At 32.4% G+C, this 1,054,473-nt stretch overlaps 24 protein-coding genes and 6 long non-coding RNA genes across 51 annotated transcripts; 20 read left to right on the top strand and 10 right to left on the bottom strand.

Annotated features, from left to right (window-relative positions):
- Positions 1-5,977: 5,977 nt before the first annotated feature.
- On the bottom strand, positions 5,978-14,979 carry LOC115887354 (uncharacterized histidine-rich protein DDB_G0274557-like). The gene is made up of 4 exons (XM_030906772.1): positions 14,881-14,979; positions 10,749-10,810; positions 8,688-8,901; positions 5,978-6,178 (listed from the first exon to the last, which is right to left on the bottom strand). Exons 1-3 carry the CDS (start codon positions 14,899-14,901, stop codon positions 8,724-8,726), a joined length of 261 nt encoding a protein of 86 aa, XP_030762632.1. The 5' UTR covers positions 14,902-14,979; the 3' UTR covers positions 5,978-6,178; positions 8,688-8,723.
- A 3,670-nt stretch (positions 14,980-18,649) lies between these two features.
- LOC115887353 lies at positions 18,650-23,427 on the bottom strand. The gene is made up of 3 exons (XM_030906771.1): positions 23,356-23,427; positions 21,359-21,432; positions 18,650-18,976 (listed from the first exon to the last, which is right to left on the bottom strand). Exons 1-3 carry the CDS (start codon positions 23,368-23,370, stop codon positions 18,670-18,672), a joined length of 396 nt encoding a protein of 131 aa, XP_030762631.1. The 5' UTR covers positions 23,371-23,427; the 3' UTR covers positions 18,650-18,669.
- Positions 23,428-28,359: 4,932 nt separating this feature from the next.
- Positions 28,360-31,728, bottom strand: LOC115887352. The gene is made up of 4 exons (XM_030906770.1): positions 31,649-31,728; positions 31,270-31,338; positions 30,002-30,103; positions 28,360-29,034 (listed from the first exon to the last, which is right to left on the bottom strand). The coding sequence occupies exons 1-4, from the start codon at positions 31,709-31,711 to the stop codon at positions 28,741-28,743; spliced, it is 528 nt and encodes a 175-aa protein (XP_030762630.1). The 5' UTR covers positions 31,712-31,728; the 3' UTR covers positions 28,360-28,740.
- LOC115887292 (uncharacterized serine-rich protein C215.13-like) lies at positions 31,710-32,219 on the top strand. The gene has a single exon (XM_030906683.1). It carries the CDS (start codon positions 31,710-31,712, stop codon positions 32,217-32,219), a length of 510 nt encoding a protein of 169 aa, XP_030762543.1.
- Positions 32,220-34,727: 2,508 nt separating this feature from the next.
- On the bottom strand, positions 34,728-37,386 carry LOC115887351. The gene is made up of 3 exons (XR_004051055.1): positions 37,244-37,386; positions 37,107-37,165; positions 34,728-34,827 (listed from the first exon to the last, which is right to left on the bottom strand). It is a non-coding gene; the product is annotated as an uncharacterized LOC115887351 (long non-coding RNA).
- Positions 37,387-55,420: 18,034 nt separating this feature from the next.
- On the bottom strand, positions 55,421-64,022 carry LOC115887350. The gene is made up of 4 exons (XM_030906769.1): positions 63,908-64,022; positions 63,238-63,290; positions 61,701-61,893; positions 55,421-55,648 (listed from the first exon to the last, which is right to left on the bottom strand). The coding sequence occupies exons 1-4, from the start codon at positions 63,920-63,922 to the stop codon at positions 55,484-55,486; spliced, it is 426 nt and encodes a 141-aa protein (XP_030762629.1). The 5' UTR covers positions 63,923-64,022; the 3' UTR covers positions 55,421-55,483.
- A 12,789-nt stretch (positions 64,023-76,811) lies between these two features.
- On the top strand, positions 76,812-85,308 carry LOC115887349 (glycine-rich cell wall structural protein 1.8-like). Its single transcript, XM_030906767.1, has 4 exons — positions 76,812-76,895; positions 78,137-78,198; positions 81,410-81,642; positions 84,706-85,308. Exons 1-4 carry the CDS (start codon positions 76,878-76,880, stop codon positions 85,077-85,079), a joined length of 687 nt encoding a protein of 228 aa, XP_030762627.1. The 5' UTR covers positions 76,812-76,877; the 3' UTR covers positions 85,080-85,308.
- A 13,038-nt stretch (positions 85,309-98,346) lies between these two features.
- Positions 98,347-100,534, top strand: LOC115887291 (zinc transporter ZIP6-like). Its single transcript, XM_030906682.1, has 2 exons — positions 98,347-98,478; positions 99,739-100,534. The coding sequence occupies exons 1-2, from the start codon at positions 98,399-98,401 to the stop codon at positions 100,532-100,534; spliced, it is 876 nt and encodes a 291-aa protein (XP_030762542.1). The 5' UTR covers positions 98,347-98,398.
- Positions 100,535-103,881: 3,347 nt separating this feature from the next.
- Positions 103,882-119,973, top strand: LOC115887348. Its single transcript, XM_030906766.1, has 3 exons — positions 103,882-104,001; positions 116,978-117,054; positions 119,606-119,973. The coding sequence occupies exons 1-3, from the start codon at positions 103,981-103,983 to the stop codon at positions 119,850-119,852; spliced, it is 345 nt and encodes a 114-aa protein (XP_030762626.1). The 5' UTR covers positions 103,882-103,980; the 3' UTR covers positions 119,853-119,973.
- Positions 119,974-122,175: 2,202 nt separating this feature from the next.
- Positions 122,176-124,300, top strand: LOC115887347 (transcription factor Maf-like). Its single transcript, XM_030906765.1, has 3 exons — positions 122,176-122,431; positions 122,496-122,557; positions 124,075-124,300. Exons 1-3 carry the CDS (start codon positions 122,414-122,416, stop codon positions 124,223-124,225), a joined length of 231 nt encoding a protein of 76 aa, XP_030762625.1. The 5' UTR covers positions 122,176-122,413; the 3' UTR covers positions 124,226-124,300.
- A 4,314-nt stretch (positions 124,301-128,614) lies between these two features.
- On the top strand, positions 128,615-128,963 carry LOC115887346. Its single transcript, XM_030906764.1, has one exon. The coding sequence runs from the start codon at positions 128,635-128,637 to the stop codon at positions 128,899-128,901; it is 267 nt and encodes an 88-aa protein (XP_030762624.1). The 5' UTR covers positions 128,615-128,634; the 3' UTR covers positions 128,902-128,963.
- A 9,791-nt stretch (positions 128,964-138,754) lies between these two features.
- Positions 138,755-145,322, top strand: LOC115887344 (bifunctional peptidase and arginyl-hydroxylase JMJD5). Its single transcript, XM_030906759.1, has 5 exons — positions 138,755-139,249; positions 139,301-139,711; positions 140,103-140,320; positions 144,293-144,448; positions 144,499-145,322. The coding sequence occupies exons 1-5, from the start codon at positions 139,042-139,044 to the stop codon at positions 144,754-144,756; spliced, it is 1,251 nt and encodes a 416-aa protein (XP_030762619.1). The 5' UTR covers positions 138,755-139,041; the 3' UTR covers positions 144,757-145,322.
- Positions 145,323-146,559: 1,237 nt separating this feature from the next.
- On the bottom strand, positions 146,560-149,793 carry LOC115887345 (ceramide phosphoethanolamine synthase). Of its 3 annotated transcripts, XM_030906762.1 has the most exons (4): positions 149,647-149,793; positions 149,498-149,595; positions 149,230-149,431; positions 146,560-148,537 (listed from the first exon to the last, which is right to left on the bottom strand). In XM_030906762.1, exon 4 carries the CDS (start codon positions 148,344-148,346, stop codon positions 147,291-147,293), a length of 1,056 nt encoding a protein of 351 aa, XP_030762622.1. In that variant the 5' UTR covers positions 148,347-148,537; positions 149,230-149,431; positions 149,498-149,595; positions 149,647-149,793; the 3' UTR covers positions 146,560-147,290. The 3 variants fall into 3 exon arrangements, with proteins under 3 accessions (XP_030762622.1, XP_030762620.1, XP_030762623.1); XM_030906760.1 differs by having other exon boundaries at positions 149,498-149,793; XM_030906763.1 differs by having other exon boundaries at positions 149,354-149,431; positions 149,498-149,793.
- Positions 149,794-150,107: 314 nt separating this feature from the next.
- On the top strand, positions 150,108-171,035 carry LOC115887342 (neuronal PAS domain-containing protein 2). Of its 4 annotated transcripts, none has more exons than XM_030906755.1 (11): positions 150,108-150,244; positions 157,280-157,321; positions 157,970-158,118; positions 164,254-164,435; positions 165,652-165,835; positions 166,198-166,264; positions 166,701-166,850; positions 169,019-169,255; positions 169,684-169,879; positions 170,495-170,674; positions 170,735-171,035. In XM_030906755.1, exons 1-11 carry the CDS (start codon positions 150,237-150,239, stop codon positions 170,903-170,905), a joined length of 1,566 nt encoding a protein of 521 aa, XP_030762615.1. In that variant the 5' UTR covers positions 150,108-150,236; the 3' UTR covers positions 170,906-171,035. The 4 variants fall into 4 exon arrangements, with proteins under 4 accessions (XP_030762615.1, XP_030762614.1, XP_030762618.1 ...); XM_030906754.1 differs by lacking the exon at positions 150,108-150,244 and adding an exon at positions 155,200-155,422; XM_030906758.1 differs by lacking the exons at positions 150,108-150,244; positions 166,701-166,850 and adding an exon at positions 155,200-155,422.
- A 2,901-nt stretch (positions 171,036-173,936) lies between these two features.
- Positions 173,937-185,954, top strand: LOC115887341 (probable cytochrome P450 303a1). The gene is made up of 10 exons (XM_030906753.1): positions 173,937-173,992; positions 175,011-175,216; positions 176,951-177,077; positions 178,218-178,376; positions 178,950-179,118; positions 180,722-180,909; positions 181,989-182,181; positions 182,251-182,368; positions 182,632-182,783; positions 184,927-185,954. The coding sequence occupies exons 2-10, from the start codon at positions 175,013-175,015 to the stop codon at positions 185,093-185,095; spliced, it is 1,479 nt and encodes a 492-aa protein (XP_030762613.1). The 5' UTR covers positions 173,937-173,992; positions 175,011-175,012; the 3' UTR covers positions 185,096-185,954.
- Positions 185,955-186,882: 928 nt separating this feature from the next.
- LOC115887340 lies at positions 186,883-188,942 on the top strand. The gene is made up of 2 exons (XR_004051054.1): positions 186,883-186,970; positions 188,584-188,942. It is a non-coding gene; the product is annotated as an uncharacterized LOC115887340 (long non-coding RNA).
- Positions 188,943-189,978: 1,036 nt separating this feature from the next.
- On the bottom strand, positions 189,979-239,039 carry LOC115887338 (ATP-dependent 6-phosphofructokinase). 7 transcript variants are annotated; one of them, XM_030906746.1, is made up of 19 exons: positions 238,924-239,039; positions 238,671-238,765; positions 235,417-235,501; positions 233,118-233,226; positions 232,390-232,662; positions 230,977-231,063; positions 230,789-230,897; positions 208,872-209,060; positions 207,708-207,851; positions 204,501-204,635; positions 203,514-203,531; positions 199,554-199,574; positions 198,604-198,763; positions 198,220-198,365; positions 197,002-197,234; positions 195,688-195,932; positions 194,703-194,925; positions 192,904-193,027; positions 192,418-192,847 (listed from the first exon to the last, which is right to left on the bottom strand). In XM_030906746.1, exons 2-19 carry the CDS (start codon positions 238,758-238,760, stop codon positions 192,821-192,823), a joined length of 2,418 nt encoding a protein of 805 aa, XP_030762606.1. In that variant the 5' UTR covers positions 238,761-238,765; positions 238,924-239,039; the 3' UTR covers positions 192,418-192,820. The 7 variants fall into 7 exon arrangements, with proteins under 7 accessions (XP_030762607.1, XP_030762612.1, XP_030762611.1 ...); XM_030906745.1 differs by lacking the exon at positions 230,789-230,897 and adding an exon at positions 217,744-217,852; XM_030906747.1 differs by lacking the exons at positions 192,418-192,847; positions 192,904-193,027; positions 230,789-230,897 and adding exons at positions 189,979-190,845; positions 217,744-217,852.
- LOC115887339 lies at positions 221,312-222,400 on the top strand. 3 transcript variants are annotated; one of them, XR_004051053.1, is made up of 4 exons: positions 221,312-221,457; positions 221,850-221,924; positions 222,147-222,324; positions 222,383-222,400. It is a non-coding gene; the product is annotated as an uncharacterized LOC115887339 (long non-coding RNA). The 3 variants fall into 3 exon arrangements; XR_004051052.1 differs by lacking the exon at positions 221,312-221,457 and adding an exon at positions 221,577-221,655; XR_004051051.1 differs by lacking the exon at positions 221,312-221,457 and having other exon boundaries at positions 221,731-221,924.
- A 6,475-nt stretch (positions 239,040-245,514) lies between the features above and the next one.
- On the top strand, positions 245,515-263,804 carry LOC115887336 (MOG interacting and ectopic P-granules protein 1). 4 transcript variants are annotated; one of them, XM_030906744.1, is made up of 20 exons: positions 245,515-245,844; positions 246,337-246,414; positions 246,532-246,691; positions 246,750-246,920; positions 249,465-249,570; positions 249,630-249,816; positions 251,411-251,596; positions 251,787-251,975; positions 252,538-252,786; positions 253,748-253,891; positions 253,952-254,047; positions 254,118-254,295; positions 257,309-257,487; positions 257,622-257,881; positions 259,179-259,358; positions 260,353-260,514; positions 261,265-261,387; positions 261,441-261,545; positions 261,786-261,995; positions 263,001-263,804. In XM_030906744.1, the coding sequence occupies exons 2-20, from the start codon at positions 246,363-246,365 to the stop codon at positions 263,133-263,135; spliced, it is 3,072 nt and encodes a 1,023-aa protein (XP_030762604.1). In that variant the 5' UTR covers positions 245,515-245,844; positions 246,337-246,362; the 3' UTR covers positions 263,136-263,804. The 4 variants fall into 4 exon arrangements, with proteins under 4 accessions (XP_030762604.1, XP_030762601.1, XP_030762602.1 ...); XM_030906741.1 differs by having other exon boundaries at positions 251,348-251,596; XM_030906742.1 differs by lacking the exon at positions 245,515-245,844 and adding an exon at positions 245,904-246,031 and having other exon boundaries at positions 251,348-251,596.
- Positions 263,805-265,324: 1,520 nt separating this feature from the next.
- On the top strand, positions 265,325-275,151 carry LOC115887335. The gene is made up of 8 exons (XM_030906740.1): positions 265,325-265,495; positions 266,445-266,580; positions 267,206-267,316; positions 270,030-270,148; positions 270,322-270,462; positions 271,125-271,168; positions 272,871-273,142; positions 274,861-275,151. Exons 1-8 carry the CDS (start codon positions 265,436-265,438, stop codon positions 275,088-275,090), a joined length of 1,113 nt encoding a protein of 370 aa, XP_030762600.1. The 5' UTR covers positions 265,325-265,435; the 3' UTR covers positions 275,091-275,151.
- Positions 275,152-276,950: 1,799 nt separating this feature from the next.
- LOC115887334 lies at positions 276,951-288,850 on the top strand. Its single transcript, XM_030906739.1, has 8 exons — positions 276,951-277,347; positions 277,823-277,952; positions 280,889-281,029; positions 281,135-281,280; positions 284,339-284,485; positions 286,060-286,097; positions 287,165-287,334; positions 288,459-288,850. Exons 1-8 carry the CDS (start codon positions 277,270-277,272, stop codon positions 288,653-288,655), a joined length of 1,047 nt encoding a protein of 348 aa, XP_030762599.1. The 5' UTR covers positions 276,951-277,269; the 3' UTR covers positions 288,656-288,850.
- A 952-nt stretch (positions 288,851-289,802) lies between these two features.
- Positions 289,803-301,918, top strand: LOC115887333. Of its 3 annotated transcripts, none has more exons than XM_030906737.1 (8): positions 289,803-290,095; positions 295,556-295,761; positions 297,509-297,653; positions 298,000-298,174; positions 298,243-298,426; positions 299,308-299,483; positions 299,699-299,850; positions 300,412-301,918. In XM_030906737.1, the coding sequence occupies exons 1-8, from the start codon at positions 290,081-290,083 to the stop codon at positions 301,198-301,200; spliced, it is 1,842 nt and encodes a 613-aa protein (XP_030762597.1). In that variant the 5' UTR covers positions 289,803-290,080; the 3' UTR covers positions 301,201-301,918. The 3 variants fall into 3 exon arrangements, with proteins under 3 accessions (XP_030762597.1, XP_030762596.1, XP_030762598.1); XM_030906736.1 differs by lacking the exon at positions 289,803-290,095 and adding an exon at positions 292,791-293,244; XM_030906738.1 differs by lacking the exon at positions 289,803-290,095 and adding an exon at positions 295,307-295,496.
- A 4,048-nt stretch (positions 301,919-305,966) lies between these two features.
- LOC115887332 lies at positions 305,967-315,690 on the top strand. Its single transcript, XM_030906734.1, has 7 exons — positions 305,967-306,163; positions 308,883-309,015; positions 309,530-309,637; positions 311,431-311,687; positions 313,653-313,811; positions 313,873-313,901; positions 315,391-315,690. The coding sequence occupies exons 1-7, from the start codon at positions 306,107-306,109 to the stop codon at positions 315,572-315,574; spliced, it is 927 nt and encodes a 308-aa protein (XP_030762594.1). The 5' UTR covers positions 305,967-306,106; the 3' UTR covers positions 315,575-315,690.
- An 860-nt stretch (positions 315,691-316,550) lies between these two features.
- On the bottom strand, positions 316,551-323,103 carry LOC115887331. 2 transcript variants are annotated; one of them, XM_030906732.1, is made up of 7 exons: positions 322,904-323,103; positions 322,658-322,823; positions 321,106-322,545; positions 320,318-320,509; positions 319,399-319,598; positions 318,343-318,480; positions 316,551-318,139 (listed from the first exon to the last, which is right to left on the bottom strand). In XM_030906732.1, the coding sequence occupies exons 1-7, from the start codon at positions 322,910-322,912 to the stop codon at positions 316,832-316,834; spliced, it is 3,453 nt and encodes a 1,150-aa protein (XP_030762592.1). In that variant the 5' UTR covers positions 322,913-323,103; the 3' UTR covers positions 316,551-316,831. The 2 variants fall into 2 exon arrangements, with proteins under 2 accessions (XP_030762592.1, XP_030762593.1); XM_030906733.1 differs by having other exon boundaries at positions 322,730-322,823; positions 322,904-323,088.
- A 6,544-nt stretch (positions 323,104-329,647) lies between these two features.
- LOC115887328 (piggyBac transposable element-derived protein 4-like) lies at positions 329,648-332,597 on the bottom strand. Of its 2 annotated transcripts, none has more exons than XM_030906730.1 (2): positions 330,248-332,597; positions 329,648-330,067 (listed from the first exon to the last, which is right to left on the bottom strand). In XM_030906730.1, exons 1-2 carry the CDS (start codon positions 331,998-332,000, stop codon positions 330,030-330,032), a joined length of 1,791 nt encoding a protein of 596 aa, XP_030762590.1. In that variant the 5' UTR covers positions 332,001-332,597; the 3' UTR covers positions 329,648-330,029. The 2 variants fall into 2 exon arrangements, with proteins under 2 accessions (XP_030762590.1, XP_030762591.1); XM_030906731.1 differs by having other exon boundaries at positions 329,648-331,940; positions 332,205-332,597.
- A 19-nt stretch (positions 332,598-332,616) lies between these two features.
- Positions 332,617-333,272, bottom strand: LOC115887329. The gene is made up of 3 exons (XR_004051050.1): positions 333,188-333,272; positions 332,835-332,965; positions 332,617-332,772 (listed from the first exon to the last, which is right to left on the bottom strand). It is a non-coding gene; the product is annotated as an uncharacterized LOC115887329 (long non-coding RNA).
- A 172-nt stretch (positions 333,273-333,444) lies between these two features.
- On the top strand, positions 333,445-350,996 carry LOC115887327 (H(+)/Cl(-) exchange transporter 5). 2 transcript variants are annotated; one of them, XM_030906729.1, is made up of 17 exons: positions 333,445-333,630; positions 334,437-334,534; positions 335,448-335,586; positions 337,499-337,525; positions 337,592-337,679; positions 339,537-339,783; positions 340,438-340,599; positions 340,655-340,802; positions 340,965-341,104; positions 341,725-341,907; positions 341,971-342,185; positions 343,066-343,207; positions 346,528-346,679; positions 347,433-347,699; positions 348,080-348,243; positions 348,578-348,791; positions 350,401-350,491. In XM_030906729.1, exons 2-17 carry the CDS (start codon positions 334,448-334,450, stop codon positions 350,489-350,491), a joined length of 2,466 nt encoding a protein of 821 aa, XP_030762589.1. In that variant the 5' UTR covers positions 333,445-333,630; positions 334,437-334,447. The 2 variants fall into 2 exon arrangements, with proteins under 2 accessions (XP_030762589.1, XP_030762588.1); XM_030906728.1 differs by having other exon boundaries at positions 333,446-333,630; positions 337,586-337,679; positions 350,401-350,996.
- A 13,362-nt stretch (positions 350,997-364,358) lies between these two features.
- On the top strand, positions 364,359-887,917 carry LOC115887290 (discoidin domain-containing receptor 2-like). Its single transcript, XM_030906681.1, has 19 exons — positions 364,359-364,734; positions 407,632-407,688; positions 450,394-450,925; positions 502,283-502,388; positions 665,425-665,656; positions 691,979-692,126; positions 740,334-740,513; positions 764,070-764,203; positions 786,978-787,117; positions 789,595-789,662; positions 818,328-818,575; positions 821,203-821,401; positions 822,110-822,206; positions 829,765-829,769; positions 832,664-832,854; positions 867,976-868,128; positions 877,571-877,683; positions 881,395-881,586; positions 887,512-887,917. The coding sequence occupies exons 3-19, from the start codon at positions 450,835-450,837 to the stop codon at positions 887,915-887,917; spliced, it is 2,703 nt and encodes a 900-aa protein (XP_030762541.1). The 5' UTR covers positions 364,359-364,734; positions 407,632-407,688; positions 450,394-450,834.
- Positions 887,918-957,020: 69,103 nt separating this feature from the next.
- On the top strand, positions 957,021-957,759 carry LOC115887315. Its single transcript, XR_004051046.1, has 3 exons — positions 957,021-957,077; positions 957,177-957,330; positions 957,655-957,759. It is a non-coding gene; the product is annotated as an uncharacterized LOC115887315 (long non-coding RNA).
- A 33,862-nt stretch (positions 957,760-991,621) lies between these two features.
- On the top strand, positions 991,622-992,249 carry LOC115887371. Its single transcript, XR_004051068.1, has 2 exons — positions 991,622-991,735; positions 992,064-992,249. It is a non-coding gene; the product is annotated as an uncharacterized LOC115887371 (long non-coding RNA).
- Positions 992,250-1,054,473: the final 62,224 nt, after the last annotated feature.

The raw sequence follows: 1,054,473 nt of genomic DNA, 5'->3' as shown, positions 1-1,054,473 counted from the left end.
TCAATTTTACACCACTTGACCCTATCACATTGTTACAATTGAGTACTAGTTTCTTTCTGTAAATACGTGATTCTGTCTTTCTTTAAGTTTAAGATTTGTAAGTATTTGTATATAGATACCACTAAGAAAAGAATGTTAATATGTTAAAAAATTGAAAAGTAAAAAATGAAATAAATTTTTTATATAAAATTAATTTTTAATTAAATAATGTAAAGAAAAAATATTTTACTTAAAATTAGCAAGGCGCTGTTTCTGACCAATAACATATAAATATTTTTATAAAACGATTGTTTTAAATATATTAACCAAAACAACTTTTGAAGCGTAAGTTGTTTCTTTTTGATCTATATGTTTTTTCAATTTGATTGTTTTTTGTCTCTTAGATCTATACCTGAAATAAAATTGATCTAGTGGCTAAAAGGTTTATTATATTAGGCTATATTATTTCCCATATCCCGTAACTATATTCACCGGCAGGAAAAACGGGCACTTTAAAATTTTGATGTATTTTATAGTTTTATATATTTTGTTCTGATTGACCGATTTTGATAAATTCTTAAGCAATTTGTAGAAAAATTATTTGACTTTTTAGTATCTCTTTCTAAATTAAAAATGAAAGTTCCCATATGTGTATTATACGAGGGAAAACAAAATGTTGATATCTTGGTTTTTGGTGAATGTTTGAAACACCCTGGTGGAATATCTTAACAAAGCAAGGAATTTAAAAATCATTTTATCATCTAGGTGCATCTTTTCTCCATAGTTTGTGTTTTGTGTTCCAATAATATCATGATTTTTCAATGACAGTGACATGATCTATCAAATAGATACTAGGTCTGTTGACTATAGGACCAAAAGCAAAGACATGGTTTTAATGTAAAAATTACGAAACAATGTTAGCGTTCTCTTCAAAAGCAAATATCTATCGAGAAAAAATGAAAATTTCTTTTCACCAATTTGTTTTTCCTCGTATAATTGATAGATGGGAACGGATACAAAAAAGTCAAACAATTTAGCTACAACTTGCTTAAAAAAATATCAAAATGCACACTAAAATAAAACATATTAAACCTTAATATACATCAAAATTTTTAGGTGCCCGTTTTTCATGCTGGTGAGTGTATAAAATATATGTATATGTATATGAACAAAAATTGATGCAATATCAGAGATGGTGGAAACACTGGTGGCAGTCATAAATATATTATCTGTAAAAAATTAGATTTTGATTAACTACGTTATGAGCATAATCCTGCAGCCGGATATACTATACTATTATATCAGAGATTCCCTCAATTAGAATTCTATACCGGGTGCGTCTCAAAAGTGGCTCACCCCAATAACTTTTTTAGTAGGATTGATTGACGTATTCAGTTGTTTTTGGTCGCTTTCCTGTTTGACCGGAAGTGACTACAACTTTTGATTTTTAAATGGCACCCTCGGTATTTTTCTACTTTATTCGACAGAAAATGATATTCTGAATAGAATGACATATCATATGTCAACTTTTGACATTTCTGCTTAAGACAAAATTGAATTTTAAATTTCAATCGAGAGTGCTATGGCCGTGTTAAGAACACTAATTTTTAATCAAGGGGCCTTGGAAAAATAGATTTGATCTTCTAATGTTATTCGCGTCTTGTCATGGCCGGTTAAAAGATGCCCAAATCGTATTTTTAATCGTATCTCAATTTTTTCAAATGGAACGAGGGTGGCTCATTAGGATATTTTGAAAAAGAGTCAAATTGTCGTTATGAATTGCATGTTACAATTTCAAATAAACCATATGCCAAAATGTCAAAAGTTGACATATGATGTCATTCGATTCAGAGTGTCATTTTGTATCGAATAAAGTAAAAAATACCGAGGGTGCCATTTAAAAATCAAAAGTTGTAGTCATTCCCGGTGAAACCGGAAGTGACCGAAAACAATTGAATACGTCAATCAATCCCAATTTATGTCATATACTAACATACCAAATCTCGTTGTTTTATCTGAAAAAATATAAAGTTATAGGGGTGAACCAATTTTGAGACGCACCCGGTATTTATTGAAATACGGAATGGATGATAAACACGGTGTCTTGCTGAAAATTTACTTCACAAGTTTTACTTCACATGGCTTGTTTCATTTGTCTCATGGGATGAGTCTTCTTGCAAAGATATAGTAGTAATGTTAGTTCTTAACATTCATTTTCCATGTACTAATATGGATGTATGCATAATTCGAATCACTTAATGCCAGGTAAGATTTGGAAGGAACTATCAATGAAAAATCTGAATTATTTATTGGAATTGATAGAAGTAACAACTTATAATACAAGTCTTGTTCCAATAAAGAAATTTCCATAATAAATGTTACTGTATCATCTTTTAATTTTTTTCAAAGTTTAGAATGTTTTCTATCTTTATTTCTAAAGGGAAAATATGTGTTGGTTTATTTTATTTCTATACAGTTTTCTATTTCTTTTAATAGTTCTGTTGGATTCGCAATCGAGTTATGTAAAACATTTATTTTTTTACATAGAAATTTATTTTATTACTTTTAATAGAACACTATTTTCTCTAAAATATCGTATATATTTTGGAAAATTAAATATATTTCATTTATAATAATCATATTTTGAAAGTATCGTTTTTTTTTTCATTATTTTTATTTATTATTTTCTTCTAGATATATAACTAACCTTTAAAGCATTGAGAATTGAGAATCCTATTTTTACGATAAATATTGACTTTAACAAAAACCATAGAAAAGAAAAACGTATGATTTGTTCTCGTCTTCCCATAAAATTATTTTCTTATAGGTTAACACGGAAAAAATAAATTGTAATAAACTTTCGTTGTAGCTTTTATTTCTATCAATTTGTAGATCTCCAAGATAGTTAAATATGCTTGATTTTATACGAAAATAGCGAACAAGTATGGTGGTAATTCTCACAATTTGTGCCAGAGAATATTCAAATTGTACCCGTTGAAATTAAAATGAGAATCATTATTACAAATTGTAGCACTACTAACTGTATTTTTTTGACACAACTTGCTGTTACTAGGTCAGTCTACGTACTATCTGTAAACTGAGTTGGGAAAGAATAATATAGCTTAGCTAATACAACAATTGTGTGTCATATGTGTACAAAAATCTAAGTACAATGTTGTATTTTTCCTTTTTATGTTTTTTTTTTCACTGTAGGCAATTTCCATAAACTATTCCTTCAGTATTTTATTTAAAATTCTAGCACAGTTTAAAGAATATAAAATATATATTATATATTTTTTTATATATTTTATATTCTTTAAACTGTGATTCTAGTGACATATTATAAATGCATAATACAAATTTAGTAAATTAAAGTCATTAAAAAATATCCTAAGAAACATTGAATATATCAACATTAAAAATATCCAAATATTTTTGAATAATATAAATAATATTTGAATGTATACGGTGTGCTTGTCGGCTTCGATATTGACAAAATGGCGACGGAATTGACTTTAACAGTTCCACATAAACAAAATAGAGAAAGATTCCTAGCATGTACATATAAAAAAAATGACCGTTGTCCATCATTGCCCATTTTCAAATAAGATAAGTGTCACCCCTGTTGTTAAATAGTTGAATTCACCATCTTGCTACAGATCGTTCCCTTTATTTTTTATTATGATTAGTAAATGATGGACTGAGCTTTTTAAAAGTATCTGCTTTATTCTGAGTTATTTAAATCTACTGCAACTAAGGTAAGCTATTCTAATGTTATACCAATGAACTAATTTAATTTAACCTAAAAACCTGTGTTTATTAATTTTGACTAAAATTTACTGTTCTCGTTTCCAAGTTTAAAAAAGTGATAACTGGTTATTTTTAACGGCTTTATTTTTAAAAATAATAAATCAAAATGAACTAAATATTTTGTTACAGTTGAAGATGAAAAACAAGTACTAGAATACTTGGAGAAATCGATGAAAAATATCGTACCACTGCTTGGAGAATTTTGAAGAAGCAAAATTTTAAGTCATTTAAATATTCCGAACACCAAGAATTATGGACGGGGGTGAAGAACGTAGGAAAATTTTTCTATATTATTTCTATATTTTTATTTTCTGGTTAACAAGAACTTAATTTTGTGAATTGTTTAGTGTTTAATAAATAAATTTTCTTTTGAAGCAGTGTGTTTACTTATCTACGAAATATATTTTATTTTTTGAAGATTCTGTTATGTTTACAATGTACTTTTTGTAACTTGTCATATAGAATAGGTATATCTTCAGATATTCTTGGCAGATCTCTGTAAAAGAAATTCATAATAGATTTGTCATATTGTGACCGAACTTGTAATAATTGTTAGGTTTGTTTGACCAGGACCTGATTATTTTAAATTTATAAAATAAATATATTTTTTATATAATAAAATTTATTTTTTGCATCTGTCAACGAATTCATGTAAATTATTCAAAATGAACAAAATACATTTTTCTGTAAAATAAAATGGGGAAAACTTATTCATCATTTTAAAAATCTACATGGGATGGCCTATGTTGAGGTGATAATACCAACATACGGTATATAAATATTCATGTTACCAGCCGGTATTTGTAAATTTGTTTAGGTCGCTGCCAAATATTATAACCGAGGGGTGTCTCACTTGGGTAAAATATGTACGTACTGCCAAAATATCATTTTACTGCCAAGCGACTGCCAATGAGTGCGAAGTTTATCATATAATAATTAATTATAGTCGACTACCGTAGGACAGGTGCCAACAAGACTTACTGTCATGTAATTTTAAATTATGATCTTACTCTACCGGGCGCGTCTCAAAAGTGGCTCACCTCTATAATTTTTTTATTTATTCAGTTAAAAAAACGAGATTTGATATTTTAGTATATGACATAAATTAGGATTGATTGACGTATTCAATTATTTTCGGTCACTTCCTGTTTCACCGGAAATGACTACAACTTTTGATTTTTAAATGGCACCCTCGGTATTTTTACCGAGGTACTTCATTTGATAGAAAATAACACTCTGAATAGAATGACATATCATATGTCAATTTTTAACATTTTTGCGTATGGTTTATTTGAAATTATAACTTGAGGTTTGTAACGAAAATTTTTTTTTGACTCGAAATACCAAGTGTGTGGTATCAAATTATTCGTAAAAAATGCTTTTTCCAAATATACTAATGAGCCACCCTCGTTCTATTTAAAAAAATGAGTTATTATAAAAAATACCAAGTACTAAAAATACGATTTGAGCATTTTCTAACTGGCCAGGACATGACACTAAAAACATTAGATTATCTAATCTATTTTTCCAAGGCTCCTTGATTAAGAATTGGTGTTTTTAACATGGCCATGGCACTCTAGATTGAAATTTAAAATACAATTTTTTATTAAGCAAGAACGTCAAAAATTGACATATGATATGTCATTATATTCAGAATGTCATTTTCTATCGAATAAAGTAAAAATATACCGAGGGTGCCATTTAAAAATCAAAAGTTATAATAATTTCCGGTGAAACAGGAAGTGACTAAAAACAATTGAATACGTCAATCAATCCTGATTTATGTCATATACTAACGTACCAAGTCTCGTTATTTTATATGAAAAATTAAAAAAGTTATAGGGGGTGAGCCACTTTTGAGACGCACCCGGTATATTAACATCTGTGTAATTAGTTATATGTAAGTAGCGTATGATCGAAAAAAAACGGCATCCAGTTGGCTTGGAAATTAGGATAGATGACATTCCCAATGTGCAGTTTTTATAGCCATCGCTGACGTTTTTTTTATCATATTGTATTTTTTAGATAAAATCAACTATTATAAATGTAATCTACAATCATTTCATCAATTTGTATAATTTAGTAACACTTATATTAGAATTTATTTCCGCTGCTAACATGAGGTGATTTAAAAATTAATTTAAAACTGTATTAAACAACATCATATCGCATTAAAGAAAAATCTGAATTAAGAAACATTACAATTTATTATTTTAATATAAAAATACATTTTATTGCAACATGTAATAAAGTTAACAATTCCTTAAACTAATAAATCAGATGGTAACAGATATTTGGAACTACAGAGACTAACATCTAAAATAATATCTAGGTATATCTTGCACTTTCCGTTATTTCTATCACCTGGTTGGTTTGACTGTTTTGGTAACTGCAAAAAAATATATAATAATGAATTAGGTATGATTTATTAAACATACTGTGTGTTGCATCGTCGCCCTGAACATTGAAAATCCCATGTAAATTTTGTTAATTTTAATTTAATGATGAATAAATTTTCCCAATTTTATTTTACAGAAAAATTTATTTGAAACTTCTTAAAGAGCTCCTTAAAATGAAGTATATAGTTAGAAGTATAAATTATTCATTATGAATAATTTATACGAATTCATTTTTGAGTTATGGGAGATACAAAAATATTAAATTAATTAAAAAACTTCGTATTTTTGTATCTTTCATAACTCAAAAACAAATTTGTATAAATAATTTAAAATGAAGAATTTGCTTAATTCTAAAGAGTTCTTTAAAAAGTTTCAAAATTTTTTTTCTCTAAGATAAAATGGGAAAAAATTATTCATCATTTTTAAAATTTACATGGGATTTCCTATGTTCAGGTCGATACAACCTTAGATTAAGAATAAAAAGATACAACACGCGATATATTATAATACTAAAATAATTATTTTAGTTTTTTTCTGATAAACCACACATAAAAAAGTATTTAATAAATATTACAAATAAAATGTTGTGAAAATATTCACAGAGCAACAAAATACTAACAAGCTAAATAAGTATACAGGGTGGTAAAAATTTCGATGCTCAACATTGGCATCTCAGAAACTACGAGAGATACGAATTCGGTTAAATTAGAGAAAAGTTGCGTTATTATAAGTTTGACAAACTCCTATAATGAAAACACCGGTATCTTGATTAGTTTCCGACTTATGTAAAAAAATTAAAAAAATGCATTTATTATAAATGACAAATACAAGTTTTCTTCACAGGCCTTTGTCAAACTTCTAATAACGCAACTTTTGTCTCATTTAACCGAATTCGTATCTCTTATAGTTTCCGAAATACTAATATTGAGCATCGAAATTGTCACCACCTTATATAGACTTATTATTATTACGTTAGAACTAATGTTAACGAAGAATTTATGTTAACAATTAACGATATATAATAAGCAACAACTTTCACTTTCAAGAAAAAACGCTTGTCTACATCTGTCATATACGCAGAAGTGGTAAAAAAATACTTTTAATGTCGCTGAACCTGCAAAAATTTTTCTATTAAGTGTCGTAAAATAAAATGATATCTTAAACGTAAAAATTGCAGCATTTCCCTTATTAGCTACAAACGACTTCTAAAGAAAACCCATATAATATTAGGATAGGAACTATCGAATGATTACTAATTATATCGCATGTTTTTATTCGAACACAAACATTCGATTATTGCCACCCAAGCCACCCAAGTCTTTTATGGTATGGAATATAGGTATGTTACCCAAGTATATATGGTATGGGATATGACAATTCCCAGTGGATGACATACCAAGAATGTACAACTTTAAAAAAAATTCAATAATAGTATTGCGTAATAAAAAGAATTGGAAGAGAGAAACGTTTGCTCAACAGTTAAAAGACCATACTATAACGTGGTATACTGTTGTTTCTAAAACCGAAGCAGAAACAGGGATAGAAGTATTTGGGCCGAACCAATGGGCATCTATCTCAGCATCCTTCAGACGGAAATCTTCGCTATTGAAAGATGCGAACAATTTATCTTAGATAGGGACTATCGGAAGCAAGAAATAGCCATTTTATTCGATAGTCAAGTAGCATTAAAAGCGATCAGCTCAGTAACCATTAATTCGAAGCTGGTCAAGGAATGCCTAGAGAAATAAATAAAGTCCTCCTACTCGGGGTGCCAGCCCAATAAGTAATAGAATGTAACGAAAAAGCAAACGATCTAGCTAGAAAAGGAGCAAACAATCCACTAACTGGACCAGAACCGTTTTGCTTCCCAAGTGAAAACCAACTTAAAACGGAACTCAAGAACCTGAAAGACTCTATCCGTCACCTGGAATGGGAATCCGTCTACAGTCTAAGATACTCGAAGAAGTTTCTGGGGACTTACGACCGAAAAAAATCAAATATTTACCTTGATTTAAATAAGAACAATCTTCGGATTGCTACGGGACTTTTAACCGGACACTATCTCCTAAATTAACATCTCAGTAGATTATTGAAGCTAACCAACAACAGCGAATGAAGATTCTGTAGGAAAAATGGGGAAATACCAGAACACCTCATCACTGAGTGCGCCGAGACCAATCGTGCCATAAACTTTCTTACGACTGATATCGGAGAACTAATCTAAACCCTTTCAGATATAGTCTTGTGTCAAAGCACTGAGACCGAATGAGTTATAACTCAAGAAAGCAGGACACAAGAGATCTATAAAGTTGCGGTGATTAACTTTCCCCTTCCCAAACAATTCACAATCTACAAGAGGCATATGTATCACATTAAGAAAGAGGCATGTATACCACTCAGTTTGGCACATATTATGATTACCAAAAAATCTAAAAGTCGGATAAACATATCATAAATGTTTACCTTTTTTTCTCAGTTAAAATATGTATAAAAATATACCTTTTATTGTAACGACTTATAACTTCTCTGTGTGAATTACCACCAGCCCTCATGTGCGTGCGTTTCAATTGGTACGTGCACATGTTCAACGTGATGATGTACTGGAACATGGACTTTTTCGATATGATGGTGATGAACTGGTACATGAATCTTCTCAACGTGATGATGGTGCACTGTATGCACGTGATGAGGAACGATAATTCTCACGTGCTTACTGAAATAAAAACATATTTAATTAAAACATTGACGTAAGTTTATAAATTTAAACACAGTTTGTTGCATTGCTGACCTGAACATATGTAATCCCATGTAAATTAAAAATGATGAATAAGTTTTCCCCATTTTATTTTACAGAAAAATGTATTTCAAACTTTTTGATTTTATACTTCACAAAAGCAACATTGTGAGTAATACAATTGAAGAAGAAAAGATGGTTTAGTAGTATTATAGAAGACAATGTCTACAGGCTGTAAAGGATTTATTTTTTATACATTTTCCAAATAGGCCAGTACAATTATTAAAGATACAGCAGGTTTAGTCGTGACTGACTAAGTTAAGAAAAAACTCAAAATTTAAGTGAGGATGCAGTCAATAATTATCAATCTTTATTGACTGCATCCTCACCATTAGCGTAACTAGCAATTTATCCTGGGGTGGGCCTGGGGTTGAGCCTAGGGGGGGGCATAGAGATTTTGTTTTTTTAAAATGAAAAATAATTTAAAAAAACACATTTTTTGAATAAAACGTTTCATGAATTTCTCTATCAATCAATTTCATAGACTTGGTTATCAAACCGTGTTCCCGTAGATTACTTAAAGACCTACAAATTTTCTAAAAAAATGAAAATTAACAAATTTTTTGCACACAACAAAATAATATTAACTAAACAAAACCAGAAAACGTCATTTTTACTGCATCACAAGCAAATAAAAATTAATCCGTAGTCCGTAGTATTAATCCGAGTCATAATTCAGGATTTCCCTGGGGGTGCCCAGCAGCACCTGGGAGGGGGGGGCCTGGCACCCTCGGGCACCTCTGTAGTTACGCCAATGATCCTCACTCAAATTTTGAGTTATTTGTTATTAAAGACTATAAATGTAAAAAGAGGATTTCCAATAGGAATTAATATTAAGCAACACATACACATACTGCAAATTAAAATTTTAGCATTTTTTTTAAACGATTGAAAAGAATTATTAAAAATAACAAAAAGTATTTTATAAATATCTATTATTATATTTTTTTAAATCCTGTACCTATTATGTCACTCCATTTTCTTGCTAAAGCAAATTAATGAGATGATGAAATAAATAAAGAAAGTGTTCCAAATTATAGGTAAATATAAATGCATACGTGGTATCTTACTTGTAGCTTCTTCTGGTTTGGACAGCTTTATGTAACAAATCTTTAAAACAGAGAGAACCGGTTTAAAAATGAGAAAGCGCAAAATTGTCATTTTATATTTAATTAAATCAAGTGTTGTAAAATAATGTCACTCAATAAAAATGCTAATTTTGGGTGATTTTTTTTAGCTGAAATCGCGTATAAAAAAAGTAGCAAAAATCCAGTAATATAGAAGCATTCCCAAACACAAAATCATAAAAATTTCTCTGCGGAAATGCATAATTTTCTTTTTTCCGACTTTAGAATAACTGAAATCAGTTTCATGAAAACATGTTCCTGCTTTATATTCTAAGTACTTTTCTAAACATAAAGACACAGGGAAATATGCCATTTTCTTCTTAAAATAAAATAGGGTTATCTTTAGAAGAACTGAAATCAGTTACATAAATACACCTTTCTATGCTTCCGTAAGAAGTTTTTTGCGTATTTATGTTTAGAAAAAGCCTAGAATGAAAAACAGAAACGTATTTTCATGTAACTTGTTTCAACTATTCTAAAGTTGAAAAAAATGAAACTTATCTATTTCCGCAAAAAAAAATGTAGTGTCTTTCTGTTTGGCAAGGCTTTTAAATACTAAATAAACAAGTATTTCTTACATAACTGATTTGAGCTAAACCGAAACTTTAGCTCTAATTTTAAGTAACTAATTTTACTTACTGATATCCACCATAACTAGGTGCGCCAAGAGCCATTCCAAAAATAATTGCTAAAACAACGACCTAAAACAAAAGAAAATATTTACAAACCAATAAATTTTTAAAGCACCGTTAAACATTTATTTGCAATACGTGTTAACTTGTTTAATTTTGTCATAAAAATAATGTTGCCACTGTAAATCCCTTAAATAAACACATAGCAATTTGAGCATATTAATTCATTTGAACAGATCTATACTGGGTGTTTCTCAAAAGTTTTTCGGGCCTATAATTTTTTTATTTTCTAAGATAAAAAAACGAGATTTTTGTATGTTAGTATATGACATAAATTAGGATTGTTTGACGTATTCAATTGTTTTCGGTCACTTCTTGTTTCGGGCAACGGCCCAGCTACGTAGGAACACCGGTTCCCATTAGAACACCGAAGTTAAGCGACGTAAGGCGATACTAGTGGATGGACGGGTGACCGGTTCGAAACTATGTATCGTGCTGTTGTCCAATAAAGGCAAAAGTGTAAAATCTATTGACACACACTGCTCATTCACGCCGGTTCGAGGCTGGATGAGATCGGATATCTCGTGAATAAGAGTTGATTTAGACACATTGACCATGATATGGCCGAGGACCGCGGTTCGGGTTCCGCGTAAACAAAGTAGACCCCGTTTAGATTAGCCCTGGCAGCAAAAAGGAGACGTTAACTGAAATCTTTACTTTTTTTTTACTTCTTGTTTCACCGAAATTACTACAACTTATGTTTTTTAAGGGGACCCTCGGTATTTTTTTACTTTGTTCGATAGAAAATGACTGAATAGAATGACATATCATTTGTCAACTTTTAACATTTTCGCTGAAAAAATCGTATTTTTAATTTCAATCTAGAGTGTCAGGGCTGTGTAAAAACAGTAATTTTTCATCAAGGAGCCTTGGAAAAATAGATTTGATCGTCTAATCTTTTTCGTGTCTTGTCTTGGTCAGAACTATCTCAATTTTTTCAAATGGAACTATAGGGTGGCTCATTAGAATATTTAATAAAAGCATTTTTACCAAATAATTTGGTACTACACACTTGGCATTTCCAGTCAAATTGTCGTTATTAACCGCATGTTACAATTTGAAATAAAGCATATGCGAAAATGTGAAAAGTTGACATATGACATGTTATTCTATTTAGAGTGTCATTTTCTATCGAATAAAGTAAAAAAAAATTCTAGAGTATCACTTAAAAATGAAAAGTTGTAGTTATTTTCTGTGAAACAGGAAGTGATTAAAAACAATTGAATACGTCAATTAATCCTGATTCATGTCAAACACTAACGTACAAAATCTCGTTTTTTATCTGAAAAAATAAAAAAAAATTATAGAGATGAGCCACTTTTGAGAAACACCCGGTATACACAAAATATTTTCCGTTTAACAAAAATTTTGAAGGACTATTAATGGTGATGGTTTAATTATTGTATTTATCCTTTTCTTTAATTTAATAATAATAAAGTTGTTATCAACTGTTAATACTCTAAATAAAATATTATATACTAGGAATTTAACATATAATTTGTTGTATCAAGTGATTCTATGCAGGGTGTTTAAAAAAACATGTGCCATCTCTCATGATTCCTAACAAAAGTGGCTTAATAATAACATCTTTTTTGAAATCGACAAAATATCAAAATACAAGCCTACACAATTCTGCTAACAACAGAAAAGAAAGTCAGTGGCGCACATACCTTTTTTAGAAAAATATTCCAGAGATAACCCATATGCACATCTCTGGTAAATATGTCGAGACTTTTTTAGCATTAAAATACCTATGTCCAACATATAGTAACTTTTATCCTAAAAATTTCATTCCAATCATTAAAAGATTTTTTGATATAAAAAATAAATCTTATTTTTATGTGGGGAATCTCCACACGAGAGATGGCGCATGTTTTTTAAAATATCCTGTATACAATAAAAAACAATTTATTTAACATACGCAGGGAAATTTAAATTTCCTTAAAGTGAAAGTTTGACAAAATAAGGGGTAGTTAATTTTGAAATATGCGTGACGAGTACCAATTTACCTTCGCAATTTATTTGATTCTACTAGCATACCTATTAATTGCAATTTCTACCTATTGAAACTTTTACAAAAACCAGGATGTACGTAGGTAATCATTTAACTTTACTACAGAAGCGTGAATAAAAAATATATAGCTGAAGCTCTTCCGATATCGGCATAATTTTTATCAAATTTATAGACAAATGGAGTTATTCAAATAGATACCATATGATCGAAAAAAAAAACGGCGTCAAAGACGGCTGGGCACGACAATCTATGTTAATTTTGTCGAGGTCAACCATTAGCTGTCTTTACTTGGCCCGTACTCTTCTTTATTTTTTAATAGCGCTGACTGCCAGTTGGCCTTAAGAAAATTGTATTTGAGTAAAAATGATTTTTAAATGTAGTGTGTAGTTTAAAATTCGAGAAAACATTTTTTTTGAAAACAGATTTGTGTGTCTGGAAACGTTCTATCCTTTTTTTAATATATGGTTTAATTTTTTTTATTTTTTTAGAATTCCAACAGGAACAGTTATTAAAGACTAAATACCGAGTGCGTCTCACCCCTACTTTGTTATTTTTTTCAGATAAAAAAATGAGATTTGATATGTTAGTATATGACATAAATTGGGATTGATTGACGTATTCAATTGTTTTTGGTCACTTCCTGTTTCACCGGAAATAACTACTTACAACTTTTGATTTTTAAATGGCACCCTCGGTATTTTTTACTTTATTTGATAGAAAATGATATTCTGAATAGAATGGCATATCATATGTCAACTTTTGACATTCTCGCTTAATAAAAAACAGCATTTTACATTTCAATCTAGAGTGCCATCACTATGTTAAAAACACTAATTCTTAATCAAGGAGCTTTGGAAAAATAGATTTGATCGTCTAATATTTTTAGTGTCTTGTCCTGGCCGGTTAAAAGATGCCCAAATCGTATTTTTGATCATATCTCAATTTTTTCAAATGGAATGAGGGTGGCTCATTAGCATATTTGGCAAACATAAGTTATATATGTATGCATAACCGTAAGTTATAATTTCAAATAAACCATATGCAAAAATGTCAGAAGCTGACATATGATATGTCATTCTATTCAGAGTATTATTTTCTATCGAATAAAGTAAAAAAAATACCTAGGGTGTCATTTAAAAATCAAAAGTTGTAGTAATTTCCGGTGAAACAGGAAGTTGAAACAATTGAATACGTCAATCAATCCTAATTTATGTCATATACTAACATACCAAATCTCGTTTTTTTAACTAAAAAAATAAAATAGTTATAGGGGTGAGCCATTTTTGAGACGCTATAAAAAGGAGAATAATATTGCTAAGGATTATGGAGAAAAATTAAATCAAAATTAATTAAATATTCTGTTACAAGTGGAAGATGGAAAACAAGTATCTAAGTATCAAAATACTTCGAGAAATAGTTAAAACACATTAGATCACTGCTTAGCGCATTTAGAAGAAACATACTTTTTGAAAAAGACATTTAAATAAATCCGAACACTATTAATTATAATTATTGGACAGGATGAAAAATGTAGGTCAAATTTTTTCCATTTTATAATTAAGAAGTACTTAATTTTGTGAATTGATTAGTGTTTAATAAACAATTTTTTTTGAAGCAGGGTGTTTACTTATGTACGAAATATATTTGATTTTTTAAAGGTTCTGTTATGTTTACAGTGTACTTTTTGTAGCTTTTCATAGAGAATAAAACGTACGATTTTTTGACAGAACTCTGTAGAAGAAAATCATAATAGATTTTTCATATTGTGAAATAACCTGTGATTGTTATGTTTGTTTGACTAGGACTGGATTATTTTAATTTTTTTTCCTAATTTAGTATTATTGTATCTGTCATAACTCAAAACCGTATTTGTCTAAATTATTCAAAATGTAAAATTTGCTTTAATTTAAGGAGTTCTTTAAAAAGTTTCAATTTTTTTAATTTTTTTTTGTAAAATAAGATGGGAAAAATTTATTCATCATTTTCAAAATTTACTTGGAATTTTGTATGTCCAGGTTGACGATTCAACACACGGTATATTCAAATTTTATTAATCTATACTTACAATAGCCTTGAATGAAATCATATTTACAAGATGGAGTTCACAAAAGTAAGTCACCAAAACACCCAAACGTTACACATCTGATATGGGACGGCAGTTTTATTTATATACGCCCGATGTAGATCCACCCTACTCTCCACGCCCGATTACATAAAGAAAAAATGTCGTCTTCAGTAAAAATGAAATTTCACAAGGGTTCACAAACCAGTGCAAATGTGGTAATCCTTGTTTAATGTGCCGACTGATATCAATAGTGACGGAAACTATCTGAATGTATAATTTTACACCTGTGTTACAAATTCACGTACTAAACGTACAACTTGAATCATATATATTGTTGAAAAAACTAAGGCAATGATAGCATTTACAAAATTTTAATACCTAAATCATTTATTCGGTATTCTTCGCAAACTATTTTTTTTCCACAAACAAAATATTTGAAATTATCATAACATTTAATATACTTTGGCATAAAACTTGTTAAAAATTAACACTAACTATAGGCAGATTAAAAATGGATAGTTTCCAGACACAAAAATTAAATTCAAAAACATTTTTTTTCCAATTTTAGACTACACCATTTAAAAATCATTTTTACTCAATATAAAAAAAAATTGGCGTCGGGAGGCACGTATAGCCGCCCATACTAATATATGTTAATAAAAAGTTGGTAAGCAGTTCTTTTAGATTCGAAGTAAAGGAATTTTTCCAATTTTGGTCCGCGGTTATTTCTCCTATCCGCCACCTCGGGTTGCGTCCGATGGGAGTTTGGAGTTCTCAACACGGATTTTCTTTTTTTTTAAATATAAGTTTTATATATTTTTTTGAGATTTTTTATATATTTTTTTAAATTTTTATTAACTTACTATTATTTTTATTAACTGTAGTAGCACTTTGATATTATCTTAAGTTTTGTTTAAAATATATTTCCGTACATAAAAGTGAAAACCGCCTTTTACTAGCTGTTTTGAGTTATAATTTTTTAAACAATATTTTTTTATCTCAAAAACTGCGACTTTGACTTATTTTGATGTTATTACAAATTTTGCTGCAAATATTATTCCTAATCTTAAATTGAAAACCGCCTTTCGCTAGCTACTGTAATTTTGTAGTTACGATTTTTTAAAACTTTTAACCCCCTTCCATACACCCTTACCAACGCCCCACCCCCACCAAAAACTAATGGTCGGATTCTCGGGTGCCACAATATTTTTGTGCCAAATTTGGTTAAAATCGGTTTAGCGGTTTTTGAGTTATCGTGTTACAGACAGACGGACAGACAGACACCATGAAAATATTTTGTATTTAGGTCATTTATGACCCAAATAACTCATTTTGAGTGAAATTAAAAACACTTCTTTTTGCCGATCTCAATAGCCTACCTGTTGGTATGGTCGGCTAATAAATTACAACCTACTTAAGCTGACAGTAAGCGCAATTAACAAATATAGAAAAGTACGAGCCAAGTAAACGACGTGTAGGGCTTGACCGCGCCAAAATTATCATCGATTTTCATTGCTCAGCCCTCTTTGACGCCGTTTTCTTCGATCGTATGGTGTAGTACGTAGCACAATTTAATTAATAAATATCAAATAGAATTATATCATACTATTTAATGATTTTCCGACCTCTGGATCACGCTTTGATCTTTTTCAAGGGACTGCGATATAGTCTTAATTTTTAAATATGGTTTTATTACAATAAAAATAAATTACAAAAAAATACAAAGAAATATATTAATTAGTGTTAAAATATATTTTTTTTAAATTGGTCAATGATGCTAAATTTTTAATAGAATTGTCTAAACTAAACCATTTTCTAACCTAGACAGTGTTCGGAAGGCGACAAGATTCATAACAACATATACAGGGTGTTTCAAAAAACATGTCCCATCTCTCGTGGGGAGATTCCTCACGTAAAAATAAGATTTATTTTTCATATCAACATAAATCCGATTCTGCTTCGTTTCGTAACTACAGGGGGGTGTTTATTAAAGTCTTAATATTTTTTCGATTAATTATAATTTTCTTCTATGTACTTTTAGCGTTTTGAATGAAATTTTGACGGTAAAAGTTACTATAAATGCGACATATTTCAAAGCTAAAAAAGTGTCGACGTATTCACCAGGGACGCGAAGATGGGTTATCACTGGAATATTTTTCTTAAAAAATCATGTACGCCACTGTTGCCAACATTATTCTCTTGTTAGCAAAATAGTGTAAGCAGTTTAATGCCGATTAAAAGTTGTCTCTTGATATTTTGTCGATTTCGGCCTTCTTGATTTTATAATATTGGCAAATTATTAAGTACTTATTGATTCCTCATCAAAAAATTTGAAAAAAAGTTCCTATAAACACGGGTATGGAAATGCATAGTTTTAGGGTTACAGGATGCTAAAACTTTTTAAAATTAGGTTTTTAGCGAGAGATGGCACATGTTTTTTGAAACACCCTCTATAAAATGTAAAAATATACAAAATCAAACTACAAAAAGAAGAATAGACGAGGAGTGCATTCTGTCACCCGTTAATGAACAATATTCACATTATTATATTTTATTTATTTTATATATTATTTCTTAGTGAATTTAATATATTTTGTCCCATTTTAAAATAACACTAATGTTGCATTTATTAATCTTCTGGTGTATTTGTATCGTATGATCGAAAAAAAAAACGGCGTCCAGTTGGCTTGGAAATGAACATCGTTGACATTCCCCATATAATTTTACGTATAAAATGACAGCGATCTTCACTTCATAGCCATCGCTGACGCCGTTTTTATTCGATCATACGGTATTAACGTGTTGATAGCAGGAAATTTGTTTGCCAGGTTACTATTGTATTAAATGACCTGTTTATAACTTGACAGTGGTTGTCAATCGAGTTCAGTTTTTAAAAAAATCTCCTTTCTCAAGAGTTCGGCAAACGTGTTTCTATTAAAATGGAAGAAATATTAAAAAGAACTGAAGAAGCACGGCAAGCGTTACTTCCACTCCACCTAAAAGAGGAAAAATCATTTACCCAATGTCGATGAAACAATTCCCTTGTAAATTTATCATACGTGACATTAATGATGTAAATAAATTATTAGACTAGTTAGATGAGTGTTCATTTTCATTTTATATTATTACTCAAAATCTTGTTTGTATTTCATAGTTATTGCCTATAAAACGGTAGAGGTAATTATAGCATCTTAATTCTCGTTAATATTGTCGTAAGTTCTGAGTTAAGGTTAGCCTAGCCAAGACGATATAAGCTTACCTATATTAATTCAGTAAGAAATAAAACAATTAGCTCCGCATATTCGCCCCTAATTGAAGGGTACTTTTTTGACAAAGTGGGGTGCGACTTTTTTTTGTAACACCCTATACAGCCGAACTATCAAGTTTACATAAATAAAAAATACCAGATTCGGATTCGTCATGTCAAAATCACCCTAGAAACATAATTTTATATCTACAGTAGGGGTACGCCGTCGTTAATGTGTTAATTAACTTGAGCAGGAATCTTCTAAGATATTATTTTTTTTAATCTGCCAATCCTACATTTTAAATAATAGAATTGTCTGAACTAAACCTGGCTGTAAAATGGTTTAGTATGAATTAATATATTTTTGTTTTTCTGTAATATATTAAGGAACATATAATTCGGTCATTTAATAGTATATTTTATTCAAACGATAACAGGTAATATAGTAAAAATATTACAAACAACAAAACTATAATACATAATATATCAATTTTATTAACAAAAACTAAAATAAATAAAAATAGTACTAATAAATATAATACTTAAGATTTATCCTTAGATTTGGGCCGTCGAGAATAATTTACAATTTTTGTCTTTTTAAATTTAGTAGATTTAGATGCAGTTGCTGGTGGTCGAACGTATCGTTTTTTCTTATAGACATTGGTACTCTCGGCAAAGTCATATTCGTCATCTTTTATCGAGACAGCATGATGTTCAGTTTTTGGTGCTTCTTTTTCAATCACGATTTTTTCCTTTTCGTGGAAATGGTGATGGTGTTCCGGAACTTTGATGATTTTAGTATGGTAAACGGTTTTAATTTTTTGTGGAACGTGGATACGATGATGAACACTAAAACAAATAAATAAGTAATATTAGGTGTTATGATATTGCCATAATTATTGTTCTTGGCTCAACTTTCGTTTAGCTGAGAGAGATTAGAAGAAATATTTGTTTATTTAGTATTTGGAAGCCTTTGCAAATAGAAAATCTCGAAGAAATTTCTGCGGAAATTCTTGATTATTCTAGATATTTTTCAAAACATTAACACGCAAGAAACTCCTTTCGGAAGTGTACCATTTTCATTTGTTGATAAAATATTGTAAAATATAGCAAGCAGTTCAACAGTTTTATTCATGTCGTCGAGAGTCTCTCTTTTTTAAGTTAGGTTAATGTCTAGCTATATAGCTCTAGCAATCAAAACACATTTACAGCATGTTTTGATTGCTTTGGTTTCACTCTTTTGTATTTTAAAGAATACCTAGAGAAGCTGAACAAATTAGGCAAAGTAAAATCCTACTACACTGGGTGCCAGCCCAACAAGGAATAAAAGGCAATTAAAAAACAAACGATCTAGCTAGAAAAAGAGCGAACACTCCACTAACTGGTCCAGAACCGTTCTGTTTCTCAAGTGGAAATCAACTTAAAACGGAACTCTAGCACCTGAAATGCATCCTTGACTTGGAATGGGAATCCTCCAAGGGTCTAAGACAATCAAAGAACTTTCTCAGAACTTACGAAAATATAATTAAATCAATCATTACTTAACTTTCAAAGGCCAAAATGATATTACTCGCAAATTTTAAGGTATAATATAATAAGTGGAAAAAGTTAAAGGTTTATTAACTTTTTCTATTAACTAAATTTACTAATTTTGAGGTTCTGAATGCTTACATTGAAATTAGGGTAACAAACTTCTACGCTAATTGAAACCACTAATTTAGAACCTTTAGAGGTTCTGAATGCAGCTTTAATCCTGACGTGATGAAAGCCCGTCATTCTATATATTATACAATACCCACTAGTTGAAATGATAAATTACTCTTGTATTATAAATGAACTAAAGAAAGTTAATGTTAAACGAGAGATATTTGTATTAAATTAAAAAAAATATTCGCATATATAAAAAACGGATGAGCTGACAGGCTATGATACAGGTTGTAGGTATACTCGAATACCATATGTTGCAGTAACTTGTGTTTATTTGGTATAGGAGGTATTTAAATGCCATACATAATCTTTACTGGGATCTCCGATGTTGTTTAAAGCCGGAAATCACTTTCACTTCAAGTTTACGTACTTGGCAGAATATCATGAAAATTCTCTTGGGTTTATTGGTCAATATCACGGTTTATTGCATATACAGGGTGTTTCAAAAAACAGCCATCTCTAGTGAGGAGAGTTCAAAATTGTCACCACCCTGTATATACTTATTTTAATATCAAGTGTATTTTTATTAGGTAAATTTCAGTACAGAACTATTCTGATGTGTATTTCAAACCTAAATACGTTATTTTACTTAAATCAAATATTTTTATTTTTTTATGGTACTGAGGTTGTTTTCAAAATTTTTCATTTATAATTTTATTGTTTACTAATGTTACTGCTACATTTGCAGATGATACAACAATTAGAGATACCGCAGACAACAATACTACGTTAACCGAAAAGTTACAAACTGCTGTTGCCGAAATACAATGCCTGACAGCAAAATGGCGCATTAAACTGAAAAAAAAATAGATATTGATTTCACTAATAGACGATCCAGTATATATAAATGAACAAGTAGTTCCTTACGAAAATACAACTAAATATCTTGGCATGACATTTGATGCTAAACTCAGGTGAAAATCGTCTGTGAAGAAAACATGTGAAGAACTCAAATTAAAGCACAGTAAGATGTCCTGGTTTCTAGAGCAGTATTCAAGCCTCTCAATATATAATAAGATTTTGCCCTATTAACAAGTCCTGAAACCAATATGGTATTCATCTCTGGAGTTGTATCAACAACGAACAAAGCAACCGAAATGTTATCCAAATTTTCTAAAACAAGGTACTACGAGGTACTGTTGACGCACCGTAATACATTCTCAAATCTCATTCGAGAATCTACATAAGGACTTAGAAGTCACAAAATATGCTTAAGACACGAAGAGAGGCTCCATCAGCACATCAACATCGAGGTTCTCCAGCTCCTAGATAGCGATGGCTTGGTTAGAAGACAAAACAATAAAACCATTTGAACTAGTGATAGTGTAGTGGAAAAATGTTACTACAGCCCAGTGCATCCTAAGCTAAACAGAACCGAAACCAAAATTACTATCTTCGGATTAATGTTTTTTATTTTAACCGTAATTCAAAAAGTAATAGCTTGTTAGTGTAATTTTACTAGATTGTTATACTAAATTGCCTAAGGGTGATTTTAAATTTAGATTTATTAGAGAGGATACTTACTGATGGACGCTACCTCCTGGCGCTGGAAGGCATTCTGTTGTTGAAAATACGACAGTCAATGAAAAAAACAAGACCTAGAAGAAAAAATGTGTATAATTACTCTCAGAAATATCTATAAGCTAAAATTCGTTAGCTACGGTTAATTATTAAATATGTAACTACATTTAAATTAAAAATATATATTTTAAATTGTTTTTTCTTTATTCTTTATTTTTTTCTTCTTTCGGTGGCGGGAAAAGAGATATACCTCCTGAAACATTTTGTTTTATTTGTACAATACTGCTGACAACTTGGTCTCCGATGGTTCAAAAAACGTGTTTATAAAAAATAACTATTTTATTTTGGAGATTTTTTTACAGTGGCTTTGATACCCAGAAGACCTTTTTGAAGGAATATAATACTATTAAAACAAAATCAACATGTTAATAATTATTTATAAATTCATGTTTCAAAATGCCGAAAGATATGACCTGTGATATGACTTTATAGAATACCTATCAGATGATATTTTAAAATATTATGCAATTAACAAAATCAAGTAAAATATTCATTATATATTAGGTAAATTATGTGTTTATATTAACTAATACGAAATATATATATTTGTATAAAAAATGCACACAATATCTAGGACTAATAAATATTCAAAAAGCTGTATTACTCCATACTAGGTGTTTCAAAAAACATGTGCAATCCCTCGTGGGGAGATTCCTCATCTAAAAATAAGATTTATTTTTCATATCAACATAGATCCGATTCTGCTTCGTTTCGTAGCTACAGTCTTAATATTTTTTCGATTAATTATAATTTTCTTCCAAGTACTTTTAGCGATTCGAATGAAATTCTAGGAGTAAAAGTTACTAACATATGCAAGGCTATAAGTGTTACATATTTTAGTATTAAAAAAGTGTCGACATCACCAGTGACGTGCATATGGTCGTACACTGGCGAATCTGTAAAAAAAACATGGGGCCCACTGACTTTTGTATGAAGTTGTATCATGATATTTTGTTGATTTCGATCTCCTTGAGATACAGGCAGTTTTATTAATCACAATAGTTAATAAAATTAAAATAAAATTTTTAAATTATTTATTTTATCACTAAATTTTATTAAAATTTATAATAGTTATGTTCAGTGCTATATACCTACAACAAATTCAAGCAAAAAAAATGGTATTTAAAAGAATTACAAAAGAAAATTTTTTTAAAAGTATATCCATGAACCATAATATTAACCATTAACATTAAGCATTAACCATTAACATTGATCATTAACCATTAACAACATTAACCATATATATCTAGTATCTTTAAAATGATGTATTTCCGCACACATGTTTATAGAAACTTTTTTCATATTTTTTATAAGGGATCAATGAGTAACACTTTATCCAGTTAATGACATTAATTTTTTTTTAAAATTGCTATTAATCTTGGACCTTGGCAAATTAATAAAATTATGTTTAGCTCATCAAGGAGACTGAAATCAAAAAAATATAAAAAAAGACAACTTTTAATAGGCATTAAATGGCCTACACAAATGAGCTAACAAGAGAAAAAAAGTCAGTGGCGCGCATTTTTTTTTAGAAAAATATTACAGCGATAACCCACATGCACGTCCCTGGTGAATACGTCGACACTTTATAAGCACCAAAATATGTCGAACTTATAGTAACATTTACCCTCAAAATTTCATTCGAATCGCTAAAAGAACTTGTAAAAAATATAATAAATCGAGAAAAAAAGACTTTCATCTCCTGTAGTTACGAAACAAAACAGAATCTGCTCTATGTTGACATAAGAGATAAATCTTATTTTTACATGAGGAATCCCTCTCTTTTGAAACACCCTGTATAAAATTAAATATGAATTGAAACTTATAGAATCAGTATTAAAGGTGACCCGTAAAAATATATAGTAAAATATACATGCCAATTTTAGTTGACAGAGATAAACATCAAGAATATGCAAAATAGTGGCAAAAAAGGTACTCACGTTGTAAAACGCCATGTTTGCATGAAAAATTCAGCACTGATGATAATGAAACAGGCAGCCGACGATTTCTACCTATTACCAGGAGAAACGTTTCTTCTTACTTTCCTATATATTATTTCGGAAGTAGTTTTATAGTGGGGCAACATGAATTGGTTAAATACTACAACAATTTTTTAACATTTTAATTAATTTAATTTTAATAATAGACATAAGAAAAAAAACGTCGAAAACAAACCATATGTAGGTGTTTTTGGTGGCGAGAAAGCGTTTGCAAAACAATGTTTCCTATGAGGAACGTACGTTCCCATTCTTGAGGCAGAAAACAAGATTCACCATAGATTTTCTCCATATAAAGCAAACACTTGTTTACATGGCAATATTAAAATAATACAGGTTTCTCTGTTAATTGTTGCATGTTTCATTACTATATCGTATGATCGAGAAAAAAAAAAACGGCGTCATGGTGACCTTTGAAATTGCAAACCATGATAATTTTTATTGGGCCGATATATAAGAATCGGATGCATATAGAAATGTAATATTTAAGAAAAAAACAGAGAACTGCGAGTCGGACTCGCCTACTCAGGGTTCCGTACAAATTTATTTTTTTTTTTATTTTTTTTTTAGTAAGTAAGTACATTATTATAAATAGTTCAGGTATCAAGTCTCGCAGTTTTTTCAGAGCTTTTTCAGATCAGTTTTCAAATCTATGATTACTTTGTGGAAATTGTGGTTACACTATCAGTTCATACCTAAATTAGTTTTAGTCCTAATAAGTCTTATATTATTTATTATATATTATATAAAGTGGCTCACCCCTATAACTTTTTATTTTTTCAGATAAAAAAACGAGATTTGGTATGTTAGTATATGACATAAATTAGGATTGATTGGTGTTTTCATTTGTTTTTGGTCACTTCCGGTTTCACCGGAAATGACTACAACTTTAGATTTTTAAATGGCACCCCCGGTATTTTTTTACTTTATTGGAGAGAAAAGGACATTCTGAATAGAATGACATATCATTTGTCAACTTTTGACATTTTCGCTTAATGAAAAATTGTATTTTAAAATTCAATCTAGAGTCCCATGACTATGTTAAAAACACTATTTCTTCATCAAGGAGCTTTGGAAAAATAAATTTGATCGTCTAATGTTTGTAGTGTCTTGTCCTGGCCAGTTAGAAAATGCTCAAATCGTATTTTTAATCATATCTCAATTTTTTCAAATAGAACGAAGGTGGCAACATATTTGGAAAAAGCATTTTTTTACGAATAATTTGATACCACACACTTGGTATTTCGAGTCAAATTTTCGTTACGAACCGCAAGTTATAAATTCAAATAAACCATATGCAAAAATGTCAAAAGTTGACATATGATATGTCATTCTATTCAGAGTGACATTTTCTATCGAATAAAGTAAAAAAAATACATCGTGTTATTTAAAAACCAAAAGTTGTAGTCATTTCCTGTGAAACCGGAAGTGACCGAAAACAATTGAATACGTCAATCAATCATAATTTATGTCATATACCCATATGCCACATCTCGTTTTTTTTAACTAAAAAAATTAAATAATTATAGGGGTGAGCCACTTTTGAGACTCACCCGGTATAGTGTATCACAGAAAATTAAATTTTAATCTTGAGTTTTAAAAAAATGCTTAAATATGCATAAACTTTTTTTGTATCTGTAATTGAGGTTAAAGGTTCCTTAAAAGAAACATAAAAATATTTACTGCCACTAGGCGCCCCTTTGGAAAATATACAAGGTGGCTCCTTAGTGCGAGAAAGTCCAATATCGTCGTTGTTGACAACGATATGAAAAGGAGTTCTATACAGATATAGTATGGTTTAAAATAGTGCATATCCTAAAAAATATTTTGTTTGTCCCAAAAAAGGCTATGATAAAGCTTTAAGTTTTTTTAAATTGCACCCCCAATTTTCCTGTACATAATTGTATATATATATATATATATATATATATATATAGCAACATTTTGCATATAATACCTCATCTTCATCTGATTCACGTAAAATATACAGGGTATATACCGGTCCATTTAAATTAAACAAGTTATTGCCGTTTAAAGTTAATAATTATTTAAAATACATTTATAGACACTCTGTATGAGATCGTATTATTTTTATTATTGCAACACAAAATCTAGTAGATACAAAAGCTTCAATACAATATTTGGATTTAAAAACATAAAAACATGCCTAGTGAAATAAAGCATTAAAATTGTTAGTGCTTTTTCACAAAATCGTAAATATTTCAAAAATGAAAAGATGAAAATGCGGTAAACCTTAATTAAATTACGTTTATTTTAATCGTAAAAACTAAAAATGTAATAATATACACGGACCCATATAGGGGAGTATACCACTTAAAAAATATTTTTTATTTATTTGGGACACTCTGTACGTTTTGCAAATAATTTTAAAGTGTAGCTTTAGTGGTCCATCAACAATCCTATCACTCATAATACAAATCTAATTATTTGGCTACAATACGCCGTGTTGAATAGCGTTAACAACCCTGTATATTTTTTAACTGATAGCTAATGTCAGGCAATTTTTCTACTAAACAATAAATATGGCAAATGAAATACTGTCAATTAGTGGCCGAAGTTAATAGTATAAGAAATATCTCACAAGTAAGTTGGTAAAAATCATCCATGCAATTAGGAAATACTGTATTTAGTATTATATCCATCTTGAGTTCTTGGAAAAATAAAATTTGGGACTACAATTAAATACTTAATGGTCATTTCTCCTCAAAAGAAAATGAAAATTATCCAAATCAGACCATTACTTCTAAAAAAAAGCAAATGTCTATATTTCCATATACCTCGATCCACTGTGCGCCGCGCCGTCCCTCGCTTAAAGATCCTGTTTTTTGTGAATTAATTAAAAACATACGGCCTCAGATGTATCACTTCTGCACAAATTAGTAAATGTTTAAAAAAAAATTACAAAAATATTTCCTCACTCATAAAATTATGACCGCGCATACCGTTGTTTAACCTCGGTGATTGATTACGTATTTTAATAAAGACTATATTTTTCATAATTTAATTACGAATTATTTTTATGATTTTATTAATCTCTCTTTATAACCTCTCTGCCCTCCTCAAGCTCAAGGTCCACCTTCGGAGACTTTAGAAACAAATCAACCCAAGTATAGAGAAATAGTTTAGAGCCATATTAGAAAACTTTAGGAATTTCTTTTCACCGATAAGTCTAGTTAATTTTGTGATGCGTTCATAATTAATTTTAGAAAGTTTTAGATGTTACAGACACTATAAAATATTTTATTGCTGGTTTTTGTTGATGGTGCTTATTTTAATTGGCATTAAAATGTGTTTCACAAGCTTCGTAGACTGCAGTAGAAAATGATATCTCTTTAACATTCTTCTTAATAGGTATAAGTAAAATAGTAGCCTTAAATATTAAACAAGGGTAGATTGTAGATTGTGTTGGGGAGGAGAAGTTAATCACAGCGACATTATAGATCTATTGTATCCCCCTTTCAACAACTCATCATACATTCTCAGGGTTTTGACAAAAGCTAGTATCAGAGACGTTTTTACGGCTATTAGTTCTCCATCCAGATTCAGTCTTATCGAAGTTTATAGCACGAATCGTTGTCTAGCCGAGAGTAATGAGGTGCTCTGTTGTTTCCCCATTTTCCTTACAAAATCTGCATTCGCCGTTGTTTCTTAGCTTCAGTCTACTGAGGTGTTTATTGTGGAGAGCGTGATGTGAAAAAGCTCGTGACAATCCGAAGATTTTTCTTACTTAAATCTTGAAAAATATTTAAATTTTTCTCGGTCGTAAGTCTGAGAAATTTCTTCGAGTGTCTTAGACCGTTGGAGGAAAACTTCAGGGTACGGATGGAGTACCTAGATTCTTCCGTATCGCTTTAAGTTAGTTTCCACTTGGAAAACAGAACGGTTTTGGTCCAGTTAGAGGAGTATTCGTTCCTTTTCCAGCTAGATCCTTTGCTTTTTTATTACCTGTTATCTCTTATTGGGCTGGCACCCAGAGCAGAAGGACTTTATTTTCTTTGCTTAATTTGTCGAACTTCTCTAGGCATTCTTTGACCAATTGATGGTTACTGAGTTAACACAACACAAAAAATTAGTAAGAAAAAGTGGTAAATATTTTTTACCGCTTTAATTAGTTTTTGATACTTTTAATTAACGATTGTCCTTTAAACTTTGCTTTGTTTTTTTACTCTTATATTAAACACATTATTACTTTGTTCTCCTTTTAATTTGCCAAATAAAACACTAATTCACCACAATACACCAACATTGTTAGCGAAACGCGCGTCCAGTGCAAAAGTAAATTGTTTGGTGCCACAATACACCAAACAATTTACTTAATTGTTGAATTAGTTTTTTATTTTGCTGTTTAGTACCAAAGGTTCCAACCCTCAACTGTAATTTTAATTTTTGCCTGAAATTTACAGTTTTTTTTTAATCTATCTTTCTTCTAAAATTTCATTTACTTTAGCCATTCTCAATATTACTAAACTATTTCATCCTTTGATTTTTCTTTTTATTAATTTATTTATTAATTTCTATTGCAAGATTTGATCCTAAACTTCTAATTTCTCCCGCATGTTGTGATATATCTACGTTGTTGCTGAACGCACATTTTGCTAACTATGTTCAGCATCATCAGCAGATGAAATCAATTGGTTTTGACTCGCTTGGTTAATTTTATCACCCTTGGTCAGTACCAACCTTGCGCCTATATTACTCAATTTGCAGATTTTGTTTAGTTTTAATCATCTACTGTTGATGCTAACATAGTTATTGAAATGCGCGTACAGTGTTAAAAGTAAAGTGTTTTAGTGTATTGTGGTGAACTAGTGTTTTATTTTGCTGTTGTAACATCAAAGGTTCCATCCTATAACTGTAATATAGGTAAGAAAAATATGCTAGGTATGTCTATCAGGAATATTAAAATAAGGTTAATAAAACTAATTCTTATAATTGTTTCTTTCATTTTATTTTTGTATAACAATAACAATATTTACAATTAGCTGTTAACAATAAATCACTATCATATATCTAATATTTATGTACACAAATCTTATATATCGACAATATGAAATTATAAACAGTCAAGCACGAAGAGATAATAGTATTAATAAAGTAGCATTGATCAGTAGCATAGATAGTATCAGGTTTCATCAGTAAATCCAAAAGTAATTTTTAATAACATATACATTATGTATATACCGGGTGGTGCATCGGCATTGGAAACATAGGAAATCCCATGAAAATTATCTTAAACTGTTCATATATTGGGTCCACTGTTAATTTTACAACTAAGCCATAAATGTTTTTTTTATAGGACTGCGCATGTTAAATACACATACCAAAGAAACAGGGGGCCAAATATTTGAATAGTTCAAAATTTACATGGGATACCCTAGGTTTCCAACGACGATTCAATATCCAGTACATACATTTATCGAACACTATTTTATATTGAAAATTGATGAAGTTGAAGAGAATATAAATACTGAAATGGTAAGAATAATATATGTATAAGTTATCATTATCTCTTCTTGTCCCAACCGCCGCCATGTCCACCTCCGCCGCCTCCTCCGTAACCTCCTCCCCCTCCATATCCTCCGCCTCCTCCAAAGCCGCCTCCTAAAAGTTCAAAATATATTTAAAGTAAATTTGTAGTTAGTTGGTTTAGTTTAAGGCTTCATTCAGAACCTCGAAATTAGTGGAATAAATTAGAGGTTTCAATTAGCGTAGAAGTTTTTTCATCTAATTTCAATGTAAACATTTAGAAAATCAAAATTAGTGGTATTAATTTTCAATTAGTAGAAAAAGTTTTAACTTTTTCCACCAAACAATTATTGATGTTTTTTATAGGATCAAATAATGGATATGGATATAGAGAATATGTGGTTCCAACAAGACGGTGCGACATGTCATACAACAGGTGAAACATTGATTTTATTGCGTACACAGTTTAGAGAGAGTCTTATCTCCAGGAATGGGGACGTAAGTTGTCCACCAAGAACGGGACTAGATTATTTTTGTGGGGCAATGTAAAAAGCAAAGCTTACGAAAACAACCCGAAAACCATTCAACAATTGAAAGAAGAAATTAGGGGAATAATTCGTAACATAACTCAAAAAAAGAATTGTGTGCTGCCAGAGTAGTCGTGATGGCCATTTGGCAGATATTGTGTTCCACGTATAATTGTACTCTGTCCAGCTACGCACTGCCATAAATAACTTTGGTACGACTGATATCGGAGATGGAGAACTAACGTCTGTAAAATCGACTGTTTACTACGCCTTGACTGCAATGACTAACGCCTTTACTACAGCAAGTTATTGCCAGAAATTCTATTAATTTTAGTTGTATTTTGAGACATTGTGAATGATGTTATATTCTTAAGTATAAAGTATTATCGAAAACACTAATTTATTCTAAGAATTTCGAGGTTCTGAAAGAGGCTTTAGGCTTAATTTAGACAATTTGTGCCAAAAATGCCGACAAAAGCAGTACCGAAATTAAAAGTTCCAAATTATTTCAACTGCCTTTGGAAATCCTTTACATTAGTATATAATAATTGCAGATTAACATTCGGAGCTCTTACCTCCTCCGGTTCCTCCACCACCGTGATGACTGTCAAATCCGCCTCCACCATATCCACCTCCGCCACCTCCGCCATAACCACCTCCGCCGTGATGATCGTCACCTGTAAATATTAACGTGTTAATTGAATAGGTATCTTATCTACTAATTTAATTTTAAATTTTTAATTGTGACATATTTCTAATTATTTAATGAGCTTAATATATTAATATTAAACTAAAAAATATTAATAAAAGTGATAGTATAGTTTATTATTGATATTTAATTTTAATCTATAAAAACCGATTTTTAAAAATTGGGGGTAAAAATTTGTATCTATATCTTTTTAAATCACTCCTATATGAATATGAATATTTGCACAGAGGTTCCACGAAAATGGGTATTCAGAAAATATTTTTGAAAATTAATCCTCTAAAAGGGCAAAACTAAGGATGACAATTAGTACAAAAAATTATTATAATCGCATTTAGGGTTTTTTCGCTAAAATTTAAAGAGTTTATATAACATAATTGAGCACTGAGGACGAATTCTGGAAATTCGCCCCATAAAGGCGTTAAATGAGGGGGTAAATATTGTAAGTATAAAAAATTTAAATCTGTCTTAGAAATGTGAAATTTTGCACAGATCACTTAAAAGGGATTTTAAGTGATGAAGGTTAAATACTCACCTTCATCAAAGTGTGATTTTTGGCCATTCATCCCTAAGAGGGTAAAATTAGGAGTAAAAGTTTGTACAAATATTTGTAAAAACGGTTCTAGAATCATGAAATTTTGTACAGAGGACCGTTAGGTCAGAATTATCATTAAAAATTCATCACATTAATTTTAAGTAAACATTAAATAGAAAAAGAGTGAAATAAAAAGTGCATTCCAAACATTATAACGGAATTGACTTAAAATTTAATATCTTACAATTTGCCTCTGCTCTCTCAATTGAACAAAAATTGAGGAATGGAAAATGTTAACATGCTGAACAAGTAGCTTGAGTGAACGACCCGTACAGGATAGACATGTGAAACAGATACTTGATTAGGGGGTTGCGTTTTTCAGATACAAATGAACTCTTTGTTCATTTTTCAAGTTTTGAGTAAAATTACTTTCAATTAATTTCATACAAAATGACTGTTTTTTTTTGTAAGTTCCCACCATTAAAGGAAGTAATTTTTGTAATTTCCAATCATAAAAGGAATGTATAAAACATTCAAATTTTATGCGGTCGAAGTCGCGGAAATAAAGCCAGTATCAAATAAAAAGGTAATTTATCTCTTACCTCCGCCTCCGTATCCTCCACCACCGCCAAAGCCTCCTCCAGATCCATGACCTCCACCATATCCTCCACCTATAATAAGCAATTACAAAATTTAGTTGAAATCAATATACAAATTAGAGAATCTTTATTTTTTACAAACCGTTTAATATATTACATGGAATAACATTTTAGAATAAATATTTATTATGAGTTTAAAAACAAATAATAGAATAATCAAACTAGTTACGACTTAATTGCGTGCCTTGTAGTAAAACTTAAGAGGACTTTAAGGAGACTTTATCGTTTTATTTTTTATACCTTTCAGTAGTATATAATATTTCAATTGTAATATAATTTAATAGTTAATTTTATGAGACTTCATTTATTATGAAAGCATTACCTCCGGATGGTAGCGGGTCACCTCCGTGCAATTTAAGTATTTTAACAGATCCCCCTCCTCCATGACCTCCTCCAAATCCTCCTCCTCCTCCATAACCACCACCACCTCCATGGTGATCTCCACCTCCTCCATATCCACCTCCTCCTCCAAATCCTCCTCCTCCTCCATATCCACCTCCACCTCCATGGTGATCTCCACCGCCTCCATATCCGCCTCCTCCTCCAAATCCTCCTCCTCCTCCATAACCACCACCACCGCCGTGGTGATCATCAAGTCCACCTCCTCCACCTCCTCCTCCAAATCCTCCTCCATAGCCTCCATCACCTCCATGGTGATCACCACCTCCTCCATATCCACCTCCTCCTCCAAATCCTCCTCCTCCTCCATAACCTCCGCCGCCGCCATGATGATCATCAAATCCTCCTCCTCCGCCACCACCAAATCCACCTCCTCCTCCATATCCGCCATGACCACCACCACCACCGTTGTCTTTAATTACGATTGTATGAGAAACACCCCCTGTAATAAAATAAATTATAAAAAAGGTGTAACAAAAGCCTTAACAATATAAAGGGTATTCCAATAAGAGGTTTCGGATGTTGATAACGAATAAATAAAAGTTTCATAACAGCAGTTCAGCGCTGGTTGCCACAGTTCAACAATTTGATCAAATGAACGTTATTTTAATACAGCGGTTTAATAAAATGATGTTTTAGTTTAAAAGAAAATCAGATGTTGATTACTAAGACTTGATTAGTATTGAACTGGGCTCCAGTAACTACTTAGTCAAAAGTAGGGATCTTCAACACCCCGGCGGCGCGCCTAAAAAAAACCGTTCGAGGTTATTTGACGCCGCGACTTGACGCTGACGCCTGGCGCGTTCCTGGAGCTTATTAACACTTTATTATTCCCGTGGTACATAGATAATTTTATTTCTTACTGAATTTAGTATATTTATTTCGTCCCATTTTAAAGGGACTCAAATGTTGCATTTATTAATCTTCCGGTATATTTGTATTAACGCTGCTAGTATGAACTTTGTTGCCAGGTTACTTTGTATTAAATGACCTTTTTGTTTATAACTTGAGGGTTGTTGTCAACCGAGTTCAGTTTTTTGTCCAAAAAATGCCTTTCGCGCGAATTTGACACACGTTCGAGTACTTTTCTATTAAAATGGAGGAAATATTAAAGAAAGCTGAAGCACAACAAGCGTTACTTCCATATCTTAAAGTGGTAATTTACCAAAAGGAATATAAAAAATACCTTTATTGACAGGGACAGAAAAATATTATAGGATGTCGATGAAACTGTTCTCTTGTAAATTTATTATACCGGGTGGTGCAACGTCATTGTATTTCGTAATAGGAAACCACATGCAAATTTTAAACTGTTCAAATATTGGTTTCTCTGTTGATTTTACAGCGAACTTGTTTTTTAAAGGTCTGCGTTTGCTCAATACAATGCCAAATTTGAACAATTTTGAACAAGTTGATTTTAATGAATTTAGGAAATACAAAATCAGGCATTGGCATATGCCTGGTTTTGCATTTGGCAAACCTTAAGTTATCAACCTATGATTATTATATTATATTTGTGAACGTTTAATTGTATTTTCTATACGTTAGGCTTTTGCCATTTCGGGGACACTATAACCGTAGGCATTATAACGTAGTAGTGTAGAATGCACAATATTTTTTTTGAAGAGACAACAAATTATATTTGTCAATTATAAAATTATCAATATTATTTACTAGAGTTTGGAGATGGAACGGAATGACAACTTAAGGTATGTTTACATTTGCCTGATTTGCATTGTTACCTGTTCAGTTTTAATTTAAAAATAGATGCAGTTTTCTTTAAATTAGCTAAAATCGGCTTGGCCAAAACAGTTTAAATTTGATATATGTATTCAGGATACGCAGACCTTTAAAACCCCTATTTACAAGCTAATATTTGATCAGTTAAAAATTTGCATGCGATTTCCCAACCACGATGCACCACCCGGTATGTAATATTAATGACGTAAATACATTATTAGAGTAGTTAGATGAGTGTATCCGTATTGTATTTTATAGTTATCATCTTAATTCTCGTTAATAATGTCCCAAGAGAGTTATGACCCTATTTATGGTGAGTGTAACCAAGTCGGTATAAGTTTATATCAATTCAGTAAGAAATAAAAGAAGTAATAAAGTTATATTTAAAATCAATTTAATATACCTCCTCCGCCGTATCCTCCGCCACCTCCACCTCCTCCGTGGTGATCATCAAATCCTCCTCCTCCTCCTCCACCAAATCCACCTCCACCTCCATATCCGCCGCCGCCGCCACCATGGTGGTCATCAAATCCGCCTCCTCCACCTCCTCCGTATCCACCACCACCTCCTCCTCCAAAGCCGCCTCCATGATGGTCGTCAAATCCTCCTCCTCCTCCTCCTCCTCCAAAACCGCCTCCATATCCACCACCGCCACCTCCGTGATGGTCGTCAAATCCGCCTCCTCCTCCTCCTCCTGCAGCAATAGATATTATTTATTATGGTTTGGGGATAGAACCTTTAGTTTTAACACCGCAGAAAAATAAAGCACCTATTCACCACAGTACACCATTACATTTAAACGCATTGGACGCATGTTTCGCTAACTATGTTAGCATCATCAGCAGATGATTTAAAACTCAAAGAGATTGATGATTAGGTAAATTTTCGAACTTCTTTGATAACCATTTTTGATAACCATCCGGCTTATAAATTTTAGTTTGTATAAGCTTGTTATTTAAAGTGGACCTTTTCTTAATAAATTTTGAATGAAAACCACAAACATATTTCTCTGAAAAAGTTTAGTAGTTTTAATTATCTGCTAATGGTGCTAACATGTTTTGCGAAACACGCATCATGTGCAAAAGCAAGTGCCTTGGTGTGGTGAATTAATGCTTTGTTTTAAATATAATTTAATTAAATAATTCAAAAATAACTGATTAATATGTTTTACCTCCGAAACCACCTCCTCCTCCATGACCATGGTCTTCTATAATAACTCCTCCTCCTCCTCCTCCACCTCCAAATCCTCCACCTCCTCCATATCCTCCACCACCTCCGTGGCCACCTCCACCGCCGTGATCATGAACTACCACCTCCTTATGATGGTGCGATTGTTCAGGTAAATGTATTTTTATGTGGACACTATTAAATAATTAATAACAATAAATAAAGACTTGTTACATTACATCAACTGAATAATAAGAGTAAGGACGATCAAATACCATACAATCGAAAAAAAAAGACGGCTGGGGAATGACAATCGATGATAATTTTGGCGAAGTCAAGACCTAGATGTCATTATTTGGCCAATACTCTTTTTTATCTGTTAATGGCGCTTACTGCCAGTTGGCCTTAAGAAGGTTGTAATTTATTTTTATACTGAATAAAAATGGTTTTAATTTAAAATTTGAGAAAAAAATATTTTTTTTGAAATCGGTCTGGAAATATCCTATCCTTTTTTAATCTGTCTATAATTAGTATAAATGTTTGATAAAATTTATGTCTATTTTTATTAAATGAAGTCTAGAGATTGACCTCGCCAAAATTATTATTGATTGTCATTCTTCAGCCGTCACTGACGCCGTTTTTTTCGATCATAAAAAGTCATTTCAAAAAGACTTAAATCTTAATTCTTAAATAAGTTCAAAAATAGTAAATTAAATTTAAATCTTAAGTCCATAACAATATACAGTTCAAATGATTTAATTTTTAAGTCTTTAACTTAAATCATTTTCTTGCAAATCTAGTCATTTTCGTAAAGATTTAAATCAATATAATGTAATTTAAGTCGTTTTTATAACTTAAGTCTATATTTTCTATTTAAATCATGATGATCTGAGAGTTAAGTGGACAAAATGGCCTAAATGAAATAATTACCATCAAGTTAATACAGCTAAAGTTCAATTTAAGTGACTTTTATTAAGTGCAAATCTAAAGTATGTGTTAGGATTTATTTCAGGAAAATATTTTAACTTCTCCAGGGTGGCCTAAAATAGTGTGAGTGGATTAGAATGTTTTTTTTAACGAAACACCCTGTATATTATTATATTTTTGGCTTCCTTTCAGATCACTTTACATATCCCTAAGATATTATTAAATATGTTTTGATAGTTTTAGAGATATTAATAAATAAATAAAAAAAGTATTTTTTTCAGTCTTTTTTAAAAAAATATTAAAAATACAAGAAATGCCTGAAATCAAAACTATACTAGGTATTTACTATAATTGGTCTGTACTTACTTACTATAATACTTACTTACTTACTTACTTGTTATAAATATCGTAAATCTTGAACCATGCAAGGAGTTCAAAATTCTATATCAAACTTTTTAAAACATAAAGTAGCTTTTCTTCGTTTTTTTTAATGGAACACCCTGTATATTATCTCTTTGTTAGATGAAGAATCAAAAAATTAACTTTTTTTGTATTTAAAGTAATTTAAAATTTTTAGTTGTTTCGTGAATATTCGCGGTTTTATTACACATGTCTTTTAAAAACATGACTTTTTAAGAACTTTTATATAATATAATACAAAGAATATCATCAAAACTGTACAAAAAATTGAAATACAAATATATAATAATAATAGCTACCGTATATAGCGTTAAACGCGTTGGGAGTAGCAAGGTACAGCTTGCCATACTAGAGCAGTTCGGTATACAAATGAAATACAAATATTCATTTTTAAATTCTCCACCTAACAAAGGAATACTCTATAAGTTGTTTAATTTTTTTTTGAACTCCCTGTATAAAAAAAAACAAGAAAAACTATTTTATATTTTAGAAAGGTGGGCATAGAATTTTGAGCACCCTGTTTGATCCAAGATTACAATCTGTATAGCAAACTAAGTATGGACCAACTATACTAATTACCTAGTAAAGATGTGGTTTCAGAACATTTTTTGTATTTTTAGTAATTTTCTTAAGAAAGAATGATACATTTTTTTAATTTTTTTTTATTAGTATCTCTGAAGCTATCAAAACATATTTAATAATATCTTAGCATTGTGTAAAGTGATCAGAAAGAAATCCCAAAATGTAATAGTATATAGTGTGCTCCATTTAAAAAAATCATCCCGACCTTATTAGACTTATCCTGTAAAAGTTAAAATATTTTCCTGAAATACATCCTAATACATACTTTAGGTTTGCACTTAAAAACAAAAATCCCAAGCTTTTATTAAATGAGTTACAGAAGCCCGACGCACTATTGCTAGACTCTGTATATTCTCTCGCAGCAAGAGTGATTAATATAATTCGACATAAAAAAACGATAAAAAATTAATTTACGAACATATAAATACATTTTTCTGTAACATTACATTTACTTAACATATTAAATAAAAAATAAGGTATATTTTACACGTTATAAATAATAACTATATAATTTTATTAAAGAAAAGAATAACTTTAGTACTTACTGTTCTTTGCCAAATGTGGCGTATATATCCCTCGACCATGTTAACAACAGGCAAATGACCTAAAACGTACATAGAAAATTACCAGACAATAGTATATATTATTACCTAGATATATTTTGATTAGCTAAAACACTTACGAGAACGTTAGAAGTCATTCTGCCTATGACTTCTACGTTGACACTGATTTTTCTTAAAATTAAATGCTAAATCTTCTTGATTCCACATGGTTTTATATTGCCGTTAAAATCATCGTATGGTACCCCGTTGAATTTGTCTTGAATGGGGGGCCGCTAGACAGCGTGAGAGAAAATATAGTAGGTATGTGTATAGTTTCTAGTAAGATTTGGGGAGAACTCATGTACGATGTTGCCGTGATTAACAATTACCAAGTTCATTTACGAAATGTACGGTGTTTAAACAGGCTTTATTTTTTTTAATTTTTTGGGATGTTTTTTAAATAAAAACTTGTAAATCTTTTTCTGTCAAAAGATAAAATTATACCAAATAATGTCTACACCCATGGGCTCATGTCTGTATAAAAGATTAAGTATTTCGCTTCTTTATCAGAATCCAATTAAAAAGGCCTAACGTTTCAGGTATATTTTGTTTTTCTTGGGGTGTTTTTTTAACTACAAACTTTTTTGAAATAATACTTCTATAATATATAAAATTAAAATATAGTCTTTCCAAAAAAAAAATTCTTTATGGGTATTTCGCCACTGTACTGCAAGAAAATCTACAAAATAAAATAATTATTTTTTGTAAACACTTCTGCGTTAAACCTAAACGGACGCTGCTTGTCAGAAGTTATATTTACAGTAATATAAATTTGTCTAACAAAGAAAAAAATATGCTTAACGTTTCGGAAAGTTATCTCTTTCCGTCGTCGGAAGCAAAGAAATATATAAAGAAAAAATACAAAGAATAAAAAAAACTATTTATATTATTTAAATTCAACTATTCGAGAACACTTTACTTTTTTAAAACAGATACGTCTACAAAAAACCGTTGACGTTCGGTTAAAAGGACATTTTTAACTTGATATTTAAACTTCAAAATTAACAATAACTACCTGATAACAATTACTTAATAAGGTAAAACCAAAAAGCCCCAAACTTTCTGTATGATTATTTTTAAATTTTACGTATGTTATGTTTATTTATCTTGTTGTATCTATTGTTCTTTAAAATCAAAGAGAAGCGATTGCCATACATTACTAACATCTACAGATACATGAACAATACATTTATTTTTATTAGATTGAATTAAAAAAGCCTCTTTTATTTTTCTGCGTTTAGGTTTAACGCAGAAGTGTTTACAAAAAATAATTATTTTATTTTGTAGATTTTCTTGCAGTACAGTGGCGAAATACCCATAAAGGATTTTTTTTGGAAAGATGAATCCGCCACAGGTATAGACATTTTTTAAAATATAGTCTGTCCAACCACAAAAGTCTTGACAGTGATATATGAAAGACTTGACAGTTTATAAAGAAATAAGTTGGTACAATAATAATAATGAAATAATTAATGCTGAAAGAGGAAAGTGAGGGAAGTGAGGGAAGGCGACTCAAAGCCCACCAAATAATAATCACAGTAAACTCATATTTAAAGTAATAATGCTATGGTAATGTTTTACAGGAGATATCAACAGACGGTAGGAATAGAAACCTTTATAATAAATATTTGTGACTGGTTGTAATTTTGCTACCGCTACCCTTTGAATAAAAATAATAAGGAAGGAGTATAATACTATACATACATTCATGCAAGGTAGATGGACAAAGAGCCATAGGATGGGAATTCTTGACAGTTCTGTTTGACGGTTCATTTGACACATTTGTTATTGGTTATTTATTATTTATTTTACTACTGATAGTTGTTTAAAGGTAGTAAATCTAGAAGAAAATTGTAGCAGAACTTAAATTAACAGTGACACTATTGCGATTTATCGAAAAACACTGTAAAAATGTTGGTTGTGTAGCGTGCGGTAGATCTCTATCAAAAATTGAGCGAAAAAACGGAATAACTTTTCGCTAGTAAGTGACTGATATACTAAACATACGTACAGTTAAATGATCTTTATGAAATTCACTTATAATTAGCTTAATTATACATGTTTTCTTGCATTTTTGCTTTTATTTACTTTTATTTACTACTTGTCAAAGATTAGATGTCAAAGAATTTAGATACGTCAATTTGACTTACCTGCTTCAGTAGCGTATCCGATGTTTGTGTTAATAAATGATTATTACAACTTATCTCTTTTTATTAGAATGTATATATTTTTATAACACTTTTAATAAATACCTACATTGATTAACACCGTAAAATAAAACAACAAATTATTGAGTCTGCCCTATGTCTACCCTATGTCTACCCTATGTCTACCCTATGTCTACCCTACATCATCAGTCTACTTACTTTGATACAAGTTTCATGTTAAAAAGCCTGACAACTAGACTTGGATTAAACAGTCAACACCATACAAACAGCGTACAAGTGAGACACGCATAGCCTTATCATCATCATTTTCAGCTTATTCAACCATTTCCAATTATGGCGTATTTAGATAATCAATGTCTTTGTAATTGGGCCCATTGTCACAAATTGTTGTATATTTTTGGCTATTGCGGGCCCAAGTTAATTGCTAATTTCCTAATATCATGGTCCCATCTCAAGTTTGGTCTTTTTCTAAGTCTCTTAATTCCTCATGGGTACCATGTTGTCATTTTTGTGGCCCATTTGTTGTTCGTCCTTCTTGCCAGGTGTCCTGCCCATTGCCACTTGAGGGATTTGATTCTATTACCTGGGTCTTTTTTCGCATCCACTCTATTTATCCACTCTCTCTTACGGTCTTTCTTGGTTATTCCCAGCATATTTCGTTCCATTGAGCGTTGTGCGACCTACAGTTTCCTTATAACGTCCGTTTTAAATCTCCAGGTTTCGCATGCATAGGTCATAGCTAGTAGTAGACATTGGTCTAATTTTTTCTTCATTAGATAAAGTGCATTCTATATTTGAATGTGAATGTGTTTCTTCCATAACTACTCCATGCTAACTTAATTCTAATGTTGATTTCTGCTAGTAGGAATGAAGGAGAATCTTTGTCTATGGTAGAGATCCCGAGCAGTGTATTAGTTGTCCCAAATATATGTATTCTTCTACTATTTCCAGTGTTGTGTTATTAGTCTTTTCTGTCTACTAGTTTGTTTTGGTGCATTATTTTTTGCTTTCATTCACTTTATTGCTGGTTGTATTTAGTTCGTTAATTTGTGCTTGTAGTTCTTCAGAACTATTGACAATTAGGACAATGTCATCAGCGTTAAGAGATTCTCCATCTATTTTTAATTCTTTGTTGGTCCAAGCATTATTATAAGTAGGTACAGTTATATGACAGCATCCAAGTGTACTTGGTTCTAGTACACTTGCCCGTGTCAACCTGCCTTTAGGTCACTTTCAGTAAAACCATTCCTAGAACAATAATGAACGTAATAACGAATTGTTTTTATATCAAATAATATTTAAACGTAACAAACTAAAATATGATAGAACCAAAATGCAGCGTGGCAACAGGATATCTGTCCGTGACCTATAAACTTTCATTGAACGATAGTGAAAGGGTTAACTGAAGACCGCTGAGGTTGTCGTCTTCAGGCTATAACAACGTGTCTGGTAAGGTGAAAGAGCTTTCTTTACAAGAGTACTGTAATACGTAATGTATGTTTATATTAAAACCGGTTAGTGTTTGCAATTTGGTCTTGCCACATACCCGTTAATAGATTTTTAAATGATAAACATAGGAAAAACTATTAATTTTATTTTAGTGTAATAAGGGTAATACTTCAGGGTTTAACCTATTGAAATATACACATGGCCAAAATTATTGCATATAACGATATTTTTATTTTATTTTGGACCTAATATGATTCTTTTTATATTTTTGGACATATTGGCTTACTACATGACTAACTAGTATAAAATTAGAAATCTAAGTGCAACTATAATATTATTATAATTTTATTTCATAATGAGTGAAAATCAACAAAAATAAATTTCATTTTAAACAGAAAATATTGAAAACAATTTCTCACAACTAATAGTCTGTATTGCCTCAATGCAAGCTGTGAGACGACGTGGCACGCTCTCAATTAAGTTGTCCAGAAGATGTTGAGGAATGGCTTCCCATGTTTCCGCACAGCAATTTTCAACTTATTTAAGGTACGGGGGGAGCATTCCTTTTGGCAATATGGCGATTTAGCATGTCCCAAGCATGCTCGATCACATTCATATCTGGAGACATCGGTGGCCACCACAGTTTTCTTATACCCTCTTCCTCACAAAATTCGCGAACCGCTAAAGTACGAGTGAGGAGCATTATCGTTCATGTAAACAAATTCATCCCCCACTGCCCCTCGAAATGGGCGCACAATAGGCTCTAAAACGTAAGGTATGAGGCACCTGTCATTGTGCCATCAATAAAAACAAGAGGAGTTCGAGCTCCGTGCATTATACCAGGCCATACCATAATCAACGCTGCAAAGTTCGTCGCGGGTCTGACACTAGGCCTATTCTTGTTTCATCAGTAAACATGACGAAATTTCAATTAGGCCTCAGCCCATTGTAGTCGCGTAATTTTGTGCTGTAAATTAAGCTTCGGAAATGTAATCCTCTGTCATGGAGTCTTCTTGCTATGATTTTTCTTGAAACATTTACTCCTTCAAGGCGAGATAACTCATTTTTAATAGCAGTACTAGAAAGCGGGGGATTGCCTCGTGCAATTAGGGATATTTGACCGTCTTGCACAGCAGTAGTAACTCTCTTTTTACCTCTTCCAGGCCGGTCTGTAACTTCGTTAGTCTCCCTGATTTTTTAATATTCGCCAAACATCTCTTTGGTTAACTCCTACTAATTTCAGCTATTGCAACTTGCCGGTAGCCCTGTTGAGACAGTGTTACTATTCTGACTCTTTTAAACTGTGAAATAATGTTTCTAGGCATTTTCAGGCCAAAACAATGATCAAATTCCTTCTGAAACCCAAGAGACCACAAATCGAAATGAGCAAGAATTGGTAATAATATTGGGTCTGAACGATAAACATTGTTTACCATATCCATTTTAACAAAAAAATGTTTATTACAGATTATCAAAGCTATGTATAAAACAGATTCTTTAAATTCCTTTCCGTATATTTTTAAACGATATATGCAATAATTTTGGCCATGTGTGTAATTTCAATATATTGAAAAAAGCGCTTTGTGCTTTGAATTAAAAGATTAAGGAAGGAGTATAATACTATACATGTATTCATGCATGGTCGACGGAAAAAGGACTCTATGTGGGGATCCTTGACAGTTCTGTTTGACGATTTATTTGACACATTTGAATTTGATTTAAAATTTTGTCAGTTTCTACTGAGCTTATTTTATGTTATTTATTATTTATTCTACTACTGATAGTTGTTTAGCGGTAGTAAATCTAGAAGGATTTTTTGTGGCAAAACTTAAATTAACAGTGACACTATTGCGATTTATCGAAAAAAGCTGTAAAATAGTTAGTTCTGTAGCGTGCGGTAAATCTCGGTCAAAAATCGAGGGAAATAATTGAATAACTTTTCGCTAAAAGTGTACATCGTTATTCAGTAATGTTTATTCTTGATAAGCAAAAATACTTAAAAAAGTTGTTCAGCATGAAATTGATATCACATATTTAAAGCCACAAGCTAAGGAACAACGGCTAATGCTGATTTGGTGGCGAAACACCAGAACCCCTCACCACTAAGTGCGCCGAGATGATAACTATTCGTGCCATAAATTTTGATACGACTGATATCGGAGATGGAGAACTAACCTCTGCAAACCCGTCTCAGATACTGGCTTTTGTCAAAGCCCTGAGACTGTATGATGAGTTATAACTCAAGAAAGGGGGACACAATAGATATACAGGGTGAGTCTTAAATAAGTGCAAATATTTTCAGGGCTGGTAGATCTCGATAAAAGAAACATATTTCTCGTTACCGTTTTTCAAATAAATCCAAAATAACCGAGTTATTTTTCTTTGAAAATTTCGAAAAAAAATTTTTTTTGCTAAAATTTTGAGAACCACTGAATATTTTCTGGATTTTCTTTCTTGTAAATTTAATCTTTTTTTACGCATCTGTACTACTCTACTTTATTCTGCTTTTTTTTAGGCAATTTAATTTTTTATCTTGTCGTATTAAGAAGTTATGTTTTTAACTAAAAATTAAAAAAACAATCCAAAAATGGTTTTAAAAAATTCCAAATTTTCAAAAAAAATTTTCGCGAAAAAATATTCATATTCGTGTTTCTTGGGTCGAAATATACCACCCCTAAAAATATTTGCACTTATTTTAGACTCACCCTGTATAAAGTCGCGATGATTAAATTCCCCCCTTCGATACAAGCTAAAATCTAAAGCTACAAGAGAAAATTAGTAGGTCCAGGGCACACACGATCATACCCCTCAATGTTACTTATAATCTTTTCACAAACTGATATTTGTTACACCATTGTTTAAAAATTAATATTCACTATTAGGTATCCCTTACCTTTCAGGGTCTTGTATCTTGTCAATGAAAGAGAGTTTGACCTAAGATATTCTAAATGGAAGCTGAATATTTACTTTAATCTAGATCGTGCTTTTTTATTGCCATCGCCCCATTGGGGAGCTGGCACCCCAGAGCAGAAGGACTATATTTTCTTTGCGTAATTTGTTCAGATTCTCTAGACATTTTTTGACTAACTTCAAATTAATTATTGTTACTGAGTTGGTCGCTTTTAATGCTGTTTGACTATCAAATAATATAGCCCTTGCTATATATTCTTTATAGTTCATAGTTCTTGCTATAGTTCCTATCTAAGATGAGTTGTACCTATGCATCTTTCGATTGCGTAACTTTCTGCCTGAACCATTCTGGGGTATGTGCCCATTGGCGTTCCGAGTATTTAGTTTTTGGTCCAAATACTTCTTCCTATCCTGTTCTTGCTTTGGTTTTGGAAGCATTGGTATACCACGTTATGGCATGGTCTTTTTTATAATTATCGTATGGTACGATAACAAATTGGATTGTGGATTTCGAACTTTTTTTTATTTATACAATAATTATTGTAAAATTTTTATCGCAAAGAATGTCACTTTTTAAAGCTGTTTCTCTAATGTAAAATTTATTATAAGATATAGTTACTACTTTTTCTGAAACTATACCGGAAGTTCATAAATGTTGTTTCTTTATGATCCGGTAGTGTAATTTGTCTGACACCTTGAATAATACTGCAACTTGTTTGCCAATAACATACAAAATTTATGTATTCAATTGTAGAATAAACAGCTATTATAACGAAAGTCGCATATTAAGAGCGTCATTTAAACCACAGAGAAATCTACCCATTAATTTTATCGCTTGTGAAAATGCACATCTTTTTTTATTCAAAATACGTTCCAGATTTTATCTTGCCTATACAACATATTAAACAGTAAAAAATGGACGCCTCTGTTTGTAAATTGACGGTGAAAAATAATTGGTGGTCTGGGAGATTCCTCTCTTGAAAAGCATTACTACAAAATAAGTTTCACTTTCACTAATTCGCATAATCGTGTACCCAGGTACGTGTGATATTGGATAGCCGTCGGCGCTTCCTAGATGGATGCGATCGAAAAGGTTAAGATCCTCCAAATGCTACGCAATAATCGGTGTTTTCTTCTTATAGCCTTTATATAAGTGTATAATTAAATACACACGAATAATAATACATTGAACTACCTATAGATCTTAAGTGGTAAAAATGGTGGAAAAGGAAAGCTCTTAAAAAAGCGTTTGCTATTAAAAAATTTAAACAAAATTAAATTTTCTCTTATCTAGTAGGTAATTGCTAGTAATTTCAATGGACAGGAACTTTGTTTTGTTTGTTGTATTTGGGCTTATATCTGAATTGTCCATTCCACTCCGAACCAATAATGAGCACCTACCCCAGCATCCTTATAGCAGAACCATCCTATCGAATACGTAAAACTTAGATGGAAACTTTCAAAAACAAGAAGTAGACATTTTATCCGATAGTTTTAGCATTAAAAGCGATCAACTTAATAACCAACTATTTGATTCGAATTTGGTCAAAGAATGCCTAGAGAAATGTAAATATGTTAGCAAATATTTTTTCAGTAGATGGAGAATTAAAAAATGAACATTTTTTGTATTTAAAGTATTTCAAAATTTTTAATGGTTTCGCAGATACACGCAATATTATTTCATATGGCTCCCTCAACGGTAAAATACAAGAGAAAAATTATTGGGTAGCTTTGATAAAAATTTACTGTGGAAAATGCCATATGAAATATAAAACCGCGAATATCTGCGAAACAGTTAAAAATTTTGAAATATTTAAATACAAAAAATGTTCAATTTTTAATTCTCTATCTATTGAAAAAATAATATACAGAGGGTTAATAAAAATTTATAAAAAATATTTAAAAAAAACGAAGAAAAATCATTTTATATTTTAGAAAGTTTGGCATAGAATTTTGAACATTCTGTATGATTTACGATTACCACATTTATAGAAAAGTAAGTGCAGACCATCTAAAGTAATTACCTAATATAGTTTTGATTTTAGGACAGTTCTTGTATTTTTAATAAACTTTTTAAGAAAGGCTGAAAAATATATATTTTTTATTTATTTATTATTATCTCTGAAACTATCAAAAAATATTTAATCATCTCTTAGGATTATGTAAAGTGATCTGAAAGGAAGCCAAAAATGCAATAATATACAGGGTGTTCCATTTAAAAAAAATCATCCCCATCCACTCACACTTTTTTGAGCCACCCGAAAAGAGAGTTAAAGTATTTTCCTGAATTATATTCTAGTACGTACTTTAGGTTTGCACTTGAACAAAATTCCCAAGTTTTTTTATTCTAGGAGGTACAGATGCCCAATGCACTATTGCCAAAGTAACAAATATGTCTACGAATGCTTACCGAATGTTTAATACCACAAAGTCAGCATAAGTCAATATGTAGTAATCTGTAAGAGCAGTAGTAAGAAATGTTTATCAAATATTAATAATCGCATTCGCAGATCAGAAATTTCACTAATCACTAAAGTAATATCTCATGTAAAGCTCACTGACACGTTATTAAGAACCGTTTTTTGGAAAAGGAGGCAAACGTATGAGAACATCAACAAGCGATCATCTTAACAAGACGGCAGAAATTCAAATGATTTTCACATCTTTAACATATTTTAGTTTTCTGATTTAAAATTCAAAATAATCTTTATAATTTTATTCTTTATGAATAATACCATGGCGGGAGTTTAATTATGCCAAAATTTCGATTTTAAGACAATTACCATTTAAAATTACTAGTTAGAGATACTATGAGAAGTCAGCTCTTGCTAAGTCATTTTTTTTTAAATCAACCCACTTTCGTAAAGATTTAAATTAGTATAATGTAATATAAGCCGTTTTTATGACCTAAGTCTATATTTTTGATTTAAATCATGATTATCTGCGAGTTTAGTCGACAAAATGACTTAAGTCAAAATAATTACCGTCAAGTCAAAATATCCAGAATTCAATTTAAGTACATATTTTTTTAATATTAATATAAATTTTCTTATATGAGCATTAAAAACATAACTTTTATGAGATTTAACCAATTCTATAGTGCTTTTTTACCTATTCATTACAGTTTAGATGTCGTCGTATATATCTGTTAAAAAGTGTTGATATATTTTGATAACCATATACAGGGTGTCACAGAAATAAGTGCAAGTATTTTAACTGGTAGTATAGTTCAACCCCAGAAACACGCCTATGAGATTTTTTCGCGAAAAAAATTTGAAAATTCTAAATTTTTTGAAAAATTTTTTGGAAATTTTTTTAGTTTTTAGTTAAAAAACATAGTTTCTTGATAATATGGCAACATAGGTATTATATTAAATTTACAATAAAGAAAATCCAGAAAAGATCCAGTGGTTCTCAAAATTTTAGCAAAAAATTATTTTTTTTGTAAATTTTCAAAGCAAAATAACTCCGTTATTTTGGACTTTGATAAAGAAAAAATATGTTTCTTTCATCGAGATCTACCACCCTTTAAAATACTTGCACTTATTTCTGGGACACCCTGTATATATCATATACTATGTCTATAGCATATTTAAGCTGAGGACTGGAGCGACAGTGTTGGTGTTTTTGATCTGCTGGCCCTTGGATGTTGATTATCATAAAAATATATATCAAAAATTTGGCTGAAATATTTTATAAAAAGACTTAAATAAATATTTTAAAAGATTTAAATCATAAAGCAAGACGTCAGCTTTCGAAAGACGACTTAAAAAATCATTAAATTAATTTTAAAATTTTAAAAATAATTTTTTTAAAGAGTTTTCTGTCAGCTTGCAACTCGGCTCACAAGTAACTCGATATGATCTTTTAATTTTTAGCTGTTATTTTTAAAATTATTAATATGGAATTATATATATATATATATTTTTTTTTAACTTTTAAAACTTTTTATGATAGAAAAAAACCTTAAAAAATGTTTTTATAATTATTATGCCTTATGAGTTTAAAATGAAATTATGTGTCATTGGTATACTAATTTCATTATTATTATCTATACTAATATACAGGGTCCGGCAATAGTGCGTCGGGCATCTGTAGCTCCTAGAATAAAAAACTTGAGAATTTTGTTTAAGTGCAGACCTAAAGTATGTACCAGGATGTATTTCAGGAAAATATTTTAACTTCTAAAGGGTGGCTCAAAAAAGTGTGAGTGGACCTGGATGATTTTTTTTAAACGGAACATCCTGTATATTATTGCATTTTTGGCTTCCCTTCAGATCACTTTACATAAACCTAAGATATGAATAAATATATTTCGATAGTTTCAGAGATATTAAAAAATAAATCAAAAATATATATTTTTTAGCCCTTCTTAAAAAAATTATTAATAATACAAGAACTGTTCTGAAATCAAAACTATATTAGGTATATACATTAGATGGTCTGTTCTTACTTTGCTATAAATATGAAAATCGTAAATTATACAGGATGTTCAAAATTCTACGCCAAACTTACTAAAATATAAAATAATTTTTCTTCGTTTTTTTAAATGGAACGCCCTGTATATTATTTTTTTGATAGAACAGTTCTTGTATTAATAATTTTTTTAAGAAGGGCTGAAAAATATATATTTTTGATTTATTTTTTAATATCTCTGAAACTCTCGAAATATATTTATTCATATCTTAGGGTTATGTAAAGTGATCTGAAAGGAAGCCAAAAATGCAATAATATACAGGGTGTTACATTTAAAAAAAATCATCCAGGTCCACTCACACTTTGCTTAAACTACTTGACGTTTAAAGCTGATTTTTGGCAAACGGTGGGGTGTAGATGTTCGATAAGGAAGGGTTTCTCGAATCTCAAATTCCAAGAGGGTGAAAATGCCCCTCAAATATTACAATATTTGTTATTTAAAAAACGGTTAGTCTTTCGGGAAAACGCTTGGACAAGCATAATTTATTTGGTTGTTTTACATATTTTGAATTTTTTTAAAAAATTATACAGGGTGTTCCAAAAAATTTCTTAACCACGATTCTGCTTAAACTGCTTGACGTAAAAAGCTTATTTTTGGCAAACGGATTTTTCGAAAGTCACATTCCAACGAGATGAAACTGCCCCCAAATATTACCAAGTTATATAATAATATCGCCATATTGTTTTTTCTCATGTTGACATAAATGTGAGAAAATTTTATCCAGTTTGTATGTTAATGGAAATTCTTGCTTTGCTTTATCATCACCATTACAAATGATTAATTCGACGCGAACGAAGTCGCTGGTACACGCTAGTTATTTTAATCCCCAGTAAGAAATAAAAAACCTGATTTTTCTTATTTACTGCTTTATATTTTAGCATAAATAACAATATTTGTGGAAAACATTTAATATGAAAACAGATTTATGTATTCCATCATTACTTTTCTTATACATAAATATATAGATGGACCTCGTAGTTCGTTTTTATAAATTTCACTTTTTGCGACTGGTATCCACGATGGAATGGGCGGAATTTTTTGAGAATTTTTTTGATATCCGGGATCTACCCTTAGTGCAATGCAAACTAAAATACAATACAAATATAAATATTTTTAATCCAAAAAATGTTTTGGGGATAACCTCAGAATAAAACCGTCACTTTTTTCTGTCTCATTTGAATAATAATGAACTATATTTTACATGTAGGTTTCTTAGACAGGGAGGCCACCGAAGGCTGGGGTCCGGCTGACTATATGGCCAGTCTGACCCTAGTTACGAACAACCACAAAATATATCAAATTATTTTTTTTTAGTTTTGGTTTTCTTCGACCTGTATATTATATATTTTTAGGGGTGATTTTTCTTGGCTTTATATCTATTTTTTTGTTGTTAGACTTAAATTATGTTAAATACACAGTTAAATCTAACAAAAAAAAACGACTCAAAGCCAAATAAAAATCATCTCTAAAAATTATTAATGTGTTGGGGATCTATGCCCCTTACCTGGTGTTAGGTAAGCATGACTAGAAAAATATTAACTTGGTTGCTTATCGATTGTAATTATTTTAGAGCTTTTATTAAGCCATATTATAACCATGGTAGAATAAAAATCAATATTTCTTGCAGTCTTCAGGATTTTAGAACTTTTGTTAAGTCATATTACAACCATGGGTAGAATAAAAATCAATATTTCTTGTCTTGCAGTCTTTTGTTTGATTGACCAACCTTCCGAACCTTACATTACAATATTAATGTACTTTTCATTCCCATCAATATAGCAAATAAATATGAATGGTAGGTATCAATTATTTTGCCACATATATAAATAGTGATTTATAATGATATCACAAATATCTAATTAGGTACTAAGGTTCTAACTATCTTTGGTTTTATTACTTTGTCAAATAGTTTTCTGATAGAAACCTCTAACACGAAATAAACAAAATAAAAATGTACCTAAAATAGTCAAAAATACAAATAAAGCGGTAGTACCATCTAGCGACATCTTTAAATAAAGATGGAAAGTTAGCTTACCGAAAAGGTAGGTGGTACGTGCTTTAATACAGACACGGGTTATAATTCTTCAGTCGGTAAATAGATGGGGCCACATAGTATATAATTTATTTTCATGCCAGTAATAATCTTCGTTTGAAAAACTACATCATGTAGAATGAATGTAGAATGTAGAATGTTTAGGAGGGGAGTTAATCACCGCTACCTTATAGATCTATTGTGTGTTCCCCTTTCTTGAGTTATAACGAGTTATAACTCATCATTCAGTCTCAGGGCTTTAACAAAAGCCGGTATCTGAGACGGCTCCACGGAGGCCAGCTCTTCATCCTCGACATCAGCCGTACCAAAGTTCATGGCACGAATGGTCGTCGTCTCGGCGCACTCAGTGATAAGGTGTTCTGGTGTTTCCCCATTTCCCGTTCTCGGGTTTCCTCACAGAATCTGCATTCGCCGTTGTTTATCAGCTTCAGCCTACTGAGGTGTTCGTTGAGGAGACAGTGTCCTGTTAGAAACCCCGTGACAATCCGAAGATTGTTTTTACTTAAATCAAGGAAAACCTTTAATTTTTCTCGGGGTATCTGTATGGGTAAACGTTTGAAAAACTACATCATGCTTTTGATCCAAAATAAGGGTCCAAAATCTATTGAGGCGCATTGCGTTACAGACCAGATGGTTAAAAAAAAGGCAGGCCTCGTTCAAATTAGCTCCGGCAGTAAAAATGATATTTTAAATTAAAATAATTTATTTTTATATTAATATTTTACATCCATACTTAATAATTCAGTCACAACTAATATTGCAATATGTCTTCCGATGAATGTACGCCCTAAACATACAGGGTGGTAAAATTTTGTAAAATAATTTTTTTCCCATAATAATTCTGATTTTATTATAGATGTCTTTAAGAAACATGATACACGTCTTCTATACATCAAAATACCATTTTTGATGTACAAATAATTTTATTTATTTCAACCAGTGCCGTCCATGCGGGTTTTGTATTGAATATTTTTGAATAAAAAATTGATACACCACTGACTTCTCTTGAAATAAAAATCCTTTTCAAAATCTCCATTCATTTCTAAACAATTTTTATTTCTTGATTTTTTCGTCCGGTGCATATTTATTGCTTAAAAAAAATTAAAGTCAGTTTACTTCAGGGTCAAATTGCTGAAAATCTGATGCGGTGACTGTTGTGTGTTTATTCTTAATCTAAGGTTGTGTGCAATTCGTTTCTGCATCGTCGGCTGGAAGGAAATTAAGAAATAAAACTTTTTTTTTGTTTATCAAAATATGCATTTTGATGTATGGAAGACGTGTATCAAATATGACATCAGAGATATTTTAAAAAAAATATTAAAATATTTTACCACCCTGTATTTGAAAAGTTAAGATATTTAGGACATATATACATGGTCCAAGAATCACCCCCTTAAATATTGCAGTTATTGTAAAGAAAAGTATTTTGCGTAGCCCAATAATATTCTTTGTAAATATTCTTAGATTATTATCATGTTTACTTCCGACCTAAAATTAAATAAAGAAGGTTAACATTAGTCTATATTAATAGTTACCTATTTATGTATGAATGGAATTTTAAGGGCAAACTTTCGGTTCTATGGCTTGAGGGACAACAATTTCCCGAGGTTATTAACACTTTATAGTTCCCTTGGTACATATAAAGTTTTTATTTCTTACTAAATTTAATGTATTTTATCCTATTTTAAAACGACAGAAACGTTGCATTTATTAATAAGCCTTTATATTTGTATTAGCGCTGCTGGTGGAAACTTTTTTTTATATCAGGTCACTATTGCATTAAATAACTTTATAAACTGACGGTTGTTGTCAATCGACTTCAGTTTTTTGTAAAAAACGCCTTTTGCATAAATTGGGCATACCGTTCAAGTACGTTTCGATTAAAATAGAGGAAATATTAAAAGGAGCTGAAGAAGCACAACAAGCGTTTACAAATCTTTATTGAATTACATGGTTATTACCTATAAAAAGTAGAGGGAATTACGGTATAATAATTCCCGTTAATAATGTCCCAAGGTAGTTATTACCAGGTTATGACTCTACATCCCGTCTTAGTTAGTGTAACCAAGACGAATAATCTTATATTAATTCAGTAAAATTTCATTCAGAACCTCCGAATTAGAAAAATAAATTAGTGCTTTCAATTAGCGTAGAAGTTTGTTCCTCTAATTTCAATGTAAGCATTCAGAACATCAAAATTAGTGGTAGAAATGTTCAATTAGTAGAAAAAGTTAACAAATATTTTCGACTAATTATACTTTTAATTATTTAATTATAAAATTTGCGAGTAATGTCATTTTGGCCTATGATTATCATCCGTTAGAAATCAAAAGTTTATTACTTTATAAGCTAATTATTAGGCTGTCTCTATGGATACAACTAACTACGGCAAGATGTTGTTAGGATATTCTATCAATTTTATTTTTTTAGACTTGTGAATGATCTTAAACTTCTTTCTCAGTATAAATTGTAGAAAAACCACTAATTTATTCCACTAATTTCCGAGGTTCTGAATAAAGCTTAAAATTTAAATTTCAATAAAAAGTTACCTAATTTGTAATTCGCACACGTTCGAGTACGTTTCCATTAAAATGGAGGAAATATTAAAAAAGAAGCTGAAGAAGCACAACTAGTGTTGCAAATCTTTATTGATTACATGATTATTACCTATAAAAGTAGAGGGAATTAAAGGCATAATAATTCCCGCTAATAATGTCCCAAGGAGTTATTACCAGGTTATGACTCTACTTCCCCGTCTTAGAGCTAGTGTAACCAAGACGATATAAGCTTATATTAATTCAGTAAAATTTCATTCAGAACCTCCGAATTAGAAAAAATAAATTAGTGGTTTCAATTAGCGTAGAAGTTTGTTCCTCTAATTTCAATGTAAGCATTCAGAACATCAAAATTAGTGGTAGAAATGTTCAATTAGTAGAAAAAAAGTTAATAAATATTTTCGACTAATTTATACTTTTAATTAGTTAATTATAAAATTTGCGAGTAATGTCATTTTGGCCTATGATTATCATCCGTTAGAAATCAAAAGTTTATTACTTTATAAGCTAATTATTAGGCTGTCTCTATGGATACAACTAACTACGGCAAGATGTTGTTAGGATATTCTATCAATTTTATTTTTTTAGACTTGTGAATGATCTTAAACTTCTTTCTCAGTATAAATTGTAATTGAAACCACTAATTTATTCCACTAATTTCGAGGTTCTGAATAAAGCTTAAAATTTAAATTTCAATAAAAGCTACCTAATTTGTAATTCGCACACGTTCGAGTACGTTTCCATTAAAATGGAGGAAATATTAAAAGAAGCTGAAGAAGCACAACAAGTGTTAATAAATCTTTATTGATTACATGATTATTACCTATAAAAAGTAGAGGGAATTAAGGCATAATAATTCCCGTTAATAATGTCCCAAGGGAGTTATTACCAGGTTATGACTCTACTTCCCGTCTTAGTTAGTGTAACCAAGACGATATAAGCTTATATTAATTCAGTAAAATTTCATTCAGAACCTCCGAATTAGAAAAATAAATTAGTGGTTTCAATTAGCGTAGAAGTTTGTTCCTCTAATTTCAATGTAAGCATTCAGAACATCAAAATTAGTGGTAGAAATGTTCAATTAGTAGAAAAAGTTAACAAATATTTTCGACTAATTATACTTTTAATTAGTTAATTATAAAATTTGCGAGTAATGTCATTTTGGCCTATGATTATCATCCGTTAGAAATCAAAAGTTTATTACTTTATAAGCTAATTATTAGGCTGTCTCTCTGGATACTAACTAAGATCTTGTTAGGATATTCTATCAATTTTATTATTTTTTTGACTTGTGAATGATCTTAAACTTCTTTCTAAGTATAAATTGTAATTGAAACCACTAATTTATTCCACAAATTTCGAGGTTCTGAATAAAGCTTAAAATTTAAATTTCAATAAAAGCTACCTAATTTGTAATTCGCACACGTTCGAGTACGTTTCCATTAAAATGGAGGAAATATTAAAAGAAGCTGAAGAAGCACAACAAGCGTTAACAAATCTCTATTGAATTACATAATTATAACCTATATAGGTTAATGAGGGAATTATGGCATCGTAATTCCCGTTAATAATGTCCCAAGAGAGTTATGACCAGGTTATGACTCTATTTACGGTTAGTGTAACCAAGACGATATAAGCTTATATTAATTCAGTAAAGCTTCATTCAGAACCTCCGAATTAGAAGAATAAATTAGTGGTTTCAATTAGCGTAGAAGTTTGTTCACCTAATTTCAATGTAAGCATTACGAACATCAAAATTAGTGTTGGAAACTGTAGAAACGTTCAATTAGTAGAAAAAGTTAACAAATATTTTCGACTAATTATACTTTAAAATTTGCAAGTAATGTCATTTGGCCTCTGATTATCATCCGTTAGGAATCAAAAGTTTATTACTTTATAAGCTAATTATTAGGCTGTCTCTATGCATACAACCTTAGATTAAGAATAAAAAGATACAACTGATCACGGCAAGATGTTGTTAGGATATTCTATTAATTTTTTTTTTAGACTTGTGAATGATCTTAAACTTCTAAGCAGGGTTCGGGAGTAGTTAATTAAGACGTAATTTACCTGATTAACTACATGTAGTTTTTCTTCAAAAACTACGTATTTTCCCGTTCATTAACTACATGAAAACTACGTTAATAAACTATGTATTGATATTATGAATAATTTTCCTTTGTATGAGGTGTAATAGAGATAATATGATGTAAATATTATATTTAAAGCCATATTTCTTCTGTTTTCTTAAATACATTATGTGTTTTTAAAGCTTCAACTTATTATAACCTCACCTCAAACCTTTGATATTTGAAAGTTACATACATAGGTTACATAAACTACACCCTCTACATAAACTACATTAACTACATGTAATGTAGTTTATGTAGTTTTTAAAAGTAACATGTAGTTTTCCGAACCCTGCTTCTAAGTATAAATTGTAATAGAAACCACTAATTTATTCCACTAATTTCGAGGTTCTGAATAAAGCTTAAGAAATCATGTAGTTTACTTCGATAGTCTATTTATTCAACGGGTGGGACAGCACTAATATTGGAGAAAAACTGCTGCTATTTATATCTATAGGTAAATTTTTAATATGTAAAATATACTAAAACTATTTACAATTTGCATTTTCTGAAAGTTTCCTGTAAACTAGTGGATTTTATTTTAATCTCTAGCCCATTACGTATTGCAAATACGATATCTCATCGTATCGAATGCGTCTTCGTCCTAAAGTCGTACTTGAAATCGTCAGGTTGTTCCTCTGTGACCGGTTTGACGCTGTCGGTACTGCCGAGATGGTTCCTTTGCTGGTTCCAGCCGAAATGCATCGGAGCCGCGGGCCCCACAGGCATGGGAAGCTGCACCGCCTGAACACAAACAAGAATGAATAAAATTAAAATTAAAAAGAAATCTTATAATATATATCTTTCTCCGGACAGCGGGACGTCTTGGCTTATACATAAGTTCTAATTATTAGGAAAAAGTTTAAAAGACATTTTTTATATCTCGAATATTAACGATATTATATACTACCGAAGTGTTGGTGTCTAGATATCGTATATAAATTTCGTTTATTTTACATAAACTTGTTATATTTGAATAAGTTAAACAGGATTTGAAAGCAGTGGAAATTTTAGAGGATGTTTTTTAGGCTTTATTACAGTATCGGAAAATGAATGGAATTTAAATATGTATATTTTCCAATTTTTAACTCAATATTAGTTATATATAAATATATCAAATATTTAAAAAAGTAACATAGTATTAAATATATTTAGAGTAGGGTTCAGAATCGAGAAAACCCGGTCTCGAAAGTACCGGAAGCTCCCGGTCCCTTTGAGCCCCGGTACTTTCGGGACTTGGTAACAAAAATTAAAAAATAATTTTTTGTTACTGTCCCTAGATCGAAATAACCCTTTTTGAGAAAGAGGGAGATCAGGGGAGTTATTTGCCTAAAGAATATGGTCACCCGTTAACAATTCCGCCAACTAGCGTTCAACTTGAAAGAGTTTCTCCTTCGGCTGGTGTACTTTTCAATATACAGGGTGTCCCAGGCTGAGCGTGCATTACAAGTTTCTAGAGAACTACAACATCTAGCTCGGAGATTTTTTTCACATCATAGTTTCATAACGAGATCTATCGATTAAAAATATTTTTAATATGGTGGCACTTCCGGAAATACAGGAAGTTGTACTTCCGGAAGTTGACAGCAACTTTCTCATTTTAAATGGGTGCCCCCATTTTTTATTACATATTTAAATTCTTTTTAAAATTTTATGAATTTTGATTTGATGAAAACACTCTATACCTAACATTGACCGTTTTTGAGAAAAAAAATATTTAAAACTTTTGAACGAAAAAAACTGCCTGTCAAAAATATGTGTATAGCCTAAACGTCAAATTTAGTGACAAATTTAGTGATTAGCACAACCACTAAAGCCATAAAGAGAAAACATGTGGCTATCTATTTCAAAAATTAAATTGTCCGAGTGTCATATAATAGGGCCGCAGCTGTCATAGAATTGAGCTATTACAAAATTATCATAAATCATTTTTTTCAAATGGAAACCCACTTTTTTTATTTAAAAGGCTTTTCAATTCGTTTTTGACTATACATGTTCCTATACCTAAAATAAATCGTTTTTAAGTTATTTAAGATTTAGCTTAAAAGCGTATATTTTTCTTGATTTTAACCAGTAGCCTATGACCTTAAAGGTTAAGTGACGTAAAACAATAGATCTGTATATTAGATCTGTAATGTAATATTATTAATAAAATCAACTATATCACTAAAGAGCCAAAATACGAGATATATGTTTATAAATACACTTTTTAAACTTTTAAGGCAGGCAGTATTTATAATTAGGAAATTCAAATAATTCATTTTCTGACAGATGGAAATAAATTGTCTGACTGTTTGCCATGTCAAAGGAAGCTAGATAAAATCAAGGAAAATATAGGTTTTCAAATTAAATCTTAAATAACTTAAAAACGATTTATTTTAGGTATAGGAATATGTATAGTTAAAAAGTAGCGAATTAAAAAACCTTTTCATTAGTGAAATAAAAAAAGTTTGTTTTCATTTGAAAAAAATGATTTATGATAATTTTAATCGCTCATTTGAACAATTTAATTTTTGAAATAGATAGTCACATGTGTTCTCTTTATGTCACAGTCAATATGACTTTTAGACTATACAAATTTTTATGAGAGGTAGTTTTTTTTGTCCAAAAATTTTAAATATTTTTTTCTCAAAAACGGTTAATGTTAGATATAGAGTGTTTAACATCCATATTCAATAGAATTTTACAGAACATTTAAGAATGTAATAAAAAAATGGGGGTACGCATTTAAAATAAGAAAGTTGCTGTCAACTTTCGTTATTTCCGGAAGTGCCGCCATATTGAAAATATTTTTAATCGATAGATCTCTATCATATAAAGTAAGTGACGGTTTTAAAAACCGTTACATTATTACAGTTAGGGCATAGTTGGGGGTTGGAACCTTTGGTGTTATAGCAGCAAAATAATAAATTACTTTCGCATCAGTAGACGATGCAAACATGGTTAGCGAAACGCGCGTCCAGTGCAAAAATAAAGTGTTTTGTATATATAAATAAATATCTGAAATGAACAAAATTCTTACAGCTTTAGTGTATATTAATAAATAATATTTTCTTGCCTTTAGCTGTGTATTTTTTCTAATTTCGAAAAATCGAAAGTAGAGAAAAAATTTAAAAAAAATATAAAAAGTAAAAAGAAAAATTGTTTTGCCTGTCGTAAAGTTTATTAAATAAATATCTTTATATCATTTGAATAAATTTAGATATTTCAGGTAATTACCATCTACTGAAAATATTTTCCGGATATTACTATATTATCCTAAAAGTGTATCTTTTACCTATTAATAAGAGAAATTGAATTTCCTTTTATATGTGCGTAGCGAATTGATTGTTTAAAGTTCGGCAACCAGATAAATGAAATACGTTAATTTAATTATTACAGACCTACTTGTTCATGTGTGCATAGACGATTCGATTTCCTCTCTTAATGGATTTCCGATATATTTCATAACTTTTGCATTATTATTTTATCAATATTCTGCCATTTGAGATCCTCTCCATATTTGTATAAGTGTATTATAATTCTTCATGTAAAACATTAGATATTAATAAATACAGCTTGTAGATAAAATTGTGATAAAACTTGTAGATATTGTGATGGAGATATTACTATAAAAAGGCTAGGTGAATGGAAGTCAACCACCGTTGCAAAGCTGATGCAGAAAATAATCAACAAAAAAACACGCTTTATACACTTTTCGACATTTTTGCAACAAGAACAGTTCAATTTTTTTTGTTTTTGTATTCCTAAATTTTTGAAGATGCTGAATTGGACAGGAGAAAATGCTTTGTCCCTTGCTTGCGGTTCATCAATCACTATACAGGGTGTCCCAGAAATAAGTACAGATATTTTAAGGGGTACTAGATCTCGATAAAAGAAACATATATTCTCTTTACCGTTTTTCAAATAAGTCCAAAATAATCGAGTTATTTTACTTTGAAAGTTTCCAAAAAAAATGATTTTTTGCTTAAATTTTGAGAACCACTGGATCTTTTCTGGGTTTTCTTTCTTGTAAATTTAATCTACTACCAATGTTACCATATTATCAAGAAATAATGTTTTTTTTATCTAAAAACTAAAAAAAATTAAAAATTTTTTTTTTAAAAACTTCCAAATTTTCAATTTTTTTTTCCGCGAAAAAACCTCATAGGCGTGTTTGTGGGATTGAAATATACTACCAGTTAAAATATCTATACTTATTTCTGGGACACCCTGTATAGTAGCGCTCTACAACGTACGCGATTTAAAACAATAATTATAAGTTTTGGCGGGAAGTCTTGTCAATACATTTTTCGGACAATTTTCTGAAATATTTTCATTTCAAAAATAGATATGAATTTACACCATATGAGGTGCATTATTTTTTTAACACATAAGTAATGCCTTCTAAATTATCTTATTTCAGATTCTTTGTTAGCTCGAGGAGAGATTATTGAATAGGGAGGTCATATTATATACCTGTTAACTTAATAAAAACGGTCTAAACACGGTGCGACTCCATTAAAACCACTTATAGCCGTACTTAAGAGGTTCATGGAATCAAAAACGGGTCGACGCATCTTCATAAGCTTCTTGGTTGCATACGTTTAGCCTAAATCGGCTATAAAACGAGTAGTTTTGTTAAGACGAGCTTTTAATTGGGCGGACGTTGAACCTCGTCAAGGGATCGTGTGGGCGGGGTCAAATCGTCCGCGTGTGAAAAAATATCGGTTAAGCATTAACTAACTGAATTCGATTTAGCCCAATAACTTTAATATTTTTCAACATCAAGTTTAAGAAAGTTATGGGAAGTGTTTCCGAACTTACTACCGAGAAAACGTTCTTTCTTGATTTAAGTAAGAACAATCTTCGGACTAGCCCCTCATACGCCAGAAGTTTTGCGGATTAGGCCTGTAGATTTAGTCTGCGGATTTAGCCCGCGGACTTGACCTGTAACGTACAAATTCTCTTGGCCTACCAATTAGATATTTGTTAAATATTGTTGTTTCAGACAAAATTCGTCGTTTTATAGAAATTTTTATACCGGGTGCGTCTCAAGAGTGGCTCACCCTTATAACTTTTTATTTTATCAGATAAAATAACGAGACTTGGTACGTTAGTATATGACATAAATCAGGACTGATTGACGTATTCAATTGTTTTTGGTCACTTCCTGTTTCTCGGGAAATAACTACAACTTTTGATTATTAAATGGCACCCTCGGTATTTTTTTACTTTATTCGATAGAAAATGACATTCTGAATAGAATGACATATCATATGTCAACTTTTGACATTCTCGGTTAATAGAAAGATGTATTTTAAATTTCAATCTAGAGTGCTTATTAGCATATTTGAAAAAAGCATTTTTTACGAATAGTTTGATAAACATACTTGGTATGTCGAGTCAAATTTTCGTTACGAACCGCAAGTTATAATTTCAAATAAACCATATGAGAAAATATCAAAAGTTGACATATATGTCATTCTATTCAGAGTGTTACTTTCTATCGAATAAAGTAAAAAAATATCGAGGGTGCCACTAAAAAATCAAAAGTTGTAGTCATTTCCGATAAAGCAGGAAGTGACCGAAAACAATTGAATACGTCAATCAATCCAAATTTATGTCATATACTAACATACCAAATCTCATTTTTTTATCTAAAAAAATAAAATAAAAAATTATAGGATAGCCACTTTTAATAAGCACCCGGTATATCGGGCGGTGGATCGGAAACATAGGAAATCCCATGCAAATTAAAAAATGTCCAAATATTGGCTCCCCTATGGACTTTACAGCGAAGTAGTAAATAGGTTTTTAAAGGGTGTAAAGATATGCTGAAAACACATGCTAAATTTGAATAATTTTGGGCAAGCCGTTTATAACAAATTTAAGAAAAACTGCATCTGTTTTTAAATTAAAATTGAACAGGTAAAAATGTAAAACCAGGCAAATGTCAGCATACCTTAAGTTGTCAACTTATAATTGTAAACCTTATGCTTTTATCTAATTTGAACAGGTTTTAAATTACAAACATGCACATCGGGACACTTAACCGGAGGTACTAAACATAGTAACGTAGTCAGCACAACAAATTGCAATCAATCGTAGGTTGAGCTCAATCATCAGTTTTTCTTAAATTAGTTAAAAACGGCTTGTCCAAATTTGTTCACACTTGACATGTATATTGCATGTGTATTTCACATATGCAGACCTTTAATAAACCTTTGTATATACGACTTCGCTGTAAAACCAACAGGAAAACGGAATGGGAAATAAATAAAAAGGGATTTCTGGAGGCGCGACTTGCCTCTCTCTTTATCTCGGTCAAATCCCTCAAGTGGAAATGGGCAGGACACCTGGCAAAAAGGACGGATAACAGATGGACCACAACTTACAGCATGGTACCCACGAGGAATTAAGAGACCTAGAGGAAGACCAAACCTAAGATGGGACCATGATATTAGAAAATTAGCAGGGATAAATTGGGCCCACATAGCCAACAATAAACAACAATGGGCCCAACTACAAAGAGAGTATGTGAGGTTAAACCATAATTGGAAATGGTTGAATAAGCTGAAAATGATTATGATGACCGAGTAAGTAAAGAGATCCGGTAGTGCCCAAATTTTATGCATTGCAATTATCGAATCGGTATTCTATAAAATGCCTAGGAGATATATATAATAAAATTTATTTCATACTATGGTCCTGATAGTTTTAAGAATTTTATATATAACTCCTAGGAATTCTGTACAAAGTCGGATTTCAAACTTTGCCTGTATCATATACACACATATACACAAAAAAAACTTACCGATGGCGCATAAATAGCACCGTATCCATTAATGTAAAATCCATGAATGTTATTATGAATGCCAAATGATGCAGGTGAATTCCTTCCTATTATTATGTTATGTTTATTAAAACGGTGAAATCTTGGTACTATACCAGTATATTCTTTAGTGTAGATATCTCTTGGAATTTGATATTTTGGTACTTTCAGGACACTGGAATATAAAATACAAATATACAAAATCAATTTAACTAATATTATTCTATTTTTAATATTTTGCGAAATAATTTATAGAAACTATACAAATACATCCGTTATAATTTAATTTAAATAAATAATAATGCTTTTTTGTTGGGAGGAAAATCTCTCTTCTGATGAAATAAATTTTGAATAAATTATTATGTCATATAAAAAATTATTAAGTACTTATAAAATTCACCCCGTTACTAAAGAGCAATTTTTCTACAGTTATAATTTAATGCTTATACAGTATTATAAAAAAATGAAATAATGCTGTTATTTAATTTTAAGAAATTCTTTAAGATACACATATTACAGTCTAGTTAGAAAAAAAAGTTAGTTCTAGAAATGTGTTGAAATTGTTTAGATCAGTCACTGAGAATTGAAAGAGAGAAACGTTTGCTCGGCAGTTAAAAGACCATACCATAACATGGTATACTGATGCTTCCAAAATTAATGCAGAAGGCATAGGAGTATATGGGCCGAAAATTAAACACTCCGAACCAATGGGCACATACCCCAGCATCCTTCAGGCAAAAATCTACGGCATCGAAAGATACTGCTTATCTTAAATAGAAACTATCGAAAACAAAAAGTAGCCATCTTATCCCACCTGGGCATTTTAAAACCGATCAACTGGGTAGCCTTAAAAGCGATCAACTGAATAGCCATCAATTTGAAGTTGGTCAAAAAATGCATAAGCTAAACAAATTAAATACAGAAAATAAGTCCTCCTATTCTAGGTACCAGCCCACCAAGAGATAGAAGGTAATAAAACAGCAAGCAATCTAGCGAAAGAAGGAGCGAACACCCAAATAACTGGACCAGAACGGTTCTGCTTCCCATGTGGAAACCCACTTAAAGCAGAAATAAAAAACCTGGAAGACTCTTTTCTTAACATGCTAAGAAACAACGGTAAATGCAGATTCTGTTGAGAAAATAGGGAAACACCAGAACACATCGTCACTAAGTGCGCCTAGACGACAACCATTCGTGCCTTAAATTTTAGTACCACTAAATCGGAGATAGAGAAGTAACCACTGTAAAACCGTCTCACATACTGGCTTTTGTCAAAACTATGAGACTATATGATAAGGTATAACTCAAAAAATGGGTACACAATGCATCGCGGTGATTAACTTCTGTAAACAATAGAAAATGGTATATAAAAAATATATATTTTAAGTACATCTCGAAAACTATAAACTTTCCGTAATTACCTCTTCTTATTCAAACTTAAACATTAAAAAATATAGATTTTCTCTAAGAAGTAATTTAGCAATAGTATTATTATATGTTATATTATTATTTTACTCACCCATGGTTATATATAGCTAACAAAAACCCATATTGCACGAATATTAATATAATCTAAAAATGAGAAAAAAAATTAAACTATATAAAAAGGTATACAAAATTCGGTACAGCTCCATCTATATGTTAAATACCGTATGATCGAAAAAAAATGGCTATAAAGGCGGCTGGAGATTGTCAATCTATTATAATTTTGTCGAGGTAAATCTCTAGACGAATGCATTTTTCTCAAAATGTCAATAATAAAAAAAAATTTCATCTTGTAAATACAATCCGGGAACATACTGTATACAGACTTTTAAGTAGTACCCTTGTTTATATACCTAATCAAGAGTAGTACAAACTTGGCAAAAGAATATAATGTGCCTAATAACGGATTATACATTATACACAATTTTAGAGTAATTTAATTTATTTAATAATAATTACATAAATATAAAAAATATATGCCTTTTAGTTCAATATCTTGTAATAAGTTGTAATAAATGATAAAAAACTATTTTTTTGTCGTTTTTATCAATTAAAACTACTTAAATTATACATATATAATAAATATTATACGCTTTGTAATAATTAAAACTATATTAAATATATTCATTTAAAAATTACTGTTTATTAAAATCGTTACGCTTTTTAATCAGCTTATATTAATTAGAAATATTTAAAACACTTACATTTGTAATCTGCATAATCAGAATTTATTTAATAAAATATTAGATATTGCTCAGGCTTTTTTATAAACCACCGACCTCACTTGCAATCTGGTAAATTTCTGTGTTAATTTTTACGTCTTGCACAGTTTCTTTAACGGAAAGAAATGAATTATACTTCACGCAATTTTAGATACACTCGTTAGCGGCAACGAAAGTTAGAACGATTCAGTTGGTAGCGGTTGATTTTTCACTAGTTTTCGGCAAAGTTTATAGAGAAAACTGGAATATACAGGGTGTTTCAAAAATATGTGCTATCTCTCGTGGGGAGATTCTTTACGTAAAAATAAAATTTATTTTTTATATCAGCGTAGCTCCGATTTTGCCTTGTTTCTTAGCTATAAAGGATTAGAATTTAGAATAAGTGGGAGGGGGGTTAATCAGTGCGACTTTACAGATCTATTGTGTCCCCCTTTCTTGAGTTATAACTCATCATACAGTCCCAGGGCTTTGACAAAAGCCAGTATCTGGGACGGTTTTATAGAGGGTAGTTCTCCATGCATCTCCAATATCAGTCGTACCAAAGTTCATGGCACGAATGGTTGTTGTCTCGGCGCACTCAGTGATGAGGTGTACTGGTGTTTCCCCAGTTTCCCCACAGAATCTGCATTCGCCGTTTCTTCTTAGTTTCAATCTACTGAGCTGTTCATTGAGGAAACAGTGTCCTGTTAAAAACCTCGTGACAATCCGAAGATTGTTTTTACTTAAATCCAGGAAGATCTTTGATTTTTCTTGATCGTAAGCCCTCAGAAACTTCTTCGAGTATCTTAGACCGTTGCAAGATTTCCATTCCAGGTTGCGGATGGAGTCTTCCAAGTTCTTGAGTTTCGCCTTGAGTTGGTTACCACTTGGTTCTGGTCCAGTTAGTGGAGTGTTCGCTCCTTTTCTATCTAGATCATAGGCTTTTTCATTGCCTTCTATCCCTTGGTGAGCAGGTACCCAGAGTAGGAGGACTTTGTTTTCTTTGCCTAATTTATTCAGCTTCTCTATGCATTCTTTGACCAATTTCGAATTGATTGATACTGAGTTGATCGCTTTTAACGCTGCTTGACAATCAGCAGCGTTAAAAGCGATCAACTCAGTATCAATCAATTCGAAATTGGTCAAAGAATGCATAGAGAAGGGATTAAGAGCTATAAGGGATTAAGAGTCTATTACGCTGTACTGTTCGGGTCGTTCTGAGGGGTCTGGTAAAAACGATCGGGTGTGTGGCCGAAAAAAATATATATTATATTTTAGAGATTTGCCTAAGGCTTAGCCCGATCTTGTCATGTTAAGCCACACCAAAAATTCCAAACACACGTGCTTTGATTAAGGTTTGCAGAGGTTAAGCATTTGCCATAAAATATAGCGAGCAATTTGTTACAAAACCATAAAAATTATATATCACTGTAATCACAAAACTTCAGTTTATTTCCGTATTCCGTATTAACGGAATTTTAAATTATGTCTTTATTTTCGAGAAAATTTAGTTCAAACACATAAGGAATATTTTGTTGATGTTTGACCATCAACATCTTAAAAATAAAGAAGTTGTCTAAAAATGTGCTACAATACGGATATAGTATAATCCTTTATCTTTAACTTCCTTCTTCATTTGTGTAAAAATACCTTGCCAGTTTTACATAAAACGTTAAATGCCGAACTTATTTTGCTACTTTTTCGGACTAGTGAAATGGACTCTTAAAATCAAGTTTTTTCCGATTTATTTTAATTTTTTTAAGGTGCTTTTAGTCATTCGATTGAAATTTTGAGGGTAAAAGTTATTATGAGTGATACATATTTTAATGTTAAAAAGAGTTGACTCCAAAATGAAGATTTTAACCCCCTGAAGCTACGAAACAAAGCAAAATGGGATCTATAACAATAATTCTCCCCACAAGAGATGGCACATGTTTTTGAAGCACCCTGTATATATTACAATGATAGGTTGTTCTCCTAAAACTTTCACCATCGGTAAGTGTGAATGAATATATGAAATAAGCAAATCATAGGTACAATACCACAATTAAAATCAATAACTTATACCGTATGGCCTTGTAATTTTACAGTTAATCAACACTTTTCCAAAGTTTAAATGATTTCTACTAAAATGTAAAAAAAACGGTTTTTATATCATTCACTAAAGGTCATTAACTTCAAGAATTTAAAATTTAAAAAATAATCTATATAGCGGCTTAAGATAGTTGAAAAACTATAAATTAAATTCCGTTATCTGACCCAACTCCTAAGATTATTTTTATTATTATTATTTTTTATTATTAATTTTTAATAAAGCGTAATTTATATTTATTACTATATGTATAAGTCAATTATACTATTACTACATACAAAGTGGCGCCTCTTATACGATGCGGAGGCTCCAAGAAGAACGGTAGTTTATATCGAAATGAATTTTTGGGAGCATATGTAGGTTAATTGAAAGCATTTTATAAAAATATATAGAGTTCTACAGGGTGTCCCCAAAGAAAGTTACGCATCAAAGTTATGTTTTTTGTAATGGGACACTCTATATATTAATTGATTTTTGGATTCTAGATAAAAAATAAAGGTGAGTTTTATTAAAGAAGCATATGCCTTAAGAGTAAGGATTTTGGCATATTTCACATTTTGTAAAAATGAAGAATAAATTTTAAATTTCAATTTCAAACAGCTATCTAAATTGTAATTTACCCTGTATAGCCTAATATTTAATTACAATAATTATTGTATGTTAAGTCAAATTAAGATTTTACCCGAAAAGTTATACAGGGTAAAACAAAATTAATACTGAACTTTGGTTACATTTAAAGGCAAGTTACTTCTTTATTTTAAGTAGAACCCCCAGTATATTATTCCGGTGTTCAATGGAGAATTCATATATTTTCAAAATATTATTATGGTTGCCTACCCCTCAGACCCCTCAAACAAATATTTTCTTAGATATTTTCATTTTTGTGATTTTGTGTCAGTAGATCTTTATTATTTGAAAAAGTCTAGGGTGGCTGTGACATAGCTTTTGTTAATTTGACAAAAATTAAAGAATGTTGAGTAAAATAGTCAACAATAATAAAAAGATACATGTTTAAGACATATTTTCATTATTACAGAATTAAAACTTGATATTAAACGTATAGTGAAAACAATTAGTTAGATTAAATCAAAATAAATGCTCAAAGTGCTTCCTTTCATGTTAATTGCATACAATTATTTTCTTTTCAAAAGATATTTTTATGTTAAAAGGCATATGTGGAGTTCTACTTCGAAAAACAGCTAGCCATTTCGCTCATTTTGTCGTACAAACATATATATATATATATATATATATATATATATATATATATATATATATATATATATATATATATATATATATATATATATATATATATATATATATATATATATATATATATATATATATATATATATATATATATATATATATATATATATATATATATATATATATATATATATATATATATATATATATATATATATATATTGTAAAAACCACCAGTATTATTCAGGTATGATTATTCATTCATAAATAATCTTGTATTTTTTATTTCATAATTAAATTATTTAATAAATGATAAGTATTTGTCACGTAACCAAACCAAACCATTGGTACTAGTAGTTAAATTGTTTTTGGTTACAGTTTTTTTTGTGTATCAAAATAAGCATTTTGATCAATGCTTGCAAATCAAAAAATTTTACCACCCTGTATCTGAAAAGTTAAGATGTTTAGGACCGAATCGCCTCCTTAAATATTAGCATGCCATTAAGGAACACCATTCATACAGGGTGGTCCTAACTGCATTCCGGAAACTTCGGTAGCATATTCTGCAAATAAAAATAAATAAAAAAGTTCGTATAAATGTATGTCCTAAAAGGCATCGTTTCGGATATACAGGGCGTAGAAGTTTCATTTTTATTAAATGTTTAAACCAGTTAAAAAATATGTAGGTGGCGCCCTCTACAAGTAGAAGTCATATTGATCTCAAAATCAAATTTTTGTCATAACCCTCCCAGACACCAATTTTCATTCATATATTGACGTTGCTTCAGAAATTATTTGGAAAAAATCGAAATAAAAAGGAAACTTCTACACCCTGTATCTCCGAAACTAAGCATTTTAGGACATACATTTATAGAAACTTTTTTACTTATGTTTATCTGCGGAATATGATGCCGAAGTTTCCGGAATACAGTTCGGACCACCCTGTATATTGTTCTGCTATTTTATCCGGGATTTCCCGGAAATTGCGGACGTCTGGCAACCCTAATTATAACCAATGAATAAAGAGCTAAACAAATCTGTCAAACGCTTCCTAATGGTTGAAACTAAAAAATATAATATACGGAGAACAAACTTGAGATTATTGACCGCGGTAGTATTGATGCGGTAATCCTGTTTTCACAAGATTATCTTTCTTCGTATTGCATTGCGAGACGACAGTTGTGATACAAAAAAACGTAATCGAAGTGAGAGTTTCCTGGAGCCGATGTTATAATTCTCATTGTGAAGGTGAAGGTAAATTTCTTGGTCAAAGCCATAGATTGAGAGAAAGGCTGTACGGCAGTGGTCAAAAATTTGTTTTATCGGGCAAAAATATTACAACAGATTTTTTGAAAATGTCTCTTTTTCTAAATATATCATTAGTTTTGCTATACAGGCTAAATAAACTGATTTTGAATGCTTAAAATATTTTATATGATTACTAGCGTGTACCAGCGACTTCGTTCGCGTCGAATTAATCACTTGTAATGGTGATGATAAAGCAAAGCAAGAATTTCCATTAACATACAAACTGGATAAAATTTTCTCACATTTATGTCAGCATGAGAAAAAACAATATGGCGATATTATTGTATAACTTGGTAATATTTGAGGGGTAGTTTCATCTCGTTGGAATTTGACTTTCGAAAAATCCGTTTGCCAAAAATAAGCTTTTTACGTCAAGCAGTTTAAGTAGAATTGTGGTTAAGAAATTACCCAATTTTTTGGAACACAGGGTATAATTTTTTAAAAAATTTCAAAATATGTAAAAAAACCAAAATAAATTAAGCTTGTCCAAGTGTTTTCCCGAAAGACTAACCGTTTTTTAAATAACAAATATTGTAATATTTGAGGGGCGTTTTCACCCTCTTGGAATTTGAGATTCGAGAAACCCCTTCTTATCGAACCTCTACGTGGGGTGTAGTCAATCCGTTTGCCAAAAATCAGCTTTAAACGTCAAGCAGTTTAAGCAGAATCGTGATTACTCAATGTTCATATTTTATAAAACACCCTGTATACATTTATAAAAAATCCTAACATATGTAAAACAACAAAATAAAATATACGTGTTTAAGACTTTTTCCGAAAAACTCACCGGTTTTTAAATAAAAAATATTTTAATATTTGAGGGATAGTTTCACCCCCTTAGAATTCGAGTTTCGAAAAATCCCTTCTTATCGAACCTCTACACTCTAAAGTCAATCTGTTTTCCAAAAATCAGCTTTTTACGTCAAGCGCTTTAAGCAGGATCGTGAAAAATCAATGACCAGCTTTTTCGAAACACCCGGTATACATTTTTAAAAAATCTTAAAATATGTAAAAAACAAAATAAAATATATGTGTTTAAGCGTTTTTTCGGAAACTTGACCTTTTTTTAAATTAAAAATATTGTAATATTTGAGGGGTGGTTTCACCCTCTTGGAACTGGAATTTCGAAAAATCCCTTCATATCGAACCTCTACACCCTAGAATCAACCTGTACGCCAAAATTGAGCTTCTTACGTTGAGTGGTTTGAGCAGGATCGTGATTAATCAGTATGTCAGTCACTTAAGGATTTTATATATTAGGATAGATAATGAATTATATCTAGTAACCACCAATTCGAAGTTAGTCAAAAAATGCCTAGAGAAGCTGAAAAAATTAGGTAAAGAAAATAAAGTCCTCCTAATCTGGGTGTCAGCGTCAGCCCATACCAAGAGATGGAAGGTAAAGAAAAAGCAAACGATCTAAATAGAAAAGGAGCAAACACTAACTGGACCAAAATCGTTGTGCTCTCTTCCCAAGTGATAACCAATTGAGAGCAGAACTCAAGAGCCTGGAAATACAGATTCTGTGGGGAAAACGGGGAAAACCCAGAACACCTTATTACTGAGTGCGCCGAGACGACAACCATTCGTGCCATATATTTTGGTGCGACTGACATCGGAGACGGAGACACACTTCTAGATGGACTTACATCTGTAAAACTGTCTCAGATACTGGCTCTCAAAACCCAAGAACAGTATGGTGAGTTATAACTCAAAAAAGGGGAACACGATTGATCTATAAGGTCGCGATGATTAAGTTCCCCCCTCGTATTCAATCTACAATAATGATTTTATAATTATATTATACTTTCAATGATATTAAATACATCTATGAAATGCTCAATACAACTTGCTTTTCTGTGAATAAGTCATATTAATGAATAAATCACATATTCTCATTAAACATAATCACAAACAGAAAGCTATAAAATATCAAAAATCGTTTTACATAAAGTACCTGCGTGGGTGTATATATATGGGAGAGGGGAAGCTAATCACCGCGACCATATATAACTCATCATGCAGTCTCAGGGCTTTGGCAAAAGCCATTATCTGAGACGGTTTTATAAAGTTTAGTTCTCGTCCTCTATATTGATATCAGTCAGTCAAGGTTATGACACAAAAGGTTGTCGCCTCGGCGCACTCAGTGATGGGGTGTCCTGACATTTTTGTTCTTAGATGGGGTGTTCCCATTTCCCCACAGAATCTGCATATGCCGTTGTTTCTCTGCTTCAATCTGCTGAGGTGTTCATTGAGAAGACAGTGCCCAGTTAAAAACCCCGTGACAATCCGTACATTGTTCTTACTTAAATCAAGGAAAATCTTTGATTTTTCTCGAGTGTCTTAGACCGTTGGAGAATTCCCATTCCGTCTCCCAGGTTCTTGAGTTCCGCTCTAGGTTGGCTTCTACTTGAAAAGCAGAACGGCTCTGGTTAATTTAGTGGAGTGTTCGATCTCTTTTTAGCTGGACCGTTTGGTTTTTCATTGCCTTCTCTCTCGTGGTCGATTGACACCACTATAAACTAAAAATTATTGCAAAATATCCTTTCTAAAATCTAAGGCAATCTTTAACATATTTGCCATTTTTCGGAGGAATAAGCAATAATATTATATAAATCAATAGTTCCCGTTTTTTCTTTGCTCTATGGAATATTATTCCACTGTAAACAAGTAAACATACGCTAAGCACAACAGTCTTGAGATTAAACGGACCAATTCCACTCCTAATGATAGTGTTCTTATAACCGGAAATGTGAACGTTCACATATCCGCGGCGCTTTCTTCCATCGTTAATTATCGTCAGTGAATCAATAATTCTCCGTTACACAACATATAGAACTATATATTATAAAAAGAAATAAATATATTTATTATAAATGGTTATTATTGCTATTAAACAACGGCGAACGCAGATTCTGTGGGGAAAATGAGGAAATGCCAGAATCTTTCATCACTGAGTGCACAGAGACGACAACCAATCATGCCATAAACTTTGGTACGATTGATATCGGAGATGGAGAACTAATCTCTTTAAAACCATCTCAGAGCCCTGCGACTGTATGATGAGTTATGACTCAATATAGGGGGACACAACAGATCAATAAAGTTGCGGTGATTAACTTCCCTCCCCTATCCAACAATTTTCAAATCTACCACACACAGTGAATTTTGTATAGATAATGTATTTACTAATATAACCATGTATATAAAGCAAGCGTTATTAATTCCATGCTCTCATATCATCAAGCTCAAAGATTAGAAGTTTTTGGTAAAATAAAACACTAATTCTTCACAATACCACAAAATACTTTACTTTGGCACTAGACGCGTGTTTCGCTAACTATGTTAGCCTTATGCACATTATTAGCAAGTTCATTTCGCTCTTAAAAATTAGCTAAGGCATTTCTTGACATGAAACAAAAAACAAAATGCTCAGCAGCAGACATGGTTCTGACCGAAAAATAATGTTAATAAAAAAAGTCTGACTTTAGAAATTGAAGTTAATATATTTATATACAGTTTGCTAAAAAATCAGGAAAATAGATTTAAAAATAAAAAATATATAATACCTACTTTAAATTTGACTCTTATTATTTATTTATATCATTAATGTCATGTATAATACAATTTCAAAATAACATTCCAGAAGAACATTCCATTGACATCCCAGCTTAAAATGGAACACAATAATATACTAAAAATTCTGTAAGAAATAAAATTTTCTATGTAACCTCGGGCAATTATTGTCCGTCGGGCTATAGGCCCTGGGGACAGAAATTTTGCCCTGGGTAATTAATACCCTTTTAATTCCCTTACTATACCGTGTGGTGCACCTGAAAGCGGGATATAGAAAATTCCATGTAAATTTTGAAAAGGTTAATTATTATCTCCCCAGATGATTTTATGCAAAAATTGTATTAGACTTTTTTGAAGAAGCATTAAAGTTGTACTGTCGTCTAAAGTTTTGTTTTATCTGGAATAGGCATCTAAAAGCTATTTGCAAAAATCTACCCTCTAATCTCTAAAAATTTATAATACGGCCCAGAGAGCTATAATAATTAAAATACCAGCAAAAATATGACTTTGTCATTGTCAAATTCGATGTCATTTTTTTTTTGTTTGCAAGAATTTCTGTGGTTTGTAAAACGTGGTTAATTTTATCTGAATTGAACTGATTATTTATCTACACAAGAATTGGTTGAACTGAGAATACTATTCGCGGTGTACAGTGGCGCATATACGGGAGGGGTAATGGGGGTAATTACCGCTCCCAGAAAGAAATTAATTTATTTTAATTATTTCTTTCGAAAATTGACAACTATGAAACTATGAACCCTTCCCGGACACAAACGGTACATTGTGAGACAGGAAATTGTAGAGAGAAACAAGCCCTATAACATAGGATACAACATTTTAATGAACAGTCCTTTCCATAAAATCGATAAAATGAAAATACGAAATAATTAGGTATGTACTGATTTCTTCTTCGAAAATCGACAACTGAAACTATTAACTCTTCCCGACACAAACGGTACATTGTGAAACAGGAAATTGTAGAAAGAAACAAGCCCTATAACATAGGATATAACATTTTAATGAACAGTGCTTTCCATAAAATCAATAAAATGAAAAATATACAAAATAATATACATGTACTGATTTCTTTTGAAAATCGACAACTATGAAACTATGATCCCTTCCCCGACACAAACGGTACATTGTGAGACAGGAAATTGTAGAGAGAAACAAGCCCTATAACATAGGATACAACATTTTAATGAACAGTGCTTTCCATAAAATCAATAAAATGAAAAATATACGAAATAATATACATGTACTGATTTCTGAAATCGACAACTATGAAACTATGAACCCTTCCCGGACACAAACGGTACATTGTGAGACAGGAAATTGTAGAAAGAAACAAGTCCTATAACATAGGATAAAACATTTCAATGAACAGTGCTTTCCATAAAATCGATAAAATGAAAAAATAGAAAGAAATAATTTATTTTAATTATTTCTTTCGAAAATCGACAACTATGAAAATATGAACCCTTCCCCGGACACAAACGGTACATTGTGAGACAGGAAATTGTAGAGAGAAACAAGCCCTATAACATAGGATACAACATTTTAATGAACAGTCCTTTCCATAAAATCGATAAAATGAAAAATATACGAAATAATTAGGTATGTACTGATTTCTTTCGAAAATCGACAACTATGAAACTATTAACTCTTCCCGAACACAAACGGTACATTGTGAAACAGGAAATTGTAGAAAGAAACAAGCCCTATAACATAGGATATAACATTTTAATGAACAGTGCTTTCCATAAAATCAATAAAATGAAAAATATACAAAATAATATACATGTACTGATTTCTTTTGAAAATCGACAACTATGAAACTATGATCCCTTCCCCGACACAAACGGTACATTGTGAGACAGGAAATAGTAGAGAAACAAGCCCTATAACATAGGATACAACATTTTAATGAACAGTGCTTTCCATAACATCAATAAAATACAAAATATACGAAATAATATACATGTACTGATTTCTGAAATCGACAACTATGAAACTATGAACCCTTCCCGGACACAAACGGTACATTGTGAGACAGGAAATTGTAGAAAGAAACAAGTCCTATAACATAGGATAAAACATTTCAATGAACAGTGCTTTCCATAAAATCGATAAAATGAAAAATATACGAAATAATATACATGTACTGATTTCTTTCGAAAATCGACAACTATGAAAATATGAACCCTTCCCGTACACAAACGGTACATTGTGAGACAGGAAATTGTAGAGAGAAACAAGCCCTATAACATAGGATACAACATTTTAATGAACAGTCCTTTCCATAAAATCGATAAAATGAAAAATATACGAAATAATTAGGTATGTACTGATTTCTTTCGAAAATCGACAACTATGAAACTATTAACTCTTCCCGGACACAAACGGTACATTGTGAAACAGGAAATTGTAGAAAGAAACAAGCCCTATAACATTTTAATGAACAGTGCTTTCCATAAGATCAATAAAATGAAAAATATACAAAATAATATACATGTACTGATTTCTTTTGAAAATCGACAACTATGAAACTATGATCCCTTCCCCGACACAAACGGTACATTGTGAGACAGGAAATTGTAGAGAGAAACAAGCCCTATAACATAGGATACAACATTTTAATGAACAGTGCTTTCCATAAAATCAATAAAATGAAAAATATACAAAATAATACACATGTACTGATTTCTTTCGAAAATCGACAACTATGAAACTATGATCCCTTCCCGGACACAAACGGTACATTGTGAGACAGGAAATTGTATAGAGAGAAACAAGCCCTATAACATAGGATACAACATTTTAATGAACAGTGCTTTCCATAAAATCAATAAAATGAACAATATACAAAATAATATACATGTACTGATTTCTTTCGAAAATCGACAACTATGAAACTATGATCCCTTGCCGGACTCAAAAGGTACATTGTGAAACAGGAAATTGTAGAGAGAAACAAGCTCTATACAGGGGCGTATATACGGGAGGCGTAATGGGTGTAATTACCCCTCCCAGAAAGAAATTAATTAATAAGATAAAATTTGGTATAAAATAAAATTGTTACAAAAAAGTTAATAATACAAATTAAAACAGAATATCCAAACCAATCCAAGTAGATTTTTTTCCACAGTTACAATACCTTCCAGCAAAAATTTAATTCAAATTTAGTACTTTTTGAATATTCACACTACCCCTCCCAGACTCAATCTCTAGATGCGGCACTGGCGGTGTATGACTTGATTGCTGTTCATTACTCGATCACTCGCAAGCCTCGCTCATTCCACATACCATCCACAATAATTTAACAAATAAAAGAAATATTTGTAAATAAAGGAACTTTATTAAATTATACTAATTAATGAACAGCCAAACAATATGATTGTTATAATTCACGCCTCACAATACAAAACTGTTAATCTTTAGGATTCCACAGAGGTGTCGTTTTCAGTCTATCTATATTTTTCTGTATTTAATATGTCGCAAAATAAAAACACTAAATCACCACAATACACCAAAACACTTTTACTTTTACACTGGACGCGCCTTTCGCTACCCATGTTAGCATCATCAGCAGATGATTATAAACTGAGTCACTTTATAATCATCTGCTGATGATGCTAACATGGTTAGCGAAACGCGCGTCCAGTGTAAAAGTAAAAGTGTTTTGGTGTATTGTGGTGATTTAGGGTTTTTATTTTGCTGTGTAACACCAAAGGTTCCAACCCTCAACTCTAATTTAATATGTCCATAAAAACGGTTTTTGAGTGTGCTCCAAAGGAAGAAGTCGTTCGGCGAGAGATCCTGTGGTCTTTTCCTACTGTATCTCCAATAAACGGGAGTCAATGTTTTTCTTTTCTTCGACATGAAGAATATTCAAGTCATTGTTATTTTCTTCCTGTTCAATTATTTTTACCTTCACGCTTCCATGTGCTTAATATCTTAGTGCGTTTTGTTTCAAATCTCCGGTTTATTCTTTAAACTGCTGACTTATTCGGTATAGGCTTTCCGGAGACTGAGAGGCAAATATAGGTACCTACCTATTTAACACAGCGGGAAGACTATTTCCAGCAAAATTCCGTTTAACCATCGTAACTTTTTCAGAAGTTGCGAAATTCATAATTATTTTAAGTATACAAAATTACTCTGTTTAGTACCTTCAACTTTTTGCAAACAAAATGTGACATCAAATTTGAGAATGGCACAATTACATTTTTTGCTGGTATTAATTATTGTAACTTTCTCTGGAGCGTATTATAAATTTTCCTAATTTGAAGGTAGATTTTTGCAAATAACTTTTAGATGACTATCTCAAATGTAACGAAATTCTACGCAAAAGTACAACTTTAACACCTCTTCAAAAATGTATAATACAACTTTTGCATAAAATCATCTGGGGAGATAATATTTGACCTTTTCAAAATTTACATAGGATTCCCTATGTCCCGCGTTCTGATGCCACCACACGGTATAAATAACTATAATTTTCAATATTAACATTATTATTTGCAATTTTTATATTTTGAACTACCCTTGGATAAAGACAATTAAACATCTAGTTACCATTGTCAAGGTAAACGCTCTGGTTATTCTTTCTTCTGCTTTCATGCCCGCTTCGCATGTATCTCGAAAGCATGTATCTCTGCCTTTCATTTATGAATACAAATTTGTAGCATATAAATAGAGAGATCCGCGTGCTATAATCACATTTCCTTTGGATTTAGTGCAAAGTAATTCATTTTTGACGGTCGGTCGTAGCACATTTTGAACATGGCTTCTAGACATTTGGTGAGTTTTTACATAGAGAACGACATCACACCTACTATTATATTTTATAAACTTTTAAATCGTACAAATATCATCATATGATATTAAAGAAATTATTCCTATAAAGTAACAATAGTTTTCTATACCTACTATAGATTTGATTAAAGTAACTTTAGCCCCTTTCCAGCAATAATCTAAAGTAAATGTAATAATAACTTTTTACTAATTTTAAAAATGTCTATACCTCTGTGGCGGATTCATTCAAAATCTACAAAATAAAATAGTTATTTTTTAACACCTTGAATTAAAGAATAAAAAAAAAAATAAATACATCTTTCTTTTTTTCTTTTAATTTTGAAGTTTAACTGGATATAATGACATTTTAACAGAACGTCAACGGATTTTAGTAGACGCATCTTTAGAAAAAAAAACTAGAGTGTTCTTGAATATGGATATTTTAAATAATTATTTCTACGTTCTTTGGTTTTTTTGCTTCCGACGACCGAGAAGAGATATACCTCCAGATACCTCCAGAAACGTAAAGCATTTTTTGTCTGTTAGGCAAATTTGTTTTATTGGTAAAATACCGGTAACAAGTTGGTCTCCGTTGGCATAAAGCAGCGACGCGGCGCCGCGGTGTTTACAAAAAATAACTATTTTATTTTTCTATTTTTTTTTCATACAGTGCAAGTAGCGAAATACCCAGAGGACTTTTTTGAAGGGACTAATTTTAAAGTTTACCATATAATTAGTTCACATTTTTTTTGGTTATGTATGGTAGAATAAATTAAAAAAGACATAGGGGGGGGGGCTTTTTTATTTTAATATTAATATTATCGTTCTTGTTCTTGATATTTACTTATTAGTAAATTTTCTTTGTTTTTTTTTCGCTTAGTAAAAAAATATTATATGTTAAAATAAATATAATATTACGTAGGATCGAAAAAAAAAACAGTGTCAAATACGGCTGAGCAATGACAATCAATGATAATTTTGTTGAGATCAAACTCTAGACGTCATTTACTAAAAATTGACATAAAACTTGTCAAAAATTAATTCTAATTATAGACATTATTTTTACATTTTAATGGCAGCAACCGCCATTAAAAAATAAAGAAGAGTACCAAATAAATGATGTCTATGGCTTGACCTCGCCAAAATTACCATCGATTATCATTCCCCAGCCGTCTTTGACGCCGTTTTTAAATCGTATATTATATTAAGTATTATATATTTTTACATTATTTTTCAAATACTTGCAGGTTGCTTCAATTTTGGTCCTAGCCCTGTTTGAATATTGTGACGCCGGTGGACACGGAGGAGGGTATGTCATTTTTTTTGTCAAAATTAATAATATCGTTTTTATAAACACTGTATAATCAATCACTGAAATCTTTTGTTTGATGAAATTTTGAATGAAGATCGCTGTCATATTATATGTATATTTGGGCAATATCATCGATCGTCATTTCAAAACCAACTGGACACCGTTTTTTTTAACATACTATACAGAGTGTCCCAGAAATAAGTGCAACTATTTTAAGAAGTGGTAGATCTGGCCAAAAAAAACATTTTTTCTCTTTACCATTTTTCAAATAAGTCCAAAATAACCGAGTTATTTTACTTTGAAAATTTAATAAAAAATTCTTTTCTGCTTAAATTTTGAGAACCACTGGTTCTTTTCTGGATTTTCTTTCATGTAAATTTAATCTACTACATATGTTGCCATATTATCAAGAAATTATGTTTTTTAGGCGTGTTTCTGAGACCGAAATATACTACTAGTTAAAATACTTGCACTTATTTCTTGAACACCCTGTATAATATGATTATATGTCCTGATCTTTCACCTTGTCTGGTCTTGGTCTTGTCAGATTGTCATTGGGTTTTTGGTTTGGTTTGGACACGGTCTCCTCAACGAACACCTCAGTAGATTGAAGCTAAGAAACAACAGCGAATATAGATTCTGTAGGGAAAATGGTAAAACACCAAAATACCTCATCACATTCGTGTCATGAAATTTGATACGACTGATATCGGAGATCTAACTTTTGTAAAACCGTCTCATATACTGGTTTTTGTTAAGATGAGACTGTATGATGAGTAATAACTCATTATAACTCCAGAAAAGAAGACACAATAGATCTGTAAGGTCGCGGTCACTAACCCCCCTCCCATACCCATTCAACAACCCCATCGATGTTAGCTCTTTCCACAACTTGTGGAAAGAGCTAACAGGAATACGATATCCAAGGAATCCTGTTACAAGGTTCTCAAATAATCAGGCCTTGACTTATATACGAAGTTTTTACGAATATGACAATTACTACAGTATAAAATTTAATCTGAAAAAGTTATATTCGTGGATATCGCGAGGGATATCCTAATAATTATTGAGAAAATGTTTTTCCAATGTTAAAATATTTTCTCTTAAAAGTTGCTTTACTTTTATCGCATCAATTTAGCGTATTGAAATAAATTTTTACATAATGTTATGTTATTTGTCATCCATTTTACTCGTAAAAGCAAGCCTGTTATGTCTCTTTAAACTACATGCTTATTAATTTTCTCTGATACTAAGTTAATTTTATATGTATATGAATATTTAGCTTTATTTATTACAAAAGTTGCTTTACTTTGGTCTCACAGTGTAATTAAAGACATTTTAAAATATAAAGAAGTACGTTCACCTTGATCTCCGGAATATTTATAGCAAAGAAGGAAAAGTAGTGCAATTATTCATCCGGCTTACTCGATATACAATTCGAAAGATTTTGACGAGGTGAAAGCTCCGATATTCTTTTTTTATTATTTAATCGTATTATAGAAGAGAAAATTTATCAAAATCCGCTAAATAAATGTTTATGTTCACGGAATATAGTGAAAGTTCTAATCAAAATTTTAGATTTTAGATCTGGAATTTATTTTTATTATAATTAATATATTATTTTGTTTTTTCTATTTCCCATAAGGGAAATCTATAATAAATATACATGTTAGTAATTGAATTAATAAGTCGTTTTTTATTTGAATAAAAATAATGTCAATATGATATTACGACAATAATCACCTAAGCCACCTCGTTATTTTAACAATAACATCCAAAGGTATTGATAATTAAAAAAAGTGCAAATTTTTGGCGGTACTTTCATTTCGCTCTTAAAAATTAAAAAAGACATGTGTTGACATGAACCGAGAAACAAAATGCTCAGAAGACATGATTCTGACCAAAAAATAATGTTTTAGGAAAATTTGCTCTCGAAGTTATTGCACCAGGGTGTTTTAAAGATAGAGTAAAAAAAACTCTTCGATTAACCCTGTATATTAAGCTGAATAGGTACTAAAGTTTATAGAAAACTGAGTTTATCAATTAACGTAGATACATATTTATATACAGTTTGCTAAATAATTACAAAAATAAGGCTAAAAATAGAAAAAATATATTACTTTAAATTGACGAAAAAAAATTCGTTGTTTTTTTGCATCTGGGTTTATACAGGGTGTTTCAAAAAAAATGCGCCATCTCTCGTAGGGAGATACCTCACTTAAAACTTAAATTAATTTTTCATATTAACATAGGTCTGATTCTGCTTTGTTTCGTAGCTACAGGGTGTTAAAGTCTTAATAATCTTTCGATTTATTATAATTTTCTTCCAAGTACTTTTAGTAATTCGAATGAAATTTTGAGGGTAAAAATTACTATAAGTGCTACAAATTTTAATGCTAAAAAAGTGTCGATAAATTTATCAGGGGCGTGCATATAGGTTATCACTGATATATTAAAAAAAAACATGTGCGCCACTGATTTTTTTCGTTTGATATCAAAATTGTATAGGTCGTTTATTGTCAATTAAAAAAATCTTGATATTTTGTCGAATTCGGCCTCCTTGATGAGATAAACGAAATTTTTTAATTAATCACAATTAATAAGATTACAATAAAAATAAAATTAATAAATTATATAGTTTACCTAATTTATTATTAAATATTATTACTATTAGTTATTATTACTATTACTACTGTAATTGCTGTACAATCTACAGCAATTCAAAATAAAAAAATAATGATATTTAAAATAATTACAAAAAACCTAATTTTAAAAAGCTTTAACATCCTGTAACTCTAAAACTATGCATTTCCATACCCATGTTTACAGTAACTTTTTTTCATATTTTTGATGAGGAATCAATGAGCAAATAAGTGCTCATTGATGCACGGCCCTGGTAAATATGTCGACACTTTTTAAGCTTTAAAATATGTCGCATTTATAGTAACTTTTGACCTCAAAATTTTATTCGAAAGGCTAAAAGTACTTGGAAGAAAATTATAATAAATCGAAAAAATATTAAGACTTTAACACCCTGTAGGTACAAAACAAAGCAGAATCGGACCCATGTTGATATGAAAAATAAATCTTATTTTTAAGTTGTAACCTCCCCACGTGAGATGGCACATGTTTTTTGAAATACCCTGTCTAAAAAAGATTGTAATGTAATTTATACAGTGAAAAATAATTTTTCTTTCTTTTTTTTTAGACACAAAAAGGTGATCATACACGTTCCATATAATGTCAAAACAATCCACCACACGCATACAGTCTACAAGCACGCAGGAGGCGGTGGAGGCGGTGGTGGTGGTGGCTACAAAGTAATCGGCTATTCCGGAGATGGCGACGTCAGCGTAGGCCATGGTTACGAAAGTCACGGAGGTGAAGGAATACCCGCCGGAGGCTTCAGCATCGGAGGAGATCATGGATACTGGCACGGAGGTAGATAACCATCAATCTTCCCCATTTTCATTAATTCTAATCACGTTTAATCCACTTCATTTTCCCACTTCTTCATTTTATATACCTACAACATTGTAATATTTGTCGTGCCACTAACACCTATCGAGCCCCCTCTTGTCACTGAAGAAAACAGAGAGAATGCTGGGGTACAACCAACGTCAGCTGCCTTACCTTACTAAATATCCTTTAAGCATGTCCTTGGTCATATCTTCTAAGACTAAAGGTAACTATAAAGCTTCATTCAGAACCTCATAATTAGTGGTTTCAATTAGCGTTGGAGTTTGCGTCTCTAATTTTAACGTAAGCATTCAGAACGTCAAAATTAGTGGTAGCAATTTTCATTTAGTATATAGTAGAAAAAGTTAACAAAATTTTAGCTTTTGCCACTAATTATACTTCAAAATTTGGGAGTAAATGCCATATTAGCCTTTGATTGTCATCCGTCAAGAGAAATTGTGGTTAGAAATGAAAAGTTTATTGTTTTATAAGCTAATTATTTATTAGGCTTTCTCCATGGAGATTCAACTGACTACCGGAAGCTGTTGCTAGGATATACTATTGATTTTAATTATATTATTTAGACATTGTATACAGTGGCGTAACTATCGATGGGCAGTGTGTGCGAAGCACACGGGCCGCATTTCCATATCTATCACCTACTACCGCGAATCAAGCAGAATCGGGCGATCCCGAACTAAGTTCTTATCTATCACATGTCTGCTTAACTACTTAACTAGCACACGCTATCGCAAAAATAACTTATTACTTACTTTTAATTTAGTTAGTTTTGTTGTTGTTTTTTGTTTTGTTTTTATTTATTTATTTGATATTTTATATGTTTTGGGTTACATATTCTGTATTGCAGTAATAAATAATACTTTATAAAAATTAATTTGATAATGTTATTTCTAACCTAAAATATGAGTGCATATTATTCAGATTAGTATATAAGTATTGAAATATTTAGGTGTAATAGGGGGCCCGGTAAAATTTTTGCACACAGGCCCGTGAGTCTGTTGTTACGCCACTGATTGTATATGATAAAATACAACATAAAATTTTGAGCATACAGTATAATCTGTATAATTGAAACCACTAATTTTGAGGTTCTGATTGATGTTTAACTGAAAACTAATATTTAACATGTCCAAAATCCATTTAATAATCTACACACAGATGCAAAGAAAACGCAACGGAAAAATTTTTCGTTAAATTTAAAGTATTATATTTTTTATTTCTAGCCTTATTTTTGTGATTTTTTTAACAGACTATATATAATATACCTAAACTCAGTTCTTTTTTAAAGTTTGGCTTATTACCCGGAGTTAATCGAAGGGTTATATTTTACAATAACTTTAAAACACCCTGTATTTAGCTGTAGCAACACCTTAGCATTTTGTTTTTTGTCTCAAATACAAAAGGTTGTGAAAATTGAGTTTACTAATTAAAGTACATATATTTATATACAATTTTCTAAAAAAATCATGAAAATAGGGCTAAAAATAAAAAATATAACACTTTTAAAATAAAACAAATTTAAAAAAACACGAAAATTTTTTCCGTTGCGTTTTTTTTGTTTTTTGCCCCTTAGTGTATAATAACTCATGTGAAATTCATGTTTGTATAATTCCAAGCTTTATGTATTAATCCCTCTTCAAATTTATTAAATGTTCCTAAACATGTTTCAGTATCCCTCATTTATTTTCTCAACACTAATTTATCGCAATATACCAAAACACTTTACTTTTAACACCGGACGCGCATTTTCTTAACCATGTTAGTATCATCAGCAGATAACTAAAACTAAATGCCAGAGAATGGTTTTACAATAGAAAAGGATATATTACCTAAACTCAGTTTTTCATGATTCCGCTCAATTGGCGATGTGGCTTCTTCAAATTAAAGTGATGAAGCTGGTTCTCACAGAAATTGTCACATAACTTTATTGAAATTAAGGATATACAGGGTATCCCAGACTGAGCATGCATGATTATTTCACAACGATACCTATCGATTTAAAATATTTTCAATATGACGCCATTTCCGGAAATACAGGAACATGACAGCAACTTTCTTATTTTAAATATTTTTTATTATGCACTTAAATTATTTGTTAAATTTTATGCATTTTAATAATTAATACTCTATACATATATAACATTAACAGTTTTTGAGAAAATATAAATACATTTTTTGAACGAAGAAAAAAACTATGAAAAAAATGTGTGTAATGTAAAGGCGGGTTCTCACTTGTCAGTTTCGCTGACGCAGTCTGACTGATTCATTATCAATGAAAAATAAAAATCAACGTTTGTATTCACACGTTTCATGTTTTGCTACATTCAGTATTCAGTTGGTCCAAACATTTTAACGTGGTGATTTCGCAGACACGAAAATGGTTAAAACAAAATTGAAACCAGGTGTTCGCGAAGTTTGTTTACAATTAGCAAATGAATTACAGAATATTCTGGTGAATCAGAAAAGAAGAAAACGTTTTTTTGAAAAGGTTTTTCAATTCGTTACTTTTTGATTATACATGTTCCTATACCTAAGATAAATCGTTTTAAATTATTTAAGATTTATTATTTTAGTCTAACAACTCCTTAATAACTCTCTAGCCAACATGTTTAATTTTTGTCAATGACGACAGTATTGACTATTTCAATTCCATAGATCTTGAGAATCATTGGAATGTATCATTACAGTTGGAATGTCTTTTATTCACTCGGTGGTGTAATACAAGTATGGACGAAAAGTTATTACTCTTCAAAACAGTGAAAAAGTGACGCCTTCTACAAGTAGGAGTCATATCGACATCGGAATCAAATTTCTCATGTCAAAAGACACCAATTTTCATCCAAATATCGATTTTAGTTCAGAAATTATTTGGAAAAAATTTGAAATAAAAACGAAACTTCTACACCATGTATCTCGGGAATGAAGCCACTTTAGGACATACATTTATACGAACTTTTTTACTTATTTTTATCTGCAGAATATTAACATGAATAATTTCTAAAGATATCAATCTATTTCTTTCAGGTGCAGACGGTGGACATTCTGAAGGCCTATCGCTAGGAGGGCACGACTGGAGTGGCGGTGTGGAAGGAAAATTCGAAGCAGGCATAGGAGGAGGTGATCTTGGTGGTCTGGAACACGGAGGCGGCGGAGCCGATCTGGCCAGTCTCGGAGGTCACGGCGGTGGCGATCTCGGTGGTCTTGGAAGTTACGGAGGTGGAGGTGACATAGGAGGCTATGGTGGAGATGCCGGCGGGCTGGAGAGTTACGGAGGTGGACATGACATCGGTGGAGACATTAAAGAATACGGAAATTCGATATCGGATGGCGGGTCAATAGGCGGTTACGGAGGCGGCTACGGTGGTGGTGGCGAAGGAGGTCATAGTGGCTACGACTAATTCTCTCACAAGACTAAGACTTTGTTACCTGCATTATTATTTCCTCACTAGTCTGTTACATTGTATAGTTAGCTCTAAGTTATTTTATTGTTCTAATATAAGTTTTGTACTGTTTTTGTTAATAAAATATTAAAATATAAAATGTTTTACCTTAAATACTGTAGTGTTAAGTTTCAAAGACTAAAGAAAATATAAATACACTTTTATTTATATTGTTCTTTACTATATAAAACTTAATCAGTCAATATATTTGGTAGAATATTTATTATTAGAGGCATTAACTTTTATATTCCGGGAGGGAATAAATATCGCACAATTAAATTTATTAGATAAAGTTTATTAGTCACATTTGCTTCAGTAGAAAAAATGTTATTCAGCTAAATTGACTTCTTCAATAAAGAACAAAGTGGAGACAGGTACTACGGGTACAAAATTCAAGGTACTGATCGGAATAAAATACAAGATTTTTATGGGGCTCCACGTTGGGCGCCAAAATTTACCACGCTTGTCCTTTACAGGAAATTTGTTTTAAAATTATAATATTCTAATATATACTTATGTAAACACAAATTAACTACATTTATAAATCAAATTTTATTTGTATTGTTCTTTGCTATACAGTGTTTTTCTAAATAAATTTCATAAAAGTATGTGCCATCTCTCGTGGGGGATTCCCCACGTAAAAATAATAAAATATTGGTCCGATTCTGCTTTGATTCGTAGCTACAGAAGCTTAAAGTCTTTATTTTTTCTCGCTTTATTATGATTTTCTTCTAAGTGCTTTTAGCGATTCGAATGAAATTTTCAGGGTATATAAGTGCTACATATTTTAATGATTAAAACGTGTCGACATATTTACTAGGGACGTGCATACAGGTTCTCACTAGAATATTTTTCTAAGAAAAAACATGTGCGACACTGACTTTTTATCTTGTTAGTAAAATTGTATAGACTTTTTAATGCCGATTATAAGCTGTCTCTTGATATTTTGTCGATTTCGGTCTCCTTCATGAGATAAGGCAGTTTTATTAATTTGCTTTAATCCAAGTCTAATACAACCTTTATAAAAAAAAATAATGTCATTTACTGACCAAAGTGTTAAATAAGTAGGTACTAATGATTTCTCATCAAAAAATATGAGAAAAAGTTCTTATAACTTTTTCTCATATTTAAATAAGAAATACTAGTTTTAAAGTTACAGGCAGTTAAAACTTTAAACAAATAGATCTTTTGCAATTATCTTAAATACAATTATTTTTTTATTAACTTGCTGTAGGTAGCACTGAATTTTAATAAAATTTAATAAAAAATAGATTAAGTTAATATTTTATTAATTTTATTTTTATTTTAATTTTATGAAATGTGAGTAATAAAATAGTGTTTATCACGAAGGATAGACGAAAGAGATCAAAATTGACAAAATATCAAGATACCACTATTAATCGACATTAAACAGCCTATACAGTTTTGCTAACAAAAAGAGAAAAAAAGTCAGTGGCGCACATTTCTTTTTAGAAAAATATTCCAGGGATAATTAACCCATAGGCACGTCCCTGGTGAATCTGTCGACACTTCTTTAGCATTAAAATATGTAGCAGTTACAGTAACTTTTACCCTCAACATTTCATTCGAATCTCTAAAAGCACTTAGAAAATTATAATAAATAATAAAAATTATGATAACTGAAAAAAGTGAAGATTTTTACCCCCTGTAACAACGAAATAAAGCAGAATCTATGTTGATTGTTGATATAAAAAGTAAATTTTATTTTTATGTGAGGAATTTCCTCACGAGAGATGGCACATGTTTTTTTCAAAAACACACTGTATAAAACTTAACTAGCTATATTTGGTAGGTATATGTTATCAAGTAAATAAATCTTTCTAAAAATACAAAAACAAAATATTTATGGAGCCCCACGTTAGGCGCTAAAATAAAATTTACCACGCTTTTCCTTTTAAGAAATTTTATTTTAAAATTGTAAAGTTTTAAAATTAATGAATTAATAGAAAACAAAAAAATAAAGAAAGGCTTTCCCTGTTAAAAAAAATTAAATAGTACAAATTACATTAGACAAAATGGCGATCCAAAAATCTTACCAGTCAGGTAAAATCCCATAAAATACAGCACAAAGTTAAGATAAAGATATATCAGCCAAAAAAATGCATCTTCTAGTTCTAACCAGTGATTATCCCCACCAATCGGAAAACTTGGTAAATTTCAATAAATTATACCGGCTAGAATACTTGCTTGGAAGCTGAAGTGAAAATGGGAAGTGCACGTCAATCAAGAAGAGTTCCGGGCTGAGGAAATTAGATTTATTTAATTTTAATTTTATTAAACATTGCCATTGAAAACTTCAGGAATTGAGAAACATTTCCAAAATAATTATTAAGGCAGAAGAAAACAAAATATATGCGTAACAGTAAGAAAATGATATCGAAATGAATTAAACATAAAAAATTAAACCAGCATCTTTTGAACTTATCTCTCTACTGTAGATACTAAAATCGATTATTATTTCCCTATCGTGTGATGTCTGTATTTTATAACTACTTTAGTTTTTAGTACCATATACAGGTTGTTAACTCGACAATTACTTATAGGGGAACAGAATGGCAACACTGCCTTTTGAGAACGCATGCACTTATAGGGTTTTCTGTCGACTCGTCCCGTCCGTCGCGTCGTCTATCGACGAGCGGGCCGAGGTTGCCATATTTCAACAATAAAGCTCCTGCCACAAGTAATAAACAAATTAACAACCTGCATGGAGATGGCATACAAAATTTATTGGTGGCTGTTACAATTCTCTGGGTCTACTCGTACACCTTTCCCTGGATTTTTTCCTCCACTTAACACTAAAAAATCACAAAACACATGTAATAACACTAAGCAAAATGCAAAAGCAATTTGCAAATATTTATCATTTTCTAGAATGCTGCTTATTTGACATTATGCAAGAGTTTGACAAGTTTCAAAAATCTTAAATCGAGTTCATAGGCATATGCGTTTGTGTGTCGTTCATCGTTCCGTCACTCCAATCATATGGAACTATGATCCAGGGGCAGATACAGAAATTTATTTTAGGGGGGGGCCAAATAAAAAGTAATGTAGAATATGATTTTTAGTGCGTAATTTTTAACCCAAAAGCCTAATATTTAAATATATAATATATAAAGCCAAACCCAATTTACAGATTTTAGGGGGGGGCCGGCCCCCATGGCCCACCCTCTGTATCCGCCACTGCTATGATCTGTCATTTTTGTAACGTAGACGAGAGACGACGCATGACGGATTTGTATAATATAAGCCTATCCATTGATAACTTAAAAAATATTATAATTTTTTTAGAAAATAAATGCATTGGCACGACATCTGCCTTTTTTTGTCATCGTCCGTCGATGTCTTCCATGCGAGTCGTATATACCAGAGTATTCAAAACCTACTTGGCCACGCAGATACCTTAACAGTTTCTTCATCCACTCCAAAAGTCAAAAACCAAGTTCATTATTGGTTTCATGGACCGTGCAATTACTTTAACATCATCGCAGATTAGAGTTGCTGTAATGAGAAAAATTAAAGAGACTATTGAAAATAACCAAACCAAACCAAACCAAAAAAAATAATACTGAAAACAACACCTACGTTGCCTTACCATATATTTGCAACCTTTCAAAAAGAAAATAAAAAAGTTCTCCCGTTCTAGGTGCACGCTCAACAAGAGATGAAAAAGCAAACTATCTAGCTAGAAAAGGAGCAAACACTCTACTAACTTAACCAGAACCGTTCTGCTTTCCAAGTGGAAACCAACTTAAAGCGGAACTCAATAAACTGGAAACGGAACTCAAGACACCATCGGCAACCTGGAAAGGGAATCCTCCAAAGTTTTTAAGTTTTTGAAAAAAAAATAAATATTTTCCTTGATTTAAGTAAGAACAATTTTTGAATTGTCATGGAATTTCTAACAAGACAATGTCTCCTCAACGAACACCTCAGTAAACTGAAGCTTAGAAACAACGGCGAATGCAGATTCTATATGGAAAATGGGAAAACACCAGAACACCTCATTACTGAGTGCGCCTAGACGACAACCGTTTGTGCCATAAACTTTGGTACGGCTGATGTCGGAGATGAAGATGGGGCCGTCCATTGGCGTAACTAAAGGGGTGCCTGGGGGTACCGCCCCCCCCCCCCCAGGTACTGCTGGGCACCCCCAGAGAAATCTTGAATTTTATGACTCTTGGCTACGTATTAATTTTTATTTGCTTGTGATGTAGTAAAAATGACGTTTTCTATTATTAATCAATTATTATTATTTTGTTGTGTTCAAAAATTTTGTTTTTATAAATTTTTTTATAAAATTTGTAGGTATTTAAGTAATCTACGGGAACACGGTTTGATAACCAAGTCTATGAAATTTATTAATAGAGAAATTCATGTAAACGTTTTACTCAAAAAATGTGTTTTTAAAGTTATTTTTTATTTTTAACAAAAACAAGAGCCCTAGGCCCCCCTTGGGTTCAAACCCAGGCCCACACCCCGGCCCACCCCAGGGTAAATTGCTAGTTACGCTAATGGGGCCGTCCCAGATACTAGCTTTTGTCACAGCTCTAGGACTGTATGATGAGTTATAACTCGTTATAACTCAAGATTCGCGGTGATTAACACCCCTCCTTAACATTCTACTATAACATAACCGTCTGTCATTAAACTTATAATATCTTAACTTTTTATTCACTAGACTCAGTAGATCAAATGTAGTCTATTCAATTCCATGTTCTGATTGCCCTAAAGTTATTGGAATGACAAATCCTTAAATCCCCCTCCCTCGGTAAATCTGTCGACACTTTTTTATCGTTAAAATGTGGCGCATTTATAGTAACTTTTACCCTCAAAATTTCATTTTATTTGCTAAAATCGCTTGGAAAATTATAAGAAATCGAAAAAAATTGAATACTTTAACTCCCTGTAGCTACGAAACAAAGCAAAATCAGAGGAATCTCCCCACGAGAGATGGCACAGGGATTTGAAACACCCTGTATATTCGCTAATCGGTAGATCGTTATAATTAGCTGTTCGGATTAAAGATTTGGGAGTTGGTTAAAGTTTTATAGCACTTTATATGTTATTGGTTACACTGTAAGTTATATTTAGATGTAAACAATGTTTGCCTCGTAAGACATTTTGTATTTCTTAGTTAATTGGAATTATGCAATAATGCAACAGTTCATTTATTTCAATTTCTAAAAATCTAATATACTAGAAACTATGTTGATCTTCCTTATTTTACCAAGCATCAAGGTGAATGCTTCACTGAGTTAACTCAACGACTGGTTTGTATCAAATTCCTTTCATTCTGCTATGATCTGTAGCATATAAATGGAAAGTATATATGTCTAAAATTGGTATATCTTATCTACACGTGGTGCTGTGCACTTTAAATATAATTACATCTACGAATATGACTGCGAAAATCTGGGTAAGCCACCTATAAATTAACAGAATTTTCCAGGTGAACAAATTTAATGTTTTCATCATCAAAAATAGATCTTAAAGAAAACTTTGTAATTAAGATATAAAATCAAATTCAAATGCCTATTTTATAAGTAAAATGGATTATAAGAAAATCTTAGATTTAGATCATTACTTTAAGGTCACTAAACCCGAATATATGTTTTAATGCTTCCTTTTTCTTTCGGTTTTTTAAGGTTCTAATTCAGTTAAAGATAATTTTACGTTGCATTAATTCAATAAATAATATTTATTAATTCATTGCCTAAATACGTGTTGTAAAGTTAATTTCTTAAAATGTTTCGTTTTAATGTAAAATTTTTGGTTTGCTGCTTTTAATGAGAAAAGTCTATTAATATGAACAGGAAACTATATAGGGTGAGTTTTAAATAAGTAAAAATATTTTCAGGGCTAGTAGATCTCGATTAAAGAAACATATTTTCTTTTTACCGTTTTCCAAATCTTTTCCAAAAATAAGTCCAAAATATCCTAGTTATTTACTTTAAATATTTAAAAAAATATATTTTTTAAAATATTTTGGTGTTTCCGTTCTTCTAAATTTACTCTATAACCTATGTTGCCTTATTATCAAAGTATTATGTTTTTTAAACAAAAGTTTAAAAAGCCAGAAATCTTTTTGGAAAAAATCATAATTTTCAAAAAAAAATCTTCGCGAAAAAAACTAATAGACGTGTTTCTGGGGTCAAAGATACCACCCCTAAAAATATTTACACTTATAAGACTCATCCTGTATATTAACTTTTTGTATATGTATACCACTTGCTTATCAAAACATGAATCAAAACGAAAGTATATTTTTATGACATAAAACATAGGGTAATAATACATAAGGTGTATTATTTCCAATATCGAGAGATTTTTTTTTTGTTATTTTTGACTCATTAAATTCTTTGTATGCCGAACAATATACAGCGTAATGATGTTAGTTTTTTAGAGAAAAATAAATCATCAATCAATATATCTAGTTAAAGACCATTAATAATATATAAATTTGAGAGAACTTTAAGTTTATTAAAAATGCAGTGTTAAAAATATACCATACAATCGAAAGAAAAAAAAAACGGCGTCAAAAACCGCCGGGGAATGACAATCAATGGTAATTTTAGCGAGGCCAAGCCCTAGACGTCATTACTTAATCCTCACTCTTCTTTATTTTTTAATGGTGCTGGCTGCCAATTGGTCTTAAGAAGATTGTAATTTATTTTTACATTACGTAAAAATGATTTTTAAATGGTGTAGTTTAAAATTTTAGAAAAGAAAATAATTTTTGGAAATAGATTTGTGTTAGTGTGTCTGGAAACGTCCTATCCGTCTTTAATTTTTCTATAATTAGTGTTAATTTTGACAAGTTTTATGTCATTTTTTAGTAAATGACGGCTAGAGTTACCTTACCAAAATTATTAGGTATCGATTGTAATTCCCCAGCCATCTTTGACGCGGTTTTTTTTTATCATACGGTACAATTTTTGTTTTTATAGATGCTTCCAGAAAAGAGTTGGTTATTATCGCTGAACATTAATATATTTAACAATAATTATAATTTTGATTTACACTTTTAAATCGATAACACGAAAAAAAGCAGACTTAATGGGTTTTCACTTTTATTAATTGATAATTATTTATTACCATCTTATCTATCTTACTTTTTGTTGTTTAAGATTTCATCCCTTTTGGTCCTAGCTCTCTTCGTTTTATGCCAATGTGGAGGTCATGGAGGAGGAGGGTAAGCATTATTTTTCAATTGAGAAATTTTTAAGACAATATATTTTTATATCAGGAATTCTTTATGCCTTAACTAAATTCATCGTTTTGATTTTTGAAAAGAATATAGTAAAATAAATTTTAAGAAATATTAATAAAAATGTAGAATATCAGGAATGAAAATGTCGAAACTAGTGCAATTAAATTCCTATTAAAATTATGAAAAAAAAATCAGAATAACAACAAAAAAGGTGTAAACCAACACATTGACTAAACAACCGTCGCGTCGGCGGTATTGTTAGTGTATACAAAAAAATCTTTATCCGGCGGCATGATATTTCCATATATATACATTATAAACGCCGGTGAAAAATTTAATAAATTTGTCATTGACGGTGGCATGGACTTAATCTGGTAGATAAATGCCATCCAACGGCTCCATGCTCTAAAAGAAAAAGCAAAAGAGTGAAACCATAGCAATCAAAACACGTAAGCTATAGCTTTGTTATAGCTATTGACTTAAATTAAAAAAAAGAACTTCTATCTCGACGACATGAAAAAAACCCATCGAATGCGCTTTTTTAACAATTTCCAATTGTCTAGTGCAGTTAAAATCTTGCTATATTTTACAATATGCTATCAACAAATGAAAATGGTACACTTCCGTGGGAAGTTTTTTGCGAGTTATGTTTATAAAAATATCTAGAATGAAAAACAGTAACGTGTTTTCACGTAACTGGCTTCAGCTAATCTAAAGTTGAAAAACCGAAAATTATGCATTTCCGCAGAAAAATTTTCGTGACTTTCTGTTTGGAAAGGCTTCTAAATACTAGATAAACAAATATTTCTCACATAACTGATTTCCGCTAAATGAAAGTTCAGCCCTTTTCTGCAATATTTGCCATAAAATTCTGTAAGCACAATATATCATTTTCATTATCGCTATTAATATCCTAACGTCAGATGCCTCTTGATTTTCAACCTTTTTATATTTTAAAGGTTACGCCACAAATTAGTTACGCTTAATATGTATTAGATATTTAGGATTAAACTATTAAAAATAATTTAAATAATATTATAAATACGAGTAGTTGTATCACAAAGAGACCCAATACTACAAGCCAACTGAATCAGATTTAAAACATAAAAAACATATACCCATAACATTCTAAAAATTAACAAATATTAATCTGAATTATATTTAAATCACGAAGGTGTTGCGTATATTAATCTGAATTATATTTTGTTATGTAAACACTGAGGTCGTTAGCTTTGATATAATGAGACGAAATGAAAGTAGAAACTATATTTCCGTGTTGCGATTGAGCGCCCATTAAAATGGAAAGTCTTTCTCTTCCGATCATTAGTCTGATAAAACAATTTTTGTCCATCAAGAGATTAAGTAATCTATTTAAAAAATAATATTTATTGGCTTAGAAACATTATTAAATGGCCAACTGAAATAGTTATTTATGTATCAAAGAAATTATAAGGGTGTTAATTACCAAGGACAACATTTCTGACGGAGAAGATGCCTCAGAGAAAAAATAATTACTCGAGGTTATTAACACTTTATAATTTCCGTGGTACATAGGTAATTTGATACTATTCTTACTGAATTTAGTATATTTTGTCCCATTTTAAAACGACACAAATGTTGCATTTATTAATCTTCTTGTATATTTGTATTAAAGCTGCTGGTATTAACATTGTTTGTTGTCAGATTGCTATTGTATTAAATAACCTGTTAATAAATTGACGGTTGTTGGCAATCGAGTTCAGTTTTTTGTCAAAAAACGCCTTTTGCACGAATTCGGCTCATATTTGAGTACGTCTCCATTAAAATGAAGGAAATATTAAAAAAAGCTGAAGAAGCACGACAAGCCTTACTTCCATCTAAACGTGAATCCATTTACCAAAAGGAATATAAAAAACACATTCAGTGTTAATAAATATAAGAACAATATTATTAGTAGAACAAAATACCTTTCTAATATTGCTCTACATTCATTAGTGAGAAGAATTTTACCCTTTCTACTACCAAATAATAATAAGGTCATTTCTAACAAGGAAACTAGAAGATGTACTAAAAATAGTAGTTAAAGATAGTATGTACTAGTAGTATAACAAAATTCAACTTTTTGAATATTTTATTTATAGTAAATATTATACTATCGAATAAAAAACGGCGTCAAAGACGGCTGAGGAATGACAGTCGATTATTCGTAATGGCGTTTACTGCCAGTTGATCTTAAAAAGGGTGTAATTTATTTTAATTATAAGTAAGTAAAGTAAATGACATAATTATAATAACAAAATTAAAATAGCGTAGTTTAAAATTCGAGAAAAAATTTATTAATATAAATAGTCTTTTGGAAATAGATTAGTACCTATGTCTGGAAACGTTTTATCCTTTTTTTAATTTTTCTATATTTAGTATCAAATTTTGAGAAGTTTTATGTCAATTTTTAATAAATGACGTCTAGAGATTAACCTCGCCAAAATTATCATCGATCGTCATTTCCCAGCCGTCTTCGATGCCGTTTTTTTCCGGTATAAATTATGTATCTAATGTAATATTATTTATTGATTTTAGACACAAAAAGGTCATAATTTACGTACCAATCAAGCACAAAAACGTTCACCACAAGAAAATAATCACCAAGCATGTCAGCTACTCCACAATCGATGATGGCGAAGTAGTGAGTCATGGAGGTGGAGGAGGAGATGCATTTGGTCATGGAAGCGTATCCGGAAGCATATCGATAGGTCCCGCAGTATATTCGCATGGTCACAGTCATGGGTGGCATTAACAATAAAAAATAATTCTTTAAATTATGTAAATTTTCTCCGATATTTTGCCAGTTGTTTGACACAGTACCTTCTCGTAACTTTTATTTATGTAACTGTATATACAATATACAGGGTGGGTCTTAAATAGGTGCAAATATTTTCAGGGTTGGTAGATCTCGATAACAGAAACATAAAATATTTTGTCTTTACCGTTTTTCAAATATGTATAAATCCAGAATAACCGAGTTTATTTACTGTGAAAATTTGAGAACCACTGGAGTTTTCGTTCTTATAAATTCAATCTAGGACCTATATTGCCATATTATCAAGATATTATGTCTTTTAAATAAAAATTTTAAAAAAATCCAAAATATTTTTCAAAAATTCAAAATTTTCATTTTTTTTTCGCGAAAAAATTTTATACCTCTAAAAAAATGCACTTATTTAAGACTCACCCTGTATATAATTTGTTTTTAATGTTGTTAAGCTTTACGAATAGTTGTTAATAAATAATTTAAGAATTATCTGGCAACAAATTTATTTAATAAGAACAGAAGCCTATACTATACAGGGTGACAATTTCGACAGCATATTCTACCGAAGAAAATAAATAAAAACGTTCGTATAAATGTGTATCCTAAAATGCTTTGTTTTGGAAATACAGGGTGTAGAAGTTTCATTTTATTTCGATTCTTTCCAAATAAATTCCGAATTAATATCAATGTTTGAATGAAAATTTGTATCTGAGTGTTTTTTTGACATGAAAAGTTGATTTCGATGTCAATCCGACTTCTACTTGTTGGTAGCGCCACCTACATATTTTTTAATTGGTTTGAAGAATAATAACTTTTCGTATGTACCTGTATAAAATTACTGAGTGAAAAAATATACACTTCTGCCTGAGAAAGGCACTCCAAATGTCAAAAAGCTCCCAGACACCAATTTTGATTCAAATATCGACGGTAGTTCAGAAATTATTTGAAAAAAATCGAAATAAAAATGAAACTTCTACATCTTGTATCTCCGAAACGAAGAATTTTAAGACATAAATTTATACGAACTTTTTTACTTATTTTTATCGGCAGAATATGCTGCCGAAGTTTCCCGAATACAATTCGGACCAACCTGTATATTTTTAATATTGTTCATGTGTGAAACCCCAGTACCTCCACATGTATAATAACCTCATAAGTTACATTTTTTGCCGTTTTTTAAATAATCAAAAATTTTTTAAACAAACCAATACAAATATTTTTAAAATAACCAAAATGCCTCTTTAAAATAACCAACATAAATGCATAATAAAGTTTACTTTAAAAGTTAAAAATATAGTCTGTCCAACGACAAAAGCCTTGACAGTGATAGATGTGTCTGTGATTTTAATTTCAAAGTGGTTTAATTTATTTTACAAGTAAATAAGTTGGTACAATTGGAATGCAAAGCAGGAAATTAATATATTTCAAATTTTAGTCACAAATGATTACTTCAAAATATTATAAAAAAAAATCTGTATGAAACCAAAACAAATCTAATCGAGTTATTATATTCAAAAAAATATATTTTGAAGTGTATAGTAATACAAAACAAAGAAAAATATGTGTTAAATAAACCACCAAACACAATAAATATACATATAAAACAAAATTACGTCTTCCTTTCAAACTTCAAAAAACTTTCTGTATTCTTTATGATATTTATCCATATAAAGAGGCAACAAAGTAATGAGATTTTTGTATGTCCGGAGTGCGGAAGAGAGATAACATCACGTATCGGGCTTTTCAGTCACAGAAAAGCTCATGACAGAAAACGCCTTTCGTAACCATCTTCTGATGCGTGTCAAATACTCGTCAGCGAGTAATAGGAGTAGTAAGTTAATTTATCAATATAATTTATGCTCAAATAAAAAAGTTTTAATATTGCAGAGGAATATAGAAAACACAACATAAATAAAGAAAAAATAATATACTCAATTGTGTGATGTCTTTATTTGACAGCAACTCCAGTTATACAAAGTATAAAAAAAACATACAAAACTTTATTGGTAGCTTATACAACTCTACACTTATTTTTCCCTCGATTTTTCCTCCACTTAATTTTAGAAAACACAAAACACACGTAATAACACAAACCAAAATGCATTATCAATTCGCAAATGTTTGTCATTATCCAGAACACTGGTTATTTGACATAATTTGACAAGAGTTTGACAAGTTTGAAAAATCTTAAGTCAAATTCATAAGCATCAGCGTCTACGTCGTTCATCGTTCCGTCACTCGAATCATACTGAAATACGATCTGTCATTTTTAAGATAAATCAATAAGATTGGTTTAAAACAAGAGACGACGCACGACGGATTTATATACAGCGTCTCCCAGAAATAAGTGCAAGTATTTTAGGGGGTGGTACATCTCGATAAAAGGAACATATTTTCTCTTTAGCGTTTTTTAAATAAGTCCACAATAACGGAGTTATTTGACTTTGAAAATTACCAAAAAAAATAATTATATATAAAAAATAAAAAAATAATAAAATAATTTTGAGAACCACTGGATTTTTTCTAGATTTTCTTTCTTGTTATTTTAATCTAATACCTATGTTGCCATATTATCAAGAAATTATGTTTTTTAACAAAAAACTAAAAGAAAAATCAAAAAAATTTTGAATTTTCAATTTTTTTTGCGAAAAAACTTCATAGGCGTGTTTCTGGGGTTGAACTATACTACCAGTTAAAATAGTTGCACTTATTTCTGGGACACCATGTATAAATCCATCCATCGTTAACTTAAAAAGTGTCGTAAAACAGAGTATATTAAAAAAGTCTAAATAAATGAACAACAGATCTTGCATAAGGAATGAAAGTGATAATGAAAATTAAATTTCTTTACTTAAATCGCACTGTCAAGGATTTAAAGAGTCGCGACAAAACGACGATTATTTTATGGTTTTTAATATTTATGTTGATTTTAACCGTAATAAATCGATTTATACCCAATATATTATTGCCTATGAGAAAAAATTCTTGATCGTACAAGAAAGTAACCACCAACAGCTAAACATTTTTTGTTTGGAAAAATAAAATAATAAAGCTTATCGTATTACTCTGATTAACTTTGATATGGTATTAGAGCAAGAAAACCGCAATAAATGATTTTCGGGAGAAAATCGAATTCATATAAAATTATTTCGGCGAAATTTTCAGCTCACATTAAAGAATTGACTCCAAGAGTTATGTACCGGTGTCTTGTGTAATTATTTATTATTCCAAATTTTCAAACTAAGAGATTATGACAACATGAAATTAGATATACTTTATGTTATTTTTGTTATAAACATCATGAATGTTGCGGAATCAGGAGGTCATGGCAAAAAACAGTAAGTGAATAGATATTAATACTTTATAAAAAAATACACCTTATATAAATTTCTTATATTGTAAAATTGCAATTTATTTGAACAAAATACTATACCGGGTATTTCTCAAAAGTGGCTCACTCTATATCTTTTTTTTACATAAAAATCGAGATTTGGTACGTTAATATATAACATAATTCAGAATTGATTGAGGTTTTTAGTATTTAGTTGCTTTCGGTCACTTTATGTTTCACCGGAAATGACTACAACCGCTACAACTTTTGATTTTTAAATGTCATTCTTGTTTTTTTTTACTTTATGTCATAGAAAATGAAACTCTGAATTTAATGACTCGAAACACTAAGTGGCTATTTATAAAAAAAAGTGTGGTTATTTGTAAAAAATGCCTTTTTCAAATATGCTAATGAGCCACCCTCGTTCCATTTGAAAAAGTTGAGATATGATTAACAATACGATTTGGGCATCTTTTAACCGGCCAAGACAAAATACGAAAAACATTAGATGATCAAACCTATTTTCCAAGGCTCCTTGATTAAAAATTAGTGTTATACAGCTATGGCACGACTGTAGTTTAAAATACAATTTTTTTAAGGAAAAATGTCTAAAGTTGAGATATGATATATCATTCTATTCAGAGTGTACAAATAACAATAAGACAATAAGTAAAAAAATACCGAGGATGCCATTTAAAAATCAAAAATAGTAGCCATTTCCGGTAAAACAGGAAGTGAACTAAAGTAATTGAAAACGCCACATACATTTGTGACTTGGCGGTAAAATCAACAGGGGAGCCAATATTTAAACAGTTCAAAATTTGCATGCGATTTCCTATGTTTCCAACTACAATGCACCATCCGGTATTACAGTTGAGGGTTGGAACCTTTGGTGTTAAACAGCAAAATAAAAACACTAAATCACCACAATACACCAAAACACTTTTACTTTTACACTGGACGCGCGTTTCGCTAACCATGTTAGCATCATCAGCAGATGATTATAAACTCAAAAGTTTATAAACTTTTGAGTTTATAATCATAAAGTTTATAAACTTTTGAGTTTATAATCATCTGCTGATGATGCTAACATGGTTAGCGAAACGCGCGTCCAGTGTAAAAGTAAAAGTGTTTTGGTGTATTGTGGTGATTTAGTGTTTTTATTTTGCCATCCGGTATGCAAATCAAAGAGAAATGTATAACAAAGAATATAAACATTAACAAGTTTTATTTTCTTTATATTAATATAATTTATATATTGTTTCAGTGTTCACCTAAAAATTATTGTACCTGTCATTCATCATAAACACACTCATACCATTTATAAGAAACCCAAAGAAGAAAAGAAAGTTATTATTCATAAACACGTCCACGATCACGGGCACAACCACGGTCATAAGCACAAACATGGCCATAAACATAAGCATGATCACAAACACAAGCATATTAAAGAAGATGACCACCACGGAGGTCATGGATACCATGTTCATCATTCGAACCATGATTATGGACATGATTGGAGCAAGCACTCGGCAGAAGGGTACGAGGGATCATTTAAACCATCTCCGGAGTTGTCAGTTGATGATTTTGGAGCAGTTAGAGATTACAGTCATGCCCCCGTAACGCTTCATAGTGATGACGATTATCCGGTGTTCCATAAATCCATCACAAGTGAAGGTTTCCGTGTGACTGAAGCTAAAGGTTACACTGCTAACGCCCCCATAGATGCGCAGCTGGTAACTGGTGAATATCAAGTACAAGAAAACGATCCATATGATATAACGACTACCTCCTATCAAAGCGTGTATCCAGCATCAATACAAAATGAAAATGTCCACGAGATTCGTTCGAGTCACTCTCTAAGTGAAAATGATGACTACGAAGCTGAAATCAATGGTCAAAACAGTGATACTGAATACTATGATAAAGGTGGGAACGACTTGGTCGAATACGGCTATTCCGAAGACGTTGAACCATCTCAGAAAAGTAAAATTATTGTAGATAATCCTGGCTATGGTATAGCGGCTGCAAAGCAACTATGGACTATTAAAAACAACGGATAATACGATTAAAAATATTTATAATATAGCTTTTCAACTCCTTTGTAAATATGAGAGATATATTATAATTATACATTATATTTCTAAATATTATTTTTTATATTTTTAATAAATTGATATATAGTTTAATGTTATCTTCGACTATTACGATTCGTTCATTTGAACAAACTACATACACATTTTACGTATCACAGTATAAATAGATATTTATTTGTAAATAACTTTCACATCGCTTTTATTTTATATCCATGATGTTTGTTTAGGGCTTCTATTCGAATCTATTGATGTCCTACTACAAAAATTCGCATTCTTTATAATTATGAAGACGGCATAAATTATAGTTTATTTTATTACAAATATATATAACTAGCGTGAACCAGCGACTTCGTTCGCGTCGAATTAATCATTTGTAATGGTGATGATAAAGCAAAGCAAGAATTTCCATTAACATACAAACTGGATAAAATTTTCTCACATTTATGTATGTCAGAATGAGAAAAAACAATATCACGATATTATTATATAACTTGGTAATATTTGAGGGGTAGTTTCATCTCGTTGGAATTTGACTTTCGAAAAATCCGTTTGCGAAAAATAAGCTTTTTACGTCAAGCAGTTTAAGCAGAATCGTGGTTAAGAAATTACCCAACTTTTTGGAACACCCTGTATGGTTTTTTAAAAAATTTCAAAATATGTAAAAAAACCAAATAAATTATGCTTGGCCAAGCGTTTTCCCGAAAGACTAACCGTTTTTTAAATAACAAATATTGTAATATTTGAGGGGCGTTTACACCCTCTTGGAATTTGAGATTCGAGAAACCCCCCCTTATCAAACCTCTACACCCCACAGTCAATCCGTTTACCAAAAATTTTACCAGCTTTAAACGTCAAGCAGTTTAAGCAGAATCGTGATTACTCAATGGTCATATTTTATGAAACACCCTGTATAAATTTATAAAAAATCTTTAAATATATAAAACAACAAAATAAAATATACGTGTTTAAGAGTTTTTCCGAAAAACTCACCGGTTTTTAAATAAAAAATATTTTAATATTTGAGGGATAGTTTCACCCCCTTAGAATTCGAGTTTCGAAAAATCCCTTCTTATCGAACCTTTACACCCTAAATTCAATCTGTTTTCCAAAAATTAGTTTTTTACGTCAAGGGCTTTAAGCAGGATCGTGATTAATCAGTATGTCAGTCACTTAACGATTTTATATATTAGTATAGATTGGTCTAATAGAACATAAAATATTATATATTATTGCTAAAAGAATAATTACTGATCATTGCTATTAGTAAAAATATATACACAAGGCTATTACCTGTATTACAGATATTTTGGGTACCCGAGCGCGTAATATATAGTTCTAATATTTATTTTTAAACGAACCTAAGCAAGGAACGAGTCTCATTGTTATCCGATTCAAATCTTACGACTCTTTTTTACGACTCGTTTTTCGACAAATTTTATGGATCCGTGCTGGCCATGATCCATATTAAACTGTAATCTGGGCAGTGATCAGATTCAATTTTTACGACTCTTTTTTACGACTCGTTCGTTCAAATGTTATGGATCCGGGCTGGCCATAGTTCAATTGAACAAACCGTATTCTTAGAGGTGAATCGAATGTCACAATTAATTTGTTATACTCATTCAAATGAACGACTCATTCAATCTTTGCCCATCTCTACTACCTATTTAAGCAGCAATGATGAGTAAGACCAAAACTAGCATTTAACCTGCAAGATCAAGACGATGACCCCCCTTCCAGTGCAAAACTTACACATGTCCAAGACAAAGCATGCAAGGCTCTTGCGGTCTTGCATTTATTTATGAATTATCGCTTGACAAATTTCTTTAATTTCGACAGAGACTCACAGATAGATCATTAAAATCTTATGGTACTTCTAGTAGTTTTAGAAACTTCAAATTTTGGATTTTATGTACCTTTAAGCTTATAGGAAAAATCTCGAAATATTCTTATAGATTTAAAGTTAGGTGCCTAGCCGCTACCCCTAACTGATTTTCCAGTCGACAAAATATTAGAAAACTTGAACAAATTATCAATCTGATATTTCTGATTTTATTTATATATCAATGCAACAACAATAATTTAAAGTTTATGAATTTTATTGCTAGTCAAAGTTCTTTAATATTATTTTGAGAGATGTAAACATAGAATAAAAAGTCTCGTAACGCAATTCTTCCACTAGGAAAAGTTGTGAGATCTCATGTCAATTTTATTATAAACTGATAATATCCATATTAGACATCTTTATTTCTGCCATAATTATAATGACTTGGCGATTGCACGATATGATATTCTACTGGTTAAAAAACTTTATTCTTAAGTGCATTGTTTAGATTTACTTAGTTATCGAAATGGTAGATTATTCTTTTCTAATTATTATGGTACCGTGCAATTGCCAGGTCATTATAATTATTACAGAAATAAAGAAGTCTAATATTGATACTATCAGTTTATAACAAAATTATTGAATAGGTGCTCCAACACAAACTATGGAGTGTAGAGATGAGGAGAAATATCTCTTATGGGACTTTATTTAGAAAAGTGGTCACAAAATTGGGAAGAACAAGAGGTCACCAAATAATCACAGTGGCACTAATGACGCATAAATCTCAAAAATGGAAAGTAACCAAAGATAAGAAAATAAAAGTAACATAACCAAACATTACCCCAAAAAGCTTTGTTTTTATTTTTTAGAATATAAAACATTTATTTTTTATATATTAGAAGCTCAGTCTATTGCTGCTGAATAAAAATCGATAATTTATTTCATGTGACATGGAAATAAAATTTGTATTTTTTTGAAACCCGCACCTTCACATCAAATATGTATCTCTTTTGAATCATTTCCTGTTCTAAAAATTTTGGCGCATATTTTAAATTTTAGGTTTTTGCTACAGCAGCGCCATCTTAAGTCTTCCCTTTTTTATGACCAATTTTAATGCACGAAGATATTTCTCTTTACCTCTACACTCCATAATAGAAACTAAAGAAAATAAACTGAATTGGTTTTACATGAGATCTTACATTTTTTTGTAATGGAAGAATTGGGTTGCGAGACTTGGCATTTTTTACAGGAAAAAAATTGTATTTGTTAAAATGTTTTTTAAGGAATTTAGATTTTCAACTTAATATAAAATCATAATGAAAAATCGTTGCCTAACGTTTTACGGCTTGTGATTTGAGCCGTTATATTTTTGATTAGCGGTCAACCGAAGACTAAAGTGATCAAGGGCCGGCAACGTGGAAGGGTTGCGGGCCATGTGAGCTTATATAATCATCTTTCGGCGCCATCCGGTCACATTCCTAGAGTTATCTCCGATAGTGTTGCAGGTGTTGCACTTACACCACGCTCTACGTCGTTTATAGAGCGCTCAATCGTTCTCTGCTTCCGTGATTGTTTTTCTCTCAACATCATGACAGCCAATCATCTGATTGTAAGTAACTTTTAATTGGATATATAATTTCCTGGGGTCTCCTGTTTCTCTAACATCTATTTTTTTATTAAACCTTAATGATAGTAAGGGACTAATTAGATATTGAGAGCAAAGATATGTTTTTTGTTTTAAATTGCGTGTAATTCATTTAACTGTTTGACTATTTATTTTTTTATTGGATCTAAGAATTATACAGGGTGTGTCAAAAAGCAGCAAGCAAAAATATCTCGTACTTTTTGTAAAAATAACATTAATTTTTTATATCAATATACGTCGATTCTCCTTCGTTTCATAGCTACAGGGGGTAAAATTTTTCTTCGATTTATTATAATTTTTTAAGTGCTTTTTAACTTTTTAATTTAGGCGCTTTTTAGTAATTCCAATGAAATTTTGAGATAATACATATTTTAATGGTAAGAAATATCCACAGATTCATCAGGGACGTGTATATTGTATATGGGTTATTACTGGAATATTTTTGAAAAAAAAAACATGTGCGCTACTGACTTTTTTTCTTTTGATAGCAAAATTGTGTAGGCCGTTTAATGCAAGTTTTTTTAGCACCAGATATTTTGTCGATTCCGATCTCCTCGATTTTTAAAATTTTATATAATTATTATAATATAATAAAAAACGCAATTTTATTAATCAAAAAATTAATATAATTAAAATAAAAATTAAATTAAAAAATTATTTATTTTATCTAATTTATTATTAAATATTATTACTATTAGTCCAACTTACCGCAAATTCAAATAAAAATGTAACGGTATTTAATATAATCACAAAAGACCAAATTTTAACATCCTCTAACTTTAAAACTATGCATTTCCATACCCATGCTAAGTAATAATTTAATTTGTGGTTGCTATTAGACTTGAATCAAGGCAAATTAGTAAAATTGCGTTTATCTCATCAAGGAGGCTGAAATCGACAAAAGATCAAGAGACAACTTTTAATCCGCATTAAAGGATATACACCACAAGAGAAAAAGTCAATGGCGTACATGCTTTTTTTAGAATAAAACATAAAACATTCCAGTGATAACCGATATACACGTCCCTGGTGAACATGTCGACACTTTTTTAGTATTAAAATATGTCGCATTTATAGTAGCTTGTACCCTCAAAAGTTCATTCGAATCGCTAAAGGTACTTGGAAGAAAATTATAATAAATCGAAAAAATACTAAGATTTTAACACTCTGTAGCTACGAAATAAAGCAGAATCAGATCTATGTTGATATGAAAAATATATCTTATTTTTACGCGAGGAATTTCCCCTTAGATTAAGAATTTCCCCACGAGAGATGGAGCTTCTTTTTTTAAACACTCTGTATATAAAAATATACAGAAATAACAAAAGGACAAAAAGGGAAATAATTACGGATATGAAAATGTCATCCCTTTATTTAACATATACATATGTAAAAATTTTTGTAATACAGTAAAATATTTAAAATTATAGTATTGAAAAAAAAACAAAGATATAACAAAGAGAATAACACTAATTAAATACAAAATAAAAATAAGTTACTGAAGGAAGGAAATACAATTATAAATAAGAATGTACAAAATTATTAAACTCTAGGCTGGCTAGTAACAAATAATTAATTTTATCGTATTAAATGATCAATGTTATGCTTAATATTTACTTTAGACTTTTAGAAAAAGATAATTCAATTTTTTTTTATTTTTAAATATTCTAATACTGAAGCAGAGATCTGAAAATCTTTCTGTTTCTTTCTTCGCTAGATAGAAATTTAAATTTAAAATGTCGATTTCATTCTAAGCCGACAGGCTGGTCTGATTAACATGTACAAGAAGGACGATAAAATATATTCAATGCTGGACTAACACCTGTATCGGCTTCGGCAATGTCAAAGAATGCAACAAGTTAACGCTCGAAGAGTTATATAAATTAGAGGGAAATAGAATACGCTTGAGAAAAATTTTTGGAAATGAAACATATATTTTAATTTAATATTAATTTCCTATCAGAAGACTAATCTTACTACTTTATTTGCATTTAGTGTGCTAACGAAAATAAGTAATATTTTAATATTAACATACATACGTTATTAAAACGTTAATTATATAACGTTAGTATGAGAAATTACAAAGTATAAACAATATAAATTATATCATAGACATTTCATATCCATTAGCGTAACTAGCAATTTATCCTGGGGTGGGCTTGGGGGTTGGGGGGGGGGGGTTGAGCCCAGGGGGGGCCTAGGGCTTTTGTTTTTTTAAAAATGAAAAATAATTTTAAAAAACACATTTTTTGAATGAAACGTTTACATGAATTTATCTATCAATAAATTTCATAGACTTATTGGTTATCAAACCGTATTCCGCAGTGGTACTTAAATACCTACAAAGATAGTAGATTACTTAAATACCTACAAATTTTCTAAAAAAATAAAAATTAACTCATTTTTTGAACACAACAAAATAAAATTAACTAAACAAAACTAGAAAACGTCATTTTTACTATATATATATATATATATATATATATATATATATATATATATATATATATATATATATATATATATATATATATATATATATATATATATATATATATATATATATATATATATATATATATATATATATATTTATATATAAAAATTAATACGCAGCCAAGAGTCATAATTCAGGATTTCTCTGAGGGTTGCCCAGCAGTACCTGGGGGGGGGGGCCCGTCACCCCCGGGCTCCCCTGTAATTACGCCAATGTTCATATCTGAAAACCAAAAGAAAATCAGCACCTGTTTTATATAAAAAGAATCTAAGTTTGAAATAAGTGAAATATTTTAAGCTCTTTCTGCTGCTATAGGCTTGGTGTATTTCAACAGATTATTTAAAATTCCGATAGCAGCGCTCGGTACGGCAGAAATCAGAACTATCCGGAACTAACGCCGCGCCGTCCCGGTTACCATTTATACTGATCACATTGAAATAATACCGATTGAAATCGTCTGTCATAATATTGAAATAAGTTTCTTTTTACTAGTGCAGTTATTGAAACTATAAATTTCTCAGGTACGAAGTTTGTATGATGTATCACTGTTTCAGGTAGTAAGACTTAAGCTTCATTCTGAATCTCGCAATTAGTGGTTTCAATTACACTCTATACTTTTTAGTTTACGATCATTTAGGAGAAAACTAAAGCAAAAATCAACAGCATTCAACGTAATGACATAATGATTGACATAATGTACAAGTATAGTTTTTATTAATCTATTTTATCTATTATTTTTTTATCTATTGGAGTCACTATGGAGTACATCATAGAATTTTATTTTATTTTTATTTATTTACGCAAACTTAAAAATTGGTAGTATTGAGAGAAAGAATAATTATGTTTTATATATTAAATTGATGAGTCGGTCTCTTAATAAAGAAAAGTTATTTATTATTGTATCAGTAAAATCATCAGATTGGTGAAGAGCTGTGAAAAGATCTTTTTAGATTGAAAGTAAGGCAAGTGGCGATAAACGTTTATTTTTCATGGAATCTCTACTATAAATTTTAATGCATTTCAAACATGAAAAATGTCTCTCAACCCAAGTACTTCTAAAAGGTGTAGTAACAAACAAAACAAACAATTTGAAAGCCTCTGGAAATATATTTCCAGGATTATTCTCCTTAAATTATTTTATAATCGAAATAATTATCATATCTATTATTAACACCTGCAATTTATTCATTAATTGTTGGTCAATAACATTTTTTGTTTGTTAAATTACTATTAAATGCGTTGGAAATGTATCAATATAACAAGTTTGTTAAATCAGATGTTAAATGCATTGGAAATTTTTTATAGAATTCTTTAAATTTCGGATCCGCAAGAGATAAATAAAAATAATTGAGACATACGAGTACCTATCTGCAAACCTTATTTCTAAATGTATAACAATGTTATCTAATATTTCATAAAATAAAATTCGCAAAAGATATTTGACTTAGCCGCTTTTACTAACATATCGAATTGAAATAGCAGAGAGACTTTTCTGTAATATCTGTTGTATCGTCTTCTGGCATCGAATAAAATAACGCGCTTTTTTTTAGATTATTTTATTTCTGTGGCGTGTTCTGAAATACAACCGGTTATATAATTTTTAATAATCTCGGACAAGTCCGAAAAATGTTTCCAATTTGCTTTAAACATTTTTTGAATTTTCATATAAAAGTTTTAAATGCTACGTATAATGAATCATATGAAATATCCCCTTAACAAATGAATCTTATGAAATATCGGTAATATCCCCTTAACTTCTAAGCCTCCCGAGCCTCCACGACTTTATGCGAAGGCGACCGGAGATTTCGCCTAAGCCCCGCCTTAATACGATACAACTCCGACTTACGTCGCGTCGCTACCGCACGATGAGTTAGACAGAGATAGAAGACTGCCGTACGTCGTGCATCGACTCTGATAGTAGGCGATGTAGAAATCGCCGAACAAAGGCACTCCTACGGTCAAAATTATTTTGTTTTCTAACGCAGCGGCACAGTCAGCGTCAGCGTACGCCAGCAGTAGTGAATATGTTAATATACAAGACCACACATATTAAAATAGTATTGATTATTAAAACACACTTCCGTGTATTACAGTATTTTTATGTATTGGCAACATTAATAGCTGTGTTAATAGTAAATAATGTAATGTAATAAAACCGCTTAAATTCTGCCAAAATGACCTACCCTGACGAGCCGCCTCTGATAGAGACAGCCTAATATTTAGCTTATAAAACAATCAACTTTTAATTTCTATCCACAATTTCTCTTGACGGATGATAATCAAAGGCCAAAATCACATTCTTCGCAAGTTTTGAAGTATAGTTAGTGGAAAAGTCAAAAGTTTGTTAACTTTTTCTATTTTTTAATTGAAAATGACTACCACTAATTTTGACGTTCTGAATGCTTACACTGAAATAAGAGGAACAAACTTCTACCTTAATTTTTAGGGGTACTATTTTGATCCCAGAAACACGATTATGAGGTTTTTTTCGGGAAAAAAAATTGGAAATTTGGAATTTTTTGAAAAATGTTTTGGGATTTTTTTTAGTTTTTAGTTAAAAACAATAATTTCGATATAATATGGCGATATAGGTAGTAAGTCAAACTTACAAGATAGAAAATCCAGAAAAGATCAAGTGGTTCTCAAAATTTAAACAATTTTTTTATGAAATTTTCAAAGTAAAATAACGGTTATTTTGGACTTATTTGAAAAACGGTAAAAAATATGTTTCTTTTATCGAGATCTACCAGTCCTGAAAATATATGCACTTATTTAAAACTTACCCTGTATAACAAATTTTTGGTGTTATTACGCTATTTAAATCCGTAAATTTGTTTAAGTCGGCTATTTACAGTATTCTCCAAAGATGACAGCACCGGTGGAGAATGCACCAAACCTATAGGGTAGTTTGGAATTTGGATGGCTCCTAGTTATGTAGTTTATGCAGATTCTGAAATGCTGTTATCAGCCATACAATGCCTACCGTGTTAGCGAATGTCTAAATCGACACCAGTCATGAAATATCCGACTACTCCCTCTAAGTCGCTTAAATTCAGTTTTGGTACTTAACTTTCCAATATAGAATTTATTATTATTATTATTATACAATATTCAATAGTCTAATAGCTGCTCAAATTTATATGAATATGAACCAAGTGTAATTTGAAGTAAAATTAGAAATTAAATCACGTAACAATCTAACGCGTGTCACGAAACCTTTTAAACCCAATATGGGGTTGTTCTCGATTAGTAATTACCTGCCAGTTGCGGCATTATCTATGCTTTTAACTTTTTAAAATGATTGAGTTGCGCCCGATTCGAAGATACGGCCCCATGTGGAGTCGGTCAGTATTATCGACATCCTTATATAGGGCGAGAAAGATGTCGATTAAGCTACATACTATATTTTGAAATTTTATGCATATTGTAATATGTAGATGTAGATATAGATAGAACTCATGATACAGTCTCAGGGCTTTGACAAAAGCTAGTATCTGAGACGGTTTGACAGAGGTTAGTTCTCCATCTCTGATGATATCAGTCGTATCAAAGTTTATTGCACGAAAGGTTGTCGTCTCAGCGCACTCAGTGATGAGGTGTTCTGGTGTTTCCCCATTTTTCTCGCAGAATCTGCATTTGCCGTTGTTGCTTAGCTTCAATCTACTGAGGTGTTCATTGAGGAGACCGTGTCCTGTTAAAAAAAACCGTGACGATCCGAAGATTGCTCTTATTTAAATCAAAGCACAAATCTTTAATTTTTCTCGTTTTTTAGTCTCGTAAGTTCTGAGAAATTTCTTCGATTGTCTTACACCCTTCCGTTGTAGGATTCTTATTCCAGGTTACGGATTGAGTCTTCCACATTCTTGAGATCCCCTTTATATTTTTTTCCAATGGATCCAATGGTCCTGCACATTCCCTTTTAATTATAGAATATTTACAAAATGCTTTCAAAAGAAAACGTAGTTGGACTATATCACATCATTAATTGGTCTGCCAGGTGTCTGATCTTTCGTTGGCTGTGAATAGGGGATTATTTGAACATTTTTTATTTAGTATAGTCACAGACTAACCTAAATCTATATTAGTTTGTGGTATAGTTGTTTAGTACGAAAAATCTTCGAGTAAGAACAAACTTCGAATTGTCACGGGGTTGCTAACAGGACACTGAATCTTCAACGAACAACTCAGTAGATTGAAACAACAGCGAATGCAGATTCTGTGGAGAAAGTGGAAAAACGCCAAAACACCTCATCACCGAGTGCGCCAAGACGACAACCGTTCATACCATAAGCTTTTGTACGGCTGATGCCGGAGATGGAGAGCTGGCCTCCATGGAGCCTCAGATACTGGCGTTTGTCAAAGACCCGAGACTGTGTGATCAGTTATAACCAGGGGTGGATGGGCCATATGGGAAAACGGAAAAATTCCCGGTGGGCCGGTGGAGAGAGGGGCCGGTGGGCCGATGGGAAAATAGGCCGGTGGGCCGGTCCCGATCCCGATCAGAGCTCAAAAAAGATTGATTTAGCAAAAATTAAATGGTTAATCTTCTAACTAAAGTTACGTAAGATTCTTAGTGACTGCCTAACTAACTAATCAATTTGCATCAATATAATCGTTAGTTGCTTTTAAACATAAACACCAATTTGTGAAATAACTATTGTTAGATATCTTCCTCTGAGACACTTATAATTTTAATAAACATCTGTTTGTTGTTCCATTTGAAATGTTTTATTATACAAGGTGAGTCTATAAGTGCACCTTATTTGTGCTGCTTTGTGCAAATATTTTCAGGGCTGGTAGATATGAATAAAAGAAACATAATATATTCTCTTTACCGTGTTTCAAAAAGTCCAAAATAACCGAGTTATTAAAGTTTGAATTTTTAAACAAAAAACTGATTTATTTTAAAAAAAATTTACCACCTAAATATTTCTGTATTTGCATCTCTTTTTGTGCCGTAATATCAAAGATTAAGAAACTATACCGTGGGAGAATTTGCGGTGAACAGGAAGTTCTAAAAAATTTTCTAAAATATACAGGAAAATTTATAAGAAAAAACACGATTTTCAACATCTTTTTTTACAAAAAAAAAATTCATAGACATGTTCTTGGGGTCGAACCACCCCTGAAAATATTTGCACTTATTTAAGACTCATTCTGTATAGTTTTACCACTATTCTTTTATTAAAACACATTTATATCCACTGCTTAGGTATTGCCAAGTTTTTTTTTCGTTTGAGTCATGGCATTATTATACAAAATATCAAATGTAGAATCTAGGAAAAGTTACGCCAATGAGAATTATACCAAAATTAAAACCCGTATACATGACGAGGCTACTGCTGTACCAGAAAAGAGAGAATTTCTTTCTACAATCTGTAAGAAAGTATATACCTGAAAAGTTAAAATAATGTATTTCACAGAGGATTGGGCCAGCTGAACTGAATGAATCAGGAAGTCTTAAAGTTTCTCAAAACTGTGATTGAAAATCGTAGCATATATTCAAGATCAAATTACCGTTATCGATAATGGAAATAAAACAGTAGAACCCTGTGAAACTTAGCTATATAGTAAAAATTCAGATGTCCGATCCGATATTGATCTTTATAAAAATTTTGATCAAGACAATTTCAATATTTTTAAAAAATTGGAGGCAAAAGAGATTTTTTCGCCCGAGCGAAAATCACCCTTACTTGGGGTGATTTGACCTTACCCAGGGTGTCCCAGAAATAAGTGCAAGTATTTTAAGAGGGACAGATTTGGTGAAAAGAAACATTTTTTCTCTTTACCGTTTTTCAAGTAAGTCCAAAATAACCGAGTTATTTTACTTTGAAAATTTAAACAAAAAATGCTTTTTTGCTTAAATTTCGAGAACCACTGGATCTTTTCTGTATTTTCTTTCATGTAAATTTAATCTACTACCTATGTTGAGAGATTATCAAGAAATTATGTTTTCTTAACTTAAAACTAAAAAAAATCAAAAAATTTCTTCAAAAAATTCCAAATTTTTGCAAAAAAAAATGATAGGCGTGTTTCTGAAGCCAAAATATACTACCATTTAAAATACTTGCACTTATTTCTGGGACACCCTGTATATTAATAAATAAAATATGTTTCTTCGTTATGGTCATTTTGTTTTTGTGGATTTGGGCCGGTTGCCTGTTATTCCCGGGCCGGTTTCCACTTCCCCATCCACCCCTGGTTATAACTCGTTATAACTCAAGAAATGGGAACACACAATAGATCTGTAAGGATGCATTTATGTTGGAGCGGCGATAAACGATAAGAGCAGCGATAGTAGCGCAGCAAAGAATATTATTATATTAATTTATACGTAGGTGTTTATATTGGAGCAACGCATCGAGACACGGTTGGCAGTTGAGCAACGATAAGGGTACGTTTATGTTGGAGCTGCGATAAACGATAAAAGCAGTAAATTAGCGCTGCTCATATCGTTGCTCAACTGCCAAGCGTGTCTCGACGCGTTGCTCCAATATAAACACCTACGTATAAATTAATATAATAATATTCTTTGCTTCGCTACTATCGCTGCTCTTATCGTTTATCGCCGCTCAAACATAAACGCACTCTAAGGCAGCGGTGATTAATCCCCCTCCTAAACATTCTACATTCTATAGTTGTTTAATAAAGTTTCTTGAGTTACAGTACGTCTGTCCGTTCTGTAGCTACGGGGTATCCGTGAAAGGGGTAACGATATTCTCTCGATGTTTTTCGTAAAAAATTAAACGACGCGTCCCATCAATAAAAATTCGGCAAATTTGCAAGTAGCCAATAAAATGAGTGGGCGGAGCGATTTGCGGTGACGTACTCGTCAAGTCGACGTATAAAATATATTGCTGTTTATTTAAATGTTTTTTGTCCGCATTCCTTTCATAGACACAGATCCAGCAGACGTACAGTACAAATATTTCGATTATTTCTTGAATTATCGTTGATGTATCTGGTATGAGCGAGGCCACGAGAATGACTAAGTAATGAATTACAAACAAATCATACACCGCGAATACTATTTTCAACGCAACTAATTATCTTGTGGTGATCATTCCAAATTAAAAAAAAAATAACCAGCCTTTCCAAACCACACAAATTCTTGTAAACAAAATATGACATCGACAAATTCATATTTTTGCTGGTATTTTAATTGTAGCTATCTCTGGGCCGTATTATATATTTTACTAATTATGGTAGATTTTTACAAATAACATTTAAATGCCGATTCCGAATAAAACAAAATTCTAGGCGAAAGTACAACTTCCAGTACAACCTCTGTTCAAATAAGTCTAATAGGTACAACTTTTGCATAAACTCATCTGGGGAGATATTTGACCTTTTGAAAATTTACATGGGATTTCTTATGTCACGTGTTCAGATACACCACACGATATATTAAAATGCATATTGACATACTTGGATAAACTTTCATACTTATCATATCTCGTTTAATGTTGATTATATATTATCAAAAACATACATAAATCACACAGCCAGCTAAGAGATATCATAGAACCTTTGAAAAGTAATAGTGCCTTCAAATTACTAATTACCTGCCAGTTACTGCATTGTATCTCTTTCTAACATTTTAAATCGGTGTATTGTGCTTGGTCCGCCAGACCCCATGTGGTACCAGGCATCATTGACAGATGATACTCAAAGATATACTTAGCGTTAATCTCCGCTACCATTATTCTACAGTCGTTTATATTATTGATATAGCCGCGTAAATACGTATAATTTACTTGACATGACCATGGATCATTTTTTTTTAATAAAACCATCAATTTATTTGGTTAGGGTCATTTACAAAAAAATATAATAGAATCTATATAGTACTATAATTTGAGATTTTACCGATATCACTGTAGGTACCGTGTACTGTGAGAAAAAAAATCATTACACAAATATACAGGGTGTCCCAGAAATAAGTGCAAGTATTTTAAGGGGTGGTAGATCTCGATAAAAGAAACATATTTTCTCTTTATCGTTTTTCAAATAAGTCCAAAATAACGGAGTTATTTTACTTTGAAAATTCCCAAAAAAATGATTTTTTTCTAAAATTTTGAGAACCACTGGATCTTTTCTGCATTTTCTTTCTTGTAAATTTAATCTAATACCTATGTTGCCATATTATCAACAAATTATGTTTTTAACTAAAAACTAAAAAAAATCCTAAGAAATTTTCAAAATTTCTTTTTCGCGAAAAAAACCTTATAGGCGTGTTCCTGGGGTTCAACTATACTACTTGCACTTATTTGTTTTTTTTTTCTTTATTCCCTAAATTTGAAATTGTGATACGACACTGAGCTTCTTTGAATGGTGGTAGACAATGATTCAGTACTCAGTACTGAAACCAAAAGAAATTCGTATATTCCATTATCTTTATTTATTTTGACTTACACAACGTTTTGATCAGATATAAACTAATCTAATTCATAAAAAACTACTGAGCTTTTATACTACAGCCAGGCATTCACCTGTGAATAAGTCCAGGTTGCAGGTTGCTAAAGATGTTATTATTGTTTGCTATAAAAAAAAGTTTTTTTTTGATCTACGCTTTTCCCAATAAGATTCCTCGTGTACAACACGAGCTTCCAACCACTATATATTGTGCTGTTTTGACCACCGCAATACATGACTTTATTCATGAATAAATTAATTAATAGATGAATCCGCCACAGAGAGGTATAGACATTTTTTATGACTTCATTGTTTCGTCTTCTTGAAAACTATTAATTTATTCAAAACAATGAACTAACTATATGAGTACCGTAAAATGGGGTGAATAGAAACAGTTTCGTAGGCTATTAGCGATATACCGGTTGAAAAAAATGTGGTATTATTTTCCCGAATATTTTAAAACATGGGTCTTTGTTTGTTCTTTGCGTATACATATAATTTGATTTTTGAAAAATATGCATATAAATATTAAATAAAAATAACATTTGTGTTTCTATTCATCTGCTATTCGGGAGAATAGAAACACACATTGATGTTAATGTTTTTTTCTATTCTATTTCCAACAAGGTGATTAGAAACAGTAAATTATTACATATTTAAGTAGGTTTAATAATAATTAACAATACATATAATATGACAACTTACATGTACCAGCTTATGTATTACTTTAAAAATAAATATTTTATTTATAAAGTTTTCGCGCCATACAAAATAGGTGATAAATCGATCTCACATTTATTGATCAGTTGATTGACAGAAACAGTGCTGCCACAGATAAAAATATAGTTTTTACATTTTATTGTGTATTACCAATGATAGAAAAATTAGATATGTCGACTCTCTTTACTTTGAATATTTTTAATCGTGATTTGATTTTTTTCAGAAATTTTGTTTCTATTCACCACTATGTTTCTATTCACCCCATTTTACGGTACTAGATAAATATTTGAATGATAAACGGGCTCCTGTCAATTATCGTTGCTTCTATCACGAGAACCGGCTGCTATTGGTTAAAAACGACGAAAAATATGTTTCGTCTAGATAGCTGAAAATTGGTATCTACGTTTAGGTATGCAAAATTAAAGTTTCTCGAAATTTGGCGAGGAATCTCATGTTTTAGCCATTTATTACTTTAAGTGTCAAATTTGACAGATACTCTAAGGCAACAGAGTAAATTTTTATGTCATTTTTCATCTAAATCAAAGCAGAAACTATCGTCAAAGTCAAATTTCTCAATCAATAAATAAAAAAAAATATGATGCAGACTTTATCTGTGACACTGTATGTCAAATGCACAATTTTATTATTTAATAAATTATTATAAAATGAAATTAATCTTCCGGTAAATTTGTATTAACGCTGTTGGTACCTAAGTTCAGTTTTATGTCAAGAAACGCTTTTCGCACGAATTCGTTTCGTTTCCATTAAAATGGAGGAAATATTAAAAAAAGCTGAAGAACACGACAAGCGTTACTTCCACCTTAAGTGAATCCATTTACCAAAAGGAATAAAAAAATACCTTCAGTAGTCAGGACAGAAAAATATTCTATCATGGGATGTCGATGAAACTGTTCTCTTGTAAATTTATTATACATATGTGGCATTAATGATGTAAATATTTTATTAGGGTAGTTAGACGAGTGTCCATTTTCATTTTATATTATTACTCCCAATCTCTATGGTATTTCATGGTTATTACCTATAAATGGTAGAGGGAATTATGGCATCTTAATTCCCGTTAATAATGTCCAAAGGGAGTTATGATTCTATTTATGGTTAGTAATAGATGCGTAACCAAGACGACATAAGCTAACATTAATGTAGTAACAAATAAATATAATGAGTTAATTAAAATTAAATGTAAATATCAAACATTAATTCCATAGTTCTTACCGAACAGAATTACTTAACATAATTTCCTTAAAAGAGCTTTGTAGAAGAAATAACTATATGCATTAATTATTTCAGATTATTCTAGCTGTTGTTTGTGCCCTATCAACAAAAGCATCTGCCTTCTGGTTTAATGCCGAAGAACCACAAACTTCGTAAGTATTTTTTTATTTACATAAATTACCTAACTTAAGAATTTAATAAAATTATCGTTAATGAAGGTAGCGGCACCGTTTTCCTGAAATTTACAGAATGCACTTAAGAGTGTTTTATAATAAATTTATTTTTACGAAGAAATTCGAGGCATTTTGATAGTGTTATAAAAAGGTGAAGTACCTTAGAAGCGGTTCCTTTGAAGAAATAAAAATATGTTTTGTATTTAAGTTACTATTTTCGGAGATTATATTTTTTGTTTTATAATTGACATTAGTAAATGTAAATATTAAGGTCTTGCATGGGAGTAAATTTTATTAATGTTAAGAAATGGTTTGTTATTAAATTCGTAAAGTGCACAATAATATATATTAGGAAACTGTTTAAGTTATTATGCTGTTTTGGATAAAAGTAGAAAATATAAATTGCACTTCTTCAACACCCAGTAGATAACATATCATGAATGTACAACTTGTATTGTAATACGTATTGAGCAATAAAAAGAATTGGAAGAAGGAAAAATTTGCTCAGCAGAACCATACCATAACGTGGTACACTGATGCTTCCACACAAAACCAAAGCAGGAGCAGGGATAGGAGTATTTGGGTCGAAAACTAAATACTCCGAACCAATAGGCACCTACCTCATGTAATATCCTTCAGGCAGAAATCTACCCTATCGATATCGAAAAATGCGTATACAACTTATCTTAGATAGGAACTATATTGGAAACAAGAAATTACCATCTTATTCGATAGTCAAGCAGCATTAAATGCGATCAACTCAGTACCCATCAATTCGAAGTTGGTCAAAGAATGCCTACAGAACTTGAACAAAGTAGGTAAAGAAAATAAAGTCCCCTTACTCTGGGTGACAAACTATCAAGGGCTAGAAAGCAATAAAAATGTGACACCTATATTTAATTTACCTTAAAATACGACATGTATTGCAAAAAAAACTGAATTTTATAAAAGACAATGTTACAAAAGACTTGTCAACAAGTCCTAGAGACGAATTTTTCTTATTTAAATCTTTATTCTACGTATGTGGTCAAATATTTTAAAAAATTAATTATATGAATAGACAGGTTGTGCCCTGTCATGCCGCTCTTTGGAGCAGAAAAAACCTTCGGCTACCAGTTCGACAATTTCAACAGTCATGCTGTTGATTAAATAACCAAAAATACGTTGATTGATTGTAGTTGACTCAATTTAAAATAAGATTGACATTAATAATCAAACTGATGTCGTAGACAAACAAAAATTTCCTTTTTGTTTACTTATTTCTTATGTGCATTTGATCCAACGTTATTTTTTTTTACCTTTTCGAAGTGTAAGTATAATCCACGTAACTATGTCCTATATTAGTTTTTTTAAGTGTCCTAGCATTTTGGTTTAACCAAAAGTGGCTACAAATACGCTTATTCTGATAGACCACGTATTGTATGTATTTTATGCTTTTTGGTGTTTTAAGTGTTCTTTAAGTTTTAAGTGTTCTGTGTGTGATGTTCTGTACTAAGTTTAACCATCTTTTAAACAGTATCAGTTTTTTTTACCAAAAATTACATTTGTAGGGCTCAAGTAATTATTTTGTCTCGGATTTTCCCGGTGTTCTCGGTACTTTCGGTACTTGTTAATTTTTATTCCACGATGGGGGTGCAGTCGTCAATCAGCAAGCAAGGCATGGTTTTCAAAAGTAAATTCGATAAAAAACTGAGTTTTTTAATGAAAATAACATCAAATTTTATTAAGTATTCAGTCATGAGCAAATTAACATGAACACAAACACAAACATAAGCGAAGAATACACATAGGTAACTTAAAGTTCACATCAAACAGCATAAACGAACTTAACTAAATTTGTAACAATGCCTTACATTTTTTAATTATGTACAAAAATGTTAATGCCTATAAAAACATAACATCAAAAAACCGGCGTCGAAGACGGGTGGGGAATGACAATCAATAAAATTTTGACACGGTCGATCTCTAGGCGCCATTTACGATGGACATGAAACTTGTCAAAATTAACACTAACTAGAGAACGATTAGAAAAGGATAGAACGTTTCCAGACACACAAATCTAGTTCAAGAAAATAATTTTTTGTCGAATTTTGAACAACGCCACTTAAAATCGTTTTTACTCAATATAAGAATAATTTACACTCATTACAATATCCTTAAGTTCAACTGGCAGTAAGCGCTATTAAATAATATAGAAGAGTACAGTTATCATCGATTGTCATACCCCAGCCGTCTTTGACACCGATTTTTTTTTTTCAATAGTTTGGTATAACTAATGCATTGCACAACATTATACTAAATAAAAATTATTATGTTTTGAGTTTCAATAATTGCTAATAAACTTTATAGCAACTTCAAAAGAGAATAGAAGTGAGAACAGTAAGAAATAGGTACCATCACTACTTATTTCGATGTGTTTGATTTCGACCGCTGGAAAGTATCGAAAGACTTTTTTTGAAATAATCTAGTTATAATTTAGTATTGAACAATCGTTTTAGTTGAATTAAAAATATGTTTGTTTTATTTTCAGCAAACCAAGGGTACTATATCAAGCCCCAGATTATTATAGACAGTATGTTCCTCCACCACTACCATATGTACCTTTGCAAGTACCACTTCCTGCGCACTTAGCACCAGCTACAGTTCAGAACGTTCAATTAGTGCCCTGTTTGTGTCCAGTGAGTCAGGAATATTCATATGACAGTGATTTGATCAGTAGAAAAGCTCAGTTCGTGCAACAGCCATCCCCTATTCCACAGCAAAAACGCAGAAGATAAAGAGGAAATAACAGTTTTCGTTTTATTTCAGTCAGTTTACTAGCAATTAACAAAAATTAATTACTACATTTTTAATTTAGTTAGTACTAAGTACACAGTGTTGTCCGAATTGTATTCCGGAAACTGCAGCAGTATATTGTGCAGATAAAAATAAGTAAAAATATCGTATAAACGTATGTCCTAAAATGCTCCGGAGATACAGGGTGTAGAAGTTTGTTTTTCATTTTCAATTGTTCTATATTTCCATTTTTTCCCAATAATTTCTGAGCTAACGCCAATATTTCAATAAAAATTGGTGCCTGTTTTTCTTTGACATAAGAAATTCCATTTCGATGTCAGTATGACTCTTAATTGTTGGGGGTGCCACATACATACGCTGACTAAAACTATACACGGTGAATGAAGAGTTGGTTTGGTTTGGTGTTACAATTATTTGTAAAGCCGCAGTACAAATCAAATTCTACAACCTGTATTTCCGAAACGAAAAATTTTAGGACATAAATATATGTATACGAACTTTTGACGTATTTTTATCTGCAGAATATGCTCCAAAATACAATAATTCAAACCACCCTGTATAGTTTTATCAAAGAAAATAAATATTGTTTTTGCACTAAACTAACTATTAAATTTAGCACACCGAAAATTATCATGATTAACTCAGAAATGTTAAGTTGTCGGTCAGCCTGAAATATGCGTTAAAGTAGTTTTTTAGAATATCTATATTTATTTTTGTAAAATTATAGATTATAAGTAAGATTGTATTTTACAAATAATTTGTTAAAATAATATAAAAAATAGAAATCAAATGATTATTTCTGGCATTAAAAAAAATTAAAAAATACTGAAATAAAATTTACAAAATATTTTATAATTAATACCTACGTTATATGATATTAATAATTATAATTTCAAACTTTTAAAATTATGTGTAGTTAAAATTTAAGTAGGTTCTAAATATCCAAATAATAATTTAGTTGCAGTTCTTGTTCTATATCCTTAAGCAAAAGAATGTACAATTTTTATTATAGGTATATTATTTATTTCAAATAAAGACTGTTGGTATACCATGTGGTTTTATATTTGTTTATTTTTATGCTACCAATCAACATGTAGGTCAATCTCAACATCGAATATTAATAGTATAGGCACTTTTTTTAAATCAACTAGTGCTTAATGTTATTATGAACATCTTCTAAAATTATAATTTAAACACATAAAAAAATTGTATAGCCTAAAAGCCCCAGTTATATCCCAACTAAACTCATCTAAAAAGTTTTATTTGCTGGAATAATAAATTTTAATACAAGTTAGACCTTCATCAAAATATTTATCTTTTTATTTTTAATAAAATTTTTACAAATTATACTTCTCAACACTTTAAAAATAATTGTATTACAAATTTTTCGTGTACTCTCTATTTAAACCCGTATACCGGGTGCATCTCAAAAGTGGATTACCCCTATAACTTTTTTATTTTTTCAGATAAAAAAAAAGAAATTTGGTATGACATAAATTAGGATTGACTGACATATTCAATTGTTCTTGATCACTTCCTGTTTCGCCGGAAATGACTATAACTTTTGATTTTTAAATGGTACCCTATGTATATTTTTACTTCATTCGATAGAAAATGGCACTCTGCATAGAATGACATCATATCATACATCATATCATATGTCAACTTTTGACATTTTCTCTTACAAAAAATCGCATTTTAAATTTCAATCTAGAGTGCCATGGCTGTGTTATAAACACTAATTTTTAATCAAGGAGCCTATGAAAAATAGATTTGATCGTCTAATGTTTTTAATGTCTTGTCCTGCCCAGTTAGAAAATGCTCAAAACATATTTTTAATCATATCTCAATTTTTTCAAATGAAACGAGGGTGGCTCGTTAGCATATTTGAAAAAAAAAATATTTTTACGAATAATTTGGTACTACACACTTGGTATTTCGAGTCAAATTGTCGTTATAAACCATATGTTACAATTTCAAATAAACCATATCCGCAAATATCAAAAGTTGACATATGATATGTCATTCTAGTCAGAATGTCATTTTCTATTGAATAAAGCAAAAAAATACCGAGGGTGTAATAAAAATAAAAATTGTGTGCAAAATAAAAATTTGTGTGCAAGTGAGCAACTTTTGAGACGCACCCGGAATTTGCTTATGTTTGCTATTTACAGTATTCTCCGATGGTGGCAGCACCAGCGTAGAACGCACCAATCTACGATATTGGACTTCCTCGCACTAATAAGCCACCGTATACATATATGCTGCCGAATGAAAGTGGTCTATTAAACTCAATTTAGAACGCATTTTACTATTCTCTTTCGCATCGGTTATCACATGGCGGAAATAATAACATAGTTTCTTCGACTGGTCATTTTAAATCAGAATTGGAATCGATGTGTTATATGAACATGCCCGATGTATATTTGGGTTGTTCATGTAACACCCTCCACCTAGATTTGACAACGAACATTTCCTCGTTATATAAAACACAACTAAAGTTACGAATATGTTGTAGTATCTGATTTGATTTTGATTGAAAATGAATTGGTTCTCTTTGGTAAGACAGCATTTTAATAACTCCATTAATGAACGTTTTTTTGTAATTTTTTTTATTATTTTAGTTGTTATTTTACGTGACTTCCTTAATATGTGCAATGTTTGTTAAAGCAGGAGGTGGTGGAGGGTAAGTTTCATTTCATATTTTTATTTTTTTGCGATTAATATCTACAGACATTCGAATTACTATTAGGTTTTTTACCCTTAAACTAGGGTTTTTTTCTCTTCCCGAAAGAAAACTTGTGTATTATACGTTAAGAACTAAGTTAAAAACCCACGAAAATGAAGCAGATTGTTCATTTTAAATTTTACTATTTCATTTTTAGTTATGAATAATAAAAATATACATTTTTTTCCTAAAATGTTTTTCAAAAATTATTTTTAATGATAGTGTTTAGGGTGTGCTTTTTGCTTTTCGGTCGTCCGAATTGTATCCGGGAAACTTCAGTAGTATATTCTGCAGATAAAAATAAAAGATTAAAAAAGTTCGTATAAATGTATGTCCTAAAAAATACAGGGTGTAGAAGTTTTATTTTTATTTAGATTTTTTCAAAATAATTTCTGAATTAATGACTGTGAATGATATTTGGATCAAAATTGGTGTTTCTTGACATGATACAATTTATTTCGATGTCAATATGACTCATACTTGTAGGAGGCGCCAACTACATATTTCTTAACTGTTTTTTGAAGAGTAATAACTTGTCGTAACCTGTATTAAGCTACTGAGTGAAAAAATCTACATTTTCGCAGTTTTATACGCAACAAAGGTTTGTTGATAAAAATAGCTACGAGCGACCGTTCTTGTTGACTAGATTTTTCATACTGGGTGACTTTTTATTGTTTTTAAAATAATGATAAATTTTTCTAGAAATAATTATGATAACAGCTACAGCGCTTTCAGATGGAGCGGAGCGTACGCGCTGTTTTTGTGCTACTTGTTTTTTCAAGATAGCCGTCAGACGAAATCATCCGGACGGAGCATACGCGACCCATGTAAAATTGTTCATTTAAACTCATGGAACTCGCGGACGGTCCGCGCGGACGCTCCGCTCCATCTGAAAGTCCTGTTTCTGTTGAAATTTGACACAAAAAAATCCAGATTTATTATTTCAACCATTACTCGTAGAGCATTTTTCAAAGAGACCTTTTTTACGTAAAACCTGTCAGAAATGTATATTTTTTCACTCAGTATGTTAATACAGGTAAGGACGGTAAAGTTATTACTCTTCAAAAACATGTAGGTGGCGCCCCCTACAAGTAGGAGTCATATTGATAACGAAATAGAATTTATTTTGCCGGGTCCAGACCAAGGCGACAAAAATGTCGCAGAAATGTATTGGATTTGTCGCAATTTTGTCGTAACCCGCTTGGTCTGGACCCGGCATTATGTCAAAAAATACCTAGGCACCAAATTTCATCCAAATATCGCTGTTAGTACAGAAATTATTTGGAAGAAATCGAAATAAGAATGAAACTTCTACACCCTGTAAGTCCGAAACGAAGCATTATAGGACATAAATTTATAGGAACTTTTTAATTATTTTTATCTGCAGAATATGCTGCCAGAGTTTCCCGAATACAATTCGGACCATCCTGTACCATATTTACTACAAATAGAGCTGAAAAACATTAAATTTTTAGTCATGAGCATGTGAAGATCATTGTACCTGAATATCATCATACTCACCACCATTACGAAAAAGTGTACAAAACTATCCATCATGGAGGCGGTGGAGGTGGTGGGCATAGTCATGGAGGAAAACCTTTTAAATGGGATGGAAACAATTGGTAGATTATTAGGTCCTAATTTTATTTATAATTATTGATTTCATGTTTCCAAAATTTCTTTTTTTGTGATATTTTTACAATAAAACCAGTACAAAAAGTATTATACATATTATACACTATTTTTATTAACTTCACATAAATTTAAATTTTCTTACCTCTAACAAAGGATATAAATATATAAAAAAGTTAAAAATAAAGAAAATTTAAACAATTTTTACTATATTCTAGAAACTGGTTTTTTTCCTATAAAATAAACTTTAAATTTCAGGCTGCACTAGATGCCGTATGAACGAAAAAAAAAACGGCAGGCAGTTGGCTTGGAAATGAACATCAATGTCATTCCCCATATAAAATAACAACGGTCTTCATTTAATAGCCATCGCTGACGCCGTTTTTTTTTCAAACATGTTGTATCAATTGCTAATATTTTGGGTTAATTTGGCTAAATAAATAAAGTATGTGCTTTCAAAATATTTTAACTTATTTACCTGATAGCAAATTATACCCAATAAAATATATTTCTGTTAATTTTCTAGAAGTTTTATTTATTTCATTAATAAACTTAATTCATGTAAACTTTATAATGACATTGATTTCAATACAAAATAATTATTATATGCAGATGATCTAAAACTGTATATATCAACAGACTAGATGTAGATGTAAATCTATGGAAGGCGGAAGTTAACCACCGCAACCTTATAGATTTATTGTATCCCCCTTTCTTGAGTTATAACTCATCATCCAGTCCCAGGGCTTTGACTGTAATTAATAACAATAAGAAATCTAAAATTTAAAATATAGACTATTAAGCAGATGAACCAATACACAATAATGTCTAAACTCAAACCACAAGTATAAAGAAATTTGGATAATGCAATTAAATGGGTATATACATATATTACGCTTAATAGTCGAATTCGGGCAATGCCCGAGAAAAATAAGCAAATCTAGTTTTGAGCAAAGAATATTTCCCAAACCAAAAATTTTTTTTTTTTGCTTATAGTGTGATTTGATTGCATTGATTTCAATCTTTTTGGTTGGATTGGTTTAGTTATTTGGCGATTGGGTTACCGTGGTTATTTGGAGGGTGTTAATTTATTGGTTAGTTGGTTTTTCGGGTTTGGGAAATATTCCTTGCTTAAAACTAGATTTGCGTATTTTTTTCGGGCATTGCCCGAATTCGACTATTGAGCGTAACATATACATGCAAGGGTCAGGTAAAATCATGAGAAGATTATCCAAAATGTTGAACAAATAACCATACAAATGACATAAATCAGAATTAATTGACGTCAAATTGACGTATTCAATTATTTTCTATCACTTTTTGTTTCACCTGAAATAACTACAACTTTTGATTATTTAACAGTATCCTTGATATTTTTTTTTACTTTATTCGATAGAAAAAAAGCTTAAAATGGAATTTTGAATTACATTACAGACTATCGAATATCTCCATTTTCTAAACAAACCAAATTTTACAGAATATTTAAGTAAAACTTGGGCCAAACAATCTTTACTATATTATTTCTTGACATAATGGTGAATAGAAATAATTCTATAATAAATAACACCTGGAAATTTTGATGTGCACTAAAGTTTATTAAATTTTGTTCTAGTTGGCCGATTTTGATGATTTTTTAAGCAATTTGTAACTAAATTATTTGACTTTCTAGTATCTATTTCTAAATTAACAATGAAAGTTCCCATCTGTCAATTATACGAGGGAAAACAAAATGTTGATATTTTGGTGAAAGTTTGAAACGCCCTGTGGAATACGTTAACATAGCAAGGAAAATTTAAAAATCATTCTTCCGTATGATCGAAATAAAAACGGCGTCAGCGATGGCTATGAAATGAAGATCATTTTGTATGTAAATTTATATGGGAAATGTCATTGATCGTGATTTCTCAGCCATTTTGCACGCCGTTTTTTTCGATCATACGGTATTATCTCATTTAATATTTAGTTTTTTACATAGTTTATTGTTGTATTCTTTAGTGTAAATAAACTCTGTTAACTAAATAAGACTTTAAATTATCCATACGGAACCCAGTAATAACAACAATATTTCTGAGCACTCGAGTAGAATGGTATGTGCTTTTAAAGTTATGCCGATTTTCTCTTAATAAAAATAGCTGGTAGGTCAATGTAAATTATAGGTAATTCGTTTTTTTGCAAACCTTAATATTTAAATATCTATTTTCATATTTCTACTCAGAAATTTGCAAAAATTTGATATATTTATGTATGAATTATTAATATACCAGCCAGCACCCCGTTTCGCTCTCCGAACCCGTAAGATTCTAGCGGTATTTATGGATAATCCGCACTTTTTTCTTCAGAAAATGTCAGAAAGTGTCCTTCCTCCAGAACTGCAAGCTCACAAAAAACTTAAGTCATTTTTTATTTAAATCATTTTAATATGACTTCAGTCATTTGATTTTAAGTCATTTTTCGAAAGCTGACTTAAAACTTAAAATTTAAGTAATTTTTTGATTTAAATGTTTATTTCGAATAATATTTTAAAAGGTTTTTTAGAAAAAGACTTAAGTCGTTAAAAAGATCTAAATCAGATTTTTATATATTTTTATGATACATTTTTAATAGCAGCATTTCTTTTTAAAACGTTGTTGATTATTTATTTGTCGTGTTACGTGTGCATAGTGAGTCTGTTTGTCTTTCAAGCGAATCAGGTGACTCTCCGACGTTATGTAGCCCGAAAGACGAAAAAGTGCAAAGAAAAAAAAGTACAAACCTAAAGCATGTACGAGGATGTATTTCAGAAAAATATTTTAACTTCTATAGGGTGGCTCAAAAAAATGTGAGTGGATCGGGATGATTTTTTTTGAATGGGACACTCTGTATATTATTGCATTTTTGGCTTCCTTTCACACTCTACATGATCCTGACATATGAGTGAATATATTTCGATAGTTTCAGAGATATTAGTAAATAAACAAAAATATACATTTTTCAGCCTTCCTTCAAAAAATTATTAAAAATACAAGAACTGTCCTGAAATCAAAACTATATTAAGTATTTACTTTTGATGGTCTGTACTTTCTTTGCTATAAATATTGTAATCATATCATACACTGAAAAAATAATGTACAGAATGTTCCATTTAAAAAAACAAGAAAAATTATTTTATATTTTGGAGAGTTTGGCGTAGAATATTGAACATCTTGTATGATTTACCATTACCATATTTATGGCAAAGTAAGTACAGACCATCTAAAGTAAATAACTAATATATTTTTGATTTCAGGACAGTTCTTGTATTTTTAATAATATCTTTAAGAAAGACTGAAAAATATATATTTTTTATTTATTTATTGATATCTCTGAAACTATTGAATATATTTACACATATCTTAGGATCACATAAAATGATCTGAAAGGAAGTCAAAAATGCAATAAGCAATAATATACAGGGTGTTCCATTAAAAAAATCATCCCAATCCACTCACATTTTTTTTTGAGCTACCCTATAGAAGAGAACCGAAGAAATAGAAGTTATGGCGCATTCTCACGACTCGTGTACTTGACAAACATTTGTAATTGGTATACAGGGTCTACATGGTGCGTCGGGCATCTATACAAAATTTCCAAGTTATTTATTATAGGAACTACGCCGCATTCCCACCAGACCCTATATGCCAATAAAAAAATACTTGCCAAGTGTAGACGAGTCGCGAGAATGCGCCTTTAGACGAAGTTGACTACCGAAGAAATAGAAGTTAAAATATTTTCCTGATATACATCCTAGTACATATTTTAGGTTTGCACTTATACAAAACTAGTTGAAGCCTGGCGCATCTGCCACGACATCAGGAAAGAAATACTTTTTATTCTTATTTTTTAATTAAATGAAAAACAAAAAATCCGGCGATGACAGTTTTTAGAAGAGCCAATTAGCTATCTTTTAGTAAAAAAGGCAACTTTCTAGAGCAAGTCGTTACTTCAGTAGAGACGACACAGATAAACATTAGCATTTTATATATGTATGTAGATTTCCAGGTTGTTTATTCTAAGAGCTACAGCTGCCCGACACACTACAAATACGTGATACTACAAAATGGATGAATTTTTATAAAAAAAACATATTTTTATATTTGTAGTTATTCTGAAAATTAACCGTTTTATTTTAGTGGTCTATTCTTGTTTCGGTATATTTTTTTTAAATCCGACGTAGCTGAATCTTACAGAACGCGAAATCTGTCTTCATTGTCGATTAAATTAAAACTGATCACACAAAATTAAAACGTAAAACGCGAATTGGTAAAACACTTTCGCCTCGGTGCACCGTTACGCAAGACAAAAGAGAGAGTACGAACGATAAAAAACGAAAGTTATTAGGATATAATTTTCCTTTACGTTCTAAAAGTCTTCTGCGCTACACCATAATGTACGTTTTCTCTATGCTGGTATGGCTGGCCTGTTTGTTCCTGGCCGGCTGTTACGATCCTACCGATCCCGAAATTAAGACAGTGATATCACCGAAGGGTACCTTCGAAGCATTTTATCCCAGAGGCGAAGAAGGAGGTTCTTCTAGAGCAGCACATTCTCACGGCAGTTTCTACAAACATCGCAATCCGGCCCTGGTCGACTCAAAGAATGCTGCCGCTTACGGATTCCGCTTCGATGGTGGCCGCAGATTTAACTACGAATAGATTAATATTGATTTGACTTTAACTACATCAATTATGTAATATAGTATGTTTTGCAACATTAATACATCTAAGTTATTTATACCCACCTCGAGAACAAAGTTGCGAAAAATCATTTTCAAAAAAACTTAAATCTTAATTATTTGACTTCATTGAATCTATCTTCCTTGATTATATAAACAAGGCTATCTTCAATGAATTGATGATTTAAGTCTTTACGAAAATGATTATATAGTCAAATCATTTTAGTAAAAACTTAAATCAATATGCAATTTAAGTCGTTTTTATGACTTACGTCTATATTCTTTATTTAAATCATTATATGATCTGCGAGTTAAGACGGCAAAATGACTTAAATCAACATAATTACCGTCAAGACAGCCAAAATTCAATTTAAGTATCTATATTTTTTAATTTTAATATAAATTTTCTTATATTACCCATTGGGGGTATATTATTGGATTTCCTGATTACTTATACCGTATGATCGCTGTCAATTACAGTACATCTGCTGGATCTGTGTCTATGAAAGGAATGCGGACAAAAAACATTTAAATAAACAGCAATATATATTATACGTCGATTTGACGAGTGCGTCACCGCAAATCGCTCCGCCCACTCATTTTATTGGCTACTGGCAAATTTGTTGAATTTTTATTGATGGGACGCGTCGTCTGTTTTTTTACGAAAAACATCGAGAGAATATCGTTTTCCCTCTTACGGATACTCCGTAGCTACAGAACGAACAGACGTACTGTATGTACCAGGATGTATTTCCGGAAAATATTTTAACTTCTATAGGGTGGCTCAAAAAAGTGTGAGTGGATCTGGATGATTTTTTTTAAATGGAACACTCTGTATATTATTGCATTTTTGGCTTCCTTTCAGAAAATTTTACATGATCCTAAGATATGAGTAAATATATTTCGATGTTTCAGAGATATTAAAAAATAAATCAAAAATATATATTTTTCAACCCTTCTTAAAAAAAAATATTAAAAATACAAGAGCTGTTCTGAAATCAAAATTATATTAGATATTTACTTTAGATGGTCTATTCTTACTTTGCTATAAATATGGTAATCGTAATTCATACAGGATGTTCAATATTTTACGCCAAACTTTCAAAAACATAAAATCATTTTACTTGGTTTTTTTTTAAATGGAACACCCTGTATATTATTTTTTTGTTTGATGGAGAATTAAAAAATGAACATTTTTTGTATTTAAAGTATTTCAAAATCTTTAATAGTTTTCCGGATACGCGCAGTATTATTTCCATATGGCGCTTTCAGTGGTAAAATACGAGAGAAAAATCATTGGGTAGCTTTGATAAAAATTTACTGTGGAAACTGCCATATGAAATACAAACTCGGGAATATCTGCAAAACCGTTTAAAAATTTTGAAATACTCTAAATGCAAAAAATGTTTATTTTTTAATTCTCCATCCATTGAAAAAATAATATTACATATTATATCATTTAAAAAAACAAAGAAAAAATATTTTATATTTTAGAAAGTTTGGCGTAGAATTTTGAACATCCTGTATGATTTACGATTTCCATATTTATAGCAAAGCAAGTACAGACCATCTAATGTAAAAATATATAGTTTTGATTTCAGGACAGTTCTTGTCTTATTAATAATTTTTTTTAAGAAAGGCTGAAAAATATATAATTTTTATTTATTTATTAATATCTCTGAAATTATCGAAATATATTTACTCATGTCTTAGGATTATGTAAAGTGATCTGAAAGGAAGCCAAAAATGCAATATTATACAGGGTGTTCCATTTAAAGAAATCATCCCGATCCACTCATACTTTTTGAGCCACCCTATAGAAGTTAAAATATTTTCCTGAAATACATCCTAGTACATACTTTAGGTCTGCACTTAAACAAAATTCTTAAGTTTTTTATTCCATGAGCTACAGATGCCCGACGCACTATTGGCGGATCCTGTATAATACGGTCAGGAACATACAATATAATTTGTTTTGATGTATGTTTAAGGCATGTGCTAGTCTGCTAGTCTCTATAGTTTGGTCTAGTTATAAAGTCTTCTTTTTAAGGGTACGCACACAAAGAACGCTGGTTAATCAGCGTTTATTTCCAATTATTTCCAATAATTTCCATAGAAAACCAGCGCCAGAGCCAACAACCTAACCCAGACAACAAGCGACCAAGAATTAAAAATTCGTTCCGGTAAAAAATCAACAATTTTTTTCTGTATGCGGGTGTGTTTAAAAGCGCATTTAATTATTGACGCTTACTTTTTACGTTCATTGTGTACTATTGAGACGACTATATAGGCGCTGGTAATAAGCGCTCATAACCAGCTCTCTTTGTGTCCGTACCTTTAGTACATCTAAAATTCAGTAAAACATCTTACTTATGGACCACTCATGTACCATACGACCGAAAAAAAACGACGTCAGCGATCATTTCCCATATAATTTTACATATGAAATGACAGCGATCTTTATTTCATAGCCATTCTGACGTCCTTTTTATTTGATCGTATGGTATATTAGTATACAGGTTGTTAACTGGACAGTTACTTATAGGGGAACAGAATGGCAACACTGCCTATTGAGTACACTTATAGGGTTTTCTGCCGACTCGTCCCGTCGCGTCGTCTATCGACGAGCGGGCCGAGGTTGTCATATTTCAACCATAAAGCTCTTGCCACGAGTAATAAACAAATTAACAACCTGTATAAGTTAAAATATCCGTAAAAATCAGGTCGATATTCAATGGCGTTTACTCTATTATTTAAAATATTTAGGTAAAATAGCATCTTTTATGTCTGCTCCATTTATATCTCCAAGAACAGCAGCTTCCAGTACTTTTTCCCTCTGGTTTTTCCAATTTTCAGAAGTGACGGAGTGTTGGATAAGAAATCAATCAACGTTCACAGACCACACTATCAGAACCTATAACCAGAGCACAGCACCAGAGCAGAGCTATAACCAATCGGCAGGTCAACTCGCTTTGGCGGGAACGCTACGCGCATATCCTCGCGCACGCCGCCATTTGCGTTTCCATACTTGTATCTAGCCTATCTAGCCCAGTGCCTTCTATTAAAAGATCAGCCTGGGGGCGGACTTTTGTTTACTTCATCAGCTGTACATACTTAGATATTGGGTTAGATTCCGTTTCATATTTTGTCGGTTGATTTTTGGTTTTAACTCTTTGATTTTTGGTATTATTTATTATTGTAGTGCAAAAAACTAATTATTTTGGTGTTGAAGTGATAAACTATTATTGTGATATATGGTCACTATCGGTTTCTGCATAATAGAAATTTTAAAAAATTACACGTTGTGTAAGTGATTTAACCTAAAAGTGCCCATACATTTTTACTTATCGTGATTTTTGTGTGTGTTTTTAAGACTCTAACAATTCATCAATAAAGCTTAAGTGGGAGGTGTGTTTTTGGTGCTATGCCTCATCTTTGTTGTGTTCCTTGGTGGAAAGGATAGTTACTAAGGATAGTTATTATATAGGCAGCCTAAAGTGTCCGGAAGAGCAAGAAAAGTGGGTACGAGTTATAAATCAAGAGAATTCTATTGAAAATATCTTTAGTAAATTTAAAAATAATATTCTCTCATGATGGTATTAATGAAAACTGGACAATTATGTTTATTTTATTCATATTGTGGAATCTCCACTCCAAGTGTTGTTGGTTCAGCTTCGATAGATTCAAACACGTAAGTAGGTATTATGATCTAGGGAAAAATAAAGAATAAGTATATTAAAGATCATGAAAAAGATTATTATTTTGAGTTCAAATTTTAAAAAAGATTTTTGTAAAGACAAGACTGATACAGTTTAAAAGAAGAATGTGTTTTTGTTTGATAATATATAATGTATGTCAAGCATAACATATATTTGTGCAGTAATTTTTAATGAATAGAGTTGATTATTTATAATACCAAATTAATATCAAATATTTAAGTGATGGCTGAATACAATATGAATAAAATAACAATAAAATTGGTATATTTGCATAATACAAAATTAAGTTTTAAGAATAAAGGTGTTACTAAAAATACCAAGAAATTAATATTTCTTTGTTTTAATTGGTCTAATGTTATTTACATTTTATGTAAGAATTATACCGTATCATCGAAAAAAATCGGCGTCTAGTTGGCTTGGACATGAACATCGATGACATTCCCTAAATAACTGTACACATAAAATAATTAACTAGAATTTTACAATCTTGGAAAATTTGATATTCTTGAACCTTGTTTCTAAATATTCTAAATTTTTTGATTTTCTTGGGATTTAGGTTCGGGAAAAACGATGATTAAGTTTTCATTTGGTTTTTCATTATTTTTATTTGGTTTAAAAAAAACGTTTCGGCTATATATTTGATAAGTTTATATTAGTTTATTAATTGCTGTAATTATAATAATTTAATATTTGATAAGTTTATATTAGTTTATTAATTGCAGTAAACATTATGAGGTGTGAATTATATTGTATATGTAATTTTTTGGATTATATTCGACACTATTTTTTTCATATGACACAACACTGATGAAGGCTATAGTTAGCCGAAACGTTTTCTTAAACCAAATAAAAATAATGAAAACCCAAATGAAAACTTAAATCGGCGTTTTTCCCGAACCTAAAAATCCCAAGAAAATAAAAAGTTTTAGAATAATTTTACATATAAAATGCCAACGATCTTCATTTCATAGCCATCGCTGACGCCTTTTTTTAGATAACATTGTATTATTTGTAAATATAATTTTTCGAAGATTGATACTTGCAAGATATACATATAAATTTTGTGAATGCAAATAATAATACATCACTATTATTAGATATTGAATGTTTTTTGTTAAATTAGATCGATTTTCAAACCCCAAAATTTAAAATATATTTACATTTTACCCATTATGTTATGTACCTATACACTATTTGTACATCGTAAAACATTTGCTGCATTTGTATGGTTCATAGTTTATTTGCCAAAGTATTTATTACTATAAATAGGTATATATGTTGTAGTTATTAACTGTATATTATGTATATTTCATGTAAACTATATCATTTTTAAAATACAAACCAAAAATCTGAGGAATAATTATGTTTTCCATCTATTCTACAACATATTTATTAATCCGTTATATCTAACTAGCGTGACGTCATATATCTCGCCCGTAGGCTGATCTTTTAATAGAAGGCACCGTTCAGCCCCTAGCAGGTAACTAATTCCCTATCATCACAAGCGCCCCTAACGGCGATCTTCGAACTTCATTTAGATCATGAAATCTGGGCCCAAAATTTTTGCGTTCGATTCGCCTCCTCCTTTTAGACTCCATACTAATATTCGTATTCGTTCATATTGTTTTATGTTCATTTGTAATTCGGTTACCACAGATATAATATAAAATACTACTAATTTTTATCTCGATTATATCGAAAAAGATAATTCGAATTAGTTAGTTTTAATTTACTATCGAATTAGTCGTATTATTTAATTCGAATTTTCCCAACACTAGTAACTATTAAGCCCGACCAATCACGTTAGATTTTTTGACAAACACAAATGAATTAACACCAGATTAACACACTTCAAATAACCACGCTAACCTGTGACGCTAACCAACCTGATTGGTCAAGCTTAAAAGTTGACTGCTAGGGCTAGACACTTCTCGTTTCCATCCATATTTCCATCACAGAAAGTAACCAGTGTCGTAGTCGTCGTAGTTTTTTCCAGCGACAACACACAGTGACACAGTACCTGTGACAGTACGCTCTAGACGCTCTATTAGTGGTGACGTCGTGTTCCGGAAGGTCAGTGTCGTAAAATCTAAACACAGCGTGAATTAACCCACTAGTAATCCGTTTTTTTCTCGTTATTACTGTTTTCTTAAGGATAATTGTATTTTTTTATACTTTGATTATAATGTTGGTATCATAATTTCTTAAAAATATCAAGTTAGTGGATTAATAGCAATTTTAGACACATATTTTATCGAAGAGTTGTGGTGATAAGTCTAAAATAAGCTTTATGTTTTATCTTTTTCTCTTTAGAAGGGAGATGGTTTGTATCGTAGAATACATTACAGTATTTAATATCGTGTACTTTGATATTCTTTTCTTAATTTACAGCAATTTCTTGTTTCCTATAATGCCAAATCTTGACAATATGGTGAAGGTTGAGTTTTGATCTTATTAGTTTTATACCTGTGTTTATACAAGACCAAATTAAGACTTTAGTTTGTGATTTATATTAAGATCTTTCTTATAATATTTATTATGTCTTAATCTTATGCTTTGTCTGGAAAATAAATGTTAAAATATCTTAATTTTGCATATCCTATTCCATCCTTCCATTAGGAAAAATATGTTTTATAAATCATATTACAGCTAAGAAAATCACATAAATTAGGTCTAAGAATAGAGAAATCTTAAAGTAGCAGAAAAATTAATGCAATATGTGTATAAGCAGAATTACACAAGGTAAAACTGTTAATGTTGCTGACGCTGATTCTACAATTTTAATTACGGAGGCTAAAAGGCCTTTTAAGGCCTCCGTAGTTTTGATGGAATGTTAAAAAAACCTATTATGAACATGACATGGAGCTACAGCATTTAAAAATTAAAAAAAAAAGGAAAACTTGGACATATAATTTCCAGAATTTTTAATAAAGCCCTTTTTAAACGTAGCATAATAATCTAGAGCAATTAGATTAATTATAGGAATCTAGAGTTTTATTTCTATTTAATTTTATTGACTATGAAAATACATAATAAGCGTTCACGTGTTGTGCGAAATATTAAAATAATAATATAAATCCTTGATATAAATAATATACCGCGTACTATGATTGAAAAAAAATAGCGTCAGCGATGACTATGAAATGAAGATCGCTGTCATTTTATATGGGAAATGTCCTTAATCGTCATTTCCCAGCCAACTGGACGCCGTTTTTTCTATCATACGGTATATTATATTGACAAAAAAACACTGAAAAGCACATATTTGTTTTCTACTGAAAATAATTCCAATGGTGACTTGATTCCATTGTTATGATTTTTGGTTTTTGTATTGTTGTTTGATTTGAAAGTGCTTTATATGACTTTATTGGGTATCGCTATATAGGATGGACAATTTAATTTTATTGGACTCTAGTGATGAATTGGATTTGGAGGATGCTATGCTGTTGGAAGGGTTTGAAAACAACATCGAATATCGAGCAGAACTTTATGGGGAGTTCAACCTAGAAATATTATCTGACCAAGAGTGCAAAGCTAACTTCCGCTTTGAAAAAAAAGACATTCCTCGATTAGTTGAAGCACTAAGAATTCCCAACGAGTTTAACACAGATAAAATAAATAATCAAAACATAAACAAAATAGAATGAGGTTAGGTTAGATCTGTATTTTTCAATGTTGTGTTTCTACTGCGTTAGTGCGCATGCGTACCGCTATGTTAACGGCTTTGGCTAACGTCCGTAAAATATCGGCAGCTAGCGGTTACGATATACGATAATCGAAATTGAAATGTCAAAGTTGTCAATTGTTAAGCGTTGTTAAGTGTCAAGCGTTAACCGGCATTGCAATTTGTAAGCAACGAAAACTCCCTAATGATTAATTATTTTAACATATTTTAGTTGTGAAAAAAAAACAGTAGTATACATATTAGGACATAGCTAAAATCAGCTAAATAGGAAGATCTAATTAAAAATCTTAACAATCTTTAATATTAGTAAGATTTAATGTTAAATAAAATTGGATAAAATTTAATGTTGTATCTAGACATTAAAAATTAAATTTAAAAATCATTATATTATTAATTTAAATATAATTATAAAAGTAAATAAAATGAGTATATCGAAAATAAGTTAACAATACATTTTAGGGTAAGAACATGGTACTGCAGCCTAGAGAAGACTGATTTGAAGATATAACAAGGGGCTCACAGAAGGTACAGAAGTTGTGTTCTGTAAATTTTAAATTTAAAAACACACCATTTCCCTGAAATCAGATAAAATACGGTACCTACTTTGTTTCCTGCCATGAAAAAATAGAAGTTTCTCAAAAAAAAATTGTCGATTTGTTAATTTGTGAAATTTGAATATTGTTACGTTTTTCGTCGGTTCCGTGTGGATAGAAAATCACAATTTATTTAAACACAATTTATTTAACACTAATTAACAAAAACAATAACGATTAAAAGACTTAAAGAACTATTTATAACTCATTTACAATTTATCTAATTATTTATTCACAGAGTTTTATTTTAAATTAGCGGCGATTGTAATTGCACGCGCTCGATCGGTTATTTATTCCTTGGCCCCTTTCCAGGTTTCGGGCATCGGCCAGAGAAATAGAAGGGATCTTCAACAAACCAAACCAAACCAAACCAAACCAAACCACTTCCATATCTCTGGCATCGGCTTATATATGAGAGAAACAGACAGTCCAGACATATCTCAAAAATTCTTAGCGGCGTTCTTCGAACGTCGCGGCGATATGAGTCGCGCCGAGTGGCTGCTTCAAGGCCGAGTTCACACGGCAATGGGTCCGCAAATAATATTAATAAAATTTGCTACGCCCATTGATGGGCATAATTTGTACGTGTAGCTTTATATTGTTCAATAAAATATTTTATTGGTATTTCTTTTTTAATTCTTTTGGTTTGTAACTCCTGGCATGTTTTTTTGTTAGTTGCATGTTTTTAATTTTAATTTGCTCATTCTCTCAGTGAAATATTTAATTGTTTTTCTATTTACTTTTCGAGAAGTATGCGCTAAATTTATTCATTTTGTTTGGACAAAAGTATTGTGTAATTAAATTCAGGCTTCACCTTGAATACAGCGATTTTTTATGTACGACCCTGTCTATCAATGATTTATTTTCTGAGAATTTTTTACTACGTTTTAATCCGGCCCTGACTTCAAACGAGATAGCGTCGTCAAATTTTGCAGAACTTTTTAAACAATGGAATCTGGAGCAGAGTTGTCGTGCCGATTGTTTGCATAGCATATCTGCTGGATCTGTGCTCGCGAAAGGAAACGGACAAAACATTTAAATAAAATGGAAAGCGCAATATATTTTATACGTCGACTTGACGAGTACGTCATCGCAAATCGCTCCGCCCAATTATCTTATTGGCTACTTGCAAATTTGTCGAATTTTAATATGGACGCGTCGTCTAATTTTTACGAAAGACATCGAGAGAAACATCGTTTCCCTCACGGATACCCTGGGAAGCTACAGAACGGACAGGATGCACGTACGTGTGTGGTACGTGCTGGCAACCTATATAACGTCTGGCAACCAGGGTTTGAAGTAGTTAATCAAGACGTAATTTTACCCAGATTAAATTACGTGTGTAATTTTCAACCATGTCTTTTCCGCCTATTAATCCATCAAAACTACGTTAATAATGTTAATTAGTTAAATTAATGTTATTTATGAATATTATGAATTTTCCTTTGTAAGGTGTGTGTAATAGAGATAATATGATGTAAATATTATATTTAAAGCCATATTTTCTGTTTTTAAATACATTATGTGTTTTTAAAGCTGCAACTTATTATAACCTCACCTCAAACCTTTGATATTTGAAAGTTACCTACATAGGTTACATAAACTACACCCTCTACATAAACTACATTAACTACATGTAATGTAGTTTATGTAGTTTTTAAAAGTAGCATGTAGTTTTCCGAACCCTGGCAGTAACCTTCGCGGTTACGGATAGATTTACGATATATTCCGAGAAATCCACAGGAAATCCATCAAAATCATAGAGTAGCCTCAAAATACCCTATTTAACAAATTAAATTACCAATTAATTATAATTAATTTAATAATAAATTCAGAATTTACACTATTGCCTGCTATTGCTCCTATTGCTACTCACGAGCGCAGATGTCCTAAACTTGTAAACTGCTCCGAAATGTCACTGCGATTTTCTTGGAACTGGAGCAGTCACATACTGCGACGTTAGTGGAGCTGTGACAAAGTAGCGGACTGCGATTTCACAACCCACCTCTAGTTTTAAATAGTTTTCAAGAGTTCTAAGCAAGTTTTAGGTTTATGGAGTTAATCTTTTATATTTTTATATTTATATATATTATGGTGATCATCTGGTGATAGTGATTGTGATAATGTGTGATTTAATAAAAGAATTAATAAACATATTTCCTAAATCACTTGAAATCGAGAAAATATCTATTAATGGACATGTATTTTCTACATTTTTTAATTACTTTAAATTGTGCTCAGAAAAACCTAGTTACAATAAAAAAATTTCTAATTTGGCACTATTTACGATTACCAGTATATTGGATTATTTAAATGACGAGTTAAATACAGGTTAATATCAATAGTTGCTAGAGGTGTTTTATTTATTAATTTATATTTTAGGTCATTGGAGTGAAGTTCCAATAACACTTAGAAAGAATTTTACAATTGCCACTTATCTTAAATTAGTATGTATCGTTCATAAATGTGATAAGTTTTCAAATGAAATACTCAAAAACTTAATAAAAACTGTTGATATGGGTTTGCTACTAGGCGCCCCTGTAGAGGAAAATAATGAGTTATTAGCAAAATGTGCACAGATTTTACAGTCTGCATTATATAGTAAGGAAAACGAAAAACCACTTCCAGAAAATTCAGCATGTATAGAAATATATGAAAACAACATCAATATTGATATGGAAAAAGAATTGTTTGACAAAATCAAAGGATGCATAGTTCAAGAGGAATTTATGCCATCTTTAGAATTTTTTGCTAATCAGTACTTCTACCAACAACTTCCAGTAAAATTAAAAGGTATTATTCTTTTCTTTCTCCTGTATGGATGAACCCACTGGGATACCTGGAGATTCCCGGTGGGCTAGTAGATCTGGGGACTTTTAGGCTGGTGCCATAATACGACCTACCCAATTTGATATTTTTTTTGTGTTATCTAAAAGTTGGGTGTCATCTAAAAGCAACACGAGTTCATTTTTAGTGCAATTTATTAAGATAACACAATGAAATGTTTAACACGATGGTTAAACTATATTTAATAGATAATAATACTCTTTTTAAGCTAGGTTCATTTATATTAAAAAGTTAAATGCCTTTTTTACCCTTATTTTAAGACTTTACAGTTTACACCACATCTCTATAACGTGGTATGAAGTTAACTGTGTTATCTAGTAATGTTATATAATTTTAGGTTGTATAAAACATTGGAGTGCATTAAAGAAGTGGTCAAATATACAGTACTTTCTTAATTTAGCTGGTGCCCGTACTGTGCCAATAGAAATTGGATCTCATTATACAGATAAAAATTGGTCACAAAAATTAATGACTATAAAAGAGTTTATTGAAAACTATCTTTTAAGTGAAAATAGAGAAGTTGGATATCTAGCTCAACACAATTTATTGGATCAGGTGAGATGTATTAGACCATTCAAATTAAGAGAAATTATTTCAAAAAAAGCATTGGAAGACTATTTATTATTTTGATTGGTTTGTTTGGCTAGGTTGATATAGAAGTTTTATCGACCGCCGCGCAACTCAGGAGGTCCAAAAGATAGTTCAAAAATATTGGAACATTTTTTTCAGATTTTCGCCTATAGTTCTGAAACGTTGTGTTTTAGCAAATATTTAATTTTTATGTAAATGAGTTCTAATAGAAAAAATACAACTAAATTTACAGAGCAACAGTTCAGTTGATAGGGTCCTTTTATTAATCTAAATAAAAAAATGTATTTATCTAAGTAGAATGGCCAGCAAGATGCTTTAAATAATGCCACTAAATTTACAGAGCATCAAGTTTTGAGCTTAACATGTATGCGAAATTATAAATTTGGTCACATACATGCCAAGAATAAAAATATTCCAAAACTTGCCATATGCTCTTCGGTGCCTCAAGAGAGGTACCCCCCAATATTTTCCACTCTGTATGAAATATGTTATTATGTAGTAGTATAGAAGAACAGGACTACAAACTACAAGGCATAGTAGATACAGTTCATACCATAGACAAATAGTTCAGTTGATAGGGTCCTTTTATTAATCTAAATAAAAAAATGTATTTATCTAAGTAGAGTGGCCAACAAGATGCTTTAAATAATACCACTAAATTTACAGAGCATCAAGTTTGGGGCTTACCATGTATGCGAAATTATAAATTTGGTCACGTACATGCCAAGAATAAAAATATTCCAAAACTTGCCATATGCTCTTCTTTGCCTCAAGAGAAGTACCCTCCCATTATTTCCAACTCTGTATGAAATATGTTATTATGTAGTAGTATAGAAGAATAGGACTACAAGCTACAAGGCATAGTAGATACAGTTCATACCATAGACTAACAGTTCAGTTGATAGGGTCCTTTTATTAATCTAATCTAAATAAAAAAATGTATTTATCTAAGTAGAGTGGCCAGCAAGATGCTTTTAAATAATACCACTAAATTTACAGAGCATCAAGTTTTAGGCTTAACATGTATGCGAAATTATAAATTTGGTCACGCATTACATGCCAAGAATAAAAATATTCCAAAACTTGCCATATGCTCTTGATTGCCTCAAGAGAGGTACCCCCAATATTTCCCACTCTGTATGAAATATGTTATTATGTAGTAGTATAGAAGAACAGGACTACAAGCTACAAGGCATAGTAGATACAGTTCATACCATAGACAAACAGTTCAGTTGATAGGGTCCTTTTGTTAATCTAAATAAAAAAATGTATTTATCTAAGTAGAGTGGCCAGCAAGATGCTTTAAATAATACCACTAAATTTACAGAGCATCAAGTTTGGGGCTTAACATGTATGCGAAATTATAAATTTGGTCACGTACATGCCAAGAATAAAAATATTCCAAAACTTGCCATATGCTCTTCGGTGCCTCAAGAGAGGTACCCCCAATATTTCCACTCTGTATGAAATATGTTATTATGTAGTAGTATAGAAGAACAGGACTACAAGCTACAAGGCATAGTAGATACAGTTCATACCATAGACAAACAGTTCAGTTGATAGGGTCCTTTTGTTAATCTAAATAAAAAAATGTATTTATCTAAGTAGAGTGGCCAGCAAGATGCTTTAAATAATACCACTAAATTTACAGAGCATCAAGTTTGGGGCTTAACATGTATGCGAAATTATAAATTTGGTCACGTACATGCCAAGAATAAAAATATTCCAAAACTTGCCATATGCTCTTCTTTGCCTCAAGAGAAATACCCTCCCTTTATTTCCAACTCTGTATGAAATATGTTATTATGTAGTAGTATAGAAGAATAGGACTACAAGCTACAAGGCATAGTAGATACAGTTCATACCATAGACTAACAGTTCATTTGATAGGGTCCTTTTATTAATCTAATCTAAATAAAAAAAATGTATTTATCTAAGTAGAGTGGCCAGCAAGATGCTTTAAATAATACCACTAAATTTACAGAGCATCAAGTTTTAGGCTTAACATGTATGCGAAATTATAAATTTGGTCACGTACATGCCAAGAATAAAAATATTCCAAAACTTGCCATATGCTCTTCGGTGCCTCAAGAGAGGTACCCCCCAATATTTCCCACTCTGTATGAAATATGTTATTATGTAGTAGTATAGAAGAACAGGACTACAAGCTACAAGGCATAGTAGATACAGTTCATACCATAGACAAACAGTTCAGTTGATAGGGTCCTTTTGTTAATCTAAATAAAAAAATGTATTTATCTAAGTAGAGTGGCCAGCAAGATGCTTTAAATAATACCACTAAATTTCAGAGCATCAAGTTTGGGGCTTAACATGTATGCGAAATTATAAATTTGTCACGTACATGCCAAGAATAAAAATATTCCAAAACTTGCCATATGCTCTTCTTTGCCTCAAGAGAAATACCCTCCCATTATTTCCAACTCTGTATGAAATATGTTATTATGTAGTAGTATAGAAGAATAGGACTACAAGCTACAAGGCATAGTAGATACAGTTCATACCATAGACTAACAGTTCATTTGATAGGGTCCTTTTATTAATCTAATCTAAATAAAAAAATGTATTTATCTAAGTAGAGTGGCCAGCAAGATGCTTTAAATAATACCACTAAATTTACAGAGCATCAAGTTTTAGGCTTAACATGTATGCGAAATTATAAATTTGGTCACGTACATGCCAAGAATAAAAATATTCCAAAACTTGCCATATGCTCTTCGGTGCCTCAAGAGAGGGTACCCCCAATATTTCCCACTCTGTATGAAATATGTTATTATGTAGTAGTATAGAAGAACAGGACTACAAGCTACAAGGCATAGTAGATACAGTTCATACCATAGACAAACAGTTCAGTTGATAGGGTCCTTTTATTAATCTAAATAAAAAAATGTATTTATCTAAGTAGAGTGGCCAGCAAGATGCTTTAAATAATACCACTAAATTTACAGAGCATCAAGTTTGGGGCTTAACATGTATGCGAAATTATAAATTTGGTCACGTACATGCCAAGAATAAAAATATTCCAAAACTTGCCATATGCTCTTCTTTGCCTCAAGAGAAGTACCCTCCCATTATTTCCAACTCTGTATGAAATATGTTATTATGTAGTAGTATAGAAGAATAGGACTACAAGCTACAAGGCATAGTAGATACAGTTCATACCATAGACTAACAGTTCAGTTGATAGGGTCCTTTTATTAATCTAATCTAAATAAAAAAATGTATTTATCTAAGTAGAGTGGCCAGCAAGATGCTTTAAATAATACCACTAAATTTACAGAGCATCAAGTTTTGGGCTGATAGCAGATACAGTTCATACCATAGACAAACAGTTCAGTTGATAGGGTCCTTTTATTAATCTAAATAAAAAAATGTATTTATCTAAGTAGAGTGGCCAGCAAGATGCTTTAAATAATACCACTAAATTACAGAGCATCAAGTTTGGGGCTTAACATGTATGCGAAATTATAAATTTGGTCATGTACATGCCAAGAATAAAAATATTCCAAAACTTGCCATATGCTCTTCGGTGCCTCAACAGAGGTACCCTCCCATTATTTCCAACTCTGTATGAAATATGTTATGAAGTAGTATTATAGAAGAGAATAGGACTACAAGCTACAAGGCATAGTAGATACAGTTCATACCAAATAAACTTTTAGTCACGTGATTAACCTTGCGATTTTTAAGTTCATTGTTGCTAACCATGGATATATTCGGCGCCGTGCTGACTAACTGACTAAGTGGGCAAGGCTGTGCCGGTCAAGCTTAATGACGTGGCTAAAAGTTTATTTGGTATGAACTGTAGTAGTATGTAGTCCTATTCTTCTATAATACCAGTTCAATATTGAGCGCCCTCATTTTACTGGCCTATATTACTAATTTTCAAATAAAAAAATGTAGATGTGTGTATTCCAGATTATTGAACTTAAGGACGATATACAGATACCGGAGTATTGTTGTTGTAGTTTAAATTATGAGAAGGCAACTGATCCAGATATTAATATATGGTTAGGCCCAAAAGAAACTCTATCACCTTTGCATCAAGATCCCAAGAACAATATTTTGGCTCAAGTAATAAATTTTCTGTAAATCTCATAAGTATTTATAAGGTATTTTTATAGGTCTTTGGCACAAAACAGGTGATTTTATATTCAGTAGAAGATTCAAAGTATCTATATCCTTATCAAGGAAACATGCTGTCAAACTCTGCCCAAGTGGATCCTCTTAAACCTGATTTTATTAAATTTCCAGAATTTAAGAATGCAAAAATGTACAAATGTCTTTTAGAACCTGGCGATATGCTTTTTCTGCCTATTAACTGGTGGCATCATGTAAAAGCTTTAGACAGGAGTTGTTCTGTTAGTTTTTGGTGGCAATAATAAGAAATAATTGAATAATGTGGTTCTTGTTAATAGCTTTACTTCTGCAATACGTTTTTTAACAACATAGTTCTTTATATCCATGTACTTTACAAGATGGCCTCTGATGTAACTTCATTTTCTTCCAATACATTTAAAAGTAATATTATTAAAATTTAAAAATAATAATAATACATAGTGTATACCGCAGCCTCCGTATATAAACAGTGAAAGTATTTATGTCTCAATATTGAAGAACTGAAAATCGAGTTTGTATGGTTTGAGGACATAAGTTCATCTTTGTTTAAGAAATGGAAGTACTAATCTAAACATGGCGCAAATGCCAATATGCGCTGAAAGGCTATTTTCCTATTGGTCGAATGGCGTCTAGTAGGGGTTATCCATTTTTGTTCCTAAAATATAGGCAATACGTATTATACATTTTTAGTTTTCTCATGGTTTTCACTTAGGCAGGCGCCATTAATGTTTTTCTTTCTATTATGTATTTTTGCTTGTGTTTTAATCTCTATTACTTTTAAAAGATTATTTATAATGCAACAATGCAAATTATATTTAATTTGTTTGTACCTTGATTTTGTATAAACTTTAAATATGTACAGGGAACATAATTTTAAGTGTCTCACTCAATTTACAATTTCCGTGTTTTCTATTTAGAGTTAGTAAAAAGGTCTATTAATGTAATTTTACGCAAGGATGCCGATTTTCTACTTAATTTTTTTTCATAACGTAAGTTTTACAGATACAACGCCATATTGATTTTTTTAATGGACACACCCAAAAGCGTTGCATAGAACGTGTTGGATACGATTAAATACCCGAATTTATAAATATATACACATAATGTTACAATCTTAAACTTAATTTATTTCAGAATATTTAACAAAAAGCTTCCAACTTTTAGTCAATGATTTGAAAGTGTTTAATCGAAATTTCCAATAAAATAAAACACATAATTTGGAACTGTCCAACCAAAGAGCTCACAGGTCGAGCAAGCGCAGAAAACTTCCTACAACCCAAGGATAAACGGCCTACACACGTAACGATCTATCGTACTGCATGCAGTTACGATATCCATCGAAACTGCCGCATTAACGATAAATCGTAGCGTGTGTAGGGAAATTGCATGGTTTGCAGTATGTAGTCGTCAAATCTTTTGCAGTACGGAGCTTCCGTAAAATATCGCATCAACGGGTCGGGTCTGGGGTGGGGTTTGAACGCAAGTCTGAACCTGTGGAGTGTATTCCCTGCCGCAGCGCCGCAATTTTATTACAAACTAAAACCATCAAACACGTAAACGCATCAGAATCCATTCATAAATAGTTTTTAAAATTAAGAGATTCTTCTTTTTCCAGCACTTTTACCAACCTCATATGTGAATATTTCTTTCTCTCCAGCAACTTTTTACACCATTTTCGCTTTTTGTTCATCATCTTCATCTATCAGCAATACCGCAGCTACAAGCACGGCAGCTTTCTTCTTTGAAATTCTTGCCATAACGGTAGCCCTTCTCGACGAAAAGTGAATAATCTGAACTGCGGCAGTACAATGTGTTGCATCGTGTGTGCAAAAAATGGCTCTACTGCAAGCCGTACGATTTTCTTTACGATCTGCAGTACAACGCGCAGCACGATAAATCGTTACGTGTGTAGGCCGTATAGACTTATGTGGGAAATGCACTGAAATTCTATATCTATCCTTTAATATTTTACTTGGTGGCTGGACAAGAATTTAAGCGGTACCCGCGTTATACCCTTTCAAAGGTAAATATTTGGCGTAGACAATTTAACTACAAAATAAGCACACTTTCTTTTCTATACTCTATATTATTAACTGAAACAGTGAACATAAACTACGTTACGTTTAACAATACAAAAATGTGTATTTTACAAAGCAAAAAAAGAAAACTAAGAATATAAAAAACAAGGGAAGTGAGGATACATTGGACTTACGTACTCAGGAAGAGAGCCCTGAGGACTGGGGATTGTAGGATGCTTTAAGATCTAGACAACTATAGGACAATACCACTATATATATATATACACGTATATTTCGATATATATTTTTAATTACATTGAAATTCTAAAATCTACCGTCCAATATGATTTGTTCGTGGAACTGTAAAAAATGATAGCAAGGACTTACCTTTGAACTTTGTTAATGATAGGCAATTAAAAAGGTACAAATGTGATTGACTGGCCAGTTATGGCTAAGTGGCAAGTGTGTTTGCTGCTGACCCAAATAACCGTGTTCGATCTTCAGTTGATAGGATCCCTTTATTAATCTAAATAAAAAAATGTATTTATCTAAGTAGAGTGGCCCAGCACGATGCTTTAAATAATGCCACTTTAAATAAGGTCATAGCAAACCACTTTGAGTATATGTGCCCAGAACAATCTCTACAATAATTGTTTGAATCCAATATGTAGTTAAAGTAATAACAGTTAGACTGATATATGATCGAGTATTTAGTAGTGACACAAAGTACATAGTAGTTTTAACACAGTTAAATTTACTATAACACCATATTTTTGAAATTACTGAATTTTCAACATTCCTTCTTCAACATCAGTTAATCTATTAAAAATATAGCTTTTAGCATCAATAAAGTGAACTTCTGTAATACATACTAAGGAAAATAACAATCCATAACCAATATATTGTACATAACATAAGAACTCCCATAACTTATCACAAAAAATTGCTAAAAGTAGACAGTGCAGCATATTGTGAATATTTACTATCCGCCATAACCAACAAACCGTATAAAAAAATGAACTAGTTATTACAATCTTTTGTTTAGTAAATTCAACGTCATTTACATTATCTCTTTCTAACAAATCTTGATAGAGAGCAATATACCGATTCCAAGCTGTAGAACTTATAATTAACTGTAAGGTAAAACAACCAAGTTTTTTATAAACTTTCTTCATAGCAACTTTAGTACAGTATGTATTCTCTTTGGTTTCGTTAGAAGTAGGTAATTGCATGTACCCTCTACGAGGTGGGTTATTTTTAAAGAATATTAATATTCCTAGTATAAGAGCTGTACACCCTATAGCATCACATATACCATCAATATAATATCCAGCGGTACCTATTTCTGAATGTTCGCCTTTTATGTGCTTCCGCACACGAGCGACATGTCCATCTAGGTCATCTAACCATGTACGCAGCTCAAAAAGTACAACACCTATTCGTCTATATGGCAAATTGTCGCTAGACACACATTTTGCACTGATTACAGCTATTAATACATGAAAATAACTAATAGCATTTGGAGTTATAAAGCTGATAGAAGAAATATTTAAACCATTATCAGCTATAGTTACCAGTGGTGCAAATAAATAATAATTTGTATGATCTAGCAGAAGAGCTTTGACTGTAACTTCGCAAAGGGGGTTTATATTACAATTTATCCATGTAACATCACTGTATTTCACATCAGTCATGTTTTCTCTTTGGGCTATTCTATTAATAGGATAGTTTTTTATGCGGATATACAAATAAAAATCCATCATTGTATAATAAATTAGAATCAACATAAGAAGTAATAAAAGAAATTTGCTAATTTGTGAAGAAGGCCCCACCATTTTTCTTAATTTAGATTAAATTTAAAAATATATAGTCGAAACAACAAACCACTAAATCTAAACTTTAGGGGTAGTTATCTTCATACACAAGGGTGGCACAAATATTTCATTCTGTATTAATTATTGGTATTGTACTAGCACCAAAACCTTTATTTCCAATATGATAGAAAATATGTTGCTTCCGTTATTACCTAAAACAAAAAAGAATAAATGTATACAGGGTGTTCATGCTATTCGACACATTGGTTATGGAATTGAATTGTTGGAGGACTACTAGAGCTACAATTTAAATTATTTTCAACAGGTATAGAGTGTTCCAAATAAATAAAAAGTACCAAAGTCACATTCTTTAAATGGAACCTCTGTATATTATTACATTTTTAGTTTCCACAATTAAAATAAAGATAACTTGTTGTTTTTTTGGCAACGTTGTTTTTTTGGCAACGTTTTCTCTTAATGGAATTTTCTACAAGCTGTATGCAATTTTTTTTATGCAAACATCTCTTTTTCCATTGACATCAATCCTGTAATTTGTCAAACGTAAACTCTTGAGCTTATATGGAAATGATCTGTACAGTTCAATCAATTCATTTAAAATTATTTCTCATTAAACTAAATCAATATTTCTGAAACCAGTATTATATAAACATATATTATATCTATCTTAAAAAACTCACCCAGCATGTAAAAGACAAATTCAATAAATAAAATAAAGTTTGACCTCAAAATTATCTAAAACAAATTTAACAGAAGCCATATTTTTGAACTGCACAAATTAATAATATTTTATGTCTTAAGACCTATTGCCTACAATTTGGCAGTTTGCGCAAATTATCTAAGGGTCTAAATCCCCTTTTCATAAACCAAAAAAAAAATTACTAACCGGATAGTGTAAATGAAGCATTAAGTTAAGATTTCTTTTTCGCCTTTGTCAACAATTTAACAGTTTCAAAAATATGTAGAAATGTTTATATTTAGGCTTATTGCAACCATTTATTTATTCATACCTATATCCAATAACTTAATACATTCTTTACTAAATTTTGGTATCCAGAATATACAGGACTATGACAGGAAGGCAAACACTAAAAACGAAAACGACAAATATTGAAAACCTATAAATATGCATAAATAATAATATTCCTACATACATTACATACATACGCAGAACCTATGAACAGAACGGGGTATTACCCAGAACGGATTTACAGACCCTTCACAATGAGCAAAAAGATTATAAAATCAAATACTAAAACCACTCTTTTATAAATACATTCACTTAAACAAATTTGAAACATACTTTAGTACCCACAGTTTGATTCTTGGTACTCGATTAAACTGTGAATGTCTAGAACAATAAATATTTATTAAAACAAGATCAGGATAACCATAAAATAATAAATGCAAAGAAATAAACATAGAAGGAAATAAATATAAAGACGTCACGAAAAGAAAATGAGAAGCATTCACCATAGATAAGCTTTGCAGCAGGATGACAGCAGGGTTGTTCCTTAAAAATTTTCGACTGTGCATCGGGCAACCTTAAAATTGTGCATATTCAATTGAAAATGTGCATCTGTGGTACTTTTTAAGTCGAACCATAGAATTACATTAAAGTCGAGCATTCTAGGTGTGATTCTAGGTTGTCTATGGGTCGATCTAAGATTTTTGATATACGATATGCTCCTTGGCTCCTTCCAATTTTTTTTTATTATTCTACATCCAGGGGGCGGGGTAAAAGGAGACTAATTGGACAGGACCGGAGTAAGGAGAACTTCCAATAATGAAAGAAGGATAAATACTGTGGATAAATACCGAGAAAGACAAAGTCCGCTAACATATTTCCGTTATGTATTTTGGGTGAAAGGCTCGGCCTCAAGATTTCTGTGTATGGGCAGGTAATGATTAAAATTTGCCTTGAGCTAATTAATCCACTAAATGTATGTCGCCCGTGTCGCCGCCATCATAGGTCCGTCACGCTGTAGTAAACTTATGCCTCGTAATTCCTAATTACCCTTATAATGTTCTATAAAAATTCTATAGTCTGTCCAACGAGAAGATCCTTGACAGTGATAGATGTGACTGTAATTTTAATTTCAAAGTAGTTTATTTTATTTTACAAAGAAATAAGTTGGTACAACTGGAACGCATAGCAGGAAATTAATATATGTATTTAAAATTTGACTGACAAGTAACTTCAAAATATTGTGAAAAAAACTGTATAAAACTAAAAAACTGTAATCGAATTATTTTATTTAATGAAAAACGGTATGTGTTAATACAAAACAAACAAAAACAAGACACCACATACCAAAAAATATAAAAAAGAACTAGTTCTTACTTTCAAGCTTTATGAAACTTCCCGCATTTATGGTTATATTTATCAATATAACTTATGCACAAATACAAATTTGTAATATTCCGCAGGAATAAATAAAACAACATAAATAAAACAAACTATTTTAATAATAACACTTACCAAATTTTATACCTCACAGGTTGATTAATTAACTTTAATCTTAATTTTTTTAAACCAGTACCTTTTGACATTATTTTTCTGCAGTACTAAAATCCATTATTTACCTATCGTGTGATGTCGATATTTTATAGCTACTCCAGTTTTTAGTATGCGTTTAGTTTGATCCTTATACACGAGATGCACTTATCTACGACGAAATGGTATACAAACTTTATCGATGGCAACTTCATTGGTGTATAAGACTTTCTGCCTGGGCAGCGTGTATTAACCATAAACTGTGCTCTGGGTCTACAGTTAATTTTCACTGGATTTTTCCTCCACTTGACTTCAAAAGACAAAAAAACACGTAATAATACGAATCAAAATGCATCATCTTCCAAAACGCAGGGTATTTAACAAAAGTTGACACAAAATTATAATCTATAATTTGGCAAGACTTTGACAAGCGTAAAAAATGACAAAAATCTAAAGGCGAGTTCATACGCATCGGCGTTCGTTTGTCGTTCATCGTTCCGTCAAACCGCGTCAAACCAATAAAATTGAAATACGATCTGTCATTTTTTAAATAAACCAATAAAACTGGTTAAAAACAGCAAAACACGACGCATGACGGATTTATATTTAAACCCATCCATAGATAACTTAAAAATTATTAGAAACTTTTTTTAGTAAAATAAATAGATTGGTATGGGACGTCATCTGCTTTTCTTCTGTCATCGTCTGTCGAAATCTTACCTGAGAAAAAAAACAGAGTATAGTAACTATTCCTCAAATAACTAATTTTTATTTTTTTATCTATAATTTTGTAGTAGCTGCGTTTGGCTGCGTTTGACTGCGGCAATTACCCCTCCCTGCAAGAAATCTATAAATAAGATAAAATATTTGGACCGGTTACTATTTTTGTTTTTTGTTAGTACCTATTATTAAATTAATAATACCAACCAAAATAGAGAAGCCAGACAAATCCATTTTTTCCATAATCACGATACCTTTGAGCAAATTTAATTTAAACTTACTATACTTTAATTAAATATTACCACTACTCCTCCCAGAGTCAATCTCTAGATACGCCACTACTGTACTTACCATGATACAAATCGTCCTATTGCTGCCAAAAGTCACTAACTAACATTTTTCCGAACCTGAAAATTCAATCACTAACTGTATTTTGAAGCGGAGAATCGATTGAAAAAGTCATTAACTACGATTTCTGGCTATTTATGTTGTATTTTAATACCGAATAGTTACTAACTATAACATTTTTATGCAATGCAATTCATCTTTAGACGCGTTTTTCTCGGAAGTAATAAAAAGTAAGTTAGTGACTTTTGGCAGCAATGGGACGAAATAGTATAACAATACAGCTGGTTTCAGAAGCACAAAAATTATAAAAAATATTTTTTCTACAAACGTCAAAAAATTACAAGGTTCGCGAATTGATAGCGAAGTCTAGCGAAGTGACGCTTTTTTTCATTTTCCTACGTTACCATGACACGGTGCGCGAAGTAATGCGCGAAATGCCTATTTCGCACACTGCACGTAAATTATATGGTTTTTTTTAGGTAATATACGGCCCACAACATCGAAGACTTCACCTTTTTGGATTTCTCAGCAAAATACGCCAATAGCAGGTTTTCAGATATATTATTAGCCCCATTCGCTGTAGACCAGTCTTGAATTGTTCATACGTCTTCTCATACTGACCATATAATAAATACCAGAATACTGACGTTTGGACTTTTCTGGCAATAAACTCGAAATTGCCGAGTTCGCTATCTATTATATATTAGGCGGGGTATTGCTTAAGTTCATCATCACTTACTTGAAATGTCCATCATCAGAAAATTATTAAAAGCGCGAGCACCAGAGCGAGCACTAATGTATAATTTTGAAAGGAGTAATTACAGTACATCTGCTGAATCTGTGTCTATGAAAGGAATGCGGACAAAAACATTTAAATAAACAGCAATATATTTTATACGTCGACTTGATGAGTACGTCACCGCAAATCGCTCCGCCCACTCATTTTATTGGCTACTTGCAAATTTGTCGAAGTTTTATTGATGGGACGCGTCGTCTAATTTTTTACGAAAAACATCGACAGAATATCGTTTCCCCTCTCACGGATACCCCGTAGCTACAGAACGGACAGACGTACTGTATTATTATTGTTTCCAATTTATTTCCATAGTTACAGTGACATGTTCATTCGAAATTAAGCAATAATATAATAATAATCATTTTTAGGGATATCCCGATTTTAACGTTTGTAGAAAAAATGTTGTTTGCAACTCGTGCGCGAACTACTTTGGTGATCTCGACTAATTTTTCAACTCGGCTACGCCTCGTTAAAAAATTCAAGTATCACTCACCAAAGTAGCACTTCGCGCACTAGATACAAAAATAACTATTTTTCTCTGCCTGAAAAATAATGAAATTTTTTTCTGCATTGAGAAAAACAGGAATCTATATGATAATTCATTAGGTACATTTGAGACAAAAAAAGAGGTTGAATGCGGGAAAAACTTTTGCTTAAAAATTTGCTACAGTACGTCTGTCCGTTCTGTAGCTCCGGGGTATCCGTGAGAGGGGAAGCGATATTTTCTCGATGTTTTTCGTAAAAAATTAGACGACGCGTCCCATAAATAAAAATTTGACAAATTTGCAAGTAGCCAATAAAGTGAGTGGGCGGAGCGATTTGCGGTGACGCACTCGTCAAATCGACGTATAAAACATATTGCTGTTTATTTAAATGTTTTTTGTCCGCATTCCTTTCATAGACACAGATTCAGCAGATGTACTGTAATTACTCCTTTCAAAATTCAGATGTAGCAGATGTAGCAGATGTACAGTACATCTGCTGGAACAATCATCCAATCCAACTCCAATTCCAATAAATCGCTACAATGTCCTGTTTATACCTAACGATAAATCGAAACAATTCGATCGTTACGATTAATTGCTAGCATTTCTCGTAGCGTGTAAACCGCCCTTTAGATCACAGCTTTACATGCTGAATATTGGTACTTGTGTGAACAACCCATACAGGAGACACGTGAGAACAGATGCTTGATTAGGTACTATAGGGTACTATTTTCGGTTCTAGTAAACTTTAGGTACCTCGGAATTTCACATTTTTCTTTGTTTTCTTAGAAAGATTACTGTAAATAGAGCATATTAAGACAAAAAATTTGTTGGATCATACAGTTTTTTTTGAGCATTTGGGTGGCTTTGGTTAGCTTTTCTTTGTGGAGGGTGTTAAGCTGTGGTTTTTATATTTTAATAATTAACTGTGATTTTGCAAAAATATTATTAGATTGGTTAGGATTTGAGTTGCTTTGATTAGCTTTACTTTGTGGAGGGTGGTTTGGTTTTTCTGTGAGGTTCAAGTTAACGTCTCCTTTCTGCTGCAATGGCTAAACTGGACGGGACCTACTTGTTTACGCGGAATCCGAACCGCGGTCCTCGGCCATATCATGGTCAATGGCCTACCGACTTAGGAAGTGTCTAAATTAACTCTTACTCATGAGATATCCGATCTCATCCGGCCTTGAACCGGCGTGAATGAGCAGTGTGTATCAATAGATTTTACGCTTTTCCCTTTTGGACAACAGCACGATGCAAAGTTTCGAACCGGTCACCCGTCATCCACTAGCATCGCCTTACGTCGCTTAACTTCGGTGTTCTAATGGGAACCGGTGTTTCGACGTAGCTGGGCCGTTGCGGTTTGGTTTTTATATTTTAATAATTTACTGTGATAGATTGGTTAGCATTTTAGACACTTTTAAATTCATTTTTTTGGTTCAAAAGTGCTTCATCCAAGGATTTTTTTCTTTTAAACTGTTCTATAGCAATAGAGCATTCGACTAAAAAAATAAAAATTGCGAAATTCTGAGGTACTTAATGTTTACCAGACCCCCAATTTAATATTAAATATACTTTTTGTTCATTTTTTAAATTTACAATATGTGAAACTCGAAATGCCTATTTTGTCGTTAGTCCCAGCTATAAAGGGAATGTTGAATGAAGAAATTCGAATTTTACGCAGACGAAGTCGCGGGAAAAAGATAGTACCCTTGATAAGCAACTTTATGCAATATGCCAGAGATTCCAATTCCAACTTAAACAACTATATGCAATATGCCAGATATTCCAATTTTATGCAGATAAAGTCGCGGGCAACAGCTAGTTTAATATATGTATAATTTATAATAGATATTAAGATTCAACCCTTTCGTACAAAAATGTTATATATCAATTATTTTCAAAATTTCCATATTAAATAGCATTTTAAAATCTAATGTTACGGTTTCAATAGAACATCGACACAAAGCAATCGATAAAATGTCTCCTGGCTAAATCGTGTGGCGTAAATATAGCTATAGATATTGTATTTAATTTAGTATTAGATCAGCTTCTCCAGATTTGATCATTTTATTTAAGGTTTTTTATCTATGATTTAATTATTTATATTTATATATTTTTGTATGAAGAAATTATAGTGTTATTTTGCGTGATGGTGTTATAGATATATACTTTAAGGAATAAACAGAATGAACGTATCTTATAAAAAATATAAATTTTACACTTTCTCTGAGTAAGTATGGTTAATATATTATTAGATTCTAAATCATTTTATTTTATTTGTTAATTAATTATTAAATCAATCAAAATATTCCATATATTACAGGGCGAGTCTTAAATAAGTGCAAATATTTTCAGGGGCTGGTATATATATCTCGACAAAAGAAACATTTTTTTCTTTGTCTTTTTCCAAATAAGTCCACACTAAACGAGTTAATATTTTACTCTGAAAAAAAAAATGATTAAACATATTTTTTCTTTGTGGTTTTTCAAATAAGTCCAAAATAAACGAGTTAATAATTTTACTCTGAAAAATAAAAAAAAAATGATTTTTGCTCATATTTTCAGAACCACTGGATTTTTTTCTGGGTTTTCTTTTTTGTAAATTTAATTTATTACCTATATACATGATATGTTGCCATAATAAAGAAGATGTCATGTTTTTTTAACTAAAAATTTAAGAAAAACACCGAATTTTCAATATTTTTTTTCTCAAATAAAACATCATAGCCCCGTGTTTCTGGGGTCGAAATAGACCACCTCTAAAATATATGCACTTATTTAAGACTCACCCTGTATATATACAGTGTCACCAATAGCATATTCCGTATATACAGTGTCACAGATAAAGTCCGCATCATATTGGATTTATTGATTTGCCAAATTTGACATTTAGAAAAATTAGTGGCCAAAAAACGGTTTTATTGGCCGAATTTTGAAAAAAAAATATATTTGAGAGAGTTTTTTTTTTAATTTTGTTAAAGTACACCGGTTTTCAGCCATATATAAATGAAAAATAAAAATTCGTAATTTTTAAAGCAGGTTCCCGTAGTATTAATACCGTATGCTCGAATAAAAACGGCGCAGCGATGGCTATGAAATGAAGATCGCTGTCATTTTATATGTAAAATTATATGGAAAATGTCATTGATCGTCATTTCCAAGCTAACTGGACGCCGTTTTTTTCGATCATACGGTATGTATCTAGTGATCTATTTAGTTGTAATCAATAATTATACCGTATGATCGAAAAAAATGGCGTCCAGTTGGCTTGGAAATGACGATCGATGACATTTCCCATATAATTTTACATATAAAATGACAGGGATCTTCATTTCATAGCCATCGCTGACGCCGTTTTTATTCGATCATACGGTATTTATTAAATGTGTTAAATATAATTATTAAATGTTATCAATAATTAATACTTTTTTTAAAGAAAAATAAACTTAGTTGTAAAACATAGGCTAAAGAGATGCGAAAAATATGAATAACTCATTCTCATTTATCGAGATGGCATCATGAAATTCATATTTGTACAGGGGTACCTACATTAAAAATGACAAAAAAAATTGTTAAAAAAAAATGAGACAACATTTTTCCAAATTCGGCAAAAAAAACATTTTTTAGCCATTTATTACTTTAAATGTCAAATTTGATCAATAACCCAAGAGCAGCAGGCGAAATTTTCGTCTGGGCGTGATTTTTAATATAAATCAAAGCAGAAACAAGTCAAGTTTCTGCTTTGTCCAAGTCAAATTTCACCTGAGCCAATAAATTAAAAAAGTTCTATATTGTTAAATTCTTTTGAATTCCCGGTTAATGTCAAGCAGTGACTGCCGCGGCGACGCTATTCCTTCACTGTCGTTCGCGTCCCGCCTTTTAGGCGCACATGCGTGAGCAACCAAATAATTAAAAAGAGCGCCAAATTCATATATTTAAAATAGAATCTAACAATATGATGAGGAGTTTATCTATGACACTGGGAAGAGACCATTGGAATTTTAGTGTGTATTAATAGTGTTAATAGTAACCTATAACAACAACATTTTAAATAGTGTTAGAGTTATCTAATACAATTTTTCTTTAGTGATACAATGGACGATGATTCAGATGAAAGGGACACAAAAAGGTACATATACTTCTAATTTAAAAATTAATACAAATATTGAACTAATAAATATTTGGTAGTCAATAACTACAATTAATTTTGCAGAAAGATAGAAAAAAAGTTTGATTAGAGTTGAGTTTATTTTATTTTTTTTATTGAGTTTGTGCTTCATGTAACACATGTAATGTTGGGGTATTTCAACCGATTTTTAAAATTTCCGACAGTAGTGCTCGATACGGCAGAAATCAGAACTGCCCAACTAATTTTATTTCACACCGGCCCTGTTATCGTTCATGTTGATTGCATTGAAATAATATTGAGATTGTGGATCAAGGTCATAATATTTAAGTGTTTCGGTTTTTACTAGTGCAGTTATTGAAATTATAATAAAACTCTCAGATACGAAGTTTGTGTGCTATAACGCTGTTTCGAGTAGTAAAAATTATGTGAAAAAGAACCCGAACTGGACGACGCGAGTTATGATTCAGTCTCAGAAAGATGTATTTAAAAAAAACACAAATTTTGGAATAAACTTTTATTTTACAGAACAGCGATCAGAATATGTTAATAGAACAGCAATTTAACTAATATTTAAATGCTTATTAGTTTGTTAATAGCATTGTTACTAGTAATGCAAACATATTTCATATAAATTATGAATTATTTTAGGAAATCTCGGAATTTAAGCGAAAAAAAAAGAAGAGACCAATTTAATGTTTTAGTAAAAGAACTGAGCTGTATAGTTTCGGCGAATGAGAGAAAAATGGACAAATCCACTGTTTTAAAATCGACCATTTCATACTTAAAGAATCATAAAGGTAAGTTATGCAGCATTACATTTAATAATTTAAATATTGTTGCTACATTTTCATCACATTTTACTGAAGACTCCCTAGCTATCGCGGCTAGGTAATTAGAACTACATTCAAAAACGAAATCAGGGACAGGGATAGGAGTATTTACGCTGAAAACTAAATACTCAGAACTATTGGGTACCTACCCCAGCATCCTTCAGACACAAATCTACGCTATCAAAGATGCGTAAAACTTATCTTAGATAGGATCTATCGGAAATAAGAAATAGGCATCTTATCCGATAGTCAAACCGCAATAAATGTTGTAATGGGAAAAACCGAATAATTTCAGTAATCGAGTACTCAAGTTTCAAGCGATTTCAATAATCGAGCGATCGCTCGAGCGAATTTTCACTCGTATTTAAAAGTACGGGTTTTCGCCCGTCGCTTGTTGTACACGCAACTCGCAACGCCAAGCAGCAAGTTGCGTGCGCAGAGCACATACTCTTTCTAGTGATGGGAAAAACCGATTAATTTCAATAATCGAGTACTAAAGTTTCAAGCGATTTCAATAATCGAGCGATCGCTCGAGCGAAATATCGCTCGTATTGAAAAATACGGTTTTTGCCCGTCTCTTGTTACTTGTTGTACTCGTAACGCCAAGCAGTAAGTTGCGTAGTAAGCGCCCAGAGCACATATTCTTTCGGTGATGAATGGCAAGTAGCAAGCGACAAGTGATTCGCTTGATTTAGTTTATTTCAAAGCATTACAACCTATATCGACAAGTAGGTTGTAAAATTTTGCCACTCAGATACGCAACAGATAACGTCGTATAAATTTCCTACCTGCAATACTTTTTATCGAGTATGTCAAATTAAAATCGGATTTCAATTTATTTCATTCTAGGATCGCTTGTTCGTCGCTCGTAACTCGTCACTTGCATCGCTCGTTCATAATCGAGCGATGTCGGATATTTCAATAATCGAGTACTTGAGCGAATTTTCGCTTGGGTTATACCATCACTAATTCGTTCGGTGATGAATGGCAATTAGCAAGCGACGAGCGACAAGTAATGAGTAATTCGCTTGATTTAGTTTATTTTAAAGCATTGTCGATATATAGGTCGTAAAATTTTGTCTTTTAGAATTTTTAGAATTTAGAATGAGTGGGAGGGGGGTTAATCACTGCGACCTTACAGATCCATTGTGTCCCCCTTTCTTGAGTCATAACTCATCATACAGTCCCAGGGCTTTGACAAAAGCGAGTATCTGGGACGGTTTTATAGAGGGTAGTTCTCCATCTCCAATATCAGTCGTACCAAAATTCATGGCACGAATGGTTGTCGTCTCGGCGCACTCAGTGATGAGGTGTACTGGTGTTTCCCCATCTTCCCCACAGAATCTGCATTCGCCGTTTCTTCTTAGTTTCAATCTACTGAGGTGTTCATTGAGGAGACAGTGTCCTGTTAAAACCCCGTGACAATCCGAAGATTGTTCTTACTTAAACCCAGGAAGATCTGTGATTTTTCTTGATCATAAGCCCTCAGAAACTTCTTCGAGTGTCTTAGACCGTTGCAAAATTTCCATTCCAGGTTGCGGATGGAATCTTCCAAGTTCTTGAGTTCCGCCTTGAGTTGGTTACCACTTGGAAAGCAGAACGGTTCTGGTCCAGTTAGTGGAGTGTTCGCTCCTTTCCTAGCTAGATTATTTGCTTTTTCATTGCCTTCTATCCCTTGGTGAGCAGGCACCCAGAGTAGGAGGACTTTGTTTTCTTTGCCTAATTTATTCAGCTTCTCTATGCATTGTTTGACCAATTTCGAATTGATTGATACTGAGTTGATCGCTTTTAACGCTGCTTGACTATCAGACAAGATGGCTATTTCTTGTTTCCGATAGTTCCTATCAAAGATAAGTTGTACGCATCTTTCGATAGCGTAGATTATAGCCTGTAGGATACTAGGGTAAGTGCCCATTGGTTCGGAGTATTTAGCTCTCGGCCCAAACACTCCGATCCCTGTTCCCGTATTGGTTTTGGAAGCATCAGTATACCAAGTTATGGTCTTTTAACTGCTGGGCAAGCGTTTCGCTCTTCCAATCCTTTTTATTGATCAATACTACATTGAGATGTTTCTCAAAGTTGTACGTTCTTGGCATTCGTCCACTGGGAGTTTCAGGAGTGGTATTTCCTTTTTGAGGGTGTTCCAAGCCCCTGATCTGACAATTCTCCCAGTTCTAATTCCGTTAGTGACCATTCTAATCATTGTCGCATGGGCATCTCTACCAATGACAATGTGCAGTGGTGTTAGATCTAGAATGACCTCCATTGCTGCTGTTGGACAGGTTTTCATGGCTCCTGTGATACAAACGCATGCTAGTCTCTGGACTTTGCACAAGTTTAGCCTTGCCGTCCGTTGCTCTAGTTTTGTGTACCAGGCAACTGCTCCATAAGTAATCATGGGTCTTACTATCATGGTATACATCCAGCGCAAAATGTTAGGGGAGCAGCCCCATCTATTTCCGGCCAGTCTTCTGCATATCATGAGAGCCTTTATGGCTTTGCTGGTAGTGTTCTTAATATGCCTGTTCCACAGGAGTTTACTGTCCAGGGTTATTCCCAGGTATTTAACTTCCTGTGTTGGCAGTATTTCCTTTCCATCTAGTTGGATTCTTTTCAAGTTTTTCAGACTTCGCCTTCTGGTGAATGGCACTATCGCGGTTTTGTCTGAGTTGATACTCAGCCCGACAGTCCTACACCATCTCTCAGTGATACGGAGTCCTCTTTGGATAATATCACACAAGGTGCCTTCATGTTTCCCCCGAGCGATCATGACTATGTCATCTGCATACCCAATGCAGTGTATTCCCGCTAGAGTTAATTCATCTAGTAGTTCATCCACCACCAAGCTCCACAGCAAAGGGGAGGTTACTCCACCTTGTGGAGTTCCTTGCGTTGTTTTAACAGCTACAGTTTTGGTGCCCATCTGAGCCTCTGCTGTTCGTGTTGACAGCATTTCCCAAAACCAGCGAATAATAGTTCTGTTCACCCCTCTTGTTTCTAGAGATCGCCTGACCACCTTATGTGGTATATTGTCAAACGCCCCCGCAATATCCAAGAAGGCACAAATTGCTGTTTCTTTGCTATCCAGACTTGTCTGTATTAGCTCCGTTAATTGGTACAGAGCAGTTTCTGTGGATCTGCCCGTTCTATATGCATGCTGACTATCATGCAGTGGTTTAACCTTTAGATGATTTTCTCCAATATGGTTGTCAACTACTTTCTCAGCGTTTTTAGTATAGGATAAGTTCGGGGTGGGAAGAGGGGCTGGAGTAGGACTTTGGACCTGGTTTAGGTTACTGGGGTGTGTGAGGATTCTCCCGTTGTAGAGAGGATAGGGTATTTCCCTCATCCTCCTCTGACAACGGAAGTTCCTCCTCCGAGAAGTGGCGCATCAACCTTCTCCGAGGATATACACCCTTCCACGGTTGGGGTTTGGCCCTCCGTGCCCTTCACAGTCGAGGAGCTTGTCTCCGGCTGAGGTGTACCTGTGAGGTAGAGGCTGGAGGATCTGTCTCCATTTTCTCTACCTGTTTAGCTTGGTCTCTTCTTAGACCTGGATACCGGTGTTGTCCCGAATCTATAATAAAGAATGTATCCCTCTTTCTCTATTGCCTCCTTGGATTTGAGGTCAATTCCTATTGTGAGGACTTGGCCGTGGCCTCTCCTCCCCTCGAGTTGATGATTCGCCAACACGACGTCCTTACATCGGAGTTCTGACCCTGGATAAAGGTTCAGCAGGTAGGTGGTGTCTTTCCCTTTGCTCCTCGGCAAAAAGACCGTGATGGTCGCCTCCTTAGGGATGTTTTCTCCCTTCAGAGCAACCAGTCCCGGCCCCTGCCAATTCTTAAGTTTAGGTGCCGTTTCTATCAGCCAATCCGCCGATTCTGGAGATACACAGTCTATGAGGAGCATGCCCACCCGAAAGTGAATCCCCGCAAATCGCATTTGACCCACATTTTGTCGGTCGTTGTGTTGCTCTCCAATCGCCACTACTTCGTCCAGTATCGCCTCTTCTAGAGCCGTTTTCTGATCGGTGGTCAGTACAACCTCTGGGTAATCCTTTGGTAGCACCGCCATTTTCACTTGTCCAGCAATAGAGGCAAAGCTGGTGATATGTCCCTGCTTGCCTCTCGGTGTTAGATGTCTTTCCATCCTGGTTTTTTCTCTTCTTGCCGGAGCAGAGGTGAAAGGTTTTCGCTCCCTCTTTTGCCCTTTGGTGGAGATGCGCCAGCCTGTTTCTTGGTTCCTTTACCCTCCCCTTTTGGAGAGTACTTTCTCTTTTTGCTTCCTCTGGAGCAAGTCCTGCGTGGAGCAGTCGGAGGTATCTCCGTGCTTCTGCTCCGCTAAGACCCACTCTCAGCGGATCGTCCAACCCGCCTGGTTGACCCAGGCCAGGTAGACGAAACGGTAGTCTGTATCGCCTGTTGGGTTTAGAGGTAAGCTCCCGACCCTTGCTAAAGGAGGTGGTAGCTTGAGTGCCACTAGCGCAGGATGGTCCCGCGCAAGTGTCAGCTACCTCTCCAGTAGTTCTCTTTGGGGGGTTTGGCCCCTTGGAATTTTCATTGTTCCTGTTCCCAGTGTCGCTAGGGGGTTTCCCCACAGCTTCTCCGGTGGTGTTTTTATTATTGTTATTACTAGATCTCATAGTGTTCCCACGAGTCGCTAGGGATAGTCAGTCCACTTCTACAGAGCCCCGCATGTAGAAGTAAGGGGTAAATACAATGGGGTGCCCCCTGATGCCCCAAGGTTGAGACCAGTAATGGCTAGTCCTCTATCTAGCCACGCATCCCTTTGACCTGGCCCCGCCATCGTAGGATTTAGGTTTTTGGTGAGGTTGTCTCCTCTTGGTCCAGGCGGTTAAGCCAAGACCTCCCCACACCCTCTACCCGCGAGACTTGACCACAGACAGTAGAAGGTGCCTGGTTTAAATGTCTTGGTGCAATTCCCTGGCCACTACAGCCAGAGACAAGACAATGAGTGAGATGCTTCTTAGACCAAGCCAAGTGCTAGAGGTGATTCCCCTCAGCACCTGACCAGGAGCTTCCCCACCAACGACAAGGTCTTGCATCTCCTAGGGGAAGAAAATTGTCACTCAGATACGCAACGGATAACGTCGTGTAAATTTGCTACCTGCAATATTTGTAGAAAATTCGCTCGGCTTTTTATCGAATATGTCACATTAAAATCGGATTTCAATTTATTTCATTCTACGATCGCTTGTTCGTCGCTCGTAACTCGTCAATTGCATCGCACGTTTATATTCGAGCGATGTCAGTTATTTCAATAATTGAGTACTTGAGCGAATCTTCGCTCGGGTTATCCCATCACTAATTCTTTCGGTGATGAATGGCAAGTAGCAAGCAACGAGCGACAAGTAATGAGTAATTCGCTTGATTTAATTTATTTTAAAGCATTTTCGATATATAGGTCGTAAAATTTTGTCACTCAGATACGCAACGGATAACGTCGTGTAAATATGCTACCTGTAATATTTGTAGAAAATTCGCTCGGCTTTTTATCGAATATGTCACATTAAAATTGGATTTCAATTTATTTCATTCTACGATCCCTTGTTCGTCGCTCGTAACTCGTCAATTGCATCGCTAGTTCATAATCGAGCGATGTCGGTTATTTCAATAATCGAATACTTGAGCGAATCTTCGCTCGGGATATCCCATCACTAATTCTTTCGGTGATGAATGGCAAGTAGCAAGCAACGAGCGACAAGTAATGAGTAATTCGCTTGATTTAGTTTACTTTAAAGCATTGTCGATATATAGGTCGTAAAATTTTGTCACTCAGATACGCAACGGATAACGTCGTATAAATTTGATACCTGCAATGTATGTAGAAAATTCGCTCGGCTTTGTATCGAGTATGTCACATTAAAATCGGATTTCAATTTATTTCATTCTAGGATCGCTTGCTTTCGTCGCTCGTAACTCGTCACTTGCATCGCTTGTTCATAATCGAGCGATGTTGGTTATTTCAATAATCGAGCACTTGAGAGAATTTTCGCTCGAGTTATCCCATCACTATTAAAATGTTCAACTCAGTAGTGTTCGTTTTTCCTGCCGGTGAGTGTACGTATGATTTTTTCAGAATTCGTAGTTAGAACAAGAGGTAATGGGGCAGAGACTAATTGGAAACCGACATTCTTAAATTACGAAGAATTTACCCATTTAGTATTGGAAGCAGTAGATGGATTTATCATTGTATTTTCCACAACGGGTCATATTTACTATGTGTCGGAGAATATAACTTCTTTATTAGGATATTTATCAGTAAGTCATATTTTATATAATTGTCGCACAAGCAGATTAGTTGACTAACGGTCGTTGAAAAGAATGCACGCAAACGATCGATACTATCTCCCACCTTCAGATGCGTACAACTCGCTCTTGCGTCACAAGAGCGAGACGAGCGCGAGACATCCCAAATTTGCGAAGCGTGGACGGGTCTCTCGTGGCAACACCAGGGGCGCTATTCTGTAAAATCGTCGGTATCGGTAAGTTACGACAGCTCTCGATAAGTATTTGTATATAGTAAAAATGTATTAATCGTTGTTGTAATAGTTACCGATCGGTCCTATGGCAGATATCGTAAATTTGTACCGACGAAACATCGAGAGAATATCGTTTCCCCTCTCACGGATACCCCGTAGTTATAGAACGGACAGACGTACTGTATGTACTAGGATATATATATATCCTTATATATATTTCAGGAAAATATTTTTTATTACTTCTATAGGATGGCTAAAAATTTGGGATGATTTTTTTAAATGGAACACCATGTATATTATTGCATTTTTGGCTTCCTTTCAGATCTCTTTAAATAATCCTAACATGTGAGTAAATATATTTCGATAGTTTTAGAGATATTAATAAATAAATAAAAAATATATACAGGTTGTTAATTTGTTTATTACTCGCGGCAAGAGCTTTATGGTTGAAATATGGCAACCTCGGCCCGCTCGTCGATAGACGACGCGACGGGACGAGTCGGCAGAAAACCCTATAAGTACATGCGGTCTCAATAGGCAGTGTTGCCATTCTGTTCCCCTATAAGTAACTGTCGAGTTAACAACCTGTATTTTTCAGCCTTTCTTAAAACAATATTAAAAATACAAGAACTGTCCTGAAATCAAAACTATATTAGGTATTTACTTTATGGTATGTACTTAACTTTGCTACAAATGGTAATCGTAATCAAAATTTAGGTCGACAATATATGACGTCATGTTGAACGAGGGACGAAACAAACTATACTTATATTGCATTTCGTGGGCGTACAGCGAAAATCCACTAAGTCACATTTCTGGTTGAATTGGATTAAACACACCACTATATCCAGTTTTTCACGGTCTTTAACATGAAAAACCCATTAAGTCGGCATCCTTAGATTATAAGGATGCCGAAATTGGACTTCTTCAACCAAAAATGTGACTTAGTGGATTTTCGCTGTACGCTCACGATTTATTCTTTATTTGTATTTTAGAATGATATATTATCTATGACAATTCATGAACTTGTAACAGACGAAGAGTATAGCGATCTATGTAAATTACTAGTTAGATCCTCTAAGGAGGGAATCAATGTTTCTATTACATGTCATTTAAGAAGAAGGTTAAAATTTCAAGAAAGAACTTGTCATGAATTGGTGCATTTTGTTGGAGATTTTAGTAAGTATTATAATTCAAATATTTCTCCTATTATTTTTTATGCTTATTCTATATAATGTCATTATTCTACAAAAAATAATACAATAACTATATTAAATGGCCACTACACTATTCGCGAAATAACCCGAAGTAAGTCGAGGTCGAATATCGAATAGTAAAGAGGGTGCTCAGGCATAATTGGACGTATGCTGGTTTGTAATCTTATTTTTACTGAATCTCCTCTTTCTCCCCACGAGAGACAGCACATGTTTTTGAAAACACCCTGTATATATTGAGTATTTTTTTAGATTATATATAACATAACGGAAATTATAATAAATCTTATTTATAAACAAACTGCTAAATCGATGTCTATCTTACAGAGTTTAACAAAGAAGAAATGCATATGGACAACGAACTCCATGGAAATTCCAGAATTCCAGATAAGAGGTAAAACTACCGGATAGAATAAAAAAAATACCGTATTATCGAAATAAAAACGGTGTTCAGTTCGTTTGGAAATGACGATCGGATATATAACATATAATTTCATCATCCTCATATAATTTCACATATAAAATGAGAGCGATCTTCATTTCATAACCATGAATTAGTCTGACAAAATCAGGTTTTCTGTGATTTTTTAAATTTCAACATATTTTCATGTCGTTGATTTTTTTCATGTTTAAAAAAAGTTTTTCCTCTTGTGATATGACTGTTTGTATTCTATATGTGTTTTATTGTTTTGTATTTGCTTAACTTTTAATTACTGTTATAGCATAGCTATTTGTAAAGTGTACTAATTAATAATAAATTTTTAATAGTGTTTTGTGCTCTATTTCTAATAGTATTTTTTAAGTTATTAATAATTATTCGTACGTTTCAGTTTAGTCTTTATTGGTACTGGCAAATTGCAAACCCCTATGCTACTAAAAGAAATGCTGTTAGTTGACTCCCGAAAACCAGAATTTATATCCAGACATAGCTTCGAATGGAAATTCTTGTTCTTAGATCATCGAGCTCCTGCAATTATAGGGTAATTCTTAGAACATTTTTATTTAATTAACATTAAATGACATTTTATTTAATATAATAGTTTCTTTAGAGTAATTTTTAGGGTTCCATATCTCAAAAGAGAAATACGGAACCTATATAGGATCGTCCGTCCGTTTGTCTTCAAGACCTTTATGTAGATATGTCATTCTTTATCTCGGGAACGCGTGAAGATATCGAGTAGAAATTAAAACCATACACTCAGGTCTCAGGTCTAAAGTTGTTCATTATTCCATTAAATTTGAAAAACACTGCATATAATATTCGACGAACAATGGCAGCTTTGAGTAATTACGATGGTAAAAGTATTGTAAATATCAATTGGCTTTATACATTGCCATGGGGTTTAGAATTTTTTTTAGAATGAGTGGGAGGGGGGTTAATCACTTCGACCTTACAGATCCATTGTGTCCCCCTTTCTTGAATCATAACTCATCATACAGTCCCAGGGCTTTGACAAAAGCCAGTATCTGGGACGGTTTTATAGAGGGTAGTTCTCCATCTCCAATATCAGTCGTACCAAAATTCATGACACGAATGGTTGTCGTCTCGGCGCACTCAGTGACGAGGTGTACTGGTGTTTCCCCATCTTCCCCACAGAATCTGCATTCGCCGTTTCTTCTTAGTTTCAATCTACTGAGGTCTTCGTTGAGGAGACAGTGTCCTGTTAAAAACCCCGTGACAATCCGAAGATTGTTCTTACTCAGACCCAGGAAGATCTGTGATTTTTCTTGATCATAAGCCCTCAGAAACTTCTTCGAGTGTCTTAGACCATTGGAAAATTTCCATTCCAGGTTGCGGATGGAATCTTCCAAGTTCTTGAGTTCCGCCTTGAGTTGGTTACCACTTGGAAAGCAGAACGGTTCTGGTTCAGTTAGTGGAGTGTTCGCTGCTTTCCTAGCTAGATTATTTGCTTTTTCATTGCCTTCTATCCCTTGGTGAGCAGGCACCCAGTGTAGGAGGACTTTGTTTTCTTTGCCTAATTTATTCAGCTTCTCTATGCATTCTTTGACCAATTTCGAATTGATTGATACTGAGTTGATCGCCTTTAACGCTGCTTGACTATCGATAAGATGGCTATTTCTTGTTTCCGATAGTTCCTATCTAAGATAAGTTGTACGCATCTCTCGATAGCGTAGATTTCTGCCTGTAGGATACTAGGGTAAGTGCCCATTGGTTCGGAGTAATTAGCTCTCGGCCCAAACACTCCGATCCCTGTTCCCGTATTGGTTTTGGAAGCATCAGTATACCAAGTTATGGTATGGTCTTTTAACTGCTGGGCAAGCGTTTCGCTCTTCCAATCTTTCTTATTGCTCAATACTACATTGACATGTTTGTCAAAGTTGTACGTTCTTGGCATATCGTCCACTGGGAGTTGCATTGTCATGGGGTTATTCTAACTAGTTTTCTAAAATCTATAGGTTTTCTTTAATTCATAATCTACTGCTGTTTTTAATTAGCAAGAGTTTGCAAAATTAAGAGGTAAAATAAAATAATAGAGAGCGTGAAAGGCAATCATTCTACACCGTTATCATTTTCATTGCAAACAAATGGTATCTAGTATTTAACAACGAAATAGATTTAAATATCCGACTTATAAAAATTCCAGAAAAATTGTTCCTACGAAATTAAACCACCAAGTCTGGGGTACAAAATGGAAATCATTTAAAAATTTTAAGCCTTTTTTAATTACATAATTCTTTTTTAATAATTTCGGAATAAAGATTTAAATCACAAATAATTTTGAAAATTACTTAAATTTTAAATACTATAAGTCAGCTTTCGAAAAATGACCCAAACCAAATGACCTTAAGTCATTAAAACGATTTAAATTAAAAAAAAAGACTTAAGTTTTCTGTGAGCCTGCAGCTTTGAGTACTGGTAACTCTACAAAAAAAAATGTAAATTACACCTATGTAAGATATACAATATGATCGAAAAAAACTGCGTCAACAAATCACAGCGATCTTCATTTCATAGCCACCGATGAAATGAAGATCGCTGTCATTTTATATGTAAAATTATATGGGGACGGTCATCTATCGTCATTTCCAAGCCAGCTGGATGCCGTTTTTTCGATCATACAGTATTTTTGACACTTTATTTCATGCCATTGTTACAGAGGTAAGAAATATATTCACATCTCTATAGGTACTTACCGTTCGAGCTTCTAGGCACTTCAGGCTATGAATATTACCACATGGATGATATTGAAAAATTGGTTCGTTGTCATCAGTCCTTAATGCGAAAAGGTGAAGGTACATCTTGCTGCTACAGATTTCTTACTAAGGGACAACAGTGGATATGGTTGCAAACAAGATTCTATATCACCTACCATCAATGGAACTCAAAACCGGAATTTATAGTATGCACACATCGGGTAATTAGGTATATTTATTTCAGGTTTACATTTGTTATTGGTGTTTATTATATCGTCGTTGAAAACATAGGAAATCTCATGCAAATTTTCAACTATCCAAATATTGACTCCCTTGTTGATTTTACACTCAAGTCGTAAATAGATTTTTGAAGGTCTGCACATACTGAATACAGGTGTCATATTTAAACAATTTTGGACAAACCAATTTTAAGTAACTTAAGAAAAATCTATTTTTAAATTGAAACTGATCATGTAACAGTGCAAAACCAGGTCAACATACCTTAAGTGAATGCTATTATTATTATTATTTTACATTTTCTCCAATACTTCATTTATTAATATTCTTAATTTCAACCACGTGAAGTAAAAATTATTCAGATAATGTTTTTTTTTTATAGTTTAGGTATAGACATTATTAAATTTATATTTTTTATAGTTATCATGATGTCGTTATACAAAAGAAACATGACTACATGGAACCAGACCAGTCATCTTCAGAGGCAGAGTCAACTGTAGTCCAACATTTATATTATCAGCCCAGACCTATCTCTAAAGAAGAGCCGGACTGTACTTGTACGTCTATGTCTGCCGATTCACCGACTTCAAGACTTTCTGATATAACACAGTCAATGGTTTGTATTATTTATAGATCTTTGCTGCAATCTGTTAATTTTGTAATATGACCCAAACTTATGTTTTTTTATAGGATGCCCTGTACATTATATTCTTATTTTAATTGTCTTAACAAAATGCTTTATTTAACTTGTTAACATATAGAGGGTGAGTCTTAAATAAGTGTAAATAAGTGCAAATATTTTCAGGGATGATAAATCTCGATAAAAGACACATATTCTCTCTTTACCGTTTTTCAAATAAGTCCAAAATAACCGAGTTATTTTACTTTGAAAATTTCTCAACAAAAAAATATATATTTTTTAGCTTTGAGAATCAACCATTGGATCTTTTCTGGGTTTTCCTTGTTGTAAATTTAATCTACTACCTATATTACTATATTATCAAGAAAATATTTTTCTTTAACTAAATACTAAAAAAATTTCCAAATTTTTTTTAAAAAAATTCAAATTTTTAATTTTTTTTTCGCGAAAAAATTGTGTTTCTTGGGTCGAAATATACTACCCCTAAAAATATTTGCACTTGTTTAAGACTCACCCTGTATAGGCGGCCGGTTTAAAACAGGTAATCAAAACAATCTTTTAGAGCATAAAGTATGTCGATTTGTTTTTTAGAGCACTGATATCCCATCAGTAACCTCTACTCAATATGAGGTGCAAGCGGATCTACAACGCAAACAAGTACAACTTAAAGCGATCATAGATCGACAGCAACAAGAACTGAAAAGAGTGTCTGAACAATTGTTTATGGCTCGACTGGGTATTCTACATCAACATCAGCAACCAACATCACCAGTAAGCTGCTCACGCTAAATATAAGTTGGTAAATAATTTTTTATGTCATCTTATTTTTAGCAATCACCAAAAATCAGTAGCGGGACAGTTAGCAGTACTACAGCACCTATTTCTTCAGTGTCCAGTGCGCTTATTGGTTCTTCATCTGTAATAGTACAAACTTCAGCTTTCTCAAAAAAACCTATTATTTTATACAAAACCCCTAACTCAAATACTCTAAAGAAACAATAATTAAATGCATAAAAAATTAGACATCTTAAGGTATAGGGAGCAGAATAGTAAAGAAATTATTGTAAAGAATTTTAACTCTGTTTTACGACTCAGGGAAGATTTCGACAGATGGTGGCAGAAAAAAGGCAGATGACATCCTCCATGCGCGTGTCGTAAAACAGAGTACATATTTAAAATTCAGTAAGTGTTTGTAAATTATTGAAATTATTAATACTAAAATATTTTGTTTTATATACCTTTTGTTTTATTTATTCCCGTGCAATATTTGTAACATAAGTTATACAAGAGTGTCAAATACCGGGCCCCGCCGACTCGTGTACTTGACAAACATTTTTTTATTGGCATATACTTTCTATGTCGTGTGAGTGGTGTACTTGTGCAATTATTTTTCACTCACCGCGCTGCGTGAGCGCCAAGCTTGTTGTTGATTACAAATGAAAAAAATGTTCTTTACAAAGATGGCATACTTGCCAAGTACGCAAATGTTGGTGTACTTGCCAAGTACACGACTCGTCAAAGTCCGGCTTTACTTGTTCTTAGCACAGAATATATATACAATAGCTACTTTAGCTATACAGGGTGGTCCGAGCTGTATTCCGGAAACTTCCGCTGCATATTCTGCAGATAAAAATAAGTAAAAAAGTTAGTATAAATGTATGTCCTACAATGCTTAGTTTTGGAAATACAGGGTGTAGAAGTTTCATTTTTATTTCGATTTTCTCCGAATAATTTATGAAGTATCGTCAATATTAGGATGAAAATTGGAGTCCGTATCTGTAAAAAAATACTGAGTAAAAAATATACATTTATGACGTGTTTTACGTAAAAAAGGTCTCTTGGTAAAAATCTTTACGAGTAATGGTTCAATGGATATTTGGAATCAAAATTATCAATACCTGTCATCATTGACATAAATTAAACATGTTGACTAAATAGTTATTAGACTGAAATCATAAATTTAAAATGTTTTTGTGTCACAAGTTTAACAAAAACTGTTTTATCATCATTTTTTCGCATACAAATCTATGATTAATTTAAAAAAAAAGTTCTAAAATTTAACATTTCAGTCAAATATAACTATAGAAATTTTAAAACATTTTCCGATGCACGTCATCAACTTTGAGTGACAAGCGATGGCGACAGCGCTGCCAGATTGTGATAGATTTATGAGATGAATCTTAATTTAAAAGTGACAAACAATATATTTAGTATATAATTTTTATATATTTTTTTTAAGACAGCAGCTACCCGCTACAAACTGAAATAAGTAGAAATAACTTGAAATTGGTATAATGTACTTAACAATCAATCTTACTTCTCTGGCTGCATTCAAGAGTAATAAAGAACCTTTATTGTCACGTTCGCGCTCAAAATATTTTATCAGGGAAGCTACAAGCGCTTTGCTTCTACTGTTTAAAGGCTTCGGCATATTTTCAATCCACCATTTCAAAAAATTTAGTAAAAAATATCGAAAATTTAGTTCTTAAAATAACTTTTTGTACTTAAAAGTACAATTTAAGAAAAAAAACTATAAAAAACGACAAAAAACGAGAATTACTTCCAAAAATTCAATAACACGATATTATACAAAATAATGACTGACACTAGGATAATTGTCAAATAATACACGACAACATTGCTGAATATGGCGCAATGTGACCAACAAGGCGATAATAAAAATCGGTTAAAACTAATTTTTGCAGCTTTAATCTAAATAAAATATCTGTTACAATCATTTGCTCTATAAAGTATAATGAAGAGCTGCTTGGTATTTTAATTTAGTCAACAAATTTAAACATTTTTGCTAAAATTTTATTTACTCAGGTTTATAGGCTTTAGTGTCAATTTCGATGTGATTGATGACGTGCATCGGAAAATATTTTAAAATTTCTATATCTACTCAACACATGCATATTGTTTATTTTTTGTCAATAATGACATATATTGACTCAGTCTATTCTAAATAACTTGAGAACGGTTGCTCACAGCGATTTTCACCAAAAGACATTTTTACGTAAAAAATCACGGAAATGTATATTTTTTCACTCAGTAAAAATTTACTGAGTTCCTCTGAGTTTACTTTACCTGAATAAATATTCAGGTACGGACGAAAAGTTATTAGGTACTCTTCAAAACAGTTAAAACACATGTAGGTCGCGCTCCCCTACAGATAGGAGTCATATTGACACCAAAATCAAATTTGTCGTGTCAAAAAACTCCCAGGCACCAATTTTCATCCAAATATTGATATTAATTCAGAAATCATTTGGAAAAAATCGAAATGAAAATAAAACTTCTACACCCTGTATCTCCAAAACTAAACATTTCAGGATATACATTTATACGAACTTTTTTACTTATTTTTATTTGCAGAATATGCTGCCGAAGTTTCCGGAATACAGTTCGGACCACCCTGTATATTATGTGTTCTTTCCAACCGCTATAGCAGCGCCCTACAACGTACGCGATCCAAAACAATTACAAATTTTGGCGGGAAGCCGGGAATTCCAATCTAAATTTATCTCATATTATGATGAAGTTGAAAGTCCTAAAATCAAAACGCGTTTCACTGACAAAATCATTTCGTTTTCATTCTTTGAGAGATGTCTAACTAATTTTCATATTTCATATTTCCTACTGAAGTATCACTCTTTCCTATAAGTAACACACTTTTCTTAAGGTTGATCTAAATAAATTTTGTGCTTCTGAACATTTTAGTATAGCAAACAATATTTAATCGTATTTTCATTTTTTTAATTTTCTCTAAAACGCTATGGAAATTTGGAAAATTATAAACGGGGATTAACAATTTAAAAGCAAACAAATTATTTTTATAGAATATGCACGTCTTTTCTGTATGTATGACATACTGTACGTAATAACGGAGAATTTTATGTTGACACCCATTATACTTATACATAAAATCAATGAAGTTTTAATTGCCAGTAAATAAATATATTATCAAATAAGGCAAACTTTCTCTTATCTCTGATCGAGAGTTTAATACCTTTCCTTTTCATTAAACAACTAACGCGAACTTAGTTGTAATCTCCCAGTGCTTGTGAAATTAGTGAAATTAACAACCAGGTTGGTAAATACTGTTTGTACAGGGTGGGCCAAATTGGACACTTTTAAAGACAAACTCTAAACTCGCATATTCTAAAGGAGATAGACAAAAAACTAATGTCGGTGTCTGGAGCTCAATTTTCATAAAAATCTTAATAGTAAAACCCGCACATCTAAATCTGTTACGGCTTCAGAGTTACAGAGTGTTTTTCGAAAATTGTGCATTTTTAAAAACCCGCGGTAACTCTTTAACTATAGAAAATTTTGTGTTTCTATGAAAATATTTCGAAAGCATATTTTAACGTAGAATTTTGACCTGCCACTGCATGTGTGTGTTATTCGTAAAAAATGCTTTTTTCAAATACGCCAATGAGCCACACTCGTTCCATTTGAAAAAATTGAGATTTGCTTAAAAATACGATTTGGGCACCTTGTAACCGGTCAGGACAAGACACGAAAAGCATTAGACTACCGAATATATTTTTTCGAGGCTCCTTGATTAAAAATTAGTGTTTTTAACACAGTCGTGGCACTCTAGATTGAAATTAAAAATACGATTTTTTAAGCGAAAATGTCAAGAGTTAACATATGATATGTCATTCTATCCAGAGTGTCATTTTCTATTGAATAAAGTAAAAAATACCGAAAGTGCCATTCAAAAATCAAAAGTTTATTCAATTTCCGGTGAAACAGGAAGTGACCGAAAACAACTGAATACCCCCCATCAATCACTTCGGATTTATGTATATGTTATGTGTATACTAACGTACCAAATCTTGTTCATTTATCTAAAAAAAATTATAGGGGTGGGCCAATTTTGAGAAACACCCTATATAACTCTGAAACAGATATCGATGTGCGGTTTTTATCGTCATGTTTTTGATAAAAATTGAGTTTCAGATACTCATACTAGTTTTCGTCTATTTCCTTTACAAAGGGGGTTTCGCTTCAAAAGTACCCAATTTGGCACACCCTGTACATACACGTATATGCTTTAAATATAAAAAGTACATAGTATGAACCTTAACACTTTTTTCAGATATGCTATGGTTCGTTCTATTTTTATTCATAGTTGCCCTGATCTACATAAATACAGAGAAACCAAAAAATTTCCCTCCCGGACCACGATGGGTTCCATTAGGAAGTATACTTTTACAAGTTTTAAATAAAAAATCTATAAATAAATCACTTACCGAAGCTACAGCAGAAATGAGCAAAAACTTTGGACCTGTTTTGGGTTTAAAGGTAAAACGTAATATCCTTTTTAATAATTGTAATAGCTAATTATATTAATTAACTAAACGTAAAACAAAAGAAGATTATTGATTGGGTCCGGCAAAAGTGCGTCGGGCATCTGTATCTCCTAGAATAAAAAACTTGAGAATTTTGGTTGTAGAGAAATTTTGGTTGGTGAGAATTTTGTTTAAGTGCAATCCTACGAGGATGGATTTCAGGAAAATATTTTATCTTCTCTAGGGTTGGCTCAAAAAAGTGTGAGTGGATCGGGATGATTTTTTTTAAATGGAACACTGTATATTATTGAATTTTTGACTTCTTTTTAGATTACTTTACATAAACCTAAAATATGAGTAAATATATTTCGATAATTTCGGATTAGATTAATAAATAAATACAAATTATATATTTTTTAACCTTCTCTAAAAATTATTACAAATACAAGAACTGTCCTGAAATCAAAACTATACTAGGTATTTATTTTAGATGCTCTATACTTACTTTGCATGAATATCATAATTTAAATCATACAGGGTGTCCCAAATTCTACGCTAAACTTTCTAAAATATAAAATAAGTTTTCTTTATTTTTTAAGTGGGACACCCTATATATTATTTTATAGGTGGCTTTAATAAAAATTAACTGTAGATAAAGACATATGAAATATAAAACTGCGAATATCTGCGAAACCGTTTAAAATTTTAAAATACTCTAAATACAAAAAATATTAATTTTTTAATTCTCCATCTATGAAAAAATAATATACAGTGTGTTCGGTTTAAAAAAACAGAAAAAATATTTTATATTTTAGAAAGTTTGGTGTAGAATTTTGAACATCCTGTACTATTTACGATTACCATATTTATAGCAAAGTAAGTACAGACCATCTAAAGTAAATACCTAGAGTAGTTTTAATCTCAGGACAGTTCTTGTCTTTTTAACAATTTTTTTTTAAGAAAGGTTGAAAAATATATATTTTTTATTTATTTATTAATATCTCTGAAACTATCGAAATATATTTACTCATATCTTAAGATTATGTAAAGTGATCTGAAAGGAAGCCAAAAATGCAATAATATACAGAGGGTCCATTTAAAAAAATCATCCGGATCCACTCACACTTTTTTAAATCACCCTATAGAAGTTAAAATATTTTCCTAAAATACCTGCTAATACCACAGATTAGGTATACTATAACTAATACAGGCTAATACCTACTTTCAGTTTGTACTTAAACAAAATTCCCAATTTTTTTTTCTAGGAGGTACAGATGTCCGACGCACTCTTGCCGGACGCTGTATGTCTAACTTTTATTGTATCAGCATCAGCTTTATCTTCCGTTTTCTCGTTCAAATTCTTACTCACTATCGGTTAAGTGGTCGCTGTATATACCTCATTGTACCATTACATATTATCTATACACATGCATTACATATCATCAAAACCTCGAACGGTCGAATGCACCGTCTTGAGTTGCAATGTTATTAAAAACTTTCAATGCTGACACGGAGTCAGACACCGCGACTTCAATATTTCGAAAATGAAAAATCGGTGCTGGCCAACTTTTGGTAGTACCTAACTGTACCTAACCAAGCAACACCCCGCAGAAACATTTGTGGTGTGATTAATCGTGCGCTAAAGTGGCAGCGGGGTCTCCCATACTCCAAGTCAGCAATTAACGGTTAAATCTATTTTATTTTACTTGGATTGTAATAATAACAATTCTAAATATAATAATTTCAGGTTGGAAAGGATCCAATTATAATAATATATGGACCTCATATAATCAAGGAATTTTCTACATCAGATGATTTTATTGGACGACCAATAGGATTATACTATAATTTAAGAACTTGGGGTAAAAGATTAGGTATGAAATGCACTGCATTTAATATAATGTTATGTATACACAGGGTGGTCCGAACTGTATTCGAGAAAGTTCGGTAGCATATTCTGCAGATAAAAATAAGTAGTAAAGACCGTATTGTATTATAAAGGAAAAAAAAATAGTAAAGGTCGTATTAACTCATGTCTTAACATTTAAAATGCTTAGTTTCGGATCTGCGTATCTACAAAGTCTACAAGGACATTTTATTCATCAAATTTTAATTTCTGAACTGAAGTCGATATTTGCATGAAAATTGGTATTTTTTGACATGAGAAATTTGGTTTGGATACCAGTTAAAAACCTTTTACCAGTTAATAACTTTTCGTCCGTACGTATAAAACTACAGAGTGCGCAACAAATAATGGTTCTGAAAATATTTGGAATCGAAATAATGAATACATATCATTGACAAAAAGTAAACATTTTTACTAGATAGTATTACAGCGCTTTCAGATGGAGCGGACCGTACGCGCGCAGCGTCCGCGCGGATGTTTTTTCAATATAGCTCATCCGGACGGAGCATACGCGACCCATGTGAAATCGTTCATATAAACTCATGGTACTTGCTCGAAGTCGCGGACGCTCCGCTCCATCTGAAAACGCTGTTAGACTGGAATAATAAATCTAGAATTTTTTTATTGCGAAGGTTAAACAGAAACTCGAAAGTTTTCTCATAATAATCATTTTTCTAGGAAAATTTATCATTAGTTACAAAAAAAGTTTATTTATTTAAAAAAAATTATCATTTGAGTCAAATAAGTATCTAGTCAACATGTTCAATAGTTGATCGTCAGTGATTACCTATAATGATAATTTCCATTTCAAATATCTTGAGAATGGTTGCGTAGCCACTTTGACCAAGAGAGCATTTTTACGTAAAAAATGTTTTCATTCAGTAGTTTATTTTGTTTCAATATTTATTTATCCCTTATTTTTATTTCTATATTGTCAATATCTTGTAAATCTTTTGAGGAAAACCATATTTTTAAAGTTTCTTTTGCATATCTGGGTTTTCCTAATAGTTACTAATAAGCCTTTATATTTTTTTTAGATTTAGAAAATATCACATAAAATAAAAATAATATCAATTAACATTTAGTTAGTGATAAAATATTATTTTAGGTATTCTTTTAACTGATGAAGAGGTCTGGCAAGAACAAAAACGTTTTATTGTAAAACATTTGAGAAAGTTTGGATATGGAAGTAATAATATGACTTTTATCTTACAAGAAGAAATTAAATATCTAAGCGATTCTCTAGAAGAGGCAATAAGTAACAGTGGTAAGCACATCAACTTTCTATTTTAAGCTCTTAAATTATATTATAACAATTCTGGTAATTTTTTTTAAACAGTTTTTATATTTAAAAATTATTTTTTTAAGAAAAATTTGCCATCAGAAAATGTCTGTTTAAGTTTGTCCAGTTTCTTATCAATTTGGTCTTCTAACTGTTTAACAAAGTTAGCATAAATTTTTGTAATTAGTAGCTCAATACTTTTCTCATCATAAGTACCACTATTGTCCACTTCGCCGGTCCACTTCACAACAGGAAGGAAGAACAATTTCGGATTGTCACGGTTTTTTTAATCACAAATGGGGAAACACCAGAACACCTCATCATGAAGTTTGGTACCACCTTATATTTATAAAAAGTATATCGCCTGCATTCTGTGAAATCAAGCCGGTGAATGGGTGTATAAATCTTCTGAAGGAATTTGCTTAAGTCGTTCAGTTAGGCGAGCAAAAGCGTAGTGCGCAAACGTGGATTTTGAATTATCGGATAACTATACCAATAACGGACTAGACATTAGCATCAGCTGTTCATTCCGAGAATATATCCCCTCGTTATTTGTAGGATACATAATTTGTGATATAAGAAATTTTTTTAATGTTGGTATTCTGAACACCTTATGGAAACTGATTTCGGGAAAACGTTATGGCTATGAAGACCGATATATGGTGGAACTTCAGAACATATTAACTAAACTCTTTAAAACAATCCATATGACAGGCGCTCCGTTTAGGTAATAAATTTAGAAATTATTTAGAAAATCCTGGTAAATGTTATTTTATTGCTTACTGAATTAATATAAGCTTATATCGTCGTGGTTACGATAACCATAAATAGAGTAATAACTCCTTTGGGACATTATTAACGGGAAAGATGCCATACTTTCCTCCGCCTTTTATAAGTCAAAATAAAACACTAAATCACCACAATACACCAAAACACTTTTACTATTGCACTGGACGCACGTTTCCCATGTTAGCATCTGCCGATGATTAAGATTTTTTTATTTTTTTTTTCTAAAGGCAATAACCATGAAATACAATAGAGATTTTGAGTAATAATATAAAATGAAAATGCACACTCATCGAACTACTCTAATAATTTATTTACATCATTAATGTCACATAATAAATTTACAAGAGAATAGTTTCATCGACATCCCTTGCTATAATATTTTTCTGTCCCAGCCACTGAAGGTCTTTTTTAGCTTATTCAGTTTTTTTTAATATTTCGTCCATTTTAATCGGAACTTACCTACTCGAACGTGTGCCGAATTAGTACAAAATGCGTTTTTTTGACACAAAACTAAACTCGACTGATAACAACCGTCAGTTTACAAACAGGTCATTTAATACAATAGTAACCTGGCAACAAACTAAATAGTACGAGAGCTAGCAACGTCGGAAAAACAAGTATTTTAAGACGTTTTTTTGATATATCTTTTATTATGATCTCTAGAACAGCATGCGGCCCGTCTGGCTGCCGGTAAACGTTGCGTTCCCTACTGCGCATTGAAAGAAGACCCTATATTTTTATTAGTCGTTTAAATTCTAGTATTAAATATAAATCGAACATGTCTCCATAGCGCAGTGTGTAGAGTTTCCGACCACGAACCGATGATTCAGAGTTCGAATCCGGGTCAGGGCAAAGACTTTTTTATTTTATTTTCATTTATATTCTGATAGTAAAGTATTAAATATTTGTTTTTTTTTTAAATTACCAGAATTATTTAATACTTTACTATCAGAATATAAACGAAAATAAAATAAAAAGTCTTTGCCTGACCCGGTTCAACTGGAATCATCGCGTGGTCGGAAAACTCACTGCGCTATGATACGCTGTCTGACTACTATTCAACTACTAGAATTTATAGGACTAAATTAATAAAAAATATAGGACCTTCTTCCGATGCGCAGTAGTGAACGCAACGGATATCGGCAGCCAGACGGGCCGCATGCTGTTCTAGAGAGCATAGTAAAAGATATATCAAAGAGCCAGACGTCTTAAAATACTTTCTCGAAAACGTTGCTAGCTCTTAGACTAAAAGTTCCTACCAGCAGCGTTAATAAAAATATTCCGGAAAATTAATAAATGCAACATTTATGTCGTTTTAAAATGGGACAAAATATACTAAATTCAGTAAGAAATAAAATTATCTATGTATCACGGGAATTATAAAGTGTTAATAACCTCGGGCAACTTTTGTCCCGAAAATTCGCCCTCGGTAATTAACACCCTTATAATTCGGTCGACACATACTAAATAACTATTATTCTATTATATATTTTATGTATATTGTTTTATATACGCTGTTTTTTTTTATTTATCTGTTATAGCCATTTTCCTTTTTTAAAATACATATCCCCTGAGATGTCCGGTTATAAATGCTATATTGATGCCCATATTAGTGTTTGGAATTTTTTAAGAAATGAACTGCAATGTCACAAGAGAATTCTCAACTTAAACACAGACCCGACAAACCTAATGGATACTTACCTTGCACAGTTGAATTCAATAGAAAACGGTAAGAATGTTTATTAACTGCCCAAAGTGTTAAATAAGTGCTTATTGATTCATCATCAAAATATACGAAAAAAAGTTCCTATAAACGTGGGTGCGGAAATACATAAGCTTTAAAGGTAAAATAAAATTACACTAAATCACCACAATACACCAAAACACTTTTACTTTTACACTGGACGCGCGTTTCGCTAACCATGTTAGCATCATCAGCAGATGATTATAAACTAGTACTCTGAGTTTATAATCATCTGCTGATGATGCTAACATGGTTAGCGAAACGCGCGTCCAGTGTAAAAGTAAAAGTGTTTTGGTGTATTGTGGTGATTTAGTGTAATTTTATTTTGCTGTGTAACACCAAAGGTTTCAACCCTCAACTGTAAGCTTTAAAGGTGCAGAATGTTAAAACTTTGACAGAATAATATGTCCTTTGTAATTATCTCAAATACCACTATTTTTTTTGAATTTACTGTAGATAGCACCGAACATCGAACATCAATGTTATAAATTTTGAAAAAAATTAATAGTCAATTAGATTAAATAAATAATTTATTAATTTTATTTTTAGTGTGATTAATAAAATTGCGTTTATCTCATCTTAAGGAGATCGAAATTGACAAAATATCAAGATACAACTTTTGATCGACATTAAACGACCTACACAATTTTGTTAACAAGAGAAAAGTCAGTGGCACACATGTGTTTCGGGAAAATATTCCTGACACTTTTTTGGTACTAAAATATGTAACACTGATAGTAACTTTTACCCTTAAAATTGCATTCGAGTGCTAAAAGCACCTAGAAGAAATTTCTATTAAATCGAAAAAAAAAATAAAACTTAACTGTAGTTAGTAACTGTAGTAACCCCCTGTAGCTACGAAACAAAGCAGAATCGGACTTATGTTGATATAAAAAATAAATCTTATTTTTACATAGTTCTGAAGTTACAGAGGAATCTCCCCACGAGAAATGACACATTTTGAGAAAAATCCTTTATAGTTCCACAAAGACATACAAAAAATGGTTCAGAATATTACTATGTACGAGTATGTATATATACTACGAGGTAAATTAATATTTTAGGTACGTCGTTTACAGAAGCTCAATTACTTGCCATATGTATGGACATGTTTATGGCGGGATCAGAAACAACGAACAATACGCTGAAATTCTGTTTTCAACACTTAATTTTGAATCAGGACATTCAAAGAAAAGCACAGCTGGAGATTGATGACGTATTAAGAGGTCGGCTACCTACCCTAGAGGATAGACTAAAGTAACGAATCAGTCGCTACTGATAACACATGGGTATTTTTATAAATATTAACATTTAAATGTATTTCAGGATGCCTTATATGGAGAGTATAGTATCGGAGTCCCTAAGAATGTTTGGAGGTAGAGCAATTACAGTACCGCATAGGGCATTGAAGGATACTAAAATCGCAGGATTTAATGTTCCGAAAGTAAGTACAATATGATCGAAACCGCGACAGCCGATGCCTATAAAATGAACATATCCCTACTTACACACATAAAAACCGGCAACAGTGTATGCCGCTTTTTATTTTGTCTCTCTGTCTGTCATTCGGACATTTATATTTACCACTTTGCATACCACTTTGTCGCATGCATTAAAATACAGGCCACGGAGATAAAGTGTCCAGGACCGTATATGTTTTTGCCCAGGACCATATATTAGGTTTGTTCCTTGCATATTTTATTTCAGAATACTGTCATTGCAGCTAATTTACATGGATGTATGATGGGCCCCGACTCTGGATTCAAAAATCCAGAATGTTTTGTTCCCGAGCGGTTTCTAGGAAAAGATAAACTTTCAATACCAGACAATTTTATTCCTTTTGGCTTAGGGAAAAGGAGGTATGTAATAATAATAACATACGTAACAAATAAATGCGTTAATTTATAGACCTGTCAATATTTTGTGGTTAATTTTATAAAATCATCAACAGTCATGTTGGGAAGAAAAATGTATAAAACGGTAAAAAGCTAAACAATGACAATGTTTTTCTGTTTAGAACTTTGTTTAGAATAGTTATTTACGTATCAATAAATAATAAAGGTATTAATTACCGAGACCAAAGTTTCTGTCCCGAAAGTGTATAGAGAGGGTAAAATAATGTCCTAAGTTATAACACTTTATATTTCACGTGGTACAGAGATAAGTTTATTTCTTACTGAATTTAGTATACTTTATACCATTTTAAAACGACACAAATATTGCATTTATTAATCTTCCAGTTTATGTATTAACGCTGCTGGTAAGAACTTTGATTGTTACCAGGTTACTATTGTATTATAGTACGAGAGCTAGCAACGTCGAAAAAAACAGGTATTTTACTCATATTTTACTATGCTCTCTAGAATAGCATGCGGCCCGTCTGGCTGCCGGTAAACGTTGCGTTCCCTACTGCGCATTGAAAGAAGATCCTCTATTTTTATTAGTCCTATAAATCCAGAATTATTTAATACTTTACTATCAGAATATAAACGAAAATAAAATAAAAAAGTCTTTGACCTGACCCGGATTCGAACTCTGAATCATCGGTTCGTGGTCGGAAACTCTACGCACTGCGCTATGGAGACATGTTCGATTTATATTCAATACTAGAATTTATATCCAGATCTTCTTCCGATGCGCAGTAGTAAACGCAACGGGTATCGGCAGCCAGACGGGCCGCATGCTATTCCAGAGAGCATAGTAAAAGATATATCAAAGAGCCAGACGTCTTAAAATACTTTCTCGAAAACGTTAATAGCTCTTAGACTATTAAATGTCCTGTTATTTATAATTGACGTCAGTTGTTGTCTATCGAATTCAGTGAGTTCAGTTTTTGTAAAAAAAAACGCCTGTCGCATGAATTCGGCACACGTTTGAGTACGTTTCCATTAAAGCAGAGGATATATTAAAGACAAGTTGAAGAAGCACGACAAGCGTTATTTCCATACAAAAGTGAACCCATTTACCAAAAAGAATATAATGGAATAGAATACCTTTAGTGCATGATACAGAAAAATATTGTAGCAGAGGACTGATCTCTTTTAAATTTATTGTATGTGACACTAATGATGTAAATAAATTATTAGTTAGACGAGTGTCCATTTTCGTTTTATATTATTACTTAAAATCATATTTATATTTCATGATTGTTACCTATAAAGGGAATTATAGCATTTTAATTCCCGTTAATGATGTCCCAAGGGAATCGTGACTATATATATTTCATATCAATTAAACTTTTAGTTACGTAATCAAGGGCGCGATTTTTAAATTCATTGTTGCCAACCATGGAGACATATTCAACGCCGCGCCGTGCTGACTAACTGGAATTTAAATTTCGCGCTGGGGTTCAGGTGGTAGCTCTGCTGTAAAAAATGTCAATGCCGCATTTATTTATTTATTTCTTCACATTGCCATTCGTTTTGACACTTTAGTTTTGTATTACGAGTTTTTGGTTTAAATAAATATTGTTAAGATGCTTTAAGCTTGAAAATGTTTACTAGCAGACCTTGCAGTCGAATATTGTTTTTTTAGGACCCCTTTTAGTGCGAAATGTGAAAAAGATAGCTTAATAGCCGTAAAAAACTCATCGCAACTTTATTAGAATATTTTGAACAGTAAAGCGGTAGTAATTGCCCTTTATGTCGCTTAAGTGCAGTTAAGAACGTTTTTGTTGATGTAAATAATAACGTTTATGTATTTATAATTAATTTATTATTGTTTCCTAAAATATTTTGATTAAAAGAAATTATATAAAAGTGGGTAACGCTGTGCCGGTCAAGCTTAATTACGTGATTAAAGTTAATTTGGTATGAACTGTATATGGTTAGCGTAACCATGATGATATAAGCTTACATTAATTCAGTAAGACATATACTATAAATAACAATGATAGTTTAGGCTGTAAGAAAACCCAATCTCCTTTTTTGGCTTGTCCTTTACAAAAAGGGGGCGACACTTATTACAACTACTATTTAACTATTATTCCAAATTTATTTTTAGGTGCATGGGAGAATCACTAGCTCGCGCAAATATATTTCTCTTTACTGCCGCATTACTTCAAAATTATAATTTCTTTATGGTACCAGAACATCCTCCCGGAATGGGTGTAGCGGATGGCGTAACACCAGGACCTTTTGATTTTAAAACAAAAATTATGAAACGTTACTAATGATAGAACTACATATTTTCTCATATACATATATTTTTCATGTCGTATATATTTCTCATATATTTTTTTATTAAGCTAGCCACTTTACTACCTTATATTTTAATGTACATTTAGAAAACAAAATAGAAGCTGTGAAGATATTTTATTATTAAGTTTCTATAAAGCTTCATTGAGAACCTCGAAATTAATGGAATAAATTAGTTGATTTCAATTAGCGTAGAAATTTGTTCCTCTAATGTCAATGTAAGCATTCAGAACGTCAAAGTTAGTGATAGTAACTTTAAATTAGTAGAAAAAGTTCACAAACTACTAACTTTTGCCATTAATTATACTTCAAAATTTGGGGGTAATGTCATTTTTGCCTTTAGTTTTCATCCGCCTTTAATTTTCATCTGAAATTGTGGTTATAAATCAAATGTTTATTGTTTTATAAGTTAATTATTAGGCTTTCTACAGAGATTGTTAACTGGACAGTTACTTATAGGGGAACAGAATGGCAACACTGCCTATTGAGAATGCATGCACTTATAGGGTTTTCTGCCGACTCGTCCCGTCGTCTATCGACGAGCGGGCCGAGGTTGCCATATTTCAACCATAAAGCTCTTGCCGCGCGTAATAAACAAATTAACAACCTGTATGTATATAATTGACAGCCGCAAGCTGTTAGGATATCTAGTCTTTTTTAGACATTCTAATGAAGTATAAAGTGTAATTGAAACCACTAATTTATTCCACTAATTTCGAGATTAAGTCATTGTACTGGACTTTACTAATTCTCTTTAATACCGCATATCTTTTAAATATTGATATTGAAACAACAGTATATATTTTCCCTCTTTAATTGTTTTGATTTACATATTTACGCTGTTCAAAATTTTAAATAAATATTTTTGAATAATTTTGTTGTTTTTTATTACCAGAAAGAGTAAAAATTTAAACCTGAAAGGGAGCTCGTTATTAAAAAAAAACGGAAATAAAGTTGGAGCCGCTGTCAAAAAATTACTTCTCCAGGCAGCCACACTGTTTCCACGATTTATCATTATGACATGACACTTTTTCTTATATTTATAATTATATGCGTAAACGTATAGTTTGACAGGTACGCTTGCGCAGTGAGAAATTCACTTGCGTTTAAGTATACTTATTACTTGCAGACGGCCTACAATCAAAACTAATGCGCTGGCAAATTGCAACTTCATATGTAGCAGAGCCATATAGAGCTGCCACAGTGAAGGAGGCAGCCCATCATCCATACCAACATTAACTTAATCATAGACTTAGAATAAAATATAGACTACACTATTTACATTTAAGCGCGGTCCAATATTAATTTTTGTAAACATGTTTACTCCTGGGTGCAGCTGACCTCGGCCGTCTGAGTCTTTCGCCTCCAGCCTATGTTGTCACGTCTAAAATATTATTAATATTTTTTTTTTTTTGTTGTTATACACATATATTGAGATATTAAAACTGTATTTTAATAGTGTTTAATAGTAGAAAAGATGTATTAAATAGTCCCTATACTACTAAATTATAAGTCGAGACCATTTAAAAATGACAAATTCTTTACAATTTGGCAACACCTATCAATCGCCGGGTCGCCTGTTCATTCTTTTATTCCTCTCGTAGTAGAAGAGCCATAGTAAGAGAGTAAAGCACGTGTCGTAAAACCTTGTTGTCACAGTTTCTCCATGGCTATTTTATTGTTTTATTGGATGTTTTGATTTTGTATTTTTTGGATTCGATTTTCTTAGTGTGTAGTGTCGGTTTAGTGTTTATTTTGATTACTTTTATTTAAAAACTATAAAACATGGTTCGTCAGTGCCAAATTTGTAAGAAATTGGACTATTTAAGTCCTGGAACAACATTCCACAGGTAAGTCAAATTTACTATTTTGGCGTCAGTGGCGTTGTAGAAAGGCGCTTATTTAGATAATAATTTAGTAAATTATAAACCCTGGAAAATCTGTATTTTTTATATTTATCATTTACGTAAAGGTTCTTACTAACCTCGTTATTAATATAACGAGTAGATACATTATTAAGTACATAAGAAGTAGACACATTATTTTCTTGGGCATTGGTTAATTTAATGCTTTTTTTTATGAAAAATGTGTTTCTTTTTATTCTAAAACCATCCTTAGAATCTAAAATAACATACAGGAATTCCAGAATGATATTCCATTATGAAACAACAATTTTTAAGGCTTATTATAAACTATAAACAATCGAGAAAGTCGAAAAAATTACAAGCTACCAAACATTTTAAAATACCAAACATTCCTTATTTTTTTTCAAGACTAAAATATTTTACAAACATTACTTTTTCCCTATAGTTTCACATCAGGTATAGAAATAACTACGTTTTTATGATAGGGTCACCATTATGATAACAAAAATGACGAACAATGGTCCAGAAATGTAAACAAGTACATATTTTTTGTAAATATTTTTCTTACCGCTTGCATTTTTGTCCATTATTATTTCACAAATTATACAGGGTTATGTAAACCAGGTAGATATTTCGTTTTTTTTATATTAAACAAAGATAAAATAAATATGCCATTTTAAAATTTATCCAGTACTTACCTAGAGTTTTTTCTTTTTTTTTCTCGACTGTTAATCTATTATTAATTTGTAATACCGTATGATCGAAAAAAACGGCGTCCAGTTGGCTTGGAAAAAACCATCGATACATACTCCATATAATTTTACATATAAAATGACAGCGATCTTCATTTCATAGCCATCGCTGACGCCGTTTTTTTTCGATTATAAGGTATAATTTTCATTTTTTCTTTTATAATGTAATATCACTTAAGTAATATCACATATAATCTGAAGATAGTTTTAGAATTAACCAAAACGTAAATCTTTAATAAAACAATCTGTTATTATTTGCCATATATGTATGTATCCAAGAAAATAATTTACATATTATTATTATATGTTTTACTGTTTTTTATCTTTATTTGAAACTCAGAAATGTTGCATTGGCTTTCTAAAAAAATGAACTTGTAAGTTTTTAAAATGCTTCGTTTCGGAGATACAGGGTGTAGAAGTTTCATTTTTATTTCGATTTTTTTCCAAATAATTTCTGAAGTGACGTCAATATTTGGACGAAAATTGGCGTTTGGGAGTTTTTTGACATGAAAAATTAGATTTAGATGTCAATTTGACTTTTACTAATAGGGGGCGCCACCTACATATTTTTTAAGTTATTTGAAGAGTAATACTTTTTGTCTGTATCTATATAAAACTACTGAGAAAAATTTACATTTCCAACGTTTTTTACTTAATAAGGTCTCTTGTTGACACTCGCCACAAGTATAGTTCTCAAGATATTTGGAAACGAATTAATCAATACATTCTTCATAAATTATTTGGAAAAAAGCGAAATAAAAATGAAATTTCTACACTCTGTATCTCTGAAACGAAGCATTTTAGGACATAAATTTATACTATTTTTTTTACTGATTTTATTTGCAGATTATGCTGCCAAAGTTTCCTGAATACAATTCCGACCACTCTGTATATCAAGATATCCCCCATTACGTACTAGTTTTTCTTAATAATTTTCTATACATTTTCCAACGCCAAGATGTACCAAGCGCATACAAATACATCAAGCTTCAAACAAGCTTGCACGTTGACAGTAATACCTACAGTAATATTGTATTATATTAATGTAATATTTTTGAACCAATGTTCAATATTACTGTAGTAATACTGTTTATACTCATGCCTTTTATATTTGTTTGAATTTGGTGCATATTTCCATTGAATAAAGTATAGTCACCATTACCATTATTATACTTACTCTATAATAAAGACAGTAACGAGTTAAATAAATGTAGTTTTCATTTTATTCACTTCCTAAAAGCTTGCTTTAATGGAACAGATTCCTGTTTTTTCTAATTTACATAATAAGACATCACTTTTACCGGAAAAAAAAATTAAACAATTATAAAGTTTTTTCTCTTTCTGTTCTATTATATCTATAGAATAGATCCTGTTTTGATTAATATTAGAGTTGTAAATGTTTGACTAAAATTAATATTTTATTAAATTAATAATTTATCATCAATTTCAAAAATTAAATAATTTCGATTATTAAAATTTCTTCTATAACACGTACTTTATTATTTTTATCGTTTTTAGACTCTAAGACGTATTTTTCTGCAAGTCCTAAACTTTGCTTTATATTAAACTATTTTCTTTATCCTAAATCTTAATAATATAAAAAAGTTTAAATACGGGGATATTTTTAATTGAATTATAGCTTCATTAAAATAAAAAAAAAAAATACCCGCCTATGATACGGAGAGTGCAGGTGCACTGAAGAAACAAAAAGACAGTGTTGCGTTGGGCGGCAGAGCCGTCAGGAAACGACCGTTACGACGGAGACAGCCTATCTATCGCTCGTGTCGCACTCGTTAGAGCCAAAAACAATAACACAACAATAACAAGACGTTGTCTGTCCGCATCTTCCAGCTATTTATGAATGAGATGCTCAGTCTATATTTTATTCTAAGTCTATGAACTTAATACTTACCCACAATCATCTGCTGATGATATTAACATGGTTAGCGAAACGCACGTCCAGTGCAAAAGTAAAGTGTTTTAGTGTATTGTGGCGAATTAGTATTTTATTTTGCAAATTTGTTTTATTCGTAAACGTAAAAATACAATTAAATTTAATAGTACGGTATGATCGAAAAAAAAATGGCGTTCCGTGGCTTGGAAATGGAAATCGATAAGGTTCCCCATATAATTTTTCATATAAAATGACAACGATCTTGATTTCATAGCCATCGCTAACGCCATTTTTTTCGATCATATTGAATTTTTAGTAGGTAAAATAAAATGAAATAAATTACAATCTGTTCTTGTAACTAAACACTTTATTTCCACTTTATGTCTTTATTACAATTTCTTGATTTAAATATATTACTTTTTCATTCCTATCAGTACTATTAGTATTTCTAAAAATTGAAATACACATAAATATAATGTACAATACTTATTATGTATATTATTACAATTAATGTTAATTTATCTAATAATAAATAACCGAATTACACATTAAAATAACACGCATTATTTAAATTGTAAAATAGAAAGATAAAATGTCAACTAAAAAGTCACAACTCTAGAGCAGAAGGAAATCACAATACAGGGTGATTCAGGATCAATTGCTACATTTGGTATATTAATTAATTTAAAATTATTAATTAAAAATTATTAATATTACAAAATCTAATAGTTTGAGGTATAATAATATTGTTGATTCACCCTGTATATATTTCCTTTCGATTTAGAACGATTATATTATTGATAATATGATTATATAAATAATAAATCACACTGCATAATACACACATTTTAATATTTAAATGCATTGACTTATAATTGTCAATACAAAAAAGACGTATAGGCGTCTTATGATGACTGAATGTCTTAGCATTAGTGCTAGACAATATTTTGTATAACGAAGCTTTATAATTTAACATCTATTTTCAAGGTTTCTCTGTATATTCGTCTTATACTATCTACTTTATTTAGCAATAAGAAGCTCTTATTCAAGACTACAAAATTCCGGTAATTCGTCTTTAAATGACTGCATCTTGAGTATACTTATCTTCTATGGACATGTACATGCCTTCCTCTTCATATGTTGAATCATGTTTGGATAAAATACGAAGTAAAGGTCTCAACTTAAGCCACCATTCTTCTTTTGGAATTCTGTGCCTAAAATGTTATTTATTTTTGATTAGTTTCTGACATATGAAGAAATAGACTTGAGTACAGGAATAAAAATACGATAAATATAGTTGTTCATTTAACGTGCTACATATGTACAGGGTGTCCCTGTCCCATTTTCGTGTATTTTACAAGGTTTCTCGTTTATAAGTAGAAATACAAAATATAAACATTCTACACACAGATTTGTCCTAGCCCTCTTAATTCCTGACATACAGGGCGAATTTAAAAAGTTTAACTTTTACGACCCCCTTCATATCTCAGTTATCTTATAACTTATAGAAAAGGTAAAAAAGTAAAGTAAAGAGTCCTATAGAGTTTTTCATATGAAATCCAGTGGTGTAACTAATTTTTCGCAGGAAGCTGTAATTTTTGAAATATGAGCCAAACTTATTGTTTCTCTTTAAATGGGACGCCCTATATATTATTTTTTTTAATTTTATTTGTCTTGTTATGAGCTTTCTCTAAAAATATATTACACTCATTATTCCATGCATTATTTAACTTTATAACATAAATCAACCTAGTTTAAAAAAGCCATTGTATTTTACATGAAAAACTCTATGAGACTCAGTTTTCACCTTTTAGGAAAATTATAAGATAACCAAGATCCAAAGGGGGTCGAAAAATGCAAAATTCTCGAATCCCGCCCTGTATTTCAGGAATTAAAAGAGCTAGGACGAATCTGTATGTAGCAAGTTTAACCCTTGTATAACCCTTTATTAGGGCTACTTGAAAGTATTTTTTGATTTTCATATAAGCTAATAGTATGAAAGATACATAATTTTTTTAATTTTTTTTTAATACAGACCTGCATTTTTTTATTTTAGGTTTCGAAAGAATTCGGTCTCCTGAGTACAACGACATGCTACACTTAATATATATATTATTTTTTATCCAAATACTATATCCATTCTTTCCGTCACCAGATATTTCTTCATTTTTCTTGATAAAATAATAAACACTTACTTATTAAACTAGTGTAGGTAAGTTAAAAGTAAACCGCTAAAAAATCGCTATAAATTTAAATTTAAGTACATAAACTAATGTCGATTTTGAAAACAGCTATTATCACTAGCAAACTGTAACGAATGTACTATACCGAGTGGTGCATTCTCGTTGGAAACAGGAAATCACATGCAAATTTTGAACTGTCCGAATGTTGGCTCCCCTGTTGATTTTACAGCGAAGTCGTAAATAGTTTTTTAAAGGTTAGGTTTAACTATGCTGAATACACGTGCCAAATTTAACTAATTTAAGAAAAACTTCTCTGCTAACTGCACCAGAACTGTTCTGCTTCCCAAATGAAAACAATCTCAAAGCGGAACTCAAAAACCTGAAAGACTCCATCCGTAACCTGGAATGGAATCTCCCAACGGTCTAAAACGCTCGAAAAAATTTCTCAGAACTTACGACCGAGAAAAATCAAAGTTTTTCCTTGATTTAAGTAAGAACAATCTTCGGATTGTCACGGGGTTTTTAACAGGACACTGTCTCCTCAACGACCGCCTCGGTAGATTGAAGCTAAGAAAAAACGGCAAATGCAGATTCTGTGGGGAAACACCAGAACATCTCATCACTGAGTGCGCAGAGATGACAAATCATTCGTGCCATGAAGTTTGGTACCACTGATATCGCAGATGGAGAACTAACCTTTATAAATTGTAACAATAATGTGTAAGGTCGCGGCGATTAACCCCCCTCCCATACATTCTACATTCCACTGAATATATGATACTTACTAAATTATAGCTACAACATTCAATTAAGATTAAAAAGTTTTATTTTCAAATAATTAATAATTATGTATAAATAAATTTATTAAGTAAGATCCAAATAAAATGTAGTTATAAAATATGGAAATTAAATTAAAAATATTATACCTATATCTAAAAAATATTAAAATTTTGAATGTTTTTCTATCATCTTCTTTATAAAAATATTTAATTATAACCTTCATATATCAGTGGTATTCATCCTCTAGATAAACCTATAAATTATTAAAAATAAGTATAATATTCATATTAAAATAAATTGGATATTAACGTCAGCAAGCTTGTCTTCGATAGACATATACATCCCTTCGTCTTCAGAGCCTGAATAATGTTTTGACAGAATACGTAGTAATGCTCTTAATTTTAGCCACCATTGATCTTTTGGTACACGTTGGCTACAAAATATTAATATTTTTGCTTGAAATTTAAAAGTTAAAATAGATACAAAATATGGTTTAAATGATTAGCTGATCTTAAAGAGAAGGTACTTCCTATTATTATTGCAGTTAATGTTTTTTATATCCTTCGATATTACTTTTAAAAAAATAGCAATATACACAATACAATCAAAACATGTCATACATTGATGTCGTCATGACATATTAAAAGGTATTAAAAATTAAAATTATAACACTGAAAAGTAAATTTTGATATCATTATTGATGTCTTTATCATTTATGGCCAGACTATTTTTTGGTGTTGCAATGGATTCAAGAATGTGTATTTTTTAGGGTTCTGTATCTCAAAACGAAAAAACGGAACCCTTATAGGATCACTTTGGTGTCCGTCCGTCCATCCGTCTATCTAACAAGGAACTATTTACCTCGGAAACGCGTGGAGGTATCGAGTTGATAAGGTCCCTTGAAGCTATGAGATGAACTTCTAAGTTAATGTAAAAAATATACGGCCGTTTATGCCGCAAACAAAACGTATATTTCGATACTCGCAAGGGAATTAAAATTTATAGCGTATTTCCTGTTGATCTAGAACTATGAAATATGGCAAGTTATCCTGTGTCATACTACAAGTATAGAGAAAAATCTGCAAACCATACATTTGTAATTATATCATAAAAAATATAGTATTTATTTAAAGTGCGTGATCAATCATCGAGGTTAAGGAACTGTATGCGCGGCCATTATTGTATGGGTGACCAAATATTTCAGTAGATTTTTTAAACTTTTATTACTTTGTACATTAGAAAAAAATCTGAAAACCGTAAATTTTTAATTAAGTCAAAAAAGCAGGGTCTTTATGCAAGGAACGGCGATCCAAATTTTGAATTGAGTTGTCAACCGTGTGGTTGAACCGTGTCATGTGGGGTATAGGCTTGGTGCATTCTCCGCCGGTGCTGCCACCATCGGAGAACATCATAAACAATCGATACATACAAGTCTGTCCCTTGCGCACCGGTCTCTGCATTTATACGAGTGCGACAGAAAGCCCAGAATGTTTTGGGCGGTTCAGGGTGATGTTTAGCCGCTGTGTTCTCGAATTTCCAGGCTCTTCTAGGTCATATTAAAGCCGGGATGGTTTCGCAACATTATGTTGAAAAAACAGCTTTGTTAGTATTGAACTGTTAATATAGCAACAATTTCGTATAAATAATTATAGGTTCTTGAAACTTAATTCCGGAAAAAAACTCGGAAAACTGCGAGACTCGGTTCCTGAACTATTAAAATTTATAATATGTATCTGTAAATTTGTACGGGACTCTCGGTGAGCGAGTTCCGACTTGCACTTATCGTTTTTTTAATTGTAGCGTTTGCTCCTGATGAAGTTAACTAAACCTGTGACTAAACGTTGAGAAAATATAGTTTTATTAAATTAAAACACTAGTTTTGTTTTAACAGACCGCATACCGTAATTTTTTTTTCTTTGCTATATCATTACGGTATATAGAAAGAGGTAATCCATTAGTAGAAAAGCACTGAAACACAATATATAAAATTCTGGGACGAAACTTAGCTCCCAGTTAAAGAATAACTCTGTAATTTAATACGTAAATCATACTCGGAACGTAACGCCCATTAACTATCAATCAAAAATAAAATAAATAATTATACTCACTCAAAGTTGGTTTGATCTTTTAAAGCTTGAAAACTTGTACACTTGTATTGTCGTTTAACGATGCCTAGAAGACATGCTGTATTGGGATCTGTACAACTGATTTTTCCTTCGTGATCTGAGTTATTTTTAAGCTGGCATACCATCCAATCCACCGCCTTAGCAGCCATTTTTGTACCTAAGTTTCGATCAAAAGGTGTAGGACACCCCCCTTGCTGCATGTGACCTAAAATAAAGAATCTTAATCTTATTAGGATCAATTGGCAACCTAACCAAACCAAAATGCGACACGCCATATTTAGTTAAAAAATGAGACATTCAAATAAAATCACTGGAAACTCTAATATTTTAATTTAAATTTAATAGTTTCCTTGTTAGGAATATTTAACAATAATTGTTAACAGATCATCCCCATAATTTGTTTAATCTTTGTGTGACGAATCACGGAAAAACTGAAATTATAAATCCATTATCTCATGTTGAGGTTTAAAACTTTTGAAACTGACTACCAAACTTTTGTCAGGTGACATTAGTATGAAGTAGTAAGCGTTCGACACCTGTCGTCGCGCGCGTAGATAGGTTTACGGTACAAGGTCTAGAAATTGTCCTGTAAAGTACTCCTATGCAGTAGTCCTGTATTGCAGTCCGAAGTGTGAAGTGTACAAAATGCCGAATCAGCTTAACAGCCGTTGTAAAAATCTCATCGCAACCTTATTAGAATATTTTGAACGGGAAAGCTTAGTAAAGACTCTTTAAGTGCTGTTAGGAAGGTAAGTTTCGTTGTATATGTTTATAATTAATTCATTTTTGTTTCGTAAACTATTTTGATTAAAAGAAAATATGTAAAAGTCGGCAATGTTGTGCCTTAATCGTAGCTTAATCACGTGACTAAAAATTTATTTGGTACGATCTATAAATGGGTGAATATATATGAAAAGAAATCACAGCACTTATGGGAATTACCTTGAAAGAATTAAGTCAACTTTACCTAATACATTCATTCTAGCACTGAACAATCCTTTTCCTTCTTCAGAATACAGCCGGTATATAAACTCCGTATTATAATTTTCAGAAGCTTTTTCATTTCTTAAAATTAAGCCACGTTGAACTCCTTCTGACATTTTCGTTGCCATGTGGTAAACATCTTGTTGTAGGTCCTTAATTGTGAATTTTTCTTCATAAATATAGGCGGCATCGGCACCTCCCGCTAATCCAGCTAAAGTGGCAAGATACCTAGAATATGAAAACAATGATACATCCTTATTTTAATTATTACTTGTTTTTATTTGCCACTTAAATAAATACATACACTAAAGCTTGATTTTCATGCATCCGTTATCCGATGATACGATATTAATTTTATTGGTTAAATTTAAAGACTTCAGTTGGTTAGAAAATTACGCAGTTTTTAAATTCATTGCATTTATGCCTCCGTTCATCGGATATACGATTTGGTTGTGATTGGTGTCATTTTATATTTTCATTTCCATAAGGATTTCGCTGGTTTACTTATAGTCTAATAAGAGCTAGCAACGTTTTCGAGCGAGAATTTTAAGAAAGCTGGTTCTTAAATATATCTTTTGATATGCTTTCCTGAAGTCTGGCTGCCGGTAGACGTTGGGTTTGCTACTGCGCATCTTATTTTATTCTTATCATATTGCATTATTGCGCATCTTGTCTGTATTCAACAGCTGTTCACTACTGCGCACCACAAATTAGCCCTGTATTTCAAGAACTAAGGAGGCTAGGACAAACATGTGTGTAGCATATTTAGTTTCATAAAAAAAGTAGCAAAGTAATGTGAAAATCGCATCATTGTATCTCTACTCATAAACGAGAAATCCCATAAACCAGTCGAAAATGGGATACCCTGTACAGATGGGATACAAAGTAGTGAACCGAGTAGTACCGGCAGCCAGACGGTCCGCACTTTGGTCAGGAGAGCACAGGAGAGCATAGAAAAAGTTACATTAAAGAACCAGCTTTCTTAAAATTCTCGTTTTCCTGACGTTGCTAGCTCTTGTACTATTATATTTTTATTACGGTTAGATTAAATTTGTCAAAAAATTTACGGATAAAAAGTGGCGCAAAAACGCTATGACCAATCAGAGCACCGTCGGACCATCGTATAGTAGGATAACGGACGCATGAAAATAAGGCCACTGTTACTGTTTTACTTCTCTTATCTATGCTTTAGGCCCACTGCAACTGTCGCAAAAAATATGTGTATGTTTATCGCCTTAACACATTCGTGCTCGCTCAAGTCTGTACGCGGCTTTAGAATTTTCAGTTCTATTCTTACCCACAATATCCTCCCATGGTTTCAATAACAAAAACTCTTCTTTTGGTTCCCTGAGCCGACTGTCTGATCCTATCGCATATTTCCGTAATTTCATTTAGTGCAGTGTCACATCCGAGTGAAAATTCAGTTCCTGGTACATTATTCGAAATGGTACTAGGAATTACCATTATAGGAATACGAAAAGCGTGATGTTCGTCCCGATGTTCTGTAAATTGTAGTCCAGCTTGGAAGGCCTAATATTAATAAAATATGTCAGAAATGTTTGTACTATACACTTAAAAAAATTAGAAAACACATCTAAGATCATATTTGATATTAAAAATGTTATTATTACATGGTCCCAGTTACTGGGTGTCCCAGAAATAAGTGCAAGTATTTTAACTGGTAGTATAGTTCAACCCCAGAAACATACCTGAGTTTTTTTTTCGCAAAATTTTTTTTAGAAAATTCGAAATTTTTTGAAAAATTTTTTGGAAATTTATTTGGTTTTTAGTGAAAAAAAAACATAATTTCTCGATAATATGGCAACATAGGTATTATATTAAATTTACAAGAAAGAAAATCCAGAAAAGATCCAGTGGTTCTCAAAATTTAAGCAAATCATTTTTTTTAATTTTCAAAGTAAAATAACTCCGTTATTTTGGACTTATTTCAAAATCGATGAAGAGAAAATATGTTTCTTTGATCAAGATCTACCACCCCTTAAAATACTTGCACTTATTTCTGGGACACCCTGTATGTACTTTGTATAGATTCATTCCAACATACGTTTATAAAAGAGCATTTACATATTAACATTACAAAGATTATTAATTAGTTCAACAAATATTTACCTCATTACAATAGTATTGTTTTATTTGAGTAAAAAAGCTAATTTTTCTGGTGACGTTTGTAATGTACGTTTGACATTACAGGCGAGGCATAAAAAGTCATTTCTACTCTGAATATAGAAAACATACTATTTTTTCAAACGCCATTAAAAATTGTTTAAACAATTTCAAACGTAAGTAATATCTTGAAAGCAATTATTTATCGAGAAACTATGGTTACATTCGCTGAATCTGACGCTTTATGTAAGTTTAATACTATATTTTCGTATTTTTTTGCTTAGGCTTAAAACTGCTTTACTTTTATGACTAGGCTTAAAATTACTTTTTTATATTGTCAATCACGTCGCAAAAATTAATACTTTTGTGCCGCTTGAAAAAAAATATTTACCTCAAATCCACCAATGATTAACAATGCTTGTATACCAAATTCTTCTAATCGAGAAGCAATTAATCCCATTCGATTACCTGGAAGGGTACGTTTAGTACCTAAATACGCCCCACCATGAGATACCCATCCCGTTACATCAGACCATCCTATAATATTATTCCGATATTACATCGTCATCTTATTATTGTTTGTTCAGCTATCGTTCAACGTCACGTCATATACAGGGTGTCCCAATATTCTGTGGACATAGAACTACTACGTATTTTTGGAATCAAAATAAGTTCATTGATCTCAGATACCTACTACACCATAAAACGCATATTTGACAAATAATGATGACGTAACGTTGAACGATCATTGAACAGACTGTACTTTTTTACTTGCCCATATGCTTTATATTGCCAGCTATCAGTCCTTCAATTCCGTCATGGATGCCAAAAACAGTGTCTCCTCGGTAAATACAATTTCGTACAAAAGACCGAACAGCTGCATTCATGCCACAAGCCGGTGCTCCAATGTGCATTACACCCACGGTATAACCTTCCTATTTTAAAAGTAACAAGAGTAAATCTAGCTAAATAAACATCAAAGCACAGAAAGCATACTAAGAATACTGTCACAACTTAACATTTCTAAAAAAAAATAAAGAAATAATAGGAAGTAATCAAAGGACAACTTTACTACCATTGACTGCTACGATTTTTCTTGAATGAATTATGTATGTACAGGGTGTCCCATTTTCGTGTGTTTTATGGGGTTTCTCGCTTAGAAGTAGAGACACAAAGATGTGGTTTTCACGCCACTGTACTACTTTTTTACAAAATTAAAGATGCTACATACAGATTAGTCCTAGCCCTCTTAGTTCCTAAAATATAGAACGAATTTTGCATTTTTCGACTTCCCCCGTATCTCGGTTATCCTACAACTTATCGAAAAGGCGAAAACTGGGTTCCATAGAGTTTTTCATGTAGAATCCAGGGGTATAACTAGTTTCTCGCTGAGAACTGTCATTTTCGAAAAATTACTCAAACTTATGTTTTTTTTAATAGGACACCCTATATATTATTTTTTATTTTATTTGTCTTATTATGAACTTTCTAAAAATATACTATGCTATATACATATCTTCATAAATAATACAAAAAATCAATGATGTTAAAATCGCATCTTTGTATCTCTACTCATAAACGAGAAACCCAATAAAACACGAAAATGGTATACTCGTTATTACCTAGTAAAATTTAATAAAGAAAAATATTGCGTTAAAGTAAAAAAAGAAGCTTGTTTAGAAAAGTGTATTTATTGTAATAAATAATAATAAAATAAGCACTTACCGAACACCATAAGGTAGGACGCTACAATTATTATAAAAGAGATTAAAATGTGCACCTTTTAGCTTTAATAAAGAATTGTTACAGATTGTGAAAGATAGTGCTAAAATGGGAAGTCCATAAAATATATTCATTAGAATGGTGAGCGATTCAAGTGCTTTAATTAATTCATGTTTTCATTATTAATTATTTGTATACTATCTAATAAAAGTATGCCAAATTATTGTGTCATAGGTGTCATAAGTTATATTACAAATGAAAATTATAATAAATATGTCAAATTAAATATAAGGAATGAACGAGAGAAGAGTACCTCAAAATATATACACATATGTCCAAAATTATTGCATATGACTGTTTGGTAAAATCAAAAGACGTTCCACGAAATATTAATTTATAAAGTCCATCATGACTTAGTTTAGACCACATGAAAAAGCTATTTCTGTATTATACACTTTCATTACAACTAAATTTTCTTTATAAAGTTTAAAAATTAAAATCAAATTCAAACTGTAAAAAACAAAGAATTAAGAAAAGTATTGAAATGAATAGTCTGTATTTCCTCCTCGGGCAATAATGCACTCTCTCAGATGGTTTGACTTGCTACCTATCAGATTACCTAGGTAGACCTGTGGAAAATGTTCCCATTCTTCGATTGCTGCAAAAAGCGTAAAGTAGTGTGCTTCTCGTAAAGTTAAGGATGGGTTATTTCGTTTCTTTATTCTTGATTTTAGGATGTCCCAAGCATGTTCTATTACGTTCATACCTGAATGTGTTCATATCTGTGAATTAGTAGGCCATCGTAAACACGTTATTCCCTATTCGTCACAAAAGTGTTGCACTTCCATTGTTCGGTGTGGTAGTGCATTGTCATCAACAAAAACAAAAACTGCTCCTCGGAATAAACGCACAATTGGATTTAACACCTTCTGAATATAAACCCGTTCTGTCATTGTTCCGTCAATAACAAATAATGAGCGCCGCTCATTATCCCAGCCCAAAATATTACACTTCTTCTTCTTTACGTGCCGTCTCTTTCGTGGAGGTTGGCGATTACATTGGCAAAATCTTCACGATTATCGGCTTTCCTTATGAGTTCTTCAAAAGTTAGGTGAGTCCAGTTTCCGATCTTTCTCAACCAAGATAGTTTCTTCCTGCCGAGACCTCTCTTTCCTTCAATCTTACCCTTAACTATATTAATTGTAAGACGTGGTATTTTTCATTTCTCAATGCTCTAAGTATGATGTTTTTCTTATTTTTATTATATTAAGCAATTCTCTTTCTCTGCCTATTCTGTTGTAGACTTCGGTATTTGTGATATGGGCTGTCCATGGAATTTGAAGCATTCTTCGATATATCCATGTTTCGAACGATTCGAGGCGATTCATCTCTTGAACTTTCAGTGTCCATGTTTCTGCTCCGTATAATAGGATTGACCAAACATAACACTTAACGAGCCTAGTTCTCAACTCAAGGTCCAATCTGGGGTTCTGGAACACGTTCTTCATTTTTAAAAATGCATTTCTCGCTTGTTCTATTCTGGTTTTTATTTCCACGTCGTTGTTCAAGGTTTTAACTATGCAGGACCCCAAATATTTGAACTTGTAGACCTGTTCTAAGGTATTGCCCTCTATTTTAATAGGAATTGGTACATTTTGGTTCTTTCCAAATACCATGACTTTAGTTTTAGAAGAATTGATCTTCATCCCGTATTTCTTACAGGAGCCTTCAAGTCGTTCCACTAAACTCTGGAGACCAGTATCAGAGTCGGCAATAAGAACTGTGTCATTGGCAAATCTAATGTTGTTAATGACTTCGCCGTTGACCTTAATGCCGCAATCTGTTGAAGAGAAAGCTTCCCGAAAAATCGGCTCCGAATAAACATTAAATAACGAAGCACACATCCCTGTCTTACTCCTCTCTGTATATTGACTGGATTGGAATTGTCATTTTCAACTTCATGTGGTAACACTACCCCCTTGAAATGGGACACGGCCGCGGGGCTGAGCTACAGCTAATCTGGGTTATTTTCACGGAGCTCTCCAGACATTCATTCTTTGTATTCTCAACTATTTCCTGTGCCCATTGTACCCGTGTACGTTTTTGCCAACGTAATCAAACCAACGCAAAGGTGCCCGCCTATGGATGTTAACTAACAGATCTTAATCGACGTGGTACAGTTTTCTCTTGATACAATAACTCCTCCAAGCTGTGCAAGCTCTCTACATAAAGCGCTCGTTGTACTACTAATGGATTCCTTCTAGCAATTATTGACAACTGACGATCTTGTGCTGCAGTAGTAAGCGTTTTCCGACCTCTTCCTGGTCGGTGCTGAACATCATTGATTTCGCGAAACTTTTTATTAATTCTTGAAACATCACTTTGATTAACGCCTACAATTTTTGCCAGTTTATTTTGTAATAGACTTTGTAAAAAAGTTACTATTCGACTTTTGTTAAAGTAGGAAATACGATTTCATGGCATTTTTATACGATAATAGCGCGATGAGAATGCAGAATAGCTAAAATACTACTAATCCCCACGGCAAGAATCTTTTTCCAAAAAAATTCAAATAAAATATAAATAAACATTTCTTATCATACTTTGTTTCCCGTGCAAAACATGCAAAAAATAGACAGTTAAAACATGGCACAATACGTATACATATCTCTCAACACGTAACGCAGACACTTACGTAACGTCTGTCGTTGCGTTATAGTATATTGACGTACGTAACGTAAATGGTACATTTGTATTTCAAAATTGTTTTGTGAAAAAAGTAAAGTAAAGGAAGTAAAGATTTCAGTTAACGTCACATTTTTGCTGCCAGGGCTAATCTGGACGGGGTCTACTTTGTTTACGCGGAATCCGAACCGCGGTCCTCGGCCATATAAAAATAAATCGACTCTTACTCACGAGATATCCGATCTCATCCGGCCTCGAACAGGCGTGAATGAGCAGTGTGTGTCAACAACAGCACGATACAGAGTTTCGAACCGGGTCACCCGTCCATCCACTAGTATCGCCTTACGTCGCTTGACTTCGGTGTTCTAATGGGAACCGGTGTTTCGACGTAGCTGGGCCGTTGCCTGTTTTGTGAAACAGTTTTTTTTTTAATTTGAAAACTGGGAATTGATACCTATTATTCCAGAGATTCCACATTAAATTTATAAAAGTAATATCGAAAGAAATTATTAAGGGAATTATGATACTATAGAAAGTAGTCCATAAAACTTAAAATGTTTTTAGTAAAAAGAATCCCATCAAAGACACAGAATGTAAAAAAATGCCAAGTCTCGCAACACGCTCCTTCCTTCTTTAAAAAGCTGTGAGATCTCATGTAAAACCAAGTCAGTTTATTTTATTTAGTCTCTCTTTAAGCACCTATTCAACAATTTTGTTGTACATTGTTAGGATCAATATTAGTCATCTTTATTTTTGTAATAATTATAATAGTGATGGGATAACTCAAGCGAAAATTCGCTCGAGTACTCGATTATTGACATAACCGATATCGCTCGATTATGAATGAGCGATGCAAGGAACGAGCTACAAGCGACGAACGCAAGCGATCCTAGAATGAAATAAATTGAAATCCGATTTTAATGTGACATACTCGATAAAAAGCCGAGCGAATTTTCTACATACATTGCAGGTAGCAAATTTAATCTAATTATAAAAACTTTATTTTTAAGGGGACTGTTTAGATTTATGTAGTAATCGAGATGGTAGGTTATTCTTTTATAATTATGGTGCTTTGACAAGTCATTATAAACTGTCTAATACCTACACACTGCATATTTAATTCTAAAACTACTAAGATGGTCTGTTTATCGATATGCAATAATTTTGGACATATGTCAATTTTGAAGATATTTTATGTCAATCCTTAAGACAGAAATTGCTGAAACTATTAACTAATTACCATTAAAGCAAGAATAAGAATAAATTATACCGATTTACCTTTTCTAGCTTCTGTCCCTTTAAAAAATTCCATGCAAATAAGAAAATTAGTTAAATTAATAATAATTTGCAACATAAAGAAACACAACCACTATATAAGTATACATAAAATGGAAAACTATTTCTAGCAGTTATAGGTATACAGGATAGTCCGAATCGTATTGGGGAATTTTCGGCAGAATATTCTGCAGATAAAAAGAAGTAAAATAGTTTGTATAACTTTATGTTCTCAAACGCTTCGATTCCGAAATACACGGTGTAGAAGCTTCCTTTTTATTTCGATTTTTTCCAAATAATTTCTGAACTAACGTCGATATTAGGATAACAATTGGTGACTGAGAGTTTTTTGACAGGAAAAATTTTATTTCGATGTCAATATGACTCCTACTTGTGAGGGCGCCACCTACATATATATTTTTTAATTGAAGAGTAACAACTTTTCGCCCGTACCTGCATAAAACCACTGAGTGATAACATATAAAATTCCATTTTTTACGTAAAAAAGGTCTATTGATAAAAATCGTTATGAGTAGTGATAAAGGTAGTAAATCGATACGGCTCTCGAGATATTTGGAATCAAATTATCAATACATGTCATGAAGTTGTTGAACTAAAATCATTAATTTAAAATATTTTTGTGCCAGAGATTCAACAGAAACTTTGGCACAATGTTTCATCATTTTTTTTGTAGAAAAAATCTATTCAATTTCCCGTAAAACAGAAAGTGACCAAAAACAATTGAATACATCAATCAATCCTAATTTATGTCAGATACTAACATACCAAATTTCGTTTTTTTTATCTAAAAAATAAAAAAGTTATAGAGGTGAGCCACTTTTGAGACGCACCTGCTATACTGTCTTAAATTTCCCGAATAAAATTCGGACCACCGTATATAATAAAATTATATAAGAATTTTTGCCCTGAACTGCTGATATAGAAATAATTTCCACAATATGTTCGAGTTATTGAACTTGAAATAATTACCTTTCCGTGCCCCTGTTCATTAAAAGCACTTTTAGGTGGCTTCAAACGTGTTAGAAGTTTATAGGTTTCCAAATTCCGCATAAATGATTTACCTCTTAATTCCACTGCTTTTTCCCATTGCTTGTCTGCCATTGCCTAAAAAATATATATATCAAAATTAATCATAAAAAAACCTGTATTCCCTTTGTATTCCTAACAGACAATACATAAAATATATAAAAGTATACAGGGTGTCCCAGAAAGTGCAAGTATTTTCACTGGTAGTATAGTTCAACCCCAGAAACCCGCCTATGAGGTATTTTTCGCGAAAATTTTTATTTGAAAATTCGAATTTGAAAAAATTTTTGGAATTTTTTTTAGTTTTTAGTTAAAAATCATAATTTCTTGATAATATGGCAACATAGGTATTAGATTAAATTTACAAGAAAGAAAATGCAGAAAAGATCCAGCGGTTCTCAAAATTTTAGCAAAAAATCATTTTTTTTTTAAATTTTCAAAGTAAAATAACTCCGTTATTTTGGACTTATTTAAAAAACGCTAAAGAGAAAATATGTTTCTTTTACCGAGATCTACCACCCCTTAAAATACTTGCACTTATTTGTGAGACACCCTGTATATACAATATAATAAAAGATATATTATTTTTTTTTAATTAAATACAGGATGGAAATAATAGCAAATGTAATAAACCAAAAAAAATAGTGTAGAATGTATTGGGAGAGGGGGGTTAATCACCGCCCGACCTTACGGATCTATTGTGTCCCCCTTTCTTGAGTTATAATGAGTTATAACCCATCAAACAGTCACAGGGCTTTGACAAACCAGTATCTGAGACAGTTCCACAGATGTTAGTTCTCCATCTCCTCACAAAAGTACAGCGATTAGCAGCTCTAAGCACAACTGGAGCAAGGAACAACACAGCGCAAGCTGCGTTAGAAGCAATCCTGGACTTGCAATCAATCGACTGGCTCGTGAAGGATCTGCCCGCTAAGGGTGCCCTAAGATTAAGGGAATCCAATCTGTGGAACCAGGCCAACTACGGTTACTCGAGGATATTGCCAGAGACAGGGAAAATCATGGTGAACACGAGTCCACATCTGCTAGACCAGAAAACGGACTATACGCTCACCAAACATGATTTTGGAGAAAAGATAAGGATTCGCATCCCGACAAGAAAAGAATGGGAAAGCAACCGAGTAATAAACACTCAAGAGATAGCAATCTACACAGATGCTTCCGCAGCTTCAGGAGGCACAGGTATAGGCATCTTCTCAGAGGAACTAGACATCCGACGATCTTTAAGGCTATCGGATGGCTGTAATGTTCTACAAGCAGAGGTTTACGCCATAAAGGAAGCGGCTAATTGTATACGAGAGAAAATTGCTGATAGACCAATAGGGGATATAGGGATATACTCTGACAGCTTGGGCGCTTTAAGAAGCATCACCATGCAATCAGTGAGATCGAAAACTGTGATGGAATGCCGAGAAGCACTGTCCTGGCTGCGTCAGGGCGGAGTGCCTACTCTGTGCTGGGTGCCAGACCACAGCAATGTGGTAAGAGCTGGAAGTGCTTTAACGCAAAGAAAGAATGAGAGGAAGGTTTGGTATAACAATACAGGGGGGCAATGGGCAATGTGGCAAGAGCTGGAAGTGCTTTAACGCAAAGAAAGAATGCGAGGAAGGTTTGGTATAACAATACAGGGATGTCGCAATGGGCCCAAGGCCTCCGAGTGAGGGATCAAACATGATCCCAAACCCCAGCAACCTAACCTAACCTAGTTCTCCATCTTTGATATCTGTCATACCAAACTTCATGGCACGAATGTTTGTCGTCTCGGCGCACTCTGTGATGAAGTGTTCAGGTGTTTGCCCATTTTCCCCACAGAATCTATATTCGCCGTTGTTTCTTAGTTTCCATCTACTGAGGTGTGTGTTGAGGAGACAGTGTCCTGTTAAAACCCCGTGACAATCTGAAGATTGTGCTTAGTTAAATAAAAAAAATCTTTGAGGATTCTCATCCCAGATTACGGACGGAGTCTTCCAGATTCTTGAGTTCCGCTTTAAGTTGGTTACCAGATTGGTTTGAAGTATTTAGTTTTCGGCCTAAATACTCCTATCCCTGTTTCTGCTTTGGTTTTAGTAATGTACTATGACAATAATGCCGTAAAGTTATCAGTGATACTATCTATATAAATAAAATTTAATCAACATTCAAAACCCCGTGACAATCTGAAGATTGTGCTTAGTTAAATAAAAAAAAATCTTTGATTTTTCTCGGTCGTAAGTTCTGAGAAATTTCTTCTTCTTAGACCGTTGGAGGATTCTCATTCCAGATTACGGACGGAGTCTTACAGATTCTTGAGTTCTCCACTTTAATTTGGTTACCAGGTTGGTTGGAAGTATTTAGTTTTCGGCCTAAATACTCCTATCCCTGTTCCTGCTTTGGTTTTAGTAATGTAGTATGACAATAATGCCGCAAAGTTATCAGTGATATTATCTATATAAATAAAATTTAATCAACATTATTATTACTTTGTACTATTTTTTCAATTTCATTACGTTCAACATTTGATTGAAAAAGTTTTTTTTTGTTTCTTCTTAATTTTCTCTCGATTTTTCTTCCACCTGACAAACAAAAACACAAAAAAAACTTATTATGTGTAACAAACCAAAATGCAATAGCAATATCGCTTATATTTATCATTTTCCAAAACACTCACTATTGACACAAATAATAGTCTTTAAGTTAACAATGAGTTGAGACATTTCAAAAATCAAAATTTCAAAAAGTCGAGTGCATACGCATCTGCGTCCGTGCGTCATTCATCCGTCACTGCAATCATATTGAAATATTATAATCTGTCATTTTTTTAAAATAAACCAATAAGGCTAGTTAAAAACAACAAGAGATGACGGATTTATATAAACCCATCTATAGGAAATTTGAATTACCTTGTATAAAAAAATCAAAATTTATGTTGTCCAATAAAGTTATGTATTAAATTTAATTAAAGGTAATAAAACTGCTACAGGAATATCACAGAATTTTCTGAATATTATCAATGATAATTACTCAAAACTAATTAAAATGCACTTATAATCTTTCTGTACTACCCCCCCCCCCATTGTTCTTTAATTTCTTATATTTATATATACATTATTGCCTTTTTCGATATTTATAAAATAAGCACCAAAAATATATTACCTGGGCTACTGCTTTAGTCCGTTTAACACATTCCATCAAAGGCAAACGAACAGCTTGATTACCATCCAGAGAAATAACACATGCCTCACTATTATCGTCAGTTTCCATTAATGCCATTACAGCCTCTGCTCCCATTCGTGAACCCTATATTAACAAAATTAAGATGAATTAAAAATTAAACTAGACATGACAAAAAAAATAAATGACTAGACATCCGATTACTATACAATACTGCCTTCAGTAACATGGATATATTAATTATACTAACAAGGTGTATATTAAAGTTTCTTAAAATAGTTATTTATATATCAAGAAAATTATAAGGGTGATAATTACCGAGGGCAAAGATTCTATGGACAATAACTGCCCGAGGTTACTAACACTTATTAATTCCCGTGGTATATAGATAATTTTATATTTCTTACTGAATTTAGTATATTTTGTGCCATTTTAAAGCGGCAAAAATGTTGCATTTATTAATCTTCCGGTATATTTGTATTACGCTGCTGGAGGAGCTTTGTTTGTTGCCAAGTTGCTATTGTATTAAATGACCTGTTTATAAATTGACGGTTGTTGTCAATCGAGTTCAGTTTTTTGTAAAGAAAACGCCTTTCGCACGAATTCGGCACATGTTTGAGTACGTTTCCATTAAAATGGAGGAAATATAAAAAAAGCTGAAGAAGCACAAGCGTTACTTCCACCGAAACGTGAATCCATTTACCAAAAGGAATATAAAAAATAACTTCAGTCGCTGGGAGAGAAAAATATTTCAGCAGGGGATGTCGATGAAATGCTGTTCTGTATTATATGTGATATTAATGATGTAAATAAATTATTAGAGTAGGTAGATGAAAGTCCATTTTAATTTTATATTATAACTCAAAATCTCTATTGTATTTCATGGCTGTTAGCTATAAAAGGTAGAGGGAATTATGGCATCTTAATTCCCGTTAATAATATCCCAAGGGAGTTATGACTCTATTTATGGTTAGCGTAACCCAGACGAGATATAAGCTTATATTAATTCAGTAAGAAATAAAAAATAAACATAACATTTCATTCATAACTAATAAAAAAATTGTTATACGTTTCTATATCGTTGATTCACCCTGTATACCTTGAATGAACATAAAAATTTTAATAGGCTCACATCAAAAATCTTACCAAAATTCTATCAAATGCAGATGGATTTCCACCTCTCTGTACATGACCTAATACCGTTATTCTTGTATCTTGATGTAAATTGTCCACAACCACTTTTTTAATTTGTTCTGCTGTAATAGGTTGTCCATTTCGATCGATAGCTCCTTCAGCTATAATTATAATATTTAACCTTTGCCCTACATTACGTTCCTGAAATTAAATTATTAAGTTCCAATTAGACTTATGATTTGACTTACGTTATACAGGGTGTCCTGAATTCGAGCCTTATTATTAGGATCTCACAAACTTGAAGAGAGACGAGGTCGGTTAAATCGATGCAAATTTGCAGAATTTCATGCTAGTCCAAACACCACGTTAAAGGATTAAACATTCTGAATACTTCCGAAGATATTTGAAAAAAAAACGAATATTCCCGAATTCATTTTTATTTTATTTTTGTCGATTGACTCCATTTGAATAGATATAACAAAATCTGGGGGCAGGGCGGCAGTGCCCCCGCCAAGTCGAGCACAGCCGTACCATCCTTTTCTCGAAGGTATTAGCGGCACTTTTGACCACTCTGTAACTTCGTTGTGGATAAAGCAAGAATATTAATTTTCACTACACTTGAAGACATACTGTAGCTGGCTAGGTTACTAAAACATCTAGTAATTATCCCTCATAGTTTATGAATTATCGCTTGTCAAATTTCTGTAATTTCGACATTGAATGAAAATTCCAATGTACTTCTAGATGTGTCACAAACTCCAAATTTAGAATTTTAGGTAGCTTTAAGCTTATAACCAAAGGAAAAAATTAAAAATCTCGAAATATCCTTATGGATTAAAAGTTAGCTGTCTAGCTACCGGTAACTTGCTTTCCAGTCGAGAAAAAGACAGAAAACTAGAATTAATCGGAGCGGTCTCCTATTTATTGTATATTAATGTACCAACAATAATTCAAGGATTATGATTTTTTTCTTCCAGACTTTAACTTGTAAAGGGCAACGGCTACGTCGAAACGCCGGTTCCCATTAGAACACCGAAGTTAAGCGACGTAAGGCGATACTACTCGATGGACGGGTGACCGGTTCGAAACTCTGTATCATGCTGTTGTCCAAGGCAAAAGTGTAAAATCTATTGACACACACTGCTCATTCACGCCCGTTCGAGGCCGGATGAGATCGGATATCTCGTGAGTAAGAGTCGATTTAGACACTTGCCAAGTCAGTAGGCCATTGACCATGATATGGCCGAGGACCGCGCCCAGATTAACCCTGGCAGCAAAAAGGAGACGTTAACTTGAAATCTTTACTTTACTTTAACTTGTAATGAAGTCCCTATTTATTTTTTTAGTTTAATATGTTAAATGCTAGGCGTCGACAAGGCTTGATAGCGCGGTGGCAAAGTATTCCGCTAGTTCGGAAGGCCGAATTCTGGCTGCATCGGGGCATAATTTTTTTTATTTTATTTTCGTTAATATTCTGATTGTAAAATATTAAAATTCTTAAACAATAATTCACGGATTTATCTCTTATAGTTTTCGAGGTAAATAATAAAATATGTGTAAAAATGACAAAAATAATTTTGAATAAGCATTGGTAAAATATAAATTGAACATTTTTAAAGTTGATATTTGAGTTATAATGAAATTCGGAAATACAAGTAGTTAGACAACTAGCATTAATTCAATTGATATTATCTGACTTAATTAATTATATACGATAATTCAAAGTTTATGAATTATAGAACTTCTTTAATATTATTTTGAATGACCCGAAAAAAAATAGAAGGATAACATACAAAAAGAAATAAGATTCCATCAAAAACATAGAATGTAAAAAAATGCCAAGTCTCGCAACACAATTCCTCCGCTATAAAAAGTTGTGGGATCCCTATAACATAGGATACAACATTTTAATGAACATTTTTTTCCATAAAATCAATAAAATGAAAAATATACGAAATAATATACATTACATATTTCTTTCGAAAATCGACAACTATGAAACTATGATCCCTTCCCCGACACGAACGGTACATTGTGAAACAGGAAATTGTAGAGAGAAACAAGCCCTATAACGTAGGATACAACATTTTAATGAACAGTGCTTTCCATAAAATCAATAAAATGAAAAATATACGAAATGATATACATGTACTGACTTCTTTCGAAAATCGACAACTATGAAATTATGATCCCTTCCCGGACACAAACGGTACATTGTGAAACAGGAAATTGTAGAGAGAAACAAGCCCTATAACATAGGATACAACATTATAATGAACAGTGCTTTCCATAAAATCAATAAAATGAAAAATATACGAAATAATATACATGTACTGATTTCTTTCGAAAATCGACAACTATGAAATTATGATCCCTTCCCGGACACAAACGGTACATTGTGAAACAGGAAATTGTAGAGAGAAACAAGCCCTATAACATAGGATACAATATTGAGCCATATACCTCCTCCAGATTTCCGGCGCAAGGCAGCGCTTCTCCGAGAATATAAACGTATACAAGGCAACCCTCAACTTCCCATACACCAGGATACGGATAAAGCATGCAGAAACAGATTACGATCCAGAAGACCACCTATAAGAACTGGAAGAGAACTGCACACGTCACAGTTTGACCCCATAGACTCTTGGGAACGATGTTGGACAGACAACCGCCCCCCGCAAGGCAGAAATCTTCCGTGCATAAGAATGAAACCTCCTGCCTTCGAACAGCCCCGTAAAATATGGACATCACTGAACAGAATACGCACCAACCATGGCATATGCGCGGACTCATTACACAAATGGGGTAGGGCGCAATCTGCGAGGTGTGACTGCGGAGCGGAAAAACAAACCATTCTACATATGGTGATGGAATGCCCAAATACAGCATATGAGGGAAACTTTGACGATTTCCTGATGGCAACTGACGCCTCAATTGACTATATATACAATTTAAATGTTTGTTTGTGAATTGGAATAGTTTTTATACACTTTTATGCATTTTATGTCATGTGCAGCCATACGATAAATAATAAATATAGGATACAACATTTTAATGAACTGATGCTTTCCATAAAATCAATAAAATGAAAAATATACGAAATAATATACATGTACTGATTTCTTTCGAAAATCGACAACTATGAAACTATGAACCCTAAGAAAAAAGAAATTAATTAATAAGATAAAATTTGGTATAAAATAAAATTGTTACAAAAAAGTTAATAATACAAATTAAAACAGAATATCCAAACCAATCCAAGTAGATTTTTTTCCACAGTTACAATACCTTCCAGCAAAAATTTAATTCAAATTTGGTACTTTTTTGAATATTCACACTACCCCTCCCAGACTCAATCTCTAGATGCGCCACTGGTGGGATCTCATGTAAAACCAAGTCAGTTTATTTTATTTAGTCTCTCTTTAAGCACCTATTCAACAATTTTGATATAAATTGTTAGTATCAATATTAGTCATCTTTATTTCAATAATAACTATAATGACTTGGCAATTGCACGATATGATATTCTATAGTAATTAAAAAAACTTTATTCTTAAGTGCACCATTTATTAGATTTACTTAGTAATCGAAATAGTAGATTATTCTTTTTTATAATTATGGTGCCGTGCATGCAATTGCCAAGTCATTATAATTATTATTGGAATAAAGATGACTAATATTGATACTAACAATTTATATCAAAATTGTTGAATAGGTCCATAAAAAGAGACTAAATAAAATAAACTGACTTGGTTTTACATGAGATCCCACAACTTTTTATAGTGGAGCAATTTAGCGAGGTCAAGCCCTAGAGATTATCATTACTTGGCGAATACTCTTCTTTATTTATAATGGCGCTTACTGCCAGTTGGCCTTAAGAAGTTTGTAATTTATGTTTTAGTGGGTAAAAATGATTTTTAAATAGTGTAGGTAGTTTAAAATTCCATAAGAAATAATTTTTTGAAAATAGTAATTAATCTTTCTATGATCAATGTTAAGTTTTATATCAATTTTTAGTAAATGATTTTGACGCCGTTTTTATTCGATCATATGGTACTTTTTTTGTACAAGATGGCGTTATCATATTTTCAAACCGAGGTTTCGCCTTTCAGCTGCCATGATCAACTTTCTTTTCTTATGGCCCTGGATTCTTTATTATTTTGCGTCAATTTAACCAACCACGTATCTCTTCTAGTTTCCGAGATCCTAATTATGAGGCTCGAATTTGGGACACCCTGTACATAACTCAATTATATTAATAATACTCCCAACAAAAAAAAATGATATCAAGTTTGTTTAATTACCCAGTCAACTAGGTTAAAAAGGCGATCTCTCAAGATTGTAATTTTTTTAATCCCGGGATTTTGGGTATACATCTTTACAATTTTTCATTAATTAATATCGTGTCTAAGTGGTTCGTAATAGTACAAGTATGCGCTCACAGACAACCCTAAACGTATACTACGAGAGAAGCTTCTCAATAGCAAGAATATTATATAATAAAATAATAAATATTCCAGTAACAATACTCTAGATCAACTTTTTTTAACATTTCAAAAAGCGAGACTAGATTTTTTCTAAGTGTTTGTCGGTCAAGGACATAACTTGATTGCCTCATTATTTAGAATTAATTCCAAATATTGATACTATACCAATATTTTTTATACACATTTTCTGATTATGTTCAGTAATAATTGAGCGCCTTGAAGAAGTCATAATGAAAATACTAGTGATGGGATAACTCGAGCAAAAATTCGCTCGAGTACTCGATTATGGAAATAATCGACATCGCTCGATTATGAATGAGCAATGCAAGTGACGAGTTACAAGCGACGAAAGCAAGCGATTCTGGAATGAAATAAATTGAAATCCGATTTTAATGTGACATACTCGATAAAAAGCCGAGCGAATTTTCCGAAGGTAGCAAATTTATACGACGCCGTATATATATTTATCCGTTGCGTATATGAGGGACAAAATTTTACGACCTACATCGACAATGCTTTGAAATAAACTAAATCAAGCAATCAAGAGAATCGCTCGTCGCTTGCTACTTGCCATTCATCACCGAAAGAATATGTGCCCTGCGCACGCAACTTACTGCTTGGCGTTAACGAGTACTTACAACAAGCGACGGACGAAAAACCGTTTAAAATACGAGTGATATTTCGCTCGAGCGATCTCTCGGTTATTGCAATCGCTTAAAATTCGAGTACCCGATTATTGAAATTAATCGGTTTTTCCCATCACTAGAAAATACCAGGAAACCTTGGCACAACAGTATTGTTTTATTTCATTTAGTCCTTGACTGACAAACCCTAAGAATAAATTCAGATTTTAAGGACGCTGGACGCTTTTAAGGATGATGGTTGACAATCAACTACCTAACGTAATGGAATTACAACGCAAAGTAAAAAGTACTGGTCAGCAGGATCATTATATGGGAATATTGAAATCAGCTGATATATTTCACCCCTGGAGATTCATATCCGAGAGAACATCTAGTGAATTTTCTTGATGTACGTGCTTCTTGTAGACACATTGCAGCACTTTTCTGATAACTTTTGTATCTATGAACGAAACTCCCATTTCCGTTTCTTGCTCTATCGTAAATTGTATATCGAGGACTAAAAGGCAGGGCCTCGTAAGTGCAACTTTGACCAAATTGAGATTTTTATTTTCTTTAGAAGAAGAATAATATAATCCATCTACGGGAGTGATGTATTTTTCACTATTTTCGTATAATTACGCGGGAAAAACAGTTCTCCATATAATCTTTCCCGTAACGGAAGTTGTACGAAGTTTTTATTGGCTCCGGTAAAATTCGTTTTTCGTAAATACGAAATCCCTTTTAGCCCTCGAGATGTTGATTGAAAGAATTGAAATAGTCTAAGGTTAATGACACTTTGTCTGATGGTATTGAATATTATATAGGTACAGTACGTCTGCTAGAGCTGTGTCTATGAAAGGAATGCGGACAAAAAACATTTAAATAAACAACAATATATTTTATACGTTGACTTGACGAGTACGTCACCGCAAATCGCTCCGCCCACTCATTTTATTGGCTACTTGCAAATTTGTCGAATTTTTATTGATGGGACGCGTCGTCTAATTTTTTACGAAAAACATCGAGAGAATATCGTTTCCCCTCTCACGGATACCCCGTAGTTACAGAACGGACAGACGTACTGAATACAACATATTACATCACCCGAATATTTATATACAGGGTGGTCCGAATACAATTGTAATCGCGGAAACATCGGCAGGATATTCTGAAGATAAAAATAAGATAAAAAAGAGTTTGTATAAATGTATGTCCTAAAATGCATAGTTTCGGAGATTGTATTTGAACAATATAATAAAAAAAACGGCGTCAGCGATGACAATGAAATGAAGATCGCTGTCATTTTATATGTAAAATTATATGGGAACGTCATCGATCGTCAATTTCCAAGCCAACTGGACGCCGTTTTTATTCGATCATATTGTATTTACTAAGAGCGGATCCCAGGTGGGACCTTCCACTGCGGCCACGAGGGCCTATTGTGACTAGTTTCGGAGATACAATGTTTTTAAAAGAGATACAGTTTCATCGTTTGAAGAGTAATAACTTCTCGTCCGTATAGAATAGTACAAAAATATACCTTTTCGCCATTTTTCACGTTAAAAAGGTCTTTTGGTAAAAATCGCTATGAGTAATGGTTCTCGAGATATCTGGAATTGAATAACAAAACTCAACGTGTTGACAAAATAGTAATTAGACTGAAATACTAAATTTGAAATGTCTTTGTGCCAAAAGTGCAACAGAAACTGTTTCGTCATAATTCTTCTAGAAAAAAAATATGATTAATTAAAAACTAATAGAAAGTTCCCAAATTTATAATTTCAGTCAAATATCTATATTTGATATCAATTAAACTTTTAGTTACGTAATCGAGGGCGCGATTTTTAAATTCATTGTTGCCAACCATCGATATATTCGGCGCCGGGCTGACTAACTAGAATTTAAATTTCGCGCTGGGGATTCACGTGGTAGCTCTGCTGTAAACAAATTCAAATTGCCACATTTATTTATTTATTTCGTGACATTGTCATTCGTTTTGTCACTTTAGTTTTGTATTACGAGTTTTTGGTTTAAATAAATAGTGTTGTGATACTTTAAGCTTAAAAATGTTTACTAGCAGACCTTGCTGTCGAACATTGTTCTTTTTAGAACCTCTTGTAGTGCGAAGTGTACAAGATAGCTTAATAGCCGTAAAAACCTTATTGCAACTTTATTAGAATATTTTGAACGGGAAAGCGGTAGTAATGGCTCTTTATGTCCCTTAAGTGCAAGGTGAGTTTTGTTGATATAAATAAAAACTGTTTATATATTTAAAATTAGTTTATTTTTGTTTCCTAAAAGATTTTGATTCAAAGAAAATATGTAAAAGTGGGCAACGCTGTGTCGGTCAAGCTTAATCACATGACTAAAATTTTATTTGATATGAACTATATCTAGTCAACATGTTTATTTGTTGTCAATGATGACATATATTGATAATTTACATTCCAAATATCTTGAGAATGGTAAAGCTTGATTTTCATGCATCCGTTGTCCGACGATACGTTGATACGATATTAATTTTATTGGTAGAATTTAAAGACTTTGATTGGTTAGAAAATAACGCAGTTTTTAAATTTATTGCATTTTCATGCCTCCGTTCATCGGATATACGTTGGTGTTATTTTATATTTTCGTTTCCATAACGATTTTGCTATTTTACTTACATTTTTTATTAAGGTTATATTAAATTTGCCAAAAAAGTGTCAAAACGTCCGTTATCGTATGAACGAGCCCGTTGACGGGCTGAAGTAAAATATTTACGGATGAAAAGTGGCGCGAAAACGCTATGACCAATCAGAGCACAGTCGGACCATCGTATCAACGTATAACGGATGCATGAAAATCAAGCTTAACTCGTAACAATTTTTATCGAGAGATCTTTTTTAGGAAAAAATGGCGGGAATGTATACTTTTTCACTCAGTAGTTTTATACAGATACAGACGCAAAGTTGTTACTCTTCAAACCAGTTAAAAATCTGTAAGTGGCGCCTCCTACAAGTAGGAGTCATATTGACCCCAAAACCAAATTTCTAATGTCGAAAAACACCCCGACGCCAATTCATCTAAATATCGACATTAGTTCTGATAGAAATAAAAATAAAATTTCCGAAACGAAGGACAAATTTATATGAACTTTTGTTTTACTTACTTTCAACCAACTTTCAACTGTAGAATATTCTACCGAAGTTTCCCGAATACAATTCGGGCCACCCTGTATAAATGGATTTTGAAGGGAGGTGTTGGTAAAATATCGGTTAATAAATTATCTAAAATTATTAGAGCTAAAGTCGGGCTAATTGGTGTACCGAAAACTTGTTTATAAAAACTATTGTTAAACGAAAAGTAAGCGTTATTGATTAAAAATCTAATTAATGATAGAAAATTGTTCTTTGATGTTGATGTGTGTTGTTTGATTATTGGCCAATTTTTATTAATTATTTCTATCACCAATTTCAACGGAATATTTTTTAAAAGAGAGACCACGTCCAAAAATATCAAAAAATAATTGCACGGAAGTTTTAAACCATTTGCCATGTTAATAAAATTGAAAGAATCTATGATATTGAAATATGTGGCTTGTTAATATGGTAAATAGTTTAAAACTTCCGAGCAGTTATGTTTTTATACCTTTGGACGTGGTCTCTCTTTTTATTACTAGCAGAATTTAAAAAAAATATATATTAGTTTATAAAAAATTATGTTGGCTTAACCCAACACAAAAATCACATATCGATTCTAATACTTATTCTGAAGAAAAGAGTATATTAATACCTGCATTAATTTTTCACAAAGTTTTTTCGGCCATTCAATTTCAGCAGGATCTTCCGGTATAAAAACATAATCCGCTTCACTAGTTAGAGCAGCCACCAGTGCTAAATAACTGGAATATATTCATAAATAATATAAATTTTTGTTATAATCACATAAAATGTTGTCTACTGTCTAACCAAACCGGAAAATATTGTTAATAAAATGAATAAAAGATAACCAAATAATTATATAAACACAATATGATGCAGGTATTTTAAAAATTTTTAAAACATTTTTTTAAAAATTTTTTAAACATAAATTTAGTTCGATTAGTTATACACGAGTTGAGAAGTAATATTAATAAAAAAATATACATACTAAATAAAAAATTATATTTTTTAATTTATTTTTTATTTATTTATATTACATAAACTATAATTTAAATAAATAACTAACGCTAACAATAAAACGGTAGTAGTACTTCTGGTACGTCGTCACGCACGTTATACCGTAAAACGTACCAAAATCTGGCAGCAGCGTTGACTTTATGTGCTGACAACTGTTACTTCTGGGTCGGTATTTACATGTGTGGAAGTAAATCGCATAGGGATCTTATTAAGTCGGAGTGAGAGAAATGCGACGGTCTGCTGTTGCGGCGTTGCCGGTATGCCTTTCCCTATCAAGTAAAGTAAAATCACGATCGCACACCGCTTATTATTAAACTTTTTTTCGAAAAGATAACTAGATAAAATTATTAGATATGTTTCTGAGCATCTGAAATCGAATTATAAGGATATCGTTAGGGTGTCTATCCATTTTTTTATAACGAGAAAACGTCAGTCAAAAACTTAACTTTTTAACAGATAACGCGCCATAACTTAAGAACCACTTTAGATATTGAAACTTTTTTTTATTTTAAAGATCGGATCTTTTACAATATTTTAAATAAGGAAAAATTCGATAAGGTTGTTTTTTCCATTCAAAAATTTTAAACAACCCATCCATTAACTTATTTAGTGCATAGAAATTTTCAGCAATCCTGTAACTTTTTTATTTATAAAGATTTTCATATATTGTCTGCGAAGAAAATATGGCAGAAATATTAAGAAAGTTTATGAAAAAACTACAATCAATTTATTTCTAACAGATTTCGAGATATCAATTTTTGAATTCAGAGTTCTAATAACGCGACCACTGTCGAACGCCAACTCAATTCCACTTTCCCTATAAGTACTGACAGAAGTACTGATTGGGTCGGCCGCTCGAGTGCGACAAATCTGCTATAGCAATATGTGCACAGTTTCTCGGTTTATTTCATGCGTTTGGCAACCTGTTTACTGTTCACTCTTTGTTCGGTACATTACAAAACGCATTATACTCTTCTTACATACGGAAATCTCGACCCAAGACTAACCTTTGCCAGCCCTTAGTATAACCCCGTGTGGTGCATCGCAAAACGGGACATAGAAAATCCCATGTAAATTTTGAAAAAAAATATTATCTCCACAGATGATTTTATGCAAAAGTATTATCAGACTTTTTTAAAGAGGCGTTAAAGTTGGTACATTCGTCTAGAACTTCGTTTTATTCGGAATCGTCATTCAATCAAACCAACCCAAACCATACCTTCCTATTGGTAAAATTTATAATAAGGCCCAGAGAAAGCTACAAGTAAAATTATGATTTGTCATTGTCAAATTCGAAGTCACATTTTGTTTACAAAAATTTGAAGGTATCAAATATAGTAATTTTGTAATAATTATGATTTTCACAAAAAAACTAAACTGAAAAAATTAAACTGATTAAATCGCATTTTGCTGGAAATAGCCTCCGCGCTGTGTCGGATATGTTCGCATTTCAGTATTCCAAACAGACCTACAGTATCGGACAAAAGTAGAGCAACACTTCGAGAAATATTTGCAAATCGCGATTTTTTAATTATACATGCATGATAAAGTATACAAATACAATAAATTTAAAAACTACGAAGTAGGCTATGAGTATCCATGACAGCAAGAATTTTTACTAACAAAACAAATGAATTTATTTTGACATTTAGTTTTAAATGCTTAATAGTAACGCCTCAAAAGTAGAGCAACATAATTCATTCCAAAGAAGGGTTTTAGCAAAAGTAAAGGCTAAAATAATTGTGCGAGGTTTATTTTATGTTTTTTTTAACATTTCTATGCTGGATTAGTCATGCCAAGAGGAATTCCAATTTCAAAAGACTTGAAGCAAAGAGTTGTGAATGCATTCATGGAAGGTAACAAATAAGCCGATATTTCAAGACAGTTTATGTTACCCCGGAACAGTGTATCTAAAGTAATTTCATCGTATAATGACAGGGGATACTTAGAAAAGTTGCCAAAATCGGGAAGGCCAAAGAAAACAACAGTAATGACCAAAGGTAATGACAGACAGACGCATCAAAAGAATTGCTCAAAATGATCCTTGGAAGTCCGCACCTAGAATTATTGCCGAAATTCCAGAAATTACGGTTGGTATACGAACAGTACAAAGAAGTAGTAGACGCAAAGTTATTTAGTAGACGTCCAGCTAAAAAGCCGTTAGTTTCGGAAAGAAATAGAGCAGCAAGGTTGGCAAGTCGGCATTTAAACTGGATCGTCAATGACTGGAAAAAGTTCTATTCAGTGATGAAACACGTTACAAAATATTCAATTCTGATGGAATGAGACGTGTGAGGCGACCAATCAATACAAGCTTTAATCCTAAATACGTAACACCTACAATTAAACACGGTAAAGGCAGTGTATTTTTATGGGGTTGGTTCTCATAGAATGGGATAGGCCCTATACACTTTATTAATGACACGATGGACCGATTTGTTTATAGGGATATAGTCTATAAAATGAATAACTTTGAATTTACCGTTATTTTTTACCAACATGTCAAATATAAAATCCCTCTGTCAAAAAAGTTACTGATATTCTTTAAACTGAGTGCCTGAACTATGGAGTGTAGAGGTAAGGAGAAACAACTCTTACGGGACTTTTATTGAAAAAGTGGTCACAAAATGGGAAGAATAAGGGTTCGCCAAATAACCACAGTGGCGCTAAAAACGCATGATTCTAAAAAATGAAAAGTAACCATAGATAAGAGAATAAAAATAAATATAACCAAACATTACCCAAAAAAATTTTGTTTTATTTTTCAGACAGAGTTTTTGAATATGAAATAATTATTGTTTATCAATATTTTTGTGCTTTATTTATTATTTAACAATGGTTAAAGTGTGTGTGGTGCGAAGTTGGATTGAATAGCTGATGGAAAAATAAAGAGCAAAGGCAAAGCCTACGGTATGTAAAATACATAATATAATTCAGTATTGTATTATTTGTATTATATGTAAAGAATTAGAGTCAATCAAAAGTGTAGTAAACATTTTTCGTAAGATTATTGACATACATGTTACAAAGTATATTTTTACAATCCTTTTATAAAGTTACAACCTAAATAAAATTTATTTTTTAATGATTTTTAAAGTTTGACAGATATGTACAAATTGTTGGCATTTTTTAAAACAAGTAAAAGTAGGAAATACATAAAATTGTAGGTACTTTCAAAATATAGTTAACTGTAAGTGCTGTATTTTAATAATCTATCAAAAATCAAAATCATCAGGATAATATTAGGTATTGATTTTCAGACAAGAATTAGATTACAGTGATGGTCAAAAAAAAACATTTAGATATTGCTTTGAAATCTACAGATAAGGTATGGCAGTTTCATTTTAAAGAACAAGATGTTAAAGTTTGTGATAAAATTGTCATCAAATACTGTCCACTTCAGTATTTACATAGGAAAATATTGGAGGATGAAGCTCTACCTACTGTCTCAGGTTAATTTAAATTCTGAATTGCCACAACAGCAACAAGCAAGAAGGGCACCATTAAATGAATATTATACACATAAGTACCGTATGATCGAATAAAAGCGTCCAGTTGGCTTGGACATGACGATCGATGGTATTCTATATAAATTTTTACATATAAAATGACAGCGATCTTCATTTCATAGCCATCGCTGACGCCGTTTTTATTCGATCATACAATATTATTATACACAGAAAGAGTAATGTTATACACATAAATATTAACATTTTGTAGAGCAACAACACAATAAAAAACCAAAATATGAACACCAGCAACTAAAACAGGAACCATTAAATGAATATTACACACGTAAGTACAATTTGATCGATCGAATAAAAAACGGCGTCAGCGATGCCTATGAAATGAAGATTGCTGTCATTTTATATGTAAAATGATATGGAGAATGTCATCGAGATGTTCATTTCCAAGCCCACTGGACGCCGTGTTTTTTCGATCATACAGTATTATTATACACATAAATAATAATATTATACACATAAACATCCCTTGATAAAGATCAACATTTTGTAGAGCAATAACAGCATCAAATAATGGAAATAATGGACCCTACTGCTCAAATCAAAAACAAAATTTCATCATTACCACTTTATTGGTTATATCAATAAAAGAAATTATTGAGTTTATGAGTCTAGATCCTACAAGCAAGCAGATCTATCACATAATTTAAAATGAAGATTTATCTATTATAGTATGTATAAACACTTTGCATCTTTTATTCAATGTTGTAATGAATTAACAAATTGCAGGTAATTTATTCTAATAATGAAAAAGAAACTTTGGATCAAAAAATATTTTCTTCTGATGAGGCTTATGAATATTAAAGTCTGTTGAAGTTTGGCCATTATGTGTTGGTATACAATTTATTTATGATGTTACAGTAGTTAAACCATCCGAATACAAAACATATTTAAAATCCACTATTCTTAATGAACCAACTTGAGAGGAAGCTAAGAGAAAGGTTCTATTGGGTGGACTACAAGAAAAAGGGACATATACATGAGGATCTGGAAGGGCTATAACATTACGTCTCAAGCCATGGAACAATAGGAAACGAAATTCAAAGGAAAATATTACAATACGTGGGATGCAAATTATAGTGCAAAGAATTGAGAAAAAGAATTATTAAAAGTAGTTATAGTTATGATAGTTAAACCATCCGACTACCAAATATATTTAAAATCCACTATTCTGAATGAATAGCAACTACCAACTTGGAAGGAAGCTGCGAGAAACGATTCTATTGGGTGAACTAGGAAGACATGAGCATCTGGAAGGGCTATAAAATTATTATTATTATTTCACGTCCCAAGCCATGTTGGAATAGCTGGGAGTGAAAAAAGAAGATAATACTGCACAACGATTCTTGTCTAGAAGTAGTTGATATTAAGGTAGTTAAGCCATCCGACTATCGAACATTTAAAATCCACTATTTTGAATGAATGGCAACTACGATGGAGCAAAACGTAAATAAATACTTGTACAGTATAAAATTATATTATATTGGCTTAATTTTTATACTACAGAAAATGTGTTACGTTATTTTTGACCTGCATTATATTTATTTAAATCCCATATCATCAATTAAACTTTTAATAAAGTTTTTCTAATTATAATTAACATTAATTTTAAACTAAAGCTTTTTCATCTTGAATGAGATTTACGAAATAACTTATGAGAAACAATAAAAAGAGGCTCTGATATCTGAATAATCAATAATAAAACCACATATTGACTTACTTTTATACTAAATAAATGTAGATATGAAGTTATTTTAAAGCTGCATTATATTTATTTTAAACCCATCACCAATCATTACTTTAAATAAAATTTGTCTTAATTATAATTACCATTAATTTTAAGCTAAAACGATAAGAATATTTTTTCGTCGTCTTGAATGACATTTGCGAAATAAGTTATGAGAAACAATAAAAAAGGGCCTAGTGTATTGCTGCTGAATAAAAATCTGTAATTTATTTCATGCAACATGAAAATAAAATTGTATTTTTTTTTAACCCGCGGCTTCGCGTTTGCTTCACGTCAAAATTTTATGTCTTGAATCATCTGTTCTAAAATGTTCGGCGCATGTCTTAAATTTTAGAATCTTGCTACAGCAGCGCCATCCTAATTCTTCCCTTTTTTTGACCATTTTTTAATGCACGGAGTTATTTCTCCTTACCTCTACACTCCATAGCCTGAACGAATCAGATAGGTAACTTTTTTTACTTTCGTGAAATAGAAAAGGAAAATAATAAAACAAGTGACAGTTCTTCCTCTTCTTGCAAAAATCAACACAAAATGTCATAATTGCCAAAAATAAAATGTCATCAGCTTTTGACATTTCTAAATATCAGACCAATGCCGTCGCTAATAGAACAGCCTCGGAGCGAGATTGATGACGTCACGCTGGTTAGATACTACGGATTAATAAATATGTTGTAGAATACATGGAAAACATGTATTCATGATACATTGTTATTGATACATGTTCATTCATAAATATTGTATTTTAAAAATGATATAGTTTACATGAAATATACATAATATACAGTTAATTAATACAATACATATACCTATTTATAGTAATAAATACTTTGGCAAATAAACTATGAACCACACAAATGCAGCAAATGTTTTACAATAGATCAGATAATGGATAAAATGTAAAATATATTTTAAATTTTGGGTTTTGAAAATCGATCTTAACAAATTAACAAAAAACATTCAATATCTACTAATAGTGATGTATTATTATTTGCATTCACAAAATTTATATGTATATTTTGCAATTATCAATGTTCGAAAAATTATATTTGCAATTAATACAATATCATAGAAAAAAAGGCGTCAGCGATGGCTATGAAATAAATCGCTGTCATTTTATATGTAAAATTATTCTAAAATTTTTGATTTTCTTGGGATTTAAGTTCGGGAAAAACGCTGATTAAGTTTTCATTTGGTTTTTCATTATTTTTATTTGGTTTAAAAAAAACGTTTCGGGTAACATTATAGCCTTCATCAGTGTTGTGTCATATGAAAAAAATAGTGTCGAATATAATCCAAAAAATTAGATATAAAATATTCACACCACACACCACATAATGTTTACTACAATTAATAAACTAATATAAACTTGTCAAAAGATGACCACATGTTTTTTTAAATTATTTAACACTAAAACTATCTACATTGACTATGGAGTGCGATTTCAGCCATATTCAAGTGAGGCTGTTCTATTAGAGACGGCATTGCGTCAGCAGGGCCGCAAGTTGCTAACCTAATAAAATTAACACTAGAAAAGCCCGCGGGAACTGTCAAATTCAAAGTTATTCGCTTCACAGACTATATCATGCAGAATGTTATGCTTCCTTATGCAGAATGTTCAACAGTGGTTTAGGGAAAATGACGTTCGAGTTTTGCAATGGCCAGCACAATCCCCAGACCTTAACCCCATTGAAAATCTCTGGGAAGAAGTAGAAAGTCGTATTCGTACCCAATGTTTCCAAATAAACAATCCTTGATATATAAAATTAATGAAGTTTGGATAAATCTTCCCGAAAATGTCATTCAGAAGTTGATTGCTGCAATGCCGCGCCGTTGTCAGCAAGTTATTAATAATAATGGATATTCTATCAATTACTAATGTATTACTTTCAATTATTATTGTTCTTAAATGTGTTAAATATTTTTGGTTGAAATAAGACACAATAAAATCTGTTGAATACAATTTGTTGCTCTACTTTTGTCATCAATTTTTATATAATCATTATTATTTACCATTTTTAAACTGATTAAAGGTACACCAAAATTTTGTAAAATATTACTTTTAGTGTAAAGATAGTATGTTAGTAAATATAGCCGAAAATCACAACCTAATAATTTTTTTTATTCAAACATGAATAAAAGTGAACTTTGTTGCTCTACTTTTGTCCGATAGTGTATACCAAATGTGGTAAATGCAAATTCTGGTCACCTGTACCCGGACTATCAGTGGGACTTTGCGCAGTCGGTGCGATGATTAAGAATGGATCGATACATCCTGAGTCAGTCAGTCTGTAACATTGTATAAAAGAGCACGGTTGTAGCCGAATAGTTAGGTTGTATAGTCCATTATTGTTATTTTAATAGTATTATTTACGTTGTTCTGGGAAAAGTGAAAGTATTATTTGTCTATACAACACAAATAATATCCTAGGTATCAAAATAATGAACAGGAAGAACACAATGATTTGAATATTCTCCTTCGTGTTGAAGAAAATAAAAATATTAGCTCCCGTAAGAGCTGCAACAAGTCAGTTTTAAAAAATTTAAGTCTTAAGTAATTTCTAAAATCAAAATGACTTGAGTCAATTTCAATATAAAGTTCAAATAACTTAAGTTTTAGTAGGGAAAGACTAAAGTATTATTTTTCGGGCACTTGAGATTATTAATTATTACAAGAAGAAATTTGGCTTTATAGAAGAAGTCGTCCATGAATATCAGATCTGGTTTCCAATGGATGGTTGAACATTCCCTTATAATTATAGAATATTTGAAAAAAGGAAACAAAATTGGGCTATATCACACCATTAATTGACCTGCCAGGTCTCTGATCTTTCGTTGGCTGTGGCTGTGAAAAAGAAATTATTTGAACATTTTATTAATTAGTAGAGTTTTTTAAACCCTTCATTAACTAAAAAACAGATACATTTATCACAGGCTTACAATAATTTAACTAACGTAGTTACTTACTAAAAATAATAAAAGTTCCTTGAGATACAAATATTTCGATTAATCTTTGAATTATTGTGGATGTATTTGATACGAGCGAGACCATGAGAGTGATTGAGAAATCAATAGCAAACAAATCCACCACGAATATTTTCAATTCAATTTTTTTTTGTATATAATCATTATAAAAAAATAACCAGCCTTTCCAAATCACACATATTCTTGTAAACATCGAATTTGACAATGCCAAAGTTTGTATGAATAATAAAATCATATTTTTGCTGGAATTTTAATTGTAGCTTTCTCTGAGCCGTATTAAAATTTTACTAATAAAGGTAGATTTTTGTTAACAAGATAGATTTGTGTAGAAACAACATTTAAAGGCCGATTCCGAAACTAAATCGAGGTGAAAGTACAACTTTAACGCCTTTTCAAAAAAGCCTGATAGAATTTTTGCATAAAATTATTTGGGGAGATAATATTTGACATTTTCAAAATTTACGTAGGATTTCCTTGAGGTCGACGATGCAACACACCGTATTTTTTGTCCAAGATAACAGTAAAATATATCACCTGATTTCCATATAAATGAAGACATCAGTTTCCACCAGGCCGATTATGCTGATCGATACTTTTTTTACTTTTTATTGTAATTCCTTAAAGCTAGTCAGTTAATTATCAACAACCATACAATATACATGTATTAAAACGATTCTCTTATTATAAATAATTTTTAAAGTAATTCTGAGTGTTCCAGAGTTATTTGGCGCAGTCAGTAGGATATAGAGGATTCCCGTGTCGAACGTTAATTTTCGTTTTTACGATTGAATGTGAAGATATCCTAAACAGTTGTTCGCGAAAAATGGAAAATGTACTGGCGGCTCTTCAAAAATCAAGAAACCGACCTCATATTGGACATTTGCTTGAGTAGAACATCGGAGTTAGCGAACATCGGAATACAGCGGAATACATTAGCTAATTACAGTCCTGGTATATTTCTTTATAGGAAAATAATGCTCAGAATCGCTTTCATCACACTGTAAGTACAATTTAAAGAACTTGCTAAATTTTCCGAAAAATAATGCTTTAAAAAACTTTCACCTGACCATTAGAAATATGAATATAGATTGCTCAGCGATCGTTCATCGTTAAGTCAGCATTATTTGTCAAATATGCTTTTTAGGGTGTGTCTAATATCAGTTAATATTGTTTAGAAAATTTTAAGTACGTTCTGAAATTATTAATTGACTGAGTTCCATATTTATTACATTCATGTAGCTATATTAGGCTTTATTAATTTTAATTGTCTTTAAATTTATAATTTTAGGCGCATATGCCAGTTTTTTCCAGGTAAATCGAATCTATTTTAAAAATAAACTTATAAAAAACTTAGATTTTATAGATTTTATACAATAATATAATTATTTAATATTTATTATAAGCATATAATATTGTATCTTTTCTCGCGTAAAATAAACAATAAACTTTGCGATGAGAACTTCAACTTCATTTTAGCTAAATCTGCAATGCATTTTAGTAATAAAAAAAATTGAATGTCAAATTAAAAATTAAAAAGTCATAATTAGAACTTGTTTGACAGCCCAATCAAATTTTTATTTTGACATTAATCGATGTCCGTCAATAAAATTATAACCCTAAATCAAATGACAATGACAATTACTAAAAGCAAATTTTGACCGTAATCAATATCCGTCTATAAAAGTATGACCCCAAATCAAATGACAATGACAATTATTAAAAACAATCTGTAATAATTTACGAAATGCCGTAATGAAGTCATCAATTTCTTTCATCTGGTTGTCAAGTGAAAGAGAGAGTATATGACGTAACGTTGAACGATCACTAAATAAACAATATGTCACCATTTCCATTATAGTTTCAATAACTAGAAAGTAGAGTAACGTTTCTTTTTCAAGGCTGAAAAGCAATTCCTGTTGAACCACTAATCCAAAGCCAAGCATTGCACTTATTTTTATTCTTGTAATATTTATATTTGATATTCCATATTAAGTACAATATGATGGAAAAAAAATCGGCTTAGGCAATGACTATGAAATGAAGATCGCTGTCATTTTATATGTAGATAAAATTATATGGGGCTGTCATTGATATTCATTTCCAAGCCAACTTAACGCCGTTTTTTTTTTTGGATCATACGGTACAAGTTCTTCTTGGTAAAGTTCCAGAAGTTGCAACTCCAGTTTACTGGTTGTACACAGTACAAATGTACAGTGTGCCTTGTATATGGAGAGCGTTCACGTTTCGCTGACGCGAATTCTTTTAAGTAGATAAAAATGCCGAGTTTAAACGGGAAACGAACCGTAAATATCCGTGAACCCCCTGAAAATGCGTGAATTATATCCACATTCGTACTCTAGGGTTCACAGATCTCAAAAGTACAATCACTAGATTAGTTAGATATATTTAAAAATAGGCAAATATAAAACATGATTTAGTAATTACAGTCTCCCAACCCTATTACATAAAACAATGTTGAAAAGTTATGACAAATAACAGTGCAAATGATTCGTTAAAACTCTAAAATCAATACGGATGCGTAAGTTAAAACTAAGGGATATCAATAAATATACCATTTGAAATATCAAGGTGGTCTAGCAACAACACAAAAATAAATTTAATGATTAGGCAAAAAATCGTTAAACCTGGTTGGATATGTTGTGTTGGATTTGAATAAGAATTCTTAAAATACAGGGTAGGTCGAATTGTATCCGGAAAACTTCGACAGCATATTCTACAGATAAAAACAACTAAAAAGTTTGTATAAATCCATGTCCTAAAATGCCTCATTTCAGAGATACACGGTGTAGAAGTTTCATTTTTATTTCGGTTTTTTATCCGAATAATTTCTGAACCATAGTCGATATTTGGATGAAAATTGGTATCTGGATGCTTTTTGACATGAAAAAATCGATTTCAGTATCAGTATGACTCCAACTTATAGGGGGCGCCACCTACATGTTTCTTAACTGTTTTGAAGAGTAATAACTTCTCGTCGGAAAAAATATACATCTTAAATATCGTAATTTTTTACGTAAAAACCGGTACGAACTACCGTTCTCAAGATATTTGGAATGGAAATAGTCAATACATGTCATTGACAAAAATAAACATGTTCACTACATAGTGATTTGACTGAAATTATGAATTTGAAAACTTTTAATTTCTATAAATTAATCATAAATTTTTCTAGAAAAAAATATGATAAAAGAGTTGCTATTAAATCTTTGGCAAAAACATTTCAAATTTATTATTTTGGTCTAATGACTATCTAGTCAACATGTTTAATTTTTGTCAATGATGACATGTATTGACTATTTCGATTCCGCTCTATTTCGACGCCCCCTATAAATAGGAGTCAAACTGACATTGAAATAAAATGTATAAGGACTACTGATTTTTTTCTTTTAATTTATTTTGGATAATAGCCAATATACTGGCTATATATATTTTTGGTGGTATTTTAATTGTAGCTTTATCTGAGCCGTAATATAAATTTGGCGGTAGCTTACTAAAATGCCGTTAATAGGTATGACGTCGTTGATGTGACGCACTTGACGGCTTTATGAAATATAGGAATTTTATAAGGACTAACCAACGCTATCCACCCCACCAAATAACCAACTTAACCAACGCAACTAACCTCGACACTGATAAAATATATAAATATAAAAACAAATATAAATTAGTAAAAACCAACCAACCCCACCAAATAACCAACTAACCAATGAATTAACACCCTCCAAATAACCACGCTAACCAACCCGCCAAATAACTAAACCAATCCAACCAAAAATAATGAAACCAATGCAATAAGATTACGCTATAAGCAAAAAAAAATATAAAAAATTTTGGTCGGCGTGAGATTTGAACCACGGACCATTCGCTCACGAAGCGATAGCCTCAGCCACGGAGCCACAGGTGCTCTTGCAAAATGCTTATAGCTAGGCGTTACTTTCCGCCGACATGAACGACGTCACAATATCTATTAACGGCATTTTAGTAGGCTACCGTTTAACGGCTGTTTAAGTACATCGTATAAATTTTACTAATTTGAAGGCAGATTTTGGCAAATAACATTTAAATGCCGATTCCGAATTAAAGGAAATTCTAGGCGAAAGTACAACTTTAACGCCTCTTCAAAAAAGTCTAATACTCCTTCTGCATAAAATCATCTGGTGAGAATATTTGACCTTTTCAAAATTTACATGGGATTTCCTATGTCCTGTGTTCTAATGCACCACACGGTATATAGTTTATAAAAAATAAACGATTATCAATTTCCCTGAGCTTCAAAATAATATCCACCAGGTTTAAAAATATTTACTGTTAATATCTCAAAGATAAATACTCAATGATTGATTAATTTAATAACACTACGTGCATGATTTACCACAAGTAATAACCTGCAATAATTTATCACATAGTTTTTTTTGCCAATCCTCTGGTGGCGGTGATTCCGGAACAAAAACATAGTCAGCTTCGCAAGTTAATGCAGAAACAACTGCTAGATACCTGAACAAAGTCATTTACATAATTACACCTCAGGAAAAAACAGTAGACAACATAAATTTATCTTAAAATGATTTCTTACCCACAGTGGCGACCCATGACCTCCATAATAAATGTCCGTTGATGTGAGTAAGCAGTGGAAACAATGGCATCAATAGCTTCAATAATTCTGTAAAACAATAATAATTCGTTATTGGAATAACAGATCAGGCTGAACTGCAGGGTGGTCCGAAATGTATTAGCAAAACTTCGGTAGCATTTTCTGCAGATAAAAATAAATAAAAAAGTTTGTATAAATTTATGTCCTAAAATGCTTCATTTCTGAGATACAGGTTTCATTTTTATTTCGGTTTTTTCCAAATAATTTCTGAACTAACGTCGATATTTGGATGAAAATAAGCGTCTGAGTGATTCTTGACATGAGGAACATGAAGGATTTCGATGTCAATATGACTCCCAGTTGTAGAGGGCACCATACATAAACCTACCATGATACAATAAGGGTTAGATTAGATCCTTGGCGGTCGCAAATCTGTTCTCCGCGCGCATGACGTCATCCGGGTAACAATTTTCTGTTAAGCTCCGCCTACTACATGCGCAATATCTTCTCTCAGAAGATCCCTGGTGGTGGCAAATCGGTTCTCTGCGCGCATGACGTCACCCGGATAGTAATTTTCTGTTAAGCTCCGCCCACTACATGCGTAATAACTTATCTAACCGTCCTTGTATCATGATAACCTACATGTTAACTTATTTGAAGAGTAATAATTTTTCGTCCATACCTGTATAAAACCACTGAGTGAAAAAATATACTTTTCCGTATTTTTTTACGTAAAAATATATCTTGATAAAAATCGCTACGGAAACCGTTTTCCCGATATTTGGAATGGAAATAGTCAATACATGTCATTGATAACATCAAATAAACATGTTGACTAGATAGTTATTATGAATGAAATGATAAATTTGGAAACTTGATTTTTTTTAAGTTAATCATGAATTTGTCTAGAAAAAAGTGCTATAAGACAGTTTCTGTTGAATCACTGACACAAAAACATTTCAAAGTTAATATTTCAGACTAATAACTATCCACTCAACACATTCACACATACTGACTATTTCGATTCCAAATATCTTGAGAACCACTACTCATAGCGATTTTTACCAAGAATTCTTTTTTACGTAAAAAATAACTGAAGTGCATATTTTTTCACTCAGTAGTGTAATACAGGTATGGAAAAAAAGTTATTACTCTTCAAAACAGCTATAAAATATGCAGTAGAAGTCATACTGACAGCGAAATACTGACATCGGAATGAACTTTTCATGTCAAAAAACATCCAGACACTAATTTTCACTCAATGAAACTTCCACACCCTGTAAACGAAGCATTTTAGGACATAATTTAATATGAACTTTTTACTTATATTTATCTGAAGAATATTCTACATCAGTTATCCGAATACAATATGGACCACCCTGTATAGAAACCTACCTGTGCAAAGCGCTATCTGTGCCAATGGTCATATCAGTACCACAAAAATCATTGTCAATAGATCCCACTAATCCAGCAATTTGTAAAGATGTGTATTTTTTTCTTTGATCAGCATTAATTTTTCCAGTTGATAGAAGTTCATCTAAGAGAGATGACCATTCTTGACGAAATAAATCAGCACCAGTCAGTGAGCCATCTCCACCAATTACTACTAAATTTGTAATCCCTTTTTCTACAAGATTGCGCGCAGCTTTCAATCTTCCTTGACGTTCTCTAATATAAAAGACAAAAAATATCCCATACAATCGAGAAGCTAATAAAATTCGTACTAAATTGAAAAAATTAAGCGGGAAAAAGTTGTTCCAAATCCGATTATACACTCAGATGCAACAAAACGCAACTAAACATTTTTCATCGCGTTTTTTTGCATCTGAGGGATAAATTCTTGCTGTAATGTCCTTGGCAGAAGAACACTAAACCACAGACTAAACTGTAGTAATATATTACAAAAAAAGAAACTTTTTTGTTCCTTTTCGTTTTGATTCAGATCCACAAAGGCTGAGCTGGCCTAGGTATATAGTTTTTTATATACTTTTAGTACATACATATATACTTTTTTGATAAAAAAAGCAAACTGATATTATGCAGCCAGTAGGTATTGAACATACTGTAGTTGGTTGGATATTGTTGGTGTATGTAAGATTAAATGCTCTAAATATATCAAGTACCTGAAATCCTGACATCTAGCTGAACCAATAATAGTGCCACCTTTGTGAATAATACAGCTTACTGAGGACCAATTTGCTTCCACAATATTATCCTCGCCATCTACCATCCCTGTGACAAAAACACATTATGCTGATGAGAAAGATGTAACTTTTTTGGTAAGGTCTAATAGGATAATATAGTAGCATACATTTTAAACAAATGTTCAAATATTATATCGCGAGATGCTAAAGTTAAGTTTTTTTTAATAAAACGATGAAATGATCTTCGCAGGTTTAGGACCAGGAATTAAACAACCTCTTTTTTAAATTGCCGACGTTATTGAGCACTATTTGTTTTTCGCTGCTTTGACATCGTCTTGAATGGACATCATCTAATTTTAATTATGGTTGTAAAAATTATTTATTAAGCATAGATAAAGCTGGATTAAAACTGCATGCATTAATTTAAGCCATAATATACAAGGTGTTTTATCCACGTGTGAAATAGTACAGAAACTATTATAAAATATTATAAATTAAAAAATTAATGATTTTCAATTATAATTTTTACAGACCTAATCGTTCATCGTATCACCTATTAAATGAAACATGACTAAATAAACAAATCAAACATCAAAAATATTCATATACCTATTTTTATTTATAAAACAGACCCATATCATTGGAAAAATAAAATACTAAATCACTACAATACACCAAAAGACATTACTTGAACGCGCCTTTCGCTAACCATGTTTATTGAGTATTAAAACTAAACTAATATCTACAAGATATCTGTAAATATTAGTTTAGTTTTAATTATCTGCTAATGATGCTAACATGGTTAGGGAAACGCGCGTCTAAAGTGTTTTAGTGTATTGTGAAGAATTAAGGTACTTTTAGAAGGTCAGTTCAGGTTTACGTTCAGTTTCAATTCAGTTGTCAGTTATGGTATGTCTAAACACAAAAAATTGAAAATCATGAAAAAGTGAAACGGAGCCGTGGCTCGATGGATTTTCCAAAGTTTTTGTATAAGTTGTCAGTAAAAATGATGTGTAAAAAGACCAAACCCTGTCAGTTCATGTGTCAATTTTCGCAATAGCAATAAGACATATATCTTGCACAATGTCCAAACACGACTTTCTAATCGAATTTATTGAGCTTCATGAAAAATACCAATGCTTGCGGAGAATACGAACCCGCATTACCATAACAGTAACAAAAGAGAAATTGTTGAAGAAATCGAGAAAAACAGCGTCAAAGACGGCTACGGAATGACAATCGATGATAGTTTTTGCGAGCTTAATGTCTAGATACCCATCATTTACTAGAAATTCACATAAATCTTGCCAAAATATTAGTTATAGAATGGTTAAAAAAGGATAGAACATTTCTAAGAAATATGTTTTTTTTAATTTTAACTACACCGTTTAAAAATAATTTTTACTCAATATAAATATAAACTACAACCTTCTTAAGACTAACTGTCAGCAAGCGCCATTAAAAAATAAAGAAGAGTAGGGGGCCAAGTAATGACTGTCATCGATTGTCATTCTCGAGCCGTCTATGACGCCGTTTTTTCGACCGTATGGGACAACCAGATAATAAAAAGGAGCTGATTAAGAGGTCTTAAATTACTGTAGGAAATTTAAGGCCTTGTTAAGAACTCCCAGTTGCCAAAACTCTTACAGTTGCACTTAGTCTTTAGTGTGACAATTGTTTTTTTTTTATACTTGTGGTCACTAAATGCAGCAATTCTCTATAAGCATCCTCATTCGATCTATAGCATTCTCTCATAGTTTGAAAAATCAGAAGGTTCAAAGTGAAGTTCATTCATTAAATTTACATGATACAGTGATACTGTCACTATGATAGTATGATATTGTCTTTAAAAGCCAGTTTTTGCTCCATTTACTTCTTTTCTTTCTTGGTTTCTTCTTCACTGCACTTCTGCCCTGTGCACGACAATAATGAAAACTCAACTGATTGTCTAAATAGGCCGTTATTTTTGAACTGAACGGATAACTGAACTGAAACTGAACAGAAACCTAAACTGACCGTCTAAAAGTACCTTTAGTGTTTTATTTTGCTGTTGTAACACCAAAGATTCCAACTCCCAACTGACGTAACCATATTATCATTAGAATAAGTGAGTACAAAAATATAATATAAAAATGAGCCAAAGCTATGAAATTATGTAGCAAAATCTGAAAAATGGGAAATAGTCTATAAACAAATAATGTCTCATAACACTTGTCAGGCACAAATAGGTTTTGTATGCATAACATCGGTTGTATGACTATAGTAAACAAATATTTACCTTGATAACCTTCTTTAATAAAATATACTTTACAGCCGAGGTATATTCCCATACGAACAACTGCCCTTACTGCTGCATTCATTCCCTAAAATAATATAATCCCTAAAAGAATATATATTTTCTAGCCCTAAATATAAATATTATAAAAGACAACATGTAATAATATTATAAATTATAAGGCCATTACTTCTTTAAAAAAAATCCGTAAATACACAGGCAAGATAATTAGTTTCAAAGTGCACTGTGTAGATTTATAATTATGTATTATTAAGAATTTTTACAAAAAAAAATATATAATATATATATATTATTCCGTTCGGGTCATCGTAAAAGCGTGGTCTGGATTTTAATGTGCAAGACAGTGATGTAGACGCCTTAATGAAAAATCAAATGTATTAAAAAGAGATAAAAGTTGGATTGATGCATTTTTTCTATGCGGTAATACGGGATTTAGGATCCAAATTTCAAACCGCACAAGTAGGCGTTTACGACAAATGTTGCATCTAGGGTTGGAACATTATTTTTCATAATTAGGTTACTCATTTCACTACCGCTGTTATACAGTGTGTCCACGGATTGACTCCCAAAGAGGGAAAACTTTTTTATTAGTGGGTTTATGAAAAAAAGTTATTCTTCATAAAAACTCCTGCTTGAGCTTAAACGACCAACAGGCATATTATTTTTACAAATGTATATACCGAGTGTTAAAAAGTTTAAAAAATATGGAAAACGCTAATAACAAAGTACTTGTATATGTAAAAATACGATGAAGTTATTAATAAAAGTTCTAGGGATTGAAAAACTACACCAAGTTACCAAATTTTATCTCACTACCTAATTGACAGGGATTGGTAAAAGATTTCTCTCCATATAAAATACCATTTACCCTAAATTAACTTTATTTTTTTTTAATAACTTTTAAATCCTTGTTTACCTTTACGCAAATTTCATTACTTTCCTCTTTAAATTAACATTTCATTCGTTTTATGGGGCTACCTTACCCAGAAAGTGTATGCAACTCATTTGGAACCTGATCTTGATAATTTAAAAACCAGAATTAGACAAGTGATTCAAAATATCCCGTTGCAAGAAATACGAAACGCATATAGGGCGTTTATTAAAAAAGTTCAACGATGCGAAGAGGTTGGTGGAGAAACTTTCGAATATTTTTTTTTAAATTGACAACCTGCCTTTATTATCTATTATTTGTTTTCAACAATATTTTTTCTATTTTTCATTCGTTTTCTAAAAAAAAAGTTTAATAATTAATCGTGTACGAGTTTTATTTTATAGCCTCCAATGGTTAATTTAAAAAGAGATGTAATGAAATTGCATAAAGGTAAACAAGGATTTAAAAGTTATTAAAAAAAATTAAGTTAATTTACAGGAAGTGGTATTTTATATGGAGAGGAATATTTTACCAATCCCTGTACATTTAGGTAGTGAGATAAAATTTGGTAACGTGGTGTAGTTTTTCAATCCCTAGAACTTTTATTAATAACTTTTCATCGTTTTTTACATATACAAGTACTTTGTTCTTAGCGTTTTCCATATTTTTTAAACTTTTTAACACTCGGTATATACATTTGTAAAATTAATATGCCTGTTGGTCGTTTAAGCTCAAGCAGGAGTTTTTATGAAGAATAACTTTTTTTCATAAACCCACGAATAAAAAAGTTTTGGGAGTCAATCCGTGGACACACTGTAGATTATATTTAGCTTAGATATATTATCTTCATTTCAGTAGTGTACATACTGTAATCTTACCAAAGATGGCCGTATTGGAGACATTTAGCAAATACTAAAAAATTGCACATTTAGTTTTAATATGTTATTTTTTTTTAGTTTTAGTATGTTAATATGGACCTACACAAACTACAAAAATTCAGCTCTAGCGAATTTTGTTGCATCAGCACAAAATCCCTATAGCTGAATTTTTGTAGTTAGTTAGCTAGTTGTAGTTAGCTTTGGTGCTTGTGCAACTTAATAAATTATTTCATTTATGTACCCATTTGTTTCTTCCTTGCCACAGAAATAGACATGAAATATTTGAGTTAATTTATATACCTAGTGAACTTAAGTTAGCAAGTTAGCAAAAACTAAAGTAATGTACAACGAACTAGCGGACAGAAAAGACATTCTAATAAATAACACAACACTGGAAATAGTAAAAGAATACATACATACATATATTTGGGACAACTAATACACAGCTCCGGATCTCTACTACCAGAAATCAACAGAAGAATTAAGTTAGCATGGAATACTTATGGAAGAAACTCAATCATATTCAAATCTAGAATGCCACTTTATCTAAAGAAGAAAACATTTGACCAATATGTACTACCAGTGATGACCTATGCATCCGAAACCTGGACACTTAAAATGGACATCATAAAGAAACTGCAGTTCGCACGTCAATGGAACAAAATATGCTGGGAATAACCAAGAGAGACTGTAAAAGAATAGAGTGGATTTAACAAAAAAGACCCAGCTAATAGATGTCATCCAAAGAGTGAGTCATCCCTCAAGTGGCAATATAGACGGACAACAAATGCACCACAAAAATGACAACATGGTACCCACGAGGAATTAAGAGCCCTCGAAAATGAGATGGGACCATGATATTAGAAAATTAGGAGGGATAACTTGGGCCCGCATAGCCAACAATAGACAACAATGGGCCCAACTACAAAGAGGGTATATAAATATGTAAGGGAAGCTACACCATAATTGGAAATTGGTTGAATAAGCTGAAAATGAAAATGATGATGATATACCTAGTTGTTTTTTCTTCCTTGGTTAAGAAATAGAAAAAACATATTTAAATTTAGGTATAGGCGCGTTTTTTTTTAAACCCGACAAAATGAGCACTAGCAGATATGACATTTCTAAGCTTTATAGAACCACAAATATACATTGACTTGGGTATTTCATGTTTATCTCTGATAAGTCGTCAGTATTCATGAAGAATCAAGGTACAATTCATAAAAAAAATATATAAAAATTGAGCCAAAGGTTTGAAAAATTGATGTTAACTAAGTGTATATTGTACCCATGTCCCATTCTCCTAATTGTGCGAGTATGCACTACAAAGAATCTATGTATATAAACAAAAAATAATTCACAAAATTTCATATAATAGCTTCAGCAAATCCGATAAGTAAACTGTTAAAATTAATGACAAATTCAGCAACATACATGTTGTCATTTCATATAGGATAATAGATATGATAGTAGAGCTAAAAACATACCTGCGAATCACCACCACTTGTAAATACGGCAATGCCTTTGCCTTTATGGGCACCTCTTTCTATAAATTTCGCACCCGCTTTTTCCGTCATGTTGACTAGAAAAATTATTTTGCTTAATATAAAGTTTGTAACAATATTATATAACTTTATACTACTTTATAAGAATACAGAAATTAATTGAACAAAGAATAACAAATTTTCTTCGTAGGTTACTTCAAAGGGTTACTTATTTTAAATTATTTAAAATAATTACCTGACAATATTTGGAAAAAACAAACTTTAAAAATTGATGATTGGTCTCAAGGTGACCTCTAGACACAAACGTCAAATAACAAACCATGGAGAAATAAGAACGAAGAGGCGTAACAATACCTATTTCTGTAAAACAGTAAAATAAAAACGGGGACCTGAGGGCGGGGCAAAGGAAACTACTTCACCAGGGCCGGGTTATTTAAGGTTAAACTTTAAATAATAAACGAAAGAACAAAAGTAAACATAATTAACATGATTAAAATTTGTCTTGCACTAATCATTAAGGTACACCAGAGAGGTACACCTTTACCAACATTAATCCTTTTTGCATTAATCTACTAAATGTATGTCCGTTATGTTGTAATTTTATTCTTAATCTAAGGTTGTAATAAATTTAAGCCTCGTAATTCCATAACCTGTACATTATTTATGCTACTGCTTGCTACTTGCTACTGTGATATGCAAATACGTTTAAATTTAAACGTATTTGGTGATATGTTAATCAGAGCGAGTTTCTGATACTAAACCACAGAACAGGGTTGCCAGATTTTTTAGAGCCGTGTCGCACAGAGTTGTTAAACTACACGTAGTAATTAATAAGCTACATTTACTACATTTCACCCGTAGTTTTTTAAATGTCGAGTAGTAAATGTGTAGTTTATGTAACTAATGTAGTTTTTTTAAATAACAGTGAAAACATAACCTAAAAACATTTGTGCCTTTAGATGTAAAAAATCATATATTCTCCTGGAGAATGTATATGGAGAATTTCTCCATAAGAATTTATAATTTATTTTGTGTTCAATGTTACTTTGTATTTCGTAGAAAATACACTTTTGTTGAAAAAAAAATTGTCTTTTTTTCTGATGTTGTTTAACTTATACAAATATAATATAACTTCATACTTCCATGATAAGAACTTGGCTCGATTCTTGTTTAAAATCTAAATTGTTTATGTTTTGCTATATTTTTGTAGGTAGTTTTTAACGCAGTTTTTGTGTAGTTTTTGTGTAGTTTTTGAAGGTAGTTTTTACATTTTTAAAACGTAGTTAATACAAAAAACTACGCGTAGTTTTTGGCGTAGTTTTTTGCTTCATAAACTACTTAACAACCCTGGTTGCACTATATATGTATGTGTTGAAATGTCGCCCAAAAGCGCAACCTGGCGCAACCCTATTTGCATACAAGCCTTGTATATTGCACAAACCCCGTCCTGTTGAAGTAGTACAGTTTGTCCGGCCCCCAGGTCCAATTGTTATTTTACAGAAATACATATTTTAGCGTCTTCCCTCTCTTATTTCTCTATTGGTTGCAGGTAGAGATGGCAATGTTTGAAGAAACATCGATATCACAGATCGATATCACTAAATATCGGTAAGGATGATATCGATACTTCGATATCGGTGAGTAGTGACCTCAGACTCGTGACTATGGAGGGGATTTGAGATTTCGGAGCCGGCTAAAAAATCGATATTCGTTACATGACATCACAATATTACATCCATAAAATAATTAACTATTTATTACATCCTATCCTGTGGGATCATCTGCGCTCACCAGGGACTAGGGTTTTCGTTTAGACAAGTAAAATGGTTTGGTTTTCAGAACCGGAGCTCATTTTCGGAACCGAGAATTTCGGTACCACACCTTCGGGATTTCCCGGTTTTCTTGGTACTTTTCGGTACTAGCTAATCCTTGTTCAAAGATGGTGCACATAGAAATGGTGCAATTCGGCAATTACCAAGTAAGGTTGGTTTTCAAAAGTAAATTCAATAAAGTAATTAGTTTTTTACTCAAAATAATGTAAAATTTTATTAAGTATAATGTGATGATCGAAAAAAAACGGCGTCCAGTTGGCTGGGAAATGATCAATGACATTTCCCATATAAAATGACAGCGATCTTCATTTCATAGCCATCGTTGACGCCGTTTTTTCTCGATCATACGGTAGTTAATATGAACGCAAGCGAAGAAAATAACATTAGCCCGGTCAATTTGGAGTCTGGAGGTTGAGGTAGAAAAAATTAGTAACCAACCAATCTCAGCGGGAATGTGTAGATATGATCTTTTATTTACCCCTCAAAAGTCCCGTTCGGTCCCAGTGGAGGAAGTTTAAAAAAAACGGCCGCCATCTTGGATTTTTTTGGCTTTTTCAAATATCTCCATTTGTATAAGTTCTTTCGGAAAACTAAAGAGATGGTTTTTGTAGAGAATTAAATTTTAAAAATTGTTTTCTTATCATTTTTCCTCTAAAGTTGATATTAACGGAGAGGGCTATTTTTAGATTGTCTATTAGATATTTATTTCTACCTTATTTTATTAAACTGCTGGCAGTCATTGACATCCAGTTTTACAGCAGTCGACTTATATATAGCAGTCCATAGGCAGTCTTCTTCGCAGTCATTAGCAGTCGCTTGGCTGTAGAATGATATTTTGGCAGAACATGTACATTTTTTACTCAAGTGGACCTACCCCTCGGATTTGTGTGTCTGTATGCAAACATTCTATCCTTTTTTAATCTTTCTATAATTAGTGTTAATTTTTGACTAGTTTTATATCAATTTTTAGTAAATGCCGTCTAGAGATCAACCTCGCCAAAATTATGATCGATTGTCATTATCCCCAGCCGTCCTTGCCGCCGTTTTTTTTTCGATTACACGTGATAACCTTGTAATAACTAATAATACATTGAACAACATTCATACTAAATTAAAAAATATGTAATAAAAAAATATGTATATGTAATAAACATTTATGGCAACTTCAAAAGAAAAAAGAAACTACTTAGGAACAATTTAGAAATAATAGCATATATCACTACTTATTTTAGAAGAGTTTGATTTCGACTGCTAGAAAGTATCAAATGATTCCCCACGTAACAAAAATATTTTTTTAATTATTGCTGTATTAAGTCCCGAAAGTACCGCGATTTTGAGTGCCGAGTCCCGGTTCTGCGATGGCTCAAAAGAACCGGAGTTCCCAGTATCTTCGTCACCGGGATTTCCCGGTACTTTCGAGACCAGTATTTCCCGGTTCTGAACCCCTAGTGCTCACGTCATGCGAAGAAAAGTACGGACAAAAATATGCGTGCCCTATAAGATATTTTTATTCTTAATCTAAGTTTAAGACCATCCCCAATGGTATCCTTCTGTTCTATTTTTATCTATCTAAAGGTGCGTTTAGACTCTTATGTGTCCGCGAACGCTCAGTTTGACCGGTAATTTGTTTTGCGTGTGTGTTTGGGTGGTATTATTTAATTTATTTTCGTTTTCATCCCCAAAATTGGGTTTGTCACCAGCGACGATGTGTTCGATTGTTCTTCTTTTTAATTAAACTATGAACATATAAAAGTGAAGGCAGCCGCGGCTATTTATTGGTCGTCCATTGTTTTCACTAACACAACTCTGCAGTTCGCGAACATGTGGATTACTTCATTCTTCAAAAAAAAAATTCACAAAAATTTTTCGAAGAACAATTTTTTGAAGAAAAGTTTTTAAATTAAACAGAGGCGAGTGCGTAAATAAAATAAGCCGTTCGCGTATGCTCAGCTCGTGCGAGCTCAAGTCTAGTCTAAATGCACCTTATTATAGGTACTTTTATATGAATGATAGTCAACTCGCGTGGGTGCTCGGGTGCTCCAGTACCCACGAGAGGAAAACAGTGGGTGCAGAGCACCCACGAACGTAAGTGTCAAAACTAGTTAGTTTAGCAACTTAAAGCGACACTTATCTCATTCACCGCAAGGCAAGACGTCGCTCAAAAATAGTAGAAAGTTCTTCTGTACATGCATGATGCGCATCATATACTGTGGTAATTTTTCGAACAAATCAGTTTCAATAGTTCTAAGTAAGTTATGTGTCCTGTCCATTCTTAGTTTTCCAGCTTTTAAATCAGCAAACAAATTGACATGGGAATAATGATTTCCTTTAAATATAGCCAATCTTTGGTCAATTTTCTTCTATTAACTATATAACTGTTGTTTTTCTGCTTTTTCTTTATTGCACGAGCGAGTAAAATCCAAGACAGAACTGTATCCCGGGACGCCATTTTCACTCAGAAAAAAATGTGCTAAAGTGAGTGCGTCACTCAGTTCATTATAGATAAACTGATAAAACTGTAACTACTATAAAACTATAAAATGGCGTGTGGGAGACAGGCTGTAGTGCATGTTAAACTGCGCAAACTGGTCTGCACAGTCCGCCTTTGATAAATATCTGAAGGGAGTTTAGAGAGTTATTTAATAATTATAATTATTCTAAATTGGAAGCAATTTTTTAAAAATAATTAGGGGGCCGTTTCCTAGCACTTATTAAGGTTACTTTAAGTTAAGTGGAGCTTTGAAAATGACAAGCGAATTCAGGCGAATTTAAAAAGTTACAAATGAATTCAAATTCAAAGCTGCACTCTTAACTTAAAGTAACCTTAATAAATGCTGGAAAAACGGCCATTAAAAAAGCATTTTCTATTTTAGTTTTTAAAAAATGAAATTTCTGTTTTGAATCCCACAATATTGGAAAATATTAGTTATTAAAGCCCAAACAATCTTCATTTGATCATTACATATTAAAGTCTTATATCCGATTTTCTTTATATCCTATCTTTTTCATCGCACAAGCACAAAATAGGAATCAACTTGATTCCTATTTTGTGGCACAAGCAACGTCCAACCAAGGGTCCAACTGACTGATGCGAACACAGGAATTTATTTTAGGGGTGGCTCAAATAAAAAGTAATGTAAAATATGCCTTTTAGGGCGCCATTTTTATCCCAAAATCCTGGCACCATCCATAAAGCCAGGCAAGGCGCTTTTGTATAAGAGAAAAATAAAATCTGTTCTAGGAGTATGAAATTTTGCACAAAAGTTCTGTAGCGTGGAGTAATTGAACACTAAGAAATAATTTTCGGAAATTCGTATCTCCTATAAGGCGGTGAATCCATGGTGGAAACTGGTATATACTATTTTGTAAACCAGTCTTGTACGAGTATGAACATTTGCACAGAACTACCTTAAGTGACGAAAGTGGGCACTCAGAAACTATTTTTGAGAATTAATCCCGTGAAAGGGTAAAATTAGGGGTAAAACTTTGTAAAAAAATTGTTCAAATTACCTCTAAACATATTAACTTTTGCACAGATGTTTCTTGCATGACGTAATTGAGCACTAAGGAGCAATTTCTAGAAATTCGCATCATAAAAGGGGGTGAAACGAGAGGGTAAATATTGTAGGTATAAAAAAATAAAATCTGCACAGAGAAAATATGACATTTTGCACTTCTTGAGCGGCCTAATTGAACACTGAGAAGCGATTTTAGGAAATGCACGCATAAGGATCACAACTAGGGATCAAATTTTCTATAAATTAAATGTCAAATATGAAATTCTCAACTGAGGTTCTTAAGGGATGAAAGTAGAGAGGTAAAATTAAAGGTATAAGTTTGGACTAAATTTTGCTAAAATCGCTTTTAGAAGTAGGTATGAAAAATTACAGGTTTCTTAGGTGACATAATTGAATATTTTATTTTTTTTCTATAAAAGCTTTTTAAAACCTATCCTATAGTAGTATCAACTTTTGCAGAGATATGTCATCTCTTTTAAGTTATGAAAGTGAGTATTCAAAAGCGATTTTTGGAAATTCGTAGGATAAAATTAGGAGTGAAATTTTCGGTTCTAGAAGTATGAAATTTTGTACAAGGTTCCTAAGTAAGTATAGATACTATAAAAATCGATTTTTAAAAATTTATAGCTTAAGGGCGTTATATATTAGTACAGAATATCTAGCTATATTAGGGATGAAAATGTATACAATTATAAAATCGGTTCTAGCAGGATTAGTAATTCGGTGGTTTTATGGCAAAAGGTCCTATGTAGAAATTTTACTGCGATGTTATTATAACACGAAAAACGTGTTTTGGCCAAAATTTCGAATTCCGTTCCGTAAAAATCATATGGTTCCATTTGGGCTAAAAAGGTGGATCATCGAACTGCCATATTATATATGTAACAAGTAAAACGCCAAAATTTCGATATTGGACTTTTTTGCATAAAACCGCCGAATTTTATAAAATAAAATTGCGTTTTCAGTCAGAATCATCACTTTAAAATTAATTGTAAGTAGAAATAGAGTGAAATAAAAAGTGTATTCCAAACTCTACAACGGAATTGACTTAAAAATTTGATCAATGTTTTAGCGGGAGTAAGAGGTAAAGAAAAATTGAGGGATGAAATACTATATGATATCATATTTCTGCACATGTTTGAATTTGAGTGAACGACCCGTACAGGAGAGACATGTGAGAACAGATTGGGACTATTTGAGATGGCTATGTATTTTTCAGATTAAAATGAACTCTGTTAGGATTCAATAGTTTACAGTAAAATGACATGAAATTCGAAATGCCCTTTTTTTTGTTCCAATCATAAAAGGAATGTATAAAACATTCGAATTTTATGCGGACGGGTCGTGGGAAAGTCGCCGGAAAAAGCTAGTTTATTCTATAAAGATGTTTGTTGTAAATTTCTAAAATTCATTCCTTGCTTACTTTAAGAAAAAAAATTCTGGGATGGAACGGAACGAAAAGAGAGAGGAGACGTCACTATTTGGTCACGTGACGTACCGTTAGACGCCATATTGGCAGTTTAGTGCGTTGCCAGTGGATAACGACGTGATTGCGATTTTTCTACTGCTATTTTTATTAATGTACCATTATTTTCACATGAAATTTCTCAGTTTTCAGTCTTACAAAGCCTTCTGGAGCAAATTTATTGTACATCCATTTGAATAGCGCGGGTCGGTAAAGGTTTGTTCGGCTATTTACGATTATTCGGAATCAGCTCGGGATTCGACGTACAGATGTTTTGTGTTTCTCTTCTGTGATAACCCATGTGTCGTGGCGGGAATTCAAATATTCAAAACTATTTTACGGTAAATTTTTACAATTTTTATGAAAAATGGTAGCTCGCTTACAATTTTTATATTCTCTATGAATAAATTGATGAAACAGCCGAAACAGGGTCGGGTTTCTCCTCCAGTGGCGTAGAACTCGGTGTTGGGATTTTGTTATCATTTTCAAGTAAATACAGTGGTGGGGTATCCGTATTTTAACTGTCAGGTACACTTTTATTTGCCCGTCTAATGTCTAAAGAAAAGCAACTTTTGTCATAAAAGGTCCATTTGGGTTTCAATTTCAATGTTCTTTGGAGATTTGTTTTGAGGTTATAAACAAAGCTACTTTATCACATTTTATATGCAGGAAAAATATATTTCCAGTATTCTAATCTTGGCATGTCCTTAATTAAATTTAGAATTTTTGTTGGAGTTTGTTATGAACTTATTTTTTTACTATTAAACATTCCACACTATATACTAATTTAACTTGGTATCTGTGATATATAACTGTTGTTTATTACTTTATAGATCCATTAAATATATCCATATATATTATGGCAGAAAGGGAAGAAATGGGAGAAGTTGATGTCCATCCAAAAGAAGAAGGTTTGTGTACATATTTTTATTTAATATTCTTTGACTGGCCGTCGAAAGGCGCGTGGTCATCGTGAAACAAGAAGAAGTAGAAGATTTATTATTATTAATAAATTGTTTCTTTTAAAGGTATACTTTTAAATGGGGATATAACCAAAGATAGTAATATAGAAGTGGAGGAAACTGATAAAGAATTAAAAAGCGTTGATCTAAAGCAAATAGTAACTAGTGTGGATGACAAAAATGAAAGTAGTAATCTAGAAAATGCAGATGTTGCAGATGACGACAGGTAAAATTTTGTATTATTGTAATTAGCTGTTTTATTTAACATGAGTTTATTGATTTAGTCAAGAGAGTCATGGAAGCGAAGAAATAAAGAGTAAAGACAGTGAAAACTCTGGTTTTGGTAGTGAAAAAGTTGAAGAAAATAGTACTAATACAAATAGCAGTATTCCACAAAATGATGAGAACATAGAAAATAGTAATTTAAGTAGCCAAAAAAATGATGAAGAGAGCAGGTGAGGTATTTAGTTGTATATGTATTCAGAATTGTAGATTCAAGTATGTAATTAAAACAATCATTGGGGGGGGGGGGAAATGGTATTTTCCAACTAAGTGAAGTAAAAAACACCTTCTCTTGATTTATTTTCAGAATTACCTATAATGAAATATAGTTTCACTTTAAATTAAAATCTGATGGTTATATTATATAAAGTTGCCCTATTTACAAATATAAAAAACAAAAACTTTTTCATTGTGCAGATATTGTTTGATTAAAAACAAGTGTAACTCAACAGGTCATGAAATTGCATTTTTGATATAACTACTCTATTTAATAGCTTGTTACTTATCCAATAAGAATTGGTTATATGTCATCGGGCCAACATAATGTTATATAATAACATGACACTTTTTGGCTCATACTCAGTCAATCAATGCTTCATTGTTCTAAGTTAACTCTTGTTATAATATATCAATATCAGCAATATCTAACCCAACAATTCTATAATTAGGCTATAAAAAATACATTTTCACATTTAGTATGGTGCAAAGAAGTGTCCAGCACGTACCAATATGAATTTTGTGATGCTATTTCCATAAACGTGGAAGTTATTATACATTACATCACTTTTTGCCTAATTTTTAACAACAAAATTTAACTTTTCTTAAAAAACTATTAATTCATTCAAAACTTTTAACTAATAATTATATGAGTACTAGATAAATATTTGAATGACAAACTGGTTCCTCTAAGTTATTTTTGGTTCTATCACGAGAATCGGCAGCTATTGATTACAAATGACAAAAAAAAATTGTTTCATCTAGATGGCTGAAAATTGACATAGGTATTTACATAAAAATAAAAAAGAAACAACTTTTTGAAATGATGTTTTTCGAAATTTGGCCATTTATTACACTAAATGTCAAATTTAAGACATACCCGAGGAGTAAATTTTCTTATGTCATTTTTAATTTAACTCAAAGCACATAAACTATAACAAAAGTCAAATTTCACGTAAGCCAATATATAAAATAAAGTTCCATATGATTCGGACTTTTAATATGGGATTTTTCTTTAAATTTAGAATTTTTTAACTCTTTAACAAGTTTTTCGGACTTGTTTGGTTGAAACATATTCTTGTTGAGAATTGAACGTTCTACAAAAAAGGTCTCTAATATTTTTTTAATACATTTGTTGGTTTCAAAGTTATTCAAGGTTAAAGTTGTATTGATACATTTTAACATTTTTCAAATTTTTGAAGTAACTGTCAACTTTATGAGAATTTATAAGTTATCTCTATAAAAGTTTTTTATATTTTGTACAGGTCCTAATTTATTTGCATTAAACTGATTTTTTTTTAAATATTCGTAGGTTTATTGTTTAAAGATAATTATATTGTGTGAATTATAGATTTTTAACCTGAAAATTATTATTTTATTCTAATTAATTTACACACAGTATAATTAATTTTAAACAATAAAATCAGCTTAATGCAAATAACTTACGACCTGTATAAAATATGGTATAACTTCTATATAGATACCTTAAAGAAAGCTCCACAAAAATTGTCCTATGCAATTTTCACATTAAGTTAACAGTTGGATCAAAAAATTGAAAAGATGTTTGGAATCAATAAAAAATAAAATTATGAGGGACCTTTTGTTGTAAAGCGTTCAATTCTCTACATGACTATGTTGCTTTAAAACCAGTCTAAAAACTCGTTAAAGAGTTCTAAAGTTGAAAAAAAGTTTGCTATGTTAATCAAATGGAAAATTGAAATTTCCCATGTGGTACTTCTTAATATTGATATTAAGAGCTCAAACTTTCACAGAATTTTTTTCGTCATTTCCAACAACATTTTCAATATTATTATTATCGTCATTCTTTCTTCGGTTGATTTCTGGTAGTAGAGATCCCGAGCAGTGCATTAGTTGTCCCAAATTATGTATTCTTCTACTATTTCCAGTTTTGTGTTATTTATTAGAATGTCTTTTCTGTTTACTAGTTTGTTATATATTACTTTAGTTTTTGCTAAATTCATTTTGAGACCTACTTTATTGATGGCTGTATTTAGTTCGTTAATTTGTGTTTGTAGTTCTTCAGGATTATTGACAATTAGGACTATGTCATCAGTGAATCTTAGATGGTTAAGATATTCTTCATCTATTTTTAATCCTTTGTTGGTCCAGTCTACTTCACGGAAGATTTCTTCTAGTGTTGCTGTAAACAGCTTTGGGGATATTGCATTTCCCTATTGTACTTCTTTGCTAGTTAGGAATTCTGGGGTTGTTTTATATATCATTATATAGTATATTGGCGAGACTTTCTATGTAAGGCCTGTCAATACCTTGATTCACTAGGGTTTCTATTATTGGTTTAGGATATATGGATATATCGAGTCGACCACAATATTTTAACATAATTAAGAAAAAACATAATAGTCAGTTTTTTTTTGAAACAGTATACTGTATTTCGTATGTGTAAACCTAGATATAGTAAAAAATATTTTTATTTAAAAATAAAAAGAATATATATGCTCATAGAATGATTTTTGTTATAGGAGTAGCATGTCTGAAAGTAATAATCTGATAACTCAGGATTCCATTTCAACTGAAAATAGCAGAGATGGTATTAAAGAACTGCATGAGGAAGATGAAGATGACAATGTATGTTTAATTTTTTGGTTCTGTATCAGTTTTAAACTTTTGTTATATATTTGATTTAGGAATCAAGGCAAGATGGAAGAGATAGTAAATGCAGTTCTAAAAATGATATATCCGAAAATGGTATAGATGAAAGGATAACCAGTGCTGAAAGTACTGCTCAAGAAATACATGACGTTGATGAGGAAGATGATAAAAATTCAAGAGAAAAAAACGAAGAAACTATTGAATTAAATAGTGAAGATGAAGGTAACCTAGACTTAGACAGTCAGTTATATGTAGCTAATTTTTGAAAATACTGATTTAAAGTGGAAGTGTCTGCCATCTTAGATTTTACGTACGTCCAAAGGAAAAAACGGAACCCTTATAGGATCACTTTGTTGTCCGTTCGTCCGTCTGACAAACCTCTGCATCTCGGGAACGCGTCGAGTTGAAATTACAACTATATATTCAGCGCAGCTGTAAAAAAATCAAACTTCTAAGTTAACGTTAAAAAAGATACGGCCGTTTATGCCGCAAAAAACGTATATTTTGACACGCTCAAGGGAATTAAAATTTATAGGGTATTTTCCGTTGACCTAGAACTTTTTTTTCTCTTGTTAGCAAAATAGTGTAAGCAGTTTAATGCCAATTAAAAGTTGTCTCTTGATATTTTGTCGATTTCAGCCTCCTTGATGAGATAAACGCAATTTTATTAATTTGCCTTGTTCCAAGTCTAATAGCAATATTTAAAAAAACTGATTAGGTAAAATATATATAATTTATTAACTTTGTTTTTATTTTAAATTTATTAATTGTGATTAATAAAAGTGCGTTTATCTCATCAAGGAGGCCGAATTAGAATTGGGATCAAGAGATAACTTTTAATTAGCATTAAACGGCCTACACAATTTTGATATCAAAAGGAAAAAAGTCAGTGGCGCACATGTTTTTTTCTTGAATAATATTCTAGTGATAACCCATATGCACGTCTCTGATGAAATTATTGACACTTTTTTAGATAGTAACTTTTACCCCCAAAATTTCATTCAAATAACTAAGAGTACTTGGAAGAAAATTATAATAAATCGAAAGATTATTAAGACTTTAACACCCTGTAGCTACGAAACAAAGTAGAATCAGACCTATGTTGATATGAAAAATAAGTCTTATTTTTACGTGAGGAATCTCCCCACGAAAGATGGCACATGTTTTTTGAGACACCCTGTATATAAACGGAATTTGGTATTTAATACTTATCATCTTATCAGTTGATTTCAAAAAATTCGGACCGCAGCGCTCGAACGGCAGTAATCACAAGTTTTCGCTCTGTATTTCACGCCATCTCGGTTGCAATTAATGTTGATCGCATTAAAATAATATTGAAATTGGCTTTGAGATACTACATTTTGTGATACTGAGTTTGTGATAAAATTTACTCACAAAATTATTTCACAGGGTGTTTTTTAGGGCAAAAAACAACCCCTCGATTAATCCTGTATAATATGCCAAATGGTAAAGTATATAAAAAACTGAATTTACGAATTAAAGCTGATGTATTTATATACAGTTTGTTAACAAATCATAAAAATAGGGCCAAAAATAAAAAAAATATGACACGTTAAATTTGACGAAAAATTTCTTCGTTGCGATTTTTTTATCCGACTGTAGAACCTAAATCTAAATTTTCATGGGGTTAAAAAAATAATTCCGTTGATATCTTACGTTGTTATATTTGATTTTCATATTGTTACTTACAATATATTATCGACAAAAATATACATTTTGTAAGCTATTTTAGGTGATGTTTTGATTCTTGATTCTCCAAAAACAAATGGCACTACTGAAGTGATCAATCTTGTAGAGAGTCCCGAAAAGAAAAAACCAGAAAAAGTTAAGGAAGTCGTGGCCCCAAGACGGAGTTCTAGGAATCTTAATAAAAATAGAAGCTATGTTGAAATTGATAAAGAAGATACGCCTCCTCCAACATTAAATAAGGCTGAATCTGAAGAGTCAGATATTGAGGAAGTGTTGCCACAAGATCCTTTAGGTAGTTATGAACTTAGTAGCTTAAGTTTTAGAGACTATAAATAAAGCCACAACTTTTTTAAAGCCACAAAAATGCCGTTTGTGGCATCTTAAACCTGAACATATTAAATCCCATGTAAATTTTAAAAATGATGAATAATTTATATTATATGTTGCATAATATATGTATTATTAAAATTTCTTCTTTACAGCTGTTTCAGATCAGGTGACTGTAGAGCGCACATCAAGCAAAAAAGGTTCTCTTGCGCCCCAGTCAACGATTGTTGTTAAAGATACTAAACGGCTAGTGGAGATAGCAAATAAATCAAGTCCAAATACAAATACAAATGGAAAAAAGGAACCAACCTTAGTTATTATTGATACCAATTCGATTTTATCAGGCAAGGATTACAATTATTTATTTATTTATTTCTCTTAATACACACCTAGAAGGTTGAACACATACGTGTTAAAAGTATAGGTACAATTGCTTAATAAATAGCTTAGAACATAACAAGATAGCAAATAATCCTATAAAAAATATAGGATGTAAAAAATGCATGTAAAACGTCTCATAACGCAATTCTTCCGCTACAAAAAGTTGTGGGATCTCATCGATGGATTTATGCAATACTGGCACAACCCTAAAAAATGCTTTATTGTGACTTCGGATGCATCATATTTGGAATTTAACCTACTTTAATATGCAAGAATTGATTTTTTTATTTTCAAATCCGATTGGGTTTGAAAATAAAAAAGTTCCTTTATGCCTAAAAAATTCCAAATATGAAGCACCGGAAATCTCAAAAAAGCATTTTTTTGAGTTGTGCTGGTTTTGTATAAGACCATCATCATGTAAAAACCACTCAGTTTATTTTATTCTTATAGTAGTTTTATTCTCTTCTAATAGATAAAAATGTATATTGTTGTAAATTAAATTAGTTATACTCAATTTTTTTTCAGGCCATGGTCCCATTCCAGTTAATAAAAACACCCAGTCAGTTTCCTCCTCAGGTTTTACTAATATTTTACCTTTGGCCGTTCCAGCACAGAGTTTATATCCCCCTAATAATATGAGAGCAACAATAACTCCAATACCTGTAAATTCTACTCACGTATCTGGGAAAAGTTCTCCATCTGTTATGCCAACAGCACCACTCTTGCCTACCTTAACAGACGATATGTTTGTTGTCGAGGCACCATCATTTATTGGTAATATATATCATATTTATACTAATTCGTTAATTTTTCTTTCACTAGTTTTGGTAATACAGGGTGAGTCTTAAATAAGTAAATATTTTTAGGGGTGGTATATTTCTATCCACAAAGCTATGAGGGATTTTTGCAAAAAACACCCTTTAGAACTGCAAATTTTCCCACCTTATAATTTCTTAATCTTATACGTATTACCGTGCTTACAGTTAGAATAATTCTGTTGAAATTATTTATTACATAAATTTCATTGGACGCAATTTAACTATACAAAAGTACTTCCTTTGTCCCTTAGAGGGCATTAAATTTTAAAATAAGCATTTTTTAAGATATTAAGAACAATACAATGCCGGAAAGCTTTGCGCTTGCGCAATACGTCCGAATGGCATTAATCATAACCATACTTTAATGTTTTTGCGGAGGAACTAAGTAATGCCTAGCTATAGCCTGGTTACCAAAGCAGCTGTAGCTCCATTGGTAAGGCGAAAACATAACTTTCCATTACAAGAAATATTTTTTGTAATTCCGCTTCCAAAAACATTTTATTTTCAAGAAATAGGCGCGGTTTTTTACAAGAGATAAAAATATAGCAAATATTAGAAGGATCATTTTACGAAAGAAAAATCAGTCGTCGGTGAAGTTGGAAAATATTTTACTAAAATTTATGAAGGGGTGGGTTTTCACCCGTCCTATACTTTTTCTTAAATTTTATGAAAGTCAAATGTTAAAGCGCTTAGTAAAACACAAGTGTCTCATTCAAATCGGTTCTTAAAATATCTTAAAACATGAGATTGTTAAGTTTGATGCCCTCTAATTGACACACAAAGCACTTTTGCAAAGAGCTAAGTTGTATCCAATGAACTTATTTTGATTCCAAAAATACGTAGTATGTAGTTCTGTATCTATGGAATATTGGGACGCCCTGTATATAATATTTGTCAAATAAATTCCAAAATTTTAGTTCCCTACGTTTATGAAAAACCTCCTGTAAAAGCATTAAAGGATCTTATCAGTGATTTAAAAAAACAAATACAAGATAACAAAAAAGGAAAAAAAGAGAAGAGCTCTAATGAAGACCAAAAGGAGTTGGACATCAAAGCAAAAGGTAATTTTTATCTGCATACTTTGAATTTTGGAAAGAAAAATTAATTTTACAATTCTTTAGATGATGATGATAAAGCAACTTCTAGTAGTGAAAGTGAAGAAGAAAAAACCGAAGCAGAGGTTAAAAAGTCTTATTCATACTTTGAGAGTCCTTTAGGTATCCTATTTGTTTAATTTAATTTAATTGAAGTAGTGTTAGTAAACTTTTTCTGAAAAATCTGTTTCAGGCAATTTTTTTATTCAAATTGGTATTAATATGGTTCAAGAATATGTCCAGTCTGATTTATTAAAACAGCAGAAACGTAAGCGAGAACGCGAACAAGGCTCTAACCCAGAAACAAATAAAACCATTGCTTCTTTAATGAAAAATATTGAAATGAGCAAGGAAAATAATGAACATTTCAGGTGGGTATTAGAATGGAACACAGACGTTGGAAACATAGGAAATCCCATGCAAATTTTGAACCGTCCAAATATTGGCTCCCCTGTTGATTTTACAGCAAAGTCATAAATAGGTTTACTAAAGATCTGCGTATGTTGTATACATATGCCAAATTTGAACAATTTCGCACACGCCGTTTTTAACTAATTTAACATTCCTTAAGTTCACATATCTTAAGTCGTCAACCTATGATTGATTGAAATTTGTTGTACTGTCTACGATACTATGTTATACTACCTACAGTCAGTGTGCTTGATATGCGTTTTTGTAACTTAATACTTGTTCAAATTAGGGAAAAGCCTAAATGTTTAGGCAAAAAATATACCAAGCGTTTAGAAAATATAATTTGACATTGGCAAAATTATAAATTGACGACTTAAGCTATGTTTGCCATTCCCTGGTTTTGCATTGTTACCTGTTCAGATTTCATTTAAAAATAGATGCAGCTGTTCCTAAATTAGTTAAAAACGGCTTGCACAAAATTGTTCAATTTGGCATGTGTTTTCAGCATACCCAGACCTTTAAAAACTCTATTTACGACTTCGCTGTAGAATCAATAGAGGAGCCAATACTTGGACAGTTCAAAATTTGCATGGGATTTCCTATGTTTTCAACGCCGATGCACCACCCGGTATATTAAATATGAACCGCTAACGCCAATACATTCACCACATAAAAAATCAATCTACATAGTCGTTGCCATGTTGAGTCCTAAATTACTATGCCAACATTGATTGCCCTAAAATTTTTACGAATTTTAGACGGAATAATTGACGTTCTGGAAAATTAAAAAATTATAAGCTTGTGTATAGCGCTAATAATGAATTACAACAACTATTAGACAATCCTAAAGATAAAACACCTCCTCTACAAAGGTTGGGTATTTATGAAATTTCATGTAAAGATTATAATCAAAAATACGTTGATGAATATTAACTAGATTTAAGGAACATATGGCTCGGATAAGATATAAACTCTTACCTTGCTCAACATATTGTTGATAAAAATAATTGTATTGATGTTAAAATTAATCAAACAAGTTTCAAATTACAACAAATTAATTATTATGCTCGGTTGGTTTTGACTCACTTGGTTAGTTTTTGTCATGTTTAGTCGGTAGCAACTGAGCGCCTACATAAACGCTCAATTTGTAAATATTAGTTTAGTTTTAATCATCTGCTGATGATGCGTTATTAAAACGCCCGTCCACTGTTTAAAAGTAAAGGGGTTTGGTTTATTGTGATATAATAATAAGTTTTATTTTGCTGCTGTAATACCAAAGATTCCAACACTCAATTATAATATTATACACCTATATCAGAAAATATTTAAATTTTATTATCAGTGCACTGGTGAAATTGGAATTTAAGTGTTCCCAATTGAGCTCGATATGGCGACCATGTGTAATTTTTTGGTCGTGGTATGGCGGCATATACATATACATACAGGGTGAGTCTTGTGCAAATATTTTTAGGAGTATTATATTTCGACCCCAGAAACACGACTATGAGGTTTTTTCGCGAAAAAAAAATTGGAATTTTTTGAAAAAAATTTTAGAAATTTTTTTAGTTTTTAATTAAAAACCATAATTTTTTGATGATATGGCAACATAGGTGTAATAGATCAAATTTACAAGAAAGAAAACCCAGAAAAGAATTATTTTCTTGGAAATTTTCGAAGTAAAATAACTCGGTTATTTTGGACTTATTTAAAAAATGCTAAAGAGAAAATATGTTTCTTTTATCGAGATCTACCAGCCCTGAAAATATTTGCACTTATTTAAGATCCACCCTGTGTAAGAATATATGGTAAATAGCCCATGTACACAATGCGTGGAAAGTGAAGCCAAACAGATGAAATGGGAATATCAATCTTGCATAAGTCTATACTTGTCTTAAGGAAATAATCAATATTCTCGTAAGCGCTTGCGCTCATATTAAACATATGTTTTGAACTAACCTAAATTCACAATTATTTTTAAAATTTCTAATAATAAAAAAACTAGTTTTTACATTAATAATTTCTAGACTAAAAAATACATTATTTATTAATATTTATAAACCCTCAAATTCAACATGTCGATATTATTTCAAGAATTCTTAAAACCCTTAGCTTTGAGTATGCGCGATTTAGTTTTGAATTAGCATTAGCCCTAAGAATATAAAATATCCCAACCTGTTAGGACTAAAACCGGAGTCTCATGCATCCGAAATCCGATGGTACGACATCCGAAATTTAAAGTTATCCTGTGAAATAAAAAAAACCTGTCACATACATCCGAAAGTTCGTTCCGAAATTTGACAGTTTTGACATTTTTCTACTGCATTGAATAGATATTCATGTCATGTTTTATTGGAGACACACTTATAAAAATAACTTCCTCGCCAAATATCCCGAAATTGCCCACTTCCCACTAAACTTGTTTTTAAAAACCAATATTTTCAAAAAAAGTGAGTTGAAAAAATACACGATATCGTACAAAAGTTAAACAAAATTTAACTTTATACGACGTCAGACGATTAGTTAAAAATATCGGATAAATATTGGTGTCAAAATATTTCGACCAATAGGAGCACCCTCGGATCGTCGTGTAATCGGATTTCGGATGCATAAGACTCCGGCTTAAGGCTAATGTTAAGATCTTAGCGTTCTTTAACATTGATTCATATTCTTGGGGTTAGGACTAATGTTAGTGTTCGGGCTAAGGTCGGAAGCATGAACCCACCATGAAGGCGTGAATAGCAAGACGCTTGATTTACGTAGTAGATGGAAACTCTGAAAACTACTTGTATGTGTTAGTATGAAAATAAATCAACTAATCGCGAAGCACTTTCCACGCTTACGTAGTTCAAAGATGTTGAATCAAAAGGACCGACTTATGTGGATTTTGTATAACTCTATCTCAAAAATTTGGCTTCAATTTCTTTTCCTGGTTAGCGATATAAAACATCATTAAAGCATTAAATTTATTTTTAGAATGGAAGTCAAAAAGTGTGAATTTTGTAATTTTAAATCCGAATCGAAGTTGGCGATGGCTTATCATTTGGAAACACCCCACATGAAAAACTTTGTCTATAAATGTAATTTTTGTTCATATGAAGTTAGAAGTCCTCATGATATTTTATTTCATATGGAAGCTGAACATGCCGTGAGAGGTTTGTAAAATCCCTTACAGTAATAAGTACTATAGTCTGTCCAACGACAAAATCTTTGACAGTGACATTTTTCAAATTTGCATAGGATTTCCTATGTTCAGGTCGGCGATGCAACAGACTATATACATTTTTAGGTCATCTGGAACGAGCTCCAGCCTTCCATCAGTGTCCTTCGTGTCCTTTCGAGGACAATCAAAAAGGCAAATTGTCACGTCATTTAGTAGTATGCGCGCGCAAATTTAAACCAGATAGAAATCTCGAGCCTCCAGCAGATTGGGAGCCCCCAGCTAAAATCCCAAGAATGCCTAAAATGAGAGCAACTGGACTAAATGCAACAGTAGCTGCTTACCAGACTTTAGCTAACAAAGGACAACAATATCAGCTCTTGTCTAAGGTAAGTTATGTCATACTATTTTAACAGTAATTTTACAGGGTGTTTCAAAAAACATGTGCCATCTCCCGGAGGGAGATTCTTCAGGTAAAAATAAGATTTATTTTTCATATCAACATAGATCCGATTCTGCTTTGTTTCGTAGCTACAGGGTGTTAAAGTCTTAATAATCTTTCGATTTATTATAATTTTCTTCCAAGTACTTTTAGCGCTTCAAATGAAATTTTGGGGGTAAACGTTACTATAAGTGCCACATATTTTAATGCTAAAAAAGTGTCGATAAATTCATCAGGGACGTGCATATGAGTTATCACTGGAATATTTTTCAAAAAAAAACATGTGCGCCACTGACTTTTCTTTTGATATCAAAATTGTGTAGGTCGTTTAATGCCAATGTTATCTCTTGATATTTTGTCGCATTTGGCCTCCTTGATGAGATAACGCAGTTTTATTATTAATCACAATTAATAAAATTAAAATTAAAATAAAATTAATAAATTATGTATTATACCTAATTTATTATTAAATATTATTACTATTAGTCCATCATACAGCAATTTAAAATAAAAAAATAATGGTATTTAAGATAATTACAAAAATCTTAATTTTAAAAAGTTTTAACATCCTGTAACTTTTTAACTTTTTTTAGAAAAATATTCCAGTGATAACCCATATGCACGTCCCTGGTGAATATGTTTACATTTTTTTGGCTTTGAAATATGTCGCATTTATAGTAACATTTACCCTCAAAATTTCATTTGAAAAGCTAAAAGTACATAGAAGAAAATTATAATAAATTGAAAAAATATTAAGATTTTAACACCCTGTAGCTACGAAACAAAGGAGAATCGGACCTATGTTGATATGAAAAATAAACCTTATTTTTACGTGAGGAATCTCCCCACGAGAGATGGCAGATGTTTTTTGAAACAACCTGTATGTGAGTAAGTTATGTAACGAATTATGTGAGTAAGTTATGTAATAACCGCGTTAGCAAGTCTTGATCTTGGGTCGGTATTTACATATGCGTAAGTGGTAAAAATAACTCACAGAACTCGTTATATAATAAGATCGAAAAAAAATTGCGTCAGCGATCGCTATGAAATGAAGATCGCTGTCATTTTATATGTAAAATTATATGGGGAATGTCATTGATCATCATTTCCAAGCCAACTGGACACTGTTTTTTTTTTATATTATACGGTATCAAACTGGAAACATCTTTAAATTAAGGTTATCTGAATTTGCTATACTTTGGGTTATGATGATAAAAAAGAAGTTAATTTTAATATAATTTCAGATGCAAATACAAGGAACGCAAAATTCGGCCCTTAATAGAGGTCGTGGCAGACCCTCATTAGGTCCAAATCTGAAATCTCAACCAGCAATTAGACCTCAAGGGATGATTTTCAAGCAACAAACTGGTGGCTCCGTTTTAGTTCCTACAAGTTACCAGCTAAGTGGAAATCAAGTCTTTCAAGTGAGTAAATTAGGAAAATAGTAGAAATCACGAGCGTCTGGTAAAGTTTTGAGCTCGTACATAAATATCTAGGTATAACTGTTCTAGATAATTAGTTTTTTATGGTTTTAATATGGTTTCCTGTCATCTGTAACATAGTTGAACCTTAAATGTTAAGTCTTGAAATGAATCTAAAATCGTAAAGTCTGTCTATCGAGAGAAGGAACTATTTTGAAGACGACTTCTAAAATTGTGAGAAAATGCTCTGTTGCAGTCTATCTTTGATAGAGCATTTTTAAAAGCTAGATACCCCTATTGGCGGACACTTTTTCGTAAGCAGCTTTATAACATCATACACAGAAAAAAATAGCTTTAATTTGATATAAATGAGGAATGTACAAAGATATTAAAATATGAACAAAGATATTAAAATATGAGATATACAATGATTCATTCATACATTGATCTAAATCCTCATCACACATTGGTTTATGTAAAACAGCGAGTGTTGGCGAGAATGACAGCGCGTTAAAACTTAAACCTAAAATTAACAATTTAATTATAGAATTATATAATTAATTATAGAAAGATAACAGATAAAACAGGATAGAACGTTTCCAGGCACACAAATCTATTACCAAAAAATTACGTCTCCAATTTTAAATTACACCATTTAAAATTATTTTTACTCAATATAAAAATAACTTAAAACCTTAAGGCACACTGGCAGTTTATGCTGAGAAAATCTGTTTTTGTTTGTATCAAAACTTTGTAAAATTATTAAACGTCATACTTTGGTGTTATTAGTATGAAGCTAATTATATGTCAGTTAAGCAAAATAATTTGTTTTATATATATAAATATTTCTAAAAGAGTTATAAAAAAACAAAATGAGTGATGAGTGAGAACGTAGAATGAGTGAGAGGGGGGATTAACCACTGCGACCTTAAAGATCTATTGAAAATGAGTGATACTTCTACACATTATTTATTATATTGTTCTGTCAATTTTTCAGGCTGGTACTGCACAGGGGAAGAAGACAAACAACACTCCTAGTATTTCAATTACTCCTTTGCCAAGGGGGACTACAGCTTCTCCTTCTGTGACTTCTAAGCCTGGAGATACAAACTCTAAGAACTCTTTTGTTATATGCGAAATTTGCGATGGATATATTAAGGTAAGCTACTAACTAGAGATGGTACTAACTGAACGGTTCCTATGCCGTTCTTGGATGGATAGTTCCAAATACCTATTCCGACTGCTCCACCTGTGTCATAACATACTGTGATCGGGTAAAGCCGCCATCGCGCGTTGAGAGCGGACGTATTGACATCGACTAGTATTTAGAAACATACCTGTTCCGGCCTTCCCGCCCGTTACTTTTATAACATACAGTGACCGGGTAACAGTGGAGTAGTTCACCTCGCCGCGCTACTCGCCATTTATCGAAGATACTTTTTTTCAAGTTAATGCCACTTTTGATACCAATTGTTACGGATTCCTTGCGTTCTTAACTTAAAACACAAGATAAAATACTTACACTAATTTATTCTACAGCTATAATCACCAATAAAGTAATTAAATATAACACGCTAATAATTATTAATACAACGCTTTGTCCGATTTCGGGTTAATTTACCATTAAATCCACAATCCGTTTATTATAAAAACTGTCTCTTGAGTTCGCGCGCTTGATCTTTAAATACCCTAGATACCCGGATATTTCTAGTAATTTCCATTCTCAATTAAAGGATTCTTTTTTCTTCCAGAAATATATTTTCTATCATATCCGAGTTTGCTCACGTTCCTAAGAGATGGTGCACCTCCTTTTTCCACCGAAAGATGTCACCCTTAAATGCGCACTTAAATTTTTCATATGGAAAATAAACTTACTTTATATTTTTAAATTAATTTACTTTATTTACAGGATTTGGAACAACTTCGTAATCATATGCAATGGATACATAAAATTAAAATACATCCAAAAATGATATACAACCGACCCCCTTTAAATTGCCAGAAATGTCAGTTTAGGTTTTTTACTGATCAGGTATGTGTAATAAAAATTTGATTAACGATTTATATATAAACTGTTTTGTTTAGGGTTTGGAAAGACATCTATTAGGATCGCATGGTTTAGTAACATCTAGTATGCAAGATGCTGCAAATAAGAGTAAAGATTCTGGAAGGTGTCCAGTATGTGGAAGGGTACGTTTATACTCATTTATTTACTTAAAAGTTACTACTACTACTACTAAGTAAGTGGTTAAGTGACAGCCCATTCATCTTGCCTAACGTTATTAATTGATTAACTAAAAATAACTTATTTGTGTGTCTTATTAAGAGTAATCATAATCTGTCATTGAAAGAGATGGAGAGGCGTCTCATTAAGAAACAGACTTTAAAATATTTGATATAGCTTATAATAATATGTCTTCTTAATTTTAGGTGTATCAATGGAAACTATTAAACCATGTTGCCAGGGATCACAATATGACGTTAAAACCAGCTCATTTATCATATAAATGCACTGTTTGTACTGCTACTTTTGGAATGTACAAACAATTTGAAAATCATGTTTATTCAGCTCATAGTGTAGTTGCTAAACGTGTTATGGACAAAAAATCTACCTCAAGTGGATCACCTTCAGCAGCAAAAGTAATTATTTGTTAAAAAATATATCTATTTAAAATATATAGAAAGCGGCTTTGTTCGCTTCATGAGCTTTCGTTAATGACAATATATTGCTACTATACTGGTGAGGGAATTAAAAAAAAATGTTGGTAATTGGCGACTTATATTGCAACTTATTGGATTTATTTCACTCAAAATTATATTTGAAACACCGACACAACACATTGATATACAAATATTTGGAAATTGTATGAAAGTATATTTTGTATACAGGTTGTTAATTTTTTTATTACTCGCGGCAAGAGCTTTATGGTTCAAATATGGCAACCTCGGCCCGCTCGTCGGTATATGACGCGACGAGACGAGTCGGCTGAAAACCCTATAAGTGCATGCGTTCTCAATAGGCAGTGTTGCCATTCTGTTCCCCTATAAGAAACTGTCCAGTTAACAACCTGTATAAAGTACCGTATGATCGAGAAAAAAACGGCGTCAGCGATGGCTGTGATGGCTAAATGAAGATCGCCGTCATTTTATATGTAAAATTATATGGGGAATGTCATCGATTGTCATTTCTAAACGCCGTTGTTTTTATCATACGGTATTTTTTTTGCAACACTAATTTTTTATGAGAGCCACCAGTTTTTTTACCTTTTATTACTATTAATTTTTTTCTGAAAGTTATATTTTTATTTTACTATTAACTTGATCGAGAAATATCCACGCGTATTATCGATTTCGCAGCTCAAAAATCGACATTTGAGAATTGACCCCAGTATGAGTTTAATATGATGTACAGGGTGATTCACGGCCATAGTACGTTAGACTTTGGTGATACTAAAATTGGTGTTAGTTAAATAAAACACCCGGTATATTATTACATTTTTCGAAACTACTTTCATTTCTCATAACGTAAAAAATTCTACCACCGGTTCTCCATAAACGCCTAACGTACCGTCGCGTCGCCGTGAATCACCCTAAAATTATAGTAAATAGTGTATCACATAACATATAACATAAATCTTTTTTTAGAATGCAGATATGAAACCTTTGAAAATTAACGATGAAATTACAATTATACCTCAACCTCCAAAATCCACAAATGGCTCTACTAAAGAAGACAACAATACTTCTAAGGTCAATCCAAGTACTAGCAAAAGTAGATAAATTGAGACAAATAAGAAAAATTCTCCAGTTAAATTTTCAGTCTAAAGATGACAAGTGTTGTCTTGTACATTCTTTTGTCTTAATATTTGTTTCTATACAGGTGTGTATGGTGAAGTAAAAGAAACAAGGCCTTGTTGAGAATTAAGCTTGTATTTATCAAATATAATTGTGAATATATAAGTCACTTATTAGTAAGTTTAGTTTATATTTAGTTCTTTACCTTGACACACCCTGTCCTATAATTTTAGTTCATATAGATACATTTTTTTATCATTTTTAGCGAAATTTCGTCAAATTTAGTATATTTCTTCATAAAATTGTATATAGTTAACATTATAATATAGATAAGTTAGAAAATGCGAGAAACAGTAAGTTGATATAAAAGATATAAGAGAGAAACTATAAATATTTTAGGTTGTGGAAGTTTTAAATGTGTTTCTATTTTTCTAATTAAAGTTTTGTTACAATATTTACTTGTATGTATCCGCATATTTATAATAATTAGAAGGTCTCAAAATTAAAAAGCTTTGGCTATTCATAGCTAAACAAATTAAATGTAAATTATCACAAGAATTGTTAACTGTTAAATATCAAAGTCTGATTATAACATTTAAAAATCTTGATCTTAATGGTATGGTAATTAAATAAACTGTCCTCTTGCACATTTCAAATACTGCATTTTTTTATTTATTGTATAGTGCTGTACTCGATTGTGTAAGAAAATATAATAATTTTTAATACTCATATTGTCTATTTAGATTCCTACTTAATTTTACACACTTCCAAGAAAGATATAACGGAAAAACAACTCTGTTAAAGGTTTTACTTTTTCTAAGGATCAATAAGTTTTTCAGTGAGGAAAAGGAAGCAGAAAGATGGAATTTAGAAGGTATTTTGCCGACGATAACTGTTGAGTTATTTTTATTTGACGCCGACATTCACCGATAGTATCGGTATCAACAAAAATACGTACTAGTTCTATGGCCACGGAATATGGGGACGACCTGTATAATAAGATTTATTGACGATGATTCTTGGCTAGGATAGTCAATCGTTTTTGCGATTAAATCCTTAACCCAAATACTGTCCTCCATTCACGCAGTTGTGGAGCTCTGAACTGTTTAAGAACGCGATACTCTCACTCCATTCAACTGAGTCATAAAGTTCAGAACTGTTCCGCGCCATATGGAGGCACCAATCTATCGCGCACAGCTCCTTTCAGAACCGTTCTCGAGTAGCCCAGGGCGTAAAGCTCTGGAACTTGAAATTCGCGAATGGAGGACAGCAAAGAGCACAGTAGATTGAAGCTAAGAGAAAACATCATCACTGAGTGCGCAGAGACCATGTCTCGGCGCATTGGTCTCATGAGTCTCACTAAAACTAGAGAACGGCTGGACCGATTTGGCTAATATTGGTTTTGAAATATTTGTAGAAGCCCAAGGAAGGGTCTGTCAACTGGTCAACATGTTTAATTTATGTCGATGTTGACAGGTATTGATAATTTCGATTCCAAATATCTGGAGAACCATTACTCGTAGCGATTTTTACCAAGAGACCTTTTTTACGTAAAAAACGTCGTAAATGTATATTTTTATTCAGTAGTTTTATACAGGTACGGACGAAAAGTTATTAGTCTTCAAAACGGTTAAAAAATGTGTAGGTGGCGCCCTCTACAAGTAGGAGTCATATTGACATCAAAATCAAATTTCTCATGTCAAAAAAACTCCCAGACACCAATTTTCATCCAAGTATTGATGTTACTTCAGAAATTATTTGGAAAAAATTGAAATAAAAATGAAACTTCTACACCCTGTATCTCCAAAACTAAGCATTTAAGGACATAGATTTATACGAACTTTTTTACTCATTTTTATCTGCAGAATATGCCGAAGTTTCCGGAATACAGTTCGGACCACTGTGTATATAAGATACAGGGTGCTGCATTCTCTCCTGGTACTCATCCTGGATATATAAATCAATTTAGTCTGTTTTTCTATGATTATTTTTTTTTATTATTTCTTTATTTTATTATACTATTACCAGGATATTTTACGAAAAAATTGGATTAGATTAGATTAGATTTATTATTAATTCAATTGAATATAAATACAATAGTATTAAGAATAAATGTCAGTTATCTAATCTACGTTATCTATAGCTGATATAAAAATGTATGGATCTATGAGTAATTGTATTTTTTTTATCGTATCGATTTTTCGTTTTTGTATTCCTTAAGATATTACATTATGTTTTAGGATATATTATATTAGTATGTATTAATTTAATAATATATTCATAAAATGGCAAAAGTCAGTAGTGGCATATTTCAGTTTATATTAATTGCTGGAGCATTAGGCGTGGTGAGTAAAATTTTACATTGTATAATTTGTTTTATACAGTACCATGGTAAAAACTCGTTTCAAGTTGATTTCAATTTATTGGTTCACCTCTGGTACGCAAAGAGCTTTTTTTGAAGGGTTAAACATTTATTAGGTAGGACATTTTTTTTCCTGGGTTCCGTGTGGATAATTTAAATTCTTATTCAACGAAGTTTATTTACACTAAAGAATACTTAAGAATATATAACAATTATAGCTAATTAATAAACTTATTTACAAATATTTATATGACGAACTTATATGGGCATTTATTACGAATTTTTCACTTCGTAAGTTCGTATTCAACCAAAACTTGGAATACTCTGTCCCCCTTGCTTTGCTGTCTTGCACAGTGGCCATCGCCATTTATAGGAGTGAGTAGACAGTTCGGAAAAAACTCTCGAACATCAGAATCATGGGGTGAATAAGATAGTTAGTTGAAGCTCTTGATTGTTCTCGCGCTTTCCTTTCGTTCTACGACCGTCAGTCAACTGGGCTGATTTAAGACAATCTTTAAAATTCCTGTCAATGGTTTAGGAGAGGTTTAGAACATGAAGTAGTTCAGTTTACTTTTTATACTGTATGATCGAAAAAAAACCGGCGTCAGCGATGGCTATGAAATGAAGATCGCTGTCATTTTATATGTAAATTTATATGGGAGATGTCATCGATCGTCATTTCCCAGCCAACTGGACGCCGTTTTTTCTCGATCATACGGTATTTATGTAAATAATACAAAAAAATCTTAATTTTTTATTTTGTTGTTAACGCCGTTTTTTTCTCGATCATACGGTATTTATGTAAATAATACAAAAAAATCTTAATTTTTTATTTTGTTGTTATTCTATATAAAAATGTAGAATTAATAAATTTATTATTGCGTGGGTTATACTACTTATACTATAACTTACTTTATACGTTTGATTTATAGGTTCAAGGATTATTGTGGCTTGGTTTAGGTATAGCAGTAGTTATTATAAAATCTTCGATAACTGTATGCCAGGATGAAAATTTGCAGAGTGACAGCATAGGCATAGGCTGTGCTATTTACAACGTGTTTATCAAAGGTATATATTTTTTTCATTTACATATTTACCTCTCAACAAGTTCAGTTCAAATATACTGTGTGGTACATAAATGCAACATGTCTTTTTAAAATGGGACAAAATATACTAAATTCAGTAAGAAGTAAAATTATCTATGCACCGCGGGAATTATAAAGTGTTAATAATTAGAAACTTTGCTCTCGGTACCGTATGATCGAAAAAAAACGGTGTCAGCGATGGCTATAAAATGACGATCGCTGTCATTTTATATGTAAATTTACATGGGAAATGTTATCGATCGACATTTTCCAGCCAACTGGACGCCGCGCCGTTTTTTTTTCGATCATACGGTACTATTGCCTGCTATTGCTGCCATTACTCGCTGACGAGTATTTGACACGCATCAGAATATGGTTATGCAAGACGTTTTCTTTCATGAGCTTTTCTGTGACTGAAAAGCCCGATACGTGACTCCTTCCGCTTTTTCGCACTCCGGACATTCAAAAATCGAATTACTTTGTTGCCTTTTTACTTTTTGGTTGATGCATAAATAACTATGGTCAGTTTATAATATAGGCATTATGAAGTTTTTGACAAAAAATAGTACTTAGTTATAATATAACATAATGATTTATTTCTATTTTAGACAGCGAAGACGACCACCGAATCATTAATGCAGAAGGATTCATAATCTTTGTGTATATATATTTAGGCCTCAGTCTATTATGGTTTTTTGTTTCAAGTTTTTCGATTTGGGGTAAGTTAATATTTTGTCACGGACCGCTAGCGAGCGTATCTCTCGATAAAATAAGTAACGACCAAATCCAACGAAAATGACATTTCTGTTGTAACCAGGTTGTAACTAAATTGTAAAAGCAGATTTCTAATAGGTTTGGTGCAAGAACGGTAAACTAATAGGATTGCTCATCCTCATAAGACGTACGTTCGCCTCTTCCCTTCCCGCGCTTCAGCTGACTGCTGTGACGTCATTGTAGCCCTTGTCAAAGCCCAAGAACGGTAACTGTTCTTGGTCAAAGCTTTTGACCAAGAACAGTTACCGTTAGGACAAAGCCTTTGTGGCCTTGTCATGATAGTGTGTATTATTAGTTGCCTATGGTAAACTTATAAAAATAACAGCTGAGAAGTTTTGAGTTAATTATTTTGTCAATTTTAAATGTGAAAAAGGTGTCTTTAAAGTTTTTAGAGCTATAGAGTGTATAAATACGTTCATTTTGTGTTGTGGATTGTGACAAAGTGCATACATATGATGATACATATGACATAAGTGCCCACGATTTTGTTTATTAATTATTTTAAAGCAAAATATGGAAGTACTCTAAAAAGAATGCTTGCAAAAGGTGATGCTGGGAACTGCTGTTCTTAAAAATGCATTATACGAGTATTTAATACGATTTATACAGTTAATTTTCTATACTGCATACATATAAGGTTTAAATAAATAAACTAAATAATGAACGTTTTGCATTCGGTAACCAATAATGCACGTGTGTGTATTATTGGTTGCCGGATAAGGACTAATAACCATGACAAGGGCTACAATGACGTCACAAAGCGAGTAGTTTTCACATGCACCTGGCGGACACTTTTGGCTGAATGAGCAGTCCTATTAAGTTAACTGTTCTTGGGTTTGGTGCATTTCGGTTGATTTCAACATATTCCGACCACAGCGCTTCAACGGCAAAAATCTGAAATTATCAGTAGCCGCCGTCATGTTGACCGCATTAAAATAATATTTAAGTATTATAGTTTTTGCTTGTGCAGTTATTGAGACAATAAAACACTCAGATACGAGGTTTGTGTGATGTAACGCTCTTTCGGGTAGTAAAAAATAAGTGAAAAAGAATTCGAACTAGGCGTCGTGTTATGTTGTGACACTTACAAATGTTAATAAAATTGCCGAAAAAATGTTAACGCGTAAAGGAGAGCGTAATTAGACGTACAGTACGTCTGCTGGATCTGTGTCTATGACAATATATATAATATATATTGTCATAGATGATATAATATGGCAAATTTGTCGAATTTTTATTGATGAGACGCGTCGTCTAATTTTTTATGAAAAACATCGAGAGAATATCGTTTCCCCTCTCACGGATACCCCGTAGCTACAGAACGGACAGACGTACTGTACTTTACACGGGTTTAAATAGCGAGTACATTAAAAATTGTTATATAATTATTTTTAAAAAATAATTATTTTGATATCTTCAGAAGGCCTAACTTGTATTATAATTTATTATTCAAGGTAATACAGCTTTTTAGATGAGTTCAATTACGGTAGCGAGCATACATAGTTTTACGCACTGGTTTTGCTAATGGGGACATAACTGGGACTAATAAACATTTTTAAAGTACATAATTATAATTTAGATGTTCATAAAAAAATTAAGCAGTAGTTGATTAAAAAAAGTATACCATTAATATCGATCAAATTATATTTTATCCTCTCATAGCATATGCCTATTGAATTTTGTCATTCATTATATAATGTGCACCTTGTTTATTCTCTTATTTTGTCGAACTGCCTGATCCATTTTTGCTTTTGATCAAATCGGCGTGAGAAAGCTGGGAAGCAATGTTGTTTTGTAAGAGTTGTATTGAGTGTTATTGAACCCATCAACCGCGCAATTTTGCTCTCCTCATCGCGTTGACATTTTTTCGGCAATTTTATTATCATTTGAAATTGTCACAATACAACGCTACGCCCAGTTCGGGTTCTTTGTTCATTTAATTTTTCCTACCCGAAATAGGGTATTTACATCACACAAACTTACGTAACTGAGAATTTATATAGAGTTTTAATAAATGTACTAGTAAAATACTTAAATATATGACGACAAAGCCACGATTTTAATATTATTTCAATGGAATCTGTGAATGTGATCAACATGAACAGTAGGTAATCGTAACTGCGTGAAAAACAGAGCCGGAAAATTATGATTTCTGCCGTACCGAGCGCTGCTCGAAAATTTAAAAATCGGCTGAAATGCTATGGTTCTTCTATACAAGGGAATGTGCGCGTTCAGGGACGATCAGTGGCTGAGTGGCTGAGTAGCGGTTCCCTAACAGCGCTTTCAGATGGAGCGGAGCGTCCGCGACGGACCATCCGTCGTGTTTTTCAAGATAGACGTCGGACGCAGCATACGCGACCATGTGAAATTGTTCATATATAAACTCATGGTACTTGCTCGAAGTAGCGGACGGTCCGGTCCATCTGAAAGCACAGTGAACGCGAACAATATATTCATGCATCCATCACCAATGTGCCGATGCATTTCATTTGGATGTCGATTATATTTTCTTAAACAAAACTGTATCAATAGAAATATTAAATTTTTAATTTTATAATGTTATATTTTATTTAGAGTTTTAAAATATTAATCTCATTAATATAGTATATTTTGCTCAATCAAACAAACAATTTCTGTTTACCTTTATTATATTTTTAGGGACACTTCGAGCTGGTAACAATTCTAAGGCGAAAAATGTTGTATGGTCAGCGACTACGACAGTTATTTCTTTGATTGATGTAATTCTAATGTCTTTATTGGTTTACGATTATATCAATGTAAGTATTGATCCTAACATGGATAATTATAAGACAATAATTATTAATGAAAGCAAAAATTTTTCGCAGCCGCTTAATTTATTATTTAATAATTTATAATCGATATTTTTGATTTAAATGTTTTTAAACTATTATTACTAAAATTTGTAATGTAGTTTTAATAAATAATTTAGTACGAAGGTGGTAGAACCATTGCCGAAAATGTTGCATTTGGAATTGTCCTGAGTATAGCAGTACGTGGTTATGTTCTGTGGATAATAAACCTTATATTTGCAATTGTATTAGGAAAATCAGCTTATAACCAGTACAGAAATGTAAGTTTTTTTTAAGTTTTAAATATTTGTCGAATATTTAAATATAAATATTACATTAATTATATTCCTGTAATATTAGTCTTTCATCAATATTTGTATTTTTGTAAAATAATACAAGATTGTATTAATTCCGCAAATAAAAAACGAGTTGAAAAAAATTACCCAAGAAGAATGCAGTTAAACTGTTATGTAGTAAAAGTATAGATGTAATTGTATGGGAGGGGGGAAGTTAATCACCGCGACCCTATAGATCTATTGTGTCCCCCTTTTTTGAGTTACTCAGTAACTCATCATATAGTCTCAGGGCTTTTTTTTACCAAAAAGACTACTTATTTCTGCCTTTGGTAGCCAGGGTCTATTTTTCATCTGGTGGGGCCCTAAGGCCCAAGCAAAAATTCGGTCCCTCTTTTCCAATAAAATTCAAAAATTCAAGAAATTATGAATATTTTACAACGTTTAACGGGCCCCCAGACCACCGGGCCCAAGGCCCGGGCCTTATGGGTCTTATGGTAAGATAGGCCCTGTTGGTAGCCATTGTGAAAAAGTTATGACCTACACATTTTTGGCCCTGGTAGCCGCGCTCACTCAGTCGTGACCTAACACTGCCCAAATAAAATAAATAAATAAATATTGAATCTCTAATTTAATATATTTCCTTTTAGGCACCAACGAATAATCAATCATACATTGATGCATTTGACACAAGGTAAATATTGTATGAGTGATTCAGAAGTGAATTGAAGCAAGTCCTAGAAAGTAATTATGGAGAAAATGAGAGTTAAAGTTTTTTAATGTTACTTAATTACAATTTCTAGAAGAATTACTACAAAGAAGTATGACTTGATTCATTTCTCTACTGGAAAAATCAATATTTTATAAACGTATAAAGACGATAATCTAAAAATAGTAGAAAATTGGACTTGATCCATATTTTAATTCTGACCACTCCATATAAACCGGGTGTTTATATATCTACTGTGATTTTTAAATGGGACTCTCGGTATTTTTTTACTTTATTCGATAGAAAATAACACTCTGAATAGAATGACATTCAAAAAATCGCATTTTAAATTTCAATCTTCAATGGCTTCGATGGCTGTATTCAAAAAATCTAATTTTTAATCAAGGAGCCATGGAAAAATAGATTTGATAGTCTAATGTTTCTCGCGTCTTATCTTGGCCCCTTAAAAGATGCCCAAATCGTATTTTTAATCATAACTCTATAATCAATAAAAAGTTGACATATGATATGTCATTCTATTCAAAATGTCATTTTCTATCGAATAAAGCTTTGAATAAGAAGACTAAGGAAGAAGCATATCAAAAATCTTAGGTCCACCGCGATGGGCCTCAAATATGGCCGACTTAAATTCCGGTTTATCAGTGCCGTTCTAATTTTATTTAAAAAATGTAAAACTATGATGTAGGGTAGACTCAATAATTTTTTAGTTTATTTTACGTTGTGAATAAATGTTGGTAGTTATTAAAATTGTTATAAAAATATAAAATTCTAATAAAAATAGATGTTATAATAATTATTTATAACCATAAACATCCGATACGCTACTGAAGCAGGTAAGTCAAATTGACGTATCTAAATTCTTTGACATCTAATCTTTGACAAGTAGTAAATAAAAGCAAAAATGCAAGAAAAAATATATAATTAGTTAATTTAAGTGAATTTCATAAATGATCGGTTTACTACACGTATGTATATTATATAGTCACTTACTAGCGAAAAGTTGTTCCATTATTTCAATCGATTTTGCCGAGATCTACCGCACGCTACACAACCACCTATTTTAGAGTCTTTTTCGATAAATCGCGATAGTGTCACTGTTAATTTAAGTTCTGCCACAATTTCCATCTAGATTTACTACCTTTATACAACTATCAGTAGTAGAATAAATAATAAATAACATAAAATAAGCTCCGTAAAGACTGACAAATCCACAAAATTTCAAATCAAATTCAAATGTGTCAAATGAATCGTCAAACAGAACTGTCAAGGATCCCCACCCTAGAGTGCTTTTTCCGCCCACCATGCATGAATACATGGATAGCATTATGCTCCTTCCTTAGTCTTCTTATTCACAGGAATAAAGTAAAAAAATACGGAGAATGCCATTTAAAAATCAAAAGTTGTAGTAATTTCCAGTGAAACAGGAAGTGACCAAAAACAATTGAATGTGTCAATCAATCCTAATTTATGTCATATACTAACATACCAAATCTCGTTTTTTTTATCTGAAAAAATAAAAAAAAATATAGGGGTGAGCCATTTTTGAGACGCAATATACCGGCAGGGATTTAAGGCAACTCTGCAAGACTTTTCGCTTGTCACGTACCTGCAGTATCTATATACATTTTACAAACGAAAATATTAGTAATAGTAAACTCTTTTATAGTCTTAGACCTCCATGGGAAACAGATAATGATTTCCAGCAGAATATGTCTAATGAGGAATACAATAGTGGTTTTATAAACGACACTGATGATACTTATAAGTCAAATTCGTTTAATAAGATACGTATTGGAAGTAATCAATTTAATAACAATAACAATACAGAAGCTAACAAGGAAAGCACTAATTTTTCAAGAAATCCCCTTTCCAATCCTTCAAACCAAAACTGGCCTAAAATAGGACCTATAAAGGATGTTAACAAATCCACATACATTGGTAAATAGCGTTATGATTCAATTATGATGGGCATATAGGCTTGGTGCATTTCAGTTGATTCCAAAAAATTCCGACCGCAGCGCGCTATATGACAGAAATCAGAAGTTTTCACCGGCGCAGTCCCGGTTACAGCTCATGTTGATCGCATTAGAATAATATTGAAAACGTGGTTTTGTCATACTTAATATTTAACAGGTTTTTTGCTAGTGCAGTTATTGAAACTATATAAAACACTCAGGTGCGAGGTTTGTATGATGTAACGCTGTTTCGGGTAGTAAAAATTAAGTGAAATAGAACTCGAACTGGGCATCCCGTTCTGTTCTGACAATTTCAAATGTTAATAAAATTGCCGAAAAAATGTTAACGCGTAAAGGAGGGCGTAATTACGTGGTTGTTTCATAACATTCGATAACTCAACTTTCCCGGATATTCAACTCTCCCGAATCAACATTTTATAGCTTCACAGCTTTTCACACTAATTGATCAAAAGCAAAAATGAATTCAAGCAGTTTGACTAAACAAGTGAATAAACAAAGTGCCTATTACATAATCAAAAAATTAAATAAACATTTACTATGAGAGGATAAAATAACATAGTTTGCAATATTAATGGTCTACTCTTTTTTTAAATCAACTAGTGCTTAATTTTTTTATGAATATCTTCTAAAATTATAATTATGTACCTTCAAAAAATTTCGTTACAGCCGAAATAGCCCATGTTATGTCCCCACTAGCAGAACCGGTGTGCAAAACTATACTCGTTACCGTAGTTGAACTCATCTAAAAAGTTTTATAAGCTTCAATTAGAAATTGTAATACCAGTTAGACCTTCTGAAGATATATTTACTTTTTTATTTTTTTTTTAATTTTCATAAAATTCATTTCACAATTTATATAAACTTTTTTGGTATACTCGATATTTAAACCCGTGTATTCGTGTATTCCGATTGTTTACGACATTCTCCGCCGGTGCTGCCACCTTCCGAAACGGCCGACTAAACAAATACTCGGGTTTAAATAGCGAGTACGCGAAACATTTGTTATATAATAATTAGTCTAAAACTGTATTTAGGCTATAACGAAATTTTTTAAAGGTACGTAATTATAATTTTAGGAGACGTTCATAAAAAATTTAAGCACTAGTGGGTTAAAAAAAAGTATACCATTAATATTGATCAGATCATATTTTATGGTCGTAGTATATGCCTATTTAATTTTTTGATTATGTAATGAACACCTTGTTTACTCACTTGTTTCGCCGTTTTTGCTATTGGTCAAATCGGTGTAAAAAAGCTTGGAAGCAATGTTGTTCCGGACCTCCTTTTCGTGTTAACATCTTTTCGGCAATTTTATTATTATTTAAAATTGTCAAAACACAACGCAACGCCGCTAATTCGGGTTCTTTTCACTTAATTTCTACTACCCGCAAGATTGTTACATCCCTCGTACTTGAGAAGTGCATCGTTTCAATAACTGCACTAGTAAAAACCAAAACTCTTAAATATTATGACTATGACGGAGCCACGATTTCAATATTATTTCAGTGGGGTCAAAATTAACGGTAAACGGAATGGCGTGAAATAAAGTAGCCGGACAGTTCTGATTTCTGCCATACCGAGCGCTGTTGTCCGAATTTTAAAACATCGGTTGAAATGCACCAAGCCTATAAATAAATTATTAATATTATTTCTATAATTTTAAATACTGAATTGTTTTAGGCGACGGTCTAGGTCTATCTACAAATATTTCTGGTCGTCCACTTTCAGATTTCCCACAGAATTCCAACACACAATTCTTACATGAGTCTAAGGGAGCCGACATTACTCAACTGCACAGTCGTGTTAGCAAAAATAATGATAGTCCGTACATTCCTGATCCAGATTATTCACCTCCTGGATCTCCTAGAGTAAAGGGTGTATTAAGGCCTAGAAGTAATTACGTTATATGACATAATACTATAAAATATAATTAGTTATTAATTTAATTTTATTATTAAATAAATTATCTAAACTACATGAGGTTTATTATACACTCACCGAAAACGAAAAACAGGCACCTTAAAATTTTGATGTATTTTAAAGTTTTATACAGGGTGTATATTGTGTTCTAGTAAACCGATTTTGATGATCTTTTAAGCAATTTGTAGCTAGATTATTTGACTTTTTAGTGTCTTTTTCTAAATTAAAAATGGAAATGCCCGTCTGTCAATTATACGAGGGAACACAAATTTTGTTATTTTGGTAAAAGTTCGGAATACTTTGTGGAATATTTTAAAAAAGCAAGTACCTAACTTTAAAATCATTCATCTAGGTGCATCTCTCCTCGATAGTTTATTTTTTGGTTCATCTCAATAACTTTCAGTTATTTTTCAGTTATTTCAGTTTTTAATATTCGACCCACTAGAACAAAATATATTAAACTTTAAAATACATCCCTTTAAACTTACTTTAAACTTCTCTTTAAATCATACGGTTCGAGTTATCGCGACATACAGCAGTCTGTGAAGTGAAGAATAAAAATGAACATACAACTCTCCCGGAACAACATTTTATAGTTTCCCAGGTCCCTCACAGCGACTTGATTAAAAGCAAAAATGGATTCAGGCAGTTCGACGAAACAACTGAGTAAATAGAGTGTTCATTACATAATCAAAAAATTAAATAGGCATATACTACGAAGATGAAGTATAATTTAATAAATATTGATGGTATACTTCTTTTTAATCGACTAGTGTTTAATTTTTTTATGAACGTCTTCTAAAATTACACAGTTATGTACCTTTAAAAAAATTGTTACGGTCTTGATAGCCCCAGTTATGTCATAACTGGTAAAACAGGTGGGTAAAACTATGCTCGCTACCGTAGTTGAAGCAGCCGACGTGATAATTACTTATTTAAAATGTTTTATTATTGTGAATAATCAATTATGATACAGGTTAGATCTTCTGAAGAAGACACAAATTGCACTTACTGATACATTTCAAATAATATTATAACATATATTTTTGGTGTACTTGCTATACAGGTTGTTAATTTGTTTATTACTCGCGGCAAGAGCTTTATGGTTGAAATATGGCAACCTCGGCCCGCTCGTCGAGAGACGACGGCGACGCGACGGGACGAGTCGGCAGCTTAGTTTAGTACTCACACAGAACAGATACAAATCTGTTCTGTGCTTATAGTCAAATGTGAATAAAACAATGAAAAATGTCAATGTTACGTGAATTTCATAACCTATTGTTGAGTTATGTCAACTATTTTTCTATGGATGTCATTATTCTTATTATACGAGGGAAATGTTGAAAACCCTTCTCAGCATTTTCGATGCATTGAACAATATTTATAGCTGCCAAGTCGTAAATTATCAATTACTTATTGAGGAACTTATAGAAGAAGTAGTAATTTTCATTAAAGAGCAAGATAACGCACCAAATCACAATTTTTTCGATTTTCGAGTTCGATAAGCAAAACGATCCTTTAAGGCAACCGTTTTCAAAGCGCTTAGCGCTATCAGTAAAGACGTCAAGCGCGTCAGATGGAATACCCAAATCGTTAAGCTACATTCTAAATCAATTCGCTGGCCGAGTCGTACTTTGGCACGCAAGCTTATCTTATGTACTTCAGTGTACTCATTCACAACAAAATTCGACGCCAGAGTGCAAGTTGGATTGAAAGCTAGTTAAGTTCGCGCTCAGCGAAAATTAACGTCATATACGCTGAGTGTATAAAAGCGCTTAGCGTTTTCTAAGTTACAGAACTGGGGCCCAGTTGTGAAACTGTCCGTAATTATTATTGAATCCTGATTTTTAAAGAATTGTAAATAATAGTTTTAAATTAAATTTGATTTTGAAACAGTTTTTACTAAAGTAAAACAAACCAGATAAATATAAATATATTTAGTATTTTCGAATATCTTTGAAACAATTAATTGAACAAATATGGAATAAAGTTTATCTCTACGATAACGACGTTTATCTGAAAATATATATATCTGTGTATTACAAATTTTGAAATCTTTATCACACTTGCATTGAGATTATTCAAGCAGGCAATAAAATCATTTATGTTTACCTAAGTATCAAACACGGGAGAAAGTTTTAATTATAAATATACTTTATATAATTAAGTATGAGTTGTGACTTAAAAGATGTAGTGCCAAATAACCTCGCCAAGATAATAATTATAGTATCAGTAACTTTAGGGATGGTATGTATTTTGGGCATATAATTGATATTTTAAGTAACATTCAAGAAAACAAATAGAAACTTATCTTTTTTATACAGTCTGTTGCATTGCCGACCTGAACATAGGAAATCCCATGTAAATTTTAAAAATGATGAATAGGTTTTTCCCATTTTATTTTACAGAAAAAATTATTTCAAAAATTTTACTTCTTAAAATGAAGCTAATTGTCCATTTTCAATAGATTCTAGGAATTCCTTTTGAAGTTATGAAAGATATAAAAATACTATATTAATTGAAAAAAATAATCCGGTCCTTTATGGAACACAAACAGGCCACCTTCAAGTTCAATTTCTTATTACCTTCTGTTACCTTTGCTTATTACTCATTGAAAAAATCTATTTAATGTCATATTGACTTATGTGTCAAAAATAATTTGTAATATAATATGAATTATATAACTGAAGAAAAAATCTAATACGATGTATATCTATAATAGGTTGAAAGTGCTGCATGGTTTGTTCTAAGCTTAATATCAATCTGCTTCTTTAGAGGATACATTAGACCTTCCAAATCAAGCGAGTACTTTCAAAGTGATGTCGGAAGAACAATTTATGACTTTTATTTACGTAAGTAAAAAATAATGTAATAAACAGATGTATTTATGAAGTAGAGGGTATGTTCTTATCTTAATAATAGATATATTGCTGATTTATATCTCTATTTAAAAAAAATCAAAGATAGTACTGTATAAAAATAAAGCAAGTGCAATTCAATAAGCGAACATGCAGTTTTTTCCAAAAGTACGTCAACTTGTTTGCATAGATAAATGAAACAAGTTTAGGTTGGAAAGTGCTCATAAGGACAATGTAAACACTATTTGGCGCTATCATAGGCGCTATTCTTGCAACGGTCGCGACCCAAAACTTTTGATAATTTCGGAGCGGTTCGGCTTTTTCCGGAATTATATCGCTAAATACCGTATGATCGAATAAAAACGGCGTTAACGATGGCTATGAAATGAAGATCGCTGTCATTTTATATGTAAAATTATATGGGAAATGTCATCGATCGTCATTTCCAAGCCAACTGGACGCCGTTTTTTTTTCGATCATACGGTATTATTTATTCAAATTTATTATTATTTTCTTTTAATTTTATAAATAAAATACAGTATGTTGCATACAAAAAACTTTATTTTATATAAGGACATGTATGAAACCTATGAAACATTGGAAAGCCCGTAAAAATTTTGGGTCGCGATATTATTTTGGGTCGCGACCGTTATACGCGATCTGGCGCTGCTATAGCGGTCGCTAAGAACAACGGCAAACAAAAACAGAAATAATTTTTTCTTGTCAAAGTCAGAATCTTCAAAAATCATAATAATCTTTCAAAATCTAAACCGCTCTCATTAAAGAAATTCCGAAAAGTGTTTATAACGTCCATTTTCAAAGTAATTATTGCTATCTTGTGAGTTTAATTCAAGTTTTATTTACTCCAACTGGTGATAATTGTAAAAAAGTGGCATTAAAAACTTAAAAAGCTGTGCTGTGAACTGTGAACTGCAAAAACCATCTTGGATCGTGGCATAACGTCGGTTTCCAATGTTTCATAGGTATTTCATACATATCCTTATATAAAATAAAGTTTCTTGTATGCAACTTGTATTTTATTTATAAAATTAAAAGCAAATAATAATAAATTTCAATAAACAATATTTGGCGATATAATTCCGGAAAAAGCCGAACCGCTCCGAAATTTTCAGAAGTTTTGGGTCGCGACCGTTGCAAGAATAGCGCCAAATAGTGTTTACATTGTCCTTATGGGCACTTTCCAATCTAAACTTGTTGCATTTATCTATGCCACGATGGTTTTTGCAGTTCATAGTTCACAGTACAGCTTTTTAAGTTTTTAATAACACTTTTTCACAATTATCACGGGTTTGGGTAAATAAAACTTAAATTAAACTCTCACAAGATAGCAATAATTACTTTGAAAATGGACGCTTTAAACACTTTTCGGATTTTTTTCCATGAGAGCGGTTTAGATTTTGAAAGATTTTATAATTTGTGAAGATTCTGACTTTGACAAGAGATATGGACAAGTGACAATGGGCGCGTTCAGGGACGGTCAGCGGCTGAGTGGCTGAGTAAGCGGTTTCCCTAAACGGTCTCTTTTTACACGCAAAAACAGTCAGCCGCTGTGTTCCCTGAACCCGCACAATTATTTCTGTTTTTGTTTGCGGTTATTCTTAGCAACCGCTACAGCAGCGCCAGATCGCGTACAACGTTCGCGACCCAAAATTTTGACGGGCATTCCATAGATAAATGAAACAAGTTTAGATTGGAAAGTGCCCATAAGGACAATATAAACACTATTTGGCGCTATTCTAGCAACGGTCGCGACCCAAAAAAAAAAATTCGGAGCGGTTCGGCTTTTTCCGGAATTATATCGCCAAATATTGTTTATTCAAATTTATTATTATTTGCTTTTAATTTTATAAATAAAATACAAGTTGCATACAAGAAACTTTATTTTATATAAGGATATGTATGAAATACCTATGAAACATTGGAAACCGACGTTATGCCACGATCCAAGATGGTTTTTGCAGTTCACAGTTCACAGCACAGCTTTTTAAGTTTTTAATGCCACTTTTTTACAATTATCACCAGTTGGAGTAAATAAAACTTGAATTAAACTCACAAGATAGCAATAATTACTTTGAAAATGGACGTTATAAACACTTTTCGGAATTTCTTTAATGATAGCGGTTTAGATTTTTTGAAAGATTTTATGATTTTTGAAGATTCTGACTTTGACAAGAGAAAATTATTTCTGTTTTTGTTTGCCGTTGTTCTTAGCGACCGCTATAGATCGCGCATAACGGTCGCGACCCAAAATAATTTCGCGACCCAAAATTTTTACTGGCTTTCCAATCTAAACTTGTTGCATTTATCTATGGGGCATTCCAATCTAAATTTATTTCCTTTATCTATGCTTGTTTGTTCATTTGATATTCTTCCCGAGCTTCTAATTGAGGCGTCAAGTTGCAAAAACCGTCTTATCCCAAAAACGTTGTTTCGAGATAATAAGCAAAATCTGTTTTAACAAATGTCTCAAGCGTTATTGTACAAAAACGTGTCTGTTAAGTGGAATCATTATTTTGATTCTGGTTTTTGTAAAAATAAAAATTATTATTTAATTTCTAAAGAGAAAAAACACAAAAATAATTGGGATAAGGCGGGTTTTTGTTGTAGTATATGCATATACTGCAACAAAATTAAATATTAATTTTTATTTCTACAAAAACCAGATACAAAACAATGATTCCACTTCATGGACACGTTTCTTGTATGCGTTTTGTTTTGAGGGTTTTGCTTTATTAAAATTAGGTAAGGATTTGAAATGGATAAGACGTCAGTAGTAATATATTATACTTATGTAAAATGCCTACAAAAAATGTTTACAAAAAATATCTATTTTATTTTTTAGATTCTCTTACCATGCAAGTGGCGAAATACCCGATTTTATTAATATTAATAACAATATTTTTTTGCAGATCGTGGATTTGAAGCAACGCTTAAAAACACTATGGCTGAATACCCCTTAGTTATTACTGCAACTCCCTTCTTTGCATTTATGATAGTCTATTTATGTTTAAGTTTGTGTCTTCTGTTAAATTCAAGTTTTTTATTGTGGGGTAAGTATCGTACAAATTTGAGGGCTTTATGAATTTTCGAAAAGTAGTTAAAAAGGAAAAGTTAGTTAAAATTTAGTTATTAATAAATATACCTATATTTTCTAGCAACCTTGAGTAAATTCAAGCGGCTTTATAAAGAGAATGTTGGCATTTGGTGCATTTTAACTGGAATCATTTCATTTATTGATATAATATTAATGATTTTATTTGCCATTAACTATGTCCATATTAAGCAATTTCAGGATAGTCATGTAAGTTATTACACTAAGTCTTAGAACGTTCATGATCTGTTATAGAGTAATTTATGGTATCACGAGAATTATAAGGGTGTTAATAACCGAGGACAAAGTTTCTGTCAATACAATCATTGCCCGAGGTTATTAACACTTTATAATTCCCGTGATACATAGATAATTTTATTTCTTACTGAATTTAGTATATTTTGCCCTATTTTAGAACAACACAAATAACGTTACATTTATTAATCTTCCGGTATATTTATATTAAAGCTGCTGGTAGAAACTTTTTTTGTTGCCAAGTTAGTATTGTATTAAATGGCCTGTTTATAAATTGAAGAGTAGAAATACCAAAGGCGGTAAGTGGCAAAATGATTTTTTCGAGATAAATGAGAAAAACACAGTAGAACTGAAACTAATAAATTTTTGAAATATCTTTTAAAATACCTTTTAAAATATCTTCTAAAATATCTTTTAAAATATCTTTTAAAATATCTTTTAAAATATCTTTTAAAATATCTTTTAAAATATCTTCTAAAATATCTTTTAAAATATCTTTTAAAATATCTTTTAATATATATGATATACATAAACAATAGACGCTTTCGCTTGGCACTTGTAACTTTTGTTAGGACATACAGCATAGTATTTATTACGTTTCTAATGTAATAACTTAATATTGAAAAATTTGGCACTTACCCCCTTTGGTATTTCCACTCTTCAATTGACGGTTGTTGTCAATCGAGTTCAGTTTTTTGGTCAAAAAACGCCTTTTGCACGAATTCGGCACAGGTTCGAGTTCGTTTCCATTAAAATTGAGCAAATATTAAAAAAGACTGAAGAAACACAACAAGCGTCGTTACTTCCACCTAAAAGTTAATCCGTTTACCAAAAAGAATATAAAAAATGCATTCAGTGGCTGGGACAGAAAAATATTGCAGCAGGGGATGTCGATGAAACTGTTCTCTTGTAAATTTATTATATGTGACATTAAGGATGTAAAAAATTAAAAATTATTAGAGTAATTAGAAGAGTGTCCATTTTTATTTTATATTATTACACAAAATCTCTATTGTATTTGTAGGTTATTTCCTTAGAGGGAATCAGAGGGAATTAAGGATTTTAATTGAATTGCTGTTAATAATGTCCCAATGGAGTTATAACTCTATTTTTGGTTAATGTAACCATGCGAGACGATATAACATATATTAATTCAGTAAGAAATAAAATACAGGGTGGTCCAAACTGTATTCCGGAAATTTCGGCAGCATATTGTGCAGATAAAAATAAGTAAATAAGTTCTTATAAATATATGTCTTAAAATGTTTCTGAGATACAGGGTGTATAAGTTTCATTTTTATGACGAATTTTTCCAAATAATTTTTGAAGTAACGTCAATATTTGGATGAAAATTGGCGTCTGGGAGTTTTTTGACATGAGAAATTTTTGGTTTTGATGTCAATATGGCTCCTACTTGTGGAGGGCACCACCTATATATTTTTTAACTGGTTTGAAGAGTAATAACTTTTCGACCGTATCTGTACAAAACTACCGAGTAAAAAATGTTTCTTGGTAAAAATCGCTACGAGTTATATGGTTCTTGGGACATTTGAAATCTAAATTATCAATACCAGTCATCACTGACATGTATTAAACATGTTGACTAAATAGTTATTAGACTGAAATCGTGGATTTGAAATATTTTTGTGCTAAAAGTTCAACAGAAACTGCTTTATCATTATTTTTTCGAAGAAAAATTTATTATTAATTTAAAAAAATAAAAAGTTTCCAAATTTATAATTTCAGTCAAATAACTATCTAGTTAACATGTTTATTGTTTAAGAGATATATTTTACGTAAAATGTAAACACGGAAATGTATTTTTTCACTCAGTAGTTCTATACAGGTACGGACAAGAAGTTATTACTTTAAAAGTGGCGTCCCCTGCAAATAGGAGTCACATTGAATTTCAAAATTAAATTTCTCATGTCAAAAAACTGACAATTTTCATCAAACAAAAAACACCAATTTCATCCAAATATTGACGCTACTATCTAATAAAAAATAAGCTTCTACACCCTGTATCTCCGAAACTAAGTATTTTCGGACATACTGCCGAAGTTTCTGGAATACAGTTCGAACCACCCTGTATATTTCGGAGTTGCTAACTGATTTATAATTGTTAGAACAGTCCGCGTACTGGTAAGACTTTTTTAGTTTTTCTGTTTTACTGCGCATTTTTGTACGAACTGGTCTTTACCTACTGCCAACCTACTGCCTCCCTGCGTCCTAGTAGACGGGAGTTAATGATTTTACCCTTGTTTTTTATACATAATCAAGGATTTTACTTTCTTTCCTGTTTATTATCGGCGTCAGCGGTGGCTATGAAATGAAGATCGCTGTCATTTTATATGCAAATTTATATGGGAAATGTCATCGCCTGTCATTTCATAGCCATCGTTGACGCCGTTTTTATTCTATCATACGGTACTATGCCTTCGTTTCAAATCTCTAGATTATTCTATGAACTGTTGACTTATTCGGTATAGGTTTGTGTGAGAAAGTGAGCTGTGAACATACCCGAAACAGACTATTTCCAGCAAAATGTCATTTAATCAGCTTAACTTTTTCGGAAGTGGTGAAATCATGATTATTTTATACAAAATTACTCTATTTGGTACCTTCAAATCTTGTAAATAAAATGTGACATCGAATTTTAATTGTAGCTTTCTCTGGGCCGTATTATAGATTTTAATAAAAATTTGAGGATAGAGTTTTGCAAAATGCAGATAACTGCCGATTCCGAACAAAACGGAAAGGTATTAGCACAGAACAGATCTGTATTAACACATGACAGATTTGTATCTGTTCTGTGGTATTAAATTTAAAGCCTCCTCAAAAAAGTCTAATACAACTTTTGCATAAAATCATCTGGGGAGATATTTGATATATATTGAGATTTGGAGATATATTGAGATTTTTTAATTAGAGCCATTTCAAAATCTACCTGGAATTTCCGATGTCCCGTTTTCCGATGCACCCCACGGTATAATAATATTGTTGTCTGTTTTAGAATGAGGGTCGTAGTCCAACTGACGCAATTGTCCGTACTGCTACGGTAGTTGTAATGACTTTATCAATTCGTGGATATGTGCTATGGATTATAAATGTCGTATTTGCTGTTTTAATGGGCTGTTTTACTTACCGGTATTATAAAGAGGTAGGTAATGCATTTTTCAATAAAACATTTAAAATTCAACATATGGTTTTCAAACTTTACCGAGGGTTGGAACCACTGTTGGAATTACATGTACATTTTCTTGGCAGTCGTTGCCATTAGTCTTAAGGCGGTCGACCATAATTATATGGTAGACATTGGCAGTCTTGTAAAACACTGCCAATCTACGGGCAAAGATCTAATCGGCAGGCCAAGCCCGTAGATCAAAATACGGGAGTTTTGGTATGTTACAGGCCAAATTCGCCGGCCGGATGTTCTAGTGTATGGAGGACTATTCAAATAATTTTTTTTTCAAACGTGACAAAAGTATTAATTTTTGCGACGTGATCGACAATACAAAAAAGTCATTTTAACGCCTAGGCATAAAAGTACGAAAATCATAACGCATAGATAAACGAAAAAAGTTTAGATTGAAAAGTACTCATAAGGAAAATGTAAACACTATTTGGCGCTATTCTTGCAACGGTCGCGACCCAAAGCTTTTGATAATTTCGGATCGGTTCGGCTTTTTCCGGAATTATGTCGCCAAATATTGTTTATTCAAATTTATTATTATTTTCTTTTAATTTTATAAATAAAAATATTGTGTGTTGCATACAAGAAGCTTTATTTTATATAAGGACATGTATGTGAAATACCTATGAAATATTGGAAACCGACGTTATGCCACGATCCACGATGGTTTTGCAGTTCACAGCACCGCTTTTTAAGTTTTTAACGCTACTTTTTTATCACGGGTTTGAGTAAATAAAACTTAAATATCACAAGATAGCAATAATTACTTTGAAAATGGACGCTTTAAACACTTTTCGGAATTTTTTCAATGAGAGCGGTTTTGACAAGAGATGTAGACAAGAGAAAATTATTTCTGGTTTTGTTTGCGGTTGTTCTTAGCAACCGCTATAACAGCGCCAGATCGCGTACAACGGTCGCGACCCAAAGGGCCTGATGAATAAATAGAAGCAATTGCTTTTTCTATAGAACTATCTTTGTTGGTTGTTTACAAATTGTATAAGTCTATTTCAAGAAATTTAAGTAAAAGCATTTGCTTAACTTTTATTCATTAGACCCAAAATTTTGACGGCCATTCCAATCTAAATTTATTTCCTTTATCTATGTATATTATTAAACTGACTTCAATGAGCGTAACCATAGTTTCTTGATATATAATTACATACAAGGTATGACTTTTAAATCTTTTTATATTAGATATTTGGAACGTTTGAAATTGTTTAAAAAAAATATTTGTGGCGTTTGAAAAAAAAAGCATGTTCTATTCGGAGTAAAAATGACTTTTTGTGCCTCGCCTGTAGTCAAACGTCAAACGTCGCCACAAAAAGTGTCATTTTTACTCTTAATAAAACAATTTAATGGTAGTAAATTTAATAATAGTGTATTAAATTAACAGAGCACAAAATACATTACTTACATTGTTAAATATGGAACAAAACGTCTAAAGGAAAAAATTAATATAAAATGCATTTTTTATTAGAATACAAGGCTCTTACTAATTTATTATGTAAACTCCAAACTAATTTCTAATTTGTTTTTTTCAGGATACGCTACTTCATTCACATATGTCTAGTGAGAGCTAGTAAGTTACAATATTTTATTAGTGATATGACGACTACTTTAATTTTTACATATCTACTTTAGTCTGTAAATATTAAAACATTTGGCAGCGAGCTATAGGCTTGGTGCATTCTCTACCGGTGCTGCCACCATCGGAGAATATCGAAAACAGCCGACTAAACAAATACACGGGTTTAAACTTAGATCTTATAGGTTTAAACAACAGCGAGTACACGATTTTTTAATTTCATCAGAAGGTCTAACTTGTATTACAATTTATTACTGAAGCTAATAAAACTTATTAATTTAGTAACAATACGCCGGCTGCTTCAACTACGGTAGCGATCACAGTTTTATGCACCGGTTTTGCTAGTCGGGACGTTACTAGAGCTATCTAGATTGTAACGAAATTTGTTAAAGGAACATAATAATTATAATTCGTCGTCCATAAAAAATGTAATCACTAGTTGATTAAAAAGAAGTATACTATTAGTATTGATTAAATTATATTTTATCCTAAGGTAATATGCCTATTTCATATGTTGAGTATGTAATAGATACTTTGTTTACTTACTTATTTCGTCGAACTGCCTGAATCCATATTTGCTTTTGATCAAATCGCTGTGGGAAAGCTGGGAATCAATGTTGTTCCGGGAGAGTTGTATTGAATGTTATTGCACCCAACAACCAGGCAATTATGCTGTCTTCTTCGTGTTGACATTTTTTCAATTTTATTATCATTTGAAATTGCGAGAACATAACGTATCGCCCAATTTGGGTTCTTTTTCACTTAATTTTTACTAACCCAAACTTCGTACCTGAGAATTTTATAGTTTCAATAACTGCACTAGTAAAAACTAGAGCTCTTAAATACACGACAAAGCCACTATTTTAATATTATTTCAATGCGATCAACCTGAACGGTAACCGAGACTGCATGAAATACAGTCGGTAAATAGAATCGGGAAGTTCTGATATCTGCCATACCTAGTGCTGCTGTCGAAATTTTAAAAATCAACTGAAATGTGTGCACTAAGCCTATAAGTACTAAATATACGAAAGCATTCTCTGTTTCCTTTAATTTTTTAGTTCGACGTCAACATCTTCGAGACTTGCAAATAATGGAGATTATACTAGCAACTTAATTGGTGAGACCTATCCACGTAGTTTCTACTCAGGACTTCGTGCTAAACTTTCTCATAGTCCTACAGCTAAATTTATAAGGGCACTGAATGAACGTGTTGTAAAAAAATCTAACGGTGAGTAGTATTTGGGCTTAACTATATACTATTTCAATAATTAAGTAATTACTGTTACCACAACTATTATAGTTATATATGCATCAAGGGAATTATAAAGGGAACATTACCGAGGTTAATTTTTTTTTCCAAAGGCCTATGACCCGATGGACAATAATTGGCTGGAGTTATAACACTTTATAATTACCGTGATACATAGGTAATATTATTTCTTACTTTGTCCCATTTTAAAACGGCAGAAATGTTACATTTTTTAATCTTCCGGGATATTTGTATTAACGCTGCTGGTAGGAGCTTTGTTTATTGTCAGGTTATTATTGCATTAAATGCCTTCTTTATAAACTGACTGTTGTTTTGTCATTCAAAAAAACGCCTTACATACGAATTCGGCACACGTTCGAGTATGTTTGCATTAAAATGGAGGAAATGTTAAAAAAAGCTGAAGAAGCACGACAAGCGATTCTTCCACCTAAAAGTGTAACCATTTACCAAAAAGAATATAAAAAATACCTTCAGTGGCTTGGATAAAAAAATATGGTAACAGGGGATGTCGATAAAACTGTTCTCTTGTTTTATTATTATATTATGACATTAATGATGTAAAAAAATATTAGAGTAGTTAGATGAGTGTCAATTTTTACCTTATATTATTTCTCAAATATATCTATTGTATTTCATATTACCATAGTATAATGATATTACCTCGAAAAGATAGAGGGAATTATGGCATTTTAAGTCCCGTTAATAATATCCCAAGGAGTTAGGATTATAAGACGATATAAGCTCAGTGGCGCATCCAGAGTTTGAGTCTAGGAGGGGTAGGGGTAATATTTAAATAAATAGATTTAAATTAAATTTTCTCAAAGGTATTGTGAAAAAAATATGGAAAAAATAAACTTAGATTGTTCTGGATTTCTATTTTGATTGATATTATTAATTTATTTTGTGACAATTTTATTTTATACCAGATTTTCTATTTATAAATTTCTTCCTGGGAGGCGTAATTACTTCCATTATATTAATAGAAGTAAACGTTTTGATTCCATGTATGAAATACTAAAATTGGAAACTTGATGTAGGTACAATCAAAATTAACTCTAATTTTTCCTCGAATTGTTCTATAGATAACACTACACCATCTTCATCGAGTATACAAACGAAGAATCCAGAGCAGACAGTCTATGACAACGTGGAGTCATACATACCACCACCCTTTATTCCAAGGCCAGATTATTCACCACCTCTTTCTCCAAGAACAAGACATCTAATTAGACAAAGAAATAACATGTTACAAAAAGATTTCAGTTTTAATAAAATATAACTGAAATGTGCATATTTTTATTTACTTTTATTTCGTTTTGTATAGTTTTTATGGCTTAGTAAAATTAGTTCACGATATTTTACTAAGTCGAAATTTAAATACTTTTATTATGTGATATTTATTTGCAGATATTAATGTTTGATTTACTTAAAAAAACTAATTAACTTTTAGTAAATAAACTCATATTATCTAACAGTTTTATTTTATTATTTATGCCTTAATAAAAAAAACGGCACCATCGACATCGACATCGAAACCGACACCGGTGTTCATCGCGATACCGGTGGCGAGATAAACACCGGTGTCGAGATAAACACCGGTGTTGAGATCCCGATGCTGAGATCTGTGGAGTCTTCAGGAGATTTCTACTCGCTAGTCGGACAACAACGGTTCCCATCATCCGGTCAGTGCAGCGAAACAGTCGTGCAGGCCTTTCTCCAAAGCAGCAGAGACTACCCCATTTTCCATTTTCCATCTACTGAGGTGTTCATTGAAGAGACAGTGTCCTGTTAAAAACCCCGTGACAATTCGAATATTGTTCTTACATAAATCTAGGAAAAACTTTTTGCCTAACTTTTAATCCATAAGGATACTTCGAGATTTTTCACTTTTTCCTTCCGTTATAAGCTTACAATTACCTGAAATTCAAAGGTTGAAGATTGTGGAACTTTAAATTTAAATATTTAAGATTTAGTACCTTAGAATTTTAATGATCTCTTAGACAGTCACAGTCGAAACTGAAGAACTTTGACCAGCGATAATTCATAAACTATGAGGTATAATAAATATATTCTACATAGATATCAATTTAATACATATATGTGTTTTATTTCCGGTCCGTTTTTAGTAGCCGAATAATAAATCTTTGTATGCAGAATACATTCAGTAATAGGTGAATATGTATAGAACTTTCACCGCCTATTTTATAATAGAATTGTTTAACCGATAAAAAAGTCAGTAAACATCATTGTAAACAGGGTGTTCAGCCTATCGTGTGTAGAACGCGATAAATGAACGTAAAACCAACAATATTGTTAATGATGTAGTGTATTTTAAGTTTAGTATACTGTATTTTGACGAAAAACATTTACATATCAACGCGCGCATAAAATAATTAAAATAAACAATTGGTAATCGCGGTGAAGGTTTTGCGTACGGTCAGAACATTTTTTTGCATTTCGAGGTCTCCAACGAGAGAATGATTTTGATTCCATATTAGCAACTAGGAACATAGGCTACACTGAATAATTTTGATTGAAAATGATACAATTTGTTTTTAGTGCTTTTGTTTCAGTGCGTAAATTATTTCAAGTGACTTGCAGTGTAAATAAAAAAGTAATAGATTGAAATACGTTCAAAAATAATGCATGTACGGGGTTGCACACTTTACTACCACTTTACAATTGAACTAAATTATTGATACTTATGGACATATATAATGTGAGTATTTTATTTGTTGCTTTTAACATTCCCTTATGAATAAGTTTTACATGTTTTTAGGGTTCCGTACATCAAAAGAAAAACACGGAACCCTTATAGGATCACTTTGTTGTCTGTCCGTCCGTCCGTCTGTCTCTTAACACCCTTTATCTCGGGAACGCCTAGAGGTATCGAGTTGAATTTAAAACCATATACCCATGTCTACAGACAAAGTCCCTTGAAGCTGTGAAAAAAATCAAATTTCTCAGTTAACGTAAAAAAATATACGGCCGTTTATGCCGCAAAAAACGTATATTTCGACACTCTTAAGGGAATCAAAATTTATAGAGTATTTTCCGTTGACCTAGAATTATGAAATTTGGCAAGTAATACCTCTGGGAATACCGTCTTATACAAATATAGGGAAAAATCTGAAAACAATAGATTATGTAATTAAATCATAAAAAATATAGTCTTTATTTAAAGTACGTAATCAATCATCGAGGTTAAGCAACGGTATGCGCGGTCATAATTGTATGGGTGACCAAATATTGTAGATTTTTATATAGGGTGGTCTGAATTGTATTCCCGAAACTTAAGCAGCATATTCTGCAGATAAAAATAAGTAAAAAAGTTCCTATAAATGTATGTCCTAAAATTCCTAGTTTCGGAGATACATGGTGTAGAAGATTCATTTTTATTTCTATTTTTTCCAAATAATTTCTGAAGTAAACGTCAATATTTGGTTGAAAATTAGTATCTGCGAGTTTTTTGACATGAGAAATTTGATTTTGATGTCAATATGACTCCTACTTGTAGAGGGCGCCACCTACACCTTTTTTAACCGGTTTGAAGACTAATAACTTTTCGTCCGTACCTGTATAAAACTAGTGAGTAAAGAAATATACATTTGCGACGTTATTTACGTAAAAAAGGTCTCTTGGTAAAAATCGCTATGAATAATGGTTCTCGAGATATTTGGAATCGAAATTATCAATACCATCCTAATTGGCATAAATTAAATATGTCGACTAAATACCGTATGATCGAATAAAAACAGCGTCAGCGATGGCTATAAAATGAACATCGATGACATTTCCCATATAAATTTACATATAAAATGACAGCGATCTTCATCTCATAGCCATCGCTGACGCCGTTTTTATTCGATCATACGGTAGTTATTAGACTGAAATCATAAATTTGAATTTTTTTTGTGCCAAAAGTTTATCATTTTTCGGAAGAAAAATTTGTGATTAATTTAAAAATATAATTTTTTTTAAATTTATCATTTCAGTCAAGAAATTTTGAAAATTGATTTTTTATGTAAAAAATGATGGAAATGTATATTTTTCACACTCAGTAGTTTTGTACAGGCACGGACGAAAAGTTATTACCCTTCTTAAAAACAGTTAAAACATGTAGGTGACGCCCCCTACAAATAGGAGTCATAAAGACCCCGATTTTTATTCAAATATTGACGTTAGTTCAAAATAAAATTTAAACTACTACACCCTGTATTTCCGAAATTAAATATTTTAAGACATACCTACACTTATACGAACTTTTTTACTTTTTTTTATCTGCAGAATATGCTGCCGAAGTTTCCGGAATACAGTTCGGACCACCCTGTATATCAATCGGTTTTAAAACGTTCTTCGACGTCTTCCGATACCCAGTCGCCATTGCTCCCTATCTAGCCAGAGGTCGTTTTCGAGCCCTCGTTCTTTTAGCTCATTGGTTGGTGTCCAGTTGAGGATCTGTTTTGGAAGCCTCTCCTCTGACATTCTTTGTACTTGGCCAGCTTTTTTTAATCTTTTACTAATTTGTACAGATAAGAGCCGTGATAAAGCCGTATATTTTTAATTAATTCACCAAAGCCAAAGAACAGGGTCTTTATGCAAGGAGCGGCAGTCCAAATTTTGAATTGAGTTAACCATGTCATGCGAGATATTGTATGAAAGGGCTTCATTGGCACAAGCTTAAACAATTTTTTAATTATTTTTATGATGTATAGTTTTAATTATAGGTTTCGGAAAATGAATTTCGGGAAAAGCTCTAAATATAGTTAAATATTAATAAAAATAGATTCACTCATTCACATTTTTTTACAACTTTTCTGATATATGTAGTGTTTTAAACCATATAGTTTTAGTAAATAAGAAATAGAATGGCAAACCGACTAGGGCTTCAAATAAAAATAGTGTACTAAATGCAGAATTATGCTGAATCTAATTAGATATGTATGGAAAAATGGGAAGTGCAATTAAAACAAACTTAAAACTTTATTATAACTTTTATTTGGGGCGCCCAGTATAAAACACAATATTTTTAGGAAACGCTCCGTTATCAACCATGCAACATCTACATAAAATAGTTTATCATATCATTGTCGACAACGACGATATTGGACTTCCTCGTATTAATGGGTCACCCTGTATATAATAATATACCTACTGAATTTCTTCGCAATTATTTATTTAGACCCTGTATATTTTGTCAGTGCCATAAAATATTAAAGATTCGGTAAATAATGGGACATTTTGAAGACCGAAAAATATCCGCCCAGTGAATGTAGAGCCGCAGCCGCCAATTAGACTGGTAGAACACCCTGTATCGTGCGCCGAGTCAATACTATTCAGACAGGCGTCGCGGCGTCGCGATGCCCTACGCGACGCACCAGTAGGTAAAAAACTACAGCCTACATAGAACAGCTGTTAGTGCCTCTCAAATAATGTTACTGGTTCAGCATCTCTTTTTGAACTATTTTATTAATAAATTAATCTAAGTTTTATTGGCTTTACGTGTCTTAATTATATATTATAGTTTATTTTTTTCAATAACCGTATAACCAGCTAGGCATTCCTTTATTTGTATTTAACAATAGGAGATGAAGTGCTCAGAAGACTGAAGTGCAATAATTATTATCCGCAAATACATATAATATTTAAAGATGATTTTTAGAACAAAAGTGAACGATATAATATATATTTAGTGTAGTTTCTCGTGGTGGTGTTTGCGAGCGTTAACCAAAATGTCTCTGAATAAATTATTATTCTCGTTTAAATAACAAGTACCCCTCCGAAATAATGCGACGACAGAGTCATCAAAATATCCAATCGCAAATACAAAACAGCGATGACGAATGTAGTGACTCTATATCTAGCCCAGTAAGTATAATATGGTTCTTCGTTTTTTTTTCAAAATAAACTCTTTTACAGTTTTTTTTTCATAAAACTCATTTATTAAAAGTTTTACAGATATTAATTTTATACAGGATGTTTAAAAAAAGGTGCCATCTCTCGTGGGGAAATTCCTCACGTAAAAATAAGATTTATTTTTTATATTAACATATATGTAGGTCCGATTCTGCTTTGTTTCGTAGCCACAAGGGATTAAAGTATTCAATTTTTTTCGATTTATTATAATTTTTAGAATTTACAGGATTTACCAGGAACTTGCATATTGTGATATTACCACATATTACCGAAATATTTTCCTAAAAAAATGTGTCTATGCCACAAAAAAACTATGTTTTGACACTCCTTCAAAATTTATAAGGCATTTTCCGTTGACCTTATAAAACTAATCGTGCCATGTGGGGTATAGTATGAAGGGACTTCTTTGGCACCAGCTAAAAATATTTTTAATTTTGCTTATGTATAGTTTTCGATCTATGAGGAAGAATGAAATTCTTTTCTCCTTTTTATAAGTAACTAGCGTGTACCAGCGATTTCGTTCGCGTCGAATTAATCATTTGTAATGGTGATGATACAGCAAAGCAAGAATTTCCATTAAAAACTGGATAAAATTTTCTCACATTTATGTCAGCATCAGAAAAAACAATATGGCGATATTATTATATAACTTGGTAATATTTGAGGGGTAGTTTCATCTCGTTGGAATTTGACTTTCGAAAAATCCGTCTGTCAAAAATAAGCTTTTCACGTCAAGCAGTTTAAGCAGAATCGTGATTACTCAATGGTCATATTTTATGAAACATCCTGTATAAATTTATAAAAAATCTTAAAATATGTAAAACAACAAAATAAAATATACGTGTTTAAGAGTTTTTCCGAAAAACTAACCGGTTTTTAAATAAAAATATTTTAATATTTGAGGGATAGTTTCACCCCCTTAGAATTCGAGTTTCGAAAAATCCTTTCTCATCGAACCTCTACACCCTAAAGTCAATCTGTTTTCCAAAAATCAGCTTTATGCGTCAAGCGCTTTAAGCAGGATCGTGATTAATCAATGACCAGATTTTTCGAAACACCCTGTATACATTTTTAAAAAATCTTAAAATATGTAAAAAACAAAATAAAATATACGTGTTTAAGCGTTTTTTCGGAAACTTGACCGTTTTTTAAATAAAAAATATTGTAATATTTGAGGGGTGGTTTCACCCTCTTGGAACTGGAATTTCGAAAAATCCCTTCTTATCGAACCTCTGCACCCTAGAATCAACCTGTATGCCAAAATTGAGCTTCTTACGTTGAGTGGTTTGAGCAGGATCGTGATTAATCAGTATGTCAGTCACTTAAGGATTTTATATATTAGTATAGATAGGTACGTACACACTCAGGGGATCGATTTGGTATCCAATCAAAATAATTCACCTAAATTTTTAGCTCTTTAACTCAAACGGTTTTCGAGATTTTCGAAAAAATCTGTTTTTTCAATTTTATTTTTATTTTTACAGTAAAATTCAAAATTAATTAATAATGATGATTTTTTTTCTAATTCTTAGAAGTCTAAGACATGAAAAAATAATATGATCATGATTCTTAAAAGAGAAAACGATTTTTAGCGGAGGAAAGAAAATTAAAATCTTCAATTTAACTTTTGTGAAATATGTCACTCACTAAAAATCGCCAGAAAATGTCTTTTATACTTCTTTACACTCAGGAATTTTTTAGACTTTTTGGAAGTGGTGGAACAATATGAAAAAATTAAAAACTAATTTTTTTCTAAAATCTTCTCGGACTCATTTTTTTATAATAATTTTTATGTTTATTTCTGGCAAGGATGTATTTTTAATGAAAAAATATTTTCTACGCACTTTTTTAAACTAAACAAAAATATAAGTGAGTTAAAAAAAACATAAGATTTTGGAAAAAAATAGTTTTTAATATTGATCCACCACTTCAAAAAATTCTAAAAAATTCCTGAGTGTAAAGAAGTATAAAAGATTTTCTGGCCATTTTTAGTAAGTGACATATTTCAAAAAGGTTAAAAAATGAAGTTTGAGTTAAAGAGCTAAAAATTTACGTGAATTATTCTGATTCGACACCAATTCGATCCCTTGAGTCAGAGTCAAAAAAGCCGCGGGGGCAGATTTCACATATTAATCCGGCTCTACCCTTTGTACGCAACCCTTGGTGGGTGAGAACTCGCACTTGTCCGTTTTTTTTTGTTATAGGTACTTCATTACAAAAATTAAGAAAAACTATATGTAAAATACAACATTTTATTTTTTAGGCTCAAATTCTAGAAAGAGTACAATCGGATAAAGTGATTCTGACAAAACCGGAAGAAGATCGCAGAAGGCGAACGATAATTGTCGAAAAAAAGAATGGGAATTTTGGTTTTACGATTCAGAGTTACGGGATACATTACAAAAAAGAGAAGGAAATCGAAATGATAACATATGTAGACTATGTAGATTATGATGGACCAGCTTATAGGTATAAACCATAAAAATTCGGTTTTACGTTTACAATAAGTTAAAAAAAAATCATTTGTTTATGAAAATACGCAGAGTATGTATATTTTCAGAAAGTTCATAACAAGACAAATCAAATAAAAATATAATATACAGTGTAGTGATGGGCAAAACTGTTGTTTTTAGATAACAGTTGAAACTGTTATAGTTATTTATAAAAAGCAGCTTAAAATAACAGCTTAAAAATAACAGGTTTCTTTATTTCCTCTTATAAAGACAATCAGGGGACATACTGTATAAACAGGGGTAATATCTAATTATAGTATTTCAAGAGATTAATTTTTCTTAGTGCGATTCCAAATAATTTGAAGTCTGTATAATTTAGCCTTTACTTGTTTTAGTAGTTGAAAAGTAATCTTTATTTGGTGTATTTTTAGTATCTATTGTTTGTTGTATCATTATCTCTGAATAGTAAATTTGTTTTTTGAAGAGCTTTAAATCGCAGCAAAACCAACAAATATATGTACTTAATTATTATAATTATTTAAAATTAATATTATACTCAATGTGTTTGCTACCTTTTAAACAGCTTTTTTTTTAACATAGTGTTTTTATTCTTATCACCATCTATAACAGTAATAGTCTTAGACAGTGGTGAAAAATACAAAACTATGACTTTGCAACTACTGTATTGTAATAATTTAAGACTGGGAAAATTTAGAAAAACTCAAAACTTTTTTTTTCTAAAGCATTTCTTTAGAAAAATATACATATTACTAAATAATTAATTAAATTGTTATTGCAAAATAAAAACACTAAATCACCATAATACACCAAAACACTTTTACTTTTACACTGGACGCGCGTTTCGCTAACCATGTTAGCATCATCAGCAGATGATTATAAACTCTCAGAAGTTTACGCGCGTCCAGTGTAAAAGTAAAAGTGTTTTGGTGTATTGTGGTGATTTAGTGTTTTTATTTTGCTGTGTAACACCAAAGGTTCCAACCCTCAACTGTAATAAATTGTTATTTCCATTTTTTATTAGGTACTTAAAACAAAGTATCTAAAATGACTGCTTATTTTCTATACGTTATTCTCCAACCCGTTGCGAGCCTCCATCGACAATCGACCGATGCAGCAGCGTTACTTTCCCACTCTTGTTATCTCGACCGCCAGGCGTTATGCGCGCAACTGTTTCAAAAAAGCTGCTTCTTTTATATCCTATTATTTTGAGCCATTGCAAGCCCAACGCGACCATCGACCGATGCAGCTACGTTCGCCGTAGCGCATTCCCCCACATTCCCCACTCCGTTATCCGTTGTATCAGGTTGTATCTCGCCGCCTGTATCGATGGTTGTCGAAATAACATGTTTTCCATCCATACTAGTTGTTTTTTGGAATTGCTTCGAGCTGCATAGAATTTCGTGGCGGTGCAGAGCGCCGACTTCGTTTCACGAGCGGTCTACGTGTCGTTATTTTATATCTGTTATTTTTTAGAAGTAGTAACGGTTGCGTTATGTTATTTCTAAATAATTGTTATAAAATAACAGACAGTTAAATAACAACCCATCACTAATACAGTGTATCCCATTTAAAAAAAATCTTATGTTCATACAACAGTAGCATAGTGATGTGAAAACCGCATCTTTGTAGCTCTAGTCATAAACGAGAAACACTTTAAAAGATCCGAAAATGGGACACCGTCTGTACATTTAGTCATATTGTCTGTGCCATTATAACAACTTAGAAAAATATGTATTCTTTAGGGCTGGAATGAGAGAGGGTGATGTTATTCTATCCATAAACGGAACAGATATGGAAAAATCTGATCATAAAACTTTAGTAAATTTTATTAAAAATTGTGAATCTCGTATGAGAATGGTTGTTTTATTTGAAGATTGTGTTAGGAAGGTAATTAGAAAAGAAACAACACTCTCCATTAATTTATAATAGGATATATCTATGTCTGTTCAGCGATTGTTCAACGATACGTCATCATTATTTGTCAAAAATATGCGTTTTCCGCCGTTTAAATATGACCCCAAATCAAATGACAATGACAATTACTAAAAACAATGTGCAGTAATTTACGAAATAGGGTAATGACGTCACACCAATCTGTTTCATCTGGTATTCAAGTGAAAGAGAGAGTGCGAGAATATATGACGTCACGTTGAACGATGGCTGAACAAACAATATTAAATATTAATACTTTTAGTATTACAATTTCCATTTCTACGCAAATATTCGTTTTTAGGTAGAACTCCATATGCGTTATATTAAGTTGCAAAATATATTAGAAAGCAAAATGGAACAGTTAGAGCGATTATGCATCAAAGAAAGACAACTTCTGGAAGGAAAGTGGAAAACGCACAGTCTCCCAGCTAGAAAAAAAGCACAAAGTAACAACAGCGGACCTTCAAATTCTCAAGGTATTTCATATAAACCAAAACTAGGTTTGTAGGTTTATTCAATGTTCTGGTATGATATTTTCTTTTAGGGTATTATACATTTTGTAGACCAACAGTTTCAACAGAAGATGTCGCAAAAATAATCCAGTGCAAACAACAACCAACACCACCATTAGTTTTTGCTTATCAGTACTTGGATAGTACTTACCGGTACATGTTGCAACCTTCTAGCAGTTCTAGTGGAGAATATTTATTAACCTATGAGCCACAACGGTATGTTATAAGTTATAAGATGAATATTTCTGTCAAATGTTATACAGTTTTTAAAAATTAGCAGGTTTTGTATAAATATACAGGGTGGTCCGAATTGTGTTCGGGAAACTCCTACAACAAATTCGGCAGATAAAAATAAATAAAAAGAGTTCGTATAAATGTATGTCCTAAAATGCTTCGCGTCACGTCGGTGATACAGTGGGTGTAGAAATATTATTTTTATTTCGATTTTTTCCAAATAATTTCTGAGCTAACATTGATATTGTTTCATGAGTTTTTTGACATGAGATAATTGATTTAGATGTCAATATGACTCCTACTTATGGGGGCGCCACCTAAATATTTTTTAACTGTTTTGAAGAGTAATAACTTTTCGTGTCCGTATCTCTATAAAACAACTGAGTGATAAAGTATTTTATATTTTTTTAACGTAAGAAAATCTCTTAGTAAAAATCGCTGCGAGTAATGGTTCTCGGGATATTTGGAATCAAAATTATCAACATTATTATCGATTATTGACAAAAATTTAACATCTTGATTAGATAATTAGTTGACTGAAATCATAAATTAGAAATGTTTTTGTACTAAAGATTTAATGATAAATTTTAATATCAAATACTCTATGCTAAGATTAATTATTTTAAAGGCAAGTTGCTATCTATTTCAAATACCTATAATCTTTGAAAAACCTGGACGGTTATTTATTCATCAATTTTTGCGGAAAGCGAAATCTATAACAAAATACGGGGGAATCCATTAAAATGTAAGAAATTAATTTTTAATATAATGATTCAACATTTATTGGCGAATTTTGTAATTATTTATTTTATCATATAAATATTCTATGCGGTGTAAATTACTATAATTTCTATATTTTTTAGATGCAGAAACAAAAGAGATGAAAGTTTTATAGTTAAAACTCCTTGTGATCCTACTCCTCAAAAACAGCAATCAAAATTTCAAAGTAGTTCAGAAAAGTCAAAGAAGGGACACGGACCGTGCCATAGTTATAGTGGTCATTTATGTAATCCTTGTATAAAAGCGAATCCTAATAACGGTAAGAAATATTAAAAATTAAAGAAGTCTAGATAATTATACAGGGTGCTACAAATTCGGGGTACGAGCATTGGTATCTGGGTAACTGCAATACATACGAACATGTGGTTAAATTTGGGTTCACCAGGATGCCATCAAAAAAAGTTTTTAAAATTTCAAAAGGATTGCTGAGTTTTTTGAATGTTGTTGATAATTAAGTAAGTTACATAATTTTAGGAGACAATACGAGTTTAGAGGCCTACGATTTAGCAAGCCCTTGCTGTAATTCTCACTGTGTTCCAGTCAGAAGAAGATCGAGAAGTCAAAAAGACTCCCATTCTAGAAAAAAGGAATCAAAGACTGAAGAAACTCAGACTGAACCTCAACAAGTAAGTGTAGTATTGTATAATAATATATGTTTAAAACGTCTACTACACGACTAATACCTGACCACATTACTCATACTACTTTGGAATGAATTTAGTCGTTTACTTACAATAAGATACGTAGAAGTGTATAGTATCAGTAACTGCACTAGTAAAATCAAAATACTTAAATATTATAATATATATAAGATTTCATTATGATTTCAATGCGATCAGCATGAACAGTAACAGGGACAGTTCTGATTTCTACCGTATTGAGCGCTGCTGTCGAATTTTTGTCTTGAAATACGTCAAGCCTATAATAAACCATATACAGGGTGTCCCATTTTCGTGTGTTTTGCAGGATTTATTGTTTATGAGTGGAACTTCAAAGATGCAGTTTTCACGCCACTGTGTTACTTTTTTATGAAATTAAGGATGGCCATAAAACATACGAAAATAGGACACCCAGTACATATCTAAGTAAAATATTAGAGATATTTACATTTTGCTCTTTTTTTGTAGGAACCGCGTTGCCTTACATATTTATTTTTCTATTATAATACAAAAATATGTATTTTTCAGATTTCCCGATCGAGGCCTCATTCCCAAATCACTCCGACGTCCTCGACAGGAAACAGCCATATTTACGCATCAATGCCTCGACGCTATTTTAATATAAGCAGTGCTTTAGTTAGTCAGTGCAGTCTTCATTCCTGTACTTCTAGTGAAATTAGCAACGTAATGCCAACAACAGTAGGCGATAGCAGTGCTAATAGTTACACGACATCATTAAGTACAGATACGTTATATTGGGACGGTTCCTGTGATACTACTCCTAAACAAATGAGCCAAAAAGGAAACTTAAATAAGCATGAGCCTACTCAAAGATACTCACAACACTCACAATATTCCCATGATCCAGTTTATATGCCGTATAATCAAGTTAAGCCTAAATCTTGGGATAACTTAACAAATAAATCTTTTGGAGGATATGGATTTGGGTATCAGGCAAATATTTCTCGTAATCCTCAAAAGCAACCTCAAACGACGCTGCAATACGTTAGAGTTGATAAAACTACTCAATATACTCCGCATACTCAGAGGCGATATTTTCAATCAACTAAATCGACTGAAAGTTTATTATCCGTTTCAAACTATCCCAGTGAAACTTTGGCAGATTCAAGTGTCAGTTGTGAATGTTTGGAATCGACTACACCTGATATGGGCGAGACTCGATTATTTCAGAGTCCCCGACCGAGCGATGTGAGCCCTACAGATTCTAATTTTGGTTACTACAGTGCCCGTAGACGATCTTCGAGAAGTGAAGGACTGAATAAAACTAGTTCCAATTCGGAAGCAACTAGATTATGAGTTGTTAATGGTTTGATGTTGTTAAGGTCAAAAACAATATGAACAAACGTAACATAATAATTTATACGCTTTTTTATATCGAGTTGCTTAATAGATAATTAAAAATTTCATATAATACATACAGAGCTGCAATAAGTCAGATTCAACATGACTTAAAAGTCTTAAGTCATTTCTAAAATCAAATTGATTTAAATCTTAAGTCGAATTCAACATAAAGTTTAAATTATTTAAATTTTAAGTCATTGACTAAATCGTTTTCTTTCTAGTCAAATCATTTTCGTAAAGACTTAAAATCAATTTAATGTAATTTAGATACTTTTTATGACTTAAGTCTATATTTTTATTTAAATCACGATGATCTGCGAGTTAAGTCGACAAAATGACAAAAATCATAATAATTATAACATCAAGTCAATAAAGCCAAAATTCAATTTAAGTACCTATTTTTAATTTTAATATAAATTTTCTTGTATTAGCGATTAGCCTTTTTCTTAGTACCTATATTAATTTATTGTAGGTACAAATGATACTAAAACCACATAAAATAAAACGGTTAACTTTCAAAATAACTACAAACACAAAAATATGTTTTCTTTAAATTAACCCATTTTGTATGACTTATATATGCAGGGGTGGATGGGAAAGTGGAAACCGGCCCGGGAAAAACAGACAACCGGCCCAAATCCATAAAAACAAAATGACCATAACGAGAAACATATTTTATTTGTTAATATATGAGTAAGGGTGTTTTTCGCTCGTGCGAAAAAGCTCTTTTGCCTCCGGTTTAAAAAAAAAATTGTCTTGATCAAAATTTTCGTAAAGACCAATATTGGGTCGGTCATCTGAATTTTTACTATAAAATGGTTTAGTTTTACAGGGTTCTACTGCTTTATTTCCATTATCGATAACGGTAATTTGATCTTGAATTGGCTACGATTTTGAGGCACGATTTTGAGAAACTTTAAGACTTCATCATTTAAGAAATACATTACATTTAGCTTCTCGGGTAAATACTTTCTTACACATTATAGAAAGAAATTCTCTCTTTTCTGTTAGGTTAGCAGCAGTCTCGTCGTGTATACGTATTTCTAACTGCAGCATTTTTTAGGTTATTATATAGTTCTTATCACGAAAATTTTCCTCTATAAGTGCTTTTCTACATTTGGCATCTTGTATGATAATGCCATGACTCAAAAGAAAAAAACCTAGGCAACACCTAGGCAGTGGATATAAATGTGTTCTGATGTAATGCTATGTTACAGTCCATAATAAGAATATTTGGATTTACGAGACATATTAATATTTTATTATCTAATCTAGTTTAAACCTTATCTCTGCTGTCTCAGTAATTTTTAGTTACCAAACCAAATTCAGTTTAGCAACGTTTAAAACAATTTAGACTTGGCTTTTAGTTGTCAGACTTGGCTTTTAGTCCGTCTCCAATTCAAACCAAACATATATATGTTTTCTCCGTCAACCGCAGAGTTCGCGTCAAATTCGTCTACCTTTTTACAAAGTGGAGCTCAAAAAATATTGCACCGAGGCCCCCATTTAGATCGAGACTATTTAAATTTACCTAATGCTATTCATTCTTTTTTCTGCTGCCAGTCAGTCATATTTATTAGTTATTAATAAAGAATAGTGGGTAAAACTATACAGGGTGAGTCTTAAATAAATACAAATATTTTCAGGGGTGGTATATTTCGACCCCAGGAACACGTCTATGAGTTTTTTTTTGCAAAAAAAAATGTTAAAAATCGAGCATTTTCTTTTAAATATTCCTGTATATTTTAGAAAACTTTTTAGTTCCTGTAACTTCCTGTTCACCGCAAATTTCCCCACGGTATAGTTTCTTAATCTCTGATATTACGGCACTAAAAGAGATGCAAATACCGAAAAATTGAGGTGGCTCATTTTTTTTTAAATAAATCTATTTTTTTTTTAATTTCCAAACATTAATAACTCTATTGGACTTATTTGAAACTCGGTAAAGAGAATATATTACACAGATAACATATAATCTGTGAGTGTGTTATCTGTGATATTATGTTTATTTTATTGAGATCTACCAGCCCTGAAAATATTTGCACTTATAGACTCACCTTGTATAATAAAAAAATTTAAACCGAACAAACAACAGATGATTATTAAAATTATAAGTGTCCCAGAGAAAGACATTTTACAATAGTTATTTTACAAATTGGTTTTTATGTTTAAAAGCAACTAACGTTTATACTGATTCAAATTGATTAGTTAGTTATAGAGTCACTAAGGATCTTACGTCACTTTAGTTAGAAGATTAACCATTTAATTTTTGCTAATCCAATCTCTTTTTGAGCTTTGATCGGCCCGGCCCCCCGGCCCATCTTTCCACCGGCCCACCGAGAATTTTCCCGTTTTCCCATATGGCCCATCCACCTCTGTATATATGTATCCATTACAGTTTAGATGTCATCAAATACATATTCATTAAAAAGAAAAAGTGGTAATATGTTTTGATCACTATGTAATTTGTCGATGGCATAAGCTAAGAGCTGGGGGATTTTAAGGTACTCTTCAATATATTCGAGATCAGTTGGTTCATCTTTCCGGCTATATAACGGGACGGGGATTCACTTGATTCATTTGGAAGACAAGAGACTGATTAAGCACGCGTAACATGACAAATAATCAAAACCGGTTCCGAAAAACTAACTTTTTATTTGCTAAGAGTATTGAGTGTTGCTTTTTTATCTGCTGCCTGGCTGCCACATACAGATTAAAAAGAAATGTTGCTGTTAAAAATTTATCATAAAGCTATATAAAAATGTGACTTAAGTCTTTCATAAAAATACTTAAATATTTTTAATGACTTAAGTTTTTTCTTAAAAGATTTAAACCTTTTAAAAGACTTAAACCTTTTTTAATGACTTAATTCTTTTTCTATTTTGGAATAAAGATTTAAATCACAAATCATTTTGAACATTACTTAAATTTAGTCTTAAGTCAGCTTTCGAAAAATAAGTTAAAATCAAATGACTTAAGTCATTAAAATGAGAGAGATTTAAATAAAAAGAAGACTTAAGTTTTCTGTGAGCTTGCAGCTCTGAATACAAAAAAATACATGATTTTCTAACTCGAAACGAATTTTAAAAATTCACATAGTACTAAATATTTGTTATAATGTATTTAAATTGTTTTTTAAACCTGTCTGTTTCCAAGTACATATATTACATGATTAAAAAAATCGGCATTAAGTTATTACCTTAGAAATGAAAACCGGTTACATTCACCATATAATTTTACCCTTGTCTATAATCCATAATCAAGGATTTTACACATAAAAAATCATCAATCGTAATTTTTAAGATAACTTGACGCCGTTTTTTTTATCTGTCAATTAAATTAAAATTAATGATTTCATGGATAAATCTAGTCTTATTTATTTCTTAGTTAAAATTTGTTTGAAATGTAAACACAAGAAAGTGTAAAAAATATCCCATTTTTGCTGTCTTGTCGAATAACTCTTGAAATGCTGCAGGGGCCCAGGTAAGTACCAGAACTGTACCGGCTGGAACCACGCAAGGAACTCTACAGTCACAGTGTGAAGTAACCCTGCTGTGGAGCTTGGTAGTGGATGGACTACTAGAAAAAGTAACTCTAGCGGGAATACAGTGCATAGTTTATACAGACGACATAGTCATGATTGCTAGGGAGAAACATGAAGGAACCCTGTGCGATATTATCCAAAGAGGGCTGCGCATCACTGAGAGATGATGTAGGACTCTCAGCAGTATCATTCACTAGAAAAAGTCTAAAAACCTGGAAAGAATCCACATAGATGGAAAAGAAATACTGCCATTACAGTCAAATATCTGGGAATAACTCTGGACAGTAAACTCCTGTGGAACTATAGGGCATAGGAACATATTATCTTTACATTTATTAATTTTGACGGTTTCATATGCATCTAATTGCCTGTAATTTGAGAGCTGTTTAATTAATTTTAAATTATTAATATCTAGGTATACAATGATCTTTATCGACAATATGTTGAGCACCGCAAGACCGGTCTTCCATATCTTATCTGAGCCATATATGTCCTTTAAATCTAGTTAATACTAATCTTCTAGTTTAACCACTATATTTCTGATCATCATCTTTACATGAAATTTTATAAAAAAAGGTCGGGTATTTACAGGCAATTAGATGCATATGAGAGCTTCAAAATTAATAAATGTAAAAATAATATGAACAGTTGGTCCATTTCCTTCCAGTTGTCTGTTTCTATTGCTCTAGACTCGATCACTGGTTGTTGCGCTCAGTTGGTTTTGACTCGCTTGGCTAGTTTTGTCACTCTTGGTCTGTGTCAACTGAGCGCCTATATTGCTTCAATTTGTAGATATTACTTCAGTTTTAATCATCTGCTGATTATGCTAACATGATTAGCGAAACCAAAGCGAAACGCGCGTTCAGTGCAAAAGTAAAGTGTTTTGCTGTATTGTGGTGAATACCTAAGTGTTTTATTTTGCTGATGTAAAGGTAAGAATATCTACTGATTATATTATATATGAAAATATAAAGTTGGCAAAGGAAATAACAACATACTTATAGATACCTACCAAAATATTCGCGGTATTATCTTGCATCTGTCATTCACATTATTAGATACTCTTTTCACACATTTCTAAACAAGGATATTAGTTCACATAATAGAGAAGATAGATAATAAGTAAAAAGCATTTATTAATTATTTCTATCTATTATCTCAGTAAGATAGCAAATTATAATTATGTCAGATTTCTCAGACTTCAAGATAATATAGTAGGTAGACGTTAGTAGTGTATAAGATAACTGTGCTAGAAACATCGAAAAAAAAATAAGTGGAGAAGAGGAAGTCATAAAAAGTCTTATCAGTATTTTTAATATGTTTTTAAATGACAAGGGAAAATTTTTGGCAAAAGTAGCATCAGTTCTAGGCTTGGTAAGATATTATGTTAATATCAGTAAAAAGTGACAATTGGTTTTGAACTGCCCTATCTTCCGCAAATGACAGCTCTTTTCACGAACGCTTATACCGTATGATCGAAAAAAAAAACGGCAGTTGGCTTGGAAATGACGATCGATGACATTTCCCATATAATTTTACATATAAAATGACAGCGATCTTCATTTCATAGCCATCGTTGACGCCGGTAGCTTATTTGTAATAATTGATATTCACTGCATATCAGTGACATACTATATATTATGGAATAAAACTTCAACGGTCAAACTTCAAAACAGCAAAAAAATAGCATATCAAACCCTTAACTGTGCTACCACTACTTTTCTTTAACATTTATGCTGACACTCACAGACTCATATGACACATTTTATGGAAACTCCCCAATACAAGAAAAGTTAGAAAAACGTTTTTTTGATAGCAAACAAATTCAAAATTCGATATGTTTCTTGAAAATTCCTAAAAACAAACAAAAAACCGCTTTGTACTTTCTTAACATATAATAAAACAAAAACTAAATACTAAATTGTTATATACAGCTCCTTTGTGCACTTGGGTAAAAAAATCTAATTTTTATTATTATCGAATCACTAGACAATAATTCTGAATTTGAAACAAATTAGGCGTACATGTACGATAACTTTCTCATTTTGAGGCATTTATGTCTAGCTTTTATTCTAGCGTCATCTTCCGTTTTCGACTGCTGATACCAAATCTCGTTTTTTGTCTTAAAAGTGGGTGAGCCACTTTTGAGACGCACCCGGTATAGGGTCAGAGATAAAGTCCGCATCATCATATGGAACTTTTTTACTTATTGACTTAGGTAAAATTTGACTTTATTAATAGCCAAACAAGGGTAATAGGGGTAATAGTTTCTGCTTTGAACTAGAAAAATTACTTAAGAAAATGTGGCCTATTGCTTGCTGTATCTGGGTATTGGTCAAATTTGACATTTAAAGTAACAAATGGCCAAAAAATAAGTTTGCTGGCAGAATTTCCAAAAACTTTATTAAAAAAAGTTATTTCGTATTTAATTTTATATAAGTGCACCAATTTTTCAGCCATCTAGATAAAAAATAATATTTTGTAACTTTTAACCAATAGTACTAGCCGATTTTATTGGTTAGATATTGCCTCTGTATGGTCCCTGGTCAAATTAAAATGAAAGTATTATAAACATTTGTTTAACTAACTACTATTATAGCGGGCCTTATATTTTTAAAGAAAATCTAAACTTAAATTGGGCAATTAGAGGATAAAAATATATATAGAAATGATATCACCTCAATATATGGACGATTTTTTTATAGTTTGTTTCATACAAGCCCATGTTTTTAAAACAAAATTTAACCCTTTTAATAAAAAAACTATTAATACATTTAAAACATTGAACTAAATATATGAACACAAGATAAATATTTGAATGACACACGGGTTCAATCAGTTATTTTTGCTTCAGTCACGAGGGTTAGCTGCTATTGGTTAAAAATGACGAAAGTTATATTTAAATCTATCAAATTATTTGAATTAGTACAAAAGGATTTATAGTCAATTGAGTTAACTATTTTATGTACAATTTTCAGGTAAATGAAGATATGAAAACGAATTATTTATTTATTCGTCCGTGAATCATAATACGCCGCGGAAAAAAATATAACAATAATTAACCTTATCTCCGTTTTACGCGATAATTTTATTATAATATATCATTTTTGTCACGATAGGTATTTTTATGAGGTAAGAAATTATTTTCTTACTGATAAAATCTTTTATCAATAACTATGCTTATATTATCTCTTACTTTATATTGTTTACTTTTTTCTAGGAAAATTAATAAATCATAGTTCGTGTATTAGTATAACAGCAAAGTCATAACAGTTAAATATGACTATAGGTACCTGAGCCGGCTAACTTAGTATCTCCACAATGAAGTGAAGTTGATTGATTCCAGACTTCACTTTTCTAAATTTTAGCCACCTAATGATATATTTTGCCTTATATTATTAACTTTATATTTTTTTGGGACACTTTGTATACACCCAAATTAATTTTTAGGCCATCTACCTTTATAGACCAGGCAACATTTAAATAAAACTTTTTTCATGTTTTCGTCAACGACGACGATATTGGACTTTCTCACACTAATGGACCACCCTGTATATAAATTAATTACTTTATAAAGTCAATCTTTTTTTTAATAAGTTGCCCCATTATTCATTTTAACATTCACTAACAATAACTAATATTAACCCTTATTTAGTAATCAATCATTAACAATAAATAATATTAGTCTTCATTTTTAAAGGCACAATTACTATTAACATTAAATTTTTTTTTTCCCGGTAATATCAAGAAAATTAAAAAGCCGTTCTTACATAATTTAACAGAAATAAATTTGAATACAAAATTTTATATACAAATAAATAAAAAAAACTTTTACGTTTTGCCGGATATGCTGAATCCAATTATCTTCAGAAAAATGGGAAGTGCATTTTAATAAAACTTAAAACTTTATCATAACTTTTTTTGTGACAACCTGTATACAACAAAATATTTTTAACCTCTTTTTGCCTCTTTATAAACCATACAATATCTATATAAAACTTTTTCTCATACTCCGACAAAAATGACGATCTTGGACTTCCTCTTACTAATGGGCCACCCTGAATACATATAGATTTGTTATGCAATGTTGTAGATTCAAGGAATAACTTGGTTAGTCCTTTGTATATTAACATTGGTTGTTACAAATTACACTCCAGAATCAGTTAAGAGGACTCCCACCAATTATAATGAATATATTTCAAGTGTTATTTACAGTCATTTTATAGGTGAGTTTCTTTATAAAATTGGATACACGGTTTCTATGCATCAAAATGTATTTTATGTGCAGAATTTTTCTTATTTATCTCTTAATTTTCTTACCAGACGATGTAAAAACCAATTTCCATCCAACAGTCTAAGCATGCAATTCTTAGCGATTTCAATTGAAGTAAAATAACTCGGCAGAAAGAAAATCAAAAAAGTAAAATTGTTTAGAAATGAGTGAGGATATAGAAAATGATATATTTTGATATTGTTTGTACATCAAAAAATGCATTTTGATGCATAAAAGACCTGTATCAATTTTCATAAAGATATCTATAATACTATCAGACTTATTATGAAAATTATTTTTTATAAAATGTTACCACCCTGTATCTCAAAAGTTAAGATGTTTAGGACATACATTCATATAAAGTTTTTTTTTTCTTAATTGTCCAAGAATCACCCCCTAAATATTAACATGTCATTAAGGAACAATCTGTATACATAGTACCTTGGATTTACTAAATTCTCTTTTAGATCCCGGAAATGGTAACATTATAACTCCAGCATCATTTAACGCATTAAGATGGATATATATTGTATTAAGTGCTCTTTGGGTCGCAGCATCTATAGATCAATATTCAGGTAAAACATAATTAAATAATGTCTGTACCCTTCTGGTTGTAGGGAAATCTAAATTGTGACTGAAAGAGAAATCTAAAAAATATAATAATTATTTTTTGTAAAACGCCACTGCCTAGAAGTCAAACCGAAAGCAACTTGTGACTGATCTTTGATTCGTAAAAATAGTAGGTTTGTTCCAACGTTTCAGTTCCAACAAAGAAATTTGTTCTAGAATGGTAATTGAGATCGCAGACATCGGATTTGTACGCATGTGTCGACTTTTTAACAAAAGTTTCAAATCATCTTGGATGATATCAGCTAAGATACAGTCTTAAAATCAGGTCAGTTCTTTTGATTCTTGCTTTTAGCCTGGTATTGAAATCTACGGTTCACAAATATTGTTGTTGGAACGATTCTTTCGTTGGTGGAATGCATTTTCTGTACTGCACATAATTCTAACCCTACCAAGAACGGTTCTCTGCTATGTTGGAACAAACTTAGTATCTCCCTGTAGTCTGAAGTTGGGTAGTAGATATTCATTATAGTTTACTTAAGCGGGCCGGGTTTCCACATGCAAGGATTACTGGTGCCAGTGTTCGCCAGTTTATTGGCGCCACAATTAAATGGCGCCATTACCCGTTTCCACAGGTCTATAGTAAATTTAAAACTGGCATGTCATTACGGTCAGTTTTATGAGATTTTAACACCTTATTGTTATGCTCTAGGGTGTAAGCATTTATAATACTTCGAATTTTGGCCTTTGCGGAATTTACATCAAAGTTGCTGAGAGAATCAGACATGACTCCAACAATTCTTCTTAAGGCTTCATCCCTTTTATTTCGGTCCTTATAATCACTTATTTTATTGTTCCATCAGCAAGGATGTTGTTCGTAGGCTTCCAAAAACTTTATTATTAATTCAGTAGACCACTTTTTTGAAACAAACGACATTTGTACGACTGGAGATGCTTGAAGTATTGTTTACACACAAAACTGGCGCCAAAAAGTACAGGAGCGTTGAACTTTACTGGCACATGAAATAGTGGCGCCACTAAACTTGCGCCAGTCGATTTTACATGTTTCCAATCCTTGCATGTGGAAACCCCGCTTTAGGGTATTTTTTATTCCTAGAACTATATTACGCATGCGCAGAAGAAAATATGAGGATTTTTTTTTTAAAATCGGTAATAAGTAAAACTCGAAGTAAGCTTATATGTGAAGTATTTCATGAGGTTATCCACATTTATGACAGATCTTGAATTAGTATTAGTATACTTATACAGGGTGTCTCAGAAATAAGTGTATGTATTTTAACCGGTAGTATATTTTGACCCCAGAAATACGCCAGGTTTTTTTAGGAAAAAATATTGTTGAAAATATTATATTTTTCTTGGCATTTTCCAGAAAAGTGGAAAAGTGCCACTTGTTTATTCACCTGAGATTTCTCTGCGGTATATCTAAACCTTGCATTGTTGTCACCTCCTACATTATCCATATTCATCATATTTGTATTCACTGTTAATTTTAGCGCTTAATAGCCGGTTCTTAATTAATTAAGTTCTCAAAATGTTGCAATGTTTTTTTTTCAAATATTTCAAAGTTAAATAACTCTGTTATTTTCAATTTCTTGTAAAAATGGCAAGAAAAAATATGTTTCTTTTGACCAGATCTACCACCAGATAAAATACTTGCACTTATTTCTGAGACACCCTGTATAAGCAAATTTTAGTTGCTTCGACAAATCATTCATAACATAATATGTATAGATTTATATTTGTACTGTGATATGTTTATTAATTTTAAGTAACATTTCAGCTTTAAAAAGAAATAAAGGAAGACAAGCGTATGTTAGTGTAATCTTGGGAATTATAATAATAATAACAAGCATAATTGATATTGTTTTTCTGGCATTATTAGCGCGTGATTTTTCTGAATGTACGTTTTCTACTGTAATTTCGGTGTCTACTACTATACAGCCTTCTACTACTACACAGCTTTCTACTACTACACAGCCTGCTACTATTACACAGCCTTCTACTACTCTAGCTCTAGAAGAAGAAACAACTGCTGAGGTATTTATTACAACAACTTATGATTTAATATTTCTACAACTTACTTAAAATGTCGCCTTCAAGCGTTTTCTTATTTTATCCATGAACAGCAAAAATAATATATATTATTATCTATTCTAAATATAATTTCTTCTAAAAATGCAATTAAAATCGACATTGCCTAAAGAATATATAAACAAGGCTATTACATAATATGAAGCAAAAATAATTGATGATACTCCATTTGTGATTTGAATATCAGTTGTTGATTGATTTGAATCAGTGTATCACAAAATTCACAAAAATCAGTTGACTTAGGAATACCATTACAGTTTGGTTTGGTTTGGATTACATTTTAATTTAAAAATTTGTTCTGTTCAACATTTAATATTTATTTGATTTTTAATTTATTTAGAATTTGAATTTTGTTCCCTCAGTGAATATTAAATTTTAAATAAAGGCACCGTTTTAAAGTTTCTTATTAATTGTCTATTTTTTAAATCAACTGTACAATAATGATTAAGAAAATTTAATCCTAAAATTCAGTCAAAATCAATATCTTAAGTTGTAAATAAAATTTTATGAGGATCATTTGTTTTAAAAGGAATAAAAGTTGATTGAGTGATTAGCAATTTTTCATTAGTAATGCCTTGAATTGAAACATTTTGTAGAATTCTTTGTGGAAATATTTTAACTTATCGATAGTAATTTTATACTTAGTAATTTTAATACGTTTGTTATGTCTTTAATATAAATTTTTAGTGTCTATAACAGTAAGAAATGGTTATTAAATAAATATCTGTTAAATTTTCACTTATTTATTAGCAATTTGCTAGGAGGTAGAGACTTATAAATAATAAATGTGTATAAGTACTTTAAAATAAACTTTATCTCATTTGTTTCCAAATTTCTTACCACACACTCTACAGAGTGCCCCATTTTACAACAAAAATGAGTGTCCCCTTTCCGTATGAATAGAGCTTCAAAGATGCGGTTATCACAACACTGCTACTTTTTTATAAAACTAAAGATGCTACAGAAAGCTTTGTCCTATCCCTCAATGTCCTAATCCTAAGGGGGAAATTGAAAACACGTTACATTTTTCGATTCCCCTCGTATCTCGGTTATCCTATACTTTCCAAGAGTGTAATTATTTTTTTGCTGCGAGCTGTCATTGTTGAAATACGACCCAAACTTATGTTTTTTTTTCAAATGGGATACTCTGTATATTATATTTTTATTTTATTTGCCTTGTTATGAGCTTTCTAAGAATATAACATACTCTATACATATTTTTAAACATAAGGTAAAAAAATTACATTATTTAACTTTTCAACAGAGGCGGCCGGTTTAAAATAGGTTGTCAAAATAATCAAGTATTCGATGTCAAATTTTGGTTATTGATTATTCCACACGAGTCTCTGTATGTAGAATTATTGTACGAGTACATTAAAATATCAATAATTGTGATTGACAACGTGTTATCTAAAAGCTGCATAAGTTTATTTTTAGTGCAGTTAACACGATAGAAGCAATACGACATAACATGATGGAAAGCAAAATTATCTGCTTAAACTAAATTAAATAAAATGGTAATAATATACAGAATGTCTAATTTAAAAATACATAAGTTTGAGTTATATTTTGGAAATGGTAGCTCCAAGCGAAAAACTAGTTACGCCACTGGTTTCTATGTAAAATACTCTACGTGACGGGACTCAGTTTTTACCGTTCGATATGTTATAAGAAAACCACGGAGCCAAAAATGCTAGGACAAATGTGTGTAGCATCTTTAGTTTCATCAAGTAGCACAGTGATGTGACAATCTCATCTTTGTATCCCTACTCATAAACGAGAAACTCCATAAAAAACACGAAAATGGGACACCCTGTACATGACATACTTTTTAAAATACCAACTAAAAAAAAAGTGCTCCATTAAAATACAGCAGCTTATTACCACATGGCTTATTAATAAATATTTTAGGGTTTACTAATGTTGCAAGCCTTTAGTGAAGTAATAATTAATACTGGTATAGATTGCAAACTCGCTACTGGAATTGTAATGACAATTGTAGCCAGAGGTTATGTCCTATTGTTCGTAAACGTCTTTCTCAGTTTAAGCTTAATAGTTGTTGGAACTCAGGTAATTATTTATATCATATTTTTCTACTGCTCTTATATACATAAATTTGTTTTGTTTTTAGGCTTTGAGTACCCCTTCAATTTTTAAATAGTAAGTTACTATTTGTCTTATATTATTTTCTGTAGCTATATACAGTATTTCAAAAAACGAGCCATCTCTCGTGAGAAATTCACGTAAAAATAAGATTTATTTTTTATATCAACATAGGTCCGATTCTGCTTTGTAAGTCATTAACTGGTGTAATATAATTAACTGGCCAAAGTATTAAATAAGTACTGTCGAAATTTTTTTAGCACTAGAATATGTAACACTTACAGTAACTTTTATCGTCAAAATTTCATTCGAATCGCTAAAAGCACTTGGAAGAAAATTATAATAAATAAAAAAACATGAAGGCTAACCCCCTGTAGCTACGAAACAAAAAAGAATCGCACCTATGTTGATAATTGAAATAAATCTTATTTTTACGTGAGGAATCTCTCCAGGACAGATGGCACATGTTTTTTAAAACACCCTGTATATTTCCATGCAATGATTGCGACGCGGCGTACATTGGGCGAACTAGTCATTATATAGAAAATCGAATTAAAAGTTATAAATATGAACAAAAAAACAGACTGCACTTGCTAATCACGAAAAAAAAAACATTCTTTTAATTATTATAGCGTGACAAAAATATTAAAAACAAAAATCAGGACAAAAAAGAGGGAATTCCTTGAAATGGTAGTGATTAAAAAAACACCAAATCGATAAATATTAAATTTAAGTGGTATTAATTTAATTGTTATTAATTATATTTAAATAGAATGTAATCAGAATTTAGTTAAATTTAATAGAGGAAGTGAAGATATTATGGAATAGTAGTTTGATAAAAAATTGCAAAATAATAACCAGAACTCGTCTCCTGATCTTCTGGCTCTCTATTGAAGTAAAATTCTGGACCGAGTTCTAAGGAGGTCGAAGTAATTCGGCTTGCATTAGATTCACTGTTTGTTCCTGTCTTCTGATTTTTGCCCATGTTACCCTATATCCCTCCTACAATTAAGACCAGATTAAAACAAATCTATCGACACTTTATATGTTACAATCCATCAAACAGTTCGTGCCGAAAAAATTTACATACATTTATAGAATCGAAAAGCAGCAAAAGGAATATAACTTCGACTATACCAAATGAGCAACATGAAGACCTATGCCATAATCCGTAAAATATATAGGTTAGGTTAGGTAACAAATTAAAATATAAACCAATACTTATCTGAAGACCAAGTCAAAGTTAATTTAAATCAAACATCAGGGCATAGATTGTCGATTTAGTTTCCTGTTGTCCACTAAATACAAGCTGAATTAGTAGTTTATACCATATTCAGCCAGATAGCGCCACGCATAGTTTCAACCTTGTTTCAATAAATCAGTATTCCAAATTACCAACAGTATTCCGAATTACCCCCATTTCCACTACTAAAATTTATCAAAATTAAAAAACAGCTAGACGAAGCATTTTATGTTATGTCCTGGTCGTCTAATAAATTTCTCATATATGTATTGTAATTAATATATTTCTTTAAAACATGTTTAGTGAACAAAATACTATACCAAGGGTTCAGGTTCCCCGAACTGGAAAGAAAAGTCCTGCATATGGAGACCACGAATTTTTCGAAGATGTCTATACGGCACCTCCATTTCCTGAGGTGAATTCCCAGCGATATAGTAGTACGCCTGTATCATTAGGAAAAAATCGAAATTCTAGTAATTACTATTAGAATACATAGTTTTAAATTAAAAGTAATAATTGCATATTTATTGTTCTTCAAACTGGTATATGCTATTTATTGAGGATGTTAATTTTTAGTTTAATAAATCTTATGTTAAAAAAGAAGGTAGTTTCATATTATTATAGGGATAAAAAGAATGAAAACACCTAACAGCAAATAAATAAATTAAAAAATATATACTTATACTCGTAATATAAAAACAACAAACAGTCTAATGATGAAAATAATTTACATCGGTAGAGCAAATAATAGGTATATTGGCAATGTAGCCAGCTATAGTACGTCCTCTTGATTAGTAAAAATTAATATTTTTGCTTTATCCACAACAAAGTTACAGGGGGGTCAAAAGTGCCGTAGTTGCTTCAAGAAAAAGCTGGTACGGCTGTGCTCGACTTGGCGGGGACACGGCAGGTAAAAAACATATTATCCAAGCCTTAGATACCCAAGTGACTCTTACACAATGGATGATTCGTTCTTTAGAGACAGTACAAAATGGTTCAAAAACATTTCAGATATACCGATCTGACCATCGAAACTGCGTGGTGTGGATTTTAACGTGTAAGACAGTGATGTCGACAGCTTACTGCAAAATCAAATATATTAAAAAGAGAAAAAAGTTGAGTTGATATATTTCTTCTATGCGGTATTTCCGAATTTTGCATCAAAATAGAAAATACATGAAAGTTTTTAAAATAATTAATTTTTTTATACACATTTTCATACAAACGTAAAAAACCGGCAATGCTGTATGCCGCTTTTTATTTTCCCTCTCTGTCTGTCAACCGGTCATTTATATTTATCTCTATCGCATGCATTAAAATAAAGATTACGCAGATGAAGTGACCAAGGTCAATGAAGGTAATAATGAGTGTAACAATAATAAAATAAGAATACCATACTGAAGTATAAATTTGATATATCCAAAAAGGAAATAGGAAAAAAATAAAGAGAGACATTATTTCTTGAAATTAACGTTATATTTTTACATATGACATATGAAAAATTGTAAATATAACATATAAGAAATTAGAATAGATAATTAGATTAATAGAATTATATTTGTGTGGAAATATTTATGATTTAATTTCATACGTAAATAGTAGTAACTAAAAAATGTATAGAAAACTTTTTAATTTATACAAAACAATATTAAAAATTTAACAAAACATATTGTCACATGCCAGCTTCATTAAATTGATGTACATAAAAATTAAAAAAACCGAGGTAGTATAAAACTTTACAAAATTAACGTTGCATGACTAAGGACTTGTTTAAATAATGCCTATAATTGAAGTTATGGTGTTCTCCGCCAAATATGTAACTATAAGCGTCTATGAGTGCCTTTCTTTTGGTAGGTTTTAAGACTCCCCCAGAATTATACAAGAAATTTCTTAAAAAATCTAAGTATTTCTTTCCATTACAAATTTTGTACACGCCAAATAAAAACATATTTATTTTTCTATACAAATAATGAATTTGTGTTTTAATTGATTTATTTGTAGTAGCAGATTTCTTTTTTTTTAATTTGTCAATAATATTCATTTTCCTTTTAACGTCTTTTGCACTCAATTCCAATTTGTCTAATTTAGCTAGTTCATTGCTAAGAAAATGTTTAATACACTCTTGTGATGAAACACGAAATATTTTAGTTACTGAATGAACAAACTGGTTTACATGACTATCATTGGTTTCACACTGTTTATCTGCTTGATGATTAGATAATGATATTTCATGACGTTTGTCAAAATTGTATCTATCACTATCAATGAGAGAAGGCATCTGTCCTATATTAACTGATGGCATGTTATACACATTAACCTGCTGATAGGGTGTCTCCGTGGAGTTATGGGAATGTAAATTAACTAAAATTGAATGATATAATGGATCACCAAAATTATTGGACCCCTGAAGATTGTTTAGTTGACTTATTATTGAGGACCTTGGAACAGATTGGAAAAATTCTGTATTTTTGTTAATTGCAGAGTTAAATAGTGAATATGGATTTATAACGTTCTGATTTTGATTTAATGTATGGTCAATATTAGATAGAGATAGTGGATTAATTTTACAAGTGGTTCTGTCTCCAATTATTGAATTTTGTGATTTTTCAGGACTCTGTGCAATTATACTTTTTGATTTAAGTAGTGGACTATTTGTTTGAAAATTATCTTGATTTGCGCTATTAGGGAAATACACGTTAGATATGTTTTGTGAATGTTGTTCCTGGCTATCATTTGGATGTTGTTCTTTATCAATGTCTTGAAATGAACTATTCTCGAAATTTTGCTTAGCAAGTTCAGGTTGGTTTAGATTAGAGGAAATAGACACTTCTACCAATCCTATATTTTTTGGTGCAACCGGCATATTCACTACTGGGTAGATGTTTTTGTAGTTAAAAATTTCTGGAGAAGCTGCTGGATATTCCCTATGCCATTTATAGCTGTTGCATTGGAACTCTAAATGCCCTTGAGATGCACAACCTGAACACCATTGCTGTTCTTGAGGTTTTAATACTACTCCATCTTTTGGGGATACCAAATCACCTTCTTGAGTCTAAAATATAGAAAATATTGGTAGTGAGTTGTTTTTTTTTTCAAATATTACACAAACACCCTCTACTGTACAGAATATGATAGGGTAATAAACTTTCAAATAGTATGTACAAGGTGTTCCATTTTTCTGTGTTTTATGAGGTTTCTCCTTTATGAGTAGAGATACATATGTACTATGTAATATGTATGTACTAAATTATTTACCGTTAAATGGTATCGTCTCCATAAATCAGGACAAAATTCAGAATAATGCCCGGGTATCATACATACATTACATATTGCTCTTCGGCCTTCAACACATTTCCAACAGAAAGTCGTAGAAAAATTTCCTGGATTACCACACTAAAAAAATAATTACACAATACAAATACTTGAAAAAAAAAAACATAGATAAGATAGTGAGTGCTGTTAAAAATCAAAAATATAAAAAGTAATCCACTTATTTAGGCTCATTTGTATACAAAAAATACAAAAATACGAAACTTTGCATATATTAATGCTATACATGGTGGTGAGAAATTGTAGCCGGGAAACTTTGGCAGCAAATTTGCATTGCAGCAAATGATAAATATAGATAAAACAGTTCATATAAATTTATGTTCTAAAATGCTTCGTTTCGGAGGAACAGGGTGTAGATATTTCATTTTTATTTCATTTTTTCTCCTAACTAACGTCGATATTTGGATGAAAATTGGTGTCTGAGTGTTTTTTAAATGAAAAATTTGATTTAGATGTATCTATATACCGGGTGCGCCCCAAAAGTGGATCACCTCTATAACTTTTTTATTTTTTCAGATGAAAAAACGAGATTTGGTATGTTAGTATATGACATAAATTAGGATCGATTGACATATTCAATTGTTTTCGGTTACTTCCTGTTGCACCGGAAGTGATTACAACTTTTGATTTTAAATCGCACCCTCCGTATTTTTTTACTTTATTCGATAAAAATGATTGAATAGAATGACGTATCACATGTCAAGTTTTGACATTTTCGCATATGGTTTATTTGAAAAAATCAAAATAAAAATGAAACTTCTACACCGTGTGTCTCGGAAACCCAATTTTGGGACGTAAATTTATACAAACTCTTTTACTTATTTTTATCCGCTGCCGAAGATTCCCGAACACAATTCAGACCCGCTACAACAACCTTAAAAGCAGAAGGTGGTAATCCCATGTAGAGGAGTTGTAAATTAATAATATACACTCTACAAACGATTGAATAAAAATTAATGACTATAACTCTTATATAATTACCGAGAAACAAACTTTATTGGGACATCTAGGTTCGAAATGGCCGAAGCGTCCACAAAGGGAACATTTCGGAGGCGACGGTTTACTCAAGCATTTGACGGCTAAGTGACCATATTGCCTACATCTGCGACATTTTATACCTCTAGGGTAATTAGGCAAGAGTGTCATATCAGATGAAATGATTTCCCATTTAGCTGGATCACCTAAACAAGTAATAACATTCGTATAAAATGAGCAACTATTGACAAAAACTAAACGCATTTTTCACTAGCCATTAAAACTAAACACTGTCTAAAATACTCATCCTTTTCCTAATTTCTGTCATTATGCTGGTCTCAACATAATTATATAATTAATATATATTAATTATTGCTTGGTAGCTTGGCCTTTTTTATATATAATAATAAATACTTTTAAATCAGGGTGTAATTTTTATATACAGGGTGTCAAAAAATAATGTATCTAACTTTGTTGTATATATGGATAGTGTGTTGCTGGTGCTTTACAAATAGGAATTTCAATAGCCCAAAGGATTGGAATTAAAGGGATGAAGAGTTCAAGAAAAAAATTAACGTACTTAAAATTTTCTCAACAATATAAAGTGATTTCAGACACACCCTAAAATTCATATTTGACAAATAATGATGACGTAACGGTGAACGATGGGTGAACAGCAGTGGGATTCTGTAAGCTCCGTAGCAAGAAATTTCCTGTCTAGCCTATGCTATTTGTATACGATTGATGAGTCACTAGATAGGAAATATATTTACAGAATCGCTAGCCAGTCTTTACAAATAATTGGTTAATTAAAAAATTAACATTAGGTATATCATATTACCTGTAATTTAGCAAACAAACTACTACAAAAAGTATCAATTATAGATAAAATAACAAAATCGTTAAGGCTATTAAAATTACTTACCTGACATTTTGCTTTGTAAGACATTGATATCGAATTCAGAATAATCTCTAACTTCCAAACATTTCTTATCCACATTTCTGGTATTAGCCAATTGGATATTATCACCAATTTCTTCAAAACTAACAAAATCCTCTTCAGAATCTGATGAATGTACAACAAGAATTGCTCTGTCATCGGAGAGTTTCTTTTCACCTATTAATGAAACAAACAGAATTATACCGCTTGTCCCACTAAGAATAGCTTTTGGTTGTATCTCGGAAAGTATTAGCCGTAACGCCCACGAAAAAAAGAGAAATTGCTGGAATTATTTCCAAGTTCCTAGAACGGCCGCTACAGGGAGCAATTGCTATCGTGAATAAAGAAATAGGATTTCTACAAAATGTTGCCTAGGTTCAAGAAAAAATTGACTACTTTTTTTTCTTAATTATATCGAAAATGTTATTGGAAATGACAAAAAAAAATTACTGTGAAAGTTTGAGCTCATAATATTGTTAGGAGGTGCGGCGTAGAAAAATTTGTTTTTCGTTTGATTAATATGGGAATTTTTTTCCAATTTTGGAATTTTTAACTCTTTAGACTAGTCTAGACTTTTCAGACTAGTTGGGTTGCAGCATATTCTTGTAGAGAATTGAACGCTCTTCTAAAAAAGTATCTTATAATATTTTGATATTATAAGCTTATTGGTTAAAAAGCTATTCAAGTTTAAATTTGGATGCAATTAAAAAAAATAATTGGCAAATTTTAGTATATAAAACTTGACATTTTAAAGAAATAAGGGTGATAATTACCTTCAGGTAAAGCTAGATTATTAATATCAATTGCTTCTGGTTCTTTGACTTCTTGATTTAAATTACAAATTACACTCTTATTCAAAGAATTGCTTTCAAATAACTTTTTCTTTTTTTTGGTCTTCTGTAAAACATTTTCACTGTCTATCAGTTTCTTTTTTTTCTTTTCCTTTAAATTATTGGAGTCACTGATATATTTTGATGTTTCTGGTGGTGATACTTCCAAATCATGTAGATCATGCTCATTTTTAGTTCCTAAATCACCGACGTTAACGTCAGATTCCACCTCTAATATTTTAGTTGTCTTTTTTCTTTTCTTTGATTTTTTCTTATCTATATCATCACTAGTAGTTTGACCAGTTAATCTTTTACTTCTTTTTGTAGTTTTTGTTAGCAATTCAGAATTAACCTTCTTCAATTTTTGAGGTGATCTATCTGAATTCATAGGGGTTAAATCAGGCAAGTTATACTGAAGATTTGACGTTTCATAATCACTTTCAGAACTGCTTTCTGAAGATGTGTCTGTAATAGATCTCTTTGTCGCAGAACTAGTTGTTGAATCAGCTTGTTTACTTGTATAATTTTTTTGTTTAGTTCGCTTTGGTGTAATCATTTCACCAAAACTTTCTAAATTATTCTCTGCAAAGGAATCTTTGGGAAATTCCACTTCATTAAATACAATCGTTTTTACTGTATTACTAAAATTTCTAGTAGAATCTTTATTAAAATCAGATGTACTTGTGCTACTTTCTGTCTCATATATATCACTTGGATTAGCTGGCCTGGCAAAATCAGAATTTTGAAATTCCACACCATGAAGACTAAAATTAAAATTTTCAGTAGAACAGTTTGGTTCGTTAACTAAAAAATCATTTAGAATTTCATGAGTTTCAGTATTAGGAGTATCAGGATCACTTTCGTCTATATCTATTACTGGCACTGGTGGTGGAGCTATATAAATAACTTCATCATCACTTTCATTTGAGTTTTCTCTTTCCATTGTACTAGGAAAATACTGATCAGAACTATTAACTGTTAAACTTTGACCATGAAATATGTCAGTTAAGTCTACTAATTGCAAATCAGAATCTTCACTGCCACTACTCAAACAAACAATGTCCTCATAATTTTCCTCCTTTTTTTTATTGCTCAGTTGAGAAATCTGCAATCTTCTATTCAACTTCTCCAACAAAAATTCTTCACTTAACTGACCACTTCTCAACTTTCTTAAATCTCTTTGAATTTTTTTTGACAGGGGGCAAATTTTTATAAAATCATCTAACTTTCTTTGAAATTTTACTGAATACATAAATAAAGATTTATGTTGAGGTGAGTTGTTTGATGGTATGTTTTTAGTAATTTGCTTATGGCTGTTCTGAATGCTATCTATGTTTTTTTCAGATGTATGAATATTATTCAGAATAGAGCTTGAGGTAGAGCCTGAAAATATTATTGATAAACACATTACATAATACGTATTACCTCTAAAACTGAAACGTTGTATCTACAATACTAGCATCAAAATATCTCTTAAAATGTTCACAATTCTTACAAAAATTATTTGGTCTGTAAATATTGTCTAAGGAATCTTTATCTAGGCTAGCAGTAGTCAAATCTTCCTTACTAATTTCTCCATCATTAACTCTACAGTCTGGTTTTCCATAATAAATTTGAGCATACAGTAAGGCCTCAAGATCCTCATCTATAGCTTCTTCACTCTGTAATGATTTTTACATGAATGTTAATAAATAGATACCACGATATATAATCTTATTCACAAAAGATGTAAACTTCTTACCAAAAACATACTATAAAAGTTACATCAAATTTAATAAAATTAAATGTTCATCTACATGCTTTATCAACCTTTAATAAAATAATGTTTAAAATATTATTTAATAAGGAAAATTAAATTTTCAAAAACAATAAAAACTTTTACTGCAATTTGTACTTTTGTACTGTCAATAGTGTCAATCATCTGTGGTGTCAATACCAGAGAAGAGAATAAAAGTCAATACCAAAGATTATAGAGTACAAATACAGCTGTCCACAAGCAGGGTTGTTCCTTAAAAATTTTCCATCGTGCATAAGGCAACTTCAAACTTCCGCATATTCACTAATATTCGTTGAAAATTTGCATCTGTGGTAATTTAACTTGCCGTCTCCAAACACAACCCTGAGGGTTGATGATTCTAGGTTGATAAAACTCTATATACTCTTTTTCTCTCTCTCAGTTAAAAATCTAAACTTTCTAAGTGGAAAAAAGATAAAACAAACCTCAAACTTCTTAACGTACGTACCATACGGGTACCATGTAGGTTAAAATCATTTCAAGGTAATGGTGTGGATCCGGTGGCTGACCTTGAAACGAGTTTTTGCTGTATATAGTCACAGACACTACGCAGGCGCACATCTTCGACGTTGCCAGATTGCAAGTTATTTTGGAATTATTTTCAGTAGAAAACAAATATGTGCTTTTCAGTGTGTTTTGTCAATATATACAGTATGATCGAAAAAACAGCGTCTAGTTGGCAAGGAAATGACGATTGAGGACATTTCCCATATAAAATGACAGCGATCTTCATTTCATAGTCATCGCTGACGCTATTTTTTTCAATCATAGTACACGGCATGATACAAAGAATACAAGGTATGATATTGCGCAGGTTGGTCACTACGTCACAGGTGATAAACGGCACCATTGGTCGGCAAGCTCCGCGCGCCAATTTCAAATTGTCAAACAGATGACATAATAAATGTAAAAATAATTTTTCAAATGTCAAGTTCGATGATTTGACATAACTTTTGGGGTTATGTCCTAATACTTCCCTATTTTAGGTCTTTTTTTATTAGTGGCAATTGGACAATATAAATATTTTTTTGTATGGCGTATGACGTCACAGGTGGTATGCGCAAACTTAACGAAATTGGAGCCGCTATCGATCATACCTTGTTTTCTTTGTACCATGAGTACACGGTATATTATTTCTATTATTATTTTAATATTTCGCACAACACGTGAAACGTGAATGCTTATTATGTATTTTCATAGTCAATAAAATTAAATAGAAATAAAATTCTAGATTCCTATAATTAATCTAATTGATCTAGATTATAATGCTACGTTTAAAAAGTGCTTTATTAAAAATTCGGGAAATTAAAAGGGACGTGTCCAAGTTTTTTCTTTTTTTTTAATGTTTAAATGCTGTAGCTCCATGTCATGTTCATAATAGTTTTTTTAACATTCCATCAAAACTACGGAGGCCTTAAAAGGCATTTTAGCCTCCGTAATTAAAATTGTAGAATCAGCTTCAGCAACATTTAACAGTTACCTTGTTTAATTCTGCTTATACATATATTGCATTAATTTTTCTGCTACCTTAAGTTTTCTTTATTCTTACACCTAATTTATTTAATTTTCATGATTTATAAACCATATATTTTTTTTCCTAATGGAAGGATGGAATAGGATATGCAAAATTAAGATATTTTAACATTTATTTTCCACACAAAGCATAATATAGTATTAAGTTTAAGACAAATATTATAAGAAAGATCTTAATATAAATCACAAACTAACTAAGTCTTAATTTGGTCTTGTATAAACACAGGTATAAAACTAATAAGATCAAACTCAACCTTCACCATGTCAAGATTTGGCATTATACGAACCAAGAAATTACAGTAAATTAAGAAAAGAATATCAAAGTACACGATATTAAATACTGTAATGTATTCTACGGCACAAACTATCTCCCTTCTAAAGAGAAAAAGATAAAACAAAGCTTATTTTAGTCTTATCAACACACTCTTCGATAAAATATATGTCTAAAATTGGCTATTAATCCACTAACTTGATATTTTTAAGAAATTATGATACAAACATTATAATCAAAGTATATTATATTAGTAACATTATAGGTAAGATGTTACCTCTATCTTCCATTGACGTGTATTGTTCTATAAGACTCGTCATGGTAGTACTTCAATACATCAATACATATAATCAAAACTATTGTTGCCTGTAAATAACTAGAAATTAAATAACTTGAAAGAATTAAAATAATACTAATAAGTTTAAAACCATTAAGAAAAAAATCCGTAAATGATAATTTTAATTCTAATGTAAATATATAAATAAATGTTATTATTATTACAATTTTATATATTCATAATACTTTCATTTCACAATCTTCATTATCTTTCTTACCTTAATTTTGGATATCAAGATAAATCTGAAATTCTAAAATTAATTATAGAATTTGTATTATAATTGATTAACACTCAAAAAAAAAATTTCAACTGCAAATAATTCGAAAATAAACTGCAATTTGGCAACATCGACCATGTGCGCTTGCGTAGTATCGATGATCAAATGCAGCAAATATGGGCTTCAAGGTCAGCCACCGGATCCACACCTTTACCCATTTCAAATAATGAAACCATACCCAAAAAGTAGATAGGATAATGCAAGTTAAATTACCACAGATGCATATTTTCAACTAAATAAGCACAATAGAGCCTATTAGTCGTGACGTCACATTTATATTGGCAGACATGCAAAGCTAACTTCAGAGCAATGCTTGATTCCAAACAGTTAAAATTTGCCTGTAATTTCTCACAAGAGAGATTTTATTTTTAATTTTTATATATTTAAAGTACTTTTTAATGACCCAAGTGGACTTTTTTTTGAAAAAATTGTAGTTTTTAAACAACACAATCGAAAAACCGATGTATGTATTTTCAAAACAACTTGGTAATAATTGTTTTAAACTTTCTGAGGTTATGACATTGTTTTTTTTACATTTTAAGGCATTATTTCATCATTTTTTATATTTAGTCATAGATTTATACCCTCCAAAAAATCACAAATGCTATTTGGAACATTATATTCCATTTTTATTAGGGGAAAAAACATACATACATAAAGTAATTAATGTATACCTATAACAATACTTGTAAGATTATATTGTTTTTTGGCATATTTTTAGTAGCTAGAAGTACATAATTATAATATTAAAGTAGTAGATAATATAATATTAATATAAAACACTTAAACTTGTTCATTTATGAAGTCTTATAAACCTACTTACCTACCACATTGGCTGAGGGGGACAAACAGTTTGATTATTCATATTTACACAAGGAAGAACTAGGTATATATATATATATATATATATATATATATATATATATATATATATATATATATATATATATATATATATATATATATATATATATATATATATATATATATATATATATATATATATAGCTATATTTATAAAATAAAAATTTGGGAAAATGTAATATTCAATTTATTTAAAAACCTAACAAAAAAAATGTTTTCTATTAAGAAAATTTTTGATATACATACAAATATAATATAAAGTTAAGCTCTCATCGAAGGGAAATAACAGAAAAATAATATACACAAAGCAAAGATCATAATCAGGGTTCGGAAGTAGTTAATTAAGACGTAATTTACCTGATTAACTACGTGTAATTTTTCTTCAAAAACTACGTCTTTTCCCGTTCATTAACTACATGAAAACTACATTAATAAACTATGTATTGATATTATGAATAATTTTCCTTTGTATGAGGTGTAATAGAGATAATATGATGTAAATATTATATTTAAAGCCATATTTCTTCTGTTTTCTTAAATACATTATGTATTTTTAAAGCTTCAACTTATTATAACCTCACCTCAACCTTTGATATTTGAGAGTTACATACATAGGTTACATAAACTACACCCTCTACATAAACTACATTAACTACATGTAATGTAGTTTATGTAGTTTTTAAAAGTAACATGTAGTTTTCCGAACCCTGATCATAATCATAAAATGAATATAAAAAATAAGTAGTAAACAATAATAGTGAACAAATGTTTTATATACAATACCTGTGTATAAACAATAAAATTTTTGTCATTAAAATAAGTTACTCTATTTTATACAAGTGTTCTACTCAAGGTTCTACTTCAGAAATTAATGGGAATCGCAAATTTGTCAGAGCACCACAGACTTGGAAAATCTTTGTGGCTTGACGAAGTAAATTTTGAGGTATTGAATTTAATATGGAGAAGCATTTTATTCAAAACTCGTTGACGGTTGTTGTTTTTCAGAACCGAGTTGTTCACAGTCCATAGGTATATTTTCATCAAATGTCTGAGAGAGGTTATAGATATATACAAGGCTTTGAGTTCTATCACTTACAGATTTGCTGACACTACGTACCCTATAAAAGTTTTAACTTCTAAAAACATGAAGAAAAAAATAATGAACAGTAATTGAAGACCTCCCTGGAATAACGTTGTAAGCAACAAAATAACCTTTTTTCAGAACACGTCTTTTTTGTTTTTTATTTGTTTGAGTAGCAATTTTTTAAGTTGGCAAATCATTTCGTGATATTTATTGTTAAAATAGCTTGGTTAAACAAAAAAAAACATATATTTAAGAAGAAAAACTTTTATTATGCAAAAAGATAAGATATTCTGGAAAACGTTGTAAGTGGCCCAGTTACAACGTTTTACGACTAACAAAATTAATGCATTCTTAAAGTAATATACATATTTGTTTTTAAAAACTAAACTAAATTAACTCATAAACGTAAAATAGAATCAAAATTTTAATACGATTTGCTTTTTTTACTTTTCTTCACTTGGCAAAGTTAGGAAAAAATCTCTTGCTTCTGCATCTTCTATATACTTGCACATATCAACTAAATTTGCTTTTTTCTCAGCCTTAACGGGAATTGGTGTTGAGTATAATACTGACAAGTTTTTAACTCTAGTAAGTGGAAGTATTGTTCTTCTTAATGTAAAAGTTTTCCACGGCATAAGCACAGAATGCGATTGTCTTACCGAAACACATTTTGGATCATCTCTTTTAAATAACAACCACATTGATTCTGTTACTTTAAATTCTTTTGGTCGGGAGGTTCTCTTTTCAAGTATACTAATATCCAAAAAGTCTGACTGCTGCATGAGCTTTACAAAAAATGGTTTTGATGGCCGCGCATTAGCTATTAGTTCGATCCATTGAAAAGGGTGAAGTATTCTTGCAACTTTTTTTTGCCTCTCGATAAGAGCGAAATTACGATCGCAAGGCAAAAAACTGTGACCACTGCAAAGAAACTTTTGTTCTACTTGAGAAAAATAGTTCCACAAAACTAAATGGTGTAATAGCGTAACAATTTTAAAGTTGTTATTTTGGCCGACACATCTGTCGGACCAAATGATTAAAGACCTCGATTCACATCTCTCAAGCGGCTTAAAATGTGAAACTATAAAGGACAGTAAGCAGGAGACGATTTCCGCAGATCCACGTTTAGCGGTCGTTTCATGCCAGACATGCATAACAGAGTCTTTGGTAGCAGGATTATGTATACAAAAGTTATAGGTTGAAAACTGACGTTGGTAAAAGACATTACTGTGCGTTAATGTAGGAGAAAAAAGTACCTGTTGTAAATCCATACATATCACTACTATTGATGGATCATTTTTTGAACGCTCTGTATCTTCTTTTTAACGTCTGGTAACTTTTTCTCGGCTTTTCTATGATGCACTTCGCTTTCTGCTTTAATCCGTCTTCTTTCCTCTTCGTTTTCCGCGTTCACCAACTTAGTATATAATAAGTCGCATCTTGCACAAGTGTCAGACCGGGGTACACCAAAACGAAGATTAAAATCTTCATTAAAGACGTCTCTGTATAAATGAAGCTTTACTTTAGACTCCTTAAATTTTTCCTGGAATAATTCAAACATTTTCTGCACATTCAGATCAGAAGATAAGCACATTTTTTTACATTTTTGCCGGCTATAATGGCTTTGCTCGGTTGGAAAAGATGTAATATGTTCTTTTATATTATTTCTTAAATTTTCTTGAATTTTGTGGGGCCGATTCAAGTGTTTGCCTCTTTTATCCTCAATAGAGTGCCCATTTTTAAGTTTTTCCTGAAGTAGTTGAATTCTTCTTGGAGTAACACAGTAAATTGCACATATAGTTTTTTGGCACACATCATATCTTTTTCCATTAAATGTTAGATTATACTTAAAAGAACAATGTCGTTTACTTATATTTTCTGGCGTTACGTGTCTTTTATATCACATAACTCCATGCAGGCAACTAAAATTGAATTTTGTTCTGAATGGTTCACTTTATAAAACTGTCTATAAAGGTATTCCTTTGCAGCGTCACTTAATTCGCCGCATTTGTACTGACATTTACACTGTCGCTCCTAAAATAACAAAAACTAGAATAAAGTAAACAATCACATACAACTTTTTCCACTTACCAGCAATGGTCCTTGTTTTCCCGGTTTTTCTTGGCCTTTCCTTGTTACATAACCTTTTCCTGTTTGTCTTAATATGCGTCTTTTGTTGTCCTTCCATTCTGTGATATTAGCTTTTCGTTTTTTGCCCTTATTTAGCGATTTTAAGCCGGCCGGTGACAACACAACACCTACTGCGTTGTCCATTTTTAAACAGTTACAACGTTATTCCACTAACGAGCAAACTTGTCAACTCACCCCACCCCTTAACACGTTCGCTACCAGGGCTGTTCTTATGTTTCGTCCTGCTGGACCATATATAGATTATGACAAATTAGAAGAAATAAACCTTCTCTGATTGTAATATATCCAATATGAGAGGAAAATATGCAATTCCTGTAGGATTTTTTGATCCGGCTCATATATGTGACGCTGGTCTATAGCATGACTGGAAATATCATAGACCATATGTCGCAAATATGAGACGTAATAAAACTAACAAATATAAGTAAATAAACTCTATTTCTTTCAAAACACGAACAAAATAATGTATTCTGATAACACAAGAACAAACAAAAACAAGAAACTCACAAAAAAAAACAAAAAAAAACTTCTAATGACATAAATACTAAAGATTATCTACTGGCTGCCTTCGTGATACTCCCGAAAACATGGATCTACACACAGCCCAATCATTTTTCCATCTTTGTCTTTACATTTAAAATAAAGTATTCTGATAACACAAGAACAAACAAAATCAAGAAACTCACAAAAAAAAACAAAAAAAAAACTTCTAATGACATAAATACTAAAGATCATCTACTGGCTGCCTTCGTGATACTCCCGAAAACATGGATCTACACACAGCCCAATCACTTTTCCATCTTTGTCTTTACATTTCTCGCAAAGAAAAAATGTCAGTGACCTTTTCTTTTTTGAGGAACAAATTCGGCATCTTCTTCGTTTTTCTGTTTTTTTGGGATAATGAGATGAATGTTTCACCTGACTTTTCCTTGATGGAAGTTGAACTTGAAGGTAGTCATGTATCAGCAGCTCCCTGAATTCAAGGTACGTAATTTTTTTTTTCTTAGCAACGTTGTGCAAATATGTACCATTCCATAAGCATATGTCTACAAAATGGAAAAATAGTTTTAGGTACCACCTAATAGTTTTTCTGGGTGTCGTATAATATGAGAGCATTTGGTCACTCCTGTCCACACCGGACATATGTTTGTTATAGTCAACCACAACACTCGGTTTCTCTTGTTCGGCCCCTCGTTTATTAGTAGTTTTTTCAGATCCAGGTCCATGCAACGTCGTTATCATGAGTACGTCGCGCTTGTCCTTCCACTTCAAGACCATCAAATTTTTCTTTTTTCGGAAAATGCTCTCTCCTTTGCGTAATTTGTAGTTAACTACTACTTTTGGGTTCCCCTTCCGGTTTTTTCTCAATGTTCCTACCACATGAGTTTTTTTTTCATAAAGAAATTCTGCAAGAGTTACACTGTTGTAATAATTGTCCAAGTACAATGTGTGACCTTTCCCAAAATATCGCTCAGCTAGTTTTGTTACTACAGCTTGTGCATGGCCAGTCTCATTGTTAACTGTGTCTTTCCCAGTATAAACCAGACATTCTAAAACAAAGCCGTCAGGGGTGCAAAGCTCATACAATTTTATTCCATATTTTGCACTCTTATTAGGAATATACTGACGAAATATCAATCGTCCACGCCAAAGTAGCAAAGCTTCATCTAGGGAAAGGTTTTTTCCAGGATATAAGACCTGTCGTATGTTTTCAAAAAGATGGTCTGCAACTTGTTCAATTTTATGTAAACGAGAAGTTTTTATATCATCTTTTTTGGTAAAACATAAACACCGTAAAATTTGTTCGAATCTATTTCTTGACATTGTATTTCCAAATATTGGGTGGGCATACAGTGGATTCCTACTCCAGTAGCACTTAACGTTGGGCATTTTTATGTTCCCCATTAGCATACATAATGCGAGAAAACGGCGGAATTCATCAGGAGTTATTGGTTTCCATTTATTCATTGTAGAATGCTTCGGTATTACATTGCCTATAACTGACAGTGCACGTAGATTGATCCATTCACAAATTTTTTCAAATAAGTTGTCATCAAACAATAGTTCAAATATATATCTGACAGTAGAGCTTTCTAAAATATTTACTTTCAACCCTTCGATTTCTAGAAAATCGAAAATCTCTGGTTCACCGTCAATTTCGACCCAGTCACTATCGATATCGTCTTGATTATTCGTTGGTTCATTATCAGGAACATTTTCATCAAGGTCGCTATGTGGTTCATCACTAAAATGTTCCGAGTCACTACTTGGACAATGTTCCACACTAGAACCCGATTCTGATGAAGGCTTGTAGCTACTTCCAGAATCTGAAAACATTTCTGGAATTTCATCAGGTTCCAGCATCTGAGAAAGATTTTCATTATTTTCTGAGTTCATAATTTTGTCGGCCTCTTCTTGAAGGTCTTTCTCGCTTAGAAATGTTCTTTTAGCCATCCCAGCTAAACACTGAAACAACATCAAAGGGAATATTATTACGCGTGTTACGAGTAAATATGTAGCAAACATACGAAATTGAGAGAAAAACAACGAGATTGACGAAAAACCTTTGAAATACAGCGTGCGCCTAAAATGGAAAATATTTTGTGACGTAACCTCACTTTTCCAGCACGTTTTATTTTCTTTGTGGTAATAATGATTTTTTTTTGTTTTCTAGTAGAATTATCATACAAAATACCATACCTAATAATATGTAAAACAAAAAACACTTACATGGACTAAAAACAAGAATAAAGCACAGCACAATTCGGATGTTATGTTGTACCGGTTGACACTCAGTTTCTACTAAGCGGTGGAAGCAAAGCACAGACCATGCGACTCAGATATGCGCCACACTTTCCTATAGACCACATGCAAAGCACAAACCGCTATCTGCGAACGTTAATATTTTGTTCATCATTTAGTACAGTAGAAACCACGGCTCAAATGTGTGACGCTGGTCTATGAGAAAAATCCTTGTGGCGCATATATGAGCCACTTGGTAGCGAACGTGTTAATATTCAAAATACCGCGACAGAAAATACTATCAGCCACGTGATAAGTTAGATATAACGTTATTCCACTGAAATCGTCGATATGGCGAAAATGTCGGTTACAACGTTTTTCCAGGGAGGTCTTCAATTATTATTATTATCACCTTTTCTTCTTTTTCTCTGGAGATTAGAACGAAAATAGCTTGTTTTCATTATGTTCAAATAACGTTGACATATTTTTTTTGTCCCCATTACTAAAGTGACATGAACAAATCAAAGAAGATGGACTTGGATTCCTGTCTCCACGTCTAAAATTTGATCATTCAAAATTAAACATGGGTTATTATTTTTTAATGTTAAATAAGCCTACCTCACAAGTGAAATCCACTTCGGTATACCTCCACTTCTTTAGAAGAACTAGGTCTTTTGGGAAACGAAAAAAAGAACAAGTTTTCTTTTAACTGTAATGTTTACATTCTGGAACAAAGCCCATAACCATATCTAAAAAAGAAAAAGTTTTAAACGGATAGCTTAATTTTAATTAGTAGCATTTTTTTAATAAACTATCATATTATGGCTTGAAAATAAGTAATTTTGAATTGAAAATTGAAAAAGTGTTTCATTGGCACAAGCCTTGCTCACAAGTATTGTACATCTGTTTTAAGCCAAGATTTTCTAGAATATAAAATAAATGTTAAAAAGTCCAAAGTAATTCGTACTTACTGATAATTTAAATTAAAAACTTTCTTAATGGAAAAATATGGGAAAAATACAGAGGACAATTATTATTTATTTGGAAACAATCAACCAACTGTCAACTGAGTCTCAACGTCAACGGTGCTACCAACCTATTCAATGCAATGACGTCAGACTAATCTTGCCTATTTTGAGTTTGCCGGATGCACTATCGAAAATTTTCAAGAAACAACCCTGGCCGTGACCTTGGGGCTTTGACGTTTGACAGTTTGACGTGTCTGTGGTTGTCTCTGTCAAAACGGCTCTCGTTTGACAGACTTCTATTGTTCTTTTATTTGGGGTAGAGATTTGTGGTTTTAATTGGATTATACGGTTTTTGCTCTCGGTTTTTGGCAATTAAATAAACACAAAAAGATTTTCTTAAACTTGTTAAGTGATAATACAGTTTAAGGTGTATGTGTAATAAAATGGTACGTGGTATAATAATGTTTTTTTCAGTTGTTACATATCCGTCTTAAGTTAATTTTTTTAAACTATTTTTTAATCTTTATATTGTACATAGTTATTGTTAATGTGAATTATTAACATTGGAACTTCTAAAACAATTCCCCCAAAAGAGTTATATTTTTTAAACGAGACCGAAACGTTGTCAATCGATCCAGCTGAGAAGAGAAGACTTCACGGAAGTCTGCCGCCTACTCAGGTGCTCGGAAATATTCGGGAATTTCCGTCGATGCCTTGGATGATGTTAAAAAAACAAGGAATCAGGAAAAAAGTTAGAACCAAAGCAATCAAAACTCATTCGTGCATTTAAAAAGAACGAAAAGTATTAAAAAACGATTGAAACCAAAGCCATCAAAATTTCACTGGAAACTGAACAACTTGATTGGTATACCACTTGATTTGCTCCGAGCACCTGAGTAAACAGCAGACTTTATCTGCTAATGAGGAGAAGCACCTTTCAGTACACAATGAGCAGGTTGTTTATTCTGTGCTTACAGCCAGTTTCAGCTTCAACATTTGTTGGTGGAATTCCTTTTAAAAAGATATATAAACAATTTATCCTGCGAATTCCTTCATTCTCATACAACACCTCTTGGGCTTATGTTGTCTTCTGGTTTAAGCAGCTACGTTTACTCAGTTATTGTTTCATTGTATTTGTGAAATAGCTGGCTAAAATAATAATGATCCCGGCATTCACAATAAGGCAAGGGGGCGATTTTGTTATTTTTAATTATATGGTGCATTATAAACATGTTTCGTCTTTTATTTTCAGTTTAAGCTATTATGGAAAAATTTCCACTAAACCAAAGAACAACTAGTGCCCAGTTGCCCCAAAACACACCAAAACATTATCAAGCAGTTAATAAGAAGGTATTTATCTTTATACAATGTGATCAAAAAAAAACCGGCGCCAGCGATGGTTATGAAATGAAGATTGCTGTCATTTTATATGAAAATTTATGGTAAATGTCATCAATTGTCAGTTCAAAGCCAACTGGACGCCGTTTTTTATCATCAAGTCTATTTGATCATTTAATATCAATACCTCGGATTTTCAAAGTTTATTTACCCTTAAAGATTCCAGAAGGTTTAATTAATTAATCTTTTATTTACCATATATCTGTATGTAGTGACGTAACGGAATTCCGACGGTACCTACCACTAAATCAGATCAATCTGATTCAACAAAACTCTGTTGGGTTATGATACAAAATACAGGTTGTCCCATTTAAAAAAATGGAGAAAAATACAACATTTAGTTTTGACTCTTCTTGTATATACTATCAAACCATATTGTAAATTTTGGTAGACCGGATTTTGACGAGGACACTATTATACAGTATTTCCTATTAAAAAAATATAAAATTCTTCTAATTTAGAATTTTGGGAGGACTTTAAATAATCAGTAAATTTAGTTTAAAAACGGTTATATTTCAAAAAACGCTCCGTATAGTATAATATGACATGGTATTTTTGGAATGGAAATCTAATCGAAAATCCTCTGAGCTTAAAAATATAAAGTAATCCATTTAAAATATACAACTTTATGTTTGCAAATATGTTTGAGCCACCCTGTATGTCGACAATAATATTTTCAAAATGTCCGTTACCATTGTCCTCACATTACGTAAAAAAATTGAAATAAAAATCACAAACCGAAAACCTGATATAGAGCTTTTTCAGAAGCCTAGGTCACCATGTGTAAAAGTCATTTTACATAATTATTAAATATCAAAAAATATTTCAAATATTTACCGGGGAATTGATATGCATTTTCTTATAGTATACTAACGGTCATTCGTCAGAAAACGGCCATAATACCACAAAAACAAGATTTTCAGATGATGAAATGATTGACATCAATACAAGCGGCGGAGATCATCGGAATACCAGATTAGATGACGAAGATGGAATATCTCATTGTAAGTAAATTACAGCTAAATGATAAAGTTACAGGTTATTACTAGATTTTATCTGGTTTATTAATGATTATTCAATACTAAATAATATAAAACTAGACCAGTGGTACATGAGCAGTAGTAATTTAAAGTCTATTTAATTTTTTGACTATGTAATGGGCACTTTGTTTACTCATTTGTTTTAAAAAGCAAAATAAAAACACTAAATCACCACAATACACCAAAACACTTTTACTTTTACACTGGATGCGCGTTTCGCTAACCATGTTAGCATCATCAGCAGATGATTATAAACTGAAAGTACCAGATTATAAACTGAAAGTTTATAATCATCTGCTGATGATGCTAACATGGTTAGCGAAACGCGCGTCCAGTGTAAAAGTAAAAGTGTTTTGGTGTATTGTGGTGATTTAGTGTTTTTATTTTGCTGTGTAACACCAAAGGTTCCAACCCTCAATTGTAATCTCATTTGTTTTGTCGAACTGCCTGAATCCATTTTTGCTTTTGATCAAATTGATGTGATAAAGCTGAGAAGCTATAAAATATTATTCCTGGAGAGTGGTATTAAATGTTATTGTACCCAACATCCACGCAGTTACGCCCTCCTTTACGTGTTAACATTTTTTCGTCAATTTTATTAACATCTGAAATTGTCATAACACAACGCGACGTCCAGTTCGGGTTCTTTTTCTTTTAATTTTTACTACCTGAAACAGCGTTACATCTCATAAACCTCGTACCTGAGAAGTTTATAATTTCATTAACTGCACTAGTAAAAACAAGAATATTTAATTATAACATAGTCACGATTTCAATATTATTTCAATGCGATCAAAATGAACGGTTACCGGACGGCGTGAAATGAAGTAGGCAGACAGTTCTGATTTCTGCCGTACCGAGTGCTGCTGTAGGAATTTTAAAACACTGGTTGAAATATACCAAGCCTGTATGTTTTCACATTTGATAATGCTTATAAAGTAATCGCAAAACAATTTTCGATGCGCGTGATAAACTTTGAGTGACAAGCGATGGCGACGGCGCTGCCAGATTGTGATGGATTTCTGAGATGAATCTTAATGTAAAATTGGGAAACAGTATATTTATTATATCATCTTTTAATGATGTTTACGTTTTATTTTTAATTTAATAATTAATATTTTAGTAATTAATTAATTTAATAACAATATATAGTCACTAACACTGACAGTATAAATATTTAAATTTAAGGCTGCAGCTACTCGCTACAAATCGAAATAAGTAGAAATAACTTTGAAAGTGGTATAATGTGCTTACTAATCAAACTTACTTCTCTGCCTGCAGACAAGGGTAATAAAGGACCTTTATTGCCACTCTCTACTTCGACTGTTTAAATGCTTGGGCATATTTTCAACACACAAATTTCAAGAAATGCAATACAAAAACTCGAATATTTAGTTCTTAAAAGAACTGTTTGTGCTTTCAAAGTACAATTTTAAAAAAAATTATGAAAATCGGCAAAAAAAGGAGAATTACTCACACAGATTCAACAACAACACGGTATTATACAAAATAATGACTGACATTATGATAATTGTTAAATAATAAACGACAACGTTACTGATCGCGGCGCAATGTGACGAACATGGCGATAAAAAAATCGCTTGAAACTAATTTTGGCAGCTTTAATCTAAAGGAAATATCTGTTACAATCGTAAAATGAAGAGCTTCTCGGTATCTGAAACTATACAACAAATTTATCTAAACTTTTTCGCCAAAATTTCATTTAGCTAAGTTTGTAGGCTTTAGTGTCAATTTCGATATGATTGATGACCTGCATCGAAAAATGTTTTGCGATTACCGTACATATTTACATATATACACATATAATAATGCCCACTACTAATTATTTTTAATTTAATTATATTTATATTCTTAGATTCCATTTCCTATGGAGGAGTATCAGGTAAAAATTACAATATAAAATATTAATAATACTAAATATTATATATAACAATATTAATAGAAACAGGTGGAGATATACCTGGAATTGGACAGTATGATGATTTTCATACAATTGATTGGCAAAGGGATATTGCTAGAGACCGAATGAGACATAGGTAAGTGTTGAAAACATACTCTATTTACAATCTAAAATTCTAATTGCGTAATACAGTATGTCCCCGGATTGTATTGACATTTTCGGAAAAATGTATTCTTCACAAAAATATTCTATATTTATCTTAAAACGCAATGCTCCTGTATGGAGGAATGTTAGAGATATACATACTAGCCCATAGATAAATGTGCTAGACATAGGTAAAACTACAAAAATAAATATAAAATACTAGGTGACCTGGCTATGTACCGCCTTACATTGAAGTGCAGTTCATAGACTAATGTCATGTACTAGAGATAGATGGGACACTGAGTAAAACATATATATGCATTTAGAGCCACCTGGTGATCCGGAAGAAACTAATGGAGAGTTTTGGCATAACATAATTTTAGCGTTCCGTTACTTATTAACGCTAACCAAAACGATAACGTTATTCAAGCTCGAAATTATTCTTTGTAAAATATAAAATAATAAATATAGACTTTTTTACATATTTTATATTTTATTAAATCATTAGAAGTGTGACATAGTCGAAAAAAAAATCTTGAATACATACATTTTAAACACAACAATATAGCACATACCGCCTATTTTTTTTGATATAACGATCAATAAATTATAATATAGTAAAAATATTATATACTACTAATTAACTGTTACTTAAAATACTATATTTTACCAACTGTGTACTTACTTATTTATGATTAAGCTATTTTTTTTTCTTTCATATATTTTTATTATTATTTTTAAAATGTCTTAAAAAAAGTTTATTATCTAACACGAAAACGATAATCGCCAGTAAATATCAAAATGCATAAACTAAAAACACAAACACAAACAGCCGACCTTTCCGACAAATCAGGAAATTATGAATTAATGATTATTTAAATAATAACTTCAAATTATTAAACTTGACGGTCACCAATATTTTGACAACTAGACGGCAGTCAACACAGCGCCAGCGGCTCCCATGTTATCTTCATATATATAAATTAGAAACCTGTACGTAACCGTAAAACCTGTACGAAACCGTACCTGTATGTTTTTTGCGTTGTCTGGCGATGCAAAAGAAACTAAATTTGTGGTTTTATAAAATTACTACTGAATGTCTAGGGTCTGTTGTCAATCGAGTTCAGTTTTTGTCAAATTTTGCACGAATTCGTCACGCGTTCGATTACGTTTCCATCAAAATGGAGGAAATATTAAAAAAAATTGAAGAAGCACAAGTGTTACTTCGACCTAAAAGCGAATCTATTTACCAAAAGGGATATAAAAATACCTTTAGTGGCTGCGACTGAAAAATATTGTCCCTGCTACAATAATTTTGTAGTATATCATCATGAACTACCCTCTATAAAACCGTCCCAGATACTGGCTTTTGTCAAAGCCCTGGGACTGTATGATGAGTTATGATTCAAGAAAGGGGGACACAATGGATCTGTAAGGTCGAAGTGATTAACCCCCCTCCCACTCATTCTAAATTCTAAATTCTAAAAAAGTATATCATCTACAAATACTGTAGAAACTGTTCCCTTGTAAAGTTATTATATGTGGCATTAATGATGTAAATAAATTATTTATTGAATAGTTATATGAGTGTCCATTTTCACTTTATATTATTACTCAAAATCTCTGTTGATTTCATGGTTGTTATCTATAAATGGTAGAGGGAATTATGGCATCTTAATTCCCGTTAATAATGTCCCAAGGGAGTTATGACTCTATTTATGATCGCATAACCAAGACGATATAAGCTTATATTACTTCAGCAAGAAATAAACATTTTTATTGTTAAATATAAACTCATATCAATAATTATCTATTATGATATTAAATGATAATTATTTGATACTTTCAGGTATATAGTTAAAAAGAAACAAGACTCTTTATGGAATCTGGTAGAAGGCGCCCATGATGCGTGGTCTGGCTGGCTGTGCGTTCTTTTAGTTGGCTTATGTACAGGAGCTGTGGCTGGCGTTATCGATATTGGAGCTAGTTGGATGACGGATTTAAAATTTGGAATATGTTTACAAGCTTTTTATTTAAACAGAGAACAGTGTTGTTGGTCTAATGAAACAAGTTTCGAGACTGGCAATTGTACCCAGGTATGTTGTACTTATTACTATTTACATAATTATACTTATCGATACAGCTACATATCTACTTTAAAGAATATATACTTAGCTTCTATGCATACACCGCGTTGGCAAGTCTTGATCTTAGGTCGGTATTTACGTGTGTGGAAATGAATCACTTGGGGATCTTATTGTATAGGAGAGAGAGAAAAATGCGACGACGTGCTGTTGCGGCGTTGCCATATTTATTGGAGATACAGGTGCGCCTTTCCCTGTCTAGTGGGGTAAAATCGCGGTCGAAAGACGCTTATTTCCCGATGCTTTCCCAGTTTATTTTATACATATGGTAGCGTTTTTACTCTTCTCTCTTTGTTCAGTACATTATAAATGCATTGCACTCGTTTTACATACGGAAATATGGATCCAAAGCCGAGCGTTGCCAGTAGGATATGCTATCAATAGACTCTTCAGAATCGCAGTGGAAGGTTCCCAATGTGAGCCCTTGAGCTCATGTTTAAAAATATATACAGGGTTAAAAATATATGTAGGTACATACTATACACATATGTGAGTATTTCACATAAATGGCCCATTATATCTTTTTTAGGAAGTAATTCAGATATAAATTTGAATAGAGTTATCTTTTGAGTGCTCTTTTGTCTAACATTTTTGTTTTGATTTTAGTGGAGAACCTGGCCAGAGGTACTTGGTCAAGCTAAACTTGGAGCTGGACCATACATAATATCTTATTTATTTTATACAATGTGGGCTTTACTTTTTGCTGCTTTGTCCGCATCATTAGTAAGAATGTTTGCTCCTTACGCTTGCGGATCTGGTATTCCTGAGGTAAATCTAATGAATTGATGGCTGCCACAGAAGTTTTTTAATTATAATGTTATAGATTAAAACAATTCTAAGTGGTTTTATAATCAGAGGATATTTAGGAAAATGGACTTTAATAATCAAATGTGTTGGTTTAATTTTATCAGTGTCAGCAGGACTTAGTTTAGGAAAAGAGGGACCAATGGTCCATATAGCTTGTGCAATTGGTAAGCCTATATTTTGTAATACCTAAAATTTTTAACTTCTTAATTCAAACCAAATAAAACGAATTTCAAAGTCAAATTCAAGTAAATCTAATATCATTTTAATTATATGTAAAAATTATTTTGATATGATGGTTTTACTAATAAATATGACGTTATTTTTAGGAAATATTTTATCTTATCTTTTTCCTAAATATGGAAGAAATGAAGCCAAGAAAAGAGAAATATTGTCTGCATCTGCAGCAGCAGGCGTATCTGTTGCATTTGGAGCACCTATTGGTGGTGTACTTTTTAGTTTAGAAGAGGTAATGCAATGAAGCAACCAAAAATATACAGGGTGTCTCAGAAATAAGTGCAAATATTTTAAGGGGTGGTAGATCTGACCAAAAGAAACATATTTTCTCTTTACCATTTTTTAAAATTAATTGATAACAACCGGGTTATTTAACTTTTGAAATTGAAAAAAATAATGGCAACATTTTGAGAGCAAGCAATCGACAATCAGCCGCAAATACCAAGCAATTATCCGGATCTGAGTTTGTTCGACGCCCGGTGTTGACACATCGAATAGAAAGATTTAAAAATGACTTACAAAACTCAGATTAAAAGTAAGAAACTTACCTAACCACCTCACAACAAAGGGGACTCCGATAGATAGCAGATCGATGTAATTAGCTTAGAGTGTTTTATCACTTTACCTAAAACTGAAACACTACACTTAACACTTAATTTTACTGCGATTCTTGACAGCACCATATAATACCCACTTGTATTTGGCCATCTAAAAAGAAAAATATAAAACTTTCAACATTTTTTTTTGCATAAAAACCTCATGGTTTCTGGGGTCGAACTGTACTACCAGTTAAAATACTTGCACTTATTTAAGAGACATCCTGTATATATTTTCATTAAACGACTATTTTAGGTTAGCTATTATTTTCCACTGAAAACGCTATGGAGGTCTTTCTTTTGTGCTCTGATAGCTGCTTTTATTTTAAGATCCATAAATCCTTTCGGAAATGAACATTCTGTTTTATTCTATGTTGAATATAATAAACCTTGGATATTCTTTGAATTAATACCATTTATTGGACTTGGAATTATTGGAGTAAGATTTATATTCTTTATAATTTATTCCCAGCAATAATAATAATTATTGTATTCTTTTTAGGGAGTAATAGCAACAGTATTCATTAAAGCAAATATATATTGGTGTAGATTTAGAAAATACTCAAAATTAGGACAATATCCTGTCACTGAAGTTTTAGTTGTTACTGCATTAACAGCTTTAATTGCATTTCCAAATCGGTACACAAGAATGAACACTAGTGAACTTATTTATTTACTTTTTAGTCAATGTGGCATTGCAAATTCAGATCCTATTTGGTGAGTTAAATAAAATATCTAAAATAAATATATCAACATGTATATTAAATAAATTTGTCTGTGTTAAATAGGTTTTAAAAAGTGTGAAATGTGGAGAGGTACAATATGATCGAAAAAAGGCGTTAGCGATGGCTATAAAACGAAGATCGCTGTCATTTTATATGAAAAATTATATGGGGAATGTCATCGATCGTCATTTTAAAGTCAATTAGACGCTTTTTTTTCGATCATACGGTATTTTGCCTTAGAACCTCCTTTTGCAATATTAACTTACACTGAATTTGAGAAATTCCGGAATGCAGGGTGTTTTTAAAAGCAATTTTTATTTATTATATCAACATAGGTCCGATTCTGCTTTGTTTCGTAACTACAGGGGCTTATTTTTTCTTTTTTTTTGTGTAGAATTTTGTTGACAATAAAGAGATTATTTATTGCTATTTTTTTCCAAGCGCCTGTAGCCATGCGAATTATTTTTTGAGGGAGGAAGTTAAAGAGTTAAAGTTAAAAGCGATTACAATTTGGACCACCAATATTAAAGTTTTGTATCTACTATTATGATATACAAAACTTGTTTTTTATTCTAGCTAGAGTCCATAAAAATATAACTCTTTTTTTAAAACTTGTTTAGTAAATAGGTTTCTCGTTGGCTTAGCCTACAATAATTAGTCTTTGGACTGTTTATTTTAAATTCACATTGTGTGCTACCTTCAATAATGGATTCTTCTACATGTAAGATAATTTATATTAAAATAGACAATCCATTGATAAAAAATATTCTTTTCTTTACAGAAGCCATTTTGAAAACTTTAATACTTCAATCATTACCTTGATTTTCTGATTATTCAATACAATAATTATGATAAAGAAACTTATTTTTTAGTGACTACAATCGTAATTTTACTAACGTCAAATCAGCGATAGATTTAGCAGCTGCTGGTCCAGGAGTATATAATGCTATTTGGCTGTTAATCATTGCTCTGGTTTTGAAATTGGGAATGACCATATTTACTTTTGGCATGAAGGTAAAGTTTCTGCAGTTGTTCAACGTTAAATCATAACAAAATAAAAACACTAAATCACCACAATACACCAAAACACTTTTACTTTTACACTGATTGCAATGTTAAATCATAAGCTGTGTACAGACTTGAGCGCGAATGTGTGCGTTCTCAAGTCATGTGTGTAAACGCATGCGTGCGCTCCCAGACTATCCCACATTTTATCCTTCTATCTTTATTATTAAGTTAAGTTCTATTATATTAAGTTCTATCTTCATCTATCTAAGAACTACTTGTATATGGATGTTGTCAAGTCGAGGGCTTTTTCTTATTGGATTGGCATGGAGTATATGGATATCTATTGATCCTCTACCTCCATCCTTCCTGTCTATTGTAATCCTCTCTTTGCATGAGTTTGGATGCAATTTCCTATGTTTTGTCAATTCTGATCTTGTAAGTATATTCAAGTTTTCCAGATCAGTTTTTGACCATTTTGTGTTTGGTGGAGACGATATTATTGGTATTATTAGTAGTAGCACAGAATATCTAGCTACGCAACAGAAGCCTCGTTACATGTATAAAATTGTAGGTAGCAAAAGGAGACAGGCTTTAAAAGTCTGTCTCCAAATCAGATATTTTGATGTGGTAGTTTCGCTACTACATAATAGAGGGCAATAAATTTAAAAGAAAACAGTTTTCTAGAAACAAAATTTAAAAGAATTTTGTGCAGTGTTGCCATTGTGTAATTCATATCGTAATACTTTCTGATAAAGCCTACCTTCAAATTTGCTACATCATTTAAACATATTAAAATAGATCAGAGCTGTTTTTTTCAGTTTGCCATGTTAGTTGGAATGAAATCTTATGAGCTAAATTACAATCACTTCCTGACGTTTGATTGTATAATTGAATCCTGAATTTTCATTGTAATTCGGCGACAATATAATAAGTATTGTTCTACTATTATGATACTACTTCCTGACGTTCGATTGTGTTCATAATAGAGTTCATATTGTATAATCGGGAAAAAACGGCGTTAGCGATAGCTATGAAATGAATATCACTGTCATTTTATATTTAAATTTATATGGGAAATGTCATCGATCGTCCTTTTCCAGCCAACTGGACGCCGTTTTTTTTCAGAAGCATATCAAGTGATACCATAATATAGTACTATATTACGATACATGGCGTTCGATTGGGCTTAAACTTGGTATACTATATCTTCAGTGACATTGTAATATCATGGTACCATGGAGCATATAAAGTGGTACCTTCTATAGTACCATATTTGATAACATAGCAATATTAGGTACATAGCGGCAATAGGGCTTAAACTTGTTATACTACGTATTTTCGGTGACATTGTAATATGATGGTACTATTAGGCATATCATCTGGTACCATAATATAGTACCATATTATGTACATGGCGTTCGATTGGGCTTAAATTTGGGATACTACGTATCTTCGGTGATATTGTAATATTATGGTACCATGGAGCATAATAAGAGGTACCATAATATAGTACCATATTACGATACCATTTCCTGGCGTTCGATTGGACTTAAACTTGTTATACTACGTATCTTCGGTTACATTGTAATATGATGGTTCTATAATGCATATAAAGTGGTACCTTAATATAGTACCATATTTTAATACCATTTCCTGGCGTTCGATTGAGCTCATATTTGATATATACTTGCGTATTTTTGATGACATTGCATTATTATGGTACCATGAAGCATATCAACTGGTACTATAATATAGTACTATATTACGTATATGGCGTTCGATTGGGCTTAAACTTGGGATACTACGTATTTTCGGTGACATTGTAATATGATGGTACTATGATGCATATAAAGTGGTACCTTAATATAGTACCATATTACGATACCATTTCCTGGCGTTCGATTGGGCTCAAACTTGGTATACTACGTATCTTCGGTTACATTGTAATATGATTGAACTATGATGTATATAAAGTGGTACCTTAATATAGTACCATATTACGATACCATTTCATGGCGTTCGATTGTTCTTAAATTTGGTATACTACGGATCTTCGGTGACATTGCAATATTATGGTACCTTAAAGTATATCGAGTGGTACCATAATATAGTACACTATTATGATATCATTTCCTGGAGTTCAATTGGGCCCAAATTTGGTATACTTGCGTTTCTTTATAAAGATTTGTTTAATTAATAATTTTAATTTATTGTTCGATGTCGTGACAGCAACTTTTATGCCGAACTAATATATTATTAATTGTACCTGGGTCACTTTTTAAAATCTACCGAGGTATATAATATATAAATAACGTGGCAAACGGAAGAAATTTGTTATTATAGTATTTTTTAGTCAGTTAACATTTTTTGTACTGCATTTTAATAAATTATTTCCATATTTCATTACTAACGTTCCAGCATTAATAAATATCACTATCAATCGCCCTGTATATTATTAATTTTAAAGGTAATTAAAGGTATTTTCTTAGTTAACATTATAAGGTATAGTGTATATTAAAAATGTATATGTTTTGTAATAATATACTTAAAACTATTTTAATAGCCAAAGGAATAATTAATATAAGTGTATCTGACAAGAAAAGAAGAATAGAAAGAAACACATACTGGCATTATACACAAAAAGAATGGGATGCCAATTCAAGTCTTTTTGAATCTGGCAACTGTGCATATTTAGCCGAGCTATAAGGCCGTCGACGAGCCGTCGATCCAAAACCGAAAGTTCAAAATTTCTAATTATATTCTGATTATGATATTGTCGCGCCATCTAGTATTCTATTTGTGCAATTTTAGCTCTTTCATTTCGAGTATTTTTCTGTTGCGTAGCTAGATATTCTGTGGTAGTAGTCTTACCATACGAAAAGGTGTCAAAGACGGCTGGGAATGATGTTGATAATTTTGGCGAGGACAAGCCCTAAATATAATTATTTACTTGGCCAGTACTCTTCTTTGTCTTTTAATGACTCTTATTGCCGGTTGGCCTTAAGAAGGTTGTAGTTTATTTTTATATTGCGTAAACATGATTTTTAAATGGTGTAGTTTATATAATAAATATATAAATAATAATAATACTAATATTTTTTTGGAAATAGATTTGTGTGTATGGAAACGTTCTATCTTTTTTAATGTTTCTATAATTAGTGTTAATTTTTGACAAGTTTCATGTGGTCAATTTATAGTAATAAACAACGTCTAGAAATTGATGGCGCCAAGTATCATCAATTGTCATTCCCCAGCCGTCTTTGACGCCGTTTTTTTTCGTACGGCATTATATTGTGTAGATATAATACCACAGCAATATATTATAGGTTCCTTGTGGTTTATTTATTCCATCTCTTTGTCTGGGAGCAATTGTTGGCAGAATAGTGGGCATATTTATGGAACAACTGGCCTATAATTATCCCAAAAATTGGCTGTTCAGTGGTGAATGTTCCAGCGGAGATGATTGCATAACGCCTGGGTAAGTAAAGTCGTGTTGTTCGTCGCTGTAAATTAGATATAATGACAACACGTCAATTTATTATACTCTTATTTCTTTATACCGAGTGTTTTTCAAAAATGGCTCTATAACTTTTTTATTTTTTAAAATAAATAAATGAGATTTAGTACGCTAGTATATCACATAAATCAGGAATGATTGACATATTTAATTGTTTTCAGTCACTTCCTGTTTTACTGGAAATCACTGCAACTGAAAATGACTCTCAACTGAGAGTGACTTCTCGTCTGACAACTTTTGACATTTACGCTTAAAAAAATCGTATTTTATATTTCAATCTAGAGTGCTATGACTGTTAAAAACTCTAATTTTTAATCAAGGAGAAATGGATTTGATCGTTTAATGTTTTTCGCGTTTTGTCCTGGCCGGTTAAAAGATGCCAAATCGTATTTTTAATAATAACTCATTTTTTTTTCAAATGGAACGCGAGGATGCCTCATTAGCATATTAATAAAAAAAATATTTTTTTTAAGATTAATTTGGTAACCCACACTTGGTATTTTGAGTCAATTTTCGTTATATTTATGGCCACTCTCAAATAAACTGTAGATTTAACGGTTTAAATGATTTTAAATTCCTCGAGCTCTGCAATTTTAATGCATATAAAGGAAAAGCTTTTCCTGAAGATGCGTTTAAATCTCTTCTTCTTCATTATGGCCAGTTCTTCGACCGAGTTATATAGTAAGTTGAGAATAGCGTTCGGTTTATTTTTAGATTATATGCAATGGTAGGTGCGGCTGCTGTTCTGGGTGGGGTCACCCGGATGACAGTTTCTTTAGTCGTTATAATGTTTGAACTAACGGGAGGTGTCCGATATATCGTCCCTTTGATGGCGGCAGCTATGGCAAGCAAATGGGTAGGAGATGCTCTAGGCAGGCAAGGGATCTATGATGCTCACATTGCCCTTAATGGATATCCCTTTTTGGATTCAAAAGATGAATTTCAGCATACTAGCTTAGCTGCTGATGTCATGCAACCGAAGTAAGTGGCCTCGATATAAATTATATATCCTAAAGATAAATATTAAATAAATATAAGATAGTTAAGTTCCGACCATAGATGTAACATTTTTCGTAAACACTTGTGCGGTTTGAAATTTTGTTGCAAAATCCGGCAATACCGCACAGAAGAAATTATCAACCCAACTTTTATCTCTTTTTAATACACTTGATTTTTTATTAAGCTGTCTACATCACTGTGTTACACGTTAAAATCCAGACCACGTTTTTACGATGACTCTATCGGTAGATAAAAAAACTTTCAATATGTAAATTTAAATATATAAATTAATAACAACACTATCATGAAAGTGTACGAAATGTTTGCTTTTATAATTTTTCTTCACTTAAAAACATTTTTAGGCGCAATGAAACACTAAGTGTAATAACCCAGGATTCGATGACAGTAGACGACATTGAAGCACTTTTAAAAGATACAGAACACAATGGTTACCCAGTGGTCGTTTCAAGGGAATCACAGTATTTAGTAGGATTTGTTTTAAGACGGGATCTTAATTTAGCTATTGGTAAGCTTTTTTATTTTTATTGTGGTTAAAGCGGTTTTCTAAAATATTTAAGCATATTTAAAAATTTTCTTTAATGGCGATTTTGGCGAATTTTAAGACCTTTACCTTTGCTTAGGGACTGTGTATAGATCGCTAGAAGACATGTTTTGCATAGCTTTAAAAATAATCTCTTTTAGTTTCTATATTTATACAAAAATTGAAGGTTTACAATACACTTTTGTCCTCTCTTGTACTCTATAGGCTTGGTGCACTCTCTTATTCCTCAGTGAAATATACCAACACTTACTGCAGCTAAATGTTTTATTATGTATTATTTCCATGATATTAATTTTAGCTAACGCAAAACGACTGGTAGATGGTATTTGTGGTCAATCATTGGTTTTATTTACTGGCGGCAATCCACCGCAGTCTTTAGGTCCTCCACCGCTAAAACTGAAGAAAATATTAGACATGGCGCCGATAACAATTACTGATCAAACACCAATGGAAACTGTAGTGGATATGTTTAGAAAGTTGGGATTGAGACAAACTCTAGTCACTCATAATGGGTATGTATTCTAATAAGAATTACAAATAATTGGAGAGCAAAAAAATCTACTAATTTTTGTACTATTGCTTTATGTTTATATCTAACTTATTTAGATCTATTATCTGACAAACGGATGTTAAACAGCAAGAGGATTGCAAGCAAAAAAAACCATGTTGTCACGTTTAATGATAGAACAGCAAAATTGCTCGATATTACTTTTAAATTGAAATTATTTTTAGGTCATTTCAGCATACATAATTATACAGGGCGAGTCTTAAATAAGTGCAAATATTTTTAGGGGTAGTATATTTCGACCCCAGAAACACGATGAGTTTTTTTTCGCGAAAAAATAATTTTAAAAATTTGAGTTTTTTGAAAAAAATTTTGGATTTTTTTTAGCTTTTAGTTAAAAATATAATTTGTTGATAATATTGCAACATAGGTAGTATATTAAATTTACAAGAAAGAAAATCCAGAAAAGATCCATCCAGTGGTTCTCAAAATTTAGCTATTAAGATCGGTAAAAAAGTTTTTTTAATTTCACTCAAAATGAGTTATTTGGGTCATAAATCACCTACATACAAAATATTTTCATGGTGTCTGCCTGTCTGTCCGTCTGTAACACGATAACTCAAAAACCGCTAAACCGATTTTAATCAAATTTGGCACAAAAATACTGTGGCACCCGAGAATTAGCCATTAGTTTTTGGTGGGACTGGGGGGTTGGTAAGGGGGTATGGGAGGGTGTTAAAAATTTAGAAAAATCTTAAACTTCAAAATTACAGTAGCTAGCGAAACGCGGTTTTCAATTTAAGATTAAGAATAATATTTGCAGCAAAATTTGTAATAACATCAAAATCAGTCAAAGTCGCAGTTTTTGAGATAAAAAAAATTGGAAAAATTCCTTTACTTTGAAACTAAAAGAACTGCCTACCAACTTTTTATTATTATAACATATTTTAGTATGAGCGGCTATACGTGCCTCCCGGCGCCATTTTTTTTTGGAAATTTTCAAAGTCAAGTATCTCGGTTATTTTAGATTTACTTGAAAAACGGTAAAGAGAAAATATGTTTCTTTTGTCGAGATCTACCAGCCCTGCAAATATTTGCACTTATTTAAGACTCACCCTCTATATATGCTAAGTATCTTAACGTAGTTCTTATTGTGAAATGTATATTTATCTAATTAAACTAATTTCCTTCATTCTGTCTATAATAAAACCATAACATAACATAAATAATTATTATATATTATATTATATTATTATTACTATATATATTATTATGGTTAAATTAACCATAACATTCCGGATTCAACCGATCTGATTGGCCGAGATGCTCGCACATTTTGTAGCTATTAACAATATGTTGAGGAACGCAAGATTTATCCGCTATACCAGATTTTATCTGATACATATATGTACTTTAAATGTAGTTAAAACTAGAAGAATAATATTAACTTTAACATATAATCTAAAGCATATATGGCGCAGAAAATTAAAAATCAAAAAGTCAGAATTAAAAATTGTTAGAGAGTTCGTGACGATGAATGATCGCTTAACAGACAGTACAATGTTCTTTAGTGTTTTAGTTGGATTTTTTTAATTTATCGAACTTTCTTATTTCAGGAGATTGTTAGGTGTGATAACGAAAAAAGATGTTCTTAGACATGTAAAGCAAATGGATAATGAGGATCCTAATTCTGTTTTGTTTAATTAATTTATATATTTTTTTATGATATGATTAATTTTTATTGGTTATAAAAATCAATTTTTTATATGAATTAAGTGTAAAAGTTTTTTTCTTTTGAAATTTTATGTCAAAAATGTAATTGAATCTTTTTGGTTTAAGCAATTTTATCTCGTGTGTTATAACTATTTAAATATGTAGTTACATAATTTATAATATATTTTAAGTTATTAGAAAACCATTATATTTTAGTATAATTATTAATATATCTGTTAATTGTTTTTATAATACCTAATATTAATTTATAAAAAAGTAAAGTAAATATCCTACATACTCCTTCAACGTCTTCCTTTCAACATACACTAGTTTTCTGAGTGAATGATTGACTGACAGATTATTTTTTGGCAATGTGAAAAATCCCACTGTTAATGCTATTTAGAACTACTATGTAAATTTAATGTATATTCAGATAATATAGTTCTAAATGCTCAGATGAAGTCTTATATTGTATGTAATAAAGTTTTATAAAGAGTAATTTGATTTTATTGTCATGTGCAGGACATTGCCTGTATCTTTCATTTAAGGGTCATTTTATGAAAGGTAGTTATTAAATATACCGATTTGCTCATCAAAACTGTGCGGTCTGGATTTTAACGTGTAAGACAGTGATGTAGACAGCTTAATGGAAAATCAAATGTATTAAAAAGATATAAAATTTGGGTCGACATATTTCTTCTATGTGGTATTGCCGGATTTTGCATCAAAATTTTAAACCGCACAAGTAGGCGTTTACGAAAAATGTTGCATCTACGGTTGGAACTTTATTTTTCACTATTACGGCTGTTATAGATTATATTTAGTTTAGATATATTATCATCATTTTCAGTAGTATAATATACATGAAAGTTTTTAAAATAGCTTATATTTTGTACACACATTTTCTTACAAACGTAAAAAGCCGGCAACACTGTATGCCGCTTTTGATTTTGTCTCTCTGTCTGTCAACCGGTTGTTTATATTATTCTGTCACAGTCACACGCATTAAAATCCAGACCACATAAATTCGATGACCAGTAGGGTATGTTAACATTTTAGTGAAATAAATGCTTAATTAAGTAGTAATCAGAAAAATGTAATTGCCTTCTGAAGATTGATATACAGAGTATTCCAATATTCCGTGGACATAGAACTACAAGGTATTTTAGGAATCAAAGTAAGTTCATTCGACAATTTATTTCTATACAAAAGTGCTTCGTTTGTCCGTTAGAGGGCATCATCAATCAAAAATAAACCCGAACGTTAATTTATTTAAAATTTATTAAGCTTACTGTCAAATATCATTTCTGATACATAAAATTCTATATTTCCGCCAACTATAGGTAGAATGTATGGGAGGAGGATTAATCACCTCACCGCGACCTTACAAATCAATTGTGTCCCTTTTTCTTCAGTAACTCATCATACAGTCTCAGGGCGGTTCTTGAGACGGTTTTAGAGAGGTTAGTTCTCCATCTCAGATATCAGTCGTACCAAAATTCGTGGTACAAATGGTTGTCGTTTCGGCGTACCCAGTGATGAGGTAGTGTTTCCCCATTTTCCACGCAGAACCTGCATTCGCCGCTGTTTCTTATAGTACTGATTCATAGCTCCTATAATATAAACTTAATTTTGTGTAAGTGCCAACCTAAAGTATGCGTTAGGATGTATTTCAGGAACATATTTTAACATTGATAATTATCAAAATTATTGTTTATAAGTGTATTATTTTATGAAACCAGTGGCGTGCACCGTGCGCTTAAATTTATTAAATTTATTACGATGGCCAAATTCATCGTTTATTAACAAAATAATTAGGTAAATATTTTTTTAAAATATTAATAAATTATAAAATGTTTAATTAAGAAGAAAAATATTTTTGCCAGTGGCGCACAAGTATTTAAAAAAAGATTGTAGGTTGTACTGCTTTGTAGGTAATTTTATAAGCAATAATTTTGATAACTATCAATGTTTTAATAAAATTGATTGTAACGGAGATATTTAGCAAAAACAAAAAAAAATTGTACCTTTAGGGATGGTTTGCACGCCCGGAGAGGTGGGGACTTTTAGTATGTTAACCTGGACCACAATGACTAACTATCCACAAAAATTCAGCTTAGGGCATTTTGCTCAACGAGACAGCTTAATAATCCTGTGCTATCAAGAGCAACACCTCAGTTTTATTATATATTTTTAACCCAATTATAAGCAAAGTAAAATTTTACCTAATCCAATTAAAAAAGAAAATCTCACATGATGGGTACTTTATTTGTAAAATTCGATGTTCCAAAGTTATATACACTAATATAGATAGTTCCTAGATTTTCTTACACTAATATATGTAGGGTTTTTTAAAATTTTCATATGTCGAATCTGTAATTCTATTATTTCGAAAACCGCAAAATAAAATTGTAGCAATTTTACAACGTTTAACAAAATAGCAAATGCACGAAGTTAGGAACAGAGTTAAAACCAGTTTTATAAAGTTAAAGTGATATGATGGAATCAAGCGCTTTCAGGGAACTGAAGGGTCGAAAATGGCTCAGATTCAATTTAATGCCAGCCGTCGGAACGCTCTTTTTCTAAAGTGATTTGTAGTGAAGTGGTGAAAGCGATGCAGGGGCAAATCAATCTAAAATCCATTGTTATATTCTTACAGTACTTCATACATGGGTTATATTAAGGGCTTTATATATTTTTTAATAATATCGCTTTTGTTCTTTTTGGTAGTTTTTTTCTACATCTTTTCGATCGAACGGTTTTAAAAGCAAACTCAAAATAAACTTCAATTTTTATATTAATAATAATCCAGATAACGAGTTGAAATTAAAACCATTAGTGGAGTGCCCAGAGTCCCAGAGACTTTTACCTCGGAATTCAATTACTGTGAATGTATTAATGTGGAACATTCTGTGTGTGTTTTATAGATAAAATACTAAAATGTTTACCCATTTTTTTTCGTTGCTTTTAATTTTTTATTTTAGTAATTTTAGTAAATTCTTAATTATTTCTTTTTTAATGTTTTGATTTTTTTAATTCTTTTTCTAAGTAAATTTATTGAAATAAATAAATCTAATGCATAAGCTATACCTATTCTACTTATATTCTAATCATTGAAATTTTGATTGAAATCAAATTATACAGGGTGGCGCGTCATATATACGACGCGGTTTTTGCAAGGAGAACAAAAGTTTGTATTGAAGTGAAGTTTTGTGAGCTTATGTAAGTCAATTTAAAGTATTTTCTAAAATTATGCATAGTTCTACAGGGTGTCCCCAAAAAAAGTTACACATCAAAGTTATATTTTTTGTAATGGAACACCCTATATATTAATTGATTTTTGGATTCTAGTAAATAAATAAAGGTTTGTTTCATTAGAAAAGTTTATGCCTATAAGGTATAGTTTTTGAAATACATTCACCGGCACGAAAAATGGGCACCTTAAAACTTTGATGTATTTTAAAGGTTAATATATTTTGTTTTAATGGGCCGATTTTGATGATTTTTTAAGCAGTGTGTAGCCATATTATTTGACTTTTTAGTATCTTTTTCTATATTAAAAATGAAACTCCCCATCTGTTAATTATACGAGGGAAAACAAAATGTTGATATTTTGGTGAAAGTTTGAAACACCCTGTGGAATATGTTAAAACAGCAAGAAATTTGAAAAACCATTTTATCATCTAAATACATCCTTTCTCGATGGTTTGTTTTTTGGTTCATCTCATTAGCTTTATTTTTGTTAGAAATATTCGCTTTTGAAGAAGACACTAACATTTCTTCGTAATTTTGACATTAAGACCATGCCTTTGCTTTTGGGCCTACTCAACACATCTAATAAGTTCTGGTCCCGAAGCAGGCCTTCTTGACATTAGATTTGCTTCATTTAATCTTCTTATAGTCCGTTAGTTAATATGTACGTTTCTGAAGTGCAATTCATTATCAATTTGAAAAGCTGGCAAACGGCGGTTTCTTAGCGTTAAACTTACAATAAGTCGATCGTCTCGATTAGAAGTTCTCATACGAAGGTTCCTGGACGTCTAGATTGACGTCCTCATGGACGTGGTCATAATTCAAAAACTACTTAGTATACTCTATGGTATTAATATATTTTTGGAACCGGTATTTTATAGCAAATTTACTGAACTAACAAGATATATATTTGACTTACCCTGTATATCTATAAAAATATTTTTGAAACGCAAACTACCATTAAACACATTTTGTAAAAGGTTTGGAGTAGAAATCTTAAACAGGGATCCTGATATAGAACTTTTCCGGAATACGGAGCCATCTTGTAAAGTGTGTCTGTGTGGACAAAACCATTTAAATAAGCAGCTTTTTACGTCAAGCGCTTTAAGCAGGATCGTGATTAAGCAATGACCAGATTTTTCGAAACACCTTGTATACATTTTTAAAAAATCTTAAAATATGTAAAAAAACAAAAAAAATATACGTGTTTAAGCGTTTTTTTCGGAAACTTGACCGTTTTTTAAATAAAAAATATTGTAATATTTGAGGGGTGGTTTCCTCTTGGAACTGGAATTTCGAAAAATCCCTTCTTATCGAACCTCTACACCCTAGAATCAACCTGTGTGCCAAAATTGAGCTTCTTACGTTGAGTGGTTTGAGCAGGATCGTGATTAATCAGTATGTCAGTCACTTAAGGATTTTATATATTAGTATATAGATTTAAATCTTTTTAATGACTTAAGTCTGTTCAAAAAAGATCTTTTTCTATTTCCGAATAAAGATTTAAATCATATATCATTTTGAAAAAGACTTAAATTTTAAGTCTTAAGTCAGCTTTCGAAAAATGACTTAAGTCATTAAAATGATTTAAATCAAAAAAAGACTTAAGTTTTTCTTAAGTTTTTTAACTTTTTCTTTCTTCTTCTGTGAGTTTGCAGCTCTGCTGAAACGTTATTTTTTTTTCGATTAGGCATATTTGTTTTATTGGTAAAATACCCTGACAATTTGGTCTCCGTTGGATTAACGCCAGCGGTGTTTCCAAAAAATAACTATTTTATTTTGTAGATTTTTTTACAGTGGCGAAATATCCAAAAAAACTTTTTTGAAGAAAATATATCTGTGTTTTAAGAACGGATTCACCCACTTCAACAAAATTAAGACCTGAAAATAAGCCAAAATTAACTAACGTCTAGTTTGTAAATATTTAGAGGCCTTGATCTGCCCAACAAAGGAAACTTATCGCACTAATCCCGCGCCCAAAAAACGTCGGCGTCGTGAATTAGAAATGACGTCCGGCGTTCGCTAATTACTCTTTCGCCGACTAATTAAATAATTCAGCTCGTTATACGCTCTGGTGCTAAATCCCAAGTTTCATCTCGAAATGCACCCGATACAAAGACGAGTGGGATTAGTCTTTCGGAGGCTCGGACTAATTTCGCAGCTTTTATCCGCCGATATTGCCATAGCTGAACGCTAATTAAGATATTAAAAGGTTGGTATTTGGATGTTTGGTTTTCGGTCAAAAAAGGGCATACTTTTTTAGACAATAGAATAATAATAATAATAATAACGCTATTTTCAGTTAGAAATTACAATAAACCCTTTATTGTGATTTCTCTAGTACAACATTTAATTACATTTCTATAGTTTTATATACAGGGTGTCCCAGGCTGAGCGTGCATTAGAAGTTTCTGGAGAACTAATACAATATCTAGATCGTAGATTTTTTGCACATCATGGTTTCACGACGAGATCTATCGATTAAAAATTTTATATTTTATTAAAAATTTTTATAGATTTTTTTAATATGGCTGCACTTCCGGAATTAGCAGAAGTTAACAGCAACTTTCTTATTTTAAATGGGTATCCCTATTTTTTATTACATACTTAAATTCTCTGTCAAATGTTATGAAATTTGATATTAAACACTCTATACCTAACATTAACCGTTTTTAAGAAAAACATATTTAACATTTTTGGACGAAAAAACTGCCTGTCAAAAAAAATTGTATAGCCTAAACGTCAAATTTAATTACCACAGTCACTGTGATATACCCTGCTGGCAAGCGAAACCTTGGGTCGGCGTTTACATGTATAGGAGTGAGCTGCTATGGCAATCTAGTAAGTCGGAGAGAGCGAAAATACGAAGTATTTATTACATAACCACTTCATCTGACGCTAGATTCCATGCTTGGAAAAATACTTGCCTTCTGTCTTTATTCAGTACATCTTATTTTGCTAAGCGTGAGTTGACCGTACTCTTTGTACACACGAAAATCGGCACCCAAGACCAGAAATGCCAGCCCTAGTATGAGAAGACATATCTGTTTCAAAAATGAAATTGTTTGAATGTCATATAATATTGGCCGTAGCTGTCATGGAATTGAGCGATTAAAAAATTATCATAAATCATTTTTTTCAAATAGAACCCCACTTTTTTATTTCTGTAGTAAAAAGGTTTTTTAATTCGTTTTACTTTTTTTATACATGTTACTATATCTCAAATTATTCGTTTATAAGTTATTTAGTTTTATAGCGTATATTTTTCTCTATTTTAACCAGTATCTTATGACTTTAAACGTCAAATGATGTAAAACAATATGTCTGGCCATGTAATATTGTGACACTTGTTAAAAAATCAGTGTGTCATCGATCGTCATTTCCAGAACAATTTTCTAATGGCTAACGGACAAAAAAATGCCTAACGTTTCAAGAGGTACAGGGTGTCCCAGGATGAGCGTGCATTAGTAGTTTCTAGAGAACTATAATATCTACATCGGAGATTTTTTGCACATCATTGTTTCACCATGAGATCTATGGATTAAAACTATTTTCAATATGGCGGCACTTCCGGAAATACCGGAGGTAGATGGCAACTTCCTTATTTCAACACAACACAATAGGCCTCACAGGTCGCAGTGTTTCCGGCAGATGACGGCCCCTTATTGTGAAAAAAAACTTCCTTATTTAAAATGGGTACCCCCATTTCTACTATATATGCAAATGTTCTATCAAATTTTATGAATTTTGATACCAAACACTATATCCTAACATTAATCGTTTTTGAGAAAAAAATATTAAAAATTTTGGAGGTAAAAAACTGCCTGTCAAAAAAAATTGTATAGCCTAAGCGGCAAATTTAGTGATTACCACAGTCACTGTGCCATAAAGAGAAAACATGTGGCTTTCTATTTCAAAAATTAAATTGTTGGATTGTCATATAGTGATGGTGGTAGCTTTTAAATATATTTTTTTAAAAAACAGTTAATGTTAGGTATAGAGTGTTTGATATCAAAATTCATAAAATGTTATAGAGAATTTAAGTATGTAATAAAAAATGGGGGTACCCATTTAAAATAAGTAATTTCCGGTATTTCTGGAAGTGCCGCCATATTGAAAATATTTTTAATTGATGGATCTCAATGCAAAACAATGATGTGCAAAAAATCTGCGAGTTAGATCTTGTAGTTCTCGAGAAACTTGTAATTCACGCTCAGCCTGGGACACCCTGTATATCTCCTCCCGTCGACGGTTTACAACTTGTTTGCAACGTACGATTTGTATGTCGGTTGTATAGTCTACCTGGTGCGTCTCAAAAGTGGCTCACCCCCTATAACTTTTTTATTTTTTCAGATAAAAAAAACGAGATTTGGTATATTAGTACACGACATAAATTAGGATTGATTGACGTATTCAATTCTTTTCGGCCACGTCCTGTTTCACCGGAAATGACTACAACTTTTGATTTTTAAATAGCACCTTCGGTATTTTTTAACTTTATTTGATAGAAAATGACACTCTGAATAGAATGGCATATCATATGTCAACTTTTGACATTTTCACTTTGAACAAAATTGTATTTTAAATTTCAATCTAGAGTGCCATGGCTGTGTAAATTCACTAATTTTTAATCAAGGAGCCTTGGAAAAATAGATTTGATTGTCTAATGATTTTAGTGTCTTGTACTGGCCGGTTAAAAGATGCCCAAATGATACTACTTTTAATCATATCTCAATTTTTTCAAATGGCACGAGTGTGGCTCATTAGAATATTTAGAAAAAACATTTTTTTTACGAATAATTTGGTACCTCACACTTGGTATTTCGAGTCAAATTGTCGTTACGAATCGCATGTTGCAATTTCAAATAAACCATATTCGAAAATGTCAAAAGTTGACATATGACATGCCATTCTATTCAGAATGTAACTTTCTATCATATAAAGTAACAAAATACGGAATGTGCCATTTAAAAATCAAAAGATATAGTAATTTCCGGTGAAACAGGAAGTGACCGAAAACAATTGAATACGTCAATCAATCCTAATTTATGTCATATACTAACATACCAAATCTCGATTTTTTATCTGAGAATAAAAAAGTTATAGGGGTGAGCCGCTTTTGAGACGCACCCGGTATAGTATCTAATAAATAAAAATAATTTGATTCACCTTCATAAAATTTGTATTAAAATTTAAATATTTTAGACTAACATGTGGACTGCTCACAAATCCACGTCGCTTCACTACGTTATTCTAAGCCGTAGGCTGTCCTTACCACTTTTCGTCTCGCGTTTGTGTATCACGGCCTTGAATTTTACTCCCAGCGCGCGTAAAGAAGTTGTAAAATGAAACTTCTACACCCTGTATTTTTGAAACGAAGCATTTTAGGACATTTATACGAACCTTTTTACTTATTTTCATCTGGAGAATATGCCTCCAAACTTTCCCGAATATAATTCGGACCACTCTATATAATATTATCGAAATATGAATGTCGAAAAAAAATTATTGAATCGCAAGTGCTAGTATTTTATGTGTAGATATTAAAGAAAGTTGGAAGATCTTTTATTAAATCTATTTTTTATTAGTTTTTCTATGTGAATAAATCCCTCATTTGATGCTTCGCAACTTAGTTTTCAAATTTTATATTAGATATCCGAACCATACCTTGTACTGTTTATATTGCATCCCTCTATTGATATTCTGATGGATTAATAACTAGCTAGATCCTGTTCATTATCGAATTGTAAACGGGGTCTGCTGACATAGAAGCAGCAGATTTAATCTTGGAAACTAAAGCGAATTTAAATATATATTCACCTGTGTAAGCGGGGCTTTTAATTGGATTTTTTGATAGTCGGCCAAGCCCTAAATACACAAAACGTAAATTTTGGCTAGATGCTGATATATAATATTCGTATATGTGTGAGGGTCTGTTAACTAGGTCCAGTTCAATTCTGTAGTTAGAAACTGAAATGGTGCTTTTAAGTAATTTAATTCATTATTTATTTTATTTATGAGAAATTTGAAATGTGGTGCTTCAAAAATTCACTAACGATAAATGAATCTAAAACAGAATTTATAACATTTAACATGAAACAACAAACAAAAGACTAAAATATAACTATACAAGAGCAAAAAATAAAAGAAATATCTGAAGGTAATAATCTAGGAATTATAATTCATAATAATTTAACAAGGGATACGCATATGAACAGTTTAAAAAGAAAGGGCCAGAACAACTGCCAGACTCCTAAAAATAATTCATAATAAAACTAAAAATGCCATCAAAAATGAAGAAACCAATATATCATACTAGCGTGTATCAGCGACTTCGTTCTCGTCGAATTAATCATTTGTAATGGTGATGATAAAGCAAAGCAAGAATTTCCATTAACATAAACTGGATAAAATTTTCTCACATTTTTTATGTCAGCATGAGAAAAAACAATATGGCGATATTATTATATAACTTGGTAATATTTGAGGGGTAGTTTCATCTCGTTGGAATTTGACTTTCGAAAAATCCGTTTGCCAAAAATAAGCTTTTTACGTCAAGCAGTTTAAGCAGAATCGGGGTTACTCAATGGTCATATTTTATGAAACACCCTGTATAAATTTACAAAAAATCTTAAAATATGTAAAACAACAAAATAAAATATACGTGTTTAAGAGTTTTTCCGAAAAACTCACCGGTTTTTAAATAAAAGATATTTTAATATTTGAGGGATTAGTTTCACCCCCTTAGAATTCGAGTTTCGAAAAATCCCTTCTTATCGAACCTCTGCACCCTAGAATCAACCGGTATGCCAAAATTGAGTTTCTTATGTTGAGTGGTTTGAGCAGGATCGTGATTAATCAGTATGTCAGTCACTTAAGGATTTTATATATTAGTATAGATTTCACTTAGGAATATATTATTTAATTAATACGTCGAGTAAGGTTATACAACAAAAAAAAACCCTTAAACATGCTACAAAGAGAGTAAAAGAAAACACTCAAAATAATATTTAATGTAGATAAACTAACACCAAAAAAGGAAGTATAACAAAAAAAAAACAAAAAAAAACTGAACATAAGAGAATTAATAAAATATTATATGACTTCTACACAAAATCAAAAATAAGTTAATGAAATCAAATATTTCTTTGAAACCTAACAAACAAATACACTCTTATGAAATAGGAGCAAAATAAAGAGAACAGCCAAGAGAATTTAAAAAAACTTTCACAAAAACTAAAAACAGAAACTACCACAAAATACAATATGTTACTAAAAGAAATATCACAGTTAAGTTAAAAAAATTAAGAAGAAAATTAAAACATGATATTTAAGGGTGCATCCACATTATCCTAGAAACGGCGTATCGGCGTATCGGCGTAACGACCTTGAATCGATTTCTGCACGACGAGTAAAGCCGGAGTCTCATGCATCCGAAATCCGATGACACGACGATCCGACGGTGCTCCTATTGGTCGAAATATTTTGACACCAATTTTTATCGGATATTTTTAACTAATCGTCCGACGTCGTATAAAGTTAAATATTGTTTAACTTTTGTACGATATCGTGTGTTTTTTAACCTCACTTTTTTTGAAAACATTGGTTTTTAAAAACAAGTTTAATGGGAAGTGGGCAATTTCGGGATATTTGGCGAGGAAGTTATTTTTATAAGTGTTTCTCCAATAAAACATGACATGAATCTCTATTCAATGCAGCAGAAAAATGTCAAAACTGTCAAATTTCGGAACGAACTTTCGGATATATGTGACAGGCTTTTTTTATTTCACACGATAACTTCAAATTTCGGATGTCGTACCATCGGATTTCGGATGCATGAGACTCCGGCTTTAATTGTCCAAGGAAACCGATCACACGACATGGCAAGTATATGCCAATAACCAATGTACACGCGTCGTCAGAACCGCTTTTTAATACTTCGATTTTGCGGGATAAAAAGTCAACACTTACTGTTTAAAAACTTTTCTTATCTACACAATAGCTAAAACAATTTAATTGAGAATTTCTGCAACCGACGTGGTCGAGGGTCGCTCTTGCCTTCACCCGCGCGACTCCTTTTATACTTTCCGTAGAGCGGGCCCTCTATTATAACTTATAACCCCACCGTATCATGGTCGGAGTCAATAGCCAGTTCTAATTTAATTAGGAACTGTGACAACGGAGGGTTTTATTAGGCCTGTCACGGTTCTTATTCTAGACGGACGTCGCTCCTTTGTCTAGAACGTGCGTCTGACGTTTACATTTCAAGAAACCTACTTTGATAGCTCCTTTGTGCGTATACGTATCTGCTATTGCTGTCGGAATATTTTAATATCTGCTAAATTATCTTATTCTCGTTTCCCTTCTCAAAAAGTGAATTGAATCAGTTGGTTTGAAGCATAGCTTTGAAGTTACAAAGGTTCAGGGCAACGGCCCAGCTACGTCGAAACACCGGTTCCCATTAGAACACTGAAGTTAAGCGACGTAAGGCGATGTTAGTGGATGGACGGGTGACCGATTCGAAACTTTGCATCGTGCTGTTGTCCAAAAGGGAAAAGTGTAAAATCTATTGATACACACTGCTCATTCACGCCGGTTCAAGGCCGGATGAGATCGGATATCTCGTGAGTAAGAGTTAATTTAGACACTTCCTAAGTCGGTAGGCCATTGACCATGATATGGCCGAGGACCGCGGTTCGGATTCCGCGTAGGTCCCGTCCAGTTTAGCCATTGCAGCAGAAAGGAGACGTTAACTTGAACCTCAAAAAAAAAGTTACAAAGAATAAAGGCGCGTTTACGTGAGTCTTTTGAACTGATCATGTCACTTAAATTCAAGTGATTTGGAAGCATATTCCGAATTTACAGATGTCATGTCCAAAAGCTTCTGTTCATTGATTCAAAATGGCGACACTGCATAAGGCCTTACTTCATTTATCAAAATTTTGGCAATCGAATTAACGGAAAGTTTATTATGTAAACGAACTATACACGTAAAAGAAGAAAAACAGGAAATGGAGTAACTACAGATCTACTTATTGTACATCTAATAATACAGGGTGAGTCTTAAATAAGTGCAAATATTTTCAGGGCTGGTAGATCTCGATAACAGAAACATATTTTCTATTTACCATTTTTCAGATAAGTCCAAAATAACCGAGTTACTTAAGTATGAAAATATAAAAAAAAAATATTATTTTTTGAAAAAATTTTGAGAGCCACCAGATTTTTTCTGTATTTGCATCCCTTGTTGTGCCGTAACCATAGAGTGCCGTAACATTGGTAATATTAGAGATTAAGAAATTATACTGTGGGAAAATTTGCGCGGAACAGGCAGTTCCAAAAAGTTTTCGAAAAATATACAAGGAAATTTAAAAGAAAATTCACGATTTTCAACATCTTTTTTTTTCGAAAAAAACTCATAGACCTGTTTATGGGGTCGAAATATACCACCCCTGAAAATATTTGCACTTATTTAAGACTCACCCTGTATAATATCTACAGTTAGAAGATCCTAGAGATTACAAAAATCTTTTAAAGGTACATTCAGGCTGAGAGCGTCGAGCGTCGCGTCCGCGTTTTACTTTTTCGTGTCCGGATTTTCTTCAGTTTATAACTCATCATACCGTCTCAGGGCTTTGACAAAAGCCAGTATCTGAGACGGTTTTACAGAGGTTAGTTCTCCATCTCCGATATCAGTCGTAGCAAGGTTTATGGCATGAATGGCTGTCGTCTCGGCGCACTCAGTGATGAGGTGTTCTGGTATTTCTCCATTTTCCCCACAGAATATGCATTCGCCATTGTCTCTTAACTTCAATCTACTGAGGTGTTCATTGATGTGTCCTGTTAAAAACCTCGTATCAATCCGAAGATTTTTCTCGGTTGTAAATCCTGAGAAATTTCTTTGAGTGTCCTAGGCCGGGTTTGAGGGTTCTCATTCCAGGTTCTGGATGGAGTCTTCCAGGTATTTGAGTTGTGTTTTAATTTGTTTTCCACTTGGGAAGCAGAACGGTTCTGATCCAGTTAGTGGAGTGTTCGCTCCTTTTCTAGCTGGATCGTTTGTTTTTTCATTGCCTTCTATCTTTTGGCGGGTTAGCACCCGTAGGGGGGTTTTATTGACTTTGCCTAATTTGTTCAGCTTCTCTAGGCATTCTTTGACCAACTTCGAATTGATGGTTACTGATTTGATAGCTTTTTAAGCTGTTTGACTATCGGATAAGGATAAAATGAACTATAATACAATAATCCGAACAGGGTGAACATTTTGAGTGTTTGGATTATCGAGGCCCTATACTATATTTTGTACGGCAACTACCGTACATCACTAGCATCCTCCCTCTCCTGTGTATCGCGCCCGCTTTGAGACTCTCCTTTGTATCTTGGCGTAGCTACTTGTTACACCTAACCTCCACCCACCCCTGAAAGCGTCTCAAACCGCCCACCCAAACATATTTATTATGATTGCGTAAAATTGGCCGCGCGCAACCCCCCGTATCCGTCCACGGAGCTAGACGAGGACGGAGTAGCGCCGCGGCGCCGTGCAACAGAGAGAGGGTGAGAAATTGGCGAGCGCCAAGGGCTGCTGGAAGCTGCATTTTCAGTCGCGCTCGGGTATTCGTCAGGTTGCTGTGTATATTACACCACGACACAGGTTGCCGTAGTTAGGAGAATCGGAGACAGATTCACGTAGCGGCGATCTGGCTCGAAGGACCGCGAGAAAGGATCGACGAGCTTGGTGCGCTGTTTTGCCGATATACTTTTTTTTCTTCTTCTCACCCTCTTGAATGGACCGGTGAATTTACGATGCCGTTGATAGTGGGTACTATTACTCTATAGTGGCCTAGACGGTTTTTGTGAATGAAACTGGTTTGAGTTGTGTCGAATCTTTTCTTGTGATTTGAATTACGCAGGTTTCTTACTTTGAATAGTGCGCTTTTTTATTTGAGGCAAGTGTGTGTACGATAATTAAAGAACCACTACAATATCAGGTAACTATAGATAATCTGATTGAAAGGTGAATATATACAAGAAAGAGGATCTTTTGAGTTACAAAAACTGCGACTTCTAAAATATTCATTAACAGTTTATATTTAGTGTCTTTTATTTAAAAATATACAGGGTGGTCCGAATTGTATTCAGAAAAGTTCGGCAGCATATTCTGCAGGTAAAAATAAATTAAAACGTTCCTAAAAATATATAGATAAAATGCTTAGTTTTGGAAATACAGGGTGCAGAAGTGTCATTTAAATTTCGATTTTTTCTAAATAATTTCTGAACTAAGGTCGATATTTGGATGAAAATTTATATCTGGGTGTTTTTTTGACGTGAAAAATTTAATTTCGATGTCAAAATGACGCCTACATGTAGGGGACATGGGGACCTACATGTTTTAACTGTTTTGAAGAGTAATAACTTTTTTTTACGTACCTATATAAAACTACAGAGTGAATAATACACATTTCTCTTGGTAAAAATCGTAGCAACCGTTCATAAGATATTAGGAATAGATAGAGTCAATATTATATGTCATTATTGATCAAGATTAATACATGTCATTATTGATTTATGATCAAATCATAATTTTTTTTTTACACAAACACATTATAAATTTATTATTTCTGTCTAATAACTATCTAGTCAATAGGTATGTTTATTTTATGCCAATTATGACATGTATTGATTAATTCGATTCCAAATATCTTGAAAATGGTGGCACAGACGGTGGCTCGTAGCGATTTTTACCAAGAGACTTTTTACGCAAAAAACGGCAGAAATGTGTTTTTACTCAGTAGTTTTATGCAGGTACGAACGAAAATTTATTATATTTCAAACTTGTTAAAAAAATGTTGGTGGCGCCATCTACAAGCAGGAGTCAATATTGACATCAAAATCAAATGTTTCATATCAAAAAACTAAAAAGTTAATTGGAAAAAAATCGAAATAAAAATGAAACTTCTACACCCTGTATGTCCAGAACTAAGCATTTTAGGACATACATTTGTACGAACTCTTTTGCATATTTTTATCTGCAGAATATGCTGCCGAAGTTTCCCGAATACAATTCGGACCACAATGTATATTTTCAAATAATATAATAGACACCCATAAGACCGATAACTATGACCGATAAGTAGTTTAAGCGCTGCGCTGTATTAAATAAACTTTTAAAGAATATTTAAGAAATGGCAATTTTCGTAACTGAAAGGATACTGTGAATATATTTTCGGATTTCATAAGTGAAAATTCTATTTATCAAAAGTTGGTAAGGACGTCGGCATTGCCGTCATCCAGTACCGACGGCGTCACTCGCTCTTGCCAGACGGAAAAATCAGCATAATGTGGCGAATGCCAGATAAAAGTCGTGTTGCGCTTCGGCAAACTTTCGATGGGTTTCAGAACTTTGGGCCTGTTTTAAGTTTTTATCGGGTTTTATCTTTTCGAAGGCGCGTTCCGGTTAAATTTGAGAAGTTTTATAGATAAAATTGAGTTTTTAATAGGGACTCACATCTACGCGGATTTTATAACCGTGCGTTCTGGCATATGCCCTAATCTTGATATCTAAAAAGTGTTGTGATCAGACGGTACGTTACATCAAGAGTATCGTTATGAATATTAAACTTGGTTTCTTTATTATTTTATTTGTTCGTTTGCTGACACGGAGTCTGACAGACTCTAAAATGTTTTTTTTTGTAAAGCAACACTAATTTTCTGTGGGTTTTATATTTTTATAAAACTACGAATAATATTTTTTGTTTCTTTTTTTCCTGCTATTCGTTTTTACTTTTTAAGGCATTGTTATACAGGGTGAGTCTTAAATAAGTGCAAATATTTTTAGGCGTAGTATATTTTGACCCCAGAAACACGATTATGAGGTTTTTATCCCGATTTTTTTTTTGAAACAAATTTTGGATTTTTTTTTAGTTAACAAACATAATTTCTTGATAATATGGCAACATAAATAGTAGATTAAATTTACAAGAAAGAAAACCCAGAAAAGTTCCAGTGGTTGGTTCTCTTTTTTAAAAATTGTACAATAAAAAGTATGGAACTGATACGCAAAGGAAGCTTACGTATAGCGTCAATACAATACAAAATACGGAACGGATATGGAATGGATATGGAATGGAAACGGAAGGTATAGTGAGAATCAACCTTAATGTGACGAATGCTAGATAAAAGTCGTTGCACTTCGGAAAATTTTCGATGGGTTTCAGAACTTTCGACTTGTTTTACGGTTAAATTCTATTGTTAATCTAAGGTTAAATTTAATAAGTTTTATGGATAAAATTGAGTTTTTGATAGGGACCCGCATCCAGGCGAATTTTATAACTGTGTGTTCTGATATATGCCTTAAAGATCTATTGTGCCTTTCTCCCTTTCTTGAGTTATAACGCATCATACAGTCTACTCATCATACATGGGAATCTTCCTCTTGTAGGGGGGACAGAGGTTTTTCCATCCTCCTATGACAACAGCTCTCCATCCTCCGAGGAGTGAACATCTATTTTCCACGAGTTCCTTCCACGATTGGAGGATCTGTCTCCATTTTTTCTGCTAACTTGGTATCTCCTTAGACCTGATACCGATGTTGTCCCGGATCTATATCTCTCGTCCCGGCGGATATATCTTTCTTTCTCTATTACCTCCTGATCTGAGGTTGTAGCCCACAACCTATTGTGAGGATCTGACCATGTCCCTCCTCCTTCGAGTTGATAACTCACCGACTCGATGTCCTGACATTGACATGAGTTCTGGCGGCAAAGCTGGTGATACACCGAAAGGGTTAGTCGGTACACTTCCACACAGAGCCCCGCACCTAGTAGAAGCTAGTCTTCTATCTAATCACGCAGTGAGAGGTTCCTTAGACCCAGCCAAAGTACTAGAGAGGATACCCCCTAGCACCTGACTAGTAGCTTCCCCACCAATGGCTAGGTCTCGCATCTTCTAGAGGAAGTTGAATTAAGTAAGGATAATCTTCGGATTTTCACGGTTTTTTAACAGGACACTGTCTCCTCAGTGAACACCTCAGGAGATTGAAGCTTAGGAACAACGGTGAATGCAGATTCTGTTGGGAAAATGGGGAAACGCTGAAACACTTCATCACTGATGCGCCGAGATGACAACCATTCGTGCCATAAACTTTAGTACGACTGATATCGGAGATCGAGAACTAATTTATATAAAACCGTCGTAGATACTGGCTTTTGTTAAAGCCCTAAGACTAAGAATATCGTTCTTGCTGGATCCAAGTTTCGGAATACAAGTTAGAAGATGACAACTTGGAAATGGGGAAAAAATCTTTCAATATTATTTTCAAAAATTCAATAATAAATATTATTCTGTTATTCATTTTCATACAAAATACAACGGATGGATATAAAAAATAAGGAAATGCATGCTTTCTGGGAGAGGAAACTGAAAATTTGTTATGGATTTTATATATATTCCCCCGAAACTTATCGAGAAACAGCGGAAAGTGAGCAGCTCCAGCTTGGATCCAGCAAGAACGATATTTCCGCACGATTCCCAGGAGTCCATCAACTGATGAACACGGCATCCCGGAGGATAAAACGCATCCACCTGCTAATTTATCAGGAGTAATGATGTGTGGAGAAATGGATTGCAATCGGGAAAACGGATAGCTGTAGTCGAGTACGTGTGGGTTCTCGCTTTGTCCGTGAAAAATCGAATTCTTAATAAATATTGTACCAATTTTTCGTGATTTATTATGTAGGATTCTTGGTGGTTCAATTTTTCTTCAGCTGAAACCATTTATATAAGAAATATTTGTTTATTTAGTATTTTTTTCTGATTCTTTTCTGCCTTTTCAAATAAAAAGTCACAATTTTTTTGCGGAAATGCATAATTTTCAGTTTTTCAATTTTAGAACTGAAACCTGAAACATGAAAACATGTTTCTGTTTTTCATTCTAGATATTTTTCCAAACATAGATACGCAAAAGACTTCTTGTGGGAGTGTACCATTTTCATTTATTGTTAAAATATTGTAAAATAATAAGCAATATTTGACACTCGGCAATTTGGAATATGCAAACAAGCGTGTTCGACATGTTTTTTCATGAAGTCGAGATAGGAGCTCTCTTTTTTTTAAAGTTAGATTGATGTCTAGCTATAGCTCTAGGAATCCTAAAAAAGGAGCGGACATTCCCACTAACTGGACTAGAACCGTTCTGGTTCCCAAGCAGAAACCAACTAAAGGGTAATTCAAGAACCTGAAAGACTCCATCCATAACCTGGAATGGGAATCCTTTAAAGGTCTAAGACACTCGAAGAAGTTTTTCAGGAATTACGACCGTGAAGAATCACAGATTTTCCTTGATTTAAGTAAGGACATTCTTTGGATTGTCACGGAGTTTTTAACAGGACTCTTCTGTGGGGAAAATGGGTAAAGACGGAACACCTGATTACTGAGTGCGCTGAGACGACAACCATTCGTGTCATAAACGTATGACTGACATCGGAGATGGAGAACTAACCTCTGTAAAACCGTCTCAGATACTGGTTTTTGTTAAAGTCCTGAGACTGTATGATGAGACAATAGATCTATAAGGTCGTGGTGATTAACTTCCGTAAAAAAATTCCGTCAATATTCAACGTACGAAAAAAAGAAAAAAAATACGTGTCTATTTATTTTCCATTGTCTATCAAAATTAATAATAATTTTTTTTAGGTAAGTTCCGCATTATAATTGGATTTTATTAAACACGAAAATATTTTTTGCTTAAACACTTAGAAATATTATTTCTTTGTTAACATGAAAAATAAAGCGACTTTATTGATAAAAATAGCTTTTAAAAAAGTAATTTCGTTTCAACGTTATTCCTTAATCCAGACATCAACTGAACACACCAATACGTCTTTTCGCATCAATATCCTGTCACAAAAGCTGTGGAATTGAATTTAATAATCAATGAGCAAACAAGCTTTCTGAACCAATAAAACTGTCATAGGTCGTTTGAAAAGCAAAAGCTTGTTAAAAAATTGCCAATAAAATAGCTGATTTGTCACCAGTTTTGATTAAAGCGAGGATGAAATAGTTTTCATCCCCCCGTGCAGGGTAGAAATTACACATCGTTTTGATGTAAATATACTAAATTTGTTTTAGATTGAAAATTTAATCTTGAAATATTTCGTTAGCTTCCTTATCCAAATAGTAAATAGCAACATAATATATAAAAATTATAATGATGCTTTTTTTCGGTTTAGCTTATTGTGATAAAAATTCGATAGTTATATGATATACATAGGTATATGTAAGTATACAGGGTGAGTCTTAAGTAAGTGCAAATATTTTTAGGGCTGGTAGATCTCGATCTATCTCGACAAAAGAAAAATATCTTCTCTTTACCGTTTTTCAAATAAATCTAAAATAACTAGGTAAGTTATTTTACTTTTAAAATTTCCAAAAAAAATATTTTTGCTAACATTTTGAGAACCACTGCATCGTTTTCTGGATTTTCGTTTTTGTAAATTTAATCTACTACCTATGTTGTATATTATAACAAATTATATATACAAAATAAGAAATATAAAAATAGATTAATTACATATTTCAAATATGCTTCTCTATTTAAATAACAAATAAGATATACAATTTTCTATGCGATTGCATACAGAAAACTGTTCTGGACAATGTTTATGGCTCCCTTGGGAAAAATGCATTTTTAATAACTATAATAATTAAAGGGGGCCAGTTTTAGGGATGCTAAAAAGGGGTGAGTCGTAAAATGCGCGCTTTTAACGGGATTGATGTTAAAATATTTAATGAAAACAAGGGCCGACCGATGCACTGCAGAATGTTGCCCAGTTTTATACTACTAAACTTTTATTACTTTCGTAGGTCTTTAAATAAATAAAAAACTTTAAATTAAAGCTCCTTTATTGAGTCAAAAGAATACTATGTCTCAGTCATCTGCGTTCTCTTGATCTTGATTCTGCTGTTTTAAATATCGAATTTTAATGTCGGTTCTTTTTCTCTTACTCGTTTTATGTTCGTTAATAAAAAAATAAACTTGGCAATGCTGTCGCTCTATCGTTAACTAATTAAAGACCACCGGGGGCGCTATCTGGCGGCCGACATTGTCGTTCGGGAATCGGGGAAGACATTACTAATTCATTTTTAATTTTAAGTTGGACGGAATTTGTTTGAATTATGCAGGAAACGAGAACCCGTTCGGAATATATTTTTGCCAGTTTTGATTAAAACTCGGCGAAGGTTAATGTTTGTTATAAAATAGTTGGATTACTATATAACTATAGTTCATATCAAATAAACTTTTAGTCACGTGATTAAGATTGACCGGCACAGCGTTGCTCACTTTTGCATATTTTCTTTTAATCAAAATATTTTAGAAAACAAAAATAAATTCATTATTAAATATATAAACAAGTATAATTTACATCAACAAAACTCACCTCCTTAACAGCACTTAAAGGGACATAAAGGGCCATTATTACCGATTTCCCGTTTAAAATATTCTAATAAAGTTGCGATGAGTTTTTTACGGCTATTCAGATATCTTGTACACTTCGCTCTAAAAGAGGTTCTAAAAAGAACAATGCTCGACTCCAAGGTCTGGTAGTAAAAAATTTTAAGCTTATAGTATCACAACACAATTCATTTAAACCAAAAACTCGTAATACAAAATTAAAGTGTCAAAACGAATGACAATGTCAGGAAGTAAATAAATAGATGGCGGCAACTTGACATTTTTTACATTAGAGCTACCACCTGAATCCCCAGCTGGAAATTTATTCCACTTAGTCAGCCCAGCGCCGAATATGTCCATGGTTGGCAATAATGAATTTGGAAATCGCGCCCTCGATTACGTAACTAAAAGTTTAATTGGTATAGAATATACATAGGAACCGCAATATATAATCGGAACATTAAGTGTAAAATCTGTAGGTTTTGTCTATTTTGCTGTTTTTTTTTATAAAATACGAGCTGACTCGGCTAACTTTGTACCACCTTCTTACAGTGAAGTGAAGTGAAGTCTGGAATGTAACTGATTCCAAATTTCACTTTGTTACATTTTTAGCAAAGCCACCTAATGATATTTTACCTTATATTTTGTTGTCGAAACTGCCATATGAAATATAATTCCGCGAATATCTGCGACACCATTAAAACTTTTATAACAAATGACTCAAATTACATGTTGCATTTAAAAAAATTGAGGTAGAACATTTTATATATCGCAGTGTTGTCGTAAATAAATAATGGCATGTCAACACTGCATAGTGCTTCAAATAAAAATAGTGTAGGTACCTATACTATATACAGAATTTTATACTGAATCCAATTCTGTACAGGAAATGGGGATTGCACAGTTTAAGGAACTTAACAACTTTATTATTACTTTTTTTGTGACACTCTGTACACAACAAAAGATTATTAGGGTATTATACCTTTATAAACGATGCGGCATTTACATAAAACTTTTTTTTTATATCTTCGTCAACAACGACGATATTAGACATTCTCGCATTATGGTCAATAAAATCAATCTTTATTTGTTAATTAGTTGCTCCATTAGTTATTATATCATTCATTAACAATAGTCTTCAACCGCACAATTATTAACATTAAATAATATTTACCCGGGTAATAATCTAAAGACTCTTGAAATGCAATGAAAATGTTATATACGAATTAATAAAATGTTAATTTTTTTTGACATTCTGACTTTTTGACATTCTTAGAAAAATACATTTGATAATATTTTCCGTGTCTTGTTCTGACCAGTTAAAAGATGCCCAAATCGTATTTTTAATCAGAATTAAAATTTTTTCAAATGGAACGAGGGTGGCTCATTAGCATATTTGGAAAAAGCATTTTTTTACGAATAATTTGGTACCACACACTTGGTATTTCGAGTCAAATCGTCGTTACATGTATGGTCATGGCACTTTAAATTGAAATTTAAAATGCTATTTTTTTAATTAAAAATGTCAACATGGTCATGGTGACATATAACATGACATTCTACTCAGAATGTCATTTACTATCGAATGGAGTAAAAAATAACGGGAGTCATTTAAAAATCAAGGGTTGTTGTAAATTCCAGTGAAACAGAAAGTGATCGAAAACAATTGAATACGTTAATCAATCCTAATTTATGTCATATACTGACATACCAAATCTCGTTTTTTTTATCTTAAAAAATAAAAAAAATAGGGATGAACCACATTTGAGAAACACCCGGTATATATAAAATCATATATGTGTAAGTGTAAGCAAACACTAAACATATATGCAAATGCTATCGATATTCGTCCATTATACCCAATAAATTGCTTTCTAAAGGCAATTGTCACGTGATCACAAAGGAAGGAATAAAGCTAAGGCGAACCCCAAATAAAGGTAATATTCATTCGCACGTCGTTTGGCGTGTGCCTATAGTTAATTCGGCATTAAAGATTTAGCGGGTTACCTAGGTAATACGCTTTTCGTAATTAGTTTACATGTATATGCATGAATCTTGGAACAAAGGCAGTGAGACGGCTGCCTCTGTAAGCTGCATAATATGGGATAGAAATACAGGTAGGAAATAGACTTCTCTGGATTTATAATCGCTTATGAAATATGGAGTGGAAGGCATACAATTTTAATATTATTGCATTTTGATCATTAGATATTTTTTCATCATATTTCATTGTTACCATAAGTGACGTGGATAATCAAGAAATGTTATACCAACTGAAGAGATTAGGTGTTTTAATATGTCGAAGATTAATTAAAAAAAATTGCGAGAAAAAAAAGACTAATAGCGCTGATTGGGAGAACTTCATTCTTTTAGAATATATTTTACTATTTTACCATAAAATGAACTTCTTAGATTATTTGAATAAAGTCTGATGTGGAGAAACATGTTTCTCATAAAAAATATTCTGAAAAATGTTATTTTATTTTCAATAGGGAATTCCATAACAGATAATGAAGGTGTTGCGGACTTGTTTATATCCGTTTGTACTCAATTTTGACAAAAATTACGGAAAAAAACACATGATACAAAGAAAATAAGGTATGATATTTTGATATTGCGCAGGTTGGTCACTACGTCACAGGTGATAACGGCACCATTGGTTGGCAAGCTCGGCGCGCAATTTCAAATCGTAGTTTGACGATTTGATACATAATAAATGTGAAAATTACTTTTCAAATGTTAAGCTCAATGATTTGACATAACTTTATGTCCTGATTCTTCCCTATTTTAGGTCTTTTTTATTAGTGGCAATTGTACAATATATATACCGTATGGTCGAAAAAAAAACGGCGTCCAGTTGGCTCGGAAATGACGATCGATGACATTTCCCATATAAATTTACATATAAAATGACAGCGATCTTCATTTCATAGCCATCGTTGACGCCGTTTTTATTCGATCATACGGTATTTTTGTGTATGGCGTATTACGTCACAGGTGATATGCGCAAATTGAAAGCCCCTATCAATCATATCTTTTTTTCTTTGTATCATGAAAAAAAAACATGTATCCAATCAGCTAGTAAATTATTTGGAATTTAAATCTAGTTTTCATGCGTCCCTTTTTCGTGGAGGGACTAATGTCTAGTTATAGCTCTAGAGGATTGCCTCGTTTGTCCGCTAGAGGGCATTAATAAACACATTTTTTCAGATATTTTAAGAACCATTATTCCGATTTGATTGAGGTTTTGGGTGTCTGTTTTGCTAGATGCTCTAACATATGACTTTTGCTTATAAATTAAAAATAAAAAATAAGAATCTGTACAAAAACACAAATAGTCCCATCACTATTATAGATACAAAACATTGTCTAAAACATAATACTGATAAAAAATCTCTTATATAAATATATTTTTCTTTTTGCAGCTATCGGTTCTCTTATTTTAAATTTTGAATGTTTAATAATCTTGTGGTCGTCCTATTATCAATTTTATTTAATAAACTTTTTGTCCTTTAATTTGAAATATGAGCCTTCATATTTTTCCAATATAAATAGGTTTGTTCCAACCTAGCACAGAACCGTTCTTGGTACGGTTACGCTTATGAGTAGTAGATAAAATGCGTTCCATTAACTAGAGAATCGTTTAGCGAAGGATAACTTTTGTGTTCTAACAAGAATAATTGTAATTATTCGTGAACCGTATTCGGAGACTTCAATACCAGACTAAGCAAGAATCAAAAGAACTGACCTGCATATTAAGACTGTGTGTCCGATGATTATTTTTTTATTTCTTTGGCTAGCTCAAGTTTTACTTGGTATTTATCGTTTTTATACATATTTTAAATAAATATTTTTATATTTTTGTACTAAATATGACGAGTGACGAAGAAGACAGTGATATCACAGAATATCTAGCTACGCAACAGAAGCCTCGTTACATGTATAAAATTGTAGGTAGCAAAAGGAGACAGGCTTTAAAAGTCTGTCTCCAAATCAGATATTTTGATGTGGTAGTTTCGCTACTACATAATAGGGGGCAATAAATTTAAAAGAAAAGAGTTTTCTACAAACAAAATTTAAAAGAATTTTGTGCAGTGTTGCCATTGTGTAATTCATATCGTAATACTTCCTGATAAAGCCTACCTTCAAATTTGCTACATCATTTAAACATATTAAAATAGATCAGAGCTGTTTTTTTTCAGTTTGCCATGTTAGTTGGAATTAAATCTTATGAGCTAAATTACAATCACTTCCTGACGTTTGATTGTATAATTGAATCCTGAATTTTCATTGTAATTCGGCGACAATATAATAAGTATTGTTCTACTATTATGATACCACTTCCTGACGTTCGATTGTGTTCATACCAAGTTCATATTGTATAATCGGGAAAAAACGGCGTTAGCAATAGCTATGAAATGAATATCACTGTCATTTTATATGTAAATTTATATGGGAAATGTCATCGATCGTCCTTTTCCAGCCAACTGGACGCCGTTTTTTTCAGAAGCATATCAAGTGATACCATAATATAGTACTATATTACGATACATGGCGTTCGATTGGGCTTAAACTTGGTATGCTATATCTTCAGTGACATTGTAATATCATGGAGCATATAAAGTGGTACCTCCTATAGTACCATATTTGATGACATAGCAATATTAGGTACATGGCGGCAATAGGGCTTAAACTTGGTATACTACGTATTTTCGGTGACATTGTAATATGATGGTACTATGATGCATATCATATGGTACCATAATATAGTACCATATTATGTACATGGCGTTCGATTGGGCTTAAATTTGGGATACTACGTCTCTTCGGTGATATTGTAATATTATGGTACCATGGAGCATAATAAGAGGTACCATAATATAGTACCATATTACGATACCATTTCCTGGCGTTCGATTGGAGTTAAATTTGTTATACTACGTATCTTCGGTTACATTGTAATATGATGGTACTATGATGCATATAAAGTGGTACCTTAATATAGTACCATATTTCAATACCATTTCCTGGCGTTTGATTGAGCTCATATTTTATATCTACTTGCGTATTTTTAATGACATTGCATTATTATGGTACCATGAAGCATATCAACTGGTACCATAATATAGTACTATATTACGTACATGGCGTTCGATTGGGCTTAAACTTGGGATACTACGTATTTTCGGTGACATTGTAATATGATGGTACTATGATGCATATAAAGTGGTACCTTAATATAGTACCATATTACGATACCATTTCCTGGCGTTCGATTGGACTCAAACTTGGTATACTACGTATCTTCGGTTACATTGTAATATGATTGAACTATGATGTATATAAAGTGGTACCTTAATATAGTACCATATTACGATACCATTTCATAGCGTTCGATTGTTCTTAAATTTGGTATACTACGGATCTTCGGTGACATTGCAATATTATGGTACCTTAAAGTATATCGAGTGGTACCATAATATAGTACACTATTATGATATCATTTCCTGGAGTTCGATTGGGCCCAAATTTGGTATACTTGCGTTTCTTTATAAAGATTTGTTTAATTAATAATTTTAATTTATTTTACGAATTTTAATTTATTGTTCGATGTCGTGACAGCAACTTTTATGCCGAACTAATATATTATTAACTGTACCTGTGTCACTTTTAAAATCTACCTAGGTCTATATAAATAACGTGGCAAACGGAAGAAATTTGTTATTATAGTATATTTTAGTCAGTTAACATTTTTGTACTGCATTTTAATAAATTATTTCCATTATTATTAAACTTATATTTCATTACTAACGTTCCAGCATTAATAAATATCACTATCAATCGCCCTGTATATTATTAATTTTAAAGGTAATTAAAGGTATTTTCTTAGTTAACATTATAAGGTAGTGTATATTAAAAATGTATATGTTTTGTAATAATATACTTAAAACTATTTTAATAGCCAAAGGAATAATTAACATAAGTGTATCTGACAAGAAAAGAAGAACAGAAAGAAACACATACTGCATTATACACAATAAAAAGAATGGGATGCCAATTCAAGTATTTTTGAATCTGGCAACTGTGCATATTTAGCCGAGCTATAAGGCCGTCGACGAGCCGTCGATCCAAAACCGAAAGTTTAAAATTTCTAATTATTTATATTCTGATTATGATATTGTCGCGCCATCTAGTATTCTATTTGTGCAATTTTCGCTCTTTCATTTCGAGTATTTTTCTGTTGCGTAGCTAGATATTCTGTGGTGATATTGAGTAGGTGGATACCACCAAAGAAGATTTTCTTAAATAAAGCAAAACATTTTTGTTAAATAAAGCAAAGGTGGTTTCGTAATTAAAAAAAAATAAATTGAATAATCCGTAAATAAATCTAGTCAAATACAACATTTTAAATTTATATCGAAAATATATCTAACCTATATTAGTAATTAAAAATTAGGATATGAATTCTATATCAAACTCAGTTTAAAAACCGTTCTAACCCGCATTTAATTTTGGTACTATAGTAACAGAACTGTTCAAGTCAGCACATGCGTACTAATCCGATGCCCGCCATCCCAATTACCGTCCTAGAACGGTACAAATCTTTGTGTTGGAACAAACTTATACGTGTGTATCCAATAGGAGTATTTTAGTTTATGAAACATAATTATATGAGCTTCAGTTTTGCCATTATAAGGTAATTTTTTCCGGATGATCCCTCGTAGCAGTTCCCACTCAATTTAAATTTAACTTCGCCGTTGTATAAAAGTTTAGATTAACCTAGTTCAGCAAAACTGGTGCCTCGGAATAAATCATATCCAGTTATGGAGCTCTTTTTGTCTATATTCTAAATCATTCCCGGTTTTGTTACCCATCCAGAACTTTTGCGCAACATCTGCACTCCACTTTAAAGCCATTTGTTTATTAGGGATCGTGAATCCTTTATTTTTGCAACCGTTGATATTTTTTCGTGTCAACAAATTATATTATACCCAGCACTTGTTTCAACCACTAATTTGGGTATAATTTAATTATTGGAAAAGAAATCATTATTAAAAATTCAATATCAAAAAAGTTTGTTAGCTGCGAAATCCCACGATTATACAGGGTGAGTCTTAAATAAGTGCAAATATTTTCAGGGGTGGTATATTTCGACCCCAGGAACACGTCTATGAGGTCTTTTTCGCTAAAAAAATGTTGAAAATCGTGCATTTTCTTTTAAATTTCCCTGTGTATTTTTCGAGAACTTTTTAGAACTACCTGTTAACTGCAAATTTTCCCACGGTATAATTTCTTAATCTCTGATATTACCATAGTTACGGCTTTACTCTATGGTTACGACAATAAAAGGGATGCAAATACAGAAAAAATCCGGTGGCTCTCAAAATTTTTTCACAAAAAATATTTTTTTTTTAATTTTCAAACTTAAATAACTATAGGTTATTTTGGACTTATCTGAAAAACGGTAAAGATAAAATATGTTTCTTTTATCGAGATCTACCAGTCCTGAAAAAAGTTTGTACTTATTTAAGACTCACCCTGTATTTCTATACCACATTACATGTGTAGAAGTGAATCGCTTATGGATCTTATTAAGTCGGAATGAGAAAAATGTGACGATGTGTTGTTGCGGCGTTGCCACATTTCTCAGAGATACAAGTACGCCTTTCCTTGTCTAGTGGAGTAAAATCACTATCGAAAGTCGCTTATTTGTAAATTTTTTTTTCGGAAAAATAACTAAATAAAATAATTAGATATGTTTCCGGGCATCTGAAATCGAGTTGTTAAAATATCGTTAGGGTGACCATTTTTTATAATGGAAAAACGTCAGTATAATCGCAGTAATTTGAAACCCCAACTTTTTAACACATAACACGAGATAACTCAAAAATTACTTTAGATATTGAAACTTTCTTTTTTTATTTTCAAGTTTGGATTTTTGACAAAATGGGGGACCCAATAGATCTACAAGGACGCGGTGATTCTTAGCATAGCATTCATTCACATGCTGAAAAAGCAGACATAACGTTAGTAAAGAAGAATATTTAATTTATTAGATAAATACAGGGTGGCCCATCGAAAACGTTCCGCAAGGCATAGCGGCCAGGGTAATTTTTTTTCAGAAAATTAAAAAACACGTCAATTTTGTTTGTGAGGGGGACAACTTTTGCCCCAAAAATTATTGCAAAATCTTCAAACTTCTAAGCGGGGGTGTCATCCCCCAATTTTTTTCAAATGGGAAGCGGGATCAAGTGGTACCGCAATGAAAAGGGCTTTCTATTCTCTATACTTTCCCGTTTTGTTTTTGAAAATCGGTCGAGTCATTGAGAAAATATGTCGGATTGAAATTTGATAACCTAACCTAACCAAACCAAACATTTATCAGAGTAAATGATAAGAATAAATTCCTTCGACCAGTTTGCTGTTTTTTCTTATTATTTCTAGATGTTTACGCATTTTTTCACTTGCCACAAGGTTAAACAATCAGTTGCGGTAGTTGCTAGATAGCTGTTCTGTGACTTGTGCGTTGACGTTCCTCTCAATATCGTTAAACTTTTTAACAATTATGGTGTACTCACTTGCATAAAAAGTGGAAATAATCGAACTTAATAATAATAATAGCTCCCGTATATAGCGTTCAACGCCTTGGGAGTACCAAGGTACAGCTTGCCATACTAGAGCCGTATACAAGGAAGGTAATGTGGCTAGCACTACGCTTCAACCGCCTATTATTACCTCAGGATTGTGAATCCCAAGTACTCATTTAAGGCTGAGTCTACCTAGGTACCCAAACTATTTTTATTTTTAATAAAAATAGTCGGCTGATGCATTGCCGGGTGTGGGAATCGAACCCACTACCTTGAGATTGGTAGACGAGAGCCTGTACCTCTACGCCACCGGGCACCTTAAATGATCGAACTTTATTTTAAAAATAATGAATGTATCGGGTTGCGCAGATATTCAATGAATGCCATCCTGACAAACACCTTTATGGCAAAATTGTTCGCTAGTTAGTAGCAAAATTTCGCGAAACTGGTTCCGTTATGAATAAAAAGGGGCAGAGGGAAAATCCTGTAGTAAATGAAGCTATTAGTACGAGAGCTAGCAACGTCGGGAAAACAAGTATTTTAAGACGTCTGGCTCTTTGATATATCTTTTATTATGCTCTCTGGAACAGCGTGCACGCCGTCTGGCTGCTGATACACGTTGCGTTCACTACTGCGCATCCAACGAAGATCCTCTATTTTTTAATTAGCGGTTTAAATTCTAGTACTGAATAAAAACCGCGCAAGTCTCCATTAGCTCGGCGCGTAGAGGTTAGTGGTTCGATACTGGCTGGGGGTGCAACTTTTTTATTTTTTTTCCACACTAATTTATTATACCCACATTCGTTTTCCACGAGGTGCACACACAAAACCCTCAGAAATTGAACGTGTGGGCTGGTATTTTTGGAAATTCTATGTGGGTCAGTCTAACGATTTTGAGAAGAACTTCAACGCACAAGTCACTGAACAGCGATCTAGCAACTACCGCACCTGATCGTTCAACTTTGTGGCAAGTGAAAAAGTCTAGAAAAACATCTAGAAATAATAATAAATAATAAGAAAAAACAGCAAATTGGTCGAAGGAATTTATCCTTATCATTTACTCTGATAAATGTTTAAATAAACAAAATATTTTCTCAATGACTCGACCGATTTTCAAAAACGAAGCGGGGAAATATAGAGAATAGAAAGCTCTTTTCATTGCTGCGCCACTTGACCCCCCTTCCCATTTGAAAAAAGTTGGGGGATGACAGCCCCGCTTAGAGGGTTGAAGATCTTGCAATCATTTTTGGGGCAAAAGTTGTCCCCCTCACAAACAAAATTGACGTGTTTTTGGATTTTTTGAAAAAAAAAAATACCCTGGCCGTTATGCCTTGCGGAACGTTTTCGATGGGCCACCCTGTATATAAAATGATTAAGAAAATCTAGATTTTCTTTCTCACTAGTCAGTCGATACTACTGTCTGCCTAAAATCATTAACATATTTCTTTTTATTAGTGAAATTCGATTCTTATAAATTCCAATCTTTCCACAAAACTTCCCACTTTTTCTTACGATGACATGAAATTCGAAATCATTTTTTAAGCATCTCTTCGTCTTCTCCTTTTGCAAAACATCGGACCCCTAATTCATTCTAAAGAATATAATTCAGTAAAGTAATTATACAGTGAAACTAAGTGAAATCTGCTGTTAAAAGCATTAGGGGCTGCGTCAAGTACAGGAAGAGGGAAACATACAATTCAAAGTTTTATTAAAACGTAATTTAAAGAGTTAGCTTTGCTAAGTGAAACTTATGAAGGCGGGAAAAGTTTTATCTTAATCCTTTTGAATACTCCGGATGAAATTTTGTTCCTGTTTCATACTACTTACCAGTAAGTCTTCCAGGATGGTTTTACCTGTAGCTCTAAATATAAAACAAAAGAGTTTGCAATTACAATTTCTGTTTTAGTAATTAAATTTCTAATTTATTTTTTTTTTCTTTATACGAAAATAGGTACTAAGAAACGCGAAAATAAAAAATGCAGAACGTAGAAGTTTCTTCCACTAATTCAATGTAAACATTCGAAACGTCAAAATTAGTAGTGGTAGTAGTTTTTAATTAGTAGGAAAAGTTAATAAACTTTTTTCATTAATTATTGTTGAGTATTGTCATTTTGGCTATTGATTATTATCATCCGTCAGGAGAAATTGTGCTTAAAAAAAGTTGATTGTTTTAATTATTAAGCTTCATTCAGAACCTCGCAATTAGTGGATAAATTAGTGGTTTCAATTACACTTTATACTTTTTTCTTTTTTAGTTTACGATTCACAATGTCCTAAAAACTCAATGAAAATTAATAGAATATCCTAGCAACAGCTTGCAGTGATCAGTTGTATCTATAGAGAAAGCCTAATATTTAGCTTATAAAACAATAAACTGTTGGTTTCTAACAACATTTTCTCTTGACGGATGATAATCAAAGGCCAAAATGACATTTCTCGCAAATTTTGAAGTATAATTAATGGAAAAGTTTTTTAACTTTTGTTTTGTTAACTTTTTTCACCAATTGAAAATTCCTACCACCAATTTTGCCGTTCTGAAGCTTACATTCAAATTAGAGGAACAAACGTCTATGCTAATTGTATGCCAAAATTCAATTCAAGTAACTTTTATTAGTGTTATATATATTATAACATTACACAGAAATTTATATATTCAAAGGAAAAATTAAAGATTAAATGTAATAATTTAATTTTATGTCTTTTGAAACATAATATGATATTTGTCTACCCATATTTGTGCACCTACCCCTAAAATTTTAAATGGCAAATCCTATTTCTTTTACCATGTTTGTGTTTCTTATAGAATTCTACATAAACTGCATTATTTTTTGAGAATTTTATAAGGAACACCAAAATGGTAAAAGAAATAGGGGTTGCCATTTAAAATTTTAGGGGTAGTTGCCCTGGGGGTCAAAGAGTTGAAAGTAACACGACAACAAATGCCTCAAAAATTGTCCCCCTTGAGGTGTTCGTTGTAATGGACGTAAATGGACCTATTTCTCGCCAAATTTTCGTACTATCATCGGTAGAGGTAATATTAAATACTGTTCGTTTTCAAATTGTCACCCTGTATGTCTAATTAATGTTAAAGAATGAAAAGCTTTATTCAGAATGTCGAAAATATTGGAATATATATATATATATATATATATATATATATATATATATATATATATATATATATATATATATATATATATATATATATATATATATAATATATTAAAATAAAAATAGTTTGGGTACCTAGGTCGACTCAGCCGCTAGTAACCGCTAATTTATTCTACTTATTACGAGTTTGTGAATGAAGCTTTAGGCTGTTTCTATGGATACAATTGGCTACCGCAAGCTGTTGAATGACTGAAGACATTGAGAATGATCGTAAACTCTAAAAGTAAAATTGATTATACTAATTTATTATACCAATTTCGAGGTTCTGAATGAAGCTTTAGTCTGTTTATAACTATAAGATCATTAATACCAATGTCACTTTCTTCAGTCCACTAATTTAGTACATTTAAAGACTATAACTCTATTTATTGGAACTTAATTAAGTACTTATTACATTAAGTAGTAGTGTATTATTTATGAGTTGGGACTAAAATAAAATATCGTGTACTTCTATTACATAACATATTCAAAATTAAACATTACATCAAGCTGATCAAACATACTTTTTACGAATACCCGTACAAGAAACAGAAAGGCTTATGTATATATTTGTAAACAGGATTAACATAATTACGCATCGTCGATTTTACCGCGACCTTATATGTATGTAGATCCATTGTGTCACCCTTTCTTGAGTTATAACTCATCATACCGTCTCAGGGCTTTGACGAAAGCCAGTATCTGGGACGGTTGTACAGAGGTTAGTTCTCCATCTCCGTACCACATCAGTCGTACCAAAGTTTATAGCACGAATGCTAGTTGTCTCGGCGCACTCAGTGATGAGGTGTTCTGGCGTTTCCACATTTTCTCCACAGAATCTGTATTCGTCGTTGTTTCTTAGTTTCAATCTACCGAGGTGCTCATTGAGGAGAGTGTCCTGTTAAAAACCCCTTGACAATCCAAAGATGGTTCTTACTTAAATCAAGAGAAATCTTTGATTTTCGTCGATCAGTTGTAAGAAATCTTTTCGAATCTCTTAGACCATTTCAGGTTACGGATCAGCAGAACGGTTCTAGTCCAGTTAGTGCAGTCTTCGCTCCTTTTCTAGCTAGATTATTTGCCTTTTTATTACCTATTACTATATATACCTATATTTTTATTATCTATATTAGTACCTCGGAAGGCATCCACCTACTCTAGGTGGACTTTATTTTCTTTGCCCAGTTTACTCAGCTCCTCTACTTTGCCCAACTTCGAATTGATGGTTACTGAGTTGATCGCTTTTAATGCTGCTTGACCAGCGTATAAGAATCTATTTCTTGTTTCCGATAGTTCCTATCTAGGATAAGTTGTACGCATCTTTCGATAACTGCCTGAAGGATGTTGGAGTGGGTGCTGATTGATTTGGAGTATTTAGTTTTCGATCCAAATATCCCTGTTCCTGCTTTGGTTTTGGAAGCATCAGTATACCATGTTATGGCATGGCCTTTTACCTGTAGAGCAAACGTTTCTCTCTTCCAATTCTATTTATTGCTCAATAGGTACTACAGTAAGGTATTTTTCAGTTGTACTTTTGTTAAAGTTATACTTTTCAGCAATACCGGTACAAGAAACATAAAGGCTTATTTATATTTGGAAGCAAGATCATCATAATCACGAATCGTAAGCCGAGACGGTGTTTGTATAATTCAATTCGGATACTAATGGCGCACGTCCCTCTGTGTCCCTTCCTATTCTAAACTATTTGTATTCGAGCTAAAGCGGCATTTGGCGCATACATGGACGATTTCCAAGTTATCTCGAGTTGCATTCAGTAATTTCAGTTTCTGTTTTAATGTGTATTTTCCTGTTTTGTACGCTCGAACGCGGAAAACCGGGAATTTCTGTGCCATACACAGATTAAGCTAATTTAAATCCAGCGACAAGGAATTAATCTAGCTGAAAAATTGACGTGTTTTTTTGTGTTTTTGTGGCCGAAAAGGGCACTCCTAACAGGTCGGCTCTCTTTAAAATGTACGATGAGAGCTGCAACAAGTCAGATTTTAAAAGACTTCAGATTAAAGAAGAAATTATTTAAATCTTAAGTTTTTGATTTAAAATCATTTTCTTTCAAGTCAAGTCATTTACTTAAATACTTAAATAAGAATAATGTAATTTAAGTCGTTTTTATGAATTAGGTCTATATTTTTGATTTAAATCATGATGATCTGTGGGTTAAGTCGGCAAAATTACTTAAATCAAAATAATTACCGTCAAGTTAAGACAGACTTACAGACAGTAATTTTTTTTTCGTGTTATATATTATAACATTATACACAGAAATTTATATAAGTATTCAAAGGAAAAATTAAGGATTAAATATAATAATTTAATTTTATGTCTTTTGAAACATAATATGATATTTGTCTATATGTCTAATTATTGTGAAAGAATGAAAAGCTTTATTCAGAACCTCGAAATTAGTCGTTTCAGTTATACTTTTTACTTAGGAATCTACGATCATTCATAATGTCTAAGAAATACAATTAAAATTAATTGAATATCCTACCACAGATTATACAAATTATAAACTTATCGTCAAACGCATTGTTTTGCGTGGTTCCAATTTTCGGAGTCGCGCACTAGTTAGGTTACTAGTTTGCGCACATAGCACGCCCACTTGCCTCTAAAATTGTGCACAGGGCCTGACAGGCCCAGTTATTACGCTGTTTAAACGCGAGTTTATTTTTGCGCACAGGAAATTTTACTCGTTTGCTCATCGTCATAAAAAACAATTTTCGTACCACGAATTAGGGACAAGATTTTTATCTGTATACATATCATTACATTTATCTGTATACATATACCTATATACCGTATGATCGAATAAAAACGGCGTCAATGATGGCTATGAAATGAAGATCGCTGTCATTTTATATGTAAAATTATATGGGAAATGTCATCGATCGTCATTTCCAAGCCAACTGGACGCCGTTTTTTTTCGATCATACGGTACATATATACCTAATCTGTGATCCTACAACAATAAACTTTTCATTTCTAACCACAATTTCTCTTGATGGATGATGCCAAAATGACATTAGTCGTAAATTTTGAAGTATAATAAATGGGAAAAGTTAGAAGTTTGTTAACTTTTTTCACTAAATAAAAACTACTACCACTAATTTGACGTCCCATTGAAATTAGAGGAGCAAACTTCTACGCTAATTGAAACCATTAATTTATTCCACTAATTTGGAGGTTCTGAATGTAGCTTTAAAAACCAACCAATTAAAAGGTAAATGATAATTTCTTGGTAAAATAACGAAAAACAAAATTTTAGCCCCTATGGCCGAACAACTTAAAAACTTGAAGCTTAAAAAAACACGTTGTTAACACGTGTTTGAACGTGTGGAAAATTGGTGTGTCTCATGGGCTTTCTTTACACGTTCCGACCACCATCTTGTAAACTCTTCCATGCAATTAAGCGAGCGCTTTAATTTGATTTAATGGCCGATAACAAGGCGGCGATTTTGTAGCGTGATGTGTAAATTGGGCACATAACCCTTGATTTTGCTGTGGGTTCTGGCTGACAAAACGGACACTTTAAAAACACCTGCGTTATTTAGTTTTTGCCTTACTTATCTATTATGGCATCTTTCTTCATGAAAAGAGGTTGTAAGTAATAATTACGATACGGAGGTGTTGGGAAAATTTGTGGGTGTTTATTTTAATTATAGCAGAAATAAAGGATAAAAAGTACAGAGTGTCCCTTTTTCGCATGTTTTATGGGTTTTCTCGATTATGAGTGATGCGGAAAGAATCTCGGTAAAGATGTGGTTATTATATCACTGCGCTACTTTTTTATGAAACTAAAGATGCTATTCACAGATTTTCCTAGCCCTCTTAGTTCCTGAAATACAGAGCGAATTTGAAAATTTTGCATTTTTCGACTCTCCTCGTATCTCGGTTATCCTATAATATATCGAAAGGGTAAAACCTGAGTATCGCAGAGTTTTTCATGTAGAATCCAGTGAAGTAAGTAAGTAGCTTTTCGGCTGTGAGTTTCGAAATATGACTAAAACTTATTATGTTTGTTTCCAATGAGACACCCTGTATATTATAAAAACGTTCTTCTAAACATAAATGTGGAAGAAATTCCTTGGCAAAATTTATCGTTTTCGTTTTTAAAAGAAAATTATAGCGAAATAAATTTTAAGGAATTTAAACAAAAATGTAGAGAATCACCATTGAAAATGTTTAAACCAAAGTAATCTAAATTATATTAAAATTAAGAAAAGAAAAAAACAAAATCACAACAAAAATCAAAGCAATCTCATTTGTATTAAATTTAAGAAAAAAAGTATAACAACAAAAAAGGTTTAAATGAACACATTGGTTAAAAAACTACCGGCGGTATTGTTAGCGGATAGAAAAAATACCGTCTTTCGATGGCATGATATTATGATATTTCTATATCTGTAAATGGCCCCATGCTGCATGCCGGTGGAAATTTAAATTTGTCGTTGACAGCGGTATGAACTTAACCTAGTAGCATAAGATAATCCTAACCAGCGCACTACAGAAAATTATTAAGAGTAAGAACATTTCTAGAAGTTTAAAAATCAGAATGTACCAAACAATGATACAACCAATAGTGCTGTATGCATATGAAACGTGGTCGTTCAATGCAACGGAAAGTTCGAGGCTAGAGATTTGGGAAAGAAAAATACTGAGGAAGATTTTTGGAGGAAAGAAGATAGACAAAATATGGACCAGAATAACAAATGAAGAATTAAAGCAACTATATCGGGCACCGAGTATAACGGGAGTAGCAAGAGCACAAAGACTGAGATGGCTGGGACACATTGAAAGAATGGCTCAAGCAAGAATTCCTAGTATGATAATGAAACGTGAAATAGGTGGAAAGAGAAGGAGAGAGAATCAGATCAGATGGAAAAAGGATGTAGAAAAGGACTTGAGAAGGATAAGAGTGGATGTATCAGAATAGCTGGAAAGACGCTTCTGGACAGGGAGAGAAATGAAAGCATAAGAAGAGCGTGCAAGGTGGAAAATGTAAATGAGTGGGTACTCAGCAGAAAGGAAGAATGGAACGAGCATATCAGCAGAATGGACAACAGAAGGATAGTGAGAGTTGCACGCGACAAATCACCGCTAGGTCGCAGAAGCTTAGGACGTCCACGAAAACGATGGAGCGACAACTTGTCAGTCTGACCGGTAGAGACGACGAAACCAAACAGGCGATTCGCCTAGTATGAAGAAGGAAGAAGAAGAACAAGAAGACTAAATAGTTATTAGACTGAGATCATAAATTTGAAATGTTACTGCTCAACGTGCTTATTTTTCGTCAATAATGGCATGTATTCACTATTTCCATTCTAAATATCTTGAGAACGGTTGCTCGTAGCGATTTTTACAAAGAGATAGTTTTTACGTAAAAAATCATAGATATGTATATTTTTTCCCTCGACAGTTTTATACAGGTACGGACAAAAAGTTATTACGCTTCAAAGTAGTTAAAACACATGTAGGTGGCGTCCTCTACCAGTAGGAGTCATATTGACATCAAAATCAAATTTCTCATGTCAAAAAACTCCCTGACACCAATGTTCATCTAAATATTGACGTTACTTCAGAAATTATTTGGAAAAAATCGAAATAAAAATGAAATTTCTATACCCTGTATTTCCGAAACTAAGCATTTTAGGACATACATTTATACGAACTTATTTACCTATTATTATCTGCAGAATATGCTGCCGAAGTTTCCGGAATACAATTCGGACCACCCTGTATAGTAGATAATACTGTTACGGATTCCGTGGGTCCACTATTTAAACTCACGATAAAATACTTAACGAATTTATTTGTTTCACTCTGTACACACAACTTATACTATTTACAACACAACTTATGCAACTACTATTACTCTAACGGTATTTCGCGGTATTTTCAAACTTCAGACTTCAGACTATCTTCAGACTTTCAAAGCGCGGGCCTTATATACCCCCTGGCGGTTGTTTCTAGATTTTTCTAAAGAATTCTATAATTTTCTTTACTTTCTGGCGAATGCGCCAGGTTCCTCAATTTACTTTGCGATTTTTTTTAGCAGTATGCAGTTATGCAACCAGTAATACACCTTGACATTGCCCCCTTCTCAAATTTGATCGTCCCGATCAAGGTTTCCTGTCTGGTATCTCTTCAATCGATCCAGATGAACTACTTTCATCTTACTTCTAGGGCTGCGTTGAATCCGGTACACAACATCATTTATCCTCTTGATGACTGTATAAGGACCTTCCCATGCTGGAGTTAACTTTGGGGACCTCCCTTTCTTGCGCTGTGGGTTATATAACCATACCATATCGTCCTGTTGAAATCCCGTAGAATTAGCTCTGAGGTCGTAACGAGCTTTCATCCGGTCACTGGCTAGCGTAATCTTACTTCTCACGGCCTTATGAATTCCCAATAACCTTTCCTTCAGTTCATCCGCGTAGTCCTCTACGTTCGTGGTGCTGTCGTCTGGTGATCCGAACACCAAGTCACAAGGCAACCGTAATTCTCGACCAAATAAAATCTTCGATGGTGAAAGTCCGGTGGTGTTGTGAACTGCACTTCTATATGCCATTAGGAATAGTGGTATATGCTGATCCCAATCTCTTTGATGTTCATCCACCATTTTCGAGAGATGTTCTTCAATGGTCTTATTGAATCTCTCGACCATCCCATCAGACTGCGGATGTAAAGCTGTTGTCCTAGTCTTGTGAATACCAAGCAGATCACACATCTTCTGGAACAGTCTTGACTCGAAGTTCCTTCCTTGGTCAGTGTGAAGCTCTAAAGGAATTCCAAATCTACTGAAGACATTATTGACTAATACTTCAGCTACAGTCGATGCTTCTTGGTTTGGAATGGCAAAAACTTCTGGCCATTTACTGAAATAATCCATCGCCACTAAAACGTACTTGTTGCCCTTGTGCGTTTCAGGGAATGGGCCTGCAATGTCAACAGCGATTCTTTCGAATGGCAGTCCAACGTTATATTGTTTCATTTTTCCCCTAGATCGAGTGCTTGGTCCTTGGCTGGCTGCACAAATTTTACATTGTCGACACCATTTCTTGACATCTTCGCAATAATCCACCCAGTAAAAGCGATCTCTCAGCTTGCTCAAGGTCTTGTTTACCCCAAGATGGGCTCCAGTTTTACCACCGTGAATTTCTTCCAATACCTGGGTAACTTTCTTCCTTGGTACCAGTAACTGAGTTGTTACTGTGCTGCCATCCGCACTTTCCCACGTGCGCTTTAACAATCCATTCTCAATAACCAGTGAATTCCACTGAGCCCAGAGAGCTTTGAAAACGAGCCCTCTGTCCGCAATATCCTGCCACGGTGGTCTCTCGCCGTTACCTTCCTTGAGCCGTAGTATTGCTCCGATGTCTGGATCTTCCATTTGGTCGTTCCTCAATTGTGTCGTCGTCCACTGTTCATCGGTTCCAAGCTTAAAACTCCTTATCATGACAGTAATTTCACGTTGTTCCGTTTTACTGCAGTGCTTACAATCGATTTGACAGGGTCTTCTGGATAAACCGTCTGCGTTACCATGCATCTTTCCAGCACGATGTTGGATGGTAAAGTGATACTGCTGGAGCTTCTCGAGCCATCGTGCTATTTGACCTTCAGGTTGTTTCATCTCCATAAGCCATTTGAGAGCCGCATGATCTGTCCTAATTAAAAATTCTTGGCCATACAGGTATTTATGAAAATGATCAACTGCCTTCACAATTGCTAGCAGCTCCTTCCGGGTAACGCAGTAATTCCTTTCTGGTTTGGATAGAACTCGACTGTAATATTCTATCACTCGTTCTTCGCCATCTTGCACTTGTGATAGCACTGCACCGATGCCGATGTTGCTGGCGTCGGTATCCAGGATATACCTCCCTTGTTGTTGTGGGTAGGCTAAAATAGGACTTGAACATAAAGCCGCTTTAAGTCTTTCAAAGGCTACATCACAATCGGTGTTCCATTCGTAGCCGACTTCATCACCTGTAAGTTTATGTAAAGGTGCAGCTATGTTGGCAAATCCCTTGACAAATCTTCTGTAATAAGTGCATAAACCCAGGAAACTTCTAAGTTCATGTTTGTCGCGAGGTTTAGGCCAATCCTTGATTGCAGCGATTTTCTTCTGGTCGGTGTAAATTCCGTCTGCTGAGACTACATGGCCCAAAAATTCCACTTGTCGCTGGAATAAGCTACACTTCTTCGGGTTCAAGTACAGGTGAGCATTCCGTATGCGGCCCAAGACTTCTTCTAAATTTCGCAAATGCTCCTCAAATTCAATCCTCTTAACACCACCTCCATGAGACGTTCGAAAGTGGCTGGAGCATTGCATAATCCAAACGGCATGACCTTGAATTGGTATAGTCCGTTTCCTGTAGAAAAAGCCGTCTTTTCTTTGTCTTCCTCGTCCAGACCAACTTGCCAGTATCCACTCTTTAAGTCGAGAGTGGAGAACCAGCACGAACCTGCCAGTGTGGTTAACGTGTCGTCTATACGTGGCAGTGGGTAGCTGTCCTTCTTAGTGACGTCATTGAGCTTCCGATAGTCCACGCAGAATCGTGTACTACCATCTTTCTTCGTCACCAAAACAACAGGAGATGACCATGGACTCGATGATTCTTCGATAACTCCATCTTCTAGCATCTTATCTACCATTGTCTCCATTTCTTGTTGTTTGGAAAGGGGCACCCTTCTAGGACGTTGTCGAATCGGCTGAGCATGACCAGTATTAATCCGGTGCTTCACAAAATCCGTTTTCCACTGTTATTTTTCTCAAAAATACCGCCATGCTTTCGCAGGAACTGCTTAGCCTTCTGTTTCTCCTCATATGTTAGGTGATCCCATGGCTGTTCTAGATGTTTTAGTGTTTCTTTGGATGCCATTTGTGTAACAGCTGACGACACTTCATCACATCGGGTGACACTTCTTACAGGTTCGCAGATGGCTATCTTGTCACCTTTTTGAATCTTGACACAATTCGGGAAAACATTCGCAATTCTGATCGGTATATTCTTGTCGGTGTTCACCAATGACTTTCCTACTAAGTACCTATCTTGTTTCTTGTCGCCACTTTTTACCAGTCCAACACAGCACCCAGCGATTTTCTCCACTTTACCGAATACGATCTTCTCGGTATTACCAGGTATCACCACAGTTTCCGCTGATCTTACATCCATTCTGCCTGGTCCCTCGTCTGGAGATAACATGAACTCTTCATATCCAATATTTAAGATATTTCTCTGGTGATCGAACGAAAATCCATGTTGACGAATCATATCCATGCCCAAGATGAAGTCATCTTCAATATCTGCCACTAAGACGCTATGCTGAAACTTCAAATTTCCTAACTTCAGTTCGACGATAGCCTTTCCCCGTGCAACGGCCATTTCCCCCGTAACTGTACGTAAACACACTCTTCTTCCCAGAGACATCAGCTTCAATCCTTGCACTGAGTTAGCCCGCACCAACGATACCATAGCGCCAGTATCCACAGTCATTCGAATTCCCTTTCCATTGACTTTCCCGTCGATCACCAAGCTGTCAGCGGTTGTTCCTAGACTCCTAATGGAAAAAATCCTGGGGGCTCTGTTCTCCCCAGTCAATACTCGCCCCTTAGTATTGACTGATTTTAGTTTTCCTGGTGCCTACGTTCTCTGGATGCTGAACGGGATCGCATGAACGCGGCAATCCCGTTTGATGTGGCCATTCCTGCCACATCTATAGCACCTTATGTCCTGGGATCTTCTCTGGTTCTCTGTCTGGTTATTGTTGATTCCCTTGTTTATTAGTAGCTCACATAGTTTGTCGAATTTTCTACACATCTCCTCCAAACTTCTGTGGGTACTCTCGGGCTGTTCCTCTACCGTACCGATCTTATCTTCGGTCTAGGGATGGCGCTAAAAGCAGCTTCGATTTCCAGCGCCCTGACCAGTGCTTCGCTGCTGGTAGAAAACCGGGATATTTGCAGCGCCCTCTGTAATTCGTTGTCCCTCAGTCCGCTGATAAAGCACTGAGCAGCGAGTTCCTCCCTAAATCCTTCCGGTGCTTCAGGATACGCTAGGTGTACCAGCCGACGCAAGTCTGCTTCAAATTCATGCAGACTCTCTCCGGACCTCTGCAGGCGTGTCTTGATCTGGGCCTAGTAAAGTTGGCGACGATGTTGGTCGCCATATCTTCTGTCCAGTGCAGCGACCAAAGTTTGGTATTCCTGCTGTTGGGCTGCAGGAATAGTTTGCAACAGTTCCAGGGCAGGGCCACGCAGCGCGATGACAGTGCCGCTGCTTTCTCCTGGTCAGTCCATCCGTTGGCAGCGGCGGCTGCTTCAAACTGACGGTGGCACATTGTCCATGTCGTTTGTCCATCGTAGGTCGGGGCCTTAAGGTTCGCTGTTCCAGAGACGCCAGGTGTCCTTGCTTGTACCTTGGTCTTCTGTAGGTCCATCTCCAATCTTTCTATCTTCTGCTGAAGGCGTTCCTCAAGATCTTCTAGGGTTTCTTGAAGTTGATTTTCCTGCCGTTTTTCCAGGTCTTCAAAATTCTTCTGTAGTCGAAATTCCTGATTTTCCAAAGTTTTCTTAAGACGGTCCTGATCTTCAAATTTTTCTTTCTGGCGACGCACTTCTAAATCTTCAACAATTTTCTCCAACCGTTCTTGTCTAATTCCTTGATTTTCTAAAATTTTCTGAATACGGTCCTGTTCTTCTTGTCTTTCTTTTTGACGTCGCTCCTCCAAACGAATTTCCAAATTACCCAGTATTTTCTCAAGCCGGTCCTGTTCTTCTTGTTTCTCTTGTTGTCGTTGAACTTTCAAATCTTCGAAAATGTTCTCAAGCCGGTCCTGTTCTTGTTGACGTCGTAGTTTTTCCTCTTCCTTTTCTCTTTCTAATCGGCCTCGCTCTTCTTCTCGTTCTTTACGGAGTCTTTCTTGTTCTTCTGCTTTCTCTTTTTCCAGTCGGGCTCGCTCTTCTTCTCGTTCTTTACGGAGTCTTTCTTGTTCTTCTGCCTTCTCTCTTTCTAGTCGGGCTCGCTCTTCTTCTCGTTCTTTACGGAGTCTTTCTTGTTCTTCTGCCTTCTCTCTTCTCATATTCTCCATAAAATCGCCCAATAATTTGCTTACTTCCTCCATTTTCTTCGCTTGTTCCCTTGTACCAACCATAAAAATACTCTAATTCGGTCTAAAAATCTTCCAATCCACTTAATTTCTGCTTAAAATCCTCTTGAATCGCACTTCCGACACCAATTGTTACGGATTCCGTGGGTCCACTATTTAAACTCACGATAAAATACTTAACGAATTTATTTGTTTCACTCTGTACACACATCTTATACTATTTACAACACAACTTATGCAACTACTATTACTCTAACGGTATTTCGCGGTATTTTCAAACTTCAGACTTCAGACTATCTTCAGACTTTCAAAGCGCGGGCCTTATATACCCCCTGGCGGTTGTTTCTAGATTTTTCTAAAGAATTCTATAATTTTCTTTCTTTCTGGCGAATGCGCCAGGTTCCTCAATTTACTTTGCGATTTTTTTTAGCAGTATGCAGTTATGCAACCAGTAATACACCTTGACAATACTGTAATTTAGACATCAATATACCGTACCGAAAAAAAAAAACAAGAGTAAAACCAAAGCAATCAAAACACACTATAGCTAGATATTAACGTTGTTTACGAATTCTAATTGTCCGAGAAGCGGTAATCTCGAATGATAACTGGCGTTGTCCATAACAATGACAGAGTTTTCTGGAAGTAAGACTATCATTTGGGAAAAGTAATCTTCAAAAACATCAGCCGTCATTTCTCCATGATAATCCTTGGTCGATTTAGATCCAGGTCGATTAGAATCAGTTTCTTCTAAAATGCTTTACGAAAACTCCAAATTCTATTGTCTTGCTAGATTTTCTTACTTTTCTTTCTTGCTTCTTTGCTTTCCGCAGAAAAATACTGACTAAATAAATATTTCTTATGTAACTGATTTCAGCAAAACGAAAGCTGAGCCAAAAATATTTTCACATGGTAGATAAATATTCAACAGGAGTCTATCTTAATACATCTAGGCAAAACCACCAGATGCGCTAAAACTACGTGGAAATATTAAAACCCTCTCTGACCTAAATCCGTCGCGTAACTTTCGTGATACATACACTCGCCCAAATACCTAATATGAAACTTTCTCTGCTAATTATTTACTACCGGATGAAAGATAAAGTGAAACAACACAGTGTAGCCAACTTGCCGTGAGATTTATGGTAATCCGGTATTCTTGCAGTGCGGCGAACACTGTAGTTAATATACTAAAACCAGCCTCCCTAATTTCCCGCTGCACCTATGCGAGATATATTGCTAGGTCAGATAAACTGTCGGATATAACCTTTGATCGTGCATTTTAAGCTCAGAGTTACAGTTTACCTAGCTAGAGGAAAATTATAATACATGCTCTATGGAGCATTTTGCTTGTAATAGAATCATTTTGTCTTATTATAATAAATCTAAATTTTGCATGTGAAATATTTATATTCCTCTATATTTTTTGTCATTAGAAGAATGTACAATTTTGACAAACAGTGAACAACTTTGAAGAGAGAAACTTTTGCTCTGCAGGTAAAAGACCATATCATAACGTGGCAACTGATGCATCCAAAACCAAAGCAGGAACAGATTTAGGAGTATTTGGGTGGAAAACTAAATATTTTAAACCAATGGGCACCTACCCCAGCATCCTCCACACATATATCTACGATATCGAAAAATGTTTACAACTTATCTTAGATAGAAACTATCGGAAACAAGAAATAACCATCTTATTCGATAGTCTTTAGCACCTTAAAACCGATCAACTCAGTACCTAGCAATTCGAAGTTGATCAAAGAATGCCTAGAGAAGCTGAACAAATTAGGCAAAGAAAATAAAGTCTTCTACTCTGGGTGCTAGCCCACCAAGTGATAGAAATAAAGGGGTAATGAAAAAGCAAACGATCTAGCTAGAGAGAGTAAACTCCACTAACTGGACCAGAATTGTTCTGTTTCTCAAGTGGAAACCAACTTAAAGCGGAACTCATGAACCTGGAAGACTCCATCCATTACGTGGAATGGGATCCTCCAACGGTCTAAGACACTCGAAGGAATTTCTTAGTATTTACGATCGAGAAGAATCTTGAAGAATTTCGGACTGAAGCTAAGGAATGACTTCTTCTTCTTCTTGCGGTGCCGTGCCTGTCTTCAGGCGTTGGCGATCTCCATGACTATTTCGTTGAAGAGTTCTCTATCTTCTGCTGCATGAAACAGTCTCTCCACCCCCAGACCGGTCCAGTTCCGTATATTTCTGAGCCATGACAGTTCCTTTCGACCTACCCATCTTCTACCTTCGACTTTTCCTTGAATGATCAAACGAGAAATACAATATTTGGTGCCACGCATTATGTGTCCGAAGTAGCTAATCTTTCTGGCCTTGATGGTGGTAAACAGTTCCCGATCTTGTTTAGCTGTCCAAGAACTTCTTCGTTGCTTGTATATTCGGTCCAAAAAATCTTAAGGATTCTCCGGTAGCACCACATTTGAAAGGCTTCTATTTTTTATATTCTCGACTTTTAGCGTCCATGTCTCGCATCCGTAAAGAAGAGCGGGCCACATGTAACAATGTAATGTTCGTAATGGGGTTGTAAATTCTGTGGAGATAATGGGGAAACACCAGAACTCCTCATCACTGAGTGTGCCGAGACGACAACTATTCGTGGTATGACGCCTTTTGTACGGCTGATATTGGAAATGGAGAACTAACGTCTAAACTGACTAACTAACGTAAAAGCGTCTCAGATACTGGCTTTTCTCAAAGCACTGGGACTTTTTAATGAATTTTAACTCAAGAAAACATGATTAACTTACCCCCTTCCATAGAACCTAACCCAGATCTACATCTACGTATTTTTTGTCAAACATGATATTATTTTATATACTAAGAACCGGTACTTTAATTTTCGATTAAATTACTGATGTTTAACAAGTTGAGCTCTCAGAATGATTAAGTTTAACAAACTGATAACTTTAGTCGGTGTTTTCCGCATTCATTCTACCTTTGGTTTGATAATGACCATTTACAGCAATAGACCATGGTACGACTATAATCTGAGAAATTTAAACAATTAGACAGATCTATCAGAATAGCTTCTTCTTCTTTTTCTTCGTACGTTAGGACCAAGTCCTGTGTTTTCTTCAATGGTTCCCTAAGAACAGTTGGGATGATGAAGTCCAGCTTTCATACCATCTTAATATAGGTGTAGTCCCAGCGGTCGAGGCGTGTTGGGTCTTTTCTCCTTAGCAATTTTCGCTAACCGGTCGTTTGGCATCCTGTCCACATGGTCTCTCCATTCTCTTCTCCTGTTTCTTGCCCACCTTACTACATCTTGTACTTCATATATTCACATTTCTTTTCCGGTCATATAAGGTATATACAAGTGTTCGCATTTCTATTGTTCTTAGGAGCCGTTTTGTTGTTGTGTTCTCTCTGCTCTATTCTCTATCGCATATGTCATAACCGGTCTCATGCAGGCCTAATAAATTCTGACTTTGCTTCTGACGCTCATATATTTATTTTGCCAAATTATATCTCTTAAATATCCTGATATTAATGATGCCTGTGTTGTTTAGGGTTTTACTTCCTCTTTGAGATTCCTAGTGCTTGTTATATTTACCCCTAGATATTTAAATGACATCACTTGTTCTATATCAGAATAACAATGGTTTTACAAACAAATTAGATATTATGTTAAATACTTTTTTCTTGCTCTTCTTGTTTTGCTTTTTTACTCGTGACTCGTAAGTCTTTTCCATCTTTGTTTACACATTCAAAATATTATACCCTTTAGAAGGTAAAGCATTCCTTCGCAAATCATAGAGAACTGATTACGTATTCCTTTGGCAGCAGAGAGTAATGCTCTTAATAGAGTTAATAATTTCTAGTGAAAGGAAGCAAAATAATTTAATTCGTTAGACAGACCAAGCGACGAACACAAAAGCCTTTCGGTTCGAGACCTCGAAAGTTCATTTTGCTAAAATTTATTTCGAGATCGTCAAAAGCGCAAAAACAAAACGACGCAAGGAAATAAACAAAAAAGAGGGTCTTTCGACCATTAAACAAAAATAAATTACATTTACCTGGAGAAAACGAATTTATTACGCCGAGTTTCAATTATCTTTAACGGAAAAGGAAAATAGGAAAAACGGAGAAGAATCACGGAGAAATAATCACGATAAAATAAATAAAAAAGATTTACGCGCGGGAACAGGATAGGAAACAATTACTTTTGTGAATGTAGAGGGTGTGCGTTTCGAAAACGGATGTTGTTGCTACATTTTAGTTAATTTTCAGTGTTAAACTTGTCCTGATTCTCAAAGAAACTACCTCTCATGTGAAAAGCTGTTAGATAATTATATATTGATTTTTTTTATTGACTATGATTGTAGATTGTAGTGTATGGAAGGGGGGATGTTAATCACAGCACCATTAGGGATCTATAGTGTCTCCATTACTTGAGTTATAACTTGACAGTCTCAGGACTTTGACAAAAGCCAGTATCTGAGACAGTTTTACAGCGCCTAGTTCTCGACCTCCGATATCATTCATACTAAAGTTAATGGCACAAATGGTTGTCGTCTCGGCGTAATCAGTGATGAGTTGTTCTGGTGTTTCTCCATTTTCCCCACAGAATCTGGATTAAACGTTGTTTCTTAATCTTATTCTACTGAGGTGTTCATGGAGGAGACACTGTCCTGTTAAAAACCACCCTGTGACAACCCGAAGATTGTTTTTACTTAAATTAAGAAACATCTTTCTCTAGAAAATATATGATAAAACAGTTTCTATTATAAAACAGAACTTTTAGCATACAAGCATTTCCAAATTTATTATTTCAATCTAATAACTACAACGGTATCTGTTCAACAAGTTTACTTTTTGTCAACGATGACATGTTCCAAATATCTTGAAAACCATTACTCGTAGCGATTTTTACCAAGAGACATTTTTTTTACGTAAACGACGGAAATGTATATTTTCTCACTCAGTAGGTACGTAAGTTATTACTCTTCAAAACAGCTAAAATATGTACACTCAGATGCAAAAAAACGCAACGGAAAAATTTTTGGTCTAGTTTAAAATGTTATATATTTTTTTATTTTAAGCCTTATTTCCTTGATTTTTTTAACAAACTGTGTATAAATATATCAACTTTAATTTTTACCCTATCTTTAAAACATCCTCTGCAATAATTTAGTGAGCAGATTTTCCTAAAACATTATTTTTCAGTCAGAACCATGACTCCTGAATATTTTGTTTTTTGACTCAGGTCAACACATGCCTTGATTAATTTTTAAGAGCAAAATGAACTTGCCACAAACATTTTGCAATTTTTTCAATTATTGTTACTTTTTGATGTTATTCTTCATAATGACGAGTTGGCTTTGGTGATTATTGTTGTCTACGATTGAATATGGTTCTTAGTGTCGAAGATTGTGCAAAAATCATTGATCTTATTATAGATGACTGAAATTATATGAATACTCGCTTTATCCTTGAAGATGAATGGGAAAACATAACATATTTGCACCTCATTATCAGTATGAACCGATGTCTACAGACAGTTATAGCAGTCGGGGGAGGCAATACAAAGTATTAGAGTATTTTTACAAGTTTCTTGTTTGTTTGTACACTTAGTTATTACAATTATTTTTTATAAATATTCCTAGTGTTACATTAGTTTTAATATTTATTAAAACCAAGCCTGTATCGTTACTTTTTAAAGGTTTTTAAATTTTAATATAGAGTTCTAATCAGTGTCGATATGACATTACGACAATGTCAGTGGCAAGTTCATTTCGCTCTTAAAAATGTGTTGACATGAGTCAAAAAAGAAAATGCTCGGGAGACATGGTTCTGATCGAAAAATAACGACGTTTAAGGAAAAGTTACTCACTAATTTGTTGCACAATATAAAAAAACACAAAGTACAAACACAATAAATTGTAAAAAAACAAACCTTCAATTAACCCTGTATAATAAGCCAAATACTAAGATTTATAAAAAACTGAGTTTATGATTTAAAGTTGATTTATATAGTTTTATAAGTTTCCAGATTACAAATCGGACCACCCTGTACATAGAAACGTCGATAATCATTAAGTTAAACTAAATATTCGAAATACTTTATTGAATTATTTTAGTAATAACACGTGAAATTCATTTATATTAACGTTAAATTGGTTTTAAACCGCGTTCGCTACTGACAACCCAAACAAAATTCTACAGAAGACCGCTTCAAATTTTACACATTTATTAACATAGGCTGTACAAAGTGCTCTACTAATATTGATTTCTAACTGCATCTGACTGACTTTTAAGCCTTTGATCGTGTCGATTTTTGATTAAAAACTATTTTTCAATTTTGCTAATGAAAACTTTCTGTTTTTCATCTTCTCATCGCTAGTTGACTGGAATATATTTTACGGGCTCCGTATTCAAGTGGATTCAAACAAAGCAATTGAAAATAAACACTTCATAAAGTAGTGAATACAAAGAAATGTGACAGGGGAAAATGAAAAATATTTATATGACAAGTATTAAGTTATATAGAATCACTTATAATCTTAAACCACTTCGGGTTGCCAATTCTATTATTATATCTATTCTAAGAATTTCGTTATTCGTTACTATGACAATTTTAAGAATTGGATAATTAAAAGCTAGTTAATGCTTATAAAATTTGAAGACATATCATAACATGGTCGTTTTTCAGCATATAAAATTATGGGACTCGTTACCAGTAATAATACTGGTAAAGAGAAGGTAAGAATTTTATTTGCAAACTTACATAAAGTTTACAATTCCCTGTTGAATAATCTTATATACAGGGTGGTCCGAACTGAATTCCGGAAACTTCAGCAACATATTCTGTATGTAAGTATTTATATTTAATTAATAAAATCTACCTTCTAAATCTTGAGGGGGAAACAAACGGGGATAAGAATTTAATTAGGAGGTACGACGGTGATTTAATCTTAGCACAAGGTGCAAATCGACGGGGCTCTCCCCTACTCCAGTAACGAAGAAAGATGAAACATCAAGGTCCCTATTACAGGTAATAAAAACGATATCCCACTGGGCGCAATATTGTTTGGAAGATATCGATCTTAATACCAAACTTGAGAATTTTTTTAAAGTGCAAACAGAAAGTATATACCAGGATGTATTTCAGGAAAATATTTTAACTTCTATAGGGTGGCTCAAAACGTGTCAGTGGATCGGGATACTTTTTTAAAATGGAACACCCTGTACATATCGCATTTTTGGCTTCCTTTCAGATCACTTAGTATATTATTTTAGAACATCCTGTACATTATTTTTTCATTAGATGGGGAGTTAAAAATGAACAATTTTTGTATTTAAAGTATTTCAACATTTTTAATGGTTTCGCAGATACACGCAGTATTATTTCATATGGCTTTTTCAACCGTAAAATACGAGAGAAAATAAATCATTGGGTGGCTTTGATAAAAATTTACTGTGGAAAATGCCATATGAAATATAAAACCGCGAATATCTGCGAAACCTGAACTGCGAAAAATTTTTGAAATACTCTAAAAACAAAAAAAAATTCATTTTTAAGTCTCCATCTGTTGAAAAAATTATATACAGGATGGAAGTTTGGCGTAGAATTTCGAACATCTTGTGTAATTTACGATTGTCATATTTATAGCAAAGTTAAGTACAGACCATTCCCAATCAACTCACACTTTTTTGTACATACTATAGGTTTACACTTAAACAGAATTACCAAGTTATTTATTGTGGGAGCTACAGATGCCCGACGCACTGTTGCCGGACCCTGTATAATAATGAACTATATTTATTCTTGGTTGCTCGTATTTATTTATAATTGCCATAAACTAGTTTTCATTATTTGGCTAACAACCATCTTCAGACCGAAAATTGAACTTTAAATAACAGAACTCCACCAAAAAGAACAATTATTTAGCTAAAGTTTTCTAAAGTTTTTTTTCTTTCCTGCCATCCATCCCGGACTAATCCTCGAGAGAGCTATCAGGATTCGCTTTCAAAATAAGTCTAGCACAGTCATCCATCCGAATTGTAATCACGCTAGAATAGTTGTATTTGGGAATAGCCGAAGAAGAATATTTTGAGTAATATTTCTTAGGGTTGGAAATTTATATCATTCGTTACTATTTGGGATTTTTTTTATTGCAATTATGTATTTTTTAAATAAATTTGTCCGGCATAAGTAAATGTATATTCAGAAGTAATAAATTATTAATATTAGTTAATCGAAGTTTTAGAAATTAAATTTAGTTATTTGAATAAATTTACTGAGAATTTTAATTTATTATAGGAGATATCAGTTACTTTTTTAAATAAAAACGCATTACAATATTTTGAAGAGATGCGACGCATCACCCGTATCAGTGGAACGTCGCTGTGATTATAACTTTTTTATTTTTTCAGATAAAACAAGGAGATTTGGTATGTTAGTATATGACATAAATTAGGATTGATTGACATTTGAAATTGTTTTCGGTCACTTCCGGTTTCACCGGAAATGACAACAACTTTTTATATTTAAATGGAACCCTCCGCATTTTTTTACTTTATTCAATAGAAAATGACACTCAGAATAGAATGACATATTATCATATGTCAAGTTTTGACATTTTTGCATATGGTATATTTGAAATTGTAACATGCGGTTCATAACGACAATTTGACTCGAAATACCAAGTGTGTGGTATCAAATTATTCGTAAAAAAATGCTTTTTCCAAATATGCTAATGAGCTACCCTCGTTCCATTTAAAAAAATTGAGATATGATTAAAAATACGATTTGGGCATCTTTTAACCGGCCAGGACAAGACACTAAAAACATTAGACGATCAAATTTATTTTTCCAAGGCTCCTTGATTAAAAATTCGTGTTTTTAAGACAACCATGGCACTCTAGATTGAAATTTAAAATACAATTTGTTTTTGACCGAATATGTCAAAAATTGACATATAACATGTCATTCGATTCAGAGTGTGATTTTCTACCGAATAAAGTAAAAAAATACCGAGATACCATTTAAAAATCAAAAGTTGTAGTCATTTCCGGTGAAACAGGAAGTGACTACAGTAAGTGACATACCATGAATCAATCAATACCGTGAAACAGGAAGTGACATACCATCAATCAATCCTAAATTATGTCATATACCAACATACCAAATCTCGTTTTTTTATCTGAAAAAATAAAAAAAGTTATAGGGGTAAGCCACTTTTGAGACGCACCCGGTATAAATCCAACAACGTCAAAAGATTATTGTTAAAAATTTGTTTACAACTATCATACTGTTTTAAGCCATATATACACCTCAAACATCTTTTTTTGAGTATAAATAAATAATTTATGTGACCCCCTTAATGATTTATATAACGCTTGCATAAAAATTGAAGAACAATGCAACTCCTAGGACTGAGAAATAGTTTAATCTAAATTACATTAATTTAATTTAAAAGAACCTGTTTTAGTTTTAATTAAAGAAGGTATAAGTAAGATTTTGTTAAAGTGAAAAGATGATAAAAGATATCTGAAGGTGGATCTTTTCGAAATCAATTTTTGTTCCCATTTAATTATCCACTTTCTCGAATCCCGAACTAATTCTAACCGCCCTACTCTCCAGGGTTCCATCTGTGACCAACCCCATTTAAAAGTCAATGAATCGGAGACAGACTGCCCGATTTCTTTGTGTAACCGCTTTTCCTCAGTCAAAACTTTTCCTCTTTTTCGCAGTTCGGCGAAAGCACGAGATTATTCGGGCTACACAAAACAAATCACTTTTTGCGAAAAGGAAAAAACTGTATTTTTGTGTTTTTTCGCTTGCCAGCTATCAACGCGGCAATTGTTGGAACTGAGGAGAGACTTTGTTTAAGTTTTAACATGTTGATGTCCAATATCCAATTCCAATTGCTATTTTTCTATACAGGGTGGTCCGAACTGTATTCCGGAAACTTCGGCAGCATATTCTGCAGATGAAAATAATTAAAAAAAATTGTATAAATGTATGTCCTAAAAATCCTTAGTTTCGGAGATGCAGGGTGTAGAAGTTTTATTTTTATTAGTTTTTTGGCATGAGAAATTTGATTTGGATGTCAATATGACTTCTACTTGTAGAAGGCGCCACCTATATATTTTTAACTCAATTTTTTTCAGTCAAATAACTATCTACAGTATCTTTTTGTAATAATGACATGTATTGACTATTTCCATTCTAAATATCTTGAGAACGGTTGTTCGTAGCGATACCAAGAGACATTATTTACGTAAAAAGTCACTAAAATGTATATTTTTTCATGTAGTTATATACAGGTACGGGCAAAAAGTTATTACTCTTCAAAACAGTTAAAACAAAGGTTAAAACACGTATAGGTGGCGCCCCCTATAAATAGAAGTCATATTGACATCAAAATCAGATTTCTCATGTCAAAAAACAGACACCAGTTTTCATCCAAATATTGACGTTACTTCATAAATTATTTGGAAAAAATCGAAATAAAAATGAAACTTCTACATCCTGTATCTCCGAAATTAAGCATTTTAGGACATACATTTATACGAACTTCTTTACTTCTTTACTTATTATCTGCAGAATATGCTGCCGAAGTTTCCGGAATGCAGTTCGGACCACCCTGTATAAAAATCACGTGTAAAAAACTTCTAAACTACTGGAGCGAGTTTAATCAAATTTTTCACACTGTGTGCAGTTGAGATAGTATTGCCAGTAGATTGCTTAAATAAATCAGCTATATAACGATTGCTAATTAAATGTAACTCAATAATATGGGCCCTAAGAGAACTAATACTAAAAGCCATGAAAAAATACATTAACAGCCTTATTTTTTTAGTATTAATATTGTCTATTATGATCTATTGTCATATTTATACTAGTCTCTGGTCTGTAGATGAATTGGTCAAACAAAACTCTCCAGTGCCATTCATACGCCCAGAAATCTTCTGCCGGCGTTGCAAAAGTAGTCACGAGAATTTCTCTAGGGCAGAGACAAGCGAAAAAGTCTATAGTAGAACATTCGCCAAAATTCAGGGCAGACCTGATAAGCAAATAGAGAAAGACAATCACAGCTGTAGATGGTTTAGGTCCTTGGATTGTAGGATGTAGAACGTTTAGGAGGGGGGTTAATCACCTCGACCTTACAGATCTAAATTTGAATTATTATTCTCTTTCTTGAGTTATAACGATTTATAACTCATCATACAGTTTCAGCCGTACCAAAGTTTATGGTTGTCGTCCCGGCGCACTCAGTGATGAGGTGTTTTGGTGTTTTCCTATTTCCCCACAGAATCTGCATTTACCGTTGTTTCTCAGCTTCAATCTACTGAGGTGTTTGTTAAGGATATAGTGCCCTGTTAGAAAATCCGTGACAATCCGAAGATTGTTCTTACTTAAACCAAGGAAAATCTTTGGTTTTTCTCGGTCGTAAGTTCTGAGAAATTTTTTCGAGTGTCTTAGACCGGGGTGGGAGGATTTCCATTCCAGGTTACGGATGGAGTCTTCCAGGTTCTTGAGTTTCGCCTGGTTGTTGGTTTCCACTTGGAAATCAGAACGGTTCTAGTCCAATTAGTGAAGTGTTCGCTTCTTTTCTAGTTAGATCCTTTGCTTTTTCATTGCCTTCTATCCCTTGGTGAGCGGGCACCCAGAGAAGGAGGACTTTATTTTCTTTATCTAATTTATTTAGCTTCTCTATCTATAGGCATTCTTTGACCTAAATCGAATCGATGGTTACTGAGTTGATCGCTTTTAGTGCTGCTTGACTATCGAATAAGATGGTTATTTCCTGTTTTCGATAGTTCTTGATTAAGATAAATTGTACGCAACTTTTGATAGCGCAGATTTCTGTCTAAAGGATACTGGGGTAGGGTGCCTATCGGTTCGGAGTATTTAATTTTCGACCCAAATACTCCTATCCTTATCTCTGCTTTGGGTTTGGAAGCATCAGTATACCACGTTATGGTATGTAGAAGACCATCTACATACTGAGCAAACGCTTCTTTCTTTCAATCGTTTTTCTTGCTCGATCCTACAGTGAGGTCTTCTCAAAGTTATACATTCTTGATATGTCATCCACCGGGAGTTGGAGGAGTGGAATTTTTTTTTGAGGGTATTCCGAGCCGCTGACATGAAAATTCTCCCAGTCCTGTTCCGTCAAATGATCATTCTGCAGGGCATTTTATGTAAGCTGAATAGGCATCTAAAGCTAATGGGACTGGCAGACGAAGTCATGTGCAGTTTTTTTCTTTCATCAGTGATAAGCCATTGACTCTCCAAGTTGGTAGATTTTTTGAAAAAAATTGGACTGGATACTCTAACTTAAGGATCAGAAGAGGACCACAATAAATTTGAAAAGCTCGCAGTAGATCAGGCTGATAGCCACCTAGAAGAATCTAATCTGATCTACTTGTCGGTAGTTTTTCTGTTCAAAACCCTGTGTCTTTTTTTTTGTTTTAACCCCTGATTTTCTCAACTCTCAACTGTTTCTAAATTGCCCTGTTTTGGAATCGAAAACATTAATATTCTTGAGCTTAACTGTTTATTGGTTTTCTCAAACATTATTAAAGCAATTCGAAATTTTGCCAATATTAATATCCGATATTCTGCATCAAAATTTTATTCAAATAAATGCTTTGCCACTTATAATTCAGAACTTCCGCCAATGTATAATTAATGTCGAATATCATTTCATAAATTGTTGCATTTCAAACTCGATAATGAATACTGAAATATCCACGGGCTACACATCGCAGTTTAATGCTCAACGGTTTTTAGATCTCTCGGTTTTGTTTTCTATTTAGTTTGTGGTGCAGTAAGATCTACCAATAACTATAGTTCATACAATAGCGCTCAATATTCCTAATTAAATATTAATAAACTGATTAAGTTGCTGTTATTAATATAACATCAAATAGTACTAAGGTTTGAATATATTGTGAAACACCTCTTTTTATATATAGCCTGTGTGGGTTTTTATTGTATTGTTCCTACGATGTTTTTATAAGAGGAATTATATATATTTATGTTATAATCACGCTTATATTAACCTAGCACATTACAGTATCAATACCAGTATATTTAGTGACCTATAGCAATATGATCTTAGGTACTGTCAGAGATGCATATGAAATTGTAAATGTCAAATGATATTGGGGATAAATTAACATATCTACCGTTTACATAGAAAAAATATAATTTCAGAAATTTGAATTATTCTTATAAAAAAATAATAAAATTATACAGTGTGTCCCAGAAATAAGTGCAAGTATTTTAACTGGTAGTATAGTTCAACCCCAGAAACACGCCTATGAGGTTTTTTTCGCGAAAAAAAAATTTGAAAAATCGAAATTTTTGGAAAAAAATTTTGGATTTTTTTTAGTTTTTAGTTAAAAAACATAATTTCTTTATAATAGGGCAACATAGGCATTAGATTAAATTTACAAGAAAGAAAATGCAGAAAAGAATTTTAGGTCGTTTTGGTGTATTGCGGTGATTTAGTGTTTTATTATGCTGTGTAACACCAAAGGTTCCAACCCCCCAACTGTAATAATAATAAAGTATTTTGTTGTAGGCTTGGTGCATTCTTCGCCGGTGCCGTCACTATTGATACAATACACGAGTTTAAACAGTGAGTATACGAAAAATTTGTTATATTGTTATGTGTTTTATTATTGAATTACTTAGTAAGTGAAAGTTGAGAAAATTCTTAAAAAAATTCGGATCCGAGTTTTGTTACGACTTGGATTGTTCCTGTTTACACTCTATACTAGGTTGTTCTCAGATTTCATCCTTTTAAAATGGCTGCCTCTAAAAAAAGCGAGCGGCAGTAGCTTTAATAATATTAATGCTGTTAAAAAAGAAGCAATTTAATACGAACAAAATTAGTAGGTGTAGATGTATTTGGGTAAAACCATATCTGCAAGTGCGAAACTCATTTGATATTGAAAATAATTTTTTGTTCTATACTAATATTAATTATATCGGCTATTGTTTCATAGGCATTATTTATTTTAATATCACGATACTCTTTACATCTTACATCCCATAAGCAGTCAAAAGATCGATAAATGCCAATAAATTGTCCGATCTGTTCAGTGGAAAATCTAGTTTCCGCCATTTTTATTTCCATAAATAAGCTTACGAGTAACCAACAAGTCGGTTTGTTCCCTACTTCAATACTAGTACAGATCCACGTGATAAATGTATCCAAGTAGATGTTTAATTCCGAGTTTGCGTCAAAGTAGCAAAACTCGGATCCGGGAACTCGTAAATGTTTCAGCTTAACGTGTATTATAATTTATTACTCAAGCTAATGAAACTTCATAGATTAGTAATAACATGCCGACTGTGTAACGATAAAATATTTAAGCACTAGTTGATTAAAAAGGAGTATACTATTATTATTATTTCATATTTTGTTCCGGTAGATTTGTATTGAGCGTTGACATTTTTTCGTAATTTTATTATCATTTGAAATGGTCACAAAATACCGCGTCGCGCAGTTTTGGTTCTTTTTCACTTAAGTTTTACTACCCGAAACAGCGTTATATCACACACACTTGGTACCTACCTGAGAATTTTATAGTTTACTACGATTTTCATATTATTCCAATGCGATCAACATGAATGATAACCGGTACTGCGCGAAATACAGAGTCGACAGAGTCGAAATTCTGCCGTACCGAGCGCTGCCTGTCGAGACAAAGGTTACATATGTCGAGATTTTAAAAATCGACTGAAATGTACCAAGCCTATATTGTAGTGAAGTAACGTTTTCTTTTGCTAAATTAAAATCGTTTTTATGTTATTTTATTCCAAAAACAATTTCTTGTACAATATACACAGACCTATACCGGGTGCGTCTCAAAAGTGGCTCAACTTTTTTATTTTTTCAGATAAAAAACTTATTCGTTGTAAAAAAATCGTATTTAAAATTTTAATCTAGAGTGCCATGGTTGTGTTAAAAACACTAATTTTTATTCAAGAAGCCTTTGAAAAGTAGATTTGATCGTCTAATGTTGTTCGTGACCGGTCGTATTTTTAATCACATCAAATTTTTTCAAATGGAACGAGGGTGGCTCATTAGCATATTTGGAAAAAGCATTTTTTTTACGAATAATTTGGTACCACACACTTGGTATTTCGAGTCAAATTATCGTTATAAACCTCATGTTACAATTTCAAATAAACCATATGAGAAAATGTCAAAAGTTGACATATGATATGTCATTCCATTCAGAGTGTCATTTTCTATCGAATAAAGTAAAGTGCCATTTAAAAATCAAAAGTTGTAGTCATTTCCGGAGAGTGACCGGAGAAAGTGACTAAAAACAATTGAATACGTCAATCAATCCCAATTTATGTCATATACTAACATACCAAACCTCGTTTTTTTATGTGAAAAAATAAAAAAGTTATAGGGGCGAGGCACTTTTGAGACGCACCCGGTATAATATTACTTAAAATATTTAATAATGCATAAGAAATACCTTTTATTTTGTACATAGATATTGAAACGTAATATTAGTTTTTAATTTGTCAGATGACAGATAGGTTTAGGGCATCCGGATTGTTTACGAGAGCACTTCCGTAATAAACTGCAATTTAAAATGAAAATGCGATAGTGTAGCACACAAAAAGCGTTTTGCCACGTCACTGAAATGCTCCCTATCAGAATTTAAATGAAACATCCAGGTATGCTCTCAAAGGACTGAACCGGATCAAAAACCCACTCTCGATTTGCCAGCGATGCAACTGAACTTCGATGGATCGAATTCATTAGTGTTTAGTCAGTGATTTGAAAGCTCGCTTAAAAGTTATTCAAGGTAGATATTTAAATTACCTGTATTGGTCCGGTTAACTAATCGCCTAAGCATGCATTTGTATAATTAATATAGTTTTCCGAAAATAGTTAAAATTTAAACAGATACTGGGATGACCCCCCTATTTAAAAATAAACATATTTCTTTAAATCCAAACATTCAGTTTTAAAACTATAAAATAAATAATTACTGACTTTCAAAATAATTAATAATAAATAAATTAGTTTCGTTTTATTTTAAAATAGGGCTGATTGTGGGTAATGATCATAAATACATAAGAGCAGTAATTATTCTATAAAGGCATAGTAAAAAATGAGTTTTTCCATAGGAACTGTTAAAATTGCTTTATATCTATTAAAAATAGTAGATAAAATAGTACTTTAATCGCAAGGGTAGATTAAATGATACTTTAACAGCGAGGATAGGTTAAAAACTTTATTTCTTCTCGCACGTTTTTTAACTGATTCCATTTTTGAAAATTTTTGTATTGCTTTTCATAAGTTATTCGGGATTTAAATGGAAGTAGTTTGGATATGGCGTTTGTCGCCTCAGCCTGAATATCTGTTGGTAATTTACTTATTTCGTTTTGAGCCATTTCTGGCTCCAATTCAGTCAGCAATCGACACGAAAGAGAATTACAAAATATTGACTCAAAACTGATAACTAAAGAGACAGCTTTATTTATTTGTCAAATTACATAGAAACCAACGCCAACCTAGCACAATATTTTTTCTACTCGTAATAAATTCCTTGAAATAATAATTTCTGAATATTTTTTAAAACGTAACTCGCTATGGAAAAAAATATTGTTTTATACAGGGTGCTACAAATTCGAGGTACGAGCATTGGTAACTCGGTAACCGTAATAGATACGAACATGGTTAAATTGGGGCAAAGTTGCTGTTTGGGATGTTCACCAAGATGCTATCAAAAAAGTTTTAAATATTTCAAGGATTGCTGAGTTTTTTTGGAAAAAACGGATATTTTTGAAAATCAATTTTATTTTTTCCTGTCGATACTTTTTAGAAAATCAAAAAACTGATTGCACATTCTCATAGCCACTTTATTAGGGCTATCTGATAGGGTATCTATCGGTAGTTTTAGATTTTCAAATCAGCTGATAATTTGTGAGATACATAGGTCAACTTAATTTTTTTAAATACGGACCTGCATTTTTTATTTCAGATTTTGAAAGAACTCGCTCTCCTGATTACAATGATATGCCACACTTAATATTTCTTTTTGTTTTGGAAATTTGGATACAATTTATTTAAACTAATTTCAAGTCCGGCTCTGTTTTTTTTTACTATTTAATATATTCATCGTTACAATATTGATAAGCTTTCAAACTTAACAGTGACGTGGGTTGAATACGGAAAATCAGATGCAATAAAATAATAAAAAGTAATATAAATAAAATGTAATATAAACAATCAAATCATTTCTGGTATCTGGACCGTCTCATGACGTCAAGTAATTCGACAGGTCCAAATTTTAAAAAAAGTGAAATCAACACATCTCGGCAGTTACAATAAAGAGTACAAAATGCATTCGAAAGTATAAGAAGATCTATTCAAAAGCTATAAATAAAACTGAACGAAAAATAAATTTGTGCTATAGTAGGTAGGGTGGTAACCCTTTCGAACATGTAGACTATGTAAAGCAGGGGCGGATACAGGAATTTATTTTAGGGGGGGGGCCCAAAATAAAAAGTAATGTAGAATATGCTTTTTAGGGCGCCATTTTTAATCCAAAAGCCTAATATTTAACACAATTTATAGGTTTTAGGGGGGCCCGGGCCCCATGGGCCCCCCCTCTATATCCGCCACTGATGTAAAGCATTAGAAGTAGTTTGTAGAAGTTAATTTATTCATAATAACTACGATTAATATTATGCAAATTATTAGATCGTACACTCAGAATTTCAAATTCACAATAAGAAAAGTTAAAAATAATATCTTTAAATTGCTGATCTGGATATTATTTATTTGAATCTTTCAATTGGCTCAATTTTCCTTATTCAATGTTTATTAGTACTGATCAATATTGTTGCGATGAATATAATCAGATTAAATAATTTAAAAAACAGGGTCGGACTTGAATTTTTTTAAAATAATAATTAAATAGTTGTGTTGCTGTTAAGGTACCCAAAACAAAAAAAAAGTATAAAGTGTGGCATATCATTGTACTCAGGAGACTGAGTTCTTTCAAAATGTGAAATAAAAAATGCAGGTCCATTTTTAAAAAAATTAAGTTGGCCTCTGTATCTCACAAATTATCAGCTAATTTGAAAATCTAAAAATACTATCAGATAGCCCTAATAAAGTGGCCATGAGAATATGTAATTAGTTTTTTGATTTTCTAAAAAGTAACGACAGGATAAAATAAAATTTGTTTTCAAAAAAATCCGTTTTTTCCAAAAAACTCAGCAATCAACAACATCAAACAAGTTATTGCCGTTTGAAGCTAATAATTATTTAAAATAAATTTTTAGACACTCTGTATAAGGTAGTATTATTTTTATTATTGCAACACAATAACTGATCAGTAAATAAACTTCAGTAAATATTTAGGGTTAAAAACTTTGATACCCTTGGAGAAATGTAGCCTTAAAATTTTTACAGCAATTTCACAAAATTGAAAATATTTCAAAAACGGTAAGGTTTAAGTATAATAAACCTCAATCAAATTTACCTTTATTTTAATCGTAGAAACTAAAAATGTAATAATATACAGGGTGTTTGGTTTGGTTTGGTTTTATTACCATTAAAAAAATACAACTTTGATATTTTTTACTTATTTGGGACACGCTGTATCTTGTAAAATTATTTTTAAATTGTACCTCTAATAGTCCTTCATCGAACCCAAAACTTACAATTTGTAAAAATCTCATCGTTTAGCTACAATACTCCGTGTCGTATGTGGTGAACAACCCTGTATATCTGTTCAGTTTTAATTTTAAAATAGATGCAGTTTTTCTCAAATTACTCAAAATTGGCTTGTCCAAAATTAGTCAAATTTGGCATGTGTGTTTACTAAACGTAGACCTTTAAAAAATCTACTTACGACTTCGCTATAAAATCAATAGGGGAGCCAATATTTAAACAGTTCAAAATTTGCATGGGATGGTTTCTATCTATGTTTCCAACGACGATGCCCCACCCGGTATGGTTAAACCTAGATGGAAGTGTCAGGAAACGCCACTAGGAACAAATTCGTCGATTTTAACCTTCTGCGCGAGATCAAAACCATATTTCATCAAGACGTATTGGAGGCTGCAATTTAAATCGAAAGCCGCTCATTTGCCGCATTGATAGCGATCGCATTCGGAGAGAATCCGTCTGAAGGAAAACTAATTATATAAATCAGGGTTGACTCGTTAGCAAAATAAAAATGTGAAATTTATTGCTTACTACAACCAGAAAAAATATTGTTGTTGATAGTTATTGCTTGAATTGATATTTAAGACGACATGTAAACTTTGTTGTTTAATTTATTTTTAATACCGGATTAGATTAGATCAGATTCTTTTCTGATCCTTAAGTTACATTCTCCAGTCCCAGTCCTATCCTTTTCAAAACAACCTGGAGACTCAACCCTCCATATAGCTTTCTGTCAATGGCCTATCATTGCCTATTACAGAGAACCGCGCATTTGCCAGGCTGTTACTCCGACATAAAATGTGTGTCAATACCATTATCTTTAGATGCCTATTTAGCCTTGCAATGCCATGCTAGTAGACTCACTATAGTTTTGACTGTCTTTCTGTCTTTGCTTATCAGGTCTGCCTTGGCGAATGTTCATACTATGAACTTTTTCGCCCGTCTCTGCCCTGGTGAATTTTTCCACCATTCTAGAGATTTGTTGGCTACCCATCGTTTTGAAGGCATTCTCGTGATTGTTTTTGCATCGCCGCAGAAGGATTCTGGGCTTATGAATGGCATTAATGAGCCTTGTTTGACCATTTCATCTGTTGATTGTTCATTGTTGATTTTTATTGCTTGAAAAGAAACCCCATAAAACACACGGATATAGGACACCCTGTACATGAAATGTACATGAAACGATTATCATTATCATCTTCAGCTTATTCAACTATTTTCAATTATGGTGTAGCCTCCCTCACATACTCTCTTTGTAGTTGAGCCCATTGTTGTCTATTGTTGGCTATGCGGGCCCAAGTTATCTTTGCTAATTTCCTAATATCATGATCCAATCCCAGGTTGGGTCTTTTTCAAGGTCTCTTAATTCCTCGTAGAGGTGGGAATTCTAGTTCCTTGGGAGGAACTAGTTCTAGTTCCTCCAGAGGAATAGTCCCTTGAACTAGGTCTTTAGTTCATAATAGTTCCCGACTAACGTTGACATCCCCGTTGCTTGCTAATGGTTTTCGTTGTCAGTCAGAATTCACAGTATGATCTCCATAATTTTTATAATGTACGAAATATAACGAGACGTGTAATTGGGTATGTTAAAAATATATAGGTAAGTTTTATTGCAGATAAAAAAATTAAAAAAGAAATTCAAATCAGAGTTTAAAAAATTATATCACAAATCAATAATTGGAGAAAACAATATTTTTGTTTTTATCTAAAAATTCAGAATATCTACTTCGTTTTATAAGATATTTCTTAATTTTAAGGACCTAAATTGAAACATTCCCGTAAAATATTCAAAGAATGAACTAAAAATGAAAAACAGTATCCACGACAATTTTTTTGTGGTAATTATGCCGGCTCTAGCAATAGACAAGGTCGAATCCACCGCCGTCGCCTTGTATTGCATCTCGAATCTGCCGACGGAATAGATTCCCATGCATGAACTAGTCTTTTAATTAGTTCCTCTAATTCCTCTAGATCCGGATCCGATAACATACGACTGGCACTCCCCACTCCTGCCTAGCATCGGGCTACGATCGCGCTGGCCGATCCGTCGCCGTCGCAAATATATCGGTCAGTTTCTATCGCGGAATAGGTCCTCAGGAACTAGTTCTTTGAGAAACCGAGAACTAGTTCCTTTCATTCCGGGGTCGGAATAGTTTATTGGAACTAGTCCGTTCACGAACTACACACCTCTAATTCATTCCTCGTTGGCATCAGGTTGGAATTTTTGTGGTCGATCTGTTGTCCGTTTTCCTGGCCAGGTGTCATTTGAGGGATTCGACTCTGTGGATGACATCTATTACCTGGGTCTTTTGTCGTAGAAACTCTATTCTTTTATGGTATCACTTAGTTATACCCAGCATATTTCGTTCCATTGAGCGCTGTGCGACCTGCAGTTTTCTTATGATGTCCGTTTTAAGTGTCCAGGTTTCCCATGCATAGGTCATGACTGGTAGTGTAGTACACATTGGTCGAATGTTTTCTTTTTAGATAGAGTGGCATGAGAATGGAAATAAAATATACATAAAGATTTATGTTTAACAGAATACACACACATAATAATATTCCTTACGCCACTGCCTTGAAGAAAAATCCGCTATTGACAGCATAGGCGTAACGAAACCCAATAAATTATGTTTAAAACAAGCTTGTAAGCCGGCGCGTTAACTATAACGAGATAATTTCATTTCATATAATTACAACGTCCACATCGGTTATGATATATGTCAGATTTTATCCACTTACAAATTAGTTGGATTGAATAAACGATACCAATATTCTGGTATTTTATCGCGTTTATGGATTTTTAGATCTATATGGCTATATAACTGAATGCATTTCTTTAATTTTTTTTAATAAATTGGTTGGTGTTACATTAATAAGTACAGGGTTTTTTTAATACAAAATGAAAATGACTTTAAGTTACTTTGCATAGAAAATTAATTAAAAATTGTTGAAAGTGTTGAAGTCAAATGAGATAATTGAGAAATGATTACAAGTTAGTAATTGTAATTAGCCTGTTGGAGTATTTCCATTCCAGGTTACGGATGGAATCTTCTAGCTTCTTGACTTCTGCTTTAAGTTGGTCTCCATTTGGAAATCAGAACGATTCTAGTCCAGGTAGTGGAGTGTTTACTCATTTTCTAGCTAGATCGTTTGATTTTTTATTACCATCTACCTAGGCCCTAGAGTAGAAAGACCCTTATTTTCTCTGTCTAATTTGTTCAGATTTTTACCAGACCGTTTTTTACGTAAAAAACCGGAAATGTATATTTTTCACTCACACTAATACAGACACGTGCAAAAAGTTATTACCCTTCAACACAGTTCAAAAATATGTATAGATTGTGCCCCCTATAAGTAGAAGTTATATTGACATTAGAATTAAAAAAAAAAAACAGACAGACACCAATTTTTAACCAAATATTGACATCAGTTATTTTGAAAAAATCGAAATCAAAATGAAACTTTTACACCTTTTCCATCTTCTAAACGAAGCATTTTAGGACATACATTTAAACAAACTTTTTTACTTATTTTTATCCGCAAAATTTGCTGCAAGAATTCGAGAATACAATTCGGACCACCCTGTAGAATAATTAATCTCAAAATCATTACTGCCGTCGTTTCTTAGCCAATTAATAAATAATCACATTTACGGAAGATTAAGAAATCATAAGCAATTCATTAGACAAGGGTAATTAATTAGGCGGGCTACATTTTGTTCACTTAATTGACCCGTTCAAGCCCAATCAAGCCGTACTATAGATTTATGGGCGTTCGATGGAGTCCCTTCATCTCCGGAACAGAGATATACACGATTTGACATCTTGTCTACTACGTATATATGTATATCGGCTAATAAATCATTGCTAAATATGCTCGTAGTGGTGGTGGAATATATAACTTGAGCTGGATATACCTATTTAGTTTTTTTTTCAACAGCCGAAACACCATCTGAGATGTCTTGAGAAAGATTTGCATAAAAAATCGAAACGTCGGCAAATAAATGATTTAAAAACACCCAGAAATCATTTAATTTTTAATCAAGAAACCTACAGGCTTGGTGCATTTCAGTTGATTTCAACAAATTCCGACCGCTGCGCACTCTACGGCAGAATTCAGAAATTATCAATAAATAGTTCACGCCGCCGCCGTCATGTCGATCGCATTAAAATAATAGCTTGCTTCGGGTTTCTCTTTTACCGATTCTGAACCGTCCTAGAACTGTGATGCGTATGCGCAGAAGGAAATATGAAGATATTATTTCATTTGCGCATGCGCTGCATAGTTCTAGGACGGTTCAGAATCGGTAATAACAAGAACCTGAACAAAGCTAATATTGAAATCGGGGTTTTGTCCTAATATTTTAGTATTTTAGTTTTTCCTAGTGCAGTTGTTGAAACTATAAAACACTCAGGTACAAGGTTTGTGTGATGTAACGCTGTTTCGGGTAGGAAAAAATAAGTGAAAAAGAATTCGAACTAGGCATCTTGTTGTGTTGTGACAATTTCAAATGTTAATAAAATTGGCCAAAAATATGTTAACGCCTAAAGGAGAGCGTAATTAGGGCGTTGTTGGGTGCAATAACATTCAATAACTCAACTTTCCCGGATATTCAACTCTCCCGAAACAACATTATATAGCTTCATAGTTCCTCACACCGATATGATCAAAAGCAAAAACGGATTCAAGCAGTTCGACGAAACAAGTGAGTAAAAGTGCTCGTGACATAATCAAAAAATCTAAGACATATACTATGAGAGGTTAAAATATAATTTGCAATATAAATGGTATACTTTTTTAATCAACTAGTGATTAAATGTTTTATGAACATCTTCTAAAATTATAATTATGTACCTTTAAAAAATGTCGTTATATAGCCGAAATAGCTCCAATTATACCCCACTAGCAAAACCGTTGATAAAACTATGCTAGCTACCGTAGTTGAACTCATCTAAAAAAATTTTGCCCTTGGAAAAATGTTTGCCTTCTATCTGTATTCAGTACATCTTATTTTACTAAGCATGTTGACCGTACTCTTCCTACACACGAAAATCAGCACTCAAGACCCAAGGCCAGAAATGCCGACTCTAGTATATAATTGTAAACATCATTTATTAAGCATTTTATATAAAATTTTTAAATTTTTTTAATTGGCCAATTATAATGGATTTTTCTATAAAAACGGCAGTATTATTCTACCTGCATAAATTTAAGAAATAAAAGAACAGGAAAAATATTTCTTTGTAGATCAAACCTCTGAAATTAGTAATTTTCTTGCGGATCTTCGCAACATTCATAATATTCTCGCTAACAAGAAAAAATCCATCGCACAAAGGAGAAGAGCGAGACTCCCTTTTAATCTCGCAAGATGATAACTAATTATTAAAAATAACTAGTTGTTATCTGAGTTTCTTGCTAAATGCAGTACCCCATTTTAAACAAAAGCTTTCTTAACCTGTAATCTCTTTGAAGAGGCTTCTCATAATTAGGATCTAATTTGAAGAGATACGAGGGGTTTCCGAAATGATAATAGCGAATTTGAAAAATAATCGGTTGCTATAGCTCGAAAAAACATGTTTAAGTGGAATTTATTTACTAAGTAATTGTTACTGATGTTAGTTACTTAATTAATGATATACGTATGAAGGATATTCAGTGTAGTTTTGTGTTACTTGTTTCAACGGCAAATTGTAGATTGCAAATTGCAACAAAAAAACTTGAAAAATAATACTGTTAGTTGTGTGTTAATATTACATTCATAGAGCTCTTAAATGTATAATGTTATTGTTTAGAATCCTCCTCCTGCATTCACAATTGCGTTGACAGCCTTTCTTGCATTTGCAAGAAATGTACCGCAGTATAGGCTTGGTGCATTCTCCGCCGGTGCTGCCACCGCCGGTCCTCCTCGTAAATAACGAATACATACAAATACACGGGTTTAAATGGCGAGTAAACGAAAAAATTAGTGTATAATTATTCTAAAATTGTTAGAAAGTATAATTTGTGGAAATTCTAAACAAAAAAATAAAAAGGTAAATATTTTGATATCTTCAGAAGGTCTAACTTGCATTATAATTTATTATTCCAGTTAAAAAAAATTTAGATGTGGTCAAATACGGTAGCGAGCATAGTTTTATCACCGGTTTTGCTAGTGGGGCATTACTGGACCTATTTCGGCTATAACGACATTTTTTAAAGGTACATAATTATAATTTTAGAAGATGTTCATAAAACATTTAATCAGTAGTTAAAAAAAAAGTATACCATTAATATTACAAATTCATATAACCAGTACTAGGTATAAAAAACATTTTTGGTAAACTCTGTCTCAAATAGTTTCTGAAAAAAATTTTTTTTAAAAGGTCCGATTAAATTTATATCTCCGAACCTAAAGTTTCGCTGCGGTCGGAATTTGCTTAAATCAACTGAAATGCGCCAAGCCTATAGGTAGAATCCGGTGTTGAATTCAAAGTGGTTAGCAGTGGAAAGATATATTTTCAAGTGCCTTTCCACTCCCACTCGTTTGGATTTCTTTTTTGCTCATTATATTTTTCGCTCATGTGGTTTGATTGGATAACCACTTCTGTACTTGCAAAAAAGTCTTAGTGAGTGTTATCGTGCAGTGAAGCAATGTTATGCGTTCTTTTTATAGGATGACAATATATAGATATATTAAAAATAAGTTTTCGACTTCAGCAATACCGTTCTAGTGTGGTTGGAGATTTTTAAAAATATTAATAACGATTTATATAATGGCATTATTTTTCTGTATAACTTTAAAATTATTTAATATCTCCTGGTTAAACATTATCGAAGTTGTGTCATACTGTCATACCCATTTATTGCCTAAAGGATTAATATAGTATCAGGATACAGTTATCTGTTATCAGTATCTCCGAAACCAAAGTTTCAAAAAAAGTCATACTTATCTACAAATTCATTTACCCAGTAATAGATATAAAAAAACATTTTTGGTAAACTCTATCTCAAATAGTTTCTGAAAAAGAAATAATTTTTTTAAAAGGTCCGATTAAATTTATATCTCCGAAACTAATGTTTCAAAAAAGTCATACTATATCTACAAATTCATTTACCCAGTAGTAGATAAAAAATATTTTTTTTTGGTAAACTCTGTCTCAAATAGTTCCTGAAAAGAAATAATTTTTTTTAGAAGGTCCGATTAAATTCCGAAATATCTCCGAAAATAAAGTTTCGCTGCGGTCAGAATCTGTTTAAATCAACAGAACTGCACCAAGCCTATAGGCTTGGTGCATCTCTACGGTAGAAATCAGAAAATATCATTACATAGTGTACGCCGCCGTCATGATCGCATTAAAATAATATTGAAATCGGGGTTTTGTCATAATATTTAAGTATTAGTTGGTACGAGGTTTGTGTGATGTATCGCTGTTTCGGGTAGTAAAAAATAAGTGAAAAAGAATTCGAACTAGGCGTCTTGTTGTGTTGTGACAATTTCAAATGTTGTATGGGGGGAGGAGAGCATATTAGGGCGTTGTTGGGTGCAATAACATTCAATAACTCAACTTTCCCGGATATTCAACTCTCCCGAAACAACATTTTATAGCTTCATAATTTCCTACACCGATTTGATCAATAGCAAAAATGGATTCAAGCAGTTCGACGAAACAAGTGAGTAAACAAAGTGCTCGCTACATAATCAACAGAGAAGATGAAATATAATTTGCAATATTAATGGTATACTTTTTTAATCAACTAATGATTAAATGTTTTATGAACATCTTCTAAAATTATAGTTCAAATTATGCCCCACTAGCAAAACCGGTGATAAAACTATGAACGCTACCGTAGTCGAACTTATCTAAAAATTTTTTTTCGCTGGAATAATAAATTATAATGCAAGTTTTGTCTATTTATTTTTTTGTTTAGAATTTCCACAAATTACACTTTCTAACACTTTTAGAATAATTATATACTAATTTTTTCGTTTACTCGCCATTTAAACCCGTGTATTTGTATGTGTTCGTTATTTACGAGTTCTCCGGCGGTGGCAGCACCGGCGGAGAATGCACCAAGCCTATACATAGAACCCGGTGTTGAATTCAAAGTGGTTAGTAGTGGAAAGATATATTTTCAAGTGCCTTTCCACTCCCAGTCGTTTGGATTTCTTTTTTGCTTATTATATTTTTCACTTATGTGGTACTTAGATTCGAATTCAGCACCCCAAAACATATAAAAAATAAAAGAAATCAGAACTACCCAAAAACTTTCCCACAAAAGGCTTTTTTGAGTACAATAATTTTACTAGATTATTTAGGTAGGTGTATCACTGAATGGTATTATATTGGACATAAATTATTTAACTTTTATTAATTAAATTAATTAATAATTTTTAGAAATAATATACAATAGAAAGTCGTAACAAAATTGAATTATTTTACCATAAAAGTTTAATAAGCCAAGGGATCTATTTAATACATCACTTGTTTGTTGCTGTTTTACTGTTTGTTCCGTTACATTTCCAAAGAAAAAAATCCTTTGAACATGTTGACGTTACCCTGTAGGTATCTTTCTTTATTCTAAAATATTAATCTCCTTGCTCCTTCGTTCTCTTTTGTACCAAACATTTAATTAAATAATTCGTGCGCCTATCGTAGCCCTGCAGGTATCTCCAAATTAAAGCTAAATAAAATGGAGCCTTTAGAGCCTTATTTATTTTTCAGACTGTCAAATATATTCTGAACTTTTTAATTAGGGTATTTGAACACGAACCTTATTGAAAATGTTACATAATGTAGAACAAAGAGAAGTTTGTATAAATTGAATTAAATTATCTTTTGTGTTTTGGCAAAAATGTTTTCCTAATTTTTAAATTTCATTATTAAATAACGTAATTTGATTTTGAGCTTGTCCAAATCTGTAAATTTTGGTTTGTTTCTTCTTTAATCATCTGCTGATGGTGCTAACATGGTTAGCGAAACGCGTGTCCAGTGCAAAAGTAAAAGTGTTTTGGTGTATTGTGGTGAATTAGAGTTTTATTTTGTTGTTGTAACAGCAGGGGTTCCAACTCCTAACTGTAATTGTCTATTATATTATATTATATATCCGGTTTTATAGCGTTCTACGCCTTCCGGTTCTCAGTCTCCATTGCTTTCGATCTTCCCAATCTCCTGGAAGTAAATTTCTTTCGGACATGGCTCGGTTAATGCCCTCAATCCAGGTAGCTTTAGGTCTTCCTTTCTTTCTTCTTTCCGCCGGTGTCCATTTTAGGATTTGTTTTGGTAGACGTTCGTCAGCCATTCTCTCTACATGTCCATACCATATTAGTTGGCGTTGTTCGATTTCATCGAGGATAGTTTTCTTTACGCCCATAATCTCTCTAATTCTCTCGTTGGTTATTCGTTTTATTCTTGACTTTCCGGCAGATCTTCGCCAAAAATCCATTTCAAGAGCCAGTAGTTTACGCTCTAAAGTTTTATTTATCTGCCAGGTTTCACATCCATACAATACAACACTTTGAAATATTGCATTGTATAAAAGGTGTTTTCTTTCGATAGAGATGTTTGTTGACCATAATAGTGAGTTTAGGCATCCTATAGCTCTTTTCCCTTTAATTATTCGCACCAATATTTCTTCTTCAGTTCGTCCATTTTGGCTAATCTTTGTTCCGAGGTTGGTATAATCTGAACAATATTGTACTATGCAGCTGTCGCACTTCCAAATCTGTTCCCTCTCCACCGATACACATATATTTAGTTTTACTGCAGTTAACAGTTAATCCCCACTCTGCGTATTCTTTAAAAAGTTTCCTCGCCATGAATTCAAGGTCTTCCCTATCTTGGGCCACTGCCACTTGGTCATCTGCAAAATGAAGAGTATATAAGTAGGTGTCATATTTTAGTTCTATTCCCATTCCACTGCAGGATCTTCTCCATTTCTTTAAGGCTTCATTGAGGTAGATTTTGAAGAGAGTTGGCGATAGACATCATCCTTGACGAAGGCATTTGGTCACATAAAAGGTTTCTGATATGTTACTGCCGATCTTTATTCTGGAAAATGCTTGGTGGTATAGCTGCTTGATGGCTTTGATCGCTGTATTGTTAATTGGAGAGTTCTCCAGCACTTACTATAGTTTTTGGATTGGCACTGTATCGTATGCTTTTTGAAAGGTCAACAAAAAGCAGATGAGCCTCTCTATTCCTTGCTACCTTCTTTTTTAATTAAGTTGGGTTAGACTAAATATATGATCTATGCACGATCGACCAGCTAAACCCTGCTTGATCTTCAATTTCTTGTGGACCATATTCTGTTTCTATGATGTTTCTAAGCAGTTTTCCCTATACTCTGCTCATTGTGCTGGTTATGGATATACATCTATAGTTTGAGCATTCGTCACGTCTTCCTTTTTTGTGAACTGGCGTTATCCAGCCTTCTTTCCATATAGTTGGTACAGGATCCCCATTATTTAGGAGTCTGTTAAATAGTTCTCGAAGAAAGAAATTTAGTTTTTAAGTACCGTTCTTCAACAGTTACGCAGGTATTCCTTCCGGTCCAGCTGCTCTCCTATTTTTTATTGAACCAACAGCTTTCCATATCATCTCCCTGGTAACGTCGATATAGTGGCCTTGTGCGTTGTATCGCCTTGGTGAGCTGACGAGGTACTCTTGTCGATCTTCGGTAAGCTGCGTTTTGTAATGAGATCTCCACTTTTCGATTGGGATTGGTTGTAAGTTGATCTTGTTTGTGGTGTCTGATCTTAGTGATTTTATTAATTTCCATGCTTTTGATGATCTAGTACCCCCACATGTGTATTCAGTTCAGTGCATTTCCTGTCCCATGTGTCGTTTTTGTTTTTGTTCTTTTGTTTTTGATCATGTTTTTAAATTTTGATTGTTCATTTCTGTAGTTGTTTTTATCTTGTGGATCTTTAGAATTTAGCCATTTGTTGAAAGCTTTTTGTTTTATTTGTTTTTGCTCCTCTAGTGTGTTATTCCATGTAACATTGTTGTTTCGTTTGTTTATGTCTTTCGGCTTAATTCCTAGAGCTTCTTGTGCAGCGGAGTGTAGGCAGGAAACGATGTGTTTATACAGTTCATCCGTGCGCCCAATTGTCTATCTTTTGAAAATAAAGGTTTCTGTCCATTTATTTTCCACAAATAAACTGATTAAATTAAAATTCAATATGGCGGCGTTTTGAATGAGCAAAAATATATTTTTCTTTGACTTTTTGTTGATTGTAGATTGTGTGGGAGGGGTGAAGTTAATCACCCCCCTCCCAAGAGTATCAAGGCTTTGACAAAAGTCAGTATTTCGTACCAAAGCTTATGACACGAATGGTTGTCATCACGACGCACTCTGGTGTTTCCCTATTTTTCCCGCAGAATCTGCATTTGCCGTTGTTTCTTAGCTTCAATCTACTGAGGTGTTTATTGAGGAGATATTTTCCTCGTTCGTAAGTTCTGAGAAATTTTTTCGAGTGTCTTATACCATTAGAGGATTCCTATTCCATGTTACGAATGGAGTCTTCCAGGTTCTTGAGTTCTGCTTTAAGTTGGTTTCCGGTTGTGTTCCGGATTGCAAAACGGTTCTCGCTCTCGAATTTTCGCTCCTTTTCTAGCTAGATGGCTTTACTTTTTGAGCAAGACATTTTCGGTTGAGAAACTCAGTGCAGTTTATTGATATTAGTCACTTTGGGTTCCGATTTTTTTTCTCACGAAACATTCAAAGCTAATTACTGGTGGTCGTTTATGCTAGCGCGCAAGTGGCATAATGGATTCTTTCAAGCATCGCTTTTCTTCATTAGTAATGCCCCGCGGTTGTTGATGTTTTACCTTTTTTTCGTTTTTTTTGAACCTTTTTATTATCCCGTGTTTTCTTTTCATATACCTGCTACCTTTTGTACGCCGACCTCAAAATAATTTTCCTTTATGTTCGGGCGTTATTAGACGGCATAATTATTATTTCCGTACAGCTTTCTGCGTATGCATAAAAACGGGGAATAAAAAGGCGGAAAATATGGATATCACACGCTAAAATGGAGCGAATATTTCTTTGTAGGCATGCTGAAGTGCGCTATATCGTGCTGTTTTAATCGTTCAACATTTCAATAGACCTTTTTGCTGCATCTCCGGTGCTCCATTATCAAAAACGCGTTCAACATACCGCATCACCCCTCTTCACTAAAAATGTTATATACGTAGGTTTTTTAATTGATATTGAAATGCTGATATTATTCCATTTGTGTAGTGGTAGTGAAAGACTTTTATTTTTTTAGTAGAACGCATTTTTACAGTGGTTATCAACAATGTAATATTTTTAAACTCAGTAACCATCAATTCGAAGTTGACCATAGAATGCCTACAGAAGTTGAACAAATTAAGCAAAGAAAAAGTTTTCCTACTCTGGGTGCCAGCCCACCGACAAATAGAAGGCAATGAAAAAGCAAACGATGTAGCTAGAAAAGGCGCAAACACTCCACTAACTGGACCAAAACCTTACTGCTTCCCAAGTGGAAACCAACTTAAATCGGAACTGAAGAACCTGTGGAAGACTCCATCCGTAACCTAGAATGGGAATTCTCCAAGGGTTTAAGACACTCGTAGAAATTTCTCAGAACTTAGGAGCGAGAAAAATTGATTTAAGCAAGAATAGCGTCGGATTGTTACGGGGTTTTTAACATGACACTGCTTCAATGAACACCTCAGTAGATTGCAGATAGGAAACAATGGCGAATGCAGAATGCCATAAACTTTGGTACGACTGATATCGGAGATAGAGACTTACCGTCTTTAAAACCGTTTCAGATATTGGCTTTTTTTTAAAGCCCTGGGATTGTATGATGAGTTATAACTCAAGAAAGGGGGACACAATAAATCAATAAGGACGCGATGATTAACTTCCCCCCTCCCATACCATCTATATCTATATCTACTCCATATATAGTAAAATGTTATAATTTTTTAAGGCCTATTTCCATTTAAGAGTCTATTACAGTACGTCTGCTGGATCTGTGTCTATGAAAGGAATGCGGACAAAAAATATTTAAAAAAACAGCAATATATTTTATACGTCGACTTGACGAGTACGTCACCGCAAATCGCTCCGCCCACTCATTTTATTGGCTACTTGCAAATTTGTCGAATTTTTATTGATGGGACGCGTCATCTAATCATCTAATTTTTTACGAAAAAAATCGAGAGAAATATCATTTCCCCTCTCACGGATACCCTGTAGCCATAAAATTATATATCACTGTAATCAAATCTGCATTCAAACCATATAAATTATATATCACTGTAATCACAGAACTTCAATCTATTTCCGTATTGTATCGGAATTTTAAATTATGTCTTTATTTTCGAGAAAATTTAGTCCAAATATAAGGAATATTTTGTTGATGTTTGACCATCAAAATCTTAAAAATAAAGAAGTTGTCTAAAAATGTGCTACAATACGGATATAGTATAATCTTTTATGTTTAATTTCCTTCTTCATTTGTGTAAAAATACCTAGCCAATTTTACATAAAACGTTAAATGCTGAACGCTTAATTTGCTACTTTTTCGGACTAGTGAAATGTTAAAAACCGTTAGTTAAAAAATAAATTTAATACATTGCCCCCCCCCCCCCTAGTTAAATATTGCTTACACATTTCGCTTATATTATCAATTACATTCATAACTATGATTATCGGTGCAATTCTCATGAATTATATCTTACATCTGGCATGTTTACAATGATAACGAATAACAACTAATGCTAATTATCAAGGGACAATTTGTAGTTGCATTATGTCTACAATATATCAGCGAATGAGACATAATAGATAACTAACCTGCAAAATAATTACACATTAAAACCCTAAATACGTAATACTATAAATCCTCTAATTTGTAAATGTTAATCAAAAAGCTGCCTTGGAAAAATGGATTTCATCGCCTAATGCTTTCCGTGTATTTTCCTGGTCGGTTAAAAGATACCCACATTGTATTTTTAATCATAACCCGTTTTTTTTTAAATGGAACGAGGTGGATCATTAGCATATTTGGAAGAAGCATTTTTTTACGAATATTTTGTTACCACATACTTGGTATTTCGTTAGTTATGTTATAAGGGGTTGAGCCACTTCTGAAAACCATCCGGTAGAGTGTTTTCGGAAAACTAGGTAACCCTGTATATTAGGAAGCAAATACATACACTAAAGTTTCATTCAGAACCTCGAAATTAGTGGTTTCAATTAGCGTATAAGTTTGTTCTTTTAATTCCATTGTAAGCATTCAGAACGTCAAAATTAGTGGTAGTAATTTTCAATTAGTAGAAAAATCAACAAAAGCTTCATTCAGAACCCCGCAATTAGTGGAATAAATTAGTGGTTTCAATTAGCGTAGAAGTTTGTTCCTCTAATTTGAATGTAAGCATTTAAAACATCAAAATTAGTGGTAGGCATTTTCAATTAGTGAAAAAAGTTAACAAATTTTCAATTTTTCCACTAATTATACTTCAAAATTTGCGAGGAATGTCATTTTGGTTAAATTGTGTTTTTGTCAAATGTGGTTAAAAATTAAAAGTTTATTGTTTTATAAGCTAAATATTAGGCTTTCTTTATGGATACAACTGATCACCGCAAACTGTTGCTGGGATATTCAATTAATTTTAATTGTGTTTTTTAAACATGTGAATGATCGTAAACGAAAATCTATAAAGTGTGATTGAAACCAGTAATTTATTCCACTAATTGCTAAGTTCTGAGTGAAGCTAAACTTTTAACTTTTGCCACTAATTATACTTCCAAATTTGCTAGTAATATCATTTTGGCCTTTGATCATTATCTGTCAAGAGAAATTGGTTGAAAATGAAAAGTTTATTATTTTATAAGCTAATTATTAGTCTTTCTCTATGGATACAATTGACTGCCGCAAGCTGTTGCTATAGACCGAGAATTGGCTACATAAAAAACCTTATCATCGTTACATGGCTAATTTTTGGTGTGAAGTATCCTTTTGTGTAGCCATTGTGAAATAGTCATGTCTGCCAGCCCGATCCCGGGGCTTAAAGCGGTGGCGGCGAATCGAAAGGGTGAAATTTTGACACTAAAAATATTATAAGGTACACGAGTTATAATTGCCAAATTATAGCTTTTATTTATTATTAGGAAACGTGTAAAATTGTTGACAGACATTTTTCTCGTAGCTGAAATGCCGGCAGACAACGCGAAAAGAGGCATAGAATTTTGACAAAAGAAAATCATTGCATACGTGCATGTCGGTTGGTGGAACGTCATGTTTATTGTTAATTAATTTAAAAATCCGTATGCAAAAGGACAGACAAAAAAATCGTTATTGAAATAATAAAAAAATATATTTACAATATAATCGTATATTATATAATTTATCTATACTTAAATGGATGAGGCGGCGAGCGTTCCCTGAAAGCGCTAGAGTAATATCGCGCTTTTGATAACTGTCTGCAGCTGATTGAGCCACGATCTTTTTGTCTGCCCGTTTGCGTACGGCTTTTAAAATAAATAAATATGACATTTCACCAATCGGCATGCAAATATGCCATAATTTTTTTCATTCTTCAAATTTAATTTTTTAATAATTTTTAAAATGTCATGCCTTTTTCGCGTTGTCTGTCGGCATTTTAGCGACTAGAAAAATGTCTGCCAACAATTTCCCACGTTTCTTAATAATAAACAAAAGCTATTTTCGCAATTATAACTCATTTATCTTATAATATTTTTAGTGTCAAAATTTCACCCTTTCGATTGGCCGCCCGCGCTTTAAGCCCCGGGATCGCGCTGGCAGACATGACTATTTCATAATGGCTACACAAAAGGATACTTCACACAAAAAATTAGCCATGTTACGATGATAAGGTTTTTTATGTAGCCAGCTCTTAGACTACTAGAATATTCTATTAATTTTAATTGTATTTTTTAGACATTGTGAATGATCGTAAACTTTTAAGAAAAAAGTATAATTGAAACCATTAATTTATTCAACTAATTTCGAGGTTCTGAATGAGGCTCTAGATTTGAGCATGCTAAATATCTTGATACAGTTAATATATAGAATATTAAATGATATAATTGCACCGGCTGTTGCAGAAGGAACGCTTAATCACGGCTAAAACCGGGACAGCAGACGCTCCCAAATCGACTTTCCTCCATAACAAATAGCTCGGGACGAACCAGGAAACATATGAACCGGATCTGTGTGACAGTTTGTCGCTAATTTCCCGATGGTTATATTTGTCATGTGACTCCGGCACTCGCAATGGGGCAACGCTAATTTTATAACACCTGCCTCCCAGCAGATAAATGGGACAATCTGTCAGTACTCAGCGAGGGCTACGAAGAAACCGAGCAAAGATAACTGTAAAGTGGAGAAAGTTTCATCTCTAATTTGAAGCAAATTTGCAGAAGCTTTGAACGAAGAGACATTTCGAGTCTCGCGACAGGGATAACTAAGAAAACGAAAATTATGCATAATGTGCATTTCCGCCATTTTTAGGTAAAAAAGGTTTCTTAGTAAAAATCGCTACGAGCAACCGTTTTCGAGATATTTGAAATGTCATTATTGACAAAAAATAAACATATTGTTGACTAGATAGTAGTTGTTTTTTATTTTTTTAATTAGTCATAAATTTTTCTAGAAGAAATTCTAAAACAGTTTCTGTTCAACCTTTGGCGCAAAACCATTTCAAATCTATTATTTCAGTCCAATAATTATTTAGTCAACATGTCTAATTTTTGTCAATGATGACATGATTTTTACCAAAAGACGTTTTTTTATGTAAAATACCGCGGAAATGTATATTTTTTTCACTAAGTAATGTAATACAGGTACGGACGAAAAGTTGTTACTTTTCATAACAGTGAAAAAATATGTAGAAGTCACACTGACATAGAAATCGAATTTCTCATGTCAAAAAACACCCAGATATTAATTTTTATCCAAATATGGAGATTAGTTCGGAAACTAATCGGAAAAAACGAAATAAACACTTCTACACCCTGTATATCCAAAACCAAATATTTTCGGACTTTCTTAGTAATTTTATTTGAAGAATATGTTGCCAAGGTTTCCCGATTACGTTTTGGACTAGTATACAATTTTTAAATCAAAAAATAATATAATGAAAACACTTCATACTTCATTTTAATATTTTATGAATATTACAGTTGGGGGTTGGAACTTTTGGTGTTACACAGCAAAATAAAAACACTAAATCACCACAATACACCAAAACACTTTTACTTTTACACTGGACACGCGTTTCGCTAACCATGTTAGCATCATCAGCAGATGATTAAAACTCCGCGCGTCCAGTGTAAAAGTAAGAGTGTTTTGGTGTATTGTGGTGATTTAATGTTTTTATTTTCTATGAATATTTTCTGCCTTTATCCTAAGATTTTATGAAAAAGGTTTGTCGTAATATAAGCGGTTTTTAGCGATCTTTTACCAAAAGACGGGTTTTTATGTAAAATACCGCGGAAATGTATATTTTTTCACTCAGTAGTGTAATACAAGTACGGACGAAAAGTTGTTACTAAGAGCGAAAAAATATGCAGAAGTCACACTGACATCAAATCGAATTTCTCATGCCAAAAAAACACCAGACATCAATTTTTTATCCAAATATGGAGGTTAGTTCAGAAACTAATTGAAAAAAAACGAAATAAAAATGGAACTTCTGTACCCTGAACTTCTCCAAAACCAAACATTTTAGGACGTGATTTTATACGAAAAGTCTATGAACCTGACTAAATGAAATTTTGGCAAAAATGTTTAAGTTTGTTGTATAATTTAAGATACCGAGCAGCTTTTCATTTTACTTTATATTTATTATATATTATTGTAACAGATATTTTATTTAGATTAAAGTTATAAAAATTAGTTTAAACCGAATTTTATTATCGCTATGTTGGTGACATTGCGTCGTGTTCAGCAATGTTGTCCTTTATTATTTGACAATTATCCTAGTATCAGTCATTATTTTGTATAATATCGTGTTGTTGTTGTTGAATCTTTGTGAGTAATTCTCGTTTTTTTTGCCTATTTTCATAGTCACAATCACACATAAGCACAAACAGTTCTTTTAAGAACTAAATTTTTATAATAAACAGCAGTCAGAAAACTAAGTTTTATTGATAAGCACATTATACCACTTTCAAAGTTAGTTTTTATTAAATTCTGTGATTATTCTCATGTTATTACCACTTATGGCGTTGTAAGATGTACATCAATAACTAAATAATCCATAATAACGCTTATAATAATCTTCATAATGGACTAGTTTTTTCCAATATGTAATAAGTAAAAGAAGCTATAAAACAATTAAATCAATTAATCACTAAAATATTAGTTATTAAATTAAACAGAAAACGCGTAAAACTCTTTAAAAAAATGATATAATAAATATGTTGTTCGTCAATTTTAAATTAAAATTCATCTCATAAATTCATCACAATCTGGCAGCGGTGTCGCCATCGCTGGTCACTCAAAGTTGATCACGTGCATCGGAAATTGTTTTGCGATTACCATAGTTATTTTATCTGCACAATATGTTGCCAAGGTTTTCCGAGTACATTTTGGATTATCCTGTAGTATACAATTTTTAAATCAAAAAATAATATAAAGAAAACACTTCATACTTCATTTCAATATTTTATGAATATTTTCTGCCTTTATCCTAAGATTTTATCAAAAAGGTCTGTCGTAATATAAAATAAATTAGATATTTTATATTGCTCAAAGCGAAACCGAATTTTCCGCTTCGCAATCCGACTGGAAAAAGTCATAGGAAGTAATTTCTGCCTCTTTAAATAATAGATGACCTGCAAACAAGACGCCAATCACATCACATTCCCGTAAAATTGAATCGTAAAACTCAACGTCCGATCAATTTTAATATTTCTCCAAGGAAATCCGAAGTTCGTCTAATATTCATATAGGTAGGAGTGAGGCAAAGCGATGAAATTCCTTTGTCGAACCGTTGTTCCGCTACCTGGAAGCCTTGCTATCCAAAATTATTTATTAACTGTTAATGGAGTTTATTTCGAAATTCGTACATTATTCACGTTTTCATTTCAACATCTTTTCTCTTTCAATGTCCCTTCTTATATACCTGGCGCACCGTATTTTATACAGCATAAAAATATTCAGCCTAAGGGAATAAACCCCTACAGAAATATTTTGGCCCTCCAGGTTGGAGGTTGGGATATTAACAACCTATCTCACGTAAAAAAAAACAAAATAATTTCAAAGTACCAGTCATATGCTTCGGAGTAGAATTTAGAGAATTTAGAATGTATGGGAGGGAGGTTAATCACAGCGTCCTTACAGATCTATTGTGTCCCCCTTTCTTGAGTTATAACTCATCATACATTTTCAGGGCTTTAACAAAACCCAGTATCTGGGACGGTTTTACAGAGGTTTAATTCTCCGATATCAGTCGTACCAAAGTTTATGGCACGAATGGTTGTCGTCTCGATGCACGTAGAGATGATATATGTTCTGGGGTTTCATTATTTTCCTTATAGAATATGCATGGCATTCGCCATCAGCATCATTACATTCATCTGCTGAGGTGTTTATTGAAGAGACAATGTCCTGTTAGAAACCCTGTGACAATCCGAAAATTGTTCTTACTTAAATCAAGGAAAATCTTCGATTTTTCTCGGTCGTATGTTCTTTATAATTTGGCGAAATAAATATATGCGCGTCAGAAGCAAAGTTAGAATTTATAAAGCTTGCGTGAGACCGGTTATGGACATATGCGACAGAGATTACAGCAGAGAACGCAACAGTAACGGCTCCTAAGCAGGGTCTATTTTTCATCTGGTCGGGCCCTAAGGCCTAAGAAAAAATTCGGGCTCTCTTTTCCAATAAAATTCAAAAAGTCAAAAAATTATGAATATTTTATAACCTTTAAGGGGCCCCCAGACCACCGGGCCCAAGGCCCGGGCCTTATGGGCCCTATGGTAGAATAGGCCCTGCTCCTAAGAACAACAAAAATGCGAACGCTTAGATAAATTACAGGATATAACTAATATCACCGGAAATAAAGTGAGGATATAAGAGAAACATGTGAAGTGCAGGATGTAGTAAGATGGGCAAGAAATAGGAGAAGAGAGTGGATAGACCATGTGGACAGGATGCCAAACGACCGGTTAGCGAAAATTGCTAAGGAGAAAAGACTCAACACGCCTCGACCACCTATAAGATGATATGAAAGCTGGTCTTCATCATCCCAACAGTTCTTATGGAACCATTGAAGAAAACACAGGACTTGGTCCTAACGTACCAAGTAGAAGAAGAGTATGTTCTTTATCTCGGAGTAAGTCGAAAAAAAAACTTTTACGGATTGATATTTTTGTCATTCAACATATAATTTTTAATGTTGAATAATTGTGTCAAAATAGACTTTTTAATACTAAATAATATCAAATATAATATCATGTAATAATATCAAATTATTAAGTAATCAGTCATGAAAAAATTAACATGAACACAAATAAAGAAAAAATTATAGGTAACTTAAATTTAACATCAAACAACATAAACTAACTTAACTGAATTTGAGACAAAAGCCCTAAAATATTGAATTAAAAATGCAAATATCTATTAAAACATAACATAATAAATATTATAGGAACTTCAAAAGAGAAAAGAAGCAAGAACAATAAGAAATAGCATCATTACCTATTTAGATGCAAATGCCTATAAAATAACACCAAAAAATATAACTACTACATTCAGCAATAAAATAACATATATGAACTTCAATATTTAGAAGAGTTTGATTTCGACCGCTACAAAGTATCAAAAGTCTTTCGCACATAACAAAAAATATGTTTTTAATTATTATAACCGAGTCCCGAAAGTATCATTGATCAAAAGAACCGGGATTTCCGGTTCTGAACCCTAACTCTAAGAGCACCATAGATCTGTAAGGTCGCGGTTATTTACCCCCCTCCCAAACATTTTATATTCTGTACTCTACAAATAGGCGGATCATCTCAAAATCAAAATGAACATAATATATTTTAAGTTAGTAATATATGTCTAATAAATCACTTTTCAACGGCGTTGTTTAATATCAATCAATCCAATCCAGATTTTTATTGTTTCTGACATTGATTTTGTAGTAAAATGCTCCCATTAATTTTTTAATGAAACTCCAAATGCAAGCTGACACCTATCAGTTTCTTCGCTCAGACCTAATTGATTGGTGCGTTTAATTACTCACTGATTAATAGTAGTACCTGCCTGCGAGAATCGTTAAATATACATTTGAATGTTCCGGAATGAATATCGCTTTTTACTGTTCATAGTTAGAAGAACAGGGAGATTTGCATAAACGATTTTTCTTTAAGATGATTTATTTAATGATCCGCGATTGCATTAGACCACCCAAGTTTAGTAATTAATTAATGTATATAGGGTGATTCACGGCGATCCTACGTTAGAAGTTTATGGAGAACCGGTGATTAGATTGAAGAATGAAATGATTTTTTTGATAATTTGGTTTGTTACATAAAGATACCTGTGCTCCATCTGTCTAAAGTATTTTCAGCGTAACAATGTTGCCACAATTATTTGAAAAGTCGTAGCATCTTTCTTATTTGAAATGGAACACTCGGTATATTATTAAATTTTTGGAAACTACTTTCATATCTCATAATTTTTCTATTATACTAATCTATACTATCCCTAATAGTTTTTGAGATAAAAAATAAAACATATGTAAAATTGACAAAAGCGTTAGTTAAATCATAAATTCGGCATATTGAAACTTGGTTTAAACAGGGCGAGATTGGCTAACAAATGGCACTTTTTATGAAGTCATGGCCAACTATGGTTCTCATTTAAAAAAAAAGTTTGTGTCATATGTCAAAAATGACAGGCTTTAGAAAAAAACGGAGAACACAGTCTCATTAAGGATATGATTATCTACAACTTTTATCTGAAATTTTTTTGTCTAAAATAGATTATAATGGAATTAGGGACCGTTTTTAAAATAGCCGGAATTTGTTTTTTCGAAATATCTAGTAAGCCATGAACTTTTTCAAAAATCTGAATGGCTCATATTTATGACCCCAGAAAACTGCAATTCTTTCTGCATTTAACCGACTCTCTATCGAGAACATCGTAGAAAACTCACCCTGTATGTTAAGAAAAGTCGACATATTCGATCTGTTTCGATCTGTTTAAAACAACCGATTACATATCACACAGGGACTTAAAAAAAACGAAGATGCTGGAACTTTTAGTGTGAAGCGACAACACTGTGATGCTCAAAATAATTGAGACAGATGGAACAGGTGTCTTTATGCCAAAATCCAAATTAAAAAAAAATCCTATCACCGGTTTTCCATAAATGATTACTGTGTAGAGTTTAGTTCAAGTCGCTACAAATCGAAATAAGTAGAAATAATTTTGATTTGAAGTGGTATAATGTGCTTACCAATCAAACTTACTTCTCTGACTGTAGACAAGGGTAATAAATGACCTTTATTGCCATTCTTTGCTTCGACTGTTTAAATGCTGGGGCATATTTTCAACACACAGATTTCAAGAAATGCATACAAAAACTCGAAAATTTAATTCTTAAAAGAAATGTTTGTGCTTTAAAAGTTTAAAAAAAAATATGAAAATCGGCAAAAAAACGAGAATTACTCACACAGATTCAACAACAACACGGTATTATACAAAATAATGACTGACATTATGATAATTATTGTTAAATAATAAAGGACAACGTTGCTGATCGCGGCGCAATGGTTACATGGCGATAATAAAAATCGCTTTAAACTAATTTTTGCAGCTTTAATCTAAATAAAATATCTGTTACAATCATTTGCTCTACAAAGTAAAATGAAGAGTTTCTCGGTATCTTAAATTATACAACAAATTTAAACATTTTTGCCAAAATTTTATTTAGTCAGGTTTATAGGCTTTAGTGTCAATTTCGATATGATTGATGACGTGCATCGGAAAAAGTTTTGCGATTACCGTATATCAAAGTAGAAACTATAGCCCAAGCCTATATACTATAATAATAATAATATAGTAGCTAAGCCAATAAATAAAAAGCTCCATATGATGCGGACTTTATCTGTGGCACTGTATAGCACCTTTAGCTAAAACAGCGACCGTAGAGTTTTTGTTCGTTTCAAATTAACGTCCGATATGTGTCGCTTGCATTGGATCAGAGCAAATTCCAATCAGAAGGCGAGTATTTTATCCAACGCCGCGCCGGTCTATTACCTGTCATTCAAAGTGATAAGCAAATTTTACACTTTAATTATGTCGCACGCTTAATAGAGGACCAGTTTCCATTTAATCGCCATAGAACGCCTCGTTTCGCTGTTACCGCGTTAGGGAAATGAATGTTTAATGGTTTTAGTTGCTAAGTGATATTTTGCATAGACCGATGACTACCTATTCTGTACAAAAGTCTACATTTTGTTTATTTTATGTATATTTTTCTAATTGATTAACTTCCCCCCTTCCATACAATATACAATCTACAACATCCTGTATATTATACACCAAAGATACTTTTTGATTATAATAATAACTAAAATGCTGCTATACAGTTAAAGCCTAAAACGATTAAAACATGCATTCCCTTAACATAATAAAACCGAAATAGGGCTCACTATGGCAATAAAATGGAAACAGGGCACCCAATAATCGTGTGGTATAATTAAAGTGTAAAATTTGCTTATCATTTTGATTGACGGGTAATAGACCAGCTTTGAATAAAGTAGAGGCCTTATAATTGGAATTTGCTCTATTCCCACGCAACTGTCATGCCATATATTGGACGTTAACTTTAAAAAGTAGAACAGCCGTCGTTCTCTAGGAAACTGTCAACACCGTAAGTTAAACAGGATAAAATAAATGATTTATTTGTTAGGGTAAAGTATTTTACATTTGATTTTATCATTAAACTTTGCTTTTTATTATAGTTACCAGAAATGTGCACAATACTAGTATAAAAATATCGATATGAAGAATAATTTGGGTACTACAATTACTCCATATATAAATATAGCTTCTGGCTCTCTATTTAATTCAAATTGTGGAGCGAGTTCTTCTGAGCAATTCGATATAATTCAGCATGCATTAAATTCATTATTTATTACTCTCTTCTGATTTTATCATATGTTGAAGGGTGGTTTAAAAAAGTGTGAGTCGATCGGTAAGATTTTTTTAAATGGAACACTCTGTATATTATTGCATTTTTGGCTTCCTTTTTGTTCACTTTACGTAATCCTAAGATATTATTAAATATGTTTTGAGAGTTTCAAAGATATTAATAAATAAATAAAAAAATATATTAAAAATGCTAGAAATATCCTGAAATCAAAGCTATATTAAGTATTTACTGTAGTGGGTTTGTACTTGATGCAAATATCGTAATCTTAAATCATTCAGGGTGTTCAAAATTCTCTGCCAAACTTTTTAAAATATAAAATAGTCTTTCTACGTTTTTTTTTAAATGAAACACTCTGTATATTATTTTTTTATTAGATGGAGAATTGAAAAATAAACATTTTTTTTGTATTTAAAGTATTTCAAAATTTTTATCGCTTTCGCAAATATTCGCGGCTTTATTACATATGGCTCTTTCAACCAGACAAAAATCATCAAATTACTGTTGAAACCTCCATATGTAATATAAAACCACGAATATCCGCAAAACCGTTAAAAATTTTGAAATATTTTAAATACAAAAAGTTTTAATTTTTTAATTCTTCATTTAACAAAGAAATAATATAAAGGGTGTTCCATTTAAAAAAGAAACGAAAACAATCTATTTTATATTTTAGAAAGTTTGGCAACGAATTTTGAACACCCTGTAAGGTTTAAGATTACCATATTTGTAGCAAAATAAGTACAGACCCACTACAGTAAATACCTAATACAGTTTTGTGTTCAGGACATTTCTTGTATTTTAATAATAATTAAAAAAAAAGGCTGAAAAAATATATTTTTATTTATTTATAAATATTTATAAATATTGAAACCATCAAAACATATTTAGTAATATCTTAGGATTATATAAAGCGATCAAAAAGGAAGCCAAAAATGCAATAATACTCGTAAGTGTGATACCACTCACACTTTTTTGAGCCACCCTGTAGGAGTTAAAATATTTTCCTGAAATACATCCTAATACCGGGACCAGATCAAGCAGATAAAACAACGACAAGACAGAAACATTCATGTCTGACATTGTCTTGCTGGAAAAGTGGATTTTGCAGTTGCTAGTAGTAGGGCAACGTGACAGGTTGTAACACGTTATTAATGTAGGATTGAGCATTCATGCTTCTGTCCAAACAATCTAGAAGTAACCTGTTTCCAACTGTCATAGAATCCCAAATCATAAAGCCCCTACTGCAGTCTCATGCTCCATGTAAATTTAATGCCGGGTCCAGACCAAGCAGACAAAACAACGACAAGACAGAAACATTCATCTTTTACGACAAAATTGCGACAAATCCAATACTTTTCTGCGACATTTTTGTCTCATTTTTGTTTTGTTTCAAAATTCGGAGACTTTTCAATGTCCCGCCTCGAGTCGGTAAATATCAAAGTGTCTATGTTTTGTTCATATATTTTACGACAAACATTTTTTGTCGGTGCAGTGTGGATGGCGTGTGCTGCCAACAGTTAGTAGGGAGACCAGTGAAATCACACATGGTTAATAAAACTCATTCGCAACAACTAAACTTTTGACTTTGTTGTACCTACTTTTGTTCTTGCGATGTGGACAATTTGTCTCAAGTTTGTCTTGTCAGAATTCACCATTTTTGGTTACAGGTTGTACTGTCAGGTTTTGTGTCAAAATCGTGTTTACTTTTTGTCGTCTTGGTCTGGACCCGGCATACTTTAGGTTTGCCTACTTTTTTATTTTAGGAGCTATAGATGCACTATTGGTGGACTCTGTATATTTACGCTGTACTATAAATTAAAATAAAATACAAAATCTATAGTCCACTATACACAAGCTGAACTAGTAGTCAGTGGCGGTAGATTATACCATATTTACCCAGAAAGCACCACGCATAGTTTCCATAAGTAAGGATTCCAAATTATCATCAGAATTTCGAATTACTCTCACTTCCTCTACCAAATTTCCAAAACTGAAACATAATGTTAATTTAAATAGAACCTGAATAACCAATTCGCCTCCTATCTCCTTCAGAGATTAACGGTTAAAGTCAGCTGTTAGCGCAATATTATGTATGCAAACAAAAACGCCTTCGGCTCTCAAAATCCCGACTGAGGGCGTTCCACAGAATATCCAGAGAAGTTCTTGCAAGTCCTCTGGGTAGGAGGGGAATACAAATTCGGACATTATCCAAAAAAATATTCATTCATATTCATAACTTTCTAACTCTTCGTTTGCTTTAATTGGTACTAAAGGCTTTCAACTGTATTTTGTCTCAATTTAACTTGGTATTGATTTTAATTCCGAAGTGACGTCATATTAGCCATTTTAATAATAATAAAATATGATATTTATTAATATTAATTCCAGTATTGAATATATTTATTAATTTAATAATATTTTATAAATTTACTGGCTGACCCGGCTAACGTTTTGCAATATAAATATTTTTTATGGGAAAACAGTTATTTTCATTCACGAGGTTGAAAATTATTGAATTACTAATATTGCTATTAAAAAATAGGGGTTGATGGCAGAAGGGTGGAAATTTAGGGTTTTATGTATTTTTTAATGCCACATCATAAAAAAATAATAATAAAAAATTTTGTCCAAAAAAAATTGGGGTGGACCACATTTATCACTTAGCGGTATAAAAACTAGATAACAACCTATTCTCAGATCTACTGAATATACATATAAAATTTCATCAAAATGATTAATTTTCATCAAATTTATAGGTTAGATAATAACAAATAATAGACCTGGAAAGGAGAGAAATTCAGAACTGAGAATAAACCAAATTTTGCGCTTTCATTTAACTAATGCATTCTTGATTTCATTCACTGGGAGTTGGAGGAGTGGAATTTTTCTTTTGAGGGCGTTCCAAGCTTCTGAGCTGACAATTCTCCTAGCACTGTTTCAGTGAATGACCGTTTTAATTATTGTCGCATTGAAATATTTACCGATGACAATGTGCCTACCGATGACACCTTTAGTGGTGTTAGGCCTAGAATGATCTCCATTGCTGCTAACTCTCCCACATGACATTCCCTCCCTGACTTACCTTAAGTACATTAAAATTATACTATATATACTGCCAAGCGTTTTCTTTCATGAGCTTTTCTGTGACTGAAAAGCCCGATACGTGATGTTATTTGCCTACCGCACTCCGAACATTCAAAAATCTCATTGCTTTGTTGCCTCTTTACTTTTTGGTTGTCGCTGTTAACTGAGTTTACAATTGTTCTCCATTGAGTTCTATTGTGAGCTGCTTCTTCCTACTCATTCTGCATGTTAATCCCCTTTAAGTTTTCGTGGAAAATGTCCTTGTACCTTTTGAGTTGTCCACCCGGCCTCCTCTTACGGTCTACGTATGCAGTTTTCTTGCATTCTGCATACGTGACCAGCTCGTCTTAAGCTTACTTCAATACTCTCGCAGTTAGCTTTTTCCAGGACCGATACGTTTTATACATGATGGAACCACAGGATTCTTAAGAGTTGTCTGAGGTGTCTCTGTTGCAACTTGTTTAATGCGTTCATGTGTCGGCGGTAGGGCACCCAGGTTTCGCTTCCATATAACATGGTGGGAATTATAGTTATCATTATAGTTCATATTCCAGCATTATTTGCTTAAGGTCGTGAATTTTATTTGAAAAACAAGTTTTTGAACCACTGCAAAATATTACCTAAGCCAGACCCTGCCTCCAGCTGCTCCCTTTCAAGAAAATTCATTTACTACGAACTTAACCGTCCGTATATAGGATTATGGATTAATAACGGTAGTGAACACACGGAGCGCTGCTAAAATAAGGGGCTTATTAAATTAATATTAACGTCGGAATCGTTCACTAAATTAAAACAATTCTTTAATGAACTAGACGGTCGTAAAAATTGTGCATTTATAAGTTTTTAGCGACGATTTATGTGCCTCGAAAACCATATTCCTAGGATAAATAGAGAGGAGTCGGCGGTTTACGAGCAAAAACACGGTGCCATAATAAACTGGATCTTATTATGCAGCCTTGTACGATACGGAATATATGTGGAGCGGCGGCGGCAGCCTTAGAAAAGGTTAATATAGTTGTTTCGGTTAAATATGACCGTTATTAAAATTAGAATTTGCTTTCGAAAGGTGTACTTACGAAATTTATAACCCGTTCTAACAAAGTTTATTTAGCCGGCTTTGAAAGGCTGTTCTTAACAGAGATATTTATTTATTAGTGCCAATAACTGTATGTTTGAGTTTAGTTGATGATTTAACGCTTAATCTTCGTATTTTATGAAAGTTTAATTGAAATACAGTGATCGAATACAGTGAATAAAGTATCAAGCATCGTTTAATTGAAATAAGGTGATCGTCGCAATAGTCTCAATAATTAATTTTACTTAGTTTAGTACCTATATAAAATGTCGTACATGCTTTGAATAAGAAGACTAAGGAAGGAGCATAATGCTATCCATGTATTCATGCATGGTGGGCGGAAAAAGCACCATAAAACTACTCTAGGGTGGGGATCCTTGACAGTACTGTTTGACGATTCATTTGACACATTTGAATTTGATTTGAAATTTTGTGGATTTGTCAGTCTTTGCGGAGCTTATTTTATGTTATTTATTATTTATTCTACTACTGATAGTTGTATAAAGGTAGTAAATCTAGATGGAAATTGTGGCAGAACTTAAATTAACAGTGACACTCTCGCGATTTATCAAAAGACTCTAAAATAGTTGGTTGTGTAGCGTGCGGTAGCTCTCGGCAAAAATTGAGTGAAATAATGGAACAACTTTTCGCTAGTAAGTGACTATATAATATACATACGTGTAGTAAACCGATCATTTATGAAATTCACTTAAATTAACTAAATTATATATTTTTCTTGCATTTTTAGCTTTTATTTATTGCTTGTCAAAGATTAGATGTCAAAGAATTTAGATACGTTAATTTGACTTACATGCTTCAGTAGCGTATCGGATGTTTGTGTTAATAAATACTTATTATAACTTATCTATTTTTATTAGAATTATATATTTTATAACAATTTTAATAACTACCAACATTTATTCACAACGTAAAATAAAACAACAAATTATTGAGTCTACCCCACGTCTACCCTACATCATAGTTTTACATTTTTTAAATAAAATTAGAACGACACTGATAAACCGGAATTTAAGTCGGCCATATTTGAGGCCCATCGCGGTGTACCTAAGATTTTTGATATGCTCCTTCCTTAGTCTTCTTATTCAAAGAGTACATGCAATGTAATCAAAATAAACTTATAGTTCTTATAGTTACTTTATACAGTTACATCGTCGAACTGAACATAGGAAATCCCATATAAATTTAAAAAATGATGAGTAAGTTTTCCCTATTTTATTTGACAGAAAAGAAAGAAAATCCCGTATCTTTCGGTACTGATTTATTTTTGTTCAATGGTGGTACAGTTCATCAATCAGAAAGCACGGGATGTTTTTTTTGTAGTAAAATGGAAAAAATTGAGATTTTTAATGAAAATAATATCAAATTATTAAGTAACCAGATGTGACATTAACACAAACACGAACACAAGTAAAGAAAATGTATAGGTAATTTAAATTTCACATCAAACAACATAAACCAACTTAACTGAATTTGAGACACAAGCCCAAAAATATTGAATTAAAAATTCAAATATCTATTAAAACATAACATAATAAATATTATAGGAACTTCAAAAGAGAAGCAAGAACCAAGAGAAGCTTCTTCAAGCAAGAACAATAAGAAATAGCATTATTACTTACTTAGAAGAGTTTGATTTCGACCGCTAGAAAGTATCAAAGGACTTTCTCATGTATCAGAAAACAATTTTTTAATTATTATTATCGAGGCCCGGTTCTGTGATGGCCAAAAAGATCTGAACCCTAATTGGTAGTATTGATTAGAGGTTCAGAACCGTACTAAAATATTTTCGTTCAATGATTGTGGAGTTCGTCAATTAGCAAGCAAGGGATGGTTCTCAAAAGTAAAACCGATAAAAAATTGAGTTTCAAATGAAAATAATATCAAATTATTAAGTCAAGAGAAAGTAAACATGAACACAAATAATGAACACAAGCGATAAAAAAAAAGAAAACGCATAGGTAGCTTAAAAATTACACCAAACATCAGCCAACGTCGAAACCAACTTAACTAAATTAGAAACTTAACATAAAAAAACTTAACATTTTCAATTAAAGATGCAAATGTCTATAAAAACATATACAATACAAATAACACAAAATACAAATAACACAATAAAATATAACTAATATATTCAGCAATATTATACTAAATGATTAAATAACACTTCAATAATTGCTAAACTTCAATAATTGCTAATAAACATTAGAGAAACTTCAAAATAACTTCAGAAGTAAAAATAGTTAGAGATAGTTCCTTTCTCTCGAGATGAAACTAGAAAAGAAACTAGAAAGTATCAAAAGTCTTTTGCACGTAACAAAAAATATGTTTTTAATTATTATTACCGAGTACCGAAAGTACCGAAAGAACCGGGAACAATAATTTCGAGTTCCGGTTCTTTGATGTCTCAAAAGAACCGGGAATTCCCGGTTCTGAACTTTAATATACATACTATATTTAAATAAAAAAATAAAAGTCTGTTTTTAACACCCCTACTGTTTTTTAAAAACTGCATTCGAAAAATGGAGATCAAATTGAAAAATCAAAACAGAAAATTATTTCATATCTACGATATCTGCCTGGTATAGGAAGCCCGATAAGTCCATAGACACATAAATCGTCATTTTACTGGATGTAATGGCATATTTTGCTGCTTTTTTAGCCATATTTTTGAATTTAAAAAAGGCTTGTTTGGAGAACCTGCACAAACATACGTTTACCCTTTTTATCGATAGTTTTCAGCATAAATCGGATATAGAGTCTGCAGTGGATTTTTTTTGCACGCCAATTCTGCTTATTTTAAATATGAATTTGGGCAGGAAAAGACATTAAAAAAATTAAAAGGCGCTATATTTTTTATATATGAAATAAACATATGTTGAATGTAATAATAAATATAAGGTGTAATATAAGTTTTTAATACCGGATTAATACAAGTTTTTATATCATTTTATTGCATTCCATCGAATGTATTAACTAATATTTGACTTTTTAAAATTTCTATGGAAATTAGGATTAATATACAGGGTGATACAAATTCAAGGTACGAGCATTGGTATCTCGGTTGCAGATAAAAGATTTCGTGACGTCATTTGTAAACTGAAATAAATACTTTTCTACATTTACAATAAAGAGTACAAAATACATTCAAGTATAAGAACAAAATATTTTCAAAGAGCTATACATAAGATTGAACGAAAAATAAATTTTTGCATTAGGGAGGGTGATGGTAACCCCTTCGAACATGTAGAGCATTAGAAACTAGTTTGTAGAAGTTGATTTATTTATAATAACCTACGATTAATATAATGCATATTATTAGATCGTACACTGAGATTTCAAATTCACAATAAAAAAAGTTAAAAATAATATCTTTAAATTGCTGACCTGGATATTATTTATTTGAATCTTTCAATTGGCTCGATTTTCCGTATTCAATATTAGTTAGTGCTGATCAATATTGTTGCGATGAATATAATCAGAGAAAAAAACAGAGTCGGACTTGAAATTATTTTAAATAATAATTAAACAGTTTTGTAATTATTAAAGTATCCAAAACAAAAAAAAAATGTATTAAGTGTGGCATATCATTGTACTCAGGAGACCCAGTTTTTAACTAGGTTCTTTCAAAACTAATAGGTTAGAAATAAAAATGCAGATCCGTATTTAAAAAAATTAAGTTGGTCTCTGTATCTCACAAATTATCAGCTAATTTTAAAATCTAAAAATACTCTCAGATAGCCCTGATAAAGTGGGTATGAGAATATGCAATTAGTTTTTTGATTTTCGAAGTAACGACAGGAAAAAATAAAATTGATTTTCAAAAAAAAAAGTTTTTTTCCAAAAAAATCAGCAATCCTTGAAATTTTTAAAACTTTTTTGATGGCATCTTGGTGAACATCCTAAAGGGCAACTTTGCCCCAATTTAACTATGTTCGTATCTATTACGGTTACCGAGATACCAATGCTCGTACCTCGAATTTATCGCAACCTGTATAGTAAATTAAGATTAATATACAGTATGTATATTAATATTAATTTCCCTCCCTATGGTAATTATATTACCGTAGAAACGCCTTTTGATTTTTAGGACTTTGAAAACATTCAACTATATTTTCATCTTTTTTTATTTTTTCTAAAACAGTATGGAAATTTGAGAAAGTATAAACGGGAGAATGCATTGTTCTCAAAATGTCAATAATAAAAAAGTTTTTCCTCTTGTAAAGACAATCTGGCGACATACTGTATATTGCCTTTATAGCGGTTTGATTAGGTTGCAGTTAGAAAAGACGGGTTTACAGAGGTTAGTCCAAAGATATAGAAAGGTATAGATATACCAAAGTTCATGGCACGAATGGTTGTCGTCTCGGCGCACTCAGAGATGATGTGTTCTGGTGTTTCCCCATTTTCCCCACAGAATCTGCATTTGCCGTTGTTTCTTAGCTGCAATCTTCTGAGCTGTTTATTGACGAGTGTCTTGTTACAAACCCTGTGACAATTCGAAAATTGACGAACCCCGTTACATTCTCTTACTTAATTCGAGAAAAAATTTGATTGTGGTGATGAGGTGTCCATTGCATTGGTTCGGAGTATTTTAGTTTCCTATCCCTAGGACCCTGTATATTTTTTTAAATATTTTCTTCCCTAAAATTATAGCATCTATATCGAATTTCCGCTTCACACCTTTCCTAAATATTTACCTCAACAAAGTAAATGCTTTTTTCTTTATTCTAATAATAAATCTATCAAAAGTGTATAAACAAAACAGCGCAAACGGGGATGGGCACCGGTAAACATAAAATTTTACCGGCCGAGCATGAAAGGGGTTATAAATAACAAGAAAATATCAACAAAGGAAAAAGATGATAACCCGCCGCGCCGCTTTAAATATACCCAAAATCAATATTTGGAAGTGAGAAGAAATGGAATAAAATATGTTCATTTGTTGTCTAAAGGAGATAAATACTGTTGTTTAGCATACCATAGAGCATACAAACCAAAATAATAAAAACATTACCGCCTTTTAGTGTTCCGTGCCTCAAAATGAAAAATCGGAACCTTTATAGGACAACTTCGTTGCCCGTCCGTCTGTCGGTCAAGACCGTTTATCTCGGGAACGCGTGGAGGTATGGAGTTGAAATTAAAACCATATACTCAGTTCTAGAGCCCCTTGAAGCTGTGAAAAACTCAAACTTCTAAGTTAAGGTAAAAAAATACGCCGTTTTTTATGCAGCAAAAAACGTAAATTAAAAAAATAAGTTTATGTTATTTAGTTTCTATTGAAGCTTTATTTCAACAATTTTCTTATAAATTGTTAGTATCAATACCCATATAGGATTTTTTGGAGAGACGAATCCGCCACATAGGTATATTTTTATAAATTTATAATATGGCCATTTCAATTACTAAATAAATCTAAACAGTGTACTTAAGAACAATATTTTTTTAACTAGTAGAATATCATATTGTGCAATTGCCAAGTCTAATCTAAAAATTTATAACAAAATTGTTGAATAGCTGCTTCAAACTTGACGTTTTATTGAATTCTGTGTTTTTGATTTGGATATAATATTCAATTTTACAAAAAAAATCAATTTATTATCTTATTAAATTGATGCTATTAAATTGTTGGAAAGCTGGAGGAGCAAGCAGCGCCGGCCGCGGCGGTGTGCTCCATAAATTTTTCTATATTATTAGAAACGAGTTTAATAAATCCTTTATTAAGCGATCATTCTTCTATTGTAAGGTTGTTTTTCTCGTAACACCCGTTGCTTTCACCTCTTTCGCATCATAACTCATAGCGAAATACACGAAATACCTTTTTCTGTAAATCACCAGATGTGGCTTTGTGGCAAAAATCCATTAAGGCCGATTCGCATACGCGCAGAGCAGTCCCCACCGCCATGTTTTATGCTGTAATTTGCCCCCGGCTTAACCTCGGAATTAATGAAATTTAATACGTAAAACCCATTTGGATTAAAAATATGACATTCAACGTTACATAAAATTTAATCCTAAGTCTAGTCCCGCTTCGATATCTTTTTCTCTCTTAGGTTATAAAAATATGTTTCCATTTGTACTTTTCTCTCTTTTTTTATGAAGATCACCTACATAAAGTTTGAATTACCCTTCTATAAACTGTAATATTTTAAATAACCGTATATTGTAAGTTAACCACCGAATCTTATAGTTCTACTCATCATATAGTCTCAGGGCTTTGATAAAAGCCAGTATCTGAGACGGTTTTACAGAAAGTTCTTCATCTCCGATATCAGTAGTACCAAAGTTTATGGCACGAATGGTTGTCGTCTCGGCGTACTCAGTGACTGGTGTTTCTGGTGTTTCTCCATTTAGAATTCGTCCTTGTTTCTTAGTTTCAATCTATATACTGAGGTTTTTATTGAGGAGACAGTGTCCTGTTAAAAACCTCGTGACAATCAGCAGATTGTTCTTATATAAATCAAGGTAATTCTTTGTTTTCTCTCGGTTGTAAGTTGGTTTCCATTTTGAAAGAAGAATCCTGGTCCTGGTCCAGTTAGTGGGGAGTGCTCGTTCCTTTTCTAGCTAGATCGTTTGCTTTTTTATTACCTTCTATCTCTTGGTGGACTGGCACTCAGAGCAGTAGAACTTTATTTTCTTTGCCTAATTTGTTCGGCTTCTCTAGACATTCTTTAACCAACTTCGAATTGATGGTTACTGAGCTGATCGCTTTTAATGCTGCTTGACTATCGGAAAAGAAGGCTATTTACTGTTTTCGATAGTTCCTATCTAAGATAAGTTGTACGCATCTTTCGACAGCGTAGATTTCTACCTGAAGGATGCTGGGGTAGGTGTCCATTGTTTCAGAGTATTTGGTTTTCGGTTCCAATACTCCTCTCTCTGTTTCTGCTATGGTTTTGGAAGCATCAGTATACCACCGTTATGTTACTGCTGATCTACCGGCTGAGCAAACGTTTCTCTCTTTCAATTCTTTTTGTTGTTTTCAACAAACTTCCAATTCAAGTTGTTTCAAACCGAATAATTATTTTTTTTAAGTAATTTATCGTTCGTCAAGTTGTATTTTTATTTACTCAGTATGCCCCTCTGTCCAACGACAAGATCCTTGACAGTGATAGATGTGTCTGTCATTTTAATTTTAAAGTGGTTTATTTTATTTTACAAAGAAATAAGTTGGTACAATTGGAACGCATAGCAGGAAATTAATACATTTAAAATTTGAACGACAAGTGATACCTCAAAATACTGCGAAAAAAACTGTATAAAACTAAAAAAAATCTAATCGAATTATTTTATTTAAAAAAACGGTATGTGCTAATACAAAACAAACAAAAACAAAACACCACATACAAAAAAAAATAGAAAAGAACTATTTCTTACTTTCAAGCTTCTCGCATTTTATTATTATATTTATCAATATAACTTATGCACAAATACAAATTTGTAATATTCCACAATAAATAAAACAACATCAATAAAACGAACTATTTTATTAATAATAACACCACAGATCATACAGATTATAAACTTTGTTTTTTCATTATTGTTTTTCGTGGTTCCAATTTTCGGAATCGGGCACTAGTTAGGTTACTAGTTTGCGCACATAGCACGCCCACGTATGGCCTCTAAAATTGTGCACAGCGCCTGACCGGCACGGTTATTAGAGAGATATCAGAAAACCGAATAGCGTCATGCAGTATTTACGCGTACCTTATCATGGTTACGATCAAGTTACGATATGCGCGAGTCAATTTTTAACACAACACCCGCTAATAACGTTACCGCCTGATGTAATTTGCGGATCAATTACACCAAGCGCTATTTCTAAATAACGTTTAAAAATTGCTTAAATGGGCATGTGCGGGTATTTGACAACCGGGGCCGGCCGGCGAGATCTTTTATTTTAGGTTATGTTTGAATTGTTTTGAATTATTACATTAGTTTTATTGGTAATTTGGTATTTAAGTAGCTGGGATTAGTTTTAATTAAATAAATATGGCCCAAAATATGGATTCCACCTCTTCCAATATTAAAGAACCTATAAAGAGGCTTAGGTTTAAAGCAGATGACGACTTAGCTCTTCTAAGAGAATTTGTTGCTTGTTGCCCTAAACCCACTGGCAGACGTTGAACAATAAAGCACTGGAAATAAGCACTTTAGCCCTTTAGTTTTAAAATACCTAGTAAACAAAACAATTTAAAAGTTTTAAATTCAAAGTTAGGTTAAGTTTAAATAGCGGACGCGACGGGAACAGAATTCTTTCCGATCCGATAACTATAAATGAAGAGAGTTAATACCAGCTCACGTAAAGGAAATAACACCTGGCCTTATTAACGTCAATGCACGCTATTCGGTTTAGCGATATCTCTCTATTATGCTGTTTATTGTTATTTTAAGCCAGTTTATTTTTGCGCACAGGAAATTTTACTCGTTTGCACATCGTCATAAAAAACAATTTTCGTACCACGAATTAGGGATAAGATTTTTATCTGTATACATATAGTATACCTAATCTGTGATAACACTTACCGAATTTTATACCTTAAAGGTTGATTATATCACTTTAATCTTAATTTTTTTAAACCAGTACCTTTTGACATTATTTTTCTGCAGTACTAAAATCCATTATTTACCTATCGTGTGATGTCGTTATTTTACAGCTACTCCAGTTTTTAATATATTATGTTTAGTACGATCCTTGAACCATATACGAGATGCACTTATCTATGACGAGATGGTATACAATATACTTACAAACTTTATTGATGGTAACTTTATTGGTGTGTAAGGTTTTCTGCCTGGGCACCGAGTATTAACTATAAACTGTGCTCTGGGTCTATAGTTAATTTTCCCTCGATTTCTCCTCCACTTGATTTCAAAAGACACAAAACACACGTAAAAACACGAATCATAATGCATCATCTTCCAAAACGCAGGGAATTTGACATAAGTTGACACAAAATTGTAACCTATAATTTGGCAAGACTTTGACAATCCTCAAAAATCTAAAGGGGAGTTCATACGCATTGGGGTCCATTTATCGTTCATCTTTCCGTCAAACCAATAAAATTGAAATATGATCTGTCGTTTTTAAAATAAACCAATAAAACTGGTTTAAAACAACAAGAGACGACGCATGACGGATTTATATTTAAACCCATCCATATAACTTAAAAAATATTAGAAACTTTTTTTAGTAAAATAAATAGATTGGTATGGACGGAATTTTTAATTTATAAAAACAAACAAAAATATTAAAACAACAAACTCCTAATGCTAATCTATTTTTTTCTGTTACAGATCGTTCGTGAAGAAGGGTCATTTCGAGCGTCGCGTCGCATCGACCTAAGCGATCATAAAAATTTACGATATAGCCGATCGTATCAAAAAGTGCCCGAAGAACTGAGAGATTCGCCATGAGATAAGAATTTTAAAACCACGGACCAGATTCCGAACAACCGAAAGTATTAGCGGATCAGAAGAAATTCGACAAAAGGCCGATTACAATAAATTATAGTCGTTCGAAAAACAAAAAGAAGAATTTCAAAATAAACGGACTTGGAATTTTTTTATCCTTTCGGTAGAAGTGGTTAATTTAAAAAAGAAGCGGAAATAACCGACATGACTATTACTACGATTTGACGTTTCGGGAAATGGTGTGACTGTTTGGTGTAATCGAAATATGACTTTGAGTGACTTTCGGTAGTAAAAGTAGTGTCAATTTTCGAAATAGTTCAAAACATGGTGGGGATTAGAAGCATTACTACTTTTGTAGCAGTCTTATTTTGGTTGGTGCAGATTCATTGCTGTATGGGCTACAATGTGGATAACGGTAAGTTGTTATAATTATAAGGCATAACTAAAAGGCAATTCTAGAAACATACAAGGCGTTTCAAAAAAATGTGTTATCTCTCGTGGGGAAAATTTTCACTGAAAAATAAGATTTATTTAATCAACATAGGTCCAATTCTGCATTGCTTCGCTACAGGGGTTTAAATTCTTATTTTTTTTTCGATTTATTACAATTTTAGCTATTTTAATGATAATGATATTTTTTAGCGTGTCTTTAGCGATTCCAATGAAATATTGAGCAACAAAATTCTGTAGACCGTTTAATGCTGATTAAAAGTTGTGTCTTGATATTTTGTAGATCTCGGTCTCCTTAAAAATAAACGCAGTTTTATTAATTTGCCTAATAATAAGTCTATTACATAAGTATTTATTGATTCATCATCAAAAAATATGAAAAAAAGGTCCTATAAACATATAAAATTTATTTTAATTTTTATAATTGTGATTAATAAAAGTGCTTTAATCTCATCAAGGAGATAGAAATCGACAAAATATTAAGAGACAACTTTAAATCGGCATTAAATGGTCTCCACAATTTTGCTAATAGGAGAAAAAAGTAGGTGGTGCACATGTATTTTTTAGAAAAATATTTCAGTATAACCCATATGCACGTCTCTAATGCACTGTTTTTACTACTACTTTAACACTGTTTTAGCATTAAAATATGTCGCACTTATAGTAATTTTTTCCTTCAAAATTTCATTCGTATCGCTAAAAGTACATGGAAGAAAATTATTAAAGATCCAAAAAAAATAAAGATTTTAATCATCTGTAGCTATGAAATAACGCAGAATCGGACCCTATGTTGATATAAAAAATAAATCTCTCTAAAAAATAATTTTCACGTGAAGAATCTTCCCACGATAGATGGCATGCGTTCTGAAACACCCTGTATAACAACCATACCAGGTGACAAAAATTATTAAACTTACTGCCATTTCGTTGATTTCTATCGAATAAATTTTGAATATTACTTCTGGTTTGACCAAAAGTAAGGAAATTTAAATAACAACATTGTTAACTTCATTTGTTTGTTTTTAGTTTTTAGTTAGTCTAACACACGCCAGAAAATAAATTGGTACACACAATTTAATTATAATAAAAAAATGTGACTATGTGGGTGTTTGTTGTCTAGTGGCTCGATATTGGAGTTGATATTCCTGAAAATTGCTTTCAATTGGAACATTGGTGCAAACCTAAAGTATGTGGTAGGATGTATTTCATAAATTTCGGGAATATATAATAGTTTTTTTCGTTTTTTAAATGGAACAGTTAAAAATTCTAAAATGCTTTAAATACAAAAAAAAATCATTTTTTAATTCTCCATCTCACAAAGATTAAAGCGAATTAAAAAATACCAACAGAGTGTTATTTATTAACAAAAATAATAACAGGGTGTTCCATTAAAAAAAGAAGAAAAACTATTTTATATTTTAGAAAGTTTGGCATAGCATTTTGAACACCCTGTATGGTTTAAGATTACGATATTTATAGCAAAGTAAGTACAGACCAACTATAGTAAATACTTAGTAATATCTTAGGATTATGTAAAGTGGTCAGAAAGGAAGCCAAAAAAGCAATAATATACATGGTGTTCCATTTAAAAAAATCATCTCGATCGACTCACACTTTTTTGAGCCACCCTGTAGACGTTAAAATATTTTCCTATTCATAAATATACGTAAAAATTAGGTGTTGATTAAATATGTAATGAGCGTGATAATCTTGCAGCCGGATCTTAGACTAATAGGACCGTATCTTATTTCAAATTTCCAATAATCCTGTCCCTTTTGTTTTTAAAGAGGATTGAGAAAATATTTGGCTCATTTTTTAAGTTCAGACAGTTGATACCATTTCAACGCAATTTTTTCCCGCAAACCGCTGAAGATTTCCGAAAACAAGCCGCGTTAAAAAATAGCTTTTTCAACTAAGTTTTCGCATTGATAACGTCCCGTTACATTGATAAATCACTTCATACTTTTGTTTACTCGAATAATACAAGAATAGCAGGCTGATTTTTTCGCTTGACGTCAAAGTAAAAGTCGATTTTTTATAAAGTTTTTCTCTCGGTGTGACGGTATGGGAGAGGGTCCCGGAAGCCGATAGAAAGTAATTAGTTTTCCAGATAAAGAGAAAACTTTGTGTCGAAAAGTAAATTTGCAAAGAGGGTCTAATTGAAAATCGAACATGATAAATGATTGGTGAGTTTCGAGAGATGGGGCAAGTTTTTAATTAAAAGATTGGCAAAGTTATTTTGGATTTATTTCTAAGACCTTGAAAAATCGTAAGATTTCACATGTTGATCCAGACAAAGTTGGAAAACTTCGGATAAAAAGCATTTTACTATCTAAATGAATCATTCCTTAGAAATAAGTTGGCTTTATTTATTTATATCTATTTATAACAGAGGTTGGTTCTCTATCTACAATATCAGTCGTATAACTGGGTACCGGTCCAGCGCACTCAAGGATGAGATGCTCTGGTGTTTCCCTATTTACCCCACAGAATCTGCATTTGCCGTTGTTTCTTAGCTTCAGTCTACTGAGCTTTTCATTGAGGACATAGTGTCCTGTTAGTACCCCTTGAAAATCAGGGAATTGTTCTTATTTAAATCAAAGAAAATCTTTGATTTTTCTCGATCGGAAGTCCTGAATGTTTTCGAATGTATTAGACCTTTGGAGGATCTCCATTCCAGGTTGCGGATAGAGTCTTGCAGGTTCTTGAGTTCTCTTTTAAGTTGGTTTCCACTTGAGAATCAAAACGGTTTTGGTCCAGTTAGTGGGACGTTTGCCCCTTTTTTAGCTAGATCGTTTGCTTTTTCATTACCTTCTTCCCTTGGTGGGTTGCTGAGTGGGCACCCAGATTAGGAGGACTTTATTTTATTTGCCTAATTTGTTCCGATTTTCTATGCATGTTTTGATAGTTACTGAGCCGATCGCTCTTAAGACTGTGCAAGATAGTGTAATAGATTGTCCCTCTGTCTTTGTTGTTGACAACCACATCAATGTGGTTCAAGTTGGTACTATTCCTGTTCTTTGGGTATCTTTATTTTCTTTTTTACTTTTACCTTAATCCTTGCAAAATAATTAAATTATTTTGATAGTTTTCATTAATTTTTTTAGAAATGTACCTTCAGGTATATTTTTTCTCTACGATCCTATATACAATATCTACTAAGGGTCGGCATTAGAGCAACGGACGGCAAGGCTAAACCTATGCAAAGTCCAGAGACTAGCATGTGTTTGCATCACAGGAGCCATGAGAACCTGTCCAGCAGCAGCAATGGAGGTCATTCTAGATCTAACACCACTGCACATTGTCATTGGTAGATATGCCAATGCGACAATGATTAGAATGGTCACTAACGGAATTAGTACTGGGAGAATTGTCAGATCAGGGGCTTGGAACACCCTCAAAAAGGAAATACAACTCATGCAACTCCCAGTGGACGATATGCCAAGAACGTACAACTTTGACAAACATGTCAATGTAGTATTGAGCAATAAGAAGGATTGGAAGAGCGAAACGCTTGCCCAGCAGTTAAAAGACCATACCATAACTTGGTATACTGATGCTTCCAAAACCAATACGGGAACAGGGATCGGAGTGTTTGCGCCGAGAGCTAATTACTCCGAACCAATGGGCACTTACCCTAGTATCCTACAGGCAGAAATCTACGCTATCGAGAGATGCGTACAACTTATCTTAGATAGGAACTATCGGAAACAAGAAATAGCCATCTTATCTGATAGTCAAGCAGCGTTAAAGGCGATCAACTCAGTATCAATCAATTCGAAATTGGTCAAAGAATGCATAGAGAAGCTGAATAAATTAGGCAAAGAAAACAAAGTCCTCCTACACTGGGTGCCTGCTCACCAAGGGATAGAAGGCAATGAAAAAGCAAATAATCTAGCTAGGAAAGCAGCGAACACTCCACTAACTGAACCAGAACCGTTCTGCTTTCCAAGTGGTAACCAACTCAAGGCGGAACTCAAGAACTTGGAAGATTCCATCCGCAACCTGGAATGGAAATTTTCCAATGGTCTAAGACACTCGAAGAAGTTTCTGAGGGCTTATGATGAAGAAAAATCACAGATCTTCCTGGGTCTGAGTAAGAACAATCTTCGGATTGTCACGGGGTTTTTAACAGGACACTGTCTCCTCAACGAACACCTCAGTAGATTGAAACTAAGAAGAAACGGCGAATGCAGATTCTGTGGGGAAGATGGGGAAACACCAGTACACCTCATCACTGAGTGCGCCGAGATGACAACCATTCGTGCCATGAATTTTGGTACGACTTATATTGGAGATGGAGAACTACCCTCTATAAAACCGTCCCAGATACTGGCTTTTGTCAAAGCCCTGGGACTGTATGATGAGTTATGATTCAAGAAAGGGGGACACAATGGATCTGTAAGGTCGAAGTGATTAACCCCCCTCCCACTCATTCTAAATTCTAAAAAAATTCTAAAAAGGGTCGGCATTTCTGGTCTTGGGTGCGTCACACGCTTAGTAAAATAAGGTGTACTGAATAAAGACAGAAGGCGAGTATTTTCCCAAGCGCATGGAATCTGGCGTCAGATTAAGTAGTTATGTAATAAATACTTCGTATTTTTGCTTACTTCGACCACAGATTAGGTATCCTATAAGTATACAGATACAAATCTTGTCCCTAATTCGTGGTACGAAAGTTGTTTTTTATGACGATGTGCAAACGAGTCAAATTTCCTGTGCGCAAAAATAAACTCGCGTAAAATAACAATAAACAGCGTAATAGAGAGATATCTCTAAACCGAATAGCGTGCATGGACGTTAATAAGGCCAGGTGTTATTTCCTTTACGTGAGGTGGTATTAACTCTCTTCATTTATAGTTATCGGATCGGAAAGAGTTCTGTTCGCGTCGCGTCCGCTATTTAAACTTAACCTAACTTTGAATTTAAAACTTTGACATTGTTTTGTTTACTAGGTATTTTAAAACTAAAGTGCTTATTTCCAGTGCTTTATTGTTCAACGTCTGCCAGTGGGTTTAGGGCAACAAGCAACAAACAACAAATTCTCTTAGAAGGGCTAAGTCGTCATCTGCTGTAAACCTATGACTCTTTATAGGTTCTTTAGTATTGGAAGAGGTGGAATCCATATTTTGGCCTATATTTATTTAACTAAAACTAATCCCAGCTACTTAAATATCAAATTACCTAATAAAACTAAAGCAATAATTCAAAACAATTCAAACATAACCTAAAATAAAAGATATCGCCGGCCGGCTCCGGTTGTCAAATACCCGCACATGCCCATTTAAGCAATTTTTAAACGTTATCAGAGGTTATTTAGAAAGAGCGCTTGGTGTAATTGATCCGCAAATTACGTCAGGCGGTAACTTATTAGCGGGTGTTGCGTTAAAATTGACTCGCGCATATCGTAACCATGATAAGGTACGCGTAAATACTGGATGACGCTATTCGGTTTTCCGATATCTCTCTAATAACTGTGCCGGTCAGGCGCTGTGCACAATTTTAGAGGCCATAAGTGGGCGTGCTATGTGCGCAAACTAGTCACCTAACTAATGCCCGATTCCGAAAATTGGAACCACGAAAAACAATAAAGAAAAAACAAAGATTATAATCTGTATAATCTGTGCTCCGACTTACTAGATTGCCATAACGACTCACTCCTATATATGTAAACGCCGACCTAATGGTTCGCTTGCCAGCGGGGTATATAGCTTCATATTCTCTCGATTCAGTTTGATATTCTCTTTTATATATTATATTGACCCATCTGTTAAGGCAGGTCTGTTTTATTTAAGTAAGAAAATTGCTAAGTTTATTTTTTTATAATTTTTATCATGGTCGTATGAGAGAAATACAGTATTAATTATTTTCAAATAAAAATATCTACTAATTTACTCTCAAATAAAATATTTGCTTATATTACAAAAATAATAAATGTAATCTTTACTGAAGAACATCTGAAATGTCTATTTCTTAATTATAAGTAAATAATTACACTCAAGATTGTTCAAATAGGTAAATATTATATTTCCATAAAAATGGTATTAACTTCACCTTTTTTCACTAAGTGTGTTTATATTTCATTATAAAATTTATTTAAACATATTTTAATTATTTGAGTACGTTATAACTTTTTTGAATGTAGTTAACATTTTCTTGAAGTGGACAAGAATAATAATTAATTAAATAAACAAATTAGTGTTTTTAATAATTTTACATGCAATGTGTTCAATAAAAAATAAATTTGTTGTTACCAAACCAAACAAAACTAAACTGTGGAGTGCCGGCAGCGCCTTATATAACTCAACGGACGTTTCTGGTACTTTCGACAATTATCTGTGGTATTCTTTTTGGTTCTAGCAATTTTCTTTGTCTGGTTCGGGATTTTCAATGAAAGTTTAAAGCTTCATTCAGAACCTCGCAATTAGTGGAATAAATTAGTGGTTTCACTACTAAATCATTCACAATGTTTAAAAACACAATTAAAATTAATAGAATATCCTAGCAACAGCTTGTGTTAGTCAGTTGTATCCATAAAGAAAGTCTAATATTTAGCTTCTAAAACCATCAACTTTTGATTTCTAACCACAATTTCTCTTAACGGAAGATAATCAAAGGCCAAAATGACATTTTTCACAAATTTTGAAGTATAATTAATGGAACAATCAAAAGTTTGATAACTTTTTCTACTAATTGAAAATGTCTAGCGCAAATTTTGACGTTCTGAATGCTTACATTGAAATTAAAGGAACTTCTACGCTAATTGAAACCACTAATTCCGAGGTTCTGAATGAAGCTTAAGCGATGGAGACTCATGTCGCCATACACCTTGACAATTTCTATTTTGCATTTTTTTTATTTATCCATTATATACATATATGATAGACTGGGTGTTTCTCAAAAGTGGCTCACCGTTAGATATAACTTTTTTTTCAGATAAATTTTTCAAACTGACTTGTTTGAGACGCAGCTCTGTATCGTATTAATATCAACTATAATGTATTTTAAGTAGCAGTTGAGTTTTAAATATATTTTCTAATAAGAAAATTGATTAATGAACCTTATCTCACAAAAATAATAGTTTTAAAGCTTCAATGTTTTTAATAACATGCCATATTTGGTCTTTATTTTCTAAAGATATAGGTAGTTTTGAAATAAAATCTGTCATTCTATTAAGGATGTTCCGCATATTTAGTCAAGTTAACTAAATTACTTCCTACATGTTTGTCCCAGTTAGAAAGTTTTTAAATACGTTTTATAATTTGTAGGAAAGGAAAGTTAGTTACCAAACACGGAACTTCTCATATTTTGCACTATAGATACTCTAAGTTTGATATACGCTATTATAGAGTACTATGTGTAATTATAATTATCTTAAGATTACTTATTATCAAGTTAACTTCAGAAAATGTATGTAATATATAAAACTACAAACAATACACTGTTGTAGGTTCTATGGTAGGGGGGAAGTTAATCACCGCGACCTTATAGATCTATTGTCCCCTTTTCTTGAGTTATAACTCATTATATAGTATCAGGGCATTAACAAAAGCCAGTATCTGAGACGGTTTTGCAGAGGTTAGTTCTCCATCTCCGATAGCAGTCGTACCAAAGTTTATGGCACGGATGGTGGTTGTCTCGGCGCACTCAGTGATGATGTGTCCTGGTGTTTCCCCGTTTTTCCCACATAATCTGCATTCGCCGTTGTTTCTTAGCTTCAATCTATATACTGGGGTGTTCATCGAGGAGACAATGTCCTGTTGAAAACCCCGTGACAATGCGAAGAATGTTCTTACGAATCAAGAGATATTTTTGATTTTTCTCGGTCGTAAGTTTTGAGAAATTTCTTGAGAAAAATCAGACCGTTGGAGCATTCCATTCCAGATTACGGATGAAGTCTTCCAGATTCTTGAGTTCCGCTTTAAGTTGGTTTTCACTTGCGAGGCAGAACGGTTCTGGTTCAGTTAGTGGAGTGTTCTCTCCTTTTTTAGCTAGATCGTTTGCTTTTTCATTATCTTAACTAAAAGTCAACATCTTCGACCAAACCACCATAAAAAAACGATTATTAATTGATAATTGGTTATAATTGGTTATTGATAATAAATCAGTTGTTTATCCAGTGGTGTCTTAAGTACCTAGAAAAATAATAATAAAAATAAAAATGTCTTATTTTGATACCACACTCTGTATCAATATTTATCAAAATTAGAACTTAAGTATCTTGGGTAAGGAGAATTTAATATAATTTATCAGATTTGAAATAAATACTGTCCTAAGGGTAGTTTACTCTTGACTCGAAAAATATCAAACCCCATTAAAACGTACGTCTATGAGGTATCGCATTTCTCACCCTGGGCAAAATGTACGTCTTATAGCCATACAGCTTCCTGCTAAAAATGAAAAATATCGCTCAACAAACAATCAAGATATTGGCTTGTATCCATCTTAAGTGGGACACCCTGTATATAAAATAGTTTATATCAAGTTAGTAAAAACTAATTATTTTTTGTGTACTAAACAGCTCCTTTAGAAAGGCTTGAATCATTCTTAAAAGATATAAAATAGATGTAACAAATTATATTATAACACCGTATATCTGTGCTTTGCGTAGTCTCTATCTTATGCACACCATACAGTTTTCTAGAAGCAATATATAACAAGAACCGCAAGATAGTGTGCTACATTTGGTGGTTAAAAATCAGCTTGCAGCGCCATCTCAGCAGGTGGTTAAAAAGAGCGGCACGATTTCTCTGCCATCGTTTGTATTTTATATTTATCGTCCTCAAGTATGAGATATTTTTAAAGGATGTACACGAGACTCTCCGGAACTGATCGATTGCTGACGCTCTCTGAATTTTAAATCGCCTTTCTTTTGTGGACAGTCGTGCTCGAATGCGAAACACTACAGAATATTTTGCAGACTGTTTTCCAGTTAAATAATTTTTTGGCTATTTAAAAAAAAATTGGTGACTTTTAATATTCGAACAGAAATAAGTGAGATTTCATAGAAGTTTTAGTCTAAGAGCTGGCTACATAAAAAAACCTTATCATCGTTACATGGCTAAATTTTCTTGTGAAGTATCCTTTCGTGTAGCCATTATGAAATAGTCATGTCTGCCAGCGCGATTTCGGGGCTTAAAGCGGGGGCGGCCAATCGAAAGGGTGAAATTTTGACACTAAAAATATTATAAGGTACACGAGTTATAATTGCGAAAATAGCTTTTATTTATTACTAGCGTGTACCAGCTACTTCGTTCGCGTCGAATTAATCATTTGTAATGGTGATGATAAAGCAAAGCAAGAATTTCCATTAACATAAAAACTGGATAAAATTTTCTCACATTTATGTCAGCATGAGAAAAAAAAAAATATGGCGATATTATTATATAACTTGGTAATATTTGAGGGGTAGTTTCATCTCGTTGGAATTTGACTTTCGAAAAATCCGTTTGCCAAAAATAAGCTTTTTACGTCAAGCAATTTCAGCAGAATCGTGGTTAAGAAATTACCCAACTTTTTGGAACACCCTGTATCATTTTTTAAAGAATTTCAAAATATGTAAAAAACCAAATAAATTATGCTTGTCCAAGCGTTTTCCCGAAAGACTAACCGTTTTTTAAATAACAAATATTGTATTATTTGAGGGGCGTTTTCACCCTCTTGGAATTTGAGATTCGAGAAACCCCTCCTTATCGAACCTCTACACCCCACAGTCAATCCGTTTGCCAAAAATCAGCTTTAAACGTCAAACAGTTTGAGCAGAATCGTGATTACTCAATGGTCATATTTTATGAAGCACCCTGTATAAATTTATAAAAAATCTTAAAATATGTAAAACAACAAAATAAAATATATGTGTTTAAGAGTTTTTTTCTGAAAAACTCACCGGTTTTTAAATAAAAAATATTTTAATATTTGAGGGATAGTTTCACCCCCTTAGAATTCGAGTTTAGAAAAATCCCTTCTTATCGAACCTCTACACCCTAAAGTCAATCTGTTTTCCAAAAATTAGCTTTTTACGTCAAGCGCTTTAAGCAGGATCGTGATTAATCAATGAACAGACTTTTTGAAACACCCAGTATACATTTTTAAAAAATCTTAAAATATGTAAAAAAACAAAATAAAATATACGTGTTTAAGCGTTTTTTTGGAAACTTGACCGTTTTTTAAATGAAAAATATTGTAAAAATTTGAGAGGTGGTTTCACCCTCTTGGAATTGGAATTTTGAAAAATCCCTTCTTATCGAACCTCTACACCCTAGAATCAACCTGTATGCCAAAATTAAGCTTTTTACGTTGAGTAGTTTGAGCAGGATCGTGATTAATCAGTATGTCAGTCACTTAAGGATTTTATATATTAGTATAGATTAAGGAACGGGGAAAATTGTTGGCAGACTATTCTCGTCACATTCAAGCGAAAGAGCCGATTGGTGGAATGTCATTTATTTATTTTAAAAGCCGTATACAAAAGGGCAGACAAAAAGATCGTGGCTAAATCAGTATAGATAAATCATGTATACCATTATATTATAAATATATTTTTTTATGATTTCAATAACAGAAATCATACATTTACTATTCTGTCTCATTATTTGTATCTGACTCGTCGTATTGCAGATACTCTCGAAAACGAGTCTTCCTCTGAGTCAATATCTGCACCGTAAAATTTTTGTAGACTTCATGTATTATGTTTCAATTGATAACGCGGAAAACGCTTTTTTTCATATATTATTGACAGTAGAAAAACATTCAAATGGCTGTGCTGGGTGTTTTAAAGAATATGTTATATTGTTTTTCTATCCTTCCTATTATTAAACGTTTCTTTGAAATACCTCGTATTTTATATTTTTATATTGATGTCGTCATTAATTGTAAACCTATGCCCCATAAATTTATGATGATTTATTGTTCATCGATTTTTATTCTTGCTACATTCACCAATTGCCAATTGCAGAAGTAAAATTCATTCTTAGAACTTACCTCTGCAATATATACAATTACTACAATATTTTGGTTAACCGTTTTCTTTTTATTTCAATATTGCCTTTTTAATAGAAAATATTTGCCTAAAAGCTGAAATGAAGACTTGGCAACCATGCAAATGGTCCACACAACATCATCTTTGCAGGTGTTTTGAAAGAAAAATACGATTTTGGTTTGGGTCTTATATTTATCGTCTTTATGGCAACTTTTTTCGAAAATATACACGCGACTCTCTCGAACGAATCGAATGCTAACGTGCTCTGAATTCCAAAACAGCTTCGATGGATGGCTGGTTTTCGGTCAGACATATATCCGCTCAAACTACTGCTATTTTGTACAAAGAATTATGTAAAAGTCGGTAAGTATATTGATATCTATTAACGAAAATTATAGTTGATTAATATTATATTTATCTACGTCAGTGAGTTAAGAAGCTCTTAACTCACGTATTTTGAGTGAGTTAAGAGCTTCTTAACTCACGCATTTTCATTACCGCACTCCTTGTTTAGATGACTACCAAAGAGAAAACAATATTTTGTAAAACATTTATTTTGCACTAAATTGGAAAAATATGTTATGAGTACCTTTTCATTTCCATAGTTGTGTACTTTTTTCGGTACACCATTTTTCATATTTAGAGTATGTATATTCATACTTATGTTTTGATCTTGCTGGAAGCAATCCAGAAATGGCTCTGAATGCCTCTTCTTCAATGTCAAAGGGAATACTTTCCGAATCGCTTATTTTTTAAACTAGTGACATCAATATTATTTACTGTCATATTGACATTGCCATGCATGGTTTGAACAAAGGTATTAAGGTAATTAATTTTTAGGATAGGTATATAGTTAAGTACAATAATTTTTAAAATTGATTGTGTGTTTTTATTTAGACGTAGATAAAGTATTGTACAATACACGCGAGTTAACTCCATTAAGATACTTGCGTGGTTACACAACTCGTGCTACGCACTCGTTGTGCAACTTTCACACGCGTATCTTAATGATGCTGTTAACTCACTTGTATCGTAAATATCTATTATTTAATTACATTTTGTGAATGAAGTAAGTATTTCATTACAAGACATAGTCTACGATCTTTAAATTGTCAGCTTGGCAAGAGTCGATTTTTGACCCAAAAAATTCTATTTTTTTAATTTATTGTACTGAATCAATCCAGTAAACTGATATTTCACCCTTGAAAGTCAAGATTCAATATTTAATATTTTGCTAACTACTATAAAGCATAAATAAGCATTATCCAGGGTGTCCCAGAAATAAGTGCAAGTATTTTAAGGGGTGGTAGATCTCGGTAAAAGAAACATATTTTCTCTTTATCGTTTTTCAAATAAGTCCAAAATAACGGAGTTATTTTACTTTGAAAATTTCCAAAAAAATAATTTTTTGCTAAAATTTTGAGAACCACTGGATCTTTTCTGGAATTACTTTTTTGTAAATTTAAACTATGCAACCTATGTTGCTGTATTATCAAGAAATTATGTTTTTTAATTAAAACTAAAATAATTTTTTTCAAAAAATTCCGAATTTTCAAAAAAAAAATTCGCCAAAAAAACCTCATAGGAGTGTTTCTGGGGTTGAGCTATACTACCAGTTAAAATACTTGCACTTATTTTTGGGACACCCTGTATATTAATATCTCATTAATTTACTTTTAACGGTTTCGCAAGTATTCGTGTTTTTATTACATATTATGGCTTTTTCAGTGGTAAAATACCAGACTGATATTGACACAAGATACAGATTTTGAAATACTTTAAATACAAAAAATGTTCATTTTTTAATTCTTCATCTAACAAAGGAATAATATACAGGGTGTTAGATTTAAAAAAACCAAGAAAAATGATTTTATATTCAGGCGGTGCCGGGCCCCCCTATGTACTGCTGAGCACCCCCCAGAAAAATCTTGAATTATGACTCTTGGCTACGTATTAATTATTTGCTTGTGATGTACTAAAAATGACGTTTTCTAGTTTTGTTTAGTTAATATTATTTTGTTGAGTTCAAAAAATGTGTTAATTTTTATTTTTTCAGAAAATTTGTAGGTATTTAAATAATCTACGGGAACACGGTTTGATAACCAAGTCTATGAAATTTACTGATAGAGAAATTCATGTAAACGTTTTATTAAAAAAACGTGTTTTTTAAATTATTCTTCATTTTTTAAACACCAAAAGATCTAGACCCCCCTGGCTCATCACCGGGCCCCCCCTAGGATGAGTTGCTAGTTACGCTAATGGTCAAACAAGGTTCTGACCGAAAAATAATCTTTTAGGAAAATCTGCTCACGAAATTATTACACAGAGTGTTTTAAAAATAGGGCAAACAACAACTCTTCGATTAACCCTGTATAATAAGTAAAATACTAAAGTTTATAATAAACTGAGTTTAGGAATTAAAGCTGATATATTTATGTACAGTTTGCCAAAAAAGTAAGAAAATAGAGCTAAAAATATAGCATTTTAAACTAGACCAAAAATGTTTCCGTTGCGTTTTTTTGCAGTTTTTGAGTATTAATATGATTTGAAATCGGAGCTATAAAATGTTCTCAGAAAACATTTATGGTAAAATATATTTTTATATGAGAAACATATATTGACGTGACAGCACAAAGAAAATTTGAAGATATGTGTTAGTGTATAGCCAGAAACCTAACAGTAACAAACATTTCATGTCATAGTGAAATAGATATTCCATTTTCTGGCATCAAAAGAAATTTAAAAACCACGGCCTGTATAGGTATCACTCGGAAAACTTTCCTATGTTCGGAATTCTCTTCCTTTATTGCCATTTTCTTCTATTTTCTTTCCCCTACCTCTATTTTCCTTTGTGATGTGGATAAGCGACATTCTAGAATAAAATAATATTTAGCTTTCAAAAGAGCCACTTTAGTCCATATTAGACTAAGGAGTTTCTCGAATAATTTGTGAAAGATATGCATTTGTGCGGAATTTTTAGGGAATTAAGAGCTTTCGGTTTGTATGGTAGATATTTGATAGAAACTTTTACAATATTTGTAAAAATATCTTATTGATGTAAATATTATGCGCTTTTTGAATTGGGAAGTATTAGGTTTATTTTAGCAAGAACATTTTTGGTATTTGACATTGTAATTATAGACACCTACCCTAGGTGGAGGGAGCAGCATCTCTACAATTTTTTGAATCAGGGCAAAGACTTGATAGTAGCGCCCCCTTTCTCGTGTTTTGAAGTTAAACTTCAAAATTAACAATTACTGTCTGTGTGGTAAAACCAACAAGTTTCAAACTTTCTCTATATGATTATTATTTATTTTTTGTTTTTAATTTTTACTTATGTTAGTTTTATTAAAATCAAAGAAGCGATTACTATATATGACTAACATCTACAGATGCCTGAGCAATACCATTTATTTATATTAGACTATATTAAAAATGCCTAGATTTGTTTGTCTATGTGCCCAGATCATCGCCATAAGTTTAGCATTAAAAAATATGTTTCCAACATCACGACATTCCGTTTTCAAACCTTTTTTATTGCACTTATGGTTATGAAACGTTCAATAGGTTGGTCTTTCTCGAGGACCTTACTTTGTGCCCCCCATGCGCATTAAAAGTTGCACGTATTTCCAAAATAATCACAAAAATTATACGGTTTATAAAATACAAATTATACATTATTATGGAAACCAACTTTTCATTGTCATTATATTATTATAATCTTGTCATAATCATATGTCATAATTTGGTCATAATTTTATTTCCATTGTGTAACGATGCTGGTTTTTCGCGTTTTTTATTTTAAAAATTGTATTAATTACTCTTTTATCTACCGTTTTTATATAGCCAAGGATGCAAGTGTATTCAGCGAGAAGTTAATTTTAAGTTTGTGCAATTATATTTCTGTTTTTTAAAACAGTATAACAACTAATATAAAATAGTATAACAAATAACAACTAATATAAAGGTCCCCGAATTATCTTTCATAAGCAAGTAAAGTATACAGTTGTTATTTTATTTATATTAAACCACATGCATAATTTCTGGTTAGATTTCCTAAGAATATTGATATTCGTACGGAGTGGTTAAATGTATTTTTTATATAATTTAATTTTTGTGACAGTAAACATGCAATTTATTGTTCAAATATATGCATTTTCCAAATTATATTGTCGCGACCTAGCTGGGGGTTATTTGCTAGGATCGCTATACCAGGTTCTCTCTTTTAATCAAACAACCATTAGAAAAAATAAATGTTCAAATTTGGGGCGTGGGCGCTAGGTTCTCGACAAAGATAGACACAGATAGACAAAGTAAAAGTACCGCGTCTGCAACAAAAAAAGAAGATAAAAATTAAAAAAAAGTTATTACTCTTCAAAATAGTTAAAACACATGTAGCCCTTACAAATAGCAGTCATATTGACATCAAAATCAAATTTCTCGTGTCAAAAAACTCCCAGACACCAATTTTCATTCAAATATTGACGGTACTTCAGAAATTATTTGAGAAAAATCGAAATAAAAATGAAACTTCTAGACACTGTATCTCCGAAACTACGCATTTTAGGACATACATTTATACGAACTTTTTTACTTATTTTTATCTGCAGAATATGCTGCTGAAGTTTCCGGAATACAGTTCGGACTAGCCTGTATATGATCTAGGTAAAAATGCCTCATTTATTTTTCGTTTAAAGGCAGGCTATAGGTTCCTTCATCATAATTTTTGCGTTGTGAAATCTACACTGTGCTCTGTATCCCCGGTATATTGTTTATTTACCCCTTTACCATTTTCTCCCTGTTTTGAAATTTTATGCACCAAGCTCACTCAAGAGTCACTCTCCCCATATATGAAAACCGTGGCAAATATTTACAGACCTCCTCACTTTACCGCGACGTCGCGCATTTCAAACACGTCGCGATTTTTTCAAGAGGGGCGCTTACCACCGTCGTGCATTGTAAATAGGAACAAGAGGCCAGAATTCACCCCTTTCGTAGCGCCCTACGTATCAACCCCTCCGTGCAATTGCCTTTCCCGGAGATAATACAAAAAGTAAAGCACGTAATACGATCGCGCCGGAAGGGGTAAGTCCCATCTGAGACAGGTTCATTAAGGAACGAGTAGTGCTCTAACGTGGTAAATTTCAAAGTCACGTAGATCACATATGAGCGTGTAATGGCTCGAGTTAAGCGGACGAATCTGTTTATTTCTATTTTTTATTTCTATGATTTTGTCTGGAATTTGAGTTTGAAACATGTCAAGAATGATTTTGTTGACATACTAACTGCGTAAAATCGAAACGGAAACCAGCTTGTCCTTTGCGTACGATCTATCAGAGAAGAAAAAAACATGAAAAAATGGAAAAAACAACTTTTTGTTAATAAATAATTAAATACTATTTGTTATGATTAGAATGAAGAATTATATGGAAGGAAGGTTAATCACCGCGACCTTACAGATCTGCAGTGTCCGTCTTTCTTGAGTTATAACTGATCATACAGCCTCAGGGCTTTGACAAAAACCAGTATCTGAAACGGTTTTATAGAGGTTAGTTCTCCACCTCCAATATACGTTGTACCAAAGTTCATGGCACGAATGGTTGTCGTCTCGCCGCACTCAGTGCTGAGGTCTTTTGGACTTTCTCCATTTCCCCTACAGAATGTGCATTCGCCGTTGTTTTTTAGCTTCAACCTATTGAGATGTTCGTTGAGGAGAGAGTGTCTTGTTAAAAACCCCGTAACAATTCGAATATTGTTCATATTTAAATCAAAGAAAATCTTTGATTTTTCTCAGCTGTAAGTTCTGAGAACTTTCTTCGAATGTCTTAGACCGTTGAAAGATTCCCATTCCAGGCTACGGATGGAGTCTTGAAAGTTCTTAAATTCCTCTTTAAGTTGGTTGATCTTATCTGATAGTCAAATAGCAATAAAGGCGATCAACTCAGTAACCAACTCGAAACCAGTAACCAACTCGAAACACCCTATATACATTTTTAAAAAATCTTAAAATATATAAAAAAACAAAATAAAATATACATGTTTAAGCGTTTTTTCGGAAACTTGACCGTTTTTAAAATAAAAAATATTGTATTTGAGGGGTGGTTTCACCCTCTTGGAACAGGAGTTTCGAAAAATCCCTTCTTATCGAACCTCTACACCCTAGAATCAACCTGTATGCCAAAATTGACCTTCTTACGTTGAGTGGTTTGAGCAGAATCGTGATTAATCAGTATGTCAGTCACTTAAGGATTTTATATATTAGTATAGATTAGAATTAATTCTGGTTTGGAAAACCTAAGGTAGAAAAATATATGCCAACTTCTCACATTTTAAATGATTTGGTAAATAAAAGAATAAGCATCTTATCGGTGTTTAAAATAATATTCAAATTGTTGACTTTATTGCTTTTAAAGAAATCAAGTGAATCACAAACCAGCGACTTTTTTAAGTTATAAATTATGTAAATAAGAGGATACATAACAGTGATAGTTGTCTTTCATTTTAATTAACAGATAAATTGTATTTTCTGTCATTTCCGGATATCGTCAGTCGCAATCTTCCTTGACTGATTGGACAGACTTTATACAGAGTATATCTGCTATACATCAGATCTAAAACTTGAATGTTTAAAATCTGTAGGTAATTTAAGACTAGTTCTTTTATTCACTGTAATCTGCCCACTTGAAAACTCAACATCTGTCTGTCGTTCATTGTACAGAAAATCGTGTTGAACCTTCTTTCTTTCTTTAATAGAAAAAATGTACCTGCAAATATACAATAGGATCATTTCCGAATCAATTCGAAGATGGTCAAAGAACGCCTAGAGAAACTGAACAAATTAGGCAAAGATAATAAAGTCCTCCTACTCTGGGTGCCAGCCCACCAAGGGATAGAAGGCAATGAAAAAGCAAACGATCTAGCTAGAAAAGGAGCGAACACTCTACTGACTGAACCAGAATCGTTCTGCTTCCCAATTGGAAACCAACTAAAAGCGAGACGCAACAACCTGGAAGATTCCATCCGTAACCTGGAATGGGAATTCTCCAACGGCCTAAGACACTCGAAGAATTTCCTCAGAACATACGAGCGAGGAAATCCAAATATTTTCTTTGATTTAGGTAAGAACAATCTTCGGATTGTCACGGGGTTTTTAACAGAACACTGTTTCCTCAACGAGCACAGTAGCTATGAATGAAGCTAAAAAACAACGGCGAATGCAGATTCTGTGAGGGAAACACAATAAACCTATAAGGTCGCAATTATTAACCCCCTTCCATACGTTTATTCTACATAATTACGTCTGATAATAATGTAATGTGATGCATATGGACACAAAGTCCTCTTAAGTGACTCAACCTTAGTTCTACCATGTAATCCAAAATCGATACTCGAACCGTTAAATCTCTTCTTTCGTATTATAGAATGTAAATAACGGCCGTAACAAATTTTACATTTTTAATCTTCTTAAGTTGCAAAGTCCGTTAATAAAGGTTGGCGCCCTAATGGGTTATATTCTGCCCTCCTCTAATTCGAACAATAAGCATTGGCTTAGCTGCGCTTATAAATTTTAAATCGGCATTTTTTATTTTCATTTTTTTCTGGACAAATATTGCGGCAGTACAACTGTCATACGGGTGCTTTTTTTAAGGACAGATTTTCTTTGGCTTATTATTATGTATCTTTTTCATCTTCTTGTTTTTTTTGCTAAGGTTTTTATTTCTTCAAAAACGTTTTCTGATAAAACAAATTTGCCTAATGGACAAAAATGCTTAAAGTTTTAGGAGGTATATCTCCTCTCGTCGCGTCGTCGGAAGGATACATATACATACTGCCATTACTCTGGTGATGAGTATTTGACACGCATCAGAAGATGGTTATGGAAGGCGTTTCCTTTCATAAACTTTTCTGTGAAATTATTCTTGTACCTTTTGATTTGTTCACCCGGTTTCCTCTTACCGTCTACAAGCTCGCCGTAAAGCAAATATTGTGGTATGCGGTTTTCTTGCATTTTGCATATGTGACCAGCCCATCTTAAGCGGGATTTTCTAATCATGACTTAAATGCTCTCGCAGTTAGATTTTTCCAGGATCTATACCTTAGAGACATGGTGGACCCATTTGATTCTTAAGAGTTGTCTAAAGTGTCTCTGTTGCAACTTGTTTAATGCGTCCATTGTCGGCGATACGGCACTCAGGTTTTGCTTCCATATAACTTGGTGGGGATTATTATTGCTAGGTACATTGCTAGTTTCGTTTTTGTATTCAAGTCATGATTGATAGAAAAGCCTGTCTTTTAATTTCCAGAATGCTCTTGAGGCGCTGCTAATCCTGTAATTTTAAAGTCGATGTTGGCCTTTTCCGAAATCAAACTGGCGAGGTAATTGAATTCCGCTACATATTCCAATAGTTCTTCTCCGATTTATATAGCATTGTTGTGAACTTCCGGGAGAGTACAAATGATTTTAGTTTTGTTGATGTTCAGCTTAAGGTCCATAGCCTCCTATGCCCAAGTTCTGAAAAACACAAAGTAAGTAAGTTAGTAACTAAAGGAAACCCTTTTTTAAAATACTTAAATACAACTATTCAAGAACACCTTATTTTTTTACCAGATACGTCTATTATAAATCCGAAGATCTTAAGTTAAAATGTCATTATATGAAGACAAACTTCAAAATTAACAAATACTACCTGATAACAATTACTTAGTGAGATAAAACCAAAATGCTTCAAACCTTCTATATGTTATGTTCCAATATTTGCTAATTTTGAATTTTGACTTCATATGGAAGCATTCTACTCTTTTCTAGACTTATTATTATTATATTTAAGTATAGCTTTTTGACAAGTTTTGTATCCATTTATAGTAAATTACATCTAGGCGTTGAGTTTGCCAAAATTATTACACGATTGTCATTTTACAACCTTCTTTGACTCTAGATTGTAGTTTGTATAGAAGGGGGGAAGTTAATCTTCGCGACCTTATAGATCAATTGTGTTCCTCTATCTTGAGTTACTCATCATACAATGTCAGGGCTTTGACAAAAGCCAGTATCTGAGACGGTTTTATAAAGCTTAGTTCTCCATCTCCGATCCCGATCAGTTGTACCAAAGTTAATGGCACGAATGGTTGTTGTTTTGGCGCACTGAGTGATGAGGTGGTCTGGTGTTTCCCCATTTTCCCCACAGAATCTGCATTCGCCGTTCCTATCTTCAATCTACGAGGTGTTCATTGAGGGGACAGTGTCATGTTAAGAAAACCGTGACAATCCGAACACTGTGGAACTTAAATGAAGGAAAATCTTCAATTTTTCTCGGTCGTAAATCCTGAAAAATAGGTTAGTCGTATTCTCCTATTTAATAAATTAATGTTTTCTAAACCTTAAAACTACAAATTCCTTTTAGGAAAAAATAATTCAAAAGTTAAAAAAATCATTATCGGAAATAAAAATAGAAATAAAAAACATAGAATAAAAATAGAAGAAATTATTTTTAATTCTCGCCCCTAACGGGGTTTTGTTCGGGAAAAGCGGCGAAATCGGATGGAAGGAATTAATGATAAGTAAGTAAAGTTGTTCTTGAATAAAAACAGCTTTTAATTACTACTCAGCTGGATAAATAATTATTCAGTCGGCCAACATTCAAACGGAAGTTTTATCAATCTGCTGAAAATGTATTTATGTTTTAAAAAAAAAACACGTTTTCAGTTATTATTTTTTTGTGTATACATATACCACTATACCGGGTGCGTCTCAAAAGTGGCTCACCCCTATAACTTGTTTATTTTTTTAGATAAAAAACCGAGATTTGGTATGTTAGTATATGACATAAATTAGGATTGATTGACGTATTCAATTGTTTTTGATCATTTTCCATTTTACCGGACATGACTACAAATTTTGATTTTTAAAGTATTTTATTATTTATCATAGTCAACTTTCGATATTTTCGCTTACAAAAAAATCGTATTTTAAATTCCTATCTAGAGTGCCATGGCTGTGTTAAAATCATCAATTTTAAATCAAGGAGCCTTGGAATATCTATTCTCAATTTTGTCAAATGGAGCAAGGGTGGCTCATCAGCATATTTGGAAAAAGCATTTTTTTACGAATAATTTGGTACCAGCCACTTGGTATTTCGAGTCAAATTGTCGTTATGAACCGCATGTTACAATTTCAAATAAATCATATATGAAAATGTCAAAAGTTGACATATGATATGTTATTCTATTCAGAGTGTCAATTTTCTATCAAATAAAGTAAAAAATACCGAGGGTGTCATTTAAAAATCATAAGTTGCAGTCAGTTCCGGCGAAACAGGAAGTGACCAAAAACAATTGAATCAAAACAATCAATCCTAATTTATGTAATATACTAACATACCAAATCTCGTTTTTTATCTGAAAAAATAAAAAATAAAAAGGGGGTGAGGCACTTTTGGAGACGCACCCTGTATACTGAACAATTAAATTCTTTTAAAAAATACTTGTCTATATTCTCTGTTAATGGGGATGAGTAATTAAATTTTCCTCTAATTGAATGTTCGCGATTTATATCTTTTTATAAAACTCTAATACTCCCTATCCCACATATTCTTTGGTAAATACAAAAGAGATGTAAAAGCATTTTTAACACATTTTCAACTCTATCTTTTATGCTGGACTTTACACAAGATTTTCCGGTAGTATTATTTTTCCCTCGTGAAAAATGGCAAAAGAGAAGATAATTCGGGGTAATGCCATTTTCTTTTGTGAGAGCACGCACGAAGACCTTTCTTATTTACAGCGGTAAAATTGAAATAATAGAAAATAAAAGAAAAATAATCCAACAAACGATCGCATATTATTTCAACATGTATTTTACGGCTTGTTTATGGAATAATACTTTTGTTAACATAATCGCTTATCTACGTATCATTTCATCTGATAAAATATGAACTAAAATAGAAAATTAATCATTAAGATTAACTAAAATCTTTATTTCTTACCAAATAGAGTAGAACCATAAGAACCATAGAGTCATAACTTGCTTGGAATATTATTAACGGGACTTAAGATTCCAATATTCCCTCTACCTATTATAGGTAACAACCATGAAATACAAATAGAGATTTTGTGTAATAATATAAAATGAAAATGGATACTCATCTACCTACTCTAATATAATTTATTTACGTCATTAATGCCATATATCGTCCTATTGCTGCCAAAAGTCACTAACTAACATTTTTCCAAACAATCAAATTCAATCACTAACTATGTTTTGAAGCGGAGAATCGATTGCAAAAGTCATTAACTACGAGTTCGGCTATTTATGTTTTATTTTAATACCGAATAGTTACTAATTATAATATCTTTATGCAATGCAATTCATCTTTAGACGCATTTTTCTCGAAAGTAATAAAAAGTAAGTTAGTGACTTTTGGCAGCAATAGGACGATAAAATAAATTTACCCTTTTTTTAATTTAAATTAACCACGTATAATAAATCTACAAGTAATTAAGGTTTGTTCCAACCCGCCGCAGAACCGTCACCGAACGCGCACGAGCGTGATGCTCGTGCGCAGTAATTCAAATGTGTTCCAACCGAGATTTTACGGTTATTGGTCGATCCTATTTGCGTACCAACCTACCTTGGGATCGTTTAGTTACGATTTCAGAACGGTAATTTCATTACATCGTCCAAATTGAGACTGTTTGGGTTGACTTGCGCATTAAAGCATATTGGCAGGAATTATCGATTTTTAACAGCTGATTCTGGTCCGGCGTCCGGCTGATGCTTCTGTCTTGGTTATTTTTTACAAATTCGAATATTTGTGTGTTATACTTTTGCTTGTGAGTTTGTGTGGAGTAAATCGTTCGGAAATTTTAATTAATTTTTTATTTATAAAATAATGTTCAAAGATTCTACCACTGCACTGCCATGAAATAACAGGAAATTACGCATAACAGGATAATAAAAGAGAGGATAGGTAAGTGAGTTAGTGAGTATACAGTTGAAACAACACTTACCAACGATTACTGGATTCTGATCTCCATTTCAAGAATAATAATTATTATTATTGCAAATTGCAAATAAAAATAATAGGGTTATATTATGAAATTCTAAACAAAAACAAAAAACCGATTGATACACTTTTGACAGTCCCGAAAACAATCCACAAAGCGTTCCAACGTTGATACTTTTTGCACCGTCACGAAACTATTCGAAGTCTGCGCATGCTGACAAAGTGCAAGAAAACAGATTCGAGTACGATTTCGAAACGATCCCGAAATGCTGGTTGGAACAAACCTATAACAGTTTGATCCACATTGTCTACTATAAGGTTTGTTGAAGTCTTTACGATAATGACTTGACTTGAAAGAAAATGATTTAAGTCAAAAATTTAAATCATTTCAACTTTTTCATGAAATTGAATTAAGATTTAAATCATTTTGATTTTAGAGATGACATAGAACTTAAGATTTAAGTCTTTTTGAAACTGACCTGCTGGAGCTCTGGTGGTACTACTAATTTTCTGAAAGAAAATTTCTGAAAAATGTGTATTAGTATTATGTAGCAAATTTCATAAGTAATTTTGTGTTTTATGTGTGTTTTATATAATCGTTTGAAAGACGTAACCAACGTAAAGTTAAAAGAAAATACGCTTGTCTGTAAAGGAGTGCATTCTTTTCAATTAGTTTCTCTTTTAAGGACACAAATTTAAACAACTTTTGTTGTTAACTAGTTTCTCCTTCCTGGGGCACGTTTGTTGATTTTAGAGTTTATTTAACTTTGAAATTACTGCGAACGAGCAAAAAGACCAAGTTTAATAATTTAGACTGTTCGTTCCTTGAAACTTTTGACGGCATTTTTATTTGTTCTTCACGATCTTAGTTAAGCTTTGTCGTGCTCTAGTCACATTACCTTTTACTATTTTCTCTATTTTGTAATTTATTAAAGAAGTTTAATAGAATATTAATTAATTAATTACAGAGTTAGGAAGGAATAGTATGTAATAATTATTGGTTAAACTGAAGAAAGTGGAATTACTTATTGGTTATATGAAATATATCTAAGAAAAGTTGTAGGTACCTAATTATTTTAATTGCATTAGATACCATATCTGATTCCGGAATCGGAAGAGCAAAATGGTTTTAGACCGGGACGCTCATGTACTGATGGCATTTTCACTCTTAAGCATCTAATCGAAAAAAGGCTAGAAAGGGGAAGGACGGTCCACTTGACATTTATTGATCTACAGAAGGCATACGATACAGTCCCACTGAGTAAGTTGTGGGTGTCAATGCAAAATTTTGGTATCAGTAGTTGGTATGTCCAAGCAACAAGAAAATTATACGAGGGATGCAGTAGCACAGTAAACTTGGAAACAATATTTTCCAAGAATTTCTTGTGAATAAGGGCTTAAGACAAGGGTGTTCATTAGCACCAACTTTATTTAAAGTATATTTGGAGGAAGTACTGAAGTGTTGGAAGATGAAATGCCGTGGAATGGGAATCCCAGTAGGAAAAGACACTTTATATACCTTACTCTTTACCGACAACCAGGTCTTGATAGCGGGAGACAGAGACGACTCCAGTTATATGTTTAGAAAACTGCATGAGGAATATTCGAAATGGGGCCTAACAATAAACACAAAGAAGACGGAGTACATGGTAGTGGGTGATGACGAACGTGAGGATTTGGATGTAGGAATCGACACAATTAAAAATGTCTGTACATTTAAATACTTGGGCGTCACTTTTACAACAAATGGAAAAAGCACTCAAAATATTGCAAATAAAGTTGGTCAAGGAAAAAGAGTTATCGGTCAACTTAACTCGTTGTTGTGGAGTGACAAAATTTCCCAAAAAACAAAAATTCTACTTTATAAAGCCATTGTAGAGAGCATTACCACTTATGGCGCTGAAACGTGGGAGCTAAACAAAGTAGAGAAAAATAAGTTGCTGTCTCTTGAAATGGATTTTTGGCGAAGAAGTTGTCGCATTTCAAGACTGGAACACATCTCAAATCAAAGAATACGAGAAATTATAGGAGAAAAAGAAACTATTCTCGACGCCATTGACGGCAAAATACTAAGTTGGTACGGACACCTCCAACGAATGGATGATAACCGATGGCCGAAAAGAATTCATTCATGGACACCAAGCGAAAGACGGAAACGTGGAAGACCACCTCGAAGATGGAAGCAGGGCGTAGTTGACGCTATGAATTCTAGGGGCCTCCAGGAAGAAGACTGGACAGACAGAAATCTGTGGAAGTTGAGAAGCGGGAGACGACGAATGTCGTAAAAATCCGCAATATATATATATAGATACCATATCTAATTTTTATTAGAATAATTAGTAAGACTAGATGCTATTACTAACAAGATACTAGAAATCAATTGGGTGGTCCGGGATTGTAGGTAATCGGGAAAGTTCGGCAGTACCTCTATTAAACTACTGAGTAAAAAAATATACATTTCCGCCGTTTTTTACGTAAAAAAGTTGTCTTTAATGATTATAACATGTTCTCTTTCGACAATGGCAAAATCATATTTTTGCTGGTATTTTAATTGTAAGTTTGAGCTGTATTATACAATTTACTAACTTGAAGGTAAATTTTTGCAAATAACATTTAAATGCCGATTCCGAAAAAAAAACATCTAGGCGAAAATACAACTTTAATGCTTCCCCAAAAAAGTCTAATACAAATTTTTCCAAAACTTATATGGGGAGATAATATTTAGCCTTTTCAAAATTTACATGGGATTCTATGCACCACAAGGTATAACAGCATAGAAAATATTTACTCTTTTAAATTAAGTGGTAAGGAGACGGCTTTTAATTAGAACATTATTAAATTTAATCCGCTATAAAACTATCATCTTTAAGAGCGCATTTTTTATATTTTAACGTTGAAGCAAAAAATGCTTAATTGAACTTAATCTAAAATTCAAGACGATTCGAATAACAATCGCTCGTCCCTTAGGAAGAGTATTTAATTTAGTCTTAATTATTTTCGAGTTAATCCTCTTCATTCTGATTCAAAAAAAACCTTTAAAAACGTTTGATTCAGCGTTTAGTTTGAGATTTCGATGAATATTCAATTGCAGGCGGATCTCGGGCGTTGCATCTAATTAAGCACTTTTAAAAAGGATTTTCCATTCAATCTATCTCCTCTATAGTTTTCCAACGTTAGTATCAAGTAGTATACTCTGTTTTACGAGTTGGCGATGACAAAAAAGCCAGAAGACGTGCATACCAATCCATTTATTTTGCTAAAAAAGTTTATAATATTTTTTAAGTTATATACCTTAGTAGTACTATAGATGGCTTTATATATCAATCCGTCTTGTGTCGTTATTTATATGCTATGTATGTATACTCTTTCTGTTTTTAACTAGTCTTATTCGTTTATTTAAAAAATGAGAGGTCATATTTCAATATGATTGGGAAGACGGAATGATGAACAACGTACGGACGCAGATGCGTATGAACTCGACTTAAGATTTTTGAAACTTGTCAAGCTCTTGTCAAATTAAAGGTTTTAATTAAGCCAAATAAACAGTTTCTTTACGAGACAGTAGCCATGCGCGTAAGGTTTTCCAATTGACCAGCGCCACTCCAAATTTTCTGCCTCTATTTGGAAATAGTGGAAATATTGACTAATATTGTAATATTCAGTGGCGGTGATATCGTATTGTATTTTATACCTTTAACTAGATTTGTGCATGTTATAATTAGTAGGTACTCCGAACCAATGAATACTTATCCCAGTATTCTTCAGGCAGAAATTTTCGGTATCGAAAGATGCGTATAACTTATTTAAATAAGCAGCCTTAAGAGTGACTAATTCAGTAACTATCAATTCGGAGTTGGTCATAGAATGTCTTGAGAAGCTGAACAAATTAAGCAAAGAAAATAAAGTCCTACTACTCTGGGTGCCAGCCCACCACATGATAGCAGGCTATGAAAAAGCGAACGATCTAGCTAGAAAAGGAGCGAACACTCTCCACTAGTGATGGGAAAAACCGATTAATTTTAATAATCGAGTACTCGAGTTTCAAGCGATTTCAATAATCGAGCGATCGCTCGATATGGTTTTTCGCCCGTCGCTTGTTGTACTCGCAACTTGTAACGCCAAGCAGTAAGTTGCGTGCGCAGAGCACATATTCTTTCGGTGATGAATGGCAAATGGGAAGTAGCAAGCGACGAGCGACGAGTAAAATCTATTAGGTCACACGCCACGTCACGCTAATTCGTTTGATTTAGTTTAGTTTAAAGCATTGTCGATGTAGGTCGTAAAATTTTGTCACTCAGCTACGCAACGAATAACCTCGTATAAATTTGCTACCTGCAATGTATGTAGAAAATTCTCTCGGCTTTGTATCGAGTATGTCACATTAAAATCGTAATTCAATTTATTTCATTCTAGGATCGATGGCGTTCGTCGCTCGTTCATAATCGAGCGATGTCGCTTATTTCAGTAATCGAGTACTCGAGCGAATTTTCTGTCGTGTTATCCTATCACCACTCTCCACTAGTTGAGCCAGGACCGTTCTGATTCCCAAATGTAAACCAACTTAAAGCGGAACTCAATATAACCTGAAAGACTCCATCCGTAACGTAGAATGGGAATCTTTCAACAGTCCAACGAAGAAATTTCTTAGGACTCACGACTGAGAACAATCAAAGATTTTTCTTTAATTGTGTAAGAACAATCCTCGGATTGTCACGGGTTTTCTTCTCGATAACCACCCCAGTAGATTGAAGCTGAAAAACAACGGCGAATGATTCTGTGGGAAAAATGGGGAAACACCAGAACACGTCATCACTAAGTGCGTGGAGACGACAACAATTCGTACCATAAACTTATATGACTGATATCGGTGATGGAGAACTAACCTAACCGTCTAAGATACTTACTTTTGCCAGAGCCCTGAGACTGTATGATGAGTTATAACTCAAGAAAGGGACACACAATAGAGCTATAAGGTCGCGGTGATTAACTTCCCCCCTCCAATACAAACTACAATTTACAATTTAGTCGGCTTTTTGAATTCTCTGTGTATTTTTAATCGTTTTTTCATTGGTGAACATAATTTATTAGATATCCTTCTAGAGAAGTTATAACTCGGAGTTTAAAAATAAGCCATTCGCTTTAAGTGCGAACGCGTCCATACGAAATCAATATAGCGCAAAAATCAGAAATTCATGCCGGTGCATCTAGTTCTTCCGCCCACCTTTTCCCGGGGAAAATCTTCGGAAAATCCCGTAAATATTTTCCATAACACTAAGAATTTCATACATAATGCTCTGTCGCGCTATTCCCGAGAAAATACTGTCGTGATATCTGCCGGGGAATTTCAATTCCTAGCATTCCGCACTTCGAGTGTCTCAGTAAACCATCTTTATGGTTTTTTATGCTCTGAAGATGTTTTCCAGCGCCGGTTCAGTAGTTTTAACACGGGATAAATCAATTTATTTTCGGATTATATGCTAGATATCACAAGATATATATAATGAATATAATATTTCTTCTACAAATATCATTAAAAGTATTAATTTTATGGCATTTTTTGATCTGTTTTAATATGACTTAAGTCATTTGGGACTTTCAATTTAACTAATTTTCAAAATGATTTGTGAGTTAAATCTGTATTCCTAAATAGAAAAAGAAATCTTTTAAACGATTTAAGTCTTTTTAGAAAAGACTTGAGCCATTAAAAAGATTCCGTAGCATATTCTCCCGATAAAAAGAGGTAAAAAAAGTTCGTATAAATATTTGTCCTAAAATGCTTAGTTTCCGAGATACAGGGTGTTGAAGTTTCATTTTTATTTCGATTTTTTCAAAAGAATTTCTGAACTTCTAGTAAAATCTTAAATGTAGTAAATATGAAAAACACATTTTGGAAACCCATCTTCCCCTTCATTCCCCGATATTATTTGATCAATGACTAAAGAATATAAGGACATGTAACGCCCATATACAGGCTGCAACAGAATTTGTGACCTTAGACGCCATTCTTTTGATGGCAAACAATGAGTCATCATCTGGTCACCAGCGACAATTTTAGCCATTTTTAATAGTTTGTGTGTAGTGAACTTTGTATAAGCTTTATTACAATGGTGATTAGTTGTTCAGCTTTCAAGTATAAAAGCAGCAGCGATAAGAAAGATCCAGGAGTTACGTTTCATAGGTAAATAAACAGTTCGCTCCACCTTTTTAGCGTTTTCTTAGTTTTCTTATTGAATTCGATAATTATTTTTCTGATATTTATATGTACTTGATGTGTGCTATACGTCGATACTAGTTTTGTACCTTTTGTTAACATTTTATTACGTTTTTTTCGTAATTAATTAGTATGATACCATCGTATACACCATAGGCGTAGTCAAAACATTTATCAAAAAATATAAATATCTTTTCAAACAGCTAAGTTAAGAAAAATATCTGCCACGACACTGTTTGGTGCCATGGTAACAATTTGCTCTCGGGTGTTATTTGTCCTTGGATTATTTAGTCATTGGTTTTGATAGTATTTTTTGTTTAAGAGATATTGCTACTTTTCAAAGTCACCCTGTATACTATTAGGCACTTTTTATTTCCTTCATAATTTAAAAAAGTACACTTTTTCAATCTCATTGTTAGTAACACGGATCGAAACCAAATTATTTCAACAAATATTTTCGTTTTTATTCATGGATTAAATAAAAGGTACACTCTATTAAATAGAAGCGTATAACTCAAGACTCAAATTCTTATTTACTTTTTTGAATATCTTTTTTGATGTAATCCTACTGAATTCAGGTAGCATTAAATTTCAAGTGGCTGCTATATATGATGCGACGTGGTTTTGAATAAATTAATGAAAGGACTTGTTAATTTTTAAGGGTTTGAGTAAAGGTGTTTGAAGCAGGAAGCCCTCATCATCAAGATCTGTCAGGGTGAATATTCGCTGTAATTAGAGAGGAGATGTTACTTTATCAAAGAGAAGATATTTTTCAATGTTATTTATTTGCAGATAGTAGTTTTTTATATACAGATACATACAGATTTTATATGCAAGAACTAATTCAATAATAATCTTGTATAACAAATTAACGACTGCACGAACTAGATTTAAAATTGTAATTTTAAGTATTATAGAATAAATTAATACAGTTTGTCAATACAGAATGACAGTAAATCTTTTATCAAAGCCACCTCTTGATTTTTTGCGTTATATTTTACTTTTAAAAATTTAGAAACACTTGAAATACAAAGAAGTTATCATACGGTTTGACGTTGAACCTTCAATAACTTTCAAACAAGTGGATTAAATGAAGAATCATATCAGATCTTTTTTGAAGACCGTTCAATTTCCTACAAGAATATGTATGTATTGATTTTTACAATACACTGATTTGTTAGAACGCAATAAAATTCCTAAAAAAATCCCCGTGTTAATGGGAAATAAAAAATCCTGAACGACATTTTCCGGTAATTAAAAGAAAGAAATATATTTTTTTTGGTGCAGCCTAATATACACATTTAGCATGAGCCAAAGTCTGTCCAATGAGTCAGGGATTAATTAATTGTAGAGTTAAACATTATTTATGCCTTTAAATATTAGAAACTTTCATTTGACACATCTATCTATACTCACCCTTAAATCACATTAACCCTTTCACGCCCCCCCAAAAACTAACCCTGTAAGGGTTAATTCCCACTCCAATCATAATTTTCAAGCCAAACAAAACGGGCGGCCCTGCCTAATTACTTACTCTTTATATTCGACCGTAAAGGGTCGGCCCTATCAGAATATCACAAAAAAGTAAATAGGGAGGACGTACAGGTCTGTAGGTAATCCGATCCCTTGGACCTAAAGCTGAAATATAAATCAATACGAACATAAGTTTCTTATATGCGTATTACTTGGCACTACATTTTGGTGAAAATTATGTCTATCTTTTGTATAAGTTTTTTATAAAAGTTTTTAGTTAAAGAAAAAAATGTTTGTGCACTATGTGCGTATGTCTGAAGTGAAACAGTTATTAAATTAAAGGATATGAAGGACGTGTTTGAAGAAGTGTAGTTTGAAATTTTGAAAAAGTAATAAGTTAAAATTAATAAATATTTTGATTCATTTTCACTAAATTTGTATTAAAATGACCGTCTGTCCGTCTGAGGACACCATTCGGGTTCCCTTATCCACGTGCCGAGTTTGGTTCCAATCGACCCATAAGTAAGAGAAAAATCCTGATCATTTCGTCCTTTTAGAGGCATCAGTTCGAAACGTTGAGGGCGTCATTTGTAGCTCGTCCTCAATTATGCCCAAATCGACCTACATTTTTCTTCAATATTGTTACGTTTTTCGTTGGTTCCGTGTGGATAGAAAGTCACAATTTATTTAAACACTATTTATTTAACACTAATTAACAAAAACAATAACGATAAAAGACTTAAACAACTATTTACAAACGATTTATAACTAAGAATTTATTTTGAATTTTAGCGCATCGACTGTACTCGTCTATTTATAACTGCCCTCTCTAGGCCACAGCCGCCGGCTTTTATACCTACAGCTAAAGATTTCTAGAATAGTCCATAGATCGTTAGGTGCATAGAGAAGGTTTCGATTGTTCTCGTATGTACTACTCCATTCCAGTGGAACTCGATTTTTCTCGAACGTCCGAATGAATCATTACTGTGTCTATTCTTTATTGCGATGTGAAGGTCATCTGAGGGCGGGACATAAAGTTAGGTTAGGTCGAGTCCACACGGGTCCGCAAGAATATCAAATTCTTGAAGATTTAAACGAAACATCGTATCCAACTTAGCAGGGTAGGACCATATGCACTGTCGCTACATAGCCTACCCACCAAATTTTGTCGCGATCGGACGGCATCAAATTTTGACATTTTTTACGTCAAAACTAACTATCACAGTGACACGTGTCGTACACGGTCGAGTTGTCCTTGGCCCAATCTATCGACATATTTCATTTAAATCGGACGATTTTTTCGCCATTGATGATGGAGTTTCACAGTGCACGAAACGTCAGCACTAGCTCACATAGGGCCCGAGTTACGATGCTCCAAAGACCCATCTCAATTTCCTCACTGGCTTACCACTTTTTCGATCGTTATCACTAGCTCGTGTGATGCGTGTCGTGACGCTAGCTCGTGTGTCTCGGCCTTGAATTTTTACTTCCAGCATGCTTAAAAAAGGTTCACTTCAAAAATGGTTTCATATGATGCAAATGTTATCTGTAATACTGTACATATTTATTTTTCTCGTCAGTTGTTTTTTTACATAAATATTCCAATTGTCTTTATTATTCAACTTCAACTAACTTTAGCTACACCAAATTATGTTTTCTTTGTGAAATATAAACAAGAAAACAAAGTCCTATTTATTAAAATTAATACTGAGAGGAAAAAAAAAAACACGAAATAAAAAGAAAACAGCTTTTTTTTTCTGACAACTGAGTTGCTCGTTGTTACCGAGCTAAAAGTTGAGTTACTTTAACAGGCGCCCTAAACAAAGGAAAAATAAATAGAATTAAAAATGAAAATGGTGCGGTAGAAAGTTTACTGAGGAACGGTAGCCCGAAGGCAAGGAAACGTCCAAAAGTTTGTATGTATTTGGAACTATAAATGACAGCAAAATAAAAAAATATATTTCTTTTGGAATATGAACAACATATTTGAATTTGAATTCTATTTAGACATTTAAATTATCCACCTGCTTCCGTACGTCTTTATTGTTTAAACTTTATAGGCATGGTGCATTTTCCGCCAGTGTTGCCACCATCGGAGAGTAATCGTAAACAACTAGTACTTAGAATACAAAAAAATTATTATTTAATTATTCTAAAAGTGTTAGGAGGTATAATTTGTGAAAATTCTAAAAATAAAAAAGTAAATATTTTGATATCTTTAGAAGGTCTAACTTGTATTATAATTTATTATTCTATTTAAAAATTCCCTTTTAGATGAGTTCAACTACGGTAGCGAGCATAGTTTTAATCACCGGTTTTGCTAGTGGGGCATAATTGGGGCTATTTCGGCTATAACGAAATTTTTTAAAGGTACATAATTATAATTTTAGAAGATGTTTATAAAACATTTAATCACTAAGTTGATTAAAAAAAGTATACCATTAATATTGCAAATAATATATATTTATCGTCTCATAGTCTCTATGTCTATTTAATTTTTTGACTATGTGACGAGCACATTGTTTACTCACTTGTTTCGTAGACTGCTTGAATCCATTTGTTTTTTTGATAAAATAGGTGCGAGAAACTATGAAGCTATAAAATGTTGTTTAGGGAGAGTTGAATATCCGAGAAAGTTGAGTTATTGAATGTTATTGCACCCAACAACGCACTAATTACGCTTTTGCGTTAACATTTTTTCGGAAATTTTATTATCATGTGAAATTGCCATAACACAACATAAAGTTTGTTCTCACAGCGTGTTCCCAACATGTTTGTGACTTCTTTCAAACCGGTGTTAATGCGCAGGTCTCAAATAATGCAGTTTCTTGTCGATTTCAAACATGTTTCAAACTGTCTGTGCGAACAGCGAATCCCCTACTATTCTTTTTTGATCTAATAATACCACTAATTTTAACTCCTACGTAATACCGAATAAAGGAGAAAACGAACAGGGAATTAACCAAAGACATCTTTTAATGTTTTTGGTTTTGTTTTTTTTAATGTTTTGTAATTTTGATTCTTGGGCCTGACCCGTTCCTCCATCAGCTCTTCTAGGTCTGTGTGTGTATCCGAAAATTCGGACGCCTCAGATTTTTCTGAAGGTTTAAAATCGCTCATTTCTTTTCTTTATTTTTTGAAGAAAAAAACACTAAACAAGAACAACACACGTTTTGTAGGTTAAGTTTACCAATTAATGACGTCGGCTCGCAATACGCATGCGCCGGACACTTTACTTGCAAAAGATCCGCGAACAGGTCTGACTGTCAGCTAACAATCAAAATTTTCAGTGCGAACAGCGTACTGTTGGTTGGAAACCAATCAAAAATTTCTGTGCGAACGCGTTTTACCCTATTGCGCATGATTATCTGTTGGAAATAATAAGTTTCTTACAGCTGTGAGAACAAACCTATAGGCGTCATGTTGTGTTCGAATTCTTTTTCACTTATTTTTTACTACCCGAAACAGCGTTACATCACACAAACCTCGTACCTGAGTGTTTTATAGTCTCAATAACTGCACTAGCAAAAAACTAAAATACTTGAAAATATTATGAAAAAACACGATTTCAGTATAATTTTAATGCGATTAACATGACGCCAGCGCGGCGTGAAAGAGGTACTGATAATTTCTGATTTTTGCCGTTGAAGCGCTGCGGTCGGGATTTGTTGAAATCAACTGAAATGCACCAAGCCTATAAAATGTTGTTACATGAGAGTCGAATATCCGGGAAAGTTGAGTTATTGAATGTTATTGCACACAACAACAACAACGTAATTACGCCCTCCTTTACGTGTTATCATTTTTTCAACAATTTTATTAATATTTGACATTGTCACAACACAAAGCGGCAACGAACAGTTCGGGTTCAAATTATTATTAATATTATTAAAATTATTTGAAGGAATTGTTAATTTTCGATATGTATCAGTTTTAGAAAACTATTATTAAAAGGGTCATATACAATATTCAATACAATGTTCTCAATCAGAGTTTTTTTCATTGTAAGTCTATTACTTAAAATCGACAGTTTTATACTCATCAGTAATCTTATTTGCCGTTATCCGCCCCTTTACATCAAATATCACCCTCGAAGGACGTAAATTGTATATCCGAAATCTGACAAGTAAGGAAAAGTAGGTATTTCCCGCTTTATTTGACAACTTCCGTAGACCTAAGGCGATTTTGAAAGGAACACGCAAAGTTGCCGGATTGCTGAAACATTATGGAAATTCGTTTTACGGGTTTAGACTTGTTTTTCAGTCTACATTATTTTTATTTAAACTCGACTAATCATACCGGATATTTCTCAAAAGTTGCGCACCCCTATAACTTTTTAATTTTTTCAGGGAAAAATAACGAGATTTGGTAAGTTCGTATATGACATAAATCAGGATCTACTGAAGTATTTAATTGTTTTCGGCCAGTTCCTGCTTCACCAATGAAATTACTACAACTTTTCATTTTTAAATGACACTCTCAGTATTGAATAGAGTGACATATCATATGTCATTCTATTCAGTCATTTGCCAAACGGTTCCGTAAATTCTGTTGGCTATGATTTATAAACTGACAATCAAAAATTATTAGGCATTAGTATTGCATTACAATATAAAAGTTTTCTATCAAATTTCCTTGGATATCCTCAAATATTCAATATCCTGGTAACAGTTACCTGCGAAATTGCCCGGATTCGTTGTAAATTTCCTGTATAATACGCTTTAGTATACACAAGACTATAACATGGTTTATATGATGCGTCCGTCATGAAACAAAGCACGCCTGATTATGGCATCCTCGATTCTCTATTGTTTCACGAAAACAGTATCTAATTAATAATGGCGGACGTTTGATTCCTGTCGAGATGAAGCGTGCGTTATGAAATACGTTTCTCTTGATTAAGATTCTAAAATTGATTCCTGGTTAGTATTTTATTAAAACATGCCTTTAGATGTATCAAATTTAATGAGAGAACTGTATCTCTACATAATATGTAGTCAAAAGGTTAGTTTTAATAATCGCTTGCAGCCAAAACATATTATGTTATTTTTGTATAAAATATTAAAAATACAAGAAGTGTGCTGAAATCAAAACTATATTAGATATTTACTTTAGAGGGTCTGTTCTTACTTTGCTATAAATATGGTAATCGTAAATCATACAGGATGTTCAATATTTTACACCAAACTTTCAAAATATATAATAATTTTTGTTCGTTTTTTTAAATGGGACACCCAGTATATTATTTTTTTATTTGATGGAGAATTAAAAAATTAACGTTTTTTGTATTTAAAGTGTTTCAAAATTTTTAATAGTTCTCCGGATACACGCAGTATGATTTCATATGGCGCTTTCAATGGTAAAATACGAGAGAAAAATCATTGGGTGTGGCTTTGATAAAAATTCACTGTAGAAAATGCCATATGAAATACAAAACCGGGAATGTCTGCGAAACTGTTAAAAATTTTGAAATACTCTACATGCAAAAAAGGTTCATTTTTTAATTCACCATCTATTGAAAAAATAATATACAGGGTGTTCCATTTAAAAAAAAACAAAGAAAAATTATTTTGTATTTTAGAAAGTTTGGCGTAAAATTTTGAACATCCTGTATGATTTACGATTTCCATATTTATGGCAAAGTAAGTACAGACCATCTAAAGTAAATATCTAATATAGTTTTGATTCCAGGACAGTTCTTGTATTATTAATAACTTTTTTAAGAAAGACTGAAAAATATATGACTTATTTATTAATATCTCTGAAATTATCGAAATATATTTACTCATGTCTTACGATCATGTAAAGTGATCTAAAAGGAAGCCAAAAATGCAATAATATACAGGGTGTTCCATTTAAAAAAAAATCATCCCGATCCATTCACACTTTTTTGAGCCACCCTATAGAAGTTAAAATATTTTCCTAAAATACATCCTAGTACATACTTTGGGTTTGCACGTAAACAAAATTTCCAAGTTTTTTATTTTACTAGTTTTTACTAGTTTTACTATTTTTTTTATCTTACTAGTGTTTTAATAAAAAAAAACAGTTAGTTGAATGATAAAAAAATTGAAAAATGTTCTATTCATCATTCAATATTCAAACCACCAGAAACTCTTCTTCAATTTCTCGATTGAAAAATATATTTTGGTGGTTTCTATTTTGAACATACAATATATTATTTCTTCTGATGACTTTGCCTGGATGCAATTTTGGCTATAACTTTATATGTATGTATTAATATACAGGGTAATTCAAATTCCAGTCCTTAGGCCGACTGTCCACGTTGCGACTATTTTCAAACAAGTTGCAAAGTTGCAAACTAGTTTATTCTACAATCAGTTTCCAACTAAAATAAAACTGCTGCACGGTAACTCATTCTGAATCATTTTCAGTTAGTTGGTGTAGCTGTTCAATTTAATGATTTGCACAGTGGTCAAATTCCGGATACGCAGAATCAGATGATGAAGACATTATTGATTAGGACTGAGGAAGTTCTGGATCCGTTCATACAATCCTGCTCTATCACACCTTTCCTTGGTTACCCAGGAAGTTTATAATTATAGAGTTTTCCGTGTTTCTCAACCTCTCCGACAAATTTTATGTTTAGTTCTTGATCACCCATTTTGAAGTATATAAAATGATCACGTGGAAATCACTTGAATACGGACAACTCGCAAAACTGCTGCAAGCTCAACTGATTTGGAACCTTTATTTCAAAACAGTTTCATCGTGGGCGGTCGACCGTAGATGTCTCGGTGAATAGGGAATGTCTTCTGGTTTATACCCGTTCTACCCTTTATATTGAGATCCTACTTCTAATCTAACTCTCACAATAAGATTTTTTCCTTCCGCTTCATCTATAGAGTCTTACCGCCTAGACCCAAACTTCGCATAATCGCATATAAATTAATCGAAATTTTGAACGGTTTTGGCTGTCTGTTTGTTTAAAGTCCCCGTCCTTACTAATTTGGCAAATAGGACGTTTTCTCAATAAAGGTATAAACCGGAAGACAATGGCTCTATAGTTAAAGCCAGAATTCACCTATATAGGGTTTCGCAAACAGCGAGAGAGCGTTTCTATATGATCTCTCCTTATATCTCCGGGTCTTAAGAGATTTATCGAGGACACAATCACATCCCAGCCATCCCTTCGTCAAGAAAAGAGGTGTCTTATAGAAGCAACAATGGGAAAATAGGGAGTTGGTGTATCGTGAAAATCGGATGGAATTATGTATGAGTTTATATCAGGAGGATATTTCAATTGGAATATGGAAACAACTCTATATGTCTGCATCAGGTTTATATGTATAAAGTATAAAAAAGATGCCGACATTTCAATAATTAAAAGTGAACTCTATCTGGACTTGTAGACTTTTCAAATTTTTTATTAAAAATTACATTAACAGAGCGACAGATAGTTAAACGTTTCCCAACATCAATGCAACAAAAGTATCGATTCTTCGTCATTTGCTTGAATTTAAATGACATAATAATTCTCTGTTAATATTTTTAGCATAAATTGAGATGTGGTGATTATAGTAAAACCATGCCCGTTCCTGGGGTATCTGGCGCCTACGTGCAGCATTCTTTGGTGCGCCCTTTTTATATTTAAATCAATTATATATTTTAATCTTAATCTCAAAAATTCAAAGAATTTATATTCTGCGATAAATGAGCAATATGTAATTGGAAATGTAAAAAAACTATCCTAATTAACATTTATTAAATAAATAATTATTAAATAAATAAAACAAACAAAACCACAAAAATATTTAGTAACAAAATAGTACCCTAAAGAAAAAAACTGACCCATTTTATATGAAATACCTAAAAACAATAAACTAAAAATCGGAAATAATATACATGTACTGATTTCTTTCGAAAATCGACAACTATGAAAGTATGAACCCTTCCCGGACACAAACGGTACATTGTGAGACAGGAAATTGTAGAGAGAAACAAGCCCTATAACATAGGATACGACATTTTAATTAACAGTGTTTTCCATAAAATCAATAAAATGAAAAATAGACGAAATAATATACCTATGTACTGATTTCTTTCGAAAATCGACAACTATGAAACTATGATCCCTTCCTCGACACAAACGGTACATTGTGAGACAGGAAATTGTAGAGAGAAACAAGCCCTATAATATGGATGCAACATTTTAATGAACAGCGCTTTCCATAAAATCAATAAAATGAAAAATGTACGAAATAATATACATGTTTTGATTTCTTTTGAAAATCGACAACTATGAAACTATGATCCCTTCCCCGACACAAACGGTACATTGTGAGACAGGAAATTGTAGAGAGAAACAAGCCCTATAACATAGGATACAACATTTTAATGAACAGTGCTTTCTATAAAATCAATAAAATGAAAAATATACGAAATAATATACATGTACTAATTTCTTTCGAAAATCGACAACTATGAAACTATGATTCCTTCCCCGACACAAACAGTACATTGTGAGACAGGAAATTGTAGAGAGAAACAAGCCCTATAACATAGGATACAACATTTTAATGAACAGTGCTTTCCATAAAATCAATAAAATGAAAAATATACGAAATAATATACATGTACTAATTTCTTTCGAAAATCGACAACTATGAAATTATGATCCTTTCCCCGACACAAACGGTACATTGTAAGACAGGAAATTGTAGAGAGAAACAAGCCCTATAACATAGGATACAACATTTTAATGAACAGTGCTTTCCATAAAATCAATAAAATGAAAAATATACGAAATAATATACATGCACTAATTTCTTTCGAAAATCGAGAACTATGAAACTATGATCCCTTCCCCGACACAAACGGTACATTGTGAGACAGGAAATTGTAGAGAGAAACAAGCCCTATAACATAGGATACAACATTTTAATGAACACTACTTTCCATAAAATCAATAAAATGAAAAATATACGAAATAATATACATGTTTTGATTTCTTTCGAAAATCGACAACTATGAAACTATGATCCCTTCTCCGACACAGACGGTACATTGTGATACAGGAAATTGTAGAGAGAAACAAGCCCTATAACATAGGATACAACATTTTAATGAACAGTGCTTTCCATAAAATCAATAAAATGAAAAATAAATAGATGAGATCAATGTGTTGCCGACAGATTGCCCTAGACTTGTTTATTCGGTGCGGCCAACGCAAAAAAGACGCTAAGCAAACTTTATCCTATGATGTATGTTTAAGTATTTGTTTATTGGCAAGAAAGGAGTATCAGTTTTTTGTTACAAAGTACTGATTGACCCTTCGATTTTGCGCCCCCAAAATGTTGCGCCTACGTGCGTGCACGCACTGCACGCTCGCCAGGAACGGCCCTGAGTAAAACTATAGGTTGTGCTATAGGCTTGGTGCATTTCAGTTGATTTCAATAAATTCCGACCGCAGCGCACTCTACGGCAGAAATCAGAAAATATCAATATATAGTTCACGCCGCCGCGTCGCGCCGTCATGCGTCATGTCATGTCGATCACATTAAAATAATATTGAAATCGCGGGGTTTTGTCATAATATTTAAGTATTTTAGTTTTTTGCTAGTGCAGTTATTGAGACTCAGGTACGAGGTTTGTGTGATGTAACGCTGTTTCGGGTAGTAAAAAATAAGTGAAATAGAATTCGAACTAGGCGTCTTGTTGTGTTGTGACAATTTCAAATGTTAATAAAATTGCCTAAAGAGATGTTAACGTGTAAAGGAGAGGGTAATTAGGGCGTTTTTGGGTGCAATAACATTCAATAACTCAACTTTCCCGGATATTTAATTCTCCCGAAACAACATTTTATAGCTTCATAATGTCTTACACCGATCAATAGCAAAAATTGATTTAAGTAGTTCGACGAAACAAGTGAGTAAACAAAGTGCTCGTTACATAATCAAAAGATTAGATAGACATATACTATGAGAGGATGAAATATAATTTGTAATATTAATGGTATATTTTTTTAATCAACTAGTGATTTATGAACATCTAAAATTATAATTATGTACCTTTAAAAAATTTCGTTATTGCCGAAATAGCTGCAATTATGCCTCACTAGCAAAACCGGTGATAAAACTATGCTCGCTACCGTAGTTGAACTAATTTAAAAAAAGTTAGACCTTCCAAAGATATCAAAATATTTACTTTTTTATTTTTTTGTTTAGAATTTCCACAAATTTTACTTTCTAACACTTTTTGAATAATTATTATATACTAATTTTTTCGTTTACTCGCCATTTAAACCCTTGTATTTGTATGTATTTGTTATTTACGATATCCTCCGGCGGTGGCAGCACCGGCGCGGCGGCACCGCCATGCACCAAACCTATAGGCACAGCTATAGATTTGGTATACCCTAAACTGCGGACTGAACAAATACACGGGTTTAAAGCAGCGCGTGTACGAAAAAATTGTTATATAAATTATTTTAAACTGCTAGGAAGTATAATTTGTAAAAATTTTAAAAAATATGAAAAGGTAAATATTTTGATATCTTTAGAATGTCTAACTTGTATTATAATTTATTATAATAAATAATAATAAGCTTATGAAACATTTTAGATGAATTCAGCTACGGTAGCGAGCATAGTTTTACGCACCGGTTTTGCTAGTGGGGACATAACTGGGGCTATTTGGGCTGTAACGAAATCTTTTAAACGTACATAATTATAATTTTGGAAGACGCTCATAAATATAATTTAAGCTCTAGTTGATTAAAACTACAATTATTTCTCATGATGGACGATAATAAAAGGCCCAAATGATATTACTATGCTAATTTTGAACTATAATTAGTGGGATTGTTAATTTTTCTGTTAACTGAAAATTACGACCACTAATTTTGACGTTCTAAATGCTTACATTGAAATTAGAGTAACAAACTTCTACGCTAATTGAAACCACTAATTTCGATGTTCTGATAATGAAGCTTTAATATAAATAACCTGTAACACGTTGGATAAATAAATTATAACTGTGCTATACATTTTTAACTATACTATAAATGCTTAAAAAATTAATTGAATTTCGTTTGATTCAATGAATTCAAGATATTTTAGGGTTACACAACGACGAAAATCTCTGGAAGATAATTAACAGTTTCGTTGGAAATGTTTGAGAGCTTGGGAATATTCTTGCCGACGAAAGCAGAATATTGTAACAACAATCAGTTGAAGATTTCATTAAAATTTCCATTTCAATTTCCTTTAAAAAGGATAACGGAAATCTTGGTAATAATCTGTTGGTTGTATGCGGCGCTATATTTTGTATAATTTGTATTCCGAGGCGGCAGTCTGGAATTTTTATTCGAAGAGAATTTTACTGAGTTTTTACGCGCTTCGCTAAGAATCAGGTTAATGGAACAAAGATTTATTTAGGTATTAAAAAGGGGTTGCTGTAAGTTTTTCTAATCAGCTTATTTAAGCTCAGACGACGGGGCTTCATTGTTCTTGTTTTTGAGTGCCAGTTAATGCTGGTTAAATTCCTGTTTTTCATTTTAATATGTCGTATATTGCTGTTTTAAACGAAAGGAAAATAATGAAAAATCAAGAAATATCCTTATGCATTAAAGGTTAGTGGTCTAGCCGCTACAGGTACTGACTTTCCAGTCATCAAAAAGTTAGAAAATTAGAATGAATCAATTTGATATTGTCAGATTATATTTATATATCAATGTGATATGTAACAACAATAATTCAAAGGTTATGAATTATTGCTAGTAACTTTTGAAGTGAAACTTCTTTACGCGTTGGGGGTAAAAATTCAAGGCCGTGACATACGAGTTAGCGTCAGGAAAAGTGGTAATGGTAGTGTTGCCACAGCTATCCCAGTATCCTATGGTTGTGTGCTAGGAAGTAAATTTTCATGGGTATTTTCATCGACAGGTTTGTACCGTTTGAATAAAAATAAAATTACTGTAAATCACTATAAATAATGAATAAAGCTTCATTCAGAACCTCCCAATAATTGGAATAAATTAGTTGGTTCAATTATACCTTATACTTTTTAGTTTACGATCATTCACAATGTCTAAAAAACACAATTAAAATTAATAAAATATCCTAACAACAGCTTGCGATAGTCTGTTGTATCCATAGAGAAAGCATAATATTTAGCTTATAAAACAATAAACTTTTGATTTCTAACCAAAATTTTTCTTGGCGGATGATAATCAAAGGCCAAAATGACATTCCTCACTAATTTTGAAGTATAATTAGTGGAAAAGTCAAAAGTTTGTTAACTTTTCCGACTAATTGAAAATTACTACCACTAATTATGACGTTCTGAATGATTACATTAAAAATAGGTGACCAAATTTCTCCGCTAATTGAAACCACTAATTTATTCCACTAATTGGGATGTTGTGAATGAAGCTTAATGAACAAAATATCAAAAACAAACCCCAGACTACATAGTAGTAGTAGTATTTTGAGTTAATGGCCACATCTGCCAGGGCTATCCGGTCGGGTGGTTTGATAGAATTAACTATTTACGGTTGAGGGCTTGGGTCGATTGGAACCAAACTAGGCACGTGGATAGAGGTACCCGAATGGAGTCTTCAGACGAACAGACAGACAGGCGGAAGTAAGAAGAAGTTTCACTTCAAATATGCGCACATAGTGCACACGACTTGTTTTTAAAGAGAACACCTGGTATATTATTACATTTTTGAAAGCTAGTTTCACCTACCTTTAAGAGTTTCGGAGATAAAAAAATTTAACATGTGTAAAATTGTCAAATACTTTCAAAGTACTTTCCAAAAATGTAATAATTTAAAATATAATTTACTAAAATATCAAAGATGCTAGTACTTTTCAAGTGAAGATGCAACGCTGTAACGTTAAAAAAAATTTCGCTATTTTTTCGATGTATTTCGACAATTCCATCGACAGCCAAACCGTCTGCCAACCGAACCGAGTGCCGCGGTCAACTGCTTCTTTGATGCGCCGCGCTGTCGTGGCGGGCTTGCGTCATACGATGTTAAGCAACGTTGCCGCAGTTTCAACAATTTCAAATTCAAAACAGTTGAAGCAATCAAATTCTTATTAAATTTTAAAAATAAAACAGAAAAACATGAAAGGAAACAAACAAAACACAAATGAATTGATTATTGATTAGTTGGTTCAATTATACCTTATACTTTTAGTTTACGATCATTCACAATGTCTAAAAAACACAATTAAAATTAATAAAATATCCTAACAACAGCTTGCGATAGTCTGTTGTATCCATAGAGAAAGCATAATATTTAGCTTATAAAACAATAAACTTTTTGATTTCTAACCAAAATTTTTCTTGGCGGATGATAATCAAAGGCCAAAATGACATTCCTCACTAATTTTGAAGTATAATTAGTGGAAAAGTCAAAAGTTTGTTAACTTTTCCGACTAATTGAAAATTACTACCACTAATTATGACGTTCTGAATGATTACATTAAAAATAGGTGACCAAATTTCTCCGCTAATTGAAACCACTAATTTATTCCACTAATTGGGATGTTGTGAATGAAGCTTAATGAACAAAATATCAAAAAAAAACCCCAGACTACATAGTAGTAGTAGTATTTTGAGTTAATGGCCACATCTGCCAGGGCTATCCGGTCGGGTGGTTTGATAGAATTAACTATTTACGGTTGAGGGCTTGGGTCGATTGGAACCAAACTAGGCACGTGGATAGAGGTAACCGAATGGAGTCCACAGAAAGACAGACAGACAGACAGGCAGACAGACAGACAGACAGGCAGACAGGTAGACAGGCAGACAGGCAGACAGGCAGACAGGCAGACAGGCAGACAGGCAGACAGGCAGACAGGCAGACAGGCAGACAGGCAGACAGGCAGACAGGCAGACAGGCAGACAGGCAGACAGGCAGACAGGCAGACAGGCAGACAGGCAGACAGGCAGACAGGCAGACAGGCAGACAGGCAGACAGGCAGACAGGCAGACAGGCAGACAGGCAGAGGCAGAGAGGCAGACAGGCAGACAGGCAGACAGGCAGACAGGCAGACAGGCAGACAGGCAGACAGGCAGACAGGCAGACGGGCAGACAGGCAGACAGGCAGACAGGCAGACAGGCAGACAGGCAGACAGGCAGACAGGCAGACAGGCAGACAGGCAGACAGGCAGACAGGCAGACAGGCAGACAGGCAGACAGGCAGACAGGCAGACAGGCAGACAGGCAGACAGGCAGACAGGCAGACAGGCAGACAGGCAGACAGGCAGACAGGCGAACTTAAAATTTTGAATTTTAGGTAGCTCTAAGCTTATAACGGTAAAAAAAATATTTTTCCGTTTTTCAAATTACTATTTCTATCAAATTAAATTTTCACAAAATCATTACGTTGTCGAGTTAATAGACGTTGACCTCGATCCAGGTCAGTCCAAACACTATTTCTCAAGTAAAGGGATGTTTTCAGAAAGCCATTAGGTTATATGATCTTCTATCTGACCAATCTATCTGACCGTTATCCAAAATACCTTTCGCCCTAAAACGATGGGGCTAATTATTCGAAGAGGTTTCTAAACGAGAACCCTTATTATCTTGTACTAAATTTTGGTCTAAAGATCTTTCTAGAACTAAGGTATAAACTAGGGTGGATATTTATATTTTGAATGTTTTTGTACCCGTTTGTAAACCAAATAGATATTAATATTAAGAAATTATTGAAGCGAGTTTTTGAACTCTAAATTCTAATGTTTTCTAGAGCAATAAAATTTTCTATACCGGGTGCGTCTCAACTTTTTTATTTTTTCAGATAAAAAAACAAGATTTGTTTTTGGTCACTTCGTGTTTCACCGGAAACAACTTGTGATTTTTAAACGGAACCCTCGGTATATTTCAACTTAATTTGATAAAAATAACACTGAATAGAATGACATATCATAAGTCAACTTTTGACATTTTCGCTTAAAAAAATCGTATTTTAAATTTCAATCTAGAGTGCCATGGCTGTGTTAAAAACTCTAATTTTTAATCAAGCAGCCTTTGATACATATATATTAAATAGTCTAATGTTTTTCGTGTCTTGTCTTGGCCGGTTAAAATATGCCCAAATTGTATTTTTATTCATATCTGAATTTTTTTGAAATGGCACAAGGGTGGCTCATTAGCATATTTGTAAAAATATTTTTTTTACGTATAATTTGGTACCACACACGAGTCAAATTGTCGGTATGAACCGCATGTTACAATTTCAAATAAACCATATTGGAAAATGCCAAAAGCTGATATATGATATTATGTTCTATTCAGAGTCATTTTCTATTGAATAAAGTAAAAAAAAACGAGGGTGTCATTTAAAAATCAAAAGATGTAAATTATTTCCCGTGAAACATGAAGTGATAAAAAACAATTGTAACATTCCAAATATGTTTAATAAACCTGACAAAAAATATGACATAAAACTAATTTATATCATATATCAACATACCAAATGTAGTTTTTTATCTGAAAAAATAAAAAAAAGCTTTAGAGGTGATCCACTTTTGGGATGCAATCCACCGGTTGCGGTAGAGTAGAGGTGGGAATTCTAGTTCCTTGGGAGGAACTAGTTCCTTAGTTCTAGTTCCTCCAGAGGAATAGTTCCTTGAACTAGGTCTTTAGTTCACAATAGTTCCCGAGTAACATTGACATCCCCCTTGCTTGCTAATGCGTTTCGTTGTCAGTCAGAACTATTCACAGTATGATCTGTATAATTTTTATAATGTACGGAGATATAACGAGACTTGTAATTGTGTATGTTAAAAACATATAGGTAAGTTTTATTGCAGATGAAAAAAAATAAAAAAAAAATCCAAATCAGAATTTAAAAAACCATATCACAAATCAAATGGAGCGAGAAATATTACAAACATTTTACGGAAAATTGCATTTTTATTTTTCCTCACTTCAAGCTTCTTGTTTTTGTCTAAAAATTCAGAATATCTACTTCGTTTTATAAGATATTTCTTAATTTTAGGGACCTAAAGTGAAACATTCCCATAATATATTTAAAAAACAGGCACTCCCCACTCCTGCCTAGCATCAATCGCGCTGGCTGATCCATACGTAAACTAGTAACTAGTCTTTTATTTAGTTCCTTTAGGTCCGGATGTGGCAATAGACAAGGCCGAATCCATCATCGTCGCCTTGTATTATATCTCGGATCTGCCGACTGAATAGATTCCCGTGAACTAGTCTTTTAATAGTTCCTCTATGTCGGGATCCGATAACATACGGCTGGCACTCCCCACGCCTGCCTAGCATCAATCGCGCTGGCCGATCCATACGTAAACTAGTATTTTATTTAGTTCCTCTAGTTCCTTTAGGTCCGGATCCGATAACATACGGCATACGGCTGGCATTTCCCACTCCTGCTTAGCATCGATCGCGCTGGCCCGATCCGTTCGTACGTAAACTAGTCTATTTAGTTTAGTTCAGGGCCATGTAAGTGAAATATTAAAAATGGTTCCAGCAAAAGTTTCCCAATTAAGACGGATGATGGCGCTGATCGTCAAAATTTTGGATACAGGGATAATAAACAGGGATTTTGCTTACCGACAATACGACGTGAGCTACGACCGGACCAGGACCAATCAGAATGATCAGTCTTTCTTGGACATTTGCCGCGGAAGTGTGTGTTAATTTCTGTTGTGATAAGTGTGGTTGTGTTTGCAGTTTGATTTTTCGGTTTTGATATTATGTTAAAATTAATTTTGAAGTATTGTATCACCTGTTTTTATGTAATAGTACTTTTTTTAGTTCTATGATCTGATATGTTATGATTTGTTAATGTTTGTTTAACAATGAAGAGGTTATACTTAATATATCAATTTGCATAGCCTAACTTTTTTATCAATAAACTTTGTAGATTTTCAGATAATTTAATTCCTTTTGTTTCCGTTTGTGATTTTATTTTTAAGACATATTATGTGATTGTTTCACATAATATGTTTTAAAAATAAAATTGCAAATAGCGAATAAAAATAATTAAAATAAAAAAGTGTATTTTACAATTCCCCCCGGCCCCGCACCCCTTTGGCTAACTTGTTAATGTCAGCTATGTCGAGAGATGGCGTTACGAAAATGGAACCGATTTATTACATGGAACTTGGGCTTCTTTTTCGTTAGTATATTCTGTGGTTTAGTTTCTCTAGGTCCGGATCCGATAATGTACGGCTGACACCCCCACTCCTGCTTACCATTGTGCTACGCGCGCTAGCCGATCCGTCGCCGTCGCATATTATTCTATATCGGTCACAGTCTCGATCTCGGAATAGGTCCTGAGGAACTAGTTCTTTGAGAAACCAGGAACTAGTTCCTTTCATTCCGGGGTCGGAATAGTACATTGTACGAACTACACACCTCTACGGTCCGGTAGAGTACCTATAATTTCTTTTTAAAGCAGAAAAACTGGAAATCGTTTCTTTTTGATAAAAAATTGTAATACATCCTATATTTTGACGAATTTTAACTTTTTTTAGCGGTATTATACCGTATTTCAGAAAAACGAAAATTTATTTAAACAATGGATTTTTCGTAATTTAAGCCGTTACAAAGTAATATTTTTTTACTGAAAAACATTTTTCTTAACAAATTAAACAAAGAAAATTGAGACAAGATGGAAGTTTGGCATTTCATATATGCATCTTTGTCTCTCCTATGCAATGAGAGAAATAAATCTAGAAATTTGCAACATTGCCACGTCTTTTTCGGTTGATTATAAGTTTTTAATAAAATAATTGGTAGAATTAGGTTAATGTCTAGCTCTAGCTCTAGCAATGATTGCTTGGCTTAACTGTTTTGTTTATTTTTGTTTTTTTTTAATACTCATCTGATTGATTTGAATATTTTGCTCTGTTTTGTGTGCTTGCTAATTATGACCGCATTAAGAGACCGCAAAAAAATGTTCAGATTCGTGATCTATACAACACCAAAATAGGGTGTACATATACCAATTTTTAGGAACAAAGGACGATTTCCAGTTTTTCCAATAATTATTACCAAACATAATTTTCATAAAAATATATTTTATTAGTTTGCGTTAAATACAGAAAATTTATAAGTATTATAAAATGGTAATATTTGCAGATTCATTGTTAATAATTTATATTTTGATATGTTTTATTGCCGAATTGAATTTTTGCATTTGTTAGTTCCATATTATATATAGCATGTAATCGTCAATTATTTGATATTTTCGCATATAAAGTAGCAATGGCCCATGTTGATATTAAAATATAAATATATAAAATTCAATAAGAAGGTCAGCCATTAAATAAATTTTGCAGTTTAAATTACAAATTTGCAATTTATATTTATGAAGTATAGTTCGGAATTTATAATTTTATTAATTTATATAATGGTAAACGTGATGTTACTAGAGCAACGCTATTAATAATATTTCATTTGATTTTTCTAACCCACTAATTTATTTTGATAAAATTGAATAACGCATGTCTTGTTGTTGTTTCTTCTTAATTTTAAGTTCCGTTTGTTACTCAAATATTTATCTAATGGGGTCATATTATATTCAATTACATCTATTGAATTTGTTAATAATTTTAAAAGAAAAATAAATATGGTTGTAAAAATTAGACAAAAAGTGATACAAAGTCAAAGTAACAATTTTCTTATTTATCGAGATGGAATCATGAAATCCATGATGCCATCATTATTCATGGTTTTTAATGAATATAAAACTTAACTTGAATAATTACAGAGAAAACTTGTGAAGGTAATTGAGATTACCCGCCTATTTAAAAATAAACATATTTCTCTAAATTTAAAACATTCAGTTTTAAGACACTCTGTATACATAAATAATTATTGATTTTTTAAATATTTACACACAAACTAGGGAGAGGGAAATCAGACAAAGAACAGAGACGATAGGTGTTATGTAATAACGTTCAGACTATCGTTCGAGACGCGTTGATTTGTTATTTTGGTTTGTAAATTTTGGTTATTGTGACAAAGAATGTTATTACAGGTAAAGAAAATGTTTCCTTATTATTTAATTAGTGTTAACTAAAGTATATAGCTTATTTTTTGTCTGTTGTAATATTCTGTGCTAAAGCTTTTCTTTATTTATTTGATCTAGTCTAAGAGCTGACGAAATATTTAGAGAACATATTTTAGGCAAGTTAAAATAACAAAAAAATTAAAGTTTATTAACTGGTGAACCCAGAATCCTAAGTCGGGCAGGGGGTTTGTGGTCATTTTGCTACTGCGCAACCCATTACATTTGCAAAAAAATAAATCCAAAAAACATCCTTTAGGCAACTTGAAATTTGTTTATTCTTAAATTTTAGCATCTATTTAACCTAGAAGACATTTTTGTCGCGCTCATTTAAAATCTTTATTTGCGTCAGGCAAGTATTAAAACCCGGTGAATTCGTCTGGCAATTAGGTATGACGACTGCGCTCTAGTTGCAAAAACGGTACAACAATTACAAGAAATGTTGAACACATATACCTGGGCATACGAGGCTTTGGGCCTTAAGCTGAACATCGGCAAAACTAAAATCATGTGCACTCCCCCGGAAGATCACAACAATGCTATAAAAATCGGAGAAGAACTATTCGAATATGTGGCGGAATTCAATTACCTTGGCAGTTTGATTTCGGAAAAGGCCAATATTGACTCTGAAATTCAGCACAGGATTAGTAGCGCCTCAAGAGCATTCTGGAAGTTGAAAGACAGGGTTTTCTACAATCATGACTTGAGTACAAAAACAAAACTTGCAGTATACCGAGCAATTATAATCCCCACCATGATATATGGGAGCGAAACCTGGGTGCCTTACCGCCGACACATGAACGCATTGAACAAGTTGCAACAGAGACACCTTAGACAACTCTTAAGAGTCCGGTGGTTCCATCATGTCTCAAACGTATCGGTCCTTGAAAATCTAACTGCGAGAGTATTGAAGTCATGGTCACAAAATCCCGCTTAAGATGGGCTGGTCACGTATGCAGAATGCAAGAAAACCGCATACCAAAATCTCTGCTTTACGGTGAGCTTGTGGACGGTAAGAGGAGGCCGGGTGGACAACTGAAAAGATACAAGGACGTTTTCCACGAAAATTTAAAGGGAATTAACATGCAGAATGAGTGGGAAAAAGCAGCTCACAATAGAACTCAATGGAGAAGGGTTGTAAACTCAGTTAACAGCGGCAACCAGAAAGTGGAGAGGCAACAAAGCAATGAGATTTTTGAATGTCCGGAGTGCGGTAGGCAGATAACATCACGTATCGGGCTTTTCAGTCACAGAAAAGCTCATGAAAGAAAACGCCTTGCGTGACCATTTTCTTTATGTGTGTCGAATACTCGTCAGCGAGTAACGGCTGTATGTATGTATGTATGTATATTTTCGAGATTAACCTGGTAATGTCGATATTAACCGAATATGTGACCTTAACCGTAACATATACCTATAACATGTGTATGTGTGTACTGGAATCGATTTATTCTGTAAATAATTTCAGTTTAAAAGTAATCTAAATACAATCATTCACTGTATATTCGTACCGATATTTGTGGTTCAGTGTAACAATAAGGGTTTGATTAAATCGTTGCGTGTATTGTAGGTCTTTTAACTAGTCATATGAGAATATTGCGTTTAACTTTTTGTTTATATCATTATTATGTTTCAGGAGAATGCAGATCAGCTCTTGGTATGGAAGAAGGCAGAATACCAGATCATGCAATTTCTGCAAGTTCATCATATGAAGCCAAAAGTGTTGGTCCACAGAATGCCAGGTAATTTAAATATATCTACCTATATAATTTTCTTGTTTTACAATATACATTAAAATATTTTCGAATATACAGGGTGCGTCTTAAATAAGTTTAAATATTTTTAGGGGTAGTATATTTCCACCCCAGAAACACGATTATGAGGTTTTTTTGCGAACACATTTTTTGGATTTTTTTTTAGTTTTTAGTTAAAAAACATAATTAATGTAATATTAAATTATTAATTAAAAATAATTTGATGATAATATGGGGATATAGGTTGTATCTTTAGTTTTGCAAAAAAGTAGTACCAGTGATGTGAAACACACATCTTTGTATCTCTAAAAACATAAACGAGAAACCACAAAAACAGGAAATTGTACACATATAATTATTGTACACCCCAAAAACGTACCCTGTACACATACAATAATATGTAATAATTAATAATTCTTAGGCATTAACGTTTACCAGATACTTTTTTATAAATTTAATAAGAAATTAGTTATTTAGTAATATAATAAAACTGGTAAAACTAATATCGCACTTGAGGCCTATTCATAATTGTATAATCTGCAGCCCTTGGATGGCAACATGTGCTCTCTGTCAAGATCTTGGACAGTTTTAATTAAAGAAGAGAAAAAAAAAGACAAAATTAAGTTAGTTGGAAGAGTTCCCCCTTATAATGTTTTCTCAGTCCCGGGAAGGACGTTGACATTTCGGGGAAGTTGCAGAATAAACATAAATTACGAAATTGAGTTTTCTGTGTTCAGTGGAAACATCAACTGGACGCAGTAAAGCGATCGCCATCTGGCAGATAAAATTAAGCAGCAGAAACTAGACAATGTATACTCTATATAGCATTCAATGTCTTTATTTTTAATATAAAATAGTTACATTTTCCTGGAATTCCGTATTTCTTAATATATAGTCTGTTCAACGAGAAACCAACGAGAAAGTCCTTGACAGTGATAGATTGATGCGTCTGTCATTTTAATTCAAAAGTAGTTTATTTTATTTTACAAAGAAATAAGTCGGTTCTATTGGAATGCAAAGCAGGAAATTAATATACAGGCCCTGTAAGTTAAGAATCACCCTGTATTACAGGGTGATTCTTAACCTATAAGCATTTCTATACGCATTAAGTTGGGAAATTATTGCTGATGATAAATAATGTCTAATAATGAAAAAAAAGTTTGGTTTGGTTTGTTTAGGTACGAGGTTTGTGTGATGTAGGTAATGTTATTTCGGGTAGTAAAAAAATAAGTGAAAAGAACTCGAACTGGGCGTCGCGTTATGTGAAAAAATGTTAACGCGTTAAAAAGGAGGGCGTAATTACGTGGTTGTTGGGTGCAATAACATTCCCGAATCAACATTGTATAGCTTTACAGCTTCTCAAACCTATTTGATCAACAGCAAAAATGACTTCAAGCAGTTCAACGAAACAAGTGAGTAAAGAAAGTGTTCATTACATAACCAAAAAATTAAATAGACATATACTAAGAGAGGATAAAATATAATTTGTAATATTAATGGTATACTGTTTTTTTAATTAACTGGTGCCTAAATTTTTTATGTATATCTTCTAAAATTATAACTACCTTTAAAAAATTTCTATATTTTTATTAAATTTTATAGCCGAAATAGCTATGCTCACTACCGTAGTTGAACTAAAAAGTTTTATTCGCTTCAATAATAAATTATAATACACCAATATATATAAGTTAGACCTTCTGAAGATATCAAAATATTCACTTTTTTTTAATTTTCTTTTAGAATTTTTACAAATTATACTTCCTAACACTTTTAGAATAATGATATAAACTTTTTTTCGTATACTCGCTATTTAAACCCGTGTATTTGTATATTCTAGTTGTTTACGATATTTTCCGATGGTCGCAGCACCGGCGAAGAATGCATCAAGCCTAAACATACATGTTCTAAATCGAGGCACTTGCCTCTTTTAATTATATTCCTTGTGAGAGATTTTGTATACCTCTATTATTTAAAATTTTATAACGACGAAATAGAAATTACCGCCTCCAACCACAAGCTCAAATTAAATTCAATATACTAAGCTACAAAAGAAAATAAATTATTACTATTGTCCTGGGCTCATTCCAAGCCTAACTGAAAGCAGAGGGTTACGGTTTCGGTCTACTTTATAGTCTAAATAAAAGCGACAAAGTGATTAATAGAAACAGAAGTCGACAAGACACTTGTCTTAGTGTGGTGAGTAATTACCAGTCCTAATGTTTCAATGTTGAGGGGGCGAATTACATTTTAAGCAGGGGCTGTGCTTTTGCTGATTTATTTTGATCGATAATTTGAGGGTCGTTACTGAAAACGCTATAATTTGATTTTGCATTCTAGTTGCATTTACAGGGTTTAAGTTCCTCTTAAATAATGTAGTTACTATAAAATCTTAAGATAAAACATAATAGTTCAGTCATTGGGGATCAAAAAAGGGGCCTGCTAGGAAAAAAGTCCGGAAATTTTGAAAAAGGCTATATGAAAATTTTCGCTAAAGTCAACCGTTTAGGGATAAAATCACTGGAATTTTTACAATTTTGTGTAAAGTCGATTTTCCGAAATCAAATGTCGATTAGTGTTCACTAAAACTAGTTTTAGTTTAGTTTCTTCAATGTTGTCATGAAACAGTGGCGTATCATTAATTCGCCCATTAATTTCTGAATAATTAATTGTCGTGCTGGAGAGCATTCATTGCGAACTTACCACCAGGTTCAGCATTGGTCTGGTTGTCCCAAAGATGCCGAAGAATGGGGTTGGAAGAAAACAATAACAGGCATTACTCCAGTCACAACGTTGAAAGATCCAGCTCCAAAATCCCTATTGGCATTTTTATCCTGTAAATGCAAAACCAACAACTATGGTAAAGCCTGCGGATGCAGAAAAGCAGGATTAAAATGTTCATGATTTGGGCATACTGCAATGGGAAATTCTGTGACAACGTCACTGAAGTGTCACTCGACGAATCTGATGAAGGGGAGTTGGACTAGCCTGTAGATATCCCTCTGGCGGCTGAAGATGAAGAGTTGGACGTATTGAGAGATCACCCAGATGAGCCCAGCACAGCAGACACGATCGACTTTGACATCAATGAGCCAGATCCGTCGGGCTTGTGCAGATAAGTTAAAGTTTTTAATTTATCTAGTGGAATAGGATTCCGGGGAGATCACGTTAAAATAAACGATGTACTTAAACAGCCGTTAAACGGTAGCCTACTTAATGCCATTAATAGATATTATGACGTCGTTGATGTGGGCGGAAAGTAATGCCTGGCGATAGGCATTTTGCAAGAGCACCTGTGGCTCCGTGACTGAGGCTATTGCTTCGTGAGCGAAATGTCCGTGGTTCAAATCTCACGCCGGACCAAGACTTTTTTATATTTTTTTTGTTTATAGGGTGATCTTATTGCATTGGTTTCACTCTTTTTGGTTGGATTGGTTTAGTTATTTGGCGGGTTGGTTAGCGTGGTTATTTGGAGGGTGTTAATTCATTGGTTAGTTGGTTATTTGGTGGGGTTGGTTGCTTTGTACTAATTTATATTTGTCTTTTATATTTTTTTACAAGTGTCAAGGTTAGTTGCGTTGGTTAAGTTGGTTATTTGGTGGGGCGGATAGCGTTGGTTAGTCCTTATAAAATTCCTATATTTTATAAAACCGTCAAGTGTGTCTCATACACGACGTCATACCTATTAACGGCATTTTAGTAAGCTACCGTTTAACGGCAGTTTAAGTACAGTCTAAAATAAACGCGCCATGTACTTTACCTCTTGGGTGGTGTGGAAACAAGTACACATTTTCAATAATTAAAATTAATTATTCATAAATTAATGAGCGAATTAATGATACGCCACTGTTTTATGACAAAATTGAAGAAACTAAACTAAAACTAATTTTAGTGAACCCTAATCGACATTTGGTTTCGGAAAATCGAATATAAATAATATATCATATTTTACGCAAAATTGTAAAATTTCCAGGAATGTTGTGCCTAAACGGTTGACTTTAGCGAAAATTTTCATAAAACCTTTTTTATAGGAAATTTTATTCTCTTTAATTTTACTCTCCTCAAATTTTCTCAAAAAACGCATAGTTTTCGAGATATTCACAAAATACCGATTTTGGGCGCCATCTTGGCAAGATGGCGGCGCCGGCGGCAAGTCTGGAAATGTGCATTTTCTGGATTTTAGTTAGGGACCCCAAAACCTATAAACCTGCAAAGTTGCAAAACTTCCGCACTTTTTTCCAAGCAAAAATCCCCAATGACTGAACTATAAGTAGGAAGAGTTTTTAGACACCTAAACACCTTTACCAGAGAAGTTAAAATGGCTCTCATGATATGCAGAAGACTTGTTGGAAGTAGATGCGGCTGCGCCACTGACATTTTGCGCTGACTAAAGCAACGAAAAGCAAGGCAAAACCTGTGCAAAATGCAGAGACAGGCATGAATATGCACCACAGGAGCCATAAGAACCTGCCCAACAACAGCGATGGTCGTTCTATAGACCTATCACCACTGCTCATTGTCATTGGTAGATATGTCAATGCGACAATAAATAAAATCGTCAATTCAGGAGCTTGGAATACCCTCAAAAGGAAAATTCCACTTCTCCAATTCTCAGTGGATATACAATATACAAATAAATATTTACACTTATGCAGAAAAAAAATCGTGGGTGTTTGGGAAGGCTTGAAAGGAAACAATGTTTTTGCGACGTTTCGCGACTTTATTGTCGCTTCTTCAGGCACCAAAACATATATTAATCCACATTATGTCTACAAACATTCATAGCGACTCCAACCGCCAACACTAAGACACATACAGGCGAATCGAACAGAAACTTAACGGATATTTTTGGCCCGATATACATCGATGCTCGGTTTGTGTCGTATGTACGTCTGTATGTGTCTTAGTGTCGGCGGTTGGAGTCGCCATGAATCTTTGTAGGCATAATGTGGATTAATATATATTTTGGTGCTTGAAGAAGCGACAATAAAGTCGCGAAACGTCGCAAAAATATTGTTTCCTTTCAAGCCTTTCCAAACACCCACGATTTTTTTTTCTGCTTATTAACTACTGGGAACTAACAATAATCATAATGGAATTTACACTTATTAGACACTGCCAATGATTACATCGGTTGAACAGAATATATTTAATATTTTATTTAAAATTTTGTAATACTAATTAAAAAAAATTGAAAAATCATTAAAGCATAGCATTCAGTCCTACCAAAAAAACTATTTAATTTACAAGGCTTAAACTGAAGGAACCTTGAAAACAACAACTCTGTGATCAAGAAGATAAATTATTACTATTGTACTTAGCTCATTAACTAACGGAAAGGAAGGGTTTCAGTAAACCGTTTCTGTTTACATCGCACTGATGGATATAAAAGCCGCAAAGTGATTAATAGAAAGAGAAGTGACCGACACTTGGGCTTGGGGGGAAAGTTACTCTAATTATATTTAATTCCAAGCACACTCATGTATTAGGAATCATGTTGTTGTCAGTTATAATTTAATAATTGCTGTTATATAGCTGTAAAAAACTCTTTGTTACATACAAAAAACTATTTTTTACGCGTAAAAACTATTTCTGTTATAACGGAAAGGAAGGGTTTCGTAAAAAACACAATTAAAATTAATATCTAGAATATCCTAGCAACAGCTTGCGGTAGTCAGTTGTATCCATAGAGAAATCATAATAATTAGCTTATAAAACAATGAAATTTTGATTTCTAACCACAATTTATATTCACGATGGATAAATCAAAGACAATGTCATTACTCGCAAATTCTGTAGTATAATTAGTCGCAAAATTTAAATGTTTATTAACTTTTTCTACTAATTGAAAATTACTACTACTAATTTTGACGTACTGAATACTTACTTTGAAATTAGAGGAACAAACTTCCCCGCTAATTGAAACCACTAATTTATTCTACTAATCTAGAGGTTCTGAATGAAGCTTATAAAAAGAAGATGTATTAATGTACATAGTATAAGTGTATAAATCATATATTAGAATTCTTCTAAGTTTATCATAAGTATTTAACTAAATATTGTTTATTGATAAACTGATGCAAAATGCGAGTGATATTGTGGAAATAGCTGGATATAAACCGCTACAAAAACATCCTAGAGCGGTCTCTTTGTCCTGGAATGTGAATTATTCATGCTGAGTTTTATTTCGAGATACAATAAATATGCCCAAATCAACAACATCCGGTTTAGAATTTCAAATATATTAGAGGAAGAACAAGAAAAAAGCATTTATGTTATTTTTCTTCTTTTTTTCATGCATATTCTCTATAAGATAGAAAATACCTACAAGAAAGTTGTAAATATAACTTACAAAACTTAATTGGGAGCATAGGAAATCCCATGCAAATTTTGAACTATCCAAATAATTACAGCATGTTTTGATTGCTTTTGTTTGGATTTTTGTGTTTGTTTTTGCTTTGGTTTCGCTCTTTAGTTTTTTTTGTTTTTCTGTGTGATTAATGTCTAGCTATACCTCTAGCAATTAAAATATATTGTAAGATTGTTTTGTTGGTTAGGTTTGTTGTTTTGGTTTCACTTTTTTGTTTTTTTTTTCGTTTTTTTTTCTGTTTGATTAACAGAAGTGACAACATTGCTTTTTCTTCTGGCTGTGTCATGTCAAATTATGTGTTTAAATTCTCAGTAACGTCAAGTAATAGTATTAAAATTAAATCAAAATATTTTGAAATTCGGTGTATAATCCGTTTTTTTTTCTTATTTAAAATTGCTACTAAAAATGGTTACGTTTTGATAAAACAAAAGGAAAATGCCAAAATCGTGTGTCTGATGGATAGTTCACCGGACCCAAAAATAATTATTTTTTGGAAAGCTTTTAATTGATTTTTTTTTGTTTTAAGCGGCACATGCTGAATTTAGAAAATCAAATTATTTTCCCCTATATTTTTATAAAGACTCTCTCAAAATTATGAACGCTATCCGTTGTGAGAAATAACTGATGCGAAAATAAAAGGACATTTTTGGTAACTGTAAGCCTTAGTTTACTAGGTCGTAAAGCTCTGGATTTGTGGTTTGATCGGAGGTGGCGACAAATTGAAATTCAGTAATGTACATTTCCCATCGGCTATATAAAACTTAGATTGAATGGGAGTTATAAAAAATCCATTATTGTTTACATTATTTAGAAAGAATATAAAAAATACATTGTAATTCCGTTTCATTATTGAAATTGAAGTTTTCGGCGTTGTTGTTTGTAATAACTTACAAATATAAGTTAATAAAACTTTTTTTTATTAACTCTCTAAAAAATCTCTATAAGACTGAGACGATGTATTGATGTTCGGTAAAAATATATTATCCGTTTTACATAAAATTAAGACCTAGATTTTAACATTTTCCTGTATTTCTTTCCTATTTTTGAATTTTCCGAACGCTCATTAGCACAGATGCAGCTAGAAAAGAATCGAGAAGAAAACGAAAAAATGTACTTCTCTGAAAATTCAGCCGTTGATATTCTTTTCCCCAATAGGCTAGTGTCATTAAAAGGAGCATTTCCAATGATTGGATCAGTCTCGGAATAACAATCGAAGTTCATCTTTCCGTCATATAAACACCTACTCAAAAATAATTGAACATCGAGTGGTCCTCCAGTTGCGGCTCATCTCCGGTTCTCTGTGGATTTCACGATTGTTTTCGTGATAAAGAAAATATTATCGATAGAGTATTAGGCTTTTTATATAGAGTATTAAATATTTTATATAAGCGATCTGATTATTACTATAGAAAAAGCAAAAACTAAAAATGGCGCTGACAGGCTGGGTGTATTTCAACCGATGTTTTAAAATTCCGACAGCAGCGCTCGGTACGGCAGAAATCAGAACTGTCTGGTTACTTTATTTCACGCCGTCCCGGTTACCGTTCATGTCGATCGCATTGAAGTAACATTGAAATCGTGGCTATGTCATAGTATTATGTATTTTGGTTTCTACCGTAGTTATAGCTACCAGAATCCGTGCGTTTTTAGTAGGGGGCCTATTTTTTATGATTCTAAATAATTTTAAAGGTGTTAAGAGTCTATTACAGGGGTCGGATAAAGCGGGTGTGTGGCCGAAGGAAATATATATTATATTTCAGAAATCTGTCTAAGGCTTAGTTCGATCCTGTCGTGTTAAGCCACATCCAAAATTCCAAACACTTCAGCATTTGCCATAAAATAGCGAGCAATTTGTTACAAAACCATATAAATTATATATCACTGTAATCACTAAACTTCAATCTATCTCCGTATTGTAACGGAATTTTAAATTATGTCTTTATTTTCGAGAAACTTTAAATGTTTCCAAACATAAGGAATATTTTGTTGACCATCAAAATCTTAAAGATAAAGAAGTTGTCTAAAAATGTGCTACAATACGGATATAGTATAATCCTTTATCTCTAATTTTCTTGTTAATTTGTGTAAAAATATCTAGCCAGTTTTACATAAAACGTTAAATGCCGAAAGCTTATTTTGCTACTTTTTCGGACTAGTGACTAGATTCTTAACTTTATTACAGTTAAGGGTTGGAACCTTTGGTGTTACACAGCAAAATAAAAACACTAAATCACCACAATACACCAAAACACTTTTACCGACTTTTACTTTTACACTGGACGCGCGTTTCGCTAACCATGTTAGCATCATCAGCAGATGATTATAAAATTAGTTTTATAATCATCGCGCGTCCAGTGTAAAAGTAAAAGTGTTTTGGTGTATTGTGGTGATTTAGTGTTTTTATTTTGCTAGACTCTTAACGTTGAAATTAAGCGTGGAAGTCACTTCGAAAATTTTGGCGCTTGGTCGCTATATTAAATTATACCAGCAGAAAAAAAAGATGTAAATAAAAATAGGATATTTCCTCTCGGAAAGGGTAAGTAGCTAAACGGCCAGTGAGGCCTCTATGGATAGAGCTAGTGGAACTCTATATTCGCCTCATTTAAACACACATTTTCGAAAATGCACAGTTTCCCAGATATTTAATTTGAAAGAATTCGATTGTCGATTTTCTGGACATACCCCTATGAAAATAAAAATTTTTTTTATTTATCAACTTTTTCCAATTTTCTTACCTGGTACAGTTAGACGACGTTAGTGTAAGAAAATAAACGCGTTTTAATGGCAATTTAATTTCTTTTTCATTCTTTGATTGATTGTTATTGGTAGAATTTTTATTTAAATAACGTTATATTTTTTGCTGTTTTAAAATAGTAAAGAAGCACAAACTTTATTTAGTTCAATGCCACGAAAAAGGTGATAATAGTTATCGGAAAATGTGATACTTTAACAATAGCAAAAAATATGTCGTTAATCAAAATTAATAATGCATTCAAATGCAAAAAATATAAAACTGGGCAAGTATTTCCAAATGTATTGCCCAATATTTTGTACAAATTAATACAAAATTGTGCACTGCACAACACTTGTAATTATATTGGAAGTATGATAAATTCTTAATTCGCATGCAATGACTAAAGAATACAAGGACATGTAACGCCCATATACGGGCTGCAGCAGAATTTGTGATGTTAGACGCCATCAGTTTGGAGCCTGGGGTTGAGTTACCAACTCGTCAACAGCGACAATTTTAGAGATTTTTAATAATTTGTTGTGTGTAGTGAACTTTGTATAAATTTTATTACAATGGTGATGTGTTCAGCTTTCAAGTGTAAAAACGGCAACGATAAGAAAAAGCCAGGAGTTGCGTTTTATAAGTAAATAAACAGTCCACTCCACCTTTTTCTTATTGAATTTGGTAATTATTTTTCTGATACTATAATATGTACTTGATATGTGCTATACGGCGATACTAGTTTTGTACCTTTTGTTAACATTTTAATACGTTTTTTCCGTAATTAATTAGAATGATACCCCGCCTATACCATAGGCGTAGTCAAAACATTTATCAAAAATATAAATATCCCTTCAAGCAGCTAAGTTAAGAAAAATATATGGCCACGGCATTGTTTGGTGCCATGGTAACAATTTGGTCTTGGGTGTTATATGTCCTTGTATTCTTTAGTCATTGTGCGCATGTGTAAAGTAAGGTCTTTGCGAAGGACAAATCTATTGAACATTTCATAGGTGCAATAAAGAAGGCATAAAAATAACACGACATGCTATTTTTATATGATGATGGAGACTTATGGCGTTGACATATCCACGTAAATCCATAATATGATTTAGAATTACAACACTACTAGCAGCTTGTAGTAAAATAATGTCTGTTTTAAGCACAACTGCATAAATAAGAAAAAGACATCCACGTCTCCATTTCCTTCGACTTCACGAGCGTACAGGGAGCGGCGTCGTCTTGAGGAAGTCGCCAAGTTGATCGCAACGCCGTATAGCCTTTTTAGAGCCTTAGCCGTATTTACGTATTCAGTTATCCGGTATCAGAGAAAAGCCCCGGCTCGGTGTCGGACCCATGTTTATGGCTATATATCTTCTTTGTTGGTCCTCCCTAGTATCCCTAAGGAATGACAAACGTGCAAGTAGTTGCGGTTTGAGTGTTTTATTTTTCCTTTCTATTGAGTTTGTTTTTTTAGGATGCTTGAAGAAGGTGCACGGGCTCAATAAGAGAAAAAGAGTTGATTGGCTTTATATCCTTGACGGTGTAATATAACTGAAATTAATGTTTTATAGCAGACATTTGAATTTGAATATACAGTGTGGTCCGACTTGTATTCTTAAAACTTCGGCAGTATATTCTGCAGTTAAAAATAAGTAGAAAAGTTCGTATACCTTTATGTTCTTAAATGCATCGTTTCGGAGATACAGGGTGAAGAAGTTTCATTTTTATTTCAATTTTATCCAAATAATTTCTGAGGTGAGGCCAATATTTGAATGAAAATTGGTGTTTTTTAACGTGAGAAATACGATTTCGATGTCAGTATGCCCCCTAATTGTAGGGGGCGCCACTTACATATTAGTTAGCTGTTTTGAAATGTAATAACTTTTTGGTGAAAAGATATACATTTCCGTCATTTTTTACGTAAAAAATATCTCGTGGTAAAAAACGCTATGAGCTATAAGTAATAATTCCCAAGCTATTTGGAATCGAAATAGTCGAAACATGTCATAATTGATTAAAATTATACATGTTAACATAACATGTTACATGGATAGTTATTATTACAGTTGGGGGTTGGAACCTTTGGTGTTACACAGCAAAATAAAACACTAAATCACCACAATAGGAGTCTCGATCATCTGCTGATGATGCTAACATGGTTAGCGAAACGCGCGTCCAGTGTAAAAATAAAAGTGTTTTGGTGTAGTATGGTGATATAGTGTTTTATTTTGCTGGATAGTTATTAGTCTGAAGAGTTTGAAGTAATAAATTTGTGATGTTCTTGTGCCAGAGATTTAACAGAAACTGTTATATCGTATTTTTTTTCTAGAAAAATGCATGATTAGCTTAAAAAGATAAATACTTCCCAAATTTATCATTTCCGTCAAATAAGTATCTGGTCAATATGTCTATTTTTGTCAATGACATGTATTGACTATTTCAAATTTAAATATCTTAAAAAACGGTTGCTCGTAGCGATTTTTACCAGGAGACATTTTTTACGCAAAAAAAACTAAATGGACGAACTAATAAACGGAAATGTATATTTTTTACACATTAGTTTCCTACAGGTACGGGACGTAAAGTTATTAATCTTCAAATCAGTTAAAAACATGTAGGTGGCGCCTTCTACAAGTAGGAATCATATTGACATCGAAATAAAATTTCCCTCTCTTTTAGTTCACAAATTATTAAAAAACAAACAAAAATGAAACTGCTACACCCTGTATCTCCGAAACGCAGCATTTTAGGACATACATTTAAATGAACATTTTTACTTATGTCTATCTGCAAAATATGCAGTCAAAGTTTCTGAAATACAATTCGGACCACCCTGTATAAATAATATGAAATTAGTAATAAGTAGATACGATAAAAAATATTTTAATGTTTGTTTAAATAAACGTTAATGTGAATGTGAAAATGTCACTGTTACTGGACTTGGTCTTTCTAATTTTTTTAACAAAATTTATGATAATTTAAATATTGCAATCCAAATATCTCGAAACGGTTATGCTCGTATTAACTTTACTTGGTCACTTACTATAGTGACCTAAAATAGAATATACTATAGATAAGCCATAGCTAATAATAATAGTAGGATATATTACATTATATGTACTGATATTTACAGTTGGGTATAAAGAAATAATTAATAGTGATATAGTCTAGGAACTAGCCCAATAAAGCGAAAATAAATATTTGAAAATACATACATATGTATTGCAAACACAAAATTATAAATTACAATTTATATATTTAATTTTTATTACCTTAATTCTAATGGTATTTGTTTAATGTCGCATACATTAGGTGGATATCCTGAATAAATATTATATTTATACACATACGAGTACTTCATTTACATAAACAATAAAGTATATTTGTATCGAATTTTATGCTTATTATAACTGAATATGAAATTAATGCAAAAATTTAAAAAAAACTTTTGTAATATGAGGTATCTAAATATTTGGTGTTGATAATATGTTATTATAAAATTTAAATTTGTAATTAGAAAAATTAGAGGTCTAAATTTCTCCGAGTTTAGAATTCGGAAGTGTGACATTTATACTAAGTTAAATTGCATTCTATAAATTTTTTGTTTTATGTTTTAATTAAATATATATAAAATTATCTTTTAGCAACGTTTTATATTTGTTAATTAATTACGCTATTATGCCACTAACCAGAAATTTTTTGTTGGTAATTTTATTATAGGTGCTATTTGTTTTAATGTATTAGTAGGATATGAAGTCCATTTCACTAGGCCGAAAAAGTAACAAAATAAGCGTTCGGAATTTAATGTTTCATGTAAAATTGGCTAGGTATTTTTACACAAATGAAGAAGGAAATTAGAGATAAAGGATTATACTATATCCGTATTGTAGCACATTTTTAGACAATTTCTTTATTTTTACGATTTTGATGGTCAAACATCAACAAAATATTCCTTATGATTGGACTAAATTTTCTCAAAAATAAAGACAATTTAAAATTCCGTTACAATACGGAAATAGATTGAAGTTTTGTGATTACAGTGATATATAATTTATATGGTTTTGTAAAAAATTGCTCGCTATTTTATGGCGAATGCTGAAGGATTTTATACATATCTACATATATAAAATGCTAATGTTTATCTGTGTCGTCTCTACTGACGTAACGACTTGCTCTAGAAAGTTGCTTTTTTTACTAAAAGATAGCTAATTGGCTCTTCTAAAAACTGTCGTCGCCGGATTTTTTGTTTTTCATTTAATTAAAAAAAAAATAAGAAGTATTTTTTTCTTTATGTCGTGGCGGATGCGCCAGGCTTCAACTAGTATTTATATATTAGTATAGATTAGTATAGACTAGTCGTCTGGTCTTCAAAGTGGCCCAAATTGTTATTATTTTTTGTAAATCTAAGTTGATGGCAATATCCGCTTCACATTAGTGCAGCGGCAATTTTTATTTTTGACAAATTTGGGATTTAAACGTCGCGTTGTCATGACTAATTTCCCAACTCAATTATACATACTCAATTATACTAATTTCCCAACTCAATATACCATCACCCCCCATAGCTTCACCACTGGCCGTATTTACCAAAAATCATTCTGGCCCAACAATGCAGGCCGCATTTTCGTCGATGCGATTCGTGCGGCTCTGGCTAGTGTGCGCACCATCATTGAAAGTAACGCAAACAATATGTTTCTTCGGTCGAGGCGGCGCGTGCGGCTCTGGTCAGTGTGCGCGTAACTTTAAGTTACCAAAAATTAGCATCTTATCTGGTAGTCAAGCAGCATTAAAAGCGATCAATTCGGTAACCATCAACTCGAAGTTGGTCAAAGAATGCCTAGAGAAGCTCAACAAATTAGGCAAAAAAAATCCTCTTATCTAGGTGCCAGTTCACCAAGGGATAGAAGGTAATGAAAAAGCAAACTATTAACAGCATTTTTTTTATTTTTACACACAATAACTTGCTCATAGGTAAATTATAAAATGGAAAGTGTGTTATTTACAAGAGTAAATAATATTTTACTAGATTTTTTTGCCAACCTGTTTTTTTTTCTTGGTTATTAATATTATAGTTGCCGTTTTCTATTAATTTATTATAATAATTAAAATGTTACCAAAAATAAAAAAATACTAAGCGAATCTGTATTTTTTTAAATCTCGCTGTGACTGGCAAACGCTCTGAGACATGAATATACATATTCAAAGTTTAACAAGTGCGCATCGCTTCCAGCATCTCACTGAAGATGTCATTAGCCAGCAAGAATGGCATAATTTATCCCGGGTCGCAAAATTCTCGAGTGGCTACAAGTGCAAGGATAAAATAGAGCAGCGAATATAGAGTAAGTACTCCACCGCTCTCCAGAAGGATTCTAAAACCGAATGGAAGGTGTATATCTGTGTTACTATAGTCACCAACGGTGGCTCATTCTCCTATACAGCCAGTTAAAAAGTAAATCTGAGTAAATGACTAGCTGAAAGGAAAAGTTTTGTAATTATATTGGGTGACTAGTAATGAGGTACGAGTTCTTTGTTCGTTTCTGTATAGTTTGGTTTTAAAAGTGGTTTTCAGCTTTATTTGCATTTTGACGAAAAAAATATAGAGATCATTTCTATGTAAAATTTGACGCTCCACAACATTTATTTGAACATTTTTTTCTGGTTCTTACCGTTTCTCCGAAATTTTTAAAAAATAATTTTGTTTTTTTATTTTTGTTTTTTTATTTAAAAAAATCTTTTACAATTCGTTTTTAGATCTTTAAGAGAAATTCATATCAAAAAATTAAAGTTTTTACTCCAGATTTAAAGGCCTATTTTCTTGGAATATGAGTTCACCTGGTCCGAGAACCTGGTCCATTTCACCTGGTCCGAAAAAGTAGCGAAATAACCTTTCGGCATTTACCGTTTTATGTAAAACTGGCTAGGTATTTTTACCACAAATGAAGAAGGAAATTAAAGATAAAGGATTATTCTATATCCGTATTGTAGCACATTTTTAGACAACTTCTTTATTTTTAAGATTTTGATGGTTAAACATTTAACGTTTTATGTAAAACTGGCTAGGTATTTTTACCACAAATGAAGAAGGAAATTAAAGATAACTATATCCGTAATGTAGTATACTATAAGTATACTATATCCCTATTGTAGCACATTTTTAGACAACTTCTTTATTTTTAAGATTTTGATGGTCAAACATCAACAAAATATTTCTTATGTTTGGACTAAATTTTCTCGAAAATAAAATCATAATTTAAAATTTCGTTACAATACGGAAATAAATTGAAGTTTTGTGATTACAGTGATATATAATTTATATGGTTTTGTAACAAATTGCTCGCTATTTTATGGCAAATGCTGAAGCTGTGCAAACCTTAATCAAGCTTTAATCAAAGCACGTGTGTTTGGAATTTTGGGTGTGGCTTAACCTTAGGCAGATTTCTGAAATATAATATATATCTCCTTCGGCCACACACCCGCATTACCCGACTCCTGAGAGCGACCCGAAAGTACAGCGGAATAGAATCTTAAGTATCAGCGAACAACAGCTTAGCCTACAAACATGAAATCTAACCCAAAGGTTTTTTGAGTGATGAAAGTGAGAGTTTCGAAATTTAACCCCTGAGGGTGCGAAAGTAGGGACGGAATATTGTATGTTTGTTTAAATCTATTTATCTGCGGCCAGATGAACGACCAGTATCAACAGAGTAGTCAAATCTAACGATTTTTTACTTTTTACCAATTAGAAAGTATTGTTTCAGAAATGTTAAAATATCCGAGTTAACTAAAAAGTTGCTATTCACAACAAACAAAAAGTATTGTGTACGCGCGACCGACAAAAAGGGTGATATTCTGTTTCTTTTTTCTACTGATATGGCGCCCTTATCGACTTTAGAAGTGGTGCGCGGAGCGTGTTGACCAATAGCGCCTGTGACGTAGCAACCAACCTGCGCAATATCATACCTTGTATTCTTTGTACCATGGTCAGACACTGGCTCTAAATATAAGCAGGTAGAAAGTTTAGCTTCCAGTTATTTCAATGTTTACAATATAACGAAGAATCTACAACAGTAATTACTTCTATTTTTATGAATGTTTAAGTTACTTTCTTAATTTTTTTTTCAAAATAATGTACCTAGTAGAAATATAGTCTAATGAACCCTGTTTGAAAAACATTAAATTAAATATAATATTTAAAATACAGTTGTCCTCCTTGTACATGACTACAACACTAAAACACTGTATCTTATAGAAAACAATATATTGTGCCTTGAATTTGAGGGATTTCATCTGAAAAAATATTAATTTGGAAGAAAACCGGCAACAAGCGGCAGAAAATAATAATATTTCCGTGCAGTCTTCTGGTCGCAACGACCAACTGACGGCCAGGACGTTAGTGTGCGCTATATCATTTGATTTAATGGTTTTAGAGGTAGCTGCGGCCTGGCCGGTGCGACCTGGTCGTCAGTGTGTTTGAGCCCTAAGGGCAGGAATATATTATGCCAAAAGAATACTTCCTAGATTATTAGATAATATACAGGGTGAGCCTTAATTAAGTGCAAATATTTTAGGGGTGGTATATTTCGACCCCAGGAACACCTCTATGAGTTTTTTTTGCAAAAAATATGTTGAGAATCGTGCATTTTGTTTTAAAATTATCTGTATATTTTAGAGAACTTTTTAGAACTGCCTGTTTATCCCAAATTTTCCCAGGGTGTAATTTCTTAATCTCTGATATTACCATCGTTACAGATTTATTCTATGGTTACGGCTCTAAAAGGGATGCAAATCTGTTTAAGAATACCGGTTGGTGCTTCGTCGTCGGAAACATAGGAAATCCCATGCAAATTTTGAACTGTTTAAATATTGGCTCCTCTATTGATTTTAAAGCGAGTCGTAAATAGATTTTTAAAGGTTTATGTATGGTAAATACGCGTGCCAAATTTGAACAATTTTGGACCAGCCGATTTTGAGTTATTTAAGAAAGATTGCATCTATTTTTATATTAAAACCGCGCAGGTAACAATAAAACACCAGTCAAAAACCGACATACCTTATGTTTACAAACTATGATCAGGTATGATTTTGTCATTGTCAAAAGTAATTTAATTTTAATATTCAGAGGAAATTAACCGAAACATGTCAGATACACTGTCTAAGCTATTTCCCGCGTTCTACCATTTTATTACGCTTACTTTTTCTTTATGTGTATAACAATAAATTATATTACTAGTTACTGAATATTAAGATTTTATTAAAATTAATTTAGGTTTGAAAATGACGTTGACAGCTTAAGGTATGTCGGTTTTTGATTGGTGTTTGATTGTTACCTGTTCAGTTTTAATTTAAAAATAGATGCAGTTTTTCTCAAATTACTCAAAATCGGCTTGTCCAAAGTTATTCAAATTTGGCATGTGTGGTTACCACACGTAGACCTTTAAAAAATCTACTTACGACTTTGCTATAAAATCAGTATAGGGGAGCCAAATTCGCACGGGATTTCCTATGTTTCCAACGATGATTCACCACCCGGTATATTTATTGAAAAACGGTAAAGAGAAAAAAATATGATTCTTTTATCGAGAACTACCAGCCTTGAAAATATTTGCACTTATTTAAGATTCACTCTGTATAATAAAAAGTACTTTTACACCCATGCAATCTTAATTAAAGAGCTACAAATAATATACAGGGTGTTCCAGAAATAAGTGCAAATATTTTAACTGGTAGTATAGTTCAACCCCAGAAACACGCCTATGAGGTTTTTTTCGCGAAAAAAAAATTTGAAAATTCGAAATTTTTTGAATTTTTTTTTGGAAATTTGTTTAGTTTTTAGTTAAAAAACATAATTTCTTGATATTATGTCAACATAGGTATTATATTAAATTTACAAAAAAGAAAATCCAGAAAAGATCCAGTGGTTTTAAAAATTTTAGCAAAAAATATTTTTTTGGAAATTTTCAAAGTAAAGAGTTCTTTTGGACTTTTTGAAAAAGATAAAGAGAAAATATGTTTCCTTTATCGAGATCTACCACCCCTTAAAATACTTGCACTTATTTCTGGGGGACACCCTGTATTTGTAGCCCTTTATTTCTCATACAAATATTTTAGAAACCAAATAAAGCCGCTCATTAAACTTAACTAGGGAAGGAAATAAAATATTTGTGGCTTATAACTAAAATTTCTCTGATATATTTCCAAAACTCTTTCAACTATCGCTTTACTTAACTCGTTAACCGTCCGCATTAAAGAATCAACCTATTCGTAACCCTAGCAACCCCGATATTCACCTTCCATTCGACTTTATAATCCTTCGTGAGGGCGGTAGAGCACTTACTCTACTCTGCTCTATTTTGTTCCTGCACTTGTCGCTCGAGAATTTTGCGACCCGGGATAAATTATGCCATGCTTGATGGCTAATGACATCTTCAGTCGCATGCTGAAAGCGATGTGCACTTGTTAAACTGTGAATGCATATTCGTAACCCAGGATGGTTGAAAGTTGCGCGGGAGATTAAAAATATACTTCAATAATTCCAATAGGAAAGAAAGTATCTGATGTACAGGGTGGCTCAAATTCGACGCTCATCATTGGGATTTCGGAAACCGTAAGAGATACAGGATCGGTTAAATGGAGGCAAAGTTGCGCAATTTGATGCTCAATAAAATTCCGTATTGCATTTTTATTTATTTTTTTTGCATAAAATATTCTGGTGATGGAATTTTCTGTACGAAACGTCGGCAAATATCAAAGTGACTATATATAGTGTTTTAAGAGTGATAAAAGGATTTCTTAAATTGAAAAAAAATCAGGTCCGTATTTCAAAAAATTAAGTTGATGATGGTCGCCAGAAGCCGAAACGTCAGAGTCGATATTTAATCACACAGAGTTATAGAGCAGAAAAAGTGGCTATGAAAATGTGTTCTTCATTTTAAGTTATCTTAATAAATAAAGCCAGGAAACAATAGAAAACAAAATTGAAAATTCCGTTTTTTTTTTTGAATATATTCGGAAGTATTCGGAATTTTTCAAAATGCAATATGGGCATTTTATTGAGCATCAAATTGCGCAACTTTGCCTCCATTTAACCGATCCTGTATCTCTTACGGTTTCCGAAATACCAATGATGAGCGTCGAATTCGAGCCACCCTGTACAGGATGTTCATATTTGTATGTTTTATGACGTTTCTTGTTTGAGTCTATACAAAGATGCGGTTTTCATATCATTGTGCTATTTTTTTTATGAAACTGAAGATGCTACACACAGATTTGTCCGAGTTCCCTAAATACAGGGTAAATTTGAAAAAGTTTCATTTTTTGACCCCCTGCTTATATATCTATAACTTATCGAAAATATGAAAACTGAGTCTCGTACAGTATTTTAAGTGGCACGAAATATGACTCAAACTTTTGTTTTTTTTGTTATATATGTTACACCCTACATATTGATATATATATATATATATATATATATATATATATATATATATATATATATATATATATATATATATATATATATATATATATATATATATATATATATATATATATATATATATATATATATATATATATATATATATATATATATATATATATATATATATATATATATATATATATATATATATATATATATATATATATATATATATATATATATATATATATATATATATATATATATATATATATTTTTTTTTCTTTAGTTTATAAAAGGCTTTCCATTGTGTTATCTTTATTAAACTGCATTGAAAATAAATTTGTGCAGCTTTTAAAATAAAATATATATTTTTTGTAAATACGGCTGTTTGATCCAACGGGAACCAATTTGTTAGCGGTATATTACTGCTAAAACAAATTTGCTTAACGGACAAAAAATGCTTAACGCTTCAGGAGGTAGCTCGTTGCCGTCGTCGGAAGCAAAGAAAAATACAAAGAAGAAAACTATTATTATTCAACAACACTATCGTAATTTTTTCAGCAGATACATACGTCTATTAAAAACTGTTGAAATTCTGTTAAAATGACATTATATCCAATTATATCAACTTCAAAATTAAGAATTACTACCTGATAACAATCACTTAAGGAGATAAAACCAAAAAGCCTTAAACTTTTTGTGTATGATTATTTTTTGTTTGTTCTTAATTTTTACTTGTATTATGTTTATTTTTTATTTATTTTATTAAAATCAAAGAAGAGATATTCATAGATTACCAACCTCTACAGATGCCTCAGCAATACATTTATATACCGGGTGCGTCTCGGAAGTAGTAAATCTAACCTAACCTAACTTCTATAACTTTTTAATTTTTTCAGATAAAAAAAACGAGATTTGGTATGTTAGTATATAGATAAATTAGGATTGATTGACGTATTCAATTGTTTTTGGTCGCTGTTTCACCGGAAATGACTACGACTTTTGATTTTTAAATGGCACTCTCGGTATATTTCTACTTTATTCGATAGAAAATGACACTCTGAGTAGAATGACATCATATCTCAACTTTTAAAATTATTGCTTAAAAAAATCGTATTTTAAATTTCAATCTAGAGTGCCTATGTTAAAACACTAATTTTTAATCAAGGAGCCTTGGAAAAATAGATTTGATCATCTAATGTTTCCTTGTTGTGTCCTGGCCGACTAAAAGAGGTCGAAATCGTATTTTTAATCATATCTCAATTTTTTCAAATGGAACAAGAGTAGCTCATTAGCATATTTGGAAAAAGCATTTTTTTACGAATAATTTGAAACCACACGCTTGGCATTTCAAGTCAAATTGTCATTATGAACCACATGTTCCAATTTCAAATAAACCATATCCGAAAATGTCAAGATTTGACATATGATATGCCATTCTATTAAGAGTGTCGTTTTCTATCGAATAAAGTAGACATCCTACCGAGGGTTCCATTTAAAAATCAAAAGTTGTCACTTCCGGTGAAACAGGAAGTGACAAAAAACAATTGAATACGTCAATTAACCCTAATTTATGTCATATACTAATATACCAAATCGCGTTTTTAATCTGAAAAAACAAAAAAGTTATAGAGGTGAGTCACTTTTGAGGCGCACCAGGTATGTATATCAGAGTGTATTAAAAAAACCTCTTTTATTTTTTGTTTAGAGGCATCGGTCTTTTCATCATACTTTTTGCGTTGTTAAACTCTACTCGGTTCTCTGTGCCCCATGAATGCTGACAAATCTTAGATTTGCGAAAATCGCCCTTTTTAATTAATATTCATATTCTTTAGTTCGAACATTTAACGGCCTAGATGTTTCAATATTATAAAATCATCACATTCACATTTCACATGGCATATATATTATATTTTTTGTTTCTTGTTCACTATAAGCATTATTTAAAAAGGCAAACTTTTTTGAAAAAATGAATCCGCCATCACAAAGGTACGGACATTATGTTTTATTTTAATAATTTGCTATATTGTAGATAACTTAATTGATTTGATAGTAAACTAAATTGATTTGAGAGAACAAATTAACTAAATCGAAACCATTAATTTGACTTTTGTGTTCTCAAAATTGTAAATAGCATCTCTAAAATCTTTCTAAAACGGAGATACGATAAAGCTACTTCATAAAAATTGTAAACATCTAATTTGTTAGAATAATATGTTATATTATAATAATTAGATAATTGTAGATACTTTCTAAAAGTGAATTGATTTGATCGAGCAAATTAACTAAATCGAATCCATTAATTTGACTCTTGTGTTCTCAAAATTGCAAATAACATTTCTAAAACTCAAGTTCAAGAATGCCCAAGAAAGTAAATTATTATCATTGTGCTCGCCTCATTCGAAACTCAAAGGAAAACAGAGGGTTACGGTTTCGATTTACTGTATAGTTGAAATAAAAGCGACAAAGTGATTAATGGAAAGAGAAGTCTGCCGACACTTGTCTCGAAGGGGTGTTAAATTAGAAGTTTTAACGCTTAAACATTGAACGGTAGCAAATGACTTTCGTGGAGGGTGAGTACATTGTTTTTTGTTATAGTCTGATAATCTACGCTATCGGAAGATGCGTAAAACTTATCTTAGATAGGAACTATCGGAAACCAGAAATATCTACAGTACATCTGCTGGATCTGTGTCTATGAAAGGAATGTGGGCAAAAAACATATAAATAAACAGCAATATATTTTATACGTCGATTTGACGAGTGCGTCACCGCAAATCGCTCCGTCCACTCACTTTATTGGCTACTTGCAAATTTGTCGAATTTTTATTGATGGGACGCGTCGTCTAATTTTTTACGAAAAACATCGAGAAAATATCGTTTCCCCTCTCACGGATACCCCGGAGCTACAGAACGGACAGACGTACTGTATCTTATCCCATAGTCAAGCAGCCTTAAAAGCCATCATTTCAGTAATCAAGTTGATCAAAGAATGCCTATAGTCTGCCCAACGACAAGATCCTTGACAGTGATTGAAAAAAAAACATTTATACAAAGTGATCCAATGATTTCAAAATACAAAAACTATAAACCTATATCCTTACTTTCGATAATTGTAAAAATATTTGATACATGTTTAGCAAAACAAATAATAAATTAGATTTAAGAAAATAACCTCTTGAATGAATCGCAGTTTGGCTTCAGAGAATGGAAAAAGGCAGTAATCCTTTATTTAATTTCAGAAATATTAGATTCTTTTCATCATCGTCAATATTGCGTAGTCTTTTTTCCTAGTTAGGAATGCATTTGACTGTTTGGATTTGCAGATTTAAGGTTGATTCTCACTATACCTTCCGTTTCCATTCCATATCCATTCCATATCCGTTCCGTATTTTTTTATTGTAGTGACGCTATACGTAAGCTTCCGTTCCGTATCCGTTCCATACTTTTTATTGTACACTTTATATCATTACGAAAGTTTTATTTGAAAAATTTGTGTCTTTTGAAAAATGTAATAGATTTAATTAAGAGGTGAAAGAATAAATTAATATCAGCAAAATTTTAACAGAGCTGGTAGAAATTAAGAACTTGACAACGCTGTTTCCGATACGCTTCAGTCTGTCCGCCAAAAAAATGTATGGAAGGAAAGGATATGGAACGGAAGGGAAACGAAACGGATAGTGTGCATTGTCCTATTCATTGACATAATATAATATTTTATGTGAACGAAAGGGAGCTGATATGGAAGGTATAGTGAGAGTCAACCTTTAGCTCTGCGTCGCCGTCGCTGCGCGCTGATAGTCGTATTACAGCGCAGCGAATAAACTAAATCTCGGACAGGCTTTGTGCAACGAAATCGCCCATAAGTTGCGCATCTTCTTATATCTTCAATCAACGCGTATATCTACTAAGTCGAGGGATTCCAATATGAGACACTCTCATTTTTATGCAGACACACTGGATTTTTACACTCTTGCGATGGAACAACAGAACGACAAAGTTTCCAGATAGTCACCCGTCCATCTACTCGCATCATCTAACGTCGCTTAACTTCGGTGATCTATCGGGAACCGGCGTTTCGACGTAGCTGGGCCTTTGCGTCCTAGAACATGAGGATCATTATACATATACGTTATGACGTCGTTTTTGTTCGATCATACTGTATCTCCGTAATCTCATGCTAAATTTTTAAGTTATAATTTTGTTTTAATTTATTACAAAGAAAATTTGCAACATGAATAAATATTGTTGTTTCCAAAACCATCCTCTACATCATCTCGCGAGAAAATCCGCAGAAAATAAAGCAATTTGCCACTCACACGGAACACGATTACTGATATTTGGATGTTAAGCAACCTAATATCATCAATTTCACGTATCATTTGGTCGCAGTTGTTCTTCAAATTAATGACCGCTAACGCTCAGCTCTTTTCGTGATTTTCTCCATCAAAGTGGCGAAACTAATCTGAGGTTATTGCGTGTTGCTTCAAAAGAGATGAAAATATCAACAGATTGTATTAGGAAATAACATATAAAACAAAAGGAGATTATTTTGGAATAACATACATACAGTATGCCCATTAATTTTAAATTATATACAGTATGTTCCCTGATTGTCTTTACAAGAGAAAAAAAAACTTTTTTATTATTGACATTTTGAGAAAAATGCATTCTTCTAACCAAACTAAAATAGTCTATGTCTGTGTGTGGATTTCCAAATGGAAATGAAAATGAAAATGAAAACAACCATCAACAATGTCGACCTCCGCGATAATTTTTTTGTCTTAAGATCTTTGTTTTTAGGTTTTCTCGCACAAAAATTGTCTGGCAAAAGCAAATTCATCGTTTAATTTAATAATGTACTTTTATATTTTTAATGCCTCTTCTATATTATATCATTATTTGTTGCTACAAAATATTTTTGTTTGAAATATAAACTCACCGGCAAAAAAAACCGGCGAAAAAAACCGGCCACTAAAAACTAGATCCAATTTCAAAGTTGGATTTCTCGCGAACCACTAATTTAATTAATATATAATATAATTAACCACTAATAGATTTTGATGATTTTTTTTAATTGTAAATTAATTCCTTTTTAACGGATGCTACGTCAGAAATTTTTATTCCGAATTTATTTTGAGCATATACAGGGCACAACAATAAGACGAAGCTTTTTGCCCGAACTATGTAACACCCTGTAGGGTGCAGCAGAGGTAGTGGCTATTACTAAATTAAATCACATTGTAGCCTCATCTTTTGTGAGCATTTTATTTTTTTAATCACCACATTATCTCTTTTTGTATTGGAGAAAAATGCTTCGCAGGCAGAAAGTTTTATGTGTAAATAATCAAGGCGACCGACATAGGCGAAAACGGATTTATGAGTATTTGCAATATGACAAAAACTGTTGTAAAAATTAAAAAATGCCATCTGTAACGGATGTTGCTCTTATTGTGGCTTTAATTGAGGATGGCCGAAGTCGACGTTATGTCTCCGATACCCTGGGTATATTTCGAACAACAGTCCAGGGTGTCTGGAATCGGTATATGGAAACGGGAAATAAAAATATTAGTCCCTTAAAATTTCTCTACTTTTTTTTTTAATTTTCATGTTTTAGTTAGTTTTCAGGTTAAACTTACCTACGTTCTGATGTTTGATTTGTTTTTAAAGCTTTTTTCGAGGCGTTTGTTTTAAAGCAGAGTATCTCCAATACAAACAGAGATAATGTCGTGATTAAAAAAGCAAAATGCTCACAAAGATGATGCTAAAATGTGATTTGATTTAGCAATAGCTACTACAGCTGCTGCACCCTACAGGGTGTTATAAAATTTGGGCAAAAAAACTCGTCTTATTGTTGTGCCTTGTATATACTCAAAATAAATTCGGAATAAAAATTGCTGACGTAGCATCCGTTTAGAAGGAATTACTTTACAATCTAAAAAAAAATCATCAAAATCTAATGAGTGGTTCGCGATTAATCCAACTTTGAAATTGGGACTAGTTTTTAGTGGCCGTTTTTTTTTTGCCGGTGAGTGTAGATTGTTATTTTTATTTCTATATCATGGTTCTGAAAATAAAAATATATAAATTAATGTGCGTTATTATGAGATTAAAAGCTCAACAGTTGATAAAAACATATATTTTTAGTTAAAAACGCTGTCAGTAGCCAATTTTAATTCATTATAAAATATAAGGCGGAATTTTAATTCATTATTTTGTAAAATTGACATGGAGTCGAACACAAATTATTTACGTTATACCATATTTGTGCCTAAAAAGAGAGAAACTCGTGTTTCGAAAATGAATCGACAATAAATAAAAACCTTGCTTCCAAAATGTTTCGATTTAGCACTATTTGTGTAGAAATTTCGAAGTAGTCAGCTGTCAACAACGCCAATCAAAACTTCTAGTCAAAATTATTAAAACATTTTTATTTACTTATTATAACACCATTAAAACATAAAACATGTACCTATTCCATTGTGGAAAAAAGAGAAAAAGAACATTTGCTGGTAACATTTTTCTTCGGTCTTCTGTTGGGTATGGCTACTTGCTGTTATTGCATTTATTCCTAAAACAAATCATCTCTTTATATATAATAACTTACTACTTATAGATACTTAATAATAGCAAAAAAATATTACGTTAATCAAAATTAATAATGTAATGACCATCTATTAAAGAATGAGATCTAAAATGATATTATCATAAAAATGCCTTTTGATTTTCAGGACTTGAAAATTCATATATATTTACATGTTTCTTTTTACATGTTCTTTTCTCAAAATGTCAATAATAAAATAATTGTTAAAACAGTTTGATGCCGGCTAATAAACAGAGAAAAGTACAGTTATTACAATTTTTCGAATAGGCCATTCCCGGCAATCAAACAATTTTAAAGCGAATTAACTCTTTTGCAAACTTGCCGGCCGCTAAACTGAAAATTTAAAATTTATCAATTTCTGGTGTACATTCATAAATGTTTGTTTGCTGTAAATTTAAATTATTGGGATCGATATTATTTACTCTATATCCATTATACATATAATTTTGATTATACAGTGAATTTAGTTTGACAATTTGATGATTGTGTACGATATAAATCAAATAGAAGTATAGAGTTATGTTTTTGTTTGTACGATAAAACAATAATTGAACCGGATAATTATAATGCGTAATAACATTTAATATGATTTCTCATAATTGGTACACTTCTTAATATGATATTTTAAAATATTTTTATTTTATTACTAGCGTGTACCAGCGACTTCGTTCGCGTCGAATTAATCATTTGTAATGGTGATGATAGAGCAAAGCAAGAATTTCCATTAACATACAAACTGGATAAAATTTTCTCACATTTATGTCAGCATGAGAAAAAACAATATGTCGATATTATTATATAACTTGGTAATATTTGAGGGGTAGTTTCATCTCGTTGGAATTTGACTTTCGAAAAATCTGTTTGCCAAAAATAAGCTTTTTACGTTAAGCAGTTTAAGCAGAATCGTGGTTAAGAAATTACCCAACTTTTTGGAACACCCTGTATGATTTTTAAAAAATTTCAAAATATGTAAAAAAAACAAATAAATTATGCTTGTCCAAGCGTTTTCCCGAAAGACTAACCGTTTTTTAAATAACAAATATTGTAATATTTGAGGGGCGTTTTCACCCTCTTGGAATTCGAGATTCGAGAAACCCCTCCTTATCGAACCTCTACACCCCACAGTCAATCCGTTTGCCAAAAATCAGCTTTAAACGCCAAGCAGTTTAAGCAGAATCGTGATTACTCAATGGTCATATTTTATAAAACACCCTGTATAAATTTATAAAAAATCTTAAAATATGTAAAACAACAAAATAAAATATACGTGTTTAAGAGTTTTTCCGAAAAACTCACCGGTTTTTAATAAAAAATATTTTAATATTTGAGGGATAGTTTCACCCCCTTAGAATTCGAGTTTCAAAAAATCCCTTCTTATCGAACCTCTACACCCTAAAGTCAATCTGTTTTCCAAAAATCAGCTTTTTACGTCAAGCGCTTTAAGCAGGATTGATCAATGACCAGATTTTTCGAAACACCCTGTATACATTTTTAAAAAATCTTAAAATATGTAAAAAAACAAGATAAAATATACGTGTTTAAGCGTTTTTTCGGAAACTTGACCGTTTTTTAAATAAAAAATATTGTAATATTTGAGGGGTGGTTCACCCTCTTGGAACTGGAATTTCCAAAAATCTCTTCTTATCGAACCTCTACACCCTAGAATCAACCCGTATGCCAAAATTGAGCTTCTTACGTTGAGTGGTTTGAGCAGGATCGTGATTAATCAGTATGTCAGTCACTCAAGGATTTTATATATTAGTATAGATGTGAAAATAGGCATAAAAATGCGTAAATAATTCTCAATCAGGACGAGCTTTTAATATAAACATATTCTGCAAGATGAAAAAAGGTTCATTCATTCTAGGACTCAAGGAATGGTCGAAAATTATAATCTTTAACGTAATTGATAAGTAACGTTGGCATTTAGAGTCAAATTGTCTTTATGAATACAGCCATATACAATATATACCCTGATTGTCTTTACAAAAGGAAACACTTTATTATTGACATTGAGAATTGAGAAAAATATATTATTCATTTTTGCTCGTTCTAAAATGGTTAATCTTGTTTATGCTTTTCCAAATTTCTTATACCGTTTTAGAAAAAATTAAAATAACAAATATGGCTGAATTTTTTCTAATAATCAAAAGACGTTTCTGTGGTAATATAATTTCGATTTTATTCTTTGATAGACGGTTATTATTAATTTTCATTAACCTAATTTTTTTGTTGTTGGTAAAGTATCACATTTTCCTATAACTACTTTCACCCTTTCCGTGGCATTGAACTAAATATATTTTATGCTTCTTTAACATCTCAGAACAGGAAAAAATATGACGATATTTAAAATTCTATCTATAAAAGTCTATCAAATGATGAAAACGAAATTATATTACCATAGAAACGCGTTTTGATTTTCGGTTTGATTTGGAAAAATTAAATTATATTTTCATGTTTTATTTTATTTTCTCTAAAACTGTATGGAAATACAAAAAATTAAAATATTTGACAATCGAAATCTTTTTAATTAAATATCTCGGAAACTATACATTTTCGAAAAACACTATAAACGGGGCAAATATAGAGCTCCACTAGCTCTATCCGTAGAACCTTTGATGGTCCCTTAAGTACTTACCGTTTTCGAGATATTTGCGTTTTATTTTATGTTGTTTAAGGGTCATGTTAATTTTTCTTTACATTAACCAAATTTTCCTTACATGTAATAGCAGAGTTGGGACCCCCCCACACCTTGTGGAGCACAGGTCCTCACGAATAAAAGCTTTTTTTAATTTTTGAAACAGAATGTTCTAAAGTGCTTAGTTTCGGAGATACAGTGTGTAGAAGTTTCATTTTTATGTCTTTTTTTTCCGAATAATTTCTGAACCACAGTAGATATTTGGATTAAAATTGGTGTCCTGGTTTTTTTTTGACATGAGAAATTTGATTTCGATGTCAATATGACTCCTATCTGTAGGGGTCGCTACCTACGTGTTTTTTAATTGTTTTGAAGAGTAATAACTATTATTGCAGTTGAGGGTTGGAACCATTGCGTTAAACAGCAAAATAAAACACTAATTCGCCACAATACACTTTATTTTTGCACTGGATGTGCGTTTCGCCAACTGGTGTTAGCATCATCAGCAGGTGATTAAAACTCAAAATGTTTTAATCAATAATAACTCTGCACCCTGTATCTCCGAATCTAAACATTTTAGGACATAAGTTTATGCGAACTTTTGACTTATTTTTATCTGCGAAATACGCTGCCGAAATTTGTCGAATACAATTCGGACCACCCTGTATAAGGTAATGATGTGTTAATATCTGATGTGTTTTTACTGAATCTGTATAGAAAATTTTACATATTTACTGTACCCAAAATACGTTTTCTTGCACCCTTTTTAAAGAAAAAAACAAATTGTTCCAATTTTCGTTTGCTTAAAAATGTCCAATTTAAGATAATCTTGCAAAAAAACAAAAATTGCGGTACCTCTTCGGGACAAGAGCGAGCGGAGTTGAAAATATGCTTAACATTTTCCATCTCCGAATCTAAACATTTTAGGACATAAGTTTATGCGAACTTTTGACTTATTTTTATCTGCGAAATACGCTGCCGAAATTTGTCGAATACAATTCGGACCACCCTGTATAAGGTAATGATGTGTTAATATCTGATGTGTTTTTACTGAATCTGTATAGAAAATTTTACATATTTACTGTACCCAAAATACGTTTTCTTGCACCCTTTTTAAAGAAAAAAACAAATTGTTCCAATTTTCGTTTGCTTAAAAATGTCCAATTTAAGATAATCTTGCAAAAAAACAAAAATTGCGGTACCTCTTCGGGACAAGAGCGAGCGGAGTTGAAAATATGCTTAACATTTTCCATGCATTTCTAAGTCTAAGCCACCAAAAAGCAATACGTTTACATTGCAGCCATTCATTGCGAACACAAAGCGTCTGACAAAGCCGCAACTGCAAACATCTAAAATGGATAACACTAGGCTTTAATTAGTTTGATAACTGTGTATATTTTAAGCTTAAAGAACATTAATTACACGCGTCTGGAGATTCTGAAACCCAAGACTCAAACGACAGGCATATATTTACCGTTAGAGGACATAGTACACTAAGAGAATATTGTGTAAGTATGTAATTAGCTAAAGGAAGTTAGCAAATAGTTTAATTAGCGAATAGCAAATTTTAATTAACGTCATATTTTTTTGCTGTTTATATTTTTTATAATTTCCTCTGGACGGAATTATGGAAATTTGAAAAAGTACACTGAACCAAAAGTCGACATAAATATAATGAAAAAGTTCATTAATATAATCAATTAAATCATTAATTTTGAGCCGATGAACGATTTCATTGGCACAATGAAAAGTAATTCATTAACTCTATGAACTTTAAGTTCATTAAATCAATGAACAGTGTTCATTAATTTGAAGAACACATTCATTGGTACAATGAACAGAGTTCATTAATATAATGTACATAAATCCTTATATTAATGAACCGTATCATTAATACAGTGAAATAATTTCATTGTATTAATGAACCAATAATGAAATGAATACAATGAATACAATGAAATAATTTCATAACCTATTTAGTTATACATTTAAAAGTCGACAATATTAGTAACTCTTGTTATACCGTATAACCGATGATGAAGATCGCTGTCATTGATATGAAATTTCATTGATAGTCATTTCCCAGTCTACTACCTAAAATAATTCTACTATTAATAGATTTCCATTTGAACAAGCCCTTAGCTACAAAGGTATCAAAATTACGAGTAGTGCCGACTTACTTACGAGCACAGTAAATTTTTCCATTAGGGCAATAAAAAACAAGTGCAATAAACTAATAATAATTTATTAAACTCGATATAGCATATACAAATTAAAAATTAAAAAATCGAATCGACTAAGAGAATAGTAATGTCTGTGGTAATGTTATTATTAACTTTAGGGTAAATTATAATAAGAAAATTAATTTACCAGTCGGTATCCTGAGGGATTTCTATAAAAATACCATTTCTTCATTATATTAGCTGTATCCTTAGACTTGATAACGTCTAGACGAATTTGCAACAGGCTTTCCAAGTCGCATCAAGTGGGTCCGATGTTAAATTGTCGAATTTGATGGTTTGAAGCCAGGTCTCAACATCTTCTTCCGGTTCTAAAAGACGTATGTCAAAATAATTAAAATGCCAAATATTAAAAGAACATTCGAATTTACCATAATCAGTTCCATGCCTCGACTTGTTACTATGTTTTTCTTCTTTTTGTTTTTTATCTTCTGAAACATATTTGGAAACGGCTGTTTTAATGAATACCCACACCAGAGATCTCACACAGCGGAATTAGATTTGGCAACACAACAAATTAACTACAATACGATAGGACTTTTATTTAAAATATTTAAAATATTGAAGAGAACACTTACCGGTCTAATGAAACTAAAGCCTCACTGAATAACTCAACCACACAGACGTTATTAAAGTGCCAAAGTAACCGATCAAGATGGCCACCATTTAAGTCCTAATATTTTATTCCTGATATTAATAACCACGTACATTAATATAATGTAGTGTGTTCTTTGTATTAATAACATTGTTCATTGTCACAATGCACAACTCATTAATCAATGATTTAGTACATTAATATAATGAATATGTGTTCATTAAAGTTTCAGCATTAAAACAAAGAACGCGTTCATTGGGACAATGAAAGCGTTCTTTATATTAATGAAAATCTTACATTAATTTAATAACCAGATTTTCATTATATTGATGAAATTAGATTCATACTATTAATAGAAAGAAAGAATGCATTTTTCTCAAAATGTTAATAATAAAAAAATCCACTTGTAAATACAATCCGGTAACATACTGTATAATAACATTTAATAATCGTCCAAAAGGTTTAGAAACCCTTTTATTACATACTTTTTATTACACACTCTCACTTTGTGGAAGTTATAGGACCCAAATACCGCGAAAAATACATCTGCTCCTCTGCCCAGAAAACTTATTAAACAAGTGGCTCACGTATGAGTTTAAGCGCAGTTTTAAGGTTATATTTTTGACGTGTCTCGGCTCCCCTAGGTCGTAAAACAGCCGAAAAGTTGTGCCCCTTACTCTTTGACCCGCAAAATCTTCCCTACTGTTTGGTTTAGTCATATGAAAACTTTTCAAGGGTACCGAAATACCATCGACCATATAAATGCCATCACAAGAGAAGGTGAAGAATCGATATTTCAATTCAAAGGGATGGGGATGGAAAAATAGTAATATTTAAACGCACAGGTGGCTCATAACTTAATTTCACGCGTCTTTTCGAGGTTGATGGAAATTAATTTACCTATTTTGAAGTTTATTTAAAATACGAAATTAAAGTCATTACGAAATTGAGAACAGCCGTAGATTATTTATATAGATGCCATTTCTATATGTATTAGTTATAAGAAATACTAATAATTGCCTTCCCAGTGAGCAAAGATTTGTCACATTTAGAGAACATTAGGGAACAGTTACGTATTGCTTCATATCAGGCAAAGATGGACCTGGTAACGTAACAACGACGTCACCTAGTACACATTTTCCTTAGAATAAAATGCTCACTGGGTTGAATTTGATGTCAGATCTATAAAAAAATATCACTATAGCTTCATTCAGAACCTCGAAATCAGTGGAATAAATTAGTAGTTTCAATTAGCCGTAGAAGTTAGTTCACCTAATTTTAATGTAAGCATTCAGAAAGTCATAATTAGTGATAGTAATTTCCAATTATTGGAAAAAGTTAACAAACTTTTTTTACTTTTCCACTAATTATATTTCAAAATTTGCGAGGAATGTCATTTTGGCCTTTGATTAAGAAAAATTTTGGTTAGAAATCAAATGTTTATTGTTTTATAAGCTAAATATTATATGCTTTCTCTATGGATACAACAGACTATCGTAAGCTGTTGCTAGGATATTTTATTAATTTGAATTGTGTTTTTTAGACATTGTGAATGATCGTAAACTAAAAAGTATAAAGTATAATTGAACCACTAATTTATTCCATTAATTGGTAGGTTCTGAATGAAGCTTATACATTCCTAATGAGTCTTTTCATAGTGTTGAACATAAGATGGCTAGTTTGAATGTCTTAGTTCATAAACTACTTAGTTTCCACTTACCAACGAAATATTCAAAATAGGAAGGAGAAGCGTAGCTGAGTGTAATGGATATTCTCCTTCATTAGTTGATAAAATAATTAGAAAACGTAGGTATAAGTTTGCAATATCCTGGAATTCGACTAAAGTGGAGAAAGATGTATCAAAATGTATTTCAATACCGTTTGACAGACAGTTATCCCGGTGTTTAAAAAGAATGTTCAAGAATGTTAATTATAAACTTGTACTAAGGGCTTGCAAAGGTTAGTCTTGGGTCGAGATTTCCGTAGGTAAGAAGAGTACAATGGCGTTTATAGCGTGCTGAACAAAGAGAGAACAGTAAACACGTTGCCAAACGTATGAAATAAACAGAGAAATTGTGCACATTGCTAAGAGACGTAGAATTAGAGAAGAAGAGTCTTTGTAATTTTCCCTCTAACCTGAAAATTTTTAAGTGCAAGTTGGTGTTCGACAGTGGTCGCGCTATTAGGACTCTGAATTCAAAAATCGATATTTTGAAATCTATTAAAAATAATTCATTGTAGTTTTTTCGAAAATCTTCTTAACATTTCTGCTATATTTTCTTCGCAGACAGTATATGTGAAAATCTTTATAAATAAAAAAGTTACACGATTGCTGAAAATTGCTATGCACTAAAAGTAAATGGATCGGTTGTTTAAAATTTTTGAATGGAAAAAACAACCTTATCGAGTTTTTCTTATTTAAAAATATTTTAAAAGATCCGATCTTCAAAATAAAAAAAAGTTCAATGTCTAAAGTGGTAACCACTAACGATATCCTTATAATTCTATTTCAGATGCTAAAAACATATTTAATGATTTTATCTAGTTATCTTTTCAAAAAAAGTTGTTTAAAAATAAGCCGTTTGCGATCATGATTTTATTTTACTTGATAGGAAAAGGCGTACCGGCAACGCCGCAACAGCACACCGTCGCATTTCTCTCACTCCGACTTAATAAGATCCCTATGCCATTTACTTCCACACATGTAAATACCGACCCAAAAGTAACAGTTGCCAGCACGGTATATAGTGCCAATAATAAATTACAACAACTATTAGGTAATCCTAAAGATAAAACACCTCTACTGGAAAGGTCGAGTATTTATGAAATTTCATGCAAGATTGTTATTAGAAATATATTGGGCAAACTTGAAGATTCTAGATTTAAAGAACATATGGCTTAGATAAAATATTATGATAGACCGGATAATCTGTGTTGCTCAACATATTGATGATAACGATCATTGTTCAGATATTAATAATTTAAAATTAATTAAACAAGTCTCAAATTACGGGCAATTAGATTGAGAAACGAAGATTAATAAATGCAAAGATAATATGAACAGAGTTAATCGTCCATTTCCTTCCAGTTCTCTGTTCCTTGCTTATAAAATGTCGGTCTCAACGTTTATATTAAGTTAAACAATGACACGTACGAGCATCATTAGACAAACATAATAAAAATCAATCCACACACACGTTTGTTGAGTGTTGTTTTAATATGTAAAATGTGAACGTGTGTGTGGATTGACTTCTATTGTATTTGTCTGATGATGCTCGTATGAGTGAAACACGTGTCACTGTTTAACTTAATATAATCGTTGAGACCGAGACTTTGAGTCTTTTTTCTACTTCCTATTAATTTAAACCAGATCTCTTTGAGAAGAATGGAGGCCTTCTTTAAAGTGTTTAACTTGTTAACGATGTTAATGACTAATATTTAATTCATTGAATATAGTGCTAGAATCAAAAATATTGACGGTTGATTCATGTGGAAAGAAATTAATAAAATTAAAGTCGAAATCAACATCGCATTTAACAGGTTAAGCTGATTTATTAGACAAATTAGATTTGGACGTGGATCGTTACGCAATTTTACCTCCCCGTGCTGCACGACGCGCGACGCGACGTGACGTGAGCATTAAAATTCATAAAATTCCCATACAAACCAGAAACACACCAAGCACATGTTTTCCCGACCCTAATTCTCCTTGCTAAATCTCTTTTCTACAACCGGACTCGTTCGTAGTATCGTACACGCTATTGCCATGATGCCAAACCACCAACCGCACAGCATGCCAACTAGTTTATAGCTCGTGTATGTAAATTATAGAAATGCATAAGCCAATTACAGAAAAAATAATTAAAGCAAATTTCTTTTAATTTTTTTACTTCGGATGGCATAAAATAATAATATTTGGAATATCCATGGACATAAAATATACTGTGTGGCGCATCTGAATATATAGTATATTGTGTGTCTATGGATAGTTGAATAGTTGAGTTGAGAATAGTATTCGAATAGTATTGTTTACTATTCATTATTCAATCGCTTTTGTGACCTCGCTCATACGACATACATCAACAATAATTCAAGGAATAATCCAAATATTTGTAACTGAAGAAACTTTATTAAACAACTATACAATAATTAACAAAATATTCAAATAATCCTCTATTCACAGCCAACGAAAGATTAGAGACCTGGAAAGCCAATTGATGGTGTAATATAGCCCAAATACGTTTTCTTTGAACGCATCCTGTAAATATTCTATAATTATAAGGGAATGTGCAGGACAACCGTCAATTGGAATCCAGATCTCCTGGTCTTCCTATGGACGACTTCTTCTAAAGTCTGCCCAATCTCTTCTAACAGCTAATAGTCGAAAGTGTCCGAAGAATAGTGCTGTGGTCTTTTCCTACTGCCTCCCCCAGCAGACAAGAGTTAATTTTTTTATATTTTTCAACATGAAGAAGAATATTTAAATCATTGCCTTTTTTTCTCTTGTTCATTATTTTTATCTTCACACTTACATTTGCCTAATGCCATGCATTTGTGTCAAATCTCTGGATTATTCTTTAAACTGTTGTTTTATTCGGTATATGTCTGTGCGGATACTGAGCTGCAAACATATCGCTGACACACCGCGGATACTATTTCCAGCAAAATGATATTTAATAATACGCTGTACTTAAACTGCCGTTAAACGGTAGCCTACTGAAATGCCGTTAATAGATATGACGTCGTTGATGTGACGCACTTGACGGCTTTTTAATGCTTTGGTTAAAATGCCGTCGAACGGTCGCGTACTAAAATGCCGTTAATCAATTTGTGTTCAGTTTTCCGTTGCCCTTTTGTTATGTTTTTTCGTCGCGTTTGCATTATTATTGTAGTAACAATTTGTGCTAAGTGCTATAAGTTGATTTTAATTAAGGTGTACATCTGGATATTATCGGTTCAGGATGGAGTAAGTGTTTCAGTTAGTTTTCTGATTGTTAATTTATCTATAAACATTTTTAGGTTAGTTAGGTACCTAATTATTTTTCATGACTGAAATTAGCATGCTGAAAATTGGGGATAGGTTCAGCTCATTCGCTGACGCAAAGAAAGCGATTGAGGAACTTGGTGAAAATACGTACACAACATTTTGGAAACGAGATGCCCGTACGATTGCAAGCAGTAAAATTGTGAGACCAATAGAAAGCTCTTTGATTTATTATCAACTTCTATATGCATGTAATCACGGTGGAAAGAAGTTTAAGGGCGGTGGGAAAAAAATCGACAGTCTTAGACATTTAAAGAAGATTGCCCAGTACATGTAAGATTCAAAGCATCGTCTGATGGAAAAGCACTCGAGGTAACATCGGTTCAAATTATGCTTCAAATGAAGCACAATCATGTCACTTCGAAGGTAAGTTTACAGATTAGTTGACATATAGTATGCTTTTAGAATTCTTGCTTGAACAGTATTTTATTCATAAAAGATATATTTTGTAGGTTCTACATGCATATAACCCTAGCCAAAGAAAACTTTCCAGTAACATGAAGGAAAGCGTCAAGGATTATTTGAATATGAAGGCCAATAGAAAAATGATACAGCAAAAAGTTCAAGAAAGTACTGGTAGAATTGTTACTTTACAAGATTTAACAAATATGAAGATATCCGATCAATCAAGAAAAGAAAACTTAGATGGCTGCTTAAATATATTTAAAGCTAAATATGGTAAACTAAAATATTCTATTATCGTCTTATTAGTCCCAATAACTACTCTGTTTTCGAGTGCCAATGTAGCTGTTTTGCGAGACGAAGACAATAATTTCAGAGGACTTTTCATTCAAAGTCCAACCATGAAAAGTACAATGATGGCTTTTCCAGAATTTCTTGCAGTAGATGCTACATATAAATTACTTAAAATAGGATTACCTGTTTTTCTCATAAAGGACGTCCAAAAAGACAGGACTTAACAGTCATGGAACTACCAAAGAAAAAGAAAAGATGTACTGTAGCATTTGCTAAACAATCCTATCATGGAAAACAAAATGTAATCCTGAATTGCTTCGTTAAGGATCGTAACATCGTTAGAGACATCACAAATGGGAAATTTCATGAAACTGTAGACCTTAAAATGCTCCCCGAAGAAATATCACATGCCGTTCTTGATGAGGCTGTTGATATCCACATAACAAGGTAAGTCTAGCAATACCTAATAATTACCAAATTAATAACTAATAATGTAAATTACGATTTTTAGAAGTTTTTGCACCGAGAAAGCCTTTGAAAAAATAACCAATCTAGTTGAGCAGAAACGACTTCAACAAAGTTAGTTTTGTTCTGTGTGCAGTGAAGACACGCAGAAAAATCATATGTCACTTTGTTGCAGTAAATTCCTTCTATGGAGACATATCCGTTGTGCATGATTGACTAAGGGACCTAAGTCAAAACTGTGGTTTTGCAGAGAATGCTATCTATAGCATTATTATTTTTAAGTTGACGTAGTATTATTTTTAAGTTGTCAGTTTATAATTTGCAATAAAAACCTGAAAACCAATGCCATATATTACATTTTATCGCAAATACATTTTCAAACCTACAATGGCAACATATACGTCTACCTACATATACACCGTTCCAAGTTAATTTTATTCAGAATAAGCCATGACGGGTTTTGGACAACATTACATTACAAATTATTAAGTATTAATCAGTAGCCTACTCTGCATTAACGATTAACGGCATTTTAGTACGCGATGAAAAATCGAAATCATATAACTACTTTATACAAATTTACTCTATTTGGTACCTTCAAATTCTTCTAATCAAAATGTGACCACGAATTTGACAACGACAAAATCATATTTTTGCTCGTATTTTAATTATAGCGAACTCATTAAAAACAAATCAATGTGACAACGTCGCCCCTAAGCTTAGATTATATCAAAGAGGAAACGGAAGAGAGGGTTTAAGGGAGGAAGTGAGAAAGAGTGCTGTGATTGATGTGTGATAGGCAGCGTGACTAGTGATTCGTGGTACGCGCTGAGTCGAGCCTAGCCGATCCTTGCGATCTTATCACCGTTTGATTGATCGAAACACAAGACTAACGCGAATTTTACTAATGGAGAAATACCATTAATAAGATGCGCCCAGGAGGGACAGGTGGATCCAAGTTGACTGAAAAAATTTCAGGTAAGTGGCTAGTTAAGCTTTTCCCTATAAACTTCTGGAAACGCGCGGAAATGGAATATTACTGCTATGCTAATTTTGATGTTTAAGAGATTATAAACAATATCTTACAGTAATATCTAGAAAAATTCTTCTAGTATTTGCTACATAGTAAGAGCTGTTGCGAACTGCTAAAAAATGTTAAATAACAACGCGTCTCAACCACTCGTCAGAACACGGGACATAGGACCAGATAAATTTGTTTAAAGAAATATTTTTGCTGATATTTTAATTGTAGCTTTTTCAGGGCCCGAATTCTGTAACTTAGAAAACGCTAAGCGCTTTTAGACGCTCAGCGTATATGACGTTAATTTTCGCTTAGCCCGCACTTGACTACCGATTTGGGTATTCTTATTTGATGCGTTTAGCGTCTTTACCTATTGCGCTAAGCGATTTGAAAATGGTTACCTTAACGGATCGTTTTGTTTATCGAACTCATATCGAACTGTCAGTAAAAATAGAAATAATTGTGATTTTGTGCGTTCTCTTGCGCTGTAGTGAAAACTACTTCTTCTTCTATAAATTCTTCAATAAGGTAACTGATAATTTATGACTTGGCAGCTATAAATATTGTTCAAAACATCGAAAATGCTGAGAAGCCTTCTCATTATTTCAATAGGTTATGAAATTCACGTAACATTAACATTTGTCATTGTTTTATCTTGGTTTTATCCACATTTGACTGTTAGATACCTGAGAAATTGCGCTGCTGTCAATATGCGCTTAACGCGTATCCAGAACACGATTCGCAGGGCAACGAGAATACCAAAATTGACTGCTTGGCGTTCCGCTAATCGAGTACTTTCGCTTACCGCTTTGAAAGTGTAACGTTTTTATGTCAAAGTTCCAGAATTCGGGCTCTGGGCAGTATTATAAATTTTTAGTAATTAGTAAATTTTTGCAAATAAAGCTTCATTCAGAACCTCCCAATTAGTGGAATAAATTAGTGGTCTCAATTATTACACTTTATACTTTTTAGTTTACGATCATTCACAGTGTCTAATAAACACAATTAAAATTAGTAAAATATCCTAGTAACAGCTTGCGGTAGTCTGTCGTATCTATAGAGAAGTTACAAAGTTTTGATTTCAAACCAAAATTTTTCTTGACGGGTGATAATCAAGGGCCAAAATGAAATTCTTTTCGCAAATTTTGAAGTATAATTAGTGGAAAAGTCAAAAGTTTGTTAACTTTTTCCACTAATTGAAAATTAATACCACTAATTATGACGTTCTGAATGCTTACATTAAAATTAGGTGGACAAACTTCTACGACTAATTAAAACTACTAATTTATTCCACTGATTTCGAAATTCTGAATGAAGCTCAACATTTTCAAATTTTGTCCTAACAAAATTCTAGACAAAAATATAACTTTAACGCCTCTTCAAAAAAATCTGATACAATTTTTGCATGAAATTATCTCGGGAGATGATATTAAAAAAAAAGGATATTATTTGACCTTTTTAAAATTTACATGGGATTTCCTATGCACCACACGGTATATGTGGAGATTATATCGAAGTAAACCAAATTTTGCTTGAAAGGATTTATGCCATCGATAAATAATCCGCATATGAGTTTGGTGGAAACTTCGAGAGATGTTTATTCATTGTGCGTTGCTTGTCGACGGCGACCGCAAGTAAATTTCAGCTGTGAGACCGTCCTTTGCTGGAAATGGCGTGTACATGTTGAGTGGTTTCGCCGCCATCAAGTTTAAAATTAGTGCCTCTAGTTTCCTTGTCGCTTTTCTATTAACGTTTGATTCGTCCTCGGCATAAACGGTGCCTCTATTTTAACGAGCAATACAAATTTAAAAAATAGAGATATATTTTTAAAAATTCAGAGAATTCAATGAAAAAATTCAAAAAATGTCGCTGGCAAACACACAAATAATGATATGTAGAATGTATGGGAGGGGGGTTAATCACCATATCTATTTTGTCCCCCTTTTTTGAGTTCCAATAACTCATCCTGCAGTCTTAGGGCTTTGACAAAAGACGGTTTTGAGAAGGTTTTACAGAGGTTAGTTCTCCATCTCCGATATCAATCGTACCAAAGTTTATGACACCAATGGTTGTCAACTCGGCGCAGTCTGTGATGAGGTGTTCTGGTGTTTTCCCATTTTCCTCACAGTATCTGAATTCGCCGTTATTTCTTAGCTTCAATCTACTGAGGTGCTCATTGAGGAGAGTGTGTCCTGTTAAAAATTCTGTAGCAATCCGAAGATTTTTCTTACTTAACTCTAGGAGAATCTTTGATTTTTCTCGGTTGTAAGTTCTGAGAAATTTCTTCTAGGTGTCTTAGACTGTTAGAAGATTTCCATTCCAGGTTACGGATGGAGTTTTCCAGGTTCTTAAGAACTTGGATCTTGCAGGTATTCTTGAATTTCGCAGTTTTGAAGTTGGTTTCCACTTGGGAAGCAGAGCAGTTTTGGCCCAGTTAGTAGAGTGTTTGCGCCTTTTTCTAGCCATATCGTTTGCTTTTTCATTGCCTTCTATCCCTTGGTGGGCCGGCACCCAGAGAAGGAAGATTTTATTTTCTTTGCCCAACTTTCTTAGGCATTCTTTGACCAACTTCGAATTAAAGGTTATTGAGTCGATCACTTTTTACGCTGCTTGACTACCGGATAAGATGGCTATTTGTTGTTTCTGAAAAAAATATAAATTAATAATTATAAAAATGCCATGCTTGATAATTTTTATATTTTTTTTTAATAAATTATTAAATATTTTTAGCGTCTGATATTTACATATCAGTCAAATATGAGCCTTTAAGTAAGTAAGTCAAATTTGGCATCAGAGAGCTATAGACACGTAAACTATAAGTTTGGTGCACAAAGTTGCACGAGTTGCATAATACACGGGTTTAAATAGTGAATACCTACACGAAAAATGTGTTATAATATTATTTGAAAAGTAATAGCACAGAATATCTAGCTACGCAATATATTATACGCGTATACCGTGCTGGCAACTGTTACTTTTGGGTCGGCATTTACATGTGTGGAAGTAAATCGCATAGGGATCTTATTAAGTCGGAGTGAGAGAAATGCGACCGACCGACGCGACGCGCGACGGTGTGCTGTTGCGACGTTGCCGATACGCCTTTCCCTATCAAGTAAAGTAAAATCACGATCGCAAATCGCTTATTTTTAAAAGCCTATTTTTTCAAGAGATAACTGGATAAAATCATTAGACATGTTTCTGAGCATCTGAAATGGAATTATAAGGATATCGTTAGGGTGTCATTTTTTTATAACGAGAAAACGTCAGTAATCGCGATAATTAATTGCACTTAAACAATTTAAGCTATAGGGAAAATTACAATGACTCGTTAATAAATAAACAAATTAAGTATCACGAGACTTAATTAAATCGTGAAGCTGAACGCATGCCTTACACCTTTCCCTAGAACTTTAAGTACTCACAGAGGTATTGATTGGGTCGACCGGTCAACTGCGACAAATCTGCTATATCCCTTTCCACGTCTCTTAGCGATGTGCACAGTTTCTCGGTTTATTTCCTACGTTTGGCAACGTGTTTACTGTCTTTGTTCAGTACATTATAAACGCATTGTACTCTTCTTACATACGGAAATCTCGACCCAAGACTAACCTTTGCCAGCCCTTAGTATATTCTGTGGTATTAGTATAGTTCATATGAAAATAAACTTTTAGTCACGTGATTAAACTTGACCGGCACAGCGTTGCCCACTTTTACATATTATCTTTTAATCAAAATATTTTAGGAAACAAAAATAAATTAACTATAAATATAAAAACAGTTATTATTTACATCAACAAACTCACCTTTTTAACAGCACTTAAGGGCTCGACCGCTTTCCTGTTCAAAATATTCTAATAAAGTTGCGATGAGTTTTTTAGGGCTATTAAGCTATCTTGTACACTTCGCACTAAAAGAGGTTGTAAAAAGAACAATGTTTGACTATAAGGTCTGCCAGTAAACATTTTAAAGCTTAAAGTATCATAACACAATTTATTTAAACCAAAAACTCGTAACTCGTAATACAAAACAAAACTAAAGTGTCAAAACCAATTACAATGTCAGTTAATAAAGAAATAAATGTGGCAACTTGCCATTTTTACTGCAGAGCGAGAAATTTAAATTCCAGTTAGTCAGTCAGCCCGGCGCCGAATATGTCCATTGTTGGCAACAATGAATTTAAAAATCTCGCCCTCGATTACGTAACTAAATTTTAATTGGTATCAAAAAATATAAGTGCACTGTGTGAAGCCTAACGTGTATTATAATTTATTACTCAAATTAATAAAAAAAATAGATTTGTAATAACACGTTGGCTGCTTTAACTATTGTAGCGATCATAGTTTTATGTACTGGTTTTGTTACTTGTACTGACCAGAGGTAGTATATCCCTACTCTGGTCTGTAACAGAAATATATTTATATCGAAATTTAGCTAATTGAAGAATATTCTAACATCTTCACGTAATCAACCGCAAGTTGGTGACTTTATATCATTAACAAAGCTCAAATAATATTGCGAAGCTACTTACTTCATCAAGTTCCCGAAACTTTGAAAAGTGCCAATTACTGTCTCATTTTGACTTTGTATACTTTACATAGATTGAAACTATAAGAGATTTAATCGCGCCAGCGATTCGCTCCGCCGTCGATGATAAAACTAATTAACTGTTAATTGGTTAATTAGCGTCTGTTATATCCGTTCATAAGAATAGAGATTGCGTGACAAAGCTTCTCCAACTAATTTTGGCTGAGACTTGAGTATCTAATTTACAGTTTGAAAATTAAAAATCATTGCATTCATTTCCTTTGAACTACCGATTTGACGAAGGAAGTCGTCTTTATTTCATCTCTACATGATTATATATGTTCAAAAGTTTATGGAGGAAACGCATTAAAGTTTAATTTTCCAATTTATGGCTAAAAGTTATCGAATCTACTGTAGTTAATTATCAAGCGAACATGCATGACTTGAGCGAAATATGCATATTTTGAGCATTTAAACAGATTTATATTAGTATGATATGAGAGAATAGAAATGTACTCAAAACTTCAAGAATCATTTATCCTCATTTCATATGTGTGCCGAATTATTTTGCATATTATTGCTAGTAATGCAACTTTTCGTATGTATTTTGAAACTTTTGCAGTAATACTTTCGAATAAGTGAAAATACTTATTAATAAATATTTTAATAAAATTGCATTTTTGAAGCTTTAGGTTATATTGTTACCTAAGATTACAGTTGGGGTTGGAACCTTTGGTGTTACAGTAACAGCAAAATAAACCACTAATTCACTACAATTCGCCAAAACCATGTTAATATCATCATTAGCAAATGATTAAAACTGAGTTTTAGGCAGTAGAGACAACTAAATAGTAAATAAAAGCAAAAGTACAAGAAAAAAAAAATTATGTAATTAATTCTAAGTGAATTTCATAAATGATCGGTTTACTACATGTACATATGTATGTATGTATGTTATATTACCAGTGGAAAGTTATTCCATTATTTCCTCCGTTTTTTGACTGAGATCTACCCTACCCTGCATAACCAACTGTTTTACAGACTTATTCAATAAATTGCAATAGTGTCACTGTTAATTTAAGTTCTGGCAGAATTTCCTTCCAGATTTATTACCTCTGAACAAAACCAATTGTAGAATAATTAATAAATATTATAAAATAAAAATCTGAGCGAAGACAAACAAATCCATAAAATTTCAAATCAAATTCAAATGTTTCAAATGAAACGTCAAACAGAACTGTGAAGGAAGAGTCCCACGAGACAGCACTGATGCAACCTTTTTTCTTAAATATAAAATTTTATGTGCCGATCGTATTGTGAAACAATATTTTATGCCTTTTTCCATTAACTTAAAAAAACTATTCGAAATTTATAAATAATTAGGTATGTAAAAATAAAAAATTAAAAGTTGAAAACAAAATTAGTAAACAATCAATTAAATCTAAAACAACTAGAACAAAACCTAAACAAAATCAAAAGTTTCAGCTGTATAATCTGTATAATTGGCTTTATTAGTTTATTTAATTATGTTTAAATGAACATTTTTTGGCAAAATAAAACACTAACTCCTCACAATACACCAAAACACTTTAAAATATGACATACTTAGTATACACAAGCATAAAAAAGGCCTTAACCCCTACAAGTGCGCTAATTTCCATTAAAGGCTTTACTTTTAACACTGGACGCGCGTTTTGTTAACCAGATTAGCATCATCAGCAGATGATTAAAACTGATGGTTAGCCCCAAATTTATGATTAGCGAAACGAGCGCCCAGTGTTAAAAGCAAATTGTTTTGGTGTATTGGGGTGAATTAGTGTTTTATTTTGCTGTTGTAACACCAAAGGTTCCAACCCCCAACTATATAGAATATTTTTTATTTGCTTTGTTGCTGTAATAATAAGAGCCTTGTCAATTTTAATAAAATCTAAAAATTCTTATATGCGATATATTAAAATTAAATGATATTTGAAGTTCCGTTCTAATGAGCTTAACTGAACATCTATATCTCGCGTCTGTCTACTTCAACATCATACGTGAAAATATATAAATAACAGCCTTAAACAATGAAGGCATATAATTTACTCTAGTTTTAAAAATACTTTATTTTTTTCTATAATTTTTATATCATTTCTGGCAAGTTTCCTTTACGGAATTTTTTTTATTATCGAGCATTCATTAAACAGAGTATCAATATCTACTTCTTTTAATTCTAAAATTTCTAAGATTTTAATTAATTCGTGGAAAAGAACTGTTATTAAAATCTGGACTGACCCGACAAAATCGGGACGGGTGGCAACCCTGGAATACATGGATAGTATTATAATATACTCCTTTTTTAATCCTTTTATTCAAAGTGTATGAGCTACACATTAACTTTAATATAATTTTAGTTTAATGCCAGAAATTTTATAAAAGAACGTCTTTAAATATAAATGAAGTGAGTCATCTTAAATGTCAAAAAAGCAACATTTTTTGGTCAAATTTTCCTGGAAACGTGTCGACCCCAATAAAATTACATGTATTCTTTATAACGCATAAAAGTCGTCTTTAAAAAACTTTCCGCCCTACATTGGTGTAGAGAAGGGCCAGTCCTATGACACTTAAGTTGATATAAAGGATGTTTTAGTAGAGGGCGCAAAGAGCGTTCAGTTCATGGTAATTTTATTCATGATATTCGAAATTCAGTCGGGCTTTTTCCGAATGACAACTTCGAATGCTTTTATAGTAGAATGGTTTATGAACTGTTTGTTATGTTGCAGGATCTTTTTCACTCTGATTTTTTTTTCGTTTGATAGAGTAAGTAATTCGGTGTAATATTTACAATATTCTGGTAAGTATTTACCAAAGACATCTAAATAAAGGACCCGATTTGAATGAGATTTTGGGTGTCTATGTTTTGCTAAATGCTCACTTGACTGTCAAAAAAATCAAGAAATGTACGGAATTGACCAAAACTACCCCCACCCCTACATAATTTTTTTCCATTTTCATAAAGTATAAATATTTTCTGACTTCACCGAAGGCCAAATTTCTTTTCGTAAAATGGTTCCTCTAAGTATTTACTACATTTTTGTCTCTTTTTTAACTCAAAAAAACGCCACCGTGCATACTTTTAAGGAAAAAAAATATTTTTCCAAAGCTGACTTATAAAAAATGTTTTTTGTCACATCGATCTATGAAGGCTCGTAAAATCTATTATGCTCTATAATAATCTAGTTGGGGGCGAAAATATGGAATTTTATGTTAGTATCACAAATTTTATTTGACAATAACCTTCATAAGCAGCTTTATTAATTTTTAAATTAATTAACGTTCGGGTTTATTTTTGACTGATGCCGTCTAACGGACAAACGAAGCACTTTTGTATAAAGATAAATTATGTGATATTAACTTATTTTGATCCAAATAATACGTAGTTGTTCTATGTCCACGGAATATTAGAACTCCCTGTATTTTGTAGATCTGATTTGGAAATTCTCCAAAACAATTTTTCTCAAAAACTATGCGATGATGCGTTTTTATACAAGAGATAAAAAATGCAGTAAATACTAGAATCATCATTTGACGAAAAGAAAATCTGTGGTCGGTGGAGTTGGAAAATATTTATACTAAATTTATGAGTGGGGGTAGTTTTTTTTTACCCTTCCCGTACTTTTTCTTGATTTTTGTGAAAGCCAAATATTAAATCACTTAGCAAAACATAGAGACCCAAAGTCTCATTCAAATTGGAATTACGGTTCTTAAAATAAATGAAAAAATGTGTTTATTTTTTAAAGCTTAATGCCCTCTAGCGGACAAACGAAGCACTTTTGTATAGAGGTAAAGTGTGTCCAATGAATTTATTTTTATTCCAAAAATGCGTAAGTTCTATGTCCACGAAATATTGGGACACCCTGTATATGTGTAGGTATGTAGGTATATCGAGTTGGAGGATTCCCATTCCAGGTTACGGATGGAGGCTTCCAGGTTCTGCAGTTCTGCTTCAAGTTGGTTTCCATATGGGAACCAGAATGGTTTTGACTTACAGGGTAACTATTTGAAGACTAGAAATCGGGAATATTGCTTAGACACAAATACTGGGCAGGAAAATTTCAAATACATATCGGAGGATTAGAGATATCATATTATACAATTAAAACATGTGTTATGAAAACAAAATCTGAGTATTGGGTAACAAAGAGAAATTTTGGCAAAATAGTTTGCCAAAATAAAATGTACAAACGTTAAACAAGCGTAGGTAGGTAAATTAAACTAAATATGAATGCTACGGTCGTCGACCGAGTTGTTTATTAGTTTTAGTTTTGAATATGCAAAATTGATTCGCGATATTCAGTTTTATTTGTTTGTTTTGCCATATGTGTTATAAATCCGTATTGGCATGAAGTATTTTAGAATCAAAAGTTATATACAAAATTTATTTTTTGTTATAAATTCTATTTCGATATGCGCATAAATATAATATATGAAACATGGTAAATTAAATTGTTTATATATTTTATTCTCCCATTTTTAAGATTTAACTTCTGAACAAAAAACAATCAGCAATAATAATTAACCCAACATATAATAATTAGACATATCTTTTCTTGATTTAGCAAATTACAACATTTACAGTGTTTCTCACCGTATACTACACGGAGTATTGTAGCTAAACGATTAGATTTTTACAAATTGTAAGTTTTGGGTTCGTTGAAGGACTATTAGAGCTACAATTTAAAAATATATTTACAAGATACAAAGTGTCCCAAATAAATAAAAAATATCAAAGTTGTATTTTTTTAAATGGAACACCCTGTATATTATTACATTCTTAGTTTCTACGATTAAAATAAAGGTAAATTTGATAAAGGTTTATTACACTTAAACCTTACCGTTTTTGAAATATTTTCAATTTTGTGAAATTGCAGTCACAATTTTAAGGCTTAATTTCTCCAAGGGTATTAAAGTTTTTAATACTAAATATTGACTGAAGTTTATTTATTGATCAGTTATTGTGTTGCAATAATAAAAAATATACTACCTTATACAGAGTGTCTAAAATTTTATTTTAAATAATTACTAGCTTTAAACGGCAATAACTTGTTTAATTTAAATGGAACACCCTGTATATTTTATGAGAATCAGATGCACAATTTAATTGTCTATCAAATTGTATTATACATTTTTTACCTATAGCTTCAAGTTTCCGTAGATAATGCATTTTCTTGTAATTTTAAATTCATTTATCAACATGCCCATGGAATACTGACATTTTAGATTATTTTTAAAGATGTACCAAATTTTTAAAGAAATTTAGAAAATAAAGAAAATTTTTGTTTATTTCATTAAAAAATAAAAAAAACTGTTTAAATATTTGTTAAAGAGGACCAATTAATATGATTCCCGTATTCAAACTACATTAATTGACTGTTTGCGTTGATTAATAATAATTGCTCCAAAAACTAAAAAACTGAATATTTTATGTGTATTAGACAGTGTGGTAAAAAGTAACACCTTAAAAATGATATTTCATTTTTTGACAAATGCTTATTTAACAACAGAGACATTCATTTTTATAACTTATTATTATATTGATTTCTGATTCAAATCCACATTTATTTAGAATAATTTATTCACGAACATAATTAAGTATGTAATTAATTAGTATTTGGGCGGAAATAATGGTGGTATATTGAATTAATGGTATACTCTTTTATGAAGATTTAAATAGTGTTCTTTTTGCATACAAATGGGCTAGTATATTATCATTTTGTTAAAAACGATAATATTACTAGCCTGTACATTTTGTACATTTGTTGCTTTAAAAACAATCTAAAATGTCAATATTCCAGGGGTATATTGATAAATGAGGTCTAAATTATAAGAAAATGCATTTTCTACGAAAACTTAAAGGGATAGGTAAAAAGTGGTATAATACAATTTGATTGACAATTAAATTGTGCATCTGATTCTCCTAAAATATACAGGGCGTTCCATTTAAATTAAACAAGTTATTTTTAGACACTCTGTATGAGGTAGTATTATTTTTATTATTGCAACACAATAACTGATCAATAAATAAACTTCAGTAAATATTTAGTATTAAAAACTTTGATTGGTACCCTTGGAGAAATGAAGCCTTAACATTTTTACTGCAATTTTACAAAATTGAAAATATTTCAAAAAAGGTAAGGATTAAGTGTGATAAATCTTAATAAAATTTACCTTTATGTCAATCGTAGAATCTAAAAATAGAATAATATACAGGGTGTTCCATTTAAAAAAATATAACTATAGCATTTTTTACTTATTTGCGACACTCTGTATCTTGTAAAATTATTTCTAAATTGTAGCTATAATAGTCCTTCAATGAACCCAAAACTTAAAATTTGTAAAAATCTAATCGTTTAGCTACAATACTCCGTGTCGTATGTGGTGAACAACCCTGTATAAATAATAATTTTTGATTTCATAAAAAACAAATTTGTGAAACTAGCTCTGTTAAAACCGTTAATTTCTAATCAAGCAATTTTGGAAAAGTGGATTTGGTCGTCCAATGTTTTTCGTGTATTTTCCTGGCCGGTTAGAAGATGTCCAAATCGTATTATTAACCAACTCAAATTTTTCAAATGGGACAAGGGTGGATCGTTAGCGTATTCGGTAAAAGCATTTTTTACGAATAATTTGGTACCGTATACTTGATATATCGAGTTAGATTGTCTTTATATTTATTGCCATGACACTCTAGATTGAAATTTAAAATAATTTTTTTAAGAGAAAATGTCAAAAGTTGATATACAGGATGGTTTGAACTGCATCCCGGAAACTTTGGCAGCATATTCTGTACATAAAAATAAGTAAAAAAGTTCGTATAAACTTATGTCCTAAAATACTTCGTTTCGGAGATACAGGGTGTTAGGGGGCGCCACCTACATGTTTTTTACTGTTTTGAAGAGTAATAACTTTTCGTCCGTCCCTGTATTACACTACCGTGTGAAAAAATATACATTTGCGCCTTATTTTACGTAAACAATATCTCTTGATAAAAATCGCTGCAACCAACCATTTTCAAGATATTTGGATTCTTAATAATCAATACATGCCATCAATGACAAAAATTAAACATGTTCACTAGATAGTTATTAGACTGAAATAATTTTGGAAATGTTTTTGTGCCAATAGTTCAACAGAAACTGTTTCATCATAGCTTATTTCTAGAAAAATTGATGATTAATCTAAAAAAAATAAAAAAATTGATTATTTACATTCCAAATATCTTGAGAACGGTTGGTCATTTTCGATTTTTACCAAGGCGATCGGCATGTCATCGGCGATTTTTACCAAGGGACCTTTTTTACGTAAATAATGATGGAAATGTATGTTTTTTCACTCAGTAGTTTCATACAAGTACGGACGAAAAGTGGTTACTCTTCAAAACAGTTTAAAAATATGTAGGTGGCGCTCTTGTACACCCTGTATCTCCGAAACGAAGAATTTTAGGACATAAGTTTATAGGAACTTTTTTGCCTATTTTTATATGAAGAATATGCTGCCGAAGTTTCCGGAATACAGTTTGGACCACCCTGTATAGTATGCATTCTATTCAAAATGTTATTTTTTATTTTTAGTTAATAAATTCATTATTTTATTCAGTATACTGAAGGTTAATAAATATAGTAATTTATTTTCTAGATTCTATTTTACAATCATAGCTGTTTAGACTAATATAAATAAGCAGACAAATTCCAGGCTATGAATCTCAAAAAGCAACACGCTTTTACCTGTAAATAGAACCGTCTCTACGGAAAAAAATAGCATTTAAACGAAATTTAAAATACACGTATCTTTTTGGGGATGCCCGTCGGCAGAAGGGGGGAACTTGCGCCATTTTCGCCAAAACAAAGTTTTGCTCTGCGTTCCCACAGGCCTATAATAAGTTTCGATAGCGATATATCATGGCGTCGTACTCTGTATTTTGCGAAAAGAAGGGAAACTCTCAATAAGTTTTGCATGGTTTGGCTCAAGATTAATGAGAGGCGTCTTTCACTAACACGTCTTTCTTTACTTTTTAGGTTTTAGAGCTACAATGGGTCCTTTTTAGATAAGAAAATAGGGCATTTTGTGGCAGAGAATCGATAAATAAGGTGTTTCAAAAATAAAAGGTTTGCCGGTATATTGTCGGCGGGGTGAAATAGAGATTGCCCCGGCGGAGATTTAATGTTCATTAATGTTACAGGTGCTTTTATAACAAGATCATTTATCATCGAGGAATGAAATATGCAAGAATCTCTTGTTACTTGAATAGAAAAAATATTCTAGTAAAAGATAAAAATGTATGAAAATGCAATATTATGCTCTGTAATTTTATTTTTTTACTCTGTTTGGAATTATAACAGGATGTCCCAGGCTGAGCGTGAAGTTTTCTAGAAGTTTCTAGAGAACTACAATATCTATATCGGAGATTTTTTGCACATTATTGTTTCACGATGAGATCTATCGATTAAAATCTTTTCAATATGGCGGCACTTCCGGAAATACTGGAAGTTGACAGCAACTTTCTTATTATAAATAGGTATCCATTTTTTATTACATATTTAAATACTCTGTAAAATTTTATGAATTTTGATATCAAACACTCTATATCTAGCATTAACCGTTTTTGAGAAAAAAGTATTTAACATTTTTGGAGAAAAAAAACTACCTGTCAAAAAAATTGTATAGCCTAAACGTCAAATTTAGTGATTACCGCAACAACTAAAGAAGACATGTGGCTATCTATTTCAATAATTAAATTATTCGAATGTCAAATAATATTGGTCGTAGCTGTCATGAAATTGAACGATTAAAAAATTATCATAAATAAAAAACAAACAGTTTTATTATTCTACTTATGAAAAGGTTTCAATTCGTTACTTTTTGATCATACAATGACATGTTCATATACCTAAAATAAATCGTTAATAAGGTATTTAATATTTAGTTTCACCGCGTATGTTTTTCTTGAATTTAACGAATAGCCTATGACTTTAAACGTCAAGCGATGTCAAACAATATATCTGACTGTGTTATATTGTTTCACTTTGTTAAAAAATTAGTATGTTATCGATCGCATTTCCAAGCCAATTTTGCGCTATTTTTTTCGATCATACCGTATGCTATTAATAATATCCACTATTAGATATCACTAAAGTGCGAAAATGCGAGATATATTATTATAAGTACACCGTATAAAGGGCTTTACATAGCAGTATTTATAATATACGAAATTCGGATAATTAGTTTTTTGACAGAAGGAAATAAATTGTCTGATTGTTTGACACTGAACGTCAAAGGAAGCTAGACAAAATCAAAAGACATATGTTATGCTTTAAAACTAAATCTTAAATAACTTAAAAACGATTTATTTTAGGTATAGGAACATGCATAATCATAAAGTAACAAATTGAAAAACCTTTTCACTAGTTAAATAATAAAAGTGGGTTTCCATTTGAAAAAAAATGATTTATGATAATTGATAATCGCTCAATTCCATAACAGAACGGCCAATATTATTTGACATTCAAATAATATAATTTTTGAAATAGATAACGACATGTCTTTTCTTTATGTCACAGTGGCTGTCACAGTGGCTGACGGTTATTATGAAGTATAGAATGTTTGATATCAAAATTCATAAAATTTTACAGATAATTTAAGTATGCAATAAAAAATGGGGGTACCCATTTAAAATAAGAAAGTTGTTGTCAACTTCCGATATTTCCGGAAGTGCCGCCACATTGAAAATATTTTTGATCGATAGTTCTCGTTGTGAAACAATGATGACAAAAAATCTCCGATCTAGTTCTTTAGAAACTTCCATGCTGAAACTTCCCTGTATATATATATATATATATATATATATATATATATATATATATATATATATATATATATATATATATATATATATATATATATATATATATATATATATATATATATATATATTATATATATTAATTTTTCACTGTTGGAATTACTGTAAGTTATTTTGGCTGTCGCTGGCAATCGTTGACATGAGTCTTACGGCAGTCGACTATAATTATATGTGTTTTTTATTAGCCAACGCGTGCACCCCTTGCAACTATTACATTTATATTATGATTGAAAGCTGGACATTTAAAGGGACAAAGTATAAGGATTTTATTTTTAAAATTGCACGTATACGCTCATAGAAAAGCATTAAAAGCATTTTGAAGTTTAGTTATAGCTGCATTTTATTGTGAATTTCTCAAACATAATATTATTTATATGCCACACGTTTTGGTATTCCGCAGATGGCGAACTTTAGAAATAGCTTTCCGAGTTGAATACAGGGAAAGTAGCTTTATTCAGTTATTTATATACAATGGCGGGTGCTAGGTAAAATTTTTAGTAGCACAGGGCAAACGTTAGCTATAGAAACCTAGTCGACAGAGACATAGACTGGACTGTGACCTTTTCAATTGTTCAGATCTTTCAAGCAGCTTCAATAAATATAAATAAACATAAAAAGATTCTTCCATTCTAATATGTACATATTTTATATAAAGTCTTCAGTTTTCAGAAATAGCAAAGAACTGGTTATATTATGCTAAAATTATATATCAATTGAATATCTTTGAAATAAAGAAGAAAAGTTCTATTTTTTCATACTTTAATGAGAAATGTATTATTAGTGGAGTGCCCAGAGAGTTTTACCTCGGAATTGAATTACTGTGAATGTATTTATGTGAAACCTTCTGTATTGTGTTTTATAGATAAAATACTAAAATGTTTACCCATTTTTTTCGTTACTTTTAATTTTTTATTTTAGTAATTTTAGTAAATTCTTAATTATTTCCTTCTTAATTTTTTTATTTTTTTTAATTCTTTTTGAAAGTAAATTTATTGAAATAAATAAATCTAATCCATCATAAGCTATACCTATTCTGTTTATATTCTAATCATTGAAATTTTGATTGAAATCGAATTATACAGGGTGGTTTGGTTTGGTTTGAAAAAAATTTTGCAAGGTGAACAAAAGTTTGTATTGAAGTGAAAATTTGTGAGCTTATGTAAGTCAATTTAAAGCATTTTCTAAAATTATGTATGAGTTCTACACGGTGTCACCAAAAAAAGTTACACATCAAAGTTATGTTTTTTGTAATGGAACACCCTATATATTAATTGATTTTTGAATTCTAGTTAAAAAATAAAGGTTTCTTTCATAAGAAAAGTATATGACTAAAATGTATAATTTTTGAAATGCATTTACCGGCACGAAAAATGGGCACCTTAAAACTTTGATGTATTTTAAAGGTTAATATATTTTATTTTAATGGGCCGGTTTTGATGATTTTTTAAGCAGTGTGTAGCCAAATTATTTTACTTTTCTAAATTAAAAATGAAACTCCCCATTTGTTAATTATACGAGGGAAAACAAAATGTTGATATTTTGGTGAAAGTTTGAAACACCCTGTGGAATATGTTAAAACAGCAAAAATTTCAAAAACCATTTTATCATCTAGATACATCCTTTCTCGATGGTTTGTTTTTTGGTTCATCTCATTAGCTTTATTTTTGTTGGAAATATTCGCTTTTGAAGAAGACACTAACATTTTTTCGTAATTTTGACATTAAGACCATGCCTTTGCTTTTGGGCCTAATCAAAACATCTAGTAAGTTCTGGTCCCGAAGCAGGCCTTCTTGACATACGATTTGCTTCATTTAATCTTCTTCTTATAGTCCGTTAGTTAATATGTACGTTCCTTAAGTGCAATTCATTATCAATTTGAAAAGCTGGCAAACGGTAGTTTCTTAGCGATAAACTTTTAATAACTCGATTAGAAGTTCCCATACAAAGGTTCCTGGACGTCCTTATGGACGTGGTCATAATTCAAAAACCACTTAGTATACTCTATGGTATTAAGGTATTTTTGGAACCGGAATTTTATAGCAAATTCACTGAACTAAACAAATATAGATGTATATTTGACTCACCCTGTATATCTATAAAAATATTTTTGAAATGAATAGCGTCCAGTTCATGAACAAATTAGGGTAGTTTTCATATTACTCTTTTTTCAGCAAATTCACCGTAGGAAACTCGTTCAAAATAAGAGTACATATACCTTTGCCTTATGAACTTTTTTTGTAACTTGACTATTTTTGGAGATAGCGCCCAAAAACCTCAAAAAAAATCAAAAATCCCAGCTATCTCCAAAAATAATGAAGCTACAAAAAAAATCATGAGGAAAAGTTGCTTGTCCATTTATTATGAACAACTTTCATACGGGTCAATTTGCTGTAAAACAAACTTTTTGAAAACCACCCCAAAGGGCTCATGAAAGTCCGGAAATAATAAACTTATAAAAAAAAAATCATTAGGCGAACTTATAGAGAATGTTCTTATGTACAATTTGCGTCTAATTATTTTGTTGTAGTACAGTTTTAAAAAACCCACCTCTATTGCTCAAAAACCGCAAGGGGAAAATTTCCGATTTTGTTTATTTTACACTCAGAAGGCAGTCGCTGACAAACTCTGAAAAGTTCAAATGACAATTTTATTGGACTAATATTCAGGCAAAGTTAAATAATATTTCCTTAATCATTTAAAGCTATTTTTATATTTTTTTAATTGATATAGGTATTATCATATTAATATAATAAAAATTTTGATAAAGTTTATTTCTTTCAATTCACATTCATTAGTGTTTCGATTAATTTGATATTTATTTTCATATTGTTAAAATTGTCAAACAATGAACAAAAATTTTACAAAAATTACATAATTAAATGTTAAAGTGGCGGAACATTTATTTTTTCTTTCTTTGTAAGCATTACGGTGTATAATACACGTTTGTTCTTTTCAGTAGAGGAATTCAGCAAATTACAGGGAATATTTGATTCGTTAAAAAAGCTTTAACAAAAACAAAATACGCGAGTTAAAGTTTTACAACCCCTTCATTATAAAACTCTCGTTTGTAGGTTTGTTTTCCCTTTACTAGAAATTTTTCCACACTAAACTGTTAATTTGCAGTTCTTTGTCGGTGCCCAGTGCAATAATTTAGAACGCTCAGACAACTGGGAAAAAAGTGCACAATTAAGCATTTATTTCCTTTGTGTCTGTCTGTGTAAGGCTAATAAACAGGCATTTTTGTGCGACAAGTTACACACTCCGCATTCCAGGAAAAATAAAGTCCTTTAAACACTAGAACATAAAACTAATTTCTATACATTTGTGATGGACTCTAATGACGGACTGACGGACACTACAAGAAGATCTGATCGGACACTGTTGCGCCATCGGAAGCAAAAAAAACACAAAGAACAAAGAAAAAACTATTTTATACATCTAAACACAACTATTCAAGAACACTTTAGATTTTTTCAACACATACGTCTATTAAAATCCGTGGGAGTTCTGTGAAAATGACATTATATCAAGTTAAACTTCAAAATGAACAATTACTTAATTAGGCAACATCAGAAAGCTTCAAGATTTCTGTATACGTGATTATTTTTTGTTTGTTTTAAATTTTTGCTTATAATGTTATGTTTATTAAAACTAATGAAGCGATATCCATATATTACTAACATCTAGAGATGTCAGAGCAATACATTTATTTATATGTATTAGATTTGTTTAAAAAATTCTCTGGTTTTTCGTTTAGAGGCTTAGAGGCGTTTCGGTTCTTTTATCGCAATTTTTGCCTTATTAAAATCTACTCTGTGCCCCGTGTCCTGTGTCCCATGAATGCTGACAAATCTCAGGTTTGTGGAAATCGCCCCTTTTTAAATAATTTTTATTTTTGTTAATTCTAACATTTAACAGTCTAGATGTTTAACCAATATAAAATTTATTACATTCACATGGTATTTTGTTATTGCGTTTTTTGTTTGATTTGGTATGTATTAAAATGTGTCTGAGTGTAGTTTGTGTTTTGAGGGATGTTCTTATGTAATTTTGATTTCCTGTCTTTATTTTTTCTGAAATGCCTCGTATGGAATTATTGTAGGTTCTATATAATTGCATATTGTCATCATTGGATGCGTTCTGCCTATGGTTTCAAATTCAAATATGGATACTACCACAATGTGGTAATCATTATTAAAATATACCATTTCTGGCTTTCTCAATTGACAGCTCCTCGCTTGATTGCACCCTCATTGAATGCTTTGCCCTAGTATTTAATCTCAGTATAATTTTAGGAGTTAGTGACACACACCGAAACGTTGTGTAAGTGAAATTAAATAAAGAGAATGGAATTCTCTCAGTTGCCTTTTATTAAAAGTTTATTAAATAAGTTTATACCTATTTAAGGGAATGCACCTTTAGTTGGTTTGGTTGTAACTAATTTCCGTTCAATTATTTAAATTATAAGTATCATACCAAATTACTATGTACCAGAGCTGCACCAAGTCAGTTTTAAGATGATTTAAATCTTAAGTTTTAAATCATTTCTAAAATCAAAAGTCACTAGTCCGAAAAAGTAGCAAAATAAGCGTTCGGCATTTAACGTTTTATGTAAAACTGGCTAGGTATTTTTACACAAATGAAGAATGAAATTAAAGATAAAGGATTATACTATATCCGTATTATAGCACATTTTTAGACAACTTCTTTATTTTTAAGATTTTGATGGTGGTAAAGAAGTTTGTAAGTGGTGAACATCAACAAAATATTCCTTATGTTTGGACTAAATTTTCTCAAAAATAAAAACATAATTTATAATTCCGTGAAGTTTTGTGATTACAGTAATATATAATTTATATGGTTTTGTAACAAATTGCTCGCTATTTTATGGCAAATGCTGAAGCTCTGCAAACCTTAATCAAGTCTTAATCAAAGCACGTGTGTTTGGAATTTTGGGTGTGGCTTAACACGACAGGATCGGGCTAAGCCTTAGGCAGATTTCTGAAATACAATATATATTTCTTTGGGCCACACACCCGCTTTACCCGACCTCTGAGAACGTCCCGAACAGTTCAGACTAATAGACTAAGTAATAGACTCTTAAATCAAAATAATTACTGTCAAGTAAAATCTTTTGGCTGTCAATTTAAGTACATATTTTTTAATATTCAATTTTCTAGTATTAACGATTATCTATTTCCTTTTTACCTATATTATTAATCTATTGTAGGTACAAATGTAACTAAAACTACATAAAATAAATCGGCTAATTAACAGAGTAAAGTGTGGCTGCAACGACGGACGTCCCGTAATCCTGCTGTTAAAACATAACAGCTGGTTTTTATATATAAAAACCAATTGTGCGAAAAATAAAAAAAAAGGTTAAAAATAATTTAGTTATTAAAAAAAGGCTTAACTTTTTTAAAAATTAAGGCGTTTTTTTAATGACTAAATTATTTTTCTATTACAGTATCCAAACCGTTTAAAAACGTAATTCAAAAAATTCTTGTTTTTCAAGCTAATATTTTTTTAAATATGGGATAATTGTTTTGAGTAGTTTATATTTGACATCGGATATTGCATATTTCATAAAAATGTCTAAAGTATAAAATTCGCCTGGTTTCGCCGTCCAGACTGTTTATTTTCGAGATACAGTTGATGCCGACTGCTCTTTTGATGTTTTTGAATTCCGGCAAAAGCAAACATTTAAAATCCGTGCGACAGCCAGACTTGGTTTGCTTACCTCTCTAAAAGTATGCATGTGCAGCGGTCTGGAGAATGCCATGTTATTTGGCATGAATATTCAGATATCTAGACTGGAATTTTCGTTTTTATTGACCTCTTTGCCAAGCGCAATATTTGCAAAAGAGACCCGACGTATATTTTTCTATTAGTTTTTAAAAATAGGCATACAAAAAATCGACAAGAAACATATTTTTAGTCATAATTGCTAAGTAATTATTTGTGTTGCTCTAAGAATTGCCACCTATAAAAATTGAATTGCTAAATAAAAAGTGGGAACTATTGAACTATTTCGCATCTGCTAAACATATTACTTTAAGTCGTCCCATTGCTGCCAAAAGTCACTAACTAACATTTTTCCGAACAACCAAATTCAATCACTAACTATGTTTTGTAGCGGAGAATCGATTGCAAAAGTCATTAACTACGATTTCTGGCTATTTATGTTTTATTTTAACACCGAATAGTTACTAACTATAACATCTTTATGCAATGCAATTCATCTTTAGACGCATTTTTCTCGGAAGTAATAAGAAGTAAGTTAGTGACTTTTGGCAGCAATGGGACGAAGTGTTCTAGAAGTATTGAATTTTTAATTAATATTACCACTCTGTATATTAACATAACCCTTTAAATGTTATTCCTTATTTTTTATTTATTATTATAATATACAATTTATTATAATATAAGCAGCAAATTATAATATAGTCTATCTATACCTTCTTATTATCATGTTAATTAAGATGCTTTGGCATATAATAGTTTTGATAGTGGCCAAATTCCCTGAGGTAACCTACAATCAATATCTCTGAGCGACTGTTAAAGTAATGTCTCCCTAAATGCAAACTGATCCTCTCCGACTTAGGTGTCAGGATTAGATGATTATTACACCGTTGGTTCTCCATCATTCTCTGCATATCAATTTTCGGTCATTACATGTATGCCACCGTTTTCTAACCTTATTCCATGGATGAGCTCTTTTGTTACCACACATTACAAATTTAAAGGGCACTAAAAGTTAATAATATGAAAATATGATTGTTAATTACAATAACTATTTTATATATTTTTCATGCCAACATTTAAAAATTTAATTTTAGAGTTAATTTTATTGTGTTAGGTTTTTTGAAACGATTTTGAAAAGAGAACCTTGAAAAATCTTATATACCTATCTTAGCAGTTTCGTTATGAACTGGAAAAATTCCAAAATTCAAAAGTGTCTACAGGGTTTTTAGAGAAACACCTCACTGTAGTATTGAGCATTAAAAAGAATTGGAAGGAAGAAACGCTTACTCAGCATGTAAAAGACCGTGGTATACTGATGCTTCTAAAACCAAAGCAGGGATAGGGATATGAGTATTTTGACCGAAAACTAAATACTCCGAACCTAATTGGTATCTACCTCAGGATCCTCTAGGCAGAAATATAGGCTATCGAAAGATACGTGGTCCTTATCTTAGATAGGAACATCGGAAACAAGAAATAGAGAAAGAAAGAATAAAACTTCCTCTTATTCTGCGGTCAGCCCACTAAGCCCACTAAGCTAATGAAAAAACAAACGATCTAGCTAGATAAGTTGCGAACACTCTACTAACTGGATCAAAACCGTTCTGCTTCCCAGGTGGAATAAATAAATATGTGAAACTGGGAAATACCCTGTCCCTTCCACAACAGGGGTATGATGGGTTATAGACTGTGTGGTGACTCAAGGAAGGGGTGTGGTGACACAAAAAAAACAACGCTTTATTGTACAAAAAGCCAAAACAGCTTCATCGACAAAGCATTCACAAAACAAAAAAGCACAAAAACTAATATACAAATAATAAAAAAAATATCATACAATTCAAAAAAATTTACGTCATTAAAATTACAAATAAAACATACATGGACATTGCAGAACACAGGCGTATCAAGAAATTTTTACAAAAGGAAAACTGTAAATGGATAAGATCATGTTATATATCATAAAATCAAGAGTTATAAAATATTAAATATTAAATACTAGACCTTTAACCAGAGTGTGAGGTTTTTTGTACCACGAATTAGGGACAAGATTTTTATCTGTAAACATATAGTATACCTAATCTGTGATACTGCTCGCTACGACCGGCTACACAATCGGTATATTCGACTATTAATAAATGCAATAGTCTAAGAGCTGGCTACATAAAAAACCTTATCATCGTTACGTGGCTAATTTTTTGTGTGAAGTATCCTTTTGTGTGGCCATTATGAAATAGTCATGTCTGCCAGCGCGATCCCCGGGCTTAAAGCGGGGGCGGCCAATCGAAAGGGTGAAATTTTGACACTAAAAATATTATAAGATACATGAGTTACAATTGCGAAAATAGCTTTTATTTATTATTAAAAAACGTGGAAAATTGTTGGCAGACATTTTTCCAGTCGCTAAAATGCCGATAGACAACGCGAAAGAGGCATGAAATTTTAAAAATTATTAAAAAATGAAATTTGAAGAATAAAAAAAAATTATCGCATATTTGCATGCCGATTGGTGAAATGTCATATTCATTTATTTTAAAAGCCGTATGCAAAAGGGTAGACAAAAAGATCGTGGCTAAATCAGCTGCAGATAATTATCAAAAGCGCGATATTACCCTAGCGCTTTCAGGGAACGCTCGCCGCCTCATCCATTTAAGTATAGATAAATCATATATACGATTATATTATAAATATATTTTTTTTATTATTTCAATAACAACTTGTTTGTCTGCCCTTTTGCATACGGCTTTTTAAATTAATTAACAATAAACATGACATTCCACCAATCGACATGCATGTATGCGATGATTTTCTTTTGTCAAAATTCTATGCCTCTTTCGCGTTGTCTGCCGGCATTTCAGCCACGAGAAAAAAAAATGTCTGTCAACAATTTTATATGTTTTTTTAATAATAAATAAAAGCTATTTGGCAATTATAACTCGTGTACCTTATAATATTTTTAGTGTCAAAATTTTACCCTTTCGATTTGCCGTCCCCGCTTTAAGCCCCGGGATCGCGCTGGTAGACATGACTATTTCATAATGGCTACACAGAAGGATACTTTACACAAAAAATTAGCCATGTAACGATGATAAGGTTTTTTATGTAGCCAGCTCTCCGTCTACAACTAATATCGAGCCAGAACTTGGAGATTTTCAGTTTGAGATACATTTTCATAGGACAAAGCATTTTCTGTTTATTTTAGAATACGCACTTGTCATTATGTTTATATTGCCTAATGAATAATTGCCATTCTAGATACGTATATTCAATAGTGGCTAAACAATAAAACGGAACATATCCAATCCTGAGCCATTTCTCAGCCAGTCACAATGTGTCTGTACCGAAATTATAACTCTCATAAATTACATTTGCGCGAACTTGTAGCTGACAGCCTATTTTCCTCCGGGCGTAGTTTGCAATCTGATTGAATACGCGTGTTTTCTACGCGTAATAGTTCGTACTGGTGAGGAAATTAAACTATTTTATAGCCTTTTACAATGTATTACAAAATATCTCAGCTTTATACAGTACAGATGATGTTGACATTAGTTTATATTTTGATTTAAATGAAATTAGCATATTTCTTATTATACGGGGTGGTCCGAACTGCTTTCCGGAAACTTCGGCATTATATTTTGCAGATAAAAATAAGTAAAAAAGTTCGTATAAATGTATGTCCTAAATTGCTCAGTTTCGGAGATACAGGGTGTAGAAGTTTCATTTTTACTTTTTTCCAAATAATTTCTGAAGTAACGTCAATATTTGGATGAAAATTGGTGTCTGGGAGTTTATTGACATGAGAAATTTGATTTTGATGTCAATATGACTCCTATTTGTAGGGGGCGCCGCCTACATGTATTTTAACTGTTTTGAAGAGTGATAGTTTCTCTATATAATAGTATCTCTGTATATGAGCGCTTCATACACGAATCGATTAACTCCACTTTTAGAAAAATCTTAAATTTAAGTGTAAAAACACTTGGTAATGTTTTAAAAAAAAATCAGCAAACATTAATGATTGCCACCGTTAAACAATAATTATTTTTTGGTAACTGAATAATAAATAGTGTAATTCAAAGGCCATTTTGATTGATTGAACTCCTTCCTATAATAGAAATCATTGACCAATCGCTGACAGAAAATCCAAAACCAAACAAATTTGAATGTGGTAGACAATGACTTAGTATTGAAACTAAAAGAACTTCGGACTTCCATTGTCTTTATTCATTTTGATTTGGTCAGAAGAATCACTGATCGTTGTCAAGTGTAAACTAATCTAATTCCTAAAACTACTGGCTACTCCAGGTATTCACCAGTGAAGAAGTTGGGTGCAGTCAACCGTGAGGCTGTCCACTTAAAATATCTGCATTAGTGCGTTTTATCAGTGGTTGCCATATCGTAGATATTTCCGTACTAGGATTTCTGAAGATGTTATTATTGTATGTTATAAAAACATTTACGTTTAATTTACATTCAATTTACGTTAAATTTACGTTTTTTTCAATGAGGTTCCTTGTGGACAACCCGAGCATCCGACCACTTTATATTGTGCTGTTTTGACAATTCTATCGCTAAAAATCTATTCTTATTAGCTTCATATCGCTACTGCTATTTATCAAAATGAATAGGGAAGTATAAATCAAACAAAATAATTTATTTTCAAAATTTCATTGTTGCCCCCATTAGAAAAATAAACCCGAATCTGTCTTCTTTTTCGCCTTTTATTAAACTTAATAAAGAAAATACATTCTAACCTCATATTTCGTCAAAAAATAAATGACTTTAATTACCAGCGGTAAAAATAATTGTATAATATATTAATATGAAATTTACATCCACAACTTCAATATTGGCGACATATTTAAATCGTACAATCACCATTCTATTTACACTGTTGAATGGTAACGTGTGCAACTTTTTCATTTGCAAATTGTAAAAGCACGTTTCCTTTTTTATTTAAAAACCGCAATGCTCGCTGCTAACCTTGCAGAAACGCTCTTTACATTAATTACGGCGTTTGTAGCAGCCTCCGCCGCCACCGTTACGAAGTTTTTCTAATTTCCCCAGCCCGAATTTCCCGCAGTACACAGCAAAATAGTTTAATTTCCTCGGCAACATAGTCCATTACGTGTGGAAAACACGCGTATTCCATCAGCTGGCGGCCGACCGACGCCCCGAGAAAAACTGCCTGCGAACTACAAGTTTGCGTTTAATGTAATTTATGAGAGCTTTAATTGCGCCACAGACACATTGTGACTGTTGGGGCCCGAAATGGCCTATGGCCCACGGCCAGACCCGTTTGCCGTTGTTCGTCTACGGATAACATGTCTAGTTTTGTAACAAGATTTACAGATAACGATACTTGTACCGGGTGTTCCACTAAGAATTATTTCCGAAATTATTAGCCGTAGAGTCTGCAGAAAAAAATATTTATAACTGAAGAAGCCATCAAAAATTGCTGGAAATCATTTTCAAGTTTGCACAATGTTTAAAAAGGTTGTAGGCTAATATCCTAATATGTAGGCTGCAGGTTATTACACTCATCATTTGTTAATAGGGGAATACACTTTTAACAGGGTACCCATCAAAAGGTGGCCGTAAATAGGGGTTGCCCACCACCCCCTCCACTTAAGGCCATTTAACATGATATGCGCAAGGCAAATATGGCGGTGAAGGCAGTGCATTTTTAAATTGTTTACCTTTAACCTGAAAAGCCGGTAGTGGTTTCTCGTTCCGATTGCATACCAGAAATAATTAATTATCTCTAGTTTGTTGTGCTTCTGCAACACATTTCTTTAGTTCTTAGTGTTCAGTGCATGGTTTGATCAGAAAATTGTGATAAAATAAGAGTGTAATAAAAATCCAGTTGACAGCTATTAAAAGAGATAATTTCATTCCTAGTAGTAGTTCTCGGGTAAAAAGTGCATTAAATATGCCTCAGAATGGCCAAAGTTACTGTTACCCTAGTGAGGATGTAGTTATGGCTACTGCTTACACTTACCTCACTATAAGTAAAATATTGGAAGAAGAATCAAGCTTTTTACATCAAAGAGATCACAGAAAGATATTGATATCAATGACATTTGAAAATATGAAGGGCCTGAATGTAAGTCTTTTTTTAGGTCACAATTGCCCCTCACATACGTCAGAATTTATTATTAAATCCATCTTGTTCAGAATATCCAATATTTTATTGAAGAACTAGGCAAAAAAAGGAATGACGTCTTTACCACAAAGACAATGCCCTATGTAAAGAGAAAGAGTAAAGAAAACTAAGCTAAGCGTAAGTTTTACTTACGAACCCCCAAAAAGGTATTTAGTTTGTTTTTCTATATAAAGTCTTGAAACACGTATTATATTTTTTTGTTATCCTCACCTATTATAGTTTAAATTTATTCCCATTTGTGTAATGCTGCAAAACATAGAAAAATATTCCATATTTTTTTATTCAAGCCAGTGTAGTTTATAATTCCAACAGCATTTACCAAGGCTTCTACTAAGACAATTAACTTCCTATACTGTCCATAATAGTATATATTTATCAAACGTTCAGTAAATTCTAAACTATGGTAGGTAAGTGTTTGCAATTGAATATTTAATATATATTGCTATTTTTTGTCATATATTTCTGGTTATTTCTTTTTCCGATGATTTTGAACACCCTATATATGCTACCTCAAGTTTGAATATTTTGACGCTACCTATTTTCTGAGAAAGCAGACCTTTTTATGAAAAGTAACTAACTGATGTTTTCATAAAAGTAATAATACAAAAAATTCCATACTTATGTGGAGAACTTTAGATTCCCTGTATATTAAAAAATTAGTGAAATATTACGTAATCTAACCCGACATTTGTGTGAAAAATGTCTATTTGGAAATAAAACAGGGTTTAAAATACGCGCCAAATAAAACACTTCTATCTCCGCCATATTGGAAAATGTTGAATGGCCTTAAGTGGAGGGGGTGGTGGGTTGCCCCGGTTCAAACTCGTTCCTACTATACAGGGTGGTCCGAACTGTATTCCGGAAACTTCGCAGCATATTTTGCACATAAAAATAAGTAAAAAAGTTCGTATAAATGATGTCATAAAATACTTAGTTTCGGAGATACAGGGTGTAGAAATTTCATTTTTATTTCGATTTTTTTCAAATAATTTATGAAGTAACGTCTATATTTGGATGAAAATTGGTATCTAAAAAAACACGGGGAATTTAAATAATCTTAATATTAGTCGAATATAATATATCGAGATGACAATGGCGGTTTCACTAACACGTTTACCGATTCAAGTTGAAAAAATAATCAAATAAAATATCCTCAATTCGTTACAGTTTTTCAACACAATAAAACTCACTTAACCCCCCAACGAAAAAAAAAGCACATTTTCGAATGACCCGGTCGTCTTTTTGAAAAAGCAAAATAAAATAAAATGGCCCCCAATTTTTCATTTCGATTGCGGTCATTAGTCTTCTTTTGTCGAAGCGGCTCTTAAGGACCTCAATCTCATTCCTGGCCGTAACATCAAGTGGAACATGTTGCAGCCCCTTATTTCATTCTCCGTTGGCGCAGCAAGACGTCGCTGGTAATGCGTGTCGCTCGCGCAACGTTGCCAGCTTTCTGTCTCGACCGAATTTAACTATGTAAACCAGCGGCGCTTACGAAAATAATTCTGAGGATATACCCAAGGTAAATGAACAACTATGTGATGTCAAATGGTATTGGCCTGAAATTTACGATGTTTTTGCTTTGTTTCTAATACGAGGTGAACATTTAATATTTTCACAAACTGCGATTTATAATTTATATATATCCTGGTATACTGATGCTGAAAAAACTAAAGTAGAAAAAGGGACAGGATTATTTAAATACTCCGAACCAATGGGCACCTAGCCCAGCATCCCTCGGCCAGACATTTCCACTATAGAAACATGCGTACACCGTATAGCTTATCTTAGATAGGACCTATCGGAAAGAAGAAATAGCTATATTATCTTTATTAGTTATGCAGCATTAAAAGCGATCAATTCAGTAACAATCAATTTGAAGTTGGTCAAATAATGTCTAGAGATGCTGAACGAATTAGACAAAGACAATAAAGTCATCTTACTCTGGATATCGCTTCATCATCTACTAAAGGATAGAAGGCTATGAAAAAGCAGACGATCTAGCTAGAAAAGGAGCGACCACTCCACTAACTGGACCAGAACCATTCTGCTTCCCAGGTGGAAACCAACTTAAAGCCGAATTCGAGAACCTGGAAGACTCCTTCAGTATATTAAAGCTAAGAAACAACGGTGAATGCAGATTCTGTGGGGAAAATGGGAAAACCCCAGAACACCTCATTACTGAGCGCGCCGAGACGACAACCATTTGTGCCATAACCTTTATTACGACTGATATGGGAGATGGAGAACCGTCTCAGATATTGGCTGTTATCAAAGCCCTGAAACTGTATTATGAGTTATAACTTAAGGAAGACACAATAGATCTATGATCTATAACGTCACAATGATTAACTTTCCTATTCCATACAATCTACAAATCAACACATCTATCAAAATTGTTGACATTCTGATAGACTAACAAAACAACGACTTATCAAAATATGAAATAATAAAGCAAATAGGTTTAAATAGATATGAACAACAGCAATAAACAAGCTATATGAGTGACTTATATCTTATATTTATCTTATCTATGTTTACTTATACAGGGTGGTCCGAACTGTATTCCGGAAACTTCGGTAGCATATTCCGCAGATAAAAGTAAGTAAAAGAGTTCGTATAAATGCATGTCCTTAAATGCTTAGTTTCGGAGATACAGGGTGTAAAAGTTTCATTTTTGTATCGATTTTTTCCAAATAATTTCTGAAGTAACGTCAATATTTGGATGAAAATTGGCGTCTGGGAGTTTTTTGACATGAGAACTTTGATTTTGATGTCAATATGACTCCTGCTTGTAGACGCCACCTACATATTTTTTAACTGGTCTGAAGACTAATAACTTTTCGTCCGTACCTGCATAAAACTACCGAGTAAAAAATATACATTTATGACGTGTTTTACGTAAAAAATGTCTCTTGGTAAAAATCGCTACAAGTAATGGTTCTCGAGATATTTGGAATCAAAATTATCAATACCTGTCATCACTGACATAAACTAAATATGTTGACTATATAGTTATCAGACTGAAATCATAAATTTGAAATGTTTTTGTGTGAAAAGAAACTGTTTTATCATCATTTTTTCGCAAAAGATTTATGATGAAGTTAAAAAAAATAAAAATTTCCCAAATTTATTATTTCAGTCAAATAATTATCTACTCAACGTGTTTATTTTTTTGTCAATAATGACATGTATTGAATATTTCCATTCTAAATATCTTGAGAATGGTTGATTGTAGCGATTTTTACCAAGAAATATTTTTTACGTTTGATTTGGTTTGGTTTGGGAAAATCACGGAAATGTACATTTTTCACTCAGTAGTTTTATACAGGTACGGATGAAAAGTTAAAACTCTTCAAACCAGTTAAAACACATGTAGGTGGCGCCCCCTACAAATAGGAGTGATATTGACATCAAAATTAAATTTCTCATGTCAAAAAACTTCCAGACACCAATTTTCCAAAATCCAAGTATTGACGTTACTTCAGAAATTATTAAAAAAAAATTGAAATAAAAATGAAACTTCTACACCCTGTATCTCCGAAACTAAGCCATTTTAGGACATACATTTATACAAACTTTTTTACTTATTTTTATCTGCAGAATATGCTGCCGAAGTTTCCGGAATACAGTTTGGATCACCCTGTATATTTGTGACGCCAGCGGTTACAAACATAATGTTGACAATTTTACCGGGGTATACCGGTCGATGTGAAGTGTAGATACAATAAAATATTTTTTGTATAACAAAAGATTGATATCATATACAAGAAAATTGTGAAAAAAATATTATGAAAAAAAGTGATTTCAAATTTAGCATTAAAAAGAAATTTTATTGGCAGTATTTATTACTTCATACTGTCAAACTAAACGTGATGTTTTTTGCAATCAAAGCATCTGTGTAACGTTTAAAATTGCTCTAACGTCCCACAATAATTCTACATGCAATTGCATCCGAACTAAACCGCAAAAGTTTCGAAAATCCGGCGAAAATCATCCCTGTCTCGGATAAGGACAGATCGATCGTTGGTCCGTTTAACTTTTGCACCGGTTTTTACAACCGTCCGGATTTACAGATTTACACTCGACTTGCTGCAGATTGACCAATTTTTGTGCCACGAAGAAACGAAACCCGATCAACTTTTCGGTAGTCTTAACCGTGTTCTCGAACCGGTTTTCTTTAAATTAGGGTGAAATGGTTTGGAAGAATCGATATAAATATGTTCAATTTACTTGGAGGGACAAGAAGCACTCTGGTCCACTTGTATTTTATAAAAGGAAAACCTCACTTCAAACTAGGGTGGCTTCGAAATTAGAATAAGTAGAGCTTTATTTAAAATCTCGAAATTAGTGGAAAAAATTAGTGGTTTTAATTAAGGTAGAAGTGTGTTCCTCTAATTTCAATGCAAGCATTCAGAACGTCAAAATTAGTGGTAGTAATTTTCAATTAATAGTAAAAGTTAACAAACGTTCAATTTTTCCACTGATTATACTTCAAATTTTGCGAGTAATGTCATTTTGGGCTTTGATTAACATTCCTCAAGAGAAGTAATTGTGGTTATAAATAAGAAATTCATTGTTTCATAAGCTAATTATTAGGCTTTCTTCATGTATTCAACTGAGTAACACAAGCTGTTGCTAGGATATTCTATTAATTGTAATTGTATTTTTTAGACATTGTGCATAATCTTAAACTCTTAAGTATAATTCAAAAAATAAGGTATAATTGAAACTACTAATTTATTCCAGTAATTTCGCAGTTTTGAATGAGGCTTAAAACGCATAAAGTTTGGAATATATATGGAAAGATAATTCTAAATATATTTATCTAAATTTTGTTTATTACTCCGAAAATAAAATTAATTTCGTGTATTATCCTAGAACAAAACAATTTCTGGAGATAAATCCCAAATTTAAAATTTATACTATGATATTGCATATATCAAAAAAAAAATCTAAAATGTTGAAAAGCGCTCTAAAAGATTTGTATACTTTAAAATCGTGTATTTATATATTGTAAAGGACACTTTTTGAAGGTTTGATTCAATGACAGCTACAGCCAATGACCTACCAATATTTCAAAATTTTATTTTTTGAATATGTATTTGCATCTTCCCTTTAAAATATACTGATTGGACTAATCACTAATATTGATACTTAGGTTATATAATTTTTCTTTAACAGGCAAATTTTTAAAACCCCTAGAGAAAAAATTTTTAAAAACTGTGTATCATATAGAAGAAAATTGTGAAAAACATGTAATTTAAAATTTAGCATTAAAAAGGAAATTTTATTGGTTGTATTTTTTTAACAAGTTTCTGTGTGTTTATGTTTACAAAAGTGTTTAGGAATGTAAAATAGGAAATGAATATGTTTTCATGTAACCGATTTCAGTTATTCTAAAGTCGGAAAAATGAAAACTATTTGTTCGCTGAGAAATTTTTGTGTTTAGCGAGGCTCCTATACAGGGCGAATAAATAAGTGCAAATATTTTCAGGGCTGGTAGAACTCGATAAAAGAAACATACTTTCTCTGTACCGATTTTTAAATAAGTTCAAATTAACTTTAGTTAGTTATGAGTGTTATTATTATTGAGTATGTAAGTTATTTAACTTTGAAAATCAAAAAGTATATATTTTGCTTAAATTTTGAGAACCACAGGATATTTTCTGGGTTTTCTTTCTTGAAAATGCAATCTACTAGGTACTTATGTTGCCCCGTTATCAAAAAATTATGTATTTTAACTAAAAACTAAAAAAGAAATAAAAAAATTTCACAAAAAATTCCAAATTTTTAAAAAAGTTTTTTTCGCAAAAAGAACCCCAATAATTTGAGTCGCAATATACAACCCCTAAAAATAGTTGCACTTATTTAAGACTCATCCTGTATAATGGATTTTTGTTTCTTTTTTTATGAGTGATTTCAGCTAAAAAAATATCCGAAAAAATTTTTGATTAAAAATAGCTGTCATTCGTTTGGATTGAAAATACTAAATCGACTTTTCTAAGCCAGCGTCATCAGCTCTGAAGACTTTCGTTTTCCGAATCGGAAAACTCTATCGAAATATATCTCGACAATCAATTGAAAAATAAAAATGTATTCGACAATTTGACGTCTGAATGGCCCATCCCGAACAGATATCGAGAGTTAAACCGGCTTTAGAAGTGGCATTGACAGAGGTTACAAAGCTTATTGTAACCAACATTCTGGAAATAAATCTGAAAAGAATCTTTAAATGCACCTATTGTGATCGGCAAATGAAAGCGGTTTGGGATGAGTTTTATTTGCGATTGAAATTGATCGGTCGATATCGGAACGTCAAATCGCAATTTGTACTAAAATACAGAATTTTTATGCTGAAATTGCTTTTATAAAAGAGCAGATGTTCTTTATTCCTGTCATGAGGTTTACTTGTTTTTGTGAAATCTTCTTTTTTTATCTGTTTTTAACTCGCAGTCGATACAATTTTTCTAATTGAATTTATATATATTATTATTAATTAGTAGTAAACAGACCAAGTTCTGTTAATACATTCAAAGGTTAATATACAAATAGTATACTACTGTGTAGACCGTTTAATGCCGACTAAAAGTTGTCTCTTGATATTTTGTTGATTTCGGTCTCCTTGACGAGATAAATGTAATTTTATTAATTTGCCTTAATCCAAGACTAATAGCAACCTTTAAATTTTTTAATGCCATTAACTGGTCAGAGGGTTAAATGAGTACTCACTGATTCCTCATCAAAAAATATGAAAAAGTTGCAGTAAACCTGGGTGCCGAAATGCATAGTTTTAAAGTTACAGGGATGTTAAAACTTAAAAAATGGGTCTTTTGTAATTATCTTCAAAACTATTATTTCTTTGAATCTGCTGTAAGTAGCACTGAACATCACTGTTATAAATTTTAATAAAAATTAATGAGTTACATTAAATAAATAATTTAATAATTTTATTTTTATTTTAATATTATTGATTGTGATTAATAAAATTGCATTTATCTCATCAAGAAGATCGAAATCGACAACTATAATGAAGAGACAACTTTTAATCGGCCTTAAATGACCCACACAATTTTGCAAATAAGATAAAAGAAAGTTAAAAGTGCCCACACTTTTTTTAGAAAAATGTTCCGATGATAACCCATATCCACGTGGTGTGAATTTATCGACACTTTTTTAGCATTAAAATATGTCGGACTTATAGTCAATTTTACCCTCATTTCATTTAAGTCATTAAAAGTACTTTGAAGAAAATTATAATTAATAGAAAAAAAAAACAAACACTTTAACCTCCTGTAGCTACGAAACGAAACAGAATCGGACCTATGTTGATATAAAAAATAAATCTTATTTTTATGTGAGGAATCTCCCCACGATTGATGGAACTTGTTTTTTGAAACACCCTATATACATGGAAGCATTTTCTCAAAATCTATATTTTCTTTTTCGAGTTAATATCAATTAACTCAATTTTCCAACCGTTTACATTCCTATAAGAAAATGTAAACAATCAGACATTGTGCACAATTACATAGTATTCTCCTCGAAAACGTCATAATACTTTGTATACAATTAGTCATAAATCCACAAACTGATTACTATATGCACAACGTGTTTGTTCGTGCAATTGCTCTGCACGTCCAAAGTTTCACTTTGTTGCCTTTGACTAAATTGGCATCCGAATATCAATATAAGCATTGCGTCTGAAATTATTAATTAAGAGAGCGTTGATTGAAACTTGTAGTAAGTGGCTGTGAGGTTGAGAAACTGCAATATTCATCTCAATTAGAGCTAATAATTTTTTAAATTTTTTAATTAATTTTGTCAAAAAACACCCCGACATCAAGTTTCATTCAAATATCGACGTTAGTTGAGAAAGTATTTGAAAAAAAACCGAAAAAAACAACTTTTACACCTTTTAACTCCGAAACAAAACAATTTAAGGCACACATTTACGAACTTTTTTATTTACTATTATCTGCAGAATATGCTGCCGAAGTTATAAGGTAATTTAAGGCAACTATATAGTCAATTGTTACAGAAAACAAGCTTAAATCTCAATGCCTTACCAAAAAAAACATCTCAATGTCAATAAATCGACTCTGTTATTAAGTTTATGTTATTTTTTTCTCTATATAACAGCCTCAATGACAGTATGAACGGACATATACAAGCAGTTATAGCATCCAAGGGACGCAATACAAAGTATTAGGGTATTTTTTACATTTTTTTTTTCTGTGTGTATACTTGAGTATTACAGATGTTTTCTTTAATATCGTTGGCTCTGTTATCGTTATTAATGTTTATTAAAACCAGGACTGTATCTTTAGTCTTTAACGTTTTTTTTTATATAGTATAGAGAATTTAATGCAGCGTAATATAACGTTACGACAATAGTCACCAAAACCATCTAGTTATATTAAAAAATTACACCAAAAAGTAATGATAATTGAAAAAATTGCAAATTGATCGTGATCAGTTTATTTCGCTCTTAAAAATTAATCAAAGGATGTATTGCCATGAATCAAAAAACAAAATGCTCAGAAGTCAGGGTTCTAACCTTAAAATTATATTTTAGAAAAATTTACAAACGAAATTATTGCACAGGGTCTTTTAAAATTAGAGTAAAAAAACCCTCGATTAACCCTGTATAATATGAAAAATACTAAAGTTTATAAGAAACTTAGTTTATGAATTAAAGTTGATATAATTATATACAGCTTGAAATTTATATGCAACAAAAAAAATCATGAAAATAGGGCTAAAAATATTACACCTTAAATTTGACTAAAACTTGCTCCGTTGCGTTTTTTTGCATCTGAGTGTATTTTAGTGTGCTGTAGAGAAATAAGGTTAAGAGGTAGATACTGGTAACATTAAAATTAATTAACTAACTTTTAAGGTATATATAAAATTCAAAGGATATACAGGGTGCTACAAATTCGAGGTACGAGCATTGGTAACTCGGTAACCGTAATAGATACGAACATGGTTAAATTGGGGTAAAGTTGCGCTTTGGGATGTTCACCAAGGTGCCATAATTTTTTTTTTTTAAATTTCAAGGATTAAAAAGCGGATATTTTTGAAAATTAATTTTATTTTTTCCTGTCGATATTTTTTAGAAAATCAAAAAACTAATTACCCATTCTCATAGCCACTTTATTAGGGCTATCTGATGGTATTTTTAGATTTTCAAATCAGCTCATAATTTGTCAGATACAGAGGCCAACTTAATTTTTTTAAATACCGACCTGCATTTTTATTTCAGATTTTGAAAGAACTCGCTCCTGAGTACAATGATATGCCACACTTAATATATTTTTGGTTTTGAAAATTTGGAGACAATTTATTTAAACTAATTTCAAGTCCCGCTCTGTTTTTTTTAATATTTAATATAATAGCATAGTTACAATATTGATAAGCTTTCAAACTTAACAGTGACGTGGGTTGAATACGGAAAATCAAATGCCATAAAATGTTTATTATGTAACCATAAAATAATATAAATAAAATATAATATAAACAATCAAATCATTTCCCCGGAAGATGGATTAGAAATGGTAGAGTAGTATATGGCCTGCGAGGTACCTGGACCGTCTGATGACTTCAAGTAATTCGACAGGTCCAAATTTTACAAAAAAGTGATATCAATACATCTCGGCGGTTACAATAAAGAGTACAAAATGCATTTGAAAGTATAAAAAGATCTATTCAAAAGCTATAAATAAAAGTGAACGAAAAATAAATTTGTGCAATAGGGAGGGTGGTAACCCTTTCGAACATGTAGACTATGTAAAGCATTAGAAACTAGTTTGTAGAAGTTAATTTATTCATAATAACTACGATTAATATTATGCAAATTATTAGATCGTACACTGAGAATTTCAAATTCACAATAAGAAAAGTTAAAAGTAATATCTTTAAATTGCTGATCTGGATATTATTTATTTGAATCTTTCAATTGGCTCAATTTTCCTTATTCAATATTAATTAGCATTGATCAATATTGTTGCGATGAATATAATCAGATTAAATAATTTAAAAAACAGAGTCAGACTTGAATTTTTTTTAAATGATGATTAAATATTTTTGTTGCTGTTAAGGTACCCAAAACAAAAAAAAGTATAAAGTGAGGCATATCATTGTACTCAGGAGACTGAGTTCTTTCAAAATCTGAAATAAAAAATGCAGGTCCGTATTTAAAAAAATTAAGTTGGCCTCTGTATCTCACGAATTATCAGCTAATTTGAAAATCTAAAAATACTGTCAGATAGCCCTAATAAAGTGGCTATGAGAATGTGTAATTAGTTTTTTGATTTTCTAGAAAGGAACGACAAGAAAAAATAAAATTGATTTTCAAAAAAGTCAGTTTTTACCAAAAACCTCAGCAATCCTTGAAATTTTTAAAACTTTTTTGATAGCATCTTGATGAACAGCCCAAGGCGCAACTTTGCCCCAATTTAACCATCTCCTATCGTATATATTACGGTTTCCGAGATACCAATGCTCGGACCTCGAATTTGTAGCACCCTGTATACATAGACATTTTTTCAAAAAAAAACATTCCAAAATTGTAGTCGTCTTTCTAAAGCCGTGATTTGAAATTTCATCGCGCGGCTTCAAGAGACGCCCAAGTCGAAAATTGTGTAAAGCCCTGCTCTGAACCCTTTGATCATCGAGTCGGTCCTTTAGTCTCGAAACCGCTTTAGAAGCCAGAACACTCCATTTACAAATTAAAGAGCAGGATTTCCGAACCATTGCACCTTTCATCGCTATAGAGTTCATTATTCGATACATATTCATGATTTTATGAAACTATTTCAGGGATATAACGGACAATAAGGGGGGATAATAGAGGTCCGGTGCTCCGCAACCGATCGAATATGTTCCACATGACATTATCCTTTGCTTCAATTATTGCTTTAGATGTTTGTCATATACACATTGATAATCTAGTGTATAGAATTGGTCACTCTTTTGATGTAATCGATTTAAGGTGTTTTCTTTTAAATTTTTAACGGAATAAGATTTCCAAAGAAGACATTCATATTCTACTATGTTTTCATGTTTCAATTACTGGAATCTATATTATAAAGGTTCAGTTTTACAATTTTAAAATAAACTACTTCATTATAACTATTTTTTTTGGTTCTAGTTACATATTGACTAACGAACATCGAAAATTCACTCAATTATATGTACAGGGTGTCCTATTTTTGTGTGTTTTGCATGGTTACCCGTTGATGAGTAGAGCTGCAAAGATGCGCTTTGCACATCACTATGTAATTTTTTATGAAGTGAAGTTAAAAATGTTGTATTTTTCGACCCTCTTCATCTTCATCTATCTCGGTTATCTTATAACTTATCGAAATGGTGAAAACTCGTCTCATATAGAGTTTTTCACGTACAATTCAGTGGCTAACTAGATTTTCTCTGGGATTTGATCTCTGTATATTTTTTTTATTTTATTTGTCTCGTTATGAGCGTTCTAAAAATATTGTATGGTCTATATACTTGCACAAAAAAGGTAAGAAATGCATTGTTTAACTTTTTAACGTAGGCGGTCGGTTTAAATTAGGTAATCAAAGCAATCAATTAGTTTATTTGATGTCAAATTTTGGTTATTGACTATCCCACGCTAGTTTCTGTATGTAGGTGCAGTTTATTAAGAAAACATGACTAAAAGCAAACTTATCCTAGTTAAATTAAACAAAATAAAATAATTTAATAGGTACTATTTTAAACTAGGTTGATTTATGTTAAAAAGTTAAATAATGCATTTTTTATCTTATTTGTGAAAATAAGTAGTAGTCTCGTATAGTTTTACAAAGCTCGTAATAATATACAGGGTGTCCTATTTAATAAAAACATAAATTTGAGTCATATTTAGAAAATGACAGCTCTCAGTAAAAAAAACTAGTTACGCCACTGGATTCTACGTGAAAAACTCTACATAATTCAGTTTTCACTTTTTCGGTAAGTTATAGGATAATTGAGATACGAGGAGAGTCAAAAAATGCAAATTTTTGTAATTAGCCCCATATTTCAGGAACCAAGAGAATCAGAACAAAACTGTGTATAGCATCTTTAGTTTCATAAAAATGTAACTCAGTGATGTGAAAACCGCATCTTTGTATCTCTACTCATAAACGAAAAACGCTCTAAAACACAGGAAAATGAAACATCCTGTATATTATACTTGTTAATACACAGAAAAAACAATACAATTTTCAACAATAGTCTTATTATTGAGAGCAAACCCATTCATACAAACATAGTGCAGTGAGCAGAACTATTATAATCATTTTATTTTAAATATAGACATATTGTTAAAACTGACACTATTTTATCATTCGATTTAGAACAAATCATATTCAGTGAATAAAACATTCATTTATGTTAAACTGATCCCTCTAATTAGACGTACTGTAACTAATTATTTTGTTCAATGATACGCTATCGTTCGCCCAACGCTTGTTATATGACTATACTATTCGTTGTGCTTTTTGGATGGAGTGGGAGAATCACATGTTTGCTGGTATTGTGTAAGACCGCTAGATGGCGTTGAGTCTACTTCTCGCTATAGACAATGTGACGCTATTGACGTGGACTAGATATAAATAATGGCCGCGTTCACCAGAGCAAACCGTTTGCGCTTTGCTTATTCAGCGCCGGATCTTTCTGGTGAACGCTCATAAAACACGACCATAGAGTAAATAACAGTTTAGACAAAGAAAATAAGTAATAAAAACAATTTGGAAAAAGAAAGAAGAGTTTATTTAAACAAGCAAATCAAAATCGTCGCTTCCAAAAATGGCGACCGCTGAATAAAATATGTTGACTGTTCACCCAATAGTTTGCAAGCGCTTGTGTCTGGTGAACACGGCCAATGTCACGCTATTGACGTGGGTTTTCTGTTTGGAGCTTGCCAAAGTCGTCCTGATGATGGAGTATACCTCCAAAACCGGTCAACGAATGGGTGGTCTCCTTGGCCTGACAAGTTTTAAACAAAAAATTCGTACATAAAGCAACTGTACGGCTGTCAAATGCTTTTCAAATAAAAATGTATGAAATGAAATATAGTGATATATTAAATTAAACATGAAAGTAAAATCTCGCCCAGAACAATAAAAACTTAATTTCATTAAGACATAGTCAAATTGCTTAAAACCAGGTTAAGCTCATTCAATATCATATAATATTTGCAACAAAAATTCTCTCCTACTGAACTTCAATTCATCGTTAAATGATGTATTGGATCTTATCGTTAAATGATGTATTGGAAACCAATGAATTCTTATAGTTGAGACAGTGATAGCACAGATTAGGTATACTATATGTATACAGATAAAAATCTTGTCCCTAATTCGTGGTACGAAAATTTTTTTTTATGACGATGAACAAACGAGTAAAATTTCCTGTGCGCAAAAAAAAAGTGGGCGTGCTATGTGCGCAAACTAGTAACTCAACTAGTGCGCGTCTCCGAAAATTTGAACCATGAAAAACAATGCTTTTGACAATAAGTTTATAATCTGATGATAGTGTATATTCCGATAGCAATATCATGATACATGTCGATTCAAACACTGATATAGACGAGCAATGGGGAAAATAGTGTATCGTTGGCGTAGTGATATTATCTTTGTAGATACGGTAGTGTTTTCTCTGTGTATAATAACTTCGGGTTCGTTGGATTCTTTTTTAAATTAGCCATTCCCTATAATTGTCCGAGAATTCTAAACAGAACCGTCATTCCTTTTTTTGCACGGAAAATTCTTCAGCTGCTGAAAACAGTATCCGAGTAAACTACTGTTAATCTAAAAACTAATTAAAATTCGTTTTAGGCAAAGCAAACATTTTTGTTTCGTCTTTTTTACCGTTGCAGATCTTTGTTTGTTTTAACTGCCCCGTTTTTTCCCGAATGTTTCTATTATCGCCATTCGATCGCAACGTTCCTATCGGTTTTCATTTAAAACTGTTTATTCTAGTACTTTTAAAATTTAAGGTAAACACAGTCAGACAAGTAATGACAACAAATATTTTCCTGACGCAAAAATGCGATATTTATGAAATTGTTTAAAAAATGCATTTTAATTAATGTATTATAACCACCCCATTTTTAAATTTATAGTTCATTAGGTCTTCTATTTCCTATATAAATGTTTTCGTTTTTAAATTAGTTCGAGTTGATTTTATTTGTAAGGCTACAATAGAAACTACTAAGGGCTGGCAAAGGTTAGTCGTGGGTCGAGGTTTCCGTATGTAAGAAGAGTACAATGCGTGTATAATGTACTGAACAAAGAGAGAACAGTAAACACGTTGCCAAATGTATGAAATAAACCGAGAAACTGTGCACATTGCTAAGAGACGTGGAAGGGGATATAGCAGATTTGTCGCAGTTGACCGGTCGACCCAATCAGTACCTCTGTCAGTACCTCTGTCAGTAAGTTCTAGGGAAAGGTGTACATCATGTGTTCAGCTTCACGATTTAATTACGTCTCGTGATACTTTATTTGTTTATTTATCAACGAATCTCAACGAATTTTTAAGTGCACGCTAGAAACACTTGCATTTTTGGTAAAAATAAGTGGAATTGAGTTGGTATTCGACAGTGGTCGCGCTATTAGAACTCTGAATTCAAAAAATCGATATCTCGAAATCTGTTAGAAATAATTGACTGTAGTTTTTTCAAAAACTTGCTTAATATTTCTGCTGTATTATCTTCGTATATAGTTTGTGAAAATCTTTATCAATAAAAAAATTACACGATTGCTGAAAATTGTTATTGTTTGCTAAAGTTGCTTGCTTGTTGTTTACAATTTTTGAATGGAAAAAAAACCTTATCGAATTTTTCTTATGTAAACATATTGTAAAAGATCCGATCTTCAAAGTAAAAAAAAAATTCAATATTTGAAGTGGTTCTTGAGTTATGGCGTGTTATGTGTTAAAAACTTGAGTTTTTAAATTATCGCGTTTACTGACGTTTTCTCGTTATAAAAAAATGACACCCTAACGATATCCTTATAATTCCATTTCAGATGCTCAGAAACATGTCTAATGATTTTATCTAGTTATCTTTTCGAAAAAAATGTCTTTTAAAAATAAGCGGTTTGCGATCGTGATTTTACTTTACTTGATAGGGAAATGCGTATCGGCGTATTACAAAAAGGCGTATTACAACAGCAGACAGTCGTATTTCTTTCACTCCGACTTAATAAGATCCCTATGTGATTTACTTCCACACATGTAAATACCGACCCAAAAGAAACAGTTGCCAGCACGGTATACCGTGTGCTGCATTATCGACCTGAACATAGGCAATCTCATGTAAATTTTAAAAATGATGAGCAAGCTTTTCCGATTTTATTTTAAAGAAAAATTTATTTGAAACTCTTTAAAGAACTCCTTAAAATGATACAAATTCTACATATTTAATAATTTATACGTATTCATATTTGAGTTACGAGAAATACAAGAATACTAAATTAGACAACCAAAAAGTAAAGAGGCAAGAATGTAATAAGATTTTTGAATGTCTGGAATGCGGAAGAGAGCACAGAAAAGCTCATTAAAGAAAACGCCTTGCATGCGTAACCATCTTCTGATGCGTGTCAACTACTTGTCAACGAGTAATCGCAGTAAGTAAGTAAGTTCTGACCTATTTGGAAAATATACAGAAAATAAATCCTGTACAGACTATTTCCTCCATAATACCGTTAAATTATTTTTTTCCTCAGTTCTCATATTTACACTCATATTTACAATTTATTTTTGGGACATTTAAAGTCAATATGGCATTAAAAAATGTTTTTTTAAATTATTTTTGGCAGCAATAAAGTATTTTGACATTATATATAATATAATAGCTCCCGTATATAGCGTTTAACGCCTTGGGAGTAGCAAGGTACAGCTTGCTATACTAGAGCCGTTCGGTATACAAGGAAGGTAATGTGGCTAGCACTACGCTTCAACCGCCTATTATTACCTCAGGATTGTGAATCCCAAGTACTCATTTAAGGCTGAGTCGACCTAGGTACCCAGACTATTTTTATTTTAATAAAAATAGTCGGCTGATGAAATGCTGGGTGTGGGAATCGAACCCACACCTTGAGATTGGTAGACGAGAGCCTGTACCTCTACGCCACCGGGCACCTATTTTGACATTAAAAAATTGAATTTAAAGGTATGTTTGCTATTCCAATCGATTATTATTATTAAGGGATTATTTTTTCAAGTAATTTTCAAGGAATTCGTAGAAATTATTGAAAATGAACAATTTGCTTCTCTCATTTTAAGGAGTTCTTTAGAAAGTTTCAAATTACTTTTTTTCTGTAAAATAAACTGGGAAAAACTTATTAATCGTTTTAAAAATTTGTATGGGATATTCTATGTTCATTTCGGCTCTGCAACAGACTGTATTATAAAAAATTAAAATTATAGAATATTTTTTGAACGAACGGGAGTTTGAAACCAAAAGTATTTGAAGAATCTATTCGGGATAAATGTAATACAGAAATAACGAACATACTTTTTGTAATGGAATGCAATAACTTTTTCCGATGCTTAGAATTTTGTAGAAATTTAGTCAGAGGGGTTTATACAAAATAAGATTTTTTCAGTTAATAAAAACTTCTTTTCTACAGAAAATACCATAAAAAAATATTGAATTTATTATTCGAAAGTACCAAAAAGTATCTATACCGGGTGCGTCTCAAAAGTGGCTCAAGATAAAAAAAAACGAGACTTGGTATGTTAGTATATGATATAAATTAGGATTGATTGACGTTAGCGCTGGGAATTCTAGTCCCTTGGGAGGAACTAGTTCCTTAGTTCTAGTTCCTCCAGAGGAATAGTTCCTTGAACTAGGTCTTTAGTTCACAATAGTTCCCGACTAACATTGACATTCCCCTTGCTTGCTAATGCGTTTCGTCGTCTGTCAGAACTATTCACAGTATGATCTGTATAATTTTTATAATGTACGGAGATATAACGAGACGTGTAATTGTGTATGTTAAAAACATATAGGTAAGTTTTATAGCAGATAAAAAAAATTAAAAAAAAACTCAAATCAAAATTTAAAAAACTATATCACTAATCAATTGGAGCAAATATTACAAAAATTTTACGAAAAATTGCATTTTTCCTCACTTCAAGATTTTTGTTTTTGTCTAAACATTCAGAATATCTACTTCGTTTTATAAGATATTTCTTAATTTTAGGGACCTAAAGTGAAACATTCCCATAAAATATTTAAAAAACAAACTAAAAATCAAAAACAGTATCCCCGACAATTTTCTGTGGTAATTACGCCGCGCCGGCTGTGGCAATAGACAAGGCCGAATCCATCGTCGTCGCCTTGTATTATATCTCGGATCTGCCGACTGAATAGATTCCCGTGAACTAGTCTTTTAATAGTTCCTCTATGTCCGGATCCGATAACATACGGCTCGCACTCCCCACGCCTGCCTAGCATCAATCGCGCTGGCTGATCCATACGTAAACTAGTCTTTTATTTAGTTCCTCTAGTTCCTTTAGGTCCGGATTCGATAACATACGGCATAAGGCTCACACTCTCCACTCCTGCCTAGCATCGATCGCGCTGGCCCGATCCGTTGGTACGTAAACTAGTCTTTTATTTAGTTTAGTTCCTCTAGGTCCGGATCCGATAACGTACGTCTGGCACTCCCCACTCCTGCCTACAATCGGGCTACGCGCGCTAGCCGATCCGTCGTCGTCGCATATTATTCTATACCGGACACACTCTCGATCCCGGAATAGGTCCTGAGGAACTAGTCCTTTGAGAAACCAGGAACTAGTTCCTTTCATTCCGGGGTCGGAATAGTACATTGGAACTAGTTCGTTCACGAACTGCAGACGTCTAATTGACGTATTCAATTCTTTTCCACTTTTGGTTTTACCGGAAATTAGTATAACTTTGGATTTTTAAATGGCACCCTCGGCATTTTTTTTTACTTTATTCACACTCTGAATAGAATGACATATCATATGTCAACTTTTGACATTTTTTCTTAAAATAAAATTGTATTTTAAATTCCAATCTAGGGTGCCACGGCTGTATTAAAAACACTAATTTTTAATCGAGGAGCATTGGAAAAATATATTGATCGTCTAATGTTTTTAGTGTCTTGTCCTGGCCGGTTAATAGATGCCCAAAACGTATTTTTAATCAAATCAATTTTTTCAAACAGAATAAAGGTGGCTCGTTAGTATATTTGGAAAAAGCATTTTTGACGCATAATTTGATACCACACACTTGGTATTTCGAGTCAAATTTCAAATAAACCATATTCCAAAATCTCAATAGTTGACATATGATATGTCATTCTATTCAGAGTATCATTTTCTATCAAATAAAGTAAGAAAATACCGAGAGTGCCATTTAAAAATCAATGGTTGTAGTCATTTCCGGTGAAACAGGAAGTGACCGAAAACAATTGAATACGTCAATCAATCCAGATTTATATCCTATAGTAAGTAACATATCAAATTTTGTTCTGTAATCTGAAAAAATAAAAAAGTTATAGGGGGTGAGCCATTTTTAAGACGCACCTGGTATAGAGATATTTTAAAAAGACCAGAATGACAAGAGAGAACTTTAACTCTTTCCTAGTTCTACACAAATTCATGACATAATATCTGTGGTTATCCATGTATAAAATTTATTTATTATAAAATATGGCTTCTTTAATAGAGATATTATAAAAAAGATCACAACGACATTAAAATACGCAAAAAATAGCTAATACAAACCTGTATAAAAATATTATAAAAGACCAGAGTGGAGCAAAGACCAGAAAAGATCCATTTTGCAAAACAAATCGGCATTTCCTAATTGGTTTTGTTCAGTCCGTGGATGATATTTCTAAGTAAATAAATTTTGTCTGTCAAATAAAACAATATAGCTCTTTTGGTATCTTGCCCTTTATTTTATTGTTTTGCAAAACAAATTTGCTCGAAACGGTTTGGCTAAATATTTGCAGGAAATAAACAGACATCATTAATATTTTAAGTGAAAAATGGGATAGATATTACATCCTTTAAGAACCTTATTCAAGTCATTATTAAAAAGCCCATTTATTACAATGTTTAACGATTTTCTTCCTACGATATTGTGAAAAACAGTACGATGGAGCAAAACCTGAATATCTCGAAAATTAAGTTTCTGTTTAAGACAATGTTACATAGTATTACAAATTAGAATTCAAGAACCTGGAAGATTCCATCCGTAACCTGGAATAGGAATCGTGCAACGGTTTAAGAAACTCGAAGAAGTTTCTCAAAACTTATGACCGAAAAAAATCAAATATTTTCCTTGATTTAAGTAAGAACAATTTTCGGATTGTTACAGGGTATTTAACAGGGACTTCTCAATGAACACATCAGTAGATTGTAGCTAAACAATAATGGCGAATGCAGATTCTGTGGGGAAAATGGGGAATTTATGAATTTGTGCCATAAATATGATATGACTGATATCGGAGATGGAGAACTACCTCCTATAAAACCAGCTATCAAGACTCAAACGCAAGAACCCACAAACACAAAGACAGGGAATTATGGAGACAAACCACATACGGAATCGCGTCAATCGTCGCAATTTTTTTCGAGCTTTTCCCGAAATTCAGTTTCCAAAACCTATAATTACTTACAGGAAATTTTGGTTATACTAACAATTCATACCTAAATTAATTAAGTAACCCAATCAAAGTTGTTTATTTTTTTTTAAATATTAAATTTTTAATAATTCAATATATGCCAAGTCACCCGATGATTGATTACGTACTTTTTATAAAGACTATATTTTTATGATTTAATTACAAATATTTAGTTGCCAAATTTTTCCTATACATTTTATATAGTATAAGACGGTATTCTTGTCAAATTTCATAGTTCTAAGTTAACGGAATATACCTAATAAATTTTGATTCCCTTGAGAATGTCGAAATATACGTTTTTTTTTCACAGCTTAAAGGGAAAGTAGAACTGAGTAGAGAAAATATATAAAAAGTATAAACTTACTTTACTGTCATTATGATACTCAACTCAACTCAACTGAACAGCATGACTTCTTCATTCGTTCTCCCCTAGAGAGCCCTCGACTCTCCTCCCATTTACTTTTTAATTATTCTACATATTGATATTTACAACAATAAGAATTAAACAAAGTTCACCTTCAGATCTTAGTCTGACGTCAACTTGTTCTAGTTTAATTTTTATTGTGCAAATATTATGTTTATAAAAATATATTCTATTTAATATATTCGGTGATTTATTTCAATGATAAATCTAAAATTCTTGCTCTTGACAATATTTTTAATTTCAACTCGATATCTCCACGTGTTCCCGAGATAAAGATGAACAGGCCATAAACTTAAAAATGGAACAGGCAGACAGACGGATGAATAGACAACAAAGATTCAAAAAAGATTCTATAAAGGTTCCGTTTTTCATATTGAGGTACGGAATCCTACAAATAAAATAAATGATAATTATTACTCTCTATAATACTGAAATTGTTGAAATACACACACCACAGGGATATGGTATACAGGGTAGGTTTTAAATAAGTGCAAATATATTTTCAGTGCTGGTAGATCTCAATAAAAGAAACATATTTCCTCTTTACCGTTTTTTTAAATCGAGTTTGGAGAACCACCGGGTTTTTTCTGTACAGGGTGGCTCGAATTCGACGCTCATCATTGGGATTTCGGAAACCGTAAGAGATACAGGATCGGTTAATAATAAATGGAGGCAAAGTTGCGTAATTTGATGCTCAATAAAATGCCGTGTTGCATTCTAAAAAAATCCAAATACTTTCGAATATATTAAAAAAAACGGAATTTTCAATTTTGTTTTCTATTGTGTCCTGGCTTTATTGGTTAAGATAACTTAAAATGAAAAACACATTTTCATGGCCACTTTTTCTGCTCTATAACTCTGTGTGATTAAATATTGACTCTGACGTTTAGGCTTCTGGCGACCATCATCAACTTAATTTTTTTAAATACGGACCTGATTTTTTTTTTCAATTTAATTAAATCCTTTCATCACTCTTAGAACACTATATATCGTCACTTTGATATTTGCCGACGTTTCGTACAGAAAATTCCATCACCAGAATATTTTATGCAAAAAAAGAAAAAAAAAATGCAATACGGAATTTTATTGAGCATCAAATTGCGCAAATTTGCCTCCATTTAACCGATCCTGTATCTTTTACAGTTTCCGAAATCCCAATGATGAGCGTCGAATTCGAGCCACCCTGTACTTGCATCCCTTTTAGTGAGGTAATCATGGTAAATATCAGAGATTTAAAAATTACATCGTGGGAAAATTTACAGTGTCCAGGAAAATTTAAGAGAAATTGTTGATGTTGAAAAGCACGATTTTCAACATCGTTTTTTTGCGAAAAAAAAACTCATGGACGTATACCTGGGGTCGAAATTAACCTAACTCCTAAAATTATGTGCACTAATTTAAGATTCACCCTGTATATATCTAAAATATGTAAACGAGTATTCAAAAATATATATAGGGGTATACAAATCGAAAATCCTCTATCATTAATATCGGGTTTATATGGAAATGCAATATCAAATATTCATGCCTAAGAGTGCACGCCGCTGGCACGCCCGCCCCTGGCTCACAATCCGGATTTTAATTTCCGGCAACATATTTTTGACGTGGCCGCTGGCTATGGGCCAATCACGGGCTCTTTAATGAATAAAGAACGGGTCAGACGACCGCCCGACAACCCGGTTACAATTATTAATAAGATTTAGTGTGTGCCGGGCTTAACGGTCCTCATTTCCGTTACGTTTGACAGTCCATTGGTTATCGATGATTAATGGGAATGTAAATTTTCGCGCCCCTTTCGTACGTGAATAGGTAAAGATCGCTCGGACGTTTGTTTTCTGGTCACATTCAACGATCTTTTAATAGGAAAGTGTTTAATGTGCGGTTTGACATAGGTTTGTGACTGCGCCTATACCTTTTCAATATCACCCTTTGTACTGTTCGAGTTAGATGTGCCAAATTACGTCTGGAAACAACAGATCAATACAAAGAGAGATATAAATGATGAGTTTAAATAAAAGGGTACCATTAAATCAAGCCACTAATTTATTTTTTGAATTTCTTTAAGCATACAGGTTGTCCCAGGTTGAGCGTGCATTAGAAGCTTCTAGAGAACCACCGATATCTTGGTCGGAGATTTTTTGCGCATCATTGTTTTACAATGAGATCTATCGATTAAAAATATTTTCAATATGACGGCACTTCCGGAAATACCGGAAGTTGACAGCAACTTTCTTATTTTAAATGGGTGCCTCCATTTTTAACATTAACCGTTTTTGAGAAAAAAAATTTATTAAAATTTTTCAACGAAAAAAATCTGTCAAAAAAATGTGTATAGCCTAAAAGACAAATTTAGTGATTACCACAGCCACTGTGACATAAAGAGAAGACTTTCAAAAATTAAATTGTTGAAACTCTGAAAAAAAAATTAAAATAATGGCGGTAGCTGTCATGGAATTGAGCGATTAAAAAATTATCATAAATCATTTTTTTCAAATGGAAACCCATTTTTTTATTTCACTAGTGAAAAGGATTTCCAATTCGTTACTTTTTGAGTATACATGTTCCTTCCTATACCTAAAATAAATCGTTTTTATGTTATTTAAGATTTAATTTGAAAATGTATATTTTTCTTGATTTTATCTAGCTTCCTTTGACATTTAGTGCCAAACAGGGCCCGTATTCTGTAACTTTGAAAACGCTAAGCGCTTTTAGACGCTCAGCGTATATGACGTTAATTTTCGTTGAGCGCATGTTGAGCGCGCACGCTCTTAACGATTTCCGTATTCTCGTCTAACGCGCTTAGCGTCTTTACTGATTGCGCTGAGCGCTTTGAAAACGGTTGCCTTAAAGGATCGTTTTGCTTGTCGAACTGTGAGTGAAAATCGAAAAAATTGTAATTTTGTGCGTTATCTTGCTCTTTAGTGAAAATTACTACTTCTTCTATAAATTCCTCAATAAGTAATTGATAATTTACGACTTGGCAGCTATAAATATTGTTCAAAACATCGAAAATGCTGAGAAGCGTCTTCAACACTTCCCTCGTATAATAAGAATAATGACATATCCATAGAAAAATAGCTTGACATAACTCAACAATAGGTTATGAAATTCACGTAACATTGACATATTTCATTGTTACATCCGTCAGTTATCAATTTTTGACTATTACCTACATTAGAAATGGTGATATTGCCAATATGTGCTTAACGCGTATCCAGAACACGATACGCATGGCAACGAGAATACCAAAATCGACTGCTTTGCGTTTCGCTGATCGAATACTTGCGCTCACCGCTTTGAACGCGTAACGTTTTTATGTCAAAGTTACAGAATTCGGGCCCAGTTAGAAAATTTATTTCCATCTGTCAGAAAACGAATTATTTGAATTTCCTAGTAGGGGTAGAAGGCCGATTCTGCATCAGGAGCAGGAGCAGAGCGCACAGCGCATGCGCGTAAATCAGCTAGGAACATGTAAAATAGGCTAATAAACAAGAATAAACGGGTTTGAACCGCTTTGAACCGCTTTTGAACAGCTTTGAACGGGTTTGAACAAAAACTGAACAGGTCTGTTGTTTTACGCTAAAAAGCTGTTCAAAGCTGTTCAAAGCAGTTCAAACCCGTTTATTCTTGTTTATTAGCCTATTTTACATGTTCCTAGCTGATTTACGCGCATGCGCTGTGCGCTCTGCTCCTGCTCCTGATGCAGAATCGGCCTTCTACCCCTACTTTTCCTATATTATAACTACTGTCTGCTTAAGAGTTTAATAAGTGTATTTATAAAAATATGTATATTTCGTATTTTCGCTCGTTAGTGAAATAATCTGATATTTGATATTATTAATAATATACCGTATGATCGCAAAAAAAACAGCGCAAAGTTGTCTTGGAAATGATGATCGATAACAAACTGCTTTTTGAACAGAGTGTCACAATATGACATGGTCAGATCTATTCTTTTTCATCACTTGACATTTAAAGTCATAGATAGGCTACTGGTTGCGACTACTGGCGACTTAAAAACAATTTATTTTATGTATAGGAACATGTATAGTCAAAAGGTAACGTATTGAAAAGCCTTTTTCACTAGTGAAATAAAAAAAGTAGGTTTTTATGTGAAAAAAATGATTTATGATAATTTTTTAATCGCTCAATTCCATAACAGCAGCGATCATTATTATATATGACATTCGAACAATTTATTTTTTGTAATAGATAGCCACATGTCTTCTCTTTATGGCACAGTAGCCGTGGCAATCACTAAATTTGACGTTTAGGCTATACACATATTTTTGACAAAATTTTTAATATATTTTTTTCTCTCAAAAACTCTAATGTTAGGTGTTTAATATCAAAATTTACATAATTTTACAGAGAATTTAAGTATGTAATAAAAAATGGGGGCACCCATTTAAAATAAGAAAGTTGCCTGCAACTTCCGGTATTTCCGGAAGTGCCGCCATATTGAAAATATTTTTAATCGGTAGATCTCGTTGTGAAACAATAATGTGCAAAAAAATCTCCAATCTAGATATTGTAGTTCTCTAGAAACTTTTAATGCACGCTCAGCCTGGGACACACCTATACAGGGTGTTTCAAAAAACTTGTGCCATCTCTTGTGGGGAGATTCGTTATATAAAAATAAGATTTATTTTTCATATCAACATATGGGTCCGATTCTGCTTTGTTCCGTATCTACGGGGGGTTAAAGGGTTCATTCAGAATCGGTTGATAGATCGAATATATCGATTCTCCTAAACTTATAAACCAAGTTTCAGTTGCAATATGCCGAATTCATGATTTAACCAATGCTTATTCAAGATCATGTGTTTGTTAATTTTACAGATGTCTTGTTTTTTATCTCAAATACTATTAAAATTTAGGTATACGTTAGTGTATTAAAAATTTACCAAAACAAAAAAAACCACAACCAATTTATGACATATGAAACTGTTCCAAAAATGTAATAAAATACCGGGTGTTCTATTTAAAATAACAAAGATGCTACGACTTTTAGTATGAAGTGACAACACTGTAGCGGTAAAATAATTTAGACAGATGGAACAGGTGCCTTTATATAAAAATTCAAGATTTCAAAAAAATCCTCTAACCGAGTATTTAAGCAATACTTTTAAATTTATCTTTAAATTTCAAAAAAAATACTTAATACCGATTAACCAACAAAAAAGTAAAAATAATATTTAAATATTTTTCTTTTCTACCTTAAACTTTGAATTTATATTTTTAAAACGTTGCTGAAATATAAAATCAAAAAAGTACTAAAAATGATTTTTAAGGGTAATTTTAAAGCTTTAATGCTTAATTACCCTCTTTTACATAAAATCTAGATTTGCAAACAGTAAAATTGTAGATTAGCGCTTTAATTTTAAATAAAAACAAATTCATTAAATATACGTAATTTTTTCATCCATTAATTAGTGGCCTGAATCGAGTCTAGAGGCAATTTCGCGATGAGAAAATTCGTCGCAACTCGACGGCAAATATTCAAAGATTGTTCGCCCGAAACGCTAAAGTAGATTAAAAGTACTTCAATATCGCAAATGAATTTCATTTGACGGTTCTATAAAATCACTTTTCGACTGCTAATTGAAGGAAAAATACATAGAAAGAACTTCGGACTGCAGTTTTAAGCAAATGCTTCCTGAATGCATTTTCTCCTGCTCTTTATTTCCGCCAAATTACTTTGAAAACTTTATGTCCGGATGAACGCATTTTTTACTGTATGTAATGTTTTTCTATAGGTCTTTACAAGGAGAATAGACATATGAATAAAAAAGGTGTCTAGATTTTGTATACTGTGTTTCCTCTATATTCCCAAAAAAAATATCAGAATTAAAATGTTGCTAAAAATGAGAGAAAATTGCGTTAGTGTGTAGACAAATCAATGAAATCTTTGCTGGTAATTATAATAAAAATGGTTGTATTCATTTAAATTTCTGATGTGCATTAAATCGATTAATCATAATACTCTAAAATTGAATACTTGAATACCAGCCTAACATTTGTTTCAGAAACATCGGCTTTCCTATTTTAAAAACCTGCCTAACAATAATTAGTACTTTGCTGACAAAAAAAGCATGTTTTATATTTTGAAAGTAGCGGTCTAAAACTTATACTGTAAAATACACATCAAGTATAAATCTCTACACTATACAGGGTGTTCCAAAAAACATCTGCCATCTCTCGTGGGGTGATTTTTCTCGTAAAAATAAGATTTAATTTTTATATTAACATAGGTCTGATTTCTTCCAAGTGCTTTTAGCGATTCGAATGAAATTTTGAGAGTTAAAGTTACCATAAGTGCGACATATTTTAATGCTAAAAAAGTGTCGGACATATTTAGCAGGGACGTGCATCTGGCTTATCACTGGAATATTTTTCTAAAACAAATATTTTCGCCACTGACTTTCTTCTCTAGTTAGAAAAATTGTGTAGGCCATTAAATACTGATTAAAATTTGTTTTTTGATATTTTGTCGATTTGGGTCTCCTTGATGAAATAAATGGAAGAAAATTATAATAAATCGAAAAAAAAAATGAATATTTTAACCTTCTGTAGCTACGAAACAAAGACCAGGATAGAATCGGACCCATGTTGATAAAAAAACTTATTTTTTATAGAGGAGTCTCCCCATGAAAGATAGCACATGTTTTTTAACACACCTTATATACTCAAAAGTAAAACTCCTCCATGAAAAATAGTGAACTAATGTCAAATAATAAATCACACTCGGTACGATTTGCATCTCCCCCAAAAAAAACGCTCTTCCAACATGTGTATGACATACACAAGAATGTATTACTTTGAGCAACATCTCACTATAGTATTGAGCAATAAAATAATTGGGAGAAAGAAACCTGTGTTTAGTAGGTAAAAGACTACCATAACGTGGTATACTAATGCCAGAATGAAAATGGCAGAAATCTACGCTATCGATAGATGCTCACAACTTAAATCGGAACTATTGGAAACAAGAAATAGCCATCCTATCAAGTTGTTCAAAGAACACCTAGAAAAGCTGCACGATTTAGGCCAAGAAAGTCCTAATCTTGGTGCTAGCCCACCAAAGGTAATGAAAAACAAACGGAGGAACACTCTACTAACAACTGGACCAGAATCATTCTGCTTCCCAAGTTGAAATCAACTTAAATCGAAATCGAAGAACCTGCAAGATTGCAACCTGGAATGGGAATTCTCCAACGGTCTAAGACACTCGAAGACATTTCTCAGAACTTTTTTTTTCAATAACAAGGGGCCGTCTTCTGCCGGAAACACTGCGACCTGTGAGGCCTATTGTGTTTGTCCCCTTTCTATATCTGCACCCATTCCCCTATCCTTGTGCCCTGCACTAACTTATGCAGGTCCTTGATAGGATGGAAGCATAGCTCCTCCGGTTCCAGCCTAGCTTTCCCAAATATAAAGTGTCGCTTGCAATCCAGAGCATCGCAGCGACATATTATGTGCTCCGCTGTTTTAGGATCTTTATCGCAGAGTCTGCAACAAAGACTTCCTTGATACAGGTTGAGCTTGTAGCTAGGTAACACTTGACATCCATGTGTCCTGTAAAGAGGGCTGTTGTAATTCGCACTTTATTCCTGCTAAGCATTAGCAGTTCTTTTGCGGTTTTAGAGCTAGGTCCTTGAATAAAGGCCTTGCTGTGCCTGTGCCCCTGTCTGTTTCTCCAATGGACATTCTGATTTTCCCTGATCCAGGTTTAGTGCACTACGGGCCATACATTTGGATATTCCCTGTACTGTCTTTGGACTAAAATAGGATGCCGATGATCTTTGCCTTGTTAGCTCATCGGCTTCTTCGTTGCCTTGGATGCCGCTAAATTCGGAAAAAACACCAGAACACCTCATTACGGATGCTCTGAGACGAGAACCATTCGTGCCATAAACTTTGGGATCACTGATATCGGGGATGGAGAAACTACCCTCTGTAAAACCGTCTCAGTAATGGTTTTTGTCAAAGCTGTGAGACTCTATGAAGAGTTATAACTCAAGAAAGGGGGATACAATAGATCTATAAGGTCGCGGTGATTAAGTTCCTCCCTTTCATATAATCTACTACAACTACTATTTGCATATTTTCCGCCGTCCAATAGTGGAAGACACTTAACTCAACCAACATTGTTGAAGTTTCCGCACCTTAATTATTCATCAATTTTGCTAAATAGAATTTGAGAGCGAAACTCCAAAGACAAGAGGACGGGTTGAACGGACTCATCGAGACAAACAAACCGTTTCACTTCCACTTTCTGCGGTCTAACAAAGTGAACGTTATGTAAATAACGGATTATATAAAACGGGCCTCATCTATCGTATCAAAACTCGCAACTGTCGACAATATAATCCTTGGGAATATAAACATTTCCTGCCTTCGGTTTGCATAATCCTACGGGATTAACAGGCGGTCGTTCCTGCAGAAAGATTCGCCGGGTGGAACAGACGCAAAGTGTAAATGGTTCTTTAAGATAAGTTAGGGACTTTTTTAATTGAATTTAACGTTAGTTTATGTTAATTAGAATTTACAAAAATTATTTTATACCGCGCTGGCAAATCTTGCTCTTGCGCCGGTATTTACATGTGTGGAAGTGAATCGCTTGGGGATCTTATTAAGTCGGAGTGAGAAAAATGCGAAAGTCTACTGTTGCGACATTTTTCGAAGATACAAGTGCGCTTTTTCCTGTCCGAAAGACGCTCATTTTTATTTTTTTTGGAAAGATAACTAGATAAGATCATTAGATATGTTTCTGGGTCTCTGAAATGGAGTTATAAGAATATCGTTCGGTTATAACAATACTTGAGAAAACTCAACTTTTTAACACATACCATGCGATAACTCAAGAACCACTTTAGATATTGAAACTTTCTTTTTTTACTTTGAAGTTTGGATCTGCGCCAAGGTGTGTAAATAAGAAAAGTTTGATAGGCTTGTTCTTTTTTCCATTCAAAAAATAATAAAAACACGCCAAACAAAAAAAAAACACAACCAAACCAAATATAGTATTAATGAACATTAAGAAAGTTTTTTAAAAAATATTGTTGAGTTCTAATAGCGCGACCACTGTCAAGCACCAACTCAATTCCATGCACTTACTTTTACCAAAAGCTACTCTATCAAAATCTTCTGGGAATTTAGAGTCGTTGTTTAATTTCTTACTTACACTTACACAACACTACTTACACAGACAGATACAAAAATATATTTATTTTCTCTTGTTATAAAATTGCTCAAATCTTTGTTATTTCACATTCAACCCTACGTAGATTATTTAAAAAATTGATACACGAATAATATTGCTATATATCCTGAATATTATTTTTCTATAATTCAATAATAGATATTAAAAAAAAGTTCAGAAATTTTTGGTATGCACCCTTCAAACAATATGTAATTAGAATTACCTACCTATTAAATTATATTAGTACATACAGAGTAAATGGTATAGAGTAAATAGTACATAAAATAAATGGTTATCAAAAAGAAATTTACAATTTAGGATAATCAAATTAATTGCTACATAAACCAAAATTTTTCAATATTTAATTAAACAAACATTAATTAAATCGGAATGTTTTTGCTTCGGGGCTAGTTAAATTAGTTTTGATCAGTTTACCAATATTTAATTAAAATAATTCCATCTTTTTTTAGTATTATTAAAACCGTATTTATTGGTTCGTGCAACGGCAACAATTTACCCTAAAATAATTTTGTTTTATTTCGCTATAAACAAGTATTACAAATTGTTGTTGTGTCTACAAACTGAAAATATATTTAAAATATAACATTTATTATTATATTGTGTTTTTCTTTATTTTACCGTTATAAAATAAAAATATTCAACATACAAATAAAACAAATTTTAATAGAGTGTTATATTTAAAAGGAAAATCTTTCATTATTATTAATAACGTTTTACTAAATTACTGTTTTAATATTATTACTACCAAGACTAACATGGACAAGATCTACTTTATTTAGGCGGATCTCGAACCACCGTCCTCAACCATTTAATGCTTACCGACATGCCATAGAGATATGACTATATACTCAAGAGATAAAACTTGTTTTTTGCGTTTTTTTTTAGTTAGTAGAGTTCCATACCGCAAAAAAAAACGAAACACTTATAGGATCACTTTGTTGTCCGTCTTTCAAGACCCTTTATATCTGGAACGCGTGGTAGAATTGAGTTAAAATTAAAAGCATATACTCGGGTCTACACTGCCTTGAAGCTGTGAAAAAGTCAAAGTTAACGTAAAAAAAGATACGGCCGTTTATGCCGCAAAAAACGTGTATTTCGACACTCTTTAGGGAATCAAAATTTATAAGGTATTTTCCGTTAACTTAACGATGAAATTTGGCACAAGTAATACCGTTTTATACTACAAGCACAGGAAAAAAGTCTTACTTAAAAACTATTTACCTATTTGTAATTAAATCATAAAAAATATAGTCTTTATTTTGCAAAACCTTCTAGACTAAAATCCAGCTGCATGATTATTACGCTCATCGTATTTAATCAAAACCCATTTTTTGCGTATATTTATGAATAGGAGAATACACTTTTCACAGGGTGCCGATCAAAAACTTGACGCAAATAGGGGTTGTCACGGTTCAAAGTTTTTCCTACAAGCCCGGCAACATTGCGTCGGGCATCTGTAGCTCCTATAATAAAAACCTTAGGGATTTCGTATAAGTGCCAAACTAAAGTATATACTACGACGTATTTCAGTAAAATATTTTAACTTCTATGGGGTGGCTCAAAAAAGTGAGCGAATCGGGATGACTTTTTTTAAATGGAGCCTTTTTTTTAAATGGGATGACTTTTTTTAAATGGAGCCTTTTTTTTAAATGGGATGACTTTTTTTTAAAAAGCCTCTCATTAGCCCTGTATATTATTCCATTTTTGGTTTCCTTTCTGATCACTTTACATAATCTTAAGATATTATTAAATATGTTTCGATAGTTTCAGAGATGTTAATCAAGAAATAAAAAAAAGAAGTGTTTTCAGAAAAAAAAATTTAAAAAAAAATATTAAAAAAACAAGAAATGTTCTGAAATCAAAACTATACTAAATATTTACTATTGTTTGGTGTGTACTTATTTTTATATAAATATCGTAATCTTATATATAACTATCCAGGGTGTTCAAAATTCTATGCCAAACTTTCTCAAATATAAAATCATTTTTCTTGTTTTTTTAAATAGCATCCTATATATTATTCCTTTGTCCGATGGAGAATTAAAAAATGGCGTATGTGGCGCTCTCTAACTAGAAAAAACTTCCAGACACCAATTTTTATCCAAATATTGACGTACTTATTCAGAAATTATTTGGAGAAAATCGAAATAAGAATGAAACTTCTACACACTCTATCGTCGAAACTAAGCATTTTAGAACATACATTTATATGACTAAGCATTTTAGGACATACACTTATATTTATTTTTATCTGCAGAATATACTGCCGAAGTTTCCGGAATACAGTTCGGACCACCCTGTATAATACAATTTTTGTTCCCTTGCAACTTACAATATTATAATAATAGAATATTTCCCAATACCCACGATTTTTTATTTCTAGATAATATTTTTATTTATACATAGAATCATATACAGGGTGTCCCAGAAATAAGTGCAAGTATTTTAAGGGGTGGTAGATCTCGATAAAAGAAACATATTTTCTCTTATCATTTTTCAAATAAGTCTAAAATAACGGAGAAAATGTCTTTTTTTTTGAAATATTTTTTGCTAAAATTTTGAGAACCACTGGATCTTTTCTGGATTTTCTTTCTTGTAAATTTAATCTACTACCTATGTTGCCATATTATCAAGAAATTATGTTTTTTGACTAAATACTAAAAAGAATTCCAAAAAAATCCGAATTTTCAAATTTTTTTTTTCGCGAAAAAAACCTCATAGGGTGTTTCTGGGGTTGAACTATACTACCAGTTAAAATACTTGCATTTATTTCTGGGACACCCTGTATAACAGAAAAAATAATGCTAAAAACAAAATGAAACAAAACTTTATAAGAATATTTCTAATTGGATTTTTATAATAATGGAAAATAATAAATTTGTATACCCGGCAGTACGTAACCCTGAATCCTCAGCGTTCTTAGTTGTATTCAAATTTGAACAAAGCTAAATACAGCAAAGCTGAACCGCCCGATCACAGGTCCATTTAATTATATGTATTACTATTTCAGACACGTAGAGACCTCGATACGCTTAGTAGGGATATTAGCTTACCGTGAACAAGCGTTAATTTTCCCTTGTAGGGTGATAAATCATTAAATTGCAGCGTTGTCGCAATACTTAACCATTATATACATCGAATTTTAACTAAACAACAGGTTATCAGACAATATATATGTAAAACTAGTTCGGGTGAAGTTTTTTTTTACTTGAAATCACTTATAAAAAAAACAACAATACATCCAGTATATAGAATCCTCCCCAAACGCAAAATCATAAAAATTTCTCTGCCGAAATACATCATTCTCTTTTTTCCGACTTTAGAATAACAGAAATCAGTTACATGAAAACGGGTTCCTGCTTTACATTCTAAACACTTTTCTTGTGTAGGTGAACTTAACCTAGTAGATACTGTAATTTTGACATCAATACCGTACCGAGAAAAAACGAAAATAAACAAAAATGAACCAACAAACCAAACCAAACCAAAACAAATATAAATAAAGCAATCAAAACACGTTGTAAGCTAAAATGCGTCTGTTTACGAATTCCAATTGCCGAGTACTTTTCAAATCTTGTTATATTTTACAATAATATCGGTAAATGAAAATGGTACACTTCCGCAAGAAGTTTTTTGCGTGTCTATGTTTAGAATTTCTAGAATGAAAAACAGAAACGTGTCTTCATGTAATTGGCTTTAGTTATTCTAAAGTTGAAGAACTGAAAATTATGCATTTCCGCAAAAAAAAATTCGTGAATTACTATTTGGAAATTCCCCAATTTTTGAATTGCTACTTTCATGAGATTTTTTATTATCACTAGTACATAAAGCTGCACGAACATTATATTATACCGTGCTGGCAACTGTTACTTTTGGGTCGGTACTTAATGTGTGGAAGTAAATCGCATAGGGATCTTATTAAGTCGGAGTGAGAGAAATGCGACGGTGTGCTGTGGCGGCGTTGCCGGTACGCCTTCCTCTATAAGGTAGAGTAAAATCACATAGCAAACCGCTATTTTTAAACCACTTTTTTTCGAAAAGATAACTGGATAAAATCATTAGATATGTTTCTGAGCATCTGAAATCGAATTATAGGATATCGTTGGTGCCCATTTTTTTTATAACGATAAAACGTTAGTAATCGCGATAATTCAAAAATTCAACTTTTTAACACATATCACACCATAACTTTAGATATTGATTTTTTTTTATTTTAAAAAAAAAATTCAAAAATTTTAAACATCCCATCCATTTACCTTTAGTGCATAGCAATTTTTAGCAATCGTGTAACTTTTTTATTTATAAAAAGTTTCACATACTGTCTGCGAAGAAAATATAGCAGGAATGTTAAGAATGTTTTTGAAGAAACTACAATCAATTATTTTTAATAGATTTTGAGATATCGATTCATTTTGAATTCAGAGTTCTAATAGCGCGACCACTGTCGAACACCAACTCAATTCCACTTATTTTTACCAAAAATGCAAGTGTTTCTAACTTGCACTTAGAAATGATCAAGCTATAGGGAAATTACAACGACTCGTTAATAAATAAACAAATAAAGTATAGCGAGACGTAATTAAATCGTGAAGCTGAACACATGATGTACACCTTTCCCTAGAATTTTAAGTACTGACAGAGGTACTGATTGGGCCGACCGGTGGACTGCGACAAATCTGCTTCCAGATCTCGTAGAAATGTGCGCAATTTCTCGGTTTATCTCGTACGTTTGGCAACGTGTTTACTGTTCTCTCTTTGTTCAATACATTATAAACGCATTGTACTCTTCTTACATACGGAAATCTCGACTCAAGACTAACCTTTGCCAGCCCTTAGTATTATAACATCTTAAAATAATATATGCCTCTACGGCATATGACGCACTGCTGTAGTAAAGCAAATATCATCGTTGTTCTGGTACTTAATTAACGATGACTAAATTACAATGATTTAATTACAACCGCCAATAACCTTATTTTACCTCAGATATTTCGCCCCATAGAATTTCAAATTTTCAATGTAACTAACTGTTTTAGTAATTTTCAGTATCGCAGATCAGTACATAATACCTTTTCGAATAATAATCAGTGATACGATTCTCGGTTTAACCGCCTCATTACTCTACATTCGATTATCTTCCATTCTATGCTATATAGGACAATGAATATAGCCGTAAAGTAATATTGTAATTGGTGTAATGGGGACTCGGGTTCGCTTCTGTGCGAAATGTCATTACGAGATTTTGCTGACTGTAGGATTAAATTTCACTTTACCTAGGTTCAAGGACGTTTCGATATTATCAAGGAATAGGTATATTAATTATTTGATTTTCTAAAACTAAGCATATTTAGTTCTTCTTTTTGCACTGTTTTTAGTCGTATTTCAAAATTATAAAGATTATAAAACATGATTTTGTTGGTGGAAAGTTATTATATTTGTGTTATTTTTGCAATTTATGCAATACATTACTCGCTAACGAGTATCTAACACGCATCAGAAAGTGGTCACGCAAGGCGTTTTCTTTCATGAGCTTTTCTGTGACTGAAAAGCCCGATACGTGATGTTATCTACCTACCTCCGGATACCTACCGCACTCCGGATATTCAAAAATGTCATTGCTTTGTTGCCTCTTTACTTTTTGGTTGTCGCTGTTAACTGAGTTTACAATTCTTCTCCATTGAGTTCTATTGTGAGTTGCTTCTTCCTAATCATTCTGCATATTAATCCCCTTTAAGTTTTCGTGGAAAATGTCTTTGTACCTTTTGAGTTGTCCATCCGGCCTCCTCTTACCATTTAGAAGCTCACCGTAGAGCAGAGATTTTGGTCTGTGGTTTTCTTGCATTCTGCATACGTGACCAGCCCATCTTAAGCGGGATTTTATAACCATGACTTCAATACTCTCGCAATTAGCTTTGTCAAGGAGCGATATGTTTGAGACATGATGGAACCATCGGATTCTTAAGAGTTGCCTAAGGTGTCTCTGTTGCAACTTGTTTAATGCGTTCATGTGTCGGCGGTACGGCACCCAGGTTTCGGTCCCATATAACATGGTGGGGATTATAATTGCTCGGTAGACTGCAAGTTTCGTTTTTGTACTCAAGTCATGATTGTAGAAAATCCTGTCTTAATTTCCAGAATGCTCTTGAGGCGCTGCTAATCCAGTGCTGAATTTCAGAGTCGATATTGGCCTTTTTCGAAATCAAACTGCCGAGGTAATTGAAGACATACTCGTATATGTAGCGGAACATATTCCAATAGTTCTTCTAGAATTATTCTACTGCTCTATATTAATACATAAAAATAACAAAATAATAGTTTAAAACAATAAAAAAAAACGTTACATCGCAAGAATATGCCAATAAATAACTGTCACTGTCTAAAATATTTAGCGAGAAATGCAACTAGGATCCTAGATGACGTCAACCGGCTCAGAAAAAATGGCAGTAAGTATAGGAAGTATAGAGACAATCCTTATATCTCTATAGTATTCCTGGGTAATTCGTCAAGTTATTTTTAAATCATTATTTCAATAATTATTAATTCGGATATTCCTGGTGTGTCGAAAAGTTCGGTGATTTGTGTTGATAGCTTGTGCCCATACAGCACATCAAATCACATTTACGATGTGTTTACATTATTAGATGTAGACACAGGGTGACACAATTCCCCCGATGTAAATATGCAACGTTTACACATTGTAGTTCAACACGTATGCACAAAGGTTAAACGTCCGCCTCACAATGTAGCCACAGTATAGCATTTACGTATACACAATAAAGTAAGGGATACACAGTGTGCCGTAGGATACACAGTGCTGATGTATTACGTTTAAACTATGTTTACACATTGCAGTTGTGACTACCGCGTGTATACCTATGTATTTTGCTTCGTATATACATCTTGTGCTAGATAAAACTACTTCTTATGAACGAATTTAGGAAATAATACAAGTTTTGATGCCTAACTTTTCGTTATATTTAAGAAATATTTATTCAATGATACCAATTATATCTTTTTAGAACGAAAATTAGGAATGCAAAACTTTGTATTTTCCAAAAGTATCTCGATCGTAAGTTCAAGAGAAGTAGCCTTAAAATTGTTCCATTTTTGTTTTGTATTAAATGTACCATTTTTCTTCCATAAAATGGATTAAGTGGTTAAAAATAAAATTCTTATATTTCTTTATATCATGGAACGCAATAGCGCAAATAACACAATAATAATAATTATTTACACTGCAGGAACCAGAAGTAAGAAAACACTGTAAAAGAACAGAATTTGTATCAAAATGTATTAAATTGATAAGTACCTAGTATAACAACATACTAAAATGGTAAACACTGGTATATCGCCACGATTTGGTGGACCTCGTTTAGTTATTTTTTTCTCCTCTTTTCCCTCCAAGCAGTTGGTTTATTAGCATACTCATTCATCGAGCACTCTGTTGGACTTTGTTGTATTTTATTTCCAGATTAACAATCTCACCCTTAAATTTTATATGAAACAGATTATTGAATATTAAACATATCTGTATATCGATCCATCAGTAACTTACCGAATATCTGTGTAAGAAGTTCTTTGAAGTGTTTAAATCTTTCTTTCTCTGGTCCATTTAGATTTTCATTATTTCCAAATTAAAAAAAATTATATTGCAGAGCTAACTCAGCTAACCTCTTTATCATTATACGAGAATATTTGGAGTTTTCATTCATTGGAGTCAAAATTTGGTAAATTGGGTATCGAGTAAGGGAAGAGTTGCTGCTATAATATTAATAATACTCTTAGGAAGGTGTAACAAGGTAATTAAAAACTTGCACTTACCTTAAAATCTCTTTTAAACTACACACAAACAGAACATTTATATAGAGCTTCCGAATGATAAAACAATAATGGCTGCTAACACATACCACTCCTAGAAAGGAGAAAGGAGAGGGACACATAAGATACACTTGGTCGGTGTACCGCGCATGCGCACACCTTCATTTCATGCTAGAATGTAGACACAACAGTACACTATTACAAAGTGTCTATATAGATATTTATATTATGTGTATACGTCATATTTTTACAAGGTGTGTACTATAGGCACAACTATGATACGAAGTATCACACATACATATGACTTATACATTGTATGTCTCATATACCGACGTCAGATTTCATCATTTTAATAATTATTTGTTACGTTACAAAAAACTCTTTAGAATCTTGAGTGCGTACGGTATACAACTAGTAAACACTGTATCACACAATTCTATCAATATAAACATGCGTGTATCTCATATGTATATGCTAGAACTAGATGAACACTTAGGTTCACTTTAACATATGTTGTTTCTCATGTGTCTCCCTTGTAGAAACGTAATTTCATTTGGGCGTGCTATATGGGTGTACTTTGATATTTATAGTTAATCATCATTTTTGTGTTAGGTACTAAACATTTTTATTAAAGACATTTTAGAAATAATAAATTTATGAGCGAAATAAATAGTATAATCATAAATAAAAGTAAGTACAGAGTTATGGATAATTTACAGGGTGAGTCTTAAATAAGTGCAAAAATATTTTCAGGACTGGTAGATCTCGATAAGAGAAACATTTTTTCTTTTTTCTGTTTTTCAAAAAGTCCAAAATAACCGAGATATTTTACTTTGAAAATTTAAAAAAATTGACTTTTCTCTTAAATTTTGAGAACCCCACTGGATGTTTTCTAGGTTTGCTTTTTTGTAAATTTAATCTACTTTATACGTTGCCATATTATGTTTTTTAACTAAAAATTTAAAAAAACCCAAATTTTTAATATTTTTTGTGAAAAAACCTCATAGACGTGTTTTTGGGGTCGAAATATTATACCACCCCTAAAATATTTGCACTTATTTAAGACTCACCCTGTATAGCAATTTTAGTAACAGTTAATTAGTAGTCTATAATATTTTTACTATATTATAATATATTCTTTAAATCAAAAAATAGGAGCTTGCTCTATTGTGTTTAAAATGATATATCTATAATTTTATTTTTGTTTTGACTATGTTACGCTTCTAATGATCTAATAAAACATAAAATATTTATTATTTTATATTTTACAAGGAATGATTTTCCGCTTGAATAACGTTACCGTTTTAGGTAGTATTATATTGCTATATATATATATATATATATATATATATATATATATATATATATATATATATATATATATATATATATATATATATATATATATAGCAATATATAATAGTATATATTGCTATATATAACTACGGAACGCTAAAATTATGTTATGACAAAATTCTCCATTAGTTTCTTCCGGACTACCAGGTGGCTCTAAATGACGACTCCATTTGTTTTATTTCAGTGTCCCATCTATTTCTAGTACATGACATTAGTCTATGAACCCTATGAACCAATAACTAAAGAATCCAAGGACAAATAACACCCGAGAGCAAATTGTGCCGATGTCATCAAACAGTGCCGTGGCACATATTTTTCTTAACCTAGCCGTTTGAAGCAACATTTATATTTTTTGATAATTGTTTTGACTACGCCTATGGTGTATCATACTAATTAATTACGAAAAAAACATATTAAAATGTTAACAAAAGGTACAAAACTAGTATCGACGTATAGCACATATCAAGTACATATAGATTTTTATTGAAATTGAAGAACAATTATCGAATTCGATAAGAAGACGCTAAAAAGTTGGAGTGGACTGTTTATTTACCTATGAAACGTAACACCTGCAGTGGGATTCTGTAAGCTCCGTAGCAAGAAATTTCCTGTCTAGCCTATGCTATTTGTATACGATTGATGAGTCACTAGACAAGAGAAGTGTTTACAGAATCGGGCCTCTGGCTCTTTCTTATCGCTGCTGCTTTTGCACTACAAGCTGAACAACTAATCACCATTGTAATAAATTTATACAAAGTTTACTACACACAAACTATTAAAAATCGCTAAAATTGTCGCTGGTGACCAAATGATGACTCATTGTTTGCCATCAAAAGAATGGCCTCTAAGGTCACAAATTCTGCTGCAGCCCGTATATGGGCGTTACATGTCCTTATATTTTTTAGTCATTGCTATGAACTAAAATCATTCAATACACTTGACAGTACAATTTTGACATATTGACGAATTGTAAGTTATACATAATTTTCCAACGGTGCTTTGAAAATATACGCTACATATGTATGTACCATATCCGTGAACGGATTAGCTTTAAATCAGGAAAATTGCTGCACCCTAAACAAAATTCAAATCGCCTGTGTTTTATCTTTCGGATTATTTATTTTCCGCCTGCAGAGATCTATGTATCTGCCACAGGGTAAGAGGTAGAAATATTGCGTTCGCGAAACTTTATTTCACTTGCTATAAAATGTTGAAGTTTTAATGAAAAATGAGTATTTCGTCTATTTCCCGATATAGGTAATCATGTAATATTTATTAAATCAATATTTAGCTATTATAAAATATATAATATATGAACCGTGAATCATATCGTTGAAGATTATGTAGACACAATAATTAAAGTAGTAATACAAGGTAAGTTTTAAATAAGTGCAAATATTTTTAGGGCTGGTAGATCTCGATAAAAGAACCATACTTTCTCTTTACCGATTTTTAAATAAGTTCAAATTAACTTTAGTTAGTTATGAGTGTTATTATTATTGAGTATGTAAGTTGAAAATCAAAAAATATATATTTTGCTTAAATTTTGAGAACCACAGGATATTTTCTGGGTTTTCTTTCTTTCTTGAAAATGCAATCTACTAGGTACTTATGTTGCCCCATTATCAAAAAATTATGTATTTTAACTAAAAACTAAAAAAGAAATCAAAAAATTTCACAAAAAATTCCAAATTTTCAAAAAAGTTTTTTTCGCAAAAAGAACCCCTATAATTTGAGTCGCAATATACAACCCCTAAAAATATTTGCACTTATTTAAGACTCACCCTGTATAATGGATTTTTTTTATGATATTTTCTCTTTACCGTTTTTCAAATAAGTCCAAAATTAAAAAAAACCGTGTTATTTGACTTTGAAAATTTCCAAAAAAATTATTTTTTGCTTAAATTTTGAGAACCGCTGGAACTTTGTTTTAAATTGGGTTTTCTTTGTTTTAATTCATCTTCATTGCTTATTCTCGCATTTTTTTGTAAATGAACAAATAAGACTAATACTTTAGAACTCTTATTTCTCTAAACTTTTAGTTTTTTGAATATTTTATTAACAAATAGTTAAACTTTTTAAAATGGAAATATTTTCCTAAAATTGGATCAAAAAATTATTAGCCAAACAATATAGGCTTTATATCGAATTTGAATTCAATAAAGCAACGATTTTCCGCGATTTTTCACGTATCGCACAGATGGAAACCGCCTTAATTTAATTTTCGTTTGGCAACAGCGCCGAAAGTATCGATCTGACGGCCGACTCATCTAAAGTGTGTAGCGGCAGCGGCATTCCGGAATGTTGCATCGAAGCAACAATCCCGTGCCGGAGAATGCATCGCGTCGGGGAGTTACTTTAATCTCAAAAAGTACCTGCTTTATGATATACGAGTATTCAACTTTAAAGATGGCTCGAGGATGTTTCACAAAGAAATTGTCGATCGTTTTATATTCCTAAAGTGCTTGTTTTGTCATTAACTAATTATTCTTTTGATATTTTATCACAATTTGGAAAAAAAAATATTTAAGCATTTTTTTTAACTCAGATCTATCGGACTAGATTGTAGATTGTATGGGAAGGGCGAAGTTAATAACCGCGACTTTACAGATCTATTGTGTCCCTCTTTCTTGAGTTATAACTCATCATACAGTCTATTACTCATCATACATTTGTAGGAGGGACAGTGTATTTCCGATCTTCCTCTAACAACAAATGTTCTTCCTCCGAGTAGTGGACCATGTACCTCCTACGAGTGTAAACACGCTTCCACGGTTTCCCCGGCTGAGGTACCCTTAAGGTGGAGGCTGGAGTATCTGTCTTCATTTTCTCCACCTCTTTAACTTGGCCTCTCCTTAGACCTGATACCGGTGTTGTCTCGAATCTAAGTGAAGTCAATTCCTATTGTGAGGACCTGACCATAGCACTCCTCCCTCGAGTTGATGACTCGCCAACTTGATGTCCTTACATTGGAGTTCTGACAAAGCTAGTGACACGTCCTTGCTTGCCTCTCGGTGAGAGATGGCTTTCCATCCCTGCTTTTTTCTCTCTTTGCCAAAGCAGATGTTAGAGCTTCTCGCTTTTTCTTTTGTTAGTATCTTAGGTGCTGCATTATTATTGATTATTTCTAATAAAAATTGTAGCTAACAATACTTGATGAAGCTTAAGTGGCCATATCTTCCAACCATACTTTTTCCAACCTAGAAAACTGTTTAATTTACTATTTTAAAACGGATTTGAAAGTTTATCTATTACGAAACAATCTGTATACCATAAAGTATATCCTCGTATATATTTAATGTTAATTACTGATATATAGATTATTTTTTTAATTAAGTATTGTTTTTAAAAAAATTGCGGTATCTAAATGCAATTTTTTAAGCTTTAATTTCTTTAAAAAAGTAGAAAAAAAGACTCAAAGTCTCGGTTTTCTACTTTTTTAATTTGAACCAGGTCTCTGAGAAAAATTTCTTTAATTATTTTTTACATAATTTTTGGCAATATGATTCACCGTTCATATAAAACCAGTTGTAACAATATTTTCGAAAAAAATTATGTATGTCCCCTTTAAGTTCCGATGGAAAATATCCGTGTATCTTTTTGAGTTGTCCATACGGTTTCCTCTCTGCTTTCCTACAAGCTCACCGTAAAGAAGAGATTTCGGTAAGCAATTTTCCTTCATCCTGCATACATGGCCGGCCCATCTTATGGGCTTTAGTAATCATGACTTCAACACTCTCGCCGCTAGTTTTTTCAAGGACTGATACGTTTTAGACATGGTGGTACCATTTGATTCTTAACAGTTGCCTAAGGTATCTCTGCTGCAACTTGTTGCGCTGCTAATTCTGTGTTGAATTTCAGGGTCGATAGCTTTTTCCGAAATCAAACTGCCGAGGTAATTGAATTTCGCTAAATATTCTAATAGTGCTTCTCCGATTTTTATAGTACTGTTATGATTTTCCAGGGGAGTGCACATGATTTTAGTTTTATCAATGTTCAGTTTAAAGCCCAAAGCCTCGTAAGCCCTGGTATATGTGTTCAGCATTTCTTGTAATTGCTGTAACGTTTTTGCAACTAGAGCACAGTCATCAGCGTATTTAAGTTCTGTGATGAATTTTATACGTGTTTTTGTCCTGAGTCTTTTTATGTTGAACAGACCGCCATCATACCTGTATCTAACATCCATTCCTCGTTACTTCAATTTGCTGTCCACTATAATAATAATAATGATAATTATTACACTGGACTATATGAAATATAAAATATTTAATAATAATAATTTTAACTCTTACATTAGTTAAAGCTCAGAAACTGAACCAGGAGACATATTTCCGGAGAAATTATCAAGACACACTTAAGCTCCCATTGTGCCACCGTCCGTTAATATTTAGATAAGTACGTGTATCGCACATTCCCCTAGGAGAAAGAGGTTATTCGCAACCGTCAACTATTATTGAAACGGCATCCGACCCAGTCATCGGGGAAATCTGCTTCAATTAGCTCGGACAAACTCTAAATACTAAGCCAGTCGCCTCTTTGTATTTATGTGTGTATGTGTAGAGGTTTGTCAATATTTATGCTTGAATGAAACCGATGCTTGTAATATGCTTAACTACCGTTTTGTTTAGGCAAATGCCCGTTTTTGGCTGCGAATAATAACAAATTTACTATAGATAAAAATTATATATAAAATTATTTAGTCCAGGGTTTCAAGAAACAGGTTTTAAGAAATACTTGTGCGATATTTGTTACGTTTCTGTTACCTTTGTTAATTTAAGTTTTTTTTGTTACAGTTACCTCTGTTGAGTTTTTGTAGTTCAAGATAAATTTTAATTAATACTTTTAATTTTTTTTATTTCATGCCGTTCATAATATTATGTATAGGTTTTCTATGGAATGCCCAGATATTTCATAAAATATCTAGGTAAAATGTATAAAAACATTTAAATTTTATACATTGCCGGAAATCTTATGGTGCGTTTAGATCCTCTTCAGTCTCGGTCTCGGTCTCGGTTACAGTCATTCTCGGATAAAAATCAGGCCGAGATCTCGGTTTCGTTCTCGGCATAAAAAGGTCGAGGTTATCGGCCACGGTCATCGTCAAATTAGCGTATTTTTGAGCGTATCCCATAATATATTTATATATTATGTGATCCGTTTTGAAAATTAAAAAAAATTGACGCTCAAAACTTCATTGTAATCTATAAAACCGCTTATAAAAAATTTCTAATAATTGGAAAAAAATAAAAACTTTAAAGCCGAGACCCCATTACGCCACACCACGCCACGCCACGCCACGCCACGCCTTGCCACGCCGGGCCATGTGACCCCACGTCATGAAGATCTGTGCGTATGTTTTTCCATTTAATTACATGTATTGCGTACACACTAGGCAATACGCCACCCACGCTATCACATGTATCGTCTGTCCCAGATCTCATGTGTACACTCCTTCCCATGTCGCAACACGTGGGGCCACGTGGGATAGCGTGGCGTGTGGCCTAAAGGGTTCCCGGCATAACCCTCTGTAGCCAAGAAACAAAACAAAATCGGACTTATGTTGATATAAGAAATAAATCTTATTTTTATGTGAGGAATCTCCACACGAGAGATGGCACATGATTTTCGAAACACCCTGTATAAAACCTTTAGTTTTCATAAAAGGCGAAAACGCAAGATCGTAAACATTTTACCAACGTTCTTTTTGCCCCCCTTTGATGAAAAAAGTTAACGAGCTTTACGCACACATCGTGAGTCAAAGTAACGCTGGCGAAGCAGTATAAATAAACAAATAAGTGTATCAAATAACCGGCACCCTATCTTGATTTGGCAGAGTAAACAGTCATAATTTTTGCTACCTTTCGCACGTTTGTGCCACTGCAAATACGCGCAACATTAAACCCACCCCAGCAACAAATATTTGCTTTGCGTAAACAAAGTTAGATGATAGTATCGTTTTAGTTCGTCAAATAGGAATTTTATCATTGAGCGCACAGACGTACTGTCCGAATTTGAACATTTTTTGTTTATTTCTGTTAAATTTCCTCCGTAAGTTTAACAGAAATACCCATCTAAATTTTGTTATACTTACCGATCCACAAATTTTCTTCCACTGAAATATATATTATTTTTTAGAAGGCGATAGTATTGTTGAATTAGATACAACAGACTATTCGTTGTAAAATGGCTCACCCCTAGATTTAATTCGGTTGCTGGGGATCCTTTTTGATATTTCTGGGACTTCACTCGGAGGCCTTGGGACCATTGCGATACCCCTGTATTATTGTATACTAAACTTTTCTCTCATTCTTTATTTGCGCTAAAACACTTCCAGCTTTTTGCAAAGTTCCTGATGTTACTGATGTTGGCTTCTGCTGCTTCCTCTAGTCTAGTTTTCTTCCTAGTGCAGTTATTGAAACTATAAAATACTGAATGATGAGGTTTGTGTGATGTAACGCTGTTTCGGGTAGTAAAATTAAGTGAAAAAGAACTCGAACTGGGCGTCGCGTTGTGTTTATGTTAATAAAATTGGCGAAAAAATGTCAACGCGTAAAGGAGGGCGTAATTACATGGTTGTTGGGTGCAATAACATTCCATATCTCAACTTTCTCGGATCGTTCGGATATTATACTCCCAGAATCAACATTTTATAGTTTCACAGCTTCTCACACCGATTTGATCAAAATCGAAGGTGGATTCAAGCAGTTCAACGAAACAAGTAAGTAAACAAAGTGTCCATTACATAATCACATAATCACATAATCAAAAAATTAAATAGACATATACTATGAGAAGATAAATTTGCAATATTAATGGTATACTCTTTTTTAATCAACTAGTGCTTAATTTTTTTTGTGAATATCTTCTAAAATTATAATTATATTCCTTCAAAAATTTCCTTATAGCGGAAATAGCCCCCACTAGCAAATAGTCCCACTAGCAAAACCGGTAAGCGTAAAACTCTGCTCGCTACCGTAGTTGAACTCATCTAAAAAGTTTTATTAGCTTCAATAATAAATTATAATACAAGTTAGACCTTCTGAACATATCAAAATATTTACTTTTTTATTTTGTTTTATAGCATGTTCACAAATTATATTCCTTTTAGAATCGTTATATAAACTACACTCGCTATTTAAACCCATGTATTTGTATATACCAATTGTTTACAATATTCTCCGATGGTGGCAGCACCGGCGGCAAATGCGCCAAGCCTAAACATATTATGTATATGTAGGTAATGTATATTAATTCTTCGTTAATCCAATATAAAAAAATAATTTCATCCACAGGAAACTTATATTCCTTAACAAATCTACTAAATATAAAAAAAATAAAATCTTAAAACGTAAAAATATATACCTTTTAGCGTCTGCTTTTTCCTTTATTTTATAAAAGACATTTTCCATTACAAGAAATAAAAAGAGTTATGCTTTTACTCTAAAAGCTCTCCATTATAAGTAAATTCTTTTCAAAAACATTTTCAGTTTAAAATGAGAAAAAAGTATGATTGCAAATTGTTTATTATTTTGTTATATACTCGACAGAATATGTTACATATTTTTGTATTATGGATTAGGTCAGCATACTTATTTAGTTATTAATTATCATTTGCTTATTTGAATATCAAATACACATATTTAAGAGTTTTTAAGGCTTTTGTAAATGTGTACACAAACTCAACTTTTTAATAATTTCTTAAAATGTATATTTTGCTGAAAAATGGAAAGCAAATTGTATTATGTGGCCAATATTTATTTACATTAGAATAATACCGTAAGATCGAAAAAAAACGGCGTCTAGTTGGCTGGGAAATGACGACCGATGACATTTTTTTTATATAAATTTACCTATAAAATAAATGAGAGCGATCTTCATTTCATAGCCGTCGCCGACGCCGGCTTTTTTCGATCATACATTATTATTTCTTTAACTAAATCGATAGAAAATATATTCGTATTTAAAATATGTGCGACAGTATTAAGGAGTTTTGTATTGCTTAAATTGTATTAATGTGTCTTGCATATATGCCCAATGGAATTTCTATTATACGTCTATAATTTGCTGAGTATTTATTTATTGCATTGTAAGTGTAACATTTATATTTTATAGAGAAGGACATGCACATAATAAAGGCTTTAATACTGCGAGCCATGAATCGAACCTTTTTTTGGATCACGTATCTCCCATTGTGTTTTCCATGCTTCATAAACCATAATGAATATAACAAAATTTTACGATTATGACATTCTCTAAACGACATTTACCATTGAATATTTCTCTACGACACATATAAAATACTCCGAAACATATTCTGATTCTTTTACATTTTTATTGCAGTTTATCGTTGAATTTTTTTTGTTATATTTTTTTTGTTATATCTTTTTTTTTGATTTTACATATGACTTAAGACTTAAGATTTAAGTCTTTTTGAAACTGACTTGTTGAAGCTCTGCTTGGCAGAAAGGTTTTCAATTTTTCATTTTATTTTACAACATATCTTCCTTTCCACAAATAACAGAGCATGTAAATATTTTTTAAAGGACATAAAATACGTGTCAAGGAATCGATCTTCCTCGACTCTTGAATTTTCGGCCACTACTTTTTATTGCTTCTGAAAATTTTAAACATTTTAAAGTCAAATAAAATTTTCGCTTCAGAGTCTGCACTTGAACTTTTTAGTTCTAGAATCTACCTTTTATTTTATCTGAAAATAAGTGCGCGTAGATGTAAAAGCAAAAAAAAATATTTCAATTAAAAGGTTTTTATCCTTGCATTAACCTTAATATAGTTCAAAGTGTTTGTTACTGTTTTGAATTTTCAATTTCATATAGAAAAATAAAAGTGTATTAGAGAATTTCAGACAGAAACATGAATACTTACTTAGCACTAGCATTTACTCTCATTTTTTTTTATTTTTTCTAAATACTGAAAAATAACAGAGAACGCAAGTCCATTGGGCACGAAAATTTTATCGACATTTGCATGAATAACTTAAATAATGTATAAAAATAGTGTATTTTATGCAGAATTTTATTCTGAATGCAACAGAATTTACAGAAACATTATTTACAGTTTAAAATAACTAGTTTATTTTGTAGATTTTCTTGCAGTGCAGTGGCGAAATACCCATAAAGGATTTTTTGGAGAGATGAATCCGCCACATAGGTATAGACATTTTTTTAAAAAAAAGGTGTTGCAATTTAAAAAACTTACAGCTTCATTTTTTTACTTTTTTGAGACATCTTATATACAACAAAATATTTTTGGGATACTCATGCACCTATAAACCATGCCACATTTATATTAAACTTATTTTCATATCTTTGTCAACAACGACCATAATATTGGACTTTCTCCCACTAATGGACCACCCGGTATATTTTTAAAGCAAAATAATTTGAAGAATAGATGTGCTTATCTCTTTAAGTAATAAGTTCAAGTACATCTATTCTTCAAACTATATTTATACTAAATAATTTATACTAATATTCTTCAAACTAAATTTGGAGATTAGAATTTTTTTTTAATTCATATTTTATTTGTCTTTCTGTACTTTAATTTTATTGTATGCAATCTAATGTCAAATACCATATAATAATGGTATATATTATTATTATTAAGAAAGTTGTAACTTATTTTTCTATTGAGTAAAATTATTTTTAAATGGTGTAGGTTAAAATTTGAGAAAAAAATATTTTTTTTGAAAATAGATTTGCGTGTCCGGAAATGTTCTATCCTTCTTTAATATTTCTATAAATAGTGTTAATTGTTGTTAAAGTTTTTCTATCGATTGTCATTCACCAACCGTTTTTGAAGCCGAATTTTTTCCGATCGTACGGTATTTGCATATTTTTATCTATTAAAAAATGTTTCACATTTAAGCCGGGACCCATGCCATCCCACGCTATCACACGTGTGTCGTCTGTCCCAGATCTCATGTGTACACTCTTTCCCATGTCGTAACACGTGGTCTCACGTGGGTCCACGTGGGATAGCGTGGCGTGTGGCCTAATGGGGTCCCGGCATTAATGAAGTGAAACTTCTTAACACGCGCTGGAAGTAAAAATTCAAGGCCGTGACACGACACGGCTGTGACTAAAGGTACATTCAGGCTGAGAGCGTCGTGCGTCGGGTCCGCGTGTCGAAATGGAATCAATTCACTTAACTTAAATTAGACCGTTCAGGCAGACAGTGTCGCGTTTAGCGTTGCGCTAGCGTCCGCTGAGCCTCGGGGTTCGAGTTCAATGGGGCGGACGCGACGCAAATGCGACGCGACGCTCGACGCTCTCAGCCTGAATGTACCTTAAGAAAATCATTATAATCAACTTGATACCTACTGTACCTGTGTACCAATATGCTCTAGTGGTGTGCTAGGAAGTAAATTTTCATGCATATTTTCATCGATAGGTTTCTAGCTTCCGAATAACGGTCTAGGTAAAACATCTAACTAATTAGCTAGCTCAGAATTAGAATTATTAGAGTTAAGCAACTAGCATTTTCATTTGAGGACATTGTCATATTTATTTCAAACCAATAATCAACGACAATATTCATTTAATTTAACAAACTTACTGTAAATAACCATAAATAATGAACAAAACCTGTAACCAAAAACAGACCACACAAATTGTTGGTTAGATTTAAAATCTCTTCTCTGCTTAAATACATTTTAAGGGGCGTTAACATTATTAGGTATTTGCATAAAAGCGTGTATTTTGGGTGGAATTCCACTTGATATTCCACAAAATTTGCAGGCTATTGAAGAAAAAGAAAATGTACAGATTATAGAAATAAACTGAAAATAATATTTGTATTAAAACAGCATTAAGGTTGATTCTCACTATACCTTCCGTTTACATTCCATATTCGTTCCGTATTTTTATTGTATTGACGCTATACGTAAGCTTCCGTTCGGTATCAGTTCCATACTTTTTATTGTACAATTTATATCATTACGACAGTTTTATTTTAAAGATTTGTATCTATTGAAAAAGGTAATAGATTTAATTAAGAGGTGAAAAAATAAATAAATATCAGCACAATTTTAACAGAGCTGGTACAAATGTAGGAACTTGACAACGCTGTTTCCGATACGCTTCAGTCCGTCCGCCAAAAAAATGTATGGAAGGATGGATGTATACAGAGAAGACCAGGCTACTAGTAACATAGGAAGTTGCCGGACGAATTTACGTACGTTCGTACTCGAGATTCACTGCCGGCTAGTCGGCTAGTCAGGCAGTACGCAGTATGTACGCAGTTGCAGTTGTGATTGGACGGGTCCATCGTGACAAACTAGGAATACGACGCGGGGAGTGCCGAGTATTTATTATTTTCATTTTAAGTGTTTACCTTCACTTAAGGTAACATTTAAAATAAAAGTACCTAAATATTTATTATTTGAGTGTGCTTACAAGCCAAAACTAAAAATAAATAAATTCTCTAAACACAAAACTCATTTCCAAAATTAACAAATACATCACTAAAATAAAAAAACTAAAATATTACTCTAAATATAAAAAAAGTTATAACAAGTGTTCAAAAAGACCATCTTCTTGTGCTAGACAGAAGCCTAGGCAGTCGTAAAATCCCCGCCTGACATTGGCTAACATATTAGGGCTAATAGTTTGGAAAGCCTCTCGTATTTTTACTTGAATCTCATCCAGATTATTAGCCCTATTATGACCATACACTTTGGATTTTACATAACCCGACAAAAAGAAATCATTGGGAGAAAGATCTGGTGATCTAGCGGGCCACAAAATAGTTCCATACCCACTAATTAAACGGTTGGGAAAAGTATTGTTCAAATATTCATCAGGCTTTTTGTGTTTTTGTGGAGACACGCACCCATGCGTTTCAAAATTATTAATACCTTGATATAGTAGATAAAGATGGAATTGGTCTATTTACAAAAGTTTGTGGAAAAATTGTTTGTATATCCCGATAAAACCTATTTTGGAAATACCATTTTACAATTTGAATTTTCTCACGAACTTCGTAAACATCCATTATTTTACTTAAAAAATAAATTTTACACGAGAACTGTCGCGAGAATCTATGTATCCGTTTTGGCTATTAAAACACGAATAAATACAAATTCTGAAACATTCTTATGACATATCTACCTATTTTTATTTTATCGCATTTTTTCGCCTGCTTTTTATCCGGCGGACGGGTATACGCTAATTCGTCCGGTTCTGCCTATGTTACTACTACGGTGGACCGGTCTGTATATGAACCGGATAGTGTGCATTGTCTTATTCATTTACATTATATAATATTTTATGTAAACGGAAGGGAAACGGATGGGAGCTGATATGGAAGGTATAGTAAGAATCAACCTTTATATGTCACTTTTTTAAACATCTCCTTCAAATCCTGGAATTTAATAGCTGTTAGTAAGAACTTTGACTTCAAATATGCGCACATAGTGCACACCCTTTTTTTTAAGGAATATTTTTACCTTTTATAAAAAACAGAATTCATATTTTATTTTAAAACAACGGAGTTTTATATGTTTTATTTTAAAAACGGAACGCATACAATAAAAATACGAAATAATATTTTCGAATGCTATCGACCCTCGGTAACCCCTCTGCGCCATATTCACGAATTCCCACACATAGGCTCCTTTGTATCGCGCACTTATTTCGCGATTTCTCTGTCGGAACTCCGATATCCGATGCACTTCCTAATTCTGAAGATGGTCCCTCGATCTCCAAGTGACGCCTTGAATTCAAATGGGGCCCTAATGGGAGGGCTTGGAAAGTGATATCTCGCACCCTTGAACTGTTATCCTGGAAACCATTAACACCGTCGCTGAGGCGGAACGTGAAAGCTTGGGCATAATCGTGAGGGTTGTTTTAATTTTTTTTATAGAAAGGGGAGAACAAGGTTGCGAAAAAAGGAACAAAATGGTCTATTGACTTTGGTTTAATAGATTTTTTCTTCATAAAGAAAATTATAATTATTATTTGATACGTTTGTAGATTGTTTATATAAATGGGGAAAGTTAACCAACCCGACCTTATAGATCTATTGCGTCCCCATTTGTTAAGTTATAACTAATCATACAGTCTCAGGGCTAGGTTGTGCTAAGCCAGTATCTCAGAAAAGCTCAGAAAAGTGGAAAAGAGCAGAAAAGCGCAGAAAAGTGGAAAAGAATAAAAGCGCAGAAAAGCGGAAAAGCTACCGGCCCCGATAAAATAAACGTTGAGGTACTAAGAAACAAATTTTGGCTATTTTAAAAATCGTCCCTAATTTCATTATAATCTATTTTAGACAAAAAGTTTTCAAATAAAAGTTGTAGATAATCACATCCTTAATGAGATTGTGTTCTTCTTTTTTTCTAAAGTCTGTCATTTTTGACATAGTATGACACAAACTTATGTTTTTTTAAATGGAAACCATTTAGAATTTTTAGAATGAGTGGGAGGGGGGTTAATCACTTCGACCTTACAGATCCATTGTGTCCCCCTTTCTTGAATCATAACTCATCATACAGTCCCAGGGCTTTGACAAAAGCCAGTATCTGGGACGGTTTTATAGAGGGTAGTTCTCCATCTCCAATATCAGTCGTACCAAAATTCATGGCACGAATGGTTGTCGTCTCGGCGCACTCAGTGATGAGGTGTACTGGTGTTTCACCATCTTCCCCACAGAATCTGCATTCGCCGTTTCTTCTTAGTTTCAATCTACTGAGGTATTCATTGAGGAGACAGTGCCCTGTTAAAACCCCGTGACAATCCGAAGATTGTTCTTACTCAGACCCAGGAAGATCTGTGATTTTCTTGATCATAAGCCCTCAGAAACTTCTTCGAGTGTCTTAGACCATTGCAAGATTTCCATTCCAGGTTGCGGATGGAATCTTCCAAGTTCTTGAGTTCCGCCTTGAGTTGGTTACCACTTGGAAAGCAGAACAGTTCTGGTCCAGTTAGTGGAGTGTTCGCTCCTTTCCTAGCTAGATTATTTGCTTTTTCATTGCCTTCTATCCCTTGGTGAGCAGGCACCCAGTGTAGGAGGACTTTGTTTCCTTTGCCTAATTTATTCAGCTTCTCTATGCATTCTTTGACCAAAATGGAAACCATAGTTGGCCATGAGTTCATAAAAAGCGCCATATAAAAAATCATAAAATATTGACATCGAAATGAAATTTCTCATATAAAATAACACTCAGACATCAATTTTCATCCAAATATTGACATTAGTTTAGACATTATTTGGAAAAATCCATATAAAACTGACACTTCTACACACTACAGGGTGAGTCTTAAATAAGTGCAAAAAAATTTAAGGCTGGATCTCGATAAAAGAAACATATTTTCTTAAGTCCGAAATAACCGATTTATTTTACTTTGAAAAATTTCAAAGAATATATTTTTTGCTTAAATTTTGAGAACCACTGGATCTTTTCTAGATTTTTTTTCTTGTAAATTTAATCTACTACCTGTATTCTCACATTATCAAGAAATTATGTTTTTAACTAAAAAAACTCCAATTTTTGGTTAGGTAGTAAAATAGTGCAGTAAAGTTAGTAAAAAATTACATATTTCAAAAAAAAAATTACGAAAAAAACCTCATAATCGTGTATCTGGGGTCGAAATATACTACCCCTAAAAATATTTGCACTTATTTAAGACTCACCCTGTATCTCCGAAACGAAGCATTTTGGGACACAAATTTATACTACAATACATACTATTTTATGTATTTTTATCTGAAGAATATGCTGGGGCCGAAGTTTCCAGAATACAATGCAGACCACCCTGTATAACAGTAACTATATAGAGTGAGCCTTAAATAAGTGCAAATATTTTTAGGGGTAGTATATTTCGACCCCAGAAACACGTCTATGGGTTTTTTTCTTCAATTTTTTTTTCAAAAATTTGGAATTTCTTGAAAAATATTTTGGAATTTTTTTTCTTTTTTCTAGAAAAGATCCAGTTGTTCTCAAAATTTAAGCAATTTTTTTTTTTAATTTTCAATGTAAGATACTTGGTTATCATAGACTTATTTGAAAAACGGCAAGGGGGGAGAAAATTTGTTTGTTTTATCGAGATCTACCGGCCCTGAAAATGTTTGCACTTATATAAGACTCACCCTGTATACTACCATTAGCACTAATAACATTCTTTGCTGTGTATATAGACATGAATGAATAAAACAAAACGTCTATATTTCATCCAAAAGAATCTAAAGAGAAATATCTCGTTCATTTTCAAAGAAAAACGAGCAGTAATGTAATGAACGTGGGAAAATCAAAAGGTAAAACTAATTGCCCTGCCAGGGAAACATAATTGAAACATACATCGGGGTAAGAACATCTAGTCACGAAAGGCATTTCTTCCGGCATTATTCGATAAAAATGAGTCTTTCGACATAAATAATATTTTGTTATTAATATGTACTTACCTATTTATTATGTTATTTTTCTTTCAGTTTTATATGTTTAATGAGATAAATTACTGTATCTGCCCTCAAAGATGTCTTTAGATATCTTATAACTATTTATATAATTTATATGTTGACAAAAGTACATTAAAAATTTCTCTATAAATTAAACTCTCTAATGTTGTTTATAGTACTTAGTTCCAACCACTTTTTAGCCATTTTTTTTTAAATTTTCCTTAAGTACTAGAAGAGAAAATTAATATCTTTTTGTGCATACCAAGCAGCAAAACTCTCTGCTTAAATCATGGAAAATGATTAATTATCCTTCTCATTTTATATTTTATTCTACAGAAATTAAATCCTCTATAACTAATTCTATTAGTAATAATGGGGTCCGTTCGAGTTTACGGACACAAGAATTTGAAAAAACAAAAATTGTCCTGAAAAGTACGTGTTTTAGTAAGTAATTTAAGCCAAAAAAATTTGCGGATTATCCAGTAAATTTTAAAATATTGAAATAAAATGATGGTACTATTTGATGGCTGCGGAGGAATTTTGACAGATGGCACAAACATATGATGACACATAACCAACATGACATTAGCCACGGATGGCATTAACCTGTGCGACGTTGCCGCTATTTTAGGCCAATTTTTCACATGTCGGTCGCGGGAGGAACGGCTCTTACGGTGCGGTGGAGCCATCACGGTGAAAACAAATAAATTATTTTAAAATCTGTGTTTAAAATCAAATCATTGAAAGCACTCAGATTCGTATTAAAATATAAAAAAACACAGCTTAACACCCCTCACCATAGAAAAACCTAACCAAAGCAACCCAAATGCTAACCAATCTAATAATATTTTTGCAAAATCACAGTTAATTATTAAAATATAAACCACAGCTTAACACCCTCCACAAAGAAAAGCTAACCAAAGCAACCCAAATCCTAACCAATCTAATAATATTTCTGCAAAATCACAGTTAATTATTAAAATATAAAAACCACAGATTAACACCCTCCACAAAGAAACACTAACCAAAGCAACTCAAATCCTAACCAATCTAATAATATTTTTGCAAAATGACAGTTAATTATTAAAATATAAACCACAGCTTAACACCCTCCACAGAGAAACGCCAACCAAAGCAACCCAAATCCTAACCAATCTAATAATATTTCTGCAAAATCACAGTTAATTATTAAAATATAAAAACCACAGATTAACACCCTCCACAAAGAAACACTAACCAAAACAACTCAAATCCTAACCAATCTAATAATATTTTTGCAAAATCACAGTTAATTATTAAAATATAAACCACAGCTTAACACCCTCCACAAAGAAAAGCTAACCAAAAATTCAAAACCACAGAACCCCTAAAAGAATATCTAACCACTTCAGTAGAAAATTATATAAAATAATTATATTGACAACGTCGCAAATAGCATGCGAAGGCCGTCGATCAACTGTCAATCAAAAAGTCAATGGTTGCTAGCTCGAAATATTGTAAATACATGTATTTTCTTAATTTTTACGCTTACAAAGAGGTTTTCTTGAATTCTTGTGCTTAAACTAGGTCAATCCACATCTATATAATGTAGTAAAGTGCTAATATTCAATGTTTCTACCTAATCTGTATGGAAAATTTAACGTTTTTAGTGTCCGTAATATCGACTGGAACCTAATAATGCAATCCAACTGGATCGTTACGAAAGAATTACTACTGCTACTGCCATTACTCGCTGACGAGTATTTGACACGCGTCAGAAGATGGTTACGCAAGGCGTTTTCTTTCATGAGCTTTTCTGTGACTGAAAAGCCCGATACGTGATGTTATTCCTCTTCGGCACTCCGGACATTCAAAAATATCATTACTTTGTTGCCTCTTTACTTTTTGGTTGTCCCTGTTAACTGACTTTATAATTCATCTCCATTGCATTCTACTGTGCGCTGCTTCTTCCCACTGATTTTGCATGCTTACCTAATGCTTAATCCCTTTAAGTTTTCGTTGAAAATATCCTTGTACATTTTGAGTTATCCACCCGGTTTCCTCTTACTGTCTACAAGCTCACCGTGAAGAAGATATTTTGGTGGGCGGTTTTCTTGCATCCTGCATACGTGACCGACCCAAGGAAAGGTCTAAGAAAAAAAAACAATAAATTATAATGCGTTAAAAAATCTTTTTCGAGATGTTGGTAGATATAAAGCTCTATTTAAAGTATTGCTGGACGTTGTTAAAGTTTTTTTGGATACTGCGTTAGACTTACAAGATAAAAACTTGTTCAACCATTTTTATACGTATCTGTTAAAAGGTTTGTACACTTCGTTTGTACACTCGCAACCGTATTATACTAAAACTTTTTTTATTATAATTCGAATACAACCATTACAACTAAGTTGTCATTTCTGGCATACAATTAAGCCTCGGGCCTCTGTAATGTTTATAATTATACAGAGTGAGTCTTAAAAAGGGCAAATATTTTTTTTAGGGGTAGTATATTTCGACGTCAGAAACACGATTCGAGGTTTTTTCGCGATTTCCTTTTAAATTTGGAATCTTGAATTTTTTTTATAGTTTTTAATTAAAAACATAATTTCTTGATAATATCGCAACATAGGTAGTAGATTACATTTACAAGAAAAAAATCCAGAAAATATCCAGTGGTTTTCAAAATTTTAGCAAAAAATCACTTTTTTGTAAATTTTCAAAGTAAAATAACTCAGCTATTTATTATTTATAAAATATATGTTTCTTTTATTGAGAACTACCAGCCCTGAAAATATTTGCACTTATTTAAGATTCAGCCTTATAAATCAGGATATGAAATATACAGGGTGGTCCGAATTGTATTCTGGAAACTAAGGCAATATATTCTGCAGATAAAATTAAGTACAAAATTAGTATAAATTTATGTCCTAAAATGTTTATTTTCGGAGATACAAGTGTAGAAGTATTTTTACTACGATTTTTTCCAAATAATTTCTGAACTAGAATCGACATTTGGATGAAAATTATGGGCGATGTCTGGGAATTTTTTGACATAGGGAATTTTATTTCGATATCAAAATTACTCTTACTAGTAGAGAGTGCCAACTACATGTTTTTTAACTAGTTAATTACGTCCGTACCTGTATGGAATTACTGAGTGAGAAAATATGCATTTTCGTCATTTTTTTACGTAAAAAGGGCCTTTAAGTAAAAATCGCCACCGAGTAATGGTTCTCGAGATATTTGGAATCGAAATAACGAATAAATGTCATCATTGTCAAAAATTAAACGTATTGACGAGATAGTTATTAGACTGAAATCATAAATTTGAAATGTTTTTGTGCAAAAGCTTCAAAAGAAACTGTTTTATTATCATTTTTTCTAGAAATTAGTTTTTTTGCAAATGATGACAACACGTACATATAATTTATATTCCAGATATCCTGGGAACGGTTGTAGAAGAATGTAGAAAGATCCAGAAAAATGTCCCAAGATCTATTGTGTAGAAAGTGAAAGAAGCCGAAGTTACCCGAATACATTTTGAACCAGAAAAAATTGCACAGACAATATTTTTCCACTTTTATAAAAAAAATCTATTTATAGTAATTGAATGTATTTACCAATACATTGAGTACATTGCTGTATTTGTTCATAATATATAAATAAAAACACATATTAAACTTATTATTTATATATCTATTATTAATAAATAATAGATATAAGTTGGTGCGAGGCGGATTCTTTGTTTCTGTTCTCGTATCGGCAACGCAGGTAATTTCGTTTCCATGACGACCAAACCTGGGAATCGCATCTCAGCCATAATATAACAAAATTCCTGCTATAAAATATGTCGGTATAAACCATTACGCCATTGTTGTGTAATATTCGATGAAAATAAACTTCTTAAGGCAATGAAAATATCTCCCCCGGGCTTTTAACCCTAGGCGGATGTGTTCACGTGTATAGGGGAGATTTGCTTGGTAAGATATTTATAAACAGGTATGGATTTTCTTCTGATTATTGCCGTTTTTTCGGAAAATGATAGTGTTTTACAAAAGAAGGTTATAAAATCTGAAACATTGTAATGCACGTCTATCGGCCCTGTGTCTACGAAAGGAATTTCAAGAATGCAGATACAATATTGGTGTATGATCAGTTTACTACGAAACATAATTAAATAAAAAGCAATATATTTTATAGATCGCTACCTATATATATATATATATATATATATATATATATATATATATATATATATATATATATATATATATATATATATATATATATATATATATATATATATATATATATATATATATATATATATATATATATATTATATAGGTTTGTTTAGGTTCCGGCAATAGTGCGTCGGGCATCTGTAGCTCCTCAAAGACATGGAAATTTTGTTTAAGTATAAACCTAAAGTATGTACGAGGATGTATTTCAGGAAAATATTTGAGTGGATCGGGATGCTTTTTTTTAAATGGAACACTCTGTATATTATTGCATTTTAGCTTCCTTTCACATCACTTTACAGAATCCTAAAATATGAGTAAATAGTTTTCGATAGTTTTAGATATATTAATAAATAAATAAAAAAAGAAGAAAAAGATTAAACGAAGCGAAAATAAATGATGGAAAATAAAACGAGCAAACGGGAGCCTAAAGCCCCAATTTGCAGCCAAGAACCAGAGTCGCCCAGCATTGCGGTTAGGTAAGGTTTTAGGTTAATTTCTTCATATTTACTTCAATATTCGTATTTTTGTTCATTTATTATATATACCCTACCTAAGCCTTCTTAGCTCCATCTACGGTAACGTGGATGAAGCAAGCATGTTTGACCAGTAGGCCGCTGGTTTTGAATTTTGTCGGTACGATCTGTGATTGTCACGGCTACCGCTAGATGGCGTAGAGCGTCTAGCACTCTTGCCATAGTAGTAATTATTGTACTCAAATGCTATTCTCTGCTTTTTGTTGGTCAGATCGAGGGTTACAGCAAAGCCGGCCTGACGATGGAGAAAAATCTCCGAAACCGGTCGTCGAATGGCTGTTCCCTTCGGTCTGATGAACTTAATGCAGAGAATAAGCATATAATATGTAGGGTTTTTTGGCCCCTTTTTCCGCTACTCGTATTTTTGTTCATTTATTATTTAATTTAAAGGCTATAAAATAATAACTGCAAATTTATGTTCAAGCCCATAAATTCTGATCTAAATAAAGTTAACTATAATTGGACTTTTTGCATCATTAAATAAAATACTCGATCTTTACGGAAAATTTACCCAGAGCCAAGCAACTAAATTACGGCATAGCTATAAATTCCCATAAGGAAAAATGTGACCCGTAAAAACTCCATTCCTTCTAAGTATTAAGGTTGATTTATACAAACAAGCGTACGTAACTGCAGGTCTTCAATTCGATGCCAGGTCGCTTTGTTAGTGCAAGGGCCATTGGGAAATGTTAACTGCAGCAGAAAGACAAGAAAAGGATACTTGTGCATACTTACGTAGCTGCATCTTAGGCATATAACATAATAATGCATCATTATAAATGCAAGATGGCCGCTGTACAAGTACGAAACTTACGCGAATTTGTATAAGAGCGTCACATTTTCTGTTTTAAGCAATTCGTTTTGTTAATAATAAAAGAAATATTTGATTTAGTAACAGAATTAAATAATAAAATTTATAAAAATAATTATCGGATTAAATCAGAGACTCAAAATAGTCAAAATATACCGGATGCGTCTCAAAAGTGGCTCGCCCCTATAACTTTTTTATTTTTTTCAGATAAAAAAACGAGATTTGGTATGTTAGTATATGGCATAAATTAGGATCGACTGACGCATTCAATTGTTTTCGGTTACTTCCTGTTTCACCGGAAGTGACTACAACATTGGATTTTTAAATGGCACCCTCGGTATTTTTTACTTTATTCGATAGAAACTGACACTGAATAGAATGATCACACATGTCACTTTTACATTATCACATGTCAACTTTGACATTTGTTTCATTATTAAACTAGAAGAATTTTGGACTTCCATTTTCTTTATTTATTTTGCTTACACAACGTTTCGGTCAGAAGTATCATTGACCGTTATGAAGTATGAACTAATCTAAATCCTAAAACTAGTGAGGTTATATACTAGAGTTGTGAAGAAATCATATCATCAAGGATAAGGTTGTTCACTGAGAATACCTGCATTGGAGCGTTTTATGAATGGTTGCCATATTGTTGAAATTTCCATTCTTGGATTGCTAAAGAACTCCATTGGAATAAGCGCCACATTAAAGAGGCCGTATTCATATCTATTATTAATAAAAATTTTAGCAATCCCAGTATAGAAATTTCAACAATATGGGAACCACGCATAAAAGGCTCCAATGCAGGTATTCTCAGTGGACAATCTCATGCTTGATTGCACCCAAATTCTCCGAACGCATCCGAATAAATCAGAGTAAAACTATTTTCAGTCTCATATAGATTGCTTTGTTTCATGCAAACTGTTTTTTTATAGAGTTGGCCAAAATCTTACCACTTCAACTTTGTTAATCGACCCACGCTATGTTATATTACAAATGTTATTAAATATTTTATAGTTATTTTTTATAGAAGACGATAATGCAATTTTATCGTCGTGTATAAAACAATATCTTTTTCCATAGCGAGTTACGTTTTAAAAAATATCCAGAAATTATTATTTCAAGGAATTTATTACGAGTAGAAAAAATATTGTGCTGGGTTGGCGTTGGTTTCTATGTAATTTGACAAATAAATAAAGCTGTCTCTTTAGTTGTCAGTTTTGAGTCAATATTTTTTAAGAGAAATTTAAACAGTTTTTTAACATTATTAAATTCAATTAACCCGAGAATACAATTTACTATTGAAAAAGGTATTAATACCATCAATTTTCTTGATGTTACAATTATAAAACAGTCTAATAGATTACAATTTGATATTTACAGAAAACCCACTACCACAGACACTGTAATACATAGTCAATCACACCAATCCTGGCAAATCAAAATGTCACCCTTTCATAGTTTAATTCATAGATTAGTAATGTTTCCACTGAGCCCAGAGAATTTTAAAAAAGAGTTAAATATTATTAAACAGATCGCCATCAACAATGGATATAAGTGTTCCCTTATTGATAATATGCTAAAGAAAAAACAAAACAAAATATTAATGAAAAATTTTTAATCCGCTAATTCTAAAGACAATAACAATTATCAACCTTTAAACTACATTCCTAATTTAACTAACAAAATATCAAATAATCTCAATAAAATAGGATGTAAAACTATTAACGTAAATAAAAGAAATTTAGGTCAAATTTTATTAAATAATAAAGACAAAACTAATGTCAAAAATAAGTCGGGTGTATATAGGGTGGATTGCAATGATTGTGATGCCGTGTACATAGGCCAAACAGGTAGAAATGTAGATATAAGGATTAAAGAACATGTAAAGTATATTAATAATCTCCAGCATAGTTCTGGTCTTGCAACTCATTGTATAGTAAATAATCACAAAATTAATGAAAACTCAATTAACTTACTACACAGAGAAACAAAAGGTAGACGCTTAAATTACATTGAACAGTTAGACATACTAAAATCTGTTAAAAACGAAAATAATGTTAACGACCAACAAGGATTTCTAAACACATTTTTTATTACTCCTATTGTAAACTCTCTGAACCCACCCCCATAGCAAATATATATATAGTTACAGTGTAGTTAGACGATTAGTTCTTAAAAAACTCTTGAAAAAGGCCTAACAAGCCGAAACATATATGTAGAGTTAAAGTTACTCTTATTAAAAGTTTTTTGATACATCTAAAAGCGTGTTTTATTAAAATACTAATAATATTTTATCTACTATTTTTGATAGATATAAGGCAATTTTAACAGTTGCTATGGAAATAATATAAATTATTTTTAATCCATTTCATAAAGTATATTTTTTTCTATTATAAAATTGTCAATAAAACAAAATATGATAAGGAAAAGACTCCAGCAAGTGCATTCTCTTTACAAAACAACGTGTTTCTTCTCCGCCTGTGATCGTGACATGAAATTTAGATTAGAAATAAGGAGGAAGAAAACCCTTTCAGCCAGACTGTTTGCCGTTCACGATTGGTAATCAATGGGTGGAATTGCCATTCACTCCGAAATTAGAAGTTGAAAATCTGTTTCCATAGCGGAAAGTCGTCTCCCTAGATATTTGTATGCTGTAAACACAAGCGAGGTCGCGCACAAGTCGGGAGTTCGACTTTTTCGCTAGGTTTCTGGTTGGTTGACGTTGAAGACGAGACTATTGCATTTACGGTTTCCGTTACATTTTCTCTTGAAAGATTAACGATAATTCCTGATATTTTACGTCAGAATTTAGAGAGTATAGTTTTTATGCTAATAATAAAATAATAATAATTAAAACAAGAAGAAAATAGCCTACGTAAATATGGCTATATTTGGGTCTTGGCGGAATCGCTAGTTCTATCACATTTTAATTATTGTAGTTTCATATATTTTCCTTGCCTTGATTTGTTTCATAAAAATAGAATGCAAAAAGTTCAGAACGCTTGTTGCCGATTTATCTCTGGTTTAAGAAGTAGGTATCTTACTTCTCATAAGATCAGTGAACTTAATTGGCTCCTACACTAACACATTGTACAACTAAATTATTTCTTTTTATACTAAGATACATTCATAATACTTTTACTGTAACTCAAGTTCAATTTATTCAATGTATTTCTACATTTATTACTACTATACGTCAATTGTAAAATCGCTTATATCTGGGGCTTACTCAACCGGGTCTCACAATGCACATTCACCTCAAATATCCATTTAGTTGGTCATTGGCAAGCACTCTCTCATTGTACATGAAAATAACAAAACAAACATTTACTGATCTGGATAAAATTGATAGTTAAATAGTAAGACTCACACGGGGGTACTCCGCCCCCTAGCCACTGAAATTCTATTCAATATATCCCATTCCATATCTTCCATCTAATTCAAATATTATTCGGATCTATTGATCTATTGCTTAATAATCTTCAACAACTAGCTAGTGTCACCTGTAATAGTATAGGGGCTTCCCCCGGACGCAAATCTGCCGCTAAACAGATTCGCATCCCAATCGAATAGGCTAATTGGGGTACCTCACTACCCCAACGCCGCATCGTGTCAATCGAGAAGACAAGGGAGACCTCAAACTCTCAAGACCAACCTCGAACGCAAGACGTCACAAGAGATTTTCTTCTCATGGTCAAACGACCCGTTGCCTTACAGTACATGCAACGTTTATAGTCAAAAGACTCGCAACCCCCAAATGTCAGCTCTATGACAAAACACAGCACAACAGCCTGCCGGTCCGTCTACTACTGACCTCCCGCCGGCAAGCTAAGCCTCCTCTTACATCACAATTTTACCTGATCACAAATATTTACATCGCTTGCCAATGAATCATACTATTTTCTCTAATCGACTTTCAAATAGAGTGTTTTAGCATTACTAGATAAATAAATAGAGAGTTTCCGAATTATAAAACCATTATTATAACCAACTTATTTTCCAAGTTTTACACAATCAATCCTAATTTATGTCATATACTAACATACCAAATCTCGTTTTTTTATCTGAAAAAATATAAAAGTTATAGGGGGTAAGCCATTTTTGAGACGTACCCGGTATTAGACACATATACTCTGTTTTTTTTCTCAGGTAAGATTTCGACAGACGATGACAGAAGAAAAGCAGATGACGTCCCATACCAATCTATTTATTTTACTAAAAAAGTTTCTAGTAATTTTTAAGTTATCTATGGATGGGTTTAAATATAAATCCGTCATGCGTCGTGTTTTGTTGTTTTTAACCAGTTTTATTGGTTTATTTAAAAAATGACAGATCGTATTTCAATTTTATTGGTTTGACGGAACGATGAACGACAAACGGACGCCGATGCGTATGAACTCGCCTTTAGATTTTTGTCATTTTTGACGCTTGTCAAAGTCTTGCCAAATTATTGGTTATAATTTTGTGTCAACTTTTGTTAAATACCCTGCATTTTGAAAGATGATGCATTTTGATTCGTATTATTACGTGTGTTTTGTGTCTTTTGAAGTCAAGTGGAGGAAAAATCGAGTGAAAATTAACTGTAGGCCCAGAGCACAGTTTATGGTTAATACACGCTGCCCAGGCAGAAAGTCTTATACACCAATGAAGTTGCCATCGATAAAGTTTGTATACCATTTCGTCGTAGATAAGTGCATTTCGTATATAAGGATCAAACTAAACACATACTAAAAACTGGAGTAGCTGTAAAATATCGACATCACACGATAGGTAAATAATGGATTTTAGTACTGGTGCAGAAAAATAATGTCAAAAGGTACTGGTTTAAAAAAATTAAGATTAAAGGTAATTAATCCACCTTTAAGGTATAAAATTTGGTAGGTGTTATTATTAATAAAATAGTTGTTGTATTTACCTATGTTGTTTTATTTATACCTGTGGAATATTACAAATTTGTATTTGTACATAAGTTATATTGATAAATATAATCATAAATGCGGGTAGTTTCATAAAGCTTGAAAGTAAATAATAGTTATTTTTTATATTTTTTTGGTATGTAGTGCCTTGTTCTTGTTTGTTTTGTATTAACACATACCGTTTTTATTAAATAAAATACTCGATTGCATTTTTTTCAGTTTTATATAGTTTTTTTCACAATATTTTGAAGTAATCACTTGTCATCTTGTCAATCAAATTTTAAATATATCCTGCTATGCGTTCCAGTTGTACCAACTTATTTCTTTGTAAAATAAAATAAACTACTTTGAGATTAAAATGACAGACACATCTATCACTGTCAAGGATCTTCTCGTTGGACAGACTATACAATGTATTTCTACATTTATACATTTCGCATAAAAACAATATAAAACAACAACACAAAAAAGAGTTCAAATTAAGAAAAACTTCCTCAGTTTTAACAATCAACTAAAACTTCGTCAGTTTTATGAGCTTTACGGTCAATAATGAAATGAAGTAAAGATAGCAATTTTGACTTTTTTGTTTTTTTTTGTTATTCAGTAGATATCAGTAAATGTCTAGATTTATTATAAATTGTCAAATATATGGTCTAAAGTTTTTCAATAATATAAAGAAATATTTCTAATTTAAATATTACAAAACGGAAGATAGGAATAGGTATATCAACAAAAATTCTTTAATGACCTTCGTGCTACTTAGTTATACAAACTTGCAAACTTCCTCTTTATAAGCAAATTGCTGTTCTCGATTAGTAATCAACTACTGTACTTGCTATTTACTCCTAAATTAGAAGTTGAAATCTCTTTCCATAGTGGAAACTTTTCAAGGATATTTGTATGCTGTAAACACACCCCAGAGAGCTTAGAAACTCAAGCTTTTCACTTAATATCTTGGCGATGTTAAATCGATATCGCATTCAGGACTTTCAGCTTTTATGTCAATAATTTTTAAGTTGACTATTTATTTTATTTTTATTTCGTCTTCGTTCCTTACTTTTATACTTTTAACAAAATTTTATAAAATATGTTCGGTAGTAATCTCATATATTTTAAACGACACTTCTATACAGGATATTTTATCGAAAAGGGGAACTGTAGTGATATCGCTGGATATGGGACTACCTGCTTGTCTAATAAGTATATTTTGAGGATAGCGATTAATATCTATACCTATATATATTATAGCATTTTTTTATAAAACATTACCACTGCGAACGGCAGCTTTTCGTTGGTAGAGCAGTTGTGGATAAGGTATTTCACTGGAAAGAACTAACTAACAATAATAAATCGAAAATACAAATATTGGGCGCCAGGCATGAACAGAGAAAGAAAAAACAGTTGTATATTACTTAAAACTAGTGACTATATTTATTCATGATGTATTCTGATACAAAATAGCATTGTACAATTTTAGTAATTATTATAGTGGTTATATGTCGAGTTAAGCTATGTTAGAAATAATATTAAATATATTCAATGAAAAGACTATAAAAAATACCATACATGTAAAGTTATAGAAAATGTATAAAAGGTAGCATTACTTTAATTAATCTGATATATTTTATATGATGTTACATCGAAGATGTTGCAACCCGTAGATTCTTGAATCTATGTCTCTGTTATTCATCTGTTAACATAGCGCAATAATAATATCTATAGAAAGTAATACTACAAGACGTAATGTAATGAAACCTAAGATCTAAATCATATTGTAACTATTAAATCGACATAAATGTTCTTAATAATCTAACCACTAAACATAGTCTGTACGATATTATTTAAAATGTACGTTATTATGTTAAGGCTGAAAATCGACTGAAAACCAGAACCTATATCTACACTTAGCTGTTCTTGAGGCTATCCTGTTTCAAAGAGCAGCAGCGTGAGGTGGGCTCATATATCTGTACTGTCTGTCGGCGATCCTGTTGGCCAATACAAGAAAAGAGGCCAGAATGAATCAATACAGCCGTAACTACTGACTAGGCTTAGAAATGGGAACGAAGCAGCATGGGGCTTGCGCTACATCCATACTGTGGCAATATGGGGACACTATCCGTACCTTGGATACTGTCCGTAACTTGGACATCCGTTCATAAGATAATGTCTGTCCATAAGATAATGTCCGTCCATAAGACAATGTCCATCCATAAGACCCTAAAAATACGAAACTCTTGTTTAAAATCAAACAAGGTCTAATAAACAAAATAAGCCTACCTCGAAATACTTCCGAGGGCTCTATAATAAACAAAGGCAATTTTCTTTCAAGGTCCTTTCTTCCAATACACATTCTGGAGGACACAAGGAAAGGAACGCCAACGTGCCAGCAAAATACAAATACAAGTTAAGTTGGGACACTCTACCCTAAAAATATGCAGTAATAATATCGAATTTAAAAGGATATCCCATCTTTTCCTGTAGCTTCGAAATAGCAGCCGATTATTATATTATTAATTAATTATACAGCAAGATTCAAACAACTGCAATTTCTCTAATCAGGGCTCTGAAGGTGAGCGTCTGGCCAGAGGCCAGACTAAAAGTGAAGTTAAGCGTGGAGAGACCTTGGAGCGATGTTGACAGCGCCTCCACAGAACAGTGAAACGATAGCAGGGTTGCTGACTAGAGAACGTAAAAATTATGCCAAGCGCGTCAAATAAATTATCCGGCCTGAACGAGAGGGAAGGACGTTATCACTCCCCGGTGATGATACGCCAGACATCATATATCATATACAAAGACATGTAACGAACTAAAAACGTTACAATATATATATGTGCATTAATTATATTATTGTAAACATGAGCCACTAATAAGTAACCTTCTCAGAGGTTAGGATAATATGAAAAATCAACTATCTAAGTTTTTTAGTGAAAATAAATAACACTTAACTGTTTCGGATGTTTATCTTATATTTCTAATGTTCCCTGTAATAGAATTTTATAAAATTATAATATTCGTGTAAAAAAACTCTGCCAAATCTGTAATTTATGAAAGTGCGTCTCATACTCAATGTAGTTATGCATAAACATTTTTTTTTATATCTTATGTTTACAGTTTTAAGTATCTATTGTATAGCTTTGGATAGATAGAATTGGAAAAAAATATATTTATTTATTGCCATTGATATAATAAAGCTTATATAAGCGTATAAAATCTAGTATGCGCTAATAATCTGGTTGGAGAAAAGATGGAATGATATGTTAGTATCGCAAATGGTATTTGACAAGTTTCATAAATTTTAAAATATCAACAACAAATTTCGATGTATCATTCAAAATTTCTGAATAATATTAGATCAGTAATATTTGAAAATATAAAAATATAATTCTCACAACAACGTAGCATTTTATTCAAACATAAATATACTTTCAACTACGAAACCAAAACAAAATATACCTTCCCCGAAATTCTGATTACAAAGCGTCATTTTATCTTATTATTACATTTGACCTAATATATAAATTAACAAAATACTATCTTAGTTTTACTAATGGTTTCCGAGAAAATGTACTATGCTGCTTAAAAAGCTTTTAACTTGGAGGGTGAAGGGAAAATGTCCAGGTGTGTTTATTATACAAGGAAAATGCATTTTCCTACGTAAACATGTTAGGGAAAAGTTAGCAAATTAAACAGGCTTTATGGGGTTTTTAGCACCAAGTTGGAAAATTTCAGCGTAATTGGAACGGATATTAAACTGGGGTAAAGTAAAAAGAATAAAAGTGATAAATACATGCAAGTTCTAAATTAGCTACACACGGTAGTGTATTTTACAGTGCGGAATAACTAATCAGAAGTTATTTAAATACATATATACATAATAACACTAGGAGCAAGTCATATACTGATAATGCTAGTAGTACAAATAAATACTGGCTATATTTTAACGGTTTAAAAGTAAAATGTAAATTTTTGAATATGGTTGACAATGATTCAGTATTGAAACTAAAAGAATTTCCCACTTCCATTGTCTTTATTTATTTTGATTAGCACAACTGGAGTTTACACTTAATTAACGGTCAGTGATACTTCTAATAACTTCTGATACTTCTTTATAACGGTCAGTGATTCTCGATCATATAAGTTCTGCGAAATTTCTTCGAATGTCTTAGACCGTTGACGGATTCCCATTCCATGTTACGGATAGAGTCTTCCAGGTTCATGAGTTCCGCTTTGAGCTGGTTTCCACTTGGGAAGCAGAACGGTTCTAGCCTAGTTAGTGGAGTGTTTGTTTCTTTTCTAGGTTTTTCATTACCTTCTATCCATTGATGGGTTGGCACCCAGATTCGGAAGACTTTCCTTTTATAATTTATTCAGCTTCTCTCGGTATTCTTTGATCAAATTGGTTGTTACTGAGTTGATCGCTTTTAATGCTGCTTGACTGTCGGATAAGGTCAGGGGCGGATACAGGAATTTATTTTAGGGGGGGGGGCCAAACAAAAAATAATGTAGATTAGGCTTTTTAGGTCGCCATTTTTAACCCAAAAGCATAATATTTAACCCAATTTATGGATTTTAGGGGGGGCCTGGCCCCCCCCTCTGTATCCGCCACTGGATAAGGTAGTTATTTCTTTTTTCCGATAGTTCCTATCTAAGATAAATTGTACGCATCTTTTGATAGTGTAGCCACTATATAGTGTATGCCTGAAGAATGCTGGGGTAGGTGCCTATTAGTTTAGGAATATTTAGTTTTCGATCCAAATATGCCTATCCCTCTTCCTGTTATGGTTTTGGAAGCATCAATATTCCACATTAATGTATGGTATTTTACCTGCTGATGAAACGTTTCTTTCTTCAATCCTGTCACCTCAAATATTCTAGTAAATATTTAAATACTTCATTTCATATACGCGGAATTTCAGAAATATATAATTTGCTCTAGAGTAAAAATTGTCTCTTAAAGTTTTCAAAATACCTAAAAAGGTAATAATATATATGTTTTAAGAAAAACAGATGTTGGCAATACAGGCCTTGATATGTCAAGAAATATTTTTTATAAATCAGCTTCGGAAAAATAGTATATTGTTTTATTAGAAGTAAAAATGACACTTTTTGTGGCGAAGCTGCACGTTTGACATACAGGAAAAAGTAATTTTTACTCCGAATAGAACGTGCTATTTTTTTCAAACCCCACAAATAAGTTTTTAAACAACTTCAGACTTTGCAAATAATATAAAAAGATTTAAGTCATACCTTGTATGTAATTATATATCGAGAGACTATGGTTACGGGTTCGTTGAATTTGACAGTTTATGTCAGTTTAATAATATATTTTCGTACTTTTATGTTGTGGCCTAAAAGTAAAAGAAATCAAGAAAAATATGTGTATATATTAAGTTCTGAAAAATTTCTTCGTGTGTCTTAGATCATTGGAGGATTCCCATTCCAAGTTATGGACGGTTCTGGTTCATTTAGTGGAATGATTGCTCCTTTTCTAGATAGATCGTTTGCTTTTTCATTGCTTTCCATCTCTTGATGGACTGACACCCAGAGTAGGAAAACTATATTTTCTTTGCCTGAGTTGATAGCTTTCAATGCTGCTTGACTATAGGATAAGATGGCTATTTCTAAAAATATATAAAGAAATTTTACAAGAAAGCTTGCATACTTATTTTACGTCATATTGTACCACGGACATTTGAATTTATATAATTATCAAAAATAAATATTTTTTTTTTCATATTTCATCCACCGTTAAAAATTAAAGTTATCACGTAAGCTGAACTCCAACTCATTTGCAATTGCTTTTTATTAGATGGTCATTTAAAACTCCTTATAAACGAAATTTTTTAAACTGATAAAACTCTTTAGAGTGATGCGATCCTCCTTGCTGGTGCATCCCTAACGAGTTCACTATTCCGGGCACGTTTTAAAAGAAATTCCTCCAGGTTTTATAGCCCGGAGCTCTCACTTTTAGTTTAAATCTCTTAGAGAGGACAAATAATTTTAGAGCACGGAGAGCACTTAAAAAAGCTTTTATTACGAAAACTGGAATACCAGTTTTCTATTTTAAGATGGGGAAATATTTCATGTAAATTTTCACATTTTTATATAGGCAGATTTTTTTTTGTTTGGTTGGATTTGAAGCCGTGAATTTTGAAGCATATTTTTAATTTAAATTTAATAATAAAGCGGACGAAAATAATTTTAATAATTAACTAGGAATACTCAAAACTGGCTTAACCCTATAACTTCTTTTATTTTTTTAGATGAAAAAAAACTTTTGGTACATTAGTTTATGACATAAATCAGGACTGATTGACGTATTGAATTGTTTTCGGACACATCCTGTTTTACCGAGAATGACTACAAAACTGTTGATTTTTAAATGGCACACTCGATATTTTTTTTGCTTTATTCGATAGAAAATGACACTCTGAATAGAGTGACACATCATATGACAACTTTTGGCAGTTACGCATATGGTTTATTTGAAATTGTAACATGCACATTCATAACGACAATTAGACTCAAAATATCATGTCTGTGGCACCAAATTATTCCTTTGAATTGAATGATTCTATTTGAAAAAATTGAGATATGATTAAAAATACGATTTGGGCATCTTTTAACCGGACAGGTTTGGAACGAAAAACATTAGACGATCAAATATATTTTTCCTTAATTGAAAATTAATGTTTTTAACACAGCCACTCTAGTTTGAAATTTAAAATACGATTTGTTTAAAGCAAAAATGTCAAAAGTTCATATGTCATTCTATTTAGAGTATAAATTCAGATTCTGTCGGATAAAGTAAAAAAATACCCGTGGTCCCATTTAAAAATCAAAAGTTATATCGAAAAAACAATTAAAGATGTTTTCAATCCTAATTCATGTCATATACTAACATACCAAATCTCGTTTTTATCTGAAAAAATAAAAAAAAATAGAGGGGTGAGCCAGTTTTGAGAAACCCCCGGTATAATATTGAATAGAAATGAAATATACCCCTATATTCATATAAATTATAATACAAAGTACAGCAATATAAATGGGGTAATATAAAAAAGGGCGTCAAAGACCGCTGGGGAATGACAATCGATCATAATTTTGGCGAGTTCAATCTTTAGGCATCATTTACTAAAAATTTACATAAAACGTATCAAAAATTATCACTAATTATAGAAAAGTCAAAAAAGGGTAGAAGGTTTCCAGGAACACAAATTTATTTCCCAATTAATTTTTTCTCGAATATTAAACTACACGATTTAAAAATAATTTGTACTCAATATAAAAATAAATTACAAGCTTCTTAAGGCCAACTGGCAATAAGCGCAATTAAAAATAAAGAGGAGTACGGGCCAAGTAATGACGTCTAGATGTTGACCTCGCCAAAATATCATCGATTGTCATTCCCCGGCCGTCTTTGACGCCGTTTTTTTTTCGAATGTTTGGTATAAGTTACTTATACAGCTTTACTTGATAATCCTAAGAAGTTTGATTTATCTTTTAAGAATTAAACAATATTTTCTACTTAACTGAAATTAATGCACTTAATTAAATTTCTTACCTTATATGTATTGTATTTTTTTGTTATTAATCTAATTATCATAATATATTATTATCATCGAGGCTGTTATACTGAGGTATTATGTTGAGTGCTTCCATATTGGGGTTGTTTTCTTGGTTAAGGACTGTATGATGAGTTATAACTCGTTATAATTCAAGAAAGGGGAACGTACATTCTGCTATTATAGCTTTGGAATAATTTGCCAATTATATTATCTGTTTTTAGTTGAATCTTTTTGTGGATTCCGAATACTCAGCGACATCGTTCATCAATCTTAAACTGCATCGCCAAAAACGATGCACATGCTACACCAATTTCAACATCGAAAGTCAAGCTGACAAGAATATTAGCTATTGTTTCCCCGCCAAACTATTTGGCAAGTAATCTGCTATCGGATGTTTTGTCCAAGAGTGTTATTGAAAGTTAACTTCTCTAAGTCGTCGGTTATTATGGCTATAAGATTGCGGCTGTGTACAGTTTAGGCGCGCGTTCACTGCATTGTTCGCCAGTTATTGGCCTTTAAACACATTATGTTCGGAGCGAAGCAATTAATCTTGTTTTAGACACATACCGCGCGCAAGATGTCCGATTAGTCTAGAAGAAAAGGTTTTATGGCCTTTCTTGTAGATTGAAAATCAAAATCTGCCATAAATACAATTGATTGGGAAATTGACAAATTGGTAATAAAATGATATGTATGTTGTTAAGTTGGTTTGTTGAATTTGTTGTTGAAATGTTGAATTTATGAGGAAATAGTATTTATTAAAAATAATTTTTGAAATTGTTATACATATAAGCTTACAATACTGCCTAGTATAACATTTTTTTAATTAACTTATCTAAATTAACTATCAAATGATTTATTAACTATACAGGGTGGTCCGAACTGTATTCCGGAAACTTCGGAAGCATATTCTGCAGACAAAAATAAGTAAAAAAGTTCGTATAAATATATGTCCTAAAATGCAATTTATTTCAGAGATATAGGGTGTAGAAATTTCATTTTTATTTCGATTTTTTCTAAATAATTTCTGAAGTAACATCAATATTTGGATGAAAATTGGTGTCTGGGAGTTTTTTGACATGAAAAATTTTGTTTTGAAGCGTATTAACTTTTTGTCCGTACCTGTATAAAACTATCGAACGAAAAAATATACATCTCTGTGACTTTTTACGTAAAAAATATCTCTTGGTAAAAATCGCTACGAGCAACCGTTCTCAAGATATTTAGAATGGAAATAGTCAATACATATCATTATTGACGAAAAATTAACACGTTGAGTTAGATAGTTATTTCAAATAATAAATTTGGGAAATTTTTATTTTTTTAAAATTAATCATAAATTTTTCTGCAAAAAATGACGATAAAACAGTTTCTGTTAAACTTTTAGTACAAAAACATTTCAAATTTATAATTTCAGTCTACTAACTATTTAGTCAACATGTTTAATTTATGTCAATGATGACAGGTATTGATAATTTCGATTCCAAATATCTCGAAAACCATTAAGCTTGATTTTCATGCATCCGTTATCCGACGATACGATGGTACGATATTAATTTTATTGGTTGATTTTAAAGACTTCGATTGGTTAACCGTTTCTAACCAATCAAAGTCTTTCAATTCAACCAATAAAATGAATATCGTATCATCGTATCGTCGGACAACGGATGCATGAAAATCAACCTTTGTCCAGAGACCTTTTTCACGTCGGAAACGTCTTAAATGTATATTTTTTTAATCAGTAGTTTTATACAGGTACGGACGAAAAGTTATTACTCTTCAAACAATTTAAAACATATGTAGATGGCGCCCTCTACTAGTAGGAGTCATATTGACATCAAAATCAAATTTCTCATGTCAAAAAACTCCTAGACACCAATTTTCATCGAAATATTGACGTTACTTCAGAAATTATTTGGAAAAAATCGAAATAAAAATGAAACTTCTACACCTTGTATCTCCGAAACTAAGCATTTTAGGACATACGTTTATAAGAACTTTTTTACTTAATTTTATCTGCAGAATATGCTGCCGAAGTTTCCGGAATACAGTTCGGACCACCCTGTATATTTTAAAATCGATATTTTTCTATCCCGGGTGGTGCATCAGCGTTGGAAACATAGGGAATCCCATGAAAATTTTGAACAGTCCAAATATTGGCTTCTCTGTTGATTAAACAGCAAAGTCGCAAATAGTTTTTACGCGCGATGGGAGTAAAATTTCAAAGCCGCCACACGAGCTACTAGTAAAGAATGTTGCAATATATAATAAACGATAAAGTGAACAAAAGCTTTATTTCCTCTTCTTTAAAATTAATAAATACCCAAATTTGTTAGCGAAACATAAATATTCTAAAATCCCATTTATGCAAAATTATTTTTTTTAATTGTTTCTTTATTTGTTACGAGAAGTTTTTGCCGGAGTGTAAACAGGTTTCGTAAATAAAATACGTAATACAATTTCTCATTTCATATATACAAATATTGTTTACAATTAAGGACAGGTCCGTGGGATCACAAAAGGTGCGGCCCCTTTTAAAAGCCATATCAAAACTGTAACGGGCTTGTTTAAACAGGACTAACAAGCATTTTGAAAAATTAATTATTAATCCTGCTTTTATGCTTGAAGGGTAAATAATAAGCGGAGTTCGCATCAACAAAAGGAAGTATTATTAATAGACGGTCTTCAAATACAATGTACGTTGTAACTTTAATATTAAATTGTGACGGTTGAATAGAGGTGTTTATTTTAATACATTTTTTATGAGATAAAAAATATTATAGTAATTTTCATAAAAATATATAAAGTTATGATATGGATGATAAGGATGACCCCAAAAACAGTTACACATCAAAGTTGTGTTTACTGTAATAGAACCCCCTGCATATTAATTGATTTTCGGATTCTAGGAAAAAAATTAAGGAGAGTTTGTTTAAAGAAGTATCCTAAAATGTAAAGATTTTCACATATTTCACATTTTGTGAAAATTAAGTATACATTTTAAATTTCAATAACAGCTATCTAAATTTTAATTTACCTTGTATAGCATGATATTTAACTACAATAACCATTGTGTATTAAACCAAATTAAAATTTGAACCGAAAATTTATACAGGGTGGTCACATTTAAAAGCAAGTTACTCCTTTATTTTAAATGGAACATCCAGTATATTATTTCCGGTGTTCAATGAAGAATTCATATTATATCTTCAAAATATTATTAAGGTTGCCTACCCCTCAGACAAAGTCTTTCCTAGATATTTTAATTTTTATGATTTTGTGTCAGTAGATCTTTATTATTTGAAAAAATCTAGGGGGGCTTCTTTGATTTTTCAGCATTTGATTTAAAAAGTAAAATAGTTAATAATTTAACTACATATTAGGCTATACCGGGTAAATTCCAATTCAGGTAGCTTTTATTGTAATTTCAAAATTGTTCTTTATTTTTAGAAAATGTCAAATATGTCAAAAACTTTCCAATTTATTCATATACTTTTCTAGTAAAACTCACCTTTTTTTTCACCCAGAATCCGAAAACCAATTAATATATAGGATGTTCCATTATAAAAACACAACTTTGACATGTAACTTTTTTTGGGAATACCCTGTAGAACTCTCTATATTTTTAAAAAGTTTTAAACCCGAGAATGGACCAATTTAAACATCAACATTTATGTGAGCAATACAATATGTAATAATTTTGCCACTCATTAATAGTATTAACTTTTTGCCCCCAAAAAACTTTGTATGTAGTTTAATTAATATAAATGTAATTAAATCCACGATTACATATGTTTAATTAGTCCTTTATTTAATTATTTAATTATAAAGTGGGTCAATTTACATACAAAGGTATTTTCTTTACATAACATGTAATTAGCTGAAAAGCAAATATAATACAATGAAACCTAAAGGCATAAAGAAAAGCAATTATCCAAATTAGTATATTTACATTATTTAATACCTGCATTGTGTGCTACCGGTATATCTGTTGTTAGTGATGAACACCAGAAAACCTCATCATAAAAAATGCTGGTCCGTATTTAAAAAAATAAAGTTGGCCTCTGTATATCACAAATTATCAGCTAATTTGAAAATATAAAAATACTCTCAGATAGCCCTAATAAAGTGGCTGTGGGAATGTGCAATTAGTTTTTATATTTTCTAAAAAGTAACGACTGGAAAAAATAAAATTTATTTTCAAAAAAATCTGTTTTTTTCAAAAAAACTCAGCAATCCATGAAATTTTTAAAACTTTTTTGATGGCATTTTGGTGAACATCCCAAAGCGCAACTTTGCCCCAATTTAATCATGTTCGTATTATTACGGTTACCGAGATACCAATGCTCGTACCCCGAATTTGTAGCACCCTGTATACCCTGACTTGACTCTTAAATAAAATAAAGATAGTCTTCTTTATCGGTATTCATATTACACTGTGAACACTTATGGTATTTGGAAAGTGCCTCTATATTAAAAATAATTTTAAGCAAGATATTTCATTGTGAGACATTGTTGTGTTGAGAATCTCGGGTATAGTTTATTAGAGTTTCCTAGACAATAGAAAATATGCGTTTTAAACCTTGTCGTTCGTAGCTTGACTGCAGCTAAAATACCTCCTTAAAGAGAAGCAGCGCTAATTTGAGACACCCGTTTGTCACAGAGATTGCACCGACTTCCATTAAATTAATATCTGGCAAATTCGAGTTATCAAGTGGGGCGAAAACCCCATTACGGACAATGATCGAGATGAATAGAGAACAATCATTTAAAACTGCATTTATTACAGGAATTTCTACCATAGTCCAGTGGCGTGGCGAAGGGTCTGAGTTTGGAAGGGGCGCACCTGAAGCTAAATACCAAATAACCTGCCAAAAGTTTAGTGAAAATTTTGTGCGTTTTTAATATACGTGTATAAACGAGTTTTTCGAACTAATTACATAAATATAAATTAGAAAATTGTCATATTTAAATAACCAGATTTTCGCTGGTAGCTGTCATTCTTGAAAACATATGTTTTTTTTAAAATGGAATACCCTGCATTTTAGTTTTTTTATTTTATTTGTCTTGTTATAAGCTTTCTAAACATGTACTGTACTCGTGACTTAAAATGTCAAAATTGACAACTAATGCGAGAAAACATCTTTTAGCCATTTGCTACTGAAAATGTCAAATTTGACAGGTACCAGGGGACAACAGGCAACATTTTCATTTGTAATCTAAATCAAAGCAGAAACTATCGCCTAAGTCAAATTTTACCTAACTCAATAAAGAAAAAAAGGGTGTATATAATGCAGACTAGCTTGATTTTCATGCATCCGTTCTCCGACGATACGATGATACGATATTAATTTTATTGGTTAAATTTAAAGACTTTGATTGGTTAGAAAATTACGCAATTTTTAAATTTATTGCATTTTCACGCCTTTGTTCATCGGATATACGATTTGATTGTGATTGGTGTCATTTTATATTTTCATTTTCATAACGATTTTGTATTTTACCTATAGTCTAAGACCTAGCAGCGTTTTCGATAGATAATTTTAAGAAAGTTGTTTTTTAATATATCTTGTGCTATGCTCTCCTGAACACAGTGCGGACCGTCTGGCTGTCGGTAGACATTGCATTACTGCGCATCACAATTCGCCCTGTATTTCAGAAACTAAGGAGGCTAGGACTAACATATGTGTAGTCTATTAGTTTCATAAAAATGTAGCAAAGTAAAGTAAAAATTGCATCATTATATCTCTACTCATAAACGAGAAATCCCATAAAACACACGAAAATTGGATACTATGTACAGATGTGATGCGCAGTAGTGAACCGCAGTAGCGAAAGCTGGTTTTTTAATATACCTTGTGCTATGCTCTCCTGAATACAGTCCGGACCGTCTGGCTGTCAGTAGACGTTGCATTCACTACTGCGCATCACAAATTTGCCCAGTATTTCAGGAACTAAGGAGACTAGGATAAACATATGCGTAGTATAATAGTTATTTTATTCATAAAAAAGTAGCAAAGTCAAGTGAAAATCTCATCATTGTATCTCTACTCATAAACGAGAAATCCCATATAACACACGAAAATGGGATACCCTGTACAGATGTGATGCGCAGTAGTGAACCGCAGTAGTCTACCGACATCGGCAACCAGACGGCCCGCATTTTGGTCTGGAGAGTATAGCAAAAGATATATTAAAGAACCAGCTTTCTTAAAATTCTCGTTTTCTCGACGGTGCTAGCTCTTGTACTATTATATTTTTATTAAGGTTAGATAAAACTTGTCAAAAAAGTGTCGAAACGTCCGTTATCGTACGATCTTTCTCCGTTGACGGGCTGAAGTAAAAAATGTATTGATGAAAAGTGGCGCGAAAATGCTATGACCAATCAAAGGGGTCACTGTATGTCGTCGGATAAAGGAAATAACAGTTCAAATTTTTCTATACCCAATGCCGCCCCTCTGGTTTATAGCGACCGCCACTGAAACCGTCATACCAAAACCGAGCCACCAGAGTTGTCATAACAACGCCTGCAACCGTTCGATAAATATCTCTGGGATTCCTGGGGGACCAGATGAAATTAAGGTGAACGAATGGTCAACTAATTGAAGTCGTTTATTTTGTCCCACTGACGTCTCCAGATATCGTCTTCTTGTTTCTGTTCCGGTTTTTGTCCGTTGTCATCGTTTGATGTTTACCGTCGTTGATGGCTTTACTTTTTTAATTGTGTGATTGATATTTGGTGTCGAAGGAGTTTTCTGACATCAACATAAAAGAAAAGATGACGTGCTACTTTTAAATTTATGGTAGTGCAAGATCTTATCTTGCTAATTCTAAGATTTATGAATTTAGCTCGATAAGAATTAGCGTTACACAGGATGTTTTAAAAAACATGTGTCATCTCTCGCGGGGAGATTTCTCACGTAAAAAAATAAGATTTATATTTCATATTAACATAGGTTGTACACATACTTATATGTTTTTTTATTTATTATAATTTTCTTCTAAGCGCTTTTAGCGATCTGAATGAAATTTTGAGAGTAAAAGTTAGTGTCGACATATTAACCAGAGACGTGCATAGTGTCAGGTTATCACTGGAATAGTTTTCTAAAAAAACCATGTGCGCCACTGACTTTTATTCTCTTGTTATCAGAATTGGGTAGACTTTTTAATGCCGATTAAAAGTGGTCTCTTGATTTTTTGTCAATTTCCTTGTCCTTGATGAGATAAACGCAATTTTATTAACGTGCCTTAATCCAAGTCTAATAGCAACCTTTAACTTTTTTAATGTAATTAACTAGCCAAAGTGTTAAATAAGTAGCTACTAACTGATTCCTCATCAAAAAATATGGAAAATTGTTCCTATAATCATGGGTGCGGAAATGCATAGTTTTAAATTGACAGGATGTTAAAGCTTTTGAAAAATAGGTCACTTGTAATTATCCTCAATACCATTATTTTTTTAATTTGCTGTAGGTAGTACATCAGTCGAGACATCACTGTTATAAAAATCAATAAAATTTAATAATAAATTAGATAAAAGAAATAATTTATTAATTTTATTAATTGTAATTATTAAAATTGTGTTCATCACATGAAGATGATCGAAATCGACAAAATGTCAAGAGACAACATTTAATCGGCATTAAATGACCTACACAATTTTTGTTTTTCAGAAAAATATTTTAGAGATAACTCATATGCACGTCCCTGGTGAATCTATAACACTTTTTTAGCATTAAAATATGTCGCAGTTATAGTAACATTTGTCATCAAAATTTTATTCAAATCACTTAATACCTTTGGACAAGAATAATTACAATTAATACAAAAAACATGAAGATTTTAACACTCTGTAGCTAAGAAACAAAGCAGAATTGTATTCGACCTATGTTGATACGAAAAGTAAATCTAATTTTTACGTGAAGGGAATATTTTCTTAAACTCCCTGTATACAGATATAGAGATGGAGATGTATTATTAAGAATTTATGTAAACCTGTGAATGTTCTTAAACATGTATGCGGGTATAACAAAAAAGTATTTTAATATTATAAGTTTACAAGGAATTTGGCTAAAAATTTCCTAAACTCTAAAGAAAATCGTATTCATCTCAGATATTAAAAAAGCCATAAAACTTTCGTTCCCGAACAGTTTTCTCATCGCAATTACAATTCCTTTTAACATCTTTTAACATAACAAAACCAATAAAACTCACGAACTAACTTCAATATACTGACGGCAAATCTTTCTTGAAAATAAAAAAAAAACTACCTCTAAAATTTCATTAGCTCGGCTCTTTTAGAATTTTTATTCGTCATTAATGATAATAATTCACAGCGATGTCCGCATAAAAATGCATTAAGTGGCTGAAAATAGCTGTTCGGCGCTCGAGTCCTCCGAATTTGTCTTCGATCGCCTTTTATATTCAGTAAATGCCGAATATTATTAGACAGGGATTGAAAAATAGTTGAATAATTTTTATATCTATATTAAAAGCACCGCATGATAAATAAAAAAACAGAGAAGTGTGAGTCGGACTCGCTCACCTAGGGTTCCTTATAAAAACTATATTTTTTATAATTTCGTTATAAATGTATACTTTCAGGTTTTTCCCTATACTTGTAGTATAGGACGGTATTACTTGCTAAATTTCATAGTTCTAGGTTAACAGAAAATACTCCATAAATTTTTGATTCCCTCGAGAGTGTCGAAATATACGTTTCTTGTGGCATAAACGGGCCGTATCTTTTTCTTTTGTGTTAACTAAGAAGTTTGATTTATTCACAACTTCAAGGGACTGTAGACGTGAGTAAAAGACCATATCATAATGTGGTATACTGATGCTTCCTTAGTACTCATTGATTGAATACTTTTCTCTTCAAACATATCGAAAGTGCCCCTTTGAAAATATATTTCAATCGTATCCTAAGTCAGTCCTATTCCTCTGTTAAGCTCGTAAGTTTGGTTATCGCGGCTTAAGGTGGGTATTCACTTGCAACAAAACACTCCGAACGAACCAAACGCGCCGCACGCGCTGTAACAAATTTGTGTAGTCAGTACGTTGCGCCGAACCGAACCGAACGCGCCAAACATTTTCCGAAGCTTGTCGGTAAACGGGATTTGCTCAAAAGAATTTGTTTGTTGGCCGGTGTTCAGTGGATATGGAAGTTTTGAACGTTCGTTGTGTCTGTGGTGCTTTTAAACTGTGCCTAGCTATGGAGTGGGACAGAGAAAAGTGTTTAGAGTTAGTTGATGAGTTTGAGAAGCAGCCTATTTTATGGGACCCGACAAATGGGACATATTATAACAAAGTAAAGAAGCATGATGCTTGGGTGGCAATTGCTAATCATATAGGGTGCACCGCAACTAGGAAATACTAAGCATATTAGATTTTCAAAATCTTCTGCAGCCATCCTTGTAAAACTTTTCATATGCATATAATCTAGGTCACTAAGTAAGGCCATATTTTGACGGCGCAAAAAGAGGCGTCTTGCCCACATTTTTCGTTCTTTCCTTTTTTTCTCTTTTTTGTTACCCGCTAATGCCTCTATGATTAAAAAAGCACCAGCTGCTATGGTAATATCAGATGCATCCATGTCGACTAACACACTCACACTGATTACTGATGGGAACGCAGCGAACACCGCAAACAGGCGGAACGCTCCGCGCAAACTGTTTTGTTGCAGGTCGTTCAGAGCGCGCTTGGAAAATGTTTTGTCGCAGATTGTTTGGAGTGCGTGGCGCGTTTGGTTCGTTCGGAGTGTTTTGTTGCAAGTGAATACCTACCTTTATACGTATTTCATGTCCCAAATACTTGTAAGCAGTTGTTGCTTCTATTTGATATTGGTTAATATATATTCCGCCGCCAATTACTAGGTTTGTCATCACTTCTGTTTTTGAGATATTGATTTTTAGTCCCATTTATTCAGAGGTTGCATTAAATTTTTGTAACATTTCTTGTGCTTTATTTACGCAATCGGATATCAAGACAATGTCATCAGCAAATCGCAGGTGGTTAAAGTTTTCGCCATTTATATTTATACCCAATTCATTCCATTATATCTGTTTGCACATGTATTGGAGCAAATTATTAAAAAAAATTTGGAGAGATGGTGTCGCCCTGTCGAACACCTTTTTCTATACGGAATTTGTTAGTATCTTCATGAAGCCTCATAATTCTCATATATATGTTTAATCATTGTGATGTACCAATGAGAGTCAACTAGGGATTTTAACTTTTTTTGTTGGCTGATAGTATCAAATGCCTTTTCGTAATCGACAAACACTAAAACTAACGGTCTATTGTATTCGATCGATTTCTCAATTAGCTTTTTAGAGTTTGAAGGAGATCATTTGTGCCGAAACCTGATCTGAATCCGACTTGCTTTGGCAGTTGATATTGGTCTAACTTGGCAGTGAGTCTGTTGATAATTATTTTCGTAAAAAGTTTATATAACTGAGATAACAGGCTAATTGGTTTATAGTTTCCAAGTTGTATCCCCTTTTTTATGCATTAAAACAATAGTTGCATTGTTCCATTGTGTTGGTGTTATGCATTTTGACAAGCATTCATTGAATAGCAGCTTCAATGCCTTTAGTAGTTCTTCTCCTCCGATTTTAATAGTTTCGATAACTACCTCATCCTGTCTAGGAGATTTGTTATTTTTCATTTCTGCTTTTTCTATTTCATATGTTGTTATTTTTTAACAACAACTTAATAATTATCAATTTGAAGTTGGTCAAAGAATGTCTAGATAAGCTGTACAAATTAAACAAAGAAAATAAAGTCCCCCTACACTGAGTACCAGGCCACCAAGGGAGAGAAGGCAATGAAAAAACAAGCGATCTAGCTAGAAAAGAAACGAAAACTCCACTAACTGGACCAGAACCGTTCTGCTTCCCAAGTTGAGATCAATATAAAGCGAAATTGAAGAACCTGCAAGATTCCATCCGTAACCTGGAATAATTCTCCAATGGTCTAAGACACTCGAAGAAATTTCTCATGATTTACAATCAATCAAAGAATAAGACACTGTCTTCTCAATAAACACCTCAGTACATTGAAGCTAAGAAACAATGGCGAATGCAGATTCTGTAGAGCAAATTGAGAAACACGAGAACACCTCATCACATCATAAACTTTGGTTCGACTGATATCGGAGATGGAGAACTAACTTCTATTAAACCGTCTCAGATACTGACTTTTGTCAAAGCGCTTAGACTATACGATGAGTTATAACTCAAGAAAAGGGCATATATAAGGCCGCGGTGATTAACCTCCTCCCTACCGTAAAACTCACCATCTCCCCACACCCTCCAAAAAGTTCAGATCTTGTCTGATTATGTAGATGCTATCACTTATTTTTACATAATTATTACTTAATTCAAGTAATATAAACCGTCTTACAGTCCATTTTTCTGCGAATAGGGGCAATTTGTCTTAAAACACGGTGCATAGACTGGATAACAACCGGAAACAGCTTGGTTGGAAGCAGGAACTGGTACAGCGGCGCCTGCATACACACACAAAGCCTCCAGTCCGCAGCTCGATTGAGCTAATAACCTAATAAATACCCATTTGATTAGAGCAACGTTGCAATTTCATATCGTCATTCCGGGGTCGGCGTTGCCATAATTAATGCACACGGATCTGATTAATGCGCATTTGTCGTTTTGCCGGATCATTAGCGAGATATCGGATTGTTTTTGAGGCGGAAGCACATGTCAAATAAACCTATCAGCACTATTTCGGATAATTTCGGATTAGTTCTGACCGTCGGCCTAACTGGATCATGATTTATTAACGAGATTATTTTTTAATCGTTCCGTATTACCAGCACATGTTCTATTCTATGCATTTCATTTTGTAATAAACCGCTAGATATATGATATATTGCTAAGCGTAGACAGAGCGAGACCTGACAATTTTATTAATTTTTTGTATCAATACAGGTCCGATTTTGCTGGGTTTCATAGTTATAGGTGGTTATAATCTTCAATTTTTTTTTCACTTATTACGTTACTTTCCAGTGCAAATTAGTGAAGTAAATATGCAGCAGAGGTACGAGATTTTTTTGTCGTATCAGGTGAGCAGTGAACACAGAAGAAGTTCTAATGAAATTTTTTATATGTTAATTATACTTTTTGACTACATAGCCCACTTGATATTTAAGACTTCTTAATCATAAGATATAATACCTCAAAACGGACCTGAAGAACCTGGAAGACTTCATCCGTAACCTAAAATGGGAATTCTCCAACGGTCGAAGACACTAGATGAAATTTATCAGGGCTTACTACCGAGAAAAATCAAAGATTTTCCTTGAATTAAATAAGAACAACCTTTGGATTGTCACGGGGTGTTTAACAGAACACTATCTCCCGAATGAACACCTCAGTAAATTGAAGTTAAGAATGGTGAATGAGGAAACACTAGAACACCTGATTACTGAGTGTGCCGAAACGATAACCATTCGTGTCATAAACTTACGTGTGATATCGGAGATGGAGAACTAACTTCTATAAAATCATTTCAGATACTGGCTTTTGTCAAAGCCCTGAGACTGTATATTGAGTTATCTACAAGGTCGCTGTTATTAACTTCCTTATTTGACTTCCCCACTCTCATTCAATCCTGCCAGCTACATCTTAAATACATTAAATACATTAGCCCACTATCCACATTTTATTTATTACGTTACGCTATTATATTGTATTTATTTTTCCGATTTTACTTTTATTTATATTGACTAAAATTTGTTCTCAATAATAGGTATTGTAGGTGTGTCTTTAGAAATAAATATTTTAATTTATATATGTATATATACAAACTGAGTTAAAGCTGTTGATTTTTAAGCTTGGCAAACTTTTTTTCTTCCATATAAGAAAATAAAACTTACGAGTCAGAGATACAGAAAAAAACAGACACAAAAGAAAAACCAACAAAGGATCCATCTGCCTTTAGCAACATTATTTAAAAGGTTAGATACAAAAATTCTACACAAAAGGACGCATTCAGGCACAAACTTGGATGTCGAGTTGAAAACCATCAGTAAACCAACATAATATAAAGGAGGCAAGTTTGGATTTTAATCATCGATAAATCTCAATTAAAGAGTATTGATTTTTTTCCTTTAAAATGTTGTATGCTCCTTACGTATGTTTTAAACGTACGTTACTTATTAAACGTTTAATTACTAACTTGCATTTAAACATATACAAATTATAATGAAAGTTACAACAACGATTCGTTAAATAAACAAACAAAATATAATGAGATGTAATAAAATCCTGAAGCTGAACGCATGCAGCGTGCACTCTTTCTCGGTTTATTTCACACATTTGCCAACGTTTTTACTCTTTTTTGTGAATACGTCAACATAATTATTTTTACGTATGTTTAATCGAAATTAAAATCGAATTTATTAGAAATTGAATTAAATATCATATTTTAAGTGGGGGGAAAATGTAACTTATTTAAATATATTTTATAAAATAAATAGTGCCAATGCTTTTGCATTTTTCGAATTGTAACAGTGCAATGCGAAAAGCGCAAATTTGAAAACTCTTACGTTTCGTGTTACTTCGGCAAACAGCAATTCAAACATTATATCTTGTTCGCTTGTCACCATGGGAATTTCACAAAATCTAATTGAAAAGTATCGAACTTCACTTGCATCAGTAGAAATAGGAAAATCCATATATATCTCGAATACCATGTGTTAACACCAATATATTTAAATTTTTATAAGAATATGTGATTTTTTTATGAATATGTGGTTACTTAATATATAAATTTACTAGTAATAGTAAATTTATATATTAAGTAACCACACAATAGTAATAAAGATAGTAGATATTAAAAGACATTAAATTCTCACAGTCCGTGTATAAAAAGTTCATTATATAAAAATGTATTTTTATAACTACTAGTTTCGATGCATTAACCCCTCATCTTCAGATATAAAATTTACTTATAAAAAAGCTACAAATAAGAAAATAGCAAAACTAACTTAACTACAAATAAGTAAATTACAAAAACGAAACATTACAGTTTAAATATATCACAAAAGTTTAACAGAGTCTAATAAACGGTGTTACAAAGATCACGTATACTATCTAAATTATACCATATGATCGAATAAAAAACGGCGTCAAAGTCGGCTGGGGAATGATCTCTAAAAATCATCATTTGATTTATAGATTGTCATGCATTTCCCAGTCGTTTTTGACGCCGAGTTTTTCGATCATATGGTACTTCGAAAAATAGATTCTAATAAAGATAATGTGTATTATGTAGGTTTTAATTAGTATTTCAATTAGCAATACCTGTCGTCATTGACATAAATTAAACCTGTTGACTAAGCGATTTTTACCAAGAGATATTTTTTACGTAAAAAGTGACGGAAAAGCATATTTTTTCATTCAGTTGTTTTATACAGGTATGGATGAAAAGTTATTACTTTTCAAAACAGTTAAAACACACATGGATGGGGCCCCCAACACATAGGGGTCATGTTGTCATCGAAATCAAATTTTCCATGTCAAAAAACAACCAGACTGAAATAAAAATTAAACTTCTACAATTCTACACCCTGTATCTTTGAAACGAAGCATTTTAGGATACAGATTTATATGAACTTTTTTACTTATTTTTATCTGCAGAATATGCTGGCGAAGTTTCCCGAATACAATTCGGAGCACCCTGTATAGAAAATAATTGAACATCAACAAAAATATAGAAAACAATTGACTGGTCTCAGTCATTCCGAATCATTCAGTCAATCGGTCATCCGTGTCCCAACATTGACAAAAAAACTTCATTTTGCAGTTAGGTAGTACGATAGCTAGTCTATACATGGTTTGTTCCAACCAGCATTTCGGGATCGTTTCGAAATCGTACTCGAATCGGTTTTCTTGCACTTTGTTAGCATGTGCGGACTTCGAATAATTTCGTGACGGTGCAAAAAGTATCAACGTTGGAACGCTTTGTGGATTGTTTTCGGGACTGTCAAAAGTGTCAAGCGTGCGTGTATCGATCGTTTTTTTTTGTTTTTGTTTAGAATTTCATAACATAACCCTACTATTTTTGTATGCAATTTGCAATAATAATAATTATTATTCTTGAAATGGAGAATCAGAATTCAGTAATTGTTGGTAAGTTCCACTGTATACTCATTATAACTCACTTACCTATCCTCTTTTTTATGATCCTGTTATGCGTAGTTTCCTGTTATTTCATTGCAGTGGTAGAATCTTTGAACATTATTTTCTAAAATAACCAAAAAACAGAAGCATCAGCCGGACGCCGGACCAGAATCAGCTGTTAAAAATCGATAATCCCTGCCAATATGCTTTAATGGGCAAGTCGACCCAAACAGTTCTCAATTTGGACCATGTACCGAAATTACCATTCTCAAATTGTAACTAAACGATCCCAAGGTAGGATAAAAATAGGATCGTCCGATAACCGTCAAATCTCGGTTGGAACACATTTGAATTACTGCGCACGAGCGTGATCGTTCGGTGACGGTTCTGCGGCGTGTTGGAACAAACCTATTAATGTACAGATAATTATTACTAATTTGCTAAATATGATTTAAATATGACAGATTTTATGTATTCTAACTAAATTTGATAAATAAAAGCTGCACATGTATATAGTCAGTCGTCCATTGTAATAAGATTACAGAAACGTTAAATCTGTCCAAATAGGTAATCACATTTTTCCAGAAATTGTAAAACGTTGCATTTCAAAATTGACAGCTGAAACTGGATTTTAAATAACGGAACGTTGGAGATGTATGGGTCGATATTTATGCAACCATAGTTCGCTGAAAATGACCGATTCCATCTACGAAAGCCCCGAGAGGGCGTATAGGTTATAAAACGGCCGTCGTAATAGCAGCAACGAAATAAATCGCTTTTCGAAACCGACCCGCCGTTGTCTACTTGCATCGCGTAATAAAAGTTTTTCTATTACAGTAGAGAAGGATTTGTTAATTGACCTATCACAAACAGAAACGGCGTTCATACAAAACAGAATCGAGCAAATTGTTATAAGTTTCTCTTAAAAACTACCTTTGATTTATGATTTTAATAAAGGAAAGTTGCATTATTTTGAGCTAACTTTAATTATGCTTTTAGCTAACCATATTATACAGGGTTGTACACCACATACGACACGGAGTATTGTAGCTAAACGATTAGATTTTTACAAATTATAAGTTTTGGGTTCGTTGAAGGACTATTAGAGCTACAATTTAAAAATATTTTTACAAGATACAGAGTGTCCCAAATAAGTAAAAAATATCAAAGTTGTATTTTTTTAAATGGAACACCCTGTATATTATTACATTTTTAGTTTCTACGATTAAAATAAAGGTAATTTTGATTAAGGTTTATCGCTCTTAAACCTTACCGTTTTTGAAACATTTTTAATTTTGTGAAATTGCAGTAAAAATGTTAAGGCTTCATTTCTGCAAGGGTATCAAAGTTTTTAATACTAAATATTTACTGAAGTTTAATTATTGATCAGTTATTGTGTTGCAATAATAAAAATAATACTACCTCATACAGAGTGTCTAGAAATTTATTTTAAATAATTTCTTGCTTTAAACGGCAATAACTTGTTTAATTTAAATGGAACACCCTGTATATTTTAGGTGAATCAGACGCACAATTTAATTGTCCATCAAATTGTATTATACCATTTTTACCTATCTTTTCAAGTTTTCGTAGAAAATGCATTTTCTTATAATTTAGACCTCATTTATCAATAGACCTATGGAATATCGACATTTTAAATTGTTTTTAAAGCAACAAATGTACAAAATATACAGGTGCTAAAAACGATAATATTACCAGCCTATTTGTATACAAAAATAAAACTATTTAAATCTTTATAAGAGAATACCATTAATTAAATATACCACCATTATTTCCGTTCAAATATTAATAATTTACATATTTAATTATTGTGTTAGTTAATAAATTATTCTAAATAAATGTGGATTTGGAATCAGAAATCAATATAATAATAAGTTATGAAAATGAACGTCTCTGTTGTTATAAATAAGCATTCGTCAAAAAATGAAATAAAATATTTAAGATGTTACATTTTACCACACTGTCTAATACACATACAAAATCGAGTTTTTTAGTATTTGGAGCAATTATTATTAATCAACGCAAATAGTCAATTAATGTAGTTTGAATACTGGAATCATATTAATTGGTCCTCTTTTACAATTATTTAAACATCTTTTTTTAATTTTTTAATGACATTAGACAAATTGACAAATAGTCAATTAATGTAGTTTGAATACTGGAATCATATTAATTGGTTCTCTTTTACAATTATTAAAACATCTTTTTTTAATTTTTTAATGACATAAACGAACTATATCGACAATATCCGGTCCTATATTTGTCAAACTGTACACACACGCCGAGGCGACCCGAGGCGCGACAAAGAGGACGGTCCTAACCAATAACCATGTATTTACGGTTAGTTTTTTGTCTCGCCTCGGGTTGCCTCGGCTAGTGTGCGAGTGTGTACTTTCATGTGTGCTTTCTGCTGGAAGTACATAGACCCGAGGCGCGGCAAAAAGGGACGGTCCAGCCTTAATTTTTTGTCGCGCCTCGGGTCGCCTCGGCGAGTGTGTACTTCCAGCATCAGCATTACTAAAAACAAATTTGCCTAAGGGAAGGGACCGAAATGCATTTTTAAAGTTGCAGGATGCTAAATCATTGAAAAATAGGTCTCTTGTAATTATCTTAAATATGATTATTTTTTTCTTGCATTTGCTCTAGGTATATCAATGTTATAAATTTTAATAATAAAATATTTGAAATAAATAAATTATTAATTTTGTTTTAAATTAAATTGCGTTTATCTCATCATATTAATTGTTATTAATAAAATTGCGTTTATCTCATCAAGGAGATCGAAATCGACAAAATATTAATATACACCTTTTAATCGGCATTAAATGACAATTTTGATAACAACAGAAGAAAGGCAGTGGCGCATATGTTTTTTAGAAAAATATATCAGTGGTAACCCATATGCACACCACTGATGAATCTGTCGACACTTTTTTAATACTAAAATATGTAACACTTATAATAACTTTTAACCTCAAAATTTCGTTCGTATTGGCAAAAAATATCCAGAAGACATTTATAATTTGATAACGACAGAAAAAAAGGCAGTGGCGCATATGATTTTTAAAAAAACATATCAGTGATAACCCATATGCACACCCCTGGTGAATTTGTCGACACTTTTTTAATACGAAAATATGTAACACTTAGAGTAACTTTTAACCCCAAAATTTAACTCGTATTGACAAAGAATATCTAGAAGACATTTATAATAAATAAAAAAAAATAAACTTTAACCCCCTGTAGCTACGAAACAAAGCTGAATAGGACCTATGTTGATATACAACATAAATCTTATTTTTGCATAAGGAATCTCCCCACGAAAAATGTTTTTTGAAACACCTTGTACAACAGATCTCAAGGGCAATTTACATCTGTGATATCGAACGGAAAAAACTGATTTGATGGTCGCCATTACAATTTTCTCGTTGTAACGCCGATGTCGTATCCTGGCAATTCCATGAAAAGCATTATTTAATGGTACGTAACACGTCACGGTTATTTGTCATTGCCAAACAATCGGGGAAATTAAAAAGGTGGGGAGTATATGTATGTGCGCCGCATTTCGGAAATTAGTGGTGCACAAATGCATATCGCAGTTATTAATACATGTCTGTAAGCGATAGAATTGATGTCAGCCAATTACTTAACAATATATTAGTACAAAGGAAGATTAAACAGTTCAAACGTTTGTATAGAGATGACATGGATTATACACAGAACGTACAGGGTGTCCCATTTTGGTTGAATTCATACGGTATATTAGTACAGATAGGATAGGACGATGCGGTTTGCACAAACCTGTCCCACTTTTTTGTCAAACAAAAAATGCGTTCGTTTCTGAACTACAGGGTCTTTTCGAAAATTTTGCAATTTGGGACAGCCCCCGTATCTCCGTTATTGTGGATGATACAATCAAGGAGAAGATAAAAACAGATACTTGAAGAAGTATTTACGTAGAATACAGTGGCGTAGTTTGTTAGGTTAGGTTAGGTTACGAAAAAAGTATTTATCAAAATATGAACTAAAGCTATGTTTTTTCAAATGGAATACCCCGTATATTTATAAATCATATGATAAGTCTAGCTATGATTCTAACTATGCTTCTCAAAAATATATATCACTCTATATTTATTTTCACTATTTACTGCAATATTTAAAGTATATAATTTTTTTATTAGTAGGCCGTGATAAATAACAAAAATTTTTATTTGGGATTGACATTTTACTTTTGAACTGTTACCATTGAATATCTGAATATATTTTTCTTTTTTTATAACGGAATTTATTATAACTGGATGAATTTGCAAATATCTAAAAGCTTGCATTATTAAAGCATTTTCCAAGTGTTCGACATTGTTGTAGTTGCCACGATACTATTTCATATTTCAAAAATTCCCAAAAATCAGAAATCGCGAACGGACAAACACGGGAACCAGGGAGGCCATCATATGGGTCTATGGTTCCAATTCATTGATCTGAGAAATAATAATTTAACAAAATTCTAATATTTTCGAAGTTGTGAGTAGAAGCCCTATCTTCATTAAAGAATATCTCACGTAAATTAGCTAAAGAAATATCTAAAAGTTCCGGTACGATAGCTTCCAAGATTAAAAATAGCAATCAATGGCCTACTAATATATATGATCTTTTAATAAAAACTTTTAAATATTGCAGTAAATACTGAAAATAAATATAGAGTGATATATTTTTTTTTTGAGAAGGTTATGGTAAGCCAGATCATGTAATTTACATACCAGATCATGTAATTTACATACACAGAGTGTTCAATTTAAGAAAACATAACTTTAGTTCATATCTTTAAAAATATTCTTTTCGTATAATAACAGACTACGCCACTGTATTCTACGTAAGAAGTTCCACAATCAACAATTTTCACCTTTTCGGTACCTTTAACAATAACGGAGATACAGGGGGTGTCCCAAATTGCAAAATTTTCAAAAAGACCCTGTAGCTCAGAAACGAAGAGGGCTATGAAAATTTTCTTTACGGCATCTTCCATTAGACAAAAAAGTGGGACATCCTGTAAAGGGTGTCCCACTAAGAATAGCTCTCGGCTGTATCTCGGTCAGTATTAGCCGTAGGGCCTCCGGAAAAAGATATTTGCAACTAAAGAGGCTATGAGAAATTGTTGGAAATTATTTTCAAGTTCGCAGAACGGCCGCTAGAGGGCGCAACTGCTATAAAAAATAAGAAAAATGATTTTTTACAAAATTTTGCATAGATAAGGGGTACCTACTATAAATAATAGCTTCATAATCTTCAGTAAATTTTGAATATTTTTTGTTGGAACAATTTTCCCTTATCTGCCAAAATAAAGTGGTGGGGGAAGGTTAGATCTGTTTTCATTTAAATATTAATAACTCCGGACTGGATGAACGGAATCCAACGAACGGGGCTTGTATAAAAGAGCGTTTTTTACTCTTTATATTATACCGTATAAACAATTTAACAAACATTGCGCGTAGCAGCAAGCAAATATATTATCCACGTACCTAAACTATACTCTTGGAAAATATTAAACTGATTTTTAGCCACTACTTCAAAAATTAGACAATTGCCGTACCGTCCCGCTGTTCAAAAATTTGTTGTTTTGGGGTTTAATCATCTGTTGATAACTAATATAGTCTGCGAAACGCGCTTCCAGTGCAAAGTAAAGTGTTTTGGTGTATTGTAATTTATTAGTATTTTATTTTGCTGATGTAACACTAAAGGTTCCAACCTCGTACATTCAGGCTGAGAGCGTCTAGCGTTGCGTCGCGTTTGCGTCGCGTCCGCCCCTTTGAACTCGAGCCCCGACGCTCAGCAGACGCTAGCGCAACGCCAAACGCGACGCTGTCTGCCTGAACGATCTAATTTAAGTTAAGTGAATTGATTCCATTTCAACACGCGGACGCGACCTAAACGCGACGCGATGCTCGACGCTCTCAGCCTGAATGCACCTTTAATTTATTTCTAAATTTGAAACTCTCATTGAAAAAAATATGTTGTAAAACTTTAAGTATTTAGGGAAAATTTGTTACTTACTTTATAAAAGCTGAAAAAATGATTTATAAACATTTAATTATTATCTGACAAATACATTTTCAAATCCGAAAATACTCACAACAAAAAAATAACATAGCGTAAAATAAATTAAAATATATGATACAAAACGTTCTATATTTTTAAAATAAATGTATATACACGTTGCTATAATATTCTCTGTTTGATAGAATTGTGGTATTGACAGGAACTGCATCAAATTGATTAATACAAATTATTCAGATTTTTCCGCAGAGCGACTATTTTTGTCCAGACAGCAGATGTACATTTACCCATGAAAATTGCCGCACCTAACTACAGTTTCCAACATTAGTATTTATCAAAACTATTTATTTTGTTCTGTTTCATTATTGCTTCCGTTCGGCTAGCTACAGAATAAATTACTTGCTGAGAACTTAAACGATTCTGCATACAAATTTAATTTATTTTTGTAGCATCGCAAAAAATTAATAGCTAATATGTGATTTTCGTTGTAATTAATTTTCGAATTTGATATTTAATTTGCTTTCGAATTTGCACAGCAATATAGCAGATCGTGATTATATTAAAATATTTATTTAATGTACTTCAATAAAAATTCTTTTAATATTATTTGAAATATTCAATTTATGTAAAATTCAGTTATTTTGAGTTTTTATATATTTATTAGATTAGAGACAGTGAGAGATTATACAGGGAGCCGTAAATAAGTGAAAATATAGAAGATGTGTTTCTTTTGTCGATATAATGCCGGGGTTGCCATATTTCAACCATAAAGCTCTTGCCGCTAGTAATAAACAAATTAACAACCTGTATATATGAGTAAACATATACATATATTATGCGAGGATAAAATATAATTTGTAATATTAATGGTATACTTTTTTTTAATCGACTAATGATTAAATGTTTTATGAACATCTTTTAAAATTATAATTATGTACCTTTAAAAAATTTTGTTATAGCCGAAATAGCCCTAATTATGCCCCACTAGCAAAACCGGTGATTAAAACTATGATCGCTACCGTTGTTTAACTCATCTAGAAAGTTTTTTTAACTGGAATAATAAATTATAATACAAGTTGGACCTTCTGAAGATATCAAAATATTAACTTCTTTATTTTTCTTTATAGAATGTTGACATAAATTATACTTCCTAACACTTTTAGAATAATTAAATAATAAATTTTCGTATACTCGCTATTTAAACCCGTGTATTTGTGTATATTAGTTGTTTACGATATTCTCCGATGGTGGCAACACCGGCGGAAAATGCACCAAGCCTATACCAACAATAAAGAAATACCATAGTATGTAAATTGATCATTACATCACTTTTATAAGGCTTTTTGAATTCGACTGCTCCAAGAATTTCATGTCTTAATCTAGTTATTTCCATTAGTTACGGTAGAGGAGGTAAACTTGAAGAAACTGGGTCAATTTTATCCGTAGCCTGAAAGATTTTTACCGGAAACATTAATCTTTTTAAACGAAATAGATTTAAATCACCAGAAGTGTTCGGAGGTGGATCGTAACTTACGGATGGAAACAAATCCAAATAAACCGCCCTAATAGCGGATAGATTTCAGCTAATGCGGTTTCGACGGTTCAACCTTTTACTAACAAGATTTCATTTTATTTATAGTTTAATCGAAAAGAAAGGGCACTAAAATGTCAGACCCTACTTGTCTAATAAGTTTCCTTTATCAAATATAACCGATGGTAAATAATATTTTTATAATTGTAAATACTATTTAAAACTGCGCACTGAGATAGCCCGCAGATTTAAAAATAAACATGTTTCTATAAATTCAATATATTCAGTTTTAAGACGCTCTGTATACATAAATCATTATTGATTTTTAAAATATTCATTCGCAAACTAGAGAGAGGGAAATGAGACAACGGACAGAGATGATAGGTGTTAGGTAATAGCTTTTAGACTACCGTTCGAGGCGCATTGTTGGTAGTTTGATTTGTAGGGTTGGGTTGCTCATTATTTAACTAGAGTTAACTAAAGCATATAGTGTATATTCCTGTAGCAATATTCTGTGCTAAAGTTTTCTCTTATTTTTTGCATCTGAGAATTATTTATTATTAATAATTATTATACAAGTGTATGTATTTTTTGGTTTCGATTTACGATGCGAAAAATTTCAGTTTAAAAGTAATCTAACTGAAACCAGCTACTGTCTATTCGTGCCGATGTCTTTAGTTCAGTATGATTTAGTGTGACTAAATGACTACTGTAGCGAGTATTGACTTGATGACTGTATTAATACTATCCAACCGTGACTGGGCGAATATCTATGTTGCGTATTGGTATTGACTGCTCACTAAGTGAGCATTCAAAACGAAAAAAGAAAATAATTCATAGTCTAAAGATATTGGCACCTTAGCTGCGAGCCTCGCATCCAGAGACCTCAGTACTTGCGGGTAACAAACAAAAACCTCTTCAGTTTTGAATGTATTAAATGTAGCATGTTTTGAATGTATTAGACTACATACCTTGATATGAGGACAGTATGTAAATCATTTATTATTATTTTGTTAAAGGTCAGAACACCATAGTTGAATTCTTTGGAATAGGTTATCAAGGTTTTCTCTGCCGTGCTCTTTTCCTTTGTGAATTCTAGGCAGAGGTCGGCACACTTAATTTCATTTAATAAAATAAGTACTGCTATTTACAAATTTAGTGTTTGATTTACGTAACCTATTCTTCTCAAATTTCCTTAATATTGCCTACACAATGTAGGTGCTTTTATTTCATTTAAGCTGTTATACAGTTGACCAAAATCTTACCTCTTCAACTTTGTTTGACAATTCTGTCGTCCCACTGTCTATGTATACTGGGTATGTTATACTAGAGTACATTAAGAGAATTATTAATTACCAAAGAAAATATATATACACGATGTTATTGATACATTACTACTAATTGAACTAATATAGCTCAGCTAATATGGAACATATATCTTTGCAATTAGTTAATATTAATTGACAATGTTGTACAGATCAATATCTGGTTACTATCTGGTCTCTTCCTAATCTTATCTATATAGAGGATGCTCCGAATTGTAACCGGGAAAGTTCGGGGACATATTCTGTAAATAAAAATAAGTAAAAAGTTTGTATAGATTTTTGTCCTAAATTGTTTCGAAAATAATTAATAATATATTAATAAAAATCGAAATAATTAATATAAATCATCATTGCCCAAAATTGGTTGTTGATTAGATAGTTATTCTAATGGAATAATAAATTTGAAATGTTTTTATGCTAAAGGTTTAACAGAAACGTCTTGATCAGAATTTGGTATAGAAAAAAAAGTTCATAGATTAACTACCAATCTAGTCAACATGTTGATTTTTTGTGTTTGACATGTATTTATCATTAATATTCCAAGTATCTTGAGAATGACTAGTCATAACGATTTATCCCAAGAGGCTTTTTTTACGTAAAAAACGGTAGAAATGTATATTTTGTAACTAAGTAGGTTTTAAAAAAGTACTGGCGAAATGTTATTACTCTTCAGACCAGTTCGAAAACGTGTAGGTGGTACCCCCTACAAACAGGAATCACATTGAGAGCAAAATCAAATTTCCCATGTCAAAAAATACCCAGACACCAATATATCGGCATTAGTTCAGACGTTATTTTGAAAAAATCAAAATAAAAATGAAATTTCTACACCCTGTGTCTCTTAAACGAGGAAAGGACATAAGTGTATACGAACTTTCTATTTAATTTTATTTGCAGAATATGCTGTCGAAGTTTACCGAACACAATTCGGACCACCCTGTATAAATACAGCTTAACATACTTTTCTTACAAAAAGGAAAAAGAAAAGCCGTATATAATAAATTAAAATTCGTTTTACCCAGAAATGTCGGACCATTGAAATTTACAGGTATGGATAGTAAGCATGCAACTTTGCGTTAGTGTTACGGCAAGAGCCATCACCCAGCCATATTTCTTTTTATTTTAATCTTGTTTTTCTTTGGTTTTGAGGTTGAGAAAGTACACGAAGTAAGTCTCCAGTTTTCCAACGTGAAAAGTTAAAATTAAAAATTGCAGAAGAAACTTTTTTACTTATAAAATAGTTTGAGGTCTGTCGTTAAAATATTTTAATGGCGTATTGGAAGTAACAATATGTAGTAAAACTGCTATAAAAGTTACAATAAAGCTTTATGCATAAACTTTCGAGATACGACGTTCACATTTTTGTAAAATTAAATTGAATAAATCAAGGATATAAAGTTTATTATGTATTTTTATGCACCAAACAATTGCATAATTTATTTAATCAAATTCGGCCAAAATAGTTGTATGTGTGTTATTCTAGTTTCTCTTTTTATTATTTAAAACACTTAATGTTTAATTAACATTTTTCTGTTTTATTGTTAGCTTAAAAGTAATTTATATTTTGCCATAAATAACAAAGTAAGTCTTTAAAAACTAAAATACTTAAAATATATATCATAAACATACCAGAGCTTTCAGAGAAATGCATGAAAAATTCTGATTTCTCCCGCACCGAGCGCTGCTGTGAAATTTTAAAAATCTGCTGAAATGCACCAAGCCAATACTGGAATATTTATAGAAATTGTAAAACAAAAACAGCTCATTTTTAAACGTATTCTCTGATTAAATCCATCATAATTTTATTTATTTGTTACAGAATACGACAAGAAAAGAATGGTGGTGCGTGGTGTCCCAAAGCACAAATTAGCAGTGATGTAAAGGAATATCTTGAAGTAGATCTGCAAAAAAATCATCTAATGACGTGGACAGAAACGCAAGGACGATTTGGTAATGGACAGGGTCAAGAATACGCTGAAGCATTTTTAGTCGAATACTGGAGGCATTCTTTGGGACAATGGATTACGTACAAAGACGCTAGAGGAGAAAGGGTGAGTCATAGATTTATAGATTATGAAAAATTATGTACTTGGCAAAACTCAAATATCTTCCTATTTCTATACCTTTATTTATATGTTGTTGGCAAAGGTAATTTAAAGTATATTGTTTTATTTAGAATAAAAATGATACTGTTTGTGTGAGGCTGTACGGTTGACGTTACAGACGAAGCACAAAAAGTAATTTTTACACCGAATAGAACAGGTTTTTTTAAACGTCAAAAATATTTTTGTTGTGTAAATGCAAAAATGCAAGTAATATAAAAATATTTAAAAGTAATAACTTATAAGCACCTTGTAGGTAATTATATATCGAGAAATTATACAGTTTAATGAAATTAGACAGTTTGATAATATATTTATTTTCACACTTCTGTTTAGGCGTAAAAGTTCTTTATTTTTACGCCTGGGCGTTAAAATGACTTTTTTATATTGTCAGTTACGTCGCAAAAGAGACGTTTTAAAAAAAAAATATTAGATGGCAAAACTAGGTTTCAAAATGCCATTTCGTGCATTCCACGCAAGATGATTAATAATTTCCGATTTAATATTGGTTATGAATTCCTCCAATTTAGTTTCAATTTCTGTGTAATATAATACCGTATGATCGAAAAAAAAACGAGGTCAGCGATGGCTATGAAATGAAGATCGCTCTCGTTTTATATTTTCAAGCCAACTAAACGCCTTTTTTTTCGATCATAGTCAGCTGATCAAATATCACCTGCCTCTATCTAACTAGAGAATTATAAGTAGTTTTTTCAATTGATCTAATATTCTCATTATGTAAATAACGCTACTCGCACACATTAACTGATGACAGCACAGAGAAACAATACCTTAAATCATTTTAAGATATTTAGATATTTTATTTAATTTCAAGTTTATAAATATGTTGAACTATACAATATAACTACTCAGAAAACAAAATATTATGCCCACATTATAAATCTACATAATATACAGACCGGACCACCGTAGTAGTAACATATAGGTAGAACCGGACTAATTAGCGTATACCCGTCCGCCGGATAAAAAACAGGCGAAAAAATGCTATAAAATAAAAATAGGTAGATATGTGATAAGAATGTTTCATAATTTGTATTTATTCGTGTTTTAATAGCCAAAACGAATATATAGATTCTCGCGACAGTTTTCGTGTAAAATTTATTTTTTAAGTAAAATAATGGATGTTTACGAAGTTCGTGAGAAAATTCAAATTGTAAAATGGTATTTCCAAAATAGGTATTATCGGGATATACAAACAATTTTTCCGCTAACTTTTGTAAACAGGGCAATTCTATCTTTACCTACTATATCAAGAGTTATTGATAATTTTGAAACACATGGGTGCGTATCCCCACAAAAGCATAAGAAGCCTGATGTGTTGATTAATGAAGAACAGGAGTTTAACCGTTTAATTAGTGGATATGGAATTATTTTGTGGCCCGCTAGATCACCAGATCTTTCTCCCAATGATTTCTTTTTGTGGGGTTATGTAAAACCTAAAGTGTATGGTCATAATAGGGCTAATAATCTGGATGAGCTTCAAGTAAAAATACGAGAGGCTTTCCAAACTATTAGCCCTAATATGTTAGCCAATGTCAGACGGGGATTTTACGACCGCCAAGGCTTCTGGCTAGCACAAGAAGGTGGTCTTTTTCAACACTTGTTATAACTTTTTTTTATTTAGAGTAATATTTTAGTTTTTTTTTGGGTTTAGAGAATTTATTTATTTTTAGTTTTGGCTTGTAAACACACTCAAATAATAAAGATTTAAGTATTTTTATTTTAAATGTTACCTTAAGTGAAGGTAAACACTTAAAATGAAAATAATAAATACTCGGCACTCCTCGCGTCGTATTCCTAGTCTGTCACGACCGACCCGTCCAAGCATACAACTGCAACTGCGTACTGCCTGAGTAGCCGACTAGCCGGCAGTGAATCTCGAGTACGAACGCAAATTGGGTAAACGTAAATTCGTCCGGCAACTTGCTATGTTACTAGTAGACTGGTCTTCTCTGTATAAAATGCTAATGTTTATCTGTGTCGTCTCTACTGAAGTAACGACTTGCTCTAGAAAGTTGCTTTTTTAAATAAAAGATAGCTAATTGGCTCTTCTAAAAACTGTCGTCGCCGGATTTTTTGTTTTTCATTTAATTAAACAAAAAATAAAAAGTATTTCTTTTCCTGATGTCGTGGCGGATGCGCCAGGCTTCAACTAGTAATAAATAAATATCTATAAATTATATTAACGACACTAATTCAAAATTATAGAGAGTTATTAAAAAGAATAAAAGAAAATCTAAAATTGTTTTTAATATTTAATGTTCACTGTAATGAACATATTATGTATATCATCGAATTTTAATATAGAATATATTATATGTACAATTTTTGTTGACAAATATTTTTTCGATAATTAAAAGAAACATATTTTACAATTAATGTTTCTATGAAATAAATTTTTTAGCCATTGGTAGTGCGCTCTAATTTATTAAAATTGCTACTGTTTCAATAAAATATCAACAATTGATTTACGCGGATTGAATTAAAATATATTTTTAAATACTAAACGAGCTTTAAAACATATTTTTAAATATAGTGCGCTTTGTACAGAATGCTAATTTTTTATTTACAACAATAATTAACAATTTTAAAATTATTTGTGCAAATAAAATAATTTATATGTATACATTTTACGTGTTGATATCATAAGTTAGCGATAAATAACATATATCTGTTTATATAAATTATTTTTTTTGTCAATCAACGGTAAGTAATAATTTGAATATCTTGCATAGTTTTATAGCATAGCTTAAATAAACCCTGCCATCTATTTATACACTAAAAATCACAATTATTAATTTAAAAACGAAATTACTATTTTTAAAAAAATAAACTTTAAAGCTTTAGCCAGGACCTCGAAGTTAGTGGAACAAATTAGTGGTTTTAAGTATACTTTGTACTTACGTAGAATAGCATAGCAACAGCTTGCGGTGGTCAATTGTATCTATAGGCTTGATGCATTTCAGTTAATTTCAAAGAATTCCGACCGCAGCGCTGTATACGGCAAAAATCAGAAATTTTCACTACGTATTTCAAGCCGCGCCGCTGCCGCGCCGTCCCGGTTACAGTTCATGTTGATCGCATTAAAATAATATTGAAATTGTGGCTTTGTCATAATATTTAAGTATTTTAGTTTTTCACTAGTACAGTTCTTGACTAAACTAAAAAACACTCAGGTACCAGGTTTGTGTGATGTAACGCCGTTTCGGGTAGTAAAAAATAAGTGAAGATTAATTAACTAGGCGTCGTGTTGTGTTGTGACAATTTCAAATGTTAATAAAATTACCCAAAAATGTTAACTCGTAAAGGAGAGCGTAATTAGGGCGTTGTTGGGTGCAATTACATTCAATAACTCAACTTTCCCGGATATTCAACTCTCCCGAAACAATATTTTATAGCTTCATAGTTTCTCACACCAATTTGATCAAAAGCAAAAATGGATTCAAGCAGTTGGTCGAAACAAATGTAAACAAAGTGTTCGTTACATAATCAAAAAAATAAATGGAAGTACCTATACTGTGACAGGATGAAATACAATTTGCAATATTAATGGTATACTTTTTTTAATCAACTAGTGATTAAATATTTTAGGAACATATTCTAAAATAAATTATAATTATGTACCTGTTTAAAATTAATCATTATTTTAAAACGAAGATATTCCAAATACAACCTATTTTATTTATGTACTCTATAAATAGTTTATTTTCAAAATAACAGAGGCACAATGTGGCTCTTTATTCTAACTCCAACTAAGATAAATTATTACATGCAGCTTAATCAGAGCCACCCAAAACTCCTCAATTAATGCCTTTTCTTTTGCAACTAATTTAACGTATTTTCGTCTTTAATGAAGAAAAGCCTTAGAGGCATCCAGAGGACCTTAAATATCTACGAAGTTCTCAACAAAACCAAGATATATTTGAGTTAATGCATTTAATAAGAATTAATGCTTAATATACTTCAAAGGAATTAGTGGCACTCCGAGTTTTGGTTACGAATCGGTCCCTGAAATGCTGTTTAAATCGTAGAAAATATGAACTTGGAACGGAATATTCAAGTTTTCAAAACTATAAAGAGGATATTTCTCGCAAAAAATTTGTTGAATGGGTAAATTATTTTTGAATCTTTCTATAAATGCCTTTAAAATTTTTAATTGGCTTGAAGAAAATTTAACTAAATACTATAGGAGCAATTAATTTTTATTCACTTTGCTTTCGCTAATGCCTGTTTTTGAAAAAGTGAAAAATAAATAATAAATAATTAATGAGGTTATTTCTGAATGCAGTCGTTTTTTATAACTTATTTTATTTTTATTCTTATTTCATTAGTTCTCTTGAAATGTACGAATAGTCATATAAATTAAATTTTAATTCTATCATAATCAAAAATGACTATATGCGACGGGTTCATTTCTTGACGAAAGTCTACTAATAAATCTTGTCATTAAGTCTTGTTACCATACGATCGAAAAAAAATGGCGTCAGTCACTGAAATAATAAACACTAAATTAATACATTTACTTAATAGTTTACATAAATGTTTATGTTAATAACTTGAAGGTGCATACGAGATCTTTATGTCAATGTGTTATTACATGCGAATGCAATATTAGTATCAGTATTCTATTTAATGAACATACCCTGCTGGCAAGCGAAACTTTGGGTCGGCGTTTACATGTATAGGAGTGAATCGCAATGGCAATCTAGTAAGTCGGAGGGAGCAAAAATACGAAGTATTTATTACATAACCACTTAATCTGACGCTAGATTCCATGCGCTTGGGAAAGTACTTGCCTTCTGTCTTTATTCAGTACATCTTATTTTGCTAAGCGTGTTGACCGTACTCTTCGTACACTCGAAAATCGGCACCCAAGACCAGTTATGTCAAGACTACAAACCAGTTATGTCAAAAGTTTACGATTTTGATATCACTTGAATGTCAGCTCAGGAGCTTGTAACACCCTCAAAAGGAAAATTCCACTCTACAACCAATCCAAACTACCAGTGAATGTACAACTTTGAGAAAAACTTCACTGTAGTTGAGCAATAAACAGAGAGAAACGTTCAAAAACTAAATACTCCGAACCAATGGACATCTACCCCAGCATCCTTCAGGCAGAAATCTACTCTATAGAAAGATGCGCACAACTCATCATATATAGATAGGAAACAGGAAATAGCCATCTTATTCGATAGACAAGCATCATTAAAAGCGATCAACTTAGTAAATTAAATTAATATTCTTTGTTAATATCTAGAGAAGCTGAACAAATTAGGCAAAGAAAATAAAGTCCTCTTACTCTGGGTGTCAGTCCGCCAAGAGATAGAAGGTAATGAAAAAGCAAACAATAATCTAGCTAGGAAGTGAGCAAATACTCCACTAACTGAACCAGAATCATTCTGCTTCCCAAATGGAAACCAACTTAAATCGGAACTCAAGAACCTGGAAGACTCCATCCATAACCTGGAATCGAAATCCTCCAATGGTGCAAGACACTCGAAAATATTTCTCAGAACTTATGACCGAGTATAATCAAAGATTTTCCTTGATTTAAGTAAGAACAGTCTTGGGATTGTCCCGAGGTTTTTAAGAGGAAACTGTCTCGTCAATGAACACCTCAGTAGATTGAAGCTAAGTAAAAACGCCAAATGCAGGTTCTGTGGGGAAAATAGGGAAATACCAGAACACCTCATCATTGAGTGCGCCGAGACGACAACCATTTGTGCCATAAACAACTTTGGTACGACTAATATCGGAGATGGAGAACTACTCTCTCTAAAACCGTTTCAGATACTGGCTTTTCTCAAAGCCCTGACGCTGTATGATAAGTTATAACTCCAGGAAAGGGACACAATAGATTTATAAGGTCGCGGTGATTAACATTCCCTTTTTTTAGCTCTTATCCTAACTGTAATTCCAATATTTCCTAAACTCGCTTTCTCGATAAAGTATATCATGAATTGAATTGATGCCATAGAATATGACATATATTTTTTGTTGCCGATATGTTAATTAGGTTATAAATAGAGTTATAAAATAATATTTATTTTATACAAGACGATAAAATGGTATTTTATCGTCGACCGAAAAGATTAATTAATTAAAATTAATTTCGGGAGACGATAATGCAATTTTATCGTCGTGTATAAAACAATATTTTTTTCCATAGCGAGTTACGTTTTAAAAAATATTCAGAAATTAATATTTCAAGGAATTTATTACGAGTAGAAAAAATATTGTGCTGGGTTGGCGTTGGTTTCTATGTAATTTGACCCATAAATAAAGCTGTCTCTTTAGTTGTCAGTTTTGAATCAATATTTTTTAATTCTCTTTCGGGTCGATTGCTGATTGAATTGGAGCCAGAAATGGCTCAAAACGAAATAAGTAAATTGCCAACAGATATTCAGACTGAGGCGACCAACGCCATATCCAAACTACTTCCATTTAAATCCCGAATAACTTATGAAAAGGAATACAAACATTTTCAAAAACGGAAGCAATTAAAAAATCATTTAATCTACCCTTGCGGTTAAAGTACTATATTATCGTCTATTTTTGATAGATATAAGGCAATTTTAACAGTTGCTATGGAAAAAACATAAAATCTAGTTAAAGTATAACACAATCACATTACCATAGAAAAGACGGAGAGAGTCTCGCAGCGGTTGTAATAATAACAAATGGTCGCGTCAACTTTAAGAAAATGTCGTCGGTTACAAGACAAGAGACAGTGATAAGGTTGACAAATGATCAGCGCGTATGATTAAATGTTTTAGGCCTATTCAGACGTTTTCAGAAGAGGGGTATTAAGGTACGTTTGTCTAGGACGCAGGGAAATGCTGTAGAGGGTTGTTTGGTATTAGGAATGTGTCAGGGAGATGTATGACTGTCCATATATTAGGATATGCCACCCTTTCAAAAAACCCTCCGATTAATAGCGTGTCTGGTTTTCGGACTTACCGAAATGAGCATGAATAGGTGTAGATTTAAATAATAGTATTTTTTTCAAACGGTACAAAATTATTAATTTTTGCCGCATAATTGACAATATAAAAGAGTAATTTTAATTTATAAAAGTAAAGCACTTTTACGCCTAAGCACAAAAGTACAAAGTATATTATTAAACTAACATAAATACAAATCAAAATCGATATAAGTTACGAGGTTAAATGTATTACTTTTAAATGTATTTTTATTATTTGCAACGTTTGAAAAAATAGCCTGTCCTATTCCGAAAATGAAACATACTCTTTATATGATATTTGTTACATATCTTTAAGCCAGATAATGATAATTCTAAAAGAAACCCATTTTTTACGTCGAAAATTAAATTTGCCAAAACTTTTTATGCGAAACAAAAATTAGAGGACCAATGATTTTAATTTTAAACAGAACTGTGTAGACAGTATAAACTACAACCTCTAGTTAAACGTAAGTTTCGTATTTAAATTGGAAGAGAAAACATTGGCTTAACTACAACTTGTAGTTTAATCTAAGTGTGTTTGAACTAACTCAGTTTCGAAACATTTAAATAACATATTTACTTAACGCAAAGTTGATTTGTAATTATACGGTATGATCGAAAATAGACGACGTCAAAGACGGCTGGGGAATGACAATCGGTGACAATTTTAGCAATAGTAATAATTTGACATAAATCTTGTCAAAATTCACACTATTTATAGAACGATTAAAAAAGGATGGAACGTTTCCAGACACACAAATCTATTTCCAAAAAAAATATGTTTTCTCGACTTTTAAACTACACCATTAAAAATCATTTTTACTACATATATATGTCACTGTAAATGTCCGAAATTCGGTAAAACCTAGGATAAGCGCGCTAAACCTAGGAAAAGCAAGTGGTTAAAGCTCGAAAACTTCTTTATTTTGCTTCCATTTCGGACTTAATCTTAGTAAATCCTAAGATTTACTGTTTGGGTCCGGTAAAAGTCCGAAATGGAGGCAAAATAAAGTTTTCGATCTTTTACCACATGCTTTTGGTAAACCCTAGGTTTAGCGCGCTGGGTTTCCTAGGTTTTACCGTATTTCGAACATTTACAGTAACATATACATATATACATTAAAAAATAAAAAAGAGCCAAGTAATTACGGCTAGGGCTTGGCCTCGCTAAAATTATTACCGATTATCATTCTACAGCCGATTTTGACGTTTTTTTTATCGTGTATTATTTTAGTGTCGTGTAGTACATTTTTTAATCGTGTAGTATTAAGGCTTCTTGACTATCGGATAAAATGGTTGTTTCTTGTTTCCGATAGTTCCTATGTAGGATAAATTGTACGCATCTCTCGATACCGTAGATTCCTGCCTGAAGGGTGCTGGGATAGGGTGCCCATTGGTTTGGAGTATTTAGTGTTTTCCGTTTTCTACAAAAATACTCCTTTCCCTCTCCTTGCTTTGGTTTTGGAAGCTTCGGGATCCCAGTCTTTTAACTGCTGAACAAACGTTCCTCTCTTCCAATTTTTTTTGTTGCTCAATAATACAATGAGGTTGCGGTATTGAAAGTTCTCAAAGTTGTACATTCTTGGTATCATCCACTGGTAGTTGGAGGAGTGGAATAAATTTGTTAGTGAAAAACTAATATTTATACCGTTATGAAATTTATGACAAGTAGCAAATTATTAATGAGCATAAGGTATGGAGGATACAAATAATAAGTCTAATCTAATATTTAATTACAGGTTGCAGGAAATTTCGTATAAATTTAATATATTATATTTTATAATTTTCTGTATTAATGGAATACGTTTTCTAAACTTAAAATCTCTGTATTGTTGAATTTTTGATTATATTACATCCCTTAAATTCCACCCAACAATGTACCCTAATAAATTTAAAATATCCTTATTTTAGGTCCAGATGTGCTTCGTCATATAAAAACCGCATTGCGGCTCTATATGGGACTCGTAAGGGCTATATTTAGGGTGCATTTTTGCATGTAGAGGGCTTTCTGACACCTGTGACTCTACTTTTAGATGAAGCTTTTACCTATTGTACGAGTTCTAACTTGATACAAAATGTCGTTTAGGTTTTAATAAATAAGTAACAGCTTTACATTTTTTACCTAGTTAAATTTTAGATTTTATTAAAACAATTATCTCTGATAGTTTATTATTAAGTAATTTAACAAATGAAAATATAATGTTTTCCTTGTCTGACAATGCCTTAAATTTTAGAAGTTAAAACTAAATATTTTCTCTCGTTTGATATGTTGGAAAATATTGACATATTAGACATTACATTTATGTATATATACATATATACTGACCCTATATACCTAAATATAATATCTCGAAAAACAGTCTTAATTAAAAAAATAAAACAAATTGTTTGAGTTTTTATTATCTCTTTCTAAATAAAAAAAGAAAGTTCCCATCTGTCAATTACACGAGGTTACCCTGTGGGATATTTTAAGACAGCAAGGAATTTAACATCTAGGTTCATTTTATCATCTAGGTTCGTCTTTTCTCGATAGTTTGCTTTTTGGCTAGGTTAGGCTAATCTGGTTAGTTATAGTTTGGTTAATCTCAATAGCTTTATTTTTCTTTTAGATATCCGCTTTTGTAGAAGACACTGATATATTTTCGTAATTATATATATTAATTACTAAGAGAATTTTAACATTAAAACCATGTCTTGGCTTTTGGTTCTAGTCAAGAAATCTAGTAAGTTATGGTCTGCACTCTACTTCATGCACACCTAAATCTGTTAACGACATAATTTTGATCTCTATCAACTTCAGTTAGAGCAACCATAGCGGATTCAACTTGTAGACTTAAAACCATATCTGTTAGAGTAACTGCCCAACAGCCAAGAGGCAATAATATGATTTTTCAATAACACTAAGATTACACAAGTCATAAACACTATTTCATAGCTCTGTTGACTGGGACCAAAAGCAAAGGCATGAGATGGATCAAAAAAATAAACTATCGAGAAAAGATGTATCCAGATGACAAAATTATTTTCAAATGCTGCTACATGTAATACCATTAAATCAAATAATACAACGCGCACTGACGACCTGGCCGTTGGCTGGCCGCTGCGACCAGTAGACTGCACTAAAATATTATTATTTTCTGCCGCTTGTTGCCGCTTTTCTTCCAAACTAATAATTTTTCAGATGAAATCCCTCAAATTCAACGCAAACTTTTCTACTAAGGGTCGGCATTTCTTGTCTTGGGTGCCGGTTTTCATGTGTACGAAGGGTACGGTCAACATGCTTAGTAAAATAAGATGTACTGAATAAAGACAGAAGGCGAGTATGTTCCCAAGCGCATGGAATCTAGCGTCAGATTAAGTAGTTACGTAATAAACACTTCGTATTTTTACTCACTCCGACTTACTAGATTGTCATAACGACTCACTCCTATACATGTAAACGCCTACCTAAAGGTTCGCTTGCCAGCGAACTGGACTCAAATCAATCTCCGTCTCAACATACGATCACCGTGATTCACCCTATATAAAAAAGGTTATTTCTCTTACCTATAGAATCAAGACTAAGTCATCGGTTTAACTCGGGCAAGTTTATAATTGTGTTAGTTGCGTTCTCCAAGTTGGGATCGTTGAGCTTTGCAGAAAAGTTGATTAAAAGTTGGAAACTAATTTGTCACGCCGCACCATTGCATTGATACGGACTAATAACGAGAATCCATAAATCAATTTATGTTTTACGGCGGTGTCAAGCCGTGAAACTTTTTAGCCGAGACTTCAGTGTCGTTTTTGATGTTTAAATTAAAATACCGAGAGGAAAGTGTGAAACTTTCACAATTTCTTTAGAATCTTTTGATTCGTTTTCTATACTTTAAATATTGTGAATACTTCCTGACACTTATGATTATATACCGGGTGCGGCTCAAAAGTGGCTCACCCTTGTAACTTTATTATTTTTTTATATAAAAAAATGAGATTTGGTATGTTAGTATGTGACATAAATTAGGATTGATTGACGTATTCAATTGTTTTCGGTCACATGGCTGTGTTAAAAACATTAATTTTTAATCAAGGAGCCTTGGAAAAATAGATTTGATCGTCTAATGTTTTTAGTGTCTTCTCCTGGCCGGTTAAAAGATGCCCAAATCGTGTTTTTAATAATATCTCAATTTTTTCAAATCGAACGAGGGTGGCTCATTAGCATATTTGAAAAAAGCATTTTTTACGGATAATTTGATACCGCACACTCTGGTAATTCGATATTGGTTCGTAGTCGACATATGATGTCATTCAATTCAGAGTGATATTTTCTGTCGAATAAAGTAAAAAAAATACCGAGAATGCCATTTAAAAATAAGAAGTTGTAGTCATTTCCGGTGAAACAGGAAGTGACCGAAAACAATTGTGAATCAATCCTAATTTATGTCATATACTAACATACCAAATGTCGTTGTTTTATCTGAAAAAATAAAAAAATTATAGGGGGTGAGCCACTTTTGAGACGCACTTGGTATATTTTATTATATTTATTTCTCACACGCCAATCTTTTCGATTACACTGGTCTGCAAAAATGATTATTTCTTTCTCGAGCCCTCATACCCTTCCTACTGATTCTGAGGTAATATGACGTCCTGAATCCAATCGTAGCTTTCGTTTTATTTTACGACCCATTATTTTCTAATGAGCCACTGATTAATGTCGCCTGCAAAATCAATTATTATTATTACTAATTAAACATAGTTGCGACAATTTTTTGATAGACACCCTGTTAAAAGTGTATTCTCCTGTTTATAAATATACGTAAAAAATAGGTTTTGATTAAAAATACGATGAGCCTGAGATGAACCGCCTATTTAAAAATAGACATATTTATTTAAATTCAAAACATTCATCTTTAAGACACTCTCTATACATAAACAAAATTATTGATTTTTAAAATATTATTCACAAACTAGGGAGAGGGAAATCAGGCGACAAACAGTGGTGATAGTTGTTAGATAATAGCTTCTAGACTACCATTCGAGACGCATTGATTTTATTTTGGTTCTTGAGTTCTGTGACAAAGAATGTTATTAAAGGTAAAGTAAATGTGTTTTCTCATTATTTAACTAATGTTAACTAAATCATATTGTTTTGTTTTCTTGTTGTAATTCTGTTCTAAAGATTTTCCTTATTCATTTGATCTGACAAAGACAACATATAACATGTGTATGCATTTAATGGAATCTATTTATGGTGTAAATCATTTCAGTTTAAAAGTAATCTAAATAAAATCGTTTACTGTTCCTTTGTGCCGATGTTTGTGGTTTGTGAGAATAAGAGCCTTGTTGAGTGTACGAACAATTTTCGACCTTGCATGGGCGAATATCTTAGCTCGCAAAAGGGCAAACAAAAACAATAAATTAAATAATTCATAGAATAACTTACAATTTATTAAATTATAAGATATTGGCACCAAACCTTCAACTTTAGCGTCGATTCCGCAACAAGGGACTTCGTACCTACGGGTGGGGACCCGTTAAACTAACAAAAACCTCCTCAGTTTTGAACGATATAAATTTGGCATGTTTTGAATGTATTAAACTATAAACCTAGGTATGAGGACAGTTTCTATATTATTATTTCTCTTTTATTAAAGTTCAGGACAGCATAGTTAGATTCTCTGGAATAGTGATCATGGTTTTCTCTGCCGTGCTCTTTTACATGTGAATTCCAGGCAGAGTACGGCACTCCTTTCATTTCATTTAATAAAATAAGTAGGGCTATTTACAAATTTAGCGTTTTATTTACATAACCTATTCTCCTCAAATTTCCCAAAATATTGCTTTGTCGAGGCGCATCCGAGGTAATCACAATAAAAAAATATTTAACACAACGTAGGTTCCTTTCTTTCATTTAAATTTCTTGTTATACAGTTGGCCAAAATATTACCTCTTCAACTTTGTTGACGAATTTGGGTTGTTACACTACAAGCCTCATTGGAATCGGATCTTAGACTATGTGTAAACTCCTCGATGTGTATGAAGAAAATTTCTAGATTCCGCCACTGATTAGAACTTAACAACTTGAGCAAAAATCAAGATAATGAAATATTAAAATAAATAGATGGTCGATGGAATCTTGGTTGGATGGTTTACTTTGAAGTTTTAAAAAATGGCGAATATAACGTAGCTAAGGAGTAAACACCGCTCTAATAGTCCCCCATACACCAAAATATTTGGCCTGCGGATTTGGTCTGCGGATGAAAACTTTGCGTTTGTAGAGCCGACTCAGTCTTTGGCAGGCCCTTAAATTTGACCAAAAATTTCTCCGTTGCGTTTTTTTTTGCATTTGAGTGTAGTTTTTTTTTTCCTTAAAAAAAGTTTTTCCCAATCGGGAATATATAATCGGGCAAAGATCTGTCGAGCACGCCAATCCGCAGACTAAATACGAAAGTTTTGGTGTATAACGGGTCAAGTCTGCAGGGCGGATCTTCTAGTGTATCGGAGGCTATTGTTCTTTGGTTAAGTCGTAGCTTGCTTTGTTTATCATTAACATCCTTAGTGATGGTGAGTTCTTTCTGTTTATTGTGTTAAATTTTGTTAATTTTTAGTGCAAACACATTTCGTAACTAGTTGCGAAAAAATAGTTTACTTTTTATTAAAAAAATAATACTTCTCATAGGCTAGTTAATTTTGCAAAGTTTGTCAAAAATAAGAAAACATATTTTCATAATTTGTTAATTTGTGTGTGCTTTATGTAAGTACTTTAAAATTTTAATAATTGAAATATCATTTGAATTTCAATAAATTGAAATATTATATATCAGATATATTTATTAAATTTTATTAAAAATATAGGTTGAAGTAACACATAAAATAAAAAATTCAGCAACGGATGCACTTACTAACAACCTGCGGGAGTCGTTAAAGTCTGCTATCATGTTTCTTATTTCTCTAGAGGAATGGCAACCAAATTTGAAAGCCCTAATGCACACTTCCGCCTATAATATACACGGACCATCAGTAACAATATATGTCCAAATGAGTTTCTCCAGCGCTATTTTACGTTCTGTAATACTAAACTAATGATGGTTAATATGTTATTTTATATACATATACGCTGTGCGTTATTGAATATACAGCGCAAATTGTTATGAAATTAACTTTATTTGTTTCTTACTGAATTAATATAAGCTTATATCCTATTGGTTGAACCCTAAATAGACTCATACCTCCCTTGGGATATTATAAACGGGAATTAAGATGTCATAATTCCCTGTATCTTTTATAGGTAACAACAATGAAATACAATAGAGAGAGAGATTTTGAGTAGTAATATAAAATCAAAATGGACACTGGGCCTAACTACTCTAGTAATTTATTTACATCATGAATGACATATACAGGGTGAGTTTTCTACGATGGTCTCTGTGGGTATCTTGAAAACTACTGGAGCTAGAGAGTCGCTCAAATGAGAAAAAAAATGCAATTTTGTGAGGACATATGCGATATAACAAAAATTTTTAAAGGTACATAATTATAATTTTAGAAGATTTAATAAAACATTTAATCACTAGTTCATTAAAAAAAGTATACCATTAATATAGTAAATTATATCGTATCCTTTCATAATATTACCGGGTGCGTCTCCAAAGTGGCTCACCCCCTATAACTTTTTTATTTTTTCAGATAAAAAAAGAGATTTGGTAGTTTATGACATAAATTAGGGTTGATTGGTGTATTCAATTGTTTTTGGTCACTTTCTGTTTCACTGGAAATGACTCCAACTTTTGATTTTTAAATGGCACCCTCGGTATTTTTTTACTTTATTCGATAGAACATGACATTCTGAATAGAATGACATATCATATGTCAAATTTTAACATTCTCGCTTAATAAAAAATTGTATTTTAAAATTCAATCTAGAGTGCCATGGGCTATGTTAAAAACACTAATTCTTCATCAAGGAGCCTTGGAAAAATATATTTCATCGTCTAATGTTTTTAGTGTCTTGTCCTGGCCAGTTAGAAAATACTCAAATCGTATTTTTAATCATATCTCATTTTTTTCAAATGGAACGACGGTGGCTCATTAGCATATTTGGAAAAAGCATTTTTTTACAAATAATTTGATACCACACACTTGGTATTTGGAGTCAAATTTTCGTTACGAAGCGCAATTTATAATTTCAAACAAACCATATTTGAAAATGTCAAAAGTTGACATATGATATGTCATTCTATTCAGAGTGACATTTTCTATCGAATAAAGTAAAAAAAATACCGGGGTGTCATTTAAAAATCAAAAGTTGTAGTCATTTCCGGTAAAACCGGAAGTGACCGAAAACAATTGAATACGTCAATCAATCCTAATATTGTATATAATACCAAATCTTGTTTTAACATTGAAAATGTTTCTGTTATCCTATATAAGGGAGCCCAAATGGAATTAAAATGCTACATTTGCCACACCATGACGTCATATATACAAGGGTATAGGAAATCTCGGCGCAGCTGCGGCAGTCGGCCAGCGCGCGCAAAAACCATTACATCGCTAATTGTTTATTGATATATCTTTATTAGTTTAAAAGCAAAAAATATGGGGTTTGCTTTGATACCTTGTCAAGACATGAGCGAAACTTTTAAATTGTTTCTTTTTTTCATTTAGGCCTTCGTTTTTCGTTAAATGAAAGTTATATTAAAAAAAAATCTCTATTTTTAAACCAAATTTTCGCATGATTGAAATGATTATTCATGTTTAAAGTTTTTTTTTGGTCATAAGCGCTAATGGAAATGTTTTTTTGTAAATAATTATAAAAAATTACTCCCTACGAAGACTTTATTCTGTACTGGATCAAAAAATAAGTATTTGTTTTCTCTATACGGTGGTATTAATATATCGATTTTTGATGATAGTGCCTTTTTACCCTGTTTAATTTTGTACTACTTTCGGAATAAGGGTCCCCATATCATGTACTGTGATGTACTGTACTTCCATCCCTGAAAAATTCAGCTTGTGACACCGAAGTGAGAGGTAACGTCAAAATAAGCTTTAATCTACCTACATCATCATAGGTAGGTGTAGGTACTCTAGGTAAATTCTACCTAGACAGTAGCTGAACTAGCTGACAGTAGTAATTAATTTGTTATCCGATAAGTAGTTGTCATTATATAAGTTTAATCGTCTTATACCTCCTATAACGGTAGGTTTTGGATTTTTCCTGATTGGTTTGTTAAACAAAAATATACTGGGCATATAAATGTCTGTTACAGGTTAATTCGTTAAAGAAATATGTTACACACATATTATTTTAATAATAATAGTATAATAGTAATGGCTATATTATGTTATAACACATTATTGAATTAACAATTGAAAACAGTATTGAATGTACTTATTTTAACCAATGCATTGTTTTGTTTTTTTAATCTCACAAATAAGAAATATTTTATAGTTTTTATTATAAAAAACAGTGATTATACAATTTATTTACACCCCTTACACTGTTTTCTGTAAGGGGTGTAACCAGGAGTATATTTCGTAACCTTTTACGATATAAGAGGGCACAAAGTGTTTTATTACTTAATGCTTAAAATTTAATAATATATTTGTACATAAAATAAAATAGACTAGAAAGTCAATTAATTAATATTGACGTAATTACTAAATAAGTACAAGATTTTTTTTCTAATTATTTTAGTGTATTTTTAGTCACCGAATTATAAAGGAGAGATATCCAACCATTGCATTATTTTACTCACAAATAAATGTTTTATGGTTTTTATTATAAAACAACGATTAATTTATTATACACCCCTTAACCCAAACACTCCAAGGAGGATATTTCGTGACCCCGTATTTAAAGTGGACAAGGTTTATTAGTCAATGTTTTAATTACCCAGCGTCTTTAATAAAAATCTAATGTAATTTTTCATAGAAATGATCTGACATGAAAAGCAAATTTTATCAAAAAACTTTTTGATTATCTACAAGGAGTAAACCGCTGACAAATGTCTGTATACTAATGCCAAAGTAATGCCAAAAATACAAATTAAATACCAAAATTTCTCATATAATGCCCCACTAATGCCAAGCTGATTCCAATATAATACCACTAATACCACGAATAATATGTAACACATTTGTTTCACGAATTAACCTGTAACAATACTGGTAGGTACGTGCACAGATTTTTTCCTAGGTAACTTAAAAGTCGTTAAAAAGTCTAATTATATTTAAAGAAGATATAATTCCAACAAATTGCATTATAAGGCCAATAATGCACAAGTAATACCATTAAAATTTTAGCGTTTTTAATTTATGTAACATATTTCTTTAACGAATTAACCTGTAACAATAGTGGTAGGTACGCGCACAGATTTTTTCGCTAGGTAACTTATTAAGTCCTTAAACAGGCCTATAAAAGCTATAACAACATAGGTAACTAATATTTATAATTTAATTCGAGTTTTAATCTCAAATAATAAATGTTTATTTCTGAAGTGTTCATTATTAAAAGTAGATATTCTTCAAGTTATGCGAAGTAATAAGTAATGTTTCCGGTGAGACCGCGTATATGTCACCGGATTCTGGTTAGTATAAAGACTTTTTCTATAGAAAGATTTTTTCCTATATTTTCCTTTCAAAATAAGACTAATTTCTTCTTATTCTTTTAAATATTACAGTGTTTCTTTTTCCTTAAATGTTATACTTAATTTTCGCTTAAAATTAAAAAATCACAAATGGAGGAAAATATACCTTATTGAATAAAATTTATACAAATCACTTTACCATAACAAAAAAGTAAAAACATGTCATGGCGGAAGATATTCAGGTGGCATTTCACACATTTATCTATTAAAATCGAGATTAAAATAATAAACTTGCGTAACATGTTATACACGAGATAGAAAGTTTCAATCTCGATTAATACGCAATACGCTACGCAGTCAACTTATTCCTATGCGCAGATGAGCGTCTTCAAGACTCTTCCTTCGGCCAGGGTCACGACGCCGCCGAAGAGGAATCGGCCTACGTTTGGCTAAACAGGCTGGACACGGTGGAGTACGATATTGGCGAGTCTGAATATTTATAAAAATTTGCAAAGTAAAATATGTTGGAAAAATAATTAATCCATACATAAAATCCATACATAAAAGCTCAAAGGGTTTTTTTGTTGCATCCATCCCGCCGAAACCGCTTTACCAATCTTGATGATTCTTTTTTTAAATGAAAGGTATATATGTGTAGATTTGTTATGAAGTATTTTTATAGTGCTTAATGGCTATTTCTTTGTGTAAAACGACTAAATACTAAAACATACCTGAAAAACACCTACACACAATACCTCCAGAAATAAATTAGTTGTCATTGTCAGTGGTGTGTCAGTTAGATTATATATTACGTTTTTAGATATTTTAGAGTGAGTTCATGCCGCCAGCTTTAGATACATAAATATTAGCACAAAGGTTCGTTTAAACGACATTAGTGAATTTGCTACACAAAGCGATTTTAGGAAATTCATCCTCTTAGAGAGTAAAATTATCTCGGAACAGTTTGTTGTATGAAAATTACTTACTATTTGGTCTAGAAGAATGAAATCCTACAAAAAGAATTAGAAGAAATTTTTGAAATTCATCAACCTTTATTTATACACATAAAAATGGGCACAAAGGTAAAGCGAATTTATGAAATTTATACCCTTAGGAGTAGAATAGGGAATGAAAGTTTGCTGTACGAAAATGCAATATTATAACATTATAAACCAGACAGTATAAAATTTTATACAAGGGTTTATTTAGTGACATCATAACGAAATATATCTTCCTCAATTATCCTTCAAAGAATAAAAAATAACCTATAAAGAGAGTACTAGTGCTCTTAATAAATAAAAAAAAGATGAAAAATAAAAAACATCTATGCTCACTAGCTATAAAGAAGTAAAAAATCATTTAAATCAATGCATGAACGATTCGAGGTGTAACGCGAACGTAGTCGCGCGAAAAAGCTAGTAATTTATTAAATTATCTTATTTAACTCATTAATTTTCATTGAAAAGGAATTTTTGTAATTCGCCACTATATTAGTTAAAAACTAAGAAACTCATATCAAATTTAAGTTTTGCGATTTTGACTTATACTTTTTACAAAATCTGAACACGTTTTAAAAGAAAAAAAGTTTTTGATAATATTTGTGTAGATTGACTACAAGTTGTATAACATAAATTTCTACGACCGGTCTACCTAGTGGTCTGCAGCATCGCGTTGTGGTGCAAACGTTGGCCTGTTAATCTGTGACGTGACGCACAACAGCCAAGAAAAACAGAAGCGTGGCTAAGAATTTAATAATTTAAAAAAAAAGTCTTTTAGATACAGTAGTAGGTATTAAAAAGTTTTGTGTTTAAATGGGGTTTGCCTTTAACATTAAAACATTATATCGTAAAGTGTAACTTTCCGTAAGAATTCTTTTTTTTTTGCTTGCTTGTTTTACGGATAGGTGCAATCGCATAATTATTATTGATAATGTTTTATTTAATTTTAACATTAAAAATTATATCGTAAAGTGTAACTTTCCGTAAAGGTGCGTATTCATTATCCGCACGAACGAACGAACGAACGAACGAACGTACGCTAGTGGTCATGGCTGGACGTGGGGACCGCACTGATAGGACCGCATAAAAATGATAAGACTCTATTTCTTCATCCGCGCGCCAGTTCAAATCAAGTCAAGATATTGCTGCTCAAACCTGCTTTTTTGTTTAGAAATCATTGAAGTTCATCGCTAAGCAAGTCAACTATGGAGCAGTGCATAAGGAGTCAGCCAAGGAATCGAGAGACCTGAGTTGCGAACTTCGGCCGGAACATCACTTTTTCTGATTTTTTTAACACTATGGTAATTCTATAGTTTTATTTTGTAGTATAAGAAAAGAACTATTTTGTCCTGTTATATTTTAATCTTCCGTTATTAATATAAATAAACTCGGTTGTTTTAATAAAAGATAATCTTATTCCGCTCAAATGGAGCATTGGAAGAGTCTAGAGATTCACCTGGCCATGATCGTGTTACACGCGTGGTTACTTTTAAAACAGCAAAAGGCATTCTTAAAAAGACCAGTGACAAAGATATGCCCACTGCCTTACTGCAACTTCATAATTAAAATTTACTCTAAAAAAACATAATCAAAAAAACATAATCGCAAAAAACATATTGTTAGTACAATACCTAATTAACATCTCTTAATTACTTTCTCTACTTTTTGAAAATGTAATGGGCTCTAATTGAAAATCTAAAAGTAATATACTTATAGTGATTTACCCCAATAATGTATTTTTAGTGATATACCATATTGTAAACTTCATAATTTAATATTTCTTTAAATGTTAAAAGTTAATTTTCATTGAATAATTTTACTTTCCTACCATTAAAGGAAATTTGAGCTATATAACCCCTTGATGGGTATATTCTGATTATACACCTTCTTCCTTTAAATTTTAAGTGTGTGTGGGAACTGATTTATTCTCAAATACGAAACATCTACACATAAAAGAAGCACAGGTCACTAATTATACACCTCCAACCCCTTGGTATTACTCCACTAATTATCAATAAACTTCACCCTTGGAATCGACTTCTATCACAATTACAATACGTTCATCATCAGTCATTTTACATTTTCTCACTTTAATGATGGGAAACAATAAACTTCCCAACATTTTTTAAATGATGTAACAATTCCTCCTGGTGTATTTCTGAAGTGTTCATTATTAAAAGCAGATATTCTTCAAGTTATGCGAAGTAATAGGTAATGTTTCTGGTGAGACTGCGTATATGTCACCGATTCTGGTTAATATAAAGACTTTTTCTATAGAAAGAGTTTTTTTCTATATTTTCCTTTCAAAATAAGACTAATTTCTTCTTATTCTTTAAATATTACAGTGCTTCCGCGTTATACTTAATTTTCGCTTAAATTAAAAAATCACAATGGAGGAAAATATGTTATTTAATAAAGTTTATACAAATTTCACTTTACCATAACAAAAAGTAAAAACATGTCATGGCGGAAGATATTCGTGTGGCATTTCACACATTTATCTATTAAAAATCGAGATTAAAATAATAAAACTTGCGTAACATGTTATACACGAGATAGAAAGTTTCAGAATCGATTACGCAATACGCCACGCAGTCAACTTGGCCTTTATGCGCGATGAGCGTCTTCAAGACTTTCCTTCGGCCAGGGTCACGACGCCGCCGAAGAGGAATCGGCCTACGTTTGCCAAACAGGCTGACACGGTGAATACGATATCCCTCATCTCTGTTCCTATGTGGAATTCAGAGGCAATAAAAATGAAAATTATTTTACCATAAACATCGCAAACTAAAAACCCAACAAATTTTATAATTGAATATAGAAATAAATTTAGTATTTTTACCTATTATCGTCCAAATCCATGTTAATAGATAATTATTATTTTTAAATATATTTTGAACTGCTGGTTTAGTAATTATTACATTAAACGAACTAAAAAAGTCTTAAAAACTAAACAATTCTGAAACCATAACCTCAAAAATGCAGATCTACCTGCCAGACTCTCTCTTTATTTCTTTTATTTATTCATTATTTTCCCAGTTACGACGGGGCTATGGTGGTGGGCGCTGAACTGAACGAAAGTTGGAGCCGCCAGCGATCATACCTTGTATTCTTAGCAGAAAGGCCATCGTTTAAACGCCTTTAGTGATTTTAGCGACCTCGAAGCGGATGGTCGGAGCGCACGAACGAAACGAACGGCCGTACGCGCCCGGCTGGTCCTTTAATATTTAGTCTAGAAGAATGAAATTCTACAAAGAATTAGAAGAAATTCATCAAATGGGCAGTTAGTAAAAATTTATATAAAACTTGGTGACCTCTGATTTATACACATAAAAATGGCCACAAAGGTAAAGCGAATTTATGAAATTATATTTGGGAGTAGAATAGGGAATGAAAGTTTCATGTGTACGAAAATGCAATATTATAAATATAAACCAGACAGTATAAAATTTTATACAAGGGTTTATTTATGACATCATAAACGAAATATATCTTCCTCAATTATCCTCTCAAAAGAATAAAATAACCTATAAAGAGAGTATTAGTGCTCTAATAAATAAAAAAGATGAAAATAAAAAACATCTATGCTCACTAGTCTCTATAAAGAAGTAAAAAATCATTTAAATCAATGCATGAACGATTCGAGGTGTGACGCAAACGAAGTCGCGAGAAAAGCTAGTAATTTATAAAATTATTTTATTTAACTCCATTAATTTTCATTGAAAAAGGAATTTTTGTATTCGCCACTATATTGCTTAAAACTAAGAAACCTTCATATCAAATTTAAGTTTGCGATTTTGACTTATACTTTTTACAAAATCTGAACACATTTTAAAAGAAAAAAGTTTTTTGATAATATTTGTGTAGATTGACCGCAATTTCACTTCTTATCGTAACTGTTCGTTCGTTCGTCTGTCTGGTCGTTCGTTCGGATAATGAATACGCACCTTAAATCTGAAAGCGGCACGCAGGCGAACGCCTTTGATGTACCGGACCTCGAAGCGGATGGTCGAGCGCATCGAATCGAACGAATCGGTGGCTAGCATGCAGTTCGGTCCCCGTTCAAAAATACCGCACCTTTCATTCGTTTGTTCGTCTGTTCAGTTCGTTCGTGCGGGATAGTGAATACGCACCTTAAGAATTCTTTTTTTTGCTTGCTTGTTTTACGGATAGAAAGGTGATCAGATAATTATTATTGATAATGTTTTATTTAATTTTAACATTACTACTTTTTCAGTGAATCTTTAAATCTGTTGTTTTTTGTTAAGTTCGTTATGTAATACACTCATATTAACACTAATCATATTTTTACGTTTTTATTCATCATTTTCAATGCCCCCCCGGTTGCATCTTTGTGAAGGACTGTGAATTTTTTTAACTAAAAAAATAAAAAAGTTCTAGGGGTGAGCCACTTTTAAACCGCACCCGGTATATTATGTCTATTTAATTTTTTAATCCATTTTTGCTTTTGATCAAATCGATGTGAGAAACTATGAACGCTATGAAGCCATAAAATGTTGTTTCGGGAGAGTTGAATATCCTGGAAAGTTGAGTTATTGAATATTATTGCACCCAAGAACGTCTTAATTACGCTTTCCTTTACGTGTTAACATTTTTTCGGCAATTTTATTAACATTTGAAATTGTCACAACACAACACGATGCCTAGTTCCAGTTCTTTCTCACGTATTTTTTACTACCCGAAACAGCGTGAGTGTTTTATAGTTTCAATTACTGTACTAGGACTAAACTAAAATACTTAAATATGACAAAGCCACGATTTCAATATTATTTTAATGCGATCAGCATGAACTGTAACCGGGACGGCGTGAAATACGCAGCAAAAATTTCTGATTTCTGCCGTATACAGCGCTGCAGTCGGAATTTTTTGAAATCAACTGAAATGTACCAAGCCTATAGGGAATATGTTTCGTAACTGTACTGTCTATAGTTGAGTCTATTTCTATCTTGAAAAGTAAATCAAAATAATTTTCTTTCAAATACAAATTTATTGAATTAAAAATAACTAATGAAAACAAAATGATTTTATTTCACATTTTACTGTATCTCCCAGTTTTCGGAAATAATAAAAAATTCAAGAAATATTTTATGCTTTCTATAGGAGCGTATTTATCTTGAATTATAAATTATAGTAAGCCATTTTCAAAAAAAAGATGGAATTACCGCAAACTCTGTTAGAGCATAAAAATACCTGGTTGTAATAAATTAAGACACAGAAAAATCTCGTTTAATAAAAGACTTTTTCAAACTCGATTAATTATAAAAAACTTTCTTAATGCTTTTTAAATACTTAACAGTGAAATAAATGACTTATTACTCAGAAGCCAACAAAAAAAGTTATGTGCAAATTTAATAACTTGGTCACCTCGAAAATTTATGAAGTCAAAATTAAAAACTTTTATCAAAAAAACCTTTGGAAAATTAATTTATTCGGGGCTAAGAAAAATTACATTATTTAAAGATATATGATGTAAATTGGGACTTTTATGGGTCTTGTGGGCCGTTATTCATAATTGGAAAAAGTTTAGTTCAAATTTATGTGGTTCAAGTATTTTTTAAAATAATATAACTTGTTAAATGTAAGGTCGGTATTTTAAAAACGAATTTTGTCATCAGATTAATGGAACTTTAATTTTTTTTTCTGTTAATCATTTCATCTGTCATTTGGATACCTAGTTATTGACTACAGATATTAAGTATCTTCATAAAAGTCCTCTGGGTATTTCACCACTTGCACTGTAACAAAATCTAGAGTAGTCCCCGGATTGTCTTAACAAGAGGAAACGCTTTTTTATTATTGACATTTTGAGAAAAATGCATTCTTTATAAACATTTTTGTTTGTTCTAAAATGGTTAATCCAGTTTATTCTTTTCCGATGTCCATAGCATTTTAGAGAAAATTAAAAATAAACATGAAAATATAGGAAATATCAAAAGGCGTTATAAAAATCAAGAAACTACTTCATATTTTTTTTATTTTCTCTAAAAAGGTATACAAATTTGGAAAAGTATAAACGGAATTGACCATTTTAAAACAAGCAAAAATTTATATAAAGAATGCATTTTTTGCAAAATGTCAATAATAGAAATGTTTTTCCTCTTGTAAAGACTCTTTATTTTTACTCTCTCCTCTTGTTTTCCTCTTGTATCGCTGGACAGGCTATATCTTTGTTATCTAGAATAAAAGCCTTATCTAGAATAAAATTTGTGTTAGTTTAATCAGCATTATAAATACTCCGAAATAAAAGAACAATTTGAAGTTTCAAATCGATATTAAATGAAACCGGTGCTCCGACGTAGCAGAGCTGTTGCCTCTGAAAATGTTACGATATAATATTCCTGAAATTTGAATATACCGTATACCTTTCGGTGGAGTTTTTTAGGTATCAGAGGTTAAGCAAAACAAACAGGATTCAATTTAAAGCCTAAAACAACACCTTTGTTGATATATAATTTTCAGAAGGAAATGTTTAATATTGCCGTCTAAGGTACGGTGTTTTGATAACCCAAGCTGAGTATGAAAGTTTTATCCACAAGTATTTTTAAAAATAAACATTTATATTCAATGATTCTATCAGGCTGAATGTCCATAGGATATTTAAAAATAATATATTTTTAACATTTAAAACACTGGAGTATATTTTACGTACTGTTGGTTAAATTTATTAGATCCTCTGATTGTTGTCAATGATTTTTTCAAAACGCCTATTTTGTCGGTAATAATAATAGCTTAAAAATAGAGATTAAATGGCCTTAAGTAAAACGTATATAATACTTCTATAAATTACCAAGTATAGAAATTTAATCAAATCGATACAAATATTTTATCTATTTGTAAGCACATTTTAACAAAAAACGTTTTGAATGTCAACGGTTATTAACAGGACACCCATCGCAGTGTTAAAGGATAACTCGAGCGAAAATTCGCTCGAGTACTCGATTATTGATATAACCGACATCGATCGATTATGAACGAGTGAACGAGAGCAAGTGATGAGTTACGAGCGACGAACGCAAGCGATCCTAGAATGAAATAAATTGAAATCCAATTTTAATGTGACATACTCGATAAAAAGCCGAATGAATTTTCCACATACCTACATTGCAGGTAGCAAATTTACACGACGTTATCCGTTACATATCTGAATGACAAAATTTTACAACCTACATCGACAATGCTTTATAATAAACTAAATCCCGCGAATCGCTCGTCGCTTGCTACTTGCCATTCACCAAAAGAATATGTTGTGCTCTGCGCACGCAACTTAATGCTTGGTGTTACAACGAGCGACGCGACGGGCAAAAAACAGTATTTCAAATACGAGCGATCGATTATTGAAATCGCTTGAAAATTGCGATCGATTATTGAAATCACTAGTTCTTGAGTTTCGCTTTAAGTTGGTTTCCACTTGGAAAGCAGAACGGTTCTGGTCCAGTTAGTGTAGTGTTCGCTCCTTTTCTAGCTAGACTGTTGTATACTGCTTATATACTCCTATATATTGCCTTTTACCCCTTGGTGGGCTATTTTCTTTGCCTAATTTGTTCAGCTTCTTTGACTATCTGGAATGAATGGTTACTAAGGTGATCGCTTTTAATGCTGCTTGACTATCAGATATAAGATGACTATTTCTTGATAAATAAATAAAATTAGGTAAGATAATAAGTCGACTTATACTATTTATTGATTTTTTTTTCAGGTTTTAACTGGTAACAGCAATACATACCTGGTAGTACGTCAAAGATTAGAACTGCCATTTGTAGCATCGAAAGTGAGATTTATTCCATATAGTGAACATCCACGTACTGTTTGTATGAGAGTGGAGCTATACGGCTGCCCATGGGAACGTAAGTCTAATTTAATTATTTTTATTAATCTTTAACTGTACCATAGAATCGAAAAAAAAAACGGTGTCAAAGACAGTTGGGGAATAAAAATCTATGATAATTTTGGCGAGGGCCGGACCCTAGACGTCATTACTTGGTCCGTATTCTTTTTTATTTTTAAATGGCGCTTACTGCCTAGTTCGTCTTAAAAAGACTGTAATTTATTTTTATATTGATTAAAAATGGAATTTTTGTAAATAGATTTGTGTGTCTGGACACTTTCTATTATCGTTTTTTAATCTTTCTCTAATTAATGTTAATTTTTGACAAGTTTTATGTCAATTTTTAGTAAATTATGTCTCAAGATTAACCTCGCCAAAATTACCATCGATTGTCAATCCATAGCCGTCTTTGACGCCGTTTTTGTTCGATCATACGGTATTACTTGGAAGTAGCAGTCAAATTTAATTCTACTAATAAAGTAATAATTATTCTACTACTATTAGTAGTTGAGCAACAAACGAATATATTTTTAAAACAATATACAAGGTGGTCCGAACTGTATTCCGGAAACTTCAGCAGCATATTCTGCAGATAAAAATAAGTAAAAAAGTTCGTATAAATGTATAACCTAAAATGCTTAGTTTCGAAGATACAGGGTGTAGAAGTTTCATTTTTATTTCGATTTTTCCAAATAATTTCTGGTTGCGAGTCAATATTTGGATGAAATTTGGTGTCTGGGAGTTTTTTGATATGAGAAATTCGATTTTGATGTCAATATGGCTTATACTTGTAGAAGGCGCCACCTACATATTTTTAACTGGTTTGAAGAGTAATAACTTTTCGTCCGTACCTGTATAAAACTACTAATTAAAAAAATATACATTTACAACGTTTTTAACGTAAAAAAGATCTCTTTATAAAAATCGCTACGAGTAACAGTTCTCGAGATATTTGAAATCGAAATTATCAATACCTGTCATCATTCACAAAAATTAAACATGTTGACTAAATAGTTAATAGATGGAAATCATAAATTTGAAATGTTTTTGTGCCAAACCATCATCAATCATCATATTTTCGAAGAAAATTTTATGATTAATTTAAAAAAATAAACATTTTCCAAATTTATCTAGTCAATTAACTATCTACTCAACATGTTTATTTTTGTCAATAATGAGAGACATTTTTTACGTAAAAAAATACGAAAATGTATATTTTTGCACTCATAACTGCATATCTTTGCAGTTCTATACAGGTACGGACAAAAACTTATTACTCTTCAAAACAGTATGTAGCGCCCTCTACAAATAGGAGTCATAATGACATCAAAATCAAATTTCTCATGTCAAAAAACCAATTTTCATCCAAATATTGATGTCACTTCAGAAATTATTTGGAAAAAATCGAAATAAAAATGAAATTTCTACACCATGTATCTCCGAAACTAAGCATTTTAGGACATACATTTATAAGAAGTTTTTACTTCTTTTTATCTGCAGAGTATACTCCCGAAGTTTCCGGAATACAATTCGGACCCTGTATATTCTAACTACTTATGCAAAAAGAACGTCCTCGTTTATGGAGGCTACCTTATTATCCTTTTTCCATTGGTTGAACAAGGCAAATTCTTTTTGAAGTGAAAATTCTTTACACGCGTTTGGAGTAAAAATTCAAGGCCGTGACACTAGGCCTTGAATGACAGCTGTGAGACGGTCGTAACGCGCAAGAGGAAAAGTGATAGCGGCAGTGTTGTCACAGCTACCCAATTGGGGGTAGACCTACCCATACTCTTACTTTTTGATTTTTCTTTCTTTATAACAAAATACGCAATTCATCATTTAACGTATGACATAAAATATTTACTCCACGTTTAACAATCTTTGTGGTATCCATAGTTCTTAGCACAATAACTTGACGAGTGTAAACATACAATAATTGTAAAATGTTCAATTGCAAGTACTTACAATCAAGTATTTTCGCAAACAAAACTTGCATCGTGTAAACGCCTGCGCCGTTTAAAGTTTCTAGTTCATTTGCCAGCTCAGAATTAAAATTTAGAATTAGTAACTCGCATTTTCACTGGAGGACACTGTCATATTCATTTCAAACCAATAATCAACGAGAATATTCGTAGAATTTAATAAAATTACTGTAAATCACTGTAAATAATGAATTGTTTGTAATTGAACTGTAATTTCTGTATTATTAATCCGGTTAATGATGGAGATAAACAATTGTGATTGATTAAAATTTCATTTTAAGATGAAACTTTTGTTAACAACATTCTGAGAATTCGAATAATGAATTGAATAATGACAAGACAAGTGACATCTGTCTAAAAAAAGACAGCGATTTAGAGTGACAATTTGGTTACGTAAAACAATTTTGATTATTCTAAAGAAATACATATTCTCTGAGTTTGCCTAACGATTAACATTAATTTAAAAATAAATCCCCAACATGAATAATGAACAAATTGTAAGTTTTGGGTTCGTTGAAGGACTATTAGAGCTACAATTTAAAAATATTTTTACAAGAAACAGTGTCCCAAATAAATAAAAAATATCAAAGTTGTATTTTTTTAAATGGAACACCCTGGATATTATTACATTTTTAGTTTCTACGATTAAAATAAAGGTAAATTTGATTAAGGTTTATTACACTTAAACCTTACCGTTTTCAAAATATTTTCAATTTTGTAAAATTGCAGTAAAAATTTTAAGGCTTCCTTTCTCCGAGGGTAACAAAGCTTTTAATGCTAAATATTTACTGAAGTTTATTTATTGGTCAGTTATTGTGTTGCAATAATAAAAATTATACTACCTTATACAGAGTGTCTAAAAATTTATTTTAAATATTTACTACCTTTAAACGGCAATAACTTTTTAATTTAAATGGAACACCCTGTATATTTTATGATAATCAGATACACAATTTAATTGTCTATCAAATTGTATTATGCCATTTTTTACCTATCTCTACAAGTTTCCGTACAAAATGCATTTTCTTGTAATCATTTATCAATATACCCATGGAATACTGACATTTTAGATTATTTTTAAAGATGTACCAAGTTTTTAAAGAGTACAGACACTAATATTGTCGATATAGTTCGATTATTTTATTAAAAAAAACTGTTTAAATATTTGGTAAAGAGGACCAATTAATATGATTCCAGTATTCAAACTGCATTAATTCACTGTTTGCGTTGATTAATAATAATTGCTCCAAACACCAAAAAATTAATTTGGTATGTGTATTAGACAGTCAGTGTGGTAAAAAGTAACAACTTAGAAATGATATTTCATTTTTTGACAAATTAATGTTGTTATAACAACAGAGACGTTCATTTTCATAACTTATTTATTATATTGATTTCTGATTCAAATCCACATTAATTAAGAATAATTTATTAACTATCAAAATTAAGTATGTAATTAATTAGTATTTGGGCGGAAATAATGGTGGTATATTTAATTAATGGTATACTCTTTTATAAAGATTTAAATAGTTTTCTTTTTGCATACAAATAGGCTAGTAATATTATCGTTTTGCTAAAAACGAGAATATTACTAGCCTGTACATTTTGTACATTTGTTGCTTTAAAAATTATCTAAAATGTCAATATTCGATGGGTATATTGATAAATGAGGTCTAAATTATAAGAAAATGCATTTTCTACTAAAACTTGAAGGGATAGGTAAAAAGTTGTATAATACAATTCGATAGACAATTAAATTGTGCATCTTATTCTCCTAAAATATACAGGGCATTCCATTTAAATTAAACAAGTTATTGCCGTTTAAAGCTAGAAATTATTTAAAATAAATTTGTAGACACTCTGTATGAGGTAGTATTATTTTTATTATTGCAACACAATAACTGATTAATAAATTAACTTCAGTAAATATTTAGCATTAAAAACTTTGATACCCTCGGAGAAATGAATCCTTAAAATTTTTACTGCAATTTTACAAAATTGAAAATATTTTAAAAACGGTAAGGTTTAAGTGTAATAAACCTTAATCATATTTACCTTTATTTTAATCGTAGAAACTATAAATGTAATAATATACAGGGTGTTCCATTTGAAAAAAATCAACTTTGATATTTTTTATTTATTTGGAACACTCTGTATCTTGTAAAAATATTTTGAAATTGTAGTTCTAATAGTCCGTCAACGAACTTAAAACTTACAATTTGTAAAAATCTAATCGTTTAGCTACAATACTCCGTGTCGTATGTGGTGAACAACCCTGTATATCCTTCAATTTAATAGCTGTTAATTTTACTATATATATATTTTTTTAGTTAGTTTTCACTTCAAATATGCGGACATAGTGCACACACAATTTTTTTATACCGTCCTGTACTTATCGACTCAATTTTATCAGCTTTTTTAAAATAAGTAAATTCCTTTAATAGCACTGTTTTTAAGTGACTCGAATTTGACGTAAATAAAATTAGAACAACTGCATTGCGTGGATATTTTAAGACATTCTGCAAAAAATTACAATTTTATTATGACTGTAGTAACAATTATAGAATGGAGATTGTATGTGAGAGGGAGAGTTAATCACCGCGACCTTATAGATCTATTGTGTCCTCCTTTCTTGGGTTATAACTCATCTTACAGTCTCAGAACTTTCACAAAAGCCAGTATCTGAGACGGTTTTATAGAGGTTAGTTCTCCATCTCCGATATATTATGTCGTACCAAAGTTTATGGCATGAATGGTTGTCGTCTGGACGCACTTAGTGATTAGGGATTCTGTCGTTTTATTATTATTTTTACCACAGAATCTGCCTTTGCCGTTGTTTTGAGGAGAATGTCCTGTTAAAAACCCCGTGACAATCTCAATGAATATTGTTCTTACTCTTAAATCAATTAAAGTCTCTTTGATTTCTCTCGGTCGTATGTCTGAGAAATTTCTTCGAGTATCTTAGACCGTTGGAGAATTCCCATTCCAGGTTACGGATGGAGCCTTCCAGGTTCTTGCTTTAAGTTGATTTCCACTTGGGAAGCAGAACTGTTCTGATTCAGTTAGTGGAGTGTTCACTCCTCTTCTAGCGAGATCGTTTCCTTTTTTCATTACCTCTTATCCCTTGGTGGGCTAGCAATCAGAGTAAGAGGACATTACTTTCTTTATTTTCTTTGCCTATAATTTGTTCAGCTTCTCTATGCATTCTTTGACCAACTTCAATTTGATGGTTACTGGGTTGATTGTTTTTAATGCTATTTGACTATCGGATAAAATGGCTATTTCTTGATTCCCATAGCTCTTATCTAAGATAAGTTGTTTTCTACCTGAAGATTGCTGGAGTAGGTCCTCGGAGTATTTAGTTTTCGGCCCAAATATTCTCTGTTCCTGCTTTGGATTTGGAAGCATCTGTACACTACGTTATGGTATGGTCTTTTTCAAAGTTCCAATTCTTTTTATTGCTCAATACTACAGTGGGGTGTTTCTCAAAGTAAATACCTATAACTCTCTCTTTACTAAATATATTGTAATACTATAATATAATAAGTTAATGAGCCTTTAACCGGATTATCATACTGGTACGAATCGATATTACAGTTAAATGTGTTTTGTTCACGTATTTACTGAATCATTTCAACTGGAATTTATTTTCTCATTGGAAAAGGTTTTAAATATGGAATATTAAACGACGAAGTTGACGGTAATTAAAGCCCCATTTGATTTAATTGCTTTTTTCCGGCTATAAAAGAAAATATAGAAAACAGACCGTCATCCGGGACCAAATGCTGAATTAAATAGGTTTGATCGAATTTTAAATGCCTCTATTCAAACTTTTGGATACCGTTCGTATCTCTAACATGCAAATTTGTTTATAAATTAGGTTACGGAAAATAGTGGCAAAAAATTCGTCTCGAATTCGAAATTGTCTTCGATTTAAATTTTATTTTGCTTGAGGCTTTATTTCGAAATTTCCATTAAAAACCATTTTTGTAGAAGTTTGTTAGTGTTTTTGAAACAATTTGATTGCCAAGTTTTAATATTTAGCATATTAAAGGCTATAGAAAAATGTATTCTATATACCTATGGGACAAACGTAGAGAAACTTTTTAAAATTGTGTCATTTTTGTTAACGCAGGGACTGAGGCCATTTTATGCATTGTTAAAATTAAAGATACTTAAATAGTTCTTATTTAAATGAAATAATCACATGTCTCACGAAAACTTAAGATTTTATTCAGTTAAATAAGAAAATATAGATACAAAAATAGAGAAACTAAAAATTATTATAAAAATTACAAGTACATAGTTGTTGCTAACCTAATAAAATTAATAATGGGTAGAGTAACCGTGATTAGCTATAAGTTCACGACATCGCTTTGGCATGGAGTCCAATAGTTTTCTCACGGTATCTGGTCCAAATGAATTCCAGGCCTCTTTCAAAAATTCTTATTAAATCTTTCTTATTGCTAATGTGACTTCGCCTTATCCGGCGATCTAGTTCCACCCACAGGTTTTTAATGGGGTTAAGGTCTGGACTTTGGGGGTAAGGTCTGGAAAGTCCATAACCCTAATTTGTTCAAACAAAACCCATTCTTGTAAGACTTTCGATTTATGCTTTGGATCATTATCTTGCTGAAATATCCAGGTTAAATTCAAATTATAATCAGCAAACGGAATCATCACTTTCTTTAAGATGTCCAATACATAGCGATCCATTGTTCCTTCTATTACATGCAGTGGTCCCATGCAATAGCCCGAGAATAGCCCGAGAATAACCCGAGAAACCACACCATGCAAGAGTGTTTTAAAGTTATGTTAAACAACAATCTTTCGATTAACCCTATATAATAAGCCAAGTACAGAAGCTTATAAGAAACTGATTTAAAAAATATAATACATTAAACTAGAGGAAGATTCTTTCGGTTACGTTTTTTTTGGCATCCCAGTGTACATATTACAATGTTTATTCTAATAATATTTTATATAAATTTGAAAAAGTACTCCCTTAAATAGATATCAATAAAAAGAATATATACCCGTTTACCTTAATTTTCTAGATACTTTACAGAATTCGTATTAAACATTCTACGCAGCACTGAAGGTGATTTTGTGGTAGAGTTCAAAGGCATATCGTCGCTACAAAACAGTCTCCGTACCACGCCCCAGTTAACTTTGCACAATATTCAGCGGCATTTACACATTCTTAAACCCTTTTGACGTGCAGAAGGAGAAGTCAGGAGCATAAGCTGTTAAACAATTTAAACGCTTTGTTATCCTTTTGAGCGTACACATAGCTAAGAACCCTTTCTAAACATCTAATGAGACGCGGGCTGCTGCTTTGGCGTAATTCTTACCAAAGATTTACGTATACCAACAAGTTCAAGATTTAGTTGAATGGCAGAGACGGGTTCAAAGAAAAGATTGTACAGGGTGTCCCATTTTCGTGTGTTTTACAGGGTTCCTCATTTATTTTTAGAGGTATAAAGATGCAGTGTTTGCTGGGTGCAATAACAACTCAATACAACTCTCTCGGAATAACATTTTACAACTTCTCAGCTTTATCACACCGATTTGATCAAAATCAAAAATGTATTCAGGCAGTTCGACGAAACAAATGAGTAAACAAAGTGCCCTTTACATAATGAAAAAATCAAATAGGGATCTACTATGAGGATAGAATTAATACAGGGTTGTTCACCACATACGACACGGAGTATTGTAGCTAAACGATGAGATTTTTACAAATTGTAAGTTTTGGGTTCGATGAAGGACTATTCCTTTGACATAAACGGACTTTACATATTCGTAAGATATGAGTAGATATATATTTTTTCAAATGTAAATAAATGTAATCCATAAATAAAATAAAATCACATATTTTCACTTTCAAACTTGATCTATATATAGTATAACTAATTACACTAATTTAATAATTATTAAAGCATTTTATTTCTTTAACTATTCTTACACCTGCATAATAATAAGTCAAGATAATAAGTCAAGATAATTAATATTAGAGGTACAATTTACAAATAATTTTACAAGATATAGAGTGTCCCAAATAAGTAAAAAATATCAAAGTTGTATTTTTTTAAATGGAACACCCTGTATATTATTACATTTTTAGTTTTTACGATTAAAATAAAGGTAAATTTGATTAAGGTTTATTATACTTAAACCTTACCGTTTATGAAATATTTTCAATTTTGTGAAATTGCAGTAAAAATTTTAATTTTAAGTTTATTTACTGATCAGTTATTGTGTTGCAATAATAAAAATAATACTACCTTATACAGAGTGTCTAAAAATTTATTTTAAATAGTTATTAGCTTCAAACGGCAATAACTTGTTTAATTTAAATGGAATACCCTCTATATTTTACGAGAATCAGATGCACAATTTAATTGTCTATCAAACTATATTATACCATTTTTTACCTATCTCTTTAAGTTTCCGTAGAAAATGCATTTTCTTGTAATTTAGAACTTATTTATCAATATACCCATGGACTATTGACATTTTAGATTATTTTTAAAGATGTACCAAATTTTTAAAGAGTACATATACTAATATTGTCGATATAATTCGTTTATTTCATTAAAAAATAAAAAAAACTGTTTAAATATTTGTTAAAGAGGATCAATTAATATGATTCCAGTATTCAAACTACATTAATTGACTGTTTGCGTTGATTAATAATAATTGCTCCAAATACTAAAAAACTGAATTTTGTATGGGCATTAGACAGTGTGGTAAAAAGTAACACCTTAAAAATGATATTTCATTTTTTAATAAATGCTTATTTATAACAACTGAGACTTTAATTTGATAACTTATTATTATATTGATTTCTGACTCAAATCCACATTTATTTATAATAATTTATTAACGAACACAATTAAGTATGTAATTAATTAGTATATGGGCGGAAATAATGGTGTTATATTTAATTAATGGTATACTCTTTTATAAAGATTTAAATAGTTTTCTTTTTGTATACAAATAGGCTAGTAATATTATCGTTTTGCTAAAAACGATAATATTACTAGTCTGTACATTTTGTACATTTGTTGCTTTAAAAACAATCTAAAATGTCAATATTCCATGGATATATTGATAAATGAGGTCTAAATTGAAAGAAAATGCATTTTCTACGAAAACTTGAAGGGATAGGTAAAAAATGGTATAATACAATTTGATAGACAATTTAATTGTGCATCTGATTCTCCTAAAATAGAGGGCATTCCATTTAAATTAAAGAAGTTATTGCCGTTCAAGCTAATAATTATTTAAAATAAATTTTTAGACACTCTGTATAAGGTAGTATTATTTTATTATTGCAACACAATAACTGATCAATAAATAAACTTCATTAAATATTTAGTATTAAAAACATTGATACCCTTGGAGAAATGAAGCTTTAAAATTTTTACTGCAATTTCACAAAATTGAAAATATTTCAAAAACGGTAAGGTTTAAGTATAATAAACCTTAATCAAATTTACCTTTATTTTAATCGCAGAAACTAAAAATGTAATAATATACAGGGTGTTCCATTTAAAAAAATACAACTTAGATATTTTTTATTTATTTGGGACACTCTGTATCTTGTAAAAATATTTTTAAATTGTAGTTCTAATAGTCCTTCAACGAACCACAAACTTACAATTTGTAAAAATATCATCGTTTAGCCACAATACTCCGTGTCGTATGTGGTGAACAACCCTGTATAATGTAATCAATATTAATAGTATATTACTTTTTAAACAACTAATGTTTAATTTTTTTTGGACGTGTTCTTAAATTGAAATAATGTATCTTTAAAAAAATTTGTTACAGTCCAAATAGCCCTAGAGAAAGTTCCAACTAGCAAAACCGGTACATAAAACTATGATCGCTACCGTAGTTGAAGCAGCCGACGCCGAACGTGTTATTACTAATCTAAAAAGTTTTATTAGCTTCAGTAATAAATTATAATCCACGTTAGACCTTCTGAAGATATTAAAAGCTTTACATTTTTATTTTTTTTTAGAATTTCCACAACATTTTTAAATAATATTAAAATACATTTTTTCGTGTACTCGCTATTTAAACCCGTGTATTGGTTTACATAAAGGTTAATAAATTAACCTTTATTAGAACTTCCATACACCAAACACTTTCTAGTAAGTTTTACGAGCATTTAAAAAGTCCAACGAAAAAAATAGAAATATAATTGCACAAACTTAAAATTAACTTGCATCCTTGGCTATATAAAAGCGATCGATAAAATATTACTCTTTTATCGATTACTACAATTAGCGATTACTACAGTATTAATACAATTTTTAAAATAAAAAACGCAAAAATCAAGCGTCGCTAAGCTTGATTTCTATGCATCCGTTGTCCGACGATACGTTGATACGATATTAATTTCATTGGTTGAATTTAAAGGCTTCGATTGGTTAACCGTTTCTAACCGACTGAAGTCTTTAAATTCAACCAATAAAATTAATATCGTATCATCGTATCGTCGGACAACGGATGCATAAAAATGAAGCGTTACACAATGCATAGTCGAAAGCCATAAAGGACAATGTAAACACTATTTGGCGCTATTCTTGCAACGGTCGCGACCCAAAGCTTTTGAAAATTTCGGAGCGGTTCGGCTTTTTTCGGAATTATATCGCCAAATATTATTTATTCAAATTTATTATTATTTTCTTTTAATTTTATAAATAAAATACAGTGTGTTGCATACAAGAAACTTTATTTTATATAAGGACATGTATGAAATACCAATGGAACGTTGGAAACCGACATGGGAAACCGACGTGACGTTATGCCACGATCCACGATGGTTTTTGCAGTTCACAGCTTACAGCACAGCTTTTTAAGTTTTTAATGCCACTTTTTCACAATTACCACGGGTTTGAGTAAGTAAAATTTAAATTAAACTCACAAGATAGCGATAATTACTTTGAGAATTGACGCTTTAAACACTTTTCGGTATTTTTTCAATGAGGGGGTTTAAATTTTAAAAGATTTTATAATTTTTGAAGATTCTGACTTTGACAAGAAAAAATGATTCCTGTTATTGTTTGCGGTTGTTCTTAGCAACCCCTATAGCAGCGCCAGATCGCGTACAACGGTCGCGACCCAAAACAATTATATATTTTGACGGGATTTCTATGGTTACACAATGGAAATAAGATTATGACATGTGATTATGACAAGATTATGACAATATGATGACAATGAAAAGTTGGTTTCCACAACAATGTGTAACTTGTACTTTCTAAACCGTATAAAATTGTGATTATTTTGGAAATACGTGCAACTTTTAATGCGCATGGCGCAAAATAAGGTCCTCGGAAATGACCAATCTATTAACGTTTCATAAGTGCAATAAAGAAGGTTTGAAAAACAGTTTGAAAATGGCATGTCGTGATGTTGGAGACATCGTTCTTTATGCTAATCGTATGGCGTGTATGCATCCACGTGAGTATATATGATCTAGGGTCAAAATACGTATTTTCCCTCAAAAATAGACTCATCGATTTTCCAATTTTGTTAATTTATTTTTTTATCTACAACCGTTTAGTTATAACGTTTTTACATCACTATTTTTTTAGTATTTCAGTTACGTTATGAGATTCATAACACAACTAGTGGTGTTATGCCACTATAACACAACTAGTTTTTATAATAATGAAAAACAACTACGAACATCTAAATATATTAATTTTTGATACAAATTCCTATACTACTAATTATTATAAATATTAATAACACATTTTTTACACTTCTTCAAAACAATTCCTGATGATGATGACGATGATAATAGTGAAGGTCTAACTGAAATAGATTGGGCTGTTGATCGGTTTGGCTCGCACTCGGCCTGGCATCCCAAAACGTGCTGCGCAACAATTTTCTTGTTTTCTTTGTGGCTCGCAACATAGAATAAAACGTCCATAGACTTGATGCGCTGTATTTTCATACAAGATTTTCAAAATATGCTAAAATTACTTTTTCATTGCATTGATTTTTCACCTTTTTGTCATCACACCATGTCAAAAACTGGTTGTAGGTTTTTTCATAATTTGATCGCGACTCTTCCGGCAATAATGGTTCCGTGACACGTACTGCGGCAACTTCTACATCTGAAGGGAGACTTTCGGAATCGCTCATCGTAATTTTTAAAATGATTTTTCTGGGCAAAAAGTGCTCGCGTTTACTTGACAGGGCAAACTGACTTTTCAAAAAAAAACTCCCTACTTGATAAACAACGTTTGTTACTATAGTCTAAAGCAGGTAACAATTCCCCACAATTATAATGAAAAAAATGTGACAAATGTCATAGTTAAAGGTGGGCGACTAATAAAGGAAAATTAAAACAGCATTTTCTTATTTTTATATAAAACGTTGTACGTGACACGTGCGTTTAAACATGATTACAACACTCGTTGTAATCTCTAACAACACTCATGTTCATAAACACACTTGTACTGTAAATAACTATTAAGTCACCAACAAACAAAAATCGACTGAATTAAGAAAACTTGGTGTGGAACAAATAGAATCTCGATTACTAATTCGCTTGGAAAATTTAGATTGCCTTAAATTAAATGGATTTAGAATTAATGACAATCGCAATCTGATGGACTTTCTGCTTTTGAAACGGGATACGGGCTGGGATATAAAGCAGCCGGTTATTCATCCACTGGCGGACTTTTTATCTGAAAGTTGGCGTCTTTTGTAGTGCGGCGAATGGCTGCAAGGGCACACGGCCTTGCTTTGGCGGCGAACGCAAACAACCCTAATTAAATATAAACATACAATAGGGGCGCTCTATCTCATTGTAGGATGGATCCCGGAGCCATATTACGTTTTCGCATCTGTTATGACAAGTTAAACATTCATTTTACGGCGGGCTGGTGGTGGCTTTTTGATGCGGCTAACTGTGAGATATTAAGCTGAAGTAGACGAGGCTCCATTAGCAGATCCGGCATACACAATTCTGTTAAGTATGAAAGCACGTTAATCAGGAGTTATAAAGGGTATTCTAGAGTAAATAGTAGTTAATTCTATAACTGTTTTGTAGATGTTTGTTGAAAATGCGCGTAAATTAAAAGGAAAATAAGCCGAAAAGAGATAATCTCTATTAAATAAACTGAGATGTATTTAAACAACACCATATAAAAAATGTATATACCTATGTGGCGGATTCATCTCTCCAAAAAAATCCTATATGGGTATTTCGGCACTGCAGGAAAATATACAAAATAAAATAGTTATTTTTTGTAAACACTGCTGCGTTAATCCAACGGAAACTACTTGTCTACTTGTTTTATTTTTAATAGAACGTCAACGGTTTTCATCGTCACGTCGAGCCGCACTGTCTCGACATTAAACACGCGAATCGCGCCTTACTCGGTTTATTTCATACGTTTGGCAACGTTTTTACTGTTCTCTCTTTGTATTATAATTATATAATTGTATGATCATATTATAAATGCCATTGTACTCTTCTTACATACGGAAATCTCGACCCAACCATATCGCTTGCCGATCCTAGTATGCAAGGTGCATAAAAATATATACAGCATATCAATCAGAGCTACACGTGGGTTGAATTAAACAAACCCATTTTAAGTCCTCTCTGCTAAAAGTTTTGTAGGCCTGCCTGCACGCGACAGGCTCCTAATTTAGAGGCGTCAAATCCACCCCCTTATACCGTACGCCGCTAACCTTAATTTATGGGGGTTGTTTTTCCTTTTAGATAGGATATTTATCAACAGAAATTAGCGGATATTTGATAAATGCCTTGATAAAAGTTTCGGAATGTTCGTATGTGGGATATAAAAGAAAATTTATGAGAAATATGACAGTTGGGGTAGGAAAAAAACTGTGAGCGATTGAATTGAATTACTTTTGATTGGGGATTGGTTTTCGAGGGCTGTATCGAGTATTATTGTCGCGAAAACGATACAGCGGGCTATTTATATCTTTCGACGACAGAAATTGCTATTGCAATACCAATCACACGTAAATTCCAAAGTCGGGGTAAAAATAAAGAACTGATTTATTATTACTATCTCCTAGAATAATGGGGGAACGTGTTTCTGAGGAATATACAGTTAACTGGGCAAATAATTAGTTTTACTATACTGTGTGGTGCATTGGAACACGGGACACAGGAAATCCCATGTCAATTTTGAAACGGTCAAATATTATTGCCCCAGATGATTTTATGCAAAAGTTGTATTAGACTTTTTTGAAGAGGCGTTAAAGTTGTACTTTCGCCTAGAATTTCGTTTTATTCGAAATTGACATTTAAATGTTGTTTGTCAAGAGAAAAGCTACATATTATTGAGAAAGCTAATTTTGTCATTATCACTTCGATGTCACATTTTGTTTTCAAGAATTTCTGTGGTTTGGAAAGGGTGATTATTTTATTTCTAAATCATTTCTGATCATTTACAAAACAATTAGTTGAGTTGAGTATAGTATTTGCGGTATATGGTTTGTTTACTACACATTACTAAAATGCTCTCGTGGCCTAGCTCATACCACATATGTACATCAACAATAATTCAAGGAATAATCGAAATATTTGTAACTTTATGAACTTTATTAAACAACTAAACTAATTAATAAAATTTTAAAAAAAGACTATTCACAGCCAATAATAAAACCAGAGATCTAGAAGGCCAATTATTAGTGCGATATCCTGCAAACATTCTATAATAATTATAAGAGAATGTACAACCATCCATTGGAAACCAGATCTCCTGATCTTCATGGAAGACTTCTTCTAAAGGTCGCCCAATTTCTTCTTGTAATAGCTAGTAATCATAAATGTCCAAAGAATAATACTGTGGTCTTTTCCTATTGCCTCCCCCAGGAGACGGGAGGTATGTTTTGTTTTCTTCAGCATAAAGAAATATATTAAAATCATTATTTTCTTCCCGTTTGTTATGAAACTCACATTTGCTTAATGCCGTGCCTTTGTTTCAAATTTATGGATTATTCTGTGAACCGTTGACTTATTTGGTATAGGTTTGTCAGGATAACGAGGTGCTAATATATCCGAAACAGCACGGATACTATTTCCAACAAAATGCTATTTAATCATCTTAACTTTTTCGGAAGTGGTGAAAGTCATAATAATAATTGTTTTAAACAAAATCAATTTGGTACCTAAAATTCTTGTAAACAAAAAAAATAATAATTTCGAAATTTACATGGGATTTCCTATTTCCTATGTCCCGTGTTTCGATGCTACTACACGGTATATCATTGTTTGCTATTTGCAATTATAGTCTGTCCAACGACAAGATCCTTGACACTGATAGATGTGTCTGTCATTTTACTTTCAAAGTAGTTTATTTTATTTTACCAAGAAATAAGTGGGTTCAATTGGAATCTTTATTGGAACGCATAGCAGAAAATTATTATATTTAAAATTTGAGTGACAAGTGATTACTTCAAAATATTGTGAAAAAAATGTATAAATCTGAAAAAAATTAATCGAGTTATTTTATTTAGTAGTGGGAACTATCGAATGAATACTATCGAAACATTCGATAGTTGCAATTCATTCGAATAATTCGATAGCTAGTAAAAAAACATTCGTTGAAAACTATTCGAATAAAAATTATCGAATAGATGCGTCATCTGCCTTGAAATATTGTATTCTAGTTATTCGGCAGCAAAAACCATTCATTTATAAAATTCATTCATTTATGAAATTCATTTATTCGTTAGGATCGATTATAATAAAATATTAACTGGATTTTAGTTGTCGCCCGGCGACGTAGGTTTCTTTCCGAGAAACCCGACAGCGGTCGGTGGCAATGCTATGAAAGAAGCCGGCATCTTTGATTTTTTGCGGAGTCATATAAAGATAAGGACACATTATTTTGTTTATTGAGGTGCTAGTATTTACACAGAAAATACATTATGAAGGGCGCTGTTGCCATATATTGGTATTAGTTGGTATTAGCAAAGTATATTATTGTTTGGCTTTAGTTAGTTAGGGATAGTATGTCTATATATTTTGCATTTTTTATTAATATTCTGTTGTTACACTGCAATAATACTTGCTATTTTGGATGTAGGAAAATGATTTTTAATGTTTTTAAGGAAAGACTGGTTTAATAAAAATAATAGTAATAATTTGTTAACAGTAATAATTTGTTATACCTATTAACAACAAAATTTAAAATAATTTAATATAAACATTTTTTTACGTAGTAGCAAAATATAAACAACAAATTAGATGTCAAAATTATTTATATTAGATTCTATTTAAAAATAATATAGTCTTTAAATTTTTTGGCAACGTTGGTTTATTAAATAATAATAATTACAGAACTAATTTGTTATATTAACAACAAACTTTAAAATCATGAAATATAAACATTTATTAATTTTCTTAATGCAGTGTAATGGAAGGAAAATATAAATAAAAAATTAGAAATCAAAATTATTTATATTAGGTACTTTATATTACTATTTAAAAATAATATTTATTTTTAGTGGCATTTACTTTAAAAAATAAATGAAATAATTCTTCGCAAAAAACTACATGTAAGAGAATTAGCATAAACAAAATACAAACATCGTTAACTTTTTTTTAAATTGGCACGTGTAAAACTTTCAATTTAATTTTCACACCCCATAGTTTGAGTTCGATAACCATTTACTTAACCACATTACTTAAATATGATTATTAAGTTCAACTAATTCGTATTATTAAAACATCTAAAATACAAATATCTATTTTTAAAATTAATTCTAAGTTCATCTCATCTCTCTTAAAAATTGCTACTTCTCAAAATTTCCCATTAAAAAATAGACCATATATACCATATAAAATAAAATAATTGAAAGATCGGGCTACGGAAAATCACACAAATTTTCGGAAAAATTTTGACACCTGCACACGCACACAATCGTCAATTAAAAAAACTACTATTTTAGTATTTTAGATATTTTAATAAACGCAAAAATGGCACAGTATTTATAAGGTGAAGATATAAAAATTTGGAAGAACTAATAATGCACTGACGTACACAAAAATCAAACGAATACTAAATTTCATTTATCAAAAGCATTCGATAGTCGTGGCTCAACGATAACCATTTAGTTGTACGGCGAGGTTGTCACATATGCTTTAGTATACAAATGAATGAATGATTTTATTCGAATAAAACCATTCGATAGTTGAAATCATTCATTCAGTAACCACTGGATAGTCTAATTCATTCGATAGTTCCCATCGCTAATTTTATTAAAAAAAATTACGGTATGTGTTAATTCAAAACAAGCAAGGGTGTATTTTAAACAAAACACCACATACCAAAAAAAAAATATAAAAAAGATTTCTCACTTTCAAGCTCAAGCAACTTCCTGCATTGATTATTACATTTATCAATATAACTTATATACAAATAATAAAAATTTAATATTGAAAAAGAATAAATACAACAAAATATTTTATTAATAATAACCTCAAAATAAAAACACTAAATCACCACAATACACCAAAACACTTTTACTTTTACACTGGACGCGCGTTTCGCTAACCATGTTAGCATCATTGTGGTGATTTAGTGTTTTTATTTTGCTGTTTAACACCAAAGGTTCCAACCCTCAACTGTAATAATAATAACCTAATAATAACACTTACTGAATTTTATACCTTAAAAGTTGATTAATTAACTTTAATCTTAATTTTTTTAAACCAGTATCTTTTGATATTATCTCTCTGCAGTACTAAAATTTATTATTTTCCTATCGTCTGATATTATTATTTACAGATATTACTGTTTTTGATACCATATACGAGATGGTATATAAACTTTATTTGTGGTTAATATAACTCTCTGGCCGTGGCCTCTGGCAGTCTCTAGGCACCAAATATTAACTGTAAACTAAGGTCTGGGTAAACACTTAATTTTCCTTCGAGTTTTCCTCCACATAATTTCAAAAACACGAAACACACGTCGTAATAACACAGTCCAAAATGCGAAATGCAAAATATTTATCATTTCTATTTGACATAATTTGACACAAAATTAGAACCTATAATTTGGCAACAGTTTGACATATGTTTGACAAGCCTCAAAAATCTTAAGTCGAGTTCATACGCATCGGCATCCGTTTGTCGTTCATCGTTCCGTCAAACCAATAATATTGAAATATGATCTTTCATTTTTTAAATAAACCAATAAGACTATAATTATATATAAACCCATCCATAGTTTATAAATGGGTCAAAAATATTAGAAACTTTTTTTAGTCAATTAAATAGATTGGGATGGAGGTCATCTGCTTTTTTTCTGTCATCGTCTGTCGAAATCTTACCTGAGATAATAAAATAGAGTATATTAATTTGGAGATGCAGTTATTGGCAAATCAGATACTAGAAAATCCATATGTTAAATTTCCGTTCGTTAGTTTTGATTTACGTCTCAATTTAATGTTGCTTTATAATGATGTCATATCATAAAATATTCTAACAGATTCCCATGCTGCACACTCCTTTATCAAAAGAAGCAAATCTTTCTCTATCATAAAAATAGAAACCCTCAAAGAGCAAGTAAGTAACCATAACCGGAGGAAAGCCGAAAAGGAGGCCCCTGCAATTGACTATTTTCCAGCAATATTCACAAAAGCGGTTTTAGGCCCCCATTTTATAGCCGGGAGCTTTTTACCACGCTTGTTAGGCGTCTAATAAGCGGTCGTAATTTTAAATTGTCGGATACCGTCAGAGTAGTTGAAGATTTTGTGCTCAGAGGAGATATAGGAGACACACGGTTCGCAGGATAAGAGGATTCTAATGATACGCTTTCAAAATGTAAAAGTTTGCACTAGACATTGCACTAAAATTTTCTATAAATATACCGAGTGGTCTATTAGTGCGAGGAAGTCCAATATCGTCCTTGTGGACAAAGATATGAAAAAAAAGTTGAATATAAATGTTACGTGGCATTATACAGATGCTTATTCTGAAATTCTTTTGTTGTATACAAGGTGTTCTAAAAAAGTGTTTAGAAAAATATAGGTAAGATTAATAATGTTAAGTTCACTTCGGGTTTTTACCACTTTTCAGATATACTCTTTCTAAGTAAAATTTTATCAAATAAGAAATAGCATGGCAACACCACATATTTCTTTAAATAAACATAGTGTACCTACTACCGCATGTTCCTGGATTGTCTTTACAAGAGGAAAAAAAAACTTTTTTATTATTGATATTTTAAGAAAAATGCATTCTTCATAAAAAAATTTGCTTGTGCTAAAATGATTAATGCCGTTTATGCTTTTCCAAATATCCATATCGTTATAAAAAAAAAAACATGAAAATATAGTTGATTTTTTTTCGATTTTATGGTAATATAATATTCTCTGGTAATACAAGGTGAGTCTTAAATAAGTGCAAATATTTTCAGGACTGGTAGATCTCGATAAAAAAAACATATTTCCTCTTTAACCGAGTTATTTTTCTTTAAAAAATGTACAAAAAAAAATGTTTTTTGTCTAAATTTTGAGAATCACTGGGTCTTCATCAATCAATAAATTATGTTTTTTTAAGTAAAAGCTAAGAAAATATTCCAAATTTAAAAAAAAATCGCGAAACACACCTCATAATAATTGTGTTTCTGGGGTCGAAATATACTACCCCTAAAAATATTCGCACTTATTTAAGACTCGCCCTGTATAATTTCGATTGCATTCTTAAATATGTATAGTTATTATTAATAATAAAATTATATAAGAGTTTCTTGCCTTGAACTCCTAACATAGAAATTAATTCCACGCTGTGTTCGACATAATGTGGATCAACCTGCTCTCACTACGGGTTTCGGTGCCCTACCCCATCATCAAGTGAGCCTGGATCGTTTCCACAAAATGTCGAGCACAGCGCAGAGATAGTTAATTCTGACTTGTCAGAAAGTGTCGGTTAGATATTAAGTCCCGAACGGGAGATAGCGGCCTGCGTGCAATGGTAGTACTTTCGTACCACCCAGGCGCAACTATCGATAGTAAAAAGATGGTAAAAGGCTTTTTTTTCAGGCAAGCCAAATTATAAAATAGAAAACAAATTTCTTGCAGTATAGGTATATAATAAAATTATATAAGGATTCTTGCCACTTAACTGCTGATATAGAAATTTAATTCTACGCTGTGTTTGTCATAGTGTGGATCAATCTGCTCTCACTACCGGTTTCGGGGCCCTACCCCATCATCAGGTGAGCTTGGGTCATCTCCACAAAATATCGAGCACAACGCATAGTATATAAATACGACTTGTCGTAAAGTAGCGGTAAGATATTAAGTCCCGCATCGCGAGATAGCGGCCTGTGTGCAATGGTAGTACTTTCGTACCACCGAGGGACAACTATCGATAGTAAATAAAGGATTTTTTCGGCTACCCCAAATTATATAATGGAAAATAAATTTCTTGCCAGTTTTTAGGTATATAATAAAATTATATAAGAGTTTCTTGCCTTGAACTGCTAATAATTAACTAACTCGACATTTTGTGGAAACGACCCAGGCTCACCTGATGATGGGGTAGGGCCCCGACACCGGTAGTGAGAGCAGGTTGATCCACATTATGTCGAACACAGCGTGGAATTAATTTCTATATTAGCAGTTCAAGGCAAGGAACTCTTATATAATTTTATTATATACCTAAAAACTGCAAGAAATTTATTTTTCGTTATTATTAATTTTGATTGACGTCGTTTTGCTCTTGTTAAAGTATCACATATTCCGATAGCTATTATCACCCTTTCCGTAGCATTGAACTAAATAGTTCTTGTGCTTCTTTAACATTTTAGAACAGCAAACAATATGATGTTAATTAAAAATCTATCAATAACAATCTATCAATGAATGAAAACAAAATTATATTAGCATAGAAACGCGTTTTTATTATTAATTTTAGAACAAGCAAAATTTTTTTATGAAGAATGCATTTTTCTCGAAATGTCAATAATAAAAAGGTTTTTTCTCTTGTAAAGACAATTCGGGGACATACTGTATATTCAGAATTTTATACTGAATCCAATTATGCAAACAAAAATGGCGGTTACAATTTAAAAAAAATACAACTTTATTACTTTTTTTAGCATACACTGTATGTTTAGTTTGGTTAGCATATCTATATACGAATATCAGTAGTTAATGTTTCGTCTACACTTTAATGTGATTGACGTCTTCATAATGCAATAATACCACATGCATTTCGCTTAAAATTACTTAAATAATTCAATACAATTCATATAGGGTTACAAAATAAATTTCCAATATGCTATAGCACATTAATATTGATTTTGTATGGTATCCCGAGACTGGCATGTGCGGAGCCGAAAATATATCGAGTTAATAATAAATTAGATAAATATTTAAACAGTCGAACAAATGCAACATTGAATAAGCAAATACATAAATAAACGTGCCGCTCTATCAAAATATACATACTGAATGCGGCTTTAGGAGTTTAAATAAAATTATTATTTCCCAAAAGTCGAATGCAGGTTAAATTCATTTCAATAAATAATTTTAACCCCATTAGTCTGTTTTTGTGATGATTTTTTACATTATATTTGTTTGAAATGTTCTCTTATTCATTCAAATTGTGTTAATTTAAAAGAAAATATATTATATACTAAGTAGTTTATCTCTTATGGTGCGTTTAGACTTGAGCACGCACGAGCTGAGCGTGCGCGCACGGCATATGTTCGCGCTCTCGGCTCCGTTGAAATTAAAAACTTATTTTTCGACGAATGAAGTGATCCATTGTGATCCACGTGCGCGCACAGCAGAGTTGTGTTGCCGAAAATAATGGTCGACCAAGAAATAGTCGAGGCTGCAGTCATTGTTATGCACAGCTTAATTATTAAAAAGGAGAAAAATCGAAAACATCGTCGCTGGTGGCAAACCCAAATTTTTAGAAATCGATATAATTTACTGCAACAACTTGGTGTCTGAGGAGGGCTATGATCAGTTCAAAAACTTTACAAGAATGACCAGACCCGACTTTGAATATTTACAAAATTTAATAACACCAAAAGTTACAAACAAAAGATACAAATTTTAGAATAGCAATTTCATTAATATCCACATATTCAATATTAATTTTATTTACAAGATCTTGCCATGCGTTTTTTTATTTTTTAATAATACAAAGAATGTTTACCATCCCATAATATCGGCAACTTTTCATATTCTTCAATTAATAATAACGAAGATTCATTGATCCACTCCATAATTTTAATAAAGAAAACGAAAAAAAAATACACACGCACGCACGAACGCAGACAAAACAAATTGCCGGTACAAACTAAGCGTTCGCGCACACGTAAAATCCCTTTGAGCACGGACCAAAAACCGACACAGGACGGCTCACGTTCGCGGCTGCTCGCGCACAGACAGATTCAGAGTGAGCGTGCGCGCACAGCCGTTTACACTTGAGCATTCGCGGAGGATCAGTGCGTGCGTACTCAAGTCTAAACGCACCATTAGAGAAAGAGATTAACTACTTACTTTATAATATATTTTCTTTTTAATTAACTCTATCTAAAGAAAGAAAACATTTGACCAGTGTGTACTACCAGTCATGACTTATGCATACGAAACCTGGACACTTAAGGAAACTGCAGGTCGCAAAACACTCAATGGAACGAAATATGCTGGTTATAACCAAGAGAGACCGTAAAAGAATATAGTGGATACGACAAAAGACCCAGGTAACAGATGTCATCCACAGAGCCAAATCCCTCAAATGGCAATGGGCAGGACACCTGGCAAGAAGAACGGAAGACAGATGGACCACAAAAATTACAGCATGATACCCACGAGGAATTAAGAGACCTAGAAGAAGATCAAACCTGAGATGGGTCCATGATATTAGGAAATTAGCAGGGATAACTTGGGCCCGCAAAGCCAACAATAAACAACAATGGGCCAAACTACAAAGAGAGTACCTAAATATGTGAGGGAGCTACACCATAATTGGAAATGTTTGAATAAGTTGAAAATTATTAAGTAGTTTATAAAAATATTCCTTTTTACGTACAGCAGCGGTCCCATTTTCGTGTGTTTCAAGTTCTCGTTTATAAGTAGAGATACAAAGAGGGTCGATTTCGATCTGTTTCGGAGTTTGCGGCCGAGACAAACCGCAACATAAGAAAAGCATTGAGTTTACTTCTGAAAGTATTTCGAAATACTTTCCGAAATGTTCCATGAAATACTTCCAGAAATTTTTCGTGTAATATTTCAAGGATAGTGTAGAGGGTGTTTCAGAAAATATAAATATTATAAAACACAAATGTGATAAATATTTGAATAAACACACATTTATAAAATTTCATACATCCGACTAAAAGTGTTCTATAAGAAAATCTAAAAGGCCACTATTACACTATCAAATTTCTTTGTCAAAGATTTTATTTAAAATATATTTTATGAAGAATTTGACAGTGTAAAACAGCGTACACACTATGCCAGAAACAATTCGAAACATGTCAAGGTCGCATTTCGTCGCCCAACTTTAAACGCATTTCGATTTATTTCCAGTTGTCTTGACCCACTTCGGTTTGCCTCGGCCTACTTTCGATTCTTAAAAGCGCCTGAAAAGAGCGTGACGGTATCTGTACCGGAGGCAAAGAATTTTTTTTCATAAATCTCAGTGAAATAAATAAACCTAGGCGTTTCTAAAATAGCTGTTGTTACGATGATATTTCGTTAACTACATCTCGTTTTATGTTATTTTGATATACATATATTCCACAGAATTAATATTTTAACACGCGTTTATTATATGTATAGTACATATTTAGGAACAAAACTTTTCACTTAAACTGCAGGAATATAATTACAATAATTTTATGATTTAATGTTATTCTAATGAATTAGTATATAAAATTGTGTATGATATGTTTGTTTACGGCCTTAATTGATTAATATAACAGTAGTATTGCTTGTTGAGTAATACTTGTAACATTATCAATATATCCGCTTGTGAAAATTATTAATCGACCCGATGTCAACAAAAGTATGGTCCGCGCACATTATTTAAAAGCAATGTTCTTTTATTGTTCTTAAGAAAAATCCGCAAACGATACTTTTATTAGCACCCACGATTGTTCGATATAAATCCATTCAGCTAGTATTTATTATGCAGGGATTTAGACAATTAAAACTAGAAAAACAAAACCAAATTCGTAAACTAAACTTTGCGACAGACTACAATATAAATGTTACTTTACCATAACCAGAAATAATAAATAATTTTGTGTATATTTTGTTCATGAGGCGCAATACCGTGGATTATAAGCCGATAAATGATAGACCGCTAGTTAGCCACTGTTTTATATGTTTTTTTACTATATTGCAATAAATAATATTAGACAATGATTAAAACTAAATATTCTTGTGTAACCTTCGAGGAGTAGCCAATTTAATTTACTATCAGTAACTGTTTTTATATTAGTTTTTCCATGTTTGTTAATCTGGGTTAACGATAAAGAGCAAACAACCAATCACGGCGGGTCTCGATCAATTTCAGGAAACGTGGGAACTAATTTTTATAACACGGGCTTATATTTATCGTACTATTTCCAGAAATGTTTTGCGAAATGTTTAATATGTATGATTTTATAAAATATTGTAAACACTGTCAAATTTTTTATAAAAGATCTTTGACAAAGAAATTTGATAGTGTAATACCCGCCTAAAAACGCGATGCTTCATATGAAATTAAATCAAAGAAATTCATTAACTGTTTAACGGGGTCTTTGAACCTTTATAGTTGTCTTTGTATTTAATTCCACTGGATTATTCAAAGTTGAACTTTTCCATCGCCTCACTCCTTAAAGCCAAAGATACTACTTTGAAATGATCATTATAACTGGAGGCGAACATTAACCCTTCCACAACGTGAAAGGGATGTTACGTCGGATACATGTAGCGATTCGTAGATAGTGCGAGAAAATTAATTAAAACAGCTAAAATTTGCATGCGGAACGGTTGGATATTAATTGGTTTATTAGTCGAAACAAGTTACTGCTCCCAGATCTCCAGCTTTAATTCCACATTCGCTATAGGGCCAGTGTTTTTAGGTTTTAATTATATGTCTGGAAAAAATGAACGATATCAAACGAAAATAAAAGTTGTTTAAAGTACACATTACCTCAAACAACCAGAGTTTAATATACAGATATTTATTTAGACTTATTTTACTAGTTTATCTCATTATAGGTGGATACAAGAGGGAGTGGTGGATATAATACTCCCCTCCAGAAAGATAAATTTAATACAAGAATGGTACAATTTTACATTTAGTTTAGTTTTATGTTGTGTCACTACTAAACTTTAAAATTATTTTTTCTTACTGTTGTAAGATGTTATAATTTTTTTACAAAAATGGACCAAAATTCTATCGACACTTTTTTTAGTATTAAATATTGTAGCACGCATAATAACTTTTACCCTCCTAATTTTATTCGAATTGCAAAAACACTTGGAAGAAAATTACAAAAAATCGAAAAAAAAAGGAAGACTTTAACTTACTGTAGCTACGAAACAAAGCAGAATCGGACCCATGTTGATATGAAAAAGAAATCTTTTTACGTGAGGAATCTCTCCACGAGAGATGGTACATGTTTTTTGAAACACCCTGTATAAAGTCTTATCTTGTAAAAATAATAAAAATAAACATCTACCCTTTGTACAGAAGAAATTGTACATCACTATTACCATCTCATGTATCCCACATTAATTTTAGACTGATGTTTTGTTGACGAACTTTAAAAAAAAAATGTGGTAGGTAATTCTCTGCTATTTATGTTTCTATACAAGTTGTAGGTTTTTGTTGGTTTATGAGTAGAGATACAACGATGCGCTTTTTGGAGCAATGTATGTACCGGGTGTCCCACTAAGAATAGCTCTCGGCTGTATCTCGGAAAGTATTAGCCGTAGGGCTTACGCAAAAAAAAATATTTATAACTAAAGAGGCTATGAGAAATTGCTGGAAATTATTTTCAAGTTTGTAAAACGGCCGCTAGGTGGCGCAACTGCTGTGGAAAATAAGAAAATATATTTTTTACAATTTTGCCTAGATAATGCGTACTATAAATAATAGCTTCATAATCTTGAGTAAATTTTGGATTTTTTTTTTGTTAGAACCATTTTCTCATATCTGCTATAATAAAGTGGTGGGGGAAGGTTAGATCTATCTTTATTTAAATGTTAATAACTCCGGACTGGATGATCAGAATCCAACAAACGAGGGCTCGTTTAAAAGAGCGTTTCTTACTTCATATTATACCATAATAATAATAATAATAAGGTTTTGAACGTAGACGCTAGGGGCCGCTTTCTTGCAATTTAACAGACACAGCGCGTTTTTTCAAAAAAATTAAATGCGATGGTATGTGCTATTTTAGCTGGTAGTAAAGAGTAGCAAAAGCTTAAAAAGTCAGCGAAAACCGCATCTTAATATCTTCTTTCGAACCGAAGATATTAGCAAAATTATAATAAATACCAAAAAATAAGCCCTTAATTACCTTATTTTTACAATACAGTATTAGTAGCCCGCTTGATTAGGCCCATTCTAACAAAAAAAAATAAGATAGAAACAGTTAGTTTATTTTAAAATCGACGAAAATATCTAATAATTAAGATATTAATAATAGTGAACAAGAAACGATGATTCAGTGAAGTCATGGTAGGCTTTGGAAAAAAATGCTTTTTACGTAATAGTATAAACGTCAAATTGTTATTAGATCAACATTTCTTAGTAGCGTTTTTTATCTTTTAAATGTTTTTTCAAAATGCCTTTATTATTTGAAGTAGTTGAAGTTGTTGGCATTTTGAAAAAGCAATCAAAAGATAAAAAACGCTGCTAAGACTATCAAAATGTTGATCTAATAACAATTTGACGTTTATACTATTACGTCAAAAGCAACATTTTTCCAAAGCCTACCATGACTTCACTGAATCATCGTTTCTTGTTCACTATTATTAATATCTTAATTATTGATATTAATACATCTGGTATTATGATATTCTGGTATATCGTCGATTTTAAAACAAACTAACTGTTTCTATCTTATTTTAGGTTAGAATTGGCATAATCAAGAGGGCTTGATTATGCCCACTGATATCGTGTTGTAAAAGTAAGTTAATTAAGGGCTTATTTTTTGGTATTTATTATAGTTTTGCTAATATCTTCGGTTTAAAAGAAGATATCAAGATGCGGTTTTTGCTGATTTTTTAAGCTTTTACTACTCTTTACTATCAGCTAAAATTACATATACTATTGTATTTAATTTTTTTGAAAAAACGCCCAATGTTTGTTAAATTGTAAGACAACGCCCCCTGGCGCCTACGATCAAAAGCTTATTATTATTGTTTATATGTTACAATATAGAGTAAGAAACGCTCTTTTAAACGAGCCCTCGCTTGTTGGATTCCGATCATCCAGTCCAGAGTTATTAATATTCAAATAACAACAGATCTAACCTTCCCCCACCACTTTATTTTGGTAGATAGGGGAAAATGGCTCTAACAAAAAATATTCAAAATTTACTGAAGATTATGAAGCTGTTACTAGTACATCTTATCTAGACAAAATTGTGTAAAAACTCCATTTTCTTAATTTTTGTTGCAGTTGCGCCCCCTAGCGGTCGTTCTACAAACTTGAAAATAATTTCCAGCAATTTCCCATAGCCTCTTTAGTTATAAATATTTTTTTCCGCAGCCGCTACGGGTATTACTTTCCGAGATACAGCCGAGAGCTATTCTTAGTGGGACACCCTGTACTGCCCTTTTATGGGACTAAAAATTCTATATATAGATTTGTCCTAGCCTCCTTGGTTTTTGAAATACATATTCCAATCAACGTGTGCTACTATTAAAGAGGTTGCACTGTATTTCTTTCTTATCCATAGATAAATATTTATTTATAATCCTCAGGTCAATTTTAATATCATGAATTAATGAAGCGTTCTAGACATTAATAAGAGCCGCTAGATTTAAGTTCGCACATTAATGTTTAAAATTAACATTTATATGTATAAGGGCTACAGAACGAGGTGGGGCGGAGTCCGTCACCCCTTCGCAGTGCCTAGCGATTCCGCGCTCCTAAACGGGGTGAGAAACCGAGAAAGGGTGAATGTTATCCGAGAGGCTCCCTTGACGGCACTAGGGCTGATTGAAACATATGCAGAACGAGCAACGACGGCTCCGCGCCGAGGTAATCATCAAGTCACGTGGCTTCGGACGGTACAATTGAATAAGGAAACAGAATAATGACTCGTGCTCGAGAAAATTTGTCGATGGGAAAGGAAACAACAGCTGGGGAGCGGTGAAATAAATCTATTGTCAGAATAGTGAAATAAAAAATCTAGGTTTGTTATTTTGTAATGGCTATGTGGATTTTTTTTATCTCTTATCTTAATTAATCCTAAAAGGAAATATAAAATACTAAACAAGGTCCCAATAATATCTTCTAATAACAAGAATCTTCCATCACTGTGATGAAGAAGGCTAAATTTATAATACGGCCTTTGAAATACGGAGTTATTTTATTTCATAATTTAATGAGTACCATAACCTGATAAATTATGATATAAAAGAATTTTTTGAAAATCAGCATTATTTGGAAAAATTCCTAAACAACTGCCTATAGTCACCACTGGGTAATAAAGTTATTTTGGTACAGTTTATGGTACACGAGTAAAGTAAAAAAAAGGTAATCATCAAGTGACGTGGTTTCGGACGGTACAATTGTATTCAATTGTACCGTCCGAAACCACGTCACTTGATGATTACCTGATTATTTACATGATACCTGAGTCACCTGATGATTACACGTCGGAGTGAATAATGTCTCGTGCTTGAGCAAATTTGTCGATGGGAAAGGAAACAGCAGTTGGAGAGCGGTGAGATAAATCTATTGTCAAAATAGTGAAATAAAAAATCTAGATTTGCATTGGAATTAAAAAAATTAAAATTTTTTTATTTTTTATCTTAATTAATCCCAAAAGGAAATACAAAATACTAAAAAAAGGTCCCAATAATATCTTCTAATAACAACAATATTCCATAACTGTGATGAAGAAGGCTCCATTTATAATACGGCGTTTTAAATACGGAGTTATTTTATTTCATAATTTAATGAGAATCAGAACCTGACAAATTGTGATATAAAAGAATTTTTTGAAAATCTGCATTATTTGGAAAATATAAAACAACCTACACAACTGCATATAGTCACCACTCTGTAATAAAGTTATTTTGGTACAGTTTATGGTGCACGAGTAAAGTAAAAAATACTTCTTTTATGTAATAAAAATACATACAAATTAAACTACAATACAATATGTAATAAAATAAGGTCCAGTTTAAGTGACAATACTCTAGCTAGGTGAACTTATATTTTTAAGACATATTTTCGAAAAACGCGACTAGATGTTTTTATTCATAAATAATAAAATCATAGTTTTTGTTGGTCAAGGATACCATTTGACAGTGTGTATATTCTAAAATTTATTCTAAATATTCTCACTGTTGATATTTTTGTACACCTTTTCTTATATTATTATTATATTAAGTAATTTTTGAAGAAGTGCTAATGAAAATACCTCGAAACATTTGTAAAACAATATTGTTTTATTCTATTTTGTCCTTGACGGCAAACCTAGAATAAACCTGCTAAAACAATCATTTATTTGTTACATTCTATTACTGTTTATATTCACTTATGCTTAAGCATTTGATGTTCTGTTTGGCTTAGATTAATTTGTTTCTTACTAGAATAACCGTTTTTTGTTATATTTTTTTTATTTTTATGTTGTTTTTGTTATTTTTGGTTTAATTGTTTTTTTCCCACGAAAAAAATCGTTTTTGCTACTGTTTTTGTTTACTGCCTTCACAGTCACCTCTATTTCATCTATGATTATGTATTTTATGTTATTTTTGGTCCTCTGAATTGTATGAAGAGAGATGTTTTAGTTTCTTAGATTTGTATTAGAGTTTTTGTTTGAAATAAAGGATTTTCAATGAAATATGATTTTTACTTAATTAATAAGGATTTTTTTTAAATAAATCGGTTTTTGCTAAACCGAGGAACCAAATTGGGATTGGAAATTTTGTCCGGGATTGAATGCCTTACAGATGTGCTAACAAAATCATACTCCTCATCATATTTATCTCCTACTGAAAACGAGAACCTTATATTCATAATCAATTTATTTATCTATCTATACGCATATAACTGAATTTTGATTTATTCGATTTCATTGCAGTGCACCGTATTCAAATACCTTCAAACTGCATAGCTGCTACGTGAAATTTCGTAATTCAATCAATTTGAGCAATGGCTCCTTGCCTCGAGGCAATTACTTATCACAGTCTAATATACGTAATTCGAGTAGACTTACAAGCAAATCCTGACCGGGTAAAACGAAGTAGCCTGAGGGCAGTTGGAACCTATTCGACCGACGTGGTCATATATAATTTCTGAATAAATTTGGGTAAAGGAAAGGGTCAGATCCGTTAAATATGTACCTATATAAATAGAATTTCGGGTAGGAAACATTCACTTCATCTCGCATATAGTTCAAAGCACAATAAGAAAAGCCTGGTTCGGTTAAAGTTAATTATGCTTGAACGCATAAATTAATGTTAGGACACGTTTGCCTTTATAGTTGGGAGGTACAGAATATTAATAATAGAAGAAAAAATAACCATATTTTCGGTATTTATAAAACTTAATTCACGTCTCTTATGAAGCAAAATTATATAATTTTATTTGTCACACCAGTGCTGGATGTATACCATGATAGTAAGACCCATGATTACCTACGGAGCAGTTGCTTTGTACCTACACAAAACTAAAGTAACGTATAAGACAAAACCTGTGTAAAGTACAGGGACTGGCATGCTTCTGCATTACAGGAGAGCATGCCCAACAGCAGCAACAGTCATTCTAGACCTAACACCATTGCACATTATCGTCGGTAGATATTATTATTATTATGGTCACTGAAGGAAACAGTACTGGGAGAATTGTCAACTCAGAAGCTTGGAGCACTCTTAAAAGGAAAATTCCACTCCTCCGACTTCTACTAGATGGCATACCAAGAATGTAAAACTTTGAGTAGCATCTCACTATAGTATTGAGCAATAAAAATGATTGGAAGAGCGAAATGTTTGTTCGACCAGCACCATACCCATAACGTGGCATACTGATGCTTCCAAAAACAAAACAGGGAGAGGGAAAGGAATATTTTGACAGAAAACTAAATACGCCGAACCAATTGGCACCTACCCCAGCATCCTTTAGGCAGAAATCTACGCTATCGATAGATGCATACAACTTATTTTAGACAAAAACAAAACAAGAAATAGCCATCTGATCCAATAGTCAAGCAGCATTAAAAGAGATCAATTCAGTAAACATTAATTAGAAGTTGGTCAAAGAATGCCTAGAGAATCTGGACAAATTTATCCAATTTGTCTGATTTGAAAGTCTTCCTACTCTGGATGATATAGAAGACAATGAAAAGGAAAACAACTTAGCTAGAAAAGGAGGGGACACTCTACTAATTGGACCAGAAGCGTTCTGATTCCCAAGTGGAAACCAACTTAAAGCGGAACTCGAGAACCTGGAAGATTCCATCCGTAACCCGGAATGGGAACCCTCCAACAGTCTAAGACACTCGAAGAATTTTTTCTGAACTTACGCGACCGGCATGTAGAATGTAGAATGTTTAGGAGGGGAGTTAATCACCGCGACCTTATAGATCTATTGTGGGTTCCCCTTTCTTGAGTTATAACGAGTTATAACTCATCATACAGTCTCAGGGCTTTAAGAAAAGCCAGTATCTGAGACGGCTCCACAGAGGCCAGCTCTCCATCCTCGACATCAGACGTACCAAGCTTCATGGCACGAATGGTCGTCGTCTCGGCGCACTCAGTGATAAGGTGTTCTGGTGTTTCCCCATTTTCCCCACAAAATCTGCATTCGCCGTTGTTTCTCAGTTTCAGCCTACTGAGGTGTTCGTTGAGGAGACAGTGTCCTGTTAGAAACCCCGTGAGAATCCGAAGATTGTTTTTACTTAAATCAAGGAAAACCTTTGATTTTTCTCGGTCATAAGTTATAAGGAACATTTTCGAGTGTCATAGACCGTTGGAGGACACCCATTCCAAGTTACGGATGGAGTCTTCCAGATTCTTCAGTTCCGCTTTCAGTTGGTTCCCGTTTGGAAAACAGAACGGTTCTGGTCCAGTTAGTGAAGTGTTCGCACCTTTTCTAGCTAGATCATTTGCTTTTTCATTGCCTTCTATCCCTTGGTGAGCAGGCACCCAGAGTAGAAGGACTTTATTTTCTTTGCCTAATTTGTTGAGCTTCTCCAGGCATTCTTTGACCAACTTCGAATTGATGGTTACTGAGTTGATCGCGTTAAGTGCTGTTTGACTATCGGATAGGATGGCAATTTCCCGTTTTCGATAGTTCCTATCTAAGATAAATTGTACGCATCTTTCGATAGCGCAAATTTCTGCCTGAAGGATACTGGGGTAGGTGCCCATTGGTTCGGAGTATTCAGTTTTCGGCCCAAATACTCCTATCCCTGTCCCTGCTTTGGTTTTGGAAGCATCCCTATAGCACATGATGGTATGGTCTTTTATATGCTGAGTAAGCGTCTCTTTCTTCCAATCCTTTTTATTACTCAATACTACAGTGAGGTGTTTCTCAAAGTTGTAAATTCTTGGTATGTCATCCACTGGGAGTTGGAGAAGTGGAATTTTCTTTTTGAGGGTGTTCCAAGCCCCTGACCTGAAAATTCTCCCAGTACTGTTTCCGTCAGTAACCATTCTAATCATTGTTGCATTGGCATAATTACCGACGACAATGTGCAGTGGTGTTAGGTCTAGAATGACCTCCATTGCTGCTGTTGGACATGTTCTCATGGCACCTGTGATGCAGATACATCCAGTCTCTGTACTTTGCACAGGTTTTGCCTTGCTGTACGTTGCTCTAGTTTTGTATACCAAGCAACTGCTCCATAAGTAATCATGGGTCTTACTATCATGGTATACATCCAGCGCAAAATGTTAGGGGCGCAGCCCCACCTATTTCCCGCCAGTCTTCTGCATATCATGAGAGCCTTTGTGGCTGACCGGCATTAAATTTCATTTGATTTAAGTAAAAACAATCTTCGGATTGTCAAGGGGTTTTTAAGAAGACACTGTGTCCTCAAGGAACACTTCAGTAGATTTAAGAAACAAGAAAAAATAAGGAAACACCCAGAACATTTCACCACTGAATGCGCACAGACGACCACCATTCGTGCCATGATGTTTTGTACGACTGATATCAGAAATGAAGAACTAGCCTCTGTAAAACCAAACAGTCTCAGATACTGGCTTTTGTCAATGTCCTCAGACTGTATGATTAGTTATATCTCGTTATAACTCAAGGAAGTGGGGCACAATAGATACGTAAGGTCGCGTTGATTTACCCCCTTCCATACATTCTACATTCTACAAGATTATTAATATTTAATTGTATATTCATAATTACAATCAGTAATTATAAAATAATTACAAATTACGAGTTATTATTTTAAATTATTAATGAATACATTATAACGGAACTACTACAATTACAATAAATATTTAAAACCACGTTATGATTTGCAAATGGTGTGTACATATGGACATACTAATGGGCATAATTAAGCTGGTTCAAACAAGATTTTTTTTTCAACCGTCACAAAAGTATTAATTTTTGCGACGTGATTGACAATATAAAATAGTTATTTATGGTACTAGTGTGTTATCTTACATATAAGTCACTCTGAGAAATCAAATTTTCTCAAGTGACTTATATGATATTTATATCACGCGAGTGCCATACAAAATTTTATCCAACAGCAAAACTGTTTAATATCCAATGTTTAAAGAATAATTGATTTAAAAGAATCTACCAGTTCTACTTTTATTGTTAATGGCGAATTAATAAGTTATCAGGGTGCGTTTATGTTACTGTGCAATATAGATGTGCGTTTTGTTTTTTTGTAAATAATAAATAGCACTGACATTACGACGTCATTTAGATAAATCGCGATTTTTTAACGATAAAATAGTGAATTATCAACCGGCAAGTCAGATTTTAAAGAAAAATGATTCAGGAAGATCTTCCGCAAGAAATTATTAACCAGGCAGAGGCGGCTACAGCAAAAATACTGCCAAAAAAGTATCTGGGCGTATATGTTATAAGACACTAGTTTGTTATAACTTCAGAACATAGATAAATGAAACAAGTTTAGATTGGAAAGTGCCCATAAGGACAATGTAAACACTATTTGGCGCTATTCTTGCAACGGTCGCGACCCAAAACTTTTGAAAATTTCGGAGCGGTTCGGCTTTTTCCGGAATTATATCGCCAAATACTGTTTATTCAAATTTATTATTATTTTCGTTTAATTTTATAAATAAAATACAGTGTGTTGCATACAAGAAACTTTATTTTATATAAGGACGCATGTATGAAATACCTATGAAACATTGGAAACCGACGTTATGCCACGATCCTCGATGGTTTTTGCAGTTCACAGCACAGCGTTTTAAGTTTTTAATGCCACTTTTTCACAATTATCACCGGTTGGAGTAAATAAAACTTGAATTAAACTCACAAGATAGCAATAATTACTTTGAAAATGGACGCTATAAACACTTTCAAACAATTTCTTTAATGAGAGCGGTTTAGATTTTGAAAGATTATTATGATTTTTGAAGATTCTGACTTTGACAAGAGAAAATTATTTCTGTTTTTGTTTGTCGTTTGCAGCGCCAGACCGCGTATAACGGTCGCGACCCAAAATAATTTCGCGACCTAAAATTTTTACGATCTTTCCAATCTAAACTTGTTGCATTTATCTATGCTTCAGAATCTGGCCATTAGTTTTTGGTGGGGGTGGGGGGTTGGTAAGGGGGTATGGGAGGGGGTTAAAATTTTAAGAAAATAGTAAATCCAAAATTACGGTAGCTAGCGAAACGCGGGTTTCAATTTAAGATTAGGAATAATATTTGCAACAAAATATGTAATAACATCAAAATCAGTCAAAGTCGCAGTTTTTGAAATAAAAAAATTGGAAAAATTCCTTTACTTTGAAACTAAAAGAACTGCCTACCAACTTTTTATTAACATATTTTAGTATGGGCGGCTATACGTGCCTCCCGGCGCCAATTTTTTTCTCTTTAGTTAAACTTGTCATTAATAATGTTAAGGTGTTTTTTGCAATAATTCCTAATTTTGTACAATGTCTAGTGCAAAAAATATGTTATTTTTTGCACTAGAGTAAAAAATAGCCACTTTTTGCACGATCATAAAAAAATAGTATACAGGGTGTTTCAAAACAAATGCGAAAAACTTTAGGGGGTGATTCCTTGTTCAAAATAAAGGGTAGTTTGCTTTATAAACGTTGGGTCAAAAGTGAACCATTAGGGAGATATCGCGGTACAAAGAATGCGGAAAATTAATGTTTTTATTTTTTATATTGAAAACAAAAAGAGATAGACTAATGAAATTTTATGGAAGCATTACTGTTATGAAAAGACAATTTCTGGTATTTTTTTCACTTTTTTAAAATGAGTGGAAGGGGTTGAAATAAACTACCCCTATCATTCTTGTTAACAAAATTTAAAGAAAAATCTTATCAAACATATGCAAAAAAATTAATTTGGATAGTCTAGTTTGTTTAGAAACTTTTTTTATGTCTTGTGTTTTTTTGATAAAACTCACCGATTTGAAATTAAAAAATAAAATGTAAAGCATTACATGTCAGGACAAAAAACATTTTTAGATTAAGAATCTAGTGATAATAACGATAATAATAATCATCTAGATAATAACGTATTGCAGTAGAGTAATGTCAAATAAAATAATATTAGGAACATCCTAAAAATAACAGCGGCCGACTAGATTTTTTTCCTAAAAAATTACACCAGCCCACTAGATTCTTTATCAGAAAATGTTTTTTGTCCTGACATGTAATGCTTTACATTTTATTTTTTAATTTCAAATCGGTGAGTTTTATCAAAAAAACACAAGAGATAAAAAAGTTTCTAAACAAACTGAACTATCCAAATTAATTTTTCTGCATGTGTTTGATAAGATTTTTCTTTAAATTTCGTTAACAAGAATGATAGGGGTAGTTTATTTCAACCCCTACCACTCATTTTAAAAAAGTGAAAAAATTACCAGAAAGTGTGTTTTCATAACAGTAATGCTTCCATAAAATTTTATTAGTCTATCTCTTTTCGTTTTCAAGATAAAAAATAAAAACATTATTTTTCCGCCATTTTTGTACCGCGATATCTCCCTAATGGTTGACTTTTGACCCAACGTTTATGAAGCAAACTACCCTTTATTTTGAACAAGGAACGGTCTAAGACACTCGAAGAAGCTTCTGAGGGCTTATGATCAAGAAAAATCACAGATCTTCCTGGGTCTGAGTAAGAACAATCTTCGGATTGTCACGGGGTTTTTAACAGGACACTGTCTCCTCAATGAACACCTCAGTAGATTGAAACTAAAAAGAAACGGCGAATGCAGATTCTGTGGGGAAGATGGTGAACCACCAGTACACCTCATCACTGAGTGCGCCGAGACGACAACCATTCGTGCCATGAATTTTGGTACGACTGATATTGGAGATGGAGAACTACCCTCTATAAAACCGTCCCAGATACTGGCTTTTGCCAAGGCCCTGGGACTGTATGATGAGTTATGATTCAAGAAAGGGGGACACAATGGATCTGTAAGGTCGAAGTGATTAACCCCCCTCCCACTCATTCTAAATTCTAAAAAAAAAATTTGAACAAGGAATCGCCCCCTGAAGTTTTTCGCATTTGTTTTGAAACACCCTGTATATTGTTTTATTAGGAATAAAAATGGCACTTCTTGCGGCGAGGCTGTACGACATACAGTCGAGGCACAAAAAGTCATTTTTCCTCCGAATAGAACTTGCTTTTTTTTCAAAAGCCACAAATAAGTTTTTAAACAATTTGAAACGTTCGAAATAACATTAAAAGATTTAAAACTCATACCTTGTTGGGGAAATTAAAATAACTTTGGTTGCACATCATAATACGACCACCAGCAAACTCCATAAGATGACGCATGATGACGTGCAACAAAAGTTGTTTTAATTTCCCTTTATGTAATTATATATCGGGAAACTATGGTTACGCTCGTTGAATTTGACACTTTATGTCAGTTTAATAATATATTTTCGTACTTTTATACCTAGGCATTAAAATTACTTTTATCCAACAGCCACTACTTATACAGACATTACTCACATGTATACCTGCATATAAAATAAATTATAACACACGCGTGAGTTTTTGGTTTGGTTTGGTTTGGTTTTACTCCCATACCCCCTTACCAACCCCCCACCCCCACCAAAAACTAATGGCCAGATTCTCGGGTGCCACAGTATTTTTGCGCCAAATTTGGTGAAAATCGGTTTAGCGGTTTTTAAGTTATCATGTTACAGACGGACAGACGAACAGACGGACAGATAGACAGGCAGACAGACAGACACCATGAAAATATTTTGTATTTAGGTCATTTATGACCCAAATAACTCATTTTGAGTGAAATTAAAAAAAACTTTTTTTTTGCCGATCTTAATAGCCTACCATACCTATTGGTATGGTCGTCTAAAAATTGTAAATTTTTGTAAAAATTTCTCAAATCTTCTAAGATAAACCAAGTACCAGTACTGGACGCCTCCCAGCAACATTCTGGATAAGAGTTTTAAGTGAAGAACAAGAACCTGAGACCTCCACGAGCAGAAATGAAAATAAAATTCAAAAGACTACTGGAAATGAAGTTTCTCCATAAATTATCTTAGTGAATTTTTCAAACTGCGACATTAAAATTAAAATGAACCCAAGAAAAAGTTATTAAAAAAAATAAAAATAATATTTTCTTAGTGTCATTGTTAGTGGTAATGTTATTCCGTGAATTACTGTAAAAACTTTTTAATAAACATTTAAATAAGAATCAATTCGATAATAGAAAGAATGTTGTGTGCAAGATGTGCAAAAAGCATATTTGTTGCACTCAGCATGATTGCAAACTGCAAGACTCATGCGTCGTGCAACAGATATGTCTTTTTTGCACTAGTTCCACCAATAACTATTACGTTAATTAAACTACGAACTACCAAAGAACCGAAGTACCGATATACCGAACTACCCGTAATTTATAGCTTATGTATCATTCTAATGTATAATCTATATTATTGTAAAGTTTCGTTAAAATCCATTCAGTAGTTTTTGCCTGAAAGAGCAACAAAAATTCATACATCCATACATAAAAACTCTTCTTTTGCGTTTATAATATTAGTAAGGATATTAGATATTAGATTTTTTTATCTTAATTCATATTTCTCAAGAATTCTCATCCTGTTCTTTTAAAATAATTTAACATATTACAGTTCCTTTTTACTTGTTAATACGTTTTTGGAAAATTACCTTCTTTTCTGTTTTAGGTTGACTAAGGCTAGTTTCTTTTTGTTTCAGGCAATATAATTTAGCAGTACGTATTTCAAAATAAATAGATTTTCAACTTATTACCTCTTTTTGGAAGAGTCCGTCTTTTAGACTAATTGAAAATTCTTCCAAATAGAAAAGACGAAATAATTAATGTAAAAGCGTTTCAAACTGATGAACAGCCGAGTTTCTAAAGTAAATAATTTCGGTCTTCCTACATACCAGTTATATGTATTTTACTCCAACGGGCCAAGTAAAATGAACTACCTTTTCTTGGTGCTTAATAGCAATTTAGTAATTAATAATTCGCCGTATCAAAAGTAAAACTAAACAGAAATTAAATTAAATTCTAGGTTAATAGATATATATTTTTCTAAACCTATTTATATAAATATACTTTACTAAATTAAAATTAAAAAAAAGTAAAGGGTATTGGTTATTTGTTAATATACAGTATGTCCCCGGATTGTAGGAAAATTTTTTTTATTATTTTTTCCAAATTTCCATATCTTTTTAGAGAAAACTAAAAAAAAAACATGAAAATATTGTTGAAGTTCTAATCAAAATAGTTTTTATTAGATATACATATGTTTTTATCAAAAGCAAAACGCGTTTCTATGGTAATATAATTTCGATTCGATAATTCTTTGGTAGATTGTTATTGATTTGTTATTGTTATTGTTGCTTTCGTTATTGTTATTGATAGAATTTTAATTAGTAATATTTTTGCTGCAAAGTATAAGCGGATTAGCCATTTTAGAACAAGCAGAATTTTTTATGGAGAATGCCATTTTTCTCAAAATTGAGACTTAAATAAGTGCAAATATTTTTAGCGGTGGCCTATTTCAACTCCAGGAACCCGTCTATGAGGGGTCACTCGCGAAAAAATTTTCAAAATGGTCAAGGCGACTTTTTTTAATCGTTTTTTTTTAATTTTTACATATTTTTACATATTTATTTTTACTTTTTACATATTTATTATTGATTAATATAATTTTTAGTAATGTGTTTCTTCATATTTTTTTAAATTACTTATACGCATTCAAAATTTCAGCTAAATAAAAAAAAAGTAAGTTTATAATATTATAGTGTCTTATGTTGTATAGATAATAAATGGTACGGAACCCTTCGTGCGCGAGTTCGCACTTGACCATTTTTTTTTATTTTACAATTAAAATATATAATATTACTCTATTTTTTACAGTATAAAAACACATTGTATAGTTTTATACTACATCTGATTCCTAATTATAACAATATAAGTCTAAACTAATGTCTCCGAACAATGCTGATTCGTAAGAAAAATCTAACCCTGAATCTCTGTTTGACGTCGAGCGTCGATGCAATAATGCTATGAACTCCTTTAAATTAAATTAAATCCCGAGAGACTGTAAAATCCAAAAATAACAAGCTATTGGTTAACATTACAAGTTTTCCTCTAGAATCAATTCTACTATCTAAAAAAACGTTGTTTGTCGAAATAATATGGAGCTGTACGGATTTTTATACAGGGCTGTTCACCACATACGACACAAAGTATAGTACTATTCTTTTAAAAGTTCCTCAATATGGCCGACCTAGTTACGAAAATTGGTATTTTTTTTAATGAAAAATAAGTTGGCGTCAGCGAATTCAGAAATTGATTTAGGTACTCTTTGGTTAACAATAATATTTTTCAAGATTGTCAAGTTGACTTTAAAGTTAGGTTATTAGGTGGTTGTCATAAATAAAAACATAGATTATTGAAATTATTTAATAAGAATAAAGGTATTTTACCGCAGATCCGAAGAGATTTTACTTAAAGGTATTTTATAAACTTTCTCAGTGAGAATATTAACTCCCCTGTTTCTTATATTTCAGTTAAAGGGACGTAAGAACTATAGGAAGTAAATTATTGTTTTCATGTTTTGACGATATCTGAGAGTTCCTAGAATTATCAAGATTATTGAATAATTATAGTTGTTTAATAAGTGAAATTAATAGAAGACTTGGAAATAGGATGATGCTTTTCATGTTATAGTTGTTAGATCACCCCATTTCTCTTAATTTGTTTTTATTTCAGTACAGTTAATCACAAATTGAATTGATGTGTGCAAAAATAGCTATATATTTTCAAACATCTTATTTAAATAGTTCTTTTATATACTGTTAAACTGTATCAACTACAAAGTATTTAGCAAAAAATTATAAGGTAATAAATTTTGTAGATATAATTTATGAAAATTTATAATATATAAAGATTAGAACACAATCCTCTGAAGGAAAAAGAAATACTCAAAAACTCATTAAATATACTTTATTAAAAATAACAATATACAAAAACATCCATGCAAACTGTAATAATCAGAACATTATCCACATTATACCTTTATTAAATTTGTGTCCACACTCCTGTCAGGAAAGCCAGAAATGTTTGTTTAAATATTAACTTATTTTAAATTGCCAATTGAAACACATCAGAATATATCACAACCACAACTATAGGTTAATCAGTACTAAATGTTATACCTAGTAAGTGATGCGTTAACTAACAAGTATAGGATAAAAAACAATTATTAATATAGAGTGTACTATACAATGTCCTGCTTATTTATGAAATGACTTTCCCTTCAAATGTGAGGAATACCAGTAAAATAAAACATAATTTTTGATTTGGTTTGGTGATTGATATTCTAACTACATCTATTACAAACCTTAAGTGCTTTTAGTGAGTAACTGTATTTTTTATTATTCTTTGGTTTGGTTTGGTTTGGTTTGGTAAAGTAAAAAAATATATATTTTAAGAAATATAAAAACAATGCAATAGATATCAAACAGATTCATAAAAACTACTTACAATTATTGTACATAATTATATATTTCAAGTGTTATTTGATGTTTGGTCCCATTACCCACATTACCTTATTTAGGTCTTCTCTACTAACTCAACTTTTAAACCTGTTTTAAACCTTCCTTATATTTTAAAACTGATTTACAACAATCTGTAATGCCCGCGCTGTTTCCTGAAATATAAGTTTTAATCTATTTATTATCATATAGTACATATTACAAACCTGAAAATTACTGATACGAGGAAACTTCTCAAAATAATTAGAGACCATTTTACAAACATCTGGACTAATTTATTTTCACGAATTTGTGAACGAGTCAATGTTTTCTAATACGTTTTTAAGCGATTTACGCATTTTGAATATCTTCCAGCCTATTCGTCAATTCTTGATCGGTGAAAAGATTATTTATAACTATATAATTAGTACTGCAGGTTGCAGGTTAAATAAAAGAACAAAATCAAGTAGAATTTGTGCATAAAAACTCAAAAAATAATGAAAATATTTAGAAAAAGGAACCGTAAACGTCAATGTCAGCCAAGTGTCAGAGTTCAATTGGATTTACCACAGATTATCAATTTGAACGATTTGAAGTACAGTCGATTCCAGTTTAGAGATTTTCGTTTTTTAAGCCTCCCATACTGAAGTCCGCCATAGTGGGAAGTTTTCAATGAATACAAGTATATTGTAGCTAAAAGATTAGATTTTTACAAATTGTAAGATTTGCGTTCGTTGAAGGACTATTTCTACTAAGTTCGTTAGAGCTACAATTTAAAAATATTTTTACAAGATACAGAGTGTCCCAAATAAATAAAAAATAACAAAGTTGTATTTTTTAAATGGAACACCCTGTATATTATTACATTTTTAGTTTCTACGATTAAAATGAAGGTAAATTTGATTAAGGTTTATCAGACCTTACCGTTTTTGAAATATTTTCAATTTTGTGAAATTGCAGTAAAAAATTTAAGGCTTCACTTCTCCAAGGGTATCAATATTTTTAATACCAAATATCTACTGAAGTTTAATTATTGATCAGTCATTGTGTTGCAATAATAACAGTAATACTACCTCATACATAGTGTCTAAAAATTTATTTTAAATAATTACTAGCTTTAAACGGCAATAACTTGTTTAATTTAAATGGAACACACTATATATTTTAGGAGAATCAGATGCACAATTTAATTGTCTATCAAATTGTATCATGCTAGTTTTTACCTATTCCTTCAAATTGTCGTAGAAAATACATTTTCTTATAATTTAGACCTCATTTATCAATATACCCATGGAATATTGACATTTTAGATTGTTTTTAAAGCAACCAATGTACAAAATGTATAGGTGCTAAAAACTATAATATTACTAGCTCATTTGTATACAAAAAAATCTATTTAAATCTTTATAAAAGAGTATACCATTAATTAAATATATCACCATTTTTTCCATCTAAATATTAATTAATTACATGCTTAATTGTATTAGTTAATATATTATTCTAAATAAATGTGGATTTGAATCAGAAATCAATATAACAATAAGTTATGAAAATGAACGTCTCTGTTGTTATAAAAACATTCGTGAAAAAATGAAATAAAATATTTAAGGTGTTACTTTTTACCACACTGTCATTTTACTGTCATTTACCACACAAAATTCAGTCAAGGCAAAAAGTCAATTAATGTAGTTTGAATACTGGAATCATATTAATTAGTCCTCATTACCAAATATTTAAACAATTTTTTTTTCTTTTTTAATGACATAAACGAACTATATCGACAATATTGGTATATGTACTCTTTAAAAATTTGTTACATCTTTAAAAATAATCTAAAATGTCAATATTCCATGGGTATATTGACAATTGAGGTCTGAAATATAATAAAATGCATATTCTACAAAAACTTGAAGAGATAGGTAAAAAATGGTATAATACGATTTGATAGACAATTAAATTGTGCATCTGATTCTCATAAAATATACAGGGTGTTACATTTAAATTAAACAAGTTAAAGCTAGTAATTATTTAAAATAAATTTTTAGACACTCTGTATAAGGTAGTATAATTTTTATTATTGCAACACAAAATTTAGTAAATAGAAATACTTCAGTACAATATTTGGTTTTAAAAACTTAAATACGCCTAGAAAAATGAAGCATTAAAATTATTACTGTATTTTGACAAAAACCTAAATATTTCAGTCTAGAGGCAAGCATACATTTTCCAATATTTATCACATATCAAAAAATATAACGGAGCAGTATGAATAATTGAAATATTCATTTTAGATGAAGAAACGCCCTGAATATATTAAAGGAAACCTTATTTTCAAAAATGACTTATTTAATGTATATACATATTAAATAGCGTAAATAAATTATAAGTGCTCTTTTGGTTTACGTCAACAAATATTTTATTTTCTAGGCGAGCATTTCTAAGTCTTCTGTATATTTAATAAAATCCCCAGAGGGGGACTGACGGAACATAAAAACTTTTTATATAACCCTCTTAGTCTGAACAGCTTCGGCTTTTTAGAAGTGCCAAGTTGCGCAAGTAAACTTTTCACCGGCTTTGAATTATAAATACCCTGTTTGGAAATTTTAAATTAGGATTACTTTTATACCTTGGTTTTACCTTTTTTTTTCATAAAATTAAAATCTGGACCGTTCCTAATTAATAAACAGTGTTTTTCCGCTCAAGTACGAGCAAGAAAAAAGAGAAGACGATCATTTAGCAATTAAAGGCGGAGATTGACTTGAGCAGAGCGTTGTAATGTAACGTATTACAAAACGAGCATTCGCTAGTCAATGACGGAAATAATCGACGAACGCTCGGTTCGCATCAACGGCTCGCGAACAACAGTGCTCGACTGTCGGCTTTTTAGCAAATCTCTTTGATTGTTACATTACAAGTTAGTCCAGGCAATGCCCTCTATTAATAGATCAGCCTAGGGGGTGGTCTTTTATTTTTTCGATCAGCTGTTCATGCTTAGATGTTTGGTCAGATTCCTTATTCACATTTTGCCAGTTGATTCTAGACATTATTTATTGTAGTGCAAAAAACTAATTACTTTGGTGCTTAAATGACATAAACTACTACCATATAGATGGTCACTCTGTTTCTCATAAAAAAAACACGAAATATTACACGTTTTGTAAGTTCTTTAACCTAAAAAGTTTTTTATTTATCATGATTTTTGTGTCTGTTTTTTAAGGCTCTAACAATTCATTAATAAAGCTTAAGTGTACTGTGTTTTTGGTGCTATGCCTCATATTTGTTGTGTTCCTGGTTGCAAGAAAGTAATCAGAGATGTAGATCGTGCGGTATCGATGATGTTCGGTACCGGGATAAAATTGACAGGAGTTAATTTCAGACTTTTTAGTTCGTTTAATTTAATAATTACTAAAACCAGCAGTTTTAACAATATATTTAAATATAAAAGAGAAAAATCCAAAATATTAATTATCTATTTAACATGGATTTGGACGATAATAGGTAAGAACACTAAATTGATTTCTATATTCGATATAAAATTGTTTATTAGGTTTTTAATTTGCGATGTTTGTGGTAAACAATTTCATGTTCATCGCCTTTGAATGGACATGAGGATCCAAAAAACTAATCTGAAAAAAAGCCAACATATCGTTTGTCCTTTGTGTGCTAACGAAAAATGTTTCTGTTCGCATCATAAGGAAGTATTACATCATTTCAAAACTGTTGGGAAGTTGATTATTATTTGTCATGGAATAGTATACCACTGGAGATTAATTGTAATAGAAGTAATTCTAAGGGTAATGTTTATTATAATTAGTGACCGGTGCTACTTTTTAGGGTTCCGTACCCAAAGGGTAAAAACGGGAACCCTATTACTGAGACTTCGCTGTCCGTCCGTCCGTCCGTCTGTCACAAAGGTCTATCTTATGAACCGTTATAGCTAGACAGTTGAAATTTTCACAGATAATATATCTATGTTGCCGCTATAAGAACAAATACTAAAAACGGAATTAAATAAATGTTTATAAATAAAAAAGTACTTTCATTAAACATTATCTTTTAAGTAAGAATTTTACATAAATCTTTCAAGTCCTCGGTGGCCGCGTGGTTAAAGCGTTTGGACTTTACGCTGCTATGACGTTGGAGCCGTAGTTCGAATCCTAGTCAAGGCGACTTTTTTAATCGTTGTTTTTTACTTTTTACATATTTTTACATATTTATTATTGATTAATACAATTTTTAGTAATGTGTTTCTTCATTTTTTTTAAATTACTTATACGCGCATTCAAAATTTTAGCTAAATCGGAAAAAAAAAGTTTATAATAATATAGTGTCTAATGTTGTATAGACAATGAATGGTACGGAACCCTTCGTGCGCGAGTCCGACTTGCACTTGACCAATTTTTACATGTAGTTGTTTCAGGTTTTGAGTATAAATCGAACATAAAAAAAATATATTCTTCAAATCCTTCAATTTAATGGCTGTTAGTAAGAAGTTTCACTTGCAATATGCACACATAGTGCACACACAATTTTTTATCTTCTTGTAAAATATCCTTTTCTTTTTCTGTAGCCGAAAAAAGGACGAAGATACGTTAAGTTTTGGCCCGTGTCTAGCTCGAGGCCAATTTGGTTTTCGGGGTAAAGCAATTACGGACCTTTTGCGGCTGTGGGGCTTTTTAAGAGCCTTTTGATCGATAGATTTGGGGTTATTTAATAGAAAAGGGTATCTAATAGGCGTTAGGAAACCTGTTTTGTGTTTGATACTAGATGTTTTTGATAACTATTATTTAATGGGATAGAATGGCGAACGAGATTTGCGATAATGGGAAAATTATTGAAGGGCCTATTTTTGAGGTAGATCTATCTTAATTAACGATAGTGTTAGGGCTACCGAATAGTAATTATATTTTTAGAAGAATATTTCTAGCTTGATTTATTGCAAGAATCTGCCATAACGGTCTTTCTGCCGAGGAGCAAGGGGAAAGACACCACCTACCTGCTGAGCCTTATCCAAGGTCAGAACTTCAATGTAAGGACATTGAGTTGGCGAGTCATCAACTCGAGGGAGAAGGGTCATGGTGAGGTCCTCACAATAGGAATTGACCTCAAATCCAAGGAGGCAATAGAGAAAGAGGGACATATCCTCTATTATAGATACGGGACAACACCGGTATCAGGTCTAAGGAGAGACCAAGTTAAAGAGGTGGAGGAAATGGAGACAGATCCTCCAGCCTCTACCTCACGGGTTCCTCAGCCGGAGGCAAGCTCCTTGGCTGTGAAGAGCGGCACAGTGGGCCAAACTTCAACCGCGGAAGGATGTGTACCCTTGGAGGAAGAACTGTTGTCAGAGGAGGATGGGAAATACACTGTCCCCTCTACAACAGGGGTATGATGGGTTATAGATTGTGTGATAACTCAAGGAAGCACAATAGATCGCAGTGATTACCCCCCCCCCCTTACTCATTCTACATTCATTCTACTGCAAGAATTTCATTTCTATCAAAGCATATCGAGACCTATTAACCAAAATAAACTTATTTCTTTAATTCCAAAATTTTCAGTTTTAACTTACTCTGTATATATCATAGTCTCATAGTGTATTCCGTTTTTTCATGAAGTTTAGTTCAGTTATGTTATTAGGTTAGTTTTTTTTTCATTAAGTGACTAGGATCTTCATGAAAAGACGGAATACACTATGAGACTACGACATATACATAAATAATTATCGATCTAGGTAGAGGAAATTCAGACAATGCAGAGAGATGATAGGTGTTAGGTAATAGTTTTGAAACTACCGTTCAGGACGCGTTGATGTTATTTTGGTTGGCAAGTGTTTTGGTTATTGTTACAGAGATTGTTATTAAAGGCAGGGTCGGACTGGCCATATAGTCAATCGCGACCCTGATCCTGTTGTTATAAATAAGCATTCCTCAAAAAAAGATAAAACTTTTAACACAACAATTTGTTACATCTAAAAAAATAATCCAAAATGTCTATATTCCATGGGTATATAAGGTATTGATAATTAAGCTCTAAATTATAAGAAAATTCATTTTCTACGAGAACTTGAACATATGGATAAAACATGGTATAGTACAATTTGATAGATAATTAAATTGTGCATCTGATTCTCATAAAATATACAGGGTGTTTCATTTAAATTAATCAAGTTATTGCCGTTTAAAGCTAGTAATTATTTAAAATAATTTTTTAGATACTCTGTATAAGGTAGTACAATTTTATTATTGCAACACAAATTTAAGTAAATAGAAATAATTCAGTAAAATATTTGGTTTTAAAAACTTAAATACGCCTAGAGAAATGAAGTATTAAAATTATTAGTGTATTTTGACAAAAACCTAAATATGCAACCTTAATCAAATTTACCTTTATTTTAATCGTAGCAACTACAAATGTAATAACATACAAAATGTAATAATATACATACCCTATAAAAAATACAACTTTGATATTTTTTATATATTTGGGACGCCCTGTATCTTATAAAAAAATATATATATAATACTCGTGTCGTATATGGCAAACAACCCTGTATATCAGCAGCTTTAATACCAATATACCGGAATATTAATAAATGTAACATTGTCGTTTTAAAATGAGATAAAACTTACTAAATTCGGTAAGAAATTATATTATCTATGTACCACGGGAATTATAATTATTAATAACCTCGGGCAATAGCCCCTCTGGGCAGAATCTTTGCCCTCGATGATTAACACCCTTGTAATTCCCTGGAGACATAAATAACTATAATTATGCACTAAATGAAACCCTTAATAAAATGTGGATAGCGTATATAATAATATTTATTTTTATTACAGAAAGCATTATAAAATATGACGCCCCAAGAGGTGAAGTTCGAGATCCAGATATTGATTTAGAAGACATAAGCTACGACGGCACGTTGGATGGCAGACTGATGAAAGGCGGTTTGGGACAATTGGTTGATGGCTTATATGGCGACGACGACTATCAAAAACAACTAAGCGGAGAGCAATCGGGTAAATTTTCTTTTTTATTAAATTTGCGCCCCTATCATAATATCCTCAATTTTGTCTACTCTGAGTAAAATGAACAACGTTATTTTGAAAATATCGTAATATTTATTCAATCTTCAGCAATAACGTGTCAAGAGAGTTTCTCTTGACATATAATAATTTACTAAAAATAATTCAACTTTATACAAAAGTGATGGTACAATTTTAGACACATTCCTCTATACAGAAAGGATTTTTACTGATAACAAAGTTATACCAATTCAACATTCTTACATATTTTATGAGACCTATTTAACCCTCAACTGGCGTGGTGAATTGTTGTTACGCTTATGGCGTGCTGGGGTCTGACGGACCCCAATTTTTTTTCAGTTAAAAATACATGATGAAGAAATTTTATAAAAAGCTTGTTATTTTAACACTGTTTACAATATATTCAAACTTGTGAACAAACAATTTCATTAATTTTCAACAATTTAATAAGAACGGACACCAAAATTAAATAAAACGAATTTTTTAGGAATTTTTGACAACAGAAATATAACTTGTCTTAGAATCCCATAGAAATTAAAAACATTTATATTTTATGATTTTACCGTATTATTAAATGTACAAACAACTGAAATGTGAAGCTAAAGTAATAAACATAAATTATTTTCAACAAAACTGCAAACATTGAATGTACATAACTTATTCAAATACAGTTCATGCTAATATAGTATCTGCATTTGCCGCTCATGGATCGTACACATTTGATTCATGAGATTTTTGTTTTTCACTTCTTCGTTGACATATGGTTGACATATACCACATCTCTTTCTTTTCTGATATTGATTATTCAATTTTCTCTCTTCTATAAATAAGAGATTCATAATCGGAGTTATGGTTACTCTTCGGAGAAAAATCAATGTCTCGATGATCTTCATCTCACTTAAGCCTCTTTAACTTCATCAAACCACTCAATTAATGCTTCCTCAAAATTAGCGTCCCAGTGAGACACATTTTTTAGTCTACGCACCATCCCAATAATGAAACATTCTTGGCGTGGTGGTGCCATACAGACCCCAATGAAACTTTAGCCTCCGCTGGTAGGAACAATACTTGATAAAATCAAGTACGCCTCACATGCGCATTTAACAGTTGCATATTGGTACCCTAACTTAAAGGTAAATGGCGCAGCGAGGTTTAATTCTGAAACGTAAACATTATACAGAGGTTTAAATAGTGCTTGGGGTCGGCTGGACCCCACCACGCCAGTTGAGGGTGAAAGGTAAAAAAATAATACTGTATGCGTTATTATTTGGACATCGCTTGTTATATTACCGAACCGATTAAGTTGATTACATAAAATATCCTATACAGTGTGTCATCGGATTGTCTTTACAAGAGGAAAAACTTTTTTATTATTGATATTTTAAGAAAAATGCATTCTTTATGAACATTTTGCTTGTTCTAAAATGGTTAATTCCGTTTATACTTTTCCAAATTTCGATACCGTTTTAGAGAAATTTTGAAATAACATGAAAATACTGTTGAATTTCTAAAAGTTTGAAATAAAAGTTGGTGAAGTCCTAAAAATCAATTGGCGTTTCTATGGTAATATCATTTCAATTTCATTCTTTGATAGATGGTTATTATTAATTTTGATTAACGTCATATTTTTTGCTGTTGTTAAAGTATCACATTTCCGATAACTATCAGCCTTTCCATAATACTGAACTAAATAAATTTTGTGCTTTAACATTTTAAAACAGCAAAAAACATGACTTTTATTGAACTTTTATCCATAAAAATCCGTCAAAGAATGAAAACGAAATTATATTACAACATAAACGTGTTTCGATTTTTAGTCTTTTGATTTTTAGGAAAATTTCAACCACACAGGGGCGCATATACGGGAGGGGTAATGGGGGTAATTACCCCTCCCAGAAAGAAATTAATTTATTTTAATTATTTCTTTCGAAAATCGACTGTGAGACAGGAAATTGTAGAGAGAAACGAGCCCTATAACATAGGATACAACATTTTAATGAACAATGCTTTCCATAAAATCAATAAAATGAAAAATATACGAAATAATATACATGTACTGATTTCTTTCGAAAATCGACAACTATGAAACTATGATCCTTTCCCGGACACAAAGGGTTAATTGTGAGACAGGAAATTGTAGAGAGAATCAAGCCCTATAACATAGGATACAACATTTTAATGAACAGTGCTTTCCATAAAATCAATAAAATGAAAAATATACGAAATAATATACATGTACTGATTTCTTTCGAAAATCGACAACTATGAAACTATGGTCCCTTCTCGGACACAAACGGTACATTGTGTAAATTGTAGAGAGAAGCATGCCCTATAACATAGGATACAACATTTTAATGAACAGTGCTTTCCATAAAATCAATATAATAAAAATATACGAAATAATATACATGTACTGATTTCTTTCGAAAACCGACAACTATGAAACTATGATCCTTTCCCGGACACAAACGGTTAATTGTGACAGGAAATTGTAGAGAGAAACAAGCCCTATAACATAGGATACAACATTTTAAAGAACAGTGCTTTCCATAAAATCAATAAAATGAAAAATATACGAAATAATATACATGTACTGATTTCTTTCGAAAATCGACAACTACGAAACTATGAACTCTTCCCGAACACAAACGCTACATTGTGAAACAGGAAATTGTAGAAAGAAACAAGCCCTATAACATAGGATACAACATTTTAATAAAAAGTTCTTTCTATAAAATCAATAAAATGAAAAATATACGAAATAATATACATGTACTGATTTCTTTCGAAAATCGACAAGTATGAAATTATGAACCCCTCCCGGACACAAACGGTACATTGTGAGACAGGAAATAGAAGAGAGAAACGAGCCTTATAACATAGGATACAATATTTTAATGAACAGTGCTTTCCATAAAATCAATAAAATGAAAAATATACGAAATAATATACATGTACTGATTTCTTTCGAAAATCGACAAATATGAAACTATGATCCCTTCTCGGACACAAACGGTACATTGTGTAAATTGTAGAGAGAAGCATGCCTTATAACATAGGATTTTAATGAACAGTGCTTTCCATAAAATCAATATAATAAAAATATACGAAATAATATACATGTACTGATTTCTTTCGAAAACCGACAACTATGAAACTATGAACCCTTCCTGGACACAAACGGTACATTGTGAGACAGGAAGTTGTAGAAAGAAACAAGCCCTTTAACATAGGATACAACATTTTAATGAACAGTGCTTTCCATAAAATCAATATAATAAAAATATACGAAATAATATACATGTACTGATTTCTTTCGAAAACCGACAACTATGAAACTATGAACCCTTCCTGGACACAAACGGTACATTGTGAGACAGGAAGTTGTAGAAAGAAACAAGCCCTTTAACATAGGATACAACATTTTAATAAAAAGTTCTTTCTATAAAATCAATAAAATGAAAAATATACGAAATAATATACATGTACTGATTTCTTTCGAAAATCGACAACTATGAAATTATGAACCCCTCCCGGACACAAACGGTACATTGTGAGACAGGAAATAGAAGAGAGAAACGAGCCTTATAACATAGGATACAATATTTTAATGAACAGTGCTTTCCATAAAATCAATAAAATGAAAAATAAACGAAATAATATACATGTACTGATTTCTTTCGAAAATCGACAAATATGAAACTATGATCCCTTCTCGGACACAAACGGTACATTGTGTAAATTGTAGAGAGAAGCATGCCTTATAACATAGGATTTTTAATGAACAGTGCTTTCCATAAAATCAATATAATAAAAATATACGAAATAATATACATGTACTGATTTCTTTCGAAAACCGACAACTATGAAACTATGAACCCTTCCTGGACACAAACGGTACATTGTGAGACAGGAAGTTGTAGAAAGAAACAAGCCCTTTAACATAGGATACAACATTTTAATGAACAGTGCTTTCCATAAAATCAATATAATAAAAATATACGAAATAATATACATGTACTGACTTCTTTCGAAAATCGACAACTATGAAACTATGATCCCTTCCCGGACACAAACGGTACATTGTGAGACAGGAAATTGTAGAGAGAAACGAGCCCTATAACATAGGATACAACATTTTAATGAACAATGCTTTCCATAAAATCAATAAAATGAAATATATACGAAATAATATACATGTACTGATTTCTCTCGAAAATCGACAACGATGAAACTATGAACCCTTCCCGGACACAAACGGTACATTGTGAGACAGGAAATTGTAGAGAGAAACGAGCCCTATAACATAGGATACAACATTTTAATGAACAATGCTTTCCATAAAATCAATAAAATGAAATATATACGAAATAATATACATGTACTGATTTCTTTCGAAAATCGACAACTATGAAATTATGAACCCTTCCCGGACACAAACGGTACATTGTGAAACAGGAAATTATAGAGAGAAACAAGCCCTATACAGGGGCGTATATACGGGAGGGGTAATGGGAGTAATACCCCTCCCAGAAAGAAATTAATTAATAAGATGAAATTTTGTATAAAATAAAATTGTTACAAAAAAGTTAATAATACAAATTAAAACAGAATATCCAAACCAATCCAAGTAGATTTTTTCCACAGTTACAATACCTTCCAACAAAAATTTAATTCAAATTTAGTACTTTTTTGAATATTTACACTACCCCTCCCAGACTCAATCTCCAGATGCGCCACTGCAACCACATTTACTTTTTTTTAATTTTCAACTTAAAAAAATTCACCTAAATTTTCTCACAGTTTTTTAATTTACTCTAAAACGGTATGGAAATTTGGAAAGGTATAAACGGGATTAACGATGTTAGACCAAGCAAGAATATTTATGAAAAATGCATTTTCCTTAAAATATCATTAATAAAAAAGTTTTTCCTCTTGTAAAGACCGTCCGGAGACATACTATTAATGTACATCGACTTAAATAGTATAATAATCCTATTATTTTTCCAACGATATTCAAACATTTAACGGGTTCAAATAATAAAATCCGCCAAAGCTGGTACGTGTTCAGCCATACGACAAAATTTTTCATTAACGCATACTATTAATGTACATCGACTTAAATAGTATAATAATCCTATTATTTTTCCAACGATATTCAAACATTTAACGGGTTCAAATAATAAAATCCGCCAAAGCTGGTACGTGTTCAGCCATACGACAAAATTTTTCATTAACCACTCGAAAAACGCCACACAAGGTATTTAAAATTCAAATATTCGACATTATCTTTAGATAAGGACGTTTCAGCCTGCAGTGTAAAAGATAACAGGAATAAATTTAAAGCGGTTGAAATGAGGCCTTATCAGGATCATCGAGATGTGTAGGCACGTACTCGCAACAAAAGTATATGAAAGACCCGAAGAGAATGTGGTTATCCTTGTCACACTCTACCTACGGTGATTCTTCACGTACTTGAATGGCCGATAATATTTATGTTTGTGTTTATCTCTGGGGCGCTTTCCAAAGTGAAACGGGGTCGATGTAAATTTTTCCTTGGGAGAGGAAATGAGGTTTTCTTTCTTTAGTAACCTGTTGGAAATTTCGAAGACAGTAAAATAAGAATTGAAAATAAAAGAATTTCGGACTTCCATTGTCTCTATTAATTCAAGACTTCTTGAAAGTTAGAAACGATACATTTTTTTAAGTAATAATTAGGTCTTTGCGCAAGTTATGCCGGGTTTATACAACATTGACATAGTCGTAATCACAATCATAGTCATAATCATAAAAGTTAAACTATCCACCACTTTCTCTTTTCACCACCATTTTTCTCTCTGTTTTAGAGTTGAGAATGAAATAAAATAAAGTCGAGGCAACAAACCGTATATTTGTATTTAATCGGTATTATATTATACACAAAATTATATTGGTATAATGGTATTATAAAAAAAACTAACGGTAATTGAAACTAATGGTGGGTTCGTGGAGCACGCTATTTACGCTATTTGGTACTACTTTTTAAATAGCCCAAATAGTACACCTTTCCGTACACCTTGTATCCAAACTTAAATCCTCACATTCATTGTCAGTGTTTGGTTGCTCACTATTACTAATACTAACCGCGAATTCACACCCACTGTCTGGAAAGGGTTCGGACTCGGTTTCACTATCGACACTTATATTATTACACTGCTCATGTTTCATATTAAAACTTTTTTTGGTAGTCAGTAATACTTAAATAACTTAACGCAAAAGGTTAGGTACGCAATAATACCCCAAAACCCATAAATCGAACTTAACCTTACTTATTCTTATTCAGCTTTTATTTGGTAATGGCTCCTGTTTCGTCCAACGGGCGAGTTGACGCAGTTCGTTTGCTGTCAGTTAAGATTTGCTTAAGATGCTAAAATCGTTGTTGTTCATTTTTCCGTATTACATTTTGTATACGACGCTTTCTATGAAATAAAATATAGAAATATTATAACCTTTTTGTTAGAATGTAAAATTTTTCAAGACAAGAAATTTCAAGAGTCTTGCAAGACAAAACAAGACTTTGCCATTCAAGAAATCTGCAAGACCAGACTGAAAATTTCTTATCTTGAATTTCAAGACAAGACAAGAAATTGATTTTTAAGACAAGAATTCTTGTCTTGTGCAACACTATTCAGATGGATTACTGACCGTTATCAACCGTGAGGTTGTCCACTTAGAATGCCTGCATTGGAGCGTTTTATCAGTGGTTGCCATATCGTAGGTAGGTTAGGTTAGGTTACGAAAATGGAAGTCCGAAATTCTTTTATTTTCAATTCTTATTTAACTGTCTTGGAAATTTCCAACAGGTTACTAAAGAAAGAAAACCTCATTTCCTCTCCCAAGGAAAAATTTACATCGACCCTGTTTCACTTTGGAAAGCACCCTAGAGATAAACACAAACATAAATATTATCGGCCATTCAAGTACGTTAAGAATCACCGTACGCAGAGTGTGAAAAGGATAACCACATTCTCTTCGGGACTTTCATGTACTTTTGTTGCGAGTACGTGCCTACACATCTCGATGATCCAGATAAGGCCTCATTTCATCCGCTTTAAATTTATGCCTGTTATCTTTTACACTGCACAGGCTCAAGCGTTCTTATCTAAAGACAATGTCGAATATTTGAATTTTAAATACCTTGTGTGGCGTTTTTCGAGTGGTTAATGAAACATTTTGTCTCATGGCTGAACACGTACCAGCTCAGACGAAATTTTATTATTTGAACCCTTTAAATGTTTGAATATTGTTTGTAAATAAAGTAACAAGATTATTATTTTTTAAGTCAAATATATATTTCAATACATTAAAACTGATGATATTTTTAGTCAGTTTGCATTAAAATATTACACTAATTCTTAAAATTTATATTTAAGATTTAAACTTGATAATATTTATTTTATAAGTGGATACAATAAGTATTAAGATACATCAGAATTATATCTCCGTTAATACCACCAGATTTAAAATATTCTTATTTAATTGTCTTGGAAATTTCCAACAGGTTACTAAAGAAAGAAAACCTCATTTCCTCTCCCAAGGAAAAATTTACATCGACCCCGTTTCACTTTGGAAAGCGCCCCAGAGATAAACACAAACATAAATATTATCGGCCATTCAAGTACGTTAAGAATCACCGTAGGTAGAGTGTGAAAAGGATAACCACATTCACTTCGGGTCTTTCATGTACTTTTTGTTGCGAGTACGTGCCTACACATCTCGATGATCCAGATAAGGCCTCATTTAAACCGCTTTAAATTTATTCCTGTTATCTTTTTACACCGCAGGCTCAAACGTCCTTATCTAAAGATAATGTCGAATATTTGAATTTTAAATACCTTGTGTGGCGTTTTTCGAGTGGTTAATGAAAATTTTGTCGTATGGCTGAACACGTACCAGCTCAGACGAAATTTTATTATTTGAACCCTTTAAAATGTTTGAATATTGTTTGTAAAGTAACAGGATTATTATTTTTTTAAGTCAAATATATATTTCAATACATTAAAACTGATGATATTTTTAGTCAGTTTGCATTAAAATATTGCATTAATTCTTAAAAATTCATATTTAAGATTTAAACATAATATTTATTTTATAAGTGGATACATATAAGTATTAAGATACATCAGAATTATATCTCCGTTAATAACACCAGTGGTTTAAAATATTCTTATTTAATTGTCTTGAAAATTTCCAGCATGTTACTAAAGGAAGAAAACCTAATTTCCTCTCCCAAGGAAAAATTTACATCGACCCCGTTACACTTTGGAAAGCGCCCTAGAGATAAACACAAACATAAATATTATCGGCCATTCAAGTACGTTAAGAATCACCGTAGGAGTGTGAAAAGGATAACCACATTCTCTTGGGGCCTTTCATATACTTTTGTTGCGAGTACATGCCTACACATCTCGATGATCCTGATAAGGCCTCATTTCAACCGCTTTAAATTTATTCCTGTTATCTTTTACACCGCACAGGCTCAAGCGTTCTTATCTAAAGATAATGTCGAATATTTGAATTTTAAATACCTTGTGTGGCGTTTTTCGAGTGGTTAATGAAACATTTTGTCTCATGGCTGAACACGTACCAGCTCAGACGAAATTTTATTATTTGAACCCTTTAAATGTTTGAATATTGTTTGTAAATAAAGTAACAGGATTATTATTTTTTAAGTCAAATATATATTTCAATACATTAAAACTGATGATATTTTTAGTCAGTTTGCATTAAAATATTACACTAATTCTTAAAAATTTATATTTAAGATTTAAACTTGATAATATTTATTTTATAAGTGGATACAATAAGTATTAAGATACATCAGAATTATATCTCCGTTAATACCACCAGATTTAAAATATTCTTATTTAATTGTCTTGGAAATTTCCAACAGGTTACTAAAGAAAGAAAACCTCATTTCCTCTCCCAAGGAAAAATTTACATCGACCCCGTTTCACTTTGGAAAGCGCCCCAGAGATAAACACAAACATAAATATTATCGGCCATTCAAGTACGTTAAGAATCACCGTAGGTAGAGTGTGAAAAGGATAACCACATTCACTTCGGGTCTTTCATGTACTTTTGTTGCGAGTACGTGCCTACACATCTCGATGATCCAGATAAGGCCTCATTTAAACCGCTTTAAATTTATTCCTGTTATCTTTTACACCGCAGGCTCAAACGTCCTTATCTAAAGATAATGTCGAATATTTGAATTTTAAATACCTTGTGTGGCGTTTTTCGAGTGGTTAATGAAAAATTTTGTCGTATGGCTGAACACGTACCAGCTCAGACGAAATTTTATTATTTGAACCCTTTAAATGTTTGAATATTGTTTGTAAAGTAACAGGATTATTATTTTTTAAGTCAAATATATATTTCAATACATTAAAACTGATGATATTTTTAGTCAGTTTGCATTAAAATATTGCATTAATTCTTAAAAATTCATATTTAAGATTTAAACATAATATTTATTTTATAAGTGGATACATATAAGTATTAAGATACATCAGAATTATATCTCCGTTAATAACACCAGGTTTAAAATATTCTTATTTAATTGTCTTGAAAATTTCCAGCATGTTACTAAAGGAAGAAAACCTAATTTCCTCTCCCAAGGAAAAATTTACATCGACCCCGTTACACTTTGGAAAGCGCCCTAGAGATAAACACAAACATAAATATTATCGGCCATTCAAGTACGTTAAGAATCACCGTAGGAGTGTGAAAAGGATAACCACATTCTCTTCGGGCCTTTCATATACTTTTGTTGCGAGTACGTGCCTACACATCTCGATGATCCAGATAAGGCCTCATTTCAACCGCTTTAAATTTATTCCTGTTATCTTTTACAAAGCATGCTCAAACGATCTTATCTAAAGATAATGTCGAATATTTGAATTTTAAATACCTTGTGTGGCGTTTTTCGAGTGGTTAATGAAAAATTTTGTCGTATGGCTGAACACGTATCAGCTCAGACGAAATTTTATTATTTGAACCCTTTAAATGTTTGAATATTGTTTGTAAAGTAACAGGATTATTATTTTTTAAGTCAAATATATATTTCAATACATTAAAACTGATGATATTTTTAGTCAGTTTGCATTAAAATATTACACTAATTCTTAAAAATTTATATTTAAGATTTAAACTTGATAACATTTATTTTATAAGTGGATACAATAAGTATTAAGATACATCAGAATTATATCTCCGTTAATAACACCAGGTTTAAAATATTCTTATTTAATTGTCTTGGAAATTTCCAGCATGTTACTAAAGAAAGAAAATGTCATTTCCTCTCCCAAGGAAAAATCTACATCGACCCTGTTTCACTTTGGAAAGCACCCTAGAGATAAACACAAACATAAATATTATCGGCCATTCAAGTACGTTAAGAATCACCGTAGGAGTGTGAAAAGGATAACCACATTCTCTTCGGGCCTTTCATATATTTTTGTTGCGAGTACATGCCTACACATCTCGATGATCCTGATAAGGCCTCATTTCAACCGCTTTAAATTTATTCCTGTTATCTTTTACACTGCACAGGCTCAAGCGTTCTTATCTAAAGATAATGTCGAATATTTGAATTTTAAATACCTTGTGTGGCGTTTTTCGAGTGGTTAATGAAACATTTTGTCTCATGGCTGAACACGTACCAGCTCAGACGAAATTTTATTATTTGAACCCTTTAAATGTTTGAATATTGTTTGTAAAGTAACAGGATTATTATTTTTTAAGTCAAATATATATTTCAATACATTTAAACTTCAGAAAATTACGTTTGATAGTTATAATACAAAATAGGAAAATTAATATAATAAGTTTATTATTAATAATCAAATACAACTCTATAAATGCAGTGCTGATCTTTCAATACACAATGATATTTTAGTCGGTTTGCATTAAAATATTGCGCAGTAATTCTAAAATTCCTTATTTAAGATTTAAACATACTATTTATAAGGAACATTTATATATAGTACCGTGGAATCGAAAGAAAACGACGTCCAGTTGAAATAGAAATGATCATCGACTGATGATATTTTTAGTCAGTTTGCATTAAAATATTACACTAATTCTTAAAAATTTATATTTAAGATTTAAACTTGATAACATTTATTTTATAAGTGGATACAATAAGTATTAAGATACATCAGAATTATATCTCCGTTAATAACACCAGGTTTAAAATATTCTTATTTAATTGTCTTGGAAATTTCCAGCATGTTACTAAAGAAAGAAAATGTCATTTCCTCTCCCAAGGAAAAATCTACATCGACCCCGTTTCACTTTGGAAAGCACCCTAGAGATAAACACAAACATAAATATTATCGGCCATTCAAGTACGTTAAGAATCACCGTAGGAGTGTGAAAAGGATAACCACATTCTCTTCGGGCCTTTCATATATTTTTGTTGCGAGTACATGCCTACACATCTCGATGATCCTGATAAGGCCTCATTTCAACCGCTTTAAATTTATTCCTGTTATCTTTTACACTGCACAGGCTCAAGCGTTCTTATCTAAAGATAATGTCGAATATTTGAATTTTAAATACCTTGTGTGGCGTTTTTCGAGTGGTTAATGAAACATTTTGTCTCATGGCTGAACACGTACCAGCTCAGACGAAATTTTATTATTTGAACCCTTTAAATGTTTGAATATTGTTTGTAAAGTAACAGGATTATTATTTTTTAAGTCAAATATATATTTCAATACATTTAAACTTCAGAAAATTACGTTTGATAGTTATAATACAAAATAGGAAAATTAATATAATAAGTTTATTATTAATAATCAAATACAACTCTATAAATGCAGTGCTGATCTTTCAATACACAATGATATTTTTAGTCAGTTTGCATTAAAATATTGCATTAATTCTTAAAAATTCATATTTAAGATTTAAACATAATATTTATTTTATAAGTGGGTACATATAAGTACCGTGTGATCGAAAGAAAACGGCGTCCAGTTGGCTGGGAAATGAACATCGATGACGTTTCCCATATAAATTTACATATAAAATGACAGCGATCTTCATTCCATAGCCATCGCTGACGCCGTTTTTTCTCGATCATACGGTATTAAGATACATCAGAATTATATCTCCGTTAATAACACCAGGTTTAAAATATTCTTATTTAATTGTCTTGGAAATTTCCAGCATGTTACTAAAGGAAGAAAACCTCATTTCCTCTCCCAAGGAAAAATTTACATCGACCCCGTTACACTTTGGAAAGCGCCCTAGAGATAAACACAAACATTATCAGCCATTCAAGTACGTTAAGAATCACCGTAGATAGAGTGTGAAAATGATAACCACATTCTCTTCGGGACTTTTGTTGCGAGTACGTGCCTACACATCTCGATGATCCAGATAAGGCCTCATTTAAACCGCTTTAAATTTATTCCTGTTATCTTTTACACTGCAGGCTCAAACGTTCTTATCTAAAGATAATGTCGAATATTTGAATTTTAAATACCTTGTGTGCCGTTTTTCGAGTGGTTAATGAAAAAATTTTGTCGTATGGCTGAACACGTACCAGCTTTCGAGAGATTTTATTATTTGAACCCATTAAATGTTTGAATATCGTTGGAAAAATAATAGGATTGTTATACTATTTAAGTCGATGTATATTAATAGTCTTGTGCTTCTTTAACATTTTAAAAACATGACTTTAATTAAACTTTTATCCATAAAAATCTCTCAAAGAATGAAAACGACATTACAAGAGGAAAAACTTTTTTATTACTGATATTTTAAGGAAAATGCATATTTCATAAATATTCTTGCTTAGTCTAAAGTTGTTAATCCCGTTTATACCTTTCCAAATTTCCGTACCGTTTTAGAGTAAATTAAAAAACTATGAAAATTTAGGTTGTAAGTTGAAAATTAAAAAAATTGTAAATGTGGTTGAAATTTTCCTAAAAATCAAAAGACTAAAAATCGAAACGCGTTTATGTGGTAATATAATTTCGTTTTCATTCTTTGGCAGATTTTTATGGATAGAAGTTTAATTAAAGTCATGTTTTTTGCGGTTTTAAAATGTTAAAGAAGCACAAAATTTATTTAGTTCAGTGTTATAGAAAGGCTGATAATAGTTATCGGAAAATATGATACTTTAACAACAGCAACAACTATGACGTTAATCAAAATTAATAATAACCAAAGAATGGAGTAGAAATGATATTACCATAGAAGCGCCAATTGATTTTTAGGACTTCACCAACTTTTATTTCAAATCTTTAGAAATTCAACAGTATTTTCATGTTATTTCAAATTTTCTCTAAACCGGTATCGAAATTTGGAAAAGTATAAACGGAATTAACCATTTTAGATCAAGCAAAAATATTTATAGAGAATGCATTTTTCTCAAAATATAGGATATTTTATGTAATCAACTTAATTGGTTGAGAATACCAAGTTTATAATTGTTTAGAATATCATTATAACACAAGTTTACAAATTCGGGTCAACTTTTGGACCCGAGCAGATGAGAACGATTCTTAAAGTTATTTGATGCCCTGAACTTAGATCTTCAATCCGTTTGTCAAGATAGGCTCTAGTGTTCGAGTTCGCGCATGGCAGTAGCACTGCGCTCTTATAACGGCCCGGGTAGTTGACGCACGGTTAGTTGACGACATTGCATTAAAGTTTAATGCAACGTCGTCAACTGAGGACAGCACTGCAACCGGCAATCGGAAACATCATTTGGATTTGTATTGTGATTGTGCTGCCGAGGTGTGGCCGAGTCGTACCCACTATGAGCCAGGACAACAAAATGTGTCCTCTGTACCACTTGTAAACCCACAGGACGTTTTACTGCCACCTCTTCACATTAAACTTGGCCTTATTAAGAACTTTGTCAAAGCGCTCAATCACGAAGGACCGGTTTTCCAGTACTTAACCAAGTTGTTTCCAAAACTGTCATACGCAAAAATCAAAGAATTGTATTTGTCGGGCCTAATATTCGAAAACTAATGGCTGACGCAACGTTTACAAAATGTTTAACGCTTGATGAAGTAGTAGCATCGTTTCAAAGTGTTGTTCACAACTTTCTCGTTAATCATAGATCACCGGATTACAAGCAAGTAATCGACAATTTGTTGCAAAATTACCACAAGATTGGAGCTCGAATGTCTCTCAAGATACATTTTCTGCATTCACATCTTGATTTTTTTCCACAAAACTTGAGCGACGAGCAAGGAGAGCGGCTACACCAAGATATAGCGAAAATAAAAAATTACGAACGGGACGAAGGCATGATGAGCGATTACTGTTCGACCCTAATCCGTGAAACAGATCCCAAGCAGTATAAAAGACTCAGTTCAACATCTCTTCATTTCTGATTTATATTGTTTAATTCTTAATAATAATTTAATGACCGTCAACGGTCAGAAATAGTAAATAATGAATTTATTGAATATTTCGAAAACTAGAACCAATCTTAAAAAAATGGACTGCTGATTTGGATTCAGCTCCAAAAATTATCTTAAAAATTGCTTTTAGTTGCTCAGGTCCAAAACCCTGTATGCTTGTGTAATTAATTAAATATAACAAGCGATTTCCAAATAATAACGCATAGAGTAATATTTTTTTGTATCTTTAACATGGTATTTGGCAACATTCAATCAGTTTTCTCTGTTAAAAGTTAGTTTGTGACATCATCGGTTTTTCCCTTTGTCCTTCATATGAGTATATACAAGTTGTATTTGAATTATACCTATCTCCCCTAATATTAGAATATTCATTTTTAATATTTTTGCAAATTTCAACAGGTTAAAAAAGGTGGAAAACCTCATTTCCTCTAGCCAGGGAAAATTCGTATCGACCTCATTTCGGAAAGCCCCCCGGATAAACACAAACATAAATATTATCGGTCTTTCAAGTACATAAAGAATAGCCGTAGGTAGAGCGTGGAATGGAGAGCGACATACTCATCGGGCCTTTTATATTCTTTTGTTGTGAGTACGTGCCTACACATTTCGATTCTCCTGATAAGGCCTCAATTCAACCGCTTCTAATTTACCCCTGTTATCTTTCGCTCCGCAGGCTTCGACGACCTTATCGAAAGATAATGTCGAATATATATGAATTCTAAATACCTTTATGTGGTTTTTTGGAGTGGTTAATGAAAAATTTTGTCGTATGGCTGAACACGAACCGGCTTACGGTGGGACTTTGCTCCGTTTGGGACAAGATAAACACTTTAATATAATTAGCCACGTATTAAAATTTATTTTTAAATCAAGTAGGTTTGTGTTGTAGATGTAGACAGGGTGGTCCGAACTGTATTCTGGAAACTTCGGCAGTATATTCTACAGATAAAAATATGTAAAAAAGTTCGTATAAATGTATGTTCTAAAATGCTGAGTTTCGGAGATACAGGGTGTAGAAGTTTTATTTTTATTTCGATTTTTCTCAAATATATTCTGAAGTAACATCAATATTTCGATGAAAATTGGTATCTGGGAGTTTTTTGACATGAGATATTTGATTTTGTTGTCAATATGACTCCTATTTGTAGGGGGCGCCACCTACATGTGTTTTAGCTGTTTTGAAGAGTAACTTTTCGTCTGTACCTGTGTAAAACATGTATGAAAAAATATACATTTCCGTGACTTCTTACGTAAAAAATGTCTCTTGATAAAAATCGCTAGGAGCAACCGCAATACGTCATTATTGGCAAAAAATAAACACGTTGAGCAGATAGTTATTTGACTGAAATAATAAATGTTTATTTTTTTAAATTAATTTTAAATTTTTCTTAAAAAAAAACTGTTTCTGTTGAACTTTTGGCACAAAAACATTTCAAATTTATGATTTCAGTCTAATAACTTCACTATTCAACATGTTTAATTTAGGTCAATGATGACAGGTATTGATAATTTCGATTCCAAATATCTCGAGAACCATTACTCGGTAGCGATTTTTACCAAGAGATATTTTTTACGTAAAAAACGTCGTAAATGTATATTTTTTTACTCGGTAGTTTACAGGTACGGACGAAAAATTATTACTCTTCAAAACAAGTCTACTAATTTTTAATACTTTGAAAATTTAAAGAAATTATGATTTTTTGCTTAAATTTTGAGAACCACTGTATCTTTTCTGGATTTTCTTTCTTGTAAATTTAAATTACTACCTATAATGCCATATTCTGAATAAATTATAATTTTTAACTAAAAACTAAAAAAAAATTCCAAATTTTTTTCAAAAAATTCCAAATTTAAAAAAAAATTCTCGGAAAAAACCTCATAGACGTATTTCTGTGATCGAAATATTTATACCCCTAAAAATATTTGCATTTATTTAAGACTCACCCTGTATAGACCTTCCCCGAGAAAGGAATCTCTTCACCCCAGAATTTTAGAGGTCCTAGTCCATCCAAAATTCTTCGCTTGCTGAAGTGGATTAATACTTGCCCAGGGGCGCCGACTGCGTGGGTGCTTCCCCCACGAGCATAAGCCTCAAAACTAGTCGGTTTAGCAACTTCAAGTGACAAGACGTCGCCGTCGTTCAAAAACTGTAGAAGAAACTCCTTTGGTACATGAATAATGCTCATCATACTGTGATAGTTTTCCGAAGAAATCAATTTCAATAGTTCTAAGCGGGTTTCCTCGTCCATTCTTAATTTAATTTTAATCAATCGTGTTTTCAACTTTTAAATCAGCAAGCGAGCAAAATGCAAGACATCATTGTATTTCTGGAGGGCATTTTCACTTACAAAAATGTGCTAATGTGAGGGCGTCTGAGGGGGCTCTAAAAGTGTTTAGAGAACTTATACATTTATATAATAATTTTAGTTATTCTAAATTGGAAGTGAATTTTAAACTACTTTAGGAACGCCAGGAATGCTATTTTTACAACTACGACGCATGCTCACGTCTTTCTGACTCATTCACAGTGAATTTAGCCGACTAAGTATATGAAATGTGCTATGTGATTTGAAAGCTCGTTGTGTATGTTTATATTGTGTTTATTTTTAGTTTTGATGGACAATTCGATCAAAATCCTCAGCTGCTCCAATACAATGCTGAATATCCCTCCACGAGCAGTTCTCAGTAATTTTTTGCTTCATTAGTTTTGTATCTTTATATAAAATACAGTATATACCTAGTTTTTCTACCTGCCTTTACACGATTGTAATGGGTATAATTAATATTTTCAAAATTGGTATGTGCCATAGAAAGTTTTACTTTTGCATAACTTAAATTATCCTCAATAGAATTGCAAAAACGGCATAAATTGATATGGTATTTTCCTAATTTTCTTCTGTATGTTACATATGTACTATAAAATTTAAAAAAAAAGTAAAGTTCCGTAAATATTTACGGAAGTAAAAAAGTAGTATTATAAAGCCAAGAAATGGTAGTAATCTAGAAATTTGTTATTTTTACACATATCTGATGAGCACCCACGAGGATTTATAAAAGTCGGCGCCTCTGCTTGCCCCTATAGATGTATATTACTTTTAGTAATAGGTACATACTCTAGCAATATTTAATAGTGTATTACAAAGTTTACAAGTATCTTATTAAATCTTATTTACTTTTATTAGACGGTAGCACGGTACATTGCTTTTTGTATTATGTCTCCAGACACTAGTATAAAAATACTTTGTATTTTTATTTGTGTTATATTTCATTTAGTAGTAAAATCCCAGCTCGCAACAATTTTAAAAGTACTTAAACTACATATTGCGGTTATACACATGCAATAATCGTAATATTTCTTTATGCTTATTGTCACTAGAAAATGCATCGCTTGTATATTGCGTTTGTCATATAAAATTCTTATAGCGTGGTAAAGTTGGCAACTGCTTCTTGAAATTCTTATAATTTTTCATATTTGAGAAAATATACGTACAATTGAGACTTCATTATTATTAATAGAATTATTTGTTAACAATATACAGGATTGTTCACCACATACGACACGGAGTATTGTAGCTAAATGATTAGATTCTTACAAATTGTAAGTTTTGGGTTCGTTGAAGGACTATTTGATCTACAATTTAAAAATATTTTTACAAGATACAGAGTGTCCCAAATAAATAAAAAATATCAAAGTTGTATTTTTTTTAATGGAACACCCTGTATATTATTACATTTTTAGTTTATACGAAAATAAAGGTAGATTGTCCAGTTTCCTTAAAATAAAGGTAAAATTGATTAAGGTTTATTACACTTAAATCTTACCGTTTTTGAAATATTTTCAATTTTGTGAAATTGCAGTAAAAAATTTAAGGCTTCATTTCTCCAAGGGTATCAAAGTTTTTAATACTAAACATTTACTGAAGTCTATTTATTGATCAGCTATTGCGTTGCAATAACAAAAATAATACTACCTCTTACAGAGTGTCTAAAAATTTATTTAAAATTATTTCTAGCTTTAAACGGCAATAACTTGTTTAATTTAAATGGAACGCCCTGTATAGGAGAATCAGATGCACAATTTAATTGTCTATCAAATTGTATTATGCCACTTTTTACCTATCCCTTCCAGTTTTCGGAGAAAATGCATTTTCTTATAATATAGACCTCAATATACCCATGGAATATTGACATTTTAGATTGTTTTTAAAGTAACAAATGTACAAAATGTACAGGCTAGTAATATTATCGTTTTTAGCAAAATTACAATATTACTAGCCCATTTGTATTCAAAAAGAAAACTGTTTAAATCTTTATAAAAGAGCATACCATTAATTTAATATACCACCATTATTTCCGCCCAAATACTAATTATTTACATACTTAATTATGTCCGTTAATAAATTATTCTAAATAAATCTGGATTTGAATCAGAAATCAATATAATAATAAGTTATGAAAATGAATGTCTCTGTTGTTATAAATAAGCATTTGTCAAAAAATGAAATATAATTTTCAAGGTGTTACTTTTCACCTGTCTAATACACATAAAAAATTCAGTTTTTTAGTTTTTGGAGCAATTATTATTAATCAACGCAAACAGTCAATTAATGTAGTTTGAATACTGGAATCATATTAATTGGTCCTCTTTAACAAATATTTAAACAGTCTTTTTAATTTTTTAATGGAATAAACAAACTATATCGACAATATTAGTAAATGTACTCTTTAAAAATTTGGTACATCTTTAAAAAGAATCTAAAATGTCAGTATTCCATGGGTATATTGGTAAATGAGTTCTAAATTATTGCTGCATTTTCTACGGAAAGTTGAAGAGATAGGTAAAAAATGGCATAATACAATTTGATAGACAATTAAATTGTACATCTGATTCTCATAAAATATACAGGGTGTTCCGTTTAAATTAAACAAGTTAATGCCTTTTAAAGCTAGTTAATTATTTAAAATAAAATTTTAGACACTCTGTATAAGGTAGTCTAATTTTTATTATTGCAACATAATAACTGATCAATAAATAAACTTCAGTAAATATTTAGTATTAAAAACTTTGATACCCTTGGAGAAATGAAGGCTTAAAATTTTGACTTCAATTTCACAAAATTGAAAATATTTCAAAAACGGTAAGGTTTAAGTGTAATAAACCTCTATCAAATTTACCTTTAATTTAATCGTAGAAACTAAAAATGTAATAATATACAGGGTGTTCCATAGTCCTTCAACGAACCCAAAACTTACAATTTGTAAAGATCTAATCGTTTAGCTACAATACTCCGTGTCGTATGTGGTGAACAACCCTGTATAGTTATAGATATACTAGTTAACTCATAGCAATATTTAATTCTTTTGAAGTTTTTGTGAGATATGCAGGGTAGATCACAGTATATAAAATTTTAAACTCAAAATTTTAAGATGCCCGTTTTTCATGCCGATGAGAAATGTAGGTACAGGGTGGGCCCAATTGGGCGCATTTAAAGGGAAACACCCTTTTCTATAGGAGATAGAAGGATAGAAAACTAATATCGGGGTCTGGAACTCAAACTTTATCAAAAACATGATGGTGAAAACCGGACATCGGTATCTGTTATCCTTTTCGGAATTACGGGATGTTTTTCAAAAATGTTCATTTTTCAAATCGCTGTAACTTTTTTGTTATAGAATTTAATGGTTAATGGTAAAATTAATAATTCAAAAATTATCAACAGAAAATTTGATTTTTTCTATGGGACACCCTGTATATTTTTAATTGATTGAAAATAATTTAAAATTACCTTTCCAAAAATATAACAAACTTGATATTTTGCTCGATTCCCCTTCGAGATATAGAGTTTTAAGAAATTCGCACACTTTTAATAAGTAGGCTTTGAACAGCGCCGGCTGTATTGTAAAAAAAATCCAGCTGTAAGCAACAATTAAAACGAAAATAATATTTGCAATGAGAGATGCATAATTTTATGACAATTTAAACTATATTTAACAACATCAACACATTTAAACTATATATAATAACAATAAAAATAAGTAACAAATCAAGACATAAAAATTTTATGGACAGACGGAACCGTTTTTAAACATTTCTCGCGGAATTCATTAACTCAGTGAGGATGAAAGATACCCTCGCATAACCGCTAAGGACTTCTAATTCTTGTCTAGAGTATACGGGCAATTTAGAAATAAGAACCTTTATTCTTCTGCAAAGATAAAAATCCATAGGCGCCAAGTCTAGCTCTATTCAATTATTCTCAATATTGGCTGCAAAAATTTGTTAATGACTTCAGCGTTCTAAGGCGGTACCTCGGCTTGCTGGAAAAATATTTTTTCGAGTTCCATTACGGGCAGATAATCAATAAGAAGTCCAAAGCCTACTAGTTAAAAGTGGCAAATTTTTAATACTTCTGTATTTCGAAAAGAATTGGAGAGGTAATTTAAATTATGTTCAATTAATTAAAAATATATAGGGTGTCGCAAATAAAAAATCAATTTTTTTGTTGATACTCTTAAACTATTAATTTAAAAAAATTATACTTGAACCATTAAATTCTACGTAAAAAACGTGCTTTGGAAATGTTTTAATAAAAATACAAAGATTTCCATAGCAAAAAAGTTACAGCGATTTGTTGAAAATGCACATTTTTGGAAAACACCCCGTAACTCCGAAACGGTAACAGATATCGATGTGCGGTTTTTACCATCATGTTTCTGATAAAAATTGAGCTCCAGAAACCGATACTAGTTTTCGTCTCCTATAGAAAAGGGCGTTTCCCTTCAAAAGCATATTTAACACTTGAAATGTCAGTTTAAAAAATATTAATGAATGATTGCCACGAACAGGCCCGCGTCTTCTATAGCTACTCTATTAGTTAAGCATGCGACATGAGTGTCAATAATGTCGGCCGTTGTTAACTTGAATTCCAATTTAGATAATAAAACATGAACGAATTATGTCTGTCAAATTGATCGTTGGGGCTGCATTTTTAAACCAACCGGCTTTTTGTATTATTCAAACTTCAAACAATATAAAAAAGTAACTAATCTAGGATGAAATGATGTCTATACAAATTTCCATAGAATGAATAATTAATATACGAAAGGTAACATTGACATTTATTTACCGTTCTCTATACATATTTATTTTCAAAAAAAAGTATTTTCCGCATATTCGAAAAATAAATTTCCACTAAATATATCTAGAATAAATTTAAAGTATTTTGATTTATGTTCAGGATAATTATATTTATGTGTAAAAAAGCATTCTTTGAAATATGTTTGGCGTTTAAATAATATCTGCATATTTATCAAATTAAATGAACAATAAAAAGTATACATTTGTATATAGACAAAATAGTTATTTATGTATCAAGGGAATTATGAAGGTTATAATTACCGAGGGCAAAGTTTCTGGACAATTATGGCCCGAGGTTATTAACACCTTTATAATTCGGTTGGTACATAGACAATATTATTTTCTACTGAATTTAAGTATGCAAGACATTACTGTTTTGATTCAGCGATCGTATTCTGCTATAAATGTCATAAGGGGTTAGCGATATTATTAACTATTGCTATTAAATCTATGTTGTACGAAGCACTTGTACTGTCAAATTTTAATTACGATAGTTGTGTATAGTGATGGGAAAACCGATTAATTTCAATAATCGAGTACTCGAGTTTCAAGCGACTGCAATAATCGAGCGATCGCTCGAGCGAAATATCGCTCGTATTTAAAAATACGGTTTTCGCCGGTCGCTTGTTGTAAGTACTCGTTAACGCCAAGCGCCAAGCAGTAAGTTGCGTGCACAGGGCACATATTTTTTCGGTGACGAATGGCAAATAGCCAGCGACGAGCGAGTCACTTGATCGCTTGATTTCGTTTATTTCAAAGCATTGTCGATGTAGGTCGTAAAATAACGTCGTATAAATTTGCTACCTGCAATATATCTAGAAAATTCGGTCGGCTTTTTATCGAGTATGTCACATTAAAATCGGATTTCAATTTATTTCATTCTAGGATCGCTTGCGTTCGTCGCTCGTTACTCGTCACTTGCATCGCTCGTTCATAATCGAGCGATGTCGGTTATTTCAATAATCGAGTAGTTATCCCATCACTAGTTGTGTATATGGTCCCTTTTTAACAACCAATTCTAAAATAAAAATCCGTCCTGAAAATCCAGAACTCATGCTTATGCCTCATCTACGTGGCTTTACTTATCAAATTTGTAAATAATACAACAGTGTCCCAGATGATAAAAAAAATTAAGTATATCAATATTTTTAAAATGCAGGAATAAACTACATATATACCAGATACCAGACTCAGTTACTAAAAGTTTTTTATTTATTTAGTTTAAAAGGGTTTTATTTAGTTTTAAAAAGCTTAGGCTTATTTTAGGCATGAATAGTACTAATTAACACAATAATATTTATAAAAGCTAAATATTGTTTTTAGAATCAAGCACTAACTTAAATTTGTTTGCTTCTTTGTTCTTGGGAATAGAGTTTTAAATTGAATCTGCTGTTCTCCTTGTCTTTTTTTGAAAAAAAAAATTTGAAAAAGTTGTATTGATATTTTGTTTTATACTTAATTCAAATTAATTTACAAACCAAATGAAACCATTTCGTATACAGGGTGGTCCGAATGGTATTCGGGAAACTTTTGCAGCATATTCTGCAGATAAAAATAAGTATAAAGGTTTATATAAAATTATGTTCTAAAGTGCTTCGTTTTGGAAATACAGTGTGTAGAAGTTTCATTTTTAATTCGTTTTTTTTCTAAATAATTTCTGAACTAACGTCGATATCTAGATGAAAATTGGCGTGTGGTTATCTTTTGGCATGAGAAATCGATTTCGATATCAGACTCTTACTTGTCGGGGCGCCACATAATATTTTTTAATTCTTTTGAAACTTCTACAACCTGTATTTTCGACACGAATCATTTTCGGATATACAGTTATCAGATTTTTCTTTACTTATTTTTAACTGCCAAATATGCTGCGGAGGTTTCGGACCACCCTGTATCTATTTTAGTTACCAAATAAAAAATAAAATTTCGAATTTTGTTAATATTGAATAAATTCTTTTCCAGGAAGTAGATGGGTGGGATGGTCGAATGAGTCGAGAAATGGAGAACCTCTCGAAATAATACTCGAGTTTGACGGAGTCAGAGAATTTAACGTGGTTCATCTTCATTCCAATAATATGTTTACAAGAGGAGTTCAGGTATGTCATGTCTATTTTTTATTATTATGTTCTAAATTATTATTTAAATTTATTTCAAACTATGCATTTAACCACTGTGTGATAAAGAATAATTATTGAAGTGAAACTACTTTACGCACAATGGGAGTAAAAATTCAAGGCCGTGACAAAGCGAGAAAAAAAACCTTTGATTTAAAGCTAAGAAAATCATTATACTAAACTTGATACCAATATTCTATGGATGTGTGCTGAGAAGTAAATTTTCATGCATATCATCATCGATATATGTTTGTAGCTACTGAATAACGGTCTAGGTAAAGCATCTAACTTATTTGCTAGCTCAGAATTAGAATTATTAGAGTTAAGCAACTCGCATTTTCATTGGAGAACATTGTCATATTTATTTCAAACCAATAATCAACGAGAATATTCGTATAATTTAACAAAATTACTGTAAATCATTGTAAATACGAATTGTTGGTTAGGTTCAATTTTTTTTCTCTTCTTAAATAAATTTAAGCGTTAACGTTATTAGGCATTTGCTATGGGCATTTGCATAAAAATGTGTATTTTGGGTGGTATTCCACAAAATTTGCAGGCTATTAAGGAAACAGAAATTGTACAGAAATAAATTGAAAATAATATTTATATTAAAACAGCATTATATGTCACTTTTTCAAACATGTCCTTCAAATCATTCAATTTATTAGCTGTTATTAAGAAGTTTTACTTCAAATATTCGCACATAGTGCACACACTATTTTTTTTTGTCCATCTGTTAATATCAAAAGAAATCTACATTTGGCAGATTTGTTTTTCTATAAGTTTAACTTAACTAAATTAGCCTTTACGTATAAAAATTTATTTTCGAGATTTTGAAGCAGAACCTGGAATATTTTAATTTACTCTAGAATACTTTTGAAGTGAAACTTCTTTAAGCGCACTGGAAGTAAAAATTCAAGGCCGCGACACACGAGAGCGAGACGAAAAGTGGTAAGGACAGCCTACGGCTTAGAAATACGTAGCGACGTCACAAGCGACGTGACGTGTATTTGAGCGCAGTCCACGTGTTTATAAAAAATATTTTAATACATATTTTGTGAAAGTAAATCAAATTATTTATTAATCTTTTATTTTGCGCTTATAAAACTATTTGTTACAGACAAAAAACTAGTTTTTACGTGTAAAAAACTATTTGGCACACGTAAAATACTATTTTTTACGCATAGTTATTTTACAAATTGGTGTTTATGTTTAAAAGCAACTAACGATTATACTGATGCAAATTGATTAGTTAGTTATGGAGTCACTAAGGATCTTACGTCACTTTAGTTAGAAGATTAACCTTTTAATTTTTGCTAATCAAATCTTTTTTGAGCTCTGATCGGGACCGGCCCACCGGTCCATCTTGCCACCGGCCCACCGGAAATTTTCCCGTTTTCCCATATGGCCCATCCACCCCTGGGTGTTCGTTAAGGAGACAGTGTCCTGTTAAAAAACCCGTGACAATCCGAAAATTGTTCTTACTGATATCAAACATAAAATAGTTAAACATTTGTTTATCGCACAAATATTTCTTGTACATAAATATTTCTTCATTTTTTTTCTATACAAACGAGTGCGAGTAGCTAAAGACACAGATACCACGTTGTCTCCTAGCAAGCCAATAGAAAGTACCTCAAGGCTCAGCCTTATTTTGTTTCTTCTTTTTATTAGCAACATTGCTAACATAAACATCAGTTGTAAAATATGTCTTTTTGCGGACGACACTAGCTTCACTTGGAGCAATAAAGACGTCACGGCACTTCATAGGATTCTATCAAATGACTTAATCACCATTAAATCTTGGTGCGATTCGAAGCTCCTGAGTCTCAACATTTCTAAAACTAAAGTTTTGTCGTATAAAAACTCGCTGCAGCCTTTTATTCTTAACAACACCACCATTGACGTCGTAAAATCTATAAAATTCTTAGGGCTTGTTGTAAACAATTCTCTAAAATGGGACATGCATATCGACGCTTTGTCGAAAAAATTAAGCTCTGCCTGTTTTGCATTAAGATCTGTTTCTAAGGAGCTTAACTTGTCAGTGGCTAGAACTGTTTATTATGCACTTTTGGAGTCGCACCTCAGATATGCCCTTCCATTCTGGGGTACGTGTTGTGCGATTCAATTTGACCGCTGTTCAAGCTCCAGAAGAGAGCTGTTCGATATTCAATTGGACTAAACAGCAGAACTCATTGCCAGGATTTTTTTTAACAATTAAAAATATTAACTCTTCCTTCCTTATTTATATTTGAATCCGTTTGCCTAATACGTAAGCATGTATCCGCTTCTCAAGAAAGGCCATCTCACACTTCTTCACTCAGGAACCTGGAGCAAGATCTTTATCTACTTACCCCACGCTCAGAGTTAGTTAAAAGTTCAATATTATACAACTCGAAGAAAATGCCTCAATCACCTGCCATTTGAAATCAAATCCATAACATATTTTCTTCATTTCGCAAAGCATTGAAATCTTATTTACTAGACAAGGCTTTCTACGCCGTAAATGACTTATATTTTGATAATCGAATTTGATCTTTTAAACACTGGTCTAATATTTGCTTTTACTATATTTACTATAAACTTACTAAATATTTTTGAATCTTATTTTTATTTTTTTATTCTTTGATATTGTAAAAATTTTAAATGTTTATTCATTGGCGCAACTACAGGTGCCGGGCCCCTCCAGGTACTGCTGGGCACACCCCCAGAGAAATCCTGAATTATGACTCTTGGCTACGTATTAATTTTTATTTGCTTATGATGCAGTAAAAATTACGTTTTCTAGTTTTGTTTAGTTAATATTATTTATATGGGAACACGGTTTGATAACCAAGTCTATGAAATTTATTGATAGAGAAATTCATGTAAACGTTTTATTCAAAAAATGTGTTTTATAAAATTATTTTTTATTTATAAAAAAACAAAAGCCCTAGGCCCCCCCTGGGCTCAAACCCAGGCCCCCCCAGGCCCACCCCAGGATAAATTGCTAGTTACGCTAATGTGTTTATTTTAAACAATAAGACTGACAATGTAATTTGTATACTTGTCTTGTATTCTCTTTGGTTTGTTTACTTTACCTTTGTCTACAAATTGTAAATTTTTTTGACAATAAAGGCATTTATTTAGATTAACAATTTTTTAAAGCATTGCGGCGATAGACGAATCTTTTTAAGATTTTGAGTTTGGTATGTAAAAAAGAGACTTTTTCAATACGTGAGAGATCAAAAAGAGGACTGTCCTCTGGAATAGAGGACGGTTGGCAACCCTAACTATCGGTATAGTAATAACATCACAGCGTCAAACTCCGAATATGTTTTTTTCTAAGTAGGTACTAATATGTTTTACCTATAAATGTAAAATAATTATATGAAATCTGATATTATCAAATTCAAAGGTATTAATATGGTTAAAAAGTAGACTTAAAAATTTGAGTAATATTTTAACTAAAGTCAGTAACAAAATCTCCACAAAAAATGAAAGATATTATTTAGAGTTTTCTGATGCCCTTTGTGTCCATTACCATAAACGTATTTCGTTTCGTTTCAGTTTTCCGTTTTCCATTATTGTTATTATTTTCATGCTAGGGAGTTCTTTGTGACTGCCTTAAAAAAGGATGTTATTGATATTTTATTCCTTTTGATACGTCCGCTTGAGCGAAGAATAGAAGGGGAACCAGTTCTTTTTAGTAAAAAAACGTTTTGAAATATTAATTTTATTTTCGGCAGAGAAAAGTATCGTATTTCTGTTGCAGCCATTAAATCTGGACAGAACGATTTTTAAAATGTGTATTCTCGTCTTCGCAAAAAATATACTATCATAGATAAATGAAACAAGTTTAGATTGGAAAGTGCCCATAAGGACAATATAAACACTATTTGGCGCTTTTCTTGCAACGGTCGCGACCCAAAGCTTTTGGTAATTTCGGATCGGTTCGGCTTGTTTCCGGAATTATATCGTCAAATATTATTATTCAAATTTATTATTATTTTCTTTTAATTTTATAAATAAAAGACAGTGTGTTGCATACAAGAAACTTTATTTTATATAAGGACATGTATGTGAAATACCGATGAAACATTGGAAACCGACGTTATGCCACGATCCACTATGGTTTTTACAGTTCACAGTTCACAACACAGTTTTTTTTAATGCCACTTTTTCACAATTATCACGGATTTGAGTAAGTATAATTTAAATTAAACTCACAAGATAGCAATAATTACTTTGAGAATGGAGGCTTACGCTTATACACACAGTAGTTTTTTTTCAATGTGAGCGGTTTAAATTTTGAAACATTTTATAATTTTTGAAGATTCTGACTTTGACAAGAGAAAATTATTTCTGTTATTGTTTGCGGTTGTTCTTAGCAACCGCTATAGCAGCGCCAGATCGCGTACAACGGTCGCGACCTGATTTTTAAAGAAAATATTTTTAAGTAAGAAGTAAGTAGTCTTTTTAAGTTTCTAGTAAGAAAATGGGTTACTAGTGGTTAAAAATTACGTTTTTTTTAACTAGATGGTTAAAAATTGGTATATTCATGTAAAATTAAAAAGGAAAGAACTTTTCAAATAAAAATTTTGAAAATTCGGCCAAGAAGCCAATTTTTTAATCATTTATTACTTTACGTAAAATTTGACAGATGCCCGAAAGCAAGGAGCATGGCAAAAGGCAACCCCCAACTATAATCAGTACATTAATTACTATAAAATGTAACAAACATTTGAAAGATATTTCAAAGTCATTCAATTTTCAAATTCCTGACATCATAAACGAGAAACCCCTCCTTATCGAACCTCTACACCCCACAGTCAATCCGTTTGCCAAAAATCAGCTTTAAACGTCAAGCAGTTTAAGCAGAATCGTGATTACTCAATGGTCATATTTTATGAAACACCTTGTATAAATTTATAAAATATCTTAAAATATGTAAAACAACAAAATAAAATATACGTGTTTAGGAGTTTTTCCGAAAACTCACCGGTTTTTCAAAAAAAAATATTTTAATGTTTGAGGGATAGTTTCACCCCCTTAGAATTTGAGTTTGGAAAAATCCCTTCTTATCGAACCTCTACACCCTAAATTCAATCTGTTTTCCAAAAAATCAGCTTTTTACGTCAAGCTCTTTAAGCAGGATCGTGATTAATCAATGACCAGCTTTTTCGAAACACCCTGTATACATTTTTAAAAAAATTTAAAATATGTAAAAAAACAACGTGTTTAAGCGTTTTTTAGGAAACTTGACCGTTTTTTAAATAAAAAATATTGTAATATTTGAGGGGTGGTTTTACTCTCTTGGAACTGGAATTTCGAAAAATCCCTTCTTATTGAACCTCTACACCCTAGAATCAATCTGTATGCCAAAATTGAGCTTCTTACGTTGAGTGGTTTGAGCAGGATCGTGATTAATCAGTCACTTAAAGATTTTATATATTAGTATAGATAAAAAAATAGCTCTATAATAAATACATTGTAACTGTTTGTACAATGTTTGTACAATGTAGTTGGACAATTTATTTGTTTTTTACATATTTTGAAATTCTTTAAAAAATCATACAGGGTGTTCCAAAAAGTTGGGTAATTTCTTAACCACGATTCTGCTTAAACTGCTTGACGTAAAAAGCTTATTTTTGGCAAACGGATTTTTCGAAAGTCAAATTCCAACGAGATGAAACTACCCCTCAAATATTACCAAGTTATATAATAATATCGCCGTATTGATTTTTCTCATGCTGACATAAATGTGAGAAAATTTTATCAATTTTGTATGTTAATGGAAATTCTTGCTTTGCTTTATCATCACCATTACAAATGATTAATTCGACGCGAACGAAGTCGCTGGTACACGCTAGTTACTTATAAAACTGATTATAAAAACAATAGTTTACTTTATTAAAAGTGCCAACCTCCATCCCATCAGAATTATCCTATGTTGAAGCTAATTCAATTAACTTTAATCAAAATTGCATTCTGTTATTTGCCGGTTTATTAATATTAAAACAATTAGTGCTTGGGTCGGTCAATATAGTAATAATCCAGATATTTTGCATAATTTGAGGGTTACGAGGATAGGTCCAATAGATTTTGAAATTGATTTAGTCTCAATTTGTTTACTGTTTGTTATTGCATATGCAAAGCTTATTAATTTTTTGTATAACATTATTAAAATGGAAATTCTCTTAGTGGAGTTTTACTAAAAAATATTTATATATTGTAAAATAACATTACAATTAAATTTGATTAACTACTGTTTTTATCTTAACTGCTAATAGTACGAGAGCTAGCAACGTCAGATATATTTTTTACTATGCTCTCTAGAACAGCATGCGGCCCGTCTGGCTGCTGGTAAACGTTGCGTTCCCTACTGCGCATTGAAAGAAGGTCTATATTTTTATTAGTCCTTTAAATTCTAGTATTGAATATAAATCGAACATGTCTCCATAGCGCAGTGCGTAGAGTTTATGACCACGAATCGATGATTCAGAGTTCGAATCCGGGTCAGGGCAAAGACTTTTTTATTTTATTTTCGTTTATATTCTAACAGTAAAGTATTAAATACTTGTTTTTTTAATTACCAGAATTATTTAATACTTTACTATCAGAATATAAACGAAAATAAAATAAAAAAGTTTTTGACCTGACCCGGATACGAACTCTGAATCATCGGTTCGTGGTCGGAAACTCTCCGCACTGCGCTATGTAGACATGCTCGATTTATATTCAATACTAGAATTTATAGGACTAAATTAATAAAAAATATAGGATCTTCTTCCGATGCGCAGTAGTGAAACGCAACGGGTATCGGCAGCCAGACGGGCCGCATGCTGTTCCAGAGAGCATAGTAAAAGATATATCAAAGAGCCAGACATCTTAAAATACTTCCTCGAAAACGTTGCTAGCTCTTAGACTATAATATAGAATTTTAAAAATGCATCATACAGGCAAAGTTTATACAGGTTTGTCTTTATTGTTGCTTATCTTTGTCAGCAACAGCAGCTTATCTTTGTCAACAGCAACATTTACATTTTATTATTGAGATTATGTTTTGGTCGGCGATCCAGTACAGGGTATTTGTATGAAAAATTAAATAATTTTTTATTCTGTCTATTGTCTAAAAATATATTTAATTGAGACAAATATGTACCTATATCTTCTCCTGTTTTAAGTAATAATTTTGATGTCTAGTTTATTAGCAGATATTTTTTGATTTTAAGTGTGTTTATTCAATAGCATTTCTGTGAAAATTCGGAAAATTAAATCTGTGTTGATGAAATATTATGTATTTCGCAAAATAGTTATACAGGGTGTTTCAAAAAACGTGCCATTTCTCGTGGGAGGATTCCTCACGTAAAAATAAGATTATTAATAAATAAGATTCAATAGATTTAATACCAGCCTAAAGCAATAATCCAAAATGATTCTGCTAAGCTTTATTGGGATATGAGCATAATTACGGATCAACTAGTACCCAATAATAGGCAGTAATAATACATAAAAACTTACCTGATATCCTGATGCGTTTGGTATTACGGAGATCAGTCCTGGTTCTATTGCAAAAAGCTGCAATTCTGGGCACTACAGCAATTGTGAGACGGTTCCAGGTGATGTGGAAATGTGATGGTTAATTAATGCCTTGGTTAAACCCCGGCTAGCGCATATGAAAAACCTGTAGAATTAAAAAAAAATATTGATGAATAAATTATTGAAGTGGACGATACATTTCCAGTCTTAAAGTAATCAATCTGAGCCAATTCTAAATAGCACAAATAAAAAGAGACAATCTTACCAGTATCTCATGAGAAGTACAGCGATAACGCTTAAACAATAATGCTCATTAAGGCTTAAAACTGTGTTACAAGTATTGTACCAGGGAGAAGAATTAAATAGTCCCACTGGAGATGTTCCACTATCCATTTTGTTAAATGAGGAAGGTTTAAATTGTGCGTTTCGCGAGACTCTTAAAAGATCTTAGGTATTTTAATTACTACACCGACGTCAACATCTGAAGCAGAGCGTTCTTTTTCAGTGTTAAAACGAATTTAAACTTTTCTCGGAAATACAATGAAAGAAGAAAGGCTTAGTGTCTTAGGTATGCCGTCTCCAGCAAACACTTTATTAATTTTGCGTTGAAAATTTTAATAATAAGGTAATTAAAAACTTTGACAAATGGACTTTATACCGTGTCACCACGTCATCGTCGACTTGAACATAAGGAATCCCACCAAAATTGACGAATAAGTTATTTTATTTTACAGAAAAATGTATTGGCAATTTTTTAAAGAACTCCTTAAAATGAAGCAAATTGTTCATTATGAATAATTTATGCGAATTCGTGTGTTCCATTTAAAGGTTAGCTAACCTGTCAGATCACTTTTTATAATCCTAAGATACGAGTAAATATATGTCGATTACTTTAGAGATGTTAATAAATAGATAAAAAATATATATTTCTCAACCTTTTTGCATTTTTTCAATTTTCAACCAAAAAATTATTACAAATACAAAAACCTGTCCTGAAATCAAAAGTATATTAGGTATTTACTTTAGAAGATTTATACTTAACATTGCTATAAATACCATAATCTTAAATCACACAGGGTATTCAAATTTCTACGCCAATTTTTTCTTTGTTTTTTTTTTTAAATTGAGCACCTTGTATATTATTTTTTTATTAGATGGAGAATTAAAAGATGAACATTTTTTATATAATATAAAGTATTTAAAATTTTTTAATGGTTTTGCTGATACACACAGTATTATTTCATATGGCTCTTTCAACGGTAAAATACGAGAGAACAATCATTAGGTGGCTTTGATAAAAATTTACTGTGGAAAATGCCATATGAAATATAAAACCGCCAATATCTGCGGAACCGTTAAAAATTTTGATATACTCTAAATAAAATAAATGTTCATTTTATAATACTCCATCTACTGAAAAAATAATATACAGTGTATTCCATTTAAAAAAAAAACGAAGAAAAATTATTTTATATTTTCGAAAGTTTGGCGTAGAATTTTCACATCTTGGATGATGTACGTAGACTGAGCATATCATTCATAAATGCGGTCAGACAATGTCTTGTTATTGTTTTAGGCTCTAACGAGTCCGTCACGAGCGATAGATAGGTTGTCTCCTCTATACAGCGTGTCCCAGAATGATAAAGAGAAAAAATATTTCTTTTGACCAGATCTACCATCCCTTAAAATTCTTACAGTTATTTCTGGGATACCCTATATTATGTAAGTTAGAGAATACAGAAATCTGTTCCATTAAAGCAAGCTTTGAGGAAGTGGATAAAAAGAAAACTAGATTTAACTCGGTACTGTCTTTAATATAGAGTAAATACAAAATTATTCTTTGGTATATCTTTTAGAAAGAATTTTATTAATCTGAATCCTAGTAAGTATTTTGTAAAATGGGGTTAATGAAACATCCGTAAAAAAAACATAAAAAACTAGCGGACTCTATTTGCGTAATTCTTCATTCCGTCCGTTCCGATCGGCCCGACGATTTTTTTGCTCAAGTTCCATTAATGAAAAAAGGCAACGATTACTTGAAACGCATCCAATTTTAATCAGCCATTATGAAAAACCCACTCGACAGAAAGCAAACATCGCCCGCACTCATCAAATATTTAATTAAACTCCGTTCCTCCGCTTTCGCAGACGGACAAAAATAAATACTACTTTATTATCTGTACAAATTATTTAGTTTTGTGCTCCGACCGTTCGCGTTCCTTCTCCGGTTGGTTTTTCAAAAGGGGGGAAATTTTCAGGACGCTTAATTTCCTAAAGAAATTGGATTATGACTCATTATAATTTAGAACGAGTATTCTCTCGAGATGCCAGCCGAATGCAAATACCCAAAGAGATAGGTAGGTGTACAGATATTTTGCTAGCGTTTTACTCTTTAATTTCTCTTCCATTGATGGCTGGTTTAAAATAAAAAAGTTATGTTTTGTAAACACCACCAAGATGAATTTAAAAGAATCAGCATGTCAGTGACTTTTTTGTTGTAATACAGTTTTGCCCAACCGACAAAAAATGCTTAACGATTCAAATTATACTACAAATACATACAATACCTACAAATAGAAATAATGTTGATATAATCAATGATTTTAACACTAATAGCTATCCTGATTTACTCAATAATCAGTTTAACTTTTCATTAGTAAATGAAGAAGATATTTTACTTTTTTTTTTATAGAATTGATGGCTTGAATTGTACGATGATCAGAATGAGCTATGCAGTTATAAGCAAAATATTATTACATATTATAAATAGTTGTATTTTGGACAATTATTTTCCAAAAGATTGCAAAATAGCTGTTATTCGACCGGTTCCTAAGGCTGCGGATATTAAAGAATTTAGAGACTTGCGCCCAATTAGCATATTGCCTACCATGTCAAAGATCTTAGAGCATGTGTTAACTAATCAAATGAAAATATATATAAAACATAATAACATTTTAGCAACTCATCATCAATCGGGGTTTCGAGATGGGCACAGTTGTGCCACTGCCTTATTGAAGGTATCTGATTATATTCTGACGGCACTGGATAAGGGAGATGTTACAGTTCTTGTTTTGCTAGACTACAGTAAGGCTTTTGATTGCTCAAATTATGATGTATTGATGTCTGTTCTTCGTTATTATGGCTTTTCGAGTGATGCGTTGAAATTGATTGCTAGCTATTTTACTGATCGAAAGCAAATGGTGAGGGTGGGTGCAGATATATCTGGGTGTATCGAACTGAATCGTGGTGTACCTCAGGGTTCTATCCTTGACCCACTAATGTTTTCTATCTATACATCTCGCATTGCAGATGTTGTTCGATACTCGCAAACTCATGCATATGCGGATGACACACAGATGTATGCTTCATTTTCCAGAGACAATTTCAACTAAGCCTTGAGCAGTATTAATTTTGACCTACATAATCTGTATTGTCCGTCTCTTAAGTATGACTTAAACTTGAATCCTAGAAAGACAAAGGTTATGCTATTTGCGAGTAAAAATCATTATCCAAAACTTGTCAGTCAAGGTAGGTTAAATATCAATGGCGAGGAATTGGAAGTGGTTGAGGAGGCCAAAAATCTGGGGGTCATTATTGATCGGTCTTTAACATACGGGAAGCATGTATCTGTTTGCATCCAAAGGGCGTATGCTGGCCTTAGACAATTGTACCCTTATCGTGACTGCTTCAATTATAAGTTAAAGGCTAATTTATGCAATGCTCTTGTCTTGTCACACTTCTCCCATTGTTCACCTCTTTTTTCTCAGAGCCTAAATGTTACAAAACACATGTCTAAGATACATCTTCAATCTCAGGAAATATGATCATGTTTCTCATACACTGCGAAATATAATTTGGCTTAATATGAAGAACAGACAACTCTTAAGTACTTTAAAGCTGTATCATAAGATAGTAAAAACGCAACAGCCAAAGTACCTTTTTGAAAAAATTCTTAAATTTAGAGAAGAGGCGCATAATATTAATTTACGCAAGAAGGATAACCTAACTATTCCCCTCCACAAGACATCTTTGTATGAGTCATCTTTTTCCTATACAATTTCTAAATTGTTTAGCGAATTGCCAGCTTATATAAAAGCTACTGAAAATTTAAACCGTTTTAGGTTTTATGCCCGTCAATTAATCGTCAATTAATCGTAATTAATAGATTTTTTTTTGTTAATTTAATCGCGTTTCAGTTATGTATATACTTTTTTTTTGTTTTCTTTTTAATGTCATCAAGGAGTTAAATGGAAGGGCAGAGCTCAGTTAGACCCTGAATTTCGCTCCTTCTCTTTTAGAAGTGACTGCATCTTTTTGTATTTTTTTTGGTTATAGTAGATATTTATTTTTTTTATCAGAGTGTTATTTTTTTATGTTGTAATATATATTTTTTGTAACATTTCTATTTTTATTTGGGAATAAAGACATTTATTATTATTATTATTAAATTAATAATTATTACTACGTACCTCATCATCATTAATTAATGAGGAAAAGCCAAAAAGCTCAAACATTTTGTATAACGTGTGTTGTATTATCTTTTATAAGAAATCCTATGTAGATTTTAAAAATGATGAATACGTTTTTTTTTTATTTTATAGAAAATTTTATTTGAAACTTTTTAAATAAATCTGTTAACGCCAAGCCATTTTAGTTACCAACGTAACGCCAATTTAATCTAAGTTACCTGTAAATACGATTAATTTCATTCCAAGAAACATTAACAAACTCCTTGTATCATTGTATCCATATCAACATTGTATCTAATAAAAATTATGCTGCTACGACTGTACCTATTTTTTGTTTGTTTTTAATGTGATAAAAAAGTAAATGTTTTGGCGTATTGTAGTGAAATAGTGTTTTATTTTGATTTTGATGTTTATTTCTAATGTGTGGTGTTCTACAGTATGTCACTACTGTAGAACACTGTCGTTACAAAAGCGACCGTTCCAGAAAAATACCGCGACAAATTACCGCGATTTTGTAATCGAGGTTCCAGCTTCCAAAGTGTCACGATCCTAGCCTATGCAGTATTGGCATTAGTACCTACTTACTCCCAACCAGCGTTGTTAGGTTCTTACAATTGTACCAGCTCTGTTAACATTTTGCTGATATTTATTGACTTTTTTACCACCTTTTTGCACAACCTGCAAATTTTAAAAATAAAACTTTCGTAATGATATAAATATTGTATTTTTAAATTTATTATAGGGAATGATAGAAGTGGCAACACTGCTCCCAACCTTGCCGTTATCTCTGTGGTCGTGTAAATTCATAATCGAAATATGTACATGCATTTATTGGTAATCAATACTTTTTATTCGCCATCTATGTTATTTTTCCAATAATATTTAGATTTATATTCTTCTGAACCACGTTAGAACTTTTGTTCTTAAAATATGTTTGCTTTAGAAACATTTTAGCTTAAACAATAAAAAATAACATAATTAGAATCATTATTCAAGATACCTACATATGCTAAAATGTTTATCAGACCGACCAAATCACGACAGACGAAAACGGTAGCCTAGAAGCGCTCCAGCAGTTGCGCGCGCGGGAACGAAATACGTCGCGACCGAGGTCGAGCGGCGATAACTAGTTACCAGTACTTCTGTTCGCGACAGACGAAACCACGATTCTAGGAGCGCGACAGCTGGAGCGAAACACGTCGCGGTCGGGATCGCGCCACGCTACGTAGTTACCAGTTCCAGTTACTACTGTTAGCGATCGACGAAATCCCGACCCTAGGAGCGTGGCGACTGGAGCGAAACACGTTGGTATGCGGTTACTACGCCTGCGGTTCGAGCCAACTTCAAGAGCGATTATAAATAATTTATTCGCAATCATCGTTATTATGATCGTCGTTCTTCAGTAACATGTTCCTGATTCGTTGTGGAGCGCAACACAACGTTACAAAAAAATACTGTTCCAAAATCGCATTACTCAAATACCGACACATCACAACTACAGATTGCATTTAAAAATTATATAGAGGGATATTTAAGATTAAGAGATGCTTTTTATATAATATCTTCATAAAATACAAATATTTTATATAACCAATATTTTACAAAAAAAATTATGATATAAAATTTTTGTCAACCATCATCAATGAATTAAATAAAATTAAAAATAAAAATAGTTTGCAAGTTAGTTGTGTAGATATTTATGTAATCGAAACCGTATTGATAATACATTAAACTCAAATTTGACGAAATCCTATAGTTTTTATTTAAAAATGAAGATTCACTTTCAAACTTTTTCAAATCGGATGAACTGAAGCCGAGCTCGGTGTATTCAATGTTGCACCGGAACGACCTTTTCATTTTGTTCCAGTTAAATTTTTAGCGATTGCCTCTATTTGGCGCTAATAGACAATCCGAAAGTTTTTACGATTTTAATTGACATTCGATACGTTAACTTTTTTCATATGGAAAACAAATGAGTCGACGTGCTATTTTTTAGAAAAATATTTTTGAATCGATAATGGGTTAGTTGATGGAACATGGAACAGTGTTTTTCACATGCATATTTACTCTAGGGTTGCCAACCGTCCTCTATTCCAGAGAACAGTCCTCTTTTTGATCTCATTGCACTGTCCTCTTTTCTCTCGCGAATTGAAAAAAGTCCTCTTTTTACCTACTAAACTCTTCTCCTTCTTCTTCTTCTTCCTACTCTATATTAGGCAGATTGCCTGTTCAGTCTTCACATCATGCCTACAGTTTCATTCGATGGTAAGGTTACCTAACCATCTTTTTCTTAGTTTTGCGGAGGATTTTCATCTCGCCTGTTTCCAAGAATCTTTTTGTTTTTCCTGTATCCGGTCTGGTTTCTGCTGTGTAGATCATTATGGGCCTGCCCACAGCTTTGAATATTCTTGACTTGACCAAATTTAAAATCTAAAAAATGTTCGTGTATCGCCACAATGCTTTAAAAAATTGTTAATATGTGTCTTTCGCTACTCCCATTCGTTTCTACAGAAAAAAAGTCGAAGAAATATTTATGTAAAAGAAATATTGGTGGAAGCGATAAACATGTTTAACTGTTTTATGTTTACTTATTGTTGGCTCATGCTTTGAAAAAATGTTTTGTTGAAAATGGTTTGTTTTATTTTAACAAGTTTTGGGTATATAAATATTGTTAAGAGAGTAAGAAAGACCATCAGTCGCATACCGTTTACATACATTTTTGGTAAATTCTAGACATTTGGGCGAGGTTCAAAAAACCTGTGTTTCACCTGTGCCTCTTTTTTACCCTCTCGTCCTCTAATTTTTATTTTGAAAGTTGGCAACCCTAATTTACTCACAGATACAACTTGTGTATATTTAACTCCAGAGCTGCAAGCTCGCACAAAACTTAAGCCTCTTTATGATTCATTATCATCATGTCATTTTTCGAAAACAAACTAACTTAAGACTTAAAATTTAAGGAATCTCAAAATTATTTGTGATTTAAATCGTTATTCCGACATAGAAAAAATATATAAATATTGCTTATTTAAGACTCACCCTGTATTAAAGAATAAAAATATTCTCCAGACTTAATTTCTTTCTTTAAAGTTTTATTTGCATTAAATTAGTAAAAATATTATTTATTTGAAAATTTTCTATGTAGTTATCAGCAAAAATATATTAAAAAATGCAAGGCTTGCAATAACATATTTATAATGTTTTTGATGAGGAAGCCAAAAATAACAATTTTAACTTGCCTTTAAAGCGAAAATTAGAATTAATTTCTATATTCTGGAGCTAGTATTGGCGTGATTAAAAAAATCAAAAAGAAAATATATGATCAGGAATGAAAATGATTCTCTACAACCCATTAAAATACTTGTACTTATTTCTGGGACACCCTGTATTCTAACAAAAAAAAATGAAATTATGAAACTTTCCTGTTAATTTTATTATTCGAAATATAATTTAACGCCTTTAAATAATACAGAATCGGTTCTTTCACTGTTATTTTTTAATAATCTAACAACGGAGAGGAAAAGCACAGACGGCGCGACAAAAAATTTACATCCAATTATTATTCCAATTCCCTGTTTTGAATTAAAATAAAAAGAGATGGAAATATAAATTAAAAGACAATACTGCTAGAAAACGAAATGAAATTTAGCGGTGCTTCGCTTGATTTTTTTCTTTTTATTATTGTAATTTGTATGCCCCGTCGTTTCCTTTGATTAGCGAAGACGCTGCTGTTATTTTTTGGGGGGAGTGTTGGTTAAAAAAGATATATAAAGATTTTTTTATTACATTTAAACATCTCCTTTGAAGATAAATACCTAGAGTAGATTATATGTTATATGCTTCTTGTAGTCTTCATCTGATCCTTAAATTATCCACTCTTGTCCTTTTGCCTAACTCGCACAAGCTTTTAAGTAACGTAATAGTGTAGACAGTACAACAAATTACGTACATTTGACAATGATAAAATCATAGGTTGACAACTTAAGGTACATATGTTGACATTTGCCTGGTTTTGCATTGTTATCTGTTTAGTTTTAATTTAAAATTAGATGAAGTTTTTTTTAATTAATAAATATCTCTAGTAATATCTCTCACATTTTAAAACAAAATAAGCGAATATTAATAAAAGTAAAATATATATAAAAGTTTCAAATATTACCCCTGACCACCAAAGCACAGCGGATTACAACTTATACACATTTGAGAAGAAAAGCCGATTAAGTTGTCCCGTACCTTCATTTAAAGCTAATGATATCAAAGGAAGTGTTTTGCTAAAATTTACTAAGTAGCACAGATTAAATAAAGTCGACCAACTGACGTAGGAAAAAATTGTACTTTTTGAACATAAGTCTTTCCAAATCATCAAAAAAAATGTAACCTTTTAAGATGTTGATATTATACATTCTCGGTATATCGTCTTTCCCGGCAAAATTATCATCGATTGTCATTCCCCAACTTTTGATGCCATTTTTCTTCGATCATACGGTATAACCCATATAAATCCCGAAACAATGTAATAATGTAATTGTGAATAATCTAACTAGCATATTATCTAAAATAAAATTGATAACTGATAGAAAGAGATTTTAGTTTATGAAAATACAAATCTTCGTTCAAGACCCCAGGGCGGAACTATCTGCACAGCTGCCTAATTAGATTCAAAGTAATGTAACAGCTACAAGGCTTTAAAAGTCCATTCCACTAGTCCGAAAAAGTAGCACCGTTTGATGTAAAACTGGCTAGGTATTTTTACACAAATGAAGAAGGAAATTTAAGATAAAGGATTATACTATATCCGAATTGTAGCATATTTATAGACAACTTCTTTATTTTTAAGATTTTGATGGTCAAGCATCAACAAAATATTCCTTATGTTTGGACTAAATTTTCTCGAAAATAAAGACATAATTTAAAATTCAGTTACAATACGGAAATAGATTGAAATTTTGTGATTACAGTGATATACAGGGTGACTTTCCTACGATGTTCTCTATGGGTATCTCGGAAACTACTGGAGATAGAGATTCGGTTAAATGGGGAAATAATTGCAGTTTTGTGGGGTCATAAATATGCGCCTTTCAGATTTTTGAAAAAGTTTATGGTTTACTAGATATTTCGAAAAAAGCAAATTTCGGCTTTTTTAAAAATTGTCCCTAATTCCATTATAATCTATTTTAGACAAAAAGTTTTCAGATAAAATTTGTAGATAATCACATCCTTAATGAGACTGTGTTCTCCGTTTTTTTCTAAAGCCTGTCATTTTTGACATATAACACAAACTGATGTTTTTTTAAATGGAAACCATAGTTGGCCATGACTTCATAAAAAGCGCCATTTTTCAAGCTTTTTAGCGATATAAGATACAATATGTTTTTTCTCGAAAAATTACTGAGTTATAGCCAATTCTTATAATTTTGAAACAATTTCACATAGTTAGCCATGGAAACAAGTTCAATCGCCGTTGCTCTCAGAAATGTGAAGCTGTCACCATCCAAACTTTGTAAATTAAAATAAACAAAAATTGTAAATATGGATTTTTCAAGTTAAGAAGAGCATGTAGATACATTATACCCCCCCCCATAATGAAAGAAATGTTAAAAATTATTTATATCATAATAATGCAGGGATAGGAATATATATAATCTCATTAAGGATGTGATTATCTACAACTTTCATCTGAAAACTTTTTGTCTAAAATAGCTTATAATGGAATTAGGGACAATTTTTAAAATAGCCAAATTTGTTTTTTTCGAAATATCTAGTAAGCCATGAACTTTTTCAAAAATCTTGAAGAAAGAGGCATATTTATGACCCCACAAAACTGCAATTCTTTCCCCATTTAACCGAGTCTCTATCTTCAGTAGTTTCCGAGATACCCATAGAGAACATCGTAGGAAACTCACCCTGTATAATTTAAATTGTTTTGTAACAAATTGCTCACTATTTTATGGCAAATGCTGAAGCTCTGCAAACCTTAGTCAAGACTTAATCAAAGCACGTGTGTTTGTAATTTTGGGTGTGGCTTAACATAACAGGATCGGGCTAAGCCAAGGCAGATTTCTGAATATATTTCCTTCGGCCACACACCCGCTTTACCCAACCCCTGAGAGGTACCCGAACAGTACAGCGTAATAGATTCTTAAGACTATTTGCGTAACAGAACCTACTCATATTACTTGCAACTTTTTCACAGAAGATATAAATATATAGAAAATATGGAAGAAAATATAAATCCCCGTAAAAGATACCAGGGCGGAACTATCCGCACAGCTCTCTAATTAGATTCAAAGTAATTGACGTTTAGTGAATGGGGGTTTTCGTAGGTTGACGTTCAGGCGAAATCCCAAACCAAAACCTGAAACTTCCCCCGAAACTGGATATTTCAAAAGAGCGCGAAAGCGAGAGTTCCATAGCTTCTCGGGCAAGTTAAATTTTCAATTAGACTGACAGATAAGGCAGGCACGAGTCAAATCGATAAAACCGAAATATGTTAGTGTTAAGTTCATGTACGGAATCAAATGCTAAATCGAATTCTTTTGAGTAACATTAGATTTTGTACATGACTGTATACCTACAGGGTGGTTCGAATTGTAATCGGGAAAGTTTGGCAACATATAAAAGTAAGTAAAGAAGTTCGTATAAGATCCTGTCCTAAAATGATTCGTCTTATTCGATACAGGGTGTAGAAGTTACATTTTTGTTTCGTTTTTTTAATAAATTCTAAACTAACGTCCATATTTGGAAGAAAATTAGTGTATGGTTAATTTTTGCTTGAGAAATTCGATTTCAGTGCCCATATGGCTCCTACTCATAGGTGGCGCCACCTACATAGTTTTTAACTGTTTTGATGTGTAATAAATTTTCATCCGTACCTGTATTATATTAGACTAAGTGAGAAATGTACATTCGCGTGGTATTTTACGTAAAAAAGTTTCTTAGTACAAATCGCATGGTTCTCAAGATATTTGAAATCGAAATAGTCAATCATGACAAAAGTCATGTCAGCATTGACACAAATTAAACATGTTGATTAAATAGTTATTAGACTAAAATAATAAATTTGAAATGTCATTGTGTCAAAGGTTCAATAGAAACCGATTTGCCATAATTTTAACTTGAAAATGTTTTTATTAATGTAAAAAAAATCCAAATTTATAATTTCAGTCAAATAACTATCTAGTCAACATTTTTTGTCAATAATAACATGTACTGACTATTTCTATTCCAAATATCTTGAGTGATCGATTTTTAGCAAGAGACCTTTTTATACTATAAAAAATTACAGAAATATATATGTTTTAACCATAAATGTTTTAACTAAGTAGTTTATACAGGTACAAACGAAAAGTTATTACTCTTACGTTTTTTTTTACTGTTACGTTTTTATACTTTAAAAGTATAAAAACACCTACGTGGCGCCTCCTACGGAATCATATTGACATTGAAATTATATTTCTCATGTCAAAAAATTCCCAGACACCAATTTTCATCCTCATACCGACTATAGTTCAGAAATTATTTGGAGAAAACCGAAATAAAAATAACCGAGTTATTTTCCTTTGAAATTCAAATCAAATCAAATCAAATCAAATCATTTATTGCATGTTAATAGATACAAGTATCCTTACACAAAGTCATATTTTGTAAAATGCAAAATTATAAAATAAGCACAATAATTATCTAACAGTAATTTAAAGTACACAAAAAAACAATACATACACAATGTAAATGTTTTAACCTATAACCACGCTATAACCCTTCACTGCTTTCTAAAAAATCAGTAACACTAAAATAAGCCATATCAAGAAGGTAGCTTTTAATTGTCGTTTTAAATTGATGTCTTGGTAAATTTCTGACATTTTGAGATAATTTATTAAAGCATGCAGGAGCATAATGAAGGCTGGAGTTCCAAGATCTTCCAAGGCGCAAATGAACAGGCTTTATATTCATTCTGTTTCTGGTTGCATAATTGTGTTGTTCATCATGCGTAGTATATAGTTCTAGGTTATCCTTCACAAATCAAAGACACTGGAGGATATAGCAACATGGAAGTGTCAGTATTCCCAGTCTTTTGTAGGCGTTTTTTGTATCTGCTTGATAACTTAAATTTGACAAAATTTTCAATGCTTTTCTTTGCAGTCGAAACAGTCTGTCAGCATGAGCTGAGTGACCCCAAACAAGTATTCCATAAGTAAGCACCGAGTGAATGAGAGCATGATAGGCAGCTACTAACACATCAGTCTCCACACACTTAGCCAATCGCCGAAATGCATACATGCTTATGGAAACCTTCCCTGCCACATAGTCTACGTGACTTTCAAAGCTCAGTTTTGTGTCAAATTTTATTCCCAGAAATCGGACACTGCAGAAATCTACTTTATATTTTGTTTTAAGAGAAAAAATAACTCTTTCTGTTTTAGTGTCATTCAGGCATAATCCAACCAACATTTAGCAAAATCGATTCAAAATTAGTTTGAATTTCTTCAGGGGATTTCCGAGCACATAAGATAGTAGTGTCATCGGCAAACAAAATCAAATTATTCTGAAGTGTAGCAACGGGTAAATCATTAATGTAAATTAAAAACAATAAAGGTCCTAATACTGAGCCTGAAATTAAAAAGAAACTAATTTGGAAGAGCTATTCTTAGTGGGAAAAAAACAACCGATATATTTTAGCAAAATAAAACACTAAATCACCACAATACACCAAAACACTTTTACTTTTACATTGGACGCGCGTTTCGCTAACCATGTTAGCATCATCAGCAGATGATTATATACTCTACTAAAAAAAATTAGTTATAATCATCTGCTGATGATGCTAACATGGTTAGCGAAACGCTCATCCAGTGTAAAAGTAAAAGTGTTTTGGTGTATTTTGGTGATTTAGTGTTTTATTTTGCTGTGTAACAGCAAAGGTTCCAACCCTCAACTGTAATCAATATATTTTACACATTTTATTTACATGTATAGTATTCCATGCAAGAACTATTTACATAAACCTGGTATTTACACTATTTAGTTTCCTTTACTTCCCATATGTTCCAAAACTATTTCATAAGATAGCTTACATCCCCTCACTCCTGGAAACTGGGAGTTCTCCCCAAATATTATTAATTAATTAGTTGAATAACTAACTAATTAATTTAGTTTGCCCCTAAAGCAATAACCGTTGATTAGTTTCGAGATACTTAGAAGGTGGGAAATAGCTTTAATATTTTTAATATGAAACACGCTATATTATTCATTTTACATATTCCCGCAAAAAATACGAGGAAAAATAATTTTGTAGATGTAGATGTAGATTGTATGGGAGGGGGGAAGTTAATCACTGCCACCTTAGGGTAAGTCCGGTACAGATGCCCCACCGGGTGAGATGGCCACAGCGTGTAAATTTCTAATCATGTGACTTATCAGTTGCTTCTCGCTAGATACGGCAGTAGTTTACCTGCTGCTATTATGGTCTGACATAATTTGAATGTCAATAAAAAACAGGCTAGTTTTTTTGAAGGCTAGGAAAAACAGGCTAGAATTTGCGGTGCATTTCTCCCATGTTGGAAGGCCATCTCTCCCGCAACGTAGGAAGAGATGGCCAATTTTCTATTTTTTTATTGTTCTCTTGCTATTATATATACTTACTTATTATATTACTATCTTACTCCTATTATGAATTATTATTAAAGATAGTTTAGGATTGCATCATTAGTTTCATTTAAAATTAACTATAGAAAACGCCACGAATGTTTGGGAGTGATTCATCGGTCGCTACCATGTGAACTAATCTGTTCAAGGTCACATAAAACTTAATTCCAGTGCCGTGGTGTTTCAAATCATATAATAATCAATATATAATCTGTTGTAATTTGTTGTTTTAACTGTCAGAGTCTTGTCAAAACATATATTTGGTTATAAATATAAAATGGAATGCCCCATTGATCGCACTGCAAGCACACCAATGGACTGACGCACAAAAACGAATCAATCAAAGAAACGCGATATAGTGTCGTCTTTGTCAATCACGCTAACATTTTAGAATAAGTAGGAGGAGTGCAGGCAGATGATTATACCAGGCCTTTAAAAACGTACGTCTGCGGTAAAAATTTACGTTTTTAATGTAAAAATGATAGCATGCGTGTCGATTCTAACTTCATCAAGCGATGACTCACTCCCAAACATTCGTGGCGTTTACAGTACCAATATGTATTATTAGCCCCAAAAGAAAAGTGGGGCATCTCTACCGGACTTACCCTATAGATCTTGTGCCCCCTGTGTAGCAAAAATTAGTGTTTGAGACGGTTTTATATAACTTAGTATTTTTATGAACTCTTGTGAGGCGTAGCGAGGGCACTTGTATTGGGGGGGGGGGCTATTTTAACCTGTTTAATTTCCCATTCAATTCGGACATTACCTATGTATTATAATACCCTATCCTATGATCGAGAAAAAACGGCTTAATCCGGGTTAACAATAAAAAAACAAACAACCAATCACGGCGGGTCTCGATCAATTTCAGGAAACGTGGTGCTAATTTTTATAACACGGGCTTATATTTATCGTAATATTTCCAGGAATGTTTTGCGAAATGTTTTCGAAATATTACCAGAAATATTTCGTAAAGCATTTCGTGGATAGTGTAGCGGCTGTTTAAAATTATTAATTTTTGAAACATAGCTACAAATAGTGCAATTGTAAAGCTCACTGTCTATGTTCGTAGTTGTAGAGATTTGGAGCGCTGTATTCTAAGAATGCTTCTTTCGTTTCAGGTATTCCAACAAGCAGAAATTTGGTTTAGTTTGGACGGAAGCAGATATCGGCCAGAGCCAATCAGAGCAACGATTGCACCGGACCACAGTCGAGAATCAGCCAGGAACGTTAGCATAATTTTGAAAGGCAGACCGGCAAGGTAAGATAATTTGCAAAGGGCAAAAGTCTGGAATAGTTTGGAATCAAAATACTTTCTTGAACAATGGAAAATCGTATAGTCGCTGGAGTATTGAAAAGATTTCCATACGATCAGTATTAAACTCTACTACCTAGTTAACTCTATTCCCTCCTTTTTATTAAGTTTTTAATTTTCAAAAAATAATAATTTTCAAGTTGATGATAGATTTTGAAAATAATTCATTATTATCAAGTTAAGAGTTTGAGAGGTTTTAACCCTAAATACCATATAATCTAAAAAAACGGCGTCGAGATGGCTTGGAAATGACGATCGATTACACTCCTCCATATAATTTTACATATAAAATGACAGTGATCTTAATTCCACAGCCATCGTTGGCGCCGTTTTTTTTGATCATATTGTATAATTGACCAGGAAAATTTGTTTAGTTATGAGTGTTTAAAACAATGACTAAAGAATATAAGGATATGTAATGTCCATATACGGGCTGCAGCAGAATTTGTGACAATAGACGCCATTTTTTTTATGGCGACGAATGAGTCATCAACTGTTCATCAGCGGCAATTTTAGCGATTTTTAATAGTTTGTGTATTGAATTTCGCATAAACTTTATGACAATAGCGATTAATTGTTCAGCTTTCAAGTTAAAAGCCTCAGCGATAAGAAAGAGCCAGGAGTTACGTTTCATAGGTAAATAAACAGTCCGCTCCACCTTTTTAGCGTTTTCTTAGTTTTCTTATTGAATTCGATAATTATTTTTCTGATATTATATGTACTTGATGTAAATTTTGTTAACATTTTAATACGGTTTTTCGTAATTAATTAGTATGATACCACCCTATACACCATAGGCGTAGTCGAAACGATTATCAAAAAATATAAATATCTCTTCAAATAGCTAAGTTAAGAAAAATATGTTCCACGGCACTGTTTGGTGACATCGTAACAATTTGCTCTCGGGTGTTATTTGTCCTTGAATTCTTTAGTCTTGGTTTAAAACCTTCCAATACGATTATTATAAGCCATTGATTGTAAATAAGGATATTAAACATAATATAAAGGGTGAGTCTTAAATAAGTGCAAATATTCTAGAGGTCCAATATTTCGACCCCGGGAACACGTTTATGAGTTTTTTTAGCAAAAAAATGTTAAAAATCTTGCATTTTCTTTTACATTTTTCTGTGAACTTCATAAAACTTTTTAGAACTGCCTGTTCACCGCAAATTTTACCCGGTATAATTTCTTAATCTATGATGTTACAATAGTTACGGCACAAAAAGGGATGCAAATACAGAAAAAAATTCGGTGGCTCATATTTTTTTATAATTTTAACTCGGTTATTTTGGACTTATTTGAAAAACGGTAAAGAGAATATGTTTTTTTTATCTAGAGCCACCAGCCCTGAAAATGTTTGCACTTATATAAGGCTCACCCTGTATATGTTAACGGCAAAGTTTGAAATCAGTCATTGTTTAGAATTCCTAGGAATTATCATCAGATATTGTATGATATATAAATTATACAGGGTGGGTTGGCCGTTAGGCGTTGTTATTTTAAATGGAACACCCGGTATATTATTACATTTTTGAAAATTACTTTGAAATCTCATAATTTTTATATTATACGATACCCTACCCCTTTTTATATTATACGATACTCTACCTATCTTTGGTAGTTTTCGATATAAAAAATAAAACATGTGTAAAATTCATATTCTTGAATAAGTATTGGTTAAATCATAAATTCGGCATATTGAAAGCTGAAATTTGGTTTATAGGTTAAGGAAAGTCGGAATATTCAATCTATGTAAATCCTAATCTAAATCGACTGATTGGATATCAAACAGGGAGGTCGGAAAATATAATTATTTCCATTTGTTATAAAATTACTCAAATCTTTATTATTTTAAATTGCTATGAATATTATTTAAAAAATTATTTCATAATAGAAAATATTATTTCAAAACCCAAATAAAATAGCTTTTCAACGATATAATATCATATTCCTATAAGTACCTAATGAATCCATACCTTTCAATCCTTTGAATTGAAATTTGAAATTCTTGAAATAAAACTATGGTAATATAATTATTAATTTTTAAATAGCTCTAATAAACCGAAAGATTTAGGTATAGGAACATGATATATCGTTGAAAAGCAATTTTATTAGTCTTTTGATTTTTTGAATAATATTTATAGGGTTAAATTTAAAATAACAGAGGTTTGAGTAATTTTATAACAAACGGAAATAAATAATATTTTTATTCTCTCCAATAGGTTTATTTAGACAGATCGAATATATCGACTTTTCATTAACATATAACCCAAATTTCAACTTTAAAAATGGCTAATTCAACCAATGCTTATTCACAATCATGTTTTCGTCAATTTTACACATGTTTTCTAGATGATGAAATTAATACGTTTGCACCAAAATGCTCCTTTGGACGTATCTAAGAATGTTTTGTTTTGTTACAGATTTATCAAGTTAAGGCTGTTTTTTGCTGACAAATGGATTTTATTCAGCGAAATATCTTTCGAATCAGGTAATGTAATTTACATATTTAGGAATACAATTATTTAGGCTGGAATTTTTGGTGTTTTAAACCAATCTTAAAACTCATTTATCACAATACACTAAAATACTGTACTTTTCTGTACTCTCTACGCTAACATTTTAAGCATCAGCATTTTAATATTTACGTCATTTTTATATTTAATATTGTTTGTCATACCTTTCAACTTAGTACCTAGTTTAAAATAGATTTTCACTTAATTATCAGTGATATTGTACAGTTAAATAGCTAAAACCGGTGCAGGACTTTCCTTATACAACAAGCAACAATAACATTCAAACTTGATAAAATAAGTTAAGTTCCCAATACGTTAAAGTTGCGATTGTACTCTGGATCACGTACACATTTGCTACGATTACAGTAAGGCGGCGTAATGCAGTAGTATAAATGGATTCGTGCTTAATAGATTCGGTATCCGATATCGGTATAAATTCTCTTAATAGTTGTTGCTACAACACGAATAAACTTTTCTATTTTCTTAATACAAGCAAATATATACATTATCGCATCAAAAACAAAAATATTCTAAAAATATTCTATAAGTAATATACATTACCCATCTAAAATATATTAATGATAATGTCAATAATTACAAAGACGTATTGTTGAAGGTTGAAGCTGCAACATTTACATCTAATTGCATCGCTTATGCATCAACTAAGCCAAGCTAGTTTTGTAAAGAAGTGGGCATATTGTGACTCAGGTCACAGTAGGCTATAGTTGAGATGGGTAGGTCCGGATGGATATGTATCCACAAACCTCTCTCCGGTGTCGGTACTAGTAATGGGATAACTCGAGCGAAAATTCGCGCGAGTACTTGATTATTGAAATAACCGACATCGCTTGATTATGAACGAGCGACGAACGCAAGCGATTCTATCAAGCGAATTTGCTACATACATTGCAGATTGACAATATTTTATCAGTATTTTTGGTAAAATATCTTCAAACAACAGATTGATTTCACTCGAGTGATCGCTCGATTATTGAAATCGCTTGAAACTCGAGTACTCGATTATTACAATTCATTGGTTTTTCGCATCACTAGTCGGTACTAATGGATGCAAATCCTACTTAATATCGACCCCTATCCGCGGAACTGCATCACTGACAGTCAACTGGCCACGTCGGCGTCGTCCCCAAATAACGCAAACATAAGGATGCAGCGAAATAAATCAGTATTGGAGAGTATGGAATAAAGAAGGAATTGTAATTGCTGCTGAGTTGTATTTACTGTTTTTTAAGTTTACTTTCGTGAAATCGTAACCATATTCGAAATTATTTTGTATTATTTAAAACATTTTGTTGTGTAGTGTTACTGTAAATTATTTTGTTATTTTGTTACTGTAAAATAATATGTTATGATCGTAAAGGGTTCGTCAAATCAATCAGCAGACGAGGACTACGTTCAAATTTAGTTTTCTTTTGTAAATAAATGCCATTTTATATCTTAAAAATATTATCTGTTAAATGCCCATCATTTTGCTTCTAGCATGAAGCAAACCCTATGCGGCAGTCTCGACTATCTTTTATTATGTATACTATATGTCCAACGACAAGATCCTTGACAGTCATTTTAATTTCAAAGTAGTTTATTTTATTTTACAAAGAAATAAGTTGGTACAGCTGGACTGGAACGCATAGCAGGAAATTAATACATTTGAAATTTGACTGATAAGTGATTACTTCAAAATAGTGATGGAAATACCGGTTCCACATGAGTCGCGTTACAATAGTGACCGTTCCAGAAAAATACCGCGACAAAATACCGCGATTTTGTAACCGAGGTTCCGACTTCCAAAGTGTTGCGGTCGTCGCTAAAAGTATATCTAACTTATCTATATTTGTAGATTAATGTAACTTTTATCCGCCACTCATTTTCCAAATATCGAGTTTATAATTGTGTATAGCCAATCTATCTCATTTTTAGAAAAACGCTGACATTCTTTGTTATTTTTTTTTCTTTGTCAATTTTCGTTTAAAGGTCTGTTCCCAGAAGAATCCCTGACTAGTCAGCACGTTTCTCATTGGTTAAAATGCCTAGAAACCTGATTGTTAGTCTGGTTTCTACACATTTCAACCAATAAGAAACGCACTGACTAGTCAGGGATTCTTCTGGGAACAGGGCCTAAATAAAATGAACGGCTCATATTTATGTGTATTGCAATATAATAGGTATATTTTATGTTAAAATCAAGAACAAAGTCCAAACCACTGTCAAAAAAAATTGTTTATTGGTCTAACCTAACTTTAAAACTAGATATAAACAATAAAACTAATATAAATGTATAAAAGCAAATAAAATATTTTTATTTTATTTTATTTGCGTTTCATCTTTCAAACAACACTATTTTATACCATACCTAGTACATACCAAAAATCGCTATTTCGAAAGTAACGAACGTAGCGACGGGAGCACCAACGCCAATAGTAACCGACCAAATCGCGACAGGCAAAACCGAAACCCTAGAAGCGCTCGCGCTCCAGCGACTGCTGGAACGAAGTACGTGGCCGCCGAGGTCGAGCGTCGATAATCAGTTACAGCAGTTACTTGTGTTCGCGACAGGGAACTAAAACTCTAGGACCGCGACGGCGACGGATGGAGCGAAGTAGGTCGCCGCCGAGGTCGAGCGTTGATGCCCAGTTACAGCAGTTACTTCTGTTCGCGACAGGGAACTACAACTCTAGGAGCGCGACGGCTGGAGCAAACACGTCCCGATCGAGATCGCACGGCGCTACGGACATACCAGTTCCAGATACTATTTTTGGCGACCGACGAAATCGCGACGGCTGGAGCTAAACACGTCGCTATGCGGTTACTACGGTTCGAGCTAACTTCAAGTGCGATTATAAATAATTTATTTGCATATTATAAATAATTTATAATTTTGTCGTCATTATGATCGTCGTTCTTCAGTAACAGGTTCCTGATTCGTTGTGGAGCGCGACACGACGTTACAAAAAAATACCGCTCCAAAATCGCGTTACTCAAATACCGACACATCACTACTTCAAAATATTGTGAAAAAAAGCTGTATAAAACTGAAAAAATGTAATCGAGTTATTTTATTTAAAAAACGGTATGTGTTAATACAAAACAAACAAGAACAAAACACCACATACCAAAAAAATATAAAAAAGAACTATTTCTTACTTTCAACCCGCATTTATTATTATATTTATCAATAATAACTTATGTACAGATACAAATTTGTAATATTCCACAGGAATAAATAAAACAACATAAATAAAACAAACTATTTTATTAATAATAACACTTGCCAAATTTTATACCTTAAAGGTTGATTAATTAACTTTCATCTTAGTTTTTTTAAACCAGTACCTTTTGACATTATTTTTCTGCAATACTAAAATCCATTATTTATCTATCATGTGATGTCGATATTTTACAGCTACTCTAGTAGAATATGTTTAGTAAGATCCTTGTAGCATATACGAGATGCACTTATCTACGACGAGATGGTATACAAACTTTATTGATGGTAACTTTATTTTTTTGGTGTATAAGACTTTCTGCCTGGGCAGCGAGTATTAACTATAAACTGTGCTCTGGGTCGACAGTTAATTTTTCTCCACTTGACTTCAAAAGACACAAAACACACGTAATAAAACCAAATAACACGAATCAAAATGTATCATCTTCCAAAACGCAGATATTTGTCATACGTTGACACAAAATTATAACCTATAACTTGGCAAGACTTTGACAAGCCTCAATAATCTAAAAGCGAGTTCATACGCATCGGCGCCCGTTTGTCGTTCATCGTTCCGTCAAACCAATAAAATTGAAATAGGATCTGTCATTTTTGAAATAAACCAATAAAACTCGTTAAAAACAACAAGAGACGACGCATGACGGATTTATATTTAAACTCATCCATAGTTAACTTAAAAATTATTAGAAACTTTTTTTTTAGTAAAATAAATAGATTGGTATGGGACGCCATCTGCTTTTCTTCTGTCATCGTCTGTCGAAATCTTACCTGAGAAAAAAAAACAGAGTATAATATGTAAAGTTCATAATGCTTTTAGTTATAAAAAAATTGAATTTCAAATTAAAAAACAAAAAGTTAGAATTAAACATTGTTTGACAACGCAATCATTTTTTTACATTGATCGATGTCCGTCAATAAGATCATAGCCCCAAATCAAATGAAAATGCCAATTACTAAAAATAATATGTAGTAATTTACGAAATGCCGTAATGACATCACCAATCTCTTTCATCTCGTTGTCAAGTGAAAGAGAGTGTTTGACAATATGTATATGACGTGACGTTCAACGATCGTTGAGCAAACAATACATTTACTTTTGCTTTTAGTATTTAAACTGTTCTTTCCATTAGAAGAACATTTTAAATACTAAATGCAAAAAAAGAAGACTCATTAATATTAGTGGCTTCTGGGATAACCTATATTAATAAAAATTAAAAGAGTTTCCCTCTTGATAAATCCGAGCCCTTCACCAAACTTAATTACGATAAATTTTATGAGAGATTTTTTACAATTTCTTCTTCCATTAACTAAACTCTGAGAAATTATAGAGATTTCTCGGAACGTAATAATGGTCGTGTAATTTTTTAACGATTCCGCATCACAATGGCTATTAATCATCTCCTGGCCGACTCATGGAAATCAGAAAATCACATTGAAATGTCTGAGTTATTAATTTTTCAGTTAGACCGTCGGAGATAACGAGATTTTAACAAGAAAATCGTCTATAAAATTCAAGATAGTACAGATGTTTAGATCATAAATTTAATACTATTTAAAAAAGTTTCTTTTTTAAATCTTTTTTCACTCATATTTATTTTTAATAGCAGGTACTCTGTTATAATTTTAATAATTGGTATTTATTAGATACATTATTATAAAAGACTTTATCTAATAGTGCGGGCGCTAGCCCATGTCTCGTGTGCAGTTATATGTCCCCTAAGTTTTTGTGCGGCGTTTTATTAAATATATATAAGAGCTTAAAAACCAACTGATCACATGCTCCAGATCGTGGTCGTTTAGTCGCTATATTTAAAAATGGCCGACATGTTACTAATTTCTTATATATTTTTATATCTTCCTAACAAACGGTCGGGATTTTAGTTTTAAAGGTTATTACACTCATTTTTTGACCGCAAACAAATTTTGTGAATACATATTTTTTAACTGTAGTTCTTTTGAGGAAAGTATAATTTAAAAATATGGAACCATAGCGCATTTTTAAGCACTAATAAAAATTCGTTTTAAAATAATAAAAGTATATTTGAATGCACAAGACGTATTCGCAAAAAAAAACGCGCAACAAGTATTTTTCAAATGCAAAAAATTAAGATGTTTAAGCAGAAAACTTACTAACTTAGGTATGAGGGTTCTTGCATTGGTCTAAAACACTACTTTTACATTTACAAAAGTCGCAACACATTATTTTTAATTTTCTACAGGGACATACAGTTTCTCTGAAGCACATCTAGCAACTACATGGGCTAGGAAAGTCTTCAGGGTCCTTTGGGTCGTCTGTTACTTGTGGAATCAAAATACCATCTTTATCTATGTAACCATATTTCAACGGACTAAGTTTTTCACATGGTACCAAAGCATGAATCCATTTGTAGCATTGCAAGTAGCTCCGTTTTATGTGAAGACGGATTGATCCTGAAGTAGGGGCCAAATCTTGAAAGTTTCGTAATTTTTTATGATGGAACTGATGGAAACGCAACTTATCCATTGTACTCAAGTTTGATGAGAGTGCACGAACCAAAAATTCTTCTGCTTGTTTTTCCATTTCTTCATTTAATGGCTCTTTACCAAATTCTAACAAGAGCTTTTCAGCATACGATTTTGCTACTTTCAGAGCTGCTAATTTTGTACTAACCTTGCTTGTAGTATCGCAACCGGTTAAAGAATGAATAGCAGGTAAAGCTGTTAAAACATTAACTGATCTGCTTAAAACATTAAGTGATCTATTAAAACATTAAGTGATTCTCGTTGATCTGCCATCAAACGAGTGAAGAGGAATATACCGCAACGTTTTTCCTACTCCAAAAGCAACATAAAGTTCAACTGTTCAACACTGTTCAACTTCTGCAAGTAGTGGTAAAGTGCACTAACAAAAACATCAGTATCGGTAGAACAAATAACTACGTTCTTTACGTCTGTAGTCAGTGTCATGTGAGAAATATGGGTTAGCATCCTGTCATCCGCTTCTTCATGATCAGATTCCAACGTACGTTCTTCTTCAATTCGGCCATTCTTTATACTGAAACACCTTGGCTGACCATCTTTAACAACGCCACCCAGGTAAATGAATAGATGCAGTGCACTTTTTTTCCGGGATACCCAATCAACAAAGTATGACTGCAATAATTCTTTGTTTTGGCAGTAAGTGTCAAAATCTACAGAAAGGGGTGTATTGTAATCGCCTGAAATTACTCACAAGAATGTGTAATTTCAATCAAATTAAAGAAAATATTCCAAATTCCTCCGCTAAGTGGAAATGTTAAAAATATCCCAATAACTAATAAATTTGTCAGTAAATTAATTACAATTTTTTTCTTCATAAGAGGAGTAAGTTGATCTTTAAAAAAATCGGAGCACTTTTTACGGAAATATAGTAAAAAATTTTTTTTTAGAATTTGGCAGCCATTTTTAAATATGGCGACCAAATGACCATGTTCTGGACCAATTTTGTCAATTACTCCTACGCTTAATAAATGCCCGCAACAAAATTTAGGGGACATACAACGGCACACGTGACATAGGCTAGTTCCTAGACTATAACAGTTTTGATGGAAAGGGATATAAACTGAACACACTATTTATCAATGACACTTCTAATATGAGTGATATTGGGCTAGACACACATCCTTATATTGTACATCATATAAAAATGTATGTGTTACTAAGAACCTAAATAATAACTTTTTTATTTTTTCAGTTAAAAAAAACGTGATTTCCTATGTTAGTATATGACATAAATTAGGATTGATTGACGTATTCAGTTGTTTTCGGTCACTTCCTGTTTCACCGGAAATGGCTAAAACTTTTGATTTTTAAACAAATAAACATATGACATGTCATTCTATTCAGAATGTCATTTTCAATCGAATAAAGTAAAATAATACCGAGAGTGCCATTTAAAAATCAGAAGTTGTAATCATTTCTGGTGAAACAGGAAGTGACCGAAAAGCATTGAATACGTCAATTAATCCTAATTTATGTCATATACTAACACAATAAATCTCGGTTTTTTATCTGAAAAAATAAACAAGTTATAGGGGGTAAGCCAGTTTTGAGACACACCCGATATCGCATTTACATTTATTTTATATCAACTTTAAATCAACGTAATTATTTCATAGAAATTATATTCTGGTTTAAATATAACTCAAACAATATTCAATAATTTTTATTATAGCGAAGGGTTGGTACATTACACTTTATATTTTGAAAAGTTATGAACACAAATATTATAACTGTATTTTAGTAGTGTTGATAAGAAAAAATTGTAGGTATTCAAAGTTTTAAGTTACTATTGCAAACTATTTCATTGTTGACACAGTAATATCCTAATAGTAAAATTAATAAGGAAGACTACACAATGAAAGCTATTAAAAGTTTGAGCAGTCAATGAATAAAGGAGCACCGTGATTCGAATTATGAAACGCCGTGAAAACAATTCTTCAATTATCCGCGCTATTCCTAAACCCTTTTAGTCTGCGAAAGTTTTAATTTAAGTCAACTTCCAATAAATTTAATCCTTTATCTTTCCCCTTAAATCCATAAGCAATATGCAAGCTGGAGATTTTCGCCAACTCGACTAATCGTTAAAAGGGTCTCGTTTCTGTATGATAGCTGTATTGTTCATTGCTGTAGATGTGAAATAAACTAAAAAAGAGCTACAGAGAGACATTCAGTAATACGGTATAAACTTTATACAGACATACAGTACTCAGTACTATGAAAAATAATATTTTTTAATGTGTGCAGACGTAGTAATATTGAACCTTAAGAGATTTCACTTGTCCGAAAAAGAAGCAAAATAAGCGTTCGGCATTTAACGTTTTATGTAAAACTGGCTAGGTATTTTTACACAAATGAAGAAGGAAATTAAAGATAAAGGATGATACTATATCCGTATTGTAACACATTTTTAAACAACTTTTTTATTTTTAAGATTTTGATGGTCAAACATCAGCAAAATATTCCTTATGTTTGGACTAAAGGGTATAGCTGGATTATATGGGAAATCTGCCCCCGCGGCTTTTTTAACTCGCATTCAGGGGATCGATTTGGTGTCGAATCAAAATAATTCACCTAAATTTTTGGCTCTTTAACTCAAACGGTTTTCAGATTTTCAAAAAAAACTGTTTTTTCAATTTTATTTTTATTTTTACAGTAAAATTCATAATTAATTAATGATGATTTTTTTTCTAATTCTTAGAAGTCTTAGAAGTCTTAGATATGAAAAAATAATATGCAAAATAATATGATTATGATTCTTAAACGAAAAGCCGATTTTTTTAACCTATGTAAAATATGTCACTCACTAAAAATCGGCAGAAAATGTATTTTTACACTCAAGAATTTTTTAGAATTTTTTGAAGTGGTGTAACAATATGAAAAAATTAAACTCATTTTTTTTCTAAAATCTTCTGTTTTAACAAGGTTTTAACTAACTTATATTTTTGTTTAGTTTAAAAAAGTGAGTAGAAAATATTTTTTCATTAAAAATTCGTCCTTGCCAGAAATAAACATAAAGATTATTATACAAAAATGAGTCCGAGAAGATTTTAGAAAAAAAAAATAAGTTTTTAATTTTTTTCATATTGTTCCATCATTTCAAAAAATTCCTGAGTGTAAAGAAGTATAAAAGACATTTACATTAGATTCTGCATAAACTAAATGCTGTAACTTTTTTATATACCAGTTGTTTCAAAAAACATATGGCATATCTTGTTGGGAGATTTTTTCTCAAAAACTATGCGATGTGACGTTTTTTACAGGAAGCAAAACATGAAGTTAGTACTAGAGGGACCATTTGACGAAAAGAAAATCTGTTGTCGGTGGAGTTGGAAAATATTTACACTAAAATTTATGTAGGGGTGGGGATAGTTTTTATCTTTCCCGAACTTTTTCCTGATTTTACAGTAGTAATAACATACCATCACGTGGTATACTGATGCTTCCAAAACCAAAGCAGGGACAGGAATAGGAGTATTTGGGCCGAAAACTAAATACTCCGAACCCAATGGGCACCTACCCCAGTATCCTTCAGGCAGAAATTTACGCTATCGAAAGATGCGTACAATTTATCTTAGATAGGAACTATCGAAAACAGGAAATTGCCATCCTATCCGATAGTCAAGCAGCACTTAACGCGATCAACTCAGTAACCATAAATTCGAAGTTGGTCGAAGAATGCCTAGAGAAGCTCAACAAATTAGGCAAAGAAAATAAAGTCCTCCTACTCTGGGTGCCTGTTCACCAAGGGATAGAAGGCAATGAAAAAGCAACTGATCTAGCTAGAAAAGGAGCGAACACTCCACTAACTGGACTAGAACCGTTCTGTTTTCCAAACGGGAACCAACTGAAAGCGGAACTGAAGAATCTGGAAGACTCCATCCGTAACTTGGAATGGGTGTCCTCCAACGGTCTAAGACACTCGAAAAAGTTCCTCAGAACTTACGACCGAGAAAAATCAAAGGTTTTCCTTGATTTAAGTAAAAACAATCTTCGGATTGTCACGGGGTTTCTAACAGGACACTTTCTCCTCAACGAACACCTCAGTAGGCTGAAGCTGAGAAACAACGGCTAATGCAGATTTTGTGGGGAAAATGGGGAAACACCAGAACACCTTATCACTGAGTGCGCCGAGACGACGACCATTCGTGCCATGAACTTTGGTACGTCTAATGTCGAGGATGGAGAGCTGGCCTCTGTGGAGCCGTCTCAGATACTGGCTTTTGTTAAAGCCCTGAGACTGTATGATGAGTTATAACTCGTTATAACTCAAGAAAGGGGACACACAATAGATCTATAAGGTCGCGGTGATTAACTCCCCTCCTAAACATTCTACATTCTACATGTCCACGGCATACTAGGACACCCTATATATGATTGCAATTATTTTATTTTGCATATCCTGCTTTAATTTGTAGTTTTTGATAGAAAGCCTTACGTAAATAACCAAATATTTTTCGATAGAGCAACCATGAAATTGTATCTATATATTTAAAACAAGTTTCCTCATTAATTTAATGTCCCCATCGATTGGCATAATTTCAGTGATGAACTTAAAATACTAATGATACGATCAGCGTAGCCTAATAATTTAGTGTGCTACCACAAAGTAATTTTATATGCAAATTGGTTTTACAATTTTGACGAACAAGGGGCCATACAGTCCCATTCCAACTACTCATATAGCTACTGTAATTTCTATGCCCGCTATGTTAGGGCTTGAAAATTTTATAACCGCTTTTCAGCAGTTAGGTATGTTTGAATAGCCTTGCTTATTATTTAGTGCATCGTTTGGCAACAACAGAACCCCAGCGGTATCAATTATTAAGTTTTGTAATATATATTATTTTTTCTAATTGCCATTTATGCAATCATTTGTGTCATTATTATATTTAGATTATTTCTTTGTCAAAAAAAAATAGAGTTTCAGCTGTTTAAGATGTCGTTTTATAAACATTTTAAACATGTAGAGATTTTAATAAATTAATGATTATACGGAATTGACTTCTCGTGTTCTCGAGGCGTTGGTTGGGTATTTTTTTTCCGGTCTCGACTCGGACTAAAGACAAATTTATCGAGAATTCTTGCCTCGAGAATTGCCATTTAAAAATCAAAAGTTGTAGTCATTTCCGGTAAAACAGGAAGTGGCCAAAAACAATTGAATGCGTCAATCAATCCTAATTTATGTCATATACTAACATACCAAATCTCGTTTTTGTATCTGAAAAAATAAAAAAAGTTATAGGGGTGAGCCACTTTTGAGATGCACCCGGTATATACCGTATGATCGAAAAAAAATGGCGCCCTGTTTGTTTGGAAATGACGATCGATGACATTCCCCATATAATTCTACATATAGAACTGGTAATGAAAACTGTATAAAATGACATAAAAAAAACGGCGTCAGCGATGGTTATGAAATGAAGATCGCTGTCATTTTATATCTAAAAGTATATGGGGAATGTTATCGATCGTCATTTCCAAGCCAACTGGACGCCGTTTTTTTTTCGATCATACGGTATAATAATGAATTTAGCCAATCTCCTTCACACTTGCTTACGGATTCAATGAATAATGTAATTTTTAATATTTGTCTTCAAAATGTTTATTGCAGAAATTGTATTTCTCTGATTATAATTCCCTACGCCACTGGAGAAATCCAGTCCGAGTAGCATTATTTATAGTTTCAAACCATTAATTATAATATAGGATATTAAAAATACTATTCGAAATTAATAAAAATAGTTTGCTTTGGATGTAGCACAGGACATATTAAAAGCATTTTACATATTTTTGCTGCTATAATGAAAAAAAATGTACATTTTATGACGACATATCAAAAGTTGTGTATCGATTTTTACCTGTGAAATGTAATTCCAGGCACTTTTTTCTCGCTTCGGCTTTTGCAGCCATACTTTGAACATCTCACCATACTAAACAACACAGTTTATAAATTTAAAACAAAACAGTAATCACAAAAAACATAAAAATTCGCTCAGTGTCAACTCGAAATCTTGTCACCAAAGCATGGCCACCGATCGAATTTTGGCCTCAAAAATAGATCACTGGAGAATATGCGTGTTACCCTACCCCTCTCTTCCCTTGTCTATAAAAATAAACACATTCTTTCAGATATTTTAAGAACCGTTATTCCTATTTGAATTAGATTTTGGGTGTCTATGTTTTATTAAGTGATTTAACATTTGAGTTTCACAAAAATCAAGAAAATGTATGGAAAGGGTGAAAAGTACCCCCACTCCTACATAAAGTATAAATATTTTCCAAATCAACCGACGACCGATTTTTTTGGGCCTTCTAGTATGGCCTTTCTAGTATTTGCTACATCTTTTGTCTCTTGTAAAAAAAACACCACCGCGCATACTTTTTGACGAAAAAAATTAATAAATCGTTATACACAATCGTATACAGTTTTATACAGAGTGCCTTAATTTTATACTGTGCCGGTAACATATAGATACTTTCTACTTTTTTTTATTTTTAAAGTTATTCTGTGGCTCTTCCCGAATTATTATTGTTTTCGAAACTCAATAATATTTTCCCGTCGCTGTTACTTTGTATACGGCGAAACCGTAGAAAATTATTTAATAAAATTTCGAAATTTCTCGCATACTTTTGTTACAAAAGATACCGTACAAAAAAGATTCTTCTTTCGCGTTAAAATTATCTTTCTCCCTTCTTTTGAAGTTATGGAGGGGGATCAACTTTGCACAGATAAACCCTCAGCGCGCCGCAAGTTTGAAAAAAGTAACAAGTTGAAGTTTCACCTGAAGTTTTCTAAGTTATATCGGTTACCGGTTTTATCGTTATATTTCAAATTTCAAACTTTGCCTTGTTACGGAAAATTTTGTTGTGCTTTAACATACAGTATCTTGTGTTATTATTCCGTAGCCGGGCATTCTAAAAATATATAATTACGTTCAAATTTTTAATATCAAAAGAATGGGTATATTTTTAGTTAAGAGAGTTAAGAGCACACTTACATATGGCGCTGAAGTATGGAAGTCCATGGAAGGAAAGCTTTTAGCAACTGAATTGGACTTCCTCAGAAGATCGGCAAGAAAATCAAAATTGGAAAAAGTGCAAAATGAAGAAATAAGAAAAATAACAAAGACAGAGATAACCATTGTAGAAGAAATTAAAAAAAAACAATTAATCTGGTATGGGCATGTAAACAATGGCAGAAGAACCAGGAGGCTACCAAAGAATATAATTTAAATGGACCCCAACTGGAAAACGAAGACGAGGAAAGACCCCTAGAGACATAGTGAAAGGGGGTAGCAAAGGCAATGTCATTGCGTAATTTATAAGCCTATGACTGGATGGACAGAAGACAATGGCGGCAAGGAACCGGAAGGCGGATCACGCTGTAGAACCGGACTTATATATATATATATATATATATATATATATATATATATATATATATATATATATATATATATATATATATATATATATATATATATATATATATATATATATATATATATATATATATATATATATATATATATATATATATATATATATATATATATATATATATATATATATATATATATATATATACCGGGTGGCGTCTCAAAAGTGGCTCAACTCAGTTTATTTTTTCAGATAAAAAAACGAAATTTGGTATGTTAGTATATGACATAAATTGGGATTGATTGACATATTCAATTGTTTTTTTTAGTCACTCCCGTTTCACCGAAATGACTACAACTTTTGATTTTTAAATGGCACCGTCGGTATTTTTTACTTTATTCGATAGAAACTGGCACTCTGAATAGAATAGAAGTACTTGGAAGAAAATTATAATAAATCGAAAAAATATTAAGATTTTAACACCCTGTAGCTACGAAACAAAGCATAATAGGACCTACGTTGATATAAAGAATAAATCTTATTTTTAAGTGAGGAATCTCCCCAAGAGAAATGGCACATGTTTTTTTAAATACCCTGTATATGAACTACCAGGAACGCTACCAGAATTTCTTAATTTAGACTTAAATTTAATAATGCAAGAATTATGACAACACAAGAAAAATATTTATTTTATTTATTAATTCAATCCGTAAAATAAAAAAATAGTAGACAGAACTGTTAAAGATTATTTGTTACGTTAAGATTGTTTGTTATGTTAAAGGTTATTTGTTATTAGGGGACTTGATCGTCGCAGAAGTATAATCTACAACTAGGTTTGAGACCAGTTGGAAACCAACGATCAGTAGAAACCAATTGCCAACCGGTTGGATATTTCGCTGTGCGAACAAAGCATAACATATTTAAGTCTTGAGACGGCAATAATCATTACCGACATACAGCAACAATTTTCTGTGATTTTTCTAAGGTGTTCGACTGTGTAAATCATAAGATCCTAATTAATAATGCAGCACTATGGGTGCAGGGGAACATCTCTCGAATGGTTTAAGTCAACTTGGCAACAGAAGTCAACTTGTGAGGGTGGATACCACGTTGTCTTCTAGCAAGCCAATAGAATGTGGCTTCTAGCAAGCCAATAGAACACAAGGCTCAGTACTAGGCCCTATCTTCTTTTTTCTCTTTATTAACGGTTTTGCTAATATAAACATCAGTGGTAAAATATGTCTTTTTGCGGAGTGTCGACCTTCACTTAGAGTAACAAGGACATCACGGCACTTCATAGGATTATATCAAATTACTTAATCACCATTAAATCTTGGTGCGATTCGAACCTCCTGAGTCTCAACATTTCTAAAACTAAAGCTTTATCGTATAAAAACTCGCTGCAGCCTTTTGTACTTAACAACACCACCACTGACGTCGTAAAATCTGTAAAATTCTTAGGGCCTGTTGTAGACAATTCTCTGAAATGGGACATGCATATCGACGATTTGTCGAAAAAATTAAGCTCTGTCTGTTTTGCATTAAGATCTGTTTCTAAGGAGCCTAACTTGTCAGTGGCCAGAACTGTTTATTATGCACTTTTTGAGTCGCACCTCAGATATGCCCTTCCATTCTGGGGTACGTGTTGTGCAACTCAATTTGACCGCATTTTCAAGCTCCATCAGAAGAGAGCTGTTCGATATTCACTGGAACTAAACAGCAGAACTCATTGCCAGGATTTTTTTTAAAATGAAAAATGTATTTTCTTTTCTTTCTAAATGACTCTTCCTTATTTATATTTGAATCCGTTTGCCTAATACGTAAACATGTATCAGCTTCTCAAGAAAGGCCATCTCACACTTATCCACTCAGGAACACGGAGCAAGATCTTTATCTACCTACCCCACGCTCAGAGTTAGTTAAAAGTTCAATATTATACAACTCGAATAAAATGCACCTGCCATTTGAAATCAAATCCATAACATCATTTTCTTCATTTCGCAAAGCATTGAAATCTTAATTTACTAGACAAGGCTTTCTACGCCGTAAATGACTTATATTTTGATAATCGAATTTGATATTGTAAACACTGGTCTAATGTTTGCTATTACTATATTTACCAATGACATCGAGGTAAATTTATCTAGAGGTCATTGATATTTAGTATAAACTTACTAAATATTTTTGAAGTTATTTTTTTGTTCTTTGACTTTGTAAACATTTATAAATGTTTATTTTAAACAATAAGACTGACAATGTTATTTGTATAATGTTTTGTATTCTCTTTTGTTTGTTTGTTTACTTTATTTGTTTACCTTTGTCTACAAATTGTAAAATTTTTTGACAATAAAGGCATTTATTTATTTGTTTAAAATATTCACAAAGTCAATTTCCGGGAAGTTAAATATAGATAACGGAGCATAAGAAACTGTATTTTATGAATAATCTCAAGCAATTAAATTTTCTCTTCCTCTTCAACAGAAAAAAATGAGAATTTAAGAAATGACGACCATTTAACTGCTCTGTTTATTACCGTCATTTTTAATTTTAGTTTACTCAACAGGCCGCCGGCTTAACTGATGGCTTTAAAAATAAAAACTCATTAGTCGATATAAACAAAGTCTCGGAGGCAGTTAATAAAAATTAAAACGCAATAAAAATGGGGCAGGAATTGTAAAGGCGAAGGCATTAAAATCCGGTGCGAAGATGATGTGGATATTTTATAAAATATTAGCGCGTTTTTGAAATGACAGCTTAATCTGGAACGTTGCTTTGTAAAACCTTTCCAGTTGGAATGCAACGACTTTGGTCCGCCTTTTAATGTTAATACCTTTCGCGAGATATTACAATGTGAAGGACGTTTTAACATTAATTAGTTTAGGCAAACAAATATTAAAGGGGTATTTCATTACTGGCGATTTTGAGGAAAATTATATTAATATAATAAATTTGATCTCATGTATTGTATTTGTTAGGTATACTGCAATTGAAGAAAAACCAGTTTTCCCAGATATAATAGATAATGAAATAATTTGTACTTTATGAAACAGGTTTTATTTTGCCCTTTCTGTGCAATTTTAAATTTATTTTTATATATTTTTTTACAGAACTATGCTGTTTTAGAAAGATATAATAATTCTCCATTATTAGGCTGAAATTAAACAGGAAATTAATATACAGGGTGATCCGAACTGTATTCCAGAAACTTCAGCAGCATATTCTGCAGATAAAAATAAGTAAAAAAGTATGTCCTAAAATGCTTAGTTTCAGAGATACAGGGTGTAGTAGTTTGATTTTTATTTCGATTTTTTCCAAATAATTTCTGAAGTGACATCAATATGTGAATGAAGATTGGTGTCTGGAAGTCTTTTGACATGAGAAATTTGATTTTGATGTCAATCTGACTCCTACTAGTAGAGGACGCCACCTACATATTTTTTAACTGGTTTGAAGAGTAATAATTTTTCCTCCGTACCTTTATAAAACTACTGAGTAAAATAATATACATTCACGACGTTTTTTATGTAAAAAAGTCTCTTTGTAAAAATCGCTACGAGTAATTGTTTTCGAGATATTTGGAATCGAAATTATCCATACCTGTCATCATTGACATAAATTAAACATGTTGACTAAATAGTTATTAGACTGAAATCATAAATTTGAAATGTTTTTGTGCCAAAAGTTCAACAGAAACTGTTTTATCATCATTTTTTTGCTGAAAAATTTATGATTAATTTAAAAAAATAAAATTTTTCCAAATTTATTATTTCAGTGAAATAACTATCTACTCAACGTGTATATTTTTCGTCAATAATGACATGTACTGACTATTTCCATTCTAAATATCTTGAGAACGGATATTCGTAGCGATTTTTATAAAGAGATATTTTTTACGTAAAAAGTCACAGAAATGTGTATTTTTTTCCTCGGTAGTTTTATACAGGTATGGACAAAAAATTATTACACTTCAAAACAGTTAAAACACATATAGGTGGCGCCCTCTACTAGTAGGAGTCATATTGATATCAAAATAAAATTTCTCATGTCAAAAAACTCCTAGACACCAATTTTGATGCAAATATTGGCGTTACTTCAGAAATTATTTGGAAAAAATCGAAATAAAAATGAAACTTCTACACCCTGTATCTCTGAAACTAAGCCTTTTAGGACATACTTTTATAGGAACTTTTTTACATATTTTTATCTGCAGAATATGCTGCCGAAGTTTCCGGAATACAGTTCGGACCACCCTGTATAATTAAAATTTTAGTTGCAAATGGTTATTTTAAAATATTGTGAAAAAATGTATAAAACTAAAAAAACCTAATCGAGTTAATATTATTTAAAAAAATTATAGTGTGTGATTTTTTATATAAAAAACTAATAAATTATTAATTATCAATAAAACTTGGCTCATTCTTCAATTACATCCTAGTATATATTTTAGGAAATCAACTATTCTACACTATATTTAATACTTTAACGTAACTTTGTTTAAAAGAAAACAACTAGGGAAGTAATTACATATACGATGAAGACAAACGAGAACCACACAGCGAAGGAGGAGAACATGGAACTTTCAAACTAAAACAATTAATTAAGGATCACTCTGAGAAACTACTATTCACATTTAACACTGGTCGAGTAAGTTAACAAAAGAACAATATTTAGGTCGCAACCAAATTCGCCGCAAGTTATCGTTATACTGGCGCTCCTTCAATAACCGAAAGGCTTGAGACCCGCACCGAATTATTCTACTACTTGGGGCTATTCAGGAAAAACCTCCAAGCTAAAATGTCTTTACTTGATATTGTACTCGTGTTATAAATTTTGGGGACCATACAGGATTTTTTTACATAATTCGCTCGTTAAAACTTTTTCAGAATATAACTATTCAGTCATGAATTTTATCAAGTATATTTCGAAGTGCACTTTCTTTTTAATAGTTGAATTGTTTCTTTTTTCTTTAACCATTAGAATTATATCCATATAATTTTTTTCATTCTTCGGTATGAGGTTTTGTAATAAATTGGAAGATGGAAAACTTTTTTTTTATTATGCGACGTTTCGCTCCAACATAGTGCTTCTTCAGGCACTACTTTATTCTAAAAACTTGAAGTCTTGCTAGCACCAGTCTGTATCAAGTTTTCCATCTTCCAATTTATTACAAAACCTCATACCCAAGAAAGGAAAAAAAATTATATGGATACTTTCTTTTTAACATACGTTCCACTTTCTGGCTTTTCCAGTTTAAGGTTGATTCCCACTATACCTTCCGTTTCCATTCTATATCCGTTCCGTATTTTTTATTGTATTGACGCTATATGTAACCTTCCGTTCCGTATCCGTTCCATACTTTTATTGTACAGTTATTTATATAATTACGAAAGTTTTATTTAAAAATGTGTATCTTCTGAGAAAGATAATAGATTAAAGGTGAAAGAATAAATAAATATCAGCAAAATGTTCATAGAGCTGGTACAAAATGTAAAAACTTGACAACGCTGTTTCTGATACGCTTCAGCCCGTCTGCCAAAAAAATGTATGGATGGAAAGGATATGGAACGGAAGGGAAACGGAACGGAGAGTGTGCATTGTCCTATTCATTTACATGATATAACATTTCATGTAAAACGCAAGGGAGCTGATATGGAAGGTATAGTAGTCCAGTCATCCTAGTCGAAATAGGGTAGGAATCTCGGAATTCGAGATAACCGGCTGTAAACTCGTATAAACCTTTATTTTAACATCCTAAAACATGTCTCAAAACCTACATATGATAGCGTGTGCGCGACTTGTAGATAACTGAGGTCATAGGTCAAAAAATCGATTTTTTGCGCATTTTTTGCAAATATCTCGTTCCCTTTCACATTTACGCTATTTGTATTCATTATAAATATTGTAGAGGTTAAAATTCTCTACAACTTTTGTTTCAAAAATTTTTTTGTACCTCAAACCGTTTTTGAGATAGAGGGCGATGAGCGCGTATAATGAAAGACTATTTTATGTACGATATCATTCAAGTTCAACCTGTAGTCTTGGTCAAAAACACGCCGTATAAAGTCCGTTAATTATTGAAAAATATATAATTATAAATAATTTACATTTTCTCATAAAAGATCATATTGAATATAATATTTTTGTTTCATAAATTAAGTATATCTTCATTTAATAACACTTACCTCTTTGTACAATTAGAAAATTATTAACAGAAATACTTTAATTGCATTTTAATTATAGTTAGATTCATACTAATTACATTTTAAGTAAATAAAAAGACAAGAAATACATTTTTAATTTATATGTATATTAAAAAATACGATTTCATACATTTCTGATGGTTGAAATTAAAAAAATTGAATAAAAATAAAAAGAACTCCCATGTTCTTATTTTTAGTTTTCTTCCTCTTCTTCATCATCGTCGTCTGGTCGTTGTGGAATTTCAAATTCTTCTTCATTTTCATCTTAAACGACATTTGTCTCCAAGTCTTCTAGGATTTCGGGGTCAAATGTACCATCTTTAATGACATCACTCTGATAGGGTGAAGCTTTGAGACAAGCTTGCCCATTACACTGGCCACAAGCTAAAGAGCACGGCAACCCTGATTTCCTGCATCCACATCGCGAACCACAACCATTCTTGCAGTTGCAGAATATTGTGTTCAGCAACTTTTCTGGAGCTGGAGGTAGAATAGTAGTGGTAGGTTCTAGGAGTTCCAGGCCCGTATTCCCAGGTATAAAAGTTTTAACGTTATGAAAGAATTCTAAAAGTTTACGAATTTTATGGAAAATGAATTTAATTATTTTCTACTAAACTGTAATTAGTATAAATCTGACTATAATTAAAATGTAATTAAAGTATTTCTGTTAATAATTTTCTAATTGTATTCAAAGAGGTAAGTGTTATTAAATGAAGATATAATTAATTTATGAAAAAAATTATTATATTCAATATGATCTTTTATGAAAAAATGTAAATTATTTATAATTATATATTTTTCAATAATTAACGGACTTTACACCAGCGTGTTTTTGAGGTGAGACTACAGGTTGAACTTGAATGATACCGTACATAATGAAAGACTGCGCGCTCACCGCCCTCTATCTCAAAAACGGTTTGAGGTACAGGTGAGTTGACACCCAGAGTAGGAGGACTTTATTTTCTTTGCCTAATTTTTTCAGCTTCCCTAGGCATTCTTAAACCAAGTTCAAATTGATAGGTACTGAGTTGATTGCTTTTAATGCTGTTTGTCTATCGGAATAGATGACTATTTCTTGTTTCCGATAGTTCCTATCTAAGATAAGTTGTACGCATCTTTCGATAGCGTAGATTTCTGCCTGAAGGATGCGGGTTAGTGCCCATTGGTTCGGAGTATTTAGTTTTTGGCCCAAATACTCCTATCCCTGTTCCTGTAGCTCTTATCATTGTTGGTTTTGTTCTGGTAAAAACCTGTTGCAAGCTCTATTTCGACGAACTATAATAAACACGCTAGTCATCGGGTTTTATTTGTCATTAAACACAATATTTGCCCGCAACAAACCGCGTATTTGCATTGTTCGAAGCCAAAAATAACATGAGCGTAACGTCCGTATTTACGAATCGCTCTCTACACACTCGACCTTTAGAAGCTTTTCAACAAACCCAACATACAGGGTGGGCCATTAGTGCAAGGAAGTTCAATTTCGCCATCGTTGTCGAAGATATGAAAAAAGTTTTATACAATATGTTGCATGGTTTATAAAGCGGCAGATCCTAAAAATAATTTGTTATCTACAGGGTCTCACAAAAAAAACATTATAACAGTTTTAAGTTTTTTTTTAAATTGCCATCTCCCATTTTTCTGTACATAACTGGGCTCATCATAAAATTCTGCACTGTTTTTATTTGAATCACTATACGATGATTGCATTAAATACAAAAATTGTTCACTATTTAAATCTGCATCTAAACGAAAAATAATATACAAGGTGTTGCATTTAAGAAATAGAGATATAGCATTTTAAATATTCCGATTTTGGTACGCCATAAAAATATCATGTATAGGATAATGTAATTTTTTCTAAGTTAGATTTCTAGTTTTTAAGCTTAGTATTAATAAAGTTATATGCACTCTCACTTTTCAGATATAGTAAACCAAAATTTCAGTAAATAACGAATAGAATGGCAACATCACATAGTGCTTCATATAAAAATAGTATACTACATGCAGAATTTTAACAAACTTATTATTGCAGCTTAAACAAACTTCAATTATAATTTTTTTGGGACACCCTGTGTTCAACAAAATATTTTAGAATATGCCCCTTTAAAAACTATGCCTCATTTATATCTTTGTCAACAGCAAAGATATTTTACTTCCTCGCACTAATGTAGAGGTGGGAATTCTATTTCCTTGGGAGGAACTAGTTCCTTAGTTCTAGTTCCTCCAGAGGAATAGTTCCTTGAGCTAGGTCTTTAGTTCACAATAGTTCCCGGCTAATATTGATATCCCCGTTGCTTGCTAATAGGTTTCGTTGTCAGTCAGAGCTATTCACAATATGATCTGTATAATTTTTATAATGTACGAAATATACCGAGACGTGTAATTGCGTAAGTTAAAAACATATAGGTAAGTTTTATTTCAGATAAAAAAGAAACTAAAATCAGAGTTTAAAAAAGTATATCACAGATCAATTGGAGCTAAAAATACGAAAATTTGCATTTTTCTTTACTTTGATTCGAATATCTACTTCGCGTTTTATAAGATATTTCTTAATTTTAGGGACCTAAAGCGAAACATTCTCATAAAATATTCAAAGACCAAACTAAAAATCAAAAACAGTATCCACGACAATTTTCTGTGGTAATTACGCCGGCTGTGGCAATAGACAAGGCCGAATCCATTGTCGTCGCCTTGTATTATATCTCGGATCTGTCAACTGAATAGATTCCCGTAAACTAGTATTTTAATTAGTTCCTCCAGTTTCTCTCAGTCCTTTCGGTCCGGGACAGGTAACATACGGCTGGCACTCTCCACTCCCGCTTAGCATCGGGCTACGATCGCGCTGGCCGATCCATCGCCATCGAATATTATTTTTATATCGGTCACAGTAGTCACAGTCTCGATCCCGGAATAGGTCCTGAGGAACTAGTTCTTTGAGAAACCGGGAACTAGTTCCTTTCATTCCGTGGTCGGAATAGTTCATCGAAACTAGTTCATTCACGAACTACACACCTCTACACTTTTGGGCCACCCTGTACTCGACCTTTTAAAACCCTTTCGACATACAGAACATATTTTACTAGTTACCGCATTTTCGTAATTGTTTTGTTTCGTCGTTTCGATCCCCCCTCCCCACCGCTTTGCCTCCGCACACGTCATTGGCGGGGTAACGAAACAATTGAATTTCTGATAGCAAATAGCCGGAGGGAATCGAGCATGCGGCAGCATAAAGGCATACATAGACTACCGTGTTTATCTTTGAAATTGAAGTTTAACGGTTGCGTGCCGAGCGCGCAAATTCTACGTTCCCGCCGTCCTAACAATTGCTTAAAATTAGAACTCGTTAGTATAAATAATTTCCTCTCTCTGGAGAGAAAGATGGGGTCACATTGTAATTATACTTTTGCGAGTGAAACTCGTTTGCAAGATCATGGTAAAACAAACAGGTAAATGAAAATCGTGAAATATATATGAACTGTTTGAATGTTTTTCATGAAAAGCTAGATATTTGTTTAGTTATATATTTATTTGAAGATTTAATATTGGCAACATATGTATAATGTATAATAAATATCTCCCAAAAAATGCCAAGTCTCGCAACGCAATTCTTCCACTTGGGTATCAGATCTCATGTAAAATCAAGTTTATTTTATTTAGTATCTCTTGAAGAACCTATATATTCAACAATTTTGTTATAAATTGTTGATATCAATATTAGATATCGTTATTTCTGTAATAATCATAATAACTTAACGTCAAATAACATGGTATGATATTCTACTAATTAAAAAAAACTTAAATGTTATAAAAGACTTAAATCTTTTCTAAAAAGACTTAAATATTTTAAGAGATTTAAATCTTTTAAAAGACTTAAATCTTTTTTTAATGGCTTAAATCTTTTTCTGTTTCGGAGTAAAGACTTAAATCACAAGTCATTTTTAAAATGACTTAAATTTTAAGTCTGAAGTCAGCTTTCGAAATATGACTTAAAATCAAATGATTTAAGTGACTTACGAGACTTAAATTTATGTCATTACGGATGCTTACGGATGTCCTGTAGCTACAGAACGGATAGACGTACTGTAGCTATAGTATGTCCTCTTTATTAGTAAAATTAATATTCTTGCTTTATCCACAACGAAGTTACGGGGGGGGGGGGGTTAAAAGTGCCGTAAGTTACTTCGAGAAAAGGATGGTACGGAAGTGCTCGACTTGGTGGGGGCACTGCCATACCCCCATATTTACATACTTTTCCACATAGGGAAATACTTTTAATAGATTTACTAGCTTGACGCTAGAGCTGTTTTTTTGTATTACAGAATTATTTTAGTATTTATAGTCAGTCTAACGACACTGATAGAATCCTTGACACTGATCATTTTAATTTCAAAGTAGTTTATTGTATTGTACAAAGAAATAAGTTGGTAAAATAATTGGAACCCAAAGCAGGAAACTATTATTCAATTTTTAGTGACAAATGATTGCTTCAAAATATTATGAAAAAAACTCCAAAAAGCTGAAAAAATATAATCGAGTTAATATAAAACAATCAAAAAACACCACACATACAAAAATATATTAAAAAAAACTATTATTTATTTTCAAACTTCAAGAAACTTTCATATATTTCAACAATATAATAATAAAAATTATTTTAATTAGTAAAATAAATAAAAAAAACAAATAAAATATAATATTCTATTAATAATAAATTCAATAAACACTTATTTACCGAATTTTATATCTACTTAGTTAATTAACTTTAATCTTAATTTTTTTGAACCGGTACCTTTTGATCTTATCTCTCTAAATTAAATTTCTATATTAGCAGTTAAGTGGCATATAATTTTATTATATACCTCTACTGCAAGAAATTTGTTTTCTATTTGTATAATTTGGCTTGCCTGAAAAAAAGCCTTTTACCATCCTTTTACCATCGATAGTTGCGCCTCGGTGGTACGAAAGTACTACCATTGCACGCAGGCCGCTATCACCCGTTCGGGATTTAATATCTAACCGATACTTTCCGACAAGTCGGAATTAACTATCTCTGCGCTGTGGTTGTCATTTTGTGGATCTCCCAAGCTCACCTGATGATGGAGTAGGGCTCCGAAAACGGTAGTGAGAGCAGGTTGATCCGCATTATGACAAACACAGCGTAGAATTAAATTTCTATATTAGCAGTTAAGTGGCAAGAATCCTTATATAATTTTATTATATACCTCTACTCAAGAAATTTGTTTTCTATTTTTATAATTTGGCTTGCCTGAAAAAAAGCCTTTTACCATCCTTTTACTATCGATAGTTGCGCCTCGGTGGTACGAAAGTACTACCATTGCACGCAGGCCGCTATCTCCCGTTCGGGACTTAATATCTAACCGATACTTTCCGACAAGTCGGGATTAACTATCTCTGCGCTGTGGTTGTCATTTTGTGGATCTCCCAAGCTCACCTGATGATGGAGTAGGGCTCCGAAACCGGTAGTGAGAGAAGGTTGATCCGCATTATGACAAACACAGCGTAGAATTAAATTTCTATATTAGCAGTTAAGTGGCAAGAATCCTTATATAATTTTATTATTAACTATAAATTGAGCTCTGTGTCTACACTTCATTTTCCCTCAAGCTTTCCCCCACTTAACTTTAAAAAACTCAAAACACACGTAATAACACGAACCAAAATGCGAAAAAATTGGCAAATGTTTATCAATTTATAGAACTGAAGTTATTTAACATAATTTTACACAAATTATAGCCTATAAGTTGGCAAGAGTTTGACAAGTCCTAAAAGTTTTAAGTCTTAGTATAAACAGAGGTATAAATAATATTTGGCTCAAAAAGCTCCACTAGCCGTAAAAGGAAAGCAAAAATTGCAGCTCAAAAAATTCCAAACTAATGGAAAAAGCACCGGCAATGAGAAAGTTGCGTTCACCAACGACTTTAATCAAATATCAGCCACTATTCACTTAACGAACTTTTCTTTCCCGATCATTAAGTAACAATCTCACCTTTTATCGGAGTCGAAGAAAACGTGACTCTCTTTTTACATTCCTTTTTGATTTTCTTCAACTTTTCGTTTAAAGAAAATGTGTTCTCCTCTTTTATTGATCCGGAAAATGAACTTGATGAAATCTAATATTCTAATTTTTTATTCAATATGTTACAGATTTAATGGGTTATGTGTAAAAAAGATCAAAAACAGAGAATATAAAAAATATAATGTCTCGCAACCCAAATCTTCCACCACAAAAAGTTGTGAGGTTTCATATAAAACCCAGCCAATAAATTGTTAGTATTAATATTAGACATCTCTTTAATTTTGTTATAATAATAACTTGACAATTGAACGGTATGATATTCTACTAATAAAAATATCGTATGGTCGAAAAAACGGCGTCTAGTTGGCTCGGAAATAACGATCAGTGACAGTTTTCATTTTTTCGATCATATGGTACTTTACTATTAAGAGAATTGCTTAGATTTACTTAGTAATCGAAATGGTAGATTATTCTTTTATAATTATACTTTTAGTTTTTTTAGTTTTGGTGTTTGTGTACAGTTATTTTTAGCTCTGTAATTGTTTATTTATTTATCCTTTTTTGATAATTATATAATATAAAAGAGTAATCTACCATTTTGATAACTAAGTAAGTACTCATCTGTGTCTAGCATCTTTAGTTTCATAAAAAAGTAGCATAGTGATGTGAAAGCCGCATCTTTGTGAACGAGAAACTCTGCAAAATACACAGAAATGGGATACCCTGTACACTCTCGCATTTTTAATAAACAAATATCGTCTGCTGCAAACTGTCACACAGCCAACTTAATGAGATATAGTACAATTTTCATTCATTAACATAAGGTACCTAAATTGCGTACATTATCCCTACCTTGCACCTGAGGCCCTTTATTTAAAATTCATTCCTGACAAAATAAATATTTAACATTTTATATAACAACTTCTTGTTAGGAAGCACTTCAGAAAAATTATCGCGGATGTTATATTGTATTTTAAAAAATTAAACTATTTATATTTTGTAAAACAGATTAATATACCAGAAACATATAAATTAAAAAAGACTAATTATAAAGAGTACCTGAACACTATACTGGGCGAGTCTTAAATAAGTGCAGATATGTTCAGGGCTGGTAGATCTCAATAAAAGAAACATATTTTCTCTTTATCGTTTTTCAATTAAGTCCAAAATAACCGGGTTATTCAAGTTTGAAATTTTAAAAAAATATTGATTTATTTAAAAAAAAATGAGAGCCACCGGATTTTTTCTGTATTTGCATCCCTTTCAATGCCGTAACTATAGTAATATCAGAGATTAACAAATTATACCAGGGGGCCTGATTCTGTAAACATATTTCCTGTCTAGTGACTCATCAATCATATACAAATAGCATAGGCTAGACAGGAAATTTCTTGCTACGGAGCTTACAAAATCCTACTGCAGGGTTTCCCATTTGCGGTGAAAACGCAGTTCTAAAGAGTTTTCTAAAATATACAGGAAAATTTAAAAGAGAATGCCCGATTTTTAATATTTTTTGCAAAAAAACACTTCTTCTCTTTACCGCTTTCAAATAAGTCCAAAATAATCGAGTTATTCAAGTTTAAAAATTTAATAAAATGTATTTATTTTTAAACAATTTTCAGAGACACCCTGATTGTTATTTATATATTATTTATATACCTTAAAAGGTTGTTACTAAAGTGCTAAGTGTAGACTAAAGCCGTAACCATGGTAATATTAGAGATTAAGAGAAACTATACCTTGGAAAAATTTGCGGTGAACAGGCTCTTATAAAATATACAGGAAACTTAAAAAAATGCACGATTTTCAACATCTTTTTTTGCGAAAATAGACTTTTTTGCGAACATAGACGTGTTTCTGGGGTCGAAATATACTACCCCTAAAAATACTTGCACTTTTTTATGACTGTATTTTGTAGACCCTTTATATTTACTGAATAATTATAAAATAAAAATAAAATTTGGTTATTTTATACTGTTTATTTCCAATAATTTTTTGTGTTATTTGTGCATAATTCTCTAAGTTATGATTCACATTATATTATATTAGTGTGAAATACTCTCTATACACTATTTCAGTAAACTAGATAACTTAATTTTGTAAAAGAAGGTATCAATGGATGTCCGTTCTTGCTAAGAACTTATTGATTTCTTATATTGTTATATTTTTATTGAGCTTAATAGCATATTGCAATATTGTTATAGCTGTTTTATATAATATTATGTTAAAATTTTAAAGAACATGATAGAATTCATAAAAGTGTCACAAATTTGAAGTGTAAAAGCCAAAAATAATAATTATGACATTTAATTTTACGCATATTAATACACAACAGAAAGATGTGGGTGCTTGGTACCTATTTCATATCATTTGTAAAAATTAGAAGCAAAAAGAAATATTAGGAGACGTATGATTTATTAATGTACTTACTCTCTTTAATGCATAAACATTAGTTTTATGTTTCTATTTCAAAGAGAATCCTTCCAGTGCTGGAAATATTTTGTATTGTATTATATTTAAAAACTTGTTTTACTTTCATATTAATATTTTATTAAAATTTTGTTATGTTACAAATTCATATGTTTGAAATTTTTAAACTGAAATGTAAAAAACAAAATTATATTAGTTTATTCTTGAACGACCTTATTATGTTAGTTTTATTTTGGTACTTATCAAAACCCATAATCGATGTAAATATAAAATATAAATAAAATTTAAATTTTATAATTATTTATAAAAATTTAAATAGTTATATTTTATTTAAAAGGTTATCTTTTTTTCCAATTCCTTCCAGGAAATTTAAAAAAAATGCAATTTGAAATGTTATTTGTGCATAATTTTTTAAGTTATGAGACACTTTATATTATATTAGTGTGAAATACTCTCTATACATTATTTAAGTAAACTAGATAACTTAATTTTGTAAAAGAAGGTATCAATGAATGTCCTTTCTTGCCTCTCTGTCTCCTTTATTCTTTAAGAAATAATTTTGACATTCTGAATGCTTAAATTGAAATTAGAGGAACAAACTTCTAGGCTAATTGAAACCACTAATTTATTCTACTAATTTTGAGGTTCCGAATGAAGCTTTATTTCCATAAATTTATAATCTGATATAATTAATTTAAATAAAACTAAATTATTGTTAATTATATAAATTACTGTTTTCATATTTTATTAAAATCAATTCTAATATACTTAAATTTATTCTAAATTATCAAACATTCAGAAACTTATTTTATTTTAATTATTTTTTCAGTTCTCATTTCCAACAACCTGACCGTTGGCGATTTAGAAAAATACTATCTCCTTCCAGAAAGTCCGATATCGACAACTTCTCCAAACACAAGCGGCGAAACAACGCACGCTAGGAAAGAGGTGACTCCAGCAACAAGTCCTACGAACATCGGCCAAGCGTACATTGGCTTGATTACTGGTGTAATGGCTATGGTTATATTACTGGTCGTGTGCACAGTATTCCTAATGGTTCGAAGGGGAAAGAAGAAGGTAATGTTTGTCATAAAAATTTAACTAGAGGCTCCTAATATTCCGTGGATATGTAGATGTAGATTATATAGGAAGGGGGAAGTTTATCACCGCGACTTTATTGAAATCTATTGAACACCTTCATTGAGTTATAACTCTTCATACAGTCTTCGAGCTTCTACGAAAGCCAGTATCTGAGACAAGCTATCTGCTTTTACAGAGAGTAGTTCTCCATCTCTCATATCAGCCCTACCAAAGTTTATGGTTCAAATGGTTGTTAGAACGTCTCGACGCACTCAGTAATGAGGTGTTCTGGTTTTTCCCATTTTCCCTACATAATCTGCATAAGCCGTTGTTTCGGTTCAATCTACTGAAGTGTTCACTAAGGAGATAGTGTTCTGTTAAAAACCTCGTGGACAATTTGAAGATTGTTCTTACTTAAATCAAGAGAAATCTTTGATTTTTTTCGATCGTTAGTCCTGAGAAACTTCTTCGAGTGTCTTAGACCGTTGCAGGATTCCCATTTCAGGTTACGGATGGAGTCTTCCAGCATCTTGAGTTCCGCTTTAAGTTGGTTTCCACTTGGGAAGCAGAACGGTTCTGAATTAAGCATATTCATAAATTATATTATATTATATATCCGGTATTATAGCGTTCTACGCCTTCCGGTTCCCAGGTTACGGATGGAGTCTTCCAGCATCTTGAGTTCCGCTTTAAGTTGGTTTCCACTTGGGAAGCAGAACGGTTCTGAATTAAGCATATTCATAAATTATATTATATTATATATCCGGTATTATAGCGTTCTACGCCTTCCGGTTCCCAGTCTCCATTGCCTTCGATCTTCCCAATCTCCTGGAAGTAAATTTCTTTCGGACATGGCTCGGTTAATGCCCTCAATCCAGGTAGCTTTAGGTCTTCCTTTCTTTCTTCTTTCCGCCGGTGTCCATTTTAGGATTTGTTTTGGCAGACGTTCGTCAGCCATTCTCTCTCCATGTCCATACCATATTAGTTGGCGTTGTTCGATTTCATCGAGGATAGTTTTCTTTACGCCCATAATTTCTCTAATTCTCTCGTTGGCAATTCGTTCTATTCTTGACTTTCCGGCAGATCTTCGCCAAAAATCCATTTTAAGAGCCAGAAGTTTACGCTCTAAAGTTTTATTTATTTGCCAGGTTTCACATCCATATAATACAACACTTTTAAATATTGCATTGTATAAAACGTGCTTTCTTTCGATAGAGATATTTGTTGACCATAATAGTGAGTTTAGGCATCCTAGAACTCTTTTCCCTATTATTCGCTCCAATATTTCTTCTTCAATTCGTCCACTTTGGCTAATCTTTGTTCCGAGGTAGGTATAATCTGAACAATATTGTACTATGCAGCTGTCGTCCACTTCCAAATCTGTTCCCTCTCCACCGATACACATATATTTAGTTTTACTGCAGTTAACAGTTAATCCCCACTCTGCGTATTCTTTAAAAAGTTTCCTCGCCATGAATTCAAGGTCTTCCCTATCTTGGGCCACTGCAACTTGGTCATCTGCAAAATGAAGAGTATATAAGTAGGTGTCATTTTTTACTCCTATTCCCATTCCAGTGCAGGATCTTCTCCATTTCTTTAAGGCTTCATTGAGGTAGATTTTGAAGAGATTTGGCGATAGACAACATTCCTGAGGAAGGCCTTTGGTCACATAAAAGGTTTCTGATATGTTACTGCCGATCTTTATTCTGGAAAATGCTTGGTGGTATAGCTGCTTGATGGCTTTGATCGCTGTATTGTTAATTGGAGAGTTCTCCAGCACTTGCCACAGTTTTTGGATTGGCACTGTATCATATGCTTTTGAAAGGTCAACAAAAAGCAGATGAGCCTCTCTATTCCTTGCTACCTTCTTTTCATTAAGTTGGGTTAGACTAAATATATGATCTATACACGATCGACCAGCTTAAAACCCTGCTTGCTCTTCAATTTCTTGTGGACCATATTCTGTTTCTACGATGTTTCTAAGCAGTTTTCCGTATACTCTGCTCATTGTGCTGGTTACGGATATACATCTATAGTTTGAGCATTCGTCACGTCTTCCTTTTTTGTTAATTGGTGTTATCCAGCCTTCTTTCCATATAGTTGGTACAGGATCCCCATTATTTAGGAGTCTGTTAAATAGTTTTCGAAGAAAGAAATTTAGTTTTTCAGTACCGTTCTTTAACAGTTCCGCAGGTATTCCTTCCGGTCCAGCTGCTCTCCTATTTTTTATTGAACCAACAGCTTTCCATATCATCTCACTTGTAACGTCGATATAGTGGCCTTGTACGTTGTATCGCCTTGGTGAGCTGACGAGGTACTCTTGTCGATCTTCGGTAAGCTGCGTTTTGTAATGAGATCTCCACTTTTCGATTGGGATTGGTTGTAAGTTGCTCTTGTTTGTGGTGTCTGATCTTAGTGATTTTATTAATTTCCATGCTTCTGATGATCTAGATCTGATATTCATAAATTCAAATAGAAATATTTTAATAAACTTTGACGACTATTTTTTTATAAAATGGTCGTTCAAGTATTTACTACATTTTTGTCTCTTGTAAAATATCGCATGGTTGCTCAGAAAACCATAATTACTCTAATATAATATCTCTTGTTTTATAAATTTACAGGTGGCACTTCTGCACAAACATACAGCCTTAGTATCTAGTAGTACGAAACCAACGACCATTAACATGGAAGATCTGAAACATATGTCGACTCCAGTCATTAACAACGGACTGTCAAGATCAAGAATTTCGGTAAAAAGTAAAAATGGTACAATTGGGCCGGATAACACAGTCAAAAAACAGAAAAAGTGTAATTTATATGGTAAGTCTTTTTCAATAATCTCATATAAAATTACACAGATTTAGGCAATGATATAGGATGATGATTTACTTGCCTTCGTAATCTTTTTTCTTAGGCTTGATTTTTAATGATTTAATAAATAGTAATTGTATTACTTTTAATCATATATCTATATCTATATAAGATAAGGATAAAAGGCAAGTCATAAAGCTTAAAAAATTGAATATAAGTTTGCGTTTTTATTTATATGCATCTTCTTTATATAAACCGATGATATACAGGGTGTCCCAGGTTGAGCTTGCATTAGAATCATCAAACACTCTATACCTAACATTAACCGTTTTTGAGAAAAAAAAATATTTAAAATTTTTGGAGGAAAAAAACTGCTTGTCAAAAAAAATTTATTGCCTAACCGTCAAATTTAGTGATTACTACAGCTACTGTGACATAAAAAAGAAGGCATGTAGCTATCTATTTCAAAAATTAAATTGTTCGAATGTCATATTATTGGCCGTAGCTGTCAATCAATTGAGCGATTAAAAAATTGTCAGAAAACCACTTTTTTATTTCACTTATGAAAAGGTTTTTTAAATCGTTACTCTTTGACTATACATGTTCCTATATAAAGATGCTTTATTTATCGATATGTAATAATGTTGGGCATATCTGTTTATTAGAATCGTAAAGTGATTTTTGTTGATTAGTTATATATTTTTTTATGGCTTACAGGACACGTTAACGGAGAAGAATCTGACAGTGAAAATTCATCAGTATATCATGAGCCTTATAAACTACTGCCCAACGGTAAACAAGAATATGGATGCCTGCTAAAGAAAGATCCGATATCATCTAGTAAAAGTGGTGAATACACTGGTAAATACACTCTATTTAAATAGTATTTTTTGTATAAGTATCTCTGTACATTTATGTTTTAATTTGTGTATATTTTTTGTATAAACTTATATTTTAGTATTATTTATTATTTTGTTAAGTTGTTATTTTATAATAATTTAATTTAGTTCAAATGTAGTGTTTTAATAATATGTTATTTTTATTATGCATGTATATTTTATAACAATTAAAACATTTAATTATAGCGACTATTATTTCAGAGTCAATAGTAATTTGTGTACCTTCCCAAATTTTGCAAAATTACTAATCAATGAGAGACAAACACAAAATTAATTAAGTGCATAATTAGAATCGATTTGAATATATTTATTTAAAAATTGCGATATTCTACCACTGACAAAATAAAATAATGATAGTAAATTCTCATTGTTTATTATTCAGTATCATGTGAATAATTGCAAAAAAATATTATGTTAAACAAAATCAATATTTTGTTTATATGATGAAAATCCGGCACGGCAAAATACTATGGAAAAATCCGGTTCTTTCAACGGGGAGAAAATCATTAGGTATTAGGGGGCTTTGATAAAAAATTACAATGGTAAATGGTTAATTACTATAAAATATGTTTCTTATTCAAAAGCGAATAATCCAAAAACAATAAAGCTATTGAGATGAACTAAAAAACAAACTAAACTCGTTAAAAGTTGGACGTACATGATAAAATTAATTTTAAATTACTTGCTTTGTTAACAAATTCTACAACGTGTTTCAAATTTTCACCAAAATATCAGCATTTTAATTTTCCTCGTATAAAAAACATTTTCATTTTTAATTAAGAAAGAGAAAAAAATTATCCAAATCGGTCTGCTAAAACACAGTAATATATAAAACTTTAAAATACATTAAAATTTGCGACATTTTGCGAAAAACTCCTTAAGTACCGTTTTCACAAAATAAACTAAAGTCATAATTGTGCTTGCTTCATCCACGTTACCGTAGATTTAATAGAAGATTATTTTCTTTTATCTATGCCGTAGATGGAGCTAAGAAGGCTTAGGTAGGGTATATATAATAAATCATAATAAATAAACAAAAATACGAGTAGCGGAAAAAGGGGCCAAAAAAACCCTACATATATGCTTATTCTCCGCATTAAGTTTATCAGATTGTCCAATAGCCGCTGGTTTTAATTTTGGCGGTACGATCTGTGATTGTCACAGCTATCGCTAGATGGCGTAGAGCGTCTAGCACTCTCGCCATAGTAGTACTTATTGTACTCAAATGCTATTCTCTGCTTTTCGTTGGTCAGATCGAGGGTTACAGCCAGGGGGGTGACAGTAAACCGGAAAATTGGAAACAGTTGTGGCGCGGTTCTACCCAGGCAGAAAGCATGGCCTTCTAGACTGTCCTAGACAAAAATCTGAATATTTCTATATGATTTCTGTCAATTTCTGCGACGGAACATTTTTATGCACGTCGGCGTCCTGTTCTTTTGTCTTTTGTCTGTGTAGTCAGCGTCAGCTCCCGAGGCCTCTGCAAGGTCGGGCGCCATTTTAATTTTTGCCGTTTAGATTTGACTGGAAGTTTGTTTCTGATATTTCGGCTGAAATTTATAAGTAAAAAGATGTTTTTTGATATAAAGTTCCTTGTTAACACTTTAATAAAGTATATATGATTAATTACATGAAGAAAATGATGAAATCGACGTTTCTGCGTGTAGTAGGTATGGGCCATATTATATGTAAAAATAGGTAATATATTAACTGTTTTTATATTTTTTTAGCTTTAAACCCAAGGATCTTGGGATATTCTTTGCCAAGGATTTTTCCGTATCTCTACTTTAAAGACTGATCGGTGATTTTGAGCAACTGAAAGCAAGTTATACAAGGTAAATTATGATTATTGAAGTATTATTAGCCTACATTAATTTTCTACAAGATGAACAGATATGCGTAATTACATATTACATAGGTACCTATTATGTATTTTCATAGCAATAATGCTATAAATCTATGTATGTAGATTATTTTTAAAATACAAATGAGGTATTAGATGTATATGTATTATATTTTTTATTCATTTTATTTACATTCAAGTCCTGTTTGATTTAATTCACAAAAGTCTTATGTACCTATATTTATATTTTTTACATATTTTTTTTGATTCCAGGTTTTGTGTGGGTTCCGGTTGCCTTTTTCCTGCTTCCAGTTATTTAGTTTTATGTCCGTGAAGCTGTGAAAACATTTATTTATCTTCAAGTTTCTGTAAGTCAATGCACTGTTACTTTACTAATTCGCTTTAACACAGCATCTCTGATATTATTTAAATATTTGATATTGATACAGTAGTTTATTGGATTATAGCTCTTTAATTGTGTTGATTTGCATATTTACATTGTTCTAAATTCCAAATAAATATTTTTGAGTAATTTTGTTGTATTATTTACTACTAGAAAGAGTAAAAAGTATATTAACCCTCATTTAAACCTCCTGAACAGCCCGCCATTAAAAACCGGAAACGGAAATAAATTTCATAAAATTGAAATTGTCATGTCTATGTCATGTCAAATGTCCCAGCCGCCATATCTGAAAATTAGTTACCCAGGCAGCCACGCTGTTTCCATAATTTAACATTGACTTGACACTTCTTCTTGTATTTATTATTTTATGGTTACAGCAAAGTCGGCCTGACGATGGAGAAAAATCTCCGAAACCGTCGACGACCGGTTTCGGAGATTTGCTGTTCCCTTCGGTCTGATGAACTTAATGCAGAGAATAAGCATATATGTAGGGTTTTTTGGCCCCTTTTTCCGCTACTCGTATTTTTGTTTATTTAAAGTCATAATTATTCAAGAAAATGATGCAAGGGTCGAGATAACTTAGAACTTCTAAAACAATTACCACACTAGAAAAAGGATTTCCTTAATTTGTACAAAAAATCTTTGTTTTATTATTCAATAAAAGTTTTAGGTAGAAGCAATTTTCACAATTTAAAGCAATTCTTTAAGATTTTATTCAATTAGTTTCAATCCTTTAGAAACCAAAACTATAAACTGAATACATTTATTACTATTTTAAGCAAGAAATCACTTATTTTTTAGTATACTTTAAATATGGCTCAAAAACGAGGAGAACATACAAAAGAACCTGTTTCCCCTTTCTAAATTAAACGTTCTGCCGAGAAAAGTATTCTCTCTTTTACCGTTCTCTCCAGTTCTACCTTTTGCCTGTCACACATAAATAATAAAGCTTCTTGCAAACAAAATAATAGAAAAGTTTTCTTGCAAAACAGCCCATTTAAATCCCCAAACGGGAAAAATGTCATGTTGTCCGTCAAAGCTCCTAAAGTGGAAAATAAGTTTTTGCATGCCGTACGAAAGAATAAAGAGCCGTTTTTCCTCTCGAATATATATTTTCGAGGGGGATTATATTCGAACGCTTCGGATCGTTTATTAAAGATAAAACATCACGAAAAGACTTACTTTGAGACGGGCCCTTTTTCAAAAATTCTCTTTGCGATAGATGTCTTTGAGAATATGTGTAAGATATTTCTGAATTTTTTGGCTCGCTGTTTTCCTGTCCTATTTTATGCGTTGTTTGTAGATTGTAAATTCTATTAAAAGAGAAAAGTTAATCACCGCGATTTTGTAGATCTAGTGTGTCCCCCTTTCTTGAGTTATAACTCAAACAATAGGGACATCATACAGTCTCACAGCTTTGATAAGAACCAGTGTCTGAGTTGGTTTTACAGAAGTTAGTTCTCCATTTTCGATATCAGTCCCATATCAATCGTACCAATTTTATGGCACGAATGGTTGTCGTCTCGGCGCACTCAGTGATGAGGTGTTTTGGTGTTTCCCCATTTTCCCCACAGAATCTGCATTCGCCGTTATTTCTTAGCGTCAATCTATTGAGGTGTTCATTGAGGAGACAGTGTCCTGTTAAAAACCCGTTATATTCCGATGTTATTACTTAATACGATATTTCGATGTTCTTACTTAAATCAAGGAAAATATTTGATTTTTCTCGGTCGTAAGTTCTGAGAAGTTTCTTCGAGTGTCTTAAACCGTTGGAGGATTCCCATTCCAGATTACGGATGGTGTTTTCCAGGTTCTTGAGGTCTGCTTTAAGTTGGTTTCCACTTGAGAAGCAAAACGGTTCTTGTCCTGTTAGTGGAGTGTTCGCTCCTTTTCTAGCTAGATCGTTTCTTTTTTCATTACCTTCTAACACTTTCTGATCTGGCACCCAGAGCAGTAGGACTTTATTTTCTTTGCTTAATTTGTTCAGCTTCTCTAGGCAGCCTTTAACCAACTTCGAATTGATGGTTCCTGAGTTGATCGCTTTTAATACTGCTTGACTATCGAATAAGATGGTTAATTCTTGTTTCATATAGTTCCTATCTAAGGTAAGTTGTATGCATCTTTCGATAGCGTAGATTTCTGCCATAAGAATGCTGGGGTAAGTGTCCGTTGGTTCGGAATATTTAGTTTTTGGCCCAAATACTCCTATCCCTGTTCCTGCTTTAATTTTGGAAGTATCATTATACCAAGTTATGGTATGATTTTTTACCCTCTGAGCAAACTCTTCCAATCCATTTTCAATCCAGCTCAATACTACTGTGATGTGTTTCCCGATATGGCATCCACTGGGAGTTGGAGGAGTGGAATTTTCCTTTTGAAGGTATTCTGAGCTGAGTTCACAATTCTCCCAGTACTGCTTCCATCAATGATCATTCTAATAATTGTTGCATTGGCATATCTACCGATGACAATGTGCAGTGGTGTTAGGTCAAAAAATGGCCTCCATTGCTGCTGTTGGGCATGTTCACATGGCTCCTGAGATGCATTTTGCACAGGATTTCTCTGGCTGTACGTTTCTCTAGTTCTGTGTACCAAGAAACTGCCCCATAAGTAATAATGGGTCTCACTAGCATGCTTTTGGATACTTCTAAGATGCATTATAAGGAACCTGTAAGTAGCACAACGCTTAGTGGATCAAAATATGCTGGGAATAGGCAAGAAAGACCGTAAAAGAATACGTGGATACGACAATAGAACCAGGTAATAGATGTCATCCACAGAATCAAATCCCTCAACAGGTAATGGGCAGAACATCTGGCAAAAAGGACGGACAACAGATAAATCACAAAAATTACAGCATAGTACAGACAAGGAATTAAGAGACCTAGAAGATGAGCACACCTGAGATGGTACCCTTATTAGAAAATTAGCAGGGATAATTTGGGCCCGCATAGCTAATAATAGGCAACAAATATGTGACGGAGGCTACACCACAATAGGAAATGGTTGAATAAGCTGAAAATTATGATAATGACTAGTTCAAAAATATTAATCACGTTAAAATGAAATTATCAGCCCGACCTTCTTGTACAACAGAGCTAACAGATATCGTCATATATCGTCGAGGGTCTTCAAATGTACTAGAAACCAATTAATTCAAACATTTGTATGCAAATTCTGGTGAGATTACAACTCTCATCCCTTGCGGAAATATGAAGTGTGCTTTATAGGACCCTTAAACTTAAATTAAGCTAAAAGGCACAGGAATACATGTAAGCGTTTACCTAATCTAATAAATTAATTCTAGTTTATACATTTAGATTAATTACTTTTAGATGAAAGGTAGAAACAAGAAAAAAGGTATCATTTAAGTTAATTAAATTAGTTATCTGATGAAAATGTATTTTGAATGAACTGTTACAACTAACTAATTAACTAAGTTATAACCAACTAACTAAGTTACAAAATAATAAAGTAAATCATTTCAGTAATATTTCGATTTAGTTTTGAATATTTTGCTGTTTTTCAAATCCTAACTTTCTCAAAGAAGCATGAAACTGTGTCAATAGATAGTAAAATGGATGCAGTTTATTACATAAACTTCACTGTACTCAAAATCCGCAAGTAATCAGTAGTTCTGGCAAACTATCTCCGGTAGCCACTCACTCTGTCGACTAAAAGCAGAACTACGGTACAGTATTCTTTATCCACTGCTCTGTAAATGACTATCAGCGCGCAGCGGCGCAGAGCTAAACTAAATCTCTGAATTCTCGGACAGGCTGACGGTAACGCCGGGTACATCTGGGACAGGTTGTGTGCCACGAAATCGCCCATAAGGTTGCGCATCTTCCAATTTCTTCAATCAACGATATTGTTGTTGATTGAAGGTATAAGCAAAAAAACTAAACCTTTATTTGAATCAACGATTTTTGACTTGATTTCAAAAAATTCTTTTAATCCACGATATTATCAAATCCAACTTTATATGTATCTTAGCATGACTATACCAGTTTTTTAACAAAATATATAATGTATCCTATTATATATTTTGTACACAAAGGGGTTCGTTTCCATTTTAATAGGTAGGTACGTAAAGTTTCGAATGAATAATGACTTTTACTTTCTCGCATGACCTGAATGACTATAAATATATATGTTATACCGGTTTAGAATATTTTCCCTGCTTGTACAAGCGGGAACGTACCTACTATACTTTTATGACATATGCCATTTAAACAAGTTAATGATTGTGTCCGAAAATTCTGTTTTACTTTTTTGAGCATAATGCGGATAAACGAACTAAAAACGTGTATGTTTTAATAGAAATAACAGAAAATATGAACTTCTAATATATACCATAACTAACATTTCTAAGAAACTTGCAATATCTGTGTCAACATAATTAATTTTTCATCGCTATATTTTTTTACATATATTTATACCATATAATCGGAAAAAACGGTATCAGAAACTACTGGGGAATGACAATCGATGACAATTTTGGCGAGAGAAACTGACATAAAACTTATCAAGAATTAACACTATAATAAACTAGTAGCTTTACTCCTTGTCAAATCCTTTGTTCTTTTTCTGCCACTTTATATGAACTTGTTCTCGCTTCCCGTGACCACTGACGTAGCTGTGTAGTCGTGGCACTCATATTTATGAAACTCATATTTAGGAAACTCATATTTAGGAAAATATGAGTTAATAATAAAATAAAACAAAAAAAATCATAAGAGAAATAAGAAAATCATAATCATAAATCATCAAGTAAAAATTTGCTTGAAAACAGAATATTTTCACATTTCGTGTAAGTAACAATAATTCTTCTGTATCTGAAAATCTTCTGATGGGAAGAAATGCGGAAAAATATATAATGACATAATATTTTTATATTATTATCTATTCCAAAGATTTTCTACAACTTTTTTTTAATTTAGAACAAGTTTAATTTTAACATTAATGTGTTTGTTTTGTAGTAATATATTGGTTAGGTGATTTTCATTGGATAACTAATACATTGAACAACACATTGTACTAAATAATAACATAACATATTTAAACTTCAATAATTGCTAATAAACATTACACAAATTTCAAAAGAGAAAAGAAGCAAGAACAATGAGAAATATCATCACTACTTTCACACGTAATAAAAGAATATTTTTTTAGTTATTGTTACCGAGTCCCGAAGGTACCGAAAGAACCGGGAATTAATAATTTCTAGTCCCGGTTCTTTGATATCTCAAAAGAACCGGGAATTAATAATTTCGAGTCCCGGTTCTTTGATATCTCAAAAGAACCGGGAATTTCCGGTTCTGAACCCTAGTCACTATATTATCAAGAAATTATGTTTTTTAACTAAAAACCAAAAAAAAAATTCCAGATTTTTTTTCAAAAAAAAACTGCCCAGAAATATCCTCATATTTCTAGGGCCAAAATATACTACCATTAAAAATATTTGCACTTGTTTAAGACTCACCCTCTATAGGGCGATTTACGGTTATGGCACGTTATAGCGTTTCGGGAACCGGAGCTATTTTTCGGAACAGGTCATTTCGGTACCATATGCCTCTAACGAACCGGGATTTCCAGTTTTTTTTCGGTACTTTCGGTACTAGCAAATTTTTGTTCAATGATGGTGCAGTTCGTTAAAGAGCAAGCAAGGGATGGTTGTCAAAAGTAAAATCGATAAAAAATTGAGGCTGTAAAATAACAGATCGTAAACTAGCAATTCAACTCAAGTTACGGTAATCCTCTATATCATCTTCTATACAGGGTGAGCATTAAATAAGTGCAAATCGTTTCAGGGCTGGTAGATCTCGAAAAGAAAAATATATATTTTTTTCTACTTTAAATATTAAAAAAAGTGACAATATGAGCAAGTTTTGACTAATTTAGATACTATCAGATCGTAAACTAGCAATTCAACTCAAGTTACGGTAATCCTCTAGATCATTTTCTATACAGGGTGAGTATTAAATAAGTGCAAATTGTTTCAGGGCTGGTAGATCTGGAAAAGAGAAATATATTTTCATTTTTTTTACTTAAACATTTCTTTCCACTTTTTTGGAAAACTTTCTGTATCTAAATTTAATCTATGTTGCTATATTATCAAGTAAGAGGTTTATTTAACAGAAAATTAAAAAAAAATCCAGTAAAATTTTGAAAATACTAAATTTTATTTTTTTTATGAAAAAAAAATCATAAAGGTGTTTCTAGTAAGTATACCACCCCTAAAAATATTTGCACTTATTTAAAACTCACCCTATATTTACAATTTTTGATAATCTTCAGAAAAATGTAGATGACATTTTAAATAATTTATTGATTCGTCAACATATTCTGCATATAAAAATAAGTAAAGAAGTTCTCCCCCATAAATTTATGTCCTAAAATTCTTCAATCCGGGGATACAGGATGTAGAAGTTTCATTTCTATTTCAATTTTTTCTATATTAAATAATCTAAATTTTAAATAATCTATTATTTAATATTAATCTACTATCTATGTTGCTATATTATCAAATCAGAGGTTTATTTAACGGAAAATTAAAAAAAAATTCCAGTAAAATTTTGAAAATACTAAATTTTATTTTTTTTATGAAAAAAAAATTATAAAGGTGTTTCTAGTAAGTATACCACCCCTAAAAATATTTAAAACTCACCCTATATTTACAATTTTTGATATTGAAATTGAAATTGAAAAAAATTTTTGATATTCTTCAGAAAAACGTAGATGATATTTTAAATATTTTATTGATTCGGCAACATATTCTGCATAAAAAAATATGTAAAAAAGTTCCCCCCTATAAGATTATGTCCTAAAATTCTTCAATCCGGGGATACAGGGTGTAGAAGTTTCATTTATATTTCAATTTTTTCGAAATAATCTCTCAACTAATCTCGATATTTGGATAAGAACTGGTGTCAGGGTTTTTTTAACTTGATAAATTTGACTTCAATATCAATACGGTGCGTAGGAGGCGCCACCTACATATTTTTTAACAGTAATAACTTTTCATCCGTACTTGTATAAAACTACTGAACGAAAAAATAAAAATTTCAGCTATTTTTACGTAAGTTTTTCATTGCCTTTCTTGAGATTCTACTTAGCTAAATAAACATTTATTTATTTAAACAAATAAAACAACTTTACGCGCTGGGACCATATATTTTTAAAAAAAATCCTCTATGGGTTTTTTGCCACTGCAAGAAAATCTACAAAATAAAATAGTTATTTTAAGTAAACACTTCTGCGTTAATCCCAAACGGAAACTACTTGTCAGAAGTTAGGTTTAAAGATATACAAATTTGCCTAACGAAAAAAAAAGCTTAACGTTTCGGAAAGTTTATCTCTTTGCGTCGACGGAAGCAAAAAAATACAAAGAATAAAGAAAAAAACTATCTAAAATTTTTAAATTCAACTATTTGAGAACACTTTAGTTTTTTAAAACAGATACCTCTACAAAAACCGTTGACTTTCTGTTAAAATGACATTATATCCAAAAGTTAAACTTCAAAATTAACAATTACTACCTGATAACAATTACTTAATAAGGTAAAACCAAAAAGCCCAAACTTTCTGTATGATTATTTTTAATTTTTACGTATGTTATGTTTATTTATGTTATGTTCTTTAAAATAAAAAAAAGGCGATTGCCATACATTACTAACATCTACAGATGCATGAGCAATACATTTATTTTTATTAGATTGTATTAAAAAAACCTCTTTTATTTTCTTTTAGAGGCTATCGCTTCTTTCATTATAATTTATTCTGCGCCCTGTGTTCCATGAATGCTGACATATCTTAAATTTGTAAAAATCTCCCTTTCTTAAATAATCTTTAAGTTCTTTAATTCGAACATTTAAGGGTCTAGATGTTTCACAAATGTAAAATTTATCGCATTCACATGCTATTTGGTATATTACATTTTTTGTTTGTTGTTCTGTATTATTTTTTTTTGTCAGCATTCATGGGCACAGGGCACAGAATAAATTTTAATAACGCCAAAATTATAATGAAAGAAGCGATAGTATATATATATATAGAAGATAAAAATACTAATACTAAGTAAATAAGCTGACGATGAAAACTAATCATAAAAAATTATTATTTTTTAGATTTTACCAGCGTTAACAGTTTTCAAGAGGAGCTGAAATTTACGTCACCGTCATTTTACAATTTGACACCCCCACCGCCGCCAACGTCCAGACCGCCAACCTACGATGTGCAAAATTACCAGGCCCCAAATGGCACCCCTAACGGGGTCCTGCCCTCTGAAAATTACTATGCCGCCACCGACATTATCAAGGTAATTAAGGCTGAAATTTTACACAAATTAATAATTATGAAGCTTTATGGCGGTAACCTGTACGCAAGAAAGGTTATTCTCTTCAACTTTTATAAACAGAATTACAGTAAAAATGGTAAAAAATATAATATGCGAAAGCATATTTCTAATATTAATAAAAAAATATGTTTTAATATTAATAAAAATTCTAAAAAATCTTTATTTATATGTCATATTAAAGCTATTTTTATTCTGTGCATGATGTTATAAGGGTGCCTATCAAAAAGTTGCCGTAAATAAATATATGCCTATCAAAAACTTAGCCGTAAAAATAAAAATAGCACGGTTCAAAGTTTTTCCTAAGGGCCCGGCATATTATGTATGCGGGGTATATTATGTAGCTTCAATAATAAAAATTTAGGAATTTTGTATAGGCATGGTGCATTCTCCGCCGGTGCTGCCACCATCGAAGAATATCGTAAACAACTACTACTAACAAATACACGGATTTAAATAGCGAGAATACGAAAAATTTATTATTTAATTATTCTAAAAGTGTTAGGAAGTATAATTTGTGAAAATTCTAAAAATAAAAATAAAAAGTAAATATTTTGATATCTTCAGAAGGCCTAACTTGTATTAAAATTTATTATTTCAGTTAAAAAAACGTTTTAGGTGAGTTCAACTACGGTAGAGAGCATAGTTTTAATCACCGGTTTTGCTAGTGGGGTATAATTAGGGTTATTTCGGCTATAAATAAATTTTTTAAAGGTATATAATTATAATTTTAGAAGATGTTCATAAAACATTTAATCAGTAGTTGATTAAAAAAAGTATACCATTAATATTGCAAATTACATTTTATCCTCTCATAGTATATTATAAGTCTATTTAATTTTTTCATTATGTAACGAGCACTTTGTTTACTCACTTGTTTCGTCGAACTACTTGAATCCATTTATGCTTTTGATTAAATTGGTATAAACTATGAAAAATGTTGTTTCGGGAGAGTTGAATATCCGGGAAAGTTGAATTATTGAATGTTATTGCACCCAACAACGCTCCAATTACGCTCTCCTTTATGCGTTAACATTTTTTCGGCAATTTTATTAACATTAGAAATTGTCACAACACAATACGACGACGCCTAGTTCGAATTCTTTTTCACTTATATTTTACTACCCGAAACAGCGTTACATCACACAAACCTCGTACCTGAGTGTTTTATAGTCTCAATAACTGCACTAGCAAAAAACCTAAATACTTAATATTATGACAACACCACGATTTCAATATTACTTTAATGCGATCAATATGACGGCGGCGGCGCGGCGCCGGCGTGAAATAGGTACTGATCTGTGGTACCGATAATTTCTGATTTTTTGCCGTTCAAGCACTGCGGTCGGATTTGTTGAAATGAACTGAAATGCACCAAGCCTATAAGTTCCAACCTAAAGTATGTGTATTTCAGGAAAATATTTTAATTATTTACTATCTACAGGGTGGCTCAAAAAAGTGTGTGTGTATTTATGCATGTATCATAATAAATCTAATTATATGATACGGTTTTCACGCTAGTTTTTTAAGATAGTTGGATAAGAGGATGATTGATTGGTAAATTTTATATTTAGAAGATTTTATAAACTATTTTAATTATTAAATTATTATATATATATATATATATATATATATATATATATATATATATATATATATATATATATATATATATATATATATATATATATATATATATTATATATACATATATATATATATATATATATATATATATATATATATATATATATATATATATATATATATATATATTATATATACAATATATATATATATATATATATATATATATATATATATATATATATATATATATATATATATATATATATATATATATATATATATATATATATATATATATATATATATATATATATATATATATATATATATATATATATATATATATATATATATATATATTTTTTTGTTTTCACTCTTGGCTTTAGGTCGTTGGGGTTGCAAAGATGTTTCTAGATTTTGTTCATTATTTTTTTATTTTGTGACGACGTTTCGACAGTATATGTTTTTTTCAAGCCTCTTGAACGTAGATTCTTACAGAGTTAAAATTTGTTAAACTGAACAACACAATAACACATATTAACTATTGTTTTTAATTGTTTTTGGACATTACACTTTACTACGAGCACGTACGTATTTCCTTGCAGATCGCTCTGTATAAAACACATTTATCGGTTCAATACCCGATGTCTACTGGAATCTTTGCAACCCCAACGACCTAAAGCCAAGAGTGAAAACAAAAAAATATATAGTATACAGGTCAAAGAAACGAAACAAAAAATATATATATATATATATGAAATGAACAAAATTCTTACAGCTTTAGTGTATATTAATAAATAATATTTTCTTGCCTTTAGCTGTGTATTTTTTCTAATTTCGAAAAATCGAAAGTAGAGAAAAAATTAAAAAAATATATAATTGTGGGAGTGGAGCTTGGTTCCCCCCTTTACGACAAGCAAAACAATTTTCTTTTTACTTTTTATTTTTTTTAATTTTTTCTCTACTTTCGATTTTTCGAAATTAGAAAAAATACACAGCTAAAGGCAAGAAAATATTATTTATTAATATACACTAAAGCTGTAAGAATTTTGTTCATTTCATATATTTGAGCGGGCCGAAAAACGCTCTTTACCATCTTTGACGGGAGATGCACTAATATCTCACCGACACTTTACGACATCGTCTGCAGATATAGAGAGTTTTGCTTGCCGTATCGGTGAGAACCAGCCCCTGGACAGCCCACCTGATGAAGGGTAGGCCCAGAAACCGGTTGTGGGAGTGGAGCTTGGTTCCCCTTTACGACAAGCAAAACAATTTTCTTTTTTTACTTTTTTTTTTTTTAATCTTTTTTTCTACTTTCGATTTTTCGAAATTAGAAAAAATACACAGCTAAAGGCAAGAAAATATATATTTATTATATATATATATATATATATATATATATATATATATATATATATATATATATATATATGTGGTGGGCCACTGAAAACTTACAATGGCTATAATTTTTAAACCAAAAAAGATATCAAAAAAATAAAAAATACCGTTTCTATAATATCGAGGGGGAATGCATATGACGTATTTTTTGAACCACCCTGATCTACCCCTTAAGCGGCACCCCTACTTACTTGAGAATCTTAAATAGCAACACCCCACTTGTGGCGCCTTTTTGGAAAGCCCATGAAAAATGCTAAACGATGATCATAAAGTTTTTAGGGTGAAATCGAAAAACTACTCCTTTCACGAAAAATTAGGTGGACATTAATTTAAAAAGTGATGTTTCAGCTCGTGTTTCAGTATAAGTTACAAATTGGGACCCAGCTAAATGAGGCAAATAAGGTATTTTTCAAACCACCCCGACCCACCCCTAGTTGTCACCCCCTCACTTCTAATCTCATCAATGCCATTTTGAAGCTAAGAATAAAAAATGTAGATAATAAAAAAGGCAATACAAAGATGTTTTACTAATTGTTCCGCCTAATTTTGCGATAACGCAAATTCTTCCTTATCATCTATTTTTTTACTTTCAACAAATAGGAGTGCATTTTCAATACTCTTCTGACAGATGTTAGAGGTATACCTGTGATTGATGCCAACTGGCGTGTTGATGCTTCTGGATTGATCGATACCTGACCAATAACTTCCATCTGCATTTCTTCATTCAGTACCCTGGACCCTGTCCTTTTTTTTATTTTTAACCGATCCAGTTTCTTGAAACTTTAGAATCAAATCTCTAACATAAACGTAACATAACCGTTTCAAAATAGCACATACCTTCAGCACCATAAATAAAAACTATTTGAATTCTTTCTTCCACAGTATAAACCATTTTTCTTTCAAATAAGCGAATCAAATAAAGGTTTAAAATAACATCAAATTTGCAAACGATTGAAAATCGATAGAAGACAGTGTAAAAACGCAAATATTTTTTAAGAAAACGTTTTAAGATTCCTGTTTGTTGAAAGTAAAAAAATAGATGATAAGGAAGAATTTGCGTTATCGCAAAATTAGGCTGAACGATTAGTAAAACATCTTTGTGTTGCCTTTTTTATTATCTACATTTTTTATTTTTAGCTTCAAAAGGGCAATGGTTTCAAAATGGCATTGATGAGATTAGAAGTGAGGGGGTGGCACCTAGGGGTGGGTCGGGGTGGTTTGAAAAATACCTCATTTGACTAATTTAGCTGGGTCCCAAAATCATTAATGTCCACCTAATTTTTCGTGTAAGGGGTAGTTTTTCAATTTCAAAATTTCTTTATGATCATCGTTTAGCATTTTTAATGTGCTTTCCAAAAAGGCGCCATAAACGGGGTGTTGCCATTTAAGATGTTCAAGTGAGTAGGGGTGCCGTCTAAGGGGTAGGTCGGGGTGGTTCAAAAAATACGTCATATATATTCCCCCTTGATATTATAGAAACGGTATTTTTTATTTTTTTGATATCTTTTTTGATAAATAACAGAACAACTGGAAATAGTAAAAGAATATATTATATATTTGGGACAACTAATACACAGCTCGGGATTTCTACTAACAGAAATCAACAGAGAAATTAAGTTTGCATGGAATACTTATGGAAAAAACTCAATCAATTCAATTCAATAATGCAACTTTATCTAAAAAAGAAAACAGTCGACCAATGTGTACTACCAGTCAGGACCTATGCATGTGAAACCTGGACACTTAAAATGGACATTATAAGGAAACTGCTGATCGCAGCACAATTTTGTTTGTATAAAAATATGCTGGGAATAACCAGGGAAGATCTACAAGAATAGAGTGGATACGACAAAAGACCCAGGTAAAACATGTCCAGAGAATAAAATCTCTCAAGTGGCAATGGGCAGGACACCTGGCAATAAGGACAGATAACAGATGGACCACAAAAATTACAGCATGGTACCCACGAGGAAGAAGACCAAACCTGAGATGGGACTGTGATATTAGAAAATTAGGAGAGATAACTTGTGCCCGCATAGGCAACAATAAACAATAATGGGCCCAACCATGATGATGATGATGATGATATTTAATACATTCTCGGTTGTACTATATGCCATAATTTTACGATTTCATTATTTTTATATTTCTTTCAATTTTACGGAAATATTATAAAAGTTTTATGTTACTGTAACTGACACAAATATATCCAAAAAGAAGACTTTTTTAACTTTTAGTTTCTTACTTTCGTGATTGTGTTTCTGGTCACGTAAACGATGTCAGCATTTTTGTGTATGCAAGAGACATTTTCATTATCGTGTCCAATTAAAATAGTAATACAACTCAAATATTAAATTAGAAATGCAAAATAGAAAATTTGTCATGTTACTGGATGTCTTAAATTTAAATAATAGTGCAATTAGTTTTTAAAAGAGTAAATAAACATTTTTGTCGTCTTGAAATTTTATTATACAATGCCTTTTAAATTTTTCTACATATAAATATAAATTAAAAATATGTATTTCAATTTCAAACGTAGAAACTTAAGTCGACTTTCTTGAAGAAACTACACTTTTGTGGCATGAAAAAATAGCATTTTAGGTACTTTATAATTTATTTCGAACGTCTTCCTATGGTGCTTTGGAAATGTTTTCATAAAAATACAAAATTCTCCATAGCAAGAAAGTTACAGCAATTTGTTAAAAATGCACATTTTTGAAAAACACCCGGTAACTCCGAAACGGTAACAGATATCGATGTGCGGTTTTCACCATCATGTTCTTGATAAAAAGTGAGCTTAGATACCGATATTAGTTTTCGTCTATCTCCTATAGAAAAGGGTGTTCCCTTTAAAAGTGTCCAATTTGGCCCACCCTGTACAGTACACATCTTTTGATAGCGAATATTTCTGCCTGAAGGATGCTGGGGTTGGTACCCATTGGTTCGGAGTATTTTTCTCGGTCCAAATACTCCTATCCCTGTTCCTGCTATGGTTTGGGAAGCATCAGTATACCACGTTATGGTATGATCTTTTACCTGCTGAGCAAACGCTTCTCTCTTTTTATTGCTCAATACCACAAATTATTTTACCTTGAAATTTTCTTAAAAAAATGATTTTGCCTAAATTTTGAAAACGACTGGATCTTTTCTGGGTTTTCTTTCTTATTTAATCTACAGTAATTTCGGGTAATATGGAATATAGGGGGTAATATGGAATACCTTATATATTTCGAAAACAATATGCGCCATCAATGTTCTAATAGTTAAAATACTATTAGTAGGTGAATTACAGATCACATGATTGGAAAAACTCAACCGCCAATACCTCAGTCGTTCATAAAACTAAAAATTGCAAATTGACGGTTACCAAAGTTTTTTTACAGGTGTTGGTTAAATTTTAATTGTGTAGTAACTAAACTATTATCTACAATTTGAGCATTTATATAGGCATTCTGTTGGTACTGACCAAGCGTGACAAAATAAGCCAAGCGAGTCAAAATCTATCTAGTGTAAAAATTAATTACCTTCTATTGTCTAAGTTGTTCTCTCTCTAAGTGTTGCAGAAGACAAGAATTCTTGTCTTGCAAATCAATTTCTTATCTTGCCTTGAAATTCAAGACAAGAAATTTTCAAAGTCTTGTCTTGCAGATTTCTTGAATGGCAAAGTCTTGTCTTGTCTTGCAAGACTCTTGAAATTTCTTGTCTTGAAAAATTTTACATTCTAACAAAAAGGTAATAATATTTCTATATTTTATTTCATAGAAAGCGTCGTATACAAAATGTAATACGGAAAAATGAACATCAATGATGCTAATTTTAGCAAAAAAAATCTTAACGGACCGCAAACGAACTACGTCAACTCGCCCGTTTAGCGAAACAGGATCCATTACCAAATAAAAGCTGTTAATTCTTGTTGGTTTATTATGTTCTATTTTGGTTATCCGTTTGTTACTTTTATTTTTTATGGTATTTATTTTATTTTTTTATTATGGAAGATTGGTTTGAAAAGTTTTGACACAGGGTGTACGAAAAGGTCATGCTAGAGCTATTTGGGCTATTTGATACTACTTTTTGTTCGCAAGGCAATTTCGTGCATGAACAGTAGTACCAATTAGCGCAAATAGCGTGCTCTACGAAGCCACCATTAGTTTCAGCTAGGTACCGTTAGTTTTTTTTATAATATCATTATACCAATATAATTTTGTGTATAATACCAATTACCAATATACGGTTTGTTGCCTCGACTTTATTTTATTTCATTCTCAACTCTAAAACACTGGCTTTGATAGAAAAAAAATGAACACTGGTCAATATTAATGCCGGTTTTATACAACATTTGCAAGTCGTAATCATAATCACAGTCTAAATCATCGTCATAATCGCAACGCAATTTTAATGTGCGTTTATAGAACATTTTTATAATCATAATTTTTATATCAGTGAAGTTGGGTAACATAATTAAAGGCTAAGTTCATGGTAGATGTCAACAGGTTTATAAAAAGTGGATAGTTGAACTTTTATGATTATGACCATGATTGTGATTACGACTACGTAAATGTTGTATAAACCCGGCATAACTTAAGCAAAGACCTAATTATCACTTAAAAAAATGTATCATTTCTAACTTTCAAGAACTCTTAAATTCAAGAAATCCTGCAAGACTCTTGAAATTTCTTGCATATTCAAGACAAGAAATTTTGAAAGTCTTGTCTTGAATTTCTTGCAAGAGTCTTGGTCTTGCAAGACTTTTTCAAGACTCTTGTGCAACACTACTAAGCTTGCACAAATGCCGAGACGGAAATATTTTTGTGCAATTTTTGTACATAAAACAACTAGTAGTAGTGTACCGTTCATTTTGTATGATTATATTTATCCTATCCCATATTACCCGCCATACCTATTCCATATTACCCGCCACTTTTTTTGACTACACAAAAGTTCACATTTCTCTATATTCTTTTGTAACTTCATAATCTTCCTAGATATCTAATTCTTACAGGAGATTCTTTTAAACAATACTACTAGTTATTTATTTAGAAAATTTGGGATTAAAAAAAACAATATTATTGCATTTATATAGAAAATTAAAAATGGTATTCCATATTACCCGAAATTACTCTGCTACCTACTACATATGTTTGTCATATTATCAATTATGAATTTTAACTAAAAACTAAAAAAACTCCAAACATTTTTTCAAAAAATTGCAAATTTTCAAAAAATATTTTTTTGGCGAAAAAAAATCATAATCGTGTTTCTGGGGTCGAAATATACTACCCCTAAAAATATTGCACTTATTTAGGGCCCACCCTGTATAAAATGTACTTCTAGTACACACTTCACGTTTTTGCCAGCCTGGACCGTCGATGACAAATACGTGTCCTATGTCCACAGAACTATTTTATTCCGATAAATCAGTCGCTTCTAAATGATTTGTTTTGAAAGAGGCTTTTTCCGTAACAAAGGGGACGCAAACATTATACATGAGGGAACTAAGTAGCGTATTCGCCAGCCCCCGTCGTCGTCGGCGTCCGAGTCAGTCGGGCTGTAAACCCCCGAGTCGCAGATGTTTTTGCAAAGTACGAACCGTAGTATGTTTGAAACATAATATTACGGGCTTCTTATGTAGTCACATAGGCCGGAATAAAAGGATATTAAGAATTTCTGACTGGATTACTAACATAGAGATCAGACCCTGAATGAATGCTTCAGAGACGATTATAAATAGAGTAGAGATCAGAGGTCTGAATTGGTTTGGCTATCTATTAAGAATGCTGGAAGATTATTGGCGAAACGACTGTTGTGGAACAATACAATTCAACAAGCGATGGCATGCAGAGAGTTAGGCGATCTGGATGCACTGGATAAAGAGGTTTGGAGAAGGCGAACGGGAAAGCAGCAGTAGCTGTATTCTTGATTAACAAACAATCAGTGTCTTATCAAATCCCGTATATACAATAATAATAAGAAGAAGAATAAGTTGTGATGTTGGTCTCAAAAGTCGCCCGCCCCTATAACTTTTTTATTTTTTCAGAGAAAAAAACGAGATTTGGTATGTTAGTATATGACATAAATTAGGATTGATTGACATAATCAATTGTTTTCGGTCACTTCCTGTTTCACCGGAAATGACTACAACTTTTGATTCTTAAATGGCACCCTCGGTATTTTTCGAGTTTATTCGATAGAAAATGACATTCTAAATAAAATGATTAATCATATGTCAGCTTTTGACATTCTTGTTTAATAAAAAATCGTATTTTAAGTGTCAATCTAGAGTGCCATGGCTATATTAAAGACACTAATTCTTAATCAAGGAGCCTTGGAAAAATAGATTTGATCGCTTAATGTTTTTAGTGTCTTGTCCCGGCCGGTTAAAAACTGCCCAAATCGTATTTTTAATCATATCTCAATTTTTTCAAATGGAACTAGGGTAGCTCATTAGCATATTTGGAAAAAACAGTTTTTTACGATTACTTTGATACCACACACTTGGTATTTCGAGTCAAATTTTCGTTACGAAAGTTATAATTTCAAATAAACCATATGCGAAAATGTTAAAAGTTGAAATATGATATGTCATTCTAATCAGAGTGTTATTTTCTATCGAATAAAGTAAAAAAATATCGAGGGTGCCATTTAAAAATCAAAAGTTATAGTTATTTCCGGTGAAACAGGAAGTGACCGAAAATAATTGAATGCTTCAATCAATCCTAATTTATGTCATATACTAACATACCAAATCTCGTTCTTTTAACTGTAAAAATAAAAAAGTTATAGGGGTGAGATGCACCCGGGATACTATATATTTTTTCTTGTTGTTCTTGGCTTTAGGTCGTTATATCGGACTATAATAAATTCTAAAGGACTGTTCGATCGCGTCAAATCGTCGCCGTGGATGGTTACAGCGCTTTCAGATGGAGCGGACCGTCCGCGACTTCGAGCAGGTACCATGAGTTTATATGAACAATTTCACATAGGTCGCGTATGCTCCGTCCTGATGATTTCGTCACGCGGAGGAACAGCGCGGACGTTCCGCTCCATCTGAAAGCGCTGTTACGTCGCTTAGGGACATTCGCTCGTACGTCAAACACAAGCGTCACTGTCACTGTCTAAAATCTTTTAGTTGGTAACAACACGACGCCTAGTTCGAATTCCTTTTCACTTATTTTTTACTACCCGAAACAGCTTTACATCACACAAACCTCGTAACCTGAGTATTTTATAGTTTCAATCACTGCACTAGCAAAAAACTAAAATACTTAAATATTATAACAAAACCACGATTTCAATATTATTTTAATGCGATCAGCACGACGCGACGGCGCCGGCGCGGCGGCGTGATACAGGTACTGATAATTTGTGATTTTTTGCCGTTGAAGCGCTGCGGTCGGAATCTGTTGAAATCAACTGAAATGCACCAAGCCTATACTCTATAATTCGCCCTATAAAGCGTGCGGTCCAAAGTAAGTGTTTCTAAATGTAAGTAATATTATGGTGTATTTTGATGAATTAGTATTTTATTCTCCTTGTAACAGAGGCTGATAAATGTATGAACTGTGTAACTAAGTATTTAATAATGATTACTTCTAACTATGAAATTAGAAAAGTTATTAAACTCTCGTAATGCAGAAATTGCGTGATCAATCTCACACAAAATTTAATCGTTAAGCACTTTTATCTCTCTACCTTCATTTAATAATCCATTAATCTAAAAGCAGTCCCTTGACAAATAACCCTCACCAAGAAAATGTATTACTAATTATGCGTATTTTTGTCTGGATTTTTCAAGTTTAATTAGGCATTTTGCTTTGAATAACACATTTTATTTTTAGTTACCGAAAAGTGTTAACGACCTTAATTAATGCATTATTTCTGTAAGGTAATTAATGTTTATCGTTAAATAATGCAAATATTTTTAGGGGTGACATATTTTGATCCCTGGAACACGTTTGTGACGTTTTTGTCGCGAAAAATTTTTCAATTTTTCGAAAAAATAAAATAAAATTTGCTGCAAATGTTGACGAATGTTCTACTTTGAACTTTTGTCCTAGTATCTGCCCTACAAAGCACCTAGCTAAGCAAATGGAACATGTATTTGGAATATTATAAAATCCCACACTAGTCTGGAATTGTCACTAAATAATAATTAAATTGTGTTCTTTCCTGCCTTAGTTTTTGCAATTTTGCTTTTATTAATATTTTTTTTTATAATCTTTTTAGTAGGAACTTTGTTTGTTGCCAAGTTACTTTTGTAATAAATGACCTGTTTATAAATTGACGGTTGTTGTCAATCGAGTTCAGCTTTTTGTCAATTTCGCACGAATTCGGCACACGTTCCAGTATATGTTTCCATTAAAATAGAGAAATTATTAAAAAAAAGCTGAAGAAGCACGACAAGCGTTACTTTCACCTAAAAGTGAACCGGGACAGATATACAGGTCGTTAACTGGACAGTTACTTATAGGGAAACAGAATGACAACACTGCCTATTGAGAACGCATGCACTTATAGGTTTTTCTGCCAACTCGTCCCGTCGCGTAACAATCTGTATATTGTAGCAGGGAAGGTCCATGAAACTGTTCTCTTGTAAATGTGTATTATAATGCGACATTAATAATGTGAATAAATTATTAGAGTAGCTAGTTAAGTGCCTATTTTCATCTTATATTTTATTACTCAAAATCTCTATTGTATTTCATGGTTGTTACCTATAAAATGTAGAGGGTATTATTGCATCTTAATTCCCGTTAATAATGTCCCAAAAGAATTATGACTATATTTATAGTTAGCATAACCAAGACCATATAAGCTTATATTAATTCAGTAAGAAATAAATAAAAAGTACTTATTATATAAATTTATCACCAATTTGCTTTAGAAAATTATGCAAAATTAATTATCTGCTTGTATATCCTTATATTATATCCAATATATATAAATTATATGTATCCAATATCCGGCCTAAACGTGACATAATAGGCTCTGGAAAAATATGCCTCTGTACTAGTAAGCATTCCCTCGAGCTTTTCCGAATAAAGCCACGACTTGCGGCGCTCAGGTGGCATCTATTCGCTCTAATGGACGTCCCCCCTGCGGTCCTGGCGCTTAAATATACAGGGCAGGACAGCGAGGCTGTACATTAACTGGGAGTATTGGTTTTAGGAGTCTAGACGGTTAGCGCGGTAAGTAGGAATGGCATTAAATTTTTATTAAGTTTTAGACGGCCGTAAAAGCGCGGAAGTAAACGAAAAGTGCATAAAGAAAATGTCAATTGAAGTATACATAAGGTTTGTTCCAACATAGCAGAGAACCGTTCTTGGTACCGTTACGCTTATGCGCAGTAGAGAAAATCCTTTACATCAACGAGAGAATCGTTTATACAGCGCTTTCAGATGGAGCGGACCGTCTGCTACTTCGAGCAAATACCACGAGCAGTGGCGGCCCGTCAGGGTAGGGCTCTGAGACCGTGCCTCACCTTTAAAATCGTCCTATTGCTACCAAAAGTCACTAACTAACATTTTTCCGAACAACCAAATTCAATCACTAACTATGTTTTGAAGCGGACAATCGATTGCAAAAGTCATTAACTACGATTTCTGGCTATTTATGTTTTATTTTAATACCGAATAGTTACTAACTATAACATCTTTATGCAATGCAATTCATCTTTAGACGCATTTTTCTCGGAAGTGATAAAAAGTAAGTTAGTGACTTTTGGCAGCAATGGGACGAAATGAGAGCACCTTTTCGTGAGAACAGCGTGTGTCAATTAATTAGCGTATATTTTTGTTTTTATTTAGACATTTAGGGCGAGAATTATTTAGATTGTTTGTGTTTATAAATTTAAATTATTTGATGGCTATTAGATACAGTATTTTTAACTCGATAAGGTACAGGTAAGGTGGAATTTTAGCAGTTCTTAAAATCCAACGTAACAAATATTTTTGAAATTTAAACGTTAGGCGTTATTTTATTTATTTTAAAGTATAGAAGAGGAGTTTAATTTTAGTGTTTTCTTTAAAATGTATCCTATTTATAACGTTATTCTTTCTATACTTGAAACTTCTTTTCTAAGACAAAATGAAACTGAAAAAAGACAAATAAATATTAAGGGGTCAAACATTTTTGCGATAAAAGGCAAGTCGAATATTTAACGATAAGAGGCAAGGTAGACAATAGGTATTTAAAAACTTTTCAAATATTTTTGCGTACCACACCTAATAGGTTTGGTACCATTAAAAAAACGCGTCGCAGAATAATACTTCATATGTGGGAAAATTTATTCGTATTTAAACAAAATTATTAACCTCATGTAGCCTCATCTTAATATATGTATACTCACGAGTCGCCACTGACCATGAGTTTATATGAACAATTTCACATGGGTCGCGTATGCCCCGACCAGATGATTTCGTCCGACAGTTATCTTGAAAAAACACGACGGACGCCGGACGATCCGCTCCATCTGAAAGCGCTGTTAGCGAACGACGCGACGAGGCGAACGATAAGTGCGTTCGATCCAAACTTGCAATTATTTCATCAAGGAGGCCAAAATAGGCAAAATATCAAGAGATAACTTTTAATCGGCATTAAACTGCTTACATTATTTCGCTAACAAGAGAAAAAAAAGTCAGTGGAGTACATGATTTTTTTAGAAAAATATTCCAGTGATAACCCATATGCACGTCTCTGGTGAATATGTCGACACTTTTTTAGCTTTAAAATATGTCGCATTTATAGTAACTTTCGCCCTCAAAATTTCATTGAAATGTTAAAAGCACTTGGAAGAAAACTATAATAAATCGAAAAAATATTAAGACTTTAACACCCTGTAGCTACGAAACAAAGCAAAATCGGACTTATATTACGGTGATATGAAAAATAAATCTTATTTTTGCGTGAAGAATCTCTCCACGAGAGATGGCACATGTTTTTTGAAACACCCTGTATAAGCAAAATATTATTTAAATTTCTCATTCTATATTATTTATCCCACGGTTTTATTGGAAAATATTCCCAGCTCGCATCGGCGAACCTAAAATCCCCCGTTAAAAGTTCCTTTCAGCAACGCTTGGCTACGTCACTGGTATAAATCCCTGCATCGTCGCGTCGCGAAGGGAGCAAAAGTTATAAGAAAATACTCCCTGCAGCGCTGGTAATCACGTGATTATATTTTCTTGCTTTTCTCCTTAGGAAAGCTGATCTAATTTATTTTTAAATTAAAATATGACTTGGCGAGCATTCCTGCAGCGTTAAAAATCAATTTTAGGTGCGCTAAGTTTTTTTTCTTTTCTTTTTTCTCTATCCGGTTTGTAAAGAATTATCGACTGAATAGAAATATTTTCCGAATTTACTTTTCCCCGTAGCTCTTAGTCAATAACGGTATGGATATAAACGATCCAAACATTAAATACTGTTAAATTTTATATAAAAATTAGGGGAAATTATTAAAATTAATTGATTTTAGGCTCCAAATATTGTTTCTTTTTTTTCTTTGTCGCTATTTTATTTCTATTTTGTGTTATCATACTTCTATTCTGTCCTCATCTAAAGAAATATAAAAATAAAATATATTTAAAAAAATGTTCAACAATAATAGTGTAGTATGTTTTATTAGGAGTAACAAATGATATTTTTGTGGCAAGGCTGTTCGTTTCACATTACAGATTACAGGGGAGGCACAAATAATCTTTTAAACAATAATTTCAAACGTTGCAAATAATACAAAACGGTTTAAAAGTAGTATCTTGTAAGTAATTATACCGGATGCGTCTCAAAAGTGGCTCATCCCTATAACTTTTATATTTTTTCAGATAAAAAAGCGAAACTTGGTATGTTAGTATATGACATAAATTAGGATTGATTAACGTATTCAATTATTTTGGTCACTTCCTGTTTCGCCGGAAATGACTACAACTTTTGATTTTTAAAGGGCACTCTCGGTAATTTTTTTGCTTTATTCGATAGAAAATGAAACTCTGAATAGAATGACATACCATATGTCAACTTTTGACATTTTCTCATATGGTTTATTTGAAATTGTAACATGCGGTTCATAACGACAATTTGACTCGAAACATCAAGTGTGTAGTATCAAATTATTAGTAAAGAAATGCTTTTTTCAAATATGCTAAAGAGCCACCATTAATCGTTCCATTTAAAAAAATTGAGATATGATTAAAAATGCGATTTGAGCATCTTTTAACCGGCCAAGACAAGACATGAAAAACATCATAGACGATCAAATCTATTTTTCCAATGGTGCTTGATTAAAAATTAGTGTTTTTAATACAGCCATGGCACTCTGGATTAATATTTAAAATATGATTTTTTTAAAGCGAAAATGTCAAAAGTTGACATATGATATGTCATTCTATTGAGTTCAGAGTATCATTTTCTATCGAATAAAGTAAAAAAATACCGAGGGTGCCATTTAAAAATCACAAGTTGAAGTCATTTCCGGTGAAGCAGGAAGTGACTAAAAACAATTGAATACGCCAATCAATCCTAATTTATGTCATATACTAACATACCAAATCTCGCTTTTTTAACTGAAAAAACAAAAGAGTTATAGAGGTGAGCCATTTTTGAGACGCACCCGGTATATCGAGAAACTATGGTTATATATATTTTGGTTATATATATTTTCTTAGACGCTTAGGCATAAAGGACTTTTTTATATAGTCAATCACGTCGCAAAAATTAATACTTTTGTGACGTTTGAAAAGAAAATATTTAATTACAAAAAAAATTTTGAAGTAGTATTTACAACTTTTAGTACGCAGTATTGTGGCCATGTATGATTTAAACTTAATCCATTATTTCACTGCGTATATCAATTTTATCACAGTGAATGTGTGGGAATGTCTCTGAACGATAAATACAAGGCACATATAAGCAACAAGTAGAAAATTGCTGAAAAGGGAAAAGGAGTTTTAAGAGAGCCTTGTTTTGACGGAAACGGTAGAAAACTTTAGGCAATGCTAAGATTACATAATGTGCGTTACCAAGGACGGTGTAATCCGTAAAGTGTCAAATAAGTATCTACCTTATAGATGTATCCCTGTGAATTTTAATATTTAATATTTTTTATTGAAACTTCAAAACTCAATTTTATATTGAGTTAGACATATAAAACAAAATACATAGAAACTCTTATCACCAGAAATTTAATATGTTACCAAATAAAAAGATATTAAGTATTAAAAATTTTATTATGTATTTATATTTTAAAAAACAGCAGGTTTAGGCACGATTCTCACTATAACTTACCGTCACCATTAGAGGTGAGCAAAGATTGAACGAGTATTAAAAATGAATCGTGAGAATCAATTCACCATATAGAATACGGTTGAAATGTAGAATACGGTAAAAATATTAAATTGGTATTAAGAAGTCTTTAATAAATAGTATATATGAATTGAAAAATTGTTTTGTTGATAGATTGTTTTAGAAAACTATAATATAAACATACCGTGTACCTTTTGGGAGAATTCGTTTATAGCATAGTTTTTTTAAGAATATTCATCGAGATATTCTTAAAATATTTCAAATCCAATATTTTTTTTACTTTCATAATGTTTATGCATGTGCGTACACCGTTTTTTCCATATTATTATATGCATTTGTAAACACGAAGTCCAATTAAATCACAAGCAACATCATTTTGTTACATGCATTATCTATTATATTTGCAATATTTTGAAAAACAAATTAAAGAACTGTATATTTCTTTTTCTGGTCCCTTAAGTAATATTCCGATGAAATTATCGCCGGTAGTGCCAGTTACGATTCTTGTTTTTATTAAACGTAAATTGTGCATGTGCAATGGTGTTCATTCAAATGAACGAATCGTAGGAGTCGATTCAATATGAGAAATTAAATCGTGTGATTCGATTCACTAAAAAGAATCGTAATGCCCATCACTAGTCACCATCACGTCCAGCATGACCGTCTCGACAGAAAACATGAAGTAAATAGGAGATGGACGTTGCCACGTTAGCGGATACTGTAGCGGATGCGTTATAGTGAGAATCGCGCCTTAGTCGTAAAGAAAAAGAACTACTATATTTATTGAGGATGCAGTCAATAATCACCACATATACAGGCTAATAAAACTACTTTTCTATTTGTCAAGCTTTCGAGAAACATATCATCAGAACAGTTTGATGAGTCGTATTAAGGTGACCTTTGGGGACATCATCATCTGAGGAGTTAAAGTTAAAAAGATGTGTCTCATAATCTGCGAAGTTATGTATGGTGAAATCCACCTTGTTCGAATTTTTCTATCAAATTTCACTTGGATTGCTTTATTAGTCGGATACCTATAATGATTAATTAATTTCCATATACAGGGTAAGTTTTAAATAAGTGCAAATAGTTACGGGGCTGGTAGATCTCGTTAAAAAAGATATTTTCGCTTTTTAGCCGACCATACCAACAGGTATGGTAGGCTATTAAGATTGGCAAAAAAAAATTTTTTAATTTCACTCAAAATGAATTATTTGGGTCATAAATGACCTAAATACAAAATATTTTCATGGTGTCTGTCTGTCCGTATGTCCGCCTGTCCGTCTGTCCGTCTGTCCGCCTGTCTGTCTGTCCGTCTGTAACACGATAACTCAAAAACCGCTAAACCGATTTTAACCAAATTTGGTACAAAAATACTGTGAAATCTGGCCATTAATTTTTGGTGGGGGTGGGGGGTTAGTAAGGGGGTATGGGAGAGGGTTAAAAATTTTAAAAATTCGTAACTCCAAAATTACAGTAGCTAGCGAACGCGGTTTTCAATTTAGGATTAGGAATAATATTTGCAACAAAATTTGTAATAACATCAAAATCAGTCAAAGTCCAGTTTTTGAGATAAAAATAATTGGAAAATTCCTTTACTTTGAAACTAAAAGAACTGTCTACCAACTTTTAATTAACATATTTTATTATGGGCGGCTATACGTGCCTCCCGGCGCCAATTTTTCTGCATTCGGACTACCTTATACAGGGTTGTTCACCACATACGACACGGAGTATTGTAGCTAAACGATTAGATTTTCACAAATTGTAAGTTTTGGGTTCGTTGAAGGTCAATTAGAGCTACAATTTAAAAATATTTTTACAAGATACAGAATGTCCCAAATAAGTAAAAAATATTATAGTTATATTTTTTTAAATGGAACACCCTCTATATTATTCTATTTTTGGATTCTACGATTGAAATAAAGGTAAATTTGATTAAGGTTTATCACACTTAAATCTTACCGTTTTTGAAATATTTTCAATTTTATGAAATTGCAGTAAAAATTTTAAGGCTTTATTTCTCCCAGGGTATCAAAGTTTTTAATACCAAATATTTATTGAAGATTATTTATTGATCAGATATTGTGTTGTAATAATAAAAATTTTACTACCTTATACAGAGTGTCCAAAAATGTATACTAAATAATTACTAGCTTTAAACGGCAATAACTTGTTTAATTTAAATGGAACACCTTATATATTTTACGTAAATCAGATGCACAATGTTATTGTCTATCAAATTTTATTATACCATTTTTTACCCATCTCTTCAAGTTTTCGTAGAAAATGCATTTTTTTATAATTTAGGCCTCATTTATCACTATACCCATGGAATATTGACATTTCAGATTTTTTTATAGCACCATAATATGTACAAAATGTACAGGTGGTAAATATTGCAAGCCCATTGGCATACAAAATAAACTATTTAAATATTTATAAAAGAGTATACCAATTAAATATACCATCATTATTTCCTACCAAAAACACCAAAAATTAGTTAATTACATACTTATAAATTGTTTTAATTAAAAAATAATTCTAAATAAATGTGGATTTGGCTCAGAAATCAATATAATAATAAGTTATAAAAATGAATGTTTGTGTTTTTCTAAATAAGCATTCGTCAATAAATGAAGTAAAATTTATAAGGTATTGCTTTTTACCACACTGTCTAATACACACACAAAATTCAGTTTTAGTATTTGGAGCAATTATTACTACAACGTAAACAGTCAAATAATGTAGTTTGAATACTGGGATCATATTAATTGGTCCTCTTTAACAAAAAATATTTAAACAGTTTTTTTATTTTTTAATTAAATAAGCGAACTAGATATATCGACAATATTAGTATCTGTACCCTTTGAAAATTTGTTATATCTTTAAAAATAAGCTAAAATGTCAATATTCCATGGGTATAGCGATAAATGAGGTCTAAATTATAAGAAAATGCATTTTCTATGAAAACTTGAAGAGGTGGGTAAAAAATGGAACAATACAATTTGATAGACAATTACATTGTGCATCTGATTGACGTAAAATATATAGGGTGTTCTATTTAAATTAAACAAGTTATTGCCGTTTAAAGCTAGTAATTATTTAATATACATTTTTGGACACTCTGTATAAGGTAATAAAATTTTTATTATTGCAACACAATATCTGATCAATAAATAATCTTCAGTAAATATTTAGTACTAAAAACTTTGATACCCTTGGAGAAATAAAGCCTTAAATTTTTTACTGCAATTTCATAAAATTGAAAATATTTCAAAAACGGTAAGGTTTAGGTGTGATAAACCTTAATCAAATTTACCTTTATTTCAATCGTAGAATCTAAAAATAGAATAATATACAGGGTGTTCTATTTAAAAAAATACAACTATAATATTTTTTACCTATTTGGGACACTCTGTATCTTGTAAAAATATTTTAAAATTGTAGCTCTAATAGTCCTTCAACGAACCCAAAACTTACAATTTGTAATAATCTAATCGTTTAGTTACAATACTCCGTGTCGTATGTGGTGAACAACCCTGTATATGATTAGATTTATTAACTCCATTCCATATAAATACAACAGTACTTAAACTATAGGATCGTCAAAAATGTACGATGTATGTAAGTAACACAGAAACAATAAATAATATTTTCCGACCTGTCCCCACCAAACAACAGTGAAAATTGTTCGAGAATCCCTCTCCTTACGTTGATAAAAGATAAATGACATAAGGACCTAATAAAATTTCTATTATCTTGCCATGCCGGAAGAACTTTTATTTCTCTATGTCGGACAGTCCTTCTGAAATTATATAAGCTATAAATTCCTATTATTTCCTTGCTCGTTTTTCTCTTTATTCGCTCGAAAAAGTAATTTTAGGTAAGGGTTTTCCACAAATACTCAAGGGAACTGTTGTTATTTGGAAAGTTGCATTATATTTTGTTGCCTTAATTTTTGGTTCAACTTCAAATTTCCGAAATTCTTCACTTCAGGTTTTAAAAATTATTGTAGCAGCTAACAATCCAAAAAGAAAATAAAATAAAAAAATACAATTTTTACTAGATATTAAACTTTAAGTTAGCGATGGGAACTATCCAATGAATTAAACTATCGAAAGGTTACTGAATGAATGATTCCAACTATTGAATGGTTTTATTCGAATAAAATCATTCATTCATTTGTATACTAAAGCATGTGTGACAACCTCACCCTGCGACTAAATGGTTATCGTTGAGCCACGACTATCTTGGTCGATCTTTCAATTTCTGTAATTATTTATTTTTATATGGTATGTGATCTATTTTTTTAATGGGAAATTTTGAGAAGAAGCAATTTTTAAGAGAAATGAGATGAACTTACAATTAATTTTAAAAATACATATTTGTATTTTAGATGTTTTAATAATATGAATTAGTCGAACTTTAATAATCATAGGTATTTAAGTAATGTGGTTATCGAACTCAAATTTTGGGGTGAGAAAATTAAATTGAAATTTTTACACGTAGCGATTTAAAAAAAAAGTTAACGAATTTGTATTTTGTTTATGCTAATTCTCCTACATGTAGTTTTTTGCGAAGAAATATTTCATTTATGTCAGTAAAAGTAAATAATATTATTTTTAAATAGTAATATAAAGTAATAAAAAGTAATATAAATAATTTCGATTTTTAATTTTTTATTTATATTTTCCTTCCATTACACTGCATGCTTAGAAAATTGATAAATGTTTATATTTTAAGATTTTAAAATTTGTTGTTAAAATAACAAATAAATTCTGTAATTATTATTATATAATAAACCAACGTTGCCAAAAATTTAGAGACTATATTATTTTCAAATAGGATCTAATATAAATAATTTTGACTTCTAATTTGTTGTTTATATTTTGCTACTACTTAAAAAATAAATAAATGTTTATATTTCATGATTTTAAATTTTGTTGTTAATAGGTATAACAAATTATTACTGTTATTATAATTTATTAAACCAGTATTTGCTTAAAAACATTAAAAATCATTTTCCTACATCCAAAATAAAAAGAATTATTGCAGTGTAGTCTAGGAAGGAAACCTACGTCGCCGGGCGTTTAGCTAAAATCCAGATTATATTTTATTATAATCCTGACGAATAAATGAATGGTTTTTGCTGCCGAATTACTAGAATACAATATTTCAAGGCAGATGACGCATATATTCGATAATTTTTATTCGAATAGTTTTAGCTATCGAATTATTCTAATGAATTGCAACTATCGAATGTTTCGATAGTAGTATTTATTCGATAGTTCCCACTACTACTTTAAATGTATACCGGGAAGTGCATCGTCGTTGGAAGCGTAGGAAACCCCATGCAAATTTTGAACTGTCCAAATAGTATCTCCCCTGTTTTTATAGGTCTACGAATGCTAAATACACATGCCAAATTTGAACAATTTGAACAAGCCGATTTTAACGAATTTAAGAAAAACTGCATCTATTTAAATCAAAACTGAAACGGTAACAATGCAAACCTATGCAAATGCCAAAACCTTACCTTAAATTATATACCTTGTATTCTTTGTTTTTTTGCTTCTGACGACGGGAGGAGATATACTTTAATTAAACGTTAAGCATTTTTTGATCGTTAGGCAAATTTGTTGTATTGGTAAACCACCGCGAACAAGTTCCGCTGGATTAAGCGGTGTTTTGGAACAGCGGTGTTTACAAAAAATAACTATTTTATTTTGTAGATTTCCTTACAATGGCGAAAATGAACAACAGCCTCGGTGTATTAGATATCCTAATAACAGAACAGGAAATAAAGGCCTCCATAAAACAGATTAAAAACAACAAATCAGCTGGCTGTGACGCGATTCCGGTGGAAATCTATAAGTGTACAAGTAAAGAACTTATTGCTCATCTTAAGGCTCTCTTCGATGTCATATGGGAAAGTGGAGAGGTACCTCACGACTTTTGCAACGCGAATATAGTGAATATATTTAAGAACAAAGGAAGTGCATCAGACTGCTGAAATTACCGGGGAATTTCACTATTGGCTATCGACTTTATTATTATTGCATTATTCGACCTAACAAAAGCCTTCGCCTCTGTGAACAGATGCACTTTGGGCAATTATAAAAAAGTTCGGAGCATCCAACAAATTTCTTACAGTGTGTAAAAGTCTCCATAACAACAAGAGTGTCACATCATGAATCACTGAGCGATCCTTTTCTAACAAATACAGGAGCTCGGCAAGGATGTGTCTTAGCGCCTCTCCTATTCAACATATTCATGGCAGCGCTCTCCATTATAGTGGACAGCAAACTGCAGGAGAGAGGATTGGGCAAAAGACTCAGGGCAAAAACACGTACAAAATTCATCACAGAACGTCAATACGCTGATGATTGCCTGATGAGGCTTTGGGTGTTAGCTAAACATCGACAAAACTAAAATGATGTGCACTCCCCCAGAGGATCACAACAATGCTATAAAAATCGGAGAAGAACTATTGGAATATGTAGCGGAATTCAATTACCTCGGCAGTTTGGTTTGAGAAAAGGCCAGTGTCGACTTTGAAATTCAGCACAGGATTAGCAGCGCCTTAAGGGCGTTCTGAAAATTAAAAGACAGGGTTTTCTACAACCATGACAAACATGAGCACAAAAACGAAACTTGCAGTGTACATAATAATACGAGCAATAATAATTCCCACCATGTTGTATGGGAGTGAAAACTGAGTGCTGTACCGCCGACACATGAACGCATGAAACAAGTTGCAACAGAGACACTTTAGACAACGGATGTGTCTTAGTGCCTCTCCTATTCAACATATTCATGGCAGCGCTCTCCATTATATTGGACAGCAAACTGCAGGAGAGAGGATTGGGCATTAGATACAAATACGACGGCGTGGCGTGGCGGTCTGTTTAACATAAAAAGACTCAGGGTAAAAACACGTACAAAATTCATGACAGAACTTCAATACGCTGATGATTGCGCTCTAATTGCAAAAACGTTACAGCAATTACAAGAAATGTTGAACACATATACCTGGGTATACGAGGCTTTGGGTGTTAAGCTAAACATCGACAAAGCTAAAATCATGTGCACTCCCCCATAGGATCACAACAATGCTATAAAAATCGGAGAACTATTGGAATATGTAGCGGAATTCAATTACCTCGGCAGTTTGGTTTCAAAAAAGGCCAGTATCGACTCTGAAATTCAGCACAGGATTAGCAGCGCCTTAAGGGCGTTCTGGAAATTAAAAGACAGGGTTTTCTACAACCATGACTTGAGCACAAAAACGAAACTTGCAGTGTACATAATAATACGAGCAATAATAATCCCAACCATGTTGTTTGTTTATGGGAGCGAAACCTGGGTGGCCGTATCGCCGACACATGAACGCATGAAACAAGTTGCAACAGAGACACCTTAGACAACCCTCAAGAATCAAATGGTTCCATTGTGTCTCAAATGTATCGGTAAGTCATGGTTACAAAATTCCGCTTAAGATGGACTGGTCACGTATGCAGAATGCAAAAAAATCGCATACCAAAATCTCTGCTTTCCGGTAAGCTTGTAGACGGTAAGAAGAGATGTGGGAAGAAGCAGATCACAATAGAACTCATTGGAGAAGAATTGTAAACTCAGTTAACAGTGACAACCAAAAAGTAAAGAGGCAACAAAGCAATGAGATTTTTGAATGTCCGGAGTGCGGTAGACAGATAACATCACGTATCCGGTTTTTCAGTCACAGAAAAGCTCATGAAAGAAAACGCCTTGCGTGACCATCTTCTGATACATGTCAAATACTTGTCAGCGAGTAATGGCAGTATGTATGTACCATGGCGAAATACTCAGAAGACTTTTTTGAAGAAGTTGTTTTTATTTGGGCTATACTTATTGCAAAAAAAGTAATTTTTAGTAGGTACACCATTTTTGAATAAGAATTTTTGACGCTATTAAATATGATGTATCATTGATATATATTCTTCTAGACTTTGTTAGGAAAAACTTAATAAACCAATTATTCTCCCATCTAAGAATGGTTTTATGCCCCGGTCCGTGAAGGTATAAATCCAGCTTATGCGTGTCATTATATATGACATTTCTGTTTTTATGTAAAGGCCATACTTTTACGATGCCGTATATAATGGGACAGCGGTGCCGGTACGTACACAATCGTAAAATTGTTACGATAATATTTTATGTGGGTATGGTTAAATGTTTTTACAGCTGCGGCTAAAGTAAGTTAAAAGCAATATAACTGAAATGTTTAATTATAATTTATTAGCATTATATTCCAAATATGTTGAAAAGTATTTATTTGAAATATATACAATTAGAATAATTTCTCCCTTAATAATTTAATATCGTATCACTGAATAAAGAGTTGGTGGGATAAATCCAGGGTCGGACTGGTGATATAGTCAGGGTGGCGATTGCCAACTGGGCTCCAATAACAAAATAAAATAGTTCATTTATTCTTAAATAGAAATGAAAAAGTATGAATGAAGACAGAAAAAAGTGACGGTGATATTCTGAGATTATTCCTGAAACTTTTTTTTATTAACAATATAAGTAATAATAGCATTTAATGACGTTATTTTAGTACAACATATTTCTCTTTCAAATTAGTGTCCTATCAAGGAATTTAAGAGATACACCGGGTGCGTCTCAAAAGTGGCTCACCCCTATAACTTTTTTATTTTTTCAGTTAAAAAACGAGATTTGGTGTGTTAGTATACGACATAATATACGACAAATTAGGACTGATTGAAATATTCATTTTTTTCGGTCACTTCCTGTTTCACCGGAAATGACTACAACTTTTGATTTTTAAATGGCACCCTCGGTATTTTTTTACTTTACTCGATAGAAAATAACATTCTGGATAGAATGACATATCATATGTAAAATTTTGACATTTTCGCATATGGTGTATTTGACATTATAACTTGCGGTTTGTAACGAAAGTTTTTTTGACTCAAAACACCAAGTGTGTGGTATCAAATTATTCGTAATAAAATGTCCAAATTTTCATTTTATTGATTTTATGGAAAGCACTGTTCATTAAAATGTTGTATCCTATATTATAGGGCTTGTTTCTCTCTACAGTTTCCTGTCTCACAAAGAACAGTTTGTGTCGGGGAAGGGTTCATAGTTTCATAGTTGTCGATTTTCGAAAGAAATCAGTACATGTATATTATTTCGTATATTTTTCATCATATTCACTTTATGGAAAGCACTGTTCATTAAAATGTTGTATCCTATGTTATAGGGCTTGTTTCTCTCTATAATTTCCTGCCTCACAATGTACCGTTTGTGTCCGGGAAGGGTTCATAGTTTCACAGTTGTCGATTTTCAAAAGAAATCAGTACATGTATATTATTTCGTATATTTTTCATTTTGTTGATTTTATGGAGAGCACTGTTCATTAAAATGTTGTATCCTATATTATAGGGCTTGTTTCTCTCTACAGTTTCCTGTCTCACAAAGTACAGTTTGTGTCGGGGAAGGGTTCATAATTTCATAGTTGTCGATTTTCGAAAGAAACCAGTACATGTATATTATTTCGTATATTTTTCATTTTATTCATTTTATGGAAAGCACTGTTCATTAAAATGTTGTATCCTATGTTATAGGGCTTGTTTCTCTCTACAATTTTCTGTCTCACAATGTACCGTTTATGTCCGGGAAGGGTTCATAGTGTCGTAGTTGTCAATTTTTAATATTTTTAAAATACGATTTAAGCATTTTCTAACTGGCCAGGACAAGACACTAAAAACATTTCACGATCAAATCTATTTTTCCAAGGTTTCTTGATTAAAAATTAGTGTTTTTATCATTTAACAGCTATGGCACTGTAGATTGAATTTTAAAATAAGATTTTTTATTAAGCGAGAATGTCAAAAATTGACATATGATATGTCATTCTATTCAGAAAGTCATTTTCTATAGAATAAAGTAAAAAAACACCAAAGTTGTACTTATTTCCGCAATCAATTCTAATTTATGTCATATACTAACATACCAAATCTCGTTTTTTTATCTGAAAAAATATAAAAGTTATAGGGGTGAGACACTTTTGTGACGCACACGGTATAAGTCGTAGTATATGTATTTATATAGTATATAAGTTACATATAATAAGAGATTTAAATAGACATTTACTATGAGAGGATAAAATATAAAAATTATAATTATGTAATACCTTTAAAAAAATGTGTTATAACCGAAATAGCCACAATTAGGTATGTCCCGTAGAACTATGCTAGCTACCGTAGTTGAACTCATCTAAAAAGTTTTATTAGCTTGAATAATAAATTATAATACAAGTTAGACCCTGAAGATATCAAAATATTCACTTTTATATTTTTATTTTTAGAATTTCCACAAGTTATACTTCCTAACACATTCATAATTACATAATAAATTTTTCATATACACGCTATTTAAGCCCGTGTATTTATATGCCGGCTCTTTACGATTTTCTCCGATGGTGGCAGCACCGGCGGAGAATGCACCAAGCCTACAAAACTAAAAAATAGAGGCTTAGTATTTTTTGGCAATCTATCTAAAATTGAACTCTGTTAAAAATTTCAGCTGTTATTTACAACAAACATTGCAGGTTGATTCAATTTTTAATTAATAACCGTTTTCGAACTAATTTATACTTCATTCAAAATATCCCACATTTTAAAAACTCAATAACAAATCAAACCCGGCGATATTAAAAAAAAATGAATAAAAAGCTGCGGAATCTTTTATGCGGCGGGGTTTATCAAATTGCCTCCGAACGGCCTTTTAATACATTTTATCTAACTGTTTCAGGGTTGGACTGATGCCATTATGATTTTGAGAATATTTTTGACATTGAGGCTAAAGATTTAAATACCTAGATTTTTTCACGATATTTTGTAAAATTTGACGTGCACATACACTATCAGACAAAAGTAGAGAAACGTTTTATAACTTGTCGGATTTCAAAAACCTCCAATATTTAAAATAATGTTTGCTTTTAACATATACACAACCAAACTTATATGGAATCAACTATTATTTTTCATAATTTTTGAGATGTATGAAAATGTTGTGTTTATGAATAAAACTCAGTCCTTACCAATGACTTCTAATGAAAAATAATTCATATAGCAATAAAAAAAATTAATCAGTTCCCAAAATAAACAATATGGTATTTTTTTTGGTTTTTGAAACGAACTTAAGATTTAAATTTTTAATGACCAAAAAGCATAAACAAAAAGAAAATTGATAATTTTAATAATCCTTGTTGCCACCTCTAGCCATTATGCAAGCTTCTATCCGCGCTGGCATGCTTTTTATTAAATTATCAACGTTGTCTTGGGGCATGTTTTTCCATTCTGCTAATGCTGCATCAATAAGCTGTGCGAGATTTCCTGGATTGTTTCGACGAGCTCTAACCCTTCTTTTGAGCTTGTGCCACAAGTATTCGATAGGGTTTAGATCTAGTAAATAGGCAGGCCAGTCCAAAACTATGACGCCTTCCGTTTCAAGGCGTTCTCTAGTCACTCTGCTGGTATGGGGAGGTGCACTATCGTGCATGAAGTTAAAATTATCCACAATTGCAGCTCTCCAAAGAGTAACGATTGGTTCTAGCACCAAATCAACATATCTCCGACTCGTTAAAATTTGTTGAAGTGGTAGCAATAGAGTTTTTGCTCCCAGTATAATACCTCCCCAGAACATTACAGTTCCTCCTTTATATTTTGGTACAGATTTGACAGCCTGAAGTCTCGCGCGTCTTCCTGGAGCTCTGAGAACCCGAATTCGATGGTTATCTGATCTTAGGCCAATTCTGGTCTCATCCGAAAAAAGAACATTTTGCCAATTCTCAGTTGTCCAGTTTTGATGTTGAAGGCATTAATTTAGCCGGTCAATTTTATTTTGCCGAGATAACTGTGAGATCCGTAACTCCCACCTACTGTAAAACCCTCGTGCACGAAGTCTTTTTCTTATGGTTTTAACTGAAACGTTGTCTTTGTAGCTCTGGATGAGAAACATTGGGATTTATTCTAACAATTTAGCACACAAAGGGGTCTTGTTGTTCAGTTGTGACTCTTTGACGACTTTGTCTGGACCTATCCTTGTGTGTTCCTAATTCCAAGTACCTTGCATATGTTTACGATACAACACCCTGGGTAACGCCTACTATCTCTGCTACGTCTCTCTGGAGCATTCCTTGTTCAGTGAGAGCAATAATTCTTCCCCTCTATACATCTGTTAATCCAACATAAGACATTTTTTAATTTTTTTGATTTGAATTAGAATTACCGGACAGTCGTGATTTTACTACTGAACACAAAATTCAAAAGAAAATAAATCGCAGCAGTCGTTTATTCTTTATTATCATGTTTATTTACAACAAAAAGCCTTATCTTAAAGTTGTATACCAATTTTTATCCTTGCAAGAAATTTAGTCAAAAATAAAGAGTGATTCCATATAAGTTTGGTTGTGTGTATTTCCTTTTAACAATACCATTTTTTTGCCACATTCCAAATTTATCTTATCAGGTGTTTATTTTATGAAATGGACACAAATATTTTTGAAGGGACATAAATAAAGAAACCAATGTTATGTTATTTGATCAGAATCTTCGCGAAAAAATCATCAACGCACATCGAAATGGTGTACGGCAAATGGACATAAGCACAATGTTTAATTTGCATAAGTCTGTCATTAGCAAAACGATTTCCAATTTCAAAACTCGCAATTCCTTAAAGACTATTAAAAAAGTGGTCGGCCAAGGAAAACAACGAAAAAAATTGAAATGATAATTAAAAAAATCGCCTTAACTAATCCGCATAAATCGGCAAATCAAATTTTGAGTGAACTACCTGGTGTCAATATAAGCTTAAATACGATCTAAAGAAGGCTAAGGGAAGCAAGATTATTTAGCAGAAGAGAAGCCAAAAAAACACTCATCAGTAAAAAGAACCAGAAGACCCGACATACCTTTGCAAAAAAATTGCACTGGTCGACGAATGACTGGAAAAAGGTCCGGTTTTCAGATGAAAGTAAATTCAATATATTTGGATCCGATGGTATATCGTAGATACATCGCCCAGAAGGGAAAAGATTTGATCCAAAGTATACCAAGACCACTGTAAAGCATGGTGGTGGTTTGGTGGATCTTGCATGGTATAGGGATGGTTCTCGGGTTATGGCATCGGACCACTGCATGTAATAGAAGGAACAATGGATCGATTTATTTATTTGGACATCTTAAAAAAAGTGATGATTCCGTTTGCTGATGATAATTTGCCTTTAACCTAGATATTTCAGCAAGATAATGATCCAAAGCATAAATCGAGTCGTATGTCGAAAAAATATTAGTTAAAAATTATTAATTAGTCTGAATAATCTTCTTTTTTTTAATTTTATTGAAATAAACAATATGTAATATATATGATATAAGCAATAATTTATGCATGTCCAACGAGATACGGAAGATTTTGACAGGTTTAAGGAAAACTACAAATACTCTTAGTGTATTATGTAGTATTTATATTAAAGACATTTTATCTTGTTATTAAAGTCTAAAAGGAATGCAATTCTATAAATTTTAATTTATTAATTTTAAAGATATTAGTTGGATAATGTATTTTTTTAGATGTATTTATAGTTCTAGTTATCAAAACATTTGTGATTATATAACGTAACTCCTATTACCGGTAGATATTTTGCCAATTAGTCTATACATAACACCTAACATCTTATAATAATTGTATGTTAAACCTAGCAACGTACCTGGGTCACGCTGGAAACCTGAGGAAACTAAAACCACACATAAATTGTTCGAATTGTTTCTGCATTTGACTACAACACAGCAATTTAAAATTCGCATTCTTTGCATTATAAGAAGTTATGCCCCCAATGAAAAGAACACACACTTGATTATTCTAATATTAATAAACGGTACGGTGCAATTTCTAATCACGAACTAATATGAAAAACTATACCAACATTTATTTTCGATAAACTCTGATTATATAATACATATTTATTTATCGTTTTTAACTGCTAACAGCGCTTTCAGATGGAGCGTTTTCACATAGGTTTTTAAATTTTGAAAATTATTTATTAGTTCTAACAAATTATCTCTCTTATTTCATGTGGTCTAAACTATACAATGATTAACTTTATTGGTTCAACTTTCGTTTAGGTGAAATCTGTTATATAAAAAATGACTTTATATATGCGTTCTAGCAGGCGTTAGGAGTACAAATATACAAAAACTTTCCTGCGGAAATGCGTCATTTTCATTTTTCGGACTTTAGTATAGCCGAAATCTGTTACATCAAAACTAGTCTTCGGTGTGTGTTTTAGACATTTTTCTAAACATAAAAACACAAAAAAGTGTCTGCGGAAATTTTTTATTTTTATTTTACATAAAAAAATGCTTTGACTTTAGAATAGCCGAAATCAGTTACATCAAAAATGAACTTATATTTGTTTTATACGAGCCTTTACGAGCAAAGAAATACAAAAAAATTCCTGCGGAAATGTGTCAATGTCATTTTGTGCACTTTGTTTTTCATATATTTTTCAGTTTAGAAGCTTACGGGACCCGGGAGCGAATAGGGGTGCTGGGTGGGGTAAAACATCTTAAGGAGGAATAACAATTCTTGTAGAATAGATAATACAGGTTCTTGTAAACTGTAAATACCTCGGAATGTTGCACTTATTCTTGTTTTTTATTAAACCTTTACGTAAATAGGACTGATTCAAAACAAAAAATCATTGGATCATGCAGTTTTCTTTTATATTTTAATAATTAACTGTGATTTTGCAAAAATATTAGATTGGTTAGCATTTGGGTTGCTTTGGTTAGCTTTTCTTTGTGGAGGGTGTTAAGCTGTGGTTTTTATATTTTAATAATTAACTGTGATTTTGCAAAAATATTATTAGATTGGTTAGGATTTGGGTTGCTTTGGTTAGCTTTTCTTTGTGGAGGGTGTTAACTGTGGTTTTTATATTTTAATAATTAACTGTGATTTTGTAAAATTATTATTAGATTGGTTAGCATTCTAGACACTTTTAAATGCTTTTTTTTTGGTTCCTGAGTTTATAAACGCTTCTAGAAGGCAAAAATATATTTATTTTTTATATAACTGATTTCAGCTATTCTAAAGTCTATTAAATTTCCTCAGAAAATGGATACAGTTTATTTCCGCAGGAAAATTTTTATTTTCCTCAATTCGTGAATGCTTCTAAAAGGCAAAAATATATTTATTTTTTATATAACTGATTTCAGCTATTCTCTATTAAATTTCCTTAGAAAATAAAGACAGCTTATTTCCGCAGGAAAATTTTTGTGTTTATATGTTCAGAAAAATATTAAGAATAAAACGCAAAATGTATTTTTTATAGCAGATTCCAGTTATTCTAAAGTGCGAAATTTGGAAATTACGCATTTCTGCAGTAAATTTTGTGTTTTCAGTGGTTCACAGTAGCTTTTTAAAGACAATTTTTTTTTTCTAATAACTGATTTCAGATAAACGAAAGTTGACCCACTTTATTAGTTAATATTTCCTGGAACGTCTTTTGATTTTGCGAAGCATAAATTGCAATAATTTTGGACATATGTATGTGTATATAGCCAGTCCGACCCTGAATTGTTCCTTTTCAAGCGCATTTAAATAACTCGCATTCCACTTCAATTTATCCACCCTTCTGATTATTTTTCAAATTTAAAACCGACCCTCATTTAAATATTTTCACAGCGTAGAAACGGTTATATGTGTGAGTGCCTACCGCGACACGTAAAATATTTATAAGAAGATTTATCGGTCTATTTAAGAAAGTGCACATTTTTGTAAGTTTGGGCCCATTTGTAATGCATGAGGCCCTCGTCATAAAGACTGTATATTTATTGGCGGGAATATAGGAAAAAGCCGAATGAAGGCATAAATATATGATATTTTTATTTTACGTAGTGACGTTTAAAAAATGTATTGTATCTCGAATACGAAAACCTGTTTTGAATTTATTTGACAACTATTTTTGTTGAAATAAATAATTGAAATAACTCAAAACACATCTTTAATTAGAAAACAAAAACTGGAGTCCGCATTTTTAAAAATTTTATTTTTAATGCCTTAAAACAACATTATTAAGCTTGACCGGCACAACGTTGCCCATTTTTACATTTTTTTTTAATCAAAATATTTTAGGAAACAAAAATAAATTAATTATCTACATATCTAAAATGCTAATGTTTATCTGTGTCGTCTCTACTGAAGTAACGACTTGCTCTCGAAAGTTGCTTTTTTACTAAAAGATAACTAATTGGCTCTTCGAAAAACTGTCGTCGCCGGATTTTATATTTGTTTATCATTTAATTAAAAAAAAAGTATTTTTTTTCCTGATGTCGTGGTGGATGCGCCAGGCTTCAGCTAGTAAATATATAAACAGTTATTATTTACATTAACAAAACTCACCTTCTTAACAGCACTTAAGGGACATAAAGGGCCTCTTTCCCGTTCAAAATATTCTAAAGTTACAATAAGTTTTTACGGCTATTAAGCTGTCTTGTACAGTTCAAACTAAAAGAGGTTCTAAAAAGAACAATGTTCGACTGCAAGGTCTGCTAGTAAACATTTTTAAGCTTAAAGCATCACAACACTATTTATTTAAACCAAAAACTCGTAATGCAAAACTAAAGTGTCAAAATGAATGACAATGTCAGGAAATAATAAATAAATGTGGCCACTTGACATTTTTTACAACATATATTTTCTGTAAAATCCAGAAACAAATTGATATAACGGTGACTGGTATGCATATTCTTATTGCTTAAAATAACACCATTAAAGATAAGTACTTAGCCACAAAACTAATTAATCTATACGCAATTTTAATTTTTACTTCCATGCACCAGTAACCATCATATGTTCCGATTATTAGGACACCACCACTTTTAAGAGATCTAGTAATCGGCAAACGAAAATAATCTAAAAATATTCCTAAAATCTTATAATATAATCGCCTAAAGGCAGCAAGTTTAATATCTATACAGGTTATTTAATATAAAACATGCATAATTAAACCTAATTTTGTACACTTCTAATCTATCTTAAAAGTTTGGATGCCTTAACAAAGACGTTAAAGAACTAGCACAGAACCAACTTCGTCCCAATCACGTACCAAAAAGCAATGCAGAAACGAATTATGACCAGCTATTATAAAATACACATGTTGCGAAATTGATAATAATAATAATAATATCAAATCTGTGAAATAATTTTAATTTATTATTGTGCTATATAAAAATTCCTTAATATTTGAAAAAACTGTGATGTGGCAGAGAAAGTGACGAACACTGGTACAGTGACGATTACTGGTACACTTACCTTACATACATTTTAATCTTTAAGATTTTCCAAGTAAAGGTTGACTCTCACTATACCTTCCATATCAGCTTCCTTCCGTTTCCCTTCCGTTTACATAAAATATTATATCATGTAAATGAATAGGACAATGCACACTATACGTTCCGTTTCCCTTTCGTTCCATATCATTTCCTTCCATACATTTTTTTGAAGGACGGACTGAAGCGAATTGGAAACAGCGCTGTCAAGTTCTTTCATTTGTACCAGCTCTGTTAACATTTTGCTGATATTTATTTATTCTTTCACCTCTTAATTAAACTATTACCTTTTTCAAACGATACACATCTTTAAAATAAAACTTTCGTAATGATATAAATTGTACAATAAAAAGTATGGAACTAATACGGAACGGAAGCTTACGTATAACGTCAATACAATAAAAAATACGGAACGGATATGGAATGGATATGGAATGGAAGGTATAGTAAGAATCAACCTTAAATCTGCAAATCCAAACAGTCAAATGTATTCCTAAAAGTTGATTCTCATTATACCTTCCGTTTCCATTCCATATTCGTTCCGTATTTATATTGTATTAACGCCATATGTAAGCTTCCGTCCCGTATCAGTTCCATGCTTATTATTGTAGAATGTATATCATTACAAAAGTTTTATTTTAAAATATTGTATCTTTTAAAAAAGGTAATAGTTTTAATTAAGAAGCGAAAGAATAAATAGATATCAGCAAAATTTTAACTGAGCTGGTACAAATGTAAGAACTTGACAACGCTGTTTCTGATACGCTTCAGTCCGTCCGGCAAGAAATGTATGGAAGGAAAGGATATGGAACGGAAGGGAAACGGAATGGATAGTGTGCATTGTCCTATTCATTTACATGATATAATATTTTATGTAAAAGCAAGAGAAACGGAAGGGAGCTGATATGGAAGGAAAATTCGAACAAGGCCGATTTCACATACATAACTTCGCAGATTATGAGACACATCTTTTTAACTTAACGGAAGGGAGCTGATATGGAAGGTATAGTGAGAATCAACCTTAACTTGGAAAAAAGACTGCGCAATATTGACAATGATGAAAAGAATCTAATATTTCTGAAATTAAATAAAGGATTGCTGGCTGTCTTTTTCCTCTCTCTGAAGCCAAACTGCGATTCATTCAAGAAAAAAAAATCAAATTTCAAAATTCATTATCTTAAAACTAATTTATTAATCGTTTTACTAAACATTTCTCAAATATTTTTAAAATTATCGAAAGTAAGGATATAGATTTATAGTTTATGTATTTTGAAATAATTGGATCACTTTGTATAAATGTTTTTTTTTTTCTCTTTTCCAGAAATTTGGCTTACGTAATTCAGGCACAACGTTCCGATACGGTGCGTACCTTAACATAATACATTTTCTATTGTTTTAGGGAGAAAGAAGGGAGCAACACTTTACCCCAGGCCGATTTACACCGATAAAACTGCCCGAGGGTCCCCCCTTGGAGGGAGTGGTGCACTTATTGGATTTTCCGAGACACCGATTGAGATTACTGGAAAAATTAGGCGAGGGCGACTTCGGAATGGTAGGTAGAAAAACAGCTGCCTTGGCCAAAAATCACTAACAGAATAAATAAAACGAAGCACGTTTGAAGGGCCAGACAGTTTATGTGTCGTCTGCAAAAACTGAATTATTTATTTCAATTAGAGTCGAATTATTCCCTTGTCTTCATCATCTATATTGACTTAAAAAGCTTTTATTATTACAAAATGGTCAACTTTTCTCAATCATCTATCTATTTTTTGACGTGTCTTGTCAACAAAAGCAAAGCAACAAAGTTGCCGAAGCAGCATTTTTGGACATATTTTAGGTAATGTTTCTAATAATTTTGAATATGTTTCTTGACACAAAATGGAAACGGTATGCCACAAATAGGAAACATTTTCGAAACCTATATACGGGTGCGTCTCAAAATTGGCTCACCCCTATATTTTTTTTATTTTTTCAGATTAAGAAACGGGATTTGGTATATTAGTATATGACATAAATTAGGATTGATTATAAGTATTTTTATTATTGACGTATTCACTTGTTTTTTGTCACTTCCTGTTTAACCGGAAATGACTACAACTTTTGATTTTTAAATAGCACCCTCGGTACACTCCCCATTTTTTTTACCTTATTGGATAGAAAATGACATTCTGAATAGAACGACCTTTAATATGTCAATTTTTGACATTTTCGCTTAAAACAAAATCGTATTTGAAAATTCAATCTAGAGTGCCATGGCTATGTTAAAAACACTAATTCTTGATCAAGGAGCCTTGGAAAAATAGATTTGATCGTCTAATGTTTTTAGTGTCTTGTCCTGGCCAGTTAGAAAATGCTCAAATCGTATTTTAAATCATATCTCAATTTTTTCAAATGGAACGAGGGTAGCTCATCAGGATATTTCGAAAAAGCATTTTTTTACGAATAATTTGATACCACACACTTGGTATTTCGAGTCAAATTTTCTTTACGACCCGCAAGTTATATTTTCAAATAAACCATATGCGAAAATGTGAAAGTTGACATATGATATGTCATTCTATTCAGAGTGTTATTTTCTATCGAATAAAGTAAAAAAATACCGAGAGTGCCATTTAAAAATCAAAAGTTATAGTCATTTCCGGTGAAACAGGAAGTGACCGAAAACAATTGAATACGTCAATCAATCCTAATTTATGTCATATACTAACATACCAAATCTGTTTTTTTTAACTGCAAAAATAAAAAAGTTATAGTAGTGAGCCACTTTTGAGACGCACCCGGTATTTTATATGGCTTTATTAATTGTGTTTCCAATGTAGTGGCTCTACCTGTTTCCTAAAATGTTTCGATGCGGAATCGAAACATTTTCTGCAATTTGTGTCCAAGATGTTCCAGTTTTCAGCAGCCACTGTTTTTAAACTGTTTTTAAATGTGAAGAAACAAAATACCAAACTAAAATAGTCTATGTCTCTGTGTGAATTTCAAAATGAAAACAACCATCAACAATGTCGACCTCTACCACAATTTCTTAAAGTCTTAAAATCTTTCTTTTTAGGTTTTCTCGCACAAAAAATGTCTGGCAAAAGCAAATTTATCGTTTAATTTAATAAGGCACTTTCATATTTTTAATGCTCCTTAGTCATGCGCTAAATGTCCTTAGCACACAACAATTTGCAAAACGCCAATTTCAGATCGAGTTTTCCGTGTGTCAAACTGTATTTTCTAGGCTAGTCGTAGAAAAAAAATTACTTATTATAACACAATTAAAATCATGGGTATGGGTATTAGTACATTATAGTATTATTCGTAAATATACATTATATATTATTCCTAAAACAAATCATCTCTGTAATGCGTATAATAAATAATTATAAAATCGCATAAGAAAAATATCTGTATTTATCCTTCCTTCTGCTTCTTTAATTATAGTACTATAAAAACTTGAAGAATGCTTAAATGCAAACACTGCAGAACAAAATCCAAACAATCAAGTAAGGTTATGTTCTCATATTTGACAGAATATCAAATAAATTATGGAAACTTTTCAGGCACAAAACGGGTACGAAATCTGTAAATATGAGCCACATCTCTTTCTTAAAAGTTTCGAAAAATTTGTGACACTAATATCTTTATTGTTATAGCTTATTTAGCCAAACCATATTTTGGTAAAATGTTTCGAAACAAAAAGAGATTTATGTTACGAAACATATGTTTCAAAAATGTGACAAAACTGTTTCGCAATGTTTCTCAGCAAAGATTTTGTTTCGATTTTATGTCTAAAAATGCTACTTGGGTGATATTTCGGTTAAGCTAGGAACATATTTCATGCGTAAATTATTAAGAATTATAAAAAAAATATTTTATCAGTTTCTTAGGAAAAGAAATATGTTAACAAAACCACTCTGTCAGTTTTTTTTAAGTTTTTTTTTAATTCCCAAGAACCTAAAGTACCTGACAGTACCTGGGAATTAAAATGACAGACAACTCTCCACTGTCATGTATTTTTTGTAGTTGAATAAATTTTACTTGTAATTAAATATTTTTATAATTTGTTTGCTCAAATCAATTTTCTGTAGTTTTTAATAACTAAATCCCTAACCTTTTATTAGGTCGAAGATTACCAAAACAAGACCAAGTTTTCTGCCGTAATCCCTTTCCGAACATAATCCCAAAATGGCCCTTTTAAGCATGTTAGACCCCAAATGACACAAGAAAAAGAAAATATCTACAGCGAAATTCGGGTCTTTTCTTTGTTTACTGTTTCGGGCGGTCTTACAGAAAGGTCGCCTCGGGATACAACGGTTTCAAACTAATTATTATTAATACCAAAACGAAATATAGAAAAACACAAAGCCAAAAAGCAAAAGACACATTAAAAGACAAGATTAATTGGAAAGTATACGTTAATATTTTTGGGAATCAGAAATAAGTTACTTAAAATATTTTTTCCATAGCAACTGTTAAAATTGCCTTATATCTTATCAAAAATATTAGATAAAATAGTACTTTAACTGCAAGGGCAGATTAAATGCAAAAAAAGCAGTGCAAAGAAATTTCACGACATCTTCTGGGTTTAAAATTTTTGCCTTTTTTGGTTTGTAACCGCTACATGACTGCTTCAAGAAAGCTATGTGCTTGTTATATCTACAAAGTTTAGATGTTACTATACTACTAGGGAAATTTAAACGGTATAGCTTATCCTTAACCTTGAAATATCAATGTTTTCATTGACCAGTATTGTACTTTTTAGCATTGAATAATACGACCATAAACTGGACGGCCGCATTTTCTTTGATTTTTCAGAAAAATATGCTAAAAGTATGTTTTCACTTCATCTTTCTTCTCGCACGTTTTTTAATTACTTCCATTTTTGAAAATTTCTGTATTCCTTCTCATAAGTTATTCGGAATTTAATTGGAAGTAGTTTGGATATGGCGATTGTCGCCTCAGCCTGAATATCTGTTGGTAATTTACTTATTTCGTTTTGAGCCATTTCTGGCTCCAATTCAATCAGCAATCGACACGAAAGAGAATTAAAAAATATTGACTCAAAAAACTGACAACTAAAGAGACAGCTTTATTTACATAGATAAATGCAACAAGTTTAGATTGGAAAGCCCGTAAAAATTTTGGATCGCGAAATTATTTTGGGTCGCGACCGTTATACGCGATCTGGCGCTGCTATAGCGGTCGCTAAGAACAACGGCAAACAAAAACAGAAATAATTTTCTCTTGTCAGAAAAGTCAGAATCTTCAAAAATCACAATAATCTTTCAAAAAATCTAAACCGCTCTCATTAAAGAAATTCCGAAAAGTGTTTATAACGTCCATTTTCAAAGTAATTATTGCTATCTTGTGAGCTTAATTCAAGTTTTATTTACTCCAACCGGTGATAATTGTGAAAAAGTGGCATTAAAAACTTAAAAAGCTGTGCTGTAAACTGTGAACTGCAAAAACCATCTTGGATCGTGGCATAACGTCGGTTTCCAATGTTTCATAGGTATTTCATACATGCTTTCTTATATAAAATAAAGTTTCTTGTATGCAACACACTGTATTTTATTTATAAAATTAAATGAAAATAATAATAAATTTGAATAAACAATATTTGGCGATATAATTCCGGAAAAAGCCGAACCGCTCCGAAATTTTAAAAAGTTTTGGGTCGCGACCGTTGCAAGAATAGCGCCAAATAGTGTTTACATTGTCCTTATGGGCACTTTCCAATCTACTATGTTTATTTATTTGTCAAATTACATAGAAACCAACGCCAACTCAGCACAATATCTTTTCCACTCGTAATAAATTCCTTGAAATAATAATTTCTGAATATTTTTTTAAAATGTAACGCGCTATAGAAAAAAATATTGTTTTATACACGACGATAAAATTCCATTATCGTCTGCCGAAATTAATTCACTCGCCATTTCATCGCTTGTGAATTAATCTTTTCGGTCTACGATAAAATACCATTTTATCGCCTTGTATAAAAAATAACTATATTTTTTGTTTAATGTTAATCCTACTCGAAATTTAAAACTCGAAACTCTCAAAAAACTTTTTTTTCTACTACTACATACATTATGTCTCCGGATTGTCTCTTTGAGACATTTTGAGAAAAATCTATTCTTCATAGAACTTTTTGCTTCTTCTAAAATGGCTAGTTGGTTAATCCCGTCTTGGTGATTGAAAGGGTGATAATAGTCGGAAAATTTTATTTTCTATCTATATAAAAAATCTAGTTTAGTAATAACTAAGAACTAATAGCCCTAGTAGCTGATGCTCTGAGGTGGTTTTGAGTCAATAAAAATCTGACACAATCACGACCCTCTCTAGTATCTTCAGAAGATTTTCCACCTCCTCACAAGAAAAAAAAAATAAAAGCAACTCAAATGCGCATATATTGGACAGTCTACCAAAGATATTGCTGTGTCTCATGTTTGATCCCAATGTTAACTAATATTAAAATTGGATGAACTAATATTTAATAAATAGTAATATAATGGTGCTGTGGTCAAACCGAAAACCGCCCTCAAGTATAATACACCCTAATACTTTCATTTTTTAGTATTAAGTTGAATTCAAAAAATAAATCAGGAAAATAAAAATCCAGGCTGAAAAAACAAATAAAGGCAGATTTTTTAGGCTATTAAGCAAATAGATTCGCTGCTAAATCGATCGGAAAGAATGTGATTGCTGAAGTTATTTGCACGGAACGTGGAGAATAATCAAAATAAGTCTGAAACAGTGCCCGTTTGAAGTAAAATTGGAAAAGCTTGGAATACCAATCTTGTCATATAAAAAGAATTAAAAGTCAGAAAAGGAGAATTTTTAGTAGGAAGTAAGTTTTAATCAAAAATTATTTACAAAAATATGGGTCAAATATAAAAGAAAACGAAATAAATGGCAAATAATTAAAAAATATGGTAAAAGATATATGGTACTTAATAAAAATCATATACCGGGTGCGTCTCAAAAGTGGCTCACCCCTATAACTTTTTTATTTTTTTTTTGATGAAAAAACGAGAATTGATATGTTAGTATATGACATAAATTAGGATTGATTGACGTATTCAATTGTTTTTGGTCACTTCCCCGGAAATGACTACAACTTATGATTTTTAAATGGCACCCTCGGTTTTTTTTTACTTTATTCGATAGAAAATGACATTCTGAATAGAATAGCTATCATATGTCAACTTTTGACATTTTTGTTTAATATAAAATCGTATTTTAAATTTCAATCTACAGTGCCATGGCTATGTTAAAAACACTAATTATTCTTAATCAAGGAGCCTTGGAAAAATAGATTTGATCGTCTAATGTTTTTAGTGTCATATTCTGGCCGGTTAAAAAATGCTCAAATCGTAATTTTAATCATATGTCAATTTTTTACGAATAATTTGATACCACACACTTAGTATTTCGAGTCAAATTTTCGTTACGAACCACAATATAATTTCAAATAAACCAAATGCGAAAATGTCAAAAATTAACATATGATATGCCATTCTATTCAGAGTGTTATTTTCTATCGAATAAAGTAAAAAAATACCGAGGGTGCCATTTAAAAATCAAAAGTTGTAGTCATTTCCGGTGAAACAGGAAGTGAACGAAAACAATTGAATACGTCAATCAATCCTAATTTATGTCATATACTAAAATACCAAATCTCGTTTTTTTAACTAAAAAAATAAAAAAGTTACAGGGGTGAGCCACTTTCGAGACGCACCCGGTATTTAAAATATATAAAATATATTTTTTTCTGATAGGTTTAAAAAAAGATATTTTTTTAAATCTATCAAAAAAAATATATTTAATAGAGAGAGTATGACATTTAAAAAAATTAGGATTATGAATAATCAAAATTCATAAATATTTAACATCCTGTATATTTGCATATAGATTTTTATGTATCTCTATAAAATATTTATACGAAATTTCGAAATAAGTCCAACTTCAGAAACAAAACCGTCACTGAGATTTCTTTACCGTACTAAAATATAAAAAATTGAAATTACAAAATCTAATAGTTTTAGGTATACCTATAGAATGTAGATTGGAAAAAGGAAGTTAAGCCCCGCGACCTTCTTATAGATCTATTGTTTCCCTCTTTCTTGAGTTATAAATCGTCATACAGTCTCAGAATTAAAAAACTAAATGGATGAGAGTTTCTACCAAAAATGTCGCTATTTTTCATTACCTTCTATCCCTTTGTGGGCTGGCATCCAGAGAAGCAGGACTTTATTTTCTTTGCCTAATTTGTTCAGATTCTTTAGACACTCTTTGATCAACTAAGCTAAGTTGTACGCATCTCTTGATAGCGTCGATTGCTGCGCGAAGGATGCTGGGGTGGGTGCTCATTGGTTCGGAGTAATTAGTTTTCGGTCCAAATACTCCTATCCCTGTCCCTGCTTTGGTTTTGGAAGCATCAGTATACCACGTTGTAATATTGTCTTTTAGCTGTTGAGCTAACGTTTCTCTCTTCCAATTCAGGCAACGGCCTAGCTACGTCGAAACACCGGTTCCCATTAGAACACCGAAGTTAAGCGACGTAAGGCGATACTGGTGGCGGAACGGGTGACCGGTTCGAAACTTTACACTCTGCTCATTCACGCCGGTTCGAGGCCGGATGAGATCGGATATCTCGTGAGTAAGAGTCGATTTATACACTTGCCAAGTCGGTAGGCCATTGACCATGATATGGCCGAGGACCGCGGTTCGGATTCCGCGTAAACAAAGTAGGCCCCGTTCAGATTAGCCCTAGCAGCAAAAAGTAGACATTAACTGAAATCTTTACTTTACTTTACTTTCTCTTCCAATTCACCCTGTACAATTCAATAAAAAAAACTTTATGTTAAGTAATTATGTATAACAGTTTATTTGAAAAACTTAAGAAACCGGTAGAATTACAATGTAATTCGCTTAGAAATAAAGAGTTTAATATAAAACTGCATAAATAGCTTAATTTCAAAAAAGGACCCATGAATCTCCTAAGTTTGAATACTTCCCGATTTTAATGCTCGAAAACTTTTCAAATATAAAAGTTTTAATATACACACGGCAAACCGAAGGCAAACCTTCAGATAAAGGCGAGTAAAGACCCTCTCGTCGTTTAAAATTCAGGAAATGCACAACAATATTTCTTATGCAGTTTGCAACAGGGATCGATCCGAATAAATTTGTATTTGTAATGCAATCATAAACATGGAGAAGTTTATCGCCAGGATTACGGGGGATACGTCTCAATTATTCGATTGGCTGTTTATTTGAAAATTGAGGGTGTAAAATATAAAACTCGCCGGGAACGACGCTTTTGTTATACATATTATGAATACGTTTGGAAAACATGAGGTGTTGAAAAGGAGATAATCTAGCATAGTCAGGGGATAACTTAGTATAATCATATTTAAGGATGGAATTCACATATATATTCACCTATTCCTAGGTGACTATATGTGAATAAATTTATGCGGTATCTTTATTTTACAGTTACTCCAGTTTTAAGCACCACATACGGGATGGTATAAGTTTGGTGTCATTCTCCGCCGGTGCTGCCACCATCGGAGAATATCGTAAACAACTGATATATACAAACACATGGGTTTAAATAGCGAGTATACGAAAAATTTATTATTTAATTATTCTAAAAGTTTTAGGAAGTATAATTTGTGAAAATTCTAAAAATAAAAATAAAAAACTAAATATTTTGATATCTTCTTATATTATAATTTTAATTTATTACTCCAGCTAAAAAAACTTATTAGATGAGTTTAACTACGATACGGTAGCGAGCATAGTTTTACACACCGGTTTTGCTAGTGGGGTCATAATTGGGGATATATTGGCTATAATGATATTTTTTAAAGGTACATACTTATAATTTCAGAAGATGTTCATAAAATATTTAACCACTAGTTGATTAAAAAAAGTATACCATTAATATTGCAAATTGTATTTTATCCTCTCATAGTATATGTCTATTTAATTTTTTGATTATGTAAGGAGCACTTTGTTTACTCACTTGTTTGGTCGAACCTTTTGAATCTTGAATCCATTTTTGCTTTTGATCAAATCGGTGTGAGAAACTATTAATCTATAAAATATTGTTTCTGTAGAGTTGAATATCCGGGAAAGTTATTGAATGTTATTGCACTCAACAACGCCCTAATTACGCTCTCCTTACGTGTTAACATTTTTTCGGCAATTTTATTAAGATTTCAAATTGTCACAACAAAACACGACGCCTATTTCGGATTCTTTTTCACTTATTTTTTTCTACCCGAAACAGCGTTACATCACACAAACCTCGTACTTGAGTGTTTTATAATTTCAATAACTACACTAGCAAAAAACTAAAATACTTAAATATTATGACAAAGCCACGTTTTCAATATTATTTTAATGCGATCGACATGAACTGTAACCGGGACGGCGTCAAATACATAGCGAAAATTTCTAATTTCTGCCGTATACAGCGCTGCGGTCGGAATTTTTTGAAATCAACTGAAATGCACCAAGTCTAGACAAGCGTTACTTTCTCCTCGATTTTGTCTCCACTTAACTTTAAAAACACAAACACGTAATATCACAAACCGAAGTGCAACAGCAATATCACAAATATTTATCACTTTCCAGAACGCTGTTGACAAGTTTAACAAACGCTATAATAGTTTGACAAGTTTCAAAAATCTTAGGTCGAGATCATACTCATCTGCGTCTGTGAGTAATTGATCGTTCTGTCTATGGTTCTGTTATAACCAACCTCTACTATGTTTGACATTTTTCTATATAGCAATCTTTTCCTGAAAATTGAAAATACATTTATCCCATATATTAAATTATTTAAATTCAAATTTGTTTTATCCATTGTGACAAAATAATTTGGAATTTATCAGATAACAATTTTTTTAAGCAGTTTGACAGAAAGTATTATGAATATAGAATATAGTAAATATGAATTTCATTAATGTAATATAATAACTTATTTTTAGGTACATCTATGTGAAGCGGAAGGTCTTCCAGACTTTAATGGAGGTTCATCATTTCATAAAAAGCAGCTAGTTATTGTTAAAAGCTTATGGAGAGGATGTGGCGATTCTAAAAGGTAAAGTTATCATTATTCTGAAAATCGGAATATTTTTAGTTATATCCAAAGCAAAATATGACATTACATGATTACATTACACCAATAACTTGATCAATAAGTTTTAGATAATAAAAAAGCACATTTATTTTATATTAATTAAACTTTTAGTTACGTAATTTTGAAGTTAATTGTTTGCCAACCACCAACATATTCGGTGCCGGGCTGACAAACTGGAACTTAAATTTTCCGCTAGCGATTCAGGTGGTAGCTCTGCTATAAAAATTGTCAAATAGTTTCCTGTCATTGTCATTCGCTTTGACACTCTAGTTTTGTATTACGAGTTTTTGGTTTAAATTAATAGTGTTGTGATACTTTAAGTTCAAAAATGTTTACTAGCAGACCTTGACTTTGTTCTTTTTAGAACCTTTTTTAGTGCGCAGCTTAATAGCCATTAAAACTCATCGCAACTTGAATAGAATACTTTGAACGGGAAAGCGGTAGTAATGGCCCTTTATGTCTCTTAACTGCTGTTAAGGCGGTGAATTTTGTTGATGTAAATAATAACTGTTTATATATATTTACAATTAATTTATTTTTGTTTCCTAAAATATTTTGATTAAAAGAAAGTATGTAAAAGTGGGTAACTCTGTGCCGGCCAAGCTTAATCACGTGACTAAAAAATCATTTGGTATGATCTAAACGTTATAAATAATGTTATAAAAAGGGCAAATAATGTAGAGAAATATAAAAAAATATCTTTCAGAATTATCCTTAAACGTCTTATTTTTAGGTAACATTCTTCAAAAAGGCTTACTATGCGTCTTTTTTTTTCTTTTCAAACTATAGGCAACTTAGTATTCCGTTGCGAACTTCAGTTCTATTGACTCAGATTATAACTTGGGGACATATTAAATTAAAGCGATTGTGGTTCTCTCCCTTAGGTTTTGTTCTTCAAATGAAACGTTACGAAGTTTTAAACTTATAACTAAAAGCATCTTAAGTGGTTCTTTTCAAGTAGGATAATATATATTAATTACAAGTATTGTTGCCTTTTATATTCAAATGACTTAGTAATAAAGTAACAATTTGTTTAACAAAATCTAATATTTATGGATGTTAGTTTTTTGTCTATTTGATAACTATAAACTGTGTGTCCAAGTAATTTGTATACAAACGAGAAAAAGGTATTGAAAAAAAAGTTAATTTTGTTTCTCAAAAATGTCATAAACTCTCTCTTAAACACATAGGAACAACATTTTAATGAACAGAGCCTTCCATAAAATCAATAAAATGAAAAATTTACGAAATAATTAAATGTACTGATTTCTTTCGAAAATCGACAACTATGAAACTATGAACCCTTCCCAGACACAAACGGTACATTGTGAAACAGGATATTGTAGAGAGAAACAAGCTTTATAACATAGGATACAACATTTTAATGAACAGTGCTTTCCATAAGATCAATAAAATGAAAAATATACGAAATAATATGCATGTACTTATTTCTTTCGAAAATCGACAACTATGAAACTATGAACCCTTCCCGGACACAAACGGTACATTGTGAGACAGGAAATTGTAGAGACAAACAAGCCCTATAACATAGGATACAACATTTTTATGAACAGTGCTTTCCATAAAATCAATAAAATGAAAAATATAGGAAATAATATAAATGTACTCATTTCTTTCGAAAATCGACAACTATGAAACTATGAACTCTTCCCGGACACAAACGGTACATTGTAAAATAGGAAATTGTAGAAAGAAACAAGCCCTATAACATAGGATACAACATTGTAATGAACAGTGCTTTCCATAAAATCAATAAAATGAAAAATATACGAAATAAAATAAATGTACTGATTTCTTTCGAAAATCGACAGCTATGAAACTATGAACTCTTCCCGGACACAAACGGTACATTGTGAGACAGGAAATTATAGAGACAAACAAGCCCTATAACATAGGATACAACATTTTTATGAACAGTGCTTTCCATAAAATCAATAAAATGAAAAATATACGAAATAATATAAATGTACTCATTTCTTTCGAAAATCGACAACTATGAAACTATGAACTCTTCCCAGACACAAACGGTACATTGTGAAACAGGATATTGTAGAGAGAAACAAGCTTTATAACATAGGATACAACATTTTAATGAACAGTGCTTTCCATAAGATCAATAAAATGAAAAATATACGAAATAATATGCATGTACTTATTTCTTTCGAAAATCGACAACTATGAAACTATGAACCCTTCCCGGACACAAACGGTACATTGTGAGACAGGAAATTGTAGAGACAAACAAGCCCTGTAACATAGGATACAACATTTTTATGAACAGTGCTTTCCATAAAATCAATAAAATGAAAAATATACGAAATAATATAAATGTACTCATTTCTTTCGAAAATCGACAACTATGAAACTATGAACTCTTCCCGGACAAAAACGGTACATTGTAAAATAGGAAATTGTAGAAAGAAACAAGCCCTATAACATAGGATACAACATTGTAATGAACAGTGCTTTCCATAAAATCAATAAAATGAAAAATATACGAAATAAAATAAATGTACTGATTTCTTTCGAAAATCGACAGCTATGAAACTATGAACTCTTCCCGGACACAAACGGTACATTGTGAAACAGGAAATTGTAGAGAGAAACAAGCCCTATAACATAGGATACAAGATTTTAATGAACCATAAAATCATACACATTATTAATTAAATATAACTGAACATATCGAAATTAATTAAATCAAATTGTTTAAGTGATATTTTCAAAAGTCAATAACTCGGAAACGGTTAGTATGAGGTATATTGTGTATATTTCGATTTTTGTTTAGAATTGGAGGTAGAACCGAAAACCGGTTCGATTTAAAAAAAAAGAAACTTTGATGTGCCACGACTTTATGACCGACCCTGTATACTTAAATTTATTACCCGCTAATAGATATTTATAAACCCTATAACTATTATATTTAACTTTTTGCGGTACCTCCTATATTTTACGTAATAATCGACCGTTTCCATACATAAAAGCTACCCTGTATAAGTTTTAGTAAAAATATTTTCCACACGGAGAAAACGAGTCTCGAAAATATAGTAAAAATTACAATATTTTAGTAAATTTTACTAACCGTTTTGGAATATTTACATTATAAAATATATTTATTCCTTTCGGTTAGTAAATTCTACTAAAATATTGTAATTTTTACTATATTTTTACTCAAATATTCCAAAACGTTTAGTAAAATTTATTAAAGTATTGTAATTTTTACTATATTTTCGAGACTATTTTTCGTCTCTTGCAAAAAAGCCACGTCGCGTCGCATAGTTTTGAAGAAAAAATTATTGATTTTTTTTCCAAAGCAGACCTAGAAAATATACAAGAAGATTGTATATTTCGTAGACATAGAACAGCTATGTATTTTTTTAATTCATTCATTCATTCATTTCAAATTTTGTTATTTACATACATAGGGGTGGGGTAGTTTTCACCCTCTTTGGACTTTTTATCGAGTTTTGTCGAAGTCAAATATTTAAGCGCTTGGCAAAACATAAGTACCCCAAATCTTATTCAAATCAAAATAACGGTTCTTAAAATATCTTAAAAAATGTGTTTATTTTTTTGACACGCACTTTTATAAAAGTGATTATAAGCAGCGTTAGCTATTACTTAATAACTAATAATTTATTATATTCTTAGGCACGAATTTCTCAGAGAAACGTCATGGTTAGCTGGTTTAAGAGATCCTAACTTAGCCAGAGTAGTAGGATTATGCAGCCAAGATGAACCTATGTGTGCTCTTTTGGAACATTCAGATGGTAGCGAATTACCGAAATTTTTTGAGTCCAGGGTTGTATGTGAGGATGGCAATCCTGTTGCGCCATCTGTGAGGTAAGTGTACCTACATTTTCGATGTGCATTAATAGCGGCTTCCTTAATACACTAAGGCCAACTGTCCACGGAGGCGTAGCTAGTTTCATAGGCGCTGCAAAATACGTCGTGCAGCTTGTGCAGCTTGGCGCACTAAGCTCTGTCCACGAACCGTATTGCAAACGTACGTCTTCATCCATTTGTGACATTGCTGTTCAACGAGCAAGACGTTATTTTGGATTACTACTATATCCAACGTCGCAGATTGGATCATGGTGGCGAATAAAATAAAGTGGATACATAAGGATAGATTCTAACCTGTCCATTTAATGTAATTCGCCACCTCATTCTAAGTCCTCTCAGATATATCTTTTCTTGAAGGGTGTATTCCCTCGTAGGAGGTAAATGCCCACTCCTCGGAGAATGAACATCTGTTGTCAGAGGAGAATGGGAATAACCTGCCTCCCCCCCCCCCATATAACGAGTTGAATATAACGAGTTGAATATAATATAGACTGTATGATGAGCTATAACTCAAGCAGGAGAGACACAATAGATCTTTAAGGTCGCGGTGATTAACCCCTCCTCTTACTCATTCTACATCTTTTCTTGCATATCCAGCAAGGTTATGATTGTACAAAAATGGATATTTTCCACATTCACTACAAATCTCGCAGCAGCACCCGCCAACCAGGCGTACTACAAACGTATAATGACTAATACGCGTCTATTAAGCTACTATTATTAGTTATTAGTATTAGTCATTATATGTTTGTATAAATATTTTTTCTTCGTTTCTTTTTTAAATAGAACATCCTGTATATTATTTTTTCAATAGATGAGAATTAAAAAATGAACATTTTTTGTATTTCGAGTATTTCAAAATGTTTAACGGTTTTGCAGATATTCGCGGTTATATATTTCATATGGTACCTTTTTATAGTATGGTACACACACGCACAGTAAATTGTTATCAAAGCCACCCAATGATTTCTCTCTCGTATTTTACCATTGAAAGAGCCATTTGAAATAATTCAACCACACATTCATTAATCACTAAAAATTTTAACTTAACATTCATTAACCACTAAAAATTTTGAAATACTTTAAATACAAAAAATGTTTATTTTGTAACTCTCCATCTAATAAAAAAATAATATACTGGATGTTCCATATAAAGAAAAAAAGAAAATTTATTTTATATTTTAGAAAATTTGGCGTAGAATTTTAAACACCCTGTATGAATTAAGATTACGATATTTATAGCAAAGTAAGTTTAAACTATCTAAAGTAAATAGCTAATTTAGTTTTGAATTGAGGACAGGTTCTTCTATTTTCTAGTAATTTTTTTTAAGGAAGGTTGAAAAATTTGTATTTTTTATTTATTTATTAATATCTCTGAAATTATCGAAATATATTTACTCATATCTTAGGCTTATGTAAAGTGATCTGAAAGGAAGCCAAAAATGCAATAATATACAGGGTGTTCTATTTAAAGAAAATCATCCCGATCCACTCACACTTTCTTGAGCCACTCTATAGAAGTTAAATTATTTTCCGAAAATACATCCTGGTACATACTTTAGGTTTGTACTAAAACAAAATTCTCAAGTTTTTTATTCTAGGAACTACAGATGCTCGACACACTCTTGCCTGACCCTGTATAGCTTTATCGGAAACCTAGGTCACCCTTTACAGGGTGAGTCTTAAATAAGTGCAAATATTTTTAGGGGTAGCATATTTTGACCCCAGAAACACGATTATGAGGTTTTTCTCGTAAAATTTTTTTTTTGAAAATTTAGAATTTTTTGAAAAAATTTAGGATTTTTTTTAGTTTTTAGTAAAAAAACATAATTTGTTGATAATATGGCAACATATATAGTATGTTTTATAGATTAAATTTACAAGAAAGAAAATTCAGAAAAGATCCAGTGGTTTTCAAAATTTCAGCAAAAATTCAGTTTTTTTGGAAATGTTCAAAGTAAAATAACTCGGTTATTTTAGATTTATTTGAATATATACTGTAAATATTTCAAAACGGTTAGTAAAATTTACTAAAATGTTGTAATTTTTACTATATTTTCGAGACTCGTTTTCTCCGTGTGGAAAATATTTCTACTAAAACTTATACAGGGTAGCTTTTATGTATGGAAACGGTCGATTATTACGTAAAATATAGGAGGTACCGCAAAAAGTTAAATATAATAGTTATAGGGTTTATAAAGAGAAAATATGTTTCTTTAATCGAGATCTACCAACCCTAAAAATATTTGCACTTATTTAAGACTCACCCTGTATAAAGGTTGCGTTTTTTTGAGGTACAGAACCCTAAAAAATGTCTATATTAATTTTCTAGCTAGTAAAGTTGAAACAAAATATTACTTAACATATAACAAAAACGTATTCTTTTCAGTCTAATGCAGTTTTAAAAATGAGACATCGAAAAAACATTAAATTAACTTTTAATAACTATTGCCGGCGCGCCTGCCTAACAAAAATATTTTCAATAGCCACTGTAATGGCATTCGTGTAATGTGGAAAACAAAGCCTTTTTATATTTTTTACAGCTCCCGCCATTGTTAATATTTTCCGAATAAAGCGCACGTAAAATTCGAAATAATACCGAACGGGTTAAAAATGTAATACTACCGTCTCCTATTACCCTTCCAAAAATGTTTCGCTGCAGACAAAACACTGTTATTAAAATTTAGATTATTCCTAAAAAAACACTATATTAAAGTGCAAAATCAATACACAGAAAAAGATATTTGGAGGTATTAAAATATATATTGTCTGTTTTATTATTCAAAAAATACCATGTTTTATAGAATTATTTGAATGTAACATAAATTTTTATAGGAGAAATGATTGGAACTATAAAATATAAAATAACATATTTATTAAATAGTTTTATAACTATAGCGCATACCGGGTGTTTCTCGAAAGTGGCTCACTGATTTGTGTTCTACACACAACAAATATCCTTTTTTTTTCTTTTTTTTAATCATATATTTATGACCTTTAATCGGTATTATGTATGTATGTATGTCCGGTTTTACAGCGTCCTTCGTCGCCCTCCGATCTCCATGCGCCACCTCCGTCTATTGTCCCAATCTCCTGGTAGTAGGTTCCTTTCCGACATGGCTCTGTCGATTCCTTGATTCCAGGAAAGTTTAGGTCGGCCTCGTTTACGTCTGTCTGTAGGGGTCCACTGCAACACTTGCTTTGGTATTCTATCGTCAGCCATTCGTTGTACATGGCCGTACCACGTTGTACATGGCCGAACCACTGCAGTTGTTTTTCTTGTATATCTTGTACAATGTTACCCTCCACCTTCATTTTTTCACGTATTCTCTCATTCCTAATTCTCTCTTAAACGGGAGATTCGGGCTGATCATCGCCAAAAGTCCATTTCGGGCGACAACAACTTCTTTTTATGTTTTTCGCTTAATTGCCGTACCTCAGAGATATATAACATTACGCTTTTCAGAATCGCGTTATAAATCAGTTTTTTTTTTCTGTGATCCGAGATATCCCTAGACCAAAGCACCGAGTTCAGCGCTCCTATCCCCTTTCTGCCTTTACCAATTCGTTCTTGGATTTCCTTTTCGCATCTCCCTTTGCTTGCGATTTTTACCCCTAAATACATATATTCTTCGCAAGCTTCAATTTTTATATTGTTATTTAATACTAGGTCTTCCAACTCGCCACTGACACACATATATCTTGTCATCTTCTTGTTTAGCTCTAGTCCCCATTTCTCGTACTCCTCTATCAGTTTTCTGGTCATGTTTTGATGGTCAAACTTCAACAAAATATTCCTTATGTTTGGACTAAATACTAAATTTTCTCGGGCTAAAGTTTTAATATATCCAAGAAGTACTACAACAATTACTTAGTTCAATACTATGGAAAAGGTAATTATAAATTTTGTTCTTCTTTAACATTTTAATAAAGCAAAAAATATGACGTTAATTAAAAATAATAATAGCGATCTATGAAAGAATGAACAGAAAATTATATTTCCATGGAAACGTGTTTCGATTTTTGGGACTTTTTTAGTGCTTGGAGAAAAAATGAACTATATTTTCATATTTCTTTATTTATCTCTCAACCGGTATGGAAATTTTTCTTTATAATAAACAATAATTGTTTTCTCTTATAAAGACGATTTTGGGACATACTGTATAACAGTTCCTCACCAAAATGAAAACGTACTGCGTGGTTCAAAAATAGAAAATTTACAATCTGACAACGCCGAAATGACTCTACACATGTCAAAAATGTTGCCTATTACTTTAAATAAAAAAAATAATTGAATTAACAAAGAAATCAGAAAATTATATATAACCATACATCCATACAACAATGATTAAGTAGTTAACAAAAAAAAACAGAAAAGTGAAAAAATACAAAATTCTAAATTTAAACTCTTATTTAACAAATTAATTCTATCAGTATCACGGTAAAATTCATCTACTGAATAGAGCACTTTATTTCTAAGTACTCTCGTACTGCTGTTTTTAATATGTTTATTGAAGCAAACCACAGTTTCAGGAAGACGGTTATAGAGAGATATTGAAGAGTTACTATAGTTACACTTTTTCCCCATTACTATTATCTTTTTCCTTATATCATAATCATGCTCTAGCTGGCTATGATCGGCCGTAAAATTCCCGTCTGGCATTGGCTAACATATTAGGCTAATAGTTTAAAAAGCCTCTCGTATTTTTACTTGAAGCTCATCCAGATTATTAGCCCTATTATGACCATACACTTTGGATTTTACATAACCCCACAAAAACAAATCATTGGGAGAAAGATCTGGTGATCTAGCGGCCCACAAAATAGTTCCATATCCACTAATTAAACGGTTGGGAAAAGTATTGTTCAAATATTCTTGAACAATACGGGCATTGAGAGCAGGGCAACCATCTTGTTGAAACCAGACATTGTGGAATCTTTCTCCAAATAACTCACGAATTCTAGGGACAATCTGCTGCTGTAACAAGTCCAAATACTTTGCAACAGTTGTGTTTCAAAATTATTAATAACTCTTGATATAGTAGGTAAAGATGGAATTGGCCTGTTTACAAAAGTTTGTGGAAAAATTGTTTGTATATCCCGATAACACCTATTTTGGAAATACCATTTTACAATTTGAATTTTCTCACGAACTTCGTAAACATCCATTATTTTACTTAAAAAATAAATTTTCCACGAGAGCTGTCGCGAGAATCTATGTATTCGTTTTGGTTATTAAAACACGAATAAATACAAATTCTGAAACATTCTTATCACATTTTCACCTATTTTTATTTTATCGCATTTTTTTCGTCTGCTTTTTATCCGGCGGACGGGTATACGCTAATTCGTCCGAGTTCTGCCTATGTTACTACTACGGTGGTCCGGTCTGTATAAGCAAGATACGCAGTTATAGCCGCATCCGTTCAAATATTTTCCGCAATTATTTTGAGATCATAGCTATATGTGATAATTTCCGCAGAAACATTAATAACATGAGCCTTCCAATCCAATATTTTGTATACAAGTATACCTAGACATTTTACTGTACCTATCTGTAGAAACAAATACATATAGACTATGTAGGTATTTACTAATAATACAGTTGTATATATTATTATTTGTTTGTACAGGTAAGTAAGCTTAACTTACAAGTAATATTTCGCATAATTTACTTGACCTTAATACTTCTTGAAATGTTTCATATTGTATGCAGTTGAAGTTTGAACCTTTGCGTTACAGCAGCAAAATATAACTCTAGTTAATACTAGTTCACCACTATTCACCAAAACACTTTCCACTCTGCTGATGATGCTAAACACTTTATCGAAACGCGCGTCAGTGTTCAACGAAAGTGTTTTGATTTGGTTTTTACCCCTTAGTTGCATCTTTATAAAGAACTGTGATTTTTTTTAATTTCAGATCTCCACCTGAAGACGCATCAGATGACGAAGACTTTAAAATCGACATCAAACAGGAATTCGATCATACGGCCGCTAGCACCGCGGTTCAAAGTAACAGTAGTAACAGTGCTTCTACGCTTGAAGATCCCAATCCGCCCAAGAGGACTAAACTAGAAGACCATCACTGTAGCAGTTACGATAACACCACTGTGCTGCATCTGCTTCAGGAGATCAGAGAGATGATCAATTCCAGAAACAATCCCATATCGATTTTTTTCGATAGCATGGCCAAGACTGTAATGCAGTTTCCACCAGCACAAGCTGCTGAGGTAAAATTAAAGGTTTGTCAAATTGTTACGGAAATGGAATGTAAATTATTGGAGGAAAGCGGAAATTATCCTGAAAATTTGGAGAATTTTCAATGAGAAATATTTTTTGTTATATAAATCTGTTATACCATTTGAATTAAGGTTATTATGAAATTCTCATGTAAATAATTAGTATGTCCAAGTAATAGTACATAGTCCATTTCAAAAGAACCATATATCATTTATTAGAAATCTTCATAAATATTTTGATACACTGGTATCTTTTGCATAACAGGAATACATAATATTTACAGAAATTGTAAATTTCTTGTAGCTGCATTTTAACTACTGATACTATAAACGTTTAAGATGTAGTATAAAACCTGACGAAGAGCTGGAAATTCTTTGATTCGAATATCTTGGAGTTGACGTAAAGTACTTTTTACATTATCTCATGTTTATCAAAATTTGATATACACTATGGACTACAGTGGGTCTTGGGTTGGATTTCCATGTCCAGGACTGAATAGCTATGGCGATCTTGTAAACGGGGGTGAGACAAATGCGGAGTGTATATTACATAATCCCTTAATCCTTATAAGCTTTGCTTTATTTCATGTGCCTGAGGCAGTACTTGCTCTCCTCTCTTTGTTCAGTGCTCAGTGCTTCTTATTGTGCTGAAAGCATTGACTATACTCTTCGTAGATACGAAAATCGAAACCCAAAGCCACGCCTTGCCGACAGTGTATAGAATCACATTTCCTATCATAAACAGCCTCTACACTATTCCCGAAATATTTTACGAAATATTCCTGGAAATATTTCGCAAAACATTTCTAGAAATACTTTCAGAAGTAAACCCAAATGTAAGTCCGTGTTATAAGAAGTAAAAAGAAGTTGTTAAAAGAAGTAAACCCAAATTAAGCCCATTCGTGTCGAGCACAGTCCTAACCTAACTAAACAAACAACCAATCACAGCGCGTCTCGATCTATTTCAGGAAACGTGGGAACTAATTTTTTAACACGGGCTTATAATAATCGTACTGTTTTGTGAAATAGCACGAAGCAATCAAGGTGAAACGTTATGATGGCTTCAGAAAAATAAGTAAACGTGGAATATGAATAAATATCATTATTTTGTAATGGAGTGTAATGTAATACCACTATATTAAACTGAAATCAAAAATCAAAAACAGTGCATTTAGAAAACTGTAACCGATGGTAGATTAAATTGGCTATCCCTCTAAGGTTACACAAGAATATTTAGTTTTAATTGTCTCACATTATTAATTACAATATAGTAAAAAAATATATTTCCAAAACTTAAAAGTGTAAAACTGCGGGGCAATACGCAGTGACTAACTGTTCTGGCGGTCCGCCTTTTAAGGTTATAATCCACGGTATTAAACTCTTTAAAAAATCGTCTAATTATTTCTTATTTTTGAATGGATTTATAATCAAACCATGTTATTATTATATATAAAAGTATCTTTTATTGGCATCGGGTAAATCAATAGTTTTCTCAATCAGCTCGATATATTGATGATGTTGCCAGTATTACTCATCAAACTCATCACTGTTATATTAATCAATTAAGACCGCGTAAACCAACATAACATATACAATTTTACACAGGGTGCTACAAATTCGAGGTACGAGCATTGATATCTCGGTAACCGTAATAGATACGAACATGGTTAAATTGGGGCAAAGTTGCTCCTTGGCATATTCACCAACTTGCGATAAAAAAGTTTTAAAAATTTCAAGGATTGCTGAGTTTTTTGGAAAAAACGAATTTTTTTGAAAATGAATTTTATTTTTTCCTGTCGTTACTTTAAAGAAAATCATAAAAATTACACATTCTCATAGCCACTTTATAAAAGCTATTTGATAGTATTTTTAGATTTTCAAATTAGCTGATAAGTTGTGAGATACAGAGGCTAACTTAATTTTTTTAAATAAAGACCTGCATTTTTTATTTCAGGTTTTGAAAGAACTCGGTCTTCTGAGTACAATGATATGCATACTTGATATTTTTTTTTGTTTTGGGTACCTTAACAATAACGAAACCTTTTAATTGTTATTTAAAATATTTTCAAATCCGGTTCTGATTTTTAATTTATTTAATCTGATTATATTCTTCACAACAATATTGATCAGCGCTAATTAACATTGAATAAGGAAAATCACATTAAAAATTGTTATTAAAGGTATGTTCCCAGAAGAATCTCTGACTAGTCAGCGCGTTTCTTATTGGTTGAAATGCGTAGAAACCTGACTAACAATCAGGTTTCTACGCATTTTAACCAATGAGAAACGTGATGACTAGTCAGGGATTCTTCTGGGAACAGACCTTAAGAGTACAAAAACAATTAACGAGCACTAAAAAACAATTAGAGAGTATAAAATGCATTTGGAAGTATAAGGTCTGTTCAAAGAGCTATAAATAAGATTGAACGAAAAACAAATGTGTGCATTATGGAGGGTGGTAACTCTAATCGTAGTTATTTATAATAACTACCATTAATATTATGCATATTATTAGATCGTATACTGAGATTTCAAATTCACAATAAAAAAAAGTTAAAAATAATAGATATCTTTAAATTGCTGACCTGGATATTAAATATTTTATTCTTTCAATTGGCGTGATTTTTCTTATTCAGTGTTAATTAGCGCTGATCAATATTGTTGTGCTGAATATAATCATATTAAATAAATTCGGACTTCAAATTATTTTACAGTTACCTAATAGACCTAAATAGTTTCGTTACTGTTAAGGTACCCAAAACAAAAAAAGTATCAAGTGTGGCATATCATTGTACTCAGGAGACCGAGCTCTTTCAAAATCTGAAATAAATAAAATGCAGGTCCGTATTTAAACAAATTAAGTTGGCCTCTGTATCTCACAAATTGTCAGATAATTTGAAAATCTAAAAATCAGATAGCCCTAATAAAGTGACTATGAAGAATGTGCAATTATTTTTTTGATTTTCTAAACAGTAACGACAGGAAAAAATAAAATTGATTTTCAAAAAAATCAGTTTTTTCCAAAAAACTCAGCAATCCTTGAAATTTTAAAAAAATTTTTGATCGCAACTTGGTGAACATGTCAAGGAGCAACTTTGCCCCAATTTAACCATCTTCGCATCTATTACGGTTTCCGAGATACCAATGCTCGTACCTCGAATTTGTAGCACCCTGTATACTAAATCATTATAATAAAATTAAATACCTCATACACATATATTGTAATTATATTCCTGCAGATTGAGTGAAAAGTTTTGTTCTTAAATATCTACTCTACATATTATTAAACGCGTGTTCAAATATTAATCTTGTTGAATATATGCATATCAACATAAAACGAGATGTAATTAACGAAATATCATCGTAACAACAGCTATTTTAGAAACGTCTAGGATTACTTATTTCACTGAGATTTATGATAAAAAGTCCTTTGCCTCGGGTACATATACCGCCACGTTTTGGAAATAGCTCAAAACGAAACAAACTTGAACGAGGCAACATGAAATGCTAAAAAAAAATACGCCCTTCTCATGAGTAGTTTTCAGGCGCTTTTAAGAATAGAAAGTATGTCAAGACAAATCAAAGTGGGTCAAGACAACTGAAAATAAACTGAAATGCGACCTTTACTTGGTTCGAAGAGTTCTCCGCATAGTGTAGAGGCTGCAGTAATAAAGTATTATCACTAACACAGCAATAAATCTAACATTTTTTTTCAGCAATATTTTATTAAAATATAGATTCCGTTGAATGTAGAAGTTTTAAGGATTAAGTTTGTAGCAAAAAAATTATTTGCTTGGAAAATACCTATTTGTTATGCCAATTAAAGCCGAGATATACAAAAAAAAATCTGTCAACTATTACAGCCAGGAAACAAATACACTACTGTAGATATACAAATACACCGCGTCGGCATTTCTGACCTTGGGTGCCGATTTTCGTGTGTACAAAGAGTACGATCAAGACGTAGAAGAGTAACTCCTAGACTTATCAACCGACCCAAAGTTTCGCCTGCCAGTAGGGTATGACCTCTCAAAGTTAAATGTTTTAAGAGAACCTGATCAGTTTATTTTTGGTTAAATTACAATAAGGATACTTTTTACTATAGTAACTAAAATGCAGCTAATTATGAAATTTCAAAATTAAACGAGATAATAGTTTAAATTTTTTGACAACCGAAGGGAATTTTTCAGTTCGTAGTTTACAGAATTTATAGAAATCATAGTGGAATTTTCCTCCTATTATATGATTACTTACAATCTAAGATTAAATAATTATTTTTAACTGATTTATTTAGGTTGAATATTATGTAGAATATTTTACATGAGTTTTACAATATTCTATTGAGGGCATTAAAGTATTTTTTATTTCATAAAATTACGCTTAAAAAAGTAAGTGTAAAAATTAGGTTTATAGTAGAATTAGGTGCATAGGGTGTCTGAAAATGTATGTAATACACTTTACCAACATTTTTTATGGAGTTCGAAAAAAAATATTATACGGAATCAGTTCAATATATTTAACAACAGAAAAAAAAATATTTTGACGTATATCATGCATATATATATTTGGTGTACTTACCAAAATTTAAGGGTTGATGACAATATATCGCAAATAAAAAAACAGGTTTAGATTTTGATTTTATATTTAACTAACCATTTTTAAAAATATACAGGGGCTTTGAAAATGTTGTAGGGATATTTTCAAAAAATTACTATGTTTTGTAATATTATAGTTATTAACGTAATAAGGCCGATAAACAACAAATAACGGCCGGGCTGAAGTTTGTGATCCGAGGCGATAGCCGAGGATCATAAGCAGCCAAGGCCGTTATTTGTTATCGGCCGTGTTGCGTTCTAGATTTTTCGTCATACTGCAGATTTTTTAGAGCAATAAACACTACTATTTAATAACAAATTTTATTGAACAATAACACAAGTAAGGATAAAAAATACATAATGTCTTATACTAAAATTCATTTTTCATGATAATGAACATGGAAATTAAAAGTGCACTTGTTGTTCTTAGAAATCTGTAATCCTTCCCAGGGATTTACAGATTTTATAGAAGAAGATGATGCTACTGAAGAATGGCAAATATTTGTATCCACTAAAGACACATTATTTTTGGAGCTATCATGAAAAAAGTTGATTTGTTATTTTCATTCTTTTGGAAACTGATTTTTCTATGTAAGTTTCTGCCACTGTTGAAGACTCCCATCCTCCTAGCTCCTTTAGCGATATAGTAAATCACCACCATTTTCGGCGAGCATGGTTGCTGATGATCTACGAAATGAATGCCCTGTATAACGTTCTGGATTCTCCAAGTTCAAAAATTTTGCAATTTTCTGCGGTACGCTCCCGATGGTATGTATACCGACGATTTGCTTAACACACTTGCCTTTCTTGTAACCAATGAAAAATTTTGATTGTCAAAGTTACGAGGACGCAGGTTGATGTATTTTTGTATAAACCATAGGCATCAAACGGAAGGCCCGTTTTTGGAATAAGAAATTTCCTATCTTTCTTATTTTTAGTATTTCTTAATGAGACAAGAATATTTTTCTCCGAATCTTCGAAATCATCAACTGTGAGTGACCAAAGCTCGCTGCGCCTACAAGCTCCAAGAATACCAAGCACCAATACAATTTTTTCGAGTAACCAGGTGTAATCATCGGCATCCAGTAGAAAATTATTTATGTCATTCTCCGACAGAACTTTGGCTTTTTTGGTGAATAACCTTCGTTTTTGCGCCTCAGAAACATGAACAGTTTACCAAATCTATGAACAAATATAATTTAGATGAGTATGATTAAATATCGAAGAATATAATGGCTTTTTACCTTGATATGTCGATGTTTTTCATATACTCTCAACGCAAGCTTCAGCATGGATATCTTTGTCCACAGTGATGTAGGAGAATACATTTCAGACATTCTTTTAGCATAAGCCAGCAATACCGCTTCATTTACGCTGTTTATACTTCTATCCTGCCGCCACTTCAAAAAATTGTCATATTCCTGCTGATATCTCTCTCTGGTTATAGTCGGAAGTAAATTTTGAGTAGCCGCAGCCGCTTCCTCCTGTATTTCCAACGGAATTTCTCGCGACATCTCGCTATGGTCTATTTTCCCAATTTTTGAAAAGTCCAACTGACAATAAATAGTCATTGTTGCAGGTGACAGACGTTACGATTACCTTAGAAACTTAACGGCCGCCGGCCGTTATGATAACGTCCGGCGGACGTTATATGCATCTTTTCCATTCTGATTTTGCTTATGTTATAATAATATAACAATATAGTATGACGAAAAAATAATAATTTGTTTTTGGACATCGAACTTATTGTAATTATCTATACAGGGTGTTCCAAAAAATGTGCCATCTCTCGTGGGGAGATTCCTCACGTAAAAATAATTTAATAATTTAATTTTTCATATCAACATAGGTCCGACTCTGCTTTGTTTCGTAGCTACAGGATGTTAAAATCGTAATAATCTTTCGATTTATTCAAATTTCCTTCCAAGTACTTTTAGTGATTTGAATGAAATTTTGGGGGTAAAAGTTACTATAAGTGTTCCATATTTTAATGCTAAAAAGTGTCAATAAATTCATCAGGGACGTGCATATGGGTTATCACTGGAATATTTTTCAAGATAAAAACATGAACATTGAATTTTTTTCTTTTGATATCAAAATTGTGTAGGCCGTTTAATGCCAATTAAAAGTTATCTCTTGATCCCAATTCCAGTTCAGCCTCCTTGATGAGATAAACGCAATTTTATTAATCACAATTAATAAAATTAATTATATATTTTACCTAATTTATTATTAAATACTACTACTATTAGTTACTATTACTATTGATCCAACATACAGCAATTTCAACAAGAAAAATAATGGTATTTAAGACAATTAAAAAAAAGCTAATTTTAAAAAGTTTTAACATCCTGTAACTCTAAAACTATGCATTTCCATACCCGTGTTTATAGAACCTTTTTTTCATATTTTTTTATGAGGATTTAATGAGTACTTATTTAAGACTTTCGCAAGTTAATGATTTTATTGTTTTTTAAATGTTACTGTTAGACTTGAATCAAGGCAAATTAATAAAATTGCGTTTATCTCACCAAGAAAGCCAAAATCGACAAACAATCAAGAGACAACTTTTAATCGGCATTAAACTGCTTACACTATTTTGCTAACAAGAAAAAAAAGTCAGTGGCGTACATGCTTTTTTTAGAAAAATATTCCAGTGATAACCCATATGCACGTCGCTGGTGAATATGTCGACACATTTTTAGCTTTAAAATATGTCGCATTTATAGTTGTTACTTTTACTATCAAAATTTCATTCGAAATGCTAAAGATACTTGGAAGAAAATTATAATAAATCAAAAAAATATTAAGACTTTAACACCCTGAAGCTACGAAACAAAGCAGATTCGAACCTATGTTAATATGAAAAATGAATCTTATTTTTACGTGATGAATCTCCCCACGAAAGATGGCACATGTTTTTGAGACACCCTGTAGATAAAATAAACTCTTTATTTTTTCCTGTAAAATATATAGGTAATCAATCGAAATCCAAGCAATTTTCCTTTTTAACATTTCTCGATATATTGTCATATAAGTTTCAGTTCTCTTAAACAAACATACATATTATATAAAGAGAATTTGTCAATTTTCTAACATAACAGTTGTGATATGACATATGTCAAGATATTTTAGGGTGAGTCCATACTATCGTAGGAAGAGCAGAAAAAAATTAAATTTTTCGAAAATTAATCTGTCAAATATTTCATTGCTGAAGATTGGTAGGCTGATCTGTCGTTCTAAATGACCTCTAAATAAAGTAGACCCGGCATTTCATTCATAAAAAGAAAAACATCAGAATCAGACATTCGTTCCTTGTTCTATGCGAGTGGGAACAAGACGGGCTGATCGCAGTCATGAAGGATTCCCGAGAAAATGGCAACGCTGTTCAGAGATCTTGAGAGTGTGTGCCAGTGGCGTAGTTACTTTGATTGTAATATATAATTTAATATTATATTCTCGTAAATGTGATTTTTGGATACGATATATTGTTGTGCTAGATAGCTCTTCAAATTTTAAAAATGACTACTTCTATACTCCAATCACTTCTATACGAAAATAACTAATTGAAATTATGATATGCACATTTCTATAGTAATGTCTGTAAATTGTTCCAGTAGTAATATAATCCATCAAGTGTTCAATGAATACGAGCCGAAGACGACTTTTATAAAACATTTATGTGAATTAATGGTATTATTTTGATTGAAGCAACGGTGAAAAATGAGAATATTTTAAAACTGTCGTGACAAATTGCAATTTAATATTAGGTATAAAAATATTACTATTTATAACAACAATAATAAAGATCTTTATAAGGATTATAGTCTTAATAAACAAAACAAAAAATACATTCCTCTATTACAAAAATTATACTATCAAAAAAAAACGGCGTCAAAAATGGCAATCGGGATAATTTTGGCAAGGTGATATGTCATGACCCCTACTTTTGTTTATTTTTTAATGACACTTACTGGCAGTAGTACGCCTTAAGGTTGTATTTGATTTTTAAATGGTGTAATATAAATTCGAAATTTTTTTTTGGATATCGATTTGTGTTTTTGGAAACGTTCTATCCTTTTATAATTTTTCTATAATCATTATTAGTTTTTTCATTATTATTTTTCATTACAAGTTTTATGTCAATTTTTACTAAATGACATCTAGAAATAGACCTCGCCAAAATTATATTCGATTGGTATTCCTAGCAGTCTTTGACGCCGTTTTTTTTCGATCATACGGTATTTAGTATGTAATATCCATTATATAAATCTATTTTGATTTTACACTTAAAAAAATCATCTTTAATAACTAAAAATCCTAATAACAATCAGTATGATCGAAAAAAAAGGCATCTAGTTGGCTTAGAAATGAACATCGATGACATTCCCCATATACGCCGTTTTTTTTTCGATCATATGGTATATCACTATTGAACATTTTTCGTAATTATGACATCTTTAATTTTTTTGTATATTTTTTCAACAAATTAATATTCGCATTTGTATACTTGGTTTTGATAATATTTAAATATTATGATCAAGATATTCAATAAAACCAAACGTGACGAAACTAACCTAATGTAATGGTTCATTACTATAATACCGAATAACGGTACATTCCAAAACTGTGTGATTTACTAATATTTCCAAAGATTTTTTCCTATTTTACTTTTCGGCACCGCACTGATGTAACATAGCCTTACTCACTTTCGAAATCAAACTTCTAGGTTTAAATCGTCTCTATTTTTGCAAATTAAGCAAGTTCGCACCATTGTCTTATTGTTTCTGAATAAAATCACTAAAAATAATACCACAAAACAAATTATAATATTATATAAACAATAAAATATCTGGAAATCACCTCATAAAATATTTCGAAAAACCACAACACATTGGCAACGCCGTAAAGCAATTTATGAACGAATTCGAACTGGATGTTTTGTTGGCTGCCTGAATTTAGGAGTACAGATAGTAAAATGCGTACGTTGTCAGTATCAGCTGGCGTTGCGACGTTGTCGATTGTTTTATGTTAAATTTCTTAAAATCTAAAAATTATAATTACAGAAGATTTAAATAACGGCTAATGCTGATTGGGAGTAGTTTGTGATACTAGGCTACCTTTAACTATTATCGGTTTAAAGTATTATTCTACGTACGTAATCTATATTTGGAATTCCTGGTTTACAATGTGGGTTAGCTATCCCCGTACGTATACGTAGGTAAGATTTCCTTTTAAATGCGGTCGAAGTGGAAATTTGGCATACATGCAATTTTCTAAGGCAATGATGGATTTCGCCAGAATGTAAGTCGCCGGGTCTAATTGGTCGTTCTGCTTTTTCTACGAGTCTGGACTCATCCGTGGATATCTCAATAATAAAAAATAACATTTTGTGCGAACTTTATTGCACACCCTTTATATACGTAAAAGTTTTAATTTAAAAAATGGTCATATTTTGAACCATATAGTTTACAGGGTGTCCCAATATTCCGTGGACATAGAACTGCTAAGTCTTTTTGGCACATTGGACAAAATTTACCTCTAACAATCACAAGTACATTGGACATAATTTACCTCTATTCAAAAGTGCTTCGTTTGTCCGTTAGAGGGCATCAAACTTTAAACAATAAACACATTTTTAAGATATTTTAAAAACCGGAGATATTCCAATTTGACTGGGATTTCGGATGCCTAGGTTCTGATATGCGCTTTAACATTTGACTTTCTCAAAAAAGAAGGAAAGATGCAGGAAGGGTGAAAACTACCCCCACCCCTACATAAATTTAATTGCAAATATTTTCCAACTGAACCGACGACTGGTTTTCTTTTTGTAAAATGGGGTTTCTTGTATTTATTACATATTTTGCCTCTTGTAAAAAACGCCATATCGCTTACTTTTTGAGAAAATACATTTTTGTAATTTTTTTGCCAAAGCAGACCTACAAAGTATACAGCGAGTTTACAGCATGGAGTTTAATAAGTTAGTTGTTTGTAAGTTGTAGCGTTATTGGAAGTTATAACTTAATTTAACACAATTTACATCCATACAATAATGCTTGGTTTGTCCGATAGGAGGTATCATTCAAAAATAAACCCGAACTCTAATTAACTTAAAATTTATGAAGCTTATTGTCAAATTTCATTTGTGATGCTAACATATCATTTATTTTTTTATTCGCCTAGATAGCTTGATGTGCCACGAAATATTTTTTGTAAGTCTGCTTCGGGAAAACGTTTTAGTTTCTCGAAAGGTATGCGCGAAGCGTTTTTTTACAAGATGCAAAAAAAGTAGTAAATACTAGAAGGACCATTTTTCCAACGACCAACGACCAACGAAGCACTTTATATAGAGATAAATTGTGCCCAATGAACTTATTTTTATCCCAAAAATACGTAGTAGTTCTATTTGAATGGAATATTGGGACACCCTGTATATGCTAATAAAGTTTCTATAAACAATTTAAGACCCCCTAATAATTAAGATTTAGTTGTTAAAACTAGTAGTAAGGACAAATTGGAATGTGATGATAACGAGAATGGAACATTTGGTTGGAAAAATTGATGTGATACTGGAAAATTTCGTGATATTTGTAATGATTAAAATTTCAAAAGTTTTTAGTGATAAGTATAAGAAATAAAAATGTATTTTGTTATTACCGCTCGTCTTAAAAAGACACTAAAAAGAAACTAAAACTTTCCTAAATAAAAACGTTAAGAAGAAAATAAACCTTAGTTTTATTTCGACTCATACAAATTTAGCATCAGTGCATCATAAAAGAGAAAGAAGCAAACATCGTAAAAATATTCTAGCGTGGTTCTCGTTTTTTGCTTATTTTGATTTGCTAAAATAAACTTAACCTTGGCACGTTAAAATTATAAAGAAAATTTAAAAAATGTTACATCTAAAAATAATTACGCGTTTATTTTATTCATGAACTTACCGGTGATTTTCCATAATACCAGAAAATAGATACAATAAGATTTGATTCGGAAAGCTTGGACATACGTTGCGTCTGGTTATATTTTGTAAAGGTTTATCTAACGAAGGCCAACAAAAGCAAAGATGGGAAATACACAATAATTTTCCATCGATCGAAGTTTCAAAATAAATCATTTATATCATAAAGGTTTTGAGACTAACTATAGAGTATACAGGTGAGTCTTAAATAAGTGCAAATATTTTCAGGGCTGGTAGATCTCGATAAAAGAAACATATTTTCTCTTTACCATTTTTCAGATAAGTCCAAAATAACCGAGTTATTTAAGTTCGAAAATTAAAAAAAAATGATTTTTTCTGGAAAAAATTTGAGAGCCACCGGATTTTTTCTGTATTTGCATCCCTTTTAATGCCGTAACCATAGAGTAAAGCCGTAACTATGGTACTATCAGAGATTAAGAAATTATCCCGTGGGAAAATTTGCGGTGAACAGGCAGTTCTAAAAAGTTTTCGAAATATATACAGGGAAATTTAAAAGAAAATTTACGATTTTCAACATCTTTTTTTGCGAAAAAACCTCATAGACATGTTCCTGGGGTCGAAATATACCACTCCTGAAAATATTTGCACTTATTTAAGATTCACCGTGTAGAGTATTTCAGATTTCAGTGGCAAATCCAGACTTAAAAAAAGTCTAAGCTAAGAAAAACCACTCGTCAACTGATCATCTACAGCAATGGGATCTATAACAATATGTTGTTGATATACAGGGTGAGTTACTAACGCCGTTACTAACGTGCGGTCTCTGAGACCGACTGCATTAAAAAAGTTCGACAATTCGGCAGGCTTAACAAGGAAACTTCTATGCACCTCGGTACCTTCCTAATTTGACGCCAATTATTCAGTGTGTGAGCGGCAGCCGTACAACTCAGGTTGTTTGGTATTTATTAGAAATTTCGGTGTGCCAGATCCAAGAACAGTTAACCTAATAGGACTGCTCATTCAGCCAAAAGTGTCCGCCAGGTGCATGCGAAAACTACTCGCTTTGTGACGTCATTGTAGTCCTTGTCATGGTTATTAGTCCTTATCCGGCAACCAATAATACACACACGTCACTCTGCACACGTGCATTATTGGTTGCCGAATGCAAAACATTCATTATTTAGTTTATTTATTTAAACACCTTATATGTATGCAGTATAGAAAATTAACTATATAAATCGTATTAAATACTCGGATAATGCATTTTTAAGAACATCAGTTCCCAGCATCACCTTTTGCAAGCATTCTTTTTAGACTACTTCCATATTTTGCTTTAAAATAATTAATAAACAAAATCGTGGGCACTTAGTATGCACTTTGTCACAATCCACAACACAAAATGAACGTATTTATACACTCTATAGCTCTAAAAACTTTAAAGACACCTTTTTCACAGTTAAAATTGACAAAATAATTCAATAACTCACAATTTCTCAGCTGTTATTTTTATAAGTTTACCATAGGCAACTAATAATACACACTATCATGACAAGGCTACGAAGGCCTGTCATTGTAGTCCTTTGACAAGGACTACAATGACGTCACAACTGTCAGCTGAAGCGCGGGAAGACCTGCCGTTAGTAATCGTGTGACTATATTTTGTTGTAGTGCGGGAAGTTCCCCCGCCTTTTTTGCGTTTATCGAATTAAAAACTAAGATCACTAATGGCAAAAGATTATGAAAAAACGCAAGTGTATTTACAAAAATTGTTAGAAGTAGAGACTGACTCTGGGTGCATCCATACCATCCTAGAGAAAGCGGATCAGCGTAACGACTTTGTCGATTACCAGCAATTCTATTGGCTAAAATTTTTCGCAAATTCATCTGTCAAAATTTCAGCCAATAGAATTGCTGGAATCTATACAAGGTCGTTACGCCAATACACCGTTCCGCTTTTTCTAGGGTGGTATGGATGCAGCCTCAGAAATTGAGGCCAATGATGATAGCTTATCGGATTATGAAGTGAAATATCAATGTTGTTGTCATCTTAAAACATTTATACCTCCTTTTATAACTTACTCTGTTACCTCTATTAGCTGAATTTGATAAAACTAAAAAACAATACTTGGCAATACAATAAAACAGTTTTTTGAGGTTTTCCAAAAGTTACATAATTTGACTTATGCCCTTTCTGCAAAAACCGATTCAATTAAAGTTCCAACCCTAGATGCAACATTTATCCGAAACGCCTAGGTACTTGTGTGATTTGAAATTTTTATGCAAAATCCGGCAATACCGCATATAAGAAATGTGTCGACCCAATTTTTATCTCTTTTTAATGCATTTGATTTTCCATTAAGCTGTCTACATACACGTTCAAATCCAGACCGCACAGTTTAATGAGCATGATGACAAAATGCACAGATGACCAAAGACACAGATGAGAGATGACCAAATCGGTATACAATATTCACTTGAGTAGGTCTTGTGTTTTGTGAAGCACCAGGTAGTGTAAAGCGGCCCATACATTATCAAACAAGTTGCGCAACAAAGCGATGCGCAACGTTCCGTTGCACAACTGCATCACCCATGCACTTAGTAAAATTTTGATCAAACTTTTTATTAAAAGTTGTGCATTGTTTGAGAAACAATCATGTCCTCAATTGCCATTGCGTCCATTATTAGCGTATATTTATTATCGTATATATCGTCCATTATTATCGTATATACGATATGATGATGTCAATGATACTACGAAGCGCAACACACATACACTACACAACGCGCTGCGCAAACGCCTGTTGCACAAAAGAATTCAAACATTCTTGAAACTTATCAAACAATTGCGCAACGCATCAAAGGTTACCATACATGGCAACTCGTTGCGCAACAGCCTGTGTTGCGCAATTTGTTTGATAATGTATGGGCCGCTTGAGATTGGCAGGCTTGCCTTACGTTTGTCACGAAAAATGACCTTTAGACATGAAACGAACGCATACGGCGTTGCTACAGTATTTCGAGTATGATCGAAAAAAAACGGCGTCCAGTTGGCTGGGAAATTACGATCAATGACATTTCCCATATAAATTTACATATAAAATGACAGCGATCTTCATTTCATAGCCATCGTTGACGCCGTTTTTTCTCGATCATACGGTATTTCTGGTACCAATTTTCTACCATGTTTCCGAACATCTCAGCCATATTGTATGGCATTATTTTGGAACCACATGACATGGCCTACTAGCCTTGCATCTAACATACGATGTTTAAATGAGAATTATGCGTTCAGCATCATCGCTACTACTACAGAACTAGCTTTTCACCTCCTTAGTTCTTAATTCTAAAAAGGTAAGAACGGAAATTTCAGTTTTCAATCATAGTCATGGTTATAGTTTATAGTCATAATATCAATTTAATCCATTTTTTTAAATCCCACTCTCTGATATCATTACAAACCCTTGATAAAAATTCCACATGGCTATTGAAATTTTTGTAGTGAAATCAAGTTAATCCATAGTACAATTCTTTTAAAAGTTCCTCAATATGGCCGACCTAGTTAGGAAAATTGGTAATTTTTTTTTAATGAAAAATAAGTTGGCGTTAGCGAATTAAGAAATTGATTTAGTCTTTGGTTAACAATAACATTTTTCAGGATTGTCAAGTTGACGTTAAAGTTAGGTTATTAGGTGGTTGTCATAAATAAAACATAGATTATTGAAATTATTTAATAAGAATAAAGGTATTTTTACAGCAGATTCGAAGAGATTTTTACTTAAAGGTATTTTATAAACTTTCTCAGTGAGAATATTAACTCCCTGTTTCTTATATTTCAGTTAAAGGGACGTAAGAACTATAGGAAGTGAATTTTTGTTTTCATGTTTTGACGATATCTGAGAGTTCCTAGAATTATCAAGATTATTGAATAATTATAGCTGTTTAATAAGTGAAATTAATAGAAGACTTGGAAATAGGATGATTCGTTTCATGTTATAGTTTATAGATTACCTCATTTCTTTTAATTTGTTTTTATTTCAGTACAGTTAATCACAAATTGAATTGATGTGTGCAAAAACAGCTATATATTTTCAAACATCTTATTTAAATAGTTCTTTTATATACTGTTAAACTGTTTCAACTACAAAGTCTTTAGCAAAAAGTTATAAGGTAATACATTTTGTAGATATAATTTATGAAAATTTATATATAAAGTTTAGAACACAATCCTCTGAGGGAAAAAGACATACTCAAAAACTCATTAAATTTTATTAAAAATAACAACATACAAAAACATCCATGCAAACTGTAATAATCAGAACATTATCCACATACCTTTATTAAATATGTTATGACACTCCTGTCAGGAAAGCCAGAAATGTTTGTTTAAATATTAACTTATTTTAAATTGCCAGAAACACATCAGAATATGTCACAACCACAACTATAGGTTTGGAATCAGTACTAAATTTTATACCTAGTAAGTAATATGTCAACTAACAAGTATAGGGATAAAAAGAATTATTAATATAGGGTGTACTATACAATGTCCTGCTTATTTATGAAATTACTTTCCTTTCAAATGCGAGGAATACCAGTAAAATAAAACATAATTTTTGGTTTGGTTTGGTGTTTGATATTCTAACTACATCTATTACAAACCTTAAGTGCTTTTTAGTGAGTAACTGTATTTTTATTATTCTTTGTGCATCCTGTAAAGAGTAAAAAAAATATATATTTCAAGAAATATATAAAAACAATGCATTAGATATCAAACAGATTCATAAAAACTACTTACAATTATTGTACATATTATATATTTCAAGTGTTATTTGAACTTTGGTCCCATTACCAACATTATCTTATTTAAGTCTTCTCTACTAACTCAACTTTTAAACCTGTTTTAAACCTTCTTTATATTTTAAAATTGATTTACAACAATCTGTAATGCCCGCGCTGTTTCCTGAAATATAAGTTTTAATCTATTTATTATCATATACATATTACAAACCTGAAAATTACTGATACGAGGAAACTTCTCAAAATAATTAGAGACCTTTTACAAACATCTGGACTAATTTATTTTTCACGAATTTGTGGACGAGTCAACATTTTCTAATACGTTTTTAAGCGTTTTTACATTTTGAATATCTTCCAGCCTATTCCTCAGTTCTTGATCGGTGAAAAGATTATTTATAACTATATAATTAGTACTGCAGGTTGCACAACTTTCTGCACAAAGAACAAAATCAAGTAGAATTTGTGAATAAAATCTCAAAAAATAATGAAAATATTTAGAAAAAGGAACAAGGAACCGTAAACGTCAATGTCAGCCAAGTGTCAGAGTTCAATTGGATTTACCACAGATTATCAATTTGAACGATTTGAACTACAGTCGATTCCATTCTAGAGATTTTCGTTTTTTAAGCCTCCCATACTGAAGTCCACCATATTAGGAAGTTTTAAATGAATACAAGTATATCTTTGTTGTAATTTTATACGTAGGTTTTCTCTCGCCTCTAGTCTTGTACATTTTTTTAAATTTCGACAGTTTCATTTGCAAAAATCTCTGGAGGATAATTCGCCGCAATATCTATTATGGCGCAAGTAAAAACTATTCAATACTCCAAAGTTATTTTTATAGCTAATATCCTGTTAACGCTCAACAACTTATTAGAGCTTCAATCTAGATAAGCATTGCATACAAATGCCATCACCAAATCATATTCAACGCTTTTCATTTACTGACCCTTGCTTCTCCCAGAAATTTTCCTTCTCTCATTTATTTTATCATTTTGTGATTGTAATCTATAGCTTATCAAATTATGACAGACTTTTAGTAAATCATTTGGAGAATAGAAGAATGTTAATCGTCTCACTGAGCGGTAAATTTACTTTTCCAAGATGCATGGTATGGATCATAGAATTGCGTCTGAGATTATATGCTTTTAAAAATAGTGGAAGACCCCCCAGTCAGGTGATATAAAGAGGATTAAAACCAATTGGATACAAGTGGTTCAAATCAGAAAGGAATTGTTACAATTGAGGGATGCCTATGCCCTGCAGTAGATCCGTGAAGCTGAATGATGCTGATGATGTAAAAAATACTTGTCTAACTAGTGAAAAATACTGCAGCCTAACTTGTAAAAAAATCTCTTTCCTCTTTTTGGGTTTTTGGTATTAAAATATGCCTTCATCATACCATGATAATTAGAGTGCGTATTGTTATGACTTTAATTAATGTATTTATCTTAGAATTGATTAATTAAAGTTCTAGGCACTATTTATTTAATGAGTTTAGTGTGTGACAGCAGAACGACGTAAATATAATGAAATAGATATACATAAGATACAAAGGTAAGTAATTTCCTTTAATTATAAAGTTAATTAATAACAACACGATCATTGATATTATCAGTTGATTTTGCAGGTTACACTTCTATCTGTATTATTCTCATCTTACATGTAATATCAAAGAGATACAATTTTCGTTACAGGAAACCTTGTATTATTTCTTTATATTTTATCTTATTTCTTACTTTAGTATTTTTGTATAACATTAAACTCAACCACTATAACTTTTTTATTTTTACGTACCATATGGCAACTTTTGACATTTTCTCATATGGTTTATTTGAAATTGTAACATGCGGTTCATAACGACAATTTGACTCGAAATGCCAAGTGTATGTTACCAAATTATTCGTAAAATAATGCTTTTTCCAAATATGCTAATGAGCCGCCCTCGTCCCATTTGAAAAAATTGATTTGGACATCTTTTAACTGGCCAGAACAAGACACTAAAAACATTAGACGATAAAAAATTAGTGTTTTAAACATAGCCATGACATTCTAGATTGAAATTTAAAATACAATTTTTCTAAATTTAAAATACAATTTTTCTTTAAGCGAGAATGTCAAAAGTTGACATATGATATGTCATCCTATTCAGAGTGTCATTTTTTATCGAATAAAGTAAAAAAAAAACCACTTGTGCCATTTAAAATCAACAGTTATATAGTTTCCCGTGAAATAGGAAGTGAACGAAAAAAATTTGATAAGTCAATCAATTATTCTAATTTGCATCTCGTTTTTTTATCTGAAAAAAATAAAAAAGTTATAGGAGTGAGCTACTTTTGAGACGCACCCGGTATAGAAAAAACAAATGATAATCTATACTAATATATAAAATCCTTAAGTGACTGACATACTGATTAATCACGATCCTGCTCAAACCACTCAACGTAAGAAGCTCAATTTTGGCATACAGGTTGATTCTAGGGTGTAGAGGTTTGATAAGAAGGGATTTTTCGAAATTCCAGTTCCAAGAGGGTGAAACCACCCCTCAAATATTACAATATTTTTAAATAGGTTATTTAAAAAACGGCCATGTTTCCGAAAAAACGCTTAAACACGTATATTTTATTTTGTTTTTTGACATATTTTAAGATTTTTTAAAAATGTATACAGGGTGTTTCAAAAAATCTGGTCATTGATTAGTCACGATCCTGCTTAAAGCGCTTGACGTAAAAAGCTGATTTTTGGAAAACAGATTGACTTTAGGGTGTAGAGGTTCGATAAGAAGGGATTTTTTACGAAACTCAAATTCTAAGGGGGTGAAACTATCCCTCAAATATTAAAATATTTTTTTATTTAAAAACCGGTGAGTTTTTCGGAAAAACTCTTAAACACGTAGATATATTTTGTTTTGTTGTTTTACATATTTTCAAATTTTTTATAAATTTATACAGGGTGTTTCATAAAATATGACCACTAAGTAATCACGATTCTGCTTAAACTGCTTGACGTTTAAAGCTGATTTTTGACAAACAGATTGACTGTGGGGTATAGAGGTTAGGTTAGGAGAAATTTCTCGAATCTCAAATTCCAAGAGGGTGAAAACGTCCCTCAAATATTACAATATTTGTTATTTAAAAAACGGTTAGTCTGTCGGGAAAACGCTTGGACAAGCATAATTTATTTGTTTTTTTTACAGATTTTGAAATTGTTTAAAAAATCATACAGGGTGTTCCAAAATGTTGGGTAATTTCTTAACCACGATTCTGCTTAAACTGCTTGACGTAAAAAGCTTATTTTTGGCAAACGGATTTTTCGAAAGTCAAATTCCAACGAGATGAAACTACCCCTCAAATAATACCAAGTTATATAATAATATCGCCATATTGTTTTTTCTTATGCTGACATAATTGTGAGAAAATTTTATCCAGTTTGTATGTTAATGGCAATTCTTGCTTTGCTTTCTCATCACCATTACAAATGAGTAATTCGACGCGAACGAAGTCGCTGGAACACGCTAGTATAAATATAATATTAAAATAAATATAAAGCCTTTAGTCACATGTATAGACTGACAAATGGTTAAGGCAGAAAATAAAAATTCCACATGGCTATTAAAATTTTTGTAGCGAAATCAAGTAACTAACCTTACGATGTAAGTCGGAAGTTATTGACCAGACCAAAAGTCACCTGCTACTTTTAATAATGAAGGCATTATTTTAAAACTTTTGAAAAAGGTCGTATCTTAGGCAGGCTGATGCGACGGTATCACTAACTACAGGTGTACGTATACTGGGCAATATATTTTTTTTGAACGGAATTTGTCCGAATCCGCCATGGTAGTCCTTGTATAACGCCTGTTTGACTTGGCAGATGTCTAAATTGGAAACGTCCTGCCAGTCGGATAGCGCGCGTTTTAAACTAAATACACAGTGGCGTCGCTTAAAAAATAAATATGTACAAAAAAATTGTGTGTGCACTATGTGCGCATATTTGAAGTGAAACTCCTTACTAGCATCTATTAAATTAAAGGATTTGAAGGGCATGTTTGAAATAGTGTAGTTTGAAATGTTTAAAAGTAATAAATTAAAAATGAATGAATCATTTGATTCAGTTTCACAAAATTTGTATTAAAATGACCGTCTGTCCGTCTGAGGACTCCACGTGCCGAGTTTAGTTCCAATCGACCTATAATTAAGAAAAATCCTGATGATTTCGTTCATTTAGGGGCATCGCACAGTGGTTCCCAGATAGGTTTCGTTTCTTTTTCTTAGAAATATTAATTTCAAAATGTTTGCATGAAACTGTTGCTAATACTTTTCTTATATTCCCCTGTAAACGATACATAATAAATGTCACATTTTTGCTACTTGTTAGGTTAGGTTAGGTTTATGAAGATGACATAAATAGTTTTCAGATAACGCCAATTAATTACTTATTTTATTAAAATTGATAAAAACTGTTGCCTTTTCTGTAATGGACGTTCGAAAAGAAGGTAAAAAGAACTGTTTTTTTTTCTGTTTTGCACTTAATTAAACCTAAGTAATATTAATTTATGGCAATTTATTTGAAGGCAACAAAAATAGTATTTTTACATTTTTGCTTGTCACTCTTAAGACTTTTAACTACTTTCCCTTTCAAATCCTCTTAAACGGCATGATAATACTTGTTGCTTAAAGTATATTGCATATAAATTAATTGCCACTAGCTGCCGCGAATTGCCGCCGGATCTTATACCGGGTGGTTAAAGATTGACTTTTTGTCTTCAAATAAAAGTAACTTATTTTTTCCTCTTCGTGTCTACTTATTTCGTCGACACACTGTATATCAATTGACAATAAAATTGAATTGAATTGACATGAAACAACTGTCTCTTTTATTTTTTCAACATTTGAAATAAATTTGACCTCTTCAATATGAAGAAACATGTACCATATGTGCAAAGATAATCGTATATCTTTCCGAATAGTTAGAACTTAAAATGCAAATCACACGAACTGGGCCCAATTTTTTAATACATATTACATTAAGTTTTTTATATACATTTATTTAACATTTGTTATAAATTTTTATTAAAAAAGGTGCAGTCAAGCTATATCTAACAGTTCTGACCGCGCAGCTAATTAAGGGGAACCACTGTGCATCGGTTCGAAATTTCGAGGGCGTCGTCTTGTAGCCCATCCTCAATTATGCCGAAATTGACCCTTATTTTTCTTCAATGTCAAACCGTTAGTCCCACCCCGATGAAGATGTAAACGAAACGTCGTATTCAAATTTGCAGGGTGGGATCGTGTGCAGCGTCGCTCACATAGCCTACAAATTTTAGTCGCGATCGGACGACATCAACTTTGGACGTTTCTTACGTCAAATCTAACTGTCACAGTGACACGTGTCGTACACGGTCAAGTTGGCCCTGGCTGAATCTATCGAGATACCAAATTTCATTTAAATCGGACGATTTTTTCTAAGCCGTAAGCTACCCTTGTTACATATTCCCTCGTGTGTCGTGTCGCTGGCTTGAATTTTTATTCCCAGCGCACGTAAAGAAATTTCACTTCGAAAATGCATTGTTAAAAGACATATACCGTATGTCTATGAAAATTATATATTATATAATATTTATTCTTGATAAAAGTCTTCGCATCATGTCAAATCGCAAATAAACTAGTCAATATAAAGACCTACTACGACGGAGCTTCAAAAATATAAAAAATGCTCAAACCGGGCTAATTTTTCCAAAATTCGTAAAAAAATACTTAAAAACCATGTTTAGAATAAATATAAATTCATATACTACACGGCCTACTAATAAGTAATTGACTAAATACTGAAAATTACCGAATATTAAGTACGAATTTGTTATACATACCCTTAATTTCTGGGAAACTCAAAACATTTTTTCATACCAGTAGTCTACTACAAAAAATATTTTTGACAGTTTTTAATGTCTAATTGTCATACAATTTAAGTATATGTATAGTTACTTTCATTATACAGGGTATGAAATACCGCATGATAAAAAAAACGGCGTCAAAGACTGCTGGGGAATGACAATCAATGATAATTTTGGCGAGGGAAATCTCTAGGTATCATTTATTAAAATTTACATAAAACTTGTCAAAATTAACACTAATTATTGAAAGATTGACAGAACGTTTCCATACACAAAAATCTATTTAAAAAAAAATATTTTCCAATTTTAAATACATCATTTAAAAATTGTTTTTACTCAATATAAAAATAAATTACAACCTTCTTAAGGCCAAGTAAGCCTCATTAAAAAATTAAAAGAGTACTGACCAAGTAATGACATCTAGGGCAAATGATCGCTGGCGAAAAGCATAAACATTTAGTTTCAGAAACATGAACATGGCATGGACAACAAAAATATAACACCGTGTAGACGCAACAAAACATGTTGACATGGTTCAAAATTAAATCATTTCTTACACTAGTTGGGACAAGTAGTGTAAAAAGAGTAACATTAATAGGTAACTACTGGCCGTCAAAAGTTTCCGTAATTCATAATACATGGACATTTTTACTGAGGTTTTATTCATGAGACACATAATGAGGAACCAAAAGAGATATAATCTACTTCAGTTGATACCCCTTATAGTTTAAAGAATTAATTATATATAATTCAGTATAAATAAATTTAAACTGTATAAATAAATTTAAACTGTATAAATAAATTTAAACTGTACCACAGGGAAAGGTCTTAGGCCAAAAAAGACTTGGAAGGCATATAATCTCCTGGTTGAAAAACCTTACAAATATATTTTCCCTGTCTACAGGAGAATTATTTAGAGCAGTAGAATTTAGAATAAGTGGGAGGGGGGTTAATCTCTGCGACCTTAGAGATCTATTGTGTCCCCCTTTCTTGAGTTATAACTCATCATACAGTCCCAGGACTTCCTACGGAGACCCGTGTCCCTCTCAGTCGAGGAGCTACGATCCAGGCCAGGTAGACGAAACGGTAGCTTGTGTCGCCTGTTGGGTTTAGAGGTAGGGGGTAGGCTCCCGACCCTTGGAGGAGGTGGTAGCTTGTATGCCACTTGCGGAGGATTGTCTCACGCAAGTGTCAGCCACCTCTCCTGTAGTTCTCTTTGGGTTTGGCCCCTTAGAACTTTCATTGTTACTGTTCCCAGTGTCGCTAGGGGGTTTCCCCACAGCTTCACCCGTGATGTTTTTATTACTATTATTACCAGATCTCATAGTGTTCCTATGAGTCGCTAGGGACAGTCGGTCCACTTCTACAGAGCCTCGCATGTAGAAGTAAGGGGTAAAATACAATGGGGTGCCCCAAGGTTGAGGCTGTCAGTAGCCCTGCCCGGTATCGTTATATGTCTTGGTGCAATTCCCTGGCCACGACACTACAGTCAGGGACAAGACGATGAGTGAGATGCTTCTTAGAACAAGCCAAGTACTAGAGGGGATTTCCCCCAGCACCTGACCAGGAGCTTCCCCACCAACGACAATGTCTTGCATCTCCTAGTGGGAGATTTAGAGCAGTAATCAGTAAAGCTAAGGGCTTTGCTTATCGTCAACATCCTGATCGGATAGGTACACTCAGAAGAACATCCTGACCGCCATAGGCGCAACTAGGGGGGGGGGCTAGGGGGGCTTATCCCCCCTGACTTAAAATTGCCCTCCCAGATGTTTGGGGCGTTTTAATCAAACCACGTGATATAGTGTGATTCTACGAGCAAAGCTGAGCAACAATCGTCATAGGTTCTTATGGTTGATCACCAAGGTTATTGGTATTAGTTTTAAGTTTTTGATATTGTTTTATTACGAGTAAAAATGATACTTTTTTTGGCGTACGTTTGACATTAAACTAATATCAATAGACACAAATAATTTTTTAAACAATTTCAAAGGTTTGCAAAAAATATAAAAAGATTTAAAAGCAGTACCTCGTAGGTAATTATATATAGATATATTATATTTTTTCCTTTTCTTGTGTATGAGGTTTTTCATTAAATTGAAAGATGGAAACTTTTTTTATGCGACGTTTCGCTCCAACATAGTGGGCTTTTTCATGCACTTTATTCTAAAAACTTGAAGCCGCCTTGTATAAAGTCTGTATAAATGAGTGAGTGATAATAAAGATTAGTTAAGATTAAGATAGTATTAATTTCATGGTACCACTAAATAAAAAACGAAAAAATATTATGAAAAAAAATCACTGTTTCTTGAAAATTGGTATTAGTATTATCCTCAAATCAATATTATCTTAGAACAAACACTCAGGGCTCCTTAGAAGTTTCAGGGCTTAGAAGTCTCAGCCCCCCCCCCAAAAGTCGGTGTAACCGCATAAAGGAGGACGCACAATGAATCGATTCGGACCGATCGACTCGACTATAAAGGTATCGGTAGGTCTAGCTATCGACGAGTTGATTACCGTCACGCGTCGACCGGTCCGATTCAATGCGCAGGGTTATATTTATTTCTATGTAGGTATACCAAATACGTTTAAATAAAATATTCGACGGCCTCCCCATAAGAGCAAGGATTTACGTCCCAGTAATGAAGGACAGAAAATCGAGGCTGAATGGTTTCAGGCATAAGTTCATCCTTGTTTAGTCAAATCTCCAACAACACAAGGATAGATTTATGTAGGAAATGCATTGAAATTTTATAATCATCCTTCAATATCGGGACAGGAATTTAAGCGATATCCTCCATATATTTTATTTAAACGTATTTGATGTATACCAAAACTTACCGATAGCTCTTAGTCGAGTCAACGGGTCCGAGTCGATTCAGTGCGCATTTTCTTTAAAAGTCCGTTCCTTTGTTTATCAGTGATGCTCTGACATGCAAACAGACTACAGACTTTTCTACCTCAATTCCTTTATTATATGCATTAATTACAATTCTTCCTAGACATATTTAAAGAAAATCTAAAAATATATCTTGGTATAATTTATCTTTTCCAGAATACAGTACATATTCATGCACTAGGATTCAGAACCGGAAAATCCCGGTACCGAAAGTACCGGGAATTCCCGGTTCTTTAGAGACATCAACTGGGACTCGAAATTGTTAATTATAATGAAAAATTTTGTTTTTATTAATACCGAAAAAATGGTAAATCTCGGTTTTTTAGATGCATGGTACCGAAATTCCTGGTTTCGAAAAACAGCTCCGGTTTCGGAAACCTTATTATGTTTTTTTAAGGATTGTTTCTCGACCGTACTTTAGTATAAGCCTCTATATTTTGTTAGAGATTACTAACATCATCAGGAGGTACCAAGAATTAGAGTTAAAATATCGGTACGTGCACATACCACACATTATAAATTTATTCTCAATTCTTATAATGTGTGGTGTGCACGTACCGATATTTTAACTCTAATTCTTGGTACCTCCTGATGATGTTAGTAACCACTAACGAAATATAGAGGCTTTAATGAATAAATGAGTGTCATTGAATGAAAACAGACCGATATAACCTGAGATTTTATCCTTATTATGTTTCTTATAAAATACATAAATTTACATTCTCAGATAGACTTATTATATCCAGAAAACCTAAATCTACGTATTAATCTTGGAGTAGTTAAATATGTATATAAAAAGTTAGATATATTTATAAGAAATAAATGAAAATAGACACCAGCTTAGGTACACAAAGGAATCCTTAGAAATACAAACTTATTTTTCATTTACCCACACACCCCTCCCCTATCTTCGACGACTTCGTCCGCATCGGTCCCCCCCACCCCCCACTCTTTTCTCATGCTTGGCCGCATTATCAGTAATTTACCCCCGAGATCCGACACGTTCCTAAGTGAGGTTACTCATCACAAAAGGGCCCAAGATCCCAAACCGTCGGCGCCTCCGTCCTTCCTACGCATTATATCCCGAGGGCTACAAATCATCGCCGCCGCCCGTCATAGCTGCTCCCCTCCACTCCCTTGACCACCCCTTGTTAGATGCCCCAGCGTCGACCCTTACCTTACTCCTATAATTCCCAGCCAGTGACGGTTCTTTTCTGGAAAAGTTGTTTTTCCTAAGTGGAAACTTGTCTGTTGTGGAAAAAATCAGAAATATTTTTAATATCCTTATAGTACAGGATCCGGCTGCATGATCCGGCTGCATGATGATGTCAAGGCACGATTTCTTGTCTTGCCGATCCCTACATACTATACCGTCTCGCCAACATATTTGTAAACAGCATCCATGATCGCGGTTCTAGACCGAACGATGACGCGTAAACAGCATACGATATCGCAAATCCGTCTAGTAAAGTAAGTAAAGTAAATCTAGTCTAGTAAATAGCATACGCTATTCCAAATTTTAACTGCACTAACTCCTCTTAGAAACAGCAGACGATATCTCGAAATTTGTTGATTGGTTGTTCGTAATCAGCATTCAAGATCGCAAAATTCCCAAGTGCAAGATGTCTACCAAAAAATATAGTACTAAATATTATTTTGCAAAACATTAATTTCCCTCCAAACCACGAGTATATATTAGTAAATAAAGAAATTATTAGAACAGCTTTTGTTAAACAGGAAGAAATTGAAGAAAGTTACAGTAATTAACCAGAGTAATTACTCAAAAAAAAAATCAGATTATCAATCTAAACCAAAAAATGAATGCTAAAATGAATAAAGATACAGAATGTTTTAAATTTCCAGGATATTTTACCCAATGTTTAGAGAATGACCAGCTTTACTTCAAAAATTACACTTTGTGTAGTTTCTCTGCAAGTAAAATTTGATTTTTTCTAGTACAAGAAGATTGTAACTTAGTTCCTTCTTGATATTAATTTTTTATAGTTACAAGGACAAATTTTTTTTTAAGAACAGTTAGGTATTAGAGATTTACATTAGGTTCTATGGAAAATATATTATATCTCTATTTTGTTTTAAGTAATTTACATACGTATATAAGTTGGATGAAAATAAAATAGTGTCATTTGTGAATCTATGTTCTGTTGATTTCTCGACACTATTTTAGGTTTTACTTTATAATTCTCTATAATAATTGAACTTTTTATCAATTAACAGCACGTTGGCGTTTTTTTTTCGTCACCAAGATTAAACAGCAATATGCGTAGTTGTTATTGGAAAGCTTGGCCGCTTGAGAACATCCTGTTTTTTTTTATTTTTGGCTGGTTTAATTTGTGTTAACAAACAAAATTTGCGATCCTAAATGCTGATTAAAAAAATGCTATTACAAGCAACCCATTAACAAATTTTGCGATATCGTCTGCTGTTTATAAGAGGTGTTAAGGTAGTTAAAATTTGGAATCACGTATGCTATTTACTAGACGGATTTGCGATATCGTATGCTGTTTATGCGGTACCGTTCGGCCTAGAACCGAATCGCGATCATGGACGTCGGCGTCGTTTACAAATATACGTCCCGCCACCGTCACGTCGAGCCACCATCTCGACAGATAACATCAATTAAATGGGCTGCTTGTTTAATTTTCAAACTCGAATAATTAGATATTTTGGACTTGAAACAGGTAGATTACATGGTATAAAGAAAACAAGGTATGATCGATAGCGGCTCCAATTTCGTTAAGTTTGCGCATACCACCTGTGACGTCATACGCCATACAAAAAAAATATCCATATTGTTCAATTGCCACTAATAAAAAAAAGACCTCAAATAGGGAAGAATTAGGACATAACCCCAAAAGTTATGTTTTGACATCGAGCTTGACATTTGAAAAATTATTTTCACATTTTGACACAATCAAATTTCACAGATGACACAATCTGTTTGACAATTTTAAATTGGCGCGCAGAGCTTGCCGACCAATAGTGCCGTTTATCACCGTATTGACCAACCTGCGCAATATCATACCTTGTATTCCTTGTATCATGGGTAGATTACATTTACTTAATAAACACCCTATAGAATATGATTTTGTATTAATGCCAGTTTATGCAAAAAAATTATGTCACCAAACTTTTAGAATTAAAATTTATGAATTACGCATTATCCATTATTCGTATTAAAATGTACGCATTATCCAATTCGTATTTCATTAGAAACATACGTGCACCTTAAATAAATATCCCCTACCAGTAAGGACCCTTTTATAGAATCAAATTGTCGTTGTCAAGGCAACCTAAAATTTCTCAATGTACGGGATCAAATCGTCCATTGGGAGAATGATCGAGTTTTTTCTTTCCCTGTGTGGTATTTTCTCTCTACTGTTTCGTTTTAAACCACAGTCAAATAAAAATTCTTTATACCGGGTGTTGCATCGTCGGACGGGACATAGGAAATCCCATGTAAATTTTAATGGGGTCAATTACTGGCTTCCCTAATTATTTTAGAGAATAATTCTATTTAGGTTTATTGAAGAGCACTAAAACCCACATTCAAAAGAATAACTTTAGATATTTTTGATTAGCTCGTTTACGAGTTATCGCCGATTTCTTTTTAAATATTTCTCCTTTCTTATGGCCCTGTATTTACTTATGAGCACCAGTCAAGGTAAAAGGTAACTGTCAAATGAAGTTGTCATTTCAGAAATTTACCTATTTAATGCTTTTTTATTATTGAAAACTCATTCCTACATCGGAAATCTTAAAAATGTTTTTATAAATACAAATTAATATGAATTAGTAAAATAAAGTAATCAATTACAAGGTTAATTTTTAAGTATTATTACAATATTCAATAACTTATTAATTTAGGTACTATTAAATTGTTAGAACTTTAGGATTTAAGAAGATGTTCAAATATTCCTCCATCGACTGCTAGACAATAACCCAGGCGATCATAAAATTCTCTTCTTACATTCGCTAGTTGGTAAACTGAAATTCTATTGCATTCGGCAGAAATAGCATTTTTAACTCGTCTAGATTTGGGTATTTTTTATCCTTGTATATCCTGTTTTTTAAATGGCCCCAGAGAAAGAAATCATTTGGCGAAATATCAGGAGACATTGCTGGCCAATTTACTGTATGATTTAGGCCAATAACGTTTCCGATAAAATATATATATATATATATATTGTCTAAATATTCCCGAACAGCCAGGGTACTATGTGCCGGGCAGCCATCCATTTGGTACCAAACTTCCTGATTTTCCCTAGCGGCATCATGTGAAGTAGGTAAAATATGATTTTCGAGTAGTTCCAAATAATATTCTGCATTTAAATTTCGCGTAAGAAATAATGGCCCGATAATATTGTGTCCGAATATCCCTGCCCAAACATTTACTTTCTGTGGATATTGCGTCCTTGTTTCGACAAACCTGTCTTGGTTTCTTTGTTCCAATATCGATAATTTTGAACATTGGGTTCATTATTTAAGGTAAACGTGCATTCGTCAGTGAAACATATGTTTTTTAAAAATTCCCTATCCGTGTTTGCTCTTTCCATCATATCAAAACAAAACGCCTGCCGCCGTATTTCGTCCCCATCTCGTAGCTCTTGATGCTTTTCATATTTGAAGGAATAGTATTTATGTCGTTTCAAAATTCGAAACGCTGTAGTGTGATCTATTCCTATTTCATCCTCAAGTTTCCTTGTGCTGATCTTTCCATCGTTCTCTTCCACGCACAATAAAACTTCCAAGTCGGTATCATTTCTTGCATCTTCTCTTTGTTCCTGCCTTGCTTCATATCTGCAGTTATTTAGTATGGTACCTTTGGTCTCAAATATCTAGATATTCCTTGCGATTGTAGATTTTCCAAGTATCGGTCTAATCGGATACAGAGCAGCAAACATGTCCGACACCTTTTCATAACTATTTCCTTGATAATACCATTTAATCATTAATACTTTTTCTTCGGTAGTGTAATTCATGGCTAATATTTTCGATGTAGGTATTAGTCTTTAATAATAATAATAAAGCACTAAATAGATAAATTTCTGAAATGACAACTTCATTTGACAGTTATCTTTTACCTTGACTGGTGCTCATAAGTAAATACAGGGCCATAAGAAAGGAGAAATATTTAAAAAGAAATCGGCGATAACTCGTAAACGGGCTAATCAAAAATATCTAAAGTTATTCTTTTGAATGTGGGTTTTAGTGCTCATCAATAAACCTAAATAAAATTATTCTCTAAAATAATTAGGGAAGCCAATAATTGACCCCATTAAAATTTACATGGGATTTCCTAACAAAAATAAAGCTAACGAGATGGACCGAAAAACAAACTATCGAGAAAGGATAGAGGATAAATTAATTTTTAAATTTCTTGCTGTTTTAACATATTCCACAGGGTGTTTCAAACTCATTCACCAGAATATCAACATTTTGTTTTTCCTTGTATAATTAACAGATGGGAAGTTTCATTTTTAATTTAGAAAGATATACTAAAAAATCAGATAATTTGGCTACATATTGCTCAAAAAATCATCAAAATCGGCCCACTAGAACAAAATATATTAAACTTTAAAATACCTCAAAGTTGTAAGGTGCCCATTTTTCGTACCGGTGAATGTATTTCAAAAACTGTACATTTAAGTCATATACTTTTCTAATGAAACTCGTCTTTATTTTTTTACTAGAATCCGAAAATCAGTTAATATATAGGGCAGGGTGTTCAATTACAAAAAAACACAACTTTGATGTGAAACTTTTTTGGGGACACCCTGTAGAGCTCTCTATAATTTTAGAAAATGCTTTAAATTGACTTACATAAGCCCACAAAATTTCACTGCAATACAAACTTTAGTTCTCCTTGCAAAAACCGCGTCGTATATGATGCGCCACCCTGTATAATTCGATTTCAATCAAAATTTCAATGATTAGAATAGAAGCACAATAGGTATAGCTTATACATTAGATTCATTTATTTCAATAAATTTACTTAGGAAAAAAAATTATAAAATCAAAAAATTAAGAAGAAAATAACTAACAATTTACTATAATTACTAAAATAAAAAATTAAAAGCAAAGAAAAAAAATGGGTAAACATTTTAGTATTTTATCTATAAAACACAAAACAGAAGGTTTCACATTAATACATTCACAGTAACTGGATTCCGAGGTAAAAGTCTCTGGGCACTCCACTAATTTGTTTAAAAATTCATTTAATTTTATTTTACAAAATAAGCGAGTAACAGAAATTTATATTTTTATTAGGAAAACAAAAGTAACATTACACATATTTTCGGTCAGATATATTACTAACCATCATTTAGCAAGTTCACACTTGATAACGGCCAGTGATAGATCTGACCGCAATGTTGGGTACAATTTCAAAATTAAAGACAAAGTCATTACTAGAAATTATTTAGTTCGTGACACACGTGAGAGGACAAGTGATAGCGACAGTGTTGCCACAGCAACACCATTCGGGGTAGATCTACCCCTTTTTAAAACAATTTTACCCCACTATCTCATGATAATCTACCCCGATGAAAAATAAGCTTGTGGCAACACTAGGTAACAATTTGTGCCATACGCGGCTAAGAAAATCACTATAATAAACTTGATAATGTACCAACCTTGATGTGTACCAATGGTCTGGTTGTATGCTAGGAAGTAATTTTTCATGCATATTTTCATCGATAGGTTTGTAGCTTCTGAATAGCTTATTTGCCAGCTCAGAATTAGAATTTAGGGTTTGTAATACGCATTTTCATTAGAGGACACAGTCATATTTATTTCAAACCAATAATGAACGAGAATATTCGTATAATTTAAGTAAATTACTGGAAATCACTATAAATAATGAATTATTTGTAATTGAACTGTAATTTCTGTATTATTGATCCGGTAGCTGATGGGGATAAACAATTGTGATTGATTGAAAATTTTATTTTAAGATGAAACTTTTGTTAACATTCTGAGAGTTCGAATAATGAATTGAATAATGACAAGACAAGTGATATCTGTCTAAAAAAGACAGCGATTAAGAGTGACAATTTGGTTATGTAACATTTAGAGTGACAGTTTTGATTATGCATTAAGAAATAATACTAACCATAATTTAGCAAGTTCACACTTGATAACGGCCAGTGATAGATCTGACCGCAATGTTGGGTACAATTTCAAAATTAAAGACAAAGTCATTACTAGAAGATATTTTAGTTCGTGACACACGGCCTTGAATGACGCCCATGAGACGACCGTAGCGGCCATGACGACTTGGTGTGAGAGGACAAGTGATAGCGACAGTGTTGTCACAGCAACACCATTCGGGGTAGATCTACCCCTTTTAAAACAATTTAACCCCACTATCTCGTGATAATCTACCCCGATGAAAAAATAAGCTTGTGGCAACACTAGGTAACAATTTGTGCCATACGCGGCTAAGAAAATCAATATAATAAACTTGATAATGTACCAACCTTGATGTGTACCAATGGTCTGGTTGTGTGCTAGGAAGTAATTTTTCATGCATAGTTTCATCGATAGGTTTGTAGCTTCTGAATAGCTTATTTGCCAGCTCAGAATTAGAATTTAGGGTTTGTAATACGCATTTTCATTAGAGGACACAGTCATATTTATTTCAAACCAATAATGAACGAGAATATTCGTATAATTTAAGTAAATTACTGGGAATCACTATAAATAATGAATTATTTGTAATTGAACTGTAATTTCTGTATTATTGATCCGGTAGCTGATGGGGATAAACAATTGTGATTGATTGAAAATTTTATTTTAAGATGAAACTTTTGTTAACATTCTGAGAGTTCGAATAATGAATTGAATAATAACAAGACAAGTGATATCTGTCTAAAAAAGACAGCGATTAAGAGTGACAATTTGATTATGTAACATTTAGAGTGACAGTTTTGATTATGCATTAAGAAATAATACTAACCATAATTTAGCAAGTTCACACTTGATAACGGCCAGTGATAGATCTGACCGCAATGTTGGGTACAATTTCAAAATTAAAGACAAAGTCATTACTAGAAGATATTTTAGTTCGTGACACACGGCCTTGAATGACGCCTATGAGACGACCGTAGCGGCCATGACGACTTGGTGTGAGAGGACAAGTGATAGCGACAGTGTTGTCACAGCAACACCATTCGGGGTAGATCTACCCCTTTTTAAAACAATTTAACCCCACTATCTCGTGATAATCTACCCCGATGAAAAATAAGCTTGTGGCAACACTAGGTAACAATTTGTGCCATACGCGGCTAAGAAAATCAATATAATAAACTTGATAATGTACCAACCTTGATGTGTACCAATGGTCTGGTTGTGTGCTAGGAAGTAATTTTTCATGCATAGTTTCATCGATAGGTTTGTAGCTTCTGAATAGCTTATTTGCCAGCTCAGAATTAGAATTTAGGGTTTGTAATACGCATTTTCATTAGAGGACACAGTCATATTTATTTCAAACCAATAATGAACGAGAATATTCGTATAATTTAAGTAAATTACTGGGAATCACTATAAATAATGAATTATTTGTAATTGAACTGTAATTTCTGTATTATTGATCCGGTAGCTGATGGGGATAAACAATTGTGATTGATTGAAAATTTTATTTTAAGATGAAACTTTTGTTAACATTCTGAGAGTTCGAATAATGAATTGAATAAGACAAGACAAGTGATATCTGTCTAAAAAAGACAGCGATTAAGAGTGACAATTTGATTATGTAACATTTAGAGTGACAGTTTTGATTATGCATTAAGAAATAATACTAACCATAATTTAGCAAGTTCACACTTGATAACGGCCAGTGATAGATCTGACCGCAATGTTGGGTACAATTTCAAAATTAAAGACAAAGTCATTACTAGAAGATATTTTAGTTCGTGACACACGGCCTTGAATGACGCCTATGAGACGACCGTAGCGGCCATGACGACTTGGTGTGAGAGGACAAGTGATAGCGACAGTGTTGTCACAGCAACACCATTCGGGGTAGATCTACCCCTTTTTAAAACAATTTAACCCCACTATCTCGTGATAATCTACCTCGATGAAAAATAAGCTTGTGGCAACACTAGGTAACAATTTGTGTCATACGCGGCTAAGAAAATCACTATAATAAACTTGATAATGTACCAACCTTGATGTGTACCAATGGTCTGGTTGTGTGCTAGGAAGTAATTTTTCATGCATAGTTTCATCGATAGGTTTGTAGCTTCTGAATAGCTTATTTGCCAGCTCAGAATTAGAATTTAGGGTTAGTAGTTGATCTTAATTAAAAATTAACGTTAAATAAGTGAAAAAAATTTCGTTTTTGGCGTTTCGAAATATACACCTTTCCAAATTCCCCCGTTTTAATTTCCCTTTTTGACACAATTTTCTCACTTCGGTTCAACTTGTTGTCGATTTCACATTACACATTTGCCCGCAGGGAGACCCCCTCATCTATCAGCATGTAAATTAAATAATGCGCGGGGTTGAGAGAGCATATGAAAAAAGGGTCGACGATTATTTTTGTGAGAGATGAAGGCGGCAGTTTCGAAAAGGGGAAGGGGCAGTGTAAAAGACTACCCTTTTTACAGTGGCTGCGTTCAAAATTTAACAATGAGCGAGTTTAGCGCGTTTTTTTCTGGTAAGGTTTCTTTTTTAAATATTTTTATTAAAAATTGAAATTGATCATTTGCATTAAACGTTGGCAAGGAGAGGAAAGGAAATCTGAAGCTTAAAGTCCAGTTGTACAGGGTGAGTCAACGATAGAGTAAAGTCCATTATCTCATTTGTTTCGAGGTTTACAAAAAAAAAAATTAAACATAAAAGTTATAGGGAGGGTTAAGATACACATTTTAAAATTATTCTAGAGTATACAAGGTGCTTCAAAAAAGTGTGGCGAATATAACATATGCTTTTTTAAATGCAATAACCTATTTTTTATTTTATTTTTAGATTCTGCGTAAAATTTCATAACTTTTTTATATATAATGTTATATACCTAAAATTAATACTTTTTGTAATAGTTCCATTTGTTTAAACAAATGTTAAATTGCAGTGTGGTAAAACATTGTCAGTGGTGCCATTGTTTCTGAAGTTGGCGGACCAAAATTTGGTAGGAGAGTTTTATAGAGATGAAAAAAAAGGTATATGTAAAAATATTTTAGTTAAATGATACAGGGTGTTCAAAATATATTTATGAAGTTCAACTATTTAAAATTAAAAAATCTCAAATTTTTTAAATGGGACACCCTATATATTATTATTTTTTCTGATAGATTTTACAAAACTTTTATTAAGTATGTCATATACCTATTTTTAATAGTTCGCGATTTATTCCAATTTTTTCTATTTTTACACATATTTGTAATACAATTACCCTATAAAATCATAGTTACCATGATAAAACAAACTATTTATTCTTCTTCTTAAAGTGCCTTCTCCATTCAGTGAAGATCGGCAACAACCATGGCAAATTCCTCTCTATTTTTCGCTCTTCTCAGCAAAGTATGTGAGTCCAGGCCTGTCCAATCTCTGATGTTCGTCAGCCAGGAGCATTGCCGTCGTACGGGTCCGCGCTTTCCCTCAATTTTACCCTCGATGATGAGCTGAAGGAATTCATACTTGCTATGTCTCATGATATGGCCCAAATAGGCTGCTTTCCTCTTTTTTATTATGTCGAGGAGTTCTCGGTTCTAACTATTTATTACTTATCTTTAACAAGTACCTTAATAATTAGTTATAATTGCTGGTATTTGTTAAAATTAATTAATTTACTCAAATAAATTAAAATCGCAGTCTTGAATTGTTTGGTATATTCTATATTATGAAATATGGAAATTGGATTTTCCGTCGGGGCGAATAGCCACAGATTAAGGCAATACTAGACTTAATTGTTGAAGACTATACTGATATAGGAATTTTCTTTGACATACAGTAAAGATTTTTTCTCGTAATAATGCTGGTTTATAAGTCATTTGGTAAAGCCAATATTACTACTGCCGCGAAACCGTCCCATTACACACTGAAGATGTTTTTAGATAATCTACATCTATTCTTATACTACTTAGCAAAGTACTATATAATATATAGTACTGAACCAAAAAATATGTTTGTCTTGGCTTGTTCGTGTGTATCAGTCACATTGACTAATTCATTTCAGGAAAATCTGTATCTATTATCTCTACCATATACTTATTACAACAAATTAAACTAAAATTTAAATTTTGTTTTTAACTTGCTTAACAGACAAGAAATTTTGATAATTATTACTTTTCGTCATGGCAACTATGATGTTATAGCGTAATTGTATTAAAAATATGGGTAAAAATAGAAAAAAATTGGAATAAATCGGAAACTATTAAAAATAGGTATAAGACATACTTATAAAAACTTGAAGAGTTTTGTAAAATCTATCAGAAAAAATAATAATATATAGGGTGTACCATTTAAAAATTTGAAATTTCTTAATTGTAAATAGTTGAAATTCATAAATATATTTTGAACACCCTGTAGCATCTAACTAAAATAGCTTTACATAGGTCTTTTTCTATATCTCTATTAAATTTTCCTACCAAATTTTAGTTGTCCAACTTCAGAAACAATGCCATCACTGATAATTTTTTATCACACTGCAATCTAACATTTGTTTAAACAAATTTAAATATTACAAAAACTATTAATTTTAGTTATATAACATTATATATAAAAAAAAGTTATGGAATTTTACGCAAAACCTAAAAATAAAATAAAAAACAGGGTGTTGCATTTAAAAAAAACATATTACGTTATATTCGCTACACTTTTTTGAAGCACCCTGTATACTCTAAAATAATTTTAAGATGTATATCTTAACCGTCCCTATAACTTTTATATTTAATATTTTTTTGTAAACCTTGAAACAAATGGACTTTACTCTATCGTTGACTCACCCTGTACAAACATAGCTTAACCTAACCTAACTCGAATTCATGTGAACTCGGATCAAGGCTGAACTCGGATCAACGCTGAACTCGGAAATTTTATTGGAGTTAATTTTTTTGTAGTATAAAATTATAAGATGATTAAAAGCCTCGAAATGGATGGCTAAATTTCAATCGACAAACACCTAATTTTTTATCTAATTTCAACGATAATTATTAATAATTTTGATTTTAGAAATTACTTAAGACTTAATATTTAAGTATTTTTGAAACTGACTTGTTGCAGCTCTTGTTGGACATTTGAAGCACTACAAAAATATTCTTGAATAATTTTCAAGGTGGAAGTGGTAAATTATGGAAATGGGAAAGACGTTTCAGTGTTTACTGCAGCGGCATTTTTTGTACTGGGTGCAGCCTCTTTACTGTTAAAAAAGAGAAAAAAAAACATTTAAACATTCTAACAGTTGGTGGTGGATGACAAGACGGTGGATGTTCTCCCTCGTACAGAAGCAAGAATAGGACAGTTACATAAATAAAAATAAGAAAAATAAAAAGGGTTTTTACAGCCTGTAAATCCGCATAAATATACTCAATTATTATAAAGTTTTAGTTTCAACTAGAAGTAATATCATTTGGATACCATCTGCTCCCGCCACAAATGCCTATTATTACTCAGGAACAAAAATGAGTACATATTTTGCTCTTTACACCCAACGTCAGTAAGAACAATCTTCGGATTGTCACAGGGTTTTTAACAGATCACTGTCTCCACAATGAACACTTCAGTACATTGAAGCTGAGAAACAACGGCGAATGCAGATTCTGTGGGGAAAATGGGAAACACCAGAACACCTCATTGCTCATTGCGCCGAGACGACAACCGTTCGAGATTGAGAGCTAACGTCTGTAAAGCCGTCTGAGATACTAGCTTCTGTCAAAGCCCTGAGACTGTATAACTCAATAAAGGGGGACACAATAGATCTGCCATACAATCTGCAATCTACACCCAACCTCCCACCAAGCAAAAAACCTCACATTACATTTGCAACATTGCAGTCAATCCCCGAACAGTTTGCTTTGTAATGTTGATTTCTAAACGTTGTGTCGTGATTAATGAAACCTTGCTACAGAAACATTGTTTTTGAATGGTGATTAAAACGTTTTTTCTGCAACATTACAACAAAGATTTAAATGAAAGATCCGCGCAAGTTAATATTAATTAATAATATAACAAATATACCATAGGATCGAAAAAAAACGGCGTCTAGTTGGCTTGGAAATGAATGTCGGTGACATTCCCCATATAAAATGGCAGCGATTTTCTTTTCATAGCCATCGCTGACGTCTTTTTTTTTCGATCGTACGGTATAAGAAGTTAGGTTAGGTTAACCCACTTGTTTTTTTTTGCGTTTTCTCTTTTCTCTCTTCACATTTTATGCTTTTCGAATGAGATTTGAATGAATGTAAATGTACGTATAATTTTATTATTGTGTGTTTTAATAATACTTAGCCATGAATAAGTATAACAAAATTTGTTTAGTTTAGTTTGTTTTTAAGCTAAATTTTATGTTTTAGGTTAGCTTTTAGCCAACTGAAAATTGAAGTAGATTTTTATCTACTTCAATTCGGATACGAGGATATCAATCTAATGATAAAATCACAAATAATATTCAGTATTAATTATTCTCAATAATATTTTTTTAATGATGTTATAATCATTTGAAATTTTTAAAATAAGGACATAAAGGGACCTCAAAGATTACTTTCACAAGAGGTAAGTTTCTCATTGCTTTTTTTATTTATTACAACTGATTGTTTTTATTTTTACTACTGTAGAAATGATTGGATATAGATTTCAAAACTTTACCGCAGAGGAATTTGAAACGACGAATAAGACAATTCAACATGCGAAGACAGAATATGAAAGATCCAAAAAGCAATTAAAACATAAGTTTGCTTTTCCTTCTACATACATTTAATGTTATACTTTCCTTTTGTATTTTTGAATAAGAAATATAAAATAATGTTTATACTGTACCTGTATATTTTGTATTATTTCAGACATTCAACTTTAAGATTTTTTTTAGAAATTTGACACGGAGCGGAGGTCAGAGTTGAGTAATTCCTTATTTAATGAGCAGCCGAAAAGATCAGTAAGTTCTCAGTACTTGACAGTATTTTTGATATTTTTGAAACAAGTAAGTGATACATTTCTAATTTTTATTTATTTTTTTTTTCAATTTGTTTAACAAATTCGACTTTCTTGATAGGGATATATCTGTATCTCTTAGTAAAGAATAATTGTATCCCTTTGTGCAACTTACAATTAGACGCCACTGTGTGACAGAGAGAAAAGAAAAGTAGCGCCCTGATTCTAAACCACTGCAAATAAATCAGTTCGAGAGGATAGACCGAAAATAGTTGTTTTCAGATAGGGATGCGGTGGAAGGGACAAAGTAATGTGCAGAGAAAATAGAATAAATGGAAAAGGGTAAACTGTCGGACATTTTCAGGAAAGCGTAACATAACGATATTTTCAAATGAGCTTAAGTCAGCTTAAAAATATCATCTTCATTTTCACATGACCATAGGTTAGGTTAGGTTCGATTAGGTGGCTGATTCTCATTCTTTTTTTGCGTTAAAGCACTTCCAGCTCTTTCCAAAGTTCCCGATGTCGCTGATGTTGGCTTCTGCTGCTTTCTCTAGTCCCTCGAAATAAAACTTTTCTCTAAAGTTTTAAAGCGTCAGTATTCCAGTGCCGGACAGTAGCACAGCAGAAATTTTGATAATTATTACTTTTCGTCATGGCAACTATGATGTTATAGCGTAATTGTATTAAAAATATGGGTAAAAATAGAAAAAAATTGGAATAAATCGGAAACTATTAAAAATAGGTATAAGACATACTTATAAAAACTTGAAGAGTTTTGTAAAATCTATCAGAAAAAATAATAATATATAGGGTGTACCATTTAAAAAATTTGAAATTTCTTAATTGTAAATAGTTGAAATTCATAAATATATTTTGAACACCCTGTAGCATCTAACTAAAATAGCTTTACATAGGTCTTTTTCTATATCTCTATTAAATTTTCCTACCAAATTTTAGTTGTCCAACTTCAGAAACAATGCCATCACTGATAATTTTTTATCACACTGCAATCTAACATTTGTTTAAACAAATTTAAATATTACAAAAACTATTAATTTTAGTTATATAACATTATATATAAAAAAAAGTTATGGAATTTTACGCAAAACCTAAAAATAAAATAAAAAACAGGGTGTTGCATTTAAAAAAACATATTACGTTATGTTCGCTACACTTTTTTGAAGCACCCTGTATACTCTAAAATAATTTTAAGATGTGTATCTTAACCGTCCCTATAACTTTTATATTTAATATTTTTTTGTAAACCTTGAAACAAATGGACTTTACTCTATCGTTGACTCACCCTGTACAAACATAGCTTAACCTAACCTAACTCGAATTCATGTGAACTCGGATCAACGCTGAACTCGGAAATTTTATTGGAGTTAATTTTTTTGTAGTATAAAATTATAAGATGATTAAAAGCCTCGAAATGGATGGCTAAATTTCAATCGACAAACACCTAATTCTTTATCTAATTTCAACAATAATTATTAATAATTTTGATTTTAGAAATTACTTAAGACTTAATATTTAAGTATTTTTGAAACTGACTTGTTGCAGCTCTTGTTGGACATTTGAAGCACTACAAAAATATTCTTGAATAATTTTCAAGGTGGAAGTGGTAAATTATGGTACTTCTAACAGTTGGTGGTGGATGACATGACGGTGGATGTTCTCCCTCGTACAGAAGCAGGAATAGGACAGTTACATAAATAAAAATAAGAAAAATAAAAAGGGTTTTTACAGCCTGTAAATCCGCATAAATATACTCAATTATTATAAAGTTTTAGTTTCAACTAGAAGTAATATCATTTGGATACCATCTGCTCCGGCCACAAATGCCTATTATTACTCAGGAACAAAAATGAGTATATTTTTTGCTCTTTACACCCAACCTCAGTAAGAACAATCTTCGGATGGTCAAAGGGTTTTTAACAGATCACTGTCTCCACAATGAACTGCAGATTCTGTGGGGAAAATGGGAAACACCAGAACACCTCATTGCTCATTGCGCCGAGACGACAACCGTTCGAGATTGAGAGCTAACGTCTGTAAAGCCGTCTGAGATACTAGCTTCTGTCAAAGCCCTGAGACTGTATAACTCAATAAAGGGGGACACAATAGATCTGCCATACCCAATCTGCAATCTACACCCAACCTCCCACCAAACAAAAAACCTCACATTACATTTGCAACATTGCAGTCAATCCCCGAACAGTTTGCTTTGTAATGTTGATTTCTAAACGTTGTGTCGTAATTAATGAAACATTTCTACAGAAACATTGTTTATGAATGGTGATTAAAACGTTTTTTCTGCAACATTACAACAAAGATTTAAATGAAAGATCCGCGCAAGTTAATATTAATTAATAATATAACAAATATACCATAGGATCGAAAAAAAAACGGCGTCTAGTTGGCTTGGAAATGAATGTCGGTGACATTCCCCATATAAAATGACAGCGATTTTCTTTTCATAGCCATCGCTGACGTCTTTTTTTTTCGATCATACGGTATAAGAAGTTAGGTTAGGTTAACGCACTTGTTTTTTTTTGCGTTTTCTCTTTTCTCTCTTCACATTTTATGCTTTTCGAATGAGATTTGAATGAATATAAATGTATGTATAATTTTATTATTGTGTGTTTTAATAATACTTAGCCATGAATAAGTATAACAAATTTTGTTTAGTTTAGTTTGATTTTAAGCTAAATTTTATGTTTTAGGTTAGCTTTTAGCCAACTGAAAATTGAAGTAGATTTTTATCTACTTCAATTCGGATACGAGGATATCAATCTAATGATAAAATCACAAATAATATTCAGTATTAATTATTCTCAATAATATTTTTTTAATGATGTTATAATCATTTGAAATTTTTAAAATAAGGATATAAAGGGACCTCAAAGATTACTGTCACAAAAGGTAAGTTTCTCATTGCTTTTTTTATTTATTACAACTGATGTTAGGTACAATGTTTATACTGTACCTGTATATTTTGTATTATTTCAGACATTCAACTTTAAGATTTTTTTTAGAAATTTGACACGGAGCGGAGGTCAGAGTTGAGTAATTCCTTATTTAATGAGCAGCCGAAAAGATCAGTAAGTTCTCAGTACTTGACAGTATTTTTGATATTTTTGAAACAAGTAAGTGATACTTTTCTAATTTTTATTTGTTTTTTTTCAATTTGTTTAACAAATTCGACTTTTTTGATAGGGATATATCTGTATCTCTTAGTAAAGAATAATTGTATCCCTTTGTGCAACTTACAATTAGACGCCACTGTGTGACAGAGAGAAAAGAAAAGTAGCGCCCTGATTCTAAACCACTGCAAATAAATCAGTTCGAGAGGATAGACCGAAAATAGTTGTTTTCAGATGGGGATGCGGTGGAAGGGACAAAGTAATGTGGAGAGAAAATAGAATAAATGGAAAAGGGTAAACTGTCGGACGTTTTCAGGAAAGCGTAACATAACGATATTTTCAAATGAGCTTAAGTCAGCTTAAAAATATCATCTTCATTTTCACATGACCATAGGTTAGGTTAGGTTCGATTAGGTGGCTGATTCTCATTCTTTTTTTGCGTTAAAGCACTTCCAGCTCTTTCCAAAGTTCCCGATGTCGCTGATGTTGGCTTCTGCTGCTTTCTCTAGTCCCTCGAAATAAAACTTTTCTCTAAAGTTTTAAAGCGTCAGTATTCCAGTGCCGGACAGTAGCACAGCAGGTGCTCTATGGTTTCTTCTTCCTCTCCGCATTCTCTGCAGCAGTCGTCGTTGGAAATTTTCCATCTCACCCCCGTGGGGCAATTTCCAGTGACGACACCTGTAATTATGCGTACTAGGTTCTTTTTGTGCTCTAGTAGTTGTTTTGTCTTTTTGTTATCTACCACTGGCCATAGTCTTCGAGCTGTAGCGTAGTCCTCACGGTGTTGCCACGTCTCTTGCTGCTTGGCTTTGATGGCAGTTCCTATAGGTTCCTTCAGTGTCTTGATCGTCACAAGTGGTGGGTCATCTGCCACGGCCTCTCCCCTGGCCCTCTCCCTTTGACAAGTCTTCACACGACCATAGCACAAATTACCTATAACAGATGCGAAAGAAAGCGACTGCATCGGAAACCGTTCGGCAAACCCGACACGCCTATTGAGTGGTGTAAATACACCAGTCGTTTAGTCCGGAAACCCATGCTGTGTCGTATTCGCTTGCTGGAGTGACATAGTGCGTGGTTATATGTTTCTTTTAAAAACGCGTGTAGGATTTTTTGTTGAACTTTTGAATTGTTATTTCTAAGTTTTGGTAATTTGTATATCTTATTTAAAATGGGATACAAATGTGTTTATTTATAAGGAAAAATAAGATATTTATAGTATAAAAATTAATTTATTTAACAAAATTCAATTAACAATGTGACAAAATAGTTACCTTTCTATTGGTTCTATCGGACTTTTTCGACTATATAAATCTTTTATTTGTAAACTTTAATACATCAAATATTTTCAATCTAATAAATCATTTAATGATGTAAATAAGAGGAAATTTCTCACATGGGTGGTCAAATTCTAGTTTTCATTATATCAAACAGCCTCTGAGAAATGTTTTCAACTCAAAATGCCTTTAATTATGTTTGACTACATCATTAAAAAGGGTCTTCAAATACATCAATGTGATATTTGTCTAAAATTTGCAAAAGAATCCGAATCTCTGGATAACTCGAAATTATTTACCCATTTAAAAGCCTTTGATCATGAAAGTGGAAAAATTTGTTCATTTTATTTACAGGCTGGAAAAATTATTTATATTAAATTTTGATGAGTTTTGCACTGAAGAAAACATTCAGAGGCTGTTTGATATAATGAAAACTATAGAAGATGACCAACCATGTGAAAAATTTCCTCTTATTTACATCATTAAATTATTTATTAGATTGAAAATATTTTATGCATTAAAGTTTACAAATAAAGATTTATATAGTCGAAAAAAGTCCGATAGAACCAATAGAAAAGTAACTATTTTGTCACATCTTTAATTAAATTTTGTTAAATAAATTAATTTTTTATACTATAAATATCTTTTTTTCCTAATCTTCTACGAACTGATATAATATGACGAGTAATCTATTAAATTACTGTGAGATTATATGCCTCGATAACATATTGGTGCAGATTATTTTCACCCAAACAAATAATAACTCAAACTATACATTGATGCGGATTGTCTATGAACTCTTTCTGAAGGTCACAGAAACCTGAACGCGGAATTCGGTGTTCTTTCGCATCTGTTATAGTTAATTTGTGACCATAGGTAATACAGTTTTTTTTGACATGGTTTGTATTACCATAACTACGTACATATTTTCTGACAAGCAGCGTCCGTTTAGGTTATGGTTTAGGTTTAACGCAGAAGTGTTTACAAAAAATAACTATTTTATTTTGTAGATTTTTCTTGCAGTGCAGTGGCGAAATACCCATAAAGGATTTTTTTGGATAGATGAATCCGCCACATAGGTATAGACATTTCTTACGTACATAATTTTACCATGTCTCTTTCATTACTAAGCATGTATTTCACCTTTGTGAATTACATTTCGATTGCTATATTATATCTCTTCTGCAGGTCATATGTCTATCAAAAACAAATAATAATAATATAATAATAATAATTCTAGTGGTTTGTTAATAATTGAAAATACGGAAACCAGCTTGTCAGTATTTTTTGCTAGTAAAACAAATTTGCCTAACCGACCAAAATGCTTAACGTTTCAGGAGGTATAGATAGGAACTATCGAAAATAGGAAATAGTCATCTTATCCGATACTCAAGCAGCACTAAAAGCGATCAACTCAGTAACCATCAAATCGAAGTTGGTCAAAGAATTCCTAGGGAAGTTGAAAAAATTAGGCAAAAAAAATAAGGTCCTCCTACTCTAGGTGCCGGCCAACCAAGGGATAGAAGGCAATGGAAAAGCAAACGATCAAGCTAGAAAAGGAGCAAACATTCCCCTAACTGGACCAGAACCGTTCTGCTTTCCAAACCGAAACCAACTTAAAGCGGAACTGAAGAACCTGGAAGACTCCATCCGTAACCTGGAATAGGAATCCTCCAACGGTTTAAGACACTCGAAAAAGTTTCTCAGAACTTACGACAGAGAGAAATCAAACATTTTTCTTGACTTAAGTAAAAGCAATCTTCGGATTGTCAGGGGGTTTCTCAAAAGAGTTTCCTCAACGACCACCTCAGTATATTGAAGTTGAGAAACAATAGCGAACGCAGATTCTCTGAGAAAATGGTGAAACACCAGAACACCTTATCACTGACTACGCCGAGATGACAACCGTTCGTGCCGTAAACTTTGGTAGGTACGGCTGATGTCGAAGATGTAGAGATGGCGTTTGTGGAGCCTCTCAGATATTGGCTTTTGTCAAAGCCCTGAAATTGTATGAAGAGTTATAACCGTTATAACTCAAGAAAGGGGAACACAAAATAGATCTGTAATGTTGCGGTGATTAACCCCCTCCTAAACATTCTGCATATCTGCCTCTTTGCTGACTATACAGTGGAAGAGCTTTCAAGAACATCAGGTTTTTTTCAGTGCTCCAGATAGCTTATATAAGGTATAATTAAAGTTTCCAATTTTATACATTACGAACATTTATATGTCGAACTCTTAAATAATTATATAAAATATGAAACTCTTCAAGTTTACTCCGAAATTTTTGTTTTAATACAATATTCTAACATATTTCTGAATTTAGCCGAGAAAACCATGGAAATATACACATTTGTTCCTGGCTCTTTTTTTTAAACACCTGCATACAAACTCATACAATTTTATTTCGTTTCTTCACTAGTACCGTTGCTTTTATAATTAATTACTGCTCCAACATAGTTATAGCCAAAGTCTTAATAGATGACAAGCAGATTGGTTCAAGAAGCGAAAAATGAATTTTAAATAGAAATTTTGTCAAGATTTCTTCAAAGCCCTCGAAGATTTATTTTAAAATAAAGTTTTAATGAGTAAAGTAAGTCAGCTTTTGACAATTTTTTTGATAAAATCCCAAGTCAAAAGCTACCAAAGCTACGCCCATGCGTCTTAGTAGAGTATGGAAAAAAATAAATAACTTGTCAACAAAACTTTCCATATAAACATATCCAGACAACAACAGTTATATTTCCAGAGTAATGGTATAATTGAGATTAGAATTTACCATTTCTCTTTACATTTATTATATCGTGAATCTCTATTGCACTTATTAAATCAAGACAGTTAGAGACAGAAGCAAAACAGAGATGGAGAACTTCTTTCTCAAGTGAGCAACCAAGGCAAAAGTTATTTTGTATATATGTATGTGTATCTACCCAGTTTGTTCGTAATTATCAACGGCAATTTAAACCGTCCTTCATTATTCCATTTCGCCTTGTTTCTCGGTTATTCGTCTCAACTCGCCGGCTGTATTATAAAAATTTTCGCAAGGACATGGCTAGATTTAACGTATTATCGGTAAAACAGTAGAAGTGATAATAAATTTAATAGTTTTTCATCGAATAATTCATTAATTTTGGTAAAAAAATACTTTAATATGAAATGGTGTTCAATGTGGTACCCACAAAATAAAATCTTTACAGTATTAAATTATTAATTTATAAAATTGTCTGGTAGGTCTGCATTTAAATAAATACAGATTTACAGCAAAAATAAATATTTTTCTAGTAATATTATATGGTAGTATATTTGAATGCATCTCGAAAACAATAAATATATTTGAATTATTAAGCAGGCCTGTACACTTGAATTAACAAAATGGATTTCTGCAAGTCTATTTTCTAAGCTGCAAAGACGTCTTTGGGGAGGATATTTAAAAACAGGATGGCTTTGTTATAGTTTGGTTTGATTTGGTTAGAAAAATAAAACACTAATTCACCACAATACACCAAAACACTTTACTTTTGCACTGGACGCAGCAGATGATTAAAACTTTTGTTTTAATCATCTGCTGATGATGGTAGTGTTTTATTTTGCTGTTTAACACCAAAGGTTCCAAGCCTCAAATGTAATCTTGGTTTGCTTGGAAACAAATCTACAGACTTCTTACCAAAATAGGTACAGATATATAATTTATGGATCCAATACAGGCGGTTAGCGTTAAAGCTTGGCGAGAAGTTGGTTCTATTACTAAGTTGTTCAGGAACTGAAATGGGACAAGCCAAACACATCTTGACAGGATGTGGAGGACAAGCAGTTCGCTGGCATCACTTGAAGCCCTCCGCTTTTATCCAGGCTTGACAGCGACACTGGGAACATTACAAATTAAAGTTCCAAGGGACCAAATCCAAACGAAACTACAATAGGGGAGAGGCTTGGGATCATCCTCCACAAGTGGCACACAAGCTACACACTTCTCCAGCAAGGATCGGGAGCCTACCTCTAGACCCAATAAGCGACACAAGCTACGGTTTCGTCTACTCGGCCTGGGTCAACAAGGCGGGCTAGACGATCCTCTGAGAGTAGGTTTTAGCGGAGCAGAAGCACGGAGATACCTCCGACTGCTCCATGAAGGACTTGCTCCAGAGGAAGCAAAAGCGAAAACACTCCTCCTAAAACGAGAGTAAAGAAACCAAGAAACAACCTGACTCATCTCCATCAAAGGACAAGAGAGGGAGCGGGAACCTCTCACCTCTTCTCCGGCAGGGAGAAAAGAAAGTCAGGATGGAAAGCCGGCCAACACCGGGAGGCAAGCAGGAACGTATCACCAGCTTTGCCGCTATTGTTGGACAAGTGAAAATGGCGGTGCTGCCAAAGGATTTCCCAGAGGTTGCTCCGACCACCGAATGTCCATAGATAGCAAACGTCCATAGAAAAGGCTATACTGGACGAAGTAGTGGTGATCTGATCGCGACACAACGATCTACAAAATGTGGGTCAGCTGCGTTTTGCGGTGATACACTTTCGGGTGGGCATGAACCTCATAGATTATGTATCTCAAAAATCGGCGAATTGGTTGGTGGAAACCGCACCTAAGCTTAAAACTTGGCAGAGGCCGGAACTGGTTGCAGTGAAGGGAGAAAACATCCCTAAAGGGGCGGCCATCACGGTCTTTCTGCCGACGAGCAAGGGAAAAGACACCACCTACCTGCTGAGCCTTATCCAGAGTCAGAACTTCAATGTAAGGACATCGAGTCATCGACTCGAGGGAGGAGGGTCATGGTCAGGTCCTCACAATAGGAATTGACCTCAAATCCAAGGAGGCAATACAGAAAGAGGGACATATCCTCTATTATAGATACGGGACAACATCGGTATCAGGTCTAAGGAGAGACTAAGTTAAAGAGGTGGAGAAAATGGAGACAGATCCTCCAGCCTCCACCTCACGGGTTCCTCAGCTGGAGGCAAGCTCCTCGACTGTGAAGGGCGGCACGGAGGGCCAAACTCCAACCGTGGAAGGGTGTGTACCCTCGGAGGAAGAACTGTTGTCAGAGGAGGATGGGAAATACCCCTGTCCGCTCTGCAACAGGGGTATGATGGATTATAGACTGTGTCATGATTCAAGGAAGGGGGGCACAATAGATCTTTAAGGTCGCAGTGATTAACCCCCCCCCCTTTACTCATTCTACATTCTACAACGTACGAAGAAGAAGAAAATTATTGAATATCAGGAATACTGGTTTAATATTTAATAACTGGTTTAATGAAAAAATATCGATTCTTCTTACAGTGCCATACTCTATATAGAGCGTCGGCTACCTCTCGCATGTACTTGTGATGTGTGTTATCACTGTTTTGCAAGTACACGGGACCTACAGTTTATCGCCGGATCCGAACGGCACTATTTGACAAGCTGTAGAAGGCAAATATACTCAAGGTGGTTTGCCATTGCCTTCCTTGAGGTGGCGGCTCGTTGGTCGCTCTATTTAGATAAATAAATATTTTTATTTAAATAAATAAAGCGACCGTACTGGCTGGGAATCGAACCCAGTACCTTCCGCTACGCAGATCGACACACTACCGCTAGAGCTACGGCCGATCACAATCAAAATATCGATACATTGTTTTAATGAAAAAAAATGTTTATTATTTTTTATCTTTATTTCCAAAACCAAATCATTAGTGAATAGATACACTAATAATTACGGACATAGATGAAATAGCCATCTTGGAATCGATGAAACTAGCATTAACTGATTTTTTTCCACCAGATAACATCAAAATTCCAATTATTCAAAAGCCGCATTATATCCAAAGTCTGCTTTGTGATTGGTATTTTAATTATCAATTGCCATGAATTGATATAATCTAAATACTATGACGAATAATAATTCAGTTATTGTTGGAACCTTTGGTGTTCCAACCGCAAAATAAAACACTAATTACACCACGATACACCAAAACACCTTACTTTAAATTGAGATTTAATAATCTGCTAATGATATTAACATGGTTAGCGAAACGCGCATCCAGTGTTATGAGAGAAGCGTTTTGGAATATTCCTGTGTATTACCATTTTATTTTGCTATATGACTATATATAATACTATTTTACCAAACTGAAATATAAAATAGTATATACAAAACTTTACAGGAAATAAACTAAAACTCACTTTTTCGATATTTAGTATAGTAGCGAGTACTTGCTAAAACTGCACATTTTACTTTACGCTAGGTTTAGTTATTCCAGTGAGAAAACTGGAAACAAAGGATTTTAATAAGTTAATGGATGAGCTTTTATGGTTGTTTTTACTTCGTTTGGATATATTGTGCATTAGTTAAATTTTCGAGAAAATACACTTTATCACGGTCCCTCCATTTCCCTTATCTTGTTTCAATATCTACATGATTTATATTACATTCTAGAAGCATGTTTCTACACATTACGGCAAACACGCTTATAAAATACGTAATATTTTTTCAAGCTCGTTTAGAAATCGATAATGGAACATCTATAAATTGTTATTGAAAACCAAGATTTTTCTATTAATATATTGAAAAGCGTACGACTACGTGATATTTTGAACACTTTTATTTTAAATCAATGCTGTTAAATCAACAAACAGTTATTGATCTAAATTTAAATATAGACATAAACAAGTAACTACTTTTAGAAAACGGCACGGTATGTTCTATCTATCTCTAATGAACAAGGTATTTATGATATTCTTTGACCTGGTTTCGATTTTGAAATAAGAAATTGCCGAGCGGTCACGTTTACAACATTGTTATGAAATGGAATATGAAGAGGCACTTATCATTATCAGTTTTTACATGATAACGGTTAGAGATCATTTGTCATAATTAACCTCTGTCTGTATTACTTCTTCTTATTGAATTTTTGCTATTTCAGAGTAACGTCATAGGTCAAAGTTATGAAAATTAGTATTATCCAAAAATACAAATATTTTAAATACGAAATATATATTGATAGGTTTACAAAATAAAACGCTAATACTAATTCGCCAAAAAGGCCTGGATGCGCGTTTCGCTAACCATGTTAGCATCATCAAGTCAAATGTAAGATTCTTCTTCATATCATTAATGAACGCTAAAACAAGCCCAAATTCCTCCAGAGCAAGCAAGATCAACAAGAGATCGAGGAACTCGAGAACAAATTTGGAATGTCCGTCAGATTATCGAAAAAGCCCGAGAATTGAACAATCCGCTCTATCTTTCATAGCATATCGAAAAGCTTTTGAGAAAGTAAAATGGTCAAAACTATGGATGGTTCTTAAAGATATGCGCGTGCGTCTTCACTTGATTTCATTGATCCAGAATCTCTATATAAATACCAAAGAGTAAAATTACCATCAATGACGCCCAACTGTAGTGTTAGGCAGGGTGCATACTGTCCCCTCAATTATAGAGAGACTTACAGAGTATGCTGAAACAATTTGTTCCATTGAGGTACTTACAAGAACCTGCATCTTCTCTGGTTGACTAGCTGAGTGCTGACTTCTAATCAACTCACTTATTATCTGACTAACTGACCGACTGGCTACTCATTAACTGACTGTCAACGACTAACCCCTTGACTATCTTCTCGCTATGAACTGACTAACCATTTGACTATCAACTCACTATGAACTAACTATCAACTATAATGCAACTCATAATCCAACCAACACCGCTCTCTTCAGCATACTCTATTTATATTCTTCTATTCCTCGTAGTTATCGCCGGTTATGTCGTCAAAATGATCATGAGGAAATCGAACTTCGGTGGCCTGCGTTTGATTATTGACACGAGATTGCTCTTGTTTAATTATTAATATTATTTAATAACATATCTGGGTCGATGGCATGCAGGTAACCGATCTCCTCGGCCTACATCAAATTGATTTACTAGAATTATATTTTACATGATTTTTCCCAATTTTATATAAACCCAAGAGAGATACTGATTGTATTGAAAAACTCATTATACAGGGCAAGGTTCCAGGAAAAAAGACCAATAGGCCGCTCGCCCACCCGATGGATGGACCAGCTATCTAAGCTCACCCATAAGCCACTGCACACGCTGGTACATGAAGCACAAGACACGGAATAATGGAGACAATATATTCAATATAGTCTGCATTGTGTTTGCCACTCACTACAATTCGGTCATCAGCAAAGAAGATACTTGTTAGATCCAGTTCTATTTGGATTCCCATATCTGCTATTTTTTGCCAGAGATGGATATAAAATTTGAACAAAATCGGTTGATAAACCGCAAGGTGCTGTGCCATAGACCTTTTCTAGATCTACAAATACGAGGTGATCCGATCGAAATCCGACTAAAGTTTTTAAATCAATTTTTAATAAAGCACACGTTGATTTAAATTAGAATAAAAAAAATCTTCGAATATAATTTATAAAGTTTTGTCTGAATTTATAATATGTGTTTTATCTACAACCGTTTAGTTATAACGTTTTTACATCACTATTTTTTTAGTATTTCAGTTACGTTATGAGATCCATAACACAACTAGTGGTGTTTTGAATCTATAACACAACTAGTTTGTATAATAATGAAAAACAACTACGAACGTCTAAATATATTAACTTTTTCGGCAATAATGATTCCGTGGCACGTATTGCGGCAACTTCTACATCTGAAGGGAGACTTTCGGAGTCGCTCATCGTAATTTTTAAAATTATTTTTCTGGGCAAAAAGTGCTCGAGTTTACTTGACAAGGCAAACTGATTTTTCAGAAAAAAAAAATGTGACAAATGTCATAGTTAAAGTAATAAAAATTACAACACTCGCGTGATTAGAACGACTCGTTGTTGTAATCATATTCATAAACACACTTGTACTGTAAAGAACTATTACAAAATAACTTCACGACCTGTGCTTTCTTTGTTTATCCTCTAACATGTCTTTTTCCTAAACGAGTTGTCTAAAAGATCTAGTATAACATAAAGTGGTGTAAACATAGTCGCTGGCGTTTACGGCTACCTTGTAGCATCTGACCTGCATTTAATTCGTGAAACGTATCCAACTCTGCATGTCGCGATTTGCTCGTATTAAAACAACGGTACTTTACATTTCTACGTTTTCATATTTCACGTAAGAGGGCTCTCTCGACGACCAGTACAGTCGCGCTCTTCATTTTTGTATGTCAATGACAATTATTTTCCGCATTTTAAATTTTACGACCGACGCGAAGTTAGAAAAGGACATATAAAAGGTTCCTTGTTAAATTTTAATGGAATAATTGTGGATTTAAGAGGAATATTCCAGTATGTATTATCACAACGAGATACTGATGACAAATAAGCAAATCGTATGCCATTTAAAGCTGATTTGATTCATCAAGTGATGCTTTAAATTAAGAATTAAATTTGTTTTCATATGTTTATTATATTATTCGCTATCGAAAGATGTGTACAATATATCTTAGCAAGATAGCTAGATAGCAATATATCTTGCTATCTAGCTATCGAAAACAGGAAATATCCATCTTATCCGATAGTCAAGCAGCACTTAAGGCGATCAACTCAGTAACCATCAATTCGAAGTTGATCAAAGAATGCCTAGAGAAGCTGAACAAATCAAGTTAAAGAAAATAAAGTTCTCCTACTCTGCCCCCTCGCCAAGGGATCGGCGGCAATGAAAAAGCAAACGATCTAGCTAGAAAAGGAGCGAACACTCCACTAACTAGACCAGAACCGTTCTGCTTTCCAAGTGGAAACAAACTTAAGCTTAAACTTACTCAAAAACCTGAGAGGCTCCATCTGTTACCTGGAATGGGAATCCTCCAACGGTCTCAAATTACTTTTCTCAGAACTTGCGATCGAGAAAAATCAAAGATTTTCCTTGATCTAAGTAAGAATAATCTTCGGATTGCCACGGGGTATCTACTAGGACACTGTCTCCTCAACGAACACCTCAGTAGATTGAAGCTCAGCAACAACAGCGAATGCAGATTCTGTGGGGAAACACCAGAACATCTCATCACTGAATGCGCTTAGACGACAATTCTTCGTGCCATAAACTTTGGTACAACTGATGATGGAGAGCTGGTCTCTGTGGATCCGTCTCAGATACGGGCTTTTGTCAAAGCCCTGAAACTGTATGATAAGTTATAACTCAAGAAAGGGGAACACACAATAGATATGTAAATCCCCCTCCTAAACATTATACATTCTACATATTATGTTTATTTAACATTTGTCATTCAATGATTATTCTGTATTATTGTACTATTTTACCATAATTGTGGACTAAAAAGGAATATTCCAGTATTTATTTATGACAAGGTACTGATGACAAATACGCAAGTTGTATGCCAATTAACTATAATAATATTATACAATTGGTCATCTTCACATTTAAAATTTGAATGAATTTTGTCAGTACTTGATTATGAGAAGCCCTACAGTATTTTCAGACAAACGGGGATAAAATAAGCAATTTGAAATGAACTAAAAAAATTTGCAGTAGTCCAATAAGAAAGTAGCAACGACATTTTTGACGATGTTCAGAGGTAGTCTTCGAATATTAGATGAGGATTTTCTTAAGAATTAATTGACTATTATTTATTACCATGCATTTTCCATCTGATAGCATCCAAAGTGATACCAAGATACTTAGTGCTATTATTATATGAAACGGTTCTACCATTAATACTCATTGACAGAGGTACTGAATTTTCTTGTAAAATAGGTATAGATGTAGGTTCGTTAAATTAACCGAATCATCAATTTACTGATCCTATTAAGAGTTTCATTACTAGTATTTACAACTTATTGATTTACTGTGTTAGCTTTAGTTAAGGATGATAATATATAGCCAATAATTTTTATTATTAATTTAAGGTACTGGAATATAATGGAGAAATGGTTTCTCTCAAGACACTTTTCTTGTACAAAATAGGCATTTGATTGATTAGATAGTACTAAAAAATAACTTACATAATTAACTATGACACTATATCTACTACACTATAACTATAACTTACATGTTAACTAAAAATTAAAAAAAATCTAATTTTTTAGCCGATCATACCAACAGGTATGATAGTAGGCTATTAAGATCGGCAAAAAAAAAGTTTTTTTAATTTCACTCAAAATGACTTAATTGGGTCATAAATGACCTAAATACAAAATATTTTCATGGTGTCTGTCTATCCGTCCGTCTGTCCGTCTGTAACACGATAACTCAAAAACCGCTAAACCGATTTTAACCAAATTTGGCACAAAAATACTGTGGCACCCGAGAATCTGGCCATTAGTTTTTGGTGGGGGTGGGGTGTTGGTAAGGGGGTATTGGAGGGGGTTAAAATTTAAATAAAAATCGTAACTCCAAAATTACAGTAGCTAGCGAAACGCGATTTTCAATTTAAGATTAGGAATAATATTTGCAACAAAATTTGTAATAATATCAAAATCAGTCAAAGTCGCAGTTTTTGAGATATTCCGTGTTTCCGTAGTCCGTTTTTCAGAAAATCCGTGTGGAGAACTCCAAACTTCCATCGCGACCCCGGGTGGCGGATAGGGGAAATAACCGCGAACTAAAATTGGAATTTCTTTACTTTGAAACTAAAAAAACTGCCTACCAACTTTTTACTAACATATTTTAGTATGGGCGGTTATACATGCCTCCCGGCGCCAATTTTTTTTTCAAAAAATCTAATTTTTCATTTTTTTCCGCGAAATATAAATACATTTAATAAAATATTTGCACTTATTTAGTATAGTAGTTATTTTTTATGAACTCAAATATAGGTATACTATTAGAGACCTGGAATGAAGAATTAATGCTGTAGCATCCATAGTTGCCCTGAAACTTAATAATGACAACATAGAAAGAAGAGGGATCGAAGAAAACTATGAGCTTTATTGACAGAGTTGAGGGCTCTAGCTAATTGTTACCGTTTCACATCAGTGACTTTCGAAATAATCACGTGACGTGCGGATCCTATTCCTTTCCTAGTCTAGTAGCGAAGAACAAAGAAAGAACTAATGTAAAGGTGTATTTGCACGCTATGTCGTTGGTTCTGGCTATTTCTGGATCGAATGTAATTGGAATATGGGGAAAACTTGTCGCGTGATCAACACGCTTAACCTCAAGTTTTAAAATGTAAATTTAATTTCGAGTTTTAAGGGAACATTCGTAAGTTTTATTAATATGTTATATATATGGTAGATTTAATATTAAAAATTCAAGATACCCTCGTTAACACTATATTCTCCAGACAGCACTGCATGAACTTTTTCGGTTTAGACCAGGGCCATAAGGACCAGGGTACCATAAGGCCCATAAGGCCCGGGCCTTGGGCCCGGTGGTCTGGGGGGCCCGTTAAAGGTTGTAAAATATTGATAATTCCAAATGTAAATTTACATAGAAAAAAAACAGGTACCTTTGATAAGGAAAATAGAATTAAATAAAATAAGCTTTAGACTGATATAATTAATGCATTTTTTAAAATTATTAAAGAAATAAAAATAATTGTTTTATTTTTTTAACTCAAACTAACAAGAGAATTTTTGAATTTTATTGCATAAAAGGGCCCGAATTTTTGCTTGTGCCTTAGGGTCCGACCAGACGAAAAATAGGCCCTGGTTTAGACCACTAAGCCGGTCCATAATGTGAAGTAGCTTTACTGATAAACAGTGGCGGATACAGAGGGGGGGCCATGGGGGCCGGCTCCCCCCTAGAATCTGTAAATTGGGTTAAATCTTAGGTTTTTGGCTTAAAAATGGCGCCCTAAAAAGCATATTCTACATTACTTTTTATTTTGGGCCCCCCCTATAAAATAATTTCCTATCCGCCCCTGCTGATAAAGGCTGGTTATTTTCTCCAGACAGTACTACAGCTTTAAGATTTCTACTGTTTAGTCTTATTAGTAAAGCTACTATAGTCTATAAAATGCATAACTTTGAATTTTGACCGTTATTTTTTACCAACATGGCAAACATAAAATCCCTCTGTCAAAAAATTTACTGATATTCTTTAAATTGAGTGCCTGAACGAATCAGATAGGTAACTGTTTTTACTTTCGTGAAATAGAAAAGGAAAATAATAAAACAAGTGACAGTTCTTCCTCTTTTTGCAAAAATCAACACGAAATGTTATAATTGTCAAAAGTAAAATGTCATCAGCTTTTGACATTTCTAAATATCAGACCAATGCCGTGTCTAATAGAACAGCCTCGGAGCGAGATTTATGACGTCACGCTAGTTAGATACTACGGATTAATAAATATGTTGTAGAATACATGGAAAACATAATTATTCCTCGTATGTTTGGTCTGCATTTTAAAAATGATATAGTTTACATGAAATATACATAATATATAGTTAATAAATACAATATATATGCCTATTTATAGTAATAAATACTTTGGCAAATAAACTATGAACCATACAAATGCAGCAAATGTTTTACAGTATACAAATAATGAATAGGTACATAAGATAATGGGTAAAATGTAAAATATATTTTAAATTTTGGGGTTTGAAAATCGTTCTAATTTAACAAAAAACATTCAATATCTACTAATAGTGATGTATTATTATTTGCATTCACAAAATTTATATGTATATTTTGCAAGTATCAATGTTCGAAAAATTATATTTGCAGATAATACAATATCATAGAAAAAAAGGCGCCAGCGATGGCTATGAAATAATCGCTGCCATTTTATATGTAAAATTATTCTAAAATTTTTGGTTTTCTTGGGATTTAGGTTCGGAAAAAACGCTGATTAAGTTTTCATTTGGTTTTTCATTATTTTTATTTGGTTTAAAAAAAACCGTTTTGGCTAACATTATAGCCTTCATAAGTGTTGTGTCATATGAGAAAAATAGTGTCGAATATAATCCAAAAAATTACATATAAAATATTCACACCACACACCACATAATGTTTACTGCAATTAATAAACTAATATGAACTTGTCAAAAGATGACCACATATTTTTTTAAATTATTATTCTTAACACTAAAACTATCTACATATTGACTATGGAGTACGATTTCAGCCACAGTCAATGTAGATAGTTTTAGTGTTAAGAATAATAATTTTAAAAAATATGTGGTCATCTTTTGACAAGTTTATATTAGTTTATTAATTGAAGTAAGCATTATGTGGTGTTAGGTTAGGTTGTGAATATATTATATGTAATTTTTTGGATCATATTCGACCCTATATTTTCAATATATTTATTAATCCGTAATATCTAACTACCGTGACGTCATAAATCTCGCTCCGAGGCTGTTCTATTAGAGACGGCATTGCGTCAGCATGCTAACCTAATAAAATTAACACTAAAAAAGCCCGCGGGAACTGTCAAATTTAGTTATTCGTTTGACAGACTATATACATACTAATTAGCATTTTTACGTGACATGACTGACCTTGATTTGTTACTGGAAACACTTCTAATAGTAAGGTTCTAACATACATTTCTAAGTTAGATAAATTCAACCTCCTAATTTTTAAATATTTTTACCTACAACATTTAAAAAACAAAATTTGAAAATATTTTCTTAGATGTAGGTACAGGTTGTCTTAGATTGATTTTTTTGAAAATAAATTTTATTTTTTCCTGCCGTTACTTTTTAGAAAAACAAAAAACTAATTGTATATTCTCATAGCCATTTTATTAGGGCTATCTTATAATATTTCTAGATTTTCAAATTAGCTGACAATTTGTGAGATACAGAAGCGAACTTATTTTTTTAAAATACCTTTTTTAAAGTTTCTTTGGGTGCCTTAACAACAACAAAACTATTTAATTATTATTTAAAATAATTTCAAGTCCGACTCAAGTTTTTTAAACTATTTAATCTGATTATATTTATCGCAAAAATATTGACCAGCGCTAATTTACATTGAATAAGAAAAATCGAGCCAACTAAATAATTCAAATAAATAATTTTATTTGAACTTTCTAATCGGCAGTTTATATAAATTGTGTTGAAATGTCCGAAACAAAAAAAATATTAAGTGTGGCATATCGTTGTACTCAGGAGACCGAGTTCTTTCAAATTCTGAAATAAAAAATGCAGGTCCGTATTAAGAATTAAGTTGGCCTCTGTATCTCATAACGTTAAGAATTAAGTTAAAAAAATTAAGTTGGCCTCTGTATCTCATAAATTATGAGCTAATTTGAAAATATAAAAATACTATCAGATCAGCCCTAATAAAGTAGCTATGAAAATGTACAATTAATTTTTTGATTTTTTGAATTTTGAAAAAACTCAGCAATCCTCATTTTTAAAACTTTTTGAAGGCATCTTGGTGAACATCCCAAAGCGCATATTTGCCCCATTTTAATCATGTTTGTATCTGTTATGATTACTGAGATACCAATGTTCGTACCTCGAATTTGTAGCACCCTGTATATTAGAGATATACAGGGTGGTCCGAACTGTATTCCGAAAGCTTCGGCGGTATATTCTGCAGATAAAAATAAGTAAAAAAGTTCGTATAAATGTATGTCCTTCGATTCGGAGATACAGGGTGTAGAAATTTCATTTTTATTTTGATTTTTTCCAAATAATTTATGAAGTAAAATCAATATTTAAATGAAAATTGGCGAATGGGAGCTTTTTTGACATGAGAAATTTTATGTTGATGGCAGTATTACTCCTATTTGTTGGGGGTGCCACCTACAAGTGTTTTAACTGTTTTGAAGAGTAATAACTTTTCGTCCGTACCTGTTTAAAACAATCGCTACCAGCAACCGTTCTCAAGATATTTACAATAGAAATAGTCAATACATGTCATTATTGACAAAAAATTAACACGTTGAATAGATAGTTATGTGACTGAAACAATAAATTTGGAAAATGTGTATTTTTTTAAATTAATCATAATCATCATAAATTTTTGATAAAACAGTTTTTGTTAAACTTTTGGCACAGAAACATTTCAAATTTATGACTTCAGTCTAATAACTATTTAGTCAACTTGTTTAATTTATGCCAATGATGACAGGTATTGATAATTTCGATTGGAAATATCTCGAGAACCATTACACGTAGAGATTTTTACCAAGAGACCTTTTTTACGTAAACAAAGTCGCAAATGTATATTTTTTACTCTGTAGTTTTATACCGGTAAGGACGAAAAGTTATGACTCTTCAAACCAGTTAAAAATATGTAGGTGCCTTCTACAAGTAGGAGTCATATTGACATCAAAATCAAATTTCTCGTGTCAAAAAAATAAATTCATCCAAATATTGACATTATTATAATAATGTCAATATATACATTATTATAAATAATATATAATTACTAACATAAATTATTTGAAAAAAAAATCGAAATAAAAATGAAACACTACACCCTGTATTTTCGAAACTAAGCATTTTAAGATTAAGTTTATAGATATACTCTGTTTTTTTTCTCAGGTAAGATTTCGACAGACGATGACAGAAGAAAAGCAGATGACGTCCCATACCAATCTATTTATTTTACTAAAAAAAGTTTCTAATAATTTTTAAGTTATCTATGGATGGGTTTAAATATAAATCCGTCATACGTCGTGTCTTGTTGTTATTAACCAGTTTTATTGGTTTATTTAAAAAATGACAGATCGTATTTCAATTTTATTGGTTTGACGGAACGATGAACGACAAACGGGCGCCGATGCGTATGAACTCGCCTTTAGATTTTTGTCATTTTTGACGCTTGTCAAAGTCTTGCCAAATTCTAGGTTATAATTTTGTGTCAACTTTTGTTAAATACCCTGCGTTTTGGAATATGATGCATTTTGATTCGTATTATTACGTGTGTTTTGTGTCTTTTGAAGTCAAGTGGAGGAAAAATCGAGTGAAAATTAACTGTAGACCCAGAGCACAGTTTATGGTTAATACTCGCTGCCAGGGCAGAAAGTCTTATACACCAATGAAGTTGCTATCGATAAAGTTTGTATACCATTTCGTCGTAGATAAGTGCATCTTGTATATGGTAGAAGGATCAAACTAAACACATACTAAAAACTGGAGTAGCTGTAAAATATCGATATCACACGATAGGTAAATAATGGATTTTAGTACTGCAGAAAAATAATGTCAAAAGGTACTGGTTTAAAAAAATTAAGATTAAAGTTAATTAATCAACCTTTAAGGTATAAAATTTGGTAGGTGTTATTATTAATAAAATAGTTTGTTTTATTTACCTATGTTGTTTTATTTATTCCTGTGGATTATTACAAATTTGTATTTGTACATAAGTTATATTGATAAATATAATCATAAATGCGGGTAGTTTCATAAAGCTTAAAGTAAATAATAGTTCTTTTTATATTTTTGGTATGTAGTGTCTTGTTCTTGTTTGTTTTGTATTAACACATACCGTTTTTATTAAATAAAATAACTCGATTACATTTTTTCAGTTTTATACAGTTTTTTTCACAATATTTTGAAGTAATCACTTGTCATCTTGTCAATCAAATTTTAAATATATCCTGCTATGCGTTCCAGTTGTACCAACTTATTTCTTTGTAAAATAAAATAAACTACTTTGAAATTAAAATGACAGACACATCTATCACTGTCAAGGATCTTCTCGTTGGACAGACTATACATACATACATTTATACAAACTTTTTTACTTATGTTTGATCTGCGGAATATGCTACCGAATTTTCCGGAATACAGTTCGAACCGTCCTGTATTTTAAGACGGATTGGTATATTTATATTTCTGAATAATGAGACGCTCTGTATATTGTTATGTTGTATTGATCGAGTTAGAATAATTATGTCGGTATTTGTTAATCCATAATAAATAATTTTTTTTTGAAAATCAATGCAAGTTTTTTCACAAAACGTAAAGCACTAATAATGAAATCAAATTGACTGAAAGGTCTGACGTACACACATTTTCACCGGACTCGTATATCTGCTGCGGCACATTTTCATTATAGCCAACAATATAAATAGTGGGAGTAGAGATATTGTTTTGGAGCGAACCAATCAATAGTTAATTATGTAATTCATGGTGGCATATCCAGGCGCGCAATATTGATACTGTCCCAGGGACATTCCAAATATGCGTTGCCTTTACAATCGTAATGTCATTAACTTAGTCGGAGAGCAAATGTACGGCTCACTCTATTCCTTTGTTCCTAAATTCAATGATACAATGCAAAATCGGATTAAGGTGTGTTTAATAATGTTGAAATTGTAGTGGAACAGCTGTTTAAAAGAATAATTTATTCTGTGCAAATCGTAGAATTATAACAAAGTATTTTTTAAGCAATTTACATCTCATTTTAATGAGACTTATACAACTAGAAATAAGGATCTTTAATTTGGTGATCGATCCTTTACAAATAATTTTTTTTGATTCTACTTTTGATACAATAATTCTGTTTTTTTTCTGATTTGTAATGATTTAATCATATGGTTTTTACGAATCTGAGCTACGTTTTGTAAATCCAAAGATTCGAACAGAATTTTCATGGTATCTTATCTATTCTACAGAGTGATATTAAAAATGTTGCAATTATTCCAAGCAGCATTTGAAGATGTGTGTATCAAGGCACAAAAGTTCTAAAATTAATTTGACACATATTTGATACATATGCATTTTAACATAAATCGCTTTTTGTTTCAAAACATTTTACCAAAATATGGTTTAGCTACATAAGCTATATCAAACATCTTGCTTTACAAATTTTTGGAAACTATAATAAACAGACGTATCTCACATTTACAAACGTTTCATGCTCGTTTAAAGCCTGAACAGTTCATAATTATTTATTTGTTATTATGTCAAATGTGAGAACATAACCTAACTTTAATTGTTTGTATTTTGTCCTGCACTTCTGAAAAAAAAATGAGGAAGACTAACAATACATATTTCAAGATTTGTAATTAAAAATTTCAGAAACAATTATTCTAATCCAGTCAAATTTTACTCAAAAAGTATTTTGGAGGAAAGTTTTTGAGTAGTACTAATTTCTTCTGTTTATTGTGTTTTTGGGGAGCTGAATTCGAATCTTAGATTTAACTATTTTAACTAGCTAACAAATTTTCATAACGAAACATGGAGAAAAATGCAAAAAAGTGGAAAAAACAGGGAGTAGAAAAAACAGAAGCTGAAAATTTTACAAAACAGCAGTTACATGGCAAGAAATATTGTTATTTAAATATTACATATTGATAGTGCAAGAATCCTTCACTTTTTATTTTATAAGTACAAGTATAGTTGCAGACGAAAGAATCCACTGTCACTTGTTAAAACACAAAAGTATAGAGCGCATTGTGGGTGGTAATTCTTAAACTATCAAATTTAAATGAAGTAAAAATGTAAAACCTTTTTCAATAATGAACAACTCTGTACAGATAGAAAACAGAATTATAATTATAATCCAACCACACTTTTCCATCGAATTGCCATGGTAAAAGTTCAGATAAAGATTTTTTGCGGTCCGAATTTAGTTCCCATTCTCTTTCTCTCTTGTTATTTTTGGTGGAGACTCGATTGTCGAGATGATTGTGGAAGCAACAAGAGCATAGGAAGAACTACAAGTATGCGAAGAAAGCACTTTACTGCAATATTATTTACTGAGTCCATAGTGCCTTCAAAATAAAACATTAAATCACCACAATACACCAAATTGATCCCATTAAATAATTATGTCACAGTAAGGGGGGATTGGTAATTTTGATTGGCCTACGAAGCGCTGTATAAAGAATGTCATCTTTCTAAAACTAAAACCAGAGAAAGGCCAAGTATCCCAAACACTACCTATACTGCACCTTTTCTTACAGTCGACAAAGCTATGTCCTGATACTATATTAATCCTTCACGCAATAAATAAGTGTGACAAATCTTCGGCAATGTTTGTCTATGTTTATGTAAGTATTACATAAATATAATGACTTGAAATCAGTCATTAATGTTTTTAAAGGTCCTAAGCAAACTAGAAGTATATTGCTGAAGCTGATAACATATTTATAACGGATCTATGTAGCAAACAACTACATAGAAATTAGACTGTACTGAAGAAGTTAAGGTATAGATAATCCATATTTTCTTCTCATAAAAATAACATGTAACATTGTTTCACTGTACGGTAACATCCATGTGTTGCTCACTGTACATTCATTGCTTCACTGTATGATAGCATGGATATTATCGTCCAGTGAAGCAATGTTAGGGAACCAAACGACATATATTGAACAAAAAACAAATCAAACGAGTGGGAGTCGAGAAACCAAAGGGAAAAGCATATGAAAAGATCTTGTTCCAGTGCCAACCACTTTGAATTCGACCCCAAGTTTGATACTGTCGTACAATTGTAAGAAATGCTGTCAACGCAATTGTTAATGCAGGAGAACAGGAGGAGTGTAAACAACAACATTATAAATTTAAATGCTATAGGAATGTAATATTATAACAATAGTTTTTTTTCATTTTTTTTGTTGCACCCTAAGTGTTGTAAGGAATTTGTATACATTCGGAAATATCGTTTTTGAAGCGATAGCTCAAAATGCCCTAATCTTGAACCTGGGCTTGACGGTAATATGATTTCTGAGGGAAAAATTATAAAAGATGTGAATTTGTAGGAAATTTCGTCTACTTTTATTTTGGTAAAAAGCCGCAAAAATTGCTATTTTTATGTTTTTTTCATTTTTTCAGTCAAGTTCCGTCACGAAATTTTGTTAGCAAACAGCAGATTCGAATTCAAAGCTCCAAAGAACATAAAGAACAAAATAAATCAGAACTACCTCAAAGCTTTTCCCAAAAAATACAATTTTCCTTTTGTTCAAAATTGCTACTTGGTATATAACTCAGCTGAGACTAGAAATAGCTATTTGACAGCTTATCAAAAAGACCAAAACGGATTCTTCAAACCCTCTTACGCGCTATCCAGTGAATTAGAGTTTTGTCTAATATTGAAATATTAAACAATGCTTATTTAAATATACCGATAGTGTTGTTCTTTTTGCGGATAAAACAAAGACTAATTAATTTATTAACATATACAGAAAATAACAAATGTCATGCACATTTAAAAAATCAAACATTTGTAAATATCTCAAAAAATAAAAAATATTTTTTAAGCCACTGAAATATATAGGCTATCCAACGACAAGATCCTTGACAGTCTGTCATTTTAATTTCAAAGTTGTTTGTTTTATTTTACAAAGAAATAAGTTGATAGAACTGGAACGCATAGCAGGAAATTAATATATTTAAAATTTGACTGACAAGTGATTACTTCAAAATATTGTAAAAAAACTGTATATAACTGAAAAAATGTAATCGAGTTATTTTATTTACCAAAAAACGGTATGTGTTAATACAAAACAAACAAGAACAAGATCACCACATACCAAAAAAATATAAAAAGAACAATTTCTTACTTTCAAGCTTCATGACACTTCCCGCATTTATGATTATATTTATCAATATAACTTATGTACATATACAAATTTGTAATATTCGACAGAAATAAATAAAACAACATAAAAAACAAACTGTTTTATTAATAATAACACTTACCAAATTTTATACCTTAAAGGTAGCGTTAACTTTATCTTAATTTTTTTAAATCAGTACCTTTTGACATTATTTTTCTGCTGTACTAAAATTCATTATTTACCTATCGTGTGATGTCGATATTTTACAGCTACTCCAGTTTTTAGTATGTGTAGTATGTGCTCTGGGTCTACAGTTAATTTTCACTCGATTTTTCCTCTACTTGACTTCAAAAGACACAAAACACACGTAATAATACGAATCAAAATGCATCATCTTCTAAAACGCAGGGCATTTGACAAAAGTTGACACAAAATTATAACCTATAATTTGGCAAGATTTTGACAAGCGTCAAAAATTACAAAAATCTACCGTTTAATACGTTTGTCGTTCATGGTTCCGTCAAACCAATAAAATTGAAACACGATCTGTCATTTTTAAATAAACCAATAAAACTGGTTAAAAACAATAAGACACGACATATGACGGATTTATATTTAAACCCATCCATAGTTAACTTAAAAATTATTAGAAACTTTTGTTAGTAAAATAAATAGATTGGTATGGGACGTCATCTGCTTTTCTTCTGTCATCGTCTGTCGAAATCTTACCTAAGAAAAAAAAACAGAGATACGTAAAGGTTACATGATAAGTTGTCAGATAACTGCTATAAGAGGTTCTGGACCTGACTATAGTCAGTGAAAATGTTAATATACAAAAGTGGACAGTTATGGATAGAGAGTCCCTCAGCGATCATAAGTATATTACGTTTGAATGTGTTAACAATGTACAAGCAAAAAGTATTAAAACTTATAATAGGGGCTGGCGTGTTGATAAACTAAATAAAGAAAAGCTAAAAGATGAATTAGAGAAAATTGACCAGAAGTCTGAAAGTACCAGCGTCAAATGTTTCAATGAACTACTTACCAGAATCTGTGATTGAATCTGTGATCTTACCAGAACAATGCTGCCAAAGAAGAAAAAGAGCAAAAGAGGGCAACCGGTATATTGGTGGAATGAGGAGATTGCGAATCTTAGAAGTCAGTGCTTAAGGAAGAGAAGATCATATACAAGACAAGCGCACAAAAGTCTACCATTATTAAGCGAACTCTGGGAAGAATATAAAAAATCCAAAAAAGATCTTAGAAATGCGATTAAAAGATCAAAACATAAAAGCTGGAAAAATCTATGCGAAGATCTTGACAGAGATATTTTTGGGAATGGTTACAAAATAGCAATGAGATGGATAAATGGCTTTCAACCAAGACCAAATTTGGATATGGATTGTATGGAAGAAGTAGTAGCTTACCTCTTCCCCATACACCCAAAAGTCCGTGATAACTTCTGTGATAACAACATCTGTGATATAAATCAGTAAACTGTGGTAATAGTGATAATAATAAAACGATCTGTGATAGAATACTAAGCTTTAATAAGGACGAACTACAGGCGGCTTGTAATAAACCTAAAAATGGCAAAACTCCAGGACCAAGCAATATACCCGCTGAGATACTAAAAGAAGCAGTTTTATACCTACCAGAATATACATTAAAAGTATATAATAGATTAGTAATGGCACAAATTTTCCCAGAGGAATGGAAACAATCAAAGCTGATCCTACTTCAAAAGGGTGAAAGTAGAATTCGAAGTCCAGCAGCCTACCGTCCGATTAGTCTTCTCGATACACAGGGTAAACAATATGAGCACTTGATACTAAATAAACTGAATGAAGAACTAGACAGAACAGGAGGGCTCTCAAACTATCAGTTTGGTTTTAGAAAAGGCAGACAAACGGTTGGAGCAATTGCTGAATTGCTAAAAAAAGGCTTTAGAAGCAGCGGACTACGCACCGAACAACCGAAAGCTATGTGCTGTGATAACTCTAGATGTAAGAAACGCATTTAATAGCGCATCTTGGCAAATTATTCTGGATAGATTAAAAAGAGAGGCATCGAGAAGAGATTAATGCGACTTATCGCATCATATCTATCAGACAGGAAGTTGATACTAGAAGCAGATAACCAGGTTAAAACTGTGGAGATTAATAGTGGGGTACCACAGGGCTCGGTATTGGGTCCCACCCTGTGGAATATTTTATACGACGGCCTTCTTGAAACAAAAATGGCTGAGGGTACCAAACTAATTGGATTTGCGGACGACCTGGCAATGGTGGTAGTTGCAAAAACTGAAGAGGCACTGATGAACACTGCCAACATTAGTTTGATTAGAGTCTTAAATTGGATGAAAAAAAAATAAACTTCAATTAGCCCCACACAAGACGGAGGAAATTTTGTTGACAACCAAAAGGAAAATTTCAGAAATACATTTTAACCTTGAAGACGTAGAAATTATACTCAGCAAAACCATTAGATACTTAGGAGTATGGCTTGATACCAAAATGAAATTTGGCGAGCACATTGATAAAACGGTAACCAAAGCAAGCAAAACATTAGCTGTACTGTCGCGTCTACCTCCAAATGCCGCTGGACCAAGAGCTTCTAAGAGAAGGGTTCTAGTGGGGGTCATTCACTCTCAACTTCTATATGCTGCACCTATATGGTACAAGGCAATGGAAAATAATAGATATAGGCAGAAAATAAACAGTATACAGCGTACAGCGGCTATAAGAGTCAGCAGTGCCTACAGAACCATTTCTGCAGAGGCTGTTCGCGTTATAACGGGTATACCCCAATGCATCTCTTGGTTCAAGAACGAGTTGAAACCTACCAAGGAACTTTGAAAACTGAAGCTCGAAATAGACTATGGAAAAATGGCAAGAAGAATGGGTCAACGGCAAGTATGGAAGGTGGACGTATAGTTTAATTCCTAATATTAGAGAATGGATAGAGAGGCCATATGGTGAAGTAGATTATTATACCACCCAGGCCCTGTCGGGCCATGGGTGTTTCAAAAGTTATCTATTTAATCGAACCGACCAACGAAATTACCAACAAACCACTGTGTATACTGTAACGAGTTAGATAATGCTCAACATACCTTGTTCGAATGTCCAAGATGGTCGGTGCTAAGATATCAGTACTATATAGCTATGAGCATTCCTTTTACAGCAGAAACTATGATGAATAGCCTGAAAGGAGGAGAAAAAAACTGGACTCTGGCCTATACTATACAGTTTTTAAATAAACCAATAAAACTGGTTAAAAACAATAAGACACGACATATGACGGATTTATATTTAAACCCATCCATAGTTAACTTAAAAATTATTAGAAACTTTTGTTAGTAAAATAAATAGATTGGTATGGGACGTCATCTGCTTTTCTTCTGTCATCGTCTGTCGAAATCTTACCTGAGAAAAAAAAACAGAGATACGTAAAGGTTACATGATAAGTTGTCAGATAACTGCTATAAGAGGTATCTGAAATTGGTGGTGCAAAAGTTTCTGTATCATCCGTCTACATGGATGTAGAAGCCATATACGTTTTGTTTGTGGAAAGAAACTACATAAAATTAAAAAAATAAAATAAAATTTGTATTTAATAATGAGCAAAAAAGACTCAGTTGCATAAAAATGAGACAGTCAGTATTCTATACTGAGTGTCTGATTTTAATTTTTTTCAAAAAGCAAAGCAAGCGAGAACACTTGCTTTAAAACATCTTTGGAAATAATACTAAATACACGTAAAAAATGTTTTTTTTTCTGGAAATGCACATTTATTCGACCCTCTTATTAATATTTTTTGGTAATTACACCCCATGCAGGTATAGACATTATTTATTTTTACTTAATGATATTAAAAATAACAACTCTCAAATTGAAAATCATTTTTTTTGCATTCCCCATCCTATTATTTTATATGCTATATTTCATTCAGGAACAATATATCAGCATCCCTTATTTTCTTTATCTGCCACTGACTCCCTTACTAAAACAAGCACCTCTAGCTTCGTGTACATTCGATGCTTTTCGTCTATCGATCGGCATGGTCACCATGACAACAGGGAGTCAATCTGGCCACACATACACATGAACGCCAGGCTGCCCGAAAAGAAGGATATTTTTTTATTTATTATCCTGCCATTATCCTACGGGCGATTTCGGAAGCCGTCGGGATAGATCGAGTAGAGGGGCGACGTTGCCACTGTTGATTCGATTTTCTTTAGGTATTCAACATTTTTTCATTTAATGAGCATTCATTGATGTCTCTTTAATTATGTATTATTACGCTAAACATAAAGTCTACATCATCTTTCGATTTTCAGATCCACTTCAGCTCCACTCACCCCTGAAAGAGGTAGATGCAATCATCCGCGATGTTGTCCGCTAAGGAGGCCAGCTTTGGTCCGTTTGTTAAGTGGTTGCTAAATTGTGAAAATTTCCTGGATTGCTACTTGGACGACTCACCGCATTCACAAGGTACCTGTCATACTCAGGCAAATGTACTCTTTGTCTTGTTTCTATGTTTCCAGTCTTTTTTTTCTAAAGATGCTTCTTACAGTTGTTCCAGTTATGAAAACAATTTTAATGTTATATTTTTTGAAACTCCGACTGATCTTTTCTAATGCTTCTTTAGCATATGGAATAATTGGAATAGTCAAGAGACTATTCCTATATTTAGTATAGTATACTAAACACACATACATTTTGATTATAAAATTTGATATTAGAATTTTTAACCCATACTTTATTTAAAAACAATTCATTTAAAGTAACCTTTTCAGCAGATTTTCTTTTTTCCAGAAGTAAATGGCATGGAACGTAGCGGCAACGCTGTTTGGCGCAACGTGAAGCGGGTTGTTGACGGGAGGGGTGACTTCGGTGAAATATGGGACACGTGGTTAGACTGAAAACAGGCAGGCAATGGCCCTATCCAGCATAAATTGCCAATAACCAGCAGGGAGTCTTCCTGTGGGGTTACTTCGTCAATTTTGTAATTATAGAACAAGAAAAAATAACAAAAGGAAAAAGAGTTGGAAGAAAGTACTCCTTAAAAGTTTATGGGGATTTTTTCAGACGTAAATAATTTAGTAATCGTAATGTACACTTAAATGGAACCTTACCCAAATTAAGACATTACTATTAAAAATAGACTCCTGTTATCTTTACTGCACCGCCTCAGTTTAGAGCCTCCCAGAATTAGAGCACTCAATGCATGAAGAAACAGCAACATTATATCAACAAACATTATTAGTTTTGATGCATATGGTATTATAAACCATTCGCATATATGTGTAACGTTGGTTACGCATAACAGTTTGGAGGGAAAATAGATTATTTTTGAAAGTTTACTTTAGAAAGTTTTATTTTAATTCCACTAAACTTGAGGCCCTTAACAGATTCAGAAGTGGGATACAAGAGGATAAAATAGAGAATTATTAGTATATTTTTAAGGAGTTTACAAAATTTTGTTATAATATGGACAGAGAAAAATACGAACCGGCACAAAGCAACTCATCCGGGTTTCAATCAATCGAATTGGATTTGATTAGAGCTACGAAGAACGTCCCAGAGACTCACCTAGAGTTAAAAATATACCAAATTATTCCAATCAAGAAATAACAAGTATTTTGCCAGATTTTGATGGAAATGGTTCAGCAGCCTGGTTAAGCAGAGTAGATAATGTACAGAAGGCGTACAGCGTACCGGACGACATTATGCTATTAATTATAGTTGGAAAACTTGTTGGTCAAGCGAGATGATGGTACCATTCAAGAGTTGAGTATGTACAGATGAATTTGGCGGCGTTAAAAACCGTTAGAGTTGAACTCAGAAGGAAAACGGAACAAAGAAGATGGAAAAGAGGCGAAAAATTTTCATCATATTATCTTGACAAAGTGTTATTAGCAAATGCTGCTCAGGTTTCTGAAAAAGAAACTATTCATTATATTATTGACGGGTTTGATGACAAATATTTAAAGAATCAGTGTAGAATGCTACTGAGAAGCATAAATAACTGGGAAGATTTGTTTGAAATAATGAATAACGTTACAAAAGAAGAGAGTTACCCAGGAAATAAACTCTCACCAACCAAACAGGACGAAAGGATTGGAGAAAAGCGAGCAGTGAAGTGCTATAACTGCGGTCAAGAAGGACATTGGTGTTCAGAATGTCCCAAACCTCAGAGAGAAAGGAAGCTGTTTTGAGTGTGGAAGTATGGAACACAGGGTAAAAGATTGTCCGCAGAAACGTAGACCTGTATCTGATTCAGTAACGATGCTTTTAGAAGAAAAGTCTGTGGAATGGGTTGAACCGTTCACAGTGAAAGTACTAATAAATAGTTTGGAGAAGTCTTTTCAAGCTATTTTAGATTCTGGTAGTCCAGTGTTCATATTAATATCAGAGAATTTAATTCAAACTGAACTTATAATTCCTTATCAAGGTAAAATGTTAACAAGCATCAATAATTCTAATATAAATATTAGAGGTACATTTTTAAATAAAATTATAATTAATGATAAAGATTATGACATTAACTTTTATGTTGTTAATAGAAATACAATGTCATTTTCTTTATTGCAGGGAAGAGATTTTTTTTATCATTCAAATATTAATGAAATTATTTTTTCTAAAAATCAGGTTAAAATTTTACATTCTTTTAAACAATGAATATGGATAACGTTTGATTAAAAGTTTTATGATTAGCGTATTGTATTTAATCACAGATCAGAATTCTTATAGAGAAAGCAGATTTTAGAGACATTAGAAATTATTATACTTTTAAAAACTAATACATATTTAAAACTGAATGATATGGGCATTTTTCTATTATCTATATTTTATTAAGCACCAAAGATCAATATGTATTTTTCAATAGAAGTGTGTCAATTAAATTTTGGCAAAGGATTATATTGGATATCTCATATACTCTGCTGACAAGCGAAACCTTGGGTCGGCGTTTACATGTATAGAAGTGAATCGCTATGGCAATCTAGTAAGTCGGAGAAAGCAAAAATGCAAAGTATTTATTACATAATCACTTAATCTGAAGCTGGATTCCATGCGCTTGGGAAAATACTTCCCTTCTGACTTTATTCAGTACATCTTATTTTACTAAGCGTGTTGACCGTACTCTTCGTACACACGAAAATCGGCACCCAAGACCAGAATTGCCGACCCTAGTATCCAATCCATATAATCCAATCCCATTCAATGCATAAGTAAACTGGTAGAAAATATTCGATTCTTTGAGCCCGTCTGGTCACAGAGTTAAGTTCTTTGGAAAAGTAATTGTTAATCATTATTGTTGTAGGGGGGGGGGGACAATCATTACATTGAGAAGATAAAACAAAGTTTGATTTGCAGAGTTAGCTCAAACATTTGATAAAATTTGCTACCATGCCTAAACTACAAAATACTAAGGGCTAGCAAAGGTTTGTCTTTTGTCGAGATTTCCGTATGTAAGAAGAGTACAATGCGTTTATAATGTCCTGAACAAAGAGAGAACAGTAAACACGTTGCCAAACGCATGAAATAAACCGAGAAACTCTGCGGACATTGCTAAGAGACGTGGAAGGGGATATAATAGATTTGTCGCAGTCGACCGGTAGACCCAATCAGTATATGATCAGTATCAGTACCTCTGTCAGTACTTAAATTTCTAGGGAAAGGTGTACGTCATGCGTTCAGTTTCACGATTTAATTACGTCTCGCGATACTTTATTTTTTTATTTAACGAGTCGTTGTAATTTTCCCTATAGCTTGAAAAGTTTTAAGTGCAAGTTAGAAATACTTGCATTTTTCGTAAAAATAAGTGGAATTGAGTTGGTGTTTGATAGTGGTCGCGCTATTAGAACTCTGAATTCAAACATCGATATCTCGAAATCTATTAAAAATAATGCATTGTAGTTTTATTTAAACCTTCTTTTTGAGTTTTATTTAAACCTTCTAAACATTTCTGCTATATTTTCTTCGCAGACAGTATGTGAAAATCTTTATAAATAAAAAGCTACACGATTAGGTACTGAAAATTGCTATGCACTGGTTGTTTAAAATTTTTGAATGGAAAAAAAAAACCTTATCGAATATTTCTTATTTAAACATATTGTAAAAGATCCGATCTTCAAAATAAAAAAAAGTTTCAGTGTCTAAAGTGGTTCTTAAGTTATAGCGTGTTATGTGTTAAAAAGTTGAGTTTTTAAATTATCACGATTACTGACTTTTTATTGTTATAAAAAAATGGACACCTTAACGGTATCCTTATAATTCCATTTCAGATGCTAAGAAACATATCTAATGATTTTATCTAGTAATCTTTTCGAAAATAAAGTCGTTTAAAAATAAATGGTTTGCGATCGTGATTTTACTTTACTGGATAGGGAAAGACGTACCGGCAACGCCGCATCAACACACCGTCGTATTTCTTTCTCTCCAACTTAATAAGATCCCTATGCGATTTACTTCCACACATGTAAATACCGACCCAAAAGTAACAGTTGCCAGCACGGTATATATTCTATATAGTATAACGAACACACTGAAATATCCAGTAATTCAAAAATGGATAAGAGGAACTAGCTATTAATTAAAATTATATATTGCTTGGTAGAACAGAAAGTTTTAACTTCATTATTCAAACATTCCAAAATAAGATAGGAGCATACTTAATGTAAATAGGAGCATGTTGTGGGGATTAAATCAATCTCAATGAAAATCTAGCAATTTGCTGATGAAGTTTCTCTTGTATCAAAAGAATACTATAAAGAAAATATTCCTGTATTCTCTCCCGTGTGGTGTAAAATGGATGAGGCAATACCAATGTAGCGAGATCAAGGTACGTACTGCTTTAAAACATTTCCACTATTCCTTGAATTGTCAACTTATCCTAGTATAGAATATATTGAATGTGAATTTTGATAAATAATAATTTTCATCCACTAACTGCATTGTAATTATTGCTGGCTATTCTTTAAGGTACGACATGCCTAAAATTGATATTGATTTTAATTCCTTTTAAGTTTTTTCTATAATGAAAGTTTATTTGCCCTATCCTGTTTTTGATGTCCCTCAGAATGATCATCCGTCTGTTTGCATTTCTAAAAGTACATACATACATACATACATACTGCCATTACTCGCTGACGAGTATTTGACACGCATCAGAAGATGGTCACGCAAGGCGTTTTCTTTCATGAGTTTTTTTGTGACAGAAAAGCCCGATACGTGATGTTATCTGTCTACCGCACTCCGGACATTCAAAAATCTCATTGCTTTGTTGCCTCTTTACTTTTTGGTTGTCGTTGTTAATTGAGTTTACAATTCTTCTCCATTCCGTTCTATTGTGAGCGGCTTCTACCCACACATTCTGCTTGTTAATCCCCTTTAAGTTTTCGTGGAAAATATCCTTGTACCTTTTGAGTTGTCCACCCGGCCTCCTCTTACCATCTACAAGCTCACCGGCACCACCACCGTAAAGCAGAGATTTTGGTATGCGGTTTTCTTGCATTCTGCATACGTGACCAGTCCATCTTAAGCGGGATTTTGTAATCATGACTTCAATACTCTCGCAGTTAGTTTTTTCAAGAAGCGATACGTTTAAGACACGATGGAACCATTTGATTCTTAAGAGTTGTCTAATATGTCTCTGTTGCAACTTGTTTAATGCGTTCATGTGTCGTCGCGCTTATTATCGCTCGGTACACTGTAAGTTTCGTTTTTGTGCTCAAGTCATGATTGTAGAAAACCCTGTATTTTAATTTCCAGAATGCCCTTGAGGCGTTGCTAATCCTCTGCTGAATTTCAGAGCCAATATTGGCCTTTTCCGAAATTAAACTGCCGAGGTAATTGAATTCCGCTACATATTCCAATAGAAAGCATTGAAAGCATTGTTGTGATCTTTCGGGGGAGTGCACATGATTTTAGTTTTATCGATGTTCAGCTTAAGTCCCAAAGCCTCGTATGCCCAGGTATATGTTCTTGCAATTGCTGTAACGTATTTACAACTAGAGGACAGTCATCAGCGTATTGAAGTTCTGTGATTTTGTACGTGTTTTTGCCCTGAGTCTTTTCATGTTGAACAGACCGCCGTCCGTCGTATCTGTATCTAATGCCCAAACCTCTCTCTTGCAGTTTGCTATCCACTATAATGGAGAGCGCTGACATGAATATGTTGAATAGGAAAGGCGCTCATACGCATCCCTGCCTAACTCCTGTGTTTGTTACGAAGGGATGGCTCAGTGATCCATGATGTGACACTCTTGACTTGTTGTTGTTATGGAGGCTTTTACACACTGTAAGAAATTTGTTGGGTACTCCGAACTTTTTCATAATTACCCAAAGTGCATCTCTGTTCACTGCTAAAAGTAAGTCTTGTATAACAGTCACAACTGCTTTTACAGGCATTACTTCACCGTTAATTCTTGTACACCAAAACAGTTAATTCTCTTCATTTTCCATCTGCAACTTTCAACTACTGATAAACCCTAGAGTTTAGAGTTTAATACTGCCCTTACCATTCTGATTCTAAGAAGTATACAAATATAGAAGCATTGCTCCCATAAGAAACTAAACATAAATGAAAATTTGCTATATTCTTAATAAAACATTCAAGTATATTATAATACAATATATATTACATAAAACATTGTAACCTTGTAAAAGGCGATAAATATCTCTTAAACGCTTCTGTGATTTTATTCACCTACGAATAGTGTTTTTATTCAAATTCGCCTCATAATTTTTAGATTAATATCCAGATTAAATGTTAATCTCGTGCTGTTAAATAGGGGCATTAAAACTTGTTGATTGGCTAAATTTATGAAGGAGATTGTTACAGTACTAATCCAATTTGGATTGTGAGTATTATATTCAGATGCTTAAATAATTAGGTTAATAAAATCTCCTATTAAATTACGTTTATTATTATTTTATTGCATCGTTCTAGTTTTATATGTCTGCTTAATACGTATTTTAAAATTAAGATGATGATGTGATGATTTTATAGGTCTATTACAAGATATGAACAGAAATTGATATTTTAACAAGTAGTAGTAGATGATGCTAAAATAGTGGTTTGTAATACATTGTGAGCCAAAATTAATTATACCTAAATTGATAATAACTAGAAGTACTGGATGTGTTATACAGGATGGGTCTTAAATAAGTGCAAATATTTTTAGGTGAAGTATATAGTTCGACCCCAGAAACACATCTATGAGATATGTGAAGCAACGGCCTAGCTACGTTGTAAAGCGACGGAAGGCGATACTGGTGGATGGACGGGTGACCGGTTCGAAACTCTGTATCGTGCTGTTGTTCAAGGGAAAGGTGTAAAATCTATTGATACACACTGCTCATTCACGCCGGTTCGAGGCCCGATGAGATCGGGATATCTCGTGAGTAAGAGTTGATTTAGACATTTCCTAAGTCGGTAGGCCATTGATATGGCCGAGAACCGCGGTTCGGATTCCGCGTAAACAAAGTAGGCCCCGTCCAGATTAGCCCTGGCAGCAAAAAGGAGACGTTAATTGAAATCTTTTTTTTTTGGAGTTTCTTGAAAAGTTTTATAACTTTAGTTAAAAAACATAATATTTTTATAATATGGCAACATAAGTAGTAGATTAAATTTACAAGGAAGATAACTCAGACCCAGCGGTTCTCAAAATTCAAACAAAAATATATTTTTTTAATTTTCAAAGTAAAATATCTCGGTTATTTTGGACTTATTTGAAAAGCGGTAAAGAGAAAATATGTTTCTTTTACAGATATCTCCCAGCCCTGAAAATATTTGCACTTATTTGAGACTCACCCTATATATTAAGTTTTTTTAACATATCAATGAAACTTGGTATATTGTCTTCTATAAATTTGTTTCAGCTGCGTATCACTGGTATCACCAAAGTAAATATTTTTGGATTCGAAAAGCAACTGAAAGCAATGATATTTCGGTCCATTCTTGGAGCACTTTATTGACTTCGAAATACCACAAAGTGCATAGTGAATATTATTTCACGCTGAACAAAAATAGAAAGGAAAACACAACGGTGACGAATTGTACAGGGTGGACCATTTTGGTTATTTCTATAGGGTATCTAGGAAACCGTGAGAAATATTCAAATTTTATACTGCAGTCTCGGGTTCTTTTTTTGAAAAAAATACAATTGCGCAAACGGATCGTGGGTGGCTATCTTGATCGGTTTCGAAGCTACAGGGGGATTCTCAAATTTTGTACTTTTTGAACATGTTCGATAGTTTGTTTATTTCAGCAACCACGGAAAAATAAATTATACATTCTAAAGGCACTTTTCTGTGTAGAATGCAGTGGCGTAGTCAGACTTTTTTCGAAAAAAATATTTTTTGAGATATTAACCGAGAACTAATGGAACGCGATATTAACTATACTTATGTTTTTTTTTTAAATAGAACCCCCTGTATATTTTCAAATTCTCTTATTCAGCTTGGCATGGGCTTCTCGAAAATATATAACACTCTATATTTATTTTCACTATTAACCTGAACATTTCAAATTTTTCTTAAAATATCGACTTAGTGGATAGTAGGCTGCGCCGAGTAACAAAGTAAACGGTTATCATGGTGATCGGAACATACCTTTGATGGATGCGGGACATTTCATTTAATAGATTGAAGTGTGTGTATTTTAAATAATAAAAAAATGAGTAAATTTGAAAATTTTGAGAAATATGATGATAGAATGTTATATTGAGTTTAACAAACATAAGCAAATGGCAGCTGATTTATATTTTGAGCGGTATCCAGAGAGCCGAGCAACCAAACCCAGCCATTTTTAAAAGGTTAGAAGATAGTTAATCAATTTTGGATCTTTTCAAAAACCGGGCCTGAAAAATTATCACAAAGAAGATGAAGAAAATCAATATATTAATGTCCTCGGAGCCGAATATGTGAATTAACAATTAAATAAAATGGAACAATACCAAGCAAATAAAAAATAAGTGTGACAGAAACAAAAAAACATATATTAATATAAACTCAAGAGGTTACTTCAATCGGGCTTCCCAGTTAATATAAAAAAAATAAAAACACAAAGACTACATTAAATGTTCAGACTGCCCATTATTATCTAGACAGAGCTGCAACCGCACGCCGCACGCCGCGCCGCTAACAGCATTTTAATAGATTTACTTGTTGGATCTAGTGTTACGGCTCCGAGGACATTAATCTATTGATTTTACTCATCTTCTTTCTGATAATTTTTCAGGCCCGGTTTTCGAAAAGATCCAAAATTGATTAACTATCTTCTAACCTTTTAAAAATGGCTGGGTTTGGTTGCTCTCTGGATACTGCTCAAAATATAAATCAGCTGACATTTGCTTATGTTTGTTAGACTCAATATAACATTCTAACATATTATATTTCTCAAAATTTTCAAATTTACTCATTTTTTATTATTTAAAATACACACACTTCAATCTATTGAAATGAAATGTCCCGCATCCATCAAAGGTATGTTCCGATCACCATGATAACCGTTTACTTTGTTACTCGGCGCGGCCTACTATCCACTAAGTCGATATTTTAAGAAAAATTTGAAATGTTCAGGTTAATAGTGAAAATAAATATAGAGTGTTATATATTTTCGAGAAGCCCATGCCAAGCTGAATAAGAGAATTTAAAAATATACAGGGAGTTCTATTTAAAAAAAACATAAGTATAGTTAATATCGCGTTCCATTAGTTCTCGGTTAATATCTCAAAAAATATTTTTTTCGAAAAAAGTCTGACTACGCCACTGCATTCTACACAGAAAAGTGCCTTTAGAATGTATAATTCATTTTTTCGTGGTTGCTGAAATAAGCAAACTATCGAACATCTTCAAAAAGTACAAAATTTGAGAATCCCCCTGTAGCTTCGAAACCGATCAAGATAGCCACGATCCGTTTGCGCTATTGTAATTTTTTCAATAAAAGAACCCGAGACTGCAGTATCAAAATTTGCATATTTCTCACGGTTTCCTAGATACCCTATAGAAACAACCAAAATGGTCCACTCTCTACATCCTTAATAAACCGCACTAAAAATTATGATTTTTGAAACAAACTCGATAATTTCAAAAAGACACTTCTTATTTAGAAACTGACACAATTTACCTTTGTTTACCTCTTTTATAAAATTCCAAAATAAATAGGAGGGGAACTGTGGAGAAATGGGACACCGGAAGTTTAATTACGATCCTTATTCTTATTGGGCGAGAATATTTGAAATTAAAGGTTGTAAAAACAGGTTGTAAAAAGGCGGGCTCTAGCGGGATAAGGAAGTATAAAAGCTGCCCCGAGAGTGGAAAGGGTTTGTATATCAATATAATGTCACATAACATTTTTATAGATAATCTTTTTGGTGTGTTACAAAATATTGAGTCATCGAATTTGATTTAGAGCTGTCTTTGTTGCCGTGATAGCTTATCCTTTTACTTCTGGTTCTATGACGACCAATATCGAATTATATACGCAAATAATTAAACTTAAATATAAAAAACTAGAAATGCTTTGCTTGCTGAAATCTTAGAAATGCTTTAGATGTAAACACCGTATTGAATGTCGATATGGGAATCTCCAGAGTTATAGCGATTGTGTTAAATTTAATTAATATAATATAAAAAATCAGTCTTTATTAAAACTACATTTTTTTCGATCGAAACCCCGATGAAAAGCGGTTGGACCCTCTATTATCGTATTTTATACACTCATTACATTTGCTCTCGGACTACGGACTAGAGCAGTCACATCCAATTGATCTTCCTGTTCCAGGAAAGTATCCGCAACCCTTATTGGTTTCCTTTTTCAATTTCTATCTACGTTTATAGAGAACCGAAACTTATTTCTCTCACCAAATAAAAGGGAAAAAATGTAGGCGAAGAAGGATTAGACAAACAAGGAACAGTAGATAATACTAAATACCCACAGTCTATTTTTTTAATTAAAGATATATTTAAGAATATTTAATAAATAGTGAATCAGTTAGCTATTCATTAGCATCTATTAATTTAGTTAACAACGAATACATACATAATAATTAAACCTGAATCAATATGATTAAATATACATAATATTTTTTTTTCATACAAATATTTTTAAAAACAGAAAAAAGGCAGGAAAATATAATACTGTAATAATAAATATAAGTAATCGGATTTTTTTGATTCGAAACGTGATCGGAAGAAGCAAGTGAATTCAGCAAGGTGGAACTTGTTACTATCTTGAAACATTACAGATCCAAAAACTGTCCAAAACTGACAAAGCAAGGTTTTATTTATGTCCCAGAAATCATGACAGAAAAAAGCACAGTTTCCTGCCCCATGTACAGCATTTGGATAACATGTGGCATAGCAAATGAGGCCAAAGGAAATTTTTGAATCCAAGAAAAGATATTTCAAATGGCCCTGGAAGGAGAAAGTGGAGGAATTAAGATTAACGGAGTTCCAATTAACAATATAAAATATGCAGATGATACGGCAATCCTAGCACCAACTTTAGAGGATCTCCAGCAAATAATAAATAAGATAGGGGACATTGGAAATCGTTTCGGTCTTAAGTTGCCAAGACCAAACTTATGGTAATAGGACGCCAGCCTGTAATCAACACCGCATTGACCGTGGATGGAAATATTATAGAGCGAGTACCACGATTTAAATATCTGGCTGCCATGATCAATGAACGATGGGACTGCGATGAGGAAGTTAAACTTAGAACGAATTATGCAAAGTCAACATTTTTTAAACTTAAAAACTTCCTATTAGCACGCAGTCTCCCGCTAACACTTAGACTATGGGTAGTAAAATGCTACATATAGCTCATCTTACTATACGGCGCAGAAACGTGGTCTCCCAAGGCTAGAACCCTGAACCGCATCGAGGCTTTCGAAATGTGGACTCTCCGGAGACTCTTACGTGTGCCATGGACCGCACATGCCACCAACGAAGAAGTTTTAAGAACTGCCAGTTAAAGAAAGGAAAGTCTCATACCTCGGCCATATCCTTAGAGGAGACAAATATCACATTCCTAAGCTGATTCTACAAGGAAAAATAGAGGGATGGCAAGGCCCAGGAAGAAAACAACATTCCTGGCTAAGAAACATACGGGATTGGTGTAACATCAGCGACGCAGCCACCATATTTCGAAGAGCCGAAAACGGCACTCTACACATTGTATGAAGAGTACAGACAATCGCCAACATGCGGCTAAGCACAAGACACAGGAAGAAGAAGAATACACAGCCCGCGGTCTTTACCACTCGAAACCAACAGAAGAATTAAGTTAGCAAACTTATAGAAGTAACTCCATCATATTCAAATATAGAATGCCACTCCATCTAAAGAAGAAAACATTCGACCAATGTGTACTACCAGCAGAAGTCATGACCTATGCATGCGAAACCTGGATTCTTAAAACGGACATCATAAGGAAACTGCAGGTCGCACAACGCTCAATGGAAAAAAATATGCTGAGAATAACAAAGAGAGACCGTAAAAGAATAGAGTGGATACGACAAAAGACTCAGGTAATGTCATACACATAGTCAAATCCATCAAATGGCAATGGGCAGGACATCTGGCAAGAAGAACGGACAACAGATAGACCACAAAAATTACAGCATGGTACCGACGAGGAATTAAGAGACCCTGAAAAAGACAGAACCTGAGATGGGAACATGATATTAGGAAATTTGCAGGGATAACTTTGGCCCGCATAACCAACATTAAACAGCAATGTTCCATTTAAATCGGACGATTTTTTATTTCATTTATTGATGATTGGGTTTCGTAGTGCACGAAACGTCGTCAAAACACCATGAAAAGATGGTGCTCTTCGAGCCACATCTGCTTTCCGAGTTTTAACCCCCTAGCTCACATAGGGTCCGAGTTACGACGCTCGAAAGACCCTTTAAATCGGACAATTATTGATGATGGAGTTTCATAGTGCACGAAACGTCGTCAAAGTGTCATGAAAATATTGTGCTCTTCAAGGCCTCATCGGCTAACCACTTTTTCGATCGTTACCACTTTTCCTGGCACTAGCTCGTGTGTCACGGCCTTGATTATTTACTTCCAGTGCGCGTAAAGAAGTTTCACTTTAATTTTTTTTGCAAAAAAAATTGGGGTGGGCCACTCTTATCACTTAGGGATATAAAAAATAGACTATTAACTATTCTCAAATCTACTGAATATTCTCACCTATTCTCAAACCTACTGAATACTACGATAAAACTACGAGAATGTTATATATTAGATTTAATAAGCGTAGTATATCTTTCAAAATAAAGAATATTATATTTGATTACGACGAAATGTACAGAATCATTTAATTATAGTTCAATAAATTTTCATATACGCCCACTAAATTTTAATATACCGCCACCACTAGCGACCTAACTGTAGGGGTAGTTTTTTCGTTTAGCCCTTTCTCTATCTCCCTCGAAACCGTTTTATTTACAACTTAAATGGAATTGTGATTTGATTAGTCACCCCCTGTATTTTCGGATGTCGATTTTCGAAATGCGCTTTCCGGCGGTGCTTTGGGCCAAATAAACAATCATTGCAGATTGTCGCGTCCGGATCACAATTTATTGAAGCATATTTTCCAGTTTACAGAGGTTTGGAATATAATATTATACACCATGTGACAATGAAATCGTTCATATAATCCACCATTTAATTCCTTTTTATGGAATACATTTAGAATTGTGTTAGAACTGATGGACTAGCGTCGTTCGCGTCGAATTAATTATTTGTAATGGTGATGATAAAGCAAAGCAAGAATTTCCATTAACATACAAACTGGATAAAATTTTCTCACATTTATATCAGCATGAGAAAAAACAATATTGCGATATTATTGTATAACTTGATATTTGAGGGGTAGTTTCATCTCGATGGAATGTCACTTTCGAAAAATCCGTTTTCCAAAAATAAGCTTTTTACGTCAAGCAGTTTAAACAGAATCGTGGTTAATCAATTACCCAACTTTTTGAAACACCCTGTATGATTTTTTAAAAAATTTCAAAATATGTAAAAAAAAACAAAATAAATTATGCGTGTCCAGTTTTTTCCCGAAAGACTAACAGTTTTTTAAATAACAAATATTGTAATATTTGAGGGGCGTTTTCACCCTCTTGGAATTTGAGATTCGAGAAACCCCTCCTTATCGAACCTCTCCAGTCAATCCGTTTGCCAAAAATAAAAGCTTTAAACGTCAAGCAGTTTAAGCAGAATCGTGATTACTCAATGGTCATATTTTATGAAAGTTTTAAAAAATCTTGTATATTCTTAAAAATATGTAAAACAACAAAATAAAATATACGTGTTTAAGAGTTTTTCCGAAAAACTCACCGGTTTTTAAAAAAATCCCTTCTTATCGAACGTCTACACCCTAAAGTCAATCCGTTTTCCAAAAATCAGCTTTTTACGTCAAGCGCTTTAAGCAGGATCGTAATTAATCAATAACCAGATTTTTCGAAACACCCTGTATACATTTTTAAATAATCTTAAAATATGTTAAAAAAGAAAATAAAATATACGTGTTTAAGCGTTTTTTTCGGAAACTTTGCCGTTTTTTAAATAAAAAATATTGTAAAATTTGAATGGTGGTTTCACCCCCTTGGAACTGGAATTTCAAAAAATCCCTTCTTATCGAACCTCTACACCTTAGAATCAACCTGTATGCCAAAATTGAGCTTCTTACGATGAGTCGTTTGAGCAGGATCGTGATTAATCAGTGAGTCAGTCACTTAAGGATTTTATAGATTAGTATAGATTGGCCCCCCACTGCTTTGGAGCTATTCCTGTAACTGCTTGCGCAACGCCGCAAAAGGGTTCTGGACCTTTGAACGGCATTGATGATCCTTGTTTGATCATTTCATCTGCCTTTTCATTGCTCATGTGATCCTCGAGATCCGGTACCCAGGCTAATGTATCACTGCATCATGTATCACTACGTTAATCAACGGTTTAATTATTTCTTTGCACCAAAGTATACAGTACTTGTATTTTGAATATAGCAAATGGAAAAAGTTAAAAGAAGACTTTTGAGTGTTGCGTGAATGGATGTTTTACCTATATAATCAAAATATTGATTATTTTTCCACGACAATATAGAGAATATGAAGAGAAATACAGAAACTCGAAAGTAAATGTTTGCTAAAGTTTTAAGAGTAAAAACTTTTTATCTTAAGCACAAGGTTCAAGTTTTGTAATCTAACGAAAATATTTTAAAGAGGCCTCTAAAAGGCCAAAATAAATATCTCTATACATAAACAACCAAAAAGTGCTTTATTGATGATCTATTATTAACATATATTATTGCCAATAATCCGGAAGAACTACAAGCACAATTTAAGGAACTAAATTCAGCCAGCAATAAAGTAGGTCTCAAAATGAATTTAACAAAAACTAAAGTAATATACAACGAACTAGTGGAAAGAAAAGACATTCTTATAAATAACACAACACTGGAAATAATAGAAGAATTTGGTGCAACTAATACACAGCTTGGGATCTCTACTACCAGAAATTAACAGAATAATTAAGTTAGCATGGAGTACTTTGGAAAAAACTCAATCATTTCCAATATAGAATGAAACTTTATCTAAAGAAGAAAACCTTAGTCATGACCTTACTCATGTTAGACATAGGAGATGGGACTTATGCATACGAAACATGGACACTTTAAACCGAAATTATAAGGAAAATCCAGGTAGCACTATAATCAATGGAACGAAATATGCTGAGAATAACCTAGAGAGTGGAAACTGGCAATGGACAGGACACCTGGCAAGAAGGACACACAACAGATTACAATATCATGGAGCACAAAAATTACATCATGGTACCCATGAGGAATCAAAAGACCTAGAAAAAAAACAAACTTGAAATGGAACCATTAGGAAATTACCAGGTATAACTTGGGCCCGCATAGCCAACAATGGGCCCAACTACAAAGAGAGTATCTAAATATATAAGGGAGGCTACATAATAATTGGAAATGGTTGAATATGGTGAAAATGGCGATGATGATGATTAACAATATAGATTAGAATTCCTATACAGGGTGCGTCTCAAAAGTGACTCACCTCTATAACTTTTTTATTTTTTCAGATAAAAAAACGAGATTTGGTGTTAGTATATGACATAAATTATGACTTACTGACGTATTCAATTATTGTTTTTGGTCACTTCCTGTTTCACCGGAAATGACTACAAATTTTGATTTTTAAATATCATCCTCGGTATATTTTTACTTTATTCGATAGAAGATGACACTCTGAATAGACATACCATATGTCAACTTTTGACATTTTCGCATACCTTCTTCTTAAGATGACGACTTCTTGTGAAGGTTGGCGACCATCATGACTAATTTTATTTTGTTGACTGCTGCCTTGAACAGGTCGTTTGATGTACAATTGAACCATTCTCTGAGATTTTGAAGCCACGACTTCCGTCTTCTTCCTATGCTTCTCTTCCCTATTATTTTACCCTGGATAATTAGTTGTAGAAGCTTGTATCTTGTACCTCTCATTACGTGGCCCATATATTGGAGTTTTCGGATTTTCACCTCTTGGGACAATTCTAGATCTTTTGAGACTCTTCGTAAGACTTCTTCATTGGTAATTCTGTCAACGTATGATATCCGGAGTACCCTTCTGTAAAGCCACATCTCGAAGGCATCTATCTTTTTAAGCATTTGTTTTGTTAGAGTGGCAGCTTCTATACCATAGAGCATTATTGTAAATATGTAGCATCTTAGCATTCGTATTTTAAGGTGGTTACTTAAAGTTTTGCAACAAAAGAATTGCTTCATTTTAATAAAGGTGTAACGTGCTATTTCAATTCTCGTTTTTAATTCTGATGAGTAATCATTGTTGTCGTTGATCAGGGTTCCTAGATATTTATATTTATAGACTCGCTCTATTATCTGATGGTTTACGATCAGTTGAGTATTTTGATTTGGTGTTTTGGTAAATATCATGAATTTTGTTTTATTAAGGTTCATATTCAAGCCATAATGGATACTTGTTTCATACACTTTTTGGACCATTCAGTACGGTATCATCTGCGTATCGTATATTGTTTATAGGAACTCCGTTTACTACTACTCCAGCTGCTTCATTGTGTAATGCCTCCCTCATGATTACTTTCGAGTACATATTAAACAATAGCGGGGAAAGTATACATCCCTGTCGTATACCACGTTTGATGTTGCTGTTTTCCGTGTATTTATTGTCTATCTTGATGTTTGGTCGTAATATAGGTTTTCAATAATTCTGGCATCTGTGGTATCTATTTGTTTTTCTCTCAGAATTTTGATAAGTTGTTCATGACGGACTCTGTCAAATGCTTTCTCATAGTCCACAAAGCAGGCGTACACATCCTTGTTAACATCCAAACAGCGCTGAGTCAACACGTTTATACTAAATAATGCTTCTCTCGTGCCAACTCCATTGCGGAAACCGAACTGTGTATCGCTGATGTCGTTATCCAGTTTTTTGTACACACGGCTGTGAATTATTTTTAAAAATAATTTGAGTGTATGGCTCATTAGGCTTATGGTCCTATGATCTTTACATAATCTTGCGTTGGCTTTCTTAGGAATCACAATGAAGGTCGACACCAACCAGTCTTTTGGTATCGTTCCTGATCTGTAGATCGCATTGAAGAGCTCAGCAAGTGCATCCAAGCTATGTTCCTTAAGCAGTTTTATCATTTCAATGGGTAGTTCATCTGGGCCAGGTGCTTTCCCGTTCTTCATGTTCTTCAGCGCATATTCTATTTTATCTGTTGTTATTTCTGGTCCGGTTTCTATATCATTTTCTGGGGGTAAAGGTCTATTTCTGTCATCTTCGAACAGCGTTTCGATATATGTTTTCCATGTCTTAAGCTTTGATGTCAGCTCCATTACTATATTCCCATCATCATCCACCAGTATATTTATGTACACAGTATGTATTTTCGCATATGGTTTAATTTAAATTGTAACATGCAGTTCATAACGACAATTTGACTCAAAATAACCAAGTGTGTGGTACCAAATCATTCGTAAAAAATGCTTTTTCCAAATACACTAATGAGCCATCCTTGTTCCATTTGAAAAAATTGAGATATGATTAAAAATACGCTTTGGGCATCTTTTAACCGGCCAGCACAAGACACGAAAAACATTAGACGATCAAAACTATTTTTTCAAGGTTGTGATTCTTCTTGATTAAAAATTGGTGTTTTTTAATACAACGACCAGATTGTATTTTAAAATAGTCTTTAAGCAAAAATGTCAAAAGTTGACATATGATATGTCATTCTATTCAGAGTGTGATTTTCTATCGAATAAAATAGAGATATACCGAGGGTTCAATTTAAAAACCAATAGTTGTAGTCATTTACGGTGAAACAGGAAGTGACCAAAAACAATTGAATACGTCAATCAATACTAATTTATGTGATATACTAACATACCAAATCACGTTTTTTTTCTGAAAAAATAAAACAGTTATAGGGACTTTCGAGACGCACCCGGTATATACTTCCGGTAAAAAAAATTACTATTATTTATATATTAAACAAATCATAAATTACATAAATTTTAATATTGCACGTATATTAATATATAATCTCATAAATCTTTACTGAGAATAGTTAGTCCGTTATTGAGGCAGTCAACGTCGAAAACTCCTTCCGTGTTAAAGTTGCTCGGTGATAAAGTTCAAAGTTCGCATTACTTCCGTGTGTGTAAAACTTTGACATAAATCCGTAAGCATATAAACATATAAATGCTAAAACTTGATGTGGTTCTTGGAACACATTAAAGAAAACAAGGAAAATATTAAGTAAATATTTTTCATATTTTTCCTATTCTTTTAAATTTTATTAATAAATGTCTCTAAAATAATAGGTATTATACATGTGAACGAGATTTTTTATTTGCTGTAAAAATACCCTCTAAATGTGAATTTTACTCTTAATGATAATTTTCGCGTTTAGGTTATGCTGTTGTTTTGAGATGATTCTTTTCACATTTAACCTATCCGTGATTTTTTATTTACTGGTACTTTTAAACTTTAATTGTGATTTCACTATTGTAGCTTCCTATGTCAACTATCATATGACCGAATAAAAACAGCATTCATTTGGCTTGGAAATGACGATAGATGACATTCCCCATATAATCAGCAATCTACAGTTCATAGCTATCGCGGACGCTGTTTTTTTTTCGATCATGTTTTAGAATATTCTTTCTCGTAGATACCATACCAAAATAAGACCACCGTTTACCAACAATTTGTCTAGGCGTTTATTTTTTTATAAAAATATAATAAAATGGACAATTTTTGTGTGAGGGTGGATACCAAGTGTGTCTTCTAGCAAGCCAATAGAATGTGGAGTACCACAAGGCTCAGTGCTAGGCCCCATTTTGTTTCTTCTTTTTATTAACGACATTGCTTACATAAACATCAGTGGCAAAATATGTCTTTTTGCCGACGACACTAGCTTCACTTGGAGCAACAAGGACGCCACGGCACTTCATAGGATTATATCAAATGACTTAATCACCATTAAATCTTGGTGCGATTCGAACCTCCTGAGTCTCAACATTTCTAAAACTAAAGTTTTGTCGTATAAAAACTCGCTGCAGCCTTTTGTACTTAACAACACCACCATTGACGTCGTAAAATCTGTAAAATTCTTAGGGCTTATTGTAGAGAATTCTCTGAAATGGGACATGCATATCGAAACTTTGTCGAAAAAATTGAGCTCTGCCTGTTTTGCGTTAAGATCTGTTTCTAAGGAGCTTAACTTGTCAGTGGCTAGAACTGTTTATTATGCACTTTTTGAGTCGCACATTAGGTATGCCCTTCCATTCTGGGGTACGTGTTGTGCGACTCAATTTGACCGCATTTTGAAGCTCCAGAAGAAAGCTGTTCGATATTCACTGGGACTAAACAGCAGAACTCATTGCCAGGACTTTTTTAAAAAATTAAAAATATTAACTCTTCCTTCCTTAATTATATTTGAATCCGTTTGCCTAATACGTAAGGATGTATCAGCTTCTCAAGAAAGGCCATCTCACACTTATCCACTCAGGAATGCGGAGCAAGATCTTTATCTACCTACCCCACGCTCAGAGTTAGTTAAAAGTTCAATATTATACAACTCGAAAAAAATGCACAATCACCTGCCATTTGAAATCAAATACATAACATCATTTTCTTCATTTCGCAAAGCATTGAACTCTTATTTACTAGACAAGGCTTTCTACGCCGTGAATGAATTATATTTTGATAATCGAATTTGATCTTGTAAACACTGGTCTAATGTTTGCTATTGCTATATTTACCAACGACACCGAAATAAATTTATTTAGAGGTGATTGATATTTTTACTATAAACTCTCTAAATATTTTTGAATATTATTTTTTTTTTATTCTTTGACATTGTAAACATTTATATAAATGTTTATTTTAAACAATAAGACTGACAATATTATTTGTATAATGTTTTGTATTATCTTTTGTTTGTTTGTTTGTGTACCTTGTTTGTTTACTTTGTTTATTTTACCTTTGTCTACAAATTGTAAATTTTTTTGACAATAAAGGCATTTATTTATTTAATTAATAACTGAAAATTTGATATTGGTCTTGTACATACAATAAGATATCGACATCAATTACATTTTTCGTAATTTCTATCAAACTCGCTGAAAATTCCATGAACAACTTATTTTTCTTTTTTAATAATTGGCGGTATCATCATCGTCGTCATAATCATTTTCAGCTTATTCAACCATTTCCAATTATGGTGTAGCATCCCTCACATATTTACATACTCTCTTTGTAGTCGGACCCATTGTTGACTATTGTTGGCTATGCGGGCCCAAGTTATCACTGCTAAGCTCCTAATATCATATACCTATATACCATCTGAAGTTCGGTCTTCTTCTAAGTCTTTTAATTCCTCTTGGGTACCATGCTGTAATTTTTGAAGTCCATCTGATGTCCGTTCTTCTTGCCAGGTATCCTGCCCATTGCCATTTGAGGGATTTGACTCTGTGGATCACATCTATTACCTGGGTCTTTTGTTGTATCCACTCTATTCTTTTACGGTCTCTCTTGATTATTCCCAGCATATTTTGTTCCATTGGTTTTGCGACTTGCAGTTTCCTTATGACGTCCGTTTTAAGTGTCCAGGTTTCGCATGCATAGGTCATGAGTGGTACAACACATTGGTCGAATGTTTTCTCATCATTCATGTGGGCCATTCTTCTTTGGATAGAGTGGCATTCTAGCTTCAAATATCATTGAGTTTATTCCATAAGTACCCCATGCTAACTTAATTCTTCTGTTGATTTCTGGTAGTAGAGATCACGAGCTGTGTATTAGTTGGTCCAAATATATATCTTCTACTATTTCCAATGTTGTGTTATTATTAGAATGTTTTCTCTGTCTACCAGTTCGTTGTACATACATTACTTTAGTTTTTGCTAAATTAATTTTGAGACCTACTTTATTACTGGCTGTATTTAGTTCATTAATTTCTACTTGTAGTTCTTCAGGACTATTGGCAATTAGGACTATGTCATCAGCGAATCGTGTTGACGGTATATTAAAATATTACACATTTTCTACCAAATTTCCAATTTTCTTATTTTTTTGTTTAGATTTTAGTAGTCCCCCAAACGTGAATCAAAGTGACTGGTCAACTCAGTAGTAATGACAGACAATAGTAAATATCTGCAGAACCTACTTCAAGGAATAAATGTCTTCTGCAAACGATATGGGCTGAATGTTTGAAGATAAGAAAATTCATGATGATTATTACAAAAGATCAAAAAAAGATACAATATCAATATTGGAATATATGTATCCATTTGTATCTAAATTTGATCATAAAATACGTAAAATAAACTGGTTGTTTAGTGTATTATTTACTCTATAAAACATACTAATGCAAAAACTCTTACTAATAAAACCTCATTCCTGTAGAAAAACAGAGCTATCGCGTGTTGGTCAAGTGTTAATTAACCAGAAACGTGCATTATAAATAATTCATACGTGTCTCCGGCACAGTTTTCGGTCATTTTCCAGAAGCCTAGCCATAGGAACTTATACAACAGTTTGTAAAGGGTTTATAAGTTATAATTAGTCGCTTGCATTGAATAAATTTTCTTATGTAGAAAGAAAAAAATATCAAACCATATTATTTTTAATTGGTGCATGTGGACTTAATCAAATGACAATCATATCTCATTCTGGTCTGTAATGTCCATGTTTAATTAATTAGTAATAAGTAGTAAATAGTAGATAGTTATTTCACTGAAATAATAAATTTTGTATATTTTTATTTTTTTAAATTAATCATAAATTTTTCTACAAAGATTGATGATAAAACAGTTTCTGCTGAACTTTTGGCACGAAAACATTTCAAATTGATGATTTCAGTCTAATAACTATTTAGTCAACATAATTTATGTCAATGATGACAGATCTTTTCGATTCCAAATATCTCGAGAACCATTATTCGTAACGATTTTTACCAAAAGACCTTTTCTACATACATTCCATTCGAAATATCTCGAAAAGCATTACTCGTAGCGATTTTTACCAAGAGACATTTTTCACGTAAAAAATGTCTTAAATGTATATTTTTCTTCCAAAAATTATGGAAAAAAAACCAAAAAAAATCAAACAAACAAAAATTATAAATTCATTAAAAATCCTCTTCAAACCAGTTAAAAAATACCTACTTGGCGCCCTCTACCAGTAGGAGTCAACTCCCAGACACCAATTTTCATCCAAATATTGACGTTACTTCAAAAATTATTTGGAACAAATCAAAATAAAAATGATAGAAGTTTCATTACTATGTACACCTTGTATCTCCGAAACTAAGCATTTTAGGACATACATTTATACCAACTTTTTGACTTATTTTTATCTGCAAAATATGTTGCCAAAGTTTCCAGAATACAATTCGGACCACCCTGTATAAATTAATTAATAATGTTACGTTTTTCGTCGGTTCCGTGTGGATAGAAAGTCACAATTTATTTAAACACTATTTATTTAACACTAATTAACAAAAATAATAACGATAAAAGACTTATAGAACTATTTACAAACGATTTATAACTAAGAATTTATTTTGAATTTTAGCGCGTCAACTGTATATTTATAACTGCCCTCTCTAGGCCACTGCCGCCGGCTTTTATACCGACAGGTAAAAGAAATCTAGAATAGTCCAAAGATCGTTAGGCGCATAGAGAAGGTTTCGAATGTTCTCGTATGTACTAGTCCATTCTAATGGGTCTCGATTCTTCTCGAACGAATGAATTATTGCGGTGTCTATGCGATGTTAAGGTCATCCGAGGGCGGGCCATATTGTGAGGTTAGGTCGAGTCCACACCGGCTCGCAACACTGCCCCCTTCTTAGGCACATGCTCGTTCCGAGATGTATACGGTGAATGAAGGTATTTGCAAAGCTGGCCCCTGGTACATTGCGAAGTCTGGTAGAAATAGCAGTCTACAGTTTTCTGTCCCGATCTCAGCTTTGGGTTGTAGCAGCAAACGAGGATCTCGATTCCCGTAAATCTGAACAAGACTTCAATCATGTTCCGGATTGTACGCCAACTCAAACCATCGAGTCCACACGCCAGCTTCGGAATGGCTAATCGTGCAATGTTGTTGTTTAGCAGGGCTTCTCTCAGTTCAATCAGGGTCTTCCATAGATTGAGATAAGTCGGCTTACTCGGGGACCATTCCTTGGTGACCAGGTAGAAGATGTGCCTTGCTTGACCATGTGCATTGTCGGTTAGCCTCAAGACGCTTCCAACCTCTGGATCCTGTCGGCGTAGTTCTCCGACACGCCCAAACTTCTCATTGAACGTCGCAGCGATTCCTCTGGACATCCGCAAATCTCGAGCCACACAATGAGCGAGCGAATAATCAGGAGGCACGGAAAAGAGGTCTCGTTGATCTTCTTTGGTTACACCATAGCGAGCCTTCTCACTGCTGTTGTATCGGGCCATGAAATCGTCAAAGGACATCTCCGAATCAGGGGGATCAAAGCTGCAGGTTCTCACGGTCCCAGCACGATCTTCTATTTCGCCTTGGTAGGGGCTCAAACGGTTGAAATGGACTACCCTCGGTTTTCCTTTTGGCAATTTTCTGATACGGTATACGACGTCATTAATTCTATCCATGACTTCGTATGGCCCTTCCCACGAGGATTGTAGCTTCGGAGATAACCCACGACGTCTCTGCGGGTTATATAGCCACACCAACTTCCCTGGTTGGTATCCTCCATGCTCAGCTTGAATGTCGTAGTGTTCCTTCATTCGGTCACTAGCACTTTGAATATTTAGGCGGACTCTCTGATGAATGTCGTCCATCCTTTGACGTAGTGTGTGGACATAATCTTCTCCGGCGACTTCTTCTCCCGGTCGGCAACCAAATTTCAGATCACAGGGTAGGCGCACTTCCCGTCCCATAACGATGCTGGCTGGAGTTTGCCCTGTAGATTCTTGGACGGATGAACGGTAGGCCAACAGGAACAGGTGAAGAAATTTGTCCCAGTCTCTTTGGTGGTCAGAGACTACTTTGGCCAGATAACGGTTGATAGTTCTGTTCATGCGTTCAACCATCCCATCGGATTGTGGATGTAGAGCAGTCGTCCTGGTCTTGCGGATGTTCAGGACTTCACAGACGCCTTGGAACAGATTGGACTCAAAGTTTCTTCCCTGATCTGAATGAAGCTCCATGGGAACACCAAACCTGCAGATCCATTCTTTAACAAGGGCATCAGCAATCGTGGACGCTTCTTGATTTGGCAACGCGTAGGCCTCGACCCATTTGCTGAAGTAATCCATTACTACCACAATGTATTTGTTGCCATCGTTCGTCTCCGGGAAAGGACCAGCCACGTCGATCGCTATTCGTTCGAAGGGACTACCAACATTGTACTGGCGCATAGGGGCTTTACCACGCTTTTGTGGCCCATTAATGGCTGCGCAAATGTCACATTTCTTACACCAGGCCCTCACATCTTCTTTGCAGTTCACCCAGTAGAACCGTTCACGCAGCTTGCCAAGTGTCTTGGTAACACCAAGATGTCCTCCGCTGGTTCCATTGTGAACTTCCTCCAAGACTTCTGGGACCCTCTTCTTTGGAATGACGATCTGCCTTCTCTCTTCTTGTCCCTGCGGTCTCTCGATCACACGGCGAAGTAGTCCGTTATCTATTACCAAGGAATTCCACTGGGCCCAGTACGACTTTACGTTCGGCGAATATCTGCAAACTTCTTCCCACGTTGGTCTTTGGCCTGTGTTTTTCCAGTTAATTACTAAACCTAATTCTGGGTCACTGGTTTGGTCATTTGCAAGATCTTCGGGTTGCCAACTATCATTAACCACAGTTGTTCTTAGGAGTTTCGCTTCTTTCTCTTCTGCTCGGGAACAATGCTTACAGTCCTTAACGCAAGGTCTTCTGGAAAGTGCGTCGGCATTCCGATGGATTGCCCCAGCTCGATGTTCTGTGTCGAAGTCAAATTCTTGTAATCGTTCAATCCATCTAGCTACCTGCCCTTCAGGATTCTTAAACTGCAACAGCCATTTCAAAGCAGCATGGTCTGTTCTTAACAAGAACTTTCTTCCATAGAGATACTTGTAGAAGTGTTCCACTGCTTTAACTACTGCTAGTAATTCTCGTCTGGTTACACAGTAGTTCCTTTCCGGTTTTGACAAGGTCTTACTAAAATAACCAATGACTTTTTCTTGACCATCCTGGACCTGAGACAGAACAGCGCCTAATGCAACATTGCTAGCGTCGGTATCCAATATAAAGTTTCCGTTGCCAAGAGGGTAGCTAAGTATGGGCGCACTAGTCAGGGCCTTCTTCAATTTTCGGAATGCCTCGTCAGAATCTGAGTCCCAAGAGAAACGCCTCTCGCCTTCGGTAAGTCTGGTCAATGGTTTTGCGATGGTGGCAAAACCCTGTACATAGCGTCGATAATATGTGCATAGTCCCAAAAAGCTTCGTAGTTCATGTTTATCTTTAGGTATCGGCCACTCTTCCACTGTCTTGGTCTTCTGTGGATCTACCGCAACTCCTTGGGAGGAGACTACATGGCCCAAGTAGTGTACCTTTTCTTGACACAGATGACATTTCTTGGGGCTAAGTTTCAAACCAGAACTCCCTAGTCGCTTGAAAACTTCTTCCAAATTCTTCAGATGATGGTCAAAGGATTTCCCCACCACTATGATGTCATCCAGGTACACTAAACAGGTAGTCCAGGATAGTCCCTTTAACACAGACTCCATTAGTCTCTCAAAGGTAGCTGGCGCGTTGCACAATCCAAAAGGCATGACGGTAAATTGCCACAGTCCGGAGCCCACCGAGAACGCTGTCTTCTCTCTATCTTTCGGCGCCATGTCGACTTGCCAATATCCACTTTTCAGATCTAACGTAGAGAATATCGTTAACCCCGCCAGCGTGTCTAGAGTATCGTCTATCCTCGGCAGGGGATAACTATCCTTCTTGGTAACATTATTGAGCTGCCGATAATCAACACAGAATCTGGTGGTACCGTCTTTCTTCTTTACTAGTACTACCGGCGATGTCCACGGGCTGTTAGATGGTTCGATGACATCTTCTTCTTTCATTTCTCGAAGGATTTTATCAGCTTCTTCACGTTTGGCGAGCGGAAGTCTTCTCGGATTTTGTTTGATTGGTCGCGCATCTCCTGTATCAATTTTATGTTGTACTAAATTGGTACGACCTCTCTGTCCTGCTTTTCCTTTATCAAACACATCTTGATACTTGATTATCAGGTTTCTCAATTTTCTACTATTTTCGGGAGATAATCCCTTAACGTTTACTAACTCCTTCACCATTTTGTCCGGAATTTTTGAAGTCGAAATTTGGAGGCTTCCACGCTTCGAATGACTGAGGAGCCGAACAACAGTACCCTAAAAGGGTTCCCTTCTTCAAGGATACAGAATAATAATTTGTGTTCATTACTCTCGCCGGTACAGTTTTCTTCGCTCGTAGCAGGGCTTTTCCAACAGCGATCCCCCGTCCTATTTCGCTGTCATGGTTCCTTGGCTCCAACAGAATAATACTCCCATTATTCATTTTATCTTCCAGGCAACCATCCAAAAATATCTCACAGCGCTCAGGGATCGAAACATCTTCTGCTACCACCACGCGAAGCGTCTCCTCACATTTTCGATGTAGAACCACTTCTTCTTCATTTATTTTCAAAATTCCCTGTTTGAAGTTTAGTTCAAAACCTCTAGTGGCCATGATGTCCATTCCGAGAATAAGTTCATCTTCGATATCTGCTACTACCACTGGATGTTCAAAACTGGTGCTCCCAATAACAAAATTAAGGTTTACTTCTCCATGGACAGCAGCAGAGCCCCCCGTAGCAGTACGTAGTCGCCATTGTGTTGTTTTAACCTTCTTCGATGTTTTAAGAATGTCCGGTCTGATAATAGTTTTCGTCGCTCCTGTATCCAACAGCATAGTCCGGAACTCTCCATCAACAAAACCATCCACAAACATGCTGTTGAATTTGTGTTGTAGCGAGGCGACTCGAGCAGTTTTCGTTGGGGCATGTTGGGTACAGGTCGACGTGTGCCCCTTCATTTCGACCCTTAGTAGTTTTCCGACCTCGACGAAGCCGGTTCTTCGTTCTTCTCCTTACAACGGCTTCGCACGTGTCCTACCTGTCCGCAGTTCCAGCAATGAATCAGTCCCTTCTTGCCCATGTACTGGTCCATTACTTTCCGAACAATCCCTTCCACGGATTCGTCGGAACATTCGTCGATGGCCCGTACTCTTCCTAAAGACCGAGAACTTTGTTTCGCGGCCTCGAATTCTAGGGCACGTGCTAAGCATCCACCAAGTGCGTTGGGTGGGCTAGGAGAAGTGCTTGTCTTGTCTCGTTATCACGTAAGCCGTCGGAGAATGCCTGTACTGCCAACCGCTCCATAACATTCTCTGGCGTAGCAGGGTACGCAAGGCGAACGAGGCGGGCTACGTCGGCTTCAAACTCCTGCAGAGACTCATTTGACTTTTGAATGCGATTTTTTAGCTGGGAATGATAGACATGTTCCAAATGAGCTTGGCCGTACCTCATTTCTAAATGTCGTACCAATTGCTGATAATCTCCCTGTTCCGATGGTGACAGTGTCTGCAGGATATCAGTCGCATCTCCCCGCAGTGCGATAGTCAAAGCGGTAGCTTTTTCAGCGATTGTCCAGCCGTTTGCTCTCGCAGCGGCTTCAAATTGGCAAAAGTAGTTGGCCCAAGCGGTTTTTCCGTCAAACTGCGGAGGTTTCATAACTGATTTTGAGGTATACCTATTTTCGACTAGTTTCGGTCCCTCCGATGTTTCTTGACATTTTGGTGAATTTGACTTCGCTATTTCTTCTCTTAAAATTTCGATTTTTCTATTTACATCTTCCTCAATCTCTGTTATTTTGTCTTGTGTATCTGTTATCTTCTCTTCTAATTCCCTGGAATTTTCTGTTATCTTTTCTTCTAAATTAAGTATTTTATTATTAAAGCTGGCCTGTATGTCTTTAGAATTTTCTGCGATCTTATCTTCTAAAATATTAATTAAATCCTGGGAATTTTCCATAATTTTATCTTTCAAACTGTCTTCTAATTTTTGAGAATTCTCTGTAATTTTATCGTTCAAACTGTCTTCCAAGTTAATTATTTTACTATTCAAATTGTTCAAGTTGTCGTCTATTTTTTTAGAATTCTCTGTCATTTTACTATTCAAATTGTTCAAGTTGTCGTCTAATTTGTGTAGGCACGAGTCAAGGTCACCTTCCAACTCAAAGCAAAATGTGTCAGGATCCTCACCTTCCTCCACCAAAACGCCTCTCAGTCTAGCTTGCAAAATGCTTTTCTTTCCATCTGTTTCGCACTCTCTCTCTTCCAGTATGCATTTTAATTCCGACACTTTCAAGTCCTTCAACAATTTTTTCGAAGCCATTTTCAGTCTTATTTATTTTATTTTTTTAGTCTATCACACACGCCACACTTGACACCAATTGTTACGTTTTTCGTCGGTTCCGTGTGGATAGAAAGTCACAATTTATTTAAACACTATTTATTTAACACTAATTAACAAAAATAATAACGATAAAAGACTTATAGAACTATTTACAAACGATTTATAACTAAGAATTTATTTTGAATTTTAGCGCGTCAACGTATATTTATAACTGCCCTCTCTAGGCCACTGCCGCCGGCTTTTATACCGACAGGTAAAAGAAATCTAGAATAGTCCAAAGATCGTTAGGCGCATAGAGAAGGTTTCGAATGTTCTCGTATGTACTAGTCCATTCTAATGGGTCTCGATTCTTCTCGAACGAATGAATCATTGCGGTGTCTATGCGATGTTAAGGTCATCCGAGGGCGGGCCATATTGTGAGGTTAGGTCGAGTCCACACCGGCTCGCAGCAATAATTATAACTTCTAATCAAATTATAATATTCAATAAGAAAGTAAGTCTAAAGTGAGAATATTGTTATAAGGAAAAGTTATGTGAAAGAACTATGATTGACTCTAAAATACCATATAATATAATAATAATAGCTTCCGTATATAGCGTTCAACGCCTTGGGATTAGCAAGGTACAGTTTGCCATGCTAGAGCCGTTCGGTATACACGGAAGGTAATGTGGCTAGCACCGCCTATTATTACCTCAGGTTTGTGAATCCCAAGTACTCATTTAAGGCTGAGTCGACCTAGGTACCTAAACCGGGTGTAGGATTCGAACCCACACCTTGAGATTGGTAAACGAGAGTCTGTACCTCTATGCCACCGGGCACCATATAAACGAAAAAAAAAACATATAAAATACCATACGAACGAAAAAAAAACGGCATTAAAAACTGCTGAGAAATCACAAACGATGATAATTTTGGCGAGGTCAAACCCTAAACGTCATTACTTGACCCGTACTATTCTTCACCTTTTAATGGCACTTAATGCCAGTTGACCTTAAGAAGGTTGTAATTCATATCTATCTTCTTCTGAGTGTGCCGCCTATCCGTTCCGGATGATGACGATAAGCAAAACGATTCGAACTTTACTGGCTGCTGCTCAAGATAATCCTACTGTATGAAGGGAAAACCAAGTTCTTAGGTTGAGACCATGTCTCTTTTGGTTCCTCACTATGTGTCCCAGATATTCTAATTTCCGTTGTTTGATAATGTCTACTATTTCGTTCTCAACTCTTCATTTCCAAAACGGTATTGTTGGATACATGGTCTACCCAGCAGATTATCAGAAGTCGCCTGTATAGCCACATCTCAAAGGCTTCAAGTTTTTTTGTGGATGCTTCTGTCAATGTCCAGGACTCCCCCTCCTTTACCATACAGGAGCACAGATCAGACATAACACTTAAGTAGCCTCAGTTTTGTCTGTAAATTAAGATCCCTACTCTTGGACAATTTTCCCATTCTAACGAAAGTGGCCCTTGGTTTCTCTATGCTGCTATAGAAAGTAATAATGATAAACTGAGGATTTAACAGGATGAATAAGTTTAAGAATTAATATTGATGGCGAATTGATAAATCATCTCTGTTTTGTTGATGATGAGAATAACAGATAACATACAGGAGGCACAGAATATGGTGGATATACTGAATGATGCTTCGAAAAAAGTCGATTTGAAAATTAAAATATCAAAGACACAATACATGACAAACCTAGTACTGAGTGGAAATTTATACATTAATAAACTAACCTAACCATACCTTTAGAACAAGTGCATATATATAAATACTTAGGGCATGAGATCGGTATTAGAAGGATAATCAAACCCACGAAATTCTACGAATAATAGGTTTGTCGTGGGCGGCATTCGGTAAATTAAAGCATATACTGAGATCTGATCTTCTCATATGTTTAAAAAAGTTCCCATATGTGTAAAAAAAGATCTTTAACCAGTGTGTGTTACCTATCCTCACTTATGGAGCTGAAACACTTACTTTGACAAAAAAAAACATACATAGAATATAGGTCATGCAACGGAAAATGGAAAGGTCCATGTTGGGAGTTACACTTAGATATAAAATACTCAATCATACAATACGAAATTGAACAGGAGTAAGAGATGCGGTGATATCTGTCTTACATCTTAAATGGAATTGGGCAGGACATGTGGCTAGGATGACAAATGGACAGTGGAAAAAGAGACTTGTGGAATGGAGCCCAAGACTCCTAGTCGATGGACAGATGATATTAAGAGGGTGGCTGGAAACTGGATTCAAGTGGCACAAAACAGAAGGAAATGGCTAGAGTTAAGGGAGGCTTTTGTTCAGCAGTGCACGGTATAAGCTAAATGATGATGATGATGAGATTTAGGAAGAAATATTTTTTTGGAAATAGGTTTGTGTGGCTGGAAACGTTCTATCCTTTTATAATTCTTCTATAAGTAGTGGTATTTTTGACAACTTTTATGTCAGCTTTTAGTGAATGACGTCTGGAGACTGACCTAGCCAAAACTATCATCGATTATCGATATGATACAGTATAATTTCGGAATATTTATTAAAATATAGAAAAATTAAATTTACTCTTTCTCTAATTACTACCTAATCTCTAAATAGTCTAAATGAAGTAATTTGCCAGTTTTTCCTGAGCTTAGAAACTAACGGAAAAGGGAAAGTAAAATCAGTTTTATTAAAAAAAAAGAAAATACAAAAATTAAAGGATTAGCCAATCTCTAAATAAAGTAATTTACTTGTTTTGTCCAAACTTAGAGACTACTGAAAACGTGAAACAAGAAATAAAATCCGGAAATCAATTTTGTCTTTTATAACCCGCCAATAATCTCTATTAACCCCAAGTTTAGAAAGCAATAAAACAACCTCCATAAAGGCAAATAACTTCTGAAAAACTAAATTAAGCGCAGCTTAACAAACATATCTCTTAGATAAACTGAGAGTTAAACGTGTGGTAAAATAAAGAACGAACAGGGGAAGGACGACGCTCGGCTAACAACATGTTGATAAGTATTCGATGCGGAGGGAAATCCTATTGAAAATCCAGCGGCGTATCGTTGAGTATTAATTAAGTTTATATACAGTGTCTGTCAAGATAAATTAAAATCGAATTTAAAACATTGGCAGAAAAATGTTTGTGACATATTTAATTATGAAATAAGTGAGAAATATACACTCAGATGCAAAAAAACGCAACGGGACATTTTTTCGCCAAGTTTAAAGTTTTATATTCTTTTTACTTTTATCACTATTTTCATAATTTTTTGCAAACTGCATATAAATCTATCAACTTTATTTCACAATTATACAGGGTTAATTGAAGGGTTGTTTTTTTACCCCAAATTTAAAACACCCTGTGCAATAATTTCGTGAGTAACTTTTCCTAAAACATTATTTTTCGATCAGAACCATATCTCCTAGGCATTTTATTTTTTTGACTCATGCAACAATGATTAATTTTTAAGAGCGAAATGTGCTTGCCATCAACAATTTGCAATTTTTTCAGCTATTATTATTTTATGATATTATTTTTTAATATGACGAGGTGGGTTTGGCGACTATTCTCATAATGTCTAATATTTTACCTTTTCAAAATTTACATAGGATTTCCTATGTACCGTGTTCCGATGCACCACACGGTATATCCAACAAAAAATAATCTATTGAATTATACGGAAAAACAACTATCGAGAAAAAATGCATCTGGTTGATAAAGTGATTTTTAAATTCTCTATTTTGTTAAAGCATTACACAAGGCGTTTTAAAGTGGCCAAAATATAATTTTGCTTTCCCTCGTACAATAGACAGTTGGGAACATTATTTTTAATTTAAAAGAGTCTAAAAAGTCAAATAGTTTTGATACAAATTGCTTACACTACAACAAAATACCGATTTGGTCATCAAAACTGCGTGGTCTGGATTTTAACGTGTAAGACAGCGATGTGGACAGTTTAAATAAAAAATCAAATGTATTAAAAAGAGATAAAAGTTAGGTTGACATATTTATTCTATATGGGGTATTGCCGGATTTTGTATCAAAATTTCAAATGGTACAAGTAGGTGTTTACGAAAAGTGTTGCATCTAGGGTTGGAATTTGTGGCTATTTTTCACAATTAGATACTCATTTTACTACAGCTATAATAGATCATTAAACAACTGTCTAACAGAAATGAGCATTATTGAATAGCTTAGATATATTATCTTCGTTTATTGTTTTATTTCTCGTACGAACCGGCAACACTGTATGCCGCTTTTTATTTTGTATCTCTATCTGTTAACTGGTCATATATATTTACTTCTGTCGTATGCATGAAAATACAGCGCACGGAAATAAAGCGACCAGGGCTAATATATTAACTTTAAATTACATTGTAAAATGTCCGTTTTTCGTGCCAGTATAATAGTTATTAGTCAGTATAGTTAGAATGACTTCGTCTTATGTAATAATTGTCTCAAACATGGCTAAATACAGTACATTTTTAGAAGTCCCTGTATTTTGGAAAATTATCCCATAAATCTAAATTAGACCTTTGAAAATCTTATCCCTTCGTTACTCCGAACCCTAACGCACGTCTTAACAGAGATATAAAATTATTTTGTCCGCACGCCACTGTGATAAAAAGAATCGGGCTACGAGAGGGAGGCTACCCTAAATTATCCGCTCGTCACTCAGGCGGCAGCTGCCGCCCGAAAGCGTCCTTTTTACTCAAAGGCGTCCTGAGAATCAGGGGCATGCCCGGAGAAAACGCGCCAGTCAATTGGTCCAACAATATACACTTTCAAAATATTTTTATTGTTATGACTGTTATTTACATTATTTGAATTATTAAATATTGTCGAAATAGCTATAGTTCTATTATCGTTTCGACATAATATTACGATATTCTCAGTAAAAAGTACTAAGCGCGCTAGTAGTTTTCCTAGCAAGAATATGCGAGCTACGAGCTACCATAACTTGCTATCCTTATTATTATGGTATATTAATTCAACTTCATTCTTATGCTCCGAGTCTTTGAGTTATATTCAGCGATTTCAACAATAAGTGATGCAAATACGTCTTTTACATCTTTCTGGTGCAATTTATTTCTCTCTCTAGTTATTCACCACATAGGACACCGAGTATTGTGGCTAAACGATTAGATTTTTTCAAATTGTAAGTTTTGGGTTCGTTGGAGGACTATTAGAGCTACAATTTAAAAATAATTTTACAAGATACAGAGTGTCCCAAATAAGTAAAAAATATCATAGTTGTCTTTTTTTAAATGGAACACCCTATATATTATTCTATTTTTAAATTCTACGATTGAAACAAAGGTAAATTTGATTAAGGTTTATCACACTTAAACCTTACCGTAAAATTGCAGTAAAAAATTTAACGCTTCATTTCTTCAAGTTTTTAATACTAAATGAAGACTAAACGAGAAAAACGGACTACGTCCAAAAAAATGGAAATTGAGATAACACTGCCATCTTATGCCCATCAAGTGTCCGTTCCAAAATAGGAATAATGTAACACTGAAATAATTATCTAAGTCCACTAAAATCAGCGATTAAAATATTAATACTTTGAAAAAGCGATCTAAGTCCACATGAATTCACGGAAGACCGATCCAAGTCCATATTTCATGTTTTTAAACATATCAACGCATACACAACGAATAAAAATAGCTATACGAGTATATTCAGCACCACAACAACTTTATGCTGACCTAATTCGTTTGCCCAAACTCAAGTATGAGCAGTTACAATTTTTGAAAAAGTTCGTAGATGAATCTCTGCAAGACTACTACACAAATTTGCCTTGTGCGTCAAACAATGCTCATCTAAACGATGCAGATATGGTGAGTAATATCAATTAAAGTATATTGTTTTTATTTCTGCCTAAGAAAAGAAGTCAGATTATGTCTATTGTGTCACTAGTTTTAAATTCAAAGAAATTAAATTCTGGAAATGTTCTAGTGGAACCATAAGGGAACTGTCTAGTAGTGTAGTTTCATTTTATCAAAAACAAATCGCCATTCCTAAGTAAAAAATAATCTAATGCTAATAATATTAATAAAAAAATAATAATAAAAATAAGAAATAAATAAAAATATGTTAAGAAAATATAATTAATACAATATTAATAATAAAAATGAGAATAAAAACATATTTTTCTCTTTATTCCAGCAGGAGTAATCCTCGGAGTAACCACATACAGAATTATTCCATATTGACTTGGATCACTTTTCCATTGAACCAAGCCAATACGAGTTTTATTTTATCTAACAAAATTGCTACAAATTATTTTTCTTTGTTTTGTCTGTTAATCAGTTAATGTCTATACATATAACTATTGATAAAAACTTCTTACGATTCACTACATTTTATTATTTCTTTTCCTTTAGTCTTTAAAGTTTCAAAATCATTTATCTCAAAAGTAAGAAAATGTGACTTAGATCGTTTTTCCCCTGTAGTCTTCAAATATTTACTCAAGATTGTTTATTGATCAGATATTGTGTTGCACTAATAAAAAAATATACTACCTTATACAGAGTGTTCAAAAATTGGTATTAAATAGTTACTAGCTTTAAACGGCAATAACTTGTTTAATTTAAATAGAACACCCTATATGTTTTACGTGAATCAGATGCACATTTTAATTGTCTATCAAATTGTATTATACCATTTTTTACCTATCTCTTCATGTTTTCGTAGAAAATTCACTTTCTTATAATTTAGACCTCATTTATCGCTATACCCATGGAATATTGATATTTTAGATTTTTTAAAGCAACATATGTACAAAATGTACAGGTGGTAAAAATAATAATATTGTAAGACCATTTGTTTACAAAAAGAAAAATATTTAAATCTTTGTTAAGAGTATACCAATTAAATATACCATTGTTATTTCCGCCCAAAAATTAGTTAATTACGTACTTAATTGTTTTAATTAATAAAGTATTATTAATAAACTATCTAAATAAATGTGGATTTGACCCAAAAATCAATATAAAGTCTGTTGTTATAAATAAGCCTTCGTCAAAAAATGAAATAAAATTTATAAGGTGTTACTTTTTACCACACTGCCAAATACACATAAAAAAAACAGTTTTTTAGTATTTAGAGCAGTTATTATTAATCAACGTAAACAGTCAATTAATGTAGTTTAAATACTGGGTCATATTAATTGGTCTTCTTTAACCAAAATATTAAAACAGTTTTTTTTTAATTTTTTAATGAAGGAAGCAAACTATATGGACAATATTAGTATCTGTACTGTTTGAAAATTTGTTACATCTTTAAAAATAATCTAAAATGTTAATATTCCATGGGTATCGTGATAAATGAGGTCTAAATTATAAGAAAATGCATTTTCTACGAAAACTTGAAGAGATAGGTAAAAAATGGTATAATACAATTTGATAGACCATTAAATTATACATCTGATTCAAGTAAAATATACATGGTGTTCTATCTAAATTAAAGAAGTTATTGCCATTTAAAGCGAGTAATTATTTAATATAATTTTTTAGACACTCTGTATAATGTAGTATTTTTTTTATTATTGCAACACAATATCTGAGTGATAAATAATCTAAGTGTGATAAACCCTAATCAAATCTACCTTTATTTCAATCGTAGAATCCAAAAATAGAATAATATACATGGCGTTCCATTTAAAAAATTAGAACTATAATATTTTTTACTTATTTGGGATACTCTGTATCTTGTAAAAATATTTTTAAATTGTAGCTCTAATAGTCCTTCAACGAACCCAAAACTTACAATTTGTAAAAATCTAATCGTTTAGCTACAATACTCCGTGTCGTATGTGGTGAACAACCCTGTATACGTATGTAGCTGAATTATTTGACTTTTTAGTATCTCTTTCTAAATTAAAAACGAAAATTCCCATCTGTCAATTCTCATATGTCGAGGGAAAACAACATGAATACAAAATGTTGATATTTTGGTAAAAGTTTCAAACGCCCTGTGGAATATGTTAAGACAGCAAGGAATTTAAATATCATTTTATCTAGGTACATCCTTTGTCGATAGTTTGTCTTTTGGTTGATTTCAATAGCTTGATTTCTATTGGCTCCTGTACTAACATTTTTTCGAAATTTTTACATGAAAACCATGCCTTTGCTTTTGGTGATAGACGTAGGAGGTTTTGAAAATCAGGCCTTCTTGACATAAGATTTGCTTCATTTAATCTTCTTACAGTCCGTTCACTTACATTTATTTTATTTTATTTTATTTCTAGTCGAAACACAAACATTAAAACCCAAAACTAGTGTCCACAGCTTACATATCTAAATACCAATAACAATAATAATAACCAATTTTAAAATTATAATACTTTTTTTCTTAAAATTACTATTTTTTCTATATATATATATATATATATATATATATATATATATATATATATATATATATATATATATATATATATATATATATATATACACAAACTAAGTTAATATCAACACCAATATGTTTAAGATTTAAGCAAAAAGTATGAAATGAAAACACTACGAAATAATACAAGCAAAGGAATCGCGATAAGGAATACAATAATTATATATAAAAAGTAAAAAATTAAATTATAGATATTAAACCATAGAAAAAAGGAATTAACTTATAAATATAAATTTACTATTCAAGAGTATAATATCTGGATATGCTATACACTCACAAATTGTCGTTTTAATGTACATTTTAAGGCAAACAAATTATCAGAAAAAAAATCAAAATCCGTGCAGTAGGAATTGGCAAACTCCAGCATTCTGTTAACTGAGAATTGGCAGCACTATTTGTGTGAGAAAATGTCTTCTTGAAAAGGGAGGTAAATCTTAAATTTTTTGTTGGAACATTAAATGAAATCATAGACAAGAGATAAGGTGAATCGATTTGAAAATTTATTATTTTGTATAATACTGCTACATCAGTAATTATTCTACGATGTTCTAATGTTAATATATTAAATCGGTTGCACATAGATATATAAGAGTCGTTAATATTATTTTTATATCCCAAATATTTAATAAATCTTTTTTGTATCTGCTCTAGCCTATTTATATAAATATGGTACATTGGATTCCAAACTGAGGATGCAAAGTTCAACTGACTGTATACATACACATAATATAAAGAGAGCAAAGCTTTATTGCTGGTGAATTGTCTAGCCTGCCTGTTTATAAATCCCAGCATTCTAATTGCTTTAGAAACAATAGCCTCAATATGCTCGCCAAAAATCATTTTCTCATCAAAGAATACACCTAGATCTAGTGCTTCTTGTTTTCGAGGTAAATCAATGTCACCTAAGCTATAGTTATACACTATCTTATTGTGATTACGACTGGATGAGATCATGAAACATTTTTCCATATTTGAAAAAGATTTTTTCGAACAGTAATTCTTAAAATTGTCCAATTCAGACTGAAATAAAAGCGCATCATTGATGTTACGAATTTTCATAAAAATTCGTAAAAAGTCGTCCGCATATAACAAATAGTTGGAAAAATGAAAACAGCTATAATATCATTAATATAGATAATAATATCATTAACATAGATAATAAATAATAACGGACCTAGGTGACTTCCCTGTGGAACTCCCCATGTAGACTCATACGGGAATGATAAACTCTTAGCCACGGACTCCCGCCAATTTTCCTAACAAAATATTATGATCGACCTTGTCAAAAGCTTTACTGAAGTCAGTATAAACAGAGTCAAGCTGTACACGATCATCCATGCTACTCAATATAAATTGGGCATAGCTGATAAGGTTTGTGTCTGTAGATCTCCCAGAAAAAAAAAACCATGTTGCTCGGGATTTAAAAAATTTTTTACTAAGGAAAATAGATATTTATAGACAACTTTTTCAAAGATTTTAGCAAATATACAAAGTTTAGAAATACCTCTATTATTTTCTACGTTTTTTTTTGTCGCCCGATTTAAAGATTGGTATGACCACGGCATGCTTCCATTCAGCAGGAAAGATGCCTGTAGTAAGCTATTGATTAAACAGCTTGGTAAGAGGAGCACATAGACCTCTAGTGCAGTTTCTAACAAAAACTTCCGATAATTCGCTTTCATCTATATGCAGACAATTCAAACGCGCATACTCGAGTGTGACAGAAACCAAAGCCGAACTATACTTGTATTCATTTAAAACTTCCCAATATGGCGGACTTCAATATGGGAGGCTTAAAAAACGAAAATCTCTAGACTGGAATCGACTGTAGTTCCAATCGTTCAAATTGATAATCTGTGGTAAATCCAATTGAAATCTGACACTTGGCTGACATTGACGTTTACGGTTCCTTTTTCTAAATATTTTCATTATTTTTTGAGTTTTTATTCACAAATTCTACTTGATTTTGCTCTTTTATTTAACCTGCAGTCTGCAGTACTAATTATATAGTTATAAATAATCTTTTCACCGATCAATAACTGGGGAAGAGGCTGGAAGATATTCAAAATGTGTAAAACGCTTAAAAACGTGTTAGAAAACATTGACTCCACAAATTCGTGAAAATAAATTAGTCCAGATGTTTGTAAAAAGGTCTCTAATTATTTTGAGAAGTTTTCTCGTATCTGTAATTTTCAGGTTTATAATATGTATATGATAATAAATAGATTAAAACTTATATTTCAGGAAACAGCGCGGGTATTACAGATTCTTGTAAATCAATTTTAAAATATAAAGAAGGTTTAAAACAGGTTTAAAAGTTGAGTTAGTAGAGAAGACCTAAATGAGGTTATGTTGGTAATGGGACCAAAGATCAAATAACACTTGAAATATATAATATGTACAATAATTGTAAGTAGTTTTTATGAATCTGTTAGATATATATTGCATTGTTTCTGCAATACTATTTCTTGAAATATTATATATTTTTTTACTTTACAGGATACACAAAGAATAATAAAAAATACAGTTACTCACTAAAAGCACTTAAAGTTTGTAATAGATGTAGTTAGCATATCAAACACCAAACCAAACAAAAAATTATGTTTTATTTTACTGGTATGCCTCACATTTGAAAGGAAAGTCATTTCATAAATAAGCAGAAGGACATTGTATAGTACACTCTATATTAATAATTCTTTTTTATCCTATACTTGTTAGTTGACACATTACTTACTAGGTATAAAATTTAGTACTGATTCCAAACCTATAGTTGTGGTTGTGACATATTCTGATGTGTTTCTGGCAATTTAAAATAAGTTAATATTTAAACAAACATTTCTGGCTTTCCTGACGGGATTGTGAACACAAATTTAATAAAGGTATAATGTGAATAATGTTCTGATTATTAGAGTTTGCATGGATGTTTTTGTATGTTATTATTTTTAATAAAGTATATTTGATGAGTTTTCGAGTATTTCTTTTTCCCTCACAGGATTCCAAGTGTTCTAATCTTTATATATAAATTTTCATAAATTATATCTAAAAAATTTATTACCTTATAACTTTTTGCTAAAGACTTTGTAGTTGATACAGTTTAACAGTATATAAAAGAACTATTTAAATAAGATGTTTGAAAATATATAGCTGTTTTTGCACACATAAATTCAATTTGTGATTAACTGTACTGAAATAACAAATTAAGAAGAAAGGAGGTAATCTATAAACTATAACATGAAACGCATCACGCATCATCCTATTTCCATGTCTTCTATTAATTTCACTTATTAAACAACTATAATTATTCAATAATCTTGATAATTCTAGGAACTCTCAGATATCGTCAAAACATGAAAACAAAAATTCACTTCCTATAGTTCTTTCGTCCCTTTAACTGAAATATAAGAAACAGGGGAGTTAATATTCTGACTGAGAAAGTTTATAAAATACCTTTAAGTAAAATCTCTTCGGATCTGCTGTAAAATACCTTTATTCTTATTAAATAATTTCAATAATCTATGTTTTTATTTATGACAACCACCTAATAACCTAACTTTAACGTCAACTTGACAATCCTGAAAAATGTTATTGTTAACCAAAGACTAAATCAATTTCTGAATTCGCTAACGCCAACTTATTTTTCATTAAAAAAAATTACCAATTTTCGTAACTAGGTCGGCCATATTGAGGAACTTTTAAAAGAATTGTACTATATTTAAGTGAAGTTGAAATACACTCCGGAAAAAGATTACTAATGTTCTGATTATCACTTGCCCTCTGAGTCTTATATTTCATATCCATCGGAATGGTAGTGCTGCCGCTTTTAGCCGAAACAAAGTGCCAGAATTTTTTACAGTTGTTTGGAATCTCTCCTTCAATGTAATTTAAGTAATTATTATAATCCTCCAATATAAGTCTTTTAGACTACATGCACGTTCTTTAGGTGCAATTACTTATAAATTTGAAAAGCTGACAAACGGCGGTTTCTTAGCAATAAATTGACAATAAGTCTCTCTCTATATTTTGATCTCGATCATCTTCAGTTAAAGTAACTATAAAAATTCATATACAAGGCTATAGCGGATACAACTTGTGAACTTTAAACGTGGTTAAGACTTAAAACTATCTCTACTAGAGTAACTGCCCAACAACCAGCAGGCAATAACAATATGATTTTTCAATAACAGTGACAATCAAGAATCATAAACACTATTTCATAGGTTTGTTGACTGGAACCAAAGAATCTGGAACCAAAAACAAAGGCATGTTTTTAGTGTAGGAATTACGAAAAAATGTAGTGTTTTCTCGTGAATATCTCCAAAGAAAATAAAGCTATTGAGAAAATAAACTACCGAGAAAAGATGCATCTCGCTGATAAAATGATTTGCAAATTCCTTGCTTCGTTAACATATTCCACAGGGTGTTCCAAAGTTTCACCAAAATGACAACATTTTGTGTTCCCTCGTACAAGTCACAGATGAAAACTTTCATTTTTAACTTAGAAAGAAATACTAAAAAATCAAATAATTTAGCTACAAATTGCTTAAAAGTTCATCAAAATTGGTCCAGTAGAATACTATAAGCGATACCGCGTAAAACAAGCGATTTCTGTTATACCTGTCAAACTGTTTTTATTTAGAATATCGCAGATTAACTTGTCTAATTATACATTTACGATATTCAGTTAAATCAAATAAAAACATAATCATTCCAATGATCTCCCGGTAACAAACGAGACCTCTGAGCATTTATCGGTAAATTTCATCAACGCCGGGAGAAAAAAAAATAGAAAAAAATTCCCGACGGTGTAGGTAGCAGGTATCGGCCTAACCAAGAGTAAACGTCATTAGCTATGCGCCGGTGATGGCGATCAGATTAGATAAAACGTCGTCTTTATACGCTGCTTATATTATGCTCTCGACTAAAAAGATGTCAAATGCGACGAAGAGGAGTTAGTTCATTCATGGGAGGCTACGAAAGCTGCCTCCGCAGCACCGTAGACAAGTGAACATCGACAGGGTCGAGAACAGAACAGCGTGGTTGGTCTGTTTGAGAATGTCATATTTGAAGAAATGTCATCGACGAACTGACAATGTGGATCGACAAACTGATTAAGAATAAATAAATATGTTGTTGAAATATCATTTTTTAATAGTTTACATTAAAGCATTTTTGGTTGTTTCTTACTGGTTCTAAAATTAATCAAATATAAACGACAACTTTGTCTATGAATTCTTGGAAGTTTTAAATATATGTAACTCAATACAAGTAATCAACGAATTGTCGAGTTGTAATACACGATGAGAAACTACAACATAGATATTGGCCACATATGGACAGAAATTGTTTCAGGATTGGCAAGGTGCAAGATGCAAGGCTTAGTATCAGAGAGCAAATTAAAGAGCGTTGCCTGAAGATTTAATTATTTAATGATTTTCTCTGGCATAAAAATACTTCTAATCTTGGGCGAAGTTCTGTTAAAGCTTCATTCAGAACCTCGCAATTAGTGGTATATATTAGTGGTATCAATTACAGTTTATACTTTTTAGTTTACGATCATTCACAATATGTAAAAATCACAATTAAAATTAATAGAATATCCTAGCTCCAGCTTGGCGTAGTCAGTTGTATCCATAGAGAAATCCTAATATTTAGCTTATAAACCAATAATTTTTTTGATTTCTAACCACAATTTCCTTTGACGGATGATAATCAAAGGCCAAAATGACATTCCTGGCAAATTTTGAAGTAGAATTAGTGAAAAAGTTTAAGGTTTGTTAACTTTTCCACTAACTGCATATTACTACCACTAATTTTGGCGTTGTGAATGCTTACATTGATTGATATTAGAGGAACAAACTTCTACGCTAATTGAAACCACTAATTTATTCCACTAATTTGGAGGTTCTGAATGAAGCTTAAGTTTGCTTAATTGTGAAGCAAAATAAAATGACCGGAATTAAATGACTTTATCAACAAGTTCATAAATTAGGACCAAGTCCTGTGCTTTCTTCAATGGTTCCCTAAGAACAGTTGATGAAGACCAGGCAATAAAATTAAATATATAAAAATCAAAAACTTTATTTCTTAAGATGAAAATAAACTTCAGCAATTTGTAAATCCTAGCTCAATTTTACATTATCATAACAGTCACGACAAGAAAAATATCCAAGTAGTCGACTGTTTTATGAAACAAACAAAGGTGAAAAATAATACTAAGCCTAAAGAATAATCTAAAAATAAAAAACCTAAAGATATATTGTTCGATCTACAAGCATCAAAGCATCAATATTTTAAAATGTATCTTAAATTTCTCCCACCTCTATATAGCCAACATAGATAGTACTATACGGTATACAGCGTGTCAAAAAAATAGTGTATCTAACCCCGGTGGGTGATTCTACAGATAAAAATAAATTATTTTTCGGGAAGTAAATGTATTACATCCCGAGGAAGTTACAGCCATTGAGAAGGTAAATAAAAATATCTTTTGCGTATTTTTAAGAACATTGGTAAACCATTTTTCTTGAAATTTGTTACTCTTACACACATTTTAATGCCAAAGCGATAGTGTAAAATTCCGTTAACAGCCCTGAAAGGGTACTTTCTATTAGGGTAGAGAGTACTACTTTTGGTACTTCTTTTATCCTTATAGATACAGTAATTTCAACAAATGACGTAAAAAAATTTGACTTTTTTACGTAAAAAAGCTGCTCTTTGTTTAGTTCTAAACGGTAAACGGTTTTTAAGATCGTTTAAAGTTTAAAGATTACAATGCATTGATTTTAGTATTAGCCAAATCATGAAGTTAATTTATTTACAATTTTACATTTTACCATTTCTCTAATACTAAAATTGCATCGTAACATTTAAACGCAAATATCTTGATTTTTGTATTAGTTTTATTTGCTGAATCACCCATCGAAGTTATATAAACTATTTTAGTTAGATACATGCCTTTTTCTGGTATACATATTCTACTTGAACGACTATTAAGACAAAATCAATATTGTCGAGCTCTCTAAACATTTGAACGTTAATGAATGTTAGAGACCCGCAGCATCGCCTGCATTCCTCGCGTTTCGAGATCACAACAGCCATGACACACCATGCCCTCAGTTGCTGAAAACAGTTTTAGCACAACGAAAGTAGCGTTATTTTGATACTATGTATTAACGTTGATTCTGATCAATTTTCTTAAAGATATAAATTATATGAGGTGCTCAAAATGTTTGAGGAATATATTTATGTTAATTAAAAGTAATAGTAATAAAATTTGTACTTAGTATGTATTAATTAGTTTATAAAATGATGAAGATTAATAATTATAATATACAAAAAATATTCAACTAATAAGTGTTAGGTTAACTAAATATTCGAATATTCACTTTTTATATATTATATCGGTCTAGAACGTCTTGCGACGTTGTCCGATGCCTAACTTCCACGTCCTTCGATCGCTCCATTGCCTCTCGCTTAGGTTTCTGGCACTTATTGCTCATGTTATACCGTGTTATACCCCCCCTCCTTCCAAGTCTTCTTGGGTCTTCCACGTTTTCGATGTCGGTTGCCCAAGATCCCTCTATTCCTATCCGCTGTCGGATTTCTTCACCATCACTGCTTACCAAGGTCTTTGCTACATATATTTTAAATAATGCGGGACACTCAGCATCCTTGTCGTAGACCCTTATTGACGAAGAATTTTTCAGATGATTTGTTGACTATTTTGATTTGTGATGTCGATTCTTCGTACAAGTTTTTCAGAGCTTTAATTAAGGTGTGGTTAATATTGATGTCCTGTAGTATCTTCAATAGCCTAAGGGGGGGGGGTAATCACTGCAACCTTAAAGATCTATTGTGTCCCCATTTCTTGATTTATATTTCTATAACTCATATATGGGGATCTTCCTGTTGTAGGGGTGACAGGGTATTTCCCATCCTCCTCTGACAACAAATGATCATCCTCTGAGGAGTGGACGTACCTTACCTCCTAACGAGGGTATATACCTTTCCACAGTTGGAGTATAGCTCTCCGTGCCCTTCACAGTCGGGGAGCTTATATCCAGCTGAGGTACCCGTCAGGTGGAGGCTATCTGTCTCCATTTTCACCATTTCTTTAACTTGGTCTCTCCTTAAACATGATACCGAATCTATAACCCTCTTTGACCTGGTCCCGCCATCATAGGATTTAGGTTTTTGGTGTGATTGTGATTTCCCCTTGTCCCAGACGGTTAAGCTAAGACCCCCACACCATCTGCCCGTGATACATGTCCATAGACAGAGGGTGTCCCGTGTGACGGACAAGTTAGCCCCATCCGTCATCTTATACGTCTTGGTGCAATTCCCTGGCCACGACACTACAGCCAGGGACAAGATAATGAGATGCTGCTTAGACCCAGCTAAAGTGCAAGAGGGGATTCCCCTTAGCACCTGACCAGGAGCTTCCCCGCCAACGATAAGATGTCACATCTCCTGGTCTCCTAGAGGAAGGAATATAGAGTTACTGAAATGCTCAAAACATACCGAAAATAGATAGAAAGTATACAGTGTGTCTAAGCTTCAGCAAGTTAACAATGTAAAAACATGTCAAATATGTCAAAGTATTATGAAGTATCAAGAAGTGTGATCATGGTAAGTACAGTATGATCGAACAAAAACGATGGCTATGAAATGGAGACTGTTATTTATATGTAAATTTATATGGGAAATGTCATCGATTGTCATTTTCCAGCCAACTGTTTTTTTTTTCGATCATACGGTAGATTAGCGTTATTAATTGAAGATGCAGTGCGAAAACTGTATTTTCTTCCCACCGACTCGACTAAGCGAACAATCGTCGTTGTGCGCCTTGTTTTCCACTTGCATCTCGATCTTCTACTGTTTTATTACGTAGATGACACCGCCAACTCGATTACTTGGGCTACACGGAGCTTTTACCAACGAGTTCTTATCAATAGAGCTCACGCTTTTCTTACTTTCCTATAGAACAAAAATATGTTAAGTATTTAAGCAAACTCAATAGAGTTTAATTATTACTTAAAACAGCTTCTACGCTATTAAATTAATTCGAATTTCATTAAATAAAGCGAAGCAATTTTTCATTCAAATATATTGATCTCCAACTTTTTGGTCTCGTTCATAAGGCAAAAAGAGAGGTTAAGCAGTGAGTTCAACAGAACTGTAATCGGGGTTTACATAGGAAAGCTAATACTAATCATACAGTATGAGAACATGAATTATTCATCGCTCATACGTTAAAGTTTTTTTTTCTATAAAAACCTTCTTTCAACATTTATATTATCCGTTCGATATTGAAGCAGGTAAGGCTGAAAAATATGTTATTTAAAAAATGTTGAATAATGACAAATTTTAGCGACAGATGTCCATTTTGGGCTCCTTGTCAGCAGACGATAATATAACTTATGTTATATTAAATTATAAATACTTAGCAAAATAAAACACTAATTCACCACATTACACCAAAACACGATCCAGAGAAAGATCTGCGAAACCAAATTAACAGAGCAACAGTCATGTCAAGGCGTCTGAGGCAAATAGTGTGGACGAATCCCTTCATGCAATTAAGGCAAAATTAAAATTTACGCATTATCCCAAGACCTGCGTCAGACCAACAACGACATAGGGCAGGGAAATCCGAAAGGAAACAAATAAAACCAAAAGCATGTTAAGGGTTGCTGAAATGAAGAACCTAAGATCCATAATGGGGAAGACTAGAACAGACAGAATTAGAAATACAAATATCAGACAATAATGTGGAATACAGGACGTAGTGAGATGGGGTAGGCAAAGAAAAAGACAATGGTTCGCACACGTAAAACGCATGGAAGAAAACAGGCTACAACGCATAGCTCTTGAAGGGAAACCCATGGGTAAGAGACAGCCGGAAAGACCTCTAAAAACATAGAAAGACAGTTGGCAGTCCATCTTCCAAGAACTCGTACCAAGGCAACCTTAAAACTAACAGATCGACTAGATCTCAAATAAGTACAAGAAGAAGAAAAATATACAGGGTGTTTCAAAACAAATGCGAAAAACTTTAGGGGGTGATTCCTTGTTCAAAATAAAGGGTAGTTTGTTTTATAAACGTTGGGTCAAAAGTCAACCATTAGGGAGATATCGCGGTACAAAAATGGCGGAAAAATAATGTTTTTATTTTTTATCTTGAAAACGAAAGACGATAGACTAATGAAATTTTATGGAAGCATTACTGTTATGAAAACATACTTTCTGGTAATTTTCTCACTTTTTTAAAATGAGTGGAAGGTGTTGAAATAAACTACCCCTATCATTCTTGTTAACGAAATTAAAAAAAAAGCTTATCAAACACATGCAAAAAAATTAATTTGGATAGTTTAGTTTGTTTAGAAACTTTTTTATCTCTTGTGTTTTTTTGATAAAACTCACCGATTTGAAATTAAAAAATAAAATGTAAAGCATTACATGTCAGGACAAAAAACATTTTTAGATAAAGAATCTTGTGGGCTGCTTTAATTTTTTAGGAAAAAATCTAGTCGGCCGCTGTCACTTTTTAGATGTTTCTAATATTATTTTATTGACATTACTCTACTGCAATACGTTATTATCTAGATTCTTATTATTATCGTTATTATCACTAGATTCTTTATCTAAAAATGTTTTTGATCCTGACATGTAATGCTTTACATGTTATTTTTTAATTTCAAATCGGCGAGTTTTATCAAAGAAACACAAGAGATAAAAAAGTTTCTAAATAAACCAAGCTATCCAAATCAATTTGTTTGCATGTGTTTGATAAGATTTTTCTTTAAATTTCGTTAACAAGAATGATAAGGGTAGTTTATTTCAACATATTCCACTCATTTTAAAAAAGTGAAAAATTTACTAGAAAGTGTGTTTTCGTAACAGTAATGCTCTCATAAAATTTCATTAGACTATCTCTTTTCGTTTTCAAGATAAAAAATGAAAACATTATTTTTCCGCCATCTTTGTACCGCGATATCTCCCTAATGGTTCACTTGACCCAACGTTTATGAAGCAAACTACCCTTTATTTTGAACAAGGAATCGCCCCCTGAAGTTTTTCGCATTTGTTTTGACCCTTGTACATGAAACACCCTGTATATGAGACCCTTGTAAAAAAGCAGTCTACGGTTACAAAAAATAACTATTTTATTGTGTAGATTTTCTTACAGTGCAAGTGGCGAAATAACCAGATTTTTGGCAAAATAAAACATTAAATCACACAGTGATTATTGTTTTTTTTGCTGTTGTAACGCCAAATGTTCCAGCCCCCAACTGTAAAGAAAGAATTTTTTTTGAGTAATATTGATATAAATAGATATATATCATATAAACTCATATAAATACAATGAGATATAAACTATCATATAAATACAAATGAGACAACAAAACATCCATCGGCATACTTTCGCAAGAAGCTTAATTCCAGTATTTTGAATAGGTAAATATAATTCCAAACGAGGTTAATTAGATACAGTGGCGACTTAACCATACATGAGGTCAAATGCCCCCCCCCCCAAAAAATATCAGGAAAAAATTAGAAAAACTTATTTAAATTATACTTTTTGTAAATCACTTTTTTTATCCTAAAATATTCAAAACTACTCTCAATTTATCCAATTTTCGCTTGAAAACAATTTATTTTACCCATTTTCTCTACTGCCGGTCAAAATTTCATTTTGTCCTTGTTCCCACTATGTTTTACACGTATAAACTCCAAATGCCGCGGCTCGTGACGCCAACAAGGTAAGGTATACTACGTATAGAAAATATACTGGGTTAAGGTGCGATAGATATAGTTTATATTGGCCATTGACCGCATCATGCAACCGTAGGCAACTTTATATACACTTGTATTTGGTAGTTTACTGACAGACGAATAAAAAGTAGCGGTTTTTGTCTTTCTCTAGAAACCAGCGTGTTATTATTGTAATTTTTAATATTGTTTATTAGTTGAGAATCAATATAGTTGATTAAGAAATATCGAGTCATTATTTCTATATAAATATATTACAGGATTTCAGTCATATCGCTGGAAAAAATTCGGCGTTTGGGCAGTTTCGATGTTTATAAAATGACTGGATTTTTAGTGAAATGGCACTACACCACCTGTTTAAAAATGTAAGGGTAGGTTTCATTTTAACATAATTTGTATTTATTTTTAGATTTATTTTCCTTTAACGAAACGTTCAAGTACCTTGTAAGAAACCAATTAAATTTGGTCGCCTCTTAAAAAAAATCGACGCAATATTTTTAGATATTGACCTCCCAACAATAATAACTACGGGCCGCCACTGATTAGATAGCATCCAACCTGGTCCATACGTATAGATATTAATATTCGATAGATTTTCTGGATCACCATAATATTTAGATTTTTTATGTATTGCAGATTCTTAGATTATTACAGATTTCCTTGTAAAAATCCCTTCAGGTCAAAATTACAAAAGCTTTTAAGCGACTCTCATATTATGTTCATAAAGTTAAAGTGGTACAATAACACATTAATAACAGGTAATTACTAGTCGCTAAAGAAAAACAGATACATATAACAACCGTTTAATAAAGTATTATTGAATTAAAGTTTATTTGTTTAGTATACCTCGTTTTGAAAAAGCAATTGGAATTTAAATTACGCATGTGAGACGCCAATAATAAACACGTATCGAGGTTACATTAGAAATGATAACTATTTAACCGTATGTAAATTATTTATGCTAGGGTAGCGTTACTAAATGTTTTATTATTTTCAATGCAAAAATAATTAGAAATTCCGCGAGCGGCCGAGGCAGGCAGCAAATTGGCATTAAATAGCGTTTTCAATCGCGGAAACGTCATTGGCTAACCCGCTATACGCCCGATACCTCAGACCATATTCTCTCTATCAGTTGTCCTTCCTGGATGGGGACCTACTATACAGATAGCGAGGCCGTCGTTTAATTCTATTACACGATCAAGTAGCAAAATAAATTAAAGCAATTTCAATTTTTGCAAAAAATGAAATATTTTAACCAAGAAGGTCCGTTCTATGTATATGTTAGTAAAACCCTAATATACGACATGGCAATAGATATGTACCAAATTGATGTAGAACGAAGAATGTGTTTAATCACTGCGACCTTACAGATCTATTGTGTCCCCCCTTCTTGAGTTATAACTCATCATACAGGGCTTTAACAAAAGCCAGTATCTGGGACAGTTTTATAGAGGGTAATTCTCCATCTCCAATATCAGTTGTACCTAAGTTTGTGGCACAAGAGTGGCACTCACCAAGGCTTGGTTTTCTTTGCCTAATTTGTTCAGCTTCTCCACGTATTCTTTGAACAACTTTCAATTGCTTGATATTGGGTTGATCGCTTTTAACGCTGCTTGACTATCAGATAATAGAAACATCGATAAGGGAATTTATAAATTATATTTACGCGTAGAAAGATCAATATTGGGACTATCTCTGAGAGACCTCTAAAGTAGATATCTCTACCGAATATCGAAGTACGAGACAGGACAAAAGTCACGGATGACGAAGAGAAAATAACTACTTTAAAATGGAATTGGGCAGGGCACATTGCAAGGCTAAACAATGACCGATGGAGGAAAAAATAATAGGAGATCAAGACTTAATGCATTCAGGAGCAGAGACCGTCCTCCAACCAGATGCATGACGACTTAAGGCATTAACAATAACTAATATTAACCTATATTTAGTAATCAATCATTAACACTAAATAATATTACTCTTCATTTTTAACCGAACAATTATTAATATTCAATAATATTTTCCCCGGTAATATCTAAAGCAACTTAAATAGCCCTTCTTACAAAATCTAATAGAAATAATCGTGAAAAAGAAATGTTATTAAAAGTTTTTAATTTTCCAGGATTCGAACCCATCTCAGATTCCATTTGTCCAAACTGCAAGCGCTCGCTTTGCACCAAACGATCACCACCACTTTTCAAATATACAGCACAGTCGTCAGCACCTAACGTCATTTCGTTTTCGTTACAGTTTTTAAACGTCAATCAATGTTTTTACCACTTTTCTTGTGCTACAATTTCTTCATATTTTCTCACTTAAACCTTCCTTGGATTCTACAGATATTTACCTTTATTTAGTAATCAATCATTAACAATAAATAATATTAATCTTTCAGTTTTAACCGCACAATTATTAACATTAAATAATATTTGCTCCGGTAATATCTAAATAAAATAAGCCTCCTTACACGATGTAACAGAAATTATTTTGAAGAGGAAATGTTATATTCAAATATATTATAAAAAAGTATTAGATTTTCCAGGATTCGAATGGGTCCAAATTTCATTTTTCGGCTATAACTGCTCGCTTTAGTGCTCGATTTTTATGTATCCCTTATCCGACGATACGATATTAACTTTATTGGGTGAATTTAAAGACTTCGATTGGTTAGAAAATTACGGAGTTTTTAAATTTATTCATCGGTTTTAAATCTATCATCGGTTCATCGTATACATATACGATTTTCTTGTGATTGGTGTTATTTTATAATTGAATTTCCATAACGATTTCGCTGTTTTACTTATAGTCCGCTTATAGTCTAGGAGCTAGCAACGTTTTCGAGAGGGAATTTTAATAAAACTGGTTCAATGTGGTTCTTTATATACCTTTTCCTATGCTCTCCTGCGCAGAGTGCGGGCCGTCTGCTTTGCGCTCACTACTGCGCATCATATCTGTATTGAACATCTATTCACTACTGTGCATCACAAATTCGCCCTGTATTTCAGGAACTAAGGAGGCTAGGACAAACATATGTGTAGTATATTTAGTTGAGTAAAAAAGTAGCAAAGTAATGTGGAAATCGCATCATTGTATCTCTACTCATAAATGAGAAATCCCATAAAACACACGAAAATGTACAGATGTGATGCGCAGTAGTGAACCGCAGTAGTCTACCGACAGCCAGACGGCCCGCACTTTGGTCAGGAGAGCATAGGAAAAGATATGTTAACGTCCGTTATCGTACGATCTTTTTCCGTTGACGACGGTCTGGAGTAAAAATTTTACAGATAAAAAGTGGAGCGAAAACGCTATGACCAATCAGAGCGCCGCCGTCGGACCATCGTATCAACGGATAACCGACGCATGAAAATAAAGCTTTACATTTTTTACTAAACCAAACCAAACCACCCCAACTTTTCAAATGTATCACTTCGTTATAGTTGTTAAACGTCAAATTTATTTTCTATTTTTTTATTATTTTCTTCATATTTTCTCACCACTCACCTTCCTTGGAGTTCTACCCATACGATATTTCAAAACCAAGATTAGACAAATAGTTCCGCCGTTCGCGAATTTTCAGGTAACTAAGAAACGTAATTTCATTTTTATATAAATATATAGATGATTTGTCATAATATCGTAATTTTTTGTTTTTGTCTGTTTATATTGAAACTGCAACTTCTTCCTTCTAAGTTGTTGTTGACTGATGTAGCTGGTTCTAATATATTTGATCACCGGCCGATACACTCATATCGTAGGCAGCATTATCTTATTCTAATGCCATATGCAATCACTAACAATATACCTACTTGGTTATGGAGATTTACTTCGCGAAACGTGCCCCCTCCCGTTCGTCTCACCCCCGCCCAAGCACCCATCACCATCGTCGCCGCTTTTAACCAACTTGGCGTTCGGCCGACCGATGGCACTGGCGTATTTCAAGGCAACAAACATGGCGAACGGACTAAAGTTGTTTCCTCGTGGCAAGTTCAACTTCCGAATTAGATCTCGATCCAATTAAAGGACTTACGTTACGGTATACGTGGGCTGGTTAGCGTTAGAACAAGGAATCCTCGTTTGTAATTAAACATTAGCACAACAATTACATATAGTGTGTCTATAACTGTATCACCGATACACACTATACTATATATAGAACGATATAATATGTGAAATATTACTGCTTTGATTATGTGCATTTGTAGATGGTCTTCTTGTAACTCTGGTCTACGGATGGCTAATAAATGATCTCACGGGATCTAGGCTAATAAATGATCTCGTCGGCATCGACCTCCTCGTTGCCAACCTTAGCGTTCAGATCTCCCATAAAGATGTTTATGTCATCGCTCTTTATGTGCTTTCTCGCCTTATCAGTGTCAGAGTAGAATTCCTCCAGTTCCTAGTCCAGACTTCCTGCTGTGGGTGCGTACAACTGAATGATGTTTACTTCAAATGGTTGCTCCCTTAATTTGATCAATATTACCCGATCGCTAACTGGTAGAAATGTTTTCACACACTTCATGATTTCATCTGAGACAAGGATACCTCTAACTCCGTGCTGTGCTATGTCTTTCCCAGAGTAGAAAAATTGGTTCTTTCTCTCTGTGGTAATGGATCCCTCTCCTGGCCATCTCACATCACTCATTACCAGAATATCCCATTTCATTCTCCGCATTTCGTATTCCGCGTTTGCCAGTTTGCCCGCTCTGTGTAAAGTCTTTACGTTCCAAGTTTCTATTTTGATTTTCCTCCCTGTGATTCTTAGCACCCCTTGACCACTTAAGGTTGTGGAGGGACTGGGCCGTGTTTTCGGTACTATCTGCCATAATGATTTGCTTGGAAAATTAGTGCGAAGGTTTCCCACTTGCCTTTCGCATCCTACGCCGTTGACCTTTCTGGTTCAACCTCCTTTGTGGTTTTGGTATTCACGGGGAATAGGGTGCCCCTTTTTAAGCCGCTCCTAACCTGGAGTGCAGACGCTGTTCGCCATATCTGGCTATCCTCACTTAGTTTGGCCTGCAGGTGGATGCACTTACCGGGGTGTGGCACGTGGAGCCAAAAGTGAGAATTGGGTGCCCTGTGAGGACCAGCCCTGTCCAACCACCCCCCGTAGGGTGCCACCGTCTTCGATAAAAGGTACTTCATTTCGATGTCATTAGTAAATATAGCAATAGCAAACATTAGACCAATGTTTACAAGATCAAATTTGATTTTCAAAATATAATTCATTTACGGCGTAGAAAGCCTTATCTAGTAAATAAGAGTTCAATTTCTTTGCGAAATGAAAAAAAATGATGTTATGGATTTGATTTCAAATGGCAGGTGATTGTGCATTTTTTTCGAGTTGTATAATATTGAACTTTTAACTAACTCTGAGCGTGGGGTAGGTAGATAAAGATCTTGCTCCGCGTTCCTGAGTGGATAAGTGTGAGATGGCCTTTCTTGAGAAGTTGATACATGTTTACGTATTAGGCAAACGGATTCAAATATAAATAAGGAAGGAAGAGTCAATATTTTTAATTTTTTAAAAAAGTCCCGGCAATGAGTTCTGTTGTTTAGTCCCAGTAAATATCGAACAGCTCTCTTCTGGAGCCTGAAAATGCGGTCAAATTGAGTCGCACAACACGTACTCCAGAATGGAAGGGCATACCTGAGGTGCGACTCAAAAAGTGCATAATAAACAGTTCTAGCCACTGACAAGTTAATCTCCTTAGAAACAGACCTTAATGCAAAACAGGCAGAGCTCAATTTTTTCGACAAAGCTTCGATATATATGTCCCATTTCAGAGAATTGTCCACAACAAGCCCCAAGAACTTTACAGATTTGACGACGTCAATGGTGGTGTTGTTAAGTACAAAAGGCTGCAACGAGTTTTTATACGACAAAGCTTTAGTTTTAGAAATGTTGAGACCCAGGAGGTTCGAATCGCACCAAGATTTAATGGTGATTAAGTCATTTGATATAATCCTATGAAGTGCCGTGATGTCCTTGTTGCTCCAAGTGAAGCTAGTGTCGTCCGCAAAAAGACATATTTTGCCACTGATGTTTATGTTAGCAATGTCGTTAATAAAAAGAAGAAACAAAATAGGGCCTAGTACTGAGCCTTGTGGTACTCCTATTCTATTGGCTTGCTAGAAGACAACGTGGTATCCACCCTCACAAGTTGACTTCTGTTGCCCAGATACGACTTAAACCATTCGAGAGATGATCCCCTGAACCCATAGTGCTGCAGTTTATTAATTAAGATCTTATGATTTACACAATCGAACGTCTTAGAAAAATCACAGAAAATTGTTGCTGTAGAATGATGGTTATTTAGGCTGGAGTAAACTTTATTAAGGAGAGAAAACATAGCGTCATTTGTGGACTTGTTGCTTAGAAATCCAAATTGATATTCAGTAAGTATTTTGTACTTAACCAGAAAAGATACCAGCCTTCTTTTAACCAACCTTTCTACGATCTTAGATAGCGTTGGAAGGAGTGCAATTGGGCGATAGTTAGAAGCTTCATCTTTGTCCTCCTTTATGCAGAGGAATGATTATTGCCGTCTTAAGACATTTTGGAACGACATGTTTATTAAAGTTGTTAGGTGATTCAGAGAGCTTTCTGGCAGATTCGAAAACATTTTTAAAGTTAGCCCGTCGGTCCCACAAGAGGATTTATTTTTGATGGTATTAATTATACTGCGAAGCTCTTCTAAAACTACGGACAAAAAAAGAAACTGTGTAAGTTTACAATATCATTAGAGAGATAAGAAAGTGGATCATGAGGAGGACATATGGTATTAGTTAAGTTTTTCGCTACATTTACAAAGTAACCGTTAAGGTTCTCAGGTGAGGTAGAGATATTGCTAGACGAAGCTCTCTCTTTGTTTCTCAACTCATTCATAATAGACCATGTTTCTTTAGCAACATTACCAGAATTGACTATTCTCCTATTATAATAAAGGTCCTTAGCGGCTCTTATAGTCTTATGATAAATTTTTCTGTATAGTTTTACGTAATTGTGGAAGAAGAGACTGTCTGAGAATTTTTTTAAGTGAGATAATGAACGCATGTTTTTAGAAGATATGCGTAGACCTTTAGTGGTCCAAGGTTTATTATGCTTATTTTTTATAGGCCTAAGAGGAAAGGATTTGAACGCTAGACTGGTTAATGTTTTTACGAATATAGAAAATTCGGTGTCGACATCATAAGAGCTAGTATCCCAGTTGGTTGTTTTACATAAGTGGCTGAACTTTTGAGCATTCTGTTCTGAAAAAATACGGCATAATTTACGAGGGGCATTTTTGATTTTGGACTTCATCGAAAATTCAGTTAAAACTGCTTCATGATCAGAGAGACCCGAGCTAAAGACGTTGCAGGCGATGGAGTTAGGATCAAAAAATTACACAACATAGTCTATAGTACTAGAACTGGTATTGGATATTCTGGTAGGTGAGCTTACATGCATGGCTATTCCAAAAGAATCAAAAATGGACTGAAGAAACTCCTGAGCAGCACATACACTAAGAAAGTCAATATTAAGATCACCACACAAAATTAATTTGCTTTTTAAGGACAGGGACTCAAGCAAGCTTAGTAGATTATGACAAAATAATTGCACGTCAGAGTCAGGTGTTCTATAAATACAAATAATGTAAAGGTCATAAGCATTATGGTGAACAATGGAAAATTCGAATACTTTTTCAGATAACAAATCATTGTACCTAGTTACCTCGGAAAAGTCGTTGTTTAAAGACATTATCATAGTACCTCCATGAGAAAAATTTGTTCTATTAAATCTGGCCACTGTGGTATAATTTTTAACAAACACAGGCTCATCAAAATTTAACCAGTGCTCAGTTATGGCAATGATATCTGGAAATTCAAGTTCTTCTAGTAATAGATATAATTCATCTGTTTTATGTCTTAAGGACTGAATATTAATAAGGAATAGACCAAGCTTGCTATCGCTTAATTTTTCACAGGGTGCTTGATCCTCTTTTCGCGTCAATTCAACTAAAAATTTTTACTCTTACTTGGGGAGCCACTGGAATAACATTTGCCATGACTTTCCCTAATCTTTTGAAGTCGTAGAAGGCTCTCCGCAGAAAAGAATGACCTGAAAGCTGAAAGATCTGCATCAACTTCAGTTGAACCAATACCATAGGCGTTGTGGAAGTGGTAGTAAAACTTACGCAAGGAGTCCAGGTCACTAGGTAGCCCTTCTGATGCAAGCATCAATTTGATGCTGGTAGTAGTGTGTCCTTCAAAACACACACTGGATGGTTGGTGTGAAGATAGGCAAGGAATAGCCTAAGAGATTTCAAAATGGAGGGGTCCCTCAACCTGGCCAACACGTAACGTTCATTTACCGCATCTGAGTCCTGAGACAGTCGTACTACAGGTGGAGTCATCGGGTCCATAACTACCAAACCATCTCTCTTCGTACTTCCCTGCACATTAATTTCTGGATTTTCCATCGCCTGGGACTTGGGGTTGCAAGCAGCTATAGCTTCCCTGTCAGAACCAATCTTAATAGTTCTTACATCCCTTGGAATAGTTGCCAGTGGTGGGTCAAATAGGTGAGGTAGCTTGCGGTTCTCAATGATGTTTATTTTGAGATTTTGAGCAGGTTCAGCCGAAGAAGTTAACGAAGCTTGGTTTAAGGATGTTGAGGTTGAATCTATTATGGTTCCCGGCGGCCACATATTTATGTCCTTAAGCTGCACTAAGTGACTCCTCTTTTGCACTCCAATTTTGAAATCGGAATGGGAACTGTCCTTATTTTTCAGCATTGGAAAGCATCTGATGAAATCGGTGGTTCCCAGTTTTTCTTTAACATAATGCGCAAGTTGATTCGCTGTGTAAGGAGGTGGAATTCTGGACACCACCACATAATTCCAGTCTTCTCTTATGGCGGCCTTAGGAGGTTGCGATGACACTATTTCGGGTGAAACTATTTTTTTTTGGCAAATCTATAAAAGCTGTACTATTTTGGTGATCTATAGGGCGTTGAAATGGATTTTTTTCCGCTGCATATTATGATTGGTACAGGTCTTATCCCTTGTAACAAGCTTTTCCAATGTGAGCGACATTTGTTTAATGCCCTGCCTAAGGTCAGCCATTTCCTTCGCCATTTCTTCCTTAGATGGGTCATGAACTTGGACTTTAACAGACCCATCATGGTTGTCCATTAAAATTGATGATAAATTGAAGGTGTCTTGCTTTATCTCATTTATTGTCTTAAATAAGGATTCTTGTGTGGTATCTGATATCCTGGATATGTCATCAATTTTCTTGAGTAAAATTTTCCACTTGGAATGGTGGTCACTCAGCATGTAACACATAAAAATGTCCATATTTTTCCTAGTGCCAACAGAATCCTAGTGCTTCGACGATTTCTGGTTGGACCTGGCATTCTTGAAGCTGTGTAATTCTATCATGAACATATTTTAATGTAGGGGAATCGCAGACAGTGCAGAAAAATCTAACATTGTGGTACTTTTGTTGACATAGCACCTTTGTTGTTGCCTTAAATAAATAAATAAATAAATAAATAAATAAATAAATAAATAAATAAATAAATAAATAAATGCCTTTATTGTCAAAAAATTTTTCAATTTGTGGACAAAGGTAAACTAACAAACAAAGTAAAAAAAACAAGGTACACAAACAAACAAACAAAAGATAATACAAAACATTATACAAATAATATTGTCAGTCTTATTGTTAAAATAAACATATATAAATGTTTACAATGTCAAAGAACAAAAAAAATTAAAATAATATTCAAAAATATTTAGCCAATTTATAGCAAAATATCAATGACCTCTAAATAAATTAATTTCGATGTCATTCGTAAATATAGCAATAGCAAACATTAGACCAGTGTTTTCAAGATCAAATTCGATTTTCAATTCAAATATAATTCATTTACGGCGTAGAAAGCCTTGTCTAGTAAATAAGAGTTCAATGATAAAAATGATGTTATGGATTTGATTTCAAATGGCAGGTGATTGTGCATTTTTTTCGAGTTGTATAATATTGAACTTTTAACTAACTCTGAGCGTGGGGTAGGTAGATAAAGATCTTGCTCCGCGTTCCTGAGTGGATAAGTGTGAGATGGCCTTTCTTGAGAAGCTGGTACATGTTTACGTATTAGGCAAACGGATTCAAATATAAATAAGGAAGGAAGAGTCAATATTTTTAATTCTCTAAAAAAGCCCCGGCAATGAGTTCTGCTGTTTAGTCCCAGTGAATATCGAACAGCTCTCTCTGGAGCTTGAAAATGCGGTCAAATTGAGCCGCACAACACGTACCCCAGAATGGAAGGGCATACCTGAGGTGCGACTCAAAAAGTGCATAATAAACAGTTCTAGCCACTGACAAGTTAAGCTCCTTAGAAACAGACCTTAATGCAAAACAGGCAGAGCTCAATTTTTTCGACAAAGCTTCGATATGTATGTCCCATTTCAGAGAATTGTCCACAACAAGCCCTAAGAATTTTACGGATTTTACGACGTCAATGGTGGTGTTGTCAAGTACAAAAGGCTGCAACGAGTTTTTATACGACAAAGCCTTAGTTTTAGAAATGTTGAGACTCAGGAGGTTCGAATCGCACCAAGATTTAATGGTGATTAAGTCATTTGATATAATCCTATGAAGTGCCGCGATGTCCTTGTTGCTCCAAGTGAAGCTAGTGTCGTCCGCAAAAAGACATATTTTGCCACTGATGTTTATGTTAGCAATGTCGTTAATAAAAAGAAGAAACAAAATAGGGCCTAGTACTGAGCCTTGTGGTACTCCACATTCTATTGGCTTGCTAGAAGACAACGTGGTATCCACCCTCACAAGTTGACTTCTGTTGCTCAGATACGACTTAAACCATTCGAGAGATGATCCCCTGAACCCATAGTGCTGCAGTTTATTAATTAGGATCTTATGATTTACACAATACCTTATCCAGTCCTGTACAGGTCATACAAAAACTTCTTCGACACTCTCCACTACAGCGAATCTTATAACTGTCCTTTTGGATTTTTTGACAAGAATCGCACTTAAATTCAGCCATAATAATGTAAATGATTAATAATATTAATAAAAGTCGATGACAGCTGAATAAAATTCGGAAGTATAAACAAGCTAAAACTCACGCACACCGGAAACAAGTACGCCGAAAAATTTTCAATTAAGGTTGCAAAAAACTAACACAAGTAAACAAAGTCAAGTTTAAACGAACAGTGAACTTAGAGTTGATTTCGGGTCAGGAACAAAAACAAATCAAAACAAGTCAAATCAAAACAAAACAAACGTTCAATAACCGGCAGACAAAACGCACGAACGGTAACACAACCTTATCGTACGACTGCTCAACTGTTAATGGTGACATCATGTCTCAATTGCGCCGGATCGTTGTTCTCAATCCCCCTCTATCTTCAGCGGCTAGAGAACCCTCTTGCAGATCGTGATATTTTTGGTCTAGGCCATCCAGCGCGTCAGAGACCTTCCTCTTGGTCGTTTGCCATTAATCTTCGCTTCGATTAAGAATTTTTGTAGTCCATCTGTTCTTCTCAAAATGTGCCCGAAGTACCTAAGGTATGACTGGTTTAATTTGATTGAAAGTTTTGTGATAACTTTAAGCTGCCTTACAATTGAGACGACGGCGACGGTCCGATGTTCTGTGAATGAATTTCGCAGCATAGGCCCACATTTCGAAAACATCTATTTTTCGTCTGTTTGTAGTTTTCAGACTCCAAGTCTCAGATGCATAAATAGCGATAGGAAAGATCAATGTGTTCACTAATTTTAATTTGTTGCGCTGGTATTAGGGCATTCAATCCCGGGATCCCGTTTCCCGAGATCCCGGGATCCCGAACATTTTTTCAATCCCGAAATCCCGGGATTGTCGTTTATTTAATCCCGGTATTTTCGGGATTCATCATTACATTTTTTCCTTAATTTAAATCGTACACAAGTACATGATGGTACAATATGCGTTTATAAACAACCTTGAATGTATGGCAACAATGTACCATATATTTCCCGTCGCGGGGTCGCGGCAACGCAGCACACAAGGGCCTTAAATTCCACAGCGCGGTAAATCACAAAAATTAAAAGCGGCGTATATTTTTGTTTGTTGTTTAGTTAATAATTATATAAGTTAATCCTTTGTTGTGTTTGTTTGTGTGTTATATCAGTTGATCGTTAGGTAAGTCCTCAAACGTTGCAAAATATAACAAATGCTACCATACTTTTTCATACTTTTAGATTATTTCCATGCGTCGCCATGTCTTCAACAGAAACGACCAGTAAATATGTTTCAAATAGCAAGAAAGCAAATGATAAAACTTTTGTTTGGCATTATTTCATGAATGCAGCAGATGAAAGTGAAACTGCAAAGTGCAAGAGATGCCCCGCTATTTTGAAAACAAAAGGTGGCTCCACAAAAGGTTTGTTGACGCATTTACTGAAAATACATGAAATTGACTTGAAATCAATCCGAGTGAACAAGGAAGCTGTTGATACAATAGTTGTTGTTGAAAAACAGGCGAAAGTTACCGACTTTTATGCAGTTAAAAACGATACCAGCTTTGAAGCTCTTTTGGCACGAATGACAGCTCTGGATGGGATTCCATTTGCAAAATTTATAACTTCGAAAGACCTACGAGACTTATTAGAAACAAAGGGTTTCAAGGTACCCAATTCGGCAGCTACCATAAACAGCAGATTTATAAAATACAGTAATAATGTTCGAGTAATAGTAACACAAGAAATTATCGTTCAGAAACAGTTAGGTAAAAAATTTACCCTTACATTTAATGAGTGGACTTCCACATCAAACAAGCACTTCATGAACATTAATGTCCACAGCCAGCAAGACTTTTGGAACCTGAGCCTTATTCGATTCAAGAACTCTATGACGGCGGAAGCATGCGTAGAAATGGTCAAAAAACGAATTTCGGAGCACAAGTTATCCCTATCCGAAGATATAGTTTGTATAACTACAGATGGGGCTAGTACAATGACGAAAGTTAGCAAACTTATCACATGTCATCAGCAGTTGTGTATGGCACACGGGATTCAGCTAGCCGTAACAGATGTTTTATATAAGAAGACCTCAGATTTGTCCAGTGAAGCTACTTTTCAGTTAGGATCCTCAGAAGGCGAAGAGGAAGAATATATAGATGATGACACTGATGACAACGGGGGATTGGATATTATTTATGAAGAAAATGGTGCGACTGAAGTTCACATCACTGAAAGTTATGGGATACTGTCAACGATTTCCAAGGTAAGGAAACTAGTAAAATATTTCAGGAGGTCACCGACAAAAAACGACATGCTCCAAAATTATGTGCGGGCCGAACATGGAAAAGAACTAAAACTTCTCTTCGATTGTAGAACAAGATGGAGCAGTTTGTTCATAATGTTGCAGCGTTTTTTCCAATTGAAAAACTGCATCAAAAAGGCAATGATCGATTTAAATTTGACAGATGATCTCCTAACTGAAGCAGAATTTAATTTAATAAGAGAAATAGTACAAATATTAGACCCCATAAAAACAGCTGTAGAGGCACTATGTCAACGAGATATGAATTTATATAAAGCAGATATTGTTTTGAAGTTTATGCTGTCTGAAATAGAGATCAATCGCCTTTGGGCACTCAATTAGGAAAGCAACTAAGAACGAGAATCGAGCAACGGAGAACAGTTCTATCATCGATCCTAAGTTACCTCCACTCTCCTACAGAAAATGAAACGGAAGGATTATTTCTAACACTGAGCAAAAAAAGAATCCAACAAGAAATCTACAATTTAATAAAAAAAATATGTAAAGCCTACTACCACTGGCGCATCAAGTGTGGAAATTGTAGATGTCGAGGAAAGGGAAAGATAAATTAAAAGAGGCCTTAGAAAAAACTACAAAACCTCAGAAACCTGTAATGAGATATGATAACATCGATTTACCTAAAATAATATTCCGGGAGATGGAATTCTTCGAAAATGGAGCTGACCGAGGTTTCCACTTGCAGTTAGCCTATGACATGCTGATGGAATCAGAAAGGACCTTTTCTATTGCTGGAATGTTGTGCAGTAAAATCAGATCGAGCTTGAGTGATAATACTCTTGATCAGCTTGTTTTTTTAAGAAATTTTTTCAAAAAACAAGTTTAGATCCTTATCTCTGTTACTTCATAAGTTGTTATTTTAGTATCTTAGTATTTTAGTATCTTAGTATATTAGTTTGTTCGTTTGGTTATGTAAATTAAATAAAAAATGTATATTTTAGTTCCTTTTAATGTTTTTTTGTTAAATAAACTTATATGTTATGTTGATTTGTAATGGGGATGACGTTTAATTTATGTTAATGTTTTTTTGTTCAATAAAATCTTGTTAAGAGAGAAAATATAATATAATTTCAATGTAATTAATTTTTCCGTGAATCCCGGGACCAATCCCGGGATCCCGGGATCGAAAAATTGTAATTCCGAAATCCCGGGATTGAAAATTTCTTTCGGGATTGAATGCCCTAGCTGGTATATTACTATATGTTATTATTACTATATGGAATCTTTTCATGTTCGTGTCAGTTTTATTGTCGAGTTACGAGCTATTGCTAGTCTGCGTTTGATTTCTTCGTCACAGCCTCTCTTGTTTTTTTTTATGAGGGATCCGAGATTTATTATATATATATAACTTTTCAACCACCTCAAAACCATTAATCTCCCTGATGTTAGTAGGATTTTGGTCTATTATCATAACTTGCGTTTTCTTTTTCTTCAGCATAAGGCCATGTTCCACACTGATCTTACTAAGCTTTCTCATTATTTGAACAAGTTCTTCCTCAAAACATGAGGTGTCATCGATATACCTAAGGTGATCGTTTTCCACCTATAGTTAGTCCGTCTCGCCAGCCCTGTAAGACCTTTCCCATTATGTACACACTGTTAAAGAGTATGTGTGATACTATACAGCCTTGTCTCACACCACGTTTCGGACTAAAAGACTAAAAAGATATTATAATAATACTTAGGTATATTATGTGTTTGGGAGAAACTGTGGGGAAAATGGGATAAAACCAGAACACCTCATCACTGAGTGCGCCGATACGGCAACCGTTTGTGTCATAAACTTTGGTACGACTGATGTCGGATATGAGGAGCTGACCCCTGTGCAGCCGTTTCGAATACTGGCTTTTGTAAAAGCCCTGTATGATAAGTTATAACTGGTAATAACTCAAGAAAGGGAAACACACAATATCGGTAAGGTCGCGGTGGTTAACACCCTTCCTAATCATTCTACATTCTACAAAACTTGCTTGTTCAACTGGTATTCATTTTAGAATGATATACCACCTAATTCTATTATAAACGCGCCTCCCCAAGAGCAACGGTCAAAAGTGCACTGAGTCGGCTATCAAAAATATGAAAAGATGGCAGCTTACCTTTTGACATCTGAAAAAATACGGAAACTACGGAAATATAACTAAACTCTAAAATACTACAACTTAACCTAAACAAATACTGTTCTGAAACTATTATTCCTCATCAGATAGCACTGTTGCTGCTTCTGGAATCAAAATATTATGAGAAGCCTCAAAATACTATAATAGTGTCATACATAGGTAAAATATGAAAATAAAACGGTAAAAAGGTTTATAACATCTGAAATAAAAAATATATTACAACTTCGAACTCCGCTTTTTCTGCTCGTAACTTTACAAACAACTAAACAGGATTAACTTGTATATTAAAATAAATTTGAATCGATCAAAGATCATATAGATTATTTTAATTGAGAAATATTTTAACAGCGGATTCAAATAATTAGAAAACTTCTGTTTTTGTGATTGTTATATCGCGCAAACTAGCTTAATAGAGATTTAGCTAAGACTTATGAATAAAAAGTTCACTACTCTATGTGGAATATACACAGGAGTATATTCCATAGCCCTGTACTCTCCTGCCTTTGGCTTTGGCAGGCAAACCAGGAATTTCCATATATTCGACTATAGCTGAACGGATATATAATTTTATGTACCGACGACATGTATATAGGCGTTTATGTATACACGACCTAATTGAGCGTCTCTATTCAATCCCCTCTGTCGAGTGAGTGAGGGAGGAGAAGAGGAGGGGAATTTGATATCCCAATTTAAACAGAAGCATGTCACTTTACAGTTGGGATACGTACACTGTTGCCAATCTATATTTTATAAATAATTTTGCACGCCAAATTTATTTATAATTTTGGAGAATAGGATTTAGTTAAAATTTGTAATTTTTGAAGTGATTTGTGACGACCACAAAAAATATTTTAATATACGTATTAATAAGTTTTATTCTAATAGGGATGAAAAATGTCTCCTAGGCAAAGAAGGGTTTCTGAAAAACCAAGCGCACAGCAGTTTTTCAAGAGAAAGAATTTACCAGATGATAATAGATGGCTATTGGGCAGGGTGCATTGCAAGGCTAAACGATCACTGATGGACAAAGAAAATAATAGAATGGCGACCAAGACATGATGCATTCAGGAGCAGAGCCGTCCTCCAACCAGATGGCATGACGACTTAAGGCGTATCCACAGTAACTGGATGTAAATAGCTCAAGATAGGGAGTTATGGAAGCAAACGAGGGAGGCCTATGTCCAGCAGTGGACTTTAGAGGCTGGTTGATGATGATGATGAATAGATGGCAGAGACAAGATTTATAGACAAATGGGTACATTTACTACGAAAAGGAAGCTGAGATTATCCATATACAAAATTAGGTTTGCAACAGATTTGCAACTAGAATATTGATCTTTTGTGAAAGATGCCGCAAGTCCATAGGAAAAACAGAGCATGAAGTTGAGAGTAGTAATTTATACACAATGCAATAGTAATATCTGACATCAGATTATAGCTTATATACAGGGTGTTTCAAAACAAATGCGAAAAACTTCAGCAGGCGATTTCTTGTTCAAAATAAAGGGTAGTTTGCTTCATAAACGTTGGGTCAAAAGTCAACCATTAGGGAGATATCGCGGTACAAAGATGGCGGAAAAATAATGTTTTTATTTTTTATCTTGAAAACGGAAAGAGATAGACTAATGGAATTTTATGGGAACATTTCTGTTATGAAAACACACTTTCTAGTAATTTTTTCACTTTTTTAAAGTGAGTGTAAGGGGTTGAAATAAACTACCCCTATCATTCTTGTTAACGAAATTTAAAGAAAAATCTTATCAAACACATGCAAAAAAATTAATTTGGATAGCTTGGTTTGTTTAGAAACTTTTTTATCTCTCGTGTTTTTTTGATAAAACTCACCGATTTGAAATTAAAAAATAAAATGTAAAGCATTACATGTCAGGACAAAAGACGTTTTTAGATAAAGAATCTAGTGGGCTGCTCTAATTTTTTTAGGAAAAAATCTAGTAGGCCGCTGTCACTTTTTAGGATGTTTCTAATATTATTTTATTGACATTACTCTGCTGCAGTACATTATTATCTAGATTCTTATTATTATCGCTATTATCACTAGATTCTTTATCTAAAAATGTTTTTTATCCTGACATGTAATGCTTTACCTTTTATTTTTTAATTTCAAATCGGCGAGTTTTATCAAAGAAACACAAGAGATAAAAAAGTTTCTAAATAAACCAAGCTATCTAAATTAATTTTTTTGCATATGTTTGATAAGATTTTTTTTAAATTTCGTTAACAAGAATTATAAGGGTAGTTTATTTCAACCCCTTCCACTCATTTTAAAAAAGTGAGAAAATTACCAGAAAGTATGTTTTCATAACAGTAACGCTTCCATAAAATTTCATTAGTCTATCGTTTTTCGTTTTCAAAATAAAAAATAAAAACATTATTTTTCCGCCATTTTTGTACCGCGATATCTCCCTAATGGTTGACTTTTGACCCAATGTTTATATAGCAAACTACCCTTTATTTTGAACAAGGAATCACCCCCTCAAGTTTTTCGCATTTGTTTTGAAACACCCTGTATATACCGGGTGGTGCATCGTCTTTGGAAACATAGGAAATCACACGCAAATTTTGAACTGTCCAGATATTGACTCCCCTATTAATTTTACAGCTAAGTTGTTTAAAGGTCTGTTCATGCTGAATACACACGCCAAATTTGAACAACTTTGGACGATGCACCACCCGGTATAGCTACTGTTTGATATGGCTCAATATCCATCATACTAAGTTTAAACCCAAACTCAGTAAGATTTAAAGATTTGACTGTCTTATATAACTTGAACCAAGAGGACTATACCAACAAGTATATTAGTTCAGTATTGAGATTTGAAACCCCGTTTTAGATGTTGAAGACAACCAATTTGTCATCCGGTGTACCGATATTAACACCGACACCTGTATTTTGTGTAAAAGGTTTTTTTAGTAAACCAGATGGATTGAAGTAAGGCCAGATGGATTAAAGTAAATTGTGGTGAGACCAGATGTCACCTTTGGTGTGGGTTTGACAAAATATCACCCCTTCTACATACATATGCAGATTTTATTTTTTGTTGCTGGTCTATACGATATTTACGTCGGTGGAAGAAAGGAAAAAGTAACTATAGATTTAATCAATAGATATGCACAGACGAATTTTCTTATCGTCTTACTAATCGGTAAAAAGAAAATGTGCATTCCTGGAATAATTTCATTTCTTTTTGGGGGAGAGCAGTTTAACTTTTTCCAAAAAAAAATCTTTCCACTTTGTCGACTAATACAGGAAACTCTATTACTCATAATACTAGTATGGCATTAAATCAGTTTTAAGGGGTAATTTTTAAGGGTAGTTTTTAAAAATATTTTTCTAGATCAAAATAAAATACTAATGACAAATAGTCCATAATGGGTGGCAAACAAAATATGTAAAGCTGTCGCGGATCGAACTTGGTCCAATTGCACTTGAATCGATTTAATGCCCTTTTTAATTTAATCGACCTATGCGCCATCCAACATACCCACACTCGTGCCAGGATTTTCAGTATTCAACGAAAATTTATCGTCGCGAAAATTTTCGAAAGGTTAAAGATACAGATAAGCGTTGTTATTGCAGTTGATAAAGCTTCATGTCCAAGAAAATATGCCTAGTGGTAAAAACTTGAATTTTTGATATAAGTTACTTTGAAAGATCGAAAAACGAACTGTAAAATATAATTTTTTAAATTCATCCCAGAGAAGGAGTGAAATAAATAAATAAAGTGATTTTTTCGAAATTTCGTAGGAACGGTTTGGATTAGAAAGTTCAAATAAAAGTTGTAGAGCGACAAATTTTACATAAAAATTATCTTTATACTTTTTACTCAAATCAAAATTAACCGAGATAAGGTGGATAGAAGCTAGAGGATAATAGTAGAAATTAAAAAAAAATCATAAGTTGCTCAAAAATTCATATATTTAAATTTTGTTTTCAATTTGCTCGAAAAATTATATATTTCAATTCACATTCTTTTAAATTTGCCGGAACACATTCTCTTCTAACTCAATTTGTGCAGTATTGGTATTTACCATTATATTCACTTGATGTGAATATTATGATGTAATTCGCATTTCATGTGATATTTCTAGGAGTTTATTATTATTTATTACTAATAAATTTTGCTTAATAAATATTTTGAATGGAGAAAGACTTAATAAACTGTTTGATGCGTTAGTTAATCCAATCATTAATTTTTTCATATAATACTCTCTTTTACAAAGTCAATAAACTGTTTGAGGTGTAAGGATGGCTGCAACGACATCCCGTAATCCTGCTGTTAAAATGTAACAATTGGTTTTTACATATAAAAACTAGCTGATATGTTTTAACCGCAGGATTACGGAACGTCGTTGCAACCACCCTTAGTCAATCAAATCATTAATTATTTCATATGCCGAGTGGTGTATTTTCGTTGTAAACAGGAAATCTCATGCAAATTTTGAACTGTACAAAAATATTGGCTCCACTAATAATTTTACTGTGCTGTCTACACTACTGCACTAGTACCTACGGTTAGTGTCCCCAAAATGCATTCTTGTAATTGAAAACTGGTTCGAATGCGACAAAAGCATAACATTTAGAAAATACAATTTGACATTGACAAAAATAGATGACAACTTATGTCACGTTGGCCTAGTTTCGCATTGTTACCTGTTCAATTTTAATTTAAAGATAGATGCAGTTTTTCTTAAATTACTTCAAAAAAAAATTAAAAATCAAATATCTCATGCGAAAAAACTCCCAGGCACCAATTTTCATCCAAATATTGATGGTACTTTATAAATTATTTTGAAAAAGTCGAAATAAAAATGAAACTTCTACACCCTGTAGGTCCAAAACTAAGCATTTTAGGACATACATTTATACGAACTTTTTTAATTATTTTTATATGCAGAATATGCTGTCTATGTTTCAGGAATACAGTTCGGACCACCCCGTATAAAAGCTTTGGTATGTAAAATTTCAAATTTTTGATGATATAGATATCTGAGAATATAGATAATTAAAAGAAATGTCTTTTTTACAAAACACATTTTTGTTTAGAATATTTTTTAATAACTTTTTGAAAATTTTGAACAAATATTTATATAGACAAAGATATATATATATATAAACAAAGCAGACTATTATTTAATTTTAACAACAATCCATCAGTTGCTTCCCGTAACCGATCAAGCACGAGATATTACAAACAAAACTCAACGATGACGTTAAATCAATAGGATCTGATAGGAATCTGTTCTATTCTAGGCTGATTATCTTATCCATTCGCCAAATAGATTTTTTTTGTTATCTTTTAGGCCCTAGTGGAGATAAAATAAATCCGAAGCAGAAAGATATGGACCAAAGAGAAGGAGTAGAGAAGAAGGTGCCAAGCCCTAACCCGAAGGTTTAATTTAGGTTTCATGCTCCGGGATCGGAACAAAATAACAGAGTAGGCAGTAGAAGGGTCCAAACGCAGATAGAAGGGAAAAAAGTATAATGTAAGCGAGAAAAGGAATAGGTTATATGGTGATTGGACATTTATTTAATTTAATTATGTAAAAGCTTTGATATGTAAACATTCTCATTTTCACATTTTTTTTTGCGTTATTGACAAGTGACAAGGGTTAGTCAGAGGCGGATATATAGGGTGCTAGAGGAATAAGGGCGCCCCTCCCAATAATTTGTTAATGGATGGAGTTGGGAGTTGCTCTCATAATTGGGAAATAAAAAAGAGATTCAATCGTTAATGATTATGTATTTTATTCTATTCACACAGTTTATTTGAAACGAATGTATAGTACTAAGCAAAAAATATCGAAATGAATGTTCAACTGCAACAAATGAAAGCAAATTTAGTATATTAAAATTTGTTAAAATCTTTTGGCGATTCACAAATAGCGATTCGAAAAAGTCAAGATAATTATGGAAGCTGGAAGTTTCCAGGCAGTTGAAGAAGCTATACAGAAATTTTGTAAATGTCACCGCAGAAAACTCATCTAGCGCATCAGTTTTCTATGCAAATAGGCGACAGAGCAGAGGAAAATCCAGAAATCACTTTCGAGGAAGAGGAAATTTTAATCAACGTGGTGGAAACTCTTCTCATTACAGAAACAACAGTCAATCAAACTACAATAATTATAGTGCAGATAGGTACTGTAAGGCTATTTCTCTGGTTCTGTGAAAAATAGCCTTATTGACGCCCAGTTGTAAATCTAGATCTGTCGGGCGCCACCTCTGTTATTTATAGTGGTAGAGGTCCACGTTTGCCAGTACGGGTAGCCTTTAAACAGTGGAGACTCCAGGTATGAAGGGGTGCAGGTAAAGTCAAAATAAAATAATCAGTTTAAATTAAAATAATATAAACAATCTTATTGAACTCAAATTGGTTGAGAAGCAGCCGTAAAGTCTTGGCTCAGAGGTTTCGCGCAAAATGGCGCGGAGTAAGATTCTACGCAAGCGCGAGACTTTCTATTTTCTAACCAAGGGCGCATGCGCGGTCCTGAAATGGAGGCAATGGATGGATGCAAATACGTTTAAAATAAAGTATACGGAGGGTACCGCTTAAATTCCTGTCCCGATATTGAAGGATGGATATAGAATTTCAATGCATTTCCTGCATAAGTATATCCTTGTGTTGTTGGAGGTTTGACTAAACAAGGATGAACCTATGTCTTGAAACCATTCGACTCGATTTTCTGTCCTCCTTCAATACTGGAACGTAAATCCTCTCACTGCTCATATGGGGAGGCCGTCGTATATTTTGTTTAAACGTATTTGGATGGATGACTCACCCTAGTATTTGCGGTCGGAGAATGCACTGCGCATGTGTTAACTTTCGAAAGACGTCTGGTCCCAACACAGCGCTTTAATCAGCTACGCAGTGTCTTGTTACTTTATAAAAGAAAATCGGGCACCGCATGCGCACCGGGACGAAGAAGGCAGGCGGCCTCCTGACGTCTGTCGGGTAGCGCAGGCGTGGCAAGATCGCGAATTATTATAGGTTTTTCACGCTTTGCTTTCAATAACGGATGGATTAGGCACAGGAAACGCCTCCCGACAGTACTTGTACAAATACTGACCAAAGGAACCTACTGCTCTTTATAGTCAGCCACCTTTTGAAAGACAGAGAACGGCCTTTCGCAATTTAATGTAAAGTCGCTCACCGCTTTTCCGAAGGCGTTGGCCAGGACACACATTCACGTGATTGAGCGAGGAAAATTGAAAGGAAAGTTTTCAAACGACAAGATTCACTTGATGAACAACGTGGCGTAGCACTACACTAGAACAGACACTGCGCAAGATAGGATTTTATGGAGGGTGCGGGGAGTAGTCGGGTGACTACTTTCTAGAAAGCGAAGCTTTCTATCGAGTTATATCTTCGGCGGAGCAGAGTGGAGCTTTCGTTTCTTCTCCAAACCAGGTACCAAGCAACTGGCGACTTTTGATTTTCTAACGGTACTGCTCTCGTCTACAGAAGTGGGGAAAGCAGCACACAGTGGGGACAACGGCGCGCGCCTTATCCCCGCGAGTATCGATCGATACGAAGCAAGACTCTTCCACTTGCTTTTAACAAAATAGTTATTTTATATATATAATTTGATAATTAAAAGCTAATAAATTTAATCACTACAAATTAATTATCACAAAAATTAAGTACCATCGTTACAGTACCAACGGAATAATCATATAATATGTATGAAATGTCGACCAATCCAAATCGAGGATTTTCCTATAGAAGCAGACCAAACAGGTATGTAAGGACTTATGATGCTGATCAACACCAATCCTGGCAATGTTTAGGGTCATGTAAATGATTACTCGATTGTTGCCATATTAATACTAATTTATTCTACCTTCGTATAATATAAATTCATAATGTTCGATGGATTATTGCTATGGTTGTCAAATATTAAAACAAGGTTACCTTAAAACTAATTATTGTTAATAGCAGAGTTTACTGAATAAGCATTTGATTTGGTTGCACCACATTAGTAATGATAAATTAGATCATCCTCTGCTGCCAAAAAGCGAAAAAGATCTGAATGATATAATTGATCTTTCACAGTTTGTCGAAAAATGGGATAAACTAAAAGAAAGAGCTGATATAAGCTTAAGAATTGGCAAGTGCCCGGACTGGTTACAGTGAAGGGAGAAAACAATGTAACGACATTGAGTTGGCGAGTTATCAACTCGAGGGAGGAGGGTCATGGTCAGGTCCTTACAATAGGAATTTCCCTCATCCAAGGAGGCAATAGAGAAAGAGGGATATATCCTCTATTATAGAATCGGAACAACACCTGTATCAGGTCTAAGGAGAGACTAAGTTAAAGAGGCGAAGAAAATTGAGGAACATCCTCCAGCCTCCACCTCGCAAGTGCTTCAGTCGGAGAGATTCTTCTTTTTTTAATTAATTTAAAGGCCTTAGCTACTAGGACTATCCGACAATTATCTTCTTAAATAAATTTTGAGGGACTTTAACATTATTTGGTATTTGCATAAAATTGTGTATTTTGGGTGGTATTCCACAAAATTTGCAGACAATTAAGGAAACAGAAAATGTACAGAAATAAATTGAAAATAATATTTGTATTAAAACAGCACTATATGTCACTTTTTCAAACATGTCCTTCAAATCCTCCGATTTAATAGCTGTTAGTTTCACTTCAAATAACTCGCCTATTTTGGATTTATTAGGGAAAGGAATGTAGGAAACACGGTAAAGAAAAAATATGTTTCATTTATCAATAGATCTAACCCTGATAATATATGCAGTTTTTTAAGGCTCACTCTGTATAACCCATCCAAGAACCGACAGCCCAGCGAAAAAACAACGATGACGTTTAATCGATAGGGCTGCTACGACCCTGTCCTACTCCAGGCCGATGGTCTTAACCAATCGCCAAGTAAGACCCATTTTACTAACGTTCGCAAGGTCCTAGTAGAGTTAGAATATAGCCGAAAGACGAGGATACAGGCCAGAGTGGAGGAATGGAATAGAAAAAGGTGCCGGCACTAGCCCGAGGGTTTTATTTGGGGTTCGGGAGCTGGGATAGGGAAGAAACAGCGTTAAAGGCCGCGGAATGGTCTAAAAACCGATAAAGTAAAAATGTGTAAAGAGAGCGAAAAAGAAAGTAAGAATATATGTTGATTGAAGTTTTTATTGAATTTAATTATATAAAATGTTTAATACACGAAAATTCTCAATTCTACATTTTTTCAAGCAACTGATAGGGGATTCTATATATGTAAAATTTGCAGGAAATAAAAAGGAATATATTCTGCAATATAACGAACACCCATATATTTGGAATAATCGTCTAATTCTTTTAAATTCATTTTTATAGCAAAAGAAGTAACTTCCGTAGGAATTTTGTACCGCTTTTAACACTTATTTATGATATTTAAATTTCAAAATTATTAAGATGTTAGTAAATAAGACTAACCAATTAATAACACAAGAAACAATGTTCAACCTCAAGATGCCACCACAACAAGATGCCACATGCAACAGCTACAAGGTATAGCTTTAACAACAAATTTAACATAACCATACCAGGGAAGACTGGAGAAAAGGTGTACCCATTCAAGCTGAAGCAACCTGATATATCGACGGCTCGAGAACGTTGGAAGGCGTAGGAGCTGAAATATTAGGACCGAAACAAGGAATATTTTTCCACGTAAGCCTATCTAAGGATGTCACAATTTTCCAGGCGGAAATAACGGCAATCCACTATTGCGTAGAAGAAATAATAAGGCAGTAAAGAACACATCGTTCGGTGGTCATCTTGTCGGACAGCCAAGCAGCGCTAAATGCACTCGGTTCCACGGAGGTCAATTCTAGACTATACTTTGGGTGATCGTAGCAATGTTACGTTAGCCTGGGTATCAGAGCACTAGGATCACAAGAGCAACGAAATGGTAGATCAAATGGCCAAGGAAGGCTCATCAATGGCATTCATAGATCCACAACTCTTCTTCTGCTTTGCAAAGGCGGTCACGAGAATGGCTATGAAACGATGCGTGGCCAACAAATCTCTAGAATGGTGGAGAAACTCACCAGAGCAGAGACAGGTGGAAAAGTTCATTGTAGAACATTCGCCAAAATTCACGACAGACCAGATAAGCAAAGACAGAAAGACAGTCCAAGCTGTAATGGATCTACTAACAGGGCATTGTAAGCTGAATAGGCAACTAAAGGTAATGGGATTAAGGGAAGAAGCCATGTGCAGGTTCTGTCAATCTGAACAAGAAACGACAGAACATATTTTATGTCGGTCCGAAAGCCTGGCAAATGTGTGGTTCTCGGTAATATGCAATGATAAGCCATTGCCAGAGAGCTACATGGGGGGTTCAGTCTCCATATTGCTAGAGTTTGTGAAGACGATAAGACTGGAAAATCTAACCTAAGGATCAGAAGAGATCTGGGAAGATCGCAGTGGACCAGACCGATAGCCACCTCGAAGAATCTAGTCTAATATTCAACCTCAGCAAGGCGCAAAGACTAAGCTTGCCTAAGCACTAAGACTTGCCTAAGCAGAGCGGGGCAATAAAATCAACGTCTACTGCATCAATAGAGGCGCATCTGGATCTTCCACCTCTTCATATGGTGATCCAAGCGGAGGAAAGAATAGAACTCTATCGACAACAAACTCATCGTCTCTGAGGAAAGATGGGAGCTATACTCCAAATAGATGATCCTATACTCCAAATATGATTGGACCAAACGACTCCTCTTTATTACTACCACAAAACATTCGAGGTGACTAAAATGGATCGAGAATTGTGAACAATGAGATAACATTCCTTCAGGTCGACCTAATCTGTTTTACGGACGAGTCAAACTTTGACAAGCGCTGACAGAATAGGGCCAGGAATTTTTAGGGAAAGGCCAAGGAAGACACAAATGAACCAAGAATGTAACCCAAAGGTATCATCGAAAATAATCTGGGATTATCGGGATAAACTTCGCAGAATGGAATATAATTAAATTATTCTGCCGGGCAAAAGCGGCATTCGAGATAACAAAAAAGTCGACGAACTTGCTAAAAAGACGATCATCGGAATCATATCCTGGTCCAGAGCAAGTATTGGGAATACACAAATGTCTAACCCAAATAGCAGTAAAAATATATCAGAAACACACAGGGGTACGGCATAGCAAAGCCAAAACAAAAAAACTGCTAATGCTTAATAGGAAGTACGGATTGCAATAAGATCTTGACAAGACCTAGGACTGTCAAGTACTACCTGAAAAATATCAATCTGTATCAAAGTTTGTTTTACAACATGTATCCAATCAGTGTTGCTGTACAATGTGGAAACATGAACGATTGCAGAAGACACAAATGAACACTTCAAATTAATATTCATCATCGCATTCTGAAAATGAGCCGCGTATAACATCTTAAAAACAGTTGTGAAGTGGTTTAAAAGATATGGATCTATTTATTAAAAACAATATTAGAATTATCATAGGAGTTCTGAATTAAAACCAGGCTACCAACAGCTACAAAATGTCATGATTTTTAAATGCTGGTGTAAGCATACTAGCGTTTATTTTATGATTAGGTATTCAGTTTTTTAGAATATTGGCAAAATAAACAATACATCACCAAATTCCACAATACACCAAAACACTTTTTACTTTGACACTGGACGCGCGTTTTGCTAACCATGTGTAAGAGTAAAGTAACTGTAAAAGTAAAAAGAGTATTGGTGTATTGTGGTGATGTAGTGTTTTATTTTGCTGTTGTAACCAAAGGTTCCTAGAAAAAATAGATTAAATATTAAATTAAAACGATGCTAAGAAATACTGTGTTGTTGTGTTATTTGCATATTTAATGGGCATTTCTAAATATTATTAATATTTCTAATTAATATATTAAATTCTTTATTGAACTTGATGAACTATCTACATTTTCTAATCTTTATTTCTGTATATCAATTTGGCGAAAGCCAATTCACTATAAGCAATGCATTCGTCGAATTTTGCGATGAAAGATTCATTTCCCGTCCGTTACAAAAACATAACAATCTCGCCAATATCATCTTCATCTAGTTTTGTTACAAACGTATAGTTGAACGACCTCTCTCAAACCTAACTTTTATGAAAATAAACAGCTCAGCGCATTTACCTTTTACTATTGGCTTAAAATAATTTTACGACCATTACATTGAAGCCCGAAGTGTACATTTTCATTTGTTTCAATAAATGGTTTTAATGCCATTTGATTAGTTTGGCAGTTAAAAGGTAACCAGTTGAATAAATTGAGAAGAAATTATACATCTGATTTTGACTCGTGTAAATTTTTGCAGTATTCTTGTGTTATTATGGTGGTGTCAAAGAAGTTAATTCTAAAACTTTTTTACGGTTTAAAACAATTTTACGACCATGACATTGAGGCTCGAAGTGTACATTTTCGCTTGTTTCATTAAACGGTTTTATTTCGGTTTGATTAGTTTGACAGTTAAAAGGTGATCAGTTGAATAAATTTAGAAGAATTTATACATCTTATTTTGTTTCATGTAAATTTTTGCAATGTTCGAAAATATTTGTGGTATTAATTTGTGTCAAAGATGTTAAGTGTAAAACATTTCATGAACATTGGTTTTGTGCATCTTGTAGTACTATTCTAAGTCTGGTTATTAGGTAAACCAGAAGTTAGCAGATACCCTAAGTGTAATCAAAGGGAAAAAACAATCGGAAATATCTCGCTATTGTCAATATGTATTATACCATGAGTTTGGAGAATTGGAGTCCCCTTTTTTATCTGCATATTTGCTAAATCTAAATTATCAACTAAATATATTCATTTTAATGTTTTGTTCTCCATTCTGTCAATATTTATTTGACATATATAATTTTTATTGTTTCATTTATGACTGTTAGCAAATAGATTTAGGACTTAGATATAGGCTAAACAATTATTAATTTTATTTAATTTAATCTCTCTCTGTCTTCCTACAAGTGGAATGTAGTGATCAAGTGATTTATGTGGGTGTCTCCATAGTTCCATGTCTTGTGCTTCATGTACCAGCGTGTGCAGTGGTTTGTGGATGAGCTTTGATAGTTGGTCTATCCATCGGGAGGGCGAGCAGTCTCTTGATCTTTTTCCTGGAACCTTGCCTTGTATAATGAGTCTTTCCATACAATCAGTATTCTTCCTCATAACGCGACCGAAATGTTTAAGTATGTCTGATTGCATAGACATTGAGAAACGGTCCATGATATTCAGTTCTTGGATTATGAATTCATTGGTTCGTCGAGCAGTCCAGGGAATTCTGAGCATTCGCCGCCAGCAGTACATCTCAGTTGCGTCAATTTTTTTGATTTCTGATCGTCCAGGACTCGGAGCCATACATTAATATTGAAAATATTAGGCAGTTAACAAGCCACTTTTTTAAGTGTTTAGATATGTTTTTGTTTGGCCGTATCTTTGAGAGTTTTCGTACTGCCACCCTTGTCATTTCACATCTTCTTATCGATTTTTCCTTCTATCGATCCTGTGATGTCTATAAGTGATCCAAGATATATATCCCGACTTTCAAAAACCACCAAACGACCAATTCTCAGTACATCAAGTAATGACGTCTAGGGCTTGGCCCTCTAAATCAACCGTCTTTAATGCCGGTTTTTTTTCGATGGTATGGCACATTAATATAAAACAATGTTGCTCATTTTTGGTTGACAAAAAATTATCAATTAGTTTGTAATATTCATGTCAAGTAGAGTAATCTATTTGTCAAAATAAATTTATATTATAAACTCACCCAGTAAGCCCATATTTATTCTGTAAATTCAAAACCCCGATTTTAATTATTCATTTATAAACTATATTGATATCGCATAAAGCGATACGGCTAGAGCGTAGCGCGTAGCGCGGACGTATCAATAATCAAATAAACCTTAATAAATCAATTACGTATCATAAATATCAATTTATTCAGTTCACACGATAAATTATATTTATGGATATGAAGTCGTTTGCGGTGGCCACACGCATATACATACGTATAATAACATATTAACACTGGTGATTATTTCACACCTGTCCAAAAGAATCGCCGCATAACTAATAGTTCTGCTGTATTTAATTAGCAATTTGAATGAGTAATTTTTAATTCGCCAGTCAGATGGGTCGCGAATGTTATTACTACTTATAATAAATCACAATTGATTAATTAAACTCTAAAAACAATCCATAGTTGGTGATACAATTATACGATTCCCCTAATAGGTTGGTTCAAACATATTTTGCAGATGAATAATAACAATATTTTTATTTACAATTAACTAAAAAACCTGTTTGTCTTCCATAACAATGGCTATTGGCTAGATACCAAACTATTCATTTGGTTAGTTTAACCACAAGCTAATCTAAATTCGTTTTCATTTTTATCGGTTCATTGCTTCTAATAAAAATATTAGGGAAGGAATATAATGTTATCCATATACCGGGTGCGTCTCAAAAGTGGCTCACCCCTATAACTTTTTTATTTTTGAGATAAAAAAAACGAGATTTGGTATGTTAGTATATGACATAAATTAGGATTGATTGGTGTATTCAATTGTTTTTGGTCATTTCCTGTTTCACCGGAAATGACTACAACTTTTAATTTTTAAATGACACTCTCGGTATTTTTTTACTTTATTCGATAGAAAATGACATTCTGAATAGAATGACATATCATATTTCAACTTTTGACATTCTCACTTAATAAAAAAATATTTTTTAAAATTCAATCTAGAGTGCCGTGTGTATGTTAAAAGCACTAATTATTTATCAAGGAGCCTTGGAAAAATAGATTTGATCGTCTAATGTTTTTAGTGTCTTGTCCGGGTTAGTTAGAAAATGCTCAAATCGTATTTTAATCGTATCTCAATTCTCAAATGGAACGAAGGTCGTCATTAGCATATTTGGAAAAAGCATTTTTTTACTAATAATTTGATACCACACACTTGGTATTTCAAGTCAAATTTTCGTTACGAACCGCAAGTTATAATTTCAAATAAACCATATGCGAAAATGTCAAAAGTTGACATACGATATGTCATTCTATTCAGAGTGACATTTTCTATCGAATAAAGTAAAAAAATACCGGCGGTGACCTTTAAAAATCAAAAGTTGTAGTCATTTCCGGTAAAACCGGAAGTGACCGAAAACAATTAAATACGTCAATCAATCCTAATTTATGTCATATACTAACATACCAAATCTCGTTTTTTTTAACTAAAAAAATAAAAAATTTAGAAGGGTGAGCCACTTTTGAGACGAACCCAGTATGCATTAAGGACTGAATCGACATTATGACCCTCAACAGTTTTGTTTGACGTTTCCATGACACGTTTGGGTTTGATTTAGCGATGGGAACTATCGAATGAATTAGACTATCGAATGGTTACTGAATGAATGATTTCAACTATCGAATGGTTTTATTCGAATAAAATCATTCATTCATTTGTATACTAAAGCATATGTGACAACCTCGCCGTGCAACTAACTGGTTATCGTTGAATAATCGTTGAATGCTTTTGATAAATGAAATTTAGTATTCGTTTGATTTTTGTGTGCGTCAGTGCATTATTAGTTCTTCCAAATTTTTATAACTTCACCTTATAAATACTGTGCTATTTTTGCGTTTATTAAAATATTTAAAATACTAAAATAGTAGTTTTTTTGAATTGACGATTGTGTGCGTGTGCAGGTGTCAAAATTTTTCCGAAAATTTGTGTGATTTTCCGTAGCCCGATCTGTCAATTATTTTATTTTATATGGTATATATGGTCTATTTTTTAATGGGAAATTTTGAGAAGTAGCAATTTTTAAGAGAGATGAGATGAACTTAAAATTAATTTTAAAAATACATATTTGTATTTTAGATGTTTTAATAATATGAATTAGTTGAACTTAATAATCATATGTAAGTAATGTGGTTAAGTAAATGGTTATCAAACTCAAACTATGGGGTGAGAAAATTAAATTGAAAGTTTTACACGTGTCAATTTAAAAAAAAAGTTAACGATGTTTGTATTTTGTTTATGCTAATTCTCTTACATGTAGTTTTTTGCGAAGAAATATTTCATTTATTTTTTAAAGTAAATGCCAGTAAAAGTAAATATTATTTTTAAATAGTAATATAAAGTACCTAATATAAATAATTTTGTTTTCTAATTTTTTATTTATATTTTCCTTCCTTACACTGCATGCTTAGAAAATTAATAAATGTTTATATTTCATGATTTTAAAGTTTGTTGTTAATTAATAACAAATTAGTTCTGTAATTATTATTATTTAACAAACCAACGTTGCCAAAAAATTTAAGGACTATATTATTTTTAAATAGGATCTAATATAAATAATTTTGACATCTAATTTGTTGTTTATATTTTGCTACTACGTAAAAAAAATGTTTATATTAAATTATTTTAAATTTTGTTGTTAATAGGAATAACAAATTATTATTGTTATTATTATTTTTATTAACAAACCAACGTTGCCAAAAGATTTAAGGACTATATTATTTTCAAATAGGATCTAATATAAATAATTTTGACATCTAATTTGTTGTTTATATTTTGCTACTACGTAAAAAAAATGTTTATATTAAATTATTTTAAATTTTGTTGTTAATAGGAATAACAAATTATTATTGTTATTATTATTTTTATTAAAGTCTTTGCTTAAAAACATTAAAAATCATTTTCCTACATCCAAAATAACAAGTATTATTGCAGTGTAACAACAGAATATTAATAAAAAAAATGCAAAATATATAGACATACTATCCCTAACTAACTAAAAACAAACAATAATATTCTTTGCTAATATCAACTAATACCGATATATGGCAACAGCGCCCTTCATAATGTATTTTCTGTGTAAATACTAGCACCTAAATAAAAAAAATAATGTGTCCTTATCTTCTCGGAAAGAAACGTACGTCGCCGGGCGACAACTAAAATCCAGTTAATATTTTATTATAATCGATCCTTACGAATAAATGAATTTCATAAATGAATGAATTTTATAAATGAATGGTTTTTGTTTTTGCTGCCGAATTACTAGAATACAATATTTCAAGGCAGATGACGCATCTATTCGATCATTTTTATTCGAATAGTTTTCAACGAATGTTTTTTACTAGCTATCGAATTATTCGAATGAATTGCAACTATCGAATGTTTCGATAGTATTCATTCGATAGTTCCCACTACTAGTTTGATTTGATTTACTGCGGATTTGTTTGAGCTTATTTTATGTTTTTCTTCTTAAGTAGCCGTGCATATTAGGCTTCATCTTTTTCTTTCTCATCTCTATTAGTTGCAGCGACTTGAAATGATTGGAAGTTCTGTGTACCTATCCAATGACAAATATTTCTCAACCAGAATTCGGCTTATTCTCCTTTTACCTCCATAGATTTTACCTTGGAGTATTAGAAAAGTGATCTCGTATCTACTTATCTATTTAGCCTTCCTCGATCTATCGTTCTTCTCTCCATATTCCATTCACCTCTGTCTGCCGTCATGTTTATCCATCTTGTTCCTGCATGTTTCTTCAGATTACCCGCCCATCTCATCTGAGGTCTTCAAGGCCCAGGGCCTCAAGTTGTAAAATGTAGAATGTTTGGGAGGGGGTTCGTACCAACACAAGGACATCATTCGTACCAAAGTTTATGGCCCGAATGGTAGTTTTCGTCTCGGCGCACTCTGTGATGAGATATTCCTGTTTTTCCCCATTTTCCCCACAGAATCTACATTCGCTGTTGTTTCTTAGCTTCAATCTACTGATGTGTTCGTTGAGGAAACAGCGTTCTATTGAAAACCACGGGACAATCCGAAGATTGTCCTTACCTAAATCAAGGAAAATTTTCGATTTTTATCGATCGTAAGTTCTGAGAAATTTCTTCGATCGTCACTTTGTCTGATATTATGACCGATTCGTTAACCGTAGCTTCACATGAAACTGAAGCAGTATTACTGGCCAGAAAAAGAAAAATATCCCCGGTGCAGCTTTATATACAAGGAACAGTAATTTACCCAAGTAATTCTTTAAAATATACTTCACAACCATCACCAAAGCCGAGAAAACTGTCACCGCTTTAGCCTTACTCATGCCAAATATAGGAGGTGCTAGAGCATCCAAAAGAAGACTGTGGTACACTCGCAGCTGTTGTATGCCGCACCGGCATGGTTAGGTTAGAATACAACGCATTATGTCTATTAGGGTATGCAGCACATACAAAACTGTATCTGGAGAGGCTATAGGAGTTATAGCTGAAATAGCGCCTATTGATCTGCTCATACAGGAACGATGTGATAGACACCATGGGAAGGAAAAAATCTAGCAGGCACAAAACTTCTCCAACAGTGGCAAGAGAAAAGGAATAACGGAATATATGGCAGATGGACTAACCATGAGAAGCCAAATCATGAGAAGTCGATTACTTACTGATGAGTCAAGCATTGTCTGGCCATGGGTGTTTTAGAAAATATTTATACCATCGTCGCGCGTCGTAGGGTTGATAGTGCATCATGCACCTACTATGGTCAAGATGATGATGCTGCGTGTGCGATATTTGCGTGTGAACGATGGCAGGTCTTTAGGGAACAATTCCGTATAGAAACCGACAGAGACTTTGACTTACCCGCATTTATGATTTACCTACCTAGTTAAAGGGGAAGAACAATGTAAGCTAGTATCGGATAGTCCGAAATATAATAAGTTGTAGAGAGAGGGAAGAGAGGCAACGTGCATTATGAAGTAAATCTATAGACACCCTTTGCACTGAAGCAATGCGAGAGCGGATTTCAATGTAAAGTGGTAGTTGGATGAGGGTTTTTTTAGCCGGTAAGAATCCGGCACTACCCTGTTTAATTTTGCACTCAATTTTAAAAACATTAAATAAATTACAGAAATAATTTATTATGATTTTTTTTACGATAATAAACTTATACTAGCAAAACTATGGAAAAGTAAAAAAGTATTTCATGAAAGATAGGAAAGTATGATTTATTTTATATAAAATGCGGAAATTTTTGTCCTGAAATATGGCACGGACGCTAATGAACGCGAACAAAAACCTGCGGCAATCGTGTTCAGCCATCTAACGACTTCACTTGGCAACTCGGCAATTTTTTTCCATACCAAACCAGCTTCCAAAGGGTATTTATGGTCATTTAGAACGAGACGGAGTAAGTAAAACCACTTTGCGTTCATATCGAATGGCCTGCACGCCTGCTTTACTCTCCGCTCTGTGCACGATGAGACTGTCTCGATCCTTCGCTCTTTCTGGTTTCTTAGTTCGTAATAGGACGAGTTCGCAAGATATTGAGGGTCGATAGTTAGTTGGTCTAGATGCTTACTAATCCTAAATAATATCTTGGTAGTAAACATCATTTTAGTTTTTGAAATAACAGGTTACTTTACGTAAGACCCCAAGGCAGGCCAAAAAAGAAATTAATATTTGCAAAAATATTTTTAACTTTTGAATATGTTACAATATAAGAAAGATATATACAGGGTGACACCCTCACATACGACGCGGAGCCTCCAAGCAGAACGAGAGTTTATATCGAAATTAAATTTTGGGAGCATATGTAGGTTAATTGAAAGTATTTTATAAAAATATATAGAGTTCTACAGGATGTCTCCAAAAAAAGTTACGCATCAAAGTTGGAATTTTAGTAGTGGAACACCCTACACCCTATATATTAATTGATTGTCGGATTCTAAGAAAAAAATAAAGGTAAGTTTCATTAAAGAAGCATATGCCTAAATTGTAAAAATTTTGACATATTTCACATTTTGTGAAAATGTAGAATAAATTTTAAATTTCAATAACAGCTACCTAAAATGTAATTTATCCTGTTTAGCCTGACATTTAATTTCAATAACCATTGTATGTTAAACCAAATTTAAATTTGTCCCGAAAAGTTATACAGGGTGAGACAAAATTAATACTGAATTTTGTCCACTTTTAAAAGCAAGTTACTCCTTTATTTTAAATGGGACACCCAGTATATTATACCGATATTCAATGGAGAATTCATACATCTTTAAAATACTATGAAGGTTGCCTACCCCTCAGACAAAGATTTTCCTAGATATTTTCATTTTTATGATTTTGCCTCAGCAGATCTTTATTATTTGGTCAAATCTACGTGGCTTTGATATACCGTTTGATAATTTAACAAAAATTAAAGGATGTAGAATAAAATACTCAACGGTACTAGAAAGATACACCTAAAACATATTTTAATTATTACAGAATAATTAAAACTAGATATAAGCGTATAATTATGACACAAAAATTAGGTAATGAAAATAAAATGTCCAATATGTTTCCTTTCCTGTTCACTGCATAAAATGATTCTCTTTTCAAAAGACCTTTTCACAGTCACAATCATTTCTCTCATGTTGTCGACAATAGTTGGTCGAGTTTTGTAAATACTATCTTTAACATACCCCAATAAAAAAAAAGTCATAAAGATAAATTAGGAACATTTAAGTATGTCGTTCTCCTTGGAGCCTTCGTGTTGTATGAGAGGCGCCACCCTGTACAGGCAAATCATTTAAAGTTAGTAGATAATACAAAATTAAATTAAAATTCGAAAATACCCCGACCCAATTGTCTTTAAATATTTTTGATATTTTCATAGTTACTTTCTAAGTATTAAACTTTTTTTGTTCAATTTTTAGTTTACAATATTGGCACGAGAGCAGACAAGACACTCCATCAATGGTCGGACCCATCAGGAAGAAAATATTATATTTTGTAACCACAGCTGCTTTTGGGTCTATTAAAACAGTTAACGTTCTGTTAAAATTAAGAAAATGTTGTTTATTTTACGGTTTTTATAGACTTATCTGTCGAAAAAAAACTAAAGTGTTCTTGAATAGTTGTATTTATTGCAGCTTCGTTGCAATACCAGTTACTACAAATGGCAGCTTATTTAAATTAACTAAAAGAAAAATATGTTTTATTTTACAATATTTCAAATAGGTCTTTAAATGATTAGAAAATTCTCAAAGAGATCTTTAAACGATACGAAAATATTACAAAATAGAAATAATATTTAATGATGCGATTATTAAGAATCATTCATAATTCGATTACGAAAATCATCATCATCCGATTATCGAAAAATTTTAATGTTTTTCATGATTTTAATGATTGATAAGAAATATAATCGCCTCGTTTGAGATGACTTACAGACACAAATACTCAAATTTTCAGCATAATCTCTTTCTTTAGCTAAGAAAGTTTAGCTTTTGAGCTAAACAAACAACCTCATTTGCGGTGAATAATTCGAGTATTTTACCCCATTTTAACTTATGAGATGATGACGACATTGAATACTTACACAGACAATATAATGACAATTCGAATTATGAATAACGAACGAATGATGAATGATGGGACGACAATCTTGCGATGTTGCAAGTGCTATCTTTAGAATGATAATATATGAGTGATTTATAAAACAAATTATAATACGATTATTGAAATCACTCATAACCTGATATTAGATTATTGAAATAAGACGATTTTTCGTATCTGCTATCGTTTTCGAGATCCCAATTGTGGGGGTCGAATTTGAATTACCCTGTATATTTTAAGAAATTATATTTTGTGAAAAAAAAAAAAGAATTGCAGGGCAATCAAAGATGACTTTAGTAAACCTATATTCTATCCAATTATCTGTCCAATTGACTCTCGGTCGTCCTTTACATATTCCGACAACGACAAGTTACTCAGGGCAAATTTATGAGCGTTCGCAGCGCCGATTGCGCGGTGGCGACACGTGAAACTATTTATATTTATTGCTCTTTTCCCACGGCGTTGCTCTCTCTATCATTTTTTTCTCGTTATTTTCACCGATCGAGCGGTGTTTTCTTCTTTTTTTCAATGTGCTCTGTATCGATACGCCGACTCTACTAATACTCTTTGTTCCGGCGTATTTTTAAACAGAAATCTAGTTATACCGGAATTGAATTGGCCAGATTTAAAAAAGTGCTGTTTTGAAATTACGCTACTTTTGTAATACCTTTATTTTACCAAGAAATTTAATGTATGTGTGCAGAAATGCAGTTGTGGACTGTATTAATTTTAATTTGACTGGTCTTATTTTATTAATGTAAATTAAGTTAATAGCTGGGAGAAACCGCAAAGAGAAATGAGAAACCTGCTCCTACCTTTAATGGTCGTCTCAGATAGCTTCAGAGGACCCTCTGCTCGATCTTGATCTTCTCAGTGCTATTTTTCACACATACATGAATCGTCTTTAAAGGGATTTAAGTTTTAAGTTCAGATTTTCGGCGCGTACCGGTTAGCTGACCAATTTCGTCGTACGACGGTTTGTAATAGAATATGTGCCACACTTCCTAGTGTTCAGGCATGCGTACACTAATGTTGCAGGAAGCAGGTATAAGTGCGGTAATTTAAAATTTAAAGAAATTAAAATAATTAATCTTAATCTAAGAAACTACATAAAAGGAAAATAATTTTATATAAAATATTAAGTTTCCTTAACAGTATGTAATGTGGTTACATGCATTAAATTAACATTGCTATACCGCCACATTTTGATGCACCTATTTTAGTCATTTTCCCCTTGTTCTCCAAGCAGTTGGTTTGCTGGCATACTCTTTCATCGAACACCGTGTTGGACTTTCATTATCATCATTTAGCTTATCCCGCCTACTGCTGAACAAAAGCCTTAAAAAATATATATATAAATCTATCCATCTTTTTCTGTTTTGTGCTACTTGACTCTTTTTATATCGTCTGTCCATCATCTAGTAGGTCATCCTCTGCTTCTATAGGTCTCGTGTCTAGGTCACCATTCCGCAAGCCTCTGTGTCCACCGTTCATCTGTCATCCTAACCACATGTCCTGTCCAGTTCTATTTAAGATGTAAAATATCACCACATCCCTTACTCTTGTTCGGTTTCTTACCGTATGTTTGGGTATTTTGTCTCTAAGGGTCCAACATAGACCTTTCCATATTCCATATACGACTATTTATGTTTGTTTTTGATAACTCAACTTTGCATCTCAAATCTACACCTACATCTACAGCTATACAGTAGATAGAGTGTTATAAATATTATTACAAAATACAAATCAAGCAAAGGCTCACTGTTAAAATATAATTGAATAAATAATAAACAAGAAATACAATATACGATCGAAAAAAAAACGGCGTCGATGACAATCGATGATAATTTTGGCGAAGCCCTAGATGTCATTTATTTGACACGTACTTTTCTTTATTTTTTAATGGCATTTGCTGCCAGCTTGCCTTAAGAAGGTTGTAATTTAATTTTATATTGAGTAAAAATTATTTTTTAATGGTGTACTTGAAAATTCGAGAGAATTTTTTTGTAGGAATAGGATTTGTGGGTCTGGAAACGTCCTATCGTTTTTTAATCTTTTTATAATTAATGTTAATTTTTGATAAGTTTTATGTCAATTTTTAGTAAATCACGTCTAGAGATTGACCTTGCCGAAATGAGCATCGATTGTCATTCCCCAGCCATCTTTGACTCCTTTTTTTTTCGATCATACGGTTTTAAATTATTAACACACATTCAATTCATAGAATGGCTAGCAGGTATAATCACCAAATATAATAAAAAAATTGTGTCTACACTATGTGCGGATATTTGAAGTGACATGTTTGAAAAAGTGACATATAACGATAATGCTGTTTTAATATAATTTTCAATTTATTTCTTTACATTTTCTGTTTCCTTTCCGCAAATTTTGTGGTATTCCACCCACTCAAAATACAGACTTTTAAGCAAATGTCCATAACAAATACCTAATAATGTTAACGCTTAAATTTATTTAAGAGAGAGAAAAATTTTTGAACCTAACCAACAATTCGTATTTATAGTGATTTACAGTAATTTTGTTAAATTATACGAATATTCTCGTTGATTATTGGTTTCAAATAAATATGACAATGTACTCCAATGGAAATGCGAGTTGCTTAACTCTAATAATTCTAATTATGAGCTAGTAAATGAGCTAGATGATTTACCTAGACCGTTATTCAGAAGCTATAAACCTATCGATGAAAATATGCATGAAAATTTACTTCCTAGCACACGCCAGAGGATATTGGTACACATCAACTACAGTATCAAGTCTATTATAATGATTTTCTTAGCTTTAAATCAAATGTTTTTTGGTATTTGCGAGATCGTGCGATTCTTGTTACTTTTTTTCTCGCTAGCTTGTCTGTCGCCCAAGTAGCATTTTCACGACTTGCGACCAAATATTTACTAAACACAACGTTGGATTAGTAACAAAAAATAGTTAGCTCCGTACCTTGGGTATTAAAATAAATGTAAACGTTGTTGTAACGTTGTGCCGACGTTGCACTAGTACTACAACAAAGTAAAAGCTTCTGCGACGTCGAATAAACGTTGTCTTCTAACCTTTTTTGCTTAAGTGATCTTTAGGTGATTCGGACAACGTAGTTACAATGTTGGGCAATAAAGAGTTTTCCGACGTCACCTTCAGGACCTATTCCAACGTTATGCAAACATCGTCTGTTTTACTAATTTCAACGTTGTTTAGATTTCCTTATTCTTACGTTGGTAGGACGTCGAGCCACTACCTTTTTGCAACTGTATTGAACCATAACCTTAAATCTTAAATTTTCACTTCATTGTTCTGTTCAGTTCAGTGCTGTTTTTGTTTTTATAAAAAAAACTTAATTAAAATGGGACATAAGAAAGGTACATATAAAACTACATTTAAATATACATCGACATATTACCGATACTTTATCCACTCCCTCGTTTATTTAGAATATAGAGGGCGGCACAAGCTAGACTCTAGGATGACTAAATTAGGCAATCTTGTGACTAGTATACTACATGTTAGGGCTGAACTGCGACTTTATTAGTCCAGGTATGCGACTACTCGAACTACTCCATCTTAAACTCCAAAACAACAAAGTGAAAGACGCCATGTTGTTGAATAAGAAAATGTTTCGTTCCTAAAATAGCAATTCCTGCTTTTTGAATACATTAACTTGAAATATTTGACCCTAAACAACACGCGGAAACAATTTTTTCGATTGCAAATAAATTATTCTCATTTTACTAAAAAAAAATTCAAGAAATTTTTTAAAACTTCTTTAATTTTAAGGCACATTAGTTTTTTCAAAGTAGAAACAATACATTTATCAATAAAGTTGTTTGCGTTTAACTTTTTTGCCTTGAGTAACGAGTTATAGAGTCGGTTAAAGTGTCAATAATTATAATCTTCAAACATCCTCCATACTTAAATACTTTTGTTTTATTTTCCTTTACTGCCATCTGGCACATGTCTCTAACTAAATCATAAAAATAATATTTTTACTATAATTATCCCAATTTAGGATAAAACGCGACTTAGACGCCATATTATTATAGTTTTTTATTTCTGTGAATTAGGATTTTAAACAACGTTGCAGTTTGTATTAAATTAGGCTGCTAGCCAACGTCGGTATCCAACGTCGTTTCGACCCAAAAATTATTCTCTAAACTAGTGCAGACTAGGGTTGACACGAGGTTGTGCCGACGTTGTGCCCCGACGCGACGTTTGGTCGCGTGACACAACGTTGTTCCGACGTCCAAATGCTGCTTGGGCAAGGCCATGAAGTGTCAAGGCCGCGGCGTATCACGGGCTTGAATTTTTACTCCCATGGCGCGTAAAGAAGTTTCACTTCAAAATTAGACAAATAGAATAGAATATCAAAAAATATAAATAATAGAAAAACAAAAAATACATGCGGCAAGTATCAAAACTTAATAAGCATATCTATAATATGATCGAAAAAAAAAACGGCGTCAGCGATGGCTTTCAAATGAAGATCGCCATGATTTCATATGTAACATTTATTATATTTATATATTAGTATATGGGGAATGCCATATCGATCGTCATTTCCAAGCAACTGGGCGCCGATTTTTTTTTTCGATCACAAAATTAGTAACAACACGGTCAGAAGTAGGTAAATTATAATTAGTTTATCGATTTTATCTAAAACTACTAGACACTGTTGGCAATTGGCAATAATATTTATTAAAAAATACATACATATACGTCTAGAACTAGAATAAATTTTTAACAAATGAAGAGATAAAGTATTTGAATTTAACTTAAAGAAACGTACGGTAACTTCAGTAGTATCGTATTTTTAGAGGCATTAGATAGAAGACGCATAGAGAAGAATTTGATAAAGCTCATAGCATCATATCTTTCAAATCGGTCAATACAGATCGAAGCGGAGAATACTATGAAAACGCTAACTATTAATAGTGGTGTACCGCAAGGCTCAGTTTTGGGTCCTACATTGTGGAACATTTTATATGATGACTTGCTTAAAGTAGAAATGCCTGAAGGCGTTACATTAATAGGGTTTGCAGATGATATGGCTATGGTAGCAGTAGCCAAAAATGAATGTTAATGGATATTGTTAACACCTCGCTGCTGAGGACGTGCAAATGGCTTAGCAGAAACTTGAGGTTGGCCCCGCAGAAGACCTAAGCCGTTCTTTTAACTACAAAAAGAAAGCTGTCTCCTATAATGTTTCAGATAACAGACACTATAGTTATGCCAAAGCGAGCTATTAAGTACCTTGGCGTATAGCTAGACACAAAAAGAACCTTCGATGAGCATATAAATAAAACCATAGAAAAGGTCGAGAACACCACACGTTTATTAACTCGACTTTTACCAAATATCATCTAGAAGGCGAGTTCTCATGGGTGTAATGCACTCACAAATTCTATATGCGGCTCCAGCGTGGCACAAGGTGACGGAAAACAAAAGACTAGTACAAAAATTCACAGTCCTTTACAAAGATGCAACCGGGGGGGCATTGAAAATGATGAATAAAAACGTAAAAATATGATTAGTGTTAATATGAGTGTATTACATACATATTTTTAAATAACGAACTTAAGAAAAAACAACAGATTTAAAGATTCACTGAAAAAGTAGTAATGTTAAAATTAAATAAAACATTATCAATAATAATTATGCGATCGCACCTATCCGTAAAACAAGCAAGCAAAAAAAAGAATTCTTACGGAAAGTTACACTTTACGATATAATTTTTTAAGCCGTTCTTTTAACTACAAAAAGAAAGCTGTCTCCTATAATGTTTCAGATAACAGACACTATAGTTATGCCAAAGCGAGCTATTAAGTACCTTGGCGTATAGCTAGACACAAAAAGAACCTTCGATGAGCATATAAATAAAACCATAGAAAAGGTCGAGAACACCACACGTTTATTAACTCGACTTTTACCAAGATCATCTAGAAGGCGAGTTCTCATGGGTGTAATGCACTCACAAATTCTATATGCGGCTCCAGCGTGGCACAAGGTGACGGAAAACAAAAGACTAGTACAAAAATTCACAGTCCTTTACAAAGATGCAACCGGGGGGGCATTGAAAATGATGAATAAAAACGTAAAAATATGATTAGTGTTAATATGAGTGTATTACATACATATGTTTGAATAACGAACTTAACAAAAAACAACAGATTTAAAGATTCACTGAAAAAGTAGTAATGTTAAAATTAAATAAAACATTATCAATAATAATTATGCGATCGCACCTATCCGTAAAACAAGCAAGCAAAAAAAAGAACTCTTACGGAAAGTTACACTTTACGATATAATTTTTTAACTGTTAAAGGCAAACCCCATTTAAACACAAAACTTTTTAATACCTACTACTGTATCTAAAAGACTTTTTTAAATTACTAAATTCTTAGCCACGCTTCTGTTTTTCTTGGCTGTTGTGCGTCACGTCACAGATTAACAGGCCAACGTTTGCACACAAGGCGATGCTGCAGACTACTAGGTAGACCGGTCGTAGAAATTTATGTTATACAACTTGTAGTCAATCTACACAAATATTATCAAAAACTTTTTTTCTTTTAAAATGTGTTCAGATTTTATAAAAAGTATAAGTCAAAATCGCAAAACTTAAATTTGATATGAGTTTCTTAGTTTTTAACTAATATAGTGGCGAATTACAAAAATTCCTTTTCAATGAAAATTAATGAGTTAAATAAAATAATTTAATAAATTACTAGCTTTTTCTCGCAACTACGTTCGCGTTACACCTCGAATCGTTTATGCATTGATTTAAATGATTTTTTACTTCTTTATAGAGAGCTAGTGAACATATAGATGTTTTTTATTTTTCATCTTTTTTTTATTTATTAAGAGCACTAATACTCTCTTTATAGGTTATTTTTTATTCTTTGAAGGATAATTGAGGAAGATATATTTCCTTATGATGTCACTAAATAAACCCTTGTATAAAATTTTATACTGTCTGGTTTATAATGTTATAGTATTGCATTTTCGTACAGCAAACTTTCATTCCCTATTTTACTCCCTAAGGGTATAAATTTCATAAATTCGCTTTACCTTTGTGCCAATTTTTATGTGTATAATCCAGACGTCACCAAGTTTTATATAAATTTTTACTAACTTTACCCATTTGGTTGATGAATTTCAAAAATTTCTTCTAATTCTTTTTGTAGGATTTCATTCTTCTAGACGAAATAGTAAGGAATTTTCATACAACAAACTGTTCCGAGATAATTTTACTCTCTAAGAGGATGAATTTCCTAAAATCGCTTTGTGTAGCTAATTCACTAATGTCGTTTAAACGAACCTTTGTGCTAATATTTATGTATCTAAAGCTGGCGGCATCAACTCACTCTAAAATATCTAAAAACGTAATATATAATCTAACTGACACACCACTGACAATGACAACTAATTTATTTCTGGAGGTATTGTGTGTAGGTGTTTTTCAGGTATGTTTTAGTATTTAGTCGTTTTACACAAAGAAATAGCCATTAAGCACTATAAAAATACTTCATAACAAATCTACACATATATACCTTTCATTTAAAAAAGAATCATCAAAATTGGTAAAGCGGTTTCGGCGGGATGGATGCAACCAAAAAACCCTTTGAGCTTTTATAGATGTATGGATTAATTATTTTTCCAACATATTTTACTTTGCAAATTTTTATAAATATTCAGATTCGCCAATATCGTACTCCACCGTGTCCAGCCTGTTTAGCCAAACGTAGGCCGATTCCTCTTCGGCGGCGTCGTGACCCTGGCCGAAGGAAGAGTCTTGAAGACGCTCATCCGCGCATAGGAATAAGTTGACTGCGTAGCGTATTGCGTATTAATCGATTCTGAAACTTTCTATCTCGTGTATAACATGTTACGCAAGTTTATTATTTTAATCTCGATTTTAATAGATAAATGTGTGAAATGCCACCTGAATATCTTCCGCCATGACATGTTTTTACTTTTTTGTTATGGTAAAGTGATTTGTATAAACTTTATTCAATAACGTATATTTTCCTCCATTTGTGATTTTTTAATTTTAAGCGAAAATTAAGTATAACATTTTAGGAAAAAGAAACACTGTAATATTTAAAAGAATAAGAAGAAATTAGTCTTATTACCAATAAGAAGAAATTAGTCTTATTATCAAACCAAACCAAACCAAACTACTTATCGGATAACAAATTAATTACTACTGTCAGCTAGTTCAGCTACTGTCTAGGTAGAATATACCTAGAGTACCTACACCTACCTATGATGTAGGTAGATTAAAGCTTATTTTGACGTTACCTCTCACTTCGGTGTCACAAACTGAATTTTTCAGGGATGGAAGTACAGTACATGATATGGGGACCCCTTGGGGGACCCTTATTCCGAAAGTAGTACAAAATTAGACCGGGTAAAAGGGCACTATCATCAAAAATCGATATATTAATACCACTGTATAGAGAAAACAAATACTTATTTTTTGATCCAGTACACAATAAAGTCTTCGTAGGGAGTAATTTTTTATAATTATTTACGAAAAAACATTTCCATTAGCGCTTATGACCAAAAAAAACTTTAAACATGAATAATCATTTCAATCATGCGAAAATTTGGTTTAAAAATATATTTTTTTTAATATAACTTTCATTTAACGAAAAACGAAGGCCTAAATGAGAAAAAGAAACAATTTAAAAGTTTCGCTTATGTCTTGACAAGGTATCAAAGCAAACCCCATATTTTTTGCTTTTAAACTAATAAAGATATATCAATAAACAATTAGCGATGTAATGGTTTTTGCGCGCGCTGGCCGACTGCCGCCGCTGCGCCGACATTTCCTATCCTATACCCTTGTATATATGACGTCATGGTGTGGCAAATGTAGCATTTTAATTCGATTTGGGTCCCTTATATAGGATAACAGAAACATTTTCAATGTTAAAACTATGTAGAATTCAGAGAACTGCATGCATCCGCATTGCATGTGCGTATCGTTCAATATCTAGAGAAGCCGTAAATGTAATATCGAAAATTCCCCCCATAGAACTGCAAATAACAGAAAGGCTTGAAGTTTATGCAAGGCTTGAAGTATTGCAAAAGAAGAAGCCCGAAAGAACCAAATGAGACGCTGGCCGCAAAAATGGGACAACGGAAAATACAGACGCTGGACGCACGAGCTTATCCCAGACATTGAGACGTGGATGAACTCAAAGGGTGAAGTGGACTAGTTTTTGACTCAAGCACTTTCAGGACCCGGGTGTTTTAGACAGTATTTCTTTTAACGGAAAAGGTCCAATACTGATCTTTGCAAATACTGTGGTGCAGTAGATGACGTTGAACATACCCTGTACGACTGTTCCCGGTGGAGTCAACAAAGATATCTATTCCAAATACTTACAGGACTTACATTTAATAGCTGTAATATGATGGAAAGTTTAACAAAGGGCATAGAATCATGGGAAAGTGCATATAGGACGGTCAGAGACATAATTGAGACTAAAGAAAAAGAGCATCTTCTTTAGACAGCCTAATGCACTGAAGAAATGCGAGAGCGGTTACCGGTGCATTGATGGCAAAACGAGGGGAGGAGGGTTTTTTTAGTCGGTAAGAATCCGACACTACCAAATATCACACACCACTGGTATTGAAGGTGTCTTATGTAAGATTTTTTCCCACCTCAAAAAAAAAGTATCGTATTCGCGTATCTAGAAAGAATATGATATATAAGAGATAATAAAAAAACTAATTTTAGGTTTTATAGTTTAATATACGACATTCACAATTATATCTTTGAAATAAATCAAATCAGCAATTAATATCACAATACTACTTATAATCACACGTTAAATATCAAACGCTGCCACATTTGACATATTTCCCCATCAATTAAATGACATGGATAGCGCTGACCTTTAATAATCGTAAAAGAGTTCTCTTTTAATCGTTTATTAAATTACCTAATCTGCAATTATCGGACGCCTAAGAAACGTTCGAATACCTTGAGAATGAATTGTATAATATTGTCTTTTCTGATTATATCTGTACAGTTGAAGAGAAAGCTTCTGAGAATGTGTATTTTTAATAAAAAAATGCATTAATTATGTTTTTGTTTAGAAATATTTTGAAGAGAATTTGTTTGGAAAGAGATTGTTTAGTTTCCTATAAGCAAATATAGTTCTTATTAAAAGATGATAATTTTTCGGAAGATCAATTAGATAATAGAGCTTTACAGCTATAAATTTGTTTCTTAATAAACAATATATCCAATATAATAATAAAGCCGAACACTTCTATAAACAAGTTTTAGTGTTTCCTTCGATGCCTATAAAAATTGTGGTATATAGGTGGGATAAAAAGAGATAAAGATCTTTCATGGTATTGCCTTTTAGAGTGTGTTACGTTACGTCTACATGAAATGATAAGATTTTTCTTTCTCGTGCACTTTTATTCAGATCAACAACATGTCAGATATCTAAGTATTTGTAAGACGGCCCAACCAAGAGGGTAAGCTGCCCAATCATGGCACAAAATGGCGAGCTTCTAAAAGAGGAAGAGCAAATTAGAAACCGCTGGAAAGAGCATTACAGCCATATCCTTAATCAAGAAAACAACCCCAATATGAAAGCACTAAACAGAATACCTCAGTATAACAGCCTCGATATATTAGATACCCCAATAACAGAACAGGAAATAATGGCATCCATAAAACAGCTTAAAAACAACAAATCAGCTGGCTATGACGCGATCCCGGCGGAAAACTATAAGTGTACAAGTAAAGAAGTTATTGGTCACAAAGGCTCTCTTCGATGTCATATGGGAAAGCGGAGAGGTACCTCAGGACTTTTGCAACGCGAACATAGTAAATATATTTAAGAACAAAGGAAGTGCATCAGACTGCGGAAATTACCGGGGAATTTCACTATTGGCTATCTGAGGAAAAATTCTCGCAAAAATTATGTCAAATCGTCTGCACCTGCATATAGAAAAAATTCTTCTAGAATCGCAAACGGGTTTTCGCACCAACCGCGGCACCGTCGATTCCATATTTTCCATCCGCCAACTACAGGAAAAAGTTTTTACTCTTTTGAGCAGCAGTCTAAACTTTATGTTGCATTCATCGATCTAACAAAAGCCTTCGACTCTGTGAACAGAGATACACTTTGGACAATTATGAAAACGTTCGAAGTACCCAACAAATTTCTTACAGTTTGTAAAAGCCTCCATAACAACAGCCAGTCGAGAGTGTCACATCATGGATCACTGAGCGATCCCTTCCTGACAAATACAGAAGTTAGGCAGGGATGTGTCTTAGCGCCTCTCCTATTCAATATATTCATGGCAGCGCTCTCCATTATAGTGGACAGCAAACTGCACGAGAGAGGATTGGATATTAGATACAGATATGACGGCGGTTTGTTCAACATAAAAAGACTCAGGGCAAAAATATGTACAAAATTCATCACAAAACTTCAATACGCTGATGACTGCGCTCTAGTTGCAAACACGTTACAACAATTGCAAGAAATGTTGAACACATATACCTGGGCATACGAGGCT

Source organism: Sitophilus oryzae, unplaced genomic scaffold (genome assembly GCF_002938485.1).
Source record: "Sitophilus oryzae breed Bouriz unplaced genomic scaffold, Soryzae_2.0 scaffold_562_pilon_pilon, whole genome shotgun sequence".
Classification (NCBI taxonomy): Eukaryota; Metazoa; Arthropoda; class Insecta; order Coleoptera; family Curculionidae; genus Sitophilus; species Sitophilus oryzae.
This window is presented reverse-complemented; position numbering and strand designations above follow the sequence as displayed.

What these genes read in the sequence shown, in the direction of transcription:
- LOC115887348 (XM_030906766.1), top strand. Translation starts at nt 103,981, where the DNA reads ATGACAGCCAATCATCTGATT. An exon ending in TGACAGCCAATCATCTGATT is followed by an intron (nt 104,002 to 116,977) that starts GTAAGTAACTTT and finishes TAATTATTTCAG; the next exon opens with ATTATTCTAGCTGTTGTTTG. An exon ending in GCCGAAGAACCACAAACTTC is followed by an intron (nt 117,055 to 119,605) that starts GTAAGTATTTTT and finishes TTTTATTTTCAG; the next exon opens with CAAACCAAGGGTACTATATC.
- LOC115887353 (XM_030906771.1), bottom strand. An exon ending in CCAGGAGGTAGCGTCCATCA is followed by an intron (nt 18,977 to 21,358) that starts GTAAGTATCCTC and finishes TATTTGTTTTAG; the next exon opens with TGTTCATCATCGTATCCACG.
- LOC115887332 (XM_030906734.1), top strand. Translation starts at nt 306,107, where the DNA reads ATGTTTTTAAATGACAAGGGAAAATTTTTGGCAAAAGTAGCATCAGTT. An exon ending in TATTTACAGTCATTTTATAG is followed by an intron (nt 309,016 to 309,529) that starts GTGAGTTTCTTT and finishes ATTCTCTTTTAG; the next exon opens with ATCCCGGAAATGGTAACATT. An exon ending in AAGAAGAAACAACTGCTGAG is followed by an intron (nt 311,688 to 313,652) that starts GTATTTATTACA and finishes TAAATATTTTAG; the next exon opens with GGTTTACTAATGTTGCAAGC.
- LOC115887345 (XM_030906760.1), bottom strand. Translation starts at nt 148,346, where the DNA reads ATGGTGGGGCCTTCTTCACAAATTAGCAAATTTCTTTTATTACTTCTT.
- LOC115887328 (XM_030906730.1), bottom strand. Translation starts at nt 332,000, where the DNA reads ATGTTTGCTACATATTTACTCGTAACACGCGTAATAATATTCCCTTTG. An exon ending in AGTGATTGGGCTGTGTGTAG is followed by an intron (nt 330,068 to 330,247) that starts ATCCATGTTTTC and finishes GGCTGTGTGTAG; the next exon opens with ATCCATGTTTTCGGGAGTAT.
- LOC115887346 (XM_030906764.1), top strand. Translation starts at nt 128,635, where the DNA reads ATGTACGTTTTCTCTATGCTGGTATGGCTGGCCTGTTTGTTCCTGGCC.
- LOC115887333 (XM_030906736.1), top strand. Translation starts at nt 293,164, where the DNA reads ATGCGACGACAGAGTCATCAAAATATCCAATCGCAAATACAAAACAGC. An exon ending in CGGACCTTCAAATTCTCAAG is followed by an intron (nt 298,175 to 298,242) that starts GTATTTCATATA and finishes ATTTTCTTTTAG; the next exon opens with GGTATTATACATTTTGTAGA. An exon ending in CTCAGACTGAACCTCAACAA is followed by an intron (nt 299,851 to 300,411) that starts GTAAGTGTAGTA and finishes TGTATTTTTCAG; the next exon opens with ATTTCCCGATCGAGGCCTCA.
- LOC115887350 (XM_030906769.1), bottom strand. An exon ending in TTAGCTATATATAACCATGG is followed by an intron (nt 61,894 to 63,237) that starts GTGAGTAAAATA and finishes TTTATATTCCAG; the next exon opens with TGTCCTGAAAGTACCAAAAT. An exon ending in GTGCTATTTATGCGCCATCG is followed by an intron (nt 55,649 to 61,700) that starts GTAAGTTTTTTT and finishes GTTTGTGTTCAG; the next exon opens with GCGGTGCAGCTTCCCATGCC.
- LOC115887327 (XM_030906728.1), top strand. Translation starts at nt 334,448, where the DNA reads ATGGAAAAATTTCCACTAAACCAAAGAACAACTAGTGCCCAGTTGCCC. An exon ending in ATCAAGCAGTTAATAAGAAG is followed by an intron (nt 334,535 to 335,447) that starts GTATTTATCTTT and finishes ATTTTCTTATAG; the next exon opens with TATACTAACGGTCATTCGTC. An exon ending in ACTCTAGTCACTCATAATGG is followed by an intron (nt 348,792 to 350,400) that starts GTATGTATTCTA and finishes TTCTTATTTCAG; the next exon opens with GAGATTGTTAGGTGTGATAA.
- LOC115887342 (XM_030906754.1), top strand. Translation starts at nt 155,379, where the DNA reads ATGAACGTATCTTATAAAAAATATAAATTTTACACTTTCTCTGA. An exon ending in AAATTTTACACTTTCTCTGA is followed by an intron (nt 155,423 to 157,279) that starts GTAAGTATGGTT and finishes ATTTTTCTTTAG; the next exon opens with TGATACAATGGACGATGATT. An exon ending in CTGATATAACACAGTCAATG is followed by an intron (nt 169,880 to 170,494) that starts GTTTGTATTATT and finishes TTTGTTTTTTAG; the next exon opens with AGCACTGATATCCCATCAGT.
- LOC115887341 (XM_030906753.1), top strand. Translation starts at nt 175,013, where the DNA reads ATGCTATGGTTCGTTCTATTTTTATTCATAGTTGCCCTGATCTACATA. An exon ending in GACCTGTTTTGGGTTTAAAG is followed by an intron (nt 175,217 to 176,950) that starts GTAAAACGTAAT and finishes TAATAATTTCAG; the next exon opens with GTTGGAAAGGATCCAATTAT. An exon ending in GTTGAATTCAATAGAAAACG is followed by an intron (nt 180,910 to 181,988) that starts GTAAGAATGTTT and finishes TTAATATTTTAG; the next exon opens with GTACGTCGTTTACAGAAGCT.
- LOC115887354 (XM_030906772.1), bottom strand. Translation starts at nt 14,901, where the DNA reads ATGATTTCATTCAAGGCTATT. An exon ending in TGATTTCATTCAAGGCTATT is followed by an intron (nt 10,811 to 14,880) that starts GTAAGTATAGAT and finishes CTTTTGTTTTAG; the next exon opens with GTCGTTGTTTTAGCAATTAT. An exon ending in CCTAGTTATGGTGGATATCA is followed by an intron (nt 8,902 to 10,748) that starts GTAAGTAAAATT and finishes TTTTTATTTCAG; the next exon opens with TAAGCACGTGAGAATTATCG.
- LOC115887347 (XM_030906765.1), top strand. An exon ending in AAAGCAGGAGGTGGTGGAGG is followed by an intron (nt 122,558 to 124,074) that starts GTAAGTTTCATT and finishes TTAAATTTTTAG; the next exon opens with TCATGAGCATGTGAAGATCA.
- LOC115887338 (XM_030906746.1), bottom strand. Translation starts at nt 238,760, where the DNA reads ATGACGGAAAAAGCGGGTGCGAAATTTATAGAAAGAGGTGCCCATAAA. An exon ending in GTCATGGGTCGCCACTGTGG is followed by an intron (nt 230,898 to 230,976) that starts GTAAGAAATCAT and finishes GACTTTGTTCAG; the next exon opens with GTATCTAGCAGTTGTTTCTG. An exon ending in TGCTAGAATGAATGTATTAG is followed by an intron (nt 194,926 to 195,687) that starts GTAAAGTTGACT and finishes TCTTTATTTTAG; the next exon opens with GTCACATGCAGCAAGGGGGG.
- LOC115887349 (XM_030906767.1), top strand. An exon ending in GCCGGTGGACACGGAGGAGG is followed by an intron (nt 78,199 to 81,409) that starts GTATGTCATTTT and finishes CTTTTTTTTTAG; the next exon opens with ACACAAAAAGGTGATCATAC. An exon ending in TCATGGATACTGGCACGGAG is followed by an intron (nt 81,643 to 84,705) that starts GTAGATAACCAT and finishes TATTTCTTTCAG; the next exon opens with GTGCAGACGGTGGACATTCT.
- LOC115887334 (XM_030906739.1), top strand. Translation starts at nt 277,270, where the DNA reads ATGAGTTGTGACTTAAAAGATGTAGTGCCAAATAACCTCGCCAAGATA. An exon ending in CTTACCGGTATTATAAAGAG is followed by an intron (nt 284,486 to 286,059) that starts GTAGGTAATGCA and finishes TGTTTTTTTCAG; the next exon opens with GATACGCTACTTCATTCACA. An exon ending in CATATGTCTAGTGAGAGCTA is followed by an intron (nt 286,098 to 287,164) that starts GTAAGTTACAAT and finishes TTAATTTTTTAG; the next exon opens with TTCGACGTCAACATCTTCGA.
- LOC115887291 (XM_030906682.1), top strand. Translation starts at nt 98,399, where the DNA reads ATGAAATTAGATATACTTTATGTTATTTTTGTTATAAACATCATGAAT. An exon ending in GGAGGTCATGGCAAAAAACA is followed by an intron (nt 98,479 to 99,738) that starts GTAAGTGAATAG and finishes ATATTGTTTCAG; the next exon opens with TGTTCACCTAAAAATTATTG.
- LOC115887352 (XM_030906770.1), bottom strand. Translation starts at nt 31,711, where the DNA reads ATGGAGGAGGGGGATCTGTTAAAATACTTAAATTGCACGGAGGTGACC. An exon ending in TGACCCGCTACCATCCGGAG is followed by an intron (nt 31,339 to 31,648) that starts GTAATGCTTTCA and finishes TGCTTATTATAG; the next exon opens with GTGGAGGATATGGTGGAGGT. An exon ending in TGGTGGAGGAACCGGAGGAG is followed by an intron (nt 29,035 to 30,001) that starts GTAAGAGCTCCG and finishes TTGAACTTTTAG; the next exon opens with GAGGCGGCTTTGGAGGAGGC.
- LOC115887335 (XM_030906740.1), top strand. Translation starts at nt 265,436, where the DNA reads ATGGCAAAAGTCAGTAGTGGCATATTTCAGTTTATATTAATTGCTGGA. An exon ending in TTGCTGGAGCATTAGGCGTG is followed by an intron (nt 265,496 to 266,444) that starts GTGAGTAAAATT and finishes TTTGATTTATAG; the next exon opens with GTTCAAGGATTATTGTGGCT. An exon ending in TAACAAATCCACATACATTG is followed by an intron (nt 273,143 to 274,860) that starts GTAAATAGCGTT and finishes GAATTGTTTTAG; the next exon opens with GCGACGGTCTAGGTCTATCT.
- LOC115887292 (XM_030906683.1), top strand. Translation starts at nt 31,710, where the DNA reads ATGACCTCCTCCAAATCCTCCTCCTCCTCCATAACCACCACCACCTCC.
- LOC115887290 (XM_030906681.1), top strand. Translation starts at nt 450,835, where the DNA reads ATGGTGGGGATTAGAAGCATTACTACTTTTGTAGCAGTCTTATTTTGG. An exon ending in CGAAATATCTTTCGAATCAG is followed by an intron (nt 789,663 to 818,327) that starts GTAATGTAATTT and finishes TTATTTTTTCAG; the next exon opens with TTCTCATTTCCAACAACCTG. An exon ending in GCGAGGGCGACTTCGGAATG is followed by an intron (nt 868,129 to 877,570) that starts GTAGGTAGAAAA and finishes ACTTATTTTTAG; the next exon opens with GTACATCTATGTGAAGCGGA.
- LOC115887344 (XM_030906759.1), top strand. Translation starts at nt 139,042, where the DNA reads ATGTGTGATTTAATAAAAGAATTAATAAACATATTTCCTAAATCACTT. An exon ending in AAATGACGAGTTAAATACAG is followed by an intron (nt 139,250 to 139,300) that starts GTTAATATCAAT and finishes TTTATATTTTAG; the next exon opens with GTCATTGGAGTGAAGTTCCA. An exon ending in AGAACAATATTTTGGCTCAA is followed by an intron (nt 144,449 to 144,498) that starts GTAATAAATTTT and finishes GTATTTTTATAG; the next exon opens with GTCTTTGGCACAAAACAGGT.
- LOC115887336 (XM_030906741.1), top strand. Translation starts at nt 246,363, where the DNA reads ATGGCAGAAAGGGAAGAAATGGGAGAAGTTGATGTCCATCCAAAAGAA. An exon ending in CGAGGCACCATCATTTATTG is followed by an intron (nt 252,787 to 253,747) that starts GTAATATATATC and finishes CCAAAATTTTAG; the next exon opens with TTCCCTACGTTTATGAAAAA. An exon ending in TTTGCGATGGATATATTAAG is followed by an intron (nt 260,515 to 261,264) that starts GTAAGCTACTAA and finishes CTTTATTTACAG; the next exon opens with GATTTGGAACAACTTCGTAA.
- LOC115887331 (XM_030906732.1), bottom strand. An exon ending in CCAATAAAGTTTGTTTCTCG is followed by an intron (nt 318,481 to 319,398) that starts GTAATTATATAA and finishes TTATTTTTTTAG; the next exon opens with TGTGGTAATCCAGGAAATTT. An exon ending in GGAGACGATACCATTTAACG is followed by an intron (nt 318,140 to 318,342) that starts GTAAATAATTTA and finishes TCTATATTTTAG; the next exon opens with ACTCAAGAAGGTGATTTGGT.